The 1,153,433-nt window shown below is 38.2% G+C and overlaps 4 protein-coding genes and 3 long non-coding RNA genes across 15 annotated transcripts; 5 read left to right on the forward strand and 2 right to left on the reverse strand.

Annotated features, from left to right (window-relative positions):
- The first annotated feature begins 1,096 nt into the window (after nt 1-1,096).
- Nucleotides 1,097-73,664, forward strand: LOC102148162 (uncharacterized). 4 transcript variants are annotated; one of them, XR_011428090.1, is made up of 7 exons: nt 1,109-1,345; nt 2,460-2,552; nt 3,972-4,041; nt 26,777-26,916; nt 70,034-70,179; nt 72,532-72,631; nt 72,993-73,664. It is a non-coding gene; the product is annotated as an uncharacterized lncRNA (long non-coding RNA). The 4 variants fall into 4 exon arrangements; XR_011428089.1 differs by lacking the exons at nt 70,034-70,179; nt 72,532-72,631; nt 72,993-73,664 and adding exons at nt 46,788-46,829; nt 47,091-48,029; XR_002801111.2 differs by lacking the exons at nt 70,034-70,179; nt 72,532-72,631; nt 72,993-73,664 and adding exons at nt 25,664-25,890; nt 32,480-38,296.
- A 590-nt stretch (nt 73,665-74,254) lies between these two features.
- Nucleotides 74,255-79,988, forward strand: LOC138918568 (uncharacterized). Its single transcript, XR_011428091.1, has 4 exons — nt 74,255-74,364; nt 75,930-76,051; nt 77,017-77,165; nt 77,446-79,988. It is a non-coding gene; the product is annotated as an uncharacterized lncRNA (long non-coding RNA).
- A 100,695-nt stretch (nt 79,989-180,683) lies between these two features.
- On the forward strand, nt 180,684-186,306 carry LOC138918569 (uncharacterized). The gene is made up of 2 exons (XR_011428092.1): nt 180,684-182,749; nt 185,754-186,306. It is a non-coding gene; the product is annotated as an uncharacterized lncRNA (long non-coding RNA).
- A 6,128-nt stretch (nt 186,307-192,434) lies between these two features.
- NALF1 (NALCN channel auxiliary factor 1) lies at nt 192,435-805,960 on the reverse strand. 2 transcript variants are annotated; one of them, XM_005601335.4, is made up of 4 exons: nt 804,476-805,960; nt 231,038-231,209; nt 196,338-196,383; nt 192,435-194,649 (listed from the first exon to the last, which is right to left on the reverse strand). In XM_005601335.4, the coding sequence occupies exons 1-3, from the start codon at nt 805,385-805,387 to the stop codon at nt 196,361-196,363; spliced, it is 1,107 nt and encodes a 368-aa protein (XP_005601392.1). In that variant the 5' UTR covers nt 805,388-805,960; the 3' UTR covers nt 192,435-194,649; nt 196,338-196,360. The 2 variants fall into 2 exon arrangements, with proteins under 2 accessions (XP_005601392.1, XP_070096563.1); XM_070240462.1 differs by lacking the exon at nt 196,338-196,383 and having other exon boundaries at nt 804,476-805,953.
- Nucleotides 805,961-1,033,809: 227,849 nt separating this feature from the next.
- On the reverse strand, nt 1,033,810-1,041,470 carry LIG4 (DNA ligase 4). 3 transcript variants are annotated; one of them, XM_005601174.4, is made up of 2 exons: nt 1,041,312-1,041,470; nt 1,033,810-1,037,837 (listed from the first exon to the last, which is right to left on the reverse strand). In XM_005601174.4, exon 2 carries the CDS (start codon nt 1,037,807-1,037,809, stop codon nt 1,035,074-1,035,076), a length of 2,736 nt encoding a protein of 911 aa, XP_005601231.1. In that variant the 5' UTR covers nt 1,037,810-1,037,837; nt 1,041,312-1,041,470; the 3' UTR covers nt 1,033,810-1,035,073. The 3 variants fall into 3 exon arrangements, with proteins under 3 accessions (XP_005601231.1, XP_005601232.1, NP_001243858.1); XM_005601175.4 differs by having other exon boundaries at nt 1,040,955-1,041,364; NM_001256929.1 differs by lacking the exon at nt 1,041,312-1,041,470 and having other exon boundaries at nt 1,035,074-1,037,837.
- Nucleotides 1,041,471-1,041,980: 510 nt separating this feature from the next.
- Nucleotides 1,041,981-1,063,891, forward strand: ABHD13 (abhydrolase domain containing 13). 2 transcript variants are annotated; one of them, XM_001495972.7, is made up of 2 exons: nt 1,041,981-1,044,281; nt 1,058,853-1,063,891. In XM_001495972.7, the coding sequence occupies exons 1-2, from the start codon at nt 1,043,846-1,043,848 to the stop codon at nt 1,059,884-1,059,886; spliced, it is 1,470 nt and encodes a 489-aa protein (XP_001496022.3). In that variant the 5' UTR covers nt 1,041,981-1,043,845; the 3' UTR covers nt 1,059,887-1,063,891. The 2 variants fall into 2 exon arrangements, with proteins under 2 accessions (XP_001496022.3, XP_014587676.1); XM_014732190.3 differs by lacking the exon at nt 1,041,981-1,044,281 and adding an exon at nt 1,045,093-1,045,231.
- Nucleotides 1,044,147-1,123,061, forward strand: TNFSF13B (TNF superfamily member 13b). Of its 2 annotated transcripts, XM_023621314.2 has the most exons (8): nt 1,044,147-1,044,281; nt 1,087,859-1,087,947; nt 1,090,075-1,090,454; nt 1,090,555-1,090,642; nt 1,105,840-1,105,896; nt 1,118,449-1,118,561; nt 1,118,649-1,118,799; nt 1,121,585-1,123,061. In XM_023621314.2, exons 2-8 carry the CDS (start codon nt 1,087,908-1,087,910, stop codon nt 1,121,695-1,121,697), a joined length of 942 nt encoding a protein of 313 aa, XP_023477082.1. In that variant the 5' UTR covers nt 1,044,147-1,044,281; nt 1,087,859-1,087,907; the 3' UTR covers nt 1,121,698-1,123,061. The 2 variants fall into 2 exon arrangements, with proteins under 2 accessions (XP_023477082.1, NP_001229374.1); NM_001242445.1 differs by lacking the exons at nt 1,044,147-1,044,281; nt 1,087,859-1,087,947 and having other exon boundaries at nt 1,090,104-1,090,454; nt 1,121,585-1,121,697.
- The last annotated feature ends 30,372 nt before the right edge of the window (nt 1,123,062-1,153,433 follow it).

The raw sequence follows: 1,153,433 nt of genomic DNA on the forward strand, positions 1-1,153,433 counted from the left end.
AACTGTGATGGATTGAAAGTTAATAGCAAAGCCTGGATTAGAATTAATTCTCTCAAAATCCTCAGCCTATTGCTTTGTCTACCGAACAACGCTCTGCCTTTAACAGTAATTAGGAGAAAGAATTTGGTGTGTCAAATGCTTTATTGCAAAACCGAGGTTCAGTGGTGAATTCTAATTAAAATCATTTTGTTATTAAAAAAGCCAAACTTTAAAACATCTTTAAAAAGGGAAGCTACTATGGCAGGGAGATGGATCGATCAGTGTTGGTGTCACTGAAGTCTGCTTTAGAGTTCCTTATGTTCTGTTGTTTCTAATCATTTGGGGTTTGGAGGGGCCTCGTGTGGCTTTTGCTGGCTTCTTTAAATTAAAGAGCTGAGTTGCACACATCCCGCTTTGGTTCTGGTTGAGTAAACTTCTTCAGCGTCTTGGGGTGTCACCTCACTTCCTGGACGAACAGTTGGCTGCTGAGAGCAGGTTTATTTAAAGCAAGAAACTCCTCTAAATAAGTCTTTGGTCACGCTGTCGAGGGGGTTGTTAATGCGCCGTGAGCAGCGACTCTACACGCATGGGGACGTGTATAAAAGACTCTGGGTTTCTGACGATGTAGGTCCTAACGAAGCCCTTTTTGTACATCTAAGACTTTATGTTCATTTTATTATACACAGTCTTAATTCGAGTCTGAAAAGGGGAGCTCGAGGGCAGACATAAAATTAACTTCTCTTTGAATGTCCTAACCTTTTGGTTTTAATTTATTCACTTGTCAATCCCATGAATGCCTCATGAACTCCAGCCATTGATTTCCGTGGCCAATGCTATTTTTCCTGTTTATTATAATATATTGTCCCATTGTTGCCGCCGTTTGCACTCGGTTAAATTTCCCACACAGCGGACAGGAAATGGCTCATGGCATCAGACTTCCTGGGATTGATTTTCACAGAGGCGGGCGGGCCGCCCTGGCCAGGCCCTTTGTGTGGAGCCCGCTGCGCCCGAGCCGCCCGCGTGGACGCTTCCTTCCAGGCCGGCCCAGCCCCTCCCGCAGTCCCCGGGCCCCTGGGAAAAGCTCCCCTTATCAGTGCCCGATATTATGTCATTTCTTTTTACACACGATGTTTATTGTCTTTAGAGCCCGCTCTGTGGGAATGTCCTTTTCAAGGGCGACAATGGGGAACCACAGAACAAACCTGGTGAAATCACTCAGCCCCGGAGCGTCAGCCTTCCAAGTTGCTTCATAATTAGAAAACAAAACGCTCAGCTACAATACCAACGGTGTTTTTACCTTCTCTGGCTACTGAATTATTTATTCAAAAAAGCTTTATCACCAGTGCGTTATCCGGCCACCCTAGAGGTAGGTTATAAAAAATACTGAGAACCCATTTGGGATAGACCAGAGGACCTAAAGGGCTCTCTCTTTTCTTTTTCTTTTAAGTCAACGTTTCTGTTTCTATGTTGAGTTTCACTAAACACTCTTCAGCACATATCCCAATGAGCTGGGATTTAAGAGACACCTGCCCTGTCTATACTCAGCTCTCAGATTGGGATACTTTTAAACTCAACAAGTTATCTTTTACCACTCAAGAGATTGTTTTGTATTTTAGAAAAGCAGGTCACGACAATCGTTGATTTGTTTACATGTGTACCATCGAACTCAAAAAAGTTTTTTCTTTTTGTAAATTTGCCTTTTTAGGAGTAGTTTATTGCAAAGTGTAACGTACAATGTGGTAGATAACTTGTTAAAAATCAGGTGCCGTGCTTTGAAAACGATTATTAATTTACACTCTGAAATCATGTTCCCCTAAGGAGCTCATTATCAATTAGAAAACCTCCCGCAGTAAAGAGTTGGCAGATGAAGCCAGTTCCACAGCCACAGCCACAATTCCAGGGAGGCGACTCTATGTAAGAGACACTTCGGGGTTTTTTTTTCTTCCCTGACTGTGGAAGATTTCAGAGGTCATAGCGAGGAAGATATGGATTTTATGGGGACTTTACCAAGAGAGAACTCAGTCAGAGTTGTCAAACAGATGAATCTTTGGGGAGAAAACTCAATTTCTGTTTCTGAGTTGTAATTATACAGCATGAATCATTTCCCCCTATAAAAATCGATGGACAATTTATAGCTCTAATGAGTGAATTAATGATTTTGATCAGTTGGAAACTAAATCTTGTTCATTTGCGTCAACAAAAGGTAGTACTCATAGGGTTTAACTGAGTTCCATTAAATCGTATCCCAAGTTTAGACTTAGCTGAGTTGGCCAAATCACAAATGGATTCTCAGGCAGGATAAGTTACAGACATACACGTTTCTGTTTTACTGATTTGAAAACTGAAAGTCACGGGCATCGTGTATGCAATTAAACTCTACTTAGTCTCTGGAACAAGCCAGCTAGATGGGAGGCAAACTCTTCTTTTTACCATCCTAAACGTTTGTTCAATTATACTGTTCTCCCTTTTCTTTTTTGCAGGGGAAGGGATCCTTTTATAGTGAATATAAGGAATCAGAATGAGATAACCAGATAATTTAATTTGACGTGAATAGATATTGTGAGAAGCCCCAGGTAGGTTCTGCTTGAGGGTGACATCTTGGTAAATGGAATACATGCTGGGAGACTGTCTTCACCCTAGTGAACCAATTGATGCTGTCGTTTACAGATTTGATGAGGTGAATGGTAGAGGCAAGTGAGCCATGTAGAAGGCAAGCTACTATTTTAACTATGGATTTCAGTATTCACTCTCTAATGGGTATTCCTGGTGTCGTATTTCTCAATTGCTTTCCTCTTAAACCGCAGTTTAATCTTTTATAAGTCTTGGCCAATATCAACAGGTTATGAGTATTGGATTCAAAGATTTTTGTTCACAAATTTCCATACATAGTGATTGAAAGACCCCAAATATAAGGGTGCAAAAATATTGCATCAACTACCCTTAAGAAAGCGCTCATTGTCTTCCTGAGGGGTGTATAAGATAGTGGTCTCAGGTGACTCTCCTGGCCTTCTGACTTTAGAGTCAGACACCCGTCCAGGGAAGAGTGGGCGATTTAAATTTGTGAGGAAGGGAGGCACTGGCGAGCTGGGGCAAGGGGTACCAGCGGAGTTAACCGAATGTTCATTTGGGAAGGTAATCTAGGAATACTCTACAATTTCTGGCTTGACTGATTGGCTTCTTGATAGTACTAATATCTCAGATTGAGAAAATATTAAGAGGCACCAATTTGATTGGAATTTGAATAGCTCGCAAGCTCCCTTGAGGATGTGTTGAGTTTGGGGTCACGAGCCTATGGCACATCCAGATATCTATTACGTTCGGAAGGTGATGGCTCTGAGCCCAGGAGGAGAGAAAGGGACTCGTCTGTAGACATCATCAAAACTTTGAGAATACCAAGATCATGGAGGGAGATAAGAGAAAAGAGACAAGTGGACCAAGGAAAAAAAACTTAGGGCATACCAATTTTAAGAGTATGGAGAGGAGGACCTGAAAACCAGATGGAAAGAAATGTAGAAGAAGGATCATGAGAGAATAGTGTCATAAAAACTGTGTCAGTGAATCTTTGTACAATCTTTGCTTAGGGAGAAATTTGTCATGGAACAATGTGTCTTTAATTGTAAACTTCAGCAGGAGTTGATAAACTCTGGCTAGTGGAGCATGGGATTATGAGGCTTGATTCATTATATTCTCTAGATAATTTATATCAATTGTACAGTAAAAAAGAGCTAAAAACATAGGAATGTTCTTCACTCTGTATCTATCAGTCTGGCTTTGAGAATTTTTTGCATGCTTATTTCTTCATACTATTTTTGTCAAAGTATAGAGAGACTCCCCTTCTCAGTGCCCCCAAGGACACAAAAAAAATTGCGACACCATCACATTATTGCGAATCATCTCAAAAATGAAAGAGGGAGGCAGGTTACCTCACCAAGGGAGAGTGGTTACGAGGGTATGTCCACGGAGACTGACTGTGGATGAATTTCTTTTCTCAGGTAGCATTTTCTTGCTGAATATGAAATAGTTCAAGGGAAGGGACATCAACGGCAAACAGCAGAGAAAACTGTAAGTGTTTAAAGTATTTCCAGGAAATAAATGGAATTGATTAAAAAACAAGCAAACAAAAACTCTTCTGATTGAGGTCTCTCTTTGGAGCTTCAGAATCCATCCGTCACTGCCTTAATTAAAAAAAAAAAACTAATTCACCATTTGTACTTTGGAAAGGAGAAGGGACTTCCCCTTGATATTAGGCTAAGGAAAGTTCTAAAATACTGAGTGATTATAGAGATCTACGCTGAAAAGTGTCTAGGAACTCTGATGATAAAGACATCTTTGTTACCCTTTGCCAGAGTCATGTCTGTGGAGTCCTGGAGGCAGAGAGCAGATGGTAGTTGGTAGAAAAATGCATGGGAGGTGAGGAGGGGAATGAAGGGAAGGAATATGTCACTTTTATCACTTTCAAGCAGCTTGGCTGGGAAGAGAAAGAACGCTAAAAGGGTGGGAGCTAGAAAGTGATATAGAGTCGGAGTGGTTTTTGTTTATTTATTTTATTTTGGGGAATAAATGGGGATGCTTAGAAATTGACACGAGAGAGACAGAGAGTGAGAGAGAGAGAGACAATAGGAGAGTGTAAAAATATGTGAGCAGGGGAATGGGAGCAAAGATGACCTTTTCTCTTTGCAGTCCTCACTAAATGATCTTAATAAGCACAGTCACCAACCCTCCGTGACTGTCCTATCTCTGGCCCAGATTGCTCATCCGAGTTCCAAATGGCACAACTACCAGGGTGTCCCCTTCTGAAGTTTTGGCTCCTTGGTCCTCACTAACTTTGCAAAGGAAGATAACTGGGCTTGATGAATTTCAGGGGATTTTCTTGGACCTGTGTTCCCTTGACTTTTTTTCATTGCCAATTGTCCTCTAATTTCTCACCCTCCTTTGATCCAATATGCATATGTTGCCAGAACAATTTTTCTACAACATATTGAATTCTCTTGGTTTAAAATTCTTCAGTGGTTCTCCATCAACTACGTTTGGATAAACTCCAAACACCTTAGCTTGGAAGATGAGACAAGACTTAGCCTACAAGTCCCTTCCTGAAGCTAGTAGTCGTCTTTCTCCATATATGTCTAATTTCTGCTCATGCCAACTTGTAGCTCATTGAGCACATTGTGTGGGCCCCAGGGAGTGCCACCGTGAGTCACCTTTCTCGTTCACCACTTCCAAGTTTTACAAACTTGGGCAAGTTACTCTCATTTCTCCAAGTTTTCTTGTCTATAAAGTAGGGCAAATAGTACTTACCTTGTTGGGTTGTTGGGAGGATTAAACAAGGCAATATTTAAAGCCCTTAGAACAGGGTCTTGTTCAGAATAAGTGTTCAAGTTATAGCTCTTATCATTAGTACATTTCTTCACTCTTTTCTTTTTCATAGCTGTTTTCTACCTGCCTACAACGTCCTCCCACATTCCTTCCAAGGTAAAATTTCTGTCTTTTCAAGGTTTAGTCTAAATGCTAGCTCTTCTGTGAAGCTTTCCCAAGTGTCTCCAAGCAGTTAGCCTGGTCCGCGCTTGTTTTCTATGTTCTACGTTTTTACCTTGTTTTCTGCTTGTTTTTCTGTGAGCATTTACAGAGCTCCATGACAGCCCTTTGAACAATAGCGTTATCCATTTACATGTCTGTCTCCTCCAGTGTATTACAGAACCTTCACAAGGGCAAAACTCAGGTTGTATTCATCATTGTACTTCCAGCCATTAAAAAATGTTATCTTCTCATTAAACTTAATCAAATACCAGGAGTATCCTTCTGTGGTTAATGTAGCTGTGTTCCAGATAGTGTTCTATAGACAAATCACCATATTTTCTTGGGCCTCTATAACAATGCTGAAAGCAGAATTTTAGACCCTTTGGTGAAACCAAAAGAAAGTAAAGAGTGTAGTGAATCCTAAAGACCAATAGCATAGTTGTTAAGAGAAAAAAAATTGGAATCAGAGAGGTCCTAATTTGAGTCTTCACTTAACTTCTGTAAAGTAAAAGTTTCTCATCTGAAAACGGCACTGTGTCTGGTAAAGGTAGGACACTTAGGTGTTAAGGTTGTAATTAGGAGTTTCTGGCTCTGTGACTAACCAAGAGAGCTTGAGGTAGTCAGCCCCTAGTAGTCACTTATTTTTCAGTTATTTCACTAGCTTGTCACCTTTTAAATGACTTGATCCTACTCTGCCATTTTCATTCATCTTCACTATCCGTGTTTAGAAGAGATCTCGTGAGCGTGGGTGACAATGCACAGCCAGCATGCGGAGCCCTGGGGAGTGTGTTAGACACAACTGGGATGTTTGCAGCTCTAAGGGCATTGCTCACACTAGACTCTGTGAGGTGACACATACTAAGCATACTAGTGCTTCAAACTAATACACAGAAATCTGATTGTGCTCACTTGGGAGTAACAGGATGCTAGAAGTAGACCCAATTAAAACCTTAAGTAAATTAAAACTTTAAATAAATTTAAGTAAAACTTGCAATACTTGATAACTTGTTTAAGGTTAGGGTGTGATGCCAAACAGTCATCTCAGGCTGTGAGAAGATCCCCTTGCGAGAGGGACGTGAGCTTCTCCCAATTCTGCTACATTTCCCTGCAGTTTTATCAGGACCCAGAATCTTTCTGTCTCCTTTCCCACCAGGAGACATGGCCACCCTCTCCTGTGGTCATCAGGCCCAACTGTCACCGTCCCCAGGGTAGCTTTCCAGCATCTTTCCTTCTGTGTCCAACTCTGGTCCCATGAAAATTGTGCAACATTTTAAACCACTGGGTCTCTACAGGTTTTCTTAGGTTCTTGTCACTAGTGGTGCTGTTAGTGATCTTTATTACGATTATTACCATCATTATTACTTTATCCTAGAAATGTGTTTTGAAAAAAGACAGATAGCTCTAGTGGGAAACCCAAAACTTGAGCTTGCTAACCTAACTGTTTTTGTGACTAACTGGTTTATCTGTCACACTGTTACCAGCAATGTATTAGTAATATTTCCTCTCTTAACTAGAATATTTCCTCTCTCAAATATAATTCTTTTAATTACAAGTAGTAGGTTAAAACTTGGATTCTGTCACAAACAATAAACCATCTTTAAAAATGTGTCAGTCTTGCATGACTCTAGGACTCGGTTCTACCTAAAGGTCCAGGAAAACAATCTCAGTATCACTGAGTTCTTCCAGCACGAGAATGAGAACACTCTCATTAGCATTGACGTCATCAGACAGAGGCTGCCCCACACAGTGTGTCACCTGACCCCATGTGATACCTGTGGAAAACCCTGCTCATAATAATCTTCTTCATCTGTGTCGGTAAATCTGTGAAGAGAAAACAAGGTTTATTTCCTTTCTCTTTCTCTTCCTTTTACCTTAATTAAATGCAATTTGTCTGTGTTCAAAAGCCTTCCTCTGCTTTGCCTTCTGGTTGTTGTATGTGAAGGCAAGACAAATTTCCTTTTTTTTTTTTTTTTTTTTTTGAGGAAGATTAGCCCTGAGCTAACATCTGCCACCAATCCTTCTCTTATTGCTGAGGAAGACTGGCCCTGAGCTAACATCCATGCCCATCTTTCTCTACTTTATATGTGGGACGCGTGCCACAGCATGGCTTGACGAGTGGTCCACAGGCCCACGCCCGGGATCCAAACCTGCGAACTCCGGGCAGCCGAAGCGGAATGTGGGAACTTAACCGCTGCACCACTGGGCCAGCCCCAAGACAAATTTCCTTTTTGAGAAGCTATGTAAATCTACTATTACTCTCCAGTTACCATCAACTAGTTCCTTCGTTCACAACATATGTCCCATAAATTTGAGTTAGAAATGGGACTAATCATATATGTAATTGCTTATTTATTTCTGTTAAGAAATTAAAATATAGGAGTTTCTATAAATGTATATTTCACCTAGTAAGATTATATATTCATCCATCTCTCCCTCCCTCTATCTCTATTTGTAATTCTTCTTTGCCCAGGTCATAGTCAAGGTAATAAGAAAAAAATAAGAAAAAAGTAAGTCTGACCGCCTCAGGCTTTGAAACCCACGCAGAGAACACTTTGGCCCTTTTACTTTCTCAGGATTTCCTCTCATATTTTTCTCACGAATGGTTTTGCTGTGAAGATAATACTTTACTCTGCCACCTACGGTCTCAATGTAACTTGCTATAGCTCTCAGATACTTCAGACCCAGAAAGGAATCTCGCCATTGCATCCTTACCTCCCCTCCCCCCATCTTTCCTTCTCTCTCTTCCTCCTGTATCACTGGCAAGAGGGGAAATGTTTTCTCAAACATTTTTTATATTAAAGCGTATATTATCTGATTACCACATGGTTAACATGGCTTTTCCAATGTCTGTTGCAATCCCCTTTTTCTTACAATCCCCAGATTTCCTGAAGAATTTAGGAAAAGATCCCATAGGATCAAATAAAAAGATTTAGAATACAACCAGCATATGTTCTTGGAACACACAGAGTCCACATCCAAGGAGAAGGTCTAGCCATCTCAAATATCTTCTAGGTCATTGTGTGTGGGGGCAGTCCGTAGTACACAAGTCCGCCCTTCTCTTGTCTCCTGTAGCTTTATCACAGCTTTGTCTGACTCTGAATTCACAAATCTAGGATTCCAAACTTCCATAGTTCTCGGATACGTCACCTTCAAAGTGTCTTCCCTTTTCTCATAAGAAGCCAATTAGATCAACATGCACATCAGTCTCCAGCAACTTTTTCATCGGTAATTCACACCAGGAGCCCTTGACACCCCAACCCCTTTGCCTCCAACTTACTATGTCTGTATATCATGAGGTAACTCATATGGTTACCTCTTTCCAGATTCTGTTCAGGGTAAAATTGTATTTCTTTGAAATAATAGATTTGGGGGCCAGCCCTGTGGCCTAGTGGTTAAGTTCATGTGCTCTGCTTCCGAGGCCCAGGGTTTGCTGGTGCGGATCCCAGGTGCAGACCTACACACCACTCATCAAGCCATGCAGTAGCAGCATCTTACATAGAAGAACTAGAATGACTTACAACTAGCATGTACAACTGTGTACTGGAGATTGGGGAGAAAAAAAGAGGAAGATTGGCAACAGTTGTTAGCTCAGGGCCAATCTTCCTGACCAAAAAGCATACTTAAAAAAAAAAAGAAAGAAATAGTAGATTGAAGAAGTTTCCCTTTAAGCTTATTTAAAATTATTTTTGGGTTGTTTTAGAATATGATGAAGAATTTTTGCAGAAAATATACATGAATAGTGGATTTTACCTTCTACTTTAGGGGTTTCAGAGATCCTGAAGTCATCCATGGGTCTGGGTACCTTCTGCTTTAGAGATGTTACTTATGTAAATGCTTTGTCTCCTGTTAATGGCAAAAGGAAAAATCTTTCTTGTGTCTCTTTTCTGGATTTATTCAGAATTCTTCCACAATGAACTTTACTTTTGTGTCCAAGGAAACTAGTTCAGTTCTTATGTTCTGTTCCATCTGTGATAAGGAGAAGAATGTTTATCTGAAATGAGCAAATGGTAAATAGTTTCTTTCTTTGTTCTTTTTATGGGAACACTGGTAGGGTAAAATAATGGAAATAACTGTAGTCAGAAAAAAAAACAAGAAAAGATCGCATAATGACATAATTTTAATAAGGTAGGTAGAAAGTTCCAAATCATGTACAATAAGTGGAATGCTGCGTCTTATAAAGGAGCAGTTCAATGACATTATGAAAAGTGAAATGACACATTAGGGGGTAACAGATCGAGAAGATGCGTGGCATGCAGTGAAGTGTTTTCTTTCGTAGCGCTTCAATGGTGATGGCTACACCAAATTTCTGACGTATGTTCATGTAACTACTTGTTCAAAACTGGCCATTGTATGAGGAAAGGAATGGTGAAGGGACATCACCGTTAGAAAACTGAGAGGAAGAAACTGTAAGATGCATGCGCTGTGTGGCTACAACTATAATTAGAACTACAAAAACATCAAGGAAGAAAAATGGAATAGAAAAGGTCAATGAGGTAGTAGTGACTAATTTCTGGCAAAATAAGTTCAGTAAATTTTACATTTATGATGGGGCTAATTTGTCTCATGAGACAGTGCTTTGTTCGGTTTTAATTCAAAAGGATACTACCCGGCTGTAGTCTGGAAGCTTCATTTCCCCCCAAAAGGGTTAGGCTTCTGACTCAGAAAAAAAAAATCTCTTATGCACAGTTCCTAAAAGCGTCTCCTATTTGCCATGAGGCTGAAGAGTGAGAGTTGGAGTATCATGCTGACCCTGTTTCGTGCTGCACACCCAGGAAGGGTTGGGGAGGGAAGTTTCATCAAGATGCTATTCTTCAATCCATCACAAGGTCATTTATTTTCCATCACACACAGTGAGACACAGCCCTGCACTTAACTATTTAACCAGCCGAGGCTAGAGCAATTAGGCTCATCTTTTTTTGATGTCCTAGAAGAGATGGCTGGATGAATCTCAGCTGCCCTGTGGTGACGGAAATGTAGTTCCAGCTGACTGCAGATGTTTTTACAGTTGTCCCTCCTTAGTTTGAAACTGTCCAAACAAATAACGATTGGCCTTGGAGCTTTTTTCTTTTTTTAATTTATCCTTAGACTGGAAATCATATTAGTTGGTTCTGTTTAATGCACTCTACTGATTAATCCATTTCCCTAACTCAATTTAAGTACTTTAAAACAACATTGCAGATGCAATACCTATTTCTAAAGATTTTTTCTTTTTTTAAAAATTACTTTCCAAGTCTTTAAATTTGCTTTTAAATCTCTTCACTATCTGATTAGTTTCCTTGAAGAATATTCTCCTCTTTACAATCATTTTCTTTTCTTCCTGGAAATGATTGAGAGAGTGAAGAGTCCTTGAGATATTGTGAGGATATTCACAACACAAAATGAGAAAATGGGGGCCGAGCTATGAATTTAGAAAAGAATTTGTGATACGTGGATATATGCCAAAAAGAGGCCATCAGAGGAAGTCAGGTAATTGCAGCAAGTTACATTTTCCCTTTTGCTATTGCTTTAAGAGAACTTTCCTTCTCATGAAGGGAAATTGCTACCAATTGCTACTTATTAGCTGAGTAGTGATTTCTTTCTTAAGGTCAAATAACGAACCAACTATTCACTCAGAAACATGAGTAAGGTTGGTGGGGGGGGGGCGGACAGAGAGAGAGAGAGAAAGAGGGAAGAGAATATATTGCATTGATCTGATGATTAGCAGCAAAGATGTATTGAAGTTTCCAAAAATTATTTCTTCTTCATTTTATGTCACTTTTTGCTGGTAGGACTAGAGACTACTTTTGATTCAATGGAGAGAAGCTCTTCTTCCTGCAGTTGAACAATTCAGAGATAAATGAAGATAAAGATGATGTAACTCTTAATCCTAGACCATCCATGAGAGAAGCTACAGAATAAATGCAAAGAGAACCATGACTAGCCTTGGCTGCATAAACCAAGTGATGGAGACATCCATGGGATTCTTCCAAACATGGCCCTTTACCTGTATGTTGCTCACCTTCACAACACTGGGGCAAATCTTTCAGCGGGCCTACTGTCAAACATGGTCATTCATTTCTTTAATTTCCTAACCTGAGGATCATTTGATATTGGTTCCACAATTATCATGGGATCAAATGTCATGAGGTTTGAGGATTTTATTTAATTTTTGTGAATTTAGAAAAAAGTGTTCTGAATCTCAATTTACATATTTTTCCACTTAAAGGAGTCAAGCTAAAATATGAGAAGACATCAAAGATAGGAAAGCCAAAACAGTTTATAGTCCCTTAATTCTTTTTTTAATTAAAATTTCAGGATTTTGATGGCAATTTCTTGGCACTTTTCCCCAATAGATAGATATATTCATTCACATTCACATTCTTAGGACTACTTTCCAGAAAAATGAAAGACGAGAGACTAAGAACAATTCAGCTATCACCTCACCTTTAACATATTAAGAGGTCTCTATTTTTTTAATCTTTCAGAAACTTTTCCTCATAGTCAAGGAATCCTGAAAATGATTATATTGAATAAGAAAGATCATTTTTCCCTAAAGCCTCAAGTAGACATTGGCAGAATGCCCTTTCTCATCAGTTAGGAAGGACGTTATTCAAGTAGTTGAGTCCATCTCATTCTTCATCTGTCTACGAGTATCTTCATTCTCACAGGCTCTCTTTTCTTAGGCCATTGTGAAAACCTCTTTATACAGTTTTAATTTCACTTTCCTCTTTCCTGCTAATTGGCTATCACCTCTCCTTGAATCAAGGAAAGGTGAAGTCTGCTCCTGAATTTAAAGAAAGCAAGTTAAGGACACTGGACTATTGATTTTCGAAGGTTGAATATTGTTGTAATCACGTGATAAGCACATTGTGACTGAGGCTACAGGACTTCTTATCTTAAATAACTTCCTGTTTCCAGGAGACTCTCATGCTACTTTAAGACATCCCATCCTAATAAAGTGTCAATCTGGGTATAGAAACCTTTCCACATAAATGAGTACTTGCCCAGTTTTTGAAAACTTTCCAAAATTTTTTCCTTGGCTCTGTGAAAATGTGGGCATTTGGTTCATCTCTCAGTCATCTGCTTGGTTGCACGAAGTCCTGAGTATAGAACCAACCAAACGAAGGCCTCCTCTGTAGGAACTTGCGTCTTTAGGGGTCAGTCAGCCTGAGGTGAAGACAGGAGGATGGTTTAAGGTGAATTTTCACTGGGAGAACCCTCATTGCCTTGAAGGGCGAGGGAGGAAAGCCTTAGATACCACAGACTTCTGACAGGAGGTATTACTTGAAGTGGAAAGTAAGTGAGAGGGGATGAAGTAGAAAATTGAGCATAAAAATAAAGGAATGTGTGATCAAATTTTTATATTCTGAGAATCTTTAAATATAGCTTATAGTGTTTTAAAGCCACATAGGCCATGCCAGGATGTGACAGGGCACTGGAGCAAGGCCTGGCTGGATGTCAGAGCTGAATCATTCCCGTGGCAATTTTCATGACCTGTTAAGATAGCAAAAATATTATTTTGCATAGAGATAACATAAGAAGTTTGTGAGTTCTGGGAAGCCACAGGAGAAGCACTTCTCTATATGCTGATTTCTACGGCATCTGCAGAGAATCAGGTAGGGGAAAGTCCATTTTTGTCTCAATCTTCAAGCTAACTTAGCCCCTAAAATAATATTAGGCTTTGTTGGCACCTAACCTATTTTAGTAAATCAGCCATGCTTCATGTGTGTCCCCAGCACGTCTGGGCCTGGCCCGCACTCAGCAACAGGATACAACTTCTACGCCTGGACACATTTCACCGCCTTCTCTAGCCTTTGTTTTTATCTTTTCTTCTTGTGATGGCTAATTTTATGTGTCAACTTGGCTGGCCACTGTGCCCAGCTGTATGGTCAAATGTTATTCTGGATGTTTCTGTGAGGGTGTTTTTGGATAAGATTCACATTTAACTCAGCGGACTTTGAGTAAAACAGATTACCCTCCATAATGTGGGGTGGGTCTCATTCAATCAGTTGAAGGCCTGAATGGAATAAAAGACTGACCTCCCCCAGGCCAGAGGGAAATTCCCTAGCCTGGTGGCCTTTGGACTTGGACTGCAATATCAGGTCTTCCCTGGGTCTCTAGCCTGCTGGCCCACTCTGCAGATTTTGGACATGCCAGCCTCCATAAATGTGTGAGTCAACTCCTTAAAATAAATGTCTCTCTATGTGTATAGAACTATAGATAACCCAAGCACAGAACTATACATATCCTATTAATTCTCTTACTCTGGAAAAAACTGACTAATATACTCCTCTTTCCCCTTCCTTCTTTTCCCCAACTCATGTTGCACGGATAAAGTCCTTTTCACTGACCACAGGTCATAGTGAAATGAGAATCTGTCAAGCCAAATAGTATCTGGCTCCATAAGGAAGAATTAAAACCTAGAATCAAACACAAAAATGGGATGTGTCCCTGGCTGACGCTGAAATCAATTAAATCTTGTCAAGACATTTATAAGACACTTACATGCCAATTATTATCAATTCATTTCCAAAAGATATTTAAATAGAATAGAATATGTGCTTTGTTTTAGTTTGTCTTGCTTTAATACAAGGTAGTTCCCTGAAAAGTACGTCGCTGAGGGGATAATAGAATCTTTTAAAAATCCAGGTCAACTTTCAGAGCTGTATGGCCCGGGGAAAGGGTGGCAGAGCCTCGCCGGGCTTCTGGGATGTTGAAGATGGTGTCGCCACCAGACGGCTCCCTTGTCTTACAGCATCCTATCCAGAGTGACCCTGGTAACACTTCCTACTTCCTTAATTAAAAATTCCTAGGGGCTGGCCTGGTGGCGCTGGGTTAAGTGCACACGTTCCATTTTGGCGGCCCGGGGTTTGCCAGTTCGGATCCCGGGTGTGGACATGGCACTGCTTGGCAAAAAGCCATGCTGTGGTAGGTGTCCCACATGTAAAGTAGAGGAGGATGGGCATGGATGTTGGCTTGGGGCTGGTCTTCCTCAGCAGAAAGAGAAGGATTGGCGGTGGTTAGCTCAGGGCTGAGCTTCCTCAAAAAAAAAAAAAAAAAAATCCTCATGGACTCCCTTTTGGACTCCCTTTTGTCAGGTGGATTAACTCCAGGGTGCTTAGCAGAGCCTACAGAGCTTTTCCCCATCTGAATAAGAGGCCGGCTTCTGGCTACCTCTTCCTCCCCAATCCCACCTTCTTTCAGCCACGGGGTCACCGAACTCCTCCGAGAGGTCGTGTTAGTCCACACCTCTGTGTGTTCATTACTCTTCTACCTGCCTGGGTGCCCCTTCCCCCTGGAGTCTCTCACCTCCCTGAACAGTCTCAGTGTAGACGTTTCATCTGACTGTAGACTTTCTCTGAAGGCTGTATTAGATTTTTCTCTAATTCCATATTCCTTATTTTTATCAAAATGTTTTTGACAAGGGTGCATTTATTGAGGTACGTGTCCATCTCTCCACCACTAGCTTCTGAACCCTTTCAAGACAGCAGCCGTTCCTTACATGTGGTTGCACACAGCAATGCCTGACAGTAAGAGCTGTATTGCAGGGAAAAAGGAGCCCAGGCCCAGCTCTGACAGGCCTAGCTTGATAGTAGTGTTGACAAGGGGTCCCTTTAGTATCTTCAAATATCTCCCGCTCACATGAGGATAACAGAAGTCTTTTTAGCAGAAATGCCAAAAAAATCCCCCAAACTGATAAATAACATGTTCCTTATTGTGTAAAAAAATTTGAAAAGTTTTACACTCATTACCTATTCAGAAAGAATTAAAAGCAGCCTTAGAAGAGAGATTAAGAAATTAGAACTAGGGGCTGGCCTGGTGGTGCAGTGGTTAAGTTCGCATGTTCCACTTTGGTGGCCCAGGGTTCTCTGGTTTGGATCCCGGGTGCAGACCTACTCCCTGCTCATCAAGCCATGCTGTGGCAGGCGTCCTACATAAAATAGAGGAAGATGGACACGGATGACTGTTCAGGGCCAGTCCTCCTCAGCAAAAAAAGAGGAGGATTGGCAGCAGATGTTAGTTCAGGGCTAATCTTCCTCAAAAAAAAAAAAAATTAGATCTAGAAGTATCACTAAGAATGGCGAGATGTGGAGGTCTGATCTTATATCCTATTTCAAGAAGAAGGAGAGCGGGAGGAAGCAGGAGAGTGGGAGGCCCCATAAAGGCACCAACCCGTCATGACCAACAGCAAGAAGGGGAAGAGAATTTCTTGGAGGCAGAAAGGCTGGAGTCTTACAGATGAGGTTTGGAATAACAAGCTCCAAGGCCACTTCAGGGTCTGAATTCCAGGGCACTTCTCCTTCAGTGTCCAGATATGTTCTCAGCTTCTGCCTATTTGGAGGTTCAATTAGTATTAACTTTAAAGTGTTACTCTGAACAAAGAGTCAGGTTGTGTTTTGAAATTTTTTTCATGGTTGCTAATACGAAGGGTACTTGTAGAGCAAAACTTAAGATTGGTTCTGATGGAATGCTGTCTGCTGGATTGGAACCACAGTAGACAGGCCCTGCATCCTGGGGTGCGAGCAGCCTTTGGTTTGGGGTCCTCGCCCTCTAATCTGGGAGGGGACGCTCTGTGAGCTCTGGAGTCTAGCAGCTGGGAAGTGCGAACCTACCCAGGCTTCTCACCCAGACTTACCCGGGAAACTGGCTGTAGACCCATGTGCTCAGCGCTCTCTTTCTTGGAATATGAAGCGGCTGGCACAGCAGTTCTCACCTCCGGAACTTAGAGGAATGCTATTTTCTTACAAATGGAGCTGGACTCTACAGTCTTTGGAAAATTATTGTTGGTCCCAGGGAGGGGTGCGTGTCTGTGTGTGTGCGCTCACGCGGTGCACATGCACCTCTGTCCAGGAGCTAGTCAGGGAGATCAGGAGTCTGAACAACAGCAGGAAGGGGTGAGGAGGCGCCTCCTTACCTCCGGCCACAGAGGAGATGGACAGAGAGCTGAAGGCCCATGTGGCCTTGTTCTGTACCGTGTAGCTCACACTTGGGACGTCTCTCTTGAGCACCAGAACTGGATGAACAGTCACTCACATGTTCACTTGGGTGTGTAATCTTGAACGTAAACTCCTAATTATCTTCAAACTTACTCCGTTTCTATTCTTCCTTCTCTTTGTATTCAGCAAAACCTGAATCTACCCTCAAAATAAGGCTGAAGCATCGCTAACTTCAAGGGCTAATTTACTATCATCTCTTCCATGCATTATTTCAAAGACTTTCTAATAGGTCTCCCTGTTTCTCTCGTGGCCCCAACAGTGTGTTCGTAACACAGCAGCCTAAGCTGTAACGCTCCGGTCACATCCTCCAGCATCTTCCCGTTTCATTCTGAGTAAAAGGCAAAGTCTTAACTATGGTCTTAACGATCCTGTAGGTCTACACCCACCCTTTAACAATGTCTTGATCAAGATTCTCCCTCTCATTCACTCTATTTGCAGATACTTTGGCCTCGTTGCTGCTCCTTCAACCCTCTAGGAAGCTGTACCTCAGGGCCTTTGCACATGCCGTGCTTTCTGCCTGGAACACTCATCTCCTAATAAGCTGCATGTAAACTCCCTTACATTTCAGAGGTCTTTGCTCAATTATATGTTCTAAGTCAGTCCTTCCCTGACAAACTCCATTTAAAACTGTAAACTTTCCCGAATACCTATTCTCTTTTCCTGCTTTAGTTTAGTGATTTACTTGATATTTTACTCATGTATTTTTAATACACTATATTCCAAAAAATATAAACTCCTAAGGGCACAAATTTTATCTTCTAAAATTTATTGCTATATCCTCGTGTCTATATTTTTGCCTGGCACTAATACTTATTGAAACAATAATTCTTAGCCAAAATAATATTTCCATATTTCTCTCTTTAAGAGTCATCCATTAAGGTAAGGGAAGCTTTAAGCTAGAGTGATAGAGAAATAAAGAACTTCCCTACGCTTTAGCATGTGTGATATGAAAGAGATTTATAAGGACGTTTTGGACGTTCCTGACAAAGAACAGAATGTCACGAGGCAACTGACGTTCTGCAGTTTGAAAGGTTCTGACCTAGACCAGGCCCGAGAGTTTCTCTTGGGGAATATGGAAGCTTGTGGGGCCAAACCTGGCTGGGCTGTGTAGACAGATGGTTCCCTACCCAGCGTCTGCAGACTCGGGGGTAGGCCTACTTTGTTGATGGTGTCACTGCAGCAAACACAGTTCCATCTACGGTCAGAACCTGTCTCGCGCTGGTTGTTTAGTGCCTGTGTTGCTTTCAGGATAACTGCATATTAGGCAAACTATACGTATGTCTCAGTTACAAACAGAGAAAGAGAGAAAGAAAAGAAAAGGGAAGTAAAAACACCATGGCCAGTTCACAGAATCAGAGCTCAAAATGGGCTTCTCGGGCTCCCCAGCTGGGCTTCTAGAATATTACAAAGAGTTGGGGCCACTTCGTCCATTCGCTCTTTTTCCTGGATTGGCCTACTAGCTTCGGTCACCGCCAGGGGTCAGTACACAGATCGCTAATCTATTCATTGCTAGACGTTATAGAAGCGGCGTTTTGTCCTAAGTCTGCCCTGTGGTAACGGGTGCAAGGTCACATGTTACTTCACACTGACACCGGCCTCCTTGGGAGGATGTCTGCTCTTCACAGTGACTGTTGTAATTCCAGCACTGTCCTCTACATTCCCACGACTTGTCTCGACTCTTCAGATAAGTTCCTAAGGTTTAGAAACACTTAGGGAAGTTTGGGCTCACTCTTAAAGGGCAATGAACCCCAGAAAAGAGATCAACCAAGACCCCAAGCAAGGGAAACAAACCACAGAAATGTCACTTCATACTGTGTATACGGCATCTTGAAGTAAGGGGTATAGTTTGATTCACTTTTAATAAAAATGTGGCAAGGACCCTTGTGCTCTTACGAAATAGCCAAGATTAAAAAGAAATTATATATTCAGTAACGTGGGATAGGAAGGGAACTGGACAAAGAAGAAATCAAAGGTTAGAAAGGTGTAGAAATCAAGTGAAAGAACCTCAAGGGCAATCCCCCCACCCCCCACTATTGCCGACCTCCTCTGTGTTTGTGAACTGGCTTCCCCAGCTTCACATGGGAAGTGGCATGTCTATGACCCACTAGCAACCTAAATTCCTGGTCATCATGGTGACATTGGAAAATGATGCTCTGCTTTCAAATAAGTCACAAGAAATCCAGCACGTCCAAAACAGGACCCATCATCTTCTCCATGTACCAGGGCTATATTTCCCATGTCTTAAGGTCACCACCTTCGAAATATAAAATCTCAGGGTGATGCTTTCCACTTCACTCTGCGTTAATTTAGTTGTCAAATCTTGTTGCATTTGCTGTTAAAATAGAGTTTTTTTCATCTTCAACTTTGCATTCCCTCTTCTAGGACTTTGTAACTTAGCGAGGGCTGTTGAGAATGATCTCTTTGCTTCCAGTCTTAATTTCTTTCCATCCTGGATTCTGCTATCAGTTATCTTCCTAGGCCAAAAGTTTTCCATTTTTCACGTGCTGTGACTTTCACATAAGCAACACACTAGCATGGACATAGCCAGCCGCGCCTTCCTCTCCATAATTGTATGCAGAGATGAAGCAAATATTGCTGTGTTTATTTGGTGTGATAGTCATTAAAATATTTTAAAAGCATGCAAGGAATGAAATCAGCCACTTGAAGATATTTAAAAATGTCATTTGGCTAGAAAAATAAATTGGCAATTTTGATTTTAAACTTTTTTATTTTTATATGAAATATTTTAAACACACTGAAACGCAATGAAAATAATATAACAGATATCCTTGTTTTGACCACCCAGATTTAACAGATGTTAACATTTTTCTACACTGGCTTCAGAGTTCTCTCCTTTGTTTTAAAGAAAAACTAAGTTAGAGATACAGCTAAAACTGGGCTCCTATCCATAGCCCATCCCTTCCTCCCCAGAGACTGAAGCCTTGTGTATCATTACTGTGAATATGGTTGTACTCCTATGTGTGTTTATATTAGTAAGCAATTTATATTATTGTTCCGTTTAAGTTTTTACTTAAATTGTATCACACTATATTTCCCCTTTTGCCCTCTACTTTTTGTCATCAACATACGTTGATAGTTCATTTAATCAATCCTCTCATGGGATTCCAGTATCTGAGTAAATCCATTTATTTAGATATTTCTCTACTGAGGGATAGAAATTTTATTCCAGTTCTCTCATTATTTCATTTTTACAGATACTGCTGCAACAAAAGCCCTTGTGAATATCCTTGTGCACGTATGGCAGACTTTCTAGTCCAGAGTAGAGAAAGTTTGCTGTGTCAAGGTGGAACCCCTAAATTTAGGGACGACACATCTTCAGCTTTCCTGGGTCTTACTGAATTGCTCTCCAGACAGCTGTGTCACGCCCCCCAAGAGCATTTCATCAGAGTTCCTTCCCTTCTCATTGTCACACATGGACTGATTAATAGTTTTTCCAGTCTGATGAATAGAAATGGAATTTCATCATTGGTTTAATTTGCATTTCCCTAATTCCTAATGATGCTGCAGGAATGTATTTGTATGTTTATTGGCTATTCTCATTTTCTTTTCTGTGAGTGGCAGAACGTCCACAATTTTTGCCCACTCTTTTGTTGAGTTGGTTATCCTTTTTTTTTTTTCACTAACTTATGACATATTCCATATTTTAATCTCTTATAGGTATATGGGTTATATAAGTTACAAATATTTTCTTCCAGAAAGATCTAATAGTATTATTCCTTCTTAGTTGACATTTAATGCCTTTTACTACCTGTCCCTTATCTACCTTTCTAGTTTCATTTTTTTACTGCACTTCTCTATTTTCTTCTCCTTTCCCCTCAGCTCACCACTGATGCAGACACTAGGGGGAAATACACAGGTGAAAATAGTGGCGGCAAATTGTCTGAAATTTAGTTCAAAACGAGGCTCACCAAAACCAGCTAGTCACCAGGGAAGGGGTGGAGCCGAGGAGGTGACCAAACTGAGGGGAGGTTTTGGATGAGGGGATGAGAGACGATGCTGTTCACCAACGCGGGCATGACTGGCACCTTCATCCATGTGAGGCAAGGTTGAAAGTCCACCAGTTATTAAGTGGGACTGGGGTACAAGTGGTAGCTCACCGTGAAACGGTTCTAGAGGAAGAGTTGAGTCCTGGTACAAACATCTCAAATAGATCTCAGGGAGGAGTCTACGGCTGGGGCAGGACCTGACTTTATTTTTGAATTTATTGATATGCTTATCTCTTCTCTTTGTAAAATTAGTGAATTATTCAGTGGTAAACTTTGATAAAATAAGAGATCATATTCATTTTTCTCTTGTATCTGGAGCCAAGAAGACTGAAACATTCTGTATACAATAGGAGTTCATTAAATACATTGAGTGTGAATACTTCTATTTGGGTCAGAGGTCGTTTCACACATCGAACGCTTTTCACCACAAGACAGAAATTTTCCTAGAGAGAGAAGCTTCAAATGAAAAAGAAAAAAGTTAAATTTGAAAACCGACTAATTATAGGATCCAGAGGCCAAAGTGAGATTATTTTTGACAGGAAATTGTACGTTTTTTGACTAAGTTCAAAGAAAAGAGACTATAACAACTTCAGAGATGTTTCTAGGTTAGTTGTATGGTGTCTCTATTGCACATGAATTTATTCTTGAAATTCTCTTCTCACATGTGAACAGCGATAAGTTGGAATAGAATATAGGCCAATACTAGAAATTTATTATAGTGGGAAAACAATGCTGCCTAAAAATTATAAGGATAACTTTTTAAAATTAAAATAAATCTTTGTCTAGGAGGAGTAACTCCAGATCCCTGCGATGCGTTTCATTTTGGAGGCTCTTTTCAAATGGACAGTTTCTTGATGTAAAATACTCATGATTGAATTTCATTTCTTTGCTGACAGTTGAGGGGAAATCGAACGGGTGAAATACCATAGATTCGGTTGGATCTTAAATAAAGCAATGTGATCAATATAATTCCACTTGTTGGAATGTTCTGTTTCTGTTGTTATATTATCATATATCACATGGTTCAATATCAGACATAGAATGATTTGATCCTTGTGTTTAACTCTTCTTCCTGAATTTGAATCCAGGGGCCACTAAATACAAAAGCCCACTTCCTACAGCTTCTACGTCTTCTTTATTGGGTTTATGACAATGATTCTGCAGGTGGGCAGAACGGGCAGCCAAGTGGGAGATAGTAAAGATATGGAGGTATGCCTTACTGGGAGGGTAGGCTTGTGTATTAGTTTTCTGGGGTTGCCATAGTAAACTACCACACACTGGTGGATTAAAACAATAGGAGTTTATTTTCCTACAGTTCTGGAGGCTAGAAGTCTAAATCAAGGTGTTGACAGGGTTAGTTCCTTCTGAGGGATCTGAATAGAATCCTTCCTTGTCTCTTCCCAGCTTCTGGTGGTGGCCACCAATCCTTGGGCTTCCTTGGCCTGCAGCCACATCACTCTAATCTCTGCTGTGTCCTCACATGGTGTTCTCCCTGTATCTCTGTGTCTTCACATGGATGCTTCTCTCTGTGTCTCTCTCCCCTTCTTATAAAGGCACCAGTCATATTGGAGTAGGGACCCACGCTACTGCAGTAGGACCTTATCTGAACCTACCTAATTAATCTGCGATGACCCTGTTTCCAAATCAGGTCACATTCTGAGGTACTGGGGGATAGGACTTCAACATGGCTTTTTAGGGGGATGTAGTTTGCCTCATAACAGCTTCTGATGTAGAATTCCTTTCTAGAAACAATTCTGTCAATTTTTAGAACAACCCTTTCATAAATAATTTTTTGATTTGGGAAATTACTGGAAAAGAAGGGGGATCGACTTGCAGGTTACAGGGAACAAAACCAGAGAACCTCAGAGCTGAAAGATTCCTCAGAAAACCTTCAGTTTGGTGATTTCCTTTTCTTTTATTTAAAATGATAAAAATAACACATGTTCATGGTAAAAAAAAAATGTATTCAATTGTATCGAAGAATGGAATTCCTTCCTCATACACTATTCCTTGTCTTTAGAGGAAGTCAATGTTAATTTGTATATTTGTTCCTCCTGAAATGTTCTGTGTTTATTCAAGAATATATATGTATAAATGGAGCTATGCTAAATATACTTTTGAGCCACTTGCCTTTTTTATTTTATAATACAATTTTTAGCCCAAAGGTATAGCATACTAGTTTTCAAAATGAACTCTGTACAGCGCTGGGCTACACACAGGTGTTTCTGGGGCTATGAAAATTCAACACTTATTTTTGCCAAACAATTAAAATGTATACTGCTTGAGGGTCTCTTTTATCACTTTTATCTATTTTTTATTTTGGGGGGGGGGTTCCTTAATAAGCTTTCATTTAAAAATAAGAGTTTTATTGTGAGAAGGGGGTAGAGAAAGATGGACTAGATTAGAAGGATTTGTCTCTTTTCGTCTCCTCATATAATAGCTGAGGAGGTAGAGGCCCAGAACGGGGAGTTAAAGGACTAACAAAAAGCAGTGCACCAGCCCTGCTCTGCCACACAGCACAGAGCTCGCCCGGATTGGTGGACATCTGATGTCACATTGGTGGTACCTTCTCTTTTACCCTTGTTTCTCAAAGCCTGGATCACGTGGCTCTAGGCTCTTTGCTTCAGCATTCTGGAGTGAACTAGGATTGGGATTTTGGTGGAGGGGTGTGTGGATTGAAGTGCGGGTGCAAGAAAACTAGGGGTTCTGGTGAGAAGGTAGTTCAGGAGATCACACAGAGACTAAACCAGGTGGAGAAGGACGCAAAGTTGGGAGGGCCAACATATGAGAAAATGGAGGCTTGGGAGAAGGTAGAGTGGGTGCAAGGAAGTAAAACTGACAGCCCAGGGGGCTGTTGGTCAGGGACTGAAACACTTGCAAATATGGTGGGAGGAAGCAGTTCTTGGTGACGAAACACTGCAACCTCTAGTTGTGGGTGATGATGAATGAATCGGAAAGTAGGTGAAGCGAGGGGAGGAGTCCAGAGGCATGTTAGGGAAAAATCTTTACCTCATTGCTTGGTTCCTCGAAGCTTAGGCTTCGGAACAAGCTTCTGAAGAGAGCTAGGAGGGATGTAGGTTCTGGATACCGCCAGGAAGAAGAAGATGCAGGGAAGTACATTCCAGAGGAGGCGATGAAAACTCTGGGGAGGGAGGACGTCTCTGAGAGATATCAGCGAAGAGAAAGCACAGAGAAGTGCAGAGTGACAGTTCAAGCGATTGTCCTCTGGACAGAGCTAATGAACAGCGACGTCTACATTTTGAGTCGCAGGAAAAGATGGTAGGGACATGGGACCATGAGTACTTAGTTGGCCTTCAGGTTTCTGTATAGAGCTTAATCACTCACAGCCACCTCCATCTGGTACAGCCAGACCTGGAAAATAAGGAGGCTGCACGCATCAGCATTCCTGAGTGCTGGCTCTGTGCCAGGTACTGGGAAAACCAAGACAGAGACGCTGCTCTAGGCTGTGAAGCAGCTGAGTCTGTTGTGGGGTCATGAGGTAAACAAGTGAAAAACGCTAGAGAACTGTGTAAGCACAATGTCTTAGGAGTGTGTAGAAGGGCCCTGACCAGCAAGGCTTCATAGGCTGGTGAGCCTTGATGGATGGGTACTGTGCAGTTGGAGGAAGGATGGTAGTGGCGGAAGGGGGGAAGGCATTCTAGGAAGTTGGAGGGTCCAGTGGATTTCAGGAGTCTGGGTGGACTGGAGGGAGAGGCCTGAATGTTATGGTTGTACAGCAGCAGGGTCCTTGAATGCTGGGCTGCAGGCTTTGGATCAATCTTCTGGCCTTGAGCCTCTGAGGAGGGTCTGAGTGGGCCCCTCTGAAGCAGTCTGGCAGGAATCAAGTACTAATGAGGTCCTGGCTCCTCTCTTAGAAGAGTGTTCTGTTCTTTGGATGATCAGGCCTACATGATTGCTCCCTGGGTGGTCACTGAGAAACTCATCAAGACTTCTCCTAACTAGAGGAGAAGGGACCCACCTCTACAGAATCTATAAAACAGTGTTACAAACAGGGTCCTAGTGACAAATGCCCAGCCATTCACGTGGTTCATTTAGGTCAGTAGGTGTATTTTTCAATTAACGACACCAATATAATTTTCATGTTAACTCACTATTGTTAATGTGTCCTCTTGTCATTCCCTGAGAAGTCAAAGGACAGAGTGTCATGAAAATGATAGATGGAAAAGATGAGATGAACTTTTGCCCAGCAGGCTATTAACCTTTGGTTTTTTTTTGTTTTGTTTTGTTTTTTATAGTTCTTTTCATTATCTTTAGCATGTGGAAAACCTTTCATTATGTTTTATTGTAAAGTGTAGAAGATGTGGGCTTTAATGAAAAGTGCCTTCTTTGATAGATAAAAGAGGATGCCAATCAGGCCCAAACCTAGAGGAATAAGGTGTGAAGGCTCACTCTAGTTCCTCTGTCAGACTGTTTTAGCTGGGTTCTCTGATGAGCGATAGCAATAGATAAGGGGAAATAAATAGACAATCTGTGTGGACTTAAGGCTTTTGATCATGGATAGCACCTAGCAACTGATTCTGCACTGACCTTAGAAGTAAACAATGCCAGCACCAGGATTGCTTGAGAGTTTAATAAATAATCTATTAAAATGAAGAGCTTGAAAAGCATTATTAGCATGACCATTGACACTGAAATAGATATGCTCGCTTTGAGTGTTCTGGAAGAGAAGAAGACACTTTAAAATGACCCTGAAGAATTAGAAAGATTAGATCACAAAACAGAAAGATATTTAAAGAGATCATTTTATGGCCAGAGATTTATGATGTACCAATTGGTCTTATTTCTTACGTTTGAACCATATTCATAACCCTGAATCTTTCTGATATTTTTCCAGATTTTGCAATCTGTTTTCTGGAAATGGTCTTAAATAAACCAAACGAGTGTTAATATAATGAAATAATTTAATTTTTCCAATTTTTCGGTATGCTCTATATCAATTTTTCTCAAACTGTGTTGAGAAGCCAGATTCTTAAATTTCCAACACTTTGCAAAATCATATATTTGTAAAATACGAAAGAATTGAAGTATGAGGAAGATGGAAAAAAAGAAAAGATGTACAAAATATAAGCCTCAATTTTTTTATTACAGGATTCAACAGATATAAAATCACTCTGTCAGAATGGTCAAGATGTTTCTAAATGGTTATTGAATTTTTCTCCATTTCAGAACTTGTGTAGTTGAGAACAGGTAATGGTTTTGGACTGGCATTACAGCACTGAGCAGCCCGGCTTAGACGCATAAACTCTCTGAGCAAGGAGGCCTTCAGTCCACCCGGTGATGTCCGCTGGGTGTGTGCTAGGGAAGAGCACCCCAGTATCCCTGGGCAAGCTTTCAAGATGAGTAGGTCACATTTCCCATCTCTAAAGGGCTGATGGTCTGATGCTAAATTTCCGGTGAGTCGGGACCTAGGTCACTCAACCTGACATAATTTTGTTGTGAGCCTCTTTTGTTAAGTAACTACTTTTAAATGTAAAGTAATGAATTTGATCATTTTAAAATGCTTTTATCCCCCCCAAAATCTGTTTCTAAGATAATGATTTTTTTTGTTGAATAATTATCCATGTGTATTCCAGTTCAAAGACTAGATCATCTCTTTCTTTTTAACTTATACTTGGAAATTCTCTCACAGTCCTATTTTTTTTCCCCCTAAGGAAGATTTGCCCTAGGCTAACATCCGTGCTGATCTTCCTCTATTTTTTAGTATGTGGGTGGCCAGCACAGCATGGCCGTTAACAGAGTGGTGTAGGTCTGTGCCCAGAACCGAACCCAGGTTGCAGAAGCAGAGAGTACTCAACTTAACCACTAGGCCACTGGGGCTGGCCCACATTGCCCGTTCTTTGTAGATTTTTTTCTTGTTGTTCAATAAGAAAAATATCCTTGTGCCTTTCCCTATAGTGCTAAACCCCACTCTTTATTATTTCAGTGCTTTGAATTCTAATACTATTTCTAGAAGTGATAATTATATCTCTTAGATTATCATTGGTTCATTTAATAAGTGTATAGTTAATTTTCTATACGGTAAAGTGGAAAATGTTAAATAGTACTAGATCCCAAATGGACCTCTTACAAAATCCTAGTTTATTAAGCTGTAAAATTGAAATGCAATTATTCATTGATTACTATTTCACTGAAACACCGCAATTACGCTGTGTGCATGTAACTTTATTATGACCTCCAGTCCTAGTTCATATCTACTCAGACTATAAGAGAATGTTACAAGAGACAATAAACTTTATTAGTGAAGAAATATGATGCCATTTCTGCCCTCTAATTTACCAGGCTATCACTATCGGAGGAAGAAATTATGAAACTTGGACAGCCTTTTGCTTCACGACGGCCTGTGAATTATTATCTCGCACTATGTGCTCTCCTCCGTGCTTGCAAATTGATTTTTGGATGATTTGTTCCGGTTTTTCCAGGTAAGGAAAATAAGCTGACGCCTGTGGTTCCAGGGTCATCGTTCATCCCATTTTTAAGTCTAGACACTATGTTTGCCCTTTTCAAGTCCTGTAGTGCTTCACCAGTGTCCTCTGTGAGTCCTTAAAAAAATCATAGCTGGTCACCTGATGAATCTTTCAGCCCAGTCCTCTGGCACACTAAGCTGTTAGCCCCACGCATTTGAATAAATCTATTCTTTTAAAATGTTTTCCAAGTAGAAGGAAGCAAGAAGACAGCATAACTAACAGACTAAAGATAGAAAACAGTTTACTTACAGAAGCCTATTTGGTTCTGATAAGAGAACACCAGCCAAATTTTGATAGGAAAGGTCCATTAAATATGATTTCTATTTTTTCTTATACAAAAAACAGCATTGTATTCAAATAGTGGCTTGCTAATTTTGTGCCCCGTCCCACAAAGGATGCAAAAAATGAACAGCAGTTGTTACTTTTACCAAGATTTTGACCAGAATTGCAAATCGATATGGCCCATAGAGAAGACCAGGCCCTTGGCAAGAGTTGGCTCAGCCCATCAGAACTGGAACCCATAAGCAGGTGCCAGGGAGAAGGACGCTGGGCTCAGTGAGGGCAGAGACGCACTTCCGCAAGAGCCCCAGGGCATTTAGTGAACGCTGAGTGAAGGATTGCACAGCACGGAGGTCAGCTCTCCTCGGGGTCAGTCCGGGGGGCCCCGTGGCTTCATCTTACCCCCGGGAGGTGTAGGTCTTTTCTGACTTTCCTTGGGATGCTCTCAGATGCTCCTCCCCGAAATCAGCTCTATGTCCTCACTCGCTGTGGGGATGAGATTTCTCACAGAACTCTTCGTAGATGTCCATTAACATCTCTGGATCACTCTAATGAGGGGCTTGGACCTTAGGGGAGCCCTGTGGATTTGCATGTAATCTCAAGGTGGTTTGCAACCACTGCAGTCACAAGAACCTGAAATACAGGTACCTATTCCTGAAAAGTAGGTGTGGAGCTAGTCTTCTGGCAAGCTCGACTTAAGGGTTAAATTGCTTATAAGATATTTAAGAAGAGAATATCTGTTTTTTGAAGCATATAGATGTTTACATACATAAATCTGGCTACTTGGAGCAGATAATTTTGCAAGATTTCTCCTAACTCCACATTTCTGGGAGAAATAGAATGCATGTTTTCTAGGCTTTTCAAACCATCTGGAGTTGTGGGGGTGGGGTAACGACATTCACTGAATGAAGCTCTAAATCCCTCTGTTGGAGTCAACCTTTGTTCCCCCCTTTTCATAGCAAAAGTGATAGGTAGAGCAGAGGTGTAATCTCCACCTCCAACTTTAAATACCAAACACCACCTCTACAGAGGCTCTGCTGCACAGCATTGATAATCTAGTTCTATTCAGTTCTCAAAGAGGGCCATTTAACACATGGGGATGCATCAGCTATGCCCAAGTTCCTAAGGACCAATGAACAGACCATCATATACTTAGCATACTTGGACCACAGCTCTGTCTAGCTTCATAGACTGAGAAAGTTCACTATGGTCGCTATGCCTTTGTCTTCATGGGTTCACGGGGGTAAAACTTCCTTCTGTCAGAGGGAACGAGGGAGTATATTTGGTCACACTATGTATTTTGAGTTTCATTTGGCCCCACATGAAAAACAAATGTATTCATTTTGCCAGTATTGATGACCATTCTTGTGTTTCACTTTGGGCATATTTGGTTAAAACACTATATATGTATTCTTGGTCAAACCTGCATGTATGGAAAGCATGTCATTACAACTTGGTAGCATTTCTTATCAAGAGTTCAGTTGTACCTATTAGGGAATCTGCAGACACCAGTTTTGTGTTGCCAAGGGAATTCAAATCTTCACCGAAGGAATGAAAGAACTGGAAGGGTAGAAATAAAGGTAAAAGAAGAGAGAGAGACAGAGAGAGACAGAGAGAGTTGTCTCATCTTTTATCTAACTGCCAGGAAAGAAATGGGCACTTGGCGTGCCTTGAACTGAAGGTGACCTGGCAGGGCCAGCAGTAAGCAGCATTTTGTTATATAATTTACTGACCCTCACATACCTCCATCAAGGTGTCTGAGGCAGTTTTCCTCTTTCATACAAATCTCATGGTAACCTTTGCTCCCCAGTGGTTTAAATCACATTCTTAAGGGATTAAACTGTTATGACAAAAGAGGAATGTTTAGATACTGTGCTTTGCAGCTCAAAATTTGTCAGATTAGAAACTGTGTATTTTATAATCTTTAGATCAAAGAAGCTCTCCATCAAAGCTTTACGTCTACTACAATATTTTCCCAACCTTTGTTGAACCTGAATTGTTTTGGATTATCTCACATTGGGTTCACTGAGTATGCCTGGACTAATGTGGAGGGAAAAGCTTTCTTCCAAATATTTTAAACATTTCGCATGTGCAGGGCTTGAGCACTAAGCTCCAGGTATTCGTTGGCGGAGGGGTGCAGCCTGCCCAGACAGTCTTTTTAACTCTAGTTTTATATGAGATCCTTTTTGAGATTAGTATGACAGATAAAACCCTACAGGGCAGCCGTTTATCTTCCATTAAGAACACTGCTCACTTTCTTTAACCGGCTGACCAGAGTGCTCCGTAAAGAGGCCTTTTTATAGAGTTTTTACATCTCAATGGATTAGGTATCATTACCCCGTTGGAAAAAGAACAGTTCAATTTTCTCAGAAGAATGGTTTGTCAGAGCAGAGCAGTTTGTCTTTATCCATCTCTAAATCCAGCAATCATGCTTCCCAAATAGGCACAAAGCAATGATCATTCAAAGTTCAAATTGCCAATTAATTTAGAATCTGCTCCCTGAATTCCTTTATTGTTGTACTGCCATGAGTCCAGTGAGGCAAGCAGGAGGTCAAGTTGACAGTATCTATTATAAATATCTTTGCGTGTTTATGGAGAAAAATCAAGGCAAATCTTTCAACAGAAGATATTTTCAAAATCATCTCTATTGATGGATGAAACATTTTTAAGGAAAACCAAAGTTAAGATAAAGTGCTTTAAAAATCACTTTTTTGATATAATGAACAGGAAATGCAAGGATGTAGCATGTGGACAATGTAATTTGATTGCATTTATTTCTGAAAGATATCTTTCATTCACATATCATAAAGTATAATGTACATTGTCAAAGAAGTGAATGACTTATCATCATATTCAGAAAAGCAGAAGACTTTAAATAAGAATGCTGCTTTTCCTTTAGACTATCACCTTTATTGTAACGCGTTGGTGTATTTCTCAAATGAGTCAATGAGGATCAGTAAAATTCATTGTATTACTCATAGAATTATGTTCATCACATGAATCCTACAGGAGACATTTCTTTCTGTTTTTAGTAATAGGAAGAGTTGTGACTCTTTTTAGCAACTGCTTTGCTCATAACTTAGGAGCACGGTGACTCCTGCAGTGGTCACTTCCTCCCCTCTTTCTGGCTGCTAGAACACTTCAGTCTACGTTCGTGATCGAGCTACAACACAGAGCAGAGGGATTTATGGCCCCATTTTGCAGTCTAACTTCACTCCAGATTCTATTTTACTTTTTAACCTTTCATATTACCTTTAGATTATTTTCATTTTGTTGCTGTTAGTGCCATCAAGTGTGTTCTGACTCCTAGAGACTCTGCGTATAGCAGAGCGGAGCCCTGCCCAGTCTTTCTGCGCCATCCTCTCACCTTCCAGCGCTCCATCAGACAATGCTCTGCTGCTCTTCACAGGGTTTTCACGGGCTATTTTTTTCAGAAATGGGTGGGCAGGTCCTTCTTCCTAGTCTGTTTTAGTCTGGAAGCTCCGCTGAAGCCTGTCCACCATGGGTGACCCTGCTTGGTATCTGAAATACTGGTGGCGTAACTTTCAGCATCACAACAATACACTGTTGCCACAGAGTGACAACCGACAGATAGGTGGTGTGTTCCCTGACCTGGAAACGAACCTGGGCTGTGACAGTGAGAGTGCTGCCTCTTAACCACGAGGCCACCAGGGTTGACTTTATTTTCATTACTTTTATTAATTCACCTCATTTTGCTATATTGTACACATCCTTGTAAATTAACATGCTCTTGAGAACAAAAAACGGTAAATTTAAAAAACAGCTTATTTTTCGTGAATAATCATGTAAAGTAAAAGGCAACAGTTGAAAATATGCTGACATGAGTGGGGCATGAAGTTGTATTGGTCCAGAGTGGAGACCAGGAGTCTCTCTCATTTTAGCAGGAGCTGTACGTCAGTATGTGTCTGCCCAGAGTCCTCCAACAGCTCTGGGGACCTTGTCTTGTCCCCACACCAGCCAGTAGGGCAGCAATAAACCTTCCCATACAAAGGTCTGTACTATGACTATAACGAGTTTCATGGTATCAGAAAATATCCTCTCTGTTTTTGAGGATCCCGTGCTTTGCTGAGAGAGATGGACTAAATATACAATAGAATTTCTATCAACACAACTAATGTTTATGTCAATATATACACAACTAATTGTAGTTTTACAGAGGTATCTTTATACCGTCATGGAAAGGAGCTGCTGGGATGGTTGAGAAGAAAAGAGCAGGGGAATGCTAAGTGCAACTATGGCATCTTAACTCAGAGCTCGAGGAGAATGTGGTAAACACTCAGCAGGACACTGTCATGCCTGGGTGACAAAGCCAGATTAGTGTGTATACCTGGGTTTTCTCCAAGGTAGGACCATTAGAAGGTTAAGCTGATTCAGTTTGGGAAAAGTTTTTTTTTAAATAAAAAAAAGGAGGAGATGTTTAAAATAACAGAATAAAGGAAATCACCACTTACTAATTTGAAAATTAATGTCCATAACAACTACTATTTATTGAATAGCATGTTGTCCTTGGTACTATGCTTTCCATTTCGTGGTCACTGTTACATATAATTCTTAAGACAGTCCTGAGACATAGCCGTCAATAGTCCTAATTTATGGATGAAGCAAACACACAGACCCACTTATCTTTGGGCACTCAGCAAATAATGACAAAATCAAGAACTGAGCCCAAGTCTATCTTCTTAACCGCCCAATGACATATTCATGGGCTATTTTGTGTTGACTCCTATGAATAAACTCCACTTTTATGCTTTTTAAAAAACGTTATTGAAATTTGCCTATTCTGGATATTTCATATAAATTAATCATATAACATGTGGCCTACTGTGACTGGGTCCTTTCATTTAGCGTAATGTTTTCAAGGTTCATCCATGGAGTAGCATGTATCAGAAGTTTATCCCTTTTTATTGCCTAATAAAGTTATACGATATGGAGATAGCACATTTCACTTATTCTTCTATCAATTGATGGACATTTGGGTTGTTTCCACTTTTTGGCTATTATGAACAATGCTGCTATGAACATGCAGGTTTTGTGGGGACTCATGTCTTCATTTCTCTTGGCTAGATACCTAGGAGTGGAAGTGCTGGATACTATGGTAACTCTATGTTTAACGTTTTGATGACCTACCAATCTGTTTCCAGAATGTCTTCACCATTTGACATTCCTAAGAGCAAAGTAAGAGGGCTCCAATTTACTTTTTTTCTTTTTTTTGAGGAAGATTAGCCCTGAGCTAACATCTGCTGCCAATCCTCCTCTTTTTTGCTGAGGAAGACTGACCCTGAGCTAACATCTGTGCCCATCTTCCTCTACTTTCCATGTGGGACACCTGCGACAGCGTGGCTTGCCAAGTGGTGCGTAGGTCCGAACTCAGACCAAACTGATGAACCTGGGCCCCGAAGTGGAACATTCGAACTTAACAGCTGCGCCACTGGGCCACCCCGAGGGTTCCAGTTTATCCACATTCTTGCCATTGTCTGTCTTTTTGGTTATAGTCATTCTAGTGTGTGTGGAGTAGTATTTCGTTGTGGTTTTCTTTTGGGCCCCCAAAATAAAAAAACTGCAAGAGTGAAACTGAGCTCTGGTGACTAGCTGAGACACTTCCCCTTCTGCCCCGTCCACGAATATTCTCATCATGATCCTCAATTCTCCCTTGCTGCCCTCGGACTTCTGTGGCTGCCTCATGTCGTCTTCTGCCTTAGGAATCACTGTCAGTGGCTCAGAGCTGAGAGGGCCACATGTGCCCAGCCATGCAGGCACCTGCTCCTGGAATTTCAAGTTTGAAATCTGAAAGCGCTTTCTATTGCCCGCTGGTCAGGCAGCATAGCACTCGACCAGAGCACTCTAATTCAGTTAAATTTTTAACTAGCCCAACTTCTCATGGTTCTGTCACGAGTAAAATATCCTATGGAAAAATGTATTTTGACTTCCAAACAAGTTTCTGGGACAGAATTATTTATGTCCTGAGCAGGTCTGCATCGTATCCACTCACCTGTGTCCTCCTTATTGAAGGTTTTCATCATCTCGACCATTTTTGTACGACTGCCACACTTAGTTCTCATCATTTTCTATTTAATCTTTGGTAGAGTTAGAGTTAGTCCAATTAGGGAAGGAAGAAGATAAAATTTACAGTTATGATATTCTAATAATCAGAGATGATATCTATGCTCTGGGAATTGAAATCCCATTTACTGTGGTCTGAGAAGAATGGAAGCAGATGAAACTTGGAAGAGCCTGGAACGCCTCACCACCACGGATCCCAACCCTGGCCAGATATGTGCTCCATGTTCCACAGCTGTGTCCTGGCCTGGTAAAGTCTGCACGGCCAGCCCTCCATTGTCCCCACCCTGTGCTGCCCAGATTTCACGGAATAAGTACCAGTGGCTAAACATAAGGATTTATCATTCCTTGTTTTGGGAAAAATATTTGAAACATTGGTCCTTTTTCAGGCTTCCTCGTTCCCCCGGTGGACTTGACCTTTGAAAGGCAGAAATTGAATGTGTGCCTAATTTTCCTGTTGGTCAGTTGGACTCTTGCTGCGTATTTGTTGATCCACCCTTCAGGAGCGAACTCTGGTATACAATTATAAACGAAACTCTCAATTCTCTTCTTCATTACTTTGCTATCTGAACTCGACTCTTAGAAAAATATGTCTGGAAATAACTGATGTAAACTGACATTGACATGATTTGAGGAGGGAAAACATATAAATGGCAGCATCTGTTATTGTAACTTACTTTACCTCACTAAGAAATTTGCCTATGGAAAAATCTGTGTACGTTGGCTAATGTACATAGGCAAAAGGCCTTGAGTTCACATCTTTCAGTTGGAGTCCTGATTTTAAGGTAACTTGGCAATTGGGGGTATAATTCTTTTTTTTTTTTTTTTTTAAAGATTTTATTTTTCCTTTTTCTCCCCAAAGCCCCCCGGTACATAGTTGTATATTCTTCGTTGTGGGTCCTTCTAGTTGTGGCATGTGGGACGCTGCCTCAGCGTGGTTTGATGAGCAGTGCCATGTCCGCGCCCAGGATTCGAACCAACGAAACACTGGGCCGCCTGCAGCGGAGCGCGCGAACTCAACCACTCGGCCACGGGGCCAGCCCCTATAATTCTTTTTTGAGGAAGATTAGCCCTGAGCTAACATCTGCTGTCAATCCTCCTCTTTTTGCTGAGGAAGACTGGCCCTGAGCTAACACCCATGGCCATCTTCCTCTACTTTATATGTGGGACGCCTACCACAGCGTGCCTTGCCAAGTGGTGCCATGTCCGCACCCGGGATCCAAACCGGCAAACCCCAGGCTTCTGAAGCAGAATGTGTGAACTTAACCGCTGTGCCACCGGGCCAGTCCCTGGGGGTATAATTCCACTTAGTTTCTGTATTGTCCAAGAGGACATAGAATTTTTCATTCCAGTTAGTCATCTCTTTGAAATTTTTAGTTATCACTAGATGCCATCCTGAATAAAAATTTATAAGCAAAATAAATATGTGAATGACCTCAGTTTTATATATACATGGATATTAGATGACAGTGGTTGAATATATAGATAATTTAGGTAGTAGCAAATGAGATAATGTTTCTAGAAGAACTTTGTACACTCTAACACTCTAAACAAATGTAAGGCACTATTATCATTGCTATTTTTAAAGACGCTACTTTTATGTATATTGGATCTATTTCTGCCCCATTTCTAACCCCTTTCTCTGTAGCACATAATGTAAAAAGAAAGCATTTGAATACCTCAGTACTCAAGGTGTGGTCTGTCATCAGCATCGTCAATACCTGGGAACTTTAGAAACACAGAATCTCAGTCCAGACCCCAGGCTACACATGTTTTCTTTTCTCCCCGAAGCCCCCATACAGAGTTGTCTATCCTGGTTGTAGGTCGCTCTAGTTCTTCTATGTGGATGCTGCCACAGCATGGCCTGATGAGTGGTGCTTAGGTCCGTGCCCAGGATCCGAACCAGTGAACCCTGGATTGCTGATGCTAAACGAGCGAACTTCATTGCTTCAGTGCCAGGCAGGCCACTTGCACATGTTTTTTTTTTTGTTTTTTTTTTTAAGATTTTTTTTCCTTTTTCTCCCCAACGCCCCCCGGTACATAGTTGTGTATTCTTCGTTGTGGGTTCTTCTAGTTGTGGCATGTGGGATGCTGCCTCAGCGTGGTCTGATGAGCAGTGCCATGTCCGCGCCCAGGGTTCGAACCAACAAAACACTGGGCCGCCTGCAGAGGAGCGCGCGAACTTAACCACTCGGCCACGGGGCCAGCCCCGACTTGCACATGTTTTAACAAGGTCTCCAGGTGATTCTTACATTGGAGAAGCATGGCTTTGATGGCACAGGCTGCTAACAATACCTGAGGTGGCAGCACAGAGCAGTGGGAAATATATTAGGACTGGGATCAGATTAACATAATCACCTGATCTTCAGCTTTCCCATGTGAAAAACAGGGTCTAGTTGAGATTTCACATATAACCTGTAAAGACATCTCACTCTGTATAGATGAACGGCAGCTGGCTATTAACCAGATACCCAAATTGTCATTTTGTAAGCTCCTTATAGCGAGGAGTGAAAGCTGGAGAAAGTTGGAACTTGTCATTTATAGATGAATCAAGCATCAATGACCTTTTCCCTGATTCTCTCCTCTAGCCCCCCAGTTCTTGTTCTTACTTCTGGTCCTCCCCCTTGTTGAGGAACTAGCTCTCGCCATGTCACCACAACACTGAGACACCTTCTCTTCTTCCTCAGTGACTATCAAATGAAGCAAATACAAATTGCTCTGAATGGCCTTTATCATCACCCACACTAAGTCCTGAGATGACTTTCTCTGGTTTATTTCTCCCCTTTTCCTACACACATCCTAAACAACAGGGATAGGCCGGTGCTCCAGCTCTTCCTATCTTTGCTTCGGTCTAAATTCTCATTGCCAAATTCTCACTGTAGAGCCCATCTCACTTGGTGCCTTCTTCATCCCCAGTCTGCGTTCTCCACCACCCAGTACTGTGTCCTCCTCACTTGAATTCCCTGGGCACTGAGTAAGTCTCTTCTGGAGCTATGGCCTTTATTCTAAGTAAATGTTTATGACCCTTAATAGGCTGTAAGATCCAAGAGCATTTTTCCTCTTCTTTGCAATCCTTGCCATGCCTGGGACCGTCACCTGCCCAGAGTGACTGCCTGAAAGCAGGTTCAGTGAATTGCACGGAGCCAGAGTTTGCAGGGATGTAAATGTGGTTCCATCAGGAGAACCGGGCTTCTGGGGGTGCTCGGCCCACGGTCTTCTATGCTCAGATGGCCTCCTCATCCCACGTTGCTATCCCGCTTCTACACACTGGCACGTAAACTTTAAGAAGAGAGGAGCTCGGTCCAGTGGAACATGTTTCCTTTCCACTTCTTTGAGAGCCTGTGATGGGATAACCTTACATCTTAATTTTATAGCATTTCATGCCACATCTTACAAGTTGAGATTCAATTTGCCGCTCGGTCTTCACTTTCAAAATATCCTCTCTTGAGCAAAAATACAATGACTCACCTTCCAGAATGTATTCAGCCACATGAATAGAAGAATTTAGTCATGTAAGCATTTTCAATCAAGCTATCTCAGTAGTCTGTGAACACCAGTTACAAGAATAGGGCTACAAGAAAACCTATAGAAACCATATATCATCAAAGAAATGCATGTGTGCTTTTCAGTTCAATTTAAAAAGAAAGAACAATTTACACATCTGAACATTTCAACTGAATAACTTCTTAAACGTGAATCAAACATTAGGATTGATACTGGAGTAATTCCATTTTTTGTGATTCTTTCTCTAGTTTTACTTGTTCAGTGGAAGAATTTTTAGGTCTAATAATTTTTTGAAAATATTGGAGCATTTATGTAATGAGATAAAGCAAGTTCTTTTGCTTTGATGTTACCTACAAAAGCATGTCTTGACTTGTTTAGCCATAAAAAATACTAATGAGTTTGTAATTTGTCATACAGATGAAATCCTTTGGACACAGAGAAATGAGTTGTAAGAAACAAATATGACTTGAACCTTTTAGAATACTTTCTTCTCCTCTGCTTTAAAGAGAGTAACGTATTCATAATCACGGGAATTTAGCGACCTCTCCTCGAGGTTAGCTGGAATAAGATTTCAAAACAATGTTGGGCTCTTCATGCTTGAGTAGCACAAAGATAATTATTTGTCATAGCTGTTTCTGCCTTGGGGAATGATAGAATTAGGGAATTGTGTTTTTAAACAGATAGAGTTTATTACTTTCTACATTATTTTAGGCTAAAGTCAGTGTATAACTAAAGGGAAGTGTTTTGTTTTCTTTCTTTTTTTTTTCGGTGAAGTTAAGAGTTTTATGCACAGCAGCCACTGCTCTATTTTTTAAACTTTTCAAATTTCACAATAAGATTAACCTAGACACATCTTAATGCAAATACATCAGCGCCTAGTTAGTTTCTTTTAGGCCTCTGTGATTGACTGTCATCTGTCCTACTAAGTTTCATTGTGTATCCCCATTCTTAAAGGCACTGGGCCAGATAAGAATTGCAGAATTTGGGTTAGAACTGGATTTGTCCTGGAGAAGTTTACAAATTCTGGGAGAACTGATCATTTTCTGATTCATGCAGTTACCCCAGCTTGTCAAGGATAACTATCATATCCTTTGGGTTTTAGTTCAAAAATTTGTATTGGAAATTGGTTATTGACTCAAATTGTGATGCATAGTGTTTTGTCATCCTGTATTTTAGGAAAAGTGTTCATTGTGTGTGAATTACTTATCCTTCAGGTATTATCCCTCTGAATGTTTGTCATTAGGACCATGTAATGTACTTCTCTAACATGGTAGCACTCATTCATTTTCTTGAGATTTTCTGGGTTGGCAGCCAGCGTGTTTACTGAACAGCTCTATGGCCATCGTATATACTTAGGGTAGGCAACTACAACATCATCTAGATAATTATAATCTTGTTTTAAATGTTGACAGATGTGATATCTATGTAATGCATACATTTATATATGTTGTAAATATAGTTATACACAACTGTATTTATCTGCCTTTATATGTATTATGCCTCTTTAAAATTATAAATATTTAATGAAGCATTTAATTAGATCTCTTTGAATGAAGATATAATGTTACATTGGGAAGAGTAACAACTACATTTTGTATAAATGGTGCTTATTTTTTACATTTAGAACCTAAGAAAAAACAAAAAGGAATAAATGACCAAGGTTAATAGCATCAAAGCTAGTTTATATTTATTCTTTTATTTAAAAACAAACAAAATGTGCTTATTTGATCAAAAACCTAAATTTGCCAAAATTTAGAGTAAGTAAGATATAAAAAACCGTCGATCCCAGTTAGGTGCTAGTTTTTTGTTATTAGGTGATATAATTCTAATTTAATATCATTAGAATACATTAAATATATATGTTGAGCCCGTAGATATCTAATTCTCTGTTAACACAATTAAGGCAATATGGCATCAAACTCTCCCAGAGTGAAAACACTCTTAAGCTTAGGACTGTAGTTCACAGATCATTCGCTGCTTTAGAAGTTCTTTGTTACTCTCTTTGTTTACATCTTGGATCCAGACTTCTGTGTGAAAAGCAAAGCACTATAGCCAGCATTTCACCCAGCAGCTTCGAAATGTTCATTACCTGAGATAACTTAGGAACCATTGTAAAGTATTGTTTAGATAAGGCAGCCCCGCTATCTGCAAAATTGACCTTACCATGGAGCTAATTTGATTAAATGGCTTTAGGCTGTAGTCAATAAATAATCTTGGTGCTAAGGAAACCGTCTCACGACAGTCCTTGGATGAAGGGCTATACAAAATAAGATGTCAAAACCTTATTTTCTCTTTGCCCCTCCCACTCATACCCTCATTGTTTAATTAAGAGAGAATTCAAGTTCTCTGCATCCGTAATAAAAAATGAAAACAAAACTAACAATAATCAAAAGCTCAGGTCTTGAATTTATAAGCGTTCTCTGTTGGTTTTAGATGTTAATGCAAGTAAAACAGTCCCCTAATCAGTGGATCTCAAACTTGCCCACGCATCAGAAATGGAGGGCGAGGGGGCAGCTGTTGTTGAAACAGCTCACTGGGCCCCGCTCCCAGAATTTCTGACTCAGTAGGTCTGGGTGGGACCTGAGAATCTGCATTTCTTTTTTTTAACTGCTTTTTTTTTTTTGAAGATTTTTTGTTTTATTCCTTTTTCTCCCCAAAGCCCCCCGGTACATAGTTGCATATTCTTCATTGTGGGTCCTTCTAGTTGTGGCATGTAGGACGCTGCCTCAGCGTGGTTTGATGAGCAGTGCCATGTCCGCGCCCAGGATTCGAACCAACGAAACACTGAGCCACCTGCAGCGGAGCGCATGAACTTAACCACTCGGCCACCGGGCCAGCCCCAGAATCTGCATTTCTAACAACGTGCAGGTGATGCTAATGCTCCGGGTTCCTGGGCCACATTTGAGAACCACTGCTCCAGTTGACTGCTACTTCTGAGTTCAGTTTGGAAACAGTTTTGTACCATGTTTTAAACACAGTGGTGCTAGCCTAAAGGAAGGTTTTTCCTTTCATCATTCCAGAGGGGAATCACATAAATGCTGTTCATGTCTTTTGTTTGTTTTTGTGATGCTGTACTGGGTTGCCAGATAAAATACAGTTAAGTTTGACGTCAAGATAAACAGTAAATAGCTTTTCAATATGGCTAAATTTCCTAAATTTGGAAACGCTACACTGAGTCAGGAAAAGTTAGTTCATAGCCTATCTGTTTTATCCTGAAGGATAATCTTTTCAATTAAGCAAATTGACATTTTAATGGAAAAAATATGTACAGTCTAAGACTATATTAGTTTCCATGATTTCCAAAAGTATAAATAAAATTTGAAGTAATTTTGTATTTTAAATAATAATGCTGCAGATTTGAAATGATCACTTTTAGTTAATTATGAGACCTAATTTTACTCCTGAAATGCCTTTTAAAAATGGTTCCCCCCAAATTAAGGCAAGTGCTACAATCTTAAGTGAGCAAACTGGTTTAACTTTGCTTAAAGAGGTTTAGAACACGATACAGCTTTGTGGAATGAGAAAAATAGTGCCAACTGTGAAGACTTTGTGGATAGGTTGTGATTACAAGCCACTGCGGGACTTTGAGGAAGCCAGTGGTCTCCATTTTCTAACTTGTAAAAAGGACTGCGAGGGATCAAGGCTGCACATTTGGTAAATATTAGACTTCAGAACTCAATGTTGAATTGGGGCTCCTTGATCACAGTCGAGCTGATGGATGACAATCCAAGTTACAAAGGTGTTGCCCATGTGGATTTCAAACGATGATTGAATAGAGGACCCTGTTTCATATTGATGCATAACTTCTAACAACATTGGTTGGCATTTCAGGAGTTAACCAGCATCAAATCTATGATTTCCTAAATATATCAAAATTCTGCTGCAAAGCTCAGGTTTTCGTTTTCCCTCCCATGCAAAAGAACATTTCTTGTCGTTAAAAATTGATCGCAGTACACTTTGGCATGCACCCATGTGCTTCCTATTCACTGAAAAGAGAGCAAGTTATTATTAGAAAGCCAAATGGTGGATATCATTTGTGAGATTTCATTAATATTTTTTATGGCAATATGATTCCTTTAATCGTCTGGCACGGGAAAGATGAGAGTCCCCTTGTACTTCCACCCTTCCAGGTATAGAGTTCACAGTGTGTTACGTTCCTTTCGGCACAAAAGCTAATAATCGAGTCTAGTATCTACTGCTTTAAAATATATCTTATGACTTTGTCCTCTATAGTGCTTGAGCCTGATGTAGCTTTTATTTTTCTAGAGTGAAAATTTGAGTTGCTCCTGGGTTGAGAAATATTTTCCATGAAGGGCTATGGAAACTAAAAGAAAAATGATGTTGATGTCGGTATTTTGGTACCAGAACATGAGAAAAACGATTTGGGGAGATGATTTCTAAAAAAGAAAAAAAAATGCCAGCTTTCCAGGATTTCTTAGTAATCATACTCCAGCCTACAATTTTCAAGAAAAAAGTGCTGCAAGCTTTCTGGACTGGAAGCTGGCTCCAGCGCTGTTTTGGAACATCCCCACTGAAGGAACTTTGCCACTAGTGTTGCTGTAAATGAGACAGTGTTTGCCAAGCTGCTCAAGTAACACCTCAGCTAAACAAGTGTCCCTGTCTCTTTCAAACATTTTTGCAAGAAAACAACCCATTTATTTTTTCTGTAAAAAGAATTTTTTTTGATTGCCAATCCGCTCAATAAGGAAAGTTGTGGAGGAAAATGCCTGGTACTTAAGAAGCCAATTTCTTTCTTTCCTGTCTCCCTGAATCCACTGCAGTTTGGTTTCCTACCACCACCATCCACCTCAAAGTCATCATTGGCCTCCGTGTTGCAAATCCAGCGGCCATTTCTGAGTCTTTGTGCTACTTTTCCCTTGATAGTGTTTGATGGAGATGATATCCTGCCTCAAGATATTGCCTTTTCTTGGTTTTTCAGGATGCCACGTTGTCTGGGTTTCCTCCCAGCTTCCAAGTTGCCCCTCCCCAGGGTCCCCTACAGATTCCTCCATCTCCCTCACCTCTACAAGGCTCAAGCTTTATTCTCTTCTTCCTGTTCATGCTCTGGGTGATCTTATCCAGACCCAAGCCTTTATCATCTAGAGGTTGTTTCCCAGATTTGTATTTCTAATCCAGACTTCTCCCTCGAGACTCAAGTGTCCAGCTAGATTCTTGACACTCCCACTTGACTCTCATACTGAAATAGGTAATAGATCCAAAACCTCTTGATATTTCCTCATGTTTGACCCTATTCCAAAGTCTACTCTTTCCAGGTAATGGAGTCTATTCTTCCAGTTGCTCAAGCCAAAGGTCATCGTGTCATCCTCAACTCCCCTCTTTCTCTCTTTTCTCATTCCTTGGGCCATCCTATCTAAAATGCCGTCTTGACCCCCATCCTGGCATTTCATGTTCATTTTTACTCCTCAGCATTCAGGCGTATCTAACATATTGTGTATTTGCTTTTCATCTTATTGCCTATCTCCCTCAGTCAAATAGAGTTCTCTCAGAGTGGAGATTTTTGTCTTTTTTGCTCACTACTGTATCCCTAGACCAGGGATGGTGCCTAACGTAAAGGAGCTGCCAATAAAAGTCTGCTGAAAAAATGAATGAATGAACAATAAGTTATATTGAAGGTAGCCTTTACTAAATTTAAGTGAGATTAACACAGTTAAATAGACAAATCCCAATGAAGTAGCAAAGTTATTTCTTTTAAACTCAGACACTGGAGTGGGAGAAAGGGATTGTTAAAGTTGGGAGGGATGCGGAAAACAGTCATCACAATCAGAATGAAAGACTTCAATCAGAGAATCCTTCTAGTCAGTACTCCACCCAGGATTATTCTGTATCTGCCCAAACCAGAGAATTGTATAAAATTTCTCTCATGTTTTGTCACCATCTTTTTACAATAGGTACTTTTTCAGAGGGCATTAATAGTAGAGAAGATTAATTTTGCTGGCATTTCAAGGAGCTGTGGAACAGCAATTAGGAGGAGCAAGTGCTAAACTGACAGAAATTCATTGGTTGAAATCTACACAATTTGAAGACAGCTTCGAGATGGAAGACAGACTGAGTACCCTCCGCAATTAATACATCCACCCTTATTAAGAAATTTGGCTGAATCACAAGAGTACTGAGAACTAATAGTGGAACCAAAACAGGAGGAAAGACGTTCTTAAGGCCGAGGATTTCATTAGTGGCTGGTCATTTCTTTTTTTTTCATTGAGTTAATGATAGGTTACAATCTTGTGAAATTTCAGTTGTACGTTATTGTTTGTCATTCCTGTTGTAGGTGCACGACTTCACCCTTTGTGCCCACCCCCCACCCCCTCTTTCCCCTGGTAGCCACTAATCTGTTCTCTTTGTCCACGTTTTTAAATTCCTCATATGAGTGGAGTCATACAGAGATTATCCTTCTCTAACTGGCTTATTTCACTTAACATAATTCCCTCAAGGTCCATCCATGTTATTGCAAATGGAATGATTTTGTTCTGTTTTGCAGCTGAGTAGTATTCCATTGTATATATATACCACATCTTTATCCAATCATCTGTTGATGGACACTTAGGTTGCTTCCATGTCTTGGCTATTGTAATAATGCTGCAATGAACATTGGGGTACATAGGACTTTTGGAATTGCTGACTTCAAGCTCTTTGGATAGGTACCCAGTAGTGGAATGGCTGGATCGTATCGTAGTTCTATTTTTAATTTTTTGAGGAATCTCCATACTGTTTTCCATAGTGGCTGCACCAGTTTGCATTCCCACCAGCAGTGTATGAGGGTTCCTTTTTCTCCACAACCTCTCCAACATTTGTTACTATTAGTTTTAGATATTTTTGTCATTCTAACGGGTGTAAGGTGATATCTTAGTGTAGTTTTGATTTGCATTTCCCTGATGATCAGCGATGATGAGCATCTTTTCATGTGCCTATTGGCCATCAGTATATCTTCTTTGAAGAAATGTCTGTTCATGTCTCCAAGTGGCTGGTTATTTCTTGTGGCTTGTTTCACATTTATTTATTCTTTAGTTTATTGCTTGATATGCTTCATCATAGTGTTCCAGTATTCTCAATTTTCTTGTCATATATGATACTTAGCTCAAAGGAGTACTTAAGGTGTTACTAAAGAGGGGCTCTTGAACTGGGTATGTAGTTACCATCCTACACACATTCAGGAAAGAAGAAAAAAGCACTTTCTTACAGAACAGTAACCAAATAAGACCCGTTGGAATGGCTGCCCCATTTTCCTTCAAATAGATCACAATGGTTTAGAATGTTCAGAAAAGATACATAGAAAAATTGGGTTGGGATTGAACTACAAAAGATTTATTGCTAAATGCTAATCTTAACGTATAACTAGCCAAGTACCAGGACTTGTGACAAGAACCATATTCATACAATCTCATTTAGTGCTCACAACGACCCTGGGACGTTGTGGGAAATTGCATGCATGAGAGTAAGAAGGTAGAGATGTTCATGATGGGTTCGGCGAATAGTGATTAGCTCTAGGTAGCACTAAGAGTTGGTTTTTCAAAGTAAGTGAGATTAAGTTTGGAAAGGAAGGTGGGTTTACCACGGTAACAGGCACTGTCTGCAACTCATATTTCCCTGCTGCCCTGGCGATTATTTGAGTCTCTTTTCTACTTATATTCCCAGGGTCTCCTACATTATAAAGTTTGTTTCCTGGGTCACTGTTCTTGAGTAAGAGCACGGCAAATTGTTCCTGGGTTTTGGCAGTAGAGAAAAAGAAGCTACCAAAGCAAATAATGAGGGAGGGAGCATTGTGCCTGTGAAGGCAGGAGCTCAGTCAATGAGCCCAGATTCTTTGTCGTAATCCTCCAATCCATCAATGTAATCAAAATGATACAATCTGATCCACTGACCTGTATGCATTTGACTGTTGTATAAGATAAAAATCTTAGGACCAAGTAACTCAATTTTTGGAATAGTTTTTTGGAAGATCCATGACTTTTTTCTTATCACTAAAATAAAAAGACAGGCCTGTTTCTTCCAATATTTTTGTAAATTTACTAGTTATGAGCCATAACAGGCATAACTTACTTCTACCCACATTCCTACCTTCTTTACTCCTCTTCATCTAAGCCTATCTGGTCTCAAAGACTTCATAGGGATTACTCCCCAATCCTCCCCCCAAAAAACTTCACTTCAATCAACAAGCTCTTTGAACACTGAAAGAATTTAGCACACTAAGATTATCAGTAGTAGAGAGTCTATTCCTTAAAACAGACTTTTCTTTTGCTTCTCTCTCTTCTTTCTCCCACCACCATCCCCTGCCTTGCCATATTGCCTTGTATAGTGCTCTGCACATAGAAGGTATTTAGCATATGCTTTTTTTTTTGGTGAGGAAGACTAGCCTTGAGCTAGCATCTGTTGCCAATCCTCCTCTTTTTGCTTTAGGAAGATTGCCCCTGAGCTAACAGCTGTTCCAATCTTCCTCTGTTTTCTGTGTAGGACACTGCCATGGCTTGATGAGTGGTGTGTAGGTCCATGCCTTGGATCTGAACCCATGAACCCTGGGCCTCTGAAGGGGAGCACACAAACTTAACCACAATGCCACCAGGATGGCCTCAACATATGCATTTTGTTGAGTATTTAGTAGCATTTTTGAGATATGTTGTTGCTATTATTGCTGCCAATAAAAGGAAAAAATGCGAGGGTGTTTTATAGTAATGCTGTGGCGTCACAAAGTTCACAGATAAATTTTCCTGTTGAAATATTTTTTTTTTTAAAGATTTTATTTTTTCCTTTTTCTCCCCAAAGCCCCCCGGTACATAGTTGTGTATTCTTCGTTGTGGGTTCTTCTAGTTGTGGCATGTGGGACGCTGCCTCAGCGTGGTCTGATGAGCAGTGCCATGTCCGCGCCCAGGATTCGAACCAACGAAACACTGGGCCGCCTGCAGCGGAGCGCGCGAACTTAACCACTCGGCCACGGGGCCAGCCCCCTGTTGAAATATTTTTAAATTAATGTGTGACACTTCACTGGGTATCATTTTGAACCAGCTATAACTTCTGAAGAAAATAAATCATGGAATCAGACAGTGTTTATTAGCCAATGTGCTGTTATTTCCTAAAGCACTACTTCCACTTGTGATAAAATTGGCAGCCAGGGGAGATAAAGAGAGTATTTGAAAGTGTTTTATCCATAGGTCCTAGATAAATCGCAGAAATATGGTGCGTATTACATCAGAAATTCTGTTCTTTAATTTCACCTTGATGTTTTAGAAAATACCATTTTAAAATTAATAATTCTTTCCTCCAACTCTGTTTAATTAAAACATTTCACTGTTATGACATTGAGGGAAATCAGCATTCATTTGTTTATTCTCCTCTTTCCTTTCAACAACTAGCTCCTGATGTTTGCAAATTACAGATTTGTTTCTTATCTGTTTTCCATTCCATGCTTTATAGTAATGATGCTGCTGGTAATGCAGCCTTCTCCCCAGTCATGGGTGGCATATCTACGTTTTACGATAGCTTTCTGTTGCACTTGGGGAAAGATAATGGGGCCTGTCAAATCTCAAGAGATGGAGGGCTAATGATCCAAATATAGTTGTGAAGCAGGTCGGAGGGATGTGTCCTTCCTGCAGCCGCCGGGACTCTGTGATGGCAGGCCTCGCCACACAGCCTTCACTTTCTTCAGGTGTACTTGCTCAAGATGCAGTGACTTTTAGGTTTTGCTGTGCATGTTGGATTTGGGAGCTCAGATGGTATATGTCTCAGGAAGCAATTATAGAGAGCAAACGAGATTTGCTTGGGGGCCTGGGCTTTCTGGCAGAGTTAGTGCCCCGCTGTGTTCTCCACGTTACTCCTGTATTCCTGCCCAGAAGCCAAGATGTCAGTTCATCTCAGGCCTTGGCAGCACCTCAGACCCGTGCCTGAGAATCTTGCAAACATCCCATTTTCCAGTCAATTATTCTCCTTCTGCCTTTTTCTTCCCCGCCTCGTAGAACTGCCAGGATCAGCAAGGCAGGAAGAACAGATGCTCTCAGGTGAGTGATTTGGGGCTGGAGTGGGAGGGGGTATCTGGTAAGTTTCTGGTTAGAGTGAGAGGGGTCCTAAGTAGACCATTTTCTCTTCCAACTTTGATTACAGCTGTAACCAAAGTTAGACAACAAATCACCCTTAAAAAATGTAAATTCAGGACATAAAAGATGTATAAACAAAATGTATCCATTTTCACTGAGAAAATATACGATGCTGTGATGTCTATCCCACATTTCTAAAAGAAGATGTGACCTTTGCACTTCCAGAGAGAACTGGCGGATGACTTCCCTGGACACTGTTGTCACGTGGTCTCCTTTCCCCCTGCATCACTAGCCTTCTACATAGGATTTACTCTCACAAAACCTTCAGTCTTTGGAAATGTGCAGACTCCTTTCTGGATTTCATTTCAAGTTCAGAGCTCTTATTTTTTTGGACTGTTACTATAAATATTGTTTGTTGCGTCATTTGCAAGAAACAAGCTACTGAGTAAGGTGATCTCCTCCTGTTGGGTCTTCTGGACCTACAGGTGAGACGAATTTCCTGGCTGCCTGTCTCTGTGGGCTGTGTCGGGGCTGGCAGTGCTCTGGCAGTACAGTGGACGCCCCAGCAAACATCTCCCTGCACTGGACGGAGAGTTCTCCTTTCCTACATTATTCACAGCTTGCTGCAACGAGCACTTCCACTGTCTCTTAACCTTATCCAAATGTAACCCTATAGTCACACTTACACATCATGTGGACGAAGCGTACTGTGTCACAAGAAGTTGCCATCTGGGGAAGTTGTTATCGTTGTTGGGATTGAGCTTAAGCTAAAATGGCTTAGGAGGAAAATTGGTGAACAGCAACATTTCTCTACTTTCTTTTGCATAACAGCTGGGAGAAATCAGCTCATTCTACAAGCCCTGGCTGCTGCTGGCCAGCTGGCAGGGAGCGCCGCTGAGCAAGAGCGCCAGATACTTAACAGCTGTATTACTGCTTATCCATCTGGAGCACACACCATATGCCAAACCCCAAAGTAGGCGGGGAGGGGATCCCCTTAAAAGAGATTTTCAAAGCCACAGAGAAAAAGTATTTTCTCCTGTAGTGTACATGCTTTGATCTCTTACTCTCATTTTCCTTTTCCTTCCTCTCCCCACATCCTTTAGAATTGATGCAAAGTAGTAATGGACCAGTTTACTTGCTCAGCTTCAGGAAATCACTTTTCAGGTAACTTGTAAAGAAACCTTACCCTTGTATGCATTTCTTTTTTTTAAAGAATCTTGTAATCATTTAATTTGGAAAAACCTCTCATGATGTTTAAAAATCATTATTTATGCCTTAACGTTTCATCATAACGCCACACTTTGAACTGACTTTGAAGAGCACAGAGTCAGAACCTTAAAGAACTATTCCAAGATTTTCTTCTTCTTTGTAATTTTAGAAGCTCACAACTTTGAAAAGCACAGAGTCAGAACCTTTAGGAACTATTCCAAAATTTTCTTCTTCTTCGTAATTTTAAAAGCTCACAATGGACGGTTAAGGAACACCATCTTCCAACAAGACTCTCTAGTCCTGTTCTTTCCTTTCCAAGGTCATGGAAGATCATGAGAATTGAACTTGTGGGAGAGTCTGACCAGATATTCCATTTTATAAAAGGAGATGCCCATTTAAGAAAATGTAAATTCTACAGTGAGCACTCTTTAGTGTAGTCAGTCACTTACAGAAATTGTTTCCTGTTGAAAACGGGAAGAAAATATTTTCCCACTCTTTTATGACCATCTCAAAATACAGATGGCAAGGGGCCCGTGGACACAAGAAAGTGGAAGGACTCCCAGTGTTTACTCAGGGATGGCAGAGCCACCCTCCGGCTCAGACCCAGCTGCCTTTGGAGCTGGTGGTGAGTCTTTTGTGAAGATATTTGCCCGTCTGTTAATGTTTCTTAGTGCAGCTCTTGCTGCAGTCCTGGTGGAGGTGATGGAAAGAGATAAATCTTCATCATATTTTTTCCTCCTTTATCTAATTTTTGCTTTGATTTCCTCCTTACTATTAAGAGCAATATTTCCTATTTACATACTACTTTACTGTTTAAAAAGTGGCTATTCATAAAATATTTTGTTTAAAGAGACGAGTGCAGAAAACTGTGATCTCCTTTGGAAAGTGACACATGCTGGATGAAACTGACCAGGTCGGCACTATTTGGAGCCATATTTTTGTATTATCCTCAATATAAGCCAAGGAGCCACAGCGCTTAGTCCTTGCATGGAGTGGCATTCAAAAGAGGAGTCCAGCTGCCAAGCAGCAAATGAGAAGGAATTCTAACTTTTACTTTCACTTTTCAAAGAATATTGAAGGGACTCCATTGTCTAATTTTCAACAACACTTCTCAAGAAGTCTTTTGCCAGTTTCCAATTGTTTACTCATGCTTTAGATTCTGAATCACAAATAATCTCGGTTGGCAGAATCTTTTGCTGACATCATAGGTGTAATATGTGTGTGTGTGTCTATACTTAACATGTTGCTTAACGATGGGGATACGTTCTGTGAAATGCATTGTTAGGCAATTTTGTCATTGCACAAATGTTGTAGCGTGTGCTTGCACTAACCTAGGTGGTAGGGCCTGCTGTACACCTAGGCTATATGGTACTAATTTTATGGGACCACTGTTGTATATGAGATCCATCATTGACTAAAACATCATTATGTGGTGCATGACTGTATACATACATTAGTACACATATATATAATAGACATGCAGATACATTACTCATGTATTTGTGTATACACACATGTGTACATATCCACGACATGCACACATGTATAACACACTTGAATATATAATAATACATGCATATACACACACAGGCAAACATATGCATATATGTCCTTCAGTTTAAGCATAGATATGCATATAAGAAAGACTGGAAATAATCTTAGCAATACACACTTATTATTTATCTAATGATGGTGGAATTATAGACAATTTATTTAGTTTCTGTTTCCATTTATTTTCCAAAAAGTCTACAATGGATATGCTAAAAATATGCCCCAAATAGCATTATTGTATGTGGCTGCAATCTTTGCCCTAATCACAAGTTGCCAGAGTTTGGGGAATCCAGAGGAATACGTCAATATGGTCAATAGCATCAAGAGAGTGCCAAATGCAGGAGCTGTCCCCAACTATATCTCTAGAAGACGTTTATGGGATCTACAGAGAGGCAACAGTGACAGTCTGTGCAACAAGACTGTGTTGGTCTGCTGTGGATGCCATAACAAAATACCATAGACTGGATGGCTTAAACAACCGAAATTGATTTTCTCACAGTTCTGGAGACTGAAAGCATGAGATTAAGGAGCCAATACAGTCAGGTTCCAGTGAGAGCTTTGTTCCTGGCTTATAGATGGCTGCCTTCTTGCTGTGTCCTCAAAACAGTGGAGACAGAGAGAGAGAGAGAGAGCGAGTTCTGGCATCTCTTCTTATAAGGGTACTGATCCCATCATGAGGGATCCACTCTCAAGGCCTCATCCAACCTTAATTGCCTCCCTAAGATCTCATCTCCAAATACCATCATTTTGGGGGTTAGGGCTTCAATGTATGAATTTGGGGGATACAAGCATGCTGGCGGTAACAGGCCATCCACAGTTCCACTCCAGTAAGTGCTCCAGCCTTAAGAAGTAGCTCAGTGGGAGGTTTTCGGGGACACAGCTTTGTCCAGTTCCCTAACACCAAGGTGGCTGCTTTGTAATGGTCACACGATCGATGTAGAGGTCGTACAAATGCCCTTTTAGAATACCCAGAGGTAAAGGTAATATTATTCTAGAAATGGGAAAAAAAAAAAACCTTCAACCTAACATGCTATTTGCAATTCAGTGCAGATGATAGAAAAAAGAGGCATACACAGAAATTAAAAGAAAGACAAATTCAAAACAGATGTCAGGAAATACTTTGCTCCCTAGGGGAGGAAAAAAAATAGATGAGAAGAATATTTAAACAAGGCAGTTTACTGAGCTAAGAACCTGGGATCATCATTTAAAAATAGAGACTGGGTACTGGGCTGCGGTTGAGGTAGGTAGATGCTAAATTTAGAGTGAGAAGCAGGACCTTCCGTGGATGAAAAGGAACCCCTGCGAGTTAGTCCTGGTGATGACGCCACACTGCCCGTGGCTTGGTCTCTCCCCCGGTGTTTGAAAGGTATACTCAGGTTGTGTTTATGACACAGGAAATACATGTTTAGCAGGAAATAAATCTGTCCCTACAGACATAGATGCTTGTGCATTTCATTAGGTTGAGAGCCATTCATGCCCCTTTTCACCTTTGTTTCCACTTTTGATTCCATCATATTGATGGAGTTTTCCAGACGAAGCTTTCGTAGCTGGTTTTCTGAATGACTCCAGGTCAGGTTTATAGACCAAAATTTCCTGAGTGATTATCGGTGGGTAAAGTTCTCCTTCAGCCGAGTGTGTGCAACACTTTCTCTCATTTCAAGGGTGAGAGTAGAGTGGGTTGAGAGGCTGAGGGGAAATTTGGACCAAAAACTTAACAGTTTATTTTAGAAATGTCAGTCCAAGAAGACCAAACATTTGAAAGCTTTTCAGGTACATCATGATAGGTTCCTTTATCTCAGCATCAAGTCACTCCTCAAAATGGCTCAAGAAATTAGGTTGCCTAGAAATGATGTAGAAATAGAGTAAAACTTTAGAAATGGAAGGTTTTGGTAAATTCTGCATGAAATTGAAAAAATAAAACAAATCAAAATGTAGTCTCTCATTTCAAAATGTTCACAGTACAGTGGAAAGTCAATGAAGTATTTGCCGTGTAGAATGGTAGGTCTTGACAAAATTTCATACAACACGCTGCCTTATTCACTGACATGCTCCCAATGTCCAGCAGAAAACGTGGCATGTGGTAAGTGCTCTGTAACTCCTGTTGAAGGGATCAATATTCCACACTTGTAAACTTTGTTCAGATTATCTCTTCTTTTCCTTTGTTTTTCATGCAGCACACTATTGTTTGACACATCTAGCATCAGTTTGAACACCTCTTCTGGAAGCATTCCAGAACAGATTCCCTGATCCACAGCTCCTACCCCACGAAAAGTTTGTTGCTCCCTCTTCTGAGTTGTCATAATATGCTGTTGAACATGCGGTTATTAGAGCAATTATAATATTCTACTGTGATGATGTGTCTATTTGTCTTGTTCGCTCAAAACAAGCTCCTACTCGAGATCAGGAGAATGTGTTATTGCACTGCTTATCTTTGAACCTTAGCACGTTTCTTAGCATAGAGTTAATAGCCAATAAAAGTTTATTGAACTGAAATCATCTGGGAAATTGTCTTAGTTTGGATTCACTCAAAAAGAGAACCTGAGATAAGGTCTTGGGTGCAAGCGGTCTATTTGGAAGATGTTTCCAGGAGTGAGGGCATGGGAAAATGAGACAGGAAAGGAAAAAAACCAATAAAAGGTGCCTCATTGAAATGGTTATAGCTGTGAACAACTGGGGCCCAAGCCCTCTTGGGACCCTCTGAGAAATGACATCGAGTGTGGCACAGAACTCTCCTCTGAAGGAAGAGCAATTGAGGCATTTGTCTACCCATCCCTCTACCCACTGGTAATGCTTGTCCGGAGGATGACACCCCACCACTTCTTGGATGCCCAGACTGGGCGAGCTCTCACAGCTTTGGCGAAAGCCCAGAGACAGAAAGTGAGAGTCACACAGGGCCTCTTGGAGTGGGAAGCTGTCGGCCAGCAGGGATCTGTCCTCCAGCTGCAGTTGAACCCAGAGGTGGGCAGAGGAGGTGTGGTGTGGGGTATGATACTGTCTCCTCAATCCTGAGTAAGTGCTTGCTGAATGGACTGAAGACTGGCCGAGGAATGAACGAGAGACCTGGAGAACGTTGCGAATGGATGGACGAATCATGTCCAGCTAACATCCTGTGATGAACGAAGAAGGATAAATTCCCTATATGTATCTAGAGCTCTCTCTTCCTTCTACCGAGGCTGACAGTAACCTCTTTAGAGTGTCGTAGCTTAAGAAAATGCAGACTTATTAGCAGATTTACAACTGCACACGCATGCATTATAGAGATAGGAGGGAACAACAAGACATCTTTCCTACTGCCTCAAAGAGTAAAAAAGGGCATGCGTGCATGTTTTTACATTTTCATGGGCTTTTATTAGCTCCCATATTCATAACCATCAGACCTCTAGCACCATGTGGTCAGTTGTGGAAGCAATATAAACAATCTGTGTCATAATTTGTCTAGTATCTTTGAAAACCCTTAGATATCTATTTACTAATCCTAATTGTATCCTAAGACCAGAGAGTTCACTTTACAGGTAGGAAGCATCTGATAAAGAAAAGCAAAGAGTCACAATTAGTGATGATGAGAGAACAAATTTCCTGACTTTAACTTCAACACCATCTACTAAATTCAGCAACAGTACTGAGTCAAGCAAGCAAATCTTTTCATAGAAGGCAAAATGAAAGAACTTGCTGAAAAGGACTAATGAAAATTATCACAATAATGGAACCATCTAAAAGGTTGATGGAGTCACTTTGTAGCATATGTAGAATATTTTTGCCCTGAAACTATGTTTGACTTTGGAGTGAGAGGCAACTTGATATTTCACTTGGTAGAGAATTAAGCTGATTTAGAATTCAAAGGTTGGGATTACCCAAAAGAGCATGGATGATATTTAAACAAAAGAGAGGATTTTCGGGATGGGAAAGTTGTCTAATTGGAGATATAATGCCATGTTTGAAAAATAAAAGAGTTGTGTGTTTTCCGCAAGAAATACTAAGACATGAAGATGGCATGTTTAGCCATCTTCAGGTTGAATCAGAAACAAATAAAAGATTACATTTTTGAGTGAGGACGCATCACAGTATGTGTGGTACATGGAAGTACACCACACAACAGGGACCCATTCATGCTGCGGCATTGAGTGACTTTGGGCTCAAACCTAATACTCGAGAAATAAGTGAATGAGAACACTGTTTACCACTAAGTTGACTCAAGAAATAAGAAATGCAAGTGCTAGGAGGTAATTCTGGAAATTTCTCTTTGAGAGCATCTTCACAAGTTCACTGAATGTGAACAGCTTTATTCTGTCTAATCAGACTCTCAGCAGCGACCTTCTCATGGATAAACCCAAGCTGTACAAATAGTGATGTACTAGGTAACAAAGATTAAAGCTATTTAGAAAAGATAAATTCTGTAGTATTAGAGCAGAATAGTCAATAATTTATTTGGTCTGAAACACATTCTGCATATCTTCAGAAGCCAAATAAGATAAACTGGGGGTGGGGGGAGGGGAAGCTTGCTATTTATCCTGTTCTTAAGAGAATAAGATCATGAGAAGATATTTGTACAAGAGTATTGAGTTATTCATATGCATACAAAGTCTAAATACAAAGTGGAGTTGTGGTTCATTCTCCACTGAAGGCAAGGAAGACACGTCCCCCCCACCCTTCCCGTCTTGGTCTTAAATAGGTCAGAGAGAAAAAATGAATTATCATTTTAAGGAATCACAGACTGTCAGGATCAGAAGGAGCATCAATATTCAAGTTTAATTGCTCGTATGAAACTGAAGGCTTTTCTATAATATCCCTATCAATGGTCTTTAGGTATGTGCTTGAGTTTCAGCTTTATTGAGGCATCTTAAACCTCCAACGCTGGTTTATTCTGTATTGAATAAATGATTTCTCTGATACTTTACAATTCTTTGAGTATTTCCCAGTACATACCTAGATATTCTTAAAATGTAGTCTCAGGACATTCTAAAAATGATCTTGAAATGAGAATTAAAGCATTAAAGTATTAAATTAAAGTATTAAAGTAATAAATTATGCAACTCGATGCAGCTGAAGATCAAATTGGCTTTGGTCTGGCACTCAGTCACATCACACCACACTGTGGATTTACAAAAAGCTTAATCTACCTATGACGCACAAGACTCCTTATGCCTACTACCACCAGGGTGTGGATTCTCAATTGTCTCGTTGTAGAAGTTTTGAAAATCGAACACTGTCTAACAATTTTGAATCCAGTGGGTAATTTTATCAGGTTCTAGGGAGAATCGGGGGCCTGTATATACCTCTTTCTGACTTCACTGGCCCGGCACACCAAGATTATATGGATGGAATACGCTGTGAGCCTGCCTCCTGTCCCTGCTGTGGTGGCCTTTATGACAAGCTACTGTGCCTGCATATCGCTGGAGCAGTGGTTTTCATCTGGGGGCAATTCTGCCCCCCAGGAGACATTTGGCAATGTCTGAAGACATTTTTGGTTGCCACAGCTGGGAGGGGCTGTAACTGACATTTAGAGGACAGAGGCCAGGGATGCTGCTAATATCCTACAATGCACAGGACAATCCCACGACAAAGAATTATCCAGCCCCCGATGTCAGTAGTGTTGAGTTTAGAACCCTGATGGTATCACTGTTATTACCAACAATGTCAATTAAGTGTTCTCCTGTGGACATTGCTGCACATGAAGAGTCGGGTTTAGTTCTTGTCCTCAAGGTATTTGTGCTCTAAAACAACCAATTCCAGCTGGGGGAGTGTAGGAGGAATTGAGGAAAAACACAGTAGAAAATACAAACATGTTTGTCACTGTATTTCACAGACACATTTAAAAAGAAGAGCTGTGGCCATTTCTTCTGAGAGATTAGGTGCCAGAAGTTCTTGACTCAGATTCCCTGTGAAACCTACACAAGTAAAGAACCCAAATGTGAATCTTGAGCGCTGGGTTCTGCCATGTGGACTGTAGGTATTATAACCGATATGATTCAAGTTGCTCCAAGCTGTAACCCTTTGAGTCAGCTAACATTAATTGCAATTCCAGAGAGAGAAGGCTTTCTGTAAGACTCCATCACATCTTTCTTTCTTTTTTTTATGTAAATTTACCAACACAACCTCAAATTTCAGATTGTAAGACTCTTCTCTTGGCCTCAATGTGACTTACACCTTAGGTAGTCCTTAGTAAAATTAATTATTCCATGCAGTAATAGATTATTTTGATGGATTTGTAAAGTAACTTGATATACTTTCTTTTCCAAGTGATACTCATTTTTATTGCAGTATTTGTTCCCTCAAATTTAAAATTTTGAGATAAACTCTCAGATACATTTGTCAGTCTCTGACCTGAGCTCTTCTAAGAGCTCTTCCTCCTGCAGGTCTCCATGACAACTCAGATCACTATTTTCATTGTCAGCGTTCCCTATGTTTTATTAGAGCAAGTGGGTGACATGAGTTGAGGCCTGGGACATTGCACTGCTCATCCTGCACCCTCCAATTTGTCTAGCTTACTGCCTCTTATAGGGTAGTCTGCCTGGTAAATGTTAGTTAAGTTAAAACTGCTAACACATAGTGTTTATAGGTTCTTGTCCATAAAAGAAATATTGAGCCCGGGCAGGAAGCGCAGGAAGTTCCTTTAGTCAGAGCAATCATTTGCCCATTCGTGAAATCACAATCCCTAACATTTACTGAGCAGGTGCTGTGTGCTAGGTGCTATTCCAAGTGCTTTGTAGGTAAGAGTTCACTCAGTTCTCATGACAACCAAGGAAATAATTGTCATCATTATCCCCAGTTTAGAATTCAGGGGCAGAGAGATTAAATAACTTGCCCATCTGCTAAGGGATGGGCACTAAGAACGCAAATTAAACAATACAATCTTTGGTCCTGTCATCAAGGTGTTTGCAGCCTACAAATAAGCAAGTAGCAAACACAGGGCACTGTGATAATAAACATCAGTACATGTTGTAAAGGATGCTATAGAGAGGCATAACTGACTCAGAATTTGGAGTTCATCAACTCAGTAAATCTGAGGCCTGAGGATAAGGAAGAGCTCAGGAGGAGGGGCGGTACATCAGAGAGAATGACCTGGCAGGTCTCAAGTACATAAACAGGTCAGCATGACTGCACCACACAACATGAGGGGAGAGTGATGGGGAAGGAGGTTGGGGAGGTGGCAGGAGATAGACTTTACCGGCCTCATTAGATGTGTCAAGTAGTTAGCATTTTACTCTAAGAGCAACGCGGAGCCATTGTAAGGTGGTGTTTTTGTTTTCATTCTTGTTTTTTCTATTTTAAGGTTTTGCGGATTTTTAAAAATATTTATTTTCTGAGGTAACATTGGCTTATAACATATAAATTTCAGGTGTACATCGTAATATATTTCAAATTCTGTGTAGATTACATCATGTTCACCACCCAAAGACTAATTACAATCCATCACCACACACATGTGCCTAATCACTCCTTTCACCCTCCTCCCTCCCCCCTTCCCCTCTGGTAAGCACCAATCCAATCTCTGTTGCCATGTGTTTGTTTGTCATTGTTTTTATCTTCTACTTATGAATGAGATCATATGGTGTTTGACTTTCTCCCTCTGACTAATTTCACTTAGCATAGCACCCTCAAGGTCCATTCATGTTTTCACAAATGGCTGGATTTCATCATTTCTTGTAGCTGAGCAGTATTCCATTGTGTATATATACCACATCTTCCTTATCCATTCATCTCTTGATGGGCACCTAGGTTGCTTCTAAGTCTTGGCTATTGTGAATAATGCTGAGATGAACATAAGGGTGCATGTATCTTTACGCATTTGTGTTTTCAAGTTCTTTGGATAAATACCCAGCAGTGGAATAGCTGGATTATAGGTAGATCTATTCTTAATATTCTGAGGAATCTCCATACTGTTTTCCATAGTGACTGCACTGGGTTGCACTCCCACCAGCAGTGTGTGAGGGTTCCCTTCTCTCCACATCCTCTCCAACACTTATTGTTTCCCGTCTTGTTAGTTACAGCCATTCTGAGCGAGGTGATATCTCATTTTAGTTTTGATTTGCATTTCCCTGATAGTTAATGATGTTGAACATCTTTTCATGTGCCTATTGGCCATCTGTATATATTTGCTGTAGAAATCTCCATTCAGATCTTTTACCCATTTTTTAGTTGAGTTGTTAGCTTTTTTGTTGTTGAAATGTATGAGTTCTTTGTATATTTTGCATATTAACGCCTTATATGATATATGTTTTGCAGATATCTTCTCCCAATTGTTAGGTTGTCTTTTCGTTTTGTTGATCGTTTCCTTTGCTATGCAGAAGAGTTTTAGTTTGATGTAGTTCCATTTGTTTACTTTTTTTATTGTGTCCCTTGCCTGGTCAGACATGGTATTTGAAAATATGCTGCTAAGACCAATGTTGAAGAGTGTGTGCCTATGTTTTCTTCTCGAAGTTTAATGGTTTCAGATCTTACATTCAAGTCTTTAATCCATTTTGAGTTTATTTTTGTGTATGGTGTAAGATAATTGTCTATTGTCATTCTTTTGCATGTGGTTGGCCAGTTTTCCCAATAGCATTTATTGAAGAGACTTTCCTTTCCACATTGTATGTTCTTGGCTCCCTTGTCAAAAATTAGTTGTCCATATATGTCTGCGTTTATTTCTGGGCTCTTGATTCTGTTCCATTGATCTGTGTGCCTGTTTTCAGTATCATGCTGTTTTGATACTATGGCTTTGTGATATATTTTGAAATCAGGGAGTGTGATACCTCTAGCTTTGTTCTTTTTTCTCAGGATTCTTTTGGCTATTCAGTGTCTTTTGTTGTTCCATATAAATTTTAGGATTCTTTGTTCTATTTCTGTGAAAAATGTTGTTGGAACTTTGATAGGGATTGCGTTGAATCTGTAGATTGCTTTAGGAAGTATGGACATTTTAACTATGTTAATTCCTCCAATCCAAGAGCACGGAATATCTTTCTATTTCTTTGTGTCTTCTTCAATTTCTTTCAACAATGTTTTATAGTTTTCTGTGTACAGGTCTTTCACCTCTTTGGTTAAGTTTATGCCTAGGTATTTTATTCTTTTTGTTGCAGTTGTACACGGGAGTGTGTTCTTAATTTCTCTTTCTGCTACTTCATTGTTAGTGTATAGAAATGCAACTGATTTTTGTATGTTGATTTTGTATCCTGTCACTTGACTGTATTCATTTACTATTTCTGAAAGATTTTTAGTGGATTCTTTAAGGTTTTCTATATACAAAATGATGTCATCTACAAAGAGTGACAGTTTCACTTCTTCCTTTCAATTTGGATCCCTTTTATTTCTTTTTCTTGCCTGATTGTTCTGGCTAGGACTTCCAATACTATGTTAAATAAAAGTGGTAAAAGTGGGCATCCTTGTCTGGTCCTTGTTCTTAGAGGGATAGCTTTCAGTTTTTCTCCATTGAGAATGATATTAGCTGTGGGTTTGTCATACATGGCCTTTATTAAGTTGAGGTATTTTCCTTCTATACCCATTTTATTTAGAGTTTTTATCATAAATGGATGCTGTATCTTGTCAAAAGCTTTCTCTGTATCTATTGAGATGATCATGTGATTTTTTTATTCTTTGTTTTGTTAATGTGGTGCATCATGTTGATTGATTTGTGGATGTTGAACCATCCCTGGAATAAAATCCACTTGATCATGGTGTATGATCTTTTTAATGTATTGTTGTCTTTGATTTGCTAGTATTTTGTTGAGGATTTTTACATTGATGTTCATCAGTGATATTGGCCTGTAATTTTCTTTTTTTGTGTGTTCCTTGTCTGGTTTTGGTATCCTTTATAAGGTTTTAAGCAGAAGAATGACGTGATCAGATTTACATTGAAGAAGGATCACACTGAAATATGGAGAATGTATCAGAAGCCAGCAATGCTAGGACCAGAGAGAACAATTTGGAACAGTTGTAGCAGTACCAGTGAGAGGTAACAGTGAGCATTAGGGCAGTAACAGTGGACATGAGAGAAAATACAAGCTCAAAAGAGATTTAGCTGGCATGATTGATGGGAATTTGATTAGATGTGGAAAGCAGGGAAGTGAAGGAAGCAAAAGAATTCTTGCTTGAGCATCTTGGTAGATGGTGGTGACTGTCACCAAATTTTGGGATCAAGAGAAAGCAGAGTTGGTGGGAAGGGGATGGGCTTATTTAGGAACATTGGAGTTAGACTTACTGGGAAATACTCAAGTTGCAAGCTCCACTAGTTAAAGGGATATGTTCCTCTAAATCTCAGGATAAAGCTCTTGGCAAAGGATATACATTTATAAATCAGAATCCATCATTGGTAATTAAAGCTGGGGTGATGGTGGAGTAGAAAGTTGTATAGTATTAAAAGAGTGGAGGAGCTGGGACAGGTAGAAAAAGAGGGCTTATGAATAGACTGAGAAAGAGGAATCAGAGAGTTAGGAAGAAAATCAGGTGTATTGTGTTCCTTAGAAAGCCCAAGCAACTGAGAAATGTCCACTGGATATATAATTTATTATATGACAAGAGCTATTTCAGCAGAATGACAGGGATTCAGTAGAATGACAGGGATTCAGTAGAATGACGAAGTCAGATTGTAGGGAGAAAAGAGATAGTGAATGTAAACACTATTTCAGGGAATTTAGAAGTGAAGTGGTAAGAAGAACCAGTGAGGGGAGAGCGGTTTTAATGGTGGAAGAGACAAGTATGGTGAACCATTGATGGGAAATGGTTGGTGGAGTTGCAGATGCTGAATGATCAATAAAGGTGCCTGAAAAGAAAGGAAAGGATGGAATCCAGATCACAGGTGGAGGGATAAGGAGTGAGCCTTGGTTCCAAGGATGACTTCACTTCTATTGTAACAGAAGTGAAAAATTAAAAATGGGTTCAGATGCCAGTAAGTTTAGGCTTGGTCCTTGGATGTTGAAACAGTCCATCTCTTCCTTCGTATTTTCATTTTCTGTCTGGGAAATGGTAAAGTTATCTGCTGAGAGTCCAAAACTAATTATAGTGGAAGATACATTCAAGTAGTGGGAAACAATTTAAGAGATAGTATTTGGCCTTGAAAAAGCCTTCTATTTCTATTCAAATTTAGGAAACAGCCAGAAGAGCATTTGATAAGTGCAAACAAGACCATATTTTAAAGAATCAGCAACATGATAATCATAACCTAGACTAGCGTGAGATGATGAGGATGCAGAGATGTGAGTGAATTCAAGAGACATTTAGGAGGTAGAATCCATAGTACCTGGTGACTGATTGGAAAGGGTGCAGTGAAAATAGGGGGTGTTGAAGTTGATTCCTCTGGGTCCGAATTGAGGGATTGCATCAATGGAAGTGCCGTTCACTAGGTTTTGAGGACAGGATCAAGAGTTCAGATATGGACATATCCAGCTTATAAGTAAAAAGTTCCAATTATATAGTTGCGTCTAGAGCTCAAAAGAGAGATCTCGGTGGAAAGTAGCTCAGGGAGTTTGTATGAGAATTCACGGGATTTAACCAGAACATCCCTTTAAAATACACGAATTGAGTAAGTGAAGCCAGCATAGGAGACAGACAGAGATAGGTGGAAATCCGGGAAGGGTAGAAATGCGGAGACACGGAGAACAGGCTGCCTCCTGCAAGGGGCCGAGTCATCCGTGTAGTGTGTGACAGAGTGGTCAACAAGACCGTGAACTGGTGCATGTCCACAAAGCTTGCATGGATATATGCAATCACAGGTAGGAATAAAATAATAAACTCAACAGCAGCGTCTGAGCCATGAATAGACTGAACTTTGAGCACTGCAAAGGAAGACTGAGGCACTGTGCAGGGAGCATGGAGCATCAAAGCCAGGAGTCAACCAGCCTCTCCTCTGTCATTGTGAGACACGTAATGGACAATGAGACCAGAATGTCAGCAGCAAAGGAAAACAGGTCCCAACCATGCCAGTGACATTATCTTGACTATGATCTATATCAGAGGGGTGCAAATCTCCATGTAGCTAATGATTATGCTTCAGATTCTGTATCCTGCATGAGACCCCATCATCATTTTGTGATATTTGTCATTTAGTATACTTCTTGTTAAAGAAGGTATAAAAAATTGTTAATCTTCAGGTGCTACAAAACCTGGATCAGCCCCTGATCTTTACCATTACTCACATGAAAAAAGATTGATGGACTTAGTTTATATTTAAGGAAACTGTTAAGCATGCCTTTATTATACATAATATGGTATAAATGTATTTATATCCAATGAATTGTTTTCTAATCTTTTAAAAAATATCCAATCAAGAAAAGCAGCATATGTTTTAGACATTAAGAAGTACCAGATAAATCCCACTGTCATATAATGTCACTCTCATGGTGTCAAGATCGTGCAAGCGCAGTAACACCATTCTTTCAACTTATCACAAGAGGAATGTGTATGTTTCCCACTGTTGCTCTCATTTAGCTTAACACAAGCAATATGTTTGGATTGTGACTAGTTTAAAATGTAAACTTCTAAAACTAAAGCTGCCCAGGTTGGCAGCAAAATATTGGAGGATAAAGACATGAGCTACTTTTTTTAAGAATGCGCTTGGAAGTTAATCCTTAGAGCTGTACATTCACAGATTAGAATGCGTGGTGAAGATAGAGACTGAATGGCAAGTTTTGTTTGATGGAAACAAATTAATTCATATTCCAAATAGCAATGCAGAATGTGAAGAACGTTCATTTTATGCTTTATTTCAGGAGACTACTCTAAAAACTGGTAAACTAACAACTTGTTGTTTGACATTTGCAGGAAGGATGCTGGATGAAACAGCTTTTGTTGGCCTTCTTGCCTTCAATATGAGGCCTTATTTGGGCATACTCCTCTGCACTATATGAGCAGATGCACCAGCAAGAGTAAATAAAACTCGCTCCTCCCAGAATCTGGGTCTGGAGGCTCTAAGGTCAGGATGCAGCCCTTCTAACCTCCACACACAGCACAGCAAGCATGGAGACAGTGGAGAGGGTCTTCAGATAAGATGTGTGGGAGTGGGCTGGTGGCAGCAACCTGGAGTGTGAGCAGGTACAGATAGTACCTGAGTCAACTTGGGCTGCCATAACAAAACATCATCGACTGGCAGCTTAAACAACAGATGTTTATTTCTTACAGTTCTGGAAGCTGGGAGTCTAAGATTGGGGTACCAGTACAGTTGGGTTCTAGTGAGGATCCTCTTACAGGCTTGTAGATGGCTGGCTTCTTACCGTGTTTTCATGGAGTGGAGAAAGAGCTCTGGTCTTCTTCCTCTTCCTATAAGGGCACCACTTCCCTCACGGGGGCTCCGCCCACATGACCTCATCTAAACCCAGTCACCTCCCAAAGACCCCGCCTCCCAATACCATCACATTGTGGGTTAGGACTTCAGCGTATGGATTTATGGGAACACAACATTCATTTCATAACAAGAAGCCAGACCAAAGTCAAGAAACAAAGTACTACTGAACTTCGGTCTGTCTGCTCATCGCAGTATCACTCCATTCTTATTTGAAAACAATTCTGTTGTTTCATTCCCATTTTTTTCCTCTCTAGTTTTCTTTTCTTTTTCTTTCCCTCTTCCTCCCTCCCTCTCTTCCTTCCTTTTTTTTTTTTTTGTGAAACAATTTTGCAAAGTTAAGCTGCTCCTGGCGTCAACAATTTGTGATTAATAGACTAAAAGTTGTTTTGTTTTGTTTTTTACTGAGGTCAAATCCGTTAATAGCCAATGGGCTTTAGGCAGCCCCTCATCTGACCATACCTTAGTTTGTCACGTTGTATTTTTAATTTATAAAAAAGCCCTATATGCAGAAAACTGTGTATGAATTAGACAATTATTTCCTACTAAAAGGATGAAAGTTAAAGGATTAAAAGAATACAGCCTGTCAAAGTAGAAATGAGGGTATATCTTATTTTAAATAAGTATTGTTTCAGAGGTTTAATAGAACAAACCTGAGGATACCTGAGACCTAGAGCACTAATAATAATTAAACTCTCCAACAGGGAAGTTATAATTACATCCTTAAAAAATTTCACCATCAAATATTGTAAAGATTTCTTCTAGAAAACACACATGCACATTTCTTCATGTAAGTCCAATGTTGGTTAATTAATAGGCCAATGACTAGATACTTGACCATTTATAAAACCGAAAAAAAGGCATTTAAAATCATTTAGTGTACATTAGCGCAGGAAGTAGGATATGACATCTCACTCTTTAGCTTCCCACATTTTTGGCAGGTTACTTCACTTATTCTCGGTTATTGATATTAATGGGACAGCTCTTTATTGTACTGTGGCAGGTTATTAAATCTCAGGGCCACTCATCATAATTTATGTTGCCATTGTCTTAAATATTGGAAATATTGGAAGTAAGATGTTCGTGGATGTGGGACGGAGAGGAATGGGTAGTTTCTTTTTCTCATTGAAAGCCCTCCCTCTTTTTCTTTCTTCCGTTCAGGATAGCTTCGATTTATAGGAGCTGGATGGGGCATTTTCTCTGTGCAATGTCTGACTCCACCCTTTGAAAACTCCTCTTATTGCCTTGGCATTATGGAATTCCCTTAGTCTGCTTTGCAGAATTAGTTTATCTTGATGTATATACCCATCTCTGTTACCTAACTATTTTAATCATTTCTATGCCATGCTAAAAAGAAAACAACCAAAATAAAATACAATTAACACTAGCAATATCTGGTTCTTTAAAGAAGTAAAGTTCTTAATCAGTTCAGGAAGAAGTCTTATTTTGTAGGTTTATTTGACTTTATCCCAGTATAAAAAGCGTAATTAATAAGGATAATTAACAAATAGTGGATAAATAATGACTGACTAAATTGCACGAACTAGGCACAAAAATAGCCATATTCTGGACCTACCCCCATAAAGAACTACTTCTCCCAGTCTTCCCATTCCAATTGATGACAATTCCTTTTCAATCACTTAGGTCTAAAACGCTGGAGTTATCATTGATGCTTCCATTTCCTTCACACCTCATAGGCAAATCCTGCCAACTTTCCCTTCAAAGTATCCAGAACCTGATCACTTTTCACTACTCCATTCAAACCACAATGATCCCAGCCACCATCACCACTTCCTGAACATTCCACAGCCTCCTAGCTCTTCCCTGGGCTTCCATCCTTGCCCCCTAGAATACACGCTCAATAGTTGAGTTGGACGATCCTTTTATGATCTAAGCCGATCAAGTCACCCACTGCTCAATCCTCTGAGACTCCCCATCCCAGTCAATGCAAGTAAAAGCCAGAGTCTTTAAATAGCCCACTTCTTCAAGTTCCGCTTCCAGTGCCTCCACGTTTCTGACCTCATCCCTTTCTCCTCCAGCTCTTGCTCATTCCTCTGCAGTTATACCAGCTTCCTCACTATTTTTCTGACATGCCAGGCATGTTCCCAATTCAGGGCCTTTGCACTAGCTGTTCTTTCTGCCTAGAATGTTCCTCCCTCGTATCTCATTAGGGCTTGCTACTTCACCTCTTGCTGGTCTGTTGTTACTCAAATATCACTTCAGTGAGGCCATCCTTGACACCCTATTTAAAATGTTCAACCCTCATATAACATGCTATATACACATATAACATATATTATGTATTTATTTCAATATCTATCTTCCCCCCCCGCCCACCACCTGTGAAGGCAGGGATTTTCAGGTGATTTATTCAGTGTTACATTGCCAGTGCAGACGAAAGTGCCTGGCACACATATAGAACCCCCCAAAATATTGGCAAAATGAATAATTGCTAATAAATATTTCTAGAATATCCGCTCAAAAATTTTTGTGATCCTATTTTCTATTCCCCACAGAGTGGCTCCCTTTACACTGCTTACACTCTCCTGCGCCTGGAATGTGCTGGCTTCATTTTTGCCAGTCCCCCTCAGCCCAGCTGCTCCTTCTCCGTCACGCTTCTTAGATGACACCTAGTGGAAGTGCTTTCTTTCCTTCCTGAGACTTACTGATCCCATGTCACACCTTGTTTCTCAGATATTTATGTGCCTTGATTAACACGGATGTTAAATTCCTCCAAAGCAAGGATATATCTTCTCCAGACCCATGTGCACATTGTTATTACTATTTACTCAATAAATTCTTGTTAACTGACTAAACGAAGACATGAATAAGGGAAAAAAATAAATGAATGAAAAATGCTGTGTTCGTTTGCAAATAGAAAGAACATACAAAATCTGGAAGGGATTACTTACGGGTGTATTAGAAATATTCGGAATACACATTGATGGATTAGGCTGCTGATACTTTTTAATCATACTCATCTTGGGTGCTTTTCATCTAGTTGAACTGTTTTTGGAAAATATTATTGCAAAGTTATATTATCAAAGCTAAGAGCCAGGTTTGAAAGATGAAACTTCCTCTTTCCCTCATCTCCAATAATGATTCTTTTTTTCCTATTGGAAGTTAACTTTTTTATTAATTTTTATTTTATTATCTTTAATTATCTTTAGATTAAGTAAATTAAACTTGAAGGACTTTTCTAAACAAAGCTAAAACCATCACGAAGTTCTGAAAGGAAATATTTTTTTACATACTAATTTAGGTGCTTGTCACAAATTTTATTTTTGATATAATTTAATGAAAAGAACTTATATAACCCATAATTAGACTACTCCATGAACTGGAATACTATTTAAGCTGTTACATCAACAAAGTTTTATAAAGATTACTAAGCAAACTCCAACTGAGAAAACTGTTTCTCAGACTTTTTAAAAAGTTCTGTGTATGTGAGTGTAAGTTTCTTATATGTGTTGTGTGAGTTTGTGTATGTGTTTATACGTAAAATATCTGTTTAAATGATATATCTATATGGAAGCAGTCCGTGTTCAAAAATAAGAAGTTGGATGTGCTGGAATGAGTTCTCGCCTAGAACCCAAAAGATATTAGCCCTTAAATAATAAACACAACTGCAACTGCTTATTGAATGTCTGTTTTGTACTAAGTGCTTTGCATATATACCTCATTAATCCTCCCAACAACTGTGTAAAACAAATACTGTTATCCCATTTTGAAGATTAGGAAATGGAGGCACAAAGAAAATAAATGATGATGGTAATAAACATCAGGACCAAAGCCACTCAGCTGGTAAACGCCCGTGTGACTGTAATACTCCCGTTCTGGAGCTTTGCCGACAAGATCCAGCTGTGTCGTTAACCAGCTTTGGTATCTTAAGAAAGTCGCTGATGGCTACAGTATGAACAGTGCCATTCGGAATTATGCAATACCGCTGTGCTTCTATGGTCCTCAGTATCTTTATCTGTACAATGGGGACAGTAACAGCTGTGTTATCTCACAGTTCACTTGTGGAAAAATGTTCACACTATTCAATAAATGACACTCCCATAAATGGTAATACTATAGTAGTATTTTAAAGACATAAATATAGTAATGCCAGTGTTCCAGTGTGAATTATTATTTTACATAATTAAGTACTGGTAGCACAGACACTATTATCTTCAGCTCCAAGAACACTTTCCTGACCACTAGTTCCTCTCTTCCCATTGCATTCCTCAGGTACGCTAATTTTTCCCTCCTGGATCGTTTGCTTCTGTGAGGGAGGGAACTACATGTTTTCGCATTCCGAGTCTTCCTGGGATGCTCAGCTCTAACACTCATCTATCTGATTTATTTCCAGACCTGAATAGATTGATCTCAAACTTTTCCTTCATTTATGTTTTCAGAATTTGCTTAATTCTTTTAATTTCCAATTTGACCAACAATAAAGACTCATCATCTAATGGCCTCATTCCTACTCCACACAGCAGTCCTGTTACTTCGGACTCTTTAGGATTTCTTGGCTAAGAGCAAACAGGATAATAAACACATCTTTCAATTGTGTAACTCTTACTCTTCCTGCTTCTATAAAACGTGATACAAAATTATTTAAAAATACAGAATTTAACTATTTTTATTTCAACTGACAAGGATTACAGGTAAGCTCTCACTTTTATAAGTCAGTACTTTTAAGCTGTTTTAAATACATTCACAATATCTGGAAGTTTTTTTGTAACTTTTGGAAGTAACGTTACATACTACTGCTTTGAAGAATTTCTGATGAAGATTGGAGATTTGATATCTACATAGGGTGGTATTTGTTACGTAGCCACCTGGTGCAGAGGGAAGAGTTCCCATGATTTAGGGAAGACTTCTTCAGAAGTCCCTTGCCTTCTGAAATTTGTTCCCAGCCTTCCTCTCCACCTCCCCCACTGGGAAGGGTACAGGGCCCCTGCAGCAGCGTGCCGGGCGAGGCTCTAGAGGCTGGGAAGCCAGGTGCTGTCCCAGCTGCGATACAGCTGCATGTGCTCTCAGCCTAAGCTAAGTGGGGAGCGTAAGTCATCTTGAAGTAATCATAGTTTCACCTTCTTGGAGGAACCTCCACAGCTGAATTTACGCTTGACCTTGGACGAAGCCCTTCTTAATGGATCTCCTGCGTGGACAGAGATGGGGTATGCCGAAACGAAGCTGCAGTGATGGTGCTAATCTTCCTCTGCAACACATGATGTGAAAGGAGGTAGCTTGTTAAGGTCTCTACGAAACCACGAATGGAAAGCAGAAACCAGTCGGACATTTTTTTTCTCTATTTCTCCATATTTAGTTTAGAATTGACAATTGACCCTTAGACATTTCAGTTCATGAGGTGTTGATAGTGTACAGCCACTTACTGATGGTGTTTTTGAGAAGCCATGACATCTTTGTTTGGGGTGGCCTCCTCCCCTGAGTACCATTCAGCACCTACCACCACACGCCTGACATCAGTGTGACAGTTCGGATCTTGTGCGGGACAAAAGGCTGCTAACACCTGTTTTCTCCTTCACAGCCTCTGAGGTCTGTGTTAGCTTAATTGGGGAGTAGTTAATAAGTTATCGGAAAGAATGTAGCCATGTATAGTTTTAATGGTCTAATATCATATCCCCACAAACTATAAAGCAATAAAACACAATAAAATCAATCTATTCTTAGTTTAAATAATTTTAGAAACAATAGAATTCACTGGCCAACTGTGTCTGAAAACTTTTGGTAGAAGACAAAGCGGGATACGCTTATCTTGACTTCTTTCAATTCATTTTCCTGAGGCTTACATCTTTCATGAATGTATATGGAAATGTAGCTTGCCTAAGAAATTCCATTGTAATTAGAACACCGACTTCAGGGAATGTCCACATAAACAAACTGCAGTGAAGGCATACTTTGCATTCTAAATCATGGAATGTTATGTACAGAAGTAACTCTATCGGAACACTAACTGTGGCCAATATAAACTTAGGTCCTTTCTACGAAGGGCCAAAAAGTAGGTATTAACAGATCAAACAAATATAGCCATCCCAGTTAGTTAGTTTAAGGGCAAAATGTAAAGTGTGTTCTATGTGTTTGATGTATTTGCTTTGGAAAAAAGTGTGTACTGCATCATATCAAAAAGCTAGGAAAATAGATTTCTCAATACAAATCATAGTACTGTACGATTCTATAATTAGCAACACATGAAATAAGATATAGAAAGCACTAAACCAGGCATAAAAATTCAAAAGAAGTCTTTTTGCTTTAGATTTTAGAAAAGACACTAACCTGAATTACATGTATTTTAGAAAGTATACGCTTTCAGCAAACATGGAAAACACATGTGCACATGCGCACAATACACAGGAACACACACATAAACACATGTGTACACACAGCATATGTTTACATACCAACATATATTAGTATTAAGTTAGCTCTTGGTCAATAATAAATTGCAAACTATTTTTTTCTTTCTCCTGAATTGCTTGTATTTTTCGTTCCGCAGGACCAAAGAAATGCTTAGCATATATTAGAGACATTCGCTAAATATTTGCTAACTCTAACTTAATTGAATTGGATGAGTTAGGACTATGTACAGACTCCATGATTTATGCAAAGTCATTTAAATTGGCAGTAGTGGCCCGAACTCAGTAAACCTTTTTTAGTTTCAAATTCTCTTACTATCTTCCAGAGTACCTGCAGCGCTGACATAGACACAGGTACAGCGGACAGGATGTTCTAAAGACGTAACAATGTGCTAATTGGTGGCTCCTAAAGTTACGCCTTTAAAAAACAAAAGCATATGACTACTTTGAATTCCTCTGTCTGTTCATATTCTCAGCTTCTCTGACACAGTATCAGTTTTTCTAATAAGAAAGGAAACAATGCCTAGCCTTCTGGAAGTGGGAGGAATGTTAACTTTCCTAACACCTAAAGCAGAGCGCATCATTTTGCCAAACCTGGAGAAAAGTGAAGATGAAAAGAGGACAAGCTAAAAAAGTTCTCAGGATTTTGTTGCGTGAATTTCCAAATGTGGCCTAAATTCCACATAAGGACCTTTGTGGAACCTATATTCCTCTTTCAAAGCTTTCTTTTTATCTTTTCTCATAGAGGAATAAACAAACTACAAAGTGAGCTTCTATTTTTGCTTTTTGGGTTAAAGGGTCTCTAATTCTCCTGAAGTGCAACACCGTTGGCATGGAAACAACTAATGTACCACCTGTGGCATCTGAAGAGATCGTTTCCAGGCAGGATGTGGAAGCATGATGTGTCTCCTGAAACAAGACCTTCCAAAGTGCTTAATCTAAGGTAAATAATGTTTCAATATCTTTAAGTTGAGAGCCCACATTCCTGAAAGCTTTCTTGGGCAAGGAAAAGGTCAGCAAAAATAACCAAAATAAAACGGCAAACCAGATAAGATTATCACATAACAGACCTAAGACCTGCCTGGTGGTGACGGTCTATCTTTGTGGAAATGTTCAGTCAACAAGCGAGCCATAAAAGGAACCAGGACGCACGTAGTTTATTGGTCTCGTGGAAACAAAATATTGATCAGACAGATAATTCCACTTGATAATCTTCAAACACTGGTCAAATAATTGGTGACTGATTTGAAGACTACAACAGGTAATTTTTAATAATTGCTTCAGTGTGAAAAAAATCACTATTTCAATATACAGTACCCTGAAGAATTATGAATTCTAATTCAAAGTGATTTTATGGTAGAGGTATAATTGTCTTTCAAGATAGAGATGGGAGAGATTCATGGTAGCTCTTTCTTAGCCCCATGAAACTGTAAGGTGCAGATGGAAGGGAGGGGTGGACGTGAAGCTGGTTACACTTAGACAAATGCCTGTATTCAGATGTATTCATACAGAGTCACAGAGTCTTTCCTCAATTTTGCATTTACCATAAAAGGATGAGGAATCTTGAATTTTAACTGGACAGTAGGTTTAACTCTAACTGGATTCCAGGTACAAATACACATTTTCTTGAAGATTTAACACTTTCCGAAAAGGGAGCCTTTTTGAAGTCTAGGTAAAAAGAAGAGACCAGGGTGGATGACTTTTCTCTGGGGACTTACCTTACAGTCTGGCTTACTGGATAATACGGACCAGGAAAAGCAATTTCATAAAAACTAAGGTTATTATGATTTTCAGCTTGCTCTTTAGAATAAAGCAAACCAACAGCGTTATTTTCTGGCATACAAACACCGTCACTTTTCCCACCATTAAATTATTTGTCTGATTTTAGAAACTATTCGGTGTTTACTAGACATCAAAATACTTTAAGAAAGTCCTCGCCACTCTGTTTGTCTCTAACCCACTTGCAGTTTGTTTTGTGTTGAGAGTTTGTGTAGAGCTGCCAACTTAATGATAAGAAAAGAAAAAGTGAACAGAGTTTGTTTTTGCTTCTTTGGTTTAAATTAACATCTGCCAACTTCCTGACCTGAATTCTGACAACACAATTGCTATGAAATATTGGTTTGAACTTAAAACCAGAAATCCTGAGTGTAGCTTTCTGCCAAATAGGTGCTAGTTAGAACCAGCTGCCTGCAGCGGAACTGCTGTGTGCTTCAAGGTTGCCTGTGATCTGAGCCGGTCGCGGGCAGCGCCTTTTCAAAGGAGAAACTGCGAGTTCCGATATTTCTCCGGGATGGATTAAGATTTATCTATAGCCCAATCGATGCGTTATTTCTCTTCTTGTTTAATTTATCATTGTGTAGATCTAAATTCAAGCAGAAATAATAAACTATAGCTATATTTAGTAACTTTAAGCAATTATCTTAGGATTTAGGTGGTGGCGGGAAGGGGTGTGTGTGTGTGTGTGTGTGTGTGACAGGTGTGAAAGGAGAGAGAGACTATCAGCAAATACGAAAAATATAGTCATGGAACATACGTTTTAGAAAGAAGCCTTAATTGTAGGAGCAGAACGGAAATTGCAAATCAAAACAGGCTCGACTCACACCTTTACGTATCATTTTTTGTGCAACAGGTGTCCCTGGATCGTCAAAAACAATGAAAAGTTTAACTAATAGAAAAAATTCTCTGTGGGTAGAATTGGCCACGGTCATCTCATTAAGTACACAGTTCGGTTTTCAACATAATTAGTCATCTAATTACTCATCCAAAATTAGTTATTGCATTCATATGCCTAATTAGTTATAATTTCATTCAAAGTACCCTGTTGGTAAGGCTTTTGTTCTCTGTTCCGACAAATCAAATTACTGAGGGACAGATTTGATTTGGAAATTGGTTTGGGTTGAGTCTCATCATAAACATTTTAAAATATTAATGAATAAAACAGTGAGAGTATTAATTTCCATAATAAAGATAACCCCCAAATGTTAACTGTTTCCAAAGAACACGGGTTTCAAATACTAGAGCCATAAATCTTGTAGCCTCGCAGATGAGTGCTGAGGCGGAAAGGGCGAGATCTGAGTTCAAATACCACTGTTACCGATGACGCAGTCCTGTGCACATAGCACTGAAAATTCCCGTGCGGCACCGCAGACCCCAGGGGTGGAAGCCTGTCTGGTTTCTTATGATCAACACAGATCGTTCATGTTGTTTGTCTGCTGGCCCTGGCTACCAGGTAAGACTATTCTAAAAGATGATAAAGTTGTGCGATAGTTAATCTACAACTTTAGTATTTTTCCAGGGAAAATAGTTGACAGCTGTTATATGGGACTGATCGTGTACAGTCACTACCCTAGGACTTTGAATTTTTGCTTATTGAACCCTCACGGCTGGCCTTCGAGGTAGGTACTATTGTTAGGCTCGTTTTACAGAAGAGAAACTGGGGCACAGAGAGGTTAGAGCACTTGCCTGAAGCCACCAGGGGGAAGTCACAAGGAACTATTTTCTTAGGAAATCAACCTTAATGCAACGTATCATGAATTTTTTTCTGGGAATCATCATAGAAATAGAACAGCTCTGAATTTTAAAAGTGATTATGAAGAATATTAATAAGGATTTCCTTTTTTTTTTTTTTGGCCATTTTTTTTTGCATCTGCATTTAGGCATGACAGTGAAAAAGGACTTAGGCAGATGCCCACTGCCTGCCTCAAGTCTATGTGTACTAATGGGACAACGTATGAGAACGTAATTTTATCTTTTCAGAAAATATAAAGAATAATTATTACGGCCCCCTGCTTGGAAGTCAACCTGAATTCTAACAGGAAATCAGAAGACGGCATGAAAAAAGGAGCACTAGTCGCATCCAGCAATTGCAGAGAGAAAGACAGGAGTGACGAGACCTACTTTGAGATTCCTCATCCAAAATCTGTTACTAATTGCCATCCTGACACATTTTCACAATTCCTGAAATATTAGGGATGCTTCACTGTGGCCTAGGGCTGGCCTTGAATTGCCATCTCTACCGTACCTTTATAATCTTACAATGTCTCTGGTGTTAGCCAACAACTTCCAAAATAGTTTAGACGCAAGAATTCTCTGCTTCAAGACCTAGTTAAAAACAAGGCAAACGTGTAAGAGAGCCCTATTTTTATATTGGTGGATCACTGTGGGGCTTAATGAAAGGTAGCCGGGTGTCGCAGCCAGAGCACTCTAGGAGGCCCGAGTTCTACTTCCAAGTTTGCGTCTTATGAGCAATGCAGCTTGGGGAGGCACTTAATTTCACTGCACTTCCATTCCTCTTTTGCAAGATGAAGGGGCTGATCTTTTCATGTCTAAAGAGGTATGCCACGAATGACCCCACAAAAACTACTTAACCTCAATAAAACATCATAGAAATAAAAATAGAAATAATGAATATACCGTAATAATAATAAATAATAATGGACACCAGGGGTTGCTGTGGGCAATAAGTGAAATGATTGTTTTGATTATATAAAATGACTTGAATATTGCTTTGATGTATAAAATAATATTATGGCATATAGTTACCTCTTTCTCCTCCTCATCCAAAATCAGCAGTTAAATGCTTTCCCTGGATGCTTTACACACAAGAGAAGACCCTGGCATGAATGGGGCCATTCTATTTCTAACTATTTTATAAAATATGTTTAAAAAAAATCAACTTTTTAAAAAACTGGGCCACGGACTCATCTTTGTATTATACTCATAAAAGGAAAGATTTAAACTTCTCAAGGGACGGATACAAAGCAGGGGAACCAGATTATCCAGCTGAAACTGTACAAATATCAGTTCGCGCACCCAGCCTCAGAACAATAGGTATTGTAATGAATTCCCTTGCTCCATGAAAGCCCTCTGCTTCTATCCCCTGGTTTGCTATTTTCTCCTAAGGTCGCCATCCTGTCTGAGCTATACAGAAATGATGCATTGCTTTCCTTTCCTCCTCACTACCTCTTGAATTTGGTACAAAAATTAAACCATTCATTTTCGTTTTTCTCAAGAGTTTTCTTGCCTTAATGATTATTTTTATGAGAAGAAAGGAGAGAAAAGAGTGAAGATGAAATATGCACAGAGACTAGACAAAATCCTGAAGGGGGCAAAAACGTGAAGAATAAAGGTGAGGAGAGAGAGTAACCACTGCAAAGAGAATCAGAAAATTAAAAGTGAGAGGAAGCGGCTGAGCTGCAGGATTTCATACTCATCCTTCTTCATTTGTTAGTTTTCCGCATCCCTCGCTTCTCCCTTTCATCTTCTCTTCCTCCTCTGTTTCTGATTGTGCCCTTCAGAACTCAACCCAACTAGAAAGTCTCCTTGTCTTTCTTCCCAGATCCTCTTTGAATGATGAAATAATGTAAAGTCTATGCATAATTGCTCTGTGCTGTTCAAAAAGCATTTTCTTGAAGGGAGCTTTACACTTTATCCTTTTCAGCTATGAATGTGTGTATAATATGCCTTCAGTCCTAATTATTTTGTCACCATTTTGTTAAGTGTCCAGGATCTACATTTGAGCTAAGACACTTTAATTATCAAATTAACACAATTTCATGGTTGATATGTTCAATTTCTCACCACCGGACTTTTTAATTTTCTTTTTTTTATTAACTGGCTCCTTTCTGGTCTTTTCCCCTCATCGTACAAAGAAGCAGATAATGCCCTTGTTTCACATTCATGAACACTTTCCATAAATATCCTGGAATTAAGGTTTGCTAAAGAGCACCCGTTCTTGCAACAAAGCCTTTCCTTGTAGTTTTTCTTTATTGATTTCTAGCCCATCAATGACATTTATTTATTCACAGGTTAGGAGCTTCAGTTCAGATGGAAATATAAAATTTTTCATAGGTTTTTCTACAACTAATTGCTTGAACTCAGTAGTCTCATGTGCAAAAAGAAAGGGACTTTGCATTAATGAAAAGAAAAGGGGCATTTAAAACTCTAGCTGACATTAAACCATGAAAAGAAGAAAGACAAGAGGTTATTTTTTAAAAGTTGTCAAACAGAAATGATAGAAGTGAAGGAGTAATGGCTGAATAAAAAAGAAAGTAATTACAAGATCCAGAATAATTAATTTCTTAAGTTCTCTATAGAGCTTATTCATTGTAAAGTACTTTACACAGTTTCTGTCGTGTGTTAAGGGCCCTGAACACATTTGTTCCTATACCCTGGGGTTGCAATTTGTCTCCTGTGAAATACGGTGCTGCCTCTGAGCAGATTCAGAGACAAAATAACTATAATAATTCTCAAGTTTAGAAATTCATCTCAATGATGCCAAACTGGCTGAGTTGGTCAGCCTGCACCACCGTTTTGATAAACAGCATTTTTAAAACAACTTTATTGAGGTATAATTTATAATCATAAAATTTATCCTTCTAAGTATATAATTCAATGAATTTTAATAAATTTACAGAATTATGCAAACATTATCATGATTCAGATTTAGAACATTTCCATCACCCCAAAAATATCCTCTGTTCTCATTTCCAGTCAATTCCTGTTTCCACCCCTTAGCCCCAGGCATCACTAGTCTTTCTTTATATGTTTGCCTTTACAGACATTTCATGTTAATGCAGTCATATAATATGTGGTCTTTGTGTCTGACTTCCCTCACTTAGCACAGTGTTTTTGAGGCTTATCCATGTTGTAGCAAGCATCATTTTATTAACCTCAATTATACTGTTGCAACAGTATTTCCAACAGGTTTTGGTCCAATTTGTGGTTCCTCCTGCAATCTGTTTTGCTTAAGTCTGCTATAGTGTGCGGTACATTTCGCTGGTTACAAAGATGGACACATACCAAGTCATGTTGAGGTGAGAAGATAATTTTTTCAACAATCAAAAGAATATTACTAAAGGAGTGAGATGTGAGAACAAGTACCATTACAAGAATGGGTTAGATGTATATGTAAAATATTTAGAAGGAAGAAATTGCAGCATTTAGTGGCAAAATCTTTGTTAAAGAAAGCTATTCTGAATGGAGGCATAAAGGCAATGCCTGTGAAAATACTTTGGCTGAAATACTCCAGTGTGAAAAAAATTAGCAATAGGAAGATCCTCATTTGAAGAGTGAAGAGTTAAGATGAATCAGACAAGATTAATTAATAGGAAATAAAATGCATGCAAAACATTTATTGGGTATTCGTTCAATTAGATACAAGGGAAACGAACAGAAGGATTTTTTTCCTGAAGTGTTCATGAATATAAAAATTTCCATATGAAGAATATATAGAAAGTGAGTGCCTTCTCACTGAATATGATTCTTTAAAATCAAGAGCAAATTCAGTAGAAGTAATTTTCAGAGAGGATTAGAAAAACCTGCAAAGAGTGGCTGGCCCCGTGGCTAAGTGGTTAAGTTTACATGCTCTGCTTTGCCGGCCTAGGCTTCACCAGTTAGGACCCTAGAGATGGACCTACGCACCAGACATCAGGCCATACTGTGGCGGCGTCCCACATAGAAGAACTAAAATGACCTACAGCTAGGATATACAACTATGTACTCGGGCTTTGAGGAGAACAAAAACCTGTAAACATACATAGTATTGATATATGTCACTGACATTTTTCTGAAGGCATTTTTACAATAGTGTATTATTATTTTTAATTTTTAAAATAAAATTACTGGCAATTTTTTTCAAGGTATCATTTTATGGTTACTGAATCTGAAATCGTCTCTTCTTTGTGGACAACAATTGATTTCTTTTTTTTTTTCTTTTTACAAAATATGCATTTAATGAAGAGTTTGTTCAAAATCATAACATACTGTAGTATTTGTGCAGATTCAGAGTTGTTTCTGGGAAGAAATCCTGACTTGAATTCAGTGGAAATACACCTACAATCTTGAAATGAATGTACAATATATTGAGACCTTCCAGTCAACTGAGTTGAGGATACAGCCAGTGCCAGCTGAGCCATGTTGGAGTACAAGGTGAAAGGAAAAATGCGTGCCCTTCTGTACATGCTTTTATTGTTTTTTAAAATAGATCTTATTTTTTTAAAACAGTTTTAGAATTACGGAAAGATTTAAAAGAGAGTGCAGAAAGCTTCCATATACCTCCTCACCCTGTTTCCCCCATTGTTAATGTATTACATTAGTATGGTACATTTGTTACCACTAGTAAACCAATATTGGTATATTATTATTAACTAAAATCCACAGCTTATTTGGGTTTCCTTAGTTTTAACCTAATGTTCTTTTTCTATTCCAGGATCCTGTTCTGGATGTCACCTAACACCTAAATGTCATGTCTCCTTAGGCTACTCTTGTCTGTGATGGTTTCTCAGACTTGTTTTTGCTGCCCTTGACACTTTTGAGGAGGATTGCTCAGGTTTTGAGGATGCCCCTCTATCAGAATTTGTCTAGTGTTGTTTTCAAGGTTAGACTGGGGTAGTGTGTCTGAGGGGAAGACCACAGAGGTAAAGTCTCATTCTTGGATCACATCAAGGGCACACACTCTCAGCATGAATTATCCCTGATGATGCCAACCTTGATGACATGACCGAGCTGGTGTTTGACAGGTTTCTCCACTGCAAAGTTATTTTTCTCCCCTTTCTATATTGTCCATTTGGGGAGAAAGTCACTATTCACAGCCCATACTTAAGCAGAGCGGGGCTGTGCTCCACCTCCTTGAGGGGAGAATATCTACATAAATTATTTGGAATTCTGCATGAAAAATTTGTCTGTTCTCTCCTATTTATTTAGTCATTTATTTATATTAGCATGAGCTCATGGATGTTTGGATGTTTATTTTATACTTCGGGTTATATTCCAATACTACTTAATATTGTTGCTCTAATTGTTTTGGTTGGGGCCGCTGGGAGTTTCTTTAGTTGTCTCCTGTGTCCCTTTGACATTCTGCCATCAATGTAGGTATTTTTGTTTTTAGCATGTCCTTGTTTCCTGGCACCACTAGATGCTACAGGCTTATCTTGTATATTTCCTGCCCAGTCATAAATTCAGCCACTTCTCCCAGGAGCCCTGATTCCTTTCCTTAGAGACTGGCATTAGAAACCAAGATCTGGGCATTAAGTACGCTTGTTGCTACTGGAGTGTCATTGCTTCTAGTCCCTCTTAGTGGACAGAGCAAGGAAATATATGTATGACCATGATTTTTTAAATGAGAAAATACACTTTTTATCGGAGCTGAGAAACTGGCAATCTAAAAACAAATTATTCTACATTCATAATATTCTCACTTCTGATTTGTTTTCAAATTAAAATATGTAGATATTTCAGATTAAATGTTTTCCCAGGTACTTCCATTTAGGATACCTTTATTCAACAGATATTTTCACAAGACTCTTTTGAATGTTTTTTAGGGTAATTAAATTTAGATGCTGCGTATTTGTAGCCCTTCTAAGTTCACTTTAATTTGCTACAAAATATTAATTTACTCAATTAAAAATAGGAGCTCCATCAAATGATATTTATGGTAAATCAACTTGTTTCAAAACACAATTATAAAATATCACATTTAAATCTTGAATACTTTTCAACTTCTCACTATTTAATTTGTTTGGTTCATCTCTTGCTTTTACAGGAACAATTTACAATATCTTCCAGTTCAGAAGCTTTGTTTTGAATAATTACAATTTGCTAAAATCTTCATAAACTGACACTTTAGGGAGCACTTGATTTATTAAATAATATGATTAGCGATTTTCAAGTGATTCTGAACCAAATTGCAAAGTATAAGGATTCTGTTACCAGAGTTCAAAACCACTTTAGGTATCAAACTAGGATTCTTCAAAGGCTCAAATATTTCAAAACTTGAATGATGATGGGTAGCAAAGAGTATAAATTGCCATGCTAAAGTAGTTTTTGTATTCCCATTAGCTTTCTTCAAAAATTTTGGAGTTGAGTTTTTCTAAATGTGAATGTATCAAAATATTGGTACTATTTCTATATTTGATAGAAGAGTAAAACTTATTTGGATGCAATTATGAATTATGTGTACACCACAACCAAGTTCACAGGTTTCTGAATTTAGTAAAAACATTGTTTTACCACGATGCTGTGCTTGTTATGTGTCATTATTAAAAGCAAGCAAACAAAGCCTATTATCTTATCTTCAACCTCGAACTTTGTATTTGATTTTATAGAAGCATTTACAATCATGTTTCACTTTGACGGAATTAACTTCCAAAAGCCTGACTCTGGTTCTGTTAACGCGGTGAGAAACTGGGAGCTTTGTTGCGATCAATTCCTTTTCCCTTTGCCGTGTCTGATGACAGTGATAGAAACCCGGCGCTATTGAACTCTGACACCTTCTTCTGCCAGTGGAGTGAATGCATGAACAGGCTTCATTCTCCGTAGGTGCACACGAAAACCTAGAATTTAAAAGAAATGAGTGAAATGAACTGAAACAAGAGTCATCGATCGAAATGAAACATCACGCTTCCCTGAGTGACATGTAAACGCACATTTTCTAAAGCTGTTAAATAATATTTGGGTCAAGTCTCAAAAATAACCAGTAACTTTGAAGTGGATACTCACGCTCGTTCAGAAGCTGTCGCTGGCATCATTGTGGCCCTGATCCTCCCCTCTCTGTGGGTGGTAAACATTGAAAACCAGTCTCATCCGTGCAGGGTCATCATCAACTTTCTTGAAAAATAGAAACCCAATGCTTTATTTTCATTTAAAATGAACTTTTTTTAAAGTTTATAGTTGCCCGAAATAATTATTGGAAAATCATAAAAAGCATCATAAAACAATAATAAATAGTTTCATTTCTTCAGTGTCCTCTAAAAAGGGACAGACTCTGTCTGCTCTACGTCATGACTACTCAGCCCTGCTTCCTACTCATGTTTTCACATACATCTCACCGAGAACTTCTCACACTTCTCACATTTCCGACTTGCAGCTCAGTGCCTTCATGCCTCTCAGCACAAGGCAGTGGTCACTCACAACTGTCTGCTTTTGCTGGCAGGCTGAAACAGCAGTGCCAAATATTTCTCTATTATGCTGGAGACAAGAGGAGTTAGCCGACCCAATCCACTTGAGTTTGAATCCGCTTTGTCATGACTATCCTATAGGCTCTCTTTGAAAGGAAAACCAAGATATATGGTCACCCTGGTTGTGAGCAAATGTCTCCTGTCTTGAGTATGTGCTTAAGCCACGAAGAATAAGGACCAGGAGCTCCCACTCTTGGGGTCATGGACTACTGGGGACCTATAGGTGGGTTTCAGGCTGATCACAAACCTCCTAAAATAGTATGCATCACGCTATAGTAAGTGGTCCATAGCACTTATCAAATTCTCAAAGAGGAAAACTACTATTAAGAAAAATTATTTGAAACTTGGAAATAAGGCAAAAAGGTGAGTGATAGGCCCTTTCTGTATCACGCTGGCTTATTGTTCCCCAAGCCCACCCAATGTTTATTTAACCCATTGGTCTTGGTTATTTGTTTTTTGATTGCAGTGTAGGCACCAGGAAGTTACATGTTAATTGTAGATTTCTGTACAGTAGTAAAAAAATAACCCCAAAAGATTCCAATTTTGTTGCCCTATAGGACATAAGTCAGTTTCATATTTGACTCACCTGGATCTCAATCTAATATTCTGCTTGTTTTGTTTGTTTGTTTGTTTGTCTTTTGGTGAGGAGAGTGATTCCTGAGCTAACATCTGTGCCAATCTTCCTCTACTTTTTATATAGGACAGTGTCACAGCATGGCTTGATGAGTGGTTTGTGGGTCCGTGCCCAGGATCCAAACCTGAGAACCCTGGGCTGCTGAAGAGGAGCACATGAACTTAACCACTACTCCACGGGGCCCGCCCCTAATATTCTGCTTTTTAAATCCATTTCCCAAGGATATATTCAAACTCCTCTTCCTCAGATGTTCTTAGATCTGGCTTTATCATCTTCCTGGTTCTCTCACTAATTGAGGAGTTGAATAAAATCCTCTAACATTTTCATTCTATATAAGTACACAGAACATATTTTTAACATTTTCAAAATTCCATATTGACACCAAAATATTAAGAAGCTCTTGAGCAGAGGCCTGTCTGAAAGACATGTGGGGATAAGCTTCTCCTGCAGCCCCTTCCCCTCACCAAGGAGACAATCAAGCAAGGATAAGTTTGTGCCCTAAATGTAATTGTTGTTTAGGAAAGAAGTAAAGGAAGTCGGCTGTTCTTCAGAAATTAGTGAAGGACAAGGGCCTCCCTATAAACTTGGGCTGGCTCTGCAGAACATAACTCCTGGGGTCCCCTGACATCTTAGTCTGCATATTCCTCTGCTGTTATACCAAATTCACAGCCGCAAGAGCTTGCACTCAAGAAGGAAGTTTTTAAGGATAAGGCACAACAAACAACCCTTCTTTCCACATCCAAAGCATGTCTACACACAGAAGCACACACATCAGGGGGCTGGAAAACCAATCATAGTGTAGAGGGAAGTGCAATAGAATCCACGGTGGGCTCAGAGATACATTCATTCATAACTTTATCTACTCACACATGCATTAGTTCATTATTTCATTCAAAAAGTGCTTGTGAATGCTTGCTTTTTTTTCTTTTAAAGATTGGCACCTGAGCTAACATCTGTTGCCAATCTTCGTTTGTTTGACTTTCCCTCCTTATTCCCCCTAAAGCCCCCCAGGACATAGTTGTATATTCTAGTTTTGGCATGTGAGACACCGCCTCAGCATGGCTTCATGAGCGGTGCCATGTCTGCGCCCAGGATCAGAACCAGTGAAACCCTGGGCCATGGAGCAGAGTGCATGAACTTAACCACTTGGCCACAGGGCAGCCCCTATGAGTGCTTTCTTAATGTCAGGTGCCAGTCTTGGATCTGGGGCTTCAAGGCAAATGTGGGTGGAGGATTAAGCAATTAAATAGACAATTAACATAGAGTTTCAGGGATATAATGGGAGCAAGGTGGGGAGCATCCTTACCTACATTCTGAATGTGATGACAAACCTGGTGACTGCTATGGATGAGTAAGAAAAGATGAAATGATACTGGAGATAGTTTGAGGCAAGATGAAAAGCATGTGCACAGAGCACAAATGGAGAGAGAACATGACGCCTTTATGACACTGGAAGCAGTTGGATGTTGGTGAGGCATGACGTTTCAGAGACATGGCAGGGAGAGAGGAAGCCTAAGGAAAGCAAGCAGAGGCAGGATCATCAAAGGTATGGAAAACCATCTTAAAAAGCTTTGTTTTGATAGTTTTTAAATAGTGCCTTTAACTAGACTTCCACTATTGTCACGTGATCAGGCAGCGCTGTAGGGAAGAACTTTTGGGTGTTTTCATTGGAAAGGAAAGGAAACCCTCCTTCATCTTTCCCTTTCCCTCCTTGTTTCATGAACTTGCAACTTCAATTGGAAACGTAGGCGCAAACTCGACCCTCAGGGCTAGGCACTCCTGAAGTAACTACATGGTGATGGAAACAGGTGTTAATCAAATCATGAGTTATTTTGCATGGGAAATAAGCCAGCAAGTGAGAGAGTAACAGACTGAGTTAGGCAGGGACTGGAGATGGGCAGAAGTGATGGTCAGCATGTTTAGGGTTGAAAGGAAGCAGAGGGTGCATCCAGGGAAGGAGTTGTAGAAATCACATTTTAAAAGTTTTGAAAAGCAATTTTCAACATTTTAAAAAGTGAAAGTTTTTTGTTTCTTAGTGGCAGGAAACAAGTGACCACAACCTTATATACCACATATATTAAAGTGTACTATATAAATGGCAAAAAAAAAAAAAGCGCGTTTTACTTTAAAATCTTTCTTACCCGCAAAACAACCTTCTAGTCGTGTCTGAGTGCATATTTCAATTTACAAATATTTGTAATAGAAACTTTTTCAGGAATAAAGCTACTTCAAAGAAATGTATAAAAGTACCAAAGGGTAATTTATCCCATGTGAAATTATAAATTTCGAACTCTAAATGTGTTAGTTTTATGACATTTTTTCAGACTATAGTGCAGTTCTCTATTTTTTTAAATGTGGGTTTAAAAAAAAAATTGGTACATATTTTGTTACCAGCTGGAAGGATTAACTGCAATTGATTTCTTTGAATCCTCTTTATTTGTTAGGTCATAATGGAGCCTTCTCTGAACATAAGCCCGTAGGCCTGTTAATCACAGCGTTTGTCGCATTCCACCCGCTGGAGGAGAGGTGCCCCCTGCCCAGGGCTGCCTCTGTCCACGCGGCTGGTGCTGGAAGGGAGGCGAGGTGAAGCGGGGAAGACATTGTAGGTTGGCCTTAATTAATTCCCTAATCTACTGCTGGTTGTGTGGAGAAAAATCAATCATGACCTAGCTCCAGAAAAGAAGTATAGTTCAGTGTGAAATTTCACTGAATTTAAGAACTGAGTTATCTACTGCAAGGATCTAAGACTTTGTTCAAGAGTTACAGATTTCTTCAGAGTCCTCTCTGTTTTCTGCATATCTCAGCTCTTTTGGAGGTATATTGTTTAAGGCTATAGAGGCAAATCATCTTTATTTAGATTTTACAAGTAATTATTTACATGCAAACATAATACATGATTTGCATTTTACAAATACAAAATTTCCAAATTACATTGTGCTCTTTATGCAAGCAGGATAATGCTCTCAAATCTATCTATCTATTGATTTATGGATCAGTATACAAAAATATAGATATATAAATGTATATTGATATATAAATATATGTAAACATATATATAAATTTATATATATATGGAGAGAGAGCAATGAACTGTAAAAAACTTTGAGCAGTCTATTCAAAACTTCGTGGTGAAGCTAAGGAAAATAAATGTACTTTGAACTTCAAAACATGCTGATTAATAAGTGAGAAAATTTCAAGATTTTTTTTTCCATAAAATACAGCAAGATTTTTTTTTCCATAAAATACAGAATGAGTGAATGTGTCAGCCCCTGGCTAAGAATGCTCTATTAAGGCTTTAGGGAAGAAAAGAGAATAGGGCCTGTCTTAAATATGGGCAAAGTTTTAAAGAGTGAAGAAAAGGGGCTGGCCCAATAGCATAGTGGTTAAATTCACGTGCTCCATTTTGGCGGCCCAGGGTTCACTAGTTTGGATCCTGGGCGCAGACCTACATGCCACTCATCAAGCATGCTGTGGCAGTGTCTCACACACAAAATAGAGGAAGATGGGCACAGATCTTAGCTCAGTGGCAATCTTCCTCAAGGAAAAAGAGGAAGATTGGCAACAGGTGTTAGGTCAGTGTCACTCTTCCCCACCAAAAAAAGAAAAGAAGACTGAAGAAAAGAACGTTTCTCTATGTTTCGGGGTTGAGGGAAGATATTTGAGCCAAAGCAAAGAAATAAAAAAGCCCCCGTTGTGTTCCAGGACAGGAGAGCTACAAAGATCTGTGCTGGAGATAAGATTGGAAAGGTGATTTTGGTCCTAATAGACGGCTGAGGAGTTTATGCCAAGAGGCAAGAGGAAACACGAGAAAGTCCTGGGTTAGCTGTACCAGTCCTAGAGGAGTGTGCAGGATGCACTGAAGTCTTGAAAGGCTTGTTTTAACTGCTATGTGAGGGCTTGAACTACGGTGATGGCAGTGCAAGATAAAAAGAAAGTTGAGCTGATGGAGGCACAGTGGAAGAAAATAGTGAAGAAGGTGTGTTTTGAGGAGTTTGAATGTCCAGGTTGTTTATCACTGGGTGTCTTTTCAGTGCTAACACAGGGCCTGACACAGTGTAGAAAATAAATAGCTGTAAAATGAATGAATGGAATGAAGAATGATATTGAAGAAAGACCAGTATTTTGACCTTAGGCAACTGAAAAGAATAATTCTATCATTCAGAGGAAAAGAAGCTATGGGATGTGAAGCTGGTTTGGGGGGTACATATAATAATCTAAACACGCTGAGTTGGAGGTGAAGGTGTTCTATCTGAGAGAGACTATTCAGCAAGCCACACAACTCAGGACAGAATCGAGGTCTGTAGAGAAAGAGTTTGGTAATCTTTGAAGAAAGACAATTGGGACTGGATGATGTATTCAAGGAAGAGAAAATAGAAAGAACAAATTCAGATTAAAATTTAGATGCTACTGCCTTTTGAGTTCCTACCGCGCAGCAGGATTTACATGGTCTCTTGTAATCATCAGTCTAATCCTGTGAGAAAGGCCCTAAAACCTCACGCCCAGAGGAGAAGAGACCTGAGGATGAGAAATGGAGTCGAGAATCACAGGGTTTGTGAACAGTACGACCAAGGGCAGCTCAGGGCAGATGCCCAAGGGGTAGATACTGGAAACAGCACAGAGTCAACTGAGAATCTCAAATGTAGTTTGATTTGGCTCGTTTTGACTTCAAACCAAGTAAAAACCAGACTATACTTTAGACTTATTCTCATTGCTTATTCCTCTCCCTGCTAAATTTTCCCGTTCTAGTAGGAACTCTGTGTATTTTTAGTCACTAGTTTAGATATCTCACATTTCAGTTCAAACATGAGCCATTAAAATGACTTATAAGGTAAAATGTAAATCTTTTCCCAGCAAGTGGTCTATTTATACATTTTTTTTCTTGAAAGTAATTAAGGGCTTATTCATGCTTTTGGATTTCGTTCTTCTGGCCGTGCATTTTTATATCACTATTAACAAACACAAGATAATCTCCTTTTCCAGCTTCCATGAGAGGAAAGCAAATAAGCACTGAATCACACTTAAAGTTCTTTACACCTTGGTTTTCTTGAGTCTTTTATGCATTACAATTGTTTGGAAATGAGATAAATCCCAGTCCAAGAGTACAGCAGTATATGCACTAAGATTAGCAGAATAGATTTATTAAGGTGTCAAGTCCTCACATGCACAGAGCATCACTAAGAATTTCCAATGGTCCCTCCAAAGAAGAGAGAGTGGGTTGGAGGAAGCCTTGACTAGTTCAGGTGGGAAGAATTAAGTTAAGCTCAAATCAACTCTTGGCCACAAAGATAGTGTAATTACTTGGCCTAGAGATTTATTTTTCTATCAAGTGGAATTTAAATATCACTATAACATTTCTCAGAATAATTTATTGCCCTGGGATACCAGTTTCACTCGGATAGGGAAATAGAGACCTAGAGAACCGGTTGCTTCTTCAAAATAATTACTTCATAATTTTCCCCACATCTCTCCCTTCTCAGATTATAAACATATTTATGGCAGAAACCTGTATTTCATCTTTGAATCCCCAACTGCCTACTGCAGAACTTGACAGACAGTAAGCACTACAAAATATTTGTTGAGTGGATGTATGAAAGAGTCAAAAATCAAGATGAAGTTTCAAGATTGTTAATCTAGATGACATTAAAGTCTCATTTATCTTTAATTCTAAGACAAAGCTCATGTGGTCTGTGGTCTTTTTCTCTCCATCACTCCCTCCCACCACACACACAAAACGAAACAACAGAACAAAACAAAAACAACTTGAAAGATAAAATTTGATAAAACGCTGATTTAAAAAGTCTGAAATTTGAGTCAATCAGCTGGGTTAAATAAATTAGGGAAAACAGTAAAGTCAGATATAATAATGAAACTGCAGAGTTTGTAGACTGCAATTTCACTTTTCCCACCATGTTGCAGCAAAGCGTGATTATGAAAGCGATGCTCCTCTAACTGTGACCAGGACCCTTTAATTGTTGAAGAAATCAATTTATGGGGTGAAGCGGACTTTTAAAAAATTAATAGGGTAGAATAGGAGTGAAGAAAGGAGAGGACGTAATTCAAGAAACTTGTCGTACACATGTATTTAAGTGACCGGGTCAGGATCACATGGGGACATGTTAGAGAGATTTGAAAAACACTGATGTATAGTAATGCTCATATAGATTATGCTTTTAGAGCCGGGAGACTCATTTTTTCTGTAGGCCTAGATAAAAGGCACTAGAGCTCTCTGCCTAATCATCTTTGGCAGACCATATCTAAGCTCTGACGAGTTACTGGCAGGCCAGTTCCATCAAGTCAGTGACTTGGTCTGACTATAGGCATAGCCTCACCATATAAAAGGCACTGGCTTCCCTGTGGCGTTTTTTAAAATACTGTAAAGCATCACTAGTTGTAGAGAAGATCAGACTGATTCAGTTCTGTAGCAGAAAAGGCTTTTCAGGAAGACATTGAAAGAAAAGCACGTTCTTTACTTTCTCGCCCTTGGCTCTCTGCTGACAGGGAGAGGCTTAGCACCTCTGTTAAGTGCTTCGCAGAGTAACTTGGAAGCAATTGTGAGGAGCACACTTATTGTTTGAATGCAAATCATGGCTAGAATGCCTTAACAAGAATTTATTGATTTCTACTGCAAAAAACGCTCATTGATTACCCTTCATTTTCTTAGAAGACCCATTTCCACATAGCTTGCTATTAAATATGTTATGTCCTTGTTTCATTTATGATTTTGTTGTTTCTATTAATAATATTTAGTCAGCTCCTGTATACACGTACTTGTTCATTCACTCATTTATCTACTTTCATTGAATGTTGAGTGTTCCAGGTTATGTGCTAGAAGCCAGGGAATAAGGAGATGTGGTTCTGCTTTTAGCAATTTCGCAGTTTAGTAGGAGAGAGACAGTAGATAAGCCATTACAACATGGCGTGATGTGTTCTTGATAGGGTGCTACATAAATACTGAGGAGGGATGTTAAGATCAGGCCAGGTGTCGGGTCAGGGAGAGCTACCCTGAAAAGGTTATACTGGAGTTGAGAATTGAAGGACGAAGAGCTTCCAGCCATGTGAAGAAGGGGATAATTAATGGGGTTCAAGGTGGTGGAGTAGCAGAGGGAACACCAGAAGCATCAAACCATTTGGAATATACCCCACTCAACAAGTAGCTCTCACACCACATTATTGCAACAGCCTGCTAACTGATTTCCTTGACTTGTTTTTTCCCCTATATTTTCTCTTGCACTCTATGAGCAATTTCAGATTCCAAAGCCTTTGTTTTCAACTTATCATTTCCCTCATTTGTGGAAGGTAAATGTTATTTTAACAACTAAGATCCCCCTGGTTGGCCCATATCTCTTTCTAACCTTGTCTTCTATGCTCACTTATGAACTATACGCATCACTATTGCCCCTCCAGCTATTCTTTCCTTATTTCCAATCAATTATCCTAAAACCTGCATCAGAGAAAGTAGATATCATTAAACACATCAATTCTTTACCCTCATCCTAGCTGAAATTTTGGCTGGATCTGTACTGCATCCCTCTTATTTCAGGGGAAAAGGCGTATTTTCTCCTTCTTCTTCTTGACCTTCACTATAGGTGTTTCCCGTGCATTCGTCCTCAGCTCTCTTTTCTTCTCTCTCTCTGTCTGTATTTTAGTGGGTGATTTCATCCATATGTGTGACTTCAACTACTATGCAATGACTGATGACTCTAGAAGCAATGTCTAGCTAAGACTTATAACCCAAGATCTCAATCTGCATTTCCAGCTGCCCACTAGACACACCGCCTTATTCTAAGGAACATGACTGAGACTAGAATCAGTCCTGCTTTTCAGCTTGAAGGAAATAGTGTAAATTAGATGAAAATAGATTTATCAACTTCTATTCCTGCAATAATAAATGATGCTCAATGCCACTTGAGTCCTGAGATCCAAAATATGTGCTAAACACAACACTCCTACCTCATATAATCTTCATGACAACTCGATGTGGTAGGTGTGATTGTTATCCTGATTTTACAGATGAGTAGATAGTATCAGAGAGGCTAAGTTATAGTTTTCTCAAGGCCAAATACCTCTTATTTATTAGAACCCAGTCACAAACACACGTCTAATTATACTCTAAAATCCTTGCTTTTAAACACCTCATACACTGCTCTCAACTATAAATGCGCTTTTGTAAAAGCATTCTGCAGTCATCTGTGTTCATCTCATTAAAACTCCTCTGGCTAAATATGTTGCTTATCCTCCTGTTTTACCAACTAGAAACTAGAACACAAGGAACACGTGGAGGGGCTTATCAGATTGTGTTCACACAGTGAATGGCAGACCCAGGAATTAAATGCAAGTGAGTAATGCACATTATAGAGCATAATAAAACAGCACAGGCTACAAAAGTTAAATTTAAAAAATGTGACTCTAACTTCTTACCTATTTTGAATTTTAATAAAGTTTGAAGGCTGTTCACACTATTGATATAAAAATATTTATTTGATAGAATATAGTTTTTCTAAATTCATATGGAAGCAAGGACTAGTAATTCTCAAGATCACTAATTAAGAGAGCTTTTGCCTTTCCCTGTTCAGTATTGTTTTTAAATGAGCATCCTTAGGAGCTATTCTCTTTTAGTTCCTAACGGCTACAACTTTTTCATGATCTGTTATCTGTGATGACAAAATGAAATATTACTGCACAATTTCTTTCTTTTTCCCTAAAATGAGAGCTAACTGCTGAGACGGCTCCCACAAAAAGGCAGATAACAGGCTTCAAATGACAGAAAGAGCAAAACCAACATGTCAAATGCCTTACAAACTTAAGCAAAGGAAGATAATTTTGTTCCTGAATAATCATAAGGTCATGGAAAGGAACACTATTAAATGGATTGCTTAAGGTCAATCTAGAGAACTGGGTTTTTATTCTTGTGAATATGTATCTATGTCCTGATCCCATGAACTCTCTCACAGGGTCACAGAGAAAAGAGTCTTATCCTACGTTGTTGACAAATCAGAAAAAAAAGTCCCTACAGAAGTAGCGCTAAATGAAAAAATAAACAGGAAGAAGATAAAATGATAAATGTTAAAGTTGAATAAACTCTTCCGGTGATGGATGTAAAAGTCATTTATGGAAAAGTTTCTTGTTATTTTCAAAGACCAATGCAAAGTGACATAATTTCTTACAATTTTACCTCAGAAATGGTAGACGTAAGAAACATAGGTAGTTGCTAAATATGAGCTTTTATCAGTATTTGTATTATTTTTGTTCCTAAAGAAAAGACTTAAAATTCCCTAATTTATACCCTCCCCCATCCATTGTTTCCAGAACACTCCAGACAAGTCTTGGTTGATCCTCTATACTTGGTCCTTGGGTTTCGGTCAAACGTCCTGTTGCTGGCTGCTGTAGTCGACATTCTAGATTTGGACTGAGAGCCTCTGAGGCACTTCTGCCCTTGTTTGATTGCTCGGGTTCCCACAGCCTGTGGGCCGATAGCTCCTGACAACCAGCCTAGGCTGCTCAAGGAATGACCCCTGAGGCGGAAGTAGACATCTAACAGGTTCTCACCAACAAATGCCAACACAGCTCAGTAGGTAACTCTCTGTCTTTGTCTCCATTGTGCAACCAAATTATCCTTAGCTGAGAAGTTTTGTGCTTCCTGACTCTCTTTCGCATTGTAAAGTCCTGTCTGCCTATCTTGATTCTGAAACACACGGTCTCATTTGTGCTGCATGCCGTATGGTATTATCAGTTGAAAGGGGTTTTAAGAAGAGGTGACAAAATCTTCCTTGAAAGCTGTTCTTGAGTGTCTTCTTGGAAATATTGAATTTAGATATTGACTGATAAATACTAAGGTCCTAATGTCCTGTCTGAAGTAGGTTGGGATCTAGAGCTGAAAGAAAAGTTGTGAAAGTTGTTGTAACATGAACTTAGTGAGATAACATTTGTTTTAAATGTATCTTTCTAAAACCATCATACCATCAAATTAAATACGAAACACAAGCATTCCAATTCACAAAAGCTTAAGTTTTTCCGTTTGAAAATTATCTTTGGGGTCTGGCCCGGGAGCATAGTGGTTACGTTCACACACTCTGCTTTGACAGCCCAGGGTTCCCAGGTTTGAATTCAAGGCACGGACCTACACACTGGTCATCAAGCCATGCTGGGGTGGCATCCCACATACAAAACAGAGGAAGATTGGCACAGAAGTTAGCTCAGCGACAATCTTCCTCAAGCAAAAAGAGGAAGATGGGCAACAGATGTTAGCTCAGGGCCAATCTTCCTCACCAATAGATAAATAAATAAATAAATAAATTACTTATAATAATTTATTATGACTTCATATCCAAAGTGTCAGTCATGGTGCTCATATTCCCTTGAAATCCCTAATACTTACATTTAGAAAACAATTGCCTACTCAAAATGGTTTTTAGAAAAAATGTTAGCCTTCACATTGTAAAAAATATCCCTACCACTATACACACTAGGTTAGTGATTATTACGTTTTTAAATTCTGATTCACTTGGGAATCTGATTAATGGTGATGAACTATCCTTTGATTTTCCTTTGAATTCCAACACTATTTGTTTTTAAGTCAAGTCCCATCAGCCAATCAGATAACCAGGTACCAATATCTCCTAATTCTCTGGTAAATCAGCTCTAGTTCTGCTAATGAGCTGAGGCTCTCACCAGCCACGGAGAGCTGTCCTCTGAGCAGTCTCTCTTTACTGCCTCAGGAAAAAAGAAGCTGACTCTATTCTAGAGGCATCTATTTATAGCCTGCATGGCAAACTTTTAACAAAAGGTAATCCTAAAACGTGGAGTACATAGTTAATTTCTAGACAAGAAAGATGAATTCATTTGAGAAGTTCAAACTAGCCATGCCACTAGCTACTGCGACAGTTAATAGCAGGATTTATTCACATTTAGTTCATCAAAGCAGAATGGTGACTACCATTTATAGAGAACCATCTATGTCATGGGTGCTTCATACATGACCATCCGGAAATTTCGAGACATTCTGTTAAGGTAGTTGGTATTATACCTACTTAATAGATGGGGAGACAGACTCAGAAAGGTCTAAGTAACTTGCTAAAATCACAGTTAATAACTTGTTGAAACAGGATTCAATCTCAGGACTATATTGTTACAGAAGCCAACATAAAAAACCCTCCTGATCACTTGACATCATTTGAGAGGTGGCTAGGTGGTTGTATTAGGCAGGGTTTTCCGTGCAATTATGGAGGCTGGTAAGTCCAAAACCTAGAGTAAGCCAGCAGGCTGCAAACTCAAGGAAGAGTTGATGTTTGTCTTGAATCCAAAGGCAGTCTGGAGACAGAATTCCCTCTTCCTTGAGGGACCTAAGTCTTTTTTCTTAAGACCTTCAACTGATTGAATGAAGTTCATCCACATTACGGAGAATAATCCACTTTATTCAAAGTCAACTGATTTAAACGCTAATTTCATCTAAAAACACCTTCACACTAACATCTAGACTGACATTTGACCAAAACTGGGTACTGTAACCTAGTCAAATTGACACTTAAAATTAACCACAACAATGATCATTAGGCAGGAATGTAGTAAAATGTCAAGAATCTGATTGGTGATTGACAGTTTCAGGCCTTTCTGAGGTTATATGATTTTATTAGTCTACACACGAGGCAAAATGCAGGTAGTATGGATTATTACAACGTAGCCAGGAGACGTCCTCAAGGAATTCACCATCACAGAATCACCATGAACACAAAAAGTCCCGTTGAAGATGGAGTTCATGAAGTGGGTTTCTTGATTTCTTATAAATAGATTATGGACAATTGCCAGTGTTTTTTAGTCTTGACCTCTTCCCTGAGCCGTAGTGGCTGGCCAGTATTCAGCATAAGGAAGCAGAGATCAGAAAGGTCAACACCATAAGTCAACATGACTGAGTCTCAACTGAGATGCATTATCCAACTCCCCGTCCTTTTCCTGCTGTCTTGGTTTCTGCCTCTGCTTTATCAGTGCAGTGCAGTCGGGTTAACTGAATGATTCTGGGCATGAAATCAAAATTTGTGTATAACTCAAATTTGCCTTGGACTTCTGGTGGAGTTGCAGAGCTACTTAAATATTCTTGACCAAACAGCGACCCTCTTGTTTAGGCTGTCCGCTTTCATTGCATGCTTAGTTTTGGGAGGACAGCCCGGAGAGCAGTTAGTGAGGAAGGGAGACCTTGCTAAGAGGAGGTCAGCTGCACCAACTTGGATGTTGCAGTCAGATGACCTTTCCATTCAAGATCTAACCTGGGCCTGTGAAGAGCGTTTTGCTCGTTGCCTGGGACCCCTTGATGAAACCTAAACTTGGGAGTAACACTGCATGGTTTTCAAGTGTAAAGTCAGTTTACAGCAAATATGATTAATATGCTTGCCCACCCTTGCCTGCTCCAAAATTACTCTTCCAAGAAATCTCAATAATGGCTGGAAAACAAATGATCCTCTTTTATTCCTACCCAAATTTATTCTGCCACCTGGTTTACAGACCCTTCATCTTGCAGAAGGTCCCAAATCATGACCTGAAAAACAGCAACAAAATTTTATTAGTAAGACTTTTAATAAACATTCTTAATTTACTTTTAAAATGAATAAGCTATTAAAAATCAAGCGAGTCGTCTGAAGATAAATCAGCCCCCAGCACCTTAGAGTTTCTAACGTAAAGATAAGATTTTAAAAACCAAGTTACTTAAAAATCTGGACAGAAACTTCACACCTGCAGCTCATCTTAGAAATGTGCAAAATGCAGACACATTTTTAACAAATATAGAAATAACATCCACACATTGGAAATAGAAACTGAGAAACATGAAATCTTACAAACTTGCAAGAAACTTTTGAGATGAAAAAACTAAATGGCCCCCAAAAGAGCAGATCAGTGACTTTTAATCATTCTAATGCTAAGATGGAAAGGCATTTACTATCTTTTCTAACACATTAATTTTTACATGAAGACATTTCAAAAATAACTTGACTGAAAATATATATTTAAAACATTAAAGATTTTTCTTAGGAGGGAGGCTTTGCTTTTGCAAACCTTGAATGATGAGATTAATTACCTTAATTTCATTGCATTATCCCACCTTACATTAACCTGTGAAGAGGAGCTCGCCCTCATGGCGATTATATGAGAAGTATCAGGTACCTCATATGAGCAAATGAGAAATTAGAAAGCAGTATATAATCCAGTCTTAAGTGGTATATTAAAGTGTCTAAATGCAGCAGATGTCTGGGTGAAGAGAGGACAGTGGGAGCAGCCAGGGAGAAATCATGGCAAATTCACAATCTTCGTGAAGGAAATGAAGAGTGCACTGGATTTAACTGGCATAAATAGAGAGAGCAACAAACTGCGTTTATTAGGTTTTCAGTAAATCACAAGTGGAAAAAATGCTTTAGCAATTTTTCAAAATTGTTATCTGTATTCTACGACTTGACAATATTAACCTAAGAATGGACACTATAGGCACTCAAAACTTAAGGGAAAACTGTAAGTAATTTTCAGCATTTCTATCATTAGCCATAAACTTAAAAAGAATCCAACCAGTCAGCAAGTCCAATCCATTTTTACCACCCAAGTATCTTTTATCCTGCTCCTACTTTTTATTGCCATTGTCCTCGCCATAGTTGACACAGAGGCTGGCCCACTGCACAACTCCAGGGGGCAGTGTTTGCATGTGTGCCAGTGCACGGTTCCCTTGGAGTCCACTGAATGGAGCTCTTGGGGCAGTGGGGGACACTGATTCTCACCCCTGTTTCTCCTGGGGCTCCTGCTACTTTTTCGTCTAGTCACCTCCTTCTGTTTTTCTCCATCCCAATCTACTTTCTAAACTGACACAATTATCTTTTGAAAAATGCAAATCTGACTCTGCCATTTCTCTGTTCTAATTGCTTATGCCACTCATTCCTTCCTTCATTCATCAGAAAAATACCAAATTTCTATATACTCATAGGTTTTATAAAAGCTACTTCTCAAGATAAAATTTAAACTGTGTCATAGCTTTTTTACTTCATTTCAACAAATATTTGATTATAAAATGTCAAGAATGTTGGCAGACCCAGCAACACTCAGAGGCTCCTTGACGGGACCGTCCCAGCTCTCCAGACTCCCAGCTGCCCCTCGCCTTGGACGTTACCCTCCGGCATTTTGGAAGCATCTGCAGTCCTTTCCTTAACTCACCAGGCTGTTCTCTGACTCTCAGCTTTAGCACGTGCTGTTACTGCTGCCTGAAGTCTCTTTTCTCCCTCTTTTCATCCTTCGCGACCCACCAGAATGTGTACAATGTCAAGCTGCAGGAGGGGAGGGGTTTCTGCTGTTCGTTCCCTGAGCGTTCCACGCACCTAGAACAGTGCCTGGCACACGGTGGGCACTCAATAAATGAAGGAAGAAAAGAACGGATTGATGAAGGCCCAGCTCATCCCGCTTCCTCAGGAAAGCATTGGGAGCTTCTTAAACACTCCAACAGCTGAAAGGGGTGATGTCGGCGAGCCCTTTCAGGGGACCCCAGGGACTTCCCGTACCAGAGCGAGCGGAGCTGCTGCCAGGAGCTTTCGCAGGAAGGCTTTCCGGAGGAATGACTCCTGAAAGAAGAAGGAAGTGATAAGCACTAGGAAGTGGGGGTTCTGGAAAGTGCTGGTCCTCAGATGTGCCGCCCCCAAAAGAGTTTTTGCTTCTTGTTGTGTTCACCTGATTTTATTCGTCTATGACTAAACCTCTGATGAATCACGCAGAGCTTGTTTACGCTCTATAAGTGGGATGTATGCATGCGAAGCTAAGGAGAGGCATGAGGAAAGCATAAAACAAACCCGTAAGAACAATGCCAGGAAGGGCTCAAGCCCACGACAAATGAAGTTCATGAGAAAAGCTAGGAAAAAATACAGCTTTTTTTTTGTTTGAAGCAAGAAGAACAAAGAAGGCCTTTGGGAAATACGATGTAACGTTGGCCAAAGGCAAACCCGTGCAATTTCCATTTGGCTTCAGTGCCTTCAACTCGGAGAACGGTCCCAAACTGTCAAGGGCGTGGCAAATCTGAGGGGAATAAACAAAACGCAAGTTAGCTGCAAAGAATATTTTACACAAAACCTACCAGTTAAAATAAACTCAAATCTCTATGTATGTGTGTTAGATTTGTGTAATCTCAGAAAAACTTAATAATTTAAAAAATATATAGATTATATGAAGTTTTTTTTTTTTTTTTTGAACTGGAGTATGGCAAATATTGCAAATCTTCTGGAATTTCCAGAAACTATAGACTCCTGTGAATTTTGGCCAAAATATGCAGTTAACTCTTTTCAGTGAATTGTCTGTGAGTATTTAGAGAAGAATCTGGTGCTTGTGGGTTTACTAAAAACATGTCATGCCAGACCAGAGCAATTTAAGGTTTTTTTGTTAGGATTACTAGGCACGTGGTTCATATGCACCTGATGCAGTTGACAGTTCCTCTCGTATCAGTGTGACTGTGCTGTTGAAATGTCGAAGGAACAGAAGATATCGGGGCTATCAGGGTTGTAACATAGGGATTCCATCTGCTGTTTAATTATCCTTGTTCAGAAGTTCAACATGCTCCTGTCCGTCTTTCTCAAAATGTTTATTAATAATTTAAATGAAGACATAAAGGGCAAATCTATTTTATGCTGACAAATATATTTGAGCAATATCTAGTATATACTGCAACCAAGTGATGCTGCTAATTTATTTCAGAATATCTGGGACACTGAACAAAAGCGTGTTTTGGGAATTGCATCCAATTAATCATGCTAGGTGACATGTAATAGTTAAGATTTCTGAAAACTTGAAATACTTCCATTATTATATATCTATTTAGGTGTTAGTAAGATTTTTCCTTATATTATGACATTTCATGCACTGGATTAAGATCTACTGATGACGGACCATCTTTATTGCCGCTGCAACCATGACCAGCATCGTCAAAGCTTGAACACCTCTCTCTCTAGTGGAAGTTCTGCTGGATGCTACATAACATTAGTTTGCTCACTTCTGCTTTCTGGGTTCATATCGTGTGCCACAGTAAAGCTTTGGTAGGAATATCATGGAAAGGAAGCTGACAATTATAAGAACAATGTTCAGTTATAAGAATTAGTGGAACTTTCTTTTAGAGTTCACTTCCTGTTAGTGGAAGACGTAGTGTGGGGCTCAGTAAGTCAGCACAGTGAGGGCTGTGGGCGTAGGAGAAGTGAGCCAGGTAATATTCATCAAAAATAGAAGGAAAAGTAATTGGCCCAGCTCCCAGAAAGACAGGAATGTGGTTTTGAAGTAAAAATTCAGCTGAATGGAAAGCATATATCCTGGAATTCAGACCCAATTCTGGAATCGTCTCCCTGGTGATCATGGACCAGTCAATCTACAACCCCCAAGACCCAGCTTTCTCATTAGGTACACTGAGAGATTTACATAATATCCTGATAAAAAACAATGACGTGATTGTTATAGCATTTTGTGCTTTAGAAAGTGCCTCTACATACATTGCTGGTTGGGTGCAACAACCACAGGCAGGATTATTACAAATACCTGTTTTACAGTTGAGGAAACAGATACTTGGGGAGTTTGAGGGCCTTGCTGTGGACTGTGACCAACAGGCTCCCATGTGTCAGCATCAGGCCTCAGGCCCAGGAGCCCCAGGCAACCCAGGCCTCAAGCTCCAATGCCTGCTCCACCACCAGCAGATGGGTTCTTAACAAGGCACGTGATCTCCTGAACCACCAAGTTCCTTCTTTGTGAACAGAGGGGACTGAGGAGCATAACATTCCTACAGCTAAGTCATGGAGAATTTTGTATTGTGCTTATTTAAATGGTTTCACTTTATTTATCTTGGTACTAAGTGTTAATAATTCTGAAATATGACAGAAGATGTGAACTATCAGTACTAACTCATTTGTCTTTAGTTTTCCTACCTGAAATCAATTTAAGGGCAGATTTCTAAGAATGTTTTGAGAGGAATCCCTGGCAGCAGGCTGACTTTCTGCCCATTTCTTCATGACCCTGCTCTTCGAAGCTCTGACCCACATCTTAATTTCCAACTCAGAAAAGGTGGTTGCTTCAAAAGATGATGGATCCCTCATTTTTTTCCTTTTTTTTTAACAATCTTCTAGTGCAGTTCTAGAAAAAGGCAGGGCAGGCTGTTAGTATTAGCTAAAGCAGCAAATCTGTCCTTGGGAAGTTCAAATAGAGGCTGGCATCTACGGACACAACTTTAAAATAAACTCAGAAACAGAACCACGTAGGCTTTCCATTCTTGGTATAGAATACTTTTACTTTAGCAAAGATAAAGACTGTGAAAACTTTCTCAGGAGGTCAGAAGCTATGTTCCATACCCTAACTTGATTTGCCCCAACTGGAAAGATTTTCAACACAATGTGAGCAGTTTTCAGCAGACACGTTCTTAAAGATCTTTTCAGCTCTCTGGTTTAAAAGTATGGTGGGTGGACACATATGTTAATGAAGTATGTTGACTACCAAAGCTGATGCTGAAATAAAACTGCTGGCTGGCCTCCCACGTTCATTCCTACCTATGTTGTTGGTACAACCAAACTGACTTTTCCTTTCAGCTTTTCTATATATTTTTTTCTCACCCTCTCATCCTCTATCCAAGGAGACAATTCATACTGACCTCGCACTGCTGGCTCAGCCCGACTCTACCACCTGGGATGTACCCCATGCTCCGAAGCATGCCTCCTGCTGTAAAGATTTTTCTTTCTGTGACCTCTTCCCTCAGTTCCTAATTTCCAAATTTCATATTTTGTTAGCAGAGAATCTAAGATGCACTGCATGTGATGATTCAGTCAGGGCTCTGGTAGACACAGACGGCACACTCAAAGGGTTTAACTGAGGTGAGTTTAGTAAAGGAATTCTTTGCCACTTCGAAGCAGGGTTGAGAGAACCGAGGAAGGAGGTTGAAGAGTCCAGGAGTTGTGGGAAGCTGTTGCCACTCTGGGCTGAAGAGGTAAGAGTATGGAACTATTTCTGGAGCCTGGAGAAAGATTGGAGCTCTGGAGAAAGGTCTCTCGATAGAGACAGTAACAAATAATTTGGCCATGGTGAGAACTGAAATCATGGAGGAGCCTCCAGTAGGTCAAACCCACAAGAAGCCAGAGGATAAGGAAGCCCCGGGTGACTTAGAGTTTGCTCTCCTGAGACAGAGCAGAGCAGAAAGGGGTGAAGAATGATCTTGGTATAGTGGGGTAATGAAGAATAAATAGCACATACCAAAGAAGGACTCCAAGAGACTGAATACTTTGACCCAAAGAAATTTTTTCTGCCCAAAATGGAGTTTCAGGCACAAAAAGGACTGCTCACATTGCGACAACACTAGTAGGAACAGGCTGAACGTATCCCGAAGTTTGCATAATGCACTGTGGCATATGCACGCATCTAAATGTAGCAGCTAATTTCTTGTTCAATTCATATAGTAATTTGAATTACCCCTGGGAATCCTGGAAAGATGAAAGTGATTCACAGCTGATACTGAGATTTGACCACCCTGAATTGTCAGAAGCAGCATCTGGTTCCTGACAACAGGTAAGAGATGTTGCAACACACGCTTTTTAAGAGTGATACAATCTTACCTTAAGAGACAGGCAAGTACAAGCTCTGAAGTGTTTGGATTTCCTCTCCCTCAAATTACATTCTCCTGATTGTCAGGTTTCAAGCTGAGCTGGAAGAGGTAACACCATACAATCCAGTTTCTCTTCTGTGACTTTCTCTTTGATTTTTATTTTTAAATTTTGAAACAATCTTTTCTTATAGAAAAGTTGCAAGTACAGTACAAAGAAACATTTTCCCCCTGAGCTATTTGAGAATATCTTGTCAATATGATGCCCTAATGCTTTCATGTACATTCCCTACAGACAAAGACACTCTTCCATATAAGCACAATGCAGACATCAAAATCAGGAAAATACCAATCACGCTGCACGGCCACCCAACCCTCAGACTCCATTCCAGTGTTTACAATTGTTCCAAAGATGTTCTTGTATAGCAGAATGTTTCCATTCAGAATCACATGTTGCGTTTAGTTGTTATGATCCTTCAGCTCATTGAATCTGGAAGAGTTCCCCAATCCTTCCTTGACTTTCATGATCTTGAAAGTTTTGAAGATTACAGACCGCTTATTTTGTAGAATGCCCCTCAATCTGGGTTTGCCTGAAGTTTCCTCGTGATTAAATTCAGGTCAGATGTATTTGGGAGGAATATCTCAGAAGCGATGTCGTGTTCTTCACATCACATCCTTCCTGGTAGAGCACAATTTTAATTTGTCACATTATTAATTAAGTTAATTTTGATCATTTGATTAAGGTGGTGTCTGCCAGGCTTCTCCACTCTGGAAAGTCATTTTTCCCTTAGTAACTGATAGATATTGGGTGTGTATGTTGGGGAGGGAGTTTTTTGAGCTTGTATAAAAATCTCCTTCCTCATCGAACTGTCAACTTATTCACGTATACATAATGTCACTATGCACTCATAGCTTCGTCTATTCAATGGGTTAAAATCAGTTACTGCCATCACTTATTTTAATGCCCAGACTGTCCCAGATTTGTCCAGTGGGAGTCTCTTTAAGAGCACTTCTCTGTCCTGTTGACATGTTCCCATGATTTTTTTTTAGAGCATTTCTTTACTTTCTGGCACAAGATGTTCGAGGCTCATTGTGTACTCTCCCTGCGCCAACCTTAGAATCAATCATTTCTTCCAGAAGTGCTGGCTCCTTCTTGAGGAGATTAGCACTAGAAGCCAAGGTCTGGGTACAAGTTGTGCTGGTTGATTTTGTGGTGTCGCTAATCCCAGGCCTCCTTAATGGACAGAGGTAAGGACTATCACAGATGAATAAATAGATTAAAGAGTATATGAGATAATTTTCTTGCTATTAAGAGGATGAAATTATAAGTGTATGCACACATTTGCATCTAAATTATTTCTATATCTATTTGTTTATTTGGAAATGATGAGTTCACTCTGATAGCCCATTTCTAAGGCAACTGCATAGGGTTCTTTCTAGTTTTCCTTCTTTTCGTATTTGTAATTCTTCTCTTCCAACGGTAAGAAACCTGCCTTATGCAACTCTTAAATTATTTACTTATATGATCAGTTCTCCCTTTTGTAGCCAAGCTTCTATTGTTACTACTGTCCCTTTACCACTCAGGCTGTGACACACCCTGCTAGGTCAACTCCCACAAGGACGCCCTCCTCCCATTGCTTGAGCTTCAACACCCACGTGAGCTGGACCACTTGCTCATGGAAATGCCATCCTGACTCTGCGTAGGCTCAAGTTGCTCGTCCTGGGCTGCCTTCCTACCAGGTACCCTCCTTGCCTCATTTGACTTCCAACTTCCTGTGCTGACCTGGTGCCTCCACCCGCATTGTGTGGGTGCCCTCCTCACACTGACGGGCCTTCGTGGCTTTTTAATAAGCCCTTTCCTGCATTCTCTATTTGGGAACAAAGAAAAACATCTAAAAAGTGGATGTCATAGATAAATATTACAGAGCAATAAAGGGTTGATATCTTGGACTATTGCATGCAAATCGTTCTAGAGTTTTTCCTTATGTCAGATAATAATCATATTCCATATCACTGTGAACCAAAAAGAGCGATCACAAAAATCTCCGGTTTGGTGATGGTGGTAGAAGCTGTTTTTTCTACCTCTTCAAACGTGCAGCTAAGCGTTTTGTTGAAAAGTGAATTTTTACCTTCCTGTTTCTACATTTGTACCACACAAACACTGCCACAAGGCAGTGGAGATATCCCACAGTCATGGGGCTATTCCTACTATCTTATATACAAATATCAACCTTCTGTGAAATGCAAATATTTAAAATAAACTTTACATTCAGCAGAGATTCTTTAAAGTACGATTTTAATTCCAACAGTTTTTTTTTCTTTTTAAAGAATTTCTGTTCATCATCAAATTGCATGCTTTCACTTTTCACTCCTCTTTGTAGCTTTGTACAGAATGCTGCATCTAATAATTCAGCCTCAAATCTCTGAACCTTGGAAATGTTTCCACCCCAAATCTCTACTTGCTGCCGTGGCATCCTTTGCCTCTGGTCTCAGTCAAATGACACAAATAACATTGCTCGGAAAATTTAAAAAGCACCATCTTTTATTTTATTTCTCCACTTTCTCTAAAATTTCCAGCTTCTAAGAATGAAATTTTTAGGGAAAATCAGTTAGCCCCAAACGGAGCACACATTTTTCAGTTTTATCTGTTTTGGAGGGATAGGAGTAGCTGTCACCCCACCCAGTGTTCTGATCTCCACCTGTAAGTCTGAGGTCAGCTCAGAAGGAGGACTGAGCAGATCACATTTGGCAATGTTTTGCAGACACACTCCATTGTGATCAAAATCCTTGGGGGAAAAAGATCTATTTTTTTTAAACAGAAAATTAAACTAAATTGATTGCAAGAATGATTATAGTGTTTTTAAAATATGGAACAGATTTTATTACCCTTTCTTGTATTTTATGGGCAATAATTCTGACCAAAACTCTATCCCCAGCCAGTATTTTTCCATCAGATGGAAATGGAGTGAAGGCCATATCAGGATGCTGTGAGAGAAGAATGTTCTCCTTCAGTATGTTAGAAGTACACCTGAACTTTCAGCTTCATTGTTCACACAGGAAATCACCCAATTTCCCTGCATTTTATATTTTCTCTCTTCTAAAGTATATATTTAAAGAGTACTTTTACAAACGAGTATCATACAATCTCACTTTCACAGATGACAAAGGCCTGGGGGGAAGTTAATGTTTTGCTATTATTAACTTATCGAACAATCACAGTCCCAAGGCATTCTTTCAGGCAATAAGCCATACTCCTTTTGTTGTTGGCTCACTCTCTATTTTTATGGCCCATTAACTAGAGCTGAATTAAAATCAAATTAGTATAAATGATATAATGCTCATATAAATAGTTTTGCAAACTAGTTAGTCGTCTGAATATCCAGTACCTTGCAATGCCAGAATAAGGTTATGAATCAAACACAAGCATAGATTTTAAATGATTGGTGGTCAAAAATATTCTTTTTAAAAAACCAATAGCCAAAAATGGGAGAGAAAAATTTGGCACAAACTTTAGAAAATGTTGCTCATGCTCTGTGTTGGAGAAAGAGAAGACTATGACTTTGCATTTCTTGTTCCTTCCTATCACTTTGTATTGGCGTTTGGAGGCGTTGAAGGTTTCTGGAATAATTTTTCCACTTCTCAATACTAATACCATCAAAATATACTAAAGCTTTTCTTTGAGAAAAAAATGAAGACTGAACAGAATTTTTAAATAGGAAAATTTCTGTGACTCTAATGAGAGGTTTGGAGTTCACTGAACCACTAATTAGAATTATTTGATTCTAATTCTCCTCCTCAAATAATAAGCAATTGTTATTTTTGAGAGAAGAATTTGATTTATTTCCTCCTAAATGAAAGAGGTGAGCCTCTTGGTTCCCATGTGACTTTCCACAGAGATCCCCTCCGACCTGGCTTGACTGTGGCCACATGACTGTTGGGAGAAGTGGAAAATGTCACTGGAGGTTCGTGTAGTCATGTAACGATGTCACCACTAAGCAGAGGGTCTTCTTGGGGGGATTGCGGCAGGACCGTGATGCATTCTGCTCCCAAATATTTCTCTCACAGTGCATAAAATGTGTCATTTCACTGCGTGCTTCTGCAAGAAATTTTGCCAAGTAAACATCTATTTGGACTGAGAAGCTACACCTTGAAAAGGGAGGGGGTTGTATAGTAAAAAGACAGGACCTTTGAGTCCTATGAACTTGGCTCCACTCTTGACTTCCCCATTTAACGTGCAGGCTCACTGAACTCTCCTTTAAATTGAAGGTGATGCTACCTGCCATTGGGTTTACGACAGGGTAGGGACTAAGTGAGTAAGACATGGCATGCAGTTTGATGCCTGGACATCATAGAAGCACAAGAATGTAGATTACTATTAATAAAATAAAAAGGAACATGCGCAGCCTCAGATATTTGAATCTTCAGTTGGATTAGTTGAATCTTTTGCTCTTCTCTGGGCTTTTAGTGCAATTAATTCAGCTAGGGAGATGGAAATGCAAGGAGCAGTAATTCTTGGTGCTCCTACACCCAACAGCCCCTGTTTAAATCATAAATAGTTTTGAAATTCTCCATTTATTATCTCAAAATGAAATGCATAGATCATGTGGCCTAAAATTAGACATGCCTAATTTTGTTAAATGCCCTCATTATAACATAAAGGAGAAACAAAAGTAAAGCAATTTAAAATAAAGTAATATATATTTCTGAGTGTAACGGCTCAACTCAGGCACACTACTGCAAAAAAATAAAATGGTCTACTCCTTGCCCCTGTGTGTAGACTCTCCATGAATATGATAGATACAAATGCAGACCAATTCAGATGTTTCGTGATGGCGTTATACATATCATGGACAACATCATGGGATTTTCTAAAATGATGAATAATTCTTGGGAAAGTTCGGGGGGGAAATGTTCCCTCAATTTACGTATAGTTGCATTCCTGGAAATGACTATTGTACAAAAAGCAGTTTGCATTAAAAATTAAACTTCATTTTTAGGAGCAAACAATCATCAACAAGGCTTTCTTCTCCACAGGAATGTCTTGTGGGACATGGGAAGGCACGAGGGAGTTGGGACTATTTTTCATTGCACAGGGCCATCCCATGCTTTGCATGAGGTAGGCTTCCAGGTTCCTGTTTGTTAAATTCTAGTAGAAGAGGTAATCACTTGCAACCAACAAATCAGGTCCACCATTGTTCAAAATCTCCCCTTAGGTCAGTTCTTCTCTCCAGAGGAAGACATTACTTTAGAACAGCAGGCTTTGTAGGGAAGAGCAGACTGGGTGAGACGATCAGGGAGATGTCAGCAGGTAGTCCCCCGTCACCTGGGTGCAGGGAAAAGCGTTGAGGGGAAATGCTGACAAGAAAGGAAGACACCTGAGCCTGAAGAACTGGCCCAGAAACAGAGGCTGTTCCAGAAGTAGAAGCCATGAACTGGGAATAGATGACTAAGCATGCATGGGCTGATGGCCAAGGGACTAAGTGGGGCTGGATCTCAGAAACTAACATTGAGCCGAATCTGACCACAAGAGGCAGGTGGCCCCACCAGGGGAATCATAGACCGATGTTATAGCAGGAAGCGACTCCTGAGAAGATGACAGCCTGTGCTTCCCTCTATTCTGGAAAGCAAAGACAAAGCTCCCCAAGAATCTTCTACACCAAGGATCTTCCCTGACCCAGTACTATTCTCTACTGGCAACAAGAAATATCTCAACACCAACCGCAAAAGTTGTTCTCCATCCACACAGCTTGGAAGCAGGTGGGTTACCTTCCAAACTGATCCTCTTCCCAATGAATCTACTTTGAAGATCCGGAAAAACAGCACAGTTGCCTTTGCCTTTCTTACCTAAATATCTTGGATTTTGTCTCTTTTAGTATTATTCTATTAATCCATTGTATCAACGGCTCAATTGGAAACCCGGTAAATTATGCTTATTAATATAATGCTTTAGAACCGTGAGTAGTATAATTATGGATTTTTTTGGTTGATGTTAAAAAATTAGACCAGAAAACCAGACCACAAAATATTGGTTCTTGCTGTTTAACATGTTCCCCATAATATCAATGGTACCAAGGTTTACATGAGAACTTTCACAAGTGGAAACACTTGAAACTCAAGGTTTATTTCTATATAGCAAGGGCTCAATATCCTATTTTTATAAGATTAATATTATTTACCGTTATAGGATTTGGTTCATGGAAAAGCCAAAAAGTTTATCCAGATTATATGTCCTGTTTTGTCAAAAGGTCAGAACATTGGTTATGTTTCTCAGTAATGTTCTTCATAATCCATCCTCACTCGCTAGAAATACGGTTACTGGAAATCCTGCCCTGCTGACCGGTGCTCTCTCTCCCACACTATATCATGTTGTGGCCCATTTATTTTGCCTTTCTGTGTGTCTGCATGTCTTAATAGGGACTCTGGAGGACATATATTAGGCACATGTAATCTGCTGTCATATATACTACATGTTTTGTCTTGTTTTTAGACCATATCAATGCAGAGAAGTTGGCTGTTTTGTTCATCCTGGGTCCACAGCATCTAGAATTGTTCCAGAGATGGATTAAGCACTTATAAATAGTTGTTAAATAGATGAATGACAGGAATCAATTTTCTAAATGTATATTTTTTTGCTTAGCCTTCCAAGCCCATATATTTACATTTTTTAATGTAACAGCTTTAATGAGATATAAATCATATACAACACGATTCATCCATTTAAAGTGTACCATTCAATAATTTGTAGTATATTCCCAGAGTTATGTAGCCATTACAATAATCAATTTTAGAATATTTTCATCACCCCTGAAAGAAACTCTGTACCCATTAGCAGTCACAGCCCCCTAACTCTACACAACTACTAGTATACATTCTGTCACTATAAATAAAAAATTTATACAATGGAATCATACGTGGTCTTTTGTGTCTGGCTTCTCCCACTTAGTGTAATATTTTCAAGGTTCGTCCATGTTGTAGTTTATGACTGAATAATATTCCAAATGCATGGAATAGTTTACATTTTGCATATTCATTCATCATTTCATGAAAGTTTTGGTTGTTTCTACTTTTTGAATATTTTGAATAATGCTATCATGAAAACTCACATACACATTTTTGTGTGGACATATGTTTTAAATTCCGTTGGCTATATATGTAGGCGTGGAATTGCTAGGTCATATAACAACCCTCTTTTTAACATTTTGAGGACCTGCCAAAATGCTTTCTAAGTGACTGCACAATTGTAAACTTACACAGGCGGCGTATAAAGGATCCGATTGCACCACATCCTCACTAATACTTGGTATTGTCCATCTTTTAGGTTAAAACCATTTTAATGGAATAAAATGATACTTCGTTGTGGTTTTAGTTTGCATTTCCCTAAAGACTACTGATTTTGAGTCTTTTCATGTGCTCATTGGCCAGTTGTATATCTTCTTTGGAGAAATGTTTATTCAAATCCTTTGCTCATTTTTAAAAAATAATTTTGTTTTTGTATGGTTGAGTTGTAAGAATTCTTTGCGTTTTCTGGATATGAGATCGTTATCAGATATATGCAAATATTTTCTCCCACTCAGTGGTTCTCTTTTCTCTTTCTTGTTGGCGACCTTTGGAGCATAGATGTTTTCATTTTGATGCCGTCCAATTTGTCTATTTTGTCTTTGCTTGTGCTTTGGTGTCATACTTAAGAAACCACTTTCTAATCCAAGGACAGAAAGACTTGTGTCTTTGTTTTATTTTAGAAGTTTCATGTTTTATCTCTTACATTTAGGTCTTTAATCCATTTTGAGTTGCTTTGAACATGGCGAGAGGTAGGGTCCAACTTCATTCATTTGCATGTGGATATTTAGTTGTTCTAGAACCATTTATTTGCTGAAAATACTTTTCTTTCCCCACTGAATTGTCTTGACACTTTTGTCAAAAATCAATTAACCATATGTTTAGGTATATTTCTGGCCTATCAATTATATTCCATTGATCTGTATGCCTATCCTTATGCCAGCACCATGCTGTCTTGCTTACTGTAGCTTTGTTGTAAATTTTGAAATTGGGAAGGGTGAGTCTTTCAACTTTCTTCTTTTCTTTCAAGACTTTTTTGGTATTCTGGGTGCCTTGCATTCCCATATAAATTTTTAAATCAGCTTTTCAATTTCCACAAAAATGGCAGCTGGGATTTTGATAAATTTTGTTGAATCTATAGATTAATTTGGAGAGTATTGCCATCTTAACAATATTACATCTTCCAATCTTCAATTTCTTTCAGAGATGTTTTCCAGTTTTCAGTATAAAAATCTTTCAATTCCTTTGTTAAATTAATTCCAAATTTTTATTTTTTGACACAGTTGATTGTAAATGGAATTGATTTCTTAGTTTCATTTTGGATTGTTCATTTCTAGTGTATAGAAACACAATTGATTTTTGTATACTGATCTTGTATTATGCAATGTTTATGAACTAGTTTATTATCTCTAATGGTTTCTTATGTGGATTCCTTACAATATTCTATACACAAAATTATTTCATCTGAAAATAGAGATCGTTTTACTTTTCCTTTGCAATCTGGGTGATATTCATTGATTTTTCTTGACTATATTTCCCTAGCTAGAACCTCCAGTCAGCGTTGCACAGAAGTAGTGAATGTCGTTTTCTCCATCTTGTTCCTGATTTTATGTGGAAAGCTTTCAGTCTTTTACCAGTAAGTATGATATTAGTGGTAGGGTTTTCATAGATATAACTTATCAGGTTGAGGAAGTTCTCTTCTATTCTTAGTTTGTTGACTGTTTTTATCATGAAAGTATGTTGGATTTTGTCAAATACTTTTTCTGCATCTATTGAGATGACCATGTGGTTAGTGTTTGTTCCTTATTCTATTAATAAGGTATATTACATTGAATGATTTTTGTATGTTAAACTAACCTTGCACCTCTGGTATAAACCCCAGTTATTCTCGGTGAATACTGCTTTTAATATGTTGCTGGCTTCAGTTTTCTAGTAGTTTGTTAAGGGTTTTAATGTCTATATTCACAAGGGATAGCCAGTCCTGGTGGTCTAGTGGTTAAGATTCAGAGCTGTCACTGTCACAGTCCATGTTCATTTCTGGGTCAGAGAACCACACTATTGTTGTCATACTGTGGTAGCTGTATGTTGCTGTGATGCTGAAAGCTATGCCACCAGTATTTCAAATACTAGCAGGGTCACTCATGGTGGACAGGTTTCAGTGAAGCTTCCAGACTAAGACAGACTGAGAAGAAGGAACTGAACACCCACTTCCGAAAAAACTGGACATGAAAATCCCATAAACAGCAGCAGAGCATTGTCTGTTATAGTGCTGGAAGATGAAGGGTGGTGCAAAAAGACCAGGCAAGGTTCTGCTCTGCTGTACACAGGGTCACTAGGAGTTAGAATCGACTGGGGATTCCAGTTGTAGTAGGACACTAACAGCCACAATTCATAAGGGATATTGGTCTGTAGTTTTCATTTCCTATGATGTCTTTGGTTTTCATATCAGGATAATACTGGCCTTATAGAATGAGTTAAGAATCACTCGCTTCTCTTCTATATTTTTTGGAAGAGTTTGTCAAGATTGGTGTCAAATTTTCTTTAAATATTTGGTAGAATTCAATAGTGAAATCATCTGGGCCTGAGATTTTCTTTGTGGGAAGTTTTTTGATTACTTACTTAATCTCTTTACTTGTTATTGTTCTATTCAGATTTTTTATTTCTTCTTGGGTCAATTTTGTTAGTTCGTGTCTCTCCTGGAATTTAGAGAATTCATCAAAGTTACCAAATTTTTTGACATGTGATTGTTCATAGTATCCCTTTATAATTCTCATTATTTCTATAAGATTGGTACTAATTCCCCCTTGTTCATTACTGCTTTTAGTAAGTTGAGTCTTTCCCCTTTTTTCTTGGACAGTTGAGCTAATGATTATAAATTTTATTGACCTTTAAAGAACCGATTTTTGGTTTTGTTGATTTTCTATTCTCTATTTCATTTATTTCTACTCTAGTATTTATTATTTCCTTCCTTCTGCTTGCTTTTGGTTTGATTTGCTCCTCTTTTCCTAGTTTCTTAAAGTGGTGGTTAGTTTGTTGATTTGTGATCTTTCTTATTTTTTATATAGGCATTTGCATCTATAAATTTCCCTCTAAGCTCTGCTTTAGCTACATTCCATAAGTTTTGGCATATTATGTTTTTGCTTTAATTCATCTCAACACAATTTATAATTTCTTTGACCCACTGGTTATTTAAGACTGTGCCACTTAATTTCCACTTGTTGATACACTTTTCAGATTTCCTTCTATTATTGATTTATAATTTCATTCCACTGTGTTTGGAGAACATACTTTGTGTGACTTCAGTCTTTTTAACTTATTGAGACTTGTTTGATGATCTCATCTATGGCCTGTCCTGGAGAATGTCCATGTGCACTAGAGAAGAATGTGCATCCTGCTGTTGTTCTATAGATGCCTACTAGGTCTGGTTAGCTTATAGTGTTTTTTAAGTCTTTTATTTCCTTGTTGATCATCTGGCTAGTTGTTCTATCCATTATTCAAGGTGGGGTGTTGAAGTCTTCAGATAGTTCTGCTGAATTGTCTATTTCAAGCTTCAGTTCTCAGTTTTTGCTTCATGTATTTTGGGGTTATGTTTTAGGTACCTTTATGTTTATAATTATTATGTCTTCTTGATGGATTGACACTTTATCCTTATAAAATGTCCTTTTTTGTCTCTAGTGACAGTTTTTGTCTTAGAGTGTATTTTGTTTGTTATAGCCAGTCCAGCTCTCTTTTGCTTACTATTTGAATAGTACACTTTTTTCATCTTTTTATTTTAAACTTATTGTGTGTTTAAATCTAAAATGTGTCTCTTTTAGATAACAGAGATGAATCACATCTTTTTAATCCATTCTTCCAATCTCTGCCTTTTGGTTGAAGCATTTAATCCATTTACATTTAGTGTAATTACTATAGGAGCTAGAATTTACCTCTTTCTTTTTGCTATTTGTTTTGTATATGCCTTATGTCCTACTTATTCCTCTAGTTCTCCTTTATTGCCTTCTTTTGTGTCAGATACGTGATTTTCTAGTGCATTACTTTAATTCCCTTATCACTTCTTTTGTTATTTCTTTTGAGTTATTTTTCTTAGCAATTGCCTGGAAATTAGAATTAATAACTTAAAACAATCTAGTTCATATTAATACCAACTTAATTCCAATAGTATACAAAACTTTGCTCCTACTAGTTCCATTCCATCCTCTCTCCTTTGTGCTTTTATTGTCATACAGGTTACATTTTTGTACATTATATGCCCACTAACACAGATTTATAATTATTTCTTTGTGCAGTTGTTTTTTAAATTAGGAGAAAAAATTACAAACAAAAATATATTTATAATGTCTTTATATTAAGATGAAAGTTACATTTACTAGTGCTCTTTATTTCTTCATATGGATTCAAGTCACTGTATAGTGTCCTTTCTTACAGCTTGAAGGACTTGTCTTTTTGTGTGTTGTGAGGAAGATTGGCCCTGAGCTAACATCTGTGCCAATATTCCTCTACTTTATGTGGGATGCCACCACAGCGTGGCTTGTGAACAGTGCTGGGTTCACACCCAGGATCCAAACCCTCAAACCCCAGGCCACTGAAGTGGAGCACACAAACTTAACCACTATGCCACTGAGCCAGCCCCCTGAAGGACTCTCTTTAGTAAGCAATTTTATAGAGACTGAAAATAAGATTTATTGTAGATGGCATTTTAATTTTTTGAAATCTAGGGACATCACAAATTGCTGATGCTAATTGCTTCCTTGATACCTATCTCAAGAAACAAAATGCATCTTTGAATTTCAGAATTAGGTAGTACATGCAATATCTTAACATTGACCCTCTTATGTATAATGACTTTTAGGTTTGCTTCAGCCTGTTTTATAATTCAAAGTGAATAGGTTTAGATTATTACTAAAACATATTTTTCTTGTGACACTCATTCAGAAATGTCTTAATAATACATTAACTTACTGTTTTTAAAAATATTATTTTTATTTAATATTTCTGATACTCATCCTTCTCAAATATAGAATATCTATTTAGTTTCAGAGTGCCCTGTACACTAGTTCTTCAATTACAGGCTTACTGAGAATGAATTCATCTTACTCTTCAACTCATCTTTTCATCTATTATATTGATTTGAATTTATCTATACCTAATCCAATTTGAACATTGTAATTTAAGCTTTTAGAAGATACCACATGTCTATAAGGCTATTTAATTATTTCAATTTGTAAGTTTCTACTTTCAGTATAGAAACAGGTTGTAAGTGATGATAAGTTGCCCATCCTTATGTTTTATTTAAATACATGAATAGTTTTCAAAAGTTTTGAACCACTGGCTTCAGGCTGGTCAAGCAAAGCCATAATAAATCTCATTTAAACAATCTTCCTCTAGAACATGCATGTAGAAACACATGCACACATATATTATTGACACAAGTCTATGATTTATAATTCCTCATTAAAAAGTCAGTTTTAGGGGTTGGCCTGGTGGTGCAGCAGTTAGGTTTGCTCGTTCCGCTTTGGCAGTGCAGAGTTTGCTGGCTCAGATCCCAGGTGCGGACATGGCACCGCTTGGCAAGCTATGCTGTGGTAGGCGTCCCACATATAAAGTAGAGAAAGACGGGCATGGATGTTAGCTCAGGGCCAGTCTTCCTCATCAAAAAGAGGAGGATTGGCAGCAGATGTTAGCTCAGGGCTAATCTCCCTCCACCCCAAAAAAAGTCAGTTTTAATCAGTAATTTTGCAATATGTGTCTTCTTTATCCCAAGCAAGGGGGATGATCTCTGTGAAGAACACAATGAGTGTATCCGAAAACAAACAAACAAAAAGTAAAATGAGGCCGGCCCAGAAGTATGAAGCAACTAGAAACTGTAGAATATCAGAAATAACTGAACTCTCAGGGTATTAAGCCTAGAGACTGGAGAACACATAAGAGTTGTCTTAAGTATTTGAGAGACTACCATTTTGTGGTGGAGTTATTGTTCCCAACTTGGGTACAGTTAGGATATGAAAGTCAACTTAATATAACTGAGAAGAAGATAATTTCATGTTATTTACAAAGATGGAAGAGGTAGTGAGTTCTTTGTCACTGGCGCATTCAAATATAGCCTTTGTACATACTTGAGGATTTGTGGAGGAAGCTCATACATCACTCCAGGTTGGCATTTGAACTACTTGTCCTTTAGTATCCCTCCAAAACTTGGGAACTTCTGATTTTGTGAGACAAAGCACCAAGAATTATTAAGCTATAAAACTAAATGTGGTACTGACTCTAAGAAGCAAATTTCAAAGGTGGCAAGAAGGTTCCATGTAGCTCTGGGCTGAATAAGAGAGAAAAATCTTTGTAGAGGACTTGGGAGGATGTTTAGAGTTGGGAGAATGTTCTGAGGAAATCTGTAGAGGGGAAAAAGAAACATCAAACATACTCAGGGATCAATTAGACTAAAATGAAGGTTCATGTAGAATTGTATGAAACCTGGGCTCAGTGAAGTACAGTGTGATACAATCTATGGGAAGAGAAGAGATTCTGTCAACTAAGAAATACTATACAAGTGTTAAGTATCATTACATTTTCACCAAGAGACTTGAACCAGTCAATCAAATGACAGGAAACCTGGCAGCAAATAATGCCTAGGTCCAAGGTAGAAGCAGAAAGCTAGAAAACCTATTTAAGTTTCCAGGAAATAAGCACCTGTGCAAGCAGTTGGCATCAAGGAAAAGGACTCTGGTTGTCCAGAGAGACTACTAAGAGTAAGGAAACACCAAAATCCCAAAGAAATGCTGTATCCTCAACAAGTAACCAAGATATAAACTCAGATCTGGTACCATAGCCAAAGGATCCCAAAGAACGTGTCAAAAGCCCAGTGACTACAAATAAGACATACTTCAGAGTGGTAGTAGTAAAGAAGCTGACTTCTTTCTTTCTAAATCTCTAAAAAGAGTAACCTGAGGTGCCTTAGACTTGTGTCCTTACTGGGAAAGCTGGCCTGAGAGCCTGGGTTAGAGCTGAGCTAAAGATGGAAGTTAAGGGGTCCTAGCCACAAGGATTGGAAAATAAGAGGAGAAAGAAAACACCAAGAACAGCACGTATATTTAAACTTGCATGCCCACATTGGTCAATTGCTAGCTGCTGCCTGGAACATGACACTGAGAACGTTTGAGAAGATGTGTTACTACTCAATATGAAAAAAAATGCCGCAATCACGTGATGGTGCCTTCCAAGGTTATGGGACAGAGGTCAACGCATGTATCACATGTTGATGATTCTTGCACAAGAACATTCAAAATTAAGGGTAAGGTTCTGAAATAAGCAGAGTCAGTGAGGCAGACCCTGATTACCAGATTGAAGGATCACAATTTTACATGAGAGCTAAGGGACATCACTGGGAGATCCTGGCCAACAGAGGTGTGCACTCTGGGGTTGAGTTAAGCGAACTGAACAGGTTTGCAGAGGAGCTAGGTTGATCACAATAGCAGTGGTTCTTCAACATCTGTGTTTGTGGCTCTCAGTTTTCACTCTACTGTGAGGAATGGAATTCCATGCCCTCATGTTAAATTTTCTGTGCAGTGAATTGTAAAAGCAATTGCCAATAGGAATTATTTCATGTACACATAATCTCCTGTGCAGCGTGCTGCAAATTTATTCATGATCTTTTCCAGCTAATATGAGGAAACTCAGCTGCAGTGCCAAAATGACAGGATGATTTATATATAAAACTGAAATCCACATTAAAATTCTTCTACTTGGTCTCCTGCTCTGGAATTTGAAGGGGAGTACAAGGGATATTTAAAAAATAACCCTTTCTGAGGTAAGATGTGCAGGTAGGAGAGTAGCATCATTGCCCATATAAAGTAGAATTTCTGTGTTGGTTATGAATGTATGGGATAAAGTTGCTGAAGAAATGATACCAAAATGAATGCGTAAACTAAGTAAAAACTATAGAATTTTAATCTGAACATTAATATGTATATATTCACATATATAAATAAATATATACGTCCTACTGCAAACCCATTTTGTAGATGAAGACAATGAGGCCCGGAGAACTGTAGGGACACATCAAAGATTCCATAACAGTTACAGGCAGAAACGTGACTTGATTCGGATCTGCCATGTGCAAAGCCTTTGTGCTTCCCTCTTTGTCATGATGTATTTTGACTTTTCTATTCCTTAGAGTACCATCATTATCCTCTGGTTTCTAAGATTGAAAATCTCAGTTTCTGTTGACTATGGTCACTGCCTGCATCCTCCTCTCCAGCCCCTGGCTACCTGACTCTCGGGAGGTGCCCATTTTTGCCCATCCTTCTGCTGACTTTTGCATTTGTCTTTTCCTTTCTTCTTCATTTACTCCTGAATCTCTCAAAGGGACTTCTGTAGGAGTATTTGCATCTGTTTGGTGACTTTTATACTTTTTCCTCTTTGTTATATCCCATAAACCACCATCAGATTTAGGTTTATAAAACACATTTCATATCATCTTTCCCAGGATCAAAGCCTTCAATGGCATCTAGATTCCTACTGATTCAGGTTCAATGTCTTTAGAGCCTCACATTCAATGACACTTGTCAACCTAGATACAACTCCTAATCTGGAGAAAATTACTCCTTTTATGACCCCGCACCATAGAATTTTAATATTGTTCATTATATATAGTTAACACATTTTGCATATGTATACATGCAAATGTGTGTCACCTTATAAACTTGTGCATATTTATTAATTTTCACTGCTCTGCTGAATTCCCCCCAGCCTTTGCGCTCAGAGAACATGTGTAACCCGATGCCCCCGTGCTCAGCTTGCTGACTGCTTCATCTCAGGTGCTCAGATATTTAGTGAGTAACGGAAACTCCTCTCCCAGTTTATATGTCCCACCAGTTCCTCACACAACTGTTCCCATCTCGGCTGAATTAGTCTAGCCTCTGCCCCACGAATATGTACCGTCCGTCACCTACCCGTTCTTCACGCCAATCTCTTTCTCTTCCTCTCTTCATGGCCGTCTAGACTGGATTTTTCTACCATTTCAGTTCCTGCTCGTTCTACTCAAATGTTATTTTTTCTTTATGCAGACTTTCTTGATCATTACAATTAGAAAGGATTTTTCCTGCGTCAGCCATCCTATCACTTAAGAACTGCAATGTAAGGCATTTAGCCATACATGCCCTAAACGCTTTGCACTGCCGTTATTTGTTTGTGTGTTTTATTTCCTTGTGGATGACAAGGTTTGTCGTGCAATCTTTGTGTTTCCTGGAGTGGTTCGTGCTAAATGCAAGAACAAAGATGGAATGCTAGTTTAGGATGGAGCTCTGGCCACGTGACTTAATATTGATAATAACGAAAATGAAACCCACAGTGAAAAGGAAGAGGATTATTAGCAAACCAAAACTTCGAAGAATTTCTGAAAGGTAGAAAAACAACTCTCATAGATAAATACTGGTGGGCATTTCAGAACTCCACAGATGGAGAAAAATTCTAAACTTTCTTTAAAAAAATAAGAGCAAGTATTAAGCAAACATTAGACCTCTCCTTAGCAAAATCTACTGTTTGATGACAATGGAACAACATTGATACGAGGGAAACCACATTAGCATTCAAGCGTGAGGGCAAAATTAGGTGCTTTCCAACATAAAGAGACTTGGAAAGTTTATTTGGTCATGCACCTTTTTTCAAAACTATAAACAATTTTGTAAAAAATCCAAGAAACAAATCCAAAAAGAAATCTGAGAAAGAATGGATATGAGAGTCAAGAAAGCTGGAAACTAGCTTATGACTAGGAAGAAAAGATAAATTTCAGAACGACCACTTTACTGCTGGCACGGAAATAATGGTTCTAAATTAGAACATGAAGTCTGAGGGCTACATGAAAATGTCTTCAAGAAGAAAATAGGTAGTGTCATACAAAATGAGTGATGATCTTTTCTGTCAAGAATCAAAGAAAGGCAATTACAAAGCGAGGTTAAAAAAAAAAAAGATGAAAATAAATCATGGTCCCCAAAGTGAAATTTTGACATAATTTCTTAGCAATTGATGGAGTTTAAAGAGCAGTGCCTTTTGAAATAACAAAGTCAAACAAACACTATTCGGAAAATTCATAGGAAAGAGGAGGCTAACTGATACTCTCAATTCAGGTGTAATCACTGGGGATTTATGATCGCCACAAACCATAATTACTTTACCATGATTTTCCTTCTAGAGAGTGATTTATCGCCTTTTATATAATGATCCACTCTCTAAAGTTTTTGAAAAATATTATACTTGTGAGGGATCTTAAAGAATTTATATAAATTGTTGAGAGGAAATTTTTATTCTAAGTTCAGCAAGTTCTTCACTTTGCTTCTTTTTTCCAATAAATTTGAGTAAAATAAAATATAATAATTTAAAATATTAACAGTTGGTTTTCTCATGATTATTCTTTTATCTACTTTTCCAAACTTTACAACACGTGTGTATCAGTTTTAAAACAAAAACACAATATGTAATTTTAAGCAAATAAATGCACTGAAAATATCACACAAATATCTTTAATGTTTTCATTTACAAGGCTGTAACCCAATTCCAGAAAGAGCTGAGAACTAATGAAAGAGATAAAGTGGTTTTCCAGGCTATCGTGCTGTTTATTTTTCACTTTTTAAAAATCTAAAATCAAATTGTTCTATTTACTTTGAATTTAGTGTTTCATTACTTCTGAGTAAATTTAGTATTATTACTAACATTTAATCCAAAATTATTTTTCCCTTTATTTGAAGGAAAATAAACCTAAAAATTGTTACTGAAATTCTTCAAGATTCACAAAAGAAAAATCTTGCCGCAAGGGTAAGGGAGAAAGGAATCCATTTTTTTAATTGATCAAGCGTAAAGCATTTAAACATGGACCAACCTATAGGAAAATAGTCTTACAATTATGAAAATGAAAATCCAAGATGTAGAAAGATCGGAGGAGCCTGGACTGGTCAGGGGAAAGTGAGAAGAGAAGAGGGGGCGCAGATCTGGGCCTGTTATATCTCCACTGATGCTGGGATGAGATCCAGAAATGCCATCCATTGGGAAGTCAGGGGGCCAAAGGGACTGGAGATGGGTAGGGCTGGGGCTGCAGAACTGGCCCCTCTCAAGATCCAAATTTGAGGGAAGGGAACTGTCCACGAATGTTCGTGGCTAAAATGGGCAAACACAGGCTTTGATGTCAGACAGGCCTGGGATGAAATCTAGCACTGCAATTATACAACAAAATTGTGTGATGTCATCAAGCTTTATTTTTCTTGTCTTCAAAATGGGGTGAGTAATTCTTACCTCATCAGTTTGCCATGAGGCAGGTTCAGTCTGCACAAGTGACATTATTGTGATCCCAGAGGATCCATTTTTATAGAGCAAAGGAATTGGACGCTAGGTGGGGGTTCAGAGAAGAAACATTGGACCCAATAGATAGCACTGGAGTGCTGACAGGATATTCATGCAGAAGATAATTTGTATGACATGGTTGTACACGGGAAGTGCTAAAAAAAAAAAGGCTGAACTTTGTTGAGCTCTAGGTTCTTCAGGGTCCAGGCACGGTGTCTATGGATCATGACAAAGCCAAGTTGTCTCAACCCTCAGTCGGCTTGCAGTAGGTCCTGATGCCCTCTAGGCTTCATTAGTTCCGGTCAAAATTCTGCTGAACTGGATTTACACGTATTGGCTCTTAACTACGTATCTGAATGATAGATAATGTTTAAAAAATATAATCATATCTTGGACCACTCCCTGTAATTTTCACTTAATTGGCCTAATGTGTAGCCAGATTGAGAACTACCGAGCTAAATTCATTAGTGTCCACACCTAAATGGAGTTGAAAAACTTGGGATTACAAATTGATTTCTCAGTTATAAAAGAATGCTACCACCCACTTGCTCTTGGCTCTAGTTCTAGAAATGACTATTGTCTTCGGTTCCATGTCAAGTTCTAATTTAGTTTAGGTAATATGAATGTGTTCCACGGTTTAAAGCCTATGAGCTAGCTCTTTAAGTTAGGTAACTCGCTGTGATAAACCCTCTTGAGTAGATGTTAGAGGAACAGAAGACACCTGTAAAGGTTGCTGAGAAAGTCTAATGCCATATGCACAGGACAATAAGATCATAGCCTTATTCGCCAAGTATTCAGTGCACTTCATATATATTTAGATCAAAATATTCTCCCGTGGAGAATGCTTGCCTACATGAAGATCCCCAAAACAGAGTAAGATAGTATTCAAGACTTGTGCATGGATGTTTTTGCCTTAGTTTTCAAGCTAAGCAATAAAGACAGACTTTTCCTAGTGACAGTATTCCTGTGGCTAATGTCTGTGACATTAACAAATCTCTGTGTATAGATTGATTATAGTTCCACTCTAATATATATACATTTATCAGTTGATTTATTGACTTATTTACTGGCTTATTTACTTATTTATTCCATTCAACATTCTAGTAAAGACTTAAGACAAGATGGCTTCAAACCCGTAACCGTGACCCCATTTCCCTTGCCTTCCCCTGCAGACTGTGTCCCAGGGCTCCGCTCCAGGCTGAAGTGGCCAGTGAGCGGCATGTTGGTCTGCCTGTGTAAACATCCTGAATCTGTGTGATGTGGCTGCAGTCTGTTCATTTACTCATCATTCCATATGGCCCATTGACAGCCAATGGCAACTTTGCTCATCATTACAGTTGGAGGATTGACAGATGACAGATGTCAGCTGGAGATGGCTCTCTCACACACAGCCGACCAGTCACCAGGCACTCCCCAAAGGTGGGGACAAGATCCCAGCCAACAGATGGCTTGGCCTGTCTCGATCAGGCAGTAATTAAACAGTTTGGCTAGAAATCTCCTTTTTTAGGTTTCCCTTAAGAAGTTGTCACTCAATCCCATATGCACTGATTTTTTCCATCCCCAAACATTCTTTCACACTGTCATTCAGGCACTTGATGGAAGTTCACACAAGTACGTTTCTAGAGATTCTGATCAAACAAACTCCAGAAAATCAAAAGATGAAACTAGTAATGTTTAATACATCACAAAGAAACAATTGAATCATAGATAGCAGCTTTACGAAAGTCAGAGGTGGTTTTAGTAGAAGATTTATTGCTTTCTTTTTAAAAATGATGTTCTAAAAGTCACTTACTTTTCAAACAGCTTTCTTCATATTCTTGCTAATGTTTATGTCTCAAGAAGGTTGTTCTCTTTTGCAACTGGGATTGTCCATCTGATTATTTGTGAAAAAGGTCCCAGGTGCTTTGGCCAAACGGGGGTATTTCAGATTGGGTCCCACAAAAGCTCCTGGCAGAACATGGAGCTGTGATGGGAAGGAACAGCTTCACTCATGTGGAAGGGAAGCAGGTTTCTCTGGAGGGGCTCTGCTCGTCTCACGCTTCACCCAGACCTGCTTCTGGGGATTCTCTGCTTTGTGGTTCTCTTTTCCATTTCACAGAATTCTTCTTGTGACAGATTCCTCTGTTTCGCAAATATTCAAAGTATTTTGAAAATACATATATGTACCTAATGGAGGAATACAAAACATAATTAAAAGGGCAATAAAATATTTTGACAGAAAAATGTGAAAAGTGTTATTAAAGGGTAAAGTCCTGTTTATTTTGTTCTTGTCTACTAGTAAAGGAACTAACTTTTCCCAAGACAAGAGGTAATTAAAAAATAAAAATGTTGAGTAGAGATCTTCCTAAGGGAAAGAAAAATATCTCTTTCAAAAATCTGAATATCTTTGTTTCAGTGAGCACTCTTGAGAAAAAATATATAAAATAAGCACATATCCATGATTTATTAAAGGAAAATCTGCTACATATTAAATTATGATGATCAACATGCTCGCTTTCATCAAACCCTATGTCTTCAGAACTTTAATTCAATTTGAGTATTTTTTTTCTTAAAGAAAAATTAAACACACAGGACCACAATCCATAGAGATACACCTCTGGACTTGTCTTGTGTATCTGCTGCTTCTTCGTGTTATTATAGCAGCGGCCACACACCCGTATCTGCAGTGACCCACAGCTCCTTAATCACTGACGTGATGGAACTTCACAGATTGCACAAATTGTGACTGAGTGTGGCAAAGGCGTATAGTTTGAAGCTCCCCATCCATGGATCAGGGACAGGACAAGGAGAGAAACACCTTCAAAAATCTACATCATACCTAGGCAGAAAATACGACTGGGCTCTGTTAATTGTGTGTTCTTGGTACAATTGCTTATCATGTTCCCTTTAGAGTTGCCCTTATTCATATTGAAGTTACTCCAGAGTTCTCACCTTTAGGCTAGTATTAGAAGCCTTGGGAGTTCATGCAACTTGTTTTAATAATGGTCTATGTAATCCACACACTTGAAAATAGAGTCATTACAAATCTTATTGAAAAATAATGTATAATAATTTATACTCTCCTAATTTTACCTTCAAATGGTTTTATTTCACAAAATTCCAACTTGCAAGAGTCCTCAGAATTAGTTTGCCAAAATGAAGGCCTATATAAATGGTTAACTTCTAGAGGCTGATTCTTTAAGATTCCGTAGCTGTTGGCTCTGTGATGCAATGAAGTCAGAAAACACAGATCAAAATCCAGGCTTGGTAACCTTTTAGTCCTACTGCTGGTATGACCATCTAAGTTTGGGTTCTCTCGAGAGCAGCGCCTGAGCCAAGCATCTGAGTTCCAGCAATTTCTTAGGAAGTGCTCTGAGGAGCTGGGAAAGCAGGCCAGAGAAGGGGAGAAGCTGGGCCGGGGTGGGATTTCAGAGGAAGCCCCAGACTCTGCAGGATTCTGTAGGGGCTCTGGAGAGTGCGTCCAGACTCGAGGTGAAGTGCTGGGCATTTGTACTTGCACCCCAGTCATTGGCCTGAGCTGGTGGTGGTAGTTGTGGTAGACGGGATTTCTGGCTCTCATTACCAGTTGAGCAATGAACCAGGTGGCCAAGACCAGACCCTGAAGGAGGCCTATGTGAGCCCTTAGCAGGCAGGTCACAGAAGTTGGGAGGACGCAAAGAGTTGGTGAAGGACAGATTCTGTGTTACAAGGGCGGGGGGCGGGGCTGGCGGGAAGTGGGGGGTGCACAACTCTGCCTGCTACCCTGACCTTGGGAAAATGACTCCCACTTCCAGAAGCCCGGGTTCCTTACCTGTAAGAACAAAGGTGTTGAGGGGGAGGGGTTTCATAAAAAGACAATGCTGGTGGGAGGATTAAATGGTGTAGTACTATAGAAATAGAAACTTAAATGACATAGTACTATAGACATAGAAAGCGCCTGGCACAGCACCTCAAATTCACGACTCAATTAGCAATCATTACTTTCTCTGCACACTTCCTAAACTGTTTTTCCATATCATTCACATCTTAGGAATGTTCAGCGTTCCTTGTTTCCCACAGAAAGCACTTTATTTTGGCATTTGAGGTTATTTACCAAAGGGAATCAAGCTACCCCATCAATCAAAACTGTTTAATCTGAAGTTCTTGGAACCAGTGAACTCCACGAACCCTCTGAAATTGCGTGGAAATGCAGAATGCACTTTGTTCTAGAAAAAGAACTTGTTCTGTCCCGTGCAAAGGCAGGGTGGTGTTGAGCCCAAATTCTAGGTCACCCATTTCTTGCTGAGTGACCTTTAAACCATTTGCACTTCAGTTCTATCATCTGGTAAAGGGACCTGTTGACCATGTGACCTCATGGGGTTGGGAAGATTAAATTAGTAAAGAGCACTTATATGAGAAACGGTATGTGGCATATTGAAACTACATGTGTGTTACTATTTATATCACTGCCAGCATTGCTGTTATTGTTACTGTTATCATCAACACATCATATATATGACATATCATTAAATGGTCTGTGAGCAAAAAATATTTGGGAACCATGACCCCTGGGGTACTTGCTGTTTTAACCTTGCTGTTCTCTAAAAACCCTAATGTATTCCCGCGTTTGTGCCTTTGCACATGCACACACTTCCCCAGAAGTTTCCGCTCCTTGAATTGCACCAATTCAAGGATCAACTTCTCCCTCAACCTGCTTAGTCTGAGCCCCGGAGATCTGGCTCTCCCTGAACTGAATTCCCATCTCACTGACTGTTTACTCAGTCAGTCAACTTCTTAGGCTACCAGCAAAGTTCCCAATGTTTATGTCTCATCCCTCATCAAACATTGTAAGCACGTAGGTGGCGAGGGCTTCCCTTCTATGACCCGATGTTCTACTCGTCAACGGTCTCACAGAACGAGCAAATCCTGAGCATGCACTTACACTCTAAGCAGAGACACTTAAATACTATGCATTCAATGCATCATTTTAACGTAGCTCATCCCTGGTGCCAAAGCAAATGTCTAACAGTGAGTGAGTCACGTAGGAAGGGACCCTGACATTATGGGCGCTTCACAGAATGCCTGGTGCTTGCTAGGCGCTCAATGAATACTACTGAGTGGATAAAATCATCAGTAGTAAAGTTTTACTTAAATTATTGTATTTGAAATGGGTACCAACGTTGATGAATTTTATGGCGTCTTTACTTATTAAAATTTATGAAATACCGTAGGGAAGATATTATTTCCATCACCGTCATGGAGAAGTTAAAGTGTGAAAACAGAACTGGAAGTAAGAGAATAGCCTTTTCCACACACTACCATTCTTGAAGTAGCAAAGTGTCCCTAACTACAGTAAGCTGTTGCGTGACACTAAGATAACTATTGCTGTGGGGCTGGTTAATGATACCTCGTTAGTGGGGGAAGATAATGAGATGATAAGGGCAAGATTCATTGACCTTTTGAAGGCTTTTGATTTACTAAATGACACTGTTGGATAAGCTAATTAAATTTGGCTTTTCTCCTGCAGTGATAGCTGGGTTCTGATCTCATTTGATTAGTAAGAAAAATCAGAGGCTGTTTTAAGGCTATCAGCCTGATTTATTACTATTCCTATCTGATGGTGCCTTGGGGCTCAATAACTGATTGACTTTATTTTATTTATTTTAAAATTATCTTTCTGATGCTAGGGATAAGCCAGGAATTCACTTATAGAGCAATGATAATACCACTTCAAATAATGTTTCCCTTAGTGTCCCAGAACTTAATATGCTTTTCCTTCTGAGTCACTGCATTTGCCAACAAGCAAGATTCTAAAAGATAAGCTTACTGATGGTGAAAACGTTGCACAGTGACAAACTCCCCTGATACAGACAAAGGCAAGCAAATCTGAATCTAAGAAAAGCAGAAAGGCAAACAGTTTGGTCTAACTTAGTTAGTCAGCAAGTCTGTCTAATTGTCAGTTTCCAGGTAATTTGCTGCATGTCCATGAAACTCTATTTTGATGATAGAAGTTTGGTATTTTTCTCAATACATCCTGGTTTGGTCTGCTAAACCAAGTCCTATGTTGAACTACAGACTACTCAGTAAGGGGAATAAATAACTACATTTATTTTTTAGACTGAAGCATGTATTTAAAATGTTTCATAGCTACAAAAAGCTTGTAATTTTATTCTGCAATGAATTTGAATTCTGTTCTTCATCAACTGTAGTTAAATGTAGATAATGTAAAGCAATCCTCTTTTTAACTAAAATGAGTTTATTTTTGAGAACTTGAGAGTTGAGATTTATTTCCCTTTGACTTTCAAAGACACATCTGTAAATAGTCATTAAAAAATTTGAGCCGAGGACCAGCCCTGGTGGCCTAGTGGTTAAGTTTGGCATGTTCCACTTCAGCAGCCCAGGTTCAGTTCCCTGGCACAGACCTACACCACTGTCTGTCAGTGGCCGTGCTGTGGTGGCGGCTCACATACACAAAGAGAAAGCTTAGCAGGGGATGTTAACTCAGGGTGAATCTTCTTCAGCAAAAAAAGAAAAATAAATTGACCTTAACTATAAGAATGAAATAAATCAGAATTCTTAGCTAGAATTTATAGGAGAATGATAAATTGGGCTTCTGACCTCTCTATTGTATAATAGAGAACAGCACAGAGTTAAAAGCCAATTAACAACATACGTGGGGAAATTTGTGAGGTTATATATATTCTGATTATCTTAATTGTGGTGATAGTTTCACGAGTGTATATGTAAGCTGAAGAGTATCAATCTGTACACTTTACATATGCACAGTTTATTCTACATCAATTATATTTCAATAAAGTTGTTAGAAAACAGGGTCAGTCTTACCCGAGAGATAACAGCTGAGCTGCTCTGCTGGGAGCTGGGGAGGGAGAGACCTCCAAGCCCCGCCCTGGGGCCTGAAATGGCTTCTGAATAAAGTCCCATCCGCAGAGAAATACAATTTTTACATATGAAAATATTCTATAGAAATTGCCCATAGGTTAAACTTTTTAAAAATTGCATGCTGAAAAAAATAGGTATGGGATAAATAGCGCTACTGATAAACAGTACACTCCTCTGAGCATGATGAAGACTTCACCTTTCTGTTACTATTTTTTCTAAACAGTTTTTAAAAAGAGCCCATTCTTTTCACATGTAGTTTTCTTTGCTGTGAAATGGATAAGGGCATGTCACACCCTGGTATACAAATTCATGTTGACAGGGGCATTGCCTGCCAACGGATGGCGACTTCTGGCAAGATAATTAACTCCGAAACGGAATGCCCTGCGTGTCTTTTTCTTTCTCCTCCATCCCACTCCCACCCACCACTAGTAATTTGTAGATAATTGTGTTAGTAGCAAAACAAACCTTCAAATTATGTAGTTTTTCTTATGGAAAAAAATGAATTAAATTCATTTCATGGTTGTAAATGTTAATGAGAAGCCGAGAGATATGTTAAATGAAAGTTCAAGTGGTAAGTTAATATTATTTAGGCCCAGTAGGCTTAAGGCCTTCAAAAGAAATGATTCTTGATAGGAAAGGGAAGTTTTAAAATAATAACTAAGTTGAATTTTTAAAAACTTTAGTTTTTAAGAGTTTTCCGGTCTTACACTTCAGGATTTAAAGTTGATATGACTCCTGAGCTGCAGGATCAACGAAATGCTTCTCCTTGAGGCTGCTTCTCTCATTGATCTGTACCTCTTATAATCAATTCACTGAGCTGAGCAAGGTAAAAATACCCCCCAGAATTTGCTGAGCACAGCAGAATAAACGTGAGGATCCTTTCAGAGGTCATGCAGACTCAGAATCCTCCTCAACACAGTGTGGCAGGGAGCGCTGATAATCATTTGTATGGTTACAAGGGAATTGAAACAAATTTATTATCATCAGTCCAAACGGCACAGTAAATGTAGAAAGACCAGCTCTGAAGTCATACAGTAGATTCATAGATACAAAATATAATTGTACCAAAATGCTTCTTTGTTCTACATCCTCCCGTCACACCCCTTTCTTAGCCCACACATTTAGAAAGGCTCTACTTTACCCATGTCTAGAAAGCTGAGCTTGGAGGAGGGAGGACTCACTCTGTGGGAATATTCTCCTTTTTCTGAGTAGGAAACTAGATTATTTAGCCTATACTTCCATCCTACGTGTCTGATTCCAGGAGACCAGATTGCGCTGGGGTGCGATTCCTCACTGCTGTTCGCGGGACGGTGGAGTCGTCCTCATTAATAACGCAAAGGGGACGTTCACCTGTGAATCTTAAATACCGTTGTAGTTGTGGAATAATTTATATCTCTTCATAACACTCCTGTAAAAGAGTAAGGAGTGGTCAACACTATTACTCCCATTTTACGTGCCAGGGAGCAGAGCCAGAAGGAAGTTAAATGACTCGGTGAGGTGCAGACTAGTTTAGGCAGAAGGAGGGCAATGCATCGCCTTTTATTGTTGCAGATTCGTTTATTTCTCCTGGGAAGTCTAATCTCCTTATACCCTCCCATCCACCACTCTCTTGTTTCTTATTACATAAGAAAACCAATGCTTCTCCCATAAACGTTTGTCTTCCCTCCTATAACGTTGTAACTCGGACTTAGAGGAATGAAACCTAGACACTTCCTTCTTTTCTTGAGGCAACCCATTTATCGACTGCTATGTTTCCAGCAGCACTAAGGACCACAGCGGGGCTTGGACGATCTTCTGAATACAGGCATAAGTATTCAGTGTATTCTGAGGGAAGCCACCAAATCGGGGAGGGCAGCCATTTGCTTTGTGTTCATTTATTTTGCATCACTAGAGGGTAAGGGGATGCTTTCTAAAATGCTTGTCTGATTTCCCTGTAATAAAACCTGTGTTTCTGAGCAAGCTTTTACACTTTCACCCTTTATGTATGTGTCCTCCGTGATCACTTCACATCCACATAGCAGAAAACAAGTTCAGTAACTGCCAATTGAATTGGCAAGCATGGATCCCAGGCTGCACCGGCGTGTCTCGTCATGTCCAGTTGCTCCTCAGTTCTCGGCCGCTCCGGAATCATGTTATTCCCAAGATGGGCACTGTGCACGCCTCTCACTTTCCCATGACTGGGTTACATCCCATCCTCCACTCTGCTGCTTTCAACTACCTAGACCGTGAGGAGGGGATGGGGGACACACCTGCAGCCACTTTGCCACGTGACAAGGAGGCTCCTTTGTGTGTGGGAGTGTTTGTGTGGAAACTCTATTCAGGAGGCCACTGGTGGCCCTCAGCTGGCAAAGAGCGAGGCGTCCCCCTGGGGTCTTCACCGTCCGCAGGCCCACTGAGTTCCGGCAGGGGAACACAGGCATAGAATTTCTCAGCAGGCTGAGGATGAAATTGCTTATTGAAACTGGAAATGAAAATAATGAAACCACAAGATCACAGAAATCCAAGGATTTTAGAGTTGAAAGGAACCGTAGAGAACATCTAACTTAATTCCTTCTTCTAGGATAAAATGTGGGTCTGAGTCCCAGTGAGGTTAAAAGATTTTAAAGAGGATAAATTTGTGTTTCTCTTTGCTTTCTTCCTTGAGGGCTTTCAATATTTTTTGTTTGTTTTTGTCTATATGATGTCTTCTTTGAGAATCAACTCTTAATTATACTTGACATCGGGGTGGGAAAGGCAGATAAAAGGAAGATTATTTACATCTTTATTTTTGGACTTCACACATGAATGCGTGATGTTCAGCAAATTCACAGTGTAAAAGATGGAGCTATATCCCTAAAACCATCCTAATGTCAGAATGTAAACTTATCAGAAGGGGTCCAAATTCCTTATTTTGACTGCTTTTCGTATGTAAGTCCAGTCTTCTTTCTTCCTACTCCCTTGCACCAGAACTTGGACTATGTCAAATTAAGCCACGAGGGATCAGAGTTGACTGTCTTGTTAAACCCTCTGAAATGACTACCTATTTCTGCTCATTTAAAATTTACACATATATATTATCACCAATGCAGCACACGTGTACAAACACAGGAGGTGAAAATAAAAATAGAAATTTCAAAAATCTTGGAACTTTCCTTGCTTCTGCTCCTGATTCAGCACCTATTTCTAGAATATTTGCTCTGCTTTTGGAGACATACACCTTTCGGGGAATCTGATAAAGATATGGTTCCTCAACCAGAAAAACAACATATCCACACACACAGAATTCTGTTTACGATTTCTGGGGAATATAGACAGCTCAGGTCAAGAACTGCTGTTATTTGGTCTATTTTTAGAGTGATTTAATAGTCAAGCTGAACTAATGGTGGGTTAACTGAGATTAAGAATAAAAAGAGACACGGGAGCATTTTTGGCAGAACTGAGGACTGAGCCCAGTGAAAAAGCCATTAGCCAGGCCAAAGATATTTGGAGTAACTGAGAGCTCTTACACATTGGCATAATGAAGACTCATCAATGAAATATTCTGAAGACACTTAGTGGTAATTACCTTAATGGTAAATACACAGAAAAATATAAATAAAATGCAATGTTGTTGAGGAAATGTTTAAATAAATTTTATTATTTCCATAGAACCGAAAGTATTCAGTGCAGATGTGGTTAAAATAAAAAGAGTTTTCTGAAACAACTTTTCATCAAAGGTGAGCCAGAGGTCAAAATAATATAATCCATGTAGAATGTATATATTTCAAGAAAAGCAGAATTATGTGATGAAGTTGCAATGCACACAGAGTTAAAGAAAATAAATGTAGCACAGTGGACTTTGAAAATTCCTAAGTTTACTCTTTGATGAAATTCCAGAAACAGTTTAGAGGTAGGATCTTGAAGAGGAGAATCCACGGTTAGATGGATTTTAGGAACTGTAGAAATTCCATTTAGGAATTGTAGAAAAGGAAGAAGAGGCACATTTCATTGAAAGACACACATGCTTTGATAATTTGGCAACCCAAGGGCAAACTGCAAGTTATCAATTTAAAGAGTCATAATTTAATGCAATTGTGTATTGAATAATTACTAATTTTTTTTGGCATGGGGATAGACAAGATAGATAGGGAAGGCAGTGACCCCAGTTAAATATAAATCATAATTTCTACAATCAAGAAGGTTATTGAGACGAAGTGATATATAGAAAACTGTTAAATAACTCGGCAGCATTTGAGTATTGGCATAGGAGTGATTTTAAAAATAGAACAAGAAATGAGATTGAAGAAAGAGATCAATGAAGACGTATTTGGAGGAAACTGTGCTGGAGGAGCTGGGAATTAAGTTAGCTTTGGGGTGTGGAGAGGATTCGGAGAGGAATTGGGAAGAAGGGTCTATTGTTTTTAGTTCTACCTCATGTTGTATTAAAATAGTTTCTTGAACTTTAAATTGTAGGCTGGAGGAGATAGCCTAGTCAGTTACCAGTTACTGAGCATCACCAAGGAGTTGAGGACATCACAGGTGACCTTCCTGGGTGACCAGCCTTCCCACCTCCACGCAAGTCTGCGTGTGGTGGTGCACTGCCAAACGAGGGCCTGGCTGACATTTTCTAGCAGGTGTGACCAATTAATGCAGTGAAACTATTAGCCAACAGCACTCTTTGGTGTCATGTAGACAAAACAACAGAATGGAATGACCAAATCTGACATTTTCAACAAACTATTATTTTGAAGACGTAATTACGGATCTCACTTCTTGCAGGCTTTGAGGATGTCTACCTTAAAGAGAGTACTCGGGGGAGAGGCTCTGAGGGCAGGAAGGGAGATATATTTTCCTTCAGGGGAAAGGATTGCCTTCTGCACTGGAAATTCTTACATGGTAATTTCCAGGGAAGGAGAAGTGAGGACAGGGAAGACTTATTATTTATTTCCGGGAGGGGGGATTTACAAGTGAGTGGTTTCTAAGATGCTTCTCAGAGTACGCTCCGAACTTACTGAAACAATGCCAAATGAATAAATGCTGTTGGGTAGTGAGATGATTTATCTGAACGCCTTCAAGTGCGAAAATGGGTTTTTTTAAAATATGATTTGGGCTTGCAAAAACTGTGTTCCATTGATTTGGATTCTCCAGTGACGCAAGGTTCCTGCCACCATGGATGGCAGGGCAGAGTTTTATGTTTCCTTGCTTTTGCTTTTACTTTTTAAAAACCTATTTTACCTTCTGGTAAACATAGAAAATCCTTCTTTTCTGTCATTTGAAGTTTATATGTTTATAAATGCAACTGAAGAAACCAATTATTATATTGAGTATGCCTTTCCAGCTACGACCCCTGGGGATTCAGAAATGCCCCATTGGTCAACTGGACCCTCCATACACCTATTTGGCAGTCCCTGAGGAAAACTGGAGAGAATTGAATGGCTACAGCCTTGGGAATTTATTTTTCTTCTCTATTTTTTGTGCCCCCTCTCTTAGCAACACACTTTCAGAAGGGTCTTCTTAAGTTCAAAAACATCACTTTGATACAGGGATAAGCAAATAACAAGAAGGAAATACAAATGGATATTTATATACTCAAAGAATAAGTAACCAACTGAAACCATTTCCATTTTTGCTTTTTTCCCCTCAAGAATTGGCTCAAGTGGTCTTTGTACGGGGGGCTAAGCTCTGTCAATAATGTGGACTTAGACAAATGCATTTAAGTATCAAGGGCCAGATTCTGTCCAGAACCTACTTCTGTTATGGGAGGCTCCTCAGCAAAGTGTAGTGAGGGTTGATGGGACTCCCTGGGCCCAAGGGCCATGGGTTATAGTTAGAGTGAAGGAAAGGTGTAGAGAGGAGATTTTGAGAAACTATATGTCATCAGATTGACTTACTACCCAGAACATGTGAACCAATGCACACCAGGGTCCTAGGGTGAGAAAGGCTTTTTAGAGTGTGAGAGAAGAGAGAAGATGTATCTATATGGGATCTCTGAGAGACTCTACAACATAGAGAAGCTCTGCACCCTGTGGACACACTGAGGCAGAACTGCAAGACGGCACCTCTGCTCCCATGATCCCCGCCACTCATGAGGGGCAGCTGCACATGGGAATGCAGAGCAGGGCGGAAGGCTGAGCTCCCCAGCCTACTTCTGGGGTGCAGCGACAGGAAAGGAAGCAGCCACTAGAGACCCAGATGATTTTCATGGGGAGGAGAAACCCCACCATGTTGGCCAGTGGGCACCTCATGTGACACTACAGTGAACCCCAAACCTCTGCGCAATTCAGGAGGGTCTTGAGGGGTTTGAGACAGTCTCTCAATTCTCCAGTCAGGACTGAGCCAGAGATTGTTCTTGTCACCCCAGGAAAATGTGGGACCCTCATATTCTCAGTCCAGGCCAGGACTCTTTGGGGAAAAAAATGTTTCTCATGTCTCTAATTTCCACTGAATAATAAACCATTTCAGTTAGTTCAGTTCTGCCAGGCGCAAGACTCCTCAGGGTTTGAATTCTCTAGCATCTGGCTTTGGTGAGATTATTTAAGTTTCCTGAACCTCAGGTTTTTCATCCACAGAGCATGGATAAAGTAACCACCTCATCAGATTGTCTGCGGATTCATCGAGCTGTGTGTCAAGTGCTTCCAAAATGAGGTTGGTGGAGCCGGTGGCTCCTCTTCAACGTGTTGCATTGGCTGTCCCATTGGACCCCTTGGCTTGACCAGCATCTCTGTGCGGCTGACTACCATGTTGACATCTCCTAGTCCACCCTCAATCCTAAATTCTAGGCTCGTATGCCCAGCTGTCTTCATGGCCATCCAAGAGGTGGCAGCACAAGAGAAGGTTCAGGATTGCTTAGGCTCCTCCCCCTCCAATGCTGTGCACTATTGCAAAAGTTACTCTCTGTGCCTCAGCTTCCTATGCGTTAGTTGGGATAACAATATCTCTCTCTGGTGTGTTAAGAAGATTAAATGAGTTAATATTAACATATATAAAATGCTTAAAATATGCTTGATTCATAGTAAATACTCCATCTAAAGATCTTATTATCTCCATTAAATTTCTAATAGTCATCTTCTAATAGTCAATATGCTGATCTTTCTGCTGGGAGGGCCCTTTCCATGGTTTTTCCATGGTTGACTCCATCTTGCCATCCAGAACTCTCCCAATACCACCTCCTCAAGGAGGCCTTCCATGCTCTGTCTAATGTTGCCCAGCGATTGGCTGTGTCTTCATCCTGTTTATTCTCTTTCTCACACCTACCCACTCTGAAATCATTTATGTTTTGCTTTTTTATCGTCTTCTTGCCACCACAATGAAAACCCCATGAGGGCAGGGATCTTGTCTGTCCTGTGTATAGCTCTACCACCTAACCCTGCACAGTGCCTGGTCTTAGCAAGCACTCTGCAGTGTTTATGCATAGATGATTGCCTAGTGCGCAATTGTTCCTGCAAGTGAGACCTAATCAACACATTCACTGGGTCCAGGTCCCATCTTAAAAGAGGGCCTCAGATTTAGACCCTAAGTGAGAAAATCCACACATTAGTTGTGTGTTAAAATATTGTTAATGAGTTAAAAGGAAGCTTTGAAATATGACAATGTGTATAACCTGACTTGGGCGTTTTTTCATCTTTTCATGTAAGTGGCCCTGGCCTTGCTTCATCTCTGAGAGGTGCTGCCCGTTGCCTCGGTTATCTTCTTGAGGACTTTTGAAACTTCATCCTCCCCTAACCACCGCAAACCCGAGCTCTGCTTTCTATTTTTGAGGAGGTAGACATGTATCTGTTATTACTGGCTATTCCTGAACTATACGTCCATATAAGTGTAGAACCCAGATATCACACATTTAGGTACAAATAATGAGGTTTGGTTCAACACATACATTTAAAATTTTTTTTAAATATATATAACATATAAATTATATGTGTTACATACAATGTGTATTATATTTTTTATTATTTTAGTTATCCAGTCATTTATCAAGTACTTCTGAAGTGTTTGCTCTGTGATAGACATCATGCTAATTGTTAGAGATGGGAAAGGCAAATGAAAAATGATCTTCAGGAGTTTAAAACTCAGGGCGAGAGATATGTGTGAGAAACACATTACAAGATAGCGTGGTCATCACAAATAGATAAATATATACAATTACAGAGAAACACAGAGGGTAACCACATTTCTGCCTGCAGAGTCAGAGAAGGCTCCATTAGGGAGTTATAATTTGAACTGAGCCTCGGTGGGAGTTTTCCCAGCAAAGAAGGGTGTGAGAAGGGTATGACTGGCAACGAAGCGCATATGGCTTGTACAAGTTGTAGAAGAAACTGACAAGTCTGAGGAATGTGGCAAAGACATAGCACACGATGACAAGTGGAAACAGATGCCAGAAGAAGGGTAGATCGGAGCTAAGTTAAAGGTCCTTCTTGCATAGAGTTTACATGTTATATTCTGGAAAGCCAACAGACTATTACAAGCGTGGGAGTTACTTGATCAATTACTTTTATGAAAGATTATTTTGACAGTGATGTGATAAAAGAATTGAATTATTCATGTTTGGAAGTCAAGACTAAACTATTGTTAGCAAATCTTGATGGAAACTGTTTAAATAGTTTGGGGGCAAAAATATCAGGATCATCCAGTGTTGGAGTAAGTGGAATAGAGTGCCAAAAATTAAGAACCCAGAGGAGAATGCATACAAGTTGTTATTTAGAAGTTGGAGATTGCAAAGTTTTTAGCTTGGAAAGCTGGATGAAAATGAGAGTGTTAATTAAGATCCAGGATATAGACAATAGATCGTGACGTAAGGGGCACACAGCAGCGCTACATGCTGCATTCGGTTAGATTCGAGATCTAGAAAGCAGAAAGGAGTAGGGCAAGTGGTTTGTTATTCATGTAGATGGTGTTTGGAATCTGCGTGTGGATAGCATGTTCCAGAAAGAGGAGACAAAGGTCAGTATATATAGAATGGGGCTATGGTGGACGGTGGAGGGGGAGCCAGGTCCAAAATGCGTCCTAAGTCCAAGTTTTGAAGAAGTGAAAACTATAAGGGGGAATAAAGAAATATACAGATACAATGAAGGCACTTAACCAGCAGCAGAGACGGTATGAAGTGAGCGTGTCTAGAAAAGAGCATGCAGAGAATAATAGAATCGTAGTCATGGTGGAGAAGTATAATGAAAACCCGGGAACAGTTACAAACTTCTGATTTCAATTTTGGGGGTCATTGAGAATGGTTTCTTTATGTTCCTGTGCTTTCCGTTCTCTAATAATTTGGTTTTCTCCAGGCTCCTTGTCCTGTGTATCTTTATAACACTCTCACCGGCTCCCTAGTACTTAAGAAATTGAATGGGTCATTGTTCTTTTCAGTTAAGAGATGCTAGCCTTTAAACTGCTTGTGAGAAAACAAATTGCTAAAAAGGTCTTTGTGCGAATATTTAGCAATACAAGTTATTATGATTATAACTGTATGTACATATGGATCCAGAAATTCAAAAGAAGTAAGCAGAGATGTGCAAAAGATTTGCAGACAGGAATAGAGACTTGTCAGAGTGTGGTTTTCATTAGCAAAAATCTGAAAACCACCTAACTGTATAATAATAAGGTTAACTATTTAACGTGCATATACAATGTGTGAAGGAAGGCTATGTAATAGAAAGACATAGAAAAACACGATATTAGGCAAAAGAAAAAGGTTTAAAACTGTATGTATTGTATGATTCAATTAAAAACGCTTATCTACCCCTGGAGGCAGGATGATGTGCACCAAAATGTAAAACACATGGGCTGTCCTGTGAGGCTGGGAACTTCCCTTATTTATATATTCTAATGAGTATGCATCAAGTTTTCAATGAGAGAATAATGGAGTAAAATCATAAAATGAAATGAATAAAGGAAGAAGTAGAGATAATTGATGGAATGGCTTACAGGGTAGAGGAGGGGAGAGGATTGAGGTCACCTGATTGAAAATTATATTTTAGGTGTAGGGAAGAAATGCTTCCATTGTATCCTGCATTTAAACCCATCACAGGTCTTACATCTCTGCATTGCAGCTTTCTTTCAGTTTGTCTGTCCTTTCCAAAGAGGCGTAAGTTCCCTTGGGGCAGAGGTACTCTGTATTTATTGTGCCTAAGACAATGCTTAGCATACAGCAGAGGATCAACATATATTTGTTGGAAAAGTGAATAAACAGACATTACTCTAGGAGAAGAGAAATGGTACTTTCTTCCCTGATCAGGGGCAAAGAGATAAGGATTCATTCTGAGACAGATTTATTCAAACAGAAGGATGGAAACTGAGAGTGGACTCCACGTGGGACTCTCCCTTCCTGTGAGTGGGAAGAAAGGTCACATGCTGAGGATGAGAGGCCCTGGTGGGACAGAGAGTGCAATGATGGTGATAAAGGTGGGAGACAGTCACTGTGTGTTGGAGTCCAGGATGTTGGTGATTTCAAGGGATGGGAAGGGTACCTCCTGACCTGTGCACCACTCAGGAAGGTGGATCTGTGTGAAAGAGCATGGTGTAATTTCAGCTTTGCTCTGATGAGAATACACCTGCATAGCTTATATATTCTAGGGAAGCCCGTGCTATGATCACACAGTCCGTCTTGAGATGGAAAAGTCCTTGAACAAAGTGTGTTTCCTGGAAAGTACCTATCAGGAATGTATCTTGGTCAAGTAATGGTCTCCTGTCACTCATTTTCATTCCTCCTTACTCACTTTGTAAACGTCCCCTTTCGCCAAGTCACATTCTTCCCCCACCTAGCATTGGTATTCACTTTTGTGTCTGCTCAGCTACTTGGGATTTGAAGCCCTTGGGTGTGTACATCCTCCTTTTTCAAAATATAATCACATTAACTGTAACAATTGGTTTGTTTGTGAATGTGGCTGTTTTAGTTTTCTAGGTACGCTGTAATAAAGCATCACAAACTGAGTGCCTTAAAACAACAGATATTTATGTCTCACAGTTCTGGAGGCCAAAGGTATGAAATCACGGTGTCAGCAGGGCCGTGATCCCTTGAGACTCTGGGTAGATTCCTTCCTGCCTCTTCCTAGTTTCTGGGGCTTTGCTGGCAATCTTTGAGTATTTCTTGGTCTGTAGAAGCATCGCCCCAATCTCTGCCTTCATCTTCACATGGTGTTCTCCATCTGTGCATGTCTGTCTCTTTCTAAATTTCCCCTTTCTATAAGGGCACCTGTCACCATGACCTCATTTTAACTTGATTGCCTCCATAAAAACCCTATCCCCAAATAAGGTCACATTCTGAGGTACTGGGGGTTAGGACTCCAACATGTCTTTTCGGGGAGATACAATTCAACCCATAACACTGATATTCAAGATCCATGGCATGGCTCAAGTATTTTTTAGTTACTCCAGTCTTGCACGAACAGGCTGTAAGAATCTAGCAGAACCTCTACCCTCTAACCTTAGGGATGACATCCCAGGCAGTAAACCCCGAATTGTCCCCTGTCCTGTCACTTGTCAGAAGGTTCATGGTCACCTGATTACATTTGGTCATGTGAAGCCTACCACCACAACACTGCTGTGTTTTCCCAAGATGAATCTTTAGTGCAAGATTTTTCAGATCACCAAGAGGAAAGAGGTGGGACCTCACGCCTCACATAACAGGTTGTTGTCTGTTTTGTTTTCCATTCAATGTCTACACGCGTGTCTGACTTTTGCTGAGGTTAATTACCCTCGTAACAAAGGTGACCGTTAGACCTGATTTGCCCGCACAGTCTTGGTTTATGTCTGTTGTCCAAGTGTGATTACTGATAGTACTCCATTTCTAGTCCCCAAGGGATGTGGTTTGGTAGCAAAGTTGGGGAGACGTCTCTAACACCTATATACCTCTAAACCATTGGCAGAGTATGATATTTGTGCGTTATCCAGGTGTCTTAGGAGAGGTTATAACAGGGTACCACAAGGCTGCTGGTGGATGGAACCCCAAAAGCAGGCATACTGGAGCTGCAGGAGAACAATTCTGCACCCTTATTAGCTATGCAGAGAGGAGTTGCGAGCCTTGAAGGAAGATTCATACGTAAGCAATGGATAGCTGGATTTACAATGCTGCCTTAAAGCCTGGAGGTCCTTTCTCCAAGTTTCAGAGTTTATCAGCGCCAATCTCCACCTGCAGGCTCCTCATGATGACAGGTATTGGGCAGATAATGATATCTTCTTCAAGTCTCAAGGCTTCAAACCAGATTCAACGTAATATAGAAAAATTTTGATGGTTCTGGTTCCCATATTTGATGATGTCATTTATGGCCATTACAATAGTCTTGAGAGAAAATATTTTGAATCATCCTAAGTAGATGAGGTACACTGATGTTGAATCAAAATGGGAAGACTCAGTTATCTTTGGCTTCCTTTCAGATTGTGCAACACAAATATCGGTTTAACCCAATGTAGGCTCACGGACTTATGAGAAAAAGAAGGTGAAGATGCTTTCACTCATCCTACCCCTCAAGATATATTTTGACTAAGTTTATACTAACTTAATTATAATAAATATTTACATAGTCTTTAACACTCCACGGAGTGTAGAACTATTCCATTTCTTTTTGTGCAACAGAAACTTCAATGTCATTTAGTTTACTGATTGACATGTAGCAGACGTCAAATATTTTGCAGATTGAATTTAAGCCTGAGCTTCTGCTGATTAACATTTGGGTTGAATGCTTGTATCCATTAGCCCATTAACTAAACAACACTTAGTATGTACCGAACACTGGGCCGATATAGGTTATCCACTATTAGGCAGGTTACAGATTGTCTCATGTATTTCCTATGAACTGTCTCTTAGTTTTTATGTCTAACCTTCATGTGGATAACCTCTGAGATGTCCAAAGGCCTAGAGTCACAGCTACCCATTACTACATAACAAATTACCACAAACTTAGCATTTAAAACAACGCACATTTGTCTTCTAACAGTTTCCATGGGCCTGAAGAACAGACAAGGTTACCTGGGTGCGCATCTCAAGTTCTCATCAGGGTGAGACTCGAGGTGTCCGCTGAGCCTGTGATCCCGTCTGAGGCTCACAGTCCTCACCCAAGTTCACTGTTGTTTCAGACGTTGGTCCTCTGTGGTCGTAGGACTGTGGCCCTCAGCTCCTAGAAGCCGCCTGCTGTTCTCGGCCACGTGGCCTTCACTCCGTGGCAGTTTCCTTCCTCAAGGCCAGTAGGAGCGTGTTTGCTCATGCTCTGAGTCTCTGTGTCTTCTTCAGACTCTGACCTCTAGGTTTTCTTTTAAAGTGCTTACCTGATTAGGTCAGACATATTCAGCTTAATCTTCCTTTTGATTAAGTTAAAGTCAACAGATTAGGGGCCCTAACGACATCTGCAAATCTCTTCCTCTTACTATACAATGTGCCTTAATAGCAGGAGTGATATTTCATCACAGTTATAGGTCTTGCCCATGCTCAAAGGAATCAGATCACACAGCATGTGTACATGAGGAAGCAGGAATCTTGGAGTCATCTTGGAAGAGGGAAGACATCCCCAGTTCCATTTAAGAGAGGCAAGACTATTGTACTCATCTGTAAAACGTGCATTCTAATACCTTTACTCATGTGAGTGTTGTGAGGATTAAGTGACATAAAGCATGCACTTATCAAAGCACCTAGTAACATGGTCATGCTCGGCACGACTTATTAAAAAGAAAAACACTCAACCTACCAGGGGACTTACTATTGCTCCATATTCCTTCATATTCATTTTCCAAAACTTAATACTTTTCAAAGCCAAGATGGTGCCTGCCTTCCACTCTTCTTCCCAGGACTGCCCAGGCAGATGGATGCCTATATGAGGGATGAAGAGATACCATGGCATTCTTGAGTCCCAAATAGCATTCCACTAGGTATTGCTGTGGGTAAAATTCAAGAATTTAAGATTTGGGAGTAGAAGGGAGCACCCAGAAGTCATATTCCAAATATATAACAACCAGAAAGGCAAAAGAAATTTCCAATAAAAACAGAGGCCAGACTGATATCTGGAGCTGGACCTAAAGACTCCTGGTGGAGCCACACATTAACTTTTCAGTTAATGGATAGTGACGAGCTTCCACGATCTAAGGGCTTATGAGCAGTTCCTATTTATCAAAAGGTATGGAGATGTTTGGCTATCTTATCAAGTGATATGCAGCATGTAGATACTGGCTGTAGGTTGGCTCTGTTTGTAGTTTAAGAATATTTACCTCGCAAGAGAATTCAGAGGAGAGGTCATCTGTTAAACCACGGTCAGTGCATGATAGAGATCAAACTATCAGATCCTGGGCGGAAGGCTGTCTTATGCAAATGCATCCAGGACTTTGTGGTAGGAAAAGGTAAAAGATTCTTAGAGAATAAAAGCGTTTGTTCCTGAGTCCAGCCAGCTCTCATTCCCCGTGCCTTGTTCTTTTTCCAGGAATATGTCTAACATCTGTTACGTGCATCAGTTATATTGCCGCAGAGGCTTCATACCAATGTTGCGTACACAAAACCATGCAAAATTGGCTTTATTAATTAGAGTGCTTGCCCAATGGAACTATTTGCTTCTATTCATAATTCATCAACATCCTTGCTGAATAAATATTGGGATATTCACTCATCCCAAGCAATTATCTAAAAGAAGCTACATCCATCACAAGGGTTCATAAACTGGGAGACTGGAGTATAAAAGATTCTAATTAAGGAGGCCTACTTTTAATAGCAAGTGCCCCCACTCTCATTCATATGTGTTAAGTCCTTACCAGTACTGGAAATGAGATGCCAGTTGAGATGATACATTAGAACACAACAACAGGCCCTCTCTCTTGGAGCGCAGGTATTATAGGAGAATGTTCAAAAGCTTTCTTTACCCTTTGACAACGAACATTAGAAGTTCTGGGTGTCCACACTGAGGTGTCTTCATTCTCCTGTTCGCACCAGAACTGGGGCAGAACAAGCCCGGCGCCATAGCAGTAGTTCCTGTGGGACTCAGCCCTCTTGCCTGTAGTATAGATGGATTCAAGGATTCTGCGACCTGCTCACACCACTTGGACACCTGGCAGCCGTGCCAGCCTGCTTTCAGTATTCAGTGAAAGCCAGGCAAGGTTAGAAATCAGGACCCACACATGTTCCAGGATGTCAGAAATCGGAGAGTTCCCATAGGAGATTTCTGCCTTATTCCAGCGTCCAGAGCCGTGAAGGAAATCTTAGAACCATCATGTCCATCTTCCATCACTCTGGTTTTGAATGGCAAATCATTAGAACTTCCTCTAGGGCTTGTGTCGGCTCCTAAGTTAATAAATTATGCAAGGAAACAAGCAGTTTCTTGCTGCACTTATCCTCTCCTGTGATTACAGCAGCCTTCTCATGTGATGAAGGTGTATTTTCAGGTATTGTAACAAAATCCTCCTGTTGACTTGATGTAGAGAGTTGGCCAGCCATTCAAATGGGTTCTTTCTTTTGCCCAATCTCTTTTCTGGCTTTTAACCCTATGGAAAATAGCCTCCTTACTATTATCCTCAAAAATATTATTGATACTTGTACTGGGTTATGCACAAATATTTATACCCCAGTCAGTCCTGGGAACTGTTTTAAAAAACTTAGCTTCTCACATAAATGTTGTCACCTCTGGCTCCACCATTTATTCACTGATTCATACAATACACATAAGTCTCCATGCCCCAGAAGACACATTGTGTCTACCTGCTGCTTTACATTTTACCAAACATTAATTGTAATGGGTAAGATGATGAATCAAACCTTCCATTTTCTTAAAAATAGAATAAAATGTCAGTGCAGAACTTTATTTTTAAGATTTAACAGAATCATATAAAAGTAAAAGCAAGTTAGCTTCTGTTTCCTAGTCTGAATCCAAAGTCTTTTTGAGCCTTTTGGGGCCAATCTTTAAGAGACATGAGATGATTACTACTTTAGAAGTTTGTGAAAATAAATATTGATAATGATGATTTAAAAAGGCAGAACCATTCTAATGGAGTTATGTAAAGAGTTTTCAAAATAGAAGTTGACATGTAAGCACCAGGTGACTATCATTACTGGTCCATTATTGGCTCCACATTTGAAGGTCTCTTTCTTTTTGTTTCCCTATCTGAACAGTGAAATAATACTGTCTGCCTGCCACCTGGTTGTAACGATTAATGAAAGAACACTTGCTTGGCATTTGGAATTTTGTGCATAAGTTTCATTCTAAGCATTGAGCAATTTTATGCATTTTATTTGTTTAAAATAACATTGAATTGAAGCCATCATTTCTTGGAGTGTTTTCAACAGTCGTACCCTACAGTCTATTGTCAGTCACAATTAATATTAGTTAAGAAATTATTATTGAATCTTTTCTGATGCATTGTATTGTGTAGAACAGCAGTGTTGCACGTCTAAATGACAAAACAGCAATTCTCTGTTGTAAACAAGAAGTATTACACAATTACTCTTCATTCTGAGAGCAGCTCTCATATCCTCAGAAGGCTTTTTCTATTAAAAAAATAGCAAACCAAGCTTGTACAAAGGTCTCTGTCAGCTTTCAGAATTTCAAAAGGCGTCTTCCAAAGAAAGCAATATAATATTCATATTATGAATTTTTTTCAGAAATGTATATTTTTGAGAATATATGGTTTTTAGATTTGAAAGATGGCTTACTACTTTGTAATGAGTCAACGTAAAATATCAATTGTTTGCAGAGCATGATTCAAAGTAATGTAAGCAAATAAAATAATTATGATAACATCTTGAACTTATATAATATTTATCTGAAGAACACGTGTAGAGTCATATAATCTCATTTAGTTGTAAAATCTCTGAAAGCTAGTGGGATGTTGTATTCTGAAAGATGGTAATACAAAGAAATGCTAGTGATTCAAAAGTTGGCAATAAGTTGAAGGTAGATTCACTCTTCTTAACATCCAGAAAATGATTTTCCAGCAATAATTGTTCATAAAATATCAGTTTGGAAAAAAAGTGGCCGGTTTCTATGAAGATGCCTTGTTTCTTTCTCATCTTTCTTCTCTTCTTTCTCGGCCCTCCACGAACATTCATTGTAGTCCTTTATTTTTTCAACAAGTATTTATTGAGCACCTGCTGCATGTCATATATTGTACTAGGTGCTAGGAATATAGCAGGAAATCAAAGAGGAAAACTTCCTACAATCATTGAGCTGGTATTATATTGAGTGTAGATAGAGGAATGAACTCTGTCATTTTGTATTCTCAATTATATATAGAGAGAGAGAAAGAGAGAGAATATTAGTTGTTAGCAGCTGCCATTGAAAAAATAATAAGCAAGAAAGGAGATAGGGAGTGCTCAATGTGGGGATAATAATGATATAACTTTAAAATAGAGTATTCATGGAGGGGCTCCCTAAGACAATGCAGCCAGGCACTGAGATAGGCCCAGGGATGAAGACAAAAAGTTATAAAGCTCTTCACTGTGGAGGGGGCGTAGTTCAATATGGAAAAATGTAAGAGATGCATGTGGCAGACGCTATGGATTTGCTCTCTGAAAGCCATTTCAATCCTTCTCCCTTTTCCATTCCTGTACTGTAAAATGGCTGGGAAGGTAATATCCTTAATATTCCAGTCTTCCTTGCAGCTAAGAGTAGTCACATGGCCAAGTTCTGGTCAGAAAAAGGCAAGAAGAAGTCCCCGGAGAAAGCTTTCCTTTCCAAAAAAGAAGGCCAATCTTGTAGAAGACCCATCGCCTTGCCCCTTCTGCCCCCTGGAATATTGATGTGATGCCTGCAAGTCCTAAAAGCTAACTTGTGATCTTGAAGATGGAAAACTGAGGCACTGGGAGAAGAAAGAGGAAAGTTGTTGCATCCAATGACATCGTGTGCAGCTGCTCACCCTGGACCATAGATTCCATACCTCTTTTTTATGGGAGAAAAACGTGTTGAAATTAACAGCCTTCTTTACTAAGAAAGGATATGAACTTAGTGCAGTAGAAGTGTCAAGAGGGATCTGAGCAGTTTGGCTGGGGCAACCAGGAGAAGGGAGTCTCTTGGAGAGGATGACCTGGGGGTTGGGCCCTAAAAACAGCAAACGACTTTTCTAGATGGAGAAGTAGGACATGTGGCAGGAAATGCCTCCGGCATGTGACTGATGCCGTCAACGACGTAGTTCTGACGCGGAAGCACATCTGAGAGAAGGTAAAATTTACTGTGGAGCCTGAAGAACTTTTATGTGGGTTATAACTATGGATATTTATAACATTTAACTAAAATGGAAAAATTGTTTATTTATTAACTCTTTTAAAAATAACAATCATGAAAGCATTATATGTTAAGATAAACAACATGTATGTATGAAAATAACCATATTTTCCAACACACAAGAAAGGGATAAGCATGACATTGTTTTACATTTTGCAAATCTCTTTAATATCTGGGCTAACAGAAGATGGCCGAATTCTCCTACCTGCTTTTGCATTCAATCTGTTGTGATCCATTGTTTTGCCTTAAGCATAGGGAGAAAATCTGGCCTCAATCACATATAAGACTTAGAAGAGAGAAACCCTATAATAGCCTTTTCAGACAATTCAGGATGATCTTCTTTGACCGTTCAGCAAAACTCAAAAAATGGTTGTTTTGGAAAGGTCAGGTGAAACATGGAACCTGAAATCACATCACTGAATTTTCTACTTGCTCTTACTATAAAAGCCACTGGTCTAGCTTGAACTTTGCTTGGATATTTAAGTCATGCATAATTTGCTAAATTATGCAGTAACACATATTCATACATGATATTTGAAAAATCACATTTGTTATCATCACTGATGTAATCAGAAAACTCTTTAAACACTGGAAAACCATCAAGCTCACTGTGACAAATACCAGGTGTCCATAATTTTAATTTTTACTAGAAACTGAACATTTGGCAAAAAATACTGGCAATTGTTTTTCTTGTGATGGTGACCTCATTTTATTCATTTTGGAAAAATTGTCTGCCAGATCCCACATCTGAAAAACCATCGTTTGTCAGTTGTTCTTTCAAGTAAAAATACTGTTCCATAAAACAAAGCTGCCAGTTCAGCTTGCAGCTCAATATCATTAGTCCTTTTCCTTTAGACAAGCACCCTATTTTGATTTGCAGCAAAAGTACTTCACGCATACTTACCATTTCATCACAAGAATAATAAAAAGTGCCTACTCAAGGGTCAAATTTTAATAAAATTAATTTTGTTACAGTGTAGTCAAGAATATATTTAAGTGAAATTAGTTTTTCTTTTTTTAAATTGCATGCTTGTGCTGGAAAAAGTATATTGACTACTAATATAGTTTGGTGTCACTGCCTTGATGGTGCTTAAGAATCAGCAGCGTCATTCATCCTTGCTTTTATACCAAGACGGCAAACGTTAACACAGTATAAAAGGCAAATAACATGTTATTATTATAAACGTAGTGATCTTGCAGCCTGAAAAGGTCTCAGGGATCCTCAGGAGCCTGCAGCTATACTTTGAGAACTGCTGCTATTGCACTGGGGTTCTCAAACTTTAGTGTGCACCAAAATTACCTGGAGCATTTACTAAAATGAAGATTGCTGGCCCCCCGATAAGAGTTTCTGACTCAGTAGGTCTGGGGTGAGCTCAAGAATTTGCATGTGTAGTAAGTTCCCAAGTGATGCGGATGCTGTTGGTATAGAGACGGTAGTTTGAGAACCACTGCTGTAGAAGAAGGTAAGGCCAGTTCTTTAATATACCAGCCATCTCCTATTTGAAAGTTAAGACCCTGATCTCTGACGTTATAAGCATGTCCTACATCCTTTTACCATCTAGCATTGTATTTTACACACAAGTGACATTACATCAGTAATTTGGTAATCAAAATAATTTGACTAGTATTATTGCTATTGAGATATCTTTCAGACTGGCAACTTGGAAGAAGACAGGACATTATAAGCATACCATGAACATATTATGAGGACATTTTCTGCAAGCACCTGATATACCCCTTCTAATCAAGGTTATCATGAGAAGGTCCTGTGTATTATTTCTAGAATGATGTATCTTTTCCTCCCTGTTTCCTGAAATGTTTCTGGAACGAGCAATGAGACTTGTTGGTTATGTCTATATGACTCAGAAAAGGAGCGCCTTTGAGGATAGGTCCGTTTAGTGCAGAGCCCAGATCTCTCTCAATGACCTCAGCTTCCAGTGAAAGTGAATGAGCCCATGATCTTATTTTATCTGTCAAGGAAATCTCACTGAAATAAAGAAGGACTGCTTATCAAAGTTTTAGAACTGGTCTTCAAGGTTACTGCGTCTAAGTAACTTTAAGGTCACCTCCAGTTAAAAAAAAGGTTTGATGGATGAGGAATGGTAAGGTAGACAAGCTCTCATTTCAAATATCAAAATAACTCAAAATGTCCACACTTTAATTACTTTTGTCAAACCACATATTTTAGATTCATTGAGTTCAGGAAAGGATGGTTAAACGTCATGAAAAATTGAAAACGTATTTTTATTTCTGCAATGATGAAGTGACATTGCATTTTGCAGTACTCTGCTGTTAGCTGGTTTTTCAAAATTTATTGGCATGATATCCCAGTCAGCCCCAACGTCAATCAAATTTATTAAATATTTATTTTCCGCTAAGGAAACACAACATGAAAGTGAGATATAGAAATAATCAAGTGCATGAATGAATATTGAAAGAAGCAATTTTTAAGTGTCTAGTATCAATGTGTCGCTTTTCATCTCTCTTATAAACAATATTCCTAGATCTTTAACACATTTTCTTTTCTCATAGATGAAATTTATATTAGAATAGCACAAATACATTTTTATCTATTGTGTTAGATTTTAAGACATTCACTACACACTTTTGAATTACGGAAGGATTTAAGTATAAAACTTCATATACCATCAAAGAAGGAGGATAAAATCCTGGTAAGAGAAAATGCTAGATCACAAATTTTGGCTGTAGTGGGTGAATAACTCTTAGGAAAGAATAATGTCCAAGTTCTTAGGATCAATGAAGGTTTTATTTAACTAAAATTATCACCACCAGCATTGACTTTTAGAAAGTCACAGAACTGGAATAGGTCATTCTAGCTACTCTTACCTGTCTTCAAACCGAAGGACTAAGATACTTTAAGCAATACTAACCCATCACACTGCCACAACCAATGCAAAACTCACTAGTCCAGTGACATTAACACAATTCACACACCTTCAATAGATTTTTGGTTTGTGTCGTCTTTCAATTAAAGGTCTGTACTAAACCATCAACACCTCCTCAGTTTTCCTCAATAGCATAATTGTACCATTTGCAAGCAGGTAAAATTCTAGTTTTCCCTGGACTGGACCTTTCATGTGGAGAGGGTGATCAGAGTGTGCTGGACCTTTCAATGTGTTTTGATGCAGCATCACTGTATCACCTAGCCTGCTGCATCTGGGATGGCTTCGCAGGATTTGTTATCTGAAAGGCAGGTCATTTAGAGACATGTGGGGGAGTTCTAATGAAGTTGAAACAATATATTGAAAGAGCCCAAAATAAATGCTGAATGGCAGCAGCTGTGAACCAGGATGAACGGAACTAGGTGCATTTCTTTACCAATCTTCCTCCCTTCTTCACCTGCTGTTTTTTTTTCCTGAAGCTTGAAGACTTTTGGCAGGAGGCTGAATGTGAAGCGCACCAAATAATTGCTTGGTGGTGGTGGTTTCTCTGTATTAGTTTTGTACTTTTCTGTCTTTGGACTATTGCTTTTAAAGCATATGGCTGTTGAGAAAAAAAAGAATGTTTTCAAGAGGAAAATGTTTGAGAACTATTGGATTCAAAGAGTGCTGTGTGAACAGATACTCTCTGACTGTCAATGGCTGATCCCCAACTTCTCAGAAATTTACACTCTATGCTTATTACTAGGTATGAGGGAGAAAAACCCTCAATAATTAAAAGAAATCAATTTCTTAAACAAAACTTTTAAATACTTATTTAATGTATAAGTAACAGGAAATATTTGAGAAATAGTGTATGTCTGTGTGATTCAGAAGATTTAGTCAAACTAGTTAATTCTATGATAAAAAATTAGTAAGTCTTGACATTTAGCATTGGGTAGACCAAAAATAGGTTATTGTCTTCAGTTTTCACTTTTTATTTGAATGTGTTAACAATTGCCTATTAAGTTACCTGGTGCTTAAAACTGAGCTAGATGTTACAGAGTATGAGTCAGCTGAAAAAATGGTCTCCATCCAATTTGAGTTGAGTGAATATTGATCTATAACAATATGACCCTAGACATTACAAATAAGTTAAATCCTTATGAAAGTGAAATTCTAGTGAAAGTTAACTTATAGTGATTGCTAACTGTACATGTCATGTCTCAGTCAAAATTGGAAAAGCTTAGGATGGAAATCTAGGGCTGTAATGATTAACTGTAGATTTTCTATGATATAGTTAGAGAATTGATTTATAGGAGAAAAGGTCAGTATCAACCAAAGAGGAGTGATCTGTAAAGAGCTCAGAAAATGGAAGTCAGGAAATACAAAATTATAGTATTCATTCAACTGTTAAAGGAGAGAAATCATACATCTACCATATTTGAATATCCAATCACTAGATCAATGTGCTTAATTTCAAGACCTTGAAAGCTCACTAGGTTAGTATATTATCCAGAAAAATTATTTATTATCATTATTGAACTTTTTCTCTGATTCCTACCTATCCTTGGGTTCCCTGAAAACTGTAATTTATGTACAGTAAATTCAAGTATTTTGATCTCTGTAAAACACGTTTTCTCTTCTTTGGTATTCTAACTTGGAATGCTGATTTATACATTGATCTTTTCTGAAGTTTGTCAGTGTAAATTAGTCTTTAAACCTATTCTCTTCTAAGTATACTGACAAAAACCAAGCTTCTAGGCAAGGAATCTGAGAACCCAGCCTTTCCACAAGGTGATCTCACCAAATCTTTTACAACCAATGAAGTCCTAACTTAACAGACAGCCAATCACTGTCCTCTTTGTCCTAACTACATTAGTACTTAAACGTTTTGCTCTGAAGCCATTATCACCAACACTTAATTCTATATCTGCACCATGTAATTTCCAGAACCCAGGATGAAAAATAAAGTTGAATGTGCATGCCTACCTGGGATTTGAACATCATTTGTGCACCCATGCTTCTTGGGGTAGGATATGGGATTTTACCACATTTCCTAGATACCTGTGTTATTGCAAAGATAAGATAAGTAGTCTGTGTAGTCCCATTCCATGGAGGGCTAAGGATAACATGCATCTGAGCAACTTAGAAGAGGAAACATGCTCCTGGGAAGATGATGCCATAAAGCATGACATGGCCTGTTCTCCAGTCATACTACTTCCGGAAAAGTCTCCCGAAGGAGCTCTTTGGCATCACAGCCACTATAAGGCAGTGTGCTGTCATCTGTCCTGTGCAGGTTGTGGTGAGGGGTAACCCTGAGCAGTTGGCCTCTACACGTCTACAGAATTAATGGCTGAATACGTGGCTTCCACTATGGTGGCAGGAGAAGCCATTTTGTTTTGTTGCTGGAAGCCACTGTTTAAAATCCACCAACTGGGTGCTCCTGACCTTCATTTTGGACTTAACACTGTATGAGGTAAGCAGTATGTCAGGTTAAGTTAAACTCACTGCTCAGAGACCCTGGTTGTGGCTTGTAAGAACTAGTACAGACTGTAGAGGTTATTTTAGGGAATGACAAACAAGTTTCAACTCCCAAGCCATTTCCAAATGATTGACAGCAGCCAGTGCCCCAGTAGCTGCTACTTAATGTTAAGAAAAGTCTGAAGCTCTCTCTGTCTAGACTAGGTGATAAAAAGGGTCCTGTTGATTCACCATGTTGGCCATGTGTGTAAAAGGCGCTTTTTGAAATATCTTCCAAACGTGAGTTGTTCCTAATCTTGTTCAAGCCCTCACTTGACAGTTGGGGAAACTGAGATTTAAAGGGAAGAACTAGCTGTATTTTTGTCTACCTCTCCACAACGAATCATCTTGGGAAGAGAAAAAAATCATTGATATCATAACCTTGGGGATAGCTGATCTCTCATTATCCTCTTCACTATGAAGACTAAAAAAATCCCTCCTTACAGGGTATTCTGTTGGCTCTGGAAGTCCAGTGACATGGTTTAGATATGCTGTCATTGTAAAGAACTTGAGCTACAGCCTGGACCTGAGTGTTAGTGAATATTTAGGAGAAGAAAGATCTTATGTGTAATAAATCACTACAATGTTTAATTCAGGTCCAATAGATGATTAAAATTACATTGACAAGACAGAATGTATGATGAGGAAATCAGGGACAATTGTTGAAGAGCTTCGGTGATCTGTGGAAGATAAATGTTTGACGAAGGGCTTTGAATGCTGTGGAGGATTTTGGAATCACTCATATAGACTGGGATTTCTCAACCTCAGCACTGTTGACATTTTGGGCCAGATAATTCCTTGTAGTGTGAGGCTGTCCCAGACATTGAGGAATGTTTAGCAGCATGCCTGGAATCTACTCACTGGATACAGGAAGTACCGCCTCCCCTGTAAGTTGTCAAAAGCAAAAATATTTCCAGACATCGCCACATGTCCCTTGGGAAGCAAAATCATGCCAGTGGAGAACCATTGATCTGACTACATCAGTAGCTAGAAGCCTCTGGGAATGAAGAAAGGAAGTACATGATGAGGGCTTCGTGGAAGATTAATCTGTCATTGTAGCAGGGAAGATTCTTTATTTAAACTTTATAACCTACCTATTTATATGATATTTTTGAATGTTTTAAATGATTTGTTTAAAAAGAATATAGTGAAGAAGAAACGTCTTTTAGGAAGCCATTGCATTCATTTTTTTTGTGTTCATTAAAAAAATATTTATTGACTACTCAATATGTGCCAGATACTGGGAATAGTAGGGTGATGGGAAGTGTGGTTCCTGCACAAACGGAGCTCACAGTGTACTGGGCAGGCAATCGAACAAGCATTGCAATAGAGCAGTGGTTCCTTAAGGGTCAGTAGGATCTGATTTACCTGGATGGCTTGTTATAGCACAGAGAGCTGGGTCCCCTTCCCAGAGCTGCTGATTCAGTAGGTCTGGCATGGGGCCAGAGAATCTGCACTCTAACAAGTCCCAGGTGACGCTGCTGCCCAAGGAGCTACACTTTGAGAATGATGGCAATAGAGTGTGCTGTGATGAGGCCATGGGCAGTTGCACCTGAGGAATGTGCGGGATTTAGCTAGATGAATGAGGGGAAGGAGATGTTGAGATGAAGAGAGGATGGCTCCAGACACAGGCCTAGGAGTGAGAGCAAACAAAGCACATAAGAAGTTAAGTTTTTTACATTTTTGAACAGAAAGCTGTTACTAAAGCTTGTGACATTATGTCAGCATTAGTCATAGTACGGACTTTCAGCTCAGCAAATATAAAGCTGGGTTTTGTGGACATGAAAACACATACAGAGAGAGCAGGGAGGAACTTTTGTCATAATATTGATCACACTGAATTTATTTGCATGCCTTCTAATTGGACTGAGCATGGAGCTTGGGTCAAGTTATTATTTTGTGTCAACCCCCAGGCCAATGCCTGGCACACGGAGGTGTCCCCTCTCCTGGACAGCACTAGAGAGATCTTGATCACATGTTTTTCCTTAACATTTTTGTTTCCTAGTCCCCATATCCAATGTTTTTATATTCCAATTGCAATTTTGAAAATTCTAACATAGTCATGATTTCCCAAAAATATAGTAATACATACCTCTTCCCATCATTTCTACATTCCGATTGTTGTGGGACTATTGTCCACAGGGTTTTATAACTTGAAAAGGCTGCCAAAAAAATCTTAGATATAGTGAGCTAAATCTTAGATATAGTGACTTTCAAATATGGAGTCTTTAGAAGTGACTTCAATGACCATCTTTTCCAGTACCCTGCCTGTGATGGCTGACAAGCAGTCTACGAAGGTTCAATAATTTGACTCAGAGCACACAACTAGATATGGGAAAACCTGGGATCCAAATCTAGGTCTTCTTAAGCCCAATAAAGTGTTCTTATCTTTCTTTGTCAACTTGGTCATACCAGGTGGTAAAATTAACTGTGTATTATATGATAAGATATGTTCTTTACTACTGGCAACCAACGCCTGAAAAAAATCCTGCAGCTTCTAAACGGCATTGGATCTGTTCTAAAAGGAGTTATCGTCTTTGCCCCCACATTAGTGCGTGTGTGCTGAGATATACACATGTAGGCAAGAAGAGGAGAAGTCTCGTTGTCCTTGGAGAGGAAAAATCTCAGACTCCAGTCGGTGAAATGTCTGCTTTCTGGGAGTGCTTTACAGGAGGTGGAATTTAGTGTTCTGTTCCTACCTTAGACACACAAGCTTCACCAAACTCGTTCTTGTTAGAATGTAGAGCTCCTGATAGCTCCCTTTAACGCTTCTCCTTCCCAATACTTTACAACTGCTTTGCAAGCATCCAAAAGGTTAATTTTGTAATATTTTGATTGTGAAAGCATTCTTTTAAATGATTGCAGTTGAGTATCTCAAACTGTCAAGAAAATAACACTTTGTACTTATCAAGAGCTTTTCCTCACCAGTGATCATGGTGTTTTCCAGTGGCTTCTCCAGCACCTGCAGAACCACCCAACTGAACTAGAATTTCTGCTTATGTATCTGAAAGGGAATCCCTAACCCATAATCAGACCACATTTTGCTTCTTCACTTTCTTAATTTGAAAGTGAAGCATTTCTGTTAAATCTATTGTGGCATTTTTTCATCTGAATATTAAAATCTGGTGCTCTTGGAAATTGGGAAGGTTGCTTTGTAATATCCAATCATATGCTCTACTTTTGAAATTCAATAATTGAAACATTTCCCCTTGCATCTTTGATTATCTTGTTCTCCCAAGCATGATGTGAATTTCTTAAACGCACTCACTTTAGATGAATCTCATAAAAATGCTCTCTCGCTGTATTGTAAAACAAAGTGGTTTCAAGCAGTGGAAAAGGCGTTGAGAGAACAAAGTCCTTTTCCAGCTCTTCGCTTCATTAAACAGTCTGAAGGGCCTATCTAAAGGGCAAAGCCTTGAATGGTTAGGTTATCTCAACGAAGACCTCGGCCCCAGGACCCCACTTCAGTCAAGAGACCCCTTGGTGTCTGTGTGTAGATGATAAAGAAGAACAAAAGCTCTAGCCCATTCAGAAAGGAAGCATTCAACAGCCAGGCTTCACTGGGAAAGCAGAGTTTAGAATGTGCTTAAAGCACAACAAAATTGAGGAAATAGTTTACTCCAGTGTTATTACAAACTTAGAAAAAAAATCACTTCCAATTGAGGGAGACTGGTTTTGAGAGTAGATACATTAAGGCAATTACTCAGCTCACATATCACAACCATGAAGGAGACCCGGCCCATCTGGGTTATAGGGACACACACGGATAGGGATAATGGTGTGGGTCTTTGACTAAGCTGCGTGTGTCTATTCTTGTTAAATAAATTGTAAGGTGCCCAAATGACAGAATCATATTATTCATAATAAATCCTGCTCAGAAAATATATTTTGATAAGCATTATGAGCTTTTAGAATTCTGCTGTTCCAAGCACACAGTAAAAGAGATAAGAAGAAATCTTTATTGCTCCCCGTTACAGGTAGACATTTGACTACTTCTTTGTCAAGTTAACATAAATCATAAAACTTTTTGATCTTCCCTGAGTGAGATACAAAGAAAATGAATTACAAATATTTACGTAGAGTCTAATATCCCAGGCAGAACGGTTGTAAAATGTGGAGAGCTTCATAATAAAATAGTAAAATACTGGGAATCTTTTGAGTAGGAAGGCATGTCTCAGCATTGTCCAATTTCTACAGGAAATAACACTGATGTTGGAAAAATGGTTTAAATATATAAATATCGAATGTCTTACTCATGGGGACGTTACATTATCTTTGACATTCATTATCAATTTAATTAATAATTACAATTTTTAAATAATTTTTTTAGAACTTTTCCTTTTGTTTATATAATGATCAGATAAGACATGTGAGTTTCATCATTAACGAATCCTTCTAATTATTGCATGTTATGGGAGTGTAGACGGGAGTCAGCTTGTTGATGTGCGTTGTCTCTCCACAATACCAGCTCTCTGGGTACAAAATACTGCATTTAAGGGGGAACAAAGTTGCTCTGAGTCTTGCTCCCACATGTAAATCTTCAAAAAGATAAACCTTCTTTATTTTATTTTTTATGGTGGGGAAAAGTGTTACGAAGATAGGTAATGCACTCATTACAGTACAAAAAAACAAGCAAGTGTTGTTTCTTTGTTTCCTTACCATTAAAAAAATTTTTACCCTGCAAAATCATTCTACTTAGTGCTAAAAACTTCACTGCGCCCACCTGAGCACAGCCAATTCTCCTCTTTTGTTCTTAAAGCTCTCCTGATCCCTTTACATTGTTCTCACTTCAGATCCTCCCTATAGCTATGAACTGAAACGGAATTCTTAGTAGGCATAATTTTCTCCACCTTTATAAAGAAGAATTCTAGAATAGAATCTGATGAGCTGATCTTATTGCTTCTGCAACAGTTAGATAAGCTTAGAGCTGATTCACCCATTGCTAGAATAGACACAGCTTAAGAAAATCAAGCCTTAGCCTGTATCAAATTCACTTACACCTTGTTTACATATATTTCTATTTTCTTTAAGTCAAAATCGAATTTATATAAAGTATCATTTCAATCTCCTGTATCGTACTAATCGTTAGGAAGATCTGGCTGTGAGGCTTGTTTAAAGTCCTGTCTTTGGCCCAAATATCTGTCACTGGGTTTTGCTCACATTCCTGGAACTTTCCGTGATCTTTATTGACAGAGAGGATCTGTGTGATGCTCCTGGGAGCAGGGGCACAGCCCCTGGAGCCCTCTCACTTTGGTGGTTTAGCCATGTGGAGACTGCTTGCCCTGACATCTTGGCATTCTGCTGTAAATACAGCTAATCCCCTGTACGCTCAGCAATACAGCTGGTCTGGGGCTCTTCCAGGTCATATCTGTTTCTCCTCGGGTCTGCCATATTGGTCACCTTCCTAATACCAGTCACTCTGTATGAAACGGGTTGGGAAAAGGTAGAAATGATGTGAAAAGCCTGAATACAAATAGAATGAGGTCATGAGGAGGCCATTTACAAGCCCAGTGCCTGGCGCAGAGTTGGAGACAAATAAATGCTTGCTCAACGGAATAGGCCCATTTTGGAGTTTCGTTTAGGTTGCAACTTTATATCTCTCACAGGGCAAGTTTCTACTGTTTGACCCTTTTTTTCTTCTGTGTGTTGTCATGAAATCAATCAAAGTATTAGCGTCAGTTTACTATCCCCAATAACATAAACTAATCGATCAACCCTGGCTCATAGAGAATGATCTATGATTTCTCTCTACATAGATTCCCAGGAAAATGAAATTCCAAGTGAAGAGAGGTCGAGAACAGCGCTTAGATTACTTTTATAGGGTTTTGCTCCTTTTTTTCCCATAGGGCTCAGTACCTGATTATCATTACTGCCACCCTGTTTTCTTTAAGGCCAAAGGCATGTGGAATAGTACTTATTTCACAGTTTTATTCCAATACATTTAATTTTTATATTTCATTAACAAAATGGCAATAAAATTGACACGAAATTTATGCAGGCAGGCCGAGACTGTCTGAGATGTTTGATAGTGTTGTGTCAGCTAAATGAAATACGATGTTTGACAAAATCTCCTGATGATATATGACACTTAGATTTGCTACCGCACATTTCATCATCACTAAAACATGACTTATATTGTAGTCCTCATTATTGAAATAAAACCCTGAACAAACCCCCCTCACTATATATCTAGGTCTTTCACCTTATTAATGATCTTTTACGGCTGAGAAGAGTGAGTGCTAATAACCACACTACGCAGAATATAATACAGTAATAAATAATTATCTTCTAGGGTTATGTATGTGGAGATTTCCTTCCCGCTTAAAATTACACGAGGATAAATGTAAGAACACACAGAGACAGGATTTCCAGTACTTACAGGTAGACAATTGGAGTCCTATCAAATGAAACATGCTCTCTAAATATCACAAAGGCTGCTTTCACTACCCATGCCAGACTATCTTTGAGTGACATCCAATCCATCTTTCTTCCCCACCTCTATGAGGACATTTTAATGCTGTTTCCAAAATTCCTTTGCTCAAGACAAATTACTTGCTATTTCCAAAACATTTTTGCCTTTATCCTAGCTGCCTTGTGCCTGGGAGAGCTTCCTTGAGTTCTTCATTGCTTAATGAACTTCTGCTCACCTCCCGTGAAAGATTTCCTCTTCTTGGAATTCTTCCCGACATCCTATAACGAAAATTGGGCACTCCTTCTTGTCAACTCCTGTAGTGAGATATATAGATACCTATGTATCAGCATGTTCTGTAATGTTTGTTTATATGGCTCTTTCCTCAAAGGCAGATGTTTGTCCTGTTAATCTCTGTAGTCTTAGCACCTGGCAAACAGGCATTCAACAGATAGTTTGGTGAATGAATGAATAAATGAAATGGAATGGAATGATTGTAAAAATATTTTAAAGGAAAGAGGTAGTAGTGCTAGCATTCATTTCTAAGGTTGTTGCTGGATTTTAACTCCCTTCAATGTGCTCACTGTTTGATTGCTGCTAACCCCCTGGTGTAGCCATACTTGTGGGTCAGGGAGGAGTGCTCTTTGTGGTTTGTTTTGGCTCGTTGTCGGTCTTCCCCTCAAGAATGGGAGCTTCTTGAGGTTAGAGCCTTTCACGTGGGCTTCCCTGTATCCCAGCCTATACTGTTCATGGCATGGAGCAGGTGCCCAACAAATATTTGTTGAATGAATGAACACCCCAGCCTGATTCACTGCTGATTCAGTGTGCACTTCAAAACCTGCCCCTATCCATCTAAACATTCCAAACAGTTCAGTAATTATGGCAGAATAGATGTTTCCCTAACCGTGGAGACTCTCCAGATCAGCCTTTCAGGGTAGCGTGTGGCCATGCGGGTGGTCTTTTTCCAGCAGGGCAGAACACAAGGTTCAATATATACCCAATAGGTAAAAATACCAAGTCAGCTAATATTTACATAAAATACAAATCAAATAATTTTTTTAGCAAGTGTTAACATTCCCAACAGAGTTTCAGGTACTTGGGATACAAGAAAATTGAAGCCATAGTCTTTGCCAGCAACTCCTGCATATAATGCCCTTTATGTCGTATCTTAAAAATATGCCTTGCTTTAGTAATTTATAGTATAAAAAAAGCAACAAAATTTAGAGAAATCCAGGGAGTACTTGGAAAATGGTATTATTCTCTGGTGCTCAACTAAGAATTTCAATGTATGAACTATTTTACCACATGCGAAAAAGTTTGAAAGATTTCACTTTTACTCTCCAGGATACTTGATCCTCTTGATTATGTATCTGAGTAACATGTAGACATGGATACATTCTAATTTTAATAATTTCAGACAGATTTTGATTCCTCCTTTACATCTGAGGGGATAATATTGAGGGTATTTATTGAGTGACAAGAATATACTAAAAACAACAAAACCATGGTTCTTGCTTTGTTGGAAGATATAATCAACTTGGACTTCTTTTGTAGCATTCATGGTAATAATTAACTTTTGTACAGAAGGAAAACGTGAAAGTTTCAGAAACAATGCTAATTTTTGAAAATACACACCAAAATTGACTATTTCAGGATGCCATGTGATGATTGTCATTTAATGATTAAATATCAGTTCACCTTGGCCTAGTCCCACCCAGCTACAGATGCTCCTCAGCCTGTAGGTCCATTCCTCAGTGGGTAGGGTCTAAAGTTAGTCTCTCTGCTCATGACTGCCCTTCGTGGAGCCTTTGCAGTGTCCCTGTGCAGTGTCCCTGCACACTTTCGGTTCATCAGGTTACAATGTCGCCCCTCTACTCCATTGCGTTTGTTTAGTCTGGGGCTGAGTGTCTGTCTTGGTCTCCTGTCTTGCACCATCACTCCCTTCTGAGAATGGAATTCTGCCCTGGATTCCAGCTGTCTTGGGTTTAGCTGGCCAAGCCCTTCTCCTCAGGGCCTGGATTGTTGCCCATCTCCCCAGCCACTCACTGATTCAAGCCCCATGGTTATGTTTGGAGAAACGATCTTGGAGAAGAGTGATCGTCTCTTGTTCATTGTTGTCCCCCTCATGCCTGGGATTGCATCTACTACAGAGTAGATGACAATTATCTGGTCAATGGATGAAAGAAAGCATTAAGTCTCCTTTTCCCCCCAAAACAAGGACTCTGCCTCTGAACATATACTCCTTTCCTTTATGGTCAACTTTCTCGGAAGAGTTAATCTCACTAACCCTCTCCACTTTCACCCTGTAAATATACCATCTCCTAGACGTCTTATGCTTAAGATTCCTCCTATGGTGCCCATCTGCCAGATCAATCTTCCCACATATAGGGGGAAATACATCTTGAAATCTATTTTGTGCCATAACTTAGGAAATTTGTGATTTGGACTGTTAGTCACTCACCTTGAGTCTCAGTTCTACAGCCATAACCCCTAACCCCACTCGGGGTATTCATATTTTTCAACCATCATAGCTCCCACTCTCGGGATGACAGACAATTATTCTTGATCTTGATGTGCCTCAGATGAGGATGGGGTTGCAAACCAGAGTTTCCACAGTGGTTTTCAGGCTTTACAGGGCTTTCTGGGAAGAGGGTCCTTCTCACATGCAAGGAGAAACATTAGAGATAAGAGCAGGTAGAAGAAAGTTTAGAACTGTTGAGATAATTAAACTTTGTAAAATCAATCTCCTCATCTGAAATATAGGTATTATAAAGTTCATCTTAAAAGTTTTAGAATTGATATTTAATAAAATATTAAGCAAAATAGCTGTAAAGTACTATTCGAATTAGGCTAATAACATCGAAAATCTACCCAAGCCTTCATATGATGGAGTGAGGGGAGTCCTGGGATTGTGTGAGGACATGGGTTTCTAGTCCTCACGAACAGCAAGACCCATGAGCTGGAGGGGCTGAGAAGACTGACACACAAGTTGCCTTGGTCAGTTGTGGCTTGTAAACCAGTGGGGCTAAACTTTTCTGTTGAAGTTGAGAAGGCCCACTGATAAGAGGGTCTGGGGAAGACAGACTGATGTCCTTCTATGGCACCTCTTTAGACCCTGAGCGCTTATCACATGCTTGACTCCTATCAGCCTCTCAACACATTTGTTGCTACTACTGAAGAGAACTGCAGGTCATCTAGAATGTGCTTCACACACTTACAGGAGAAGAGCAATGGCCTGGAGGGCAGGGATGCAGAGCCGGTGGAGATGGAGAGATAGACAGGGAGGAGGTATCAGTGCTTTCAAGCTGCTTACATTAGGGTGAGCGTTTCATGGCAGAGATGCAGCTCTCCGTTATAATGCATAAAAGGCAGACATTATTAAAACAGTGAAAATGAAAGAAGGGATGAGAAGAAAGGGCATGGGAAGAAGATAGTGAAAGATCCCCAAGGCCAGAAGCTATCATTCAGTCATCTCCAGAACAGGCCTGGCACATCCATGGTGGATGCCTCAAAACAAGACAATGATTGATGGAAAGAGAAAACAACTTTTCCGAGACGGAAAAGGGATAATCAAGAGGAAGTGGGGATATGGAGATTGACCGCCACTTGAGGAAATATGCTGAGGAAATGTTGGCTCAATGTGTCTACACAACAAATTAACATCTAGTTAAAGACAGAGCAAGGATACTGTAGGAGGAAAGTGTGCCAACCTCTTCAATCCGATGACATCTACTTGGATAGGCAAATGGTGTTGCCAAGCAGCTATTTCCTATTACAGCCACCCACCAAGCCTGAGGTGCTCCCACGAACATGTTCGATCTTATTTTGGCCCTTAGTCACCTGTTACTTAACTTTCTTCCCTGTGAGAGAAGCAAATGGGACACACTGTCAGACAAGAAAGCAATATCTTTCAGTTAAAGAAATGGGCAGCTTTCATAGTGGCCTCTGCTTATCCAAATAATGGATTAACATTTAAAGTGAAGGAGGAAAAATCCTTCTTGGCTTAGAATCCTATTTTAAGGTAATTTTAAGGTCTATTAATATTGAAATTCCACTAACATTTTTTCAAGCAAAATGGAACCCAAATTCAGCCCCCACGCAATCTCCTGCTAGCCCTCCCACTCTGAAACCATACTCCAAATAAAACTCACAAGAGTGTTTATTTAAACTATATTCTTTTCTAACAAACTGGGATTTATCCTTAGAGCTTCTGATCGAACGCTTTAATTTACAAACAGGCTTCCTAAAGCTCCGTAAAGCCACCAGATGCAAAGGAGAGTGGCCACGTCAGCGTGCCCGGCCTGTTTAATACAGGCAATGCTGTAAACAGAACTCTGGGGGAAGGTTTCAGAAGTGCATTTAATTGCATTTTCCACTTCTCGTAACAGCCAGGGATTAAGCTGAGATGGAATGTAATGGAACCTGCTCCATCCTGTCACCTTAAAGAGGGGGAGAAGAGAGGAATACACAGTGGTGCTTGTCAGGAAGAAAGGCCATCGTCTTTTTTTGGGTAAGTTCATGAACAACCAAGAGTAAATCCATTCGTTTATATTTTAAATTTTCTGTGGTCAGTTTGCAGTGACAAGCATCAAAAGATAACCCACATGTATTAAAAATAGCTTCCATCTCTCATAATAGAATCTGGATTTCAGAAAAAGATTTTAGTATGTATTTTATATGCAGCACAATTTAAATTGTTTCTATCGTATCAATCCCTACAGTATCTAATGAGAAGTCTATAGACTGGGGAAGCAGAGGAATCCTGTTTGCTGAACTTTGCGACTTTCACTTGCAAGCTTCCCACTGAGGTCAGATCCCCTCAGCGCTGCACTTACTATGTCATGTCCAGAGATTCTGCCGACATGGTCCATTAGAGTGCGTGTTGAATGGAGTCACTTTATATTCTCAAATTTTGTCTTGTAAAGCCCGGGCTCTATCAGCAGATTAGAGCTTAGGTAGCTTTTCTGAAAATAAAGTTCGCCCTTAACCCTCTGTGTCAGAACACTTGGATGATTGTTAGAAGTGAAAAACCTCAGGCCTCAAACCTTATGAATTAAAATCTGAATTTTTCGTCAAGTGGTTATTCTACACACTAAATTTGAGAGCTGCTGTTCTGCAAGAATACTAATGGTCCTATTTGGTCTATTCCCAGGTTTTTATTGGGTCAGTTAGAAATTATTTCAACAAGACAAAGCAAGTAGTCCTCAAATGACATAAACTAATGTTTGCTACTTAAGTTAGAAGAACATCGGAACCTTCATGTTTTCCCCCCATAATTTGTCACAAGTGTCAGTTTATGCCAAAAGACAGACACCTCAGAGTCATTCTTTGAGACACATACTATCTCCCTCTCTAAACCAAATCGACATCCAATGTACTCAGGGTAAGCTCGTGGCTGTGACAGCCTCCGACCCTCAGTGGCTTAGCGCAATGCAGGATTATTTGTTTCTCCTGCCATCGTTCAGAGACCCAGGCTTCTTCCGTATGGCTTAGAGTCCTCATGGGAAGCTCTGCTCCAGCTGGCAGATGAGGGGAGGGAGAAAGAGCAGGTGGGAGCTTGTAGGGGCCAGGCCCAGCAGTAGTGAATATCACTTAAGCGCACATTCGATTGGCCAGAAATCAGTCACAGGATCCCACCTAACTCAAGGAAGCTGGGAGATGCCCTCTAGCTGTGTCCCCCCCCAACCCGGAAAAAGTCCTGATGCTGGTGAACCCATAGCATATTTTGCCACAGTGAGGATACACTTAGTGTCTGTCCCACTCTCCAGTCTGTTCCCTGGCCATTCCCCACTGCCCCAGTGCTCCTGAGGCTCATTGTTCCTCTGCATTTCTAGAAGGGACAATAATTTCTTCCTCAGAAATTTAATTTGATCATTAAATGAGATAATATATATGAAGTGCCCAGAATGGTGGGTGGCATACAGTAGGTACTTATTGTAAGTGAATTCCTCTTGGCTTCTCACAACGCTTAGTAAATAATAGTGTTTTGAAGCTAATCATATTATAATATTTTTCTTTGTTTATATGTCATCTTCTAACTTTTTCTAGCTGTTTTTTTTTTTTACTTTTACATTTCTAGTGTCTGCAAAATGCTTAGTAAAAGTTCAGAGGTAAAGTCTCTGGGCTAAAAAATTGAACATCTGCCACTTCCCAGCTGTTTAATATCTCCTCATCTCAATCTTCAAACCTTTATCCTGGAGATAATGAGTCCTGACCTCATGGGCTGTATGAGAATTAACAAACACCAATGCTGAGCAGAGTGTCTGGCAAATAACAGACAATGAATCTAAACTCTCCTGCACAGTGGCGAAGGGCTGACGAAGGGACGTGTGAGACGGAGAGGCGGGTAAAAGCCAGCCCACTTCACTGGAGCCATCCTGTTCCCAAGAAGCATGCCTGGAATAGCTTGCAGATTTTAGTAGTACGCTAAACAGCTAAATAGCAAATTTAGAAATGTGCAGGGGGATACACAAAATGACATTTTAAATTTTATTGACAGGACTGTAAATGCTCCCAGTGAGACCATATATGCTCCCAAATTAATTTTTCTTAATAAAATGACTTTACGTTCATTTTCTTATACTGCAAAATTTAACTTCCATTTAGGAATTAACAAAACTGAACTCTTATAGGTTGAGGTGGGGGTGGGAATGGTGGAGAAGTTTCCAAAAGATGCATAAGGAGTCAGTCATAGACAAAAATATCCAATAAGTTCTCTGAGAAATCATGCTTCTGATTCATGATTTGGAGCTAAAGTCTAAATGCTGATTAACATCACATTTAAAAGATCAGAAAAAATATGTAGCATAGTTGTCAATAAATCAATGCACTTTCATGTCAGTAATTATTAATACTTCAAAGTATATTTGAATTTGCTTAAGCCTAGTTAATAAGAAAGCCCTCTTTCTTTCTTTGCTGTTTACAAAATTAAGCATTAACCAGGCATTTCTTGTAACAATACGTTGTTGTGAGCTATAATATGGACTTTCGTCCCAACATAGACAGCTTTTTCATACCTATACATGCATGACCCCAGACAGATGAGAAGAATAAATTAGCTGTGAGGTACAGTGAAATGTTCTAGAAGTTAGCTTTAGGTAGGATTTGTCTGCTTGCTTTGCTACCTCCCTGACTGCACCCCAAGTAGGACCCCTAAGACTGGAGGGAAAAAAACCTCATGTTAATAGTTAAGATAGGTGTCTTTTAAGATGTCAGGTTGGCCGTCCTTCCCCTAGGAGAGTCTACACCTCGGGCCCAGGATGCTCCTGAGTCCTCGCTCTGAAAGAGATAGGAAGTCCTCAAGGATAAACAGTGCAAACGAAAACGAGAAAAAGACATGCCGTGGACCTCTTGTTAAACCTCCTAAGAATCTGAAAATTGGTTAAATCTTAAATTTCCAGAGGTCACAAGAATGGACTTCCAGTCTGCTGAATATCCAAATTACCCAGGGGTGGATTGGACAGAGAAAGCTAATGAGGTTTCCTCTAGGCCTGAGAGAACAGAACAGGGTAAGTGCAGTAATTAAGAGAAGTTCTGGTCTAAAACAGGACAACACAAGAAATCATAGATGTACAAGGACAATACCCCCACCTCACCTTAGCCCCGGCTAGAACAACCTCTCATGAAGCTATCGAATTTCCACACTGCACCAGGTGGAGCCCTTGATTTCTCTCTCTCTCAAAGCTGTCAGTCTCTCTCTCTCTCTCTCTCATCCTGAATTTCAAACTTGCCCCTTTTGAAACTATTTCTCATGTTAAATGCTTACACAATGGGGTTTTAGCTTGGTTTTGTCTACTTCCTATGTTGCCTCCTCTATGCACTGCCAGCTAGATCTTGATGACTTCTCAGAGACATTGCTGGTCTAAGTGTGCCTCACACCAGCAGCTTGGTTGGTTGGTCTGAACATTGATGAGGTGCTAGATGGCTACCTTCATGTTAAAATAAGATTAGTGTAAATATATGCACGTTATGTACTTTCAGAATAATTCATACCAACCACCTCTTAAATCGTAAACCAATTGTGTGAGTGAATTGTATTTATTTTACAATAGCCTAGTAGGACCAAGTATAATGTGGCCCAATGCTGAAGAACGTGGCCAGTAGAATCAGACACACCCTGTTTTGAAACCTGGCATTGCTACTTGCAAAGCTTTATAAGTTTACCTTGGAAAACTGACGTAACTCGTTGGGACTAGATTTTTTTCATTTGTAACAGCTGTTACAGAGAGTGATTATAAGGGAGCATGGAATGTGTTGGAAGGACTAAATATTGTATCTCAAATTTTTATTTTTCATGCTACAGAGATGATATAATAATTGTAGTTAATAATTATTTACCATTTAAGGTATTGCAAGAGCTTTTCTATGTATTTTATCAGATTTTCCCACCTCATCTTCACAATAACACTATGAGATCAGTGTGATCATTACCTTCATTTACTAATGAAGAAACAAAGGTAAGGGGAGCTTGAGCGACTTGCCTCACGTCACACAGCTGGGTGGGTACAGCGCTGTTTGAACAGTTTGGTGTCCCAGCCTATACTCTTTCATGGTGTCAGATACTATTCAACGGCTATTTCTTGAGGGTACATGATCTTCCAGGCACTGTTTTAGGCCTCAAAGACACAAAAATGAACCAGAGAGACACTTGTCCTCAGGAATGCCATGCTCATGATATTGAAAAGTATAAAAGTAGCTAACATTTGTAAGCATTATCACGTGCTGGTGCTATGATAATCATATATTTTAGAAACTATTCTTAGAATGTAAGTAATATTTCTTTCCACTTTATAAACAGGGGAAGTGTTATTTCTCAGCTGCAAGTGTTTTATAAAAATATACAGAATAACAGTAGTGAGAGAAAAACATTCTGCCTCTGCTTTTTTGAACTAATCTAGGGGACTGTCATCATTCAAATATTGGTTTGGATCAGTTTGGGATCTGGTGACTTTTTATGTTTCCTTCAACAGTTTTAGTCAATTAAACACATTAAAACGAGGCTAACTTACAAGCTACTGAACATTTTGGCTGATAAACACATTCATATGTGTTTTCCATTTGTGGTTCAACCAATTTGATGTGGAATGTGGAGGGCTTCCTTCCCAGGTCGGTTTTATTGTTTAGGGTTCCTGATATTTATCACTAATTAATTCTCGTACTTGACTAGAGGGTTGGTGTGAATATCAAATGAAATAACTCATTTAAAGCTTGGTTTCCCTGGACGCTTGGTACCTTCAAAATGTAGTGGCGACTAAATAGCCACTGGGAGAATGCCTAAAAGGCCATTCGCAGAGCACTTGAGGATGTCTGGTCTGTACCCTGAAGCAATGGACACAGAGACTGAACTAGAACTACTGAAGACCCTCCAAGGCAACGGGAGACCCAGTAGGCACTGAGGGATAGAGAGAAGTAAGTTGGAAAACAAGCCCTGTGCAGAGGATCCAAGGGGCAGAAGAAAGGGGTTGAAGAGGGGCTCAACTCCTGTGCCCAAAGCAAGAGGCAGTTGCACTAGACAAAGTCTGGCTTTTCCTGCTCACAGGGAGAAGCTTGTGTATGATGAGAATACAGATGTGCACATTTCAGGGAAAGGGGAACTATAGGATATTGAAAACGGGTTGGACGTTTAGATGGGGTGCCACAGGCAGACACTTTAATTCACTGTTTACTATCTTTACTCGGGGCTTCTGCTGACAGTGACTTACCTGCAGTCATCTAAGAAAGTGAAACAAAGATTAATCTCTCCTGCACATTCCTTTGTTACGGCTTGTAACTATTTGTGAAATTCGGAAACCAGCAGAGTGTTCCAACTATGGCCCAGTTAAAGTTTGAAAGAAAAGCGAAAGCTCACTGATTATCTCTTCAAATGTTGGCTCTAGAATGGCACCAAAACAGAAGATGGGGCATGATGAAGGCACCAGGGGTCTACAGAGGCAGCGACTTGTACATAGTAGATGCTCAACAAGGACATGTTGCTGTTATAGCATCCTGGATTTGCAAACTGGCTTAAAGACAGCCTGCTTGCACTTCATTAGCTACTTCAGTCTTTAATCTCGAATTGCCCATTTCCTGCTTGAAGGTCATGTGAAATTCACTTCTCATGGAAACTGGTATTCCACTCTGGTTCTAATTGTTAGAAAGCTCTCCTCTGAGTTGACCTGAAACCTGCCTCAGTGTAGTGTCCATCCACTGTTCCTGGTTCTGCTAAATTTGACTTGAATGAGGGGTGATGGTGCCCAGATGGTTCCGAGAGCCTCAGATGCATTGCTTTCTCGAGTTCTTTGCCTTGGGCTCTCCAGTTCCTTGGGGTGAGTAAGAACGTTGTCCCTTCTACATCAATATGCTCCTCCTCCTGAGGCATCCAACGTTCACATTAACTACACTCCGTTTCCAAGACTCGGAGAGGCATGATTCAAATGCACACGTGACCTCATTCACCCACTCAGCCAGGTGAGCGAACCCACGCCAAAACCACTATTTTTAGTTTCTTGGATATGTAAAACTATAAGAAAAGTATCTGATCTACAAAAAACTAAATTTGTTGCTTTGTTTAGATTTATTTCTTCTAAGTAAATTTAAGTGTCCTTAGTGAGAAATTCAGAAGGTACAAAAGCACAGTAATTTAATTTGAAGTGATTTAAATTCTGGGCATAATAAATCAGATGTTTGAATTAAACGACAACGTGCCAACTTGAATCCTTGAAGGGTGTTGGTAGCTAGTCTTTCTCTCTCCCATGAAGCTCATTCCATTTAAAGATGAAGAGTAAAACCAAGAAAAAAGGAAGCACTTCCAGAGCATACAATGCTAATTTTACATGTAATTAGAACTAACAATTTCTTTTCATTTATAGAACATACTCTGATGACCTTTGAGGCTGGTGGCGGGATGGGACATTAGCTTATAATTATGCTTTGATTTGCACTGAAAAATTGAAATGACTGTTCCTGTCCAATCTCAAAAAGAGCAGAATGTTAAAATATGAAGCATTCCTGCCCTCCCCTGGTATATGTTGGCATAACAGTTCTAGAAAATATCTCAACAAGAAACCAAATTTAAAAAATCATTTTACACACTACAAAGGAACGTTTTCCTTTATGAATTTATATCTAATCTATTTAAAAATCATTATTTCATATGGCTTTTTAAAATTAAAAGTGGTATATAATCTTTTGAAATCTGGATATAAATTAATGAGCCAGAGAATGTAGAAAAAATAATGATGGCTGTGTTAATATCACGCATTTAAAGGACATTTTCAAAGAGCACTTAATACATGTTTTCTCATTTAGTCTCACATTATCCCCAAGAGGAAGCACATCGTTATATTTTGTTTGCTCAACTTCTTAGGTCTGTTGTTGTAGCTCATAATTGATTTCTGGAATGCAAGTTGTAGACATTTCATTTGTATGCCTTTGTGACTCAGTTATGTTTTTCATCTTACAATATAAGCAAAAGACAGGGCCTAAATATATGTAAACAAATGATGAACTCTCGTGTAATAATACTGATCCCCATCCAGAACCGAAGGGACAATGACACATTTTCAATGAAACACAACCCACTTAGGGATTTCCACAATATCGTCTTATCTTTAAAATGAAAAACTTACATCAAAAGGTGAGATAAGTCACCATTTATATTTAATTATGATTTATGATCCACTTAAGCATTGACACCTGCTCCAAATCAGTTTACTTTTTATTTTTGTGTCCAGAAGAGAAAATTGCGTTTATCTGTTGCTTAAGGACTTGAGGGATTACAGAATGATTGCACTACTCTGGTTTATGTCCATGGTTGCACAAGGGGAAATCCAGATGGGGAATATTTGCTTTGGATTTGTGCAAGAAATTTCCAGGGGTTTGTTTATGTTTGTTTCTTCTTCTGTCTTCTGGAAACTTCACATTTTTAGGGTCTACAGCCGTGCTTGCAGGATATCCCTGACTGTACATGTGGGTCATTTCATTAATAAGGTTCACCTGGTAGTACAGTGACTGAATTGGAAAGACTCGTCCTAATTGTACTGCTAAATGAAAACCATTTGCCTCTTATATGTCTTTTTTTATGAAACCCTAAAGTGTTCTCATGTTAAAGTGTTTTATAGCAAGTTGGTTTAGTACTTAATAACTGAAGTCCAGGGCAAAAATGCAAGCCGACTGTCTTTGTCCTCATTGTAGCCTATAGCAACTAACATCCTGTTACTAACACACAGTGAGCTCCTCAAAGGAGGTTTCCACCCGCTAATGCAGCAAACCCAGAAACGTGTACTGAAAGCCTATTGTGAACCAGTCACTCTGCTGGCAGAGTGTACACTGGGGTGGACCAAATGGACGTGGCTTTGCCTTCAAAGACCCCGGTCGTGGAAATAGTTATACAGCAGATAAAGAGACAGACAAATTTAGGATTGGGATAAGTCCCTGGAGGAGAAAGGAAGAGAATTCCTGTTGAGAGAGAAGAACAGGGAGTCGTTGGGCAATCCGTGAAGGCCTCTGTGAGTCCCTATTTCCTCACAAGATGCACTGATTAAAAGACACATTGATATTATACGTTCCCGTAAGAAAAAGATGTGGCTGATTAAACTATAACCCAAAGCTTTCCTTTAATTAGAATCTCTATTTATACTTATCAGAAGATATTATTCTTGGCATATTTAGACATAGATTTTTTTTTAAATCATATGTCACCTTTGGGTGAGCGTAAAAAGGAAAACGTAAGCAAAATAAATTGTTTGAGGGGCCGGCCCTGTGGCCGAGCGGTTAAGTTCGCGCGCTGCGCTGCGGTGGCCCAGGGTTCAGATCCTGGGCGCGGACATGGCACTGCTCGTCAGGTCACCTTGAGGCGGCGTCCCACATGCTACAACTAGAAGGACCCACAACTAAGATATACAACTATGTACGGGGTTGGGGGGGGGAGGGTTGCGGTTTGGGGAGATAAAGCAGAAAAAATAAAAGATTGGCAACAGTTGTTAGCTCAGCTGCCAATCTTTAAAAAAATAAAATAAAATAAATTGTTTGAAGTAATTCTAAAATTTTCCATGTTCAGAGTTCAGTTGGGAGTGAGTGAAGGAGAAGCAGCAGAAAGACCTGGTGTGGAAAAGGATTGAGAAGCCCTGCTGTTTAGAGAGATGAGACTAGGGCCGTGGGAGTAGGGGACGTGCAGAACAGAGACGCACGGGGAGAAATACCGGAAATGCTGATGAGAATAGCCTGGCAGCTGGCAGAGTGGAAGGAGGCAGGAGAGGGGATGCCTGAAGGAGCCACATCCTGAGAAGTTACCAGGAGATGTGACCCTGGACTGGCATGTGCACTGTTTCTGGCGAGAGAAGAGATACTTTCTTCTTTGAAAGGACAGAAGGAAGAGGAAGTAGGAGCTGAGTCAGGTAGGCTTTTAGATTTGAGATGAGAGGATTACAGGGTTTCAGTGGGAAGTTTTCTAGTCTCTCCATTGAACAGGAGACAAAGACACCAGCTCAAGAGGAGGACTTGCTGGGAGGAGATTATTGGGGGTTTGAGAATTGACAAACATTATCAAATAATCTTTGCAAAAGGACAGAAATGTATCTGACTAGAAATCCTGTAGTTGTGTGGGAGAGTGTTGCAGGCCCGCTGGAGGCTGGGGCTTCTACAATCGGTCCACTTTGGGGCTGGAGGGATCCAGCAACTGTTTCCTATATGGGAGATGCCAGAGTTGTATTTGTTTGTATTTCTCCTGTGTTAGAGTTTGCTCAGCAAAGGTCTTAGGAGAAACCTCAAAGGAGTCACAGCACTTGCAAGGAAATAATTGTAGTAAAATATTGGGCCACACTTTCAGAGCATTCACTATGTGCCAAGCTCTGTTTTAAACACTTTGTATGAATTTGCCCATTCAGCCCTTAAAATAGTACTGTGAGGTAGGAATTATTATTACTGCATCTCCATTTTATAGGTGAGGAAACTAAGACACAGGTAGGTGAAATAACTTGTCCAAGGTCACAAGTAGTAAGTTGGAGAGCCTGGGATCAAAATGTGGCAGGCAGGATCTGGAGGCTGTGTTGGAAACCCCTGCGTGACAGTTCTTCTAATTGTAATGTTCGCCCTGTGATTTCAATGAAATACGGTCATAAATAAGAAAAAGAGGAGACTGGTGGATAGAAAGAAAATTGTAGGGTCAATAAATTCAAGGATTTGATAAATTCCTTATCAGCCATGTTAAGGGTTTGGATTTTCACCTATGTGTGACCAAAAAAATAAAAAAAAATAGTGTTATACAGAAGGAAAGGGTAATTAGACTCATGTCTTTTTGAAAAGTCATGTTGCCACAGTAGATAAGAGATTGAGAACCAGCAAGACTGGAGCACAAAGATCCTTTAGAAGGCTCTTCCAGCATTTCACTACAAAAGTTAGTAGCTTCCTAAGAGACTGATTGTGGGGGTGAAAAACAATAAACACATGGGAGAAACATTTAAGAAGAACTAACAGGACTTTAGGTTTCATCGTGAGGAGGAGGAGTCAAGGAAGAGTCTCAACTTTTTGGATAATTTAACTGGATGTCGGAACCAGCCATCAAGATAGAAACAGAAGTTTAAGGACTGTAAGGGAAAACAGGTTTTCAATTTTGGATATTTTGAGTTTGAGATGCCAAAAGGATATCTAGATGGAGGGCATGAGTTAGGATGTGGCTACATGAATATGAGCACAACGGAAAAACCCAGGCTGAGTTTCAATCGACTTAAAGCTACCAGATTGTTGGTTGTAATTGAAGTCATGGAGGGGATGAGCTCACCGAGGGGCACTGTGCCAGGGGGAGGATTAGGACGGAAACCTGAGATGGGCTGGGGAGACGGAGGAAGCGGGAAAGAAGGCAGAGGAGGACTGGTTAAGAGAGGCAGGAGAGCAATCAGAAGAGTTTGAAGTCGTGGAAGCAATGAGAGGAAACATTTCAAGGAGCAGGGAGTGACCCAGAGCTGCAGAAAGGTCAAGAAAGATAAAGCTGAAAGTGTCCACTGGATTTATTGACAAGGAAGTCATCGGTGACCTCAGTGAGAGGCATTACATTGAAGCAAAAAGATTTCAGGAACGGGAGTGGGAACAGGAAGGTGAAGAGGCAGAGATAGCAAGTATAGACAAGTCTTTGAAAAAGTTAGTTAAAGTGGATGAAAGAGACAGAGCTATAGCTAGTGGGGTCAAGTGTTTATTTTAAGACGGGGGATGAAGAATGTTTAAGTAATGCTTAGAAGAATCCAATACAGAGGAAAAAGCTGAAGATACAAGGAAAAAATCATCAAGAGAGAAAAGTCTCTAAAGATGTCAGGATGGGACAGTGTCCTGAGCAAAGATGGAGAGACAGGGACAGATACATCTTTCATGACAAACAGGGAAGGACTTAACATGTGTGACGTATGTGTTTAGGTATAAGTGGACAGTCATCACTAGTGACAGGAAGTGAAAACGCCTCCTGTGATGGCTTGTCTTTTCTCTGAAACATGAAAGGTGAGGTCATTTGCAGAAAGTAAATGGGTAATAGGAAAGTCAATGATCTAAGAAGAAAAAAGACTATTTGAAATAACCACTGCAGAGAACAGGAGAGAGAAAGCAAAGTTGGCACAGTCGGAATGTTTGTTGTTATTGTTAGACATGCTGTATTTGTCATGGCACCAAGAGGCATCCTTGGGTATTTTCTTCTTCTGATGTTCTCAGCATCCTGGGTAAAAATGTGGAGAAACATTCATCAGGGATGGGATTTTTAATAGGCAAGTGTAATGAAGAGTATCTGGGTTAAGAGTATGGACAACGTGAACAACACAGTGGTTGAAGAGATGAGTCATAGAATTCAAACGAGGTAAGGAAGAAAATGAATTCAGGACAGGCCTGGAGTGGAGCTCCTCTCTGCCTTCAGGTCCTGCTGAAGTCACAAAACATGTACTTAACTGATGTGCTCAAAAAAAAGTGCTCAGCTTGAAAATTGTGATCACAATTTAACTTTCTTCCTGCTTCCCCATCCCTTTGAATTTTATAAGGTAGAGCGCAAACTTGCTGGCCCTGAGTGAAAACTCTTGCACGCCTCTGCCTATTTTGCACACTCATAGGTAAGGGAGACTCCTATAGCCACTTTATGTTCCAAATACAGTTTTGATTCAGTGTTCAGGATACCCGTTCTCATGTGATAATCAAAATCCGAAATTCAAGGGCTGTTACATCTTTGCCCTTCCCTAAGCTTCAGGATGCAATACTCCGGAGATGAAGGGCCTTCTTCCCTCTTCTCTGCTGTCCTCGGTTTATCTCCTCCCACCCCAGAGAGCTTTCCTTCCTCACCCCAGGAGCATATACACACCCATCACTGGGATTGGATCCATTTGATTGACCTCAAACATCCAGTATTTTGATGTTTGTCTACTTGTTTAAGTGTCTGCATTTTCTTTTTATTTTCTTTGCTAATGTCTGTGTAGATTTAGAATGTGTGGCAGAATAATTTATTTAAATAGTAAAAAAAATATATTCTTTTATGATTTCCTTTGTCCTTTCATTTCCTGCTGATGGCCAGACTTTGCAATATACTCTCTCAAGAAAAACAAAAGTAGCTTGACTCCAACAGCTTTTCTGTCTTCTGTTGGAAACCTTAGTTCTTTGTAGGGATTAACCTAGTGTTCCTTTAGGGGAAGGGCAGAGGAAGAGGGCTTCTGATAGATAGAGTGAAAGGATAAGCTGGAAGGCTGGGACGGGCCCAGAGACTCACAGAGTGATGGAAGAATCCAGAATCCAGATGCTTATGTTTCCAGCCTGAATGAGTTTCCTGTGACTGCTGTGACAAAGTACCACAAACCCGGGGCGCTTGGAACCACTATCTACTAATTTCCCAGAGACTGGGTATTTTCTTTTTTTCAGTGTACAGCCATTCTAACAACAACAACAACAGGCCTAGGAGGAAAATTCATAATATGTAATATTTAGCATGGCTATATTAAAGGAAACTTCCTCAAGGACATCTAGGCTTACTTTCAACCAAGAAGATCTGGGCCTGCCAACAGACTTAATTCTGTCAATTTGACGTGATGACATAAGTTCTCATTGCAGGGATTCATACCAAGTTTCAAGAGATTTTGCAGTTAAATAAATCAATTAACACTTTAGCACACCACCCATCTATTTAATTCTTAGGTACAATATGACCAGTTAACTACCTCCACCAGGACCTTTGGAGCAAAGCATAGCGATCGACTCTACCCTCCTGCTTCCCATTTCCATCATTTCATCTCCTTGTCTCTAGCATTTAAGCACTTCCATATGGCCTCTGTCACTCAGAGCTCATCACTTCTACTAAAATCAAGGTGCCCATTTCAATGGATGCACCTCCCACTGTTCTCCCCAGCTGTAGAGCAGTTAGAGACCAGTTAGTGTTTCCCTCACCTATGCAATTTCGAATATCTTAGTAAGTGAAGTGTCTTCTGGGCCCTATCAGTTGACACAGTAAAGGAGAAGATGAAACGTTTGCATAGAATAATCTACCACAACATTGTCATCTCCCCAAGCCATTAGATTCCTTTCTCCACATTACGCCAGTTCTGGAATTTCAGCCACATTAAATTCAGTACACCATTCAATCGGTGGTTCAGTCATCAAAGCAAACTGTTTTGTCCACTTCCAACTACTTGAACTAATGCACGCAATTTAGATTCTCAGGAAAGTGTACCCCAAACAATGCATTTGGTCTGATCCAACATTATATTGGGTTTGTTGGTCTAACAATCTTAGAATCCATTCCCACGCATGTTCGCCACTTTTCTGCCAATATAAATTAGCATGATTTAGCAAAGATTTGTATGTACAAGTTGTCTCTTCCAAGATAAAACTTTGCAATACTCCCAGCCTGAGTAGGCTGGTGGATGATTGTATTTATGAGTCTGAAGGAAGGAACATTAATGGTAACCCCGTGCAACAGAACTGCCTCTGATGAAATTTCATGTGGGCTTTAAGCAAGGAGAGGCTACTCTCCTCAGACAGCAGAAGAGGGGCACGTCTAATGGCAAGAGAAGACTCAATAGGATTTGCTGTTCAAGATTCTCATTTTCACCCTTCTCCAAAATCTCAGTCCTATTTCTTTCTTTCTTTTTTTTTTTTTAAAGATTTTTTTATTTTTTCCTTTTTCTCCCCAAAGCGCCCCGGTACATAGTTGTATATTCTTCGTTGTGGGTCCTTCTAGTTGTGGCATGTGGGATGCTGCCTCAGCGTGGTCTGATGAGCAGTGCCATGTCCGCGCCCAGGATTCGAACCAACGAAACACTGGGATGCCTGCAGCGGAGCGCGCGAACTTAACCACTCGGCCACGGGGCCAGCCCCACTCCTATTTCTTTCTAATCCTTCTCCTAGCCCTCTTAAGAAATCTACCAAGGCTGTGAATTCAACTTGTTTTGTAAATATACAACCTGAATAATATAATATTTATTTGGAGTCATTAGCTTTGCTACACTGTGGCTATAAGAAATAAGACATTTTTAAAGCCACTAATTCTCTGACTTACAATTTTCTGACTGTAAACTGAGTTGGGAGTTCAAAGCTCTGTCACATCTTTTTCTTTCTTTAAGATCTCCGTTGTAGTCAGAAATGGAAATCCCAGGCCACAGCCCTTGTGGTCACCATCCGCATACACGTACTGTGGTGTTGAGGTGCAGCAACTGCTCTGTGTGCCAATACGTTTCTTTCAACCAACACTTTATCCCAGACAATGACAGGTGAAAATGTTAATACATATTAATTGTATAATTATATTAATATATACAAAGTTGCTTTTAATAAATACATGTGGGGACTTCCAATTCTAAATGTTAAGCAGATTACTGCAAAAGTTCTCAAAACTTTCATATGCTAAAGTGCAATGTATATGAAGAATCTTTTTCCCCAGACAATCTTATTGAAGTAATGTTCCTCGGGACATTCTTAGGAAATGCGGCTGTAAGCCTTAGCTTCTTGTGTGGCCCCTTTCGACGCACCTGGACTAAAGTCTTGGGGTTTCTTCCTGTATTGTTATTGTATTGCTGAATAACAACTTACCATAAACTTAGCTCCTTAAAAAATTTCCACATCAATTTTCTCACAGTTTCTCTGGTAAGGAGTCCAGGCGTGGCTTAGCTAGGCCCGCTCTTAGTTCTTACAAGGTATCAATCAAGTGTCGGTGAGGGCTGCAGTGCCGTCTGAGGCTCAACTGGAGACCGACTTCCTTCTGTTGGCAGGATTCAGTTCCTTGGGATTGTGAAAGTGAGGGCTCTTGGTTCTTGCTGATTGCTGCCAAAGGCCACTGTCAGCTCCTAGAGATTGCCTTCTGTTCCTGGCCACGTGGGCTTCCCCACACAGGCAACTCACAACATGCAACTCGCTTCTTCAGAGCTGGCATGGGAGTGAGGAACTCAAACGAGACGGTCACTACCATGTGTAATCACAAATACATAAGCACATTGTCCCTATTCTGTGTTTAGAAGCAAATTGCAGAACCCCCAACCCCAACATATACATACTCAAGGGAGAGGATTCCCCAAAACAGTGGAAAGGGAGACAGGGATCACATCTGACTACCTTGAGAGTATTCCTGCCACACTTCCATTTTTGGAATGGGCCTTTGTTTCTACCTGCTCACAGTCTATTAATTACCTCACTTGGAGGAAGTGGTCAGGTTTATCCGCATTACATTGGCCAGATTGTCAACTTTCCGCTTTCTGTTGCTTGGCAACTTCAGAGGAAAAATACAACTAGATGTTACTCCATCATAGCCAACTCAACAAACCAGGTTTTCTTATCTTTCCTTTGTGCTGTGTTCCATTATCTGCTCTCTACCATCAAGAAAGTTCCTGCTTCAGGTCTCGATGCATAAAGGTCCTAGGGAGTCTTGAGAATAGGACATGAGTCAAGAATTGGGACATGGAGACGTCATGGGGAAATTCAGGCCACATGAAATTTTGCAGCACTCAGCCACAGGAACTCTCCAATGGAATCCAGAGGCCATTTTCCTTTGTGGCCAAGCTGGTGCTCTCTTCATGTGGAAATATTAGCAGCTATCAATATTCCGCTTTTTAAAAAATATTTCCAGGAATTATCCACTCTGGTATAATGTGACACCACATTTTTAAATTCAAGGACAGCTTCTCTCAAGCTGTTTCTAAATGACTTCTTCCTGCCATCATGTGTTAGTGCCCAGGAAATATAATTTTTAATATTAAGCAAATGTAATTGTTAGGGTGACTCAGATGCCAGAAATATATAGAGGACATACCAAAGCCAAACAAAGATGACTTGGGGGCATTCATGCTTTTCAATATCTCTTTTTTTCCCATTAGCATGGGTAGTTAACAGTTAATTGAAACTTCAAAGTGGCACTTGTACAAAAAGGCCGCCCAACTCATAAAATTCAATAGCGATTGTGGTGTTCCCTACTTTGAAAATATCCTCTTAACTAATTTGCTTTATCATCTTTCCAAGATGTGTCCCTTCTGATTTGAGCAACCTGGAACAAAGTGGCCCATTTGGCTCAGTCTAGTATTTCTTTTGGCACGTAATCTCATAACATAGCAGTACAATTGACTTTACATTCACTGTAGAAAAATTGCCCTGCCAACATTTGCTAATAACACTATCTTTCTTTACCTCTGGGCAGCTATTATTCTCTAGGTAGAACCAGGAACATAAGAGATGTTCATTATTTTTTATAAACTTGTTTTTTATCTAAAACTATTTTCTAAATCAAGGAATTCTTGAACTTTTAGAAAAAGAACTGGTTATGATCCAAAGTTGATATTAGAGTAATTTGGCTGGGTTATTTAATGTTTTTTCCCATGGATGCAATGATATAAATTGTGGTTAGATTGAGTAGGTTATTCACTTCTCAGCTCGTGATTGTGTTGATGTTTTGGCCTAACTCCAGACTCACAAATAAGTCTTTATGATTTCATAATATCCTTACAGTTTTTTATTTTCGTATTCCATTTCCTTAAAGTGGTAAATTGCTATGGTAATGCTTCAGTTTTGGTACTGTTTTCTGTCTGTTGTTTGAGACTGCTAGTAGCAATGCCAACTTGTGTTTATTAGAACTACAACTCCATTTTTTTAAAATAATGCTTTACTACCTAACCTAACTAGTGTAATTCCGAAGACATGAGCCAAATATTTATGATAACAAATATTGAGGGACAAAAGTATGAATTTCAGGGGATAGTCCTTGAAAATGGACCATAAAATTAGGTAAAGTTGTTTTAGGTTTTGAATAAGATTGATTGCTTTATGTATAGAGCAGTCGCCCCATGACTCAAAATGGTATTGACTTGTTTTTTTAATGAATATGGACACCAGTTCCATTGTACAACATATCTATCCCAAGTATTTCAGAGTTTTATGATAGATTTTTCATCAAGATATTAAGAAGTAAAATTTTATGCGAAGAAAACAATAAATGATGGCTGTCAGAATTAGGTCAATTATTGTATTTCTTCCAAATTAGTTTCCTTGCCTGAGGAAAATAAAGCAAAAATAAAGCAAAGCAAAAAAAAATTTAAAAACATTTCAAAAACATCTTCCATCCTAAAATTCATCTTCTTTCTCTAGTGCTTGTTTATTTCACTTGTAGCTGTTGAGCAAATGATTTTAATTACGATACAACTATGGCTTCTTAAACCATATTTCTGAATCTGGGTCCAGGGGTGAGAGAATGAAGAGTTCATATTTTAATTACAAGAAACTTCCAAACAAAATTCTTTCAAAATTCCTTCAAATATAATGTTTATCAGTAAATAATGCTATTTTTTCAATGTCAATATATCAATATTATTCTCTCAATATCAATAAATGATGCCAAAGGATTGACTACATATATTTTTTAAAATTCTTTCTTGGAAAAATAGAGAAAGACATCGAGAGCAATAACATTATTTCCAACATTTTTGGCATTTCTCTATAAGTGAGAGCCCATTCAGTTTCCTTTCATGGGGTCATAATCTAGTCAAGGGCAGGAGCTCTCAAAAAGAGATGTTTTTGTCACTCAGGGGATATTTGCCCCTCAGGGCAATATCTGAAAATGTTTTTTATTGTCACAACACAACGAGAGAGTACTACTGGTATCTAGTGGGCTGAGGCTAGAGATGTTGCTAAACATTCTACAAGGCACAGAAGAGTCCCCACAACAGAAAATTATTGACCCCAGAATGTCAATAGTACTAAAGTCAGGAAACACCTAGAGGCATTATTCATGAAGAGGAGCCACAGGGGCACTTTTCTTTGTTATATGAGGTATTATTAAACCTAGTGATGGTGAAAAGCTTCAAGAAAAGTCTAAGATATAAACCTAGAAAGAAAAAAAATCAGGATACTGAGTATCCAGGAAGAAAAACTTTAAGAATCAACCTGAGCATGGAGAAAAGAACTGGGACCCAAATAATGATCCTCAGAAAGTCAATTCATGTTTAGATGATGAATCAGAACGGGGGATTAAGATTCCAGAAAGACCTGTTGTCATGTGAAATCTAGTCAGGAGGTTGCTACATCATTTTGGCTTGACAAAACAAAGATATCTGAGGGAATTATGATTCTTCCTTGGACACAAATCTTGTTGATTTGACTAATTAACTTGCCAAAATAGTATTAAATTATGTTGCTAATGAGAGCTAGTTTGTAGATGCTGTTCCCATATATGAAAAGTACTCCATGTTAAATTCAACAAAGTTATAGTTAGGTCTAGAGGTTAGGTCTCAGAGACCAATCAGATAATGTACAAATTTGCACTGGAGAATGAGGAGGAAAATAGGGAAAATCTAAACTTTTTTGTTAGAAAATTAACACTCAGTGCTTGATCCAATATTAATAGTGATCAGCATTGATACTGCAGGCAAAATAATATTATTTTTTATGTGCTGAATTTTGCCCCCCCTCCCCGAAGAAAAAAGAAATACGTTGAAATCCCAACCCCTAGTTCGTGTGAATGTGACCTTATTTGGCAATCTGGTCTTTTCAGATGTACTCAGGTTAAGATGGAGTCATTAAGTGGGTCCCAATCCAATATGACTGGTGTCTTTACAAGTAGAGGAGAGACCCAGAGAGGAGACCACCAAGTGAAGACACAGAGACACAAGGAAGGAAGATGGCCATGTGAAGACAGAGACAGAGATGGGAGTCATGCTGCCACCAGCCAAGGAACCCCTGGGGCCACTAGAAGCTGGAAGAGGCCAGAAGGACTTTCCCTTTGAGGTTTCAGAGGGAGCTGGGCTCTGCTCACACCTTGATTTTAGACTTCTAGCCTCCTGAACTGTGAGAGAATAAATTTCTGTTGTTATAAACCATTCAGTTTGTGGCACTTTGTTTCGGCAGCCCTTGGAAACTACAACATGTCTATTGATGTGAGAAATTCCTTGTAGGCGGCGGGAGTGGAGAGGATTCCCCCCTTGAAATTAAAAACAATCAAAATTGTGGAATTAAATCGTTCAGTTATTGTCTCCTCTTTGAAGTATGAGCTGAGCGCACCGTTGGGGACCACACAGCACCGCCTTCTGGGCAGCTCTCTTAATTGCTCAACCTACTGTAAAGACACTTTTCTTGCAATAATAAAAAACAATTTATCGAGCTCCTACTACTTCAAAATATCGTGTTAGCTCTCCTGGGAGTATGGCTATATAACTCCATCACTATAATACACAACAAAAGACTGACAAGCGCCAAAATCTAGGATAAAAAAGGGAGAAGCAATTATAATTCTTACCAAACCGAATTAAAAATTAACCCAGTGCATATTATTTTCCTTTGAAAAGTGTTAAAATAAATGAAAATGTTAACCCTCTTGTTCAAGAGTCAGTGAAGTCTTTCATTCAAATAATTTCAGATTAATTTGCTTCTTTAGGAAGTTATAGTCTAGAAAATTTATATATAGACAAATAAATTCCTATACACATATCCTTGATATATATATAATATATATATTGTGTTCATAATTAGTATTACTATTTATCGAAGAAACCACATAAATTGGTCCATACGGCTAGAAAGTCTGTCTTATAATCTTATGAAATCACACAGGAAGTGAAAAAGCAATATACATAAATACTTAAATACTCTCTATACATATTTAACTTAATCAGGCTACTTTACTCATTAAACATAAAAAGTACATGTATACCCACATTTAAATATATGTATGTTAGTGACCATTCCACATAATTCTTTTTGGTTTATTTGATCTTTTTTTGAGTTGCCCATATAAGGAAATATTGATCAATATTGACCTATGCAGCCATTTTCATCCAGGTGTAATTTAAAAAGGCATTTTGGGATGACTGCTCATTATTTTTATTTTTGATGTGATTGAGGCTTTTAGAGTGAATATGGTTTTCATTAATATGGCAAAAGCACTTGTAATCTTTCTTTTTGTAGAGGAAGATTGTCCCTGAGCTAATATCCATTGCCAATCTTCTTTTTGCTTGAGAAAGATTGTTCCTAAGCTAGGATCTGTCCCAATCTTCCTCTACTTTGTATGAGGGACACTGACACAGCATGGCTTGACGAGTAGTGTGCAGGTCTGTGCCTGGGATCCAAGCCTGTGAACCAAAGCAGAGCATGCAAACTTAACCACTACGCCCCTGGGCTGACCCTGTGCTTGTAATTTTTATTTCATTTTCTGCTATCTCAACACACAAAATCCCATGGGAACATAACTAAGTTTATACATTGCATACTTGTATTGATTATGTCCACAGAACTTCAAATTTTGATTAAAAAATCAATTCAGACAAATAGAAAAGATTAAACTCCCTTAAATTTGTTGATATCTACTTGTTATACCTTACAAAAGAACAGAGCCGAAAATTGTGTATTGAACTGCTACAAAGTAATCAACTGTTCTGACTGACAGGGCCCACAGATTTTGCAGCCATGTTCGTGAGCGACACAGTCCTTGTAGTTTTACTTTTTCTTATAAAGTCAAATGGTTTTGATGGGAGGGTAATGCTGGCCCCATGAAATGAGTTGGGCAATGTTCCCTCCTATCACATTTCTGAAAGAGTTTGTACAGGATTGATGTTATTTTTCTCTTAAATGTTTGAAAGATTCACCAATGAAGCCATTTTGTACTGGAGTTTCCTGTGTGGGAAGGTTTGGATTGTGAATTCAATTTTCTTTAATAGATAGAGCACTATTTGAGTTGTCCGTTCCTTCTTGAGTGAGCTTTTGTAGTTCGCAAGATCTTTGGGGAATTTTTTCTTTTTAATTTTAGCAAGCTTGTTGGCAAAAAGTTGTAATATTATCAGAGTATCCTTTTAATATCTGTAGCATCTGTAGTAATAACCCATTAGTTATTTCTTATATTGGCAATTTGTGTTCTCTCTTTTTCTAGATGAGTCTAACCAGGGTGTTGTCAATGTTGTTGATCACTTCAAAGAGCAAGGCTTTGACTTTGTTACTTTTCTCTATTTTTATTTTACAGTTTTGTTTATTTCTGTCTTAATCAGTTTGGGCTGTTACAACAAATAGCTATAGAATGAGTGGCTTAAACACTAAACATTTATTTCTTACAGTTCTGACAGCTGATAAAGGTGCCAGCAGATTCAAGGTCTGGTGAAGGCCCCCTTTCTAGGTCGCAGATGCCCACCTTCTTGCTGATTGCTCCCATGGCAGGAAGAGAGAGCATCTCTTGCGTGGCATGTCTTTCCTCTAAAGGCACTAATCCCATCACAAAGGTTCCGCTTTCACAACCTAATTCCCTTTCAAAGGCTCCATCTCCAAATGTCATCACATTGGGGGATTAGGACTTCAACATATGAATTTTGAACAACACAAACATTTATTCCATAGCAATAACTACTCTTATTTTTATTATTTCCTTCCTTCTACATACTTTGAGTATACTTTGTCCTTCTTTTTCTACCGTCTCGCAGTAGAACCTTAGAATATTGATACTAAACTTTTCTTATTGTCTGATATAAGGGTTTGAAGCTATATATACGTCTGAATACTGCTTTAGCTGTATCTTACAAATTTTGATATATTGTATTTTCATTATCATCAATTCAAATATTTTCTAATTTCCTTTGTGATTTTTTTGAATGTGTTTTTAATTTTCAAATATTTTTTCAAATAATTTCCAAATATATGAGTTTTTCTAGTTATTGTTATTGATTTTTAAATTTAATTCACTTGTGGTCACATAATATATTCTGTATTACTTTAATCCTGTAAAATTTCTAAGGACAGTTTTATGGCCCTACATATATTCTCTTGTTTATATTAGCATTTATTCTATTGTTTATATTATACCATCAGCACTTGAAAAGAACATGTACTCTGCCACCGGTCTATCAATATCAGTCAGGACTAGGCAGTTGCTAGTGTTTTTCAGATCCGTGTACTCTGCCACTGGTCTATCAATATCAGTCAGGACTAGGCAGTTGTTAGTGTTTTTCAGATCCGTGTACTCTGCCACTGGTCTATCAATATCAGTTAGGACTAGGCAGTTGTTAGTGTTTTTCAGATCTTTTAGATCTTTGCTGGTTTTTGTTCAGTTATGTCAATTCCTGAAAGAGGAGTGTTAGTCTTCTACTCTTTTTGTGGAATTTCTCACTTTAGTTCTGTCCATTTTTGCTTCATCAATTTTGAATGTCTCATTATGTACAATTACATTTATAATTGCTATGTAGTATCATTATGTTATGTCTTCATCATTATGCTATGTCTATTTTATTATGAAAACTCTCTTTTTAACTTTGGTAATACTGTGTTCTTAAAGTCTGTTGTACCTGATATAGCAATTTCAGCTTTCTTATCCTTACTGTTTGCATAGTATATTATTTTTTAAATCAATTTGCTTTCAACCTATGTTTTGATATTTAAAGTGTCTCTTTTGTAGACAGTGTGTAGTTGGGACTTATTGCTGTACCCATTCTGACAATCTCTGCCTTTTAATTGGAATATTTATTAACATTTAATGTAATTATTGATATGGTTGGATTTAGGTCTAATATCTTATTATTTGTTTTCTGTTTGCCCCTCTGTTTTGTTCCTTTCGTCTTTCTCTTCTGTCTTCTTTTGGATTCTTTGACCCTCTCTGGATTCTATACTTTTAAAATTGCACTTTAATTCATATTGTCTTCTTAGCTATATCTCTCTGTATTTTTCTTTATTTTTTTTTAGTAGTTGCTCTCAGTTTTACAATATATATCTTTATCTTTTTACAGTACATAAGGTTAATATTGTACCAATATATAAAAAATATAGAAATGGTGAAACAGTATGAATCCATTTCTCCCGTCACCACCACATCTGTTGTCCTGATACTGTTGTCTTATGTATTACACCTAATAACATTATAAATCCCCTGATGCAATGTTATACTTTTTGTTTTCAACAGTAATATTTATTTTAAAAAATTTAAGAAAAAAACATCTTTTATCTTTACCCATATATTTATCTTTTCCAACGCTCCTCATTCATTTCTGATGACCCAATTTCCCTCTGGTACCATTTTTATTCAGTCTGAAAAACCTCTTTTAACATTTTTTATAGTGCAGGTTTGTTTTTTATAAATTATCTTAGTTTGACTTTACCTGAAGATGCTTTTGCTTTACCTCAATTCTTGAAGGATATTTTCACTGATCGTAGAATTTCAGATGGACATTTAATTATTTCTTTTACAATTGTAAAGATGTTCTGGTCCCCATAGTTCCTGTTGAAGTGTTGACAGTCCTTTGCATGGTTATTCCCTGTGTCTAATGTGTTGTCTTGCTCTGGCTACTTTCAAGACTTTTCTCTTAATTTGGATTTTCTATTTATCTTTGTGTTTTACTATTATATACCCAGGCATGGGGTCACAACTTTAATCGTGTAGTCAAAGTGATGATCATCATTAATGGGACAGATTGAAATCATGTTTTATATGATAGGATGAACTTTTCTGATATTCCATCCAAAGACAAATAACCTCAGTCTAATAATGTGGAATGATCAGTCAAACCCAAATCAGAGGGCTTTCTGAAAAAATAAGTGGCCTATAACTTTCAGAAGTGTCAAAGTCATGAAAGGATAGGGACACACTGATGAACTATGACTAGGGTTATTTCAGAATGAAATAGACAAAAGCTATGTGACAGCACAATACAGCATGGGATTCTGGATTAGATTCTTTTACTCTATAGGTCACTACTGGGACGATGAGTGAAACTTGAACAGCATCCGAGGATTAGATGGTAGTAAGCATCATTATTAGCTTCCTGATTTTGAAAATTGTAGTTATAAAGGAAAATGTTTTTATTCACAGAAAATGCACACAACATATTCAGAGGTGAAGAGGCTTCATGTTGGCAGCTTATTCTCAAATGGTTTGGAAAAAAAGGGGAGGAAAAGAGAGATTTCATTTTATTATTCAAGGCTAAAATTAAATTTTAAATAATTTCATTTATTCTGGACTCTTTCCGGATTAAGGGGAGCAGGATTATGTTAGGTGCTCTGGAAGGGGAAGCAGAAGGGCCGGGCATTAGAAAAATCACAGCGAGCCCAAGCACAGGTGTTCATGACTTGTGTGACCTTGACCTGTTTCCACACTCTCTCTGAGACTTGTGCCTCCTTCAAAGATTTAGGATTAAAAACAGCTTTTTAGCAAGTTTGTTGTGAGAACCAGAAATGAGTTATGAAAAGTGCCTGACCCTGACAGATGCTTAAAGAAAATGTGATGTCTCCCTTTAGCCCTCTTTGTCCTTCTAACCAATCTGCCCGACATTACTCATTTCCCCCCAGAGGTCTTATTTTTCAAAGCTTTAATCATTGTCATGTTTGGAAAGTGGATGCACCTTTCCCACACCGTCCCCTTCACCTGGGTGGATATAGACACAGACGAGGCCTAGGACGTGGCGGAAGGAGAAGACGAAAAGCTCGGGCCTTAGAATTAACTGTAGGAGAGGAGCCCCCTGGATGTTAAGGGAGCGAAAAGCATATGTCTGTATTGCTAAGCGGTCTGCTTTCGTTGCCCACCTTTTAGCACAGCTAGCGTTATCGTAACTAAAAGATCTATCATGCAGCCGTGAGGCGGCTCCCCCAGGATGCCTTCTAACGCTTCTAAACGTGCACCGGTTGCCCATGGGCCCAAATCAGTTCTTCTTATGAATTCTTTACTTGATGAGTGGCCAAAGAGGAAAATGGAGATTCCTTTTTAAATCTTTTTTTTTTTTTTGCTTTTCACTTGTCTTTATTACTCATATTCAGAAAATTATCAAGGCCTATTAATTAGACATCCTAATATTTCTCAAATTCACCCCTTTTCTCTGTCTCCTTTGCTGCCACATTAGTTCATACTGATTATTTCTGGCACTGCAGTGTCTTACTTCCCCCCATCTATGACCTATACTGCAACCAAGTGAAGCACTTTTAAATGTACAAAGTTCATTATGTAGTATTTTTTAAACATTTTTTCTAATGGTTTGCTCTTACCTTGAGGGTCAAACCCAAACGTCTAAGCTGGGTGATGAGAGCAGCCTCTCGTCTCCACCGGTGATGCTCTCCCTGGTTCCTCTGTGCAGCACCGCACCCGAGTCGCTTGGGTTTCTGTGTCTCCGCACATGGCCACAATTTCTGTCTATCCCTTGCTTGCTGAACTCCTATTTGATTATTATAATGTCACATTATCTGCAAAATTTCTTTAACTTCTGCCAATCAGAGTTAAATGCTTCCAGAGTACTCAAGTTCGCCGTGCTCCGGACATACCTCTCTGCATTACCATTGTCTGCCTCCCACTCTACTCCACGAACTCCTGGAAGACCAAAGATGCTTCTATTGTATCTGTTTCTCCAAAGTCTAGCCTAGTCCCAGTGATGTGGGGGCTTCCCTGTACGTTTTCCAATAAATGAACAAAAGTCAGGAATGTAGGCAGTTTATGTTTTTGTTTTATATAAACTATTAAATGGAAATGTAAGATATGCATACTCTTTGCAAAATGAAAAACATTAGGTATTGATTTTAATCTTCAGGTTTTTTTTTCCCTTTCTGGAAACTTCAATAAAATAAAAAAGAAGAAAAGAAATCTTTATAATGCTACCTTTGAATACAATAAGACACATTTTTATTATCCAGAATTTTATTGGTGTTCATCAGGTGATTTCAAAAAGAAACGGCATCCTGCTCCCACACCTCTGCTTCTCCTTTGAACTTGATTGCAGCTTCTGGATGGGGTCTCCAGCGTCTCCAGAGGAAGAGCTTCAGCCAGCAGGGGCTGCGTACTGTCTGGGAGACGGAATGCTTCCTTCTCAGATGATGAGTGCTGAGTGTACCAGGAGCTTTGGGGCAGGGATATAGATAACATTGTACCCAAGCTTCATCATTTTTCCCCTAATGTCACAAAAAATAAATTTCCCCTTTATACTCACCTTTGAGAAAAGCTTGAGGGAGAAATAGATTGATGGGTCAAGTTCACAGGGAAAGGAAGGAAAACATGTGTTTATCTGTTTCTGTGAATGAAATCACATGCTGATTTGATCCAGTAAGCAAATATTTTGCAGGATTTAGCAGTTATTTATCATTGCACAAGGGTATAAAGTTCTGGGTAGATTATTCTTAAAAGAAAAAACTGCTTAATATATTTTCTTTATCCTTAGGTCTTTCAAAATACATCTGCATGTTTAAAGCACAATGGTATAGTTTGCAAAGTGTTCAGATAAATACAAAATCAGTGGCATTGTGGGGTGTTGTGGGTGTTGATAAAGAGGGTTAGCGTCTTATTCAGATGTTAGTTATCCAAAAAAATATAAAGACAAAAGCTTCTCTTCTCAAGAATTCTTTGAGAATAAACATGCAATAAAATTGGATTTCTGTGGAGGTTAAATTTCCATATCAGTTAAAACACATTATTTTTTTCCCAAAATCAAATTTTGAAAGTAAATTTTCCATATTTTATTATAATATATGTAAATTCAAACCTCTAACCCTGAAAAAGTCAAAGTCATTGTTTGCATCTTTAAATTTATTCCTACCAGGGTATTATTTTAATACTTTTAACATTCTCTGACAGTTTCCCTAAGTCATTTTGAAAAGGATATTTCTTTGTGAGTCGTTATAATAAATTAGTGCATCAAAGTTGTCACTGGAAAATGAAAGGGTCTTGGTTTCTCAACTAAGCTTTTTCTAGTAATAAAATATTTAATATATTTCAGATCTTTTAATATTATTTTTTCTGATAGAATCACTTAATTCTCTTTTCAATTCTAGGAATCCTAGAGCAGTCTTCATGGTTCAACAATGACAGCGCTGACACTAGGAGAGCTCATTTCAAATGATCCTGAAGGAGAGAGAGAGAGAGAGAGAAGGAGAGAGAGCTAAAGAAATGAGGAAGGAGGAGGCGGAGGGAAAGCAGATCAGAATATATGCAGGTCATTAAACTACTTGGAAAACAGGAGTTTTTTCTTTAATACATATTGGGCCTAACAGATGAGTTGAAGGATCTTAATTTCAAGTGTTTTACTGAACATAAGTATGACTCTGCAAAATTCCATATGAACTATGAAGAGATCTAGAAAGCTATAAAAAGACAGCTTCTGAAAATCCACATGAATTAGATAAAAATTTCTGTTGTCTTAAGGGGAAAAGAAAGCTACAAGAAAAAGAAAACTACCAAAGTTTAGACTCTAATTATTGTAAAAATACCTCAGAATGTTTTACTTATGTTTTATTTATCTATTCATCATACTGTATGTTTTGCATATTTAAAAACCTTACTTCACTGTACCACATTTCAGAAAAAGAAAATTCCATTAAATCAAAACACTTTGACTCACTTGGCTTTTGTGTAGAGCTGTAGCAAATGTTTCACCAAGATTGTCATCAAAACTGAATCTCTGTTTAAAGCCTTAGAAACTAGCTTTGGTCCCATTAGATTTCATTTACTGATAGCATTTGCATGCCCTTTAGATTAAGGGGAAGGAAAAAATAGATATAAATATTATTTCTGGGGTTTCTAAGTAGTGAAATCGTTGGCAGGTGCCTTAGCAAGAGCCATGATTATATGGCTAATTCATCACATGGCTTATCTAGAGCCATCGTGCAGGTGGATGCTGAGCCGAGGAGCCAAGACTGGCGCAGGACCAATGCAAGACATTTCAGTTGCCTTCAATCGTAGCAGGGATCCACTGGCCTTCTTGACAGATTGATAAAGTCAGCAGAAATTATTACCTCAACTGTGTTGCTCCATTGTTTCATACTATATATAGATATCTCCAAGAATAAAAAATAAAGATAAGACACAAAAGAGAGAAATAAGTTAAGCAAAGCACTGAAACCTTTATATTTAACTAGACAATTGTTTTTGAGGCTCAATCAGCAAAATGATCCAATCTAATCTACATATTTGCATAAAGAAGTTTGGCCAATTCTACTTGGAGGGAAGTCAGTTGGGTCAGTTACGTAAGGATAGTGAGAGAAACTAACATAAGCAAATTATTCATTTGTAATCTAGCCAACCAAAGAAACAAGGCATAAACAAACCTGAGAGGTGGCTTCCATATATATTTAGTTTAGTTTTTTGTGGGTTTTTTTTTTTTTTTTTTTTTTGGTGAGGAAGATTGGTCCTGAGCTAACATCTGTGCCAATTTTCCTCTATTTTGCATGTGGGACACTGCCACAGTATGGCTTGACAAGCAGTTGGGAAGTCCACACCCAGGATCCAAACCTGCAAACCCTGGGCCACTGAAGTGGAGCACGGGAATTTAACCACTACACCACCAGGCTGGCCCCCTACTTAGTATTTTTAATATTTAAAATTTTGATGATTTTAAAATTTGCAATTTAAGAAATAAAGGCTTTCTCTAGCTCCTAGCGTACTACATAATGGTGGAGTGAAACTTATTTGTTTTCACATCATTCTTAGTCTCTCAGAATTGAGTGGTATTAGTACTTTTGTTCTATTCATTTAAAAATTGTATTTGGGGGCCAACTCTGTGGCCGAGTGGTTAAGTTCGTGCGCTGCACTTCAGCTGCCCAGGGTTTTGTAGGTTTGAATCCTGGGTGCAGACATGGCACCACTCATCAGGCCATGCTGAGGCAGCATCCCACAAACGCACAACCAGAGGGACTCACAGTTGGAATATGTACTGGGGGTTTTGGGGAGAAGAGGGAAAAAAAAAGATTGGCAACAGATAGCTCAGGCTCCAATCTTTAAAAATATTTTTTTAGGGGCTGGCTCCGTGGCCGAGTGGTTGAGTTCATGTGCTCTACTGCGGAGGCCCAGGGTTCGGATCCTGGGCGCGGACATGGCACCACTCGTTAGGCCGCGTTGAGGTGGCGTCCCACATCCCACAACTAGAGAGACCTGCAACTAAGATATACAACTGTGTACCGGGGGGGTTTGGGGAGATAAAGCAGAAAAAAAAAAAAAAAAACATTGGCAATAGTTGTTAGTCCAGGTGCCAATCTTTAAAAAACAAAAAGATTTTTTGAAAATTGTATTTGAGTGAATTCAGAAAAAGAATTTAACAATAATATATGTGTATTTATATAGTTGACTCTATTTTCAATATATCACACCATCAACAAGTCTAAGAAAAATGGAAATATGATACATTGTTTCATAAGCAATGTTTGATAAGCAAACATTAGCATGGTTATCATGATATGGAAATAAAAGTCATGTAGAGGAAAAGGAGAAGAGTATAGAGAATAAGTAAAAGGAGAAAATCTTCATTTCAGACTTTTTCTAACATCCACATAGAACTTTAACTTTTGCTTTAATTTCACTTCCATTATATTATCTATTTTGCAGTGAAATAGTCAATGAGAAATGAACAGGAGTTGAAATTTGCTTTTCAGAACAAACGGCCTTCTGGTTGGCTTGCACTCAGACGGCGGGAATCTTGAAGCAGCCCCTGCTGCAGTGGGCTGGAGATTTTAGGAGAGACAGTCACTCTCGATAGCCACAGATCAGCAGCCTAGATCTGTAGATCAATGTCCAAAGGGTGGCTTTTAACTAAGGTTGTAAATTGAAAGCATTTGAAGATGTTATACTCAGAAATATGGAGTGGGTAAAATATATGCAAATACATTAAAATACCATGAGATGGGCGAGAGGTGGATGGAATGGGAAGAGAGAGAAGAGTTAGTGAAATAAGGTTAATCAGAGTCCTGCTTAATCCATTTACTTAGACTTTATCACAAACTTCTCAGGCTTCCTAATGTTTTTCACTGTGATTTCATTCCATGGAAATGACAGTATTAATTGAAGACAGAAGAGATATGAATTCAGTTTAGACATATTCATGCTGAATAAGTTTAAATTTACTAGCGTGTTTTAGTTTACGAAATCCAGAGGCGTTAAAGATTTACAGTTATTTTTTTAAATCCATGAGTATTTTAGAAACCACTTTGAGTTTGCATCATCATGTCCACGACCACTTTAGATCGAGTCACACTTGTATATGGAAGCAGCTCTCAATTTGTATGGACTTCTTTAACTTTTGCTTTTCGTCAGTGTTTTTTCGGGCAGAGACATATAAGGAAACAAATCCTGTCTGCATTCAAAATCCTTAGTGCTCACTTTAATTCTGTAATATATGTAAGCCTTTTCAAACTGTGTTGAAAGTTCTTCGATGGTCAGTTTGCTAGATTAAAGATGCGAAGTGTTTCTAAAAATATGTTATTACGAGATAACCCAATGCAATCCAGCCTCTCTGAAAGACTGCAGGAGCAGGCCCCATAAGCAAGCAGATAGTTTCACCCTGTGAATTAGTAATGATCACAAGTAACTGTTCCTGAGCACCCATTGTGTCTAGGCACATCGATATTATTTATCTCATTAAAGCCTCAAGTTTGTCCCAAGAAGTGTTTTCCCTTCATGAGATATCACGTTCAAATATATCATTGGCTTCCCTGGGCCACATAAGAGGTGTCACAGCTGGTACTCAAACCATGGCTTTGCCCCTAAGATCTTGTGCCTCTTAGCTACAGTGAAAAAGAAATTTGAAAACCTATAATACCACCACTTCTTAGCTAGGTGTTTCATCAAGATGTTCCTGCCTCACCCCTTCTCCTTTCCTTCCAAAATATCAGCTAGAAGAACAGCAAAGGAGTGGAGCCAGATGAAATTGTGGGCAAACATGTCCTATGACATTGGATAGCTCTTTTAATAGTCTCTGAACTTAATGATTTTATAAGTATCTTAGAATTTAGAGAAAATAAATGATGTTCCCAAAGTATGTTTGAGACCTAGGGATCTCACTGTGCTCCAGAGCCAGTGTTTGGAATTTGCAATCAGATGTCGTTCTGATTCCATCTTTATACTACTTACCTGTGTGACCTTGGATAAATTAGCCAGGTGACTGACTGTTTAACTCTAATCTGAACGTTTTATGTCAGGTAGACACAGCCCTGAAGTATCTCAAGAATGTATTTCATATTTTGCTTCATGCCTTAAGTTTTATTCCAAGGCTGAGAGGATTGTCTATACATTTTATCACTATTTGGAGAATTCTAGAATTCGAAGCAGTTTAATATTTTTTGCAAATGCTGTGGAGATAGTGTTTTATGCTCCACTCAGTTTTTTCCTTCCTCTGAGTTAAAGGCTTGTTGTTCACTATTGCTCAATACCACCATGTCATGTTCAATTTGTTCTAAACATCATTAATGCCTGGAAGATGGAGAAGATTTTGGTCATTTAAAAATAGTTATTCCTTCATTGACGGAGACAGTTTAAGAGTCTGTTTTCCACATCAAAGTAGGTATGGTTTTTAAATGAGTATGCTGCTTAGACTTTAGCAAAAGTAATAGGAATCATTCATCATAATGTTATGTGTGTGTGTTGTAATGGCCTGAAGAATTTTTAAAGTTTTGCTTATAAGCAGTGTATATACATATATATTAAATATCTGTATATCACCACAGAGATATGCCACAGATATAAAACCCTTTCTCCTTATATATACATATGCATGTGTTTATAATCAAATACATGTCTGCAGTTCTAGTAAAAACAAGAGGCATCTTTCATTTCTGTGTTGACTGAAGGCTTCCAGTAGCAAGAACACTGTAAATTTAATTGTTACATAGAAAAAAACCCTCAAACTGATCAATATTTTAATGTTGTCGAGATAGGAAATGTCACCTGCCAATTCAGATATTTGGCACATGGACCTGAAACCCAACTAAATCTTTCATTTATTTTTTTTTCCTGGCAAAAATACATTCTTATTCATTCGTATAAAAACCCATTTTTGTCTTCCTTCCTTCTTTCCATCTTTCTTTCTGTCTTCCTTTTTCTCTTACTGTCTGCCTATCTTCTTTTATTTTAATGACTACGGGTTCTAGTACTTAATGGTACCAATTCATCAGTAAGAAACTAAATTCCTTTTTTTGTAACGATGTCACTTAAAAGAACAACTTTCACTTACTGTCTATGGGAGAGGGAAACAATACTATCTTTTTAATGAAAGAAAGTCAATATAATTTATCACCAAATGTCAGTGCAATGAGGAATAGCACATAATTCCACTTATATTATTTGACATTGGTTTTCAGTACCGATATATTCCACAAGCTTGAATTTCTCTATTGCAGAAAAAAGACAATAATAAACCTAGGGAAATCTGTTCCATACATTTGTGGAAAATATTATTCTCTTGGTTTTCAATTTGCTTTCAGAAATAATTCTTTTAACATTGTAATTCACTATCCACTATGCAATGGCTAGCCACTACAAGAAAAATGGAACAAGATGATGATTTCCAAGGTGCAGGGTCCGGATTTTTCCTGTCAGAATTAATACAGGCACAATATCCAGCACGTTGACCAAGTACGAAAACCATTACAAAGGATCAGTGGGTATAGTGAGATTTGCATTCTCACTGGCTGATTCCTGGCTTTGTAAAGGAGTCATTGCCTATCTGGATCCATTAGCTGATCTAGGAAAAGCTCTTTATTTCACTGTGTCAGTGGAAATATCATAGGGAAGTAGTTACACACTTACAATAATAAATACCGAGATCATTCTCATATAATAAGAATAAATGTATATGGCAAGAAAAAATTACAGACTTTTCCAACGCTGGTTGACTTGTTGGAGAGAAAGAACTCACTCCTCTTCCCTTCCTCACCTAAATTACAGTTTCCTGTTTACAACTAAGACTGCATTGTTTCTCCCAATTTGTGAAATTGTCTTTTGGAGGGCTTACTTCTCATGTAAAGTAGTGGTGGCTTTTGTTTTCCCTCTTTTGGCGGCCATCCTCTTCAAACTAAAGCTGAACCATGGGCAAGTGGAACCGTCCAACCCTCAGACTGGAAAAGAGCTTGAACAAGTTGCAAAAGATACGAAGAGAAAACGAAACCCTATTTGTTGAGGGATCCTGTTTTTCATCACTTTGCCCATTGTCTAGAAATAGTAACTTTTTGTCATACCAGTCAGAGTGGGTGGAACTTGCAACCGTGTTGATGTGTCATTGTCTGAAAGAATGGAAATGCCTCTGGCATGAACAGTAGCAGCAGGAACATTGAAGAAGCGGACAGTGGAGTGGCCTTTGCACAGCAGAGGTCGATAAAGGTCGTAACAAACTTTTTCCTGGACATCTGTCTTAAAGTCATTGAGAGGTTGGTTGAATAAGAGCTCGCCTACTACCTTGTTCCTCCTGAGTCATCACCCACCTCCCACCCTCCAGTCAATGTCCCCTACTTCTCTCATCCCCGCCACTCCGCTGAAATCTACACTCCACACTAGTTAGGTTTTAAAAATGCTCATCTCTACCAGTGCTTAACAATTGCAGCAATTCAGCGCCCCTGAGCCACTCCCCACCCGCTTGTGCCCCCCAAGATAGCATTGGATTTCCATAAAACTACTAGGTGCATGTGTGTGCACACAGACAAGTGTGGACGTGTGTTTGCGTTTGCATGAAAAAAATTTAGAAAAAGAACAAAAACTGGAGAATTTTGCATTTTTGGTGGTTTTTTGTATTTGCGCAGACCATTTTAGGATTTTCAGTCTCAACAAAACACTATTAAAACAAAGAATCTAGTAAAATATTTGTGCATGTACTGCTAAACAATTCTAGCAATTTTATTAAGCAATACCTTTATTATTTTTTGAATATTCTTAACAGACTGGAACAAAACATTTTTTTATTCAAAACAAAATATGCATACTGTACGCATGTCGCAGGGTTAAGTATGATGCAGAGATTAAAGTTTGTTTGAACAAAAATGAATGCCTGGGGGAATTTCATAGCTATAAAGTTAATAACTAAATTTTGTTCGCTAAGAGGACCTTTTCTATGGTTTTCCTTCATCTCCCAGCTACACAACAAACATCTCTGAAGTGCACTTCCCAGTGTAGTTAGAGAATAGGAAGGAATGTAAAGTGATTTTTTTTAATTATTCATTTTGTTGTTTGTTTTTTTAAAAACAGCCCTTATTAACTCTTCCTTCCACTGATTCTACTGTAAACTCATAAAAGCCTTTTTTAGAAAGCAAATTCATAGACACTCAGCAGGTGAAATGTTTCCACAAAAAGAAAACATACAAACAGAGCGCTCAGATTTCTCCTCTTTTCTTCAACTATCTAGAGCATGTTAGAATGATAAAGTTTTTGCACTTGAATGAAAATGGCTAATCTATTTTTTTTTTTTTTAAAGAAGTTCTTCTCTTGTGATAATGCAGAATTGCATACATTTTATACCTGGAATAATTTAAAACAATATGTTGGGGAATTACTGGGGTGAAACTGTATATATTCTGTATAGGGTAGGTGTTTGAGCATCTCTACGATCTCCACAACAATAAAGGAGGCAAAAGAAATCCAGATCTGTGTCCTCAGTCTCTTTGTTCCCATTACAGTGGCCAAAATGTGCTCCTGCATTACTGCAACAGAACTGAAATGCAATGAGAGCCCGCTGCAGTCTCCCAGCAAGGACTTCCTACCTCTTCACATCCTGAGGCTGGGCGTTCGCTCCAAGCCACCTGACCAGCGAGAAAGGACTGGGCCTGGGGGAATGGGAGCCGGAGCAACATAGTTCATGGTAGTTTTCTTTGCTTTTATTTTGTCTTCAACATAAAAATGTGTTAACTGTCTGATTCCATCTATTATGGAGAGCACTTGTTCAGCTAAAACGGACCCCCCTCGTTCGGCTCCGTTGCGGGTTTGTGCAACAGCGGCTCAGAGGCCCCCAGAGCGTGCACACCCATTCACTGTGGCTACACAGACAGAAGCAAGCGATGTTGTCTGCTGAGGGGAGAGATGAGGGCCGGGGAGGAGGGGCCGGGAGGGCGTCGGTTCCATAGGGAAGAGGAGAGTTAGGGAATTTTTTTGTTTTCGTTTTCTGTTGTTTTCTTTTTTTTGTCTTTTTTCTCTTTTATGATTTTTTTGTTGTTGTTGTTTTTTGCTATACCGTGAGGTCATAGCAGTCATTCCTCTAATAGAAACTGACAGGACGTAGAGACAGCACTATCTGATGAACACACACAATGACTAGAAATATAGAGAGAGAGACAGTGAAAAGACTTAGTTTACCTCTGAGAAACCATCCCCAAAAATAAATCCTGTAGTAACAAGTGCAAAAAATAAACAAACAAGTAAACCCAAATCAAAAGGAAAGCAAATAAAACCTCCAAACATTAAAACACAGTGTATAAAATGGTGTGAGAAATTTAAGTCACTTTACAGCCTTTTAGTCAATAAAAAGCTGTGTTTGTGTCCTCGTTTGGATTCAGGCCCATCTTTTTAAATTTTACCCTAAAGGCCTTGCAAGAAGCGACTGGAGGGTAAAGGCACCCCGTCTCTGTGGCATCTGACAGCAGCTGCGTCGTCATGGTGGGCCAGCTGCGCCCCGGGACGCTTTGTCCTCCCGCTAGTCCTCGTTAGTCGAGCCTTCGTCCAGCGTGTTGATGCCGCCGAAGCTCAGCGCCGTCGTGTTCTGTGCTGCCGAGGCCGTGAGAACTGTATGTAAGAGAATCAGTACGAGAACACAGAGTTTGAGTCTGCTGTTGCACAGTCTTGTTGCTGATGAAACTGTGAGCGACGTCCTGTGACAGGAGCCACTTTTTTCCACCGTCCCTTTGGATGGGTTGTTTGATTGCTCCTCTCTCCTGACATCACAGCATTCTGGTTCATCATTGGTTAGAAAGGTTTCGTAGAGCCCTGTAGGACGAAGAAAGTGAACCATTAAAAGGAGAGGAAGACCCCGGGGGTGGAGCTCATAGTAGAGTGAGGCTGCTACTTGAACACCCTGAGCCACAAGTTGTTACAAGCAACTAAACGTTTCGTAAAGGAAAGTCAAGTCAATACAATTTGAATCAGTAGTCAACCATGCTCTCAAACCAGGACTTTTAATTTCCTTAATGTGTTCTTTTTCTATTCCTGGTGGTCATACCATGAATGTTCTGGGTTGTGATGACTACAGAATAAGAGATTTCATTAGGCCGAAATCAGAACCTGAGGTTCTGGATCAACTTGGTGACCAAGGACATTCAACCATCCTTCTTCTTTAACAAGAATGTGATTAATTCATGCATCAAGTAACATTAACTAGTTCTGCTAAGCGAAATAACCAACCAATCATAATATCGTAGCTATCGGAACCGTGTTTGCAAGTCACTACCTTTAGTAGACCTCACCATGTCTCATATCTCCCTTTGTTGGTGAGTAGGCATAACTACTTGCATTGATTTAGTTTCCACATATTTCTCTTATTCTTCCATTGGCTATTCTATTGATGGCTATCTGAATGGAAGCCTTTAGCCTGTTTTGTCTGGACCTCTGCAGGAGGAGTCTCTCTGTTCTTGGTCTTCTCCCCTTCCACCCTGTTCTCTAGCAGTGCCTTTCAGTACCAGCTGTCTATCTCGCTCTCTCTGATTCTCTTTTCTGTTTCTTCTCTCCTCACAGAATCTTTTCTCTTTATCCCTTCTTCCTCTAAAAATACCTATTGTTCTTATTTTAAAATTGATAAATGGATATTTTGGCAACTTTCAACATGGTAAAAAGAATAACACAACTGGCTATTTATAATCTTTCCAACCTTTTATCTTGCTATATTATATATAATGTTTTATGTAGTTGCATAAGCCATTTTGTACCTTTTTTTCTACTTGACTGAAACATTTGCTCACAAGTGTTAGAATGTAGTTTCTACACACTTTTTGTTATGTTATTTTCAAGCTTGAAAAAACTTAAAAATAGGGATGGAGTAGTGGTAAGGATTAAATATGATTTTGTATATAAAGTGCTAGGCTCAGTGTCTAGCACAGAGAAATAACTTGAAAAATTTGGCTACTGTTAATGACCATAGCTGTTAATAGTGTTTCGTTGCCTCTACCTAAATAATAAAATCTAAAATATACTTTCCTCCCTCTCCAGACTCATTCACGATACTTTCACCCACATCTGTACCACTACCCCAAGCTTTTCCTTCCTGGAATTTTCTCTATCAACTCATAGACCTAACTCCCATTTATCCTTCAAGTTCAGCTCACATGAAATTCCCTGTGTGAAGTCTGTCTATACTCACTCTTCTGGGCTGCTGCTGCATTTTGTGTAACTCTTCAATAGAGCAATTACCATCTTTTCTTTTAATCACAATTGCTCATTTTCGTGTCAATTTCCTTACTCACCTGTCAACTTAAAAGCAAGAACTATATATTTTCAGCTTTGCATTCCCAATTTGTAGCAGAAAGCCTGAACAAAATAGATACTTAGCAAGCATTTATTACATGAACAAACTCAATATATATTTGTTTAATAAAAAAGAATCTCTTAAATAATATATTATACACTGCAATCTTCAGTTTCTTTGAAAGAAGTAACCAAGATATCCTTATAATGATGCTTACAATATTCATTTCTTCTTAGGCATTCAAAGGTAAACTTCACCTTCGCCTAGGTAGAATATGAAAAAAAACTGAATTAATGAGGTCTGCAGCTCCGACATTTTTACTGTAAGATATTTTCTTTTTTTTATAAAAGATACCTCACTGGAAGACTAATCATTTATTGAAGTATATGTTTTCCAAAATTATATTCTACAAAGAAGAGAGTTTATAGTTAATATTATAAGAATAGAAATCTAAAAGTCATTTAGGTCAACATTTTAGAATGTTAATAGAATATGTGCAACGATGTCACTCGAACGAGAAGCTCTTCCCAAGGTGCTCAGCAGCTATCTTGCTGATTTGTAACTTAAGTCATTTCAGAAGGAATAAGGCAGTTCATTCAGGCCAGTAAATGCACTCTTCTTTTTGACTGGCAAAATTAATACTCCTTCTTTTTTCCTTGTCCTTCTCGTTAATAAGAGTTTTTATTCAGAGTTATACATGCATGTCTATTAACAATCAAATAATTCCACAGGATATTTTACAAAACAAAACAAAATTCCTCCACCTGCCCCATCCCCAATTTTTCTTTCTCAGAAGCAAACACTTAAACCTCTTTTAGCTGTTTCTGTATTCAGCTCCATTTCTGTAAGAAATCTTTTCCACTTTTCTTGATTTTTCATTTTTTATCATCATCTATAGACTTTCCCCTTGGACATGAGAGGATAAAAAACTCATTGTTCTCCTTCTCCCGCCCCCCTCCCGCCTCCCCGACTCTTCCATGCTTGTAAGTTCAATACTCAGCGTTCCCTTTATTAGGATGTTGTAAGAACAGTTCTTAATTGAGACATGCAGTAAACTGTAGTTTTCTGTTCTTGTCCTGCTCTGTTTTTCCAAGAGCTAATAATTCCCTTATGGTTTTCTACGTACTTACTAATTCAGCCCCAAATACTTTGCTAGTTGTTTCGGTGGAATCAGGAGTTCTGTCAGTTTTATCTTCCCAAAGAAACATCTCCTGGAGTCCTTCACCATCTGGACTGGTTGCTTTTATGCCTGTCGCCCAGCTACCAGCCTGAAAACCCCAATGAACCATCCTCTTGGGGATGCTTGCTGCCTCACTCCTGTGCATTTCCTGTTTCCTGTATCCTATGCATCCTTTCTCATCTTGCTGGACCACAACATCTAGTATCTTCATACAGAAAAGCTCATGGGAGTGAATTTCCGAGATGCTGTATGCCTAAAAATGTGTTTATTCTACCTGATATTTAATTGATTCTCTGGCTGAGTGTGGAATTCTAGTTTATAAATTCTCGTCCTTCAGATTTATTTGAGCATCACGCCCACATTTAGTTGTTGGGCCACTGGACCCGTCCTCTAATTTTCTCATCTCACCTCTGCTGCTTTATATCACTTCATCCCTTTGCTTTGCTTTCTGGAGGATTTGTTTTATTGAGTTTTTCTTTCCTTTCTATCACATTTTAATTTCCAGGAATTCTTTTACATCCTCTGAATGATGGGTTTTTTTGAAGTGACTGTTCTCATATCGTAGTTGCAATATCTTCATTTTTCGCTCTGAGATATTTGCAGCACTTCTCTTTGTCGTGTTTTATTTCCTCTCTGCATAGACGCTGTTTTCTCCAAATCATTTGTTTCTTCTTTGTTTGTTTGTCTCTTATTTTTTACGTGGGAAGCCTGCACATTCTTGATTGTCTGTGCATATTAAAAAGTATTGGAATCTGGGCGCCTAAGGAGGGTTGTGGGCTGTGAGCTGCACTGTAGGATGACCTGTCTGAACTGTTTGGATGGAGAAACTTAAAATTCCTTCCTTTAGGTTGATCAGATTTCCCAGAAAATATCCAGTCCATCTGTCGGGCAAAGGCTGGCAGCCAGTTTTCTGAGAGCTGCACGGGAGAAGGGGCTGTGCCTGGCGGTGTCTCAGTCTTCAGTGTGCATACGTTCATTTAATCCCTGTTTTGGTCCCCCTAACTTAACTCCTCCTGGTGTCACCCAGTCCAACAACTTTCTCCAACCATCTCCAAAAAATAGTCCCCTTCCCACAAAGAAATATGCCAACAACTATCCCTGGGGGAGGGAGAGGAAATTGCTAGATTGGAGAAGGAGGGAGGGGCTGTGGAGCGCTCACTGTTTCTTGGACAGTTTTCCACCCAGTCCTCCTTATTTGAGGCCTCCTCCAAAGTACCTTATGCTCTCAATTCCTGAGTCTGGAGAGAGTCTTGGATGTAGATCTGGCTGACTCTTGATTTCCTCTCTGCTGCTTTAGCATTCATTTTTCTAGGTTTCCATAAATCCTTTGGTGTGCACCAATTTTTTTTTACAGTTTATAAAAGGTTTTGTTTATTGTCTCCTCATCCATTCTTCTATCCTTTTGGATTTATGTCTAAAAACAATTTCTTTTGTTTATTGTCTCCTTATCCATTCTTCTATCCTTTTGGATTTATGTCTAAAAACAATTTCTTTTCTGTTGGGTCTCCCTAGAAAACCGTACTGTGCTTTTCTCTACACCACTCCGCTCTGCCCTGATCTCTGACTCGCTCCTCCAGCTAGTAAGGCTGCCTGCAGGTGGATCCTGCCTCAGTGTTTCCCCAGAAGCTTCCCGAGGCTGGAGAGAGCAGTCTTGCCCAAGGTTTCTCTGCCCTTAGGCAGCCGCCTCCAATAATGAGGGCATCTGGGAAGGGCCATCTCAGCTCCAGATATTTCCCCTCTGCGGAGGCCTCCTGCCCTGACTCCCTCACAGGTGGACCCAGAGTCCTTCCCCATAGACCACCGCACACAGACAGGCCTCCCGGGGAAGCCCACCTTTGCCGGTTAACTCTTCCTTATCATTCGAGAGAACTGTAAGAACAGATTCCCAAATGACAATAAAGAATTTCTCAAACAATAACCTCATTGCACAAACATATAAGTGATTGGAGTTAGGAAAGGAAAAAAGCATTTTCTGTTAATGAAATATTTTTCTGTTACATTTTGCTTACAAAATGTTCTATTTGCAATTTCTAATGAATCATTGAATGAATCATTACCTGGTATTTGACATTGAATAATAATAATAATAGCAATTATCATTCTATCTTATAGTACCAACCTCATGGAGTATGTTTTTGAGGATTGACTAACACACAGAAACTGTTTAGAACAGTGCCTGGCAGATAGTAAAATCTCACATAATATTAATTATTCCTATTATAAGTTGGGATAAGTAGTAGAATTAGAATTTATTATTAGGAAAAGCTGTAAAGAATATTTATTTCAAATTCATTTTCTGTTTTCAATTAATTTAAGCCGCTCACAGAAAAACTTTATTTTTCATAGCTCAAAACAATTATTCTGGTACAGTCATTATAAAGATTACCTAAGTACAGGAAAATCAAATATTCTAAGGAAATCCTTAAAATAAACACATGATATTATTTAAATATAATCCTTCATTATCTCACTAATTTATCTTTTGCTATCTTTAAGTCCAGGACTATATGAGAGTAATTTTTCAAATATTTGAACTAGTAAGTAATATACTTTACAATATCTTTCTGAATACAAAAGTTTGGAAAATAGTAAAGTAAAAAGAACGGGGAAAACCACCCAAAATCTGACTTTATTAGGATGAAAAAAGAATGAAGAGGAAATTGCTGGAATTCATTTTTCCAAACTTTTTTATTAATACAGATGCACATTCATACACATACACTGTGTACATATAATTCATAGATTTCATATATAAAATTATATTTAGTATGTGAGATTGTACTTTACATTGTTATTCCTTTACTTGATTTGGTAGTATTTATTTTCAATTTTGCGTATATATTACCAAGTGAGATTATATATGTAATATGAATATAATATGCATGTATATTATACATATAGTTATAGAGTTTCCATAATTTGTTAAATGCATGCTCTTTATTCTACTAGAACTTATCATTTAAAAAATTACACACACTTGAACCAAATTTGTCTAATTATTAGGAACATTAATGATAAAAGTAACAAAATTTTGCTTCCATCAACTCCTTATCCTGCATCATTTTTTGGCTACAATCAATGTTTTAAACTCATTTATTGTCAAATTACTAACATTTTATATCTTACCTCCCAGTAATGATTAATAGTATTTGTATATTGTTTTATACCTACTTTTTTCAAGGATTACTTGGTTGCAGTTAAGAAAAATCCACTGGAGCTAATTTAAGTGAAAACCAACCAACCAACAAACAAAAGACCAAGAACAGATGGTGGGAGGAATATTAGAAAAATTCAAGCCTATTTCATGAAACGGAAGGCCGAGAGCACACCGGGCAACATGAAGAACAGAACTTCGGGACTGTGGGGCCATCAGAATCGGGTGCGCTCTCCATCTGGGTGGAGAGACAGCACTATAATCTGTTTCCTGCTGCACACCTCTCTCATTTCTCTCTCTCTCTTGCAGGCAAGGCTTTGCTGCCTTTTCCTGCCTATGGGCATACATGACTTCCCCATTTTCCTCTCTCAGTTCAACACCATCAGAGACTGACAGAGATTGCTGGGTTCCAATGGCACACTCCTGGGGAAGCAAATCTACTTGGCATGTTTTGCTCATCCATGCCGGTCCACCCAGCCATGCTAGAGAAAGATTCCCATATAACAAACATAGATGCGCATGTTAGTCCACTCTTTTTGAAAGAGAAATGTGACTTCAGTGTTTTTATTCCTAGTCAAGTATCATATTTTCCCCCTTGAAGCTTGTAGGATATTTACTTCATTCTCAAAAGTCAAGAATGTTTGGGATTTAATCTAATTTCCTTAATTTTGCCAGAATGGGAAGAATCACTTTAATTTATCAACAAGAGTGCCGCTAAGCTCAAGAAAGATATTTCCTATTATTTCTTTCTTCAATTTCATATGTTTTCAATTTATCACATTCCTCAATATTTTTGTTCTTGGTCTTCACCGTGAACTTTGCCCCTGCATTCTTCAAGTTTGTCCTCTGGCTTATTCCCATCTCTCTATGGTTGATACCAAACATATATAACATATCTGCAATTTTTTTGTTGTTGCCTATCTGTAAATTGTTTTTGTTGCCTGGAATATTTTTTTTTTTTTTTTGAGGAAGATTAGCCCTGAGCTAACATCAGCTGTCAATCCTCCTCTTTTTGATGAGAAAGATTGGCCCTAAGTTGACATCTATGCCCCTCTTCCTCTGTTTTATATGTGGGATGCCTGCCACAGCATGTCTTGATAAGTGCTGTGTAGGTCCGCTCGAGGAATCTGAACCGGCGAACCCTGGACCACTGAAGGGGAGGATGCGAACTTTACTGCTGTGCCACCTGGCTGGCCCTAATATTTTCTTTCTCACTTTTTTTAATCCAAATCTAACGTTGTGTTTGCCTGCTTTCCAGCCAAATTCCCTTTTCACTCTTCCCGTTGTTTTAAAGGGTCTAAATGTCCTTGAATTTTATTGAGAACAGATGCTGTCTAAAATTACCCTTGTAGTAACTTTTCTCAAATACATGCTTTCATTCTGCCTCTTAAACTCTGTTTTCCTTCTTTCATGTAAGGTATATTTTATTAGACCCCATTTTTCATTTTCTGTGTGTTAAAGGTTGAGTTGAGTCCCCCCCTAAAAGATATGTTAAAGACCTTAGTCCTAGCACCTCAGAAAGTGACTTTATTTGAAAATAGGGTCTTAAGAGGCTTAATCAAGTTTAGATGAGGTCGTTGGGGGATGGCACAAGCCAATACAATTTTTTGATGGTTTCTGTTTTGCTTTTTTGTTTGCTTGTTTTTATGTTGGGAGTGATTACCTTTACAACTCTAAACAACATATTCATACATCTACTTCTTAATGTAGTGATTTTAAATCATATCTAATTATTCTCAACTGAGAAAGCTGAGTACATTAATATGACTATAATTTTCTCCTATCCCATTAATTCCCAAATTTGGCCAGCCGTTGCTTCCGTTCAAAATCTACAGTTACATTTTCCTATGTATTTTTATTCTGTATGTTAATTTTGAAAATTGAAAGTAAAAAAAAATCCTTAAAGTCATTTAATCCCATTTCATTATAGGAATATTATTCAAAATATTTTAAACATTACAGAAAATAGATGATCATTTTTTATACTTCATCAATTCGTAAAAATCATGAAAATTTTAGGTCGTTTTCTCTTTGTCTCATGATTCTCTTGCACATTTTTTTTCTGAGATTCCAGTAGTCTGTTACTTTTTATATAGTTGGAAAAAATATTACACCTTCATCCTTATGTCACTAACTCATCCAATTTCATAATTATATCAATTTCAATGTTCTAGTATGAACACATTACTTTTTGTGACGCAGGTGTTATCTTATGATTTATTTTCAATCTACCACCAACATTGAGAATCTATATTGGCCTTTTTCTTGGATTATTCTTTTTTCTACTAAAGTAAAACTTTAAATAATTTTTCAGATAGGATATGTGGAAGGTAAACTTTCAAGAGTGTACATATTTAATTTAAACAAACAAACTTCATTCTCCCATTGGAAAGATACTTTGCCCAGGTGTAGGACCCTAGATTCACAATCTTTTTATTCTAATAACTTTGGAGGCATTACTTTATCATGTCCTAATGTACGGTGTTGTGGGTGAAAATTCTGATTGTATTTGTTTCCTGTTGATGTTGTAACAAATTACCACAAATTTAGCAGCCTAAAACATCACTCATTTATTTACTGGCAGCTCTGTAAGTGAGAAGTCTAGGAGGGTTACTGGTTTCTTTGCTTTGTGTTCACAAGGCCAAAATCAAGATGTTAGCAGAACTGAGCTCCTTTCCAGAGCCTCTAGGGAAGAATTCACTTCTAAATCCATTCAGTTTGTTTGCGGAATTTGGTTCTCTGTGCTTATAGGACTGAGATCCTGATTTCTTTGCATCCTGTTGGCTGGCTAGCTCTTAGCTTCTAGAGGCTGTTCGTCCCCACTCCTTGGCTCATGGCCCTTTTCTCCATCTTCAAAGCCAGCAAAAATGGCACATAGAGTCTTTCTCATTCGTCTAATCTCTCTGACCACTCCTTCTGTCTCATCTTTACTACTTCTTATAGTATATCTCTCTGACAAGCCTCTCCCTTTTTCTGTGCTTTACAGGGCTCATGTGATTAGAATGGGCTCACTCTGATAATTCAGGATAATTTCTGCATCTCAATGTCCATAACCTTAATCATAGCTGCAAAATCCCTTTTGCCATGCGATGCATTCACAGGTTCTGGGAATTGAGGCATGAGCATGTTAGGGAGGAGGGGGGCATCATTCAGTCTACCACACTCCTCCGCCCTCTGGCTCCCAAAGATTCACATCCATGCCTCATCCCAAGTTCCAAAAGTCTCCACCCTATACAGCACCAACTCCAAATGCAGAAATCTCTAAATCTCATCAGTTCAAAATCCCCAAATCTCATTCTCTAAATCACCTAAATGAGGTACGGATGTGACTCTGGGCATAATCCATCCCAGAACAAAGTTCCTCTCCCTCTGTGAAACTAGAAAGCAAGTTAGCTGCTCTCAACATACAACGGTGAGACAGATATAGGCTAATAGTTGCAGACATTCTGCTTCAAAAAGGGAGAAAATGGAAGGGAAAAAACGGTAACTGGTGTGAATCAATCGTAAAGTCCAGCTGCACAAACTCCATTTGGTTTCCTGGGAATGATCCTCTGTGGGTCTCAGCTCCACCTGCTGACTTATCCTTCTTTCTTAATGAAAATTAGCATGTATTTGCAGCTGAGGAATTTCATATGAGCATGTTTCCCACCAGTAAAATTTGGGGGAACAAAGGTCTTCATTTCATCCTGCCTCTGTCCTTTCAGTCCAAGCTGGCGGGGTTTTGCTGATATAACATTCTCAACAACTTTGTAAAATTCTTGTCTACGTCACAAGGATTCACTCCATTAAAGAAGAAGCTCCTCCACAGATCTTTCCTAGATAATCTCCTCTCAAGTTTTAGCTACTGCTCCATGGCTGAGCGAATCTACGAGTCACAAGTTTAATCTCCTCAAAGAGTCGTTTGTGTAATAACTTAGTACTCTGACCTATCAAACTTTCGGAGGTGTTAGCAATGGTTGCACAGTCACACCCTCAGTTCTGTTCTGTTTTATTTTCTCTAGAGTACTCTCTCCTGATAGCAAATTTTTTATCTTTTGCCATCTTGGAAAAGTAAGATTTTCCCAAATCATCAAATCCTGGATTCTTGTTGTTTAACATTTCTTCTCTCCATTTCTCTCTCTCCTTTTGAATTTTACTGTAAGCAGCAAGAAAAGAACAGGTTACATGTTGAACACTTGGCTGGAAAATCTCTGCAGCTATAGAGCGAACATAATCACTTAAAATCTCCGCCTTTCCTCTAACTGCAGGGCACAATTCTGCTAAGCTTTCTGATACCATATAACATGTTTCCAATTTTCATCGACAGGTTCCTCATTCCTTTCTGAACCCTCCTCGCAGTCTTTAATGCCCGTAACTCTACTAACATCCTGTTCAAGGCAATCTGGTCTTTTTCTATCCTGCTCCTCAAAATTCTTCCAATTTCCACCACTGTCTGGTTCGACAGTCACTTCCACATTTTTAGGTACTGTTACAGCAGCATCCCTCTTCTGGTACCAAAATCCGTATTTGTTTTTCTTTGTTGCTGTAAAAACTGGTTGGAGACATAGTGGCTTAAAATGGCATGCGTTTATTATCTCACAGTTGTGTACATCAGAAGCCTGGGTTGGTTTGACTGATTTCTCTACTCTGGGTTTCATGAGGCAGAAATCAAGGTGTTGGCCTTGATTATCTGGGCTGATTTAGGAGGTTAGCAGAATTCAGTTTTTTGTGGCTGTAGTACTGAGATCCCTGTTTTCTTGCTGGCTGTTGACTGCAAATTCTCAGCTTCTAGAGGCCACGTACTGCCTCTGGCTCATGGCCTTTTTCTTCTAGCAATAGTAGGTTGAATCCTTCCCATGAAATCCTTCCCATTTCCATGATCTCTCCTTCAGCCCCATCTTTCTGGACAACCCTTCTGTGATTACATTGGGCCCACCTGAGTAATCCAGGATAATCTCCCTAATTTAAGGTCAGCTGATTGGAAATCTTAATTCCATGTGCAAAGTCCTTTTGCCTTTTATTGTAGCTTGTTCACAGGCATAATATCCAGGGAGAAATCATGGAAGCCAAAATCCTGCCTGCTGCACTGATGTTAACATTCTTCTCATTTCACTGAAAGCTTGGGTGCATTCTCTTCTATGAAATCTCTTTGGATATTCCTTGTATCTCCCATATTGTAAAACTTCAAGAAGATATGTCTACGTGTGATTTCTTTATAGTTTCTTCTGTTGAGCCCTTTCAATCTGAAACTATGGTTTTCTTCCACTCTGGAGAAAGTCCTTAGAGCATTACTTTGATAATCAATTCCTCTCCCCTCTTTCATCTTTGTATGCTTGTTTTGTGTGGTTTTCTCCAAAAATCTTATATTGGGTGGATCCTGGTCCTTCCCTGTAACATTTTTATGTCTTGTTGCCTCCAATTGTCAAGTCTCTTCAAGAGGTAGCATTCTCCTTAGGGTGAGTGAATGGAGATGAAGTAGACAAATTGTGGCTCCCTTCCCCTACTCCCAAAAGTCACTAATAAATAAGAAGTCTTCCTCACATCCATCTCGGTAGCTCATTCAATGTCTTTAGAAAGTGGATTCTGTTTTTTGTGGGCAAACGCCACCATTGCATAGATAGGAATGGTGATAGCCAGTTGGCTCGATGTCTGCTGACAGTCTTTAACCCACCAGGGAATTGCTGGTGGTTTTGTTCTCCTGCTCTCCTTGCATCCTGAAAACAAACCACGATCATCAGAAGGTCCTGTTGGGGGTATGGTTCCCACTCCCGCTGTGGTCTTAGACCCTGCTCTGAAGGCTCTCCCAATTCTGGCTGTGTTCTAAAGTCCTGCATTTGACTTTTCTCTTCTATAAATACTTTTTTAAGTCTCCATTTTAGTAGTGTCCCACTTTCTAGGTTTTATTGCTTCTATGAATGTATCTCATTTTGTAGTTTTTACTTAAATTTCAATAAGATTTAGAGACAGAGGGGAAGTAAAATTTTTTGGCTTCAGCTTGCCAGCTTGAACCAGAATTCACACCATACTTAAATGCAATAGTTTTCTCATTACCCAGACAACTTTTGCCATCATGTAACTCTTTAGTGTTACATAAAATAGTTTTTGAAATCAGTGTTTCACCTTTAATATCTCTTCATTCTACATTTGCTACAATAGTGATTTCACATGAATATAACCTAGAATTCATGTAGAAATAACCTACAAAAAAATACAAATTCAGCACTGGTATGCAAATAGTGTCCACTTTTTTTTAAGGTACAAATAATAAAATAAATGATCTCTAGAGACTTTGCTAATTTTCTAGGGTTATTTTATAATTGGGCTGATAAAACAATATAAAGTGATAAGTCAAGCTAAGAAATCCAGAAAAAAAGTCCAAATCATAGTGACCATCTGCAAAAAGAATTAAACTTATGAATGTCTATATATTTATAATTTCTATAGTACCTTTTTAAAGCAAGGGTAAATTTTAAGTAATTAAGGTATATGTTTGAAAAAGATCAGTTTTTTCCGAGAGGTAGATATATCAGATCTGTATGATGAACAAACGCTAGCATCACTCTTGCATCTAACTAAGGTTAGTAGTAGCATATAACTTTTCTTCTAGTTGCCTCCACTCCATCCTGGTACTTTAAACACCTACCAGGTTGTCTCCAAAAGAACAATAAGTATTTGTTTGATGAGTGGAGGGAACCAAGGAATAATGCACTAATACTTTGATCTGTAAGAGAATGTTTCAATGAATTAAATGTATTAGATGACAAAACACATAGATGTAACCTAATAGTGAAATATAAGTACATGTATCAGGAAGAAAATTGATATAGACACTCTCAAGAATGGGCCATACAAATATCTGGTTATGTAAAGACCAATCAGAGCTGAAAGCTAACTGCACATTAGATGGAACGTAGATTGCTCTAAAAACTGAAAAGGATACTAAACGAAATGAAAACAAAGGCCCATATTAAAATGGCAGAGACCTTCTACAGAGAATTCACTCATTCATCAAGGCCATGAGCTAAGTTGAGGGATAAATTGGGCATTTGAAATGTCTTAAAGTTAAGCAGAAAATTTCCTCCACGATGGGTCCTAAAGTCGTCCAGGATTTTACTAGAAGAACAAAGACTGTCTGCAGCCAGAGAGAATACAGCCTAAGCAGAAACTTAACACATGCTGTCAAATATCACATTTCACATTGTTATTTTCCCCAAAATGGTTGCAGTGATTTTTTTAATTATGAAAAATTTATTCTAAGAAAATAGAAAAAAAATTAATGGACAAAGAAAATACATTCTCACCAAATATGGTTGTCTTCATGAAGACATTACAGTATGGCGGGGAGAAAAGCCATAGGGATTCCTGGAGGAGAAGTCAGTGCACTGTAGTGCAGCTGTTTGCATCTGTGCAAAGCATGAAAGCAGTTCAGGGTTCAAGGAAGTGGGTACTTTTGGGACAGAAAGACTCCTGTTCCTCTCTCTTACTCTGATAAGTTACCAAGTACCAGGACCTCCGAGTGGAGCTTATAAGAGTCATCTGAGAAAGGAATAGAGATCTCAACTCCTTCTCTTCCACCGTGGATCAGTCATTGTTTCAAGATGCTCTCACATTTCTGGTTGGATTGCTGTCACAGATGGGAGGAGTGTTTAAGGAATTTCATGAAGTACATTTCAAGAATTCAGAGACATTTGTTTAAGTGTGTCATGTGAATCTACATTACAGGAGGATGTGAAAAAATTGGATTCTTATGGATGTTTCTGTGACTTCACATTGAGCGCTAGTTAGTTCAGCATCATTGCCCAAGAAGCCATATGAAGAAAATTGTATGATCCTTGTTAGGAACATTACCTATTATGTTCTACTTCTATTTATTTTTGTTATTTTTCTCTGTGAGGTGGCACAATGGGGCTTACATATTGTAAATCAGTGTCATTTCTAATTTGGAAATCCTTGGTAACTATGACTCTGCGAAAGAAATATCCTTGAAAACAGGAAACTATATAAATAATTCCATGGCTGTTATATCTCCAACCATGAGTTGTAATTGAAGAGACAGTTTTGCTAATGCTTTGATCCATCAATGTACTTAGAGTATGAATATTTCCTGCTTTTCTTTCCAAAAGAGAAATTAGACTTTCTCTGTAATCACAGAATATGTTCAAACCTACCCCAAAGTCTGTGTACACTCATGCATACACAGACACGCGTTAATGACTTCAAGGCATGTAAACACCTCATAAGTAGACCCTGACTTCAACAATGTGCTTTCTTTTCAATGAGTTAGGGGAAAATTATTTTCCTAATTTGATGCAGCAGTTTTTGAAACATTGAAAGTGAACAGAAACAGTTGTGATTTTAATCAAAATGTTTTTACTCAAAACAAATGACAAAACTTAAGTTGGTAATACTCTGACTCTAAAGAAAAGCAAATATATTAGAACAGTTTGTGGACCAGATAAGAAAATCAGTCTCAATATTTTAGAATTAGTGTTCAATTTAACAAAATAATATTAATTAGAATTATTTGCCACCATGTTTGTCCGATTTGAATTCAATTGATTTCCAGTAGTTTCCACATTTAAAGTAGAACATTCAAATTAAAAAACCAAATCAACAATTTTCAGAAGGGAATTACAAAGATATTGTGATGCCGGCCCTGATATCAGTTCCCCTACATTAAACCCAGCATATATGGGATTAAAACCAAAGCTCTCTTTCCCTGTTTACTCCCTGGCTCCCTGGCTCCAGAATCCACTATCTGCCATGGACACAACTGGCCAAGGTCACCCACCTGGGTTCCTTATTATTTCCTCCTCCCTGCTAACAGTGCCCCAAGGCCTAACGCAGGCTGGTGGGAAAGCTCTGACCAGCAAGGCCACTGACTCCCCCCGCCTCTCTACAAGCAGACACATTCCTCACAAACCTTCAAAACCCCTCACCTCCCCTCTTTCAGAGAGAAGAGATGAAATGAGACAAATGTGGGGGCTCACTCTTGTCTTCCAGCTGATGTCATCTGAAATAAAAACACTTTCCTTGCCATAAGCCTAGCATTCCAGTTCTTATTTGGCCCCTCTTGTGTGGCAGGTAAAGAACCTATGTTTGTAGGTGGTAGCAGTCTGGCGAGCCAGCCAGGAGGCTCTTGCCCATGGCTCTGCGGCCCCAGGCAAACTGGGATTTCTCGGGAAGCAGTCTGGCAGCTGCCTAGGTGACTTGCCCTAGGGACTGTCTCCAGTTCTTTTGCGTCTGGCTCGGCACTGCTGACTCTAGGCACATTTTTGGCAAGGAACAGATTCTGGATTTGTTTGTTTGCTTGTTTGTTCTTCGTTCTGGGGAGTTGACAGATCCTAAAATAGAGTAAGTCGCCTCGAGGACGCCTGTGAACTTCCTTCCCCTCCTCTGGGGTCCCTTCCATTCATGGAGGCACCATCTGGGGTCCTTCCCATTCGCAGAGGGCCCATCTGCACACATTCAGAGTGGGAACAGTTGTAGGACTTTCTACCCTAAATCTGGGAACCAGTTCACTGGTGTCTGGCTTTTCTGTGTCTGGGTCTGTGTATTGGAATGGGAAGCATGCTGTCTGTCCCCAAGCAGAGCCCATTGGGGTTAATTCTGAGTAGATGGTCTAATTACAGTCATAAGCCAATGTCTAATAAGGGATGATTTTCTTTTGTAACACCATATGGCCACAATATTCTTTAAACTCCAGAGAGAAAATGGCCAAACAATAGATCTTTAAGTTGGAAAATTTTCAGGGAGCTCTCATCATAAACAGCTGTTTTATTGGTACCTATGAAAAGACTAAATTAAAAGGAAAATACAATGACTAGTCTTAAAAACTTAATCAAACTTGGGGTCTCAGCTTCTTCTTGTGGTTTGACAGATGCTAATGAAAACATTGAGTTAACAAAGAGAAATCAGAAAGAGAAGAGTCACAGGACTCATCCCAACAGGATGAAAATCTTTAACTAGTTATTAAAAAGGAAAATGGGATAAATAGAACAGATAGAAATAAAGTTAAAACAAAGGTTTTAATAAAATACTGTCTAAGGCTAAATGGGTTAAAAGGAGCCCCTTATTGGCCCCCCAACATTAAAGGACATCAGACAAACCTGTTCTATTCACCCCAGTTTGAAAAAATTGAAAAAGTCAGGAAGCAGAAATCACAGGGAGAAACCTGACCAACAATTGTTTGGGGCAACAGTTAGGCTACTCAGGTTCATAAAACTATAAAGATTAAAGCATTTAAGCTAATATTATATGAAGAGGTTATGTCAACTTTGCCTGGATGTTTTCTTTGGGAATAGATGTTATGTCTACCTGGGCATGCTTCCCCTGCACGATGCTGTAATACCAAAACTTCTTAATGGAATTCTAGTATAAGTTATCATTGGAAATAGAAGAGTTGGTAAAATTAAGATAAAGCTTTATAAAAATTCGTATATTTAAATGGACTTTATGTAAAATAATTACATCTCTTTTGCCTGATTGTATTATAGATTATGTCATGGGAATAAACATTATGTCTCATTTGGGAATCTTTGACCTGCCTGATATTGTAAGAGCATATAAATCCACCCTTCAGGCTGTGTTGTTAAATGTGCAAAAGGAGATCTCACTTTATAATGGCCCAAACAGGGCAATTTCAGTTCACCCAAACTGATGTATGCAATTGGAAAAAGCCAGCTACAACAACAGGAAGCCTGTTTTAATCTTTTGAGGCTTCTAATAAAATCAGAAATACTTTACTGCCTCTTTAAGAAAAAAATGATTAAATAATTAAACATGCCAGCTACCGAAGCCAAATCTGCCTCTCTCTCTTCTCTCCCTAAGATTCACCACTTCAACTCCCCCGAAATTCCTGATGTAAAATTAAACAAGGGAAAATAAGTAAACCTTCGAGACAATTTGGAATTCTAATGGCCATTCTGGGGAAGCTCTGTGTCAGATGAGTCCACCTCAGTGGTCACCCTTAAAAGAGGGGATTCAAAATCTCTCATAAGGAAATGCAGTCTTTGATTCATATGCAAAATCTTCTAAAAGGCAAAGTTATTTAACATGATATAAAATGATCCTTGGTAAATAAAAGCCTGTTTATGTTTGCTGTTTTGACTTAAAATAGACACATCCTCGGCATTATCAGCAGCCTGGGTTTCCCGGTCAAATAAGCTCATGTTATCTCAGTTACAAGATTTATCAGCAAAACTAATAACTCAGTATAACAGCTGATTTTGTTTAATGTCTCATGAGGTTTCTATAGACAATCTAAATACAATTGTTGAGAAACAGATAAACTAAATAAATGTAAAAGGATAAACGTTCTTAGAGAAATCTTTCAACAATAATTATGTGTTATGATGTCTGTACTCAACTTAAGATGATGGCCAACTTCTTTAATGTCACATGAAGTTTTAAAAGTAATTAACACATAATTGTTAAAACTGGGTAAGACGTTTTAAGTACAATAATTATGTTTTATGGTTTGTGTACTTAAAAAAACAGCTCCCAAAATCTTTTTGACAACTTAAAACTTTAGAGTTTTTACTAAGTTAAGTTAAATTACAAAATCTGTTGAGTATCTGGGTCATTTTCAGATAGACTGGAACATTGAAACGTTATTGCTGAGCATGTCTAAGTTTATCTACTTTTGGCTTCTTATTACAGAGAAACTAAAAAGTGTTTGCATCTGTTAATATACACACTTCTTGTTTTATTACTATAAAGTAACATTTCTAAAAATTATAGAAGGTATTTGCAAATTTGTCAAGCCACAGAATGCTAATGTAAAGAAAAGTTTATAATTGCTTAATTGGTTTTTACTTAGAAATTAAGGTTTCTAAGAGTTAAAAATTCTAATTAATATATGTAATTAAAGGTATTAAAAATTCATAAGAAAAAGTCTCTGTATACAAGGAAAATAATGTTTTCAGTAAAAAGGTGTAAAAAATAAAAGTATTTTTGCTTGTTGGGTTAAAAAAACATTAATTTGTCCTAAAGTACTAGAAGGAAAGAAAGGAAACCTGGGACAAAGTCTAAGTATAAAAAAGTAAGTGACAAAGTTTTACAAAAGTAAAACCCTGAGGAATTTTATGCCTGGTCAAGTTGGCTAAGATTAAAGTAAATCCAATTAAGTAAATAAGTTTTAATGTCAAAAGTAAACTGGTACAAAATTAAAACTTGGTCTCCTCTTTCTTAAAAAGATAATTTTCCTAAACTTTTTGTCTACTCTTGACAAAAAAAAAATTACAAAAGGCTTTTTTCTTTGAGTAGTCTACCAAAAGAATAAAGTTTTTATGTTTTATCAAAATAAATTCCCTATATTGTTTTCATCAGGTCCTTAATCACAGATGCTAAGGTTTTTCTTACAGCTATTTAATTCTCTACATTTACTTAAAATGCTTTAACTGTAACCATTGCTAAAGGGATAATTAAATCTTGCTTCATGGGGACCTATAATATTATATGGGTAAATGTTATTGATATAAATGTTTTAAAATTGTATAACATTACTAAAATTCTGACCTATTCTGATTGTCAGCCATAATTCTGGTTATTATCTCAAAATGTTGTATATCATAGAAATGGTCAAATGTCTTTGTCAATTGCCAATTTAAAATATTTTATTATTTACAGACAGTTGTTTTACTCTGATGTTTTTACAAATCTGTTTCATCTTCAGAGAAATTCATGAAAAGGACTCTGGTGCTTACTCTAGAATACAGGTTGATAATAAACTTTCAGATGGTAAAACTAAACTGGGTAAGAAATTGCAGCACTCTAACAGAGAAATCAATGACTTCATGAAACTATTAACAAGGTTAAGGTCAAGAATCTATCACACAGGACTAAATAAATGAATAAGGATGATTATAATTTTTATGACTTCTTGTTTAAAATATTGCTTATTTTTTTAATGTTCTGTGTTTTGTTTCCTCAGATTTAAGAAAATCTTTTCTTCTTTTCTCTTATGCTAATGATGACTTGTAGCAATTTGATAAAATCATACATTTGAAAACAAAATTGAAGCATTTATCTTTTTCCCCCTATCTGATCCCTCCAGAATTTGGAAACTCTTGATCAGTAAGTATTCTTATTTTCATGGTTATATAATTGTTTGTATAAGTTCAATAAGAATCTGTTCTTCTTACAACAGGCCACAATTGGAATCACTGGTTATATTACCAAGGCTTTGACTGGAATGTCATATTTGAGAAAAACATACAGGCTTGGATATGGACAAGACAGCTTTTAAGGAATGAAGGCTGACTTTCTGCAATAAAGGCACTTGGAAATATTGGTCTAGTACCTTGCTTATGGGTTCCCAAAAACCTGGTAAGCTTGAGTAAAGAATGTCACTCCCTCTGGCAGGTACAAGGAACCCCAGGATATTTTGGAAAACCTCTCAAAGAGAGGAAGTCACCTAAATCTGTAGGTATTGCAGGCAGAATCTGATGACAAGTTCTTGGTCTGGCTTTCTTATCCTTGAGAGGCCTTTAAAGTTCAATCTGAGATTCCTTATAAAAAGCTCCAGCAAAGCAGATTTAAAAGAGCCTATGTAATCAATTACTATTCTTACTGTACTCATGTAAATACTTGGGACAAATTTATTCAAACTAAACTTATTTTACAACCCTATTAGTCTTAATTTGGCTGTGCTTGGTAAAATTAAGGGTGATTTTATAGAAAAAAATTATGTTTCAATAAAAACAATAACACACATTTATAAAGATTGGATTTGGGTTCTGTCAATTGTCTTTGAGGTTTTTGTTTTATATCTGTAAACTTAATTAGATCTTAAATTCTTCTAGCCTCCTGAAATATCTGGCTACAAATCTCCAAACTAACGTTTTCCATTTTGTTTCCATCATTTTCATTTGAAACCATTGATAACTGAACCTACCCTTTTTCCTGAAAACTGAAGTTGGAGGACTTGATGTAAACTTAAGAAAAATTCATGCCTGCTGCTGTGTAAGCCACTCAGAAAAATACCTGAGTGCCCGATTACACCATCAGAGACATTCAAATTGCAAGAGACTCTCACCCTGACTTATAGGAATCTTGACTGGCTGCCCCCTGGGCTCAGAAGCTGATTTATAATTTGTTACAACAATTAACCTTGTTTTTTCTTTTTGTTTCTCTAGAAGTACTTCTTATTAAATACCTGGTTACTTACTTACATAATACAGGCCTAACTTTGGGAGCCCACCTGCATCACTGCCTTATTAAAAAACTGGTTCAGTGAGATGAAACAATCTATGCCTTGATTCAGCAGGAAGTAGCTAGATTGGTCATTGCCCCAAATCCCTCAAGAGTGAGAAGTGAACATCATATAGAGGGGAATTGATGCCAGCCCTGATATCAGTTCCCCTACATTAAACCCAGCATATATGGGGTTAAAACCAAAGAACTCTTTCCCTGCTTGCTCCCTGGCTCCCTGGTTCCAGAATTCACTATTCGCCATGGAGGCAAACAGCCAAGGTCGCCCACCTGGGTTCCTTATCATCTCCCCCTCCTCCCTGCAAACAGCCTTACAAGGCTGAAGGCAGGCTAGTGGGAAAGCTCTGACCAGCAAGGCTGCTGACTCCCCTGCCTTCTCTACAAGCAGCCACATTCCTCACAATCCTTTAAAAACCCAGGCCTCCTCTCTTTTGGGGAGACAAGATGAAATGAGACAAATTTGAGGGCTCACTCTCGTCTCCCAGCTGATATCATCCCAAATAAAAACCCTTTCCTTGCCATAAGCCTGGTGTTCCAGTTTTTGCTTGGCCCCTCTTCTGTGGCAGGTAAAGAAACTATGTTTGTAGGTGGTGACAATCAGAAGCAGGGGCATTGATGGCAAGCAGGGTTTGGAGGGATGGAGTATAGGTCCATTTGACAAAGATATCACTCATTAGAATGCATATTTCCATTAAAAATAAAGCTGTATCTTATAGTCACACGTATTTTCCACTGAGGAAGATTCTGGCATGTCAGTTGTAAAAGAGAATGTCTCAGGCAGCAGCATGTTAATTGTTTATTTCCCTAGTTACAATGCCAGATAGAGCGGCATAATTTGATTCATTTCATCCAATGGCACCTTGAATTATTTCTGGTTTGCTTCCCAATTGTTGCCCTCTGGGGTCATTGGCTTTCACCTGCCAAGAAGAAACGAGATTCTAGTCTCAACACGATGGGAGGGTGTCTGATAATGATCACCAATTAGTCAAAGAATGAATTTAAAGTGATAGAGTCACAATATCAGGAAATTATTCTCTTTTTTTTGAAAAACAACAGGATTTAACACTAAGTTACAAGTTTTATTTCAGAGGATAGAGTAACTATTCTTTATAATGAAAAACCTGTCATTATTTCAATAGTTTGCATATCTACTGTCTTTCTGCTGATTGCATTTAAATACATATATATATACATATATATATAACTATATATATAAAGGTAGGGAGACCTATTAAACTGAGAAAATCTGAATAATAATAAAAGCGAGTTTTTGAGGTGTATGTTTCCCAGAGATAATACAATATAAACTAGTGTGCTGAGAAGTTGGGCTCCTTGGGTCCCCTCCACTTGACATTCACCATATTTGTTATGCCAACCATTCTATTCCTTGTGAGCAAAACAGCATTCTTAAAAATTCTGTGCTCCCTACAAGAAACAGACCCAGGGAAAGGAAAACGTACATGGGTGATGACAGAAAGAAAGAGAGAGAGAAATAAAGGAAGAAAGAAGAGATTATGAATTAAATTAAGAATAGGCAGAATTAAGAGGCAATATAAAAGACAAATTAAAAAGACCAATGTGAAAAAGTTCAAATACAAGTGTTAAAAGAATTGAAAAAGTAACGATGTCGATATTTTGTAACATTGAGAAATACTCATTATAATATCCTATGTCCACAAAGGAGTGGGAAATGTGCAGTATAATACACTGCAGGAAAGAATCTATGTTGTTATAAACTTTCTGAGTTTAGGGCAATAAATATCAAAAGCTTAAAGTTGTTTTGTGCCCTTTCACCTACCAAGTCTAATTGAATAAGTGTAAGGAAATAAATGAGAAGTGCTTGGAAATAAGTACACATGTATGTTCATAGTAGCATTTTTTACATAGCAAAAAATGAAAATGAAAAATATCCTCTAATTAGTAAGACACAAGCAATTTACAATATACTCATACTGTATTATTATGCAAACCTTAAATTATGCTATGGAAGCATATTTAATAATTCAAAGCAGTATTCATGGTAGAAAGTGTTGTTCTCCTCTTGGTGGTAGATTATGGTTGTTCCTGGGGTCTTCTTTTTGTTTATGTGCACTTGCCTAATGTTTTAAAATAATTAAGCATACATCTTCTAGGATAAATATAACATAAATATTACTTTACAGAAAGGATGTGAGTTTTTAAGATACTTCACCAAAATGGTTAGATTTTCAAAGAGATGCAGGGGGGACTTGTCCTCCTCCACCCGATGGATACAGTGCAGGTGGCACTGATCCAGCCCCTCCACATGCAGGAGGGCCCTGACTAACCTTACTGTGCAGAGCATTCCGTGCCCCCTGCTGCAGCCATAGCTCAAACATGGGCACCCGACTGAAGCCAACACTGTGCAGCTCCCATGCAGGACTTCCATGAAAATTATTGGGAATGAGGTGATCTCTTCTGGTTTCAGTTTCTAAACTGAGAAGTTATAAATCTGTAGCTGCTGGTGAAATCAAGCAACAAAGACAAAAACAGAGTTCAGAGATGGGGAGAAAGAGACCTAAAGCTGGAGTTGGAGATAGAGCTAGAGAAGAGATATACCCATATGTATGACTAATCTTCCCATGGGCATCTATGGATCAATATATCCATAGATGTCAACATATCTACTATGTCCATGGATATCTATAATCGTATCTATAGATGTCAACATGTCTATCTTTATCTCTCTCTGTCTCTGTCTCTCTCTCTCTCTCTCTCTCTCTATCTAATGAATAATATACCCTGATGTTTATCTCTGGACTTTTCAGTTATATGAACCAATGAATTCTCTTTTTGCTTAAGTCAGTTTTAGTTAGGTTTCTGCAACTTGCTAGAGTCCCCATCAACAGACACACTCTCCTCCCAGAGACATGGTGAGGATTTAATGAGATGGTGTGCCTTAAGTGTTTGGCTGAACATCTTGTACATACTAAGCACTCACAATTAGTAGCCAGTAATAATGCTGGGATTAGTTATAATAGTAGTGATAGTGACTTATATACATGGTAAGGTAGCCTGGAAGCTATGAATTAAATCTTCACTGTGGATTTTATTTTTGCTTGGGAAATAACTTGTTTAAACCTGGGGAAACACAGTTTCTCTGTATTCCCTTTCCATATCTGTAAACTAATGATGACAACACTCTCCATACTTACATCCCAGAGAAGTTATGGAGATACGGTGAACTGTTCCCTTCCTCTTATACACTTTGTTAATACATTACTTGTAATGCCTCCAGTCTAGCATTTATTTAATTTGTTTACTTCTGCAAATGAACATGTGTTTCTTAGATCAGTAACCACATCTATTAATCCTCTTTCTATCACCAGCATCTAGCACAACGCCTGGTGCATAACAGATGTGGTAGGCAAAAAGTTGGTCCCCCACAAGATGTCAGATTACATTCTAATCCCCAGAAGCCATAAATATCTTTTAACATGGCAAAAAAGGAATTTAGGATACAGATGGAATTCAGGCTGCTTATTAGCTGAGCTTAAAATAGAGAGATTATCGTGGATTATTTAGCTGAGCTTAAAATAGAGAGATTATCGTGGATTATTCAAGTGAGACTAATTTAATCACAGAAACTCTTAAAAAGGGAAGAGGGGAGCTGAATCGTGGGGAAGAGAGATGTGGTGGGTGAAGAACTCGCTCCGCAATTGCTGATGTTGGACGTGGAGAAAGAACCACAAGCCAAGGAATGTGGGTGGCTTCTACAGGTGGGAACGATCCTTGGTGGACATCCAGCAAGAAAACAGGGACCTCGGTCCTACAACAATGAGGAACTGAATTCTGCCAATAATCTCAATGATCAGGAATCAGATCTTTTCCTGGAGCCTCAGAAGGAATCCAGCCTTCAGACACCTTGATTTCAGCCCAGTGGGATCCATGTCCAACTTCTGACTTACAGAACTGTGAGATAATACATTTGTGTTGTTTTAAGCCACTAAGTTTGTGGCAACTTGTTAACGGAGCAATGGAAAACTGATGCAATGGATCTTTAGCAAATTTCTGTTGAATGAGTAAAAATGCAAGAGAAAATACAGAACACATTTCCTAGGAGGAAAAATATGGAGGAGAAAGAATACAATTTTATATACATCCATCACATTTATTCCTAGACATTTCTTTCTAGGACAGCAGCCATTTTATGATAAAAGCAGAAAGAGTTTATGACCCTCTGGAGTCAAGCTTGTAGTGAGAAAGTCACAATTATGAGAAAGTCGGCTACTCCAATTACAAGTAAAGTTCTGGTGAAAAGGATGAGCACAGAAAAGCAAGGGACTCTGCTAGACAGGAATTCAGATGCGTCGGCTTCTACTGCTGACTTCTGTGTGAACTTGGGGAAAGTAATTTCTCTACTCTTTAGTTTTCTGACCTGCTGGATTTAATCGTTGAACTATCAAGCTGGACAAATATAAGTCAAGAAATCCCATGCCTGTTTCTTCACTCTTGCAGACGTTTCTAAGTGATCATCGTATCCCTTCTCAACGAGCCAGTCCAAGACATCTCAATTCTCCTTAACAGTCCAGACCCAGCAGACCGCAGAAACAACAAGAAACCCACTCGGCCAGAGCTTGATAACAACTCGCATCTTTTCAGCTCTAAAACTTCATTACTTTACATATGGAGTTTCCCTAATTTTACGTTCATGTTTCTTTCTTTTGTGCTAACTGATGGAGCTCGTGGTTTTCTTAATAAATTTGATGTTTTTCCTAATGAAAGTGTCTCCATGCTTTTTAAAAGTTCTCTCTGTGGAAAGAATAATAGAAATGGACAGAGATATAAACCATTCTTTTTGTAACGATTAAAATTTGGAATTTGAAGGCTTTCCACAAATCTCATAAAACTGCTATATAAAGCTATTAGTTTGTATTTCCTTCTGACACCACAAAAGCAGACTAGAAGTGATTACACTGAACCCATTTCCAAATGGAAGACAGGTATTTAGAGATAGAAAGTTTATTTGGCTAGATTTCTTCCTCTCAATTGACTTTACTTTTTAAAGCAGGTTTAGATTCACAGCAATATTGAGCAGAAAGTACAGAGAGTGGCTGGATTTTCCAGAATAAAAAGTCACTAACTGCAGTTTCCTGAGATTAAGGGTTTTTGACTCCGGTTTAAAATGTTCTACTTATTGAACCATGAAAGCTTGGACACAGCACATACACCCACATTGCAAATTGATTGAGGTTCTAAATTCCTTCAAAAGGAGATTCATGAAATTTACAAAAACAGTTTTATTTTATAGTTAAAAATGAACTGTAACGGTTAATACTGCTTCTTCTTCATTATTACTCTCTCTACATAATTATTATCCTCTAAATCCTCTTGGCTGAGCTCTCTGGGTGCCTTTATAACTCCTTTTTATTGCTTCCTCGTCTCTAATCCTCTAGAACTTTTGAAGTATGCAAAATTTGTCTTCATAGAAGAGTCAGGCATTATTCTATTCTTGAACAAACAATATTGAATGCATCTGTTTTATTCCAAAATTACTAGGCATTGCTCAGAGCCACTGTGACAAAGTACCACACACTGGGTGGCTTAAACAACAAAAATTTATGGTCTTGTGTTTCTGGAGGCTGGAAGTCCAAGATCAGGGTGTTAGCAGGCTTGGTTCATAAATGGCCACCTTCTCCATGTCCCTTCACACCGTTTTCCCTCTGTGTGTGTCTGTGTGTCCACATTTCCTCTTTTTATAAGTATACTGTCATGAGATGGATTTTGTCCTCTAAAATGGATATGTTGGAGCCCTAACTTCCTGTACCTCAAAACGTGACCGTATTTGGAGAGAAGGCCTTCAAAGAGGTGACTAAGTTAAAATGATGTCTTTAGTGTGGGCCCATCTGACTGATGTCTTTACAGGAAGAGGAAATATGGGCACACAGGGAGACACCAAGGGTGCACACACAAGGGGACAACCATGTGAAGCCACAGCAAGAGAATGGTACCAGGAGAGGGGCCTATGGAGAAACAAGGCCTGCCAGCCCCTTGATCTTGGACTTCTGGCCTCCAGAGCTGTGAGGCAGCAAATTTCTGTTGTTTAAACCACTCAGTTCACGGTGCCTGGTTATGGTAGCCTAGCAAATTAATACATACACTAATCAGTATTGGATTTGGGCCCAAACTAATAACCTCATTTTAACTACATTACCTCCATAAAGACCCTATTTTCAAATAAGGTCACATTCTGCAATACTGGGGGTTAGGACTTCAGTGCATGAATTTGGGGAGCAGGGGACACAATTCAGCCCTAGACACTCAGTTTGGGGGATTCATTTAAAAACGTAAATTCCCGGAGGTGAGATGTCACATAATTTATGAGGCTTTTTTTAAAGTCCCAGTATCTCAGGTGAGTAAGCACGGTGCATGATGAGGCTCTGAATTTGATTCAGCTCCAGTTTTTCTACTGCACATGATGGAAGGATGGACTGTGAGGGACAAAGTGGCTTTCGAATGAAATACTGATACTCTTTTTGACTCCGAAAAGGGAACATTTTATTAAAGTGCACCCAGCTGGCAGCCCCCTTTGTGAGACTCCTCATAATACCTCCTGCAGACGGCTAGAGGCAGAAGGCAGCTGTGGGCTCTGCAGGGCATTGCTTACACCATCCTGCCTTCCTGAGGCTTCTCCCCACCTTGGAAGGCCTCTCCTCGCTCACAACAGAGACCACCTCAGATTCCTTTGGGTTGTTACCCATTAACTGATTCATTCAATATTTGTTTATTGAGCACAAACTATGTGTCAGACGCTTTTGTGGCCACTGGAGATACAGCCATAGGCAATGTAAGTTTTCCCTTAATCCAATTCACTGTGGGACAGGAAAGAGACAGGCCAGCTGCCATGTGATCAAGTGCTATGAAGTGGGAAGCACAAGATGCCCCAACTCAGACTTGGGGCATCCCGGAAGGCCTCCTAATGGAATGACAGACGCTGAAGGATTAGCCAAGTGAAGACTTGAGGGGAGAATGTGCCGGGCAGAGGGAGCTGACATATTGTCTGGCTTTTTGAGTGCTGGATTCCAAAGAGGAAGTGATGATAGGCGAGCCCTGTGGGGGGCATGGTGGGGCAACAGGGTCAAATCCAGCCCCGTGAAGGAGCATCGGGACCATCCTAGGGACATGAGGACTTTGAAAGAGGGGCATGATTGGTGCCCAGAATGTGCTGCATGGCAAGTATCTTCCAAATGCTTAACGCACGGATCTTTGATCTGGCAAGTCCACTTCCACTGCTTGGTACAGTATTTATCCTACAGATACCCCACAAGAGTAGGAAATGATCCTTGTTGAACTGGATTGAATAACAAAAGATTAGAAATCACTTAAATTACCATTTAATCAGAAACTGATTAAATAAATTGTGATAAATCGCTAACCAATAACCGTGGAGTGGGAAGGAGTTGGTTTAATTTTCACTCTTTAACATCTTTTAAATTTTGTGTCATGTGCATGATTACCAATTCAAAAATAAGTAAATACAATTTATTTCAAGTGTTGCGGATATCAGCCACTTTAGTCAGTGACATTAGTGTGGTCACATGATTTATCTCTTATTCATATACGAAGTCAGTGGCAATTCTATATTCACTTTAAGAAATGGAAGAGCAGTGGGGGTAGGGGGTGGGGACACAGTCACATGAATGCTCAAGCCGTGAAACATCCACGGGACAGTTGGTAGACATTACATTGCAAGAGAAAAGAGAGCTGCTGAGAACTACTTAGGTTTTGCATCCAGTTCCTGAAAAGCGGCCTTTAAGATACGATATTTTTAGTAAAAATGTTGACTTTATTTGCCTGCACATACAATCGGCCTTAGGAGAGATCAGACGTTAACAGTCTGTCTCTGCAGCGTTCAGAATGGGACTCCACATTTTAGAATGGTCTCTGTAAGAATTACAAGTAACAGATCCTATCTCAGGACAACTTTTTTCCTTGTGATTGGAACTATTTTAATTTCCCTTGCGATGTTTGCTCCTGAAGTTGGAAGGAGGAAGTTGGACTTCCTGGGGCTTTCCGAGAAAGACTCAATCATGGCAAATGCTCCCAAGTCAACTCCAGGAAAGCTTGCTTTCCCCCTCTGATAATGAAATGTTCAGTAAAGGAGGGAATACAGTGGACTTCCCACGAACCCTGCCCTTACTAGCTGGAATGAGCATCTGTGGTGAAGCCAGAGTTTCCAGATTTTCTCTGCCGCATTTGATGACCCTTTTGACAACATAAACTGATAAATAAAGAGAAAGTATATCACATTTGGGGCTGAAAGGCAATACAAGCAATACGGTAATAAAGATAATAAAACTGTTGTCTTGTAATGGCATTCTAGAAATTCTATTCTCAACTGGGCTTTGTATTTCCAAGCTTTCATTTTGGAAAGTTACACATTTATTCTGTCTGTGCTGCCTTCCCAATTGGACTCAGCCCTTTTTTTTTTTGGAATTGCCTTTAAAGTTAATTTAAAGCCATGATTAAAAACTGATATTCAATTTTCAATTTTTTCAATTTTCAATTTTTAAGCCTAAAACATTTCCTCTTATAATCACCTACATTACTTGTAAAATTTAGCTATTTTAATTACATGTGCATAATTACATGTGTATATATGTGAATCTCATATATAAATTAATTATATACAATATATTTTATATATGGCCATATATCTGTGTGCATGCACATACACATTCAGATAAATCTCCCAAAGCACAAAGAGAATGTTGCACAATATAAAAATTATTTCCAAAGAAAATTTTAAAAATCATTTTGAAATATGACTGCATTTTGAGTATAAAAACTGACCTTCTAAATTTCACTAATTTGAAGAAAACTCTGCATTTAATACAAAGAGTAGACATTATGATCATCTGATAAATTAGAAATTATGACTAACAATAACCATCTCCTCTGGTAATTTCAAGCCAAATTACCACAAAGACAAGATCTCAAAACTGAGAAAAATTGGTTCATTTTCCACTTTAGAATTTGTCTAATGCATTATTTCCTCCTGGGACACAAACACACCAAACACAAAGTGGAAGGCCCTTTAGATTCACAACTATTTACACCAACACTTCAGAGGCTTTGGATCTTTGTCTTTACCCTTCACACTAATATATTCATTTGCTTGTATGGATGTAACCTAAAAAACCTGCTAACTAATCTGACGGAAAAAGTCAGCCACGTAAGCACAAAATTTTCCAGAGGACAGTGAGCCAGACAGTTCTCCTTTCTTTAATCAGAAAAAAATGGTCCAGGTAGGCACTTGTAATGTTCATCTTCAGTGTGATAGGTGATGTCACGAAACCGGGACACATTTGTGGAACTATTGAAAACGGTGTTGCACAGACTTCAAGCCGTGGACAGATCTGCTCCTTCATGCGCTAGCAGACTTTCTCCTGCTGTCCTGCAGTAAGGAAACTGCTTACAGGACAATTTCAGGATGGACAGACTGGTCATTTCCGGTCCACTAGTGATACAAACTCTGGACAAACAGCCAGGAAACATGGAGCTATATTTGTTTCTGGAATAACAGGTTGGAGGGTGAGGGTCGGCTCTGTTTAATCCTATGTAAGAGCAACATCCGACTGGATGGCTTCTGTGATTTGAGTTTGTTCTAAAACTGACTGAATTTATAATCATGAGAGAGAATTGCAATGTCCAAAGCACTTCAGTCTCCAGAACAGCTACAAGGTGGGGATAAATGCTTCACAGAGACGTGTAATTGCAGAGAAAGCAGGTAAACACCTTCACTGAATAAGATTTCACCTGTTCTGGGAAATCCCTCTTTGTCCAAAGCTATGCTTTGTAAACTGAAATTCCAGAATTAGAATTCTTCCTTTAGCTTCTGGCTTCAGCTGCTACCATGTCAGTCGTAAGCACTTCCGAGTCTTACCCGTCACGCGGTGTTCTGGGAAACATGTAAACGATGTATATTTCATCTTCCTCCTTGCTCCAGACGAAGATCTCTAACATTTTGATTCAACTTCTACCTAAGCACAGACTAACCGACTCACTGTCCAGGTACCCAGCACTGCCCCCCTGTTAGGGTAGCGTTCAATATTTCCGGCTTGAGTGAAGGATGGCGGTCCATCCTAGCTGGCTCAGAAAGGACCAGACACATCTGCCAGACGCGGTAAGTGTCACTCCTGCTGCGGGTTAACAGGGCATTGTGGACAGATGTCACTCAGACCCTCCCTAGGCGGCATCACGGAGGACAGCTTTCTGCTCAGTCCACCTGCAGCGCTCACTTACATGCAGACCGGCCAGCAAATGGCCTGGGCCTGGCCCTTCAGGGCTCCCTGGAGCACCAAGCTCAGGGCTCACTGCAGTCACGACTGGACACTGCCTGGGACTGACCCAACTCCAGGCCATGCAAATGCTCCAGGCCTAGTTTCCTCAACTCTCCATGGTCTAATCCCTTTCATTTCTCCTCTCGGATCAGGCAAGGCATAGAGATGAAATGAAGAAAGACAGCTTGGGCTATGTTAGATTTTCCCTGAAGTTTGCCTAGGTGTGCAATCCTGTGCAGGTAGGGTCAGCTTTATCAGCAAACCTGGAGGTAGACAAGTTTATCCATAAGTTCTTCCCGGCTCTGTAGCAAGGAGCATCCAGGATGACATGGAGCCGGATGTCTTTCTCTCCCAACGCACACGAGCAGGGAATCTGCACCCTCCTCTGGAGTGACGGCGCTTGGCCCTTCCACAGGTATCGGCCTGCTGGACCGGAGGAGGGCCCCCCTAACTCAGGATTCTGCTCTCAACAACCTGGTGGACTGAGTATCCCAGAGGCCCAGCCCTGTGAGCCACTTTTTGAAACGGAAACCTAGATGGTGTGATGCTCCAAGATTCACTGCTACCGGCAGAATCCTCGTTTCTACTCCAGAGCTCTTTCCCTGAGCTAGTCCCCTTGCCCCAGGCGAACTTGAACTGTTGATAATACATATGGGGTAGAAGTCAGGGAGGACGATCTTAGGTATGATGATGTGAACTCAGATTCAAATATATAAATTAGAATAAACCTCAAAGAGGACAGTGTTTTAATGGAAGAAGAGATCCCAAACACATGAAGTAGCTACTTTCTACTTAACAGTTTTCTTATAACCTATTTTCAAATTTCTTTATTTTGTTCTGGTCATACCATCTCCTTTCACATTTCTCTTTTGGCCTAAATATTTGATATATTTATTAAAACATTTTGTAAGACATCAAATGGTACTTCAGCTAAAGTGATATTTCATTATTCTTTTTTCAGAAAAAATCCCTGCATTTCAGAAAATAAGGAAACCTATTCACACATTGGGGAAAATATAGAAATTGAAAATATCACAGACGTCCAAATTAAAATCTATGGGTAGCAGATTTTTCTAGTAAAACACTCCTTTAATGAGAAAGTCTTTTATGTTATATTATCTCTTTAAAATGTTTATCAATTCCCTAGTCATGTCAGAACTGGATTTTGGAAATGATCTTTCACAGTTGTGAACTCTTTCATGTGAATTATAAGACACAACACATTAAAAAAAAATTCCTTTCTAATTTGATCAATATGCATATCAAAGTATTTTCTCCCATCTTTTCCTCTCTACGGATTATTTACTTCTCTTGCCTGCAGGCCGGAATCTCCTTCAGATCCCCTGCAGTAGCACAGCCTCGCCACCAGGCGTCCCCCTCCTCCAGCACATCAGGATCAGGTGTCACTTCAACCGACAACAACCTCCCACAGTATTTCCCCAAGAGGCAGAAACAGAACCTGATTCTTGTCATAGCTAAAAGATGAAATGCGGAATTCTCAAAATATGTTTTATCTCCATTGTCAGTAACCCCCAGCAAACCAACTTTTACATTTTTTCTTTCAACAATTTCTCTATGAAAAAATATAACAACGGATCAAGTCGAGTCTATTTTACCTATCAACCAAATGGCAATTTTCGTGTTTGTTACCATAGCACCCGCGCCTGTGATCCTCTGCTACTTCTGTTTTCTCAATGTTGGCTCGCTGACACAGGTAAGCAATTAGGGATTTCTCCTGGGGATCTCGAATAAGGCAAGGGAGTGTGCAGAGGGGAAACCCGAATAATTACCATGATGATGGGTTGACATCCAGAATCCACAAACCACTCCACCCCCTCACTTGAAAGATGAAGAAACTGAGTTTCTAAAATAGCAGCACATTATGAGAACTGAGCGTGAGAACAGAATCTACCTTGAAAGATGTCAGCTCAATAATGCCTAACATTAAACGACGGGCTTCACCCGGAAAGTGCCTCAGAATTTCTCCCTAATTAATATTTCAAACACTCCTTCAGTAAGGTGTCAGTTTTATTCTTTAACAGAAAAGCCAAGAGAGATCTCAGGCAAAGTGTCTTTCCTTTGTCTCCTGAAACATACAAGGAGGCGCTCTTCTTGTCATCTAGGTTTGGGGTCAGAACATTTGGTCATGACCTTTTGTAACATCCTCAAAGACAGTGTATAGCAATAGACATGGATTCTCAGATATTTCAGGTTTTTTCATAAGTTATGGGGTTACCAGGGATCATACACACAAGAAGTAGCTGATCAAAATATAAAAATTTAAAACATTCAAATTTAGGACATCAGTAAGTAGTGCAAGCATCATAAAGAAATGATGCACCAAATATCGAATCTAATAACTCTTACCAAAGTTATAAGTAATTCCTGATTATTTAAAGACATTGTATGTGTTCTGAACCTTCTAAATGGTTCACTGAACCTGAGGTATGAGATGCACTTTTTTTATTATTATTATTATTATTATTGAGGAAGATTAGCCTTGAGCTAACATCTGCTGCCAATCCTCTTCTTTTGGCCGAGGAAGACTGGCCCTGAGCTAACATCTGTGCCCATCTTCCTCTACTTTATATGTGAGGCGGCTACTACAGCATGGCGTGCTAAGCAGTGCCACGTCCGCACCCGGGATCCGAACCAGCAAACCCCGGGCTGCTGAAGCAGAACATGTGCACTTAACTGCTGCACCACTGGGCTGGCCCCTGAGATGCACTGTTTTTCGGATGACAGGAATCTTAAGAATCAGTAAATATTGAATAAGCCTAGATGTAGAGGAAGAATGGGGGGGCCCTGTAATTCCACAGCTCTGGAAGGCTGGATGCAGAGGACTCTAAGGAAAAATCTTCACCACGCCACTGGTTTGTCACCGTGGAGAAGCACCTTGAACAAAATTGGTCCTCACTTGGACCACGTCTGGCAATGAGCCACATGTAGTTATGTGCTTACTGAACACTTGCTCGAGGCTGATTCTAAGACGGCTCTCTATCCTTCTGGAAGCTGTGACTTGGATGTATTTCGAAGAGCAAGGAAACCAGTATAATTAAATATGTTGAATTTGAAGGAAACTCCATCTATTTCTTCAACTCTTGAGGATAAATGATTATAGTTTCTGCACATAGAATGGAAATAAACCACTTATAATTTTTTTTTATAAAGAGGACTTACTGGAGGCAATATTAAGACCAACCTGCTTGTCAGTTGCTTTTAATAGAATGGTGTTTAGTGATTGTCCTCATACCTGTTTCAATGAGGAAGAAGTCTGATAGACCTGATGTTACTTGTGAACACGAAAAGTTGCTATGAGCCTGCCATCCCAGGTGGCCTTGGGTTGTATGCAGCCAACTGGGAAGCTAGCAAAAATACTCTACCTTCTCTACTATATTTAGCCTAATTGTACCTGGGTACAGAAGATATTTCATTCAAAATGCATAAAGTCATCTGAGACAACTCACGTTCACTCTAAACTTATCTAAAAGGTGGGCTATTTGGATCTTCATGTCTATCTGTAAGAGATGAGCCTCTAAAAATTGTGTGACAATGGTTGGGAACAAACGCTATATATAAAAGTCTTGCTAGTTTCCCTGGAAGGGTGAGAAGCCACTTGGCTCCATAGATGTGACCATTGGACCCTAGGAGCTGTTCTCTGTGGTGACTTATTCCCAGAAGGAGACTGTTCTGGGGCCTGCGTTTGGGACAGGCAGCAAGTGATTAGCGTCAGTAGAAATATCTCTCTTGTTCAGGTACGGCAGCAAAACTCAAGAGACCTCTGTGACCTGAGGAGGAAAGTGGCGGCTGCTGGTCATCAAGATAGATAAGAATTCTTCAAGAAGGCCCAGTGTCACACCATAGAAAAGAGGATCAATCTGAAAATTAGTACCTGTTTTGTTAAAAAAATTTCACAGAACTTCAGAGTAAAATGCCTTCAGAATTTATTCTGCACATTTTGAGAAGTTTAGTAATAAAAGGAACATGAACCCAACTGACAGTGGTGAAACAAGAGTTAAATTCCCAAATATTCAGTGACGAGATTTTCCCAGAGACCTGCTAAGATCAATGGCATTTTTCTCTGGACCCAATGACAAATCTCCCTTTTGCTCTCTCTTCTCCTTAACGGTGAAGATTTGGCTATGAAAAAGCTGATTTTACAAAACTCGAAGACAGTTAAAAATTTAAGGTGGACTTGCTGCTCATGTTGTGCAGAAAGAGATTAAGTCCCATCGTTAGTTTTCTGACGGCCTTGAAAGTGTACCAAGAAGGGGACGGCCATTCAAACCTATATTTCGGATTCATACATACAGATAAAAGACCAGGAAACGGGAGGAGATAAAGATAAACACCTCACCTCCATTTGAGGTTGTTGTCTGCTTTGAGAACCTAGAGAAAGCTGCTGACCTTCTCTAGGGAAAAAATCTGTATGCACGTGAATGAACAAACATGCAAGCTTTATTTAAAATACCATATGTTTTTGCAGGTCCTAAAATTATGGACACCTTATTGAACCCAGAGTAAAGAGTTGAATGCCTTTTCTTGACAATCATTTATTAAAAGTTTTATGTGAAAATCAAGTAAATTAATAGCCTGTGCCTGGTGTATTTGGGCTCAGATTCAAAGGAAGAAGATTAATTTCTTTCTGTCCTTCCTTCCTTTCCCTTGGTTTCATTCTCTGTCTTTCTCTCTCCCTCTTGCTCTCACTCTGTCTTCCCAGCAGAGAGGAGCTAGATGAAAAATGATCGCAGCATCCAATCAGGGGAGTAACAAAAATGATTGGCAAATAGTGTTACATTCCCCAAATCACTTTCCGTTGCACAATAGCTATTATAGCCTATTGACGACATACCTTGTGCATCTCCCTTTTCAGTAATCCTCATAGCGAGGATGCATGAGGGTATTGCTATTACTAATTTACTAAGGAGGAAATGGCAGCTCAGAGAGAATGCATAACAGAAATAGGACGAAAGCCCATGTCTCCTAACCTTCAGGCAGATGTTCTTCCCGCGAGGTTGGGCGGCGTAAGAAAGACTCATCCAGTTCTTAGCCAGCTTCTTACTGGAGAACTTTGGCGGACTGTCTCTTGATAGCTTATCACTTAGACTTAGGACAGTACGGCTAGTGGATAGGCGTGTAAATAAGTGATCTAGAAAGAAGCTGATAAATTCTCATGTTGAGGATCTCAATAGAGTTTCACAAAGCTTGATATAAGAAGAGGGTTTTCATGTTTCTCCACGCTTATGATGGTGTTTTATCCTTAAGCTTGAAAACTAAACATGCTACTATGCAAACCACGTAGTTACAAGGATATTGCATGGACTTTTTTACTGAGAGAGAATGCAGAACAACTCTGCTTATGGCACCACCATGGCAAAATGTCTTGTTTTCACTTGTCTTCTCATCACTTATTTTCAATAACAATCTACTCTTCTCCTCTACCTGTTATTCTGTGTCTAAATTTTGTAATGCTGATAAATATCCAGACATTGAAAGCTAATACCAGTGTTTTGCCTAGTCTGAGTCATTTACTGAAAGAAGTAAACTTTGTTAATGGGAAATAGAAGATAAAATTGTATCTGGCCTTTATTGTGTGTCTCTAATACCACCCCCCTACACACACACAAATAACTTAGATAGACATTTCTTTATGCTCCTGATACTTGTTTAAGGTAAAGTAACAGAACACTTCTCAGAAAATAGACTTAGGGACATAAATGTGTTACAATTTGAAAAAGAAACCTAATTTTACTAGCCTTATCACATGATCTGTTCTTAGGTAATGCAAAGAGAATGCAGGCAGAGCCCAAGCTACTCTAAGTCAAGTTTAAGCATATCCAATGATTGCCAATATTTTGCCCTGGGAATTATCTTTTTACAAAGTTAATGGTTGTGGTCACAGGCAGACTATAGTAACGTGGCGTTTCCAAATCAAGTCGTCTCAGGGCTTCTGTGAAGGAAAGCGTGGAAAACTACCAGCTGTATCTTCAAGGTGACATCAGTGGAAGGAAACAACAAAGGAAATCGACAGCACATAAGAAAGCAGGGCCAGCAGGAGAGGCTGGTGACAACCCTGGCCTGCGCTGTACCTGTACAGATGAAACTGGAGAGTCCCCCGTAGATGACTTCATCGTTGTCGGGCAATATGAACGGACACCTCGTCTGAACCTCCAAACAGTATTGCTTGCAAGGAATTGTCTTTCTGCAGTTAAACTGTGCGACTTCAAAGTACTGGGAACACAGCCAGGCTTTGTAGACAATCTGAAAAAAAAAAGACAAGAATCAAAAATAGGGAGGGATGACAACAGTTCTGACTCCAATAAAGGACATGCTGTACTGTGAGAAGCATGCTGTGGTTTCAAGCGGATCATAAGAAAATTCTCATTTTGAGAAAACATCTTTACACATTGCCAGATGCAAGTGATAAAAACGTAGCAACACAAGTCTTTGCAACAGAGCAAAACATTATTTGATTGAGCCCCTAAGAGAATGCAAAAGGAAATGTAGCGTTTGATTTGACGTGGCTCATTTGAAAAACAGCAGTGTTATTCAGGATCTGAAGTTTTCAAAATCCAGAGGTAGGGTAAGTAAAAGAAATTATTGACTGTGATACACTGTGGTTACTTCCTGAAGGGTGCAAGGTGAGTCAGTTCCCTGAGCAGGGAGCTCCAGGCTGTGCTTTCAATGGGCACTAGATGGCGCTGAGTCCTTTACAACGATGGCCCAGCAGGAGGGCAGACAATGCCCGCCAGTTAGAGCTTGAACTCCAAAGGCAGAGAACAAGTGGCAGTGAGCATTTAAATTTGTGACTCACATCAAATGAATTAAATATCTCGTCAACTGAGAGCCTGCAAACACCCACCCAGATCAGACATAACACGCCGTGGTGTCATTAGGCGCCCGAGAAAGGAAACCTCACCAGAACCACACCTTGGACCTTCGAGATGCTGTGTGATCCACATGAATATTTATTAAGTACTTACTTGATTGAATAAAATGTAAAAGGATTATGATTTCATTTATCTCTTTTGTTTTTGATAGCTATTTAGGAAAATAAATATTTAAAAAACACCTTTTTCTAATATAAGGAAACAAGCTGAACCTGAATCCAACTAAAACAATGACAAAAGTACCCATCAACTGTCTAGACCCCCGTGAGTAAGGTACTTCCCAGACCCTGGGCACTGGTGGCTTCTGTTTAGCTGTTTCTAGGGTTAATGCTATTCAGATAAGATTTTGTCCACTATGTCCTACATAGAAAATTGAATGGTTTACAGTTAAACGAACACTAGGAGGTCATAAATACTTGACAATCATAGCAAGAACAATAGCGAGTATTTATCAACTTCGTTCTCTATTCTAAGTGTGTTGTATGCATTTTTCCCCATATAATTCTCAGCACACACTTAGAAAGTAACTATTAGTCATGCTTTGCATAAGAATAACAATTAATAATGGAAGTAGTGGAAAATCCAGAATTCAGACCCATGTTCTGTAGGATTCCAAATCCTGTACTGTTCATAGTTACGTTATGTTTAATCTGAAAACTTCTTTTTTAGAAGAACTTCTGAAATTACAAGGGAATTTGTGTATTAATCTGAAATCAGCACTGAAATTTCGAGTGACTGGTCAACGTCCATTTGGCATAAGGGAGATTGTATTGAATTTTTATTCATAACTTTTTATTAGTTTGATCAAAATGAAACTTTATTCTTTGATCAAAGGTGCCTCAGTGGCGGTAAAATGGGATACATGTGAAATTCAGATATAATTTTAGATAGCTAAAAGTAATTTTATTTGCTATCACCAATGGTTCATAATCACCATACAACTTGATAGGAAAATATACAAATAATTAGAATTTTTACAGGTCTTTTGAACAGTCTTAAAATAAAAGTGTGCATTGGAAATTGCTAGAAAAAAATACTACAATAGCCGAGGAAACTCTGAAGATTTCTTAAATTTCAACATGGAAATGAGGTGAGGCGAGTGGATGAGGGCCCCCTGACAGAGGTGGAGGGTGTGGGAGTGCCATCATGCCACCAGAAAGAGACTAAAAGCATCAGTTTCAGAAGAATGAAAAGTGGAATGCTTTCCCAACCACACTTTGGGGAAGCTGTCGATGTTTGCCAAAATGCCATTGGTCTTTGTGTAATATAGCATAATATGTAATACGATATACGACATTTATGCTGTAAACTGAGCTGTGAGCTAAGAATGGCCAGTAGACCATTCTTTTTTGTAATTTCTGGTTTTGATTTCCTTTTTCGGGTACTAGAGGAAATTGAGTCTGTTTACACATACAGTTCTAACAGCAAAAAATTTCCCTTATCTCCTGTGCAATTCCAGAGAATTGCACATATTTTTATGGGCCAAACTGTGCTGTTTCTCCTCCTAGTTTGTTTTTGGACAATTACTCAAATTAAAATGATTTCTGAAAAACAAGTCACATCCTGTACCTGTAAACCCTATCTGAAGAAACAACCTCTCCTCTCTCACAGGCAACGGGGCATCGCATGTTAAAGTCTCCTGGGATATATACCCACTCCATAGCATCACCCCATTGGAATTGACCCATTTTTATTCTGGTTCCTTAAATACTATTTCAGCTATATTTCCTTTGGAGATTTTTTACTTAAAAAACTAATAAGTCTTCAAAGCATAGATATCATGTAACAGTTATGAAGAAGACTGGTCATAATTTGCATGGCTGCCAGCAGAATTCTGGATCTTCGTGCGGCGCTAAGGGCCTCTCTGGCCGTTTCAGTGCATCACCGATTCTTATGATGTAAGTCCTGGATGTTTGAAATGCAATGGAGTATTCCTTACTTGAGCCTTAAACACTTTCTAAAATTTTAGTTCTTGGGATGCAATATGTCAGAAAGCAATCAGGGGAAACTTCGTGGGCAGAAAAAGAAAGATGAGGTCCTTACTGTCGTCCTCCATACCTGAGGGAATTGCTGCTATGTGCTGATGCCAATAGCTTTTTTGAATGTGAAATCAGAGGATAAAGACAAGAGAGAAAACAGACAGGTAAATATTAGCATGGCAGGAAGAAGAGCTTTCTTGCCAGAAGAGATGTACAGAAAATGAAATGGGCTGTCTTGTGAGGTACTAACTTCTCTGTAACTGGAAAAACTCAGATAGAGTTAAGATAATTCTTGCCAATACGCTATGCAGAAGATTCTCGTGTTAGGGAAGTGGGAGAAATAAATGGCTCTCAGACATTTTTCAATATCCTGGTAGGATCTTTTGAGGGAGGGAAGTTGAAAAAGTTAGATGTTTTGCAGTGGCATAAAGCTAAAGAAAGAAGATTAATTTTTAAAAGTACTGAAGGATTTTCAAACAAAAGCACATAATGAAAAATGAATATACTTGTCTTCTTTCCTAAGAACTCCATGGTGTAGGGGAGGTCAGAAATCTTTTTTATGATGGCTTAGCCTTCTCCTACATAGAGAAATATTAGGTAATCGCTTTTCTAGGTGTCACTAAATACTGTAAATGATTATATGATGCTGAACAATAATTTTGGGAAGGGACAAAAATATGTGTCAGGCCTCTGGTGACAAATTAATGGCTACACTACATGCACCCACACCCTTCATAAGGGCTTGTGCCCTTTTCTTTGTAGAAGCAGTTATGCTCACCAGGTAATTGTACTCATGAAGGACAACTCAAATGAACCATTCTCCCACTCTCACCTCCACTCTGTGGCCCTTGGAGATGACTACTGACTGTACGAAAAAACTCTGCTTGCCTGCTGCCCATCCCACAGTTACAAAGGAAATACTCTCAACTTACAGCCTAGAAAGGGACAGACGAAATTATCAAAATGGCCTAAACAAGAAAGTCATTTTTACTTAATATTTGGAAAATGATTTTCTCTTTTTCTACCAAAGTATTTTCTCATTTGCTATTTTTTCCCCCACGTCATCCTTGCGAGGTGTTTGGGAAATACTTGACAAAGAAAGAAACTGAGTTACAGAGAGATTACAGTAGTCAACGAGTAGAATTCAGGTCTCAACAGCCAGGCCAGAGCTTTTCTCGCTGGGAACTCTGGTAACTGGAACTCTCAGAGGACGTGGAAACTGATGACAATGTGAAGAAGTCTGGGTCTCTGAGGGCACGGCGGTCCGGAGTAGAAAAGTTCCTCGAGATCATCCAGGCAGGCATCTCATGTTAAAGTGGGAATTGGGGCCTGGAAAGGTCACAGTCGATGGCAATGCCAAATCGCTGGCCCCCAGGCCGTTGTCTCAATAAGGCACCCCGTTATTTGGAAGGCATGACCTGAGTATCACTCATTTCCGACATAGCCTCTTCTTTTGCAAGTGCCTTCACTTCCGAACTGCGCTGTCCAAACTTTCACTTGTGATTCCGCACAGCAGGCTGCAAGGTCCACCGCCATGCCCCTCGGGCTGACTTCTCTGCCCTGCCTCCCTGGTTACACAGGCCTATCTGAAGATGTGGGCGAGGACAACAAAGGGTGGGGACAGGAGGGGCAATCCCAGGGAGCTGTGGTCTGCCGACCTCGTTTCCAGACTCTTGATGAAGACAATATTTTTTAAAGATAATTCTCAGTGTTCAGGAAAATTTTTGTTCCAATGACGCGAGCATGGCTGAGGTGAAACCCTCAGGAGATGGAGAGAAGGTCTTTTGCCTGCTGCCTGACTCTGGGAGGCGATGCTCAGCTATGGAACTCTGGAAGAGAATGCTTTATGTGACACAAGGATGAGCCTTAGACAGTCACCATATTAGTCATTAGAAGTTATACCTGGTGCCCTGAATAATCATAGGTAACAGGATTGCCGTAATAAATGACCGCCAGCATGTCAGGTTCTCATCACCTCTCTTGGTTCTGGACATTCCATATGACTATGGCTAATCCTGCAGAGAGCCATTCACAAAATGCCTAAGATTAATATTTTCCCAATAGAAGCTGAGATTCTCATTCCTTTTCAATTGCCTCCTTCCCCCAAATCTGTATCCATGTTTTAGCACCAGGTAGCGGGTCTATACTGCAAATAAATGTTAGCCTGCTGAAAAAGTCTCATCTTGGTTGCAAGTTTTTATTCTTAAGAAATGTGTCAGGTATTGAAGATGGTTGTCATCTTCATATTAGAAGGTTACTTTCCCTTTTTCCCCAATTATTAGTGAGGACGGACTCCTTTTACATTTATAACATGTTGATACATTTTATTAGATCCTTTTCTGGCAGCTCTAATGCATTTGTGGCCTGAGTTTTTAGCGTGTGGAGGTGAAACAATTGGTTATGTAAGCAATAGTCTGCTACAGCAACTGCCTCAGGCTAATGCACTTTGATGCAGAACGCATGTTGTTACAATTATAAGTGGAGGTGGAAGTCAAAATAAATTTCACATTCATATATCTGAATGTCGTCTTTTTTCTATATCTGTGTCAGCGTCTGGTTAAAGCGCATTGCACCCAGAAATTGGAAATACTGATAGATTCTAAGAGGGAAACAAGAAAAAAGTCTCTGCCTATGGATGAGCTAAGGCATCTGTGGACGAATATTAAGAGACGGACTGTGTACCGAGAACCAGCCTCCTTGATCCACCAAAGACTTATGTCAGTACACCTTGTGCTCCAGGGCTATGTCTTGGCTCCATTTCCTGAAGAAAATGCAAATGTCCTCCTATTTTCTGTTGGTTGACCCACTTCGGGATCCTGTTATAACACTTGGTCTGTTCCCCTGAACTTCAGAACTCCCCTAGCTTCCTGGTGCTGCCCCACATTTTCAAGTCCACCCAAACCATTCTCACTGCCGGGCCAGAGCCCCAGGGTCCATCCACTGAGGAGAGGAAATCGGTCTGAAAAAGGCAGGGCCAGCCCGCTCCCAGTCTGTAGTCAGATGTGGTATCATGGAGAGCCACAGACACATCATGGTAACGATAATGAAGAGCAAAGCAACACGACTGAGCTTTCTTGAACAGAGCATGTTCCCATCCAAGAGGGATGCAAGAGGCTCAGAAAAAGGGAAACCAGAGAAGAATTTGTCAGTGTGTCCCCAGCATTATCTGAGGGGCACAAAGCCACCTGAGCTTCTTTCTCTCTCTTCCTCATTAACACACATCTTGCATTGTCTGTTCTCAATGCCTTCCTTGTGTTGTCTTCCTTTCCCTCCTCATCTCTCTATGAGTTGGCATCAGCCCGAACCACTCCACAGAAACTATCCTTTCTAGACAACTTGGCCTCTCTGCTGATAAACCCAGCTGCTAAAATTGGATATTTTCTTCTTTGACCTTCTTGGCAGCATTGAGCCCTCTTGATTAAATTCCTTCTTGAAATGCTGGCACCCGGATATCGGAACGCCATTTATCCTGGTTTTCCTTCTACTCCTCTGACCACTCCTCACTCTTCACTTACTGTTTTATTATTGTCCTTCATTTGTTTCCTGTCACTCCCCAAAATGTTGGTATCCCTTAGGCTCTAAACTTTCTTGTATACATTCTTTCAGGAAAATCATCTGCTCTCATGATTCAATTATCATCTTTAAAGTAGTGAAGCCTAAATCTTTATTTCCAGTGCACCTTTCTCTTTCTCTCTCGATCCTCTGATCTACCTATAAACTGTCTCCTCCATCTGTTTCAGTGCTCTTTGACATCTCCATCTCCACAAGTCCAGAGTGGAATTCGGCATCTTCTCTTTAGGGCAAAGCAAGACGTCAGAAATCTGGGAGTCATCACTGATGCCTCCTTCTGCTCTCTCCCACAACTGTTTAATCACCACCCCCTACCTGGTGAGGCTACCTCCTAAATATCTCTAGTACCTGTTCAAAGCTCTTGATTTCTTTGGAAAGTCTCATGGTTCCCACCATTGCCGTCGCTCCCTAGTGACTACATAGATGCACCTATGGACCTATCTTGGTGCCTTCGTGGTAAACTCCTCCTCTCTGCTGTTCTCTCACTGCAGTTAGAGTAATCTTTGTAAAATTAACTTGATTTTTTTCACTACTCCAGTTTAAATCACTCAGGACCTCTCCACGGCACTCAGGAAAAAATTTAAACTGCTGGCTAGACTCAAGAGCTTTGCGACCTTGTCCTGCTTAGCGCTCCAGCCTCGTTTCTCTCCCCTCCCACACTTACCCTGTGCTCTTCTACCATGAAGAGTGACAAGCAGGGTCACTAAACACGCCATGCCTTCTGTGGCCCTCCACCCATGCTCTTGCTTCCACTTCCTTCTCAGATCCCTTAGTCTGGTTGATTCCTACCCATCCTGGGTGACTCATCTGTAAGCCTTCCCTGACATGCGCACCTCTCAAGACTCTGAAATGGACACTTCTTACGGACTTACACTAAATGCAACACTCTTTCCTCATATGCCTCCCCTTCTAGGCTCCTGTAAAGGGGCCTTATGCACTTGGTATTCCCAGTGCCCTTGGTGTACCTGGGAGAAATTTAACTTCCATGGAATTCTCACTGGATAATTCATACCATGGCCTTCACGTCTGCACAGCACTGCTTTGTGATTTGGTTAGTGTGAGCCAGTCCCCCTGGCTCTGAGATCCCCACAGAGCAAAGACTCAAACCATGAAGCTTGATGAGCTTCTAAAATACTAAATCCCATGGATCCCTTTTGAAGTGATCAGCTAACTTTTTTATTGGAGGCCAAATAAATCCAAAGGAAATAAAATTTTAAAAGCCCACTTCATGAGTTGAACCTCTCTTTCCAAAGAGATGCCATGGTTAGGGTGCTGAGGCACAGTATGGGGTTGGGTTGCAAGCAGAGAAGGATTTCTGCAAAAAAGGAGGCAGGATGTGGTTTCATGCATAGGGCTCGTGGAAAGCCCTCAGAGCTCCAACTTGTTCGGAACTTGTTATTTGAAAGGACAAGCTGCTATGGCTGGGATTAGGGCAAAAAGGGTCTGGCAGACAGATCACACTAACTGATATCTTTCTAAAAAAGTCCTGCTGTACATCAGAAATGAATATGATAGTAATAGGTGAATTAAGCTCACAGTAAACAACCGTTTTTTTTGGCGTTCTTAAAGAGAAAACCACAAGCCCAAAATGGTGACACTTGCACTAAAGCCCATGATTCCGAGCCTAGATTTAATACCTAACCTAACTACAGTTTTGACCTTCCCCAGAAATGTAATTTAATCAACCAGTCTGGAATAGGTCAGTACCAAGGAGGTTATCTGTCATGCCGGCCTGCTGCATCTTGCAGCCCGCCACCCCCCTCCCCACCCCGCCCCCTCACCACACCCCAGGGAGAAGTAACAATCTGCATGATAAAATCCTTATCTGTCTCTTCCTGCCAAAGAGATGTCCTGGCCCCAAGTAATCCTGTCTTTTCTTTTGCTAATAACTTCCTTGCCCTATCCGGCTTCCTAGAAAAACTCTGCATTTTGTGTAACTCCCAGGACTATCTCTCTGCTTGCTGGAGGAGACTCGCTGATTCATGAATCATTGAATAAAGCCAATTAGATCTTTAAACTCACTCGGTTTAATTTTTGTTTATTAATAGTGTCAAGAAAGATCTCTTTTAATGAGCTGCCTTCACAGATTATCATGTTGGTGACAAAGACGGTGGGAGCTCTGCAAGTGGGCGTTAGAAAGAAGGGGGTTCCTTCAGGAGACTACTTCTGAGTGTGGCCACGGGGGGACATCACTGCTGTTTTCTCAACAGCCCTTTCTCAAGTTGGAAAGGAGCAGGAATAAATGACAACTTCTTTTGTAGACTATCAGCTAACCAATACCTTGAGAATGTAGCAGTCAGATGTCACGTGGTCCTCTAAATACACCACGTATTTAAGCTGGTCCATTACTCCCTATTGTAAAAGGGCCAATGATCCTGTTAGAATTTAGAGCTTTAAAAAGACAGCACGTGAATGCTTCAACATAAATTCAGTTTGGGGCTTCATACCTTAAGCAAGTTAAGCATACTGAAAAGAGTTTAAAAAGTGGGAAATCAACATTTTGAAGAAAGAGAAATGGAAGTGAGTTTGTAGATAAATCTGAAACTAGTTTTAAGCATATAAAGGGATAATATATTCACCAAGGAAAGGAGAGGAGTGAATATGGTAGACTGCCTTTATTTTGTAGGACTCATAGGAATTCAAGGAGCGCTTGATGATTAATAAATGAATGAGTGTTATAATCTGGAATCTAGACTATATTTAGAAAATACCAACGTATTCAGTAAAATTATAATAAGTAATCAGTACATTCAGTAAAAAATGCAGATGTCATAAAACTCAACAGAATTGGACATACTATAACTGCCTCACTTAACAGAAACACACAAAAAAGGTCTAAAGAGGTTAGGGCATAGCTTCATCACAGAACCCGAAGTAAAATATGGAATATTTCCAATAATAAAGTAAAATTAATTAACTAACAACTGATCGTTTTATATAGCCATATACCTTTAGAACTGGAATATGAAATGCTTTGGGTATATATCTAAATTTTCCACTTCTTTTTAATCTGGTCAGGACCTTTTTGTATCAGCAATGCATGACTGCAACCCGGCTTTGCCAATATCAAATTCAAATCAGTTGTCAATGAAAACAACAATAATGTGTCTTTGCTCAAAGAAGGTGCTGCTGCCCCTTGGTTGAGTAGCTCTTTACATTCTTGATTTCTCCCATGGATGTGAGCACTTCTGACTGGTCATCACAGAGTTGATACTCAACAATTAGCAGCTAATACCATGCCATCATTACGATTTTCTGCTTTATCCTGTGTCCTGCCGGCGAGGAGCAGGAACAGGAAGAGATGACAGCTCCTTCTGTAGCCTAGGAACAAATCATCACCCTGGGAATGCAGCAGTGTCACGTGTCACACGGCCCTTGAAACATGCTATTTATTTAAATGTCGTCTGTATTGACAGCCAGAAATGTGCCGTTGATCCTTTAGAATTTATAGCTTTAAAAAGTCACAGGGTGTACACTTCAAAAGTCTGATTAGGATACAGAGTTGTAGCGTGTTATAAAACGGAAGCAGCTAAGTGATTTCTAAGAACTTGGCTTCCAAGGTATCATTCGATCTGTCTCGTAATCCTAAGTTATTGATTGAGAGCCTGCTGTGGGCCTGGTAGTAGACAAGTGCTCTTGGGAGCAGGAATGGAGGACAGATTAAAAATTTCCTTATAAGACATTTTTCCTGTCATCAACAGCAGTATCCTCAAATTAAAGGAGACAGGCAGGATGCGCTGGGCGGTGTGTTGCTGGGAGGGCGCTTCGGTTTGGGGAAAGCAGAAATGATGCTTTCATCAGTGATGAGAAGAGAAGGGGACAGTCCTTGAGACGGAGCGACACCCGGCTGGCAGAGGGAGGAATGGGGTGGAGATTCACGTGCCTGTGACAGGAAAGAGAAGGAGGGGCAAAGGGCAGCGGGGAGACCGCAGGAAGGAAGCGGATAATTACGTATCTGCTCTACACGCTTATTCCGCCAGGTGTCTTCAGTGTGTGATTTACGTCGGGTGCGTGTGGGCTTCCAGTTTGATGAAGGTGGAAACTACGACGCAGAGAACGTCGGCGCTTTGGCCAAGGTCCCACAGCAGAGAAGAGCAGAGTCAGGCTTAGATCTTAGGCCATTTACCCCGCAGCCCCACCCCATATCTAAATGTGTGTTGCTGTGCGCACAGTCGAGTCTAAGTAAACAGTCCTGAGAGTTCACGTAGAGTTGTCCCTGGGTTGAGAGAAACATCTCTTCGGAGGGTAAGCTTAGGAGAGTCACACGTTTTCAACACTTTGTATTTCGTTTCGTATCTCAATAAGATATTTCAGCAACTGTTAAGCATTTTACTCATCAGTGAAAGATTTTCAATACGGCAAAGGATCACAGTGTTTGTGGTCGTATTAACAGGTGCTTGAAACTCCAAGCACTGGTGACATGAGTAGTACTATTGTTAATGAGGAAAGAGCCAAAATTGCGTCTGAAAAAAATTGCTTATCACTAGAAGTAACAGCTACCACCAATGAGGAAGCTTCTTTTCCTAGTCCAGTCCTAAATCCTCCACTCTCTCTCTTCCCCTCTCTCCTTCTCTCTCTCTCCTTCTCTCTCTCTCTCCTTCTGTCTGCCTGATTATTTCTCACATGAAAATTTATTCACCTGTTAAACTATACAGAACTGACACTAAATGGTATATCTTTTGAACAGTACTTGCTAAACACTTTTCACTCCATCCATTTACAACTTTAGCATATTTCCCTTACATAAATATTTATTTATAAAATTTACACATGAACTATTGTATAAGGTGCACTTTACAAAACATACACAAAACATAAACGATAAATGATAACTATAAATAGAATTTTTTAAATATTTTCTTGTCACATTCCAGTGGGTCAACTTGCATATGCCATGGGTGTGTACACCCTACTTATGAGAAGCCTAGATAAGTTAAAAAGAAATTGTAAACTTTATAAGTATGGAAAAAATCATGTAAATTGTGAAATTATATTGCACAGACATTTAAAACTGAACACTTGCTTGAAATGTTCAAGAAATTTTAATGAATTTTATCTAACCAACTAGACAAACAACAAAAATCATAATGAGGGCAAGAACTTGTCTGTCTTTACTCATCGATGAATACTCCACTAGTGGGGGGCCTGGCCTTTGGCAGGACTCAGTTATTACTTCTTGAATGAATTAAGGAGAGCATGAATACACAGGCTGAAAGTGAGTCCATATGGCCACGGCAAGTGAAGCAGGCATATGGGAACCCCTCTTGTTTAGTAGAGTTTATTTTCTTGACCAACGTTTTATTATTATTATATATATTTTTTAAATCTAGAAACTAATGGCATCCATTTTCTCTGATGCACTTTTTTAAAGGCAACAGTAGAAGCTGGGCTAATGAGTACAATTTTGGATGTCTTGATGCTGACTTTTAGTAGCAATAACAGTAGAAAACACTACTATTTCTTTGTTTTGTTTAGTATAACTTAGCAGACTTAGTAGGTTAGACAAATATGTAACAGCTGATACTAATTTTATTGGCATATTGTGAAAATTAAGAAAATTAAATCATTTGTTGAATTCAATCAAGATACATTGTTAATAACTCCTTTCTGCATTCTTAAATGTTTTGCCAACTTTTGGGACAGCAGAAGTGGGAAAGTTGTTTTTGTTTTGTTTTTTGCTGAGGGAGATTTGCCCTGAGTTAAAATCTGGCATCAATCTTCCTCCTTTTGCTTTAGGAAGATTTGCCCTAAGCTGCCATTTGTTGCCAATCTTCCTCTATTTTGTAGGTGGACTGCCACCACAGCATGGCCATTGATGAGTGGTGTAGGTCCACACCCAGGAGCCAAACCTGGGCACCTGAGGTGGAGCATGCCCAACTTAACCACTCGGCCACCAGGGCTGGCCCAGGGAAACATTTTTCTTCCTGAATTTTTCCAGGTTTTTCTATTTCTAAACACTGAGATGAAGCCAAATGTATTCTTTGAACACTGTAGGTCATGTTATTGTCTAAGAAATCAGAAAACACATGTTTTCAAGTGATAAAATTAAGATGTTTCAGGTAAAATAGAAATAGATTCATTCATGTACAAAGCCTTCGTAATTCAAATTAAGACAAACAGTTAACTTGAGAGGTAGGACTTTCAAATTACTTCCTAAAACACTTCCTAAGACAGTTTTTAATCGGGTGGTCCTTGTGTTCCATTTACTTTCCATAGTGAAAATGTCATGCATTTATATATGTTAATGTAATTTGTAATATGAAGTTAGTAAAATATAATGCATTGCCTATTCTCCAAGTGTGTTGTGTATATCTTAGAGAAAAATGACTGTCATACTACTTATAGAGTTAAGGATGTAAATATGCGCTATTTGACTCTTTCAACCCACCCCTGCAAATGCTGGGCTTCAGAGCATAAAACTCAAGGACAGGAGGAAGACCTTCCACTCCTCCTTCCGCACAAACAGATACTGCCGAGTCCTTTGTGGCAGGCATGTCACTCTTAGCCCACATGTCTGATTTTACCCCAAGCCTAGCACGCCATCAGAAATACGTTTTTAACATAAAACGATGCTTTGTTCGAGCCGTCACTATTTCACTATGTCAGCCTCATTGCATACAGCTATAAAAACACACATCACAGAACCATCACTTTCTCCATACTTTCACCACACACACACATACATTTTCTTTACAGTTGGCCAAATTCCATTATCACATCAAGGAAAAAACAGCCTCTCCCTGTTGCTCTTACAGTGGAACTGAAACTGAGCTATTCCTTATAAGTTAAAAAATAAAAACACCTAAGTACTTTCCACATTTGTGAACATTCCTTACATTTTTTTTTCCTGGGTAGAACTCCGACTCCAATAGTCTTTACAGAATTTAGTCCCCTTCATAAAGATTGTTTTCTTCAGGGTCAGTGAGCTGGAAGGAAGCGACTTCCCTCCAGCAAGTGCCTGAATGTAAACAGACACCACTGTGGAAATAACAGAGCATCCAGAGAAATGATGGGAGGGAAGCCTCTGGGTCTGAGCCATCAGAAAGGGGTGCCGTTTTTATGGCATCAAGTAAAGGAATCAGAAAATCCTGGCAAAAATATGGTTTGATTATATTCCTTAGAATTTAAGATGCTGTTCATTATTTAAAATCTGTTTTAGCCAGAAAATGTGTTTTACATTTTCTATTGCAATAGCAAAATAATGTTAATTGCATATTTATTAGAATGTGTAAACACTCAGATGGAAATGGCTTCTTTTACAGTGAAAAATTAGCCAATAATCTGTTTCTTTCTCATAGTATCTAAAAGCTCATTCTAAAAGGGCTCTCATTCACCGTGGAAAAACCCCACATAAGATCCTGATGCTTGAATTTCACAGACCTCTAATCTAAAGCATTTTAACATCAATTTCTGACTTCATAATCACTATCAATCTGAAGCACTATATTGATGATTATAGCAAATCAGTGATTTCAGATCTTACAAAGCCAACATGATGAGCAAAAGCAAAGATAACCACTAACACGTCCATAGCGCTTGCTGTATGCCAGAAGCTGTTGCAGGAAGAATCAGACGCAGTAGCTCTGAGGTAGATAGCAAGATTTGTCCTTTCTTTACGGATGTGAAAAATGAGGCCCGGAAAGTTAAAATCCCTGACCGAAGTCACCAAGCTGAGTGGAGGAGCCAGAATTGAAACCCCAGGCCGTCTGTCTCCAGATCCTACGCACCCGGCCGTGCAGCTGCACCACATAGATGACGGCTGCTAGATATTTTACCTGCACAAAAGTGTGGTTGGTTTGTCATGGTTCATATTGTATGTAGACATTCTCGTGCTGCATCATGTAGGGAGATTTCTTTTTGGCCAAACAGATTAAAAGTATAGGCTGAGCAATTCAGCACACTGTCAGAGCAGCCTAGAAAGTTCTTTGAGGCTATGCACAGTTCATCTCCAACAGTTCTCTTCCTATTTGTCAGAGCTCCGATCTCTCTACATATCTTCCATTTTACTAAACATAGACTGTGTACTTCTACAAAGACTTTGACTTGTGTGCAAAAGTTTTCCTAATATTTTTTGTAGAAAGAGAGTGGGCCTTCTTCAGTTACCCTCAGCCAAGCAGCACAGATGCCTCTGCATCCTGCGGTTCTGACTTGGGTTGTCAGCCACTCGATACCTGCTTTGTGGTTGGCTTCATTTCTCCGTCGAAAACGGTCGTGTTAAGGCAGTGTTTCACCTACTAGACTCTTCATTAGGACAACACTCTGTCGGATCCTTCTAGAGAGTCTTCAGTGTCTAGCCCTGTGCCACGACCTCTGAAGAGTTGTTGAATGGGTCTGATTATTGCAAGCTGCTAAAGATGTTCAAGACACAAGGTGTGTAAAACTCCTTCCAGGGAAAAGGTTTGGTAAACACCATGCGTGTAGATGGCTTTTAAACATTAAAACAGTGATTAAGAATGAATTCAGACCTTCTGATCAAATGTTCTTGGCAATTACTTTAAGTTAAATTTCTAGCAACTGCTTTTCCGAGACGTCTTTTCCATTTCACAATTCAAGACTGCATGGCACTGGCGATGTTCATGACTTGATAGACAAGTAAGTATGGTTAAAACAATCAGACCTCCCTGATACATGCCAGTTTTATACGATGAGATTGACAGTGAAAGGGAAAAGAATACAGAATGGCGAGATGAGTCCTTCAAGTGAGGAAGATCCCTGGGAAGCTGTGAGCAGTGGCATTTATGACTGGAGATGTGTTAACGTGCGTTTATTTGCACTTAGCTTATTTGAGCTTCAGTTAGTAATACCAACCTTATAGGATTTTAGGAAGGATAAAATTACCATATGCATGTAAGGAAAAATAAAATATAATCAAGTCTAATAAGACTTTGCTAATGTATGTGTGGACAAAGACCCATATTTCAGGATGTAAACTCTTTATGTGTAATATATACTGGTAGAACTAACGAATTGCCTTTTGTTACTAACTTATGCCACCAACATTTACTAAGTATCTATTATGTGAAGAGCATATGCCAGATACATTGCTAAAGGGAGTGGTACCATTATTGATCAATCTGTATTTTTTGGTTAATTTAGATAAACAGTGATATCAATAAGGTTAATCTCAATGAAGGTCAATGGCAGCTACAATCTGTTATAGTCTGTTTAAAAAATATGTAATAAAAGGTAGTGAGGTAGCATGAAATTGTGAACATAGCTCCTATCCTTGTACTGAAATGGGCTCCTTATTGCCAAGATGACAGTCTAATTAAGTGAAATCAGACTGTCAAACATACATGATCTTAGAAGATCTTGCATCTCAAAGAGGTAGAAGGGTGGGAAGAATTCAGTTTAGAAGAGTAGAGAAAGCAGGCAGGAAAAGGCTTTCCCATCATCACAGGGGAAAGAGGCCCAGAAGCTCAATGTATAGCTCTGCTTGGGGATGAAGCTCTGACCTAAACCGCTCAGTATGCTCTGTTGTCACATTTGTCTCAAACATATGCCTAAACGAGTTCAGTCCTTCTGAATTGTTTATATTGTTATTTGGAACAACATCAAACACAGAGGGTAATATACAAGTTGAAACGTTTTGGAGGCTTGGTTGATGATGCTTCTGCTTGTCTGTGTGAAAAACCCTCCATTTCAATTATTAAGGTTCTCTTCTGGAGATCGATTATCTTCTATGGTTCAAGCCAATCAGCGTCATAAAAGTTGTGTCATGTGAATGTTTTATAGTATTTTATAATATCGTCTTGCCTTTAGCTCCCAGCATAATCCTATCTGAATCAGAGATATCTCAGATAAAATATAAACCAAATTTTAGACACACGTACACAACTATTTTGAAGTAATAGTAAACCTAGGTGAACATATTCATCTTGGATTTCATTTAAAAAATTTTCGTGAGGAAATATATCATGGGAAATACACGCTAATCCAAAATCAATACCAATCATGACGATGGGGACCCAGTGCTGCTGGAGAAAGGCGTTCTCTCTCTGAGGACGGGGAATTTTCATTCTGTCAGCCCTGTGATAGAGAGTCAGGCTCATTCCTCATGCTGGGGGACGAGCAACACCTGCAGCATAATTAGGTACTCAAAGTCTGTTTGTATTTTAAAAGTGCTTTATAGAACTGTTATTATGCATCAAGGGATGCCTTTGGCTCAGCTGCTAACCTTTTCATGGCATAGTTCAAGAGAGCGGGGCGAGGCGTCCACGGAGACTCAGGGCGCGTGAGAAACCTGGAGGAAGGCTTGTTACCAAGTGAAAGCACAGCTTCCACAGAAAAGGCAGCACACCAGCCCCATGAACATTTATATTTTTATTCCTGGTGTTAAATCAATTCCCCTTTCTGCGCCCTGACTCAGGGAGCAGAGATCATTAAGAACACATTTACGTGCTTAATTGGGTTTTGAAGGAGGTTTCTCCATTAACATTAATTAAAGTCACCCTGGGCTCAAGAAAGCTCATTTGCCAGGTAGGGGTTTTCCAGGTTCACTTATCTTCCCATTGCTGCCTCAGCAAAACTATTTTTCTTGCCTCAGATTCCAAGCTAAGCTTCAAGTGAACACAAGAAAAAAGGAAAAGCAAAGAAACACCGTTCCGTTCTGTGAGGGAAGATTTGGCACTTTATAGGGAAGTCCTTCCTCATGTGATTTTGCCCTTGAGAAGGAAGATAATTAGGATTGTGGTGAACTAATGTGTCAGTTGCTGCTGACTGCCCGCAGTTAACTTGTCACGGAGACACAGCCTTCTATCTCTATGGATAGGAACGCTTTTGAATTAAAATTATTTCACGAGCGTATTAACTTTATTAGGTTGAGGAATTCCTGATATTCATCCATTTTGATATACAAAAATGCCCATTTCGTATGATTCAATCTAAAAAAACTCTAGAAATGCTCGATTTTATGATAAGAAAAGATACAATCTACTCACAAAATTTACATTCTTGATTTTTCTCTCCTTCATCTCTATATGTCCTTGAATTTCAAAAGCATTTCTATATCTATGCACATGGACTAGAAGCACAGAATAAGGTCAGCGACTTTATTTTTGGCTGCCCTTTGGGGTGAAAAAGCCTTTAAGTCTTTTTTTGTGTGAATATGTTGACAGTATTGTGTTTACTTCCGTATGTCTATATGTCTTCTCTTTGGGTTTGGGTGTTTCGCTTTTTTTTTTTTGCCCTTCAACTTATAAAAAATAGTCGAATTAAGTAGGAAAATTACAAACTTCAAGATAATAAATATTTATTGCTTGCCCAGTAGGTATTGTGAGGAATACAAAGAGGACATGATGAAGAAAAATGGAAGGGAAACAGAGAGAGCTAGAGAGGAAAAAGTAAAAGAGAAAGGCCCCCAGCCAGGCAAGGCTGTGCAGAAATGAACCACCAAGGGTGTCTTAGGTATTGAAATACCAGGGAGAGCTGTGGGCGAGTCTAGATTCAAGGGTTTGCAATTTACCAAATGAAAGCTCAGTAGCATGTATTTGAAATGGAAAATTGGCAAATACAGTTTTTATAAAAATATTTGCCCAGAGCAGAGTCAAGAGGGGATTAGAAGAATGAATATGAGATCCAAGACTGTCCACATGACACAAAAATCTTTAAATAAAAAGCTTCACCTCCCTCAGTTGTTTGCATATTTTTGTCTGTGTTGTCTCAAATGTCTTCCATGATACTAATGATTTTAAACATTACACAGGTATAATTTATTGGAGAATAAAGTCTGCCAGATTGTGATTCTCTTAATGGTTCATACAATCGGTGGTTCTTCTTCCTGTGCTGGGAATAATTGTGCACATTTGAAGTTGCATTAATTTCAGACGAGAAAAACACTGCCTTTACATGGAAAAGCTCCACATAAAAAAAATCGATGCCCTATATTTTTCACCTCTTTGCTTCTCAGCATTGCTGTCAACCAATGACAGTTGGTTTTACTGGTAGTTGTTCTTTAAGGTCTTCTGATTATGATATACAAAAAAGCAGTTTTAGAGCGTGCAAAAAGTTCTTTTCCCTTAAGAGGGAGCTGTTAATTTTTTTGTGATTTTTGAGTACCAAAACTGATCTGTGCATTTAAAAGAGCAACACAGAACCACGTGCTATGCCATCCAGGGAAAGGGAAAGGAGAACTGAAAATATTAGATGCCCTTCAAAAATCTTTTAAATGTTCTGCTTAACTGATGACAGTAGACAGCATCCCTGGCAGCAACAAAGTTTTGATGTTTCAGCTCATGTGAAAGTAGTCTAACCTTTTTAAACAATTTTACTCTTTTTTTTTTCATTTTCTAATAATAGAGTTCGAAATGGCTGGGTATAAAGAAGTGTGTCAGTACAACTATGAAAGTCAGGGCACTTATAATAAGCAAGTTCAATCAAGCACTTTGATCTAAATTTAAGCATTTACAAATAAGGTCTGGGAAGAATGGAGAGATATGTACGTCAGTCCTACAAATCACGGCCATTTCCTCCTTTGCAGTCACCATTTACGCAAGCACTTGGAAATGAAGTCAAGATAATTAGGTGGGTGAGGGCATGCCCTATTATTCCTACCATGGTGCCTGGCGTGGACATTAGAGGAAGAAGAAAATAGGAGGAACAATGGAGTTGGTCAGTAAGGCTGTCTGATAATGGAAAGACTGCCCCAGAGAGTAGTTATCTGGATATCTTGATAGCGTCATTGACTTTACAGAGAGTACCAGAGATCTCAATACGGGAGAACAGGGAAACAGTGATGCAATCTTACAGATTCCTTCTCTCTCTGAGGTTCTAAACTGTCTCACCTAGCCTCGCTGACACACCTAGAAATCAGCTGAACGCATCATCCTAATCCCATTGACCTTACCTACCATCTTTGGAAAAGGGCCACAATACCTACCAATTTGATAAGCTCAGATCGCTAGATGTGTGCTTACAATCTAGGAAATTACATTATTTTTATAGTATTTCTCACTTCATCAGTGATCTAGGCTGAAAGGATGATTGAGATGGATGCAGAGTCCTGAGACACAGAGCTAAAGCCCTGTGCAAAAAGACTGTGCATAGTTCCTGGGAAACTAATAAAACCGACGAAAAAAAGAGCCTACATTTTTTGATCACTTACTCTTTTTCAGTTGTTGTTCCAGATGCTTTATATGCTGTGATTTATATCATCCTCCAAATAATTCCATGTGGCAGGTACTGTCGTAGCCCCATATTTACAGATGCAGGAACTGAGGTTCAGAGAAGTGAAGTAACTTGCCCAAGATCACACAGGTAGTTAGTGTCAGAGCAAGATTTTGAACCCAAACAGGCTAGCTTCAGAACCCACGTTCTTCTGTGCTACAATATACCGCTTCTCTTTTGCAGTGTTTTAAGTTCAAAGGGAAGCTTTTGGTTCTATGCCGTTAAGAAGTGACATAAACCAACTACAATCGTTTTTAAAAGAGATTTGCTTGAATTTTACACTTTGAACAAGTGCAAATGTAAAGACAGAGATTCCTCTCCATATTGTATTTTGAATGCTTGTATCAGGAAACGGCATAGACCGGGAAGAAATGTGGAAATACCACACAGGGAAAGGTGATACTCGATGACGAAGGCGGGACGAAGCTAAGAGACCACGGCAGGAGAGTTTCATAGTCACCTATAGCTGGTGGCATTGTCTTTTTCTAGTGAGAGAAGATTGCAAGTTAAAACAAGAAGCATGTGTAGTTGCTATATCTGAAAACCACTAACCATTTAGGAGAAGCTGTGAAGGTACGGCCTTCTAACTCTCAATCCATTTTAGTCCCCACAAAACCTTGAGTTAAAGAAACTTTCTTGGGCATTGAAATAGATGTCTGAGTGGAAAACTCCCCCAACAGACAACTGCAGACATAATTTGTGGGCATAAAACAGGACAAAAATACCCTTTAAGTGATTTGCCTCCAGAGTCACAAAGACGTACTTCTCTCTGGCTCTGCTACATGTTACATAAGCAGATCTCAGGCAGGAAGAGCAGAACAACAATCAATACCGGCTAAATTGAATTCAGTGCCTGGACAACTACATTTCCCACACAAGGCCAGAGGGGGCGGGGGGAGGGGAGAGCTTAAAATAACACACGTACAAAGTGCTTGTTATTCCCAATATAAATCACCAAATAATGAAGTAAACAATAATTACGTCCCCTTATATTTAAAAAATACTTTACTCTTGAAATGAAATTATAGAATCATAGCCTTCATTTTAGAAATTATCCAACTTTCTACCTAATGAAAGGATCATTTCTTCTGTATCTTTTTTCTTGAAAGTCTTTGTTTAAACTTATTTGTTATTTAAAAATGCATACCTTTTTAAAGTCAAGGGGAAATTGACTATATAGGTATTTCAAAATGAAAGTCAAATAATCATATCTGTAAAGAATATAATTCATGAAATAGGCATGACAACTAACAAATCGTTTTTTAAAATTATTATCCATTTTCAAACTAGATGAAAAAATATACTATGATTAAGAACATCTACAGTCTGTTTGTAAAATGAAGAATTAGAGTTATAGTTGATGTAATACTATTATCTTATTACACCATATGATCTTATTTTATTATTCCATTCCTTTCATTACATTGTTATTTGAATTAGTACATTACTACATAAATTATATGAGAAATGGAACAGCAATGGAAATAAAGAAGTCTACTGCTGAAAAATCTTTAATTTTCCAGCAGTGCAGACTATGGTTTCCACTATTCAGTATTCAGGCCCATAACATTAGGGCCAATATTATGTTTTAAACGTAGCCAGCACAATTAAGTGGAGATCTTCTTGTGTTTCATTTTTAAAGATAGATCGACATGTTCTTCCAAACATTTTCTCTCTTTCCTCCTTGTATTTTTAAATACAGCAAATTTGTGTCCTATTGAAATCGGATGGAAACAGAGACTTTTCCCAGAGCTTTGGTGAGCCCGGTCGTTGGCCAGGGAACTTCCTGGTGGCTCTGTCTGTATCTTCAGGCACAAGACACCACCTGCACGGTGGAGTCTGTGCCAACGTTGACCTGATTATCCTTTCACAAAGGGTAACGTGTCCTTGCGGTGGCAGGATTTTGTGCTCTCTGCTTTAATGAGGATGCCATTTTTATAAACATCAAAGACAGGTTGGACAGCCAGCCCCGGCAGGGCTCAGAGGTTCCGTCAGCTGGCCCCGGGCTCGGCAGCATTTTGGGTCATGAGGAAAAGCAGCCCGACAGGCTCCTCCAATGTCATCTGTTCTCCTTCACCAAGGGTTATTTGGTCTTGCTAACAGCAGGCACAACTGACTTCCCTCAAGGCCCTATGATTGGATCCAGGCATAAGCTCAGCAAAAAAAATGGAAGATATTAAGCTCTTCTCCTATGCTTTAAAAATTTAAAATGCCTTCCAACATGATTATTCTTAAGAACTGGTCTATGACATCTCTATTTTGGGTAATTACAGTTTGACTGATTGACACCTAGAATCCCTTCCTTAGACTTCAGACAGCCTTGATGACATGATAATCCTAACGCTCTGCTTTCTTGAATGCTAACGAGCCACAGTGCAGCTCCCGCACCCACTTTGTTTCCACTTCCTTCATCCTAATGATTCTCATATCGAATTAATTCCCACTTAGCCTTCCTCTGAATGTGGAAGTCTGAAAATCTACATAACATCCACCTTTTATTTTTCACATTCTTTTTCTATGTAATTCTGTCTTTAACTACTTTAATTGACTCATACATCATGATGCCATTAATAATTTCATAACTTATTAGAAATCTTACTAGAAATCAATAAAACAAGTAATGTTCATTATCAAAGTATACTGCCTTCCTATTATTCAAATGATTCCTGAAAGTAGTTAGTTAATTTTTACCTATTTGCTAGTAATTCCAGCCTATTAAAATGCTTTGCTGCCTAAAACAGTAACATACAAATAATCTAAGTTTGTGAGCACATACTTTTTGAAAAAGCCAGTGCAGCGGCCAGCCCTGCAGCAGTTGAGTTTGCACGTTCTGCTTCTTTGGCCTGGAGTTCGAAGGCCTGGATCCCAGGTGCAGACCTACACACCGCTTGGCACGCCATGTTGTGGCAGGCATCCCACATATAAAGTACAAGAAGATGGGCACAGATGTTAGCTCAGGGCCAGTCTTCCTTAGCAAAAAGAGGAGGATTGGCAGCAGATGTTAGCTCAGGGTTAAACTTCCTCAAAAAAAAGAGAAAAAAAGCCATTGCATCAACTGCAAAGTAATTTGTTTGTTTTTATGATTAAAAGAAATACCACTTTCAAGAATACTTTTAATCAAATATTTTTCAAAAAAATATAGCAGAATTATTTGAAATCATGAATGGTAGAGATTGGCATTATTCTATTCAATTCAATGAACACTTATTGTGGGTCTATGACCTTCTGAAAGGCATTGGTTACTATTATCATCTTCCATGTTTTGAAGACATGTGAACGAGTTTTCTTCACTTGTGAATACCATGATGGAGAATGATGTCATTTTACAAAGAGAAAACATTCCAAAAGAAAAGCACATATCTCATATATGAATTCCATCGCTCACTATCTCTTAATAGTGCTTGGAGCAGTTTTTAACAGGTAACCGTGTCTCAGGCCTCCTTCTCTTCTGATCTCCGCCCAGTCCTGTCTGCCCAACATGGTGGGAAAGGCTGGTGGAAGCACAGACCAGAGTCCCCATGGCCTGCTGCTGTGTGATGCTCTCTACTTCGCATTGGGGTTCGTACCAGGTCACAGCATTCTGTCTCGTCTCAGACATGCCGTCTGCAAAAGGACAGGGAGAAGGGGTGCAGGATGGGGACAAAAAGTCCAGTGAAGTATCAGAATGTCTCAGGCTTACAAAGCAGAGCCTCCATTTCCTCTTCAGAGCTGTGAGTTTCCAATGTTCCAGGCGGAGCTGCCCTGGGCCAGAGGTCAGGCTCTTCTGATAACATGCAAGGCTCTTGTCAGGATCAAAGGGAGGAGACGGACGGCTCCTTTCCCTGGCAAGCCCGGTGATAGCAGAGCTGTAAACTCCCAGGTGAGAGAGTTCCCAGAACTTAGAAAACTGGAGCACAGATATGAAGGGGGGTGTTTCTCAATGCTACACTTGAAATTAGTGGAACAAAAACTGTAAATCTCATCTCTCTGTTCAGTGATTTAATTATATTTGAGCAATATAATTGGCCAATTATATTCCTGGGACATATTATATATTTTATATATATAAATAATATATAATATTTCTTCCTTCTCTGTTATTTTTCTGTCCTTGATTGTTTTGTGGAACATTGTTATAAGCACACACAAAATATAGAATTTATAAATTATAAATAATTTAGACTAGTAACTTCATTAATTTGAAATTACAGAACTAGAAATATTTATTTAACAATGAAAATATGAAGAAAGTTAAACTGTGTGAATAGTGAGTTCTAGAATACACATTTAGAATATAAGCAGATGGAACATTAAAGTTCTAAGTGTGAAAATAAATATAAAAATATTTGGAAGTATTCAGTGCCATAACTTTGTTGCAATTGTCTTAATTATATCCCCAAAAGACATATATGATTAATAAATGATGCATATGATTCATGTACAATAAATATACATTATATATGTCATATTGGATGAAAAGAGCTAATGGGCAGTTGAACATCCTGGTCTAGAGCTCAAGAGAGAGATTGGAGTTTAAGATGTAAATCCAGAAGCCATCAGACACGCACACACACACACACGCACGCACATTGTGTGTGTGTATGTGCGTGTGTGTGTGTGTATAAAATCTCCCATAGGAGACACATAAATATGATGAACAAATTTATTATCTCTTGTCTGGAGGATTATAAAAAGCACAGGCTAGCAATATAAAATAAGACTTTTTTTTCCAGGATGGAGCTGAACTATATACAAGAGGGACACTGCCTGTTGAGTAGATGTAATTTGTTGCAGGGGTCAAAATCACAACACATAGAGCCAGTGTGGTCCAGTGCAACATGTGTAGGGGCGGAAATCATTCCTTATCAACCCTGTGGGTTTGGACAAGTCACTTAACTCAAAACTTCATCCTCCTGTCAGAATTAGACATAGGGCACTTCGAGTAGTGTCCGCTCAGTAAATGCTGTTTGAAAGATCAGAAGGACATGGGTGCCGTGGCTTTTTTCTAAAATGGGCCACCAAGACATTTGCAGGTAAGGAGTCAGTTCAGGTAAGCACAGTTGCACGGAGCCCCACCAGCTCTGCAGGCACTCTGCTGGCTGAGGATGGCTCTTGCCATCAAGGAGCTTTCAGTCCACTGGGGAGTGAGACCAGGACCATAACTATCTCAGAATAAGGAGCTGTGGGAAGACACGTGGCCAGGTGTGGGCAAGTTCAATGTGCCTTCATGGAGGGGATGGCTCCTGAGCTGAATCTGGGATGATAAACAGGTGTTAGCCCAGGGAACGAAGAAGGAAAGGGTTTTCCAGACAGACGGTACAAGAGCAACAATAAAGAGTCATGGAATGATGTGCTTTCGTGTGGGCAGAATATCAAGCAATTTGCTGTTCTTGCAAATTGCAGAGCAGGCAGTGGGTTCGATGAAACCCAAAAATCAGACATGGAAACAGGGTCTTGTAAGTCATTGCAAGAAACTTTGGACTTTATTGTATATTTGAAGGTAAGTGACAGAATAATACAGGATTTTAAGAAAGGGGGAACCTTATACAGAGATATTTTAGTTAGATTATTATAAGGACTGTATGGAGGATAGATTTAAATGGGGCAAGATTATAGAAAGAGAGAAATAAGTAATATGCAATATTCAAAAAAAGAAATGATTAAGGCTTGAACTAGGGCGGTGGCATTGGAATGGAAAGGAGGAGATGAGTTTGAGAATTTGTAGGATAAAACACAGGACAAGAAGTGATTGATTGAATGTGGAAGACACAAGAAAAAGAAAAGGATTTTAGACTGAGTACTGTATCCATTTCCTGGGGCTGCTGTAATAAAGTACCACAAGCTAGATGGGCTAAAACAACAAGAATATGTTCTCCTGCACATCTGGAGACTGAACTCCAAGATCAAGGTGTTGGCAGGGTCATGCTTTCTGGAAGGCTCTGAGGGAGACTGTTCCATGTCTCTCTCCTAAATACTGGTGATGCTGGCAGCTGCATCACTCCACTCTCTGCCTCTGTCATCACATGGTCTTCTCTCTGTATGTCTGTGCCCTCACACGGCATTTTCCTCTTCTTATGGGGACACCAGTCGTATTGAATTAGGTGCCACCCTGATGACTTTGTCTTAACTTGATTATATCTACAAAGACCCTGTTTTCAGATAAAGTCACATTCGCAAGTACTTAGGACATATCTTTTTAGGGGGCACAATTCAACCTATACAAGTATTATATTTCTAGTTTGGTTAAGTTAGTGCCGTTTTATTGTAAGAGAATATTAAAACATAGTTTTAGGAGGAAGGGGATAAGTTTAGTAGGTCATACTGGGTGAAAAGAGTTAACGGGTCATTGGACACCCTGGTCTAGAGATCAAGAGAGAGATTGGGGCTTAAGATATAAATCTAGAAGCTGTCAACACACACAAATGTATGCATTTTCCAAGGAGGCATGAAGGGGAAGAAGAACATTAGCACGTGCCTTTGGGAAACAAGTGCCAATGAAGCAGGAAGAAACATCTGATGGAGAATGGTCATGAGAAGACAGCCATGATGGGGGCATCATGGAGGCCAGAGGGGTCAGGAGATTTCTAAGTTTCTGAATTTGAGAGCTCTCTTAAGGCAAATCTGGTATTAAAGTTAATTTCTGTTTCTGGAAAATGTAACTTAGAAGTCACTCTAAGTAAAAATGAAGCGTTAATGTAACAGTGGTTTTATGGGCTGAATTGCGTCTCCTCAAAATCGCTGTGTTGAAGTTCTAACGCCCAGGACTTCAGAATCTGATTGTACTTGGAGATAGGACCTTTACATAGGTAATTAAGTTAAAATGAGGTCAATAGGGTAGGCACTAATCCGTTAGGACTGGTGTTCTCATGAGACAAGGAAATTAGGACTTAGACAGAGACAGAGGGAAGACCATGTGAAGATACAGGCTGCGGATGGCCAACTATAAGTCAAGAAGAGAGGCCGAAAAGAAACTAACCCTGCTGACACCTTGATCCTGGACTTCTAGCTCCCAGAACTGTGAGAAAATAAATTCCTGTTGTTTAAGCCCCCCGGTCTGTGGTACTTTGTTACGACAGCCCTGGCAAACCAGTACAAACGGTTTCTACAAAAAAATTAACAAAAATCATGCCCGCTGTAGGTGGAAATTAAATAATATATTAAAAGAGCAATTTCAAGATAATGAAACTTACATTCATTCATGCCATAATTATTTCTTGAGTTCCTACTGTATGCTACATAGTAGGGGATATAGCTCTACCTTCGTGAAGTATAACATATATTTCATTTAACAGTATATCGGGAAAATAGATATTACACAAATTATTTACAAGTGTCATAATTGTTTAAAGTATTGGGATACACAATGGAGAACTGTGGTTATGTGTCCAGGCATATTGCTGTGTGTTTTTCATCCATTGTTTCATTTCATCCTCCCACCACTAAGAGGTTTTGTGGCAATCATGGTGCTTAAGAGTGCCAGCTTCCTGGGTTCATAGACCCGCTGTGCCACTTACTGTGTATATGACCTTGGACAGGTTACTTTATTTATCTCTATCTCAGTTTCCTAGACTATAATACGGAGACAACAATAATAATTGTGGGTTGTTATGTTTAAAGGAGTTCATGCCTTTCCGGCATATATTTAGCATGTGTTTATCTACCACCATCTGTTTACAAAGGGGAAACTGAGATATAGAAAGATAAGGGCACTTTATTCTGACCACACACGGCTCCTAACAATCATATGTGCTTTAGAAAACACACAAAGAGAACCGGCCACATCTGAGGTGGGAATCTGTAGGACATTTCTGTGTCAGAGCCCATTTTTAAGAACTCTGTGAGAATAGAATTTTTTTGGTTAGTATGTTAGAGTGTGGTTTCAAAGTTTAAAGTGTTAACACGTCATTCAAAGAGGAAATTCTTTGTCTAACTAAAAGTATCCTTTGCTTCACCTATTGTTTTAGACTGAATTCAAATGGAAAGGGAGAGTTTCAGAAGTAATGGCATCATAACCTAAGAGGTATGTCTCAGACGGTTAATGGAAATTCTATCTTTCCCAAATCTCCCTCTGCTGATGAAGCCACCAGGAGACTATTCCCACGTGAATCACTCTTCTGGGCTCTTGGGTTTTCTTTTCCCACCTTCTCCATCTTCCTTTATTTGTCACCTCCTGACCTACCCCTGACTTTTACTCAAGACAGAAATTCTTCATAGATTGCCCTTTATTTTATCAACTATAAAATTATCAATCTAAATTTACTCAATAAGTATGAACAGATAATCTATTGCTAATTGAGAGTGAAACTATAGGTTTTAATCCTCTCAGTAAGGGATAAAATCTGCTCATATATATAACCTGAATATTTATTTATAATGATGGCGGTCTTGTTACAAATTCTTGTAGAGAAGATGCAAACTACAAAAATGCCAAAAAGAAAAAAAAAAGAAGAGGAGCTATGCCTTTTACCTTGAAGCTTAAGAATAAACATAACATAAATGGTAGCTAAATAAATTTTCAGGGTAACTTTATAGGGCCAACCCAATTTCCTTAGAATTTAGTTGGACTACCATGGTACTTCAACATCGTTCCTCCTCCATACCATCATGGTATTGTACCAAATGACCCTGATATCGTTTTTGATTTTCTCCTATGGATACCACAGGTTACAAAAGTCTAGAGCTGGAAGGGGCTTGGCATTGGAGAACAGCAGGGTTAGAGGTCAAGGGTGAAAGGGTCTCATCATTTGCGTTTACTCTCCATTTGAGATTGAACACATTGTTTAACCCATTGAGACCTAAATTGCCTGCACCAAAAACAAAGATAACACTTGTCCTGCTGCCTTGAGATTCTTCCAACTTTGATATTCTATGGTTGATTGAAATATGCTGTCAGCAGAGCCAAAAGCATAGTTATCATAAACCATGGTCATTTTCAATGTTTTTGGTATCAGATGTGAAGATCAGCTGGACTGAAAAATGTCATTGGTGTCCTGGCTGATCACCATCCAGTCACAGCTTCTCCAACAGATTGGGATGAGATAATAGTGGAAGATGGAATATTTGATATTGGTTTGAAATAATTACCTGCAATTTTAATAAATGTAGTGAAGCCTACTCAATAAGAACATGATTTCCCTTCAGCTCCTGGCTTAGCTACCCGTTAACTCCGTAACCATGAGCATGTTACTGAGCCCCTCCATGATTCCATTTCTTCCCACGTGTAAAAATGGGCTATTAATGAGACTTACCTCATTGGTTGTTCTGAGGATGTAATGAATAATACAAGAAAAGTTCTTAAAACAGTGTCTCGCGTGCAATAAGCGTCTCTTTTATTGTTGTTTGGAAAACTGACACAAATCCATGCTCTGTTACTGTATGTATGATCCTATAAGTCATTTAATTATTCTGACAGTCAGTTTCTTTGCCTGAAAAATGGGACTACCTATCTCATAGGTTTTATTGAAATTGGTAATATGAAAGCCAGAAGTGTGAAGTGCTGTCCAACAGTGATTAGTAGAGTTGGCGCAGAGTGCTTCCCTTCCTTTTTCCAGAAGACTCACCACATGTGACGCTTCCCAAGGCCCTGGCAGGTGCAGTAAAGCATATCAAGAAAACTACCTTGGCTAGGACATCTGGGAGGACCTGCTGACTCTGGCAGATCTTGGGAAATCTTATTTCCAATTAGCCATGCTCTTGCTATTGAGAAACCTCCAAATGCTTAGACCCTTGGATGAACAGAACATTTAGTCACTCACCCCTACTTTTTAAATTGGTTCAGATTGGCCTTTAGAGTCCATTTCCTAGCTTAGATTCCCAGCTCAGAAAAGTATATAAACATATCTTCAAAGAGGGTCTTGCAAGACCAGTGAATGATCCTTGATCAAAGACTTACTGGCTCTAAGCATGGACTTGGCCTTCCTCTTTCTCTCCCTTCTCTACTCATTCCTGTGGATGACCTAGTGTCCTCAATGTGGAGGTGACTGAAGTTGTGTAAGGCAAGCAGAACCCTTGCTGAGAAGGTCCTTCCGTCTTCCTTTTCCTTGCTCTGCTCCAGGTGAGCGCCTGGCAGGAGCTGTCAGGCTATGACAGCAAGGAGGGATGAAAGGGAAATATGGAGGGACTGCTAGACATGTTTGATACAAGGAGTTTTCTTTTAGTTATTCTACAGAATAAAGCAGCATGTTGATTTTTTGCCAGTGGTAAATTACTTTTCTTTTATAATATTTGAACACATTATGAATGATATGTTTTGCGTTAATTTACATTTATTTTAATTAATTTATCAACATTAATTAACACAGAATTCATAAATAATTCAAAGTGTGCACATTATTTCTCTAAAGATCCATTGTGCAGTTTGGTACTGTGGAAACAGGACCACAGGAAGAAGACTTGGTTTATAGATTTCGTCACTCTTCAGATGCGAGACTCAAGTAAGTTAAATAAACTCCCTGGGCCTTCCCTAGATAAACTGAATTTGTTGGACAGATGATCTCCCAACTATGTTCTAACTTTTTGCTCTATTAGCAAATAGACTAATATTCTTATCCATCATCAATCATACCTCCAAAGACTATCTAGAATATCTCCAGGTTGTCCCTTCCCTCCATTTCCATTGCCAGCTTTGCGTGGAGCCACCTTCCCTCCTAGCCAGCCACTTATATGCTGGCCCCAAAGCAATCTATCTTCACAAGCAGGCCAGGAGTGTGACCTAAATTTCTTCTCTCCCTCCTTGCAAGCCTTCACTGCCTTCTCATTACACCAGGAATTACAACCAATGTCTCACCTCTAAGACGTTGGCCTGGCTCTGTGCCATTTTCTTGGGTCTTACTCCCTCAATCTGCAACTTTGTATTTGTTTTGTATCTTCAAATAGGATGAGCTTTTTCTGTGTCTTATAAGTTTTATGTGCTGGAATGCCACCTACTTTCTTCTCTTTCTTCAGATTTCAGTTTAAATGCCATCTGCTCAGAGAGAGCCCCCCACCACTGCCCAGACCACTGGATTAATTTTACGTGGGCCCAACCCTCACTCTCATTGTTTCCTCTCACACCCCAACTTCTTTTCCTTGATAATATTTGTCATAATGTGTGTTGGTTATGCCTCCATGTGCTTGATTACCGTGTATCCCCATCCAAACCCTAGGCCTCTAAGACTTATGCATCAGTCAAGGACCGTATCTGTCTTCATAATGCTTGGATGGTGGTAGCACTCCCTAAATATTTTTAAAGAAATGAATGGACAAATGAATAAGCCAGGCATCCGTATGTGCAGAAGGAGCTAGAGTAGGGTCTTCAGACATTTAATGCCACCTTCCCTTCCAGTCTCCTTAATTGTTTTAAAGCCTTGTTTTTATTTCTTTTACCAATAGTATTAGACGAATAGTCAGTGCTGTACATGTGAGCCGGGCTGACAGTCAGGGATCAGTAAACTGAAGGATAGTCTCTGTTGTGGCTCCAGGAGGCAGCTGGAAGCGAGATAAAGAGATGTAATATCCCCATCTGAGTTCCATGCTGTGGGCTCTGTGAGGCATTCAATCTTGCCAAAGAAATGCTGTGTGGTCAAAGAGGATTTCCCATTTGTCCCCCTCCCCACCTCCCTCCTTCCCTAGTCAAATCACTGAGGAAAAATACTGGATAAAGCAGTGCCAAAGACTCCTGAAGTCACCAAAATCAGGTTAGCCTTGTGGACTATAAGAAAGTTGCCTTTTGTATTCAACTCATCAATTAAAAGGCATATAAAGGACTTTGCAACAATCTGTGCATCATTTTGTGTCAAAATTTGCTATACAATTTTCCCTCAACAGGAAGTCATTTCAAATCCTGCAATAAATTATTCCACTGTTCATATTGACTCTGTGCAATGACATTGCAAAAACCTGAGTCAGAACAACGTTTAGATGTTTATAAAATAAATATTAATTGCTATGGCAATTGTGCTGAGGAAAAGATGCTTCTTGTAATTTCTGATCGTCAAAGAAGTACACAATCCATATAGAATGTGCTGTCACTTTCAAGCGTTGTGTATTCATGCCACTGCCTATTGATTATTTAAATGCTATATGAGATTTATCATTAGTGACCTAGCATCTTATAAGAGTAGATTCATTTTTCCTCTGAAAGACAAGAAAAGGTGAATATGAATTTTAGTCTTAAGATGACTGATTTGCTTTTCTTCATGGGTTGATGTGTTTATTCCTCTGACATGGATTCTTCATGTCAACAGTCAAGCACAGCCAGTGTTTTGGGAACTTCCACGATCTGTTCTCACACATCTTTTGAGATTTCTCTCTCATTTCCCCTTCCTTCAGTCTGAGCAGCTCTATTTGGGTAGTTGACTCAAACAAAATCCTCATGGAGGAAAATAACGTCTCCTTGCCTATCTCCTAGTATTGTTGTAACAAAAATACTAAAAAATAGTATATGGGAAACCAATGAAAAAACTATTTCCAAATGTAAGCTATTGTTGTTATAAAGTCAAAGGAAAGAATGGTCTTTGCCTACCAAATTTGTGTACTTCAGTGCCTGCTGAGTTACTTAAGTACATGCTAAGGTTTACCATCCAATGCTGATTGATGATGAGCAGAGAGCAAGCAGATAAGCATGCCCTTCCTATTACTTATAAACCTAAGATCCAATGGCCTCGCTAAGGGCCATTTGTACTTTATATTGTGTAAGCTGAGTGAAGACATGGTCGTTTTGCAATATAACACTAACTTTACTTTATAAAGTAGCTCCTACAATAGCTGCAGATAGCTCTTTAATTTTGAGGTACGAGAATCAGAGAGATATGTCGAAGATGTCGACATGGGATAATTTTGCTCTTCATTACGGCTTTGTAACATTAAAAGCCTAGTTATAAAAAGCTGCATGTTAGCAGTATGTGTGAAATGAGAAACAGTTATTTTTTACCTGAGTTTCTTACAAAAAGAAAAACATGGGTTTCACGTTGATCAGTAGCAAGTCATGATTTTATTGAAGTTTTAAAATTTGCATTTCGTTATGTTTCTAGTATAGAGTGAAAAACCAGATTAAAGTTTAATTTCATTAATTGTTTTAAAAGTTATACACAAGAAATTCGTGTGCCCTGGATCATACTTTTCGTCTGCATTTAGGCGAGTCATTCTCACCAAGAAATACGTCTGATTTCTAAAACAATACATTTTAATAATAGTTTTGTCTAACAATATATCCTTACTGTAAAATAAATCCTAAGAAGATCACTTTAACTATTTTATGGATTTACACCTTATACACTCTTTGGCTGTTTTTCTCTTTCATAATTTTTTTTTCCTGGAAATATTTGCCATAAGAGGCTGAAATTACATCAAAGAGAAAAAAAACCCTCTTGGCTTATCAACCATGAAGGAAGAAATCGTATTTTCAATATTTTTTCTAAAATAATTCCCTCTCAAAAGTGTCAAAGAAGGACATTCTTTCTTGGACATTCAGCCCAAATTAAGTCCCTCCGTCTGTTCAGACACTTGGCGTTTCCATGTGGATAACTCCCAAATCTGTGCGTCTGTGCCTAGGACTGCCCCTCTCCTGAGGTTTGGCCCCACATAGGCATTCCCTCCTGGGGGAGCAAGTGTCGCCTCCAGTTTGAACTCAGCACATGTAAGAATTCACACCTTCCTCTGCAAACCAGCATCTCTTCCCCTCAACTCTGCTGCCTTTGCTGGCAGCTGGAGTGTCCCCCCTTACTCCATCCACGAGCCTCTCTCTCACTCTGCACAAACAGCAATATTCTCCTAAAGCCAGAGCACTTGGAACACTTTTCATCTGTGCATTTTAAAAAAACTCATTTGAAGACATGCTTCAAGTAGTATAAAATATTTTCTCGCTGATTTTCAGGTGTGAGTATTCCTTACAACCACAAAGACAAAATCCCTTCTCTTCACCCTTCAAGGCCTACTTTTTCCTGGCTTATCTTCAGACCATATCATAGAACCATTTTTTCACCTTATACATTAGGTTGTGATTTTATTATATTTAACAGTTTGTTTTCCTTTGGAGTACAAAGCGTCAGACTTAGAATCCTGCTTGTATATCAAATACTAAAGATTGAAATCTTGTTAGGAAATGTAGGGTATTTCTTATTCTTTCATCTTCTTTGCTCTCTTTCTCAAAGGTCAAGTTTTTTTTTTAAATACTTGCTTTGTTTTTCACAGCACCATGGAAAGTCACATAGAATTCTCATGGGGCAAAGGGTATGACTTTCAAAAAGACTGTTCAATCACATTTATATGTTTTGATTCCTCGTGAGTATCTGCTGAAGATTATAATATCTGACCAAACAACATTTCTCCATTCAGAATGGTTCTGCCAGAGTCTTTTGCCACCAAAAATATGAAAGCCAAAGAAGACTAAACATGGAGAATTATGATTTATATATTTGTTCTGGAAGAAAATGCTACTTTGGAGATTATTTCTTATGATAAATTACCAAATATCATGTTTATATTTGGATGTGGGAAAGAAGAAAGCAGAAAGTTTCATCTTTCAATATTTCCCAAAATTATAATAAACAACTAATTAAATGGTAACTTTCTGAATTAAAAAGTACATTTCTATAACAGTCACACAAATTTATGACAGTTTGCATTTGAGTACTTTCATTTAAGAATTCTAGTGTTTCCATTATGAGACCTACTTGTAAGGATTTATTTCTCATCTGTAAAAATTTACTTAGAGTTACAACTGAACATTTCCTGGCCAGGGAATAAGTTCTTCTCACTCAATTTAAATTTTAATTAGTTTGGCCTTTTTATCTCCTTGGATTAACATGAAGGAGGGAAAGGAAACAGTTGGAAATGCTACAGAGACTCTAGATTAATGTTACCAATGTTCTATTGGTTGAGACACATAATGGCAAAATGTTACATGTCACTCCTAAATATGTGATACCTTCTTCTTCTTTATTATTGACAGAAGCAAAGAATCAAGAACGAATACTCCATTTATCTTCAGATTTTATCTAGTGTCAGCCATTGAAATAAAATTCCTGGCAAGATTGTAGCAGACAAAAATCTGTTTACAGTTATGCGTCACTTAATGATGGGGACATGTTCTGAGAAATGTGTCCTTAGGCAATTTCGTCCTTGTGTGAATATCATAGTACACTTGCACAAACCTAGATGGGACAGCCTACTACACACTTCGGCTATACAGTACTAAAGTTATGGAACCACCATCGTATATGTAGTCTATCATGGATCAAAATGTCCTTATGTGGAGCATGACTGTATGTGCATTATCTCGACAGGCATGGATTATTAATGTTCTTCATGTTATAGTCCCTAATAAATTTGATTTTCATAAGCAAGCAAAGCTAATGAGAAAAAGACAATAAAATTTGCTTATTTTTAAATTCGATATAAAAGCAACTTTTAAAAATCCTGGTGAAAAGATGTTTGATGGGAAAAAAAGAAAGAACTGCCTCAAATTGTAGGAAAGAAAAGGATATTACACACTAAGATCACAAGTTAAAAGTACAGCGGAATCGCATATACTTGAAAGAGCTCTCTACTACTGAAGGGAGACATGGGGATCTCCGTTATTTTGACTGAAATGGCATTTAATCAACTCAATGTGGGAAACAAAAAGTAATGAAGATGGGATGAGATTAGAATAGAGTTTAAATTCACAAAGGCAGAAACAAACCAACCACAAAAACTCTCCATTGGCTCAATCTGTCTGACTTCTGTAACAGAAACGTGAGGACTATAAATCAGAGTGTCATTATGCAGCCTCTGAAGAGGTCACACTTGGGCATTTTGCTCCAGTCTAGCACACGGCAATAGCTCAGGGAAGAAGTGGAAGCAATAGCGAAGCGCCCTAAAAATTATCAAGCATCTTGGGGGATATTCGCTTTGACAGCAAAGCTTTAGGCGCCTGAGATAAAATGGTGCCCTACCAAGCACATTAACATTCTTAATGATGCCACCCTTTGCTGCAGCAACAATGAATGGGTGAGGAAAACCATTTAGAAAGAAAAAGATAAAAAGACGACATGAAGACAGAAGAATGTGGGCTCTTCACAAGGGAGCGGGAGAGGCTGTCAAAAAACAAAAGGGCATGCATCAAAGGAAAAAAGACCCAAGTATTCAGCAAAATCTGGAAGAAAATTTTATGCTTTTTATACAGTAAAAGCTCTTACTGTACAATACCCAGGTGCTCTCTGTAGCAGGAACACCAGGCTTAGCATTCAGGCTACAACCTATCATTTCCTGCTGAGGTCTTGCTGGTTTCGTTATCCAACTGATTATGGCTTACTCTTAGGTATTGTAGACAACCATTGAAAGTAATCTATTCACAAGCTTAAATTCTTGCAAAAATTTAGCAAGTCCAAACTTTCAAAATTCCCTGTAGCCTAAGGAAAGGTTAACAGTAAAACTTAAGTTAATAAAATCTAACTTTTCTAATTTTTTCCTGAGTTATACTATCCAATATGGTAGCCATTGGCCACAGATAGCTTTAAAATTTTTTTTTTCTTTTGCTGAGGAAGATTCACCCTGAGCTAACATCTGTTGCCAATCTTCCTCTTTTTTTGTGTGAACTGCCACCATAGCATGGCCACTGACAGGTGAATGGTATAGGTCCAGAGTCGGGAACCAAACCTGGGCCACTGAAGCAGAGCATGCTAAACTTAACCACTAGGTCACCAGGGCTGGCCCTTTAAAATTTAAATTAATTAAAATTTATAAAATTTAATCCAGTTTTTCTGTTGCGCTAACTACATTTCAAGTTCTCTATAGTGTTCATATTGGACAGCGTATGTATAGAACATTTCTATCCTCAGAAAGTTTTGCTGGACAAGTACTGTTCTAGAGTTTAGTGGAACATTTTGATAACATGGGAACTTTGAGTGCACAGATTAACGTATAGTCTGTTATTCTCACAACAGAGAGTGCAAAAATAGGCAATTTCTAAGTGAATGACATTTACATTGATGAACATGCATGAAGACATTGTAACAAGCCCAAATTTTTTCTTTAAATCTTTCTGGAAGGCTGATTTAAGATGACAAATATAAAACACAGAAACATGTCTTATTTACCTGGTCACATAAACATATATTTTTAAAAGCAAAACATATATTTTTAAAACAACATTTACATGTTGTTTTACACGTTGCAAGTTGAAACATGTCGGAAAATGTTCTGATTCCCGAATTTGCATTTTCCCCTTGGTCTTCAGCCTCTTCAGAGTAAGATTTCTACTATATTGATATCACTGGCACAAAAAGCCAGAAAACTAGTCAGGTTGCTATCAAAGCAAAGTTTACCTTTTGGGATTTTAGTGATAAAGATATGGTAGGGACATAATTTTATTTTCAGCTACAAGTTTATAGGCAGATATTGTTGTGATGATTTATGGCAAGGAAATCTAGATTAAATAGAGTTAATTGAGAATCTTATTTTCTCATTGAGGAATAGATCTAGAGAAATACAAAAAAAAGGTTGTTAAAAAAAAAAAAACACACCCCAAATGGTCTCTCAAATTCAGACAAATAAAATTGCACTGGAGAATGCTGGGAAATTGAGTCTATTCCAGTTAATGCTCTTATTCTAACGAAAATACCAACTTTGGAGAGTGAAAGATATTTATTGAGTGACTGCAGTTGGATGGGTTTGTATACAATGAGCTCAGGTGCTAAGACACATCCTGAAGGGTAGACAGACTCCTTCTCAAGTAGCTTTTCATGTACAAAATGCTTTGCTTTTACTCTCAGATTCAGAAAAAGCAAACTATATCAATTTTGAATATAAATGTTGGGACATGACCAAAACTATAATTTGTATTATGCCATAGATAAATAATACTTTTATTTTGTATTCTGATCATCTTGCTTCTTTCCCTTTCCTTCTTTCCTTCCTCCCTCCTCGCCCTCCCTCCCTCTAGCATCCACCCTTTCAAAACCATATGCTTAGCAAGTCATGCTGTCCTTTAGTTTTTGTCTAAAAGTTTTTGTTTTATAAGAACTTTGCTTTCGGAATTGCATTTATTAACTTAATCGTAACACTTTTGGTTTTCATGTGGACTAACAAAACGTGCATCAATGAATCGCCTTACAAACACTCCTGGTTTTAGGGCACATTCCTTCAGTTATAAATCACTGCTTCTCAGCCCTAGATGCTCATTAACACCAGTTGGGGGAGTTTTAAAATAGAATAACCCTTTGTCTCCTGATCAGAACAATTATAACAGATCCTCTCTGGGTTAGCTGGAACATTGATATTTTTTTTTCCAGCTCCCTGATTAGTATTACTGTTGAGAAGTATAGATGAGACAAATTCTTCACTATTACTGGGACCCTAAATTATAATAACATGCAATTCTGGTATACGTCAGGAAAAAAACCTATTTATTTAAGAGATGTTATCACAGAGAGAAAAATGTCAGAGGAAAAGTATACTTACATAATTGAAATTAGCTAAAAACTGTTTTCTGTTATTAACCAAACAAAAAAGGTATTTAGTGTATTCATATCAGCAAAAAAGAATCCAAAATATGACCCTAACCGATAGCAACACAAATTTTAAAATGCTTTTTTTGAAAACAAGGGAGTTAGAGAAGAGAATGCCAAAAGACTGAGGATAACTATGTCTTATCTCATGGGTGACCTTCCTGGCACTTTGGACAGCAGTAGCATTAGACTTGGTGGACGTACCCGGTAGAAATATTACGCATTCTTATTTTCACCAACATCTTGTGCTGTAATTTTCAGAGAGGATAGGAAAATGTAAAACACCAATGTTCATTAGTCTGGGCACATTGTGCAGCTCAGCTGAATTTGTTCTCCAGTGAATGCCTCCATTTCATCCTCATTAGATGGAGTAAGATCTGAAAGCAGCAAACCCAGAAAGTTCAAGAAAGTCATATTTCTGGCTGAGCAGAAAAGAAGTCATACAATTAAAAGAATAATACAAGATGCTGGTCTCCATTTTGCCTCAGTTTTAAAAGACATAAATTTGGAAAAGTGAAACAGAAGATTTTGCTTCTGCCCACAGCTGAGGTAGCCTGGCAGTGGTGCTCAATTATGATGAAGTGCTCTCAGCAGACAGATAAGCACCCGCCTGCAGCTACAGCCAATGGGAGGCGGCCTCAGGACTCACTCCGGAATAAGAGGTTACAAACTTTAATATGTCTTAAAAGAGAACTGTAAACTGCAGGTAGGAGAGCACTGGAATTTAATTACAAAAAAGCCAAAGAAGGTGGGGTAATGGACGCAATGTTTGTTAAGATATGTTGGGAGGATTTATTGATTTATTTGTATTCTGCTACCAAGAGGGACTCTTTCTAGACACGTTTCTCTGGGGGTTGCATAGTTGTATTTTGAGAGAAAAGTGAGATTGCGTATGTCTATTAAAGAATGATGTTTAGAATACGAAGGTTTTGATTTCCTGGAAATATCTTAATTCTATTACTGTATGATTTTTCAAAACCAGTACATGTAATTTTTAAAGGCAGATTTGAACAAATTCGTATTTGCTAAGACCTTTGAAATTATGAGTCTTTTGAGCTCTTTTTGTACCAATCCCTTCTCCCCTTGTTTGATTTTTCTTTTTTATACCCTTTCAGAATTATTTATTTCCATTTATCGAGTGATAACTTTGTTTTTGGAGCACTGAAGCACATCTATTTAGCAACAAGTTAGACACCCAGCAAGTTGTTTCTAAAGCCATTTGCCCATAAATCAAGAGACACTAAGTGACTAATGGGTAGTGCTCCTCCGGATGGCAGGCATGAGACGGACTGTTTTGCAGATGCTCACATCTCCCCCTCAGGAATCACCCACACCAGCAGGAAGCCACCTCACTTGCTTCAGTGAGTTCCTAAATTCCACGCTGAAGTAGGGGAAATCCTTTCATCCTACCCTTTTCCAACTCAGAGTTTGTGTTCTCAGCATCTCTGATGCTTGTTTACATGGTGTAACCAGATCATGACATTCTAGAACACTAATTCTATAGCATGACTTCTAAACCAACTTATGAAACATGAACTCCTTAGTCTGATTCCTGCCTATTTCTAAAACCTAATCTCCTCTCACTATCTTGATTATTTCTCTACAGCCACACAGGTCTTTTTGCACCTCTGAACATAGCAAGCTTGTTCCTGATTCAATACCTTTGTGCATGCAACTCCCTTCACCTCATCATTTCCTCTGCAAGATCTTCGTACGTCATTTGACTTTCTTCTCAAAAGACACCTCTTCGGAGGACCCTTCCCTCCCAATGCCCCACAGCTCTCTATATCCTTCATAGCTTACTTATATCACCTGTCTTCACATTATATATTCATGCATTTACTTGTTTATTGTGTGTCTCTCCCAGTAGAACACCAGCTTTACGATGGCGAGGACTTTTTCTCATTCGCCACTGTCTTCCCAATGTCCAACAGTATCTGCATATAACAGACGTTTCACGAATAAGTATTAATGTGTTCATCTGAATTGTAAGCACACAGGAGCTTGGCAAGAATAAGATGAGTTAACAATCACTGAAAGTCAAGTGTACTCAGGCAACATCTGGGACACTTGATGGGTCCAACCATTTAGTCCCCACAGTACACCTATGAGGAAGAGGTTGTTGTCATCCTCATTTTAGCAACAGAGATGGGACACGTTAGCAGGTCAAGAGAACACAGCCGGAGATCAACAGACTCAGAATCTGAACTCAGGTCCTTCCATTGAAAGCTCACTTTTAGCCTCATGCTATACTGAAAAATGTCAGGTGAGAAATAAGACTTCTGTTGGCTGTTGAATATGAAGTAGAAACTGGACAGACAGAGGAACTGGAGGAGAGCAACCACGTTACAAGATAGGGAGAGTGTCAAAGGGCAGGAAAGTATGTGGTGGAAAAGGCTTCGTGAAAGTTTCTAAGACTGTTATAACATAAAAGTTATTATCAGAGTGGGGAATAGTGAGTCCGTAGCCACTACTGCCTTCTCTAGAAGACTTGTCCTTAAGTGAGTCTGCCATCTAAGGGAAGTGACGTGACATAACCTGCCTGATGAGACTTGTTTTAGATTCTAGTCCTCACTGACAGAAACTATTATTTTATTATCAGTATTGATTTCAACCTTCCCGATGCATTTAGAATTTTGGGAAAATTATATTTCAGTCGTGTGTAATTCAATCAAACAAATACTATAATTCCAGTTATTATTATTAGCATATTGACTCAAAACTCTAAAATGTTCAGTTCAATTATGTTAACTCAAGGAAAACACACAGTAGTAGTTAACAAGTTTCATTGGACCTCTGGAAGTTTATATTTCCTGAATCTCTCCTTTTCAAAATTAGTTTATTTCGTAAAAAAAAATATAAGATTGCTATAAACTCAGGACATACTCAGTTTATTTTAATTTTCTCATTCACAGACATTTCACAAGTACCCTTTACGATCTTCCGCCCAACAGGGAAGAGGATGATAAGTAGTGCATGGGGAATAGCTGTCTATTTCATTCATAGACCTGCAATTCCTATTTTCAAGCAGAAAAAATAGACAAACCTTTCAAAGATTGCATATTCTCTCCCCGAATCATGGCATTCTGGCAGAAAACACAAGGAACTCTTTCATCCTTTCCTACATCTTTGCTCTTTTATTGGCAAAAAGTTTCTGTCTTTCCTCATTCTCACCAAGAAAGATCTTTCATGTTTCTTTTTCTGTTCATCCCTTTATGTTTTAATATTTCCTAATAGAGAAATAACTTTTAGTCTGAGTGTGGGTTAGTCACTTCTCCGCAGCGGTAGTGGGTGCGGCACAAAATAGGCTGGAATCCATGGATGGACCGTGCTCTCTTTGAGTAACAGTAATATGCAAACCTTATTGAGTCATTGCCTGACATCCTTAAAAGATGTGGGAAAGGCAGGAATGATCACCTCTATTTTGTAGGTATAGAAATTCAACTGCTATATAAACGTATTGGGAGGACTAATCCAAAATGTACAGCAATTAACATTTTTCAAGTTCTTAATATATGCCAAGCACATATACTATACACAATGTCTGACTTAATGCTCACAGCAGCCTGGAATGTTGTTATTGCTGTTACCACCATTTTATAGTTTGAAGCAACTTGGGTCATTTCTTTATTTCTGCACGCCTAGTAAGTGACAGACCCAAGATTTAAACACAGTTTGTCTGTCCCTGAAGAGATTCCTTTAGTCACTTGTCTTTATTGCCTTCAAATAAAGAAGTAGACTCTTATGAATTGATCAGCTTATTTAGTGGCCACTTAATATAGGAAGCTATTATCATGACATTAAGAAATTCAGCAATCACATATTGGCATAGGAAATAATAACCAACATTATTTGACAGTGTGTGCTTACTGCCAAAATGTGCTCATCAGACAACAGGGATGTTCAGTGGTGAGTGGAGCTGGTTAACACTGGCTTGAGAAAGCCCATTGTTAAATATTAAAGATATGTATATTGTTAAAAATTAAATATAATTTTTGCAAACTAATTGTCAAAACAGACATTATTAAAAATTGTTATATAAATTTACAATTAAATTATATGAGAAACAAAGGTGGTAAATACTCAAAACTCATCACTTCTTAATTATTTGACTACATTTTACTATTATCTGTGTTCTTTTGCTATTTATTTATTTACTTTTTGAGGTTACATTGGTTTATAACAGTGTGTAAACTTCAGTGTACATCATTATAGTACATCAATATATATTCGACTTCTGTATAGACTGCATTGGGTTCACCATCAAAAGTCTAGTTGCCATCTGTATCATCTGCATTCTTGAGGTTATTTACATTGAGTGTATCTGAATGGTGGAAATACTGCATAATGGAGCACCACTGTGCATCTCTTCTCAACTCTGCGTTCAGAGATGTCATGTTGGTAGCTTGAGATTGGCCTTGATGGAATAGTTTACACCACAGAAGCAGGTAACCAATACAAACCATGTCTTGATTTGTTGTTTCGCTGATTGTCTAGTCTTAAGAAAGTGATGAAGAAAATGTTAAATCAAACTGAACTTAAAAGTGCTTGGTGTAAGTGTTAACACATTGTGAGTAGCACAAAAATTAAGGAAATAGTCTTTTTGTGTTCAAAAATTATCATCTGATCCAGGAAAGGAGTTGCTCTCACATCACTGCTTTGACAAATGAGTGGTTTTAATATGTCTTCACTGTATCACTTTCGTCTTAGAGTTAGTGTAACTAAAATTGTCAACCCATATTCATGTTAGCATTACACTTGCTGGTCAGTTGCAACTATAGTTTGTCTACACATACAAGAGTTTTCAAAAATCAGCAAAACTATTCTGTGAGAATCAATTGGCTAAGTAGAATTTACAACAAAGAGTATTGCACATTTCTGTTTTGTAAACTGTGTGCTACACATCCTCTATGTCAGTAAAATGTTTTATAAACTTAGGTATGTACACCCACACATACCTCTTGAGTCTGTTGTTGGCCATTTACCAGTACACCACAGGGTATGGCAGTAAGTAAGACAGTCATGATCTCACCTCTCATGGAGCATAGAATCATTCGACTAATGACAGGAAATTTGTAATACTTGGTTCATCTAATATATGCTTCATGTTTGGATAAAGTATCAGTGTGTAAAAACCTATCATGAACATTCCTGAAACTTCAAAATCATTCTTTCCACATTTTTTTCTTGATTCAGATTTAATCTCATACAGGCTCTAGCAGAAACCACTGGGATAGTTACGAAGAGCCTCAGAGCATCAGTGAGATGGATTTTTCTCTTTGATCTTGAGAAATCGCAGCAGGGACTCTCCCATCTGTGAAGAGGCCAGTGACCTATTTCCCACCACTTGATGCCCTGAGGTGGCCAGAGGCATGGGCAGCCATCTCTGCAGATGGGATCTTTGCAGCTGAGTCATGTGGCTGTGCAGACAGGCTGGCTTCAGGGGCTGCAGGGATGGTGAGGGTGGGTGAGGGGTAATGCGACACTGTGAAGAGCTTCAGAGCCCTCCCTACAGCCTCTGGAAATCTTTCTCCCACCAGGACTCGAATAGGAGGGAGAACTTGGCTAGAAGTAACTCAAGCTTTGCTGGAAGCATTTAGCAAGTTACAGAGCTCCCTTTCAAAGGGAAATATACTTCCATAGCAATCAATAAAGAGTGAAGGGGCACAGCTCCTATATATACACATGTGTATGCATGCATGTATATATACAGTAAATATTTAAATGAGTCTAGTATAGTTCATTTTGAACCAGAGAAGTTTTTAAGATGATTTTCTTCCCATAAGAAAACACTTTTGTGAAATAACCTGGCGTGTCATTTGGTAATAGCAAAAGACTGTGAAGAAAATTTGGTTCTGATCTTAGGTAAAATGTATAGAAATTAAATGACAATTTAGTAGCTTCTAGTGAATTAAATTTGAATGTTATCTTCTATGTTATTTTTTTATTTTGGGTTGCTAAATCAGTATGTTAAGCAAGATGAACATTGTTTCTGTTTGTTTTGGTTTCACAAGGCAGAATCTCGCTCTCGTTGCTTGCCCCAATATTTGAAATCCAAGGAAAAGCAAAATGTTTTATGTTTCTGTGTCTCATTCCTCTAGCTAAAGAGAGAGCTAACAGCCCATGAGTCAAAAGATTATTATTAACTTAAAAGATTGGTCAAATCTTCAATGGTGAAATTTAACTAAGATAAATATAGAGCCCTTTCCCAAGTCTAAAACCTAAGTGTGTGGGGTGTGATTACACAGGTGTGATTGAGGCATGATTTATCCACAGCTAATTAATTACGGAAGCTTGATGTGATCCGGCAGGATGACATGCACACCGACATGCGGGCTTGAGTTACTTAGAGCTGAGTTCTCTCTCTTATTCCAGTCCTGGTGGGAGAAAGATTTCCAGAGGCTGTAGGGAGGGCTCTGAAGCTCTTCACAGTGTCGCATCACCCCTCACCCCCCTTTGCCATCCCTGCAGCCCCTGAAGCCAGCCTTTCTGCACAGTCATGTGATTCAGGTCTCGGAGAAGGGGACATTAGCAGGAGAAGATAATTCTACAGATTTATTCTGCACTAGTGATGCCACACAAAGAATGTTGTGTTCAGTTCTTATCTTATATTGACAAAGTGAAAAGCTTCCAAAGCAAGGAGACCAAAATGATGAATGGTCTATAAAAGGAAATATATTTATGAGCAGCTTACAGAATCAAGGATGTTTAGATGGCACAGACACAGAAAGAGCTTTAAGCTGTTTTTCAGTATTTGAAGGACATTCATGGTGAAACAGGGTATGTGGTTCCATAAGATGAAATTAAAATGACCAGGTGCTCCTTTCATAGAATTAACTTTCGGCTTAAAGTTGAAGAACTTAAGGGAAAGCTCTCTGAAGTCGAAAGGGCTGCTGAACTCGGCTCTGAGCTCTCCGTCTTTAAAAGGACTTAGGCAGAAACTAGATGATCATTTTGCAGAGGAAATTAGAACTTCAAGACTTGAACTAGAAAGCATTTAGTCCCCTTCCAAATATCAAGTCAGTAATTCTGTAAAATCCTCCTCACATGTCAAGACTCAGAGATCATCATAGCAAGAGAAGTGGGTTCTAACCCAAAAAGTTGAGATCAGGAAGCCACAAAAGGAAGTTTGCCAAATAAACAAACAACAACAAAAACAGAGACTGGGAGAAGAGGAGGACAAAGCAATGATGAAACAGAGGCGGTCAGATGTTAAAAGTCAATGTTAAGAACTAGAGCTAGAAGGTCCAAGAGAATCGGAGGAGGGAACCCAGAATCCAGGAAAGCAACAAGGCATCCCTGTGCCGACGCACATGGAGGTCACAGCCAAGACAATGACAAAGAATGCAGGTAGGGGCAGGAGCATTGGATTAAGTTGACCTCAGAGATGAACTACCTCTAGATTTCCAGTTTCTTGAGTAAACAAATCCCTTATTATTTAACAAAAAGTTAATAAGTATATCAAAGGAAAAATATCTCGACTGTTACAGTTTCAAATGGAAATTTCAAGGCATAGTTTTATAGGCATAAGGGCTTTCCTCTTTCTCCTCTCCGTTTCAACAAAGTATCCAGGCACGGAAACCTATCTAGGCCACATGTATTTTTCCAAAGCACTTCTGGAATCATTTGTCGACAGCTCCATCATTAACTTCTGAAACCTAGACTAATGCTCCCCAGAGGTCAACATTATATTGCACTTAACTCATTTTATACTCTCTGTATCAGATCTGGATTTGCATTTTATAAATGAATTTTAAAATAAAACAAAAAGTAGCATTTGTTTACTTCAATGCACTAATAATGTGACCTAACAACAAATCACATTTATTGATTTATTTCCTTATTTGTTTATGTGCTAAGGACTCACATTAAGAAATAAATAAATGAAATTGAGCAAGCTTCTATGTATTGTTGTAACAAATAAAGCAAGCTATCACAAGGAACATATGAAAGCTGTAGTATTTCTTTCAGGCAATGCTTGCTCTATACGTCAAACTGGAACAGCAAGTCTCTTCCATGGGATCTGTTTCCCCTGAAGAATGTATCCACTTCTAAAACGTATTTGATATAGGCACAGAAAATAATCGTTTCCCCCCAGCAAACCTGATTTCTTCACATTCTGAAGTTTTATAATATGATAAAAATAAGTACTGTTTATAAAACTGTGTCACTTAGGCTGCCTGACTGGATGGATGCTCCTGACTCTCAGATATTTCCAATATTGTCAGGGCAAAAAACATACCACAGGACTCTACCAAGTTGCATAGCTTCTGAATATTCTCTCACTTTTGGGCAAGATCACTTCATTGTATGTGGGTGACCTCAATATACCATGAAAATCAAAGTGACAAATCACTTTAAGATAACTGCCATAAGTGGACTGTCTGCATGTGGTGCTCAATGTATGAAAATTTGGGCAAAATAAAGAGAATTACAGACTTGATGCTTATATGGAGATGATGCAAGGCTCTTCCATCAAATGTTTAACATCACAGCAACAACCTTAAGTGGGTAGCAAAGGTGAGGAAAGGCCGGGGAGGGCTAGCGCGACCAACCATCTGGGCTTGCCAGGTCCTTTAGGAAAGTTCCATCTCCCAGAAAACCATTCCTGAAGGACCAGGATGGCTGGTCACTCTTGGGAGGCTTTTCTTAATCTAGCAGCTAAGCTGTATATTCTGCACGTAAACATATAGGCTCCCAAACACCACAAAATGACAATAACAGCACCCACACATTCATATGCATATATATAGATATATATACGTCTATACATATATACTTATGTGTACATACACACACACACACACACACACAAATCAATGCACCCATAGCAAATGTGTCTGTGAATCTTTGCTTGATTATTACAAAACCATCTTGATTCACTGAAGTTCCTGAGCACGCAGACCACCACATATTTTTATGGCTGCTACGTTCCATTTATTTGTTAATGGTCCATAAAATCCATCCTCTTATATCTCTCTACTATGAAAATTATTCTAGGCCTTTCCATAGATTGGAACCATGTGGGCAGGGCTCAAAGCTTCCCCTTATGCCTAACACACTCACAGCCACCTCACAGCAGCAGCTGATGCAAATCATTTGGTTGAGTTAAGAAGATGGTTGGCCATTCCTTATGGAGTTGGGCCAGATTTAATTTGTATTTAAATTTTTTTTCCATTCATGATATTCAAACCCCCAAATGTGAGAAACACGCCATCTTTTAGAAATGTTATAATCTTTATTTTCTGTAATGTTTAGACTTTTTGCAGTTGCTGCGTATTAATATTAATTTTTTCATCAACTATGTTGCCAATTTCTTAATAATTCTTAGGACCATTTTAGATAAACGAGTAATCCAAAAAACTGGTTTATAATCATAGGTTTATATACACAAATGATTTGTTTCTCACAGTTTAAAGACTGAATTCATTTAGCTGGTTTCGGTAAGAAACCCGTAAGAAAAGCATATGGCTTTTTGACTAAATTGAAATCATTATCTTAATTTTGTTTATAAACCAGTTAGCCTATTTAGATCCAACTAAGGGCTGATGTCACCCCAGGGAGGCAACTTACCAAGCAGAGAAATGGGGATATATTTTGTGTTTAGTTTTGCTCTTGACCATCACTAGTGCTATCGCAAGCTTCATACACTTTATCACCAATTGAACCAATGTAGCTTTCTTTTCTTTGTTAACTACACAAATAGTACATGATGCCACATTCATTTTAAAATATTTTTATAAATGTGGAGGTATATGTGATTTAAAGAAAAGCACAAAAATGCCCTTTGCAACGGCTTCTACCTGAACCCAAGATCCATTCCTGTGTCCTGCTGTAAAATGAACAACTGTGACTAGTTTGATGTTTATTTTCCTGCTGTTTTTCTATGCATTTATATTTGTGTGCATCTGTGTGGCTACTGAAATACTTTGCAATTATCATTTTTTAATATATAAATAGAATCACATTGTGTGTTACCATTCTATTGTTCAATTTGACTTTTTGATTAATGCTGTCAGAGATTAATGTGATCATATAATGCTCATTTGAATGGCTGTATGCATGCTTTGTAATTTAATTAACTATTTCCTGATTACCAGGCATTTAGATAGTCTCTCATCTTTCACTCTTTCAAACTGTTGCACTAAATAGCCAAGCATGTAAGTTTTTGTGTGTTTTGAGAAGTATTTCTATGGGAGAGACTCTTATATCTATGGGAGAGATTAAAGATTGCCCACCAGGTGAGAAGGTATTTTACCTTGTGAGAAATGCTGTCAAACACACCTTTATGACAGCTGGATATCACCTACCTTTTTTATTTCGCCAATTGCTTGATTAAAAAAAGTGATTTGATTCTGGCTATATTATATGTTTCTCTGATTATAATGAGATTAAATATCTTCTATTTTTGACCTAGTGCTTTTCTTCTATGAACTGCCTGCACACACCTTTCTCCAGATTTCTATTCAGTTGCTTGTCTTCTACTCACTGATTTGTTGAATTTCTTTGTATATTATTCTCCATCTAGCCACATTACTGAATTTGGTTGTTAATTAATATTAACACATTGCTTGATTCTCTTTAGTTCACTGTAGCTTTTAGAGCCTTAATTCAACTGCTAAATGACAAAATTCACTTTAAACATTAATTTTAAGGCATATCATAAATCTTACATTTTCTAAAATGAATCATATTTAGGGAAATTATCACAATTACTTTGGTCTATGAATATAAGGTTATTTTTCTCATGTAATTAACATCTTAGACATGTTGTCACTTTTTCAAAAGGAAATGATATAACCATAGGCTAAGTAATTTAAGGATTTCCAAAGTATATCTTAAGAAAGAAATCAGCAGTGCAGCAGCTTCAGTGCAGGGAATGATAAAACTATAGAATGGATAACATCTGTGTTTTCTCTAAGGTGCTGGAGACCATTAGTTCTGATTGTCTCTCGTTCGTGCTCTCAAGCTTCCCGGAAGTAGTATCAAGAGTTATAATCTATTTCTGAGACAAGCAAATGAGACAAAGCTTAAACACTCTTGCAAAGCAATCTTCGCAAAGCAAAAACAAAGGTTCAGTGACCTAGGCAAAGTAACATACACATTTTATAAGCAAGCTGAAAATATGGTATAAATCTTCCTTTTTCCCGGTAAATGCATTCCTTTCTAACCCATTGACAGAAATTAGCCACCTGGTTAGTCCCTGGTGACTTTGCCATGGGTATAAAACACTCAGCATGGGGGCCAGCCCAGTGGTGTAGAGCTAAGTTCTTGTGCTCTGCTTCAGCAGCCCGAGGATGGCAGATCTGGATCCCGGGTGCAGACCTACGCACCGCTCATCAAGCTGTGCTGTGCCAGGCGTCCCACATATAAAACAGAGGAAGATGGGCACACAGTTTAGCTCAGGGCCAATCTTCCTCAGTAAAAAGAGGATGATTGGCCAGCAGATGTTAGCTCAGGGCTAATCTTTCTCAAAAAAAAAAAAAAAAGACACTATGTTTCGTGTTTTTTATTTAAGTGAGAAACTGCCCCTATTATTTTATTCTCCTAAAATTAAAGAAATTACCTTTTTATTGTACAGAAGGATACAAGGTTGTTCCTTGTCAGTTAACATAGCTCTTTGCCTACAGCAATGCTGGCAAGTAGATAATGGCTACTGTATTGCAGGTTAACAAGATTTCACACTCTTGTGCAAACTTCTGCTTTCCTTGTTGGCATTGATTTCTTCTTACTCAGGTTGTTTCTCCCATCCTGCAAGTTTCCCACCTTCTTGTGTTTGGCTTTCAACTGTGAAGAATTCGATACGTGTGACTTTATATGTGTACTTTTAAACTATGAATACGGAAGTACAGAGTCTTGGGAAGAGCACATCACAGAAGTTGACCAAAGTCACAGTACATCACAATGCAATTTCCAACTGTACAAAAAAAATATGGAACATGGAACATGATTACACGCAAAATCAGCTATGTGAATTCTTAACAAAATTCCCTTCTCTTGCTCAGTGAGGGCATATTTTTTTCTTCAGGTTAGATTCTAGCACCGCACTTAAACTCCAAACATTGCCTCCCAGGGAGACACCCGGCTGCAGCATCGGCTCCACCGTTTCTGACATGATGTGTGTGGAACAGCCCAGCTGGTGGACAGCGTAGAGCTCAACCAGTTCAGCTTCCTGCGCCGGGGTGTTCACTGAACAAGCGCTGCTGCAAGCCCTGTCCTGCCTCATTTTGCACAAGGGATGCCTGAGGACTGTAGGTGAAGGATTTCACTGTGAGGCCGGTCCTAGAATCCAGGTTTTCCCGAAGTCACTTGTCTTCTGGCCAAGGCTCCCTCCACTATGCTTTGTTTATTTTGTTTTCCCTTAGAATCCATCAGTCAGTCAATAAATGCTATTGATCACCTACTCTGTGCCAAGCAATGTGATAGAGGGTAGAAATACAGAGGTCAACAGGGAGCTTACGGTCTAGCTGGGAGTGTAGATACCAATGAAAAGTTGCCAATTAAGATACAGCCACGCAAAGTGATGCAGGAAGTACCAGCTGATAAAGGAGGGAATAAAAAGGGGAACTGCATGAGTGGCTGCCAGGGGTTAAAGAGGGAGCAGGAGGGAGGGGAGCACGGCTGTAAAAGGCCACATGAGGGATTCTTGTGGTGAAGGAAATGTGTTTTGTTTGTGGTGGTATATACACAAACGCACACAGGGCACAAAATTGTATACAAATAAACACACATGTGCACACACAAATGAGTACAAGTAACCGGAGAAACATGAGTAGGACTAATGGATTGTATCATTGCCAATATTTTGGTTGTGATATTGTACTTTAGCTTTGCAAGATAATACCATTGGGGAAAACTGAGTAAAGGGCACATGGGAGCTCTCTGCATTACTTTTACAACTGCATGTGATCTACAATTATCTCAATACAGAGTTCAATAAAAAATGGGGGTGTTGACTAATTTAGACTGATGAATCAGACAATCTTCTTAAAGAAGTCATATTTGAATGAAGACCCAGAACACACATTAGGTGGATGAGCAGAAGTAGGGGCCAAGAGGATGGAATTCCAAACAAAAGAAGCTGTGTGTTCCAAGGCCGGAGGCAGGAAAGTTCAACAGGTTGGAGACAGGAAGTAAGGACCAGTCTGGCTAAAGCAGAGAGAGCAAGAGGGATTGTCTCAATGTGAGTTTCAAGAGTAAGAGAGGGGCCAGATGTTTTAGGGCATTTAAACCACAGTAAGTATTATTCTTTACTTTTCTCTCAGGGTAATCTTTTTTAAGAAGAAGAGAGGTATGGATTAGATGAATGTTTTCCTATTATAACTCTGGCTGTAGAGTGGAGATTAGATTAGAAATTGGAGAGACAGTGAGTGAGGAGAGATCCTTTAGAAGCTACAGCAATGGCGAAGAAAGACCAGGAGTACCAAGTAAAATGATGGCAATATGGATGAAGAAAATGGACGGACTAGGGTTATTTTGGAAGTAAGAGAAGTGGATCTGGTAATTGATTGGATAAATTTGTGTCTTGATGAATGGATAGGAATGTTATTTACTAAAGCCAGAATCACCCTGAAAAAAAGGCCAGGGTCAAGGGGTCAGATAGCAAGATCAATTTTGGAAAGAGTTTGGAGGTGAGCATGCTGACAATATTTTTAAATAAGTCTCTGCATAGAAGTTCGAATGTTTTTTATTTCTGTAGGTGAATTCCTGTGTAGGAAGTCCTTCCATAGTTCTCAGAGTCATGTTTGGACACATAAGAACTAAGTGTGTCCTTTTTTCTTTTTCACTATGTAGTGTCCTAGGCAGGTAATAGCACATGGCTCAAAGATGTAAGAGCAGGTGGCATGTGGGTTTATGTCAGGCGACAGGTACAGGAGAGAAGGGACATCTGCAGAGTGAGGGAAGGTGCAGGGCAGTTCTGACATCACTAGCAGTTTTTTATTATATGAGGAAGAATGTTTCTTAAAATATCAATTTTAATTGTGAATGATGTATGATTATTTGAAACAGACTGGCTATGCGATGTCATAAAAATTTAAAAGTTCCTATTCCAGGAAAAATCAAGCTTTTTTCAGATTATTGAAAAAATTTTTTCTATCTCAAACTTTTGGTCATTCCTTCAACTAGAAGGGTCTTCAAAGGCCAATTGGATTGCAATTTCATTTCTTGAGGCAATACATGCACTATATTCTGTGCTAATTTCTTAAGTATGGCTCAAAACAGAAAAATTATATATTTTTAATACAGGAAAATATTGCATATATTTTGATAAAAGTTCACCCAAAGCCATCACTTCCGTTATTATGAGCTTTTAAATAATTAGAGAGAAGATATTACTAATCACTATATATGCAACTACACATACTTTATGATTTATAAACTAGCCACAAAGAAATAAGCCATGATTTGTCATCATGATCAGAGAAGTCCACTAACATGGCCCCTGTCCATCACTTCTAATTCTTTCTTCCCACTCTCCCCCTTGCTGAACACTCTTCAGGCATTCTGACCTTCTTTCAGTTCCTTAACTGCTAAAGTCGTTCCTACACCTCACTCCTGCTTCTTCCAGAGAATGAAAGAATGGCTCAAAGTCTTGATTTAAAAAAACATTTTGGCATGTTTTTAAGTTTAAATATGGAAGTTTATATTTAAGTGTAAGTTTAAACATAAAATTATTTTGGTGCAATGAATTTTCCATGATATTTTAGAAAGGGGGAAATAAGGAAACCTGGAGATTTTGTTGACAGTTCTATGTTTGTATAAACACGGCCACGTGGCAAGGACCGTGAGAGGCCTCCAGAAACTGAGGCAGCCTGCGGCTGATGGTCTACAGGGAAATAGCCGTGAGGCACCGAATTTGTTCAGCAACCTGCATGAGTTCAAACTCATTCGAACCTTGTGAGATCCTTAGCAGAGAACCCGGCCCCACTGTGCTTGGGTCCTAATCTACGGGAAGTGTCAGATAGTAAACGGGTGTCGTTTTCAGCAGCCAAGTGTGTGTCATCTGCTAGTCAGCAACTGAAAATGAAGATGCAGTTTTCAAGATGATCTGAGATGACAAAGGAAAAGTCTTCCCTTGCCCTGTGCCTGCACAAGTGAGTGCTTACCATGTGCATTTCCTTCCCCTCTCCCGCTGCTGGGCCATTATTTTGTTATTTCATAAAGCATATGCGCATCACACTCAAGTGTCAAACCTAAGCTTCATGCAAGTTATGCTTTATCAATGAAACTTCTCAGATGTGAACTAAGAGGAACACAGGAGAACAGAGATAACTGTCTATGCTTTATAAATAAGAAGGGAAATGAGATTTCCAGGACTCACGTTTAGGCAGCTCTCCTGCTTTCTAACTCAGTGCTTGGGTTTTAAAGAACAACTGCCAGACAGTTGCAAACCCCTTGTAATTAAATAAGTATGAACGTGCATGCAGAAACATGAATTTTCAATATAATAATATTCATAAATATATATAACATGTATGCACACAAATGTACACACATATATGTAATTAATATGTTGGCCGACACAACCAAGCAGACCCAAGAAATTTCCAAGAAAAATAAACTAATTGTCAGTATTTTGGGGGAGGCTATCTGTTCAGTGATATTTGAAGACTTTCTGTACAATTCTGGAAATATTTTTAAAACCGTAATGAATTTACCTTCCTTAATAACTCCTTTTTTGTGTAATACAATTCATGCACCAATATTGAAGGCTCATCTGGAAACTATAAATCAGTATTAAGGTATATTTTCAGTTCTCCAAGAGATATATCCATTTCATAGACTATCAAAATCATCAAAAGCCATTGAGAAAACTTTCAGGTGAAGAAACAAATGTTATAAATTATGGGTTGCTTTGAAATGTCAACACATCTATAGTACCGTTAAAACTAAGGAAAGCTGAAGTCACGTGGCTGCCTAAAATAAGCAAAACCTATTACAGCCAATAAAGAAAGACTGCCATCAATTCAGAGATGAAAATTAACAGTGCTACATAAGATAACCAAGTAATACACACAGCATACTGTATTAGCTACAATATAAGAATTGAACAATAATCAGGAAAGTGTATGTATACTTTCATCAATGAGAAAGTATACGGCACTCGCATGCCTTCACACTGAATGTAAAGTTATGAGTTCACAGCGTCATATAACATTTCCTCAAGAAGGTTTGGATTGTTTACGCGTAGTGCTTTCTATGTTATAGTCATTTTATTATAGTCTCAAATTTAATTTCCTTTTAAGTGATGGCCAAGGATGATCAGGCACTATGCCAAGAATCAGAAGACCATCACGAGAGCTTATCCCAGAAGAAATTCTCAGCATGCGCTTTTCTTAGAGTTGTTCCTGATGATTGAATAAGCATTTTAAATAGAACTGTCTATAGCATATATAACAGAGAGGTAGATGGATGAGAGAAACGTTATCGACTAGACACTAAACAGAAGGTATAAGGAGCTGCCTTCACATTGTGAGAAGGACTGTTGTGTCTGCAGAAAAAGTAGGTTGAAGACATATGAGCACAATGAGATACAGTTAGAAAAATGCTGCATTTCTGTAGATTATTTGGCTACATAGCATTTTAAAGAACAAATTGGCAGGCAGTAATCACAAATGGAATACTGTTCTCGAGAAGGGCATTGAGCATCCTGGGAGACAAAAGTGGTGAAATGAAAGCACAGCAATCTCTGCCAACAGCAGGCATATCCATAGGCCAGAAAATGGTAATTGACTTTCACAACACAACACAACGAAACGCAATGCAATGCAACATAACACAACACAGCACAACACAATATAAGTTATTCTGAGCCAGAACAATTTCTTTCTACGGCAGTTTGTCTCGGAGAACTAACTTTGCAAACCTACCATAGTGGCACTTACAACTCCCCACATGGTATTGTACCACCTGAGAATAACTGAGCCACAAAGAAAGTCTTGATTCGGTAGGATGTGCCTTTTTAGGGAGGTTCTTCATTTCTTCTTTGCACTAATTGATTTCGTAGATAACAAAATGGAACTTTCTGTCTTATCTGGTTTTTAAAATTACGGCCATCTTTTAATTACTCTAAACACATTAAATCCAAAGTTTTGACCAAATTTTCAATATGCTGTACCAAGGATCAGAAAGTGCTTGCTTATTTCATTGGGCTAATTTAATTTTGTGATATATTAGGTATCAGAATGCTTTCTTAACTGAGTGCAGTGTTAACAAATAATATTTCAGCATTATGAATAAAAGCTTTAGTTTAGGATTTCAAACCGTCAGTGTGTAAAACACGTGCCTTTTCTAAGAGCATGTTTTCTCATAAATGGGGAATATACCCTGATTTTACATTAATTTAGAATTAAGTTTAATTATGATCAACTCAGCATTGAGTTCAGATATGGTTTGCCTGGTCACTTGCAGCCACAGCTGTTGTATTCTGTGTAAGCTCCTGGGGATATTGCATCCCTTGCATTTTACTAAACCTTTTATTGGCTAAGTTGTGTTTCTAACCTTTTTCTTCTGAAAAATATTTATGAATTTGTTGAACACACACACGCGCCCATCAGGAATATCTCTTTCAGTAGATCATTGCTTCAGCTGCATTTCTTTTCCTCAGTCAAGAAATATTTTTTTTTAAAAATCTATAAGATTGAACTTAAGATACAGATGATAAATAAACAATAATTACACTCATGTATATAATATGTGTAGGGTATCATCAAATTTTAACTGGGTACATTCTCTTCCATCTAAAAGATTACATTCCCTGTCAGTCCTTGCAGCTAGATATACCATGGATGGAAGTTTTTCTAAATGAGAAATAGGCAGGAAAGCGAAGTGTCCTGGTGGGAACAGGGTGTGCCTTCTTTGCCTTTACCTTCTTCCAGCTGCTTTGCAGGTGGATATGATAGCTGGAGCTACTAGGGCCATCTTGGAACATCAACATCTTGGAAGCCACATATGGGGCAGCCGTTATATAGGGGAAGCTGGGGTCTCTGATACCATAAAGTTGCCCTCCCAGTCCTGCTTACCTATATCCACTGTATTTAACCGAGAGTAATAAATTCCTGTTTTGCTTAAGGCACTGTGGTTTAGGTCTTTGCAACTTGCAGCCAAACCTAATTCTGACTAATAGAATATCAGGACCTGCTAACACCGATGCACTGATGACTGGAAAGAAAGCATTAATTAATGAGTGGAAATAACTTTGTAAATAAATACAATATACTTATTTCCAATAGACTTAAAGTGTCTTTTTATTTATGCAGCTCTGGTTATTAGATTTACCATAAAACTTCCACCGTTGGACCAATAAATCAGTCTTACAGCACCACACAAAAATAAAAATTAGATTGAATAATCTTATCTTTTGTCTCCATAATTTTACTCACTAGATAAGAAAAAAGAAGCCACTGACACATTTACCTGCCCATCTAGGAAGGATTTATTTCCACATCATACAAAGTTTTTGTTTTGCACCTGACAAATGAATATATAATGTTATTAAGATTGACATTCAATTTGGGTATTGCAAATATGGAGTTGGGATACCTAACATGTTTACTGTCTTTTGGGGTGCAAAGTGACAGGGCCCAGAAAAAAGAAAAATGGTATGATGAAAGAAACAAAAATTATGCATTTATGGGACCAGCCCCGTGGCTGAGTGGTTAAGTTCATGTGCTCTGCTGCGGCAGCCCAGGGTCTCGCCAGTTCGAATCCTGGGCATGGACATGGCACTGCTCATCAAGCCATGCTGAGGCGGCGTCCCACATGCCACAACTAGAAGGACCCACAACTGTGTACCAGGGGTCTTTGGGAGAAAAAGGAAAAAAATAAAATCTTAAAAAAAATTATGCATTTATGTTTAAAATTAAAAACATTCTGTAATTGGAAAGCCATCTTTTAACTTAGCTAGCCACATATATAAGAACTTTAATTCTTAATTCTTTTTTACTAAAAATGTTGATGTCTATTTTCTTGACCCTGACAAATATATTTTAATCAAAAAACAATTAAGGATGAGAAAAATATGAAAGAAAATTCCTCAAGAAACATTTCCAAGTTAAATTATCTTTCTCCTAAATAAGTTATGCAAGATACAGAACATTGTATTCACATTCTAGTTTTTCACTGGGTTCTAGGAAATTATTTAATCTTTGTAGTAATTTAAAACAATTGTTTTCCTCAACTGTGATTTAGGAATAAGGTATAGTGGGTATCTGCCAGAAAACTTGCAATATACTAATTTAAAATTATAAAGTCTTTTTTTTCTTCATGTCTGAGAAGCATTTTGAATAGTATAGATAAGAAATGTCTTAGTTATTTGTGCAAGTCTCTTTTTGTGAATAATTATCCTAGTTATTAATAAAGCTGTAATTTCAGTTAGCAAACACCATACAACTTTAAGAGTCAGTAATAGGTACTATTCTTAGCTTTGCCTCAATTTCCTTCTCTCAGGAAGGAAAGAATGACATATTCATTTCTACTTTAAGCAATTTCCTCTAAAAACTCAACTACCCAGAAGGGAAGCTTTCCCTTCCCTCCCTCCGTCAAGATTGAGCTGTTTTAAGTTATCTACAGGCCAAGAAGAGCCATTCACAGTATCTAAATTTGGATCTTGGCTGTCAGGTTCTCATTAGCATTGCATTGGAAAATGGCTACTTGAAGTCACTCATCCTACTAATGAAATGGGCTTTTAAAGCCAGTGCCTAAAAGACGTAACAATGTTTCCTATTTCCTGCTCTCTCCTTTTCCTGTCCCTAACTTCTACTTCTGTCTCTACCTGCATATTATCAACCAATTCCTGGCATTTCTTCTACTCATTTGTTATTTCACAAAGAAGCAGTGAGAGAGTTTATGGAAATGATTCTTAACTGTAAGCATCAAATTAAAATGACTAAGAGAATAAGGCTGATAAGAGTTTAACAAACAGAAAGAATGAGATGGGCCCTGGGTACGAATTTTACATGCACATGACCCTCCTACGAATCCTTTCAAGTACACGTTGTTTGTCCTATTTACAGGAAATGAAATTTTTCCTATATATTATTACTATCTCTATGCCTTTGACTCTGTTGATTCAATAATTGAGGGGAAATATTGGCCAAAAGCAGCCAATGTGTTTCCATTTTATACCATGTGATATGAGCAAGAGCAATAGTTTTTACAAGATGTTTAAAAATGTCACAAAATATCACTTACCCAGTTAATCATAGGCCACATTCACGGTCATATCACCGGTAAGGTACATTTGTGGTTTTGAGGGTATTTAGTAGAGGGAAGAGTCAGTTGCTAACTGGGTTGTTTTATATATTTTTTAGCCCCATTCATACTCAAAATAGATCTGGACTCAATGTTGATCTTGCCTTTCCTAAACTCGTGGTCTAATGTTCTTCCGTTTATCATCTGCCAAAGCAGATTTTTTAAAAAATTAGAATCACTCCTAATAAGTCCATGTTATTTGATATTTGTTCATGCAGCATATACTTAAAAAGATAACATAAGACATCAGACAGTAAACTCCATGGAATTAGAGATTGTGTGGGTTTCTTTCCTTCTCTGTCTCTCTGACCTGGCTATCGTATTCCCTGACACTCAATAGCATCACCAATGTGATGAATAATGAATGGATGAATATGTGGATGAATGTATCGTGTTTCTCATAATCTAAGAGCCTAAAGCAAAAAAGAATGCCATATATTCTGAACGTATTGGCTAATTGTGGATGCCCAATAAGGTAGCTTGTTTATATAAAATGAAACCACTTACCAGCTAGTTACAAGATGTGTTACTGTTGTAGGGGACTGGTCTTGGCCACACCAAGATATGTCTCTTTGGCATGAGGATTATTGGGCTGGTTGCTTTTGATAAACTGGGACAGGGAAGGAGGCTCTGAGGGGTGGAACTTGCTTGCCCTTTGTTAGGAGACATTTACATTTGTAAGGGAAATCTCCATCTGTAAAGGTGCCTCCCTCTCTGTACCAGAAAGAAGAAAGGAGATGACCTTATCTCTAGAAACTCTTAATCAATGGGGAAGGCAAGGACTTAAATCTGCATTTGTTTATTGTGCTTGTCTGGTAACCTCCTGTAACTGACTTCCCTCCTCCTCCCAACGTTGGCATTTCTTTAAGGATTAAGCATCTTTTCTTAGGCTAGGAACTGATTGGTGCACTCACCTGTGACCACCCAGCTCCAGACAATAGACTTGCCTCCTGCTACACCCTCTGAGATATCAGACCCACTACCTGCTGTGTCCATCAAGCACTGTGCCGACAGGGCAATCTTGTGACTATTGTGGGAGGGACATTTCAATCATATGTGAAATATCCTGTTTGGGGGTATATAACTACTCTGTATACCTCACTTCTTCGGTGCCCCTTCTTCCTTCGCGAAGAAAGGCCCCGGGCCATGGTCCTCATAAAGCTTTGTTTAATTTTCTCCTGCTATTCTGTCTCACGTGAATTTAATTCTTTCTCTGGCCAGACGAAACCAGAGAAGGTAGAGGAAATGTCTTTCTCCCCTACACTGTTTTTTTTTTTAAGAAAAAAGTCTGAGGTTGATAGTACTTTTCTCTGATCCTATTAGGCTACAAATGACTGGTTATGAGGCAGAAGAGCCAAAAGAAGACCATTAGCTTCTGAATATTTAGAATAGCGTTTTCCAGAGTACGCTGGCATTTACCTGTTTTAAATATTCTGCTAAACTTCCCGTGTTATACAAAATTCCCCTTTCCACATTGCAGCATGGTTACCAGAGAAAGTCAGGAAATAATGCTGATTGGATTCAAGGTAAATGAATGTCATCTGTTCTCAACTGTTCATCTGCCTATTTGCTTTTTCAGAACATTTTTTTACAAATCCTCTGCACTCTATCAACCTCTCAATTCTACCTCAGGCTCTAACTACACTGAGCTCAAGGCCATCTTGTTTTGAGCTTTCTCAATTTTCTTCCTCTTTTTCTCAAAACATTCATCAACTCTCTACTTCCCCCAGCCACAGAGGAAGAAATGAGTGCCTCATTCCTCAACCCCTTCTAGTGTAAAATCCTCCGGAGATGCTCTTGAAATCTCCTCTTCCTAGACCTTGCACCATCAATTATCTCATTATCTCTCTGGCCTTAATCTCTCCATCTCTATCCACTCAATTTGGCCTACAAAATGCTTCCTTGTTCTAAAAAATCCTACCCTCAATCTTGCTTCTTTGCAACATGCAGGCTTATCTCTCTCCCTTTTTTTTATCATCAAGCCCCACAATCTCCACTTGCTCCCTTCATTTCCTCTCCACCTGCTCAGTAATGACTTGCAATCTATTCCCACAATTTAATAGAAATGACTGCATCCCAAGGCCAGCAGTTACCTTTTAAATGCCAATTAAGATGGCATTTTCTCAGTTCTTATTCTGCTCTCTTCTACAGCACCTGAACTAGTTTATTCCTTTACAATTTTCTCTAGACGGACTGAATTATTACACGATCAATACTGCACTTCATGCCTCTGAACCTTGGAATTCTGCCACTGACAATCTCCAACTGTTAAATTTCCCTCTTTACCACACAAGGCCCAGCTCAAATGCTTTTCCTCTGAAAATGATCTCATTACTCTGAAATTTTAAGGCTCTTAGTTTTACCTCCTTAAAGAACTTTGAATATGTTATGAGTTACTTGTGTAAATGCTACGTCTCACTTATAGAGTCAACTGCATGAGGACTGGTAAGCTTTATATATCTTTTTATCTTTGCACCAATAGTGTGATAATTGAATCCCATAAAACACCGAGGAATGCCCATGTTTAACCATGAAGAATTTGCTGACTGGCTGAATGACAAATGCAAACATTTGTTGATTGATTAACTTCCAAAATGTAATCACAGAAGGTACAACCAGAATGTTACCTATAGTTTAAATGCCTTTATGCTTGATGGCAAACTATTCTTTACATAAAATTTGTTCAAATTAGCTCCAGTATGCCTTTATTTTGATACAAACTAGAGAACTTTAAGAGGCTTTATTCTCTGAATTGTCACCTTTAGGAAAATTATGGCTAGTCAGCTCAAACTAAAGGGCAAATGCTGATAAAAAAGAGTAGTTTGTATGCTTGTTTTTTGTGCCGCTTGTCTATGGAAACCATGAGAGCATGAACTCATGTTCCAAATGGAAAATCTCACAATGAGAAACAATGTCCCTAGTTTTTCTGACTAAGAAAAGGCATGTGGTCAGAAAGAGAATATTCTAGCACTTTGCATTGATAGTTTGGCATAACAGTGCTTTATATTTGCTTAATTTAGTATTTTCTATGAAATGTTACATGATGCATGGTCATCTTTTTATATCCCTATACACATGCAAATATAAAGATCTCTATCTATATTGGGGCTATACCCCTACACAGATTCATTGCTGAATATTTTTTTTTTCTTCTTCTTCTCCCCAAAACCCCCCAGTACATAGTTGTATATTCCAGTTGTGAGTGCCTCTGGTTGTGCTATGTGGAACACTGCCTCAGCAAGGCCTGATGAGCAGTGCCATGTCCACGCCCAGGATTCGAACCAGCGAAATCCTGGACCACCGAAGTGGAGTGCGTGAACTTAACCACTTGGCCACTGGGCCAAATATTACTGAATATTTTAATTGATTCCAAAAATATCTATTGAGTGCCTGCTTCATGCAAAGTTCTGCTGGGTGCTTTGGGGATATAAAGATGAATTAGACAAAAACCCTGCTCTTAAGGGACTCCCAATATAATAGGGAACATAAAAAAGATGCGCAAACAACTCTGGTACAAGGTTGACAGTGATATGTTCCATAGAGCATTACAGATGAAATGCCATGGGAGTTCTTGAAATAATGAGGTTCTTTCCACAGCAAGAAGGAGCAGGAAAGGTATCACAGAAAATGTGGAACTTGAGCTGATCCTTTTACAATTGATATAATTTGGACGTGAGGGAAAAGTATTTCAACTAGAGGAAATAAAATGAGAAGAGGTGAAGAGGATATTTTAGAGTATCCATGATTCTGCTATAGGCCTGATGATGCAGAAAGAAATAGAACGCACAGGTGCAGCAAGGATTGCCAAGAGTGATAGTAATTAAACACTTGAGTGGTGATGAGGTATCTTTCCCAGCTGGAGTGTATGAAGGCAGTGGGTCTGCAGTTCTGACTTCCTCGAACCCAACCCAGAAGACTTTCCCTCTGCACTGATGGCATTGTCATCTGAGCTGGTACACCTCAGTTGAAGAAGAGGTAGGAATCAGGGAAGTGCAGACTCTCTCTCGGTTGTAACCTTATCTGGTATGATATGAACCTGACACTGCTGATTTGAGCAACCCTGTCCAAGCTCCAAGTTGTGCATTAATGCCAATATTCCATCCAGACAAGCCTTTTGAAGCTAGGCTTAAATCATATGGCAAAAAATGAAGTGAATAATAGAAATTACTGAGTTCGTGCTACTGATGCCATCTGGTTCTGCTATGTGCTTTAAGTAAAATATGTAATGCTTTCACTTAAGTAAGGCCTGGATTAGGGTTATAACAGAGAGAATGGACTGCGGAGCATAAACGGGAGGGGTAGAACTGGTGAACTTCTTGACTGATCAGATACATGATGTGGTAGCCGGCCTCCAAGATGCCCTTTAGTGATTCTGGCCTCTCGGTGGGATTAGTGCCCTTATAGGAAGAGACACCAAAGCACCTTCTCTTTCTCTCCATGCACATACACAGCAGAGGTTGTGCCAGCCCTCAGAGAGAGAGCGCCACCCACAAGCCAAGAGAAGAGGCTGCAGAATGAACCTATCTTTCTGACACCTTGGTCTTGGACTTCCAGCCTCCAAAAGTGTAAGAAATAAATTTCTGTTGTTCAAGCCACTCAGTCTAAAGTATTTTGTTGTGGCAGCCCAAACTGACTAAAACAGGAACCAAATAGAAATTCCGGAGCTGAAAAGTACAATAACTGAACTAGAAAATTTTTTAGAAACGTTCAACATCAGGTTTGAACAGAAAAAAGACATAATCAGCAATTGAAATTCAAGATCAGACAATTGAAAGTCTCCAGCTTGAGGAGCGGAAAGAAAAAAGAATGAACAGAGTGAACAGAACCTAAGAGATTTATAGGAAACTATCAAGTTAACCAATATATACATTAATGGGAGTACCAGAAGGAGAGAAGGGAAAGAAAAGGACAGAAAGAATATTTGAAGAAATAATGGCCAAAAAATTCCCAAATTTGTTGACATAAATGAATCTATGCATCCAAAAGCTCTAAGAATTCCAAATAGAATAAACTCAAGAGATCCACGCTGAGATGTTTTATAACCAAATTGTTGAAAGACAAAGACACAGAGAGAATTTCATACATTGTTAGTGGGAGTGTAAAGTGTTTAGCTGCCGTGGAAAACATTTTGGCAGTTCCTCTAAAAGTTAGATATAAAATTACCATATGACCCCACAATCAAACAACTGAAAACAGGTATTCAAACAAACACATGTACACACACGTTCATAGCAGTACTGTTGAAAATAGCCAAAAGGAGGAAAGAGCCCAAATGACCATGAATTGATGAATGGATAAACAAATTATTGTATGCACAATGGAATATTATTCAGGCATAAAAAAGAATAAAGTACTCATACATATTACAACATGGATGAACCTTGAAAACATTATGCTCAAAGAAAGATGCCAGACACAAAAGATAACGTCATATGATTCTATCAATATAAAATATCCAGAATAGACAAATCCATAGAGACAGAACACAGATTGGCGATTGTTGTGGGGAGAGAGAATGGGGAGAAACTGATTAATGTGTGAAGAGTGTTACACTGGAGTGATGAAAATATCTTGGAACTAGATAGAGGTGGTGGTTGTACAGCATTGTGAATGTACTCAGGGCCACTGAAGTAACTGTTCACTTTAAAACAGTTTATTTTATGTTATGTGAATTTCACTTCAATGTATTGTTTTAAAAATAGACACATGAGCCATATTCTTAGGCATGTATGCAGGCATTACCTTGTTAAAGAATTGATAAGAGCTGTCAGTGACTAAAAACCTACCGTAGCTGTAGTCCTCACTCCATCTCTACTATCATCCATCAACATACACGTTTGGAAAACGGTTCTAGTACCTACAGATCCAGACTTTGTCAGAGGAACATTACAGCAAATACACCACCTAGCGATCAATCTGGGCCTCTCTATTTGTGAGTGTGCTGTACAAATACTTTCTAGTTCAGATTTTTCCCATTCCGCAATAACATACACAAATCACACGTAGTGTAAGCAATGTTTACTGTGCTTCTCGATTGCTGTCTTGGAAGCTTGGGTTATTTTTAATTTGTTAGGGTCTCTTTGATACTCTAAATAGGTCAAATAAGCAGGAAGCAATTCTGATTTCTTCGAGAATTCACAGAGGATTGTTTTGAAGACAGGTTTGTTATATTACATGGAATTCTGATCACCTAATATGAGATTTGTATCCTGGTATAAATGATTTTCTGAAATTTGCTTAAATTGTACAAGCTTATTATTAACAAATTTAAGCCCTTGTGTGTTTCTGGTTCTATGTTTTACACTGTGATATACAGATACGTCAAAAGACTTGATCCTTGCTTTCTACATCTTTCTCTGTTAATATTGGATAATAAAATACCAAACATAAAATTTTAATAACTAACTCTATGGTTTTATCATAAAATAATCCTATCTAATCAAAATTCATGGCTGTTATTAAAAAGATTTGAAGTCATACCTCAATTGACCAGCACAAATCATATTTAATAGCAGACTAGTCTTGTGTCTTGGTAGGAAATACATATGATCTGAAAACATTTTTTGTGTGTGATAAAAGAAAACAGTTGCACAGCTGATACTCTCTCTTATTCCTGGTACAAGTTCTCTGTTAGCTACATTTTGAAGTTAAAATAATACAAACTCAGATAAGACAAGCAGTTAGCTTGAAAAAATTTACAAGTATTAAAAAGACTATGTGAAATATGTATATATATATGCCCTCGTTCTCCTTAACAGCTTAATAAACAAAGTTCTCCTTAATAAACAAATTCTGTTTATTTTATCTTCATCCCATTACCGTTGTCCCAGGGCATGGCTCTTTTTCTTCCCTTTCCCTCTGCTTCAGATACTTTCCTTCACTCCTTTTCCTTATTGAGGTCTTTGCCCAAGAGTTCCAGATGCCCTAGCTAGAACAATACCTGTTCACTTCCCATCATCTCTGAACAACATACCACACTTTTTCCTCAAAATGCTTATCACTGGCACTATATTATATACTTAACGTATTTATTGTTTACCTTCCCACTAAAATACATGCCCCACAAAGTATCCAAGTTTGTCCTGTTCTTGCTGAATCCCCATCCCTTAGAGTGGCACGTGCTACAAAATAGGTGCTCAATTAGTACTCACAGAAAGAGTTGATAAATGACTTCTCTGAAATACTCAATTGTTTGTTTCTTTGTGTTTTATTATGTAAGTAGTACATTATAGAGGTATACCATGGTATGCTTTTATAAGATGTATATGTTATGATATGATATACAACATATATGTCTACACACACAGGGAGGTGTATTCAAAACTGTTTACTCATGGTTTAGACACCAGTGAACTAGAGGATAATCAGATCCAAATTTGCTGATCCTTTCAGGGAGTGTAGACATCTGAATGTACACATCCAAATCCTTCAGTCTCCATCTGCAGTCATCCAGCTGAGAGCCATTAGGGGATAAAGCAAGCTATTTCCTGGATGAATTCGTCACCAACACTCTACCAGAATAGCTTGGAATATAGGAGTTTCAAAGACTAAAAGAACATTAAAAAAATATGGTCATCCCTATGAGTCACAAAGTGTAAATGAATAGGTATGAAGAATAAATGCATTTAAAAGACAAGCCATTTCCTAGGACCCACAGTCACAGTAATGAGCTTATTCGGATGTGGGAAAGGGTTGGCTGTGATCTTGTCCAGGAACGTTCAGGAGAACGAGGTGGCAGGTATAAGGATATTGGCATTCCCATGTTTTGACAGGGTAATGGCAGAAGCATCCTGTACTCAGAGGGTGCTTGGACTTCAGTAGACGTCATTGGGAGACTTCCTTTGTTAAGCTTTTCAATTTGCTAAGATCTCCTGTCTCAGAAACCTCACCACCCAAATTCCCCCATAGCAGCAGGAAACTCAAACACGTTGTACTACAAATTATGGTGGATGACGTCATACCACGAAACTTACTTTAGTGATTTAAGGAACCGGTGTAATTCTCTCCTCTCTTCAAAATAGGGTTAAAAGAAAAAGATGTATTTCTTGTATCAATACTTTAATGTGAATTTACTGCAACCTAAGTAAACAAACTGATGTGAAGGCATACCTTTATGTGCTACTTATATATATTTATGTACATATTGTCTATAGATTTTTATAGGCTGGCATATATTTCCGAGTTTATCTTCAAATTTGCATGAAATTTGAATAAAAGAAAGAATAGTTCACTCTCAACTGACACACTCAGAAAAGAGTTATCAATCAAAAGGGTAGGGTGTCCTGGGGACCCCACTTGAGATCATGAGAGAAATTTCAGGAAAAAGGCTTTAACTTGCTCCTCGCTGACGACAGCTTGCTCTTAACTATACTGTTCCCCTATCGTCTGTCTCTCCTTAGGCACACTGTCTAGTAGGTCATATTTTGTAGTTTGATTATGCTTAATAACTAGTTGACGTATATAATCAAATATGTGAAATCATTTTCCCAAATGTATAACTTTATTTTAGAAGCCACTTTGTTACCCATTCGCTATGTTCATGTGAACAACAAATGACAAATTATGCTCTCATTTAGTGTTTTCTATGTCATGATTTTAAGCACTAAGTGATAATAAGAAAGAAAACTCCTTCGTGTGGTTTATATTGATAAAGGATAAACTGAAGCTACCTTCAAAACCAGAGATTTAAAATTAGCCCTTGTGGTATCTAGAAATTATTTTTAACCAGAAGTAAGAGAAATATTTTTCAAAGAAATATTTCATCTCCACAAAATATTTCAGATATTTTACTTTAACAATTAGAACACATTCTAAATTGGTTTAATTTCCGAGCAGAACACAGTCGTGAAACATTTTAACTTCTTACATGAGCAGTGAGAATCCTGGAATGTAGAAATGAAACGTGGTCCCTCATGATAGCCACTCTGCTCCTACTGGAGTGTGATTCTTTGAAAAGTAAGCATTAGATTTGTTATTTTATACGATTTCACCGTAAACCACCGTTCGTGGAAAACTTTCCGGGAGCCTCCAGGCCTTGTGGCCCTGCTTCTCACTCACTAGAATTCGAATGATCTCGATCATAGCAGCCAGCAAAAGGCTTTGGGAAGAAAAAGCTCAGCTTTCACATCCAGTGGGAATTAATACTGGGTCATCCTCATTTAGGGCCCACTCAGCATTCCTCAGACCTTTGTGCACAGTGGGAATTCCTGGGCCCTCAGAATTTCTGTAGGGGAGCCCAGGAATATGCATTTGTAAGAGAAGCACCCAAGATTTTTTAGTGAAACTAGACTTCAGGAGAAATAAACCCAAACAAAACCAGAAAATATAAAGCATCTTACTGGAAAGGCAGTTTTCTTTAAAGACTTAGAGAAAAAGACCTTATTATTTTATATAAAAATAAGCACAGATATTTCATGGCCTTGGAAGCAAGTTTAGCGTACACTTTAAAGGGAAAACAAGAGGATTTAAGCTCATCTTAGAGCACTTAAGCTACAGCCTTAGGTGCCAAGAGCTTTCTTTTAATGTGGGGTAAAATCAGCGGATATGTTTGAAAAGCAGTCTCAGGGTGTCTGCAGACGGCTGCTCAGTTGTATGTGCCGTCTAGCTAAGCCAAGAAACTTCCACTGCCAATCTCACCCCTTCAGGGACGTTGAGTCATGGAACCCAGAGAAGGAGGGGGCAAAGGAGAAAGCCATGCCGCAGACCTTACAGACAGAACTAGCTGGATCCCAGGCACTGTTTCTTTCTTCAGACGTTCATTATTTTATTTAATCCCTGTAGTCTTTGAAGGGTAGTGTCGTTTTTCCCATTCGTTATGGCCAAACTGAACCTTATTCCAGGTGACTTGCCCATGATCACATGTTACAAAATATCAGATTCAAGGTTCAGGCTCAGACATTCATCACATACCAGCTGTGAAACTGTGGAGAAGCTGCTTAATAATAACAACAACAAGGAGAAAAAGAACAGCTTAAATTTATTGAAAAATTCATTCATTTCACAAATATTTATTTAGTGCCTAACATGTGCCAGGTACTCTTTTGAGCACTTTCCACGCCCCAACTCACATAATCCTCAACAGTGCTGTCAGGATGGCACTGTCACCATCCCCAACTTACAGCTGTGGAAACTGAGGCGGTGAGAGTTCTAGAAATGTGTCAATGGTCAGAAAGCTGGGCAGTGACACAGCTGAGAATGCAAGCCTCTATCATGTCTCTGCCAAGCTCCTAAGCATTCCTTCATACTGCTTCTCAGGGTACCTAAGCCCCCTAAAGTTGTGGGTGTTAGTCAAATATCCTACTCATATGGCAACTGTGAGGACTGAGACGAGACAATGCGCAGTTTACTGAGAAGAGGAGAGTATTCAGGGCAGCCTTGTCCTCAGCTCTGGTGTGTCAGCACCGCCATCGCTGCCATCCCTGGGCTGCATTTCTTTCAAGACTGCTCCTCGGATCCTCCCGCCGCCTGGAGGTGAGCAGTCACTTACCTTCCCCGGCGCGGCGTCCGTCCCGGCAAATAGCCCGCCGTCTTCCGACCCTGAGTGACAGGCCCCGGAGATCCTTCTCCATGCTGTCACGGCTCTCCTGCTTTCTACTGCTTACGTCCTCTCCCAAATCGTGAAAAGAGAAGGAGGAGCAGGAGGGGAGGAGGGGAGGCAGGCGGAGGGAGGAGGGAGAAGGGTGAGAGGAGGAGGAGGGGAGACGGAGAACCACCACCTCTTGGCTTCGAAACAGAAGCATTGAATTACTTTGATTTTTGAACTAAACTGTTGTGGGGTTTTTTTTTGAGGAAGATAAACCCTAAACTAACATCTGCTGCTAATCCTCCTCTTTTTGCTGAGGAAGACTGGCCCTGACCTAACATCTGTGCCCATCTTCCTCTCCTTTATATGTGGGACGCCTGCCACAGCATGGCTTGATGAGCAGTGCCACGTCTGCACCCAGGATCCATGCTGCTGAAGCCCGGGCCACCGAAGTGGAATGTGCGAACTTAACCACTGTGCCACCAGGACGGACCCTAAACTATTGATCTTCTCAGTCAACTTTTATTATTTTAGAACCAAACTCTATGGGGATGAAATTCACCCTTATCTGTCAAAAGCTGATTATTTAAGGAAACACTGTCTTAAAGGTTTCTCAAAAATACTCACAGAAACTACTGGTTATCTCAGTTCTTCTTTAGGTTGGTATTTTGAACTATCATCGTAAATGCTGAAACAGGCTGACTGAATTCCGTTAAAATGCAGGAGCTTAAAATATTGAAGAGAAAAGCTTGCCAAAGTACATTCTGAAAATTATTAGGCAAGATACAGGGAAAATTCAAAACATTTTTAAACAATTGCCAATTTGGCTGTATTTCTAATTTCATATATATTTCCTTATCTAATTTCATGAGACACGAATAAATGAAAAGAACAAAAAAAAATTTGCACAATATCATCAAATTAACAGAGGTCCCCCAAACTATATTTTCTCTCCGCAAAAACACTGCCAAACAAGTACTTGTAATGCATCCAACAGCATTTTCAATTGTAACCCATTATAGTGTTTATTTTTTAATTTTCTTTGCATCTATCAGAAGAATAGCTGGAAGACATAATAACCTAATGCTGTTAAAAATAGTTCCGGGTAAATTTGTTCATAGCTTATTTTTGTGGTGCTCTTTTAAAAGAATATCTAGGGAATATTCATCAGTGAAGCCAAAAATCCACGAAAGTATGATATGCCGCCTCGAGGACGATTAGGAGAGGCGGGAAAGCAGAGATGAAGGAGGTTGAGTCGCCAACATGGGAGCTAAATCGTTTCACGGAAGCTCTTACTTCAAGTTGTTGGTTTTAGCTACACTGAGGAACTTTTTAAAAGAAAATAGTTCACTTTAAATTGACAAGCAATAGATTTCACTCTTTTAACAAACATTTGCTAAAGAATGACCCATCAGGAAATCTTCTACGTTAGAGTGTACAAATGTCAAGGTCCTTACAGAGGAAAATTACTGGGTAAAAAGTGAATAAAAATATAATCTTAGAGAGCGGCAAGAGCTAATCAATACAAGGGGATGCGATTGACTGCTTAAAGGGTGGTTCCAGGGTAGGGTGGGTCCCTAGAGCCCGGGCTGTGCTCCAGTGTCAGGGAGGAGCCACCCACACAAGTGACTGGGGAAGGCGTCATCCTGTTTACACATCTGGAAAAAGTTAGAAAATTAATGCACATCACTAGCCACCACTCGGACCCACAGGGACCAGAGTATTATCTTTTTCATTGATTAATAGAGCGATAATAGACAATACAAATGAAATTCATGTTGAGCATCTCTGACCTTCTCAGTCTGCATAATGGGTCTCTCCTCCCTGACTTTATCTCCTTCTGAGCTCTATTATAATTGTTGATTTTCCACCATTTCTCACTAAATGGGAGGCTCTGTGGGGAAAAAAAAATCATGTCTTTTCATTATTTTTACCTCCAGTGTTGAGGACCCAGTAAGCACAAAATGAATGCTTGCTGAATGTTTTAATGACTACTTTGATAATGAAAATAACCAGCATTTTTTCTCAATTTAACAGTAAAATCATTGACATTTTACACAATTCATCCATCTATCTGAGTCTCATTGCTTTCTCTCTAAAATGAGGTATGTCACTAACTTTACTCCCAGGTCTAAAACTTACAAAGGAGCATATCTGACCACAGGATACTAAAAGGAGCGGGCAACTTCATCTGAACACTGTACCCAAGCAGGCAGCCAGTCATTCCCCAAAGACCAGATTTTGGAAAATGTAGCTCACAAGAAGAAAGGAAGAAAAGACAATCAAAGGATCTCAGAACTTCTGGAGAAAGGCAATGATTGTCAGAGCAACCAACGAAAAATTCGAGAGCAGGTCCAGGGTGGCAGATATAATTTTAACTCTAGTTAAACCCGTTTACTGCTTAATTTCCTATGCAGGCTTATTTTTATATTTTAATAATGACTTTTAAAGTTGTTTAACAGATGGACACATGGAGCAGCCTTAATGTTGAATAGATTATAGCCACATGGATGTGAACCGTGCATATATTAGGAGCAAAATGAGAAACAGGACATACTTATAAATATCTCTGTGGATCCACACAGGTCAAATAATGTTATCCAATTCTATGAGAAATTCTTGAACAATTATAGGGAGCACTTATTACAGTAAAAGCTGTCTGTTATCTACCCAAATAGCTCCCAAACTGTAGTCAAAATCTTTTCTGTAGTTACGCACAAATTTAATAGATCAGGTCTTGATTATAATGAGTCAAGAAAATACACACACACACACACATACACATGCACATACACATATATTTATTTTTTCCTTTGAAAGAATTTTAGACTTACAGGAAAATTACAAAAATAGTACAAGACATTTCCCATGTATTATTCACCCAGCTTTCCCTAATGACAACAGCTTGTGATAACTATAGTACAATTAAAACCAGGTAATTAACTTTGGTATAACACTCTTACATAAATATTAGAGCTTATTCGAATTTTACCAGTTTTTCCTATCACCCTTTTCTTGCTCCAGGATCCAGTCCAGCATCCCATACTGTGTTCAGTTATGGTCTCTTCTTATTTTCCTTCAGGAGAAATGACAGTTTTCATTTCTTCCTCATCTTTCATGATCTTGATACTTTTGACTAGTACTGGTCATTTTGTCGAATGTCTCTCATTTTGGGCTTGTCTGATATTGTCTCATGCTTAAATTGACATTGGGAAAGACCCACACAGAAATGATGTTCTGTCCAAAGTTCAGGCTCTTTCATGTTTTCTTCCCAGCCCTCGAGTCAGCCATTTCTCTCAAGAGCCTTCGTTCCTGTTCTTAGAGAATGGTATTTAGAAAGGGACTACGATTAAAAATTGAAAATGTGGGAAATTACATTTAAAAACAACTCATTTACCAAAACCCTGTAAAACAAAACTTCTCACAAATTAGATACTGACTGTATTTTGAGTTAGTATTAGATTAATTAAATAGTAATGAGTATGCTATTTGCTTTGAGAACCGAGAGCGTTTTACGTCTGTGTAATGGAAGTTTCAGCGGGGCCTAACAGATTTAGGCATGTTGGGCAGTTCAGACAAAGTAACACAAGCCTCACGCTAAAACCTAGCTTCATTGGGATTGAAAAGATTTCAGGGGAAAATGACTTCTTTATCTGCTACAGGAGTTTAGACAGAACACTGTAGGTATGCAGGTGCGTGTGCGTGTTTCCCTGTATGTGTGGGAGGGGCGGGGAGCAGAGAGAAGACTGAAGCGTCTGCTATGGAAACTTGAACAGAAGTCAGGCACATTCTCTTAGCCTAACTTAAAAATACTTCAGTTATTGGAGGGAAATGAGAAGTCTGATTCCAGAATGGGAGCCATAACATGAATCCATTCCTCTTAAGTTCTCTGTGAGGGAAAGAAGGGCTACATATTTTTTTTTTTAAGTTTTTCCTTAAATTCTTGTGTTTTTTTATGCTGAAAGTGCAGAGCAGTCCCAGTTGTGCCCAAAGGCTCAGGGGACCCTCATGGTAGCAGCCATGTTGGAAGGAGGATTGCCCATAACAGGCAAAAGCTTTGTTTCTTACTCCACATAAGATACCCACTAACAAACGCCCCTAAAAGGTTTGCAGGCGACCGGAGGCCCTGCTTGGAAGGTATGGGGTTATGAGTTCCCAAAATTTGGACACAAATGCCAATTGTGTCCATTTGTACCCATTGCCTGGCACGGTTGGAGGACCCAAGGCTATGTTATTAAAGGCTACAGCTCTAAATAATTAAAAATACCGATTATCCAAGGTTCCTGCTCTGATAATTGCTCATGCTATAGCCTATCTTTGCATCTCCACCCAGTTAGAAAGCCAGCTTTAAAACTGATCTAGAAAATTCTAATCCAGGATAATGACATGTTATGAATATATTCTCTGCATTTGCAGCCTCAGGACCAATTTTAATCAGATGTGCTTCACTAAACAAGGTGAGTTATCATTCACACTGTTGCTTTAATTAAGCCCATTTGGACAATTAGAATGATTCATATTAATATTTGCATTATTTCTAAATGACAGGAAATGAGTATAACTTACAAGTATACTTCCTTTATTTTTTACCATCTTCAAAATATCTACACTTCATTGGTTATGTTAAAAATAGAAAAATATTATTTTCATCTTAAGTTTCAACTGTAAGCTAAAATTTCATGCTATTTGAGTATTTTAATGGTTGTCTGTGCCTCACTGACAGATCACGGAATGAAATATGAAAGCAGTCCATCTAAATGGCAATGAAAAACAATTCAATTGACTTAATAGATATCTTGTTTAAATGTCTCACATTCGTGATGGTTTACCTTCTACTGGGCGTTTTAAAGTGTATTAGTTAAAATACGGTCTTAACAAGAGGAATGGATTAACTGTTCAAGTGTTCACATATTCAACAAATCCTCCAACACTTGGAGGATAAATATCTAAAGCAGCCAAAATTCAGGCATGTTAAATACCTCAAATTGACATTACGTAACAAATCTTTCTACGCATTTGTACATCATACAGGTTAACATATTATAAGATGAGATGTCAGCATTCAGAGTTTGGAATTACTGTTTTCTTTTTTATGTATGTTGTATTGTAAATTATTTTTTCCTTATATACAGATTTTGCTATAAAATTTAACCAAGACTGCTGAGGCTTAGTTTCCTGCCCTAACTCCTGAACTCACTTTTGTGGTTATTCCCTTTGCTGCTCCCTCCCTGGTCCAACCCATTCCACACTCATCCACGCATTTGGTATTTGCTTATTCACTGACTCATCTAACAAGACAGGGACCACTGAGTGCTGTGATGTGAAAATTTAAAAAGTGAGAAGTTAAAAAATATAAGGCAATAGCTTTCAATCTAGTAGGAGATATAAACAAATGTAAAAATTACTGAAATATGACATAATCTATAACATCAATAGTATCCTCCAAAAAATGGCCAAAAAAAGAAAGTGCTGTAAAAGAAAAAAAACATTTCTGCTCTGGATCTGCCTCTGATATTGCTTATTATGTGAAAGTAAAAAGGTCACTTACCTTCTTGCCTGCATTTTTCCTCCTCTGAAAGTGAGAATACTATATGGGATTATGTTTTTATGAACTTATTGTATATACTTATCCTATAGAATTACTTCTTAGAATGAAGTTATTTCCTCCAAGTTGTTTTATAGCATTTTTGTTCTCTAGTTCGTTCATGAACTAAGCTTTCAGGTCACTATTCTTGTAGTCTAATTTAGTATTACTCTTACATATTTGCATAGTAAAAATTAAAAAATACAACAACAAAAAGGAAAACCCTGGGACTTCACATCCTACCAGCTGTGGACTAGCTTGTAAGGTATCAGCTTAGAGCCAAAAACAGCTGGAAAAGCTAGGAGGAAAATCTATTTATGTTATTAGAGTTACCAAGGATGTGAGGATTTGAGGGCCCCAAATCTTAGAAAGATGGGAGGTACAGAGGTGGGCCCTTTATTTAAAAGTTTTCCTTTCTTGTCCATTTTGGCCTTAAAGCATTTGCTGAATTATAAACTGTGGCGTAGTGCATAAACTGAGTGATAACTGGCAAAGTGGTGCTTTGAGCCAGATTAGGGCTGCAGACTATAATTTGCCAACTTCTGATCTAGAGTCTCCAGTAATCTTCTTCTTCTTTTTTTATAGTGAATGGAACTTACATAACATTCTTCACATCCTTGGCAACACTCATGGTTTCCCATTTTGCTCCTTGTCGTGTTTATTACAGCCGTCCTAGTGAGCGTGAAGTGGGACTGCGTTGTGGCTAGATTTGCATTCCCTAATGACTGATGTTGTGGAGCATTTTTCCATGTGCTTGTTGCCATTTGTATATCATTTTTGCAGAAATGTCTATTCAAACCCTTTGCTCATTTTTGTTTGTCTTCTTGTTGAGTTGTAGGATTTCTCTATATAGTATTCCAGATATTGAATCCTTAGCATAAAATTCAAACAAAAATGACTTGACAAGGTCAAACAACTAAAAACCAAGATAGAAAACTCATCAACCTGCACATGTATGTTTTATGGACTTTACTGTAAGCATATTATACTTCAACTAAAAATGTAGAGGTCAATAATAAAAATATTAGGATGTTTGTGCCACAAGTGGAATTATCTTGATTCCCTGCCCCCCCAGTTTTTTTCATTTTTGGGATACTTGTTATTATATAGAGAGAATGCAAATGTATGAATTGTTTAAATCAAATTTCCCAAGTTCCTAAAAGTCACGATACTCTTGAACTCAATACTATTCCCTCTCTTAGTTATTGCAAACTGCAAAGAAATATACTTTCTTTTTCCAAGGTCTCCATTTCTGCTACATAGCCCATGACTACCCTAATCCGTTCTTGATGTTCACAATTCAGGAAGCATTAGCTGTTCTCTTCAATAAGCCTTTTTCATCCTGAACAACTGAATTTGGAAAAAAGCAGCTTAAAAATATAGCAGCTACTTTCTGTTATGTTCATGTCTGGCACCTTCATACGCTTTGACTATTACAACTTGTCCCTCAACACTGAATTTGAGGTACTAATAAACATTAAGATACAAACTTTGGAAATAAAAAATTAAAATTTAGGTCAAAAATAGAAAAATATAGTTTTGAATTTGGGAGTCATCAATAAATAGATGAGAGATGGAGCTGTGGAAAGAGATGAATTTGCTGAGGCTAAACAGAGAGCATAGTAACTGCATTGCCTTAAATTTGCACTGTACTTTACAGAACTTTAAGAGTGTTGGACACATGTTATCTCAAGTGATGGTAGCGAAAACCCCCAGAATTAACAAAGAAAATATGAAAATTTTATAGCTGAAGAAACTGCAGTTTGAGAAGTTGAATGTTATCCACTATAAATGTTTAAAATGTGGATCTAAGACTAGATTACTTATTTTCTCATTCCTGGTCCACTGCTCCTTAAGAACCTTGAAGAATAATTATACCCAAGAGCAGGAGGAAAATCCAATTAAATAAGACAGCGTGGAGTGAGAAAGGAGATCCACAACACGCTAGTAAGCCAAGGGAAGCCAGTGTCAACGAGATGGCGGTGAAAAGAATGTCAATCACCAGAGAGAGGTCAGGGCTTTGTCGCCTTTGTAGCTCCATGCAAATGTTAGCCCGTATTTATCACTGTTGTTATTATTCCATGAATGCACTAAAGACCATTAGGTAATTATGAGCACAGCCTAACTCCTGGGAAATAAGTGCAGAAGTCTTCCACAGTCTTATTGTAGTCTTTTTCTGAATACAGAATGATGAGAACTCAAATGAGGTCCTTGAGCATGCACGGTGATAATAAGCCATTAAAAGGAATGCGACCAGTCGTTTTCAAACTAATAGTCGGTTGGACAAAATCAACACTCCCATTCAATTCTATGCGCACTCCTCCAAATCGTAGCCTTATACTCACCAATTAGCTGGTCATAAGTCAGCAAATCATATTATCTCTTACAGCCAAGAGAAAAACACTTATTGTGTCTCTGCAATGTGTATGGCACTTTGCTTTAGAGACCAAAAGAGAAGCATAACAATTTTTTTTCTTTACTGTCTTTAGGTTACTTGCATTAAGAAAACAACATAATAAATCATAAAGTCACGTATTTATCTGTTCCATATCTAGAAAGAACGTCAGAGTATTGTTTTCATATAAAAGTAAAATTAAAAAGCTGGTTGCCTACAGGTTAATGGATTTCTAAAACAAGTGACATCATTATATCCACATCCTTCATTTATTTATCCAAATATCCAAATAAATGAATAAAATTATTTATTCGGGTAAGTTTAAAAATTCCAAACTCTTTTAAACTTATTTCTTTCTCATGCTTTAGATGTTGTCATGAGAGGACAGAGCTTGTCCTCACTCAGACATAGTGAAGTTGACAGAAAGGAGCCTGGATCCTTGATAACATCATTGAGTTGCCAAACCAACCAATATGCACTCATTGAATACTACACAGCAATGAAAAGCAATGAAATACTGATGGATCAGTACCCAGTAGTAGAATAGCTGTTCTATATGGTATTTCTATTTTTAATTTTTTGAGAAATCTCCATACTGCTCCCCATAGTGGCTGTACCAGTTTGCATTCCCACAAGGAGTATATGAGGCTTCCCTTTTCTCCACATCCTCTCCAGTACTTGCTATTTGTTGTCTTGTTAATTATGGCCATTCTGACTGGTGTGAGGTGATATCTCATTGTAGTTTTGACTTGCATTTCCCTAGTGATTAGTGATGTTGAGCATCTTTTCATGTGCCTGTTGCCCATCCGTATATCTTTTTTGGAAAAATGTCTATTCATGTGCTCTGCCCATTTTTTGATTGGGTTGTTCATTTTGTTGTTGAGTTGTATGAGTTCTTTATATCTTTTGGAAATTACAAGGAGCAACATGGATGAATCTTACAGAATTTATGTTGAGCAAAATAAGTCAGACAAAAGAATATACACTGCATATTTCCTTATATCTGAAATTCTAGAAAAACCAAAAATAATCAAAGGTGAAAAACATAAGAACAGCAGTTGTCTCTGGAGGTTGGGGGTGGACTGGGGAGTAATAAAAAGGAAACATTTTGGAAGAGAAAATATTCTATGCTGTGAGAATGTGTAGGTTACACAGGTATATCCATTTGTCGAAATTGTACTGCTACAATGTATGCATTTCAATGCCTATAATTTTTACCTTAAAAACTGTGAAAACAGTAACAAATCAAGTGGAGGGGTGGGGAGTGGGTAGAGATATAGATGAAATAAGCATGGGAAAACTGTTGAGGCTGGGTGACATGGTATGTGGACATTCATTAGTCTATTCTTATTTCTTTGTATATGTTTAAAGTTTTCCAAAATTAAAAATTAAAAAGGCTATAAATTAAAATTTTATGTTAAAAATCATTTTAAAAATCATTTAAAAGTATTTATCTAATTAAAAATTAAATAAAATTAAAAATTAAAAAATTATCCCCAAATAATCATTCATTCTGCTGAAAAATGTTCTTTTTTTATTAACTTCTTCAAAAATTAAAAAAAGCCACTAGACAGACAAAAAGTAACATTGACATAAGATCGATATTGGACCATGTTACAGAAGTGAATCGCACAGATGGTCTCCACTTTCCAGTTGTAGCAGGCGTACCACACTCATATAGCAACAGTGGAATCAAAGTCCAAGCCCACCTCTAAGTTCCACGGTCAGCTTATGTGTGAATTTGGGCAAGGATTTTGCTATCATGTAGTATCAATGATGATTTGCATCAATGATGAAATTTAGAATTGCGGTGATTTGCAAACACTGAACGTTGAATGGATTATCATTCACAGTTTCGGGCGCTAGGGGAAGAGGCTCTGATCCTGATCTCAACAAGAGCGACCGCAGTCACCACCAAAACAATGAATATTTTCCTGATCTCAACAAGAGTGGACACCATCACAAAAATGGATATTTTACTTTTAACCAAGAACTGATTGGAAAAACCTTCTTATCTGGTATTTTTACCATAAGAATTAAGAAAAATTTCTATTTTAAAAATACTACATCTTTGCTATGTCAACTCTTACCTGATAGTTCTGACTTGACATCTTTCCTGAACAAAGTTACATCTTTTTCATATTCATGTCTATTTCCTTCTAAAGTGTATGGCCCACTCCCCTGATGAAAGCCTTACTGCCTCTGGGACACTTGTTCGCTTTAATTGACAGCGTGCACACCTCTGAGGAAGTGCAGGTCTCATCCCAGTTGTTCTCAGCCTTTACTGCTGTGAGAATCACCTGGCGAGCTTAGAAATCTCAGGGACCAGGATGCACCTATTAAATCCGAGCCTCTGGGAGTGGGCCCCCAGGAGGAGTTATTAAACCTCCTAGACTCTCTCAATATGCAGCCAAGTTGCAGAACCAGTGGCTTAGAGTTTCTGTTGTGTTTTGAGCTCACTTTTCCCCTTACCAACAAGAAAGAATGTTTTGTTTCCTGTTCTGTTTGCCATGACAGCAAAATCATTACTTACATTAAGAAGATGCACACTTCTTGGAACAGAAATGAGAGGACAGAGAGAGGAAGTGGCAAGTTGGGGTTCACTTGCTTCTGCCTGGGCGCTAACATTAGGATAGCATCCTTGAACTGGGTACAGCATAGTCACTTCAAGGGAAGATCTTTTTTCCTAATTAATTTGATTGATTCACTTGGATAAAATTTACATGATTTTTTTATTAAAAGAAAAAGTTATTGGACCTTTAATGGCAGACATTTAATTTGATGACAGAAAATTAAGCAAGTAAATTGAATCAAGCCTCGGAGCCCTCACTGTCTTTATAATTCTCTGCGGCACTATAGATAGCCGATTCACCGTTGGACAATTAAGAGAATTAGGTATTCTTTAACACAAATGGAATGATTTTATGTCCAACTGCCAAAGAGTACTCATGAGACATTTAGAAAAGAGAAATCTTCATCCAATTTATACTAATATTTTAAGTGGACATATAAACTTGCTGTGATTCATGATCGTAGGTGGTTACTTATTTAGAAGTGATATATTAGATTGTAACCTATGATGCAATTTATAACTATCGTTAATGATCTTATGATTATCTTCTAAGGAACAATTAATACCATGAAATATGTCATGTTACACCTTTAGTATAATACTAACGTGTGTTGGGGGTGGATGTGTGAGTGGGAGAGTAAATACAGTATTTGTGCTGCTAACGACATTGTATTTCTACCTTATTTTTACCCAGGAAATCACTAGGAATCTTAGATTTCTGCATCACTTTTCCTCTATTTTTCCTCTACTTTGTATCTATGCCCTTTTACACTTTATTCCTTTACTGTCCATAGTAATCATAACCAAAATTAAAAAAAGAAACAGAGGTATTTGTCACAATATGAGATATTAATAGTTTCCCATGAATTACAAATGAAGAGACTCTCTAAGTTTCCAAAAGTTGCTGGGCACGGGATATGAACTGATAATTTGGAGCAAAGGAAATACAAGCATGCAGTCATCTAATGACTGAGAAAATATTCAACCTCAATTGCTTTTAAATCAAATCCAGGTATCTTTCCCTCTACAAAAAATAAATAAATCAGTCCCAACATAGTACTGGTGAAACTGGCGCTCTCAGATGTTGTGGGCATGAGTTGAAAACTGATACACTCTTTTGGAAGATAGTTTACAATATATATTAGGGAACTTCAGTGCTCACAACGTGGATCCACTAATTCTATTTTTGGAAGTCTCTCCTAAAAAAACTTAGTCCTAAATATGAAAAATATTTATTAACCAACAGATTTATTACAAAATTGCTCGATGTGCTAGAACAGGGATGACCCCTAGGCTGTTTTCCTCGAGCCAATACCCATTCATGGATATCCATAATTCCTTCTCCTCCCTACCTTAGCCACCAGCCTCTTCATGCTTGAATTATACCTTTTCTATCCATTTTTCGCTTCCCATAGATTTCTGAAGTGCTGAATTTATTTGGTTTCTGATTCAGTTTAAAGCATTGAGGGTGTAGACCAAATATGTCTTGTCTGTTTATGTAACTATCTTTCACAAGAGCACCATTCCAACAGAAACGTGTCTATTTATTGAACTCTCTTCTTAACTAATCAGGGAGTTCATTAATGGTGAAGACGTCATCTCATTCATTTTCGTATTTGCCTGAAACTTTGTGGTTTCATCAAAATGTTGATGAGTGAATAAACAATACAATGATAAGCAAAAGAAACTCCTGTCTTTGGTGCAATGCTTTCTCTGTGTACAGAAAAGGTTAGAAACAACAGACAAACAAAAAGTGGCTTCCAGAATGATGTCTTCCAACCCTTCTAAATTTTCATCTTGCACTCATTGGCATCCAGAGTTCTTTACACTTGAATGCTCAGAAATATTCCTGCTTCCAAATGCCAAAGAGCATGATCACTATCATTTTATGTTTTTCAAAATTCTGGGAGAAATCCCGAGGCAAATAAGACCCAGAGGTTGACAAGAGGAGGCAGAGTTTATTTGACTTTAGAACAGTGTGAGCTGACATTAATGAAGTGGCATCACCCTGATAAGAGGTCAACACACAAATCCATAGTAAGATGGTGCAAGAAAGGTAAATCTGGAGAACATGTTCAATTATCAAGCAATGCTGCTTAAACTTAATGTGGAGGTTGGTTTTGGGTAGAAAGAATCCGCCCCTTCGTCTGTGATCATCCCCAATTCTGAGTCTCAGTTAACATTTTACTCACCAGGCACTGTCTATCACATAGCTGAAAAATATCACTTGTTCCTAAAAGCACATTTCTTATTTAACAGATTTGGTTAGCATGTGGCCCAAAGTTCAACCTCATAGTCATTGGGGGACAGAGGTTTTCTTTCACAATTGTATTCTTTCTCTGAGTTTTACAGTAGAGAGGATTCCTCTTAACACTTACAGCCACTTTGCTTCTTCATTTTAAGAGCAGAGTGCCCTGACAGATTATCTCAAACATTCCAGATGGCAATTCCACATAACGCTTTGATTCAGGAGCTACCAGCAAGTTGGGATGCAAACGCAGGGGTAGGTTTTATTCTGTTTTTGTGTGTGATTCTTTGTTTTTGTGTTTTTGCTTTTAAGGTCTTGGTGCTTCAGGTATCAAGATATGATTTCTCCTAGAACATTGAAAAGGGAAATAGATTTTCTTTTCTTCTCACCAGTAATGTTTCTTTATATCAAAGGATCAGCATGAATTTCATTTCAGCAAACACAAAGGGGAAAAGTAGCTCTCCTGACGTGAAAAGAAAGTTGAAATAATGACAACGCAAAACCTTGATTTTACTTTTATATGGAATTATGTAAATATATCAACCACCTTATCATAAAACACAATAAAATTGTCTGTGATTATTAAATAGCATAAATGAGTGAGAAGACTGGTGAGAAATTATAAAATGTGGCCTAAGGAAAAAAAATATAAGGTATCAGTCTGATAAGAAAACAACTCAGCGTCAGGCAAATATCCTGAATGACTTTTATAACACATTTTTTTCTATGAAATGAGATCGTTCTTCACCTGTTCCCATCTCCACTATCAGTACTGTTTGTATTATTTTTTTTCTGTTTGTATTATTTTTGCTTGAAGGTATTTCATCTACAGTCTAAGTGAGAAAAGAAGCAGTAAAAGAAGTCTAGTAGAGAAAGATAATTCCTGTTAGCGCCCAGCATGCTTCTTTCAAAGATAAACATGTCTACTATCCAAGCTTAAACTGTAAGTTAAACCATATGTCAATTTTTACAAGAATCATATGAAAAGCAAAAGGATCGATGTTGCTTCTGTAACCTTAAAACTGTCAGATCTTAAAACATGTATCTCAGAACTTATAAACTTTCTAATTAATAGAACATCATTTTATTTGGCATTCATTCGGTTTACCGGCTTAGATGTGAACACTGTGGCAAAGTGTTACGTGGGGGCACGTCAAAAAAGAGTTTTCTTAAGACTGAACAGTATGTAATTCTTCATTAAATTATATGATAATCTCTGAGCAAATTCATCACAATTCAGTTTCCTAAAAAGCGCTAAATAAAAACTTAAAAATAATTAAATGGCAGACTTCTGGTTTTAATATGGCAAATTTAGACATTTTAAAAACCACTTTCTGTGCTTAGAAATCATAAAATAAAATCAAGGAGAATCAAAGCAGAAAGACGATCTTTTAAAAAATTTTATTTATTCATTTATTTTGAATTATATGTATTTTATTTTTAAATTATTTTTCTTCTTTTTTTATTGCAGTAACATTGGTTTATAACATTTTATAAATTTCAAGTGTCATTGTAATATAGTTCAAATTCTGTGTGGGTTACATGGTGTTTACCACCCAAAGACTAATTACAATCCATCACCACACACATGTGCCTAGTCACCTCAGAAAGACAATCTTTTATGAAACTCAGAGACATCTAAAACCCATGATCGCAATCCATAAAAAAATGAAAACAAGTGGAGAAGTGGTAGCCAACCTGGCAGAGTGAGAGAGCTGAACCTCAAGTGCCCAGAATGGACAATTAGCGCAGAAAACACTGGAATGACTCTGAAATTCCCATCTGCCGGTAAGAGATGATCCAGTGAGCTTTTTTTTCTCACTGTTAATTATGAAAAAATAAAATAAATATGATAAGATATCTGAGAAAAGCTTCTTACTTAAAAAGACTCAAACCAAAACAAATCAAAAGGGAAAACTCAGAAAAACTGTCATAAAAGAGAAAGCAGAAGAAAATGCCAATACTACAAAAAAAATGTATTTTCATAGAGATAAAAGAAAAAAATTGCATTCATGATATATGGGCTAAGTACTGTGAATAGATACTGGACAAGAAGAAAGATCTCTTGGAAATTTAAGATATAATCACTGGGAAAAAAAGTAATAAATCTTTGAAAGGTAAAATGAAAAAATCTTTAGAAAGTCTCAAAAAAAAACTAAAAGAAAGGAAACAGAGAAATGGCAAGAGCAGGATTGAGAACAGTCATTAAATAAGCAACTAATGAAAGCCCCCAAAATAGATGATGTAGATAAGGGACAGGAATTTTTTTTAAAGTAACATAAATGTATTTTCCAGGACTTAAAGTATGTGTTTCCAGATTGAAAGACTAATTATAATCACTACCTAAATTAACTCTAAAACATAACTAGAGCAAAAAAGTACACCTGCACATTACTGAGTAAGTCTGACCAACTTCTAAACAACTCTGAAATCTCACTTTCTCTGGAGCCCCACCGCCATTACTCCAGGAAGAGCTGTCATCATTCCTGTCCTAGGACACTATCGTTTCCTTCTAATTAGGCTTTGGGCCTCCAGCTGGCCTCCTGGAAACCACTTTCCACCTGATGATGTGAATATCTTCTATAAATGCACGCCCTTTCATCTCCACAATGCCTCTGAATAGTGTACTAATTCCTTAACGAGACTCTGCAGGATGTCCCCCTATTGAACACTGTTTAGCTTTATTTTGCATTACTCTCTAAACTCCGTTTCTCTCTTCCTGGTTACACCCTCATGTTAATTCTCCAGAAAGACTGAATTTCCATTAGGTCCTACACTGAACAGTTTTCTCCTTTCCCACTCTCGTCCCTTCATGCGTGATCTTCCCTTCACTAGTCTGATTCTAATTATTTCAGCATTAATACCGTTTTTCTTGAAGATCTCCCCCCTGCCCCATCTTGGTTGACACTGAACTTACCCCATTGGGTTCTTATTGTCTTTTACTTGTTTGTATTTCCCAATCGACTGTCAACCCCAGAAGGAAATCTGTTTATTTTTCTTTAACATCTCTAGTTCATAGCACAATGCAAAAACACTTAATAGGCACTCAAAGTTATTTGTTGAATTAAGAAACAAATGAAAAACAGCTCATGAAATTCGAATAATGGAATCAAAACAACACAATTGCCAAATGATGGAGTAAGGTAACCAATCTGAAAATACTTTCACCATGCTCCTCCATTTTTCCGTGACAATGTCAACCCAAATATTCTTGATGTGGTCATCCTGTGGATTGCCATACTCTCTCCAATAGTGACTTGGACACTTCCCTGAGAATTCCCTGCCCTCACCTTACATTCAACTTGAACAAACTAAAAATATGATCTTTTCCTTTAAATTGGCTCTTTCCTCATACCCTTTTTCTGTATCAAAATTTAAAATGTGAAATAATTCAGGAATGCCGCTGTTTTTCATTTGTATAAGACACTCAATGATAAGTTCTTCATGTTTTCCCAGAAATCTCTCTCAGATTTACCCAGCTCCATGACTGTCCCTCTAAGCCAGCTCTCTGTGCTGTTTGCTGCCTTCATCACTCATTCAAGTACCCGGGACGAACGATGCTGACAAACTCACTTCGTGAAAACACTGTTTTCCACTGAGCATTTTTTATGCTGAGAAGTTTATAATGTTTCTTGTTGCATGTGTAGCTTCTTCTGTCTGTCTTGAAAAGTGTTCCATGATCTCACCTTGATGCCTTCTCTTGGTTACTGACTCTGTCATGTAATGTAGAATAAAACATAATAGGCAATTTCACACTGGCATTGAGCAAATACAATTTCCAATGTACTTGGTTTTATTCCAGATTTACTTTTGAATAAGTATTTTCTATTTTAGAAATTGAAATTCAATTCTTCCAGGTCTTCCAAACTTATCTAAAGCTAACTGTGAAAATTTTTGCAGCTCTTTTCATATGTTCAGCTTGAGTTTCTATTTTTGTCAAAGCGTTTTTTTTATTCTCTAAAAAAATAGCACCGAAATCTTTAATTAGGTCATCATTGCAACCATCCCCTCAAGGGATAAGTGAGAGGTGCTGAAACATTAACAAAAGTGAACACCTTAGTTTTTAATTTTAGTTTTAGAAACGTAAATAAAAGATATTTTCTAGGAAGAGAGAAAGCAGATCGCTGTTTTGTAGATATGGAGCTTACCTAACATTATAGTAGAAACATTAGCAACCAACACTCTAATTCTGATTTTGCAATTAGAAAACTACTTAGTTTTACATTACATTATTTATCATCTATGACAAAGCTTATTCAGTAAAATAAAAGATTTTTTGGAAGTAGAGTGTGGTTATTTGGAGATAAGTTAATAGTTAAGATAGTGTAACTCTTTTCTGGAGTTAGCCAGCCCACGCATAATCTCCTTCACCGAGACGTGAACACTTGCGTATTTAAGTATATATTTTAGTATATTTCTAACAAATATAATTAAAGTATATGTGAATGCCAATCATTGAGTTTTACAAAAACCATTCTAAGATCCCAGGGACAGAGAGACTGAATTTTTATTCATTTTCTTTACGATATTGATAACAATTATACATATATGAGACTTAAACAAATTAAAGGTTTGGAAAAAATTGTAGAAACCTGGGAATCAAGTTTAAGTTCAAAATTAATCCAGTTTCTAAGCTCTCTTATCAAAACCACAAAGTTTAATTTTAGTTTGGAAGATGTAAGACACATCATGTGCAGAACAGATTGGATTTCTAGTTTGATTTACACATTATCAATATTAAGAGTATACAGTAGACTGCTGTATGAAATACATGCATATTTATAATATGTGGAGAATAACCTATTAAAAACAGGAAACAATGAATGTTTTTTGAACCTTTAACCAATAATTGTGTTAAACTGCAATCTCCATATCATAAAGCTAATCTACAAGAACTGAGATAAAATAAAGAAATAAAATTTAGATAAAATAAACCACTAAAATATTAACCTTAGAATGTTTTTTAAAATAAAAAGATCACAGAAACTCTTCAAGGTAATAACAGAAAAGAAGCGAAGACTAACAAAAGAGTTGAATGGAGCATAAAAAACGTTGAACATTTGGAATGAAAAGTGTTTAGCAAGCATGTAAAATCCAATAGCATGGGTTAATAGAACTGACAGAAGGAACAATCGCTGAGGATTCTAGTACTTTTCTGGTGCTGCATTCTATAAGAGGGGTGCAAATATGATGAGGAGACAAGACTGTGCATAGTAACTCTGCCAGGAAAAAGTAGAGGAAGCAAGTAACCCTTTTTCTGCTAACTTTCATTTCATTTCATTAGGAAAATATTTACCTTCTCTATGAATTACGGTTTTCTGACAAAATATGTGAATCAACTAGCACATAATAAACAAAACTTTTTGGAGTTTTTCACCCTTTTTGTTATCATCTGTAAAACTCCTGCTTATTTAAAGAATAAAAGTTAGAATTCATATTTGTATTTTTTTTGCAGGGAACTTGTCACTGCTTTAACAAGGCTCTTTAAGTCACTGTTGAATGACACAAATTGCAAAAACTGTAATTCATTCTATGTTGAACCATAGTATGGCTACCACTTTTTCAACCCTAAAAAACACTATGAGGAGAGAGGCAGTATTTATCAAGCATAGCTTTCAAATGGGAATTTAGATTTATACAGATTAAATGAAAAAGGCTGTACAGTAGTTCCCCTTTATCTACGGTTTCAACTTTTGTGGATTCATTAATCTGACAAGATTAAATGGAAAATTCCAGAAATAAACAATTCATAAATTAAAAATTTTGAGTCCTGAGTAGCTTGATGAAATCTCTTGCTATCCCACTCCATCCCGCTCAGGCTGTGAATCATCCCTTTGTCCAGAGGCTCAACACTGTATATACCATCCACCTGTTAGTCACTTAGCAGCCGTCTGGGCTATTGGATTGCCTGTGGAGCATCTCAGTGCTTATGCTCAAGTAACCCTTGTTTTACTTAATAATGGCCCCAAAGCACAAAAGTAGTGATGCTGACAATTCAGATATGCCAAAGAGAACCTATAAAGTACTTCCTTTAAGTGAAAGGGTGAAAATTATGGGTCATAAGGAAAGAAAAAAATCATACTGAGGTTGCTAAGATCTGCAGTAACTTTTATTACAGTATACTCTTATAACTGTTCTATTTTATTGTTAGTTATTGTTGTTCATCTCTTACTGTGCCTAATTTGTAAATTAAACTTTATCACAAGTATGTGTGTGTATAGGAAAAAACATAGTATATATAGGGCTTGGTACTCTCTGACGTCCCAGGCATCCAGTGGGAGTCTTGGAACATATTCTCAAGAAATAAGGGGGAACTACTGTATGCTTTGAGGGAAGAGCAGAGTAAGGGGAACTCCCATGTTTTGTCTTGGGAGTGAAAATTGGGGCAACCTCCTGAAGTGCAACTTGGAAATATTAATAAAAATTTTAAATGTTCACACCCTTTCACTTAATGCTACTTCTAGTAATTTTCCCACTGATATTCTTGAATATGTCAGCAAAGACTAGGCACAAGGATGTTCATGGATACATTGTTACGGAGCAAAAACATGGGGTCAAACCAAAGGTTCATTATTGGAGAATGGTTTAAATGAAATTCAAAAACAATTAAAAGAGGTTAGATCTATATGTACTACATATGGAACAATGTTCACAAGGTACTATTAAATTACAACAGCAAGGTGAGGCACAGTGTACATACAGTTGCTACCATTTGTATGTACGTTATTAAAGTAAATGAATGAGTATTTCCAAGACACATACATATGTATTCCTACATAGACTTACATTTGTCCAGAAGAAAGAGATTAAACAGCCTAGTTCAGAGAGCTCAGCGTGCTAAACCGTCCCCATCCTAACGGCTTAACAAGATGCTAGAAGACAGAGACAGGGTATTGATCAGTATTGACTAAAAGATGTGACAGAGAAAGTGCCAAGAGACAGGCCAGACCAACTGGTAGGCTTGTCATTCATGAATAGTATCATCAAAAACACTAAGGGGTTTAGGTGTTAAAATGATGAGTCATAGAAGAATATTGAACTGATGAAAACTGAACAAAATTCTGTGATAATTAAATTTATATAATCTGCCAGGAGCATAATTTCAAAGCAAAACCAAAGGTGGGAAGATTAATAAAATGACACTTGGGGTGCTTCATGGAGAGATGACAGGCCCTGAATTCAATCAATAGCTGCCAGGACAGACAGGATGGACTGGACAAAGAAGAAATTGAAGGAGTATACTTGATAACAATTGACTATTAGATGTGAGGGAAAAGTGCTTATGGTGTGTCATGCATTGTTCTTAGAGGTGTATAAGTATAAAATAATAGAAATACAAAATATTAAATAACATTAATTCAGTAAACTCTCATAACATCTATATAAGGTAGGTTCAAATATTCTCATCTTCATTTCACAGATGAATAAATAGTATTGTTAGATTTGAATACCTTGTCCAAGGTCATGCAGTCAGTAAATGGTGGGCCCAGAATTACAAACCAAGGCAGTCTAACACCATTGTGTGTGCGCTTAACCACTACATTCTTCCACTCATGCTTCCTTAATGACTCTGAGCTGCTAAGATGACGTCAGCTTTCCAATTTGGTTGAATGGATGAAAAGCACTACCACTAATCTGGTATTGAAAATAGAGGGGAAGCTGGATTGAATGGTGAGAGCAGGAGGCCAATTTAAGGAGTTTAAATTTGAAGTATCTGCTCAAATGCATCCAAGGTGAGACATGTAGCAGGAGTTTATCGAAGAGAACAGAGCTCCAGAATAAATTTCAAGCCTCATTGGCAAACACGTTGTGTATGAAGACGTGTGCATAGATGTGGTTTCCTAGGACTAGGGATCCAAGACTTCTGGCTTGTTGTGTGTAATGTTATGCATGGACTTCTGTAGGATAAGTTCTAGTATATGCATGTAAAATAAACAGATATTGACTTGCAGGAGGAAAATATAGCCATTTTAGTCCTTTAAAATAAATCTGAAAACTGTATAGTTGAGGAGAAAAACACCCAACAGCCCATCAGGGGCCTTTCCTTTGGAATTTTTTCCCTAGTTCTTCCTGTCCACGAAAGACAAGACAAACAAAACTGACCAAACAAAGAAAATTCCCTTTCCCCCACCCACCCGCTGCTAGTCAGGGAAACCATGACCCCCAAATCTTTGAGACATTTCCCTACTTCCCCACATGACTCTCTAGTTACAGAGAATGAAGCCAAGAGAACGAAACAGTGACATTGTTAATCACGCACGGTCTGTGATGGGTAAAATAAAACCAGTCCTGCAGAATAAATCTGGACAATTGGGAATTCTCTCTACAAGCCTTCAAATGTTAATAAATAATTGTTTAATATTGTGAGAATCATAGTTCCTTTGAGTAAGGAACTAAGGCTTAATGAACGTTTACTAAGTTCTATATGCTGGGAACCTGATTGGTGACATGACAAGCTTTCTGTCACCTTTATTGATTGCACGTTTTCATCTTAGAACACAAGGTTAGGTTGTATGATCTCAAATGTTCCTTCTGGTTGTGAACTTTATGAATTTTTATTGATGACATTGTCCCAACAGGAGCTATTATATCTTTAAGAATATTATTTCCTATCGATATTTGCATAAAAGATTTTACGTGACTTTATAGGCTAAGGATGTTTATAACTTGGAGAAACTGACGATATTGTTGCACACTGGATTTTAAGATAAATGGCAAAAGTTACAGTCCATGAAGCAAATCTAGAGGATCTTTATTCAAAAGCATGGGAAATGTTTTTATTTTTGTTGGTAGTGTACTCATTTTACTTTTTCCATCAGTATTAAACATTCTAATTATGGGCCTTTAAATTTGAAAAGTGGAGTTTCCGAGATAAATTAATGAGTTGAAGGGAACAGGCTGGCTACAAGAACAGAACGAGCAATTTTATTTTTCTGAATATTGAGGCAAAAATATGAGAACATTGCAAGCGATTGATAATGAGTATTAATCATTTTCCCTGCAGCTTGTGCAATTCTCGCCGCTAGAAGAACATCTCGAACTCCACTGGAAACAACAAATTTGCTTTGTGAATTGAGGAGAAACTCCATTTAGCAAGTCTCCTCCAAGTGTTTAAATGCTGATTTCAGGAATAATTAGTGAGATGACTTTCAGAGGACCAGGACATTCGCCAGCTTCCTCTCTTTGGGAAAGCAGCTCATTCCGTTTTCCGACAACTCTAAACAGTAAAAGGTTGTCCTCATCTGGAACCGAACTCTGGGTTCCAATAATTTCTGTGGGTTGTTCCTGGTCCTGCGCCTAGAACTGCACAGGCCCCGTCCGTGATTTCTTCAAAATGCCCCCTTTCAGGTGCATCTACAGACTCTCTACTTATTTACACTTTTCTGATGATACTTCTGTCAATATTCCTGTTTAAAATGTGACTTCCAAAACTTAAAAAAATATATATTCTGACATATTCAGTCATCTTAGAGTGAGATTTTTACCTTTTTTCTTTATTGATAGAAACTGATATGTTATTATTGCTGCTTTTGGTGGCCGTGCCACCCACCCTCTTGGCTTAAACTGAACACAGAGTTTGTGTTGAAGCAGGTCTCCCTGTATCTGTGCAGATTTTGTTTGAACGTTAACATGATCTCTGTATTTGACTGTAGAGCACTGTTCTTTCCGTTGGCTGGCCTTGCTGATCCAGCCTTACTTTGGGTAAGCCCTGCAGTCCCTATTCCCTTCAGACTGGTATTTTCCCATTAAACAACATTCTCCAGAAAGAATATCCAACAGCTATAAACTCGCCTACCTGTAACGTGAATAAACTTACCTAGCTACATGTTATCTAAAAGGCTGTCATAAGACATTTTGTTAAATGCCTCATTACAAACAATAAAGTCTCCCTAGATAATACATAATCTTTGGCATCAGACTGGATAAACTAATTTGGGAGTCTCGTGATGACTTCCTGTTGCTTAAGTAACCATGAGCCTATCACGTCATCTGAGGAACAAACTAAGGGTCAGGATTATGCTATCTGTTCTCAAATTCCTTTTATCCTCCTCTCGAATTTTAGAAAAGTATTCCATCTGTAATTTTCTTGCACCTCCACCCTGATCCCTGGTTTCTGAATAAACACCAAGACTGAGTTTCCACCATGGACTTCACTTGCTCTTTTCACCTAACATTATAATGAGCTGTCTCTCTGTTTTCAGGGCAGTTGTCTGGTCATGAAGAGTTTTTATCCCTTTATCCACACCTGAGATGAGTACAGACGAGCATAGACCTCTGCAGAGGCCATTGCTGCACCGTGGTCCCTCACTTCCCAAACTTCCAGCATCAGGATTCAGGTCTCTCTCCCAACAAAACTGCAAACACCTCCGTGCTAGACAACTTTTGATCAGCTTTAAGAGAATTCGATTAAAGAATCTTATGCTATAAATCTCCAGGGCCTGCTGAGTAGCTTTAAGAGCTCCACTCTGATTTTAGGACACTTAAACAATCTTGCTTCATTTGGGACTTTCATCTTCAGATCAACAGAGCTCTGTTACTCTTCTGGGAGGTCGGAAAGTGTTATTTTACCAGCCTGTGAATTAGATTCTGATTTTGCCCCTTCCAATGGTTTTGCTAGCTTGTCCTTGGAGAGATCTTTCTAAAATGCAAATTTAACCATGAGTACCTCAATTGAAATCCACCAATGGCTCCTAATTACTCCTTTCTCCCCCCACATCAGACGATAACACGTGAAGAGCTACTCTTCATAGCCCCAGAGCCCACTACGATGCTTGCCCTATGGTAGGCCTGCATAAATATTTGTAGAATGAATAAATGCACAATGATTGAATTATAAAAACATATCATTATATTTTTCCTTCATCCTTTGTTTATCCTTACTTTTTTTTCCGTAATTTTTTGTGTTCATTTTGAATTTACCAGAGAGACTGTTAGGGTATATCTGCTTTTTATATCCTGTATGGAATTTTTTCACCAGTAAGAGAGACAAAAGGGGCTTTCTTAAGGTTCATTTTTATGAGTGTCCTAACATTTTGACAAATACTTCCAAGGACTTCCTATTATTTTTCTAATTCATGGTATCTCAGACTTTTAGTCAAAGATATATTTCACATGTCTATCATTTTAAAACATTTTGCTTTTTATCGATGAAAAGCTTTTTAAAATCCATTTTACCTTTTCCTCCCTCTAGGCTTACTATGCTTACCTAGACTCACCAGAGACAATTTCCAATTTGCATTTCTGAGTTCTCTTTTAAAGTGCTGACCTTGTAGTTAACTTTCTGGTTGGTGGATTAAAGTACTACATTTCTAACAAAAAAACCCCTCTGTTTTAAACAGTTTTCAGGGCATGTGTGCATATTCAGAGACAAATTTCTAAGAAGATTACTGAATTCCAAGAAAGTATCCTTATGCTATGCAATAAAATTGCATAAAGATGTAACTGTCAGTTAATCAAAGCCTTCCATTTCTTCACCAAACGTATACATTAACTCGTGTATATTATGTGTGAGTTTGGAGGGGGTGTGCGTGTTAGACGTACATGTAATCGCATGAAACATTGGCCAAATCTTCCTGAAATATTTTCCACTTTTCAATAGTTTATATTACTTCTAACGAAATCGTTATTTATTGCAGAAAAGTTAAAGCTAAATGTATTGATCCAGGACAGTTACGCCAAAGAATCTACTGTCAATAACTCAAGGAATATTATTCAATGACACATGAGACCATTTCTGCACGATGACATTAACAAAACCTGGAGGAGTCAGTTTGCTCACTTTAACCATCTTAAATGATTCATGTCTATTGCCACAAAATGGATTTACTAAAGCAATTGAATCAATTGTAACGGTGACTATTGCAATCCACTCCCTGCCAAAGATAGTCTGTTCAATCAAATGCTATCTTGAAACTGTCAGTGGCTTCTTTAAAAATATGGAAGTACTCTGTTAGCATGATTTATTTTTCACGTTCTGAAATTTTTCATGACACTTAACGAGTACTCTATAATTTGAAAAGCATAGTGTGCATATTAGAATACGTGAAATAATATAACACAATATAAAAAATATAATACAAATAATGTAATATTATAATGGCCTAATAATAGAATGCATAATAATGAAAAACGTATTTATGTTTTCAAAGTTCTTACACATCTACTTCTTAATTAACCTTCTAGACAATTCTGTGAGATATATTTTATAGTCCTGATCTCACCAAAGAAAAGAAATTCATGGGAAACAATGACTTGTCTAAAATCTGTCAGTTAGTTCCAGAGCCAAAAACAGATTAATTTCTTTCCTTCGACTTCTAATGTTCTATTCTATAGTAAATGCTAGTTTTTAAGAAAATAATCCTATTTCTTGTCAAATTGTTTCACTAGCACCAAGTCATCAGAAAAGGAGAATATGCAAATTTTCAAACAACTTTTAAAAAATTTGTGGTAATAGAAATAATTTTGAAGGCTGAAAATCTGGGAAGCAGGAATCAGGAGGCTGGGGTTCAAGCCTTATCTAAGTAATGGAACATCTGGGAAAATTAGCATAAATCATTTCTTAGTGTCTCGGAAGCAAAAGTTTAATATGGGTTAGCCCTGCTTACCATTCTCCTTCAGATCAACGAGACTATCCAAGCCTGGCTGACCTGAACAGGCATTCCTGGCTCTTGAGAATACTGCCCACCGTAGGTGTTAGGACTTTTATTAATTATTAATGTTTCTCTTATACAAGGCATTGTGTTAAGTGATTTGTATGCATTATTTCAATTACTTCTTAGAACAGCTCTCTATTTTGCTCATTTTGCAGAAATGAAAACTGAGACTGGGGTTAAGGAATCGGCCTATTCTTAGCAAGTGGAAAGTCTGGATTTGGACTCAAATTCTTTGTCTCAGACCACACCCAAAGGATTCAGTGACTTTATGGGTATTGTAGTGATTTTCCTATTAAAAGGAGTGTTGAAGTGTGTGGATCGGCTATAGAATACTGCACAGGAGCTTCAGACCCTGTAGGAACAGGATGTAAGAGACTAGCAAGCATAAAATTCGTGCTTTTCGGCATGGTGTCCCAGGCCTAGAGCCCCCATCAGGTCCTGGGCGTGGCCTTAATCAGAGGATTCACTCACATCGTCCAACCGGGTTAGTCGAATCCTGCCACCAGAACACCGGCTCCATGAAAAGCCTGCATTGAAGGTTTTCACCACCAATGAGGACAAGGCCAGAGAGCTGGGGCTTGACTGAGCTTACAGACCAGATGGTATGGCTCTTTTTTATGCCAAGTTGCTAATAAATATTTGTTTTTAGAGAGAAATTTGATCCCACTGTAATATTCTACCTGATAGAAAAGTTACAAAAATGGAGACTGACAGCGCTTGCCCATCTCTAATACTTGAAGCTACAAAATCTACCACCCCAGGAGTCTAACAACTGTCCTAGGTTTGTTGACTACAGCTATCCTGGCCACTTACTTTCCCACTCTCTATGGTGTGGCCTGGTCTGCCGACTTGCAAGAAGGGAAGTATTGGATGCTGCCTTCTGTTCAACCCAGAGGGCTTTTGAACTACCTTCTTTTCAAGAGAAATCATTTTATGAAACAAATGCAATATGAATGAGATCGCCATGTCCAAACTATTCTGTAATGTGTAATATTTTAATAGGTTGTCATTCACATATTTTAATACATTCTTTCCTATTATCAGGCTTTTGGTATAATTACCACTTAATCAAATGTCACTGAATGTCCTAGATATGGTAATATATCAGGCTTGTGAATAATTTCAGGTTGATGAAACATGATGATAGCAATGCTTTTAAAATTGTCACTGACTTGAACCACCAGACCTCAAATGTGTCTCACTGTGGGTGACCATTTCACTTTCTCTTCTATTTACATATTTGGGGTTGCCATACCAGCGTTCAGATGGCTCATAATTCCTTCTTAAGTCCTTGGCAATTAGCTTCAACAGCCATCAGATGCTAAGGGCGTGATGGTTAATTTTATGTAACTGGAGACTGTGCAGGTTACTGGGTGCGCACCTCTGTCCCTGTCATCCCATCCTGATAGCGTGCTACCCTTTCACCCAACTCCAGGTCACCCTCCAGATCCTAGCCTAATGTAATTTTCTCCTTAAAAACCCTTCTCCTTCTTACAACTCCCCATTCTCTCCAACGTGCACAAACACGTATGCACACACTCACATTTTGGTGCAGCTCTCACAGTAATATTCTCTCCTAGCAACTTGAGATTCTCCTCCCGGGACTTGTCACACTCGACTCCCAGCGCCTGGCATGCTTTAGGTGCTGAAACCAACTTTTCTTGAAGTTCGTTCAAATTGGCTTTTTATAATTATCTAATTTATCTCAACCTAAACTCAAGAGTCCAACCTGACATCAGAAGGCCTCAAATAAAGCCTTTTCTTCCTGTCAACCAGTTGTTATAGGGTGCTTTAAAGGAATGGCTTTGACACAATCTTAGGTTTCTCTGCTCACCTCTCTTGCTTCTACAGATACACAAGTGTTTGGGGGAACAAAGTATATTTGCAAATGAACAGCATAATGACTCATAAATATTTTTACCCATAGTCTAGGAAAACAATTTTCTAACATAACTTTTTAAAGGAAGAAATAGAGGGATAAATGTGCACTCCACAGCCTCATCCTCTACGTGCACAGTGGGAAAAAAATGAGAAGTACTCATGTTTGCTGGGCTCACCATGCACTGGTTGTCTAACCCATCAGAAATTTACCTCTTTGGGGGAATCTCAAGCCAACACAATTCTAGTGCAAATTAAAAGCGTTTTAGGGACAAACACTCTAAGTCACCATGGCTACAAAAAATATTGTTAACTAGGTTTTAAATTAGAGATGTAAAATTAGAGATATCTCACCAGTGTGACTTGTAACATTACTTTTATAAATGAGGCAGGGCTTCTCAATAGAGCTAGATTATCAGTATCATGAGATATGTAATATTCAAGACCATAAATATAAAGTGACTGCGTTTCCTTAAAATATTGTTTTAAACATACAATTTGTTAGAAACTCAAAATATGCCTCGTGGAATTTAGAAAAGCTCAATTTAAGAAGGAAATCTTGGTAAATGTTAAAGTTTGCTTTGATAAAAGAGATTGCATTTTCAATGCAAGGAAATCTGAAACAATTTTCCGGAAATCCATGTAGCGATTTAATAACTAAATGGAGTGGAACGGAGCATTTCACTTTACTAAATGCAATCTGATGTCAAGTATCCAGGAAACATCATGTCCTGACCTAGGTACGTGTTTTCCAACAAACCTAATTTTCAACTATCTAATAGCTACTCTCCTAAGAAAGTCTGGCTTGACTCTTTTAATTTACTTTTTGAGAGAAAGAAATTGTCCCCACAGGTCTTATTCCCTAACTTCACCTTTTGAAATTTTAGGCCATTTCTTTCTTCCCTCCTTTCATTTCAAGTCTATTATGGGCTGAATGTTTGTGTCCTCCCCAAATTCATATCCCTCAATGTGATAGTATGAGGAGGTGGGGCCTTAGGGTCAGATGAGCTCATGATGGGGAGGACCTCAGGAAGAGACCCCAGAGAGTTTGCTTCCTCTCTCTCTCTTTCCCTGCTATGTGAGGATAAAGTAAGAAGGCGACTGCCTGTAAACCAGAAAGAGGGCTCTCGCCAGAACCGACCAGCCAGCAGCCTGATCTCAGACCTTCAGACTCCAGGACCGTAAGAAATAAACGTCCGTTGTTTAAGCCCTCCAGTCTGTGGTATTTTGTTATAGCAACCTGAGGCGACTAAGACAAGGTCCTAGAAGTTGGGAAAGTGAAGACTGGGAATAAGATGTTCCCTTGAGAGGCGTCTTTGGCTCTGCAGAACTCTAGAAGAAGCTTGGTGGTGAGACGCATCCCGGTGCTCCTGCCCAGCCCGGGATCCAGGCCCAGGCTTCCTGGGGTGGGGTGGGAGTAAGGGGGCTTGAAGTCGGCTGTATTTATTAGCTACACTGACCAAAATCCTAGGCAGCCACTTCCAGGCAGTAGCCCTTGTCAAAGCTACGGGATATCTGACTGGAATGCACCTCACAATACAAACCCAAGAGACTTTCAGCCCGGAAGTAAGAGGAGCTGGTCTGGTTATTCACACTCTAATGACAAAGAATTTGAGACTTAGTCTACTTGATGTCAAAAGAAAAAGATGTCGACAAATATATCGACACATTATCTCCATGATGCCTGATATCTAGTGTCTATAAATAGCAACATAATAGTATTTCACTTTTTATCTATACCCTCGGCATTATGATGAAATAGATGAAATTGTAGAGAATAACATCCTGAGTCAAACTAATTCTCATTTTATTCTCACTTGGGGTGAAAAATATATTGTGGTAACTATGAAAGGAGCAGTTTATATTTATAAGCCCAAATGAGAAAGCATAAAATAAAAGGCACTGCATATTCTGGGGTTTAAGTATACTGTACTTCCACCCTCTCCTCTCAGCTGATCTCCAAATCCAGAATTACAGCGTGAGGCTTTTCCACAAACGCAAGTCCTGTGTGATTTTTCAAGCCGTGGGGCTGTGTAGCCATGGTTACATGGGGATATCGGAATAAATGTGCTTCCAGCAATAATTGTTTCATATTTGTGTACAAACAGCTGAACTGCATTTTTCAATTTCAAATGTGATCAGTCTAAATTCAAACTCTGTCATGAAGAACATCATAAAATGTTCCAAACAAGAATTTATGCTAACAAAATTCTTTCAAATACATGGAAATGTTTCCATCAACTTATCCCCTTGTGCCAAAGCCTTTTTCACTTCTACATATATCCTTTCTCTACTTATATAGTGAATCCTTTTAATGGCTGACTATACGCTGTATCATGAAATACAGAAATGTCAGATGGCCCAGAACTTACGTAAAATCTGGAGTAATTGCAAAGATACATAATAAGATGGTAAAAGAAGACAAGACACTAATAGTTTCAAATATTCACTTTTTCTAAAGTGTTTCAAGTCAGGTTTGCATAATAATGGTAATGCCAATCTGGAAACTTTAGCTTTATAATATTGAACAAAAATGTCTGTATATTCGTCTTATTTTTGTTAGCCTTCAGAGGAATTTCAAACCTAAATTTTTTCCTGATACCTTTCTCAGTAATGTGATATTTTGAAGATAGTATAACAATCGTTGGTGAAGACTGAGAAATGATTTGCTCATAAATAATAAAAATGGTGTAACATATAAAGGCAAAGTTCTTGTGGGATGATTAATGTATACCATGTGCATATGGTCACATTTTTCCCCAGATGACGTGGATCACAGAGGAAAGCCAATCTCAACCCCTCATTCCACATTTGGTGAAACTGAGGCCCAGAAAAATCCAATCACTTGTAGAAGTTTATATAGTGAACTAGTTGCAAAGTGACTACTATAATACTGTACTCCTGCTCCTGCTGGTTATTCCAGGCTCTTCCTCTAAACTGTGTCATAATATTACAGTAACTTTCAGATAATTTTTCATTAGAACATGAAGCAATTTTTACATAATAGATACGGTGTTCTTTCATCTAATAATTAGAGGAAATTAGAATACATATATTAAAGATTCAGAAAGGGTCAGACATTTAGAAAAGAAAATCAAAATGTTTACAAATGTTTTCATATGACATTTCAATTTCATATGTCCTCGAATATTAACTCTTAGGACGAAGAACACGTTGCAAAGGACACCAGAATAGCCTATGAAAATGCAAGGGCAAAACTCATTAAGCATCCTATTTCTATTGTCTATTTCAAAAGAGAATTACTGTAAAATATTTCCTTTCCAAAGAAAATTGCCAGTAAATTTAAATTGAATTTCAATGAAAGAGCAATTCCTAGATATAGATATTAATGCTTAGTTCCTGGAATTGGGCCTCTGCAAATAATCACCTTCTGTACATAAAACAAAGTGCTTTTGAATACATAGATTTTGTTAAGGTAGCAATAAACAGCCTATTTTCAAACATTCATTTATTGGTTCCATAACAGCTCTGGAATGACCTTTCCCATCCCGTACAAATTACCCAGTTTGCAGAAGGGACAAAAACACTTATATTTAACCACAGTGCCACCTGGCATACAGATAGAGGATTTAAATATGGAAGGGAAGGAGATCAAAACTGTTCAAACAGTGAAAAAAAAATTCTTCAGAAGAGCAGCAGGAGTCGAGAAACACAGAGGTATCCTTTCCACCCACAGGGACAGATGGCTTTCCTCGGAACTCACAGAGGAGCAAAGCCCCTGTCATCACCAGAGCTGCGGGGCAGATGACCAGAACATGGTACTGATTCTTCCACTCATGGTCACACACTGCAGACCAGCCAGGATGGAACACATTTCCACGGAAACCCACTACCAAAACTGGATTCCTATCAGCATTCAAAATTGATTTTATTTATTTTTTTTTATTTTCTGCTGGGAAAGATTAGCCCTGAGCTAACATCTGTTGCCAATCTTCCTCTTTTATTTTTTCCTCCCCGAAGCCCCAGCACACAGTTGTTATATTCTAGTTATAGGCCCTTCTAGTTCTTCTATGTGAACCACTGCCACGGGTGGCTAGTGACAGACGAATGGTGTGGTTCTGCCCCTGGGAACCGAACCTGGGCCCCTGAAGTGGAGTGTGCCAAACTTTGACCTCTAGGCCATCAGGGCTGGCTCCAGAAATGATTTTAAAACAATGAAAGATTAATGTGATTCTACATAAGATAAAAATTTCAAATAAATAGTGAAAAACTTACAGTGTTTTTTTTTTGTGACTCTCTCAGTGGTTTTGTTCAATATAGATGCCGTGACCGCTAAATTAGCCAATACTGAACCATTGATCTTAGGGCACACACAGGGCTGGCTTCCTACAAGCTTCTGGTCACATTTTCATCAACCAATCAATATATAACCTTGTTTTCTGTGTGTTCCTGTTTAAAGACACCTTATTTAATACATAATGTGGATTCGTTAACGTTGAACTCATGACCCACAGCACTGTAACTAGTGCCTGAATGAAGCTCATCTAACAGCTGTATTTTCTCCATAAGGCACACCACAGCCTTCTTGTGCTGTGGAACAGTAGACAGCACTTCAGCACTGCGCTTGGGGCCTGTTGGTGAAATCACTAACAGAAAGCACAAAAAAATGCAAACAAAAATGGCAGTAAATAGACCAGGAAAAGAGTGCTTGTTTACAGTCTTCGAGCTGAAACGAGAAGGCAGAGTCCCTCTGTGTGACTTCTGCTGGGGACGTGCCTGTTGGGTGACAACTTTTCACTGCTCTGTGCAGGCCCTAGGATGACCATGACTGTACCCTGAGTATTGATTTAGGGGGTTACAAATTAATTTTAGCAAGTAGGTGAATGCGCAAATGCAGAATTAACGAACAATTAAGACAGGCGGAACCTGGGAAAGTACACCCAATACTCAAACACTTGAGATAGTCTAAAAGGTTCGCTCTGTAAAATGCTTACTAATGTACAGTGTGCTAAAATGCAGAGCAAGTGGAGGTCAAACTGGAAGTGACAGACTGCCCCTCCCTTCTTGTCCCCAGAGGACAGTGAACGCTTCCAACCTGTCGAAGGCATTGCTTCTGTTGGGTGAATTGGGTTGTGTTTCCCCAGCTATTCAAGAACTTACTGTGATTTGCAAGTTTCAGAACTCCTCACTGATGAATAATTCAGAGAAAAGGATGTATCTTTATTTTTGTATATTTATTCTCTTTTGAGTTTCCCTTAAATAAAGGGACTGTATTCTGTTCCTTCGTGTCACTGTTTCATTCATGAAGTTATGTTTAGAAGTTAAGAAATGCTGTCAGCAAACTTTAAAAATCCACATTGTAAACAAAACTGAACATTAACTAAATATTCTTGTTATATTTTAATTAATGTGATGGCAGATCAAATTCAACGAAACCAATTTTGAACAAACTTTTATTTAACATAGCACTATCGTCTAGGATTTGCATAAAGAGATATCCTTATTACCTGGGGGAGATCTTCCAAAAATAGAAATTCCAGAATATGTGTATTTTAAAAAATCCTTCATCGGTGAATCTGATCACCTGATTTGACCTTTCGGTTGAGAACACGTGACCTATAGGACCAAGACTCAACTCCTCAGATCCATCCTCGCCTTTGAATTCAGAGCCTTTTCCAATGTTTCCTTCATAAGCACTCTGCCAAATGGGCTCTGATTGTCTAGAAAGTTCCTTTACACCTCCCTTGATTTACACATTCTTCCAGAAGGCTCTGTCATCCCCTGAATGAAAGACTTCAGGAGGTCACCAGAGTCAAGATTATGTTTTTAACATTGAAAATTGCAGGCAGGGAAAACATTGTATTTAAAATTTGCAGTTCTTACCAGAAATGGAGCTTTTATTTACCTTGAGGGCTACGTGTATCTTTTAAAAATATTCTTGAATGGCTCTCTACACAAATTGAAAGCAATTACCCTTGTTCTATTTGGGGGGAAAAATAATGAAGCTACCTAAACGCAGGACTGAGGAACAAAAGGCTAGGTTTGTTTACTAAGTTGTTGAGCCTATCAGTTTTGTGGGGTTTTGTTTGGCTGAACGAAAAGCAATGTTCCCAGGATCAGGCAGAATTAGTGATGGAAGCTTCTATTCCTGCTGATTATCAGTGGTTGTGGTGTTTTTATGGCTTTGGTTTTGAGATTTTGAGAGTGGCTGTCAAAGATGAGGAAAAGACGGGAAATCTAAGGGGCTCGCTTTCCTGAGTCCTTGTAAATCTCCTCCGTGGCAGAGTCAGGAGGAGGCACGGATTTGGAGAGAATGCTGCTCTCCCCACGTCTGCCCCAAACAGCATGAATGTGCTCACACACAGAAAGCAGGAGAGGCTGTCTGCTGTTAAAGAGAAAGAATAAGATGGAACTGAGTAATTTCCATGATCTCATCTTAAATCTCCGGGAAATTAAAATTACTGGCCTAGGCTATACAAAGATATCCAGTTCCTCAGGACTTTGTATTAAATGATGCCTGATGACTTCTTTGGGCACTGTCACTGAAGCAGCGGCTCCTGAACCTCCCTTGTTATGTGTACGACAAACAAAACTGATAGGTGTTTGGAAGTTATAACCAATCTTCACCAGTCTTCAGGAAGTTCTAGAGGAAGCATGTTTAAGACCTCCTATTAAATCTCACAGAGAAATGACACTTTCCTTTCTTTCATCTATGATTGAACATCTCCTTTTAATTTTCCACCACTTTAAAAGTAATTTTAAAATCCCAACCATGAGGCGTGTTTGTGACTTCTTCATGGCTCTCTCAAAATCTAGAGCCATTTAGAAATATACTTGATTGCATTTCTTTTAACCTCAAACAAATCATACTCCTTTTTTACCCTTCCAACCAACTATAATATACCTGTTTTCCCTTTATTAATAGAGATATAACTTTCAAATTTTAACTAGCTCCTTTTTTCAGCTTTGTAGATTGCACGTTTCCAAATTTCAATTAATTCTTTTTTTCGGTTTCAGAAAATGAGTCTTTCATTTGAGCCACTAAGCTAGTGTGGGAGAGAACTATAGAATGGTGATGAAAAGGTTGGGGAGTGGTGATACGGTCTTCGTCTTTCTTGCAAAATTAGTATCTTATTAATATTTAAACTCTACTAACAAATTTATGAGTGGGAAAATTGTATTCCAGAATCTTCTCAGTGCAAATATTAAGATAATTGAATTCTTACGTCTGCTAATTTGTTGGTTGCTACTCGTGTAAGCCACAGAGGCTGTAAAGTCATTTGCTGAAGTTGCCTAGAGGAAAGCACAGTCTCTGCGTTCTAACAAATCGTCAGGAAGACAAGGTGGGAGGACTCACACACTATCAGCCTACTGGGTCTCAATTTTCTCTTCTGTATTAATGTCCTTGAACATTAATTTCATGTAGCATGAAACTGTGAGTAAAGCCCATTATCAGGAGTACTAGGTTTTTTCCTTATTATGAAATTACCCTGAAAATAATCTATTGTTGAACAAGTTCACATTTTTTTTCCAATAGTCTAATTCAAGCAGGACCCTTCTGAATGGAAAGAATAGATTTAGGTTTATAATTGAGTTTGATTTGAAGTGTCTCCAGGTCGTTTTGTTTCCCTTCACTCTATTCTACGGTGACAACAGGATAAAGATGGAAAAGAACACCTTTTGGAGTGGTTGTTGCTAATCAATATTAATGTGTTCGTGCATAATGATCAATTAAAGGAAAAGAAACCACTGTTGTTCTTTTTTTCCCACAAATATCAAGTCATTCTGAAAATGAAAGATTTCCTTTTGTTAACTATGAAAACATGTTAGAAGAAAAGAGCCTGTTCTGGGCACGACACCTCTCAGGGTGTGGGCTATTCCCTGGACAATTTAAGTATCTGAGTAGGCAGATGTTTGTCCTGTTAGATCTGAAAGCCTAGGACTGGTCCTTCAAAACGCCGAGTATTGATGTACCCATCTCAGACCACAGGGCAAAATGGAAATTCATAATTCTATTATTTCTTTAAATGTAATAATAAGATGATTACTTTGCAACAGAACAAAATTTACTGTGAAAATATTTAAAGACTAAAACCTACTGCTATATCTGTACTGCTTTCAAGTGTAACCTCTTTCTTTTTAGTTTATTGTGCATCTTTGAATTTTTAAGGGAGTTGAGATGTATTTTGGGACTCCTCACTTAATTGCTGAAGTTTGTTGATGTGTAATGTAGTTCCTGAGTGCAATTAATACTGATCAAGAAGAAGAGAGGGATACCTTGCCTTTGTATCATGCCTGATACTCCATCCCTTAATGTTCATGTCCTTTCTCTCCCTTGATCCTGAGAAAGCTCTTTGAGGCCATTGTTACAGCTATTTCCTCTGTGAAAAAGTCAACGTTCAAGAGCTGAAAGGTTTGCACATAGAAAAGAGTTAAGGAAAGTATCCAGGGATTAGGGATCGTTGATGCATCCTAGTGCGGTACAGTCAAGGACATGGGATCAGGGGGACTGAATAGCCATCCTGACTTTACCACTTACTGGTGTGATTTTGAATGAGTTGCTTAATTTCTCTAAGTCTCAGTGGTCTTATCTGTGCAATGACATAATAAGAATGCCTTAGCAGATTGCTGAGGAAATTAAAAATAAATATACATACCTACCACCCTGTTACACACATAACAACAACTTAAGAAATTTGTTGCAGATGTGGTTATGCTGGGACAATCCAACATTTAGCACTGATTGAAAACCTAATTGTGCATAGTGTCATATTTCATCCATTATAAGATGCATGTATTTTCACATCTCTAAGATGGAGATGTTTGTCAGCTATAAAAACTTCTTAAATTCTATGAAATACAGTGTAATCGTTGTCTATTTAATATAATAATGAACAATCTTTGCTACAGTTGAGTTTTTACTATGTGCTGACCACTGGATTTTTTTAGCTTAATTCTTTTAACAACGCCTCTGGGGTAGGATCACTTTATATAAGAGGTGAAGTCCATTTTACGTGGTTGGTACTTATGGAGGGAGCTGGAATAGGAGATTGAATACAAATTGGGAACTTGGGGTAGAACTGGGTTGCCAATTACCAACTGTGTGACCTTAGGAAAGCATTTAACCTTCGCCTTTCTCAGCAGTGAAATAACGTAAATATGTTTACAATAAAGTCAGCATACTTAGTGGTGAAGAGGTGACGTCTGGAGCTAGGCTGCCTGCCTCTGATTACTGGCTTTGTTACTTACAACATGGTCATACCTTGGCCATTGATCTAACCTGAGTCTTGATTTTCCCGTCTGCAAAATGGAGCTAATCATTGAACAACACTTCATGGATAAGCTGTGAGAATTAGGTTAGTTAAATATTGCAAAGCTCCTAGAAAAGTGCCTGTCACCTACAGAGCACTAGGTAAGATTAGCTACTATTATTATTATTCTTTAATACAGTTCTGAGGTTCAAAGGAGAGTTGGTTTAGAAATATCTGCTGGTGCATAGTGTTGGGCCTATTTACTCCATGCCTTTCCCAAAGATGCGTGTATAAAACAGACTAAGGAATAAAGCCGTGTCTTAAATTCACAAGGTATCTGGTAACCATAATGAAATAAGTTATAATTTATTTCACGTTGATTTGTTTATCTTGTTATTTTTGCTTGTTTTTTCGTTGGCTGAGAGGTTTACGTATTGGGTTTATATAAAATACGGTGAATTCCCACTAGGTGCTCAGGGGGAAGGCAAAGATGATAAGCTGTCAAATAATCACATTTACCTCATTGCCAGCGCTTCTCAAAGCTTAATAAGCAGGCAAGTCACCTGGAGGGTTTGTCAAAATACACATCCCTGCCCCCACCCCATTCTGATTTGGTGGGTCTGAGGTGGGGTCTTGGGAATCTGCGTTTTCAGCAAGTCTCGGGTGATAAAGATGTTGCTGGTTCATGGACCACTCTCTGAGAAGCACTGGCCCAGGACTTCACAGAAATGCTGCATAAAAATCACACGCCCCCAAAACAAAGAAATATGTGATTTCCATAGTAAAAACATAGAGTCACATATATACATTTTGAGGAACTGGAGGGTTTAACAGCATCAGACAAGCCATATCACTTATTTTCTTAAAATGAGATATTTTATACTATACTTCCCGGTAACAGCAGAACACTTCTCAGCCAAGGTAAACACCAATTTTAAAAAATAAGCCATTTGCTTTCTCCTTCATCTCGGACTAAATGTGCACTCCAGTCCGAACGTAGTGTGCTTTTCTCCTGTGCACGTAATGGAATCAATAGAAACGCTCTTCTCCAGATCTGGTTCATCAAGAGTGCCTGTGTGTGTGCACATTTCCTAATTGTGTTCCCCTGTAATTTTTCTCTTAAGAAAAACACTTTCCTTTTCAATTCTTTCATTATAATTTCCTATTCGTGGGTAATTCTACCTGCCTTTTGAGGCTGGACAACATGAAAACACAGTTTTCCATTTGCCGTGTAAACATTGTTGAAAGTCACTCCTGACCTATCCATTTCAAAGCCTTCAGGACTTCCTCAGAGATCTGTGTCTTCAGATATCGCCATTACCAGGCCCGATCTGTTTCTTTCTCCCTCTTCCACTTGTGTCTTGTCATGTGCATTCTTTTAAATGATTCCCGTTTACTCTTTTCTTTCCTTTTTATTTTATGAAGCTAGAAACTAAAGCGTGAAAGAGAGAGAGCATTTGTGAAAAGAGAGGAATTGTGCATTTCACTGACAGCTGAATACAAATGGACCTGACTGTGTTTCAAGGGTGCCAACGGCCACGCAGACGTGACAACTCAGGTGTCTCCTTTCCACTTCCACTGTGGTCACTGGAAGTGCACATTTTGTCCATTTTCAGTTTCAGTGTTTTAATATTTTCTTTATATTTCTGATTTATTTCCTCATAAATTCAATTTCAACAGGACGTCATTTTAAACACACAGTTCTGCCTCTTCACGGACTGCAAAAGAGCTCCTGAACCGTCGCGTCTATGAGGATTGGACAAACCACTCAGTCACAGTCCTGCAGACCAGGGAAGAGACTTTGGTGACAGGTTTTGGCTCTACAGAACTCTAGTTGATTTACGGAATGAAAGTCAGTTGGAAAGATTCAGGAAAAGTTCTGTTACTGCCCAACTTTTCTTTCTCCTAATACCTCCTTTCCTGGAGCACCTGCATATATACATATGTATGTATATATATGTAGAGAGAAACAAACCAATCACTTAAATGTGTATGATATATACTAGCTCTATAATCCTCACCACAATTCATGGGTACTGCTTTTTCTCTTATTTTTCAAATATATATAATCATACGTATAGCACAGAGACAAAGACACACAGAGGGAAGACATCGATATGATGATGGAGGCAGAGATGGGAGTGATGCAACTACAAACCAGGAAGCGCCAAGGATTCTGGGTATCCACCAGACGTTAGCACAGAAGCTTGAAACAGGTGCTCCCTCTGAGAAGGCACCAACCCTAGTTTTAGAATTTTGGCCTCCTGCACTGTGAGAGAATAAATTTCTGTGGTGTCAAGCCCCAGTTGTGGTCTTTTGTCGTGGCAGCCCTAGAAAACAGATACAGGTGCTGTTAGTATCTCCCGAGAGAACCAGAGAGAGGAACCTGAGGCTTTGAGAGGTAGATGGCCTGCCCAAGCTCCCACAACCGATGAGCAGTAGAGCCAGAATTCAGGGCTTCTGAGGCTGTGCTTTGACCACTCTCCTTTACTGCCTACATGAATATTTTTCACTTGAGATTGGGAATTTAGTCATTTTTCAAGTAGAGTTTTTTTGTTGTTGTTAAGATCTGGCTGAAGGCCATCTTTGGACACCATTACAGATAGATACTTGGAAGACCCTATCTTCACACTTCAAAATTTTTTGCTGAGAATCCAGAAAAACAGTCCCCCTCAGTGCAGGCTGGGTTGACAAGGCTTGATTGTGCACAGGGGTTAATTGCTCACCTTGAAGGAAGGCCTTCCCCTAGCTGCTGCTCTGGATGTTTCAATTTCACAGTCTATATCATAGCCCAGTCTCTGTGCAGTCTTTCATTGGGATGTGACATTCTGTACTTTTCAAATTCTCTGTCTGTTGTTTAATCAAGAAGGAATAAAATTTTCCTCGTGTGACTGTGGGCAATAGATCCATCTCTACTGGTTAGTTACAAAGTATTTGAGGGTTATATTGATTGTGGCAACAAACATAATACATCCTCTTTTTATAAGGACATCAGCCATATTGGTCTTAGGGCCCACATGCCTCCAGTATGACTTCATCTTAACTTGATTACATCTGCAAAGACCTTATTTCCAAATAAGGTCACATGCACAGGAAGTGAGGGTTAGGACCTTAACATATTTTTTTGGGAGACACAATTCAACCTATAATGAGTGGTTATGAAGATTAAACGAGGATCGGCATTAGCAAAAGGCTTAGCCGGAGCTGTCACCATGTAAGCACAATATGTGTTTGTTAAACAAAATAAAATATAAATGGTATGCAGTACATATGGACTTAGGCTTTACAAGTGAAATGGAAGTTGACAGTGCTGTTCCTATTTTTGCAGTGATATATAACTGCTTGGGAAAAAATAAACCATACAGAAAGGAAGTTGGCAAAAATCTGGTATATTAAGGCATAGTAAAACTGCCTAATGTTGATGGTTTTTCTCTGAAAGTGTTAATCTTGAGGAACAACCCCTGGTTTTCGCACTGTCACAGATTTAGGACTATGACAAAATTTGAGAAACAATGCAGTCAATTCTGTATTATAGATTATGTAATTTGGGTCAATTGCCTATTTTTCTCCCTTCCAGGAATTTGGGGAGGCAATCACAATTTTACGAATGGGATCTTTCAAACTATACTTATGTTCAAGAGTTCAGGATTAGGTAATTGGATTCTTAAACCCTTTTCAACTAGAGACCCACAATTTATTTATTTTTTTTTGGGTGAGGAAGATTGTCCCTGAGCTAACATCTGTGACAGTCTTCACCAATTTTGTATATGGGCTACCTCCACAGCATCGCTTGATGAGCCGTGTGTAGGTCTGTGCCCACGATCTGAACCTGTGAATCCTGGGCCACCGAAGTGGAGTGTGCAGGCTTAACTGCTACGCCACCAGGAAGGTCCTCCACAGTTTATTTTATTTTATTTTTTTTTTAGATTTTATTTTTTCCTTTTTCTCCCCAAAGCCCCCCGGTACATAGTTGTGTATTCTTCGTTGTGGGTTCCTCTAGCTGTGGCATGTGGGACGCTGCCTCAGCGTGGTTTGATGGACAGTGCCATGTCCGCGCCCAGGATTCGAACCAACGAAACACTGGGCCGCCTGCAGCGGAGCGCGCGAACGTAACCACTCGGCCACGGGGCCAGCCCCTCCACAGTTTATTTTTTAATCAGAAAAAAAAAGGTGAATTCACTCCAGCATGGATTCCATTCATCTTCCACTAACACAGTCATAAAGCATAGTTTTCCATATTTTTTTCTGGAGGAAGGGCCCACAAAAGCCATATTGTGATCTTGGGATGGGCACATTCCTTTATTTTTGCCGGACTCTTCTCCAAGGAGCCTCTACTGACAGCTAGGCTGTGGCCCCGGCTCTCAAACTTCAGGGCTGCTAATGGCCTTGACTTCTGTGTTCAGCCTGCTCCATGTGCCGCTGGAGTCACCCCATCACTCTTTGCTAAACATCAGGTGCTGTGTGCTCACCTAGAGGACCACCAACCATCTGATGCTCTTTCCTTTGTATACCCTGCTCTACCTGTTAAATCAGATATCCTTTGGCACCTGAAATTTCAAGCGGACTCATCTAAACACTATGCCAACACAACAGAGCAAACACATCCAGCTACATTTTGAATTATGAAACAAAGTGCACAAAATAGCCTTTGTAATTATTAGAAGCCTGTGACCAGTTCTATTTATCCAAATATAACGCAATCTACTTTAAAGTTCTATCATCTTCTCTTTCATGGGCAGACTGTCTAGCCAAGTCGAATAACGATGAGCACAAAATGCCCAACCTTGAATTGATGGGCCTGCCCTTATTTCTGGACTCTTGTTTAATAATACAGAGTGCAAATAGAAAAGTCTGTGTTTGAGTCAAATGAAAAGGAAAAGACTTTCTAATTATTAACCACACCTCTATAAGTGGCTGCAAATATTGTACTTACGCTAATAACAACGTACAAACTTAAACTTCAACGTTGTCTGCTGAGCGTGTTACCATGATAAGAGTTAATTGTTGGTTGTCCACGAAATGTTCTAAGGTTTTAAGATGCACAGTTGTTATGACGCAAATGCTGCAGCAAGCAGACTCCCCAAACCAGCAGTTACTCTCCACCTGGCTGCATTTGGTCTTGTTTTTATACCTCAGAGCAGGAGGAAAAACATCACCACCTCTTCTGATTCTAAGAAGTGTTGCCCATTTCAGAATATTCTGCTTATTCTATCGGTTGCACTTAATTATCTAGAAACATTTCTCAATTGTTTTAGACTGTCTAGAGCTAGCTTTCAATGTTGCTTCTTCTATTTCACTTCTGTAGAAAGTATAAAAAAGCTTCTCAATGTTTGGTTCATTGATTTGCCAGGAGCATTTTCAGAAGAAAATTAAGAGTAATATTACTTGTGCATTTTATGGATCAAATAATTTAATTGAATTCATATAAATTATGAATTATCAGACTTTTTAAAGAAGCATTTCCTTGGCATTAAAAGGGTAAATTTACTCAGAAGCAACTTTAACACTTCAACAGACATCAATAAACGTGTCAAATCATTTGGGGAAATTTAAAGTGCATATAATAAACATCCTTTTCTTAATCATCAATGGAGAGTGTTTACTTGTTTCATTTGGTGACAAGTCATATATTTTCAGAGGAAGGCATTTAATATTTTAATGATGGGTTTTTGGAATATGTGTGGGATGATGTTTCTAGATCATTTAAAAAATGAGGATAAAAATCAGTGAAATCTGCTACAATATACCCTGCATATCTTGTTCATTTCTATTTTCTTATTTTTAAACTTCTGCGTTTCAGATGCTAACTCTTCCTGTGTAAGCAATAGGGAGCAAAGATGCTTGGGCCGAGACCGCATCTTTTCTTTAAGAATGTGTTTGCTGCTCTTCGCCAGATGAAACAGCAGGTTGTGCAGTACAAATGGCCACTGGAATACCGCATGCTGGGTGTGGCGGACCCTGGCCACATACAGCATACCCACAGTATGCATACGTTTATCACATACGGGTCACATGCACACACACACTTAGCATTCGGGGACGTCTGTGAATCATAATTGTGAAGTAGGAATTCCTAGGGACATCCCCATTAACCTGATTCTATCTTATATTTTCTAGTCTGTGAATTTTCAGATATTTCAAAAGAGAAAAATTGCTTCGTTCTCCACCCCCCTTCCCCTCAAGTTTCGTCTGCTGAGCTAATCAGAAACATATCAAATGGATTCCGATTGCTCAAGCCTTGGCTTCTGGCCCTGTGGCCTGTCTCTGCAGCTCTTAAATAGAAGACACTAATGCCCCTTGTAGAATGAAACAGCCCTCAGTGCCCTGGCATGTCCCACAGGAGGGTAAACATTCTGTGCAAGACAGGCCTGAGGGAAGAGATAAGAAAACTGAGCTAGCTAATTTGGTTCCTTCTTCTTCCCAAACACCCGGAAGCAGGCCCTCTGACCTACCCAAGATTCAGGTTTAGTGTGCGTTGCCTTGTACATTCTCCATTTTGTGATAAAACAGTGTTGTGAAATCAAGACAAATCCATTTCCTAAAACTCAAGTGCATTTTCATAAACCTAAGTGTGCAATATTCTAACTATGAGTTCCTGTGGAAAAAAACCTTTGCATATGAAAACTACTGAACCTCATAGGAAAACCCATGACATGCATATTTTAAGTGGCTCACAAGAAAGCAATACGATTTTTTAGAGTTAAAAAAATAGCCCCTCACTTGATAACTAAGCTGTGTGTCAGTCATCTTTCCATTCACAAAAGAGAGACTTGCAACAGTCAGTGAAGCTGAGGGGAGGTTAAATACTAGTTTAATTTTCCACAGCTAGAAAACAGTGAAAGAACCTAAACTCAAATATTGACGGCCCATGCTATTCTATTACACAATAGGGAAAAGTGAATATGTATTTATTTGATTATTCATTAATGCATATTTTAGATCATATGTTTTAGATACATTTTCCTTGAGGTAGAGTAATTCTAATATGTACGTGTTTATATTTTTTCTTCTTTCTTAATATTTCTTTTTCTTTTATGAGGAAGATTGCCCCTGAGCTAACATCTGTTTGCCAATCTTCTTATTTTTCATCTCCCCAAAGCCCCAGTACATAGTTGTATATCCTAGTTGTAAATCCTTCTACTTCTATGTGGGATGCCACCACAGCATGGCTTGATGAGCAGCGTGTCGGTTCACGCCCAGGATCTGAAACAGCGAACACTGGGCCGCCTAAGTAGAGCACGTAATCTTAACAGCTATGCCACCAGGCCCTCCCCTAAATATTTCCTTTGTAGGAGCATTATTTCAAGCGTCAATCTTTAGGCTATTGCAGTGGTTCTCAAAATACATCTGAATCACCCAGAAAGCTTGATAAGGCACAGATTACTGGCCTCGACCCCCAGACTTGCTGATTCCTAGCCTGGGGTGGAGGCCTCAAAAATTGTATCTCTAACAATATCCCAAGTGACAGCAAGTCACTGATGCTGTGGTCCCGGGAGCACTCTGTGAGACCACTGGGCTATGCCAACCACTGAGGAGCTACTGTCACCAGCTCGACCCTCTGCTCATCTGTACTGTGTTAAGTGATCCTGACATTCTTGGCATTCTCAAACTCCAAGATATCTGTAACACCAAGCTCTCCACTGTGGCTGAAGCAGCCACCGGTAGCCAGTAAACCTTCCTTCATGCTGACTCTAAGAGCCTATGGCGAGATTGTTAAGGAGGTAGCAGTGACGGCAATTATTTTCTGAGACACGACTGGTCACCATATTGCCACCTCAGAGGCTGGCCAATCTCTCTAATTCAAAAGCTATCTGCTGGCTTATCTATGGAAAAGCATCACCCACGCAGTTTTGTTCTGTTTTGCCTTTTAAGTACATGTGCTCTGTTCAGAATAACGTTTAAATGGTCAGAAGAAGATAAAGATCTGTTTGCTATAACACTTTAAAACTTCAGAGCACAGAGTAGAGATTTATCAAGGTTTGGACATTGCAGAAATTAACAACACAACAAGCTATCTGCTAACTGAAAATTCTTCATGAGTTGGAACAGGGCGTTGCAATAGAGCAGGGAGACTGCAGACGTCCCCCTAGTTGAGGCCGTGATGGTCCATTCTCCCTCTAAGCCAAATAGAACAGGGGAAATACTTCAAGGAACTGAAAGACTCCTAGGAAAGAGGCTCGACTTTCCTCAACGTGAAACTGTCGGCAAGGACTGGGAAGCCTGAGTATCGAGCAATAAATGCAGAAAAAGAAGAATATAAAGTTGGGAAACTTTACTGAGAAGAATGTTCCATGCTAAGCAATCTGGAAGATTGACACATCACAGCAAACACCTAGACTCTCGAGGGCTGTGGTGACAGGAAATGTTTGAGGAAGAATTCAACATTCCTATCCACCAAGGCTCAGAGAGAGAACAGGGATCATGCAAATGTGATTTATCGGAGTGTAGTAAGTGGTAATGGTATCACATGACATTCAGCTATTGGTTCTCTCAATTCTTCTCTAACTTGTGTATTATTTGTTTTTGAAAAAAAGTTATTTAGTGTGTAGTCAGCAGAATAATGCTTCCACAAATATGTTCACACCCTCTTCACTGGAACCCACGAATGTGTAACATCATATGGGAAAAACGACTTTGCAGATGTAAGATGACACTTAAAACAGGGAGATTATTTTAGATTATCCGACTGGTCCCAATGTAATCACATGTGTCCTTACAATCAGAGAACTTTCTTCCTCTGGAGGCAGAAAATGTAGCATAAGAGAAAGTCAGAGGGACTCAAGGAGTGAGCAGAATTAGAGGTATTGTTTCTGGCTCTGAGATATAGGGCCCACGTGTAAGGATTGCACAGAATCTTCTAGGAGCTAAGACAACCAGCAAGGAAACAGGGACCTCAGTCGCACAACCCCGAGGAGCTGGCTGCTCTCAGAGCCTGAGTTTGCCTGGCTGGCAGTCTTCCTGGAGCCTCCTGGTAAGAACCAGCCCAAACCTGCATTTCAGCCTGTGACATCACTGGCAGAGAGCACAGCTGAGCCAGCAATGACTTCTGACCCAGTCAGGGCTTTGGCAGAATTGAGAGTAAGGGCCAGAGAGGGTAGACTTGCTCTGCATATTATGAGGGAAGTGTTATTGGGCCCCCTGGCCATGAGGGAGGAAGGAGAGAAGAGTAGAAAAGTGATGATGGAGAGCGAGAGAGAAAACTAAGAAATATGGGACCTGGGTGGTGGTGGCCAACAGGGGTTTACTTCTGGAGGGAAGTGGCTCAGAAGGACTACAGACACTGAGATTTGACCTTCTTTTCCTATGGCCCCTTCATAAGGCCCTTGGCTCTTCAGTAAAGTCTCCTGTATTTATGAGGGTTCGTGAGAGTGGGTTTCTGCCTGCATGAAAGCCATTGAAGAGTCTCAGCTTCACATCTGTAATGACATCAGGCACAACAGCAACTCTGATGGAGAAAGAAGATTCCAGAATACAGAAGATAAGAGGACACACTCACCCACCCCACCCAAGAGCTCCACCCCCAGGGTTTCACAGAGGGTTGGAGAGGACACAGGATTTCAGCAGGCCGTGGAACTGAGAAACTTAAGCCAATCTGTGTGACAGGGAGGCCCCAGCAGGCATCTGGGTGATGCCAACATTTGTTCTTAGTTTTCTGTGTCTGTGGATGGCTAAGGTGCCATTGTCCATCTGGGGACAGTAGTTTACAGTCAGGTAACAGGTATCACAGAAAATAGCCCCTGCATAACTAGGTTTGTAAACTCAAACTTATTGGTATGCCATCTTAGGGGACAAAGAATAATTATGCACAGAAAGAGAGTTTTTGAAGCAGAAGGGAAAAAACGGAACAAGAAGAGGGGAATAAATTAAGTTGCAAAGTATTCCAAGCAAGGCTATGTATGGGATCAGTCTCTAACCTCAGCCTGAGAAATATTGGTCTTGGCAATCACTAATTTTGGCAACGTGATGACAGATTCTGGAATATGTTTATTCTGGATTTCTCCCAAGAAATTGCCTGAGCAGAAAATGCTGACTGGAAATTAATAAAAATAAAAGATTAAAGATTTTAATATTGTAGGACATCCGTTTTTCAAGCAAGACATGTTAGTGCTTTCAATCATTGTTAAGGTTCCTGCCCCTAAAAAATTCAGTGAAAATCTAGGTTTGGTGGCTACGTGCCCTTTATCTAATTAAAAGCCCTCTTCACTGTGACAAATATCCCTTTCTGAAACCTGTGACATGGGGTCCTTGGTGCCCGCTCCTTTAACAAACACAAGTGGATGCCACGCTCCTGACACAGGTGCAGGAGCAGAGTTCAAAACCTCAGAAACTTCATGGATTTTCTGTGAAGCTCCATAGATGTGACCGCTGCTCTCAAAGTAACTGTATTTTAGTACTGGTTTATGCTTGCAATTTAGTTCTCAAAGATATGCTACGTTCAATATTTTAGGCAGGGGTAGATTTAATGAAAATATAAACTCTACGACACCACAGGGATGCTCCGTTAATTAAGTTTGCAAAATGTCAAGAGTTACAACAAAATAGGAATTTAGGTCTCTAGTGAGCTCAGTGCCAAAGTGGTTTCCTAAGACTTTGATTCTTTTAGCTTAATATGTGTCTACCAAGGAATTGCTTGGAAAAGCAAGATTACAATTCGAGTAGTTGTTGTCATTTCAGAATTAACGCAATCCATTTACCTTATTTTTCTAGTAAGTATGCATTGTTCTGCAGCCTGCTGATTCGCTACTCACCCCCTGTCCTTCCTCGTGGCTTAGCCCTCGTGATCAGGAGAGTCTATATCAACACACAGATAGTGCAATTTTCCCCACCAGGACAAAGCTTTAGAAATTAAACAACTGCTCATAATAACTAGTATCTGTGTTTTTAAAAGTTCATGATTAAACAAAACACAAAAGTAAATAAAACTCTGTTAAAATAAAATCCTCTGGTTAGAGAGAGTTTAACTCGTGTTAAAGTTCTTTTGTTAATGCTGGACAGGGACATGTTCTGAGGTCAAATCGATCAGGGCCAACAAATTTAAATTGAATTGTCAAACTCACTGCAAGAAATTTTCGTTGGCCTTTGATCAACAATTTGAAAAACAAATGTCAACCATGCAAAATTCACCAATTCTGCTTTACTGGGGCTTTTTCTATGTTACAATCCCACTGTTCAGACAAATACTGGGTGAATACTATAGTGCCCTATTCATATAGTGCCTTGCACACAATGAGAGATAGGAAGTGAATCAAACCCAGAGTGGCCTGAAATGTAACAAAGAAAGTAAGAGAAGCACAACGTAGATGGAAGAGAGATGTTGTGAACAGTGTTATGGCAGTCTTTGGAGAGAGAGAGATTGCTTCTGGTTGAGGAACCAGGGAAAACATCACGGAGGAAATATGGCTGAAGTATTTGGACAGATGAATGGAGACAGAGGGCATTTCAAGGAGGATCCCTTTTATTTCCTCCACAGTATTTCATTCACTCCTCCAAAAAACAACATTACTATCAAAGTCCTGAGACATAATCTGGAGATAATGATGACAGTTTCATATTTTCCTTGCAGAGCAATGCAATAACATATGAGCGCAAATTAGAGAACTTAGTTTAATGGCTCATTTCTTGAGGCATTTTCAAACAAACAGGTCAGCACAGCTCACTGACCATCTAGGGGTCACTGTGAAGCTCTCTGGGACCCGTCATTTGCATGGACAGTGCCATTGAGTTTGGTTAGATAAAGATTTCAGCAGGCCGTTTGGACTGTGCACAAAAAAATGCATGTGCAATGAGTAAATAAAGAAAAAATAAACAGATGAATTATATATCATGAATATACGTACACATCTACATGTATGTATGTGTATCCGTATAAATATGTTTCTATATATACACACCTACTTATTTTATGTACTTAATATTATATTATTTAATCAAATTTATCATGATTTCATAAATATTATGATTAAATTAACAATTATACATGTGATTGTGCTGTTATGAATGTGCTCTCTGGAGCAGACAACTTGGATTTGACTCCTGGCTTCATTGTTTGCTTGCTATATTACCTTCAGAAATTACCTAACTTTTCTGAGCTTTAGTTTCCCCAGCTGTCGAGAGAAGAGAATAAGGTCACTCACTGCCATATGAAGTATCTGAGCTTCAGTGAGATATAGATGAGAAACGCTTTGCAGTGCAAGGCACTCAGTACACGCTGGGAAACAGACCCCCCAAATATTTTCAGCCCTGGTTATTGCCTATGTAGTCATGTCAGCCACACTCTAAGAGATAAGGAAAGTTAATCAAACTGTTTGGAAAACGAGGCCTCCTTGTTTAAAGGGGTCTGAAGAAGAAACTCCCAGAAGCATGTCTTTTCGAAACATCCAAAGAAACAGTGTTGGAAATTAAAAATACATTGTCTCCGCCATCGCCAGGAGAATAAAGCATATGTGTGGCTCCTGCACCATTGAACACAATATATTATGCAAGCGAATTTAGTCAACATCCCAAAGTGGGATCTATGCTAATGTACCAGCTTGAAAACCATGACAATATGCATAATTGAAACATTGATTTTGACGAGTAACACGCATTTTCTTCTATTTACACACAGGTTTCTTTGGGACTGAGTGAAAGAAAGCAGCATGAAGAGAATGTTCACGGTTGGCAGCTACTTTCTATCAGCACGTCAACCAGAAGAGCACGTGTTTAAAGTGTCACTTTGTGCGAATTCCTTGTTTTAAAAGCTGCTTGCAGCTCTGGACAGTATTGGAGATCCTGAGCAATTTTGCTGAATCTCCCTTTAGTGGAACCTTATCTACTTCAGCCAGGCTGGTCCACTAACCCCAAAAATGCTCTGACATTCCCTTCCCTGGAACTGACTTCATTGCTCTCATTCTTATAATTCATTCTCTCTTCTCCCAAATCAAATGATTCCGATTTCCCTCTCTTGGTTCCCTTTCTCTTGCAGGGGTTTCTCCCTGGACACTCAAACCCACCGTGAACGTCTCCCACCATAACATTATTATCTTGTTCCATTGATTTGCTGTGTATTGCTAATTGATGTATTTTGTAATTGTCCTGCCTCCTCCACTTGACTCCTAAGGGCTGAGTTAGTATGGGCTTTGCCTTCCCACCCCTCAGTGTTTACAATGGGAATAATGCATGATCTAGTTAGATTTATACTAAAAAGTTGTTGAATAAGTGCTGTGATCTCACTTTATAAAAGACACAGACGGAATATGCCTTTAGAAGTGGCCAAGTTAATAAATATTAAAGAAGTATTGAGCGTCATGTTGATAAAAATTATGAACTTCTACTCCCTAAAGTGGTTTTTCCCCTTTTCCTTCCTTCCTTCCTTTCTTCCTTCCTTCCTTCCTTCCTTCCTCCCTTGCTTCCTTCCTTCTCTCTTTGCTTTCTTCCTTCCTTCTTCCCTTCGTTTCTCCCAGTGGCAATATCTCTCTGCTTTAGGAACCAAATAACAATTGTTGCCACCTCTAGAGTGTGGCATTTTAATTACTTTTTAAGTGGGGTCGAAATCAAAGAGCCCTCTAGGGCTCCAAAGATTTGTCTTTGTCCGTCTCTCATCTGAATGGAGCGTGCATTCCCAGACAACAGCAGCAGAAGGAAACTACGCAACTACCTTCGACTGTAATTTGTCCGTGTGCACTTTAATGAATACATTAGTATGCCACACCAGTTCCGCTCCACTGTCATGAAAAAACTTGTATTTATATAACCTGTAATCATTTTCACTATGGGCACAAGGGAGAAATTGATTTTTAAAGTTGACAGCCACAAATGTGTTTAGGCTATTGCATAGACGTGCGAGTTTGCAAATGGCTTGTAGCAACATGCAAGAGACAAGTCAAAATTAAATGCATAGCAATAGAAATAATTACTTTGATGATGGCTGCTATGGCACTAATAAAGAGACAATAAAAGTAGGCACTTGTATGCATTCATAAGTCAACAAATTGCTCTGGAAATAAAATGAATCAGAGCCGAAGGAAGTTAGTGTAGAGTTGCTAGTTATTTCCGACTCTGTAGTGTATTAGAGCCTAAACTTGATTTGAATTGCAGCACAATCTCCACTGAGCTATGATGCTCAGATCCCCAAAGAATTCAGACCCCAAATTGTCTTTCCTCTTCACCTCCATATTAAAACCCATTGGAATCATCAAATCCATTTGGAGCTGAACTGCTAATGAGATATCTCACCCTTCTCACATCATGGAAATTGGTGGAGACTTAGTTGTTATTTATCAAGTTTGGCCAATTATTTTTTTAATTATGAAAATTTTCAAACATATAAAAGAGAATAATAAATGAACTGTCACATACTACTACTTGGCTTCAGCTCACACCCAATGTTATTTGACCTATATCCCCACCTACTTTTTCATACTCTGGATTATTTTGAAGTAAATATTAGACATTATATTAATATATTTTATTTTTAAAAACATATGCCAGTTATATTTTTAAAAATATAACCTTAGTATCACTAATTATCAAATGGAAAGACTAGAATAATGTCTTAATGTAACAAAATTTCTCGTTACTTCATGATTTTTAAGTTTCTTAAAATCAGAATGCAACAATTGTAATAGATTGATTTTTAAAGTGTTTTCTGATCTATAGCTATCTCTTCTCTTTCTTTTCCTTTCTTTTTTCTCTTACAATATTTTTAGTTAATAAACTATGCCATTATTTTCTCTAGAGTTCCCTAAAGTCTCAATTCACTGATGGTATCTCAGTGATATTGTTCAACATGTTTTTTCTCCCATGTTTCTATAAATTGTTAGTTAAATCTATAGGTTGACCAGTTTCAGGTTCTATTTTTTTCAGTCAAGTCTTACTTACAATCACATAAATATTTTATTTTGTAGATCAGCAATGGATCAGCAACTAATAACTTGCTTTCTTCACTTACCAATTCATCGGCCAGCCCTCTCTTATCATGAGAATGTCCTTAGCTAAACAAAAAATACTGATTACTTCAATATCGTATATAAGCAGGCTGGAGGAATTCAGGCAATACTTATGACAGGACGTGACTTTTGATGAAAGTCGTGAAGCCTTCTGGTGGAGGCTGCTGCAAGAGTCTGTGGAATAAACAAGGAACATGACTGGCTTAGGAAACTGTCAGTTGCGGGTATCTGGAAATGTGGCTCTGTTGACCAGGGAGACTTAAAGACCAGTGACATCTACATAAAGACAGGAGATGCAGGAATAGATGTGGAGAAGACCACTCAAGGAAAAAGCCAGTGGGAAAAAAGATATCGGAAAAAGCCTGGATTATTTGGCAGAGGAAGATGAGTCTAGAGAAAACATAAGGCCTGAGTAGATGAATCAGAAGATCTAGAGAAGAATAGGACAGGAAAAATCACTGAGAGCACAAGAGGAAAATGTTAAAATCAGAGGATGGTGCAGCAGAGGCAAGCTTTATAAGAATATCAGAATAATGTGAAAAGGGAAAGAATTAATATCTGTTGTGAGTTTACAAGCCTTTATTTAAATCTCACAACAACCAAGTAGGATAACTATTGAGATCCCCACTGGTAAGTGAGCAAATGAAGTGAGCAATTTGCAAATGTGGTAGACGTGACCGGTGGTCACCACTGCATTTTGCTCTTCTCCGCTTCTGGGCTTACTTTCTCATCTCCTAGAAATTAGGCAAGACCAAAAGATTGCTTTGGGGCAATGAAATATGAGTGAAAGAAAAGATACCAATCTGGCTTGAAGCATTTAAAAGTCAGAGCATGATTTTCCATGCCGTCTTCTCCTGTCTAGGAAAATCCTGAATCCTTGTTTTGAGATGACACAGTCTAAGCCGGGTCCCCAAAAAACAGTATAAACAGAATTCCCACTGCTGACTTGTATTCTACGTGTAAAGAAGAAAGAATTAAACTCTTATTTTGTTAAGCCACTGACATTTTGAAGTTGCTTATTACTACAGTATAATCTATCCTACATTGACTGACACAACAAATGATACAAGGCTACCTGATGGTATGGAAAAACTGGGTCAGGGGATGGCTTTGATTATGATATTCATGTAAAGAAGAAAGGATAGCTGTATTCATTTTCTAGGGCTGCCGTAACAAAGTACCAGCAACTCGTTGACTTAAAACAATAGAAATTTATTGTCTCGCAGTCCTGGAGTCTAAGAGTCAGAAACCAAGATGTTGTCAGCGTCGTGATCCCTCTGAAACGTGTAGGGGAGAAGCCTTCCTGGCCTCTTCCCAGCTCCTGATCGGGGCCGGCCATCCTTGGCATTCCTTGGTTTGCAGCCGCATTGCTCCGATCTCTGTCTCTGTCATCACACGGCATTATCTCTGTTGTGTGTCTGTCTTCACATGATGTTTTCTTCTTATAAGGTCACTGGTTACACTGGATTAAGATCAACTCTAATGATTTCATCTTGACTTGATCACATCTGCAAAGACCTTATTTCCAAGTCAGGTCGTTTTCTCAGGTTCTGGTGGTTAGAACTTCAAAATGTCTTGTTTAGGGGACACAATGAAACCCAAAATAACAGTTTTTGGAGGGATGTGGAGTTCCTATACCCCTGCAAAGCACCACGTGTTCTGTTTAGAGTTCCCCATGAGTGTTCATGCGCATGTCCACGCAGGAACGCACACATGGGGTAACCACATTGAATCGCAGTCTTTGGTATATCTACAGTAGGCGGAGTGTTTTTGTTTTCTATACATATCTTTAATGCTCACGATACAGGCAAAAGCTCTATCATATCGTTTTTCACAGAACCACGATGTTCCAAATATTCAAAGGCTTATCACATATCAATTGAAATCATAAAGCGAAAAAAATAGATCTTATTCAGAAAACAATAGAACACAGGCATAACACTTGAACTTCTCCTAGAATAATTAAATCCTTTAGCACTGTGCTTGTTTCAAAATCCTTGTCAAGGATTTTATTTATTTGTCCATTCCTATTGAAACCATCAGATAGTCAGATATTCCTCTAAAAATCTTAGTATTCCTACCAAGTACTAATCTTACCACTTTACAAATGGTCAAAAAGAAGTGCGTGCAACCTTATTCAGAAGACTGCTTGTCTTGGGTGAGATTGATAAATACGGTTCATCAATTTGCTCAGAATAATATATGATTTCATTTTCGGCTTGCTATGTTTAAGATCAACAATGAGAGACGTTTTGATTTGTACTAAAATTGACTTCAGTATTAGAAAGAAATTGGGCCTAAATACTTCTTGGATCAGAATTTCCTCACTGGTCTTTATAAATAAAATCGTAAAACAGTGTATTTTATTTCAAAGAGAAGATTCAGTGAAATCTAGTTGAGGTTGTGTTTCTCGGTCTTCTCCGGTCAGGGTATGACTAGAGGTAACCTGGGAATCTGATTGACAGGTGGATTCTTTCAAAGAGACTGTGTACTTGAGTAAGAGTAGAAATAGGCATAAATGAAAACTAGGTAGGCTGGTTTTTGTCATTGTACTTTCTGAACATTCTAATGAGTCTTTAGTAACAAGTTTTGAGTACCATTCATAGCATCATATTTGGGATCTTTCTCTTTTCACCGAGAAACAAAACCTTCTTAGTACTAAGAAATAGTACTATTTTAAAGTATCTTGGCTTATTAAACAGCTGATGTATCTTACAATGCTTAAAAAATTGTATAGTGTGTCCCTTTGGGCATTCGAAGTAATTTTGACAGAGAGGTCGAATTGTCTCCAATAGAAGTATTTATTACTAATCTTGGATGGAAAGTGCAAACGACTTCATTTTTCAGAACCTTTAAAAAGCACAGAAGATAGAGAGCCATAGTTGTGTTGATGTGAAACACAAGGTTTGGTGTTGTATCGAGTCTAAACCTGTCTACATGTGTAACGCATAAAAAGTGAAAATGTTAGTAGTAACTTAAACAGCACTGCGAAACACCCAGTGGCAAACGTGGACTCTCATCTGCCCACCCTCATTTTGGTGGCCACACCATCCAGAGCAGAGGATTGGCTTCTGCTCTTACTCTCCTTGAGGACAGGCTCCTTGAAATGCCAGGCTGCTCTGTTCTCAGTACACAGCACAGTGACTTCTGTATAGATCCAATATACTGTATATTGTTGAACAAAGGAACGAGCGATCAGACAGTAAAATGAGGTCTAAGCAAGGGAGTCAACACTTTCCTTCCACTTCATCTTAGAAGTAGTCAGGGGTTTTAGCGTAAATGTGGAAACAGATTCAGACACAAGCATCAGTCACAAGTTCATATACACCTGTTCCTAATAGTCTGACAGCCTGACCCAGGACAATGAGATTTTGACACTGAGATAAAAAGATGGTACTTTTCACCATTTAGGTCTATGTCTGAATATGCAAAGATTTTTTTTTTCTTCTATCTTTCCCTCAAGAAAAAAATACTACAAGTTGACTTGAAAATGCTCACCAACATATGTTATAATGGACATGGTTTTATTGTGACGTGGTTTTACTGTGATAATACATGGTAATATGTTTAATTCAGACCAAATTTGAAAATGCACAGAAAAATCATAGCTGTAAAAAGTACTTCACTGCAAGCTACGAGGACTTTACCAGGTGTTAGAGCAAACCTGTGTTGGTGGTTCGCTGCTTTCCTCTTGCCAAAGAACCTTAATTATTCTCCGAAGTTCAGAATTATTCTCTCGAAAGTCTCTAGCCTCTAAACTTTTCCTCTGGCAGCTGTACAAAGGAACTTTGCACCACCCAGACACATCTCTCCACGCAATCTTCCACTTTAGGGCTTTCTCCCCAGACTTTTGGACCTGAGGAAATGTGACGAAAAGTAGAGCAGCAGAAAAGAACAATGGATGCATGGACAGCATATTGATGGTCTTTTATTGTTCTGATGGTGCTTATAGATGCCTGGGGCTGCAGTCAGGTTGCTAGAAAGGGTGACCTCCTCCTGCAGAGGCATTCTGACTAGCACAGAGAATGACATATTCCTGTGGCCTCATTTGTGGGCTCAGAGAGTAAAAGAGCTGTTTAAATACAAGCAGAGAGATCCTCCTCTAGAAATATCACTAATTTACTAGCTCCCCTGAACTACAACCTCATTGGCTTACCAAATAACCCCCAAACTAGGCATTTGGATGTATTTTTTCCTACTCTTGTTCACTGTTCACTGTTGTAATGCCCCCAGACCGTGTTTGTGCTCTCTACACATGGGGAGCTTGCTATCTGGCTACAATACGATAAAACTGGAGGTTCAATGATCAAGCAACAGTGAGATTAGAAAGCCTGATGTGACGCTCTGCTACGTTTCCCTGTGCTGAATGCAACAAAGTGGGTTACACAGCAAACCTGGAAACCATCCTAAAGCACATGGAGACACCTAAAGTAATAATCAATCACGATTTATTTTGATAGAAACATGAAAGGCAACCTTAGCACGTGCAGAGGCTCAAACCAGGAGAGTTGGTGGAACAGCCTCATTCATGAAGAAGTTGTCTAGGACTAATGGTTGCTATAAAACATGGATTTGTATCTACAGAAGTGTGAAGCAGAAAGTGCTTAATGTACTATCATTTTAATACAAAAGAAAGTTAGGTTATACACAGAGATTCATCGTGCCCTGTGATGAAAAATGATTTCAAGTATTTGAACTTGGTGGGGAATTATAATCATTTGGACTTTCTGCAGTATTTCCCCCTCCTTCCTCTTTTAGTCTCTGCACCCTACTAAGTTCTCTAACGCAAAGCCTACTCTAAACCTACAATCAAAAAAGTCTGCATATGCGAAATGAGTAAGTTCGCAAGGAATATGCCAATGAAAGGTCTCAGGCCAACTTATTTTTGAGGCAAGAGATTTGCATGGTAGCCATTGTTTCTCCTCCATTTTGTTCTTTCAATGACACATTGTCAATATGGCTAATTTGGGCCACAGCTTCGACTCCGCAAACTGATTTTTGCTTTAGAAGAGAGATTAAGCTGTGGTATAGAAAATCCAAAATAACAGTGGCTTTTATATATCTGTCAATTAATTGTAAGCAATCCAGTGCAGGTCAGAGGACTCATCATCAGGGACCCCGACTCTTTTTCCCTTGCTGCTCTGTTGCTCTCAATCTACAGTTTCCATATGAAGGCATCATGTAGACACTGGAGCCTGCAGAAAGGAATAATGCAGAAACATGGACCTCCCTTTATGTCACCTCCTGGATATTCCATAAATCATTTCTCTTCATATCCCACTGGCCAGAACTTTGTCAGTGAGAAACGAAGTCTTTATTTTGAGAGTCCCTGGGCACGGCTACCCTCCAGGGGAAAAGAAGAAATACTGGGGACAGTAAAACTAGTCTCTTACTGAAGGATGAAAGTGAAGTCAAAAAAAGAAACACTACAATTACGTTGTATGTACTTAAATTGGGGAATTCTGCTTAAAAACATGAGGGATAATTCTTCTTACCACACACTCTAGCTCCACCATAAAAATGCAACTGGAGATGAATTATGATGACAAAAGACAGAGTTGTAAAGCTAACCTCTTAGAACCATCGATCATTCCATCCCGTAAACCAGGCCTGTGCCTCATCAGTTGGTGCTCATTAAGTGTGCACAGTTGTTCAGTCCTGAATGAGACTGACCTGAATATTGTTCTAGAATTTACAATGTCCTGACCTCTTATTTCAGGCTAAGAAGCTGGAGGACAACGTCTTGCCCTTATTTTCTGTTTGGGTGTATTTATCACATGTCCTGCTCGATTGGCATCTCTCCCAGCTGCCAGAAGCAAACCACACTTGGGGAGGAGTTTATTACAAAGGTGTCCTGAATTTTGCTCCACATGGAGGAGGCTACCCACGAAGCCCGTGGCTTCGTTAGGAGCCTTGTGGCCCACAGAACAAGTGATCTAGCACATTTCCATAACACCACATCATTAGCATGGACAGGAGTGTCCCTATGGCAACACACATTCTCACATCCAGTTTCACACCCCCTTGCACAAAATAATACAGCATTTCATTTTGATATAACTATCCTGAGAGGCAAAGAGGGAAAATATCATTATCCTTTGACAAACTGTTAGGCAAATGTTTGGACAGGCTAAGAAAATTGCTCAAATCAGGATCGGCCTAAGGAACTCAGGTAGACTATTTCACTATAGAAAAAAAAATAATTATATAGATAACATTTATTTTAAAAGGGATATCTTTTTGAATACTATCTTTTATTTCAGTGCACCCATTATACTGAGCACTATGGTTCCCTATGAAAAGTGCTATATGATTGAGCATTTTAATCTTATGTATATAAAATATGTGGTTCTGTGTACTTATGTTGAGGTACATTCATCAACAGACATAAATTGGCTCATTATGCCTCATTATAATTCTTAGAAAAAAATGAGTTCTTGCATCTAGGCCTCTGAGGTTTATTTTCCTCTACTTAGAGTTGTAACACAGATGTGATGGCTTTACTCCCTTCTAAAGTCATAGTAAGCTCTTAACTATGCGGCATATAATGCCTTTTGTATTAGTTTCCTGTGGCTGCCGTAACAAATTACCATAAACCTGGTGGCTTAAAATGACAGAAATACATTCTCTAATACTTCTGGAGGCCAGAAGTCCGAAATGGACACGTTGACCGGGCTGTGCCCCTTCCAGCGGCTCTAGGAGAGACTCTGGTCTTTGCCTCTTCTAGCTTCTGGCGACCAGAGGCAATCTTTGTCATTCCTTGGCTTGTAGCCACTGCACTCTAATCTCTGACTCTGTCTCCCCATGGCCTTCTCCTCTGCGTCTTCTCTTCTGTCTATGTATCTCCTGTAAGGACACTTGCAACTGGATTTAGGGCTCATCCAGATAATCTAGAATGGTTTCTTCATATCAAGATCCTTAATTATACTTATAAAGGCCCTTTTTCCAAATAAGGTAACATTAACAGGTTCCCGGGATTAGAGAAGATATATCCTCCTGGGGCCACCGTTCAGCCCACTGCATCCTTTGTGGTGTGGCTCTCTGTGAACATTTTAACTTTACCTTCTGCAATGGACCCCAGTGCATTATATTCTGACCTGTCTACTCACCATTATCAAATATGTCAGCTGTCCACACAGCTTTGTGCATTTGCACATTCTAGTCTCTCTGCATGAAATGTAGCTCCCTTCTTGCCCAACTTGTGATCTCTTCCTCATTACCTGCTCAAATTCTCAGTTATAGCCTTCAAGTCCCTCTCTTCCAAGGGAAGTATAATGCTCTGCCTCCGAACTTCCATAGCACCTGGCGCACATCTACATTAGCACTCATCATGATGCGTTCTAATACATTTTCACAAAGCACTCATCTGATTGTGGTTCTTCTACCAGAGAAGGCCAAAATTCATCTTCGTATTTATGTTTCAATATCTGGAATATGGTAGTTTTTCCTAGGTGTTCCATAATGTTTTTCAATAACTTTTTCTTATTACAAGTAAATTTAGATTAGTTAAATAAGCTAAAAATAATTAGAATTACCTGTAAAAATACCATTTAGAGATAAAAACAGGGGACATCTAATTGATGTATATCTTTCTACTGTTAACATATTTTTCATTGTGTGTACATATTTGTGGGTAGATAAAGTCACTAAAATCAAATCATTCTGTGCATGTATTGTCTTCATGAATCATAGTATACACTTAACAAATATTGGTGAATAAATTAATGAATTGATAAATCAAAGAATTAAAAACAACTACCTAGAGAGAGCTAACATGGTCAGGGAATAAAGGTTTGGAGAAGTCATTACTTTGACCTAAACATGGGCCTCTGTTTGGGTTCCTAAATATTTATTTTTAAGATCTTATCAAAGGGGTTTAATTACTCTCCAAGTCAAATACAGTTTTTAAGAAGAGAAATAGAAGAAATTCTGGGTAGTGGATATTATGAAAATAATTTATTCTTGAAGTTATCTCTTCTTTATGATGTTCTAAAATAAAATACATTTGGTATGTTTTCCCCACACTCTTAACTTCAGTGCCTTTCAAAGATGGTCTTGGGGCAAATGTGAGATGACAGTAATCGTGGTCTTATTATAAAATGTCCTGTTCATTCATTACTAAACCAAAAGTGGAAGAGAAGATAAACAAGCTATCATGAATTTTTATTTTTTATGAATTCAAATTAACACAAATTGCCCTGCAGAACAAGTGATCATGGAAAGCTTGTAGACAGAATGCCATTCTCCTGAAACATATAAATTTTACTTTCAAAAAGTTAAATGTCTATTGGCCTGAGGCACAGAAAGTGCAAGTCTGTGAACACGACAAAGAATGAAAACCCCACTTTCACTTTCTGCTTTCCAAATTGTAGTTTGGGGGTAGGTTAGTTTTCCTGCAAAGACTTGCCTGGGAGCCATCACTGAGTAATCCATACCCGGTGAACACCACACACAGAGAGATGAGTCAGCCCTGGCTGGGAGGCACACATCTTCCTCCCCAGAATAATCAGCTTCTGACTTCACTCTGAAAGAAGCTAGGGTTTCCTGAATTCCTAAGGAAAACTCAAACATGCTCTTGCAAAGGTTGGTCTGTTATCCTGTGTCCTCAGCATGAGGAATCTCAAAGACCCACAAAGGCCAAATCAGTAGATAGTGTAGAGCCAAAATCTATCCGTGGTGGTCACAGTGAACTCAGATGGGTACAGACTTCAATCGGTCAGATTTAGGCTATTCTGCACATGGATGTAAAAGTACCTTCATATGAAGAGAAAAAATGAAAGCTTTATAATTTTTAATTTCTCTTTCATTTAGCTACTCACCTCCTCCTCACTCACTACCCTGCTAGGGTTTGGCATTAAACAAAAACGTGTCTGAGTGTATTGGAAAGCAGAACGGCCAACTTGGAGTGAGGAGAGTGGATTCTAGTTTTTATTCCCCGGAGCAGAGGTTCCTCCACTGCAAGCCTAGGGGGAAGTTCTGAACCAAGAGCTTTGAGACACCATCACAGGAAAAACCTAAGACAGAGAACAGCAAAGGCAGTACTTCGCTAGAATAGGTATAGTTCATGAGATTGTCCTTAAAACTTTTATCACGAGAATGTCCATCAACCAGAACAAAGACATCATTTTGAAATCAATAGTTGTGATTGAGGGTTGCAATTTTTATATAGGTCTTAATACCTAATTTATTTTCTTGTGATTGTACTGACCCTGAGAAATCATGATAAAAAAAATAGTAAGTACCCCTCCAGTCCAGGATATTCTTTAATCAGGTAGAAATGGCAGAAGTCAAAAACTTGCAGCATTGGTCAAAGGAAAAGCAGTATCTGATGTGTTAAAATTTTATTGTTCTAGAGATATTTAAACATATCTTGTGAAATAAAATTTAATCAATCTTCCCCCCGACTTCCCCAGTTCTAGGATTCTACACAGTGTGAAAATAACCTGCTAAGATGACCTCTAAGAGCTCTTCCAGCCTGAAAATTCTGATTGTGTATTTGTTCTTTGAGCTGAATCGGGGACGGTTGTGTGAACTCCTGCTTCAGAGCTCCGCAAAGCTGGGGGAAGTCTCAGCTGCATGTGCAGCCACAGAGCAGGCGAGATGTCGGAAGAATATATCATTATGGATGAACTAAAGTTCCTATTTCTTTCATCTTTCAGACTCATATAATCCCTTCTGATGCTAAGGTTTTAACAACACGCATGTGATTTAAAGGGCCTTGAAATCTTCTTTCCATCAAATCCTTCTCTGACAGTGTCCCAATGCCTGCAATTTCTATTTTAGACAATCTTCTGGGTAAAACATGTCATGCATGCCTTTATTGAAACAATAAGAACTTGTCAGGGACATATGACAGGCCAGCCATGGACATCCCAGGCAACTTGAGTATGAATTATAATTTGCTTCACCACGTCATCTTATTCTCATATTCCAGAATTATTTACTGAGTGCCTAGTCATTGAAAGGCACTGTATTTATCTCTAAACTAATTTCCGCCCTTTAGGAATTTGAAATTTAGCAGAGAAGAAACATTTGATGAAAATACAACGCTAAAATAAATTACATGATAAATATCATTAGAGACACTCATAGAAAGAAACACAAATTAGGACAAAAGCCTTAGAGATGAAGCAGATAATCAGGGAAGATCCTTGATTAGATGAGATATTGGAAAACAATCTGTGGACATAGACTAGTGCTTTCAAAACGTGCCCTATAGAGCACTAATCTGTGATCAAAGGTGTTTGGAAAGGTGTGACAGTGTGTCTAAGCGCAGATGTTTAGATGTCAAAGGCCACAAGAAAGTGAAGAAAATCTGCTTAACTTTGTTCAGCTCACGTTTCTCAAACATAAGTGACCACTGATCTAACTCTCTCACTGTGAGTAATACCTGCTACTATAGCGTCAACCACCTCTGGATTGGATCCTAACCCCAGCCTCTGTTAACTTAATGAAGTCATTTAACCTCTCTGGGCCTCGACTTATCTGTAACCTGGGGATAATAATGCATCCTCTGTTTGGTTTCTCTGGGATTAGTTCCTATAATTACCTGAGTTACATCATCATTATATGAGTAATGATGCATTCACACACGGAGAATCTAGTTCTTTGCCAGGAGCTCAAATATTGGGGGTTCCTCTTTTCTCTTCCTGTTCTTCTTTATTAAGAGGAAAAAGACCCAATAGGAAAGTGAGTTGAAAGCAGACCTGAGGGCAGCACTCAGCATTCTTGACATCCAGCTCGGCGTCCTTGGGAAAGAGAATACAGGTGCTCTCACTTTGAATAAGAGATGATGGGGACCTCAAGCAGGGAAGCCGACCCCAGGGCAGACCGAAGATCCGAAATGCAATAGATTTGAGTCAATGAATTGAAATCCCAATTTTAAAGAGTCTCACCTTGAGAGACTGTTTAGTGACGTAATCAAGATTACGGTGAGCACTGGGGTCCTGACCCCGAGCCCTCGCCTTGCTCGGCTGTACACTGCAGCTCCTGCAGCTGCTGGAAGGTGGACTCTCAGCTGGGTTCTAACTCACTGGTCCAGGGGCATTCCTGAACCAGACCGAATAAAAGAGGCTCCCCAAATTTCCAGGGCTAACTCATCAAACTACAAGACACTTCTCATTTCAGGCGTTTCTAAGCATCACCGTGGTCTTTGAAACAGCCACAAGAGGGCAACACTATCATCTTTTCGGGTTTTTTTTGGAACTGAGATTTAGTCTGATTCACCACGCAAAAGGATATGGCTTCATTTATAAAAGCCAAAGAAATATGGCTGAGCGTGATAGAAGGTTATGATTGTCACTCAAAGCAATCTACCTTATTGATAACAATTTTCACTCATTTAAAAAATATTTATGAAAAATAAATTGTACACGATGACTAACATTTTAACATCATACTTAATATTTCTTAAAGTGAAATACTGTTTTTCCTCTTACCACCTAAAAAAATACATTTGGGATGTATTCTTCTTAATGAAAATTATTGTTATATTAAAATTTTAACCTTTCTGACCTTTCCAGTATTTCTTTAATTAGCAAATCATGTTATTTTATAATTATAAAGAATGTATATTACAAAAAATCCCTCAATGCCTCCTGTTTCCCTGCTTTCCTATGAAAATCCTTCTCTGCTTAGTCAACCCGAACTGCTTATCTTTGCACAATCACCCATCATACTTTTGCTCGAACCGTCCCTCTGTGGCACCTGCACATTCTGTGTGGAACAGTTCACCATCAAGAGAATGGAATTATTTTCAGAGAAGAATCTGTCTACTCTGATTCAGCACATGACTACATCAGACCATTTTTCGTGGGCTAGCTTTCAATCCAACAGATCAATAAGTAGATTGCCTATCAAATTCTGGAATATAATTTATTTCTTAAGGTTTCAGGTTTTATATTGCAGGCTAAACTGTAAAAAACCCCTACAACTTAAATATCATTAAGCAGCTTCACCTGAGAAAAGCATTTAGTAATCATCACAGAATTGCTTGCAGAAATACTGAGTGAGATGCTGAGACTTATTCCTATCATTTGGACGCAGAAGCTGAGACTCTGCCCTAGTCTCAGACGGTCAGTAGGGAACAGAGAAAGAGAATTCCTTTTCTAAAGATTTGCTCACTTATCCTCTGAGACAATTTGACTGACAACTCATTTTGATGAAATGAGAAATGTCATCTCATTTTTATGTAAGCTTGGCAAAGAGGCACACTTTTACCCTCCATTGGTTTTTAAAAATTCACCTTCATATAGTTTCTAACTATAGAAATGTCTCAATTATGTTTTCTCTAATTTTACAGGAAAATCAGTATGTGGATAAATCCAACTGCAATAATTTTGATAGCACAAATGTAGCAAATTTAGAATTTTAACAATTATGATTCAAAGAATAAAACTGAGTAAAGCATATAAATGGCATGGGCTGTGGTATCATGTGTGTATGTGCATGTATGTGCGTGCATTTGTGGGTTTAACTTTTAAGTATGTACTTTCAAAAACACATTCGTCTTATCTAATCATATTCATAGAACATGTGAAAGCTGCACTTGACATTTTCTTTTCGACTAAACCAATGAAGACAAATTGGAAATTCTTTTAGCATTTCTCACATTTTCAAAAAGTAACTCTCTGGGAAACACTTGGTCAAATTCCAAAAAAAAAATCATTATTTATGAAAGTGTGTATTACAAAAGAAAAAGCATTCCATAAAATATCTATCATGCAGATAACTAGGAAATATCTGTCTTTGTGCTTTGTCCAACTTCCATGATTAACTGCTTCACATTGTGTATTTTCCATGATCAACTGAGAAAAAATTATAGAACAATAGAATATATGCAAAATGATTTCAGCTCCAATTTTGAATTTTTTAATAGTTTAACATTTTAATAATTTGTAAAATAACACAAAAATTCTAGAAAGAAAAGAAAGATTAAAATGAAAAAGGAGCTTCCAGTTTGAGGAAAGAGTTGACATAGAACGTTACTCCCTTACCCTGATAAACAAACACAGCAAAAAAAGAAAAAAAAAAAAAAGGAATGCTCTAGAGAAGGTCCAGAAAGCATATACCAAACTGGGGTAAGGAGTGGAATTGGGGAAGTGGGAAAGGGTGTCGTGGCCAGGCTCCAAGATGGCCCCAGTGATTTCTCTCTGGACATTCACACCCCCCTGAGCCCCCACCACAGAAGAACTTTCACTTTCTCTTCTTAATATTTTCTATTGTTTTTAGACAATAAGCATGAGTTTGAGCAAGCATCACGAAAGCAGCAACTCTGCCTGTCTTGTTTATTACCTCGGTACCCCTCTGCCTGGAGAGCTACCTGGCACGTAATAGGTTCTGAATAATTGCTTGTTGAATAAACTCAATGAGTAATTGTTTTCAATTAAAAGTATGCTGCTGGTCCCTTATGAAAATGACTGGAAGATCCTACTATAACCAGTCCCCTTCTCTCTTCAGGGAGCCGCCGAAGACGGTAATGAAACGAAGTCCACAAATTACGTCGAATATTTCGAAAATACTTTAGTCCTGATCTACAATAAGGTGGGCTATAAATACATCAAATGTTTCAAAACTCTAAAAAAGAGAGTCCATTTACCAATGACAGGGCTGTAACCCACACCAGCCCCAGTGGAAAGGAGGATGAAAATTTGTCCACTTTATCACATTTGGTCTAGACAAAAGTGGAGAGTACTGCATAACCAAAAAGATTGATTGCACTGTAAATCCGTGGTCACTGACCTCAGCCGGGGCCAACCAATGCCCAGCAGTTGTCCTGTGTTTCTCTTGTCAACTCCCTCCTGTTCGGCACAGTGATGGCTGTCAACTCTCCCAGCCACTTAACACCAGCCAGTCTCTCTGTCCTCCCTCCCAGATGACTGGGCACTTTGCCTCCTATTCAGCAAAGAAGACAAAACCCACAGAGGGCAACTCACCCCTCCTGCAGGAAGCCCATGCATCAGTCTCCCCTCTGATGGGGAAGAGCCCTGCCCGGCACTTGTGTCCGTCCTCCTCCCTCCTCCTGGGGTCCTAGGGCTTCTCGGGGGCCAGGGCTGGTACTGTTAGGTGACCCTAGAGCTGGTGTGGGATAGAGAAGTCATGGATTCAAGGACAACGAGGAGACAGACTGTATCTGGCCCTGGGGAGAGGCTCAGTAACCCAGTTTCCTCCTGAGTCACACTGTCACTCAGCCCTGTGCCCGCTTCCCAAAAGAGCGATGATGGAGAAACTGACGGAATGCATTTTGCTTCTTCACTTGACAGGTCTCATCAGTAGGTCATAGAAATAAAAGGAATTTCAGAAGTTCACAAAGACAAGAAAGGAGGAGACAGAAAGAGACAGGGAGAATGCCAAGGTCTTTTCTAACTCAAGGCCCTGGGCCCTGCCCTTATTCTGTTATTCCTCCAATTTACATGACAAAGCATAAAAGGACCTGAGAGACAAGCATCTGTGCATTTTCAAAATAATCTAGCAGATTGGACTAATTTTGTAATAATAATAAATAAACCACTTCTAATTCCAAATTTAAGTGAGAACTGAATGCAGCTAACAGACGCAATTTATGTATGTTAATATTGCTTTCCCAAAACAGCCTTTTCTTCTTCCTCTTTGTTCTCCTCTCTGTTCTAGCTTTTGTCAGATATGATTTCTTTGTTTAAAATCATCTCCTCACTCTTCCTGCTTTTCTTTTGTGGCCACCTTCAGAGTTTAAATAGACTTGGAATTTCAAATGTAACAGACAATAAATTCTGGGCTGCCATGTGCAGGAGTTTTCTGAAAGTTCAAAGTTATAACAGTCTTTGTTTTACATTCTGTACAATGCTAGAGAGAACAATAAAAACAATTTTTCTCCCAAGAGGTTCTTACATAGTTGAACAATGCTGAGAAGTAATGCATTTGTATCCTTGAGATATATACATGAATAGTGTAATGGTGGTTATTACTATGTACCTGCTCCTTAGCAAGCTAATAATTTGGAGATATATAAACATATATATGCTTGTAACATGGCCAATTTTGATGGGTAACTCCACGTTCAGATTAAACACACGTGGACATAGCTCACCAAGTGCTTTTGAATATTCTAAAAGAAAATCTATTTCTAACTGTGCTCCAAGAATAAACTTTATCTGAGGATTGTTTCACATGTTCTAGCCGTCAACACTATGAGAAATTAGTACAAATTCTGGTTCAAAGTGATAAAACATTTAGCTGAGTATTTAAAATCCTGGGAATTCATTTGAATTATCGTCAGTGCTCATGTTGAAAAATATAGGTAAGAAAGGAATACAAAATATATAATTAACCCTGCAAGAAAGCTTACATAATACAACAGATTTTTCCCAAAATATTTAATATTATTGTTAAAAAAATAAGCTATCCAGGCATTTACTTTTCTTTTTAATGAAATTTCTTTAACAGAAAAATAAATGGTACATTGATTATCTTTCATAGAAAAATTAGGACTTGATATTTTAAATGAAAAATAAAATTAAGATCACATTAATTTAGGATGCCTTTATTCTTAGTAGCATTTTGACCAAAGTGATGACTGCCACTGTGGGTTGATAAGTCCTTGCCAACACAACTCCTTATGGTATCAAGAAAGAATAATTACTTTGCTAGGTAACTTACAGAGCCTCTTCCAAAAAGGAGTTATTTTATCTTTATAGACCACCTTGCATGTTAGAAATTATTTTAAATAGAGTTGGAAGGTTCCATTTCTTATGTAGCTCAAAAAAAAATCACTTTGTGTTCTGTTTGGTGATAACCCAGAAATAACCATAGTAGTAGGATGTTAATTAATTATAGCTTCTCTTATCACCAAGGAAACGGCCAAAAACAAATCACAATGACTTTAAATGTCCTAGTCTCAAGCCGGGCCTGATTTGGTTATTGCTATAGTAACTCTCCACTAGTTTCTCAAAACGATCTAGAATTTCTATGTTTCCACAAAGCCAAAACGCTAATTTCCTGATATGATATTTCCCACTCTGAATGTATTTTAGAGTTCGCGGAATGCTCTACGAATTTCAGGTCTGAGGAGCATGAAGAGAGAGCAAAGGGTGTATAAAGCAGAGGCAATGGGGCTGCATAGACACAGCACCATCATCAGGAGCGCCTGGCTTCAGAGCACAGGCCACCGCCAGTGCAGCCTCACCGTCTGGACTTCACTTTCACTCAAGACTTGCTGCAACCCACCTGGAGAATTCTCTCTCTCCTCTCCACCACTCCTCATCCAAGAAACCTTGTCTGATTAACCCACACTGCAGCCTGAGTACTTTATTCCACACCTGCTCTGAACTAATCAAGCTTCAGACAAATGACACGCCCTAAGACAAACTGTCATAGAATATGCTTTTGTTTAGAGAGGAATGATGGACCCAGTAGATCATATGGGTTTATACTCAAGGCTGAGATGAAAAGTCTATTAAATCAATAGGACAGGGAGATGCCAAAAATGTCAATACCGAGGTGAATAAATGCTCTGTTCTGAAGACCCACGGTTACCTGTGAATTTATTACAAATTCCTTTTAAGTTTCAAGAAAGCAAAGTTATACACACGCCAAAATTTCTTTTAATGGCAGATATGACAGTTTTTTCCTGTATGCTACTGAGAAAGTAATGGATTCTTTGATGGTTATTATATACCAGTACTAATTGGTTCTGTCATTATTTGTGGCATTTCTGAGTCATTAGCTGAATATACCTACTGAAATAACAATTTACAAAAATGCATTAGTATTTTTAATGTTCCCAGTTCTGCAATTTAGGTCATTATAGCCTGAAAAATTCCAAATTTCCCAGCCTTTACCAGATTTTTGCATACTTGAAAACTATGTTTCCTTTATAGTTGTATTTTTAAAAAACCTCTATTTTTGTGATAGTGATTACAAAAACAAGAAAATATAGACACAAAGAAAACTTAAAACTACATAAACAAACTGTCTTAAGAGAATAATCTTCTAAGATGATGGAGTAAGGAGTTTGGCAGCTTTAACCAATGAAATGTAAAACTTGGGTGCATATTTGTGTGGCAGGGAGACATACAAGTGTTAATTTAAGGCAGTTCTGAGACATCAAATAGGATACACCATTCTGATCTTCTCCCCTGAAATTCCTCCCATACCCCTTCCAGCACAAGAGACATGAGTTGTTATTTTCTTGAGGAGGTATTTTTCAGAAATAGAAAAAGGAAACAGAGAATATTTCGTTTCTGAGGAAAAGACAAAGAATTTTGTCAAAAGATGGAGATTAAAAAGTGGACACATTTTAGTAGTTCTGGTTTGCTTTCATTTCACATATACATACTTTAAAAAGGTTTTGTTACTGAGGGTAACGAGACTGAAAAAAGAAAACAGATAAAGAAGAAATGGGATCTTAGCCCTTTCTCCCTCTCCAAGCCCAAGTTCTGAGCGGAAGGGCTGGGACTGACAGATATCGGGGACCCCTAAATAGTTTATGGACTATCTGAGAGTAGGGGGCTTTCACAGGCTATCTCTCAGCCCAGTTCCTGCTGATGACCCCTGATCCTGAAAGCTCAGGAGAATGGTCATTATTCTCTTCCTAGGGCTTAGTCCCTTCTGGTGCCTATGCTCAATATTGCCTCTCTACCCACTAGCCATCTCTGGAGGACAAGAACGCCTTAAATCCCCAACCCTGAACTCTCCCCCAATCTCCGCTGCTACTATTTCAATTGTATTCCCAGCTTCACCTCCACTCATCACCATTGACTGCAGCTCCTCCTCTGGCATTTTCTCTCTCAGAAAATGGCACCACCATTCACCCTATTGCATGGGTGAAAAAATATAGGAGTGATCCCTGCTTTCTCTCTTTTCGTCTACCTCTCACCTAATCCATTAACAAATTATTCTGGCTTCTCACCATTGCACTGCTATCAACCCAGCTCAAGTCACCCACCCCTTGCTGAGCTTCTGTATTGCCTCCTCACTCAATTCCGTGTGTCCACTCTATTCTATCTAGAGTATTTTCTTCCCAAAGCAGCCCAAGTGAACTGTCCACAACATACTTCAATGGGATCACCTTACGCCTTGTCCTAATACCCTCCAATGACTTTCGCTGCTTTCAGAATTAAATGCAACTTCCTGATCAAAGGTTACAAGGCCCTAATAATCTAGAGCCTTCCTGATTCTTCAACATCATTTCCAACTAATCTCTGCCTTGCTCATTCCCCTGTAGCCACATTGGTTTTCTTGTTAGTTCTCAAATATTCCAACCTATTCCTTCCTTTCTCAAGGCCATTCTGCTTGCCTTTCTCACCACCTAAAATTATTTTTACATTTAGATCTTTATGCAAATGCCATTTCTTCAAAGAGGGCTTCTTTGCCACTGCACTTAAAATGGCCTGCCTCTCTTCACATCTGACTTCTGACCCTACTTTATTTCTTAGTTCTTATCTCTCCTTGAAGTTACATTGGATATTTAGCTGTTTACTTATTAATTGTCTATCTCACCAATTGGAATATAAGATCTTTAAGGGCAGGAACCTTATCTTTTTCTAAGTGCATACTCAGAATCTACAATGGTGTCTGGAACAAAGTAAACGTGCCCCAGATAGCTGCTGGGCCAACGAATAAAAGCAAAATAGTGGCTTGGTGCCTCCAGGCATGTTCAGGAGCCTCTGCTCTTCCCCTTGACGCGAGAAATATTTCCCATCTGGCCAACCACGGTCCGTGATGGAAAAATAAATCGAATGACGACATACAAATAGTTCATCCTAATTCAAAGTCTATCTGAATAATTAGAGATTAAAAAAATGGAACTCTGCCAAATGAATTGTACAATGAGAATTTTACAATAATTTGAAAAAAGTAATTTAGTGAATAAAACTGTAACTTAACTATTGTATTCAAAATAGCATTTTGTTTGGCTAAAAGTTTAGTAAATTAGTGAGAGTCATAAAACAATAATGTCCAATACTACTTCATACCACTAAAATAAAATCATTTAACAATGATATTGTCACTGTCTATAATTTGTAATTACTGGTTTATAATCTTGGGTTCTTGAAAAAATTAGCTAATGACGTGAGAAATGAGGTATTCGTTACGTATGTTAGATGAACTTAGAAATGTTGTTCTACTGTGTTGACTATTGCTCAAAAATTCTTTAGGCTACATGTTCCCAGAGAAAGGAAGAGGATCATGGATTTGAAATGTGTTACTTACTAAAAAAGATTTTCAAATTTATGACATTTAATGTGCACAAGTGTGAAGCCATTGTAAAATGATGACCTACTTGGTATACACATAGCTGTATATAAATGATATGTACAGGGAACATGCACATGTACATGGCATGTGCATGACAGGTACATGATAGATGCAAGGTACAGGTATGGCAGCATACAGTGGTATATAAGTGATGGCTTAAAAGTAAAAATCATGTTTGAATACTTGTTTTAACAACCCAGTAGAAAAGAGGGATTTGGCCAAATATTCTTATTGTCCTAATCCATCTGGGCTGGTATAACAGAATACCATAGACTAAGTGGTTTATAAACAACAGAAATTTATTTCTCACATTTGTGCAGGCTGGGAAGTCCAAGATCAAGACACTGGCTAATTCAGGGCCTAATGGGAGCCCACATTCTGGTTGATAAATGGCAGTCTTCTCCCTGTGTCCTCATGTGGCAGAAGGGCTGAGGGAGCTCTCTTGGGTCTCTTTTATAAGGGCACTAATCCCATTTATGAAGGCCCTACCCTCATGACTTAAGCACCCCCTAAAAGCCTCGCTTGAGGCACAAATACTCAGTCTATAGCACTTACTAATACTCTGGAATCATATGACCCTATCTTCTTTGACGTGTTTTACTTCTTAATTTTTTATACTTTTCACTTTGAAATAATTTTCGACTCACAGAAGAGTTGTAAAAATAGTGCAAACAATTCCCATATACTTTTCCCCCAGCTTCTCCTAATGTTAGCATCTTATGTAATCACGGTGTAATTCTCAGAACTAAGAAGTTAACATCATATAATGCTATTAACTAGACAACAATCATTCCTTTCCCCCCAATGTCTTTGCTATGTCTGGAACAAATTCTTTGTCCCACATCGTTTTACTTGTCCTGCCTCCTTAGTGTCCTCCAACCTGTGACCATTCCTCTGTCTTTCCTTGTCTTCACAACCTTGACACTTTGGGAGAGGACTAGTCAGTTGTTTGTGAAACGTCCTCCAGTTTGCCAGCGGACACCAAGAGCTGTGCCGTCTGATGTTGAGTTCAATCTTTTTTTCCCCTCAACTGTTCTACCAGTACATGATTCATCAGCTTTTGACTAAGTGGCTAGTGTTAGTTCTGCTTCAGGAAATAAACATGGGTGTGAAACAGACAGCAGAGTGCCGGGACAGCATCAAGAAGTGATTACAAGATACCCAGAGACAGCAGCCCTGGAGCTCCGAGCTGTAGCCAGCAGTGAGAAGCGAAAGACAACACCAGGCTTGATATATGGGACATCTAAGCTCTTCAAGGATTTCCTAAGTGTTCGAATACTGAAACTTAGTAGTTGGGTACATTTTGAACATTTTGTGACCTCATTAAACTGTAAGGATTCTTTCTAGCACTTGTCTACAAGATGACTGCAGCTTCAAAAAATAAATCTACCTCAATAATAAGCAATAATTACTGAGGGTATTATGTGATTCCTGCTATTTAACACACTACTTTTGGGATAAAATGGCAAAATAATTTTGTGACCCTTTTCTTCTGAAAATATAGTCATTGCTTTTATTAACGTGCAATTGAGCTAGTCCAATCTAGCCTATTATTAGTGCCTGTGATATGATTTCACCTCATTTGCAAACAAAAACCCCATCTGGTGGTGTTCTACTAACCTGGTTAGAATTTCAAGTCCTTATTCAATTTACATAAACATCAGTCTCTGTGTACATATTCACTCTGCATATTTAACATTTAAGATTAATTTACTTTTGATCTTTCTTTTAATTCTCCTAAAATATCAACCTTTGAAGTTCAGCATGTTCCAAAGCTCTACACTTTTCAAAAGAAAGTTCTCTGTTTTCTTGTGGGTAATAATCAATGTTTATCCCCTTGTTCTGATTAAAAATATTTTGCAGAGGATAACAATCATATTTTGGGGATAAAATTCCCATTCTCTTGCACTAAAGGAACAATATACCTGAGAATATTTGCTCTTTTTTCCTGAGACAACAACAAATCCCTGCTATTTAAGTATAGCAAATTTTAAGAAATGCGGGAAAAAAGCCTTTGAAAAATGTGTAACTTGGAAAAATAAAAGAAGCAATTCTAAAAATTGCAAATAAGTTATTTACCTATCTGAAGATAAACGGCTGGTTCATTTTTAATGCACTCTCATAGTACAAGTAGATATTGTTCGTCTTATAAATTCAAGCTAAATGCAGTTTAAAAACTAAAAGTGCTGTATTAAACCAAATACACCTATTCCTCAAGTATCCACGTGCCTCTACAGAAGACTAGATTTGGGCTCTCATCTTACTTTTCGGGAAGCCTGGGAATTCAGTATCAGAGTCATTAAATAACTACTACGTTTTCAAAGAAGCAAGTTACTCTTCTAAAATTTTATTTGAAGTGGGAACAATTTGTTATTTTTGCCCCTATAATTTATATCCCTCTATAGTGACTAAAATGAAATCACATTTCTCCCCAAATTAGAAGTGAATCAATTATAATTTAAATAAGTAAAGCCAAGCAAAGCATATATTTTTTTAATCAGACATAGATAACATACGAACCCTTGTTTGTTAGTATCCTACAGTGATTTTTTTCAATCAACTTCCCTCCCTCTGAGTGTAAGTATAATAAAAAGAAAACAAGCAGAATCAGAGTGGTGAAAGAAAAGGCTGAGAAATATCTGTCTTCATCTATATGATTAAAAACTGAAAATAAGCCGTATAAATTAATAACGAATTTCATATGTGAAATACATTAGTTTCACTTTCTAAAGCACCATGTGACAAGTAGTTTATTTCGCCTTTAGGACTGGGAGTCAGGCTACTTGGGTTTGAATCTCAGGTCTACACACTGCTGTGGGACTTCAGACAAGCAAATTATTCCCTGTAAATCTGTTTGTCCGTCTGTAGAAAGCAGATGATAATAGCCATACCTACCTTATATGGTCATAAAAATTAAATTATATAATCAAAGTAAAGTGGTTAGCATAGGTCTGGTACATATGAAGGGGTAATTAAATATGAGTTATTATTCTCATCACTATGATTTCAAAAATCTCTAAAGTTAACAAAAATAATTTTTTCATGTTCAGTTGAAGATAAAACAAGTATCTCCCCCTCCCTTGTTTTTATTTTCCTTTTCTAAATAAGGAATTTTTTTATTTAACTCAAAAGCATGTCTATGATGAAGAGAGGTAAAGACAATGATTTAAGTTCTTGGAAATTGATTGCACTGGGAGGCTCTTAAAATACCAGGTTCTCATGCTACTTGGAGGGCTAGATTGTATTTTGCCAATTCTTAATCCATTTTGGCTTCTATAACAAAGTACCGGAGACTGGGTGGCTTGTAAACAACAGATGTTTATTTTTCATGGTTGTGGAGGATGCAAAGCCAAGATCAGGGTGCCAGCACGGTTGGGTTCTGGTGAAGTCTTCCTCTTCTTGGTTGCAGACTGTTGACTTCTCACTGCGACCTCATGTGGCAGAAGGGGCCAGGGATCTCTCTGATGTCCCTTCTGTAAGGGTACTAATCCTATCATGAGGTCTCTACCTTCATGACCTAGTCACCTCCCAAAGGCCCTAACCCCCTAACACCGTCACATTGGAGGTTAGGATTTCAACAGATCAATTTGGGGGGAAACACAAACTTTCAGTCCATAACACTCTCCTAACTATTCATTCTCTATATTGCCACTGAATTATCACCTGCGCTAGGAAGATTTTTCTGAATCCCTAAATTTAATTATCTCTTGATTTTGACATAAGTCCTCTAGTCTTTGCCCTTGTTTATAGTCTAACTGTGTGATCCTTGACAATCATCGGAATTCTGTGAAATGAGGGAAATGGCTTGATGATCTCAAAGTTTTGATATTGGGGTGAAGTTCTGATGATTCTGTTGCAAATATGGACACAAATTTTTCACTGGCCACTCCCTAAAGTTATCGGAGGTGTTTCATTCAAGTGCTCTCACCTGTACTTCAAAAAGCGGTCAGGTTTCCACGCGGAGAGCTTGTAGGTCAAAGGAAAGTAATGGAAGATGATGGACATTCCAGGGAAGGGATAAGAAGAAAGTTATCTTTTAAGTAAAAGTGACACGTTAAAACGAGAGCTGCAAAGAGACTTCTCATGTAGTAGCTGGCATCACAGAGCAACGGATGGCACAGTGTCTCCATCTGGAAAGAATTCAGTTCATGTATTAAATTCCACCCCTCCCCTTCCAAAAATAACCACCTTTAGCAGCAGTATCAGTAGCTGCTGCTTCAAATAAAGAGGACAATGATAGATAGGCACATCCCTGGGTAGAGAGAAGAAAGACGCTTGATAAAGAGCATTTTTGCCATTTAAAATGTCTTAGAGATTTGGACAAATCTGACAGAAATTAAGTTATTTTCTGAAAGTGATCCAAATTGAACTCTCAGAACTCAGAGACATTTCAGAAATCTGAATTACTCCTTGTTTGAATTGATTTGTCTAGTTCCGTGACCACAGGCGGGATGATATTTGACAGAGAGCTTCTGTCCCAGGTTCACCCCCATCAGGCAATGCTGAGCTGCAGGTCCCTTCGTTACTTCCCAGAGCCGGAGTCTTCCGAACGAGGCCTGACTTATCTTCATACCTTTAATGGGCTACTGTCAACCCCGGCTGATTGGGTTTCGCTGCTTGCCTGTCTAGCGCTGTCTCGTTCAATTGAAAGCCCACTGCTAGATTAAAAGGAAACTTTCTAGGATCATACACAGGATCTGCTCCGTGTTAGGAAACGTGAACCTCCCTCTTTGCCCCCCGCTGGATGCGAGACAATTTCAAGGATCGATTCTGATCTGAGATGAGATTTCTGGAACTCCAGTGTCATCAGAGGCCAAGGCCTCCCCGAAACTGGCAGCAGAATTACAGACTCAGAAAGTGTGCAGGACAAAAGGTGCCAAATTTGTGAGCCTGTGAAGTTAACAATTGGTTAGGAGGCAGCCTGAATTTTGTATAAGATTGGCTGAAACTCACGGGTATTTAAACTATTTTTTAGTGCTAAGTCATTTTTCAGCATGATTAAAACAGAGGTGTCGGTGCCCCAGCTCATGGTGGAGGTATCTTCATTGATCTTCTCACCATAGCTTCTCTCTCTTAGTGTCTGTCTTTTTCTCGTCTCTCTTCCTTGGCAGTCACTTAAAAAGTGTCTTTTGGTACATCTACTGTGTCCCCCTCACCGCACACTTTCTCTTGCTGTCTCTTCCTTTCTGTCAATGCCTGTAGCATGTTAGCAGCACCAGCCTCTGTCCCCACTTGCATACTCTCAGAAATAAACAGATTGCTAATCTTTGGTCTAGTAATTGAAGAATCAGAGGTATAATGTAAAGCTCGCGGAATTTCTCTTATAGTGCTTAATCATTCATAACATAGATCATTTGAAATCTACTCAAAATAAATTTTTTTTCAACGCTGATCTCGTGCAAGGGAAAACCGACATGTCTATTCTATTACCCAGAATGCTTTATGTCTATTGACCAGGATACTGTACCAAGATACGAAAGTGTAGATATCTCTGTTTTTCAAAAGCTCTATGCTAAAGGCTTTATTCTCAAACATTTTGAAAACTGTAAAACTACAGCGGACTAAGATGCTATGCTCATGCATAAATCTGTTATATTCTTATTCATATGTTTATTCTGACACTACCTCTTTTCAAATACTTAAGGGAATTGGAAAGAATGACTCTAAAATCTGGGAAAGTAAAGATCTCATAATAAACTGACCTTACTGCCATGAAAAACAAATCAGCTATAGTGTGACACAAGGTTTTACAACCTAAGGGAGAAACTCTTCCCTGGATAAAGACACGGCAGACTTTACAATGAACTCCTTTTAAATAAAATGCACTCCATCAAGCAAAATGTAATAGGAGGGAATGGTGCCTGCTTCTTCACACCTTTGTCCCGGTGCACGTAGCATGTTGTGGAAGAAAGCAAGAAGCCCAAGCCTCGGAGCTTATAACTGCAGCAATCCAGGAAACAACAGTGCAGGGGTAGCAAGATCGTTCCAGTCTAAGAAGAAGACATCTCGAGAAGTGCCGTGCAGCAAGAAAAGCAAGAATATTCTATGTGTTACATTAAAACATTCATGTAGACTCTTTTTAAACTCATTAGAACTGTAAATATCTCTAAAGCATCGCAGTTCCCTGATATAGGGAAGTGCCAGGATAATGCAATTCTCCAGCTTCAGGGAGGGAGGTGGTCCCATAGCTGAGTCTTTGCCACACTGAGACGGTCACTCTCGCCCTTCTGTGGAAGGTCCTCGCTTCGCTGATACTTGACGTTGGGAGACAGGCTGCAGCAGTAGGGAGCTGTGACAGTGCCTTGTCATTTACTACCTTACAAGGCAGCTTCCTCTTCAGACAACCTCGTGGCTCACGTCCACACTCCGGGTTCTTGTCCAAAGTACTTACCACCTTCTAACACCTTCAACGCACCTTGGGGGTTGAATTGTGTCCCCCTGGAAAAGATATGGTGGAGTCCCAACACCCAGTAGCTCAGAATGGGACCTTATTTGGAGACAGAGTCTTTACAGAGGTGATCAAATTAAAATGAGGTCATTATGGTGGACCCTAATCCAATATGGTTGGTGTCCTTATAAAAGAGGGGAAATTTGGACATATGTCTAGAGGGAAGTCCATGTGAAGACATGGGGACAAGACGGCCCTCTACAAGCCAAGGAGGGTGGCCTGGAACAGATTCTCTCACACAGCCTTCAGAGGGAACCAACCCTGCCCACACCCTGATTTCAGACTTTTAGCCTCCAAACTGTGAGATAATAATTTTCCATTGTTTAAGTCACCCAGACTGTGGTACTTTCTTATAGCAGCTCCCTCCCCCCAAACTAACACACTAGCTAATTTAATGCACTATCTAATCTATTTAACTATTTACTACTTTATGATTTGTTGCATGCCCACCTACTAACAACCTGTTTAGGGAACAAAATGTGGAGGAAGGAATATTGAAGCTGATATAACCACTGCCCTGAACAAGTAGGATGTTTGAGGGTGTCATGGAAAAGTGGCTCATTTCTTTCTCTTCACAGTCCATTCAAATCACCTCTATGTGGGCAGCTTCTTCTCACATCCACGGATGAAGTCAGGATCTGTTCCAGGAAGTGTCTCTTCATTCTCAGATGAGAACAAAGTACTCCAGATGCTGTCACTTCGAGCGACAGTCTCAGGTCAGGAATTGAAGTACCCAGTCAAGTGTGATAATAGCAATTTCCAGACTTTGGAATTGACTGCTTGCCTGCCTCTTGTCATTGCTTTCTTCTCCCTTTCTTGTCTTCCCTCTTGCTGACTGCTAGCATCTGCACTCTTCAGTCAGCAGGCTGGGGTGCTTTCTTTCATGGGGGGCTTTTGTGGAGCCTTTCGATACTCTTCCCCTTCTGGTCCCTGGAGACTCACCCTGGAGTGCCTTGCGCCTGGCTCAGTGCATTAGCAGTCTAGCAGGTTGGCTGTGGGTCTCTCCTCCGCCCCCAGGCATCTGGCAGTACCTCCAGCTTCTTTGCACCACACCAGTGTCCCTTCAGCCGCTCTATTTGACAGGCTCTAAAGTAATCCCATGCTTGCTGTCTCCTGTACCAGCCCGATGCTAAACATTCACACATCTTTTTTCCATCAAGTTCTGATATTTGACAGGATGAATATCAGATGGAAACAGCTCCTTCATGTAGCAATTTTTCTTGGCTTTGTTTTCAGAGGTGGCCACAAAGGCTCTCACTGTTCTGATTTTCCAGGGAGTGTCTTCCTTGGTGTTTCCAAGCAGATACTGGTGTTTCTCTATGTCTCTACATCTGCACAATCTACAGGCTCAGTTTGGAAGCCAGGACCGATTGTCTTGGGCCTTGGAAAAATCCAGAGTAAAATAGTTCCATTTTAACATCCTATCATAATGAGATTGCAAGAAGGATCTGGCTACAGTGAGCAGCTGAGCAATCCACGGAGGAGTCAGGGCCCTGGGAGGGAGCTATGGTGGAGGGCAGTAGTGAGGGGACAAATAATGGCTCATTTTAGGAACTTAAAGAATTTCAGTGTGTGCCAGAGTGTAGCAAAGTCCAGAGGAAAAAAGAAAGGAAGAAATAAAGGGAGGAAGGGAAAGAAAGTACACTGTAAAATTCTGTTATTCATGCTAACTTAATAATCATTAAAGGGGTTTAAGCTTTGCTCTGATATTTTAGTTGCCATAAAGAGTAATATGGGAAAGAAGAAGATCTAGAATTTTGGGTATCACAGATGACAAAGAAATGAAGAAGAGGCACTGTCCAAGATATTTGACAAAAATAATAAAGAGTAAAATGCTAAATAAGAGATGTAGAGATTGACAGCTGAGAAAACAGTATTAAAGTGGCTAGGATGGGCTGGCCCTGTGGTCGAGTGATTAAGTTCTCGTGAAATGCTCATCTAGGCCATGCTGAGGTGGCGTCCTGCATAGCACAACCAGAGGCACTCACGAGTAGAATATCCAACAATGTACCGGGGGCTTTAGGGAGAAGAAGAAAAAATACAAAAGATTGGCAACAGGTGTTAGCTCAGGTAACAATATTAAAAAAAAAAAAAAAGTCTAGGAATTGAGTAATTACATCCCTGACTGGAGAAGACCTTGTGATAATAACGTCACACCAAAGATACTTCTCGGATTTGTACCAAGTACTTTAGTAAATTGTATCACCCTTTTCCTTAGTAGAAGTCAATTTAATGAGTTACTATCTTAGTGGATGCTCACATGAAGGTATTAATTAAAAATAGTACTGTTCATTTTACTAGAAGTCACCAGTTCGGTAACTCATTAAAATTAGACTGGGAAATATTTCCACAGCTTTCAGACTAACTCTGGCAGTGAAGAACTAATGTACTTGAGAAAATTCCAGTAACTAAAATAAACGAGTCCTTAAAATACCATGTTTTTTGGTGTCAAAACCATCCTAGCGAATGTGTAGACTGTGTGTGGTATGACCACGTAGTACGTCTTTCAAAATGGACAATTTTGAGAGTGAAAGGAAGAGCTATTAATAGTTAAGCTGAGACAAAAGTGTAAACCGGGGCTGTCGGATACACAACCTATCTGATAGCAGATAGCGAGGTTAGTTTTACTGCATAGACTAATTTCATTAGGGCAGTATTTCTTTAAGGATCTGTTTTTGAAATAAAAATGTACCTGCAAAGATATAATACATTGTTAACAGTGAAACTTCTGGGCAAATTCCATTACCAGAAACTTTCTGCCATGAAAATACCTAAGATAATGTGAGATTTCCATAGGAGAAGAAACCGGTAAGATAATTATGGATCAAAGAAACATGTGGGCCATACTGGATGAATGTCGGCAGCCAAAAGGTGGCCTGGAAGAGACAATGCGAGCAGAAAGAAAAGCAAGAAAGAGGGGAAGATGAAGGAGAGAGCAAAACAAATGCTAGCAATATTTCCAAGATTTTCCTTACAACCAGTAAAGCGGCAGGAATTGGGACAAGTGGGCCATTCCAATGGGGACATCCAATGACGTTCTGCTTCATTAAATCAGATAACATATTTTTGAGCTCTCATTATGTACTAGGTGCTAGGCGAGATACGAAAAAATAAGACCTAGCTCCCCTTTCTGATAAAATTAATAGGCTACAGCAGAGCCATATGAAAAATGAGAATGCTATGTTTTCAAAGAAGACCAGCTTTTATACGACAAGAAAAACGAATCTAATTAAGTCAGGTTGATTGCCTTTGTGTTCATGGCAGCAGTCAGTTGAAAATCATTTTTTAAATCAAGATGTTCTTATTAATCACACTAAATGAACTGATTCCACCGGTTACCCTCTTACTTGCTGTGGTGGTTGTTGAGTTGACGGACGGACAGACGGCCATCCTCATCCTCACTTGGCCAGCTTTGGGGTGACGCCAGGAAAAGACAAGACCTTCCCAACACTGAAGTCCATAATAAGCCTCCCCGAAGGTCACAGACTGAAGGCCATGGAAACCTCCCAGTAAACGCTCAGAACTCCCCGGGAGTGCAGGCGGATCAGCACCGCCCTCCAGGTACCTTTGAGGCTCCAAAGACTGCGAGGCTGAGCCCTTGAGATCTGTCACCGTGATCTCACAGGCATATCTTTCTGTGGTTTTTCTCTTCATGTTTTTGCTGCTTCTGTCAGTCAGCAAGTTTGTGATTTTCTCTACAGCTGCCCCAGCTTGCTAGGGCTGCCATAACAAAGTACTTAAACGGACGGCTTAAACAGCAGGAATTTATTGTCTCAGTTCTGGACCCTAGAAATAGGAGAGCAAAGTGTCAGCAGGGTTAGTTTTTTCTGAGGCCTCTCTCCAAGGCTTGTAAATGGCCACCTCTCACTGTGTCTTCTCGTGGTCTTTCCTCTATGTCTCTCTGTTTCCAAATTTCATCTCCTTATAAGGACACTAAGCATATTGGATTAGGGCCCACCCTAAGGAGCTCATTTTAACTTAATTACCTCTTTAAAGACCCTATCTCCAAATATAGTCACATTCTGAGGTCCCGGGGGTGAAGACTGTCTTAGTGAGCTCAGATGCCATAAAAAATACCTTATACTGGGTGGCTTAAGCAACTGAAATTTATCTTCTTGCAGTTCTGGAGACTACAAGTCCAAGAGCAAGGGTCCAGCAGGTGTGGTGTCTGGTGAAAACTCCCCCCTTAGGTTGCAAATAGCTATCTTGCGTGCTCATGTGGTACATGCGTAAAAAGAGAGCTGGTTTCTCTTCCTCTTCTTCTAAGGACACCGCCCCTGTCCGTTTAGGGCTCCACTCTTACGACCTCATTTAACCTTTATCACCTCCTCAGACTCCCTATCTCCAAACACAGTCATATTGAGGGTGGGAGCTTCAACATATGAATTCGGGGAGACATGGTTCAGTCCACAGCAGGATTCAACATCCAAATTTGGGGAGTGAGGACACAGAGCCACGCAAAATGGAAACATTTTTGTGTTATCAAAAGATTTTTCTGTGGCCACTTCCACATCCAGTTTTGGAGGAGTGCAAGAGAAAATACTCAGGGAAGCTCCCCAACAGTAGTGCCCCAGTAGGCACAGCTGTGCTACCAAGAAGAACGCGTACAAGGCTCTTTTCAATCAGGAGAACATCTGAATAGCCCATTCCAGTGCTTAAAGCACTTAAGGAGGCTGAACTGCAGGAGAGCAATAACAGAGAATGGCAAAGAGGAGACACTCACAGAAAATATTCTGAAAAATCTCATCATTAGCATTTAATGAAAGAACTGGAATAAAAGGCTCTAGTGCCATCCTTGTCAATTTCAGTTATATAACAGCAAAACAGGTAGTGCACTTCTCTTACGCTGTAGTGGAGAAGGGTTTCTCAGCAGAGTCTAGCCTGCTCATCCCTTCATTTCAGTGCGGTGGAATTTGTGTGTGTGTCTGTGAAACATGACTTCTAGATAGAGATTATAAAGCAGGAAATTACAAGTATTAATTGACTGATTGTGTGTTCATATAAATATATACAAAATCACCTAAGATAATGGCAGAGGCTAAAGGAAACAAGGTGACCTGGGGCATAGTTGGAGAATGGAACACTACCCTTTGTGGAAGGTCTAACACCTGGGACTACAGGTCAAGGTTCTGGTTTGCGTTGTCCCTTACACCACACACATCAGCTGACTGGCTCTAAGAACCAGGCCAGCCATCCCAGTAAGGAAACTACCTCAAGGGCCACCATGAGGGCTATTTCTGAAGTCTGCTTTTCCAGAGACCATCCATAGGTGTCTGCTTCCCTTGTTAACTTCATGCAGTACCCGTAGCTGGTGGCCTTCTTCCTGTCCCTTATATTTCCTTTCTCTTCTCTAGGTCTGAGAGATGACGATAGAAGGAAAACTTACAGATGTTCCAGGACTCTACCTTTGTTTTGAGTCTTCCTGATAATAAGGTAAAACTCTCTGCTGTGGAATGCCAGGGAACCTTGTTGAGGACTTTGAAATGCTTTGTAAACTCATTGCACCAACTGGTACTTCTAACTTAGACAGGCATGCCCATTAATCACATGTACATGGTAACCAACAAAAATGATTCCCAGGCCGTCCTGTGTCGTTGGAGGCAATCACCCAGGATTGTACTCTCATTGTGTCAACCTATTTCTCAGTCTGCCCAAATTTCTGTCTATATTTAAACATTACTTGGTATTAACATTTGACTTCCTACACTTTGATTTTTAGATTTCCCCAAAGACATGGCCTTGGGTTCATCCTTTTTCTCCATATTTTTCAAGTAGAATAACCTATGACAGTTTCCAATTTTAGGCCCTAGGAATCTAATCCCTGGCTCTAGTCTATTTAATTAGTGCTCATGGAAAGGAGAGGAATCAAAAAGTTACTTTGGTGGTTAATATTAATAAGTCTTCCTATACATAGAAAATTCCAACACCCTAAAAATAACCTAGAGATTGGCATATAAGGCTTATGATATAAATGATGGCCATCCTGAAAAGTGGTTAAAATTGGAGTGGCTAATACACTGTTACATAATTGATCCAATTATAGATGAACTTGACTGATATTTATTCATTTTCTCTCCACCAGCTTGACAATGCTCCAGAAGAAGAGAAATAATGGGAAATTCATATTTCATCCTGATTGTCCTTTTCAAAACAAAAGAATTTTGTATTTTTTCTCTAAACTCCGTGGTAAAGTTTACAATTCCCACCTTTAAAAATCCACATTGAAGGAAGAAGTGTGGAATGAAGTTCCTTGCAGAATGATTATCTTTTACATATTTTCTTATTATTTTGGCTATCTAAAGCAATAACCACAAAAGTTTAACATTGGTAAGATTCAGATTTCTCCCAGTTATCCAATGGATTCAGAAGAGGGAGATTTTATATTCAACCCAAGAGAAGGGACATAGAATCTTAAATGTTGGCAGTTGTGTCCAGCTCATTCATAAACAAACATCCAAAAAAAATCCAAACAATGGAGAATATATGGACAACGTGAATGGTAATGTTTAAGAACATTTATTCACTCTTGTGGATACTTCTCGAAACTGAGTGAAAGCATCTTAAAATGGTGGTTCTGGGGCTGGCCCCGTGGTGGAGTGGTTAAATTCCCACGCTCTCCTTTGGCAGCCCAGGGTTTCACCAGTTCGGATCCTGGGCACGGACATGGCACTGCTCATCAGGCCATGTTGAGGCGGCATCCCACATAGCACAACCAGAGGGACCTGTAGCTAGAATACACAATTACGTACTAGGGGGCTTTGGGGAGACGAAGAAGAAAAATAAAACACGAAAAAGAAGATTAGCAACAGATGTTAGCTCAGGTGCCAATCTTTACCAAAAAAAAACCTTTAGAAAAATGATAGTTCTTACTGTTATTCTTCTTGTGTGGAATAAATATTATAGCAGATTTTTCTAGGTTGAAAATTCATTTATTTTTCTTTATTTGTGCTGTTTCTGATACCAATTACATCCACATGTTACTGTTGACAAGCCAACTTGACTTGTTAATACAGAGTAAATAACTTGATACCCATACATGTCTTGATCACTGACATATTTATTCCTCAACACATAACAATGTCCAGTACACAGTTGGTACTTAACACATATTTGTATATGAATAAAGGAATGAATTGATGGTTAGAAAAACATAAGTGATACATTATTCCAACTTCAAGAGATGAGAGAAACAAAATCTTTCTTTTCAAATTTTTTACCAACTAGAAAGTGATGACCTCGCTGTTGACCCTGAGTATTTCCAAATGTGAGGAAGGCTGCATCCAGGGGGTGGCAGGAAGCTCCCATTTAGAGCAGAATGTCACATTGGTGCTAAAAATGACGATCGTAGTGAGTGCTATGGTCATAGGTTATAAGAAGTAGAGCTCTTTCAACCCTAACCCTCCTAAAACCAATACAGCTATAGACTGCATCCATCATATTCACTAGAGAAGATGCAGACTCAGTGACTTGGCTTGACAGAGATGGGGGAGACAATAAAAGTTTCAGAAGCAGCTCTCTTACTATTTGTTTAATGGGAAAAAATAGGTAGGGTCCTGTATACAAAACATATAATTAAATACAATATATATTATATATTTTAATATGTAGTATTATATATACTTATAATATGAGGTAAGTGCTCATTTGTATGAAGATACACACACATGTAAAAAAATATAAATGCATGTGTGTGTACGTGCATGTGTGTTTGAATGTCTATGAGTGTGTTCACATGTGTGTGTGCTTTTGTGTGTGCCTATAGGTGTGTGCATGCCTCCATATCAATGAGCTTTTATGTTGGCATACACAACGGAACACCCACAATATAGTGAGATGTTCAATGTTCATTGTACTTCCCTAAAATAAATAATTCAAAATTAAAACAAAACAGGGGGCAGGCCGGTGGCGCAGCAGTTAAGTGTGCACGTTCCGCTTTGGCGGCCTGGGGTTCGCTGGTTCAGATCCCGGGTGCGGACATGGCACCTCTTGGCAAGGCCATGCCACGGTAGGCGTCTCACATATAAAGTAGAGGAGATGGGCACGGATGTTAGCTCAGGGCTAATCTTCCTCAAAAAAATAAAATAAAACAAAACAAAATACTCACGCGCGCACACACACACAAAACGCCTAAGTGAGAATAAATCAGTCCAGCTGATGAGAGAAAGGCACTTCTCTCCTGCCTGCTCAGCCCCGGAGCTCCTCAAAACTCCGCAGCCCGGCCCCAGGTCACCATCACGATACAGCCTCCTTGAGTCTTTTGCCTGTAGAGCTCTAGCTAGTCCAGATTCCCTGGCTTCCCACTTCTTGAAAGAGTTCAGCTCTTCCTCACAACCCACCAGCCCCTTCCGAGTTTAAAGTGATAGGGATCCCCTGAGACGCATTACCCGGAGGAGCAGAAGCAGCGGAATGCCCTAGATCCTGGCTTTGATTTCTGCTAAAATATCTGTGGAACTGCTTTGATGTGTCCTTTATATACATGTCATAAAAAAGGCCTAACAAAAACAAACATTGAAGCAGAAGAGAACAATAAGGTATGCAATAATTATATTGCTCTGTGTACACTATTTTGCAGGGGTGAATTATTTACATAAAATGATATGCCAACTAAAGTCATTGCATAATGATGCTCCTTTTAAAAGACTGTAATGTTTCATTTTAAATAATTTTATGAGACCATAATGTACAACAAAAATACTACTAGAATTAAAATTTTGCTAATTGTCTGCCATGACATTCACTTAATATCTCATTTACTTTATACCTCTGCCTCAGAATTGCATACTATGGCTCCTGCATGTAATTATTTAATAGACGATTCACAAATCATCTAATTTTCTAGCTTTTCAAACATAATTAGGCACATTAACATATAGGAATTTAGCGTATTATCAATTAGTTATGCAAATGTAGGTGTGGATTATGCAATAGAGTAGGTAAATTTTTTTTAATAGTAAACAATTTATTTGATGGTTTTTTTTCTGTATGATTACGCTTATGTTAGGTAAACATTAAGAAAAATTTGCATTTATAAAATAAATGCAACAGGGAGGAGAGGGTCTTCAATTATGGTTTTTGGCAGTGGTTCTGAAGCTTCAGCATGCATTAGAAGCATCTGGAAGGCTTGTAATTACACTGATTGCTAAGCTCCTGACAGGATGTCTGTGTTGGAGCCTAAGAAACTGCTTTTCTAACAAGTTTCTGGTTGATACTGATGTGGCTGTTCTGGGGCCCACATTCTGAGAACTGCTTTAGGCCAAGGTTACGCCCAGGGTAATTGCTAACACAGAAATTCCAAGATATAGATCACCGGCAGTTAACATTTATAAATGCAGATAACAGGTCCAGTATCATCAGATGTTTCAAATTAAAAATCAGTTAATTCCAGTAATAGTTTGATTTTTTCCAACCAATTCATGAAATCAGAGTAAAGCTTTTGGAAATCAACTCTGTTCATAGCGAAACATCTGTTATTCCTGTTCTTTTAAATTAAATTCCGTTTTCAATTCCAAGTTTTAGGTACTTTCTTCAAAGTTATCTATAGATCAGATTTTAGAAATGTTTTAACTTTTGAAGAACTACTTTGTAAATTATTCCCAATATACTACTAATTGTTAGTGAACAGTTTTTGAAAATAAAGCCTGTAAATTTTTGCTATATTTGTTTAAAATAAAGTGGAAACTTTTAATCAAAATACTCAATAAATAAGCACCAAAATACTTTAGCTTTTACATTTTTTGGTGCTTTCAGTGCTTTTAACAATTGAAAACAAAATGTGTAAAAAAGGAAAACTAGAAGTATATCTTTGTAAAAGCAAGTAAGTAACAGAGCAAATTAATGTTCTAATTATGTGGTAAGAGTGCAAACAGTGTTCAAGACTTAATATTCTGCTATAGAGCCTTGCAATATCTCAACTCATGGGAAGAATCTTTTGAAGAAACTTCTATTTTTAATTGGGTAAATTTATACTCTATACCAGAATTGCATGAAATTTGGAAAGCCTGTAGTTTTGAAGCATCTAAAATGAGCAAAATATTTAAAATAATAATTAACAAAGAAAAATTGTTTTGCCACAAAAATATTTTCCAGACAAAATAGTGTGACTTGAACCAAAGCAACAACAACAGCAAAAAACACGTGATAATGTTTGCACTCAAATATTTATCTATTTAAATGTAAAAAAGGGGCCAGCCCTGGTGGCCTAGTGGTTAAATTTGCCATGCTCCATTTCAGTGGCCTGGCTTCATTTCCTGGCACAGACCTACACCACTTGTCAGTGGCCATGCTGTGGCAGTGGCTTGCATACAGAAAAAGGAAGATTGGCAACAGATGTTAGCTCAGGGTGAATCTTCCTCAGCAAAAAGTAAAAATAAAAATAATAAATAAATACGTATATATTTAAAATGTTCTATTGACAATAAGCTCCAATTAGTAAAAATTTCTGAGTCTTCCAGATACCTCACTACCTGTAAAGACATTTTTCCTCAATTAGAAACAGCATAGCATGGTCAGAGTTAATTGAAACTTGATATTTTCAAATTCTGTGAACATGAAACAAGAAAATGTTAACGCATCTTTGATGATTGCAGGCAATCACATTTTGAAAAACTAAGGCCAGATTTTAAAAGTTATTCTTCAGGAAAATACCAAGGGCATAGTATTTGGGAGAGAAGTGGCTAATATACCAATTAAAATATGTCAAAATTTATCAAAAATAATTATTCTGTGTGTGTTACTATTTGATGTTCAAATAATTAATATAAGGTTTTGGGGAGGATTTGTTTTGTTTTAATATGCATGAATTTTACTTTGGAAAGGAATTTCATAAAAAATAATTTTTGTATATAATGCAAAATTCTGCCAAAACCAATTTGTTGGCCAATACTTACATATTTCTTTTGATTACGTAGTTCTAACATGCTCTTTCATTCTCAAAATTGTCTCCAGTTGGTCAACAAATTATCTAGTGGATCCAATTTCACTTAAAAGTGTTTTATCTCCTCTCTGAATTATCCTCTCTTAGAACTCTAGTGAAAAATAATACAAATTTAAATTCACTTTTATTAACTTGCCTTAACACTTAATCAATCCTATGTTTTTATGTGTAGGAATTTCTTATAGTCTTTTCTAATGACACAGTTTATAAAGCAAACCTTGATGTATCACTGCGCTCAAGAGTAATTGACTGAGAAGACTCCACATAGACACTCCTTCCCCAGTGAAATTATGTAGATGCCTGATTAACCCAACCCAACTGAGATGGGCTCCTGGAACTCTGCAGAATGAATGAATCTTAGTTATGTGCGTATTCTGATTTGGCCAACGTGTGAATCCTCGTTGATCACAGAGGACTGAAGGTCACACCTGCAATGCTGAAAGGATATACTTTTCTTGTCCAGTAGTCCACTGGCACGATGCTCTCTCTTTTAAAATCTAATCTGAAGCATCTTTAACACAACAAGTACTGGACATAAATTAAAGCAAATTATTATTTTGTCAACTTTTTTCTGACAGGCTTTTCTCTAGAGTTGCTCATTTCCATGTCAAAGGAAAACAAATATTGTGCATCTCTAAAATAAACAGACTGTTTTTAAATTATGCTCAGCCAACTGAAAGAATCGTTACTTCAAAAAATGGTGTTGGATTTCTTTCCTTGCTGTAACAATTGTCAATCAGCCCTAATGGCATGCGACTGGAGATATATGACTGCATAATGCGTTTAGGATAGCATAAAGTCATCATCAAACCGCACAGGACAGCTTGGAGTTAACAAGGACTTTTTACATAACTTGACTTTTTAATTGTTTTCAAATTAATTTGTTTACTTACTTTAGTATCAAGCTGTGTAGTCAGATAATACCCTAATCACTTCTTATAAAAGGGCATTTTAATCTTCATACCCGTTGAGAGCAGACTAAAACGGCCCTCAATGACCCTCACCTCCTGACGCTCACCCCCACATGTAATCCCCTGCTCCTGAGTGTGGGCAGGCCCAGCCAGGCTGACGGGATGTCCCTTCCATGCTTAGATTCCACAAGGCAGTGACTTCCCCCTTGCTAACAGACTCTCTCCTTTGCTGGCTTTGATGAAGCAAGCAGCCATGTTGGAGAGGACACTGTGAGATCATAAATATGTGCTGTTTTAAGTCGCTAACTTTGCAGCAATTCATGATACAGCAGTAGATAACTAATACAATTCTTGACAGTATAGTCTGGTTTCCTTTGGGTTATATAAATTCTCAATGGATTTTGCTCACAAATGTGTCAACTAGACGTATCCTTGTGCTTCAACCACATTTTCATTGAAAGACACAGAAAAGTACAAGCTTTGAAGTCAGACAGAGCTGAAGGTGAAATCCATGTTTGTGCAAAGAATGTACCCTCACTTGGCCTTAGTTTCCTTGTCTCTAAAAGGGGTTGTATTGTTCTTACTTAGGAATATATGAAGTGACTGCATGTTCACTTAACAGGTTATCTGGAATTACCACCATTAAAGTCCTAAAGAAAACATTATAATCCATGACTTTTAAGAGTTTTCCTTATTTCTGGCCACTCTGCCATACTGCCACACCAACACATCACCTTTTCAGTGCAACATATTGATCCAGCTGTCAGGCTTCAGCAAAACCTGTGGAAGAAGTGTCCTTCCGGAGGTCGGAGTTTTCTCACCATGAAGATGTCCAGGTGGGGTCCCTGCAGGCCTGACGATGTAACTCTGACTGATGGATTGCAGCTTCGTGGTGCACAGGGGGCTGGTGCTCCATGTCTGACCCCAGACTTTGCTTCCACCTGTGCTTTTTCTCTTGCTCTGTCTTCCCTGTTTCCATAATCCCTTATGGTTTGGATGCAGAGAAGGGCGACCATGGAAATGATTCAAAGTAAAGTTTCTAATCCTTGTACTTAAAAATTCTCTTCAGCTATTTTTCTATGACTTGCTCTCTAACTTTCCTGTGTAAGGAATGCACTTGCTCTAACAGAGCATACATGCATCTGGAGGGAACCCCGCTGATTAAAGAGCTGCTCTGCAGAAGAATCTGGGCTGGGAAAAGAATAGCAAGTCTGAAGTGATTAGATGTCAGGCTACTCCATTACTCTGTTCATTTGGTCTTGAAAATGCATAATTCAACATTGTAAATGTGCTCTGAAGATGAAAAAGAATGCATTTTTCATAGCTTATATGACATGCCCAATGTAATACTTAAGCAAGTTGCTAAATCAATCCTGTAAAGTAGGGGGGAAAAGTGGCCAATAGTTTTAATAAATGCTAAGCACTGAAGGAGAGTTCTTCCATAAGGAAATCCAATACCTTCTTTCCTCCAAAAGATCAGAGAGAAACGATAGCTCACTTCTTTTCACCTCATATAACCATAATCTTATGTTATTGAAAAAGTAGTCATAAGATTGTTTTGGTCCATGGAAGGGAAGAAAAGAGTTACTATTACACCTTAACCTTTTGAATGGAATAACATAAAATAAGGCTGAAGCTTTGTCAGCGTTAACAGTTCTTACTTAGATTTTCATGAATCAGGGTGCAATCAATAAAAACTTGAAAAAGATAATGGCATATTTACAGGTCTTTTGTACGATACAGATATGAAAGTATATCGTTGTCCTAATAAAGGTAGCCTTAAATTCCACCTTAAATCCACTCTAAATTCTACTTTTTTGAAAGAGTTATAGAATCAAAATAACCTCTCCCACTCCTTACTTCACCCCAGAGTAGAGGCTTTTTCTCCTAACCAAAATTAAATTCTTAAAAATTATTTGACTGAGATTCTGTCAGTGCGCAATTTGCAACTTGGAGGTAAAAACAACTCGAGGAACCTGCACTAACCATTCCAGAATAGGGGCAATTCTAAAGTAAACAGGCATTCAGCAGCGCCTTGCTAACTTCTCTGAATTAATGATGGCTTCAAAGAATTTGCCCACTGAGAGAACATGGCTTACTTTTGAAAAAGAAAAATAAATATTTTGCCAATTATTGTAATAGTCAAGTAGAGTATTAAAAAATTTGAAGGTTAAATTGATTAATCGAGAGCAAATTCTGAAGACCGAACAATTCAGTTCCTTAGAAGACAATTCTTGAAAAAGCATGCAGTAAGCACTCGTGAAAAGTTTAGAGAACGGATTTCAGTACTAAATACTAAACAGGGATGTCAGAGACGATGCTAGAAAGTCAATAAATATTCTATTGCCTTCCACTGTGTGTACTTTGGTAGGAATTATAAGTTTACTGAAAAATGAGTCCTGTGGATTGTATGCAGAATAGCAAAATAAAACCGAGCAAGGTCAAAATAAGGAGTTTAAAAAGATGAATCAACAAATAAAATCCAACACCAATAGGCTGTCAGCTCTATATTGAAAGGAGTTTTCAGGGACAGGAGTGTTAGCTACTGTCTGGGCCCAAAGTGGTAGATGTCAGATCTCGGCTCAGTTTAACAGGTTCTTAAAAAGGACCTACCACCCAACCAGCACTGCAATAAAATAGTGGTCATATTCATTCAAGAAATATTGATGGAATTCCAGGCTCTGGGCTAGATGTCGGAGACACAATGATGCACAAAACAGAAATGATCTCTCACTGAGCTTAGATCTTGGGAAGAAGTTAATCAAATCCCCACATAAATAATGTAAAATTGCAAACTGTGAGAAGGAAAGGAAAGATAGAGGGAAAGGTGTGAAGAGTGAGTGGAAGACCTGCCCTGCCTGCAGCAATCAGGAAGATTCTCCTGAGAACTATTGCTTGGGCTCTACCATGAGAGATGAATGGATATTGATCAGTGAGGGACATTGAGGCTCAAAAGAACAGAGTGCCAAAGTCTCAGAGTGAGAGATGATTCGGGTGCATTCAAGGAACTAAAAGGACATCAGTGGTGGTAAATTGGATTAGGGAAGTGGACCTACCCAATGTGTTTTGCATATTGTCTCATTTAACAATCACAACAACTAATGAAATTGGTTTTAATATGGTTCTCATCATACATACGTGTAAGCAAAGGCCTACAGATAAGTTTAAGTAACTTATCTACAGTTACCCAGAAAGTAAACTACAGATCTTGACCTAATAACATCAATTAGTGTGAATTACATAAACACATCACACCATTGGACTGGGGACTTTCCACCCATACTCTCATCCGTGGCTCACTACTGCCTCTTTTGCTGCCTTACATGATTTCTCCAGAGCAAACCCAACCATTGCCAAGGGGCCGGCCACCTTTTCCTGTCTATTGATTATCCCAGAGTGTAATAGCTTTTTAATTTGCATCATCAGATGTTGGGAATGAGACACACCATAATAGCCGATGAGGAAAGGGGATTTAATGGAAGTATATGCAATAATAAAAGGTATATGTAAATTTCTATAAATGCCAAAATACTGGAACCTGAAAGGATACCTGAGGTTTCAAAGGCGCTTTTTATAACAAATTTATAAAAATACTCTATTGCTATATATGTTAAAAATAATGTTTGGAGCTTGCTCAAAAATTGGTAAATATTTAAAATATAGATGGATTCCAAAGAGCTTTTTTTTTTAAGTTGGGATGATGGAACCATGAAGATCAATTCTCATTGCTCAGCTCATCAAATTATCTGTGGCAGGTGATTCTTCTTCATTAAAGACCTTTTTCACTTGACTTCCAGGATGTCAGGTTCTGCTGGTTTTCTTTCATTTCCTCAGTTTCTCTGTGTGTCTCCTCATCTTCCTGTTGGTGTGTCCAATATCTCTGAACACGTTTTCTCTCTTCTGTTTTCATTCACTCACATTGTGATCTCACCCAGGCCCATGGCTTTTGGCTGATGAGCCCTCAATATAGTATCTCTCGTCTCCTCCTCTTCCCTGAACTCCAGACTTGAGCCTCTGGATGTCTATTGATATTGCTACTTGGAAGTCTAATGGGAACTTTAAACTGAACATGTCCAAAACTGAACTACTAGCTCTCTTCTCCAAACGTTTTCCTCCTTTAATCCTCTGTGTCTTCTTGAACAGGCCTAGTCTTTAGATTGCTCAGGGGAACAATAAAAGCAAAAATCACTCACAACTCCCTTGTTTCTGTCACCCAAACATCCAATGCACCAGAAAACCCCAAACACCTGCAGTGCACCCGCCTTAGCTAAGGCAGCATCATCTCTTACCCGAAACTCTACTTCTACTCCTGAGAGGCATCCTTGATTTTTATTCTTGATATACTACAGTAGTGCATTTCAGAATGGGGTGGAAAAATGTATTTTGTGTGTTGTGGTCACTTCTTAAAATAAGAGAAAAAGAAAGGGTGCCCACTCTTGCCACTCTTTTTCAACATAGTACTGGAGGTTTTGGCCAGAACAATTAGACAAGAAAAAGAAATAAAAAGAATCCAGATTGGAAAGGAAGAAATGAAACTCTCACTGTTTGCAGATGACATGATTCTATATACAGAAAACCCTACAGGATCCATCAGAAAACTATTAGAAATGATCAACAACTACAGCAAATTGCAGGGTACAAAATCACCTTAAAAAATCAGTTGCATTTCTATACACTAATGATGAACTAGCAGAAAGCGAAGTCAAGAACACAATCTCGTTCACAATCACAGCAAAACAAATAAAATATCTAGGAATAAATTTAACCAAAGAGGTGAAAGACCTATACACCAAAAACCATAAGACATTATTGAAATAAATTCAAGAAGATATAAAAAAATGGAAAGATATTCCATGCTCATGGATTGGAAGAATAAACATAGTTAAAATGTCTATAATACCTAAAGCAATCTATAGATTCAATGAAACCTCAATCAGAATCCCAATGACATTCTTTACGGAAATAGAACAAAGAATCCTAAAATTTATGTGGAATAACAAAAGACCTCTAATAGCCAAAGCAATCCTAAGAAAAAAGAACAAAGCTGGAGGTGTCACAATAGTCGACTTCAAAATATACTACAAAGCTATAGTAATCAAAACAGCTAGGTACTGGCACCAAAACAGACACACAGATTGGGGGAACAAAATTGAAAGCCCAGAAATAAACCCACACATCTATGGACAGTTAATCGTCGACAGAGGAGCCAAGAACATATAGTGGAGGAAGGAAAGTCTCTTCTATAAATGGTCTTGGGAAAATTGGACAGCCACATGCAAAAGAATGAAAGTAGACCATTATCTTACACCACACACAAAAATTAACTCAAAATGGATTAAAGACTTGAATGTAAGACCTGAAACCCCAAAACTCCTAGAAGAAAATATAGGTAGTATGTTCTTCAATATGGGGCTTAGCAGCATATTTTCGAGTACCATGTCTGATCTGGCAAGAGACACAGTAGAAAAAATAAACAAATGGGACCATATCAAACTAAAAAGCTTCTGCACAGCAAAGGAAACCATCACCAAAATGAAAAGACAACTTAACAATGCAGGGGAGATATCTGCAAACCATATATCAGATAAGGGATGATACACAAAATATATAAAGAACTCATACATCTCAACACCAAAAACCTAATAACCCAATTAAAAAGCAGACAAAAGATCTCAACAGATGTTTCTCCAAAGAAGAGATACAGATGGCCAACAGGCATATGAAAAGATGTTCAATATCACTAACTATCAGGGAAATGCAAATCAAAACTACAATGAGATATCACCTCATGCCCATTAGAATGGCTACAATTAATAAGACAGAAAATAAGCGTTGGAGAGGGTATGGAGAAAAGGGAATCCTCATACACTGCTGGTGGGAGTGCAAACTTGTGCAGTCACCAGGGAAAACAGTATGGAGATTCCTCAAAACATTAAAAATAGAAATACCATATGATCCAGCTATCCCATTACTGAGTATTAATCCAAAGAACATGAAATCAACAATAGAAAGAGATTTATGCACCTCTATGTTCAGTGCAGCATTACTGACAATAACTAAGATGTGGAAGCAACCCAAGTGCCCATCAACTGATGAGTTGATAAAGAAGGTATGGAATACTACTCAGCCATAAAAGAAGACAAAATCGACCTGTTTGCAACAACATGGGTGGACCTTGAGGTTATCATGTTAAGCAAAATGCTACACAGAGAACGACAAATACCTCATGATTTGACTCCTGTGGAAGATAAATAAACACATGGACAAAGAGAACAGATTAGTGGTTACCAAAGAGGAAGGGGATTGGGAGTGGGCAAAAGGGGTAAAGGGACACATACATATGGTGATGGATAAAAATTAGACTATTGGCAGTGAGCACAATGCAGTCTATACAGAAGCTAATAAATAATAACATACACCTGAAATTTTAAAATGTTATAAACCATTATGACCTCAATAAAATAATTATAAAAAAAGAGAAAAAGAGGGGCTGGCCCGGTGGTATAGTAGTTAAGTTCAGCACACTATACTTCGGTGGCCTGAGGGTCACGAGTTCCAGTCTCAGGTGTGGACCTACACCACTCATCAAGCCAAGCTGTGGTGGCAACTGACATACATAAATAGAGGAAGATTGGCACAGATGTTAGCTCAGGACCACTCTTCCTCAAGCAAAAAGAGGAAGATGAGCAACAGATGCTAGCTCGGGGCCAATCTTCTTTACCAAAAAAAAAAAAGAGAGAGAGAGAGAGAAAGAAAAACTGGAGCAGAATTGGAAATATAAAGTATGTTGTACTTTGTAAAGGATTATTTCATGAAACTATTATTCCTGATATAAACACGCACATTATACTTACACATATTTATACTGAGCTGTAATCTAAAAGGAATTTATTACAGTGGCTAATGGTCAAAACATTTGAAGGGCACTGCCCTGAAATCTTTTATCCACAGAGTGCCCTGAGAAATCCTTCTGTAATGCAAGTGCGAGCTTGTCACTCCCCTGTCCAAACCTCCCACAGCTTCCAGCACTGTGATCCAGAATCCCTGTCCCGATGCGCAAGGCCCGCGCAACCACTGTCCCTGGCCCTCTCTCCCAGCACAGTGCTTGGCTCCTTGCTTCCATCACTCTGCCCCAGGCGCTCTGACTGCTGTGCTGTTCCTGTAGAGTACCAAGCACTCTCTTGCCTTCAGGTCTTCTCACTTACTGTTTCCTCTTCCTGAAATGTTCTCTGCATCTACCCTGGTGATTACTCCTCTACCATCAGAGAGGTCTTTCCTGTCCACACTATCCAAAGGAGCAGTACTCTCCCAATTTTTTCATTCTTTATCCCTTGGATTTTTTTCCCTTCCTATCCATAGTAATACCTAATATTATGGTACTTATTTGCGTGATTATTTATACCATGTCTCCACCCATTAGAACATCAATGCTTTGAGAGGGGGAATTTTGCCTGATTTATTCGCTGTCGTGCCCCATTGTCTAGAACAGAACATGTGCCTGGCACATAATGAGTATGCAATAAATATTTACAGAACGAACGGATACATTTCAGCTCAGCCCTATCTGAGTGCAAAACCTGAACTCTTAACTCACATTGCTTTTCTATTCATTAGGAAAACTAGACACAAAATAAAATTGGCAAAAAAAAAATGATGAGAAGCAATTTATGATTAAATGTGAAAAGTTTAATTAGAAGTTGAGAGAAGAAAGAGATAGGGGAAGCTGAAATATTCAGTGTTGTCTCTATAGAAAGAAATTGGAGTAAGCCCTAATGAGGGATAGGCCGGGATAAACGGAGAGCACAGAATTCAGGGAGAGAGGAATGATACAAATTTAATGATTACCATTTCTAACTGAACAGCCAATACAATATTCAAAAAGTCTCATTTTTCATGACATACTTTCAGGATTAGCATTGCTAAATATGCAAATTTTCCTGTTATTTTCTGATTTCCAGCACTTTCTTTCCCCAAAGTATAAGAGTGAAAAATAGAAAAGCATATCTGAACAAAATCTACTAGAAGAATCAACCGACAAATACGATGCAAGCTGAGACTGACTCGTAGACAGAGGTCTATCAGACCACCACCACACACGCTCTGCTGGGAAGACGTCGGCAACGTGCAACTGCCCTGCATGGTCATTTCCTACTGCCCGGCTCTTATGAATTGGAACAGTTACATTTGGAAAGGATCAAGAAATCAAAAAACAAACACACAAAACAAGAAATAACAATTAAAGCTGTTGACACTTGAAATGTTTTCTGGGCACAGAACTAGGACGAAAGACTCCAAATGTCTCGGAAGGAGCAGTAAACCAACTCTGCATGGCACTCAGATGCCCACAACCCGGCTTTTGTGTCAATCAGCTTCCGAATATTTACTTCAGCCGTGCCCCATATTTCTTACTTGAGATTATAAAGGGAGGGGGTGCAGAAGGCGTAGGTTACATATGGCAATTCTGTACATATTCTGAAAAATATCTATGCAGAGCTACGACTTCTGCTGGTATTGAAGAGATTTGTTCTAGAAGAGACTTTCCTCAGTCCAAAGGACTCCACGGTCACCAGCTTTTCAATAATAGTAAGACTTGGAGGGGGAAGGCGGCACAGCAAATCGAGAGTCAGAAAACTACCAACAGGGGCCAGCCCGGTGGTGTGGTGGTAAGTTTGTGCACTCTGATTTGGTGGCCCAGGGTTCACAAGTTCAGGCTCCGGACACAGACATACACATCGCTCATCAAGCCATGCTGTGGCAGGTGTCCCACATATAAAACAGAGGAAGATGGGCACAGATCTTAGCTCAGGGCTCAGGGCCAATCTTCCTTAGCAAAAAGAGGAGGATTGTGACTGATGTTAGCTCAGGGCTAATCTTCCTCAAAAAAAAAAAAAAAAAACTACCAACAGAAATGCTTGGCACTGGGCATCAAATTTCTTTAGGCAGCATTTTTAGAATGTGAAAGAAATGTATTTCCTTTAACAGCAAGGTTACATCTCAGCTTTTAAGACTCCAGGGATGGTTTGAGCCAAGTCTCTGGAAAGGAATGTGAAATTCAAGGAAATGGAAGGACAGTCAAGGAAGGCTGTGGATTTTGCTTTGTTGCAGGGCTCACAACCCACCTCTTCTGGGAATGCTTTGTTGCAATCCTGCCCCAAGCTGAAGGTAAAATATAAAATTTGAAGTTGACTCGAGATCATGGATTTATTCGTCATTCAGGCATTCAGGAGTTAACTCTCCCTGCAGGCCACGTGTTGTGCTAGGCTCTGCCGATGGAGTGGGGGAGAGCCGCCATCGGCACCCCACTTCACCACTTCACTGCAGCAGGGAAGGCTGATTTTGGACAAGTGATCACAGGAACATAAGAGTCACCAAGAAGAGCAGGATATTAGGGGATGGAAAGAAAGGAAGAACAGCTATGTTTGCCCTTAGTGAGCTATGAGCGCCCACCCTCACTTGCCTCCTCACGCACGACTGCCTTAAGCACTGCACTGCTATCCTAAAACGGGGAGGGCATGGGGGTAACTTTCCAGAAGACACTTAAAGCATGAGAACAGCTAGCGTGGCAAATGGGACTGGAAAGGAGGGGCCGTGCCAGGCCGAGAGGACAGCTGGGGAGATGGTCCAGGCAAGAAGCAACAGAATTCGGGCAAGAAGTTCAGAACTCCTCTGCGGAATGGGGGGCAGGGGAGGATAGTGGTGTGGCGAAGGTAGCAGCTGGAGTTGAGGCCGGCAGGGTGACAAAGGTCTGCCTCTCTTTTCTATTTTATCCTAAGAACAATGAGAACCCACTGACATGATCTGATCTGCACTTTTAAAAACCTGACAATCCACAGATTACTAGAATCTGTTCAACTCACAATTTCACAGCTAAATGAGCTGTGGCTCCAAATGACGGAGACAGAAACACCATAAGGTCCAGATGTCCATATACTTAAATAACAGTCTCCCAGGTGAACCTCAGTTTTCTCTGAAACAACAATAATAATGGGTAACACTTATCGAAGATTTATTTATATCAAGTGCAATGCTGAAGATATCACAAAAATCGTCTCATTTCATCCTGACCTTAATGCTATGGATCAGGTACTATTATTATTTTCTTTTAGTGGATAAAAATTTAAATAGTAGTGATACGAAGAAAAAGTGCCTAAGTTGAGAAGAATTAGTAAAATGATCACCCTGTTTTGTTGTGCACTACACCTGCTGCGTCTGGGGCAGCAGTATTGTCATACTGACTTGCTGTGGCTGCCACTGCAGTATCAGTATTGAACTCATCACTTGCCAGCTATGCTAGCTTCACCGGCGCCGTGTATGTCATAAAGGACAGCAGGAGGCTATTGCTCGCTATGCTTCTGTTCTCTGCAGTAAGCCACAATTGCTGGGTTCGTATTGCATTTAATGTGTTTTGCACGTCACTGTCACATAACGTTATGGCTGCAACATAGCAAAAGACAATTGTTCAGTCAGATGTTGCCTTGAGAATATTTACAAAACTGTAATATCAAGAAAATGCAGAGTCATCCATTAACATATTAACGAATGCAAGACACTGGTAAGGTCTAGCTTTACCACAGAGAGCATCTGGCATAACAAAGTCGTCCTAAAAAGGGAGGAATGCATTTCACACTATTTGAACTCGCAAATCTTCAGGTTTTTTTTTTTTTTTTTTTTTGAGGAAGATTAGCCCTGAGCTAACATCTGCCACCAATCCTCTTTTTTGCTGAGGAAGACCGGCCCCGAGCTAACATCCATGCCCATCTTCCTCTATTTTATATGTGGGACACCTGCCACAGCATGGCTTGACTAGCGGTGTATAGGTCTGCACCAGGGATGAGAACTGGTGAACCTCAGGCCACCGAAGTGAAATATGTGAACTTAACCATTGTGCCACCGGGTTTGCCCCAGAATCTTCCTTTTTAATAGTAAAAGAAATATGCTTTCATAGGGGTAGAGTATCACTTTGTTTTCTGCAAAAATATCCATTTTTCTCAATAAGGAAATATTATGAGGAGAATTTTCCATTGTGTGTGATCGATGAAAACCAAAGGAGTTTTTTTTTTTTTTTTTTTCCCCAGGAAGATTAGCCCTGAGCTAACTACTGCCAATCCTCCTCTTTTTTTCTGAGGAAGCCTGGCCCTGAGCTAACATCCGTGCCCATCTTCCTCTACTTTATATGTGGGATGCCTGCCACGGTATGGCTTGACAAGTGATGCCATGTCCACACCGGGGACCCGAACTGGCGAACCCTGGGCCGCCAAGGAGCGGAATGTGCGAACTTAGCCACTGCGCCACTGGGCCAGCCCCAGATTTTTAAAAACTTAGCCTGGATTTGTTGAATATACTGAGTGGTCTTCTTGCCGAAAGGAGAAACGTCTTTTCCAGAACAAGTTAGAAAGGAATACAAAGTAAAAAACGAATAATCCCATTTCTATCTACCAAATTGAAAAGAAGCTTTTGGCTTTTATGGGAAACACTTAACATTTATTATTGCATGATTTATGTTTATGTATTAATATCATATTTTAGGAAATAATTTTGAATAAACTTGAAAAGAATAATTAATTACCACATAATTCTAAGTGAATGCTATTTACAATGATAGAAAGGTTAACTGCTAATAATCTTCAGTTATACTTTGAGCACAAGAAACAAAATTTCTATATTTGAATCTCATCCATTATCAACGCCTATTTGCATGTTCCAGCCACATGATAAGTAAAGAGGAAAATGGCAGTAGCAAACTCACCAATCTTCTTAAATAGTCTCTGTACGATTTTTAGGTTATATGTGTTTAAAAATAGAAACGATATAATTGAATTCCATATACTAGTTAATGGACGTAAAATTACATGATAACTAAAAAGGTGACTACCCCATACATTTATTGACCATTTATTTTTCTCCTTTAGTGAATCAACTCTTTATGTATGTATTTTACTCATGGTTCTACTTTGGGGTTCTTTTTTCTTCATGTTGATCGTATATTATGAATCCATATTAAAATATAAAGATTTTGTCATAAATATTGCAAAAACTTTTTTATCAGGTTTTCATTCAACTTTCATTCATTTAAATGGGAATTTTGTTACACAAAAATATTTTTAATATTTTGTTTTAAAAATTTCGTGTAGTCAAAATTACATCATAACAATTTCTTGTAACAATGATATATCCTAAAAAGTCTTCCCTTACTGAAAATTATTTTTTAAAAACCCTATAGGTATACTTATTATACTTTTATGATCTCACTTTTTAACATTTAAATATTAACATTAAGTTGGTAAAAAGTTTGACGTATAATCCAGATTTCTTCCTTCTATCCTTTCTTCATTCCTTTTCTTCTCCCACTTTCTTTTCTTCTTTGAATTTTTATTTCAAATGGCTACTGCATCATCCCAACTGCATTTATTAAGCAATCAATATTTCTTTATTTATTTGAAATTCCACTTATGTGTATGACAGTTTTTATGAGCTCTCTATTCTGTTCCATGACCTGGCTGCCCACTCCTGTGCCAATATCGCTCTCATTCTAGAATGCTCGCTAAAGACGACATTGCCAAAACCCAGCTCATTGCAGGATAAATTTGCTGAAGGACTTATTCAGTTAAGTGACCATTTACTGAAGCTGTCTTTCTTGGAGAGGGGTCCTGAGAGAGCTCTGTGGACCCAGGGCCCAGGGCTTTTTTTTTTTCCTGCTTTATCTCCTCAAATCCCCCCGGTACATAGTTGTAACGCTTATTCAATAATAAAAGTGTTTTCCTTCTCTACCACCTTTGTGGAGAGATTTTCTGTGTGATATACAATTCAGAAGCATTTTCTGGGGTTGGAAACAGAAAGGGTTTGTAGGATTTAGACTGAGTATAAATCTAATGTATGAGTTAGATTTAAGATTAATCAGTGATTTTGTAGCATTGAGCTTCCCATTAAGAAGGTAATGTTCCTGCATTTATTCTTTCCCTTTATTTGCCCCAGTGGTTATATAGCTTTCATTTTATAGAGTCTGGATATTTCTTGTTAAATTTATACCTATGTATTTTATGAGTGATTGTTATTGTTTGTAAATTAAATTTGTAAGCCATTTTTCTTTCATTATTTTCAGTAACTTTCATTATTTTCAGTAAATATATATATTTAATATATAAAATATATATTTTATATATTAATTATGTAGTCAATCGCCTCACTGACCATTCTATTTTTTTAACTAGATTTTCATTAAGTTACCTTGAGTTTTCCAAGGGTAAAAGTCATATCATCCCTAAATAATGATACTTTTTTCTTCTTTCCAATTAAAAAGAATGGTGCCAAATCTCCTCCAATGCACTGCTCCCAGTGAACTAAATTTTTATTTATTTTTTAACATACAGATTATTAATGTAAATCTTAATTTTCAATGACCGTAAGTGTTTATGTCAAATCATGGTTCTATGTATGTACTTGTTTTGTTTTGGGGTTTTTTGGCTAATTTTTAGAAGTGGAAATCATAAATAATTAGGCTATTAAAATAATATTTTAAAAATAATCTTATCCTAAATTTTCATTTTAATTAATAGCTGCAGATGTTTTTACCCTTGCTCCATATTCTAGGTAAGTGTTTCATAACTTCAGCATATATAAGGATAAAATCAAATTCTCATTGCCACATAAAAATCCAAGCAATGAATTATGATGTTTAACTGAAAATGAAGCCCACGTAAGAAAAATGATAGCCTAGTAATATTGACATTTTAAAAATAAACTTTGTAGGACATTTTGCTAAGTATAACTTGAGATAATTCTTTGAATTTAATTTTGTAAGCTTATTTTTTTTTTTTTTTAAGATTGGCACCTGAGTTAACAACTGTTGCCAATCTTTTTTTTTTTTTTCCTGCTTTATCTCCCCAAATCCCCCCGGTACATAGTTGTATATCTTAGTTGCAGGTCCTTCTAGTTGTGGCATGTGGCCTGACCAGCGATGCCATGTCTGTGCCCAGGATCCGAATCAACGAAACCCTGGGCTGCCGCAGTGGTACATGCGAACTTAACCACTGGGCCATGGGGCCAGCCCCAGTAAACTTATTTTTAAAACATATTACAGATTGATAAACTGAGACATAAAGTTAATTGATTTTACTACAAATTTGCATACAGGAAATATATCTACGGAATTCTCTCTGCCCAGTATATATCCTATCTTCATAAACAACAACTGTCTCAATTTTTTTTTATTTGTGAGGTGAGGGAGCAGTAAGTTAAAAGAATAAAAAGATTAATCAAAGAATAGATTAACTCTAAGATAGTAAAATGTTACTGGATTTTATGTTCACTTCAAAAAAGCATAACATCATAAGGAAAAAAATGAGGGCCAAAATGAGAGAGTTTTTTTCTGTGCAAAACAAAAGCTACTCTGCTCGGAAACAACAGTACACACTGTGCTGCCTCGATTGAAGCAGATTTAGGATTAGTGGTGGGCGAAAACTGGCAAGTTTTCCTTCACATGAATCTTGCTGACAACATAGCAGATTTCATTATCCCGAAGAAAAAAAAAGCCTTGAAATTTTCCAAAGCATTAGAAAAATAATATATTTATGACATTTCACCCAAATTAATTATTGCTGCCATAACAGACACTTCACTCTGAATATGTGGAAAATCAAGTTGCATAATTGCATCATGTGGCACCCTAGTTTATCTTTCCTCTAACTGTAAATGTAGAGGAAATTAGGTCATCTACTTTTGCATTTTACTTTCCATTTGAAATCATCTGTAATATTTTTTGAAGGATATATCCAAATTATGTGTTCCAATACGACCTGCCACCTTAGTAGATTTTTCAGTTCCTAACTACAACACTGAGAAATCCTGCCTGGGCACAGAAACTCTAGAGCGTAGGTGAGATTTATCATCTGACATCACACACCTACTTGAAGTTAAAGCTGGACTTCCCAGTTTTCTGCAGCTACTTTGCACTTGAACACCCTCCCCAAAGCACGTTCTTCATGCCAGTGTTTGCTTCTTTACTTACACTCTTTCTCACATTTGCATTGTTCTGTCTCAACTTGACTTTGTTCAACACACTCTTGAAGGAAATCAGTTGTCACCCCCTGCCTATGAGGACCTGTTGTTGAACTGACCCCACTGCCCAGGACTCTTGGGTTCCCATCACACTGGCGTTCATGGCTGCAGCTGGCCCCAGCACTCACCCGGCCAGTGTGGGGAAACTTACCTCCCATCCTCGACGCCTTCCATCACAGCTACATTATTCACTCAATTCCTAACAATGGATCTGTGATATAATACTTTGATTATTTAAGCCTTTTTTTAAAGCACCTTTCTTTCTTTTGGTCATCCTCCCTACTAATGCAGAATTTATTTCCCGGGACTGGCTGGAAGATGTTCTGAATAACCTGCCCCATGTTATACTCAAAATCATCCTTGTGCTGCACGCCTAACTACCGTCTGTGCTTTGAACACTGATTCTCATTTCTCGGGGTGAGTTCTTTTCCTGTCTCTCAGGTATTGATCTTGTTTGAACACCAGGTATCAACCTCATCAGACTTCCCAAGAGGCATCTCAGGCCCTCATAAAAGTAAACACCTACCATCTCCATCTGACAACCCCCAAATTTGTCTAGACAAGATCAAGTGTAGCTAACCATTTCATTATATCTGAATTCCTGCAATATTTATCATTTGCACAGAATGATTTTAATATTTAATTGGATACTTCAATATACTTATCTAACCCTTTGTGTTTGTGTCTTCCTGACCGGATTGCAAGATCTATGAGGGAGCACGCTCCACTTATTCCCAGCTAATGCAGTGATATATCTGTGGCTATCACAACTCCACCCCGGTCTTGCTGTCCTTCCCAATTCCTCTCTTGTAATGTCGCCAAGATGTTAAAAAAGCAATATAATTTTAAAGAATTCAAATATGGCCCTCTGGCTACCACTTCTTTATTACTTTTGAGATTACATGGGCTTAAATAAATGAAAAAATTTTTTCCATTCATAATGGCACTACAAGTTCTGTCTTAGTCTGGCGCGGTAACAATAAGCTAGAGTCTCCAGTCATCTGAGCTTTCCAGGTTCTTTGGAGAAGATTCCTGTGGGAGGCAGCCTGAGAGACAGTCCCTGATGACTCCTGCCTCCGGGCGCTCATGCCCCTGTGTAATCTCCTCCCTTTGGGTATGGGCGGGGCTTATTGACTCATTTCCAAGGAGGAGAATATGGCAGAAGTGATGGGATGTCACTTCCAAGATTAGATTATAAAACGATTGAGGCTTGGGGCTGGCCAGTGGCGCAGCAGTTAAGTTTGCACGTTCCACTTTGGTGGCTCCAGGTTCACCCACTGGGATCCTGGCGCAGACCTGAGCACCACTTAGCGGTACCGCGCTGCGGCAGGCATCCCGCATCTAAAATAGAGGAAGGGGGGTACTGATGTTAGCTTAGGGCCAATCTTTCTCAGCAAAAACAGGAGGATTGGCTGTGGATGTTGGCTCAGGACTAATCTTCCTCAAAAAGAACACAAAGATTGAGGCTTGTGGCTTGGGTTGCCCCTCTCTCTCTGAGATCCCTTGCTTCTGGGGAAAATCAGGAGGGAGCCAAATGGAAAGGCCCATGTGAGCCTGGAAGCACATATTTTACTGTGGAGGCTTGATGACTGCAAACCCAGGCACACGACAAAGTCACAATTGTAGCCATCAGGGAGACCTTGAGCCAGGACCACCAGCTAAGCTGTTCCTGAATTCCTGACCCACAGAAACCGTGAGATAATAAATATCTGTTTTTCTCAGTTGTTAAATTTGAGGGTAATCTATATGCAGCAAGAGATAACTAGTACAATCTTGTTTTCAAACATGTACATATAATACCACTGAAATAAAGATCATTTATATATAATCTAGAACTGAAAAATAAGTATCTAGTATCAGAATTCTTAACTTTTTTCCAAATGACTGTTTGACAGATACTAAATTTTGTCTTCTACTGACTTATATGGGGGAGAAAAATAGTAAGAGTGGCACTTTGGATCAAGCTGAATATATAAAATGGTGATTCTACTGAAATCCAATGCATAAATAATATGAGTGCATCAGTAGAATTTCTTATCTTTTGGAGATAAGGTTAATTGGCCCCACAAGCAAAGTGCTCATTCATTAAACTGCGTATAGTTGTTGATGGTTCTTTCTAACTTTGGTTTGTAGAATTGCATATGATTTGTTGAAAAGTAATTCTCCAATTAAAAATTAATCAAACAGAAACAAAGTTACACTATTTCTAAAAAGTTCTAGGATTTTGAAGCTACGTTTGAGAATGAAAATGCTCTAGCATAATATCAGTTATTGAGTATATCGCACGTGCCCATATCTACAATCAAGCAGTTTTCTGCTTACCGGCCATGAGCAATATTGCTATAAAGTTCATCCTGGGGTGTACAGAAAAAGAGATTTGAGTTTCGTACAAGAAAGAATAGAGTTGAACACAAAGGGAACCAACTCTTGTAAGAGGCAGTAGGTTTCAAATCCTAGACGAGCTTCGAGCATAGACAGGAAAACTGCGAGGTGGCGATACTGGGGCACAGGAGGAAGCCCCACTGGGTGACTGCACTTTGAGATCCCTTCCAACTTTAAAAACTACAAATCTAATGAAATAACTAAATGGTGCAATACTTTTAATTTCTTTGTTTAGTCTTTCAAGAACAGTTGCTCTTTAGTTAATTCTAAAAATGTTTGAGAAAATTCAGAAGTTAATTTGCTATGGAGCGTTGGGATCACAATTTACTTACATGTTACATGTCTGGTACTCTTGAGGACCAGCTGCAATTATACTTGCAAAACATTGAAAAGAAAAGTAAAGAAATGGAAGTGAGTCTGAGTTAATACCCTAGAAAGGCATTTGGCCTGTTAGTATCTCTATTCATTTGCAAATGCTATTAGGACACTATAGTTACAGAATTCAATTTCAGTGTTCCTCAAAGTGAATTAAAAGATGGATTCTGTTTCCAATATACATTGCTTTAAATTGCCTGCATGTTTCTATAATTAGCAAAGGTAATAAAGATTTTTTCAACCTTGAAGAAAAGGTGAATGCAATCAATGAATTGTTTTAAAGCCATACTTATTTTGTTTCCTTAATATAAATTTTTCATACACTGATAACATTAGAAAAAATGTATTCCTTCTTTTCTTGAGGAAAGTTAAGAAAATAGTACTTATATACTAGGGAAAACAACAAATTACACGTTCTAATTTTTTATTGTCAGATATTATCCATCTCTACCTTTTAATTAATTAATTAAACTTTAATTTAATTAATTCTGTTGAAGCTCATGTGTCTTTGACAGGATTCCTAGTGAAGTTGCAGCTGACAAATGAGAACTTAGTGGCAATCACTTAAAAGAGATGTTAACTACATGTATGGCTTTCTGTTCAGAAATAATACTGTCTCCTTAGAGGTTTTTTTTTATTGCAGTAACATTGGTTTATAACATTATATAAATTTTCAGTGTACATCTTTATATTTCTATTTCTGTGTGGATTACATCATGTTCACCACCCAAAGACTAATCACAGTCCATCACCACACACGTGTGCCTAATAACCTCTTTTGCCCTCCTCCCTCCCACCTTCCCCTCTGGTAACCACCAAGTTGGCTTATTGTTGTTTTTATCTTCTATTTATGAGTGAGATCATATGGTACTTGACTTTCTCCCTCTGACTTATTTCGCTTAGCATAATGTCCTCACAGTCTATCCGTGTTATCACAAATGGCCAGATTTCATCATTTCTTATGGCTGAGTAGTATTCCATTACGTATATATACCACATCTTTTTTATCCATTTGTCCTTTGATGGGCATCTATGTTGCTTCCAAGTCTTGGCTATTGTGAATAATGCTGCAATGAACACAGGGGTGCATATATCTTTACCATATGTGTTTTCATGTTCTTTAGATAAATATCCAGCAGTGAAATAGCTGGATCATGTGGTAGTTCTATACTTAATTTTTCCAGGAATCTCCATACTGCTTTCCACAGTAGCTGCACCAGTTAGCACTCCCACCAGCAGGGTATGAGAGTTCCCTTTTTTCCACATTCTCTCCCAAATTTATTTCCTGTCTTGATAATTATAGCCATTCTGACAGGAGCAAGGTGATATTTCATTCTAGTTTTGATTTGCGCTTCCCTGATAGCTGGTGATGTTGAGCATCTTTTCATGTGCCTGTTGGCCATCTGATATATTCTTTGGAGAATTGTCTGTTCAGATCTTTTGCCCATTTTTAATTGGGTTCTTAGTTTTTTATATGATATATCAGTTCTTTATATATTTTGGATATTAACCTCTTTCCAGATACATGGTTTTCAAATATCTTTTCCCAATTGTTAGGTTGTCTTTTTGTTTTCTTGATGGTTTCCTTTGCTATGCAGAAGATTTTAGTTTGATGTAGTCCCATTTGTTTATTTTTTCTGTTTCCCTTGCCCATTCAGAGATGGTACTTGAACATATGCTGCTAAGACCAATGGTGAAGAGCATACTGCCTGTTTTCTACTAGAAGTTTCATGGTTTCAGGTCTTAAATTCTAGTTTTTAATCTATCTTGAGTTAATTTTTGTGTATGGTATAAAATAATGGTCTACCTTCATTCTTTTGCCTGTGACTGTCCAGTTTTCCCCACACCATTTATTGAAGAGACTTTTGTTTCTCCGCTGTATGTTCCTGGCTCCTTTGTCTAGAATTAGCTCTCCATAGATGTGTGGGATTATTTCTGGGCTCTTGATTCTGTTCCATTGATCAGTGTGTCTGTTTTTGTGCCAGCACCATGCTATTTTTATTACTATAGCTTTGTAGTATATTTTGAAAGCAGGGAGTGTGATACCTCCAGCTTTGTTCTTTTTTCTTAGGGTTCCTTTGGCTATTTGGAGTCTTCTATTGTTCCATACAAATTTTAGGACTCTTTGTTCTATTCCTTTGAAAAATGTCAGTACAACTTTGATAGGGACTGCATTGAATCTGTAGATTGCTTTAGAAAGTATGGACATTTTAACTATGTTAATTCTTCCAATCCAAGAGCACGGAATATCTTTCCATTTCTTTGCGTCTTTTTCAATTTCTTTCCACAATGTTTTATAATTTTCAGTGTACAGGTCTTTCACGTCTTTGGTTAAATTTATTCCTAGGTATTTTAGTCTTCTTGTTGCAATTTTAAATGGGATTGTATTCTTAATTTCTCTTTCTGCTACTTCGTTGTTAGTGTGGAGAAATACAACTGATTTTTGTACGTTGATTTTGTATCCTGCAACTTTGCCATATTCATTTATTAATTCTAAAAGTTTTTTTCTGAATCCTTTAGAATTTTCCATATATAAAATCATGTCATCTTCAAATAGTGACAGTTTCACTTCTTCCTTTACAATTTGGATCCCTTCTATATTTCTCTTCTTGCCTGATTGCTCTGGCTATGACTTCCAATACTATGCTAAATAAGAGTGGTGAAAGTGGGCATCCTTGTCTGGTTCTTGTTCTTAGAGGGATAGCTTTAAATTTTTCTTGAGAATGATATTAACTGTGGGTTTGCCATAGATGGCCTATATTATATCGAAGTACTTTCCTTCTATACCCATTTTATTCAGAGTTTTTATCATAAATGTATGCTGTATCTTGTCAAATGCTTTCTCTGCATCTATTGAGATGATCAGGTGATTTTTATTCTTCATTTTGTTAATGTGGTGTATGACGTTGATTGATTTGTGGATGTTGAACCATCCCTGCATCCCTGGAATAAATCCCACTGGATCATGGAGTATGATCTTTTTAATGTATTGTTGTATTTGATTTACTAGTATTTTGTTGAGGATTTTTGCGTTGATGTTGATCAGTGATACTGGCCTGTAAATTTCATTTTCTGTGTTGTTCTTCTCTGGTTTTGGGATCAGGGTCATTTTGGTTTTGAAGAATGAGCTAGGAAGCTTCCCCTCCTCTTCAGTTTTTTGGAAGAGTTTGAGAAGGATAGGTATTAAGTCTTTGAACGTTTGGTAGAATTCACCAAGGAATTTCTGCCTCTTCCACCTCAGTCAGCACTGTCCCTTGTTGTGGCCGTTCTGTTTATCCAGTTTTCAGTTCTCTCTCAGGCATAATCGATCCAAGAGTAGCTGTAAATTTGTTGTGTCTGTGGGAGGAGGTGAGTTCAGATTCTGCCTCCTATGGTGCCATCTTGACACTGTCTCCTCCTTAGAGTTTCTTTCTTTTTTTTTTTGTTTGAAAGATTGGCCCTGAGCTAACATCTGTTGCCAATCTTTTTGTTTTTTTCCTTCTTCTTCTCCCCAAAGCCCCTCAGTACATAGTTGTATATTCTAGTTGTAGGGCCTTCTAGTTCTGCTATGTGGGATGTCATCTCAGCATGGCTTGATGAGCAGAGCTATATCCGCCCCCAGGATCTGAACCAGTGAAGCCCTGGGCTGCCGAAGCAGAACAGGTGAACTTAATTACTCAGCCACAAGGCTGGCACCCCTCCTTAGAGTTTCTAATGGAATCCATTCAATACCTTACTCTAGCAAGAGTCAGCCACATATACAGGCACACATAGACACATTTGCATTTTTGTGCCTTATTATTTTACTATTTTTTTTTTGAGGAAGATTAGCCCTGAACTAACTACTGCCAGTCCTCCTCTTTTTGGCTGAGGAAGCCTACCCTTGAGCTAACATCGTGCTCATCTTCGTCTACTTTATACATGGGACGCCTACCACAGCATGGTGTGCCAAGTGGTGCCATGTCCGCACCCGGGATCCGAACCATCGAACCCCAGGCCGCCGAGAAGTGGAACGTGCGAACTTAACCGCTGTGCCACCGGGCCGGCCCCTTTTGTGCCTTATTTATCATTAGCTGGGAAATATTTATAACTTCCTACTTTTGTGTTTGTGCATTTCTCTAAGCATGCCATCCAATATCCCCCTGTTGTTGTTTCCTTTTTATTTTATTTTAAGGGTTGCCTTAACTACATTTACTAAACAATGCAAATGAAGTCATAAAGAAGAGTTGTGATTGGTTTTATCTCACTGACACACAATGCTAAAGTGACTTTAAACATGGAAGGATATACCACTTTTATCCCCAAATACCCACCGTTCAGCATTGCATGTTGTCAACTCCAAGACTGGAAAAGGGAAGCTACAACAATTTCACATAACCTCAAGATTGGTGTTGAGATTTTAAACAGTAGTCTTCTCAGAGTTCTGATTTATATCCCACTTCTCATTAAAAAGAAGAACTTTAACTGTCCCAGTATGTGTTACTTGCCAGACAGTCATAGTTTTATATTTGTTTACCGGGGGTATGTTGTGCTATTCAGGGATATAAAATAGCTCCTTAGTGAAAGAGGGCATTGTAACTCTGATTCAGAACACAGTAAATTATAAATGAGGGAGAAAACAAAGTGTGCCAAGTGCGTCTTACTTCATTACAGAAACATAAAAAGCCTGAAAGATAGATTAGCTATACCATTTTTGTAGTGATGCTTCCTCGAGCTGTATCACCCTGATAGATATCCAAATGCAGCCAGGTGAGGTCAATGATGCCGCCTCAGTAGACCTGGATGAAGGCTGAGGAAAATGCTTACAAGCATCACCACAAACTTGCCCTGTTCATTCAGGAGCCTTCTCCCTTTTCTGTAAATGTTGAAAGCATGTTCCTGGGTTGTAAAAACCTAATCTACACCAAAAGCCCAGATTCATACACTACTTCGGAAAGATAAAGTGACAATATTGGGGATTTAGAAGCAGAGCAATGTGAATTGTGTTTTCTGAAGGTGGCAGTCAATAAGGCATGAATTCTCCTTTGGTAGCCTGTTCTTGGAAGGTAATGGTTCTCTCTGTGTCACTTTTAGATTCTTATCCATGAAATGTATCCCATGCACTTTATAGGTTACCTCTTACAGGAAGTACCACTGTTCCCATTCATCATCATGGTTAGAATTACTCTTATGAAAAACATTTGTCAAATTTCCTCTCTATACAAGACTGTGCCAGGCATTATACCAAAAATTTAAACTCATGTTTTTCTTCTCATTAGGAGTTTACTATTCAGTACTGATGAGACTGTTAATTTGCATTTGGACATTGTCCAAAATGTCCAATTCCTAATACCCAGAACCTACGAATATATTATCTTACCTGGCAAAAGGGGCTTTGCAGCTATGTGTAAATTAGGACTCTTGAGATGGAGATTAGTCTGGACTGTCTGGGTGGACTCAATGTAATCACAAAGATCCTTATAAGGAAAGGAGAGAGGCAGGAGTGTTAGAGGACATGTGACAATGGAAGCTGAGGTCAGAGTGAAGTGATTGCTGGCTAGGGACCAGGAACCAAGGAATTAGGGCAGCCTCTAGAAGCAGGAAAAGGAAGGAAACGAATACTACCCCAGAGCCTCCAGAAGGAATAAAATCCTATCAATGTCTTGATTTTGGCCTACTGAAGCCTGTTTTAGTCTTCTGATCTCCCCCGAACTGTAAGATATTAAGTTGTGTTGCTTTAAGCTCCCGAATTAGTGGTGATTTTTTACAGCAGTAATAGGAAACTAATACAGTGATGATGTACTGACTCTGGAATACGTCAGTTTGGTTCACATCCAGAATATGAATATATCCACTCCTACCTTGGGAGGGAACAACATCAGATGCATCTCTTTTGACTATTGGCTTAATAAGGGAAATCCAATTTGGAACCAGTAACATACTTATTTGAGAGTAGACTCCAACTAGCAGAGTTCAAGAACGTCAGGAAAGATAAGAAGGAACAGATATTTTGGAGCAAACGTTCCTAAATCTAGAAAGTCCAAGTTGTAGTTAGTGGACCAATGAGCCGGAAGTAGGAAGGGGAGCTCTGTGCCGAGACTGCTGTCTGTTCATTTTCTGCATCCCTGGCTGTTGCCACTGGTAGTTCTTTGTGGAATATTCCATCTTCAAAGGTGGGGAAAACCAATGCTCCAAAAGAGAAGCCTCTTTCACAAACAGCAAACATTATTTCAAAAAGAGAAAAACAACTTGAAGAAAGTACGTTTTTCTTTATTTTCTTCTCAAATGATAGAAGAGGAAAAAGACAAGAGAGAGAAAATGTGCAAATAAATCCTACATTAAGCTTTCGTGGTATACTTCGGTTGCTTTTGACCGAAAATTCTATAATATTCCTGTATTAAATATCTTCAGCTCATGTGAAAAATAAAATAAATCTTAGAGCCCTAATAATATTCCTAGCTTTGAAATAACTCTGGAAAGGCAAATTATTATTATGAATTTAGGTAAGACATATGGATAATCCTGTATATCTGCCAAAAGCTTTAGAATAATTCCATATGCTGGATATAAATCTTCAAATTATTTATTTGCAAGATGTTTTTACTGCAAAGCAAGATTGTATTAGATGTTCAGGATGATTTGTTTAAGTAGGCCCCAGGACAATTATTTTTGGTTTTAGAATGTCCCTCAATTGGAGTATGTCTAATGCCTCGCCAAGATGAAATTCAGAGTCTGGCTGTTTTGGGCAATATCACCACGGAAATGGTGCAGTGCCTTCTCTTTGCATTATATCCAGGGATGCTTGATGCTGACGTGTCCCATTGCTGCTGATGCTCCCTTTGATCACTTGGTTAATGTGATGTCTGCCAGGTTTCTCTACTGCAAGGTTATTATTTTCTCCTTTGTAATTGATAACTATCTTATGGAAAGATAGCTTTAGACTATGCAACTATCTCTTTCTCATCATACTGTAGGCTAGTAGATTTTGAATTCATTTATGCGAATTGCCTGAATTAATTATTACTGATATGTTTGCTAAATGGTGGTTTTCTATTTCAATCATCCCTCCTGTATTTACTAACTTTAATTTTACTGTAATGAACAAGACACAGCTATTAATACCCCTTAAAATCCTTGTATGAGGTCACGGGTCAGGGTCATGGAGATGTTGGCATTTCTACTTCCAAACATAGTAGCCAGATGTATACCTCCTTCTGCTGTTACAAACCATGAGAACAATGAAGAAGATGCTAGAAGATGATACATGAGAAGAAGGACAAGAAAGAGAAGCAGAAGAAAAAGAGGAATAAGAAGGAGAGCCATAGAGCCACTTGGAAAACGGACACATTCCAATTTCCTAGTTGAGAATCCTGACTAACGTCAAACAAGCACTGGGGAAATATTGGGCTTTATCATCCACTACTCACATAACTGCAGCATCACTGGTCCTATTTATCTACCATCTCCCAAGCAATCTACCCATCTCCTTTCTTTCAACTTCCTATGGTCCCTTCTTAATACTTCAGATACAAAATGTTATCACAGATTAAATTCTCTTTGTCTTTTACTACAGATGAACAAAAGAAAAATCCTCCCTTCAAGGGAAAAACAAATTTGAAATCACCTATGCCTTTCCACTGGATTGAGATACCCTCCACAGGCTTATGTCACTGGGATAATAGTATTCACTCATCCCCACCCACATTCAAGCAGGAGCCCTGGTGGCCTTTTCTCTCTTGTCTGACAGATGCTTTTCCTTGCAGATAATAATAGCTAACATGTACTGAAGGCCCACTATACCATGGATACACTCATGGCTGTACGCACAGTATTTCATTTAAACCTCCCAACCACAGTATGAGTTAGGCACATACCGTCCCCACTGTAAAGACAAGGATGACGAGGCAAAATGCTTTTAGTAACCTAGGTAAGGTGTTGCAGGTCATAAAAGTCAAAGCAACCTGATTCCAGAGCCCACCTCCTTACCGCGATCCACACTGCCTCCACCATGAGAATTCCAAGCAGTGGGGGAGGCAGACCCTGCAGGCTTTCAAGTATTGTCATCAAGTATGTAAGAACAGCTTTTCACCTATACAAAATGCTAAAAATATCACAAAAGGGCTGAAAAGAGCTTTCTCACGTCTTCATTTTTGTTCATAAAAACAGTACCTAACGATTTATTGAGCAGTTACCAACAACAGACTGTGCGGGTAGTGAATATGCACATCCAGCCATTGAAAAGTGGACTGAGATTGTCTCCACTCCGCAAATAAGCTGCGTCTTGAAGCTCTGAGAAAATTTTCCCAAAGTGCTAGGTACATTTAAGTGGTCAAGCCAGGACTTGATCTCAGACTTACTTACTCCAAAATCTGTTTGTGATCATTTTGCTATGCTGACTAATAAACATTTTCCTTGAAAGTTTATCAGGATTAATAAAAACAAAGGATTAATAAGCTAGAGAGAGAAACACTTGATCTTCCTTGATTCCAGAACCAGAACTGGACAACCTCAATAGCCATGAAACAATCACAAACACAAATACACAGACGCCTCCAGAAGCTCACAAAAAACTTTCTTTGTTTGCCAATTTCCTGAGGCTGTCAATCTTAGATGAAGGCGTACATGCCATGTAATTTAGCAAGTTATTTTTAAAAAACATTAAGTTATTAATTGAACAGGATCATTTATATCTATCAGCATTCATCTAGATCTAGGATCTAGAAATAGTGTGTCTAATTCTAATAGAATTCTTTCACTTCTTCAAATTTCCATTTTTTCAAATGCACTCTTTTATTATCAGATCTCATCCAACACTAGCCACACATCAAGTGAACTGGTACAGCTGACTCTTGGATAACTTTCCCAAGTGATCTGAGATTCACTCCTCCATCTGGAAATAAGCTGCCTTATTTCTGACACACATAGAGGCAGTTCTGATGTACCACGTGCTTGTAGATTGCTTTCACATATGATTAATGGAATAGTATTTTAATTAAGTGACTGTTGATGATCCTATAAAAGCTAATTTATCTATCTCATCCCACTTGAAAAAAATAGTTTGTGTAAAATAATTAATATCATTGTTGGGGAGAAACGTTATAACATTCCAGATTTTACTTAGACATGTACCATTGATAATATGCCATCTTTCTGTTCAAGTCCTATTTATCTCAACTTTGGTCACTTCGTAAAAGGTTACTTGATTTCCAGAACCTTTTCAGGGAATTTTAAGATTTCTCAAGTAATGAGCTGGTAGGTCAGTAAAATGTTCACTTACAAGTGTTTTGGTATTCTGTGTGAAGAAATGAGACTTCTCTAAGTACATCTCTCTCTATTCCTTAGTATTTCTCTATAAATGAAACATGTAAAATATACATCCTTTTACTTGCTAGTCACAAAGTTCCTCATTCTTCCTGTTGGGTGAAGGAGAAGTCTGTGCTCTCAGACCTTCTCTGTTAGGGAAACCAAGCCATCTAGCAAATAAAAATGGCAGTTCGCTTCTAATTTCCCCTGCTCGAAACATTCAGAAAGAAACCTGATTGGAACAAAGTCCAAACTGGCAGTCAAAGGTAAACTTTGAGAAAAGAATGTTTTTTATCAAAGGCAGAGAACTTTGGAGCTATACTGGATGAAGCAGCATGTACAACCACAATCAAATGTGGGTGAAATGTAGATACATCTTTCCTGTTTGTTAGTAATTTGCCATAAACTGGGTACGTTTCCAAAGAGAAAAACCGTATTGGTGAATCCAGCCTATAATATTATAAAAGTATTTCCAAAATAACATAGAGAGAGCATATATTTGATGGGAAAAGTATAGAAGGAGAAGAAAAGAGAATGGCTGAGTTAGGAATAATTACCAGAAAAAGTTTGACTTTCTATTAACTCAGATTTTTATTTAGTTACTATTCTTTAAAAGAATGCGTTGACTCTCTCTGTACCAGGAGCTCTTTCAGACTTTTTCCCCACTCAGTCTTTGGCTTGATCCTGTCAACCACACAGCCTACTGCTTTTTTTTTGGAAGAGGCATTCTCCCCTATCCCAGGAAATGGATGCTCTCTGTTTCTTCAGTATGAAATGCTCCCCAATGTGTTGTTTCCATCCCAGACCCCCAACTTTTCTCCTTCTTCACTCACATTTCAAGATCACTCCCTCAGGGAAGGCTCCCTCGACTTCTCACACCAGGTAAGGGTCTTTATTACCTGCCATTGTAGAATGGGTTTCTCTCCTTGTACCCTCCATGGCATCAGTACTTGATTAATATCTGTCACCCATGTTCTACCATAAGCTCCAAGATACCAGGAATTGTGGAATAAATGAAGAAATGTGGTAAACATTTTAGAAAGTTTAAGAAATCCAGACAGAACATATACTTGAATCTTCACCTGACAGACAAGAGCCCATGGTATGTTGACCACATATGAAAGCTCAGGTTCCTCCATCTTTGAAATGCAGAAGTGTGTTAGGGATGATTTTCTTTTTCTCATATTTTCACAGTGAATCATTGAATATACAGAAATTCAAAAACAATAAGGAACCTGTAAAAGGTTCAATCAGGTGTGCTTTTGAGAGAAAGTGGAGTGTGGGCCTCCATAACAGCTTCTGTATAACTTGGTTCTATCTTCAAAGTGGTAATGCAGCTTTAGAATTTCTAGATTTTTCCAACCAAATAAGCACTATCTTCAAACACATAGACCAAAGAGTTTCATCAGATTGCTTCCAGAAACATTGTTTCTCTTTCTTTACCCTACAGAAGGTCGCTTCTTGGAAAAACTTGCTCAATGATAACATACGACCTTGAGTCATAAAATAATTCAAATTTTAGACACTTCATATAACATAATAAAATATAATAATAGAATTATTAAAACTGATAATTGTAAGGACTAGAAAACTAAGATAATATCTTGCATATTACATGAAACAAGTATAACCTAAATAATCTTAGCTAATTACTTCCATTACTATTATATATTCTAAATTTACATTTAAAAGAAATTAATATGCAAAACTAAAATTGTACAGTGATGTCAGGATGATGTGTTAATGCATAATTTTATTACAATTTTAAGAATAAGGATGTTGACATTTCAGATAAATACACACAAATGAGGGAGTTGAAATTTCTTCATTAAATAATTATTTTATTCCATTTCATATGTATAATTATACTATGTTCCCATTGTTTTTAAAATAATCTTAGATACTTGTGTTTTTGTTCACCTTTTTTATACTCTTACTAAATTTCCTCCAAAATATTTTTTAGCGCCAGTGTGTAACAGCAGAACACTTTATTTTAAATTTCAAAAAGCAGTCCATGACTTGGCAAGGGATTATCATAGTCATTTTGACTATTTGGAGAACTTTATTTTATTTTTCCAAGAGACATACTACTTGAAGTATAAAAATACACATTTCTTTGAATTTCCCTTCCTAAAATATGAACTTCTTAAGAAACAGAAGAAGTATTCAGGGAACTGGAGCAGAGCTGTCAGCTTTAGATAATAAGTTCTTAAATAACACTTCAAATCAGTCAACTTTGGATGGGAAGGAAGAAAAAAAAAGAAATGGTAGCAAAAAGAAAAGAGAAAGAGAGATTTCAAGAAAGGTTTTTGTGACATCCTTGCTCGCTTTAATTAAAAAAACAAAATAAACAAACCCCCTGCCTCCTGCTTCCTCTGGGGCTTGCTGCGAGCTGGGGCCATCGGGCACCCGGCACAGGTTTCCTTCTCAGAGCCAATTAAGGAGCTTCCTCCTCTCTCCAGCGGCTAACGGGGGTTGTTCATAAGCTCGCTAGAGTTCCATTTCAGGAATATGAATTCTCCATATAAATACTATTAAGGATGGAAAAAAGATAAAGCTATCTCTAAAATTTAGTATCCTAAAGAAAAAGGTACTTCAACCTAACAAGCATGTATTTAATTTGAAATATTCTATTGGGCCTATAGGACACACAACCTCACTTAGGGAGAAAGACACACAGTTGTCTAGAGCAGAATGAAGTAACTGGGAAAACAGGATTACTGGGGAAGAAACAGTTGAAACCGGTTGGAGAGACTCCTTAAACGAGGGAATGCGTGCGTTGACCCTTGAAGGAGTGTCATAGAGTAATATTAATAAGTCGAGCAGACTCTAGCTAATCCATAGAGCACCCCATGAGCCGAGCCCTCATCTGAGTCTTTCACTTCTATTAACTAAGCTGATCCTTGTAACAGCCCTATGGAGTCAAGGATAGTATTACCCCATTTTAGAGATAAGGGAACTGAGGTTCATGAGATCTAAGTAATTTGGTCGAGATCTCACAGGCTCCGTAAACGACTTAACCAGGATTGGAACTCTGGCAGTCTGGAGCCAGGATATTGAATCTTTACCACCACCAATGCTGCCTTCTGAGCTGGAAATCAGGAAATGTAGACTACTGACAGCTTCATGGCCAAAGTCATTTTCTGGATCTCATTTTTATCACCTAAAATTACAGAGGTATATGAGAATGGATTATTTTTAGGCTCTTTCCCAGCTCTAAAATTCTGAGGATAGAACCTCCCAGAATCAGGAAACAGCTCAAGAAAAGGCACTAAGCAGCAAAATAATGGGAAACATTGGAATGGAGAATGACAGTGGTATATTCTTAAATTCTGGATTCTCAGATGCCTAAGCGAATATTTGGAAGAAAACACCATTTTCCTCTAGTTGCTCCAACTTCAATGCTTTTGAGGGATTTTTAAGCCCAATATTTCATTGTAAATTAATTGCTTATGGTGTACTCTCAGTCTCTCATTTTGACAAACTATGTATGTTTTGTTGCAACTTAACATCTCTTTTGCTAATAAAAAATCCTCCAAACTTTTTACTATTTAAAGAACTCTCTTTATAAGGGCTTAAGGAAATCATCAGACATTTAAAGACAAATTCTTCAGCGTGGTTATTGAGTGCTTAATATGGGCGACGTGTTACATTGGGCTCTAACCATATAACCATGTCTTTGAAATGCTTGCAGTCTGGATTGTTCAGATCTTTTAAAGAAAAGGATTATAAAGTCGTCAAAATGCTTTCCATGTGGTTATTATGCTTCCTGCCAATAGCGAGTTAATATCTTTTCTAAATAGAGTGCCAATCACTAAAATAATTGAGGGAGAATGCAAAGGGCACCTAATGCTGCCCTAACGTTTTGTTTAGATAGCGCAAAAAAATCAACGTGGGGTGATAGCACTGTTGGGGTGATTTGTCACTAACTGGAGAACCGTACTCCCTAGTGTTCACAAACCAAATAATGTCAAAGGAGACAAGAGTCTATAATGGAGGGCACTGGGTTCTTCCCTTCTCCCCTTCCTGTGCAATATTGTTACCAACGACTTAAGACTACTTACTAATTTGCAGTGCTTACAAACTGGTAAGAAACAATAAAATGGTTAAGATAGAATCAAAATTTAAAGCAATCAAATGTAGGGGAAAAGTAGAACTAAAATACCTGAGATAAATTTGACAGGGATGAAAGTGAAAATTCTAAATTCAATCCCTCAAATTCAATCTATCGATGTAGTGTTTTGGAGGTATTATTAAAACAATTTGATGTACAAAGACCTGGGGGTTTTTATATGCCCAGCCTAATAAGAACAACATTTGATAGAGCTGTTCAACAAATGCATCCAATATTAGACCACTTAACTTTCCTATACAAAAGCTGGAAGATTATAGCTGGATTTCGTTGTCCAGGTCTGAGCCTAACAGGAAGAGAGACATCAATTTCTACATAATGCATTCACAGCACGGCCAATCAAATGAGAGAGATTCTGGACTCTATTTATTCATTTGCTTGTCCACACATTCAAACATACTTATTGAAAAGCTATTGCATAGTAGGAAATTGGAATGTAGTATTGGTTAAGACAGGTAATTCAAATAACCAGCCTTGGATGTAATACGGCCACAGAGCTAACAGAAGCTGAAGTTCACAATCAAACACAGTCTGTCTGACTCCAGACCACATACTTCAGTCACATCACTACTTTGCTCTTCAGAAGGTGGCCCTCTGTGTGCTGGTCGAGTGAACCTCCCTCCCAATAACACTCCTACTGTCTAGCACTAGGATACACCTGCGTCTTGGTGTGCTTGAGGAGGTCCCAGCTGACATTTCAGCTTAGCCATCACTGGTGTCTCCTGAACTCTCACATGCACACACTATGCCAGTGGATAATGAATAATTTGGTCACTTTGACTAGCACCACGATGCCATTAGGTTTCCGTGCATAACATAAATTAAATCGATCGGGTGTTTGCTGCTAATAGGAGCAAATGTTAAGTAGGTTTGCGTGTTAAGACTTAGCTCAACTTGCAAGAGAGCCATGAATACTTGGCCATGTCCTTAATGGGCACTCAAGACTATGTAATGCACTCCCAAATATTTATGCCTCTATACATGCAGTTTTCTCTCCCTGTAATATCCCCACCTCTTCTGTCTACCAGATTTCCTTAACTGGGTTTCTGTGAGAGAATTAAGCCTCAATGCCCTAAGATCGCCATACGCATTTAGGACAGCAGTAGTTATAGGAATCCTCAGAGAAACTAAAAAAAGTAGTTACTAAAATAATTTTGGATGTTCCATGGTTCAAATGAGGAATCTCATTTGAGAAAGTGGATTGTTCCAAATTCCTTGGTTGTATGACATTTTCAGCATTATATTCTCCGTTGTCACAAAGTTCAGTGCTTCTCTATCTTGTAGGCATGCTAGAAGTATCTGAGGAGCTTTAAAATAAAATAGCATTCGGGTTCCACCAAACAACTCAGACTTTCTGAGGTAGGGGCCTGCATTAGCAGGCATTAAATGTTCCCCAAGTATATTCCAATATGCAGTCAAGCTTGAGAATTACTTCTAGGAATAAACGCATATACGAGGAAGCCAGTTGTTAGCTGCACCCTAACCTTATACCTCCAGATAGAGTGGCTATGGATCGAAAATTCCTTGCCCTTGTAAATTCAAAACCCTCAGCAAGATACTTCAATGTCCTTGGGGCCTTGTGTTCTCATGATCACATCTGCTTCCAGCTTCCATCATCTACTTGTGCTGTTTTCAGTTTTTCTTTAGGATTTCGATAATTTGTCCACTCAAATAATTTCAAGTTACGATTGGCTTTATTTATTATCTTGGGTGATGGAGGAGGAATTTACATTTATGGAGGCCAACACCTTATGATTAGAAATTACGCATCTGTCTCCTAAAGTATTCTTAGCTTATCCCATCACAAAGGCGCTGCATGTCATCCTGTGAGGCCCGCAAGCTTACGCTCTCCTACTCACTCTCACCTCCATCCCCTCACTCACCTCTTGAACTTTTTTTCATTTCCATCTCAAAATTAACTTTGATGTTTGATCTTACAGAAAAATGTGGCTATTACCTTGTTGTTCTAGACACAAGCAGACGTCTGTTTCTCAGTGTCCTACCTTCATTTTTAAGCAAATTCTGTAGGTATTTCTCAAAAATAGCCTGACTCTAAGAAGAATTCTCGTACCAGTAGCTAATATGATAAAGCAATCATTTTGTTATGCCTACTAAATAAATGAAAAATGGAATAAATTTATTTTATTATTGTACATTATAATAACTTTAGGCTGGAAAAGAGACCAGTTGCTACTTAATATTGACAGATACTATTCTAAGGTTACATTAAGCATTTCTTCTACAAATATAATTATCTTAAATTATCTGAGCTACATCTTTTTAACTGGTCACAGACTTGGTTTTGAGGGTAATTTGTCTGTTCTATCCCAAATTAGTCTGCTGCTAGAGTTACAGATTATGTAAAGGAGATTAAAGAGATAATTAGTTCTCTTTTTTTGTGGAAGAACACTTCCCATTTCTTCAGTTAAAAATGGCTCCTTTTGTGTCATGATAGAAGCACTATGATCACTGATTACACACTATCAAAAATTTTCAGAGAAGTTAAAGGAGAAGATTTCCCTAGAGATCATTTTCTGTTTAGCGTACAAGGTTAAATAGACTCCCAGATGCTCTGCTGAAATAGAGACACATCTCAAGAAACACACAGGTAGCCAATGAGCCAGCTGATGTGGAGATAAGCACTTGGGAGCTGGCAGATCTCGATGCAGGTGAGGAGGACATATGATCTCCCCACCAACAAGCCTTGTCCACTGATGACTATAGGCCACTAGGAAAGGTGAGCAAATCAGTTGTCCACTGAACAAGGAGGATGAACTAGAACTTTAAGAAAATATCAAGGGCCTGAAATCCCTGCACTGCTAAAATACTAAAATGCAAAGTAAACTGACCAACTGCATATTCAATTTTAGAATTCCAGAACTATGTCATTTTCTGAATAAGAGGTCTGGTTTCAGTGTTGTATAATTCCATTCTATACTGAGTTGAAGATTATTTTGTTAATATGCAAAGACATCTAGAGAAGTCCACTTCAGTGTTTCAATTTCTGTATTTATGAAATTAGAAACTTTATACCAATTTATTGCAGGCTGATTTCCTATTGACACTTAAAGCTAATGCTCATTTTTACTCCTTTCTCAGTAGGTAAAGAGAAATGGGATCTCGCTCTACCTATTCATGAAGGTCCATCATCACAAAGATGATGAAATTCACACAAACCAGAGTTGTAAAAAGAGTCCATACAATTCATATGAAGCTATTTGCTTAGATTTTTCTCTCCATTCATTTTGCCAGCTCAGCCCTCCTATACCTTTCTGCCAATCGGCTCTGGAATCTCAAAATGATTACTGCTTTTCTAAAAATAAACAATAATAAGAGTTCACAGATATAATACAACTTGCGTCATTGGACCTAACTCATGGGAGCAGAGCTACTCAGGAAGGCAGCATTCAGCATTTGAGAACAATAAGTTGGGAGTCAGACAAATCTTCAAAATCAAAAGATTTATGTACCCCTATGTTCACTGCAGCATTATTCACAATAGTCAAGACTTAGAAACAGCCTAAGTGCCCATCAACAGATGAATGGATAAAGAAGACGTGGTATATATACAAAATGGAATACTACTTAGCCATAAAAAAGATAAAATTTTGCCTTTTGCAACAATATGGATGGATTTTGAGGGTATTATGCTAAGAAAAATAAGTCAGATAAAGAAACCCAAATACCAGATGATTTCACTCATATGTGGAAGATAAAACAACAACAACAACAAACAAACACACAAACACAGGATAGATTGGTGGTTACTAGAGGGGAAGGGGGGAAGGGGGAGTGCAAAAGGGATCAAAGAGCACGTGTACAGTAACAAATGGCAGCTAGACTTTTGGTGGCAAACACCATGTACTCTATACAGAGGTCAAAATATAATGATGGATGCTTGAAATTTATATAATGTTATAAAACAACGTTACCTCAATAAAAACTTAATTAAAAAAAGGAATATGCGGATAAAAAGTCCAAGGTCTCAAGGAAAATCCCAGTCACTCGAAAACAACAAAATAGACACAGTCCCCTAATTTGGGCTCTAACACAGACTATTGAGATGCTCTACGGGCTGCTGAAAGTATTTCCCAGCTATGGAGCTGAAATGATATTAAAAATAATAGCACCTTAGAGGTTGATTAGAAAAAACAATCAAAAGTCAAGTTAGCTTAAAATGATGTTCACAGACCCATTTGAGGTGTTTTCCTTCATTTAATTAGTAAACGCAAGCAGCAGTTTTACCTGCTTTTCTGAGTGACGAATCTATTAGTTTCTTAAATGTCTTCTGCATGATTATATAGGAATATAAAGGCTTATTTTCTATGCACAAAATGATTGCATTTTGTGTTAATTTGCTGACAAATCTAGCAGTTTCAATGTAGCTATTAACCCAGCTGTTTACTCCCTGAAGAAAATTGCAAAAGTACTTGAGCTTTTTTCCCCTATTCACACAGGCTGGTGGTACAGTGTTCTTAAAGATGAGAAGGAATGATGTGAGATGGGTAACAATCTGAGGTCTGAGATACGGGAGCCTTTGCTAAATATTCACATCTTCGCAGTGTAACTGAAGAAAGAGAGTGCGAGTGGGGGGTGGCAAGAAGGGAGAGAGGGAGAGAGGAAAAGGGAGAGAGGAGAGAGATGATGTAAACAGAGCAACTATCTGACGACGGAATGGTCACTTCTTTTCTGAGAGCTTTGCCCACGGAGTGCAGGGCCCCATGGTTCCTAGGAAGACCCACTGGAGCCTCCTTAACGTCTCTACTGCTATCTCCTCACTGTGATGACCACAAGCAGCTGGTTAGTGCTGTAGAACTTGGCCCAACACCACAGAGCTGCTGGATTTTTTGTCACATACAAACAAAGGTGAGTCAGGAGTTCATGGGTTAGCAGCACCATCTTTCTAAAATCACAAAGTCAAAATTTCATCTTAGAGGGCAAGAAATGCAAATGATAACAGTAAACAAAGCAATTTTGGCCGATGAAAGTTTGTGCATTTATTAACATATTTGTTCTGCAATTTATAATGTCTTCCTAATACATTTTAAAATAACTGCTTGAATATGTTTCAGAAATAGTTCTTGCAGTTAACAGTTAATAGCTCAGAACATTATCCAAGTAGAAATTTGCTTTGTCGAAAAAAAAGGAAAGCAAACAGTTAAAAATACATGTCCTTGAATCTAGAAATGTTTTTAAAAGGTAGAATCCAGCAATGTATAAGAAGGATAATCCATCATGACCAAGTGGGGATTTCTCAGACAACATGACTCCTTTAATATTTGCAAATAAATCCATGTCATTTATCGTACTGTGAAAATAACAACCACCACCTTGCAAAATCATTTTAATCAATGCAAAAAGCATTTGATAAAATTCAATACTTATTCATGATAAAAAGGGTCAGCAAACAAAGAATAAAAGAGAACTTCCTTATCTGATAATGAGCATCTATGAAAAACTAACTTCACAGTTAATGGTTAAATATTGAACGTTTTCCCCCTAAGATCAAGAACAAAGCAAAGATGTACATTCTCATCACTGTTATTCAACACTGTAGTAGAGGTCCTAGCTAGACCAATAAAGCAGGAAAATAAACAAGCATGAAGTTCAGAAAGGAAAAGAAAAACTGTCTTCATTTGCAGAGAACCAGATTGTTTATGTAGAAAATCCAATGGAATTTATAAAACAACGATTCGAATTCATACAAAATACACAGTTAGTAAGCAAAAATCAATTTTGTTTTTATATACTAACAACAAACCTTTTGCTTTCTACAATGCTGGCTAATGTTGTTTTAGAAATAGAAGTAGACAGAAAAATTTTCTCTTAGGTTACAATCTAACTTGGGCTGTTCCAAATTTGCAAAGTAGAATTTAAGAACAGCATAATGGGTATCCGTGTTTGTTTTTTAAGAAAGACTACTTATTAATGTACACCAGCAAGATAATCTTATACATGCTGTGGTCATTCATTTTAAGGCATATTGTTATGTCTCTGGTATTTGTATTTAAATTCATAGATGACATCCATTAATAATGAGTTGAGTTCACACAACCTATAAGCTAAAATGTGAACATCTTTTTTAAAAAATTCATAAATATTTGAACTTTTATAACAAGGATATTTAATGCTTAGCAACCACAGTGCTGGGTAATCAGTGCCCTTATCCTGACATAGCCTTACATCTTAATTTAGTATCAAGAGGCTGAAGATGGAAACCACATTTTGCCATATTCTGTGATTTTCACCCTGAGCACTCAGCATAATATCATGCCCATGTGGCTGATAGGAGAATTACAGCATCTGAAGGAAAATACATACCAGTTTTTCAGAAGGAAAAGAATGAGAACATTCAGAGTTAATGGACCAGCACTAACAAACCTTCTTTGGTCTTCCCCTTTACGGCTGGTTTTCACCAGGACTCAGTTCTTGGCCCTGTTCTCATTCTCCCGCTGCTGGTATTGATATGCCAGGCAGGTTCTTCACAGTAGAAAAAGACATTATTTTCCAGGTATTGAAAGGAAACTTCACTTGCCCTTGGATTGTGCCCTTTAGAAGAAAAGACAACTTACATGCCTGGATAAGGTCTCCCCTCTCAACAGCAATGTGTCTCACTCCCTTTCCACATTCTTTCTCTTGTGTATTGCTCTCCTCTAATTATCTCGCTCTCTATATGCACTAACCCCCACAACTCTCAAACTTGATAGGGAACTATGCCTTCCGCTGGATGGAGTTAAACCAGAGCTGCTCCACTTCCGGAGTTTCGGTGTTTCTGTACTGAATCACTTCATGGTTTCGATATCTCTTTGTCCTCTGAATCTATGTTCCATAGGATACCTTCATAGTGAGATTAGTTTTTTGCTGCCAGAGTAAATGAGTTTCCCTGGAAATACTCTCAGATGATTCTGGGCAGGGGAGAGGAGATGGAGCAGATGAGAGAGAAAGAAAAACATCTTACCCTTGACTGTAGTATTCTTCAACTGTGATTGAAATTGCAAAGTAAATGACAAATCATTGACAATTTAAGAGGAAAAATTATATGTGCTTTAATTACAGATGTGTTTTAATATCTGAACCTTTAAAATCAAACGTTTCCACTGAATATTTCAGGACGTCTGACTCTATCCATTATTGTTGCAGATTGTGCAGAATCAGAGAATCAGCCAAAGGAGAGATGCAAGAGATCTTCTAGTTCAACACCCTTCAGTAGCAGAAGAGTCTTTAGAAATATGTTGGAAACTCTACGAGATGTTCACTAGTTTCTACTTCTATGTATTTTTGCATTAAAATTCTACCCTCTGTCGATAACTGTGGGTTTCCCTAGCTATCTGAGTTGAGGAAGGGCTTTTGTGGAATATATAAAAATGTGAGAGTGGTGGGGGATGAGAGGAACATAACAGTTGACACATCAAAATATCAATTCAATATAGTTGCCTTAACTGGAGTGTGTTGAAGTTTAGTACAGGTGGCACAACGAAGTGAGCTAGAAGTCAAAGAATGTGTCCTATTTCTTCACTTACTCGACAAACGCTTATTTAGCACCTACTATATACACTGTTCCAAGTGCTTTAGAGCAGCGAAAACCATGTTTTAAAAGTCAGTGACAGTGTTTGGACTGAGCGTTGAGAGAAAGAGAAGAGGATGGTGTGTGTTCTGTGAACTACCAGTCGGTCCTCTGCTGAGCATACTGTGTGAAGGAGTAAACAGTTGGAATGGAGCAGTGTTGAGTCTGCATATTTATTGCAATTTGTTCCTATTTGTGAGAAAGATAACACAGAATCTTGCTTGAAATTGGATTTTAGTGAACTAACCAAATTCTATAAATTTAAAATCTACGTGTTTAAGCCAATTTCTGTCATCACGTTGAACTTGTTTCATAACTCTGGTGCCGTGTTGTTCTTCGAGGAATTCTTTCAGACACAACCTTATCTAAATCCCAGACAAGCATTTCACTTATAATGTTGTCGACTGTTCTTGTACAAAATAAACAAAAGGCTGCCTCTCTGTTCAACCAAAGCAACCAGATCACCAGATTGTAACATGTCATGTAACCTCGGGTAGATGTCACCTAAAGAGTCCCTCCCCAATCCCCAAATCAGTGTTTTGAAAAATTGTGCTGGGGAGTCTTTTAGAACTCCCTTCAAGTATCTAGTTCTATATAATTTGCCATTTTGACCAAATCCCAGGAAATTCAGTCTGTTAAAGCCTATGAGACTCATTGCACCTCTTGCTTCAGATACCACTTCTGTCAGAGGCAGAAAACTGTAACAGTGTTTGATATCTGATGATACTGATGTATTTTATCATTAGTTCAACCAACAGAAAGCGAGATGATCAGATCAGGGGCCGGCCCGTGGTGTGGTGGTTAGTTTATGCCTTCTGCTTCGGCAGCCCAGGGTTCGTGGGTTTGGATCCCAGGCGTGGACTGATGCACCGTTCATTGATCCATCCTGTGACAGCGTCCCAAATACAAAATAGAGGAAGATCAGCACAGATGTTTGCTCAGCAACGTCTTCCTCAGGCAAAGAGAGGAAGATTGGCAACAGATGTGAGCTCAGGGCCAATCAATCTCTTCCTAGCTATGACTTTGTTCCTATCTATGCTATTCATTTTTCTTCAAAATGTGCTTATCTTTTCTTCTCAAAAGATTCTTTAGGGGTAGTTGGGAAAGATTTATTTATTTTGCTTACAGTAATCAAAATATACCTAAAATTTAAAAATAAACTTTCAAATATAAATGCCTATTTCCCTCAGAACATATGACTAAAACAGATCACATTGTTTTCTGAAAATGAGCAATATAATTGACATTAATCAGTTTTTTCTCTTGATGCGTGAGTTCAAATGATTAAAAACCAATCATAGAAAGGAAGTCCAGCACTGGAATGAGCAAAAACACTATTAATTTAGTACAGCCTGTAATTTAATTCTGAAAGCTAAGCAAAAATAACAATAAAGAGTTCCACTCTATGCCAATGCTTAGGTTTCAGATGCTGAAAAACCTCTTTCTCCTCACACCACCAGACTGCATCTCTTATCTAAAAAGACGGTCCTATGTTATTCAAACAGGGGTCCAGAACTCCAGTGATCCTAGGGATGGGGTGTCTCCCTAGAGGAGCAAAGCAGCCCGGTGGCCAATGGGAGAGAGCGGTGGCCCACCTGGAGGCCACACCCCATCTAGCTTTGCCATGTGGGAATTCAGGCCAGGTGTTGCCACAGTCTTCACTTTTTCCAAAGGAGCTAGGAATCTGAAGTTTTATATAAAATTTTTAGATTTTTAAAAATATTGTCCACTAAGTCATCTTTTTAAAGCACTACTATGACCCAACATTACATCCCCATGGGTGAGATTCAGCATTTAGAATGCTTTGTAACCTCCACGATAAAAGCTCCCCTTACAGTCAATATCTGGAATAGTTGAGGTACACTGGGCCCAGAAGGAGACTTCCTTGGCTTAAACCCCTCCTCTACCAAGCTGTGTGACTTTGGGCAACTTAACCTCTCTGTGCCTGTGCTTTCTCATCTATAAAGTGAAGTTTTTTAATGGATCTACTTTATACGTATTGGAAACATTAAACAAATTTGAGCTGCTTGGAATATTGCCTAACACCTAGCAAGAGTCACGAAGTGTCAACTATCACATCAGTACTATTGTTTATTATTATTATTATTATTAACAAGACAAAGACCGTGGTTGTAATTGGGCAGCAGTGGGAGTCAGTAGTTTGGGGCCAGAAGAGTAAGCAGTATCAAGGGAAGGAATAAACATTTTTAAAAACTATTATTTTTAAGACACAGTCTACAATTTCATTATTTAATCTTCACAACATCACTAGATGGGATAGATTTTATTCTCATTTTTTCAAAGAGGAAACTGAGGCTCTGAGATTTTAAGTAACGTGTCCAAGCTCACATAGTTCATCTTATAACCAGGCTTGTGGGAATACTGACCACTTTCTCTACATATAATGCATTATTGCCCTTTGCAAAAAATGGGTATTTCAGAAGAGAGAAGGGACTGGTGAGCTGGCAGATGAGCCGGAGATCGCCTCTTGAAGATTGGCAAGCACAGACTGGATTAAAGAATGGCGACTTGAGGCCATGGGAATTGAACCAAACTGGGAGCCTCAGAGCCCAGGTGTTGGCTCTCGACAAGGTGACAAGGGCTAGGGACTCTTAAAGCCCACAGCCACCAGGTACGGGCCTGCAGTTTGACAAAATTGGATTTACTGACGATGCAAGGAGGGAGGCCGCTCCAGAACCATGAATGCCACTCCATGATTGCAAGGCGAGAAGCAACTCACCTGCTGTAGGGTTCAGACTTCAGGTGAAGGACTCAGAGCAGGTCTGAGGGAAACGGGATCAGTTTAGGATTGTTGCTGCTTCTCAGGCAGCCCTGGGGGAAGCAGGAATGACCAGGGACTGGGTGCCATCATGGAGCTAGGGCTGTTCAACAGTTGCATAGATGAGAACAGCAAAGTGGGCATGGGGCCTTGTTGGTAAGAAAGGGGGTCATTGCGGCAATTTTTAGCCCTGCAGGACCTCGGGAGACCCAGCATTTCCTGTTCCTTTTGCAGCTTGATCTGAGTGTGTTCCCAGGTGGATTCACCGCAGGGCTGCTTTCTTTCCTTTTCAGTCCAGGAGCTGATTTCCACAAGGCCCAGCTAGGGTTTTACTCCTTCAGGGCACTTAGGAGTACCATTGGTGTTGACTACTGAGCTGCAGGCTGTACAGCCAGAGGCCCTTGCATTCTGGAACTGGTCTCCTAACATGAGCAAACAGAAGCAAGAAGGCAAGTAGCAAAGTGCCCGATTGGCCTGCCCACTCAAGGCACCAGCGACGATAGGTTGGACCACGGCTCAGGCTTGATCTTCAGCTTTGAGGATCTACAAACTACACCTTTCAGGAAATCAGGAGGGAATGGTTTAGAGTGATTCCATTCAGAAAGATTGGTGACTAAAACCAAAATGCCGATTTAACATTTTAGCTTTAGAAGTAAAGCTATCAATAAGATTGGACAACATAACCTGTGCAGGCAGAACTGTATGGTAAGGTTTATCATAATTAGAAGGTTGCATTTTGAACTTTGAGTAAGTAAAGTTGGTTGCAAGGATGGCAATATTTGTGGCACCAGGTGAGACTGCCTGGTGAGTTCATCTTGCTCAGGTAGAGCACAGACCATGGATCAGATTACCTGTCTTGAAATTCTGGCTCCACTCCTGTGTCACCTCGAAAGACTGACCTAACTTCTCTTTGCCTCAGTTTCCTCATGTGTGCAGTGGGGATAATAATCTACTCCATAGGGTTGTCAGGAGGTTTAAATGAATTAATATGCATAAAATACCTAGTACAAAATCTGGCACATAGTAATAATATGTTGGTTGTTCTTGTTAATCTTAGAGTTTCTTAATTCCAGTCAGTTCTGTCCTGGCCACGTTCTTACAGATACCGCCAATGTTTTTTTTCTGTGTCTCTCATTTTACTGTTTCCTGGCTGATCAATCTTTTTCTAATTAACACTTTCATTTTTGAAATACACTAATATTTCAATTTGGTAAAAATAAAGTTTTACTGGTCTGGGAGGCATTTCTCAGAGGCAATTGTGAAACTCTCTGCTGTGCTGTAACTAACCGTATGCTGATGTTATCTCTAGTTTAACTAATAGTAGGGGGGCTATATCTCCAGGTTCCCAGAAAGGCCATGACGGGCTCGCCTGAGTAATTTGGGGACAGTTCTGGGTCCAGGCCTAATTGAGGAAACCCATTTTCCCATTCACCTGACGTTTTTTTCTGTTTGAAATTATCATTCTTTGCCCAGTTTCATTTATATCTAAATCATCAGCTCTGATTTTTATCTGTTTTAATTCTTGAGCTTCAGTTTAAGATTTATTTGAAGGAAGAAAACCACTACCAAAAGACATTTAAAAATCGCTGATCAAAAATATGTTTCAGGGGCCGGCCTGGTGGTGCAGAGGTTAAGTTCGCATGTTCCGCTTCTTGGTGGCCTGGGGTTCGCCAGTCTGGGTCCCGGGTGCGGACATGGCACCGCTTTGCAAAAGCCATGCTGTGGCAGGCATCCCACGTATAAAGTAGAGGAAGATGGGCATGGATGTTAGTTCAGGGCCAGTCTTCCTCAGGAAAAAGAGGAGGATTGGCAGTAGTTACCTCAGGGCTAATCTTCCTCAAAAAAAAAAAAAGTTCCAATGTATCCACGTATGTGTATGGAAATGTTATAGTGTGTGATCCTGCCTAGACGAAGATGGGTAAGCATTCTCTGTTTTCTAGATTTGTTCTTTATTTCTCTGGTTAGAGGAAGCTACATATGCACTGACCAATCCTAGAAGAAAAAGGCACAAAACATTATGACCAAATATAGTTCTAATGTACCTTGTCTCCTATGCAAATTGCTCAACACAATGTCATACAAGAATGAGAAAGTCACACCTTGACTGTGTGAATGGGGGAGCCAGCAGAGGATTGGGGCTCAGTCCTTAGGACAGACACAAACCTTCCTCTGAGTCACTTTCTGCCACTGTAAGAGCCCCAGCTACAGCTTTGTACAGAAACCACAAGGCAGCCACTGGAGCACACAGCACATTCGGTTTGAAAAGCAGGAAGCAGGAATGAAGAGAGCAGAAACGTAGATGTTAGTAATTTTTCCATTTCTCTCGGCACTAAAGAGTCCTTATCCATGACACCCAATTCTATTTCTATTTTTTGGAGGACTAGAAAAAATTGGTTGTCAAATCCTGTTGATATTGTCACCACGGAAACCTTCACATCCACCCCTCATCTCCTTTCCTCCTCTGGCCGCCTCAACCATTTCTTAACTCACCCTCATTGCCTCTTCACCCCAAGATCCCTCGTCCCCCTTGATAAGTTTCCTCCCAATTTTTTTTATTTTGAAATTAAGGCGTCAAGACTTGCTCGCCTAAGTAGTAATCTTTCCCAAATCCTCTTTAACTTATGACACTCAACTGCGGATCAAGGTGGAACAATCTTAGCCTCACTCAGGCCCAGGTCTGTTGCAGGGCAGTTTGCTAGCTGTACGGCACCTGTAAAGCTCAGGTTTCTCACCTGTAAAGGAGGGTTCATACTCTATTCTCAGATTGTTATGAGGACTAAATGATATAACAAATGTGTTCACCATACAGATATTTTAATAAACACCCAATAAAATTCCCTCATTACTGTTATCTACATTCTAGGAAAGTGGCAAGAAGAATTCCAACCATTTGGTCAATAGGATGCCAAACAATATATTTTGTTTCATATTATGTGAAAATGTTTTAATGGCTGTCAACTGAGAGACTGTTTTATGGAAAAAGGCAATTCCATATTCTGTCATTCTTCTGACTAGGGATTAAATGAAGTAGCAAGAACATCATCTAGCAAGTAGTTAAAATGTACAGTAGCATAAGCAAGCTCTCCAAAAATGTATCATTGAAAACAGTACAGCCTTGGACTCAATATACCAGATACAAAACAAAAGTTCAGAAATTGCAAAATAGGCAAAAATGAGCTATGATCCAGGGAGAGCCGTGATCTTGGTGTCTGGTATACAGTTAGAGGGAAAAGGGTTAATTCATGAGTACATAACCAACCCAAACTACTGCAACTCAGGAAAGTCCCCTCAATCATGAAAACAGATGATCCCGAATGGAAGCATCCATAATTTTTATTTGGCTGTAATTTATTATGTACACACAAAGATGAGAACCGACCAAATTAATTCTTAAAAATAGGTATTCAAATGAGAATATTCTTCAGCTTTTATTTCTTTTCCTTGAAAGGATGCTGCTTAAATGTTTCTTTGAGATTTTTTATATTTTAAGAGTGTTATTCCTCATTAGCAACAAGCTTTTAAAATCTTAAATTGCTCCATGAGTTGAACTGATGCTATTTAAATGTTTTCTTTTTTTATGTTTCTAAAAGTTCTGTGCAGCTCTCATCCTCTTTGTTTATCATTCATTTTGGTAGCCTCAGTGCTGGATAAAGATAGGTAAGACAGTGACTCAAGAATGTGAACAACAAAGGTGTTACAGAAAATCTTATTGCATAATTATAGAAAAGCATAATTATAAAAGAATGTGACAATTTTTGTTGTAAGTTTATTTTCTAGCGAAAATAATTTTGAAAGTTTTCCCTCAATACTTAAAATGCTAGTGAAAAAGATTGAGAAATTATGCCATATAGTTTGTGCACTACCTCAGAATAAAACTGAAATTCAGAGGGTTATTTATAATGACTTTAAAATCAGAAAATCTTCATTTGGAGTGAAGGGAAACCTACATTCTCAAATGCTATCTTGGTGAATGGACATCAATGAATTCTCTCAGTTAATATTTACTGAATGCATAATGTGCACAAGGGCAAAAACTACGGGGAAAACATGCTTCCTGTTCTGAGATCCTTTATGTTCCAGTGCAGAGAGCAAGATGAATGGGGGGAGCCCTAGAGCTTAAGGGGGAAATTCATTACTGCAGTAAGAGAGGGAAAAAATATAAAGGTCTAAGTTTTCCAGTAGATTCCCCTCACAATGTTGGGTATAATGGATAAAGGGAAGCAAAGAAATCTGTGGGCAGACTGCTCTGGTAGTTCAGACAATAATGGCAGGATCTAGGCTTTTAGATAAGATGATGGAGAGGATGAGCTGGTGCAAGAGACGCTGAAGAAGAGAGAATAATGGGCCATGAAAGGAAAATGGAGCAAGGGAAAGAAGCCAAAGACTCAGTACTTGTGAAGGTGAATGGGAACACAAGTATTGCCAAGTACACAAGTGGAAATTCTAGGCATTTCAGGGAAGCAGAAGAGAAGTAACGCTAATGAATTCACTTTAGTATTTACTGAATGTAAGATTCCAACAGGGCATTCAGGAAGGAATAGTCAACAGGCAGGTAGACACTGGAACTGGAGAAATGCAGAGGGCAGCAGGAGAGAGGTTAGTCCATTCAGTGTCCCCAGAAGGTAGATGTATATGCAAGGAGAACAGAAGCGACTTGGCACGCTATCCAGCGTCCCAGTAGGATCAATCTGAGATGGCTTCTTTAGTTGAACATCAAATTTGTAGGTTTGATAATATAAATTAATGTGTAAGAAGAAATATCGTGATGAAGGAAAGCATGAAGAAGGCTAAGGAAATGAAAAAGCTATAAATACATTGAGAAAAATAGCAATTAAAGTAAGTAAGCACTCAAAGTTAAATTATTAAAGATCAAGGGATCACTTAGGAAAGCTGAAATGGAATGAACTTCCCCGCAAAAGTGCTATCTTGGGAATATTTCTGGAAGATGAGATTTGAAATGGAGCCTTTAAGCAGATGGTGAGCATTTCAGGAAGAAAGTAAGGCAGGAATACAGTAATGCCTGACAAACCAGGAGAGACAGAGAGAGATTGAGAGAATATGAGCCTTGCTCTCTTGGGGCCAAGAGCACCTAGCAAGATTTGGTTTGGGGCAGAAATAATTTAGAATGAAGACAAGAATTCTGTCTATTTGGTTCACTGCTATGTAGCTAGCATCTAAATACATAGTTGTTCTATAAATGTTTTTTGTATAAATAAGCTAAGAAAATGAAAGCAAAAGAAGGACCAGCTGTGTCTATATATTAGGTTCTCTAGTCGTGAGCATATCCCTCCTTTGTCTAGTCCACCTCCTGCGAATCTCTGTAAATTTTTCACACGAGCAAATAGGTTCTTGTGACTGCATCTAATGGAGCAGAAGAGTAATGGAAGAGAATTAAAAGACAAAGATACCCGGCATTGGATGTGACCAGGGTCAAAATCATAATGTCGCTTGGTACTTTCTCATAATTGTCTGTTCTCGTAAAAGGCCTTTGAATAAAATAAAATGTTTCATTCTTTAATTTTTAAGGGAGATGTTAAACAAACTAATATTTTAACCATTTAAAATAAAGCTTTGAGTCACATTAAAATGTTTTAATGTCACAATTCTTAAAAAATAAGTCAAATGTAAAAAACCAAAAGAAAATGGCAAATCCAAGTTGAGATAATGGCTAAAGTTTCAGCTGAAACAGCAAACTGACAACGTAGATTCACGTGATGCAAAAGAGGATATTCTTAAATACTGTGTTTAAAAATCAAGCATAGAAACATAATTTATTGGAGTAGTACGTAGACAACACAAGAAAGATAGTGAAATAATGAAGTTTAAAAATAAGTTTTACTGATGCATATAATAATTTACATAAAAAGTCAGCCTCTCCAGTGTTAAAGTATGAAAGAACGTTAGTAAATTCACTTCAGAAAAGAAAAATTCATTACAACCCTGGAAACATCACATACGTAAATTTAAATATTAATGCCTATTTGTGAGAAAAATTCTCATTTATAAGTAAGTCCAAATACAGAGAAAATCTTCTTTTTAAGCTAATTTTATTTATTTGCAGTTATGTTTAGCTATTGGTAAAGGTTTTGGAGTCACCCATTTCCAAATGGACGTGTCTATGAAATGCAATCTAGAATACTTGTGATCACGCAGGGGCAGCGCACAGTAGGTGTTCAGAGACCACGTTTTACGTAAATCCTTGGTAGAAGTCTTGTGTTACAAAATTCTCTGAAAACGTCCTAGAGAAATATTGAGACAGTGATATTTAATTTGTTTGCAAATGCACTTCGCATAATCTGAGCCGTCCTTCTGGTAATATATTTAAATTTGCATCTCCAATTTTATTAGCGAAGTGAGGCATTTCATTTTTGGTATTCGTATTAACCTACTAAGTTATTTTCTTTTAAGTTTTGGCTTTCTTGGAATTATGTTTTCCCAGTTTTTCTTGCATATACTTGAGTACTTTGATATGTCTAAGTTAAAAGTCGATTATAAAATTAGGATTCACTTTACTCATAGAATACCCACCAAAGTCTTTTGCTAAGAATGTTAATGAAAATTTTCTGCTTATTATGCTAAAATAAAGAAAAAGACATTTACTTGGCATTTTCTTTTAACTTGGCATTTTAACCTAGTAATATTATTTTATGTAATGCTAATACGGATTTTCATAATGACTTGGGTTATTTGGAAAGAAAAAAAATCTAGGTAGAGCAGTCTATGACTTGGTCTCTTTACCCTTTAGCAGATTTAAATTGATTGATGGATGTGAGCTTGTAATTTGATGCGGTCAATTTCTATTGCCCACAAATATCTGGAGATTGTGTTAGCTTTTCTGAGGGGAGGGGAAGTGGCAATTATGAGCCCAGCAAACCAGAATCAATCTTAATATTCTTATATTTTAGTATACTTATATTCTCCAAATAAAAGAGGAAAATTGGAATAATGTAGAAAAAAATTCTGCTAATGAAAAATAAAAGGAAAAAATTAGGGCCTAGAATAAACCTTGAATAAATTCACATGATCCTTAAATTTCTTGTTTTTTTTAATGGGCTAAATTAGAGCTTTGTCTTGATTTATACGGATTGTCCCACTTTGCACAAGAAGTTGCTCTTTTTCTTAATTATTTTCTAAGACAAGAGTAATACAGTGTCTATACAAGTCTTTTGCAAATAAAGGATTCATTTTTAAAAATGTTTTTATTATTATTTGTGTCCTCCAGATGAAAAATATAGAACACTGCTAAATGACTGTGGAGTCAGTCTGTGTGCAGACATTTATGCACTAAGAAGTCTGGCAATGTCTGAAAGAACCATATGACTCATACTGAGCCAATAGACATGTTGGCTCCATGGGAGCAGAAATAGCCACTCTCCTCCTCACCGTTGTGCACTTAGCACCTAGCTGAGCGCTTGGCAGATAGTAGATGTAACATAAATATTTGACTAATGAATGAATGAGCTACTGCATAGGTGTTTGCGCTTCACAGAGTAAGTGCTCAGCCCTTCCACGTGCCCTTCCTTGAGCAGGAATGTTTCCTGCATCCCTTTTCCTGGTTTGCTAAACTGGTTAAGTCAGCAGTGGCTGGTAGCTAGGTTATGAAGTAGCAACATTTTACTTTCCAAGTTACCTCATTATTATTATTATTATTGTTCTTCTTTTTATTATTATTATTTCCTCAGCAACATCTTTGCAGACTCTTGTTGCCCTCACGCTGCCTAGCTCCTCTGTCTCCAGAATTCACCCAAACGGTATCTAAAGGTGGCTTCAGACTCAATTCCATCTCTCCTCTCCTTCTCAAAACTTACCATCCTGAGTCCAGTCACTCTGGGAAGCTTATTTCTACTAAGTGACAGATCTACTAGACACATTCAAGTTTCTGCGCTATCAATAGCAATAATGAGAGCTGGCTTTATGAGCTTTAGCAACATGCTGGGCACCATTCAGAGCTGCTTACAGGTGTTATGTTATCTGTTTATTTTTATAGCTCTCTCGGGGAATACTTTTTCTTTTTCCCATTTTACAGAGGAAGAAATTGAGGCACAGAGAATCAAAGTAAAAGGCCATGTGTCCATCATCTAATAAGGAATAGACCCTGTATTGTGCCTGGTGTGTGCTCACCCGGGGGGCAGCATCCGCCATTGGCTCTGTCTGCATTTGCAGCCAGTCATGTGGTGTCAGAGCTCACAGCTACTTCGTTCTCCTACAGGAGCCACAGAGCTGCGGAGCCACAGAGCCTGCAGCATCAGGACGTGACGATCCCAGCCACTGCTGGAGGGCAGCAGGCTCTCTGCACTTGGCCTTGGCTGGGCTACACTTAGGAAACATTTATGTATTCTGGCTGCAGCCAGAACCATTTAAAAGGCCTCTTATCGAGCTCTTGGTTCTGGGGAACTGATGGCTGCTCCTTCAAATACAGGGCAATTTTGACTCTTTTGCCTTCTCCTTACCTCCTGCCAGTCCCCCTAGGCTTGACTTTTCTCAGTCCTCTCTCATTTTATGTTCCTCAGTCCAGCTCCTCACCCACAGTCCGCCTTCCTGCTCTTTCCTGAGTTGTACAGTAGCCATGTGTCTTGGCCCCATGTTGCACATAACTGGCTCTGTCTTGGCCGCAGGCCGTGTCTCTGCCAACCAGTGCCTATTCACTGTGTGACAATGATTGGAGCTAATTTGACCAAGAAAGCAAAAAATCATGCGGATATTTTAAAGAGATAATTTGAATTTTTAAGAGTCGTCTTCTGTTTCTAATACTTCAAGGAGAAATCCCAGTAATAGGAATTTTAGTCACATGGGATGGAAGTAGAGGAGACAAGTTTTGACAGGCTGGCACCTTGGATCATTGCACCTTACCTTACCACAGAGTTGGCCTTGTCTCTGGAAGTGGAGAAATAGGATATTTATATAATATTTACATGGAAGAATGGGAGGGATAGTGTCTAAGTTGGATCATGTCCCAGGTTGGTGGTTGCATGCATGTGCACACATTTGCATTTTCTGTACGTAATTTTGCATGCATTAGTGATTCATTCAACCAGTGGAGAAACATACAGTGAGTGCCTATTACCTGCCACGAGCAGTTTCAGGTGACAAGACATTTAAGACTCTATAATGGACCCAAACTTGTACATCCAAGCTGCCTGGAATTGCTTTTGGAAGTTAAGTGTCTGAAAGTAGTGCAGTAGATTTATACGTTAAGAGTCCCATGGAAATAACGATATCATCATGTCCTAATTATGATTCACGTAGGCATTGCTTTTCTCAAGCTGATGTGATAGGAGCCGAAGGGCTTTTCCTGGCTGTCCTCTGAATGCCGCATAACTACCTGCAGCACAGAGCTGTGCTGTCAGAACATCACTTTGGCTGCAGTGGGCAGCACCCAGAGGATGGGTTGGGTGGCGTGTGAAACTGGAACAAGAACTGGTTGGGAGACTTCCTCATTGTCCAATCCAGGGAAGAAAGCCTGACCTAGCTCACTGACAACAGAAGTATAAAGAACGAAATGGATGAAAAAGGAAGAGGTAACATTGTAAAGGATGTATCTGGAGGGCAAAAGAGACAAAGGAATTAAAAGAGACTGAAGAGTTTCAAGCAAGAAGACTGGTAAGATATAACAATGACTTTAAAAAAGTGTCTAGGAAGATAATGCTGAGGCAGGTTTGTAGAAGTCGGTAAAAAAAACCTAATTTTGAACTTGTTTTCAGAAGGTTGGTGAATATGGAGGTGGAGACATCGATCTGGCCCTGCAGCTTAGAAGAGAGAGAGATTGTGCTGGAAATGTAGGTTGACGAGCAAAGCTGTGTTTCATAATAATAGCCAACATCCACACAGCTCTTAATATGTCAGACTCTATTCTCAGTCCTGTAGATACATTTTATCATGACAACCACCTATGCGGTAGGTCTCATTTAGGTTCCACATTTTACAGGGAAGGAAGCAGAGGCACGCAAAGGTTGGATGCCTGACTTAGAGTTCCACAGCTAGTCAGTGGGTGGAGCAGACTGCTGCCCACCACCACACTCTCCTTCAGGAGGGCACATTGGCCAATGTTGGCACCAGCAGTTTTTGTCCAACTGCTTGTCCCAGAGGAGGTGGAGGTTGAGAGATGGTGATGGAAGGGTGACATAAATAAGGCAAAAAGAGCTTAAAAGATGACATAAAAAAGGACATTTGACATTTTTTCCTTCTGCCCTTTGTCTCCCCTGGAACTCTAGCCCAGTGCTGCAGTCCTGTTAGGGCTCTAAATAGGAGATAGACGTAAGAGTTAGGTCTAAGAGTTAAATCTAAGATCTAACGTGATAGATGACATCGCCAAGGGGACAGTACAGCCAGAAGACAAACATCAAAGAAGACCTGCATTTGAAGGACTGGATAAAGCAAAGACTGAATGAGAAAGACAGAAGGAATACTCAGAAGGGATGTGGGGAGACAAGAAAGTGCCATCCCAGCGCCCTGGGGACTGGAAGGGCCAGGGAGGAGACGGCGGCGGCGGCTTGTGGGAGGGAGACGGGAGAGGTGCGTGGGAAGGACTAAGAAAAGTGAACGGAGGCCTTTGGAAGAGTGGATGAGCTTGAAGACTGAGATTTTAATAGATCCATTTCTGGCACGATTCAGGAAACCCGACTGCACGGGGATGAAGTACGGGAGTAAGATGAGAAAACGGAAGCACTAAGTTTAGGCTGCTTCCCAAAGCAATTTGGGATGCGGGAATGATTAGGAGACAGAACTATTTTTAATGCGGCGAGAAGGGACTAGAGGGAAGAAAGGCTGTCCTGTGCAAGGCTTCTTAGGGTTGCCGGGGTGAATTCCCCGGGCTCTGTGGCCTCAAATTGAGAAGTGAGCTGGGGCTGGGCACTGGAGAGGAACTCCATTTGTTGCTAATCTCTTCAGGCATCGCTAATAGTTATAAACAGATAATTTGCAAGAAGATGAAAGAATCCAAATTCGTGTTGCCAATACTAAATATTTAACTAATGGAAAATATAGGCTTTGAATTGGCTGTGAAACCCTCAACCGATGAGCTAAATTTTAAATACTTTGTACCCTGGAGAGGATGTTTCAGTCCCTGGCTGTGCCAGATGGGGTGTGAGTCACAGCACAGGAAATAACACTGGATTTCATATTATGCTGCTTCCACAAAGGATGTGGACCCTCTGAAACCGGTTGCCCTGTAGATGAAATGAAAGCCCAGAGGGAGGCGGTTAGGACGACACTGCTCCGCTGCGCGCACTGTGAGCACCAAACACAGGCTGGGTCAGAGCTCTGTGGCAGGACACCAGGGATGGCAGGATCCTGCCAGCGCGCCGACAGGCGGAAACGTCTGCTTCTCTTACGCCAGAATGCAGATGCCAGATATAAAGACCCATACGTAAGATTTATATAACCGTGTAGACTCATCAATTGGGGGAGGGGGTCCGGTATGTCTGTGGGTTAATTAGGTTCTCCTGATCCCCGCCCCTATTTGTTATATTGTGGGCATCTAAAGGTATTTTCTTCTGAAGCACATGTGCTAGATTAGATAAATTTAAAGCTTTATAATAACTTATTGTGCCCTGATCACTTAGGGGTTACAATCGCCCGAACAAACAGCACTTATGAAGCCATGAGTGTATGAAATAATATGTACTTACAGAATGACAGGTTACAGTGCCATTTTAAAAATAGGTACAGTAAGGAGCATATTTGAATAAATGCTGGAAATATTTCAGCCCCTTCCTTCCTTTCCTCCAGCATTTTGATTCACTGTCCTCCTCGCTGGTTTTCTCACTTTTGCTTTACCCTTGACCAGATCTCCCTTACCCAGAGAAATTATTTCCCTCTTTACTTTCTCTCTCTGGTTTCCAATACAGTTATTTCCTTTAACTATCAGGCTTCTTAAATAGATATATTCTGCATAATTCCTTCCAATTTTCCACCATCTTTGTCTTTTCCTCTCCCTAAGTGGCATTTATATCTCTAATGGTCAACTAATATCATAATGTCAAAGATCAAAGGTAAGCTTACTGGCCAAGACCCATGGATTATTTTCAGCCTTATCTTTTGAGATGTGAATTCCAGAAACAGGGTATGGATTTCACCCTATCCTGCTTGCTTGCTTGCCCTCTGCTTTATTGCTGGCCCTGATTCGACCCGATTTTCTCCTTTCTTCTCTCTCTCTCTCCTATCTGGCATATCTATCATGCATTGATGCATTTTATCTCTTTTGCCTAATTACTGCCTCCTCCTCCCCTTCTTTCTCCTCCCACTTTTCCTAACTCAGCTCTTTGCTGTTAGCCCAGGAGTCCTCAATAGTCTTTCTCGAGCCCATTTCTCTTGCTCTAGAAGGTAAAATAGTGCTGATCCACAGGCCACAGTGGTTTTGCAGATGCGCTTGTTGTGGTCTGCCAGGAGTTACATTAGGGCATGATTCTTAAATTGGGAGGTTTTTACACTCTGGCTTCTAGTGAAAACTTGAAAAATCTGTACATATTACTACTTGACAACCAGCTGAAGAGCATCCTTCTGGATGGAACATGAGCTCCACGGCTCACTCCAGCGGTCCCTCCTGGAGGCTGTTCACCATTCTTTCCTGCCCCCGAAGACCCTTTCTCACAACTACTTTTGTTGTTATTGTGGTGTTGTTTGCTAGAAGTTAAACCTTTTTTGCCATTAGTCAGATAAAAAAGACTTATGTATTATTAGTAATATGTTAAGTCTGACTAATGAAATTTTGTATTAAATTAAATAAGTGAAATAGAAGTGTTTTTTATAATAATTTTTGTTTTACTGAGCAATATATTGTCTCCTAGTTAAATTAAGTACTTAAATGTTAGTTTATTAAGAATCATAAGTAACATCAGACATCTCAAAAATTCTATAATTTAACATAACTATTGCCTTTTTTAAAAAAATAGTTTTTAAAAATTTTTTTAAAAAAATTGCTTTTAGAGCAGTTTTAAGTTCACAGCAAAATTGAGTAGGAAGTACAGAAATTTCCTGTGTATCCTCTACCCCACACATGCAGAGCCTCCCCCGTTATCAAGATCCCAAACCAGAGTGGTACATTTCTTACAAAGGATGACCCTTCACTGGCACATCATTATCACCCAATGTCCATAGTTTACGTTATAGTTCACTCTTAGTGTTGTACATTCTGTCGGCTTTTGACAAATGTATAATGACTTGTATCCACCATTGTAGTGTCATACAGAATAGTTTCACTGCCCTAAAAATCCTGTGTGCTCCGCCTATTCATCCCTTCCTCCTTCCTAACTGATCACCACCGCTGATCATCTTACTGTCTCTCTAGTTTCACGTTTTCCAGAATGTCACGAAGTTGGAACCAAACAGTATGCAGCCTTTTCCGACTGACGTCCTTCATCTAGTAACATGCATTTAAGATTCCTCCATGTCTTTTCATGGCTTCATAGCATATTTCCTTTTAGCACTGTTTACTATTCCATTATCTGGATGTTTATTTATCTACTCACCTACTGAGGTTGCTTCCAAGTTTTGGCCAATTATAAACAAAGCTTCCACGCACATCTGTGTGTGGGTTTTCATACGGACACAGGTTTTCAACTCATTTGAGTAAATACCCAGGAGCATGGCCGCTGGATTCTAGTGCCTCATTTTTTCAGCGCTCTCTGATGGTAGGATTGTCAAAAGGCAAGGGAGTCGGGTAGGAGAGCTCTGGGGACCTTCAATGCTACAGACAGTAAAAAAATCCACATCACAGGATGGAAGGGCAGCCTAGAATTGGAATTTGTCAAGAGTTGGAGCTTTCTCTCACCTGACACAACAGTCCCTATTTAATTCCGAGCTAGAACACAAGATATTTTTCCGCTAAAATGCAACACATAAAAGTTAAAGCAATGGTGAATTCAGAACACACTGTTCCAAGATTTATGTCACCCATAACATTTATCATTAATTTTTCAGAATTGATTTTGTATGTGAATAATCTCTTGTCTAACAACTGAAGAACCAGTAGGAATAACCCAAATAAATCATACCACGTCTAAATAAACTCTACCTGGCCTGTTGGGTTTAATAAAATATTTAGGGACTCTAAACAATGTTTCCTGGCTCCATGTCGGGCTTTCACTGCTTAGCGTACAAATGGGGGAACTCTTTCTACCATTTGTGGTTTCACAGCAGAGGCTTTATTTTCAGTGATGATATATAGTGTCTTGAGAACTCTAATCTCGCTCTGCAGTCCAGATTTCTTACTGGTTTTATTTCAGAAAAATGAAACAGAACTTTTCTATACTCAGGAATTGTTTAACTTGAGGAAAAGTCTATATGGATGGCTGATATGATATTTTCCAAAAAATGATATTTAAAAATCACAATAAGCTCTCGGAAATGGTATCATCTCATTAAAGAGATGAAATTTGATAGATGTGAACTTGCTCCCACAGATGCTGTAACAGGTTCCCCATCACCACTGAGAAGTTGTATAAACTACTATCTTTGTTTAGTTCAGGAGTTCAAAATGATAACATTTTTATGGCATCTGTTGATTTGAGAGCAAAAGGCTACTATTGGAAGGACTTATGCTCTCAAATTCAATGATCAGATCACTGGAAGGAGCATTTCCTTACTTAATTTTTCCAGTAAAGTTGAATAAATCCTGCTTCACTGCTAAAGAAGTCTCCATTCCAACAGGTTATGGTATGATTTAAAGTAAAACCTCTCCCTGAGGTAAAGACACGTAAACATATCCGTGAAAGATTAGTATTGGGAGGGACATTGAAGACATTTGATCTAAATTCCTCATTTTGCTGGCGACGAGTCTAAAAGGGCTGATGGTGAGGTGGTTTACCCAGGGTAAAGCACTGCAGAGGAAAGCAGGAGACTGTGAAAGAACATGGAGACTTTCAGACATGCAGAACTAATATTGGCATTGATCTAATTCATGAGCTAATTTCTCAGAGTGAATTTACATCTACACACACTGTGCTGAGGCCCAAGACTTTGTAGCAGGCAGGAGAGAAGCGGGAAGAGATTCTATCCCATAAGTTGGAACACTTACTAGAATAAAACCTTATTAAGAGGATGCTTACTATTTCATTTGGTGAACCGGTGACTACATCTTTATAAGCTGAGATAAAATAAAAGCATATACATGTTTTTGAACACTCGATGATCTATTTATTTCTCAAAGCTAAATGGTCAATTGAAGAACAGATTTGAACAGAAATCTAAGTCTTTAAACAAATGTCCTAACATTTGTTTGAGTCAAGAAACCCCAACAAATAAACCCTTTCCAAGCATACTACTATGGTTTTATTTATTTATTTTTGGCAATCTCTGCTCAAATTTATTTTTCCACTTGTGCAACTGTGAACTGTGGCAGTCTTAGAAGACATTTCCAGTCGCAAACACAGATGTTGTTTCCACCTTGCCTGTTTATTTCTGTGTTGTTAATTCTTTTTTGCATTGTTCAGACCACGTTGTTTAACTGACAAATACTCTGTAGCACTAGCTTAGTCTCTCATGCTCTATACTCTTATCCTTTTCCTACTCTCAAAAGCCAAAGCAGCAGGAAGAAAATAGTACATTCTGCATTTATGCATTTGTTCATTTGTTTTTTGGTTCGAAAAGCACCTACTTGATGCTGATTTCATGCTAGAAACAATACTAGGAAAACAAAGAAAACGTGTATTCTATGGCAGAAGAACGGTCGTTTTGGGGGGGAAAACAGATAGATCAGTGACTAGCCTTCACATGTGGCATAATGAGTGTCACAGAGCCACTATAGCAGGAGAGATAAAGGATGTTTTATTGGGTGAAAGGGACAAGAGAAATCTTCTGGCAGAAATAATACTGGAACTAGGTCTTCACTTTCAAGAGTGATCGAAAGAAGCAACATCTCATTGTGGTTTAGATTCACATGACTTTGATGATTAGTGATGTTGAACACCTTTTCATATTTCTCTTGGCCATTTGCACCTGTTAGGATGGCTTTTATCAAAAAAAAAAAATGGGGGCCAGCCCCAGTGGCTTGGTGGTTAAGTTCAGAGCACTCTGCTTCAGCAGCCTGGGTTCAGTTCCCAAGTGTGGACTTAGACCACTCATCTATTAGTGGCCATGCTGTGGTGGTGGCTCATATACAAAAAGAGGAAGATTGGCTGTGGATGTTAGCTCAGGGTGAATCTTCCTCAGCAAAAAAATAAAAATAAAAGATAAATGCTGGTGTGGATGTGGAAAAAGGGAAGCCTTGTGTACTGTTAATGGGAATGTAAATCGGTGCAGCCACTGTGGAAAACAGTATGGAGGCTCCTCAAAAACCTAAAAGTAGAAGCACCATATGATCCAGCAATTCTACTTCTTGGTATTTATCCAAAGGAATTGAAATCAACATCTCAAATAGATACCTGCAAGCCCATGTTCATTGTAGCATTATTCACAATAGCCAAGACATAGAAGCAATTTAAATGTCCATCAGTTGTTAATGGATAAAGAAAATGTGGAATATACATACAATGAAATGTTAATCAGCCTGAAAAAAAGAAATCTTGCATTTGCAATAACATGGATAAACCTGGAGGTCATTATGCCAAGTAAAATAGACCAATCACAGAAGGACAAATATTGCATAATTCCAGTTACGTGATGAATCTAAAATAGTTGAACTTCTCGAAGCAGAGAGTAGAATGGTGGGTGCCAGGGGCTAGGGATGGAGAAAATGGGGAGGTGACTAATAAGTCAAAGGGTGCAAAATTTTAGTTATACCTGATGAATGAGTCCTAGACATCTGTTGGACAGCACAGTGCCTATAGTTAATGATACTGTATTGTAATCTTAAAATTTTGCTAAGAGGGTAGATTATATGTTAAGTGTCCTAGTTTTCTTATCACAAAAATAAATAAATAAGAGGGTAAGAAGACACTTTTGGAAGTGATGGATAGGTTTATGGCATAGATTATGGTGGTGGTCTCACAAGTGTACACTTATCTCCAAACTCATCAAATTGTATACATTAATTATGTGCAGTGTTTCATAGGTCAAAAAATTAAATGTAAAATAATAAATGATGAAAAACAGCAAAAAAAGAAACAGCAGCAGCAATAAGCAGTCCAGGCAGAAGGAAGAGTGTGTGCACATGCTGAGTCATTGGCTGCCTCGAACTTTGGAGTAGTTGAGAGTGTCGGGAGTACACACAGGAGTGACCTAACGAGGTGAGAAAGGAGGCAGGATGCTGCTCCCGCCCAAGAAGTGCTCGCGCACGATGAGTTCAGCTAGTCCCCGGGGTTACGATGGGAAAGGACAGACAGGGGAGGAAGCAAGCCCAAAGTGAAGTTAACCAGAAGGATCTTCAAAGTTTTGAAAAACTTCCTTGAAGTTCAAGATATTTGAGGGGCTAATAAAGGAAAACTGCTTTGATTTACCCATTCAAACGGTTTATATTTAAAATTTCTAAATAGTATACCAATGGGGCAAAAATAGACACAAGGAGATAGACAGTAGGAAACCCAGGATTAATTTTCATTTTTGGCCTATGACAAATATGGATCTTCAATGTAAAGAGAGGGATTGTTTAATATTTGTTGCTAGCCTAATATTTTAATTAATAGACTATTTTTAAGAGCGGTTTAGACGCAACAATAAAAGTATAATCTAGGAATGAAAAAATTGGTAAGTTGGACTTCATTAAAATGAAAAACTTCTCTGTGAAGACACTGTTAAGAGAATGAAAAGATGAGCTGTGGACTGGGAGAATCTACCTCCAAATCACACATCTGAAAAAGGACTGGTATCCAAAATATGCAAAGAGGGCATAAAAGTCAACAAAAAGAAAACAATGAACCCAGTTAACAGCTGGGCAAAAGATCTGAACAGACACTTCACCAAAGAAGACATACAGATGGAAAATAAGTTTAAACTATTTTTAGGATAGATGTTTTCACTTCACACCATGGAGCTAATAAATTGTAAACTAAGAAAACCTTTTAAAGCACAACATGAAAGTAAATAAAAGAGCTGTTTTGTTAACATGCAATTAGAAAAGCTGTTCTCAGCCTAAATATAAAAGAAGACACAGTAAAGCAACAGATTGATAACTTTCACTGCATAAATGTGAAAATAGAAAATGTTCTTTTTTTGGTGAGGAAGATTGGCCCTGAGCTAACATCTTTGCCGCTCTTCTTCTATTTTGTATGTGGGATGCTGCCACAGCAAGGCTTGATGAGAGGTGTGTAGGTCTGCACCCAGGATTCAAATCTGTGAACACCCGGCCACCGAAGCAGAGCACACAAAATTAACTACAATAATATTGTGTATTTTTACGGTACATTGCACTTATTTTCACTGACAGAGTTCAAGAAATGTTCTCCTCCCAAGACTGTGATACGTGAACGCCGTCTGGGCTCTGAAAGGCCCAGCTTTTTCTGCTGAAGCAAAAGTAAGTAAAAGTCCCTCATGAGTAGGAATATCCTTTCTAGGCCTAACTTTTTTTTTTTTTTTTTTTTTTTTACCAGTTTTCTGACATCTTTTCTGTGCATGTGAACTGAAGTCTTGTCTTTTGGAACCAAACCAAATGTTTAATTAAAAAGTGAAATGAATATTCCTTTATATCTCACTTGTTTCATCTCAACCCCAAAGAGGCAAGAGTGGGAGGTGACAAGATGAGAAACTAAAAAGCCAGAAGCCTGGGCCTCTCCAGGGATGCACAGCCCCCACATTTATCCCCAAGCACCACAGCTGTGCGTCCCTCCAACCAGACTCTGTGCTCAGAGGGCTGTAGACAGGAGCTCAGCAACCAGGGTTATTGACTCTTTACATAACATCCAATTATTTTTCTAATTTAACACACATCTCAAAAGTTCTGAGACTTGGCACCTACCTCTAATATTATGAACTAACAACTGACATTCAGGGTATTATTCTGTGCTAGGAGTAGGTGTGCTCTGTCCTAATACGCTTACTTTTTTCTAGACCTTTTGTTCTATAAAAAATGTTCCTGGGCATCAAATTCAATTCTGCGAAAGGTGCACAGAATTCTGTGGTTAAGTAAAGCATTGATCCGTTTTGCACCTGACAAATCTCACGATAGATTTCGACACGGAGCTATCTTTTGCAAGGCGGCGCACATTGTAGGTGTAAAGCTTACAGATATTATAGTTGCATTTGGCATTATATATACCAGACTATGTATAACGATAATAAACAGTTACCATAGGGTCTTTTGACTTTGCTTTTCTCTCAACTCATGTTTTTCAAGGCAAAATTACTATAAAAATTATTTTTCTTCTGAGGATTCTTTACAGACTGTATCAAATTTAGCCTTTAAATATAAGGAGATCTTTGATTAATGGCAGTATAATCTAATCAAGCGTATCAGAAAAAAGTATATGACATTGAGGTTGTCTTCAACATAATCCTATTTTTTAAAAGGAATCAGTTGGCAAGTGATGACACATCTTTTAATATTTAATGTGGGACTTAAAGTCACCTTATAAAATATAGAGAATAAAATCAGAGTATACGACCTTGATTTTAACTGACTACCTAAAAGACCAAAGTTCAGAGGATTACTTTATTAAAAGGGCCCATAACACAAAAGCTTGAAGGCTAAATAAAGACAAAAGCTATGGATTAGGCCCCAAAGTCTCAGGATTATCACTAACATTTTTTTAATAGAAATAATTTATATCCCTTTAAAAAAATTAAATCAATAAAATTATTTTTGAAAAAATTACAGTCATTATTGAATAGAAAAAACTTAAATATTCGTTGTAAATGCCCTGTATTAATGAAAATTATCATTAACACTAAGTAAAATTGGGTGAAGTCATGCTATAATTTGCCTGAACATTCACATGTAATTTCATTTATGAACCAAATAGCTGGAAGGAATATTAGATTCATTGTCCTGTTAAAGAAAATGAGATGTTAAAAAATGTTTTAGAAACATTCCTTTATCTCTTTCTTGAACTTCCAAAACCCCGTGTTCTACATGAAAACACTCTAAACGCCTGCTCTGGACCGTGAAGTTGGAAGAGCAAGAAATGTGTCTTTTCTTGCATATTTTGTCTCCGACTAGGTCAGAAACATTTTTAAGAAATTATATCTGCTTTTCTTTCTTTTTATTTACCCATTTCAGTGCCTCATTCATTGTCTACTCTACAAGTTTTCAAAACATGTTTTTTGCATGATGCTTTTAAGATCCAGTGAAATATTAAGTTGAACAGAGTGAAGAAGCATGGGCTTGTTCTTCTTCCTCTTTTTGCCCTGGACTCAGATCCCAGCCCTTTCCAACCACACTGAGCTGAAAAAAAGGGGAGTAGGTTAGTCTCCTTCATATTCCTAGGCAATTACTTACTTAACATTTAGATGTTTTCCTTGGTTTTGCAAACATCGGTTCTGATCCTCATCTTTCCAGTGTTTCTACTGAGGTTGAACCCTTCCAAAGAAAGTTTTCTCTGTTTACCCATAAATGTGTGCCTTTTGCCATTTTGGGTACTCCAAGTTAAAGTAAAGATCAATGTTGAGTTTCTTTGCTTTCTACTCACGGCAAATCACAAATAATCTTTGAAGGGCTCTCGCATAATTCAAAGAAATGCAAAATACAAAATTTGAAGTGTGACAAATACAAAGTTCATGTTTTGGCTGGTTCCCTAAAACAAAAGGAACTTATTTCTCAATTATTATTATCAATTATGAACCTATAAATAATAGTGAATATTACAGATACGTAAAGAAATGTTAGGTCACGTTAGGAGTTTCAGAAATGCATTTATGTATTTATTCGACCACTCAACAAAGATTGATTGACTATGAAATGCTAAGTAGTGGAAAGATAGAAGAAACAGGCATGTGAAATTATTGTAATAAAACACAGTGTGCAGTGAAGGGTTAATGAAGCAGGCCCAGGTGGTCCAAGCCCTGCACATTCCAGAAGAAGGTGTGTTTCAGGACGACTGGCCCTTGACCAATCTTTTTCAGTCCTTAGAAGACCCTGCCTGATAACAGTGTTGGGTATCTCTGAGGCCCTGGGCCACAGTGTCAGTGGTTTGACCTCATGGGGGCTGGAGAATGGGTTGCTAAGGTCTGTTACTTCAGCACTACATGCCTATGTGACTAGCTGCCAATAAAACCCTGAATCCCAAGGCTCCTGAGCTTCCCTGATTGGCACCACTTCACAGGTGCCATCTCATCATTGCTGGGGGAATTAGGAATGTCTGTGGAAGTTCACTGGGAGGGGACACCTGGAAGCTAGTGCCTGGTTTCTCCTGGGCCTCACCCAATGCACCTTTTCCCTTCTCTGATTTTAATCTGTATCCTTTTGCTGTACGAAAGCATGCCCACGGGAATAACAGCTTTTCTGAGACCTGAGAGTCCTGCTAGTGAGTCATCAAACTGAGGGTCTTGAGGACTCCTGACATGGGTATCCACATGGCTAGAAGAAAGCACAAAAGGAGAGAGAGTTCTCGCTGGAGATTCAAGGATGACTTCAGACAGAAGGAGATGTGTGACCTGAATCTTGAAGAGGAAAAGAAGGGGACTCTCATTTTTGAGTATCTACTCATCCCAGAAATGTTGCTTCATGACTTTACATAAATTATTTCATTCAATCTTCATAGTGTCTCTTGATGTAGGAATTATCATCTTGATTTTACTAATGAGAAAAACATGTAGAAGGAATGCATGTGAGATTCCAAGATAAGTGTGTTAGACTACAAAGTCGGATTTTTTCACAATCCAAGGGGTATGGAGGCATCATTCTACACAATATGCTAAGGAAACTGTAAATATCTGGGAGAGGGTCCAGAACAGAGTGAGAGAAGAGCATGGTGCTGGACAAAATAGCTTGAACGTCGAATTTTGAAGTTTACTCTGTAGGTGATACAGGTACATTGAATAAGGTGAAAGAGAAAGATATTTTTGTTTTTGCCTTTAAAACGTTTACCAACTGAGAAGCATAAATGGAGAGTGAAAGATAAAATAGATGTACAGGTATCATTATATCATGCAATTGAAAATAAGGTACTTACCATACATGACAAACGCAGGGTTGTGGAGGTTTGAAAAGGGGGGAGAGTGGTTGTGGAGAGCAGAGAGCTTTCATAGGTTAAGGGACATTCAGTAGAGAAGGGAAGAAGATTGGACCGTATTTATACAGGCAAGGGGAAAAGAAAAGGAAAAGGAATTCCAAAAAAGCAGAAAAGTAGTTGATGAGCCCTAATACCAAACCAGAATCTGTGCTTGTTGCTGGCATCGTGATAAGGCTCAGTTTCTTGCCCTTGGGATGCTCATAATCTACTTGTGAAAAATTGCTGTGCAGGCAAATCATATCAATCATAGATCATTATAAGAAAAAAGAGCTACGGTCAAAGGGCTATAAACTTTGGAAACAGAAGCTACTGATTAGGCTTAGAAAGGCAAGACAGTCTTCCTAGGTTCCACCCCACCTGTGGGATCCCTGTTCACATCCAATCAGGTGGCTTAGATTCCCACTCTACAGCTTCCTAAGCCATGTCACCTTGGACAAGTGGCCAAAATCCTATACGTGTCTATTTTGTTCATCTGTAAAATAGAGATACTTTTATTTACCAACTCACAAAAACTGACATATTATAGTGACTGATACACAACAATCCCTAAGTGACATTTGGCCATTACTATTATAGCACGTGAAAATGAATGAAATTTAAATGAGAACTATTTACAATGGACTGGATGGTAAATGCTATTAGAAGAAGGAAGTGACACTGAATTGGCAAAACTATGGGGCTGGAAGAATGCATCAGCTGTGAGCTCTGAATTCTTATGAGACTGACTTTGAATTTTTATGTTGTAAATGTAAGAAATCACACCACAGTTTAAATAAATGCAACATGAAACTTTAAATGACTAAGACAATTCAAGAATTAGCTCCTCTACTCTCTTCCATTGTCATTATAAGGTGGCCTTTTATTTTATTTTTCACAGAGGGTTGACCCTACAGGTCACACTTTGCCCTTTTTATTAAATTTACATTTTGGTATATTACTTTTACTTTTAATGTTTATGCTTCTATTTATAGCATAAAATCAGCAAGTCTGATTTATGATTTTTAAAAAATTTATAGCTTCTATCATTCAAAGTATTGGAAACTTTGGTAAAATCACAGAAGTTTTCAATTTATTTAATTTAATTAATTTATTTTTTTTAAAGATTGGCACCTGAGCTAACAACTGTGGCCAATCGTTTTTTTTTTTTTTTTTTTTTTTTTTCTGCTTTATCTTCCCAAACCCCCTCTCCGTACATAGTTGCATATCCTAGTTGCAGGTCCTTCTACCTGTGGTATGTGGGACGCCACCTCAACGTGCCCTGATGAGCAGTGCCATGTCCGTGCCCAGGATCTGAATCCTGGGCCACCGCAGGGGAGTGCACGAACTTAACATTCAGCCACGGGACTGGCCCCCATTTCTTTTTTTGGAGGGGGGGGGAAGATTAGCCCTAAGCTAACATCTGCTGCCAATCCTCCTCTTTTTGCTGAGGAAGACTGGCCCTGAGCTAACATCTGTGCCCATCTTCCTCTGCTTTATATGTGGGATGCCTACCACAGCATGCCTTGCCAAGCGGTGCCATGTCCACACTCGGGATCCAAACCGGCAAACCCCGGGCCGCTGATGCAGAACATGCGAACTTAAACGCTGTGTCACTGGGCCGGCCACTCAATTTAAACAGTTTTTAATACAAAAGGAAAAGACATGTGGCATCTTGGTTTATTAAATATGTCTTGGTATTCTTGGTTTACTGAATATTTCCATTTTGTTAATGTATATTAGTAATTAAATGATATAGCTATTTAAATGTGTTTGTTTACTTTTTTCCTTAGCATCCTTTGTAAACCTTAAAGTTTTCCAATTGTTCCTTGAATCTTCCTTTCCTCCCCAGTTCAAGCTCTTATGCAGATTTTAGCATCTTCCTGGTCACCCGTGCTCTGTGGGCACCTCTGTCCCAGAAGACTGGGATGAACAAAGCCACCGAGAGGAGATCTGTTGGTCTCTGCCCGCACTGGTGCACCTCCTGGGCTCAGGCATTCTTTATGGCAAGAGCTCCAGTTTGTTTTCTTCCACCAGAACCTGGAATGGTCCTACTCCATGCCTACAATCGTGCCACGGCTGTTGATTAGATGGAATACTGGGGGGGCCGGTTCCAGAACATAATGCACAAGGTAATAGGGTGGAATTGCTGCGGCGGAGAGAAGAGTAGAAGGAGATGGAGGGCTCAGGAGACAAACCCAGGGGACGGTTGCCAAGGATCTCAGAAGTCGGGTCTAGAGCAAATGAGGAAAGAAATTTCTTGCTTCCAGGTAGTCCAGCAATTGCCTCCGCCTTCTGGCCTGGAGTATATGCACAGCTTATAACATCTTCAGGTTTTTAGTCTTCTGGTCCATTCGACTGCAGGCAGAATCAGGGGATAAGAGCATTTATTTGATGGTTCAAAGGTGTATGCCTTGAGATGAGACAGGATGAAATGCTCAGTTAAACGGGCAGCAGAGTTTGAGTTGGGGAAAATCTCTGCATCATCAGGTTTTCCAGAACTTCTTGTAACTTTTTAAAAATTCCTTTCAGGGTGTTTTCTCAATTTTTTCCTCTATTTTTGGATTGTTTGGGCAATGTGCAGATGGGGTGGTGATATGGAAATCTGCTCCCTGCTTCTCTCAAATTGCTCTGTCACTTTATTTATTCCAAGTTTTCCATTTATGCGCATATATGTTGTATTACAGTTAACTGATGACGCTGCATAGTAATTACTTACAGATTTGACTCCCTCTCCCACCGAAACTTCACATGTCATTTTTGACTACTTTCCCTTTCTTAGAAATGTCTGTTATTCTTTTCATCTATTATTTCAATGTGCTCTTTAAACATATGCATAAATTCTTTGTATATAGTATACATTCTCAGCCATTTGAATTTAAAGAGCAGGTCACATCATTTCACACTGACACAGAAGTGGTGAATACTGGCAACACTTCTATTACAAATAGAAATGATAACTTTTGAGTTAAATCTGTATAATTTTGGCACCTGGCATAGATAGATACTTCCATTACTGAAAGACTAAGGTGAAAAATATGTCTACAGTTTTCTAAAAGAACTATTAATATATTCTCCCATTTCTGTGTAAAATGTGTTAAAATTTTCACAATCCGTTTACCAAGGGAGAGCAGTGTATTCAGTCCGACTTGCTGTTCTTGAGTGATACTATAAAATCAAGCTACTGAAATCCACAATAAAAATTCCATTGCCTTCTCTTAATTCTTAAGGCATAATTTTTCGTGATTAATGAAAATGAAGTATCAATTAAGAAGTTTTTATTATTAATATTGCATTTAGCAGGGGAAATGGCTATATGGGAAGCAAAGAAGATGATTGCAAAGTCAAACACTGAACCATCAGTAAAATTTTACCTGATTTAGCAATCAGTGTTCTGGAACTATTAAAGTCAGTAACTATCACGCTAAGAAGAGTCACATGACTGTCCCTTACCTCTGTGTTATACCATGGCAATGCACCTGATTAATGCAAATCAGAAACAAATGGCTGACGTGTTTGTGTTTTACAATTCAAAAAAGAAAAGCGCTAAACACTCCGGTGAGCTGTAGTGATTTTCGTTTTAATTTAATCCAATGCTAACTTATTAAAATTTACTTGCAATTACCTGAGGGGAAATGGAGGCCTCTATGCCAAAAAATTTGATTCCATTCAACAAATATTTACAGATGCCAAGAAGAAGAGCTGTCTGTGTCTCTACCCTCATAAACCTCAACATGTGGAGAAGAAAGAGACGGCAACCCTTAGTTCTAGTACATGGCAGAAGAAAACAAGTGCTGAGAATGCGCTGCTGTAAATGTGTATGGCCACAACTCATTACCTGTCCCACTGGTCAGGAGCTGTCAATCCACTTAAAATTTTGAGCCTGTTTTCTCATTTTAACACTAGCCATTATAAGAAAAATATGAGGAAAAAAAGAAATAAGATGTGAGTAGATGTCCATTTTCAGCAATTGGGATGACCAGATATATTTTTAAAACTCCAGATACAGAGCACCCAGAACTTCCGGACAAAGTAAACGCATCACAGACACCTTGTAACGGATAACTGAGCTTATGGAATAGTGAGGGAGGAATCAAAGTGTAAACACGGGATTGTAGCCACGGGTAAGTTTAAGAATGCGGATACGAACAACGTACTTTGGAAACAAAGAGAAAATATACTAATAGTGACAGGAAATAGTTATCTTATGGGTATATGTGTATGATAAGGAGTTAAAATACACACACTACAGGCACAATTAGCCATTGAAGTAAATCTATTTGATGATTCTTTAATAAAGATACAAAAGTGTGATTATGGTTAAAAGTATATAAAATACGGCATGTCTTGCTGAATTTTGAGCTCGGTTCCTCAATAGAATTTTATCATAAAATATGAACCTTGATTTCTGCCAAAGTTACTGAGGGCTTATTTTCACAGATACACCTACTTTTTAAAAAAAAATGTGATTTAAAAATGTACTCCATATTTAAAAATCACAGGATGAAGAAAGTTTTATAAGTTCTTCCTTCTCAACAAGATATTCTACTTTAGAGAACATTTATTGCTTTCCATCCTGAGCTACATACAAAGTCTTTGAATATATTCTTTAAGAGAGAAGTAAAAGATGATGTTATTTATAGATGATCCTTCCTATACACGATGCTCCAAGTCTCACTTTTTAAGCTTATAAAAACAAGACACATGATTTCTATAAGTCTAACCATGGTAACAGAAAAAGTTGGAAGTGTCTACTATGTGGATGTATCTTTTTAACCAAAATGAATTTATGGCATATATCTTACAGAGTAAAAATCAATATTTATGGCTGTTTTAGATCTCATGGTAATTATCAAAAAATAAAAGAAATGATTTTAAAACAAGATAGAATCATTGAGTCTCAGCTTGGAGAATCGAATAGTCCCTAACTCAATCTCTTTCTAATTTTTTTATATAGTTATTCCTAAACTATTTTTTTTATTGCTTTGATGGTTTATTTAGGTAGCATAGAAAACTTTGAAACTTTCAATGCTTTAGGTCAACTATTTTCACATATTTCTGTGAGGAAGGAAACTGAAACTCTATTTTATCTCTCAGATAGAATATAGTCTCATTTGTCCATTGCAGATAGTAGAGCAAAATGCTATTCTGGGCTACAGATGGTCATAAATATTTGTTAACAGTGATATGCTGTAAACCTCAGGGAAGTCAGGACACTTTCTAAATGGTCAGGACATTTGACTAAAAATTTCCTTTCTAGGAAGCTATCCTTCAGAAATAGTCATGCACATGCACAGGTATGTATGTCTGCTATCTATGGAGTTGTGTCCTTCCCCAGATTCGCATGTTGAGGCCCTGACCCGCAATGTGATGGCATTTGGAGTGGGGCCTTTGGGAGGTAAGTAGGTAGGTGAAGTCATGAGGTGGGGCCCTCATATGAGATTAGTGTCCTTATAGGAAGAGACCAGAGAGCTCACTTGCTCTCTCTCTCTCTATCTCTGTCTCTCTGTCTCGGTTTCTCTCCTGTCGTGTGAAGACACAGCAAGAAGGCAACCAGGAAGAGGGACCTCACCAGGAACCAAATCTGCTGGCATCTTGATCTCCCAGCCTCCGAGACTGTGGAAATAAGTGACTATTGTTTAAACCACCCAGTTGACCGTATTTTCTTATAGCAACCCGAGCTGACAAACACAATATACACAAATATTTATTGAAGCCTTAAATGTAAAACTGAGGAAGCAGGAAAAACCTAAAGACCCCTTAATAGTCAATGATTAAATGAATTATTTTGCATGTATATCATGGAGTATGATGAAGACATGAAAAATATTAAAATAATTCTGTATAAACTGATATAGAAGATGCCCGTGAAATTTGTTTTTTTTTTTTTTTGAGGAAGATTAGCCATGAGCTAACATCTGCCACCAATCCTCCTCTTTTTGCTGAGGAAGATTGGCCATGAGCTAACATCTATGCCCATCTTCCTCTACTTTATATGTGGGATGCCTGCCACAGCATGGCTTGCCAAGCATTGCATGGGTCCACACCTGGGATCCAAACTGGTGAACTCCTGGATGCTGAAGCAGAATGTGCGAACCTAACCACTGTGTCACCAGGCTGGCACCCCCTTGAAATATTTTTGATTCAAAAAAACATTTTTGGGGGCCAGGCCTGTGGCATAGTGGTTAAAGTTCCATGCACTCTGCTTTGACAGTCTGGGTTTGTGGATTTGGATCCTAGGCATGGAATTAAACCACTTGTCAGCCATGCTATGGTGGTGACCCACATATTAAAAATAAAGGAAGATTGGCATGGATGTTAGCTCAGGGTAACTCTTCCTCAGCAAAAAAAAAAAAAAAAAAAGAGAGAGAGAGATTTTTTATCATAACATTATTTATAAGACATATATATATATATATACATATTTGTAAACACACAAAAGGATAATATCAAATCATTAATAATAGTTACCCTGGAAGAGACCAGAGAGCTCACTTGCTCTCTCTCTCTCTATCTCTGTCTGTTGAGGGGCAACTTTCACTATATAGTTTATATGTTTTATATTGATAGAGTTTTTGCAGAGTATATATTGCTTTTGCAATTTGAAAATGAAGATGAAAATAAACAGTTTATAACCAAACAGGAAAAATAATTTACATAGATAGAAAACTCTTCTTCAAGAACTATATGGAGCATGGTAGATTATCACATTTTGACATTAAGCCTCTGTTACCCAAGCCCTGCTGATAAAGCTATATCCATCCTACTTGGAGATGCTGACAGACAAACTAATGGCTTTTTAGGCACAATATTTAAGATTGGTACCATCCGGAAAAACGGGACAAAGATCCTTATTAGAGACCTAGGAGGGGCACTAGATTTTGAGAGAGGAAACTAGAAGAGCTGAAACATGAGAGAGGCAAATAAGATGATGGCCCACAACTCACTGAACCTGGCATTCCAACTCAGCTACCGTTTGTTGAATCCATGTGGAAGCTACTACTCTCTTCGGTTCCACATATAGCATTTTGTTTTCATACATAAGGTGTTAATTACCGTAATGTGACCAAATGTCTGATGTTCTTAACAATGGGTTTAATGGAGATTCTTACAGTAAGAATCTTCAAATCAATGTTTTAAAGATGCCTTTGAGAGCCACGTAATAAACTTATGAAAATAACTATAATTATAACCTAATTTTATTTTAGAAACTGCTAAAGAAATTCTCAGGGAAATTATTGCCTCTTTCAGTTCAATGAAATGGACACAATTAAATGAGAAAGTAATGGGGCTTGAGGGAGAAGTTATTTCTCACAGAAGCTCTTTACTGAGAGTTGTTCAACCCATAGCATGTAGGAACTCACAGATGGAGAAACACATACCAAAGGACTTCACCTAGCGCAAAATAAAATTTTCCCCAGTATTTTTTTTTAACAGACAAAGGAGAAGAAGAAATGCTAGGAGGAACGAGACAGAAAGCCGTCTATAAATCACTGGCACAGGGTGCCTCTGGGGACAGACTCATCGAGGAGATTCTAGGTCTGCAGACAAACACATTCTTTCGGAAATGAATCAGTACTCAGTCTACACATTGAGTTTATGGAAGAAATAAATATTTCAAAAATGAAAGCTTTTAGGAATAATAGAATTACTTTTGGAAGTGGCATCCTTGAGTTACAAAGAAAGTTCTGTCCTTGCAGGCAGCCAGCCTCTTTAAGTCTGATTTGATATTGTATGGCCAAAAATTACCTGTTTGAGCTCTGAATTTTGAAATATGAACAACTCTTCAAAGTGAGTGATAGTAAAATGAGATATTCTGAACTAGCAATCTTTGTGGTATAAAGAGCTATGATACATAGGTTTAGAATTTCCCATACCCACGATCTGACTGTATCCTTAACTATTTGAGCCTGTTTTTTCTCATGCATAAAACATAGGAGGAAATTAAGTTAAACTAAATTTTGGCTGCGAAAGTATACAATCCTGCCTTTAAAAAAACGGTGACAATGTTAAATTCACCTAATCATTTTTAATATATTATAAGCAAATTGATAATCATTCTAATAGTGAGAACTCTAAAATATTCTTTTGATATTTGGACAAGTATCAAGCCATCCAAAACATTTAATCTTTTATATAGCAGTGAATAAAGTATAGATTACTTTTGGTCATTTTATTAATTCTGTTTTTAAATACATGGAGTTGAGGTTCCTACACTTGATCTCATTGCGTCAGGATTGTAGATTTATATTGGAATCCCTAAATGGACTCACCTGGCAGAAATTCTCTGGCAGCAGAGACAACCACAGAGACCCTCTGCTGGGTAAATTAATACAAGTGTTCCTGTAATGAGCCAAGAGGTATTAGACATTCAGGGATCAATTAACTTGTAAGTCAACAAACAATTTAGGAGAGTATGTGGAGCATTTAAGTGGACAGCAATTACTTTAAAAATACAAATCATATTAATGTGACCTTATAAAGTATTTTCACGTGATGCTTGAAAGCCTCACTATAATGGCATTTGTAGTCAGGGAAACTGAGTCAAGAAATAAATCCGAGTGAAATGAAACCATCTTAGTCTTCTCTTTCAACTTCTAAAAGAATATGTGTACAGTTGAACGTTCAATTAACCATGGAGAAGTAAGATCTCAAGGCATGCCGCAGTCAATTACCAGGACCGAGATTAAGGCCTTCCACGTCAACGTGACTTTATTATTTGTTCCAGCAAGTTTAGAACTTTCTCCCAACCAACAGACTGCTCAAACAGTCCCCTTCTCTAATCAAACAACTGTCTATTTATAAAAACCTGCTTCAAAACCCTCAACTTTCTGGGTCCACCAATCCTAAACTACGGTATCATGAAGTTGGCCCAATCCCAATGAGATCCCTGCCTTGAAAGTCTCATCTTAAATCCCTTGGGTCCAGACCTCAAAAGCCCATCAACATCCATCCACAGGTCCCCTTTCTGAAGCCATTGAGAGGCGTTCTCATGTGTTCTCCCACAGTGGGGATAATGGAATGAGCTTTGCTTGATCAACAGGTTACTCTTGTGGTTGACAAACATAGTCTTAATGTTCCCCTCCCATGGTGAAACTTTAGACAGGATTCTTCCTATTTCTAGACCCCTGACTTCCCTTTTCTTAGAACATTCACTTCAGAAAACTTGTAATTGTAAATACTTTCTTCACCCCTTTGAGATGTAAATCTTTGTAAAAGCCTCTTGCTACTTCTGAAAACCTACGAATGTCTTCCACAAGGACCAGGGGCTCTCCCTTTGAAATGTAATTATCAAGGGAGATAGTGCCAATCCTCCAAGTCTCCTTGGAAAGAGAAAGGGCTAACTCCAGCAGGGTCTAGCTACAAGTCCTAACAGTACCTAATGTCACAGAACTCTTCAGCCCTTTGATTCAGCAAAGTTGAGCTCACATTGTGTTCTGGCCTCTCTCTGCTATTGCAGCAGACTTGAATAAGCCATCCTGGCCTGTTTATCATTGTCAGGTGCAACTTTTGCTTTGGCATGGTCTTTCAAGGAGTTAACGGTCAACATTCACTTTCTCACATACAAAAAATGCATATTTTTAATGCACCATTCAAACATTCTTGAGTTCAATGCAAAACTCAAAACATGATTATTGAAGTGAATGTTAAGATTCCTAGATATGATTTTGATTTTTAAGTGGGCCTGATTTTTTCCCCCTCAGGGAATTCAACAAAATCTAACTAATTATGCAGTTTGATAAATAAATATTTGAAAGTGATTCAAGACACATTATGCTTCAAACAAAATTAGAGACAAATGCAAGATAATGTAACATTCAGGGTAACGCACACCTATGTGAGATTATAGGTAATAATATTTGCCATCATTTATTGAATATATAATAAGTGGCAGATCACAAAAAACTCACTGTTATATAAGTATATTATACAGTTGTATTAAGTATTAAAAATACATATTTGATTAATATACAGGATCTTTAGAAACAACTGTGCCTGCTCCAGATACTAAATACTAAATAATAATACTAAAATAATTTTTAACTTTTCATGAAAGTTACAGTTCAAAAGTTTCTCTAGATTTTCATCACATAGAGTACCTGGCAAACCAGGAGAATTAAAAAGTGAAATCCAAGTCACTTTTTTATTCAAGTGATTTCTGAGTGCCAAAAGAATTGCTTGCACTGTCAGTTCCAGCTTTTGGTAGAAGATGCTGTTCAAGCCAGTCCATTAAGCCAAGTAAGGACCAGCCACCCGACTTCCTGGTCCTTTTCCCCACTCCCTGGCTAGGCCCGCTAGTGTTTCAAAGAATCCTAGATATTTAACTATCTAAACTGGCAATGCAAACTCCTCAAGATATCTAATGTATAATCAACATCTGTCTTTTGGGAATTTCACAACTCCTGACACCACCACTATTAGTCTCTTATGAATAATTTTGCTTCATAATATCCCCATTTGTTTTACTTTTAGAGTCACGCTAAAGAAATACCAATATTATAAGCATCTCCTGTATTGTGAAATATAGTGGTCCCTCCTTATCTGTAAGGGGTACTTTCCAAGACCCTCAGTGGATGCCTAAAACCACAGATAGCACTGAACCCTATATATATACTATGTTTTTTCCTATGCATACATACTTATGATGAAGTTTAATTTATAAATTGGGCACTGTCAGAGAGTAACAACAATGACTAATAATAAAATAGAACAATTATAACAATATACTGCAATAAAAGTTACCAAAGGTCTTAGCAAGCCTAGCATATGATTTTTTTCTTTCTTTATTAAGTCAAGAACTTTCACTTTTTCACTTAAAAGAAGCATTTTATGGTTTCTCTTTGGCATATCTGAATCACTAGCATAACTGCTCTTGCACTTTGGGGTCACTAATAGGTAAAATAAGGGTTACTTGAACATAAACAATGAGATACCCAACAGTCGATCTGATAATAGAGTGGGCTGCTAAGTGACTAATGGGTGGGTAGTGTGCACAGCGTGGATCCACTGGGCAAAGGAATGATTCACATCCCTGGCAGGACAGAGTGGGACAGCACAAGATTTCATCGTGCTACTCAGAATGGCCCATGATTTAAAACTTATGAATTGTTTATTTATGAAATTTTCCATTTAATATTTTTGGACTGAGGTTGACCTCGGGTAACTGAAACTGGAAAGCGAAACCTCAGATAAGGGGGTCTACTGTAGTTTCATCACTTTAACATATTTGTCAAAGGAGACCCATTCCAGTTCTGCCTTCCTCCACGCTAGCATTTTTTTATACATACATTTGTCACTGGCCTATATTCTACATGTGTCCACTTTCATAATTGTGACTACTTGCTCTTTAGTGATTAGAATAGTTAAATAGTTAATTTCTAAACTGAATTAAAGTGCTACATGAGGTTTTAAGTGAGATCTGCTCCAGAAAATAATAAAAACTGGAAAGCGGAGTCGATAATGCTTCCTTTTTAATTATATACATCACTAATTAACATCCAGACTTTCAAGGAGGATGTAATGCTCCCACAGTTTTAGCCTATTGTAAGACAATATTTTGGACACATGAAATGTGATTTTCCTGCATTTGAAAGTTGGTAATTTTTTTCCTAAGTCAAAGTGAATTATTTTTCAAGAACACAGGAGAGAATTAATATTGTGGAAGAATAAATCATCTTTTGAAAGTCATACACAATTATTTCCATTCATTTCTCTCTCTCTCTCTAAGCTCCACCTTCATGAATAATGCTGTAAAACACAAGTAAGAGATTGAAGCTTGGGAAGATGACCCATTTAAAGAATTTCTGGCTTGATGTCTGGCAGGGAAAAAGTAATATGTTTCAAAGGGTCCAATTTTCATAAAAAACAAACATATTAATCAGTAGAGAGGAATTACTGTACTCATAACATTGAGATAAAACTCAAATCCAAATTGGGTTATTGAAAGCTCACTTCTTTTAGCAGTCTTTCTGCTGATGTTGTCCCACTTTACAGTGGTGGACAGTGAGGTTAAGTAGATGGGCCAATGACACATTGCTAGTGGGGGAGGAGCTGAGGTTGAAACCAGGCATGCTGACTTCGGAGGCCCTATTTTAATAACAACGCTAATTTTGCGTCTCTGGAGGTTAAGCTTACTCATTAGCTAAATCATTCATTTGCTAAGTCATTCAGTAGCTAAATTATTCTAGCATATCTGCCTTGCAGTATTTAGCCTCAAATTTGTCCTTCATTAAAATTCCAAATCGCTACATTTCATGAATCTTTAGGGTCTCTAGAGAGCAGTTATTGTTTATAGTAGAAGCCTACTGTGCTGTTTATTCTGGTCTAAAATGAACTATTTTAGAACCTGGATAAAGATTACATGAGATAAGGTAGACTCTAGATCCCCCAGCATTCACTAAAATCAGGATTTCTGTTAAATCTCTAATTTTAAACCAAATACTCTGATGAAAACGTTTCTCATATCCTTTGGTTAATATATATACTAATTCTACTATATTCTTTAAAAATATTCCAAAGTAAAACAAACAAGGGGGAAAAATGCTTTGATTACTTGATACTGAAGCACCCTGTTGCTGTTGCTGAAGAAGATCAAGATCTGAATATAGCGGTTCTTTTGACATCCAAAGAGGTTCGGAGGCAGCATCTGGTTCTCTGAGGTTGAAGATCTTCTCTTTTATTAATTACTTTTAAACCAACCTGACAAACATATAACCTTTGGATTGATTGCTAAGAATTTGATTAGTTCAATTAGAGAGCAATTGCATTATAATGTCATTGAGATCAAGAGCAAGCCACTTCAAGAGAAGGAAATGTGTTCGTTCCATACATAGTTGAACAGATTTCATATCATGAAACTTCTGTCCAAGAATGAAAATTGCCCATATCTAAAATTGAAATACTATCTTCAAATGGTTTGCCACAAATAAATCTTTGTCACAATGGTATATCTGAAATGATTTAACAGTCTAAAAGTCTTTCCTGCTGTCCTTTCAAGCCCTAACAGGAAAAGAAAGCGATATTTTCTATTAAAAATAGTTAATTATCATATAAAAACAATCATACTGAACGTATTGTAGTTTGTGTTACTTCCCTCCAAAGCATGTAAATAGATATACTGAATTTGACTTTTTAGTTGATTTTGCAATTTGATTAAAAATCATCTATTAAGCACCTATAAGGTGAAAATTATGGCACTAGGAGGACAAAAGATGAAAAAGACACACTGCCCTCAATCTAAGAGTCTCTGGTGAAGCAGGATGAGTGACACTGGGAGGGGAAGAATGTGGGAAGAACTAATGGGGTCTTAAAGGAAGGACTGGATGGGTCTGATTAATAGTGGAAGCAATGCTTCTTGGAAAAGGTGATATTTGATGGGGGCCCTGGAGGATCCGGAGCTTTAAAAGAGCCCTCTGCTCCATGACGTTGATTTTTAAGTGGTCCTACCTGGTCAAGTCACAGCAACACCGTGAGCTTCAGTGGAAGCAGAGATTGTTGAGTTTACATGCAAAAAGAGTTCAATTATCTTTATTTCTGCCATCTGCATGAAATTGATGATCTCCATGTGTGATAGTTAATTTTACGTGTTAGATTGTCTAGGCTGCGGTGCCCAGATACTCGGTCAAACACCAATCCAGATGTCGCTGTGAAGGTATTTGTTACATGACATTAACTCTGACTCAGTAGACTTTGGGCAAAGCAGATGATCCTTCATAACGTGGGGAGGCCTCATCCAACCAGTTGAAGGTCTTCGAGAAAGACTGAGATATCTCAAGGAAGAGAGCATTCTGCCAGTAGACTGTCTTTGGACTCCAGATTGCAACGCCAACTCTTCCCTCGTCTCCAGCCTGCCACATGCCCTGCAGATTTTGGACTTGCCAGCCTCCACAATTATGTGAGCCAATTCCTTAAAATAAATCTCTCTTTCTTTCTCTATCTCCTCTCTCTCTCTCTCTGTATATATATAGATAGATAGATAGATAGATAGATTCTTTTCTAGAGAACTCTGACTAACACAGAGTCAGGGATTCCAATGAGGATGTTACTTTTCGGCAAAAGAAGTTTTATAATATCCTTTTATGTCTCCAGTGTAGCAGAGAATTCAAATATAGGACAGAGAGCACTTGAGTAAGGAAAAGGGAAGGCATAAAGAGAGGGAAACTACATCATTTCATTTTAAGTAAAGAAGGCAGTTATGTTTTGCAAAACATAGAAATAAACAAGCCTTTTAAGCAGAATAACTAATAAAAACTATAGATTAGATGAATTTTCAGCAAGAGCTTAGGAAGTGGCCTAGAATAATTGTCCTGGGAAAACAGAGGTATATTCTGACCCAGATCAACATGGGGAACAGTCATCCTACATGGAAGAGAAACTGTGGAACTTAGACAGGCAAGGAGAGAAAGAACTTGAATGAAACCACTCCCACGGCAATTCCCTAGCCACAGTGGCAGAGTTCATTATGAAGAGTCATGTAAAAATAGAAATCACCATCTCCTTCTTCCCTTTCTCAATGAGCATTTTGTCATCTTCAGTTCCACGTAACTCTCCAGGAGGGGCTGTCTCTGATTCCATGCTGAGGGTCATACTAAATGCCCTCCTAGAACCAAGCATTTCAGATATACTTAGGAGTGGGGGCCTTTACATTTATTGGTGGGATTATCAGATTGGTGTCTACTGCTCAAACAGCACCTGGGCTCAGCATAGATTCATAGAGCCCGTATGTGACTCTGATTTTGTCTGTGCTTAGCACCATGCCTGCACATAGCAAGCTTATTCAGTGTCTATCAGTTAGTGAATGGATGAACACTGTTTAATCAGCAATAATGAATGCTTTAGCTAACTTAGATTAAATGCACATAAATCTCATTTCAAATCCCAAACTTCTTTGATTCTAAGACTACTTTACTTACCGCATCTTAACATTTCTGTACTCTAGTCATGTAATAAAATCAATAGCTTGTCATATTTTCATGTTGTTTTTTTTCTTAGTCTTGTAATTAATAGTATATTTGGTTTGATGAAATGCAATGTATGTTTGATTTTCATTAATAAGATTTCCACCTGTAACATAGAAATCTGACTTATTAAAGCAATTAAGCAATGATTATAAAGGAGATTTTTTACCTTTTTTATCTACAAACACAAATCTAGATGTTCAAAGGAGGCCCACAGGACAAAATAAACTTCAGATTATTTTAGGAATCGAATAATTTTTTAAACCATGCAATTTGTACTCAAAGTGCTTTGAACCAATGATTATTATTACATTAGGTGAGAATGACATTTACATAGAAAGGAATTGGAGCTTCAACTTGGAATATAATGGTTTTTTTTGGAGGAAGGTTAGCCCTGAGCTAACATCTGCTGACAATCCTCCTCTTTTTTTTTGCTGAGAAAAACTGGCCCTGAGCTAACATCCGTGCCCATCTTCCTCTACTTTATATGTGGGACACCTGCTACAGCATGGCGTGACAAGCAGTCAATATGTCTGCACCCATGATCCAAACCGGAAAACCGCAAGCCACCGAAGTGGAATGTGCAAACGTAACTGCTGCGCCACCGGACTGGCCCCTGGAATCTAATTTTTAAGCTCTTACACTTGTGACATTACAACACTGTAATATTAAAAAGAACAGCAATTTTACAAGTATAAATATAGTAGCTAAGAAATCTTTAGTGTTTAGAAAAAGTTTTTTTAAGAATATATACATGTATGTATATATATAGTCATAAGATTCTCACAAAAATTCTAAGCAATAGGTACTATCCGTATTATTATTATTGTTAATATTCACTCTTTTCACAATTTTGGAGATTAAATGCTTTATCCACAGTCTCATAACAAGTAAATGGAAAAGCCAACATTAAATGCTAATTTCTTACCTCTAAAATCTCCTTCTTTTTCCCTCGGACCATTATAGCACAGTGTCAGAGCGCCAAAAGGAATAAAAATCATCATTCATTATGGCTCGCTGACAGTAGAAAGGTAATTGTAGTAAAGAAATATGTGTCCAATATCCCTATATATTACAGCAGTTCTAGAAAAAATGAATTCTCTATTTTTTCCTGCATATTCTATATTCAATATCAAATTGAACTCGTTTTGCGTCCATTTGTGACTCTCTCGCTTTATAAACACTTTCTGGAAAATTGCTTTAGGGAATGGCCATATTTTCAATCATAAGAACACATTAGATGTCTGAAATTTAAATTATTCTTCCGTATTTTGAAATCCTCATAAGCCCTTGGCAAGGAGAACTGGTTTGGCAGAGGAAGAGCAGGTGCTGTGGACTGAGAGGGACTTCCATCTTCTTTCTCCTTTTTTCTTCTCCCTCATCAAGGAAAATGAAGAAACAGCAAAGCTCTAACAAGGCTTCTTTTGACCCAGCTTCAGATTTCTCACGCCAGCTCATAGATATTTGTTGAATGAATGATGCCCCTACACATAAATGTTTCTAATCCACTGACAGCTCTCATTAACTTCCTGCATGCAATATAGCACACTTAGCAGGTGGCGGGAAAAGACGAAGAGGGGAGAAATTCCTAAGACATTTTGATGTTTGTGCAGAGTTCTAAACCGTAGAAGGGCGCCAGGAAGTGCTAGGAACAGCTCTCTTATGAGCAGCAGAAGGCAACAGCTATTTTTCGAATCAGAACTCCACGGACATGCAAGCAGAGGAAGTCTGCAGCGAAACTGGAGTTCACACACATAACAATCCATTTTAGTTTGAAAGCCTCTCAGAGGAATCATGGTTGCAGAGTATTTGTCTGTAGGGTGTTCACAGTGATCAAAGTACTTGACCAGTGGAACGTGATGGGATATCAAAATCTGCTTCTGTTTATACCCTCGCAGGACTTGCTAGCCTCATAAACTCTGGTTAACTCACATAGAGCTTGAAAAAGATCATATTTTTCAGCAAATCTCCTAAACGTGCAGCTATGATATGAGGGTTACGAAGCAGGGTTTCATGGGTAATTGTTACCCTCCCAGTAATGAAGGCTTTGCCAGTTGTACTGTGTGTGTCTGCGTTCCTTTTGGAGAGGAGGGCAGGCATTTCACTGCTGCCTCTCTCAGTGATTGCCAATTAGTAAAAATTAATTAGACACTTACTGGCACTTCTGCTAGAGCTGCAGCAAGCTGAGTACTTGGATCCCACGAGCTCCTTTCACGTTTTCCAGCATTCTAAAGCTCCAGAGTCTGCAGTGACATGGGTCCTCTTGCTTTGTAAGAAGGACCCACCAGTGCAGGGCAGTTCATTGCAGGGCAAACATCTGAATGGATCTCATTACCTTTTAGACGAGGACTCCACCTTCCTCCACATTAACTGTAGTACATTTCACACATCTTATTTACTGTCAGATCTTCAGTGATGGAATTATAAATACTTTAGGGACTGAACAGCTTGGGAAGAAGCAGAGGTTGGGCCTCATCCACTTTTACATTCCTAGTACCCAGGAGAGAGACAAGTTTGCAGAGAATTTTCAGTTAACTATTTACCGAATACACAAATGAACAATTGCTCTAATAGAAATATAGATGCCTCTGTACACAACTGCTGTAACCATTTTGTATGATGTTTACCTAAAATTTAACTGAACCCTGAAACCTTTTACATGCATTCAGGATCTTTGGCTATGAGGCCTGTTCTCAGCTCCCCAAACACCATGCTCCCTCTGGAAGGGAATCGGGGTGAGGGGAGCTTTGCACATACAAATGATCTCGCTCTGCCTTCCCATCGTCTCTTATAGCTGACTCCAAGATAATTACATCCTTGAGGACCACGACAGACTTCCCTGTTACATGCTCTCACAGCACCGAAAACAGGTATAATCATTCACACATTTGTGAACTTGCTTGTCCTGTCCTACGTGTATCTCCTCCTCTACCCCTGACCCTGCCAAATCCTGCAGCTCCCATGTATTTACTCCCCAGCTTGTCTCTAGAATCTAGCTCAACCTCAGGCACAAAGCTGAGCACCCAAAATATTTACCAATTGTCAGAAGGCTCAGTTCCCACTTGGCCCAAACTTCAGACATGTGAGAATGACCCTCTGCCCACATGGATTGTAAGGGAGCTAAGCTGATTCACAAATGAGCCTTTTCTTTAGACTTGATCTGAATGGACTAGTTATCTAGACTCATCTGATAATTAAAAACTGATGCAGAGACGAGAATGAGTAGTTTTCAGTTGTTAAACCACAGATTAAAGGTAATAGCAGCAGAGAGGAATTATTGGGGCAAAGATTATAGGAAGAGCCATACGAAGGAGACCAGGGGCACAAGAGTCTACAAAGAAGAAGCTTGCGTATTAAGCCATAATCAAAACCTTCCCATTCGCTCAATGCCCAGGTCTCTCAGAGTGGGGAGCAGGCTGGACTCATGGGAGCGAGAAGACAACTCTTGCCTATGTCTTGAGGTGTTTCCTGGCCTTGTGCTCGTAAATTAGGCTGCTCTTACTGGTGACCTGGGGAAGAGGGCCCCGGTCTCAGTGAAAGTCGCAGGGGAAGCCCAGGCACAGAAGATACACACAAGGAGGTTTCTTTTTTACTTTCTCACCTCCTCTGTCCAATCGGAATTTTCCTGAGGGGGAAGAAAATGAACACAGGATTTTCTTCCTCCCCTTCATTCCCTCATTATCACACTATATCTCAACTCTGCGTCTTTGGATGCCCAAGGAGGTCGATTTTTTATCATGTTTTCTTAGAGACAGTTAAACTTTTTGAGATCTATTACAACTGTTTCCTTAATATGCTCTGTATAAAGAGTAAACTTGACACTACAGGCCTAAAAATAATCTATTCATAAAGATTCTGAATCTTAATTTTATTTTTTGCTTTATTTTATTTTTTTTTTCCTAAGGAAGATTTGGCCCTGAGCTAACATTTGTTGCCAATCTTCCTCTTTTTGCTTGAGGAAGATTGGCCCTGAGCTAACATCTGTGCCAGTGTTCCTGTGTTTTACATGGGATGCTGCCACAGGGCCTCTTGACAGGCAGTGCTGGGTCTGCGCCTGGGATCTGAACTTGCGAACCCCAGGCCGCAGAAGCAGAGCATGCAAACTTAACCACTACATCACTAGGCCGGCCCCCTGAACCCTAATTTTCATGAGGCCTGTACCAACTTATAAGGAGAGAGGTGATTATAGATAAGTAGAAAATAGTGGGAAGATAGAACATAAATTCCTCAAGCACAGTAACCTTGTGGGGGATTCTCCATGTGTTCCTGAGGCCCAGCATGAAGACTATTCTCAACATTATTCTGTTAGTTTGAGACCATCTATAGGTGACGAGCATCACATTCTACCTACTGTCACACACACAGCCCCCAAAATGTTTGTAGCAACTCAAAAAATGGCTTATTTTTAAATGTATAGACTTCCAATTCTGGATGGACAATACTAGTGATGGAAAATTATCTGGAGTGACTAGGAGTGAACACACCTCAGGTAATTTTCCACACAACTCCGGACAGACAGACCTGAGAAGCAGGTTTCCAGGTATCTGGATATGTCTTATTCTTTTGGACAGTGAACACACTGTTGATAAGGTACCTACAAATAAATAGAAGGCCTTGGTGAAAAAATAGGGGATTTATGATCAAGAGTGTGAAAAGTTTCTGTACTTAAAGAACAATTTCATTCATTCAGCACACATTTATGCCGTGTGGCAGATCCACAGTGTTGGAAATGTATATCCATTTGATAAACTCTGTGGACCATTTTATTATTTCTGCACAAGATGTCACATTTAAAAAAGGGTACCATTATTTATGTGCGCATCACTCACTTGGGGTTTACTTGCCAAGCTGATTATGTAGAAATACACTGCAGCATAACAAAATGGTAAATGGTAATATAATGTACTTGAGAGACTAATAAAAACATATAATCAATTCAATCCAACTCCTGTATATTCTGTAAAGAAACCTTCCAGTGTTGACTAGACCCGAAGTTTCCAAGAACCAGGGCACCCATGTTCCCACCCCAGCTTATGTTTCACCTCAGCAAAATTGAGCCATCTGTCTTACATACTCAACTTAAAAAGGCAATACAACTCTCTACCTCAAAGGCTTATATAATGCATGCCTTCTGAGTCCAACAAGCCAGTGGATTACTGGAGATGTTTGTTTTAAGAAGAAATAAAAAAGAACACTGTGGCAGAGAAAATATCCTGAGCCGATTCACAGCACAGCAGAACACCTAATCAAGACAGAACTACCCAAAAGGACGCTTTGTAGAGTGGAGATGGCGGACTGGGAGCTGTGATTCAGAACGTTTTGGAGGCTTGATGAGTTTCTCCGCTTCTCCCTTGAGGGTCACATACAAATGACTTTGTCAGTTATAAGGAATGACAGACATTGCAAGAGATCTGTCTAGGTGATTAACTCCAAGTCTGAGAATGAAAGGAAAAATGAATGATATCTGCAGAGAAGGCATGGTTTCCAGAGGAGAACAGAATTCTGCATTCATAGTTGAATTTACCATTTTGGAGGGCCTAGGGTTTGCTGCCAAGAGAGCAAGAGGTAGTCCACCACTCAGGGCTGAGCCCACCAGAAGGGCATCCTTGGTCCAGTTCCAAAAAGGTCCCGGTGAGTTAGCGTGGCCCTATCCTTCTACTCCTGCAAAGACTAAATTAAAGATGCAACCGGAAGAGGCAGAAATAATAACTGGAATTTGGAAGTCATCAAAATAACCACATCAGAAATACTGCTAATCCGTCTCACCTGCCTGCAGTTTACCCCATACGTAATTTTCTGTTTAACTGCTCCACATTCCCACTTACTCCTGCCACCTAGACACACAAACCCTCTCCTTAGAAAACTCCCTAAGTTTTTAGTAAACATGAAATAGTTTGCCAGGTGTATCACGCATTTAATTCATTCTTATAAACACTACTGTAGAAAGGAAAGGAGCTCAAGACAACAGATAAAATGAGCCAAAGTGAAGGAATGATAGGATCAATTATTTCAAGTGATAATAATTATTGTAATTATGTCTGGGCTCATACACCCTTTAAGGCCTCTCGTAGTCTCCAAATGTATTTTGGCCTTATTCTTACAGGCCTGTCTTAAACTTACCCTGACACAGAGGATTGATGGCACCAGAAATAGTACTCGATTGATGGTCTGAAGACTCAATTATCTACTCTTGCCTCTGCAGGTTTTCTTGGGCTTTCCTCTGCACCACTGCCTCCTCACATTTTTCTTCTATAAAACCTCACTGCCTGGGTCACCTCCTCAAAGAAGCCTGCGTGTCCTCCCCAATGGCTTGTTATAATAGCCTATCCGTAACACCAGGACTGCAATTCACAGAATTTTTATAATTGGCTGTTTCCCTCCCACTTTTCTACCTGTTCCTTACTGTCTGCAAGTAGCATGTTTTCTTAGATATCAAAGGAACAAAGTGTGTTAAAAAAGATGAACTTAGAAGATCTTGCTAATGGATGTACTTCACGGACAGGCGACAATAGATATTTCTGTAGTTATTTAGTTTCAAAACCGGTTCAATAAAAACTCCAAGAGAAAAAAAATACACAATTTCATTTTCTTTGAGGATAAAACATCTGCAACCAAAAAGAGACAGCTGTTGAAATGACTTCACAGTGTTATTAATATGTAGCATAATTATGAAAAATGGAGCAATCTGTTATTAAGAACAAGTATGGCTGAATTGGAATTTATCACTGGAATTTTGTGTAATAGAGGATGAGCCACCATTTTGTAATCTTTAGAATTGTTCGAAGTGCTTTCATAACCATTATTTTATCTTTTTGGTTATATCCTCTCATGATAGCCCTGATATTCAGGAAAGATTATTATCATTTCCATTTTATGTATGAGGAAAAAAACTCAGGGTGGTAAAGAGGCTATCCTAAGTGAAGGCTCAGTTCTGTCCGGTGAGCTGAAAATGGCAAGGAATGGGCAGGACAAAGCGTTATTTGGGACCATTTGCGCCAGGAAAGAAATGAGGCAGAGTAAAATTTGTTTTGAGCCTTTTACTTGTATTCTGTGGAGTCTTCGAAGCAGGTGGGTCAGACTTGCCTGGCTCTGCGGCCATCTTACAGTCTGGTTTGGAGTCTCGGTGGGTGGAAGGGCATCAGCTAGTTTTTACAGCAGAAACTGGTGTGTTTATTCCACCTGTGCAGAGACTGCCGCAAAATACAGTTAGGAACATTGAGAAATAAAGAAATAGAAGTGTTCCGAGGGGTTGGGGGCAAAAGCAGATAAAAATAAAACAAAAATGCTGGAGGAGGCTATGGACTATGTAGAAGATTTATTAGTTGGTTTCGTCAGTATTTAACTATTTTGCTCATCCATAAATAAGTCTAACGATTGAGTGCGGTTCTGAAAGTTGATATGATTTGGCATTTAATATTTAATATATTGATAAAAAGAGGTGAATATGATACGTAATCAAAAGAATATTCATATAGGACCAGTGTTTACCCCTTGCCATGGTTGAACTGATGGGAGAAAGTGATTATAAGAATCTGCATAGAGAGAATGATCTATTTTTGGCAGTAAAAGGACAGATTGATTTCATGGCTAGGGTAGCTAGCATCAACGGGCAGAGAGAGAGAAAAGTAGAGGCATTATTATTCTCTTTAGTAGCTCCAGATAGAAATGACTTGATGTAAAGAGGAGCCTGTTGACTTTCTTGATAAAGGGAAAAAAAGAAACAGAATAAAGCGACATACCCAAAATTTCAACTAAACACAGAGGAATAACCTCTGCCAAGCCACTAGCTTCTATTTGTACCAGGCCCACCTTCTCTATCACTATTGCCACACTGGCCTTTTTTTAGTTCCTCAAAAACAGTATAATGCTCTCCACCTCAGGGCCTTTGCACATGATGTTCTTTTTGCCTAACTTGCATCCTCTAGCCTAAGTAACTTCTAATCTTTCTTCAGCTATCAGCTCAGTGGTCTTCTTCCCAGATAAGCCTTTCTTGGTCTTTCTGACCAGATCAATTGCCCTTTATTACACCCTCACAAAACCACACACTTGTCCTCTGGAATACTTATTACAGCTGGATTTTTAATGTTCTGTGTGTAGTTCTTTGACTAATATTTGCTTCCCCTTTATAAGGACAAAAACCAAATCTTAATTTTGGACTTTATCTGTGCTAGTCATCCCTGACTAGTACAGGAGCTGGAATTTACTCTAATCTTCAGGTTGAATTGACTTTAAGTGAGTTCATCCTCATTCCTAAGGCCAGCGGCTTTTTAGCTGGAGATTCCACATTCTCCTCTTTATGCTAAAATTTGCTTCTAAAGAAAAAAAAACCCCAGAAGACATCAAGGTGCCTTAGAAGGAAAAGAACCATAGGCAACATTTTGAGGTAGGAAAGTTTGTGCATCATACTCCCAGATCCCCCTTCTAGAATTATGGATGATTTGCTCAACTCATCCCATAAACCACTTCACTCAAAGAGCTCCTTCAATCTCATGCTTCATTCTCTTGCAAACTTGTTCATGATAAGGCAATCTTCACATTTCACATCTCTTTGTGATACCTGCATTCTAGCAGACAGCAAAGACTTAAGCTAAAAGAACCAGTGTCTTTTTGTGGGATTTCAAACTGTTAGTGTAGCTTCCTACTGCCAAGCAATCAAGATGCAGAAATTGTCAGGTTGACCAAGCCAAGCATCCTACTCTGCCTGGGAAAGTCTTGGATCCCAGGAAACGCCTCCCAGAATGTGAAACTCAAGAAGTCAATCATAGGCAACGAGTGCTGAAGGTTGGAGGAAAGTACAGAACTTCAATGTCAGCCCCAAAATAAGGGATGAAGGCAGCACTGTTTTCAGTTTCAAGTGTATGTGGTGTAGATGCTTTGTCTTCCCCGGTCGGCCCTGCTCTTTCTCCTGGATTGCTGATGTTGACTTCCATGATCTGTGGTTCACAGTGTTGGATCATCCGTTACTGCTCCACTCTGACTGATGCAACCTAAGTGCATAGATCATGAGTTTCAACAGTCTGCCTGTTTTCACCATGGCTTAACGATTGTGCTTTGTATCAAGATGGTACTGGTTTAATTTTTAACATGATGAATATTATGACCATGTTTCCTAAGAGTTTACATAGTGAAATCAAGAATGATCACACCAAGGCAGCGTGACCCAGATATCACTGAAAAAGAAGACTAAATGATGATGTTATTTTAATGGCAGATGGAAGGACACACACAGCTGGATTAGGGAGGTAAATAACCAAAAAAGACCATAGTTCACAACACACGGGAAAGAATTTGGGTTTGGGCGAGGGAGAGAAGGTGGCGTGAAAGTGCATATGGAAACCAAATCTGCATAAGATAGACAAATGTTTCTAAATCAATCAAAAGATTTGTTTACCCCAAGGACACTAATACTCAGGGAAACATAGCAGTCATGGAATTAGTTTGTGCGTACTGCACAAATGAACATGTATTATCATATCATTCTCTTGATGGTTCAATAAAACTCAGTAAAGTTACGTTTCCTGAATCAGATGTTGCAACTAAAATGTTCCGTGGTTGAACAAAAGGGAAGATTGTGACAACAGATGTGTTGGTTCTTACAACACAGAACTGATTTTGTCAGATCTTACTAATAGTCATGCTTTCTGTAGTATTTCAGACGATGTGTTTAACCACAGCAACGAAAATGTCAAAAATGGTTTTTGTAGCTCACAGGCACTTTGCTCTGAAAAGTAGTTTGAAATTGTCATCTTGATTTCCATGATGATTTTAATGAAAGCGCAGAAAACATAAAACAAAAATTGTTGCTTGTTCATACCTTGTCCAAAAGCAAACTAGACTTTGCTCATCTATCTTCATATGTGGCAGAAAGCAAAATATAAATTTTGGCAAACTCCATTCAGACTATAAATGGTATACCCCTCCTTCTCCCCCACAAAAAATTACCTTTCAAATGTCCTGTGCACCTTGCATACAACACTGCTAAATGGGCTGCGATTTGCTTCCCTGTGACGCTGAGGTTTTCATAGTGAAAGTTTTGGTCACTGTGCAGTCACCCCAAAACATGAAGAAGTATTTAATGAGATATTTTGGATTCACAGCTATGGAACGAGAGGGCACCCATAGACGAGATGGTTATTATTATTGTCAACCATAGGAAAGATGCTAAAATGTTGACCTGCTGTAAGACTATACTTTCAAAGTGTGAGAAACAAGGAGATCTTTCACTAATTCGGAAGTACACTGGGAATGGGAATGGAGAAAATGATTACAGTAAAACAGAAGTGTGTATGCTGCTCCTCCAAAACTGTTTGATGCCCTCTGAAGAGGCCAGAAGGAGCCTGGAAAGGGATAAACTGACTACACCTGAGTTGTTCAAAGCTCTGTGTAGGCTGTGATGAAAACTCAACAGCAAAAAAATGACTTATTTTTTTGAAACAAGACTGCTTAAGAATTAAAAAACAATTACCAGAAAAGAGCAAACAAATTAAACAGTCTTCTCTCAGTTTCTTTACTAAAATCGTAACGTATTTGGAAACCAACTTAAATTTCATAAGTTCAAATTACCCTCGTGCTTCAAAAGTATGTTCCCTGAAAAAAGAGCTGTTTAGCCTCTGATGCCATCCAATGTGCTTTAGAGTGTTTAACAATGTCAGATTTTAGGCATAGATAGCCGGTATGATGAATTTATATATGCAAGGGACCTAACTGACAAACAGCTGGCCTTCCAAAACAAGCCTGCAGATACAGAGTAGATGGACATTTTCAGAGACTGGAAGTTAATTCCTACAAGTCTAAGACCTGCTGTTGCTGTTGTTAGTAAGTAAAATCCTAAGCATCTCGTGCTTCAAAGTCATCGTTGAGAGGATATTTAGCTTAATGTCATCACACAGAACTGACACCAGGAATCAGTGTCATGCGAGTCTGATAAGAGCAGAGCTGCAAGTCAAAGTGAAATTTATGTTTGAGTGTATTCAATTTACCACCACACAGAGAAGAGGAGGATGCCCTGACAGCTGCAGGCAGCCCAGAGAAGCATTACTGGAGAAGAAAACAAAGATTAAAATATCCTACTGTACCATGGAACAGAAAGCAACATGTCACTATTAATTTTTATTAAATATAGGTATAATTAGTCCTATTTTTATATATTTTCTTTTCTAAAATTCTTATATTTATCAACGTTAAGAATACACTATGAGGGCTGGCCCTGTGGCCTAGTGGTTAAGTTCAGGGTACTCTGCTTCAGCAGCCCAGGTTCACGTGTTGGGATCCCAGGCACAGACCTACCACTCGTCAGCAACCCACGTACAAAACCGAGGAGAATTGGCACAGATGTCAGCTCAGGGCAAATCTTCCTCACAAAAAAAAAGAGAGAGAAAGAGAATGCACTATAATACAGCCTATGAATTTTAAACATTCACTGGAGAGTTTAAACTGTTAAAATAAATAGCTATATCTAAGAACAGAAAGAAATATTATAAGAATACTGCTATATTTTATCATACATATTTGATTAATTAGTCCTACTATTTAATTACTATTGACACTGTTAATTAGTCCCTTTGTTTTATTTAAATATTAAATATTCAAATTCTTATACCAGAAAAGTTAATAATACAGAATAATGTCATTTAATGTAATAAACCACCAATGTTTCATAATTTTGTTAAAGCAATAACATGTGTATGATTATTGATTATATTTAATGCTGTCATGTTTCCATTTTATCTGTGATAGCTGTATCCTAGCTGGTCTCCCCACAAAGGTGGTCATTCTGATCATCAAGGCTGTGTCAGTTACCCCCTCCCTTAATGTACACTTTCCTGCAATTATATCTTTCTAGATGATTTCAGAGCTATATTCAATGCTACTCCATCAACAAAGGTTTTTGCCTTTATTGCAATCAGAGCAATCAAAATTAATAATCCTCAGTGTCCCCACAGCACTTTGGATATAGCTTTCCTGTAATTTGATTGGTATACTAGATGCTTGTGTGTATGCAAATCTTCCTCATCAACAATAGACAGTCCAGGGTCAGGAGCCCAGCCTCACGTATCTTCACATGCTTACAACACCTCCTGTAGGTGGAGGCCTTTAATTAATGATGATTAAATGTGTCTTTATTGTATCTGACAATTAAATAGAACAAAACAACTAAATCATGAATCAGCAGATCTACCACATGCATGCAGATAAAGTCAGTAATTATAAACTTTATCTGTTTCCTGATCATCAGAATCTTTGCATTTGTAAGAAAAGAATACTATTTTATGAAACGTAACCGTCTTGTTTGGCTGCCTCCCAAGTCCTGACTGCTATCCCAAAGAAATAAGATGAACCCAATCAGATCTGATAGTTTGCTTTATTGATCTGATGTTAGAATGGACAAGATATTTAATATCTAATTAAAGAGATATCACATAAAACTAATCCTGTACACAAAATCTATGCGTAAACAACAAAGAAGAATGAAGAAAGGTGTTTCTGGTGATGGAATTATTCCTATATCCGAAGAAAGAAGCGGGGAAAATATTAATTACATATTAAGAGGAGTCAGGCAGGTAAAATGTGTTAGACAGTAGAAAACTCAAAGGAAGATTCCTATTGTTGCACTCATGACAAGAACTACAGAAGAATTTGAAGGGCTTGGGAGAGAAGTGTGGGAGAATAGGAACAATTTATGTTGGGGAAAACAAGAAAGCCCTGGAGATGTCTGCTTCCTGATCATTGTTAAAAATGGCTTCAGGTTTCTAAAAGTCAATTGAATTTGGGCAGTGCTTTTGGAAGGTAAGCAAGTTTTGTGCAGAAAGAGAGATGGGAAGATGATGACTAATGATCAAAGGGTAAGATTTATTGCTGCAATTTAAGAAGAGAAAATGGTGGGAAGAAGACATTAGGAGAACAACGTGGAATCGAGAAGTAAGTTCAGACCTAGAGACGCTTCGCAAATGAGACTATCTCAATTATGAAGGAAGGGAAAATGAGTGAACACACATAGATTATGAAAAAATTAGACAGCAATTTGTTTTTTGTTCTTGCTGCTATTATTTTAACAATGAAACTAAGTTTTTTCAACAAGAAAAATAAAAGCATTGATCCTGACAATTGCCAGACAGTCAAAGCTGGAAGAGATTCTTTCAGGTGAATCCAAAAACATCTGTGGGAGAACAGTTAGAGCGGTCTTCATTCAGAACAACTGAATGAGAATGGGTATATGTAGGAAGAGTAGTAGCAATGAACTTTTAAAATATTATCAGGGTTCATCACATATGTATGCAGGTGTGTACATACCTATCACACACACACACCTGACCTTGTTGCAGCCCTAATGACAATTATACTTCAGCAAAGAAAAAAGACCAACACACTTGGAGGTAAAACTGAGATGATGCCTGATCTTTAGTTATCTTACTTATTTTAGTCCATAAATTAATGCCAGAAGGAAAAAGAAAACCTCATACACCATCACTTCATAAAACTCATTAATATAGACCAGTTAAAGGAAAATTCTTTGAACACTGAAAGTAGTTTTTTCTCAAACATTTTGAGAATTATAGAGCCACAGAGTTCACAAACTATTAGGATTAAATCACTGTCTTATACCTAAAGATTATCTATGATACAGTCTTTTCCAAGTCACTTTTTTTCAGAAGCAGTGGGAGTTGTAATTTTCGTTTGGAAATTTTGGGTTATGTGCCACACGCATGCTCTTGCTTACATCACTGTTTCATGCTATCTTCATAATGTGTGATTTTGACAGGATCATTCCGAAAATTGAGAACACTGTAAAGAAGACTGAGATTTAGAAACCAGAGGAAAAAATAACGGAACAATTATTTCTTTGTGCCTTGGTTTGTCTTTTCTGTTCTTCCTAATTTGACATGTTCTTCTCTAATTATTCTGAATTTCTTTTATGGGTGTACACTTCCTCTTTTTGTTGAGATGTAACTGACTTTGGACTTTTTTAACCCTATATCTACATCATCTAGTACAATTTTTATTTGTTATTTTCAAATACGACATTGACAGACAACTCTATTGTTTCTCTGAGGCAACTCATTATCTTTAAAACTCATCCTAACATTGCATTTAAAAGATCAGATATAAAAATAGCATCAAAATTATCTATACTATCAAAACAGATCACACACAGTTTATAGGTCAACTGTATCAATTATTACGTATAAGGCTAGAGGTTTACAATAGAGCTTGTCAGCAAGAGTAAAGAAGGTTTAACAGTTTCACATAAATAAATTCTACAGTGAACAGGGATACAAAAATACCCCACTACTTTGTTTTTGTGGTTGTAAAAACTACATCTTAAATGTCATTGTACGCCTAAGATTGCTTTGCTGTGACTCTGATTTTTTCCGTTGTGTTAGTTTTTTATAATTTCCATTGTGTCATTTCTCTCGGCATGAAGATGTCTGCTAAGCACTGAGCTGCTGTAATAGCAAATATTTTGTCCAGTGACTCAATAAACTGAAGTTTACAGAGAAGCTCCATTTTCAGAATGTCAAACATATTAGGTAGACGTGATTTCATGCATTTACCAACTCAATTTCCTCACACAATTTTAAGCAAAGGTGTGTGAATTATTTAAGCTGACCACTGATGGGAACAGACTTCTACTTTCTGTTGAATGTGATGATTTAAGGGGGATAAATGAAGCAGTGATTTACTAGAAAACAGGAGAGAAAGGATTTTTTTTTTTTGCGTCCTTCCATCTTATGAAATACATGATTTCAGGCACTCCTTAATGTGAAGAAATCTTTTTGATGTAAAATAGGAACAGCTAACAATTGATCTATCCAACAGAAAAGATGGAACTTCTGAAGGGCATTTCATTGCTTTTCGCATGAATAAATGCAAAACGATCATGGTTTGGGGCTCTCTTTGGGAGGAGGCAGTAAGAATCCCCTGGAATGTAAAAGGACTGCATAAATCTTTTGTCATTTGCAGACTCTATTTGACCTAGAACAAGACAGATTATTTCTAGGCCCAAACTGTTAGGAGAGCAATCTATTTCTACTCTGAGTACCTGCCTCGTAAGGTCAAGAGTGCAAAGGACACATAATCTCTAGTGACAAATATTAAGACTTCCTTCTTTTTTAATATTTTAGAGATCCTTATGAAAATATAAATGGGAGAAAAACACTCTGAGAATGCCTCGTATTGATAGTGTGAAAATTAGAAAAATACAGTCAATATCATTTTTGTTTTTTAGAAAAGGCCTTGAAGAGTGGTCTGAATCTTCCAGGCTCCCCTTCATCTGTCCAGCACCCACCCTTTAGCAAATACATTTAAATCTCCTTTACGCTTTTCTGAGTTAAGTCCCCTGGGAGATTTTGATTTAAATGGATGGGTTATTGCACAGCTCAGTTGTTATTAATTTAGAAGAGTGAGCTGCATAGAAGGTATTCATCTAAGATCATAAAATAAGGAATGCAATGGCCTTGATAAGAACCGGCCTCTGTGGGAGCCCACCTGTTCCCACCTGACTCCATTACCACAGGTCACTTCCCGGGGCCCGGAGCTCCTCAGCCCACCTCTTGGGATTCCCCCTGCTCCTCTCCTTTTTAAAATCTCTGTAGGACGTCATGCTTCTTATAACCATTTAAACAATAAATTCTAGAATGTTACAAATCTTTTCAGACATGAGATAAAAGTGAAAGGAGATACATGGTTAAATTTAGATTTCTCCTCTCCTATATTTACGGGGTTTTTTGGTGAAATTTGACTTCCTAATGCTTTCAGAAAAATACAGATGAATTAAAATTGATATTGTTACTTGGCTATTTTTGCTTTTCAAAAGTATCTATAAACATGGAGATGCAGCTTGCTCACTTCTGTATTTGTGAAAATACGCATTTAGTGGCTGACAGGTAGTAGATGCATTGAGCACAGCCCGCTCTCGGAGGCGCGTGCTTGGAGGCGCATGCTTGGAGGCGCATCCAGCCCGGGGGGTGGCCCCCGAGTTAGTTGACTTGAACCTGGAGAATATCGTTGCAGGCTCAGAGACCTCAGGTGAATCCTGCTGCACGCTGGTGCTGTTTGACTCCAAGTCTAAAAAAATAAAACTGAATGTAACGCCTGCAGGTGGGGCAAGCCCTCTCTCTCGGCCTCATCCACAGGCTGCCCTCGGCCAGGCCAGCTCATCCATTTAGTTTTCCTGCATGGTTCATCCTCAGAGGCAGATGGCAGATGTGATAAGGCAAAATAGACCAATATTTTAGTTGACCCTGAGTGGCTGTTATTATTCATCGCAAAGTTTTTAAAAGACAACTAATTGATTATCAAAAAGGCCTAATTACGTCACTATTCACTCTCACATTCCTGAAAGGATTTGCATGTTGTTTATAACCTAAAGTCCAAAGTTCCTGATAGCAATATTTAAGTCCTCTCCAAAATCTGACCTTAACTTAGTTTCTCAATTTTATACTATGCACCAACCTCACCCCAAAACTCATATTTTTATCGAGTACAACATAGCTTTTCACTCAGGCCTTTCTCCCTGTTTTGCCTTCCTCACTGCATCTGGCACCATCGTAACTGGCCCTCTCCCGTCATTCTTCATGTCTAGGGAGAGAGGTCATCCTGGGTAAAGCTGCTTGGAGCCCCACGTCTAGTTACCCCCTCCCTATACCTCTGTCCATTCAACAAATGCTTATCGAATGCTTACATATGCCAGGCCCTGCTGTAGGCCCCAGAGATTCAGTGTTGAACAAAACAGACGGAAGTCCCTGCTTTCACAGAGGCTAGGCTATAGCGGGGGAAACACACAATGCGTGGATAAACTGGTGTGTATTTGACATGACTGCAGGAAGCTATAAGAACTATGGAGAAGAATTACATGTGCCAGGGGACAGAGGACGACTGGAGCTCAGACAGAGCTCTGTGCAGGTGGCAGCGAGGGAGCAGAGGAATGCCTGGGTGAGGACAGCATCATGCGAATATGTGGAAGAATGTTCCAGGCAGACATTACAGCAAGTTCAAAAGCAGTGTGGAGAGAACGGAGCATTTGTGGGGCATGTGGAGGACGTTAGAGAGGCCAAAGTGCGGTGAGTTAAGCGGAGGTGGTCTGCACGGCAAAGAGGAGTCCATTTGATCCTAAGTGTGGAGAAAGCTGAGGACTGAAGAGGGAATCACATGATCTGATTTGTTGTTAAAAAGGATCCTTCCAGCTGCTGTGCAGGAGTCTCACAGCAGAATCAGGGAGTTCAGAGATGACTCCTGGCAGTGGTCCAGGTGAGAGAGGACAGCAGCCAGGCAGAAGGTGAGAGCTGGTCAGAGTCCCGTTTATGTGAAGGTAAGGTGGCAGATTGGCTGATGGACTGGATTGGAGGTGGGAGGGAAAGAAAGAGAAAGCCACGTTTGCCTTCCATGTGTGAGACCCGACAGTTGGGAATGAGGAAGAATTGGAGAACACTGAGAGAAGAGTGAGTTTTGTGGAAGTAGACATTAAGAGTTCCACTGGGTACATCCGAAGCCTGAGGTGTCTCTTGTGTATCCAAATGGAGATCGCCAAGAGAGATTTTTAGTAAGTCATTGGGTGTACAAGTCTCACATTTAGAGCTGAGCATATAAATTTGGGAGTTATCAACTTTGATATATCCACATTATTGTGAGTTTTTTTAAATCTTAGTATCTCAATTATATATAGATAAATTTGTTTTCCTACCATATTGAAAACTCTCTGGAGAGCGAATATCATCTCATGAGTTGTTTGCATAGTGATATCTAAATGCAATTGGAAATATAGTGAAGGCACAATAGATACTGGTTGAACTTATAATAATAAAATTTTCTTATAGGTGGTTTGATATATAAAAATGTTGTTCTAAAACCAATCCTAAACTCTTTCAAGTGTGTTCAGTGTTGTCGTACTGACATTATGTGCTAACAATTATTATGTAAAACATCTTAACATGCCAATTCTCACACTTGGAGAAGTTTTGTTGTTATTGTTGTTAATTTGCAACATCAGAATATGTGAGAAATTAAAGATTCAACTTAGGCCAGAAAGCCCTTTAAGTAGCATTAATTTAAGAAAACGTAGTCATATTTAATTATTTTTTTCCTGAAGACAAACCACTCTGTATCTATTCCTACTTCTACTTTTTTTCTTTCAATAACATGTTTTTTTTTAAATGCACTAGCTTTGGGGTCGGCCCCGTGGCTGAATGGTTAAGTTCGAGTGCTCTTCTTTGGCAGCCCGAGGTTTCACCAGTTTGGATCCTGCGCGCATGTGGCACTGCTCATCAGGCCGTGCTGAGGTGGCGTCCCACATAGCGCAACCAGAAGGACCAACAACTAGAATATACAACTATGTACTGGGGGGGGCTTTGGGATTAAGAGGAAGAAGAAAAAAAGAAGATTGGCAACAGATGTTAGCTCAGGTGCCAATCTTTAAAAAGAAAAAAACAACACTAGATTTCACCTCAGTATAACAAAGGCCTTATATGACAACCAACAGCCAACGTCATACTCAACAGAGAAAAACGGAAAGCTTTTCCTTTAAGATCAGGAAGAATGCAAGGATGCTCATGTAAGTTCTGGACATCTACTATAGAGCATAGTGCCTGTGGCTAACCATACTGTATTGTATACTTAAATTTCCTAACAGGGTAGATCTTATGTTAAACGTTCTTGACACACACACACACACACACACACACACACACACACAATAATAATAATAAGGAGGTGGGAGGGAACTTTGAGAGGTGAGGGATCTGTCTATGGCCTTGATAAATTTCTCAGTTAACTGGATGCCCTCAGAATGGGATGGCTGCACTGCCATCTCTGAGACTTCTCCCACCCACACATTCTTGCTGGCACCTTCTCCTCTGAAACTCAACCTTCTGCATAAAAATGTACTGGACTCATTAATTAGAAAAAATGGTAATAACTTATACTGCTCCATTCTATTGAAAAATGTATCTATCATGACTTCTGACAATTGGAAATATTCATAGGAATATTTGGCTCTTAATATAAGCATGAAAAGAGTTATTCATTATTGTTGCTTTATAATGCTTGAGGTAAGTAAGCATTCGTGGAAATTCTGCTTGATTGATGAAATCTTGATACCTTTGATTCAGCTCTTTAACTTACCTTGTGTAGTTCAAACATTTGTATTTCTGAGGTCAATCATAAATGTTTTAGTCAAATAAGTAACATAAGGAACTTAAGGAATATATCTTAATATATAGGTATATTAATTATATCAATACATTCCATATTATATAATACATAATTGTATATATTGTATATACATTAGATTGATATATGGTCATTGCAACCATTGATAAATAATACTAACAAAGATAAGGAATTTTGATGATAAAATGAGAGCTGAGCTGCTTGCTTGGTAGAAGCTATCTAACCAACCAAGTGTGAATCTTGAGCAAGTCATTTAATCTCTCTTAAACTCTGCATTTTCGTATTTAATATAGCAGGGAGTAAAGTAGCTTTCAAACATTGACAATAAAATGCAGTTCTAGGTATTCTGACTTCACCATCATCTTTCAAACTCACTCTGGTTTTTCTGTGAGCAGATTGCTGAAAAGCAACACCAAAAATAAACGTCTGAAGGAGGAGTCTAGCTGTGTATTATAACAGGTTTCAACTACAGGAAGACAAGTCCCATCTCATAACTGATGCAAAATCACAAAGTCAACCAAATTGCTCATCAACGGAGAGCAGAACTAACAAACTTACTTGTTAAAAAGCAAACAAACAAGCAAGAGAATAAGGCACTTTCGGTGCTTAATAAGTTTAAAATCTGTATTTGGGAGACTTTTATTTGTTTCTTGTTAGAGTACACTATGATTATTTGTCATGAAAATAAGCTTAACGTCAAATAAATTATTATTTGAAAATCATATTTTAACAAAGCTCCCATAGTTAGTAAATGCGATTAAAAATTAATATATATTAAAAAAAATTTTGGATCAGATTCTTTCAAACAGTAACTGTTTGAAAGTGGACAAAATAGACAAATTCAGCCTAATGTTTCTGTGGAACTGATTTATCAGACTATACCATTAGTGTGTATATGTTTATATTGAGTAGTGGTGTATCTACGAATTACACAGGGCTTTATAATATTGTACACATACACACACAGGCACACACAAACACACTAGGCACTCTTGGGGATCTTATTCCACGTTTATCAGATTGAATTGACTACTTTTTACTATTTTAGTGCTTTAACTCCAGGAAATCTAAATAACAAAAAGCAAATTAATAACCAGGGAAGTGTTGACTAAGTTTACTATAATTAAACCCTCACAATCAAAATTTCAGCAGGAAAAGACTTCTGAGGAACAGATTTAAGATTGATCTATGGGAATCAGAACAACATTAGGACGTTCCTTCATTGTTGGAATATTCACACTCGAAAGACACAATGCTTGTTGGGCTGTCCCTGAGCCCTCTGCACTTCCCACAATGTTGCTTTTCAGTGTTACTTTCATTTTTTGTTTTTTTTCAAAATTTCACGATGTATTATTAGGTGCAGATTCATCTCATCCTTTTAGCCACTATGAAAAAGGGTGGGAAAGTAATACATTAAGGAATAAGTTGGCAACAAGTAACCATTAGCCACTTCAAAAGTTTTCCTTATAACCACCAGGCAAAAATAGCTTTAAATTGACTCTCCCTTGAAATTCTTTAAAAAACAATCGGTTTAACTAAAATTTAAGCTTACTGTTGTTTTCCCTTAATGAAATCCATATTCCTGCATGACACCTACTCAAGGCTCAAATATGTTTGCAATGATGATAGTGCTATTTAAGAGATAGCATTCAGTTTCACTGATGTTTTCACACCTGATTCCCAAGCCTTCCTCTCATTGACACCTGGGAGAATCAGCACTTAAACTTGGTTGGTGCCGTGATTCTCAAGGGCAGCCACCCAATAGAAGTTGTGAGCAGAACAGAAGAAGAACATTCTCCCATGTGGGCCTACAACAGAGGGTTTTATTTCACTGTTTTTCAATGGAAAAATCAAGGACAGAATCTCAACAGAGGTTGATCGTGCTTTGTGTCCTGGAGATTTCTAAGGTGACACTGAAATAAAACTAAATTTTATCAAGTACTCATTATTTTTCAGACACTATGTTAAACACTTTAAAACCTACTTAATTTAGTCCTTGATATAATGCTGCAACATCAATATCGTTACGCCCAATTCACAGATGACAAAACAGTTGAGAAAGAGAGAAGGCACTTCTGGTGTCCTAGGGTTTGTCCATCACTCACAACCCGGACTTGGCACTCCGCTGTTGAACACAATTTCCTAGAACATCAACATCAGACAAGGCCACTCTGTGACCATGACAGATCCAGAGCACTCCGCAGTCATGTCTCCACAGACAAAACACGAACCGTGTGCAAACCTCAGATGGGCAAACACGCCCCCAGCCTGGCTAATATGAGCGAATGCACTTTCTTGCAAGTTACAGCTTTAGTCTCACACTAGTCTTCTCTCTTTCTAGACAAGATTTACAGAGGTCTCCTATCATAGAATCCCCTGACCCCTTCCTGCAACCTGCTTCTTGACAGCAGCCATAGCAAGACACCTCTTCTTAAGCCTCTCCCCCCACCAACTGCCTAACATAAACCTGAGGGCTATAATAAGGCCTTTCTAACAACCTCCTGCTGAGACGCCCCGGGAGTCCCCACGGTGTGTTCTCTCTCACTGCAACAAGTAATGATCTAACTTGATTAGTTACAGGTGTGTTTATGGTGGTCTTCAATGCCCCCACTGCTGGAGGGCACTGACGTAGTAAAACTCAGGGAGTTTTCAGTGACTTCATCAGGCGATAAATATTTTAATTAGCAGAAGCAGTTCTCAAATTTTTGTCTTGTATTGTCTGCACCTTGTTGTGACTACATATTGTGGCCCAAGATTTGTCATAGATAAAATTAGAATATATGGCATGTGATTGGAGTCATAAGAAACTCAAATATAGATTTACAATCAGAGGAGAAAGAAAATCCCATAGAGCTGGTGGAAGGAGCTGGCACACAAAGTTCACCGAGGACGTGAAAGCACTTACAAATGTCCAGAGGCGGGAAAGGGGGAGAAATGTTATAATAACACCATAAGTGCCCGAATACTCACCAATTCCAACATAACCATGAGGCAACAAGTCTATGACACTGAGCACAGTCTTAAGTGTCTTACAAGGATTAACACATTTTTCTCATAACACCACCATGAGTCATATAACTGTTTTATCGAGATTTTATAAATGGAGAAATTGAGACACGGAGAAGTTAAATATCTTGGGTCAGCCCTCATGCAGCTGGTAAATCCATGCCAGGATTCAGACTTTAGAACAATAGACAAAACAATTGAATATCTCCTTATAAGATTTAATTTGTGGGTTTTGTTCCATCTACTGGAAACCAGATAAAATAATATACGTAGTCATTTTACAAGCATTACAGTTTCCATCCATATCTCATTTCTGAATATCTAAAAGTAGTTACCCAAAGAACATCACCTTCACATCCCAAATATTTGAAAGGCAGTAGTTTTGACTCTCCTAGATGACTTTTCTGGAAGTGGCAGGCCACAGAAACATCTGTATAAAGTTAACACTTGGTTTCTGTTTCCCTCTGGAGTTATGTATCTGAACCACATGCTGCACTGACTTCCAAAGTGATCTTTGCAAAAAGCTTGCGTACTTCACCATGTAAGGCTTACCACTGTGGGATCACCCCAAGGAGGAAATGTTAGACCTGTATTGAATGGCTTTGATTTGTAAATACCATTAGGTGACCTATAAAAGGCACCAAAACAGCGTTACTTGAATTTACTTCAAGGCTATGTCTTCCCATAACAGTACTTTCAAAATAAATATTTAAAAGAATACATCATAGAATGAAGGACTTCATAAGGACTCAAATGCAAGAAATGCCATCTTTTTTGAGGGATAATTTTTGGGAAAAATAAGCCTCTCCTTGATTTTGGGCAGACAAGGGAGTTTCTGATTAGGGCACATTTAACCATTTATCACTTATCTAGTTGCTTTGTGGCAAAATAATTTACTAAAATATTAATTTGGTTAAGACAAAGAAGTTGTTATTTTTTCAACATTTTTTATTCTGAAAATATTCAAACCTACAGAAAAGTTGCCCAAATAATAGTTTTCTGTCACAAATCTTTTTCACTCTCCCTTTCCAAGCCCTTTGTGAGATTTCTGTATTTGCCTGCCTCAGAGGAGGTTTGCATCGTGGGAAAAGAAGAGGCAGTTGTTTACGACCAGAGCATCCTGGCTTTTTTTCCTTTGAAATCTGAACTAAATGGAAGCTTTGGGGATCAAAGTGTCAAGGTGCACTGTAATCATTATAAAGGCTGCTCCAGACTGAGAAAGTAGGATCCCTACAAACAACTGAGTGGTACTGGTGCCAGAACCTTTGTGTTGACACTAAGAATGGAAAGGTTAAGGGTGGGAGGTGCTTTGGGAGAAAAGAGAGAAAAGTTAAAGATTACCAGAATTTTTTTTCTTTAAAAATTTAGGTTTATAGTATGTTGAGTATTAAATATCAGTATACCGAGTGTTTCCCCTGTGTCAGACACCATGCAAAGCCTTTTCCATCATTTAACCCATTTCATCCTTGTATTGTCATCATCCCCAAGAAACAGGAAATGAAACAGACTTATTAATAAATGAGAGAGATTTGTCCTGAATCAGACAGCTTCATAACAACAAACACTGGTTTGAAAACAACTCTGTCCAGCTCAGCCACAAAGCCGTTATTCTTATCCATTACCATTATTATTAATAATAACCAGTACTGTTACATAAGCGTGCTGTAACACAACCATCTAAACCATGAGCTGAAGCTAGTTATTCCACATTCTCCTCATCGCCTTCTTCACAGCCCCGTGGACTGCATGCTTCCCGCACCCCAGGCTCTGGGATCACTCCTCTGTCAGACTCCTTTCTGGGATTGAGCTGGCGTGGAAGGACCCTATTTTACTCACTGTATAAAGACAGATTTGAGGAAGAAGGAATAATTTCAGGTCTTGGACGATGGGAGAATAGGTCGCTCCACTGATTTAGAAGGAAATTGAATCTCAGGCATTGACTAGGGCATGAAAGGAACTGAGAAGCCCTCACAAAGAAGAGGGTGAATTGACTATTCAGAGCTAAGTCAAACGTGAGAAGAGAGACATATTTCCAGGATGGCCTAACTCAGCGGTTCTGAAAACATTCATTCTGCTGGTTGAAGCAATTGGGCATGACCTGTAGGGTTTTAAGAAGAAAAAGACTGACATTTGATCCACAAGAAATAAAGGGTTCCCATCCAGTTTTCTAGAATGACAGGAGACAAAGATGACAATGAGCAAAGTCTGGGTTTGAGGGGTCAGAAGTGGAGAACAAAAGGGCAGACTCCAGAATAAAGACAATAAGAGCTAACCCATTAACGTGGCAAGAAGATGTGTGGGAAAGAAAAGAGCACATGTGATTTGCTTGCTGTTCCATGCCCGTTAAACATATTGCATTAAAAAGTAACTACCGTCACCTTAAGTATAGAGAAACTGTCTTTAAACAGAAGTACGTGCCACAAGATGAGGAGAGGAATTTTATCTAATTTGACAACTAAATTTAATTTCGTTTTCCCCAGTTTTATTAATGTATACAACTTATTGTCAGCCTTCAGATCCTGTGTAAAATAATAAAGTAATTTAAGCAACCTTGTAGTGGTTAGCAATCACATTTAGAATAAAAGACTTTCCATGGTGATGACCAGTCTTGTATGGTCTCCATTAGAAAGAGCCAAATTGGATTCAGCATGTAGGAACTGTGAGAAGAAGCCTATGCCCACTTTTTAATTACACACCACAGGGAACTCTTCTGAAGCACCATTCACTGAAATTTCCCAACAGCTAATGAGAGTTTTACTAAATATTGAAACAGTCACTGAAATTTTCCAAAATATACAAGTAAGTTTGCGTTTTGTCAATTTGCAAAAATGGACATGGGTTCTTTAATAAACATCAGATCCCAAAGCTTCTAAATTTCAATATTTTGGATAATCTTAGCTTGGATAAATAAAAGTGTTACCATGCTGGCATTCATGGATGAAGGTGCAAGATGGTGCCCAGCTGTAGTCTGAAACACTGTTTCCATTGTATTAACTAGCCCATATTCCTCGTTATGCTTCCATTTCTTCCTGACTGTTCATTATCTCAATTTAAGTAAAGCTGAGTGTGTGTGTGTGTGTATCTTGGCTCCCACTCCCACTAGACTTTGATAATGTTTAGAAAGAGAATCTGTCCTATTTAGCACATACTTTCAACATATTGAAAGTAGCATTGAAAAGATCAGAAGTTTTTATAAAATAAGGAGATTATAATTGAAAAACTAAAGGAAAAGAAAGTAAAATATTGGCAATATTGGCAAACACTACCCAGGGTTAACTTGTTCCCACAATTTAATGGGAATTTTTTTAAAAGTAGAAAAAAAGGTAATTAAAACTTAACATAAGCTCAAAAAAGCAGTTTGGAGGGGTCGGCCTGGGGACACAGCAGTTAAGCTTGTGCGCTCCTCTTCAGTGGCCCAGGGTTCGCCCGTTCTGATCCCCGGTGCGGACCTACGTACACATCGCTCATCAAGCCGTGCTGTGGCAGGCATCCAACATATAAAGTAGAGGAAGATGGGCACAGATGTTAGCTCAGGGCCAGTCTTCCTCAACAAAAAGTGGAGGATTGGCAGCAGATGTTAGCTCAGGGCTAATCTTCCTCAGAAAAAAAAAAAAAAAAAGGAAAAAAAAGCAGTTCGAAGTAAGACAGAATATAACACAGACAGGACCCACCCATGAACCCTGCACTGAAAGCAGAAAGAAAGACAAAGCTGAGAAGATCTGATGCATCAGAATAAAAGAGGCTTAATGATAGGAAGAACTGAACAATAAAATGATTTTGTCAAACATGAGAAAAATAGTTGTTTTATTTTCTCTCTCCTGTAAAAATATCTTATATTTTGTTGCTTATTTTCAAGTCAAAGCATTAAATGTTGGCGTAGAAAGATGACAGAAGAGAAACAGAATAGATAAGATTAAATATTTCCTCCAAATGATGAACTATAAAGTAGCTAATTTTTATGGTTCTCCACATGGTTTCGGTTTCATTTAACAATTTACATAGTCTCTATGAAGTAAATTCAAGTGTTGGAATTTGGGGGTGTCTAGGAGTTGGAGGAGCGAGAGCAGTTGTGAAATGGGTGAAATGAAATTCGAGGTGCTCGTATACACTTAGCTTCACAGAGAGGAGCTCTCTAAATTACTGGAAAACAGCATAAATAAAGATTGTGGTTCTACAGCATCTGACAATAACAGGAGGACAACAGCCCCAGGACAGCCTGAGTGAAATGAATGGGGAATGAAACATATACATCACATATCTCAGCAGTTCATAAGTACTACTTCGGTGGGACACATATAAAAATTAAATAGCAATTTTGTTTCCCAATTGGAGAAAATATAATAGACTATGCATGTAATTTTCTCAATTTTAAGTTTCTCTCTCACGTGAAAATATGTATTTTTTCACTCACACATTTTTTTCATTCACTGGACCAAAATTTATTGGCTGCATTTTGTGTCAGTCAGTTTCCTAGGCACTTGGGGTACTTCAAATTACAAAACAAAGTTAGCTGTTCCGCTGGAGCTGACATTCTAGCGGGGAAAGGCAGCAGGTCCATATAAACACGACAAGTGAGTGACTATATTAGAGGTCAGAACTGCTTTAGGAGAAAAACTTAAAAGGGCCGGTGAGGAGCCGGCGAGCGCTGGCGCAGGGATAGCCATGTGAAGGCTCCGGGAAGCAGATCATAGGTACGATAGGCTCCTGCTAACACTTTATGCTAACAAAGAATGAAAGAGGATGTCTGTGCATAGCCGGAAATCGCACATTTACTTCTTTCTGGTGTTCTTCAACAAGCATGATGATTTTCGGATGGAACATCCTAAACGAATTTGAGAACATTTCAACATCATGGTGATTTATTTGGGAGTGAATTTGAAGTGGAACCCTACAAGATAACAAGGCCAGAGTGATTCATGGGGGAAATGAAAGTAGGATTAGAGTGCCAAGTTGCAAAACAAGGTCACAGTGACCCCCGTGGGAAAGCAAATTGGGATGAGGTTGAAAGTAAAATGAAGCAAACACACAAGGGGACCAGCATCAGATGGTGATAGGAATTTTAATGTGCAGAATCTACCCGGTGCCTTCTGGAGAGCTGTGGTTAATATCTGGTAAAAATCATTTAGGTAATGGCTTGTGATTTGTGTTTATAACCAATCACAAGCTACAGACAAAATATAATTATTGTTTGCAAGGGTATCCAATCAGAATTTTAGATCTGAGATTCTCAAAAAGAGATGAAAACTTCTTTGGGCACTTACTTCCAATTTCTTGGGAGTTATTGAACAATAAAATTGTATTATATTCATGATACAGATAAAGAGAATTCTTACGTGACACCATTATCAGAAATGTGAGGAAGAAAAGAGAACATTTCAAATATTCATTAAAGTGTGTAACAGCTGAAGCCAGGATAACTGTAAGTTATAACTTACAGAGGACCTTGTGTTATAAGAATGGTGTCTCCTGGGGTGATGGCTCCCCAGGGATCCTTTTAGGATGTTCACAACACCTGGTGCGAGGCTTACCAAGGGCTGGCCATTTGTCCATTATGAGGAAGGCAATCTAAGTTGTAATGCGGTTGCTGCTTTCTGCTGGGACATAGAAAATTGCAGAAGGATCCCATTTTAACTCCTTCTAAGCCACAGCAACTGAAGTCTCTAAATAGACATATTTAACATTAAAACATTAAATGAAATTAAATCTATGTGACCTAATACAATGAACAATACTTTCCAGCCAAAGTAGTGCTTTTCTTTCACTGCTGTTGTGTCATGATATTACCAGGAAACCTCGGGAGAGAGAGAAAAAGTCGTTTCAGGAACAATCTGCAGGTTTTATTCAGTTAAAATCAACTATCAGTTAATTCTAGAAATAGTAATTATCTCTAACTAGAGTTAGAGAATGGACATTTTAATAAATGGAGGTTAGATTAATCTGTGGTTAAAGTTGCCAATAATGTGCATTAATTCATATGGAACACAGTCTGAAAAGAAGATATCAAGATATTAAGTGAACCCTATAATGATTAGGCTTTATTTTTCAATGACTTGGGAAGATCTTCAGTATCTTATAGTCCTTGGGGTCAGCATATAACTGTCAACTGCTGGTTGTACAGGAAGAAATTATGGGAAATTGGAGTGCATTTGTACTGGCCCAAGTCATGCCTTTGAAATTGTGTTTTGGGGGTCAAATGAATATAACTGTTTTCATACATATATAAACAAAAATGTATGTGAAAAAAAACCCAGGCAGTTGTTAAAGCTGTCAGTCTCACTGGATTTTACACAGATGAAGATTTCCTATTCTAAAATCATGCTTAAAAGAATATGAATGAGTTTCAGGACTCACCATGTAATTGACATTTCTTCATTCAATGTCTTTTCACATTGAATAACCAGAAAGAAAATGTGAAAGAGGAAAGATTATCACAATAGAAAGAGGGAGACATCTGAGATAGACCTGGAGAAAATGAGCTCCGAGATTGTGAAATGGCTTTTGACCTAAATCTGAAAGCAGGGAAATATTTCATAATGTAGTCATGATGGTAGCTAACACTTATCAAAGAGTTACATGGTGCTTGGTACCCAAAGAAGCATTTTACATTCAATTCCTCAGGCATGAAGTTTATTCACTCAATCAACTAACTTATCAAACCCTTACTATGTGCAAAGCTCTGTACACAGTGATTCTACACAAGGCTGATTTTGTCATTTGGTGGAACAATTCTTCACTGTGTGCATCCGCCCTATGCATTGCAAAGTGATTGGCACCATTACCCTTGAGTACTGGTAGGGCTCCCTGGCCCTGCTTGACATCCAGATATGCCTCTTCACATATTTCTAAATTCATGGCCGAGGCAGCACCAACCCCAGCTGTAAACCCCTGCCTGCCAGAGCGAGAAGGATGCCATCTCTCCCCTGCAGGATCTGGGGTTGGTACCACCATGTCCCATGTGATTAGAGAAGTGTGGGGATGTGTATCCATTGCAGCAGGTAATAAAGCTGTGATCGTCCTCAAAGCTAATACTAACACGGTGTCTGAGGCACTGAGGCAAGTCCCCTGGGTATGCTACCTCTCTCAAACCTCCAGGAGAGACCCCACTGTTATCTCCATTCACAAGTGAGAAAACTGAGGCACAAAGAGGTTAAATAACTGCCAAGAATTCCACAACCAGAAAGTAATAGAGCTGGGGCTCAAACAGACTGCCAGGCTGCAGAGTCAGCCTGTAAGCCCAGGGAGCAGACGTCCTAAAAATCCCTCCCAGGACAGCACTACCAAACATGCCAGCTTTTTAAAAAAATTTTTTAAAAATTAAATGCATGGCTGAGCAGGGGGCTTGAAACAAGGCTCTAAAACTATAGAGAAACAAAAGCTTTGAAACTAAAACTACAGCTTTTATCAGACCACAACATGGGCATTGGGGTTCAAACCTGCCAGTCCACACACTGCAGCAGACAGCAGCTGGAGACACCCAAAAAAGCCACTAACGGGGAAATCGGCCTGCTCAGCGGAGGCTGGGACAGGGTGGCGCTGCCTGGGTTTTCCTTCAGATGCCTTAATGAGGGAGTGAATCCTTAGCTATCTCAGATCTTTGTTCAAATATCATCACCTTCTCCTTGAATCCTACCCTGACCACCCAATTTAAATTGTGACTTGCTGCCCTCCCAAATTTACATTACCCTGATATATTATTTCATAGCACATGTGCTTTCACATATTAAGTTTATAAATGTCTTAAATTATTATTATTATTAATATAATTATTAGGTACTAATTAATTAAGCTTCACAAAGACAGGGATTTTGTATGTTTTGTTCACAGATATATTCCCAGAACCCAGAATCTGTAGCTCGAAGTTTCAGCTTTGGCTTAGATGCAGCAGCAGGAAGAAAGGAAGTGTTCTTTGAGTGTATTATTCACCCCAGGCTTGCTTTCATCTGCTGGTTAGCAGGCTGCTATCTATGGGCCCCAAAGTTAAAAGTAGCCAACAGTGAAAATGGAGAATGCATATCTAGGAGTACAAGAAAGAGTTTTACAAAATACGTAGCCATAGATCACTTCTAATCTTGGAAAAATCTATCTGTCACAGAACTTGCTAGAGAGAGAGACTGACTGTTCTTTCCACATCACTTTTCACACTCATTCTTCTTCCGCTCGGTACATACAGAAAAGGGACACATCTCACATGTACTCTGAATCTCACAGTGTGCCTTTCTCAAGGGATACAAACTCCCAGGGTACAAAAGAAAGAGACAGCTAGAAATATTGGTACAAGTGAGAAGGAAGCAAATCCTCTACTGATTGCATCACAAATCTTTTTGCCATTGAAGGAGAAAATAAACGATTTATCAGATGACAACATATAAACCTAATTTCCAAGAGTAGGGCCTTATTTTCTTTCTTAATCCTATTGGATCTCTTTCTTGAATTCCATACCCTCTCTCCTACACACCGAAATAAAATAATCCTCATTTCTTTTCCTTTTACTCTTTGGACTCTGCCTCTTCTTACAGATTCCTCATGCTATATTGCCTCTTAAAGTCAGTGTTTCTCTGCATTCTAGCCTAGTTCTCTTGTATTCTGTCTCTACTTCCACCCTTTAAAGATTTCACCCATTCCTAAAGCTTCAGTGATAAAGATTTGGCTTTATCTCTTACAATATTTATTTATTTACAGCATTTTATTTGGAGTTTCTCTTTCTAGAGCACCTACTGGGTTTAGTTTTAGATAAACATTCTCTTTCAGTTCACATCTTCCTGTTGAGAGAAACTGAATGATGTTCATTTCACTAAGAGATTTTCAGGATCCAAATTCTTTCAAAAGAAGTTCTGAGATGATGACAAGTTGGAGGAATTAGGAAAATGATGTCATAATCTCAGCATGTCAAACACTGAATGCATCATCTGTTTCCCTATTTCAAACTGTGCTTTGGTAATACTGATCACAGAAGAGTGGATAAAAGTGGGTGGAGGTTGGAAAGAGAGGTGGATGTCAGAAAGAAAAGGAGGGAAACCAATGAGCTTATTCTTAAAATTATCCAGGGAAAAGTACAGAATTGGAATGATGAGGAAGGATGGAATTCAGAGCTGTGGTTCTCAACATGTGTTATTACCGTGGGTCATTCACAGATGACAAAATACTGCTGTCAGTTATATCCTTCAATGCACAGAATGATTATCAAGGTGGCACATGTGAGAAGTTCATGGATACTTCAGAATCTCTGTGGCAAAAGTGTCGTCATACACTTTCCCACAATGGAGATTTTTATATACGGATCCATCCCCAGCCTCTCTTGAGAATCACTGTAGCAGAGTTCCAGGTGCCAAGACTTGTCAATGGTGAGAAAGCTGGAGCAGGAGAGATTGTCATCTTAGGGTCACTGCTCTTAGTTTTCAAGTCTGAGTGTCAAGAGGATTGGTGATTCCTATCAGTGTAAAGGCAAATCAGAATGATGAGTATGTAAGATGAAAGCAATAAATTACTTTTTGTTTAATTTTATCCCCTAAATGAGGAGAGATTTTTTTCTTCTGATTATAAACATAATACCTGATGAAGCCAAGGAAAATCAATATTAAAAAGAAGCAGTTGTATGCTATGGTATAAAACTTTGAGTACCTTTTGACAACCTGCACATCAAAATGTCTTCCACTTTAAATTCCCATCAATAACACAAGAGAATTTCCATTCCAATCCTCGGCAGTAATGGGATTTTTCAAATACAGAAAGACTGACGCATTGTTGGAAAAGTCCAGTAGAGAAGACCCAAACTGATCAGAGTGGATGTCTGGAGTTCAGTAAAGAGGCCAGAGCCAAAGTGCTTGTTTGGAAGCTATTTCCATAGTTATTTATTAGAATAAGTCATGATAATTAATGCCAATTTTGAAAGAGAAAAGGAAACAACCTAAGTGCCCATCAATGGATTAATGGATAAAGAAGATGTGATATAAATACACAATGGAATGTTAGCCATAAAAAAGATGAAATCTTGCCATTTGTGACAACATGGATGGACTTTGAGGGTATTATGCTAAGCAAAATAAGTCAGATGGAGAAAGTCAAACACTGTATGATTTCACTCATAAGTAGAAGATAATAACGACAATAACAAACAAACACATAGATACAGAGATTAGATTGGTGGTTACCAGAAGGGAAACGGGGAGGGAGGAGGGAGGGAGGGGTGAGTGGGCAGGTGTGTATGGCGATGGATGGTAATTAGTCTTTGGATGGTGAGCATGTTGTAGTCTGCATAGAAACTGAAATATAATGATGTATGCCTGAAATTTATATAATGTTATAAAGCAATGTTACCTCAAGAAAAAAAGAAAAGAAAAAAGGAGGAAAAAGTATGTAAGGCAAGAAAATTGATAGATCCAAGTTTCTATCCTAACAAAATGTCAGCATTTGGAGGGTGGGAGAAAGGAGGAGATCTACAGAAAAAGCTAAACAGAAATCACCAGTGAAGCAGCAGGAGAAGAAGAGAGCGATGCAACAGAAGGCGAGGTAGACGAAAGTTTTTCAGAACACCACATAATAATAATTAGCACTTGAATCATTCTGTATCCCAAAGTCTCAAAGCACTTTGCAGTCTAATCATTTGAATTTTAGAATACCCTGGGTACAGAGAGAGTAATTCAATAGGAGAACTTGGATAAAAAGAAATAAGATGGATAGTCTAAAAGTTTACTCAACCTTGGCAATTTCGAGAACTCAAAACCTTGGGTTAAGAAAGGAAATGTTGACTCTCTTCTAAATTACTGTACATATAATATTTACACATTCTCAATTTCAGATGATTTCCAGAGTCATAGTTCAGCAGCTGCAGTTTAAAAGCTATGAATTTAAACATTTCAGTATAACAGCTGAGGAACTTGTTCTCAGAAAACAAAAATCCCAGAAGACACTGAGAGTCCTCAAGCTTCACAGGTTCACCCACCATCTCTGACTTTGTTTTCCACATGGGGCTGTGGAGAGGCTCAACTGAGGATGAGTCAGTGAATCTTGAACATTTCAAGAGACTATGTGAACCCCCCTTTTCAAAGAGTTTACATTTAAATTAACATACGCTTGAAATTTTTTTTGTTTGTACAGTTCTAGAATTTTGACACGTGTAGATTTATGTAATATCCATCACAATTAGGGTATGGAAGAGTCTCATCTCCCCCCAAACCTCCCATACTATTCCTCTAAAATCACACAGCCTCCTCACTCCTAGCCCCTGGCAAGCACTAATGTGTTCTCCATCTCTAGAGAGTTTGTATTTTCTAAAATGTGATATAATCAGGATTGTACAGTATGTAACCTTTCAAGACTGACTTCTTTCATTCACCATAATGCCTCAGAGATGCTTCAGTCTTGTTGCATGTATCAATATTTCATTGCAGAGTAGTATTCCATGGTATGGAAGTACCATGGTTCATTCATCCATTCACTCACTGAAAGACATTTGATTTGATTCCAGGTTTTGGCCATCATGAACACAGTCTCTGTAAATATGTATGTACAAACTTGTGTGAACATATGTTTATATTTTTGCCTGGGTAAATACCCAGGATTCTTTCAAAAGAGTGAGGTTTCTGGGTCATATGGTAAGTATACATTTATTTTTATAAGAAGCTGATACAGTGATTTCCAGAGTGTCTCTATTTTTTTGCACTATTTTGCTTCAGCAGTGAACAAGAGATCCAGTTGTTCTGCATACTCACCAGCACTTGATGTTGTCAATATAGTCACATACACATATATCTGCACACATATATGGATGTATATTTAACATCAGTTATTCTAAGAGGTTGTGGTGTCCTATAGTGGTTTTAATTCGCATTTCCCTAATGGCTCATGATGTTGAACATCTTGTCACGTGCTTATTTACTGTCCATATATCCTCTTTGGTAAAGTACTCATACATGTTTTCTTCCCACTTCTTAATTGGATTGCTAGCTTTTCTGACTGTGGATTTTGAGTGTTCTTTGTATACTTTCAACACAAGTTCTGCTTTACAAATATCGCCCCTCCACCCAGTTCATAGTTTATCTTTTCACTCTTTAACTGTCATTCACAGAGCAAAAGTTTTAAATTTCTTTTCTTTTTTTATGTCATTTTTCATTTAGTTTTCTTTCTAGAGCTACTTATTCTCTGCCTCCATTTGTTTCCTTGAGCATCTATGTATCCAGATAAACTGATGTTAGTAAAATAATTTGACCTTTTAGCTATACTTAAAACAATGTCTCTGAACTCATCTCTTCTGTAAGTGTTCATCTACTGAAAGCTTTTCCTGGCAGCAACCGATGTTCTGCTTTCTCATGCCTTTGTCTCTTAACTCTGTTTCAGTTGATTGTTGTATGTTATCTGTGTATCCCCTAGCAGGGAAAACAGGGAGTTCTTATACAGGGTGGTTATTAGTGTGAATAATTTAATACTTATTATTCATCCCATGTATTATTTTCCAAGGCAATGTAGTAAGCCTGACAATTTTTGAAGATTGAGTTACATTCCAACCACGAATAAGATTATTGTAGTAGGATAAATAGCAGAAAATTATCATTTAGCAAGGGGATCCTAAAAGAGTGATAGGAATTGCTGTGTTATCAATATAATTGGTATGATTTAAAGGTCAAAACAAAAGAAGATAATCCAGGCTTGGAATTAACCCTGTGAAGAGATTTATCTCATGCTTCTGTATTTAGAGAGCGTTAAACGCAAGACACTCAAAATCAATGGAAATCTATTCAACTTTAAAGATCCTTTATGACTAAGAAACAGCATCTGCTGCTCAGAAAAAAATGAGTCAAGGAATCACTTTCAAAGGTGAGACAGCTTGGAAAGTGTTTGCCTACTAAATGACAAGATGAAATTAAATTAACAAGTATAGTCTAACCTAGTTATGACCCAATTGATCTGCTGAAGATCCACTGAGACTCTTGAATAACATACACTAAGAAATTAGGACAAGCATGATTCCTGTAAGCCACAATACTTGCAATGTGTCTCTTGGAGTTTTCTAATTAACCCCAGTGAAATTTCAAACATGATTTTTCTATTGCCTTAAGTGGTAAGGAAAACAAAAATGTGTCAGGTAGGACTATGATGTGCTGATCTTTACGGAGAATTGCAGCTGCTGACCCACTGTCATTGGCGATCACTTTGATGTGTGGAAGGATGAATGGATTTGTGCTGGTACGCCTCCATGCTTAGCTTGGCTCCTTTGTGTTAAATTGTTAACATTTGCAAAAAGTTCAGGAGACATCTACGAGAAGATGAACAGACGAACTCTGATGATCCAGGAAAAAAAATAATACTCTGACGTCTCCATGGATATGTTCCAACTGGGAAGTATAAATCTTTAATTTTCAAACAGTAAGTATTACTTTTAATCACACACATGCACAGACATGCATGTGTATGTGCATGCATGCATACACATGCACGTTTTTCACAGCTGATAATTAACTGCCTAATTTTTTGCCTCAATTTGAAAAACTCTGGGCAGCTTAAGCCTGCTCAGAGTTTTCTTTCTTAAAAGGTAAGCTTTTTTTCTTTTTTTTTTGAGGAAGATTAGCCCTGAGCTAAGTGCTGCCAATCCTCCTCTTTTTGCTGAGGAAGACTGGCCCTGAGCTAACATCTATGCCCACCTTCCTCTACTTTGTACGTGGGATGCCTACCACAGCATGGCTTGCCAAGCGGTGCCATGTCCCCACCCAGGATCTGAACCGGTGAACCCTGGGCCACCGAAGCAGAACATGTGCACTTAACCACTGTGCCACCGGGCCGGCCCCCAAAAGTAAGATTTCCTATATTTCAAAAGTATTTAGTTTACTACAGAAGAATATAAACACAACTGATAATTTAAAATGAATAAGGTTATTACTAGTATAATTGAAAGAACATCCACTAATTGAAAAATGGGGGTGAATATGAACACAAATATTCTTAAATTACCAGCAAATTATGTGATAAAGATAGCTCAAAATTATTCTCTGCAATTAATCTAGACAATAATACAATAATTTGCATGTTGGTAGTAGCAATTAAAAAGATCAACACATTTTACTGATTAGAAAAGAATAGTGTTCGCATTGGGGCCAATTTGCTCATGTACATAATAAAGTAAATAGAAACTTTGTGTTTACGTCATAATAAAAATAAATTAAAACCATACACTCTGGGTAAGAAAAAGTATATAAATATATTCTAAAGTGTGACATACTAGTTACGTGCAATCTTTAATGGAATCATATTTTTTTAATTAAAAAATATGCAATTAATTAGGGATTTACTACCTGAGTCCTTGGAACCTTTGTTTCTTTTTCATCCTAGGAAATTAATGGAATTATCTGAGGCTCCAAAATCTGCTCTCAACAAGCCTCCAGGATGAGTGCCCACTTTCAAAGGCATCAGCATTCTGGAAGCATCTGAGGGCACAGTCCTGTTCTCCAGGTGTGAGGAGATGTTGAGGAGGAGTTTGGGTCTAAATGGAGAACACACCAGGCCCTGAGGAATTACCCCATCTGATGAGGACAACAAATGACATGCCTTCCTAACAAAAGCTGTCAGCTGTCACTGACTTATCCAGGAAATCATCTATGACATTCTCATAATACAGATGAGATTCATGAGAACGTACAGTGAAGGACCAAGCATTGATCTCTTTTAATCAAACTTCTACTTCTGTGTCATTCAAAATTTGAGGAAACAACTTAATAATTGAAGAAATCAAAGCTTAGTTGAATGTTTTAGTGAATAAAAAATGGTACAATAGGTTGAAACATGAACTTCTGTGTGTGGCCCTGGCCCATCAAACCTTTTCCTCTTCCTGGCTAACCCCTAATTATTGTTCAGGCAAAGTATGAATTCTACAACCCTTTCCTACTGGGTTGCTCAGCCCCACCATTATCCTCCTGCAGCGCCATATTCATTCACAACCATTCCATTTTACTTGCTCAACAAGGCCTCCCCAAGGGACAGTGAGCAGCCTAATGTTAGGGACTTTCTCAGTGCACAGCACCTGGCTAGCAGACACTTCACATTTGGAGGGATGAGTAAATAGCAGAAAAATGAGATTGTGGTTCTGGCATCAACAAGCTCTGTGGCTCTGAGAAGTCACTTAACCCCTCTCAACCTTAAAATTAAAAAAGGTGACTAGAAATTGAGTAGGCAGTCAGGAAAAAAGAACATTCCAGAAAGGGAAAAGAGAATTCAGAAACAGGGAGACATAAGGGAGCAAGGTGTATTCATGGAATAAATACTGATTCAGGAAATTTAGATGGCCTTCAAACTTTGTGCTTTTGACTTTTCATACAACCCCATATTTTTACACTATGTACACTGAGACCCTTAAAGTATAGTTCATTGGTCTAATTTTGACTTTCAGACAAAAGATAAGGAATTCTGGCTTCCAGCTCTTCCAGGATGGCCCCAGGTGGCACCAGCCAGACATTTGCCAGCTTTGCCTGCATTGCAATGATTGTAAGATTCATTTTATTCAGAAATGGAATCAAGTGCTGATACCCATGTGAGAGATGAGCAGGCACCACCTGAAGGAGAGGATAGTGTCTCAGTAGATTCTGACAGCGACAGAATCTGAGAAATTATCCATAGTAGGGATGCAATTGGCTGATCTCTTAGCTTGATATCCCTTCTTCTAGTGGCCATGAGGTTGAAGGTAACTTTTCATAAAGAACCAAGGCAAACTTATAGTTTGCCTAACCCAGTAGTCTCATCTATCAAGAAGATGAGAATGTCAATAGCCACAGGTAAAAAGTGAGTGTCCTGACTGTCACCCCACACCAGTTTCCCACAGCTCACTCTCATCAGCTGCACTGGGCTCCCTGACCTCCCTCCAACCTCTCAAGCTCCCAGCCTTGAGGGTTTCACCCTCTTTTTCTTCACCCTGGACCTCTCTTCCCGTACTCAGTACATGGCTGGCTCAATTCCACTCTGTACATCTTGGTCATCTACTTGAAGAGTCCGACAACTCCATCTAGAGTAAAACCCTCCATCCCAGGAAGACACTCTCCCTTTGTTCACTTCATAGCGTATATTCTGTTCTATAACTATTTCTATGCTTGTCTTCCTATTTTCTGCAGGTATCCCCCTCTAGCTTGCAAACTAGGAAGGACCTGGTACATCATAAATGCTCAGTAAAGAATTTTTAAATGAATGAAATGTCCACATAGAAATAAGCAGAGTCCAAAAAATTACTCTTATTTAAATTTCTGAAGTTGAAAGAAATGGCATAAGGTTAAAAGTATTTGGTGCGATTCTTTTAGTATGGCCATAGCATGTGCATACATGTATAAATACATCCCCGCAAAAATGTCAGGGCACAGACGCAGCCTGTTGGAGCCACCAATCAACTATGAAATGACAAACAGGAAGCAAAACAATATTGCAAATCACCAAAGCTATGGGGAAAACATAATATCAATTACATTACAATTGTATAAACTGGAATCGTTCCAGAACACGGAAGCTAATCATCTATGAAAAGCAGCTGATACCACACAAAGGAAAACAAGCATTTCTAAGTAATGTACACTATGAACTGGTTCCCCGATTCTGTCAATAAAATTTCAGAAATAATATGGAAAACAGCACAAATGCCAGAAATTATCTGGCCCTGTGCAAAGAATATTCTCTATTTTTATGGCAATCTTTATTGAAGAAATTTTAGTTGTGTAAAAGCTTTTAAAGAGATAAACCTCTGTCCTCTGCACTCTTATAGAAACCATCTTCTGCTGAACATTCTCATTCACAAATATTTGTCTGCATCTGAGATATTATCTCAAGGTACATTCCTCCAAGAAGAATTACTGAATCAAAGAGCATGGATTTATATATATATATATTTTATTGTAGCCCTCTAGAAAGAGAGAGTTTTTGATCACCGACCCTCATCATCAATTTTCCCCATTTATTTCAATTCAATAGCAAAAAATGGTACTTTTTAGTTAAACAAACATTGATCGTTTTTTTCTTTTATATCTGTTTATACACATTTTTTTGCATTATTCTATCATCATGCTCATCTTGTTCTGAATTTTACAGGCATATTGTTACAAATAATTTTTCCAGGTTTTCACTTGCATTTTAATTTGATGGTGGTGTCAGACATGCCAAAGTTTTGTGTTTTGTGAAGATTTATTTATTGATATTCTCCCTTGAACTTTTTCCATTACTTTTATGCTTACAAAGTTCTCTATCATCTTGAAGCAGATATTCATGTACTTGTTTTCTAGGCATCATTTTTCTTGATTAGGTCTTTAATCCAGCTGATTTAGTGTACTGATCTAACTTAAAATTTTTTCTCTCAAATAGTTAGCTAGTTAGCCAAGAAGCATTGATTGAAACATACTTTATTTCCTACAAGCCACTTTACCATACACTAAGTCCTTTCGGGTGCTCTGGTCTGAAAGTTTCTTGTAGTCAACCAAGAAAAAAATGAAAGAGAAATAGGAGAAACTGAACAGAAGATAGAATCTGAAAAACTACAAGTGGAAAAAGACAAATTTTTAAAGTAAAATAGCATCTGAACCTTTGAAATACTGTGAACCCCCTCACTGTGAGATGTTCCTTTTAAGGGTAAGTCTTGAAGAATCCTTTTAGAATTTTCAACGATTTTTATTTCCTTAAGATGGTCTGTCATCCGGGACTATTTTGCCGCTTACTTTCTTGATGAGTAAACACCATTGCTAGTATTTTCTTTTTGTTACAACGTTTTTCCAAGAAATCTTCATTCCAGTGGCGTGTGCATCCTCACCAATAAACGTTAAATTTATCTTATTAAATACTGAGAGTTCAGGTTTTGTGAAACATCAGGCTTTCAGTGTGATCTTGTCCAAATTCACACTTTGTAAAATACCGGAAAATTAATCAAAATGCATTACATGAAGTTTTTATATACCCAAATCTTTTGACACGAGTTATCTAAAACATTTGATTATTTTTCCTAGATATTATTCCAATTTTGATTTTTCTGTCTCATAGACCTAATCCACCTATATGACTAACCTTGGATATTAATGAAATTCTCAATATCTTCAATTTAGAGAAAATATGAATCCCTGAAAAGACAGCAATTTAGAAATTAATTTAGGAGTATAATCATATTGTTGTGCTGGTTTCTAAGATAAAATTGCAATTATATCAACCAGAGACAAAATTTCGGCCCCTAGATAGGCTTCAAAAATTATATTAATGTTAGTAGCAGAACTATTAGGAAAGCTAAATTAAAAAAATAGCTATGAAATACTAAAAGTGATATGAAAATAAATTAACTATAAATACTAAGCTGAAACTTAAAATAAATTTTAGAAACTAGATTGCTTTGACTAGCTCCACTTGTTGCCTGTTATTTGAATTAAAGCTTTTAACCATTTTACCCAAATATAAATATTTCCACTAAAATAGTTATAACCATAACATTTAAAGAGGCTCAGTTTTGTCAATCTCTTTTTTCTTTCTTTCTACGTATTTTGATTGTAAAGTTATATTAGAAATCTTCATAGAAGTTTATACTTTTGAAATGCATAATGGTAAATTTATGACTATAGCACAGTTTCTTTAATGTGTATTCAGCTATATTTTTAATCAGAACTTAAGGGAGTATTAGAAAGGCCTTCGTTTGGAAAAAAAACAAAACACTCACCAAATGAAACAAACATCCAAATTCCCCCTGTGTTGCACGTGGCTCTACGGTGCCTGGAAGGGCACAATTGGAGATCATGACTTTGATTAATGACTTATTAAAAGTTCAACATCTTTAAAAAATGTCTCCATATGTCCTTGGATGACATGAAGTAAATTCAGTTCTTCGGATTGTTTGATGACATGAGTTAATTTTATGGGACGATGGGGAGGAGAGAAATAAAGAGATCTATTGTTGCCTGGAGAGAACCAAGGAACTAAATATCCTGCAAGACAATGAGCAGCAGAAGGAAGAACTTTGCACAAAGGAGACAGAGAATGGAGAGGGGGAGAGAAAGGGAGTGGGAGAGGGGATCTAGAGTAATGGTTTTGAAAATGTGGTCCTTGGACCAGCAGTGTCAACAACTCTGGAAAACTTGTAGGAAATACAAGTTCCCATGTCCTGCCCAGCTATGTGGAATCAGGAACTCTACACTGGGGCCTCCACACCTGCATTTTAACAAGGTCTCCAGTGATTCCGACAAACCCTCAAGTTTGAGAACCACAAACATGTTTACTTCAGAATTTTTGCCTCTTCTTCTGATTATTGACCTCAGGGCCTTTAGACATCCAAATGAGGCTTTCTATAGGAGTGCTTTATGTGTAATGAGTTAACCCAATTTGGAAACTAACTTGAACATGTATTCCCCTTACACATGTGATTTGTTTTATAACTGAGATGTAGTATTTGATTTTTCTTTGGCTTCCTTATCATGACTCGTTTACTTAGTGATTGGAACACATTTTTCACCATTCCACTTGAGGATTTTAATGGAACTAGCATTCTCTTAACATCTGGTTTCTACAATACCGGGAGATTGTTTTTCACTTCATCATCTCCACAATATTTTATAGATTCATGTTAAAGATGATATTATTGGCATCCCACATCGGGATGTCCAGCTCAAAAGCCTGGACGGACCAGCCAGGTGATACGAATGAATGAGGCAAGTCAGGGTTACACAAATATGTCTCAAGACCACAGCTGACTCTCAATCTATCTGTTTTGTACATCTGACTGATTATGTCCCAATTAAGCCATTTAATAAATGCATCCCCTACTTTCTCTTTGTATAGTCTATTTCATTTTTATGGCTCTTTGAAATTCTAAATCATATGACATATACGTTTAAAACTGCTCTGGTTGTGACTTTGTTTCCACATCATAATCAGTGAAGCTGAGACTCAAACCCAGTTCCTTCTGACTCCAGAGCAGATATTCTTAACTAGCATACATGGGTCTTGCTCTACATTACTTAGGTGTATAAACTTGTGAAGTCTTTTTTTTAAGTTCCTAACAATAGCATAAGTTTCAGGATTGTTCTAGTTAATGAATGGTTTCTTAAAATATCATTAAAAATCAACAAAACCCAAAGAAGACAAAAACAGATAGCCAGCAGCTTTTGTTAGCCCAATGATAATTTAAAGTATTCCTAAGTTATATGATAATAATCACAGGCAATTTCTAAAAGCGCTATGATTCTCTAGGCAATTCTCAGCAGAATGACACTGCTAAGTCATTCTTTGTCATGGTCGAGGGATGCCCTTTAGACCTTAGGTGGGCGTGAATGGCATTCTTCTTAAGTATAGCAGAGACTGGATTTTACATGGACCCCTGTTCCTCACAGTAAGGCTCTATCTAGCCCATTGAAAAGAAATTTAACTCTCAATTCTTCAGCCTTTCCAGGTAAAACTGAAAATACTTAACATATAAATGTATTGTGAAATTTGGCAAACCCGTAGAGACTGCCTCTGAGCTTTGATTTAACCTCTTCTCAGTATACTCCTACACAAATGACATTGGAAATTCTAATTTCTCTATCATCATCAAAAGATAGCATCACGTATCCTAAAGTTACATTCTTGATTTTCTAAAAGGAATATTTTATATGTGAGTATAAATGCTGATGGGGGGTAGAAAATACAGACCTCCTAGAGAAGTGAACAATTTGCTGTTGTAATGCAGGATTGATTGAAAGCTCTGGTGTCGATTTCCACAGTGATTGCTGGTCATTGAATTTTCAGATGCTGAATTCATTAGGGGTAAAAATAATTCGATCTTCTTTCACACTCAGAACACTTTATATAAACTAGAGTCATCCATTTCCCAAACTCCTGACAACATAGGAACCACTAATGTCCAGGAGATATGCCTACTGGGTGACAGATACATCATATACCAAAGACATTTTGAGACGTGCAACAAAAATCTAAAACAACAAAAATCTAAAAATATGCAAGTTTGAATACATGAACTAATTTCGATGATAAGGGATTCTGATTAAGAATCCATGAAAGCACATGGCATTCTTTTCATAAAGACAGTTCCAATAACACTCCATTAGGATTTCCCCCTGTTAAATTAACTTTACAGACTTCTAATGGATTTCTTAATTAGACTTGTTATTAACAAGAATATTAAATGAATTAAAAACAGCCCTGACAGCCGCTTGTAATAAACAAAAAATGAAAAGCAAGACTTATGCTCCTTACTTTTCTCCATCCAATCCAAAGCTTTTAATAATCTTACAAATTCATTGCAATTAATTATTCAACTGTCAAAGAGTAAAACGCCAGGATCATTATATGCATGTTTGAAGAAGGTCTTGCTATTTCAGAGATGAGGCTGTTGCTGGAGCTGCTGTTCTAGTCTTGCTCTTGAAGAGGCTGCCACAGCTCAACGGTCCACTGTCCTGTAACTCTGTACGGCTTCAGGATATCAACCTAGCACGGCTGCATCTGCAGAAGTACCCTTTCTCTTCCTTCATTTTCTAGGTCAAAAGGAACGTTTAAGCAGGCAAAGGGAATAGCTTTAATTCCAAACTCAGGACGTCTGAATGACCAATCTCTTGGCACATAGAGAGAGACAGAGAATAAGTTTCCTCCCCACTGTGGACCACAGCAAAGCCTTGCCCTTCCATTATCTATAGCTTAAAACCGTAACTATGACTTCACTTTTATTTCAGGGATATGTACATATAATTTGAAGCAATAGGTATGAATGTTACAGATAAAGACTAGGTAGAACAAAGGTAATCTTATTAAAATGAATGGCCGCACAGTGAAGAGTTCTTAAGAGGGAGAGTGTCTCCAAACTCCAGCCAACAGCCTTCCATAGTAGTAACATGGCAGTCTTCCGAAATAAACATGAAACAACAGATAAAGAAAGGGGAAAATGTTAAACGTTTTCCCAGGATGAAGAAAAGTAGTGGACTACGCTCTACTCATTCCCTAAACCTCTTTCCTTGCCCCAAGGAGATTTTAAGGTAGAGTAGCTCAAAAAACTAAGTGTGTGGCCACTCTGCAGTGTTCCTTATATCTTAGCAAGAAATAAGAAGGATCCCTTGATAACTAAGAATAGGGACACTCCAGAAAAGTGGCTATAAAATAAATTTCTGTATAGCAAGTGTTTTTATTTCCTTAGCACATATATGTGTTTGAATGCAGAAGGAACAAAAGAATTCAAATTAACATGAAAGAAAACTTTAGGGATGGCCTTGTGTCATCAATCCTTTGTCATTTACCAAATTTTTGGATCCGGGCAGCATAAATTGACATGAACTTGGTTTCTCCTCCCAGGAGAATGAGAAGGAAGCTTTATCTGTCACCTTTATGGCTGCAACATATGGAATTTTGCCTCTGTGGAAATGAATTAGGAACCCCACTGCATTAGCAGCTAGTACATTATTTAAAACCCAAAGAGCCTGATTCTTAGCAAATGCTTCATAACGGTTTATTAATTCTATATTGCTAAGTTTCAAATGTTTTCTTTAATGTAACTACAGATATTAGTGGATATATAGCTATGCCATGAATGAGATATACAGAACCCAGACAAGTCTATTCATTCATTTAACAAATGTGTACTGTGGGGTCTACCACAGGCACAAACAGTTTACTCCTCTCTGTAGTGTCTGCTCCCAAGGAACTCACAGTTTACTGTGAGAATCATTCAAAGCAAGAGTTAAAATACAGCGTGATAAATGCTATGGTTTAGGGAAGCGTAGGTGCTTTCCTCCTTACTCACAAGGTCACGTGATCCGGTTTCAGAGGGTCAGCCTCCAGAGGAGATTATATCTGATCAGTTTTTTGAAAGATGAACGAGGTTGAGACAAGCAAAGAAAGTGAGGGGTGCAGGGATTCTGCAGTCTGGGAGAGAAGACTTTACCAGCACCTGCTCTGTGACAAGGGTTAGAGATGCCGTGGGGAGCAGGCGCCCGTTGTCTGCCCTCCTGAGTTCCCAGTGTTGAGGGTTACATTAAGTTGATTACTTACAATAATTAAATGCAGTAAAAATGAGCCAAAAGAACCAGTCCAGATTAAGAGGTTGAACTCTGGAATCAGATATCAGGGCTTGAATCCTGGATCGTCCCTTGACAGCTGTGAGGTCTTGGGCAAGTTCCTTAGCCTCCCGGTTACATAAGGGTTGATAAGAAAGCGCACACAGAGCAGTCGGAGACACACCTGACATGCAGTGTTGAATACATGTCAGCTTTCAATGCTGCAAAGACAAGCACACCCTTCCATGGAGCACGTGATGGGGCTCCCCACCGGAGTTTGGAGGAATCAGGGAAAGTTTCCCTGTGGAGGTGACAGACAAACTGAGACCAGGGGGATGCAAATAGACGTGTGCACGTGGAGGCTGTGAAAGAAAGGAGAGAGCAAGTAGCAGACACAAGATGGAGGAGAATTTTCTTTGATAGAAAAAGTCTTGCCATTGAGATATGAAGTCATGGGCAAGAGTTAAAATCACCAAGGTTAAAAGTAAGTTGAATAACCCTATTAATAAATGTGCAAAGGATCTGGATAGATATTTCTCCAAAGAATATATACAAATGGCCAGTAAGCACATAAAAAGATGCTTGACGTTATTGGTCATCAGGGAAATGAAAGTCAAATTCACAATGAGACAACACCTCACACTTCCTAAAATGGCTAGAAACTGAAAAGTCAGATAATAAATATCAGTGAGGATGTGGAGAAATTGAAAATTCCTGCACTGCTGACGGGCACGTAAAACAGCACAGCCACTTTGGAAAACAGTTTTTCAGCTCCTCAACTGTTTAAACACAGAGTTGCCACATGAACTAGCAATTCTTCTCTTAGGTATATATGCCAAAAAATTGAAAATAGATGCATAAACAAAAACTTGTACACAAACGTCTTTGGCAGCACTATTCACAATAGTGGAAAGGTGGAAACAACCCAAATGTCCATCAAAAGTTGAATGGAAAAACAAACTGTCCTTTATCCATATTATGGGATATCATTCAGCAATGGAAAGGAATGAAGTATTACATACGATAATATGGGTGAACCTTGAAAACATTATGCTAAGTATAGGAAGCCAGTCTTTTATGTTTTATGATTAAAACATCTTTAATGTTTTATAATTCCATTCATATAAAATGTCTAGAATAGACAAAATCTATAGACACAGAAAGTAATGTTGTGGTTACTTAGGGCTGTGGGGGGAGGTGGAAATGGTGGGCTAAAAAGGTAATAGCTACAGGGTACAGGTTTCTCTTTGTGGTGATGAAAATGTTCTAAAATTAACCGTGGTGATGACTGCACATATCTACGGATACGCTAAAACCCATAGATTGTACACTTTAAATGCGTGAATTATAGGGTATGTGAATTGTATCTCTTTAAAGCTGGTTTCTACAAAGAAAATTAGTTGAATTAGATTTGGTCCAAAAGTGTTTTCACTTTTGAAAAGAAACACACTTCAATATCAATATTTCCACTCAACCAAGTCTATTTACTTACTTAACACGTGGTTTATTATGAAGTCCAAGGCCATAGATTTTCATCAGTATACCACATTACTTGGAAGCAAAATAAAATCAGAACATAAGTTATTCTATACATATTGTTGCTAGAAAATATACTGATAATTCTACACAGCTTTTCAAAAGATTAAGCATAAATTCAAATTATTCACTTCAAACTTTCTCAAGAAAATATGTTAAAATATTGTAAATTTAGACTATTAAAATAATGCTATCATTTATCATTTTAATTCATGTTTAGAAAACTTTAGAAGCCAGGGCATTCAGATATCTTATGTTCCATGACTATTTGTATAAACCCTCTTAATTTCATCCTCTCTCATAAGCCACCCTTCTCCTCACAATTTGCGGTAGTCACTGGTCTACCCATCACCTTGACAAGCATTTTTGTTGTGAAGATTCTCACCTCTGTCTTCCAGAGAGTCGTGATAACTTACCCAGTTATAGATGTCAGTTGAAATCACCCCACATGCACTCTGATCAAAACTATTTCATAGTCTTCCCGAATATTAGTTTAAAAGTCAAATTATTTTCTTTTGAAAAAATGACTTGCGCACCAGAACTATATTTAACTATTGTGTAGCTACAGTATTCACATTAAACAGGACTATCACTAAACTTCTATGCTTTGAGACACACAACAAACATTCTTATTTCTCAGGGCAAATTCTGTTCCTAAATTCAGAATACATAGTTCCTATATCAGATACCAAACTTGAATAAATATAACTCAAGGTATGGTTAGCATGAAAACCTGAAACTAATGCTACATCATGTGTTATGATTGGATTTCAGCCCACTTTATTTAAATTGGCAACAACCACAAAACCACATGTCATGAATTCAAGCGTAATAACTTTAAGATGCTATGCAGGCCTGCTCATGGGGAAAATGACCCAAGTATGCCCTGAATCTTTTATATGAAAAGGCAGGAACAATTCCTTTAGTCAGCCATCAGACTTTCACTTACTAGGTGTCATCCTACAGAAAAAAACCATCTGTCATATATGTGGCAAGTTTTAGAATTCTCAACCTGAATAGCATTTCAGAGTTGCAGAGAAAACTAGAAGTAAATAATGGGAATATAGTGGCAATTCAAATTGCTAAAATATCTATGGGTGATAAAATATTTTCATCGTCAACATACATAACCAAATATTTTTTGTTTTTAATCTAACAGTGGGTGATGTTTCCAGTTAGAGAAAAACAATCTACAAAGTCAGAATAAAAATAAAGTACCTTGATACTCAAACGCATCAGAACGCCCCCTTTGGCTAGAATTAGTCACATAATTGAAGTGTGCAGACGTGATAACAAGCTATATGTAAAGCAATTTACATTATGAGAAACCATTCTAAGAAAACTATCTAATAACAATTTGCTAACATAGAGGAGGTGGGCTGACATGCTTTAGATAAGAGGCCTCGAATCTTCAAGCACAGCCTCTGAGACATCCAAGGGGGGTAACATTTCTGTTTTTGTTTTTTTAAAGATTGGCACCTGAGCTAACATCTGTTGCCAATCTTCTTTTTTTTTCTCCTTCTTCTCCCCAAAGCGCCCCAGCACATAATTGTATATTCCAGTTGTAGATCCTACTGGTTGTGGCAATTAGGATGACGCCTGAGCATGGCTTGATGAACGATGCCATGTCTGTGCCCAGGATCCGAACCGACAAAACCCTGGGCTGCAGAAGCGGAGCACGCGAACTCAACCTCTTGGCAGTGGGGCTGGCCCCAGAGGGTAACAATTAGACTTTACCAAATCATTTAGTTAGAAAGACTGGGCGTTTGTGATGTTATTTTAATATACTCTATATTCCAAGTTCAGAGACTTCTTTACTTCAGATGAGTCTAGCTATAAATGAGAAAAGATGTCTTAACTATCCAAAATGAAGAAAACTAGCAATTTTCCTCAATTTTTCCATTACAATAAACAAAAATGTCTCAAAGGCAAAATAGAAGTATGAGCAATTTCAAAAGTCAGAATTCCAGTATCTTCTAAGCCATTTTGCCGCTAAACATAGACAAGTCTAGAGTCTAACAAAATGTCTTTTGGTCTAACTGGCCGGAATGCCAACATGAGTTTTCAAAAGCAATGACCAGTATGTGACCTCTACCTCTATAATTGCCTCTATGTAGAAGCTTTTTTTTCCCTTCAGATGCAGGGAGGAGCCTATTATTGACACTGGCCTTAGGGAAAAAGGTGGGAAAAATTTTGCACATAAAATGAGGAGTAAAAAAGAGATCCACTCATAAAAATTTTTGAGCATCAACTATGTTCCAATCACTGCATGAGAAACCAGACAGAGCTAGAGGTGACAGACTTGAAACAATTAACAATCACACAATAAACATACAATGGCAGACTATAGTGGGTGCTCTAAAGGGAAAATACAGGTTGCTATATGTTATGGGTTGAAATCTGTCTCGCAAAAGATATGTTGAAGTCTTATCCCCCTGGTCCCTATAAATATGACCTTATTTGGAAATAGGTCTTTGCAGGTCTGCTCGAGTGAAGACGAGCTCATTAGGGTAGACTCTAATCCAGTATGACTGGTGTCCTTGAAAGAAGAGAAGAGACACAGAAACAGATTTGCACACGGGGAGAAGATGTGAAGAGACATACGGAGAAGGCTGTGTGATGACGGATGAAGAGACAGGAATGATGTTTCTATAAGCCAAGGAATGTCAAGAATTGCCCACACCACCACAAGCTAGGTGAGGCAAGGAACAGATTCTCCCCTGGAGCCTTCGGAGAGAACACAGCCTTGCTGACACCATGATTTCAGACTGCCAGGCTCCAGAACTGAAAGAATTAGTTCCTGGTGTTCTAAGTAACCCCTTTGTGGTGCTTTGTTACAGCAGCCCCAGGAAATTAATGTGCTATGAGAGAGTATAGCAGTGATATATGGGAGCTTATCTCAGACAGGGGGAAGGAGGAGGTCAGCAAAGACTTCTCTGAAGAAGTGAAGTTGGAGCTTGACATCTGAAGGATGAGTGAGGTCAGAGCAGTTACTAGAGTGGGTGGATAAGGTGTGCTTCCAGGCAGGGACCAGTGTGGTGTGAAGGCCTGAGGAAACAAGATGTCTGACACATTCCACCTGAGATGAGGCGGGTGAGGACGGCACCTGAGACAATGCAGTCAGTGTGGACAATGAGGCAGGCAGGCAGCACAAGACCATAAAGGCCTCAGGGACTGAGGAAGAACCCCAGGGAGCATGCTCATGCCTAAGCAGGAGACAGATTCCATATGCAGCCCTCCCCTCCTGTAAGTGCTAACAGCCTGGAATGCTTCTAGACTTGGGACAAACAAATATCCCTAATAACTAGTTTGCCTCTATCGCATGGCTTCTTCCCAATAGCAAACACCTTTCTAGAAAGAATGATGTTGCATTTTTGCAAGCTTCTGTTCAGCAAATAAAAACAGGAGCTTCCTTGACATTAGACAGTTCACTGTCTCCAGGTCAAGCATCTGAGACCATTTTTAGCTTTCCCCAGAGTCCTCCACAGACAGCCTGAAGCTGCTGGGCCTTCCTTCTTCCTGGGGAGTTACAGCCAACAGCCCAGTAATGCTTGCAAACTCCTACTTGGCCTCTGGCGCCCTGGGGCCACTGTGCCAGTGAAGCCATTGGGATTTACCCCTGCAGCTGCTCTGCAGGCAGCCTTACGTAAGGAGGGAAAGTTGCCACTTGAACTTAGTGCTCTTAACAGATACCTACTGCGTTTGTCCTCAAGGCAAGAGGAATCAATGGAGAGCACAAACACATCTTGCCACGGACAGTTTGACCAGAAAATGTCTCACGTTTCTTCTTAATTGACCTCATGGGTGATAAGCGTCCAGAATATAATGGCCCAAATCATTTCATTTTAAACTAGGACCAGCTCTCCTACACACTGCATTCATTTGTAGATTCACATTCTATATTGACCTTTTTATTTGCACTTCCAGGGGGCAAAAGAGCTCCAGCTGCAACCCGCAGCACTACAAATACAAATCAATAATGCTTCACTGTGAGGCAAGGTTAATTATATTGTTGTTTCTCCCTTTTTCTTGGCTAACATTCTTCAACCTAGCCACCTAGCCTCACAACGTCTAAATTACACTTTGAGACCAATATTGAATTTAAAAAAATAGATAAACAAAATCCCACTGATAAAGCATATAAATAAAATTACCTTTTAGTAAAGAATAGAAATGTCAAATATATTAATACTACTGTAAGAAAAAAGAATAGAATGGTGATAGATGATATCCAAGATATATACAATATATATAAAATATATATGTATACAAAAATTGACAGATATAAATATGGATATACATATATCTGCATATCTATATTATATCTATATCTGTATTGCTTTATTCATCCAAGTAGCACTCCACACAGCACTCAGGGTAATTGGGTACCTAATGTAATATTTGCCATTTTACTGTATTAGGAGGAAATATGGTAGAAGAATTTACTACGTAGGAAGGAAAAATGGTGGAAGGATTTATCGTATAGGAAGGAAATATGGTTGAAGGATTTGCAGAAAAACGTTGGCAGGCCTGGTTTTCTAAATCCAACTGGAACATTAGCTGTGTGACAGTCACTAAGTCACTTCTTCCTTATCATTTTAGGCTCCTCATTTGCAAGTAGTATAATAACAACCGCTTCATATTTTTGTTAGAAAATTAAATGATAAAATATTTGTAGACCTCTTTGCTCAGTGCCTGACACTTGGAGAGTGTTCAATAAATGGCAGTTATTAATAATAACCACAATTTATCAACAGAATGTATGTTGTAAATTGCGCTATTTGTGGCATCAGAAGAGTGACTCATATGTATAACAATATGGCTTACAATACTTATGTGACTTGGAGGGGAGAGGTTGCATTTTCCCTAAAAAGAAATGCTCTATTATAACTGAAATCAAGAAAAGTTGAATTCTGTTACAGAATCCCAGGTTTTAGAATACTTACTGGAATAACAGAAATTTCACTTATTTTGGAATTTAAGAGAGTCTACAGTAAATACCATCCATGGGTTACCAAATTAATTTTTTATAAGTTGTTCAATAACAATATAGCTAATGATTATTGTGTGTTTACCATTGGCCAGGTACTGTGCAAAGTACTTTACATAGATTAATTAAACCTCACTACAGCTCTCTAAGGAGGCTGCTGTGGTTATCTCCAATTTACAGCTGAGGTAACTGAGGCGTGATTTGCCAACGTGATACAGGTGGCGAATGGCAGAACCAGGTCTAAAGTGCAGGCCATGTTTCTGACCCACATTTTTCTTCTCTATAGATCACCCTAAGTGTTCAACACTGGGGACCACATTGGTGCAATTTCATCGAGGGCTAACACAGACTTCAATGGAGTGGTAAATACACACTTGTATTAAAGTGAAATGTATTGATCTAGCCTAAAATCCATAAGACCATTCATGAAACAAAGCAATATCTAAAAAATCTAGAGAGAAGAGCTGTGTCCACAAGACCACCTGCAGTAGAACAAGTGACTATTGAATAGAATGAGCTCTATTAGGAAAGAGGAAGAAGCAGACGGCCAATCCTCGCCATTGTTGGCACTGTCTAGAAATCCCTTCCCCATCTTGATGGCCAACCTAATGCTTCTTCCTCCTCCACTGTCCATCAGGTACCTCACTCCCTTGGAGGTGTCTGCCAACACCCCTCCTGACTCCTCTATTTTCCCTGTTCCTATTTTAGTTCTATAACACACTATCTGTAGCACTAAGTGTGCTGTGCAGTTATTGATGTTTGTGAGACTAGAAATATGCCTATATAGTTATTTAATTAAATTAAGGCATTGGGCAAATTGTGTATTAGCAAATTAAATTATATCAGGAAAAAACACAGATGTTTTAATAAAATTTCCTCCTTTGCAGGGGAGAATTTAGTGATTTTAAATGGTTCTTCAAAAGATAAGGGAACCATGAGGTTACAGACATAAATGGGGCTCATGAGTGCATATTGCTTTCTTGTAAACGGAAGATGCTGGGGACACCTCTTACAGGTACCACAAAAACACTCACAACTTCAGTCTTTCTGAGTTTCAGCCCCACTCTGCTGTAGCACATTCAGGGAACTATTGCAATGTTCATAATGATACTGATTGTCCCACAAAAGGAAAGAACATACAACAAATGAATAACCATAATTTTGCATTGAGCAGTTCAAGTTCTTAGATTTTGCTTTAATCTTAGCGCATTTACAATGCGTTTATAGAGTTCCATTACGTTTTTAGGAGTTAAAAGATGTATGCTTTACCAATGACTTACTTCTATTTATATAATATCAAAATGTGGTGCACACTAATATTAAATAGAGCATAAAGGATATCACCCATTCAATAAATTTCCACTTAAGCGCTCTGAGTTGTTCTTTAGTAAATCAATGAATTAAAACCAAATATTCAGTGACCCTCATTTCATTGTGAAAGGTTTAGAGGCTGAGTTCTCATAAATACAAATAGATGAATCTTCCACAGCATTAATTTTTAGTAAATGGAAAGCAACACAGGTGAAGTAAAAGGACAGAAATGGTTCTGAGAGAAAATTTTACCTAATGTTTAAGAGAAGATGTGTTCACAGGCCCTATAAAAGCTCGAACTCATTATTAAATGTTTTCATAAAACTGTTTTTTAACATGTAAGAAAACCCATTGTAATGAATGCACTTCACTTTTCAAAAAAATAACATCACCTTGGGCCAACATCGATAATCTTGCCCCATGACGTGCCCAAGCTCATGGACTCCGTACGTGTTACTCACCACTCCTGACAGCACGCGGTGGGAGTTGCAGTGTACTAAGAATATAACTACATTTTTAATACAATATTTATAAAGTATTTATTTTATAAAATATTTAAAGTATAAATTATGAGACCCTTTACATGCATAATACAATCTTCAAAAAAACCTTGCAATTGCTTCTGAAGTTAGCATTATCGTTTACTCTTATTTGAAATTTATCTATAAATTAAGATGCTTTTCTGTTCTTAAAGTTAGCTGAATTGTGAAATCAATAAAACCTCACCAATCAAAATGGTCATTGATTTATTTGACATTTAAATTAATATGAATGAGTTAATTAAGCTTCATTAATTTATACATACCTTATTGATTGAGCAAATAATGGGTAAGACACCAAAGTTATGCCAAATAGAGGCTCTCTGGACTCTGTTTGAATCATAAGAAGGCAGGACCTGAGGGCATCACAGCCTTGAAGAGTCAACATGCTGCCTGCATCCCTGCCCTGTTCTTCGAGCTCACGTTAGTCCTAATGGTAGATGGGATTCAGCATCAGGGAAGCAAGTGTCCAGGGGAATCCATGCTTCCCTAAAGAGCACATTTGTGAACAGACAGAGCCAGGAAGGCAACAGTTCGAGTCTCAGCATCCCCACTCACTTTGTCCTCGTCTGCTACGTGCCATGAAGCTGATCAGACTCTGTGGACCTCCGTTTCCTCCTCTGCAAATGGAGGGAAGCCTGTGACCTCATGCAGTTGTGCGAATGGGTGGGTGACCCTGTGGAAATCAGCTGGCACCGTGCAGGGTCCCCTGATGTATGGCAGAGGGTCTGAGCTGAACCCAGAACTGAATTCAGAGCCAGAGCCAGGCTGTGTGAGAAGGTGCAGTTGGAGGAGCCCTGGGTTCCTCTTTGCAGGAAGCTTTATTTTCAGCTTTGCGTAGACTAATTGGGAGGACAAAACTCTGTCTGTTCTTCTGTCCGATTCCATGATGGAGGCCAGAGGTCCCAGGGGAAAGGCTATGAGGAAAAGATAAAAATACCCTTCTAGGGACAGATTTTGTGAGTCCTGAGTCAGAGGGTTTGCTGCTTCAAAGAGTGGGTTAAGAAAGTCACCACAGAGTTGATCAATCCTACACTGAACATGGAGTGCCTCCAGCCAAGGGAGGCCTGAGGGCAGGCTGTGCAATTAGTCACCGCAAGCCTTTGTGGCTTGGGAACCTGGGGAGGCTGCCCCCTTGGTAGATGTGACACATCCTCATACAGTGCCCAGGCGGCAGTAGCAGTGAGGCCAAGGGACGCTCAGAGGGAGCAGAAGCCAAGGTATGGGAGTTGGTAAGGAGTTGTCAAAGCAGACCATGCCCCTGTCAAATTGGATATATTATTTACGCACATTTTGACTTCAGAGTTTCAAAGGCACTCTTCCTCTTTAACAGTGGCTCATCATTCATATTCGCTGCCCACAGTTTTATATTGTGTCCGTGTGAGTCTCTCTCTCTCTCCAGCTGCCACTAAGGCACAATGATAAATATCGCCGTTCCTTCAGTGGAGGAAAGGTCTTCCCCTTTGGAGAATGCACAATCAGGCTGCCTCGCAGGACTGGAAGGCCAGCGGCATGCTGACGGAGGAGTGGGGAGAATGTTTAAGCAGGGAGGAACTAGTGCATGCAGGCAGGAGAGATGCCAAGCATCCCTCCAACTCTGCAGAGAGCATGACAAGGACCGGAGTTGGGGGGTGGGGAGGGAACAGCAGTGCAGAAAAGGCTGTGAGCCCAAACTACCCGGGGAGGCTGCCATTGAAAGATGTTTTCTCTCTCCTAAATATTGCAGGTAAAAAAGACAAGTTGAGCTGTAAAACAATCAGCTTAATTTGAGTGATTATTGCAATTCTCTAATTATTCCAGTTGGCAGCAACCAAAATCATGCAATCGAGCATTTAGCAGGCTGCTTCATGATACTGTGGGTCACGGCCCCAGCCACTAGAATAGAGCTCTGGAACGGGATAATACAAATTTCTTCATGCAAATTGCCACTCAAAGTTTATTTTGTGAGAGGAGAAAACATGTGATTGTAGTAAAACAAATTTGGGAAGCTCTCTAGAAACCCAAATTCACTTTGGATAACAATCACTAACTTTTCTCTGCTTACTCAAACTGGCTTATTGTGAATTAGTGCATCTTTCATGAGGTATTCTCCCTAAGAACGATGAAAATTAATTGTGAATAACTAGGGGAAGCCTATTTAAATTAGGAAAAAGTAGGCATTACTGAATAATTTTAGGATAAATTCAGTTTTACCACTTGCAAGCTTATAAGGTGATATAAAAGTAGCTAGCAAAATATATTATACAACTACAATCAATGCAGATCTCTTTCTGTTTGTTTTATTGTGGCAAAAAAAAAACACATAACATGAGATCTACCCCCTTTAACACATTTTTAAGTGTGCACTACAGTATTGTTGGCTATGGCCACAAAGTTGTACAACAGATCTCTAGTACATTTTTATCGTGCATTACTGAAACTTTAGACCCATTAAACAACAGCTCTGTTACCCCCTCTCTCAGCCTTTGACAACGACCATTCCACTTTCCACTTCAGTGCCTTTGACTACTTTAGATAACTCATATAAGTGGTGGAATCATGCAGTATTTGTCATCTTGTGGCTGGCTTATTTCCCTTTAGATAATGTCCTCCAAGTTCATCCATGTTGTAGCATTTGGCAGGATTTCCATCTTTTTTAAGGCTGAATGATACTCCATGGTATGTATATACCAAGCTTCTTTATCACTCACCTGTCAGCGGGCGCTGAGGTTGTTTCTGTATCTCGGTTGTTGTGAATCATGCTGCAAAGAATGTGGAGGTGCAGCATCTCTTCGAGATCCTGATTTCAGTTCCTCCAAATATTTACCCAGAAGCAGGATTACTGGATCATATGGATCATCTTAATCTGGTGGAGGAATTTCTATATCATTTTGCACAGCGGCTGTACTAATAAACATTCCCACCAACAGTTATGCCAGGCTTTTTTAACGACTAAGAATGTTATGTGTTTAGAATATTGTTGAAATCAAAACAAGTACCCTGATGTTACTCAAAATAATTCAGTGCAAGAATATTTTAAAATGACTTCTTTACTCAAATTATTATTGAATATTCTCAAACTCTAACTCAATAAAATTTTATTTAAGTTTAGTCTGAGTGTATTATATTTTCAAAAAAAAGTAAGATATATTCTTCTCTTGAAGGTTATTCTGGTCTTATATTTAAGCTAAATTTATTTTAGCTGAAGGGAATTGAAGTGACTTCTTATACAAGGTCTGTTGGAGACATACCAATTGATTAACAAACGAGAGGAGTGGGACACGCAGGGAAGGAGCGAGGGAGAGGAAAAGATTACATTGGCTACAGATGTGGGACTGGTAATAGTTCTTTTTGCTGATTTTCAAAAATATGCCAATGTTTTTTTTTTTTGTTTTGCATGTTGGTAGAGAAAGCTTGGGGAACATTTGAATTAGGACTTCTTTTCATTTTTTTTCTTTAGCATTAAAACTCAAGAGGCTTTACAGAACCATAGCGAATTCATATCTGTTTTGTTGTTCAACAGCTCTTTCAGATTAGGCTCTGCTTATCTGCCAGTATTTGATAGAAGAAGGAAGAGGAGGCGAAAGAGGAGGATAAAGAGGAAGAGGGGAGAAAGGGAGGGAGGGAGAGGGCGAAGCAGGGAGAGGAAGGTGGAGGAAAACTCTAACAGACAGGAGAGAAGCAGTACATTCAACACCAGCACAATTTGCGTACTGCAAATTTCCAGCCTCCGACATGCCCTGTGTGTTGGGTTATGGTTCAGTGTACAGCAGTTTACCCCTCCAAAATAGTGAAACAGTTTAATTAGATTTTTAAATATTGCCAAAAAGGTAATATCTGTTCTTTAATCTTTTTTATGGCCAGAGGCTTGCTTCTTAACAAGAATGTTGTTTTGCCAATTTTTTTAAGAGCATTCGTACATTCATTCATTCATTCACCTAAATTGAGCACTCACTATGCCCTGGAATTCTTCTAAGCTCAGGGGCTGCCACCACAAACACAGCAAACATGCAAGCAAGCACAGCCTGTACAGAGTTCTTCTCTAACTCTTCTAGAGGCATACTGGACAGAGTAGTGAGAATTTCACATGGCTGAACCAAATCAGGAAAAGATGGAAACTTTGGGGTGAGTATGTGGGGAGAGGGCTGTTAAAGGTTTCCATGCAGCTGGTGGAAGAGGCAGAACCTGCTCTTTGCTGGTTACACCTCCTCTTACCCGCTCCCCTCTGGGGTGTGCAATAAATAATTGCCCAACACACACCTCCCCACTTCAAGCTTAACAGGGAATATTTTATTTTTCTTTAACCCTGTGACCTTCTAATATTCTTTAATTCAAACAAAGGATCTTGATAGGTTGTTAGAGTTTATTTTATCAAAGCTTTTATTTGACATATTTCTTTGCTTGCCTTTTATTCTACGTTGTTGTTTACTCATTTTACCAGCCTATTAAAAGTAAGCTAGTTTTGTTCTTTTCAATAGAAAAAAGAACTTACTGAAATTGGGCCAGTTGGCCAGCTACTCTTTGGACCAAAAAGTGACCATGGATGCCCTTCCTCCCAGTGGGTAAACCCTCAAAGGCCATGCTGGTGTCCTTTTGACCTAAACATCGGCCTGCTGGTAGAGACGAACAGCTTCATAACTAAATTCATTAGAACTACAACACTGAAGGATTTGCCAAGGGGCATGCTTACTACTAAATTGAGGCTAATTCCAGGAGACAGAGAGGTTACCACTACAATCAAGAGTCATTTAAATCCTGTCTTTCCTTATGAACATGAAGGAAATTTATGAGGAGTTGGAGTTATTGCCAATAGAATCAATAGGTCTTCTGCACTTCAGACGAGCTCAATAATATATGGGCTTTGAGCCCAACTGTGGTTCTTCTCACTCCAAACATCATCATCCTCATCACCAGCAGCAGCAGCAGCATCATCATCATCATTCACTAAACTGTATGCCATGTCTTTCCATCTGGCTCATTTTACTAGATCTGAATTCCTATATCTTCCATGAATTACAGGAAATAATGCTTATGTAAAAGCTCCTGACATAAAATAAGTTCTTAATAAAGCTATTTTTGTTAGCAGTAGTAATATTGTATTATTATCTATAGATTCTGAGATTTTTTTGCAGCTTCAAACATGAAGTGTTCCATCATTCTTGGTCTAATTTTCTTCTAAATTTTTGCTATAGATTGTTGAACATATAAATTGACTGCATCAGGCAGAGTTCTAGCTTTCAAAGCAACAGAAATGGGTTTTGGCATTGATTGCAGAAGAAGACAAATGTTTTGAAACTGCCTAAAAACCTTGAGAACAAGACTTGGTAAATGGGATGCAATATGTGCAATATGGCCCAAATCACTGCCACACAGTACCCAAATCACACTGCAGAACTAACCGAGGACACTGCTGCCACCAGAAGGGACTCTGCATGCTTCGTTTGTGCTGCTGCACCACATGATGAGGCAGCTCCCTGCTCCACTGTCACTGCTGCCCTGGAAAATGGATGATGGTTATTCCTCTTTTAATTATCTTGGTTTCTCAGAAGCATGGCCTTTTCAAGATGGAAGAAAACATATTTTGTAGAGCAGAACACTTGGGCACGGAAAGTTTAAGTGCTTTTCCTAAGACACAAAATCTATGGTTCCAAAATCCCATTTCAATACGCTTTCTACCTTACCACACTGTGTCAGAAAATGCAAACAGAATGAACAGAAAAGAGATTCTCTAGTGACTCTAACTTTATTTAAAAAAAAAATGTTTGAAATTTTATCAGAAGTGCCTGCTGTCAGGCTTATATCTGTGCTCTAGAGCTGTGGGTTTGTATTTTTGGGGGACGTGTCATGGCCACAGTGGTCATTCACATTGGAAAGGCTCTGGCATTCAGAAAGACTGAAGAGATGAAAGAGAACCCAAACCCAAAACATATCCCTGTCGATACACTCAGGTAGGTTCCTGACTGAACAACTCTGAGAGCTTCCCCTGAGAATCTTCCAGGAACAGAAGGTTATTCAAATATTGATGAAGATGGGTTCAGGAGGGAGAAATCAATCACTCCCAAATATTGCAGAAAATTAGCGGTAAACCTGTCACTGAAACTTAGGTCTCTTCTGTCCTAGGACAGCATTCCAATATGCTAAATTTACCTCTAAATATGGTATTCCACATTTCTTGAAAGAAAATACTAATATGATTACATAAATAAAATGTTAAGAACAATTGCAGTTGTTTATGCTTATTTTCACAGTAAGAGTGTAACTCAATCATTTCCTACTCTTGCCATTGGTTTAAAGTATGACTTGAATTGGAATTTGGTTGGGAGAAGTAGAGGTGACAGAAGATACCCTATGTGGAGGAGATGTCCAGTGGGAAGAAAACTGCAGAAGCAAATGCAGAGAAGCAAAGAAGTTAAAGTGTGTTTAAGGAACAGCCCGTGTTGTTGAGGCAAGGGTGGTGGAAAAGGCTTTAGTGAGTAAGCCCCAAAGCTCGCATAGTATGAATGAGACTGGACAGGGAGAACAGTCCAGGTAAGGAATAACTCTTTAATTGCTTAAGGATTTTGCCTCTTTAAAACAAAACAATTTAAGGAAGCTGACAAAGATACAAAGAGCATAATAAAATTAAGAATAGTCAAAGAAACAGTGGGTACATGAAAACCTGTGCAAGAGAAATAAGATGAAATCAAGAGAAAAGTAAAAATCCGATAATACATTATTTGTTTTTATCTGAGACTTCCACATCCAAAGGAAGGAACGAGACATTATCAGCCTTGGGAGTGGCAGTGTCTGTAGAGGGGTATACACTGTCTGTGGACATTGTTAAGTTTTTCAGGGGAGGAACAGCTCCTCATCATGATGAAGATTCTCCTCACAGGGGATAAAAAAGTCATGCAATGAACTATATGCTCAACATTAGATCTATGCAAAAAAGAATAACAAACTCTATAGGTCTGCTATTTGCATCATTCTTCAATGTTTACTAACAGTAACTTTTTAATTTAAAATCTAAAATTAACATAAATCTTCTCTACAAGGGAAAAGGATAATAATGATTTGAAATAGATCAATATTGGTGAAAGAAAAGGAGAGAGATTGCAGAAATGGAATCAATGGCGATTAATGTGGAATTAGAGGAGGAAGGCAGCAAGTCAGATCCTTCCAAGGTTTTCCTCTGTAACAATAAATAATGGGATCCCATAAAGCCAGATGAGGAACGCCAGGGAAATGACCACATTATTTGGAATTAACGGCAAGTAGAGAAAGGGCAAAACAAGTTGGCTTGGACGTGCTGAGTTTGAAAAGCCAGGAGAATTTTTGAGCAGGCTTCTAGGAACATGTATTTGGAATTTGGTTTCCTCCTTATCCAGAGGAATCTGCCGGATTAGGCCAAATGTGGATTCAGGACGGGAAAGGAGAGGAGAAGGAGTCTACTGCAGGGTAGACAGGGCAGGGCTGCTGGGGCCTGCGTGGCAGTGGGAGGTTTGGGGATCCTGAGAGAGGAAAGAGAAATCTCTGAAGAGAAGCAGCACTCAATGTCTGATGATTTCCTTTCAAGGACATTGCAAATAAGAAAGCAAAATAGATACTGGCATTATGTTCTATATTACTTAAAAGGGCCTTCTTCACTCCAAGATTAAATATATTTTATGAATTTTTTTCAGTACTTTTTAAATTTAGTCTTTAAAAAGATCTGAAATGCCTTTTTTAATATGATATGAAGTAGGGTTAGACTTTGTTATTTTAAATAGAGAGCAATTTCCCAAAACTGTGTGATTATTAGTACATTCTTTCTGCTCATGTCTTCATAACATAGTAAATTTACACACATTCACTCACTCACAGCCTCAAACTCACACACATACATGTCCACTTACACGCTCACACACGCTCACAGAGGTACATGCACTCTGTGCTACCCTAGTTATCTACTGTTGCTCTGCCAGCACCAGTCATTTGTAAATGCTCATATCTTTATAATGCTTCTATAAGGCACAGAAACAATTTTTTAAAAATATAGTTTGAAAATCTTCACTGCGAGCACTACCTATACAGGATAAACTCCCCATTATGATTGAAAAGAATGTTAACTACTTGTTCTCAACATACTTTTTTCTAGCCTTAATGCCTAACACCACACACCACTCCCCACAGTTTTGAAACAGCATTTTTTTTAATACTTTAACGTCAGTTCATTATTTTGTGTCATTACATGTGTGTTCCAAATGTTGAAAGGCCTTGCCAGTTTTATTTTCTGAACATTTGAGAAGTTATACATATCATGTCCCTTTACCCCTTAAGACTCATTTAGGTTCTTATTTCCTAAGAAGAGGTATATTCTCTTACGTGTTAACAGTGCAATTATTGAAGTCAGTAAGTGTAACATTGATACGATAGTTTCAGCTCATATGCATTCCATATTGCAATTTTGACAAACCTACTGATGTCCCAATGATGTTCTTAATAACATTGCCCTGTTCTGATACAGAATTCAGTCTAAGATCACATATTGTACTTAGTTGCCGCATCTCTTTAGCCTCCTTTTAACTTGGAACAGTTCCTCAGCTTACTTAGTCTTTCATGACGTTCACATTTTGAAGACCAAAGGCAAGTAATTTTATAGACTGTTCCCCACTTTGGGTTTGTCTGCTGTCTCCCCACCAGAATAATACATAACTGCGATTCTCGGGGTATTGTATTTGAAGGCACCCGTTGTCTCTCCCCCATTGGCGAGGTTAGTCTTGAATTATCCTTCAACGTGTTGGCTAATACTTCCTCTTTAACTGATAAGCAATCTGTAGGGAGAAACTTTGAGAACATGCAAATAGTCTACTCCTTGCCAGATCTTTAGTTTGTAAATTCCTACACATTATTTTTCAAGATTACCATATTTTCTGTATGAAATTTTCACCATTCCCAGAACATAACCAATTATGTTTCTTCTGTGCTTCCAGCCAAGCCTGTGCATGCTCCTCCTGCAGGGCACATTATAAGTAAGTGTTTACGTAACTGTCTCCTCCTTCTATTGACTCTTCAAAAGCAAGGACAATATATTGCAAGCACGAAACATTTCCCAATCTTGCAAATTAGTTATATTATTATTAAGGGACTTACATGATATTGAAAGAAATCCTCCAAGGTTTGTCATTTTAGATTGACAAGACAAGATGCAAATGGAGCCCATTTTGTAATCCTTGAATTTAAGCATATTCAATAAAATCATATCTGTAGAATCTAACAACGACTGCCTAATAGTCTATCAGAAAACAAAGAAGAGATTTTGCTATTTTGACTTTGCCTTGAGATCCTGGAAATGAAAAGTGCTGTCTTTGACTTCAGGTCCCACTGCACTGTATGGCTTGAAGACATGTATACACTTTCTCAGAATGGTATAAAACCTGTGAAAATAGTATATTTTGGCATGGATTTCACCTTCCTTGTCATTCTGCAACACAGACTATTTTGAATGAGTCCTTCTGCCAGCATCTGTGCAGTTTGATTTCTAAGAGAAATGACAGTCAGAGGCGTATTTGTAATCTGTGTATTCAACCCTTATCTGCCACTCAATTTCTGGCTGTGTGACTGTTCTAGAAGATAGGAGATTGTAAACTTCCCAGTCCCAGTACTCGCACAGATTCCACCCTGCTGCGCCTCTTCTGCTTTGCATGCGTCCCACAGCAGCCCCAGCACCAGGCTTTGTGAAGATATCTAATATAAATCCAAACGTTTCCATTTTATTTTGCCCTGAAAAAGTCAGTTGATAAGTGATATGGATCTGGTGGATCTTTCAAATCATAATCTCCTTTGTAGACTCTCTGTCATCAGGCTACAAAGGTGAACCTCAGAATCTTAATGCCATTTGTTTCCAAGACCGTATGAACTTGGTCCGGGGACATTCTTTGACCATCCACTGTGCTCCAGGCTGGAGGAGGGTACAAGGATAAGTTAATTGGTCCCTGCCCTGAAGGAGGACTATGCAATAATCTGATGGAACAGGAATCTGTGCTTTGAGTTCTCTTTTTCATTTGAAAGACAATTTTACCTCTCAGCCAACTAAAGCCTTCACTGTTTCCATGTCTAGCTTCCCTTCTGCTCCACCTCAGAACTGCCAATGCCAACTTCTGAAATTCTGGAGCTGGCCCTACTGAGAACTCAGAAGGGGAAGCTTTTTGAATTCAGAGTGTGGAAGCCTTCTTCAAACAAATGGGCTAATGTGAGTGAAAATACATTTAATGAGTTTTAACAATTCTTTGTTAAACTCTGACTTAAAAAGAACATTTACTGAGCATAAAGTTGGTTTAAGATACATTCCTTGGCATTTAAGGAGTAAAAACGCTGAATGCAACACAGTCCTTGACTCAAGGTGACTCTAGTGTATGCTTGATGATGGCAACTTTATGTGAACTTCAGCTGCTGATTAAAACCACAGGCCCCCACCTCAAAAATCAGCCCTCCCAGATCTGTGGGCCTCAGGACAGGCCGGCTGGCACTGACCCGTTTTGACAAACACAATCCGTGGTGTGGACTCTGCTCCTGGAAGAACAGTTCAAAGATCATTAACCTCATTTGAGAGCTGGATAGAAAAGCAGAATCTCAGGCCCAGGCCCAAACTTGGAATCAGAATCTGCATTTTAACATGTTTCTTAGGGGACTTGGATGCACGCTAATATTTGAGACGCACGATGTAGCAATGTTATTCTTTTATTTACATTTAAAGCAGTGACATAAATTTGCAAAGTTGATTTCATTTGAGGGAGAAAAGATTGCACTTTATATTCCAACATATTATTTATTTATTCCTATAAAGCCCTTGTGTCCCTTAGCTGTGCCCTTCTTTGCTGAAAGTCTTTGAAGACAGTGCAGCTAAATAGCCCTGTGCACTTGCAAGGGAATCAAAAGAAAACATTGCCATTCTGGTCACTGGCGGCAGCACCAGCTGTTATGTAATTTTGTTATAAAGCTATTTCCTGCTACTGGAGGGTTGAAATAACATTTACTTGTATAATTCTAATTCTATTTAGTTTATCCATCCGGGGCCAAATAAAAAGCATAAATTAATCCACTATGAATATGTCAGGAAGATAACCATTTTAGAATATGAGAGAATTAAATGTGATTTACAAATAATTTATAACCTTATCAAAATACCTTTCCAAAGATTTCTAAACATCTATTGTATGTCTCACATTTGACCCATTATTGTTCAGCAGGATGGTATTTTCTAAACTTTCACAGTTCTTAGCATGTTTGGAATATATGGGATATATGGGGAAAGATGTCCGGAAAGAAGCAGCTATTGAAAGGATAGAGATAATGCCCATCCTAATGGAGGTTGGGGTAAAGAGATTTCCTCTATTTCTGCAATCCAAAGGCTCATTTCTCAAATTTAAATCTGCAACTAATCAATTGTGAGGCCTTCTTAGCCCTAAAATCCAATGATTCTAAATTTATTTTTTTGTTTGATTTCAAAGGTCTCAGAAGTGCATATTATAACATAATGCAGCTGTGAACATATGAGTATGTGTGTAGGGACGGGGCAGAGAGAGAGAGACTGATTCATCAAAACAGTCTTGCTTCCTCAGATTGAGAATCTTCATGAAAGAGGAACCGTTGCCAGTCACCCTTCCAGGTCCCTCTCTGCCTTCTGACCGTGTCCTGGAATGAAAATTAAACCACGTCCTTTCGACAGTGAGATTGTTCCATGTGACTGGGCCTTTCTGAGTTCACTCTGCTTGCTTGTTCTCATTCCCAGGGGAGTACAGACTAATCCTAGGGTCCAGGCACCTGGTTCTTGGAACTTTATTCCTGGAGGCTGGACCCTGCTTCCTTTCAGAGTAGCTCGGATAAACACCCCACATCTAAAGCCACTTGAAACTGCGATTTGCCAGGGCTCCACAGGTCTTTCCTCCCTCTGTCCTAGAGGGGACCACTGGCTCTGAATGACCCTAAAGCTTCTCCTGCTCTAGGATTGGAGGGGTTTTGGGGCAAGGGGTCAAGCCTTCTATTTTGGTCCATTTTCCTAATCCACAGTCTGGCTAGCAGTAGCAGGATCTCTTTATCCTTTCATCAAAGACAGAGCCACTAACCACTGGGCATCCCGTTCCCCCACACGACACTATTCCTGCACTCATGGACTGCAGTTGAACGGAAGTGCCACGGGAATTTTTTTTTTTTTAAGATTTTATTTTTTTCCTTTTTCTCTCCAAAGCCCCCCGGTACATAGTTGTATATTCTTCGTTGTGGGTCCTTCTAGTTGTGGCATGTGAGACGCTGCCTCAGCGTGGTCTGATGAGCAGTGCCATGTCCGCGCCCAGGATTTGAACCAACGAAACACTGGGCCGCCTGCAGCAGAGCGCGCGAACTTAACCACTCAGCCACGGGGCCAGCCCCGCGGGAATTTTATCTTTTTTAGGCTTCTCCTTTTGAGCGAGCCCTTGGTGTTTGTTTTTCCACCCAGTGCAGGCATGTCTTTTTTAAAAAAAGGGCATGTTTGGATAATAGCTAAACGGCAGCCAACACATTGTGAACATTCGATTGCTGAATTAAGAGTCTCGTCTGGCATCCTTCATCCATAGCCCCTCAGTGACATTTGCTTCTATAACATAACTGATATAGCTTTCAATAACGTGAGAACTGTTCTCATGACAAAGACTTCTTTGCAACAATAATAAATGTTATTTAAGAAAAAAAAAAAAGACAGAGCCACTAGAATTCTGAACCCAAATCCCCGACACAGGTAAGGCTGTTCCAAAGCTTAGAAGGCAGAGTTGATGGTGCTTCTGTTAGGATCACGCATGACAACTCACCACAAGAATTCCTGTATGTTCCAAATCTAAAGGAATATTACAGAGGTACTTTGGAATCAGAATTATATATAAAAGCATAAATATAATTTGAACTTTTACAGTGGCCAATGCAATGAAACATGAATGCAAATGCCTACAAAATAACATTTTCCTTGGTTTTCAGTTTACATGGAGTCATGTCTCGTTCAGGGAAGAACAGGAAGGTGAAACTGGTTACGTTGGGAGAAAACATATGACAAGGAAACGTGTCATGTGATGCAGCAGGAGAACAAATAGAAGAGGCAGAGGCAGAAACAGAACGAACAAAATAGAACCGAGGAAAAGATACAGACGCATCACGGCCACTGGCAATATGGGCGGGAGGGAGGGGAAGCCAGGAGCAAAGAATGGTGTATAAACACAGAAATGTGGGGAAACAAGGGATAGTAACAGGGGAAAACCAGCGTGCCTCAGAAGGGAAGGAAACGGAAACGGAGCAAAACTAAGAACACGCAACCAACAGACGGTGAAAACAGTGTCACATCACATAAGAAGAAGAAACAGAAATCCAGTGATTACCAGAGGAAACAGAAAAATGGCCAAAAATAGGGAATCATTGAATTGAAGGGGCATAATACAATAGGAACTCTAAGAATGTGATACACAAAATTTACCAAGAAGGAAGCAATGTTCAAATGAAAACAGAACAAAACAGACTCCCTAGTTAAAGTGGACTAGAGAAGAGGCATACAGATCGTTTGAAAAGAAAGCATTCCTAAAAGTTGGAAAACATTTCTAGGCCTAAATCTGCCACAAATTCATTCTATGACTCGAGCAGGTAATTATTCTCAGTAGCCTTCGAGTTCTTCATCTGTAAAATGAGACAGTTATCACGGTGCTAAATAATGTGCATATGTGTGCACATGTGTGCATGTATGTGCATGCATGTGTGCGTGTGCATGCATGTGCATGTGTGTATGTATCAGCACCAGGAGACAGCCTGGTTTTTTTTTTCTGTAACTTATAACCTCTCTAGGCTTCTATTTCTTCCGTTATGAGAAGAGTTGACCTTTTCTCCTTAATCTGATTGTTTTTGAAATTGATAAGCCTATAATACTTTGCCCAGGCAAAAATTCAGATTTCCCTATGAAACTCTGCAATGGGTTTTACTAGTGACCTCTAGTAGCCTCTCACAGGAAAAGATTTCAAACTTTCAACTTTTTGAAACAGATACAATTTTTTCTCCATTTGAGAAGTAACCTAACATATGAGTAGGGCCTAAGTTTTCAGGTAAAAGATAACTGTATTTTTCCAGATAGAGTAAAAGAATATACTTATATCCTAACCTACATGGATTGTAATTGACTCCAATGTAGGCCAAAATGGTCTCTCCTGTTGAGAGGTGTTGGTTACAGGGAGAACGTCCAAGTGATAGGAGTTTTTCCTCAGCAACATTAAGCTGAGAAGATATTCTTTTCTCACCTGAAGAATTGCTAGAAAAGCATTCACCCCATTCACTGAGATGGGGAAGATTTTGTGAGAGGCATTTCACAAAAGATATTCACAATTTTACAGGCAAGGAGTGGTTTTCCAGGAGGCTTGAGCAGAGCACGTTCTGTTGGAAGGGAGGTACAGCAGGGCATCTCCCACTCTGCAGACCTGTGCAGGAACAAATAAGAGCATAAACAGCTTCTGTACCAGAAACAGAGGTGAGGAGTCCCTGTAGTCACAGCCGAATCTCTCTGAACTTTAATGACTGCACTGGGAGCAATCAGAGAGGTGCAAGGCCTCTGGAGTTTGAGCTGAGACAGCCAGAAGCTGTCTGGGTCCAGAGGCGGGGAAGCCGTGCAGAGGCCATGCAGCCCAGTGTGATGGGAAACAGGAGCAGACGGGAACGCCCTGCACAGCCCTGCCCAACAGTCTCACGGCTTTGCCCAAAGCGGGCAGGCTAGGCCACCAGCTCACGTGGTGGTGTGTCGTGGATGTCTTCAGAGCTTGCTTTACACATAAGTTGTTTCTTTCATTGTGTTCATTTCTATACATTTCATATAATTTCATGTGTATGTTATGTCTTTCATTTGTATTCATTCCACAAGTGCTGTTGGTCCTAACAAATTATTTTGTCACAATTTTTTTTTTGAGGAAGTTTAGCCCTGAGCTAACATCTGCTGCCAATTCTCCTCTTTTGGCTGAGGAAGACTGGCCCTGAGCTAACATCCGTGCCCATCTTCCTCTACTTTATATGTGGGACACCTACCACAGCATGTCTTGCCAAGCAGTGCCATGTCCACACCCGGGATCCGGGCCGCTGAAGTGGAATGTACACACTTAACCGCTGTGCCACCAGGCCGGCCCCTGTCATAATTTTCACAAGTTCCAATTTAATAGGTTACCATTAGGTAATCTAAAAGGGAGCAGTGTGAGCAGAGGGAATTTGACTTTGGGGGCCAGCTCCACTTTCCAAGGCCAGGAGACCTCAGAGGCAGCGCCCCAAGCAGCTGCTGGCTGGGCCAGCTGACCTCAGCATGGGGATTATGAGTACATTTTGAATCTTTTTATTTTAAAAAAATGTACCAATGTTTTGATGTATAGCTAGATGCCAGACTTCGTTTTCTTTTCTCCTATTTTATTTTTATCTTTTCTGGTTAAAAGAATATTACTAAGGTATACAAACGTCAAATATTAAAGAAATCCATGTTGTAGAAAGCAAAAAAAAAACACCAAAACCCATACCCTATACCCCTGAAATAACTATCTTCAACAGTTTAATGTACATCTTCCAATTTTGTCCATAAATATACGAACATCTTGTTAAGATTATTTTTAAAAACTGCGTTACATATATATATGTACGTATATACATGCTTGCTCTAAAAATCAAAATGTGTCATATATATGTTTCTTTTATAAACACACACACTACATGCATATTTTTCCCAATACTTATCAATATACATTTGAGGGGCTGGCCCTGTTCCCTAGTGGTTAAGTTCAGCACAGTCTGCTTTGGTGGCCCAAGTTCACGGGTTCAGATCCTGGGCACAGACCCACACGACTCATCAGCCATGCTGTGGCCATGTCGCACATACAAAATAGAGTAAGATTGGCACAGGTGTCAGCTCACGACGAATCTTCCTCAGCAAAAAAAGAAAAATACATTTAATACCAAACTTTAAATCGTGTCAAACTTATCATAAAAATTCCAGGTAATATTAATAATAACTTTAGCCTTTTTTAAAAAATAAAAGAGTTATTAGAACCCAAAGTCAGGAAGTAATTAGAATTAGGTCCAACACACATTGATTGGATTGATACTCTACTTGAAATGACACCCACTTTTTTTTTACCTTTTTACTTTGAAATAATTATAGATACACACAAGGTTATAAAGAACTATACAGAGAAACCCCCCATACCTTTCCCCAGTGACCCCAGTGTGAACATCTTATACAAGAAAGGTAAAAACACCAAAACCAAGAAATTAGCATTGCTAAAATCCAAAGAACATATTCAGATTTCACCATATACATGCAGTTATCTGTGCGTGTTTGTGTGTAGCTCATGCGACGTTACATGTGGAGCTTTTGTGTAACCACCACCACAATCAACATATTCAACTGAAGCATCAGCATGAATCTCCCTGAAGTCACCACATTATAGCCACATCCACCCATCCTGCAGCCCTCACTCCTGACAACCACTAATCTCTTCTCCATCTCCATGATTACGTGAGTTCAGGAAAGCTACATAATGGAATCATGCAGCATGAAGATTTGAGACAGGCTTTTATCACTCACATGATTTCCTTGAGATCCATCCAAGTTGTGTATGTCAATACTTTGTTCCTTTCTATTGCTGAGTAGTATCTCATGCCTTGGATGTACCACAGGGTGCATACCCATGCACCCAGTGAAGGACATTTGGGTAGTTTCCAGTGTTTGGTTATTACAAGTAAAGCAAGCTATGAACATTCATGTACAAGTTCTTGCATGAAAATAAGTCATCGTTATCTCGGATAACTGCCCAAGAGGGCAATTATTGGGTCCTTTGGTAAGTCCCTTTTCAGTTTTGAAAGGAACTATCAAACTATTTTTAGAATGGCGGTGCCATTTTTTACACCCACCAGGAATGTATGAGTGATCCAGTTTTCCACATCCGCACCAGCCTTTGATGTCATCATCACTTATTATTGTGACCATTCTGATAGGTATGTAGGGGTTTTTTGGTTTTTTTGGAGGGGAAGCTAACATCTGTGCCAATCTTCCTCTATTTTGTATGTGGGACACCACCTCACCATGGCTTGAATGAGCAGTGTGTAGTTCCACGCCCAGAAAATGAACCCGTGAACCCTGGGCTGCCCAAGCAGAGTGCGTGAACTTAACCACTATGCTACCAGGCTTGCCCCTCTCATTGTAGTTTTAACGTGCATTTCTCTAATGGATAATGATATTGAACATCTTTTCATGTGCCTATTTACTATCCTCTTCAGTGAAATGTCTGTGCATGTATTTTGCACATTTTCTAATTGGATTTTTTTTAATGTTGAGTTTGAGAGTTCTTTATATATTCTTGATATAGGATCATTATTAGATATGCAATGTGCAAATATTTTCTCCTAGTCTGTGATTTTCTTTTTTTCTTTAATAGAGTCTTTTGCAAAGTTTTTTTTCTAAATTTATTTTGAATAAAGTTTAATTTATGAAATTTTCCTCTTATGGATCATGCATGTGGTGTCCAATCTAAGAAATCTTTGACTATTCTTGGGTCCCAAACATTTTTTTCCTATGTTCTTTTCTAGAAGTTTTATATTTTAAATTTAAGCTTATAATCTATTTTTAATTAAGGTGTGAGGTTTAGGTCTAGGTTTTTGTTTATAGGTATCCAATTGTTCTATCACCTTTTATTGAAAATACTATCCTTCTTCCACTGAATTGCTTTTGCTTTTTGAAAAATTCAGTTTTGGCATGTTTGTATGAGTCCATTTCTGGATTCTCTATTCCGTTCCATTGATCTATGTCTCTGTCCTTCTGCTAGTACCACACTGTCTTGATTACTGCAGCTATATAGAAAGCCTTAAAATCAAGAAGAGTGATTCCTCCTATTTAATTCTTCTTTTTCAAAATCGTCTTGATTATTCTAGGACCTTTATCTTTCTGTGCAAATTTTAGAATAAGCTTCAGAATAACTTGTCTACAAAGAACCTTGCTGAGATTTTGATAGGAATTGCATTAAACCTGTATATCAATTTGGTGAGAACCAACATTTCGTATATTAGTCTTCCAATCCATGAACATGGTATGTCCCTCCAATTGTTTAGGTCTTCTTTGATTTCATCATATAGCTCCTACACACATTTTACTTTCCTCGGAGGAAGTGTAAAAGGTGATGCAATTTTGATTTCTGTTTCCATTTATTCCTTGTTAGTATATGGAAATGCAATTGATTTTCTCTGTAACCTTGTATCTTGTGACCTTACTGAACTCACTTGTTAATTCTAGAATGTTTATTTTCTATTTGGAAGATTCATTGCTGTTTTCCATGTAGACAATTATGTCATCAAAATAGAGAAAACTTTAGTTCTTCTTTTCCTAATTATATGCCTTTAATTTTTTTCTTGACTTACTACAGTGACAAGAACTGCCAATAATTTATTAAATAATAATGATGAAAGCAGACATCTTCACCTTGTTTCTGATCTTAGAGAGAAATAATTTAGTCTTTCACCATTAAGTATGATATTAGCTATAGGTTTTTTATAGATGCTCTTTATGAGGCTCAGAAAGTTCCTTTCAATTCCTACCATACTAAGTGTTTCTACCAAAATGGATACTGAATTTTGTCAAATGCGTTTCCTGTGTAAATTAATTGATCATATGATTTTTCTCTTTAACCTGTGGATATAGAGGGTACATAGTTTGGTTTTCAACTATTGAAACAGTTTAGAATACTTGGAATAAATTCCACTTAGTCCATGTTTACTTTTAAAAGCAAAGAAAGTATATCACCAGGTACATGAGATATTTTTAAAAATTATAATCTGATATATTTCACAGAGGAAATACCCAGTATCTTTAATATTAAGTAATAGAGACTTCCAATAAAATCAGAATTTGCTTTATATTTTAATATGCATTTTATTTAAAGTGAAAACTATGTCTTTTGAATTAAGTTTTTGTAGGACTCTACAAAAATAATTAGAAGTACCTCAATTATATGTTCAAAAGAAAAAAGACAGAAAAATCTTAAGATTCTTAAGTGATATTTGTATATTTTAGTTCCCATGAGTTGCTATGGTAACATAACCCTAAAATTACAGCTGAAATAGATGGGAAAACATATGACATAAAAACACTTTTACAAATATCAATGTGTAAGATAAGAAATGAAAATTGCCTTTTTTAAAATCCAAAGTGTTGCAAATCATTGATTTGTAGGAAAAATATTGTGAAAATTGTTTGGCTTATTACAAAGAATTTTCAGTGCTTCTAAGGTATCTTAACATTCCAATTATCAGTATAAATGGCAGTTCAAATTTATTCTAAAGTGATATTCAAAAAAACATAATTCACTAAAATGATCATTTATAAATAATGGAATTGGCATATCTTGCACAAATACTTTCAAATGATACTACTAAAATTGTGTTTTTGGAAAACAATTTTCCATGAGGCATCTGCATTTCTACATACCTTGTGAGGAGGTACTGACTCCTTTTTGTCTGGTCTATTTTCCAAGGACGTTTGCATGGTGAACAGCCTTGGAAGATAGAGAAAGTGTCTCTCCATAAAGCAAAGGGCACACATTCCTACTGCCCATTAACAAAGATTTGGTTTGGGGCTGGCCTGGTGGGGCAGTGGTTAAGTTCACACATTCTGCTTCTGGCACCCCAGGGTTCCCTGGATCGGATCCCGGGTGCGGACATGGCACCATTTGGCAAAAGCCATGCTGTGGTAGGCGTCCCACATATAAAGTAGAGGAAGATGGGCATGGATGTTAGCTCAGGGCCAGTCTTCCTCAGCAAAAAGAGAAAGATTGGCAGTAGTTAGCTCAGGGCTAATCTTCCTCAAAAAAATAAAAAGATTTGTTTTCTCTAAGCTCAGGGTTCCCCTCTTGTGATGCAGCCCACTGGGTGGATAGGTGTCATCTGGTCCTCTCTGTGTTGCCCTGTGGGGACTGGGGCTCAGCAACTGGTACAAAAGTGATGCTGGTCTGGCTATTGCTATTCCATAACAAACTTCCCTTTGTTCTGATTCAGGATTCCCATGACTTCTCCCAGTAGCCATGAAGCTGTTACAGGCAAACTTGCAAGCTTGCAAGTATGCTAAAATCTTAGGCCCTTCATAGTTCTTGAGTAATATACGATTTCATTAGCCCTACATCGAGTAAACCAATCAGCAAATAAACTCTTCATTTATGAGAGACAAAAGCCACTTTTTAAGTCCCTAGAAAAAGGTAATTTACAAAATGGTACGCCTATGTCTGGGATCCAAATTCATCATTCATTTTTATTTCAATTTATATCTTTTAAGAAATAATTTATATCAGAAATGTTATTCTTCTAAAACATCTGCCAAATTATGTCTCTCTCCTTTTCAAAGCATGCCAGTGGTTTCTCCATCCCATTCAGAGAAGTAGCCAATGTGCTACCCATAGCTTACAAGACCCTTCAGGATCTGGTCTCCTGTTACTTCTCTGAAATCCTCATGAGCCATGCTCCTCTTTGCTCAGTCTGCAGCCACATTGGCCTCCTTGCAGTTCCTCAGACACACAATGCCCACTGCCTCCTCATTTTTCTGCCTGTGCCTCTAGTGTTGCTGTGGACCTGACAACCACAGCAAGATGTAGCTATGGAACCATTGAAACAGAATTGCTTCATATGATAACACATAGATCAAATAATTTCACCATCTTCCCAACGTGGTTCTGCTCTTACTTATCTAATTTCTCTTATTTGTTGCATTTTTGTGTAGATTTCTCTTACATTGTAACCCAAACTTGGCTTTCTTTATAATTCTTATCTTGCTAAGATGCAGGAGAGTAGAAATAACTGACCTGGGTAACCAGAATATCCACAGTATTGAGTACAGAATTGGTGTCTGAGCCAAGGACTTTCTGCTCTAAATATACTTCTCCTATTTTTATCAATGTCCTCAGCTAAAAGTCTCCAGCCCCCAGTCACTTTTGCATCCAGATGTGGAAATGTGACTAAGTTCTGGTCAATGAGGTATAAACAGAACTGGAGGTGATGTCCAGGAATGCTGTTCAGAGAGCGTTTAACTAGCCTTTTATCCTCCTTGTTGCCTGAAATGTGGGCATGATGGCTTGAGCTCCCTGATCAATAAGATGACTGTGAGGACAGAAGTTACTTGCTGGCATGGTAGACCATAAAGATAGAAGACCACGAATATGTAAGTCACTTAGGTGCCTGACATCACCACTCCAGACTGCCTGCCTCTGCACTTCTCTTACATGAGAGAGAAACAAATTTTGGTCCTGTTTAAGACAGTATTATTTTGGAGTTTTCGCCTTATACATCAAAATATGATCCTAAATGATGCAGCGCTCAAAGAGATTTGATCAAATAGAAAAATGTAATTGACAAACAGAATCCTTTCACCTAGCTCCATCCTTCTCTGTTCCTTCATCCTACACCGTTTTTCTTCTGTCACGTATCATCACCTGTCATGATGTCTTTATCATTTGTTTCCTTGTGTGTCGTCTGATTCTTGCCTCCTCACCCCAAGTAGAATATAAGCTCCAAGAGAAGAGGCTCTTTCTTGATGACTTGTCTATTCCCAGCACCAACAAAAACAAGCACTCAATAAAAATTTGTTGAATATGTGCGTAAATGAATCAGTCATTGAATTTTTACAATTGATTTTGTGCTATGAACAGATAAAGACTTTCATTTGAGCCAAGACCATATTCTGCATTAGAATCACTTACTGGAGATCATGCTTTGCTTTTTCATGTTAACTGAGGCTCATAGATAAAAATTCCTGACTCCTTGGTAGCATATCAAAGTCTCACAATGTAAAAGGCTCTATTATTCTGTAGGCCTGTGGTTGATTCCATGGCTCAAAACTCCTGAAGGATTTACTGATTCTCAATCTGCATATGAACGACCAGCCCATCTTTAGCAAAGATGTTATTTTTGAATTACAAATGGCAGCTTGTACTCCAAGTAGAACAGAGGGTTGGGAAAGAAAGTTGGTCCCATCTAGGGTAGGCGCCTGAGAAATTCTTGACAACTCAGGGACAGTAAAGTGACTAAGAATTATTCTTACACTTGACGTGTCTTACATTTATACTTTGTGAATACTGTCCTCAGCTACAAATTTCCTAGATGCATGCCAAAAAGTTTTTATTGAGACTTAGAAACGAGGTCTAACCCTTCTTGCTGTATTAGGAGTAACCAAAAATCTGAGACCAAAGTGGACAAGGCCCCCTGTGAAATTCTATTTTCCACTAGCAATAGAAAGTTATTTGGACATAGTATAAAAAAATTATTTGTAATAGAATGGAACCTTTAGACTCTGGTGAATTTTTTAGATTAAAAAAATTTAGTAGAGTCCAGGGAAAAGAAGAGCCAAAATCTTAGACTCAAAGCAACTTCAAGACCATCTATCTGGTGGAATGCATTCATTTTGCATTTGAGAAGATTGAGGTGCAAAAAGATGGAGTGAGTAGCCCCAGGCTAATCAGGTCAAGGAAGAAACAGGACCAGTACCCAGTCAAGGATGGTTCACCTCTCCATGGCACATCCCACGAGCTCCATTCTACAAAGTAAGTTCAGCATAGATTCCCTGATGCTCTACCTGGTTCTTCTGTACACCCAGGACAGGAAAGTCACCTCAAAATACTAACGCCAACAGCACAATGAGAGTCTCCGAGCATAGTTGATGATGCTGGCAAATGGCAAGCTGTGGTTTATATGTCTCGATATAAACAATTTGCTGTTGTCATCCATGTTATGCCGTGTTCTCTCATGGAAATGGTCTGGTTCTTCCACCCCATTTTGAATGCCTTAGGATCCTTTTCTCTCTTTTCTCCTTTAGTTAAATATGGACACCTGAGACTCATTTTCAGTCGTCTGCCTATGGTTGGGGAATATTTATGAAAATATCAGACTTTTTAGTGTTGCCAAAATCATAGCATTTAAGGTGATTATATTTTTTCATGTAATACAAACCTTAGACCCTGAAGCCCAGTTTGAGGTTGATATTCTGGGTATAAAACAAAGTGCATGAAGGTGTGGGGGGTTGGAATTGGCCACCCCAACATGTGTCTCTTTGGCATGAGGATTATCTTGGGCTGGTTACTTTTAAAAATTGCAGACATGAGAGAAAATCTGAAAAGCAGAAGTTACTCTTTGTTAACATACATTTACATTTGTAAAGGAAATCTCCATCTGTAAAGGTGTCTCGCTCTCTGTACCAGGAAGAAGGGAGGTGACCTTATCTCTAGAAACTCTTTATCAATGTGGAAAGCAAGGACTTAAATCTGCATAATAACTTTACTCTTGTTTACTGTGTGTTTCTGATAATCTCCCATAACTGACTCCCCCAACCCCCAACATCCCCCTTTGTCTTTAGCTGAGGATGGTATTTAAGGTGAGAGCTTCTGCCATTTTGATGAGTTGCTCAGCTCAGTTTGCCTGAGTCTCTCCTATGTATACATGTTATAAAGCTTTGTTTGATTTTCTCCTGTTATTCTGTATCATGTGAATTTAATTCACAATCCAGCCAGAAGGACCTAGAGTGGGTAGAGGAAATGTCTTCCTCCCCTACAAAGGTATGTTTGGGAAGATATGTTTGTGTGTGCATGCATGCGTGTGTGCGTGCATATTTGTACATATGTGCATGTATGTTTATGCAGGTTTAATACATTTAGTATCTGACTCCTGATCAAGAGAGCAAGGGTGTAAACAAAACAGTGACAGGATCAGACCTGATTAAATTTTCTGTCCTACTGGATCCAGGAAATGAGAGTGGAATTTACTATCCTCTATAACTTTTTATTTAATGATGAAAGGGACTCTCTCTGACAGGTCCTATTGTACATAATGATTCAGCTCCTGTTAGACCAGATTTAAATGAACTAAAATGTACCATTTCCGAAAATAACCATTGAATCACTAACATCTTTCCTTTCCGGATCTAAAATTCCTAATAGTGAAACAATTATTATCCCAAAGGAGAGAAGATTTGTCTTTCTGTATTTTCCTGAGAATTCTGTGTTTGGACTAAGTTTAAAGCCTTCTATGTGTCAGAAACTCTAAAGGATGAAGGTGAGAAAACAAACATGAATAAATCATACTATGTACTCAACACATAGTTCCTAGTCTAGTAGAGGAGTCTAATGTAAAAAGAGAATTACCACACAATGTGACATGCTACAGGGACACTACAGACAGAGTCCTACACATGGGTCATCTATATAGAGGTCAAAGAAGAGAACAATTAATTTTCTGGTTAATTCAGGGAAGGTTTCATGATCTGGATCTTACTGAATTGGGTGCACTAAGCCAAGCAAAGAATGGGAAAGATCATTCTAGGAAGAGAGGACAGCCTGTTCAATAGTAGGGAAGTATGAAATGGTATGTTGTATATTCAAAATGACAAATGACTAGGAGTTTGGAAGGACAAAAGTATAGAAAATAAATATTTCCCAGTCTCAGTTGGATTGACTTAACAGTTGTTTATAGTCTGTTGAAATCTTCTGTGGACTTGCGTTCTCATGAGAGTGAGTATATAGTAGCCAGCCCTACATAGAGAGGAGTTACCTGAACCTTGGACCTATTTCCTTATATAAATTAGAGGATAGGCAAAGCTTTCATAACAAAAAAGTGCCTATTATTCTATGGTCTAAATAATATAAATGTGTGTTTCTCTCTCATGTAAGAGGCTGGGAGTGGGAAACCTGGCTGGCAAACCACAAGGTCACACCTAGCTGATAGGAGAGTGGGATGTATATTCTAGTTGGCCAGCTGCAGACCCAGGAAGGAAGTGGAAATGGATTTGAGAGAGAACTAGCCACTTGCAATACTTCAAACTATTAAAGTCACAACACTTCCAAAGTAGGTATTCTGTGATATAGTCATAATTCTCTTGCAAAGTTAAGGGACGTACCATATTCCTCTTCACTCAATTTATTAGCTCTATGATTTAAAGAATTTACTTAAATCTTCTTGCTTCTATTGTAAAGTTCCCCCTATTAGATGAATGGGTTGATTTGGCCTTTTGTCACATTTTCTGTCCCTCATATTTTCTGTGGCCTCTGATGTTATAGAAACCACCATGTTCCTAAAACTCTCCCACTCAACCCCATTAGCTTCATGAATGTTGTATTAGCCCAAATCTCTTCAAGTTCCACTCCTACCTCTCTGTGTCCTTTCTTGTTCCTCCTCTCCCAGCCTTGAGTTTGTCTTTTGTTCTTCACCATCTTGTTAGAAGATATTCTTCTTTTATTTAGTATCATCCTTCTTTTCATCATCAGGTGTCACTTCTAATACTTTGTCTTTAGATGCATAACTCCAGCCTAAAACTCTTTGAATCTTTACTTATTTAAAAATACCTCCTTCAGATTTCACCAAGACCTAAAATTCCATGGGCCCAAAACTGAGTTGATGCTATCCTCTCCCCCAATTCTTGCCTCCTCTTTTTACTCATTGGGTGTCCATTCTGCAGTCACTGGAACTTAAAATCTGAGTCTCTGACTCCCTCCACTCATTTGCTCTTATCATCCAATTTGTTGACAAATTCTGCCAACTTTTCCTTTCAAATAAGTCCTAAATCAGTCAACTTGCATCTCTTCTAGTTTCTACTCTTGCACAGTACTCTGTTCCCTCTCATCTGACAGTCTCCCAACTGGTTTCAAACTAGTCTCTTTGATTCCTGTCATCCATTCCACTTGACACTCTAATAAAGTAATTTTTCATCCTTCCTTACGATCCTTTTGTCTATCTAGTATGCTTCCCTTTCTTATGCTTATTTGAATGGAACATAAATTTTTGAACTTTTAGCTTTGAAGTCTATCTTAAAACTTTTTCTATGGCCTCTTCCACAACAATCTCAGCCCAGGTGAACATTCTGGCATTTAATTGATACTTATTATATATTGTCTTGTTACTTTTAATAAATGAAAATCATATATATTACTTATCAACATAATTTTTATCTCATTGTGAAATAAATCATATTTATTTTTATCTTTCTGTGTTCCATACTACATAGTGAAATGAGTTATCCTTAGTATATACAGAATAAACACTTGCTAATTATGTAAGTAGCACCTGAAGTCTGGGAGATGGAACCATATGTGCAGATATTCAGGTATATACTATCTGTTAATAGTTTTATTATTGTTTTAGCTAATTTTTACTTCATTTATTAAATAGGCTGCTATATTTGAACACTTTAGAGCCTCCAAGCAAAAACTGGCCTCATCTTGGATTTTTCTCTTTCCCCCATCTTCCACATCTAATTCATTAGTCACTCCTGCCATTTCTACTGCAATTCTCTCAACTGCTACCACTTTGATCCAAACCATCTTTGTGTCTTGTCTGAATGACTACAATAATTTACTAATTTGTCACCAAGCTTCCATGTTGAGACCCTTATAATCCACATCCTGTCACATTTCTAGTTCAATATTCATTTTCTTAATGAATCTCCATTCAGTATTTACTTTTCTTTTTGAATACCATGTACCAGTACATCTTTTCTTTGCTCCTTAACATTTTTGCCTAGTTCCTACCCAAGGGCTTTTGCACCTGTTTTTCTCATTTCCTGGAACGCTCTGGCTCCATTCTGTGTACAATGGATCCTTTCTATCATTCATGTCTCAACTCAAATGGCACCTCTTTGAGAGGTCTGCCCTGATTGTTCAAAAGTAGCACTTCTGCAGGTGTCTGCATTACATGATGCTCTTTCCTTTTTTCACGGTCCTTTCCACTCTCTCAAATTATATTATTGTTTATTCAATTTTTATGTCTTCCCATAAGAATATGTTTCATGAAAGAAGGGACTTTTTCTTTCTCATTGCTCTATTTCTTGGTCCTAGAACTGTGCCTAGAACATAGAAGGCAATCAATCAATATTTGTCTAATAAATAAAACTATAAGCATATATTCTTCCTGAGTTTGGAGGGAGAAACTTAAACCTCTGGGGAATCATGTTTAATGCACAGATTTTCTCCTCTTTCTGAATGATAACTGAACATCTTAACAGAAGGGGGAGAGGATGACAGACTTTGACTGCGAGGACTAGTGGCTTGGTGGCAATTCAGGACTCTAAGAAAAAGCATCTGAGGAACAAGAGGAAAGAGGAATTCACTGTAACAATAGAAGAACTGCCCTTCACTGTGCCGTCTGAACAGGAGCCAAGAGAAGTATTAAGTGAGCGGAGACCAGAGGAAAACATTCAAAACACGGTGAATCCAGATAAGAGCTAAGTAAAAGGCTCTGGCAGTGAAAACTAAGACTTGGAGTGATTTTTTTCATGAAAAATAGAGTTACTTCTCCTGTTTTGTTTGCATTGTCTGTTGCTTGGAGGCATTCGGATTAGGCTAAGGCAAGCTAACTCCTGATTCAGGACATCTTTGTCAAAGGCCAGGGAACTGTTGTGTTATTGTTTCTTCTTGGTATTACAGTCGTCCCCCATTATCTTCAGGGGGCATGTTCCAAGACCTCCAGTGGATGCCTGAGATGCAGATAGTATCCAGCCCTACATATACTATGCATTTTCTTATCCATGCAAATCTAGATAAAGTTTAATTTGTAAATTAGGCACAGTAAGAGATGAACAACAATAACTAACAATAAAATAGAACAATTATAACAATGTACTATAATAAAAGTTACTGTAGATCTCAGCAACCTCAGAATACGATTTTTTTAATCATTAAGTGGAGAACTTTGAACTTTTCACTTAAAGGAAGCACTTTCTGGCTTCTCTTTGGCATATCTGAATTGCCAATAGCACTACTTTTGCATTGGGAGCCATTATTAAGTAAAATTCCGGTAACTCGAACACGAGAACTGCGATACGGCAATTTGATGTGACAACAAACCTAATGGACTAGCGGGCAGGTGGCATATGCAGTGTGGATCCGCTGGACAAAGAGGTGATTCATGTCCCGCGGAGAAAGGAGCTGGATGGTGTGAGATTTCTTCATGCTACTCAGAATGGCTTGTAATTTAAAATTTATGAATTGTTTATTTATGGAATTTTCCATTTAATATTTTCAGACCATGGTAGACTGTGAGTAACTGAAACCAGGGAAAGTGAAACTGCAGATAAGGGGGGACTCCTGTACTTGAATGTGAATGTGTGGTATTTTTTCATGTAAAAAAAAAACCCATTAAGGGCCCAAAAAGAGGGACAGAGTCACCAGAGCAAAGCTTGGTAGCTTGGTGCCCTATATATATATACACACGCATACATACATATATACACACATATATATGACTCAAATCTTCTGAGTTTTCTGCTTAGCACTTAGTTATTATATATAAAAAGTTTAATGAAGTGTCCATTCTGTCTAGAGTGAAGCATCATAGGCTATCAATGAGCTTTCAAAAATCAATGGTCTTGCTAATTTAGCTAAAAACTAACACATAAAATCTTGTGTAGTACAGGAAAATTGAGTAATGAGAGAGGTTACAGAACTATGAACAAAGTAAACAAATCATTCTAGTTCTAGCTGGAGTAAAGTTTTAATGAAAGTATATTCCAGTAAATGTCTAGACAATACATGTAACCTTGCAAGTAAGTGCCTGAGTCTTATAGACTCTTCCTTCATAGGCAAATTGCATCTTTCTTCCCCAACACCAGTTCAGACCCTCGAAAGTTCACATGAAATAGTCTCCTACTTCCCGTGACACTGTCCTCATCCAGGATCTTCTATGTCCGTAATAACGATTACTGTTCTCGTTCCTCACAACTCCATCCCATGGTGGCCATTCTCTCATTGGATCCCTTTGGACACTTACTTCTCATAGAACTCATTTGCTGCAGAATTATAGGCTTTCTTCTAACAATTTTTATATTTCATTCTACATTGTCACTGAAGTCTCCTTTGCCACAGGTTGCTTGTGTAAAGAAAAAAAAAAGCCCTGGACATGGTAAAAATCATGTGTATTACATACTAGATTTTTAAAAAGTAATGGGGATGATAGTTTTGTTGACTTCATGGTGTCTAAAAATGAATAACATGAACACCTAAGAAATAGATTCATTTTTTAAATAGTCATTAAGAACTACTATGAACAAGCACAAAGAAAGAAACCAGGGATACAAGCGTGGAGGAGACATGGAATCTGCTCCAACAGTAGGATGAGACTAATGTGGAAAGACACAAATTCTGGAGAGAATAACAAAAATGATCATAACAGTGGAAATGCAATTGTTACAAAAGCACCAATAAAGTTTCTGCATTTTCAGAAAAGCAGTAAAAGTTTCACAGCCAGTTCACAACTGAGTCTGATCTCAAAGACTGAAAATATTCCAGGGCAAAAAGAGAGGCCTTGTCAAGTCATTCCAGACCGAGATAAATTAAGGGAATGTTGAAGGTCCAGCATGGTGAAGTGTAAGTTAAATTTGGAGCAGGAAGCATGCTTGTTATTGGGTTAGAATTTATAGAAGATTGTTTCAACTTCAACCTATAGTTATAAATTATTTCTTTTCTTAAATTTTCATTAGGAAAAGACTTAAAGTAAACTTCAGGTTACATACATAAAATGTTTCTTTTACATGTAAGCAAATGTTTGTACCCCAAACATGGAATAGTTCATATTTAAGAATAAAGAACTATAAGAACAATATTATAATTATGATTTTCCTCCCGTAAGTGGAAAAAAATGTTTATGTATAATCTTGACTGTTTCACATTTTTCATCTGTCATCTACATGTAGCCTGAGTGTGTCTACACTTCTACATTCATGCATTATTCTCTCACCATGGTTTTGCTCTTGAGAAACCCAAAGCAGTTCTGATCCCTGGTTCTTTGTATATCACTTCTTTCCCCTCTCTGGAAGATTCTAGAATCTTCCTTTCATCATTAATGGTTTTAAGTTTTCCAATAATACATCTAGGGATGGGACTATTTTGGTCATTTCCAGGAATTTCTTGAACTGTTTCATTATGATTTCATCCCTCTTTTCTCTGTCTCTTTTCCTGAATCATCAAGTCATTTGATATAGAAGGAAATAGATGTCTGAATTTGACAGATAAAATCTACATACGTGTAATATTTATAAAATACAATGTATAGTTACAAAAATCACTTTAGTGATATACTTCTCAATCTTTAGGATCTATTCATATATTTTATCAGACGAATAAGTTTTCAAATAATTTTATTAGTAATTTTTGTCAGCAAATAAGTAAAACTTCTTCCCTAAGATATTTTATTTCAGATCAATTATAAATTATGAAGTACAGTTTGGTAAAACTTACATGATCTCAGTCTCTGTATAATAAAAACTTGCCATCTATTGGTTTTGTGGCCAGTGATGATAAAACACAGCAAAAGTGATCCATTAAAATGATCATTTTATTTTTTTTCAATTATTTTACTGAAGTCAAAATGGTTTATAACATTTCAGGCAAACATTATTATTTATCAGTTTCTGTATGGACCGCATCGTGCTCACTACAAATAGTCTATTTTTTATCCTTACCATACATATGTGCCCCTTTACCTCTTTTGCTCACACCCCCCCAACCCCCTTCCCCTCTGGTAACCACTAATCTGTTTACTCTTTATCCATGTGACTGCTTATCTTCCACATATGAGTGAAATCATGCCGTGTTTGTCTTTCTCTGTCTGCTTATTTAGCTTAACATAATACCCTCAAGGTCCACTGTGATTTTAAGTCTAGTTTCAAAACATGCACCTTGGGAATAAATGAATTGTTTGAGCCCTCGGTGTGATATTAAAAATGCATGAGATTAGCATGTATACCTGACAAGACTCAGGGTTCTTAATCTGACATCAATGATCAAATTTTAGGAAGTACTCAAAATTCTAGAAATTGTATGCAGAAATTTGTGTGTATATACATTTACAGTGGCTCAAATATCTGGCTTTCATCATATTTTCAAAGCAGTGTGTCCCTAAGAATTACTATCCACCAAAACACATTGCAAACTCTCCCTCCGCCTGCTCGCTTATTTGGCCTTTTCCCTGCTTCTGGGTATTTCTCTCCTTCCCTCATTATCTCCTCCTCTGATTCCCAGTGATGGAGAGAGGTTTACTCTACCCCAATCCTAATAACAAAAAAAGTTTCTCTTTATTTTCCATTATCTGTCATAACAGAGTGCACAGCAATGAGGTGTAAGGACCATACAGGACACAGGTTACATTCTGAAAGGTCCCTGGGACCATAGAACCTATGGTTTTAATTTAGGGAAAATTGTTTAAAGAGGTGCAATAACCTATAGGCTCTCCAATAAACAACTCTCCCTTTCTCGTTTCTGAAAGGAATAGATGTATTTTATTGAATTAACGACACATAGGGATAAGGAGTCAGTCAAATGAACACAAGATTAACAAGAATCACATACGTAAGGAAATTAGACATATACCAGAGTTACATGGGAGATTTAATAGGAACTACGATTTGGAATATCAGACAGTCTAAAGCTATCACTTATAAGCAAGATTACAAAGGAGAATCATTGAAAGAATTTTAATGCATGGCTATTTAAGGAAATGAGCTATTTTCTTCTAAATCTTGGATTTGAAGAACTCATTTTTTCTGCAGTTTATTCATTCATACCTGCGTTTAACATCATAAATTAAACCTCAAAGAAGCAGTGATTGATATGTCAAACACAGACAACAGTTAGAAGAGGCTTTTAAATTATTGCTTCTTGAAGTCATGTCAAGTATCAAATGTCTTTACTTGATATCAAGTATCTTTATCACTGCAGTAAATAATATTAGACCAAACAGAAATATTAACTGAACTGCAGCACGTTTTTACTGTGTTTGTACTCTTCACTTGTGACAAATGGAGAGGGTCACTTCTGATAGGAGGTAGTCTCACTATCATTTTCGCAGCTGCTCAGATGGAAGGAAGGTCATCATGCCTCACTCCATTTGAATCCCACAGGCTGGGTGGTTCTCACATTCCACCTGATTTGGCGCCTCTTCCACTACATTGTATTATCGACATTATCATTATCATTACCACAGCTAACACTGCTACTTAATATCAGACTTCCACTTCTTAAATGCCTATTAGCTACTATATAGTGCTGGCTTCCTTAAATAATTAAAAATAACGTATCCTCACAATAGCCTTGGGAGAGATTTTTTCACTTTGCATTTGATTAACAGAAGCCCAGAAAGATAAAGTTGATGACAGACGCACACATAGAATGTCATGGTACAATTCAGACTTATTCTGATTTCAGAGACTTAACTTTTCTATTATATTAGGCACCAATCTCCTTTCAAAATAGATTTATAATAAGCAATTGTTTGAACAAATCAAATAAAGAATCTCATCCCTTCCTTTACCTGAAAAGTGCCACAGATATTTGAGCAATTGCTGGATTAAACCTTTAACCCACGGGAGAAACCAATCAAGGCGGCACAGCAAAGGCGGGCAAACAAGGAGTAGATTATTTGGTGAACTCGAGTGCTTACAGAGGGAAAGAAATATCCAATTAATTTTGCAAGAAACATAAGGCTTCACCTTTTAGATAAGGCCAATAACGTTATTTCAGGAGCAAACAAATTATTGTCCATTTTATGAAGATAATTTCACAAAGGCAAAGGGCAAGACTTCTCCATTTTCTTTTCTTAAAGAAAAAAATGCATTGGACAAGATTCCATAGATAGTATGTTAGCACAGCATCTGTTCATTTCAGCAGAGCCTCCATACAGTTGCTCCACTATGGGAAATTACCCATCATTTATCTCCACCTACTTCCTGCTTGCTGGGGCCTCACAACCTAGCTGACAGCCTCTGCCATCTGTTCTTGGATCATAGTCAGGGACAATAAATACCTCGGAACAACAAAGCAACGCTCTTAGTGTTTATTTTTTCTGCCGTTACCACATACCGATCTCATAAACACACTGTACGGTATTTCATTAATTTAATCACTCGTTTCACAAAATCCTTTCTGTTGGGGGAAAAATATCAGTTCTTTGAAATTTCACACCAAGTATGTATTTAATTACTTTGGGCCATATGTTTAGCACTGGAACATTTGCGAATGATAGAGATAGGATTCAAAGTTAGGACGCTAAGTCATCTAACGCGAAAACTTAAGCTCTGGAAGAACGCCTGTCACCTCAGCAGGTGACAAAATGTAGTCAAGCAGTGACATTCATTTTACACTTACCGAGTACAGAAGGCCACGTGAGAAGGAAGGAAGAAAGGACAAGAAAGGAAACTGAGGGAACCTGGTGAAGTTGTGGTGCTCTGGAAAAAGCGCTGCGCGGAAGAACTCGTTTGAACTTGCAGTTTCCTGGAATCTCAACCTGGCTTTCCTCATTGATAAAGTGGGATCAGTAACCATCCTTGTAGCTTCACAGAGTGGTTCTTAAGACAGGAAAGCACTGAAAGACGTAGCCTCACTCTCCTTCGCTAATGAGAATTCCGGTGGTCGGTGTGGCTTAAAGACATACGCGTCTAAATTGTGGATATCACAGGGGCCTTCGATTCCCTGTGGCTCCAAACACTGAATGCCATGGCTCCAGCATGCTCCTAGGACACCAGTATGTTATGGGTCTGTTTCAAATTACTTTGTTGTTATTTAAATAAACAGTAGAACTTATCTATTTATGGGGAGCAGGTTATTTAACTAGTATTTCAGGAATATACTTTCAGAAAGCAATCATTCAGAGATCATGCCTTTATTATGAGTTCTCCTAAGTAGGTTTTTGCTAGGAATGAGTTTATAAAATGCATTAGAGCAAACAGCATAGACAGATGTAAGGAGTATTGTTTAAGGGACTACCACATCACCAAAACACTACCACTTTTACATTCTACTATTCTCAATAGTCTGCCTTGGTTACCTTTGGCTTCTAAGATTTATGTACAGAGAAGAGAAATGGATGAGAATTAAACAGAAAAATTAAGGTGTCATGGGAGAAGGAGAAACATGAAGCTTCTTACATTGGCCATGATTTGTCTTTTACCCTAAGACACTGCTACAAAGCCGTGAATTAGTGGAAGCAGGGATAAATCTCATGAAACAATTCTCTTGAAAGACGTCTTAAACACATCCCTCATTTTAGGACCTATGCTCGTGAGTATCTGCTTCTTGCTCCTGGATGTGAATGTCAGCACTGCTTAGAACTGTACCCAGAGTGTTATGTAATGTCCGGATCATTGAAGCTACTGAAAGTTAACCTGCTTCTCCCAAAGCTCCGAGGTTTGAGAGGGCAGGAGGAGTGTGAGGGAGATGCAGACGTTCAACAAGACTGATCAACATTTCTATCTGCGAATTGAGGTGCTTTGCTCAGCCATATGTTGATACTTGAGAAGCAAGGGTCTCGAAAACTACACAATGCAAAAGTCAGAAACAAGTGTCTTAGGAGATCAGTTACCAACTTACAAAATATACATACTTCTGATTTGTATCTTTCAGGATAACCCATTCCTATCTCAATTGTGTTGTTTTTTAATCCTTGTTTCTCTGTAGAGAAAATAAGATGTCCAATATAGATGTTGCTTTTGAGATGGTAATTGTGGCCTAAAGCTCAGTTCAATCTGTGGCACCTGGGCAGAGGGGGAATGGGAAGAAAGGAGAGAGTCAGAATGGATAAGAAAGCAGGTGGCTTTATAAGTGGATCTGAAAAAGTCATGCGTTTGCATGTGATACGAGGGCACGGGACCACCAAGCTGGTAAAAGCTGAATAAAATGGCAGTCTGAGCTTCAGAACTCTTCACAGCTTTGCCTAGGGATGAATGAGAGGTATGTGTAGGGCTCCTAGTCAATACTCAAGGAGTGACTGCTATCATTATTGCTATCAGCATTATTGTTCTCCCAATTTTTACTTTTAACTTGGCTGGGGATGAGTCCAATAGGCACCGTGCGTAGATTTCTGTCACCTGAGTGCATCCCTGCTAGGCCTTAGACCTCTCTTCTGTATCTTCAGGGCCTGTAGAACAAGATGTGTTGAATAAATGAACAAATGGATAAGCAAATGATTCAACGGCTTGTAAAGATTTTCTTGCTTTAATAAGAGACTTTATTCCCAGAAACTTATTTAATTAAGCTGCCATAGTCCACTCATCAAGAGCTGTTTCCACAATGCCCACATGAAGCGGGTACATCATAAACAGCCTCTTTTATTCTCTCATGGTGATATCATCCAAGAGGTTCCAAGAGCAGAGTGTCAGTGGTGGGCCACTCTTGACATACACACATTTTAGCTGAGAATTAGGGTCCAAAGAACCTTAACAGAAATTAATTTACCAAGAAAGTTAACGGCCCATTTCACTTTCATTTTCACCCATGTAATTTTAGGCAATTTTGAATCTCTGATTAGGTGCAATATGACATATGATAGAACACGGATACGTTGCAAGGTCCGTAAAGAGTAAGTTGAGAAACATGGCCACAACAGCTTTAGATGTCTAGAGGCCATAAGGAAAGCCTTCGATGACTGAACCAATAATTATGCACATCTGGGAAAAAAAGACAGTCCCAAATAATTGGGCATGAAAAAGGGACCTGAGATATGATGCTTTGGGCATAGGTAGAAAGAAGACAGAAAGGAGTCATCAAAGAGCCACTTTGCCCATTATACTGTTTTGATGAAGGCTGTTTTGTTATTTATAAATCTGTTATTTGTGAATGGAAAAGGAAAAACAACATAAATAAATTTTTCTCAAACAATTTCTGGCGTGTAGTCTTAGGATTTTTAATTTCTACATCTGCATAATTCTGGCTGCAGCAGGAAAAGAAATGTCCTTTTAATTTTTGTTTTTTTCTGAATAAGGGATATTTGGCACCATGTTAATGGCATTCTGCATGTATAAAAAACTGAATCAATCATTTTTTCCAGGAGCAATGAAAAAAGAGAAAGAGAGCCAAATCTTTAAATGCATTGAGAGCATGTGAACCTCCATAAATGGCAGTATCACAACTTGATGTCATTTTAAGAAACAGATGAAGCATTTAAAAATGCTGAAATGATCAACTTAATCAAAGGCTAAGGCACATTTCTGCCCAAAATAATTTAATTACAATCCATTTTAACTGAAAATTCGCCTAAAATATTCAGGACAGAAAATAGCAGACAGGTTACTGCCAAGATACTTTGGACCACTATTTTTGGTCATGGCTTTTCTCATTTTACTGTATATAATGAATTCTCAAGAAGTCAAGAATCAAATGTCAGTTTGTGAATTATCCAAATTGTTGTTTATTTGTGTTTTTCCTTTTTCTGGCTTTTGACATTTTTATGAATATTGGCTCACTGGGAGTGGTTAGGAGAATCAAGACAAAGATAAATTTACATGCAATAATTTTCACCACCATTGAAATTTTGGTTGCTTTTCCAGATTACAAGAGAAGCCAAAAGCAAAATCCAACTGTCTGAATTTTGGTAGCTTTTTACTAACTAGCAAATAAAATACTTTCTACTGTAATAAAGTCATTTAGGGAAATAGTTCCTGAAACATTTTGTGACATTACCAGTGCATTGAATCAATGGGATATTTAGTTAAGTTTTTAGAAATTTAAACTTTTTATTTTATGAATTTACTTTAATATTAAGGCAATAATCAATGGCTTGAAGGTAAATGATCTCTCCAAAATTCTTTTCCCTGTAAAATAGAGAATACTTGGTATTTGCTCCTAAACATTAAGTTAATGTTATTAGAGTACATCTGCTATTACTTAGTTTTCATATAAATTTCCCTAAGTTCTGTGTAATTAGGCTGTAATTGTGAAATGAAACATTAAAGTATAATATTTCCAAAACACAATTCATGTGTAATTAGATACTGATTAAGGAGGTAGATTATCTAGTAAACTAGTTTCATCTTTGATTGCTGGATTTTTGGAAATTCCCCTGAGGAGGTGAGTATGCACTATGATTGGGCTTGTAACCTGTGCTAAAGCATCTGACATCAGGCAGGCTGACCAAGTGGATCACATCTCCACACCAGCTGGATCATTGGCATCTGAGCTGCAAGGATGTAGTGGGAGGCTCCTAGGCATTTCTGCTGCTTCTATTAGTTAACAAGCTGATATTCTTTAGTTTTTACTTGGATGGAATTAAGTTTTCTTTCTATTCCTGTCCTCAGCTGGCAAAAAAGACAATAGAGATACATCAAGATTATAATCATATTGGTCTCAAGTACTCTTCTGACTAACATTCTTATCGTGAAAATTACTATCATATAGTTAGAAAGTGTTTAATCTTTAATTGTCAGGTAGAGATGAATGAAGTGATTCAAACTTTTTAAATGAATGATAACAATTTCATGAATATAACATTCAACATCTGGCTCATAAGGTGGGAATTATACTTGTATGATTTGTTCTAGGAAACAGAAATGAGTTCATTAAACTCTCGATTTTCAAAATATTTTAGAGTAGTTTAGGAAAAAGCAGTGTAACGTGTGACATTCAGGATAATTATTGTATTGTGTGGCATTTTATTGCCTTAAATACCACATATTGAAAAAGTCTGTTCATTGGTTGAAAGAAAATAAAGTTGCTTGAATTGTAGACTACTAATTATGTAATGAATAAGCCACTTTCATTTCTATTAATCATAAGAATAAGAAATATCTTTCTGGTTTACAACACTGCACCATACAACTGAATATTTTGTGTATTTGGTGACATCAAGAAATATTTTGAATGAAGAAAAAATTATTATCTAAAATAGGCAGAGTCCTTCTCAGATGTTAATAACAATCCTCAACCATTCCTAACTCCTTTCTTTATCCATTTACACTTCTATCACTTGTGAATTTCTCTAAGCTGTCTTTTGGAAGCAGTAAATGGGTATCACTTTAAATTGTTATATGAGCAAGAACTTAGGCCATGTCTGTCTTGTCAAAGTAAGAACTCAAGTACCTTCTTCATGTGCAGTTTGGATAATTCCCCTTGTCCATCACAGCCCCCACCTTCCACTGCCTCCTTCTGTAATATGCCTTTATCTTATAGACACCTGGAAGCCCCTGTGCATTAGCTATAGTTGATTGATAAACTATGAAGTCATAGGTTTTGTGTGACTACTTTCTAAGCATACAATTATAAAACTATTACAAACTCTATTATAGAGCTTATAAAGACCATTATAGAACTTACTGACAGAAAGAACATGTAAATGTGAAATTGAGAGGCAGCTAAGAGGAAAAAGACCAACCAGTGGGCCAAATGCCAAATGGGATTAATACGAATGAGAGTAACAACAGAATTCCCACCAAGATAATTTGATGTTTCGTGGTTCTCAAGTATTTTTTATATAACAAAAATATATTTCCATAGGCATCCTATGCTTAGCACTGAATACACAAAGGAAACTGTCAAGAGACGAGAAGATGGAAATGAGTATGAGGTGGAGTATGGGTGGAAATATTCCAGAGAGCTCCTCCCTCCCACAGCTTGAATAGATACAGTGACATAAGAGTAACAGTTCTCATTTGAGTGATGAAGTTTAATATCTACTCTGTGACACAATAGGCTTAGAGCAATCAGCATTGTTTAAAATTTCTTCAAAGACTGATGCAAACATTTGCATATATCAGAGCCTACCTTTTAGATGAATGACAGTACACAAATAGAAAATTTGATTAGAGCAGTTTCACTTAATTTATTATACATGTCAGTTAAATGCCAGATGCAACACAAGAAGTAATTCATATTCATTTTATTTTAATTTTTATTGCAAGGGAGACTTTACTTCTAAATGAGTGAAGCATAACTGAATTTAGGTTTAATTTGTTCTTACTTCCCACTAGTTCAATGGAAGGAAGAAAGCTATTTTTCTTTTCTTCAACTATTTGGATTTTTATGATTGTAGATAACCATTTGCTTCATTCTGAGAGAAACTAGGTATGAAAAAACTTCTTGAGTGACTCAAGTATATTTTTTCCCAAATATGTAGATAAATTTAAACGAATCAAAGCATTTGGTAAAACGGTTTCTAAAAATTAAACTTAGTCCGAACATTTTTCCCCAGCAGTCACCCTCTATGAGCAGGACTGTTGTTTCTGATACTACTAAAGATGGATGAAGATTCTACTGACCTTGGGACACTCAGGTAGATAACTGACAACATCTGCCCTGAATTTCAAATGTTTACTTAATCAAATGCAAAGATTTTACTTTCTAGTTCTTTTATTCAATATTTCTTGCAAATGTACTATCCTTTGAACCCATTTCTTTCTGGCAAGGAAAAAAAGAGAATATTTGTATGTGTATGCATCCAAACAACAAAAATATCTTTTTTGGAAAAGGCCAAATAAAAGTATTGTGACTATTGCCAAGCTTTTTAATCTGTCTCTATAAATAGAGATAGATAACAATATAATAATAAATTGCTAAAATCTCACTGAAAGCATTTAAATTATTTTTAATCTACTTCAAAGTTTTACATTTGCTATCAGGACTAAGAAAGAAAAGATGGAATAATGGCAAAACTAGTTAATCTACAGACACATTGAAAATCTTATTCGTAAGTTTTTAATTATCATCTTGTGACTTGTACTTTTTTCTAGCTACAAGAATTCATTTTTTAAAATGTTTAAAAATATTATTCTATTTTTAATATGTTGGGCCACAGTTTCACAAAACATATAAGTTGTCCTTTGATGTTATTTACATAATTATTACTAAAAATCATAATTTATTTAATTCTAAGAAGAAAGGAAGAAGTGGAATGAAGTTGCCATACCATGTACAACCGGTAAGGTCTATTAGCAGAATGAAAGCATACGGTTAACTGCACTTCATAGCAAAAATAATAGGACGTCTTGATTTGATTTGACTCAGGCTCATCTTGATTTGTTTGGAATTAAAATTTTATATAGAAAATATATACTAATTTTTAAGTTAGCATCATCAAGCTCTGAAAATCAGTAGGTACAGAGGTCCAGGCAGATATTTCACACACTCCTAAAGAATCTCCTTTGTATGACTTTTAACAGTATTTGTAGTTACTGGTAAATTCTAAAAAATATATATAAGACATGAAACCCTCCAGGATCCAAGCCATTTGTCCTTACATGCCATCCATATATATTTTTTATTTTCTTTTTCCCAACTTAAAAGTTTTTAATATTGTTAGCATTTGGGTAACAGCCTAAATAAATAAAAGCAACTGTTTGTCTTTTATAGATGTGTAAAAATAGTCTTTAGTTAACACCATTGAGATCTTCACGAAATGTGATCTTTTAATATATATGCTTCTAAATGTATAAGAGGGTAATGTTAATAATTAACACAGTCCTATGCATCCTTGATAAAGTACATATTTTGCTAATTGTTTTCATTAATTATCTAAACAATAGATTCCAAATAAAGAAATACTTTCAACACATTTAGGATCATTAACCTAGGAAGTTAAATTTTAAGAACACTTAAAGCTATATATCATATTCTGAAACATCTTATTTCATATTTCATGGCTTCTATTATTTTTATGGTTACTTTTTAATCCCCAAATTTATTTTAATGTTTGAGACATAGTATGTATTGAAAAATCTTCCCTGAATTAAGTTTTACATAGAATCACTACAACTCCTACTAGTCACTACAACTTCCCATAGATGTAAAACAGTTTTTAAGAAATTCAATTAGTAGATGATAAGCTTAAATGAAAAGTTATAAACACATCTGATTTGAGAGCTGAGAGACCTAAGACCAACTCCCACCACGTTGTCCTTTATACCATTTGGCAAATACCAACACTGAGATGCAATGACGATGAGTGGGATGCTTGGGGAACATACATCATTAGCGTGAGGTCACACATGCCACAATACCTTGAATAACAGCAAAATGACTGTTTAATGTCATCACCACACATCAAGAAAAAAAAGATCAGTTATGACCAAAGACCAGATTTGGATTGCCTTTGATATGTTTCCACCAGGAAGAAAACAGAAAGGGGAAACTGAATTGTTTAGAGACTATCATGACTCAGGTACTATATAAAGTCTTTTAGAACATGTTTAATCATTACAACAATATTTAGAGAATGCATGGCAGGCTCAAGAATACTGAGCTTCAGACCCTCAGATAATATGACAAATTTAGATCTAAGTAAAACTTTCTTATTCTAAAAAATAACTGCTGTGTTCTGAATGTTTGTGTGCCCCCAGAATTCATATGTTGAAATTCTAACTTCAAAAAGTGATGGTATTAGGAGGTAGGGCCTTTGAAAAGTGTTCAGCTCGTGAGGGTGGAGCTCTCATGAATGAGATTAGTGCCATTATGAAAGAGACCCCAGAGTGCTCCCTCACTCCTTTTGCCATCTGAGGACACAACAGGTCTGCAACCTGGAAGAGACCTCCCACTTGACCATGCTGGCACCTTGATCTTGGACTTCCAGCCTCCAACATTGTGAGAAATACGTTTCTGTTGTCTATAAACCACCCAGTGAGTGGTATTTTGTTATAGCAGCCCAAACAGACCAAGACATTGACTTCATCTCAGCCTTCTAGATAGCGATCCATTCACCCATCTCCCTGTCTTCATATCCAAATTTCTCAAATTTCTCAAAACTGTCAGTTAAATGGAGTCCTTCCCTTTACTCTCCAATTCACTGAAATTGGGTAGAAAGGGGGCTCTTGGGTCCACTACCCTACTGAAATGGACACGTTTAATGGACACTGTACAGTTTTGATTTTAAGTCACCTGTCTTCTACATTTGACGTTATCGATCTTGAAATTTGCTACCCACTTGCCTTTTTTGACACATTTGCCTTCAGTTCACTATATTCTGCTTTTATTTTTCTGGATGGTTGGTTCTTCCACTATACGTTCCTACAAATGCAAGTTCTCTTTTCTCATCCTTTCCCGGTGGAAACATACCAGAGGCAATACCAATCTGGCCTTTGATCAGAACTGATTTTTCCCCCTGGATTGACAGTGCTCACTCTTCCTCTACATGCTCCCTAAATGTCCTTTTTCTGTAGCATTCCACTCTTCTTCCACTACTTTGCTTAGTTTACGCTTTCCCTGAAGATCTCATGTACTCTCCTAATTTCAGTTCTCACCTGCAAGTTGATACCACCACATGACTATCTTCAGACCAGCCCTCTGAGGTTGTGAAGTTTTGATGTCATATGTAACTGCCAAGTCACATCTCACGCACGATATGTCAATCGGGGACTCAGTATCTGTTCCTGAACTTTCTCTTTTTAGTGGTATTACAAAGTCAACTATCCTAGAAATATGAATCAACATTGACTTCATCTCTTTCAATATCCAATCAATTGCTTATTCCTAAACATTTCTAAAAACCATCCTTTCCTCACCATCCCAACTCCCATGAGCCCTCTTCATCTTTCATTGCATCTAAACAGTCTCCAGATTCTGGTTCTGTGCCATCTTCCACACGGCTGGTCAGCATGACAGAGCAAAAGCGCCAAGTCTTATTATTTCAAGTCTCTTCTGAACACTCTATTTCTTACTTTACTGCTTGGTAAATTAGGCACACAATAAAATATTTGCTGAGTTAATTTATGAATAATGAACAAATGAATTATTTGCATGAATTTAAGCAGTGAAATATATAGTCACTCACTTTGTGGCATTAATATTACCAAGCTCTCTCCCTCTGCTGCCCACTCTTCCTCTTTTTTCTTTCTGCATGTGTGTGTCTGCTAAGTTGATCAGTTTGGCATGTTATTCTACATTTACTGCTCTTAAAACAGTCCTAAAAAAATTCTACCCATTAGAGTTTAATTTATGTGGGCAGAAAATGAAAATCACAGTAACCAAAATAGTTTCATTTATACATATAAGTTTATGTTTAAAGCATAACTTTCTATATAAAACACTTAGAACAGTATTTGAGTGACCCAAAATTCAACTATGACAAATATCCCTATAAGATGAAAAATAAAAATAAATTAATATTGGGGCCGGCCAGTGGTGTAGCGGTTAAGTTCGCACTCTCTGTTTTGGTGGCCTGGGGTTCGCTAGTTCGGATCCTAGGTGCGGACGTACACACCGCTCATCAAGCCATGCTGTGGTAGGCATCCCACAGATAAAATAGAGGAAGATGGGCATAGATGTTAGCTCAGGGCCAATCTTCCTCAGGAAAAAACAAAAGAAAGAAAAGAAAAACTAAGTAAATTAATATTGTTATCCTTTTTAAAGAACATGTTGAAATGATGCTTTCTCAATGAGAACTCTGTTAAAAGTTAGACAATCTTAGCAAAAAAATTGTATGCACTGAACTTTCCACACACTCTTAGGCCAGTAGTCTGTTATCTTTTACAATGATATAATTTCAAATGTTAGATGTTCTAGAAACTAGTTAACTTGTTATCATTTTAACATGCGCACACGCACATACAGAAAACGTTCCAGGAACATGCAGCCACCTTTGTTCCTGATGTGTTTTTGGGCCAGAGTAAAGGGAACAGAAATCCTTCAGCCTTTTTAAATCAAAAGAGCACCCTAGCTGTTTCACAATCGTCAGTTGCTCAAAACCAGGGAAAAACTTTTCCTTTTAATTGGAATACATTGAATCCAGGACATAATGAGAACATAATGTAGCCCTAAGAGAAATTATTCTTGCATAGAACGTTCTAAACAATAAGAACAAATTCAGAGCATCTCTTCTCTTGTCCACAAACTTTAGTACATTGAAATTGTTTGAAGGAAGTTTCTCATATTTTCTATTGATCGTACTAAAAATAGCTATGGTATAGATCGCTAAAGGAAGTTTTTCTATTATTGCCTGGATATTTATGCTTTCCGTGTTAACCATCTTCACGGACTCCATTTCATGACAATCCAAAATAGTTGGTACTAAGTAAGTGCAGTTCCACCGCAGATTTTATTTTCAAACAAAAAAGAATAGACTTATTTCTAATTGCCATGTTTTCCAGATATTCACTTTTGTTTTTTTAAATGAGGAAGATTGGCCCTGAGCTAACATCTGTGCCAATCTTCCTGTATTTTATATGTGTAACACCACCACAGCATGGCTTGATGAGAGGTGTGTAGGTCTCGCCCGGGATCTGGGCGCAAACCCCAGGCTGCTGAAGCGGAGCATGGAAACTTAACCACTACACTACTGGGCCAGCACCCAGATAGTCACTTTTTTTTTTTTTGAGGAAGATTAGCCCTGAGCTAACTACTGCCAGTCCTCTTTTTCCTGAGGAAGCCTGGCCCTGAGCTAACATCTGTGCCCATGTTCCTCTACTTTATACATGGGACGCCTACCACAGCATGGCGTGCCAAGCAGTGCCATGTCCGCACCCAGGTTCTGAACCTGTGAACCCCTGGCTGCCGAGAATCGGAACATGTGAACTTAACTGGGCTGGCCCCCAGATAGTCACTTTTTAAGAAGGTAAATGCAAAGCTCTGATTCATACGTCCAGTCTGAGGTAGCTCTCACATGCATCATCCATCACCATGAATCTTGTGTGAGAGAAAATGCAGAACAATTCCAAATAACTGGAAAATTAGGGCTTAAAGAACTCAACATATTTTAACACAAAGACTAGGAAGGCCCTACTCTACAGACAGTCACATGATCTGTCTGCCACCATTTTCTGAAAATCTCCCCTTACTGGTACAGTGCATCATTTGGCTTTTCTGCTTATTTTTTGGATATTTCTGGGGCTTTAGTTTAGGTATTTAGCCATTAGCTACTGAGATAATAAACAAAAAGAACAATATTAAAGACTGTGGGTGGAAATGGCTAAAACCCAGTCTGTGCGTATGTGTGTGTGTGTGTCTGCATGCATGCACTCGCATGTGTGTGGGTGTGTGTGTAAGGGATCAGGCTGTGATGGCAGTAAGAAATCTTCATGGAGGAGGAGCACTCTAAGGGAGAAAGAATCTGGGCCAATAGAAGGCAGGAGATGTCTGCCTGTCAACAGTAACGTCTCTGTCCATCTCATCTGGAGGAGAACCATGCTACATCAAATCTTCTAAAGAAGTTTAAGTGCCTTCTCAGAAGAAAAGGCAACTTTCTTTCCTGTCCATGTTATTTTTTTCAAATTGGCAATATGCTCAATGTTATACTTATGTTATGGAAACATCATGCCAGCTCTCTCAAGTGGCTGAACGTTTTTGACGTTATCACACGTCATTTAAAGTAACAATGATGATTGCTCTTCTAGTTTGTCACTATTTGCCCTGCTTCAATTTGGCATTTGCTTGAGATATTTCGATCTATATTTAAATTGAGCTAAACCTTAAATTATATTTTGCAGGTACTGAGGGGGCTGCTTTTCATATTTGCTCTCTAAGAATATCAGAAGTGCTCTTATAGATAAAGTGAACAAAGATTCATCAGGTCGATTCTTGAAAAATTCTACTTATTATCAAAGATACTAGCATAAAGCAGGATACGATTGCCTTAATGCTTTGTGACTTGTGTAACTAATGCACACACACACACACACACGGTACTCCTGCACATGTAGACAAGGTGCATTAAGGCAAAAGTGGTTTAAATTATGCTTTTAGTACAAGATTTCGGGCACATCTATAGTAGGTTCTCTTATCTAGTACCTCGCCTCCCTCAGCATTCATTCCAAAACTTTCAGTCATATAATAAAGACAGCGAAAATGCATGAATCTTGGTGTGTACCTTGAGGTCCAGCTGAGACTATCAATCTCAGACTCATGAAGATTCTTTCTTTCCAGGGCTTTTGTTCTTATAAATAATAGAGGTAACATAAAGGGCATTGAACTGTACAAATGGCTTGTTTCTAGCAAAAAAAATACAAAAGCTTACAAAAGAAAAATAGTCAATGTTAGGTAGTTCAATACAATGGTAAATGAGAGTAGAAATTTACCCTGAGACTGAGACTATGAAAGCCTGCTTGATTTTTTTAAGGAAAAGAACTTTTGTTGCTAATTGTAAAGATAATACATAATTATTTGTAAAAACCAATGAATACAATAAAGAATAAAATTTAAAGTAAAATGTATCCAAAATCCTATGTGCTCTCACCTAGATGATGATAACTATTGTTAATATTTTGCTATCTTTCCAGATATTCCTTTATGAACACACAGCCCCCTAATTTTTCATAGATGTGTGATTTCTTTTTTATTTAAATTTGTATAGTGGGCACAAATGACTCTTGGTTTTCTGCCTTCATCTTTGTAACAATTTCCTATTCTCTTGTTGAATCCTCTTATCTTCCAATCTCTAAATATTTAAGTAACCCAAGGCTCAGTTCTTAGGTGTCTATCCTCACCTTTTAGGTAATCAAAGCCAGTCTCATGGATTTAAATAAATGTATAGACTGAAGTTTCCCAAATATATACTTCCAATCCTGAACTTTCCCCTTGAGCACCTGTTTCATCTATCCAGTTGCCAAGACAACATCTTTTATTGGATGCCTGATGTGCATATCCAATTTAAGACACATTTTTTAAAAACCACATTTTTTTATTCTTCTCATCCCCAGAATTCTCCTTCCTCAGTCTTGTCCATATAAGCAAAATGGAAATCCCGTTATTTCACTTTCTCTGGCCAGAAATTGCAATCTATTACTCCTTCAACATCCATGCTCTGGAATTTACCAGTCCTTCTGCACAAAATCTTCTTCTTCCACATAACTGCAGGGTTTGCTCCCTTACTTAATTCAGATCTCTGACCAAATATCACTTTATGGAGAGGCCTTACTTGATCACTCTGCCTGAGAGAGCAACCTTCTCCTTCCATTACCATTATTTACTTGCCATTACTTATTTTTCTTCCCACTTATCATGATTTGACAAAATTTGTCTTCCACGATTGCAAAGCCAAATGGCATTTGGGACATTTTGTTGTTTGTTTGTTCGTTGCTACTCTTTCCTCGGAGACTAGAAGAGTAGGATGCACAATCAACATTTTTAGAATTAAGAAATCAAATATTTTTATTTATTATGGTATCCCATTGTGTAACTTTGTCACAATTTATTTTACTGATGAACATGTATGTTGTTTACAGATTTTCACGATGAAAATACCTCAAAGAATGTCGTTAGGCATGATTCTGAGCATGTGCAAGAGCATCTCTAGGAATATACCTAGAAAGCCAGTATTAGGGTGTTGTGTATACACTGTCATCTTTTTAAAATATTGTCAAATTCTCCCCAAAGCAGATAATTTTTCACCCCCTCCAACAGTCTGCCTTTCCACTTTTTCACATCCCAGCCAACACTAGTCATTGCCAGATATTTACATTTTTGTAAATCTAATGACTATAAAATGCCATTTTATTATTTACTTTTACTTTAAATTCATTTGCAAATTATTAGTGAGGTTGAACATTATTTTATGTGCTCTTGTTTTTGTTTTTTTGCTATCCAGTCTATCTTTATATGTCAATTTTAACTAGTACAATGGGACAGGCAGCTAAGAAACGCTAATTATTAAAAAGAAATCCAAAGAAGAAATATGACTTGGTTTCTTTATTTAAGTAAGCTGTATAAGGTAGGATAGGGTAATGACACCTACATACCTGAAGGCAGTTGCTAAGTTCCTGGCTAATTAAATAGATGATAAAAAAAAAATCTTATTGTGTGCAAATAAGCAAATTTAAACAACTTTAAACATTTTCCCATTTTACAACCTACCTCCAATATAAGATGATACTATTACTCAAATAAGACCATCATATCTTATGACATATAATCGCAAAAACTGTAGACAAATGTCTCAATTGCGAATCTAGTGGTTAATTATAGCAAATCAAATTCTTGTCTTTGGTTAAGCAGGTGTAGGAAATTTATCTCTCTAAGAAATATTATAGATAAGAAAATTACTGTGACATTCAAGGTTGAAGTTCAAGGTTGAAGATTATGTGCTACAATGACAATTAGAAGTCAGGTACCCAGCAACCAAACTTAATTAATTAAGTTTTTCTAGATAATGTGATAGTTTCCTATATAATACTCATAGATATACAACAGGTAACAAGCAAAGACAGAACAATGTTAACTTTTCAACGCCTCTGTCAGGTTATCAATTTTTCTTGATAGAATGACTTTTAAGATTTTCATCCCACAAGGAAAGCTGCTAATTGGACAGAAAGTTCATAGAAATAGACCTCCCAAAATTAAACACGGACCTTGACTTCAGGAAAATACAGGTAAACAAAAGGTAAGAAATATATAAAACAATGTAAGATTCGCTAGGACAATGATTGATTGATATATCACCAGTACTTTGAAATATTCCTGATATACAATTCGAACTCAAAGGTATTTGTTGAAAAAATGGCAAAATGTTGTGTATGCAGGGACTTGAAGGATGACTAGAAGCTGTCTCAGCCAAGCGCAGAGTGGGGGAAGTGCTGGGGGAGATGCTGGGCAAAGACCTTAAAAGACAGAGTGCTGATAAATGAAGGCAGAGATTAAGGAGGGGCTACAGATGACATAGGTTTTCCTGATTGTGCAAAAGATTTTGGCCTCTAGCCTAAAAAAAATAAACAGCCAATGATAAATTGTCAGTTGGGGATTGACAAGGTCCGATTGCCCATTTAGAAAGACTGCTCTAGTTTCCATCTAGGAAATAGACTGGATTGCACAATGCTGTCCCCCCCACCTCCCCACGCAAACACACTTCCTCAAGACTGAAAAGACCCCAGAGGAGGCTAACGCTCTATTCCAGGTTGGAGAGAATGGTGAGCTGAGCTGGCATGGTGCTAACCATGATGGAGAGAGGGAAGATAGATTCCAACGTAAGAATTCCCTCTACAATACAGAAATGTGAATTTGAGAACTTGAAATAATCTCATAGATTATTTTATCAGCTTTTTCATTTTCAGTTGAGGAAGTGAGGCTCAGACAGATGGAGTGACTTTCCTAAAGTTATACATCCAACTTCCCTTCCAACACTGTGTCTCTGTGCCCTTCCGGAAAGAATTGTTTAGCTGCCTCTGGAGCTCTCTTCCTTGATGAACTCCAATGCAGTCAGCATTTACATTTTTTTAATTAAAAGGCTTTGTTTGTTTGTTTGTTGTTAACTGAATTATTAGCATACCTCCTGACTATAATTTTGTAATGTGTATGAAAATGCTAAGAAAGTCAATATCTTTTTTTTCTCAGATTTTACTTTTCCTTTTTCTCCCCAAAGACCCCCAGTACATAGTCATGTATCTTTTAGTTGTGGGTCCTTCTAGTTGTGACACACCAGACACCACCTCAGCATGGCTTGATGAGCGGTGCCATGTCCGCACCCAGGATTTGAACTGGCAAAACCCTGGGCCGCCGAAACAGAGCGTGTGAATTTAACCACTCAGCCAGGGGCCTGGCTCGGAAAGTCAATATCTTTGTTGTTTTTTTTTTTAGGAAGATTAGCCCTGAGCTAACTGCTGCCAATCCTCCCCTTTTCACTTGAGGAAGAGTGGCCCTGAGCTAACATCCATGCCCATCTCCCTCTACTTTCCATGTGGGACGCCTACCACACCATGGCTTGCCAAGTGGTGTCATGTCCACACCCAGGATCTGCACCAGGGAACCCCGGGCCGCAGAGAAGCAGAATGTGCGCACTTAACCACTGTGGCACCAGGCCGGCCATGAAAGTCACTATCTTGACCACACTTTCTGAAGAACTAAGGTAGTATCTCATCCACAACTAGTTTAAGGCATTTTCTTTTTTCTTAAGTACTGTTTTGGAGCTTCCAAGATAAAAACAAAACAAAACATGTGCCCACACACATACACAAACACTAAACAACAACAAAAACAAAGAAAAAGGATCACCTTTGCCTGGGAAAGGTAGAAACAAAGGTGCTTCTTCATATAGGCAAATGCTTAGCTATGAGTCAATCACACTGTGACATAAAACCAATGCCACTTTTATGCAGTCAGACTGAAATTATTGAGGCTTGCTTGCTTGACTGCCTTCCTTCTTTCCTTCCTTCTCCCCTCCCTCCATTTTTTTTTTTTTTTTATTGATGGGACAAGTTTCTCTCATTGTTTCCTTAAACAATTTTTCTTATAGGTCAACAATTTGGACAATTCCTTCAAAAGTAAGGTTTATAGGGTTTAATTATATAGAAAGTCTTCTGAACTGCATGCAATAAACTTTGCATGAATGCCAGCTCTGCCGCTCAGAAGCTCTATGTTTTTGAGCAAGTCATTTAAACTCCTAGGGTCCTAATGGGCTTATGTATTAAATTACAAGGTTGGACAAGAAGATCTATACATCATTCAGTTCTAATCATCTATGAAGCCAAGAGAATTGAATCTGAAATCTATATGCTCAAGTCACAAGAGGGAAGGCTTTGTAAGCATTATCATTGGAAAAAGGCTGAGAACGGATTAAGTTTTTAGAGAGAAGGCATAGTCTGCTACCTTCTAAGGCACGCTAGACTAGAATCAGCTCCAAGAGCTATCTCTATGTGCCTCTGCCACTATTAACTTGTCCAGGTTATTTACCCTCCCTGAAGTGATGAAGTGGTGTTTTCTCATCCCTTAAAGGAATAATGACAAACCCATTTTCTCTATCTCAAATAATTTTTTAGGCAGATCAGATAAGAAACTATAATGATCTATTATGCAGCCATTTATATCATGGTGACAAAGCTTATTTATTAATACTTTCTTATTTTCCTTAAATGTAATACAACAGATTTTGAGCTGTATTCTAGTTTACCTTTAAATATTTGAGGACAATGTAAAGATTTAACTTAATATTTAGTTTGATTGTATAAAAGGTTGAATTCATTAACTTAATTCTTTGGCTTTTATATGCTTATATACTATATGCTTATACTTGGCAAGTTTTCATATGGATCTATCCATCTCACCAATGCCACTCATAACTTTGCAGGACCAAAAAGCATAAACACACAAGAGCATATAAGTCTCCGTGCTCATTTTTCATTGGAGATATAATGACAGATACATATTTCATAACATGTCCTTTAGTAATTATTTGGCAAAACTCATTCTGCAGAAATGATATGGCAAAGAGATCTATTTAGAGGGAGAAGGGACAGGATAGTTTTTGCAGATCTCTTAATATAGATTCTCTGATTACAGTCATGTCTACAAAAAGAAATATTGGTAAATTCAAAATTGTTCCTACTGAGATTTCTTTTTTTTAAAAAAAGCAAATTCCTTAGTTGTTTTATAAAACAATGTTAAAATTGGTCCAAGTGACCATTTTCCTTTGTTCTTGCACTTATGTGCAACTTAATGATTAGATGTGAAATTTAAATGCTAATGAAATGGTATTGCCAAAGCATTCCTAATTAAAATGCACTTTCTATTCACATTTTCCAGGTGACTTATGGACTCATGACTCCATTTCCTGTTAGACAAAAATCTATAGAGGCACCGGTTCATTTCTCAAGAAGAAAGATTGCCATGTTCTATCAGAAAATGCTCAAATATAAGAACCTACTGTCAGGCAAATCAGAAAAGTTGGCCAAATATGGGTTTTTTTTTTTATAATTTTGAAGTAGTAATCAGTTGCTATTGCTGTTTTTAAAAGACTAAAGTCATCAATCATGCAAATGTCACAGTCTGAAATCAATGATATAGGGTTATTTTTTAATATGCCAACATGTGTTAAAAATAAAAGAGAAAAATGAACTAGACAATAACATATAAAAGGTACACTCATTTCCTTTTAATAACAGATTAGTAATGAACACGTTAACAAAGAGTCAATTTAAATTCTGACAATAAAAACTAAATTGAAGAAGACAGCAACAATAACAATGAAATCCTTTGACTAGGGTGGAGCTGACCACTGAACCATGGTGTCTGTGTGTGCTGCTCCATTTTCTACGTTTCCATCTGTTACTCCAAATGCCAACAGGGTTCTGGTGAATACAGTTATCTATTTTGAAAATGCCATGCTTTTTGCACATCTTGGCACTCTGATGACTTACATTTCATAAACTGAGCCCCGGGAGGTTGTTCCATTATTCTGCCCCAGAGCTGGAGGAATGTAGAAAACGTGACAGACAGGGGCCACACGCAGGAGGCTGTGTTTTAACTCAAAGATTTTAGTTTTAATTGAGGATAAGTCATTCTCTATTTCAAATCTTCCAGAAATAATTTGTCCTCTAACCATATTTGAAGACAAACATGAATCATGTAGCTAAAATGTCTAAGCCATTAGAAAAGCATCCAAGCAGGCAGAAATTAAAATACTAATACCACTCCTCCCGCAAACACTTTCTAATTCAGTGACCTTTAGATCAGAAATGATTGTACTCTGATAATTGTATTCTTGCCAATAATCATCATCGTCATCTTCACTCCCAAAATGTAAGCACACTAAAATTGTTTTCTTGGTATCTAGGGAAATTGAGGGGCTGCCTTTAAAATTGTTGGCCCTTAATTCAAATAATTATTTGTGCATCTTTTCCATCCACCTTTAGATTTCAGTAGTTTTTTCTCCTTTCTAAGGAATTGAGAAATAATTTTTCTCATTTGTATGATTAGACATTTTAGAAGACTCAAAATAGAAATGAAAATACTCAAAGCAATGTAATTCCAACCTGAATTAGTGGATTTTTCACTTCTTGGGAAACACATCTGAACAAAACATTGCTGATTTCAGAAAAGTCTAGGATACATGCAGGGTTACACGTTTGATATTCTTTTGGAAGACTTGGTGGAAAAGACAAAAAAATTATTCTCTCTAATGAGGGCTAGAGAGTAAAACACGGTATGAGAAAAGAGGCAGAATATGGCAAATTGCCTCATTAATATTCCATAATATTTTGATTTTAGAAATTTAAATCCTCAGTGTGAAATTTATTTAGGACGTTTCTGTGCTACTTCTAAGCTACCTGGGGACGTGAACAATGGTAGGAATGTCTTGAAGTTGCTGTGTCCTTAAACCAGGGCTGAACTCTGGTATGGAGCAGACACTGGCATTTCCTTCTTCAAACGTCCTGTTAGCCATGAGGTAGTAACAATGCTACACATAATAATGATGGCAGCTTTAACTTTCCGAGTGCTTACTACGTGCCAGACACTATGCTAAGCACTTTACACGCAGTCTCTTTTCTTTGAAAGTACGCTCTAAAGTAGAACATTGTTTCTGTTTACAGATGAGAAAACTGAGAATTAGAAGTTTCATAATTTGCACAAGGTAACAAGACAATTGGGTGTCAGAGTCTGATCACACCAGAGATGGCTCCAGAGATCAGCTCTAAACTGCTTTGCCCTGCTACCATCAAAAGGAGAATTTAAAGAAAGTGTTGGTCAAAGTATGACTTCCATTTGCGACAAGGATATCATTTCACATAATCACTTTTAATAGCATCCTGTGTTTTTCTTAAGTCAAAATTCTAAGAACTTGATGTGCTTCTCTTCCAGTTGAATAGTTAAAGCTGTTACTGTTCACAGCATTAAATATGTAACACATCCTCCTCCTCCCTTTCCAGCTTTACCAGGCGTCATAGCCAACTGGTCCTCGAAGAAGGAAAGCCATCCTCCAACGTCCCTGTCAACTGATTGAGGACTTCCTTGTGCAGATTTACAACAAATTCAACAATAACTTCATTATCAGGCCTATTTACTTAATTGTATGTTATCAGGCTTTTGTTTTCAGTATTTCCATCTTTTAGCTTTTGCTATGGGTATTATTTACGGGTTTCATCAAAAAAATGATTTGTTAAAGAAAATAAGATTCTATTCCTAGGAAAGGAAGAATCCTAACTTGGTCCTTCCTAGAAATTTCCATCCATGTGCATATGACACCGTGATGTTCTATGGGCTGAAAATATGGTTTATTTTCCCATATGGTGTATTTTTAGAGAGTTAGACAAGGGTGTTTCTGATTAAGGCGAGCAAGATGGAGTCATTGCTGCTGGGAAATATCCCCTCCACACAGTGAAACATATTAGTTGAAGAAAACATTTGTTGAAACATTTCCTAGCAGACAACCTGCTCCATGCTGAGAAGCTAATGCCTTACCTCTTATGCACCAGTTAATTCCTTCCAAAAACACATGTAGCCCCAGCCAGACCGTATCACTCAAATCATAATCCATCACGGAACACAAACCTGGGGATATTTGAATTTTAGTACTGAATAGTCCACAGTACTCAATCTCCAACAGATTTCCTGACATACCCTAAAGAACATAATTTTTCATTTATATCTACACTGCAGGCAAAATGCACAGTTTGAGAAAAATGTGTTTTCTACTGCTTAAACTCACATGTACATTAAAAAGTCCCCAAATGAGCATTTGGTAATCTTTGCTATAATTATAACTATGACAATGGCACTAGTGTTCACAAGGACCAAACTAAGCAGGAGATGTGGACCTACCACTCCCAAAGAAAACATTCTCTATCTTCCTATCAATTCTGTATTTCTTAACATCTTTTGGGAAGAAACATTCAAAGTATATTTAGTAACAAATAAAAACAAAATTCAAGTTAAAATTGTTAGTTTCTTAACACAAATGTTATTTCCAAGCTAAACAGTCAGTTTGTTGGTTCCATCTTTTCTCCGCTATGATGTGTCTCCGAGGCACTAGTGATTTGAACTTTTTAAAATAAATTTTATCCATTCTGATAAGTGAAATAATTTATTAGGCTTGACTTGTTTTTATTTCATAGCAATCTAACTTTGCTCAGTTAACAAGGACACTATTTGTACTTTGCTGTGCTCCAGTCCATTTGTAACCAGAAGAAATTCCCTTTCTGTTACTCTGAAGGCTAATTCTTATTATATTTTGTCTATAGTTACGGAGGAGTTTCTAGAAAATTCTCTGAGGGCTTATAATGTGTAAGGACTAATCTCAGGGAAGCTGGAGGTTTTCAAAGTGTATCAACAAAAAAGAGCCAAGAGGAAACCATGATGAACTTATAAAATCTTTAGACATGCACAACAACAAGAACACTGCGTTTTAAGACATTAGGAATTCAACTACACTGGTCTTAGAAATTTATAAACTTGAATGGACTTGTAGAATATAACAAAGGTTATAAATAAAGAAGCTAAGCATTCAATTCAAAAGTCTGGAAAATAAGCCTATGAATAACCCAAAGAAAAAAGAAAGAAATGAATAATGAAAAGAATGTAGATTTAATGAATCAGCAAGAGTAGAAGAGATTTTCAACAAAACCAGAGGCTGATTCTTTGAAACTAGTAGTGAAATGGAAAAACTTCAGACGAGGATAATTTGTCTTTTTTTTAAAGAGAAAGAAATCTAAAATAAAAAATGAACAGAGGTGGTTCCTTTGACTCCATTGGCTCACTTAAGGACAACCACTTAGCCCTCCTACTCCCTTCCTACTCCTCAAGTGCTGCAGTCTGTCTCTGTCGCAGAGGCAAAATAATGATGTGCTTAAGGCCTGGATTCTGGAGTCAGACCACATGTGTCTGAGTCCTGGTTCTCTCACTTACTAGCTGTGTAACCCTTGACAGCTTACTTTACTATCCCTGTCTCACTTTCCACATCTTTAAAATGGGAACAATCGTAGAACCTAACTCGTAGGTTTTTATGAGGATGTGGTGAACAAAATTTGTAAACTGGTTAGACCCATACCTGTACACAGAAAACATATTTAGTCAATAAGTAAAATTCCCTAATTTCTCCTTACAGAAAGATGGGAGTTTTTCCACGAACCTTATGTTTACGCTGAAACATTGGACTACTGCTCTTTGTAATGCCCATCTCATATTGTTTTAAAACATGTTTACAAACTCTTTGACATTTCTCCCATCCAAAGGTTAAGTGTAGTTTCTTTCCCTCTAAGTATGGACCAACCTTATCATCTTGTTCTGATGAAGAGAATGTGTTGGAAATGAGGCTGCACAACTTCTGAGATTAGACCATAAAAGGTGGTACAGCTTCCACAGGCTTTCTCTTGGGATTCTTGCCCTTGGGACCCAGCCACCATATTGTGAAAGGTTATGAGTGCATTTTTTCATGTAAATGATGGTTTAACATTATTAATATGATACACATATTTGCCCCATTGTGTTAATAATTTAACACATCATTACATGTTATTCAAAAAAAAAAAAAGACTTCTGAGATAATGAAAAGAATTATATTATATCAGATTCCATTTTGGAGGAAGCCCAGGCCACATGGAAAGGCCATGCAATAGTGTTCCAGTCCACAGCTCCAGCTAAGGTTGCTACCACCAGCCAGTATCAATCACCAGATATGCAGATGGAAGAATAGCCAGATGATTCCAGGCTCCCTTCAGGCCCCTTCAGCTAATACCAAGTGGAATAGAGATGAACTGAACCCACAAAGCCCTAGACAATTTGCGGATTTAGGATAAAACGAATAATATTGTTGCAAATTAAGCTCCACGTGGCTTGGTACACAGCAATACATTCAGAACAGATTTTGTTACTAAAAGTGATATGTTGCCATATCAGAAAACCTGAAACATGGACGAATAGGTTTGTGACTGGGTGGTGGGGGGAAGCTGTACTTGGTGATATACAGCTAATTCTAGAAATGCAAGCAAAGTTTATCCTGTATTTAATATATATCAGATGTAATTAATCACATTTAAAAATTAAAAGAGAAAAATCACATGATCATGTCAATTGATTTAGGAAAAAAAATTTGATAAAATTCCCGTTCCTTTAAAAAAATCCTAGCAAACTGTTGTCAAAAGCATCACACATTTAAAAGCAAAGCAACACATTTGGAAAGAATATTTCCATATATGTAACAACAATTATCCAGGATATATCTATGTAGTATGTAAACTGATAGACATATGTATGTTAGTATTCCTAAAAATAATTTTGAAAAAGGGAAAAAAATTAGCAGAGAAAAACAGAAATGAAAACCCAAATAGCAGAGAAAAGATAAATAATGATAATTAAAGAAGGAGCTATGATAGAGAGAGAATCAACTTCAGAAGTAATGAAGTAAATGCAAATGAAAACTACAGTGGAACGCTCTCTTCTCTCAGATTTACACAAATATAAATGGTCTGAAAAATCAAATATTGATGAAGATATGGGGGAAAAGGAACTCACAGGTATTGTTAGTGAAGAGCAAATTGGTACAGCTACTTCGATGAGCACCTTGGCAGTATCTAGGATAGCTGAAGATGTATGCACCGTATGTACAACCTGTCAGTTCTCCTTGCGGGAGTACATAATAAAGAAATGCTCATATTGTACAATGAGATTGGAAATTTATGTGTCCATTGCACCATTGTTTATAAAAAGAAAACATTCAGAAACAGCCTAAATATCCATACAACTAAGTGGATGAATAAGAAGATGAGAAAGCTTAAAAGAAATATTATATCAATGAAAATATCTCAAAAATACAATTTTAAGTGAAAAAAATACAGTATGATACACAATTTCGCCATTTATAAAGTTTAAATAGACTTGAAACCGTGATATTTGTTGTTTCCAAATATATGTATGCAAATGCTTCAAAATTGTACCAGAGTCAAACTCATGATGGTGGTTGCCTGTGGGTTGTCAACAGTGACTTAAGAGGACTTGAAGTTTACTTGCATTGTTACAGTTAAGTTATATTAAAAGACTTGGAATCAAATATTATTTCTTTCAAGTGGAAATGAAACAAAACAATCTCTGGGCAGTCGGAAAGGGATACATGAGCCCATGTATGGGTGATGCCAACCATCACGTCCAGCTGTCAATGTCCCCTTATTCTATAAACAATGTTTGAAGAGAGAAGGAGCCACCACAGAGGACGGCTTTCCATCAGTTGGGGAGCAGGAACTGAGTGAGCTGACACTAGGTAGGCTTGAGAATTATGTTGGCACTGCTTGCAAAGGAATGAGGTGTCAAGGAAAGCTCCCTCTTCTGACTGTAACTTGGGCTGCCTGCCATGTGTAGACTAACAGGAAGGTGGAGTGAAAGGACCAAAGCAGGGTGCAAAGAAAACTGAGTCCACTCTTTGGGAGTAGAACGTACATATCTTAAGAGTAGAAACTCCCCTTTTAGGTTTAACTATTTTTATGTTTCCCTTTGTAAAATTATTTTCATTTTTTCTTCTCCCATGGTATTTAGTAGTTCTTTTTTAAATGTCAATCTGTCTCAGCTGTGCTAAGGGAAAACAAAGATAGGTGTTTTAGTCCGAGTTTTAAAAAGAGTGCAGCCTTTGTTGGTGGGATTACACATGGTGCAGCCACCATGGAAACAGTATGGAGTTTCCTCAAAAAATTAAAACATAAAACTATCATATGATCCAGCAACCTCACTTCTGGGTATATAATCAAAAGAATTGAAAACAAGATGTCGAAGAGATATTTGCACATCCATGTTCTTTGCAGCATTAATCACAATTGCCAAGATGTGGAAGAAACTCAACGGATAAATGGCAAAAGAAAATGTGGTGTATCCATACAATGGAATATTACTTAGCCTTAAACAAGAAGGAAATTCTGTCATATGTGAGAACAGAGATGAAACTTGAGAACACTATGCTAAGTGATATAAGTCAAGAACAAAAAGACAAAAACTTGATGGTTGCACTCACAGGAGGTATCTAAACTAATCGAACTCATAGAAACAGAAAGTAGAATGATGGTCACCAGAGGCTAAGGTGAGAGGGAAACAGGGAATTATTGTTTCACGAGTGTAGACTTTTAGTCATGCGAGATGGGAAAGTTCTAGGGATCTCTTGTACAACAATGTGCATACAGTTAACAATACCTAATAATTGTGCAGAGGGTGGGATAGCTAATTTTATATGCCAACTTAACTGGGTCAAGGGGTGCCCAGAGATTTGGTCACACGCGATTCTGAGTGTGTCTGTGAGGCGATTTGGTTGAGATTCCATTTGAATCAGTGGACTGAGTAAAGCATGCTGCCCTCCCGTAACGTGGGTGGGCTTCATCCAGGCTCCTGAGCCCTGAGTAGAGCAAAAGTCTGAGTAAGAGGACACTCCTCTCGCCTGAATGAGCTGGGAAATTGGTCTTTTCTGGCTTTCAGACTCAGGCTGCAACATCGGCTCTTCCTGGGTCTCCAGCCTGCTGGCTTTTGGATGGGAAATTAGACCAGAGGCCCTCCTGGGTCTCGGGCCTTCGGACTCAGAGTGGAGCTACACCACTGGCTCTCCTGGTCTCCCGCCTGCCAAGTGCAGATCTTGGGACTTGTCAGCCTCCATAATTGTGTGAGCCAAATCCCTGTAATAAATCTCCCTCTCTCTCTATATATACATTATATGTAAATAATTGTCTATTGGTTCTGCTTCTCCAGAGAACCTGACTAATACAGAGTGTAATGTGTTTTGTTTGTTTTGTTTTTGAGGAAGACTGGCCCTGAGCTAACATCTGTGCCCATCTTCCTCTACTTTATACGTGGGATGCCTACCACAGCATGGCTTGACAAGTGGTGCATAGGTCTGCACCTGGGACCCGAACTGGTGAACCACGGGGCACTGAAGCAGGACGTGTGAACTTAACTGCTGCACCACTTGCCTGGCCCCAGTATGTTATGTGTTTTTTTACCACCAAAAAAAAAAAAAAGAATGGGATGCAACCTCCCCTGGAGAAAGTTTTGAGGATTTGATGAATCACTACTGATAAGGCACTTAAAACCATGACAGGAAAATAGAAAACTGTTATTTAAATATTCATTAAGTAAACAAATGTACTCTCTATTCTCTGGAGAAAGATGGCAGTTTGTCCACCGGCCGCATATACTCTCTTGCTCCTCTGACATTTTGGAGTGCAGGCTCCTCTTTTTGAAACTTTCCTTAATTTCAATTCCATATTTCTTTTTGTTTCTGACCACCAACACCTAAATAAGAAGCCACGTTCTCAAAAAGCAGCCTGCATAAATTTGATCACCTTACCTTCCTCCCTCAATTCAACTAACACTGTACTTTTTTTCCTATCAAAGGATAAAAATCATTCCTCTGAATGTATCTGTTTTCTCCACAGTCACACAGTACTTTGTCTACACTAAGTACTCAGTAAAGATTACCCTCCCTTTCCTATTCTGTGTACCCTGGGTACATTGTTCACAGGTCTACCTGCTTACGCTTGCTCTTACTATTCCTCCTGCCTAATTATTCTCCCCACGACTATCTTCTGGTCCAAATGCCACCATTATTTCATAAACCCCACCTGCATCATGAAAACTCCTTTGTTCCTTACAGCCCTCCCTCTCTCGATTCCTGTGGCATCTATGGTCTATAATATGATGTTGTCAGCCGTTAGTCACGAAATAGATCAAAAGGGTGCTAAGATATTGGCCCTCTCCACCTTTAGGACAATGGAGCATAGCCATGAGGTGCTGGAGCCCATGGGGTAGTCACTTCCTTCTGAACAAGCCTCATCGATTCTCTGTCTGCCCTAATATGAAAAAGTTGGGGAGCACTGGTCCATACTAGCCATCTATGCTTAGAAATGATTTATCTTGAATTGCTTTCCTTTTAACATAGATGTGCATCCTGCCCAGTTAAATGAAAAACCCTTCCAAGACTGATGAACACCATCTCTTCTATCCTCTTTGTCTAGCAGAAGGCCATACATACGGTAGCTGCTTAGCAGAGTCCACTTCTCAAATCTGGTCTCCCATGGCCTGGGTTTATAATCCCAGCTTTGCCATCGTAAAGCTCCAGGATCCCTTGGACTTTCATAATGCCCAGTTAGTAAAGTCCTGATCCATAAAGAGGGTATAATAATACACTCCACACAGGATTGTTGTGAGGATTAAACTAGCAAATGCATTTAAAATGCCTGTCATACAGTAGATGCTCAATAAATGACAGTTGCCTTCTTACGTGATTTCCATGTTGCTGATGAAGATAAAGGAGATGTGAGAGTTAATACCTATATCATCAAAATATAAACTTCTTGGAAAATAAAAATATGTTTAAAAGTTTAAAATAACAGTTTATAAGAATAGAAAATGAAAATTTGAATGTTAAGATTAAAACTCTAGAAAATATACACACACATGGGCGTGCACACACACAGACACACACGCACACACACATGGTGCTTAGGTTTAAAGTGGGCACCTGACCTCTAGTATCTGATTTCTGTCCATGTGCTTAAGGATTTGCCTCTTCTTTGTCTCCCAGTCGCATTGATGCCATCACACTCAGTAATAGTCCAAGATCATTTGCCGGCTGTAGTTCAACGAGCGCTAAGCCATTGATCGCCTTCTCTTTTTTTGATGGAAAATGTTAAAACTGAAAACAAAGTACAAATTTGGTTTTGAAGCAGAATTCAGGGAGGCCTTCTGAAAACCTACCTGGTACAAGACTGAACTCCAATAATAAGATGCTTACTCTTCCCTCCTTTAGTCCAAAGCAAATGTCAGTAGCTGCTATTTCATCCATCCTTTGCAGAACAAATGCCAGACAAGCTGACATGCGAGAAGACTCACGGTGCTCCAGGGTCATGAGGAACAGTGATGGAAATAAAAGGACGAGCCAGTGCCCGTGCTGCCAGGAACGCCCCCACTACAGCGACTGAGCATGACCGGTAAAAAACAATTCCAACAGCGCTTTGCCATATTCACCTCTTCCTGAACTGCACTGAAACTGCGTTTGCAGTCAGATGCCACCAGAGGATAGAAACAGAAATACAACATCTAGGTATGGAAAACTAAAAAGCTCTTATAGAGCAATTACTGATTTTTCCATGAAACTTTATCATTCTTTTTTTTTTTTTTTAAAGATTTTTATTTTTTTACTTTTTCTCCCCAAAGCCCCCCAGTACATAGTTGTCTATTCTTCGTTGTGGGTCCTTCTGGTTGTGGCATGTGGGACGCTGCCTCAGCGTGGTCTGACGAGCAGTGCCATGTCCGCGCCCAGGATTCGAACCAACGAAACACTGGGCCGCCTGCAGCGGAGCGCGCGAACTTAACCACTCGGCCACAGGGCCAGCCCCTGAAACTTTATCATTCTTAAGAATTATTTTTAATATAAAAATGCCAGGGTATATACAAAATGGGATTCTCTAGTACATATAAATAAGTGCACATTTAGCAAGCTGAATCACGGCAGATACATTCAATTTGTCATGGGATTTAATAATCCAAATAGAAGAAATTAGGTATTTTACATTTTAAATCTTGAGTCTTTAAATTTGAACAAATTTATGTCCCTCTAAATTTAACCATGAAAATTTGAAAAATCCTGATTTCCATTTGAGCAAGCGATCCAGATATACTCTACCATACAGAACCCCTTTTTAAATGTCAGAGGAAAGGAGTCACTTAATTTACCATCTACTGATTCCATTCAACTGTCTTACCAGAGAAGCGATAGGTATAATCATTCTGTGAAAGGATTGCCTAGTTCTCCTTTTCAAGTCGATGAGGAAGAACATAATGAACATTTTGGTTTTACGTACCTGTATGTGAGATACGAAAACACAATACTCAAGAATAACCATAGTCTGACCATCACTGCAGTGGGTGGTGAATGGCCAGTCAAAGAGAGCTCCACTCAAGATGAGCCACTAAGAAGGAGCCTGGGGACATCACTATGTTAGAGAGGGCAAACAATTAAGTGAAGGGCCACAAATTGAAGGAAAAAATAAGTTGAGGCAGGAAAGTCTGGTAGATAAAGCAGCACAGAAATGACGAATAGAAAGATCACGGGAAAAGCAACACTACGCTGAGGGGCTTGTTTTAGGTGTCCTGGTATTGCTGCCATCTTTCCCTTTGCTTCTCTTTTCCTCATTCCTATAGCACCCTGCCCCTGATTGCCCATCATTTACCACTCTGAATAACTTAGCTGCTCCCAACATTTTGTGATCACCTTCCTGTGTTGAAATTTTGCTGGATGTCATTCTTACAAGTTCTTGGTACAGGCGACTAAAGTGGTAAGTGCATTTTACTCATTTATTTATTCATTCATTAAACCTGTATTTATAAGAGTATTCCACAATGAACAAGACAAGCATGATCCCTGCTCTCATCAAGCAAACAATAAAAAAGGAACACAATCAGGGCCAGCCCCATGTGTTCCACGTGCTCTGCTTCGGCAGCCCAGGTTCATGGGTTTGGAACCCAGGTGTGGACCTACTCCAGTCATCAGCTATGCTGTGGAGGCAACCCACATACAAAATAGAGGAAGATTTGCACAGATGTTAGCTCTGGGCTAATCTTCCTCAAGCAAAAAAAAAAAAAAGAGGAAGATTGTCAATGAATGTTAGCTCACATCAAGTCTTCCTCACCAAAAAAAAAAAGAAAGAAAAAGGAACACAAATACATTAGAAGCTACTTACAGGTTGTGCTAAATGCTAGGAAGCATATAAAGAGGATGCTGAGATAGAAAGTACAGGAAAGTCTAAAGTAAGATGGTCAGAAAAAGCCTCTTCAAAGAAAGATTTCTGCTGACATTGGACAAAGCCAGAAGAAACTAGCCATTCACAGTGTGGGCAAAACTTTCCCAGAGAAGGCAAAGGAAGGGAGGGGCTGGAGGACTATGGGCCACCGGGTTGTAGGGCCATAGGGTTATAGTTTGTCATACGTACAAAGGGAAGACCCTTGAGTTTTAAATGGAAGTGTGATATATTCTAACTTATACTTTAGAAAGATCACTTGGCCATTGCGTGGGAACTGAACAACAACTGGGACAAGAGTGGAAGACAAGTGACCATTTTGAATGCTTTTGCAGCCACTCAGTTGAGAGATGATGGTGGCAGCCCCGGGATGCTGGTAGCGGAGAGCGATGAGTGGCTGGATTTGAGATGCATTTTCTAGGACTGGTTGGTGGACTTCACAGGCGTCAGGCTTGTGGGGGAGAAGTTTGAGGGTTAGAGTGTATGGGGCAGGAAGGAAACAAGATTGACAGATTGGAGATGGGCTGAGACGTGGCAATGGTTGCAGAGGCTTGCTGATTTGTTTCTACATGTTTCTTACTTCTGTGCCCTCCTCTTTGTTCCTAGTATTGCTATTCCAGAAGACCCTTCTCATCTGACATCTGCAACGACTCCAGGAGCAGTACTCCATCATCAAGTTTCTTATTGCCTCACGGCAAAACCATGTCCCCAGTGAACCCTGTAGTCGGAGGGGATTCTGGAAGGAATGTAGCTTGATGACAGAAAATTCAGACTCGGTTGCTCAGAAGGTAAAAATAACCTTTTGCACATCGCTCTTGTCTTTACTAGCTCATGGCCAAATATACAATCTTTTACTAAATTCAAATTTGTAAAGATAAGAAAAAATATGAGTCATCTAATGAATTCCTATTTTAGAGAAAAATCACAGACTACTTGAACTGGAAGTTCTTCAGGGATCACCAAGTCCTGCCCCCTGACTTATAGGAACAAGTGACTTGCCTCAAGGTATACAACTAGCTAACAGCAGAACTGGGACAAGAATGCAGGCTCCTTATTCTTAACGTGCATCATTTAGGCTTCCAATGCAACCATGTTATATGATAAGACTTAACAAAAACAATAGTAGGCAAAGCTTTTTTTTCTCCAGAGGAGGCTAATAGAAAAATTTCAGAGGCTCTAATGCCTGGACATTTTGTTTTCCTGTCAAATTTCCCATATCACAAATAGATTAAGGGATTGGAAAGAAATAGGTGTCCTCCTTTTTGTGTGTTCATTATTAAGTAATCTGGCACATATCAATTGAACATTTTTTTCCTGACATTTTGCAATTGGCTTTTATAAGGCCTTTAAAACTAAGTAATCCTTAATTGTGATGTTTGAAACCTGTTCTAAAAAAAAAAACCTCCTTTAGGACAGAATAAAAAGGAAAAAAGCTGCCAATCCTTAGCCAGAAAGCTTATCATTGAAGTCCAAAGTCCACATTGGAACCACAGTTTGATGGTGAGCCAGAGAAGGGATTTCAAAAGAATGATGATGATTTGGTCAAGCGGGAAATACCCTTGATATTTAAAGCTATCAATACCTGAGCCACAAAGAGCCAACATACACTAATAGAGACAGTCTATGTGGGGATGACGTGCTAGTGTTGGAATGAGACAGGATGGTCTCTAATTCTATGTGTCCTCTGGAAATTCTGTGAGGAACAGAAAAGGCTCAAGCCTTGAAATTCTATAACAAAACGTTCACAAATCCCAATAAAGATTTACCCGCTAGAACCTTTATCTGCCGCATTTCTCACCTTTACCAACCACAGGCTGTCTTCCCCATCTGTGTGGTGCCTGATGGATGGGCAGAGGTTTCTAATGCTGTTGCATAAAATGACTCTATCACAGCAGTTAGGACCCTGGTGCACATGTTCTCTTTTTTACTATTCATTCTTTGGCCGATTAGGGTATAAAATGGCAATCAATGTAATTAGTCACAGTGATATCTAACCAACAAATCGCACCAGATATGTAGGTTCCTAAATATTAAGTGTATTTCCAAATTATCCATACTCTTCCTTTGATATTCCATTCGCAAAGGACCACATTGTAGAGAAATCTGGAGCTATGTGTGCAGGCAGGGCATGATAGAAGTTGTCTGTCACTAACTCAAAGCTTCTCCTCATCCCAATTAATCACTACTCCTGCACGTTTCTACGTTTTCCAAAATGTCTTTAGTTTATTCAAAGAGACACTTTAGTCCCCAGTACTTGGAGGAATCCTTTCTCTCTCCTGCTCACACCCTTTCTCTCTTTCTTCTTTCTCTCTCTCTCTGTTTTAACTTCAGTAGGAAGGACTCGTGCCATTCACCTCTTCATAGCTTTCATGGTACCTAGCTTACTGGGAGCTCAAATACAGTGTACATGTGACTGATAGTCCCAAGGAGCATCGTTCTGCCAAGTAGAACATCTGATTAAGATCAGACCAACTCAGGATCTTGAAAGTTTTGCTGCTGACCCAGCCCACCATGGATGGCATGTGGTGTTCTGGTTGCTCTTCAAGTTAGTAATTACATTTGACCGTCTTAATGCTCCCTGCAATTTCATCAAATGCTTCCTGTTCTAAATCACAGTGTTAGTGCAGCAGCCCACTATTAGGTAGTTTGCATATTTTAAGGTCAAAGACAATATTTTCTTATTATATTTTTGATTCGATAAATATTTTCTAGTATTATTAAGGTTCCTTGAGGTCAAAAGAGTTGTAGAACGATGAGGGCACATATCTTTTATTAGTGATGATGTTAAACTTTCTAATCTCTATCAAGAAGCTGTGAACCATGAGAAACAAGACGGTAAAAGAATCCTGTGTGGTGAACTTTTAAGTTAAATTAGACAGATGGAAAATTACAGAGAAAGGATTGTTGAGTTATCAGAAGCACAGACCTAGCAAAGGGTGATCCAGTTTCTCATGCCTGCTGCTCCCTCTCCTATAACGTACTACTGCTAACACGCTTTAATGGTTGTGTTGTTTTTTCCTCTATTATAGATAGTACTTTCTGCTACGAGGTATTCTTGTTTCTCAGGAACAATATACATTTACCTGGGTGTGCCTGAATGTAATGCCTGGCTAGACAACCTGTCACCACTACTCAAATACAAAACATTCAAAATCCGTGAGAATAATTGAGGCACACTGCTCCACTGAGGCTGCAATGAAGGCCTGGATGAGGCTCTGACCTCCTCAGCAAAAACCGCCCTGGAATCCAATCCCCTGGGTTCTGTTCCAGGCATTTCATGGGTGATTGAGTTGCCCAAGCCTCTATCTCCCTTTGCTCCAAGAGTCAGTTCTGCCATCGGTAACTGGGAACGAAAATCCTTTACATGGAGACTCTGCTGTGATTCATGGAATGATATCTGAAATATGCCCAGGAGAGAGTTTTTCCAAGAACGATTACTCTATTCCACTGATCCTTTGTCTCTGACGAATTTCCCCTGCTTACCTCAGACATAAGCTACTGAGCAGAGAAAAACATACTATACAAAACACTGAGGTTGCTTTCACCCTGGGGATTTACAAATCAATCTGCCCAGGTGGAATGCCAATGGTTAGTCAACAAACAAATCACTATTCAGGAGCAAAAATCATTCCATTTCAGATCCAGCTCAGGTTAAGTTACTGATTTTTTAATTTTTTTATTTTCACTTTCTTGCTTCCTTTAGGCAGTGTACCTACAGGGAATGGTTTTCCGAAACCATTACAGATACTAGCCATAGCAGTGGAATTAGGAGTGATTGATACCATCTACAGTGGTTTTCTGTCAAAGTGAGAAAAATACCTTGCTATGAGACCATTGTTACAATGAATAAAGGAAATCGCTACTAAAATTGAAGTCGAGAAGGCCTGCAAAGGAGCTCTCATGTCCTACGACTCTGAAGTCAATTACAGACCCCAACAGGAAGATGTCACTTACTGATCCCAAGAAGAAGTGTAGTTACTGACTCCAACAGGAAGAGACATACTTGTACTCTCAAACAGGAAATGCAACTTCCAGGAGGAAGGAAGACTTCCTTCACACCCAGCAACAAGCCCAGCCAATGGAAAACGCAATAGCTCAGCTAATAAGAAGCTGTTGTCAACTGATCGTTTCTTTCCTCCAATGAACTTTTATTTCTTCCTTGCTGATGGCTTTCTTTCCTTGTCTTGCCCTCCTTACTATAAAAGCCTTCCATGTTGTGTAACCCCTCAGAGTATCTCTCTGCTTGCCAGATAAGAGGATGTCTAATTCATAAATCATGTAATAAAGGCGATTAAATCTTCAAATTTACTCAGATGAATTCTTTGTGAGTGTGTGTGAGGAAGACTGGCCCTGAGCTAACATCCATGCCAATCTTTCTCTACTTTGTGTAGGGGATGCCGCCACAGCATGGCTTGATGAGCAGTGTGCAGGTCCACACTGGGGATCCAAACCTGCAAACCCCAGGCCACCAAAGTGAAGTGTGTGAACTTAACCACTACACCATTGTGTTGGCCCCTGAATTTTGTTTTTTAACACCATCTCTGGTATCTCTGGGAAACATTTACTGAACCATGCAAAATTGTAGAGATCATCAAATCAACCTGATTTGACCAGCAAAATACACAGTATGCCCATATATGAAAGACAAATACTGTTTTATATCACTTATTTGTGGAATCTAAAAATGCTGAACTCATAGAAACAGAGTAGAATGTTGCCAGGTCAGGGGAGTGCGGAGATGTTGTTCAAAGGGTACAAACTCCCAATTATAAGATGAGTAAGTTCTGGGGATCTAAGGTACAGCATGGTGCCTATAGTTATTAATACTGTATTGTATACTTGAAAGTTGCTAGGAGAGTAAATCTTAAATGTTCTCACCACAAAAAAGAAATAGTAATTATGTGATGTGATAAAGATGTTAGCTAACACTATGATGGTAATCATTTTGCAATATTTAAGTGTACCAAATCAATACATTGTATACCTTAAACTTACATAATATTATGTCAATTATATCTCAACAAAGCTAGAAAAAAATTTAAATATTGTTTTTAAATTAAAAATAAAAAGAACTTTTCCCTCTGTCAAGAAAATACTTCCTCATCCTTTGGGCCAAACCAATTTTCTTCCTTCTATTCCCTGATTAAATGTTATCTAGTCCAAAAAGTCTTTCCTAGTTAATAGTGTCATCTATATGAGGCCATTCCATGTGTTTAATTAATGAATACATACTTATGACCATTTACCATGATTTAGAATTCTCAAAAGACGTTGGGGGAGCAGAGAAAATCAGCCTACCTCAGCCTCCCTATTTCACACCAAGCCTGCTCTATTTCCACAGTTTTATGGAGCTTCTGTGTGTTGACTTGAACTATGCATACAACAGAAAGAAGCAATGGTGTAGATACTACCTTTGCTTACTTTACACTGAAGACTTTGGAGTACTTTTGCATTTAAAATTCTTAAGCATTCAAAACCTTACTGAGAATAACTTTAGAGATATGACTTGTCGAGCAGGAAAACTTTTTCCTCTACCCTTCTAAGTTCTTCTGGCTGGTCTAAGAAATAAACTGATGTGAGACAGATTAACAGGAGAAAATCAACTTTAATTTCATATAGATGGGAACCCCCAAGATATGAGATTCCCCAACAGTCAGGCAGTTGAGTTTTTTATGCTGTCCTGATTTAAGGAGAAGGGGCAAGGGACTGGGATTTCAAAGGGAAGGAAGGAAATTCACAGGAAGAATGAAAAGAGTAAATGTTTGGTAAACAAATGTTTGCTGGGCCCTCTGGAAACAATGGGACCCGGAGAGGACTTTGCTCACACAGGCCCTGCTGCTTTTCCCCTGTGGGCCACACCTAGCTTTGTAGACACTTCTGGTGATAACCCTTCTCCCTAGAAGAGGCCCTTTGTCTGAATTCTTTTAGGCTGTTAGCGGGGAGGTAAAAGAAAAACTTCCTCATGCCAAAGAGATATTTTGGGGTGGCAAATTTTGTTCCCCGACAAGTTCAAGGGGAGTTAACTTAGTTTCTAATTTCTTTACCCTGTCCCAAAGCTCAAAAAAGTTTCCCTTCTGAGTGAGGTAGGCCTTCAACCTAAACAATGTGATCTTGCATGAAAACAATATTTTCCTGAAAAAATGAATATAAAGAAAAAATTGCTATAGGTTTGTTTCCTTGAGTACAGACTAAATAAAAGAGAAGTCACCATAGGACATATTAAAACTGCGGAAGATTTATAAAGCTTCTAACTTTAACAGGAACTTGAAAGAAAGACTTATCACAGGTAATACGGGGTTGACTATGTGTGTATATTTTTTAATTTATGCTATTTTGCATTCTTATGAGGGAATTATAGGCCCAGGTGACTCAAGCCATTGTGAGTCAAGCTTGGAGCAGAACCCACTGCACTTATGAGCATGTTCTTGGCCACAGTAGCACATTGTCATAGTGTGTACCCCTCCAGACTGTTTTGTACACACAGACACATGTGAACATGCACACACACACACACACTCATATTTAATTCCCTCTTTATTACATAAAAGGTAGCATACTAGACACATAACTCTGCACTGTTTTAGAATTTAAGCTATCCTCTGATATTGTATAATCAATATATACAGAATTTCCCCCTTTTTTGGTACAGCTGCAGAGTATTTCAATGTGCAGATGTTTACAGACAGGTACTAATCTTTGCTGTAAAACTCTTGAATGGTGAATTGTAAAACGGACATAGTTAAATTGTGAAGTTGGATTTACCCATATCTATGGCCTTCAACCTTTAGCTGCCAACCCTCCCTCAGTTCCTCTTTGTCATCCTGCTTTTCGGCTGCTCACCATCACCCATATCCTCCTTATCTTCTCAGTAAAGGAAGAAGGAAGAGGAAAGTAGGATGAGAAAAAGATGCTCAAGCTCCAAATTTTCGAAGTAAATCCTAGGTTATATTTTTAGGCCAAGGTTAAAAGCAACACATTCAAATGCACTAAACCATAGACATTTACAAATCTTTTTTTTTTTTTTTTAGGGAGATTCTCACTGAGCTAACCTCTGCTGCCAATCCTCCTCTTTTTTTTGCTTGAGGAGATTAGCCCTGAGCTAACATCTGTGCCAATCCTCCTCTATTTTTTTGTATGTGGGACAATGCCACAGCATGGCTGCTGAATGGAGTAGGTCCAAGCCCAGGATCTGAACCCGTGAACCAGGGCCACTGAAGTGGAGTGCATGGAACTTTAACCACTTGGCTATGGGGCCAGGCCCACAAATCTCTATTTTTAACAGGTAGGTTTCTTCTGCATAACTCCCAGCTTTTCCCAGCATGCGTTCATCTAACTATATGCATATGATTCCTTTTGCCTATCAGAGCCTGAGAGTCGTTTATGCTGAGGGAATACCAATGATCATGGTGCAGGCACAGAACTCCCACATAGGGTATCACTTTTTCTTGCCTTTAAACACTAAATTTCCACTAGCACCTGATAATTTGATCCTAACCTACCCTTACTTGCGGCTTTATGTAGATACAGCATTAGATTTATCTCCACCCAGAGGCAATGTAACTTGAAAAAAAAAAAAACATGGTTCAATGCTTTTGATAAAAAGGGTTAAATGGAGAGCATCCTAATGATTCAGAAAAAGATTTAGACTTTCTTGCATTTAGCAGAAAACAGCACACAGTTATGAACAACCCCTCCAAATAATTAGCCACATCTTAAGTGATTAAACAATTCACTTAATGTAAAAGTTGTTATTTAAGGTGTTGTATATCGGAACATGTTTAAAAGTACCTTAGGGATATTGTGAAACACCATACTCTCCCATGTTTCATTTCTACATACGTAGATGTGAGGCACTGGCTGTCGACACCAAGTGTTTCTGGAAAATCAAAGTTTATAAATTACGTGCTGAAAAAAAAATAACCGGGTCTCTTTTGCTCCATTTAATCCTAATGTTCGTTTCCTCTTCATCATTCCCTCATATGGCCTTTCATCTGTCTTCCAGGCCAGGAGAATGTTATGGTTTCCAAGGAAGGATAATATTTCTGGAACAAATGTGCTTTCTAGTCTGAGCTACATGACACCAACAAAACCCTATTGAAAAGGGAAAATTCATTCCTACCTGACACCAAATAACTGTTTTGACTGATTATTTTCTCTGAAATGACAGGCTGTTTTAGCAATGTAGACACCAGCTTAGTCAATTTAGTGCATGAATGATGCATGAGCGGTTCCATATTCAAAGCAGAAAAATTGTACAGTTGTTCACTCAACGTTCAGAGTATTTATTTGGTTCAATAACACCTATTTAAAAAGTATTGAATAAGTAGATTATAAAAGACTTTTTTTTCAACTTGATAATCTTATGCACTACATGAAATTGGAAAATAATGGCAATGGCTTTTTAATAGATTTCGTTAATAACTAATGATATGACAGATATGTCAAAATCTTCAGAAAATACACTGAGCTCCCATTTTTATAAATCTATCACAATCACAGACACTGTGAAGGAGTTATATGCAAAGGTGCTCCTTGAATTATTATTTGTACCTAGAAAGTGGAAGCAATCAAGAAGATCTACAATAAGAAAGTGGTTAAATAAACGAAGGCACATTGTATTTCTCATTCTTCTCTGCCACACACTGCAAGGATGAATTCCAGATGCTGAGTCAATTCAGAGTGACATATTTTTCCTCATTCTTCCCCACAACATCCTATAAGGAGCAATTCTAAAAGTTGAGTCAATTTCAAGATGGCACAGCACGCTAAAAATGGAATCAAAACCTAGAGAAGGGTTTTTTTTTGTCCCCTGTTGAAATATTTCTCATCCAATTGACTGAGTCATGGCTCTAAGTACCAGTGTATTTGGGGAAGTTTTAATTACCTAGAAAATATATTATTATTTCCCCTGGGATATGGGAATTAGAGAGTGATTTTCAAGAAACTTTTGAAAGGAAATGAGTACCTTGTGAGATTAAGCGCAGCACCAGCTTGATTCCATCATAGTAATTTATCAGACCCTGTATTATTAAAATGAAAAGATTTCTTGAGGCTTTTTTCTCCTTAAGATTGTTATGAGAAAAGCCTATAATGGAGTTTGTGATTTAACAGAAAGTCATATTCCTTTCAGTGTCATTTAGCATGGGTGAGGGGGAAGTTGTCTTGTAACATGTGCCAGTGAAACCATAATGAAGGAATCCCTTTTGTACCTATATTTTCTCTACATGAAAGCTGCCCAAACGTCAGCAACCGGGACGCATTCTTCTCTATAAGCTTAGGAGCGCAATTTCCTATAAAACTTGTATTTAAAAGCCTACAGAGAAGGTTTAAAGAAAAACGCCCCTCAGAAAGCAACTTGGAACAAAGAATCAAATGAAACGCCACTATGGAGAAAGAACTGTTTGCTATGACTTTGTTTTCTTCCCTCTTTCTCTTATTATTGATTCTATGCTTAGTTCTAAAAACATCCTGCTTCCCAGAGAGGAAGTGCAAATTTGCATGCATTCAATGTGAATCCCCGTCATAAGTTTGCTTAATTTGCCTTAAACTGGAGGGTACTTATCATCTTGGCGTTGTCCTGAAACCAGCTCATTTGGACATTAGGAATGCAGTTTTAAAGGTTTTTTACTGCCTTGAAAGTAGAAAAGTAAAAGAAAAAAGTGACCAATGAATAGTAATTCTAGTTTCATTTCTCAGTCATGTCTATACGGAATCTATAAATGTTATGAAGACGAAATTATTCACTCATAAATCTGAAAAAGTACAAGCTATCACATTTATCAGATTTATACTTCTCCAGTGGCATGGACACCTTCCTCACCCATGTGATTGTTTGTTTTTAATAAGCCATCTCGAAGGCCTGCTACCCTTGTAACAGATGCTTGACGTCTTCCCAAAGAGAGGCGTTTCATTTAAAGAGACAGCCAAGATTCATGCTCTGGTCATTTGGTGTTAGAAATCAACAGACGGTTCTGACTGCTTCACTTTGCATTATTTACCGTGCATTTTAGGTGCTTTAAGGCAAAATCCAAAGCCTTTTCCATGAACTGGACATTATACATCTCCAGCCCCACGTTCCTTTCCCCAGGCTACCCCTTTCTGTCATTGTTTTTTTCCGAGCAGAATGGCAAGTGAGTAAACTAATTGATCTCTTGCAGTTTAATGAGCCTCAATTAGAAACTGAGGCCACTGGCAAAATTGTTAGTGAACAGGTTTTCATTCAAGGCAAACTACCCTCTGTTTCCTCTCTTTTCGTGTTGTAGAAATGTCCCAGAAACGCTTGACTGTCTTTACATTTCATAAAACATGTTTCACGTTATTAAAAGGTATATTGATTCAATGTGCTTACAACTATATAGCAAATGGAAAAGATAATTAGCTAAAATAAGTTTGCTCAAGCATTTTGCATATCAAAAGGTAACGCGTTTTCAGTTGCTTGAGGTAATTCTCAATGCTCTTAAGATGTGAGACTATCAGAATTTTAAGTAATATCCTGAACATTCTTTCAGTCATAATTTTTTTTTCTTATTCGGGACAGAAGCCCTTGTCTAAAGTGATACCGCCAACTTGTAAATGTTCCTTAATAAAAACTAAACAAACAAACAAAACCCTGAGTAGCTTTCACAACCAGTGCCAAATGGGATATGTTTTTAAAAATTATTATTGAGGTTTTTACTTCAAAATAATTCATAAAAATCTTGGGCACTTTTTTATAATCAGGGCACTGAGACATCAAAGTGCCATGTTGACAAACATATTTAACCTTGGGTTAAGAAGTGATGTTACTGCCCTCTTTCCTCTTTCTCTGTGACTCTTTTTCGTTCCCTAACGGCTCCTGATTAAATTTCATATCTCTTAAGACATTCCTTGTACTTTCTTCTGTTATCATAAGCAACAGTGGACTTATAGTCTGCCCTCTACTTCATAAGAATTTACTTGAGAGAAGTTGTGTTTTCCTCTTTGTTATCTATCTCTCATACACTGAACATGGAACTGAATTAAATCCATAAAGACTAATGTGTCCTAAAGAAGAAAAGTTTCTAGATGTGTAATCAAAAGCCAAGTCAACTTTACGAAATTCTCAAGTTTATATCAATGGTCATAATTGACTTTATTTGACTATTGACTCCAGGATATTATTTTTTAAAACAATACTAATTCAATTGTAATCACTAATATATCATTCTACTCCTACCCATTATACATATATTTGTTCAGGTCAACATAAACAAACAAAATCTTTGAAATATATTTTTGCAATTATCTCTAAGGAATTTATAACGTTGTCCTCTAAGGCATGAAATCATATCACTGAAAACTGTGATTGAGATTTTTGGCAATTATGCAATTTCAACTAAAATAATCTTTTGATTCATATATTCACATCAGGCTTCAACTCTGATCTTTCTCTTGAGCTTCAGAGCCACATTTGTTGATTTTCTACCAGATACTGCTTCTTGGTGAATGGACTTGCTTTGCCAAAATCAGTCCAAAACTCGGCATTTCCCCTCATTCTCCCAGTTGCTCTGTCTCCCCATCTGGATTAAAGATCAATCATTCATCTTGTCGCTCAGCTACCAACTTTGGAGTCATTCTCAACAACTCCTTTTCCTTTACTGCATCTGATCACCAACTCCTGTGAATTCTACTTCAGACATCTAGATATAGATCCCTACATCAGTGTGTGTGTGTGATCATTCTCATGTAATTTTTTTCTGTTTTCAGTGAAAATCACATCATTACTCTCTCGATTCGTACAGTAGCTTCCTAACTAATATCTTTGCTTCCACAATATTCTCTCTTCAACTAACACTCAAGATATATTTTCCAAAATATTTATTATTTATCTTTTTATCTATCTATGCCTTTGATGAATCCCCTTTGCCTAAATGGATTAAGCCCATTCTCTTATATAAGAGGTATGTTAAGTTTTGCTAAGCCGTCTGGCCTCTCTCTTCTTTATCTATTCCCTCTTTGAGTTACTCATCATCCTCCATATACCATGAATTCTCTGAATTTAGGGCCCCTTCTTGAGTTCATTTTTCTTCCTAAAATGCTTCAACATCCATGTATGACTAGAAAGAAACTCAAATGTCATCCTCTGTCCGCAAAGTAGCATTAAACTACAGGCATTTCTCAGAGTACTCGAAAACCATCATTGTGCAAAGTTAATTATATCATTCTCATCCACCTGAGCCCCCCAAAATAGGGATACGTTCTTTATCATCTTCTACCTGCTGTCTCTGCCATAGAGTAAGCTCTCAATATATATTTATTGAATGAATAATTCAGAAAAAATTATATTTTTTGCTATAATTACTAATTACATGGTTTAGATTGTGTTTTGCATATATAAGTATGACCTAAGTCTGGCATAAAAAGACACATGTTTCAAGGCAAAAAGGATTTCTGAGATACGATTTCTAAAACATGTACGGTTTGTTATATTATGACCTATTTTTAATATTCTCATCTCTGGGGTGATTGACAGATCAATTATTGAACAGGAAAGATGAGGACTCATGCTCGTCCAACAGGCAGCTGCAGCCATTACCTCGGTAACTCAACTCTAACCTCCCAGCTTTTCATATATATAGACGTGAATATTTAAATATAAGGCTGTTCTGGAAATATTATCTTACATTGACAAAATGGCTTACATTTTTTTCTGATGCTGTACTTTCAAGTATTCTTTACTGAGCATGTGAGAATAAAACCTGCCAAAATACAGTGCCTGCCCTGTGCTCCTGCGTCAGGGACTGGGCATGCCCACTCCTCCCTCCTTCGTGGAGGTATTGCCCCGTCATTTCATAAATGAGGACCAGAATCTGAGCACATAATACTTTAATTATGAGGAAAAAAAAAATTAAGTGAGGGAAAAATTCTCTTTTAAGAAAACAGCTGAATAATCATCTTAATTTTGATTTTTAGTTAGTTAAAATATGAGAAAATCACTTTTGAAATTTGGCAAACATAGCAGAAACAATGCCACTGAGGTTATGGCATGACTAGAATTCAGACTGGAGGCTGTCTTCCGAGTTGCCTATCCCTGATGGCAGGCTCTGAGCAAGCAGAGCGCACAGCAGGATTCATGCCTGAAAGCCGCTTGGCTGTTGGATTGTCCTGACTTTAGTCGTGCACAGACTTGCCAGGACTGTAAGGAGCAGATGATTTGTTTTCTTTATGATAAGCTCCCACATGTCCTTGCTGACATCAAATTGAAGGACAACTCATCTCATCCGATACAGATTATATATAGCCAGAATATTAGAAATATTTCACGAATTCCTTTTTATTTTTCAAAGGCAACCCAGGAAAACATCAGTTCAGCCATGTGACAGCATTCTCACCTCTCTCTTTTTTTCCTCTTTCTCCTCTTTGATTCGATTTCCTCTTCAAAGCTTTAGAAAAGGTGATGCTCCTACAGGCCTCAGAAATGACATTAACCCATGTCTTAGTCTTCCATATTTCATATTATGGGTGTAAAATTTATGTTATATATTAATAACAATAACTGATAGTTCTCATTGTATAGCACCTGTGGTTGACAAGACATCTGTGCATACACCATTTAATTCAAACTGAGTCTTATGTGCCACATTAGGGTATTATAAGTGTCTGTAATAGGACATATGTATTTTCAATGCTCTGGTGACAAATGCTATATTTATATCTAAAGACATAGCTATATCTCTATAGACAAATGCTATGTCTATCTTTCTCTACGTATCTACATGTTTATCTATTTCCATCTACCCATTCACTTACACACACACACAGACACACTTGATTTCTGAGTGGCCCTTCTGGATTGTGGTCCCTGCGGGAGGAAGTATAAATGAGAGTGGGGTGGAAGGCCTGGCCTTACCTGACATCTGCAGAAGACCCCTGTCTGTGTCTTCTTTACTCTCTTCTGTCCTCTCCTTCTCTCTCCCCTTCCCTAGGAACCCACCTTCCTAATAACACTTGCAACTTCTGTAGTTTTCCACAGATGGGGGTGCTGCAAGATCACAGATGTCTCTTACTTTCACTCGCTTTCTTTTCCAACTTTTAATGACATCTTCTTCACCAAGCCTTCAACTGCCTCTCCAGGCTAATGTCACTTGCACCTAATTCCCTCACGAAACCCAAGAACAGAGGGTGAAAAGAAAATTCGCTTTTTGCTGCTTCCATCCAGAAGTCTTACAGGCTACATTTGATAGAAGTTTATATTTAAGTAGATTATAATGCAAATACATCTATACATATATATACGTCAATGATTTTAAGACAAAATGAGCATAAGCATTATATTCAAAATGAATAAGGGAATATAGTACATGAGTATTGTATCATGTGTTCTCTAAAGAAGAAAAGCCCAGAAAAATGGAAATGAAAGCAGAAACTTTTATAACAAGCATCACCAAAAAAAACATGAAAGTGCAGGTGTGTACATTTCATTGACAGATTTCAATTTGTGCAGTTCTTTTTAAAATTAGCATCTGTTTTCAGTGAACAGTGGCATGCAAAATAAGGCATGCACCTATTTTTAGAAAGGGAGAATAATTGATCTGGTGATTCTAAACTCATACTCTGCTTTAATCTTTTTTTAAAGTAGGCTTTGCTTATAAGTGAAAGAATGGTCACACAGTATATTCAGATGTACGGGCGTGCATAGTTTGATACAAAGGCAGACAATTTCTGAAGTTAGTAACATTTCAAAAATAAACGTTTAAAGCTCTCCATGTATATAAAACACATATAAAATACAGATACAAGAGACTCTGGAAACCATAATGTAAAATGTAAAGAAAATTGGATCAGGACACTCAAGAACTCATAAGAACCATACTGTCACTGAGCAAATCACATATCACTTTACTCCTCACTCATCACATCTAGCATCTGAATAGCAGGACTGGATGGATCATTTCTGAGGTCACGTCAAACTCCATCATTCTATCACAAAGCATCATTTTATAGAGCAGCCTGTGAAATGATCATTCTGTGCTGTTAATGCTGAAACATTAGCCTATCACTAGTTTTACTTCCATCCAAAGCATTCATTCTGTCCCCTGACCTTTGTGATGCGTTACTGTCGGGACTTCACAAGTGTCACGTTACCACCTTCCTAAACCTCTTTTCTCTTTTCTTTCCTCCTTATTTAGACATTGATTAATAGTGTAAAAACAAATCCAGAACATTTTCCTTAAAGTCTACCATATATGTGCACAATGTTTTATTGTTTATATATATTTATTTTTCATATATAATATATATATATATTACAAAATTGGTCTCATATTCTTATTCTAGATACTTTACCTCTCAGAAAGTTACATCGGTTTTAACAATATTTTTTAAAAATCAAGATATACTAAGTACCAGCTCTTTAGTCCTTTATGAAATTGTGTGGAATTATAGGACTGGTTAATTAACAAGCATTTACTATTGTGGGGGACTGGAATTGGCCACCCCAAGATTTGTCTCTTTGGCATGAGGATTATTTTGGGCTGGTTACTTTTAAAAACTGCAGACAGGAAAGAAACTCTGAAAAGTAGAATTTACTTAGCCTTTGTTAAGAGACATTTACATTGTAAAGGAAATCTCCATCTGTAAAAGTATCTCCCTCTCTGTACCAGGAAGAAGGGGGGATGACCTTATCTCTAGAAATTCTCATCATTGTGGAAGGCAAGGGCTCAAGTCTGCATAATAACCTGACTCTTGTTTACTGTACTTGTCTGGTAATCTCCCATGATCCACTCCCCCCACCCCCAACATCCTCCTTTGTCTTTAGCTGAAGATGATATTTAAGGTAGTGGCTTCAGCCATTTTGGTGAGTTGCTCAGGTTACCTGAGCCTCTCCCATGTATGCATGTTACAAAGCTTTGTTTAACTTTCTCCTGTTATTCTGTCTTATGTGAATTTAATTCGTTCTCCAGCCAGAAGAACCCAGAATGGGTAGAGGAAATGTCTTCCTCCCCTACACTATCCATACAAGGTATTTAGTGAATGACCTCTGGGAAAAGAGGTAAGGATGGTGGGGAGGCATTGAGTAACTAAAATGCTAATTTACTTTCCCTTCTCTTAAACATATTTATATCCCACCTGGAATGTCATTAATATATGTGAACAAATCAGAGAACAAATTTGTTTCTAAAATGTGGTGTTGCAACAGAAGTTTAGAGAAAGGAGAAAACTGTAGAGCTAGGAGCTACATAAAAGACTTATTTTTGAAGGTGGGACTTCAGCTCCATTGTGAAAGATTTAGATAAGCAGAGAGGAGAAGAAAGAATACACAGGTAGGAAAATGATATGAGAAGAGACCCAGAGGCAGTTCTTTTCTTTCTTTCTTTCTAGGGAAAGAAGTTTGGTAGAAGACAGAGGCAGACTCATACTGAAGAACGTTGAGAGAATCAAAAAGTCAATGATTCTCATCAAGGCAAGAGGGAGACAGAAGGCAAGATATTCAGTGTCTTATAGCACCTGCATCAAATGCTGCAGTAGCATTGAGGAGAAAAAGGTTAACAATGGACATAAGATAGAGCAAGAGAGTGACAGCTCACTTTAAAGACAACTGTTTCAGGAAAGTGCTAGCAGCAAGGCCTGTAAGGGGTATAAGATTATAGTTATACAAACAAAGATTGACTGGTATATTTGTAAATTAACTTTTGTTTTCTACTTCATATTTATCGAAATCACAAATATTATTACATGTAAGCAATAATTAAAATGAAATGTTTTGGCCAAACATGAATATATGAATGTCTTAACAACTAGAGTTCCTTCTACAAACCGTGGGGCTATTGACTTTTACACACTTACATACTCAAATTCCTTCACTTTGTGATGATTACTATTTGAGGCTAATGCAAGTTTCTAACATGTTCTCTGTCTTCACTTCAGTACTCATTGGCTGCTTTTTCTTGGAAAACTCACTTAGCCATTCTAAATTTCAATTCCCTCATTCATAAAATGAGAATGACAATAACAGTAACGACCTCATAAGTTTGTTTGAAGAAATGAATATAACAGTGCTTAGAGAACACTTAACCCCACGAATAGCACACGACTGCTACCTAATGTTAGTTATAAGTGTTAATAGCAGCCAAAATCAAAGCAAAACCTATTAGTTAACCAGTTAAGTAAGTGGCTTGAATAGGAAACAAAAGCCTATTGTCAAATTTACAAGTACGATCTGGTCTCTCCCACTAGCTTACTCAGTTATTAAACCTGTAAACCTGCATCTGATTGCATGATGTTTAGGGAGAAAAACCACATAAATGAGACGTAAATGAAAGCATTTTTTGGAGGTATGGAAGGGAACACATGTAGGAGACTATCAATTCAAAGAATGAGAGCTCTAATTAGTGCAGTTTGAATCTGCACCAAAGGAAGCATAAAGCAGGAGGTCAACTGAGTTCCTCCCGCATGGCTGAGAGGCACAAACTGTCACTACACCAAACAGTAGAATTATTGAATCCATTAACCAGCACTACGTGATCCAAAAATCAAAGTTGCCAAACAAGAAATAAACTGGAATGAAAAATGGATGAGTTTGCTCATGCATCCATCCGCTGAAAGCTTTTAAACAAACACATAATTGTTTGGAATTGTCTGGTGCCAATTCTATAGAACTTGCAAGATGAACCAAAACATTTCTTCATTGCATATTATTTAAAATGTTGATTTGTGGTGTGTGAGGAAGATTGGCCCTGAGCTAACATCTGTTACCAATCTTCCTCTTTTTTTTTTTGCTTGAGGAAAATTTTCACTGAGCTAACATCTTCCTCTATTTTGTATGTAGGACACCACCACAGCATGGCTTGATGAGTGGTGTGTAGGTCCATGCTCAGGATCCAAACCTGTGAATCTTGGGCTCCTGAAGCAGAACGCACAACTTAGCCACTACACCACTGGGCCAGCTAAAATGTTGATTTGTGGTTGTTCAAGATAGAGGTTAATCAAGAAAACTAAACATTTAACTATTTATTTTCAAGAAAATAAATGCTAAAGGACAAACCTTTTCTTTATTTGTAACTCTAACAGAATGAAATGCCTTTATAACCCAGTGATAATTTTGTTTGTTTTTTATCATGCATCATTTTGTTTAGCTTTTGGAAGTATGATGGCTTCTTTTTAAAAAAGTTCTTCTTAGGGGCTGGCCCCGTGGCCGAGTGGTTAAGTTCACGTGCTCCGCTGCAGGCGGCCCAGTGTTTCGCTGGTTCGAATCCTGGGCACGGACATGACACTGCTTATCAGGCCACGCTGAGGTGGCGTTCCACATACCACAACTAGAAGGACCCACAACGAAGAATATACGACTATGTACCGGGGGGCTTTGGGGAGAAAAAGGAAAAATTAAATCTTTAAAAAAAAAAATTCTTCTTACATAGGTTTGTATGGTAAGGGAAAAAACATGTTAAAGTAGGACATTATAGTAGTCTTTAAATCAGTCTTAATTTTGTAACTTAGTAGTCTCAATGTGTCTTTTGTTTTGTATACTAAAATTATTTTCAGTTTTTCTCAATACTTCCCAATATTCATAAATATCACTTTTTCTCATACTTACAAATACATAATATATGAAGTAAACCTGACCCATTAATTTGATTTTGTTATATTCTCATGAGAATTCTCTCATTCCCGTTCACTCAACAAATATTTATTGAATGCTTGCCGTGTGCCAGAGCCTGCTCAAAGTGCTGGGGATACAGCAGTGAATGATGTGGAGGAGGTCCTTGTTTTAATGAGTCTTATAACCTGGGAGAGGACAGAGGATGAAGACGGCACCAGGTAATAAAAAAATGAAATCATCACTGAATAAGATGATTTCAGAGAATGATGCAAGCTTCAAAGGAGAGAAAAGAAAAGAGGGTGATGAAATAAGGGGTAGCTGAGGGAGTTTCTATGGCATAGTCAGGGAAGATCTCTCTGAAGAGCAAGAAGCTGAATGAATGTGAGCCAACCATTTGAAGATTTGGGAGAAAATCTCTCCAGGCAGAGGGAATGGGCAAGGGCCCTGGGGCAGGATGGAGACTGATTTGATAGAAACAGGAAGGAAGGCTGGTGAGACAGCAGAAGAGTGAGCTACGGAGAAAGGCATCAGTAATGAATTCATAGACACAAGAGGGACCAGGCCCCACAGGGATGAAAGAATGAGGGACACTCACCTGGCTGACATCTGACTTCTATATACACACATAACATGTAAAATGCTTTTCATTACCAGGAGCTCAATAAACAGTTGCTGATTGATTATTGTTGGAACAGCTGATTGATTGCAGTGCATTCCCAGTAAAAGCAAATTGTTCTCCTGGGAAAAATAATGAAAAAGATAGCTGTTCCCATGGAGGAGATAATTTACCTAATATAAGCTATTTATTTTGCTGGAGGCTGAATGGATTACTTCTAATCCATCCTCTAAGGCAGCCAGACTGACTTGCAAGGCAAAGTAATGCCGTCCGCCTCTGCTCTTCCATAGAATACAGCCTGCCCACCTTGACCTGGAACACAAGACCTTTGCCTACCTTTTCAAACATATCTCTCAACAAAATCACCTTCCTTTCTCTCCTAATGGTGCAGACAAATAAAGTTCATAGCAGACATCCCATGTCATCTCTGTGTTTGCTCATAGTATTTACTCTATCTGGAGTGTCCTCCTTACCCTATGCCTCCAATTCATGCTTTACAAAATCAGCTTAAGTGACGTTTCATCTAAGAAACTTCCCTAACTACCCAACCTGTACTCATTGTCTCCTTTCTCCTGTCTTCTTTGTAGCTTGTGCTTATTTTTACATCATGGTTTGTTGAGGAATGTAGATTCTCCTCACCAAATCACATGTTCCTCAGGACACAGGTTTTGAGCATATAAATCTTTGTATCCCTGGCACCTAGGGACAAATCTTGACATAGATGAGGTGATCAATAGTTATAGGACTATTGAACGTTCTTGACTCAGATCAAACGTATCTACTCTTTGACGCCATGCCTCACACCTCAAGTGGGAATGAACATCCTCAGCTTCATGTTCTCATTGCACTCACGGTATTTTTTTTCTATCGGTAGCAATCTAGAAAGATTTATTATGAATGGGGATGTGTTCTACTTATGTTGGTATGCCCAATACCTGAGAAAGGTAGCTGGCATACAATATGTATTTGTTGAACACATAAATGTTTGAGAAGTATCATTCAACTTATTTTATATTATGGTTGTTTTGAAACAATCTTTATAATCAAACATCATCCAAGTAAATACATGATAAGGGAATGGAAAATCTCATATTCAGAAGGATTAGAATCATTTAATACTTTAAATATTTATAATTTATCTTACCTTCTTGTTATTATAGCATTGCTTTGGTGAGTGCAAAGGAAATCATTTAAAATTATAATTAGAAAGTTCTTCTGCTAAAGAAGAATGAAATGAGTTTACACGGTGTTGAAGGTTATAAACAAATTCTAGGTCTCAACCACTAAGTACCACGGCATTAGTCAGAGGAACAAAATAAAAATTATAACCTGCCCCAGACGACACAGCCTACAGCTAAACTGATGAGAACACGGCTTGTTTATGCAGTAGTGCAAATATTTTTAGTACTTACAAAGTCAAGCAGGGAATCTTAGAATATAGTTTAAAATGAAATATTCCTGTATTATCAGCTTACTTGGTTTTATTTCATTTTAATATAATACTTCTACAATAAAATAAGAAGACATTCAAACTATTTTAGCCAACTTTCCTGGCAGCCTTCTCACAATCTTTAATTAATTTCACATCAGTTGTACTTTGTAAGATTCAAGATTAATAAATACGAAGGTGAAACAATAATCTATAGATCAGACGGCGTTCAGAGTTGGCTTTGATATATCACTTCATGGAAATGTTTGTCAGCAAGGAAACAGTATTTGTGAAAATACTCCTATAAGACATTTATTCCTGAAGACTTCAATTGCATGAATATTTTGCTAAGAATAATGCTTTAGAGAAAGCAATACATTTTACATGCATGTTACACCATTCTGTGTGAGGCCCTGAGAACAATAATAATGAATGAACCCTAAAAGTGCTAAGGAATTAACAACAAATATTGTGCTACTCCCAGACCTTGAGGCCAGTATGAGGCCCTGTGATAACGTGTGAAAACCTATTATTAAAGCATAATGCCTATCTTTAAAGAGTCAGCATTCTAGTTGGGGGGGGGAAAAATACAGATTTGGGGATAAAAATAACAGTGAGAGCAATAACAGTAATAATGGCTAAAAACTATTGATTACTTACCACCACAGGTAGGGAACTATTCTAAGTCCTTGACCTGAAATCATTTAATCTTGTCAATATCCGTCTGAGGTAGACATCTTTATTATTCCCTTCTCACAGATACAGAAGTGGAAGCCCAGAGTCACACAACGGAAAGTGGCAGAGCTCTAATTTGAATGCAGATGAACCGGTTCTAAATCCCGAGCTCCTGTCCATGGCATCAGCACTCTTAGAATGATGCCCAGGTATAGAAACCGTATTGGAAACTCCTCAAGGGTGGGGACCATGAATATATAGCATTTTTGCCTCTGTAAATTTGTATCATAGTGGTAAGAACATAAGTACGTAATTATTTAATAATTCATCCATAGCATCAACTCTCAGGGTTCACAGTTTAAATTTTCCAGGTATCTGGTGCTAATGTGGCATGAAAAGACTTCCTTAGGGAAATCTGTTCATGAAAATCCCCTCCCAGCATGAGAATGAAGAGGACCAAATGAAGTTGAAATACAGGGTTTATAAACTCCTCCCTAGGTCTTCTTACAACTTTTATCTACACTTACAGTTTCTCTTCGGTGAGGCTCCAACGAAAGCTGAGACTCATCCACTGCAGTTGGAGGAAAACAATGGTCAGATCTCAACAGGAAGCATGCGGCTTCCCCGTTCCTTAGCATCCTTCCTCCTACGTGCATTTGCTTTCCTATTTTTTTCAGCAAAGATGTTATTTTGGTAGTACATTTCTATAAAGAATATGTGAGGATATGCGTTCATTTATAATTTAATAATCAGTGGAACTTTCAAACCCTGTTGCTAAGTTGATTGGTTATTATCTAAGTTAAGAATCATTTGATAGCAGCTAGAGAAAAACTAGCTAACCCCCAAAGGGGAGTTTCTTTCAAAGATGCAGAAATATTTCATGGCAGCTAAAGGCAGTAAGTGTAGCTGAATCTCGAAAGAGAAGACCTAAAGCCCAGGGCCTCAAGATCTCCTCCATTCTTACTTGTTTGGTTTCACTCTTCAATCTCTATGCAGACAGATGCTTCTATTTCTGAAGTGTCAGAAAATAGCCAGCCACCCAGATTTACCTCACTCTTCAGTCTGCATTAGGCAATGATCAGGGTCACAAAGTCCCAACCTTACAAGTCCATAGATGACAGTACTCCATGAGCCATCACATCCTGGACATAGGTTGGGGCCTACTCAGCAGGGCTAGGGGGAATGAACAGTCTAGGAGAGGATTACGGACTTGTTCTCTGTATACAGTGCTTCTCAAATTTCTGTATATTAGAACTACCTGGGGGACCTTAGAAAATCAATACCCAGTTCTCACGCCACACCAGTTAAATCCAAATATCACAGGTGTGGAATTCAGTATCGGTAGCTTTTCTAGCTTCCCAGGTGATTCCACTGTGCAGCCCCATGTGACAAACACAGTGTTGAGACCAAGTGAGGTCCTCGGACCAGTGGCACCAACATTGCCTGGGAGCTTGTTAGAAATGCAGAACCCTTCAGAACTATTGGATCAGAACTTGCATCCTAACAAAACGCCCAGCTGGTTTTTAGGCACAGTGAAAGCTGAGAAGCATTTATTTAAATGCATATTGGAGCTGGCAGGAAGTGACTGCTGTAACTCATCGAGTTGTATTTTCACCATAAGTAAAGGGTGAGTTTCATTTACTTCTCCATGATCCAGTTAACCAAGCTAAAACATTGGCTATCTCTTCATAATAAGAAAACAGCTGCATTGAAGTCAGCATTTACGCATTTATCCAACACATATTGATTAAGTCAATACTATGTGTCCAGCACTGTACTAGACATTGGAGAGTTTCAGTTTGCAATAAGTAAATACTCTTCACATGCTCAGGATATTAGATAGTGATCTTTATGCACATTGCATGTTGTTGAGCTGAAATTCATCTATTTTGTGCTTTCACTACAATCAGCTCCAAATATTTATCTATGAATATCAGCATGTATCTCCTGAAAATATGAATGCGATTTGTCCTAGATGAATCCCTATATGCTTATTTATTTCTGAAATGTGGACGGTTTCTGTGAAAGGAGACATCAAGGAGGCATGTGTGAGGAAACAGATCACCAAGACCAAAGTTGGAAGATGCTGCTGCCCGGGGCAAATGAGAGAGAGTTGAGACACAAGAGTCGGTGCCTAACATTTCTTTGTGCCTCTTCTCTCTGGGTTCCTCATTCCTGAGTCTCACGGCAAAATTCAACTCCAAGTTTTGTCTCCCAAGCTCCAAAAGGTTGCCGAAAGCTCTAGCGCTTTCTCTGCCTCTCAGCAGCTGCTCTCAACCTGAGTTCTAGATCTCTTGCCTTGCATCAGCAATCAGCAAAAGCCACTACTGGAAAATGGAATGCAGCAAGTCAGGCTCACCTCAACGTCTTCCCTTCTCTCTTGGTAATGTCTCTTCCAGTTTTGACTGCTTCAGCAGCTGTCTGATACTCAAGAAAGTTTTACAAATTTTAACTGACTTTTCTAGTTGTTCTCGGTAGGCGCATTGGTCAACTACAAGCTGTCCCATCACAACTAGGGCAATAATTTATTTTAGATTGGAAAACATTAACATTCCCTGCCTTGTCCTCTTTCACACATACTGCCTGGATAACTGCCAGCTACTTTGGGAGAAAAGAAAGCAACCAAAAAGGTGTAGATGGTTAAGAACCTTTCTAAATTCTAAAACAATAGAGGAATATTTTCCTAGGGATGTAGGAAAAGAAAACAGCACAAGATAGGATGGCAGTCTTTACCACACTTTGAAAAGCTATTCCCTTAAAGTAAATTCTTTGACAGGCTCTTACCTCTTCTATTCTATTGCTTTTCGTCTTGTACTATATTCTCCACAGTTGGTATATCTTCCAGTGACTTGTTGATCAGACGATTTCGATTATTTCCTTACACATAATTACTGAGTAAAATATTTTTACGTGAATTATTTCTGGATTAATGCAATACGTATTGGATTCCCAATATAAAGTAATCCTGTATACATACCAATCAATTTGATGAGATTCCTATATTTAGCTTTATTTAACCATCATATAAGTATAATATAAATCGTTTTACATTCATGGATACCTTTAAGCTCTTGTCAGTAAAATTCATGATGTTCATTCATGAATTCATTAGTTTGAATCTGACTGGCCTCTGTGGTTAAAAAAAAAAAAATTGTATAGTGACTTTTTTATTCTTCTGAGGCCAATGGTACGTTTACGTAATCTCTTTAAAGATTTGGCAACATCTATCAAAAATCTAAAGGCACTCAAATGTTGACCAAGCGATCCCACTTACAGGAATTTACTCTGCAGATATATTTGCTCATGTGGACAAAGGCATATATACTAGAATGCTTATTGAACCTTTATTAATAAACCAGAAGTTGGGAAACATCCTAAAGACCCATTAATAGGGACTAGTTAAATTATGTTAAATGTATTCAGTGAATCACTGTGAAGATCAAGGTAATTTGATATGTGATAATACAAACAATCACTAAAAGCTATTGGTAAATGAAAACAAATAAAAACAAAGGAATGAAAGAATTAGGATGCTCCCCGGAAAAGTATACAAGAAACTGTGATGAATCTCCCACATGCCTGCCCAATCTTTACCACGTGCTCTTCAATACTATTTTTTTCTTTTTTACCGTCGACTACCTTTTCACTAAAAACAATCCTATTGAATTAAAGTAGAATTCATGCATCTCGGTTCATTCCTTTCAAATTGCTGCATAGCATTCTATTTTTAAAAAATGCTCATTAAACATTCCCCTGCTAATGGACATACAGATTGCTTCTGCAAAAGCAGAATTGCCAACTTAACACATTCCCCCATGAAAGCCTTAATAACTTAATAACATAAATGAGACACTGTTTAAAACAAACCACATTTGATTACAGCAGAAACATGGGCTTCCGGGTCAGAAGTTTCCCCCTGTGACAACTTATCTGTCCGGAGCAACTTACTGCTGACTCTGAGTTAAATCGGTCAGAAATAAGTTAGAGAGAAAAAATAAAGAAAGAGATTACTTTAAATCTGACCTAGGGATATTTATATTATGGATTTGTAGCAAGTGTTACATAATGCAAACGATGGCATTAAATATTATATTCTCCAAATTTTAAGTCATTGAGCTTCATCACATGTTAAAAATGGAAAAATAACATTATTTTGAAACATCTATCTAGGAATTAAGCTTTTCTTCTTCTTTTTCTTCTCCCCAAAGCCCCCAGTACATAGTCGTATGTTCTAATTGTTAGTGCCTCCAGTTGTGCTATGTGGGTTGCAGCCCCAGCATGGCCTGATGAGTGGCGCCATTTCGGCTCCCGGGATCCAGAGCCCCGGAAACCCTGGGACACTAAAGTGGAGCTCGTGGACTTAACCACTCGGCTGCAGGACCTGCCCCAAAATTAATTTTTAAAACTGAGCTTGGCAAATAAAACAAGCTACTGTAAAATTTACTTGATGCTTATGGAATATAACAATTTGTTTTCTGTATTATGGGTCTAATACAAATAATAAAAATGATTAGCATTGGGGTTTTATTTTAATTAATAAACTACTTTTTAGAGAAGTTTTAGGTTTACTGAAAAATTGAGTGGAGCGTACAGAGTCCCGTAGGACTCTCTCACCAAAGAGTGCCCTGTTATTAACATATTGCACTAGTATATTTGCTGCAATTGATGAATATGATACATTATAATTAAAGTCTGCAGTTTAGGGGCTGGCCAGGTGGCACAGTGGTTGGTTAATTTCGCATGTTCCACTTAGTGGCCCGTGGTTCTCCGGTTCAGATCCTGGGTGTGGACATGGCACCCCTTGGCAAGCCATGCTGTGGTAGGCATCCCACATATAAAGTAGAGGAAGATGGGCATAGATGTTAACTCAGGGCCAGGCTTCCTCGGCAAAAAGAGGAGGATAGGCAGTAGTTAGCTCAGGGCTAAACTTCCTCAAAAAAAATTTTTTTAATTTTAAAAAAAGTCTGCAGTTTATGTTAGGGTTCACTCTCTGTACATTCTATAGGTTTTTATAAACGTATAATGACGTATCCACCATTACAGTATCCTACAGAATAATTTCACTGCCCTAAACATCCCCTGTGGTCCACCTATTCTCCCCCACCAACCTCCACCCCAAAAAGCCCTTGGCAACCACTGATCTTTTTACTGTCTCCATAGTTTTGCCTTTTTGTAATGTCATATAGTTGGAATCATACAGTATATAGCATTTTCAGACTGGCTTCTTTCACTTAGCAATACGTATTTAATGCTGCCCCATGTCTTTTTGTGGTTTGATAGCTCATTTCTTTTTAGCACTAAATAATATCCCACTGTAACAAAGGTTGTTTATTCATTGACCTATTGTAGGACATTTTGGTTGCTTCCAAGTTTTGTCGATTATGAATAAGCCTGCTATAAACATTAGGCTGCAGGTTTTTGTGTGGTTATGTTTTCAATTCATTTACGTAAATACCAAGGAAAGTGACTGCTGGATCATATGGTAAATGTATATTCAGTCTGTAAGACTGCCAAGCTGTTTTCCAAAGTACCTGTACCATTTTGTATTCCCACCAGTAAAGAGAATTTTTGTTTTCCACATCCTTGTCAGCATTTGGGGTTGTCAGTGTTTTGGACTTTAGCCATTCTAATAGATATGTAGGGGTATCTTGTTTTAATTTGCAATTCTTTAATGACATGCAATGTTGAGCGACTTTTCATATGCTTATTTGCCCTCCGAATGTCTTTCTTGCTCAAGAGCCTACTCAGAACTTTTTGCCCATTTTTTAACAGGGTTGTTTGTTTTCTTAGAGTTCTTTGTATATTTTGGATACAAATCCTTTATCAGATATGTCTTTTGTAAATATTTCTCCTGATCTATGCCTTGTTTTTTTTTCACTCTCTTAGTAACACTGTTTTAAAATGTTAAAAATATTGTCAGGTATACTGTGAATTAACTTTGTTGCTTTCCTTTCATCCCACTACATGGGAACTTTCAATTTTCATTGTTTACTTAGATATTCAGATTCTTATATAGAGACTTTGATATCTTGAATCTGGAGATTAAACCCTCAAGAAACATATGAATATACAGAGCTGCGTTCTGTTTACACCAAAAACGTTCTTAAAGATTATTCTTTGGTCTTATATGTTATACAAAAAAATTTACATAAATAGGTTTTTTGTAATGTAGTGACACTGCAGTTGTGTTTTTTCCAAGTTATATTTTTGTTTAAAATGATTAAATCAGATATGTCCTTTGCCAAGCATTTACATTTGAGTCCTGGGTTACGGAGTTAATTGTTTCATCTAAATCACTTTTCCCATGAGGTATATTTACTGAACACTGTATGTATTGACCTTTCTCCAATCCTCTTTAAGTATAAATAAAACTTTTCACATAAGAAATTGATCACTGGAGAAAATAAAACATATCTGGGAGAAGTATTTTTTTTTTAAAAAAGTCATGCTATGTTAAATATTAGTTAAAAGGAAAGCTATAACATAGCTGAGATACCAGAGGAGATCCAACTTTTTATAAAACAGACTACCTTTTTGGAAACTTTGTATTTTGTGGTGGGCTGTGTCCTGGAGTCCGTACAAAAAAGATGGTCCTAAGCACAGTGGAAGAGGCACAAGTCAGGTCCTAGCTCCTAAAGTTCAGCTTGTCACTTAAAAGTACAATTCTATGCAGACTGTTGCTGATACTTATGTGTTACTTTGGCCTATGAGTTATGGAACTTAAAAGGAGAAATACAGATTAAATTTGCTCTGCAAATTTATCCTTGAATCTCCCTCCATCCTTCAGATGAATTTTTGAAGTTGCCTGTTAAATCTAGAATTGGAGGAGTTTTGGCCACTTGGGGCATATCCTGCACAGTTATTAATAATATACTCTTTATCCGATAATATGAAGCTGACACAGATGCCTCTCAAGTTAATAATAGCAGATGCAAAGGAAGGGCCTTTTAGTTTCAATGAAGTCAGCAAAGTCTCCCCATCTGAAAGGACCAATGGTCTGGCAGTCTAAAACTGGCTCAGCAGGAGAGTGCAATGAGGGTGCACCACCTAGTGGTAGTAATTTAGAGTCTCCTCTAATAAAATCAAATGATTCTTGGCAAATACTGCATTTGGATAGCGATATCCACTTATGGAAAAAATTATAAGTCCATTATCTTATTTGATCCTAAAAACTTGGATAGGAGAAAAATGAGTTACTGTCCCAACTTTAAATATGGAGAGAGAGAGTAAGGGACTTGCCCGGGGACATACAGTGCATTACCTTTGGCTCCAGACATGTGGTCCAGGGGTCCTTTTCTTCTTGTTTTTTTATTTGCACAGAGCAATAATTGGGAAGCAATGGCAACAGATCATGTCAGGGTTGCTTTAAACATTTCACTATTCTAACTGTTCAATGCCAAAATGTTGAGTCACCCAGCTCAATTTTGTATTATCTCATTTGAATGAATATCTGAGATTTTCATCAGTATTTTGAAGTCTTAGAGACTTGATTTGCTGCGCTGTGTGGGAATGAGGAAAATCCATGAAACAAACAAAACCTGCATATGAAAGTATTGAGATTCTACCTCCAGTTGTGATAATGAAAAACTCAATGGATCCAAGTATTAAACGGAGATTGAAAACCAGCCTGCTCAATGGAACAACATGTTAATTACCTTTGAAATGGAATAGACATTTTGGCTTGCTTATCTCTTCTCAGGTAGAGGAAGCACAAGTCCCACCTTCATCCTCTAACACTTCCAACTGTCTCTGAACACAAGTGAAGCATCAGCTTATTACATGAGGTTCCTAAAGAACTGCTTCACAATCCTGAGTTTTCAATAATAGACGCTTGAAGATTACTAAATCCCAAGTATTGAGATCTAGTCTAACTGAAACCAGATTCGGAGGAGAATGAAGGATAGAAAGGATGAAGGATGCTTCTTTCCATTCTGATGTTTAGATGTTCAACCAGGACTATGGATATTGCCCTCCGCAAATATATCAAAGCTAATTTCAAATTTGGAAGTTTTCCATTTTAATGAATGTGTGAGATCATAAACAAGAAGAAGACATAATGTGATTTTTAAAAACATCTCTATAGATATAGGTACGATCAACACTATAAATAGCTTTAATATGTTTTGCTGAAAAAATCTTTGAGCTATGATGCAGAATACTGTATTACTTGTTATTTACTTCATCTTCAGTGTGGGTAATCTACTAGTCAAAACAAGATCTTACTTGGGTTCAAAGTATTTTGCAATCTAATGCCATGGAGCAGGTAAGAGTAAAAAAATTTAAAAATAAATAAGAAACAAGATATCAAATATGAAAATAATGGCCGTATTTGTTCATATCATTAAATTGATTAGTGCATTTGGAATTTTTAAACTCTTCCCAGAAAGCATATGTGTGAGCAGGGGATATATGTATATAAGACATTTTTCCTTTTTATCGTATTTTTAAATGTTGGAACTTTGAGGTCATATGCCTTGGGACATTCCAGGAGTACTATTCCTCTTCCACTTTTCAGCCTGTCCCTATCCTCCTTGCACTGTCAGTAAAGGACTTCATCCTTGGAATCATTTTATTGGTTAGTCCGTTTTCATAACATGGGAAACACCGATGACTGGAAGCAGTGTACCATTTGATGCTTCAGATCGTCGAATCCTGAATTTATCCACAGCTTGCTCTATGTCCACTGAGTTCAGTCTTTTTCTTTTTTTCCTCCATGACTTCTCCCAATCATGTTTCAACAGAGACAAAAGAGGGCCAGAGGAAACTTCATTCTCTAAGGGTTCCAGACTGGAAATAACTACAACATCCCCCCTACTTGTCGGGAAACAAAAATCTGATACAAAAGCATTTTTTCAGTGATGTGAACCTTGCTGAAACAATGGCAGAAAAAATGGTAAAGTTTTCTTGGATTGTTTTGAGGAGCATTTCTGGCTTTGGGAATTCAGTTCACCTCTACTGTTTGCCTCCACAAGATTATTCAACAGAATCACTGTATTGCATCTCCTTTTGTTGTTATAGAAACTCAAAAAAAAATAAACAATTGGAATAGATAAAGAATTCTTGAGCCATGTTTTTGGTTCTGCGTTCCCAACTGGGTCTTGGATATCATTGCTATTGTTGAAAGAATTAAATGAAAAGAAAGAGAAATTTTCAACTGTCTCATAGTAGGAAAAGGAACATTAAAATCTAACAGTCAAGCTTGGTAACACTCTACTCTAGAAAACCTAATAAAAATTACACATTGATTAAAAAACACCTTAAGTCCCGTCAGGAAATCCCTAAAACTCAGTTTGTTATGCTGGTGGAAACCCCTCCAAAAAATTTTTTTCTTCACATTTAGATATTCTTGTACTGTGATTTTTCTACATTGTTAATAATTATTTTGTGTAATTTCTAGAAGCAAATATGCTGGATGAAATTCAATCTCATTAAAACAAAAGCCTTTCCTTGAAAAAGAATGGCATTAGAAAATTTCATTTATCCTTAATAATAATAAAGGAGCTCTGTTACTTGGGAGAAAATAGATTGATATAAAATAATTTGGATCTATTTGAGTGGTAAATGTAGCCTTCACTGGCTTTGATTTCATCACCATCATCTAATCATCTAATCCTCTCAGCCAATCTGATAATTTTCATCAGCCAACCAATCACACGAATTATAAGAGGTTAGAAAAAATCAGAATAATGTGCAAATTATTTTTTAATGGTTTTAGTTTCATTTTGTAGTTTTTTTTCCCTGAAGCTAATGTAAGACATAATAAAATGCGTCTATGCTCCTGACTTTGCAGGATAAGAAAAATACAGAAAAAGAATCAGTATTTCTCTGAATTCAATACTAACACCATATAATTTTGGTAACTTTTATCTCCTAATTTTCAGTTGCCATCTCTCTGAAAACCAGACTGCTTGGTGAAATAAGGATTTTTTTAATGTACAGAAAACTTTGCATATATTTCAGAGCACTCCTGGCATAGGCTAGGTGTTCATTTATTCTGCAATTGTCATGTATGCTTGTGTGGAAGTCTCATGTGTGGTAGGGATCAGAGTAGCAAGAGAAAGGTACAGGTTATGAAAAATCAATGCAATATTCATTGCTGTAAATACTTCAACCCAAAGATGCAATGATGAAATTACTGAGAGGAAATTTCTAACATCAAATGCTAGCAAAAGACGGGCTGCCAAAGGGAGTAAGATAGACATAAGAAAATGGAAATAAGAACAAAGAAGATTGGCAAAAATCAAATAGACAACGTGTAGTATGATTGAAATGTCATTATTTGGTCAAGGCTAATTTTGTTAATGTTAAAATGAAAATTATGATGTTGATTATGATTCAAACATCATTTGCAGAAATTAAAACATTAACTTAAATATATAAGCATACTAAATAATGTCAAAGTGAAAGAGCCCTGAAACGTCAAGTACAATATGTTCTTACTTCATTTATTTTGTTAAACTGCTCCATAAGAATGTCTTAATGCCAATCATTAATTTTTTGAAACATAATAATGTGAAAAATCGAGCTGATTTTACATGAGTCTTTTAAATAAATGAAGCTTACTTGGGTACACTGCGCAATTTGAATATCTACTCAGAGGACCGAAGCTATTCCAAGATAGCATTTCATTTGCACAGTATCTCTTAGATTACACCAGTTAAGTTTATTTAAATTGCAAAATTATTGCCTATATATAGCAGCCCTAGAACTTTCTATTTTCATTTCCACTTTTACCACAAACATGAGGAGGATGCTAGCGGCAATGTAATATTTGGAGACACATAGATGCTGGAGTTAGTAAATACATTTTAAAAGGGATAAGTATTGCTATAAATAAACAATAATATTGATGATTATTTTATGATGACAGTTTGTTCTATATAAAATATATGTACTCTGCTATAAAGAAAATATTAAAATTTAAATAGGAATCAGCAAATATATTTTAGTTAACAGAAATGAATCACCCCAAATCTCTTCCTTTTTGGATTTTCTAATGTACCTGCTGCTCGCATCCTGCAACTTAAAACTTTTCCATATGCTGTCAAATTAAGGATTCTACGATGCTGGGGTTTCTTCTACCATAACACATATTAGTCTTTATATTATTGCTTAGTTAATTATTTACTTTGCCCATTGACTAACCATTAGAGAGGAGAAGACTATATCCACTTACTCACTACTGTGCCTCCCACTTACAGAAGACCAATTGCACACAACACTGATTATCGAGCCTCAGCCAGTATTTGTTGAAAGGATGCATAAGTGGATAAAATCAATCAGATATGTGCACAAAAGGATGAGTTAGGGATTTTGCATTACATAAAATGGTTTTGATTTGCAAAAAATTCATCATGGGTGTCTTTAAGGAGCCAATGTCCTTTGTGAGAATAAAGAAAAATAGACATATTTAAGCATTTGTAAGAAGATTACACTTCAAGAAAAATTGGTTTTATTTTTCAACATTTGAATTAAATGTACAAATTATGTATATTGAGTTAGGTATTTTAATGTTAGCCCAATAACTAACTTATCCCCACTCTGTTCCTATTTTTTTCTTTTTTTTGAGGGGAAGAAGGTAACTGGGATTTATCCAACTGGTAACCCATTTCACTGAAAGTTTCCTAACTATTGAAAGAGAAAATTAGTGAATTAGACGGTGGGAGGAATTATCTACCAATCATCTACCTACTTTTACATTGGGGCATGGTTTATTTCAGTCCCTCGTTATTTAACACTGATAAATAAAATCAAGCCATGGTTGTTAACATTAAGTGATTTTCTCTTTTTTTATGTTACAAATTAAGGTGTGGAAATGTTGGAATCTGTCAACTAAGTCGCTAGCTCCATTTTTTCCTTCCAATGCGTTTTGAGCTTTTCCTATATACAGGCCCTCCTGGAGTAGAATATATTCTATCTACTTCCACCCAAAGTACACACAGGACCTGGAATCTATGAGAAATGACCTCCACAAGAAACACCACAGCTGCTCAACTGGAAACAATCCTGGAGGTATTTTACCCACCCCTCACACACATGCACACACGTGTACAAACACATTGAAGGAGGGAAATTGTAAATAAAAAAAAATTTCAAGCAAGTGAAAGTATGAGTGCCCATTTTAAACATGACGAGCCCATTTTCTCCTTGCTGTTGCATCTGAAAGTGAGGAAGACCTGACAGTGACAGTATCTTTCCACTTCGGGGTGCAAGGTACCATGAGTGGCCTGCAGATAGCAGCTGCCCAGTTTAGTTATCTGTCTGTGGCAGGTAGGGAGAGCAGTCTCAGGGCAAGACAGTAAGGAAAATAAGGTCATTCCACCTTCGAGGGTCAAGTTTGATGGGTAGCCTGTACCTTGACCTGACCCCTGTGCGTATGTATTTCAAAGTGTGCAAAGGGAATGAAAATCATGGGCTGACAGCTAGCAGGGACTACACAGTGAGTGATTAGTAGGTCTTTCAGACAAGGAAGAGGTATGTTGAGATCCCAAATGAAGGAGAACAAATCCCATGTAACAAAGGTGAGGAAGGAGGATATGTCAACGTGGTCCTCAAAAACCTCTTCTTTTATTTTCAACTCAGAAAGCAGCATTATTATCCCTCCTGAGCACCAAGCAAAAAGTGAAACTAAACGTATAACATTAGTCTGAAAACTACCATCTCTCCCTCTCTTGCACAAAACAACCATGGTACTTGGAGGTTGTGCAGCGCTCTTCTTAGAATGGGCTCAAACTCCAGACATAGGGGTTATTTATTTCCTTGTGTTTGGCAAAACCGTACAGGGCACACTATCTCACTGGTGTTATTAAATGACTGTGTCTACATGTGGCCTACACACACAAACGAAAAGGTGAATAGCCTCTTGGGATTTTGTGTATACATGGCACTAACACTGTGATTTAGTGAAATATGTTTGTGCTCTACATATTATAAACACAACTATTATTTTATCAAATTCTTGCATGAATTTTCTGTAGCCAAAGCCTTCTCTCCCCCAACACAGCAGCTGCTCAGGTGGTCCCCTTTGTTGGTAGCTGACTGTGTATCTTGTTGACAGAGAGTAATCCGACCAAACCATTTCAGTCATCTGTTAGAATATATATTTCCCCACCAAATTTCCAGCTTTGTAGAAATGGCATGTGGTTTATTTGTAGAAGCAGTGTAAATTGAATATCATGTTTTCTCTATTATGTGAATTGTGAGCTCTTCAAAATAAGCAGCATGTCTTGCTCCTTACTGTGTCCATCACAACATCCAGCAGAGGGCCAGGCATTCAGCAGTAATTGAACAATTCCTTAGGAATTAAAATATTGCTTACAAGTTAAATAGGTATAAAACCACTTTGGAGAGGGCTGGCAAAGCAATTTTACAGAAAGAGCAAAAATAAATTAATAATTATTGGTGGAATATTAGGTAATTAAAAATCAAGTGGCTTTTTGCTTTGACTTCTATACCGTATTTCCGTAGATTAAAAAGAGCAAGAAGAAAAGAAGAAGGAAAATGAAGAGAAAAAGAAGAAATTGAATAGAGGAAAGACTATGCTCAACTCAGTTATCACCACCACTATTTTGTTTCTTTGAAATGTCAAAACACGTGCTTATTTTTATCGTTAAACTTCAACATATCCCTTTGTTTATGTTACAAGTGAACTTAGAATAGTGCTAAATAAACAGTTGCAAGCAAACTCGGTCCATTGATTTCTCTCAATCAAGAACAAGTAATTTGATTATTATTTGATTAATTATATATGTGAATCTATTGCATCATATTCATTTTTTGTGTGTTTATCATTAATTAGGAAAAATGTCATCGTAAATTTACATCTTCAGTTTCAAACTTTGCTTTGGGGTCCAGACAAATGTATCCAATTATTTTACGTGAATATCCATTGTGAAATTCTACAAATGCTGCAAATATTTTCCCAAACTAAACCAATCACTCCTTTCCCATACCTTGTATAACCACCACCACCACCACCACATAGGAGCTCTTTAGAAGATACTTTGGTTGCCTTTTTTTTTTTTTTTTTTTTTGCTGGTATTTTGTGTGTGTGTGTGTTGTATGGATGTGTCCGTGTGTGTACATGCACACATATGTGTGTGTGTTTGGGAGGCATGGGGACTGATCAATGATCCTAGTGAGAAGAGAAAGTTTGCCATGAGAGTCGTGGAGAGAAGGCTTCATTTCATTGGCTATGATTGTAATGCTGTGGGTACATAGTTTTTACGAGTCTTCATGGTTGTGTTCTACGTTTATCACTGCCCACTGACTATGACTAAGTACTCTGAGGTATGTGCTCTTAAACGAGAACCTCTTACCCTCTCTGATTCCATCTAAGGATGGCTATCCGTTTTGTTTTTCTAAAGTATGTGCTTAAATGTCATCCTATGCCAACACCTCAAAAATCACCACCACATGTACCTTTGTGTAGATTTCCCACCTATAGATCAATTCCTGCCTCACCATGCCATCTGGCACTTCAGACTTGCAAGAATGTCATCTTCTAGAATTTCGTTCCTTTAGCAAGAATTGTGGTGGTAAACTCTCTATTTTTGTTGGACTGAAAATATCTTTATAGTGCCCCCCTTCTTGAAAGAGAATTTGACTGGCTGCACACTTCTAAAATGTTAGTAATTTTTCCTGAGCACTTTGTCTCCTGGTTTCTACTGATGCTTTAAGATGCCAAATGTTAGTCTGACAGTGATTCCATTAGAGGTTACTTGAAAGAATTTTCTGTTTTGAAGATTTATTATGATGTCTTTAGGTATGAATATCTTTTTACTTGCCTTTGCTGGGAATTGGTGAGCCTCTTGAATATGAGGATTGGTGGATTTTATTGATTCTGCAAAATTCTCATCTATCTTTGAATTTTGCCTTCTGCCAATTATCTCTTCTCTCTTGAGCAAATTTCATTAGCTTATCCAAGGGCCTTATCTGTCTAACATCCATGGCTCTTGATCTCTTTTTCATATACTTTGTCTCTTTGCCTGCTGTTTAATCTTTATGGCCCTCTATCACCTTTCTTAATAGTATCTACAATTTTCAGTTCACTTCATATCATTTATCAAAACTCTGTTCCTCAAACTGTACTTCGTGTTAAGTATTGCATTTACACCTCAACCTCTAAACAAAATGGATCGGCCCCTTTACCACAGTCACTATGACTTGTCAAAAAGCTAGCACCATTTTCAAACCCTGCTTCTTGTCATTACTTGAAATTGTTCTATTTCTGAAATATCAAACTCTGAATTCTCACCCTGCCCACAGCCTTGCATTATTCTAGACTCAAATTCCCTCGCTCCCACTGGACCAGCCCTTCAACCTCATGGAAGTTTGCTCACACTTGCCCACACTTCTCATTTCTTACCAGTATTATTAAAACAACCCCCCTGCTGTGAATCACTCCTCAATTCTGGTACCTCTCCCTTACTGCCACTAAAATGATATTTCTGTAACAAAAATGTGATTGTCATTCCCTCCTTAAATTGTTTATTGAATAGATTTCTATTTATCACAAAATGCAAGGAGGCCCTTAACAATCTAACACATCCCCAACTCATGTGGACATGTGCTGTGTAATATTCCATGTCTGTGCAAACTGAACTGTTTGTAGTTACCCATATGCACCATTACCTTTCCATTTCTCTGTGTCTTTTCACCTTAAGTATTCTATTTGGAATACTCTCCCCAACTAACCACAACTCACCACTCACATGCATGTGTGCACGTGCACCCACATGCACAGACATATACACACACACATTTTTCCTCCTACTTAACTCCTATTCATCATTAAGAATCCACTGAAGTGTCACTTCCCCCTGGAAAACCAACCACACCACCCAGGGTGAATCAAGACTCATTTCCTTGTGCTACATACCATCCCACTTACACGTTTGGCCTATAATTTACAAGTAATCTATTGTATTTATCTTTCTTCCCCACTACACTGCCCATGCCTTATCAGTAGGGATTGTCTTTTATCTTCCGGTCTCTCATATCCAGTAGAGTGTCTTCCACATTGTTAGCATTAAAAGAAAAAGTCAAATGACTGAATATCTAGAAAGACCATCCTTCTTCCCCCTCAAACTATCAATATTTAACTTATTCCTAGGAACCCTCTGCCCTCCTCTCTCCTATAGCACTTATTGTAGGCATTCAGAACTAGGTCTAATTATTTTGCCAGGAGGTGAATTAGAGCACTTCTCAAACAAAACTTGCTCAGTACTCTGAGTTTCTAAATCCCAGGAATATTTTTAAAGTTGGCACCATCATCAGAAGACATATATTGAGCACCTTTCTGTGGATTTGATTTTTGAGATTCCTCATCTGCCTCCAGTCCCATCCCACACCCTCCTCCCTCCAAATCTTATAGTAAAATTCTGTCACTATTAGCAAGTATATTCATTCCGGCTCCATCAGATACTTTCAGTTTGATCTGTAAAGTATACACTTTTTGATAGCTTGGGAAAGCAGTTTTATAATTTGTTTTTAATTTTCATCTGCTGTTCATGACATATCCAAGGAAGTAAAGAAGAGTGACTCATATGATGCCCAACAACCAAACTGCAGTCACGTCTTCTGCAAGCGACCAGTCGAAGTAGGGCTACAGATACCTAAACAGGAAATGCATGATGGAGAAGCTTCCTAACAAAGAAATGCACCAGGCATATAAGACCTTAAACAAGACATGCCACATAACCAAGAATTAATTCAATTAGCATTACATAAATGTTCTGTGAGAACTGAATTATCTCTCACCTCACAGTGTGAGATAACATCCTGTCATCCATCATCATTGGGAAAATCATGGATTCCCCAACCCAATCTACATTGAGGTAATTATGCCTAGCTAATAAGAAATGTCAGGAATAAATATATTCTACAGCACTAATTTTATACATATTTTAAGCCTGATACTTAGACCTGTTACAGCCTTATCCAGAAGAAAAAAAGGCAAACAAGAAATCTACATAGATTCCTTAAATTTTCTCAATTCTTCAATGTAATCTATAATTTTATGGTTTTGTAGATTACTTCTATGACTACAGTCTTTCAAAAAATTGTATGAAGAAGTTCTTAACATTTATTTCTCTTCCAAGAGGGCTAAATCCAAGCATCCTGATTAGGTTAAAAAGGAATGGTAGTGGAGTTATGGAACAAAAGCTACTATCATTCCATTAAGGTTAAATCCTTTCTCTTGATAGTTTTGGGCAAGGAAGTTTTCTGATTTATGTTGTGTCTCCCCTCCTATATGGCATAACACTTCTCATTCTCTCTATGTCCCATGGCCTGGTATTATAGCCTGGTCAGGGCTAGAGACGAACCTGCTGGAGGTAACCACGGTCTCAAGTTAAACCAGAAAACATCCACGTGGTATCCTGGGCACTGGATTCAACCAGCTAGCAGTGAAACTTATTTCTAGGAAATGTCTCTGTGATAGAATGGAGCAGCAAATAAAGTATGTCATCTACTAAACCTCCACATTTTGTTTAGCAGACTTTTAAAAATATTGAGAGCATTAATAATAGTTCCTTAAATAGGGAAAATTAACTCTGATAGCAACCATGCAAAAAAAAACATACCATAGGAAATATATGGGAATAACCTTTCTTTAAAATTGGGTTTGTTTTTAGCCATCGCAATATCATTTCCTACGAATGTGTTTCACACAGTTCTCACACACCTTGTCCATTGAAAATAATTTGAAAATAGAATTAATGTCACTTAATTCTCCTTTTTATTACCTTCTATGATTTTAAAGATTGTAAAAAGTTAAATTAGCAAATTAACAAGAAAATTGTTATGTAACGTATTCTCATGTAAGATTTTATTTTTAAGAAATAAAAGAAAAAGGACTCCACATTTATGAACATATTCTAATTCAATGATAATAAATACTATTATTACTTGTAAAAACATACTTTCATTTGGCAGGGGCTCAATGATCATGTATAAAACAGAAAGTAGATTTAGCTCAATTAAAGGAAGACTATGCTTTTTCAGGAGAAGTCTATTTTAAAGATTTTTGGAATTAAAATGAACTTAAATTAGTTATTTAAAATTAATTCAGAATTCTAATTTAATTTTTAAATTTTTTGATATTTGCACATTAGTCGCTTTAATATGTCTAACTATAAGGCTTAAATAAATCAGTTCATCCAAATTAACAAAATATATATTACTCTCCCACTTACCGGGACCCTAAATATTCCATTTGAATGATCCCTTTCCACTGAAAAAAAAATTATGCTGGAGTTATACAGGTATGCTCTCACAGTCTCATAGTAATAAGCCCTTACACTGAAATGTGCTGTGATACTTCATACGTGAAGAAGAATGTTCAACTGTGTTTGGAGGTGATAAGTTCTAGTGATTCTTTTCATAACTTAGCACATAAAATTCATTCACCAGTTCCTTAGGGAAAAAATTTTCCTTTCTCTGTCCAAAGGTAATAGCTCTGAATAGAAAACTGACGAAGTAAAATTGTTTTATCTTACCCCCAAAAAAGACCTACAGTAGATAGGCAGTGGACGCCACTTACTGTAGGAAAAACACACTAAGCCAGCTTCAGCAATTGAGAACCTGGTTAATTTTTAAGGATCTTCAAAGCAGAAAACTCCAAAGACAGCTAACTGTCAAGATAATAGTCTCTTTGGGGTCGGCCCTGTGGCCGAGAGTTAAGTTCGCACACTCCACTTCAGCAGCCCAGGGTTTTGCCGGTTCAGATCCTGGGCTTGGACCTAGCACCGCTCATCAAGCCATGCTGAGGTGGCGTCCCACATAGCAAAGCCAGAAGGACCTTCAACTAGAATATACAACTGTGTACTGGGGGCCTTTGGGGAGAAGAAAACAAAAAAAGAGGAAGATTGGCAACAGATGTTAGCTCAGGGCCAATCTTTAAAAAAATTTAAAAACTTTTTTTTTAAAGTAGACATTTTTCTTAATATGGAACTTAATAACTCATACCACAGTTTAACTATAGTTGTGCATATTAAATTCTCAGTATCACTAGCTCAGGAAATACATTATAATTTGTTTGACATTTGGAAAACAATACAATATTTTATTTTAGAAAACCTAAAGGCTTTTTTGAAAAAAATACTTAACATTCTAGTCAGCCTTTTGCCCTCATTTTTGTATAAAAATGATTTGTGACAATGTCATCAATAATCTGCACATTACTAAATTTAATATAAATTCTCAATTATCTTATTGGAGCTCTCAGCATCTGCACAACTGATCCATCCTTCCCTCAAATACTTTCTTCATTTGGCCTCTTGGACACCACACTGTCCAGCACTCCATCTCATTCTCTATTTCTGGTTTCTCCTCAACTCCCAAACTTAGTGTTGAGGTGGCCCAGGGCTTCATCCTCAGACCACCGCTTTCTCTACACTCACTCTTTTGTGATCCCATCTAATGCCATGGCTTTAAATGTCTTCTGTAGCTGATGACTCCAAAATGTACATCTCTAGCTCAGAAATTTCCACTGAAGCCTAAGCCCATAAATGCAGCTGCCTACTTCATGCCTAAAAGGCATCTCGGAAAAGCGTGTCGTAATGGCATCCGCACCCGCAAAGTCTTCTCCATCACAGTTAGTGGGGAGCCATTCTTCCAGTGTTCAGGACAGACCTCCATTCTCGTCCCTTCTCTCACACATATCCCATCAGTCCACATATCTGCAATGTTGGTTCCACCTTCCAATTATGCTCACAATGCAACCACCTCTCACCCCCTTTCCCATCTTGTCCAAGTCCCTCTCATGTCTCACTGGGTACATCACATTAGCCTCCTAACTGATCTCCACTTGCACTCCTGCCACCCTCCCCGAAGTCTATTTTCAGCACAGTAGTCAATAAAAGTCAGATCACGTCCCTCTTCTGAACAAAACCCTCTGCTTTTTTCTCACTTTTTTTTGAGGAGAAGCCAACACCCTCATGACGATCTGCAAGGCCTCACCTGATCTGCATTCCCACCGCTCCCCAGCCCCAAATCTGTGAACTTCCTTCCTATCACTCTTCTCTGCTACTCCACTTGACTCTAATTTATGGGTTTTTTAATACTTTTGCTACAAATACAAACACAAGAAAATGGTTCCCCTGGATGCATTAGATGGAGTTGTGGGACCCACACTTCCTTATTTTCTGCGCTGTATTCTTTTAATCCAGTGTGGTATTCTGTACTTGTCCTTATTTAAATTGACCCTAGCACATTTTTCTGTAAGCGCTGTTGCAGTTTCCCGAGGGCATCTTAAATTTGAAGTCTATCTCCTCAGGTGATTTTTTCCTCTTTCTTCACATCCTCCATTGGCCCTTTGATTTCACCAGCTGACCACACTGACAACTCAGGACAAAATGGAATAGTGGGCAAGTGAAACAGAAAGTGAAAAGAGACGTCAAAAATTCCAGTGGGCAATATAGTGCTCAGAACTTGACTGTTCTGTGATGAGATAATAAATTTAGATCTTAGCTCCCTGATGATTGTAAAGGAGAAATTTGACTAGTTATGTAATTCTAATTATTTGACTGTAGAAGACACATCTGTACTCCAAGCATCCCCCCCTCCCATACTTAGAACCAGTTTTCTACACATAATATAAAAAGAGAATTATCATAAAAACAATTAGTGAAATGTACCATTGTGGAGGATATTTCTAAAGACAGACAACTAAAGGCATACAGTATTAGTATCATGACAGTTCTTTTTCTTGAACAAGAGTTGTTTTTTACAAAATGGGTACTATAAATATTGTAAGTGACAGGTTTCCATATCCTCTTTGCCTGCAATAAAACTTAAAGACATATTTTTGGATCTTGAACCATAAACTAATTCATAGCACGCTAATTCTTCAAAAAACATATTTTTTTCCCTCTCTGCTCAGCTCTAAGTTCTAAATGTAAACTACAGTTGAATAACTCACTTATTGGTGGAAATATTTTGTTCTCCTATGTTGTTTATAATATTTATTTGTATTTACTTATCTTGTCATGTTGTTTGTGTTTTATGGATTGCCTTAAATGTTTTTTAAAATACTGAGGAGAAAAATACGGAAAGAGCCATAGAATAAGACAGAAAATTAAATCATTTTAAATAGATAAGGCAATCGTACTTATGAATTTTTTTTCAGATTTCTATACTATCATCTTGATCTCAGTTCTTCCTGGATTTGTACTAATTGCTCAATAAATGCATTTCAGCTAGTTAAAGGATAACCAACAATTTACTTGCATTTAACTTTGCATTTAGTTTCCATAAAGGATATTTTTAATTTGAGAAAATTAATTTTATGAGAACCTCCCACACACACACACGCAAAATTAAATATCAGTAAGCCCCGAAAATATCAGTATCCCTTAATTCACAAAATCATGCTATAGGAGTAGATCCTATCATCATCCCCTCCCCAAAGAAGCTTCCTTTCATGTTATTGAAAGATGTTTTCTCTCCAAGTTTAAGTGTGAGTCAAAGGGAAAAGAAACTCCAACATCAGTGCTGGTTATTGATTATTTAAAATGAGAGAGATTTGTTTTTCGTTTCATCATTTATGTCACTTAACAATTTGAACCTCAGTTTCCTCATTGATTATACAAGGATTTAAGCCAGAAGCTTTCTAAGATTCTTGAAGCCTATGTGGAGGCAGAGAAGCAGTATAAAGAAAAGAGAAATATTAATATGCTTGGTTCAACATACGATGTAAGTTTTCAAGCAAAATTTAGTGCTCAAAGTTAATTTTTAAAAATTAAATTCTTGAAATTTTCCTTTTAGAAAAAAGCCAGGTGTCTATCCACCAGAAACAAAATTAATCCTTGTAACTTCTATAGATGTCAGAAATAAGATCTTTACAGAAAATGGGGGGACTATAATTATTTGATGGCAAGAGTCACCTCATCAAACCACTATAAAATCATGGAAGAGAAATTGAAATTTTGAAAAATCTCCTCTCTATATAACAAAAAATATTTTTCTCACCTTTTATGATGACAGAACTAACTACTTTTTTATTACACATTTGTATTTATATCACATATTCATATGTACAATTTAACTAAAATCTTTAAAATTATAAAAATAGATGGCCTTATGGAAATGTGTATCAATGATTATCTTTTAAGTAGAAACGGTGAATCACATATTTCATCAAAAACTTATATTCATAATTCAAATAGTTTCCAGTTTATTTTGAAGTCACCCTTTCTAAAGCTACTGGAGAAGGTACAGCATATACTGCTGAACCATCCACTAAATAAAAACAGACATTTCTTTTTGTCTACCCAAAGAATAAACATGCAAGGTTTAAAGAAAAGAAAATAGTGCATAATCCTCTGTTTAGCTGTGCCTTCCATCTCAACCACTAAGTCATCCCTAAGATTTGGAAAGTTCCTGAGTTTTTTCTCCCCCTCGTACATCATGAGGCCCAGCTCCTGGGCAGTCTTGCTGCTGCTGTCAGGGTGAGTGGGGATGGGGGCTGGAGAGGAGCTGGGGCTGCTGTGAGGTGGGCCCTCCTACCTCTGGAATCTAGTTGGTTCTGTGTGTCTTAAACCCTGATAACTAAATCTGTCTTTGTGGTTTGTTTTCATTTGCAAAATGGAGTCTGAACATCCATGAGGAGTGATTACATTTGGTAGGGCTTCCTGAGTAAGTGGCAGCAATTATTCCTCTCTTCCCCACCCCGGGACTCACACAACTGAGGACACTCGAATCAAGAGCAAGTCGGCCCTGTGACCTCTGAGATGCGCTCATGGAGAGTGCGAGCATCGCTGCCCTCTGAGACTCCACGCACGAAATGCTCTATTATAAATCGAACAGCTTTTCATTTATAATTTAGCCATGGCTCATCACCCGCCTCAGAGGAATACCATGAAATTTAATGAGACTGGGTCCAGAAGATACCATGAGCTGCTTGGAAGACAGACAGCCCATCAATAGTGCACCAAATACTGGAACGATCTCCTGAGTTTTCACTTTTATATAGCGAATTTTTTTAAAGCTCTAATAGCTTCAAAATCAGGAATCACTAAACTATAAAATCCTTGATTTTATACTTTCCTTTTCATATTTATACACTAAAATACTTTTTGGAAAACTCAATTATGTGGCCTTGATGTTAAGCTTGTACTTTTCTTCTGTTTGTAATCACGTATTCATTTATACGATCAAGAAACACTTTGTGAGACCCTAGCACATGTGAGCACTATCCTAGGCCCGAGATCCAGGAGGAAGGAAAGGAAAGAGCCGACTCTAGTTTTCAGGAGATGCTCAATATAAATGGGAAATGCTAGTGATACCTTTTCTTATGCATGATTTTGCATTTTTATTTGCATTTACTTATTACTCTTTTGAGTAATAACCAGTAATAACAGTCACTGTTTAAAGGCCTGTGCAGAAAAGGTTGTATCATAGAAAATGCTTGAAATTACACAATGTCAAACTTTGAATGTTACTTTGAAACTCCTTTATACCTATTTACTCAAGTCCCAATTTTAATCCAAATAAATACAAACAGGGACACGAGATGCAAACACACGGCATTAATGCATTGAGCAAACCAACAGCAGGGCAATGAGTCGCCGCTGGGCCCTGCGGAAAGCATGGGGCTCCCTGAAGGAGCACGGAGCTGCTGCACGAACAATCGAACATCTGTTATTTACAACAGGTTTGCAAGCAGAGCTTGTGTGAGCTCATCACAAAGGTTTACCAACACAGCCGCGGTTCTCAGAGAGGAATCGCATGGCTGCCTATTCATTTCCCTCACTTCAGCGGGCTTTTCTGTTAACGTTCATGCACTCAGTGTAGAAACCAAAAACTAAGAAAGCGATTGTTGGTTCTTTTTTGGAGAAAAGCTAGTGAGGAAAAGTAAAAGTGCTTTGGGATATAACGCAATTCAGAACAAACCCAGGTACAATTCCGGAGTCCCATTTCAGCATCCATCCTCCCACTTGCTGGTCCTGCACAGTTTTATTATTCCCTCTAGGTCGCAAAATTGTGCGGATAATGATGCTGCAAATTCTGTGATGAAAGCTTGACTCAACTTAAATGATGTTTGGAATTACTTGGTCTCACCCTATGATTTTTAATGATTCACAGAAAATGCAAAATAGTGGCTTTTAAATCCTCTTTTAGGAAATGAATCCTTCCGACTTCACCATTGGTGCAGAGTGCTAAGTTTATGCTTCCAGTTTGCAGTCACTTATTAAAATTGCTCTTAGAGTTTAGTAAATCTAAGACCATCTGAAGATAATTAGCTGGTAGGCATAAAGGTGAATCCATTATATAGAGGAATGGACTGAGACAGGCATATCCCTAAAATATTCTCTCTCTCTCTCTCATACACACACATAGTCACATGCTCACACACACACACGCCCCCACAGCATGCGCACACATACACACAGGCACACTCCCATAGCATGTACACACATACACAGAGGCACACATGCTCCACACAGGTGCACATACATGCTGACACTCACGCACATGCATACACTCACACATGCAAGCTCGCACAGGCACAATGCTCACACACATGTACACATATACACACAGGCACACATGCTTACAAGAACATAAGAATGGTCAGAGTCTCTCATTTATCCCATCATTTTCCAGATACTGTACATGAGCCCAAGGCAAGGGACTGAAGTGAGGTGAAGAAAGGTGGGGCCACAACTCAACCTCTTGGAGCCTCTGTGTCTTAATGTAAATAGGGGTCATGCTGTCTTCCTGGTGGGGCTGTTAGATGTTAAATGAGTGAAGTAGATAAAGTGCCCAGCATTGCTCCTGCTGCATAGTAGGAGCTTCTAATGGGGACTAGTTAGAACCTGGCTGCTCTGTTGTTGTTGGGGAGATATGAGTATTTTACTAGTAATGAAGAACATGGTCTTTTTTGGCACATTTCAGAATTTTATTTAAATTTGCCTTGTTGATGTCTGTCTCAGTCCATCCTTCCACATAATGGATTTTCCTTTATGCATACTGGCTAATTACCTTCAGTAATCTTAGACTTACTAAGAAAAACCGACGAAAGATAAACAACAAGTGACCAATAAATGAAAAATGTGCATAAGCTCTTCAAGAATCAAAGAATAGAAACTAATATGATGCAATCCTTCCTGTCTAGAAGATAGTCCTTTGCCTACAAGTATATGCACCGAAACCTTAATAGTGTTTATTACTGTGTGATGGGAAATCTTTTTTGTTTTTTCTTATAATTTTCTGAGCTGGGGCTGGCCCTGTGGCCGAGTGGTTAAGCTCTCTGGAGCTCCACTGCAGGTGGCCCAGTGTTTCGTTGATTCGGGTCCTGGGCATGGACATGGCACTGCTCATCAAACCTCGCTGAGGCGGCATCCCACATGCCACAGCTGGAGGGACCCACAGCGAAGAATGTACAGCTATGTACTGGGGGGCTTTGGGGAGAAAAAGGGAAAAAATAAAATCTTTAAAAAATAATAATAATAATTTTCTGAGCTTTAATTTTTCAAAAATATAAATTATTTTTTATAATAAAAAGAAAAAAATACCCTGCTTCTCTTTCTAGGGTAAAGCTGCGTTGAAAACATCAATCTGCGAGATTTGTAAGAATTAAAATCAAATCAAGCCTGTGAAGCCGCCAAACACAGAGCCTGGCAGAGGAGACATTCGGATAAGTGAACTCGTCTCCGTCTTCCTTAAGCCTGCAGTCTCCGCTGGCCGTGCATTCATCGAAGGACACTCTTGAGTCTGCTAACCAGCTATGAGTCCTCTTTAAATATGTTATCCAGTCCTTTCTCCAATATGTCCGTAAGGGTGTCCTGAGACTTTCCCAAATAACTTGCTAAAATAGAAGATTTACTAATACAGTTATTATACTTTCAATCTACTTGCACATTTTACATATTTGTCCAGGCCTTTTCCGTTTAGAAAATAATTTGACATGCGTTATCCTGGAAGGTAGCTCTGGTCCAGGGCTCGCCCGCAGCATCCAGCACAGGGCATGACATGGAGTGCATGCTCAGTACAGACACGTCGAGTGAAAATGTGGTCCTAATATCAACCGCTGTGAGGCCGGGGTCATTCTTATTACCATTTTGTAGAAAGGGAAACAGATGACCAGAGAGACACCTGTCAAGACGAGAGCCACGGCTGCTCCGCCAGAACACACGCTTATATTTGACATAAGCCCTAAGAGGATGGAAATTATTGACTTTTTAAAATCTATGGTTTGTTTACATTATTCTTTGTATCATCACTTCAAAAATCTGTACTTTTTTTCTTATATCCACTCCCAGTGATATCAGAAGAGTAGTTCTGTGAATACTTGCCCTCCTTCTCCACAAACTCACTAACTGAACTCTGGCAAAGCTACAGCTGCTATAAAATTCCCCACGGAAAACCTTTCTCCAAGGTCGCCACTGACCTGCCAATTGTACACCGTTACCCTCCAGGGGCTGACATCCTTCACCACCTCATTGTCCCCTTTCCTCTCCCTCTGCCCTTCATCTCTCCCTTTTCCTGCGTTGGTTCTTCCTGTGTCCTGTCACGTGGAGACATATTCATTCTGCAAAACCTAGATTGTCATGTCTAACCTAATAATGCTAACAGCAGCTCCGCATCCATATCTGACCTCGGAGATGCCTGTAGTCTCAGCCCCAGTGCCACTTAACACTTCCTTCTCGTTTTGGCATCAGTGCTGCCGCCTGTTCCGACTTTCTCAGATCTGCTAGAGACTCAACGGCCTCATTATTAGGCTTCCTGCTCTGCTCCTTTTCCTTCTTCTCTGTTTTTAATGGATGTGAGTTCTCAGGGTAAATATTTTAACAAAATTAAAAGGCAAAAACATATAAAAGTAGCCCATTTCACCTCATCCCTTTTGTGACCAGCAGTGGAGCCCGTCCCTGGGAACGGGTCCTGTTCTGTCCTCCGGAAAGTGGAGGGGCAGTGGTTAGACCACAGGAGAAGTGTGCTGATTGTCTATCCTAATCACATTATGCTGCTCCTGTTCTCTGAGGATCGAGGAGACGTAGAGGACTTTGGCCAAGTGGGGGAAAGGGATCTGTGAGCATAAGATCCCAGTGTTTGTCAAGTAAAATAAACAGAAATACTGCAGGAGACGATGAGACAGGGGCCGCAGAAGAGGCCATTCTGGCGTACTGGTGAGGCTGAGCCACGGTGGGGGAGCAGGGGGCACGGAGACAACATGTGTTCTCCCCACACTGGGGCCAGCACCTCGTGCGCTGGGCAGCAGCTATTCAATGTCATCCAAAGTGTGTCTACAGTTCTCATGATTGTGGCCCATGGACAAGAGGTGACACTAATCCATCACTTTATGATCAATTCCAGTTTCAGCATGGAGCTGAGTAGCTAATCTGTTTTCCTGGCATCGCCTGGCCCTTAGGCCTTGCCTGACGAATGGGACAATTTGAAAATAAAGAACAAAAACCAAAAACCTGAAGATGCCTTGCCTCCACTCTCTGCTGTTCCTTTACCCTGCACCACAATCTGGACATGACCTACAAACAGGAGAGGGCGTGCCGCTTCCCTCTTCCAAAATCTGCATTATGGCAAATTCTCTTCACAGAAACACAAGCACGCTGTCAACCCTCTTCATCCATGCAAACATCCCAGCCTCATTATCTGTTTCATCCCGAGCATATCCTATTGTTTATGTTGTACTTTCATAACTAGAAGCTTTTGCTCACGTTGTTTCCTGTGAACCTTATGCCCTTCTTTCCAATTTAGTCCTATTAGAATAATCAGCATATATTCATGGGTTCTTTTTTATTCCCCAACAGCACTTATTTGGTCCAGTCTATGCATCACCCAATGTGGTGGGCTCTGTGCCTGCCTTCAAGGGGCTCAGACTGTAGACTGGGGAGAGACTGATAAAGAAAACAATTACAGTTCCATGATATGTGCTACAATGCATGCATAATCAAATATGGCGGAGGCCTGGGGGGATGATGAAAAATTTCGTTCTAAATATACATAAGACCATGAAACAAGACGTTCAAAAATATAGGAGAGTGAAGGGCTTTCTGGTTTAGGGACCAGAGTGGCAGGAGTGACAGCCAAGTGGTGGGAAAACATGCCATCAAACTAGTGGTTTATCTTGCTACCTTCTCTCTCTCCTCAGCTACTCAAAAGTAAGATCTTAGTGGAAGCTTGGAGCTCAGCTCTGAGGATTAGTTTTTGCCAAGCTGAGAAGGGGATGGGCAAGAGGAGACCAGGAGTCATGATGGGGTTTGTTACAAAGTGTGGAGTCCAGCCCCCAGGGAGGCCAGTCAGAGGTCCTCGGCAGTGCATGGGCAAGAGAGAGAAGTGCAGCAGACCAGCAGTGGCCAAGGGGCTGTGGAAGTTGGGACCAGGGAGACATGTCTACACTTTTTTTAAAAGGCTCAATCAAATATCACCTTTCACGTTAAACTTCCCCTTCCAAAAGAAAACTGGCATTCTGTGCACTATTTCCATGGCAATGTGCTTCCTCTGCTCTGACCTTGGTCCCCGTGCATTATCAGTAGATCAGTGTTAGCTCGCCCTACTGGGGTACACATCCTGCATCCCTGCAGCCCCCATAGCACCTGCTCATAGACAGAGTCCTTACCCAACAGACACTTGCTGAGTAAACATGACTAGAGTCCTTCCAGTGGCTTTTCTGTGGGGAAAAAGTATCTTTATGTGTCTGTTAAAAATGCTAAAAGCATCTTTATCATACTGCATTACAACTTCTTCATCCTTTGTTGCTTTTTCAGGAATCTCTAGAAATGTGAAAGTGTATCATTAATCATATTGAAGATGTAAAATAAGTGCTGACCACAGCATTCTGCCCAAGCCAAAAAGGGTTTTCGAAGTTAAAATAGTACTAATGGGAAATTTCTCAAACTGAAGAAAAGGCTCCAACAGTTTTAGCAATCACGTTATATATGTACCTGCAGAATCCTCACTTCCTTCTCTCTCAAAAGGTAACCCTTTACGACTAGTGATCTAACCTAAATAATCTGTCCAGGGTGCATAATACGTTTAAGGATAAGGGTCTCTGTCCTGAACAAGCGGCTCTCATACAGGCTGGAGACAACCGCACGGCCACTGAGCGATTCATGCACAAATGCAGCAGTGGCCAGCAAGAAACTTCCGTGTCATCATCAGTTATGTAATCCAGAGACTATTGAAAAGACAAACTCCTTGACAACAAGGGCTGTGACCTGGGAATGACGCTAACAACTGCCAGAGGGAAACCAGACACCCCCAGGGCTCCCTTCCGGAAGCAAACACACGCAGAGAGCATAGGGGTGGAGCATACCTTTCTGAGTCAGGCCTCTTATCGGTATGTCTGTTTCTAAATCCGGAAATCTACTTTTCAGAAGGATTTCAGTTGCCTATGCATCCAGTATCAGAATTCTTATTAGTGCAAATATAATCACTCACTATATAGCATATGGAAGGGGTCATCTGAATCAACCTATAGTCTTTGTTGTAAATCCTTTTAGGCAAAAATACCCAGTAGGTTTGGAAGTTAAAATAACATAATGTTCCATTTCATATTAGGAAATGTTTGTGAAAGAAATGAGATATACGTAAGGAAACGCCCTCGATGACTCTAGAACAGTCAGTTGTTTTGAAAAAATAAAACTCATTGCTTATTATTATTTGGGCACTAAATTTTTCATTGAACTCTCGCCTGGCGTTATCTGAACAAGACAAACATTACATTTCTTAATTAACATTTTTGTCTCGTTAAATAGTTTATTCGATATCACGCTGGCATTAGATATGCTGAGTCTACTGTGTTGAAAAAGAAATACGTTTTAACAGCCCTTTGTCTGCTTTTTCTATCTCTCTGGCTGCCGATACTTGGTTTCCGTTAAGTAGTGATGGAATTTTCACAGGATCTCTGTTTCTGTTTCCATTTTGTGTCATTCTTTCCACGCCCTGGGCTCATCACACCCAGTTCCACGGCTTCAACGTCAACTGCACATTGGTTTCTCCTAATTATCCGCCTCCAGGCCTTGCCTCTCTGAGTCTCCCCTCAGCTCTCACTTTATTTCCATCCCTTCCTCACTCTGCTTGCATTGCAGGCCTCAGAAGGTTGAGATGTATATAGTTCCTGGTGTCTCCACCTGGGATGTGCACCTTATTCCCCAACCTGGATAACTCCTATTCGTTAAATAAAATAATATCGTACATATTTTGAGCCTTTGTTTTTGTGGCAAATACAATCATGCTCTCATTCAATCCTCACTAATCCAAAGAAGTAGATTTCATTTCCTTCTTACAAAGAAAATGAGATTTAGAGATTTAAGTGGTTTCCCAAGGTCACAGAATAGAGAATGGGAGAGCGAGGACGCAAGCTGGGCTGAGCAACTGCACTGTCTGCACTTGTGACCAAGTCTTAGAATCCAGCACAGGTGCTCTCAGGAGCGCACTCTCTAGCTCCAGTGAGAATGCCAGGGTCCCTCCTGTGGACTTACATTTCAAATTGGGTTGTAAGTTTCTGTCTACCCGCTCCTCATGCACCTAATCACATACAACAAAATATGCAGCCCTTGTCTTTGGTTGTCAAGAGTTGGGTAATTGTGCTGAATATACTCTGAAAGTATATTTGTTGCTGTACATTTAATGTCAAAATAGTTCAATCAGATGAATATAACAGCCAATGTGATCATGACAAAGACAGGACTTATTTAATTTAAGCTGTTGCCAATGTTGGACCTAAAATGGGCACAGTAACTCATGTCAACCCTCGTACTTGCACAGATTCATGTTACTATTACAAGGAAACTAGTAATACCCAAGGTCACTATTAAAGAACCAATTCCAAATGAAGCCAGGAATGTCACTCATATACAGAGATTTAGAAACTAGCTCACTTCCTCCACCCTCTTCCTGCCACTAATTGCAGGTGGTCTGGCATAGGAGGAAGTCAGGACTTTCCTTCCCAGAATGAGCAGCCTCCCACTATCAGATTTCTAAAAGATCTAATTAGAAACTGCCAGCTGCAGTAGAATTTCAGAGCCTGTAGAGCTCCAAGTGGGCCACCCGCATCCAGTGACCCTTCTGTCCCCAAAGTCACCAAGGCCTTCCTGGAATTTCACGTACTAACACAGGAGCCCTGGAGGAACACTCAGACTGCTCAGTGGTCTATATTATCTATTCCTTCCCTCTCTTGAAAGCGTGTAATCACATTAAACAAATACACTAAGATTAAACGACCACTCCAGCATTTACAATCTGCCCAGTAGATGTGGATTAAAAATAGTATTATTCAACCCACAGAGTCATAGAGACTGAACAGGATCCAGTGTCTGAAGATGGAGATGGGCAGACAGCATCTGGGAATTCTTTCTTCAAGAGTCAACCTTTAGATAGTCTCACATATTCAACTCCAGAACAGTGGGAAGAAAAGATCCAGGGCATGCTTACTTTAGGCATAGTAGACAATATAAAAATATGTTGGATATTTGGAAAATGGAAAAAGATCTGTCCAGGCGGACTAGATGGGCTGGGGTTTGCTTAGAAAGGCCATCAGGCCGCTTTAGAGACCCTGCCCTTGGTCGTGTCGACAACGTGTTGTCACTACAGCATTTTTAAAGGAGAGGAGTTAAAAGATTATCTATCTTTCAAGCATGCAATTCTAGCTACAGTTTAAAGAAAGAACTAAAGGCAAAAATTTACATTCGGTATACACATATTCCAAACATAAATTATATAAATAAATATGTATACCATTCTGACATATATGGCAAATATATATATGTACATACACATGTACATGTCAAATATATACCTCACATTCAAATGTATACATATATACACATAAATTTTTTAAAAGCGTATGAAACAGTACTTATTTTCATTTTTGTTTATAAGGTTACAAAATTATTTGACTTTTAAAATCATGTAAATTAATAAAGCAAAAAGGGGGGAATAATAAAATAGTAAAATGAAAAAAATTCCTACAGGATATAAAATATTTACCTGTTGAAACACCCTACAGATGACGAGAGCCTGTCTAACTTGGGGTCAGAATCCCATATGACTGGATGCAGTAAATTGAACTTCTGAGCCCAGGGATGTGTAAATTGATATAAACATAATCAAGGGAAATGTAGCAATATTTATCAAGATCCTTTAAAAGGTTAAACACTTTATTTTGTAACTCTCCTCTTAAAATTGTGTCATAGAAAATAACCAGACAAGTACAAAGATGCATAAACTATGTTAGCAATAGTATTATTTATAGTATTTAAAAATCAAAACCAAATTTAATGTTCAACAACAGGGGAACAGTAAATACCTCGTGATAAATTCACATAATGGAATATTGCATAGATATTAAAACTAGTTCTTAGAAGAATATGTAAAGATATGATAATAAACTGTCAAGTGAAAAATGCAAGGCACAAAACAATATAAATTATGAAAATATTGCTTAAAAGCCTTTTTTAATAAAGTTATCCACCTACTACTTTTAATCATGTTATTCATCAACATGTTCAAGTCTCTGATTTTAATGGTAAAGAATTAAAATGTGGAATATGAGACAGTGGAAGCAAAAGCAATCAAGCGAAAAAACAAATAGTAGAGACCTTGACTCAGATATCTTAAGGAAGTTTGAACTGAACTTTCTAGAACACTTTACCTGTGTGGGTTTATAGGGACCGCTTCTTTTCTTATTTTGTAAACTTTATGTATGTTTCTGCCACAGTAAATTGTGAAAAATATCTATGCTCATCAATTGCCTGGCTATTTTTTCAGTGGAATCCTGAATTTTCGGATTTCTTAATAACCAGGCCATAAACAATTACAGAAACCACAATGTTGGGTTTTTTGTGTGTGTCAAAATGAAAAATAATCCTGGCTAGACTATTTTTGAAAACAGTGACCTGCCTTGAAGCACTTACAGAGCCATAGGGTTTACCCCTTCAGTGTGCACATTAAACAGCTTTCTCTTCCTCACAGGGAACTTGACACACTAGAGGATATTCTGAATGCCAGAGATAACTGTGGGCCCAGCATTCAGCTGCTGGGGATGTGGGGAGGCATGGCCACTGCAGGGGAGAGGGCGGGAATGTGGGCAGGAAATCTCCAGGTTTCAACTGCACAAAACATTCTAGAATGATCCATTCACTTTATATAAATGTTTCCACAGCTCCCGAGAAGTAGGCAGGGACGTTTCCTAAAATAGTGCCCTGTCCTACACTGTCCTGGGGAAAAGCCAAATTCTGTGACTTCAAGCAAGTCACCAACCTCTTTGAACACTGGTTTCATCTGTCGCACCTCATGAGGCAATTAGCAAAGTATATGGCAAGTAATTGGTGTTTGATACATATTTGTTCCCCTTTCTGGGAAGGTCTTTCTGGCTGCAGAAATGATGGTGTGAGCTGTGGCTTTCACTCCTACTCCATTTATGTGACTTTTTCCTCTGGGTCCGTACATTTTATATATTCTGGGATAGTCTCAGTTTCCTATAGTTTTAAAAATGTTCAGAAATGTTAATTTATTAGATGAAGAATTTTATATTTGATTTTTTCTCAAGCATGTTAGTCTTTTCACATAAATAAATTTATACCAGAAAAATAGGCCTTTGTCAGACTGTGCTCTCTTAAGTTTTATTTGGAGTTCATAAAGGATCCTAGGAGAGGACCCAAGGTGTTTTTTCCTTTATTAATCCCCCTTAGGTGTACCTAAGGCTTAGCGTATAATAGTCGCTCAATGAATATTCGTTGAAGGAATGAATGTCTGTGCCCTGCTGAGGGACAGCAGAACATGGGACGGGTGGAAGCAAGTTAAGTTACAGAGCCAGAGCTCACCGCACCAGCGACTTTCACCCTTACCTTAACCTGTTATGCAGTGAGAGCTGGTTAGAAATAGGATAAACTTTATAGGGTGCAACTCTTGAGAGCAGATGACCCCCTCGAGTGGGCAAATAGAATGTGTGTCCCCGCCCCTTAGGACCTCGTCAAAGCCTCTGGCAGGCTCTTCCCTGCTTACACCAGAGCTCCACAGCCCGCAGCAACCACGTGGTTTTGTACCCCTCAGGTATCCTGGTTCTACCTGGTGTCTGTTAGTTTTTATAGCACTGAAGATCCTCCAAGTGCAAAGACGGATTTTCACAATGAAGTTACACCCAGCTCACTGTTAGCAGAACTCACAAGGTACCTCAGTGTAACTAAGAATTAGATTTCTTAAGCAAAGCCTCAATGCTCTGCGCTGGGATGTGTTTGAATATCATGACTATACGCAGTTCCGTCTCTGAGAAGCAAGGGCACGTTGTTCACTCCTCTGCTTTTGCCGCCTTTCTTTGAGGAGGAGGCTTACTTCTCTCACTTGGGGGAACACAGTAATCTGAATGCTGCATTTCCCCAGCGGCCATCGGAGATGGTGGGAGAGCCTTCCAAGGCTCGGTGCTCCCAGGGGCTCTCCGAGGCTACCGGGTGCCAGCCTGGTCCTCCCTTTGGGGTTCAGCAGCACGGCCAAGAGGGACCGCTGTTGTTACGCCAAGCTCTTCCAACAATTTGCTGTTGTCCTTTCACAGAGAGGAAATGTTCTCTCTGTACGAATGTCTGCGATGACTATGATGAGAAGCAGATGAGGAGTTAGTCCTGAGGAAGCTTCAGCACTGTAGGGCGCACAGGACAACAGTTTCCTGGGTCCCGTGAGGACTTCAGTGTTCTTTCTCTGATGCTAACTTGTGTGCATGTGTGTGCATGTGTGCATATACATGCGCATGTATACAGTGTTGGTTCAATTTTCAGTTTATCATATGTTTCTTGGAAACACATACTCTATATTTAATTACAGATGAATAAATGTTTACAGGATTATTTTTAAACTGTCACTATCAATAACATTATTACCTTTTAATATATCTTTTCCTGTATCAGTGCTTGATCCTATGTTACTTAGCAAAATAATTGGAAGTACACACACAGTGTCCAAGAGACCTGTCACTCTAACACCGGAAATGTGTCTTTCAAGTCATGTTTCTTTACTAGTAAAATAAAGCAGTTGTCTAGGTCAGGGGTCCAAAACCACATTTATTTGTTTGTTTATTCGTTCACTCATTCATTCATCCTACTTATCCAAGTATGTGTGTATATATTTATAAGATTGGCCATACTGACTTCAAATGAAATACATGGGCAACGTCTAATATATGAATGAGATCAGCGGGACCCTGATTTGGTTGAGCCTGGGTTTGGAGGACAGGCTGCCAGATCTAACCCTTTGCTTCCTAAAAGGCCCTTGGGTTCATTCAGGAACGCTATGGTTTCAGGAAGAAAAGTTGGGAGGAAAAATCACTATATTACACAACCTCAATGCCCTGCTAAGCTCTAAGACTATGATCAAATACCATCCTGAAGACATGAGGGAGAGCCAGGCCGGCCCCTGGGCCGAGTAAGGTAGGCTGAGCCAGAGGAAATGCAGGAATGCATGATCCAATCTTGTGACACTGAATGTTGCCTCCTGACTCCTGCGCCACCCTGTCCACCATGGCGCCTACGGGAGGCCATCTCCTCCAGGGAGCCCAAAATGCTGCAAATCTCCCCTCTGTTTCTTCTGTTGTCAACCCTGATGCTACTTATCCAAGAAGCTTGGGCTATTTATAGATCTAGGGGCCTCAGAAGCAGCAGAAGAAAGGAGTGGCCTAAGTGATTCACTCCTCCTCTCTGGGACCCCCAAATAAACACTCAAGTCTGTTTCCATCCTCGTTTGTCCTGGAGTTTGCATATCCTGGACTCTTGTTGAAACCCTACAACCACAGAGCATCCCCTGGCCGTTTCACTGACAGACATAAATTAATAATGCACCTGAAACACATTGAAAAAGACAACTTCAGGATATGTTATAGGGTTTGTAAATGTTCCTCTCAAATTTTCAAAAACTCCACAGGGACTCAGATTCAACTAATATCCAAGGAGTCTCTGTCACATCCCAGCTTTGTGCAAACCCCTCTATATGCGCGCATTTATTCCTTAACCTGCCAACAATTCCCTGATGGAGACAAGGTATTCTTGCCTCTTATTTTGAAGATGAAAGGAAAGACCAATAGTAAAATGCACTTTAAGAAGCCAAACAACAGCTATCAAGTGTGATTTTGACATCCTCGTCAGGGTGGGATCTCCCATCTGCCTCCCTGGCCCATCTGGGGTCCCAGGGCCCTGCCCTCCCTGCCATTGTCCTGCTGCCCTTCCTCTGTTCCCAGGACAGGCCACGTCTTTCCCCTCCTGCCTCAGCGCCTCACACATGCTGCTCCGTCTGCGAGGACTGAGTTCTGACCAACATGCCGTGCCTACCTGTGCCCCAGGGGTGCTCAGCTCAAATACTGCGGCCCTACCGAGGCCCCAGGACCTCCTGGCCCAAATAGGCTGCACTCTTTCTAGAGGCTCCTTGTGATTCTCTTTTTCAACAGTTTAATAAAAAACTTGTAATCTTTTGAGTCACGATACATTTATTTATTTACTATCTGCCACTCACACTGGACTATGAGCTCTGAAAGGGTCTGACCCTGTTTGCCTTGTCCCTTCGGCACAACTGTTTAGTGGAGGTCCCTGTGAGTATGTGCTGCAACAGCGCATGGATAAGAAAGTCCGAGGCTCAGGAGGAAGATGGTCTTCTTCCAGCCCAGTGTGCTTTCCAGTACACCACTGCAGCGTGCACGGCCCCAAACTATTTCATAAGCATAATTTTTCTTCAAATTATAAGTTCAAAATTAAATTATATTTCAAGTTAATTTTGGTAACAAATATTCTTCTTTCTATTCAAATTTTTGAAATTGCTTCCATATGTAAACAGCAAGGTGAATAAACATATCCATTAATGTAAAAAAGCACGATTTTATTTTGACTTTCTACTATGTCTTTAAAATATACTTGGTGGAGTAATCTTTTCTTCCCACTGATGAGATCTCTAGCTGAGTCTCTGTGCCATTTCATGCAAAGTCAAGAGACAGGCTTAGCGTTATTTTATGTTGCAAAACAATCTTAATTCTGTGATTAGAATCTATAGTTACAGGTGTTATTGGAAGTCCAGCATTAACCAGCACTAGGTCTTCCCTTTGTCCACAGCTCTGGCAGGAAGCCTGCAGTGGGGAAGCAGACCGCAGTCCTTTCGCTCCACGTGGCTGCGTGGTCTTGTGCTCTTGCAGCTGGTGGAGAGAGAATGCTGGATTCCCAGAGAGACCTGAGCATGATGGAAGCTGCCTGTCTTTACTGGGGACACCGGCAAGGCCTCTTCAGGGGTTTCCTGCTGGCCCTCTCTCCTTGCCTCTCATTCTGCACAGGCACGTTTCTGCTCTGGGTGCTCACTTGTGATTCTTCTTCAGCGTCTGGGCTCCCAGCTGAAGGCATCCTATGGGGGTCTCCTGGACATCTGGATGATAGGCCCCACATCAACTCAACACTGGCCCTCGCCTCTGTGGCCACATTACTCGCTCGAAAAGCACTGATGTGTCCTTCCTCCAAACAGGTCAATCCTGGAGCCACCTCCAAAGAATCCTGCCAACCATCTGGCCCCCCCCTGGGTGGACCAGGGGACTCAGGCCCCAGGCCACAGCCTCCTCAACTTTCTTGGGGAAGAGGGAGCCACCTGCTCTCTGAGCCTCCCAAGTTCAGGGAGCACACGTCACGGGTCTCTGTGTGTTTTACCATACCCTCCCCCCACCCCATTATGTTTGTGGTAGGAATTAGTAGCCCCTATGCGTGAATTCACTTGGTGAGGGGCACCTTACACCTTTATGAATCTTTTTTCTTATCCTTGACCTAGCTAAGGTCTGAGTCTTGGAACCGTTTTTGAGGTCATTTCCTGTGTCAACTCGCAGAACGTGCATGTGCTTACATCAACCTCACCTTAGTGCTTGGTACCTGATCTTGACGCCTTAGGGATCTGAAGGTGGAAGACTCCCAGTCTAATATTTTGTTACAGTGCTTTGAAGGCAAGATATGACACTACATTGTAGTTCTCAACAATTCCAGGTACACAGTATTCGTCAAGGATGGATGAGTCCCAAGTGGTGTCAGAGGGGATTCAGGGAAGAAAGAAGTCTGGAGGACTTCTGGGGGCGTGTGGGGCCAGAGAAGTGGACATCTGTCTGCCTGGTGTTCCTTCCATCCCAGCTTTAACTGTCAGACACAGTTTCCTAAAACAGAATACAGTCAACAGCTCCTCTGACTGGTGCAACTCTTTTAATTGGCAAGGTAGGAAAAGCTGTGTAATTTCAGTTTATTTATCTCTAGTGAATTATTTAGCTGCCAAGGATGAGGGATACTCAGTACTGATGTGCACAGATCATTGAGCACGTATCAATGAGCACAGATGTGGCAGGTATCTTCAATTTGGTACAAAGTCTATAAATAAAATAACATTATACCTCTCTTTGGCTCACTGGTGATAGTGGACCTTAATCTTGAATGTCCCCAAAGGCCCATGATTCCTTTGTTGCCTCCACTCTCTTTCCTTCCCATTGCCAACCAGGCCTTCAATCCCCAGGTTCATGGGAGTCTGGGGAGCATGCTGTCTACTGTGGTTATTTGTGGCACAACTCATCTTTCCCCAGGTCAAAAAACTCCTCAAAAACACAAACCTCACTTTAGCACTTTGGTTTCCCCAAAATTACCAATGGTAGGGAAAGAGGATGATGAAGTTTGTTGTACCTTAAATTATTTTTAAAAATTGATCAAAATTAACTACATAGAAAAATAAATGCTAGAATTTAAGCATAGAATGACAGCAACTTGCAATAAATAATGGATTAATGTGTTTAGATGTGAAGTTTGAAGGGAGAAAGAGGGAAAAGACATGACACTATATTATTTTCCAAAAGCACATTCTTATCATAAGTGGAGGTTAATAAAAAATTGTACAAATTACTTTAACCATGTTCTATTCTTGTATGACATGAAATATATTATATTTTTAAGGGAAAAATTTAGTCTTAACTGAAGCTAAATTTCGTTTCAACAACATCCCCCTAAATCTTTAATGGGTCAATGGATTTCTCTATATATACCACATTCACAGCAAATAAAGGACAAGAGCATAGGAGGAAAAAGGATGATATGTGGAAGCAAAGTACAAAAAAGTGAATGATGAAGTCAGTCTATGGATTCATTTAGTCAGGATATGTGGAGCACCTAGTTTCTGCCAGCCCTATTCTGAGTTCTCGTTATTCAATAGTGAATATTCAACAAGGATCCTCTTTCATAGACTTACATCCTAGTTGATGCGGCGGGTTAGAGATAACAAACAAATAAATCACAAATATCAGTAACCATTGAGCACCAAGAACATACAAGAGGCCGATGTGTGAAATAATGACAAGGCAGAGTGAAGAAGCCGGGCCACGATGAGGTGGGGTGGTGAGGGAAGGCCTCTTAAAATAGTGAGATTTGATCTGAGAATTGCATGAAAAGCTGTGGGAATGTGTGTATAGAACATTCCAGAACAGACTGTGGGAGGTTGCATGGTAAAAGCACACTTGGTGTGTACGAGACACTGCAAGAGGGCCAGCGGGACTGGGTAGGAGTGGGGAAAGTGGAGAGTGATACCGGGTGGAGTGGAGAGGAGAAGGTCACCTCCCTGGAGGCCAGGGGAGGATTTTCATTTAACCACAACGGGGCCATGTGAGTGGGGATGAAAGCAGCGATGTGTTTACAAAGTTCGCTCTGACTGTTGCGTGTAAGAGATTCTCTAAGATCATAATGACGAAAGCAGGGCAAACACAGCAGCCTTACGGGAACCCAGAGGGGATATGGCCATGGTTTGGACGGAGGCAGCAAGAAGGCAAGGAGCTTTGAGAGGACGGCTGCTTGACTTAGAGTGAGGGACAAGGAAACACGAGGTATGAAGGATGTCTACTAGAATCACGAATATATGGATATCATAAATACATCTCACATCTGTGTCAGGGTGGACATTTACAAAATGCATCTACTCTTTAGTCTTCATGATCGTCCTATGAGGCAGTTTTATTATTCCCATTTCTCGGTCATCCCCTGCAGTTTGCCTGTTCCATGATAATGCAAACTTCCCTTGTCTTAATAATAGTTTTAATAATTTAGCAAGAAAAAGGATTTTAAATAATTTTGTAGTCTCAGAACATAGAATGTATTAGACCTCAAATAGTTATGAATTTGTTCATAATATTATGAACATTCAATGATTTTTCTCTAAAAACTGAGAAATTACAAAAGATATTTTAGAGAAAAGAGTGGGAAAAATACATCATCTCTTCTTCCCTTTACTTTTGTTTCAAGGCACTACTGCTCTTTCGGTTGAGGGCAAATGTTTCTAGGCATTTCAAATTTCCTATGCTTGGAACTTATACATGAAGACATTTAAGAAACTAATATTACTTTATTTAAACATGTAACCCCTGCTTCTTCAGTCTCTATCTCACAGCCCTGCTCTTGCTATCACTCTGTGGTCCACATCACTATGTGCTATTTAAGTCCCATACGTTATTCTACTTGCTTCAAAGAAAGAAAGTAATTCCTTTATTTTTATTCTTTTTTTCGAGGAAGATTAGCCCTGAGCTAACATCCGCCAATCTTCCTCTTTTTTCTGAGGAAGACTGGCCCTGAGCTAACATCCGTGCCCATCTTCCTCTACTTTATATGTGGGACACCTACCACTACCACAGCATGGCTTGCCACACGGTGCCATGTCTGCACCCGGCATCTGAACCGGCGGACCCTGGGCCACCAAAGCGGAACGTGCGCACTTAACCACTGCGCCACTGGGCCAGCCCCTAAAGAAAGTAATTTCCTGAAGTTAACCACTATTTCATTTATTTGGTTTCTCTTTTACAATAAATTATAAAGCAATAAGGTTCAATTTAACATTATTTAAAGTCTCTGAATCTTCCCATAAAATCATCAAGAAACTATGTATTTTGATTCTAGATAATGGGTCACAAAATGAGGTGAGGGAATTAGTTATAGTGATATGTCTTAGGTGTTCTTGTTAGATGAGGATGGTAATTTTATCTACTTAAAAAAAATGTGCCGCCTAGAACCACACTGTCCGATACAGTAAGCCCTAGTGACATGTAGCTATTTTATATTTGCAGGTAAAATACTTAGAAGAAGTATGTCCCGTGCAATATTGGGACATACTTATACTAAAAAGGTCTGAAGTTAAAATGGAACTGGAAGTCCTGTATTTTTATTTGCTAAATCTAGCCACTCTAGGCTATCAAAATTAAAACTGTAACATTAGATATAATTAGAAATTAGATTGTTGACTGCACTAGTCACATGTCAAGTGCTCAGTAGCCACACGTAGCATGTGGATCGAGGGCAGTTCCATCGTTGCAGTGAGGGCTATTGGACACCACTGGGAAGAACACCTGACATAACCAGGCCAAAAGTTAAGCAAGAAAGAAATACAATTTAAAAAATAATCTTCCTCTGAAGACCTCTGGTGTAGCATTTTAACATATTAAAAACAAAATATAATATAGTATACTAATATGACAATTCTAAACACTCCTACTAACGACAACAACAATAATAATAACGGCTGACAATTTTGGATGGCTTTCTACGGGGAAAATTCTGTGCTAAATGTCTTAACCACATTTTCATATCATTTTCATTAAAATCTAAAGATACAGGCTCTGATAACAGTGCAACTTATGGCTGTGAAAACTGAGGCTCAGGCAGTTCATTCGCCCCCAAGGCTGGTGGGATATGAAGCAGGGGCACCAAGCGTCACAGGCTAGGCGTCAGTTCTGTGCCCACTGTTCCCAGCCAGCGTTGCTGAGAGTTTGGAACCCTTTCACACAAGCATAAGGTAGGATTTTACTGCGAGTCCTGACAAGCTTAACATTAGCAAATTTAAATTATATGCTATTTCTATTAACTTATGTGAGTGGTAAATAATCATAGAAATACCAGTGATGGAAAAGGTATGACTATGTCTTGAACAGGATAAAATGCCTTAGACATGCACGGCAAAGTGTTCATCAATTGCTTTTAGAACGTAAAGGAAAAAAAAAACGATGAAGGATGACAATTCTAAGGTTGCTATTCAAATAAAACGAAACCAGACCTCTTTTTTCTACATAAAAAAGATTTTACAGGGAAAAACCAGGGGCAGCATCAAAGGTGGCATTTCTCTGGGTCATTCTACGGCTCCTGACCAAGCAAGCCCAGCTCCCAAGGCCGTGGACCTGCCGCCTGGGGGGAATCTACTTTGAGGGTGCAGAGGGCAGAGGCAGAGGCTGGCAGAATGTGGCTCCTGGGTCTGGTCACATAACTGCATTATCTAACGAAAATGTCACCAAGGTGAGGCAGACAAGAGTCTCGATGGAGGTCGTCGGCGAGGAGATGGTAATGAGAAACAGGGAGTCACATTTTGAATGGACTAGAAGGACAAAGTGACACAGAACAAAAGGACTCAGCCCGAAAAGCCTAGAATTTTGTTGTCATTGGACTGAGCAGGAAGGTTGATCAGACAGCTTGCCTCCCTGGGGATACTTTCTCTGTAGTCCCCTTGAAAACATCCAGAGAGAAGTCACCCTGCCAAGATTCACAGCAATGCGGGACATCTGCCTGTGCTCTCCAGGAGTCAGGTTTTCAATTCACACCCCCCGCCCCCACCCCAGCCAGCACTGTCTCACCTCGTCTTCTGCCTCTGGTCTGCCCTCCCCCTTCCAGCTATCTTGCCTTCTCCTCTTTCTCCTTTCTCTACTCTCCTTTGTCTTACGCCTTCCTGCTGCTTTCTTTCTATGATGACAATGTTTTATAATATAATCCATAATCTTTGACTATTCTTTGTTTTAGGATCTCAGTAAATAAAAATCACACTGGGGTTGAATTTTTGCAGTATCTTTCTGATAAATGAAATTAAAACTATTTTGGTGATAGGTTGGCGAATAAAACGAACATACCTTAGTCCTATGGACTTTTGCCAAAATAGAGTTTCAAGGGATGGTGATTTGAGCCTAAATCAGAACTCTAAAAATAATATTGAAAGATTCAATTTAAAAAATCAGACATTGAAGAGTCATAATAGATAATTTTGAAAATGGATTTATTTTGGGGATTTTTGAATTCTCCATGCAAATCTAGGAATGCAATAGTAGTGGAAAGAAACATATCGTTTCTTCTAGAAAAAGTCCTCAGGTTCTTGATATGTTTGATCAAACAACTTATGGCAACTCTGAAAACACTCCAGACCTGCCCCTTAACTTGGTTTTATTTATTTGCCTCCATTCCCTTGTGCAAATTGAAGACACTATCAAAGGTCACATCTCAAATGGTATATATTTTATCATTTAAGTAAATAAACAACATAAAACTTATAAGTAAATCTTAACTTGAATTCATTTGTTTTTTCTAGTGAGGAAGATTAGCCCTGAGCTAACATCCCTTGCCAATCCTCCTCTTTTTGCTGAGGAAGATTGGCCCTGAGCTAACATCTGTGCCTATGTTCCTCTATTTTGTATGTGGGACACCTGCCACAGCATGGCTTGATCAGCAGTCCATAGGTCCATGCCCTGGGATCCAAACTTGTGAACTCAGGGCCACCGAAGTAGAGCACACAAACTTAACCACTATGCCACCAGGCCAGCCCTACTTGAATTCTTTTTGAAGCAATTATTATTTAAATTTAACATTTGAGTAGTAAAAGTAAGTGAAAAAATTGTGCAAAGGAAAGTTTAAGAAAAGAACTAAACATATATTAATTGCCTTTTGCTGTTAAGTGCTAGCTGATTTAGTACTCCTGGTAAACCTTAAAAGTTAAGTCTTACTGTCCCGATTTTACAGATGAAGAATGTGAGCATAGGGGAGTTTAAGGAACTGTTTCAGGGGTAAGAATAAGAAGAAACTGAACTGATATTCAAATTCAGTTTGCTACAGTCCAAAGTCTATACTTGGCCCATTCTATTATGCTTTAAGGATTAATGAAATCAAAGTTTCAAATGAGAATGCTTGCAATGCGAGAAAAAGAAATACAGTGCTTCATCAAGAGGGAAAGGATGTAAATTAGGGAGCATCATATTCTTAATATGCAGTTCACAGGTTCAACAGCATCTACAAGTTTCCTGGACTTGACTTTTCCTTGGAGAATTCAATGTAGGACATTCAGAATGATAGCTTTTAAGTGCATTTGTTCTGAGAAGCTAAGTGGTTTTTGCATTGTCTCCTGGGGAATTAGTGAGTGATTTGAACTAAAGAAAGCATTCAAAATTAAAGACATTTTGATTAAGTAGAACAGATCAACTGTTTACACTGAGAATACTCATCTTAAAATTTAGGAAATAAAAACTAAATAGAGAATAATTTGCATAACACCAATATTTGGAAAAAATTATCGTTACATTTTATATGTAATAAATTCAGGTATCCCATATGGATGTGGGTCAAAGGGAGGAAATGGAAAATTGGCATTGACTGCCTCAGACTGGAGTAGAGTGGTAGTGGGGAAAAAAATCTTTTGGTCTAGTCTATCAAATATAGTCAGAACCAACACTGCAGAAATACAGGAGGATGGGTGATTGAAGCTGCTCAAAATGGCATTTCAACCAAAGGATCGAACGCTGCAGATGGAAGGTTGAAGAAACACTAGAGGTAGAAATTTAATTATTCATGCTATAAACACTTGTGGAGAATTTCAAACAATCACGAAGAAGGTACACCAACAAGATGGCGGTAAGAATGTAGGTCACACGCATCCTTGCAGAGATTTGGAAACTCCATTTAGTTTTATGTAAATCTAGCCAAGAATTCACTGTCTCATGAGGGTTGAATTATATTCTCCCATAATTCATATGTTGAAGTCCTAACACCAAGTACCTCAGAAATGTGCCCTTATGTGGAAATACAATCTTTGCTAATGCAATTAGTCAAGTTAAGATGAGATCATTAAGATTGGCCCCTAATTCAATATGACTGGTGTCCTTATAAAAAGGGGAAATTTGGACACATGTACATAGGGAGAATGCCATGGGAAGATGAAGGCAGAGATTGGAGGTGATGCTGGAGAAGCCAAGGAATGCCACAGATTGCCAGCAACCATCAGAAGCTGAGGAAGAGGCCTGGAACAGATTCTCCCTCTTGGCTCAGAAGAAACCAACCATGCTGACACCATGATCTTGGACTTCTAGGCTCCAGAACTGTGACATAGTTTCTGTTATTTACACCACCCAGTTTGGCGTACTTTGTTACGGCTGCCCTAGCAGACCCATAAAGTATCCAAGGATGCATTTCTCATCTGGTTTTACACATGGACTGCATCAGATCATAAAAGTGTGACCCACACACACTCTCCATTTAAGGTTAGAATCAAAGTAAAATGAAGAGCTCACCTTCTGTCTCATGTGGAAAGGACTTGTTTTTCTTAATAACAATTTTTTCAAAGTAAAAAAATATTCAGCAACAAGTTAACAATTGAATATTGAAAAACACAAACATCTGAAATCTATTTATACCGCACAATATATTCTCAAATATTGCATGTGCATGTCATGCTTTGTTGGATGTTTTGTGATATATTCCACAAATATGAAAATAACAAAAACCATGCTATGAATAAACGAACATAGACAAAGAGAGTTTGAACAAGATTTCATATTTACCTATGTTTCTTAAAAAAATTGAAACCACAATACTCTAACGTCCCCCCATTATTTTGTGGACAAATTGAGAACAGGCCTATGTCATATCTCTCTTTTTTATCTTCACTTACAAGCATAGTTTTTAGCACATTGTACATGTTCAATAAATGTTTCCCATGTCTGTAAATAAACAAATGAAGCAAAATAAAATCTTACAGATAAATCATCATATAACAACATTAAAAGATGATTACATAAAAAAGAAGAGTGGAGATATATTGAAATTTATACATAATCACTTTACTTAAAATCATTCACCTGATGATTTTGATCTACGGAAAGTTCAAAAGTAGATAAAAAGCTTAATTTTTCCTCCTTAAAGTAGACTCTAGTGAGAATGGGTTGCAGTCAATGCCAATTTTCCATTTCCTCCCTTTGACTCACATCCATATGGGATACTTGAATTTATTACATATAAAATGTAATAATATTTTTTTCCAAATATTGGTATTGTGTAAAAAATGAATTTGTTAAAATAATATATTGAGTATTACATTTTGATACAAATGAACGATGTAGCCAAACACAAACTTTTTTTCATTTGAAATCTCAATTTTCTTGAGAAATCAAATCTAGATTGGTTTTGTATTTTACAAATCTGGCTCAGTCTCAAGCAATCTAGAAATCACTTTAATTCTGGCTATATGGCCACTTGCTGCTAAAGAAACTCAGATTATGTGATTCTTAATAGTTTCTTCTGAGGTCTCAATGAAAATCAAATAAAAATGTGGTAAGTCTAAAGCCAAATTATCCATTAGAAGTATAATTTTTTTCACAGACCTCAACAAAGAACTGTGCAGCTGACATATTTGAAAATAGTCTTCTTAATTTGACATATATTTATGGCTATGCCAAACTAACAAGGTCTATTTAGTATAGATGGATGGCTAGAAATCTACCCATTCTACAGGTATGTGCCTAAATAACTATGTGCTTAAATAACTAAAAAAAAGTAGCAGTTCTTAAATGAACTTGAACAACATTTCCAAGTTTATATAGTAAAGAATGATACATATCTAGAATAAATAAAACAGGAGAGATTTTTCAGCAAGAGTTCCATTGGAATCACCATTATTTTATAATGTGAGGCTAAGTTCCTTTAGAAAATCATTTTTCTTCTTTTTCCTTATAATGGTGGTAAAGGAAATATTAGTTGTACCTAGTTCATGGATAAATAATTATTGCTTTCTGAATATTTTATGCCACGTTGTCTTTCTAATTGCCACCGACTTTGACCATATGAAGATAATATACATTTCCCCCAAGAAAAGATTTCATAAATGTACACATGAAATATATGACAATTCAATTTCAGAAATGCTAAAACGTTACTCTCAGATTCAAGAGCCATGGTCTTTTCTAAGAACTGGACTAGCTATCACACACATTTGCCTCACGGGTGCTTGCAAGACCTCATTAGGTAAAAATTATCCCCTTTACACATGAGGAAACTGAAGAGCAGAATGATTAAATCACATACATAAGGTCACAGAAGTAGTGGTAATGTTGCAAGCCACCACTTTATCACACCGTCTGACTTCGTTGTACTTCCTCATTAAAAGATGGAACCAGATGGAGAAAAGCTTTTTGCTGTGGGGAGAATTACGCTGCCAACTCTGGTGATCTAGTGGTTAAGATTCTTGCTCTCACCGCTGTAGCTTGGGTTTGTTTCCCAGTCAGGGAACCACACCATCTGTCTGGCAGTTGTCATACTGTGGTGGCTGCATATTGCTGTGATGCTGAAAGCCGTGCCAACAGTATTTCAAATACCAGCAGGGTCACCCATGGTGGATAGGTTTTAAGACAACAACAGGCTAGGAAGAAGGACCGTGGAGCATCATCTGACAGAGCTGGAAGGTGAAAGGTTGGCGCAAAAAAGACCAGGCAGAGTTCTGCTCTGCTGTATACAGGGTCACCAGGAGTCACAATCCACTCCATGGCACTAACAACAAAGAATTACTCTATGTAATAACCTGCAGCAGGGAGCAGTGCTTGTTAAAAAAACACAGATAGGGGCTTTTTCAAACAGATGTTGAAGCTGGGAAGGATTAGGAGAAGCAGGAGATACCATCTTAAATCCTATGAGCTCAGGAATTGAACTTCTCGGTCTCAATCTTCCTTTTAAAATCGATTGTCACGTTATCCTTCACTTTCTGCTTTCTCCACATGCTCCCTACTCTTCTACCTACTTTATGAATTCACTCTTTTCTGGCTCTCTATTTTATTTTTAACTTGATGACTTGATAAATTAAGGAAAGGCAGATTGCATTTACTTCCAATATCATTTATTTCTCTCTCTCTTTCTCTCTCTCTCTATCCTTCCATCTGTCTATCTATCTCTCCATCTCTCTACCTACCTATCTATCTATCTATCTATCTATCTATCTATCTATCTATCTATTTAGCAGTCATCTGTCTCACTGAAAAGTCAAAACCAATTGTGAAAGCAATGATTGGTTTGCATGGGAATGAACTCCTGAGAATTCTGATACATTTTATTTTCTTTTGGGCGTGGGGGAAGATCTGATGTAACAGAGACTGAGACCCACCAACAAACCAAATTACTAATGATTTATTCATGTTTGTGACACATTTGGCTAATTTTTGGAATTTTCTTTCAGACTCTATTTTAATTACATCAAGTCATTCTTGATTTCTTCAGCAAAAAAAAAACCCAAAAAACCCAAATGCTATATAATGAAACATTAGTTTAAAGTAGAGTTATTTTCTTTCTTCTGCAAATTCCCTGCTTCTATGAGATTATTTAGGAGTTGGTTCTGGTAATAGATCACGGCTCCCCAACTGACTTACACTTAAGTTCCTTACCCCACAAGTCTCAATTTTTCTCACATATGACACAGGACGAATAATAACTACCTTTAAGATGCAGAGAAATAAAAACACGAAAGCACCTACCAAGTCTTAAAGTCAGAGAAAAACAAGCATGTCCTAGATTGTTGGCAAGAAAAAGCCACCATGAATCTGGATGTGTAAGTAAGGTCAGGACACTTTTTATACCATTGCTTTAGCTTTGTAGAAACCACAGGCATTAAAACAAACCAACCTAGCAGGTGAGGGTCACCTTGGCACAAGAAAACACTCAGTGATTCTCCTCTCACATATTTTCTCAACAAGTTAAAATATCACTTCAGTGGTTGATTCATGGTTCTATACCCAAATAATTTTGCTTATTCCTTCCTACTAACATTCCTGTCTAATTTAATTTGTTTGTGCTTACTCAAAGCCCAGAATAAACTCTTACTTTAAATACAGAGATTTTAATTTATCTCATTTTATAGATGAAAGAACTGGGGTTCTTGGAGACTAAAAATAACACAGGTAGACAATGAGCAAATAATGGAGTTCTCCTAGTTTCTGGTTGAGTTAGCTTTCTATTACACCACATATCGTCGGTTTATTATTCCAGCACCCTCCTGATATATTGTTTTATTAAGGAAGCCTATCCAATTAGGCATGCCTTTATCAAAAGCATAAATAAGATGCAATTTTCAACACACTGCCTGGTTCAATAAATTCTTGTTGTATGAATTAGTGCAATTTTATGGGGGAAAATATGAGATACATTTGCTTATCCATAAATTCTTCTTAGTACAAGCCTTTATTAGTTAGTCATCTTTGAGTCCGTGAGATTTAAAACAGTAGGAAGCACAAGAGTGGCTCTGGTGAAAGCTATGCTCTGTATAATTTACATTTCAAAATGTTCAGCACCTTGCAAATGTTAATCATGGTGGACATCCATTTGATAACGGGTGATTCACAATGTGATTTCCATTTTACAACTGAGAACCTCACACAAATGGAAAGCAGAATGAACACAGACAAAAGAAGGCAGTATAAAGGACTTAGGAGTCAGACACACTCAATTTAATTACCAGCTCTACTGCCTACTTAATAGTAAGGGTATGTAGGCAAAGTACTTCACATCTCCAGGTCTTCAAGCGTGTGTGTGTGTGTGTCGTTGTATGTGTATATGTATATGTGTGTGTCTCTAAAATATACGTGTATATATATATATATACAGACACATATATATAATGTTATATATATGTGTGTGTATATGTCTATATATATATGTGTGTGAATATATATACACATATATACAACTGAAATATCAGAATTAATAATATTTCATAGAAATGTTTTGGAATTTAAATTAGATGCTATATATATAAAATAGCCCATAGTATTATACAAAAATCCTCAATAAATAGCAGCTATTATTTAATTTTTCTAAGTTACATAGTGTTTATATTTGAAATTATTTTTGTATTTTTCTAATTGGCCTGGTTTTTATATTTTGTATATTGTGTCCCTGCCTGCGTCCTATCTCTACTTGCTTCCTCCATGTTGCTCTCTCTTCCTTATCCTTTGCCTCCTCTATTATGTTTCTTTCCTCTACGATTACTTTTTTATCTTCTCTATTTTTACGGGCAAGAAGCTAGTATGAAGCTAGTATGATCATTACTGATTAATGATCAATAACAAAGAGAAAGAAGGGACAAAGAATTTGGTATACCGAGGCAATTTTGGTGAGTTTTACAGTATGTCTAAATGATGATTACATATAATGTAAGTTACTTGTCCAAAGCCACATATCAAGGCTATGGAAACTAAAATTGGAAAAGTAAGAACTCATATTAGTATCTAACACTTCAATGGGATGACTATCCCCAGGACAATATTTATAAAAGACTTCTGGAATATTTTATTTGAGGCTATTAAATAATTCTTAATAGCACTAAATTTATGAAGAATATCTTATGTGAAGATACTGATCTACCAAGTATCTCATTTAAATGGAATAAAAAAGAACTCCAAGAACTGGCATTAATGACTTGTAATGAACTTTAACCAGAAATATTAATTTTTAATCTTGCATTCATAGCTTAAGACCGATAATTTGATTTTGAACTTTAAACACTAATGCAGTGAAAGTTTATTCCTATTGTTCAATATTGGGCCATGGTTTTCCCCTATAATTACCTTCCTACCTTAAGTATATCCATTTTTCAGGCTTTAGTAAAATATTTTTAATTAAAAATTGGCTGCTTCTGCCTTGTCCTGAACATTTTATTGCTTTTAAATGCCTTTAATTTATCAAGTAAACTCTCACCAAAATGTTTATTGAGGAGGAATGAGGGGGTTTCAATTTTTTCACAATATCTGTATATAAATACAAAGTAAAAAGAATCGTTAGCTACAAATTGTTACAAATTGAAGAAGAATTTGAACTGAAATCTTGTTTTCCTTTGGTTGCACTTTATTCTTCACTCTAACACTTAGTGACTTACACTATTTGAATTTTCCCTTAGCAAACAACTCCACTCTTCTCTAAACTGTCTTTTGCATAATAGCACATTCAAAATCTCAAAATGTAAAACATACAGAGGAAAGTCCTCACCATTCTGGACCCATCCACCTATTTGCCAGTTTCCAGTGTCTAATACACATGCAAGCCAATTATATATACAATCTTCATCCTTTTTATGCAAATAGTACCAACACCACACACACACTGTTCTGAATTTTATTTCTCGGTTTTGTTTATTTGTTTGTTTTTCTTAATAATTTCTTTTGGAAATCTCTTCAAATCGATTCATAAAGACCATCCTCATTCTTTTTATTTATAGCAGTTACTTACCATTCCATTATAAAGATATATCATAATTTATTTAACCAGTCTTCTGATGATAGAAATTTAGGTTGTTTCCTATCTCTCCTTATTACCCAAAAAAGGGTAATGTAATAAATATCCTTAGACACAGATAATTTCTCAAACGTGCTGGTATGTCCAAATTGTTGGTCAGGTATATATATTATATAAATTCAGGAGATACTGCCAAATTACCTTCCAAAGGGGTTTATACATCCAACAGCAATTACAACCTGCCCTTCATTCCTCTACCCTCATCTTGTGCTTCCTGGCTCAGCCGGGGAAAATTCTCTAGCTGCTCACCATAGTACTAACCAGTGTCATTTTTCTGTTTTCAAAGGTTGTTTCTTCTACCCACAACTGTCTCCTACCTGCTCTCATAGAAACCATTACGGTATCTAAAATAAATATATTTTAAAAGCCAGCCCATACTCCCCACTAATTGTTTACTTATTGGCTTCATGATTAAAATCTTTTCAAAAATACAAAATATCGTTCTCTGAGCTCGGGGCCGCAAGTTGTCTCCCCTCATCCAGAGTGATTAGGAATGTTAGGCGGGCCCAGGAGCACAGAGAATAAGGACTACATTCCCTAGCTCTCTTTATAGTTCAGAGTGGCCCTGAGTCTAACAAGTTATGCCCCAAGTGTGGCCAGCTTCTGGGTCTTGCCTGCAAAGGGAGGGTGTCCTCCTCCTTCCTGCCAACCGCAGTGCTGACACAGTGGTGGTGAACATCTGGGACCATGAGCAATTGAGATGGCAGAGCAACAAGACAGGAGTCCAGGGCCCTCGTGACCTCATGGAGCGGAGTTGCCTTAACAGCTTGGACTTTGACAAAAGAGATAAAAAATAATTCTATCTTTTTAAAGTGTTTGTCATTTCATGTTTCCGCCATTCACAGCTGAACCTACATTATAGTGACTATGCCTTCCTAAGCATACACAGAGGCAACAAATTTTTCATTCAATTAGGAAGTCAAGAATTATGGTAAATATTTTATGGAGGCAATGTTAATGTGACCTTTTTGGTTTGAGGTATGACTGATTTTTGTCTTCCTAAGCCAATAATAATGGAAACATCTTTAAATAAATCTGTTATTACACTCAGTGTCAAAAAGAAAGAGGAGCTGCTTGGAGAAGGTGCATTACTGAGAATTGGATTCTGTTTTGATGGAGAAGGGAAAAAACATTACAAGAGGCTGAACCTTTATTAGAAGATGGGTATTCCATAGTATAATACTCAATTATTCTGGATTACCTTGGATATTTTTCTGTTCACAGACACCTTCACTAAAGCAAGCAACCGAAAGGTCATGATCCTCTCCCGCCATATTCATGCTAAGCAAGGACTCCCACGGACCACGTAAATATCTTATCCTAGTACAAGGGGAGGGAAAACGGGGTGAAGGCACATTAGGAAAGTCATTGTTTTCTTATATCCAATTAAAACAGGTGTTAAAAGGTGCTCTTTTCAATAGACCTGCGCTGACTGACAAGGAGAGGGCTCCTAAAACTATGCAGCCATCTGGAGCAAACAGATAAGAAAACCACAACTGGCTATAAACTATAATAAAGGCACATATTGACCAACTCTACTGAATAAGTGTGTTTGTTTGAAAGCAAATCACGCTGCATCATTTACTAAAGCAGGGAGGGAGTAAGTGTAGCCATACATGCATGGAATTGGAGACGACACTGTGTTAATATTGCGAGTACGGGATTTGGGAGTCAGACAGATTTGATTTAAATTATGGTTCTTTCACTCCCTATCTGAATGACAACAGCACACTTACTAAGTTTTCTTGACTTTTAGTTCCATTCTGTAGAGGTAATGATGTGAATAGCAACTACTGTAATTAATACAGGCAACGGAAAGTTTAAAATACCAACTTCTTTTACAAAGCTTATTGTGTCTCCTAACCACTCCTCTGACTCACCAGTCTTGCTTCTTAGAAGCAATCACTATCACCCATTTTAGTTGTTTCTTTAAATATTTAAAATTATATTTCTTTAAAAAAGAGCTCTTAAAACATTAATTCTTGAATTACACATTTTAGAAATTTTCTACTCATTTTGCATTATGGTGGATGGATATTCTGCCTTCTCAAGCAGTGTCTTAGTTAAATTAATAATTAGCTTATATTTTATGACTATTTAAATATTCTTGCCTGCTGGACCCACAGACTGTAATATGTACTTATTCTCTGCACAAATTTTGTTTTTCCTACAGTTAACAAATGGTTTCTCTCTCTTCATTTGCCTATTTTTTTTTTTACATATCCATTGTGAAAACTTCGCAAAGACACCTGTAAAAGCGCTATGAATCTACTACTTATTTTCAAATGCATCAGATGACCTATAAATTCTATTTTCCTTCCTTTTCCTTTCTTTTCCCTGGAGTCCTTTACCTGGGAACTTTTCTAGTCCCCTCCCATAGGGAATCTTTCTTTCCTTTCTTCTCTATTAAATCCCCTGTTTGCTAGATCTCACGCTTTTTCTTTCACAATTTACTCCATTGTTTTGGTAAAGTACGGCCTCTGTAGCTTCATGATAAACATTGAAAGGGAGGTAAAAAATTTTTTGAGAATTTTATATGTCCAAAAATGTCTTTATTTTTTTTCTCACTCTTATTAATACTTTGGCTGGCTGTGTAATTCCAGTAAAAAATATTTTTCCTTTAGAAATTGAAAAACATTGTTCTCTGTCTTCTAGCTTCCAACGTTGCTCTTAAAACGCTTTATTTAATTGGATGCGCTTGCACAAAACTTTTTTCTTTTTCAGGCATTGTTGGTTCTCGATATTATGTTTGATAGTCTGAAACTGCATGGCTGTGTACCTTAATGAGAGTCTTTCCCCCATCCATTGTCCTGATTGCATGGTAGTCTTTTTAATCTGAAGATTGGTGTTTTCCAATACTGGAATATATTATTGAATTATTTCCTTTTTGATAATTTTTCGGTTATTTCCCTTTGTTTTCCCTTTTCTGAAATTCCAAATAGTTAGATCTAAGACTTCTGGATTATTTTATCTCATTTACTAATCTTTTCTGTGCTACTGTCTATCTCTGTTCTTTCATTCTATTTTTTGGGAAATTCTCTCAAATCTAGAGTAGAATTCTTCTGTTAATGTTTTTCAGCGATTATATTCCTAATTTCCAAGAGTTCTTTTTCAGTTCTCTGACATTTACTTTAGATACTTTCCTGTTCTTATTTCATAAAACAGCAGCATTTATCTTGAGCCGCTTGTCTTTGTTGTGGGCTCCCAGATTTTAACATCATTAGCTCTTTTGTTTGGGATTATTAGGTTTATCCAAAGAAGAATTTTATGATCTCTAGCTCTCGGGAAAATTTGCATGCCCACAGGCATTCTCAGGTAAAATGATAAGAGGTCAGGGAACCCCACCTTTCAGTGTGTAGAATGTGATACACTCATTGAGTTTTTATTTCTAAACTTCACCCTAGAATTGAGATGCCCTGAGTCCCAGTTTCTCTGGCTCACTTACCCCACAGAATAAACCTAAGAAGAGGAGGTAGAATGTTCGCTGAATGTTTAGGTCCCTACTTGTGGGTCTAACTCATGGGCAAACAGACTTTCAACCAGTCTTCCTATTATCAGCCTCACACTTGGCCTATATAACGCACAGAAATTGGTTCTGCCGTGTTCTGATCTCCATGTCTATGTCATGTGCCTGGCTTTAAAGACATTCTCTCATTTAAACTTTATATCAGCCATTTGAGAGATGTACACATGTTACTCCCTTTTATAAGCAAGGAAAGAGGTATTCCCAAGGTCAAGACACTATACCATGGTGGTGGTGAGACTCAAACCCAGCTTTACCCAACTAGGAAGTTCATGCTATTGACCTCTATGCAGTACCACCTCCCTCACAAGGATGTAGAGCACTTGTGCCTTGCCGTTACAGGCTCCCAGGACTTGTTGCAGTCATTGCTGCTGTTTTTTTTTTTTTTTTTAAAGAAATCTGAATTTAAATAAATTCAAACCGTTTACCGCAGTCAGCCTCAAGAAAGTACCTGTGAGCTGGGCATGTGACATAGGAGAATGCACTCACTGTCGCAATGTTGGCAGATTAGGTGGCCTAAGGCAGTGAGTTGCAGAGAGTTCATATGTCAAGTCTACAAGAAGATAGTAGTGTGTGTATATTCAGTCACGCATTGCTTAATGACAGGGATACATTTTCTGAGAACTGTGTTGTTAGGTGATTTCGTTGTCGTGCGAACATTGTAGAGTATACTTACACAAACCTAGATGGTATAGCCTACCACACACCTAGGCTATAAGGTACTAATCTTATAGGACCACCGTTACGTACACAGTTCATCACTGACACGTCATTATGCAGCTCATAACTATATATGTGTGTGTGTGCACGTCTGTATGTGTATATTTGTAATCCAAATTGGACTGTATTTACACAGGGATGCATAATTATGAAACAATGCAGAATTTGGCATTGATCATAATAAGAGCATTATCGAACATAAGCAAAATGCTGGCTTAGAAAGAAACAAAGTGAGAAAGTAATATAATTGTCCTTATGATTTATTTCAAAGCCAAGGCTCTAACATAAAAACAAATTAGCTACTAACTTCTGCTGAGGGCAAACAGAAACAATGACGCCTTTCAGCATAAGAAAACAAACAGACGCTTTAGTGAAAACGTTTGTGTAAAACTTGCAAGGCTTTGTTTTATTATTTTTCCATTGAGAGCCAATATTCGGTATTGGACTTGTAGCAGTAAGAAAGGAGTTGGCCGGTTGCTGTTCCAGCAGATACACTCTGCACATATGCATGGGAAGCGGGGCAGCTGTTTAGCGCTGCAGTGGCTGAAACACTGGAGGAGCTGTCAAAAAGCTCGACTCAACGGGGAGTCTGAGTTTTAACTCCAGCGACACCAATGACTATAACATAGACATCTGGATACATGACAAGTTATTCAGTTTAAGGACACATTTTCAATATCCTGCTAAACTGCAGAGAAAGAGAAAGCTGGATGTCTGCAGTATTCTAGAACAATAGGATTCAATCTTCCGTGGCAATAAAATGCTTGAAAAATGTTTTCTCTCGACTCTCTACACGGGATAGAAAGTCAAATTATTAGGCAGAAATGTAGCCAGAATGCTTCCCCATTCCAGACATCATAAATTTCTTCTTTCATCCTATACTTCTTTTGCTAGGAATACATAGTGTGTAGAGCACAAGGACAGCAGGTTTGCAAGACTGATTATATTGGCAGTTACTTCATTAAGTCGAATACATGTTCACATTGTACTTAGAATTCTCAAGTGCATTCCTTTGAAGTGGATGAGTTTTATATTGAAAAGATTTCATTGTCACGTCTATTTCTTTCAGCCTATTCTGCTCCCTGCGCCCCAAGAGCTTTTCTCAATGCAAATTTAAATTTAGCATTTAATGCAGCCTATTGTATTTGGTAACTGGAAAGCAGGATTAGTCCTGAGCAAAACAGTGTTATCTGACCAAAAAAAAAAATATATATATATATATTTGAAACGGAAAGAATATAACCCCTACTCCCACTTCCACGGAGCAGGTTGTACTAGAACGAGTGTGTGTCCTCAGGCTGGCTCCATGACTGGATATGATGATGGTCTTCAGCTCTTTAACCTTAAACTTCCTGTATCCCACCCTAAGACAACAGCAAGAAAATCTTTCTTTCTCAATAGTTTTAAGCTCATTAGTAGTTGAATGCAATTGCTTAACTGTTTATCATATGCAGGGAGATAATTTTGTCAGGCAGTTTTTAGGGGATTTTTGTGTGTGGAAAGATTCGCCCTGAGCTAACATCTGTTGCCAATCTTCCTCTTCCCCCGCCCCATCCCAAAGCTTCAGTGTGTGGCTGGATATCTTAGTTGTAGATCCTTCTAGTTCTTCTATGTGAGCCACTGCCACAGCATGGCAACTGACAGACAGGTGGTGTGGTTCTGGGACCCAGAAAATGAACCCGGGCTGCCGAAGCAGTGAGCACCAAGCTTTAACCACTAGGCCATCAGGGCTGGCTCTGCTGGCCCGTTTTTAGATTGTGTATTCATATGAATATTCTGTCACTTGGCCATTCAGGTAGGCTGAAGTAAATCTAATAATCAGGCAAAATTTAATTTCCTTGCTTTCTTGAGTCATAGAAATGATGCATCTGACGTCAGTGATACAGAGATTTAACCAGATTTTACGTACAATAGGACTTATTTGTTATTCGTGGTTGCTTCATTTTGGAACCCCCTTTCCATGTTCAGGAAATCCCCTAGCTCTTGTGCCAGAGCTCACTCTCACCACTGAAATGAAAATTCTAGATACTCACTTTCCCCTCCTGCCCTACGGTTAGGGTGCAGGCATGGGACTTATCGGCTGCCAACCACAAGCACTCACTTCCTACTTTGAACAGGAAGTTAATGATGCAAAGCGGGAGGCAATGCACAGAACTAGTTCAGATGACAGTCTGCAGCAACAGCAGTGTCCAGTGTCCCTGAGATGGTTATGATGCCATCTTTATCTGGTTAATATTTGGAAGATAGGTTGCATTGTTCATAGCTGTATAGCTTTCAAGCTGGTTAACTGGTTTTCTTGGAGTTTCTGTTAGCTACTTAGTATCCTTAAATGCAATGTACTTTTATGCTTAAATTGGCCACACAACTGGCCAGTGTCAGTTGCTTACAAATAAGAACTCTGATGGACACTCTCTGTTTTCTATTTGCTCTAAATTTTCAGTTTTGGGACTTCTAGACCAAGGAGACAAGCAATGATCTCTGATTTGGGAAATGCATGTTATTATCACACAAATAATTGTAATTGTTCCCAAATTGTTTGCATGGATAGGTGTATGTGTTTTCTGGATAGCAGCAAAGAAAGGATGAATAGAGTCAATTTGCTGCCATCCAGAAAATGCACATATAACGTTTTTATATTAAGATTATAATGGGGACCTTTGAAAGTCATGATAAAATTTGCTTCTGGTGAATAGTCTACCCTCAGGTAAAAATATATTGCTTTCATTTTTCTCCATTAGATCTGGAATCAGGATACGCTTGATAAGGAAAAAGAGCGAGTCTTCTTTGAGACCACAACTACCCCTTGAAGTCACTGTCTTTCTTTTTGGCTGAAAATCTCTTTTATGGGTATTCCCTCAGTTACTTCTACGATCTCCTGAAATAGTTTCTATCCCTAACATAGGCACAGTCAAGAACATTGGCTATAATAGACACCATATAAGCTCTTGAAGGGGAGGAAAGGCACCTAAGTCACGGTCTTCATCTTCAAGAACCTGACAGTATAATCTCGAGGGTAGGATTAATACTAAATAATTTGAATAAAAGAAAAGCTTTAGTTATCTTAAGAGACAAATATGCCCAGTGTCATTGTGGTTTAACAACAGAAGTTCTCACTGTTTGGGGGACTCACAGAAGGATACGACTCTAGATAAAGAGTTGGTTTAGAAATGTGCTGTCATTGAAACAGTTCCAGACACCAATCCAATTCAACAATTTTACCATCAATCAATTAGTTTATACCCCTTTCTCTTGTTCCTCATTTTAGAAAATTTTTCATTTTAAAAATAAAATAAGTTTATCAACAACGAATGCTTTTTTTCATTTATATTTACCAGAAGTATATAACAAACAGAATTTTGGAGGCAACATAAAAATAAAATGTGCACAAAAACCACATAACAGGAATAAGAATATATCAATGATACTTTAAAGTGAAAAGAATAACTAAACCAAAATTCAAAAAGCCCTGTAACACTTTAGATGATCTGTTTCAGCTTTACCGAAAGAGAAGTCTCTCTTTTGCTTTATGAAATATGAAAAATAAAGTAGTGTAGAGTCTACAAATACCACTTCCAGAGACTCAGTGTCATTTATATTTGGAGTAGCATGTCAACTAAATTCCATCAAGACATACACTTGCGTATATCATGACATAAAACAGGTTGGTATGAGTGACGTTTACATGGCAGAAGGAAAGATGAGGCACAGGAATTCATTCATGTGCATCCAGCACTGTGGGAGCTGGGCAGGCTGTCTGGTTACCAGGCAAGGTGTGCTCTGCAGTGAGAATGGAGATAATTCATGACATTCTCGGTCAGGCCTCTAGATCAAATGAGTCTGAAAGCCTTCAACTCGGACTGCGTGCTAACCAAGTGGCAGTCTGACTACAAGTGCGCTTCCCAAGGTAACACTCTGGGAAGGAGACAGTCCAAACTGCAAATATGTCACTGTAGCCACTGAGAAGATATCTCCTTTAGAGTAAAATCCTTTTGAAAATCCTGGTTTATCCATCAGTCTCTTTCGAAATTGGTTTCCATTAGTCAGCAACTAGAACTGGATAGAAGTCTTACAGGCATGTGGATTTTAGAAACTCTTCTAAGCCATTTCACCTTTTAAGAAGCTTGGACTAAACATCCAACAACACTTTCCCTCCGCTATTCAAAATAATTACAGCATACGAATACCCAACTATGTATCGCAGTATACCATGGCACATTTCGACACATTCAATGTCTGTGTCATAGGGCTCGGTCACAAATGATGAAAATAATAAGAATAATAATGTTTTCACATATTGAGTTTTAAATTGAGGCCACTCTGGTTTAAATCTGATTCAACCTAAAGCACATTTTTCCAAGAGCAGCCTGACTTATGGTCCATCTGCCTCAAACATTTTCCCAAAGCAAAAAATGCACTCTTTAAAGATAGGGATGAATGTGTCCCTTTCTGTGATGCCAAGACATCTTTGAAAATAAGGTTTTCTTCCCAGACAACCAAGGTCAAGTTGACCTGCTATGTATGTGCTAAACTATGGCAAAACATCTCTGTGATTTTGGGGAAAAAATTGCATTCCTGTCACACTTGCTGTATGTTCTTTGTTCTGAAGTGGTATATAACCGTGATGTAAACCACACTTCCCCAGGCTGCTTTATTCCCTGCATAAGGCAATGCTCCTGGGCTAGTGCTCACATTAGCTCATTAAATAGCTCTATTATGTAATGCATTGATTATTGATTATTTGTATCAACACAAATATAGAACATTTCTAGCAGAAGATTTCACCACACCTCAGAGTATGATTGAAAAAGACTCAATGTAAGTAGAAGCATCTGTATCCAGGTCACAGACGTACCAAACGTCTAGGTCTCTGCTCCTGTCTCGAAGAGTTGGCAACAACTGTCCATTAGATAACAAATAAAAATTCAAAACCCCCAGATTGGCTCACTCTTGGTGAGAAAGTCTTCTTTGATTATCATCATCAAAAACCCCATCATCATTATCTTTTGATCATTATCACCACCAAGATCACTCCCACCCATAGTCATCATAGCTTACTGTTTATATTTAACTAAAGATAGAGATTTTCAAAGCCCAAATTGTACCCCAGGAGACCAAAAGTTCTGGATTAAGGTCCTCTTTCAACTACTTATTCAAAAAATATTTGTTTATTTGTATAAGTAGTGAAAAACGATAGCTCTGCCCTCAAATGAACTTACGTGCAGTGCTGCCCAATAGAACTTCCTGCAATGTTGGAAATGTCCTGTATTTGTACTGTCCAGTATGGATGCCGCTACCCAGACGTGGCTTTAGAGCACTTGAAATGTGGCTAGTGCAACTTAGAAAATGAAATTTTAATTTATTTAATTCTAATTTAAGTTGAAATATACACAGCCAAACACAGCTAATGGCTGCTTTGGACAATGCAGATTTAGTGGACTATTGTTAAGCAGAGTGGGTCCCAAAATATTTCTCATTATACTATTTTCCTCTCTTTCAACATAATGCTGTTTAGGATAAAAACAATACGCTTATTTTATAAATTTCTTTTCATGATGAAACAATTGTAATATTACCATCAGAAAAAGAACAGGTAATGAGTTTTTTCCCTATGAATTAATTCCATTTGGTTTTATATAAAAATATGGAAGGGACATTTATAAATGCATATGAAGTCTTCATCATTAATGTGACACTTATTCCTGTGATGACAGCTTCATTGGGATTTGATAATTTGCTCAAATTTGGAAGTCACAGGCATCCAACAGAAAGGAGAAGGGTAGGATATCAGTTATCCCAAGATGCTCTGCAGACAGCCTACATTTGATTTTTTTGACATAAAATTAAACTTTACGGCATCAATATGGTTCTATAAAAATCAGCAGAGATACTTCCCTCTGGCATCTATCTCACGTGGAATAGTTCTTATATCTTTGTGGGTCTTATTTGCTCGGGAATGATTGAATCTAGATACTAGTAAATATTTTATGAAAGACCACCTCAAATACCAGTTATTTATTCTATCCTTTCTTTATCTCTCCAAATAATGTGATTTCTCTTTCTTCTGAAATGCTTAGTAACTTACTTACCATTCCCAGACATATGTCATGATAGTTATATATTTACCCTATTTCCAGACTACATTATAAGCAACTTGAGAGAAAAGGCTGTATCTTACACATCATTGTGTTACCTCCAAGGACTAAAGCGTGCCCTTCTCTCAGTAGATATTCCAGAAATGTTTATGAAATTGAATTACGTATTGTGTATATATTGTGATACTATCCCAAACTCATAATCCTTCTTTTATCGGGTTCCCTCTAACCTGGTGTGAAGTATATGCATTCACGAAGGAAAAAGCAGTCAGCCGTATAAGTTAACAGGAAAATATTCATGAATATGTCACAAATATTTTCTTTATGATCTTGGGGATATCTCTGTTCCATAAGGGTTTGTATAGTGTCTTTTATAAAAAGAAGAGAGATCTTATTAATCTATGAGAAACTCCAGTGTGTTCAGCAAGAATTTCAAACAGCATCCTCAAGCGTCCCTCTAAATACTGCCTCCTAAGAAAGAGACAGGGAGACAGGCTAACAGATCGCGTTTTTGCTCCAACTATTGATCTTGTTTCTTTATCCCAGTTAATAGGAAACATGTGCTTGGTAACAACAGAATAGTTCTAATGAAAACAATACTTTACGTCTGCTCCTTGAAATAAAAATGTATTGACATGAGGTAAATTTAGATTGTTTTCAGAGTAAGAGAACCAGGTTTTTATATGGACTGCCTAAAGTCACATAAAAAAGTCTGCAGCCAGAACACACATAGAAGACCCTAATTATATCAATCCCTTCCGTACCAAAAAGAAAAAGCCCTTTGAATTTTCACCTTAATTAAATTACCTTAATCCATACATGTCTTGATTAAGTTATCTTCTAATCCCACAACAAACACACATGCTATAAATTCTGCCTCAATTTGGTAATAAGGATCTAAAAAAAAATGTCCAAATGAACTGGTGGCTTCATTAAAGTCACTTACATTTGAATTTATAGAATTATCGATGCCTGTATTCTTCCTTTTTCTGCTCTCCCCTAGAAGAGATAGTTATAAGCAGTGACATTCCCAAAAAGGATTCAAAAACCAGAAGGAATGAAGCCTAAACAAACAAACAGATGGCAATAACAGCAATAAAAACAGAGGCCAGAGCAACACACAGCCTAAAAATATTTCAGACATGAGGCATAAACATAAACTAAGTTCTGAGATCCTGAATTAAGCCGAGATCCAGGATGACGCACTGAGGCCTTGAGAGCCATAGAAATTAATTTTGAAGGTTCTTTCTCAAGATTTGATTAACAAGTAGAAGAGACAACACAGAGTGATACAGATGTAGGAAAGCAGAAACATAAAATACAGAGCGCCTTCCACAGCCCCGGCTTCGTTTCAGGGAGAATGAGTCTTGCCAGATGGTGGACTGTTGCACTTGTAATTTTACTGTGGCATGTGCTAGAAGGATAAAAAAAAAAATGAAAGCACTGAAAATGTCACACAGTGTGAAAGGCTTGTATGAAAAGGTACAGAGCTGTCTTTCAGCAGACAGTCTACAAAAGCTTTTCAAATTGTTGCCTCATAACAGCTGCAGTGGTTTGATTCCTTAAATTCAAAAGACTTTCTCTTGTATGCTATCAAAGACGGAAGCTGACTTGCTAACCCACAAACCAAACAGACTCGGAGTCTCAAGGTCTGCCAGGCGTCGCTTCCATCTGGAGATGGGCCGTGTCTGATGCGCTGACCTGCGCTGAGGCGCGAGTCCTTGCCCTCTGCCCCGAGCAGGAGCAGGGCACTCAGAGCTGCAGCGCCCCTGCAGCTGTAGGAACACCTTCTTGACCCAAATCTGCTGGTTAGGCCGTGGACACAAAAGGGACAGCCACTGCAAGGCAGCATCTAATGTTCCCTCGAAATGGCACTCAAATATATTTTTAATTTGATTGTATTCTTCTAATTTTCCTGTTCCTTCAGTGAGCAGAGCATTTCAAATATTGATTACCCTTTGAAGGAAATGAATGCAAACAAATGGTTTTTACTCTATGAGAGCACAACAGTATAACTGGGCATTGTTCCTTTCTTAATTCATTATATGATATTTTCCCTCTCTAGTCCCTTTGAAGGACTCTGATATTTTTTCTATTGAATATATTGATATGAATTTGTAATGACATAGGTGATGTTGATTGCTTGTGTACTGTATGTTAGGCACTGTGACAAGTACCTTAATGAATGACCCTGTATAATGCTCACAATGGCATTGTACAGTGGAAATTATTATTATCTCCATTCTATAGATGAGGCAAGGGAGGGTTGAAGAGATTAAATATGTCATCTGAGGTCACACCACTAGATTTAAGAATGGCCATATAAGCTGGTGTTCTTATCTTTGTGCTACCATAATATTACCTCAGTTGGTCAGCTTAGTCCCTAATTACTTAATAAACAATACAGCATGGAGGCAAGAGCATGATAAAATGGAGAGTTTAAATCAACCAGAATATAAAACATAGGTATTATGTATTTATTGGTAATTTTTATGTACCTGTGTTTTGAAAGAAAGGGTAACTAAAAGCATGACCCAAGAACCTAATCCTTCCTGCAGAGCAAGAAACAAGATTGTTGAAACTGAAAACAACAATTGCATAATGAGCAGGATTCTGTATAGACTAAAGGAGAGAAGTATTTTTAAACAATTAAGTGAAAAGAATAAAAATCAAGATGGAGAGAGAGACAGAACACGATACGGAAAAAGATCTCCTATTTGGAGTCTGACGCCTGAGACAAGGGTTCTGCTTTTAGCTTTTGCTCCCAGTGGGGCCTGATACAAGTTACTTCAACTCTACGGATTTAAGTTGACTTCACCATACAAAAACTAGATAACCGCTAAAGTCTCTTGTAGCTTTTAATTCAGTGATTACAAATTTTAATGTAAAGAATCCATTTCATGGCCAACTTTCCATTTATCATTGATCATGAGATAGGATGATGAGTAAATCTGTGTAAAGCTTGGAATCAACAAAGTCCAAGGCTGTCCTTCAGGACCTTCTAGCTGGCTCCTTCTCCAGCTTCTTCCCCTGATGAGAGCAGACACCCTGAAATTGCCCTCAGTTATTCCTTCCTCACAAATTTGGGCAGCTCCGTAATCTGAACAGAACATTTCTCTCTTTGTGTAGTCGTGTTCTGCTTCGATATTCTGAGTTTACCTCCTGTGAGTTTGATATAGACGTGTCTGTACCAATATCATTTCCTGCTTTAAATTCCAAGAATCCAGAGATGGTGTTCATGGCAACATTCTTCATCCATGGTTTTTGTGCCTGAATGTTTCATATTAGGAAATGTCTCAAAATTAACCAGGTTCTTTGATAAACATCAGTGCTACTCCAAGCATGGCCATCAACAATTAATTATGGGCCACAGCAAGGTAAGTACAGAAAGTGAGAGTATTTTGAAACAGTTTTATGACAATTTGATAATGCCATGGCATTCCTGTGCACGATGAGGGGAGTCACCTTGTTGAACAGGGTACTGCCTAGTTGGGGTGTCTTGGAACTCAGTGATAGGCCTCATGTGGCGTGAGCTTTGTACGAAGCTCGCATGCAGGAGACCACTACGGCTTATGATACAAATTAAAAAGCGAGTCCTTCAGCAGAGAGTTTGCAAAGCCCAGCTCTATAGCATGCATTTCTGCCATGGAGCCCTCTTGTATCTTTTGCTGGCCCCTGTGTTTCTCCACAGTTGGCTAGATTAGCAGTGAGTGATCTTCTTTGAACTTTTTAAACGAAAACAAAAGCTCAAAAGCCCTAGGACGCAGGGCTTCCTGTAAGGGGACAGATTTTTTTTCCTGTAGAGAAAGGACTGCTCCAAAGAAAAGGAATTAAATGCATGTATAAAGGATATGGCGTGCTAGCTGTTTTTTCTGACTTTTCTTTATCAAAGTTTGCCAAGTTCAATGCATGGAATACAGTTAACTTTGAGGAACTAAAAGACTGAAGATACCTGTAAAAATTAGGTTGTTCATCTCAGGCAGTAATTCAAACCCATTTGTGTCACCCTTCAAGGCAACATTAATATCCCAGTTCACTTCCATCAAGACCATTCAGATGTTCTCAAAGGCATCAGACTCATTTGCACTTCTTAGCTGGAGTTATTACCAAGCATAAGAGAGTGCTGAAAGATTCAAAATTCGCTGGAGTCTTTGCATTTGGAAAAGAGAACTTGCAATCACTCCAGAACAGGGCTCCCTGATTTTAGCCAGGTGTAAAATTCCCGCAGGGCAAGGGCCACAGCATATTCTATTTCGCTGCAACATAGTTTCCTCCTTTGCCCTCACTGTAAAAGCATTATCAATTTTCAGTGCTGAGCACAAGGAGAGAGGACAGCTTGATGAGTTTCCCCTGCCGATCTCACTCTCAGTACACCCAGGGTCACAGTGTGGTGAGAAACTCTGCATTTAATTACAGACAAGTTGTTTGGGCAACCCACTTTCTCTTCACTTCCAGTACACACAGGTGACACATTTTAAAGCCTTTACAGGACATTATACTGAAAATGCCTCCTTCCCAAAAGTGGATATGCAGTGGACAGCTTAGCTGGAGACAGGAGATGTGACTATATTTAAACACAGATTTGTTTTCAGATGAAATTTCTTGAATGGTTGATAATACATTACACGGGTCACACGCCCCATCACAGAGTGGGTGAATGTTCAGTTTGGTAGGGAGACAGTTCAGATATCAACTCTATTACTGACAGCGGGGGGTGGAAGAGTGGAGTTATAAAAAAAGAACCTCATTTTTATGCCTTTTTTGATTGTTTGCTTTAATGGGGGAAGGGGAGGGGATTCAGGAAAGGCAAGAGGGCCCAGGCAAGTCTCAATAAAAATGTTGACCTTCATAGAATAAAAATCATTGAATCTCAGAGTCAGGAGGAAGCTTAAAGATCATCTACTCCAACTGCACATCCATGTTGGAAACTGCTGCAGGTCCTCAAAGCTCATCCACATCGCCCAGTCTACCACGTCGATGCACCCTCTCTTCAAGCTCACTTCTTCCTTATGTTATGCCAGTAAGATTTTCCTGTACCCTCTGCTCATTAATTCTAGTTGTACCCACTGGGACCAAACATCAACAAAATCCCTCTTCTACCTGAGAAGCAGATAGATATTCAAAGCAGTCTACCATGCTCTCCAGAGTCAATCCAATAGATTCCTAATCTCCAAAATTCCCCAAGTGCTGTGCCCTGACCAGCAGTATAAGCATCACCTTGCAACTCACTAGAAATACAAAATCTCAGCTCTTACCATAAACCCACTGAGTCAGAAATGCTGGAGCTGGAGCCCGGCAAGCACATGTTTAAAAAGCTCTCCAGGTGATTCTGATACACACTAGGATTTGAGAACAACTGAGCTAGAACATTCTTAAAAGGAAGGAGAGGAGAAACTGGGAAACCTACGGGATGTAGAATCAAGAGGCAGCACAATGTGTTCATTGAGGTCGCTGGGAGACATTGAATAGGAAGCTATGTCCGGCGTCCAGGCCACTGCAGTTATAAGCAAGAAGTGACAAGGATGGGTGGGGCCGAATCCAGACAGAAAAAGACTGATTCTCAAGAAGAAAACAAAGTTCTATCTTCTGCTTTTATCATCTTTCAAATTGCTGAGAGCAGGGGGAGGATGAAGTGATACCCTCCATGCCTTCATCTCCTCTTCTCCACCCAAAATCACCAGTCATGACTGCTGGCATTTGAATTAAATGAGGTAAGTTACATACAGTGCCCGGTCCCTAGTAGATGCTCAGTAAATGGTGTTATCGTAATCACTCTTAAGGTTACCAATTTTCCTTATTTTTCCAACAAAAACATTTTGAAAGCACTATTTCTATTTTCTCCTGTCTACTCTCTGTAACTACTTGAAATCTAGTGACTGTCTAGAGATGTTATCAATAACCTCAGTTTTCAACTTAGCGGAGTTCCTTGAATTTTCTAATATTTGATCTTCTGAGCCCTTTCATCTCTGCAAAATATTCTCTTAGCTGTTTCAACAAGACCTTGTCTTGTTTTCCCACTGCTCCCATAATTGCTCCTGTACAGTACGTCTAAAGTCTCTTTTTTTTTATTTCCCCATGTAGGTAAATATTCACCACTCTTCCTTTTACAGTTATCCTCTTTTTCAGTGATGACCATGCTTACCACTTTGACAATCACTTTTTAAAGAAATTTCCAAAGTCTATTTATCATATCCTGATCTTTTTCTCAGCTCCAATTCCACATTGTCACCTGCCTACTAGACATTTGTATTAGATGTTCCAGCAAATGCAAACTAACATAATTAAAATCCAGCTCCTAACCTTCTCCTCTCACCTCCATCTAAATTCCCTTCTTCTGAATATTCCATCACTGGTAATGGAATGTTTTCTGGAGATCCAGAATTCAAAGGCCGTAGATCTATTTTACAAGCATAACTTGGAGATATTGCGGGTTCGGTTCCAGACCTTCACAATCAAGTGAATATCACAATCAAGTGAGTCACATGAAGTTTTTGGTTTCGCAGTGCATGTAAAAGCTATATTTACACTATACTGTAGTCTATCGAGTGCGCAATGGTATCATATCTAAAAGAACAATGTATATATCTTAATTAAAAAATATTGCTAAAAAATGCTAACCATTATCTGAGCCTGCAGTCAGTCGTAATATTTCTGCTAGTAGAGGGTCTTGCCTCGATGTTGATGGCTGCTCACTGATCAGAGTGGTGGTTGCTGAAGGCTGGGTTGGCTGGGTTGGCTGTGGGAATATCTTAAAATAAGACGACAATGAAGTTTGCTGCATTGGCTCTTCCTTTCATGAACGATTTCTCTGTAGCATGTGATGCTGTTGGATAGCATTTTACCCGCAGTAGAACTTCTTTCAAAATTGGAGTCAATCTTCTCAAACTCTGCTACTGCTTTATCAACTAAGTTTATGTAATATTCTAAATCCTTTGTTATCATTTCAACAGTCTTCACAGCATCTTCACTAGGAGTGGATTCCATCTCAAGAAACCACTTTCTTTGCACATCCATAGGAAGCAACTCTTCATCCATTAAAATTTCATCATAAGATTGAAGCAATTCCGTCACATCTTCGGGCTCCACTTCTAATCCTAGCTCTCTTGCTGTTCCCCCACATCTGCAGTTACTTCCTCCACTGAAGTCTTGAAGCCCTCAAAGTCGTACGTAAGAGTTGGAATCAGCTTCCACCAAACTGTTAATGTTCATATTTTGACTTTTTCCCGTGAATCAAAAATGTTCTTAAAGGCATCTGGGATGGTGAATCCTTTCCAGAAGGTCTGCAGTTGACTGCCCAGATACAGCAGAGGAATCACTACGTATGGAAGCTACAGCCATACAAAATGTATTTCTTAAATAATACGACTTGAAAGTTGAAGTTAGTCCTTGATCCATGGGTGCAGAATGGATGGTGTGTTAGCAGGCATGAAAACAACATTAATGTCATTGTGCATCTCCATCAGAGCTCTTGGGTGACCAGGTGCACTGTCAGTGAGCAGCAATACTTTCAAAGGAATCTTTTCTTCTGAGCAGTAGGTCTCAACAGTGGGTTTAAAATAATCAATTTGCCATGTTGTAAACAGATGTACTATCATCCAGGCTTTGTTATTTCATTTACGGAGCGCAGGCAGAGTATATTTAGCATAATTCATAAGAGCCTTAGGATTTTCAAAATGGTAAATGAGTATTGGCTTCACCTGCATTAGCCCCAACAAGAGAGCCAGCCCATCCTTTGAAGCTTTGAAGCCAGGCATTGACTTCTCCTCTCTAGCTACGAAAGTCCTAGATGGCATCTTCTTCCAATATACAGCTGTTTCATCTACACGGAAAATCTGTTCTTTAGTGTAGCCACCTTCATTGATTCTCTTAGCGAGTTCTTCCGGATATCTTACTGCAGCTTCTTCATCAGCACTTGCTGCTTCACCTTACATTTATGTTACGGAGACAGCTTCTTTCCTTAAACCTCATGAAGCAGCCTCCGCTAGCTTCAAACTTTTCTTCTGCAGCCTCCTCCTCTCTCTCAGCCTTCACAGAATTGAAAAGAGTTAGGTCCTTGCTCTAGACTAGGCTCTGCCTTGAGGGGGTGTTGTGGCTGGTTTGATCTTCTGTCCAGACCACTACAACTGTCTCCACATCAGCAATGAGGCTGTTTCACTTTCTTATCACTCGTGTGTTCACTGGAGTAGCACTTTTAATTTCCTTCAAGAACTTTTCCTTTGCATTCTCAATGGCTAACCGGTGCAAGAAGCCTAGCTTTCAGCCTATCTCGGCTTTCAGCGTACCTTCCTCACTAGCTTTGGATTTAAAATGAGAGACGTGCGACTCTTTCTTTTGCTCGAACACTTAGAGGCTGTTGTAGGATCATTAATTGGCCTAATTTCAATATTGCTGTATCTCAGGGAATAGGGAGACCCGAGGAGAGGGAGAGAAATGGGGAACAGCCAGCCGGTGGAGCAGTCAGAACATACACAACACTCATCAATTAAGTTCACCACCTTATAAGGGTGCTGTTTGTGGTGTCCCAAAACAATGACAACAGTAACATCAAAGACCTCTGATCACAGATCACCATAATACATATAACAATAATGAAGAAGTTTGAAGTATTGTGAGAATTACCAAAATGTGCCATAGAGACACAAATGAACAAATGCTGTTGGAATAATGGTGCCAACAGACTTGTTTGACGCAGGGTTGCCACAAACCTTCAATTTATAGAAATCGCAATCTCTGAGAAGTATAAGAAAGCAAAGTGCAATAAAACGAGGTGGGCCTGTACTTTTTGTCCTCCTTTTCCTAACAGTTGTTTGTGTACTTCTGCCCTACTCAGCCCTTCATCACCTCTAACCCAGCCTCTACTGCAAACACTCTCTATGGGGACGTTCCTGGGCTTCCTTTGCTCAAGGTTACTGCAAATACGGCTGCACGACTGATTTCCCTGAATACAGTGGCATCGTTGCTCTCCTGCTCCCCCACAGTAATCGCCTTCTACCCACTCCCTGTGCTCATGTCTGTCACTTTGTTTGGAAGGCCTTCCCTATCCCCACCCACTATGTCCTGGCCCCAAGCTCATCCCACCTTTGTGGCTTCTCTCATTTGTCACTATGTACGTGGAGTTGCTCCTGCTCGCCTCCAAGTAGACATCATTTTTATCCTGTAGCACTCTGATCACCTCCCCGCTGTGAACTTGCCACTTGTTAGGCCTGTACGTAGCTTATCTGCCTTATTACATCTCCTTGAAGACAATCATGTGCTCTGCTCGATCTTATAACAACCACAGCTCCAAGCATAATGCCTATGAGTATTATGATCCAGTGATGCCTGTGGAATAGAATTTTTAAGCTCTGCATTTGACCACCTAAAAGATGGCCGCAGGAAATTAGCCAAATCAAATGGTGGAAGAAATCTGGCTGGGGAACCGGAGAGAGTTTATTTTCCAAAGCATTACCCATCTGCCTGCACTGCATTTCTAATCCATGTCCTTTTAACGACTGATCACTTCAGAGCAAAGTCACGCTGAGTCGGGGGTAGCGAGTCCCTCCACCTTCTGTTGGGACACAGGTTGAAAACACATCTGTTTCCACCAAAGGTTGCCTATATGCTTTTTTTTTCATACTGGGAGAATAACCCAGCAAAATTCTATTTGTTTACAGTCAAATCTGAAATGAACACTGAGATAACAGGCGACAATTCTTTCTAAATCCATTTGTATTCATACGAATGTTAGTGCTCCTTGTGGACTTTTCACGTATATAATGTGGATGTTATGTTGGAATTTGAGAATTACATTATTTACTCTGAAACCCTGTTAATTTAAGACTGGTTTGTCATTGGATCTCAATATATATAAAAGAACATATAATAAAATAATCATAATTTTCCTTTGGGGAATAGATATCAAGGGCAGGATAATAAATGCTCTGAATATCATGCACCAAATTGTGCGAAATAAAGTTAACACACGTGAAAATGATAGCTTCTCGGAGGATGCTGTATACTGTGAAGACGGCTTTGCTGACACTTTTGTTTCTCATGCCACCTCAACAAATGAGCTGGTCCCTCATGATCTTCCACCAGCACCCAGGACTAAAGAAAAATACAACCCTCCACAATCTAGTCCAGAGGCCCTGACAGGGCTCCGGGGATGCAGTGAAAACACAAACTGTTTCACATTTAGAGAAATAAGCAGTGCAGACGGGCCGAGTCCACACTTACAGACTTCCTAATTTTCAATGCTAGACTGCATTTCAAATAGAGCAGGTTTAATATTTCAAGTTCTAGTGTTCTTGAAAAAATGTGCAGAATATAGCTCTTGCTAGGGTGGTGCAAATTCGCCTTTTTCTCTCTCCACACATACAGAAGAAATCACCAGCAGGTCCCCACATGGCCCCATGCTGCAGGAAATTGCAGGCCGGCTCATCCATCCCCTGGGAAGGGATTTCCCACTTCTGGGCTCTGTCCGCTGCCTGTTTCTCCAGCAGAATCCAAACACCTAACTCCCGGGGAGTGATGGATGCCTGGGATAGCCTCAATCTGCATTTTTGCTTCTCATTATAGCAATCTTACTGCCTCGCGCTGGCAAGCAGAATATATAAAATGCTCCCTGTTCTCTCCCGTAAGAGAGGGGAACCGCAGTGGGCGAGGCGTTCTGGTAACCGCCGAGCTCTCATACACAACCCTATCATTGTCTCCGGAATATTTTTAAGCTTTCTCAACCACACATGCGTTCACAAGGCTCTTGGCATGCTCTGTTTATGCACACCCTCTGGGGTATGATAAATTAAAGAAGTCATCATCAAGGGATTTTTTAAGCCTTTGAGATTTAAGGCCATTATAAACTCAAAAGGAAGCTTTCAGTAGGTTAAGAAAGAAAGACTTCCTGGTGGAATTACATGTAGACTATGACTTAGAGAGAGACAGAAACAGAGGGAGACAGAGAGAGGAAAGGAGGGCGAGGAGGAAGAGAGAGAGAACATTAAAGAACTCATTACACGGTCCTGTCATAAAGCGAAGTGTGGGACCCAGATTCTTTCTGGGTCCCAAACTGAGGGAAACAAGGAGAAACAGTCTCTGAAACCGGATGATTTGATGGTTCGTGTAACAGAAATTTAGGAGTAAGCTCAGCCACATCCTTTCTTGTTCTGGCTGCTTGACTTCAGTATTCCAGAACCGGAGGGGTGCAAGTGGCGCCGTCTGACTCAGGACTGAAGCGCGAGTCTGCTCCTCGATGGAGCCTTTTCCTGTGGATCGTTCCTGCAGTTCCCTTACAACACGGCTATTTCCCTTAACATGTCTGCCTATAGCTGTAGCAGCAGAGCGTGAAAGAAAGGCTCTGCATCCAGACGGTCCTGAGAAACGCCGGGTATATGTAGCCTCATCTCCCCAGCAGGTCGCTAAATCTCACTAATCCGTATTTTCATCTGTAAAACGGAAGTTAAGAAAATGCCACTTCCAGATTTGCTATAACAAATTCAAATATCGCATTTAAAGCATTCAGCCTAGTCAGGTCAGATTGTAGCAATTTAGGATAGATTTCAGCCTGTACTTTCTCCCGTGGAAAACCGCATCGCTAGACATGTTTTCTCTGAGCATGCGCCTGGGGCCAACCCTAGAAAGTGGGTATTATAGCAATCATGCGATTTAGGATTTTCTGTGCATGCGTGCAATTTTGAAAAAAAAAAGAAAGAAATCTTACAAACCATCTAGTTAGAATTCACACCCAAAGCTGGAATTCCTTGTGCAATAACCCTGATCAATTTTTGCACTCATTCACAATATTGACTCAATTTTTGGGGTGCCCAAGAAGACGAAAAATGTGAAATTAGGCATTTGACTCCCCGGTTACCCCTTTATGGATGTCCCGGTACCAGAATGCCTGGTTGCTTTTGTGGTCCCTGACTATTCCGGACATGTTTTGTCCTGCAATTCCCATTGCTTAATGTGTAGGTATCCTCCAGACCCTGAAAACTCAGTTTAGTATAGTATCTCAAAAAATCCATTGTTCTGTAAGCTCTTAAAATATATTAAACATTACATTCCTTAGACATGACCTCAAAGCTGGAAAGAATGTAGCTGTGAAAGATGGAACCACAAAACTTAAGGGATCCTGTACACCTCCTATGTGCAAGGTGTTCTGTTGGCAGCTGTGGGGATACAGGCCACTGGAATATGCTCCCTGCTCCACGAAACTAACCTTCAATGACCTGCTTGGAAACCTTTCCGAATGGAGATCATGTATAAATCAAAACAAATAATATGTGACCTGGTGGCAGGATAAGAGTTAAGATGAACTTAAGCCTACCAAAAAACCAATTTTGAACTGTGAAGTGAGTACCACTTCTTCTTGGTCTTCTATATGGCACAGCAGCTTTTGACCTTGGTGTTTTCTCTTAGTGAGTTTCTTTCTCACCTTCTTTTCCTTCCTCTTTAGTCCCCAAGTTCAGTATGGTAACCCCCTACACTTGGTTTAAAACAGTCTTTAAATATCAAGACCTTTCATTCATTCAGCAAATAATTAATGAATGCCTAATATGTAACAAGTAGAAGAGACACAATCTCTGAACTCTGTGTACATACACACACACACATATCAATATACACATAAATTTTGTGATAAGAATAAATGGTTACATGAGAAAAATATAAGAATATGAGTTGGACTGGGCTGGGCAAACTTTGAGCTTGCTGGATCTTAATTGCACAATAAAACACAAGCCAAACATGCAAATATATGAGGCAGGAAATGCATTTCCTTGAGTTATTGAATCAACAGTTGAAACCAAAAGCACATTTTCTTTGTTTACCAAATGGAAAACTCTAGAATTTTCTCTAGGGATTACATATGACAGTCAGCATTGTAGACTGGATTGCGACTTGAAAGGGAGATAGCCCTATTGAAAGCATAGAAGGAGATCACATCTGAAAGGTAAAGATTCCTACTGCTATTCATTCAACAGGGCACCTGCTGCCCTTTTAAATTCGCAAAGCATTTCAACTCTCTTACTTCCGAAAAAGAGACTTTCAGCTATCAAGCTTGAGGTCTGAACTCTGAAGTGCATTTCTGAATTCAAGTATCCATCTTTCATCATTTCATTGGTTCCTGTCATGAAATGCCTCCCCAACTTTCTCTTCCCTGCAGCTCATGCACATATCAGAAATAGCTAATTAATTACTTGATTAACTAATTAAAAAGTAATAAATGTCATCTATTTTAGAATTGAAATTTAGGATCATCTTTCTTATCCTAACTGTCCTTACCAATGTGCTCTTTCCCCAAATTCTTGTAGTGGATATTTCTAATCGGTAGAGAGCTGAGTAACCACTAGCTGCCCTGAATACCGGAGAATTACAGAATTATGTTCTATCTGTAGGTTAGAGCTGGAGCTGATCAGGTTTAGAAGCCATAGGTTTACAAAATATGATTTCCAATAGAGAGTGAAACTTCTAGAGGTATCCACCACCACCAGATATTCTACTGATGTATCTACCACCTAAAGCCGTAGAATGTTGGCCTGCATCATTCTTCTGATGTCTTATCTTAGGGCTCTAAAGTGGGGACTTAAAATTCTCAGCTCCACACCATTGGCTCATTAGATCTCAAACCAAAAAAACTCTCAATTAATCAGTGTTATAATTGAATGATAATGTCCATTAAATATAGAAGATACAGGCAATGATGCCAAAGTTACATTGTGTTTCTTTTCCCGCCATACTTACCCCCACATTCCAAAAATTCATTTTAAATTGTGTAATGTCAATATATTCCTAATATAATGTGTTTCTTGGTTATTAGGAAAGCAGCAATTAATTAAGGATTTTTAACACGCACCTACATTAAAATTTGATGTTAGGCGTTCAAAGCAGAGCAAAATCTCTCTCACAATGATGGCTATACCATTATGTACATAGTCAAGTTGCAGTTAACTTACATTTAATGTGTTGGTTCAATTCTCATAGTTATATACTACAAGCATCCTGCGTGAATTTTGGGGGGGGGCTTGGTCTTACTTTACTTTTCTTAAACAAGTCCCAATTTGGTGTGGTTAAATTAGAGAAAATAGAACAACATACATATTATATTGGTTTTGTTTAAAACCATGGCCAAAAATTATATTTAATTTGCATTTGTATCAAATTAAGCTCTCTTCCATAAAATCAGCTTATGTTAATAAGTTCCTCTGTTGTTTGGGAAGTATGAAGTTACCAATTAATTGGATTCTTACTGTGCTCTACAGGTAAGACTGAAATGCCTTGCCTTTGATGTCCCCTATCTCTGACTGTGAGGGTATGTATATGAGGTGGAGTCAAAAGCCACATTAATTTAAGATCTGTTGGAGAACTGCATGGGCCCATCTGCTCAGAACTGCCACAGTCTCACTACTATCTGTTTAATTTGTATGGATGGCAAGAGTTCTCCATTGGAATAGAAATACTCTAGTGTTAACCCTTTTCAGCCAAATCTTGGAAAATAACACTCAGTTGACAGTCAAAAAAGAGACAGATGAGGGACTGGCCCCGTGGCCTAGTAGTTAAGTTCCACACACTCTGCTTCAGCAGCCTGGGTTCAGTTCCCAGGTGCAGACCTACACCACTCATTGGTGGCCATGCTGTGGCAGCGACCCACATACAAAACAGAAGAAGATTGGCACAGATGTTAGCTCAGGGCAAATCTTACTCAAGCAAAAAGAGGAAGATTGGCAACAGATGTTAGGGCAAGGTGAATCTTCCTCAGGAAAAAAAGAGATGGGTGACAGAGTGGGGAAGCAAGAACAGAATGGCAACAAAGATATATAATGTCTACTTTATAGGATTTTCTTCAGAAAATCTAGGAAGTTTTGCAAATCGAATTTTGCACTTATCATCTGTGAAAGCTGCAGAGACACACTGTGCCACTGGAGTTGAGTGCGTCATTTTTAAAATTTAAACTAAATAATTAGTACCTAACAATTTGTTACTAATTTAAATTAGTACAGTTAAATATGTATTACATATAGTATATGTGAAAATAATGTATAAGTATATAATATATACTACATATGACACATGGCTGCAGTTTATTTACATTAAATAATATACCATATGAATACATATTATATGTAAATATAAGCTATATAATTTACTGTATTATTATCATATAAAATACATACAATATAATAATGTGTCTTGCTAATTTCTTATAGATTATCCAAAGGTTGAAGCTTTCACTACCTAACAGAAATGCATTTTTAATTACACATTAACCACAAATGCAGGGAGGGTAAATACATTCAAACTTAAAATCAATAGGGCCCAATGAAATTTTTTTTTTAAATGGACCCTTGAGGCTCACATAAAGATAGAGTAGAGGTGAGGAGAAGAAACAAAAAAGTTGGCCCAACACAGGTATAAGAAGGTTGGTTAAAAAAGCGGAGTGAAACTGTAAAGAATGTCAATGGTGTAATTTCAAGATAGAAAATTCCACCTGAAGTAATCAGGCGCTAAGTGGAATTAGTTTAGTGGCTTGATTTATTGAATTACCCATAAAACAATTCCAAATATCCAACCTGCCTGCACAGAAGATTCTTTCAAATGTAGCGGAACCTCATCTGGGCCGTGATTTTTCTTTTGTTTCCCTCAGTACACTGCCATGTTCACTGGGCTTCAGAAAGGCATATACACATATATATATATATATATTACCTGGACCAGAAATTCCTCCTGTCTTTTTTCATATTTTATCTTTGATACATGTTCCCTAGTCACAATTTTTACTGTATTATCTAACGTTAATATGAAAGACTGTATAAAGAGTCAAATGCTCTTACATGTTGTCGTATTTATCAATACTCCTTACTGGTCCATTTGAATTTTATATTGATAAAGATATATTCAAAGTTAAGTTTTTAAGCTGAATAATTTAAGTTGAAAAATAAGGGATTCTTTTTTCATAGAAGAACAGATGGTTGCAAATTAATTTGCAAAGACACACTATTGCTTACAAAGAAAATGCTCACAGAAAATTGAAGATAGATATGTGAGGTCTGCCCCTTGTATTCTTTTTTTTAAGGAGGAGCTTAAGACTATTTTGTATCCCCAATTTCCAAAGATTTCTGCCTCAGTTGATTTTCTTCTCCAAAAGCTGTTACTATTGAGGTTTGGCATTTTGTGCTTTTATCAATTCTTCATTTTTATTTTTCCAAGTTTGGGATTCATGCCTGCTTCATGGTATAAACTACACATTCCTGAAATTTCCCTTAATACAAAAAAAGAAGTCATCTTCCAAAAGGAAAATACACAATCTTGATTTTTATTTCTTTTTTCTGTAGCCAGTATCTTGATAAAACTGAGTATTTTTCATTTGTGAAGGGGTATTAGCTTCTCAGTTTTCCAGCTTCAAGACTGTGATCAAAAAGAAAAACATTCACACAAAACTTGTATTTTCTAGGAAGGTCTTTTCCAACTCTATTTACAATATAATTCAGAAGTTTATTTTGTTGACCCTTCTCATTCTAGGTTTAAACTGTTCACTCTTAAGAAAGCATCCAGAAATGGAAGGTAATAGATTATTTATTTTTATTTATTTATTTATTTTGAGGAAGATTAGCCCTGAGCTAACATCTGCTGCCAATCCTCCACTTTCTGCTGAGGAAGACTGGCCCTGAGCTAATGTCCGTGCCCATCTTCCTCTACTTTATATGTGGGACGCCTACCACAGCATGGCGTGCCAAGGGGTGCCACGTCCGCACCCGGGATCTGAACCGGTGAACACCAGGCCGCTGAAGTGGAACGTGTGCACTTAACCACTGAGCCACCGGGCTGGCCCCTAGATAATTTACTGGTGATAGTTTTGTAAATTTTTGTATTTGGATGAAAACAAGTAAAAATAAAATTTTAAAAATATTTCACTTTTAAAATAATTGTTTCCTTGGCCTCACAACAGTCAGCTTTATTTTTGTACACAGTACAACTCAGTCAATAATGCAATACATACATCCTCCAAACTGCTGCTTGTATATTTCTCTCTTTAGAGAAATTTTTACTTTCAGGATCCATTCCCTAAACACATTCATGTTTTGTGGACTGCATTACAACCCACAGATGGTTTTTCTGTTGTTTTAGTTTCTAATTGCCTAAAAATTAGAAGTGGCTATGATATGCTTTGAATTATGAGAGAAACGTCAATATTTTTACTCTTGCCAAGGGGATATTTGTTAAGAGTAGAAAAAGTGAAGCAAACACCCTCATCTCAACTCACAACTGCCCATTAGTGTATTGCAGCCAGGGCCCCCAGAACTGCGATCCTTATTCAGCAGAATTATTAAGTAAAAAGGAAGCAATTGGTACACTTTTTGTTTAACCTGATAATAGTGATTATAAAATTCCAGATTGGGGGTAAATTGAACACTTGATTTTGTAACTGTTTTTTCATATTGCTGGGTGTCACTTGGGAAACCCATTCAGCTAAGTTGTTCTTTGATCATAAAGATTTTGATGTTAAAGAGACAGCAGTGACAATAAACCAGGCATTTAGCACTTTCCGTGTGCCATTTGGTACACTCACATATCAGGATGGACGCAAGTGTATATTTACACATATGTATATCTATATCCGTCTATATCTACCCATCTATCTGTCATCTACCAATCTATCATCCATCTACATTTTATTGCTTCTTATTCAATATTAGTGTTACTAAATACGTAAAGCATGAAGACAAAAAGATTGACATTTTTCATTTCATTCTATTTATCTTTTCTTTCATCTTTATGGCCTTGATGTACAAAAATGCAGCTTGCTCATGATTTCTATTTTACCAAGAGTGACTACAGAAATGGGATCTTTCATATTTACCCAATATGCCAGCCAAATATGTAGCAAAGCATTTGTGTTTCAGTGTCTCTTCCCTTCTTTCTTAATCTAAGATTTTTTGTGTCCTTGAAGCCAAGAAAAGTATGTTAAGCTGTCTCACAAAACCAAACATAAAACATCCTGATATTTAAATAAACCAGTTCATACCAGATGATATTAAAGTGCTCAATTTCAACATGAAGCCATATTTTGTAAAGGAATACAGTTGCCTTCAAGTAGGTAGAGAAGATTTTAAAGTTTTGAGGAAGCAGTGCCTTTCATATTTATCTGGATCCCATATTAAGGAAAGGCAACTTCTTCTGAATGCATTCTGTGCAGTTATAACTCCCTAAAGAATAGAGAGAGACAGATTTTAGACTTCAGTAAAAACAGAGGCCCAGGAATATAAGGAATACCCCTACTTCTTCCTCAGATTCTCTGGAATTCTGTAAAGCATGACAGAGCAGAAAACTGATGAAAAGGGGAAAAAAAGATCAGAAATGATACAAGAGACTGCCTATGATAGCAAAGAAAATGGCATGTTTTGAGCCACAGACTTGAGACCAGAGTGTCTTTTGCTAAAAAGGAGGACAGAGGCACAGCTTTGCACGAAAAAAAAAGTGAAAATATGAATAAAGAAAAAAGTTAAAATAATCTTGTAAAAACCTCATCTGAAAAGATTAAAATGAGTAGATGCATTATTTCCCTATCTCTATTTGACTTCCTATGAGTTGTTCCAAAAACTCTCCACGAAGAGAATTCTGAGTCTTGTGGCACTTCTCATGAGAGTTCCATAGGCTGAGAGTTTTCAGAACTTGGGAATTTCTATCCTTTAGGACCTGCATGACATCACACTCCAGTACTCTGTGGTCCTAGGAGCATCCCTGATAACAGGGAGAGACAAAAAGCTTCCATGAGTCCAGCAGTAGGCATCTATTACAGTCCTTGCTTCCAGCACCAGTTCCTGCAATTTCTTCAGCTTCTGAACCTGGAGAGGAAGAAGAATCCAGCTGTGAGGAAATGACAGAAGAGTTTTTCCTCTTTGAACTGCACAACCTGGCTTGAAAATGGGAAACCAGTCTCTTCTTCAGAAGGAGGCATAGCAGAGATGTCAGGTCCAAGGTCAAGGGAAAGGATTATGACTAATGGATCAAAGACATCCATTGAACAGGCTACAATAAGAGAAAAACATATGGACATGCAATGGTTGGAAGATATTCTGCATAATTTCTCAAGATTAAAAATGACGTATATAAGATATATTTGTTCAACACGGCAGAGAATACTAATTTAAATGACTCCTCTTAAGGGGTACTAAATAGCCGTTGAAAAGAAGGCATTTACTCTTTGGGTCAGCAACTACATACTGAATCTGACTGAGCTGACAAACTACAGCCCCATATCCAAATGCATCTGTTTGTACTGTGATGATCTAAGAATACTTTTACATTTTTAAATGGTTGTTTAAAAAATAACACAAAGAAGAATGTGTGACGGAGACTACACATTGACTGTGAAGCCTAACTCCTAAAACCTTTACTATCTTGCCCTTTACAAAAGAGCCTGCCAGTCCTTAACCTAAGCCCTTTATTTGGCCAATCATAAATCTCTTTTTCTGCCTCATCCTATTGAGATGCTACTATTTGTAACAAATCCTATTGCTACTGAGAAAAAATAAATATGGAAATGTAATGTATGAAGATGCTCTTAACGTGTTAGGTATTAATGCATTTTTAATTTTACAAATTAGTTTAAAATGGATCAAACTAACTGAAATTGTGCAGCTCCCTTTGGCTACGTATAGTTGTATACTGGACGGACTTTGGGAGCCTGTCTGGAAGAACGGATTCAGTGTACCGCAAGTGTTTATTGAGTGTCTATTCTATGCGATGCGGTCAAAATATATTAAACTTCCTGGATCTATAAAACTCTTGGTCAATATAGCACAAGCCATTTCAGGTGACTATTAATAACATAATCTCTACAGCATCTATTTTGTAAGTCTACTAGTAAATTTGTGAAAAGATCAGGAGAGATCGAAGACCTGTTTATTCCAGGAAATTGAGAAAGCTCATTCATAAAGTAAGTTTCCACAAACAGACTTGCTGTCAAGAATATTCTCCTTCTCATTATTATTTTACTTTAAGTAAAGTGATTTCTTTTCCCATAAGTCAGCACAAATGAGTTACTGAAAATGTTTCTGATACAGGAATGCTTTTCACACATTTTGCATACCACAGAGGGATTCAGGCTCAATCAACACTCTTCTACCTAATGCCTGAGCCATATCCTCTAGAACATGAAAATTAATCAGGACTCTGGTTCCTGAATTTGCTTTTGTGTTTGTTGTGACTGACATTAGCTGCTGAGTTTTGTTTTTCACCTTTAGCCACCACGTAAATTCAACTTGGGACTTTGATTTCATTTTCCCAGTATTTCTGTTTTCATGGATTTAATCCATTGGCTGGAGTTGAAAGCAAGTCTCTAATAATTCCTAGTGTTTCAATCTAGTACTTGCTTTCCTTAAAAGCATTCAGTTTTACCTTGTACTAATGTATGATATCTCAGAAACAATTTAAAAAATGTCATATGAAAATCATTTTCAATGTGTTTTTCAATAAAAATGTCATGTTTCTTTGATGTTTTGGGGTACCTGATGTTATTACATAAAATCAGGTAACCATCTCAGAATGACTCTGACAGAACGACACTACTGTTTATTTAACTTTTATTCAAGTCGTTAAATGAGTACTATAGTCTAAAATAGGTGCTCGTGATACTGCAGGAACCAAGCAGCATTCCTCTCTGTAGGCTAACTTGCACTGAAATGCCTGGTTTCAGAGTCTGTGCACAATTACGGACACTGCAGCGTACAAACACGGTAAATTACCTCTGGATTTTCGACCTCAGACCTGTGATGAAGTGCCCAGCATCACACAGCACCTGTATGCTAATAGAATGCCAAGCTGAGAAAAGGACTTGCATGCCCAAAATGTTGGGAGAGCCTGAGAGCTATTCCTATAGTATAAACTACAGGCAGGAGAATCAATAGATCATTACACAACATTATTTTTACTGTTGTCTTTCTTGGGAAGTTAATATGCTGACTAGCTTTCCAGAAAACAAACTGTGGGAGGAGTCTTTGAACAAAGGTGTAGAAGGCGTCCTGTATCTTCACAAGGAGATGATTTTAATTAAACTCCTGTGCACCATAATGATTTTTTATTCCTAAGTTAATACAACAATATCATGATTCATCCTCATTAGCAGCCTTGATATTCTATGTGAATTCTCAATAAAATGTTATGCCTTGGGGGTAATAGTTGAGAAAAGTGTACTTGAAAGTCCACATTTTAATTTACGCTAAAGTTGAAAATTTTAAAGTTTCTAAAAATCCTATTCTCCTGCTTCCTTTGTCCTAAAGAATTCTCCATAGAGCTATCTAGATTTGAAACTGTAAAAATCTGGATAATAAGGAAAAACAAACAAACAAGGAAAAATAAGAATTAGAAATTTACTGCTGCTGTAAACTGACTGATTCCTTCTCGGTTAACTCCTCACAAGTGCTCTCTCATATTTCTAGCAGCTCTTAACTCTTTCCTAGCTCCCTGGGGAGCAACTTCACTCATCCCTCTTCATGAAGTTTTTCTGGATTCTTTTCACTTGATTTTAAACACTGTACTATATGTATTATACTATATACACTATAAATCTGAATACACATATGTAACAGTATACACATGGTATCTATGTATAATATATATGCATACACATAGATGGTTTGCACTATCAATTCCATTTGATTTTATGTCTATATTGTGTGCAGTACACACAGAGTTTTTCATTTGCTGGCAGTGCTTTGAACACTGTGGGCACTTGAAAAGATGTATTGGCTACCTAAAAGGCAAACCATCCAGCAGCTGGGGCAGCCCCACAGGAAGTCCTTCTGCCAGGATTTAGAATTGGCATTCCTGTCTCCTTCTCTTCTGTGCGAGAGCGAGGCTGGTGCTCCAACTGCTACTGAATAGGTCTACTCTCCGCTCGTTTCCTCAGAAGATTGCCACATGACTATTCACCACATATCTGGGACATATCCTTCACAAAAGTGCAAGCGGCTTCTCTTAAGTCTTTTATAGGACTAGAGAAGAAAGGCGAATCTGTGCCTCCTGGTATTTGTGTATTCTAACCTACTTTTCTCAATACTGAGAATTGAGGCTTTCCCTCATCTTTTGCCTACTTTCATTGTCAGGATAAGTAGGTAAGCAAAGTAATATAAATCTATAACAGAAAACATGTAAACACATAGGATAACATATGCAACAGGTCCTAACCACTGAATCTTCACTTCATCTTTCTCCCTTCCTCCATAAAAATATGTGTGTGCAAATTCGTATATAGCTCACCCATTCAGTAGAAACTTGGTTTTACCCAAGTTATTTTTAGAGATCAGAGAAATGTAAGGAGTGGGGAATGAGGGCACTATTGCTTGAAAATACATTGTGCTAATTTAATGGGTTAACATGGAAATTCATGAAGCAAGGCAGGCCCCTGGAGAAGAGAAGGTACTCCTGGATCAAAAGCACCTTCACTCAAATCCTCTAGAAATATTGGGCATTTCTTTGGGTTAATAAGCTCTTCAATTAGAATGCAAAAAGGCCTGGAGCACTAATCCATTAGTCATTCATGCCTTATGGCAATTTCTTAAATTAGACAGATGTCTAATCTCTATCTAGCCAAGTGACTCAGGGTGTGTTGCAGAAGTTACAGCAGCACATTGAAAACCACTTTCCCGTCATCTGCCTCCCAGAACGCATCTATGGTTTACTGCAGATACTCCTGGATCACCCTATTTAAGTGAGTGCATTCATACTATAACAACTTTGAAGGACTTTGTTTATTCAGAATGGCTTAAATCTTAGTTGTTTTGTCATCTTATTGAATTTCTACAAGCAGTGACAGAATTTCAGTCTCATGGAAGATTATATATTTTAGTTTACCCATATGTGTCTTTAAAAAGCAAAATTACGTAAATAAGCAGTAATACATCTTACATCTACTGCTTTTTTAAAAAGCAAAGGCATATATTAGTATTAGCCTAAATAGGGACATATTTGTATTAACTTAAAACTAAGGAAAGAAGTTCTACTAATTCCCCATCTACCTACTGAAAAAAAACCAATGACATGAGAAAAACTAGTACAAATATCATGACGTTAAAAGCCACTAGAGTCATCAGTGAAGCTTTATTTATATAGTTACCTTTAGATAGCATGTTACATCAAAGTTATTCCTAGGTATAATTCATACTTACCTCCTAGAAGAAGGAGGCAAAAGAACAGAAGATATATGAAGAGGAACTTAGTCTTGCTACCGCATCACTTAATTGTGCTAGTATATATAGCAGTATCAGCCACTGATGACTCCTACCATTTAACTTTGGGGAAGGTCATCCCGAGGCAGCATCTATGCTGTTGCACGATGAGGCAAAAGAAAACACATGTATCTTTTTGTGCCTAAAAAGCATTCACAATGGAATTAAGGAAAGAGTCAAGAGCTAGCTGCAGGAGAGTGAAATTTTATTTACTTTTCTGCTGCAATACCAGTGGTCTTAAAAAGATCCTTATAATTTTTTTAAAGCTGTGGTACATAGTAAAATCTGTGGCCTAATGGAAACAAGCCTTGGATCCAGAAAGACACAGTTCTGGCTCTTCCTGCCAATAGATGGGTGACGTGGATAAGATGCTGATCTCTTTGAGCCTCAGTTTTCTCATTCATATAACATGGAAAACAATTTTTCTCTCGTAAGAATATGATTAGGATGAAATAAAGTAAGATATAATGTGCTCACATTACTAATAATGATGATGAGACCTACTATTGATAATACTCTCACTGCCTGCCAGCAATTGTTATAAATACTTTTACATTAGATCCTCCAAACGATAGTTTCCTTCTGCTTCCCCTGCCCGACTACACTCCAGGCACCATTACAGGCCAAAGTTTAGACAGTGCTGCGAATCCCCCTCTATATGAGGAAGTAAGACAGTAGCTGACTGGTGAACTAAAGCCCATCTGGGTGTCTATGGGATCAAAGGGTACCAGTCTTGGGGGAAAAAATTACAGGTGCAGGCAGGAGAGGCTGCCTGCCCATCATGAAAACAATTATCCACCAGCAAACCTGGTGGGTTGAGAGCTCAGAAACATTGATAAAGACTTGATCTAGTGGCATTGGCCCCTGATGAGAAATAGTAACCCAGACCTCATATTCTCATCACAGTCCCAGAGAAAGAGGATTGTAATAATACATTTCGGTCTTATTAAGTTTTAGCTTCACATATGACAACTAGACCTATGCAATAAAGGCATACTGAGCCAATATGCTTTGTGGCAGACTAAATAATGGGCATTTCTAGATTCCAAGTGATCAGGAATATAACACGGTTGGATGAATAAAATAATTAATTTGTAAAGAATGGCCAAATGTTTTCAGCCAATATTTGAGTCTTGGCAGCTTGCCTTTCTCTCCTGGCTTTAGAATGCTGACTAGCCTGCTGTAACCAGGAACAGCTTGCCTCTCCAAAGTCCCCATCTGAACGTACATATATTTAATTTTTCTTTACTCTTAGATTAAGCTGGGAGAGGGGTGAGTGGCAGAGGAGGAAAGAAAACATGGATTACCTGCACTGGCTCAAACAGAACCCTAGAGAAGCTGTGATCATAAAATCATTTTTTTTGACTAAAATATCTTACAATATCAGTAGAAACAGTAGATATTGGACAAATAGCTGTAGCCTTCTAGGTCTGAATTCACATCATTAACAGATTATTGTGCAGAGAAGACAGGCTTCTCTTCCAGCATCCTCTTACCCACAAACAGTGTGTGGGATGTGGATAATGCTGGAATGCAACAGGCCCTGGACTCTGAGAAGTGCATCATCGCACCTAATAGATAAAGTATTTAATGTGGCCTCGTCTATGAATGAGAAATGTACATTCTCGAATTCCTAAGACTGTTGAGTGCTGTTCTGTACTCTGACTTTTATGCCCCTCTCATGGCATTTATCTCATTTTTTCTTGTATTGAAGTAATTTTTATGTTAATCTTATGTTCCCTACTAGACTATAAAGTCCCTGGGAGCAGGGACGATCCTGCCATATTGACAATAACTGTGTGCCCACTGGTTATACGACGTGCCTTTCAGCCCAATGGAATGTAAAAGAACAAAGATGGTATTTTATGCCTTCTCTGACAATCGCACCAAGACATGCACACACACACACATCTAATTGGCTGTGTCTAACCAGTTGTACTGTGTTTGTAAGAAATTTGGACACATGCCTCAGAGTGCAGCAGCGGCACGTTTCTGAGGTCTTGTAATATTTCCTTGCTGGAGTTCGCTTATCAAATTGTTCACGCAGGTTGATCACACCCCTGCTACTGCTGCTGCTACTAGGTTTCCCTGAAAATAAGATGCTGCAATTCACAGGTGGGAATAAAATCACACAAATAAGCAGCAAACCTACCCATTTCTTTGTGCTTCGTTATGAATATTTTTAAAATGTGCCTACTCTTAGTTCTCTAAAGAACTCCAAAGTACAGGGGGCTGGCCCCCTGGCCGAGTGGTTAAGTTTGCGCGCTCTGCTGCGGCGGCCCAGGGTTCAGATCCTGGGCGCGGACACGGCACCGCTCATCAGGCCACATTGAGGTGGCGTCCCACATCCCACAACTAGAAGGACCTGCAACTAGGATATACAACTATGTACCAGGGGGGATTTGGGGAGATAAAGCAGGAAAAAAAAAAAAAAAAAAACTCCAAAGTACAGAGAGTACAGAGCACAGCCCAGGTTGCATTTGACACGCCCACTGTTCCATTTGGGTGTTAAATAAACATTCAAATGTTAGGAGTTTTAAGTGGTCTCTCTCTTTTTTTTTTTTTTTTTCAGCTCATTCCTGCTGCCTATAAATTCCAGTCATTGAAGTCACTGCTTTTAGTTAACAGGTTATGAAAAAAGCCAGAGTGAATCAAGGACTCGCTGATTTTGACTAACAGCTAATAATAACAGGCTAAGAAAGAAATGCCAGAGTAGAGGCCAGCAACACCCTTCTCCAAAATTTCAAACAAAACAGAATGAAAGTCACTCCACCATATTAACGTCATTTTTCCTAGACTAATTTGGCAGGGTATTCCCAGGCAGTGAGGAAATCCTAATGGCCTGCCAACCATCAGAGCAGGTCTGCACCTCTAATTACACATATTTCCATAAATTATAACTTCGTGTTTTCTCTGTTCAACCAGTTTGGAAGCCAGCTGAGAACCACATCAACTTTTCCATGATCTTCCTTTATTCTGAATATTGAAACATTATTATTAAGTCTTTGTAAATAACACTGTTAATAGCTGCATAAGAGTATATCATACAAAAGCACCAGTAACCTCTCTATTAGCCATGACATAATTTCCAGTTTCATGATTATTATTAATGATTTCATGAGACTATTTCTCAGCAGTTTATTTTTGTTGCTTTTATAGTATAGCTACCAATAAATGAAATTCCTAGGTCAAAAGTGGTAAATATTTTTAAGCTTATTGAGCCAAATTATTTTTGAAATAGGTTTTATCAGCGCTCCAGTGTGATGCAGAATTCCCATTCACTGAATACTAAATAGCACCAGATATTCTCATTTTAAAACTAATTGATTTTTTAAACTATTGATGGGGAAAATTAGAAGATCATTATTATTAAAATTTGCATAACTTTGATAATGATAGGTGAACATTTTCCATGTTTATTAGCCATTTATATATTCTACATTATAATAATTTTTTTCTTTTTTTTAAATTTTTTTAATTGTAGTAACATTGGATTATAACATTATATAGCTTTTGGATGTACATCATAATATATTCTGAATTCTGTGTAGATTACACCATGATCACTACCCAAAAACTAATTATACTCCATCCCCTCACATGTGAACCTAATCACCCCTTTTGCCCTCCCCCCACGTAGTAACCACCAATCCATTCTCCGTTGCTATGTGTTTGATTGTCATTGTTTTTATCGTCTACTTATGAATGAGATCATACAGTATTAGACTTTCTCCCTCTGACTTATTTCGCTGAGCATAATACCCTCAAGGTCCATCCATGTTGTCACAAATGGAATTAAAAAATGGGCAAAATATCTGAACAGAGATTTCTCCAAAGAAGATATACAGATGGCCAACAGACATATGAAAAGATGCTCAACATCATTAGCTATCAGGGAAATGCAAATCAAAACTACAATGAGATATCACCTCACTCCCGTCAGAAGGGCTATAATTAACAAGACAGGAAACAACAAATGTTGGAGAGGATGTGGAGAGAAGGGAACCCTCGTACACTGCTGGTGGGAGTGCAAACTGGTGCAGCCACTATGAAAAAGCAGTATGGCGTTTCCTCAGAAAATTAAGAATAGATCTACCATATGATCCAGCTATTCCTCTGCTGGGTATTTATCCAAAGAACTTGATAACGCAAAGGCATAAAGATACCTGCACCCCTATGTTCATTGCAGCATTATACTCAATAGCCAAGACTTGGAAGCAACCTAGGTGTCCATCAAGGGACGAATGGACAAAGAAGATGTGGTATTTATACACTATGGAATACTACTCAGCCATAAGAAATCATTATTTTTTCTTAACCCTAAAAATATTTGCTGGTTTCTGGAAAAAGGAGCCAAAATAGAGTGCTACATTTTATTTAGTTTTACTGTATACTCTTGCATAAATAAATTCTAGAGGAAATGAAGGAACTAGAGTAGAAACTAATTTCCTAATTATTTGTAGATTTCTTTTTATATTTTGTGTGAAGATACCAATTACCTATAAAACTATTGCAAAATGAACTATCGTACTGTGGAATACACTGCTGTCTGGGAGTCTGTATGCCTAATGGCAGCAATTTCCTTCTCTTCTAATGTAGACGTCAGAATATTCTTTCTGAAGAAAACAAAATGCATCCACGTACAATTTGGGCAGAGGGGTATTGAAACATGTGAAGTCATTTGGATAATATAAAATTTCTGCAGTCATAAATACAGACATACAAGAAGCAGTAAAAATGGGTCTAATGCAGTCAGTTTGATACTAAGGCACAACAATAAAACATTTAAAAATATAGGTCTCTGCATTCAGCACCGTTTTACTGTGGAAAGGCAACAAAATGAGAATGTAAGTCACCACCACTTACTTATCATCCATCTTATTCAAGTGTTGGTTGCCAGGAGTAACTTGGTGATATTTTTGAAAATTCTCATTAAAATTGTTAACAGCATATACATCTCATTTATGTCCAGCCACAGAAAACAATACTGTAACACTTTCTAGACTATTCTCCAGTTTATATTCATTTCTACATATGAAAAGTTTGCTCTGGATAAGAGGTCACCATTTTCTGTTCTGATTGGCTTTACTAAGTTCTATAGACTCATTACCTTGTTGGGTGGCCTCCATCTGACCAATTGCCCAATAACTATATGAGTCTCACATGGTTCTAATCATAGGCCTGCTCTTTGCCCAATCTCCCTTCTTCTTCCCCATCCCTGTCCCGAAACTCTTTCTCATCCTTCTAGCAGTCGACTTGGGTCAAATACATACTAGCTTGAGAAGACACAAGGAAGTAACAATATTGCTTTGCTCAATAACAATAGATTGAGATTTTCCTCTACAACTTGAGAATGGGTAAATAAAAAGGCAGTTAGAAATGATGTCAATCATTTTTTAAAAGAGCTTGTATACTTTGCAAAGAGAAAACTGAAGTAAAATTTTGTCATCAAAGAATGTGTTTGCTCAAAAATCTGGCTGCAGGGGTTTTCTGGTCGTACATCGGACAAACTGTCTCACCTGCTGATACTAACCTCATGGAATCATCAGGAACATATGGTGACAAATATATCTCTAATGTATCATTGGACTAATGCCTTCCTGATCGTACAATGTCCTGTTAACCGTGTTATTCATTAAGGCCCAGAGGAACTAAATTCGACAGTGCATTCAAATCAGTATGACTTCATACATGTTTTGCAGAATTTATATTCCAGAAATAATATTTTTACAAATCTCAGGTAGAAAATAATCATCCATGAATATAAAAAACTATGCATTTTCCCATTGGAAATGATACATACAGAATGAGAACATCCCATTAAGAATAGGAACTAAACCAGAGGATAGAATCAGCATAGATACAATCCATGAGGTATCTGTTGTTAATATTATGTCCACTCTCTTCATCTTCAGAGGTTAAAGGATGGACATTTCAAATTATTATTTTCGGTTTGGAGGACTTAGTGTAGAACTGTGTAAAAATCAATTAAATGTAATTTACATTGACTTTCTTGAAATTGCATAGCATCTATCATTGGATTATGAATCGATTAACTGTTCAGATTCATGCCCAAAGTGTAAAATTAATACATATAATTATAAAGCTAAAAAATGTTTGCATATTAGTGTCACTTATTTTTCCATAAATGAAATTATTAATAACCTAGGGGACTCCCGGATACTAGTGAATGTACACACTTCGTCCACACGATCATTTTATAAATAGCCAATATTTTGCATGCAACACTGGTCCAAGAATGGTTTGCCAAACAGATGGAATACTCTTCCAATTCCTGCCAATTTTCTTGGGAATCAGAAAACAAAATCACATTGGACCCTTCACAGTGAGGGATAAAGTATTTGCTTTGGAAGGTAAAGAAGAGAAGGTAAACTATTTCTGTGAGTTAAAAGGTGAAAGCGGTGGGGGGGGGGGTGGACATGAAGGCAGTGGAGCACATCTTCAGATATCATTAAATTCAAGAGCTAGAGTGGCAACGATCATGATGCTCATTCATTCATTCAATACACATTAATGTGCTGCCACTATATGACGGGCATAACATTGACTCTCCTGTCTGAGTAGCATTTTGTTAGTTATAATACAACAAAATCAAATCAATATTAAGAAAATTAATTCTTGACAATAGCTATGCACTCATTAATACTGTATTTGTCATACACTTCCAAGATCTATTATTTACATTAGATTATGGTGCTAATTGTATGTTGAATTTCCACTAACTATTGTGCCTTTCTCTGAGTGTTAGTTTCCTAAATAGCAAATATAGCAAAGAATACTTTGTACCCATTTTACAGGGAAACCTTACTAAATAGTAATTATACAATGGGAAATAATTTAATTCCTCCTAGGAAAAAGATTTGCAAAAGCAAACTGATCAAGGAGATGATCAATTTATTATTAATTTAAGTATTGTTTTGTGGATAAAGTGAAGATAAGAGAAAAGATAAATGCTTTCATCATTAATAAGAAACAGCTATTGAGCACCTATCTTAACTGCTTTTATACAGTCTTCTTGAGAGGCAATCTTATTGATTTCATATTACCTACAACATTATTTAATTGAAAAAAATGCCTTAAGTAAATAACCTGGGACAATTTTTTTTTAAATATAAGAAGATTGCCATATTACATCATGCCCACTGGCACATTTCTCAATCCGTTAGCCATACTACCTGGATTGAAAAAAATGCCCTTGATGCAGTTTTTTCTTCTTTAACTTAGCCGTGGGCAAACAAAATTTTGCTTACAGGTGTCCCTGAAGCAGCATGTACAGAGGACATCCCTCTGTTTATTCCCTTACTTGTTTACTGCCCCTTTCTCACAGTGTGTAAACTCTATGTGAGCGGCACTCATACCTATCTTGTTCATGGAGACATCCACAGCCCCTGGCACAAGGCCTGGCATCTAACAGACACTAGACACAGTTTTAAATGAATGAACGGCATCATGTTAAGAGTTATGGACACCAAGGAGAATGTAGAGATAAATCCACAAGGTTTTGCCCTGCAGGCGTAGGGCAGACACTGTGCGTCCTCCCCACAGATTTCCCTCAGCATACACTTTTCCCAGGCACACTATGCAGTTCTCTCTCTGAGTGCTTTCCCTGGTTGCTTGACTGGTTCAGTCTGCCCTGGCAAGGCTGGGAGACCTGGGGGGCTAACTTTACCTGGGAGTGGCCCTCAGCCTATGCCAGAGGGATCTTAGCATATAAATACCCCAGCTTCTTCCTCTGCAGCCAGCCAGGACACACTACAAGATCTTACAGATTCCCAGAGGACTGAGTCTCTGTTTCCCAGAGCCTTAAGATGCTCATTAATACACATCCTTCCCTTCCCTGTCTCCCCTCTCCTATTCTCCTATAAGAGCTTCTTAAAATCAACTCCAAAATGAATTACTTGCACTCAAATCCTTGTTTCAATCTTGACTTCTGGGACAAGACACTTGCATTCTGGTAGGAAAAGGCACACTAAAATCACTCTAGTATAATATTAAAGGTAATAGAGGTCATAATGTAAGTGCAGATCAAGTGCTATGGAAAGTCACGGGAGGGACTGTATCTAGAAGAATCAGTTGAGATGACATTTAAAGAAGAAAAGAACCATGGATTATGTACCAAGTCCATTGCTGTAGGTTAAACCTCACTTGAGTTAAGTCAGGAGTGATGGTAAGGATATAGACATGAAGAAATTGAAGATTTTCCTAATGGAGTAAAAGGAATGAGAAACATAGAAGTCACACAGCAGATTTGTATGGAGAGCAGAGCATGTGTTTCCCTTTGACTAGACCATCAGCTGGGTGAAAGGGGTGAGTATGAGGATGGGTTGGAAAGAGACTCAGAGGCCAGACATGGAGTGCACTGAATGTCTGACCAAGAATTGTGAGTATTTCCTACAGACAATGGGGAACCTCAATGATTTTTTTAAAGGGTAAGTGACAATCAGAATGTGCCTTAGGAAAAATGATCTTTTAACTGTGTCAAATAGATTAGAATTGGAAAAGGGAGTTGTGAAATCCTTGTAGAAGGCTTGTCCAGTATTCTATGTAGCAGATAATGATGCCCAGAATTAAGGTTACAATAAAGGAAATGGAAAAGAAAAGACAGAGGTATATATTAGGTGCAGCCTAAGGCAAGGACATGACTATAAAAATGAAGCACAGAGAAGGCTTGAGTCAGACAGACTTGGGTTTAATCCAGTGTGAGATCTTGCAGGCTCTGAGATGTGAACATATTCATTTGCAAAAACAGAAAGAAGACATACCCCATAGGATTGTGAGGCTTGAAGCAGATAATGCATTTAAAGTCTAACAGAGTGCCTGAAGAATATTAGGCCTGCGATTAATTGATGGCAGTAATTTTCGCTGTTGTCAAAGCATAAAGTCAGCAAAGTCTTTAAAAAAATGATATCCCCAAGACCAAAACGTAACCAAAGATACTAATGCCAAAATAAAGAATTTAGCAATCAGAAGAGGGGTGTGGTTTATCAGCCTGGAATTAATTATTAAAGAAAGGAGGGCAAAAGGCTGACAGGTGCATACCTATGTCTACTTTTCTTATTAAAAAGAAACCTCAAACCACAGAATTCCTGTTCTCAAACACAGAACCAATATTTATTATTTATTATAGCCGGCAAAGCAGAGCAACAACTCAGACCCCGGGCTCCCCCCAGGCGCTTAATAAACATTGATGACTCAATCTGCGCCTAAAGGAAATAGATATTAGGTTGCGGGGGCGGGGGGGGGGTGGGGCGGCGGGGAGGCGCGGGGGTAGGGTGGGCGGATCAGGTTTCCTTTCAGGACTTTACCAGGAAACGTTATTTTATACAATTTGATTTTTCTCTGTTTAGCACTTTGTCTAACATGGACTTTTTGGGGATGGATTGCTCTTCAATTCATCCGTGGCTGCATATTAGCAGACCTATTCTCCGCTTGCCCAGGAATTTTACTATCAAAAGTCTGATTCTTAAGTAGTTATTTTCTACATCTTTGCTGCAGATGCACTAAAATTTTGAAGCTTCTTCTCAATATTTGGTGTAATAACTCTTTAAACATAGAGCCTTTCATGCAAGCATTCACATATTTTCCAAAAATCAAACTGAATGAAGATTAAATGTTCTGTTCTTCACGCAGGCATTTGGCTATCATTCTGAGAGAAAACGAAGTGCTATTCCAGTAAATGTAGCTGAAAGACTACTGTGGCTTTTACTTTCTATCAAAACGTTTGAAAACATCTATACCAAGATCCAAACCCAAACGTACAACATTTGTGCCATCCTCTCACCTTCCGTGGCTCTACCAGACAATGCTCTGCTGCAATTCACAGGGTTTTCATGTCCAGGTTTTCTGGAAGTGGGTGGCCAGGTCTGTCTTTCTAGTGTGTCTTAGTCCGGAAGTTCCACTGAAACCTGTCCACCATGGGTGACCATGCTGGTATTTGAAATATGGGTGGCATAGCTTTCAGCATCACAGCAACATGCAGCTGCCACAGCGTGACAACCGACACACAGGTAGTGTCGTTCCCTGACTGAGAAACGAACCTGGGCCTTCTGTGCGAGTGCAGAACCTTAACCACTAGACCACCAGGGCTGGCTTATCTAAAGCAATACATCCCCAAATTCTATCCACTCTTATTCCACTATTGCCTTAAACACCTACCTCAATAAATGTTTTTCTGATGGGTTCATATGTTTGCAAGATGGCCAAATTCTGGCGTAAATCTACTATTTGAAAGGCAGTCTTGGGAACTAGTGGAGAGCCTTCTATGCCCATATTCTATAATCCACACTTGTTATGTCTTTCACTTCTCTTAGACATAGATAACTAAAATTCTGCAATGTAATAGTCCCTTCGTCTGGAAAATAACTCTTCAGGAGAGAGTTGTGCTTCTTCAAGAAGAGTTTTGGACTTTTTTTTTTTTTTTCATCTAATGACTCACTGTTAAAATGTGTATATGACTCCCTACTGGGATTATTAAAAATTAAAATTAAAAAAAATATTTAAGGCAAAATATTTAATTCTAAATTTAATTATTACTGATTATCATTGGACACAATCAGCAATAATATTCACACCAGCAGTATATGTCTCACCAAATACCTTTCCTGTTCTAATCACAGATGAAGAACATCTTAAGTGAATCAGTTATCAATTGAAAAAGCTCATGTTATTTCTCTGAGTAATGGTTTCAATTGTAACAAAATGACAAAGTTGAATTCCAACTACAGTAACTTAACTGATCTTTCACGGCCCAGTGACAGACAACCCCAGATCCCCTACTTCCTTCTGGGGGGTCAAAGGGATATTTCATGTTAAATCACTCTAAAAAGAGGAAAAACACAAGAAAATGAAAAGCAGGGAAATTCTGCCAAGTAATGGTCCATCTGCTTTCCCAGTAAGTAATTTTATATTCTTTATTAATTTGAAGCATATAAAAATATCTCAAATGCAGTTTGTGATTTATAACACCAAAAACTCACTTTTATTTTACATTTATTATGTGCAAATGGTTGCTTTGCAGTTCCACATAACTTGTTTAACAAGTTCCACATCTTGTTTAACATAGGGAGCAAAAAGGAAATCTCAAAATAATAAGTGAACAACTCTTTATTCTAACCAGCTTTGGATGTTTTTGCTAAATATATGACATTTATTTGCTGATACAATTATTCTCCATGAAGTCTGATTATTAAATTCCATGCGTGTCTATTACTGCTGAATCTCACTGTCTACACCACACTTCCCTGCACAATATAAACTCAATAAATATTTGTTAACTGACCTGAGAACTAATTAATACTCATTAGTTATGAATAATTTTTGAATCAGTAGCATTGAATGCCCTCTGGTATTTAACTTAAGGTTTTGAATGTTTAATTGAAGCTAGTGATAAGAATTAGAAATGTTTAGGGTATGAACATTAATGTGGTAACACTGGGGTAGGGATTTCACACACATTATCTGATTTACATATGTTATTTGTTCTTATACCCACAAAGGATGAATCTGAGAATGAGGGAAAGAATGAGAGAAAGAATGTGGGGGATCTAAAGTCAACCACATGGAAAAGGCCATTTAGCCACTGGGAGAGAGTCAAATAACATAAAATATATATGTATATACATGTGGGATGCTATGTGAGGTACTGCCATTTGTGACACTGAATAAAAGATGGCCAACACAGTTAGTCACATAATCATTATTATACTTCCCAAGATCTGATCCTCTGATCCATAAAATGCTGTTCTTGAGAGATACTCCTTGGACATTAATTTGGGAAATGCCTCAGGGTATAATATTTATATGTGGCACATGGCATATACGGCACATGGCATATTAAAACCCTAAGAAAGCTTTTTAACATCGTCAATAACATGTTTTGAGAAATCTGTGTTTTAAGATGATTTTCCCTTAATAAATTAAGAAGGAAAGAATTGGGAATGATGGAGAAAATGTTGTGTGGGAACTGACTTCCACATTCACCCCTACGTAGACAGCTACCTCTCTCTCTCTCTCTCTGAACTGCCAGAGGCGCACCGCATAACAGAAATGTAATGCAAATGATGCAATCAATTGTAACTACCCTTGTAGCCACATCAACAAAAGTAAAAAGAAAAAAAGTAAAATTAGTTTTAACAAGAGATTTTATTTAACATAACATATCCAAAATCTTACCATTTCAACATGTAATCGAAATAAAAATTATTTCTGAGATATTCTACTTCCTTTTTTCATAGTATATCTTCAAAATCCTGTGAGTATTTACCTTTGCAGCACATCTTAATCAGATGCTAAAATTTCAAAGGTCAAATATAGTCAGCAAAACAATAAAGATATGCTTAATGTAAATTTATTTACACTGCATCAGTTTTTAAATTTAAATTGATTGAAATTAAATAAAATTATAAAAAAGCACTCCCTCAGTCACCCCATTGCAAGTGCTTCACACCCACATGTGGCCAGTGGCTGCCATACTGAAGAGCTTAGCCGGCAGGCTCAGTTCATCATCTGCGTGAAGATGCAGCCAGCTCATGACAACGACAGCATCTGGACTAGAAATATAAGAAGAATTTCCTGCTGTCCAACAGGAGGGTCTACGCTGGTCTTCCATAAAGTAACCATGGGAACCAAATTTCTCAAGAAAAGGATGTAGGAAATTATTTAGCCAATATTTAACTCATACTAAATTGAGTTACATCACATTTTTAAAAGTCTCATTATAAATTTAATCTATTTACTTTTTATATCTGGATGTGTTTTAGAATGAAACTGGTAATATGAATTCCTACCTTTATGGAAAAGGAAAGGAAAGAAAAAGGGGGAAAAGAAAGAAATAAAAATTATTCCTTGGGGCAAATTCCTAGCCAGTATAATATTATTTTGGATCTCTTTAACATGAAAGAAGAAAAAAAAAAAGAAAGGGAAAGAAAAGAAAAAAATAAAACAACCCACAAATACCAATGTTACAGTAACAGGTAACAACACTGTTAAGTAGATATTAGCTTTCCACTAAAATAATAACTATACTATCCTTACCTATTTGACAGTTCTAGTAGGGAATCACAGATCCCAAATGATGCTTTCTGAAATGTTACCATGGAAGTCCTTTACACTAAAATGTCATAAAATAAAATATTAAAACTTAGAACGTAAACTTCTTTAAAGAATTTTTTTATTTGGAAAGCTAAGAAGTGTTAAATTTGAACTATTTTTTTTAATCTGTTCTATAATGCAGGACAACCAAAAAAAAAAATGCAACATAGAAGCCTTCTTTAAAGACTACACCCTAGGGGCTGGCCCCATGGCCCAGTGGTTAAGTTCACACACTCTGCTTCGACGGCCCAGGGTTTCACCAGTTCGAATCCTGGGCACGGACATGGCACTGCTCATCAAGCCAGGCTGAGGAGGTGTCCCACATGCCACAACTAGAAGGACCCATAACTAACAATACACAACTATGTACCAGGGGACTTTGGGGAGAAAAAGGAAAAGCAAAATCTTTAAAAAAAAAAAAAGACTACATCCTAGAGTGCACAGGTGGAAGTCTGACAGGTGGCAACCTTAACTTGGAAGCTTCTGGACTGAGTGATAAAACACATCAGAAACTGATTAATCTCTGTGAGCTACAACGCTGAGTGGAATATGCCATTAAGCATTCTAAAGTGGCAACATCATTTCCTCCAGGGCAAAGCATACTTAGAAAGGAAAGCTGCTTTACCAGAAAATAATCTCTTTTGTAGGCTTAGGCCGTTTCAGCTGGATGACATGCCTCAACCTTTCTGGAGTGGGTAAATTACTGTAACACTCGTAGCAAAACAGCAGAGTAGGTTCCAATAACATTTCACGTTGCCTTGCCCAAGGTAGAGGTAAGAGAGAAGCTGCATTTGTATGCTACGGAGGCCTTCTTTCAGGTCAAAGATCATGGGAGACTGACCTTGAAGAATATCTCTGTTTTGTACGGAATTGGAGAACGTTATTTAGATTAAAAAATAATAGCTATATGGTGCCAAATAACTGATCTTTGGATTAAGCACAAAGAACTAACTGGCTTGAATATTTTGCTTTTAAAACATCTATTTATTTGTCAATTACAAGGTTAGATCCATTCATCTCATACATGCATAGTGTATCGAACTAAAATAAATAATTATTCTTTAAGACAGACAATTAATTTTAACAGAATTTTTGACTGCATATATCTCCTGCTGAATGGTACTGAATACATACAAATGTAAGTTCTATTAAGACATTACTCTGTAATATAGTTATGTCTCAAATGTTAAATCACGATGAGGAATATACTGCAGAAATTCACAGATATTATACTCTATAAGTGGCTTCCCAGCCCAAAACTACACTTAAAACAAACACAAACTTAATCAATGCTTTATTATTGACTACAAGCACATTATACATCTATATTGCATATATTTACATATTATATACCTATATTTATATATGTTACATTTGTAATGTAAAATAATATCAAATGGAATTTGTATAATCAGGGTACTTGGAATTTTTACATATTATAATAAAAATATAAATTTTGCAAAGTATATCCACTTTATTCTATTTTACCAAATGGCCAGATTTTTTAAAAACACTAATATATGTGGGAAAGATTCAATCGTTGTCTGGCATAAAAAGAAAAACAATATTTATGAGTTAAATTTAGTAATTAACAGTGCATCAGATGTTTTGACTACCTGCCCAATGCTATATCTATTACTCAAATTACACAACACTATCTTTTTCCTTTCTTCTACAACAGATTGCCAGTCCGTTAATTTTTGAATTGTCTTTCACCATTATAATAGCCAACATTTAGACTTTGTCCATAACATAGGTATTATGGTTAATAAGATAAAAATAGATTTTTTAGGAGATTCATAGCTGCTTTCTTGAAGTCAATTAGTTTATGTTCTAAATCTTTCCAAAGAGATTTCAGACTGTTCACCATTTGTCCAAGGACAACTCATCGCCTTTTAAGTAAACAGTCAAAACAAGAACAAAATTGCTTTCTTCCCTAATGCTCCCTGTAGCCCTGGGTCTCTGTTTGGCCATTTGCCCTTTGCTTTGGATACTTGTCCTCTTATCCAAGGTCTGTCCTAGGATCTTGACATATTTTGAACTTCTTCAAGTGATTACTTTTCCAAGCGTTTACAGCCATTGTTCTTGTTGTCAACGTGCTTGCTCTTAGAGGTTCTTTGATTCGTTTTGCAATAGAGCTTCAATCCATTCAGATTTTCTGAGATTACCAATGAACCTTAGCCCCTGGTTCTTCCTGACCCCAGATTAGTTGTTGAATTTCTTAGCAGCAGAATAAGAAATCTTCTTTCATGTTGTTGTTTTAATTTAAACAATGTGTTTGATCCTGACAAAAATAATGCACCCATTTCTTGAAAATGGTGAGCAGATCATGAAGAAATACAAAGCTGTATTTGCCACAACTTCAAAAATTCATGTATTTATGGCCGACTGATCTTCAACAAAGGGGGCCAAGTACTCACAACAGGGGACAGACAGTCTCTTCAATAAGTGATGTTGGGAAAATTGGTTTTTCACATGCAGAAGAATGAAATTGGACCCTTATCTCACTCTACATACAAAAATCAACGCAAAATGGATTAAAGACTTAAATGTAGAACCTAAAACTATTAGAAGAAAACACGGGGAAAAATCTTCTTGACATTGGTTTGGGCAATGACTTTTTGGATATAACGCCAGTAGCATGGGCAACAAAACAAAATTAGACAAATGGTGTTGCATCAAGCTTCTGCACAGCAAAAGTAACAGTCAACGGAGTGAAGAGACAACCTACAGAATGGGAGAAAATATTTGCAAATCATACATCTGATAAGGGATTAATATCTAAAATATAAAAGGAACTCAAACAAATTAAAAGCAAGAAAACAAACAACCCGATTAACAAATCGGCAAAGGACCTGCATAGACATTTCTCAAAAGAATATATGCAAAAGGTCACCAGATATTTGAAAAGGTGCTCAACATCAATATTTATCAGAGAATTGTAAATCAAAACCACAATGAGATATCACCTCATATCTGTTATATGGCTATTATAAAAAAGACAAAAGATAACAAACGTTGGTGAGGATTTGAAGAAAAGAAAACCTGGTAGACTATCGGGGGTAATGTAAATTGATACAGCCCTTATGGAAAATGGTATGGAAAATCCTCAAAAAATTTTAAAAAGAACTAGCATATGATCCAGCAATCCCACTTTGAGCATATATCCAAAGGGAAGGAAATCAGTATCTCAAAGAGACATCTGCACTTCCATGTTCAACAACATGGATGAAGCTGGGGGACATTCTGCTGAGTGTAATAAGTCAGATAGAGAAAGCCAAATACTGTATGATCTCACTTAACGTGAAATTTTTTTTTAAATAAGTCAAACTCATAGAAGAACCCATAGGAGAAGTGGTTACCAAGGACTGGATGAGGGGGAGGAATGGGAGATGTTGGTCAAAGAGTACAAATTCTCAGTTGTGTAGGATGAATAAGTCTAGAGATCTAACGTACAGGCAAGATGACTAAATACTGTACGAAACGCTGGAAACCAGCTAAGAGAGTAGATTTCAGGTGCATTCATCACACACCAAAAAAATGGTAACTGTGAGGATATGATATGTTAATTAGCTTGACTGTAGTAAGCATTTCACTATGTATAGGTACTCAAATCATCACATTGTACATATTAAATATATACATTTTTATTTTTACAAACTCATTACAAAAAAAATGTTGATAAGATGAGGAAGAAATACAAAGCTGTATTTGTCAAAACTTCAACCTGGTGGAATTTTAAAAGTACATAAAACTGATAGAATTTTTATTTATGTCAAGGCAAAAGAAATATGAAATACTACTGATACACAGAATATATCCTGTGAGGAGTTTTACATAATTTTCTTGTTCTTTTATTTTGACAGCCTGAAGACATTGGAAGTAAACTTTATAGTTACACATCACCATTATTTTTAAAGTTCTCAGCAGGATGCAATATTGGACCAAAAGCAACAAGATATAGTTGAACAAGGATAAGCACAAAGTGTTGTCTTTAGGCTCAAAAAGTTAATTGCACAAATAAAGACGTGGAGTGGCATGTCTAAGAGTTTCCTTTGAGTGCAAGAGGAAGACAGAATGATAAGGCTGATAAAAATACCTGGTGCAGTATTTGGCTGCACCTAACACAGGGAGCACGTGTACACAGGAGAAGACTACATCTGAGAGCACTGTGTTCGATTCTGATACATTTTAAAAAGAGATATTGACAAAATAGAGTTTACATAGAAGATAACCTTCAAACTGTTGGTCTGCTGACCACGGAGAGATTTTTCTCTAATCTATGGGAAAAAGTGAGAAAAATAAGGACTGTATTGTTCATAGTTTTGCTATGTATGATAAAACTAAGTTGTTGTTAGGGGCTGTTTTATTCTGGGATTATTTTCTTCCTACCTTTTAAGTGCAATTCCTATTTTTATCTGCTCAATAAAGGTAAAATTAGATACATGATAGTGATTTTTTTAAATGCAATTATTTGACAAACCTTTGATCTGATTTGAATTTACTGGTCCATTAAAATCAAAAGCCTGGAAACAAGCCCCAAAAAAGGAACCAGGGTGCTTAGAAATTTTATACACACACACACACACAGACAAAAACACACAGACACATGTATGTCTGTATATATATAATTGCATATGGAACATTTGAAGAATCTGAGTGTGTTTAACTCAGAAAAATTCCAAAGGTGTAAGCAGAAGGAAAGAATGCGTTCCCAGTTTCCTAACTTGGGGTCGGGGATGGACAAACAAGTAGATCACTAGACGGTTTTCCTCTGAACACCATCTCAAGAAAAAAGAGCTTTCCAAAACCTGTCTTGAAAATTTCAGTGAAGAAATCTGTCAATAAGTGAATTTAAACAAAACCTGAATAAAAACCAGAAAGAAGATAGAAAGTATTTACGTTCTTCTATATGAAAGTTGGAGAACACAGCTCTCAAAGATGTTTTCATTCTGAGATCACGTGATTTTGTAGTTCACTATTTTGAGAAGTATCTTTTCACATTTGTCTTCTAAATTCACTTGAGTATTTTCATCTACCAATATTAACAAGAATAACGCCTTTATATACCTAAGCTAGTAGAAAGGTGAGAAGTTGTACATAATGTGGAGTAGTAGCAAGCAGAGTTCTCTTTCTTCAATTTTTGGTATTCTTTTAACTTTTAAAATTTTGTTTCTGCGGTTCTTTTCATTTTCTCTCCATGCCTCACCATTTTTGGTTTTCTTGCCTTTGTCCACACTCTCCCTTCCAGTTAAAATGCGCTTACTTTTTTCTACCTGATGAAGTGCCATGTATCTTTTAAGGTTCAATCAAATACCAGTTTATCAAAAAATGTCTTTTTGATTACTCCATCCAAAAGTAATCTGGAACTCTTTTGTTGCATTTCATACCAAGCGATTTCTGTTCAATTTATTTTGCATACTAGATTATACATGCCCAGGAGGCAGGAATTGTTCTCTACTTATCTCTGTCACTGCCACAGATCCTATAATGAACTTAGGTTGATAGACAAAACTATTAGAGCTGCTCAAAATTAAGTCCAAATACGCTTGAGTGTGCATGTTTGCACCCATATGCATACACATGTAGGGGAAAGTTACAATCTACTGCAGACTTAGAATTGAGGCAAAGTTTCAGCTGGTAGCATTTGTCTCAGAACGTAAAATCTTGAGCAGTAACACCAGGAGCGCTCTTACTTAAGGGGCAATGGAAATCAGATCCAGCAAATTCAGTTGGCCAAAATTTTTATTTATATACAATTCTATTACAGTCCTATAGATTTCTATATAAATATGTATGGGACAACTAAGGACAAATGGGTCACTAATGAGAAATATCACTTTCAATGTTATTGTGGCCTGTTATACACAGAATGTCTAATGAAATCTTAGTCTTTACTTTACTAAAGACATAGTGTCCAATGTTTCTTCGTAATGTTTCACTTCTGTGACTCCTGACTAAAATCATCTGCTAGGTAGGAGGCAGAAGACTTTTTTCATGAAAAATATTAAATTATTTTTCCTAGTGGCTCTAAATTCCAAAAAACAATGGCAATGTTTTGAAACCAAATACTAATTCATGCCTACCAAGATTACATTTCCTAGAGATTGTAGAACAGAGCTCAAACTTCGATGTGCATAAGAAACACTGGGAAGGGAGTCCTTGTTAAAAGTCAATGTTGACTTAGTAGTTTAGGGTGGCACCTGAATGCTGTACTTTTCAACAAGCTCTCTCAGGTGATGCCAATGTTGCCGGTCCATGAACTACGCTTTGAGGAGGAAAAATGTAGATTGTAGACTCACATTTGAGCTCATCATAACCAAATATTAAATTAGTTCAATGTTAATGCATATAGCGTTAATACAGAAATGCATATAAAACATAAATACATAATCATAATGGAAGCCCCACATTTTAACATAAGATAAAATAAATGTTAGTGCAGGAAGGCTTGACACAGCTTTTGCATCCTCACAACTGTCATTTTAAAATGTTTATTGTTTATTCAACATGCATGCTTAGCTATATTGAACATCTCCAGGGAGTTGTCACCATTTAAACTATTCCTTGTGGCCCATAGACCGTGAATATCAATTTTCCAAAGTATGTCATGGGTCAGAGGCAATCCTAAAAGGGTGCAAGAAAAGGGGGTGTGTGAGTAGCGCCAGTCACAATTAGCCTCAGAAAGAAGACCTGCACTTTCTCTTTCACACAATAAACAAGGACAGCGGACTCACTGCGTTGTCAAATTAATTGTTCAGTCACATAAAGAGGTTTAGGGATGTGATTTTGTTGTAGTGACAGATATACTCGTCACACAAATCTTCACAATTAGTCTCATGAATTCTTTGATGCATTATTGTCATAAATTTCAGTTAATAAGTTCATATTAAAGGCTACAAGAAGACATGTATGTCTTAATTTCCAGTTGTCCCTCATTATAAATATTCAAAGATACTTTGTAGAGGAAAAATTATATGCAGATGTGACTCCAGAGTAAGGATTTATGTTAAGACAGAGGGCTTGCCCTATATAAGCTTTGAAGTGATTCAAGACATGGTCTGAGCCTTTAAACAAGGAACAAGGCCAGGATGAGGCAATATGTGCCAGTACAGAGCAATTAGAGATAAACTTAGGAGGGTTTGAAATCCACATGATCCAGCTGATATGTGAGATCACCTCTGTATGAGCAGCAAGGAAGGAAGACATGCCATGAATGTTATTGCAGTGGGAGGAAGGGCGAGATTTGCCAAGAAGATGGACGTAAAAGTAAGAGAGGCTTCATTTGGGAGAAATAGCAATTTCCGGCTAACAGCATTGGCCTTGGTTTTTGTTCATCCAATGAATACTATTTAAAGTCTATTTGAACAGTAAGGAGCTAGAGATCTGTAAAAATACAGGCTCTGCACTCTGAAAAACTTTTAATTTTGTCTAATGGATGGTAAGGAGTCATTGTAGATATAAAGAACTGTGTATATCATTATTCCCAAAGGACCTTTTTCGATTATTTTGAAAACCTGGGTAAAAATATGTTTATGCACACACACACACACACACACACACACACACAGATTTTCCCCTTAGGTAATTGATTAAATCCTTGATTTGTCACTGATGGATGGAACTGTTCTAAGACCTTAAGATGAACTTTTAGGAGTTTTATTTGCCAATCAGTAAAATAAAGCATCTATCAAATGAATCACTTGACTATTTTGAATTTTTTTCCAAATTGGATGCTTAAATGATTTAAACAATTTGAAAAATTATTTAAAATCATCTTGAGTTTGTGATATGTCATCCTTAATGATAACAGCTCATGAATAACCTCCAATTTGTGAAGATTACAAATGGTATTAAATTATTTTCCACTATCAGCTGTTCTGAGGCTGATTGAGGAGACAGATAACTTATCTCTTCGTTTGGTTATTTTATTTATATATCCAACTGATAGTCCCCATCACCACCTTGCAAAAATGACAAGAAGCAACATCAACATGCAGCCACTCTCTTATGTTATTTAGGCAATGCAAGCAAAATATCTGATTGAGAAATGGGTTAAAAAGATCAAAAGGGGCCGGCCCTGTGGCCGAGTGGTTAAGTTCGCGCGCTCTGCTTCGGCGGCCCAGGGTTTCGCCTGTTCGGATCCTGGGCGCGGACACGCCACCACCCATCAGGTCATGTTGAGGAGGCGTCCCACATAGCACAACCAGAAGCACCTACGACTACAATATACAACTATATACTGGGGGCGCTTTGGGAAGAAGAAGAAACAAACAAACAAACAAAAAAGGATCAAAAGAATTCAGATTGGATTTCTCTTTCAAGCGCACCTGCTTATCTACGTTATTCCTCCCTCCGCGACTATGATTAAATGTGTGGTTTATGCTGAAAAAACTGAAAATCTCCAGAATAAATATTTTTCCATTGATGTGTTAACATTATCCTATTCATAAATCTAAAACCATCAAATGTATCAAACAATTCAGTTTTAAGTTTTATATAAAAGCACATTCGTTATCTTATTGCAACTCATTAGCTGAGTCAATAAAAAGCCTGCTATACTTGCCTTACTTTTGGTTTTCCCCGAAAACGATGTTCAAAATAACTTTTTACGCATAAGAAAAAAAAGTTTAGGTATGGAATTGTTTTATTCAGGATCTCAAAACAGATTTCAAAAGAACCAACAAAACCCAAAACCCCACATGCAAATTGTGAGACTCTATGAAGCCATGCTAGATTATCTAGCCTAAGAGAGGATGACAATGACCTATACCAATGATGTCAGTGGCCTGGTGGGGACCATGGAGATCTCAGAGCAGTGGTATGAAAAGTGCTTGTGGGTTTCGTAATAGACTGTCCTCTTACGTCGAGGAGTCGGTGGCTTAAGAAGAAATGGCAAAATGCAAGGTCAGGAACATTAGCTGCAGCAGTCTTTAAAGGATATCTCTTTACCTTGGTGGAAATGGGTAGAGGAAATGGGTCTATGTGTGCCTCAGATCTCTTGCACATGAATCTGGTTCTCATGAGTGCAGACCCATATTCTGACTAGTCCAAGGGAACTGCCTGATCTACCCAGTGCACATCCAGATTAGCTGCTAATCCCAGGACTTCAAGTTTTACAGAATCCGTTAGCCAGCATTCTACCTGTGTTTTCTCTGCCCTACCTGCTCAGCGTCTCTATCCATCCTCTCTGGAGCCTCAATTAGCTACCTTCACATGGCATTTACTTTGCCCCTCTCTTTGGGACTTAATTGTTTGCAATTGCTGATCTCTTCTCCGAAGATCTATCATTCTTATCAGAATGTTTTTGCTCAGTCCTATTGTCTCTTTCCTCCAGCTGTGTTCTGCTGGGAATTAAGATTCCATCCAGATACCACTACACGACTTAGTTTATGTGAAACCAGAGCAGGTTACAATAATAACTTCTTTGTCATATTCAACATTCTAGAGTGTGAAGTGTCTATTTAGTAATAAACTATAATTCTACTAAAATGCCAAATTACTTTTCCCATTCCAACCACAACTATTCATGATTAAGATAGAAATATAAAATGAATACAATCAACATAAAATTATCAGTAAAATACTGATATAACTTTATAAACTTAAAAAGGGACATAATTTTCATATTTTTTTAAACAGAGCAAGTGGAGAAAATAATTTAAGCAAAATATTCATTTTATACTAACTCTGTTTATAATTCCTGTCTATAAAATTGAATCCCATCACCATTTTCCATCCACAAGAAGGGAGAGTCATTATGAGGTTATATCTTCAGCAGACACAATTAATTCTTATATTTTCTTGCTTTACTAAAACACAAATTAGCACAAAAGACAGATCTATACTGACCGTGCAACATCTGCAAATCCTTCTATAGCATAATTGGATTTGACTGGTGTTACTATTTGTTATGGGTTGAATTGTCCCCCTCCACAAAAAGACATGTTGAAATCTTCACTGCCAGTCCCTCGGAATTTGACCTTATTTGGAAATAGGGTCATTGTAAATGTACTGTCAAGATGAGGTCATACTGGAGGAGGATGGGTCCCTACTCCAATATGACTGTAGAAGCTAGCCGTATAAAGACACAGATCCACAGGGAGAATGCCGTGTGAAGACTGAGTGATGCATCTGCAGCCCAGGAACACGTGGGCTAGCAGGAGCTGGGAGAGAGACTGAACAGCTTCTCCCGCAGAGCCTCAGACAGAATCAACCCTGCAAACAACTTGATTTTGGACTTCTAGGCTTTAGGGCTGTGAGACAATACATTTCGGTTGTTTTTAGCCGTCTAGTCTGTGGCACTTTCTTACAGCATCATGAGAAGATTAATACATAATTTTAAACAGTTGATAAAGGGTGGTTCAATAGAGCAAAGGATAGTTCAGTTATAGAAGCAAACCATATCAAGCATGCCAGCCTTTCAGCCTCTATCTCAAATATATATGCATATAAATGTATGCATATACATCTATGTATACATAGCAATTGCATCAAAGCAAACCTCATTTTTTTCAATTAGATACATTTGATTTTCACACATTTACATGTACATAGCAAATGGAACTATGGAAGCTCTGAAAAGGAGGACTAACTCATCCTCTGAAGATCAAGGAAGAGGAATATTTTAAATCAGCGTCGTGTTTCTTGGGCAAGAGGAAAGAAACGGTGAACAAGATGAGGAAGAATACAAGCAGAAGGAAGGGGCACCATACCTCCTGTTTGGCCCTGGGGAGTTCCAGTTTATGCCTTTTATACTAACTTAATTGTTAAATCTCTCCTTTCACTCTCAAAAACATCCTGGTTTGATGATGAATTATAGTTTTACAGAACAACTAATTTAGAAATACAATTTCTAGTTCCTCTTTGTACCCAAACTGCTCTTTGAAATAAAAAGTCACATTAGAAATGTGAACATGCCTTCGAAGTTATAAGTATTATTCAAATGCCAGACGTTTCTATCACGTTTCTTCTTTCTGAGTGTAATGTATTAGCACTCAGTTATAGGATGCTGTTTTCTTCTTAAATATGTGTTATTCTTCTGCAGCTTGTAGCAATTATAACTCATTTTCTTGGTGGCCATTGCAACATACTCCTGACCTAATTCTTTTGCACTAGTAGTTGCTTCTGACTTGCTCTAATTAAGAGGAAGAGAGAGGAAAAAAGGAGCTAATGTTTATTGAAAGCCTACATCATTGTAAGCACTGAGCAAGGCACTTGACATATATTATGACAGTAATGGCTGTCATTTGCTGAGTTTTCACAACATACCAGCCACTGTGCTAAGGAGCTTGCATAGATTAGAACATTTAATGCTCATCACTTATATTTAAAATGGTTATAATGACCCTTGTTACAAATAAGGAAATGGGGCCCAACACGTCAAGCAATAATATTTCTGAACATGACTTCAGATTCAAAGTGGCTGATTCCAAGGACAGTTCCATTCTTTTGAGCTTGGACAAATCACCCAACATCCCTATCCTCTTTACTCATCTGACAATAGGCATAATCAGTACCTACTGCATAGAGTTATTATGAAGATTAAATGAGTTAATATAAGTAAGGGATAAAAATGCCTAGTACATAATAAGTTCTCTGTAAATGCAGTGATAGCTGCTTGCTACCACTGTCGTAACTGTTTGATCATCATTATTATTATTGTTATCATCAACTTTATGTACCCAAGGGCATGCAACCAGTAGGTAACAAGATTTGAATTTAGGTATTTTGAGCACAGACCCATTTATTCAGTCAACAAGTATTTATTTAGTGTATGCTCTAGTGCCAGAAATACAATGATGGGTGAAATTGGATGTTCTTATTTATGTAAGCTATTGGTTTTAGTTTCAAAGGACTCACATTCTATCAGAAAAAAATTAAAAGCTAATTATTGTGATAGTTGGAAATATAAGGTACCTATAAGGGCACATAGTAGGTATACACCTCCCACTCTAGGAGAGCCTAGTTAAGTCTATATCTGAAAGTTGAGTTAGAAGTTAACCATACGCTTAACTTTCAATCAATGGGAAGAATGTGGATGAAGGCCGTGAAACGCAAGCCTGAATGCGGAATGGGAAGATGGAAGACTTTGTGTGCGTCTATAGAGCAGGTTTTGAGATGGGTCAGAGGAAAATCAAACAGCATGGGCAGGAGCCAGATCAAGAAAGCCTTGTAGAATGTGGTTGTCAGGGGCTGGGGGAGAGGGGGTGTGGGGAGTTGTTGTCTAAAGGGTACAGAGTTTCAATTTTGCAAGGAAATTTTGAAAAAGTTCTGGAGATCTGTTGCACAACAATGTGGATACACTTCCCACTACTGAACTGTACACTTGAAAATGGCAAAGAAGGTAAATTTTAAGTGTGTTTTTCACCACAATTGAAAATCAAATAATTATTTAAAAAAATAAAGTCAAAAATTTTCTTAAGGAGTTTTGATTTTACCTAAGGGGGAAGGAGAAACTGTCATGAAATTTTCACAGAGAGAAATGACACAAGCAAAATCATTGCAGATTTCCCAACCTCTGGATGTCAGCTTTAGCAGATGCTGCAAGGAATAACAATGAGCACATTCATTTTGATACTTCTTTTTCTAATAGTTCTTAAATTTTAGCTTAAAGAAAGAAAAATGAATTCATCTTTTTTTCTGGCATCTAACAAATCATTAAAACCATTTCATATAATTTGTAAAATCTAGACATAATACAAAAGAAATGATAACAATGAGAAAATCAGTTTCTACACAAATAAGAGAGAACCAGCTAAACTGCTCTTAAACCTTCCCCTCCTCTAAGAATTAGTCACCAATCAGACCCCAATGGGTAAAAATAGCAACTCCAGAAAATTAAGTATCACAAATGCCATCATCCCTATAATGTCCACTTATAGATTTAAAATAGTTATTTAGTTGTCTTGTTATTATTTTCTTCAGATTAAATCACTGGTTCACAAATTATGTACTTTCAGAACATCTGGGATCTATACGAAGTTTTTCATACTAAAAAAAAAAGCAGGACTTCCCAGTTCTCTGGGGAGAAAAATAGTAGATAGGATTGTTTCCATTTTAAGTTTCCTTTAAAAATATTTCTTAAGCTCTGGGGCCTGTTTCTGCTTGTCTGAAACAAACAACATTAACATAAAAGCAGAAAATAGATATTACTAAAAAACTTAGAAATAGCTCATGATTTCTGTCATTGACGTATATTCTGTAATTGACATAATATACACAATATTATATATAATATATTAAGAATAGATATAAATATATCTACATATTTATGTCTATGTCTATATCTGTATCAATCTCTCTGTCTAAAGAGAGATGGACAGACAGAGACAGAAAGAGACTCAGAGACTGAAAGACCTTGACATCAATATCTGGTAAAGCGTTCTAATAAAGAGACTGTCTCACCTAGGAAACAGTAATATAAGAAAAATCAAGAGAAGGGAAACCAAGTACATTTGACTTCTTAAAACTAGCACCTAAAAATTACTGCGACTATGTCAAAATGGCCATACTGTGTTGTCAAACGTGTAAAGCATAATAGTTAATACTGAGAAGCCTCTTCTATCACAAAAATATGCATCAGATGACCCAGATCCGTAAAATCAGTGAAAACAGTGCACACTACCCAGTGAGGGACTGGGACTTACTTTAGTGGAATTTACAATTTCTCCATCAAAATATCCTCTGTGCTGAGATCAATAATACGATCTCAAGTCAGGCCCTTTAGAGAGCTATGTTTGATTAGTAATTTTCCAGCCATTGGCCTGAAAGAACCGATACAGATTATAAAGTAATTTATCTTACAACTCAGGAGTAGCTTGTGCACGGAGGACATCCAGTCCTTTCTTTTCAAGTCAGTAGAAATTACTGCATCCATAATAAGAGCTTTTTAAAACAAGAGCTGTTCCTTAGCCACTGGTAGATACATTTGCTACTTCTCTAAGTGAGAGTTACAACTGAATGGAAAGAAAATATGTTGCCAGGATTAGAATACCACGGAAATCCCCACAGCCACACACACAAACAACTCAGAAGAAGAGATGCTGAAATCTTACACCTTCTTCATTTTTTCAGCTTTGTGGCATTAATTACAATTTACAGATTTTCATTATACCAGAAATGTTCAACAAGCCATAAATACCTATTTCCAAAGAGTTGGGTATCGTCAGAATCTGTTCTGAATGAATCCAATCCAATGGGGTTGCTAATTTTTTCCTTAAAATATTTGCTTATGCAACAACAAAACTCAAAGGCTCAGTATCAGGTGAATGTGGCTGGGACAGTATAGTTTGGTTATTGAAGTAATGGAATACTGAAGTGCCATCTTATCTTGATTAGTTATTAGAGCTTAGCACAGAAACTTGCAAGCCCGCTTACATAATACCTACTTATTTAGTTCCAATTATGTGTGTATGTACATAAATGTATATATGTGTGTATTCAAGAACAGATTTTAACATGAGGATAGATTTAAAAATGAAATTGAATGGTCTCTCATAAGACCATGTAGTAAATAGAGTTCCTGCCCATTCATTCTACATTCATAACAAATAAAAATAGACACCTTGCTTGCCTCCTTTATAACCCTGGTCTCACTGAACAGTCCTGATATATTATCTTAGCTTATTTAAGCCTATTGAATTAACAAATATTTAAACTGATAAATATTACCTAGATTTGGGGGTTTTTAAAAGGATTGAAATATTTAGGGAGTACCTAATATTCAACCTTTATAAATATTTGAGGAACATATGATGTCTATGACAAATCACATCCTTCAGAGTCTAATCAACTAGCTGTTTTAAATTCCTCTTTATCTAGGTCACATTGCTCTCTTTTTTAAAAATAGCTATGTTTTAGATGGTATTTTTTTTTTTTGCTCATTTTAAAAATAAAAACCACAAAGAAGAGAAAGATCATCCATAATAGTCCATCAGAGGCCACCACTGTTTACATTTGATGAGTATCCTTTATGTTGAGTTAGGAGGTGGGTGTAATTGCAGATTCCCCTCACACCACAGGGGGACTGTGGCTAATGGCCACCTGAGAACCTTAGCCAATCTCCCTGAGGGCAGGGTTAGCCAGATGAATCTGAATCATCCCTAGCGATCAAGTAAATAAAATACACAGCTTTTATATCAGACACCAAACTAAAGCAAACAATGGCTGAACAGATGTGTTAGAAAGGCTGCTTTGCGAAAGGGTAAGTCGTAGATAACAATGTGCTCACCAAAACATTGCCTTTCCAAGCCAAGTGAAAATCAGACAGAGAAAATGTATGATTAGGTCACCAAAATTAATTTTCTTTCAGGTGAAATTTTATTACAAAACAAATTGACATGCACATCTATTAGCATTAATAATGACAAGAGAAATAGCTAGTGAAATCTGTAGTGAATTTGTTGTCTCAAATACTGGCTGGGTTAATGATATGTATAATCAATACAGATTTAAGCAGGTGGCTTAAGTGTCAGACAGGATATTTTAGAATTGTTATCAGTCTATGAGAGGATTTATATCTGTATATGTAAAATATGAGGAAAATCTCTCAGATTATAAATATATTGATATTTTTGTGTTAAAGCAACATTCAAAGAGTGCTGATTCAATGTAAAATACAAAACAAATTCTATTAAAATAAATTGAATGTAACAGAACTTCTGAATTGCAGATTATCATATGTTTATTTCATGCATCTGATTCAAAACAGTTCGTGGAAAGGCACAGACTGGACTTTGAATGGCGCTTGATCCATAAAAAGAATCAACTGATAGCTACAGAAATAAAAGCAAATTAATTTTTATTTTCATATTACAGAAACAGCCCAAAAGCAACTCAGAGTTATTTTTTATAATTTTATTTTAAGGAAGCAGGCAACTGACAACAAAGAATTAGAAATGGGTCGTGGGGGGGTGGGGTGGCAGTAAGAGAGTCAGAGTGAAAATGCAACAGAAGAGAAAGAAACGATAGATAAAGAGATTCACCTGCAGAAAATAAAGCAGAAATACCCCACGTGTGTTTCTCTCACATAGAAACAAAATGAATGTCATGTGCACAGAAACAAATTAACAAGATGGAAATCCACACCACTTGAGCTTCTATAGCAGTTTCTCTAAAGTTAAAGTTACATTGTGCTTTGTGACTGGATGCATAAATGGCTTGTAACTTCCTGTTACTTGCCTCCAGGGCCAGATGAAATGAAGTCTGGGGCCCAGGATTCCCTCTTTCTGTTGTACATTCAAGTATAATTAGGCAGCAGAGGTGGATTCTAGCCCTGCATTAGTGTTCTTTAACAACAGCTGGTTAATAAATGCTATTCCAGTGTCCTAAAATGCTCTATAAAGGCTTACAAGGATTTAGTTTTGTGGTCCATATCAGAATATCCTACAAGGTCATATATCTATATATAAACTAGGGGACAATTACATTCTTCTGAGAAGTATCCTGAAATCACATTAAAAGTAGGGAGAATGTTACCAACTGTATCATGTGCTTTCATGTAAGAGTTGTACAGGTGCTGCTAAAGGTCATTTCCTGTACAGCATATTATGTGTGTATGTGTGTGTGTGCATGTGTATTTATATATATAAAAACCCCATCATGCCCTGGTTATAACAGAATTTTTCTCTGTGTACATACGATAGCATACCTTGCTCTGGTATATACTTTAAGGCATTACTAAATCTTTACAGAGTGCTTTATTTATTCTCATGTTTTTATGTAAGAGATGTGTTTAAAGAGTGGTAGTCATGTATAAAGGACAGAGACATAGAGAAAGCAAGGGCCCCCAGGAATCACCGTGCTAGGCAGTCGTTAGAGAGAACACTCCAAGGGACTTAATCCACAGAGAGGGCAAAAGCAGTGAGGAGGGAGACAGACCAATCTGAAAGCGTCTCAGCTTCGTCCGTCACTAAAGAGTGCTGGGTCTTTGAACAAGTTATTTCACTTATTTGAGTCTCAGTTTCCATAACTGAAAATTGGGCCAATGATGCATTCCTCATAGTCTCAGAGAGAAATTAGACATTACATCTACATTTCTTTGAACAGTATCTAGCCTATAGTAAGCACTCAGTAATGGATAATAGTTTATTTATAAAATTATGGCTCTGATAAGCTATGATAGGCATTGTTATCTAAGACATTCTTTGCAGTATTTCTGTTGTTTGGAGCTAACTAAAATTCAGGGGAAGTTGTTTATGTCTCATAATCCATTTAGTCTTGCATTGTAAGAATTGATGTGGGGTAGAAGTCAACTCTATATGTGACAGAGGTTTTCTTATGCCTGAAGTTTTAAATGTGAAAGCTGTTTAATATTATTTATGCGTTGTAAGTGATCATAGATACATAGAATACTAACTCCGGGTCGCTATTCAAGAAGAGTTCTGTATCTTAAGGAAAGACATTTTTCATAAGCATCTATAACTGGGCTTTAAATTCTGAAAGAGATTTCAAAGTACCGTGGTTTCACAAGTAAAAATACAGACTCTTATCCAATGATCCTTCTAATAACTTTCAAGCCATCATCCAATTATGTTTCTCAGAAGTGCAGGGTTTATCAACAGCCTGCCTGAGAGTTGCCAGTGTAATTAGCAAGACATGTTAATGGCCAGGGTGAAATCTCAAGGGATCATTGTAAAAGTTCACTTGATGGCTTTGTTCTCTCTGACTTTGGCTAGTCAATTAAATCTTTAATGACCTAAACTTTCATTTTTCTCTTCCCCCTTTTAAAGAACTTGCTGACTTGCTTTTTCCCCTGTCTTCCTTGCTTCCAGCAATTCTTTTGTTGCATTCTTGGTTTTGGCCTAAATTCTCTTTGACCTTTAGCAGTACTTGTAGTCATTTGTCATCTTCCTTTTGCACCTTAAATAAAATCACTTGATGTGTATGTTTTTTTCAAAGGTGCATAAAATGATTTCATTTGAAAATGTACTTATAAGATATGTAATGTTTTATCTTGCAGTTTAGATTTGCATTTAGTTAAGTTAAAAAAAATCTAACCAAAACATAAAATTAACACAACTTTTCATTTTACTTTCTGTATGTTCCAAATGCCAAATTTCTAGATTGGTTTGAGATTATCTGCTAATATAAAGTTTTTGTTAGTTTATGATAAGAACTTGGATTTTTATTTTTAAAATGTTCTGCAATTGAGCATATAAACAGATTTTAGAAGTTCTATGATTATAATCTTAATATATAACATATTTAATGGCTATCAAGTAAATTGGAGGCTATTGTATATATAAATATAAATATATACATACACATAAATATGTAATAGCTGTTTTCTTTAAAGGCATATATATATATATAAAATATATTTGTATATGTTAGTACTGAATGTAGAAGAATATTGAGGTGGGTGGACCGTTTGGCTGATCCAGTTACACATTCTGGAGAGTTTCCATACGTTATGTGGAAAAAAGTCCTGTCCTGACACAAAGAATGCAGCCAGTATACCTCCATTTTCTGAGATAACTTCAATCTGAAACAAATTCAGTGAGGGCTTTGAGGAGTTATACGAAATGTTATGTGAAAAAAATGCCTTATTAACAGTGTAGGAAATATGTAAGCAAAGCATAAATAATCTGAAATTTGCAGCATCATTTACAGCAGCCTTTCCTAAAATACATTTAATGAAAAAAGAAACCTGTGGTGAAATAATTGTGGGGAACACAGTAATTGTATTTCCTCTTGGGTCATGGCCTTGCATATTAGCCTATTTTAACAAAAGTTCTGAGAGCCAGGGCTCCCATGTGAGAGAATCACCTGTTAACCACCTCTGAAAGCAGTATTCCATGGAACACATTTTTTTAAAATGTGATATATAAAAATTATATACAAAATCTCTACTATTTGAGATTGTTCCCAGTTAAAATTTAATGTTTAGATTTTATGGAATGGAAAATTTCAGGATTGATCTTTTTTACCTATTACATTTAAAAAAAGCTTTCTTACAGGGGCTGGCCCTGTGGCCGAGTGGTTAAGTTCGCGCGCTCCGCAGCAGGCAGCCCAGTGTTTCCTTGGTTCGAATCCTGGGCGCGGACACGGCACTGCTCATCAAACCACGCTGAGGCAGCGTCCCACATGCCACAACTAGAAGGACCCACAACAAAGAATATAAAACTATGTACCGGGGGGCTTTGGGGAGAAAAAGAGAAAAAAATAAAATCTTAAAAAAAAGCTTTCTTATGTCTTATATTTGCTTTATTTAATGAACGTTAAATGAGTATCTGAGTATCTAGAATGTACTTTGCTAGGCACAAGTAATTCGATATGAATAATTCACAGTTCTTACTTTTAAAGAGCACGATTTCATCAAGGGATAAAATGAAAGTACTAGTTCTTAATTAAGGCAAATAGTATATTGGCCATGAGTCTGCAGAAACTATTTGACTTATGATCTGTATTTTATTCTCAGGCTTTGACATATTCCAGCTTGTTCATATTCCACCTTGATGGATTATTTTCAATATTCTCATCAGAAACATGAGGTGAAACAAAGATAGCACTAGAAAATGTGAAACTATCTTGACATACATGATAAATCATAGCTCAAGATTATAACTCACACTCATACAATAAGCTAGCTTAAAAATAATGCTGACTACAGACAAATATCTTTATTTAAAGCTACTATATGGCTATACCTTGCAGTTATTAATAAAATACTCTTGTGATTACTTTGCCATGAGGTGAGCAAACTAAAAATTTTATAGAATAATCTCAAGGGAGTGACTTTTTGTTCTTGTCATATTTATACCCTCCATTTCTCAATACATTTTCTAAAGCAAAACAAAACAAAAATCATCCTTCAAGACATTTCTCTTGTAGTTAATAGAAACATGTTTGTGTTTTAAGTTTTGACTTCCTTATCATTTAATAATAACAATGTGTCACTATTTTGTATGAGATTAAGATCAACTAGGCTGTAAAGGTCATTTTATGTTTTCAACCCTACTAAAGACAGTTTTTTCCCCTTAAATAATCCATTTCACATATTTTAAACAGTTCCTTATTAAATTAATTACTTAATTAAGTCAGCCTGTTACACTTCTATTCATTTACCATTAATTGTCTACTATGCTACAGACACTGAACTGGAATATTTACCCCTTAATGAGTGCGAGAAGAGCAGTCACTTCAATCATTTCTCTTGACATTTCCAGTGTATTTAAGAAGGCTCATTATGTAGCAGTAATTCTGAGTCAATTTAAATGCGTGTATTTATGTTTATGCGCATACATGTGTTACAATGTGCTAATTTTGTATGTCACGTCATACATTTTGCTGAATGGTTTGCAAATATTAGTGCCAGCTCCTGTCCTTTTAAGAGACTCTCAACAGAGTCAATAGACTTTTAAGTCAGAGAGGAAAATGAAGTCCACATGCAATCACCACTGCATTCCAAAAGCAATATGAATACTTTATTTTCTTCCGGCATTTCTCTCCAAACTAAAAGGACAAAACCTCTAAGAAACTATCGTCACAGATTTTACAGTAAGAAACTCTACGCGCCTTTCTCTTTTCCTGACTAGATGACCTATTTTGGTCAAATTACAACCTTTCTGAGCTTAAATTTTTTGTGAGTGAAATGCAGTTGAAGATACTTCTGACCTAACACACAGTCTATCACTTCAGTTATTACATCCCTGCTGTTTACTAATTCATTCATCAGATATTTATTGAATTCCTATTGTATGTGAGGAGTTGCTGCTGGGCACTGAGGACAGGGTCTTTGCAAAACCATGCTTATTTTTGCCCTCATGGCATCTACGGGAACAGACCTCAGCTGGGAATTTTCTTCAAGGACAAGTCAGAAATCACAACTTTTATGGACCTTTCTCCCTCATTTCAGAGTCAAGAGGGCTCTTTCCTCCCTCATATCTCTATACATATTAATACATATTACATATATATTACATTATGTTTATGTCTAGCACAATCTATCTCAGAGACTGCATCATACCACAGTCATTGATGTGAATTCCTGTGTCTCCTATCGGCTTGTCAATTTGGGTGAAAAATGCAAAGTTCTACTCTAGACAACATTTTAGATGCTCTCACATGTTACTTCATTTATTCCTTACAACAGTATGAAAAGTATATTCACCATTTCAAAGATAAGGACACTGAGGTTTGTAGAGGATGAATAATATCTCTGAGGTTAGTTAGGAAATGACTGAGCTAGGCTGCCATAGCAGGTTGGCTCTTGCACACTTGGCCTATAATGGCTCAATGGTGATATCTTAGTGACAGTGACACAATAAAATTGTCCTAAAGTGGTGGTTGATCTTGTTTTTCTCACATGTCAGCTGTATGACTTGCTGGCCTTGGCAGCCAGAAGGAAGAGGGAAATGCCATAGCCCAACAGCTACAGCTCCTGAAAGCAGTCAGGAGAGAACACAGCAAATGTACAAATTGACCTAAATCTTGGGCAAAGTCTTTTATTTTTTTTAATCATTGTTATCATTAGAAACATTAAACTTGAGCAACTCAGCAGAGTGGTAGGCAACAGAGGGCAGTGATGGATTGTCTCAGCTCTGGAGTCAGATAGCATGGGTCCTAATCCCATCGCCATCACTCACCAGCTGAGTGACCTTGAGTAAGAGTCTTACCCTCACTGTTCCTCAGTTTCCTCATCTGTAAAAAGAGGCTAGTGATTGAACCTATCTCATAGGGTGTGATGAGGATTAAATGAGAAATTGTACATAAACAGTTTTGGCACATAGTAAGCTTTCAGCAATATAGTCATTAACACAGTTCATGGCTTATACCAGCATTATATCATGACGAGCACTACCACCAAACAATTGTCAGGCTTGACTCACGAGCTCTTAGACTGTACCATACCTTCATTTATCAACTCATCTACTACATTAATTTCACAAGCATTTATTGACCACCTACTGTGTGCCAGAAACCATGATAAGATCTTAAGGATACAAACTTACCAGGAAACAGTTTGCTTAAGGACACGATAGATTTTGTGGACAAAAATGTAAACATTTACTTGAAATGTGCTTTGATTTAAGCGCTGAAATATAAAATGTTTCCAGATTCAGTGGTGGTCCAATAAAAATAGCTAATATTTACTGATGCTTTTCTGTATCTGGCAATTTGTCTGATACGTTACATAAGGTATCTTGTACGATTGTCACAGTATCCTTATGAGGAAGATATTATTATTGTCTCCATTTTAAAGGTAAGGGAACTAAGGTTAGGAGAAAATTTAAAATTTTCACTAGACACACAGCTAGTAAGCGGTATAGCTACAAGTTTGGTTGCTGAGCTCTGTCGCTGTATGGGGAAGAGCTGCAAAGAAAGAGAGATGCACCCACCAATACCTTCAAGACCAGAGATTTAATTTTATGTAAGTTATAGGAAAGGAAGCAAAAGAGAGATATTAAATAAATTGGGGAAAATAAACTTTAAAAGACTCTTAACATCGTATATAGATTTTAAATAATGTATACGGTTAAAATATTGGTAAACCTATTTTCCCAACATGTTCCAAGATATGTTCTTCCTACGGCTCTGTGATATGACACTGCACATACTTTTCGTCTTGTTCAAATTCTATGCTAATTTATCTGCTGAGGAATTAAAAATAAAGCTTAATAAAATAGACTTAAATTGCACATTTTAAGTCTCAAATCATTGACTCCAATCCCAAGATGAAGGAGACCTGGATAAATAAAAGAACTTGTTAAAGACACTCAGGGCTTTTAGAGTGACCACCTATTTAACGGGAGGGAACAGAGAGACCTGGCTGCCAAAACTCTCCTGCAAACTTAGGCAGCATGAGCAGAAACACAGGATTCAGAACAAAGGAAGCACTTGTCTCTTTCTATTCCTTGGTGTGCGGAACGTATTTGGAGCATCATGCTTAAATCTGGGCATCACATTTTAAGAAGGATCTTAATTAGAGTGTGCCCAGAGGAGGATAATCAGGAGAGTGGAACGTTAAAGTGATATTATGTGAGGAGTGGTTAAAGGAACGTGGAATGTTGGACTTGTTGGACTGAATACTCAACAAGGAATATGACTGCTGAATTTACATTGCAAAGACACGAATGTAGAAGAGGAATTGGCACTGGTATGACACTTGACAGCAGACCAGAATCAACAACTGCACTTTGATGAAGGCAGATTTCAGGCCAGGGTTAAGACAGGAATGGAATATTTTAGTGGAGGAGTGAACTCCCTATTTCTACTAGGGTCAAGCACAAGTTTTCCGTACAGACGAGAGATTGAGGCTATAAACTCTAAAATCCCTCCGGGCTCTTGCTGAATCCTCTTCCTTCTCTCACCTCATTCTCTAGGATCAAGAAGGGCTCTGCCCAGCATCCTGTTCTCAGGGATTCTTTTTAAACAGTCAATGGCTCTCAAGAGCTTCAGCTCTCACTATCCAACTGTCACCTCCTAAATCTATATTTTTAGCCACAAACTGTGCATTTTTCCAGTACCAATTATTTTACTGAAAAGAAAAAGAAAAAAGTATTACTATTTAGCTGTCCTTAATGTTACAGTCTTTATGGACAGTATGTATATCTGCTTCTTCTTTCTTTTTTAGGTCAGTAAGATTTATATGAACTTCATTATTTCATATTTGGAATATTTTGGCTGAATTATTGCAGAGAGATGCAATATTTTCACACCTCTATGCTTTTTCATATATAAATCTCACTGGCCTTCTTTCATTTTTTTGCTGTATATTCCATCATCTTATCATATTGATCTAAACAAGGATGAACATCTTCACACCTGCATTATTATAGAATTAATTCAAATATTTGAGTTTACGAGCTATTCTCAGGCTATTACAACCTTGCCAAAGTTTGCTCTGAACCAGAAAAGTCCATCTTTAATACCACCTTTATTACTATATGTGGAAGCGTATGTCTTTAAGTAGTTTTTATTTCCATATTTCATTGAGGGAAAATACAGTTACAGATTAGATACTTAATATTGTCTGATTCATGCACATGATAATATTGTTTCAAAATCATATCCAGTGGCTTTCCACGATTGATACGTTTCCGGTGCCTTTCTGCTTATAATGAAAAGAGTGAAGGAGACTTACCCTATGTCTTCCCTTGAGATGTTCTTCCCCTCTCACAGTCCCTCTTAACCAAACCATTCACGGCTGATAAACGAACACTGATTCCCAGCAAGTCAAAACCCACTTCTTTCCCATTCTGACTTTTACAACAGGTTTCATGTTGACAGTTTCATACATGAAGCTGAGATCTCTCCATATTTGAACGATTGCATTAATCCTTTCAAGCTGCATTTTGAATTACTTCTCTGCTCTTTCCACCTTCCCCTAAAACCTCAAGCAACTTCCTTTTATTTAGGAAGGAGATACTAACAATTCAATACTTTCAATACTTTTTTTCCATTTCATGCTGGGACCTTGAAGCTTGACACCTTCTGCTGTAAAATTTAAAGCATGATTCATGGTCTTAAGCCCTTTGGAAAACAAAGTTGTACTTATTGAAGTTAATGCAGAATTATTTTTTATTTTCCTGCAAAATGTGCTATTATTAATTTGTTCTCTATATCCAAAACGTATTTTTTCCCCTGAATTTACAGCTTTGTTGTTTTGTTGTTGCTGTTGTCATTGGAGCAGCATTTTGTCCTTGGCAATCCTCTATACAAACTACTCTTAAATTTGAAAATTCCTGCCAGTTAGCCAGTCTCAAACTTTGCTTACTACTTATAACAATAATCTTTTAACTATTTGTATTTTGCTTTCTTTCTTCACCTTTCCTCTTAATTTCCATATCTCCTACTCCCCACCTATATACATATTTTAACTTTTCTTCAAGTTTCTCCTCTTATTCAAAGTTTTTGCTTACATCCAACACTAACATCTAGCACAATTTTTCTCTGCTTTAGAGGAATGTCCTGTCTCCTTTCAATTTCAGCTTCCTGATCTATAATATGAGAGTGATAAAAAAGGATAGTCATTTCTCAGAGGTGTGGAAAGTATCAAATGAGCTAATGGATTTGAAAAGAGTTTTAATTTCTGTTCTGTGCTAGGCAATGAAGTCTATTACTATGCAACCATTTTACATGGGCCCCAAACGGTCATTAAAACCCTCCTGCAGAAAGATATTCTGTGTTTGTGGATTGAAAGAGTTAATATTCTTAAACTGGCCATACTTTCTCAAGGCATCCATAGATTAAATGCTACAATCCCTGTCAAAATTCCAATGGTATTTCTCACAGAAATATAACAATCCTAAATTTGTTTGGAACCACAAAAGATCAAATAGCCAAAGCACAATTGGAGAAAGTACAAGCTGGCGGCATCACACTTCCTCATTTCAGACTGTTTTACAAAGCTACATTAATCAAAACAGTATGGCACTGAGATGGAAACAGATACATAGATTAATGGAATAGAATTGAGAGGTCAGAAATAAACCCATGTAAATACAACCAATTAATATTTGACAAGGGAATCAAGAATACTCAATGAAGAAGGGATAGTCTCTTTGATAAATGGTGTTGAGAAAACCAGATACTCACATGCAGAAAAATGAAATTGGACCCCTATCTTATACCAATCACAAAATTACCTGAACATGGATTAAAGACTTAAACATAAGATCTGAAACCATAAAACTCCTAGAAGAAAGTATTGGGAAAAGTTCCTTGACATTGGTCTTGGTAATGATTTCTTGGTTATGACACCAAAAGCAAAAATCAACAAGTGGGGCTATGTCAAATAAAAAGCTCCTGCACAGCAAAAGAAACAACCAACAGATTGAAAAGGCAACCTAGGGAATGAGAGAAATTATTTGCAAACCATATATCTGATAAGGGGTTAATATCCAAAACTTGCAAAGAACTCATACAACTCAATAGCAAAGAACCAAATAATCCAATTAAAAAAATGGGCAAAGGACCTGAACAGACATACAAATACACTTGTTATGACGGCTATTATCAAAAAAACAAGAGATATCAAATGCTGGTGAAGATGCGGAGAAAAGAGAACATTTGTGCACTGTTGGTGGGAATGTAAATGAGTACAGCCGCTATGGAAAACAGTATAAATATTCCTCAAAAAATTAAAAATAGAACCACCAGATGATCCAGCAATTCTACTTCTGCATATTTACCTGAAGGAAATGAAATCACTATTTTGTAGAGATAGCCACACCCCCACGTTCATTGCAGCCTTATTCACAATAGGCAAGACATGGAAACAACCGGTGTCCATCGACAGATAATTAGATAAAGAAAATGTGGTTTATACACACAATGGAATGTTATTCAGCTGTAAGAAATCCTGCCATTTGCAGCAACATTGATGCATTGTGCTAAATGAAATATGTCAGAAAATGAAAGGCAAATATGATATAACCTCACTTATATGTGGGATCTAAAAAAGTCAAACTCACAGAAACAGAGAGTAGATTGGTGGTTGCAGGGGCTGGTGGGTGAGAGAAATGAGATGTTGGTCAAAGGATACAAACTTCCAGTTACAAGACAAATAAGCTCTGGAGATCTAATGTACAGCATAGTGACTATAGTTTAACCGCACTTTACTGTATACTTGAAAATTGTGAAGTGAGTAGATCTTAAATGTTCTTACCATAAGGACAAAAAAAAATGGTAATTATATAAGGTGAAGAACTTTAACTAGCCTTATGGTGCAATCATTTTGCAGTATATGGGTATGTCAAATCATTACATTGTACACCTTAAACTTACACAATGTTATATTCAGTTATATCTCAATACAGCTAGAAAAAGAATACCTCTTTTGCAATGCCTTCTATGATAGGACGTGAGCTCTTGGAGGGTGGAGACCAGGATTTTATTCATCTTTATATTCCTAGCATTTGGCATATCTCCCGTAACAATTTACATGCTCATTTATTGAGTTAGTTAATCAATATCTGCTAAATATTTTATCAGTTGCATAAACTAGAACATAGCAGAAATGTCACATATTTATTAAATTTACAGTGGATTTGCAGCTCATTTTTTACTTGTGATACAACTGCAAATTTCTTCTAATGCAAGAAGAAAAACAACCAATATTGTCTATGCTAATATTATTATGCAAAAGATCTAATTTCACTTGTTTATTTTTGGAACCAGAGATGTCTCTACAAAAAAGAAAGTTCATTTTTAATTCAATGAATCTTTCCCACATTAATCATTCTAAGGCAAAACAGGATGCCAAATGAGAGGATATTCAGCTGGAGCAGAGGCAGTATTAGCCTTAAGAGACTTAAAAACCAACATCCAGGTGAAGGAACAGCCTGAGGACTTTATTCATGTTTTCCTTAATCTGATCAACATTTTGGATCTGTACGAATCTTTCATTCAGCTCGCCCTAACCTCCGCTTGTAAACTCTGTTCTTTTTCTGACTCCAGGAGCCGCTTGAGTGTAGCCACATCTGTTCCTCCCGCACTGATAATATTACATGTTTGCACTGTGTTTTAAGAGTGTGATGTTTGGTCTGATCACTTAAAATTTATCAGCAACTCCCACTAATTGACAGAGGCACAAAGTTTCCCGTTGACAACATCATGTCAGAAGCATTACACATCCTTCAGCTCTTCTTTGTGGCACTTTATTTGGGAACCTAATTTTGAGTCATGACTCTCTTAGATGCCTCTGAAAGCTCTATTCTTTGATTGTAATTATTTATTTAATTGAATATTGCCTATAGTTACTGTAATCATTATGTGGACAATAAGTATGGATGTTTTGTTTTGTTTTGAGGAAGATTAGCAGTGAGCTAACATCTGTGCCCATCGTCCTCTACTTTCTACGTGGGACGCCTGCCATAGCACGGCTTGGTAAGCGGTGCGTAGCTCCCTACTTGGATCTGAACCGGCGAACCCCGGGGCCGCCGAAGCAGAGCACGCGAACTTAACTGCTACGCCATCGGGCGGGCCCCAGTATGTAAGTTTTGATCATTATAATATACTCACTGCCTAGCTCAGTAAAATTTATTGAATTAATAAGTGAACAAATTGACTAATCTGTGGTCATATTTGTGATTATTTTTCTGCACAAAAGTGACTTACTATGAACCAAACATTGAGTTTTGCTTGTTTGTTTTTTCCTCCCTAGCAGACAATGAAAATTGTAAAGATGGCCAACTTACGTTTCTGTGGACCAATTTTACAAGAAAATCTTATGCAAACCATTTAATTGTCAGAGATGAACTCACTCCTTCTTCTACACAGCGCATTGACAGAGCTGAACTCCTAGGAGGCCAGCAGGTCCTGCTTGGGTTACAGAGAACCAATTCTGTGCTACTGCTCCCCTCAGCTAGGATCAGCGGCTTCCCAAAAGTCATACACAGGTGACAGCTGCAGATTGTGTATGAGATGACAAGCTACAAGGGATATCAGGAAAACTTGTACACATTAGGCTCTACACATTGTTTTAGAAAAGTAGCTTCCCATGAAGACAAGGCCAACATAACTATTGCCGTGCTTAATTTGAGTGAGGTATCTCAGATAGAAATTGTGATTTTCAGCAACCAAAACAGAGGGTAGAGATATGGACATTGCATAATGCTAGTAACCACTGAAACAGCGATTGCCCTGTGCTGTTATACAAAAGCAGCACAAACAACAGGAGTCCCCAGGTGTCAGTTCACGAAGATTCTTCCCTTGTAAATCATTGACTCTTTTTTTTCTTCATCTAGAATGGAAAACTTCTCAGACTGTATAAAAGTGACACAGATGAACCATTTAAAGCCTGCTCTGATCAATATTTAAAATGAAATTAATTAAGAGGTGTTGCTCCATTGAGATGCAAAGAAGTGCCTGTATTAACTGTTCTCCTGAAAAAAATTGCTAATGGCTTTACTCTGATGATAGTGGTTCTCAAAACCTAAGAAAACAAAGACTAATTTTCCTGAAAAGAATTCTAGAGACTACTATATCAATCATGAGCTGACAGGACATAGTGTGAGGAGGCTTTATTTACAAAGTGACAGTTGTGGGCAAGACATAGGGATACCATAAGGGGTAGTGTAAAAACCAGGGGCTAGCAGGATCTTAGCTTGTCCCACAACCCACACCCAAAAAGACAAGAGGAAGGAGAGGGTGACAAGGAGAGAAATTTCCAGAAGGATCTCCTATGAAAGGTCAAAGGTCTGTTGAGGACCCAGCCAGGACAAGGCAACACCACAGGAAGGGAAGCAAGGAATGATCCTAACCACAGATCCTCCCTCACTCTCATCTTCTCCTGAGGCCACCATTTGCCTGACCCAAGTGGTTAAGGACTTCATTCAAATAAACCTTCAAGTAGATGTCTCCAAATCCCAGGGCATAGTGGACAATGGTGGAGAGAGGATCTGGGGGGACAAACAGACGTCTGTGTATCTGACATCTTCATTTCAGAGACAGGAACACTGAACTCCAGAGAGGTTAATAAGCCTATTTAGTAGAGAGATACCCTAGAACCTTAATATAATCATTTCACACAATTATTCTGTCTCCCGTTCTATGCTTACTATTGACATACACTGAAAATCTACCAGACCTTAAACTATTACATACATCTAATATTACTTCTTTATTACTATATTAAATTGTCATTACTATTTATTACTGAGGATTTTAAAAATTCTTTTAAGCAATTCTGCTGCATAGCCATAAGAGAAAATATTCTTATACTGATAAGAAATCCATACATATGTATACACACCAATTATTTTGATCAATCTTAAGCTTTAGCCTTAATTTTTCCAATAATAGCTGCATATGGCAGAAAATATTATCATCACAAATATGTGGATGAGAATGTCTATGTAAGTGGGCTTATTCAAAGACACAAACTTCATTAGAAGCTCAAAGACATTGCAAATTCACATGAGTAGAGTCCTGATTATGCCCTTGTTCTCTTTATGATTCACCGTTTATATGTCTTTAATTTTATTTTAAAAAAAATGATACCAGACCTATGCAATGGGTCATGGCAAAGGAATTAAAAGCTCTTGCCAATGTTTGTATCTCTTCTCATGAATTTTAGGGAATGGGATTGAGAGCTACCTGATCTGGTGACATTCCTATAAGTAGTGTATTATTAATTCCAGTAAGTTGCTAAGTAAAATAAAGTATTTCCAAAGTTGTTTCTTTAGGAAAAAAATTACCACCAGTCTGAATCCTCTTGCAAAGTAATATATATAGCTCATAGATTAAGTAACAAAACTGCTCTTCTCTGAACACCCTATTATATGTGCTTAAGTTATTAATGTGTATCTGCTAATCAAATCTTCCTAGGTGATATAATTCATTGTTTTAGACCCTAGTGGTTTCATCCAGCCCTGTGATGCATGAAACTTTAACTCATATTTATATCCTTATCTCCAGATTAGGTGTGCATCTGCCAACCAACTGTGGTCACTAATTATCCCATGGCCATTTCAAAGCCAATATGTCCATGAGTCTACTTCCCTACTTGTATAGCTCGCCCTGGGGAACCACCATTAAACTTTTGGGTAAATCTGAATTTTGGGTGTCATCTTTAGCATTTAAATCTTCTCCACCCTCCACATCTGAATCCTGTGAATTCTACCTCCTTATTTTTAGTTTCAGTTTTCCTTCATTCCATCATCATTGTCTTAGCGAATCCTCATTGTTTCTCAACTGGATCACTGCAACAGTCTCCTCATTATTATCTTGGCTGCTAATTCGTCCCTCACCAATCTATTGTCCATATTTTGGTCTGAATGCTAGTTCTTAAATGCCAACTTGATCATGATCTTTTCCGTTTTCAATCCTTCCCCTGGGACCATTTGTGATCTTGCCTCATCTCTCTCTGTTCTTCCTCCATTAATAACCACAGGGTGAGTCTTGTAGAAAGAATGCACTTCTCTGAATGTATTATAATCACTACCTTCCTTCCTGAAATATCCCCCTACTCTTTCTTTACATGGCAATCCCTCCTTGAACTTCCACATTCACTGTAGTCCTCCCCTCTTCCAGTGAGTCTTCCATGATTGCACAGGTTGTGTCAGTTGTCCCTCTTATGAGATTCCACAGTACTTGGAGTACAGTTCCACATGGTAACACATTACTCAACTTTGATCTACATGACAAGGCGAGCTCCAGAAAGCAGGGGCTTATCTTGGGGACCTGAGCATCTAATTGAGTGACTGAGACGTATTTGGCAATCAATGAAAGCAATTTGATTACAGGCATTTTTTGTTGTTTTTTTCTAAGAGGAGCGTTTTGTCAAGTTTTTGAAAGAGAGGGCAATTGGAAACTTTGTGAAGAAAATTCAGAAATATATGATAATTATTGAAAGCACTGGTCTGAAGTTTGATTAAAATGGAAAGAAAATATGAATAGCCTAGTTAAGTTAATGGAACCTTCACTAGATTGAAAAGAATCCTAAGTGTCTGCCACAAATAGTATTCTGACTGGAATGAGGAAACTCAGGGTGGCAGAGGGAGCTCATGGTCCAAGTTAATTGCTCCCTTGGGTTGTCAATGGAGTGAATCGAAATCTCATCTGAACTGGACCCAAGTTAGAAATAACAGTTAGGAAACACAGTGAAATAAAAGGAAGAAATGGTGTGTGTGTTTGTGTGTGTATAAGCACTCTTTACAATATCAATGGAAACTTGGCACCATCAACACTAGAAGTGATTGTTATCTAAGAACTGTTCTAACATATGAGTTAGGGTGTGAATTTAGGCTTAGTCAACACTATCTTAAGGTATCTAGCAAATAAAATGGTTCCACCTAATACAATGCAGAATGCTATCCTTAATGTTTTACTTAATCCATTTTTATAATTTTCCCAGACTACATTAATTGACATCAAGCACAAAGCAAGTAACACTTGATTCTGCTTCTATTAAGATGTAATTTTAGGTCAAAATTTTAGTATTAGTATTTTTTTAATCTCACCTTCAAAGTTTCTGCCACTAATTAACCATAAGTTTGAATCAGACTTAGTTATTCTGAATCAATTTCTACTGCAGTTGCAGGTTACAAAGTCTCTCCCACCTACCTAGCCTATTATAAATTCTGGTATCCAGACACAAATAAACCCACTTCAGCTTAACTACTTTCTTTAACCTCTAAATTGAAAAGAAATCATTCTAGGTTTTTTCTTTTTTAAATTTCAGTCTTTAAAAGTTGCTTGAAATTGTCTGAAAAGAAAAGATGAGCTTGAATATGAATTTCATTAACTCATCCTCTTCACTGCTATATTTAAGTATGGTAACTAATACCTAAATCATGCCAAACAGGTAAGAGAATCTTCACTGTTTTCAATTATATCCAGGAAAAAGAGTTAATGTCTTCCTCAGGTAAATTATCCTCACAGCCGTTTTATAGTTAACCTACAGCCAGGTTATCTTCACCCTAAACCCACCACTGTGCGGCTAACCCCTGTCTCTTGGTCTCGGCCCTTGGAAACAGAGAGCAGCCGCTGTTTACTCTTTCATTCAATTGAAAGCTCTTGGTTACGTCACTTGTTTGGATTTTTTTTTCCCAGTCTAAACCTTGGTTGTTTTCCTGTGAGCTTTCGACCTCTCCTGTCTTGAACGATTGCCTTGTCCTTCTTTTCCCAGTACTATTTTAACGGTTAGACTCCTGAACCGGACAGGGACACACCGGATCTGATAATGCTGATTATGATGGGAAAAGTCCTTTGTTCTCTATTCAGAGTAGCATGAAGTTTGTTTTTTGTTTTTTTTGGTGGGTTTTTTTTTGCCAATGTTAAATGCTTAACACAAACTATGTCAATATATTGTAAGAACATTTTTTTAAAACTTCCCTTATCCACCAATAAAAAAAAAGAATGCCTTCTAAAATCTGACATGGATTGCCAGATTCCCCAAGTATTTTTGGAATCTGCATAATTGGGTAAAAAAAAATTCTCACTATTCCTATTTTCTACCTATGAGACATTAAGAATAATGGTGACTCCATTACAGGATCATTATAAGAATTTAAGATACTCTAAGGCAAATTTCTGCCACAAAGGAAGCACTGAATAATTACTTTTACTTATGCTCTGTGTTTTATTTTGAGTGCTTGTACAATATATTCATGCCTAAAGCTATGGTTAAATTGAACCAAATAATTGGTTTAATTTCCTAAACAATAGGAAAAAAATCTGTCCAAATAACTTCTAGCATTGAGGAGACAAGAAAATCTTTGGATTCATTTATTCCCAGTCACCTTATTGATTGAGAGTGCAACAAGGAGAACAAGACAAAAAAACAAAGTAATAGAGGCAAAGTGAACGTGCACACTAATTCCACAAGGCGTTTCTTTGCATATACAAATAATTGGGAAAAAAAGAGTGCACAGTAAGCAAAACAGGCAACAATTAGCTAAGGTAATGTTAGAACCATGCATTTGCAATTTTTATTCGGAACACAAGGGTAATTAGAAACCATGCCTGTGTTTCTGGATAAAATAAACTACAGTCAAGTAATATTTAGGTCAATCTAATTTCCTCATTCTCAGGCCAAAAAAATCAGTACACAACTTGTGGAAGAGGGGCAAAAAGCCACTGATCTAGAGAAGGAGAGAAAAGCTTTAATAAGACTAGTCAGTCACATGCCACTTACACAGCGAGGCATCCATCCTCCCATAGACACCACTGACAATCCACAAACAGATGGAAAGTCTACTGGAGACTAGCCCATCCCTCTCTAGCCTAAAGTTCCCCTCTAGGGCCATGTTTCTCTAGCTTTTTAACAAGCTGAAGTTTAAAATACTGGAAGGGCCCTTAGGGTTTTCTGTAGAAAGCTGTTCTCCTCGAACTCCACGTTCAGAAGGTAGAAGGCTCTGTTCTTTTATGATTTCAATATATCCCTTTATCTTAGCATAATGCTGGGCACACAATGATTACCATGTTTATTATTCCTAATAATACTATAGTTCATACAGAACTTTACATTTTGCAATTTGTAAATCCAAATTATCACAGGTTAACAAGGAGAATTTCACATGCATTTGCAGTATTCCACTGACTATAACATCCTGGAATAAAATAGGCGTTTTTCCTCTGTGACTCTTATGTCAGTAGTCTTGTGCTGTGTTAATACAAGTGAGGAAAAATTCCCCAAATGTGATTCTCCTACATTGTAGAAATTTTTTCCCCTTTCTTTCCTCCTCCTTCCCTCTGCCTCTTCCTCTTTCCTCTTCTTCTGTAGTCTTAAAAGCCGTCTTGTTTCTTACCTGTTAAATTTCATACCAGATGGATTTTGCTGGATTAAAAGTATATAAATGTAGATATTGGTGTCTTATTCTATTTGTAAGCCACCATTTTTAAAAAACATCAAATATTGATAGTTAAATCATTTTTTACTTCAAAATATGTTTTAATGTAAGGTAATCTTTGTGTATGGCAAATGTATAGACTAATAATTTTCCTTGAATATATTTCCCTCTTAAAATTTAAAGTCATAATTATTGGATTTCCTTTTATTTATATCCTTTGTTTCTTTTAACTTTTTGAGCACTGTAATAAATTCAGTGTCGTTTGTGGTCACATCAAATAGCACCAATTTGTCAACAGTCATTTTTCCCTGTTCTGGGATTGCAGTTATATCTCTTAAATTGAATTTTTTTCTAGCCTAATATAATGTTTTTTTAGTATCTTGCTTGTTTTTAAGGGAGTGTCTTTGACATGACCATTTTCCAAATCTTCTCTTTCTATTTGATATGAACAAATGCCTGAGATGTGTTTAACCTTCATTTTCACAGGTCAAGATATGTTGCTTTTCCAACTCCATCTAAATTTCCTGTGAAACTTGTATTTCTTCCAATAATTATTAATAATTTCTGAATGTGTTAATCTCCACTCTTTTTTAATTGATCTTTGTTGTTCTTTGAGCTTCTCTAAGTGCTGGTGTTACTTCTCTATGCTCCTAGTGCAGTCTCTCCCCGAGCATCAATCATAAAATATCCTGTGTCTTCCCAATGGTCCCAATCCGAATTTATTCTCCAAGATGCTATAAAAACCATTCTATCATTCTAAAATACCATTCTGACTTACCATTTACTTGACTGTTATTTTTCAATGACCCCTCTCTAATTATAGAATGAAGAGAAGTTCCTTAGCAGCAAATGCAAACCTCTGACACATGCATACTCTTCCTGCTTGGTAGTGCACCACATTTCCTAAGTTCTTTTCCTGTTCCACACTCCAAAGTATTTTCAGGGGGCTGGCCCCCTGGCTGAGTGGTAGGTTCGTGTGCTCTGCTTCAGTGGCCCAGGGTTTGCTGGGTTGGATCCTGAGCGCAGACATAGCACCGCCCATCACACCATGCTGAGATGGCATCCCACATAGCACACCCAGAAGGACCTACAAGTAGAACATACAACTATGTGCTGGGGGACTTTGGGGAGAAGAAGAAGAAAAACAGAGAAGATTGGCAACAGATGTGAGCTTCGGTGCCAATCTTTAAAACAACAACAAAAAAGTATTTTCGACAGACCAAATGAAATACGTTTTAATAGAAATGGCCGCAAATGGCTATTTTTTCTATATTTAAAAAGTTTGAAAGCAATTTGCAGCAATTTAAATAGCATACCCATTCTTCCCCAGCTGGGGTTACAGTAGATTCTGTGGAAATCTTTCAAAAGCAAGGCATATCACTATGCTTTGGAGAACAATATTCTTGGCCACAGAGACATGTGGATCTGTAGGAAATGATACTCAGTTTTTCCCACGATTTATGCTTCCCTGCTTTTACCCTGATGAATATGGGACACTTTGGCATCTGTCCATTCACGAACAATTAGTGGATGGTAATCAATTTTAGTTTTATGTATTTTCTTGTCCTTTGTGTACAAAATTACTTTTTGGAGGGGACAATTAATAAAATAAAATACACATTAAATATAGGCTTCCAGCTGAGTATGCTAACATCTTCTCTCTAGAGATTAAGATATTTTTTATTCAGAATTGAGACACTACTTTTATTAAAATTAATAACACAATTTTCCTGATATATGAACAAAAATTCCTGAAAGTGAAGTTGCAAAATTCTATACTCTAATGGTCGTTTGAGAGAGCACCATGATTATTAGTCTCTTCCTTCTCTCATCATCATATTTATTCCTTATTTCTTTCATTTCTTTCATTTGTGTTACTCTTGTCTTTTCTTTTGAATTTTGAAATATACTCAAGAAAGAGATGAGCCAAGTGATTGCGTAATTTAAATTATTAGAAACCATGTATTCAGAGTGGAAATTCTTTCAGTTTGGAGTGGTTTTATAGCTACATTTTAAGCATTTCTAAATAGAGTTTGCTATTTTGAGATAAAACATGTCTTTTCCAAACTATGTCTTTCTGGCTGGTCGACTTTGAATGCAGTCCATAGTCTATAAAGTCCTGACAATAAAGACAAATAATCTGCCCCAAAATATCGTAAAATAAAATGCAGTGTTTGTCAAATTAGTGATAATAATAAAAACATAAATTACAGCTTTTTGAGCACTTACATATGCCAAGAACTTTACATTTTCTCCTCTAAACTCACAACAAGTCTCTTATAAGTAGCCTCATTCTACAGAAAAAGCCAGCCTCGGAGAGCCTAAGGTATTCAAGCTCCCTCAACCAGAAAAGAGCAGACTGTGTTGCACTGGTCTCATTTCTCCGTGAAGCCTGTGCCCCTACCCAGGGTCCCCACGCCTGCTGCTTGCTGCATAATCCCTGCAGACCCATTGGGAAACCTTGCAAAAATGACCGCGGCATTAGCCATTTGCTGCAGTAACTGAAACACCTCTCTTTGGGATAGGAAAGCATGCACTGCAAGATCATGAGCAAATTATCTTGGTGCTGCCACCAGCCTCCTCTCATTATGCTCTATTTACAGACTCTTCTGTGAGTCTGGCTCTGGAGAGGGTCCTAGTTGGTGCTGATGTGAATGGCGCATGCCTCAGAGTAACGCAATGTGTGCGCAATGCTCACCACAGTGCCAGGGCTATGGTATAGGCTCTGTAAACACTAGTTTTCCTGAACCCCCTTTTAATCTTCCTTTCACTCACATATGCAAACATGCGAATGATGAAAGCAATGGAAGGAGTTTTATTTTTATCAGATTTGCTACAATCCCAACGACCATTATGGTTAGAAAGTTTGGACTCTATTTATTTTTACAAGTGACTCTTATAATTAACAGGGCTTGTTTTGCTTATAATTTTAAATCTTAGAGTAGAAGGATCTATGGACTAATTCTTAGGTGCTTTTAAAAGTGGAATTAATGGATGCTGGCCTCTGGTGGCATAGTGGTTAAGTTTGCATGCTCTGCTTAGGTGCCTGGGGTCCGTGAGTTCAGATCTCAGGTGCAGATGTATGCACTGCTCATCAAGCCATGATGTGGCAGTGTCCCACATACAAAATAGAGGAAGATTGCCACAGATGTTAGCTCAGGACCACTCTTCCTCAAGCAAAAAGAGAAAGATTGGCAATAGACGTTAGCTCAGGGCCAATCTCCCTTGCGATAAAAGAAGAAGAAGAAGAAGAAGAATTAACATGCATTAAAATGGTGTCAAAATAATGCTGAAAATTTGAAAACTGAATTATGATTAGATCAGTGTATGAAAGCAATATAATAAGGCTGAGAGTCCAAATACTGTTCAGATTCCCTTTACTTTATGAAAGAAGGAAAAACATCAATAGGTAAAGGATCTCTGGAATTTTAGTTACATCGTTTTTGCCTAATTATTAGAGACAGGAGAAAGCAATGTAAATTGAAGACAGTCAGAAAAAGAAAATTATAGGGAGACAGAAGGAAAGAGTAAGAAGGGAAGAAAGGAAAAAAAGGGAGAGAGACAGTAAAGAAAGGAAGGAAGAGAGACAATTGTGTTGAAGAACCAAACCATGCCCAACACTCCTTTGGCCATCCCCACACTTAAAGAGCCTATTGTTGACATTTGCTGGTTGAGTGAAGTGTAGAACTAGGAAAGAGAGAATAAGAGAAACATAAAAAGAAAGAGGCAGTAGAGTGCAGCCTGAAATTTTCTCTTGGCTGTCATTTAGAGTTATCCGTTGCCTAACCTTTGTGGGTGAGAAAATTAACGCCTGAGGGAAGTAGAATGTTCAAGACCCTTCACTTTCAAATTTGATATTTTACTAAAAAATACTTTTGAGTTAGCTTATTGTGTTATTAGTATTCTTCATATTATTTTCCAGAGGTTCTCTCATGACTTCCATTCATGCAATTAAATAATATGAGTTAAAAATTAGTCAAAGAAATTTCAAAATTACAAATGAAATAACATTCAACTCTTCCTCTTAGCGTCACTTGGATTGAGTTATAACATTATGTTTCTTTCCTAAAATAATAAACTATAAATATTTGGAGCAAAGCACTAATGGTTGCTCTAGAATTATCTTTTTTTTCCTTAGTAAGGAAGATTGGCCCTGAGCTAACATCTGTTGCCAATCTTTCTCTTTTTTTTCCTCCCCAAAGCCCTAGTACATAGTTGTATGTGCTAGTTGCAGGTAATTGTAGTTCGTCTACGTGGGATGACACCACGGCATGGCCCAACGAGCAATGTGTAGGTCCACGCCCAGGATCCGAATCAATGAACCCCGAGCCACTGAAGCAGAGCACAGGAACTTAATCACTTGGCCACAGACCAGCACCTGGAATCACCTTTTATCCCACAGAAGAACATTAGGGTTATCAACAAGCTATCTTATACTAACTCCAGTTCCTCAATCACATTTTAAGAAAATTGGTTTGCGTAATTTATCTTGCTGCAGATTCTCCACATTTTGTCAGTTAAACTATTTAAACATCCTTAAATAACACTTGCTCTCATTTGGCTTGACTAATCCTGCAATCTTTTCCACACATTAATACAAATATTAAAGTTACGCTATGTAGCATAATATTAATATATTTGTTGGAAAAGCACTTAGAACTATAATAGTGTTGTTTGCTGTCACAGAAATCCAGAGATTCTGGGTGATTACTATTTCACTAAAATATTCTCCACTGCCGCCTTAGCGAATTTTCTTTCCTAGGTATCCATGCACACAAAGCATAGCAATAAGACATCTCCCAGGCATTTCAGAAGAGTAGATTAATTGGTACACTAGGAGGATGTCGATTTAAAATATTGGCAAGAAAGGTTTGGATAGATAAGCAATTACTAAGGGGGGGGGTACAATTATAATGCCATCATGGATAACGCTTGGGCACGGTTCTTCTCATATGTATAAGGAATTCCAAGGAAATCCAGTACAAGTAATAAGAATAAGACAGATGGTTTGGGCAGGACCTTGGCAGCTGTCAATAGAAAATATAGATCAGTACATTGCATTCCTTACAAGATTTTTCTAGAAACTGACTGCAGAAAATTAAAATCCTGTCAGGGGCCAACTAAATATGTGCCCTATATTGTTGACATAATATTCAGTTGGATGTGAACAGATTTTAATTTCATATCCTAATTAACACTGATAGAGAGCAATTTCAAAAATGTTTCACCAGGATGAACCAAATCTGGTCAGTCAGAGCTCTAAAACAAGCTGTGAATATATGCACACATTCAGCCCTCTTAGCTGCCTGCTTTTTTGTGTCTTTCCTCATCCCACACCCTTCACCGCACTGGCTGAACGAACCAACTGTGAATTACCCCCAGCCTTTTGCACATTACATTGGCTGAAGTCTGTGACTACTTGCATATCAGCAGTTTGGGGAGCCCTCTTGTTTGGCCATGTTTTTAGGTGGGAATACTGTTTAGAAACTTTTAAAAAATGGAAATTTGCATGAAACCTGTTTTATGTAAACACCTCAATACGAAAAACTCTTCACTGGAAATATCTTTAGCTCTCTTATCAAGAAGGGAGATGCTAGGTGTCTCCTCTCACAGATAAACAAAAGATATTTTTATCAAAGATCGATATAGGTCACCAGTTTTTTATGTCATAAGTTTTATAATTGTTTTGTTCCAATTTGTAAGGCTCTTTCTTTTGGCACTTGAGTAAATTTATTATTCACTTAGCATATTATAAATGTGTGCTTTCTAGATATTGCAAGAAAAATATTTTATTACCACAAAGAGAAATGACAAAATCAGTCTTCCCAAAACATGTCTTTGGGGTACTATCATTTTTTCTTTTACAGCCTACATCTAATTTATCTGTGCGTGTATATATACATAATTTATCCCTATCTACTACAGATTGTTAAAAATAAATACAGATTTTTTTGTTTGCTTCTTTGTCTTTATTTTATTAGTTTTTTATTCTTTCCAGGCTGCAGAAATCACCCCGCAGATGGCTTCTCATCTCCTATCACAGAAGCCTCCGACAGTGCCTTCTCAGGCTCTGTCTCTCAGCGGTGGAAAATTCCGTCTCAGACGTGGGTTTGGAGAGTGCTAGGGTCCATCCACCCAGTGCGTAGTGGCAGGCCTCTGACCCTTAGAGTTCTCATGCAATGCACAATCAGCATTTCTGAGAGGCCCTTCCGGCCATCCACCATATGTGTTTTGCAGAGGATTTGAAACCAACATTGAAGGGTCTGTTTCAAATTTTCAACCTGATCAATAAATTTTCACAAACAATACCATAATCTTACAATACACAAAATATATCCTCATGAATATATTGTATGCAGATTTTCTAATCATAATTTGTGGATGATTCTATAAATCTTAGAGCAAGTAAAATATAAAATATTTTATTTTTTTACACTAACCCTTTTGCTGCTTTCTTTTTTCTACAATCATCTAAAATTTACTCAAGTACATAACATTATAGACATCCTTTTCCCAGAATGGAAAAGAGATGCACAAAACACAGGTTTCTTGAGGAAAGGGACTATGATTTTTGTATATCAATGGCAGTACCTAACACAACGCTTAGCAGAGAGCATATATTCAATAAATTTTAGGGTGTGCATGCATGAATGAATAAAAGGAAGGTTGCTGAATGTGCTAGATAGAATAAAAAGGGAAAAGCCATTTTTCTACCATCCCCACTACTAGAAATTTCATTAGTTCAGATGCTTGGCTTTATGATTGGGGATGATCATTTGCCAGATAGAGCGAAAGGAAAAACCTTAGTAGAAAGTTGGGTTCAAATGAACAGTTATTCAAAGACCAGTAAACTTAGTTGCACTAGACACTCAAGCCTCCGTCAGCACGCTTCTTGTAGAAATGGAAAGATTTCTCACACAGGGTAAGAGGAAAACTGCCTGGAAAATCTCTAATTTGGGGTAATTCAATCATGCATACCGTTATTCAAAAATATTTACTAAGCCCTTCCTAAGTGCAGGCATTGTGCTGTACTATGGGAAAACCCTCACAGACGTGAAAGAAATTGGCCTTGCCCTCTCAGATTAGAAAAAGGTACGTGGATTGTGCCTGTTATTCAAAATAAGCAAATGAACAGCCCAGAAAACCAGAGGAGACTGCATTCAATTTGTAAATTATGTTGGTATGAATTCAAGGGGAAATGGCAATAATTTAATGACATCAAATTTCTACATTTAACATTTCCAAAATTAACACAATTTTGGTCAGTATTTCTCTTAAAATCCTAGTTGGTTTCCAGGAAATGACAATGAGAACTAACTGGCAACTTGTTCAAAAGTAGGTGACAACTTTATGAAGTCAAACTATTATTTTATGGTCTAATCTAAATTAAGACCTTTCTAAAAATAGCTTCGTATTATTCAGGATAAAAACCATTAAGAAATATTTGATGAAAACTTTGCATTATCTGAATATTTACTTTGAAAATATGACATTTGAACTTTGCTGTCCTTTTTCTGCATGCATTTTTATAATGATTTCCAGCATGGAGTGATACATTCTCCAGACAATTGCTGAGCTCTTTGAACCAAGCTCCATTAGAAAAGTTATGAAAGTTTTATTTGTGTTTAGGGTTTTGATTTGTTAAACTAAAAAATACCTCAAAACCACAAATTTACCAAGCCTTTCACGAGCACCATTATATACTAGGCACTTTTATCTGCATTAATTTAATGCTCATAATGACACATGATGGACTCAAGGGGGCAGCACGTTGCCCAAGTACACACAGGTAAAAATGGCAGAACCAGATGCAAATACTGGCCCCAATGTCAGTCAGGGCTCTTTCCATGCCCCATGGGGCTGATTCTATAATTAAACTCAAGTAATGGTTCCTGGGACACACAACCAAACTTCCTAAATCTAATGCACAAAGTGCTCACCCCCAAATCAGTGCGCTCTGACTCCTCCACTTACAATGCTTTCCAGCATGGAGCGATACATTCTCCCGACAATTGCTGAGCCCTTTGAACTAAAAGTTCCCTTAGAAAAGTTATGGGGCCTTTACTTGTGTTTATGGTTTTGATTTGTTAAACTAACTAGAAATAAAATCACCTCAAAACAATACATTTAGCAAGCTTTTAATGAGCACCACTATATACTAGGCACTTTCATCCACTATGGTCTTTGTCATCATAGAGGCCCTTCTAGAAGTTTATGGTTTTGGTCCTAACAGCTGAGGTTTTCTAATACCTGGTTGAGTGAGGAGTGTTTTGGTATTTCTTGTATGTTTCCCAAAGCAACAGTGTTGGGAATAATTTAGGCTCGGGACTGATCATTTTAGATTTGTGTGGCATGTGGTATAATAAGGATTTGAACTGAGGTGAGGGAATTTGGAATACAGAGGAAGAGAATTTGACAGAAATGGCCAGGGAGAAGGAGTGAAAGAGCATGACGTTTCAAAACTTGTTGCCTCAGAAACAATGGTAAAGGATCGCTCAGCTCTGTTTCAAATGAATGTAAAACTTTGCCAGAGGAAAAACATTTCAAATACATCATGGCCATACCGCAAGCTCAGAATGTGTCTCAAAGTGTTATGTCTTAGGTCCTAGCAGAGGGAGAGGGATCCAAGGGGACTAGACAGAGGTATCTTGAATGTGATGGTTTCTGCAAATAATTTAGACTACGGAGTTGTAGTATGGCTAACGTTTGCTTAGTTTTTTTCTCACCAACTGTAAATGTTTCTTTTCCTCTGTCATTTGTTCTGTGAGCCCTCCAAAAGAACAATCATTTTTTGCTTCTCTCCTTGTGCATGCTGTCACTACACAGCTCAGGAATGCATTGCCACAAAGATCAGCTAGATAGGTCTAGTAACTTGGTTTCTGTTTGCTGAATAAGAATGGAAACACATGGACAACATATAGATGGAAGCATTTGGGCATGAAGTTCATTTGCTTTCCTTTAAGGAGGGGTTCACCTGCCTGTTATCTCACTCTACTGAAGACTAGGCACCAGATCTTACTAATAATGAGTAATGGTCTTTCTTGGCTTTGGGAGCTCTCTTTAGAGGTGGTTTGGCTTTTCTAGACCAAGAACGGCACTAAACCTTCCTAAGTTGATTGTGTTTTGTTACCCAGGCCATAGTCTTTTGATCTCCTTTACCCGTATATAGAGAGAAGTTACACGTGGTGCAGATCTAGGACCACAGACTCCTCAAACTAAGAATTCAGGAGCCACTGACACAAGCAAAGGCAGATAGGCAAGTTGCCTATACCAAGGAATGGGATCTGCTTTGGTTTGCACACTTACTTTTCTGCAGAAAAAACTTAGCATACCCTCCATGGTGAACATTTTCCTCCTGAAATCATTGATTCAGATATGGGGTAAAATCCAATATTTTCCTCCTTTTCCATTATTTTCAAAGTGAGCTGGCTCATTTGGCCTGGTTCCAGTCTTAGTGAATTGCCTAAGCCAGAAAACTGATGATTTCATTGACCTTTCCCTTATCTCAATGCCAGCATCACAAGGAATCTCCAAGTTCTGTCCATTGCCCACCCCAATATGTCACAATTGTGATCTTTCCTCTACTTTCCCAGGATTATGTTTCTTAGAAAAGAAATGCAATCATGCAAATCCCCTCTTATAAGGCCCTGCTCTGAAGCTAAACATAGCACAGATTACAATACAGCCCTCGAGTTACTGTCCCCTATGTCATGGATTTTCTCTTGCCTTCCCATCTTGGTGTGAGCAAGTGCTCTTCCAGAAATACTCAGAGCACTCTTTGTCTTCAAGACTTGGCACATACCCATCTTCTGTCTGGCATGCTCCTTTAGTCATTCATTTATAAATGTCTTCAGCATCAAGTAAGCCAACACACTAGCGCTGGGAGGCAGGACTAAAAAGATTGGCAGGTTCTATTCTCATTCCTTCCCACTTCCCTGTCCTTCAGGTGGAGCTTAAAGGACATTTCCTTTCTCTGAGAAGTCTTCTCCATTCCTTGCCCCAGTACAAACCCATTTCATATCCTCCTCACGCACGGCCTTCATCATCTGCAGTGGAATGTCCCCAGTGAGCAGGAGAGCTCCTCGAAGAAAAAGACTACCCATCTCATCCCCTCACAAAGCCCCCCATGCAGGGGGCACTCAGTATGTATGTGTTGAACTGAATCGATTCTGTTCTCACCACGGAAGACTATTGCTGCACTGTTGTGCTGTTCTCAGTGAGACAGCACTTTGAATGTCTATACACACCGGTCATTTTTAAAGATAATAAAGTACATATATTATAAGTCCAAGCATTTAACTTACAATGAAAAATTAAGGTGTAACGAACTGTGTCATTGTCTCTCACATGTGTTCAGTTAGTTGTCTAAAAAGTATGTGCATGCAGGATTTATCGCCTTGAACAAGAAATAAAAAGAAATTAAAATATTTACCTGGCAACATAAACAAATACATATGATACTGTGCCTTATATATTCAATCATAATTCTTTTGCTTTAAATTACATTTTAAGGACTTAAGGAATTAAGTACAATTACATGGAAGAACAAAATTTACACCATAATGTATGTAACATAAATATAGTATAATTTAAATCATTGAATGTATCACTGACTTGTTGGGTAACCCTTGACAACTGACATCAAATAATCACCCTGGAGTCAGGCAGCCAAAAACAGTAATTGAAATACGTTTAGTGAATTCTAATTATGCTTGGTTTGTGGGTCCAATTTTGTAACATTTGAGACAGCATTAACTGCATGAGACTGTAAGCAAATTCCATAGGTCATTGCACCACTTTCTAAAGATTTCTAAGAGCTTACTCTATATATTATATGCAGTCTTCTTAAATGTACACATATCACCATCGACTCCCCACTCAAGTGAGTCAAACCCATCAGTGTTATTAGCCCCTGAAGTTTCAAGCACATTTCTCTCTACATTGTTTCACTTGTATGCTTTATGCCATAGGCTTAGATATATTTTAGGCTATCCAAGATACCTTTACTCCTTGGTAATTATAAAATAAATACCTTTATTCTCCACCGTCATGGGGGGATTTTATACTAACCAAGGAAATGCAGGTGGGAGAAGCTCTAATAGGCTGCAGAGTCTATCTACCTTCTTCTGACCCTTTCTTTACTTCCCCGCAGGAAAGAAAAAATGCATGGTTGCAAATTTCTAAATTATACTCCTTGAGTAAAATACACATTTAGTTGAGAAATGGTATAATTTATTTCATCCTATGTGCAATTAAACTTCAAGATTGGTGATCACAGGAGCAAATTTACACACAAAATATTTTTTATAGTCTTGGAGGTCTTGGATAAACATTTTGCAAGTATCTTCTTAATGGATTGGTAACAGTTCTAACTCCTGTCAGTGCGGAACTTTCAGTTTAACTGCCTGTGGCTTCTTCTGGCCCAGATCCTTGATGTAGATAGGGCTGCTGATCATAAAACCATAGTAAAAGTTTCATGCACCACATTAAAAGGCCATCCAAATACCTGTAGATTTAAAATAATAAAGCGAAAACAGATTGATTGACTTAAAATACATCTTTACTGCTATTCAATCTTCTAAATAGATTGTGTAGAATTATATAGAAAGAAACATGGAGAAACATTCAGAAAGCTCCCCCGTTTTGTAACTGTTTCAGATGGCAAGTATTTTGAACTAAGCATATAAACCTCAAAGTGACCTAGACAGAAAAGGAGGGTACATGCATTTGTACAGGCATGACCTAGTTTCTAATACTAAATATTCCGCTGTGCTCCAGGTTCTGTTACTGACAGCTTTAACGTTCTCCATGCCTTTAGGTGTTTCCTCAATGCAGTCACCGAGAATGTGCCTTCATAATGACCTTTTTACTTGGGCGAAAATGAAATGGAATATATCGTGTTTCACCACCTGTAATAATGTTAAGACACTGAAATGTTAAAACAGTCTAGATCAAATTAAAGAAATTATCTCAGAAGAAAATCAAAACAAGGGAATAAATCTTGAGGCACACCAGTTTTTTTTGTAAGTAGTTATGTAGGTGTCCATCTCAATATCATTTCATAAAACTTTTAAATGATAAGAACATATAATTTTGCAAGTTTTATAAAGTAATGGACTGTTCATTTATCATTAAATATGGTATAAAAATACAACATTTGTCAGAAAAGCAATAAGGTCTTTATGTGGGGTTGATTCAGTATAACAAGAAGATGAGAAAATGTGAAATTCACTTGGAGAATATTTGTTACAAAAGTCATTTCTTAATCTCCAGCCTACCATTATGATAGTTTCCAATGATGCTGAAATGTCTGCATTTTCTTTCTATATATGTCTCCAACCAACTACAAGTCATTGAAAACAAAGATTTTTTTAAAGAGCCTCTTTTTTTCAATCCTAAGAGTTTAAATGCAAGAAACCAATAACACACGCTTAAAAACTCCTGACTCAGAGGTACTATGTCTTTCTTTCCTTTCAAAATCATTCTTACAAATTATATTACTTTGCTAGTCGACATTCTATAATTCCTTTTCAAAGTTAAAACAATTTTTGGCAGGATCCTTTTATTTCTTATTTCAGTGAATTCTAATACGTGTTTAAAACTCTAAATATCAAGCCGAGCCAGTGGACACTTATGGAAATACCTAATACCAACATGTACTTGTAAAAGAACATTATAGTGTATTTAGCTTCTTCTACCATTAATCCCTTCATAACTTCTTCTTTATAAATTCAGTTATAAAATATTCAATAGATAAGTATGATTTCATTAATATGACAGTTTGCTTATCCAGCTTCACAAAACACTTTGGATTACTAAAAAATTTTATTCTCAACATCTAGTGTATACTATGTGCATCCAGAATACAACTTATCACCATCTATAAGTATGCACTATGATAAGTTACTGAATAATATTACCCCTCCTGGCTGATTCTGCCTAAAATCAAATATCAAATGAGTAAAAACAAAAGGTTTAACACCTCACATAAATGACCCACAAACATCTAAAATACCACACAGAGGTATGAACATTTTCAAAACTGAGGAGCATCAATTTTCATCGAAAAGAAAAATTGCTAAGAGCCAGCAGATGGTTCCCACTAAAGCAGTACTTGTAGGCTTTATATTCTTCCTTCCACACTGCAGTGTCTGCATATTGTGATCAAATAGTAAATGTATCAGCGACAAATAAACACAGAGATTTCAATGTGCTTCCTTCTACAAACAACAATTTATGCAGGAAGCCAATTTTATCTAGTGAGTTCTAGGGCTCTCTCTCACTAACAGGCTGTCTGGTTTAGGAAAACGACATTTTCCCCCGTCAGGCCTCATTTAGTTTATTTATCAAAGGGGATCACAATGATCCCTAATCTGCAAGGGTGCTTGGGGATCTAAGGGATTTTGCAGCCTAGATCTATACCCGTGGGGACTACCTTGTAGGGACTACCACGTAAATGATTGCACCAAACAATATTTATGATGAAATGTTTATGATATTTATTTAGATTTTTCCATACTAAAGGAATCCCTCCCAATGATTTTTTTTTTCCTGGATAATATAAATTTCACTTAGGTTTTTGAAAATTTCTTCTAAAACTGTTTTGCTTTGGGCTTGTTTAAGTCTGTCTTTCTCTTTCTCCTGGCTTCCTAAACAAGAGAGCTGTTTTGGCTTCAACAGATATCCTTGGTACGAAGGTCAACCATGAATAGAGGCTCTTAGAGAAATACACATGATTCATGAGAAAAAGAGCTTAGCAGATAGAAGGCGTGGTCTTTCCTATTTCCATTCTCACTTCTAGTTGTGACAGAATTCCCACTATACGGATAAAAAGTACTCCTTGGATAGATTAGGAGAACAATGTAGAAAACTATGTAGTAAAAGGAAAGGCATTTGGAAGGTAACTTCCTGAGATCTCAAAATTTATCTCCCTGCTTCTGCTCACAATATTAGACATAATTGGGAGAAAGGTCAAGAAATCTCGTAAGCCGGGTCCAAATCAAAGATCTTTGTGACCAGATTGTCCTGTTCAGGACCCACTCCCAGAGCTGGAAGTGGGTGACTAACAGGTCTGTGGATGTGTAAGCCTGCTTTTACTGATTAACGTCAAGAACAGGGCTAAGAAAGCTTGACTTGTGAAATCATAGACCATGCAACATTTGCAGTGAAAAATCCCACCAGTGAGAAAGAAACAATTGACTCTGGGAGTCTGAGCCTGGCCAACGGGAATCAGCCTCAGCGGCAAAACAAGGTGCAGAACTTCAGACTGGGACTTTTGGATTCAACATTCAGCATTTCTCTTAATCACGTAGTTTGCAAAGAAACAGAACCCCAATCCCAAATTCACTCTTAACACTGCTGTAAATCAGACTATGAATTTCCTAACAGAACATAAAATGATGTTTTTAACTAGGCATGGACAAGGCCATGTAAACAATTTTTCTTCCCAATCCGCATAACCTCTCTTCCTGTGCAATCATTGCTTTCTTTTACATGAATTCATATTCATGTAAGTGTCTCCGTATTTCTCAGTTACACCTCAAATTTTTCATTTATCCTCATTCATCATTTTCATTATGTCTCAAAGAGGAAATCACTCTACTCCTCTTCAAGGCAAATCACTCCATCATACTTTTGACCTTCTGTCCATCATTTCCTCTTACCACACCTTCTCCTTGCTTAGGCCTGTCCTTGTTGCTCCGTCTGAGGTCCACATCATACTATTATTCCAGCGCACTGCCTTCACTGACAAAGTTTTCTAGAAAGTCATTTACATTTACTACCTCCGCTTCCGTACCATTTCCTCTTTCCTGAATATGATCAAACTGTTTTATTCTCCATTTCTCCATTTCTGCAGAAATTGTTTTCTCCAAGGTCATCAACCACTTCCCAATGGCAAATCCATAGTCTGCATGTTACTCAACATCTCCACAGCTTTTGACACTTTTGACCAATCATGGAATTGTGTCCTTCCTTGCCCATTTATGATGATTCAGAACTGCTTTTCTTTCTACGTCACTAACCATTCATCTCAGAGTCACTTTATTCCTCACTCTATGCTCAGCCAAATTAAAGAGAATCTCTCCTAGACTTCTGACGTGATTCCTCTTCTCTTATGCTTTTTATATTCACTTTCACAGCTTAATTTAATCACAACTGTGCAGATGATCGCCATATCTATATCTTGGCCCTGATCTCTTTACTGAATTCTATATCCATTTTTCCAATAGCTTCTTGTGCATGTATGCTTGGATATCCTGATAACATCTCAAACTGCATAGAGATTAAACAAATTTATCATTTTCCAACAATAACCACAAGTTCTTCCATCATTATCTTGGTCATTGCCACGATCATTCTTTCCCTAATTTGAGCCAAGCCTTTACGTTGTCTAAGATTGCTTTTCTTCCCACATTCACTGCATTTAGTCAGTCAACAATTCCTATCAATTCCTAGTACAACATCTCTCCCATCCTCTTTTTCCTTTTGCATATGAATGTCATTCTGTGATCTATATCTTCAGTGTCTCTGGATAGGGATGTCGCATTAGCATCGTGACCAATCGTCCTTCAACCTTCTGCCTCTCCATTCTATCCACTCTACAGCCAGATTAACTTTTGCACAGTCCTCCACATATATTGTTGATGTGTAATCATGTATTATCCATATATAATCTAACATATAAACCAATGAGCAAATGTAGCCTGTGATATGTAGTGACACATTCCACCTTTACTTATAAATATTCACCTATAGAGTAGAATACAAAATCCTCCTTATGAAATTCAGGCCTTCTGTTAGATGAGCTTTTCAGACTGTTCATTTTCTTAAATCAACATCCATCCCCCTAGAGAATATCACCTAAGCTTCAGGGCCACTGGAAAATTAATTGCTACTGAAACATGGTGTGCAATTTCATACTTGCTCTTACTCATGCTATTTCCTCAAGGAATGCTATTTCTTTTTTGTCCATTTAAGAAATTCTTAAACCAACCCATCAAACACCAACTTAAATGCCATGGTCTGTAACTGTCCCTGATTCTTGAATCAGAAATAATTGTTCCTTTCACTCTAATTATACACCTTTTAGTCCTTATGTTACAATTTTATATTTCATGTTGATTGACATCTTATACATAAGGCATATATATCCCCTCTACTAAATTATGAGTTCACAGAGGACAGGAAAAGCATTTTATTAATCTTTATAGCCCCCTAATATCTAAAACATACATTTTGCTCAGGCAAAATTTAAATCCCTTTCCATTTTTGCATATTTACACCTTACATCATTTTCACTGACATCTAAGAAAATTAATCCATAGCTGTTGAAAATTTTCTCTATTCAATATTTTCATAAGGCCTGAGAGATATAAAATATATTAATGTTGGATACTATATAGTATTTAATATTTATACAGAATTATTAATAGCAGGATTTAAAAACTTGATAAAAACTTAAGTTGAATGAAAGAATAAAATTGCACTCACTTCAGCTAGATATATACTAAATTAATGAAAAGTCTATATGTAAAATAGATGTTATAATACCCAGTATAAATGCAGTTTTATTTTCATTAAGTAAATATAACTACCAACCATATTTTGCGAGCATAAACACTGTTGACCTGTTTTAATGAATTAAATGTTCCTATTATAATAGTATTTGTTGACTAGTCAAGTGAACACCACTAAGGTGCTTGGAGACTGCTCATTTCGATTAGTGAAAAAAATCACCTGAAACGGGTTCACTTCATTAAGTCACAGAGAATATGCAACACTGGCTATCTCATCCTAGGTCTACTGAGCAACGTGAGTTTTTAGTCAGGTCAGTGAAAAACCATTTCTGATAATGGCTACAAAGTTTGTGTTATAATACTAATATTGAAACTTCTACTTATTGATGTATATTTAGCACCCATGGATCCATCTAGAGCTTTATACAATTATTTAATATGGCATGTAAAACTTCTCATGATTCTAAGTAGTTATAATTTATTTTTATTTTTCCCAAGCCGGATCTTCTGTTTTCAAGGAGTAAAATATCATAGAAATTTCTAAATAATGTTACATTATTTCTAGCCATGATATCATGAGATTTTAGAAAGCTTATTCTGCCTTGGCCCTAAGGGGATACTATTAGTAAATTTCTTAATGAACAATCATTGTGGCACAGGCTTGGTCAAATTTTTCATAAATTGTGAATTGTGAGCTTTGAATAAATTTGCTTGTTTGTATGTATCATTTGCCCACAGCAAATTATCACAATGAACAAAGAAACCAAAGCTATAATTAAGTTGATAAAAAATGACTATTATATTCTGCAACAGCACTATAGGTCTTAAAGTTGGCTGATTTAGAAACACAAGCTTATTGCACAAATAAACAGCACATGAAGCATATGAACCTACCCAGAGAAAACCAAAGCATTTAACTCCTCCTGTAACAATTTCATTTTGGAAAGTTCATAAAATAAATCTTGGGAAACTCAAACTTGTAGTAATATTTTTTTATTTACGTGGTTTGACATTTTCTCATAAGACTGGATTTATATTAGGTGCTTTTTATTACATGTAATGCATATTGCATATAACATATATATAATATATTTATTATATAATATATTTGTTTATTATAATAATTATACATAATAAATATACATATTTACTGTTTGTGTAAACAATCCAAATGTCCATCAAGTGGTGAATGGATAAAAACATTATCCACACTATGGAATATTATTTGGCAATAAAAATGAATGTAACACTGATACAAACTACAACATGATGGACCTTGACAACAAATGCTAAGTGAAAGAATCCAGTCACAAAGGACCATGGGTTGTATGATTTCATTTATATAAAAATTTAAAATAAGTCAGTCTATAGAGACAGAGAGTAGATTAGTAGTTGCCTGGCAGAGAGTGTCTGCTAATAGAGCTACGGCTTCTTTTGAGAGTGAAGAATATACTAAAATTGATTGTGGTGAGGGTAGCACAACTTTGTGAATATAGTTTTCACCATTGGAATGTACTCTTTAAAAGGGTGAATTGGATAATATAAGAATTCTATAACAATAAAGTTCTTATAAAATATATTTTTATTGACAGCAAGGCATATATGATTGTATGATAAGTCTTGTTGACCTATTTAGTGTTAAATAAAATAAAAACCACTTAAATTCAATGTACAATAGAAAACGTTGAATTTTATCTTTATGAAGAATGGGGTGTGCCCACCTAATACATACAATTAGTTTTCTGTCTCCCCAGTGTAAAGTAGCCAGGGCCATTGAAAAGCAGAAAATGTGGGTCAGCTAGTCAAGCAAATACAATCATGAGTGGCATTTCCAATCTCATTTTAGGTTCGCACCTTTCCATATTCTGTTATGCATATGGACTTCTCTTCAGGGAATGTAATACAAATGTTTTCGTAATTTTTTAATTTCTTCAGTACTTTATTCTCGGGTTGAAGAGAGAAAGAGAGAGCTTTATATGAAACACAAATATCAATATCAATAAATGAAGTAAATATATGACTAAAATGTAAGTAAATAGGTAAATAAATACTACGTTCTTCATATAAGATCATCTAAAACATATCTCACAACTAAAAATGGAAAACATTATCATTTAATAGATTGTCATGAAATGCAATGCATTTGAAATTGTGATGGTGCAAAATGACACATTATAGCCCTGGTATCTTTGTAAATGTTATTTAGAATGATGTTTCTAAAACGATTTCTAGACTTAAAAACAAAGATCTGTGATATCAGAAGTACAAACAGGTTAATGACACACCACAAGAGCTATATAAAGAAACATACTGTGGTATCTTCAGAAATGTTCTTATCTTTAAAAACTTCACTGAAGAGTATGGGAATATTTATCCCCGTAAATCTCTTCTATCTTCTCTCCCTAATTCCCTCCTGTTCAAGAAAGCTCTCTTCCTTTTTAAGATAATTCATCATCTTTGCCATTTCTCCTCATTTTTAAATGTGTTTTCGATCTCTTGCCAATCATAGAGGACATCCCAGGAGTCTGCAGTCATTCTCAAGTCTCCTAATTCTAAATGGCTTCTCTCACCCCTTTGACTCCACAGTGCTTCTATCATACTCCGTCCCTCTCCACATCACTGACAAACTTCTTAAAAGGGCACTGTATTTGTGAGTCTTACACTTCCTCAACACAGCATCCCTTGTAATCTAGCTTCCATTTACATCTTTTGAACTGTAGTATATACCCAAAGGCTCTTGCTTCCTATATCCATCCATAAGACAAATATTTGTTAATTGTCAGGTGCTCTAAGTGATGTAAATATAAAGATGTATAAAGGAAACTCCTCTCGAGGAGCTGTTTGGGGTTAGAGACAGACACGCAATAAAAGATCAATTCCTATCCTTTTTGAATTCTCTCTGTAAGTCGTATGGTGATCAGTGCTGCCTTTCTGGTAAAGCTATCTTCTCTAGTACATCATGGCCTCTGAGGAACATCAACAAGCATTCCCTGGCCAGAGTCAGGGGTGCATTAATCTCCTGGGGGCATCTTGGAGGAGGTAAGCTCATTCTTATTCACGTGGACACATTGAGGGGTAGTAATCCAGAAGAAGGACTCAGCCCACCTGTTGCTCTCTCTTCTTAAGGGGTGGGGGGCATGGAAGTGGGGAGAGACAGCAAAACACTCTCAGCCTGTGTGTCAGGTAAACCTAGCTTAAGGCCACCTGTTCACAGGGGTTGCTAGGAACAGCAAGTACTCAGTAAATTTTGTCTATTTGAATGAGGGTCCTGGAGACAATGGAAGAAGCAGAATCCAGGCGTAGCTCCTCCTGCTGGAAGGAGGTGTGTGAAGGATGAGTCCCGTTCCCAGAAAGCGTCTAATCAGGCAACATGGATTACTTGGTGCTGAGTTGGAGATTGTAGAGTTAGAGGTGCCAATGTCTTCCACCTGAGGTCAGGCTTGGTCCTAGAAATCCAACTGAGCAAGTTTGAGACTTCCAATGTTAAGGGTGAAAACACCCAGTGATGTTCTTACAGGAAGAGAATGCTGAGAAATTATGAAAATGAAGGCTTACCTCCTGAAAGTCACACTCAATTATTTTCCTTCTGTTTCCCTTGGACTAGGTATACTCTCATTGATGCATACTCCCATTACACCCTGTTACTTTTGTAACACTGACTGTAATTGTGTGGTTTATTGCTCTATCTCCTGAACTCAGTATGGTGTCTTGTAGATAGTAAGTTCTCAACAAGTATCTTCTGAATAGATGAATGAATGATCTGTAATCACTTAAGTGAATGTCTCTTTTTCCCATTAGACTGTAGGTAATAGGAGGTCAGGGACCATATTTACCTTGTTTACTCTGAAGTTCCAATGTTAACAAATGACTAGCACATAAAGAAATAGGCACTAAATCAAAGGTACAAACTTCCAGTTGTAAAATACATAAGTCACGAGGATGTGATGTCCAGCATGGTGACTATAGTTAATAATACTTTATTACATGTTTGAAAGTTGCTAAGAGAGTAGATCTTAAAAGTTCTCATCGCAAGAAAAAAAATTCTGTAACTATGCACGGTGACGGATGTTAACTAGCCTTATTGTGGTGATCATCTCGCAATATATACAAATATCAAATCATTATGTTGTGCAGCTGAAACTGCTATAACGTTGCATGTCGATTATATCTCAACAACAAAAAAAGAATAGGTACTCAATAAATACCTCTAAATAAGTGAATGATTCTACAAATAGTTAGCATTTGTCAGGTTCCACCTCAACAGTGTTTCCTGCATTTTCTGAGCTTAGGACATCATCATCTTTTGCACATGCTACTCAGATAGTATGCCCAGTGCTCTACCACCTAAAATCTATTTTATGAACTTGGCTGAATCGACCTTCCTAAAGTGCAATTCTGTTTATGTTCCTCTACTGCTTACAAATATGAATCACGTCCCACTGACGAGCGAGTAAGGTCTAGACTTGGATGACTTTAGGAGTTCATTACCTGTTCTCTGACATTACATGCACACCAGATGAGCCACAGTAGCCATCTGGAAATTCTCTCTCTCACTTTCTTTTTTCCTCCCTTCCATCCTTCCTTCTCTTCCCTCTCTCAAATGTATTTCATAATCTATACCTCCTTGGGGCCCCAGCCACTTTCTATTTTGTAGAGTTCCTGATTTGCAGCCATTTGTTTATATAGTTGTCTAACCTAGTTCTAACTTATTACCAGTTTCTTCTCCAGGAATAGACTCATTCACAGGGAATCTAGTAGCTAAATCTTTGAAATGCAGATTACAGACTTCTTTCCCAGATCTGGAATTCAGCACTTCCTATTCCATTACTCAGGCCTGTTTCATGGAACCCAGCTTCGTAGACCCCTATGTACCCTTTCTCGTTCAGAAAGATATTGAGGCACCTAAGTTCTAACTCATATATTTCTTGGGAGCAATTCTTTGTCTCATATATCATTGGTATCATCTACAGTGCCACACACAGTGTTCTACACAAGGTAAGAGCTCAATTAATACATGTTTTGTGAATTATGCACTGTGTGATGCTTTGTGAATGTAAGAATTTCCTATTCTCCCAAAGAAATTTTATAGTCAATTGGACTCATTTCTAACCATATATTTTCATGAGTATGACTGATTCCAATTGCCTGAATCACACTTATATTTTTAAAATTGAATGCACATACAGATCTGACATTTACTTTGAATGGGTTATTCCAGACTCTTCCTAGTGCATCACACAAGCAGCCTAAAATTGCCCTCAGCCTTGTTACCCACAGCTCCCTATCTACCTTGTCAAGGTGCTGACATACAAACTTATGTTTTTGAAACCTGCCAGGCAGAAGCTTATGGTGTGTAGGGAGTCCAAAAGCCTAAATGACAATTTCCAAACAAATATTGGGAGAGTTCATTTTCCCTTATCTACCAAACAAATCTTTCCCTTCCCACCCAAGGGCTTCACATTTTAATGGAAAATAATATTTCCCAGTCCTCATCACATTGGTATTTCCGTCACAGTGCCTGCTGCTAACAGAGATCTTCCAGTTCTAGTCTGTAGCCTAATAAACACAGGAGATACTGACTTGGCAAAATATGATATTATTTCATGATGTAGTCCATAATCAACGTTAGAAACTTGGCAGCAAACTGTTCCTGCCATATATTTACTCCCAGAATTGGAAAGAATCCTCCTGTGTCACCTGCACTCTCATGAACCTGGGTAGCATAGCTATTTATTTTGCATACTCCTTCCCCTTAGTATCTCACAAAAAATGGAATGTAAGCAGAAACCACAGTCACTATACGCACATGTGCATCACTGTCTCTGTTCTCTAATGTAAAATACGTCCCTGCAGCTGAAAACAAACATTTCTTTAAGGACTAAAATTATTTCTGTGCTTAACTGTGACTTTTTAACTTGTTTATTTGTAGTTTTACTGACAGTTTATCAATTTTTGGTTTATTATGGTGATATTTACAAGAAAGAGAATTTCCTACCTGATTTGCTGATGGCTTACAACTTGATATCCTCCAACTACTGAAATGAATTTGCTCAATCATTTACTATTATGCATTTATTACCACTTAGCATCAGTAATTAAACCTGTAGTTATGTAAACACAGGCATAAATCTAAAAATAGATGATGCTGTGATGTCGTGTTGATATCAGGCGCCCTCTGATATGATGTGATGAGGGCATTTCTTCTCTGTGACATTCTTTCCAAAACATCACAACCCCAGTCTAATCTTAAGAAAAATACAGACAAATCTAGCTTGGGGACATTCTACAGGATGCCTAACCAATGCTCTGCAAACAGTCCCTTTCATGAAAAGCAAAGAAGTATGGAGAAAATGCCACAGACCAGCGAGGACTGGGGAGATGCGACAACTAAATGCCACATGGTAGCTTGGATTGGATTTGATCCTTGAACAGAAAACGGCCATTACTGTAGTAACTGGTGAAATCCAAATAAAGTGATATCATTACCCACATTAACAAAAAAAGGAAATAAGAGTTTAAATCAACCACTGGATTTAATTTATTTGTGAAAATATTGCATCATTCTCCTTATCCTTCCTTAAACCTTTATACAACATCTCTCTATCATCTCATGATGCATCTTTACATTTGAGAATACTCTAAAAGGACTATATGAATCAGTTGGCCATAGCACAATATAATCTTCAAAAGAACTCTAATATCACAATAGATGTGGACAACGGTGATTCATGAACACATTTTATTTTGTCATACCATTTATGCTATCTCAAGCACACAAAAATTAATTGCAAATGTGTATCGTTTTTAGAAAGTATGCAACGATGTCATTTGTGCATACTAGAAGGCTGGCCAACTTTTTACTGTTAGCAAAGCCCCTTGCTATAAAAGTGCCAGGGCACCTAGGAATCGGGACCATCAGCTCACCTTCTGCAACAACAACAACAAAGCCCCCTTTGCCTTCTATTCATTTCAATGGAAATGCATGTGTGTTGTGGATCTCTGCTCCCCCTCAGCCTATGCAGTTGCTCAGTGTCATTCAAAAGTGTTTTAAGATCACCTTTTCTTTCAACCGGTGGTTCTCAAAGTGTGGTCTCTATACTAGCAGCATCAGCATCACCTAAGAACTCTTTCAAAATGCAAACATAAGACCTACTGAATCAAAAATTCTCCAGGTTAAACACAGCAATCGGTGTTCTAACTAATCTTACAGGTGGTTCCACAACATGCCCAAATATGAAAGCCACTGCTTCACCATTAAAAGCAATTTAATGTGAAAACGCTTTTGTGGCATCACAGTAGTCAGCAATGCAGTCTTGCCATTGCAGCTGGCAAGTCATGAATATTGTTAAAGCCCTGAGCTCCTTCTTTTTATAATCTGATTCACTTTTTCCTTTATATTTTAGCACTAAGGTGATTGAATATGTCCTAAGTTTTGGCACTATAGTGAAAGAGAGAGATAGCATTAACATTCTGGAAAGATATTAAGACTTAGGGAAACTGTTAAATATAAAAAGAACAATGAAAAATTCTGGCTTAAAAAGATTAACCCAAAGATTGAAATAGTCAGTTAAACTGCTATAGTTAAGCCCAAAATTTATTGTGTGTGTTCATCTTTCTGAGGAAGTCTGTTCTCTCTTCAAATTGGGTTTTAATAAAGTGTTTGCCAGTGGGCATAACAAATAATCGAGCATTCTTGCAGTCGGCTGGGAACGAGAATCTGTGTCATGTACTGGACACAGCTGACCAAGGGAAATGCTGTTGTCAAGAGCATTTGTTTGGTTTTACTGTGACAGTTCAATTACCCAAATTTCCTCTATCAATATCTATCTCTTTCCTCTCTTTAGAATGGCCAGTTACTCTCTTTGTCTGTCTGGGAAATCCTTGGACCTTCAGGCCCAGTATGGCTGTTATTTCTCTGTTGGGGCTTTCTTTAACAGAGACTCAAATACAATTAAAAACTCCTTCCTAGGCAGTTGGCAAACTTTTGACTTCACTCCCATCACTCTTGTCCACACTACCATCATCTCGCACCTGGATTAGTGCAATAATCGCCTAAATTCTCTTCCAGGAGCCCCTATGTCCAGCTCCAATGGTTCCTGATACATAGTCATGGAAACTCCTTGGTTTTCCACTGTTCTGAGGTTGAAAACATACCTCCTCACCATAGCCAAGAGGCCCGCACCTCCTGTCTCGTCCTCCACTGTGTTTTAGACCTGCCGGCTTTGTGGCATTTCCTACGGCCTATGCATCCTCTCCAGAGGGTGTCTGTACATCTGCCTGGGATGCTCTTTCTCCTTTCTTCCCCAAGTCACGTCCTACATGTCCTTCAAAAGTTAAGTCTTTAGAGATGCCTTCCGTGACCTTCCAGAGACCTTCTGTGCTCTTCCTTCAGTGCAGTTTTCATAAGTTTGTATGATTAGTATGTAGATTTTGGAGCTGGAAAACCAGGGTTTGAATATTGGTTATGCTTACTAGTGTACTAGCTTACTAGCGGAGTGACGCTGGGCAAGTTATTTAACCTCCCTGTTCTCAGTTCTGTCTTCTATAAAATAGGAATAATAGCAATACTTATTTCATAAGGATTGTGAGGAATCTTTGAGTTAATAACATAATGTGTTTCTTGTAGTGCTGTCATCTAGATTATTATTAGTATTATTATTGTGATTATTGCTCTTTTTATTATACCCCATAAACACTCCTCAAAAGCAAGAATAGTTTCTGTTTTCTTGCCTCGTGTAACACGTTAATGGTACATGGCTGGCTTTCAATAAATATTTGTTGAATAAACAAATGACCATTTCTATTGTTATATTTAGCACCTATTAAGGTAATTATTATAAGTACATAATTCTGTTTTTCCACTAGATTGTCTGACTGCTAATAGTAGGGACTGTATCAAAGTCATCTGCTTTGATTCCAGTCCTAACAGAGCCAGACACAGAGTAAATATTTATTGAATGAGTGACCAAATTAGGAAATAAATGAAAACAAAGCCTGAATCGATTGTCTTTAAGCCATTTTTTCCCATAATTTTCTTAACTACTTGCCTTTTGGGTGACGCTTCATTGGACTGAAAAGTCTGTAAAGGAATTCATTCTCCACTAATACAAAGCCTGGGGAAACATTCTTCAGATCTGAGAACACAAGTAAGATAAAGGCAAGACTAGAAGCCAGAGTCTGATGTTCTGGACAGGAAATTCTGGGCTAAACTAATCCAGATTAAAGGATTAAAATAGCTGATTCAAACAGAAATTGCTTGTCTCTCAACCCCATCCTGCATGTGTAGATTCCTCCATTCTTCATACATAAATATAGGGACTCAGAGGGCTCTGGGAAGAGAAGGCACAACCATAACTGCAGTTGACTTCTGATGAGAGGCTGATACGTGTGTGAGGGCACGTGTTTTGCAGCATATGTATCCGGCATTTCCATCCTTCTGTAGTCATGAACCATGCTTGCTTTGCACCATTGCTCTTATGAATTTCTGTTTCCCACTTCAGTGGCCAATGTCAGAAATGTGAAAGTAGAAGATAAAGTAATAAATTGCTTTTCCACTTCTCCTGAATACTAGGGCATAATCAAAACCCCCAGATCTAGTAGTTAAGTTGCTCTTGTTATTTATTTTCCTGTTCGTTTAGATTCCAGAAGTATTTCGGATGTTTCGAAAGGAAGGGTAATACTGAGAATAGTAAACTTATCATTCTCACAAGTAAAACACAACTGTCGGTTCCTAGGGAGTAACAGGTACATCCTGGGAGAGTTAGGATCTCTGGCTTATGTTACTAACTAGCTTTGCTGTTTTGTGATAAGTCACCTAAAAACTACCTTCTAGACCTCCCCTCAGCTGTAAACTGAGGGTATTGGTCTACTTGAATGATCACCAGTGATTATTAAAAGGCTTTATAAATATAATTTCTTGTCTCTGTCTCTCTATATAATTTATTGTCTCTAACCTAACCTAAAAAAAGCATGCTATTTAACTGTGAAATGCTATTTTTCAACATTAAATGCATTATGACAACCAAAAAAAGTTGATGCTCCTTAAATTCTAAAAAAATTTTAGATATATGATCTTTCATCAGAATATTTTCCTTCATCTGAACTCCCAGCTTGATCCATAGTTAGATCTCACTCCTTATGTCCCATGTTAAAAACACAATTAAAAGAGAGAATTAATTTACTATATCCTGAAAATATTATTTAATATTCAAAACTAAGGGGATAATTAATAGTAAATAAATTCACATACTTGTAGAAAATAATTGACTACCCCTATCACTTATATAAGCAGCTCTTCACCCATGCAAAACTATGAAAAGAAGAGAAACTTCATAAACTTTTTAAATGAGCAGTTAACATTCCAACAAAGTCCAATAATGTATCTGTATTCTGTCTACGTCTAGTATAACCTGTTAAATAGTAAAAGCATCCAGCTCGTTGTCTTTTAAGTATAGCCACTTTGCTGGAGACTGGAGTAGAATGTTTTAGACTGAGCAGACTAGAGAGGGAGGGAGAGAGAGAAGGCTCCCCTGAGGTCCTTAAACACAGCCTTTCTGCACTAGTCCATTTCTCTACAGGTGCCAAATTTATTCTGCGTGTGCGTGCGTGTGTGTGTGTGTAGATGTGTATGTAGCCCCTACCATAATGGAAAGTCACTCAACCAACAACACAACCTGAGAGCATGGTGCCTCAGGGAACGCCAGCATTGGAAAAGGTGTCAAACACAGCATGAAGACCACGCACAACAGAGAAGGCAGGAATAATATTTGCATGCTTAAAACAGACGAACATGCCCTAGAAAAAGCAGAAAAGAAGCATCATCTGTAATGGCCCAGTGTGAAAAAGGAGACGCCAAGGGGGCTCCAGGCTGAAAGTGCGAAGCAGAAAAAGAATCTTTCATAAAAAGAGAAGGCAGCTTATAAACACTTTTCAGCAAAAGTAGGAAAGTCCTTTTAGCATGACAACTGGTAGTGTCAGAGCAACTGCCTGCATAAAAGGTATACGAGACTAGTGGAGATGACCATAGTCAGCTCACAGAGAAAAGGACATTTCCCTGTGGACAGGAGCTGGCCTTCGGATTCAGAAAAATTTCAGTTAAAATTCTGCTCCACCTCATTAGTTATGTGACTTTGGGAAAACATACAACTCTCCCAGCCTCGGTTTTCTCATTGGAATAACTGGCATCAGAGGTCTCAAAACGTTGTTAAAAAAGTGTAGTGGGCTTTGCACCTTGCCTGACACACAGTGGGTGCTCAATCTTCTTAAGTCTTCGAGAAAAGCAAGACCTTACACGTGGTAGAAAATTATAAGGGAGAGAAAGCAAGTTAGCATATCAAATTACATCAGAATGCCTCAGACTACTTATCCACGTAAATCCATTTATTTACAAGATTTAGTACGTAACACATTCTGGAGCTAAGCCTGACACTGAGGAGAATCTCTGACATTGCCCCCTAGGATTTATTAATATGGGCTCCTCAAACTACAAATATCGCAATATACCTGTTTTAACCAATCAAGTCAAATATTATTTGACTCAGAGATACAAAAGTAAATATTTGTGGAGTATCTATTCAAGAATTAAGGTATTTTCCTAACGAATAAAGGGCCATTCCTAGTAGTCTTAACTGCATTTGTAGACTTACTTTGCATTATTTTTCTTCTGTTCTCTTTGCATTTCAGCTAGCTGAGTCTGTCTGAGCTGAGGGAGCATTCACGATTCCTTGTTAATGAGCTATACCTTTCCTTTAGAATGGTTCCACCCAGGCACCCCGGAATAATCTTTGTCCGAGTCAGTTTGCTGCAGCATCATTGAGAACAGACCTAGTCCTAGGAACTAAACCCAGTGTCTTCCCACAAGGATCCCTGGTATTAGGAAGCATTAGAATTCCACCTTCTCAGGCCAGCAAATGTTATGCCACCTCTAGGCCAATTCAATCCATTTGCTTTTAATTAACTCCTGTCCACATTTTTGTTTACTTCTGTATTTATTTGCTGAATCTTTGCCCTGTCTCGTAGTCCATTCAGCCTGCTGTAATAAACTACCATAGACTGAGTGTCTTATAAAAAACAGAAATTTATTTCTCACAGTTCTAGAGCCTGGGAAGTCCAAGATGAAGGTGCCCTTAGATCTGGAGTCTGGCAGGAGCCCACTTCCTGGTTCATAGATGCCCATCTCTCTCTGTGTCCTCACATGACAAAAGGAGAGAGGGAGCTCCCTGGGGCCTTTTTTATAAGAGCACTAATCCCATTCATGGGGGCTCTGCCCTCATGACCCAATCACCTCCCAAGGCCCCACCTCCTCAGGCCATCACCTTTGGGGTTAGGTTTCAACATATGGATTTTGGGGAAACAGAAACATGCAGTCTATGGCGCCCTGCAAATCAATAGTCTAATTTTACTCAACAAACATGTTTTAAAAAACGTTCTATTTGTAAACACTCTGCTTTATTTTCCACAGACACATAAAAATGGGACAAATCAAAATTTTTTTTCTTAGTCAGTAGCAAATTTAAAAAAATATAATTACTGATTACAGTTTTAAGAAAACTGAACTGGGTAAATTTCAGAAAGAAAAATGTGTCTTTGAGCACAGAAAAGATAAACTCTTCTGGGAATATGGATGCTCATGTATTTATTTGAGAAAAACTGCCGCCGACGGCATGAGGAAGCATTCCGTCCCTCAGTGAGAACCTCCTTGCTGCCATTTAGCTCGCCACACCAGCATGTATTCACAGTGCTAGGTGCTCAGCAGATGATAGAGACCTTAGCGTGTCCAAGCAAACAGGAGGGATCTGGGAATTAGATTTCACGTTATTTCTCATTTGGGTAATTTTCAGCTTAGTCTTAAAATGCTGATAGCACTTTTATTAAACTGTGAAATCTTATCTTTCTTTTTGAAAAGGTTTTTATGAGTAATTAGAATTAAGGCTTCCCTTAGTACCGGTCTGCATTCCCAATTTTGTTATTATTACATGGCTCCTATTCATGTCATTGTGTGTGGCTCTATTCTGCAGTCACTGCAGCGAGCACAGGAAGTGAAAAGGCCTCAATTCAGGCACCTGCCCGCATCAGTGTGAGCTGCACACTTTTCTATAACCCATCTTAACTTGATTGAATCAAATCACTCAGCAAGTAAAGTGTTTCTTTGAGAGTTGGACCACAGAGATCTTTTATTCCCAAACCGAAGAATACTATGAGGAAATTCAGAATATGTAGTGATCATATTAAATTAATCAGAACACACACACTCACACACATGGACGTAATCTCCCTTGACAACAAATGTGATTTCCATTTCTGGTGTATTCCAATCCAATATGTCTTTTCAGAGAAGGTTTATTTCTGCTTGGAGAAGCAGATAAAAGAGTAATGGCTTAACAATTGGTCGCCTATTCAGAATCCATACAAGACAGACGTGATTTCATATTTTCACTTGATAACGAGCAACTCAATCTAAATGAACAGGGACGTGGTTTCAGATCCTCTTGGAGGGACAGTCCCAGTTTTACCATTTTGGTTACAGGTGTATCATTACCTGAACAAAGACATTTCTCTAAGCAGTTAGATTATGTGCGCTGTTTTTTTCTGGCCCAAGGTTCAATACAACCCATACCCATTGTTTCAACTTGGGAGAGTTTTCAGAGATGGCTGGAGCATGAAGATGCCCACTCTTTTGCTGCAGGTGAGACTGTAGCTGGCCAAATGAACAAAAGTGATAAGGCAGATCTAAGGATGTAAGGCCTATATGCCATAGAGATTTTCCATCATTGCTTATTCCAAGCAAAGGGAAGAGGTCTCTGGCGGATGTCAGAATGACATGGAGGTGAAAGAAAAATACCTACCCCGACATCTTGCTTAAATATTTGCTCCACACTCAGCTAGAAAACACAATATTGAGTAATGACTTATCTCCTTGTAATAGCATCAGTTAGTTAGACAAAATCTGTGGCTCTGATAAAGTAATCCACATTTGCCATCAAAACCACATGCATACTTCAGAAATTTGCTAGACCAAAAATACAATGGTGAATGTTACATTTCAATATTGACATAATATGTGCCAATAATAGAAAGGAAATAACTTTTATAAGCCAAGTCATTTGTTTTCTTAACAGTGGTTGCATAAAACCAAGTCTTCAAGTACTTTCAGACAAAAGCATTGACACTTAAGGGGTCATGTTATCAACAGAATCTCCTTTTTGCATTTTGATATTATAATAATTATAATAAAATATAAGGAAACTATATTAATTGTGAACCAAAGCATTGTCCATCTATCAGAATAAATTATATAAAAAAGATCATGAGCTTACTCATGTCTGAACACGTTCTAGTAAGATAAATTCTAATAGATTTACATGTTTTTCTTCATCAGTGAAATTTACATGGATATATGTTTTGAAATCACTAATTCACTATATTATGTAAGATTTGTGTTGTAACAGAAGGTATATTGGATTACAAATATAAGCCATTTCTCCTTATGCAATCATTATCTATAACAGAGATGATGCATAGTTTTCAATCCATTCAGAATGTCACCATGCTCAGAAGGACACGAAGTCACAGTGAGGCTTAGCATGAAGGAGTAACATGATAGCTTGACAACGTATGCCAATCCTAACCCACAGATGACTTCATTACGTGATCCCAAGAACACCATCACTACCCTTGGGAACCCTCATCAAGAAAGTAGGAAAACTACATTGACACCACTTTGATCCACCTGCCTAGGGCCCATTCGCCTTTCTACCACTTCTTATAGTATGTGCAAAGCAGTCTGACTCAGCGTGTGGTCTGCAAATTGGTAAGATGGATAGTTTACAATGTGCAGACCAAAATATCTGTCTTCCCAAACTGAAACTCCATACCCATTAAACAAAAAGTCCTCATTTCCCCCTCCCTCCAGGCCCTGGCAACCATCATTCTACTTTCTGTCTCTATGAATTTGATATTTTTGGCTATAGAACACAGATACTTTTTTTGAATACAAATATGAATGCTATTGGTGTCATTTTATATCAGGTTCAAAATAAGCTCTCTGCTGTACACTGCATGTTAGTTGGATGAAGAGTCACCTCCTGCCTCTTTTTTCCCCACTTAAAGAATTTTTTTTGTAAAACTATCCTTGCTAGTTCTCTTATTACATTGGTTACTTTTGTTAAACTAGTCCTCTATATTCCAATCTCCCAACCATAATGAACAATTCAATGTATTTAGCTTTTTTGTGTGCCATGTTTAACTTTAGTTTTTCCCCATGTTCAGTAGTCACCACTCACCTTCACAATCATCTCAGACAGAAAGACGTTAAAAATAAGATACTTTTCATAGGAAAGCAATGGAGGATCTTAACGTTAAGTAATACATCAAAAATTTCTCAGCCAATTAGTGAAAGTGCTGAAATGAAAGCCAAGATTTCTGTAACCTAAATGTTCACTGATGAATGAATGGATAAAGAAACTGTGATATATACACACAATGGAATATTATTCAGCCTTAAAACAGAAGCAAATCCTGCCATATGCAACAATATGGATGAACCTGGAGGACATTATGTGAAGTGAAATAAGCCAGACGCAGAAGAACAAACACTGCACGACTCCACCGAACGAGGTATCTGAAGGAGTCAAAGTCGCACAAACAGAGTAGAAGGGTGGCTACCAGGGGCTAGAGAAAGGAAGAAATGGACAGCTTCTGTTCAACAGATGGAAAGTTTCAGTTACACAGATGAATAAGTTCTGGAGAGCTGCTGTACTGTGAACATAGTGCTTATAATTAATAATACTACATCGTGCACTTAAAATTTTGTTAAGAGGGTAGATCTCATGTTAAGTGTTCTTACCACAATACAAAAAAATGAGAAAAAAGAAAACCAAGTTTTCTGACCCCTATCATTATCCAATACCATCATAAGGCTTCCCATAAAAAAATATTGTTCTATGACTCCATTTTACTTTCTTCTCATTATAATATGAGAAGAAATTTATATAATTATATAAAGTACCTGTTCAGTACTTTATATAATTAGGATAAGCTACTTTTAACAGTGCCTTTCACTAATATATATGTTAACTCTGGCAATTTTGAGGAAGAACTTTAAGCATAATATTACATTAGACCATTTTTGTTTTATATTTGAGTCAGACAACATGAGACTGAATTTTTTCCATACTTGTTTTTAATAACAGTAAAGCTCTTACCATTGATGTCAAGAGAGTAGAGGGAAATGCAATGAATCATCCCCTACTTATCAGCCAAGCTGTGAGATGGTAGTCATCAGGGTACCGGCCCAACAAGGGTGGCAATTAATGATGCAATAACTGGGTAAACAATTAATGAGTGTAATTAAAAAGATTCTGAATCTCATGTCTAAATGTTACCCAAGACAGCTGGATCATTTGCCTGGAGAAAAGCTCTACTCTCCAATTTTTGATAAGAAAAATGGAATAATTTTTCATTCTCATGTGCCCTATTTGGATGATAAAGATACCTCTCTCAGGAACATATACATTAAGACATTTCAACTCTGCTAAGGTATGGTATGTAATTTAATTCTGAAAATTCTGTCAAAACATTATTCATCTGTAATGTTACTTTCTTAACTGCGGGATGATAATTTCCTATATAAGAAATCACTCAGAAAGGTTCCTAAGGAAACAGGACAAGAACACCAAACTAATTCCAGGTTTAATATGACAGCAAATAACACGGAAGAAGAAAGGGAAGATAATTTATAGGAGAAATGCTATAAATGATAGTGTTTAAGGAATGATTTTGGAACAACACAGCAGTCATATACAGTACTTTCCTTTTTCTTCTGTTTCTTTCTTTCGTGGAAATCAGTGATCATACATCATCCACGATGTTTGTTACAGGGTTAATTACCAGTTAATTACTAATTTTTCCTTTTGATGTAGCACAGTATTTATTTAAAGATGATTATCAAGATATACTGTCAGGTTAAAAATGGAGGTCATGGAAGCACACATGAGCACAAGTTCACAGGTAAAATGGCTCCTAGAAACATTCTTCTATTCCTAGATACAAAGAGAATTAAAAGCCTTAGAATCTGTATACACACGTCATCAGCCCTTTTCCCCCTCGACAGCTGATAGACTGACCTCACCTTTCCCCTCCTAACTTTCTGCACTGTGAAAGCTCTTACAAATGAGCATGATTTACATTAATTAATAAAAAGGCCATTTTATTCACCCATTCACTCCCCCTGAAAACAGAAGGAATAAACCCTGACTTTGGGACTGTCCTACTCAGCTGATTCTGCCCTGAGAATGAAGGAACCAGGGACATTTGTTGCTGAGTCTTTCGTGACACCAATTTTGAGGCAATAGACAGCATAAAACTGTCTAGTTAGCCCATTGAAGCAAACTTAAGAGCAGACACAAGATCACGTGCAAACCAGTGACTCGTTATTAATAACATTTTTGAAGTACATAAATAACGCGACATAAAACACGTGAAATGACGATATTGATTAAAAGAGCCAGCATTCACCCATGCTTACTCTCTACCAGGCTGCGTGCTTTACATTCTTATTTTAATCATTGCAACAATTTCAACGCAGGCAGTGGCACAGAGAGTCAGCCTGACTTTAAGGACAATACAGAAGCAATTTTATGTAAATTTTAGGAAACATTTTGCTTGCAAAACTGTCTTAAATTTTTTGTGTTTGATACAAGATGCACTTAAAAGAGTATAATATACCTTGAAATAAAGGTAGGTGAAGATTAACATTTATATAGTGTTATTTTCTTGTTAAATATGCCAATAAGGACATCATCAAGAATAAGAAGTTTCTCTCTGAAAAATGGATTAGCTCATGTGCTCATGAGTTGGAATTCTTTTAAATTTCAAAATATTAGAGTCTTCATTAAGAAAATAATAGAAACATATCAAAACATAAAAAGAAGAAAATCAGGATTCCATAATATTCTGTGTTAAATATTACTGTATATTTGAAGGGTACTTAACTTCGTTTTTCTAGCAATGAAAATCCTGACCTGGCTTCAGAACTCCTTTAAAATCCCCACTAGCCAAGTGACCTCAGTTGAGTTGCCCTACATTCATTGTTGAGATAATTTATGTGAAAAGCTTCGTAAATGGTAAAGCACCCTATAGATGTTACTAACACTAAGAGATGTTATTCACAACCCTTTTTATAACCTCATCTCAATCTCAAAGAGCATCTACCATGTGGAAACACTAAGGGGTTGGTGCCAAGAGAGGGTAAGACAGAGCACAGCAGACACATTCTCAAAGCTCCAAGTTCTGATTTACTGAATGAAGAAATACATGGATATAGTGGTAAGCCTTCGTAACAATAACCATCAATGCACCTCCACAAGTTTCCTCAGGCATCTCATTTTTAGAGGGATTTGGGGTGAGTTCTGTAAGCACAGAGGATGTTGCATAGAATGGGTCCTAGAAATAGATGCTGAGAATGCAGAGAGATATCAAAGCTTGAGTGATACAGATGACCTGAAACAATCTAGGGGAGGGGCTCAGGACCCTGAATGCGCCACCAGCTACACAGACTCTCTCAGGAATCAGCATGATAGGTCTTTCACTTCCTGGATATAGCACTTCGTAGCTTCACAGTGCCCACTTGGTTTCAGAAAGAGACATTTGATGAGGATGATGGATGGAACTGATACTTTACCAGTTCTTTCTGCAAAAAAGATGGCCTGAAAACCTCAAAGATCATCTCATGGAGGCTTCTCTGTGAGAAAGCAGTCATAAGTAATTGAAAAAGAAGTCTCCATCATTAGATTATCCAGATTTTTAAAAACATGGGTCCAAAAACTCATGCTAAATCTATGATGCTTTGCAAATGTGCTGTGATTGATTTTTATATTAGGTGCTCAGAATGTGAGTAGAAGCAGCTGCGACTTCTGTTTAGGTTGAACTTCCAAATGCTAAAGCTCAGTAAACCAAGCATAAGAACCATTCATGAAAGAATATGGTTCTGAAGAGCTTGTCTTTGACCCTTTCTCACATCAACTAACAAGTCCTGCCGCCATGCCATAGATCCTTGCTACTCTGAGTGTAGCCAAAACCCCAGCGTCCATCACTGTCACCTGGGAGCTTGTCATAGAAATGCCCTGTCAGACCCTACCCCATCTACCAAATTGGAATCTGCATTTTAACAGGATCCCCAGGTAATTCACATACGCAATACAGTTTGAGAGGCACCACCACGGAGTACTTTTGCCGTAAGCAATAAAGCAAAATGACATTGAATGCTTTTATTTTTCCTTTTCACCTCCAGTATTTTTTTTCAGTAATTACTTACACTGTACAGATTATCCAACATTTGGAAATCATTTTATTGTTCCTATTCAAAGGGGGTCCGGGAACACATTTATTAAAGACATTTCAAATTGCCTTGCACGTAACAACTAACTTGTGGGAAGCACGCGTGCGTGAATATAATCCAGGCTATATCATTGATTAAAAAGTTCTTAGCAGAAACAAGGAAGACAGCAAGAGAGTAAAAAGTGCTTTAGAGATGTGTTTTATTCAAGCTATCATTTAAACTCATGCCAAACACACCTCCACTCTAGTCTTCCCCCCTTGTGAGCTCACTTGGCTTAAAAAAAAATACATGCAGTTAGAAGTTCCAGTTATTCCTGAGCAGGTGGGAGGGTGACGCAGAGCTCCTCAATCACTCATCTGCAAGGAGTTTGGGGATGTTTTGAGTACGAAAGTCATTACACGAAAACAAATCCTCTGCTGTTACATTTTATTGGTGAGTAATTATTATGTTCTTGCAAGTGAAGAATTAACAGTACTGCCTTGCAGAAAGAGATCACACCAGATGCTTCCCCCACACGAATCTGCAGGTGCCTTATCTTCGTCTGCAAAATTCAGATTCTGGTTCTGTGTTGGATTCTGGGTCTCGCCCTCTCAGAGAGCAAGGCTTCATGACGACCTCCACTACCCCAAAATGAATTCCTAACTGTCATCCTCATGAGAGAAATATACCTGCTTTGTAATAAAACATTACTTGGCCTAGCTAGTTTAGTGCTTAGACCAATCCTTATGCCATGCAGATGAAAGCAATTTTCCTACTCTTCCCCTGGTCACCTTGTGTGAGAGCTTAGCTGGTACTTAAATGATATTCTATCCATTGTATCCTCTGTTTTATCCTTGTGTCAATCCATCTTCCAGACTCCAAGCCCTTAAGGTACATAAAATCCCAGTTTCCTCATCTAATTTGCTTCTACTTCCAATTTAAATTGTTTGCAATTTTGTACATGGATGAAGTCTAAACTCTATAACTTATCGTGAAAGGCTCCCCACTACAATAACTGTTCTTCACTTGATAGTGTTTATTGGCGCCAAGCTCCGCACAAGCACTTTCCACATTTAACTCAGTTCAGTCTCTGAGGTAAGTTCTATTATTGCCCATTTTACCCGTGAGGAAACTAAAAGAGAGAAAGTTTAAGAAACTCACCCAAGGTCACACAGCTAGAAAGCGGCAGAGTTGGATTTCCAACTCTGGGCCCATAGAGGAAAAATGTGTACATGTTTAAGACAAAAATATCTCTTAAATATTACTGACATTTTAGATAAGGGATCTTCATGACCCATAAAAAATTTGGAGGACAAGGAATCAATTTTGAAGACAAGGAATAAATGGAGAAAATAAATAAAGATGGTGAAAGCCCATTATTTTGAATGCCTTGTGGTGTAACTTTAAGACTATTCTGTGCACAATTTAAAGTGGTAAAATGATGTAGTATATTATCCCCCTCCCGTTAACATGCAAAGACAAAGACAAAAGCACAAAGACTCTGCAAATACATATATACTAGGGACTTCCTATGTTCTTGCACAGATAAAATGAGAACTACAAATCGATCCTATAAATATCCTAAGATCTAAGTATAAAGAAACTAAAAGAAATCAGCACAGTTAGTGGCTCTTTAGCCATGTCACTGCTATATATATATATATTTTTTTTGGTCATTTATTCATGCAAGCTACCTATAAAGTAAAATCTCAAATAGTGGTTTCAAGCAGGTAGTTTATTTGTTACTTTAAAAAGGAAGAAGTTTGGCACTGGGTGGTCCACATTGGTTTAGTGACTCCAAATGCTCATCAGGTTGCCTGGCCACACTGCACTATTCTTAAACAACAGACTTCCTTCATCAAGGTCCATGATGTCTGCTGGAGCTCAAGAACATCACACCTGCATTCCAGGTGGGAAACGGACAGAGAAAAGGTAAAGAAACGCCCTTTCCCTGTAAGATGACCCCACTGAAGGACTGCGCTGAGATTCTGCATACATTTTATTTGCTAGTACTTTGTCACATGGCCCCACATAACTGCGGCTGAGTTCAGGATTCTGCGGTTCTATAAGAAAACAGTAAAGAGAGAATGACTATTTCTCTGTAATTCATGATCTTACTCATCCCTATGATTCAATTTAAATACTACTTCCTAAATAAAGTCTTTCCTAATCCTTCCCTGTTGAACTTGACCTTTTCCTAGTGACACAGCATCCTGGTTTGGAATACAAATAGTTTTTAGCAACTCTATTTCTCCCATTAAATTATATGGTTTGGGGGACTGGGGTTATCAGTGTATTTATTCATGCATGCATTCAACAAACATGAATGGAGTGATTATTATGGGCATCTCCCTCCCATGTTTTGCATATGGAAGATATTCAATAAATATTTGTTAAACCGTGCCATTACACTTAAGTAGATTTCAAATAATAAAATGTTAACAGCACTGGAGGTTTTACAATCCAATGAGGGGTCGAGGCAATCTGGGAATGACTGTGCTACCATCTGTCACTGCCAAAAATACTGCCCAAGGACCTTGCCATGGAGGAAAACAATGCTTATGAATGCCCTCAGGGTACTATCCTAAAGGGGAGAGAGCTGGTCAAAGAGAAGACTACCATTGAACACAGTTGATGACATTAAGACGTGCTGTTCAGGAGTATTTTCATTTAAATAGAAAAATAATAGTAACATGCTTGAGGGAAAACCTGGGAAATCCCTGGCACCAAAATGGTCTTCATAAGTATTACAGGTCACAGACATTCTCTCTTTTTAGTTCTTGGTTCTTCTCTATGAAAATGACTCAGAGCTTTTATTGCCCGTACAAAACAGAAATAGAAAGAAAACCTGGAATCTCTGTTAAAATTTTTTAAAAGCCCCAAACTAGAAAAAATAAAAATGTTTTCATTTTTTTGTTTTGTGTTGTTTTTTACACACCACATTTCACAAAGACTGTTTTTACACTGCCACGGGGGAAGCTTGTTGTTTGAATAAGTTCTGGGAAAGAAGTCGATTGTACGCCTGCTTCACTTTTTAAAATATTTCCTGCGTGCTTGAAGCATCACTGAAATCTCAAATATTCTTGCAAAAGAATGCTTTTCACAAACCATATGTAGAAATTCGCATCTGTATTTAAATTTTTGTCATTTAAGAAGTACACACAAATATTAATCAATAGTTATATATTAAGAATGAAAATACATTTCTTTCTGCTTATATTTATGAAATCTTTCTTATTGAAAACTTGGTGAAATATCATATTCTTTTCATACATATGTGATATTTTTTAAAATTTTGATTTCATTTTGAAACATTTAAGCCAATTTGACTTCTAAGTTACTAAGGTAAGACAAATAATAGATAACTGTTTTCTTTAAAACACCCAATATATCATTAAAGCAAACATGATCCAAAATTCATATACTCATAGATATGAGAATTGAAAGAAACATAAAAACTGACCTAGTCCATCATTTAATTCTATGCAAATGAGGAGAGCCTCATTTATAGATAAGAAAATCGAAACGGAGATAGATTAAACTACTTGTGCAAGGTCACAAAGAAACAATGTATCTACACCAGATATTTGGTACACTGCCTTTTAAAATTCATTAAGTGGTGGTAATAATTATGACGCATAAAATTAGAATTGCTTTGAAAATCAAATATGTAGATTCAAAGTACGTTACATATAAAGGCTAAAAGTAGAAGTTTGTAAATTTACCAGTAAATAATAGCACTCGTTTAAATTCCCTTTAGTGTTGTTCGATTTATCTTATGTGTCTCAAACCGTACTAGAGGCAAGTCCCTCACGATGCCTCTTAAAAAAGAGTTCTTCATGGTGAAATGAGTTTGGAGATTCTTAAGACACAGTGATATAGGAAAGATTCTGAGCAGACCTGCCATAAAAAAATACAACTAACATTTTTTAAGCTACGAATTCTCACACATACTTGAGCACAAAATCCTTTATCTTCAACATCTCTTAACCTCGTGTGCAATTAGCCATTCCCCAATACACTCTTTGGGGAAACTTGACAGTGATTTAATCCAGTTTCGGCAAGTCTCTGGGAAGAAGACATCTGCCAGTATGATATTTATGCCCAGCTTTTTATTTAGGTATCACTAGGACCCTCCCTCCACACCCCAATCAGCTTCTATGTGTTCTCTTCAATACAAACATCACCTAGATATTCTTGGACAAGCCATGGAAGAGCTCAGGCTCCAAAGGCCATGTGCAAGTTATCCAGGCCACTGATACTTTCCTAGGTGGTAGAAATACATGTAACATTTAATAACCACATTTAGCATAACATCAATGGTGACTGATGGCTGACTGCTATGTTTTACATGCCAAGTATATTTTATTTATCTAACAAATACTTCTCCAGCACTGACAACGTGCCAGACACTATTCTAAATGCTTTGGTAATCTAGATTTATTTAATCTTTATAATAACCCCAGAGTTATCATCCTCTTATTACAGATGAAGAAAGTAAGAGTCAGAAAAGTTAAGCAAATGGCTCTGAGCCACACCACTTATAAACCGCAGAGACAAAATTTGAATATAGATAGTCTGTCTTCAGAGCTTAGGCACCACTTGGAGAATCAGCCCTCGGATCTTTGCCCTACCAAAGATGTTGCTATGTGCCAGGAGCTCCTCAAAACTCAGTTTATCAATGGTCAAGTCTTTCTATTGTGTAGCACCACGTAATAGTGGATCTTATAATATTGATCTTATAAATATTGGAGCAAACTCATTTGGCTGTATCAAGGAAGTGACAATCACCTGAGAGCATCTCATTGAAGGTTATAGATTCTGACTTTCATGTGGATAAAAATGACTTTTTAGTAAGGGCTGGTACACAGTGAATTTTAATTACACCTCAGCTTATTAATCATTAGCTGAGTACAGGTCACATACAAGTTATCTTGATACTGCCATGGAGATATAAAAAGCCATTAAGTCAACAGATATTTATGAAATTGCTCTTATTCTCCAAAATTGTGCTGTTCAATATGGTAGCCACCAGCCACATGTGGCTACTTAAATTAAATTTTAATCTAATTAAGTTTAGATAAAACTAAAGATTCAGCTCCTCAGTTTTCCTAGTGCTCCATAGCGACATGTGTCTAGTGCCTACTGTAGTGGACAGCACAGATATCAAAGATTTCTGTTACCCTGGAAGCATCTGTTGAGCAGCACTGCTCTTGAATGACCTCAGGTAAAACATAGTTAAGCACCTGTAACTTCCTCTGCAAAATAAAGGACAGGATAACCTCACTGTGATTAAACAATTCTTGGTCTCTTTCATATAACTTTTGATGGACTATTTTACATTTAAGATAAAAATATAACAATACCTGAAGATTATGAAAGTGGCAATTTGGGGGAACTATTTAAATTCTGAAACTCGGTTTAAAAATGAAAGTGTTGATATTCTTTCAACTTCTACTTGCTGTTTTTTTTAAAATGCCTGAATAATTGCCCACATGCATGTAGTTTTCTAATTTTGTAACTGTTATTCTGAGCCTCATTTGACTGATTTCACTCTCTTTTTCTGTCACAATAGCTCTGAGTTGTATCATTAATCTTGATCCATGAATTAATACTATACTAGCAGTAGGCTGTGGCCAGGCCTGCTCATGGAAAGTCCCAAGTGGATGGAAATAGAAATCTCCTAGGCGAAAGCATAGGGCAGGTAAGGAGAGGTGGCTATTGTGCTTGCACTAGTCACACTTTAAGGCCCAGAATATCCTACTTATATGGTAGTATATGAGAGTATAAATTATCCGTGCTGATGTGACTGGAGGTAGAAGAGGTAGCAAGACCACAGGTAAGTGGCTGTGTCTCCAAACACGTTTCTTGTATCTACAAGGGCACAGGAGAAATCCGCTCTCTTGACAATCCTCCTGTGCTTCCACCTCATATATATCTTCTCACTGCTTGTTCTCTGATACTGAAGAGCAAAAGCTACCTTGACCCAAGTCCAAGTCCAAAATTCTCTCCAGACATCCCAGTCTGGCCCACTATCATATCAGAGCCACGATTCACATCTTTCAGATTTCCACGTTGGAAATCAAGCACACTGTGTTCAATGAGCCTAAAATACTCCAAACCATTGTAGGAAGCCCTAGGTTAAAATGCAAAATGTCAGGCACATTATGATCTTTCACATTATTGTGATGACAAATGAACAATCTCTAAGTCTAAATCTGACTATTTTTAGGAGAATCCCCATCTAGAATATGGACATTTATCCAAACAAATCAACAGAGCTTGAAAAATTTTATAAATTATGGATAATTCTTTAAACAAATGAGGCCTCTGACATTGAAATATTCCAAAATTACGGTAATAATTGACATGCCAGGTCACAGAAAGAAAAAGTTATACATCTAAGTGGGATAAGATATATTTCTTAAATAGCATCAGGTAAAAAAAAAAACAATAGTTTACTATTCCCTAGGCTAAATGTATAGAATATTTTTAAATGAATTAATTAAAAACAAAATGCCCAGGAGGTTAACATTGAAAGTAAAAACTCAGTAACTTATGGGCTGGCCCCATGGCCGAGTGGTTAAATTCGCGCGCTCCGCTGCAGGCGGCCCAGTGTTTCGTTGGTTTGAATCCTGGGCGCGGACATGGCACTGCTCATCAAACCACGCTGAGGCAGCGTCCGACATGCCACAACTAGAAGGACCCACAACGAATATACAGCTATGTACTGGGGGGCTTTGGGGAGAAAAAGGAAAAACAATAAAAATCTTTGTTAAAAAAAAACAGTAACTTTTTAAAATACGTTTTTAACTATGGATCTCACAGTATATCAAATTTACTTTCTTCATTTTTATGTTCAAGTTTCTATCCACTTCATTTTATTTGCTTTTGATAGATTATGCATTAAATATAAACTATCCAATGAGTCTGATGAAGAACAGTATGCTTGAATATAACAATTATAATTAAAAGGCATTGGATAGATTTATGAAAAGTAAATAAGATTTATGAAAAATAAATTTTTATCAAAAGTAAACTGGACAGATTTATGAAAGGTAAGTATAACTTCAAGCAAATAAGCATCTTTGCAGTAGGCAGCCAATAAACATGGCCGATTTTAGGAAGACCATGTCTGTTTTGTGCTTTTACATGTGGACCCTTATATTCCTGAGATCCCAGGCTCTTCTGTTGGACAGCTTAAGAAACAGGAGCATCTGTCAGGGAGCGCCACAGTGAGAGCTGCCTCACTGGAAATGAAGCCCCACATGAAGTGTAGCATGTTGAAAAGTGAAGGTCTTTAAGAAAAACATTCGTTTAGAGTAGACTGGCCAAAGCAATGTTCTTTATGGCTGGCATAACCCTTTAGTTTTTCATGCAGAGATTGTTCCCTGATGATCTAGTACAGGGACTGTAGTTAATCACTTGAAGCCAGAAAGGACCAACCCCGGTCATTATAAGCCCCAGCTTTGAAGGTGGTAGAGCTTCAAGCAAATAATGGGCTTTGTACCTAGCATTTCCAGATGTTTGTATCAGTTAATTAAAAATAATACAAAAAATGCATACTCTGTGATGAACTGACAAACTCAAGAATAACCTCTTTCACCCACTGGCCCTCAGGATACCAGCTCTCTGATGTTTGCCCAGCTGTCTCCTCCATTGAAATAAATTTCTTGGAGTCTACTGAATGCACCTGCTCTCTCTTACCTACAGCCAGTGTTTCCTTCACTGCGTTACCTGGGGATCTTGTTAATGTGTACATGAATCATCTGGGGATCTTGCTAAAATGCAGATTCTGATTTAGGGATGCAGGAGGTCTGGGGTGGGTCCCAAGACTATTTCTAACAAGCTTCCCAGTCACATCCACGATGTTGATTTACGGAACACACTGAGCATCAGGAAATCCAGGAGGCTTCTCTCTGCCCTTTCCCACACATACCACTGCTGGCTTCAGGTTTCAGCTGAGACATCAGGTCCTCTGAGAAGGCTCCCCAAAGCTTCGCACAGTACCAAGATATCCCTTAGTGTAGCAATAACTACACTGTATTGCAATTATCCATTTACTTGTTTGCCTTTGTCACTCAGCACCTAAGAGAATGCCTAGCACATAGCAGGATATCAGCACATATTTGTTTAATTGATGAATGACATTCTCATAGTGTACAATTCAAAACTGTACCTCAGTAATACTACAAATTAAGCCTGCAGGTATGGACTTTCAAACTGTAGATGTTAAATCATAAATACTGAGAGTCTGCTAGAACAAAGGCAAGCGGGTGTAAGCAAGTCTCATTGGTATAACTATCTCAAACCCCACACAACTGCAACACAAATCATGTCCATTCCGTGTACCCGTACCATGGCTATGACCTGGAAACTTGTTGGAAAAACAGAAGTTCACGCTCCACCCCACACCTACCAATCAGGCTTTTCATTTTAATAAGATCCCAAAGCAGTTATCTGGTAAAGGTAAATTCCATGCACAAGTGAATGAACCTAATCACTCCAATTCCTTGTTTCATCTTTGTTTTCCATCAAATACATTCTAAAACTTCAAACGTGCACACACAAGACCTCTGTGCTGCCTTCCCTGGGATCAGGCCAGATTGACCACAAACCTGCCAAGGAGAGCCAGGAGAGGACACAAAAGCCATCTGCGAATGGAAGCAAGCCAAAAAATAAATTGAGAATAAACTTAACAGCACCTTAAAGATGTTTGGAGAGAAAATACATGTTAACTTATGATCAAAAATCCTATTTTATAAAACAGACATTGCCTCTAACATCAAAGGCTTTTGCTTCTAAAAAGACAAAGTGTTGTAAAAGTATGTTTTTTATTTTCCACACAACTACTGAAGCATCAAAACTTGCCTGGTCTTTCCTTTCTGCATGATTAAATCTGATGTGGATCAGTAAATAATGGACATTAATACTCTGCTCTTATCAAATTTCTAAGGGAATCTCCTTTTTGAAGGGTTCTAAAACTAGTTAATTAAAATAACTTCAATTTCCCTCCTCTAATGTTTATGACTAGATATAAGTACAGTCTGCAGAGCAGAAAGTTGTAAGCAGCCATAAATAAAATATAGATTTAAAGAAAATCTAGAAAATCAATAACCATGCAAGAGACTCTTATGAAATGACCAAAAGAAAACTGATAATAGTAACTATGAATTTAAACTGAAAAGCCAAGTCATTATGCCAGAGTTCTCTTTTTTCTTTTGCAAGATGTTAATAAGAATTTGAAAATTCATTATTATGTAGGTCATTCTTAAAATATACTTCAATGGGGTTTTAAGGAACAAAATGTCTTGCCTCTGGATTCAATCTTATTAAAAGAATATTCAACCATAACTATAACTGAATTCAATATTGAGCAGTTCTCACTGCAGACAAGTTCTTCATACTTCATCTTCTTTTCATTTGTCACAAACCATTAAAATACCTTCAGTCCTTTAATAAAGCTAATCATAATACAGTAATTATATGAATCATGCTTTGATTTGAAGAAATCCAACAACTGCTGATAGTTTGACAATGGAATGAATATATTTTCAAATGAAGAGATGGGTTTGTTTAACGTCTTTTTCCCTAATTCAAACAAGATTTTGACATTGTGATCCAGCATGACTTTACCTAAAAACTATGCGGAAAAAGACCATAGCTGAATTGTGCCTGATTTCCTCAAGAGTATTGCTTAAGGACAAGTGTTTCTGAGAGTCACAGAAGGTTTTGCTACCCAATATTTTTTTTTATGTTTATGAAATTAAAACAAGATTTTCTCCAAATGAATAATATCTATTCAACAAATATTTAGTGAACAATTATGTACCAAATATAGTGCAAGGATAAATAATAGAGTCCTGGAGCTAGTTTTATGTAGCACATTAATTCTAAACCCGTAATTATGCATAGGAAAAAAAGAACAACATACACACAGCTTAATAATCAGTTCAGAATGTCCAGGAAGACAATTCTATTTATGGCAAAAAGGAAAATCCAGAAATATTTTTAAAATCTTAAAATTTTGCACGAGTTTCTTTTAACACTTTAGCATGACCCAAATCCAGATGGAAGATTGCTAATTCCGTTTTCTCCTTTGAATACCAAGATGATGCTATTGGGCGGCATGCGCTTGTAATCATTTTCAAATAGTAATGATGTATTTGCAGTAATCCATCTCAACTTCCTTAAACAACCATATGGTCCAGCCTGTGGTATGGAATAGAGCTACCTGGTGACAAAGAATAAATGGAAGCTGAGGTGGGCAGGAAAGTGTCGATGCTAGCCTTACCCTGTTTGCCCAACATACCAATCTGAAAATTAGAATGTTATCCCCAAACCTTACTTCCCATTTTCAATACTAAGCATTCTATTACTTCCCACCTATTCGGATAATTTAAATTCATAAAACCACAGTAATATATAGGGGTAGAAGGGATTGAGAATACCCTTTTAAACAGTGGGATTCTTTAACCTCTGTGCTTTGTGGGGGAGGACTCCAAAATGTTACTACATACATATGCCCACTCGCTTCTCCCCTCCCCAGAAAGTTAGAATTTGCTTTCAAACTAATGACATTTTAGTATTACATATGGAAAAGTCTCATCTATTAGTTATATCAATTTTAGCTCAATTATCATACTATCCAAAAGAATGCCAATAATAAAGTCTTGTTTGGAACACTTTCCTAAGAGAACTTACCTTTAAATTTGGAAGATAATGGTAGAGTTGGATTTAATCCACAATTTAAAAAAATATATATATATATAGAGAGAGAGAGATAGAAAGGTAGATAGATAAACATTTTTCTTCTAGGAAAAAACCCAGCACCAATCATATACAAGACCCTGAAATATAAAGATATGTCTTCTCTGGTAGATTGTTTTTAGACAGAGAATGTTCTGTCAGACTGGATTCTGGAGTGAAAATGTATAACAGAGGCACTGCCAATCAACAAAAGGCATATAATTTTAGTAAGAAAGAAACCTTTTGCAGGTGTCATTGTTTTACGCAACTGAGATTTGAGGATGTTAATTGATTTACAACCACTTGATGCACCCTGGTCGATAGAGCCTTCTGGCCGTCCCCCTCCCTCCACAAGCCTGCCCCCAATACCTTCATTCCTACCCCAGGGGTATTTTTCCTCTCCCTAACAAAACCATGCAGTAAGCAATAAATTGGGAAATCATTTTACTCGAGTAAATGTCTAATAGTATTAGGTATGTAGAATTTGTACTTTAATGAGGATCAAGGACTAAAGACACAGGATGCAGCTCCTAGAAGAATATCTGGCATTCCAGAATTGGTGAAAAGGAATAATTCTTCTGGTTGGGTCAAAATAGTTGAAGAGAGATGATTTCCAGACCTATATTCATACGGGCAGTTGCCCTACAGTACCTTCATGTTTATTTCAAATCCCATTGCTGAAAACTTTAATCTCAATTTAGAATTATGAGCAGCATTCCAGACAAATGAGATCTATATGAATGACTAAAAAGGTATATGTGTAGTTACTCTATTGGCCTAAATAGGTCAATCTTATTATGAGAATTATAGGTCACCACTTAGAAACCATAGATTCCAAAAATTCATTAATTTAGCCTAAAATACATCGTAGGAAACAGATTGTATTCTTCTAAAGCACTTATGTGACATTTACTATCCTATAATTATAGCAAATTTCTTAAATTTTAAAGAGATTTCAAGGTAAACTTCAGAACTTTACACAGAAACAATTTTGGAAGAAATAAGAAGGCTTGAAAATAACCATTTTCAATTTCTTTAATTAAAATTCCATTTTCCCTGTGCAGAATCATGCCTCGTAAATTTTTACTTACCTGCGTACCTGCAATAAAACACATTTGCACTTAATGATGCTGATGGTATCCTAATTTATAGTTAAATATCAAATATTTCTTGACTCAGTGACAAAAGAAAAATAAACAGTTATTTCACCTGAGATGATTTAAAAATACATGAAGTTGTCTCTGCTTATCTAAAAATAATGTCTTTGAGGGACCTTTAAAAGTAATGGATGTGCAAATAGTCTCTAAGATTCCCCTTCCTGGTCCTCATGTCCTTGGGTAGCCTCCTCCCCTTGAGTGTGGGCAGGACTTGCTTCCAAAGAGCAGCATAGAGCAAAGATGAGACAAGTTATTATCATGATATGACAGAAGACTGTAACATCTGTCTTGCTGAGAAACCCTCCCCCTTGCTGGCTTTAAAGAAACAAGCTACCAGGTTCTGAGCTACCCTAGGAAGGACCACATGGCAAAGAACCAAGGGCAGCATCCAGCCAATAGGCAGCAAGTATCTGAGGTCCTCAGTGCCATGGTCTGCAAAGCGTGAATTCTGCCAACAACCATCTGATCCCTTCCCTGGTAGAGTCTCAGATGAGACTGCAGCCCTGGCCCACACCTTGACTGTAGCCTTGCTGAGAATGCATCTAAACTGTGCCAAGACTTCTGACCCACAGATATTGTGAAACAGTAAACACGCATTGTTTTAGATCTCTGAGTTTCCTGTTATTTGTTACAGAGCAATAGATAACTTATACAATGGAATTCACTACTTTTTCTTCTTTTTTGCAAAGCAAGAAAAATTAACTCAAGCTGCTTAACTTCAACCTAAACTTTAAAAAGAAGTCAAATGTAATATTATCTCATCTTTGAAATTATCCATGAAAATTGGTGACCATTCTGTTGGATTAAAAGTCTAGTAAGTCACTCAGAAAACTGACTGGTGCTTTCTTTCATCACAACTGTTTGTCTCTCCATATTCTACCCAATGGTCAGATAACGCTGCTTGCTCCTGATTATACCATACCCAGTTTTCTTTCTTGATTTCTATGAATAGCAGCCAATAATTCTTCCCAAAATATTTCAGATAAATTGAATGTGAAAATGCTGTTTGTAATATTCCAAAGACATAGCTAGTAGGTGCACCATCAAAGAGATGATTATTTTAACATATGCATGAAATTGTAACTACTTTCTCCTCAAGAAGAGTAAAAACTCTACGACTAAGAGAGAATATGATAATAATCACCCACTTGAAAATGCTTGTTATACATGCACAGTAAATTATTCAATTTCAAGTGGACTAGTTTACTATGGTTCCTTAATTTTTAAAAAAATCAAAATATGGGTATTTCAATCGAATATTCCAGATAATGCAGCCTTAAAATTACTCTTCCCTCAAAAATATCAGCAGATGTATTTTGATACTTTAATTATTTAGACAGTTACATTAACTTCCATTTTACTTGCCACATACAGAGACACAGTGAAACATATTGGTATAATCTAGTAAAAGAAGTAAGAAGGTTGTCTGTCCTAAATTCCCAGAGGATGGTACTATTCATATGCAGCTGCAAACTGTATCTTTTCAGTTATATTATACACAACCTGCTTGTAGGCATTGTATCTTAACATCAAATATGACATACTTCCTCAGATAATGAATTGTGCACAAGAGTCAATGCATGAATATTTGCTATTAAATGAATTAATGAACAGGCAAGAGAAAACATCGTAATAACAGTGTCAAGAAACTACTTACCAACATTACTAAACAGAGAGGAAAAGAATTCAATAAAATATATGAGGCCACATAGGTTTCTTTAATTTCAATTTTCATTAGTTTTACTTAAGGGAACCTCTCACATAAAGGAGAATCATTCAACAAACTATTATTGGACATCACCCTAGTTATCTATTGCTGCATAACAAATCACCAAAATGTAGTTTAAAACAAAGACCATTTTATTACAGTCTAGGATTCTGTGGATCAGACATCGCATAATGGGGCCAGTTTTTCTCTCTTCTAAAATATCTGGTGCTTTGAGAAGATTTGAAGGGCTCAGGGTGACTTACTGGCTGGACATAGGGCTCATCAGAGGTTTCACTCACATATGCGGCACCTGTTCTGAGTTGACTCAAAGGCTGGGCTCAACTGAGACTATCTACAAGAAAGCCCATTCATGGCCTCTCTATGGGATTTGGGCTTCCTTACAGTGTGGTGGTCTTGGGTTAATTGAATGTCTTACATGACAGTTGAAAGCTTCAAGAATGCATGTCCCAGAAAACAAGGCTGAAACTGCATGTCCTTTTATCATCTTCCTTGGAAGTCAGAGAGCATCACTTCTGCCCTAGGCTTTTGGATGAAGCAGTCACAGGCACGCCCAGATTCAGAGAGAGGTCATGCTTGCACCCCTTGGGTTGGAGGAGTGTCAAAGAATCTGCCCAATGTTTTATAACTATCACAAGTTCCTGTTTTTTATTTTCCTCTTTACAAGTGATTAGAGAAAAAATGAATAAGACATAACTCCTAGCTTTAATAATATTCTTAAAATCTAATAGGAGAAACAAATGGACTAGTACCTATGTAGGGAATTCATTTTATAGACTTATCATGTAAATCATTGACATGTTGCTAGAAATTGTCTTCAAGCTATTGTTTTCAGTGATTTCTGATTTTCTTCCTTTTCAATAATCTGTAATCCTTGAATACAGGACTGCTTCTATACCATAGCAATGTGATAGAAAACAAACATAAAATAGTTGTTAAAAGCTTCAGTTAAGAGTCCTATACCCTGGGTCTTTGTTTATTTAGCTGCAAAATGGGGATAATTATCAGACCTGCTTCATAGAATTAAAAAAATTGGTCCAGCACCACTAGCAGGTGCTAATTATTAACTATTATTATCTTAATAGGGAAGAAAACTGCCTTCCACCTTTGCTCATAACTTTGCAGCTTATTCATGAATCAAGTTAAAATAAAAAAGTAAAATTTATATTTACAAAGACAGAGAAATAGATGTATATCAATTATTTTCCATATACTTGGGCTGTTGACGATAAAAAACTCACTTTAAATCAGAAGACCAAAGCAGTCACAGTATTTATTTATATTTGTTTCTATATAAGTAACAGACTTTCCACAAAAATCCTCTGAATGACCATTAGGGATTCAGTTTCCCTCTTGTTTTATTGCCAACACTCTAGCTTATTCCATAATGTGAAATAATAAGGAACAATATTTGGAAAGTGATGTTTTAAAACATTTCCCTGTGAGTAATTTGAACTTTTGGAACTCTTTGACCTGTCCAGTTGGGTTCTCAGATGATACAGTAATTTTGCTGCTCTGGACATCATAGTTAGTTATTCGAATAGGATCTTTTTGTTTTTCAAAGATTGGCACCTGAGCTAACAATTGTTGCCAATCTTCTTTTTTTTTTTTTTTGCTTTTTCTCCCCAAATTCCTCCAGCACATAGTTGTATATTTTTAGTTGTGGGTCCTTCTAGTTGTGGCATGTGGGATGCCGTCTCAGCATGGCCTGATGAGTGGTGCCATGTCCTCGCCGAGGATCCCAACGGGTGAAACCCTGGGCCGCCAAAGCGGAGCGCAAGAACTTAACCACTCGGCCACGGGGCCCGCCCCTGAATAGGATCTTGCAGTAAAGAAAAAAAATACCTATAGCTTTTATCCCAATGGTTGGATTAGTCAAAAAGTTTCTATTATACTGTCAAATAGTCTCTGTTGTTTTTTTCTAAGTGGATATTTCTCTCTTTCAGTCTCTTTCTGATTTTGGTCCACAACACGATAAAGTTATAGTATCTTTCCAGTTTCTTAAAATTCACAAACTAATCAGCAGAACCAGTGATAAAGTCTTCTAAATTTGGAAAACAATATTGAATTAAAAAAAATACTTCTCTGGAAAAGTTCAGAGATGAATAGTTATTTCTTTCTTTAAGTGGCTGGATTAAGGAAACACATATCCCCACTGCAAGCCATGGAGTAATTATACTGTTGTTTATTACTTTTCAAACCCATAATTACCCATAAAGAAGCATGTACAAATAAAATACTATGTTTATATTTCCAATATAAAAAGCTCTGTTGTTCAGCAACAGAGATATCAAACACCATATTTTATAAAATTGGTATTTTGTAATTATCTGACTTAAAGCCTACTGTATTTTAAGAAGGAAACAATGAACTTTTCATAAGCAAGTTAGAAGGAACAACTTCAGGTTGAAATTGCAGCCCTGTCCTGATTTCAAAGCTCTGAGTAAAATCTAATTTTCACTTAGGTTGAGAGTGGGACCATTTGAAAAGGAAAATTTGTTATTGAGATTTTTTTTCAGTAACAGATTATGAACACAACAAGTTTTGGATTAAGAGATTTACAAGTCTTTTAATCTTGTTCTCATTAACATGTACCTAGAAAAAGAAAAGCAAGTATTCTCCCATTTTCCCTCATATTCCTTCCTTCCCTCACTTTAATAACCACTCTATTTATATATACATTTCTTTCATGGCTATGTATGAGTCACATATGCTAAAATGTCTGACTATTTATTATTTTTTTAACTAGGTGCACTGTGGGATATCTTCTGAGTGACTAAATTACTACTGTCATATAATAATAGTGCTCAAATTATCCAAGAACAGTTTCCACTGAAGACTTATTTTTAAAAAGCAATATTCACTTGTCCCTATATCATGTTTTATCCTATACAGTGCACAAAAGCTGTATGATGAAATGCATTGCCTGAGGCAATGATTATAAATTAAGTTATTCAAATGTTCTTTACAAGCAGCATCCTTTAAGGCTTCTGGGCGACAATTATCACATCATTTGCAAATAATCACTGTGGTCATTCTGAGAAAATGTATTCATTCTTTTCAGTGCTGACACTTATGTGGTCTCTGATTCACTTGCTCATTCCCCCACAAGCATGAGCAGCCCTGAAGGACAGCCCTTCACCATTAACTGGAGAAGTCAGAGAAAAGTGGTTGAATAGTCACTCGGGAAATTCTCTTTAATAATTTACCACATTAAATGCATCAAATATTGTTATGGTAATTTTTTTTTTAAAGTAGAAAAGGAATAGGCTCAGGGCCATACAAAATAGCCCAGAATGGAGACAGCATTACATGGACAAGAGTAAACTGTGATAATCAGTCAAAGATAGGAAATGGGAACTCTCAAATACCATTTTGCGTTTTTTTGGTCCATTTGCAGCAACCATTCAGCTACTTCATCTTGTTTCACGTATTTCAAATGTCAGGCCACTAAGATAAATTAATATATTTAGATGAGACATGATTTTCCCCCTAACCTGTATCTATCACGAGTTAACTTTTCTACAATCCACCAACTCTAGTCTTGACTTGAAAAAAAAGGAAATTATTGAGTGCTGCAGCATGCCTTTCACTATACTATTTTAGTATTATTATGATTATCATCAAACTGTTAAAGAAATGCAAATTTACACCACTTAGCTTTTGCATTTATCTGTTTAAAGTGACTACTGTGAGAAAACTAGACATCCATCCAATTCAAGTGCAATGTTGGAAAAGTGAACATCACTTCCTCAACAGTGATGCATCATATTTCTGACCAAGACTATTAGCCAAAAAAGTTGATTAACACAAGTGTTTCAATTCTTTGTAAATTTATATTTGCCTCAATTGTAGTTGTTTATTGGTCTTACCTTTCTTTTCCCATGCGAAATGGCCAAAATGGGAGTTAGGAAAAGCACTAATACTCAAGAGCAGTGGAACGGAATGACCGTGAGCTCTTCGGCAAACACACTGATGGGGCTGCTGGTCTGGACTGTGTGACTAGGGCAAAGCCTGACCCCTTTGTTGATGTTAAGAATTTCTCCTGCAACTAGGGCCTTTTAAAAAGTCTCTAACTTTATGAAATAACTGAGGAATACCAAAAATTAATCCCTATAGCTTTAAGGAAACATTTTAGACTTTCATTATGGAAAATGATCAAGTTCTTAACATCATATATAAAGTGTAAAACTAAAAATTTCGGACTTATAAATATCAAGGAGTTTGTTAACTTCCCCCAGATTTTGAAGTTATTTGGAAAAGAGAAATTTGTCAAAGAGTAAATAAACAAATAAAAAAAGAGTGTAGGTACTCTTTTAGTATGACTGCTTTTGCCAAATAATAGTTAAATAGCATCTTTGACTCCTTGTACGTGAAATAGCATATAGATGATTAGCCTGTTTCATCCATTAAGTCCTAAGAACAAAAAAATACCAAAATACCTAAAGATTGGATCAATTATTTTAACAATCTTAAAGAGCCAATTAATTGGAGAAATCAAGTCCATGGTTGAATGGCTGACAATCGTGACAGCTGAAAAACCAAATAATCTATATTCATCAATCAAGCCAAACTACGCTGACAAGGCTTTTGTTCACTCAGACTTGAACTCCCTCCTCTGGACTGGAATTTGCAGATACATTGAATAAAAATGAACATTTAGTTTCAAAAGTCTAAACTGAAATTATATGAAAGGATTCTTTTTTTTCATAAATGACTTCTAAAATTTCAATGTATATTTAGAAACTTCATGAAGTAAACAGAATGTACCTGAAACTTGTCATAATTTGCCAACCAACCACAAGGCAGATCAGAGGTAAAGACTCACGGCTCCATCGACAGCAAGATCATTTGCCTTTGCATGTGGTCTTTCTTTTTTTCCGTTACTTCTCTTAGACTTTGGCACGAAGCCATGGCCTCAGAAAGCACAGGTGTCCCACAAGGTCCTGCCTAACAGCCCATAGCAACAAGTCTAATTTTCACTAGAGGGAAGGAGAACTTCTCCTTTCAAATGGTTTAAGATTCAGACTGACCTTTTTAAAAACAGTTGTTTCTCTTTAGACAGACTCTCACAGCTTATCAAGGGTCATTGTGATTCCCAAGGTTAAATACATCACCAGTGCCTTTTAAAAATGCCTCCATGGAAACTAAGTTCAAGATCTCTGTCGCGCAGTTGGTCTAGACTACAAGGAGCGCTTTAATTACAAACCAGTTCCAGGATTAGAGGATCAAACTTGCCAGTGTTTCCCACCAGCTCAGTGTCTAAGAGTAGAGAGAGTAGAATGTTGTTGCCATGTGGTATGAAGCGATTGTCTCTTCTTAGTAGCTTCCACTGAAAGACCACAACTCACCAGCTACATATTATACATCTGCTCTGTTCCTTCTCTCAGTGACTCCTCAAACTGGATATGAGTACCCCCATTTTATAGGACTTGTTGGAACAGTCATTTGAATCTACGCCTTTCTGACTTTAGGACCATGCTCATTCCCTACTCCAAGCCGCTGCAACAACAAAAAAATTCAGATGAAGTAAGTGATATTTTCTTTCATGTGCCAAAGAACTTTATATTCTATCCACACCTACTGTCATCCACGCCTACTGTCATCCACCCACGTTCTCCTCCCTAAAAACAATGTAGACATGAGCAATGATTTGTGATAGAGTGGACAGTACAAAATAACAGTTGTCCAGCCCATGAGATTAAGAGCAGATATGACTGGGTTTGAATTCTGGCTATGTCATGTTTACGTGGGAGAACTCCAGCACATTTCTTAACTTCTCTAAGCCTCAGTCACCCCATTTGCTGAAGAAAGCAAATTCTGCCCATGATATTGGATTGTTGCGGGAAATAAATGAGGATGCTAAAGTTATCAGTATAGGACCTGTTTATTGTAAAAACTTAATAAAGGGTAAAACTCCGCAAAAGGGAGGAATTTTATACAGTGACTTTGTTCCTAGTGATAATATCCCCAAAGAAATGGATGTGGGGATGAATTAATATGTGAAAAGAAGTGCTGCAAAACCATGGAGGAAGGTCATACCCACCTTTTCTTTCCTAGGGTGACCATGTTTGTTGAGTCCTGCTTTGTTCAAGAGGGTTATTTGAGAGTTTATAATAGTGATTGAAGTGTTTGTGTTCAGAAGAGAAGAATGACTGCTTATTCTTCATATCAGCAATTAAAAAAAGTTTACTTATAGATTAGTCTAACTCAGTTCCTATCTTCAGGATAAACACATCTAGTTGATCCATTCTTTTTAAAAATTATTCAGACTGATAACAGCATGAATAGGAACCAGAGAAATAATTTAAAGTTGGAGTTGTCAAGACTTACCTTTTTAAAAGCAAAATACTAATTACTAAGAGCAAGATGTTAAGCTAATAGTTATGTTTTACGTGTAAGGAATTGTTTTCTTTGACAGGAACGGGCAATAAGTAAAATCTCACTATGCAAAGTTATCACTTCCGGGTGCCTCATTTTATGCCTAAAGATGCCAAACGGAATATTCAAAATCATCTGGTCAACCTCAACACATAGGCAAGATGCCCTCTAGGGTCATGGCAGATAGCTCCCGTCCCATTTGTACATCTTCCATAGCAACATGCTCTGATTTCTTCAGGAAACCTTTTCCATTGCATCCTTTAACAGAACACTCTTTCCTATATGGAGTAGAGATAGTCCTAAAACATCTATACACAGAGCCTCTTTCTCACCCCTAGAGTCATACATAGTACTGGATACTAAGATTCCACTTCCACCTGACAATTTTTATCAAGTTAAGGAACCTGGCTGTGTCTCCCTGTGTCTTCTCTTTCTCGGGGCAATCATCTTCCGATTCATGGAGCACAGCCTAAAGTCTTTGATTCTACCATGTTCTGTCTTCTGTATCTTGGCACCTGCTACATTTGCCTTGTTTGCTAGCTCTAGCTCAATGCCAAGGCAATATCCTACTTCCTCTTCCTCCCCAATCATAATAATACTAAGTATGGCAGCGTGGGTAAATGTGGGGCAGAGCAGAAAATAACAAGGATGGCAAAAACAAACACAAAGCCAAGTAGCTAGAGTACAGGCAAAGGGCTCCATCTTTTAAAATGGAATTTGGAGGCACGTGACTTTGCCATGCCTGACAAACTATATAACACAGAACCTTCCCCGAGGTTATTTTACCCATCAGTTACCAGGACATGGAAGACCATTACAATGGTTTTTCCACTTGTCCTCCCAGGGAGGTTTGTGAACAAAAGTGCTCAAGTCCCTTTGGAGTAATCTAAGAGGATCCACTCAGTCTAAAACCCAGCACATTTTAATTTTAATCTGAAATAACAGAGAAAAAATTCAAGCTTCATTAACAGAACATCTTCAGTCCAGCTGAACTTTTGCTTTTTGTTTTATTCTAGCATTGTTCAATAATTTAGAGAAGTAGAATGAATGTAAATGTAATAAAGCAGAGAATTTGACCATGCAAAATGCAACGTCTGCATATAAAATTCTTGTAAATGAGTGTTGTCTATCAGAAAATTTATATGAGATCTCAAGTGAAGACTAAATTAATTTTACTGATGTTTCCCATGGCTATTGCCCCGTGGATTTTATTGAATTGCTACCATTTATTGGGTATCATCAAGCCCTAGGTTAAGCACTTTCATGTGCATGACAGTCTCTTAATTTCTCCCCCATAACCATCCTATGAAAGAGATACTAGAATTCCCATTTTAAGGAACTTGTATGACATCATATAACTAATAAAGGGTGAAACTGAGAGTTGAACTCAGTCTATGCTCAATTGGTCTTTTAACCATTTTACTATACATCTCTATTAGGGTTAAAATTAATTTCTATTTAGAACTTTCTATCAAACGTATAAAATATTTTTTAAGAAAATCTATAAAGAGATAGACATATTTAATTCAGTGTATTCTCTAAATATACCATTGAATCCCAGGGCAACACATTCCTCAAGAAAATAATTTATAGTAATGAGTACTATGTTGGTTATTTTATATTATATGAAAATGAGTTTTATACTTCATTTAAGCATATTTGAGTTAATAATTGTGTTTATTTTCTGAAATCCTGAAATGAATGCATTGCTCCCATTTAAAATATGAACAAGAAAACAAAGGATCTTAGATGTACAGCAGAATGTACAGGTGCAACCTCTCCTCCTCCCCAAGGCTAGCAAGAGACAGGAGCCCATCACTTCTTCTTAGGAAGCTGGTGCCGTCACTAATTATTTCTGAATCTGAAACATTCAATCTCATACTCCAAACTAGGTCTTAGATCAAAGGCTACAAATATTCCAAAGTGTTTTTCATCATAAAATCTTTATTTCTTTATATTCTTATCTTCCCACCTATTCCATTCTGTTTTTCTTTTCACTGCCGAACTTAATGAAGAGTAGTTTGGACTGGTCTTCATTTCCTTCACTCCAGCTCATTCCTTAATCCATCACAATTTGACATCTCTTCCTCCCAATTTATTGAACCTATTCTTGTAAGGTCAACAAGACTTAATTACCAAATTCAGTGACCTATTTCTAGGCTTTATTTTACACATGTCATTTCCACAACACAAGATGCCCTTGACTAATTCTGAATCTTTCTTAAAATCCTTCCCAACACCTTTTAGATGCTCACATTCTCATGATTCTTTCTCTCCTTTCCCTCTGCCTCTGCCTCTCCCTCTCCCCTCCTCTCTTGATCTCTAGCTCTCATTTTCACTCTCATTGCTTGTTTCTTCTCAGTCTCTTTCCCTGGTTCCTTTTCTGCCCAAATCCTTAAATGTTGTTTATCCTTGGGATTCATCTTTGGCATCCTCTCCACATAATCTGTTTCCATTAAGTCATCTAATCTCTGCCCACAGCTTCCCAAGTCAAATCTACATGGAGAGAGTGAACTTCACACCCAAACTCCTTACTAACATGGTATGCTACCTACTGGACATCTCCTGGTATCATTATCTCCAAAAATTAACCCCTTGTTTCTTTCACCAATTTTAATTCCAACTCGTTCTTCCTCCTATATTTCATATCTCATTAAATGGTATCAACATCCAGAGTCTTATCTTTTATAAAGCGTGAATTGTATCCTTCCTCTACATAGCAATTGGTAAATTTGAACTCAGGAAAGTCTCCTGAATCTTGCCTTTCTTCTCCACTTCCACAGCCACTTTGGTCACATAAAATTTTCTGTCCAACATGGTAGTTGCTAGCCACATGCGTCTTTTTTTTTTTTTTTTTTGACAAGATTAGCCCCAAGCTAGCTACTGCCAATTCACCTCTTTTTGATAAGGAAGACTGGCTCTGAGCTAACATCCATGCCCATCTTCCTCTACTTTATACATGGGATGCCTACCACAGCATGGCTTTTGCTAAGCGGTGCCATGTCCGCACCCAGGATCAGAACCGGCGAACCCCAGGCCACCGAGAAGCAGAACGTGTGCACTTACCCACTGTGCCACAGGGCCGGCCCATGGTTATTTAGATTTAAACAAATTGAAATTAAATAAAATTTAAAATTTAGTTCTTCCTTACCCTAGCCACATTTCAAGTACCCAATAGTTACACATGGCTAGTGGCTACCTTAATGGACAGAGTGAAGTATAAAACATTTCCATTATCACAGAAAGTTTTGTTGAAGAGTGCTGACTTAGAGCCATCATATTACTCCTAAGGAAGACAGCAGATTCTGAATTGGTGTCTCTGACATCACTTCACCCTGTTTCAACCTATTATCACATTGCTGTCAGAGCTAATTTTTGAGAAAACAAATGATCCCAACTGAATACCTTGATTAAAATTCCTCTCTGATATTTTCTCATACAGAGAATGAAATTCAAAAGCCTTAGCAGGGGATACATGGTCCTTCACAACCGAGCATTGACACCTCCCCAGAGGCATTTCCTACAGCTCTTAATGCATATCTTAGTGTGATGAATGGAATTGTTTCCCCCCAAATTTGTATGTTGAAGCTTGAGCCCCAATGTGACTGTATTTGGAGACAAGGCCTATAAGGAACTAATAAAGGTTAGACTAAAATTAAGATTTCTAAGTGTTACAGATGTCAGGCAATATACAGACAATTCTCAACTAATAAACTCAAACATCTTTTAAAACAATAAGGTTAAAATGGGACTGTTGATTAAAGATCACAAACAGGAAGTAGTTGTATTTTATTTAACTTATAAGTTCAGTGTAAGAACTATGACAGACCTTTACTTCCCTCCCGCCAAAACCTTACACACATCCTTTCTCTGCTCAGCTCTAAAACAGAAATCTGAAACTTAGGTGTTCTGCTGATCATCATACCATTTAGTCATATTCATATCTCCTCCTAAGCCTTTGAAATGAGGAAACTAGATTCCTGGCCATCCATCCCAGCTGTCCATAACTCCCAAATTTCTGTCATCTTAGCTTGCCATATTATCTGCAAAATGTTTTTAATGATAAATCAAAAACAAAAAAAGGAAGAAAATATGATAAGATTTTTACCAGGTGTTAAATCTATGTGCCAAGCATATAGGGACTTATTAAACTAATCCCTTCATTCTTTGATATGTTTATAAGAGCTTATAGTGAAAGGGAAAAAGAAAATACACTAAAGTGATCGAGAGAGTGTGTTGATTTTTAACACAAGTTTGATCTTGGAATAGTTAACTCCATGTCCTCACTTCACTCATCTGTAAAATCTGTGATAATACTTACCTCATAGAGATGACGTGCAGGTTAAATGAATTAGACTAGTTTCTGACTTCTAATAAGCTCTAAAGCTTGTTAGCAAGTATTGAAGCTTGTTCCAGCGCTTAAATTTCTGAATGATTCAAATCATTCTCTGAGAGAGCTAATACATTGACATGATCATCCATTTACATCTTAGTTCAATTTCTTTTCAATAAACTAAGTCAGTGATAGTTCAGTAAGAAAAAGACTGATCATTTTTGATGGCAGTGGAGATACAGAGAAGAAAGACTCCTGAACTTTGAGTTTCCCATGGGACGCAGGCCCTGGAAACGCAGCTTCCAGGTGCCAAAAGAGGACTCAGCCAGGTGGTAGCCAGAAGGCACGCTGACAGGAAGGAGAGGAAACTGAGGGGTGAAGACAGTTTTGACGAGCTCCCTTCTTCCCTCTTGTGCAGGGTGGAGCAGCTGACAAAAAAATCCGCTTGTATTTCCACAGACGTGATTACTGCATTCACCCATCATACGTACGCGTGAATATACTACTGCTACTGCTAAGATCAATAACAGTAGTTAAACAGATATTAAACTTCCCACTTTTTGCAGGATGTTTCTTACCATCTGTGGTAGCTTCTACAATGTTTTGTTTATAAATGAGTGAATGTAGAAACAGACTGGACTACCAAGGAGGAAAAAAAAAGTCAACCATTACCTTTTAACACTTTAAATATTCAAAAATTAAATATTTTCATGTATTTCAGTACAACATGTAGCATAAATCATTCACTAATTATTACCAAAGAAAGGCAAATGCTAACGATTTCTTGTTTGCAGTTTTAAAGAATTAGAGTAAATTAGAACATTTCATTAAAGACATCCCATTATTTGGATTGCAATAATATTTAATTTTGTTTGTTTTGGTGAGGAGGATTTGCTCTTTGCTAATATCTGTTGCCCATCTTCCTCTTTTTTTGCTTGAGGAAGATTAGCCCTGAGCTAACATCTGTGCCAATCTTCTTCTATTTTGCATGTGGGTCACCACCACAGCATGGCTTGATGAGTGGTGTAGCTCTGTGCCCAGGATCTGAATCCACAAACCCAGGCTGCCGAAGTGTAGTGTGCTGGAGTTTAACAATTACGTTACAGGGCTGGCCCCAATACTTAATTTCTTATTAGACAAAACTTAGATTTTGTGTTTAAAAGCATCTTGTAATCTAAAATATGACTGATATTACAATCACTTCAAAATGGAACAATGATAAGATCCTCTTAAAACTAATTCCTACATTAAGCTTGGTAGTAATCTGTGACTTACTTAGCAGTTTGTACCTTCAAAAAACTATATGAATGTCAACTAGTTATGCCAGTATTATCTATATAAGTAAATAGGAAAACATGGCTTGTCATTACACTGAAAAAAAGTGAAAAAGCATTTGTAATTCCTTAGGTTTAATAAAGTGAATAGATGAAGAAAGAATAGACTTGAACCATGAGAAATATTATGAAACTCAACAGGTTTTTCTTTCAAAACCAACTATATACTTTTGAAAAAGTCTAAATTTTACCCATTTGTATAGGCTAAAATTAGAGACAAAAATAATGAGGCTGGGGCTCCTCTAATCAAATAGGTGATCAGTCTCACAAAGACAGTCATTCAATTTCTGCACTCACGTGCTCAGCCTATTATTGAACACGAGTAAAATGACTCAGTTTCAGCTAAAAGACAGAAAATCCAAAGCCAATAGGCCCATCTTTATGCATTCAATACTCTGGTCCTCTACGCACCCTCCTCTTTCTGTCTGTGTTCTCTTCTGGCACGTCCTCTAACCCTTTCACCCAGTTGTTTCACTTCTCATGGACTTCCTCAGCCCAGGCCCTACATTTCTGATACCCTGCCCTCTGGCCATGCCCTATTGCTTTTATCACTTTTTAAAAATATCTCCCTGAGTTCTACTCTCATCAGTTGAGCAAATGAGATTATAATGTACTACTGAGGCATAGGAGGTAAAAAGTCTTACACTTTAGTTGTCACTGTCAACTAGAAGAGTGGTTCCCAACCTTGGCCACACAGTACCAGGGAAACTGGAAGATCCCAAGCTCATGACACAAGTCAGACCAAGGAAATCAAAATCTCTTCAGGCTAGGGCATTTTCGAATATCCCTAGGATATTCCAATGTGACCCCCAAGGACAACTGATCTAGAGTAAATGTTTATTGATATTGAAGAAACATCTTTGCAGCATAAATAAATATAAAGTATACAACAAAATGTTTGGTGCCTGGTCAATGTGAGGTCAACACAGAAGATGAATATTAAAAAGGAAATTGGGAATTAAAGTTAAAGCAATAGGTCAGACAACTCAAACCAAAATATTATTTTGTTTAAAATAGTTACGTATATATTTGTTCTTGTATATTCAATCTAGCAAGAAAAAATATCTTAATATGTGGGGAAGCATGAGACTGACAGCATTATTTGATTTCTTTCCTTCATATTTTAATTCACCTTGCATATGCAGACACCAACCTCATCTAATTAAAGTTATTAAAGTCAATGGATAACAGCAATTATTAAAACTTTGTGATTATGCCCTATATAACTACTAATTTGACCCAGTTACAAGTCCAAAGTAAAAATATTCATTCTTTAGTGTATAAAACAACAGGCATCTAATATTAAGATAAAATTTGGGTATTTTTTCTATAAATATAAAACAGACCATAAATCAGTAGTTGTATATGAGCAAAAATATGAAAAACAAAAATCTGGGTCATAAAAATGGTTCTGATAGTGGCTTTGACCTTATAAATGGCTTTATTAATGGTTAAGGTGATCATCTGCATGGCTAGACTGTTTGATTCTGCGGAGAAGCAATTCAACTATAAAAATAGTTTGAAAATAATAGATTTGAAAATAATAAAGTGGTAGAATATAAAAGACCTATTTGCAGATGTATTCCACACTTCTAGACTGTCATAATATGTACCATAGCACTTAATCAACAGCAAAATAGTATTTTAGATTCAATATTTAAGTGGAAAGCATTGTTAGAGATGTGATTTTCTTAAACTTTTTCAAGACTCTATAGCGCATGACACAAATAATAAGAACTGAAGAAATGCCTTTTTTTCCAAATTGTACATTATGTAACCCAAATTCTATGTTCTCAAATTGGTTAATGTTTGTGAGTGGTTCCCGCAAGCAATACAGAAAGCCTCAGATATCACAATTGTTATGTATGCCTAACACTGGCAGAGTATCCTTTTGGTCAGGGTGTGTTAAAGAAAAATAAGCAACAGAGTCTGCTTGCATATGAGATTATAAAATAAAAATATGAGAAGGCATACATCTTGAGAGTATAGAGGTTAGAATTTATTCTGAAAGAACTATAAAAGACAGATGATGCAGTGATTTGTGTTAGAATCTAATCTCAAACCCACTTTCACACACCATCTAGTTTAAGCTATAGTAAGTAAATAAAGGTATCAGTAACAAGAGTTTACCTGTAACATAGAAGTTTATATTCCCTAACTATCCCAGTTTTGTAATATATAATTCAAGAGTGCACAGAAGCTAAAGAATGGCAAATTTAAGAGAAAATCTTTTTTTAGATAAAAAATCAAGCATGTTAATAATATACATATGTAATTTTGAAGTGCAGAATATTGTATTTTTTAATATGACTAGCCAACTTTAAGATTTTTACAAATTTGTCAGATAGTTATTATATATCAAAAACATCATTTTGAATAACACTGCAAACTACAACGAAGAGTTACTGTCGTAATTTTTGCTACTTGATTTACATAATGTAGCAGCTTGAATGCTAAAGTATAAATGGTATATGCAATAGTCCTTGCTCTTTATTTTTTCATAAATTACTTCCCAGATTAATATGTATATTTACTTTTAAAAAATAGTTAAATGAGCTCTTTCTCAGAATATTAAAAAATATTTTTGGGTGCAAATGATTTCTACTATATGTTGCAATACAAAGGTTTACTAAAAGCCAAGCTGAATTTGATCTCCAATTACTATGGACTCAAAACACTCTGATTGTATTAGATCAATATTAAGAGTTGTTTTCTTTTTTCAGCATAATGGGTCAAAGTTAATAATATGTCCTAACTATTAAAAGTTAGAAATCTAATGCATTAATCATTTAATTATATATTAACACAGTAAAGCTAATATATTTCTCGTAAAATATAAATTCTAATAATTTTTATAACTAATATGATTACATGTGTTCTCCTGTCTATAATTTTATAAATATATTAATAAAATATTAAAATTGAATTTTTTAATGAATGTATTACCAATTCCAGAAATATAATGCATTTACTTTTAATGTAGGCTAGGGCTTTGTGGTTACCTTAAGATATGGAAAATTTTGCATAGAATGTATATCTTGAACAAATCCCCTAACCATAGTCATCATTTCATAAATATAAGTATGTTTGAAATAAGTAAAAGTGTTTAGAAAGAAACTCAGACACATTCTTTAAAGACTACAAGTACCATTTTAAGCCATGCAATAAAATTTGTATATGGATGTGTCTGTGGCTTTTTCAGAATCATTAGGAAATTACATATTAAACTGAAGAACTAACCAATTGGTTCGTGAGTTATCAATCAAGAACACCAGCACTTTAAATTTGAAACTGTAATTTTTGAAAACAGTTATTCCAGAACAAATGTTTCAAACTGACAAACAAGAATCACACAACCGAGAAATAACTACAAAACATCACAAGTAATAAATTCTGTGTTGTGGTGGTGAGAAACTCAAATGCCTGTGTTTACTTTTCAATGTGAAGAAGAAATGTTTCTAAAAAGAAGTTAAGAATTTTATAATGTGCTTTTCTGTATACAGTTAACAACTACTACTTTATACAAAAACACAATCCAGAAGTAGTCCATAACATTACAAATTAGTTCAACCTACACTATCCTACAGCTATGATGACATAAATATAAAGTTGAGAATTATTTCAGGTCAAGAGGAAAATAAATATTTACATATATTTAAAATTTGGATATTTGAATAAAGATACATTTGATGCAGTTATTTGAAAATATGCTGAAATCTATTGTCAATGCAGACTGTCTTTTACTGAAACCTATGCAAATTGGAATTACTAGAAATTTCTATATGAGTTTACATCCAGAGAAGCAGGCAAATTCAAATTATTACAAGGTACCACTTTTAAACAAAAATATACTGAAATATTTGCAACCTTTTTATTAGTAGTAGAATTAGCAGACTCATGAGTTTCCTTATCTTTACAATTTTGATGCAACATATTTTGTCAAAATAAAGAACTATGTAATAAATACCCTAGCCATTCATTATTAACTTCTCACATTAAGAATAAGTTTAATCTCCAGTCATGAATATAGTGGTATTGTTAAGAAAAATATGTAGGAAAGTTTAAGATCCATTTATGTAGAGAAGTATCATTCTAAATTAATTTTGTAAACTCAATATTACCATTTGCAAAATTCTGTTTCTAGTCTTAAAGAAGTTGACAAAGCAAGTTTACTCTAAGTTTAGCTAAACTGTCAAAAGCACAACTAATCAATCCAAAGTAAAATATAGCCCTTGAACAACGTTCGATTTAAATAGGTATCCCTTACCCCAGTTCTCTAGTCAAAGCGTCACAAAACCTTTTGATCCATAGTGCCTTTGATCACATTTCCCCAATACAAAGCAAGTGAGGAAAAGATGGACAATCGTTCTATTCCTGAAGGGACCGGGGGAGTAGTGAAGAGAAAGGAAGAGAGAGAATGTAGTGTATTATTTCTTTTGAAAAGAAATACTATTCTATTGTGTTGTTTAAGAAATTACTCTCGGAACAAAACACTAAGGCTTACTGAGATTCTGTCATCATTTCTTGCCTACTAAAAGGTCACTGCAGTAGCTTCATCTTTAACAAAGCTCTTGGGCAAATCTTATTTCAGCACCACGGACAGTGACACTTCTAATTGGATGCTCACCCACGGTTGCCCGGGCCATTTCTTAAGAAACTTGCAGACACTTTTCCCTTGTCAATCAACAAAGGTTATATCCACTAGTATATTAAACAATAAGAGGTAGAATATAATACACATTATTAAAGAGTTCAGTGTATTTCCATCATAGCATCAAGCATTTGTCATTTAGTACTTCTGGATAGCATCCTGAAAATTCAAGCTAATTACATAAGGTGTCTGATAAATAACCTAACATTGATCAACGATCACCAGATACTTAATTAAACCTTTCCACTCATAGTGCGTCTCAGATCAACAATAGTACAAATGTCTAAGAGAAAACAAGAAACTTATGGTAAATAAATATGCTTATGTAGGCCTCCAGACTTTCCAAATAACCAGAACCACTCCTGTTAAACAAGTAAAATGCTGTTTTGTTCTTCCTACATAAACAACTGGAAACATTTTCTCTTGTCCTCTGGTCAACCAACTTAATGATGTAACTATCAGAGCTCATGTGTGCAGGTCCATAAGCCAAACAATACACGCCTGTCTTTGACTCCTGATTTTAGCTGGGGTCATCAGTATGCAGTCCCATAGCTGTCTTCCTAACAAGCTGCATTCAAATTCCTTTTTTTTTTTAAGGTAACAGAATTCGAACCAATCACACAGCTGTGAGAGCTAGTTTAAGTACCAGCTTTATTATCGCAGAAGACCAGGGTCTTCCCTGATCTTCCAAGGATTCCCAGATGAAGACACCAGTCCACCAGCAATCCACAAGGTATTTCCAACTCAAGCAGCAAGTCAAGCTCTTATTACCACAAAAACAATGATTGAGGTAACAAAATCAGAGTCAAAACATTATTTCAAAACTCTAGAAGTCACCCCAACCAAACAAACAGATAAAAAAGCACAAGAAGGCGTGGGGGAATCCACTGTTCCTACCTTACAGTCCTCAGGACACGATTTCACCGAGTACTCCTCCGATTGTAAATACTTATGGAGCACACTTTCAAACTCTTCGTATTTCTCCTGAGCGTGGTGGTCGTAGTCTTGGTAAGCCTCGACGCACTGCCTGCAAGTGGTCATCTCGCCGCCCTCCTTGAGCACCACATCCAGACTACAGTTCAAAGTGTTGGGACTGGACAACCCCGAGAACAACTCCCAAAGTGTGTAGGAATTACAAAACGAAAGGTAAAAATCCGACAAGTTCCAGAGGGGAGTTGGGTGCGTCCCCCTTACCGGCTGCTCCTCCCCCCTGGCCGCCGCCCCCCGACTCCAGTTCCTGGCGCACACGGCGTCCGCGCTCTCCACCGTGAAGCACTGGCCCGAGGAGGCGCCCTGGGGGTAACAAGTCTCCAGGCGCCACACGGGTTTGGCAGAGTTTCCTAGAAAAAGAGACTTGCTCCGGTTGTTTTTGCCTCGGTTGCCTTTGCCGCCACCGCCGTCTCCCGGGGAGGGGGGCAGGGTGGGGGACGAGGAGGCGGAGAGGAGTCTGTGTGCCTGGGCGGCGGGCGAGGACTCCCCCATGCTCGCCAGGAGCGCGGGCCAGGAGGGCTCCTGCTGCCGCTGCCGCTGCTGCTGCTGCCGCTGTCGCTGCTGCTGTTGCCGCTGCTGCTGCTGCTGCTGCTGCTGCTGCTGCTGCTCCTTGTCCCGGGTCCGGGTCAGCTTGGCCTCGGCGCAGAACCACAAGTGATCAGAGAGCAGGACTGTGAAAAACAAGAGAGATGCCAGAGACAGTCGCCATTTCTGAGCCCTCTCTGAATCGATGAACGGTTTCTCGTTCTCCCGGGGTGCTGCCAACCAGATTTTTAAGCCGTCGTCATACTGCCGACACATCCAAGCACCCCTGGTCATATTTTGGGAACGCACAGCCCTGGCCGACTCCACCGTGAGGGCTCCTGTGCCGGTGTCACCACAATATGCATTGACTTAAAGGGTTTAATTTCCTTATCCCCTCCTCCCGTTTCTTCTCTCTCTCTCTCCCTCTCTCCCTCTCTCTCCCTCTCTTTGCTCTCTCTCTCTTTTTGCCTACATAAATATTACCAGGCTTTGGAGGAAGATCTGACTTGCTTCCGACCTAATCATCAGCCGACCCCATCCTCTGTAGAGTGGGAAACAACAATGCAGAGAGAGAGAGAGAGAGGAAGAGAGAGAGAGAGAGAGAGGGAGGCAGTCGGAGGAGTCTGGGGCTGGTGGCCGGTGGTGAGCTGAGTGCAGGAGGTGATGGTGGAGGTGGCGGGGTGGCTGGCGCTGCTCCTCTCACCCAGGCATTGTCAGAGCACGGGTCCCCATGGCTCTGTTGAGGACAGCCCGCTCTCCCCTGCCAGGGGCATGCCGCGTCTCCGCTGCCCGCTGACGGCGACCAGAGCGCCTCCCCAGCTCCTCTCCTCCTCCTCCTCCTCCTCTTCCTCCTCCTTCCTTTCCTTCTCCTTTTTCTCCTCCTCCTCCTGCTCCTACTTCTCGCTCTCTCTCCCGGAGTCCGGAGCCTGGGCAGCCGCCGCCGGCAGGGCTCTCCCTCCCCCCCACCCCCCACCCCGCGCTCTAACTGCCGCCGCCGCCGCCGCTGCCGCAGGTCTGCCCGCGGGCGCCGCCGTCGCCGGGCTCTGACTGCTGACGCCGCCTCCCCCGGACCTCGGGGCCGAATCGCCTGGGCTGGGCCTCCCGAGAGCCACAGTCATCTTCAGTCCCCGGCTAAGTTGCCGCCATCTTCATCCTGGAGAAACACTTTTTTGGGGGGAGCGCTGGCTTTTGCGTCATCTCCTCCCGCGCCGAGAGCTCTCCATCCTGGCGCATTGGCACCGGCCTCGGCCCGGGCGGAGGAGGAGGGCGAGGACGCGCGGGGGCTGGCGGGGGTGGGGGCCGGCTGTGCCCGCCCGCACCGCCTGGGTTTCTGGGCTCTGGCGCTCGCTCCTTCCTCTCCATTCCCTCTCCCCATGTTTCGTTTTTTCCCTTCTATTATGATTGATAAAAGTCAGAAGGCGGACTGCATGGCTGAGGATGCTGGCTAATTTCTTCAGCATCTCCCGCTCCCCTCTGCCTCCGGAAAAAGTCCGAGTTGCAGGCAGGCAGTTAGAGGTTTCTTTCCAGTGGGGCGGGGGTCTGGGGATCGCCTTCTTTACTAAGCAATGATCGACTTTAATTGAAAGGTTGGGGGACAGGGAAGTAAACACGAATTGGCTAGAGGAGAGAGGAGGTGACATTTGGTCTCTTTGCATGTGCCTCGGGATCTCTAGACAACTAGAGATCAGCAGCTACCAGTGCATTAAATTATTTTGTCAAATGATCTTAGTATACGGAAGGGATCGTGTGTGTGCATCCATATCTATATATGTAGCTGTATACATTACAGCGACGTAATTCATATTCGGAAGTAAAAGCAGATTAGAAGCGGCCTCATAGAGTCTTAGGAACAAACCAGTAAGACCTCGCCTACCAGGGGTCACCGCCTAGCCCTCCGCTGCGCATTCAAAGTCTTGATTTCGGAGGATTCTTCCTCCAACCTGGAGTATCCCAAGCTCCGGTGAAACCCACTTCGACCGCCTGCGCCCCAGCCCCCACCGAGTTGGGCTTTGCTGTCTCCCAGGACTTCCGCAGCAGCGAGCCATCGGGCTGCCCGGGTGGAAGCGCTGCAGTCCGAGCCTCTGGTGCCCCTTAGCGTTGGCTCTCAGAGTTCCGAGAAAACCACAGACGCGCTGGGAAAATCCGGGGTTCCCTGGATCCCAGCTCCGGTCGACGCTGTGGGCAAACATCAGTTTCGTTTTGTCTAAGGACCCTGCCCACTCCGCCCCTCATTCCCACCTGAACGGCCGGAGCAGGAGGCTGCGCTAGTGCCAGGCGCCTCTTTTGCGCGCACCCAGAGCGCTGCGCTGTCCTGAGCTCTCTCTGGCGGTCGCCTAGGACAGCAATTTGCTCCATATGGCACTCACTGTGATAACCTTCTTCCCTTGCCTTCGAATGACTCTCATACTCTATCGGGTGCATATTCACGTGGGCACTATTAGGATGCCATCCTTCTAAGTAAATATCTTGAGAAACCAAAGGGATAGGTCATCCGTATTCATTTTCCTTTTAGAGGCGCTGTGGGTGTTAGGATTCGAGAGAAGCAGGTATTTTTAAAATAGCAGGTTGCAAAACATAATGGGCAGGATTCGACCAACCAATCCTTTCTTTTCCACGGCATAATGAAGTATATGCTAAATTTTACCCAAGTAAATTGTAAGTTTCTAAAAACTATATGTAGTGACCATCAAAGCTTGGTTTAGTTTGACTGCTCATTATCTGTAAGTGTCACGTAATCTTTTAAGACCATTTCTGTAAGTATACCATTCTGACACTTTGGATTGCAATGTGTTACATTTTTTAAATACATAAAAATCCTAGAAACTAACATATACTTTCTATGGCAAGTTTATCCTTACCTTAAAGCATCTTTAAATAAGCAAAAAAACTGAGGTTCTGTTGAAAATTAAACGTGAAATAAAAACATTTTCTCCGAAATTTTGTATCTGAACCCAGCTTAAGCTGAGACAGCCTTTCAATTTTTCTCTCTTTTGATTGTTTAAATTATTTTAACATTGAATAAAATATTCTTTTCTCAACTAGTGATGTGGATAAAGATATCCTTCGGAAAAATTCCTTAAATTTTTTGAAAGCATTTAATTTTGTCTTCCATCCTCTTATCATAATTATTCTTCTTAAATTTAAAACTTCAGCCCTCTTAAGCCAAATCACATTCAAACAACATGAAGTCTGCTTGTAGACATAACTCAATATAGGGTCTGGCATTTTCTATTGTATACATATATACATGTGGAAGATAACACCAGAAGTCTGCATTTCTATTTCTTGATAAAAGCCTTTGTAGGACATGAAAGTAAACATATATTCTAAATCCTGAAATTATTCTCTCTCCCTTTTGTTTTGAACCTATTGGTCCTTTATGATAAAATACAGATGAAATGCAATAATCCAAGGCCTTTCTTTTTATAAACTCAGGGTGAGAATTTTTCTTTAATTTTTAAAAGAATTTTTTTCTTGCTTATCTCTGTTCTCTCTCTCTCATTTAGTTAATACCTGGGTTACAAGATTTAATTTAAAATTTCTTCTTTCTTTTATCCACCCCTTTACTCTTCTTTACTCTGTTTCTTCCTAACTTGAAGATGCTCCCTGGGCAGGTTTATGTTTTTCTTCATTTCTCCCTTGCAAGAGAGAAAGTTTAGAAAATCCATGACCAGAAAGGCCCACAGGGTGTGTCTGAGCTGGGAAGCTCACACAGAAAGCTCACAGGCAGACTAGACCAAGTTTCACAACACAAGGATCATCTGAGAGAGACCAGCTTCTTAACATGAAAAGGGAATAACCACCAAGTCCGTCTGCTACCCCAAAGGCGAGCAAAGCAACTGGTCTAAGGGTCTCAAGGCTGAAATACCTAAACAGAGGAGCACTCCCCACTGTGCACCCCCCCACCACTATCCAACCCAGCTTCCTTTGCTCACCTCCAAACCTGGCAGTTTGGACTTTCAGCTGAGGTCAGCCTTGCTCTTGCTCACCTCGGCTGAATATAAAGAAGTGATTAATGGCACCTAGGCTGAATATAAAGAAGACCTTGAGTTCCTCTTCTGAGAAAAAAGGGGCAGACATTCTGCTGAAATGAATGATCATATTTGTTCTTAAAATATATATTCTATCTTTCTTTTCCCAGGTGCAGTATACTATAACTTTTTACTAACTCTCTTCCCCAACCCCACCACTCCATGTTTATTTTCAGCTTCAATTTTCATGTCCACTAGCCCAGACTGCACTCTTCGTTGAGTGTCCCTGGTATTGACAGATAGACTCATTATGACTCCTAGGGAATGGATTTTTAAAGCTAAGAAACAACAGGGCTATTGAGATCAAACTACTTACAATTACTCTTGAGAGTATTTCTCAGCATGTCCTCTGCTGACATTCTGGGTCATATAATTCTTTGCTGTAAGGGGCTGTCTTATACTTCATACCAGGTTCAGCAGCCTCCCCAGCCTCTACTCACAAGACACCAGGAGCACACCCACCTCTCCCCAGTTCTGGCAACAAAAATGTCTCCAAGCACTGTCAAAGGTCTCCTTGGAGCAAAATCGGACCCCGTCAAGAACCACTGCTCTAGAAACATATCAAAGTAGCAATTAATTAATTCATATCTTCATGGGAGACATTCTGGCATCAGAGGTGAAGCTATAACTTTTTCTTTATATTCAGGGAGCTTATGTTCTAAGAACTCTTCACCTAGAATCACCACCTCATCATACATCTCTTGCTACAGAATAATTTATTTTTAAAAGACTAAAAATATTGAAACTCCCTTAACTTCTCTACCCAATACAGAGTTAAGGGCATAATTGACAATTATCATTTAAATCTGATTAATGTCAGAATTTTTCTCCATAATTCAGATGAAAATATGCTTATTAACCAGATTGTTCATTAATCAGGCAACTGTCGGTTTGTACTTTATACATGGACCTTCAGCCACAATATACCATAAATTAAACGAAATACATGTGTGTGTGAGTATATACATATATACACATATATAATTATTACTATGCAAGTAAGGTATGAACATTGTAGAAAAATTATAAAAAACAAATTAGCAATTTAAAAAGTCATAAGTAATCTGAACACCTAGATGTAGTCACCATTTCATTTGGTAGTATCTCTCTAACATTTATTTTATATTATAAATGCCCTGTTTTATGACATTCACTAAACCAAATTTTTTTAAGGATTGAAGTAGAAAGTATGATAGCATATATATCCACATTTGTTAGATAATAATGCAATTTTCCCTTCAGTATTGCATTGTTAATTTTAATCAGAGACACACAAATTCTAGTGGTGTCTCAGAACATTACCATCTCTCTCTTTCTCCGAGTGTGTGATTAAATCAGGAAGAGGACTAGGAAGGGGGAAAATAAAAGAAATGAACAATATACAACATTAAAGGTCCATTACTCTCAAACAAGGGGAAGAAGGAAAGCCGGGCTCCATTATTTTTATCTTATTATTATTCATATCTAGTCAAATTATGTCTCACAAAACATTTCAATGATGCTAAGTAAAAATCTGATATACTGCATTGAAATAACAGAGCTTTATCTGGTTTTTTAATAATTGGCATAATAACACTTTCTACAATTTACTATAGTTAATTCTTTGTTTTTAAGTAATGTGGGCCTTGCCTTCGTCTAATAGTTCCGATGAATTAGAATGTTTTAAAACAAGACCGCTTTAAGGGTACAGGCCCTCTGAAAGTAAACTGTCAACAACCAATCCCACCTTTGCTTGATCTATCTTGGTTCCAGAGTGAACCATGGGGAGACCAAGATAAAAGACCGTGTCTGGCCTCTTGAAGCTTAGTGAAAGGGTAAAGAAAGCAACTGAGCCAGCAAACTCAATACAATGGGGAAGGCTCGAGGTTTAGTGGTTTGGTAGACCTCAAAGGAGAGGGGAACGCCAATCTAATTTTGAGAGGGCCAGGATAGAAAGGTATTGGGGGCATTAATTGACATTAGGAAAAATTCTTGAAGAAGACCCTCAATGTTCAAGGATGCCGGTGCTTAAAGAAGCCCAGAGCACTGGAGGATCTGTGAGTGAGTGGGCTGTGCTGGAGTGTGGGCACACGTGGAAAACTGGCAAGAAAGAGACTAGAGAGAAAGGCTGGGGCTCCATCATATATGATATTGAATTGGTTCTTCTCCTGAAAGTGGATGGCATTCATTGAGGAAATTTAGACAGTGGTTTGAAAGTTCGTTTTCATTAACATCACTGTTCACCAAAACCAAAATGAGAAATATGCTTGGAGAAGGTGTTAACGAGATTAGTAAATGCTGATTCTTGTTCGCTTATCAAGTCAAATGTAGCACAATGGAAAAGAAGAGCAAAGAGCTTGGCTGGAATGTAGGTTTCATTTATCAGAAAAAGCAGGCTGTGGAGTCTAGAAACTCCCACGTAGGTTTTACCTAAGAGTGTGACTAATGTCATAGAATAGTTTAATAGCACAGGCACATTTCAGAAGGCTGCTGAATAGTACATAGTTGCAAATACATTGTACTGAGAGATCTGGCAATGGGATGTGCTTTTTACAAGAGAACATTGCAGAAATGATGTACATGTATATCATAGCTCCCTGTTTACTGTTCGAGGTGTCATTTTTGCTTATATCCTTCAAAGAATCCAAAGTTCTTATCTGATTATACTTATTTTCATAGAAATGTGTACTTTTTTTCCTATTTAAATGGCTAAATTCATTATGCATTAGAAGGGAGATGGTTTTCTTACTTTGCTGTTATTTTATAAAAATAATAATATGTTTGTTGTTTTCTCATTTTCTCTTATCCCTTAGAGTTAACATCTCCAAAATAATTTTACCATAGAAAACTCAAATCAAGAAGAAGTGATTTTCTAGTGAAAACCATTACTTTAATACATTCACTCCATAAATCAAATATATAATAATCCTGAGATATTTTCTTTTTTCAGTTTAAATGTCTTCTGGATGCACAAAACAGGCACACCCTCTTTGTTATTATATACTGGTTACATCCCACATAAAAGTGAAAATAGATTATGTTCTTATATAACTATTAATATAGAAAAGGAATTTTGTACTTTCAGAATTCACAGATAATGTGTAAATTCTTGGCCAGCATATCTATATTTTTATAAACAAATTAAGCATAAAGAGCTAATAAGAGCATCCTAAGATTATTTATAAAGAAAATAAGATTAAACCTTTAGCTTTTAAACCCACTATAGTTTGCTAATATAACCTCTCTTTATAGGTAGAAGCAGCTTCTAGCACCATCAGGCACCTGAGTGCTCTGGATAATTACCTATGATGGCAAACGTGCCGGAGTCTCTCTGTAACCTTGTTTGTCCTTGACTTGAATGGCTAATTGGACAGAACTGGAACTTGCTCTCTATCTGTACACTTCCAGCGTGCTCTAGTTCAGTGGTTTTCAAATCCTGCTGGGCAGAGAATCAAGTGATTTAGCAAACTTGGGCCCCTCCCCAGAGGACCTGTTTCAGTAGGACTAAAATGAGGTCCAGGGAAACTGCACTTTTAACAAATCCCTCTTGGTAACTTTGTATAACCAATGAACTCTTCTATCCATGGTGATGGCCCCGCTGGAGACAGTGGCCAGTGTTAGTCAGATTAGGCTATGCGCTCTAAATTCTAAACCAATAGTAAGATTCATCTGTTGGAGTACGTAGTGTTAAATAATATTATTCGTGATTAAGAGAGAGCACATATAGAGTTAGTTCATGAATACTTTCCATGGAATGCAAATATAGTGCACCACACACATTAGAAATCTACGTCCTCCTCCTCCTCAAAGGAATTACTTATTATTTGCCAAATACTGTTCTTTGCATGTGTGTAAACACTCACACACAGTTTTGCAAGTAAAAAAGTGACAAAGGGAAAACACTTCCTTCAAGATACACAGAGCCAGGTCCATACGGAGACATGAACAGAAGTTACTGAGAGATATAAGAGAAGATCTGAACAGTAGGGAAAATCTGCCTCTGTCTAAACAGGAAGAGGATTATTATAAAGATGGAACCTCCCCAAATTCATTTAAATATGCCTGAAAACAAGGTCAGATTATTTTTTTGGAAAGAAATTATCCATCAGGGGCTGGCCCCGTGGCCGAGTGGTTAAGTTCGCGCGCTCCGCTGCAGGCGGCCCAGTGTTTCGTTGGTTCAAGTCCTGGGCGCGGACATGGCACTGCTCATCGGGCCACGCTGAGGCGGCGTCCCACATGCCACAACTCCTACATGCCACAACTGGAAGGACCCACAGCAAAGAATATACAACTATGTACCGGGGGGCTTTGGGGAGAAAAAGGAAAAAATAAAAACAAACTTAAAAAAAAAAAAAAAAGAAATTATCCATCATAAAAGAGGGAGCCACCTTATGTTTGAATCCTTACAAAATCTCTCACATTATAGGAGCCTCTCTCTATTTTATTTCAGACTTGTTTTGGGGAAGACATATTCCTCTAAAACAATATCTACCAGTGTTAGTTTTAAATGCTTATAGAGGTTACCTGATGGAGTTGTTAAGGTAACAAAGGAAATTTTTTTAAAGGAGGTAAATGTAGTAATGATTCCACAATAGCAAGTATTAGATGTCATTTTAAATAAGGATTTTAAAGATCACAGTGGAAAACAATATAATAAATGTTCAGTGGTTAAGAATACATTTTCAGGTTTGTTTTTTTTTTAAAGAGAAAAGAACAGTCTCACCACTATACCATTGGATTCTCCGGTTTGGTGCAAAATCTCCCACTGCCATTCCCATAGAACCATTCAATTGCTGCTGGTCAAGCAGAGACAGAGTGAAGTTGATGGTGATAGTTAGTGGCTTTAGTGGTGATGCAGGTTCTAATATCAAATATGCAAGTGGAGAGTTTGAGTAGTATTGTTTCCATGGCATGTAAGAATAGAAAAAAGGTGTTTCAAAATGAATATATTACTTTATGTGTTACTTTAAGTAAAAGTATATTCAAATCAATACATAAATGTAATGAGTAGACATTTACTATTTAAATTTCACTTTCATCCTTAAATTTGATAAGTACAAACTTATAGGAGCCTTTCTGGGTAAGCTTGTGATTCATCAAAAGGAATGGGCTTTAGACATATGATATTTGGGTTTGCCTTATATTCAGGCTCAAATATGGTTTGTTTAAAATAATTTCACTTAAAACAGGAATTTCTTGTAGGACCTAACAAGTTATAAAGATTATATGGAATCAAGAGTAGACATTAGAATAGAGCCTCCTTGAGCGTGTTCCTGTGACATCTTGCAGCCGTCACTGGAACATCTGCCTCCACCTTCAGCTGGCCTTCATGGCTCTCCATCACAGGACTCAATAGGCTCTTAAGTAAAGCACACAAGGCAGGGGATTTCAATGGTGACTTTTCCTTCCATGAACGTTTGAGGCAGGATCCAGCCTTGGCGCCCTCATCTCTCTCCAGTGTTCAGAGGATCTCCAGCCAGAGCATGGATGAGAACAGAGGGACAGACACCAGAGTGCCACACCTCGCCCCAGGCTGGTTATTTCCAGATAGTACAATGCTGGCCTTTGTTCCCATTATATCATACAGAGAATACAGTTGTGACACTAGCTACAGATTTCTTCATAAAGTGAGATCAGAGATATCCATAAAAGAGCAGATTGTGATGCATTTCTCTCACTACTTCTCAGACTTTAAAATCAACAGGGGTGGTGGTGGCAGAGGTCAGGGGAAAATTAGCTGTAAAAGGAGAGGAGGTAGAATACATCTGAGAGATCTGTGCACAAAGGGAGTGTTCACCCAGTTTGGGAGCATTCTAATGCAGGTAAATTTTAAAGTGAATAAATAAATAAAAGTAGAGAGGGTGATAAACCCACCAGGTGCTAAAACGTATTTTAAAGAACTAATAATTAAATTAATGTGTAAGTGGCCCAAGAATAGGCAAAGAGTGTGGGAAAATAGAAACACAGAGACAAGATCTATAAAGAATGCAGCATATGATAAAGGACTAGGGAAAATATTACACAATAAGTGGTTTGGGGACAATGGGTTAGATATTTGGATATGGGTTCACTTAGATATTTACTTCTCTATCATAATTTCCAGACATGTTAAGTAATTAAATATGAAAATAATAAACTTAAAAAGTGAAAAAAAATGTATGGAGAAAGGCTTGAAACCAATGGAAAAATCACATGAGAAAGTATGAGATTTAACTTCATGAAATCAAGTTTTATTTGTCGAAAATTTATAGCTATAACTAAAAGGAAAATAAACTTTCGTCTATTCAAGGATGTTGTATGAATATTACTGATCCATTCCCTGATACTGAGACCCACTTTCTCCACAAGCTTACACACATAAACCATTTGAGTTCTTAAAAAACTGTGTGATGTGTATTCACTCATCCATTCAGTTATGAAGCATTATTTACTGGACAATCACTAAACTTGAGGTAAGGTTCTTAGTCTCCTTGACTCAAGGGTCAATATTGTAGACAGATTTCTTTGAATTCATGGTGCTTACAGCATAGAATTATAGGTAGGTATTTTTATACTTTACTTTTAAGGGCTTTTCATTTATGTAAACTCATCACAAAAGAGCAAGTGTGTCACCAATCCAGTCTACTTTCTGAATTCCTATTTATTCATTAAGTCTTAGCTCACCCATGACTTTATCCTGCTGCCTTCCTTGACTATTCCCAACAGAGCTAATTACTCATTCATTAATCCATTTAACCAATATATATTGAGTATCTACTATTTGCTTTTCTAGGAATATAAATGTGATTATGTCCTCAACATGTTCTGAATGTAGTTGCAATTTTGCTATTGACTACTTCTCTTTTTGGAGTTTCCACAGTAATCCACACAGCAGTGACTCAACTAGTTTTGGGGTGAAGTATTTCTTTGATACTCTGATGAAAGCTCTGCACATTCTCCCCAAAATAGGTTTATATGCTCATACACTCAATATTTTGCCTAAACTTTGGCACAGTTCACAGACTTCCTGAAATTCCATCACAGGTCATTCGTATCAGGTCAACAACACCTGCTGTAGACCTTCCTGTCCTGGCGTGAGCCCATAAGTATTGCCTGTGTTTGTTTATACATTTGCCATTTAAAAAAACCAAAAACCAAAAGACCTGTAACCTCCTCTTAGTCAAAATGTCTTTTAACACTTAGCACAGCTAAGAGAGTAACAGCACATATTAATATCTATTGAGTGAAAGTGGATATGTGTAAAGAATAATTCAGCAGGATCTCACATATCTTTTCCTCTAATACATACTCCATGGAAGATGTTTATGCCTATAAAATGCAATTATACCAGAGACAACTAATCACACGCAGCATCATTTAGGATTCCTTCTGTTGAAAGTGACAGAGAAAACAAAAATCAAAAATAAGCTTAAATAAAAATCACTTTATTGGCTTATGTAACTGAACAGTCCAAGGGTAAGCCTTTTTTCAGGCATAGATGGATCCTTGGGGTTGAACACTGACTTCCTGGACAATTTTACTGTCCAAGTCTTTGCTCTGACTTCTAATTTGTTGGCTCTGCCCACAAGCAGGTGCTTCACTCACAGGGGAGGATTGTGTCAGCAGCCACCATCTCATGTGCTTCAAAGTCCAAAACCACCAAAAATGACTGATCTCTTCCAGTAGCTCTCATAAAAGTCCTGAGATTTGTTGTGATTGGAGAGACATAAGTCATGTGCTCACTCCTGACACAATCACTATGGCCTCACATGATCCACATCTGGAGGTGGGGTTGATCCTCAACCCAGCCACCTGCACTGAAAGTAAGACTAGTTGATCTGCAAATGAAAATGTGAGGCTTTTCCTTGGGACTAGGGTGAATGAATGCCGAACACTCCAGGAAAATCAGAGTGTGTACTGTTGTTCCCAAACACCCACATATCTTCCTTCCCATCCATATACCTTCAAAATACACATCTACATAAGCTGCTCTCCCCCCTCTCTAAACAGAGACCACCTCCATCAGTGTGGTCTGTTTTATTTGCAAGTCATAGAAAATCCACCTAAAACTAACTTAAGAAAAGAAAAAGGAACATATTGGTTTTCATTACCAAATGTCTAAGAACAGAGCTGGCTTCATACGCATCTGTATTCAGTCAACCAATGTAAGTAAGACTTGGCCTCTCTGTTTTTGGGGCTCTTCCTTCCACTGTGCTGGCTTCATTCTGAGAGTCAACACTGTGGCCTCTGGGAGTTCAAAAGGTTAAATGAAAGTCCCCTTAAATTTTTGAGATTTCTTGCTCCTGCTCTACATGTCTCAATCTTGGAGACCATCCTTGAACCAACTACTATGGCCAAGAGGATGGAGCATGCTGAAGGACTTAGTCTGGAGAATGTCTCATATTTAAGGATCCAGGGGTAAAACCATGTGGGCTGAGGAGAGATTCCCCAAATAAAGTCAAAGTACTATGACTTCAAGAAGAAAGTGGATACCGAGCAGAAAAAACAATAATTATTCAAAAAATATAACCTACTCTCCCATTTATTTCCCACATCTGACTCCAAGTCTGAGATCTCTGACCAATATGCTATAATCTCAGAAATAGATGTGGCTTCTGAAGGCCTGGCAAGTGTGGATATACAAGTAAATAGGCCTGACTGCTCATACAAACAATGTGCCTAATCACTCCCAAACATGCCCAGAACAGCACTGTGGGAAGTGAACTAGCATTTCTTTTAATAAATGAGGAAAGATTTCCACTTCTATTTTTGCAGGATAAGCTTTTTACAGCTAGGAAAGCTGAATAAAATATGAAATATACCTGTGTGGCGGTGATGATGAAATACAGTAAGTCCAACATTCCAAGTTGATCTTCAGGAATTTGTCAATTCAAAAGCAATAAGGGAGAGCCTTGAAAACTAAAGTGAAAGGAGCAACTGAGTGGTTGAGTGACTGAGCAAGATTTCAGCTCTCTTATCACTGGGAGTGAAGGTAGGGCAGGTCATTCAGCATCTACTAAAGAGAGACCCTGGTAGATATCTTGGGATATCTACCCAAGACAGATAGGAGCCTCAATCATTTACACACTGTAAATAAGAAAGAGGACCAGAAAAAAGCAAGCCCTCATAGGGTCTGAAGCCCAAATTTGAAGCAGCTCAATCTTTGATTAGATTGAGGGGCCCTGTGCCTACGTTGACTGCCTACCTGGTGCAAAAGCAAACCCATTGTGAGAAATCTAACATCAGCCAGAGTCTCAAATCATGTCTACAATGGTTCATACCAATATTTGAAATGTAATAAAAAATGACAAAGGATATCAGAAAATATTATAACAGAATTTCAGGAGAAAAATCAAATATTAGAAACAGATCTACAAGAGATCCCAAAAGTGGAGTGTAAGGTATGGAATTTAAAACAATGTTTAATCGACATGTTAAAGACATTAGATAACATGACGAAAAATTTTATCAGAGAACCAGAAACTCCAAAATTGAATCAAACAGAAATTCTGTGACCAAAATTGTAAAAGTAGAAGTAATAGATGCACATTGTAATATATAGAGTAACTACTACATAATAGCAAATATATACATTAAAAACAAGCTTGTGTTTTTCTGGTCATTATGGGAATGAGGGGCTTCTGACCATGGGATACTGACCAAAGCCGGAAATGTTTCTCAGTTATATTATCTCTGAATTTAGAATCTGGACTTTGAATGTTCATGTCTTTATTCATTAAGCATCTACATTCAGGCCCTTGAATTAGAGAACTCTAATTTAGCTTAAGCCTCAAGGTAATTTGAACGGATGGAATGAGGTAAGGGCATAGATCTTCCTCTCAACCCTGAGCTACATTCCAGCACCATCTTGACAATGAGGGTAAAGGGCCCCTTGTCTGGCAGAAATGAACAACAGGAGGTGCTGAGGATCGGCCTTGAGAATCAGGATTCTCTCAGGTTCTAGGATACATCTAAACGTTTACCCTCCTTGACTGTGTTTTCTCTAAATTAGCTTAGAACTGGCGATTTGGCTTTTCTAACCATGCAAGGTCCCAACTATTATATGTCTACAACTTTCCAATCACAGCCTGAAAGTAGAGTTGTCACTGTTGTCAGACAGGCTACTGTCAACCTCATCTTGGCACTTCTTCCTTCCTGTACACCATAACATCCTGATTTTTTCCTACTAAATTTTCAATGCTTGCCCTCCAAGGTATATGTCCTAAGTCTCAATATTCACAAGATGTGCTTTACTACCTATTTTACACATTTTATCTATTTTTCCAGTTAACTGGAATTCTGAGGTTTGGTTTTTTTCCTTTGCCCACGTTTCTTCCTGGACTAGAAGTAGTTACTAAGGGTCAGAAACATAACAGCTGATGAACCAACACAAGTTGAAGAAAAGTTCGGAACACATGACACTATATATTTGACACAATATTACTATTCTAGTTCAAATAATACCTTCAGGCTGCATCTAAATACACAATTATTGGCATTGTATATCTCTGATTAATTGAATTCAGCACTAGAGGCAATGTATGAAGTGAAGTCATTCTTAGTAAACTCACTATTAATTCGAAAGTCAGTTGATACAATTGTTTTGCAAAGTAAGTTAACAGTATTAATTAAAATTAAAAATTCTCATATCCATTAGTAATCTCCAAAAATCTACATTTAAAAAAATAGATTTTTTTTGTAAAAAAAGGGCATGTCTGTGATTGAACAGAATAAGAACATGAGTGCACTGATGTATTAGTCAGCTCGGGCTGCCACAACAAAACATCATAGACTGGGTGACTTAAACAACAGGAATTTATTTCTCACAGTTCTGGAGGTTCGAACGTCCAAGATCAACATGTTGATTCAGTTTTCCATCGAGAGTTCTCTTCCTGGCTTGTAGACGATGGCCTTCCCTCTCTGTCCTCACATGGTAGAGAAAAAGAGAAGAAGCAAGTTCTCCGGAGTTTCTTGTTAGAAGGTCATTAATGTCATCCTGAGGACGCCCCCCATCAGGACCTCATCCTAACCCTATTTAATTCCCAAAAGCCCCACCTCCTACAACCATCACTTTGTTAGTTATGTCTTCAACATGTGGTTTGAAGTGACACAATTCAGCCCATAGGAACTAGTATGAATCTGTTTAAGTTTAATAAAAATATGAAAAAATCCAGTCAAAGCTTAATAGTTGTTATCTCTGGGGGATGGGATTGAAAGGCAAAGTGGAACTTTTACTTTATGTCATTTAATTAAAATTCACTGGTAAGTAAAGTGATGTGATCATTTTGGCAGCATAATTCTTTAATATCCAAACTATTCTTGCTGAAAAAACAAATAAATAAATTAGGATAGTGAAAGGAAAAATGATGATGGCATATTCCACCAAACTAGATGACAAAAAGTCTCCAAAGACCCTAGGAAATGTTTGGATGAGGTCAAACCAGTACAAATCAGTATTGGTGGGGTGGGAATGGCCGGATGTGAAAAGGACTAATCCACAACCTATAAACCCTGCAGACACCAATGTACTGTCAACCTCTACTTGCCTCCAAAGAGGAGAGCCATTCTTGAGTTTGGAAGCCTGGGAGGGCTAAGAGTCACAGGCACGACTGGAAACCCTCACGGCCTCCAAGTTGCTGGCAAGCACAAGAAGCCAGGAGGCAGGGCTTCAAACACTGCCATGGCAGAAGGAGCTCCTGAGAGCCTCCGAAATATCTACAAATACTCTCCTCCAGAAGACTAGAGGCTCATCCTTGAGAGACAAGATCCAAATCGAGCAGAGAAGGAACACTGGAGGTGAGAGTGAGAGAAGGTTGAGATGGCCGGAAGGGGAGACACCCAGAAGCAGGTGCAAGAAGTACTGGGAAGCAAGAGAAAGCATGAGGCAAGAGCCCAGCGATGAGGCAGAAGAAAGGAAATCACCCTGAGAGAGATCTCATTTCGAGAGACCGAGGAACAGCTACCTCAGAGAGGTGAGGCCATATTTTGAATCCCTCAGGAAAATAACAGAGTGAGGAGCCCACAAGCCAGCCTGGAACCAGAGAAAAGCTCCCTAATCCAACCCCATCCCATCATCTCATGCAATGGGATGACAAAAAGAAAAGATATTTTGATCCATATAAGTGTTACTAGGAGAATTACAAGGAGAAAGATAAAAATAATCTTATTAACATTTTGACAGATAGTGGAAACACATCAGAAAAATGTGGCCACAAAGTGGATAGAATTGTAGTTTAATATTTCATATTGATCTAGAAGATGAAGGAAACAATCAAAGCTTTGAAACAACAAATCAAAACTATCAAAGTTCAGAAATGATGTGGCGAAATCAAACCTATAATGTATTACTGAATTATTTTGTAAATGAGTTCTTAAAAAATTGGTCCCAATTTGTTCAAAATTGGTTGGAAATCTTTCATCCAAGTATTCAGTGAATAGAAACTTCAGCTTTTGAATAACTGGGTGAACTGTAATTATTGAAAATAGACCTTGCAAGCAAGAAGACACTGAACATTATCCTGACAAAAGCAAGGGAGGAAGTGAACAAATCAAAGAGTGAGAGCTCAGATGGTGTACAGAATTTAATTTCGAACTTCTATAAGTGTGATTTGGAATATCTTGGATTGTGAGAAGAATTTTTGATGAAGTTCCTATTTTAATTGGATAAATTTATGCTCTGACTGGGACAGAATGAAACAGAGAAGGCCTATGATTTTCCAGCATATAAATTTGGTAAAACACTCAAAAGAGTCATAAATAGAATTGACTGATTTAAAGAAATTTTTTCTTGTGAAAAGTTTTTTTCAAAGAATAATGATCTGAATAGAGGCTAAAAGACAGTACCTGGAAAATATTTTGGTAAAATAATTACACATTTAATATTTCATAAATATCAAAAAAAATATATACATGAAAGGAGCATTCTCTCAAAAATATTAGGGTATACAGAGAAAAATCAATAAAACTCTCAACAAATATAAAATTATTAATGATAAATTAAAATTTTGAAGATTACAGTAAATTTTATAACCAATTATAAGTGATAAAATCAGATTGAAAAAAATAACTTTATTTCTGAAAAGTACCAGTGACAGGCTATTACAAATAGATGTAGATAAGAAATGATTTTGCGGATATTACCCAGATTAATTATTCTGTTTTTGTTATCTTTTAATGCTGAGTCCATGAAAGATTTTAAATATCTACTTTAACATGTATAATGTTGCTATACCCTGAAGGTTTGTGCTTCCCCTAACATTCACATGCTGAAACCTAATCTCCAATGCCATGGTATTAGAAGGTGGGGCCTTTGAGTGGTGCTTAAGCAAAGCGGGTGCAGTCCTCACGATGGGATTAATGCCCTTATAAAAGAGACCCAGAGGGCTCTCTCATATCTTCCACTATGTGAGGGCACAGTGAGAAGGCACCATCTATGAGCCAGGAAGTGGGCCCTCACCAGACTCTGAATCTGCTGGTGCCCTGAGCTTGGACTTCCTAGACTCTAGAACTGTGAGAAATAAATTTTTGTTGTTTATAAGCCACTCGGTCTATGTATTTTTTTTATAGGAGCTGGAACAGGTTAAGAGAATGTATACATTATATAAACATGTCATCTTAGTTTTCAGAAGTGATTTTATTTTTAAAAAACATTTTGAATAGAACTTTCCATAGGTTCACCAACATAACAAAATTAAGTTACACATGAATAAATAATTGTTTCTAAAATTCATGTAATTTTATTTTTGGGTGACTTCTTTCACTCTCATAACTGCCCCAGTTTGGAAAATAAATTATATGATTACCTTAATTATTAAGCTACGGTAAGTAATATGGTGTAGTACTGGATGATATTCATAAAGACCAATGGACAGAATGGAAAGTGCAGAAGCAGAAAGAGATCCTTCTTTTATGGATGCTTGGTTTATGAGAGACATAACCATGCAAGGCAGTGGAAACTCTTTCAATAAACATTTCAATAATTGATATCAATAAATAGTCATGGGATAATTGTATTAACATACGGTAAAAGTGAAGGTTGACTCTAACCTTACAAAAAGTCAACTCCAGGTTGATTAAAATCAACTGTAAAAAGGAAAAATTATAAAACTAAGAACATAGAAAAATAATTTCCTTACTTAAAGATAGAAAATAATTATTTAAGCAATATCCAAGAAAGACTACCTATAATTTATATTATTTAAGCATCAATGAATTAGTATCATAATACATAAAAATTACTTAAATCTGTAAAGAGAGAGGAAAGGGGCAGTATGTAGATGAGAAAGACATAAAACCCAACAAAAATGTGCAAAAGAGTAAAGAGGTACTTCAGAAAAAATTCACACGGTTAATAAACATGTGATAAGGTGCTTAACTTCATTAATCTGAGAAATATCAAGGACAATGATAAATGGATACAATTATATGTCAACAGATTGACAAAAACTTTTTAAAAGATCTGACAATATTGAGTGAAACTGTAAAGCAACAGGAATTCTTAGACATTTCTAGTAGGAAGTTACAATGATACAAATACTTTAGACAACAGTCTGGCCTTATCTTCTAAACGTAAAAACATGCATATCTATGACCCAGAAACACAGTTCTAAGTATATGTTCTAGAGAATGTTTTTCATATAGGATATAGGAATGTGATCACCACACTTTTGTTTTTTAAAGTTGCCTCAGACTGGAAACTACAAAAAAAAAGTCCCACCTACACCATAGTGGATAAATAAAGTGCGGGCTATTTGAAATATAATACATCAATGACAGTGAATAAACCACAACTCAATCAAGACTGCATGAATCTCACAAGTATAACATTGAGCTAAAGAAGTCAGTTAAAATATTGTCTGCTATTTGATTCCATTTATATAAAATTCAAAACCACGCAAAGGCCCAGCATATTGTTCAGGGATGCAGATAGGTGTATCTATGCAGAAATATGACAACTAGAGAATGGTTACCTCCAGTAGGAAAGGAGGTAGGGGGCTGCTCACCCCTCATTCTAAATCCGACATAAACTTTCTCACATCCTCCAGGAGTGAGCTTAGAGCCCAGGCCTTCTCAATCAATATCACATTTGTTTAAGAGAGTGATTGTTTAATAGATAGACCTGAACCCAAAAGAACCAACAAGGTTTGACCTTAGGATTTTTAGAACTTCTGGGAAGGGAAAAACAGTCCTTAAGCATTGATCCGCTGGTGGCCGTATTGCAATAGCAAGAAGAAAAACTGTGTGACAGGAGACCCAGCGAGAGTAAAGTAGAGCTGAGAAGTGTCAGATGTGGGACTGTGTCTTCAGGAGATCATGGCATAGTATGCTACCATTACCTTCCCTTCCTTTACCACCTTGCTGCATAATGGACACAAACCGCACATAGCAAAGGTTTGGATGTCACACTTAGGTTTAAGTCTATCTTCAGAGATCACTACATTTTGACTCATTGCAAGTTATTTAACCCAAGTTAATTGAAAGACAATACCCTCATCTGTAAAACCGATGCAAACAGTGTTTGATCCTAAAGTTGTTGTGAAGACTAAATAAGGACACGCAGAAGCTTGTAGGGAAGTGCTTAAAAGCGCCTGTTCTGGGCCAATCAGCACGAGTTCAGATCCTAGCTGTGTGTCTACCAGCCGTGAGGCCTTGAGCATATTGGTGCTTCGATGTCCTCATCTGTAAAGTTGGGATAATGATAGCAACAAACTCAGAGTACTGCTGATGATAAGAGTGCTTAGAACAGTGCTTTACACTTAATAATCGTCCAATAATTATTTACTTTTACTGTTAGAGAATAATACTTTGGAAAGGTCTTGGCACAAAATAAATGTTAACTATTACTACTAAACACTACTAATATCAACAAGGAAAGATTGGATATCATTACTAATTCTACACTCGTTACAGAATAACATGACAACTTATGAAAAATGTTATGACAATAAACGTGACAAGTTAGGTAAAATTGACAAATTCCTTGGAACACAAAACTTACCCAAACTAACAGAGTAAGAAATAGAAAGTCTGAAAAGCCTCATATCTGTTAAAGACATTTAATTCACCATCAGAAAATTTTCCGAAAAGAAAATTCTGGTCCCAGATGGTTTCAGCATTGAATTCTACCAAACATGTACGGAAAGAATAATAACAATATTACAAAATGTTTTTAGCAATATAGAGAAGGAACACTACGTCCTTATCTTATAAGCCAGGCGTAACGGTTACAAAAACCTGACAATGATATTACAAGTAAAACAAAATCAAACTGCAGACCAAGACCCCTCATGAAAATAACAAAATATTAGAAAATCTAATCATGCACTACATCAAAAGCATAATCCATGATGACTAAGCAGATTTATCCCTGAAGTGCAAGGTTCATTTAACAACTGAAAATCAATAAATGTAATCCAACACGTTAACAGAATGAAGGATAAAAAGCATAGAAATATCTCAACAAATTCAGAAAAAGCATTTGACAAAATTTGATACCCATTCATAATAGAGACTCTCAGCAAACTAGGACATAAGGGGACCTCCTCAACCTGATTAAGGGTATGTAGTAGATCGAATTGGGACGCCCCCAAAAAAAAATATTTGCACTTTTTAACCCCCAGAACCTGGGAATGTCACCTTATATGGAAAATGAGTTTTTACAGATATAATTAAGTTAATATAAGATCATGCTGGATTAAATTTCTCTTACGGTTGGGATGTAAGAAGTGGGCCCCAAAATCCAAGACGTGTCATTTTAAAAGACACAAAGAAGAGAAACACATAATACAAGGAAGAGAAGGAGGCAGTACAATCACGGAGACAGAGATTGGAGTGATGCAGCCACAAGCCAAGTAACGCCTGGAGCGACCAGAAGCAGGAAGAGGCAAGGAACAGAATCTACCCTTGAGTCTCCAGATGGAGCATGGCCCTGCAGAAACTTTGATTTCAGACTTTCGGCATCCTAATTGTGAGATAATAAATTCCTGTTGTTTAGGCCACCCAGTTTCTGATAATACGTTAAGGCAGCCATAAGATACTAGTACCGATCATTTCTGAAAATCCTACAGCTAGCAGCATACTTAATGAAAAACTATTGGACACTTTCCCCTAAGATAAAGAACAATGAAAAGTTACCTGAAATCCCCGCTGCTACTCAGCAATTTAACTGGAGGTTGGAAACAGTACAATAATGCAAGAAAATAAAAGGCACAAAAAGGATGAATTAAAACTATTTTTACTTGCATACAACATGATTATCTATGTAGAAAACTCCATAATACATAAAAAAGTTTCTAAAACTAAAAAGGAAATTTAGCAAGCTTACAGGATAAAAGTCATTATAAAGTACTCAATTGTATTTCTATATACTAGCAGCAAACAATTGGAAAATAAAGTTCAAAAATTCCATTTACAGTAGCATAAAGACATAAACTATTCAGGAATAAATTTAACAAAGAGTGTGCAACTTTCGTACACTGAAAAAATCCAAGAAACATAGTTGAGAGAGATTAAAGAAGATCTAAATAAATGGAGAAATGTAACATGTTCATGGATTGGAAGACTCAAAATTGTTAAGATGTCAAATGCCTTCAAATCTATCTATAGATTCGATGCAACCCCAATGAAAATCCCCATAAGCTTTTTAAAAGGTATTGACTATTTAATTCTAAAATGAAAAAGGAAATGAAGAGGATCTAGAATAGCCAAAAGCAGATTGTAAATCTATTTGAAGAATTTACATACCTGATTTTAAAACTTGCTATAAAGCTATTAGTAATCAAAGATATTGTGGAATGGAGAAAAGGATAAAGTAGTAGATTGGCAGAACAGAACAGAGCTTTCAAAGTGGAAAAGAAACAATTTTCAACAGATGGCACTAAAACAACAGAATGGAGAAAGGATAGATAGGAGAATGAATAAACAAATTATGTCATATTCATCCAACAAAATGCTTCCTGCCAATAAGATGAAACTACTGATTATGCATCAACATAGATGAATGCAACAAAAATTGTAATGACCCATACACAAAAGGGTACACATTAAATCATTCCATTTATATAAAGTTCAAGAAAAACAACAACAAAAAACAACTAATCTATGGAGATAGAAATAAGAACAGTGGTTATATATGGAGGGTAAGATTAATTAAATGGGAGGAAATGGAACTTCCTAGTATGATTTATATCTTGAATGGAGATAGAAAGATATATTATATATCAAAACTCATTAAATTTAACAATTTTTAAAAATCCACATGAAAATAGTGAAATGGGAAAAATATGAAACAAGACCTAAATACTCAAGTGAAGCAGAAATGCACCCATAAAATAACACAACCCAGAAAGCTGGCTTCCTGAATTAATGTGCTAGGTTGTTTTAAAAACGTCCTCCTGTTGGATATATCCCAAAATATTTTCTTTTAAAAAAAGGAAAATCCAGGAAAGTAAGATTGATATGTGGTGTCATTTTTTCCACCAGAATATTGCTAATTTAAAATGTGCAGCTGAGAGACTTAGTTAACTCAAAAATGACAGCTGAGAGGCTAAAAAGTTGAGCAGAGCTTTGGGTCGTTACACAGGATTTAAGAGACAAAAATTAGATACAGTATAGGACAAGGATCTTCTTCAAAAGACCTCAAAGGGAGTTCTTCTTTATTTCTAGGATTTATCCCACTGTTACTGACATTTTTTTAGGAGTCAGATGGTAGGTTCAAATGGGCTGAAGTCTGCCTTTTTGGGACCAGCTCCCTACATCAGAAACAAATGGCTAGTCTCCAACCAGTCCTGCGCAGGGCAAGCAGCCGCAGAAAGCCTTCCATTACCTCCAGGATTTCCATTGGGGCTGAGTCCCACCTGCATCAACCCCTGTTTCTGCATCCCAAGCTGATGCTGCTGATGCCAACATCACTGTCGAATCTTGTTTTCTACTTTCCATACTGCCTTCCACTCTTCTTTCTCCTGAATTAGCTTCAACAATTACAGGAGATTTAGAGGTATTCCTTAATCTCTCATGGAAGTCTCTTTTATTTTTTGGGTCTTTCAAATACATTATTCAATATATAGAGACTTTGCTTCCACAGCAGTTCTATCTAACCAGGGCTGGTTTTCTAAACTCTGCATTATAAGCAGAGGTACTTTCTGCAGTTTTTGCTACGAAAGAAGATTGACACCAAAATTCTGGGAACTCTCGACATCACTTCATACCAGTTCAAGTGTATTGTGCATCAGTTTAGACATGGAGGAATTTGAGGGTGTGAGAGCAGATATAATTCTTAATGCCAGGCCCTGCAAACTTTCCATTTATATCTGTCACTTCTCCTGTCTGAGACTTGTCATTTCTCGAAAATTTCAGTGACATATTGTAACGCCAACTCAAAATTCTCCACTCTTGTTTCTGGCACTGTAATCCCTACAAATGTTTCTGGATTCTGGTAACATTGGGAGTTCAGAATTGTGCTTGAGAGCCAATCTCACAGCAGCTAACCAGCTTAAAGGGTCTCCTGAGTGAGGGAAAAGGGCTTTCATCACACCACATGCGGCCTCTGCTGACATCCTTTCCCGTGGCTGGACAACTCCAATTTCTTGAAAAGTTTTCATTCACAAAGCGGATTACACTTCAATTTCCACATTTCGTCTCATCACGTGGTTTTTTGTTTTTAGCCTTTCTTATAAACTCACACAGGGATCCAGGGCCTGGTTCGCCACCTGTAACAGTGAGTCCTGAAATAGACCACTCACACAAGTTCTGATTAAGATCTCAGAGACATTTTCATAATGTCACTGACTTTGAGGTGGTATGTCAAGGATCACCACAGGTCCTGCTGGATCTGTCTAACTTCTGATCATCTCACATCCAAGGACTTAACAGGCATGGTGAGAGTTCATTCCTGATTCAATTCTAAGGGATGGTTTCGTCTAAAACACATCTAAATATTTCATACTAGTACAAAAATCTGATGTGAAAAAGTACATGTCACTGAAGACTCCTAAACACTTAAACATCGGGAAAAATTTAGCTCATAGCACCTCTTCCATAAGTTTAAAAATCCAAGCTGTCTCTAGAGTTTCTCTGAAGCCCTCAATCTTTTTTCCTTTATTGTAGTAAGAAAACAATCTTATTTTCGTATCTACTCTGTTTCTATGTCTGTGCCATGGTTACATTTCTGCTCCATCTATGCAGGTCTCAATCAATGTGTCCTTTCCACAACCATACTTTGGATAGTGTACGTTCACGAATAAGTAAAAGTTTCCTGGATTCCAGGAAGCAGCGCACAGCCTTCCTCCAACTCCCAGGCTCTTTCCTCCTGCTACACCTCCATTACTAAAGCTTCCACCTACCCTCTGTGCTGGGGTAAAAATCGTGAGAAGTGAGTAGGTCTGTTGGCCTTGCTATTTCAGGTGACTGCCCCACCTTGTTCACCATCTTTCTAGAATTTTTTTTGAAGAAAATATTGTTCATTGACCCTTGTTGAGCACTGAATATGCAAGAAATTTTGCTTGGTTGACATCATGTAGGATTCACTTAGGAATTTTCATTCTAGTAAGGAAAAGGTGCTCAATTCACAACTGTAATTTTCCTGGATATAGAAAGGTTAATATGACTTTGTACTTAATGTCAAGGAACTCCTGCCCTAGTAAGGTTACAGACACAGAAATAGCTAATAATGAGTATGTTTATAAATCCACAATATTCAAAGAGTTCTTCAAAATCAATAAGGATAGAAGAAGGTCGCAATGGCAAAGCATATGGGCAAATATAAATGGTCTTCAAAGATGAAGCTTTAATAGTTACTAGTAAAGAGGAAATTCACTAGCAAACAAGAAAACAAAATATCAAAAGAAAAGAGTGGTGGAAGAAATTTGTTCCTATCAATTTGGCAGAAATTTGAAAGAAAGAGATAAACAGTCGTGAAAAGGGAAGGGGTTTCAGCAAGTAGTATTTACAAAATTTTGAAGCATTTATTGCTAATACTTATTCGTAAATATAATCTAATAATATTTGTGACCAGTTAAAATAAATGTTCCTTTTGAGTTAACAACTCCAATCTTAGGAATTTACCAAAAGGAAACAAGCACACAAAGGTACGAGATAAGCATATGTCTCACATATGCAAGGCTATTCATCCCATGATTATTTGAAACTGTAATAGCCATTAATAAGAGATTATTTGGATACATTTTAGTATTGTCACAATATGATATATCATTCAGCCATTGGAAATAATGAAGCAGAGTTACATGGACTAATACAGAGAGCTGTCCCCTTCAGGAAGATAAGTGGAAAATGCATACTGTTAAAGAAAAAAGGCAAACTGCAAAATAAACACAGTAATTGAGTTTCACTGAGTATGTGCAAGTCCCTTGCTCCCACTGAAATGAGACAACACTGGATAAAATAAAAGTATACTTCTCTTTAATGCCATCAAAGAGCGATGTATGCAAACAAGTCTAAATTAAATACATTCTAGATAGGATGAGCCCTTCACTGGTGAGCAAAGAGAGACGGCTGCTGTTATGCATGGGCCAGTCACCTAAACTAGGTATGGGTAAGTAAAAGGACATGACTGCTGAAACTGGAGAGACTTTTCCAGGAAAAGGAGAAAGCAGCCAAGCTTTTATTAACATTGTTGCTTGGAAACGCTGGTTGGTAATTGGAAGAGTCTCAAACACAAAAAATGAGTATCTTGGCTTGATAGTTCTCCTCCACCAGAATTCTGCTATTACCTGAGGCTGAGCAGAGCTGGAAAACAGAGCACCAGTGGAGTTGAATTCAAAGCTAAGCTGAACATAACTTAAGCTGCAAACCAACTCGGTCCTAGGTAACATACGAAAGATCAAAGAGAACAGTCCCTCTATCAAGGTGATAAGTTGAGGATTGGGAAAAAAAGGCAAAGACACTTCCTGTTATCTTATCTGAAACCAGAGGTAAAGTAAAACTAACTAAATTTGCAGCTGTCCAACCCAAGTTCAGTTTGACTCATGGTGTTGGCCACACCACTTAGGCTCCTGACAAGGGAAATTATGTTTTCCCAGTGGAGAAAAACAAAATAAAATGATCTATCTTAGTCTCTGCTGAATCTTTACACAAAATGTCTAGCATACTATAATGACAGGAGACGTAAATACACAGGGAATTGTCACTCACAATCAGGAAAACAAAATAGTTCATAGAATCAGAACAAAGACTATTCTAGATAGAGGAATTAAGAAGCAAGAATTGAAGACTAAAATAAAAATCATTAAAGACTAAATAACTAAATAAAAGGACTAATAGAGACATGGATTATTAAATTCAAGGGAAAAATGGTTAGAATGTGTGAATAGATGAGGACATCAGCAGAAAAATGAAGGCTCTAAACTAAAACTAAATAGACATTGTAGAATAAAAGATAAAAAATGTGAAGTAAAATATTTATTGGATGACTAACAACACATTTGACATAGCAGAAGAAATGATCAGTGAACTTGAGTGAGGTAAATGGGAAACATTCAAATCATAAAACATCAAAATAAAGAAAATAAAAAGAAATAAAATATAGTGTCAGAGGCCTTAGGAAATCAAATACACTTACCAGACATGAAACTGGATTTCTAGAAGGAGGGGAGAAAGAGAATGAAGAGGAAAAATCCAGAAAAGATATTGGGCAAGGTTTATCAAAACTGCTAAAATATATCAACCCACAAATTTAAGAAGTTCTGCAAACCACAAGAAGGATAAAAACATTTAGAATCATATCTATGTCTATCATAGTCAAATTCTAAATACTGAAAATGGAGGAGACAATTATACAAGCAACAAGGAAAAAGAACTTTTCACATTCATGGAAGTGCAATAAGAATGACAGCTGCCATCTCATCAGAAACATTGGAAACACAAAGTTAATGATGACATCTTTAAAGTGATGAAACTAACATAAAATTCCATTATCAGTAAAACAGCTTTAAAAGATGAAGACTAAATATAAAAGTTTTCAGGGAGACCAGAGTTTTTGTCTGGCAGTGTTTCTTTTCAGCCTGAAGGATTTCCTTTAGCATTTTTTATGGTGAGATCAGTGTCAACAAATTTTCTCAGTATTTATTTACCTGAAATTTTTTTATTTTACCTTCATTATCTAAGGTTAACTTTATAAATTATACTTTACATAAAGTGGACAAATTCTAAGTATATAATCAGATCAATACTGACGAATGTATACACCTACGTAACTAACACATCATTCAAGGTAAGAAATATTTCCATCACTCCAGAAAGTTCTTTTCACTCCCTCAAATTAAATCCTAGCCTACTTTTCACCAAAACAATTCGTCTGATTTATATCACTATATATTATTTTCCCCGTGCTGGAAGTTCACATAAATGGAATCATCAAGTATGTACTCTTTTGTGTCTAGCTTCTTTCACATAGCATGATGTTCTTGAGATTCATCAATGTTGTGTAAATCAGCATTTCATTACTTTTTACTGATGAGTAATATTCCCTTTTACGATAAACTATAGATTATGTATTCATTCACTGGTGGAAGGATATCTGGATTATTTCCATTTGGGTCTATTATAAACAAAGTATTATAAGTCTATATAAATAGTTTTGGACTTATATTTTTATTTCCTTTGGAAAAATATCCAGGAAGGAAATTTTTGGTTCCTATGATAAGTGCATAGTTAACTTTAAAGAAAATGAAATAACATTCACCAAAGTATCATTTTTCTTGACTATTAGCAAAATATGAGATTTCTAGTTGTTTCATATTCTGGCCAATACTCTTTTTAATTGTATTCACTCTAGTGGTTGTGAAATAGTATGTCTTTATGGCTTTAATCTGCATTTCTCTAACCACTAATGCATTTGAGCACCTGTTCTTGAGCTTATTGGCCACCTCTATGTCTTTTTTGTATAGTGTTCAAACAGGACAGGACTTACATCCAGAAGATATAACCAACTCTTACAACTAAATAAGAAGAAGATAAAACCTTCACAAGAACAATGGGCAAAAAACCTGTCTGGTCTCCTGAATATAGTTTTACCTACTGAAGTTCAAAAAATAACCACCTATGTCACAAACTGTGTAAAGAAAGGCACAGAATAGGTTATCTGAAATGGTGAGGGAATTCCACGAACCAGCTAGAACTCTGTATTTACTGCATCAGGTATTGTGACCAATAATACACTTTTTGTGTGTTATACTGCCACATGAGAACACTAAAATTAAATGTCTGGTGCCTAAGTTTACAAGTCTTTTAGGATACATTATATTATTTACTACTAAAATAATTCTCTGAAGACAAAGATTATAAGTTTTCCTTTTTCTTTTCTTTCTTTTTTTTTTCTCCCTTTTGTAGGTGAAGAAACTGAATTCCTGTGATTATGAATTTCCCCGGGTAAAATATGAGGTAATTTCTGGAAGACTGACTGAAACCTAGTTCTTCCGTCCCCATAAAAAATTATCATCTCATACAATCAAATTTTAAGTCCATTACTTGAAACAAAGTACAATTTACAACTTTAGATATATTCAAAACTGAATTTGAAAAGAGGAGAAAATTGGCAGCTCTTACCCCCAGGCTTCATGTACCATACACGCTTCTCTGCAGGTCTGAGAGGAGGTGATGACTCTTGCGTTTAAACTTTACTGCATTAAAGGATAATGGCTGTTAGTTTATTTTATATTAGCGTTCATTTTCTAGATTTTCCTCTCTGACTAGAAATATCGCTTCAACTCCACTCACCATGGCAACAAAACAGCTGAAGATTTTTACAGCTTGCCTAGTGAAGAAAAATACTTGAAAATATCTTTTGATGCTAAAATTGGTTTTGTTTTCACAGCACCACACGAAGCAACTGGGGATGAGGGATATCACCATACATTTCAGACGGGTTTACCCAGCAGGAACATTGAGGGTACACCAGAAAGGGAAGAGCGGTAAGAAAGAAAGAAAGAGCGAGAGAGGAAGAGAGAAAGAGAGAAAGAAAAAGAAAGAAAGAAGGGAGGGAAGGAGGCCATACTATGTTTACATACTTGAAAAGACATTTATCCACACATGTGCTCCCACGAACCAGCCTTCATTTATATCACTGCATTAAATTTGTTGTTGGATACTTCCTGTTTGTCTGGCTGTCTCCTCCAACTAGACTATGATATCCTTGAGAGCAGAGACCACTCCTTATTCATCCTTGAACCCCCATCATTCTTTTCAAGTGTCTTTTGGATAAAAGGAGAAATTAAGATTTTTATAAAAGAATAAAAAAGCATAGAAACTAAAGAATAGTTAACTTCAAACAACTTTATAAATCTTGAATGTATTACTTGTGGCAAAACATGTTAATCAGGCTATTTTCCTTTTTCCCAGGAAAGGTTGCAGAGCCCTTCAATCAAAGGGTATTTGCTCTGATGGTTAATACTCGATTGAGTTAAACTAAACACATGTGAAAAGGTAAATACTTTGCCAAATAAGTTAAGTAATGGATTACAAAATCACATTGAAATGATTACATATTTTTTTCTTATGGTTAGTTCTTGTTTGTGTGTATAACCGAGCTTTGATTACATATCTTGAAGAAAGGCTAAATTGCAATTCTGTATTGCAACAGTCTTCTATGTTTCCTGCTCAGGAGAAAGAGTTTGCTGGAAGCTTAATTGTCAGAATCTGGCAGCGATGTTAAGCGTTCTCTGTTATTGGTTCCTCATCATCAACAAACAATGGTCTCCATTTGGGGAAAGGTATATCAGTAGTGTGCTGTCAAATATTTAACAATCAACTTTCCAAGAGAAAAAAAATAAAGCCCGTGTTTTTAGTGTTTGCCACTTTCCACTGTGTAAATACTCCTCCCATGACCAATTTCAAGCTGACAGCACAATGTCACTGAATGCAGAGTTGGGAAGAAATGTGCAGTCACACACTGAGATGTAGTAGTTCCAAAATAGAGATAAAATAGATGTAAATAATCTCAAGAGCACAGATAGTAGTAAAATAGGCAATAAGTTATGAGTCTTGAGTATTTATTATTTTTGTTTCAATATAATTCATTTAAGTTTATATAATTTAATTTGCAATAAAGGCTGTGTTAAAACTTTAACAATCATCTGTTATGAGTGGGCAGGAGTCAGCTCCAGCACACCAGTGGATACTGGAGCTGTAGTTTTGCCTTAGATTACAGTGAGCCAGGGATATGTTGCCAGGTTCTCTAAAATGGCTCCTCTCGGCCTGAGTAAGGAGGTGTGCAGTCTTCCTCTCATTGTACGACCATAGCACAGACACATAGCAACACGCTTGCTGTGTCTTTTATCTGTAAAACTAGGGTTTTTTGAGAAAAAGTAGAGGCAGAGAAGTAGCAAAGTGCAATGTTTCCATATTCTCTTGCCATTCTGTAGAGGCAGCTTGTGTTGGGCAGAGCTGACCATACCAAAGAAGTGTACTAATGAAAAGATATGATCCTCCCCATCATTCCGTGTAACATAGAGAAAGGAGCACCGAGGACATGAAATCTACTACATAACAATGGGAGCCTCCTGGTGAGGAAATAACCTTGTTTGAAAATAAAAGTTTCTGGAGTTATTCTTCCATTGAATCAACTTGTACACATTGAGCCAGATTCTGATGGACTCCTCAAAAGGAGGAAGAAATGAGCCTCTAGGGCATTTTGGATTTGCTTTTCTTCACCCCACACCAATTTAGGAGATTCACAAAATAAAGCAAACTTGGCTATACATGTAATTGTTTCTTCCCTTGGGCTAGATTTTAGTTTTCCCAAGTCATCCTGTTTTTCCTGAATGATGGTGACTATCCCAGAAGTTCTTGGATCTCCTTACAAGGTCGGTAGTAAGGTTAAGGTCTGCTTGTGGGGTGTGAACTCTTGAAGGTAAGAATGACTTCACAGTCAATTTTGTCCCATTGATAGCCTGGCCAGGAGATGGAAAGTGGAAGTGGAGGTAACTGCGAGAGTATCCAGCTGTGAAAAGTCAGTGTTGGAAGGTGACCAGCTTTCGTCAATCTAAAAGGAAATGGGCTACATGTCTTTAGCAGAAATTCCAGCAGAATGCCCAGGGAGTGGCCTTAACTGATTACTTCATAGAGAAGATCAGTAAGAAACCACAGAACACAATGGTGAATGGAAGACACTTACTCTTCTCCTGCCATGTGAAACAGCAAGCCTTCTCGTACTCCTGGGCATCATCTTGGGCAGAGGAATGAGGATGCGGTAATACTAGAGACTGAACATGTTTTCCTAAGTGCACTGAGCGATTCCTCAAAGGACTGTTTGAATCATCCCATGGGACTGAGTTTAATACATTGGGGTTAAATTATATTTTCCCACTTCCCAGAAGGAAAGGAGCTATAAGGGAAAGGAATCTACTTCAAATAAGAAATAAGGAAAGAAGTTAAGTTTACTTTGCACATTTAAGTATGGTATTGATAAAGCCATGACCTTGCCATAATATATTTTTAGCAATCCAAGGCAAGGTTCCCACACGGGAGTGGTACCAATCTTAGTCCCTCCAGTTATGTGTGCAAGACATTAAATTTTCTCTATTATTTTAATACTTCAACTTATTACTGTTTAAGTATCCTTCAAACACTGGTTGGAAACCAATTAATATACCAAAAATGCCCCTTAAAAAAAACCCAAATATCTTCCATTTGTACAAATGAAGAAAATGAAATTCACAAAAAAAAGTTAAATGACTTGTTTGAGGTCAAATGGTCACTGGGTAATGGAACTAGTGCATAGCCCAACTCTCCAGATGCCCACTGTGATGCGATTTCCATTTAAATGTGTCACCTCATTCATTAAAAACATTTACTGGGCTGCAACTCATTTGTTCCAAGCCCAGGAATCCTATTCTTTTAGAGAATTCACAGGAGACTTCCTGCTTCTCACCAGCAACTCATTTATTTAATTGGTATTTTTTATAAGGTTTTGAATGCAAGACTTAGAATACCCAGAATTAGATGTCAGAAAAAAAGGCTTTTTCATCAAAGTCCTTTTCATTTCTACACCGGAAAATATTAATAATCCAGGTATTTTACTTGCGTTGACTTCACAGCTCTCTGCTAGCAAAAGCACCTGGGACTAACCCCTTTCAGGTTTTTGCTGTTTGACAACTTTCCCTAATTCTTCGAAGACAATAGATCTGTTTACAATTTCTATATCTTCAACGACCAGTTTTGGTTATTTCTAGTTTTCTAAGAAATAATGCATCTCACCCATGTTTTCAAAATCATTTGCTTAGCATTGAATGAAAAAGTTGCATGAATCTAAATTTCCTGTCTGGTTAGTTCTCCTTATGGTATCTAGTTTTCAATAGTTGTGCTATGCCTCTCCTCCTTTTTCCTGGAAAGAGTTAGAGAACTATTTGTATAATTTATTGTGCATTTTTTCCCTTCAAAGATCAAACTGTAATATTTTAGTATAATTATTTTGGAGATATTCTGCAATAATGGTTTTTTCTCCCTGCCATCACCTCTACCCACTCCAGCCTTAGCCAAAAGTCATTGAAAAGAGTATTCAAATTCTAGGTAGTAGGGCATTTTATTTTCTCTTTTTATTCATTCATCCTTATTGCACTCTAGAACTCCTCAGAGCTTCAGAGTTTCTCCTGGTTCCAACTTGGTATATTAGGCTTTAGAAATCCTACTAACAGTCAAATCTGAATCCCATGCCAGAGAACATCTTACCTGGGGTAGGTGTGCTTCATCAGTCTCTGAGGTATCCTGTGCAATTCATCACTTCATGGTAATAGTGCCCTCAGATCTAAAGAAGCTCTCATCCATCACTCACTGACTCAGGCTGTACAATCTGGCCAGAGTCAATTCATGAATTTAGTGTCTGAAAACTAGGACAAGGGACAATTTTCCAGACAGCTACAAGAGTCATGTTTAAAATGCCTCAGATGACCTATAGTTTCCTTGGGCTTGTGGATGAGCATATGGTCACTTGACACAAAGGCATATTCTCTGTTTTCAAGATACAGAATACATTATAGCAAGTAGAACTTTTTGTTCATCAAATTATCTAGGTCACCTTTATCAATATTTTGTACACGCCCTGTGCCACAAGAAAGGTATGCGTCAAAATGCCTACTGCATTGTTTCTATTTCTCCTTGAGTTGCCTCTTGTTATTTCATGAATGTTTGATATTTTATTACATGAATAATAACTGTTAGATTTTTTGTTGTAGATTTCACACAATGAATACAATTTGCCCTTCTTTGTGTCCTATAGTGTTTAATAACTCTAAATTTAACACTGACTGATATCACCACTACTGCTTTCAATTTGTACCTGGCATGCTTTAAACATCTGACTATTCTCAGTATTTTTGAGTCACTGCATTTTATTCTGTAATTACATTTGGGAGTGTTTTTATTTTAATAGATGAGTTGAAACAAATCAAAGTTTCTTGATATAAATGTAGCTGTTCTTGGTTTTGCATTAATATTTTATGTAATGCTGTTTTCATTGTTTCTTATTATTTTTTAACAGATTTGCCTGTGTTTGTGTGTTAGTGTGTATGTTTTTCTTATTATTTGGAATTTTTGTAATTTTGTTGTGTTGGTCAACTTTACAACTAAAACTTTATGTTATGTACATTCTCTAGTTTACACTTCTCTGACATATTAATTATATAAGCCCAAAAATGAATACCAGAAATATCTTAAAAATAAATGTAGAGTTTATTAATAGTAATTATGTAGAAATATTAATCTATTTTAGTTATAAAGATTTCTTCCCACAAAGTATTCTTTCTATATTGCAAATCTTGCTGGTATCCCTGCACAACTGTGTATTTTTCTGGATGGTTCTGTAATCAGTTCTCAGGTTTGATAAACTGTATTAGACGAAGTGGGCTGGAAGTCATGAGTGAGGCTTCACTGAATGTTGATACCATGAAACATGGCGGGTCTGAATGAAAATAGCTTACAACTCTGATTAACATAATTTGTTTTTTCTGACTGTAGTGTTCTTCCTACACCCATTTTTCCTTCCACTCCTCATTCCTTACTTTCTTTTCCTTCACATTCTTTTTTTTTTTTAAGATTTTATTTTTTTCCTTTTTCTCCCCAAAGCCTGCCAGTACATAGTTGTATATTCTTCGTTGTGGGTCCTTCTAGTTGTGGCATGTGGGACGCTGCCTCAGCATGGTTTGATGAGCGGTGCCATGTCCGCGCCCAGGATTCAAACCAACGAAACACTGGGCCACCTGCAGCGGAGCACGCGAACTTAACCACTCGGCCACGGGGCCAGCCCCTTCCTTCACATTCTTGATCCGAGATGAATCTAGGGTTTATACAGTCTGTTGTCCCTTGTCTTCTTGCCTCTCCTCCCCCACACTCACCACTAACTTATTGAGTCATGAAGTCCATCACACTTACCAATTCCATTTTATAAAGATAATGTAATGAAAATTGTAGTAACAGAAGAGAAACTAAAGCATCATCAATACTCAGTCCATGTTCAGGATCAAATTTTGGTCCTCAAACAATCAATTAACACTGCTGAGGCCTTCAATTCTAATGAACCAAGGGAGGATCATCAGATTCTTTTAAAATTTTGTGCAAGGAGAAAGAGCTGAGCACAAGATCAATATTTTCTTTTTTTTTGAGGAAGATTAGCCCTGAGCTAACATCTGTGGCCAATCCTCCTCTTTTTGCTGAGGAAGATTGGCCCTGAGGTAACATCTGTGCCCATCTTCCTCTATTTTATATGTAGGACGCCTGCCATAGCATGGCGTGATGAGCAGTGCTTAGATCTGCGCCTGGGATCCAAACTGGAGAAGCCCAGGCTGCCAAAGTGGAGTGTGCAAACTTAACTGCTGCGCCATTGGATGGGCCCCCACAATCAATATTTTTTAAAATATCTAAGCAAAGAACAAAAGATGACTACTCAGAATTTTAAATTATAACTTTTGAATACTTAATATAGTGTTGCTTAATTAGAAAAACAAATAATGTACTTATCTCTGAGAAATAACTTTTTAGAATAAAAATTTTATTAATTCATTTATCCATATATGGATTCATTAAATATTAACTAAATGCTAACAGTATTCTAGGGAATGTGCACGTCATAAATCTGAATATGACATGGCCTTTTAAATGCTTATATCTTTTTTAATTACAAAAGTATTTCATGTACTTACAGGTACTGTAGAAAAATGATGACATAGAAAAAGGTAAAAAATATAGTATATACATACATACACAGAACTAAAATTGTATTCCTTGTATTATATAACCTTCCATTTTGTAACTCATATGAAAATATAAATATACATTGAACATTTGTATTATATTTATATAGGCTTTCTTAAGTTTTCTTCACTTACTATGAAATACAATTCTTTTTCCATGTAATTAAATGGTTACTTTAATGGCTTTATAGTAATCTATTAAATAGATACACCTAATTTCTTTAAATGGCCCATTTTTGGACCCTTAGATTAAATCCTACTCTTTGACATTATGAACAATTAGTCTACAACTTTTCAGATTGCACAGTGTTTCCAGTAAAATTTTAAGCATGAACCCAATACGTAAATATTTCTTTATAAATTATATACTACTTCATATACCTGTTTTTAATGTATGAAGGTAATTTCACTTATTTTTTCCAAAATTGTGTAAAGAACTGGATGGAACATTTTTAAAAATTCATTTGCTGTAAAAAATTCCTGCTGAAAAAATTGTTTCCTTTGCAGTCTACTCTCATGCTTTGCTAGTATGGTATGGAGTAGCCTTCACTCCAGACAAAGTTCTGCTCTTCTGCAAATAGTGACTGTTCTGGGGTTTCTGCTAAATGCTTCAATGAATCATTGAGAATCCTGACTGGTCTGGTCGTAATTTGAATGTGTTCTTACCTTTTACCAGCTCTGGGAAGTGTTCAGTTTACCATCCCTCGGTCATGTTTTACCCAGCCTTTTCGAGGTCCACCTTTCCCAGGTGTGGCCTAGCACTTAGCAACGCTGTGATGAGAGAAGATGCTCCTGTACCAATCTCTGGTGCTCTTTCACCTTGAGACTCCTTCCTCTACTGCTCTGTCCCACAACTTCCAGCTTCCACAGCCTCTCTAATTTCCTATGTCCTTCTCCTCAACCCAGTGAGAATGCTGGACTCTGTCTCCATGCCCCCTCCTTACTGCTCCTGGTCCAAAAATTGCCTCCAGGCAAAACGGTGGATAACAATCATAGGACATGCGTCATTTGTTTGCTTTCTTTCAAAGATCAGCAAGTGGCTCCTTGTTATCCAGTGTCTGGAAACAGTTGTTTCATGTATTTTTCCCACTTTTCTAATTAGTTATGACAGTAGGTTAAATCCAGTCCTTGTCACTCCAACAATGGCTAGGAGCAAATTTCTATCCATTTAAATTTAGCTAAGAACATAAAAATCCTTGGACACATCTTTTTCTTACACATGCTGTCTGTTTTTACCTTTCAATCTTGCTTTGATGCCATTTCCTTTTGGTTAAAGAACTGACTTGGTCAGTCCCTTCAGCATCTACCCTGGACAGTACTCCTACTAAGCATCTGCACCCTGAGATTGCATCCTTCTTTTGCCCTCACACATGATTGCTGTCTTGGGTGTATAATCTTGGATGGCAGTTCTGTAACTGAATTATCTGTAAACATTGTTCCACTGCCTTCTAGCTTTCAAGATAACAAATAAGAATTCTGATGATGTAATGCATGATCAATCTGTTGAAGCACAGTCAGTACTAAATAGCTTGACACCACTGCAGGATAGGAACCTGGTCACGAATAAAGCTCTCAGGCAAACTGGTCTAGATCCGACACTTCTGCTTGGCAGCCAAGTGTCCTTAGGTAAGTTATGTAATATTTTTGTGCCTCATTTTCCAAACCTATAAAATGAGGGTACGTGATAGTACCTCCCAGAGAGTTAATGTGAAGATTAAATAAGTTTTTACATATACAGAGCTTAGAATACTGCCTGGACATGTTAACTACTCAATTAATGCTAAGTAATAATATTATGTGAAACACCACTGCAAAGTCTTTTTGCAGTAACCCCGGCTAACTCATTCTTCTTTATGCACAGATTTCCTTTACCCACTAACTGCTCTGAGTATAAGCAGCAGCCACACACTCTGCTTCCCTTTGCAAACTGAGGCCCACATAAAGGAGCTTGATCTCTCTAGTTTTCTGTTATTAAAAAAGTGCCACTTTTGGTAGCTTAGCACATTCATTTAAAAGTTCCATGAATTGTTTTTGGAACAAATATGATTATGTGAAGTATTGTTTATAATAGTCACAATTTGGAAGCAATCATAATATCTAAGTACTGAGAAATTGTTGATATAGTCTCTAAACAGAGTATCATGAAGAAACTACAAAACATTTTCTCTAAAACGGATACTAATATATGGCTTTTTTGGTGATATAATGTTAAATCATAAAGGTAAAATTTTATATATATATAATTAATATACTACTATCTTAAGAATCTACATATATATTCAAAGAAAACAGACACATCACAATATTGAAGTGATTATCATTGAGTAATAGTATATTGTCCTTGTTTTAGTTCATATTTTTAATTTTTAAAAATACATTATTTTTAAAGTAAAATAAAAAGTTGTTTGGCCCACATAATTCTAGGAAGTTGTTATTTATTATCCTTGTATGCCTTTGGCACTGCTAGTCCTGTTGGTCCTCTGTTCTAAGTATGGACTCAAATAATATTTGTGCAATATTCTTACACAGACACATGCATACACATATATATGTATGTGTATATACGTATGTATATATATCAAATAACATTTTTGCAATATTCTTACACGACCATGTACATACACACATATATGTATGTGCGTGTGTGTTTCTACATGGCTGTGTAACAATACTTCAAAATTTTGAGAGATATATACATGTATTGTTTGATATTTATGTATAATAAGATAATATACTATGACCTTATGGATCTATATAAATAAATATGAATAAACATTTACATTATTTTTTATTCTCTTACATAATTCTACCATGTGGTTTTGAAGTTACTTTGCTCTTTTTACTGCTTTCTTCTCTCTCTTTTTGTAAGCCCTTGGGTACATCGCAAGGAAGAAGTGGAGGAGATAATTTGTTTCTTATGTGTGAAAACACTGACAAATGAAATAAGACAGCTTAAAAACAATCTTCTTTCTTGCAATAGTTTAAACTTGGTACATTTCATAACCAACGACCAATGCTGTTTAGAAAGAAAGGACAGAATTCCCCTGGTAATGACTCCTTGAATTCTGATTATCCATTTGATGCATGGCCAAAATGTCTTCAGAATCACCAAATTTCCCCACGATTCTCGGAACTCATTTTGAGCCCTAAGTTTGGCATCAATTCAGATCATCAAACTCCATATATACAATTGCTTTGGCCACAAATTTTCCATGATGACAAAAAGACAAGGTGAAACGCATGAGATAGTACAGGTTTTTAATCACTCATTTATGAAAGCATCATGGCTTCTCTATTCTACTAATAATTTTCAGTGAAAAAGAAGTTCTGGGATGATTTGCCACAATTTGACAATTGCCGTTTATTTTAAAGAATCACTTTCCGTTGGGGGCACTATCACAGATGCAGGCTATTTAAGTGTTCTTTTTCCCCTGTTCATCCTCAGCACTAACGCTCTCCAGAATATCTTTACTCACAGGACACTATACGGGACAGAATCCTAGATGGTTGATTGATATGAACAGACAGAACTAGAAATTATTGGGAACATACACTCAGATATTTTACAAATCTTGTCATATTGTTTGCTTAAATGAACTTTTGTGAAGCAGATTTTCTGTTTCCCTTTATAGACATTAGAGAATTAAGAATGAGACTAGCTAAGAAACTTGGCCAGAGTCACATCAGGTACAAATCAGGGAGCCACCGTGTAGTTCCATGCCCATTCTAATGCTCATTCTACTTTTCCTCACAATTCAGTCAACCTCCTATCTTCTAACCACCTAAATTCACCCCAAACTTTGATCCTACATTAATGTTGATAAAGCATAGTTCTGAGAATACTAGCCCCTGGCTCAAAGTCAGCATGCATACCATATTGCCTTCTAAGCTTTCTGAAATATGGTCCTCAAACTAGCCTTTCAGACTAACCTGCCACTCTATTAGAACATATGCTGCATTTTCCAATCAAATCAAACTCTTAACCCTGGACATATTCCAGTCTTTCTTGCCTTCCAATGCATTGGCTCTGGAAGGTAAAGCTCTCCTACTCTCCACAAGTTTCAGGGTTATTTCATTCCTTAAACTTCATCACAAACATCCTATCACTGTAGCTTATTGGATCACCTGTCATGGTGCACTGAACTCTTATGGCACTTTTAATTCCAAGTTATATTATGAATATTTGTTCATTCTTTGTGTTTTTAAATTTATACACCACTTTGTACCCAAAAAAAGTTAAGGTTTCCTTCAAAGATGCCCATAAGTAACAATCTTAAAAGGTAAAATAATTAAGAATAGACTCTTGATTTATCCAGGTCTGAAGTCATGAGGGTAGGTAGTCTCTCTCCCTTACAATATCACGTCTTTGTATTCTTAAACAGTATCTTATTAGAAGTATAGATTCAGGAAATGCATGTTAACTTTATTTCAGCTTTTTTTTTAAAGCAGTCCCTTAAAAATGAAGATGGGCTAAAAAAACAACCATGTTTTTAATAGTACTTGCTTTTCTCTTACATTTTATCTTTTCTTCTAGTCATCAATGCCATCCTCAGAAACCCTGCCTATTTCAAAACAGGGAAGAATTTGATAAATTGGCAATGTTTACTTAAACTCATTTTTACTTGCATGTGAAATATCCACTTTAATGATTGTATCTTAATCTTTAATTTTATAATAAAAGAAAGAAGTTCACTACATGAAGATGGACATGATCATTTTGGGAGGACTAAAAGTCCCTTCTTCTCCGAGGTCATACTAGTGAACACATTTGTAAATCATTTTGTGATGGGGTCAGGATGGGCTATGGGTGTGGTTGCACTCTTCCTTTACATCCTTCTTTTCCTCCATGAACATAACCCAGAGGGTTTCACAATTCAAGAGACATTCAGGGAGTGTTCTCTCACCAAAAGTCTTGCCCATCTTCCTGTGGATTCACCTCTTTCCCTCCTGCAGCAACCCCACAGACTAAAGTTTCAACCCTATGGGCACTATCTCCTTGGGAGGAGGAAGAGGAAAGGGACATCAGCCAAGGGTAAGGATGCCTGAGTTAGTAGGCTGCATCCAGAAGGGAGCTGCCCGAGGCCAATGCCCCTTCCTAGGAGACCCATATCCAAAGACAGTTTGACGTGAGACTACAAAGCCCTGGCCATCTTCTCCAACTCAAGACAACTATGAAGGACCAGTCTGTTTCCAGAACCTAATTTCTTGTGTGTTGCCGTTTGAGTTTCCTGAGAAGCATAGTCTGTGACAGTTTAGCATAAATGATGTTTAAGTTATGCCCCTGGGACCAAAACCTGTGGAAGCAAAGAGAAGGACAGAATAAAAAGCTAAATATCTTGAGTGTTTATCCTTGAATGTGTATGTGTCTGGGGATTAAATAGTTTTGGCTCAAAGTTTTAACGGAGAAAAAGGTTAAAAGCAAAATGAGGCTTGATTCTGTCAAAGTGATAAGATTTCCATTTCTACATAACATTCTGGGGTTGCCAACTGTTGGACTTACCTTGCAGTCCTCATGATGTGTTTAGGTGCTGGAGGACGTGTCCTTAGGTGTCATTCATGTAATCATGATTGAGGATGCCTATTTGTATGCTTGCTTGCTATCTGCCTCTGCCCCTAGGATGTTAGCTCTGCAAGGTCAGGGACATTTTCCGATGGTCCACTACCTGGAAGAGTTTGTGTCACATAAAATTATTAACAATTAACTGTTAACAATTGTTGGATGAATTACTACATTGTTTTTCATATGATGGTTTGAATAAGAGCGAAATATGTATACCCAAACTTTATTGTTTTGTGTTCATTCTTCATGGCTGTCTGTTCACAGTTTAAACAAATTAGGCAGCACATTGCCCTGAGACATTTTTGTTACATGATTACTGCTGGAATGGCAAATACGTAAAATTCAGGGTCATGTCTGCAGGAGAAGCTGCTAAACTGAACGCCAAGGACGTCAAAATCTACTGGATCATTGGATTGGAGCACTGGCAAAAGAACAGATCAAAGATTGGGCTAGGTTTACTGTGTACCAGAAATGGCCCAGTGCCGTGTTCTACCAAACACATGGCCCTTACACTGTGGTACATCCTCTCTCTGTTCTTCTTTCCTTTATTGCAAATTAACATCCATACTACCAATATAGTTCATTTTGAACATTAGCCTTAATAAAAGAAAGAATATTACATTCAGCAGAAATCATGGCAGGCTTTTTCCAACAGCTTTGCAGGAAAGCAGAAAGAATGATTATAGGCTAGTTTCCATGCTTCCTGTTAAAAATAGTATTTTTCCAATAACAAATGTAATAATTGCTCATTGTAGAAAACGCATAAAAGTAAGAAGAAAATAATTGCTTCCCTTATTCTCACTAATGAGAGAGAAGCATTTTTTTGAACATTTGGTATTTTTGATACTTTTTTCTTATGATCTTTTATAAGTGTGCATGTGTGTCAGGTCTAGATTTCTCTACAGCACTTAAAGAATAAGAAATGCCACTTTTTAACTTATGCAATCAAATCAACTCTGCCTTAAGAGCCCTCTCCTCAACGTTGTACAGGAGTGTAGTTTTCAGGGTTACCTATCACGTCTCTTTATCAGAGGTACCTCAAATTTATATCATTCCAGAAGGTCTGGAAGGTCTTTGGCCTCTGGCTATTGTGCTGGTCTCCTTATCATTGGGCCTCTGATCCAAGAGTGTGAAACCCGTTTGAGGGTAGACAGTTTCTCCAGAAATGGAACATCCTTTAAGCCAAGCTTGGTCACCTGGGAACTTACCTCAGCTCTAGGATCTCTTCAATTGGTTCCTACACTCATTCTTAATTACATTTTTCAATTCCTAAAGGAACAAATTTTGAACTACTTATCTGAGCTTTCAGGGCAATGTTATTTTTCTCTTCTTAAAAAAAAAATATAATTTTAGGGCCAGCCCAGTGGCATAGAGGTTAAATTCGTGCAGTCTGCTTTGGCAGCCCAGGTTTGCAGGTTCAGATCCAGGGTGCAGAACTTACACACCATTCATCAAGCCATGCTGTGGCGGCATCCCACATACAAAATAGAGGAAGACTGGCACAGTTGTTAGCTCAGCGACAATCTTCCTCAAGGAAAAAGAGGAAGATTGGCAACAGAAGTTAGCTCAGGGCCAATCTTCCTCACCAGAAGAAAAAAATATATATATATATATATACTTTTATAAATCTCTTGTTGGAGTTATCTATTGATTATCCTCGTAAATAAAAACCTTCCTTTACCAAATGCATGCCTGTGGCTGTGTATCAATCTGATTTCTGGCCAAATCCTCTCAGGTCTCTTGCTGGATGGCACAATGCTGTGCAGTGTCCCTAAATGATTTCCCTGTGTCTGGAGGGTTTTATCTAGTGCCACTTTGCTACTGGAGATGGGATCATCTCCTGCCTCAGTTGTCTGATCGTCTAACACGCTGGATGAATGGCATGCAGACATCTTATTACCACTGTCGTAAAATAAAAATAGGAGCATTACCAACCTAACTTCCCCTCTTCATCCATCAGTCACTGAGACCAGGGTGTCAAAGACACAAAGTCACTTATCTCAAGTTCATCAAGCAGTGGGCTTGATGTTTCTGAGAATGGTGAAGCAGCAGGGACTCCCACACCCATGCCAAGAGCTGGAGGGAGATTGATGGATTTGCCAACTAACAAGAGGCCCGTGAGAAGTGTAGGAGGCAGAGAAACAGCTCCGTTGATGGCATGCGGAGGAGGCTGCAGACCACAGCGCAGGAAGGCTAGGACCAGGGAGGGGAGTACCCGGGGGACAGAGTTTCTGGCGCGCTCTTTCCTGCTGCTGGCAGGCCGCTGGCCGCATCACATTAGCGTGGCGCTTGGCGTGGAGAGAAGTAATCAACAGGCACAAATTACCTGGCAGACCTTTGGGCATCAACTCCATCCTAAATCTCTTTCCATGCCTCAGGGGCAAGACGATGACAACTGAGGACCACCTTTGAAAAGCAGCAGCGCAAGACGGTGATGCAGTGGTGCAAGGCCAGAGAACTCCTGTCTTGCAACACGCCCCCGGGTGCTCAGTCCCTCCCCGGAGCCTGAGCCCGGCAGGGGCGCGACCCTCGCAGCGCAGCGCAGCCGAGGGCCCAGGGGCCAACGCGGACAGCGGGGAGGCGTTTTCAGAGCGCAGCTGCTCACAGAGAGGGCACCCAGGTTTGTCGTCCTCACCCAGCCGCCAGGTCCTCGGCGGCGGTGCCCTAGGTCGGACCCCAGAACCCTGAGGTCTCACCCAGGCCAGACTCCGCGCCGTTCTGCCCGGCGGAGTCGTCCTCAGGGCCTGAAGAGCTGCTGCTCTCAACATCCGCGGACGGGGAGGACGGAGGCCTCGGGACCTCACGCCCCACGGTTCCAGCCACACAGAGACCACCCAGCCACCCAGGAAAGCACTGGAAGCTGCTTTAGGTCGTGAGCGCGGCTACTCATTTCTGCCTCTTCCCTCCAGAAGAGGTGGGCGGGGCCTCGGGCCGACGAGGCGGGTCCACCTCCTGCGCCTGCGCACTGCAGGGAAGGTGGGACTTCTCGGTTTCCCGCCACTTCCTTTGGAGGCGGTGCGCGTTGCATTCTGGGAGTCACGTGAAGGAGGGCACCGTGGTGCTGCGGCGGGCCTGACCAAGCTCGCTGTTTCCCACAGGCTGCGTGCGGAGTGGAGGTCTACAGGGTGGGTCGTGTTCTAGAATAGGGTAGGCGACCGTCTCCAAACTGCTCTGGACCAGGCTCTGAGGTGGGGGAGCCAGGCGTGGTGAGCGCATGCGCTGCTGAGACCTGGAGGTAATGTGCCGAGAAGGCGGGGAGGGTGATGGCGGGACAGTGGGCGCCTGAGGGACTCCTAAGGCTGGGACAAGTGCGGAGTCGCTGTTTGACACTGTTGGTGGTTTAGAGACTATCGTGAAACTGTGCTTGTTGATGCAGAGCGCTTCAGGCGACCTCGGGGATTATTGTGTCCCAGGGGCCTGTGCTCATGACATGAGTTGTGGGTTCTCTCACTGCTTCACCTCAATCACTTGGGGTCGCATCAGAGAAAATTCCAGAGTGGGACAGGCATTGCATTTTAAACTTGTTTCCCAGCGAGCAGGCGCAACGGAGATGGGAAATTTAAGAGCTGGAAATGGCCTCCAGACCTGCTCCGGAAGGACATGCTTGATGCCCAGGGATTGGGATAAATCCCACTTAAGAGATCTTTAGATGCAGCCTTCTGTTTCAGACCACAGCTTTCCCAAGCTCTGTGTCAACTCAAAGATGCGCTTCGGGACCCTATCACTTTCTCACGGGTTATGTGAATGGCATGAGGGCAGGTGTAGCCCTGGAGGGCGTTTTCTGACTTCACACTGAATTCCAAGGAAGACCTGTCGTGGCCCGTGTGCTTCTTCCCCAGTTCTTACTAAAAAGGATCCTAAGGTGGTGGAAGGAAGTTTTGCACACGTAAAAATCAAGGTTCAAGAGAGTTTGTTTCTCCTAACATGTGTTTTAGGTTCCTATTCCTTTGCCTTTTCCAGAATGTCAAATACATGGAACACCATGTTGCCCTATGTGTCCTATTTGTAAACTTTGATGGCACATTTGTAAAAGTGTATAATTATATGCAGTGTTCTTCTGAGTTTAAAATGTTGACATTGCTCAGTAGAAGGGCACACATTATGCCTTCAAAACTGAGAGATTCCACTAATATGACCTATATGAATTTGGGTAAGACCCTGAACCTAACTTTCTTTCTTTGACTAAGGGGAGGAATGATGGGGGCAGGGGATCAAATGAGATACTAATAATTATAAAATCACATAAGCTGTACACCGTCAAGAAAACTTAAATTAGCACTGAGAAAAAAATGGAAAAAAGAGGAAATTAGGGCCATCCAGGTGATGTAGTGGTTAAGTTTGTGCGCTCTACTTCAGCAGCCTGGTGTTTGCAGGTTCAGATCCTGCGTGTGGACCTACGCACAGCTTATCAAGCCATGCTGTGGCAGGCGTCCCACATATAAAATAGAGGAAGGTGGGCACAGATGTTAGCTCAGGGACAATCTTCCTCAAGCAAAAAGAGGAGGATTGGCAACGGCTGTTAGCTCAGACCAATCTTCCTCACTGGCCCCCCCCCCCAAAAAAAACAAACAAAAACAAAAAAACAGAATCACTTATACCAGGCAAAGTAAAATTAATGGAACACATCATCGAAGAATTTAAAGTTGTCCCATTAAGTTTTCTCAAGGAGATAAGGGAACATGATGTTAAAAGGATAACCAAGGGTCAGTATTGTATTATTTTATTTTTATTATTAAGTAGTTACTTAATTAACACTGAGGATTAAGTAACTAAGATTGGGGAAGTGTAGAATAAATTTAAAGACAAATCAGTGAACTCCAAGTTCAGATTGTGTTAGGTTCTTGGAAGGTGTCAGGAAGAGATAAATTGGATAATGCAAAAAGAAGTTTAGAAATATTGAAGACAGAAAAAAATGCATCAACATCAACAAAAGCAGTACTCAAGGACAGGAAAAAAATTAAGAAAAGGATGTTATCTTAGAATTTCCAAGGATAAGAGGAAAAACATTGCTAGCTGATTGAAAAGCTTGAGAGTCCTCAAAGCATCACACCTAGAAACGTTTTTGTGAAATTTAAGCAAATGAAAGACAAAGAAATGTATTTCAAAACCTCCAGATAGGAAAGAAATCTTCCCTGGACAGAAAACAAATTACATCAGATCAACCTCAAATTATCAACAGTGATTTTGATGGAAAAGGAAAGTGAGTAGTATTTTCAAGTATTTTAAAACTGTAGTTTTATATTCAGCTCAGTTATCACTGGATTAATAATTATAGAAATTTTTATCCTTTCAAGGCATCAGATGGTTTACCTACCAAGATCTATTCATAGAGAGTCTGGGGGAAGAAAGTACTTGAGTAAGAAGAAAGCAGCATCATGGAGGACAGTAAGAGCCAATGGGAGTAATGGTTTTACGTAACTTAGTAAAATTTAATGTTTCCTCACAAAGCAAGGAACAGAATAAAACAAAAAAGCAAACAACAGACATATATACTTAGCAATTTAGATCCAAAGTTCTAGATGTGTTTATCATACATCAGCTGAGGAGGGGTGGAGCATGCAAGAATGGAGAAAGAGACCATGAGTATGAGAACTGGAAAGCATGCTCATTTTGTTGGGGGGATGATATGAACAATGCTACACTGAAATTGGCAGGGAAAATAATTTTACTATCTGTTAAGGAGAGAAGAAAAACGAGTCCTGAGACCAAAAGTTTCAATGATGATTGAAATAGGGCTACACAAATCATCCTGGGTGAATCTAAAAACAATGCTGAGAGATAAAAAGCATAGTCAAAGAAGAATAAATACAGTACCAGTCCATTTGAATAAAGCAGACAAACAAGCAAAATGAAAACGTGTATGTATTTTGCAGGGATATCTGCTATTGTGATAAATCTACAAAGAAATATGAGGAAATGGTTACCACCAAATTAAATAGAGTGATAGTGTTGTAAGAGAATGATGGGAGCAAAATTCAGGAGTGGCTCACAAGACGCTCCAAAGTACTAACATGTTTACTTTAGCGAAGCATTGATTGGTGGGGTTCATTTTATTATTTTTCTTTAATTTACATATTTGTCATACACATTTTTATGCACAATATATTTCCCAACATTTTTAAAACCAAATAATTTTTACAGTTGTTGAAATTTCTCTGGTTAATGGATGTCAACATACAAATTTTCATAAATACCAAAGTACATGCTAGAGAAAAATTTTCATCATTGCCAATAACCAAAAAATTACATGAGAGGACATGCTTTGTTATTCTATCCTGAGACAACATGCAGTTTTTTAACCTATGATGGATTTGATGAGTTTGTGCCCTGCTTTTTGATATTTTAAATACACTAACAAAAAATTATATAAAGTTGTCAAAGTAGTGATAATACGATAGTGCTTGTAAACCTGAGGCACACAATTATTTTGGAAACCAGAGTATACACAATTAAACTATTGGGAGTGGTGGAAAAATGACAAACATTACTTGTTTGGTTTCTCTTTGAACTTCTAAATAGCTCTAAGCAATCTAATGTGTTCTTAGCTAAAAAGATTGTTTCATAAACTAAGAAAGTTGTTCTTTTATTTTAGAATAATTTTCATGTTTAGTTAATGCTATTTAATCCATTCACTCATTCAGCAAATATGTATTGAATCTCCCACAGTGTCCCATGCGTTTTGCGAATTACTTCACATATATCACTTTTAATACAATATTAAAAACAAAGATATGGGATAGATGTAATAACATGAGATTCGAGTAGGTAAATTCCTGCTTCACTATAGGCTGTTTTAAATAGTTATTGAATAAATGATTTGTGGCTGCAAAATGAAAAAATAAATTAGAAATTAACAAAAATTCATCTGATGAATTAGCATCAAAGCTGAGATGTAAGCCCACTGTTCTGTATGTGAAGCCTTTATATCTTGCTGTCTTTATGTAATGCATATATGAATTGTACCTTCATATTCAGTTCTGGCTTCTATTTTCAGAACATACCACTGTTATTTGTTTGTTTCTCCTGTTGGCATTCCGAGTGCTCTGTGCCTTAGGAGATTAGTTTAAATGAATCAGTGTATTATTGACCTACTGTAAGATTCCAAGTGACATCATTTCTCATGGTTAGAAACAGATATTTGAGTCAGGGAGAGGTTTCTATCAACAAACACATGAAATGGTTGGAAGTGGTGGATAGTGGTCTCTAGGGAAGGAGTGCTGGACTAAGGCTCATCACGTTTTCAAAATTACATTTGAGATGTAGATTTAACCAAGTACCTAAACTTTTAACTGATATATGAAGAATGTCTCAGTAATATTCTGGCTTCTTCTACACACCACACTAGTGAGTCACTGGAGAGATATTTTCATGACAAGAAATGTATTGAGGGAATATGAGGAATTTGTGCCAAGGATATTGAATGTTAAAAATGCAAATAGACACACTCCTTTGTCTGCATGCCTAACACTATGCAAATACAAACTTAGGAAAAAGGCCCAATCTGATATGCATCAGAAAAGTAAATAAGCAAACACACTCTCTTGACATATTTTGTGGTTCAGAGAATACAAGTCTTTCTGTTTACAAAGGAATTTCGAAGTGTTGGTCTTCATGTTTGTACTCTGCTACAAGATGTCTGGGTTGGAAGCTTTTTTAGTTTTATGCTGTGATGTATTTTTACACAAAACTCGCATGTGATTATGGATCTGAAATAAATATAAATATTTGTGAGACCCTGCTGGAATTTAGGAAATCTTTCATTATGTAAAGAGTAGCAGCTAGCACTGTCCGCTAGTATTTGATACACACTAAAGGAAGGAAAAATAACCAAGAAATTAGATTTAAAAAGTGATATATGATATTAACAAATGTTGAATTGTAATGAATATTCACTGTTATTCTGGTTGATTTTACCCTGTCTAAACCGTATCATTTCAGAAGGCTATTGCTTTGACTATTCAAAATATCTTCTTTAGAATATACAATGCTTACATAAAAAGTGTGTATACCAAAATAGTACAGTTTTCATTATATATGCATAAACACATGAATGTGTACAGGAAATTTTTTAGAGACAGAAATACTCAATTCAGAAGGAAAGCATTAGCATTTTTCTAAAATGCAGTCTCTAAAGAACAAAACCAATATTATGTAATATTATATGTATATTTTATATATCATTTATATTTCACAATTGAATCATATTTGAATAGCTGGCCTAAATATGGCCCAGTATTTTTGTGGCATGTATCAAGGCCTCTGAAGAATATGAAAAATATTAGGAAAATGCAACCAGATAAGAAAGTAAGTCTGTACTTGAAGTGCATTATTTGGCAGGGGCCAGAGTGCCTCAGTCACACCCATCTCCAACATGTCTTCCATGCAGTTCTAAGAGTTCTTTTTCTAACATGAAGATGCTATTGTGTCACTGCACTTTGCGATTTTTTTCAATGTCTCTTCCTTTCCTACAGAATAAGGCATATTTCCTTTTCATAATATCGTGTCTGGTTCTGCCCATGTATAATACTCATTTTCTATTTCCTCAGGAGTTGGTATTTGTTTGTTTGGTTTTGGGGCTTTTAAAATTATGTTTCCATATTTTCTTCCTCTGCTCATAATCCATTTTGGATGTTATCCCCCTATATTATTTTGCAATAATTCTCTTCATATTATATGTTAGTAGGATGTGGGTGCTACCTACCCTCTGTCCTGCTCCACAGGTAGGCATAGGGGATCAAACTCAGTAACTCAGAGCATACCATACTTTTGGCAAGTGTAATTAATTCAGGAAACAGAAAATGACCCCAAATGAGCCAATCCATTCTGCCTCCTACGTAGAACTTTTACTATAGAATTGGGAAAACCTGAATGACAATAACAACAGCAACAAAAATTCTCATCCTCTAGGGTAGCTAAGCTGATGGGTGGGAATCACCAGCTTTGGCTACTGTGTTTGTCAGTTCACTGAGAATGGACCCAACACAGAAGAAAGACAAGGGATGGAAACAAAAGGAGAGTCCAGATGATGTGATTTGAATCCCTGGATATCAGTATGCCAGGAACCACATTCTTTGAAGGTATATGAATACAAGTACTCCTCCATTTCCCCCTAAATTCAGTTGAGGCGAGTTTTTTCATCTTTTTAACTGTTGATCATTATTAATGCATCCTCCCATCTGCATCTCAAACATTAATATCTTTCAATATTGAACTTCTTATGCTTTCCAAAACAACTCATGTCGTCTCGCACTTCCATGGTTTGATGCAAGTCCTCTCATCTAGAACTCTTTCCCCTTGTTTCTCAGCCTGGTTAACCACTTGTCACCATTTCAGTCCTAACCAAAATGTTTTCTCCACTGTCAAGATTTTTCTGACTCGATCAGCAGTTTGGTTCATCCTTCTCCTCTTCTCCTCCTACACACATGACATAATTTATGTCCAATAAAAATGTCATTTTGCCTGGATGTTTTCATAGTAATTCCTACTCAAGTTGAGGGTAAAATCTGTAAATGTTAAGACAAATCTTGACAGTGTCTGGTACTTTGTAGGTTTTATATATATACCAGATAAAGACATTTATTGTCTCTCAATTTTTGAGGCTGGAAATCTGAAATCAATGTGTCAGCAGGGCTTGCTTCCTCTGAAACCTGTAGGAGAGAATCCTTTCAAACTTCTTCCTAACTCCTGGTGTTATTCTCGAGAATTTTGACATTCCTTGGCTTGTAGCTGCAGCATTTTAATCTCTTCCTCAGTTGTCACATGGCATTTCCTCTGTGTGTCTGTGTCTTCATATGGCCATCTTCCTCTCTTATAAGGTCACCAGTCATATTGGATAAGGACCCACCCTACCGACTTCATCTTAACTTGATTACATGTGTGAAAACCCTATTTCCAAATAAAGCCACATCACAAGTATCTTTGATAGGAGACACAATTCTTGGGATAATAACAATTATTTTCTTAAATGCATACAACAATAATTAGAAATCTGTGTTAATATGCATACAATGTATGAAGATGCAGTATGTACACTAACAACATAAAGGGGGAGGGATGGAGCTGTATAGGGGCAGAAATTTTGTATATTATTGAAGCTAGGTTATTATTCAAACTAGTTTGTTTTAAGGTTGAGATATCAGTTGTAACCCCCAGGGTAGCCACTAAGAAAAATAACTAAAAAACAAAACAGAAAAAGAAATGAGAAAGGAATGGAAATGTTACACTAAAAAAATCAATTGTGTACAAAAGAAGGCAGTAATGTAGAAAATGAGGAACAAAAGATAAAAGAAATATAGAAAACAAACAGGGAAATGACATAAGTAAGTCCTTCATTATCAGAAGTTACATTCAGTGTAAATGGATTAAACTCTCCAATTAAAAGGCAGAGATTGTCAAAATGAATGAAAAAAATGGTCCAAATATATGCTCTCTACAAGACACTCACTTTAATCTAGAAACACAAATCAACTGAAAATGGAAGGATGGAAAAAGAGATACCATGCAAATAGTAACCAGTAGAGAGCTAGGGTGGCTATATTAATATTATATAAAAAGCTTTTAAGTCAAAAATTGTTACAAGAGACAAAGAAGGATATTATACATTGATAAAAGTCAGTTCATCAATAAAATATAACAACTGTAGACATATGTGTACCAAACAACAGAGATCCAAAATATATGAAGTAGATATTGACGGAATTGAAGGGACAAATAGGTAATTTGACAATAAGAGTTGGGACACTTGGATACCTTCAACATTGAAGTATCCAACTATTATCATCTTACGATAATGAATTATCTCTTTTTCAGTAATAGATAGAACAACTAGACAGAAGATTAACAAGGAACTGGAGGCCTTGACTACACTATGAATCAACTAGACCTAACAGATACATACAGAACGATCCAACTAACAACAGCAAGGTACACATTTTCCTCAAGTTCACATGGAACATTCTCCAAGATAAGTCCTATCTTAGGCCACGAAACAAATCTCAATAAATGTAAAAACATTGAAATCACAGAAAGTATCTTTTCCAATCACAATGGAATGAAATTAGAAATCCTTAGCATAAGGAAGTATGGAATTTCACAAATATGAGGAAATTAAACAAATTAGAAAATACTGTAAAATGAATGAAAATAAAATACAACATAATGAAATAAATGAGAAACAACAAAATGAGTGCTGAGAGAGAAATTTAGAGCAGTAAACACCTACATTAAAAAGTAGAACGAATTCAGGGCCAGCCCTATGGTCGAGTGGTTAAGTTCATGTGCCCTTCTTTAGTGGCCCAGGGTTCACTGGTTCAGAACCTGGGCACCGACCTACACATCACTCATCAAGCCATACTGTGGCAGCATCCCACATAGAAGATCTAGAACGACTTACAGCTAGGATATACAACTATGTACTGGGGCTTTAGGAAGGAAAAAGAAAACAAAAAGATTTGCAACAGATGTTAGCTCAGGGCCGATATAGAGATTAGAGTGGAGATACCAAAATAGAGAATAGAAGAACAATAGAGTCAACATTATGAAAAGTTTCTTCTTTGGAAAGGTCAATATTGACAAATCTTTAAGTAGATAGACCCACAAAAAAAGAGAGAAGGCTCAAATGACTAAAATCAGAACTTAAACTGGACGTTACTACTGACTACGCAGAAATAAAAAGAATTGAAAAAACAGTTGAAATGCTAAGACCATTCAATGGAGAAAGAATAGTCTTTTTCTATAAATGGTGCTAGGACAACTTGATAACCAAATGGGAAATAATGAATTTGGAACCCTACCTCACACCATATAAAAAGGTAATTCAAAATGGATCAAAGATCTAAATGTAAGAGCTAAAACTATCAAACCCTTAGAAGAAAACATAGGTTTAAATCTTTGTGACCTTTCAGTAAGCAAAAATTTCTTAAATATGACAGCAAAAGCACAAGCAAAAATTAGAAAAACAGATACATTGCACATCATCAAAATTATAAATTTTTTGTGCTTCAAAAGTTACTATTAGGAAAGTCAAAAGACAACTCACAGAATAGGAGAAAATATTTGCAGATCATACATGTGCTAAAAGTGAAATATCTAGAATATATAAAGAATTTTACAACTCAACAACAAAAGACAAATAACCCAATTGAAAAGTGAGCAAATAACTTGAATAAATACTTTCCCAAAGAAGCTATACATGTGGCCAATAAGCACGTAAAAATATTCTCAACATCATTAGTCATTATGGAAAATGAAATCAAAAGCACAGTGAGATAACACTTCACTCCCACTAGGATGTCTATAATAAAGAAAAAAAGAAAAATAACAAGTGTTGGCAAAGATGTGGAGAAATTAGAACCACCATATATTGCTGGTAGAAATGTAAACAGTGAACCCACTATGGAAAATAGTTTTGTGCTTCCTCAAAATGTTAACTATGTGACCCAGCAATTCTACTTTTAGTTATATACCCAAAAGAATTGAAAACAATTATAAAAACTTGTACTTGAATGTTCATAGCAGTATTATCCATAGTATCTAAAAAGTGGGGGCAACTCCCATGTCCATCATGTGATGAATGGATATGCAAAAAGTGGTATATTCATACAACTGAATATGATTTGACTATAAAGAAGAGTAAATGCATGCTCTGATGCATGCTCCAACATGGGTGAATCTTGGAAACAATGTGCTCAATGAAAGAAGAAACATATATTGTGTGATTCCATTTATATGAGATGTCTGGAATAAGGAAATCCATAGAGAGAGAAAATAAGTTACCAATTGCCAGGAGCTGAAGGTAGGGCAGTTAATGGGTTATGGCTGCTTAATGGATAAAAGGTTTCTTTGTGAAGTGATGGAAATGTTATGAAATCAGTGGCAGTTGTTGCACAGCATTGTGACTATACTAAAAGCCACTCAGTTGTACGCTTCAAAATGGTTTAAATGGTGAATTTTACGTTATGTGACTTTTATCTCAATTTAAAAAAAAAATTCAAGGTTCAATGGAGGTCCTCACAAATCATGTTAATGATTTCTCTATTAATACTAACTTGAAGTGATTTCCTATATCATCTAAATCTCTATTTCTACTCGGCACAATTTACTTATTTTTGGACATCAATATTAATTAATATTAATATAAGTAATTACCATATCTTTTTTAGCCTATTGAAGTGAACAATCATTCTATTATTGACAAATAACTTCAGTTTTCATGTTTTTTGAATACATTTATTAAACTCTAACTTCAGTAATAAGTAACTTTTTGTGAGTTTAGTTGATCATTTTTTTCATAGAAACCCCTACGCAACATTTTTTTTAAAAAGATTAAACGTGATAAGAGATCTACACCCTAAAAAGTGTATTTTCTTTTCTATGCTGTTGACGAGGGCAAAATGTCTAGGAGAAAAGATAAATCAAAAAAACAGTAAGTATTTAAGTGACACTGAAGAGAGACCCTGGACACTATGAGTCTCAGAAATGTGTGGAAAAAAAGAATATGACAAGATTCATTGATTTTCCAAGGAGATTACGAGTAATGCAACCAGGATTTGGTAGGACAGCAAAACAGGTAGGATAGCAGGCAACCTGGATTCTAGGTTCTGGAGGGATGCAGAAGTTAGAGGTTCCCAATCATCCAAGAGTTCTTCGGTTTGTTTCTTTGATTGATTGATTGATTGATTGATTGATTGATTTGTGTGTGTGTGTGTGTGTGTGTGTGTGTGTGAGGAAGATAGACCTTGAGTTCACATCTGTTGTTAATCTTCCTCTTTTTGCTTGAGGAAGATTGTCGCTGAGCTATCATCTGTGCCAGTCTTCCTCTATTTTGTATGTGGGACGCCACAGCATGGCTTGATGAGTGGTGTGTAGGTAAGCGCCCAGGATCCGAACCCATGAAACCCAGACTGCTGAAGTGAAGTGTGCAAACTTATCCACTATGCCACCGAGCCGGCCTCTCTTTGATTTTTAATCATATCTAGAAACAAATGCTTGACTTTACAATTAGAAAGTGTTCTGAAGGAAATTTTTTGGATGAAGGGAGTTCTAGGAAAATTTGGTGGTTAGTTTAGTTGATTCTTCATTTCCTGTCCAACTGTCAGCTCTGGTAGCAGGTGTCATGGAAGAAAGAATGGTAGAATAAAATGCAAAACCTGAAAGAGGTTGACATTCTGTTCCTTATATGAACTTTGTCTGTAAAACTTGCAAAAGAAATTGTTTTCAGGTTTTTTTTTTTTTTTTCAGAATCAGGGCAACATAGCTAAAAAGCAATCATGATATCTCTTATAGTTGACAGTCTCGGGCTGACTGGGTTTCACCATCCATGCTGTTTCACTGACCAGTCATATGTCAACATGAACATTTCCATGAATATTGCCTGTCTGTGCTTAGTTTCTTTTAAATAATACTTACCAATCAAGCAAAGCTCTAGGTGAAAAATAGATCATTTGGGAAGAAGAGTAGTTTGAAAATTTGGAAACAAAACGATCTATTTGACAAGGCAAGACACCAGTAAGGTAAAATACAAACGAAAAACATTACCCTAATAACTTCCATTTGCATTGCTTAGATAAATTTTAGAGTACTGCCAGATGTCTTTTCAAAGTAAATTAGTAGGTTAAACATGTGAGAGTAAATGTGGCCAGTTATATTCTTCTCTTCCACACATGATTATCTCAAAAATAATATGCACCTTGAGAGGAAGGATCTCTTCCCCTCTATCCAGACTTTTCATCTGTTCAAAATGGGACAACCAAAACAGATTTTCCAAAATAATATCTTACTATGAATGAACACTTTTCTTTTTAGCTTCTTTAAATCTGTTAATTCTGTTATGTAACATTCAACTAAAAACAGGAGGGATGATATAGTGAAAAACCAGCTAATAGTGTAGCTTTGTAATGTTTAATGAACTAATACCAACCAAAATCCTAAGTCGATTTTAGAATATATGAAACTAGGTTTTGCACCTGGTCATCACTTCCACAGTACCTCACTGGAAGGAATAGATGCACCGCCACTTAACACTGTCAGGTACGATTCAGAAGTATTGATTATTAGGAGCATTTTTTCATTGTTTATGACCATAAATATAATATGCAATACTAACAACTCCTGATTACATCTAATGCTGCTTATGTAAGAGAAGCAAAAACACCAGCTTTTAGCTAGTATTAAAGCAGATGATATCAGAATAAATCTAAAGGCCAATTTAAATTAGGTGTATAGGACTTAATTAGTGAATTAAGGTAAATCAATCCTTATGCACACATGTGGATGGCTAGCTTGTAGCTTATAAGATATTCCTCTGTAAGAGATATTTCTCTCTTTCTCTAAAGTCTGGCTATTCACTGGCAAGTGAACTCAGAGGGCCAGATGGCCAAAGCCATACGAGATCATTAGACAGTTCCTGTTAAGATTTTGGACAACAATTAACAGAAGCCCAGCAGGAGTTCCCCACTGTTGACCCCTAAAGGGTGGCTAATCAGCAGCATATGTGTTTATTTATACCAGCAGGCCCTTTTAATTAACAGCTCTGAGGTGTGTACTTTTTGGACTTTAGTACAGTATATTAGGAAACAGTTCTGACAAGACCCAATTATAAAGCGTAATTCATATTAAAATTGAAGGGAGAAGACGACAGAATGTCAAGAGGTCTAGTCATGGTATGGTTGGACCAAATATAAGATCCCAACAAAAAAGTTCTTTGGCTAGTTCCAAGGATTGCTCCTGTTTTTACTCTCCCACCCCGATCTGTACAAGTTTACATCATCTGTGATCATAGTACTGCCCTCACACTTGGAACATTATTGCAGGTATGAATCCATAATATTCCCCTCCCTACTCCTTGCATGTAGACCCTCTATCAGCATGGATGCAGGGATCATTGCAAGTATCAGGTGGGCCTCATGATATATGCACAACATACTCTTGGCAGTGGAGCAGTGAGGATCTGACAGCAATATTACTTTGTCTAAAAGACGGACTGGGTGTAATTAATGCCCTTTCTATGATTGGGAAAATATACATATTCAATATTGAAAGATGATATAATTTTCCCTTGTAGGTCTTAACCTAAAATTTAATCTTTAAGCACATGTTGTGGTTGAATGCTGATACATGAAAAGCAGAAACAGCATCCTACATACCAAATTTACTCCTGTATGAGTCATTGAATTATGATTATGTCATAAACAATGTGGCCTGGTACCAAGAACTCTATCAATCTTGATCACATGAGTTTCTGAAAATCATTGAACTTACTTTCAAGATCTCCAAATATAACCAGTAATATTAATGATACAAACAGTAATATAAGCCAATGCTTTAAGTATTCACTTTATTTTGGAATGTTTGCTCAATCTCATCCTCAATAAAGTATTTTTATTTCTGAATGTACCTCTGAAAATCATATTGGCATCTGATCTTTACTCTGTATGTCTGTGATCTTTGAACGTGCATCTCATTCCCATATTTTTCAAATTTGCTTGAATCTAATAAATTGTTTTCTGTATTTTTTTTGTCCTTATTTTATAGCTGAGAAAGAGAGAATAAATCCTGCAAACCCCACAGCATGTTAAGGGATTCCAGCCCAGGATCCTTATTCTGTAAGGCACATTTTCCTCGCAGGGCCAGGTGGTGTCTCCTGAACACCTTCTAGTCCCCAGACCTCTTCAGGAAACTGCAGTTATAGAAAACAAAGCAGCATTGCTCAGTTTGAATGGTAAAGGATGGAATTTTTGGTGAGTTTATTTTAAAATCATACCAAATTTATTTAAACATAAAACAATTTCAGTTCTTCTCATTGCTAGTGACTTCACCAAATCACTAAACAAGCTGTAATTACATGAATCATTTATAAAACACTTCAGATGAGAAAGTGTATAAGCAATGGGAGATGAGCAGTTATACACCATAAGGGGGTGTATGGTACATAAAGACAAAGGTGGTGTTACGTGAGGTGTTAATGTTACTAATGAGATCCAGATTTTAAATTGCATTTGAGCAAGTTACTATTTTCACTTAAAATGGAATGAATACTAAGACATTACCAGGATGTTCTGAACAGGTACACCCTAGTAACACACCTGCTATAGGTACTTCACAGTCTCCAGAGACTGTACCGTACCTATTATTGTATTTAAAAGGGATAGACATGAAGAACAATACCGTAATACATCTATGGCAGCCATAGCACACAGCACAGCAGATGACTCTAAAATCTTATGAGGCTCATTAAAATCATGCTTGTATCGAAGAACGATGATGAGGCTTCACCTTGTAGTCTGTGATTACATTTCAGAATCCATTGCCTTGCATTTTTGTAGATTAATTATGTTTTGCTTGGATGATGAAGCAGTAAATCCTAGTCAAACAATAAACTAATAAAAGTGAGAGTACTATTTTATGTTATAGTAGACCAGTTTATATCATAGAATCCGAGGCTTTAAATACTGTTAGGAATTTTAGTGGTAATCTAATCAAAGTTGTTTAACAACCCTGAGACTTCAGGTTCTTCATTTTTCGTTTAGTAACTTAACCAAAACCCTACAACAAATTTTGGTAAGCAAAAATTAGAATCCATCTCTTATGAGCTATTCAGTACATTTTCAACCACTATATAGTAAGCCCTAAATATTGGGTGATCTATTAATTGTTTGGGGCCTAAGAATTAGGTAAGTCAAATAGTGTCATTTTACATTATAAAGTGTATGGGAAAATAATCCCTATGCTAGTGATGACATGCTTGAGATAATCTTATATAGAAAATATATAGCCAAAGACTCAATACATAAAGACAATGTGTATTTTTTAAAAACAAATAAAATTTTGATAAAGTTTTTTTAAATAGAAATAAAATTTTGCCAAATAGATTCTGAACTTATTTTCCCTGTAATTACTCAGTTATGCATTTGTAGTCAAATCTTTATTTAGAAATGGACATGATCTTTTCAGAATTTTTTTCAGTAATTTTTCTTTACTACCACATGTATTAGAACTTTTAAAGACCAATGCTGTAGTGGCAAAGATAAATACAAACACCAAAAGTAGGAGAATACTTTCTGGCAGGTTTCTTGAAATTCACTTCCTCCATACTCAAATGGAGTGTGCTATGCCAGTGTTAGTAATGATGGTGAGATGATGCAACTTCTGTAAACTGTACCATCAGGTATCAGTTTTAAAGACCAGCAGCACACTGAAGTGACTTCAGTTTTTGGAATCTATTTTAAGGCCACATGAAGAATAAATAGAGGATAGGAAACCACGTTGATAGTGGCACAGACAAGCCTCAATTAAACAGAATTGCTCCAGACACAATGCATGCATGGCCATGATGGGGCAAAGAAGTTGTCTCCTGCTTCCACCCTAGTGCCCTGCCTAATGTCAAATCTGTTACTCTCTGTATTTGTTTTTTATTAGCTCTGGTCTTCTGGCCACTACCAAGTGTTTCCATTTCCTCCAGATTGAAACTCTTTTTGGGATGAGCCTTTGATTGGATCAGCCAGTCTCCATCAAGTACTGAGTACCTTATTAGGTATGTGTTTTCTGGGGTAGCTTGTGGAGCAATGATTATCTTGTAGCTCTTTTGTTTGGGTAGGTGGTTATCTTTGTCCAACCATTTTTGGCCAGATTCATATGAAACAAAACATAGTAGCATTTAGAAAGAGGGTTTGTTTGCATTCTGTAGCATTTGAAATAGAAGTGATGAAACTTTCAGGTTCTGGTCTAATATAAGTAACACTGGAACCCACCAAGTGTTAGCTATCATCATTGTCACCATGATTAAAATTTAATGATGATGACTACTGCAGGCCTTTTCAATTCAAATCTTGAAGAAAAAGGCATAACAACATATTACTACTTAAAACACACTTTAAGCAAACTTTATACACTGAATTGAAGTACTGTTTGTGAAATGGATGGTAACTCCTCTTGATTCATGCTTACACTGGGGCCTTGATTTACGCTTTGTTCTTCCTTACTAATGAATGTGCTAGCACAGAGGCTGTGCCCAGGTCTAAGACTCAAGTTGTCAGTGGTCACACCTGCTTCCGTTGTTAGAGTCAGTTTCTCTAGTCTTAAATTACAACTCACACATTTTTCCTAATGAACCTAGCAGAATTGCATAGATGCTATACTGTATGGGACAGTTTGGCTGTCACATTTTTCATTTATGTCTTGGTCACAGAATGAATGGCACGTTATCATGAGCCCTTCCATTGATTTTTATCTGAGTATCTAGGCTTCAGTGATTGCCAACATGGCTATTAATCACAGCATCATTCAAGTTAATATGATACAGCTGTTTTGCTGAAGACTGCTCTGAGTTTTAGCATTTCATATGCTTAAAAGTCTTGCAAAAATGGAGAAAGGAATGCTAAAAGGTATTGTTTTCTACTAGCATTTTTTTGGAGAAAAATGTGCTAAAACTGTATGCAAAATATAAAGTAGAAAACTGAAGTAATTATTTAGGTAATAAAGGCAAAGCGATGCTGTATCAAAATGATTGAAATACTACTCATGAGTAGATTCTAAATTATTCAAAACATTCATTTTTATTTTATTAACATCCTATGGAATGTTTCATGATTTGTTCATTACATGATGCTTGAATGATGCCCAAACTAGATCTGCTAGTGACATCAGCAAACCTTGATTTACTCTGTCAGAAAAAATTGAAAACAATATTTAATTATTGGAAATGTACACTAAATTATTCTTATTTGTAAACATGCATGTTAACATTTATTAAATCTTAGTAAAGTCCAGCTATGTTTTAAAATCAGGAAAAAAAAACCCAATAATTTTCTATAGTTAACTCATGCAATCAAGTGAGAGTTTTTAATCAGTGTTAAAAAATCTTAAATTTGGAATTTAGGGTATTCTTGCTGTAAGTAGGAAGTATTTTAGAAATATATGTATAGATTAATATTAATAAAATCACTGAAGAATAAGTAAGTCCATTATGGGTTAAATTGTGTCCCACCAAATATATGGTGAAATCCTAACCTTCGCTACCTCTGAATGTGACCTTACTTGGAAATAGGATCTTGCAGATATAATTTATGGCATTAAGGTGAGGTCATACTGGAGTAGAGTGGGTCCCTAATCCAATATGACTGTGTCCTTGTAAAATGTCAGTCATGTGAAGACCGAAGATTGGAGTGATGTATCTGCAAGCCAAGGAATGTCAAAGGTGGCTCATAAACCACCAGAAGCTAGGAAGAGACAAGAAAGGATTGTCCCCCACAGGTTTCAGAGGGAGCATGGCCCTGCTGACACCTTGTTGAACAGTTCTTGTTAATACCCTGTTAAGTAAAATAAAATCATACCGATAACTCAGTATAAAAGGCCTTTGGGGTTCACATTGAGAGGCCAGATTCCAGGTCATTCTCTAACAGGTCTTTTGAGAAGTAAGTTTTCTTGAACTTTGTTTAGTTCCTCTCAGTGAGGCTCACTGTTTAGAATAGAAGCCAGTCTTGAAAATAAGGACATTATTATTGACAATGCAAAGAGCAAAAATAAAAACAAGATAAGAGTGCAGTGACCTGAGTTGGAAAAGGCGGGATAACTTTCTGGAGAAGATGACTTCTGAGCTACATTTTAAGAATGAATGCAATTATTCCATGAATAAGGGCATTCTAGAGGAAAAAAATCATGAAAAATAATAAGAGTCCTCAATATTCATCCAGTTGACCTTATGCTTCGGGCACACTCTCTGCGCCGTTCAAGCTTTCAGTCTGGGTTCCAGTTTCATTTCCACCTTTCACCCTTTGTAACATCAGACAAGCTGCAAGTGAATATAAAATATCGACATCTTAATCAAATCGGTGTTTCTCAAATGCAAGCTTCTGCAAAAAATGTAAAGGAATTGCAAGCATTAAGGACTTGACTGGTTGGTAGCAGTAGAACAGATCCTCCTTTAAGATCAGCAAGTACATAAACACACGCGTTCCCTTAACCTCCCTTCCCTGTGTCCCCAGGCCCATCATCTCAGCATCACTCCCTCTCCTGAGACATCACTATTCAATCACAACTCACTTTCCTGTCAACGAGGGTGCAGCTAAGAGTCCTCATCTTAGCACTGAGGCAGCCACTATCAGTTAATCAGGGGTGACATGAGTGTGTGCATGTGTGCGTGTGTTAGTAAAAAGGGACTGTGGAGGTCTCACAATTGTAGAGTCCTTCCGAAGGACTGAAAAAGATGGAATGAGTAAGGATTTCAAGGATGAGAAAAGATGGATAAAAGAGCATCGTTTCATAAGAAGATGAGAGAAAATAAGTTTTTGCTTCCTAGAAAATATATGCTCTCCAGAATGTCTTACTCATTTACAAAGAGCTTTCGATAGCCTTCATGTAATTCTCAGCAGCTAAGCCATCATTAGCAGATGACACCAGCTTGCTTTCACAAGTGTGTTTAATAGAGAATAATTTATGGATTTTAGTTTCAAAATAAGTCCTATTTATCCTGTCTGGCACCTCTTCCTCCTCCTACTTCTCTGTCACAGTGTCAACTGTGAGTGGAGTAGCCTCCAGCAATGAGACCTCTGGACAGCTGTTCTTCCTCTCCCACTCAGCAAAGACACTGGTGGTGTGTCGCTCCCGTGAGCTTGCTGGGAAAACAGATGTAGTGCTGGGTGGGTACCACAGTCTGACCTTCTCTAAGTCTTTTAATAAGAAATTGATTACTATACTGTAATGTCTGCAAAGAAATAAAGTGAACAAGGTGATGATTCTGAGTTAGAAGGTTGCATGAATTCTTTCAGCTCTTTGAGTACAGCTGAAGAAAGGCACACATTTTTATTTCTATTTAACTCTAAGCCTACAGAGAGGAAACAGTTCAACATATGAGCACAATTAAAGCAGAGCTAATATGGTAAAGTGCCACCTTCCTTCACATTCCTGTTTTTTTCATGCAGAACCGGCTACTTGATTTGCTGAGCCCAGTGCAAAATAAAAATCTGGGGCCCCTTGCTCACAAAGGATAAAGAGTACCAAGATGGCAACAGCAGAGCATTAAACCAAGTGTGGGCCCTTTTGAGTATGGGCCTGTGTGACCGCACGGTTCTGTGCCCATGAAGCCAGCTGTACCATCATAGTTTGATTCACCATATTCTTTATTTCATCACTGTTGGATCTGGCATTTTCACTTACCAATAATCCCTTCTCTTCTTTACTTTATGATGGACAAACTCTTCCCTTTATTCATAGTCTTACTTGAAAGATAAATATTAAATAGTTTTAAATTTATTTACTATTGACAAATTATTAAATTCTTCCTAGGCAGAAAGGATAACTAAAATAAATTCAGAATTCCATGAGGTAAAAGAAAAAAGAGGACATAAATGACTTGAAAATTAATTATCATTATTTTTAGGTATATTTAATATATAGTAATAATATATTAAACAATAATTCAGAAATGATCTTAAATGGCGTAATTTTTCATTGGTTTAGCATTTTGATATCAGTATTACTGAATAAAGGAATAATCTCGTTATTAAAAATATTAAATACAAAGGATGTGAAATTTTACAAATGAAGTGTGTTCCAATATATCAGCTTTGTGCTGATTGATATGCACATCTGTGTTCCTTTACTATTTTCTGCTAAACATCCAATCACACTCATAATTTGTTGCATGCAGAACCTATTGACTTCTGTTTCTTTCTATCTATCTATCTGTCTGTCTATCGAGAGACAGAACAATATCCAAATTAATTCATCTGCCATGATTATCTTACTTTTCTTGGCAACTTTTTTGAGGTGTATTTTGTATATCATAAAATTCACTCACTTGAGGTATACAATCCAATGATTTTTAGTAACTTTAGCAAGTGGTGCAACCATCATCAAAAATCAGTTTTAGAATGTTTTCATCACCCTAATAACATCCCTCATACCCGTTTACAGTAAATCCCCAGTACCACCCTGAGCCCTGGCAATGGCTAATCTATTTTTCATCTCTATAAATTTATCTCTTCCGCACATTTCATATAAATGGAATCATACAACTTGCGTTCTCTTGCATATGGCTTTTTTTACTTAGCATAATGTTTTTGAGGTTCATCCATGATGTAGCATATGTCACTAGTTTGTTGTTTTCTTATTGCTGAATAATATTCCACTGTATAAATGTACTATATTTTCTCTCTCCATTCCCAGTTGGTGAGCATTTAGGTTATTTCCAGTTTGGGGCTATTATAAATAATGCTGCTATGTGCATTTACATGCAAGCCTTAACGTGGACATATATTTTTATTTCTCTTTGGTAAATACCTAGCAGTGGAATTGCTGGGTCATATGGTAGTTTTATATTTATCTTTCTGAGGAATTGCTACAGTATTTTCCAAAGTGGGTGCACCATTTTACATTTCCACGATAAATGCATGAGGGTGTTCATTTCTTTACATCCCTGCCAACATTTGTTTTTGGCTCTCTTATTTAATATAGCCCTTCTTCTAGATGTGAAATAGTATCTCATTGTGGTTTTAGTTTGCGTTTTCCTAATGATTAATGGTGTTGAACATCTTTTCATATGCTTACTAGCTATTCATATACCTTCTTCTGTATATCTGTTGATATCTTTGTCCATTTCTTGATTGGTTTATTTATCTTCTTATTGAGTTGTAAGTTCTTTGCACATTCTGGCTATCAGTCCTTTATCAGATAAATGTTTTACAAATATTTTCTCCCAATTTGTTGCTTGACTTCTCATTTTTTTAATGGTGATTTTCTTTAATGTCTTTATTTTTTCAGAGCAGTTTTAAGTTCACAGCAAAATCGAGGGGAAGGTACAGAGATAGTCCATATACTCCCTGTCCCTACATATGCACAGCCTCCCCCATTATTGACATCCTGACCACAGTGGTACATTTGGGACAATTGCTGCACATACATTGACACATCATAGTCACCCAAAGTCTATAGTTTACAGCAGAGACCACTCTTAGTGTTTTACATTCTACGGGTTTGGACAAATGTATAATGACATACATCCACCATCATAGTTATCATACAGTGTTTTCATTGTCCTAAAAGTCCTCTATGCTCCACCTATCCATCCCTCCCTTCTCTCTAACCCCTTCGCAACCACTGAGCTTTTTACTGCCTCCATAGTTTTCCTTTTCCAGAATGGCATATAGTTGGAATCATATAATATGTGGCCTTTTCAGATTGGCTTCTTTCACTTAGTATTTATTCACTTAAGGTTCTTCCATGTCTTTTCATGGCTTGATAACTCATTTCTTTTTAGTGCTGAATAATATTCCAGTGTCTGGATGGACCACTGTTTGTTTATTTGTCCATTCACCTACTGAAGGACATCTTGGTTGCTTCCAGATTTTGACGATTATGAACAAAGCTGCTGTAAACATCTGTGTGCAGGTTTTTGAATAGATGTAAGTTTTCATATCCTTTGGGTAAGTGCCAAGGAGCATGCCAATGCTGGATTGTATGGCAAGAGTATGTTTAGTTTTGTAAAACACAACGAAAATGTCTTCCAAAGCATCTGTACCATTTTGCATTCTGATCAGCAGTGTATGAGAATCTCTGCTGCTCCACATCCTCTCTAGCATTTAATATTATCAGTGTTTTAAATTTTGGCCATTCTAATAGATGTGTATTATTGGTGACTCGAAATGAAACTTTTGAATTTTGAATTTTGGTGAGGTTCAGTTTATCATTTTTTTCCTATGGACTGTGTTTTTAATGTCAAAGCTAAGAAATCTTTGCCTAACCCAAGGTCTGTATGATTTTCTCTACATTTTCCTTTGTGAGTTTCATTGTTTTACTTATTTAATTTAGGTCTGTGATCCATTTTGAGTCAATTTTGTGGGTGGTGTGAGGTACAGCTCTAAGTTCATCTTTTTGCATATGGATATCAAGTTATCCGAGCACCATTTGTTGAACAGACTCTCCTTTGCCCAAGGAATATTCTTGGCACTATCAAAAATAAATTGACTATAAATATAAATATTTATTTCTAGATTCTCAGTTCTGTTCAATTTGTCCATATGTCTATCTTTACTATCTTGATAACTGGGGGTTTATACTAACTTTTGAAATCGGTAAGTGAATGTTCTCCGACTTTATCTTTTTCTAAATTGTTTTGACAATTTCATGTGTTTTGCCTCTCCATATAAACTTTTAAGATGATTTTTTTTTTGATGAGGAATATTGGCCCTGAGCTAACATCTGTTTCCAATCTTCCTCTTTTTGCTTGAGGAAGATTGTCCCTGAGCTAATATCTGTGCCAATCTTCCTCTATTTTATGTGTGCAACACCACCACAGCATGGCTTGATGAGCAGTGTGTAGGTCCACGCCTAGGGTCTGAACCCATGAACCCTGGGCCACTGAAGTGGAGTGCACAAATTTAACCACTACACCCCTGGGCTGGCCCCTCCGTATAAATTTTTTTTTAAGCTTGTTAACTTCTTTTTGTTTTAATTAACGATTAGCACCTGAGCTAACAACTGTTGCTAATCTTCTTTTTTTTCATCCTTCCTCTCCCCAAAGCCCCCCAGTATATAGTTGTATGTTCTACTTGTGAGTGCCTCTGGTTGTGGTATGTGGGATACCGCCTCAGCATGGCCTGATGAGCAGTGCCATATCTGTGCCCAGGATCTGAACCAGTGAAACCCTGGGCCACCGAAGCAGAGCGTGCAAACTTAACCACTCAGCCACAGGACCAGCCCCTCTTTTTCTTTTAAAGGTATGCTTTTGTTGGGTGAGGAAGATTGGCCCTGAGCTAAAATCTCTTGCCAATCTTCCTCTTTTCTTTTTTTCTCTCCCTAAAGCCCCAGTGCATAGTCATATATCCTAGTTGTAAGTCCTTCTTGTTCTCCTATGTGGGATGCCACCACAGCGTGACTTGATGAGCAGTGTATAGGTCTGCACCCAGGATTTGAACTGTTGAACCCTGGGCTGCTGAAGTGGAGTGTGTGAACTTAACCACTACACCACCAGGCCAGCCCCTTCATATAAATTTTTGAATTTGCTTGTTAATTTCTACAATTTAAAAAACCTGCTGGAATTTTTGATAGTTATTAAATTGAAACTACAGATCAATTTGAGGAGAATTGCTCTTTTAACAATATTGAGTCTTTCAACTCATGAGCATGAAATAGATCTCTGTTTGTTTATATCTTCTTTAATTTCTCTCAGCAAAGTTATATGTTTTTTAGTTTATGTCTTCACTTTTTTTAATTAAAATGATTCATAAATGTTCTTTTTCTAATGCTGTTGCGAATGGAAATTTATTCTTAATTTCATTTTTGGATTGCTCAGTGCTTATAAGCACATATTACTTTTCTAATATACCTGAGACAAGAGGGAACGAAAGGTCCTGGCTGCATATGTGGCAGAAGGGAGGAAAAAACTCAAAGAGAAAATTCACAAGTTAATGTCCACATGAATTAATGTGCCATACATGTATGTTTTTTAAAAATAAACACGCTGTATTTCTCATTTCTTTCTTTTTTGAGCAATAAACACTCAGTGTAGAAAATGTGGTTTTGATACAGGAATCACTGGAAACTGCAGTCTCTGCATTCTCGGGGGTTGAGTCGCATTGGCCTGGACCATAGTCCTCCCATCCCATCTCTCTCTAGGTACACGTGCATGTCAGCCAAGCTGCGACACTCACCGACTTCCACATTCCCTTCTTGCCATCCGGAAGAGCTTAGTGCTGAAGCACATGGGCTCTGGATTCCACTTCTACTTCACCACACACCAGTAGTGAGACCTTGAGGAGGTGGCTCACCCTCTGAGTATTCCCATTCTCTTATTTGCAAATGAGCATGATAAGAACCCTTACATTCCTTCTTATGTTTCTCCCTTCTCTCTTTCCTTCCTAGTAGATTCCATCTCTCTAGTAAGTCCGTATGAGGCCCTTTGCCTGAGATAACCGTGCCTGAACAGCACATCTTCTCAGAACCAGTGATGCCAACCTCATGGTTTCCACATCCTACCTGTGATTTGGGGATAGCATTCCAAGGACCAGTCCTGCCTCCTCAGAGTCACTCACTAGCCCCTCCAACATACCTCCAAGTTTTCCTCTCTCTTGACCCCAAATTATAACCCAGATTCAATTTGAGGCAGCCTACTCTGGAGTGATAGGTAAATGCTCAATTTCCTGGCATTTTGACTTCAGCATCCTCCCCTCACATTTCTTCTAGTTTCTCGGTCTTCGTCTCCACTTCTGCCTCTGTGTGCGCTGTTTTAATTCAGCTTTATGCTGATTGATATGCAGATCTGGGTTCCTTTACTATTTTACCATGCTGAAAGTTCTGTCACACTCATGCTTTCATGAATTTAATAACTTCCGTGAAGACTTGGGGAGATAGAGATGGATCACCTGGCCATCTGGAGTTTTGCTGCCTCCTCTCTAATCGTCATTCAGCTATGACAGCCCATATTTCCACGTCACCAGTGCAGAAAGGGCCCCCTGTTCCTCTTCCCTGCAACTCTCCTGTGGCAAGAAGCTCTGCCAGGTGCTTTTGCCTTCCCAGCCCCTAAGAAATTGTAAAAAATGATAGCAAGATACTTCAGAAAGTCAGAAAAGAAAAACATACCTATTTCTGTCTCCAGAATTCAACACCATTATTAGAATATTGTGAGCACTTTTCTTTTCATGGTTTTTTTTTTAAATTTTCATCTACAACCTAGTCTGTCTGATATTTGAGACTCTATCTGTATTATGGTTAAAGCAACCAGGGAGTTAAATCTCATTAATGTGACTCCCGATCAATCAGGGAAGAATTTGAACAAGTTTCTTTACACACACCAAAAAATGTTAGGTTGATTTATTTTTCTTTGCATTTTATCAAGGCAGACTAAGTCATAGACAGCACTGAGTTAAAGTCAGAAGTCTTAGTGCTTCTCCAGGCACCATTGCATCTCTTGAGGAAGTCCCTTTATTTTTAGGGCCTCAGTTTCCCTAACTGTAAAATGAGGAGGTTGCTCTAGTTAGTCTCTTAGGTTCCCCAGTCCAGTAACCTATAGATACAAGAAATGTGTGTACTTGTACTAATATCGTACAAACCTAAGCTGAAAATCTTGTCTCCATTTTGAAAAGTATATATATTTCTCTTGATTATTTAGTCCAAATTGAGTTCTGTAACCATGAAGAAAGATAATTTTATCATAATATTTTGTGATCCTTATATATGCAAAAAAGTTTAGACAATGTAGTTTTAAAAGTTAACTCAAGGGCCGGCCCAAGTGGTGTAGTGGTTAAGTTCAAGCGCTCCGTTTGGCATACTGGGGTTCGCCGGTTTGGATCCTGGGTGCAGGCCTGCATGCCACTGGTCAGGTGATGCTGTGGCAGCATCCCACATACAAAGCAGAGGAAGATTGGCCCACATGTTAGCTCCAGGACAAACTTCCTCAAGCAAAAAGAAGAAGATTCCAACACATATTAGCTCAGGTCCTATCTTTCTCAGCGAGAAAACAAAAGTTAAAAACTAAACTGATGCAAATCTTTAAAATATCGTAGATAACTTCTCTTGCAGATTAAAAGACCTGTGTGGTACTTTAGAATGTTAGTGCTTGGTTTGAAATTCGGTGGAGGGTTTAAGGGATTTATACCATAATTTCTCATCTTTCTCAATGGAAGAGTAATTGCTAGTTATTTCTTATGGACAGTTTCATATGTTTAGTAATTTAAAATCATTTTAGAATCCAAATGACAATAACTCATCAAGGACAAAATGTCCTAACACCACTTAAAGTGAAAGTGAGGGCTTAGTTCCTTCAGAGGGCTTAGAATTGTTAGATGGAGGGGTTTAAAGTAAATATTCTTCATTGACACAAATCTTGACTTGCAGTTCAATGCCTTAATTCTGCATAATAATCAGAAAGCACAACTTAGTTAACAAAAATCTTGCTTGCTTGTAATAAACCACCATATTCTTTATAAAAGGCCTATCAGGACCAGCCATCTTTGCTGAAACTAACAACCTCATTTTGCTATTTTTGGATTGGCTTCCATTCTGTAGATCTTGAGTTAAGAACTGTTATTAAGCTTGCCCTTAAAACCCTCACACCTGCCTTTTTACATGAGCTGGCTTTAACTGTTGACATGCCCGACAAAAATTCAGAGGGCAGAATTGGTATTGTTACTCTGTTTCTTCAGAAATCTATGTGGTCGTCATTTTTAAAGAGATCGCTAGTACCAAAACTGAGATCCGTGTGATGTGAAAACAACTTAGTGATCGATGGTATAAACGATGCCAGTGGAGAAGAGAATATAAATATCTCCTAAGTTAGCACAGCATCAAGAACAGAGTGGCTGTTGAACAATCTTCCCCATATGTAAGTGATTCAATCAGCGATCTCTTGCAAACTGAGAACGAGGATATACCTGGCAAAACCAAAATTAGACATGGAGTAAAGCTCAGAAATTGGGTCTAGAAGGCTTAGGACTGCTGTCCACCATGCCCCACCCTTACCTCCCACCCCCACTAATGTAACAAAGCAAGACTTTCTGAAAGTATAACTTAAGATAACGTGCTTATTTCAGGTTTCTGTGAAATTAAGACACAATTTCCAGGTCCCTTCTGGCTCTGAATCTTGTGGTTTTAGGAAAGAGATGTGTAGGGTCGCCAGGGCCGGCTTCATGGGTGTGTGACGTGGGCAATCCTACAGGGCCCTGTGCTTAGTGTAGTGCTCTACTGTTGTCATCTTAAAATTTCTAATAATTTTTACCCAAGGGACCCCACTTTTTTATTTTGCACTGGGTCTTACAAATTTCGTAGCCAATCCTGAATGTACTATTTTTGTTGAAAGATTTAGGTCAAATTCTATGACTATGTGATTTAAAGAAATCACATTAACATTTTTCGTGAATAAGATGAGAGTGAACCTAATGCAACCAAGGATTTTAATGAAGCATGGCTTAAAAGAGGTAGGCAGCACTATTCCAGATTATGTAAGGGAACAAAAGCTGCTAACTTATTTGAAAAAAAAATAGTAAAATAATAAAAATGAAAAACATTTGTCCAAAAAGGTATTTTCAGACTAATTCGTTTATAAATAATAAACAAAAATCCTAAATGTTAATATATAGACTCCAACAACACCTTAAAAGAATGATAGAACTTGACTAAATTGGGGTGAATCCAAGAATGCAAGATTTTTTTAGAATTAAGAAATGTGTTAATATAATTTATCGTGTTCATAGATCTAAAGTGAAAAGTAAAAGATCTCCGTTAATACTGGAATAGTATTTTAAGATTCAAAATCCAGGGGCTGGCCCCATGGCTGAGTGGTTAAGTTTGCGCGCTCTACTACAGGCAGCCCAGTGTTTCATTGGTTCGAATCCTGGGCGCAGACATGGCACTGCTCATCAAACCACGCTGAGGCAGCGTCCCGCATGCCACAACTACAAGGACCCACAACGAAGAGTATACAGCTATGTACTGGGGGACTTTGGGGAGAAAAAGGAAAAAAATAAAATCTTTTAAAAACAAACAAAAAAGATTCAAAAATCTGTTTTGATAAAAATGTATAATGATAAAATAGCAATAGACTGGTATACTTTTAATACAATGAAAACAAAAGAAACAGTATCAAATTTAATTGGGAACACTGAACACATGAAGAAAAGGCTAACGATGTACTATTTAACATTGGCCACTACGCATGCAATCTGATGCTTTGTATTTAAGTAAAACATTGAAATTTTCTCCTACTTACCTTATAAAAATTGTGCTCCTTATGTTTCCTATTATTTCTAGAGTCATTTTAGAAAATTTTATTTTTCCAATAAAGCATTTATTCCACCCAGATTAAAACATATATTAGTAACATATTAAGAAAGTTGTTTCTTTATGATTCTTTTAAATTATTTTATTTCTTGCTATCCTTACTTTTTTTACTTCATTCTTTTTCAAAGTCTGAGCTTTTTAATTTTTTCTTCTCTTAGATAAAAAGTTACATATTTTGTGTATTAATTTTCAAAAACCAAGCTTTTGGGTTTATTTATTACTCTCCTTGGTCTCTCTTTTCTAACTCATTACATTTTGTCTTTATGCATTCTTTTATTCTGATCTCCTTTGCTTAATTTTACTGCTCATTCTCTAATCAACATAGCAAATGAACATAAGTCCTTTAACCCTGACTTTGATGTGAAAAATACTCTTTTCTTTCTCCTACTTTGCAGGGACCCACTGACACAACCGTAATTTAGTCTGTATAAATTTTCTCGATGGGACATCTCACTGCTCCACTTCACTGGTGATGTCATGTTAATTGAACATAATGATCAGGGAGTAGCAAAGACTAAAATGCCTTAGTAGCAAAGGTGAATGCCAGAGTTGTGTGGGATAAACCCCATGAAAATTCAGAAGCCCACCAGCTCATGGAAATTTCTAAGTGTCCAGGATATGGAGAATGTTTATCTACCCCTCCAAAGTGGTAGATAAGATGCTGCACATTACACCTGATGTTACTAAAGTGTGGCATTTTATATATGTATGTCTTTATCTTTGTAGTCAACGTATAGCACATTTATGGGGCTCGTCTGACCTATTTGCCATATATCCCATTCCACTGCTATTTTGTGTGAGGCATAGAACAAGAGAAGGCTCTGCATCAGGCCCAGGCTGGTGAAAGTTCTGATATTTAAGCCTTAAAACCCAGAATATCCAAAGATAATTGAAGTGTTTATGGCAAAAGAACTTGCCTCTCGCAAGCTTCAACGGGATGGTACCAAGCACAGACCTCTAAATGTTTGGGGAAAAGTTATCTCCTATTACACATACACCTTATGCTCCTTTAAGGAAACTGTTTCTAGTTAACTTCTGAGATCTGGTAGAGATTGAATGCATCTGTCATCAAACGTTACATAACCTTGGCCCATCATAAACTGATGCTCTCAGACCCCAACGCAGTAAGGCTGGTTGTGTTCAACAGCAATCCATAACGATGTAGAAATGATGTTTAAGAGATCAGGCTTAAGCAGGTCTGGAAGGTCCAAATAAGTTTGCATGAACTGGTGGCTTGAATGAAGGCCACTGCCTCATGGGGAATTCCATAAGAAGAGTTGACTGAGGAGTGAAAATGTGAATCGTGAGCACCCAATGGGAAGTGGACTGCTGCATGGGTACGGCCCTCTCTGGAATGTCCCTGAAACCTCCCCAGTGGGCGGAATTCTAGCTGCATATTCACTTAGTGTGGACTGAGAGATGCAAGAGTTATGGCCACATCATAAAACGTCCCACATGAGGAACTGTAGAAGAGGAAAAGAAGAAAGTGAAAATCACAGAAATTAAGAATAAATCCATTTTCTTGTGAAAGAAGAGCAATTTAATATCTAGTGAATCACACAGACTTAAGTGTTTGTCCCACTTACATGCTAATCTTTGAAGCAATATTCTATGTAGATTTTGTAAGTGAACAGAATCTAATGTTTAAAGTTTCACTTTGGAGAGGCTGTGCATCTAACTATTTAATTTTATTTCAAGCATTTAAAGAACAGATTGCTGAGACGTGTGGTGGAAATATTAAGGAGTTCAGTTTAGACTTAAAAAGACTTCTAAGGTCTTTAGACCTTAATTTAGCTGCCAATCTAAGGCAAACTGCTCCAAAGACTAAATTTCCATCTAAATTGAATCCCCTTCACAAGACCAATAACAACAAAGCTTAAATTACTGCAAAGGGGACAACAGTTGATTACAAAGTCTTTGGGAGAGCTATTTTAGAAGTAGAGCCAATATTTGACAGCAGAGCCCACCCCCGATTCAGCTGTTCAGTGCTGTTCACGAATCCACCGTGCAGGGAGGAAGTGAACCCAACCTGCAGGACTTTTATCAGTGTACTGCCAAGCCTCACTTTTTTCATGTTAAAAAGATTTTTAAGCAAATGGGAATATTAGAAATAAAAAATGTTTTGCTTGACTATTTCCATTTAAATTAAGGATCTTTCCCATTTTAGAAATTTGGAAAAAGTGGTTATGATGGTTAACAAGTGCTCAAGATCACATATCTGGAATGTGGCTGAGTTGAAATTCAAACTCAGACTTGTAATAATGCAAAGCTTATAATCTTAATTTTTTAATTTATTTTTTAAAATGTCATACTTTTAAAATATATATATCTATAAAATGTCATACATATATATGCCATATGTATTTGGCATGTATATAATGTATACATGTATAATGTATATACTCACATACATACACACAGTTAAAAATAATATTTAATATATTTGTGCCTACCACTCAGTTAAGAAATTAAAAATCAGCAGTAATTCTGAAGCCTCCTGAATTCTTCTCTGAAGCTGTATCACACCTCCTTCACTCAGATGTAACCAACATTCTCAGTTTCGTTTTAGTCATTTCTTTGTTTTCTGTTGTATTTCACTGAATATTTAATCCCTAAAGTGTATATTGTCCACTTTGATCTGTTTTTAAGTGATGGAAATGCTGTATCTATTTTCATTGCCATATTGTTCTATCTGAAGATGTAATTTATTCATTCTCCATCTATGATCATTTAAGTGGTTTCTTTTTACTTTTTTACTATAAACCATGCTGCTGAGAACATTCTAGTAGTATATGTTGTCTTGTACATATCTGTAGCAGTTCTTAGGTGAATGCATATGATTGGAATTGCTGGGTCATAGAATATGCACAACTTTAATCACACATAAATGCCAAATAAATTACAAGGTGGAAGAACCAATATACAATCTCAGAAACAGAGTTCCATTTATTCCATATGCCCACAAACAATAAGTTTCAAAACATTTCTTTTAATATACTAATTTGGTGGATATGAAATTATGTATCTATTTTGCATATTTTGTATTATTGAAATTAAATATTTAAAAAATGGTCATGTGATTTTACTCTTGAGATGGCCAAATGGTTATTTATATCTTTTCACATTTTTCTACTAGCTTGTTTATTTTTTTCTTTAATGATTGTAGTAATCAAAGATATTAAACTTTGTACAGTTCCATGTACAGCAGATTTCTTTTCTCAAGTGTGGTTAGTGGTTTTTTTTGTTTTCTTTATTGTTTAAATCTGAACTCATTGTAGATTCGCATTCACTTGTAAGAAATAATACAGAAAGATCCTACGTATCCTTTACTTAATTTTCCCTAATGGTGACATCTTGTAAAAGTATAGTACAATGTCACAACCAAGTCTTGGCATTGATGCAGTCATGACACAGAACGTTTCCATCAACACATTACTTCTTCATTTTGCTCTTTTATAGCCACATCCAATTCCTGCTTGCCCCCAACCCATCATTAAGCCATGACAACCACTAATCTTTTCTCAATTTCTGTAATTTTATCATTGCAAGAATGTTATATAAATGGAATGATGCAGTATGTGGGTTTTCTGGAATTTAGCCCACTATAGTTCCAGAATAAATTCCTTTAAAGCCTTTCTCCTCCAGTCATGAAGGTTAATAATCATAATTGTGGATGCTAAATCTTCTGCTTTAACTGCACCTCCCAGAACAAAAATCTTTACTAGATGAAATAATATGAAGTCTGGGATTTGCTTCAAAATTATCTGGGAGTGGGAGAAGTGGTGGAGTGAGAATGAAAGCAGAGTGGCCGTGAAATACTTGTTGATGAGTACGTAGGGTTTTCTTGTGCTAGTCTTTCTTATTTTTGAAATAAATTTGAAATTTTCCATAAAATTTTGTTACAGATAAAATAATTTTTCTGAAATACTACAAGTCCATGCTTTGGAATATGCGAAATTGAATTCTTTTTGAGTTTATTTTAGTGTGAATCACTTTTCAGGCTGTTCGTTGACTAGCGTGGTACCTGGCAGAGTCCTTAGTAAATGTTTATTGATGAAGATAAAGAACATTTTGAGCAGCTAAAAACGCTGAACGAAAATGAACTTTTATATACAAATTAGAAAAGTCCTGAATATAAAACATATAGCAAAAGAAAATGAATTGTAATTATCCAAGATTAATCTCTGAAAAATAGATCTGTGGTTTCATACTCAAAGAATTACAAGAGAATGATGTCATTATCAATTAGATATAGGTTTTTAATGGACATACCATTTGTACAACTTAGAAAAAAGGCTAAAAGCAATAAGTATCCTTAAACTTAGTAGAAGAGGAGAATGAGAAGCACATTACCAAACGCTATTTTGAATGTTATGCAGAGGAAGTCCTGTTTTAAGTAGGCAGGTAAGGAGTCTCTCTGGACCTGGGTTGAGCTGCTAAGAGACACAGTGAAGTGTATCTTAATAAAGCCCAGTGAGTGGTTCTATATTTTATTTTTCCTGGGTATATTTTGACTAGTAACAGTATTCTGTGGAAACTGTCACACTTGATTTCCCATAATTATATTTTATTTCATACCTTGTATTTACTAAGTGGGTTTTTTTTGCTTCATTTAAATTTGCAGAAAAGGGCATTTTGCCTTAAAAATTCTTGCTTTGCGGTGCCTGTGTTTCCTTCATCACAGTTCAAATATCCATATGATGATGATGATTTCATTAAATTATTCATTCCTTTAACTATTTGTTGAAGTCAAAAATTAACTCTCGGTACAAAATGGAAAGGCAGAAAGACTAATTTAAATTTTTATTTAAGTAATCTGGCCTTTCTTCTGAGCAGGCAAATAATTATATGTCACATCTGGTTTAAAGTATATTCTAATCTGACATTTAGGCAGTTCTCAGTCTCTGTTGGATGAACATCTTTAGTCCTCTGATTGTCTCCCTTAAGACAGTGTTATGTTGTTAAGCTTTGGTCACTGAGCACAGTTCTTGCCCCCTTCCCCGCCTGTCTCCCATTGTTGCTCACTCAGCGGTGAACAACATTTATGCTTGGTGCAGCTCATAAGTGGCTCCTCTCAGCTTTGAGAACACTCCAGGAGCTGCCCATTGGCTGCCATGGCCCACATCTCACCTTGCACGGGCACTGTACAGTTCTCTGAGTTCTGGCTCTGATTCCCACTCTCTCCCTGTCCAAGCAGCACAGGCTCTATCCCTCCCTATGGTCACCTTGCTCTCTCTCTAAGCATCCTCTCTAGTCCACCTGGCCAGACACAGTACATATCACATGGAACTAGGGGCAGTATGGAAACACATACCCCAAGTCTCCTGCTACTTGCCCACATTGCAGGGCCTCATGTTCCTTGTAGACATTGTTCCCTAGGTTGGTATGTGGTGGCCTCAGAAGAAGCTGCTGTCCAGAATCCTAAGAGGGAGATCTCAGTGTTGCCCTCAATTATTGAACATATCCTCCCCTCTGGGCATCAGGAAACCAAGTGCCTCCACCTCCTTCCTCTCTGATTCCTTTCCAAGGCCCCTCAACTTTTCTTTTATTCCATCCGTGTCACACCCCCTACTTCTGTACATCACAGGCAGAAGCACACTCATGCTTTCTACACTGTGGGAGAATTCTAAGGGCATAGAGCACTAGGTTTAGTTGTTGAGAATAAAGCTAATGAAAAGGGAAAGAAAAATGGCAGTCTTTAGCCACACAGTAAATGTACTTGCACAGCAAATTGTTTTGCTGCACAATTCTATTTTTCACAGCAGAAACCTTTTATTTGTATTCCTTCTGTAACCTTAATAATTTTCTCTGCAGGCAAATGAACTGCCTGAGGCGAGAAGGCCTAAAGTCGAACTTTGGTAAAGACATTTCACAAAGACACATTAATGCATATTATCATTTTTTTTCTCTGTTGAATAACTTACATTGAAAATTTGCTGTGGGTCAGCATCAGGTTAGGAAAGTTCATGTTCAAGGTGAAGGGAAATGACAGTGGGATAAACTGAAACACAGGAGAAATGTCTTTATAATCTGGGTGCTGAGATGTCTGCAGGCCAAAAATGGAAGCAGAACCTCTAAAACAGGATTTATCAAAAACCAGTCTTTAGATTATTGCCTCAGAATCCGGAGGTAAGTATTTTTATTAAATCAGACCATAGGGACTCACCTCCCCACTGGGAATTCTCATTCTGTGAGTTTGAATGGGCACAAGATTCTGCACTTTAAGAGAAATTCTGCAGATGAATGTAATGAATTGCTTAGTTAAAGGAAAAAGTTCGCAGTCTACAAGAAGCACATACACACGCGCACACACACTCAAACACATTGACACACACACACATTTCTCCATCACACTCCAACTTCTAAAATTACCATTTGTTTGAGAGAAGCGCAGCTTTCGCAGATACCAAGGAAAAATGGCCTCATGGATCCTTAGAAACAGTTTTACATGATGACTGTAGTTAACACTGCTCTATGATATATTTGAAAGTGGAGGGAGTGGATCCCAAGAGTTCTCATCACAAGGAAAGAAACATTTTCTTTTTTTTTTTTTTAAACTATATGCGATGATGGATGTTAGCTTATTGCAGTAGTCATTTCACAATATATGTAAGTCAAATCATTATCCTGTACACCTTAACTTTATTCAGTGCTGTATGTCAGTAACATCTCATTAAAGCTGCGAGAAGACAGGAAAACATTTGTGAAGCATTGGGCACCATTTTTATTCTGGAGATGCTGTATAGGACTTATATGTGTTTTGTCAATGAACAGAAAAAAGACCAGATAGTTCTCAATGACTCTGTTTCATGAGCGAATTTCTTACTATTGCAGCCTTTCTGAATCAGTCCCCTCTGTTTTCCGGTTGTCTCGTACTGTTCTGTCCAATACGTCAGCTGTGAGCACTAGAATGTGGCCAAGCAAACTGAGAAGTGCTGAAAATGTCAAAGACACGCAGTTTCAAAGGCATAATGTGAAAAAGTAATAAGGAATGTTTCAATAATTTTTACATTAACTACCTGTTGACAGGATAATGTTTTGGATTTCTGGAGTTAAATAAAACATATTACTAGGGCTGGCCTCGTGGCCGAGTGGTTAGCTTCGCGCGCTCGGCTGCAGGCGGCACAGTGTTTCGTTGGTTTGAGTCCTGGGCACCGACGTGGCGCTGCTCATCGGGCCACGCTGAGGCGACGTCCCACATGCCACAACTAGAAGGACCCACAACGAAGAATATACAACTATGTGCCAGGGGGCTTTGGGAAGAAAAAGAAAAAAAATGAAATCTTTAAAAAAAATTTTAAAAAACCATATTACTAAAATTAACTTCACCTGTTTCCTTTTACTTTTTTAATTTGGCAATCAGAAAATTTTAAATTCCACATTGGCTTTCACTTACAACTTGCCTTGTATTTCTATTGGACAGTATTACACTAGTATTTTAATCCTTCTAATCATGGTTACTTAAATAAAATTATGCTTTTCCTGAGATGTGTTAGATACATCTTTATGTAAACAAGAAAAACCATAACTGACACCTAAATAAAGCAATTAAGCAATATGCTGCAAGAAAAATCTTATCTGGGTGTTTTGGAAAAGAAATGTACATTAAAATTCAATCTGAATAATTCAAATTTTCCCTGGATTTAGAAAGCATGAATTTTCTTTTAAATTGTTTTAATGTCTTTACATATATATAAGCATATATAATTGTACATGATTGCATGAATAATCTAATCATATCTTTTTAAGTGCTCTTATGCTTTACTGTCCTTTTTCCCACATCAGATTCTCCTTCCTGATCTCTACAACGTATTAGCAAAGTGAAGTCTAATGTATATTCTTCATATTTTTCCATACTCAGATAATCATGTGTATATGCATATGTTGTCATATATGTATATGCATATATGTGCATGAATGTATGTATTTGTCATTTTTGCTTTGCAAAAATTGCGTTCATATCATGCACGTTTTCCTAAATCTTTCATTTTTCACTCATAGCTCTTTGTGGGCATCACTCCAAGTCAACTTGCAATGTTTTAACTTATTGTTTTCAATGTCTGCAGAGTATTCCAAGATGTGAGTATAACGTAATATATTAAGCTGTTTTTTAATTGATGAGCAATTCTTTCTTTTTAGGTTTTATTTTTGTTTGTGTTTGGCCATTACAAGCAAGACTTCCATAAACACTCTCATACATGTGTCATTTGTACTTGGACTTTTATTTCTATGGGAGAGATTGTCAGGAATGATACTACCATCAAGGGATTTATGCGTAGCTTATACGTACATATATGTTATACATATACATACATATATATGTTATAAAATATGTTGTTAAATAAACACTGTTTCACTTTTAAAAATAGTATGCTGAGTCATAGTTCTATTGTTATGGTGAAAATAAATTAATCCCACGTGAAGAGAATATTCTTCTTTTGAAGTTTTGCTTGGGTGGTGAGTGTAAAGTGATACTCTGCTACATTAATCACTGTCCCCTTATGCTAGTGAATTTGGGACTTTTTGTTTACAAGTTGGCATTTGTATTTGCTCTTCTGTATACTGACAATTTAAAGCAGCACCCTTCAAAAGAATTTTCTGATAAAGTAGAAGTAGTCTCTTGAAATGTAGCAATGTGACTGAGAAACTGAATTTTTTAATTTGTTTAATTTTAATTTTAATTTAAATGAGCGCACATGTCCACTGGTTATCATAGTGGACCTTGCAGATTTAGATCTTTATCTAATTTTCTATCTATTGTTTTTCTTGTAATTATGAGAGAGCACTTTCCATATTATAGAAATTAACAGTTTATTGTCTAAATTGTATTTATTTACATTTAGTTTTTGGTCATCTATTCTATTTCATCTTTTGAAAGACGTTGGAGTGATATTGACAAATTTTATGCATAGATATGTCTTCTTTTTAAAATTTTCTCAATAAACTTTGATAAGCATTCATGCTTTCATAATAAATTTAAGTAGAGTGAGAGAGAGAATATCTTGAATAGTACTTCCCTATTTTTCCCTAACCATATATATTCTAAAACTTAGTTTTTCCATATTTTAATATTTAATATTTAATAGATGCCATAATTTTCAGATGACTTCTTTTTCTTTTTATTATTAGAAAAATGGACTTCATTTATTCACTTTAACATTATTTGCACCTGTGGCCTTTTACCAAATCTATTAACCTGTTAGAGTTTTAGATGCAACAATAAAACTATGATATGGATATCTAATGTTTATTAACTCCCTATAATGTCTTCTTGACAACTATTTACTCATTGGAATATATTGGATATCAAAAACAACACATGGCTTTACTGTTCTACAATTAAACCACTGTGTAAGCTAGAAACTCGTGTGTACCAGATTGCTGAGTGCTAAATTCAGGTTATATTGTGTTAAAAAGAAGGGTAATTTCAAACTTACAAAGTGATTAGAAGTCTTTTTCTGTGGGAGCATGACAGCTGACTGAAACTATATAAGATGAAAGCAGAATGGATTCTGATTTAATCTCTCTTTTCTAACATAGAGTAAATTTATGTATGTATGCCAGTTAAGGAAAAGTTATATATAATATAATATAATATTATATATATATGTGTGTGTATGTGTGTGTGTGTGAGAAAGATTGCCTCTGAGCTAACATGTGTAGCAGTCTTCCTGTATTTTGTATGTGGGAGGCTACCACAGCATGGCTTGATGAGTGGTGTGTAGGTCCACACCCTGGATCTGAACCTGCGAACTCCAGGCTGCCAAAGCAGAGTGCACAAACTTAACCACTACACCACTGGGCTGGCCCCAAAAAGTTGTATTTTTATTACATAGAAAAAGCAATAAAAATAGGGCAAATTGGAAGTTTTTTTCACACCAAGAAAATTGTGAATGCTTTCACATATCTTACCACACATTTTACTTGTTCAGAAGACACAATATTACAAATTTTCTTTGAAAGTGCAATGCACTGTTGATTCAACAGACTTTCCACTTACACCATTTCACTAGAATAATTATTATTCACTGATTTTTAGTTAATGGATTAACATTTATCTCACATTTCACTGTGGTTTAAATGTTAAAGAATATTTTATTTATAAAATAAATAATATTAATAATATGTTATAAAATTAATAATTACCTGCTTTTTGGAGAAAATTTAGAAAATATGAAAAATTAATAAAGTTAGAATTAAAAGTAAAAATGAAAAATGCATAAAAATGTAAAAAATGAATTAAAACGCCACTAACATTTCAAGTTAGGTACATTTTTTATTTATTGAAATTATATTATGTCAACCATTCTGAAGATGATTAATAAATTATTATGTGTAACATATCCTTAGCGTCATAGTTTTGTTTTGATACATGGCATTTCATTCCATGTCAAACCAGAAATGTCAAATTATCATTCAATAGGTGCCATCATCCACAGGTGACAAATTGGAGATTTTACTCATGACGTCAGAGCAGTGATTACTCCAGTTCATTAAACCTGAGTGATATCCTAGAGCAACATAGATTGCAGACAAAATTAGGTAAATTGCCCTTGACCGAGAGAATCTAGTTGCTTCTAGGACCTTTACTACTAAATTCCCTATTAAAATTTTTTTAAAGGTTCCTTTTAGGGTAAAACATAATCTCAAAAAATTTTATGTGTGTCTCAGTCCGAGGTGAATGTATTCAAGCTTCAAGCTCCCACACTTACACAGGTTTCCTCTAAGTCCCTATACTTGTGTTTTTATTTCTGGCTCTGCATGTTTTCTTAAACTTGTCTGTCCGGATTATACAGGCTTCAGGCCCTGTAAAACTTGGATCTATCTCTAGTATCAGTTAAATATGTTTTTATCCAACTTTCTGTCCTTCGAAAACAATGTTATCAATCAAAAGTGTATTGCAAATTATGAAGATATTAACCTTCCCTGATGCAAGCTATATAAAGCACGTCAAGTTGTTAATTTATACCATTCTTGGAATTATACTTCATTTGCTTCTCTCCTCTAGCCTCCTTTTTTTCCCTTCAATGCTCTATCAATAAATAACAAAGAAATCATCTCAGGCATCTGACTTCATGGCCCCTTTGCGTATTTTTGGTCTTAATAGATTTAGTGCTCCATGGTTTTTATGTCGGCATGTGACAGATTCAGGTAGCAGGCAAAGGATTTAGCAAAGAAAATGGAAAGAAAATCCTGCATTAGTTAGAATGAACAGTATGTTAGTATAGTTCTCTGATTTCATACAATTGTTTCCTAACACTTTAGTTGCAGTCAAGGAGATGCATTAAACCTTCCTACGATAAAAGTTTGGGGTGCTGAGGCTGTTTCCTCGCGCACTAATCTAAACATGTGCGGTTGTACGCAATGGTGGAAAGTTTCCTGAGGAATGAATAGCCCGGAATGCTATATACAGCTTTGTTCTTCTCTAACTGCAATTTAAAGAATCTTGGAGGAAGTTTCAGTAAATTCACATATATTATGCTCCATTCTTCTGGAAACCAGATATTTCATTTTCTTCCTTGTGAACAATCAACATTTTCTAACCACATTTCTCCATTTACTGATTTTTATCTTTAGGGCCATCTCTAATTCTCTAGTGCAGTATTGATGGTTTCAGTAGTCCTGATTCTTGAGACTTTCACTGATACATCTGTTTTGTCAGATATAATATAAATTATAAATTCTTACATACAGTTACATTTAGGAGAGAATGGCAATAGGATATCTATTAGTAACATTGAGTTATTGTTTCCATAACCATGAGGATTTAAAATAGGACTGATTAGCCAAATAATAAGTGCAGAATTATTTTTTGGAGTTAGTTTGGTGTGATAGGAAAAATATACATTGTAAATATATTAAATCCTTGCTCTGCTATTTACTTAATCCTGAACAAGGTACTTAACTTCAATGATTTTAATTTCTCATTTATAAAATAGGAATAATTTCAACTTCATTGGCCCTTTTGTCTTCCTTCCCTCCTTGGACACCAGGTGGGAAGTTACAGTATTGTCTCTATCTAGATGATAAATCATCTCCTTGGATATATTGCTCTATCTTCAAGGTGTTATGATTTTAATTTTAGTGGACCACCCCCCAAATTACTGTCTCCTACAGATATTCCTTCTTCCCCATGGAACCCTTACCCTTCTCTGACCTGTATAATTACTCTCCTTGATTAACCAAAATATTCCCGAAGACATATTTTTGGGAACCTTGCTAAGTGCCTGGCATTAATTAAATTGTCCATAATAATAACAATAGTAATATTATGCTATCAATATTTGTTATTCTTTTAGTAGGTATTTCCGCACATTAGTTGCATTAAAACCCACATATTATGTCCAAATTTGAAGAGCAAACGGTGATATGGTTTTAGGATTGCACTGAAATCACAAATTCTCTTTCCTCTCCAGAAATTATTGTAGTTCTGGCAAGATGTGGGAATGGTGGTTCAATGTGAACCACTGAGAGGCTCTGAGGTGAGTCTCTCCATCTCCTACCCTCCTCCCACAGTGTGTTTTAACCTCTACAGAAACCAACCAAAGTGAAAAAAAGGTAAAAATTATCCCAGCCTATCACCAATGGCCCGATGTTAAGGTAACTCTTCACTCTAAATGTCAGTTATTCTAAGAGAAATGTACTGATGCCTAGAAATTGCATAATAAATGTAAACACCTTAAATATTTCATTTTTAAATATCTTTTACTCAAGATAAATTTTAAGCAAAAAGGAGTAAAGTTAGATGACAAAACCAAATATTACATTTAAATGAATAATTGATTTTATATAACAAAAGTTCTCCTATAAAAGTTTATTTACTCATTTTATGATGATCATGTGTGCCTAGATGTTATAAACAAATGTCATTCTTGTATTAATTTTTCATTCATTTATTAATTACAGGCGTCTATGCTGTTTGATGTACAATGCTTGTCAGTTTATTTATTAGATTCTGTATCCCATTGAGGGATCAGAAAATATCACTTTTCCACCTATATTGCACCTATATAGATTTACTGAACTTTGTACTTGATTCTTTCCTCTATTTAATGATCCCCATATGCCCTCACTCATTTTTTCTCCCTGGTCCAGAATTTATTCTCATAAATTGATAAATGATATTAAACTAGATTGTAAATTGCACTTTTCTACAAGCACTTTTCTACGTTATTATGAGACAAGTTTGAAAAAGAGTCAAGTGAAAGTTGATTTGTTGCAATTAGGAATGGCCATTTTGTGCATTCGTTCATTTATCCAACCAGTAGATAAACAAGACACTGTAATGTTTAAGAGTTTGGGCTTTAGAGTTACATGGGGTCAAAATCCTGGCTTTATTGGTAACTTAAAATATGACTGAGTGCAGGTTAACTTCTCTAAGTTAAATTGCCTCGTCTTAAAAATAACACAGGGTGTGTGTGGCCTTGTGAGTAAAGATCTTTATGTTTCTGCACAGTTAGGGCTTTCTAAGCAAATTTTACTGAAACTTGGGCCTGAGCTGAAAGCAAGCTTCAGAAGTAATTTTCTATTCTATAGACCGTTGGAACTCCAGAGATTTACCTAGCTCTTGAGTCCCACATTGAAATTCCAGGACCACGGTGACATCTTTATGTCGTAAACTGGAAACACCGGCTTGTTACTTCTCTGGGGAGATTTATTTACATCCCCGAGGGTTAGACAGTGGAGAGAGGGAGACAGTGGTCTCCTTCCACATTCTAAGCAGGAACACTCGTTCCACTCTGTTCCTTACCTACAATACACCTCGTTTGTGTGAGACATTTGCCCTGGTTCTCATCACAGTGGCCCAGAAATAAGACTAGGTCACATGTGGTTTGCTATGAGGTGAGACATAGGAAGTCTTCCTCTGATCCAAAACCCTTGTGAGTGTGTTTAGGACAGAATTAACAAAGAAGAATATTAAAAACAACAGTTTATTGCAAATATTAAATATTTTGATACATGAAAATGCTTATCATGGCATCTGGCACATCGTAACTCGTCAGTTATTGTTAGCTACATTATAACCCGCTGCTTTTAAGCTCCTGTGAGTGAAAGGCAATTTTCCAGGCACTGCATCACCTATATCCTTAGGAAATAGAGAAAACGATGGGGTTATTAAAAGTTGTCTACACACTTTATATAATTCCAGAACAAAGCACTCATGAGGACTCATAGAAAAAAGTCTGTGTTTCATTGATTTCGAGAGTTGTCTCTATACACTTGTTTTTACAAGTCTGGCCACTTCTCTGTGAGCTGTAGCATGGGTCATTTAATTGCCAATTTCATTCTTTATACATATGGGAAAATTGATACCAAATTAACCTAATTTCAAACCTTCATTTACAGTTGTTTTCATCAATAACATAACACAGCAATAAGAGTACTGTCATTTTCTCAGGATGTAGCTCAAACTAGTAAAATACAAAAGGAAAATATGAGACATTAAGTGCACAGCTGTTGTTTAAGCAGAGTGAGAAATCACATTAGCAATCAGAACATTTTTACATCTAAAAATGGTTCCAAGATAAATTTAAACACTTCTTTAAATACTCCACGCCTTTGAAAGTGATAAAAGATAAACAAAAGAAGAATAAAAAGAACATGGTGTCTGAATATAGACAATCACAAGGACGCACACACACAAAATCCTTAATTTCTATTTGTAAATAAAATACTCAGTGAAGTCTTAAGCATATAAAGTAAAATAAAACTCAGCCCACAGTTCTACAACTAAATTTCTAAATGAAATCTTTGTCAGTGGAAATTAACGTTTTATTCCCCCAAAGGATTGAACATAAGCTGGTGGTGGGTGGTAGCCAATGCAAGTACAAGATACAGGTAAACATGGAAGCAGTTTCTTGTCCTCGATGTCATATGTCCCAGTTGGCTTCTGTTGAGCTATCCACTGGCCTCCTTTAGTCTTTGGTTGTTTATCACTTGAGATTTGCCTCTAGGGTCGCTAGAGAACCTATGACTCTTTCTGTTTTTGAGGAGAGAGAGATGATTTTCCATGCCACACTGCAACCCCAGGGAATTCTGTCAACCTCCCTATGACCCTTAACTTACTCAGTTCTACGAAAGTTATTGTGTTTCCCTTGAACCACTGGAGTGAGGAGGAATGTTGTAGGGCTGCTTTAGATACATCTTTCCAGACACACCCAAAGGTATTCCTCTGTGTGCTTGCTGCCTCCCAGGGCCCCGCCTGGGACATTGGATACGCATGCCCTCCACTCTCAGATTCCACAAACCTTTCTGTCCGTTTTAGTTTCCCCTGTCCCCCCATTTCAAGGCTCCCTTCCTCCCAGCTTCACCAAGACTACACACTTCCCATAGGCCTCTGATTCTCTCTCTTCCATCAGCCCAGGGAATCATTAAATGAGTTGGGATGGGATGGTGAGGAAAATTTGCAATATTCTCTCAAAGTTATGGATAGACACTTTTTCTTGCTTTTTCCTGTTTCAAACTTTCCTCCAGGAAAAGAAAATGATGCTTTATTTGAGTGAATGCTAAAAGGACCAAGGAGTAGAGATAAATTCCAAGGAGAGTCATGACGCTGGAGATTTGATATGATGTAATAAACCTCACCATGCTGCCTGCTGCAAGCCAGCCTTCAGAATATGACACCAGAAAGATGGCTAACATTTCTAGGGTTCAGTTTGTTAAACAAGAATATGACCCCATATTCTAAAGAAGAGTTAAGTAAGTATTTAATGTACTGTGTAAAATGTGTTTCAAAAATAACTATCTTAATGCCTGATTAAAATAATATTAATAATTAGTAACTGATAATTATAATAATGCATCAATATTGATTTATTAATTGTGACAAATGTATCATACTAACGAAAGATGTTAATAATGGGTGAAACTGAGAGAGCGTACATGGGAGCTCTTGCTACTATCTTTGCAACCTTTCTGTAAATCTAAAACAATTCTAAAATGAAAGGATTTTTAAATAGTATTTTTTAACTTTTATTTTTCAAGGAAAAGGTGACATTACATTTAATTGAGAATTATTTATTTCAAATTCAAAGCTTGTAAGTTGTGTACTAGATAGTACACAAACTAACAGTTTTCCATAATTGAATCCAGGCGTAACTCCCCTAACATGTAAGAGCTGCTACAAATTTAAGTTGATATTCAAATGCAAATTACAGATTGCTGACATGCTCAGTAGGGGTCCCTCTTAAAACTCAGTAGGCAACTATTTGTATTTTATTTCTCATATATTAAAAAAAAAGAAAATCCCATTGCTTATTTTATTTATATAAGTCTACACCTACTTTTTTCACATGCATTAAAATATAGGGGCTTTGAAGTATGAATGGCAGTTGAAAGAAATATTCCTCAGGTAAAAACTGAGCCTCCCAAATTATATGTGAAACATCAGATGCCTGCTACCAACCGGGACCCCAGGCACTCTGCCCTTGAAGTATTTCTAGTTTTATTGTGAGTCCTTCCAGAAAACATTCATTTACTTTCCTTGTCTCCTAAAATCACTAGAGTTTTAGATTTGTGAATTAAACATAACTGATCTTTTCAGGAAAGATAAACTGTGCTAAAGTGTTCTGCCATGTTTCATACATTGCACTTTAACAAGACCAAATCCCGGGGAGCAGATGAATTATAAATTTGGTAAAATGCCATTCGCTTTAGAGCCTCTAATTGACTTCTGTTGATGATGGACTTTTTTCCTGATTTAATAAACTAAAAGATCCTAAATATTTTAAAATGTATTTTCAGAGTTGTGTGCGTTAGAGAAACATGAAAATAAAATAGTTGCCCACAACTTTGGGTGTTACCATGGAAAATGAATCCAGGTAGCTGGTTTCCTTTTCACTTCTGAAAATTGTTGTTTGATTATTATTTATTTTCCCATGTTGACAAAATAAGTAATAAATTGAACTTTGTTATTATTCTAAAGGATTTTCAGAGATTAACCAGAAATGTTAAAATATACCATACTTGAAAAGGTATATAGAGGGGCTGACCCGGTGGTGCAGTGGTTAAGTTCCCACGTTCCACTTCGGCAGCCTGGAGTTCACAGGTTCAGATCCCGGGTGAGGACATGGCACCGCTTGGCAAGCCATGCTGTGGTAGGCGTCCCACATATAAAGTACAGGAAGATGGGCACGGATGTTAGGTCAGGACCAGTCTTCCTCAGCAAAAAGAGGAGGATTGGTGGCAGATGTTAGCTCAGGTCTAATCTTCCTCAAAAAAAAAAAGGTATATTGATGTGGCAAGCAGAAAACTTGACATTGCAATTTCCTGTTACTGTTAGCTTCACAGCATTTGTATTTTCCAGGGAGTTATGTTCAATTATTTTGTGATATTTGCAGAATCTTAAATTGTTTAGAAATATTTGGCAAGTCGAACATTGGGTGATAGTAACTAAAGAAAGAAAAGAAGGAAGGGAGGGAAGGAGAATGAATAAATAAACTTTGAAAAACAGTGGCTAGAGATCTGCTGGTTCTTCTGCTGCTTTTCAAGAGCTTAAAGGAAGAACTTAACAAGAATCCCACTTCAGGTCAAGATAGAGTAACAATTTTCTACACATTGGACAGCAGGCAAAAAAGGACATTAACCCTGAGAGACAGGACACAAACAAAAGGAGTACTGTGATTCCCCAAGAGAGAAGCTTCCAGGCTGGGTCTGGGGTTCAGAGAAAAGGCTGATAAAGAAGAAAGAGCTCAACAGTGAGAGAGAACACTTGAGACCTGTAGAGGGTCCCCCTTCAGCAGCCAGCTGACCAGCAAATGCGTATGAGAAAAGACACGTGGTCAAGGGAAAAACCACCAAAAGAGTGTAGGGGTCATAGTGTCCTGATCTTCCACAGGGCCATGAATGGGGCCTGTTGGCACCAGCCAGACTGCATATCCCCAGGATTCATGAGGCAATGGGCAGAGTGTGCAGAGGGTCCTGCCTCCGTACTGGGCAAGATTTGGTCCTAGACTCGTCACTGCTCTGGTCCTGCCTAACAGCTTAAAACCAATACCTGAAAGGATTTTTTGAGTAACTTAACTATGTCCTGGAACACAGATCAATAGTACCTGCAGGGATATAAAACTATTCAGCACTGAATAACGTAAAATGCATACTGTCTGGGAACCAGTAAAAAATTACTGGAGATGCAAAGAAGCAGGAAAATGGGGCCCAAATGGGAAGAAAGTCTGTCAATTGACAGATGTGAAAATTAACAGACGTTAAAGCAGCTATCATAACTGTATTTCCTATGTTATAAAAGTTAAGTAGAGACAGAAAAAATATGAAGAGAACTAAGTCAAACTACAACGTTCTGCATTGTAGTTCAGCAAACTACAACGTGTGAGATACAAATCACATCATATTAAAGGCAAATTAGACACAGTAAACAAACGAATTAGAGAACATAATAGGTAGCAATTGAAACTATCCAAAATGAAGCACAAAGAGAAAAGAGGTGTTTTTTTTTTTAACCTTTTAACCATTTTTAAGTGTACCGTTCAGTGACGTTATTCACCTTGTGCAGCCATCACCACCATCTAGCTCTATAACTTTTTCATTATCCAAAACTGAAACTGCACCCATTAAATAATAACTCTCCATTTCCTCCTCCAGCCAGCCCTTGGCAACCACCATTCTACCTTTCCGTCTCTGTGAATTTGACTATTCTAAGTACCTCGTATAAGTATAATCATGCAATATTTGTCCTTGTTTGTCAGGCTTATCTCATTTAGTCTAGTGTCTTCAAGATTCATCCACCTTCATGGGTGTGCAAATATCTGTTCTGGTACTTCCTTTCAATTCTTTTAAGCATATGCCAAAAGTGGAATTGCAGGATCATATGGTGATTCTATGTTTAATATTTTTGAGAACTATCATACTGTTTTCCACAGTGACTGTGCCATTTTACATTCCCACTAGCAATGCACAAGTTTTAGAATTTTTCCACATCCTAATCAACACTTCTTGTTGTCTTTTGATGTCTTTGCAATAAATGATATGGGAACAATTCAGTATCCATATCCATATTCAAATGAACCCAACTATTTCTGGCATCTCTCTTTATCTAAGGTGAAATTTAAAAAACTAATAGTCTTTGGGGCTGGCCTGGTGGCCTAGTGGTTAAGTTCACACACTCTGCTTCAGCAGCCTGGCGTTTGCAAATTCACATCCCAGGTGTGGACCTGGCACCACTCGTCGAACCATTCAAAAGTGAGGGAGTTATATATTTTTTTCTTTTTAATAATCAATGATACGGTAAATCAATACTAAAGGATAAATTATTCTAGTGAGATATGGAATCTCTGCTACCTAGGAAGATTACATAGAAGGTAATTAATAATCTTTATTACACATTGTTAATAACTCTAAGCCCAGCTTATAGTTTTAACAGAGAGAAAGCTAAAATGTGGTTTTACATTACCAAATACTTGTAAAATTTGAGAAATATTTTATTTCTTATGAATAATAGCCAATTTTGGCAAAATTTTAACACATTTCATTTCATCTTTTCAGAATCATTTGCAGTTGTTATAAATTAAAGAAAAAAGTTTTCTTTCTGCATATCTTCTACAACTTTGTCTGTCCATCAGTTTTTGTCTGTCACTATCCTCTTTTATTCTGGGAAAACCACACTTTATAACAAAAGTACTCTTTTTCTTTCCTGAACAACAAAACCTCATGTTAATATCTTGCATACAGAGCGGCATGTGTGTCCCTCTAATTCCCAGTGTAGTCTCAATCATCTGTATTAATTATAACTTTTAGCCAAAGCAACTCACTTATATTTCACAAAATAAAACTGGGAGTTATAGCGTTGAGAACTCTCTGTAATATACTATCATTTTACAGATTAGCAAAGTTTATGACACGTTGCACAACTTTTTACACCCATGGATATTACATTTACACCATGTTTAGTCTATGACCCAAAGATAGAGCCACTGTATAGCACATGAAAATTTAAAAAGCAAAAGTATACAAATACCAAATAATGCTTAATAATCAATGTTTTAGTACTCAAACTTACTCAGAAATTAAGTATCCAAGGATTATTCGTTAATCTACTCAATTTATTATAAAGCCAAGTTTATAAGTTATCCAAGAATCTTTCAAACTATGTTCAAGCTGACATACTACACATCATAATTACTACTGATATCAAAAACTGCCAAAGTAATGATTCAATGTAGTTGAACTAAAAAATGTATTTTTGTAATCTTAAATATTATGTAGTGGTGATGTTAATTTATTTGACCAGTGAACAAATAAGAAAAGTTTAAGAAGCCCAGATTATTAGTTTTTTTAATGAGAAAATAAACCCAGAACTTATGTTTAAAATCAAATGTATATCTGCATTATACTTAGGAATAACTCAAAGAGAAGATGTTTTCCTTAAACAAAAATTATTAAGCTGGTCTTATGTACTTAAAGATTCACCTTAATTATTTGCCTTGTATTCTTCAAATATTTCTGAGCTAGCAGAATTTTGCTTTTCTTAAAAGTCTAGCACATGTAAGATATCAGTTTTTTATTTTCTGTGAATTTGGGGACAATTAGATTTATAAATGCACTTAAAAATTGTGTAAACCGGGGCTGGCCCCGTGGCTGAGTGGTTAAGTTCGCGCGCTCTGCTGCAGGCAGCCCAGTGTTTCGTCGGTTCAAATCCTGGGCATGGACGTGGCACTGCTCATCAAACCATGCTGGGGTGGTGTCCCACATGCCAAAGCTAGAAGGACCCACAACTAAGAATGTGCAACTGTGTACTGGGGGGCTTTGGGGAGAAAAATGAAAAAAATAAAAATCTTCAAAAAAAAATTGTGTAAACCAACCAAAGAAAACATCTTTAATTCAAGAGATATTGCATCAGATTTTTTCATGTTCTCTGAAATTAGGAAAATACTTGACAATCATATGAGAGCTAGTTCTGAAATACGGACATGCAGACCTACAGACGTGTAGAGAGTTTAACTTCAGTTCAACAACCTCAGCTAGCAGTGAAAAGAAAGCTACAGAAAGACAATTTCATCAGATCGAAAAGAGTTATCCCCCTTCCCAGTGGACACAAAAATCTTAATTGATTAAGAAAACTCACAAGTAGACAAAACTCAAAAAATTGACAAACTGAATTCTCTGCCTTCTCTCACTCAACAGAGAATGGCTATCCAAAATCTATCCAATAGAGATCACCAAATGATGAGTCCATGAGATCAGATTTCTCATCATTGCTACCACCTAAGCAGAATCCCTTCTTTACCTGATTGCCTCCTTAAAAATGTGTAGTCCCAGTGGGAGATCTCGTCAACATGGTGGTGTAGGCAGACTCTGAACTCATCTCCTCCCACAAACACAACCAGGTTACAACTATTTTTGGAAAAATTACCCTGGATAGAAAACTGCAAACTGGAAAAAAAAGAACCCCCACAACAAGAGACAGTCCTGACTAAGGCATGTCGACGAAAATAATCCATAACCAATCTATAAATGAAAATTTGGGTGAGTTTATTCTGAGCTTAAATCTGAAGATTATAACCCGGGAGAGTCTTTCCACAAAGGAACAGAGCGCTCCAAAGAAGTGGGGGTATAAGGGTGGTTGTATACCCTCAAAGAGGGTGTTTCACATATGATTGAAATGTCCCTCCCACAATAGTCACAAGATTGCCCTGTTGGCACAGCAGTTGATGGACACAGCAGGTAGTGTGTCTGCTATCTTGGTGGGCGTAGCAGGAGGCAAGTCTATTGTCTCCACCTGGGCGGTCACAGGTGAGCACAGCAATCAGCTTCTAGCCTAAGGAAAGATACTTAATCCTTAAGGAGATGCCAATGTTGGGAGGGGCACGGAAGTTGCACCTTTATCTCAAGGGCCTTTGCTCTTGCCATAGGGAATCTCTAAAGCAGACATGCTCAATAGCCTCGGTCAGGCCCTTTTGGAAAGACAAGGTCAGGCCGAATTAGGTTTACACCAAATGGCTTCCTCATATATTCCAATATATCCTATTACTTGCCATTTTTATTTGTCAGGCAGAAGAGGCAGACATTCCTTCTGGAGAGAAAAAAAGCCACCTTCAGGAGCAGCGAAGTTTTGCAGCCGGCCAGGTGAGAGTTACCCTAAGGTATGTGGGGGCTGATACTGCTATAAGCATCCTTCAGACTCAGCACAACTGACACGAGGGTCTTACTATCTGGCTTTACTGGCTGTCAACTGCAGCAGGGATACAGCCAGAAAAGCTATTGGAGGAAAGCCGAAAAGACCCAGGTCTTAAAGGGCCCACGCACAAACTCACCCATCTCAGCAAACTAAAATCGCCGGAGAGAAGGTTGACAGTCCTTTGGTGAAAAGAGACTCACCTGGTGGGCTCTGGGTGTGTCTCCGTGAGAGGAGAGACCTCTCTGGAGACTGAGACATTGGTGGTGGGCGTTGTTGTGCCCTGGTCCAGGCGTGCTGACACAGACTCCAGCAGACACCATTGAGGTTCTTCTCCTGGCCTGTTAGCCCAGGGGTCTTCCACACCCACTAGCGCACAGATTTAATCCAGTTCAGCCAGGGAAGGCAGCCTCCCCTAGGGACTGGTCCCGCCCAAAAGCAAGCCCTCCGGCTACTTGTTGGCCTGCATTGACTGGGTGCCTTGATTCCTCTACAGGCAGAGGAGTATGTCTGCCTCTCTGGGGCAGGGCCTGTGTGAGGACCAGGTGAACTGTGGAGGGCATTGGTGGAGAGGTGGGGGCCTTGGCAGTGGGGCGTCGGGGTACGCTCCAGGGGGTTGGGAAGTGTGCATGGACCAGACCTGTGTTGATGGTGTGTGTGGTCCTGTGGGGGGGTGAGGCTCATCAGCAGCAGAAGACCTGTGCTTCACAAATAGCCATAAAAAGGATCAGCCCCAGCTTCCAAAGCCTGAAACAATTGAGTGCTCCCATGCCTAGGGCCAGCCCCACTCAGCTGCACTCCTAAGAGAACTGACAACAGCCCTGTAGGCCTGAGGCCTATAGCAACTGTAAGCCCCTGAGCCTAGGAACCAGCTACACTGGGTACCTACCCAATTAACAGGAAAATGGCAACAGGAGTGTGCTGATAGACTTTGTATCCAATGATGCTGAGGCTCCTCAAACCTGATTTACGAACAGCTCGCCAGGGAGGGAAAGACTAGACTCCCTGGGTACCTGCATTAAGAGCAACCCTGACACAGCAGACGGACGCAAGTAGCCCACAAAGGGGTCACTCCTGGATCATTTGGACTGGTGGCAAGAGGGAAGCACACTGCTGGGCCTCAAAAGGCATCTCTTATATAAGGCCACTTCTCCAAGATCAGGAGACATAGCCAACTCACCTAATACATAGATATAAGCACAGAAAAAGAGGCATAATGAGAAGACAAAGGAATACATTCCAAGCAAGGGAACAGGATAAAACCCCAGAAAAAGGACTAAATGAAACAGAAATAAATGACCTACCTGATAAAGAGTTCAAACAAAAACTCATAAGGATGCTCACAGATATTGGGAGAAAAACTGGGTGAACACAGTGAACTCATCAACAAAGAACTGGGAAATATACAAAAGAACCAATCAGAAATGAAGAACACAATACTGGAAATGAAAAATTCACTAGAGGCACTCAGTAGCAGAGTAGAGAATACAGAAGAATGGATCGGCGAGCTAGCTGAAAGACCAGAGGAAATCACCCAAGCTGAACAGAAAAAAAAAAAAAAAAAAAGAATTAGACAGAATGAGAACAGTCTAAGGGAACTCTAGGACAATATCAAGTGCACTACCATTTGTATTATAGGTGTCCCAGAAGGAAAAGAGAGAGACAAAGGGGCAGAATATTTATTCGAAGAAATAATAGCTGAAAATTTTCCTAGCCTAAGGAAGGAAACAGACATCCACGTACAGGAAGCACAGAGAGGTCCAAACAAGATAAGCCCAAAGAAGCCCACACCAAGACAGATTATAATTAAAATGTCCAAAATTAAAGAGAAAGAGAGAATCCTAAAAGCAGCAAGAGAAAGGCAACAAGTGACATACAAAGGAAAGCCCATAAGGCTATCAGCGGACTTCTTAGCCCAAACCCTGCAGGCAAGAAGAGAGTGACATGACATGTTTAAAGTGCTGAAAGGAAAAACCTACAGCCAAGAGTACTCTATCCATCAAGGTTGTCATTCAGAATGGAAGGAGAGAGAAAGAGCTTCCCAGACAAGCAAAAATTAAAGGAGTTTATCACCAAGAAACCAGTTCTATAAGAATGCTGAAGGGACTTATTTAAGTGGGAAAGCAATGACCACAAATAGGGATAAACAAATTATCAACCCCCCCCCCAAAAAAAACCAGGCAATAAAATCACTGGTAAAGGTAAAAATATAGTAAGAGTAGCAGATCAACCATCTTTGAAGATAATATGAAGGTTGAAAGACAAAAGTACTAAAATGACATATTTCAATGATAAGAGGATAATGGACAGACAAACACAAAACAAGAGATTTGATATGATTTCAAAAACATAAAATGTGGGAGGAGGGCAATGAAAAAGTAGAGCTTTTAGAAAGAGATCAAGCTGAAGAGTCTATCAACTCAATATAGACTGTTATATACATAGAATATTATATAGGATCCTCATAGTAATCACAAACCAGAAACCTATAATAAGTAAGCAAATATGTAAGACAAAATAAATCAAACATATCACTAAAGAAAGCCACCAAACCACAAGGGAAAGTCAAATACCATATGGTCTCACTCATAAGTAGAAGATAAAAACAAGGACAAACAAGCACATAGCAATGGAGATTGGATTGGTGGTTACTATAGGGGAAGAGGGTAGGGGAGAGGGCAAAAGGGGTGATTAGGCTCACATGAGAGGTGATGGACTATAATCAGTTTTTGGGTGGTGAACATGATGTAATCTACACAGAATTCGAAATATATTACTATGTACATCTGAAAGCTATATAATGTTATAATCCAATGTTACTGCAATAAAAAAAATAAATATGAAAAAACTAAACTAAACAAAAAAAATTTTTAGTCCCTGAAATTCTTTGGAGTTTTTCTGTTTTGACATTCCCGTTTTGCAGCTGCTGAGTGCTGAATTGTCTCAGCCTGCTGAGGGTGTCTATACTGCATGTTACATACAGCATTACTTAACAAGATTTTCTTACCATTTCTGCTACAATATCAAATTTGCATGAGGTAAAAATTAATGCAAATGCAAAAGAGAAACCACTTATAAGTATGACAGAAGAAACCTTGCTTTTCAGAGGTAACCATTATTTCAAATACTTTGTTTCCCCATAAAGAACATACAAATGTGAGATCAGATAATCTAAATCTTGGTTTGAAAAACTATAGACACCTTATCCATAGGTGTCATATGTTTGTATGTTCATTTACCCTATTAGTAAGGTATAAGATTTAAAACTTATTTTATTTCTGTTATTTACATGTAAAAATAGAATATGGAAGCTCAATTTACCAAAATTCAAAAATTCCAGGGAAACGTACTTAGGTAGTCTTTTCTTAAATGTAAGAGCTTTGATAAAAACAGGAAAAATCAATTTCCTGAGAAACAGTGGCATCATGTAGACACAGCCTAAATTGTGTTTCTTTAAAGTGGTGCCGCATTCATCTCTATTCACTGTCTACCACTGGGAGCCCATCAGCCGTCAGAGATCCTACTGCGTGCTGGGGATACTGCTAAGGACACAACAGTGTTGATTCTTACTCCCACAGAATTCACTTTTTTATTATTTAAAAGGAAAAAAACCGCTGGAATTGAGTAGATGTTTCGTGCTACTTAGAAACTGTCTACAGAGCCTACTTGCACACTTTCGCTGGTGAAGCATTTGCTAGTTTGCGCCAGTGTGACAGCAATCTAGAGAATATTACATTGCTACACACTCTACCTTAGCTAACAATGCAGACGAGAACTCGACTAATCACACGTATTTATTAAAAATGTTGGCCTGGGATTATCTTAGAAACTTCAGATAGTCTATCAAAATCACAAAAGTCATGATTGTTTCATTTTCTCAGATAATTCAAACACAAGGCATTTTCAGATTTTCAAAATTTCAGATTCTATCATTCTAAATAAAACGTGCTTTTATCGCTTAGGAATTTTACTCTCTTATCTTCTGTTCAAGTAATAGGCATTTCTGCCAATCAAGTGTTTCTAGCTCTGGAGAAAGCAATCAGTGACTGGTTTTGTCTGAAATAAAATGAGGAAAGAGCTGAATTATTTTCCAAATAGTTAAACATCCTTCAAAAATACGATTATTTAATTTCTTCATAATATTCTATTGCATAACTATGTTGTTGTTTAGTTAATTAATCTCAATTACTTATGAGGTTTGTTATCACAAACAGTAGTGTCCTAAAAATCTGTTACTAAAAATTTCTACAAATGAGCTCACTAGCTAACTAATGGGAACTTAAAAGATACCATTCTCCCTGGTTAAAATTAATATTAATATAAATATATTTTCCTTACAAAATATATGTTAAATGCTCGGAAAGTAAAATTAAAATAATGAAAATTATTCATTATCCTATCCTCATCTCAGGTTTTAAATTGATATACACCATGCATTTTTTAAAAACTGGTACCCCACTTTACCTAAGATAGGAACAGTCTTATTTTTGTTCCAGATTCGTACTGCTAAATCGCTGTCTAAAAAGATTGCACCTATATACATTCTTCACAGCTATTGTTATATTCTTAGCTAAAAATAAATGTTTTTATTGCAAAATCAGAGCATGTTCATTTTTAAACCATTTAAAAGTACATAGAAGGAAAATACAGAAAATTTTAAAATAGCCATCATCCCATTACAATGAAATGATCATTGCTAATATCCTGGTCTGGCTACTTCCAGGCAGGGGAGAAACAGATTCTGGGAGGGAGGACGTTGGTATCATCCTACAAATTCTGGCTCCATTTGTGACAGTGGGACCTCCTTATTTGTGCCTTCGTTTCCCTGTTGGGGAAATGAGATTATAATAGTGGCTAACTCAGTGAGCTGTTTTGAGGGTAGGATGGTTAATATATGTGAGGGGCTTAAACCACTTGAAGGCCCAGAGTAAGTGTCAAGCGATGGTAAATGCCCCGACATCACGATGTCTTCAGAAGAAAGGAGGTGAGCCTTGCTGTGAGCTTACAAGCCTGGGCCAAGAGCAGCCCTTATGTGGGAATGCTGAATACCCCAGTGATCAGCAAGGTTTCTTCAGTCTGCCTCTTCAGAGCTCTGGGAATTGTCCAGCTACAGCTGAACGACAGTAATTGTTGCTCTCCCAACCTCATGGAGTTTCAACAATACAGGAACAGCTGAATTTTCAAAGTCTTAAAAGAAACCGTATGTAAATTTCTGGTGTTCTTTCTCCCTGTGTCCCCCTCCTGTCTGGTACTCGCTCTCAATAACTCCAGCTGCTTATCCTTCCGGGTCATCCCTGCCTCGCCAGCCCAGGGAGCCTACTGTGCTCTGCTTGCTTTCCACTCCTGCACTGAGTTCAGAATGTTCCTCCAGACAAAAATCAGGGCAACTGTGGGACTCCCATCCTCTCTCTCCTTTCTGCCTGTTTTCCAGTGTCGGAAAAGTTGGTTGTTTCACATCATGCCCAGTTTTTCCAGTTTACAGTGAAAAAGCAAATCTGCCACCATCATGGAATGAAATGGAAATCTTACATGAGGTTTTGCGTACTAAAAAAAAAAAATCACTCAACAATATATCACAAATAACTTTTAACACCAATAAATATTCATCTGTGTTGTCATTTTTATTCCTAACTAATAGTCGAATTCATGGGGATTTAGGGTTTCATCTCTCAATACACATATATTAATTGGTTCATTATATTAATATCCAGTGTATCTGTCAGTGGGGTAATGTTAATTATGTCTTACATTCAGTCATGGTCCCAACTGAATATTCTATAATTTAAAGACTAAATTGTAAAGTTACCTACCACCTGCAACCCTTATGTAAATTAATATGAGGGAAGAAGAGAAGAAAATATTAGTATATAGATGACAGGTTAGTAATAGATACATAGACGGATGATAGGCACCCATATATACCCACACATATACATAAAGAGATAACAAGCAAGATCATGGTAGACACATAAACACATTTGTATCAAACAAACAAGAGAGAAATGATTCAGAGTAGCTGCCACTGTCCTGGTTTCTGTAACTGGGTGCTTCTACTGTCCTTCCATTTCCCATCTCATGTGCCCCTTACCCTCTCCTGGAACCTTAGCTAGTGGGTTTCTTTCACTAATGGATTGACTGGAACCTTCATTCTTGAAGGGCCTGAACCTCTGAGGCCCTGACTTGCTTTGGTTGCTGTAGTTTTCCATTAACTTTTACTACATGACTCAGTGGCTTAAGAGATGCCCCAGAGAATCCCTGGATCCTAGACAGATTCCTCTCTGCCCACATTGTATAGCAGCAATCAATACCTCATGATTTCTTTTAACGTAATTGTTCAAGGGATACAGATTTCATAGACTCCTGCTTTGTTTTGTCTCTCCACGTTTTTGAGAGAGGCCAAGAGGTCTTCATTTGTATAAAGGAAACTTTCAGCTTATTAGACCAACAGTAATACAATTATCATTACTGTGTGGAATTGCAAATGCATGTGGACGGTTGTGCATGGATGCTGAGTATCCAACATGGTGGATTGTGCAGGGAGCTATGCTTTATCCTTCTCCTGCAAACCATCTCTCACTCTCTGCTCTAGGACACCTGAGATAAACTGCAAACTGCACTGCTTTGCCAGCTACTTTTCTGTTAGCTTATGTCGACAGGGGCTGCTAGAGGAAGAAGGGAAGGCAGAAGGAGGTAGAGGGACCTGCTACTTCCTAGGTTTTATTTGTCTTGCCAGTTTTCTCCCAATCATGGCTCTTCCCTTTGGCAGCATTTGTGGGTTCCAAATATTCCCAGATATTTCCCTCACTGCCAAAACAGCTTCATCATGCCTTCCAGAGATGCTAGCACCAGCCTAGAGGTACCTCCCTCTCCTGGGTCCCAGTTCTCTGAGCTCCTGTCTGGGATTTTGAGGTTCCAACACCTGTCTGCCAGCACCCTTTCCTTAGAATTCTGGGTCCCAGCTCAGCAAAGCCTTGCTCAAGCTCATGAAGTGCCAGCACCAATTAGGCAATTTCCCTGCTCAGCTCAGACATCCAGGTCTCTGTTTAGTGGGCTTCTCAACCGATGTTCCAGACTCTGATAACTCCAAACTTCAGCCTCTTATCACCAGCCGTTAGGGTGCACCTGACTGTGGCACCTTGCCAGTTCCTCTTTGTCTTCCAGGCCTTCAAAGCCTGTTTATCTGATATCCTGTATGAAATTATCTCTCATAAAAAAAAACTGTTGGGGTTCCTGTTTTCTTGACTTAATCCTGAATAATACAGATGTCAAGGCCCCTAAGCTGAAAGCTTATCAGTTAAAACAACCTTTAAACATAAACATATCACAGTTATATTCAGTTTTCCTTATTGACACTAAAAAGACATAATTTTTTCCAGTAATCTTTTTCAAAACAAACTGGTTCCAATGACACTCCCTATTCCTTGGGCAGTTATGTTAGTAGATGTTATAAAGATCAGCAGATAGACTTTTTCTCAGACTGTGGACAGCAGATGGATAATCAACTTTTTTTCTTACGCAAAATACATTTCTCACAATAATATAATCCTAATATTATATTGGGTTTTAAAAAAGGAAACAACAATGAAATGTTACCTGAAATGGATACCATCTGGACAATACGTTTACCTTAAGGAATAGTGAAAGCTAGGACTCTGAACTTGGGGAATCCAGAGGAAGAGGATTATGAGATGACGCACATTTATTTTCCCAGAAATAAATGAGTATATGCTAATTTACTAATTCACGGAAGTGAGTCTATGTTACCCCAGTGGGCCGCCCATTCATCCAAACTCCTTTCTATTCTAAGGAGAATACTTAGATAGCATTATGTTAATTAGCATCATGTCTATGACTTACATGACTTTGTTTTCTATAATTCAAGTTAATATCTGATTCCAGCTTCAATTGTTCCTGGTCCCTGCCCCACAGGATTGGGGCACAGTCCAAAGGTCTTATGTCATGCCAACATAGGACAGTGAGACCATGTGGTTCTCAGTTGAGCCAAGAGCTGGCGGTAAGGTCTGATCAGGCAGCCAGTCCAGCTCTCTGTGTTTTGGGGCCACAAGAGACTTTTGGTGAGGCACCGTGGGAGGGTCCCTGGACGTACACACAGGCATTTCTTCCTGGTGACCCGTTTCCTCTCCGTGTCTGTGAGGCTCAGGCAGCTGCTTCCAGGCTCTCAGGGCATGCAGAACCGTCTCTCCTGTCCCCTCCCTGGCCTGGTAGAATGCCTTCACTTTTTGTGCAGGAAATCCTCGAAATTCTATTGTTTGTATATAAGTCATCAAAAGTGTATCCATTCTCTATATCCTAGATTATTGGAATTATAAAAGCCAGTAAAAATTATTTAACTCCATCATCTATCATGTTCTTCAGTTGTATGTATTATCCTGAAACAAACATTGAAAAAGAAATCTCTGATATGAGAACTTTGCGACACCTTTAGGTAAATGTTTCCCTGACTACATTCCTTCAACAACATCAATGGTTTATGAAAATTTATTTACTTTTTACTGTCATTTCAATGATCATTAAAAAGTACTCATCTGGGTTTCTAACGTGTTTCTGAGAACCACATGAGATTTCAGGGCCTGAGATTGCATTTGTTTTATTATAGTAATTGTCACCATTGCTTTATTTTAATTTTAATAATTAAGAGTTTCCTATTTAATGTTATTTAATTTTGAAGCATTTATAACAGAGAAAAGTGTATAAAGAAAGTGTATAAAGGAAGAAAAATCCCATAGTTGTTCCTAATATTGAAATGAATAAAAAACAGTGTTAGTTTAAGATGTCTCACTTGACAATGCACAACATTTTAACCAAATAATCCCCATTCTTTGTCAACTGAAACTTAGGTTTTACAGCGTTTAAGATCATATAGTATTGGCATTCTTGAAACCCACCAACTGATTTCCCTCAGGCATCTTTAGAGGCTTGATTTTTAAATCATGACTCGTGTAACAATTCATTACAAAAACAATGACTGAGAAATCCACAAGCGATTCATGCAATTCTAAAGACTCCGTAGCCCACGACAGCATTAAGAAAAGACCGTCTCTAATTCTCTGGGACTTTAGCTAGAGACACAGGTCTCTAGTGCTGTGAGTGAGTAGAAGTAAAACCAACAAGTCAATGAATCCATTCTCCACATTTAGAACACTTTCTGCCCTAGATTTTGCGCAAGTTGTCTAAAGCAACACCATATGACCTGGATATGGAGAGGGCTGGGGCACACAGGGTGTCAGGTCAAAGTCGGCTCTGACAGTGTATTTATCTCAGCAGCTCTTCCGTGCAGGCCCGTCAGCCCAGTGAGGAAAGGATCCCTCGGAGGGGGTAACTATCAGACCCACCACAAATGGAGCAGATTGGTACTGAAGGTGGTGTCCTTGGCAATGATTGCCTCATGAGAACTGGGATAAGTGGTAAAATCATGCTTTTGGCAAAAAAAAAAATTACTCCACTTAAAAGGATAAACTACCTATCTTTTCACACTGCATTAAATCATTTTTCTTCCATGTTGATATATTTCCAATCCCATTTCCAGGCTCTGGAAATCTAATTTTTTTCAACATCAATATGTGAAGGCTACCCTGCACTTTGGGTAAGTCCTGAAGCTGGTTTTTGATGGCGTTTTATTCCTAAATCTTGTGCCAGAGGACTTCTTAGATCACCTATTCCAATCTGATCAATTTCCCTTTTTACCTTTTATTCCGATTTTAATTACTTTATTTTCTCCCAACGATGTCCTTCAGCTTCCTCCTTCACTCCTTTTTTCTCCTCTGTAGAAATAAATCTCCATTTCTTCATCTGTAAAATAGAAGCTGGGTAAAATGCTATGAATTTCATGCCTTTGTCAATAGCAAATCATTCAATAGGAGTTTGTTTTACAATTATCTTTAAGACTGGATTTAAACTTTACGGAAATAAACCTTAGGAAAATATTTGTATATATTTTACTACACAAAAAGTCCTGGAGCTTAAGAGTCATCATAACTATGTCATTTAGCCTAAATTCAGTGTGTAATTTTGACCCCAGAAAATGTATCATTAATTTTACTTCTCAAAATACAACTGTGGGTAGTCTTTAATCAGTGTCTTGGTATATGACATGTACCTTTTAGGATGGGTTGTATCAATAAAGTTGAAATTTGGGAGTCATTTATTTAGGTTAGGAGAAAAGCTAAGTAAGTTGAAGGAGAATATATTCACCAGATTTGAAAGTGCTCTCAGATTTCCAGACTATCTAATTTATTTTCGTTCTTCCAGAGGCAGTCTTTTAGAATTCACTTTTACCCTGACGGTAAGTGTATACCCGCCAAAGCACAGGGTTATCCTAAGTCTTGATTGCCTGAATAGGTGACTACAAACAGCGCTGTGGGCAGCTTGTTCATTTCGCATCTTCCTTGCTCTCTAAGGAGGTCCCGCCTGCCACTGTTCCTTCCCTGACTGTGTCTCCTTTTGCAGGTTGTCCCTGATTGCCCACGCGTGAGCAGACAGTGGACATGCATGGCCCCAAAGTCCTCTTTCTGTTTTCTGGAATTGATACTGTTTTAAAGTTGTTTCCCGTTTTTTCTCTTAAGCTCTTTTCACTGGCTGTAGGCAAATACTGTGCTTCGTTCTGTATCACCCCTGCCAGAATCTGTCATGAAAATGTAGAGAAAAGATGGAATTTCAATGTTGTGAAAACACAGCATGCTGCTGCCACTTCCTCCTCCTGAGCAGTGCTGTCCAGTGATTTAACAGACCCGCTCTGACAGGGTGTGAGCCTGACCAGGGAGGCTGTTGCCCTCCAAAGAGCTGTTGATTTTCTCCTAGACAGAGCCCAGAAGTGTTAGACAAATTAAAAGACGAACACTTTCTTCCTTAGAGCTCAATATATTTGTTGCTATATTTATATTTATAAGCAAACATGAACCACCTTACTACTGAGCATAATATCTAAAGGCTCAATGTTTGAAAAGTGGTGCATGTGTTATCACAGGCCCCCTTCAGTGTATTTGGGTAAAGGATGATGAAGCTCAGCCTTGGAGTGTATACATTTTGAACTAATTTCAATAATGTAACCAAAATACAGATAGGGCTTCTTAATATCAACCAGTTTGTAAACTAATAGGTTAATTTTCAATATAATCCAGCTAAACCATTCTCATTCTAAATGCCACACAATACAACATATTCTGATCATCGTTCTAAAACTACCTTGTATTATACTAAGGGACTTATTAGTGCTATTTCTATGCATATTACTAAATCAATCACAACAATGCGTATAGTGAGAGACAAAAGCTAGAACTTTAATATGCAAAATAAAATGAATATTTTAATATTCATAAAATACCAAGGCATGTGCCAAGCAATATTTCTGAATATTTTATGTTAATACAATGCCTACTTATATCTTACTAAATACCACATCATAATTTTAAATATTTAATTTTATACCGGATAAGTGAAATATTTCTTCATGGTATATTATGTAGAAATAAAGCATATAATTAAAGTGCTAGCATCTGCTTTTATTTCAGGAAATTCAAATAGTCATTTTTCTGAAACGGTCAAGTCAGCTTCAAAGTCATTTTCATAGGTTTCAATAATAATAATAATTATCCTGCCAAAAGGATACATTACATTGTCTGTATAGAAAATGCTCAAATGAAATTTTTCCTGTTACATCTTTGTCTGAATGGACATCCAGTAAAAAAAAAAAGTCATGGCCTTAATATGAGGTTTCCTAAATTTCAAAGACATGTCTTCAAAAATATAATTAATGCTGATGAAAGTAGCATTAGTGTTCTTAATAACAATAGCTTGCTTAACAAATATCCTTGCAGCTGAGTCTTGGTGCAGTTTTTTTCCCTTCACCTCTAAATACATACATCAAATCACACACATCACTCAAAAGGAAATTAAAAGCATTTCAATCTTTTATTTAATTTCTCTATAAAAGGCAGTGGAGGAGGGAGGGGTACATGCTTGCTGCTGGGAAATATTTAAATCTTCTCTTCTTTTGCTGCCCCGCTCACCATCTTCCCAGGGACAGCAGGTGTTCCTGACACTCTTCCACACTCACCTCTCGAATCTCCAAAACTCTTCTACTTGCTATAACCACTTCCTGAACCTCACGTTAGGTGTTCTACCTTCTCTTGTATGTCCTGTCTTCAGCCTCCCGCCCCGTTCCTCCACGTCTACGTAGAGCTCTTACCCCTTACAAGCTTGAGATGCGGAAGGGATATGAGAAGGCTTTGTATCTTATCTGTGTGTTTCCTATAGTAGGAACACAATAACTTTGACCGCATGTCATACAAGCATAAATTGCTTCTTCATAGTTCCTCTTTTCCCCTCCAAATGACTTGCCCACTCTTCAGATCACCAGACTGGTATACAAACACACATAACTACCACTCCTTGAATTAGGAAACGGCACTCCCTTATTAAACTGATTTTGATACCTTTTACCACAGCTATTCTCAACTGGGGATGGTATTGGCCCAAAGGGCACTTGGAAATCTTTATGTCTGTTTTTTAGTTTTTAATTGTAACAATGGCCCCAGAACACGGTTGGCATCTAGTGGTGCCATGGATGCAAAGAATCATTGCATCCAAATGTCAGTCAGGTTCCTTGAAGAAACACTGAGTTAGAACACTGAACATTTCATCCTTTGGAACATTCTACCACAGGACTGGAGGGATTGGAGAAGGCATGTGGTTCTTTACTTTGCGCTTGAGCAGGAATAAACATAACCTTACACAATCAGAGAGCCCAGAAGAGGAAACATTGAGAGGGCTGGAATTTCAGATATCCCTTTAAGAATGTACAGCAGGAGGAGGGTCTGAGAGGATAGAGAGGAAGGATACAACTGGCTACCATGTGGGGTGGGGAAGTGTTTGAGGAAGCTGTGTGAAGGGATTTACACCTCACCTCCAACCTGGTTCAATTAATATTACTTGTTGCTCATGCTGGATGGGAGCTCTCCTTGAGGCGCTACATCCTTATCTCGTTCAAGTTGCTAAAAAGAGTAAAAATAGTATCTTGAGTAGATATCAGCACTCTCATGTTCATTGAAGCTTTATTTACAATACCAAGATATGGAAACAATCTAAGTGTCTGTTTACAGATGAATGACAGTTAAACTCTGTTCTGATCATCTGGTTTGATGGTACTCATTTTACCTGGCAACACTGAACCACTGGACCTCTTTCTTCCAGAGAAAATACTGCACCCGCGAAAGTACTCGGTTGTCCAAAAGAAGACAGTGTTTCTGATACAAATAACGTGGTGGGCTGGGTGCTCCAATCAGTCCTGAATGGAAAGTGGGATTGGTCAATTCAACAAACTAGGTGAATGTGGGACCCCAGAGAGGTAGCCTGAGCTCAGGAACTGATTTTCCCCTGAAAGCATTTGCCCACTCGAGAAACTTGTGGTAAAGGTTTTTCAGATTCACAGTGTGCTGGGGTCAGATTAACCCAGGGCCCACCAGGTGAGGGATCTAATAGGAGATTTTTCTCCCATTAATTGGGACCCTGAAGGGCTACGTCCTCAGAGCAAATATAAACATAAATTACCGTTCATCACAAACCCCCCCTCACGCCCAGGAGTGCAGAGAAATCACCTGTCTGCACTACGCAGAGGTGAAAACTTGCTTCTAAGAATATATAACAACAAGGCGCCTTCCTGTGGGTTTGCAGTCCAGGGCCATGCTGAATGAAGCCTAGAACACTATCTGGAGTGGTCCTGGCCTTCCCTGTCACCCAGTTGCCTGACAGATGCAAATGAAGACCCTCCCTGAAAATTGCATTCTCCTTCCTGGTCCCCAAATACTCCCACAAACAAAACATCAAGGAAAACACGCAACCCAGACACAAAAATTACTAAACACAAGAAAAGAGACTCCATAAGCAAAGCCTTGTGATTAAATAGAGAGAAAATTAAATAACAAGATGTTTGATTTATCAGAGGTAGAGTATAAAATAGCTATGTTCTCTGTACTTAATGAACTAAAACGAACCTTGAAAACACATGGACAAAGCAACTATAAAGAATTAACTGGCAGATGTGAAAAATATTAACATAGAACTTTTCGTAGAAACTTAAAATAGAATAAGTAAAATTAAAGACTTAAGTGATGGATTTAGTGGCGGGTTGGATACACTGAAGGGAGAATCAGGCCCCACTGCCTGTCCTGTTGTCCCTCACTCTCTCTCTCTCTGCTTCAGTCACACCACACACACCTCCTCTACCACCCAGGCTGATAGGAACTCCAGGGAAGAAAGGAGAAGGCGGGAAGCTGACAATGAAGAGAAGGAAGAGAGGAGACATGCGCACGTGAAGATGACGTGGATAATGACCTAGAAAAGAAAAACAAAATGAGTGAAGATGAGCACACTGCCAGAGGGAAAAAGTGAATTACGTAAAGAAGTAAAAGTAAATACTATCTCTCTTGGGTTCCTTTCTCATATTCTAAACATGGTCATTTTGAATAGAAAATTCTGCCCATCAAGGTAACACCACTCCTGAAGATGGTATGACACACAAAATCGTCCATAGTCAAAACACCATGCAGAGAATTTCCAGCGGTGGAGAGGGAAAGAATCTAAATTTCTAAGTGTATTCGTCTTCTAATTAGGACTGCTGTCACAATGTACCAAAAGCCAGGTGGCTTAAAACAGTGGGAATTTAGTGTCTCACAGTTCTGGAGGCCAGATGTCTGGAATCAAGGTATTGACAGGGCCATGCTCTCTCAGGGCTCCAGCAGAGGATCTTCCCTCGCTGCTTCTGCTTTCTGTTGGATGGCAATCGTTGGCTTGTAGATGTGTCACTCCAGTAACATGGCTATCTTCTTCGCCTGCATGTCTTCACGTCATCTTCCCTCTCCACGTGTCTGTCACTGTTTGAAATTTCTCTTTTTGTAAGGATACCAGTCATACTGGATTAGGTCCTACCCTAATGACCTCATTTTAACTTGATTACCTATGTACATACCCTATTTCCCAATGAGGTCACCTTCTGAGATACTGGGGGTTGGGACTTCCACATATATTTTTAGGGGGACACAATCAACCCATAATACTGAGTTTCTGTGTTTTTCTCCTTAACAATATTTTAAATGGAAAACTCCATATATTTTTAAATTTTATTTTACCTATTATTAGAAGGTCAGTAATTTTTAAGTGATCTTAGAAACCCAAAGTTTTGAAATGTTCTTTTGTCCTATTCTGACTTTATTGTGTACAGGGATGGAGAGTATCCTTGTAAAGTAAAAACCAAAAATTACAAAAACAAATAAAATCATATTCCAACTATTTCAATATTTTAGCAAGGGAGGGAGTGGGAGTGAGGAGGTATTTCTAGTAGCGTGAATGACACAGTTCATTTTAAAGATGATTAAATAAACAAAAGTAAAAGCTTATTTTTACAAAGTGCTGGGTTTTGTTTGCTTGAATGAAACAATGTTCAACAATAACAGGAATCAAAACAAAACAAATTAAACAGAGAAAGTTAATGTATTGGAGAATGGATCTGAATAAATGATCTACAATACAGAACAGATAAAGAGATGGAAAATATAAAAGAGAGATTAGGCTAAAAGACTCATTTAAAATAGAGAAGGCTGAATAAATATTTTGATCACTCTTAAAAAAAAGGTTAGAGACGTGGAGGAAGGAGTGAGAACATCAAAAAAATATCAAACCAGAATTTCAGAAGGAAGGGGAAAAAAAGACAAATGGTTAAGTGGAAATATTTGAAAGCAAAAGTGAGAACTTTCCAGAATTTTGAAAGAAATCCACAGATTCAAGAAGCCAAGTGAATTACAGGGAGGAGAGTAAAAATAAACACATTCTTATTCCACTTCTATTTCTTAAACCTTCACCTAAAATGGCATTTGTTGGTTTTGTCTAGAATTGTAAACTGTATCACTTTGATAACAACATGAATGATTCTTTTAAAGAGTGTTACTCTTTAGCATTCAATTTTTCCATCATACTGGCAAGTAAAACTTTGATTTTTATGTGATTTCCAGGTCTGTTTTCTACTATTATTTTAGTAATTTTGATTTATTTCTCAGTGACTCAGACTTCAAATGATATTTTCAGGAACTGCAAACAGAAGCTAAGTTTAATGAGTTAGATACCTGTGATGGGCATGAAAGTATTGGTTCAAAAATGTTTCCACTCAGCGTGTATAGATATCATGTCATTATTTTTCCGGTTTGTTAAATAACTATGAAGAAACATGCTGTCACTTTGTTTGCGCTATTTTGTAAATAACCTTAATTTGATTTTTAAAAATGTGAATGCCAGGAGAGTGGTCACCCGATTATGACCAGGTGTGAATCTTTTCTTTCTTTGATCTTCAATCTTGGTAAGTTGTCTTCTACAAAATCAGATAATAATGTTTTTCTCACCATACAATCTTTTATTCCTCTCTATATTTGATCGCATCTTTTCCTTCAGTTGTTCTTTTTTTTCCCTATACAGTCAAGCGTTACTTAATGATGGGGGTCCATTCTGAGAAATGCGTCGTTAGGAGATTTCATCATTGTGCAAACATCACAGAGTGTACTAAGTGGGAACAAAATTTGTCACCGCGAAATGTGACTTTTAACGTGAGGATGATATTAGACTAATTATTTTTCTTTGATTTTTATTTATTTACTTATTTTATTATTTTATTGTGGTCATAATGGCTTATAACTGTGAGATTTCAGGTGTACATTATTATTTATCAGTTTCTGTATAGACTGCATTGTGCTCACCACCAATAGTGTAGTTTTTATCCGTCACCATATATATGTGCCCCTTTACTCCTTTTGCCACCCCCAACCCCCTTCCCCTTCGTTAAGGGCTAATCTGTTCTCTTTGTCCACGTGTTTGTTTATCTTCCACATGTGAGTGAGATCATATGGTGTTTGTCTTTGTCTGGGTTGTTTCGCTTACATAATACCCTCAAGGTCCACCCATGTTGTTGCAAATGGGATGATTTTGTCTTTTTTATGGCTGAGTAGTATTCCCTTGTATGTATATACCACATCTTCTTTATCCAATCATCAGTTGATGGGCACTTGAGTTGCTTCCATGTCTTGGCTATTAGGCTGATTTTTTTTTTTTTTTTTTTGGTGAGGAAGATTGGCCCTGAGCTAACATCTGCACCAGTCTCCCTCTATTTTGTATGTGGGACACTGTCACAGCATGGCTTGATGAGTGGTGCATATGTCTGCACCCAGGATCTGAACCCATGAACCCCAGGCTGCCAAAGTAGAGCATGAGAACTTAACCACTGTGCCACTGGGCCAGCCCCTAGGCTGATTACTTTTAAGAAATAAAAGACTCAGAAAGCTTTTCTTGTTACTGCCCCCTTAACTGCCTAAAAGAATTCATATAAAAAAGCCTGTCTCAGACAGTGAGCTATCAGCTTGGCATAACATGAGCTTGGTGGTAGACAGGGAAGAAGCAAGAAAAGCCTGTTTGTTGGGCTACCCTCTGTTTTCTTCTGTTTCTGTGTGGCCAAACACTTGTTTTCCAAACATTTGCTCCTTTTCACCTATCTGTGAATTGCCTTCCTTTCCTCTGAAGTCCTTGATTCTCCCACTCCAACATCTTCTTTTGTCTTTAGCTGAGGATGGTATTTAAGGCAAGGGCTTCAGCCTTTTTGGCAAGTTACTCTGTTTTTCTGGTTTCTTCCACGTATACATGTTATTAAACTTTTGTTTGTTTTTCTCCTGTTAATCTGTCTCATGTCAACTTAATTCTTAGACCAGCCAGAATAACCTAGAAGGGTAGAGTAAAATTTCTTTCTCCCTTACAGTAATTACACAAACCTAAACGCTATAGCCTACTACAGACCTGGGCTATATGGTACCAATCTTATGGAACCAACACCATATTGGTGGTCCATTGTTAACAAAACATCATTATGTGGTACATGACTGTATATTGTATAAGGATAGATCATGTATCCACTATCTTGTATCTTATCTTATAACTTTCATCTACTTACCTTTCTCTCATCTCTGTGATTGGTCCACAAATGTGTTCTTTAAATCACTAATTCAATTTCTGTTATATAAAATCTGTTCTTTAAAGCATCTCATTTGGTTTTTTGCTTTTTTTAAGCTTTGCTAACATTTTCCATTCCAGCTATTCTCAAGTTTGCTTTTACTGTCTCTGTAATGACCTGTACTTTTATCATATATAATTTCTCTTATTGAGAACATGAAGAAGCTAAATTGTAATTTTGGGTTTTCAAAAAATCTGTTTCAGGAATCTGCATTTCTCCTGTGTTCTTGGCAAATACTTTCATTTCCTTTTGTGGCAATATTTTTCCATACATCTCAAATGGATTTTTCTCTGCTTAGTCAACAATACAAAAAGAAATCTATTTTGATGGTTGAGTCTCCTACCCTACTCCCTAGAGCATCTTTCCAGGCAACAGCAGCATGCAATAGAGAGAAAAACAGAGCCAATGTAATGCACAGATATTTGGGTTTTTTGCACTGATCTCTCTACTGAGATCATGTAGCAAGAGGAATAACCAGCATGAGCAGTGCCCAAGATGATCTTGAGTAATCTTCAAGTTCAATACATTCCTGTTCATCTGCCATACCAACGATTTCCTGATTATTTCAGGATTTTCCTACGTGTAAATCTTCCCAAACTGCGCCTCAATTCTTTCCTCTCTTGTGGTTGCAGAAATATAAAAACTGTATAATACATTCTTTTCTATCATTATTGTATCATTCTTGTGTCTAACAGTATCTTGCTGAATGAGTCTTTTCGTACACTTCTAGTGGCTTAGTGTATTCTATTTTTACAAACAAAGCATAACATGTATTTATATTTCCAAACATGCAAGTGCTTAATTGAAATAGGAAGGACAAGAAAATAAGAGACTGTGATGCTACAGGGATTTATCTACATGGATATTGAAAACATCAAAATTAATACAGGAGAGAATACAATGAGTGAAGTGCTAAAATATTTATTTAATGAGAAGCAGTAAGCCAGAAGGCTGTAGGTGACTATTATTAACCCATTTTCTGCAAGAAGGAATTGATGCACAGAGACATTCGTAGCTTGCCCTAAAAGACGCAGAGGCTGGATTGGAACCCAGTAGTCCAGCTCCAGCACCCACACTCTTAACCCTTACCTCTCCAAGTGTGAGAGGACAAAGTCTGATTCAACCCTGGCCGTCACTTTCTTTGGAGGGTAGCTTTTCTCAAGCCAGGAAAAGCATCCTCATGACAGATAGCTCTATAATATGCATTTTACGCCTGATTCCATGCAGACTGAATTCTTTCAATCCATTTTTTCTGACACTGTGGCACCATCTTTATATTCTAAAATATTAAATAGCATGTAGACAATGTTAAACTTAACACATTGCCTACATTGTGTATAAATGCATTTACTCACAGCCATGGAAGTTGATTATATCATAGGGGATACGGTAGAAATGATTGCTCACCCATTTATATATAAATGGCTGGGTTTATATTTGAAGTGTATTTATAAACACCAAGGCAAATGTATCCATGCATACACACTGTAAAAGTTGGGCTTGCTTATGTAATTTCTATCAGAGCCAACAAGAGGGCAGGTGGCCCTAACTGAGAGCTGAACGTACTCCTGATGGCCTCAAGCACAGGCATAAGTCCCAGATTGTCTTCCATTGTTACGTGATTCTATTTTCTTACCTCAAGCCAAACTCTTCTTACATTTGTTTGCTTCATAGTGCTGTGTAGACACACAAACACCAAAATATAAAGATAGTAAAGTAAAACATGACTCCAGTTAGTAAAGTAAAACATGACTCCAAGTATAATTTATTTTTATGTATCTGTGTATAAATTTCCATGAATATATAATCAGGTTTAATCCAAATAACCGAGAACCCTTCCTTATAATAAACTTTGAAAGTCCTGCCATATGTCTAATGCACATTTCTGAGAATAAGGAGAGTTTGTTTGATGAATGCCATAAGAAGTAGGTCAAAGACAGACTAAATCACAGAAACCAGCTTATCTGACAGAGTATTATGAATTTCCCAAGGAAAATTTTATGAAAATACCAAGTCCTTTTGTGTGATGTTTTTCTGATAGTTAAAACCAAAGATTGCAAGACTTTATGTTTCCACCGAATTTTAGAGCGTGTCAGGTCAAATAAACTTGAATTTACATGAGACTCCAAAAACTTATGCTGATTTTTTATATTTATCTTCCTTTCTTCTAACACCATTAAAAACCCTCTTGCTTTCTTCACAGTAATCAGAACATGAAATATTACCTGGTGTTCCAAATGTAATCCATGGCATTCCTTAGCATGTCTCTTCAAGGCTCTCAGGAATTCTGCACAAATGTTGGAAGAACACACGCTGGCAAAGTCATTAAACAGGAAGGAAACAGATGGTTCTTTGGCTTGAATTTATGCAGGCAATTTTGTGTGCTCAGGACAAGTTCAATTAAATAAAAGCTTCAATAGGACTTTAACTAACAAATAACTGCCCAGCCATTTTGCTGTTTTAGAAAAAGTAATTCTGGCTTTTATTTCACTTCTCCCTAGCTCCCTCCTCCTGGTGAGAATATTTGGCATTTTCCTTCTTAAGATACCAAAACTTGTAAAGAATTTACTTTGTTCTCTCATAATGTCTTAAATTCTAATCATCTTCGTCATGGGGAGGTAACATAGCATGGTGGTTAGCCGTTTGTGCTCAGGGGTAGAAAGGTAGTGTTCAAGGCCTTGGACAATTAACCATTCTGTGCCTGTTTCCTCATTATTCAGGTTCAGCATGATGAAATTTACTTCGTAAACCTTTTGGGAGAAGATAGTGTTTGGGAAATAGTGCCTGGTACCTAGAAAGCACTCAGTCAAATTTCCAAGTCTTTGTGAATTTCCACGTGTTTGGACATACGGGCACAGAGCAATGCCACATTTTCCCTAGATTTATTGTTCTGTAATAATGTGGTTTAGAATAAATAGGAGACCAATTTAACCTCATTTATTTGACTTCTTCCCTTGAATGGTTCTTCATCTGAGACCCAGCATCTTGTCTATAACTTAAAGCAAATGTGTCCAGTGAAAAAGTAGGGTGATAATGGGTTGAACTTTGACTTTAGGGATAAGCTACTTAAAATTTCTTGGTACTTTCTTAGCACATTAGGGCCTGGATACATCTTTTTTCTCGTCATAGTGTCATTATTTGGAGGGAGAAAAATAGTAGAGTTAATAACTCATTAATTGTGAATAGGGTGATATTTCCACGCAATTATGTTTTGTCCTATCCTCACACAGTTATTATTAATGACAAATTTTGTGAGTGTATGCTAGAAATTAGAGTTGCAATGACTTGTTATATCAAAAAGTCCCAATAAAACAGGAATAACTACAGAAATAAGTTACTTTCCCTTATTTTTCATACACCAAATTTAACAGAGAATCATCCTGAAACACTAGATTCTACAGAGTGAGTGACTGAGCCCACCCTGCCCATCACCGGATAATTGGGAGGATAAAGGAAACTATCTGTATTGTATCCAGTGGGATAGCTCTTGGTGGGTCTTTCCCCACACTGGGTTTAGAGACAAGCTTTTTTTAGCAGCCCACTCACAAAAAAACAGGTCGGAAGAGCCTTTTCTATTATCTGTAGTAATTACAGTGGAAGTTTTGTACTTCATGTTTCCATTTTCTAAAGAATGAGGAGGATTTGGAGTAGATGTTAAGCGAAAAGCACATTGATTTTATATACTACCTCAAGACCACTAAACATGAAGCCCATTTCCAGAGCTTGATTTCATTTTTGGTACTTAGTTTTTTGAAAAGGAAACATACAACCATGAATTCTAGCTTCAACATATCAAAAGGAGTTACATTAGAAGATTTTGCTAAAATGTTTAAGCCCCAAATGCCTTTTAACCGTTATCATGCCTGCCAAAATTTCAGGTAACATTGCCACGAACTCTTTAATAGGCATGACTCACAGCTCCCTCACACTATTCCTTGTGTGCAACGACCAGAATGATACCAAGAATTTATGTTGCAGAGAAACTAAGACACAAAAACAGGAGTCTGTATTTTCCTTATGAGGTAGTCTGAAGTTGAACTGTATACATTTCTACAAACATTTCTAAAACTCAGATCTGCTCCAAAAATCAGTTTTAAACTTTTGATAATAAAATGTCATGATAATAAATTTTCAGTTGCATGTAAAATATCATGGAATGTAGATAATCTTCATTGTATCATACCTCTCTTCATATTTGCAATGCTTCCCAGTTTTCAAATGCTCTCAATCATAATGCAATAGACAAGGAAATTTCTTGGAATAGCTTATATCCACGTATTAGAACAGGCCGTTAAATTAAACCATTTTATTAAAAATTGTGTAAAACTAAGGTCTTCAGAGACCCAGCTAGAAATATAGTAACAAAATCCAATATAATGGTGTAATTATTGAGGCCAGTACTTAGATTTAACTGTAATTTTAAATTCCAGGTTGGTTAACCATTTGTTTTCTTTTGAGCCATTAAAATGCGTCCTTTGATACAGTTGAAGCTCAGATCCCATTTCAATTGACTTATCCTGTGTCCTTATCAAATAAATTGGGACATATCAAGAGCACTGGCCCTCCCAAAAGTTCCCCTGATATTTGAGATTCATTTTCTAAGGTTATTCTGAAAATAACCTTTAAGGAGTTTTCAAAAACATCTTGCTTGAATTTTGTTCTTAATTTAAAAATTTCTTTCTTATTATTTGAAAACAATTCTGGTAATTTTCCTTCAAAATTTGTATACTTTTGAGTGGTTTATGATGTTAAGTCACGTTTACATTTTCATGAAAATAAAATTGACACATTCTACACTGACTGTTATTTTTACTGCAAAATCAAGGGTCTCTGGCATAGGTTGTGATTCTTTAAATGTCCCTCAGCGGAAACAAAAGCTTTGATGGCATCACGAGCTTACAAACTTCTCTTGGTGTCTTACATATTTGCAATGATTTTAATCTTGTATTGCAAATTTCTTATTTTTTATAATTAATATGTCCTTAATTAAAATATAATTTAAAGTTATTATATCTCAGAGATTGAAGTGAAAATATTTCTAAAATTACCCCACCCCCAAAAGTGAGGCCCTTGGATTTTGCTGTCATTGTTCTCCTTTTAAGTAGCCATGTTGAGTTGATTTGTGGAAAACAGAATTAGGGAATCCAAAGGAAAAGGAAACGTTGTCACATGAGATGATCACATTTTTGAAAAAGAAAATAAACCATTTTTGTGGGTCTCAAAATACTTGCTGAGATAGCAAAGTTTTCGCATTTTGGACACACATTTTGACGTTCTTTTACTAGGTGCATCCACATTAAGGACTGTTATGTCTTCTTGGAGAATCTACCCCTTTGTCATTATGGAATGCCCCCTTCTTTATCCCTGACAATTTTCTCTGTTCTGAAGTGTTTGTCTGCAGTTACAATAGCTATATCAGCCTTCTTTTATTAGTCTTAGCATAGTGTCTTTCTCCATCCCTTTGCTTTTAACTGATTTTTGTCTTTAAATTTTAAGTGGGTTTCTTGTAGACAACATATTGTTGGGTCACGTTTATTCTGGTTTTTTTTAAATCCACTTTGACAATCTTTGCCTTTTAACTGGTGTATTTAGACTGTTTACACTTAAAGTGAATATTGATATACTTGGACTGATAATCTACCATATATATGATATACCACTGGTGGAATTTCTGGACGTAAAACCCGGGAAAGTGTGGGGGTCCTCCAGGAATGTAGCCTCCAAGGTCTCTCTCATTCACGCTAGCCTATTCTTCACTGCCAGCATTTGGTCAAAGTTACCTTTTAAGTGTTCTTACCAGTTGATGGCTCCAACAGGCTCTGCTCCAGGAAAGCTGATCTCAGCTCTGATTCCCTGTATTTGCCTATCTCTCCAGATTTTGAGGTGGCTATTCTCACTGTGACCTCAGTTCTCTGATGGGCCAAGAGAAGACATTGGTTTTTTTTTCTTTAACTGTTTTTCTTGTTGTATGGACAGTATTTCAAGATCTTTGCACGTAGAGCTGAAACAAATCCTGAAATAATGCTTTAACATTCAAATATTAATCAATGTAACTGATCAAATTAAGAGAACAATGAAAATAATCACCTAAAGATGCAGAAAAGTATTGGACAAAATGAAACAACCTTTTCTGATAAAATATTTTTTAGAATACCCTAAGGAAACTACAAATTAAATGGAATGTCCTAAATCTGTTAAAGGATATTTATGAAAACCTACAACTGAAGTCATAATTACCCATGAAATATTCAATAATTTCCCATAAGGTCAGGAACAAGGCAAGACTGTCCACTCTAACCACTTCCATTCCACATCATACATTAGGTCCTAGCCAAGGCGATAAGGCACCAAAAATACATACCTACATATATACATACATAGGCAATAAAAATAAATCTCACTAAATTAATTTATAGATTCAAAGCAGTCCCAATCTAATATCATTTGGGTTTTTTTTTTTTTTGTAGAAATTGAAGGTGATTCTAAAATATATATGGAACTGCAAAGGACTAGAATAGTCAAAAAATCATGAAAATGTAGAAAAGAATATTTGATTTCACAATTTACTGTAAAGATGCAGTAACCAGGATTTATGATATTAGTATAAGGACAGATGTCAGGGCTGGCCTCGTGGCTGAGTGGTTTCACTTCACATGCTCTGCTTCAGTGGCCCAGGGTTCACCAGGATGGATTCTGGGCATGGACCTAGCACTGCTCATCAGGCCGTGCTGAGGCAGCGTCCCACATAGAAGAACTAGAAGGACCTACAACTATCACATACAACTATGTACTGGGGGGCTTTGCGGAGAAACGAAAGGAAAAAAAAGAGGAAGATTGCAACAGATGTTAGCTCAGGGCCAATCTTTTTTAAAAAAGGGTGGATGCCAATGGAAAAGAAGAAAAGAATTGAAAGTCTAGGAATATACCCACAATTATATGGCCCATTTTTTTTGACAAAGATTCCAAAGTACTTCAATGAGGAAACCTCAACAAATAGTAAGAACTGATATCCATACACACAAAAAAAGGAAGGAAGGGAGAAAGGGAAAAAGAAAGAAACTCAAATATCAAAGAAAAAAATTTCTAAACACATAGTAGACCGAAAAACAATCTTGAAAGAATGTGGCTTTGTGGTAGGCAAAGATTTCTTAAGATTCAAATAACACCAACCATAAAAGAAAAAAAATGATAAATTAGACTTCAAAATTGAAAATTTTCATCAAAAGACAGTTAGGAAAATTAAAGGGCAAGCCACGCATAAGGAGAAAAGACTTACTGTGTACATATATGTGACGAAAGACTTGTGTCCAGAACATATTTTTAAAAGTCCTATAACTCAATAATAAAAAGACAAATAACCCAACTGAAAAATGGGAATGGGAGCATTTGAGTTGGGTAATAGTGATGTAGGTGTATATTTTGATCAAAACTCATCAAATTGTATAGTTAAAAGCTTTGCATTTTATTGTATATAAAAAATATATATATAAAATATGTAATATATAAATGTCTTTAGTAATGCTTATTTTACTAACATTTCTCCTAGTGTGAAATTGAAGTTACTCTCGAAATGAATTGGGTTAAATATTTTTTAAAAAATTATTTCTGAAATTAATTTCCCATTTTTTTTTATATTTAAATATTTGACTACACTTGAATAGAGATTCTACTGCTTTTAGGGTTTTCCAGGTTCAATCCTCCTCAGGTGAAGATATTTTTTTTTTTCTTTTCATTTCCTCTTTTTTTTTTTTTTATTAATGTTATGATAGATTACAACTTTGTGAGATTTCAGTTGTACATTTTTGTTAGTCATGTTGTGGGTACACCACTTCCCCCTCTGTGCCCTCCCCCCACCCCCCCTTTTCCCTGGTAACCACCGATCAGATCTCCTTATCAATATACTAACTTCCACATATGAGTGGAGTCATATAGAGTTCGTCTTTCTCTGACTGGCTTATTTCGTTTAACATAATACCCTTGAGGTCCATCCACGTTGTTGTGAATGGGCCAATTTTGTCTTTTTTATGGCTGAGTAGTATTCCATTGTGTATATATACCACATCTTCTTTATCCAATCATCAGTTTCTGGGCATGTAGGCTGGTTCCACGTCTTGGCTATTGTAAATAATGCTGCGATGAACACAGGGGTGCAACGGACTCTTGAGATTTCTGTATCAGGTTCTTAGGATAGATACCCAGTAAAGGGATGGCTGGGTCATAGGGTATTTCTATTTTTAACTTTTTGAGAAATCTCCATACTGTTTTCCATAGTGGCTGTACCAGTTTGCATTCCCACCAACAGTGTATGAGGGTTCCTTTTTCTCCACATCCTCTCCAACATTTGTCACTCTTGGTTTTGGATGTTTTTGCCAATCTAACGGGTGTAAGGTGATATCTTAGTGTAGTTTTGATTTGCATTTCCCTGATGATTAGCGATGATGAACATCTTTTCATGTGTCTATTGGCCATATTCATATCTTCTTTTGAGAAATGTCTGTTCATGTCCTCTGCCCATTTTTTGATCGGGTTGTTTGTTTTTTTGTTGTTAAGCAGTGTGAGTTCTTTGTATATTATGGAGATTAACCCTTTGTCAGATAAGTGGCTTGTTAATATTTTTTCCCAATTAGTGAGCTGTTTTTTTGTTTCAATCCTGTTTTCCCTTGCCTTGAAGAAGCTCTTTAGTCTGATGAAATCCCATTTGTTTATTCTTTCTATTGTTTCCCTCAACTGAGGAGTTACAGTGTCCGAAAAGATTCTTTTGAAACTGATGTCAAAGAGTGTACTGCCTATATTCTCTTCCAAAAGACTTATTGTCTCAGGCCTAATCTTTAGGTCTTTGATCCATTTTGAGTTTATTTTGGTGTGTGGTGAAAAAGAATGGTCAATTTTCAATCTTTTGCATGTGGCTGTCCAGTTTTCCCAGCACCATTTGTTGAAGAGACTTTCTTTTCTCCATTGTAGGCCCTCTGCTCCTTTGTCAAAGATTAGCTGTCCATAGATGTGTGGTTTTATCTCTGGGATTTCAATTCTGTTCCATTGATCTGTGGACCTGTTTTTGTACCAGTACCATGCTGTTTTGATCACTGTAGCTTTGTAGTATGTTTTGAAATCGGGGATTGTGATTCCGCTGGCTTTGTTTTTGCTCAGGATTGCTTTAGCAATTCGCTGTCTTTTGTTGCCCCATATGAATTTTAGGATTGTTTGTTCAATTTCTGTGAAGAATGTTCTTGGGATTCTGATTGGGATAGCATTGAATCTGTATATTGCTTTAGGTAGTATGGACATTTTAACTATGTTTATTCTTCCAATCCATGTGCAAGGAATGTCTTTCCATCTCTTTATGTCATCGTCAATTTCTTTCAAGAAAGTCTTGTAGTTTTCATTGTATAGATCCTTCACTTCCTTGGTTAAGTTTATCCCAAGGTATTTTATTCTTTTCGTTGCGATTGTGAATGGGATTGAGTTCTTGAGTTCTTTTTCTGTTAGTTCATTGTTAGTGTATAGAAATGCTACTGATTTATGCACGTTAATTTTATACCCTGCTACTTTGCTGTAGTTGTTGATTATTTCTAATAGTTTTTCTATGGATTCTTTGGGGTTTTCTATATATAAGATCATGTCGTCTGCAAACAGCGAGAGTTTTACTTCTTCGTTACCTATTTGGATTCCTTTTATTTCTTTTTCCTGCCGAATTGCTCTGGCCAGCACCTCCAGTACTATGTTGAATAGGAGTGGTGAAAGTGGGCACCCTTGTCTTGTTCCTGTCCTCAGAAGGATGGCTTTCAGTTTTTGTCCATTGAGTATGATGTTGGCTGTGGGTCTATCATATATGGCCTTTATTATGTTGAGGTACTTTCCTTCTATACCCATTTTACTGAGGGTTTTTATCATAAATGGGTGTTGGATCTTGTCGAATGCTTTCTCTGCATCTATTGAGATGATCATGTGGTTTTTGTTTTTCATTTTGTTGATGAAGTGTATCACGTTGATTGACTTGTGGATGTTGAACCATCCCTGTGTCCCAGGTATAAATCCCACTTGATCATGGTGTATAATCTTTTTGATGTATTGCTGTATTTGGTTTGCCAAAATTTTGTTGAGGATTTTTGCATCTATGTTCATCAGTGATATCGGCCTGTAGTTCTCCTTCTTTGTGTTGTCCTTGTCAGGTTTGGGGATCAGAGTGATGTTGGCTTCATAGAATGTGTTAGGGAGTTCTCCATCTTTCTCAATTTTCTGGAACAGTTTGAGGAGAATAGGTATTAAGTCTTCTTTGAATGTTTGGTAGAATTCTCCAGAGAAGCCGTCTGGTCCTGGACTCTTGTTTTTGGGGAGGTTTTTGATTACCGTTTCTATTTCCTTACTTGTGATTGGCCTATTCAGATTCTCCATTTCTTCCTGATTCAGTTTGGGGAGATTGTAGGAGTCTAGGAATTTGTCCATTTCTTCCAGGTTGTTCAATTTGTTGGCATATAGTTTTTCATAGTATTCTCTTATGATCTCTTGTATTTCATTGGTATCTGTTGTGATTTCTCCTCTGTCATTCCTAATTTTATTAATTTGCGATTTCTCTCTTCTTTTCTTGGTGAGTCTGGCTAGGGGTTTGTCAATTTTGTTAATTGTTTCGAAGAACCAACTCTTTGTTTCATTGATCCTTTCTATTGTCTTTTTTGTTTCAATATCGTTTATTTCTGCTCTTATTTTTATTATTTCCCTCCTTCTACTGACTCTGGGCTTTGTTTGTTCTTCTTTTTCTAGTTCTGTTAGGTGTCGTTTGAGGTTGCTTACGTGAGCTTTTTCTTGTTTAGTGAGGTGAGCCTGTATTGCGATGAATTTCCCTCTTAGGACTGCTTTTGCTGCATCCCAAATGATTTGGTATGTCGTGTTCTCATTTTCATTAGTCTCCAGATAAAATTTGATTTCTTCTTTAATTTCTTCAATGATCCATTGTTTGTTCAGAAGTGTGTTGTTTAGTCTCCACATTTTTGCACCTTTCTCTGCTTTTTTCTTGTAGTTGATTTCTAGTTTAATAGCATTATGATCAGAAAAGATGCTTGATATTATTTCAACTCTCTTGTATTTATTGATGTTTGCTTTGGTTCCCAAAATATGGTCAATCCTTGAGAATGTTCCATGTGCACTTGAGAAGAATGTGTAACCTGCTGTTTTTTGATGAAGTGTTCTATATATATCTATTAAGTCCATCTGGTCTAATTTTTCATTTAATTCTATTATTTCCTTGTTGATTTTCTGTCTGGATGTTCTGTCTATTGGTGTTAATGGTGTGTTGAGGTCCCCTACTATTATTGTATTGTTGTTGATGTCTTCTTTTAGTTCTATTAAGAGTTGCTTTACAAATTTTGGTGCTCCTGTGTTGGGTGCGTATATATTTATAAGTGTTATGTCTTCTTGGTGGAGAGTCCCTTTTATCATTATATACTGTCCCTCTTTATCTTTGTTTATCTGTTTTGCTTTGAAATCTACCTTGTCTGATATTAGTATAGTGACACCTGCTTTCTTTTGTTCATTATTAGCTTGGAGTATTGTTCTCCATCCCTTCACTCTGAGTCTGTGTTTGTCTTTGGGGCTGAGGTGTGTTTCCTGGAGGCAGCATATTGTTGGATCTTGTTCTTTGATCCATCCTGCCACTCTGTGTCTTTTGATTGGGGAGTTCAATCCATTTACATTTAGAGTGATTATTGAGATGTGGGGGCCTACCACTACCATTTTGTGTCTTGTTTTCCAGTTTTCTTCAATTTCCTTTGTTTCTCGTCCCATGGTTTAATCTGTTCTGATGTAGAGCTGCTACTCTCTGTTGTTGTCCTTCTACTTATCTCCTCTGCTCTTGGTTTTGTAGCCCCTTTCCTTTTTTGGATTTTTCAGGAATGAGGGTTTTCCTGAGAATTTCCTGTAGAGGAGGTTTTGTGGCAATGAACTCCCTTAATTTTTGTTTATCTTGGAAAGTTTTTATTTCTCCATCGTATTTGAAGGATATTTTCGCTGGGTAGAGAATTCTCGGCTGTAGATTTTTGTACTTCAGATTTTTGAATATATCATTCCACTCTCTTCTAGCCTGTAAAGTTTCTGCTGAGAAATCTGCTGATAGCCTGATGGGGGTTCCTTTGTAGCTTAGTTTCTTTTGCCTGGCTGTCCTTAGTATTTTCTCCATGTCGTTGACATTTGCTAGCTTCACTACTATATGCCGTGGAGTTGGTCTTCTTGCATTGATAAAGTTTGGAGATCTATTGGCTTCTGTCACCTGAAGGTCCATCTCTCTCACCAGATTTGGGAAGTTCTCAGCCATTATTTCTTTGAATAGGCTTTCTGCCCCTTTCTCCTTCTCTTCTCCCTCTGGTATACCTATAATCCTTACGTTGCATCTCCTAATTGTGTCTGATAATTCTCGGAGAGTTTCTTCATTTCTTTTTAGTCTTGCTTCTCTCTCCCCCTCTGCCTGCAGCAATTCTATATTGCCATCTTCCAAATTGCTAATTCTTTCCTCCATATTATCGGCCCTACTGTTCAGAGCATCTAGATTTTTCTTAATCTCCTCTATTGTGTTCTTCATTTCCAATATTTCTGTTTGGTTCTTCTTTATCATATCAAACTCTTTTGTGACATAGCTCCTGAACTCGTTGAGTTGTCGGTCAGAATTTTCTCTTAACTCATTGAGTATTTTAATGATGGCTGTTTTGAAGTCATCATCATTTAGGTTATATATCTCATTTTCTTTGGGATTGTTTTCTGTGTATTTGTTACTTTCTTTCTGTTCTGGAGATTTAATGTATTTTTTCATATTGCTTGATGTTGTTGATTTGTGCCTCCACATGGAGATAGAGTTTAGTTGCTCCTTTCACTTGTTTCAGCTGCTGTGGTGGGGGAGCAGCTGTTTATACTGCACCAACCAGGAACCCTGTCCGCAGTTGCTAACTGGGCCTGGGCCCCTCCTCGTAGCCACAGTGGTCCTTTGGATTCCCTCCTCTGCCATGGGGGCCGTCACAGGGGGGCTTCAGGCTGCTGGTGCCTACTGTTGCAGCCCACCTAGATGTGCTCCCTCCTTGGGGTCTGCAACGGTGTTATGGGCTTTTCCAGCAGCCAGGGGTGGGATCACTTATATTTGTCCCTCCGTTGCTGTCGGCACCCACAAAATCTCACTTGTCCTCTATGGGTCACAGGAGAGCTATTGGCATCTTCTACAGTCTGTGGTTAGTTCACCTAGCTATGCTGCTTTTGCCCTGGGGTCTTCCAGCCTTGTGGCTGCTGGCTGGGTGCCTTCTACTGGTGCTGTGCAGAGGCTTTCCCTAAGGCTGCTGTGAGCCTGTAGGGTTTCCCCCTAGGCTATGGAGCTGGGTCTCTGGAACTCTCCCCAGCCCCAGTCCTCTCCGAGATCTCCGGCTATCCCTAGTCCCACGGGGCGGGCAACGGCAGCTGGGGGTCGCCCCGCCCTCGGGGATTCTCTCCAGGGCTTTCCCGGAGTTGAGTGCTGGGCGTGGCCCCTTCGCTAATGGCAGACAGACAGTTTTGTCTGCTGCCCAGGCAGAATTCTGTAACGTCCCCTCCGGGGCGCAGAGCAGGCCTATGGAACTTCCCCCAGCCCCAGTCCTCTCCAAGATCTCCGGCAATCCCTACTCCCACGGGGCGGGCAACGGCAGCTGGGAGACCTCCTCACCCTCAGCAACTCTCTCTGGGACCCTCTGGGTGCCGCGAACACCAGGCGGGGTCTCCCCGCTGGCTCAGGTGTGCAACTCCAAAGATTCCCTCTGCGTTTAGGAGTAATTGCGGGGGGTTTAGGTAGGGTTCTGGTCACCTGTTTCCACCGTCGCTCCTCTGTTGTGTGCTCGCTCCTGCCCTGGATGTGTGTAGATCCTCTGGGGGCGTCCGTTGGAAGAAAGCCGCTTGCGGGTACTAGGCTGCTCGGTCGGGGTCGGAGAGTTTTCACCTATTTCCACATCCTCCTGGAGGAAAGTCCGTCCACCTTCCGATGTATAGTCGCGTGGGTATCTCAGACGTCCTGAGATGCTGTCTGGATATCCTTTGTCAAGTGATAAGTGTCCAAATAATTGTAGACTCGAAGGGGGAGAGACAAAGAGGACTACTCATGGCGCCATCTTGGATCTTCCTCCTCAGGTGAAGATATTTTTAATAATGTTCACTACACTGTATCTCCTAGGAGAGCTCTCCTCTCGCTGGGATATACCACCATATCCCCTAGTTCTTTTAACATGTAAGTTGACATTTGGCCGGCTATCTCTTCATGTAAAATTTTTCTAAGTTTCTCTCTCTGTTTTTACTTTCACTTTAATATTCCGTAATAAACAACAACAAACTCTGAGTGGAGGGAAAACCTTTAAGTAGACTATCCAGTTGGGGAAACCCGTGCCTCATAAAATCCATGTTGCAGTGCAGAGACTGAGTTGGCCGTGTGAATCTTAGACTTATATTAAGAATACAAACTTTTAAGTTAAATTGTCCATATATTTATGGAACATTTTGTTTTCCTTGAGACATCTTTGTTTCAATTTTTGTTTACTCATGTCAAGGACTAAAAATATTTCCTAACGGAATTAACACACACACACACACATATATATTGAAATGTTCATGGATTTTTATTTAAAGACTGCTGGTGTACCTTTAGATAAAGATGATACAATGATTACAAATGAAATGACCAAACATTCTTAAATTAATTTAAAATATTTCTATATTCATGAATTCAAAATTAGAATGTCTTATTTTTTGAGTCAATATGAAAGTATCACCATTAAACAATTAGAAAAAATAAAACTGAAAACTTATTAAATAGGGAATTGACAAAAGGAATGCATACTATGTTCCTGCCTGTTCGCTAGAAAAGACTCTAAAATTTAAAATCTATAGAAGAGACCACAATGGAAGAAAGGATATAAATTTGGCCCATAGATTTTTAAAATTATAGGAAATAGAAAATGGGAAACCACTATGAAAAAAACTAGAAATTTAAATCCAAAGGAAGATTTTCTAAATTGAGAAGAAATTCTAATATAACTTCAGAAAATTAATTCATAAAATTCATGAGGATATGACTTACGTAAATGGAAAAACAATAACTAAACATATATATGGAAAAATACTTAACTTCATTAATAAGAGACACGTAAATTATAATTGAATTGAAAACTTTTGACATATTGACAAAGCATCTGTGAAAGTTTAAATGCCTAATGTCTACAGAATGGTAGCGACTCTGGTTGTCTCAGAGTTTGCTAAAAAATGTTATAAAATCATATCGATCATTTAAAATGCTAAAACTATACATACTTAAAGACATTACAATTTTTGTGCTGTTTAGTACGCCATATCCTGTAATCTATTCAAAACAAACATTATTAAATATGAAAAATGCACAAATGCAGAAAGGTTTAATACCATTTTTAACATAATTAACAATCAGAAACAAAAAGATTGTTCAATAATATGAAATAGTAAAGGAGATTATCTCTGTTAATTAGGATTTTATTTAAAATGATTTAAAATGATAGTTAAGATAGTTAAGAAGATATAATCATGATATAACCATAGGCAAAATATTTACATAAGACCAAATCAATAAAAAAGAGTGTATTTGTTCCTATAATTAAAAACATGTTAACAATGTTTGTGTAAGGGTGATAAAATTATGTCTTTTTTCTATTTTGTCTCATATCAAAATTATATTAAAATCATAATAAAAATTATATATGAGCAAAACAAAATTAGCTGTCATCAATACATTTATGAGTCAAAACAGAGATATACGTGAGTCATTATATTACCACAAATCATCACTATTTAATACTACTTTAAATAAAACTATTCAGCAATGGAACTAGATAAAATGAGAAAAACAATCTAATTACTGAGACCTTTAGAGAAAAAAAGAAAGAATCTTCCTTCTCTTCCTGTAAACTTGTGAATTTTATTCCTAATGTTTCCATGTGAACTTATTTTTGTAAATGTGCTAAATAAATGCAGAGTTAAAATAAACCACCTAAGTCTTTGCTTTTAAAAAAGTAGAAATTCACTTCACTGATCTCTCTAGTAGTACATGCATTCTGCTAATGTCTACTCCATGAGCTCGATACAGCAGAGGGAGAGAGAAGGGAGGGACAGAGGAAAGAATACTGATTTATTAGTTTATCACATTTTTAAATGTCTCCAGTGGAGTGTCTTCATATTCTCTAAAAAATATATATCATCAAAACTGTTGATACAGTTTATTCTATGTTCATTCATAAGTATTTATACCGTTCAAGACTAGCAAAAGTTTTGCTTGTATTTCCAAGCTACGTTAAAGATTTTACTATTTAAATAATATAGAATGTTCAAGATGAAAATATATTATTTGGTGTATTACTAAACTCTTAAATGTTAAAGAATATTACATATCAAAATAATACATTTCCTTTCCATTAATTGGCTCATAAATCTAACAAAAGAGTAGGTGACAAAGATATCTATAGAAATATTCCTTCTTTCTCATATGAATATTTAAGAGGATATCACAAATATTGTCTCCTGAGATAATTCTTAAATTTATTCTATAATGGGTGAAAAGAATGTTCTTCCAAGAGAGAAGGATAATAGTACATGAAATATGAAAAAAAGGGGAAAATCCACAAATTTGAGTAGGAAATTCATGTTGTGGTAAATGGAAAATCAGGTTGGTGACAAAGGAGTAAGGGTCACTTAGAGGAGAATGTAATGAGTCTTATAATTCCCTTCATGTATCTCAATAAACAAAGTGCAATTGTTTATTTGTTTAGGTAATATAGAACAAGTAACAGAGTTGTTTAATAATCACATTTGCATTTATCAGCAGATAATAATGAATGTGAAAATATGAAGCATATTACATATGATGAATTGCCATCATAATCCTAAACTACATTCTTCAAAGAACGTTGAAATATACAAGAATGTCCCTTGTCTTTCAACATTAAACAGAATTTGTGCTCAGCTCATTCTGGACAAATATGTTTATGGAGTTTTATGATCCATGTATTTTATGGTGTGTGTGTGTGTTTAGAATATAAACTTCTGAAGGATAGTAGGCATTTTGCTTTCCTTTTTGCAAACTTTTTACAATGGTTCTTAAAATAGTTGTGTGTATAAAATTTGGATGCAGAAAAATATGTAAATCAAAAGAAAAAACCCAATAGCAGTTGCAGCTGTGCTCAGGATTATAGGGAAGAGCTGGAAAGAGCTCTCTTTGCTGTTAAAAAGAGCTAAGCAAGAATCCATCCTTACCTGCAAACTGGCCTGGGTTTGATCTCAGGGGAGCTCTGGAGCAGGACTTGCTCGGGGAGTTATCCTACAGGCTGCCTAGCCTTCAGAACCCCTCCATCTGAACCCCTCGTCTTCTGGTTGTTGACCAACTGGTTGCCTGAGAGAGGGTTTGAGGGCATAACCCCTGAGCAAGGTGACTCCTCTTTTAACGGATAGTGTTGTGCCTGGCAATTAGTAGGTTCTGAATAAATATTTGTTGAATGTCATTACCTATCTGCCTAGGTGTTCCACAGTTTACTCCTGTTCAACACAGCCTGAACTGAATTCAGTTTTTCTTCTCAAAGCCTGTTTCTACACCCACTTATCCTATCTTAATCTTATTATTATCCTCCCAGACACTGGAGCAAGAGATTTCTAAGTCAAATGTATTTCTTACTTGCCTTTATTCACTCATAAATAATTCATTAATTCTACAAATATTGCTGCTAGGAACTAAAATAAGTGCTGGTGACACAGAGTCAAATAAAACACAGCCTCTGCTTTCAAAGATAATTGTATCTAGTGAGAGAGACAAGTAAATCAAGATTTAAAGGACAGTGTGCAAAGTGCAATGACAGGACAAACAAGGAGCATTAGGCAAGAGGACAGGAGAGAGAGGGAAGTCTTCACAGAGAAGGGATGCTTAATCTGAATTTGGAAGAATGAATGGGAGGGAGCTACCAGGAATGGGGGAGAAGGGCAGAGGAGATGGTGCATGCAAAAGCAGAAAAGGTTCAATGGTGAGTGCAAGTAGTACAGAATGGCCTGAGGAACCCCAGTGGGATGCAGGCTAGAAAGGCAGGGAAGGCCAGTCCTGTCTTCCAAATGCCAGACACCCTGTGGTGGCCAGGGAGGAGGAATCAAACAGCCCCTGTTATGCAAGAAGCTCGCTTTATCTTAATCCTTGAAAATGCTGGTTGAGGGATTTCATACAGGATTTAACACTGTGTGTATATGTGTGTCTGTGTGTGTGTGTGTACACGCACAAGCTATTATAAGGAGTATATTTCCCATTATGCCACAGGGATCTAGTGAAAAATCTTGTCAAATTTTTGGTGTGGTTTAGATGCATTATGGTTACAGCAATTCTCTTATGTTCTGAACTAGCTCAAAATGAAAATACGGGCTTATCTAATTTGTTCTAGGCACTGGGGATCCAGAAGCAAATAGAAACTAGTCCCTACCCTGGGGAACTCACAATCCACAAGTAATAACAATAAATGTACAATCTAATGTGGTAAATATTAGCATAAAGATGTGAACCGGCTATTCTGAGAGCACAGAGGAAGAAAATACTGACTGCCTGAAACTTAACTCTCCCCTGGGCCATGCAGGCTCCTGGTGTCCTTACCTAAGGACCTGCAAACACCCCTGTGGAAACGTAGTCAAGAATCTCCTGCAGGATTGAGGATAAGCTCAATTATCTGTGGATAGAGAGTTCTCTTCTGACTTTTCAGTTCAAATGGAAACTTTTTTTTGTTAAAACATTCCAAATGTGACCAAAATGTTAGCAGGTGTCAGTGATGCAAGTTGTTAGTTGAAAAGACTTGCAACGATAAAGCTGTACTACTAATTCAATACTATTTTAAATAAGTATTTTTGCTATAATTACAACAGCCTCTATATCTATGAGGAAAATGTGGTGTGTGTGTGTGTGTATCTGTGGGTTTGTGTTTGTACATATTGTGAGTGTGTTCGAAAGAGATATTTGCAAGAATTATTTAAAACCAGTGCTCATGAGGTAGTCTCTGTGGTTTTGTTGACCGAAAAATCGGTTGTTGTGTGGCTCATGACTGTAAATCATGCCGGAGAAGAACTTCAATGATAAGTCATTTGAAAGTAGATTGAAATATTCTTAATTTACAGTGGCAATTTATGCGTGGCAGGACTACTTTCAGTTAATTGTTACCTGAATTTCAAAAGACCCCAGGACAGTGAGTTGCCAAATTAACACCGTATATATTGCATTTTTCAAGACATAGAGCATTTTTCATAGGGCTGATTAGTAGACAAAAAGACAAGATTCAATGAAAGGGGCTTTTTAATTGGTCCATTAATTTCCTTAGTGAAAATTAATTTCAAAATAGTTAATCATTTGCAAATGCTTATCAGAGTGTTGTGTTAAGAGGTAGGTACCAAAGATGGAAAAGACCTATATCCAGATGTCATGAACAAATTGCCGTTCTAGTCCAAGGCGCTTGGCAAAATGAGTTAAGTCAAAGATGCTTGGTAAAGCTAGTTAAGTAGCATGGCTTCCGTTGCGATGGAGAATGCTAGGGGTGGTTCTTGAAAACTTAAAAGGATGTGACAGTTTGGTACCTCCAATTAATGTTGTTATTTTATTGAACCTGGAAATAAGGTCACAACTATGTAATGATATATATTCCTGCTCGCTAACTTGAGCAATAGTGTCACTTGGACAAAATAATAGTATGTTGTTTTAATCTTAGCCATTTCTTTCTGTGTTACAGTTATCAATGGAGACCGCCCAACTACTTTAACCTAATACTTTTACAATTTACCATGTGTGATTACCTATATCCAAGGCGATTGGTACACACACACACACACACACATATTTAATTGTGGGAAAAATCATAAATTTACCCCCTTAATAATTCCAGGGTAATATTTTGAACTCCTATATTTTGAGATTTACTCTGTGTGTCTAACACAGAAAACAAGTGGAAATAAATCAAAGCATCAATAAGAGGTTTGATATGCTTTTGTCCCATTACCTTGAATTACATAAACTCATTCAAATCCCTTAAATGATTATTATCGGCTCCTCATTCTTGTCAAAGAAATGCAACAAAGCCCAGTAGTATTCACTCTGGGGCCTGTAAGACTCTGTGAGTGAGGGGCTATGCGTCCTGAATACTCAGGATTTCTGAGTTGGTGCTGAGCATCCTTTGTAATGGGAATCAAGAGAACTGGCAAACTCAGATTTATACAGAAACTCACAATATTGAAATATTGGTCCGGGGTGTTCTTTAAACAATGGGTGAGATAGATATAAAATATTTGATAACTGTCTGCTTTAGAATGTATGTCTCCCTCTCAATTAAATCACAGACTTCTTGTAAATAAAAGCTATCTATTGTTAACGTCTGTAAGATGCAGCTAATGCAATGTCTTTTGCAAAGTGACAAATATGTTTGTGTTTGTAGACTTGAGTTTGCCGAAGACAAAAAGAAACATCCAAAAAAATACCATTATGCACTTTTTCCCTTACTCTAAAATCTCTAATCGTGGCAGTCTTAACGAAGCTCTGAAGGTCCCACACAGATTCACCATAAATATTACTCAAAATAATGAGCTATAAATTATGCCCAATGAGGTTCCAGGATAGAGACTAGATATAGTGACTAGGAATAATTATGGTAAAGGCATCATGATTTACAAATGATTTGTTGCAAACCTATGGTAGAATAAGCCAGAGGAAATTGCTGCCATGTAGCTCATGAGCCAGGCTTCATCAGTTGGCTTGGGTTAATTCAGTTTCCTGGTGTCTAGTTCTCCCAAGAGGTTATTTTTGAAGTTGGGTGGGTTCGTTCTACATTATCTCATATCTCTAACAAGGTTGTGTCATCATCTGTTATTTAATGTTTCTAAAATGAGAAGACAACCACTCCTGAGTGAAAAATAAGCTTGTATTCTCATTATATTACATTTTGATTATTATAGTCATGTTTGAAGATATTCCTGCCTTTTCCCCTAATTTTAAATGTGCTGAAAATACAAAAGTCTGTTTTTTCTGTGTCCTCATACTTATTGTATTCCTTTGTTTTAAAACATGTTTCCATTAGATTGAAACTGAGGAAAGTTGTTTTCTGCTTAGATAGCATTCCTGCAATTCATTGTGCTTTTATAAAATAATGTTAGGGTACTCCCTTGATTTCCCTTCTTGTTAATGTTACTTACAACACACTTATACATTCTTTCATAAAGGGAGTTAACAAGTGTAAATGCCATGTGTATGCTGTGTAGTCATGATATGTAGGGATAACCACCTTGAAGAGTGAGAGTGATCATATAGATTTCTCTTTAGTATGTTAATGAATTGGCATCATAAAGTATTAGTCCATTTCCTTTCATTAAGAAAACTCAAGACACATGATATACAGATTTAGATATAAAATATAGGACAGGGTCAATGTTTACATCACAGCCAGATAATAGGAGCAAAGTAGAAATCCATCATCAAAATCTATAATAAACCAGTTTAAGAAGAGAAATTTGCACAAAATTTAGGATGCAAAAGTGAATATCAAGGTTATGGAGTGATTGTGTTTGTTCTTATTTTCTGTGTTAGGGCTCCTTTAGTTTCAGGCGACATAAACCCAAGAGAAATTAGCCTTAAAAAAGTGAAAAGAATTGATTGGCATGCAACAGGCCAGTCCTAGAGCTCTGTTGTACCCAGAGGTTAAAATAATCTCATTCTCTGGCAGGCTGCCATGATGTGGTGGCCAAGATGGAGACAGGAAGTTCCTGCTTACCTCATCCTCCTGGCTAACAAGCGCAGGGAAATCAAAATCACATCACTCCTGATTGTGCCAGCAGATGACCTTGGAGGATTCTGATCAGCCTGGCTTGGGTCAAATGCTAAACCATTTGATAATGACTGTACACCAACTGGATACAGGACTTTTGTGAACAGTTCCCAGTTATGTCAACTCCGGCACAAGACTGGGAGAAGAGGCGGAGCTATCTAAGCCACGTGGCTCGAGTTCTACACCAGAAGTGATTGATTTGTTACCCAAAGGGGTATGAGGTTGGAGGAAGTTAGAACCTGTGGCCTCCCTGATCTGTAGCCACCACTGGCTGCTACAACCTAATCTCTGAGGAGCCTGCTGGAGCACGCCGCCTTCAGCATAGGCCCTGGAAAAGAACAGTGACGATCAAGAGCGGGGCACATATGTTGAGTGTTCAAGCCCTTTATCTCAGCTACTCGATCCTAATCTCCTCTACTCCCATCTTCAATTTATATCAGCTCTGTTTCTTTTTAACAATCTCTGTCATTCTGATGCCAGCCTTACAATGTGATCTTAATTGTCTCTGTTCTAGGGTCTCAGCAAGAATAGCCAGAAATCCTTGTATGTACATGTTTTGACAAATTCTACCATTTTTGTAGTTTTTAATATTCTCATCTGTTAATATTGCCGTTTAAGGGTCTTATAGACAAGTGTACTATCTTGTATTAGCTTGACTCCCCTGGACTATCCCCTGGAGCATCCTGAACCACTGTACGGTTCAGTGTTCTTGTCTGCAAAATAGACATGACAGCTTTTAACTGAAGTAGCAGAGTGCTTCCTGGTTAGTCCCCCTAATAGACAAAGTCTACTCAGTAGTCAAGGTCCAGATATTTTTCTCTGATTTTCAACACCTTAATGGATTATTCTATCCTGGACTCCTACTGTTCAGAATTTGTATAAAAAAGCCTTTCTGCTGAATGGTTTGAGTCTGCCCTACGGCATTTAACATCCTCTTGGGTTTGGAGAGAACAATATCCTTAGAGTTTATCTTTCTGGATGCTAACTCTGGGCCTGGCTGGCACTCCGGCAGAAGGGTTTCAGGCAAGGGCTTCCATAGGCTGGTTCCAGATATCGGGTGCCCTCAGAGGATACTCAAAAATCCTCTCAACAGCATTTCTGTTTTTCTTGGAAGGACAATGCAGGGGACTGGAACTGACCACCCCAAGATACTTCTCTTTGGCATGAGGATTATTTTGGGCTAGCTACCTTTAAAAAAAAAAACTGTAGACAAGGGAGGAATTCTCAGAAGTAGAAGTTACCCTTTGTTAAGAGACAATTACATTTGTAAAGGAAATCTCCATCTGTAAAGGTGTCTCCTTCTCTGTACAAGGAAGAAGGAGGATGACATTATCTCTAGAAACTCTTATCAGTGAAGAAGGCAAGGACTTAAATCTGCTTAATAGTCTTACTCTTGTTTACTGTGCTTTTCTGGTAATCTCCCATAACTGACTCCCCCAAACCCCAACATCCTCCTTTGTCTTTAGCTCACGATGGTGTTTAAGATGAGGGCTTCCACCATTTTGGCGAGTTGCTCAGTTTGGCTGAGTCTGTCCTATGTATACATGTTATAAAGCCTTGTTTGATTTTCTCCTGTTATTGTCTCGTGTGAATTTAATTTGCTGTCCTGCCAAAAGGACCCAGAGTGGGTAGAGGAAATGTCTTCCTCCCCTACAAAAAGGTAACCAACAGTGGCGGTTTAATGTTTTATAGCTTTTCTGACTCCTAATGCTATTGCAAAATACTGTTGATGTTTTCTAGAGTCTTCTCAGTGAGACGGCATCTTGGAAATTTGTCTTTACTTCTGGGCATAGTCTGGTTCAGAGCCCATGTAGTATGGTGAGCAGAATGTCTAAACCTAGCAGAAGGTCTGGCTGATCACTCAGGGTCCTGAACTGGAGCCAGATGGTCTCTAGGATACGCTCTGGATATAAAATTCCATTCTGTAAGGAACATAGACTGAACCAATGTATATTTTTAAAAAATTAGTAAAGAAGTTTTAAATTCAGTAATTTGCATGATATAGCATGACTGAAGAAAGGCCTCAGTCATTTTTATTAATAGGGATATATATTTTTTTAAAAATCTGTATACTTGAAAGCCACTTAAGGGCAACTGAAATAGAGGGAACATGTACTAAGATGACTTGAGAAGAGAACTCACTCTAGGGAGAATGTCCACTTGGTTACTTCCTTAAAATATGATGATAATGCATTTGAATCAACTCTCCGAGCCTAAAAAGTTCTGTCCATGAGACAGTACACATTTTCTATGGCTATGTCATATTAGTGAATTAGTTAAGAGCATTTTGAGTTCTGTGTAAGAAGAATTATATAAATTATTTTGTTGGCACAAATAAGGAATAATTTTCTTGGAGCTAAAGGAGTCAGCTCCTTTATGGACGAAGTAAATTGTTAGAAGACAGAGTCTGATGCTCTCTTTACTGACCTGCAAATAAAGAAAAACACACAGTCTTTACTACGTCAGCAACTTTCACAAGCATTAAATTCACTTAAAGTGGTTTTAAATCGTAAATGTACAATGTCTTACTGACTATGACAATAACTTGAGGATTTACATATTCTTCCGTAATTGTTTCAGCTCTAGAAAAGATGCATTACAGTTTAAGGCTGACTTCACTCTGCTGAGAAATGATGGAGAGGAGGTGTCATTATGATGACCCACACATACCTCCAGGACTGCATTCAACAAAATTCCTTATACTAGATAGAGATCACAATGGCTAGAAAGAATTTGACTTCAGCATCTATCTACACTCCTATCATCTTATTCTCTCATAGTATTCTCTGCAGGAAACTGACTCTCTGAAGTTGCGTTTAACATATATTTAACATAGTTAACATGACACAACTTCTCCAGCCAATGCAATGTCTTAAGCTTTTTAAGAAAACCCTGTGAAATTAATTTAGTCGTCAGAAAGAAACTTAAAAGTAGTTGACTAAGTAAAGTGTCAATGTGGAAAATTCTCAAAATATGTTGATTGAAAGTGAAGATCCAGCAACAAGAACCATTCTATACCCAGAAGTGTGTAATTGATAGGAGAGGAGGATTTTATTTATATGTTTAACTTTTATTTCATTCCTGTTATACACAAATAAAAATGACTCAACTATTTTCCAGCGTTCCTGAAATTGAGTCACGCTGTATATTAGCAATCAGCAATCAACCGTTCCTTGGGTGATTATCATCAAAAGGCTAGACTGATTCACAATATTTTTACAAATCAAATTTAATCCAAATTCAATCATTTCTCTCACATATAAAGTTGTGAGATTTATTTTTCAAGTTTGAAGTTTCCCTTAGCTTAACTATATCAGATATTCATCAATTCTAATACATTTTTTCATATTTTAACATCTCTAATAATCAGGTACATCCTATCATTGATGCATATCATAGTTTACTTGGCAGTGCATTTTCTTTCCTAGTGCACAATAGTGTAATTTTTAACTGAGGGCATCTCAGTTTCTCTGAAATAAGGGAAGTCCCCCATTAATTCCCACAATGTAGAAGGAAACAGAAAAATATGATGAATAGAATATTACAAAGGCAGACATCATAGGTTCAATTCTTGTCATTAGCTGTTGATTACTCTATAATTTTTGTAGATAAAACTTGTCTAAAACTAAGTTTTTCATAATATAGATGGGTCAGGATGAAAATTAAACGAAAGTATTTTTATTTTAGTAGGTATTCAAAACATAGTAATTGCCTTTATTCCATCATTTAAGAAAAAAATTCACTTCTTAAACAGTCCGTTTTAATGCCAATAAAACAACATGGTAAAGTAAGAATAATGATGATTATTGTTATAAAGGTTGATAATTTCCCTCTGCTTTGGTTTCCAAGTGAAAGTATTTCCCCTAAGACTTCCAGACCTCTTGTCCCACTGCCCTCCTTTTCAAGGAGTTTGAGTGAGTTATTTGATTGGTGGGAGACAGTCATTGTTCCTTGTTCAAGTGGTAGTGACTCCCTAAAAAACACCCTTGGCCCCGCCTTACTCTTGGGCACTCCTGTAGATCACTGGGGAAGGGCTATCACTGGGAGTCATGGTGCTGAAATAGCTCTTTCAAAACAGTTGCTTCTAGCAACCATGGTTTATCTGGGTGAGTCTTAGTGTAGTCCATCTCCCCAGCATCCCTGAATTAAACTCGGTTTAGGAGAAGCTTTTCTCATAGTACTGCTCATTTCAGGTTTGATTCTCGGTATTGTAAAGAAGCAGCATAGTATTTTGACTTCAGGAGAGGCCTTAGGCTTCAGGAAATGTTTTGGTCAAACTTTCCGAGATCAGATATCAGTATTACTGTACTCTCTTTCCCTTCCCTGCTCTTTCTCTTTTAGTCCGTCTCCGCGTGGCTTCTACCCAATCTTAGCTGCTTTCAACAGCTCTTCAACAAGGTCTTCTTTTGGAATCTGTGGTTTTAACAGAAATGGAAATCTGTTTTTCTTTCCTTTTCCTTTTTGCTTTTGTATTGTTCTCAGGAGAAAGGGCAAAATGTGACCTATGTCGCCACGTTTCTTCCAGAAGTCACCTTTTCCCAAACGTCAATTTCAAGTTCCATATTTGTAGTGAATCTTCTATGGCCATTCTCTGAGAGATTTGCTGAGTATTAAAAGCCTGCTCTCAGTCTCTACTAGTCAGGGTTCGCAGAGAAACAGAATCAGCAGGATATCGGAGATTTCTTGTGAGGAATCGGTTCATGTGATTATGGAGGTTGAGAAGTCCCGTGATCTGCCATCTGCAAGCTGGAAAGCCAGGAAAGCTGGTGGTGTTATTCAGTCTGAGCCTGAAGGCCTGAAAACCAGGGAGCCTATGGGATAAATCCCAGTCTCAGGGACAGAGAAGATAAGAAGAGATGGTCCGACTCAAGCAGGCAGGCAGGAAGCAAAAGGGGTGAATCCCTTTTTCTGCCTTTTGTTCTAATCTGGCCCTCCAGGGATTGGATGATACCCACCTACATTGTAGAAGGCCAACTGCCTTCCTGAGTCACTGATTGAAATGCTAATATTGTCTGGAAACACCCTCACTGACACACACAGAAATAATGTTTAATCTGGGCACCTTGTGGCCAGTAAAGTTGACATATAAAATTAACCATCACACTCACAGTCCTCAAAAACTTCTAGTCTAAAGAAGATGTATATGAACAATGCCTCAGCGATTACATACCGCACTATGTAATACTGGCCATAGTGAAAAAGAACTAGGCATAGGAAGAAACTAGTTGGGGCTAGAGAAATCAGGGAGTGCTTTTTGGAGGATGCTGACATTGAGATTTTCTTGAAAAAAATAAAAAGGAATAGAGAAGAATGGGTCACTAGGAAGATGACACTACTTTAAAAGTGCACATTAAAATAAAACCTGAAAAACAAGTGACTTTTCTCTACTGTAATTATAGAAATAGTAATTTATATTATATAGTGCTTTAGAGATCTCACATTACTTTCTGACACAACATTTGAGCAGCCCTATTAGATTCCCACTGGGAATATATATATACAAAATTTGGAGGTCTATTTTTATGAGCAACATGTTAGTAAATATTCTCCCAAACTCTTTTGTATTTTAAAGCAAATCAGTGTGCCTAACAGAATGTTTTACTACGTGTTGAGGAAATTGACTGAAGTCAATGTTTCCATGGAATGGGAAAGCTTGGTTTTACATGGACTGTTGCTGCTATTTCTTCTCACAGCTGATACCTACTTTGGAGATTAAGCATATATTTCTTAAGTATAAAAGCCTATAGTAGTTGTCAATCTATTGGGCAATCAATTGCCCAAATTAATATGCATTTTCTTTCCAGTGAAGGAAAGTTGGACTGTGCCTAAAAAGTGAGATCTTGTAGCTGCCTGGTCAATCTAACCCCAGTAGCTTCCTGTCCCATCTCTTTATCCCTAACTGAACTTTACTCCAAGCTTGGGTTGCTTGCTGTGGGTCTTAGTAAATCATGTCCTTGGCTCCACTTTGTGCATCTAGTCAACTCTGCTAACAGGCAACTTTTCCACATCTTAAACTCCATCTCTGTTTCTTGGCTGCAAATCTCATTTCTCCCTTTGGCCTGGCCTTCCATCCACAAATGGGTCCCTCAGTGGCAATGCTCTGAGTGACCCCAGAACCACACAAAGATCTTGCTTGCTAGGAACCTCTATGCAGAATGCTGTTTTCAGTGTTTTAAACAAGAAGAATTTGAAAGCCTCTAATCCAGTTTTCACAGGTCATAAGGATTTGGACATACAAAAGGTAAAGCCAGAGAAAATTTATTTTTTATGCCCTTATTTCCTATTTTCTGCTTTTTATGTAAACTTACGCCCATTTAAAATTTTCCGTAAGTAATTCGAAGACCCTTCAGAGTGGTAGCTCCTATTTGATATTCACTCATTTAGATCCATGATCCTCAGAAGAGTTGGTTTCTGAATAGCCTCAGTATAGACTGGCCTTATCTCATTCTCTTTTTATTGCCATTACACATGGCAAAGTCACTTACAAAAGAATATTTAAAAGAGTAAATATTACTACTTTTTGTGTGTGTGTGTGAGGAAGATTCACCCTGAGCTAACCTCTGCTGCCAATCCTCCTCTTTTTTTGCATGAGAAAGATTAGCCCTGAGCTAACATCAGTGCCAGTCTTCCTCCATTTTATATGTGGGAAGCCTCCACAGCATGGCTTGATGAGTGGAGTAGGTCTGCACCCGGGATCTGAACCCACGGACCCCTGGCTGCCAAAGCAGAGTGCATGAAACTGTAACCACTCGCCCATGGGGCTGGCCCCAAACATTATTACATTTCTAATGTCCAACTGTGCTTTTAAATTAAAATATTCCAGTTTATGATGTGATTAGATTTTCATGTGCCAAAGATCTTCGACTAACCTAGGAAGTTTTCATAGATCAGTATTTTTCTGCAGATAAACTGCAGAGATCACCAATGATAACAAATTAATCTGTTCTTTGTTCACAGGAATTCATTGCAACACAGAAAAACGACCCCAAGTAAACTATTTTTAATAAATTTCAATTATAAAAAATGAATCTATAATATAATCAAAGTTCAAATGTATCATTTTATTTTAATCTTGGGGAAAGCCCCCAAGTAGGCCTCATTTTTCCTGGCTTATGTCAGACTGTTCTAGTCTCACAGCTCACCACAAGTGACAGGCTCATTCTGATTTACTGCCTGAAAATGAGGAGATATAAGTTGAAAATTAAGACTATAATCAATTCCTCATTAACTATCATAGTGATGTTTGTTTTCAGAGTTCTATGAGATTTGGTGACATTCTGAGACTTTAATAATTCAGTCACCAGAAGAAAATCTAGAATTAGTTAAAAAGCATGACAAAAGTTCAGTGTAAATGGGTTCTTCTGTGCCATTCATTAGCTGTCATGTCATTTTCCAATCATTATTACATTTTCCAAATATCTGTCTGATTCTCATGCTGCCAGTTGTAGGCCTGTTTAATCAGGAACAGTACTTTTTAAAAATTTAAAGGATGCTTTTTATGTTTTTATAGACTGAGCAAATGGATCGCCCACTCATGGCTCTTATTAATCAGTTTAATGGATGTCTTTGAGGGCATGGATGGCCTGGGAATTGTGACTCAGGAAATGAGTTCTAGAGCTGGTTAGAATAAATGTCAGTCATTATGAGTTAGATTGCTCTCAAAAGACAGGTTTTTTTGGTTTCTTCATGCCACACATATGTCATCAGTTATGTGGACTTTAAGCAGGAATGATTTTGCCACCACTCTACTGGAATAATTTAGTGAAGGCAACACATTGAGTGTTTCTTGTTTGAAGATGCAGAAGGGAGCATAGAGATTGTCAGGTTGGACAAAAAGTGAGAACTGGATCAACATTTAGAGACCAAAATACAAATCATTATGGAAAAGTAAAATATCTCCTATAAGACTTGATGTGAATAGCATTTGCCCAGAATAAAGCGTAGATTTTGATGGAAAATTCTAATCAGGAGGACAATGGTTGTCTTATCATAAATGTTAAAAGGTTAACTTTACATGTGGGAAATCCTGTTTTAAGAAATTCTGTATGTGTTAATGCATATTAGGAAATATTTTATTTATTGAGATTTGTTAGGAGAAATTATATGAATCAATAAAACTAGACAAAATGAGTGAGTCTTTTAAGGAGAATATATCCTGGTTAATACAATTTTTGGATGTGGCAATAAAGCAAAATTGATAAAGAGGCAATGATTGTACAATTTTGACAATCTTGTTCCCCCAAAGGGAAGGGAGGACTGTCTGGGAGATGGGGGGCCGGCGGGCACGGGGCAGGGACTGAGGCCCAGGGGTCAGTACAAGGTGCGCGTTGGGCCAGTGCGCTTCCGCCTTGCGCAGGCACCTGCCTGTTACTGGGCTTCTGGAAGGCCTCCAAGAGGAACCAAATCAAGGCTGCATCGTCCCCTGGAGACCTCCCATGTGCTTTAGTTCCTCATCCCTTCTGAGGAGGAAAATCTAGAGACAGCAACGTGGGGAGTTCCATGGATTTCACTGCCTGCTCCAACGCTGGCTTTCCAGGTGTGCTTCTGAAGCTCATTTCCTAACCTTCATAAGCTGGAACTCAAACAGTATACGCACACACACACTGCTGTTTATTATCTGGGGCTTGTGAATAATACACAGAGACTGAGATTTCAGTGTGGCTTGCTCAGAACAATGCCTGACATAAAACCAATGCTTGTTTGCTGTTGTTTGCTGGGAATGTTACTATTGACATTAGGGATAATGCGGCCAATGAGAGAAATTCAAACTTGGAAATTAAACATAATGATCCACGTTCATATTAAACAACAACATTTGTTTAATACAATTTGTATTAAATTTTAAAATTAATTTGTATTAATACAAATGTTGTTGTTGGAAGCCAGCCTATTTTATGGAGGCTATATTTAGAAATCTAATGCGTTTAAAGAGAAACTATACAATCCAAGGTTTCATATACATCAACAAAATGTTTGAGTTTTTTTGGGTTTTTTTGTTTTTGCTTTCTTTTTAGGAAGATTAGCCCTGAGCTAACATCCGTGCCCATCTTCCTCTGTTTTGCTGAGGAAGACTAGCCCTGAGATAACGTCCGTGCCCATCTTCCTCAACTATATATGTGGGATGCCTGCCTCAGCACGGCTTGTCAAGCGGTGCCATGTCCACACCCGGGATCTGAACCAGCGGACCCCCAGCCGCCAAAGTGGAACATGGGAACTTAACCTCTGTGCCGCCGGGCCGGTTCCAAAATATTTGTGTTTTTAATTACACTTTTATTTTGCATAAAATTAAATGTGTAATCTAGTCTTTTTATAAGAGAAAAACATATTTCAAGTTCAATTTTCTCTCTGTCAAGATGAAGTGAGAACTGTTAGAATAAATATGGCATTATTGTGTAAATCCATTGTAACATTATGAGTGGCAGTACAGTAGAGTAGTTGAGAACATGAAATTTTGTTTCAAACAGAACCGAGTTCAATCTTATTTCCCACCAGTTGGTAAATAATGTCTCAGCACGTTACTTAACATCTTTAAGATTCAATTTTCTTTTATGTCAAATAGGGATGATAACAATAATATTTACCTTGAAAGGTGCTTGTGAATGGAATAATGTACTTAAACTCCTTGGCACGGTGCAAGGAGCATTTTAAAAGTTTTGATAAATGGTATTTATCGTGCTATTATTGCTTCCCTTTCCCTTCCGATTCCAGCAAGTTGGGGCCTGATTATTTTCTCTCTTGGGGGAATTGCTCATAAACTGAAACATCAAAGAGCCTGAGGTCTGAAGGCTGTCTGGGGAGAAAGGTCTTTTTGAGAGCTCCCTGGTCATTCTAATGTGAAGCCAGAGTGAAGAACTACCATTTTCTGGCATGGTGATCAGAGTGAAAATCCCCCACAGCCTTAACTCCTTCTGGGTCTTGGCACAGGACTCAGACTCCCATGTGAGAGAATCTTTTTACATTAGTGTGGGCAACGTCTCCACACTGAGGTCAGAGTTCCACAGACTGGGGTGGGAGGATTGTTTGCCAAATAAAGGGATGCTGGACAGACCAAAACCCAGAAGGGCACTGCCGTCCCCAAAAATAACTAAAGCACAGCATTTGGGGATTCTCTAAGGAATCTTCACGGGATGATGGAACTGTCCTACATCTTGTTTTAGGTAATGGTTACTCAGGTCAAAACTCACCAAACTGGGGCTGGCCCAGTGGCGCAGCGGTTAAGTTTGTACGTTCTGCTTCAGCATCCTGGGGTTTGCTGGCTTGGATCCCTGGTGCAGACCTACACACCATTTGTCAAGCCATGCTGTGGCAGGTGTCCCACATATAAAGTAGAGGAAGATTGGCACAGATGTTAGCTCAGGGCCAGTCTTCCTCAGCAAAAAGAGGAGGATTGATAGCTGATGTTAGCTCAGGGCTAACCTTCCTCAAAAAATCCCAGAAAACAAAAAAACCTCGCGAATATGAATGCTTAAGGTCTGCACTTTATAGTACATATAAATCTTAAGTAAATAAATACATAAATAGTTAAACAAATAAACCACTTCATAGAAATACCTCAGTGACTCAATTAAACTGTCTGCAATAGTAAGATGTAATTTATAATCAGTCTTTCAAGTGTTCTATATCACATTCTAGCATTCAATAAAATGAAAGAGAAAATTCAGGAGGAAGAGACACACAGTAGTTTCTTTTGATATTTTTTATTTCTAAATTCAAGTTAATAGATAAAAGATTAAGAATCCCATACCACATGCATTTATAAATCAAATAATGTGTCTGCAATATGTAGGCAATTTCTTCCATTTTCTTTATTGATTGTAAGTCAGTATATTGTGGCTAATCCTTTATAAAAGTGACTTTAATATTAATATAGTTAAAATATTATATAGACCTCTTTTAAAATTCTAGTCTCCAGCATGTAATTTAAAAAATTGTTCCTTAAAATAGCATTATTATATTCATTCCCAGTTGAGAAACAAAGTGAGCTACCCTTTAAATGATTTAATAAAAAAATAGAACTCAAAAGGTCTAGTTCTACTGTTACTTGAGGCATGAAGCACATATATTTTTACAAGTACAATGTTCAAGAAATTTGTAAGTACCATTACTTCTTGTTTTGAATTTTAAAAAGTCAGAAATTAGAAGTAAAGTCCACTGAAAAGCCTGTATTTGCTTGTGCATTATTTCTTGATTTCCTTTATGCAAAAGAGTCCTATCTAGTTTGTATATTCTGTGGTAGCTCTTAGAAATCCAAATGTTTATGTGAACAGCGTTGTTTTGATATTTGAACAGTCATCCACATATATACCCACATCTCTATACCTCTGTATCTATATCCACATATTCTGTAATCTCTAAACAGAAAATAATTATATGATTGACTAATTTATACACTCTTTTATCCACAAATATTTACTAAGCACCTGCTATCAGCTGAACACTGTGTTTGGATATATAAAGACACCATGACCTCAGAGAAAGCCTAGGCTAGAAAGTCTATTACTTGTTTTGAGAAACAAGTGGAAAAAATTTCTAATGCAAAAATGTAATGGCAATTGTGAGGGAAAGGATGAAAGAGACTTGGATGAAAGATACTGGAGAGATAACTCATGAGTACTGAGAATCCTACATGGGAGGAAAAGACCAAATAATATAGAAAAAACAGCTTGACTCTGTAATGTGGAAGGCATCCAAAAATCCCAGGATAATTTTGGGGCCTATCTGGTGTAATTCCTGAATTCCAAGAAGAAAGAAAATATAGCACATACTTTGTGATGGGAAAATAAAATGAAAGAATAAAAATGAAATCCAATTCTTTATGGAAAAGCCTGGTAGCTAGATGGCAGTGGAACAGTATTGTAAGCTTGGAAAGACCAGGCCTGGAACCAACAATACTGTGGCAAGCCAAGGTAGCAACCATCTGCTTGTGAAAATAAAGATAGTCTTGGAATTGCAAAGTTCTGGAAGTATTCTCCCTGGGCTGGTCTTGGCTTGTTGGCTCTAAGCCCATTTGTTGTCCTTTCCCAGGGTCTCTGTCCTCAAACCAAGCTTCCCAGGCCCCCTTGCCAGCTGGCTTCTCAAAAGCTTCCAGTAATAGGAGGTCCTGATAGGAGGCAGGCAACTGGGAGGAAAGGAGAAACTGGCATCTTTCTTCCACCACTCTGCGTCAGGTTGCATCCCGGACTACCACTGACTGTCTCTTCTATGGTTCCAGCTCCCACCATGGTCCTAGCAATACCACCTGGTCCTCTGATCCCTCCAGCCCTAGGGGAAATAGCTGCTTCTTGTTATTGCTGATCAGTAGGCTGCCTCGTGTCTTCCTGCACCTTTGTCACTAGTTTCCTGTCATTGGTCCCTCAACTACTGAACTGCCTCACATGGATGCTACTTCACTGGTAAGACCCTGATACATTGTCCGTGTATGCCATCTATCAGTATCCTGAGTGTTCTAGGAAATGACCATCAAATCAGAGCAGATGGTTCAGGGAACACTAAGAGAAAGAAGGACTAGGGGAATGATGGATCTTGCAAAAGATTATTAAACATTAATCGGATGATGATAATGAAAATGAGAATTTGAAAAATTATTGATATGTAATGCTTCTTAAAGCAAAAGAGACGTATGATAAGAGTGAGTTTAATAACATTCTGGAGACAAATAATTTTAGACTTTCAGAGAAAAGAGGAGATGGGGAATTCAAAGTGTTCTTAAGATTTCATCTTGGAGCAGGGAGGCGATGGCAAGTAAATGTGGGGGGCATGCAAAAATTATTTAGTATTGATATGTTTTTATGAAATATGAAGAAGTTTTAGAAAGCATACTGGAAACTCCAACTTCACAGGAAAAAAAGAAAATAATCCAAGTCATGAAAATAAAGAAAGGGCAAAAGAAGAGAAACTAAAACTATAAAATATTATTAAGTATAAGTGCAACATAAAGATCTAGAATAACGTTACCACTTAAATGTCAATGGGTTAAAATGTCATATCACACACAAGGAGTATCAAACTCTGTTAGAAACAATAGCTCTCCATTATTTACAAAAACCCCACAAAACAAAGTAACAGAAAAAGTTTAAAGCACGTGCATTTCAAGGGCACACTGAGCAAATGGAAATGAAAATGAAAAGAAAGCCCCAGATGCCATGTTCACATCAAACAATATGGAACTCAAGGCTGAAAGCATAAGTGAGGGCAAAGAGAGCTAGTATATGTGCTGTTCAAATCTGCAGTCTTCGAATAATAAGCCTCTATGTGCCCAAAGAGGAGACAGTAAAGCACATTTTAGAGCATTTTTGCGGCAGGCATTACTTTGCCAGCGCTGCGGATGAGGGAGATAGAGTGGCATTGTGAGCTCATCGAATCAGGCAGCAGCTGGACTAATAAAGGAAATGCTCTCTGAGCTGAGGGATGAGAGTAATGAAGTAGATTTCTCTCATCTCTTGTCTCTGCAAACTTATTAAGTGAACAGGGAATTTGCACCAACGTTACAAGGCTCCTGAGCATCACAGCCTGGCCACAGGTATGAGCAGCATTCCAGGCTCGTATGTGGGAGCAGAATCATCAAGGTGGGTACCCTTGCCTGCAGCAGTGGCGTCAATCACACCAATGGAGGGAGAGAGCTGACCTCTGCCTGCTGAGAGGAAGTTCAAATAAATGGTTTCTAGAGATTTGCTACAAGTAATAGCTAATTCATAGCAAAGTATCCCCAAAACACATGTATATGTTTGGAATTTCAAAAATATTTTTCAGAAGATCAAATAAAAGCAAGTGAAGTTGCCATCCTAGGCCGCTAAATCATAACAAAAGCAAAACATGCGGAATCTTCTCATGTGCAGGTGCTCCCAACCAAAATCTTTCCCAGAGCTAGTGCCCATACACATCTCCCAACTTACCAGCCCCTTCCTAGTATACCACTATAAATTTACTTCCCGATTGTTTTTCCACATCGAGAGGAAGGATTGCAAAGAAAGAATAAGTATTTGGTGGCTGAGTGGATGTGAGAAGTAAAAGTGCAAGATGAGTTCAGATGATTTTAAGTTCTTAAGCCTAAATGACTAAAAGAATGCTATCTCATCAATATAAGTAAAGAAGTCAGGGCAGTTTATCTCTCGGGAAAATTAGTATATTGCTACGCGATAGCCTGCTGAAAATGTTTGTTAGCCTCCCTGAAAAATGAGACTCACGCTCAGAAAATGGTCCAAGGTTTAGGATTTGGAAGTTGGAATAATTTGCATAAAGGGCTGTTTGGAGTCACGGGGATGTGTCAGTTCAGGGAACAATGGAGAGCAGATTTGAGGACAACTTGGGGAGAAGTCAAGAGAGGAAATCAACTAGGCAATCAGGTTCCTGTTTGTAGAGTTAAAGGTGCACTGAAGAATATATTATAACCAGAAAGCTGTGTTTTACCCAAACTCCCTGTGCTTACACATAAAGCACTCACACCTTTAGGAAAGATTGGGAAAATATTTTCATATGAAAACTGAAAGAGTAGAAGCTCATAAAAGACAAAGTGAGTAGAAACTGTAGGTAAATCATGCTCTAGAGTAGAGTGAGAAATGTTGGAAAGGAAAAGAAAAAGACAGCCCCTGCATAGTCAGCCCAAGCAGGAGCACAACAATTTTCAGCAGGTGAGAGGTATCCATATAAAAATATTCATGGAAATCCACCCAAATGTAATTTACTTCAGATTTCTAAGGCCATTTTAAAAGAAATACATAACTTCTTTTATCCCACTTCCCACTCTACATTACCTCCTTCAATCACACACACACACACACACATGAGTATGAGCCTGAAACACTGCAACACCTAGGCCACGTCAAGTTCTGAATTAGGGTCTGCTTTGTTTGCTTGTTTTGATAGAAATTATCTCCCCTGAACCAAAACTCTTTGAGGGCATGAATTGTATATGTTTTTTCCAACATGGTATTCTCTATGTCTAGAATGGTGCCTTGGACATGGAAGCTTACACATATATATATATATATACATATACATCCACACACATACATACATACATGTAAAACATATTTACATGTATTTGTGGCAATATACACGTAGATATATACACATACATAAAACGAAGCAAATTGGAACAAATGCATTTAATGTTGTTACTTAGGATTGAAAACATTAGATCACTAGTACATCAAGTTTTAAACAAATAAGCTGTGAAAAGAAAGTGACAGAGCATTTTAGTATCAGTTGTGCAGATATCAAGACTCTGGACCATTAGATATCACCTACTATGGATGCACCAGAAAGACATCATTCACTGGATAAGACAAGTGTGGGGAGAACCATGAAACTGTCCTGACATCAGAGTGAAAGCTTGAAATGAGACCCTGGCTCCCCCACCTTCTGGCTACAGTGACTACATTTCTTTGGACTTTAGTTTTGTTTTTTATATAAAACTAAAAATGTAGATAATAAGAATCAAAGATCACTCCAGATCTAAAGATATTTCTATTGCTTGAACACACGCACAGTAATTAAAATGGAGCTTTGCGCAAAGTCATGATTAATAAATGTTGCCTGAATAAGTACCAGAGGAGGACATAGGAAACTGAGTCCCATCCAGCGTTGGAAATTCAAGATGATCACCAAGAAAGTTTAGTACAAATGTTGGGGGTTTTGCCTAAAATCCCCATAAAAAACGTTCCCTTAGGCAGTTTTTCCTAATGATTTATAAAAATCTGATAAATTTCTCTTTCTAAGACATTATGTAGCACTAGTGACAGATGGAAATTCATCTAACCTGGAATTTCTTATGGCAAGATCTAAAATATATTTATTTCTTATCCCCTGCACTTAGTGTAGTAAAAATTAAGCACTCGATTGTACTCAATTATTTCTTTAGGTGAAATAAATTGAATCCTGAATTTATGGGGATTAATTGTCAATACATTAATTCACCTTTATCGTCCTGGAATCAAAGGTCTTGTCTTAAACATCTTTTGGCAGTCAGAAACTTCCAAACATCTATTCTAATTAGTATTGGGTTCTGTAGGGCCAACTAGAGTTTTGGACTGCCCAGCACCCTTCTTTCTGGGAAAAAGCTCCTCTCAATCTACAGGCAGTCAGGTGGAGCTCTGAGCTGAGGAACCCAAGGGCTCAGACATTACCTATACTAGGGTGATCAGTTATCTCACACGGGAATTGGAATCTTGGGCAAAGACATTCATAAGAGGTAAAGGCCATTGGAGACTTTATTCTTTTTAAAAATTTTACATTCTGTTCAGTAAGTGGTTCTTACTGTACATTGTAATCACCTCTAATGAAGTTATCCAAAAATAAGTAGAAAAAGAGAGAGAGAAATAGATATTAGAGATTAGCAAGAGACAGAAGAGTCAGTAGTGAAATTCTAATATAATTTCTCTGGGGTGAAGCACAGCCAGTAGGTTTTATTTTCCATTTTTATTTTCCATATTTTTATTTTCATAATACATTCTAATTATTTTTTCTTACTCTATGGTAGATGTTTAATTTATTCTTGAAAAAGTAAGTATTTTTTATTTGGTATGCATGCATTTTAAGTTCTCTTAATGGTATTGTGCTAAATATGTTATATTGTTTCTTTCTTCACTAAGCAAATGCTTTTAAGATCCATCCGTGTTGCTGTGTATACATCAAATCCATCACCTCTAACTGCCTCTTGTAACTGCTGCGTAAGACTCCTTGGTGTATATCTATCAAGTTTAACTTTCCTTTCTCCCAGTGATGGAAAGCCAACTTGAAACCAACTCACTGTAACACAGATAACACTGCAATAAATATTCTTGAACATGCTCCCTTAGGAACCTATGAGAGAATTTCTTTAGGGTGTATAGCTAAGAATGGAATTACTGTGCTATATGCATAATTTGGTTAAATGACAGATTGCTCTTATAAATGGCTGCACCAGTCCACACTCCCAATAGCAAGGCATAATGTTTTATATATATTCTCACATCCTCACTAACCCTTGGCAACATCTGACTTGTTAATTTTTTTCAATCCAAAACTTCAAAGAAGATGTTATTGTTCTATTTTTCATTCCGGTATTTATCAGTGATTCTAAGTATCTCTTCAGGAGTCTGTTAGCTTTAGGATTTTTTTTTTAGCAAGATCATCCTTTCATAGCATGCACTTATTTTTATATCAGTGTTGCGTTTGATTTATTGTTAATTCAAGGAATTCATTGCACATTTGGATATTAGTTTCCAGATTTGTACTTGAGAATACTTTCTTTGTATTGCTATCTGTCAAGTGATTTCATCCATGGGGTCCTTAACCTGACACCCCAAGGTTTTTTTCCATAGCTTTTGCATTAGTGCCTTTTGAAAGTTCTGCAGGTGAGTCTACTGTGCAGCCAGGGTTCATTCCCGGTTCAAAACCAGCTAGCTGGCTAATACTCACGGGTTTTGCTGCTGACGTCTGAGAGGTTGTGTTCTCGTCCTCCCCAAGGCTGCTCATCCAGCCTTCTCTTAATTCTTTGAGCTACTCACCATCCTTCCAGTAAGTGCCTTTCTTCCTTAAGTTAATCAGAGTTGGTTCTCTAGATTTTAATTGAAGAAAACTACTATGAAATTTAGCATGAGAGAGTCGACGGCGGGTTCAGACCCTCGAGGGATCACAGAGAGCCATCCTACCCCACGCTTGGAGGAAGAAGAATTGGAAATATTTGGTGAAGAGTATTAGTATCAACTACAAACGACCTTCCTCACTGGACCAGCTGGAAGTCATAACTTCTTACCTGACTCTCACGCTGACTCAGAGGTCCTTGAATGAAAGTGAGCCTGAATATTCTTCAGAAAAACAATCATAATATTACACACAGGGACTTTGAACTTTCCATTTATCCTATTAACTGTGAAATGGGGGAAAGGAAATACCCAACATTTTCAAGGCCTCTTGGACCCAAGTCCTAGGGACTTAGGATTATACTGGAGATACACGAGTGAGAATAGAGCATAGAGAACCGATAGTAAATGCAGTTTGACATTTATACCCCACTCCCTATGACACAACAAGTTCACCTTGTAATTGTTTTCCCAGGGACTGAGCACATAAACAACGTGGATACCTTCAATAATTTGCAAAATTTCCATACTAATTAGTCATTTGTCATCATCGTTGCAGAGACCAATAGAGGATAATGAAGCCTTGACCCCCCATGTCAAAATAATAAAATGTGGTCTTTAACTAAGAAAGAGCCACAGTTCATTTTGCATGGCTAGCCTCAGGTCAATATTTTTTTAACTTATTCCCTTGCTTCTCCTTCTCTATAATTAAGACTAAAATCTCAGCCTCCTCAATTAACTTCAAAATAAATTGTGATATTAATGGATGTAGAACCCATAATGGAAGAGGCAGCTATGATTCCTTTGATTCCTGCATAAGACATTGGGCTTCATCTTGGCTGGTATGCAGGCTTAGACAGACCCCATGGGGGAAATAAAAACAGACTGTACTTGATCATAAAAGGCGTAGGTTCTAGGTGGGGCTCTGCCGTTAACTATGTGTGTACATTATACTCTTAGCACCTAGGAGTTAAGTGCTCAGAAATATTACTTGATTGAGTGATTAACTTGCTATATGATCTTGGGCAAGGGTTCTAACTACTTGAGTCCACATTTTGCCTAAACAAGGGAATTAGAGTAGATGATTCTAGGCTCTCTTCCAGTTCTGGGATTTCAATATATTGAGAGTTTTCTACCAGTGGTTACCATTTATAAAGCATATAACAGAATATTCTCAGACTTTTATCATGTACAGTCTCTATTCAAGTAAAAGTCTCCTGGTCCTTTGATCATATAGTGACTTAAATCTGAATGACCTGGCAATAATTCCTTACTTCTAACAGTCCAATGCACCTATAAAATTAAAAGAAATTATAAAATAAATGAAAACAAAACTAGAAAAAGAAATTTATTTCAAATCAATAATATTCAACTAAATTATTTTGTTGAAATTAAATTAAATGCCGATTTTAATATTAAAGAATATGATTTAATAATAAGAAAGATTTTGCCCTGTCTATTTCTATTTTGACATTTTCTCCCAAGTTAAATAAAATATACTAATATAGGAAATGCTTATTTGCATTGGTATATTTTATAAAATATTAATAACTTTAAAGCTTGACTACTTGAGCTAAGCAGTCATGCAGATGATCCAGAATATACTTATATTGAATGTTTAATTAAAGATACAGTCAAAACACTTAATGTGAAAATACAGACAAACTGAAGGCCTCTAAGAAAGTTTCCTGGTTAGTAGGGGATTTTGCATCACACTTGGAGAAATATGGATTCTGAGCATAATAGCTAACAAAAATATCAGGATTGTTTTGTAAGTGAATACTCAGAACGTATTTCTTTTATTGGGAAATTTAAAACTAGGAAACTAATGGAAGAAGCTAAATACTTCATCAAGGTTTTAAATAATCCTGTTATATACTGCTATGCTCTGATTTTCTTCCAGAAAATATAATCTGCAGAAATAAAGCTAAATATTCAACTAGAGATTTCTAAAACTGATGTAGATGAGAAGTGGTATAAATATGTGGGAACATCAGACACTCTCTCAGATCCTCGTTTTAGTTATCTTATTTATCTACTCAGCTGCTTTGAAGCAGGCAGGAGAAAATAATCTCTCCCCATTCTGCCTTCCCTCGGTGTGCAGTGGTGATGCTAATGAACACAACATTTTCAAAGAGAACAGAAGAAGACGGAGACAGAGAAACACCAGGGCGTGGAAAGCAAACCAAGCAGATGACCTGCTCGCCTGCAAAGAGATCTGGCTGTCCGTCTAAAACAAGAAGAAGGAAGAATACTTTTTAAAGTTATACATTTCTGGTGTTTTGGAAAAGATCAATGTTTGTCAGTATGATACTTGTATGATTTAAAAGGAAAATTGTAGGTGTACCATCCTTTCAATTAAAACCAGGGAAAAATGTTAATGGACAAATGAGCAGGGTTCAACTTGTAGGCCGTTCTCATTAGAGCAGTTCTCTCTTCTCTAAGTGATGACTAGAAAGATGTATTTGATGCCTAGGAGCTTTGAGATCCGTTCACCGTAGTTTGCGGAGTGGGGGGAAGTAAGTAAACCTTTTAAGAACACTGAATTCCTAATATTTTTAATTTATAGTTAATGATTGGTTTTTAACACACAAACTACCATAGTGGTATCTGGAATGAAATCATTGATTATTGAAGTAGGAAGGAACCTTAGACATGGGCTAATCTTCAGAACTGAGCCTCACTCAGGCTTAGCTTAGTCATTAGGAGCATAGGAAGTTTTGTTACACGAAACTTAGGGTAAGGTGTTAGTTTCATGATTAACTGTAGCATGGCCAGGGGTAAGATATTAACCTTCCTAAGCCTCATTATTCTTATCTATAAAATAAAAATGATAATATCTATCATATGACGTTGCCATGAAGATTAGGCCAGATATGAGTATAAAGTACACTACAAATGAAAAGTAACTAATAAATGGCAGCTATAGTTATTAATGCTTGAAATAACATGATTAATTACTATTCCGTGATGGCATATGCCATAGAAAACATATGTTCTGCACATTATTATCCCATATAACATTACCCATCACAAACTATTGCAAAAAGAACACTGGATTAACAAGATAACATGCATTCTTGTCTTGACTTTGATATCAACTCTATCTGTGATTTGGGGTACATCACTATAATTTCTCTCTATCTTTGTTTCTCATAATTAAAACATAGAATAAGCCTACACATTCTTTAGGTGCCCTTCTAGATGTAAAATTATATCATTATCTAGTTTTGTCTGTGTTCCTAGTCTCTGAAGGATATGTAGAGTGCTCACGCCTTTTATACAAGGTAGGTGAAGGCATTGCTCTTGAGTTGACACAATACTATAGCCACTAGTGGAAAAATGACTGAATCTTGCCTTTGTCATTCCCTGTACATTTTCTATTGCCCTGTAACAGAAACAATCAGTAAAAAAATTATCATATGACAATTAAGATGAGGCAAGGTATTGGGTGCGCTGGGAGACCAAAATTTTGAAAGATAAATATACACATAAGAAGAAGACTAACTTCATTCGACCCCAAGCATAGTTTATGGCAAATATCAGATGCTAAATTCATGCTGAGTATATAAATAAAAGAAAAAGGGATTGAATGCTAACTATTTCAGAGATGGATCAGACTCAGAAAGCAAGGAGACATCCAGCGACAAGTAAATACTTGTTGTCCTTCCATCCTGTACTGTGTATTGTTTATAGACAGGCTATTCTTTTATTTTATAGCCTCAGTCATTGTAAGTATTTATGCATTCCGTAAGTTAGGAGATATAGAGAATATATGTATATACACAAAGCAAAATGTAACCAAGAAGGAAAGAATGAAAAGCATAAATAATAGAAAGTCACTTTTTCCTAAAACCTTTTGGAAACTTTAGACTTGTGTTTGGACTTTAAATTAGTTCACGGATTTAGACCATTTCTCTCTCTTAAATGCTAGTCCCCCTCGTCTCTGACAGTACGTGCAAGAAGGAAGAGATGTGTATTTCAAGATCAGGTTTTGGGGATGACTCAGGGCTCTACCACATACCACCCTGACACAAGCCTGTTAGAATCTTATATCACTTCCACAGTTCCATATTTGACTTCTCACCAGCTGCTTGCCAAGGATGTGGTATGGTTCAATGAGACTGTTTTGTTCGTTTCTTTCATTCATGTAAGAAGTGTTATTGAATGCTTACTAGTTTCTAGGCCCTGTGACAGCTCTTTGTGATTCAACAGTGAACAAGTAGCTCCTACGTTCAAACCTTACTTACCAACAACACGTCTTGTGTTCGTGTAGGATCTAAGGAACATAGGAGGATAAGCTGGGATCATCTAGAGACTTCTTACAAAGTTAAGAAAATGTTCAACCCAATCTCTCCCCTGGTTCCGAAATAAGTTTTAAAATGCAGTTTCAGCTGCTGTGCATCAAACTGCTACCTGTGACTGAACTTGGATGTAAATATGGTCACGGGAAATGCTAAAGGAGGGGTAGGACACTCGTGAACCATATGAACTGGGACTCGCAACAGGTGTGAGTATTGCCCACCCACCACTGCAGTGAATTTAGGTGCTTTCCAAAAAGGAGTTGTTTCAATCTACCTATCCTATAAAAATGAAATATTAAACTCCCGCCAAACTTATTATAATATCTTAGAGGGTTTGTTTTTCAAGAACACATATTTTAGCATTTCCTTGTTGAAAAATCTTATGTGGATCCTTCTTACTACCTGATGAGATTCATACTCTAGCAGGAAAACTGAAATTCTTCACAATCTTGCTCCTACTGCCATCCTAATCCTCCCCGTCATTCACCATCTTTCAGCCGTTAACTGTGTCTTTCTTCCCTGCTCTCCTGACACATAGGCCCTTTCACATAGCAGAGCTTTTACGTATGCTGCCCCGTTTGTCATAAATGCTCCATTGTTTTCTTGTAGCTGGCAAATTCCTACCCCCTCAGACTGCCCTTTTCTTTCCTCTGTGCTCTCACATACTTGCTAAGACCGTCTATCGAGCTCTTACCAGTTCACATTGTGAGGCGTTGTCTTACTTTGCCTGTTATCCTAACTAGGCATGAGTCTTCAAAGGCACAGTGTTTTATTCATTTATGTATTAACATCAATTTTGTGGGAACAAATGGATTGAAAGATTCAGGGTCTCTCTGAACTTCAAAGAGTAAATGTAGTTCTGTTCCAACAGCAGGAGACTTTAAGAAGGGAAATGACTCCAGAATGACGGGAGGCTGTCACAATGGAATTGTGAAGATACACTAACGCATGAGCTGACTAAGGAAAAGAGTATTATCTATTTGAAGAGGCTTATGTAGTTGCACAGGCTGTTCTCTAATGAGTGAAGCTATAAACAGGTATGTATATACAAAGGAAAAATGACTAGGAACAGAAAAAGGATGGGAACTCAGGAGTAAGGTGATTCATTTGGGAGCAGTAACTATCCATGGAGCTCTATTCTTCTGCTGGGAAGCAGGATTCCTCCATGGGAAGCAAGATGAAGAAGAAAAATTGCAGTGTCCACCAGACCACAGAAGATGTGTCCTCAAACAGTGTCACTATACAAGGAGGCTGATTGAGGTGTTAAGGTGTATCAGTCAGACAGGTAAAATTTCCTAGTTTCATGTACTCCCATGGGTATTAACTAGGATCCTGACAGGGTCTGCAATCCTGGTCATACTCCAGGCCACATGGAGAAAGAGATTAGCAAAGGATGGACAGGTTATTAGAGCCACAACCAAATAAGTTAGCGGGAGTCCCATCTCCAGTCAGGTACAAGAGTGCAAATCAGGGTCTGGGGAAGTCAGTTACTGGGCTGGGAAATTATAGCATGAGATATTGAGAATAGGTGGTCAGTGGGTGTATACGGATATAGGGTAGTGGAGAACGAAGGAAAATCCCCACTAAGAACAAGCGATGCCAACCTTAAGCAGCAAGATTAAATCTCTTCTCACAGATCAAAGTGGTGATTCTAATTTTATTGGCTGTTTTAGCAAGGTCCTCTATCAGAGTGAGGTTAGGGAAGATAAAAGTGGAATATAGGGTCACAAGGCAACATGGCTACTATAGGCTATTCAACCCTAATCAGCATTAATAAGGTAAATTAATAGAAACGTATTATCTAGAATAAAATATGTGATCAATACACTATTTTTGAACTGCCAGGTGCACACCAAAAATATCGTGTTAAGTTCTCAGCATAAACATTAAGGTGAAAAAAGACACATGAACTATTAGATGGAGATTAATAGCCAGAATTCAAGATAACTTCAAACTATGCTATATAAATGTAGGGCTATTTTTAGGCGGAAAAGAGAAAAACATGAATCATTATGGCACTATTTAAATGTAGAAGAGGGACTGAATCTAGAATCTGTGAGGTTGGAACTGGTGCCAATAACGTGAAATCGGAAGGAGTTTATACTCTGTCTGAATACAAGGACCATTCCCTTTTCTCTAGTCATGGAGCTGCCCCTACAAAAATAAAACGGTATGTCATGTGCAAAATGTACACTGTGATAAAACATGGCCATTGGTGAAATATATTATTCAATATATTAATGGGTAAAAAAGAAATTAGAATTCTCAACTCAGTGATATCTATGACTTTAAAAATCAATTCTGTGTTATTGCAAACAAAAACGTCAGGGACATCAGGATCCATGAATGAGAATTTATCAGGGGATAGCCCTAGGAAAAGACATTCTCGTGGTCAATAACATGTATTTCCAATTTTCTCTCCTATCAGTAGTATATGAGTTTTATTTCTTCTTTTGCAATTCTTATAAATCTTATTTCTTTTTCTTGTCTTGCTCCGCTAAGAACAGCCATTTTTGTCTCCTTTCTTATTTTAAGGGGAATGCTTCTAACATTTCTTCATTAAAAATTGTGCCTGTAAGGGTTCACCTACAGGAAATGGAACCACTCCAACTATTTTAAGTATAAAATTAGTTAATATAGAATGTTGAGTACTGATAAAGTATTTGAGAATGTTGCAGTAGTGGACTCTTGACCATTCATCCAGGAAAATATATATGTACCTTGACATGGCTTTCCAAAACCTCCAGGAGTACAACTTCCACCTAACTTGCATCTTCCAGATCTCATATAAGTTTATCCAACTGGAAGAACTTAATTCACTTTCAGAACCCTATCTGTGAGAGAGGCTGGGAAATGCAGATTTTAGCTTTCAAGCCTCTGCAAAAACTCACTAGAAGAAAGTGTGCTGAGGGCCAGTCCTCCAGTTCCTCCACATCCATACATGCTCTTCCACGGACATTTGCCCTTTCAAACAGTGTCTTCCTCGTTTACACTCCCTCACTCCTTCAAAGCAAAATCTAGTCCCATCAACCGCTGTACACATCTCTGGATGGCATCCTTCCCTCTTCCAGGTCAGTCGCAATCCCATCTTACTATGCTGTAACCTAAGGTCTTAACTAAACAGCCAACCTCCATCAACAGTCCTTTTAATTATGCTGTATAAAAGGGAAAAGGAAATTGTTTAATTTTTACAAATATATGCTTAGCAAAGGAAAGATGAAAATAGCAGTGGTTACTGGAGTCTTAGTTTCTGCAATTTATCAAGAGACCATGATTGACACTTAAAATGTGTTCTCTGTCCACCCATTTCATGTTTCCATTGCCACAGTAGGCATCTTAGTGGTATGAGTTCTTTATCTGGGGGGAGGTTTGGGGTGGGAGACCTAAATCTATTTCCACAGGGTCTGAGCCCTAATGGTCTTTCCTGTATGGACTTGCTGAAGTTTTCCAGGAACTTTTGCCACTGGACATGACAATGAAATAATGTACCCCAAACGATTCGCTAGGATTCTAACACATTCATTCTCTCCCACATTGGCAGCAGCAGCCCAATTTATCCATGCTGGTCAGGATTAACAAGCCGAGGTAACAGAAGATTTTAAGGCCTATTTGATCGATGGCATGAGGAACCCAAAATGGCAAGTCCACAGTCTCAGTGGAAACACTGTTACGTCATGTGGTGACTCCTCTCCCTTAGGTCCTAGACTTCGGACAGAGCAGAGCCCAAATTCATAGTGGTAACATATAATTTACATATGGGCCCTTAGGTGTAAGAGCGACAGGTCCTATTGCTTCTTTCACCCTTGGGTTCCCCAATCCAATGTTCCTGATGTGAAGGAGACAGCATTATTTATTCACTGATCTGTCAATGCATTCACTACATCCTATAGGACAATATCCCACACTCACAAGGTTATTTTCTCCAAGCTGATGCTGCATCTCGATTGTTAGTGAATCGGCTGCATCTGATAATTGGGTGCATAACATGAATGAATGCCATGATATGAGTCTATTGCCTTCTGTATTTTGCCATTAAAAAAGAAAAAGGAGAGAGAGACTGGATCAGAAATAATGTTATATGGAATACTATGAAAGAGAATAAGGTGTTCAATAAGTTTACAGTGGTAGTTCTGGAAGAGATATAGCAAGCATGGAAGTCAAATCCATATTCAAAGTAAGGATTGGGGCCCCACTGTAAGGGAAATGGGCCAGTGGAGTCAACTTGCCATCAAGGAGCTTGTGTCTCCAAGGGAACGGTGCCATCTCAGGGGCTCAGAGTCAGTCCATGCTTTGGTAGAGTGGGCCCTCAGCCGTGTTGTCATCAGTTCAGCTTTGTGGAGTGTAAGTCCATATTGCTGAGGGCTATATTTAAACTTAGAAACTTATGAGGTCTTCCTTTGGTTATCTTTCATTTATTTCCAATAAAATTGCATTGGGTCGGAGAATGTATGGTACCGGTTACTTTATTTGGTATTTGTTTGTTAATACTTGTCTTGGGATTTAACCACAATTTTTATAAATGCTTATGGTATTCTTAAGAAGATTTATGTATATGTATTCTTTCAAACTAACATGCTGTTTTAACTTTTTAAAAGTAAACACACTATGAACTTTTGCCTATAAAATCTCTGACATGTTACTAGAAATCAACTTTAACCCAGAGTTTTCATAAGTCCTAGAATACTCCTTAAGAGTGCTGCTTAGGGCCTTCTGGTTATCAGACGCTGAGAGGAGTCTATCTGTAGACACGAATGTGTAAAATTTAGTAGCTTTTGTAACTGTCCCATGTTTCTTTTGTTTGTTTGTTTTCTCTGCCTCTTTCTCCAGACAGTTGGCAGTAAAATCTTGACAAGTAAAGAGCTCCCTGGGCTTCTTTTCTAGGTCATAAATGAGAACTGGGAAGGTAGGGATCCATCCTACACCAAGCATGGAGGAGATTAAACAACAACAAAGAGGAAGAAATAAAAGGTACTGGCTTCTGGAGGGGGACGAAGTGGCTGAGTTCCCCTGAGTCTGCTGGGAGGAAAAAAAGAAAAACGTAGGGAGAACATTTACAGAATGAGCCAGGGGACTAACTTCCTTCAGGCTCTGTCTTCTCTCTGCTTAGTCTCTAGAAGAGAGAGAAATCCATTCCAGTGCTGCTGAGGAGTCTGCGCAATTTAACACCTTGACTAACACCCTTGCTAGGAACCAAATCACTGAATCCTGCAACACTTCACCCAGATTGCATAAAAAATAAGTCCTCGGGCTTCTGCTGAGTGGTCTGAGGGAAAACCCCCCTAAATTTCCTAGAAATTCAATGTTTGATTTTGAGGTTGGCGAGGCACACGCCTCGTTGCCTTACAGGGCCCTTGGTCTGATGGAAAGTTAATCTTTCCAGGGGGTAACTAAGCATTTCTCAGTGACATTCTCATCTTCATCTCTACCCTAGCTTTCCTGCTGGTGCTCTGGATTAGATATTTGCTCTGAAACCACTTTTAATTTTAGTGTTGTTTGGCATCTGGAGAGCTGGGAGCCTTCCAAACCAAGCAAGCCATGATTTATTTTTGTTGAACAGCCCTTCCTTTATGTATTCCTGTCCTCTCGCATTTTTTAATAAGCAGCAGGAGCAACCAGGTAACACTTGCAACACCCTGGTCGGAAATCTGCTCAACTAAGGTACCCAGTAAATTAGGTATTCTGTCCACCTTTCACAGACCTGCAGGTGACAGTGCTGCCCTTTGCGTCTCTAAAATAACAAGCCCACACCTTGTCACTTCAAATCATAGCTCCAGTCGTTGCATACAGGAGAGTTTTCAGTCTCTAAAGCCCCACATTAAATTCCAGGATTATCTCATCAACCATCTTCAGCCAATGGCAATACAAGAAGAGGAAATGAGGAAGGGGAGTGGGGGAGGAGGGGAGGAGCAGCAGACCAAGTGAATGGAGGATAAGTGGAGGGGAAAAAAATCATTAAAACTACCCTGTGCCTGGCATAATGTTTGGTAGGGACAGTGCAGAATCCAGAATAAAAATACGATTTTAATCATTATTGTCCTGTTTTATATCTCAGCTCCAGATCTGGCATTACCTAACTATAGACTTTAAGAACATCTGTTTACTTCTTGGGGTCTCCAGTTTTCTTCTGAAAAATGAGGATCTATAATTCCCTTCGGTTCTAAAATCCTGAGCTTGTGCTGCGTTTGGAACACTTTTGCAAAGAATAAACTATGCATTCCTCCCTGACCTCAATGCCAAGGATGATCCCCTAACAGAGAATCACCCTGAGCAAGCTGCAGGGTCCTTGGGTCTCCTCCCAGCCCGCAGTTTGGATGTTACAAATGTGCTCTCTCTATTCGTAATCAGGGAGACATGACCTGTTGGTGCTGTCACTGTCTTTGTCCTGTGTTCAGCTTTTCCATCACTACAGTTTTTCAAATTGAGCCGCATCAACTTTGAGAGTAAGCGGTGACCAGAATCTCATCTGCCTCCTTGTTGTCTCCTCCTAATTGATAACAGACTGCTTAGTAGTGACCATATCTTCTAACACTTAGAAGACAAAAGGGAGTTTTGTCTTACCTCATGTGTCACATATCCTGCTGGAGTCTAATATCATGAGATATTTTTTAAAGAAGTAAAAAAAAAAATGGATGTTTTTAAGGCCATATTATCAACATTATTTTCACCTACGCAGAGAAAGAAACATTGAAAATGTTGTAAGCCACTGAAAACCATCCTGGAAAAGCATAACAAAAGGAAGTCCATACAGCAAATTGCAGTATCTCAGAGATGGAAAGAAGAAAATAGATATTGAAGTAAGTTACCTTTTATAGAAATCTATTAAGTATTAAATAAGCATGCAAGGGACAGTCTCTGAACTCCTAAAAGCACTTCTCATTTAACTGGCACCTATGCCAAATTTATTTATACCATTAGCTTTATGCTGAACTATCACATTTATCCAAGTACATTGTAAGTTTCTTAAAATCAGAAGTTTATTTTAGGTACTTAATCTATATGTGTTCCTTCAATGATTACTAGAAATTACCATTGACGAATTACTATATGATGTGTAGGATGGAATCTAAAGTAAATTTCCAGGTTTCTAATTTTAGGAAGCTTACAGCTAATTGAAGGAGAGTGCCATGTTAGTGTGTGAGGTTATGAGTCACATTACTTCGTTCTCTGAACTTGGGGTCCCAGGTGAATTATTGGCCTCTTGTTTGGTGGTTTCATCATCTGTAAAAAGGGGCTTACAGTACCTGCCTCAGAGCTGTGAAGATGACATAAAGTAAACACATGTGGTGTACCCAGAACATTCTTGGCAGTCAACAATCATGAGAGTCCGTGTTGTCTTTCCTGAAAAAATTGCTTGTTTAATAAGCATTAATGTAACATACTTTGTGCCAGTCAATGTTATGAAAGCTTCATAAATATCAACTCACTTAATTGTCTCAACTACCCTATGAAGAAAGCACAATCACACCCCATTTTACAGATGAGGACCTTGAGGCCCAGAGATGTGAACAGCAAGTTACAGAGCTGGGTCTTAACACTTGTCAGCCTGGCTTCAGAGTCTGTGTTCTCAACCGCTCAGGTACGATACTTTGGTTTACAAAGCCAGGCATTTGTGAGAGGATAGTCTACCAGCATGGTCTTATTTGTAATTTATAAGTAAAATTTGAAAATTGATGTTTTCATTTTTAATTTATGATGAAGATTTTTTACACTTACTTTTCAAGGCACTTCTTTTGAAAATCTCTAAATTTCCTTTTCCTGTTAATTTAATCATCCATTGTTGATTTGCTGTACAAATATACACTCTACTTATTTTATTAAAAGTAATAAATTTTGGCTGCCAAAATTTGTAAATATATATTTCCGTTCAGTCATTCAACAAATACTTATCAAGAGCTTATTATGTGCAAAGTCTTATGCTAAGCACTTGTGACATAAGGAAGAAGCATCGTTTGCCTTTTGAGAGATCAGAGTCTGCCTAAGGGCACAGATATTTCAACAAATATGTGTACTAAAAGGATATCAGTTTGATCCTTTGAATCTTTTCTTCATTTACTAACTGTGAGACATTGAAAAAACACAATATCTGTTTCTTTCAATTTCCTTATGTATAAAATTAAGGTAACAATGCTATCTACCTCATGGAGTTATTCATACAGAGGACTCATGGAGTAATCCATGTAAAGTGCCTAGCAAAAAGTAAGGTGTAATAAATTTTACCTCCGGATTAGAGGCAATGTTCACAAGTAAACATAAGACACAAGAAAGCAATGAAAAGGCTATAAATAGAGGTATAAATAAGCGCATAGGAGTAAAGAGTCAAATTGATTTATTATGATTACCCAAACCAGAAGAAGTTTAGCGAGTGTTGGGCTTGAGGTTGTGTAAGCTTTTGTCCACTAGAAATTCATGTGACGAAGGGAATTTCTAGGCCAAAAAACAAGGACGAGGTTGAGAAATAGTAATTTCAGTAAGTTATCCAAAACATCAGCCATTTCAAATGGAAGGAGGACAGAGCAAGACATCAAAATGTACTGTGCTATTAGATTGAGAAATAGAAAAGTATATACAGTTCATATTTATAGTCATTCTTATATCTGTGTTTACTCTGCAAACTGAAGTATTAACCTCTGAGAAATAAAGATTTTTGTGTTGGTGATTCTGTCCATGTGAGTTCAAAACTGGCACATTCTTTAATAATCCTTCATAACGCTTATTGTTTATTTGAAGAGAACTAGAGTGATAGAGGTCTAAATTTACAGAGATCGACACATGAAGTCATTGAACAGATTATTAAAATGTGTCACAAGCTGTGAGAACAGTAAGACAGACAATATCGATGTCACCACATGGGTGTAACTCCCACCTGTTCTAATGAGGGTCGGAGACAATGAACATGCAAACCCTTCAACAGCTACCTCTATGTCAAGGTCATAAACCCTCATAGGATTTGGTTCATTTCATTACAACTTTCTTTTTTTTTGAGGAAGATTAGCCCTGAGCTAACATCTGCTGGCAATCCTCCTCTTTTTGCTGAGGAAGATTGGCCTTGAGCTAATATCCATGCCCATCCTCCTCTATTTTATATGTGGGACACCTGCCACAGCATGGTTTGATAAGCGGTGCAAAGGTCCATGCCCGGAACCCGAACTGGCAAACCCCAGGCACCGAAGCAGAGCACGTGAACTTAACCATTACGCCACTAGACCAGCCCCCATTGCATTATTACTTTTGATAGTAAAAGTAACAATATCATTTGAACCTCTTACAATATTGGGTGTTAGGATTTTATTTTTAATTCCTTTATGCTCATTTTCAGAAGAGACTCAGAAATAGTAAATGATTTGCCCAAGGTTGCACAGCTAGTAAGTAATGGAACTGGAATTCTAGTTTTGATGTTTTTTCTGCTACACCACAATGCTTGAGTGTGTGCACATGTACATACACACACACACAGAACCCATGACTGAATAAGAATGAATCAATCAATGTAATAAGCAAAGCTTTGGAAGTCAGTAACCGCCAGAGGGTAATGCACTAATGATACCATCAACTGGTACCCAGAAGATGAGGCCAAGATTGTACTCATTCTCACTCCCTTCATTTCCTCTATGCTTTCCCATCTTCAATTACTTAATCTATAAACTGATTTTATTTTAGCCCAATTGTAGCCCATAAGATGGTCTGTAACAGAGGGAGAAATTTGAATTTTCTAACTTTCTTCAGAACATGATGCCGAAATATAAGATAATTGCAGAGATGACTTAGAAAAATCATAGGTTATATTGTACACACCTTGGTCAATAAATGTTACCAGCTTTATTGAAGTATAATTGACCTACAATTGAAAGTGACCAATTTTAAATGTACAATTTTGATGAATTTTCCAAATGTGTATAGTCACTTAACTATGGCCACAATGAGATATTGAACATTTCCATCACATCCAGAAGTTCCTTCGAGCCCCTTTGTAGCCAATTCTGGCTCTTGGGAACTATTGTTCTGATTTCTGTCACTAGAGTTTTGCCTTTTCTAGAATGACATATAAATGGAATCATAAAGTGAGTAGTCTTGCATCTGATCAATCAATGGCATTCAGATATTTATTAAATTTAGGATGTAGATAAGTGCAAATTCAACAGAACAGATAACCTTACCAGCACCACGAAGAAGTCCACCTGGCGATTGTATCTTTTCTGTGTTTACATTTTCAATATTTTATGTGAAATATAACCTGGCTTCAAAAAGGAATTTTCCTGCAGCCCCAGAAGTTTGTGACATGAAGGAAAGTTAACTGTGACTAGAGCACATTGTTGGTTTTAGCAAAGTCTCATTTAAGCCTTGAAAGATCACAAACATTCATTATATGTGTTAACGCCGAGGAAGCAGACAGTGGCTGATGTGGACGAATAATAAAAGTATTTTGCTCTTGTTGGAGCAATCATAGGAAAAGCATATTACATAAATATATATAATAAGGCTGTCCCAATTCTCTGACATACTGAAATGTTATCAATTATTGTTTAAAATGTTTCCTTATTTTGCCAATTGTTTGGTTTTATTTGCTGTCTGTGTTTTATTTGTGGTTCTTATTCTTTATTCATAATGGAACCGACATCTATTTTATGCCACAGTGCCTTGGGCTGTGATCATAACCATTCAGACAGAGAAACCAGAAGGGATTGTCAGAAAAGGGACGAGGAGGGAATAGATTCAAATAAAGAGTAGGTTTTCTCTGTGCCTAAACCTCTTCCCCTCCACCTCTATGGACAACCCAAATCTCTCTATGCACTGCCCTCATCACAAGACCTGAGTTTCTGAGCCCACGCTTAGGTTACCCTCCTTTCCAATCTGGGAAAGGGGGCTGAAAGGGTTAAATCACACCTGGGATCCATCAGTCCAATCAGCAGACAACCAAGAGTCAGTAAAATAACACTGATCCACTGTGGCTCTGACTTGAAGGCCTCTGATGTTCAAGACCTTGGCTTTCTCACTTGTGTGTTTCTCACCTTATGTTTTCCTAAGCTCTTCGTTTACTAACCATACTAACCACTGCGGAGTCAAAACCACCACAAAACATCATTCCCACCCTAGTGGGCCTCACAGGAAAAGGAAGCATACATTACTAACTCCAGGCTTGCTTTATAAGGACCATAGTACAGACATGCATAGACCTATGAATAAAAAGAATGGGTTCCTCATGCTCTCTGGGCGGATCAAAGAAAGATGCAGACGAGCTGTGACATTTGAACTGAGACTTGGAGGGAAGACACAGCAGGCAGGAAGAACAACCTGCGTGAGAGCAGAAATGTGAAAGTTTATCATGCGTTTAGGGAAACTAATGAGTACTTCACTTCACTATCAAGCTATGCCTAAAACATTAAGAAGTTAAATGTTCATTATATTCCCAAGCTGAAAGATACGAGATGGTTACAAATGTTCAGTCTGTGCATCTGGAAAAGAACCAAATTCTTAACCCATTTAACATTATTATTAAACCCTTAATTATCCCTGGTTAAACGTTCTTTAATTTGCATTGACTTCCATTTCGTGAAACAGGAAGCCTCCTAAATCAATCAGCGCATCTGGGGAGGCGGCTGAAATCGAGGCGCTTTCTTCATTCTGTTAGATCTTGTCCTGCTGAGAGGCCTCGCTTATGTGCCCTTTTTCTCAATATTCCCTCATCCAGCTTCATTTTCATGAGCTTTCTCATCCTACACCCCACAGTTTGCTACTGACATCATTTCCTTTGCTTTTATTCTCTAATGAGGTCGAGGTCTGTATTTGCATTGTCTGTTCCATCTACCTGTTAACATCCTGCCAGGGTAGGGTTCTGATTAAGGGCCATTTATGATTAGGCTAAAAATTTCCTGCTTGTTTTTTTTGCTAAGTATCTTTTTAGCACACGATGATATTAAAATACAGCTGAACTGTGTCCCACTCTCTTATAGCTCAGACCAGAAGCTAAACTCACATACCTTCCCAGACAGTCTTAATTTCAAGGAGAGTTCTAAAGATAATCCAAAACTGTGTCTAAGATGAACAGGAAAACAATTATAGCACCTAAAATGATAAATAAGGCAAAACAAGACTCTTGTTGACATGTCATCATCACCATACTCAAAGCTTTACAGAGTATTATTAGCATCTTTACGTTACGGCAAAGATATGAATATAAAATATGGCTCTTGGATTTGAGAAAGTTATAACTAACGTTAGAAACGACACAGTAAAATATGAGCCCTAAGTATGAAGTATATAAACAGTTGATGTTAATAGTATACATATGATTAGCTGCTCAATGAATTTTAAGAATAAAAATTGTTGCAGTCCTCTCTAAAAGGAAAAACATCACTTCAGGCTGACACGTAATGCATTCAACTGCTACACCATTCCCTAAAACCTAGACTATCAGATGCACAGCTTGCTTGTGCCTTAAAGTCACTGTCATATTAGTTTGCCAGCTACTGAGTGTTCTCTTCTCCAACCATAGTTGGGTAGGGGTAAGGGGAAACTAACGCTCATGAAGACCATCCGTCAAGTCTGGTGTTGTGTTAATGGTAAGCAGATGTCCTTTGAAATTCAAGTTAACTTGACTTAAAATCCGCCTCAAATCTCTAAGGCAGACTGCCTTCGATCTCGCTGGGAATTGGGGGTGGAGAGGGGAGGAGAGGAGGGATTCGCACTTTCTAAGCCTTCTCACAGCGATCCCTTGTGACAGGCTTGGGAACCGGCCTCCCTTTCGGTCCAGCATGAGGTTCAACCTGTGTGTCCTGGATGGGTGCTTTCGCGTGAGGGTGAGTTTCAGTTAGAAAATCTCTCTCTTTCTCAAGGTGCTGTGTCCTGGTGTCTAGCCTTTGCTTATGGACCTAGATCACAGCGTGATGTTTGCATTCTGTAACAATGCTGGTGATCTGCCTCAATGTCCAGCCAACTTCACCTGACCAAGAAATCAACTTGTAGCAGGTTAAGTGACCAATATTTAGAAGTTTTGACCACAACAAAGCCTAATTAAAGTCAGTGAATACACGTAAGGTAATCCTCAGCTTTCCAGCCTCATCTACAACCATTTCACCCTCCTCCTATATCACACAATTACAGTTCTGCATCCACACATCCCTCTTGCTCACGTGGCCTTTTTTCCTGAAAGTCTTCCAAACTTTCACTGCTTATACAAACTCTCTCAAGATGCAGATACGGCATCACTTGGTCAGTGATGTCTTCGTAAACCCTAGTTGAGTGCCATTCCATATAACCTGAGCAGGTCACCAACTGAGAAAAAACTATACAATATTAAAATATCTGTGCATCTATCTCCTGCATTAGGTTATAAGCTCTCCATGTCATTTCAGACTTTTTCAATGTGTGATGATAATATTTCAAGGGGTAATCTTTGGGCTGCTATATATCTGGATACAATAAAAAACCCAAAGATTGTGACATTTTGTCTTTTGTTTCTAATTTGTGTCCCCAAAGCACCTTGCATAATTCCAATGGAAAATGGGTGTTTAATATATATTAGCAGAGCTGACTTGAGTAATGAGCTATGTTATAATAAGGTTGTATTATATCAATAATTAAAGTTTTAGTCAAATCTTGTGATAAAGAACAAGCTTAATTCACCCTAGAAAGGGCAAAAAGTCCTCGATAATGACAAGATTAAAGGCCTGTTAATATTTTAGGAAAAGTGTGATCATTGACATTTATCTATTATTCCTCCTATTTTTAATGCCATGTCACTTTAGGACTTAATATGTTACCTATATGAAATTCAGTTTCCCACTTATTAGAGTTTATTTGTTGGATGCCTATTGGATATAAATAACAGCAAATTTGGAGCTTTGGGAACACATGGTCCCATCTCTAAAATAGTATAATCTTGTGGAGAAGGAGCAAGGATAAACTACAGAGCATCTGTAAATCAAATAAAATGTGTATGTACTTGAGGGAAGACACCTGAGCTAAGGAATGACACAAAGTCTATTTAACAGAAATGGTCACACAGTCAGGGGAAAAAATGTCCCTTAAAAAGAAATATTTAAAATAATGATAATCAAGTGAAATGATGAGTGAGATCATAAAGAGAAAAGATGTTAGAAAAGGTTTTAACTAAGTCACGAAAGCAGATGACCCATTGACAGCACAGGTTATTCATGTGTTGTCTCTTATTTCACACTACAGGATCCTATCTGCTTTCTTGTAAGTGAATAAAATGGAATTTATCGAACTCAAAATTCGTTTGCAGAGAATCCACTATGATGAAAATATACTTTTCTCAATAATAAAGTGATAATTAGGTTATTAATCAGACACAAGATTGCTTTCACTCTTGGTATCTCTCACTGTATAATTTTTACTCACTTTGCTCTTCAAGGACATATTTCCTGGAAGCTGCCAATTGGCAGACCCCACCGTCAAAAGCACACTTCAGATTAGGTCTCACATGAGCTTGTCAAGGAGAATGCTTACTGCTCAAAGGAAAACTATTGTTGATGATTTAATTTTATTAAAATCCCTCATCAGTTTGATATCCCAAATACAAAGGCATTTATTAAATTTCAAGGCCAAAAATATGTGGTGTTTGGGGAAGCAGTTTGTTCATATCTTGGTCCTCAGAAACGATTTTACCTGTGACTCCAAGCTTTCAGTGGAATCTTTACATAATACAGAGCATTCTTGAACAGTAGCCTGTAGAAGTTCATTACACAATTAGTATCTGTGACTTCTAGCTCAAGAAAGCAAACATTCTCAAATACCTACAATACTTTATCAAGTTGGGTCCAGTTTTTGATACTTACACACATTATGGTAGGTTGGTTTGAAATATTCCCACAATCAAGAGCAAGGTGTAGTGCCCAGTATGCTGGCTATAAATTGTTAATTTAGTAAAAGACTATCATTATGCCTCAAAGACGCCTCTGTGTGTGGCCCTGAACCAAGTGCTATATATCTGTCTTCCAAGATAAATTCCTTTATATAACTTCAGGAATATCCCATAATCAGGTCCCCATGTGGTTAAAGAGAATCAGCAGTAAAATAGCCAAATTAGGTCAAGATAGAACCCCTTGTGGAAGATATAGAATACACATATATATGAAAAAAGAAAACCCATTAAGCTAATTGCAATATTAACATATAAATAACCAATTCATATATGTATAGTGAATTAAACAATAAAATGAAAATAAGGGAGTAGTATTTATATAAATATTTCAGACACATTGTTGCTAATTTAATTTCACTCTAACATTTCAATAAAGCAAGTACCCTAAAAATAACTACCTGATGATGCTTTGTTGACCAGCTTTCACAACTTGATTCCATTCTTTTTAAAATATTCTATTATTGAAGTATTATGCTAATTCAAATGGACATTGCTTGATTTCTTAGTAATTTATAAAGTTTTGCTGTTAAACAGAATGTTTGCAACAGAGCAGAGTTATTAAGAGAAAGTGATTTGGAATCAGAAGACCTCGGTCAGAGTACACGCTCTGCTGCTGTGTGAATCTTGGAATACATATTCAAACTCTCTGAGCCTCTTTTCCTCATCTATTAAATGGACCTAATAATAGTATTTATAGGATTTTTGAAAAGATTAGATGAAATTACACATGTAAAACTTCTCAGGACAGAAATTGCTATTGTTACTATAGATCATTTAAAAAATCCAACTGTTAAAATAGAAGGCAATTTTATTGTTAGTTTTATACATGGAAGAGACTCTGAATACTTTAGTCTAATTCCTAAGAAAAAAAAGAGAAAAGAATGATTACACTGTCCATAATCAAACAAAATTAGAAGGGCAGTGATCACGCTACTCCCACCGTGGTGTCCCTGGCTGTTTCCTTCCAGGCGACGGCAGCCCTGCCTGTCCACCGCCAGCAGCCAGTCCCGTCCAGCTGTACTGCTTGCTTCTTCCTCACCCACTCAGCTGGGGCTTCCCCTTTTTCTGAACCTACAATGAACTTTTCTCATCCTACTAACTCAGTACTTCCAGATATGATCCTAAAACAGGAAAAAGTGGATAAGCAGAGAGAAAGTCAAAATGAAAGTTCAACAAAAGAGAAGTAATAGAAGAATAATTTTAAGTAATATAAAAGAATCAAGAATTGCTTTGTGAGCAGAAAATCATTATGGGTTCTATACATACTTATTAAAGGTGATAGGTGTGTATTCATACCAAGAGTCTACATACAATGCATATATACGATATGTATACACAAATCTTTCATTAAAATGAGAGGCGCATGACATTTTTAAGTAAAGGAATGATTTATAAATTCCCTTTTCCTCAAAATTTATCAATTTATCCAAAGATATCAATAGGCAATTAGATCAGAGGTTTGCAAGCTTCTTTAAAATGAAATCAGAAAGAACTAAACAGTATTCAAATTGTCATCCTGACATTTTTTGGAAAGCAAAGTATATTATGGGAAAAGAACTCTGGGTGTTAAAAGGCAATTCTGAGCTAATAACACTTTTAAGAAGAGCTGATTTTTGGGTAAAAAGGATTATGGTTCTTTCTTTTCTTTTAGAACAATCTTACCTTGTACATATTTTCATAAATCTCTTTTTATTCTGAAGACATTAATATAATTTTACCTGAAAAACTTTCCTTCATGTAGCCACCCCTGACACAGGAAGGGTTAGTAATCACTGGAAAAAGCTTGCCAACAAACTGTGACCCGGAGGTGAGAAGGCCGGTTAGCCAATGACGGGTAAGACCCCCTGGGGGGGCAACCTAAGCCAGTCGGCGGCTGCCCTGGGGCACAGATGGAGAAACGATATCGATATCGGGAGCAGGAGGGACCGTTGCCTAAGAGACCTTGCCTGCTCCGAGATAAAAATATAGGAGCACAGCAATAACATGATAATATCAAAACAGAGGCCAAGGGAGGGCTCCTTGAGAAATCACTAAGAATTCTTGTCATTCGCTAATTACTTCATCCAGAACACCTGTGTATGTTTAACAGATGTAAGCTATGTATATATTGAAATGCTGGTTATAATAAACTCAGAGTGGCCATCAGCCCTCTCCGCATCTATCCTGATATGTACATTGGATTGCGACACCGACACTTCAATGCCCAGAGTTAGATAAGAAATTAAAAATAACTGTCACAGATTCCATCTTGAATACTGTAGAGAGCTTGCTGGTCAGAGTTGTATTTGATTTTTTCCAATGGTGTGGGAATAAAAGAGTACAAATAACAAAATTCGGTTATGAAAATAAGCCCTGGCCTTTTAAAACTAGATTCAATTGGGCTTAAATTAGTGAGTACAGTGAAAATAATTTAGTAAACCTGAAGCAGATATGGCAGGATCTGTTGTGCAGACAGGGACCCATGGAAGCTAATGCAGCTCGTCTCCTGGAGTGCAGGGCCCTTCCAGGCCCTGGGTAGCGCCCTAGCAATGTGTTCACATGGCTCTCTGATTTTGAAAACGTGTCAATCTTGTATTCACTGTTGTGAAGAGAGATGTCTTAGAGCAGGCTGCTACAGCAAACACTGTAGACTGGGGGCTTAAACAAAGAACGTTTTTTCTTGCAGTTCCCCGATAGAGTTCTCCTATCGCCGCCTCTTTCTGTAAGAGCGTTAATTCCATCACGAGGGCACCAGCCTCATGATTTCCTAAAACCCCAATTAGCTCCCAAAAGTCCCACCTCCAAATGCTGTCACATTGGGAATTAGGGCTACAGCATGAATTTTGGGTAGACACAGCATTCAGTGTATAGTAGGGGTCTCCAAATTTTATAAGCTTCAGGCCCCAGAAAGCCTGCATCTCTCCAACAATCCGCTATGATAGAGCTGGGTGAGGGCTTTGTTGAAAAGGTTTTTAAAACAAGTGTGTGTGTGTGTGTGGGGGGGGGGTGGCAGACAGTTATCAAGGTATTTTTTAAAATATTAGCTTTGGCTCCTTCTGAGACTCAGTTGTGCCTGGTTTGACCCATCAAGCAAATCTCTGTTTCACCTTATTCTGAGGGTATTTTCGAACAGGATAGAGAAGGGACTATGGCATCTTACAGAAGTGAGTACCAGTTCTCCCTGTTGTAACCTCCGATCTCCCACTTTGAGACTATCTTGCTCCTCCAATCCCGAGCCTTTGGCAGGTTAGCTGTGTGACTCAGGTTGCTTCTTGGCTTTTCTTATTTCTAGTTTAGGATTAATGTTTCTCACCCATGCAACATTAGTTACAACTATACGTCTGCTTTCCAGCTGCCAAAATTTTGCCAATATTTTACTTTCTTCTGTTCTCTCTCTTTCTCTTTTATAGGTTTACGCTTTTAAAAATTCTCAACAAAAATAACAACTAAATTTGGGAGGGAGATAAGCATTCTGATTCCAAAGTATGCAGGGAAAAGTAAACTGGCCAAAATAGCTACAAGAACTTTGAAAAATAAATAATAATGAGAGGCAAGATTTTCAAACATATTATAATGCAGCAACCATCAGGAGAGCGACATAGTTAGAGCAGCTCAAGAAAACAGACACTGATACCAGAAGGCATGAAGGAAAATACTAAAGAACTTGAGCTCATAAAAATTAAAAAACTATCAAAAGGCAAACCCTACTATAAACAAGTTCAAAAGGGAAACACAAATTAGGGAAACATATTTATTTTCAACACATAGACCAGGCCAAAGGATAATATCAAAATGTATACAGTACTTACAAATCTGTGGGAAAAAAACCAACATCCCATTCTTTTTAAAGGGAAAAATACAAATGGAAAATTTGTAGAAGAAAGACAAATGGCCTATAAACATATGAAACATACGAAAATATCATATTATTATAAACATATAATTACACAGATGCAAATTTTAAAAGGTAAGTTACTATATTTTACCCTCATGTTCACAAGGTTAAAACTCTTGACTTGAGATGTTGGGGAGAGTGTAAGGCACCGCACTGCCATGCCTTCTCATTGAAAGAGTGTGGTAGTGCGATCTCTTCTGAAGGCAATTTAGCTCTCCAAAATTTAAACTATTCATATCCTTAGACCCAGATATCCACTTGTAGGATCCTTCCTATTAATTTACTTGCACATGAGTGAAAATACATAAAAGGCATGAGCAATAAATAAATAAACTAAATGTGCATTTAAAGAGCGCCAGTTAAATAATCAATGGCATCTCTGTAAATTCATACACCCTGTAGCTATTATAAAGAATAAAGTTGATTTGCACTTCATAATATGGAAATAGTTTCCAGATATTGCTTACTATAAAGATCATGGCTTAGAAAAGTATGCAGGGTAAATTCTTCTTGGTGTATTTTTACACATATGTATGAATGGAGGCATTGAATGTTTCTAGAGGAAATAAATTGTTATCTTTGGGGAATGAGTTGAGGGGTTTTCAGGTACAGAAGGAAGATTTTATCTTATATACCCTTGATTGAAAAATCACCATGAAAATATCTTGATGTATATTTCAAAGAACAGCAAGTTAAAAATCTTTAAAAATTGATTAAAAGGTAAGCAAAATTTTAGTTATGGCAAGAGAATGGTCAGTAAATAAATAAAAGGGAATAGATACCCAAGAAGACACAATGAAGAGAGAGCGCAACAGAAAGGGAAATCTTTTCCGTAGAGGATAATAACAACTTTGAACAATTTGGCTAAGAAAAAGTCTTCTTGGATCCTCACTTCACATTATACCAAAACAGATCCCAGAAAAAAATCCAGATTCAACTAAACAAAACACTAATCAATTGATTAAATCATAGAATAATTTGAAGAAAATTTAAGTGAATCTTTAACAAACCTATTGGGGGAGGACCCAATGAACTTCAAAGTAAATTTTTTAAAATCCCAAAGGAAATTGATCTGTTTGGTGAAACTGGCTGAATTTAAGTTTGGCTATTTCCAATAGAACACAGCAAGCCGACCACAAAGGCAGTTTACAATGGGATTTCCAGGAAACGTCCATTGTCAGCTTCCTAGCACAGTTAGCCATCCTTCAGGAACCACCGTGCCCATGTGGTTGGGGCAGGACTGAGCCAACCCCAGCTGTTAGGGTAAGGGGCGGGGGTCTGATTGCCTTATGTCAGCCAACAAAGTTGATTCCCTGGTCACAGTGGTGGGTTCAGGGAAGATCCAGTAGCCAAAGGAGAGCAAGGAGATGTGAGGGGATATTTGCTGAGGTCTTCTGAGAAAGAGAAGTTTCCTCTTCTTTCCACAGAAGATACTGGAAGAGACACTCTCTCCTCTTCTGAACTATGTGATGTGAGAATTAAAGTCCAGAATTGTTGAAGCTGTTTTGCGTTACATGACTACTAACTGGAAGGGAGAGAGGTGGGAGGCTGTGTAGCCCCTGTGGGGCGAGTACGAAACCAACATTGAGTGAAACACAGGGAATTCGGAAAGAAACATGGCCCTGGGGCCGTTGCCTGAGTCGTTACATAGAGTCCCTCCTGATGCCAGATTTTCAGTCTCAGCCCCAGTAAATTAACTTTGTTGTTTAAAATAGCTTGAGTTGAGTTCTCCATAACTTGCAACACAAGACATTCCAAACAATGCAAATTTAAATAGATATTTTATCAAGGCAATTTTTTGGATTACAAGGAGGATTTTAAAGTCATCCACAGACAGCCTAAAAAAAGTGAAAATCCACAGTAATGCAACGGGAAGTAATTCCTCCCTTCATAAATAATTCATGATGGGACTCTGCTGAATATAATCCACCCCAGCGCACTTAAGACAGAAACTGACTTAAATACAATTTATATTCTTTGAACATGAAAGTAAAAGCCTTCATCTCTGAGGATTTCACAGTTTGTAAAGCTGTTTTATGTGTATTATCTTATTCAATCTAGAGAACCAAAAGAAGCTTATGATGGCCAAGATCCCAGGAGTATGCTTTTGAAAGAGTTGACTTCCATCTCAATTCATCAGACTTTGATATTGATTCACTTTGCGGTCCTCCATAAACACGCAAGTGCCATAAACCCAGAACTACTGTACCCCACCATTCACATATCACCCCATATCTCACAAAACAAACTCACCACATTTTCTATTTGATGGTCTCTGTTTCAGCGATCCCACTGCCGAGTAGGAAGCTCTTGGGCTCGTTGGGAAACACACCGGGTTTAAAACTACCCACGTTTACTAAATATATAACATTTGGAAAAGTTACTTAAACACTTTGGGCTCCAATTTATCATGTGAAAGTGGGAATAATAAACACCCACATCACAGAGTTTTGAGCGCTAAGCAAGATAATTCCTTTTAAGTTCTTTTATTCTTCCTGTCTTACCCTCTTCAATTCTTCTTTCACAAAAATATGCACATTTTAAATTTATAAGTTTGATCATTTCATTTCCAAGCTTACAATCTTCCTATGATTATTTGTTCCTAAAGAATGAAGCCCGAACTCCACATCAGGACTCTCATGAATATCCATGATCTGGCCCTGGACCACATTTTCTTTCCTGTCATGTGCTCCAGGTTGTGGATCCTGTACTAGGTGACCTGAATGTTCCCTTTGCAGAACTAAACTTTAGTCAGGCTTCTTCCTACTCTAGGCTCTGACCTCCCTTTTAGAGCATTTACTTTAGAAAACTTGTGAATTCGTTCTCTGCCTCTTTGTGAGGTATGCAAATCTTTTGAAAGCCTCTTGCAAGTTTTACAACCCAGGGCTATCTTTCTCAAGGACCTGGGAGCAGTCTCTTTAAAGTGTAAACCTTCAGGGGGATCTGCTTCCCTCGCTCAGTTTCTGTCGGAGGGTAGAAGCCCAACTTTGGTGGACACTTTGCTCCAAGTTGTGAAACTACCTCCTGTCACGAGGAGACAAGAAGGCTCACTTCTCCTGTGGGTGAAGCCGATCAGCAAACATGGATGGCCTGTGTTCTCCCTCTCATTCAGTGCTTAAAAAACCCCCTGCCCTTCCTTCCAGTCAAGTTGAGCTGAGACTGGGTCCTAGGCTTTCTCCCTTATTGCCATAGCCTTGAATAAAGTCTTCCTTGCCTATCTACTTTTTATGATGCAATTTTTGCTTTGACAACACCCAAAGGGAGCTGTGGCATGTTCATGCCTACCTCAGCCCACGCTCTCTCAACTTGGAACGACTTTCTCTGTCTTACCCACAGTTCTTTATGCATTCCTACCTCAAAGGATTTACCATGTGGTTAATTGTGCTTATTTCAACCCTCTGCCCACTTGGACCAGGAGCTTCTTGAAGACAAACCATTTTATTCAAATTTTTGTTCTTAGAGGTTAACCAGTATCATGCACTCAGTGTACGCTCAACAAATGCTTGGTATCTATCCAGCTGGATAAACAGCCTCTCATCTCGACAAACAGCTTTTAAGCCTCTTATGTTATTGAGCCTGAACAAGGAAATTAGAGCCAAAAAGGAACTGGGAGGTGAGAAGAAAAAACATAAATAAATAACAAACATAAATAAACCAGGAACAAAATACCAGTGTTGCTGCTCAGCAAAGATGATGAGAAAACTAAAACCATACGCTCTTTTCTTCCAGGAAATAAACTACCTTGTGCGAGAAAAGTGGAGGCAAAAACAAAGGCAGTTACTTTTCAACCTTCAAAAGTGCAGTCCCTTCCAAGTAAAATGGAAATATCTCTGGTATTTCTATATACGTTAAGATTGCAACACTTTTCCTAAGTATATTTTAAACATTAATAAAGCAGATGTTAAAACATAATAATCATAAACAGTATGAGGAGTAAAAAGGAGGACAAAGAGAGAAGAAAGAAGAATACCAAACATTGGGCGAGTATAATTTTCTAGGAACTGTTCTAAGCAATTGCAATATGGCCATGAAGTGGCTATATTGACACTGAGGAGACTGGCACAGAGAGGCTAGGTAACCTGTCCAGATTCACTCAGCTAGTGAGCACACAGCCCAGATTCACACGTAGGTATCCTGACACCTGAGTCTGTGATCCTGGCCGCTATATCGTAAAGGAGCGATATGTTCACTTAGGGATAAATTCCAAGATTGTAATCCAAATGATACTGTTAAACACCACTTGGATGTGCACTTACATATTGGAATGAGCTTTATAGATAGTAATCACTGATTTTGCCCACACGCAACCTAAGATTTTGAGGGGAGGATTGTGTAAAACTCCTTCTCATCTTAGACTGCTAACCACACCTACCTTGAGGAACATAGATGCTCAAAGAAAAATGAAAGCAGAGTGTGCATAAAGCAAGCCAAAGCTACCAGCACTTCACTTCACTCCCTTGTGCCCTGAAATCTCTCAAAACTGAATAAAGTAGGGGATGGACGGGTGGCATAGTGGTTAAGTTTGCACACTCCACTTTGGTGGCCTGGGTTTCATGGGTTTGGATCCCAGGCATGAATCTAGCACTGCTCATCAAGCCATGCTGTGGCAGTGTCCCACATAAAATAGAGGAACATTGGCACAGACATTAGGTCAGCGACAATCTTCCTCACACACACACACACACACACACACACACAAAGCTGAATAAAGTAAATATGGATGAACATTATTTTTCCATACAAACCACAAGTAATTTTTAGCAAAAATGTTTTCAGATCAGACAAAACAGAATTTTTTCCCTCCAATTGAATCTAAGTACCTAGAAATATTAACAGCAAAAAAAGTTATATTTTCCTAAGGAAAGGGCAATTCTACTTGTCCAGATTTCATCCCAGTTTGAGAATGATGAAATCCTCAGAGGAAGTAATTGCATTCCTGTAGGGGGCTCTGGCATCTCAAATTGCTTGGCACCTTGATATTAAATTACTCAGAGGTCCCATTGGTCACTGTTTGTTAATGCACAGTGAGCCAGTAAGGGAATTGGCAATTGAAAAGTATTTTCCAAGAAAAATCAAAGATATTCATTTGGAGTTTTAATAAAAACACTCAGAAAGGCTCAACAAGAAAATACTTAAATTAACTTCAATTTTATTACTTTTATTTTTTTCAAAGGAGACAGAAAAGCAGCTTAGATGGGAAATACATTAATTTTATACTACTTTAAAGATTTCACATAGATATTAGCCATGACCTTTAGAAGGTACATTGGTTCCTTCTATTTTGGGATGAGACTAGCTAAGGAGTTGAAAGCTAAAATAATGGAAAGATAAACTGAACTACATCCAAGTCCTTAAAATTTTTTACTTGAGGCATACACTAGTGAGTCTAAGATCATGTAACTAGCCTCTTTCGTGTTACCTAAGTCATTACTTTTTCTGAGTAGAGAGAAATCAGTTTACTTTTCAGTCAATTATTCCCTAGATAATACACTTCTGGATAAATATATTGAACTTTTTCCATGGCTATGAATTAGAATGTGTTTTAAAATAATATTAACTTTGGCAAGGACCTTGTGCATCCCAGTTTATTGCACTATGCAGTTACTAAATTGCATGGTTAATGTTTTGTCCCTATATTATCCAACTTTTCTCTGGAATTTGACACAATCTGATGTTCTTCTTAAAAATGCCATCTTCCAAATCCAAATATATACATTTAAATGCCTACTCAACAAATCCAAATGTCTGCCGCTCAATCAGCTCAACCTCCCGTATGAGCAAATTTTCTTCTCTTGCTCTTATTTCTCTTTCCAGGTTGAGTCGGTAGTACCACTGTCCAAGATTGGCGTCACTGTCCATCCTCCATCTCTTTTCTCTCCTGTATCTAAGTTTTCTCCAAGTCCCGCAGATTTTGCTTTGTGCATCTCACAACTGTTTTCTCCCCCTCCATCCCCACTGCCAAACACTGCCTTGGTTTGGGCTCCCATTGTATAGTTTTCAAAGGTCTCCTTGACACTATTCCTTTTCTTCCATCCATCTACAATACTACTACCTGAATAAACCTAAAACATTGTTCCAATTGGGATACTGTTCCGTGTAAGTCTTCAATAGCTTTCCATAACTTATATAATAAAATCTAAGTTCCTTAGTAAAAGCTTTTAAGGTACAGTATTGCCCAATTTTTAATCTTCATCTACTTTCTCTCTTCTCCATCTACAATTTATGCAATAATAATTATGAGCTACTTCTCGTTTTGCAAATGCACTGTTACAGACTGAATATTTGTGCATCCTTAAAATCCATATGTTGAAGTCCTAATCCCCAGTGTGATGGTATTTGGAGGCAGGGCCTTTGGAAGGCAATTAGGTTTAGATGAGGCCTTGAGGGTGGCATCCCCACAATGGGATTAGTGCCCTTATGAGAATAGGAAGAAGCACCAGTGCTTTTCCTCTCTCCAGCACAGGAGCCTAGGAAAGGCCCTGTGAGCCCACAGAAAGAAGGAAGCTTTCTAAGCCACGAAGAGGCTCCTCATCTCTGGTGTGGTCAGTTTTTTGGATATTAACCATTCTAATAGGTGTGTAGGGAGGTCTCATTGCTTTTCATTGAATATTATTTAAGCTGTGGGTTTTTTGTAAATGTTCTTTATCAAGTGTAGGAAGTTCCCCTCTATTTCTAATTTACTGAGAGTATTTATCATGAATCAGTCTGGGAGTTTTTCAAGTGCTTTTTTCTGCCTCAATTGATAGGATCATAGTATTTTTCTTCCTTAGCTTGTTGATGTGATAGTTTATATTAATTGATTAAACTATATTCTTTCAGTGGTGACATGATTGCATAGTTAAAAAATCCAAGACTTTAGTATGAAACAACTAGAATTAATAAGAACTTGAGAAGAAGGCTATTTACAATAAAGCAAGAAAAATCAATTGCTTTTGTATATTTGATCAACAAGCATCTATAAATGGGCACAGCAAGAAAAAATATCACTGACAATTTGGACAAAATTATAAAGTCTCAGGAATAAACTTAACAAGAAAGAAAGATATAAGACCTATATAATAAATATACTAAACTATTTTTGAAAAATAAAGAATGAAATTTATTTAGCTCTTCTGGGTCTCTTGCTTTTTCATAACAATTTTAGGATCGGTTTGTCAATTTCTGCAAAAAAGGCAGCTGGAGTTCTGATAGGAATTAGGTTGAATCTGTCTATCAATTTGGGGCATATTGCCATCTTAACAATATTGTCTTTAATTTATGACTTATTTGGGTTTAAATATACTGTACTACTGTTGGCTTTGTATTTATCCCACCTGTCCTATTCTTTTTTGGGGGGGGGGAGCAATTAATCAAAGATTTTTACCATTTCATATCTGCCTTTCTTTTTTTTCTCCAATATACCTTCTATTGCCCTTTATTAGTGATCATTCTAGAAATTACAATATACACACTTGACTTATTAAAATGAGTCTAGTGGCTATAAAATGGCTAGTAAAAATGAGGACTTTCACCAATTCCCAGAACTCAGAGCACTGTAACTCCTCACATAGTCCCTTTTTTTGGCCATTTGTGTAATTGTTGTCTGTGTTTTAATTTTACACATATTTTAAATTCCATGGATGTTACTATTATTATTTGGTACAATCAATATTCATTTCAACTTATTCATATATTTACTCAATTTGTTGTTTTTCCTTTTTTCCTGGACATGTATTCTTCTGTATGGGATAATTTCCTTATGCATGTGATCATTGTCCTCGTACCTGATGAACCCATCTTAGCATTTCCTTTAGTAAAGTTCCACAGGTAATAAATGATCTCAATATTGGTTTTTCTGGAAATGTCTTTGTTTTATCATCATTTTTTGAATGATCATTTCACGGAGTATAGAATTCTTAACAGTAGCGATTTTCCCTCCACACTTCAAAGATGTCACCCGATTATCTTCTAAATTCTGTAATTTCTGTGGAGAGAGCAACGAGAAGTGCTATTGTCTGTATGAAGGTAACATGTCTTAGCTTCTGCTACCCGTAAGATTTTTCTCTTTGGCTTTTTACTTTACTTCAGCAGTTTCACTACCACCTGCCTAGGCGTGGTACTCTTTGAATTTATTCTGCTTAGATTTGTGGTATATTTTAATCTGTCATATACTGTCTTACATTCGTTTTTAAAGTTTATCTTACATTATGTCTTCAAATATTGTTTCTCGTTTATCTATTCAAATATTATTTCTGCTCTATTCTCTTTCCGTCCCTTCCTGACTTCAATTACATATGAGGACTTTTCATCATATCTGATGTCTCTCACGCACTTTTCTGTGTTTTGCATCATTTTTCTTTGGGTAGTTCTACTGGCAGATTTTCCTTAAGCTGACTATGATCTGTAGTTCAAACCACATATTTCAGGTACCGTATTTTTCAATTGAAGATTCCCCTTAAATTCTGTAATGAACTCAATGCTCTGGTGAAATTCTCCATGTGGTCATCTATTTTCTTGATTCTAAGAATCACAGCTGTCGTAAGAGCTGTGTCTAATAAGTCCCGGATCTGGATCACCTGTAGTTCCACATCTATTGTTGGTTCTTTCTTTTCTCTGCTTCTTGATATACATGGTGATTATTAATTAAATGTTGGATATTTAGTATAAATAATTGTGGAGGATCTATGTGAACACTTAGCTTTCGACAAGTAGTTGGAACAGAGAAAGATCCTCCGAATTCAGGCTGCAGCAGAGGCATCTATGTCTCCTACCTGGCTATGATTTCGTTTTCTCTCCAATGTGCAGCTGCAAGAGTATCTACCTTCTGGTTTTGAGGCCGGTTTTGAGTTTCAGACTTTAAAAGTCATGGTCAAATTCTGGTTTACATTTTCTTAGGTTGCAGTCCTTCAGGCATTGCAGCATCCCAGCGAAGAGTTTGGGATGGCTAATGGGGCGCCTCCTCCTAGGCAGCCCCGACACTCGAGTTCATTTCTCCAGGCTGATGAAATTTACAAAAGCCCAGTTTACTCCTCAGCCTCCTAGCTTCCATGTTTTATCTTCCTTCTCTCAGCCTCTTAGTAGTCAGTAAATCCCTCAAGTGGAAAATGACTCCGACCGCCAAACTCACTTTTCTCTGCTTTCCCTCTCTTTTGGACTTGGTCTCCCACATTCTGCTGGTCTGGTAGCCTGAATTTCGATTTCAGTCTCTCTGTGTTGTTGATAGCAGTGCAATCACTGCTCTCTGCTCAGATGTCTCCTTGGTTTCTCAGCCCCTCGTCCAGCTCATTTTCCATATCACCAAATGCCTCAGGGGAAATGCAGCACAGAACGTCAGGCTCAACTCGGTGACTGTCTCTTCTCTCAGTGATCTGAGACTCTCAAATTTTGACAGCCCAGCCCAGCTGCTTTCTTATGTCTCTGAACAGATTCTTTTTGGGGGGGGGTTTGGGGAGTTAGGTGAGAAGGGTTGTTTTACATGTTGCTTTGCTAATTTTGGAGGATACAGAAGTTTTGCTTTGCTGCAATATAGTCTATCATAGCTGGAAACTGAAGTATCTGCTGGAACATTTTAAAACAAACCTCAGTTACTGTAGTTTTTTGTCTGTATATGTATTACTAGCAGATATCATATGTTTCCTTAATCTAACATGTCTGTTATCAAAAAAATAACAATAATTACTTAGTATAACATAAGATCAAGTCTATGTTCAAATCTTCCCAAATGTCTAAAAAAAAGATCTCCTGAATTTGGACGCAAATGCGGTCCAGACACTGCATTTTGTTGATGTGTCTTTTCATCTATAACAATCTCCTCTCTATTTTACATCATTTTCATTTATAATAAAAAAGTATTTTTTCATGTAGAATTTCCTACATTCTAGTCATTTAACTTGTTCCTCTAACACTCGTGTGTCCCGTAAATCGAAAGTTAGAGAGGTTTGATGATACTCAAGTTTTTGACAAAAATCCTTCAGAGTATTCAGATAGGTTTTTATTATCCTACTCTTAATGATGTTTTATATTGATCAGTAGGCCCAGGTGTTGTCAGCACAAAACAATTGTAAGTGAAAAAGACATTGTCAAAGACATGCTATATGGTCAATTTGTAACTCACATACAATCACCGTGGCTATCTTTAGGTGATATCACTGGTGATTTCTATCTTCTTCATTTTTCTTAGTGTATTTTACTTTTGTTCATAATGCATTTTTATTCAGTTTTAAAGGACAAATAAATTCACCTCAGAATATTCAAGTGCTGTTAGAGAAACAGTATCTGCCATGGAAGAATATATGAGTAGAAAGAAAAGAATAAGACACGTTTAACAGGGTTAGTAAATGAATGTCCACAAATCATCTGACCCTGGCATCACACAGTTGAGCAGTGGCTCTCTAAGGGTGGTGCTACCCTCTGTGAGTGTTATGGACTGAATGTTCGTGTCTTCCCCAAATTCATATGTTGAGATCCTGGCCCCCAGTGTGATGGTATTAGTCCACAGCTGGGTTCTCCTGAGTCCTGCTCAGCTTCGCCAGCCTTTCTCCAAGAGGCTGATGTTCCTACCTCAGTCTCCCGTTCCAGCCCCAGACAGAGGCAGTGCTCCATGTGGACCGATCTCTCACGCCTGGGGGGTCTTTAATTTTTTTTCTTCTTTTCAGTCTGTGAGTGAAAGTGTATACCTCCTGGTTTTGACAGGGGTCGGCAGGACCTTCCTGACCATATTCTTTATTCTGTGACTTACACCACCTGTCTGTTCTCTTTGCAGCCATATCTTGTAGCAGTTTACTCTCTCCGCAAGATTAGAAAAAGGATCTCTGCTTGATTTCAGCTTGGCCAGCCTCCGTGTTGGCCCACAGCTGCTAAGAAACCTGGGTAAGTGGTGCTCAGGTCCAGCCAAGATAAATCAGGTGCCATACGTGCTGGACTTTGCGCCACTCACCCTCTACAGCCAGTCACTGAATTCCTACTGGGCGCAAAGTACTGCGTGAGGTATTAGTGGGTAAGGTTGGGAGGGACTCAAAGTTAAATAAAACACGGCCTTATCTCTCAAAGGAATTTACAATCGTGCTGTGGAAATAACTGTTAAATCAGAGTTGGCAAGGCCAAGAGAAGGCTTTTTGTGGCTCTGCCTTTAAAATGTGAGCTGCTATTTACTGTAGCCTCTCTGACATCCTCCTGCCCTATTTCTCCAACTCATACATTCTGCCTCTCCTTTGGTCAATATTGACATTAGTTCAATAACAATTATTGGAAGGGGCCTGGTAGAGAGCGGCTCCCTCTAGGTTTTAGAAAACAAGGTAAATACACAGAGAAACAAAAGTGAAGGATGTCTTCAGAGAATAGCCAGGACTCCAGGTTAAGAACAAGGTGTCAGGGAGAGAAGACAGTAGGAGATATGTCAGTAAATAATTACATGAAAACAATAAATCAAAGGTTGTCTGTAAATTGTGTACTCTTCCTAATGTTTACACAAGAAAAAAAGTGTAAGTACAAATATCCTGCAAGCTGAGTCCTGTTCCCATATTGTGGGATTATGTGATCTAGTTACAGCACAGATCAAGCTAGGACGAAGAAATCTCCTTGGAATTAGATGGAGTTGGTGAAGCACAGGGACACAATAAAGACTGATTCCCTCAATAATGCTCCAGATCCAGCGCCTTCCCAGCAGCCCTGCACACCTCTGTGAGACTTGGTGAGCCCACACGAAGTTCTCTTGTTGCTTCTGCCCTTGCATGCCACCTTTCTTGCCCTATATCAGGCTGCTCTGATTCATACCATTTAACTCGTGGACTCTTGAAATGCCACTTTCTTTCCTACTTGAATGACTTCTAGTTTTATTCATCAATTTCTTTATTTCTTACTGGATAGCTCCTTAAGGATCTAGTAATTTCCCCATTGTTTAAAAATTATCTTAAATATTCAGGTTTCTTTTATGAAAACCCATCATATTTTTCCTAATACCTTTAATTTTAATCAGTTATTGCATTTTCCACAATTAAGCAACATGATATAGTGGTGAAAACAACTGGTCACTGGGGCCACTCTGCCTGGTTCAAAATCTTGCCTCCTCCACAAAGGAGCCATGAGAACTTGGGCAAAGTCCCTGCCTCAGTTCTGTGGTCTGTAACACAGACATGATAATAATGCTAATAGGAATGTTGTTGTGAGTACTAAACAATTGATATGTAATGAAGTGCTTAGAACAGTGGGAAGCACAGATTCAGCCCTCCATAAATTTTAGCTATTTTTATTGTTATTGTCCTTAGCATGATATATCTCCATACTGGAGAGTTATTTTCATTGTTAGCATTTTCATACATGTTGTTTTCACATTAAAAAGAGAGAGAAGGGTATGTTGGGACTTAGATTTTGTCAGAGGCTATTCCGTGCTTTTGCGATATTATATGCTGCCACCTGCTGGAACTATTAGGAATTGTTCCTGTCGCGCGAGGTCGTGATGAACCTTGCTATGTTGTTTGATGTCCTTTCACACTTACACAAAATAAAGAAAGTAAAATATATTACTCAAAACATGCACTCAACTAATATTCATCTGAGCAATTGCTCTCACTGGGCGGTTTTATGAATAACTAAACGTGATCTTAAAACGCTCTGAAAAGCTGTGTAATCTGCAAAAAGACCACGTCAATGTGATTATGAGCATCCTCATATTTATGATAATGACTACAAAGGTTCTCTTACTTATAAAATCCACACTTCAGGGAATATTGTAATGAAAAGCAGAATGCGAGATAAATGTGACATTTGAAAGATTGTATTTTTAAATTAAAAGGAATTTAAATTATTGACATCATGAAACAGTTTTCCTCGTTATTTAGAAATACTTTAGTATAAAATGAAGAAAATGATTAAACAAATAGGAGACACTGATATAAAAAATCAATAATCTCTAGTCAGAATACTAAGGAAAATATAAAATATATTTTTAAAATCCTTCCGTTAGTTCCCACTAGTTACCAGATTTTTGTCACAGAGTCTAGGGTTCTGTAATGGGAACCATATTTTTGTTATATGCTACTGTTAAGTTTTGAGCCAAAGTGAGAGATAAATCCATGTGAAAGCCCAGAAAAGAATATGGGAGAATTTCGTAAGTAAAGCTTAGAAAATATAACTCCTCATGATTTAAAATTACTTAACCCCACACAGAATCTTAGAACATGTGAGATCACTCATAACAAGAGCATTTAAAGGTAATGAATAAATGCCAAGTAGTAGAGTGTTGGGGCACGTTTCTAAGAGTTAGTTATATTAGTGAATTATCCCATATCCCGTAATAATCACTAACTCATTAAATACTGGATTCTCTGTCTAGGAGATGGGTCAGGATCAAGAACACCAGGTGAGAAAATGTGACAGCTCCTTTCCCAGGTTTCCTGCTGAAGAGGTCTGTGCATCTGTGCACACCTCTGCCCGACCCAGGATCCTACTTTGTATCCTGTGGTATTGTACCACATCGTGGTTAACAGGTTGGATGTCAAGAACACGAGTAAAAGTCATATGAAAGCTAAGAAAGTTTTCAAATCCATCTCTCTCTCTCTCTCTCTCTCTCTCTCTCTCTCTCTCTCTCACACACACACACACACACACACACACACACATTGCCAGACCGCTGAATCTCTTTCTTGGACCCCATAAGGGTAAAGACTCCACAACTGTATCACATGTAAGGAACTTTCGAATACTAAAGTCCAAGTAGTAAATTTAGTCTAATGTGTCACAGCAAGGAGTGGGGCATTGTGATGGCTAATTTTATGTGTCAACCTGACTGGACCACAGGATGCCCAGACATTTGGTCACACATGTCTGGGTGTGTCTGTGAGGGTGTTCCTGGATAAGATTAACATTTGAATCAGTAGACTGAGTAAGGCACATTGCCCTCTCTCATGTGGGTGAGCCCCATCCAATCCATTGGAGGCCTGAATAGAACAGAAAGCCTGGGCCAGAGGTAATTTCACTCTGCCTGACTGTCTTTGAGCTAGGACATTGGTCTTCAACTGCCTTTGGACTCAGACTTGGACTGGAACTTATGCCGGTGGCTCTGGTGGGTCTCCAGCTTGCTGACATCAGAACCTAGGACTTGTTAGCCTCCACAATCATGTATATAATCATGATAACAAACCTCTTTTATATATATTATATATATATAATATATATATATCTGTATTCTGGAGAACCCTGTGTAATACCAGTATGTAAAAGGAGAATCTACAATTTCCTGGAATTAGGAAGCTGGAAGAGCGAAGTAACTTTAAATGGTTGTGTGTATTTTCCTGTTCTTTGCTCTCCAGATGCTGGCTTGCGATGCAGGCACCCACACTGAGAGACTGTGCTTTGTACCATCAGGAAGCTTCAGCCCTTCCACCCAACACATAGCAGGTGGCACCTGTGCCTCTGCACAATGGTGGGATTGAAACACAGAGGGCACACGCTGATCAGAAGTAGGTCTGTCCCACTCACGTTTCTATTTTGTCTGAACCACTAAGTAATGCTTTGTGCTTCTTATCCTTCACAGCCTCATCCTACAAGAAGTGGCCCTGATTTACTGTTAACTTCCTGTTAGTGGTCTCTGTGAATCCACAATGCATTTGTGTGTTTATGTCCTTTTTTGGTTTATTTCTAGACTACAGAGTGAGAGCCTGACTGTCAAATTCTACCATATGAAAGTGTTTTTATTTCCTTGTATTTGGGTCCTCAAGTCCGGAGCCACATCCTTTCTCAGGTAATTTGGCTCATCATGAAGAAGCGTGCACCGAGAGTCAAGGAGAACCAGGACAGGCAGGGGCTGCTCTTCCCGGCAGGTACATATCCCGAGCATTCAGGAGGCCTAGCTGACAAATGAGTGCAAAATGTGACCAAACTTATTAATTACTGAATCACCTTCAATATGTCAGACACTTGTGTGAGATATGTATGTATGTAGATTTGCATACATTTTAACTGTAAGTCCGACAACAACCCTGCAAGGGCAGCATCGCAGGGAGGAAACAGGCCTCAGAGGGTTTAATATCCTACTCAAGGGCCAGCCAGTCGTCTGGGTATGTCTGGCACCAATAGCTCCCTATATTATGTCCATGCTCATGGCTACATAGCTGAAACCCAGGATAGTATCAAGCTCTACTCTTTTTTTTAATCCATCAACATTTTAACTTAACTGAAGAATAGATCTAACATTATTAGCCAACTAATCTGAATTTGTCAGAAGGAAGATGTTACATAAATATCAAATAGGTTGATTTCTTCCAATAAATTTGCTGGATTTGTTTTTCTGTCAGACACTATCCTTGGGCTTACTTCCCATTTTTTAGTACATATTTTCAGAAAAACATGTGCTAAACCACCAAATGACTTAATTTCTTTTTTAACTCGTTCATGCTAATCATGAATGTTCTTAGCTACTACAATATCGTAACTCGTTTCCAGGTTTGTAATGTCTGAATAACTTATGCTTTCAATGACTTCATTGAAATAGGTCTCTGATACTAGTGAAGCTTGTCATTTCCGTGTGAGCCTTCTCTCTATGTCTGCCAGCTTCCCGCTCCGCAGACTTAAGGGCCCATGTAAGGGTCATACTGGCCAGTCTTCTGTCCTTTGCCTTCACGGCTACAAATCCAAACAGAACCGGAAGTTTATACATCTATCTTTTCTGCCTCAAAAGACACAATTCGTGAGATGACACGACCTTAAAATTCAAATTAGTAAAAAAAAAATATTGTGAGGTCCCAAAGGCATCCTTGCTAGCACAACCGACATTGAATTATTCTGAGTCCCTCTTGCCTTCAGGTTTTGGTTATAAATAACGAGTTTCTACTTGTTAACAAAACCTTGCTTTGAATTGATTGCATGAGCATTAATAGTGTCACTTTCCCAAGACGAAAGACAAGAAGCAGAGGAATTGATGGTTTTCTACATCGGTCCTAACTTATGGGGTGTTTGGGAGACATTATGATCTCTCAAGAGGTTCAGCAAGGGTTGTGCTCTTTTGAGCTGAGCCACCCTCTAACACCATCTGGAAGTCACTGCTTCCTATCTGGAGACTCACAGTTCTGGGCAATGATAGCCTCATAATCTTACCTGACTTCCCACCTAAAAGGAAACTGATCCCTTTGCAAGCAGACTCTAGACAGGGACACATTTTCTGTGACTACACAAGTGTTCTAGTCCATGACAAACAAGGTATGTAATAAAATTAATAACAGTACGGAAATAGATTGATATTTCGAATAATCCACTTTAAAGTCAAGCAGATACTTGAAAAATGAAATATATGTTCCTTAATTTCTATCATAAAATTGGAGAAATGACTTGAAGAATAAAAGCTCTGTGTTCACCTTCTAGCCTCGGTGAACACAGCTGTGTGGCCTTGTCCAAAACATGTCTTTTCTGGGCTTCACTTTTTTATTTGAAAATTTATTTTTCTTTTCTCTTCGCATCCCCTAAGTGTTGGCATGCCTCCAGACCCAACCCCTGAACACTCATTCCCCTTGGAATCTCCTCCAAAATCATAATTTTAAATACTGCCTTGCATATACATGTTGCTGACTCCAAAAATTCATATCTTTTACTGCAATCTCTTCCCAAACTCCAAATTCACATGATCACCTCCTTACTCAACATCTCTTTTTCGGTTTCCAATAATCATTTAAAACTCAATATATCTAGGGCAAAACTTTTAATTCTCATGACTTATCAAAACTACTTTTCTGAATTTGAACATTGGATGAATATTTGATAATATTAGGAAATTATTTTTCATTTCTTAGGGATGATAATAGTATTGTGGTTGTTCAAAAAAGATTTCTTAGGGTATGAATAATAAATGATATGAAATAAATAACAAGAATAAGTGATGTAAAGTCTCGGGTTTACTTAAATAGGCCAGTGGTCGTGGGGGTGTAGGAGACCGAGGAATTAAGGTACAGATGAAACAAGGATCTTGGTGGGTTGATGGTTGCTACAGCTGGGTAACGAGTGTCTGGGTTTTTGCATTACTACCCTTTCTAATTTTGGTTATGTTTACATTTTTCCCTAATGAAATTTTAAAAGGAAACTACCTCTTCACCATCTGAATAAAGGGCACAACCGCTAACTCAGTCACTGTGAAAAAAAATCTGAGAATGATCTTTGGCTTATCTTTTTTTCTCATCTGTCTCACATCTGCAAAGGCTCTAAGTTGGGAACAATGATTTTCATGTCTGTGTAACAGTAAAAAGGCTGGAGCAGTGAGTGCAGGGAAAGTAAGGAACGAGATCACAGAGGTGCCCTGACGCTTCCTATGGAGAGTCTTAGAGGTCACAGCAAGAATTTGTATTTTATCTTCTGTTTTACCCTGCGTATGATGGAAAACCACTGGACAATTTTGATCAGAGGAGAACAATCAGACTTACCTTTGGCAAACATCATTATGGATGGTGTGTGAAGAATTGACATTAAAGAGCCAAGAGTGTAAGAGGGAAAACAATTAGATGCTATTTCAGTAGTCCAAGCAGAAATAATGGCTGCTCAAAATTGTGGTCTCAGTGGAGATTGGAGGGGATTTGGTATATATTTCTAAGGTATTGCTGCCACGATTTTCTAATGGATGGATAAATGTAAGGTGACATTATTGAGTTAAAAAATCTCTAAATTGTCCTTCAGCCTTAAAATGCCATGAATGTCACTAGTCCTAGAGGATGTGGGTGTTGCAATATGTACCATTAATTCTCTGCCTTCTGGGAGTCGCCCCCTTGCAGTGCATGCACTACAGCAGAAAGAGCATGTCCTTTGGAGTCGGAGAACAGGGGTTTGAGTTGGAGTGGGTAACGCAGTGTGCCCTGCAGAGCCACAAGAGAATTAAATGATACAGTGTGGGAGAATCTCTTGGGTACCATGCAACATGGTGTAGGGACTCAACAAAAATATTTCATTCCTCTCCAAATTACCTGCCCTCTACAAGGGGATTCCTTTCTCTGGCTTACCGGGCTATGGGGTGGCAATCTTCCTTGCACATTCTTGGGCTCCATACTCAAGATGTCCCTAACAATGCACTCCCTTCTTGCCCTTTAGTCTGTATATTTGTGTTTATTAGAGTTGAGATGACAAAATCAGAATTTCCAGAGAAGTGACCCTTAAATGGGACTAAAATGAAAGTGTCCTTAGTTTGAAATTTCAGGTCTTTATTATCTGTTTCATCATATCTAGCCTGGGTTTACTCATAAAGTGTCAGTATTGCATTGACTTTTTAATAAAACTTCTAAATTCAGAATTACTAACATATAATAAAGCTTTCACATGCACATGTGTAACTACTTTATATTCCTTTGTATTTTTCTCTCCTTTCTTCCTTTTTTGTAAGCCTTAGTTAACGGTTTACATTCTCTTGTACATGTAGATCAGCAAAAAGAGGACACAAGAAATTGAGTTAACAGATAATATTTCTATAAAATCTTGACTGTTTTATCAGTACCTTCATTTTATTAATATTGGATACATATAATTTGGTGATGAGACATCCAATTTTATGTAATAGCATCACAGAATTTTACTTGGGAAAGTTCAATTTTTAAAATATTTATCACTGAATATCCTATTAAATAAATATTTAGGTAGAATTTTTGTTAGATAATACTTTTTTTAGATAGTAATTGGAATATCAGTGAGCTTTCAGAAATTATGCAAGTTAGGCAGCTGACTTCTCCCCATGCATGACATCTTGGTAGAGCCTCAAAATCTAGTATGAAACATGACAAACAGATGTTTACACAGTATAGTTAGGAAGATAACAGAAGAAGCAAGCTAATAAAAACCCATGACACCAAAGGCAAAGAATTTCATTTCTGTGCATTTCTGTTATTTACTTGTATAACTTCTATTGGTCAGTAGCGGAAAGAAACCCACCACACGGGCATGTCCTTCTCCAGTGTCCTATTTAAGTCTAATCATTTAATCTCTACACAGCTGATTGCCTCCTTCTGTACTGTGTACTTTCTGATGTTCAATTTATAAAATATTTCCAAGTATTTTAATTTTATCCACTTGTTGCAATTATTTTTAATTTTACTGCTTGGTAGAAACATCCCGAGTCCTGAAACTACCTGGTTTATTCATCCTAAGCACTGAAACTCGGCAGTTGGTGAATCATCCCATTACCTTCAGGTAGAACCACGCGTCCTCAGGCTTTCACAGTGTTCTGGTCACATCTCGGTTAGAATTCGTACGATGTTCTAGTGTGATCACGTGTTTTGCCCACCTCTCTTCCTTTCATCAACTCCTCTGGCCCAAGCCTAGGTCATACGGGTCTTGTGGGCTAGAGGCTGGGCTTTTCTTGTCTGCCTTCTCCCCTATCCCTCTGAATATGTTGATCTGGCACGTAGGACTCAGTAAATATTTTATTACTGAATAAATGGATAAGTAAGCAAATTAGTTTACTATTTACACTTTGGACCAAAAAAAATGACATAATATCTAAACAAAACATGATAGCACCTCCTGAAAGTGAGGACTAGCCTCAGATAAATGTGTGGACTGAGGGGGGAGTCCACCTTTGGTATCTCCACTCTCACATTTTCCCTCCAAGCAGAGTCACTCGCCTGCAGTGCTTTCATTTCTCTCCAATTCACTCTCTCCATTTTAATAAAGAGACACTAAACTGTGATAACTACTAGTCCCCAAAGGACAATCGCTCAGCACAATAGAAGTTTATTTCTCAATCACAAAAACAGTCCAAGATGACCGTTCCCAGTCACCAGGCGTCTTTCCTCCTTGTATTCATTCAGGATCTGGGTTCCTTCCATCTGTGGCTGCTCTAGCGAACAGGAGGGAAGAGCAAGTGAAGGGGGAGGGTGTACTTCTAGAAGCCTTGGTTCTGAAATGCTGCACATCACTTGCACTCACGCTCTACTGGAGAACTAGTGACGTGACCACACCTTCATCCCAAGGGGCTGGGAAGTGCAGACCGTGGGTGGGCACCTGCCTCCCAGCTAGGACAGTGCCCTACGGTTGGAGAACATGAACTGCGGTACAGCCAGCTATCCTGCCACACTACACGCGCCTGCCATTGAGGAAAACTTACCCCTGGACACTTCGTTCCCAGCAAGCTACAAATGACTCCTAACGCTCACTGCCTTTCCTACCTAGTGGAGGTCTCACACTTATCCAAAATCAGAACATGGACCCCAAAGGGCACTTAGATTTATTACTAAGCAGGTAGGAAGGAGTGGTGATGGGAATGTCAGAAATCCTCTGAAATTCTGCGAGACTGGCGTCCAGTTGTGCATCAAGTCATGTTGGTTGAAACAGCACATCCTCAAAACTGTGTATGAAGCGTTCCAAACTGATATCCATGCTACGCAGTTTGAGCGTAAGAGTGAACAGGCTAATAAGAGCTAACATCGTCTCCACCTAAATAACTCCCTACAATAGAATCACCTCAGTTTCTTACAGGAGCAACTGGCGTACCCACAATGTAATACTAAAGATTTGAATATTAACACAGACACTTTAGATGCCAAAGAAAATACCCCTTTTATTACAAATATGGCTCAATTCTAATGAGTATGTAATTCCCTGTGATGAGAGTGGGAGGCAAGTAGCATTGTGAGCCCTGAATGGGAAACAAATGTGGCCTCTGAGAACGCTAGCACCCAGGCCCGTGTGCAAACACCCCAGTGCAGGGAACCAAAGTATCATGGCCCCTATTCTACAAAAGGCGGCAGAATAATGGTCTCGTACTGAAATATCCAGCTCTGACACTAATAACAAACAGGAGCACATTTTGTTTACCTTTGTGCATTTTTTACTTATTTTCATTTGTTGATGTAAAAAACCTCAGATATGATGGTTTAATAGAAATGGAATTTTTTTAAAAAACTGAATTTCCACAAATTGAATTGAGTATCTGCACATTGTGAAACTCCACAATTAAATACTACCATAAAAAGTCAGGCACACTGTGAATTTGAATGGGCCCCAGAGCTTTCCCCCATTTGTATATGAATAGCTACAAGTTCTGAAGGCCAAGTGAATAGTCTAAAGACAGATATTTATTACACAAAACATCCTATGCGATGTACCTTACTGGAGAAATTTTAGAATGTTCTTAAATACTTGCAAAATATCCTTAATATCATATTTGAATGGCACGTCAAATATATTCAGACATAAAATGGGACCTAATTATGCAATATTTTCACTCCAAATATTCTGTGAGAAGGACAGTTTTGTTGGTACGCAAACAATAACACAGAAACTAAAGCAGACACTGGAATTTCCCCTTTCCCTATATGACGGGGTCAAAATCTGGCTGTGCATCAGAATTACGTGGCAAATTTCTAAAAGGACAGAATCTAGGTCCTATGTTCAGAGTTTCTCATTCAGTATGGTTTCTGTGGAGGCTGGGGATTTGCATTTTATTTAACTAGCACACCAGACGACTGTGATGCAGTTGGGTCATAGGATTGCGGATCATTGCTAAGGATTTTGAAAGATTTAGAACAGTGCTTCTCAAACTTCATTGTGCATGCAAATCACTGGCTCCCAAGGATTGTTGTGAATATCAAATAAGAACACACAGTACTTTGCACATCTTGAGGCTTAACCAATGTTAGATATGGTTGTTTTCATTAAAGGCCAATGAAGGTTAGAAAAAAGGAAAAATGTTCAATTATTGGAATATAATGGAAAGAAAACTGTGTGTTAATGTGTAGGGAAAACAGACAGTAATTACAGACAGGTGATGCCATATACCGAGGCTTCAGGCTCCTGGGGCATGCCCGTTTTAATCCTGACAGACAAACAACAAACAGCCTTCAAAGAGGGAACCCTGTCTCCATCCTCACTCCTTTCCAATGTATTCTCCACACTGGAGTCAGAGAGAATTGTTTGCAAGCCAGACTGACTGTATCATTTCCACTTTAAAATCTCTCATTGACTTCCCATTGCCCTTAGGATAAAAGTAAGATCTTCCACAAAATCAGCTGACGCTGTTCCCTTCGCCCAAGACCCTCCATCTCCCCCTCAAGTCCCACTCACATGAGTCACCATTCCCCTCCTCAGGTACCACTTCCTCTGAGAAGCCTTTTCCCAACTCTGTTTTCCCAGTCCAAACACTTTCAGACTTTATTGCAGCTTCTCTGCTTATTTTCCTGTGTTCTCCTGTAAGTCTGTAAGAACAACGAAGGCTAGCATTCTCATCTTGATCACTGTTTAATCCCCAGCAGCTACACAGTGCCTGGTAGACAGTTGGTGTTTAATAAATATTTGTTGAACAATATGTATCACTCACCTTTAATTAAGAAGAAAACCTCTTTTTAAAAATCCTTTCTGTGATTCACACTGGAACCTCCTTGGAGTGTTTTCTACAAACCATAATATGGCTTGATCAACAGATTTACACCTCAATTTATACAAGTTATATTACCCATGCTTTTACAGATTTCAGTTATTTTTTCCTCTGTGAGTTTCTTTTTACACACAAATAAGAACTGATTATATCAGTCATCAACACATGGAAATATAACAAAGAGTAAAATCTACTCCTTATAATTACTGTGTATTCATAGAGTGAAACGGCACTTCAGTTGGGCTTAGAAAAAGGGATCAAACATAAATTTCATTTTGGGTGATTACAGATGTTGCTGGAAATAATAATGTATCACGTGACATGGTAGAAATTCAGTTAAATTGTAACTTGGGTTTCCCCAGGCCACACCAATCCCAAGAGAACAACAAAAGATGGCAAGGCAAACACTGCTTCCTCACCCTGGAAGACCCTCCCAATCCTTGGAAAACAAGCAGAGGCGGCCAGGCCAGCGGAATCTGATCTCAAGAACTGAAAGTCTCTTGTTCTCTCCGTGGGTGCCAGCCCCTCCTTGGTCGAGGACAGCCTTCCCTGTCCCAGTGTTGCCACTGGTGCTGTTGCTGCTGCTCCTGTTGGCTTGACTCCACCACTAGTCTGCCATCTTGCTCCTGGCTTCCATGTCCTTATTATGTGATGAGTCCCATTCCTCCTGCTATTCAGTCAGTCACCAAACATTTGTTGAGCTCTGTGTCAGTCACCAGGCTGGCTGCTGGGAAAGCAGCATGAGGAAAGTAAGCCTGCTCCCTGTTCCCGTAGAACCTGGGATAGAGCAGTGAGAACTTGCTGTTCTCACTGGGGTAGGGAGAGCTTTGCAGATCCACTCAGGGTGGCCTTGGTTCTGCTCTTCTCTATGGTCCCTTCTCGTAAAGAACCTTGAGTGGCCTGGGGCTGGATGACCTCCCAGTGGGCCTGCTGGAAGCATCTCCCCATAGCAGAAGACCAACCTGTATCCCAGGGTCCATCCAACACCCTCCTCCCTCCCTCAGGGGAGTTTACTGCCCACCAAGAAACTGTATGAGACTCTGGGCTGCTTTTTATCCTCCAGTCTAAGAGAGTTAACTATGGAGTCCAGCTGTTATTTCTTACGGGTCTCATCTGTTCCCATGTGAGCACATCAAGCGCTCACAAAAAAGAAGATGAGGAAGATCTCCACTAAAATGCAAGTTGCTACCTAGGTATGAAGATGAAGCTATTCTAGTAGCTTCATGAGTAAGACTTCAAACGCTATATCAGTATTTAAAGATGGGCACATTACCTCCACAGAGAAAACTAAGGCAGAGCTTCTAATAATTCTCCACCTGGCAATTCTGACCTCACCCTCTAAGTCTGAAATTGAATAAGCAGAAACCCTCAAAGTTGCAATAAACTTCTTTACAAATGAAAGAAACAACATTTGGCAAACAGGAATATTCATTCATACTCCAGTTACCTTCTGGTTATTGGAAAAGAATCAAGGAAACAGAGAAGGGTCGCTCCTACGCCCAGTAGTTCACCCAGGAATTTACTGTAACCCAGTAAAACACAAGGCGGAGTCCAAGCAATAAAGATAAACTGGTGTTTTAAACAGGTAACAAGTACTAGATAAATTGCATTCTACAGCTACACAGAGTTGGGGAACTGCAGTGTGATGAGGGAATATGAAATACCGAGAGAGACTGGAAGCAATTTAGAGAACGCGCAAGTTAGGAAGTGGAATAAAGAACGATAAAGCTTTTTCTGAACCAGAGGGTCTATAACAGGCAGCATGTATACATATATATAATGTAAATATATATATATATATGTTTTTAATGTCAGTTACTCAGGACAGCATCCAGGCAATGAGATATCCAGAATCCAGATAACATGAGGTGAAATCAGAGTGAGTTCAGAACGTCTGCTTCAGGAAGAAAGAAAACAGAGAGAAATATTTAGTCTGTGCACAAAGGCAAGGAAAAAATGGTGAAAAACAAAACAAAAACCAAAAGCCTGCTCTAGAAGAGGAATCAGCCAGTCCGACGGCGGTAAAGCAGGGCATGCTGGCCAGATGAACAAACTCTTCAACTCCCGTTACGGGGTTTATCTCGGGCAAACCGTGTCTGCTCACGCATTCCTTCACGGTGTGGCAAAACTAGCGTGTATACTTTTAAACTACTGACATTTTATGCCCTGAGCCTGGAAGGATATTATTGAATAAGGCTAACATTTGATATTTTTTGATCACTTCCTACTGACTAGGAACATTTCTGAGACCTTTACTTGCATTTTCTTTCTTCTTCCTCCCAACAGCCCTTGGAGGTGGGTGTTCCTAGTATCCCTATTCTACGGATCAGGAAGTTGAGTCCAAGAGAGGCTAAGCATTTTCCCCAAAGTGACCAGTGGGACTTCCATGACAGGCCTTCTCACTCCAGGACCCCAAATTTGAAGCATTTCTTTGTACTCTTTTTGAAAATTCTTCCCCGATCTCCAAGGCTGGACTAGATGTCTCTCCTGTGCACTCCTTTTCAGGCTGTGTATCTCCCTTGGATGTCAAGGCCTGGTTTTGACTTTTTATTCAACACAACTATGAACTCCTTGAGGTGAGCACAATATCTTATTGTTGTATCACTAGTGCCCGTGTATAACACACCCTTAATTCATATTTGCTGAATTATTGAAAGACAAACTTACAAATCAATGAATATTAAAACAGCAAGAACAACAGAAGAAAATACAGCATCAAGATGTCAAAAGAATGACTCTGGGACCTGACCTGGACAGCTTTGGTGTGGGGCATGCAATTGGGCTACCAGCTTTGCCAGAGGAATTCACCTTATTACATTAGTAAATTTAGTTATTTGGCTCTAGATGCTTTCCAGATTTGCTGCACCTTTTTCTAGCACCAGAAACCTAAACTGGTTTAATTATTCAAATTGTAATATTTCTGCTGGATCTGTTCTCCCACTAGCCTAATTTGTAAAATATTTATTTTCAAGGAACTGATAAAAGAGTTTATACATTTTACTTATCTAATTAAGCTATAATTTAAATACATATATGATACATGCCCAATTTGAAAGTATGCCTTCCTGTTCCTGAATAGTTGTGGTTTGAAGAAATTTTGCCTATAACAACCACCCAATATTGGAGGAAAATAATGTTATCCAAAACTGGAAACCATCACTCTTGAACAACGAAGAGGAAAACGAATGTACCACAGTCCAAACATTCTAGAAGAAGGAACACTGTGCAATAAAATTAGGAAAGAATGTTCCCCCCACGTTTATTTATACAAGCTCCCATCCCTTCTAATAAAACTATTTGGACTAGTGCTTACAATGTTTACAGTGCATATGAATCACTATTGCTAAATGCAGGAAATCTTGTTAAAATGCAGTTTCCGACTCAGTGGGAGTGGGGGGTTGGTGAGGGGTTTGGGGGGGGTGGCACTAGAGACCCTGCATTTCTAACAAGCTCCCAGGCAAATCTCCTGGTGCTGGACCATGGAGCACAATTTTTGCAGCAAGGATCTAGAGCATAATTATTTCCAGGACTTTAAGGACAAGAATAACCTGTGCCCATTAATAGGTATCTGATGGCCTCTGGTTGAATCTTAAGGGTGTGAGTATTTCTTAATTGTATTTTGACTTATCTTAATATACTTAGCTGAGTTATGTTGATTATATTTTGTAAAAACAGTCATTTCCTGAAAAATGTTTCATGTCTTTCTAAATTAATCCAAAGTATAATATTCTAGTTTTCTATTGTTGTGTAACAAACTGTCGCAAAAATCTACTGACTTCAAACAAGAGCAATTTCATTCCATCTCACAATTTTGTGGACCAGGAGTTGAAGCAGCCACTGCCTGAAGTCACTAGCAGTATTCAGCTGGCAGCTAGTCTGGTCTTGAGCTTCCACGTGTCTTCAGTTACATCTGGTGCCTACAGAGCAGTGGCTAGAAGGCTGAGCTCCTCTGGACCCCTCTCCCATTCCATGGTTTCAGGGCCTCTCTGGATGGCCCATTCAGCAGGGCAACTGGTCATCTTACATGATGTTTCAGGTTTCAAGATCAAGGCAGAAGCTGCCAGCCTGCTTAAAAGCTAGACACACAACCTGTCATGGCATCACTTCCACCATACTCTATTAGTCAAAGCCATCACAGGGCAGCCAAGTTTCCAGGGAAGGAGAAACAGACTCTTGCTGCGGACAGGAGGAGTATCAAGGAATAAGCAACCATCTTGAATTTCCCACAGTCAGGTAACATCAAAGAGCAAATCAACATCATGGAATCAGTGCACAGCTGTGTATCTGTGTGGAGGGGTAGGAAGGACTGAAATATTTATACTGAATTTTTCCTCTATAAAATTAGTCATAAGTTCAATTTGAATTTATTTGCATCTCTTGTCACTTCACTTGACAATTGTACTCATAAGATAGAACACACTTAGGTTTGCAAATATGTTTATTAGTATTTAGAAATTTATACAATCTCTCTAGGTCTCAGTCTTTTTATTGTTAAATTAAGAGTAAAAACTTACTGATTGCTAAGCCCCCTTAGAACTCTGTGATTCTAAGATATTTAATCTATTTTGTAATCATATGTGTAATATATTTGTAGTTTTTAAAAATATTTAATATATTTAATGTCTCAAAAGTATGCCAATTGAAACAAAAAAGTATATATATATGAACTTTCATATATATATAATTAAATATATATATAATTACCTATTTATACCCTCTCTGCCTCATCTTGATTTCCAGCAAGTTCTTCAAGAGCTTCTGCATAATTTAACTACTGCTTATTTAAAGATTTACCACTTTAATTATAGACATCCTCCCTCTTTGAAAATCCTTTAGATGTTTAGGGAAAGCTTACAGCTCATTCAAGCCCATATAATTTATTTATATAACATAATTTTCAAGCTTAACAAAAACATTCCTCAGTTCAAATTATTATTGACTATTTTAAATCTTTTGACCTTTTTATGTTTCCTATAAAACATTCTTTTGCAGCTATAATTTCTAAAAATTTAGAGCATAAAAATATCGCACCCATTTACTACTACCTCTAGCCCACACTAAAAATGAGTGATAGGGAATCTTTAGGTTGGCATTCAGACATAGAATAGAGAGGGGAAAAAGGGGTTTATATTATCATAAAAATGTCATGGAAATTTCTAGATGGTTCTGTAAAACTACCGGTACATACTGACTTTTAAAGGGAGTAAAAAAAAAGTTGTTACTTAGGCTGTAAAAAAAAAAGAGGGCTGGAATTAGGAGAAATGAACACCTTCAGATGCACTAGGTGCAGCACAGGACACACCAGATGAGAATAAAAGACAAAATGAGAGAGGGCATGGCAGGGGGAGAAAAGCCCATGTGAAGAAGGAAAGGAGAAAATATGGGGTCTGAAGATTTGGGGCTGAGCAGCCAATGCCAGCCAGTGGCTGCAGGTGTTTACGGGAAACGCAAAGGCTCCTGGAACGTAGGGACTTGTGGTGCCAACCAAGATTTTCACACAGTGCATCTGCCGAAGGTATCGTGCATCCTTTTTTCAATGTAAAATGGAAACATACTTAAGATAGTTCTTAAATACACATGGTTTTATCCCAAAATTTGGAAAGTGTTTGTTACAACCTGAATTGAGGCCCCCCCAAATTCCTATGCTGAAACCTAACTTCCTGTACCTCAGGATGTGGCCAAATTTAGAGGAAATCTGGACACACAGAGAGACACCAGGGCTACATGCACAGAGGGGAGACCATGTGAGGACACAGGGAGAAGGCGGGCATCTACAAGCCAAAGAGAGAGGCCTCAAGGGAAACCAAACCTGCCGACACCTTGATATTGGGCTCCCAGCTCCTGGAACTGTGAGAGAATAAATTTCTGATGTTTAAAACACTCAGTCTGTGGTATTTGTTATGGCAGCCTGAGAAAACTCATATAGAACCTTTGTATAATGCAAAGATTGTGAGGTTTAATCCCAATTCCACCACAGACTAACAATGTTCTCTAAGGCATGTTTTTTAAATAAACTTTTTTGTTTTAGGATAGTTCTGGATTTACAGAAAAGATGCAAAGGCAGTACAGAGTTCCTATAAACCCAAAAACCAGTTTCCCCTCCTATTAACATCTTATGTTTGTATGGCCCATTTGTCACAATTAATGAACAACTGTTGATACATTACTATTAACTGAAGTCCATACTTTATTTGAATTTCCTTGGTTTTTACCTAAAATGCTTTTTCTGTTCCAGCATCCCATCCAGGACTCCACATGACATTTAGTCATCAGGTCTCCTTAGGCTCCTCTTGGCTGTGACAGTTTCTCAGACTTTCGTTGTTTTTGATGAACTTGAAAGCTTTGAGGAGGATTGGCCAGGTATTCTGTAGAATGTCCCTCTACTGGGATTTGCTTATGTTTTTCTCAGGGTAAGACTTGGGTTATGGGTTTTGGGGAGAAAGAACATAGAAGAAAGTGCTATTCTCATCACATCTCAAGGGTACGTGCTATCAACAAGGCTCATCACTGGGGATATTGACCTTGATTGCCTGGCTGAGGTAGTGCCTATTGGGTTTCTCCACCATAACATTACTTTTTGCCCCCTTTCCATACAGTAAGGCAAGATTTCAACCACTCTGAACTTCAGTGTCTTTCTGTTGTAGAATATGGACAAAACTACCTCAAATAGTTTTGGAAGCAATTCTACAAAATGATGTTTTCATTCTACTGATGGGCCTGGGGCAGTATCTACTCTCATCTACAGCCACCTTGAGCAGGACAAGGAAGTTGCATATTCCCATGTATTTCACTCTCCAGTTCCAAAGCCAACATGTGTCTTCTAAGATTCTCTCCGCTTTTCCATTCCCCATGAGCCTGCAGCCTCCAATTTCAGACTCCATCCCCTTCAATATCTCTCCTCATCTTCTTAGCTGAGGAAATTTTGAATCATAACACCAATCACTTACGACAGTCTTCAAGGGTACAAAAGTCTCCTATACTCTCCCTGGTAAATCTTATGGTCACTTCTCTTTAAAACACTGGAAAACAATAAGTAACAATTTTTCATCATACTTTATTTTCCTATTTTACTTGTATGAAATGTAGCATGCCTGGAATATAGGGGAATGCCCAATACATGGAGTTCTCTCATCTTCCTCAGTATTACCTTTGTCCGACATATCTGTGTGAGTCAAGTTTCTGTTGATAAACCCAAGGGAAGAAATGCTTTCAAAGAAACCAAGAGGGTCGAGGATGAAGCTGGAATTGAGAGCGTTTTCTTTTAAGAGAGGTCTCTTATGAGTTGGGGCTTTGTGTGTGTGTGTGTTGGAACGCGCCTTCAACACTCAGCCAGGCATTGACAAGTCTGCCTTAGCCGTCACTTGCTGCCCGTTCAGAACCTCATGGTCAGCTGGAGGTGGGAACTTGAGACCTTCTCGGGTTCTTCCTGTGCACGTGCACAGTCCCGAGTATGGACACGTCCTTCCAGACTCCCAGGAACACGGAGGAGCTTTTCAAGGGCCTTTATGGACATTTTCTTTCCCTGCTATTCCTTTTAAGTTTTCTAGTTAGCTGACAGTGTGTTCCAAAGTTATCTCAGCTCAGGCAGCTATGACGTCAAACGATTGCCCCTGATTGTCCCCATCAATGCCCCCAGGGAAAAGGCTGCTTCGCCAGGACCATCTCTGAGCCTAATAAAATTAAAACAGCCTTACAGTTGGGTTTTCAGGGAACTGCCAGGTAGGTCAAATAATGACAAGCTGAGAAAGGAGCTTTAAAGAGTTCCAACCCTTTCTGACCCTGCCCGTGGCTGTGGGATGTTGGTGTTCACTGTCACTTTGAGATGTGGGTTTTCACTGTCACTGAAGGACTCTGGTTTTCAAGGGTTCCATGGAATTAGGGAGAGGTAATGTGGACAGGGCAGGTCAAAATACCACAAAGCTAGCCACTCTTTCCAAAATTTGTCTGTTTTTCTTTAATAAACATCCCTTGAATTTTTGCAAGCCTTTAGTTAATTACTAGAATGCTATTAAAACGTTGATTTTGACAAGTTTGCTGGTGTTCTTGTTGCTTTTATGGAGGGAGGATTTTTGAGGTCTTTTCTCTGCCTTTCCCAATGACATCACTTGATCTCGTATCTAATTTTATATTCTTAATTTGTTTTCTGATTTTCTTATACAAGAGCCAGAAAATTTTACAAGCTTCAGGCCTCACAAGACTTTATCTGTCCCTGGGGCCAAGCAATTATTTTAAGTCCTTTACAGATATTAACCCATTTAATCTTCACCACAATCCTGTGAGGCTGGCCCTATATTATCACAATTTTACCTAGAAGTGTACTTAAGCTCAGAGCTACCCAGTTAACAGCCCAAGTCATACAACTTTTTTAGTAAACTAACAGCACAAAGTCATCCAGCCGGCGATATTAGACCCAGGCACCCAGGCTCCAGGATCCAAGCATGCAACCACGACACTAACACAACTTAAAATTGATAGCAGGTGCTTCCTGCTATTAACGATCTCCAGGCTCCACCCCAAACATGTGCTAAACCATCTCATTTCTGCAGCTCGTTTTTGGATATTAACTTTAGTTTCTCCTTCTGCCAATTCCTTGTCAGCCCAGATTTTTTTTTCCCTTGAAATTAGACATCATTGCTCTACCCTAGAGTTTCTATTTTTTCTAAATATCCATTACAAATGATCAGTTCCATAAATTGTTTATCACCAATCTTACGGAACAATATTTACTTACCAAGTTTTGGGCACTATTACTGTTTTTTATTGAAACACTACTCGGATAAAAATACAGGTATAAATATAAAATTTTTACCGTAATATTTAATCAATTAACCAATAGGCACTTACTATATACCCCTATAAATTATAATTGAATTGGGATAAATCCCCTAAAAATGTAGGTAAGAGATTGAATTTTCCTGAAAGAACCATTAAGAGTACTATAATCATAGATAAAAAAGAGAATGATTAAGCACCAAATTATTTGGTATAGGCTAAAAACACAGTAAGAGTTCAGAGAAAGGGAAGGTGAGAGGAAGGTGTGTGGAGCAGGTAAGAACTGGGATGAGCCACGTAAAACATGATGGTCATTTATAGGCAGAGAGACGGGTCAAGGGTACTCCAAAATCTGTGAATATAGGCAAGGGGATAAATAATAACTATATATATATATATACATATATATATATATTTCCTGTCTTTCTTCCAGAAATAGTTTATGATAGAGTAATGGGCTAGTGGTAAGCCTGTTGATTAGAACAAAGGTTTCATGTTGAGAAATGGAAGAAGAATTTGAGTGTCGGAGAGGAGGCAATGGTGAATGGGTGATGGAGATTATTGATGAACAGAGGGGTATCTTCCATGACCAGGAAATGACATTGTATGGTTTCTCAGTCCCAAGCCATTATTTTTCCTAATTTCTCTCTCTTCTAATTTTTATTTGTTGTCCTTAATAGGCATAATCTGCCAGCTATATTTACACAGGAATGCTAAACTGCACCTTGTCATTAAACTCATTCTAAAAGTCCCTGAGAGAGGACTGAAGAAACCAAGGATCATATGATGCAGTTACAATGCATTGGATATATGTTGGTAGCTTCATAATTTATAGTTCCTATCACTTATACAAAGGACGCCTGGTGAATTTTTACTTCTTATCATAGTTTATTCTGATATCTAGTACTACAAAATCAGTTCCTCATTTCAAGAAAGTAGGAAAAAATGGGTAAGTGAGGCTCATTCTCCTAGTGTTCTATTCAGTAGCCTGGCTCAGTCGTCATTTCACGTTAGACTTCACAGCAGCAAGGACAAGAAGGACTGGAGCACAGGGGCTATGATACTCCTGTCCATATTTGGTGTCAATAAGACCATCAATGAATTAGAATTAGATGATATCTAACAACTTAACAATTAGAATAAAACATAACTCCTGTTTTCCCATTAGTAAAACATTGTGAAATAAATGAGTGCATCCTTAGAAAGGAATAGATATCTGAAAAACTAAATTAGCCAAGAAAAAAAAATGGACATATCTTATGAATTCTACTAGGAGAGAAAAATAAGTTTTCTGATTTCAGTGTCCAGTGTCTCATTAAGTTCACACTAATTTCATTTTACTGGAACTTTTCCCTCAGTACAGAAAAACTCAGAAAAACACAACGAAAAAAAGACACTCATAATTACTGCACGTAACATGTAATTGGTGTTCATATTTTGATATACGATCTATAAGGCTGTTTTTTTCTACGCATTTAAAATATGCTTTTTAAAAATTGCATGCTGTATATATCATTTTTCATGCATTGCATATTATTAAATTTCCTTCCTCAATAATTTAATGGCTGTCTATCATAACATTGTATGAGGTACTCTATTTTACTTAGCCATTTAGATTGTTCCCAATTTTTTCTATTGCAAATAATATTGTGATGAGCATCCTTGCACATACGTCTTTCCATATATGTATGGAATTTCATTTTAAAGAGTGATGCTAACCATGAACTAGATCATGAAAAATGTAACTCCCTCATTCTTACTATGTTCAAATAAATGAATAAGATTAAAATTATGCATATCATCTCCACCTCTCCCATCAGGTATTTGATGGGTAACTGATAATTAGCAACTGCTCCTACAGTGATCTCATTTACACTAATTAACAAAATCAAATAAGGTTGAAATTTATTGTCCTGTTCAGTGAATCATGAGTCTGGCAGCTGCGACTACCAAGGCAGGCATTTGTGCCTGGCTATTAACAGATTGTCTGAAAAAGTATTTTGCTTATTACCTTCTAATGAACTTATTTATTGGAGAAAATATTTTAAGAAATATATCACCAAATTTCTCCACTGAAAAATTTCAGCTGATTTTTACATTGAGATTTCCTATATAAAAGAGGAAATTCCTTCAATTAATAAAGTTACCTTAAAGACCCAGGATGCTCTGGAGAACAGCCACTGTGAGATGCTCTATGGAGGAGGAAACTTTCTTCCCTAGGGTTTTCCTCTGGTGATGTTGGTCAGAGAAAGACAGGACTGCTGAGTGGAGACTGAATTCATTTGGCAAGTACTTTGCTCTTTAATCTTCCATCTCATGCTTAATCTATTAGAGTATCCATTTCGGACATTCCAATCTTATCTTTTTATCTGTTTTTACACAAAAGGACCAAGATCCAAGTGTGTTCACTGTCAGCACAAGAACAACAAGGAAAGAGAGCGATGGGCGTCTGTTGGGATTAGAGCAGTTGTTAAAATTAGTACTTATTCTTGAAAAACACAAAACATAGTTTGAATTTAGCTTGGCTCTCCTGCCAGACATGAACAACAGGTAAATTTAATCATTACAAAAATGTATGAAGAAGATAATTAAGGCTTTTTAATCCAGGCTGTTTCAATGAGACAACATCCCTTAATTCCAACAAAATTTGTATGTGATTAAAGTGGCATTGCTCATTTGCATCTCTTTCAATAAACAAAAACATTTTTATTTTAAAATATTTTTTTTCTATGTACTGAATAACCAAATATGATACAGGTTTTCAATACCAAAACCAATACAAAAATCATGTTTAAGTTTGTCTACAAGAAAGATGGATCTGCACAGTCACATATGCAAGGCAATAACATTTCTTACAACCTTGAGAGGTGACAGGGCATAAATATTGAAAAATGCTAAGGACAATGTCGATTATCGATATTAGTGTGAATAGATATTTCATTGTTGGTCCTTCCTTGTTGTCAATAGATAATACATAAACATACTACAGAATTTAGAAAGTACAAATGAGTGCAAAGAAAGAGAACTTCCGTTTCTCACCCCTGTGTCCTTAGCCCTCAGTTTCCTCCTCTGAAGGAGACCTTCAACAGCACCTGTGCAGTCCTGAAGCACGTGATAGCACGACAAGCACAGATCTCCCTTCAAAAAATATAGATGGTAGAGCACTCTACACAGTGTCCTCCAGCTTCCTTTCTGTCCCCCGCTTAATGTATCTCAAAGATACTTCCCTCCTGGTATACATAGAAATGCCTTGTTCTTTCTAATAGTTTCATGTTATCATGGGCCGATACACAGTTGTTTATCCAGCCAAACTTCTGTTAACATTTACTTCTCCTTCATCATAGTGTAATTTTACAGTAATTATCCTCATAAATATATCTTTTTGTGTATGTGTAATAACATCTGTAGGATAAATCTCTGGAAATTAAATAAGTTGGCCAGAGTATAAACGCATTTTACATTTTGATAGGTATTGCCATTTGACCCACAGAAAATCAATACATACATAATATAAATATTTGCATCAATAAAGCACAAAAATATCTATTTTCTTATATTCTTATCAACACAAAATATGATCAAAGTTTTGTTTTTCAAATTTGATACGTACAACTTTAAAAATAAAATACAAAAAAGAAATATAGCAAAAAGAAAAATACAAATGTAGTTTTGTTTTTACTAGGTTGAAGAACATGTATTTTTACAAGTTTAATAGCTGTTTTCTTTAACCTATCTTTTTATGTTTTTGAATATGTTTATGTATAGTTGTATTTGATATTTATTATCTAGTTGATAGCCTTTCTTACAGGAGCTCTTTATATAATAAAGAAAAAAGTCATTTTTCCGCTATTTCATTATGAATATTTTTCCTACCATGTCACCTCCTTTGACTTATTTATGGTGTTTACTGCAAAATATTTTTAAAACTTTTATAAACAAAATTTAAATATAAATATAGTTTTATAAATAAAATTTAGCAGTCTTTTCCTCTCTGGCTTCTGCTTTTGTTTTCAATGCTTAAAATAGCCTTCCCCTAAATTTATATGATTTGTATGGCTTCTATTATTTGTATGGCTTTGTTTTCCTACTTTTAAATATTTGGTTTGTCTGAAATATTTTTGTTTTAAGCAATGAGAGAGAGTTCTAAATTGACCCTGTATTTTCTAGATGATTACACAGTTGTCACCAAACTATTATTAAATAATCCAGGTTTCCCTCCATTGATGTGCAACATCACATTTATTATATACTGAAGTCACATATAATTGAGTTTATGTCTGGACTTTCTAGGTCCTTGATCTACTGTTTAGTCATGTACCAAGACCACACCATTTCATTACTACAGCTTTATAGGACTTTTTACTATCATGTACTGTTATTAGTGATACTCAGTTTTTATATTCTGTGTATAATCTTGCCTTTCATACTATTTTTTAATGTGATTTCTTAATATTTTCCAAGGAATATTTTGAATCCTATTTTCTAGATTAAAAAAATCTAGCATTATTTTTATGTCTCTTTTTTCTGACATTATACTATTTGTTACGGTTGGGGAGGAATATGGTTATAGCAGGATGCATCTCTGCCATCCAGGGGCTTACAGTCTAATGAAATAAACAGATACCAACATAGACATCATTTGGAGGATGCGATAATAATTAGTATAAATGATACACAGCATATCCAGAGAACTATATCATAGTAAAGTAGCATGCAGTCAGGCAATAAAGTATGCTGCTTATCTGGATTTACTTACTGGGACAACATAATCTAGACTTTGGTGGTCAAGTAAGGACTGACCCAGAGGAGATGTATGTATACAACAATAGTTAATTGATTTAAGTTGAAGCTTTATGAAGAGAACAAAAGTAACCTGGAATATGATCTAGGTCCACACTTCACTATGTAGAAACCATAAAACATACAGAGAGAACAATTCTAAGGATATCATACGATAGGGCTGGCCAAGTGGTGTAGTGGCTAAGTTTGCATGCTCTGCTTCAGCAGCCTGGGGTTTGTGGGTTCTGATCCCGGTTGCGGATTTACACACCACTTGTCAAACCATGCTGTGGCAGAGTCTCACATACAAAATGGAGGAAGATTGCCAGGAATGTTAGCTCAGGGACAATCTTTTTGAGCAAAAAGAGGAGTTTGGCAACAGATGTTAGCTCAGGGCCGATCTTTCTCACCAAAAAAAAAAAAAAAAAAATTCTGAAAGTTAACTTCCAGTTCTTCCTCTTTAAAGACTGGAGGCAACTCTTAGGTAAGGAAATTATTGCTGCTTTCATCTAATATGCATTTCTTTTCCTTTAATTTCAGCTCATATTTTTGTATCTCATTGAATGTAAATGTTCAGGAGGCAGAGTTCTTTATAACTCTCAAGCCCTTTACCATGTTACCATGGGTGAACATAAAAATAACATTTTTAGGTAACAGGTGCTATGGACTGAATGTTTCTGTCCTCCCCAAACTCATATGTTGAAGGCCTTATCCCCAATGTGATGGTATTTGGAGGTGGGGCCTTTGGGAAGTAATTAGATTTAGATGAGGTCATGGGGGTGGGGACCAAATGATGAGAGTGGTGCCCTTATAAGAGGAGACAGGAGAGAGATTGCTCCCTCTCTCTGTGCCATGTGAAGACACAGCAAGAACGCAGCCAACTGCAAACCAGAATGAGAGTCCTCACCAGAACAGGACCATGCTGGCACCCTGATCTCAGACTTCCAGCCTCCGGAACTACGAGCAACAAATTTATGTCATTTAAGCCACCAAGTTTGTGATATTTTATTATAGCAGTTGAGCTAAGACAACAGGTTTTGATGGGATGAACACTGGTAGTATTTAGCAAGGACCAAGGTTAGTGACACATATTTAATTTTCAGTTCAGAAAATTTACAAAAACAATAAAAAAAGAGATACAATTTAACTAAAATATTTAAGGGACAGTTTTATTAGAGAAACTCAGGCTATGACATTTTGCATGAAAAATACTGGAATCTAGGATCAGGACAGAGCATAAACTGATGGAAATATTGAGTGTGTTTACACAGTGGTGAATGTTGAAATGGAGAAGCACATATCTGAGTTAAAATCCTGGACCCACACATTACCAGCTGTCTGAAACTGAGCAAGTTATTTAACTCATCTGTGCCTCTATTTCCCCTTCCTTCCGCTTTTTTTGAGGATTAGGTGAAATAGTAACATGCGTAAAGCATTTAGGACAGCACTTATACAATAATCAGTCAATGAACAGTAGCTCTTTATATGGATTGTTATGCCATGTTAAAGATTTTGGACAAAATTTTATAGACAATACAGATATTTGTATTTTAAAAGGAAAAATCTGATGGCAATTGAAAAATGATTTGGAAGGAAAGAAGATCAGTTAGGAATTTGGCAGTTTATTAGCTTAGGTTATAAATCTTAGGTTACTCCTCAAAATAGGGAACATAATTGTACCTAAAATCACATGTGTGTTTGATGCCAAACAATTCACTACTATTTGTGAGTGCCAGATATTAGAAGTTTGACAGGAACAGGGAGAAAATGCAGAAATCCAGATTATGCCTCTGCTTCCCTGCCTCACTGCCTCTAGAAATGCTGAAACACAGAGCTCATACACATTGGACATTCTTGAATGCTGCAGTACTCCTGAAAGCAAGATATTGTAAAGTAGATAGCATCTCATCATGATTGCCCTAATTATAATAAAATATCCTCATACTGTAAATTGATCTCCTACAGTATTGTAAAGGGCCTCTAAGAACAATTTAAACTTAACTGCTTTGTAAATGTTTAAAAAGGAAGAGAAATAGTTTCCTTCTTAAAACTCTTTGGAAACTTACAGTCAATAACTTTTTTCAGGAAAGGGTGAATTTCCAATTCAATAGAAAATGTCTTTTGGTTCAGAAATATTAGAGAACAAATCTGTTGAAGGCAAGAATCCAGAGGTCTCTCCTGGAAATACAAGATAAACACAACAACAGAAGAGGCGTAGCTTTGAAATCTTATTTGCATCTTTCACAAAAACAGATAGAGCTACTAGAATAGGCAACAAAACAAATAAAACAAACAACAGTAAAACTAGGAGGAAGGTATCCCTGCTCACCCCAGAATATAAAGGGACAGGATTAAACCAATCACATCAGCAAGAGCCGTGCGGCAATAGCAGCTGTGCCAGACAAAGAAGAGAGATGACAAGGGGACTTCTGATGGTTCTCATAGCTGAGAAATCCAGAAATCACCAACCTCCATAAAGGAGTTCCCACTTGGGGTGCAGCATCTGAAAACAATGTTTGACATTAGAAGGATTAGAAAGCTTGAGTTTCTGTGGAGTCGAAGGGGCTGGGTTGAAGAAGCCTAGGCATTAGGGATCTCTGAAGTGAGTAAAGGACAGAGCCGCATACTGAGGAAGATCTGTGGGAGAATACAATCTACATTGATTTGGCCAGGAATACTGGCAGTAAAGAAATCTCAAATGTTAGTGATGGAGGGGGAAAGAGGGAGCAGACAGCATAATGTATTAGAGAGATGGCTATATGAAAAGATCATATTTATAGTACTTTGTAGAAACAACAAAGATGGAATCTCACATACGTAAAATTAGAAAAGTTATCTTGGCCCAAATCCATCTCCTAAATAGAAACTTTGTCCTAAAAGTATAGGAAAACAAATTTATTTAAATGCTAGCAACATGAAAGGTCTAGAGCCAAAGCCCATACCAAGATGTTGTAAGAAACATGGAGTAAAAAAGAAAATCTGAATAGCATTCTACAGAAAGTGAAAACACTAAAGAAGATAGCCACAAAAGAGAGAAAAAGATGTAATCTAATATTTCCAAGCATGCTATAGTAAATTAATAAAACAATAGAATCTATGGAGGAAAAGCAATGTACATCAAAATTAGAAAACACCAGTACTGGGATGTCTAAACAACAGATAAACATGGAGAGCTGAGCTTGCTCAGAAAAGAATTCGAAATGAAAGAGAACGTTGTTTCAGAAATTGAGTCCAAACTGAGAGGAACTTAAGAGAGAATAGAAATCACAGAAATTATTGTAAAGAAAATAGGGAATAGAAAAGAACATTTTGAACAAATACATAATGCAAAAATGAAGAAAGAGAAAGGTTTCCGTAAAAACTAGAGAAATAGAAGATAAAAATAACCAACATATGTAGAATAGGAGTCTCAGGGGGAAAACGAAAGCAACACAGCAGTATTTAACAGCAGAATAACTTAGCAGGCAAGACCATAATACAAGAAAATACTTTAAATAACAAAAGTCTTGAACTTACATTTTGGAAGGGCATACTGCACATCTGGAAGAACTAACTGAATTCTCAACTGCAAGAAATATTGTAGGAAAACATCTGGAACATTTTTTAAATAATTTCTTTTGGCATCCAGACAAAGTCTCCTAAAAAGAAAGATAATCTGAAAGACATCAGACTCTTTTTTTGGCAGGGAAAAATTCACCCTGAACTAACGTCTGTTGCCAATCTTCCTCTTTTTTTTTCCCCTCCCCCAAGGCCCCAGTGCATGGTTGTATATCTTAGTTGTAAGTCGTTCCAGTTCTTCTATGTGAGCCACCATCACAGTATGGCAACTGACAGATGGGTAGTGTGGTTCCGCGACCCAGATGCAAACCTGGACAGCCCAAGTAGTGAATGCCGAACTTTAACCACTAGGCCATCAGGGCTGGCTCAGTATTAGACTTTTTGACATCAATGTTTTAGGCCAGAATACAATGGAATAATATATTAAGATACTTAGGGAAAGAAAATGTGAGCCTGCAATTTTATTTCCACTTACCTAAACTGTAAATATAATGATCACAGGCAAGCTATTACAGAAATGCAAGAATTTAGGAATATCGTTTCCATAAACTCTACCTGATGAGTCTATAGAGAACAAGTTTCAAACCATCAAGAAATGATTGTAAGAGATTTATGCACCCCTACGTTCACTGCAGCATTATTCACAATAGCCAAGACATGCAAGCAACCCAAGTGCCCATCAACTGATGAATGGATAAAGAAGATGTGGTATATATATACAATGGAATACTACTCAGCTATAAAAAAAAGACAAAATCTTCCCATTTGCAACAACATGGATGGAGCTTGAGGGTATTATGTTAAGCAAAATAAGCCAGACAAAGAGAGAGCAACACCGTACGACATCACTCATGTGTGGAAGATAAGCAAACACATGGATAAAGGGAACAGATTAGTGGTTACCAGAGGGGAATGGGATGGTGGGGCAGGAAAAAGAGGTAAAGGGGCACATACATATGGTGATGGATAAAAATTAGACTATTGGTGGTGAGTATGATGCAGTCATTACAGAAACTGATAAATAATAACACATACCTGAAATCACACAGTTATAAACCAACATAACCTGAATAAAATAATTGAAAAAAATGATTGTAGAAGCTTTGACAAAATAATGACTGTTGAAACATTTTAAAATACAGAGATAAGAATGATAGAAAAGTACATAATGATAGATGCACTACAACCATAAAAAATGGGAGGAGATGGGGGAGGATATATGGAAAGGATATTATGCTTCATGTTGCCTTTTAGGTGTTAACTGAGAGTAAGAACTGTTACATCAAGGGGCTGGCCCCGTGGCGGAGTGGTTAAGCTCACGCGCTCCGCTGCAGGCGGCCCAGTGTTTCGTCGGTTCGAATCCTGGGTGCAGACATGGCACTGTTCATCAGACCACGCTGAGGCGGCGTCCCACATGCCACAACTAGAATAACCCACAATGAAGAATACACAACTATGTACCGGGGGGCTTTGGGGAGAAAAAGGAAAAAATAAAATCTTAAAAAAAAAAAAACAAAAAACTATTACATCAAAATAAAAGCTAGGGAGATTAAAAAAATAAGGCGTTGTCTATTTCAATATAGCTCTAATAGAGAACTAAATAGAGATTATATATTTAACAACAGAAAAAGAGAAAGGATTAAGGATATCATGTTCAGTTGAATAAAGTTAACCCATTAGAACCAAAACACATTTTACCAATTACCAAAAAGAGTATTTTTCCAGAGAAAGTGAGAATATGCAATAACAATATGAATCTCTCTATAACACTTATACCACCTCTGATGAAAATATTGAAATGACCCAATGCTGCAGCAAGAGGCCCCTTTCTGATCCTTTTTAACCAATTCCTCTCCATCCTTAAGCTACCAACTCAAATGCTACTTTCTTCCCCAGGTCATCTCAATTAGGAAAGATCTCTTTCAAATACGAACATTTGTCACATTTTCTATTAGTCTGATTACTTTAATACACTACCTACTACAGTCATCACATCTCCCCTTCTACATTATAACCTCCTTATGGGTAGGAATTTTACAGTATTTGAACCTGTACCAAGCATCATGCTTTTACACATAGGTTATAGTAAACCTGTGCCGAGGGGCTGGCTCCGTGGCTGAGTGGTTAAATTGGCGCACTCCGCTGCTGTGGCCCAGGGTTCGGATCCTGGGCGCACACATGGCACCGCTTGTCAGGCCACATCGAGGCGGCGTCCCACATCCCACAACTAGAAGGACCTGCAACTAAGATATACAACTATGTATCAAGGGGTTTGGGAAATAAAGCAGAAAAAACAAAAAACAAACCTGTGCCGAATTAATTCATGAATGAAAGGGGGATTACATCATAACACTATAAGCAGTGCAAAGAAGCCAAGGAGATATAACAGATCAAGAACCTGTCAGAAACTGACCATGGAGTTTAGAAAATCAAAAGTTTCCACAGTAAGACTCTTTGACTTGTCAAGAGAGCCTGGTCTAATTAGGGAGATGCTGAAAGTGAGTAAAGAAAAGCACAGCGCAACCAGATTATAGTAAAGTTCTCAAAGACAGACAAGACCTTGAAGGACATGCGTTCCATCCTCCCACTGATTTTTGGGATGCTCCACAGAACTCAGTGGAAACAGCCACCTCGGCTAGGCTTCCAGTACAACAAAAAACTCAGCTCCAGAGGTAGCTCATTCCATGTTCGGTCTGCTCTTCCTTTCTGCTGTTGAGGCGAGATCTGCCTCCTTCCAATTTCAGTCTTTCTATTCTCCCCCGAAGACATCAGGAGAGAAAACATTCCCACTTCTCATGTCAGTTCTTCTGGATTTGAAAACAGTGGTCAAACACCCTGAATATTTTCCTGGTCAAACTCCAAGCTTCCCTGGTAATTCTTCTCTCATTGTTCCCTGTTTCTAAGTTTCATTACCCAAATGAGGTACCCAGGAATGGATGTTGTCAATGGATGCGAAGCAGATTCATTCCTGCAGATGCATTCCATCAGAATTTGACAAAGCCAAATCCCACAGCTTGAATTTATGTCTCAAAAAAGGTAGCCAATCCAGATTTACCCCAGCGTGTCACCAACAAATACTTTATCTAGATTGATGCTGAGTTAAAGATAACATTGTTATATAAGTCTAGATGTTAGACTCTGTGCCTTAATGGGAAAATGGCACATTAGGGAAGCTCCAGAGCTGAAACATAGAGACATTTATACTGACAAAGTATAAAATATAAAATTATGTTTATGGGACATGATTTACACTTCATACCTAGAGAAAAAAGCATCATGTGTTATACTCAGTATCTTGGTTTCTTTAGGTTTTTAAAAATCATTTTATTGTCTTAATTTTATTATACACAGTCCAAATCACACAATGACTCACTGGCCAAAGAAAATCGCTATATAAATATAAATATTACAAATTTATTTCTATGAATTATTTCTGATTCTTCATTATCATTAAAGTCACATTATGGATTCTTGCCACCACTCTCTCTTGCTATACGTAGTGTTGCAAAATTGGAAGAAATTTACTCTAATTTGGCAAACATATCCCAAAGCAAAACCTATAGTTTTCTTGATCTTAATGAGCTAATTTATATACAGTCATATCCCAGCTATCTAAAATTGGCTTAGGTCCCTGATGCCTATCTTTCTCATTATAAACGTTCCAACTTATCAAAAATAATTCAGTATTGCTCAGGTCTTTGAGGCTTGGCTTTACCAGTGAACTGTAGGCTAACAGCATAGGCCTTCCAGAATGGTAATTAATAATAAATAGTATTTACATAGGACTTCACATCTTCAAAGGACCTTGCAAACACTAATTAACCCACATACTAACCCTTTTAAAGGAAGTAAGCAGGAATTAGCATTCGTTTTATCAATGAAGAACTGACTTGCAATAAAGCTGTGATTATGCATGGTCTAAAGGAGTTACTCACAAGTAGTGCAATGTCTTTTCTCATTACATTTCAGATGATTTTAGAACAAATTTTCTCAACCTCAGCACTAATGACATTTTGGTCTGGATAATCACTTGTTCTGGGCAGCTTTTCTGTTCATTGTAGGATATTTAACAGCATCCCCGGCCTCTACCCACTGGATACCAGTCATACCACCCAAGTCTTGGGAACCAAAAAGTCTCCAGATGTTGCCAAACCCCACTGGGGGGCAAAAATCATCCCAAGGTGTGAACCATTGTGTGGAAGAAAGGGCAAAAAAGATTGCCAATGCCTGTCACAAGGTTTTTTCCTTACAAATGCAGCTCTTTTCTCCAATTCATATTCTGTGATGACTGTGTATCACAGAACCTCTGCACCTATGATTTTCCCTCCTCACATCACGTACAAAATAATAACTTATAGGATAGAGTGTTCTAATATGCACCCACACGTGCATGCGCTCACACACACACATATAGTCCTCAAAACAACCTGATAAAGTAGGTACCATTATTACTCTATTTTATTCAAGAGGAAACTAAGGCACAGAATAGTTACTTAACTTGCCCAAGTAGAGAAGTCTGGATTCAAACTTGGGCACTTTGGTTCCAGGGTCAATGCTCTTAACTACCGAGCTATACCTATAGGTATGTTTTTTCCAGCGGAAAGTGTTTTAGCAGCTGACGCTGTTAATTTCATACGTGCCAGTACAAAATCTCTAAAAACAGCAGTGACACTATGGATAAAGAAAGAAGAACGGCTCAAAAAAGAAAGAGGTGAGGCTACTGTCCAAACACATTTATGAGTCTTTCAACAAACACAAGACACAGTGAAGCAGTAATGAGTTACACAGCATTACTCATATCCTCAAAGAGCTACTCCAAAAGATAATGTCAGATAAGTAGATTATGAGGCAGAAAATTATAAGCAACACAAAATTTCTAAATTCCTGGGCGGTAGGGAGAAGAAGATCCAGCAGACTAGGGAACAGGGGCAGATCATATGATAAAAGCAGCGCATGAGCTGCGACTTTAGAGACGAATAGGATTAAAAATTTCAGGATCGTCATAGCAGATGACCCCAGAGAGGGCATTTCAGAAGAGGAGGCAGGATATTCATTGCAGTCGAAAGGGACAAGCATAGTAAGTCAGTTTGGCTGGAATCGGCTAAGCAGAGAGAGATAAGATTGAAAAATTAGTTTGAGGTCAGGTTATAAATGTATTACAATCAATTTGGATTTTTTCCAGCAGGGCTTATAGAGAAAATGAAGAAGGACTGAACACTGCTGAGCACTCTGACATACATTACCTTGTTTAATCATTGAAGGGTTTCAGAGAGAGGAGAGCATGATGAAATGTGTGTTAGGTATTAACTGCTGTGTTCTTATCTGGAGGCTAAATTGGGAAAGCATCTGTTTCCCTGTTCTCATGGTTTTGGCAACACTCAGTTTCTTGCAGCTATGGGATCCATGACAGCTTACTTCTATGAAAGTCAGAGAGGAAACAGAGAGAGAGAGAAGTTGGGCAAGTCTGCTAGTAAGATGAGGACTTTTACAGTGTAATGTAATCACGGAGTGCCATCCATCAGCTTTGTCATATTCTATTGATAAGAAGCAAACCACAGGTCCTGCCCACAATCAAATGAAAGAGATTCTACAAGGATATGAACACCAGGAGGCAGGGATCATGGGGACAAGCTTAAAGTCTGTACACCATAGTCCATCCTCTGACTCTCAATGATTCACTTCCCTCCCATATGCAAAATACATTTGTCCCATCCCAAGGTTCTTGAGTCTCATCCCATTACGGTATCAGCAAAGCACAAAACTCATCATCTAAATTAGGTTCAGGTGCAGATGAGGGTCCTGGTGTAAACTGTTAAGTACAGCTCTCCATTTATGGATGTGCATGACTGAAAATGCAAATTATCTGCCCCCAACACACCCAACATGCAATGGTGGGAGAGACAGTAGATGACAGCTGTGGACACTCCCCTTCAAAAGGGAGGGGAACAGAAGGGAGAAAGGAGCCTCCATCCATAGAAGCTCTGAAATCCAGCCAAGTGCATGCTGGGAGTTCCTGGATTATCTTCCAAAGTTTGGGAATAATTCTCTGTGGCTTTTGGCTCCACTCTCTGGACTCATAGTTCTGCCCTCTGAGTCATCCTTTTTTAACGAAAGAAGGCATATGTTTGCAGCTGAATAGTCTTGAGACTGCTTCCTGCCAGTAGAATTTTGGTGGTTTTCCCTCAGTCTCTTTTCAGTGTATACTCTCTGTTCCTTTCAGTCCAAGCTGGCAGTGTTTCTGCTGAAATAATTTTCTCAAGAACCTTGTGGGTCTCCTGAGGATTTCAATGGGGTTCATTCCACTGGACAAAAGCCACACAACAGATCTTCGCAAGATAAGACTTTCTCTACTTTGGCATCCTGCTAAGATCGCTCTGAGGCAATAGTAACTGGAACAATATTCATAATATATAAGTCAAATTTTTGTTTTTTTAATAAGTAAATTCATTTCAATTTTCTTTAAATGAATTATGAAAGTAATTGGCAGAAATTTTAAAATAGCATACCATAACACATTTGGGAACCTATTGTAATTTAAAATATATGCTAAAAATTAACTGTTGCAGCACCAAGAACACATAAAAACACTTCCACTTTCTGATTTTTAAATTTTGTAAATTGTACTTCAGCTAAATCAAGTGGATTATTTCTTTTAAATGGTTGTGGGTTTTTTTTCTCCTAGTAGTTAGAGAAAGAATGACTGGAAGTTATTTGCAAATGTTATTTGCAAGCACTACTCTACAAATAAATACACTGGGGTTATGAATAGTGCTCTAGTAATGATAAATAAAGGGCAAATCGGAAATGATTGTCAATACAGCTTATCTTTCCTTTAACATTGTTTGGGAACGGCTAGAATTTTGGAACTTGATATACAAAAATTTTGATCTGATAAATCCAATTTATTAATCTGATGATAATCATCTTGATATGACATGTAATATTACTTCTAATGCTTTTCATAAATTTGTTTTATTTTAGTTAATGTGCCTTATTTTTCCTCCTTTATCTAAAGATACATTGTGAGAAAAATGAAGTTATACGTGAATAAGAATACAAAAAATTTGAAACTGAATAATGACCCTAACCTCCACATCAGCAAGGAGCATTCAGCTTAAGTGATTGCTTAATTTCCACTCAGAGAATTTCAGATTTCTCCATTTTCAAAGGACAATTAATTATCTTATTTATCCGTGCACGTAAAAAGCCAAAGATATTAAAACAATTACTAACTTTAGACGGAAACATCTTTGTAAACCGTTGAGTTCCCCAAACTATCAATTGAAAACTGATGGTCTACCCTAATGCCAAGCACATTGCAGATCGCCGGTCCGCACTTCAGACTGAATCACGTGGCTCACAGCACCATCCACAGCTATTAAGAATACCAAATTTCGGGGAAAAAGGAAGTAATTTACAGAAGGAAAAGGAGAGAAAAAATTAGCACAATTACTCCCGCTTTTCTTTTGGGACTGTAACCTCCCCAAACTCTAGTTCCAATAATTGGAACAGCCATTGTCAGTAGCCCAAGGAAAAGGACGTATCTCACCCACTTAAACTATAGAAAGCACGACATACAGGGAACGCATAGTGCTGAATGGTATTTTTGCCCTGAAATATTATGATACATATTTTGTAAGAATTTGAAGGCCTATATTATTTGCTGAATTCAATTTACTTTTATTCTTTGAAAGGGTATCCCTTAAATTTAGGAGTAGCTGCCAGATTCCTTAATCAGCAAGTAGAAAAATCTAAGAAACATAGTGCTATCCATTACGACTATCAGGACCTTTGGCAATTTTATAATCATGAGATAAAACCGAAAACAACAGAAAACATGAATAACAAAATTTCAACTAACTGAAAGTCTCAAGAATTCATGAGTTTGGGCTCGGTTATTGGTCTTATTATCCCATAATAAAAAGTATACTAACACTGACATTAAAAAAAAAATCTGCTATTATTTGAGCAACAACCCTCTTCCAGGGTTATATTAAGGTTTGGCTTTTAATCACTATGCTGTGCTGCCTTTGATAGGAGTTGCTGGAATTGAAGTGGCTGCTCCTGAATTTCTACACAGAACTTTCTCTATAAGAGGGGGCTCAGAGAAGGCAATCTGACAGGAAGCATGTTTGTATTGTTGCAAGAACCACAAGATGATTTCTCTTGAAGTGCATTTCTTTAGCATTAGTTTGTTCATACTTTCATTGACGTTAGAGATTAATAAAAATGTCAAGTCTATGAAAGATCATTTTATTTACATAAAATAGAGAACTCTCATATGCCTAAATCAAAATGTTTTTGGAAATGAGAAGCCATTCCTTGGAAAAGTCACTGCTAGATCAAATGTCATGATTATCCCGTGGATGTCCCCACCAGCTGCCCACCCATTCCATCTACCAACCAAATCATCATCCTGGCTCAACTTCCCATCATGAGAATAAGAGGCACACTAATGCATGAGGCCTAGGTTAGCAGGAAACGGCTCTTGGACATACCAGAATGTTAGAGCTGGAAGGGATCTCAGAGATCATCATGTTTATGTTCTCCTGAACAACAAAGGTGCATGAGGTTATGTGGCCTGTCAAAGGGTCAGATCTGGGGCTAGAATGCAGATCTTATTGCTGAATCAACACAATTTCCACTGCACCATGCTGCTTCATTTTTTCTCTCTTCAGTTTTTCCACATCTATTCAGTTTTTCTTCTCTCTGCTTTGTTTCTCTTACTTTCTCAACCAATCATCTCTTGCATGGGTCCTTTCTCTTTTCTGCCCCTCTCATCTCCTGTGTCTGTGTTGTCCTTTTTAGCTATTGAGGAGTTAACTGGTTCTTCCACACAGCTCTGTTGAACTTCATTAACCTTACCAGTGAGGAAAATTAGACTCAGGAAGAACAGATAGAAAGCTACAGCAGTATTTTAGGTTATTAGAATCTGAATTAGGTAGTAGCGATGACAGTCACAATGATGGAGATAAAAGTAAAGATATACTCCTCATTAAGTAAAAAGGGCTAACACTTCTATAGGGCCTGCCATGTGCCAGTCTCTATTCTAAATGCTTTAGGTATTTTAACTCATTTAGTCCTCCCAAGGACTCTGTGGGGAGGGTCTCTCCATTTTACAAATGAAGGAATGCAGGACCTTGCCCACCTAGAGGAGAGATTCCAACCCAGGCCGTCTTGCTTCAGAGATCCTGCTATCAAATATCAGGATGTAAGTAGAATCTCCAGGGACACCCTGGATCTCTGGAAGTCTATGGGTCTCATGCGAAGAGTTCGTAATATAGAAGATATGAAGCTCTAAGAGTGGATGGATCACTCAGGCAAGAGAACATAGCATGAAAAGAAGAAGACAAAACAGAACAACATTTCAGATATAGATAAAATAATGTTTAAAAAAATTAAAAAGGAACAAGAGTAAAAAGAAAACCCTATGACAAAGATGATAAAGATGTAAAGATGATAAAGAAGTGAGGGAGGCAATTGTCTTGAACATCCCTTTTTCCCCTGGTTGTGGTGTCTTTGCTGATAAAAGTTTAATATTTTATGAAGTTAAACCTAACAACTTCTCCCCTGAGTTTAGGTTTCCAGTCACATCGTTTTTTTCTTTTATATCTAATTCCTGAGATCTGTTACCTTATTTCTGAGTTCTTCTAACTCTGATATCTGTTGTTCTTTCATATCTCGTATCATTTTCTTAACATCTAGGTTTTTTTGAAATAGCAGGTTACAATGTTGATCTGTCTTAGGGCCATTTCTTTGTTGCATACTTTAATTCTCTGTGGAAATGTTCTCCAAATTATTCTCTTTTATTCGCATCATATCTTTGTACATTTAGCCTCAATACTTTCTGGTTGCTCATTTTTAGGTGAGATTAATTTCCTGAACATTTAGAGGAAAATATAGTTAACAGTAACTTTTCTAACTTCACAGAACTGTTACTTTTCCAAAATATGGTGGTTTTGCTTCTGAAAATGTTGTTTCTCTTTCTCCCCCGCCCCACACCTTTATCTGGATGATCTATTGTATCTGTGTTGCCCACTTTTTATTCCACTCCCAGTAGTTTATCTTCCGTCCTGGGAAGAACAGGTGATGGTGGCTCAGTTTTGAGAATTCATAGGGTCTAGACTGTGCCAGGCCCTTCTCATCCAGTTAGGGCTCCTTTCTCTCACCTGTGAATGGGTTGGACAAAATCTCTCCCAGTTTCAGTGGGGGTTCTGCCTGGCCCACTGTGCTTTCCAGCAAGTACCTGCCACCTAGTTACGTAGTTTCTGGTTTTCTCAGGCCCCTCAGAGGCCCATATAATCCCTCTGTTTTCTTCACACAAACACTGGTCCCACGCAAGTCTTGTAGCTCACCTGTTCATGCTCACCTCTTGCAGGGCTGGACTTATGGAGGTACATCACCACTGGTTCTGTTGTAAATGCTGTCCATGGGTTTTGGGTTACTGTCTAGTTGCTCTGTCTGATTTTTATGTGGGAATTTGCAGAGACTGAAACAATATTGCTGCCACTGCCACCATCATCCCCACATTCCAAAAGCTATTGGCTTTTCTGAAGCAGTCTCTTATCACATTTAAGCAGTCTCTTATTTTTATTTTACTTAGTTTTATCTCTTTAAGGCAGAATGCTGTTGAATTTCATATATCAATTTTTTAGTCTATTAATATAGTTGCATGATCTAATATATTTTTTAATATAAGATCATCCTCACTTTGTGAAAATTGAAGACCACTTGGAAATATTTTATTGCTCTTCTCTTTGCAATATTTAACATTTAAAAAATGTTATCGGGATGGTTTGCCTCTAACTATGTCGTCAATAGTTTTTAATATTTAAGCAATTTTATCTAAATAGAATTTACACAGAGTAAAATGTGCAAATCATAAGTTCAAGATTTTTAACAAATATATATATCTGTGTGATCAACACCTTCCCCAGAGGCAACTCTGTTCTGATTTCTGTTACCATAGATGAGTTTTGTCCCTTCCTGAACTTCAGATAAATGGAGTCATACAATGTGTACTCACTGGTATCTGGCTTCTTTCACTCAATAATGGGGATCCATACATGCAATTGTGTGCACAGTGGTTGTTCTTTTTTGTTGTTGATGAGGAGTAGAGTTCCACTGTATGAATATACCATAATTTATTTATCCATTCTTCTGCTGATAGACACATGGGTTGTCTCCAGTTTCGCTATTATGAATAAAGTTTTGAACATTCTTACACAAATCATTTTGTAAACATAGTATTTTCCTTTCCCTCATGTAGATATCTTAGGGTGGATTTTCTGAGTCACAGAGTAGGTATATAACTTTATTTTAAAATCACCATTTTTTCAAAGTGGCACCATTTTATGCTCCCACTAATAATTTATGAAAATTCTGTTTGCTCCAAATTCTGTGCTTTTGTTGTTAGGTGTCAGTATCAAGGTTATGAAACCCTAAGAAATGATTTGGGTAAACTTCCACGTTTTTTTCTGTGGTCCAAAATGTTTCAAGTATCAAAGGAATTATCTGTTCTTTTAAAGGCAATCCCCCAGGACATGTCACTCAGGAATCACTAGGGTTTATTTGGTTAAGCTGGCTCACGAGGTGGGTGTTCCTTTCTTTCTTCAATGCTCCAAGTACATCTCCCCACAAAATGATTATCTTTTCTTCTTGATGGAAGCTGTGTGTCTGTGCTCCCTTAATAGAATCTCCAACAAGCTCTTAAAATTGATGGGATGTAGCAAGAGAGAGGTCAAAGACTTTATAAGAAAATTATATATGTAATTTTAAGAGTGAAAAGCCAGGAAATGAAACTAGCAGTTTAGACAATTCTTTAAAACTGCCCGTGTGTGAAACGGACAATCAGTGAGAGAATACAGGGTTGTTTCAAGGCTGAGGGAAACAGTCTCTAGAGAACCAGGAAACCAGAGAAAGAAGGAATCGCTGATTATTCTCCTTCTCCGCTTCCCCACTAAAATCTAAATTAAATGAAGACAGGAGTTTCTGCTCATTTTGTTTATTGCTATTTGCCCAGGAACTGGAACAGTCCTGGCAGCTTAGAAGACATATTTGTGAACAAATAAAAGAGGCAAGGGGGTGCTATGGATTGAACGTCTGTGCCCTCCCAGAATCCGTATGTTGAAGCCCTCATGCTTAATGTGACGATGTTGCAGGTGGGGTCTTCGGGAGGTGATTAGGCTTAGATGAGCCCTTATTGGAAGATAAAGAGACTAGAGCTCCATCTTTCCTCCACCACGTGAAGATACAGCCAGGCAGCCATCTGTAAACCAGGAGCCCAACCTTGCTGGCACCGTGATCTTGGACTGCCAACTTCTAGAACCTTGAGAAATAAATTTTTGTTGTCGGATGGTATGTTTGTCTGGGATGGAAGCTTCCCGGTGGATGGTATTTTCATAATTTCAGCTCAAACTAACCCAGGGGGAATCAAGAAATTAGCCTTAGCCAGGAGCCTAAAACATCGTTTAAAATTCTTCACTTATCTTGAGCACTAGGTACAATCCATATTCTGTAGTGTGGCATTTAAGATCCTTCAAAAGCTATCCTATTTACCTAATCCCCCCCTCACACCTAAATCTGACTATTTTACAAATATCCCCCACACTTTTGTACTCCCCAGGGCTTTACTTAGAATTTTCCCTCTGCCAGGAAAACCTCCTAGACCGCTGTGCTTGATGAAATTCTTATCTTTCCGGAATCCACTCACTTATTAACCCCCATAGGATTAGTTGACCTCCACTGGGGAGTCCTGGGTAAGTGCAACAGATAAAAGCTGGAAAGTCCCTCCTACATGCTGGGTGCTATAATTCTATCCTCAAACATTCTGGGTGAGATAGGTGCTGCTTCCATTGGAAAGTTCAGAAACTAAGGTTCAAAGAGGTTGTGATTTGCTCAAAATAACACAGATTTTTTTTGTTTTTTGCTCAAAATAATACAGATAATTGGTGGCAGAACTGGAATTGAGACCCAGATGACTAGATTCTAGTCTGTATTCTTTTCACTACAGTATATGGCTTACCAGGGCAACCCATCAAGCCTTTAACCAGGAAAACACTTGTCTTTTGGATTCCAGTTATCTTTATCTTCTAGTACACTGTGAACTCCTAGAAGGCAGAGACTGCCTTATTCTTTTCACCCAAATGACTACCAAAGAGAGTAAGAACTTACCATATCTTGGTTGAAAGTGAATGGTAGCAGTTGTTTTCAGAATAGCCTTCATGCTGAAAGAATTCCACATTAGACGCTTTAAAGCTACACTCAACCTATTTCCCCAACAGTGAAAATTCCAAGGGGCCAAAGCAGGCTTGTAGGAGCCGATTCCAGGCAAAGCACATGGGTACGCGGTAGCTGGTCCAGCCATCTGACTTTCAGAGAAAGTACGAATGAACTTTTTCAGGACATTTCTAAGTCATCAGGGCTGCAGAAAAAGGTGGAGGAGTTCTTGAACAGTAATTATCTTGTCCTGCCTTCTGACAAGAAACCATGGCCTTGGAGAATAGGAACAAAGTAGGTTTTTCAGTCAGCTTCAGAGGATTTATTCCACTATTTATCGAATGACTGATTACAACAGTGCACAAAACAAAACCCATGTCTTCATTCTTGGAGTTATAGACTAGTGGTAGGAAATAAAGAGGTGGAAATACAGTGCCTTGGAAAAAAATAGAGTGTTGGGGGCGTGGATGGGGGAAACATGAGAGCTGAATGAGGTTCAAAGGAAAATCAAAAAGATCAGAATATGGCGGGCAAGGGAGGTAACCGGTACGAAATGAAGACAGTGAGCTAACTGAAGCCAGCAATGCAGGACCATGTCCAACAGACCACGTTAAAGACTTCGGGAGTTACGAGTGATGGGGGTTCAGTGGCAGTGACCAGGGGAATAACATGATCTGGCTTGCACCTTCAAAAGTAAAAACTTTGTTCTGGAGAACAGGCAGTAGTTAAGCAAGAGTACAGGGAGGAAGGCCAAGGAGGAGGCCACTGAAGTCCAGTAATAGGGACGGTGGTCACTGGTAAGAGTGGTGCGAGGTCATATTCCGAACATGCTTGGAAGCTCTAGCCAACAAGATTGCTTTGTATTGGAGGCATGAGAACAGATGGGTCCAAGACGACTCTATGGTTTTTGGCTTGAGCAGCTGGGTGAATTCATGCACCATTTAGTGAGGACGGGAACACTGGGAAAGATCATAAGTGTGTTTAAGAAATCAAGAGTTCCATATGGAACATTTGTAGATGAACTTATATGATCTAAGATTACTTCAAAATAATCCAGAGGTCTGTAGATATGAAAAAAGATTGACCACTGATAATTGTTGAGATTGGGTGATGTGTCCACGCAGGTTCATTACGCTATTCTCTTTTTTGCATTTTAAATTTTTTCTATGATACAAATTTTAAAAATAGTTATGGTTAGACACATTATGTAAGAGAGGCCCATTAGACTTCATGTGGAGATGTTATGTAGCTAGCTAGATATGTGAACTAGAGGTTAGCAAAGAAATCAGAGCTAAAAATATGTGGAAGTTATCAGCATATTTTAAGTCATGAGACAGGATGAGACCATATGTGGAGTGAGTGAAAAGAGAGAACAGTCTCCAGTACTAAGAAACTGAACTCTCCAACATTTAGAGATGAGAAAGATGACAGGAATCTAAAAGGTATTTTTGCCAGGATTTTCCAATGCATAGCAAGTCACTAAAAAATACGTAACGTTGAATCAGCAATTCCATTTCCAGGAATTTATCTGAAACAAATAGGACTAGTGTACACAGACTATGTAAAAGATGTACTATAATGCCCCATAGGAAAAGAAAACAGGGGTGGTGGTGAAATAACCTAAAAGTTGAACAGTAATGGGCTAGGTGGATACACGACAGCACATTCAACAGAACATTGGGCAGCAATGACAAATGTAGGTATATTTTAGTGACCTGTAAATATTTTCACAACGTATTGAGAAAAGCTAATCAAATAAAGCATTATAGTTTGGTTTATACTTATTTGTTAACACTGTAAATATGTATTTTGCACTTTCCTTACTATCAATAACTTAAAATAGTAAATATCTTTGGTGGCAAAATTATGTATCCTTCCCCCCACTACACTTATTTTGTAACTTTTCTCAATAAACACTATAAAAATATACAAGTTTAAAATTTTTAAAAAAATTCATTCAGTAATATGACATACAAAGAACCTTAAATAGGAACCTGATTTGAATCAGTCAAAAATTATATTGATACCCTAACATCTATCTGACTGAAATAACTACTAGGAATTGTTTTAAATTAAATACACTATAAGAAATTATTGTAATAGTATATTAAATATTTTATTTAAATTAAGGAATAAAACAAAATTACATACATTTTTTCCACTGTTTGGATAAAATTTCAAATTACTTACAAATAATCTACACACAGTTCCTCAGGTATCAAATTTCAAGTATTTCAGTGGTGTCATGTAAACATAGTTTTCAAAATGCATAGGCTGTATTCCAAAATTTGGCATATAAGTCCAGATGCAATATATACTCTATATACTGACTTTAAATGACCTAAGGATAAAATCATTTTAAATAGGCAAAGCAATTTACTTCTCTATAATGAAAGTTATAATACACTTGCCATTTTGACACCTACTCAATGGATCATATCTAGGAAATTCACACCTTATGAATTTTATTTATACTGGAGTATGAATTCACATAAAAATACTTTCTTTAAAACATGCTCTATTTTAGAAAAATAATTTAAAATTGCAAGGTTTTTTTTAAATCAAACTACTTTCAAGTTTTTAGATCATTAAGTTCCATCCAACTTCCCTAATTTAGCTAATGACATCATTAATAAAGTCTTACTCATGAACTTGAACTGCACCTTAAAAAGTAAATTTGTTTACAACATTTCACACTTAAAAGAGAAATTTTTAGTATTCAATCTAAAAGACACATTTTTGCAAGTCCAGTTCTAACAACTCTGCTTTTTCTTGCAATGCTTTTATTAGATAAAAACTATTATTAAATTTTCTATTTGACCTCAGAAAATCCTGTTTAGGTCAATACTTTCAATGACTTTAAAAGCTTCTAAATATATCTTATTAATATTTCAGTCAAAATTCTAGATTTCTATAGAGATATTATATAAATACCTCTTCTTTAAACTGTTTATTTGATCTTGGTTATAAAAATCATCAAATACTACGCTGCTAAAAGAATTTTTTCTTTCTTGGCTTTGAGCCATTGTCTTTTCTATCTCTAAAGTTAAAATTATCATGTTCCTATATCTAATAATACTGTTTAAGCATAAATTTTAAGAGAGAATAAAATGTAGTTTAATATTTTATCATTACCACCTGTTGCAATGAGCCGGCCAGATCAGAGGCTTTCCTCACTAGAACAGCTGGCTTTAAACCAAATATTGATTTTCCTCCTGTAACTCACACTTGTCTATTGAATCAGTTACCCAACCTTCTTGCAGGATTTTAAACTTTCTCTTAAGAGTCCTTCGAAAAGCTTTAAAAGCTGCAACACGACTATAATCCTCCCCAATGATTACATGAGACACACCCTCAGCTAAACGAGAAACTACTTTTGCTCCATGAAATCGAAGCTCCAAGGCTGTAACAGCTAATCTTGTTCCTTCGATTTTGGTACTCAAGTCTCTAATAACAGCATACAAGTCCAAATAAATGGTGTGGTGTCGAAACATACTGAGAGGAGAGTGGTCCCAGGAATATCGATATTCTAAATCAGCAATCACAGAAGCCATCTCGTTAGGAGTCTGTTCACTACAATTTTTGATTCCCGAGAACACTTCCTTCAGGTGGTTCACGTCTGTATCAACAAAGTAACTATCACCATAGCAATCATATTCACGGGCAAAATGTTCTTTTGTTGATGGGCACATATGAATCATAAAGCGAGGCTGCCATGGCACACAGCTTTTGGTCTTAAAACACTCTAACAGCCACTCAGGCTTGACAACATCATGCTTATTTGAAGAAATGATGTTTTTCACTCTGATGTTCTCAGATCCTGCGATCACACAGTATGTGTCAGGGCCAGGATTTTGTACTATATAACCACCAAATTCTGCAATTCTATTCTCCAGATCAGGCTTTGGATGGTTGTCTATTCCACTCATAACACAAAACTCCACATCTTCAAACATATTAGAAACTTTGTTTATGTTAGAAAGGTTAGGTGCTTTTAAGTGCTCGATAATTCCAATAACTTTCCTAATCTTTGGGGCAGATTTCCGCTTCTTTTCTTGTGGTTCTTCATCACCACCTACATAAAGGTGTCTGGACGCCAGCTTTCCAGATGCCTTCCCTCGAAGCTGTTCCAAGTCATCCAGAGTCAGGCATTCATGCCACTCTTTGTCTTCTCTTATCTTCTCAATTCGTGGAAAACGCAACGTGCAGCCGGTTTTATACATATCACTGGAAACAATCTCTGTTGCCTTAATCTGAACAATGACAGAATTACAAGGCTCAATGTACACTTCAGGCTTCTCTATCCCACATAAAATGCTACTTGGTGGAGCTTTTTTATGAAAAGGCTTCCAATGTTGGGCCAATTTCAAACCCAGATCATACAGTTCTTTCATGGTGTAACCTGAGCCAACACGACACAGGGTATGAAACACTGATGGTTTTTCACCAGCAGGGGGTTTCTCTGCTACAGCACACAAAAAATGAGACATCATTCCACCCCGAGAGCCTTTACCCCAATAGCCTCCGACAATTAGGATGTCCAGTTCATCTGTCAGTCCATTTACATACTCTGGTTTAATTTTCAACCATCCTTCACCTCTTTTGTCTGGCTTATAAATGGATAGAGGATGTTTTATCATGATTCCCTCTTCTCTTTTATCTATTGCTTCATTCAAAGCATCAATTACTTCTTGCTTTGTATGAGCTTGCATTTTTTGTACTATTTCTATTCTACCTGGTATCGGCATAAAAATACTACTAAGAATTTCACACCTCTTTCTTAGGGTCTCACGTCCTAGCTTTTTATTATTAACCATCAACACATCAAAGACACAATAACAAGTCTGCAGATCAGAATCTTCTACCATTCTTTTAATATCAAACTTATTCCCCTTTTGCATAAAAGTTTGTGTATTAGGGTTGTAGGCCATCATCTCACCATCAAGAATACAGATTTGTATATCTGGTTGGAATGCATTATGAATGAATGGTGTAAGAGAACCTTCCTGTGGAGAATCACCAAACTGATCCGTATAGTCATAGCCATTTCGGGAGAAGTACTGGTATACATCCCCATGCTTGTGCATTTGCATACGCTCGCCATCTAGCTTGGTTTCAATGTAGAAACTCTGGTGTTTCATGTCCTTCTCAATTCGCTCAATATTTGCGATAGCAGCTAGCATTGGTTTAAAAGCCGAGAATAAAGTGATAGAAATATCACTGAGTCCTATCAAAGGATCATGCAGTTGCCTACAAACTTTCTCCAGATCTGTGGTGACATTATGCAACTCAGCAGCATCATTGTGAAAAGCAGAAAATACAGTTTGCTCACTAACACCAAGCTTTAGGTCCTTTACAATCATCCGTATGAGCCACTTTTGTTCAAGTGCTGAACTCTGAGTGATAAGCTGAAGAAGACTCTTCTTTATTAGGTCCTTTCTTTTGGCAGAATTATTGCTGGCAACTGAGTCTAAAATGTCGTTTACTTGCTGTATGGTTAAACTTCCTTTCGGTAAAGATCTTGGTTTCAACACAAAGTATGCAATCGTTGCAAAGTCTCCAGTATCTCCACGAGTTCCAGTAGGTGTTCTGTAATTTAAAAGTTTAAGGGCATCTTTTCCATCTCTAGGTAAATTAAGCAATTCAATATAAAGCTTAGCAAGCATCGTTTCTTTGATTCCATAGGCCATTCTCTCTCTTTCTAGCTGAGGAAGAATCAGTCTCATTGCTGGATAAAAAGAGTCTGTGACATCTTTTTGGTTCTTATGAAGAGCATCATGAAATTTTCTCCAGGAATCTAAAAATTCTTTAAAGTGTCTGATTTTTTCTGCACGTCCTTTACTTTTCTGTATTCGTTCTAAAGTTGAACACAAATCTGCAAAAGGAACGTGGGATGCAACAGTTTGCGAAGTTTGTGAGGCAGCCATGGAAGCGACGGGGAATCTTCCGGTTTAACTAATAAAGCAAAAAGAGAATAACTTTAAGTAAAAGGTAAAATTCAACTAAATATGTAAAGACCTTACGGAGAGTGCTTGGTTCAAGATAAATGGTTATTAATGTTTGCTAAATGAAAACAGATCAATGCTATAAATGGTGTCTCTTTGCAACCTCTACATTTAATGAAAATCACTTATTTTACTCCGATCCTATTTAGTGTTTATTATCAAAAGTATCACCAGCCCCATTCCCTTTATTTACAATACTGAAATTAATCATTTTAATTACCTTTCTCCTTAAATTCCAACTTTCACTGAAGTAATTATTCCATTCCTTAATTATTTAGCACATAATGCAAAAGGATATTGCTGTGCTAACAGAAAAACAAATCAGGCTCAATTCCCTCCATTTCTGGGCTTCTGAGGTAAGGCCTCTCCTTACAGATCTCCTCTTTTTCTGTCACACTACCACACAGCACCAGAAACAAAACTTTTTGACACAGATGCTTTTAACAAATCTCTAGCCCACTGAATTGAAATCCGGCTTTCTAGGAAGCTTCAACTCCTACATAGACAGGGCCCTTCACAAAAAAACCCGGTGTCCTCTTCTTCCAGCCAAACAAGCCGACAACTATGCTTACTGGCACTTCACCATCACTCGCTGTGCCAAATGACTCCAGCATCCAAAACCCAACCCAAAACACCCACCCCATGAAGTCCGCACCTGATCTCTCTCTTTTAACTCTATTTTATCGCAGTTACTTACAGTTTTATAAACTGAAACTCATTCGCACACTTTTTTTGTTCATACTCCCAGGCCGGTTACGCCCCAACCATTCGCTGTCTACACATGAGCAAGGCACCAGGCTATGGGCACAGGCTGTCTGTTTCTGCCTTGAGAAAGCAGACACTCCGTAAAGACAAAGGGACGTCATGGGGACTAGTTATAAAATGTTAAGGGCTTTAACAAAAATAAAACAAAAGTAAAACGTCATGAGACAGAGCTTTTCACTGAAGCATCTTCCAAACTCAGAGAGGAAACAATGGGTACCTAGCTGGGCTACGGTCTAGAGTACTTCCTAAAGTGGTCACCACGAGTATGAAATTTCTTTCCAGTTTTAAGTATTCATGCAGGTTCTATTAGAATCTATTAGATACCAGAGCTATTTTAATATGGTTTAAACTATGTAACACTAAAATGAACTAACTTTTCCAAAAAAGACTTCAAGCAAAAATGTGTGCTCCAGTAATATAAACCATGTCTTATCTTGTGGTGTCAGACACCTCCCAACACATGCCCAGAGCAGCTTCACAGGGAGTGGGCACCACATAGCGTAGAGAGCAGGAGATGCCCCTACTCCAGCAAACAAAAGACAATCACACACACCATCCGCACAAGACTACATTATCTAACATGCAGCACAAGAACTCGAAGGGCTAATTACAGTTACTGGGTTTACTAAACCGCGAGTCTCCGGAGGTCAGAAACTGTCTCATAATGTGCCAACAGCACCTGGCACGTAGGAGGTTTGCTTGCTGGATGAATTCCTGGAGCTGAGTTCCTGGAAAATCACACTAGGGAAAGCTAGGAGCCGGTTTCACAAACACGCTCCCCAAACGCCTGGTGGGATTCAGTTTGATTACAAACAACTCAGCAGCTACAACTGCACTGGGCAAGTTTCACCACAACCATTTTGGTGGCCTACAGGGAATAAAGCTGCACTTCTCAGTCTGACTCCTGACAAAGGAAACCCAACTTCTGCTGAGTTGGTTAGACCAAAAGATAAACCCATGAGAGACCCCGTTCCTGAGACTTTTATCTCTGAATATGGTACCCGCTTCCCCTTACTGTGTCTCCTCTGCATAACTGACTACACCACCTGGTTAACTATGTTCAACGTCCTACCTCTCAAAACATGCTCCCTCAAGCCAGTACATTATAGCATATAACATTATATTTACAATTTATACATAACGCATATAAAGTGAAGTATGTTAAGAAATACTTCTTTGAATGTTCAAGATTAGTATAGTTTCTGATCTATCTGTAGATTCTGTACGGTCCCAAAGTCAAAGTTTCCCTCAACAGGTCCCAGGCAAAGACTCAGATTACTTTATAATCATGTTGAAATCCAGGTAACAACGTGGATATACATGCATCATAAAACCGTTATATAGATAACAAGGATTCTAAAATTAGTATAAAATGAATAGGCTTAAATATTTTTACTTATTAAAATTGCATAAAAAGTCAAATTTTAGGATTTCCACTGCTTTGTATATGCTCTCTATTTTTATTTTCTGGATTCTGGATTCTGATGTTTTCAATTTGCAAAAAAACAAAACAGAGAAGTCAGTGGTTAGGGCCCAGGCTTTGGAGTCCAATAAATCTGAGTTCAACTGTGGACTCTAACGTTTAACAGCTCTGTGATATGGGGCAACGATTAAGCTTCAGTTTCTTCAAGTGTAAAATGGAGTTAATAACCAGGCAGAAATTAGAATGACATCTGATAATTTACAGAAGGTGCTTAACACATTCCCTGGCATTTAGGGAGCCCTTGATCAATTTTAATACTATAATGCTTGTTGACCTAAGCAACATTTAAAATATAAATATTACAAAATACTAAGCAAATAAGAAGAGGGGGACGCTTCGCTTTTTGATAATGATGAGCAAAGCTTTCAAGAGAATGAATACAAGTAATCAGTACACAATAATGACTCATCAGCCATTCGGGTGCCGCCTGCACAACCAAACACACTAGCAAGGTTGCATTAAGTGAATACGGGAGATGATTCACTGCTATTTTATTGGAGAGAAAGTGACTGGTACTATCGAAGCTTCCTTCGTGCAACCCTTGACAAGACATAGGGTTCACAGCAGCCTACCTTTCACCACACTTGGTGACGTTTTGGGAGAATCCCGGCAGAAAAAAATTAGCGGTGAAAAACTGCCAGAAGGCTGTGGGATCCGGGAAGTTAATGAAAGACAAAGGGTAGAACAGAAATAAAGTAATTCCCTCCAACTCCACCCGTTCACTCCTGTAAAGTCACTGGAGGGGTCCTCACCACTCCTCTGCCCCCAAACCCTCAACAGAGGCCAGCTGAATCCCGAGCCTTCGACACGCGGCCTTACCTCTCGTCCCCAGCGGCCGGGTGGTCGTCACAACCACAACGTATGCAATGAAGGCAGCCCCCACGGTTCTCGAGAGTCAAACGCGGCAGAAACTACAGTCCCCTCGCCCCACGTCCCAGGGCTGGGGGTCTACATCAAGAGCCCCGAACAAGCACCCGGGGTCCGAGGCAGCGCGGTCGCCGAGGAGTCCGCGCCCCGACCTGCGAAGCCGGGGGCGGGGAGCTGCAGCACTTTCAGTCCAGGAGTAAGAAGAAAACCAACTTTTCACACCACAGGAGTTTGCGGGACCGAGAAGACGCGAGGCGGCCCCCTCCTGCTTTGCTCACCCTGCCCAGCGCCCGCCGGCCCAGACCTCACCTCCGCTCGCTCCGGGGACCATCAGGCCCCTCCTCGGCGGAGCCTCGGCACACACCAAACCGGAAGCCCGAACCCGAGGAGCCGGTTCAGCCAGCTGCTCCTGGCGCAGGCACAGGCGCCACCTGCGGGCGGGCGAGGCCGTGACGTCACGGTGATAATGTGCGCACGCGCAGTGGCGGGCGGGATGGGCTCTGCGAGGAGTGCACACTTTGTGCGGCTGCAGAGGACCCGAGGTTGCCCTGGTTACAGTGTGACTACTAGCATTACTCCCGTTAGCCTCAGCAGCAGGTGCTCATTGCAAGCATCTGACCCACAAGAGTGTATTTCGTCGCTGAGACGCAAGAACACTTTGTGCACTGGCTCCTTATGGGGACCACGAGCCTGAGCCCTTTCTGCTTGGCCCGCTCCTTAGCAAGTGACAGCCTCTCACAGTAGTGTTCCCTGTATGTAAACAGGGGTACCCACACTCATCTTGCCAATTAGTTATGAAAGCGCCCAGGGGAGATGAGGACATCTCTCCCCAAACGCCTGCTATTTCATTTAAATGGGAATATAAGATTTTGCAAAATTGTCTAAGGCTGTCCTTTCCTACTTGTTTTCATGATGGTGCAACTTTGATGTGAGTTTTTGTCTCAATGCAAAAATAATACATAACTCATAATAATAAATAATATATAATTTGTAATTCACAATACATAAAGAAACAGTTGCATGCCCAGAAATCAACTATGAACTCTTCTAGGATCTATTCAAGGATCCAAAAGAAGCTACTCAACAAACATTTCTTGACCAACTACTATGATACAGTAACTGTGCTAGGTATGCAGGACTGAGAAACAACAAGCCCAGTCCCTATGTTCTAGGAGCTGTTGATTTCTACCAGTTTTTTGTTACAGTTTTTCCACTTCCTCCAAGGAGAATTGAGGAATTATTCATAAAGGGGGGGAGGGGCACAACTTTTAGAATTATTTCCTTTGCCATAAAATATTGTTGCCTTAAAATGAAAGTGAAATTTTGCTGCCACAGGCTGAGAAAACACTTTAGAGCTGTTAAGTGTCCTTAGGGGTTGTCTAATCAAAAACGTCATTTTATAAACTGATACATTTAATTCACAGCACAAGTTTGCAGTAGAGCTAGACTTAGGGTTCCTTCTAGCCCAACGACATTCAATTAATTTCTTTCTATGTCTAGCTCACCTAAGTTTTCTACATATTTCTCTGAAATCACTTATGCAGCTGTGAAGTGACATGATACTGTATTGTGAGTAATTTCTCTACCTCCTATTCAACTTAATTATGAATTTACTTTGGAGGCGCACCCAACAAGGTTAAGTTAGAGGAACCTCCCCCCCACCACACGCCCATCTTATGAGAGGGCACTTGCCTGTGCACATTTGTACCTTGTTCAACATCCGAGCTCCTAAAATATCAGATACTACATTTTGTATTAGTGACATAAGAGAAGAACCATGAATTATGAAACTAGACAAACTCCAAGTTGATTCCAATCCCAGTCTCCAATTTACCATGTTATTTTAGCCATTCTAACGCCTGGTTCAAAAAGAACAAAGAGCTTGGGGCTGGCCCCGTGGCCGAGTGGTTAAGTTCGCGCGCTCCGCTGCAGGCGGCCCAGTGTTTCGTTGGTTCGAATCCTGGGCGCGGACATGGCACTGCTCATCAAACCACGCTGAGGCAGCGTCCCACATGCCACAACTAGAAGAATCCACAAGACGAATATACAACTATGTACCGGGGGGCTTTGGGGAGAAAAGGAAAAGATAAAATCTTAAAAAAAAAAAAGAACCAAGAGCTTTTCATTAAGTATCTGCTAGAGTTGCTGTATTAGTTGATTTGTGTAAGTGGTTTACCTTAGTGCATGGCACTTATTAGGTGATCAAGAACGGGGAGCAATTATCAAGTGCCCTGCTTTGACCTGGAGTTCTCCATCTTATAGCAGGATACGTTTTTTTAAAAAAAAATTATGAAATGTTCTCTGTATATATAAAATAGGATACAGGGAATAGGGAATGACCAAGGGAGGGGAACAGACATCTGAATATAAACAATTCAATGCAACTTAGTGCCCAGGGGAGATGACAGTGAAGCTAACGAAGCTCAAACTTCAGAGGCCCATTTGCATGGCCACTTCCAAGGCCCTGGTTGCGGGGGACGAAGGGGAGATCCTAATGACGTTCCCGTGGTCTTGTGCTTTGGAAAAACTTGCAAAAATAAGACAAATTTGCAGTCTTTTTCTTTAAAAGGGCCCTCTAAATCCTCTAAGGTTCGGGCCTCACAAGACCTGCATCCGCCCGTGAGGGCCCACTCTGATAAGAGGTAGGAGAGGGCTAGGTCCGGAGAAGACCAAAAGAGAAAAATAGTTACGGAAGCGCTTTAAGTACTGGAACTCACTCCTATACCGTTAACAACCCTATCAAGCAGACGCACTTTCTTCTGTAAGAACTGCGATCCACAGAAGATCTGGTGGCCTCCGAGCTCTCACTCCCGGGCCTCGGATGCGGGGTGGGAGGCCTCCCGATGCTCCGTGGGCGGAGAAACCGCGGGGCAGCCCACCTCGACTCAGCTGGCTGGGCGCTCAGCGAGTACACGCGAGCCAGCGGCCCAGCGCCAAGGTATCTTGTCCGTGCGGGCCACCGTCGCGTGAGGGACTCCCCGGGCCTCGGTTTCTGCGCATGCCCAGGAGGGCGGGCAGGGTTCCCACTCCCGGGAGGAAGGCGGAGAGCAGGTGATGTGGGAGTCGGCGGGGGTATTTGCCGGCGACACCGAGCGTGGGCCGGAAGTGGAGGAGCCGACAGCGGCGCCGCAGGAGCTCCGGGTCAGACCGTGGCGACGGCGGCGGCCCCTGGGCTGGAGGAGGACGATGAGGAGCGACGGAAGCGGCGCGGGGGGAAGCTGCTGCGCGGCGCCGGGTTCCGTGTCCGCGGCCGACTGCGCAGCCTGCGAGCAGATCTAAGTAAGTGCCGGGGGGCGCCGCCGGGTCCGCTCCCTCCGGGGTTCGCGGGGGCGGCCGGCGGGGCCTCCCCAGACCGCGGACCCGGGCGTGGGGGGCTGCGCGCCCGCCGGCGGCGCCCGGACGAAGCCCCGTCCGCAGCCTCGCCCACAACGGGGAAACTGAGGCGCGCGGCTCGCCGTAGGCCCCCTGGTGCCGTGCCCGCACGGGGACCTGTCCCAGATCTCAGAATGCTCCGTCGGGGGTATTTCCAGTAAAGCGTGCGAGCCGATGCTTAGAAATCCGCCTCCCCGCCCCCGCCCTCCCACGCACGGGGGAAAAGTGCAACAACAGTCTCGGCTCGGGTCCGAGGGACGCGTGGCGCGGTCCTGATCCCTTCACGTCCCTGACAGGTCTAGACCTGCGAATTCCATGGCAGGAAGTTTGGGGTGTTGCAGAAGCAACGCAGAGCGCTCCATACACTCGAAGTCGGTCTTACTGTAGTTTCTCATGAACGTTTATTTTCTGCAAAATGCATGAGCTGGTGTTCGTACTCCAGGTATCACAGCCAAGAGGTCTTTCTTCAGCAGCTCTTTTGCATGTTTACTGTGTCATAGTAGCCGAATAGAAAGACGCAAGAGGATATCGGCTTTTAAGTTGTGACGTTTGAGCTTCGTTGATCCCCTCCTGGTTTCTTTTAGCGTGGATTAGTACTTATTTTTGTGCATGCTTGGATTCATCACGCATGTTTTGCTAAAAGGTTAAGTTTTATTCCAGTAAATAAGAATTGGTGATTGTTCGTCTAGTGTGATGTCATAATTATCCTACCTAAGACGTAGACTGCTCCTCAGTTCAGTCATTGCTAAGAGACTGACTGTGTGCCAGTCTACTGAAAATACAGAGTTGAGTAAGACGAAGTCACTGTCATCAGGGACCTCACAGTGTGTGTACAGCACGTGAATTACACTATAATAGTAAGTACCACCGCATAAATTTGTACAGACTACAGAATATGGCATGGTTGGCAGTAGGAAGCAGAGGTCCAAGGACGGTCTGAAGGAGTTGCTACCTGAGCTGAGTTTTGACAGAAGTTAAGGCATTGCCCTAATTATTTCCTGTTTGCAAGTACTCAGGTGTTCTCCAGTGAGTCTTATCCATTTAATCCAAGTCTAGCAGAACTTCTAGTTGTACTCCCTTTCACTTACTCTGCTCTAGTAGATGATAAAATGCTTTCAATTTTGGCTCATAGAAGGAGCTGCATTTATTAACACTGTGTATGATGTTTGATCTCAGCAGTTTTTCAATTATGTGTTTGCTGCCCGTTTTACATATGAGGAAACATATATTTAGGGAGGCTACGAGTTGGCAAAAGCTACCCAGCTATTAACAGACCAAGCCTGAAAACACTCCTTTCCCCTGCACCACACTGCCTCCCATGGATGGTTAATTTGGAGTGAGGAAGGTGAGCCAGTTTAGGAATATCTGTAGGGACAGATCTTGGCACATCACCTGCCTTCTCAGGCCCACCTCAGTCTCCTTGTCATCCAAATGAGAGAATTCACTAACGAGATTGTCCTGGGTTAACAATATGACTTAGTGATGGGTACGGGAAACTGTCCAACCTAACATTTTTCTATGATCTCCCCTCTCTTGTCACCTATATCAGGGGAATCTATTTCTGTTGTTCTGTTTTTCATTAATTTTGAACTCAGTTATTACTCAGATTCTAAAATCTTTCTGTTTTACTCACCTCAGGAATATCTGAGGCTGTTATATACCCTTTTAAGAATAGACCTAAAAAGGTTCTAGTTCTTCTAATTAAGACTTTTTGCCCTCAAATGATAGACTTCATGATAAATTACTACGTTTGTGTTACCATCTCTTATAGGTCTAAATTCCGACAGCAGTATGTTCTACTGGAATTGCAAGGGTGCAGTATTTCCAGCACACGAACTGTATGCATTTATGAGCTAGCCTGAGAACATTGTAACATTGATTTTATAAGAAAACAAATTCTCAGTTTCATCCATCTAATTTATAGTGAAGTATTTAGAACATTACTCCCTCAGAAGTGGAAACTCCCTGGATTTTATCATCAGTCTTAAGTCTGACATTATTATTTGCATTTTTAGCCTTGTAGATCCCTTTTTTCTGCTTTTTCTTTTAACCATTTTCTTTCTTACAGATATTTGTAATCTCAGAACAAATTCTGATTGGCTTCCATAGTGACAATAATCTGTCGTCTTTGTTCTGTCAGAGTTGACTATTTGCCAAGTCTTCCAAGCTTCAAATGAAGGGGAAAGCACAAAAATGCTACCATGTTGCTGCTTAGTATAATGTTTGAGTTCACTGCTCAAGCAGATTTAAAGCTCAGTTTAAAATGATGTCTGAGCTATTCAGTTGCTATCTACCATCTCCATAGGCAGTTACTGTTCATTTGTCCCATAGGACTATTAATACACGCTTTTTCATTATTGATGACATGTGGGTAACCATTAGGGAAATAGGTAATTCATTCTGTGGTGTCTCCAACACACTGATAGCAGCTATTTGTGTTTCCATTTCAGCTGTGCAGCTGGCATGGTTTCTTAACTTCCCAATGTCCCGCAGAAAAGGAGATATATTGCAGGAAGGCTGAATCTTAGTTCTGTATTACTTGAAATGTAATTGGAAGCTATGAATTCTCCCAGAGTGCTTAATGAGCACCAAGGGATCCTCATTCTTCCCCTGTGATGTAGATGTTAGCAAGGACACGTGAATTTTTCCACTTCTTACAGTTTTCTCTTGAACTGACACATTGTTCTGTCACTTGTAGGTATATTTTTTAATGTATGAGCAGCTTTTATTTTTAAGCAAGCTTTTCCTAAAATTATCAATTTGAGATGGACTGGGGCCTTTAAAAATAATGGTACATTTATGACTTACGACCTTTTAAAATTTATAATTGGTTAACCTTTAGTTAAATTGTTTTTGGAGAATTCATGTTTAGTTCACGTATAGGTAGAACATCTTTTATAGTTTTCAAAAACATTTTACTATTCACAGAATTAGTAAATCAGTATAAACTGCAATACAGCATCGGCTTCTGCAATTAAAATGTTTTAGAATATTATCATTTAATATTTTCCCGTGAGACCGTTCTTACCTTCATTGACATATAATTTTATCTGTGATTGAAAAATAATGTATTTGTCCAATTTACTCTGCTAGTTATTGGGCTGATAATAATTCAAATGTATCCATTCCCATAGTTTGAGTTTTAGTTCTTGATATATTTAAATAGTAACTTTTTATTTATTTTTAATTTTTCAATAAATCCTGCTGGGTAAAGACCTCATTTAAATAGATTACCAACTTCAGAGGGAGAGCAGTAATATTCTTTGGTGAGGAGGAGGTTGAGGTGGTTGTTCCTCTGGACTTGGGATGAATCTTTAATGTACTGCTTGCCATCATTTACATTAGTTTTTGTTGGAGAAAATAACCTGAGTTCCATTAACAACACAAAGAAAAAGCACTAGAGTTTATGGAAGCTCATGACGTTTCCTTGTATATTTATTTCTAGCTTTTCTTTCTCCCCTCCCATTAATTACACATTCCTGAAATATATTGTGTCTGTTGTTCTATGTAAAGATTGTTTGGCCAGAGTTATTTTCTACAACTTTACCTGTGTGGTCTTTAAAAATAGGTTACTTTGACTATGGTGTTCTGGGAAGGAGACTGAAAATGTATGAGTAACATATTTTACAGACCTCAGTTGAAATAGAAAATCACTACAGCTGCACATCTGAGATTTCTAGAGACCTATTTCTAATCTTGGGTGCATGCTTACCTCTCTTACTAACTTCAGTTACTGTCAGAAGTCAAATAATCAGGGTCTCCAACCTTCTAGTATAATAGAAGTTAGTAAAGACAGTATTATTTATAATCTACTGCCTGTTTTCCAACTCTACTTTTCATTTTTCTCTGTAAAAATTTTTCTGTTGTAAAACAGAATTTGTGAGACCTTAGGGATTATTCAGGTAACTGCTACCTTTTACAAATGAGGAAACTCAGATGCAAAGTAAAAAGGTGATAAGAAAGGGGTCCCCACATTGAACTGTGGACTTGTCTAGTGATCTGAGGGTGTGCAAAGCAGCACCCACAGGGTGAAATCCCGACTCAAGGCAATCCTGGGCCCCAGCCCGGGCTGAAAGGTCATCTCTCCAAAGCTTGTTGTATGTTTATGATCCTTGGGAACCTGAAGAATGTCAGGTGTTTTTATTAAAGATAATTCTCTTCCAGCATCTGGCAAGCTTTAGTACCCTGTATATATTATAATGTACAAAAGATTTCAATGTAGTACGTCATTCTTCATTGGAAGGAGACAAGTCTCTGGGGAAAGAAAGGAATGAAGTTATATAGTCAGGCGGTGTGCCACAGTGGTTCTCAACTTTTTGGTCTCAGAATCCCCTTACTTTTTTTTCTCCCAAAGATTGGCACCTGAGCTAAACTGTTGCCAGTCTTTTTTTTTTTTTTTTTTTTAAATTCTTCTCCCCAAACACCCCCAGTACATAGTTGTATATTCTGGTTGTCAGTGCCTCTGGTTGTGCCATGTGGGATGCCACCTCAGCCTGGCCTGATGAGCCACACCATGTCCGCGCCCAGGATCCGAACCACTGAAACCCTGGGGCACCGAAGCCAAGCATGTGAACTTAACGACCAAGAGGATGGCCCCTACATTTTTAAAAATTATTGAGGATTCCAAAGAGTTGTTGTATATGTGGACTATATAGAGATATTTATTGTGTTAGAAATTAAAACTGAGAGTTTATAAAATGCGTATGGTCCCCAACTGAAATTGATTCAATTTAGGATTTTTCGACTGTATGATGGTGTAAAAGCGATACACATTCACCAGAAACTATGCTTCAAATTTTGAGTTTTGATGTTTTCCCGGGCTGGCAGTACGGACTGTGATACCCTCGTGATGCTGGGCAGCAGCAGGGAGCTGCAGCTCCCAGTCAGCCGTGTGATCACGAAGGTAAACGACCCGTACACTTAGAACCGTTTTTACCCATACAGCCGTTCTGTTTTTCACTTTCAGTACAGTATTCAATAAATTTCAGGAGATATTCAACTGTTTATTATAAAATAGGCTCTGTGTTAGATGATTGTGTCTAACAGTAGGCTAATGTAAGTGTTCTGAGCGTGTTTAAGGTAGGCCAGGCTAACGTGATGTTTGGTAGGTTAAGAATATTAAATACATTTCAGCTTATGATATTTTCAACTTCTGATGGGTTTATTGGGACACAACCCCATCGTAAGTTCAGGAAGATCTGTATATAACTTTATCATCTAAAAGTAAGAATAAAAAATCCATTACACATTAATAACATTTTTATGCAAAACAACTGTCTTTGCAAAAAGAATTAACGAGGACTATGACATTGTTTTACACTTTTGTAAATATCTTTGATGTCTGCTTAATAGAAGACAGGCAGATTATCATGTTTCTGCATTCATTCTCATACAGTAGGTTGTTTTAGGTGAAACATATGAAGAAAATCAGGCCCACGCAAACGTGGTTGTAAATACTAGAGGAGGATTTTAATAGTCTTTTCAGATAATTGTGATTATTCTTTGATACTTTTCCAATACTGGTAGTGGTTTCTTAAAGGTCAGTTACAACATGGAATATGAAACCCAAATCAAAGAACTTTTCATCTCTGTTACATTAAACTCCATTGATTTATCTAATAGTGAATTTTTTACTCATGCTTGATTTTTCTGATATCGTTCATTGGTCATTTGGAAGACACTGGTTTGCCGTGTTTGTGTTTGGCAGATTCTTCCAAATGGTGACACATTTAACAGGTTATCAAAAATTACATTTGTTAATATCATCACCACCATGATGCCATCAGAAAAGTCTCTTAAGTCATGGGAAATTATTGGCAACTTCATTCATTTTCCAGAAAATGTCTGTCAGACACCTAAGTCTGAATAACTGTGGTTTGTCAGTTGTCTTTTTAAGTAAAAATGGTGCCACCTAAAAAAAGCAGCTAGTTCAGCTCACAGCTCAAATGTATTTCAGTACACAGCACCAGTGCTTTATATGCCCTCCCCATTTTGTCACACAAAATGTTAAAAAGTTATGTACTCATTGGTTAAGATATAATTAAATTAGTAAATTTTAGTGCTTCTTCAATGACATTCTTAAGTAAAACCGACCTTTCCCCCTTTTCCTGGTGTTGATGGTAATAAAGAATACGACCTCTCCTACATTTTGCTGCCACTGCCTTGATTCTTGGTAAGGCACCAGCAGTTTTACCCGTAATTGGTTTTGTACCATTAGTGCAAATGTGTTTTAGTGTAACTAGATTACTGATCTTGAAGACCCCTTGAAAGAGTTCTGAGGACCCTCAGGAGTCTGCAGACACCTTTTGAGAACCACTGACATGGAAAGATCTCAGGTTTAATAGGGACCTTCAAGTTCATCCGGTTCAACTGCTCCAATTTCCTCTACGTGATCCTTGCCAAGTGTTTATTTAGATTATGCTTGAATACTTCCAGTTCCCGTGAATAATTGTGCTAAATGAATAAAAATAAGTGGCATAGACAGCTGTTTGATGGAAAATAGGAGAAATTCTTAACCCTAAAGTTGTGCTTTTTCCTGTTTTTAAAAAGTTTGCCTAAAATTCCACTTGTTTTCTATAAGTAATCAAGCATGATGAAATCCAGAGATTACTAAAATTATGTTGTGAAGGACATATAGTTAAGGTTTTGTTTTTCATTTGCTATGTTTAAGGACAGTTGTGATCTTTCTTTGATTTTCTTTGTCTCTTCTAAAATTAAATGAACTTATGTTAAACATGTAAAGTTATCTATGTGCACATCTGTTTTCTGAGTAGGTCTTGAGCTTCTTGAGAACAAGGACCATATATTTATAGTTTTTAAATGGTCTATAGTGCCTGAGCACTATGATTCACATAGTAGGTGTTTGCACATATGTGTAGCATTGTCTTTAATGTTTAAATAGCATGGCAGAATGCAGTGAGAGCTGAGGAGGCTGGGAAACCAACCGTGGGACTGTTTTGGTCAGTGGTCCAGGCTGGGTTTGAGAGCTCCACTGGGGCCTAGGGGTTGTATTCTGAGGACTCATATCATTGAGGGGAGGCATAACTTCAGTATTGATCTCTATTTCTTTTAAGCTTCAGCTTATAGAATAGTTATTTAAATATTTGTCCTTAGAAATGGAACCATTTGTGATCCTTCAAGTACTACATGTATGAGGGAGCCCACGAGGTGAGTCGTGGAGATCAGATGAGTGTGTCCATCTCTCACTCAGTTATCTTAGCAGTCAGCTAACACTGTAGCCAGCATGGGTGGTTCTGACAGCTTCACAGATTTAAATTGTTTTTATTTTTAGTCTTAAATTGGTTATTATCATAATGGGTTAATATTTAAAGACAAGAACCAGGGGCCGGCACAGCAGTTAAGTGCGCACGTTCCGCTTCTCAGCGGCCCGGGGTTCGCCGGTTCAGATTCCGGGTGCAGACATCATGGCACCGCTTGGCACGCCATGCTGTGGTAGGCATCCCACATATAAAGTGGAGGAAGATGGGCATGGATGTTAGCTCAGGGCCAGGCTTCCTCAGCAAAAAGAGGAGGACTGGCAGTAGTTAGCTCAGGGCTAATCTTGCTCAGGAGGGGGAAAAAAAAAAGACAAGACGCAAATGGAGCAGTAAAGGTGAACAATATAATTGTTAACAAGGACCATAAAATTTGCAAGATGTTCATCACCAGACCTGTGAAGATCAGATTGCGTTTATATGATCAAAGTCCTTATGTAGTATATCAAGATGTTGCTAATAGTTCAAAACTATTCTATTCAGAGGAAAACTATCATTTACTTTTTCTATACATTATAATAAAAATTAATCATGCTTTCAATAGATTATTTTATGAGAAGTGCTTACTAATATCAGTGTGACACCTCTAACCACTTCATTTTTAAAAAGCACACAATTTTGTGTGTGTGAGGAACCTTGTCCCTGAGCTAACATCTGTTGCCAGTCTTCCTCCTTTTGCTTGAGGAAGATTGTTACTGAGCTGACATCTGTGCTGATCTTCCTCTGTTTTGTGTGGGGTGCTGCCACAATGTGGCTTGAGGAGCAGTGCTAGGTCCGCACCCTGGATCCAAACCTTTGAACCCCAGGCTGCTGAACGAGAGCGTGCAGTCTCAACCACTACACCACCAGGCCGGTGCCTGCAAAAATTATTTTTAAGGTTGACTATTTTGAATACAAGACCTGTGCATGTTATACTAATGTGTCTATTTTGATACAGTAACGCATAATTAAATTTCAGTTTGTGTATTGTTACACATTGAGCCCCGGAATCAAACCTGTGTTTTTAAAAATTGTATTTGTTTACAAGTCATGCTTTTTTGTCCATAGTTAATACGAAGCATGCAAAACGTTAGGTGAGGAGGAGAGTGTGTTTAATTTTGGATAAGTTTGAAATGTTAATAAAGCATCGGGTACTCAAGGAACAGATAAATTGAGATTGTAGATGGAGTAGACAGATGATGGAAATAATTTGTACACAGGTGTGATAGTTGAAGGCATGAGAAAGAATGAAGTCACTGAGAAAGCAGCTAAGTGGACAGGAACTTGGACGATGCCTCCATTTAGGGGTTGGTCAGAGGGAGAAACACAGGGATTTGAGTATACTTGAAGCTGAGGAAGAGGCATCTTTTAGAACCACTCGGGGATATGTGTTGCAGTGTGGATTGAAAAAAAATGCATTGAGTTTATTAGCAAGTGAGGTTTGCTTTTTAAGAGAGATCATTATGAGAGCTCATGCATCAGATTCTCAGATAGTAGCTAAGGAGTTACCGAGAGTTGGTTCAAGCCACAGATATACAGGTTTTAGAGACATTTGGCATGTGAGAGCTGGTGTGATAGCATAGCAAAGGCAGAACTGAGAAAAGCAAATGTCAGATATTTAAGTTGTAGGCATCAGGTTTAAAACATACTAAGTACTAAGGTATAAGAAGCATGGAAGATGAGAAGATACTGGGTGACTAAGTTTCTGTGCTCTACAGGTCTAATGTTCTTTCCCTCTAACAGCCCTTCTGCTATTGTAAACTTTGATTTAACTTTTAGTATGTTAAACTCACCAGTTCTTGTGATTGTTTACCATGCTCAGATGTTATCAGCAAACACATTTCAGCATGCAGAAGAACCCAGCAAATAGCCCATCTCTTCTGGCAGCACATTTCATAAAATCTTTGGCCCTTGAACATACTTTAAGGAATAACTACTGGCCTCCCTTAGTCTGCACGCCCAGCAGCAGTGGTCTTGAGTTCAGCTAGGCATTCACACTCGCAAGACCCCATAGACCAACCCTGGCACCAGCCTCTCTCCACTTTCTTGAAAGAGATGGGATAGAAAACCCAGCATGCCAGCATCAGGTTTATTGTTCCTAAGTGAAAGATGACACGTGAGTGGGAGCAGGCGCCACTCAGCTGCTTCATGCTCCACAGGAAACAGGATCTTTTCTAACAGTCCGTGGGCATGGCCTCCAGGACTCATCAAACGACACACCAGTTGTAAGTCATATCCCACTCAGAGAAGCCCCTCTTTATACTTGCCACGGGCTGTGTAGCCCTGCTCACTGTCTGCTTAATCCAGATTTAGCTCACCAGTGGGGGTCAAGTTTACAACAAAATGTTGCTTAGAAACATCTGATAACCCACCTTTAGGAGGTTTCCAGGGAAACAGTGCTAGAAGGTTAACCAGAGGTCATTTTTTTTCATGGAGGAGAAAAGGTTTAGGTTTTGTTAACCTTTTGCTCACATTAATTTATTGACAAAATAGTTGAAAAACTGTTACCCTGCTAGCTGTAAGATCTATGCAGTGGACTGTTTTAGAGGGAGTGTTCATTCTCATTGACTCTCTACGTCTGGGTCTGTGTGAAGTTGTTTTTACATGTCAGCGGATGGCTCTAGTAATTTTACTTTGCTGATAGTTTCAGCAAATTTAGTACATAAAAAATTCTTCCTATGGTAAGTTTGCTTGTGCCAGTTCTTTTAAGAGCGTGGTGGTAGGATACAGACTAGAGAGCAGAAATTATTGGCAAATTGGGTAAGGTAAAAATAAGGCAGTCGGTGAGTGGAGGTCTCATTCTAAACCACAGATATTTTAGGAAGTATTAAAGAGAAGTCATGCACACACACTCCAGGGCAGCTTCTGTTAACCTGGTCTTAAAATTGACATATTTGATATTCCGCAAAAGAAATTGACTTTTATTGTGACTTCTACAGTTTAACAATCTGTTATAAGATTATGTTTGTTTATCACAAAGTCATTTCGTTACGGTGAATTTTCAGGAATGCTTTGTGGAAAACTGTACGTTTAATCCCTATTATTCCTCACTGATAGTAGACTTAAATATGCCATTTTCTGATGTCCAGTCTTAAACATGTGTGCCCAGTGCTTATGCTTTCTTAGAAGTCTAATAATCCAGATATCTTGCTGGATTGTTACTTTACAAACATTTTAGTCCTGACTATATGTAAAGTGGTATACTGTCCGGTAGAGATTCAGTAGTGAAAAAGAGAAACACAGTACCTGGCCTTATAGATGTAAATTCAGTATTGTGTGTCGAAATTAGAAATTAAAGAGGCTACTTTTAAAAAAAAGATAGTTTTTCAAAGTTTGAATAATTGAAACTTTTAATTCTGTAGATTTGATCTATACAGGTTTGTGTGCGTGTGTGTATATATATATATGTATGGTTTGAATTTCAAAATATGCCTCGTGCGTGTATTAGGAGCTTCATATTTTATCTAGTGTTGTAGTCGTTTTTTATAAGAGCTTTGTTTGATTTGAAAGTTGAGTCAGTTCACTCCTAATTATCTAGGTTATAGGAGTGCTTTGCCATATGCCTATCAAATTTCTAGATTTTTTTTTTTTGTCTTATAGGTGCTGGTTAAGTTCTGATGTTGGTGTTAATTTGAGCAGAACACGGTTAAGAATGTACCATTACAGCCAGAAATACTAGTCACAAAGGCAAATAAAGTTAATATATCTATAGCAATTTGTAAATGCTTTTTTAATTAATTTCATTTAATATTACTGACTAGCGTTATATGTAGGCGTTTTTTTAAATTCTTATTCTACTGAAAAGGAAATTCAGGCTGGAAATAAGTGATAAACCCAAGATTATTCAGCAAATGTATGGTAGAGCAGACTTGAAGGGTGATGGAATTTTAGTGTTTTTTCTACTACATAGCCAAATAAATGATGTTTGAATTCCTTATCTCTCTGTTTCCTCTGTCGTAAATAATTGGCTTGACTATGGAAAAAAATTAAAATTTTCGCTAAGGAAGTATCTTAAATGGTATCTTCTTTTCCAGAAAATGCAGTGCTTTAGTATATTTGCATTTTATATCCCAAACCTTGTTAATCCTAATCATTACACAAAAATTATTTTATTTTGATATATAAGGTTGATGCCAGAACTGCTTCTGTAGTTTTTAAGTTTGGGTTTTTGTTTTACTGTGCATACTTGCTTTTCTCTAGTTTAACATAGTGCTCATTGTAATGAAAGTTGCTACAACTGGGTGGCAGTGTTGATTTCTGAGAAACTTCAGAAAAATGCTATGCTGTTGGTTTATGTTCAAAGAGAGTCATTTGAACAAGAATTCAAATATGAAAGTGTTCAGCGAAATATAAAGTGTTTCTTGAAATAACAGTGAAAAATCAAATGTATTAATAACGCGTTGTCTTTATTACCAATCTTAACTTGATTCTATGATTTTTTTCAGTGTTTAATTCTAATTGATGAACTGAAATGTCACCTTTGTTGGCTTATGACACCGTAAAATTTTAAAAATCAGTCATTAAAAATTATTTGTTAAATTTAAGAATAACTTCTTTATTAGTTTAGTGGTTTTGTTAGTGGGTAAAAGAGAGCTTAATATTTTTTAAGACTTGGTAAATATATAAGTAGATTACTACATAAGAAAACTTGTAACATATCTCACCTCTTTTGCCTTTTTAAGACAACATGCATAAACTTTTTTGTTTGGTAACAAAAAATTGACTTTTGATAGCTTTTCTTCTGTATTTTCTTTATTTCAGTTATATTTTTGAGCAACATTTTAAAAACTTTTTTCTCCAATAAGTCGTTTTCTTCATTTGTCTCTGGTTCTCAAATACAATTTCTGTATCTTTGTATCACACTTATCCTCCAAGTGTTTATGGCCTTATCAGTATAGCACAGCAATCTGTGTGGACTCACTCGTATGAAATTGCAATAAGGACTGTATAAAAGATTTTGCATATTTCATGGTGCTAGCAATCTGAAATTTCTTTTTATCACATGTGAAAGACAAGTGATTAAACTTTTTCTTAAAATAATACAATATTAGAATTCAATGGTTAATTTGATTTTTTTTAGGAACATTAGCCCTGAGCTAACATCTGCCAATCCTCGTCTTTTTGCTGAGGAAGTCTGGCCCTGAGCTGACATCTGTGCCCATCTTCCTCTACTTTATATATGGGACTCCTGCCACAGCATGGGGTGCCAAGCGGTGCCATGTCCACACCCGGGATCTGAACAGGCGAACCCCGGGGCAGCGAAGCGGAACGTGCGCACTTCACTGCTGCATCACCAGGCCGGCCCCTCAGTGGTTAATTTAAATAAATTATTTTTTTAAGTTTAGCTATGAAAACCTCCAGGTAGAAGGGAAAACATTTTATTCTTTCTTGTCCTAGTTTGTTTAATTATAATTTTTTTCTATCATCTGAAGGAGAAAATTGACAAATTATATCGGGTTGGTCTTGATAGGTTAGACTTTGGTAACCACCTCGTTAATAAAATTTGCCCTCAGTCTGCCTAGCTCAGAAAGTCACAGGATACAAAATTGATACACAAAAATCTGTTCTGTTTCTATACATTAGTAACGAATTATCAGAAAGAGAAATTATTAAAACAATCCCATTTACAATTCCACCAAAAAGAGTAAAATAGGGACCAGTCTGGTGGCATAGTGGTTAAGTTCACATGCTCGGCTTTGGCAGGCCAGGGTTCTCGGGTTCAGATCCTGGGCACAGACTTACACACCCCTCATCAAGCCATGCTGTGGTGGCATCCCACATACAAAATAGAGAAAGATTGGCATAGATGTTAGCTCAGGGACAGTCTTCCTCAAGCAAAAAGGGGAAGATTGGCAACAGATGTTAGCTCTGGGACAATGTTCCTCACCAAAAAAAAAAGAATAAAATATCTAGAAATAAATTTAACCAAGGAGGTGAATGACCTGTACACTGAAAACTATAAGACGTTAATGAAAGAAATTGAAAATGACACAAATAAATGGAAAGATATTCTATGCTTATGGATTAGAATAATTAATATTGTTAAAATGCTAGTTATGCTAAATGAAGTAAGTCTTACAGAAAAAGACACTATGTGATCTCGCTTGTATGTGGAATCTTTAAAAAACACACACACACAAAAACCCAAGATTAAAGATGCAGAGAACAGATTCCTGGTTGGCAGAAGAGGGGGGCAGAGTGGGCGAAATGGGTGAAAGGGATCAAAAAGTGCAAACTTCTAGTTGTAAAATAAATAAGTCATGAAGATGTAATGTACAATCTGGTGACTATAGTTACTAATACTATATTGCATATTTAAAAGCTGCTAAGGGGCTGGCCCAGTGGCACAGCAGTTAAGTTCATATGTTCCACTTCAGTGGTCTGGGGTTCGCCAGTTTGGATCCCGGGTGTAGACGTGGCACCGCTTGGCAAGCCATGCTGTGGTAGGCGTCCTACATATAAAATAGAGGAAGATGGGCAAGGATGTTAGCTCAGGGCCAGTCTTCCTCAGCAAAAAGAGGAGGATTGGCAGCAGATGTTAGCTCAGAGCTAATCTTCCTCAAAAAAAAAAAAAAATGTTGCTAAGAGTGTTGATCTTAAAAGTTCTCATCACAGGAAAGAAATTTTGTTAAGTATGTATGGTGACAGCCATTAATTAGACTTATTGTGGTGATCATTTTGCAGTATATACAAATATCAGATTATATTGTACACCTGAAAATAATATAATATTATGTGCCAGTTATACCTCAATAAAAAAAACATTGCCCTCAACCTACCTAGCTTACCAGTGGGCACACCAGGATCTTTGGAATCATGCTTATTGGCCTCTGGGCTCTTCTCCCTACAGAACTGAGACCACAGCCAGTCCACTTATGCCCCTGAGCCTCTGCTCCCTCATATAAAGTATTGGGAACATGGCATCAACTTATTTTTCCGTCACATCAAGGAGAATACATGAATGAAGTACCTGGCAATAAATAAGCACTTTTTAAAAAAATGAATATAATTTGATGAATATTTGTGTTTCATAAATATAGCAGTGGAGGGAGAAAGGAGACTGTTGAAAACAGAAAGGACAGGGAGAATCAGAGCAGGTGGTTTGTGGATGGATGGATGTAGGCTTCCAAGGATTCAGCTAGTACCATAATTTATGATGTCATGGATCTAACTTTTAAAATAATAGATATATGTTGAATTACGGATTCTCTCTCTTTCTTTTTAGGATACTTACAGAGAGCTACAATGGAAAAGTCCTGGATGCTGTGGAACTTTGTTGAAAGATGGCTAATAGCCTTGGCTTCGTGGTCTTGGGCTCTCTGCCGTATTTCTCTTTTACCTTTAATAGTGACTTTTCATCTCTATGGAGGCATTATCTTACTTTTGTTAATCTTTATATCAATAGCAGGTATTCTGTATAAATTCCAGGATGTGTTGCTTTATTTTCCAGAACAGCCGTCTTCTTCACGCCTTTACGTTCCCATGCCCACTGGTATTCCACATGAGAACATTTTCATCAGAACCAAAGATGGAGTGCGTCTAAATCTGATTTTGATAAGATACACTGGAGACAATTCGCCCTATTCCCCAACTATAATTTATTTTCACGGGAATGCAGGCAACATAGGTCACAGGTTACCAAATGCATTGCTTATGTTGGTTAACCTCAAAGTCAATCTTTTGCTTGTTGATTATCGAGGATATGGAAAAAGTGAAGGAGAAGCAAGTGAAGAAGGACTCTACTTAGATTCTGAAGCTGTGTTAGACTACGTAATGACTAGGCCTGACCTTGACAAAACAAAAATTTTTCTTTTTGGTCGTTCCTTGGGAGGAGCAGTGGCTATTCATTTGGCTTCTGAAAATTCACATAGGATTTCAGCCATTATGGTGGAGAACACATTTTTAAGCATACCACACATGGCCAGCACTTTATTTTCGTTTTTCCCAATGCGTTACCTTCCTTTATGGTGCTACAAAAATAAATTTTTGTCCTACAGAAAAATCTCCCAGTGCAGAATGCCTTCTCTTTTCATCTCTGGACTCTCTGACCAGTTAATTCCACCAGTAATGATGAAGCAACTTTATGAACTCTCCCCATCTCGGACTAAAAGATTAGCCATTTTTCCTGATGGAACTCATAATGATACATGGCAGTGCCAGGGCTACTTCACCGCTCTTGAACAGTTCATCAAGGAAGTAATACAGAGTCATTCTCCTGCAGAAATGGCGAAAACTTCATCCAATGTAACCATTATCTAATGTTTTTCTTTTTGATTAATGCACTGTATTTTAATGTGTGCAGAATGATAAAGAATGTTCCTTTCTAGAAGTGTGTTATGTCTGTACTTGTCTGAAGAGTGACATTAAACTTTGAAAGGACTTCAGTGCTCTTTTAAGATAATCCAAATAGTTTTTTACATTTGAAGAACTGTAATTCTTGAGATTATTTCATACGTTTTCGTCAAGTCTTTCACTGTGGTTATGTGTCCATATCTTTAGTTTAATGTGCCGGTACCATAGCACATTCAAAAGTTTCTTGTTGCAAAAGTGGTGTAATCTCTGTGACACTTAGATTAATGGTGGGATATAGAAGGAGACATGTGAACAAGAAACCTTTGAGTATTATTTCTTTAGTAAATGTTGGGACAATCATGGTAAACAAATTTAGTTCTGTAAGTGCATTTTTCACCTTAAAAGTTGAAATGAAATGCATGATAGTATTTTATTCCTTAAATTATGCAATGCAATGTTTTTAATGTAAATACCGATGTATATGGTAACTTGGGTTATATCTATTTTTATGTAAACTCTATTTTGTTTTTGGCAAGAGGTGAAATTGAGGCCTGTGTGCAGGTTGCCATTAAATTTTGCTCTGGTGAATGCTGAGATCCAGCTTTTTCTTACAAATAAATGGGACCCCATTTTCCAATATTAACGTACCCTGTTTTGTTAGGTACAGTCTGGATCATGGCATGTAAAAATAGAAATTTAGAATTTTACTGCAGCTTTGATGTGCATATTTGAACTTTTTAACATTTGTAATTTTGGTGGCAAAGAGAATTTTAGCTTCTGTCAATTTTGTAAGTCTACAGCTGAACCACTAATAGCAGTCATAATAAAGGTTAGAACTTGTTTAAGAATTAGATTAGGAAGTCTTATCATTACATGATTGTATATACTGTGTTAGAAAAATTCCCACCTCCGATTTTTAAGTCCCCGTATCTAGGTATATCTCACCCAACTAAAGCCAGGATATTATCTATTGGACTTTCTGAAAATAAAAATTACAAAAACAAAAGTAAAAAAACTATGTTCTTTTTGGTTTAATGTTTCAGTTGCTATGAAATAGAAGAATTCCTACATCAAGAGACAGTTTTATGGAGTCTTATTTATTTATTTTCTACACGTTAGGAATGTGGAATGAAGGCACTCTAGAGCTTTTTCTCAACAGAACCTATTACCACATTTAACAATTAAATGGCTGTAAGTGGAAAGTAGTATTTAGACATATAGAAGAGTGAGAAAAATCTTGAAAAAAAAAGAGTCCCTTAAAACTTGCAGGATTTACCTTAAAAAAAAAAAAAACAAACTATGAGGCATAATTGTGCTAAGTTGTTTTAAGCAGTCCTCAAAAATTAGATGTAATTGAGCTCTGTACGTTGTTATGTCAGCTTTAACATAAAATCGTTTGGATATTTTAGCTGTATTTATTGGCTTTGTGCAAGCAACTAGAGCAGAGAAATAATGGGTCAGTAATCTTGACCTTAATTTAAAACTCTTTCCATGGAGATAGGGCTAGAAATACTTTTGCCAAATAACCTTCTTGTCATTCGCTTTGTGTCAGTATTTAGAAAAGAATAAATTATAGCAAGTATGATTTCTAAAGGATGTTTTTTTATAAATTATTGTAAAAAATCATGTTTTTTTTTAAAGTTGGTAATGGGTATTACGGAAGGTGTATTTTGTATGTATAAATTCACCACAGTTAAAGGACACTTTTCATCTTGTCAATCATTGCTGTGTAGAATGACTATCCTAGATAGTGATGTACTGAAAAGCAAAAAGTTAATACAACAAAATGTAGTGTATTTAGAAATGAGCTTACGTGGCACACCTTAGACTTGTACCATTCTTTAAAGTTTACAAAGTACCTTCTTAGGTTTCGTGTAATCATTTTGTCTACTACGCTGCAGAGGAATTTGTCAACTTCAGTTGTAAATATTACGCTGATGAAGTGTAGAAGCTTTTTCTTCATCGGTTTTTGTCCTTAGGCTGCTTTTTTTCTATACTCCAGGTTTATAAACAATCTTCTTTTTTTTAAGCCAAGACTTCAGAAGTTGTAGAGTACTTGTGCCCATCCCTACCTTCATTCTCTTCTTGGGGGTAAGGAACCTTTTGTCCTGCAGCACAGGGAAGAGGCTGCATATCAAGTCGTAGTACTTTCCTAGTTTCGGTGTGTGAGACCGTTTCCTTAGATGAGAAGAGGGTAGAAAACAAGCTCTTTGTTATCAGGGGTCCCTGGAGCCCATGGCATCATTTTTTTAAAATATGTCTTATTTTGTTGCCAAAGTGATTGGTCCTAATAAAACATCACTTCTTCATGAGTCCCTCCTGCATTTGCACCCATCTCTTAGTGGGAGTAGAAATGTGTCTGCCTTGTGTATTAATTTCTGGCTCATTTATGCAAGAGCAGCTATAGGAATTTATGAATGAATTTTAAGTTATTAAGCTACTGAAATTTGGAAATCCTAGATGTATGGCAAGATAGAATTCATTTAGGTCAAAATCCATTATTTTAAAAGGGATTATGGGAAAATGGCAAAAAGAATAAGATATTGCAAAAGATGGGAAGAAACTTTGTAACAGAATAAAGACTACTAAGTGGATGGAAACAACTGGAAAGGGAAATGTGACATGGTTCTTAAATGTAGATCTAGGAAATAATTAACTGATGAGGTTGGTGTAAAGGAAGCCCCAGTGCAGAAGGAAACACTTGAAGGCATTTCTAACCAAGAATGTGACTGGAGCACCTGACCTTGCAGGTACCCAAAGTCTTTGCAAATACTTTGTAAAATTAATATTTTCATTAAAATGGTATTCTTAATTTTGTGACAGGGCAGCTTAAATTTACTTTTTTGTGATGAGCTGTAGACACTTGATAATCCCCCACCTGCCAGCTTTGTTAATGAGTCACCGGACTGATTGTATTGTAACACTTCTTGTTGAGAATTCGTACCACCTGATGCTTTCATATTCATCTTTTATTTTTGTAAGATTTGATTTGAAGTGGGACTAGATTTGTTTGGTGGAATTAAAGAATGAAGGCCATATTCACTTTTATATAAATTATCTTGCAAGCTCAGCTGAACTGTAGCTTTCATTATTGTGTCCCTTTCTTGAGGTTAGGAGTAAATAAGGTAAACTTCTAAAAAGGATGTCACAGAAGTCACTTTTTAAATTAGGTCATGATTGAAATATATTGAAATCTTCCACTGACCTCTCCCCTCTCGTTTTTCCTATTATATTTGACAACAATTATGGAGGCAAAAAAATGAAAAAAAATTAGTCATAATGCTTTTGGATTATCCACTTAATTTTATGTATTTTCATATCACTCAGGTAAAGTTGGAAATGGCAAAGCACAGACATCTATTTTTTAAATCAATAGTATAGAAAATGAAAAGCACTTCTGTTTATTTATATTACCATATATGCACATCATCTTAGCTAATCAGAAATAATATATTCATTTGAATGGTGAAATAAATGCATTCATCCGAATAGTAGTCAACACATTTTTGCCAAATGGCGCAAATATACCTCCATTTATATTTTGTATCTTAAAAATGTAGTTTAAAGATAGGACTATGTGTAAGAGACACTTTTTTACAAAAAGTGCCATATATACATATGTAACAGGGATGAGTGTGTGTTGTTTAACATAATTTATAGCAATTTCTGTCAGTACAGCATATACTGAAAATTCAAGTTGTTTTTAACATATTTAAGTACATTCCAGGATAAAATAAGTTAATCCAGTTTCATAATGTAAATCATATTTTTGTTATTTGCCATATTTTATTTGAAGCAGTAATAAAATTTTATAACTCCAGTTTGAATGTTACAGTGCATTATGTGCTAACATGGAAAGCAAACATTTACGTTTGTTTTTTTACAATAGATTTCTTTTAAAATATACTTTCTATTTTTCTGTACTGACATATGCAATAAATTGATACATTAAAAGTTTGATTAATGTCTTAAGATAGTTTGTATTCAGTCTTTTTTTTTTAATTTTCTATTAAGCTAAATTATATGGTAGGATATTAAAATTTCCTTAATGGTTAAATAAAATTCCTGAATTTGTACTGAAATTAATTTTTATCATAGTAATGGTGTGGATAAAAAGCAGAAGTTTATATTCCATTCCCTCACATTATCCTCCCACATACGTTTAATTTAGGCTATATTAAATATTTTCTATATATCCGCTGGTGAACGAGGCCCCAAAGCGAATGAATGTAGAAAAGAATGTATGTTAACTGTTCATAGTTATGGTGTCTTCAGATTTCATAAAGTGCCTTTTCACAAAATTCGGGGTTTTTTCCCCCTCCCATTAGCGTTGAATTAATGGTTCGGAATGATTAAAAATGGCCTGATGTTCATTCAGCCTGTGGGGGTCGGTAGCTTGCTTTCCCTAACAAGAAACTTTCAGTGCTTGGTAAGTGTCCACTGGATGATAGGAAGTGTATGACAGACTTGAAATGGCCTCCTGCAAGTGGAGATTAAAAATTTACTTAATTGGGGGGCTGGCCAGGTGGTGCGGTAGTTAAGTGCGCGCGTTCCGCTTTGGTGGCCCGGTTTGGATCCTGGGTGTGGACGTGGAACAAGACAAGAATGTCTACTCTTCCCACTTCTGTTCAACATTGCACCAGTGGTTCTGTTCAGGACAATTAGGCAAGAATATAAAAAGCATCCAGATTGGAAAGGAAGAAGTAAAACTCTGTTAACAGATGACATGATCTTGTATGTAGAAAATCCTAAGGAATCGGCTAAAGAATACCAGAACTAATACACGGATTTGGCAAGGTTTCAGGACTCAAGATCAATATACAAAATTCAATTTTATATCTATACACTATCAATAAGCCATCCAAACATGATAGTAAGTGTTGAGGATAGGAATGAGTGCCCCAAAAATAACTATTGAAGTCCTAACCCCTGGTACCTGTTAATGTAAGCTTACTTGCAAATAGGGTCTTGGCATATGTAATTAATATGTATGTTCACATGAGGTTACTGGGATAGAGTTGGCCTTTAATGCAACAGGCTGGTGTCCTTAAGAAGAGAAAAGACATAGGGACAGACACGTAGACTAGTGAGTAAAGACACAGACACGCAGAGGGAAGATCATCATGTGACAATGGGAGGCAGAGGTTGGAGTTATGCAGCTGCAAGCCACGGAATGCCAAGGATTTCTATCAGCTGTCAGAAGTGAGGAGAGAGCCTGGTCCTGCTGACACATTGACTTCAGGTTCTCTCATTCGGAACTGTGAGAGAATGATTTTTTTTTTTTGGTTAAGTCACCTAGTTTATGGCTCTTTGTTATGGCAGCCCTAATACAGTAAAAACAATTCCATTTACACTAGCACCCAAAATAATGAAATATTTAGGCATATATTTAGCAAAAAAGGCAAAATGTGCTCTCTGAAAACCACGTAACATATTTGAGAGAAATAAAAGGATACCTAAATAAATGGAAATACGTCACATGTTTATGGATTGGAGGACAATATTGTGAAGGTGGCAGTACTCTCCAAATTGATCAACACATCAAACACTTTCTAGCAAATGTTTTGTTTTTTGATTTTTTTGCAGAAATTGACAAGCTGTCCTAAAATTCATATGTAAATGCAAGGGATCCAGAATGTTCTTTAAAAAGAACAACAAAGTCAGAGCTGTCATATACCCTGATTTCAAAACTTACTGCAAAGCTACTGTAATCAAGACCTACAGGCATAAGGATAGACATATAAATCAATGGCCTAGAATTGAGAGTCCATAAATAAACGTGTATGTATATATATGTTTATATATTACTTATTTATGACACATATATATTTACAGTCAATTGGTTTTTGACAAAAGTGCCAAGATAGTTCATTATTGAAAGGATAGTCTTTTCAACAAATGGTGATGCATCAACTGGATATACACATACAAATGAATGAATTTGGACTCCTACATCACACCATATAAAAACTTAACTCAAAATGGGGCAACAACCTAGAAGAAAATGTAGTCACAATCTTTGTGACCTTGGATTAGGCAATGATTTCTTAGGTTTGACACCAAAAGCACAAGTGACAAAAGAAAAAAATAGACAAATTTGGCTTGATAAAAATTTTTTGGATTGTTCCTCAAAGAACACTGTCAAGAAAGTGAAAAAAACCAATAAAATGATAGAAAATGTTTGTAAATCACACGTCTGATAAGGGACTTGTTTCTAGAATATATAAAGAACACTTACAATTCAACAATATAAAGACAAACAACCCACTTTAAAAATGGGCAAAAGATCTGAACAGAGATTTCTCCAAAGAAGATATACAGGTGGCCAACAGGCATATGAAAAGATGCTCAACATCATTAGCTATCAGGGAAATTCAAATCAAAACTACAGTGAGGTATCACCTCACTCTGGTCAGAATGGCTATAATTAACAAGACAGGAAACAACAAATGTTGGAGAGGATGTGAAGAGAAGGGAACCCTTGTACACTGCTGGTGGGAGTGCAAACTGGTGCAGCCACTATGGAAAGCAGTTTGGAGTATCCTCAGAAAATTAAGGATAGATCTACCATATGACCCAGCTATCCCACTGCTTGGTATTTATCCAAAGAACTTGAAAACGCAAAGGCATAAAGATACCTTCACCCCTATGTTCATTGCAGTGTTATACACAATAGCCAAGACTTGGAAGCAACCTAGGTGCCCATCAAGGGACGAATGGATAAAGAAGATGTGGTATATATACACAATGGAATACTACTCAGCTGTAAGAAATGGTGAAATACAGCCATTTGTGACAACATGGAAGGTCCTTGAGGGTAATATGCTGAGTGAAATTAGTCAGAGGGAGAAAGTCAAATACTGTATGATCTCACTCATAAGTAGAAGATAAAAACAACGACAAGCAAACGCATAGCAGCAGAGATTGGATTGGTGGTTACCACAGGGGAAGGGGGGGAGGGCAAAAGGGGTGATTAGGCTCACATGTGAGGGGATGGGCTATAATTAGTTTTTGGGAGGTGAACATGATGTAATCTACACAGAATTCGAAATATATTACAATGTACATCTGAAAGCAATCTAATGTTATAATCCAATGTTACTGCAATTAAAAATAAACAAATAAATAAAATAAAAATGAGCAAAGGATTTGAATAGACATTCTCCAAAGGAGATATACAGGTGGCCAATAAGCACATAAGAAGATGCTCAATGACAGTAGTAAAGGGAATGCAAATCAAAACCACAATGAGAGAGTACTTCATGTCCACTAGGATGGATATAATCAAAAAGACAGACATCAACAAGTGCCAGCAAGGATGTGGAGAAGTTTTGAACACTCACATTGCTGGTGGGGATATGAAATGGAGTAGCCACTTTGGAAAACAGTCTACCAGTCCTTAAAATGTTAAAAATGGAGTTAGCATATGATCCAGGATTTCCACTCCTAAGTATGTATCCAAGAGAATTGAAAACCACGTTTACACAAAAACTTGTACATGATTGTTCATAGAAGAATTATTCATAATAGCAAAAAAGTGAAAACAATCCAAATGTCCATTAAGTGATGATTGAATAAATAAAGTGTGAAGCATCCATAGAATAATGTTACTCAGCAATGAAAGAAATGAAATAGTGATAAATGCTACAACATGGATGAACCTTGAAAACATAGTGCAAAGTGAAAGAAGCCAGTCACGAAAGACTATTTCCTGTATGTTTCCATTCATTTGCAATGTCCAAAATAAGCAACTCTATTGAGACAGAAAGTAAATGAGTAGTTGCCTAAATTTAGGAGCATTGCGGGGAAATCAAAAGTGATTGCTAATGGATACAGGTTTTCTTTTGGGGGTCATGAAAATTTTCCAGGATAGATTGTCGTGACCAATCTATATCATGACTTTGTGAAAATACTGAAAATCATTGAATTGTACCTTTAAATGGGTGAATAGCATTGCATGTAAATTATATCTCAATAAAGCTGTTATAGTGGGTGAGAATTCAGGAATAGTCTAAGAAAAAACTCTTGGATTCAAATGATGGTAGTGGATCTGGAGAGAAGTGGATAGATTCAAGATATACTCAGGATGTAACTGATGAAGAGGAGTGCAGGAGAATATAGAATGAATACCTCTCTCTCTCTGCCTTTAATACCTTGGGAGGACACAAAAAGTTTTGGGGAGAAATGCCAGGAGTTCAAATTAGTTCATAATGAGTTGTAAGTGCCTATAAAACAAAGTAAAGAACATTTTTCGTTCTTTTCGGCTGTCCAACACCTGCCCTTTGCTTTGGCAGTTCCTCATCTGATGAGTCAGAGCCAGTCTCTCTGTACGGGATGCTCCTCTCACAGCTGAGATGCAAGGTCTATAAATGACCCAGACTTTGTCAATCAGAAGGACACGCTAGCTCCAGACTTGGAGGCTGGTGACATGGAATAGGAAGGCCATATAAAATCCATGCTAATGTGGGGCAGAGTTCAGAGCCTCCAGCACCTATGGTTCTAGCAGTAGGTTCCCGGATGCATAAATGCAAATGGTGGTACGAGCTAAGGATTTGTTCCCAGTGGTAACAGCAGTGGTATTTTTATGGCCCGGATACTGCATTGTGATTGGGAGAGGAGATATATATATTCTATGAGCATAATTCTCTAATTCTTTCCAAAGATTCTGGGAGTTACTCTCAATCCTTTCAATAAAATCCTTTTTTAGTTAATTAACTGGAGATGGTTTATGTTGCTTGTGCCTAAGAGAAACCTGGATGATATAATATCCAATGGGAGATGCTGAAAGGCCATCAGGTTTTGGGAAAGTGATCTGGGCTAAAGATAGGCATTTGAGTAGCCATCAGTGATACCACAAGAATGTGCACAACAATGTGAATGTACTTAATGCACTGAACTATATATTAAAAATGGATAAAATGGAAAACTTTATGTTATGCATATTTTACCACAATAAAAAAAATGAGAATGTCTAAGGCAAGAGTCTAAAAGGAAAGGAGAACCTAGGACCTAGCCTGAGAAATTTGAACATTTAAAGGGTAGGAGAATGAGAGAAGGTGTCCCTAGGGAGAAAGAGAATGAGACACTTGCAGGCTTGTTCAAAATTTGAGCGAATGCATGAGCTTAATCTTCAACTAGAGAGCTCCTGAGCTTGCTGAGGGTTAATTGCTTATGTAAATACACATGGGTTATAAAATTTGGTATATAGTATCATGATGAAAAAGATTAGAAAATTGATGTCATGGCAAAAAATGGCTCCTTTTAAGAACAGCTCCTTTTATTACAGTGCAGAGTCCATAGGAATTAATGGGGTAAGGAGGCTCAACCCAGTAATGTTTACTCTGCGTGTAACAATAACCAAGTGCCATTTTCTGAAACACTTTTGTTAACAATCTTAACCTACAATCATGTTCCCGACATACACTTTAATTCAATTTATTGCTTCTCTGTTAAATGAGATTTATTCATGAATTTGGGTCATTATCAACAACCTTCATTACTATTGGATTATCACACCTTTATTTGCTTAATAATGTCAACTCTCTAGGCTGACAATAAGAATGGTGACAAAGTTCTTATGTTTTCTTTTCTTCCTTTGCTCAATACGTAGCGGTGGCAGAAGTGAATGTATGATGAAGAGTAGAAGAGAGAGATGATGGCATTTACATTTAGACTTTCTGTTACTTTAAAATTTTTAGAGTTGGAATTATAGGCACTCACCAGCCAAGAGCAGAAGATCAAGGCAGTTACTACAGCCTTTGTAGTAGCCTCTCCTGCCATTATACCAGCCAAGAGAGAGAGACAGAGACAGACAGACAGACAGAGATTGAGAAAGAGAGACTGTTTCTGGCCTTTTTATTCTGTTCCATTGACTTCTCCATTTCAGTATCACTCTTGCTTATTGAAGCTTCAGAGAAAATTTTGAAATCACTTAGTATACTCAACATTTATTCTTTTTTAATGATTTCTTGAGTATTCTAAGTCATTTGCATTTTCATACAAATATTCAAATCAGCAAGTTACTTTCTTAAAAAAACCCTACAAACTGATGAACTATTTATTAATTTCAGTCGAATTAATATCTTAAAAATATTCATCTTGAGGCTTTCCTTAAGTTCTCACACAATCCTTTTTTAATTTTCAGTTTATATTCAAATAATATTATACCTCTTCACATACAATTTAAGAACCTTTAAATGATGTACTTATGTTTTTCCCCTTCTTGCCTTTGTGCTGTTGAGGTCTCATATTTTGCTTCTATGTATGTTATAAATTTCACTGTTGTCATTATTTTGTCATCAGTCAGTTATCTTCTCTTTAAATTGTGGTGAAAAATCACATAACATAAAATTTACCATCTGAATCATGTGTAAGTGTACAGTACGTTAGCGTTAGCTCTATGCATCTTTTTGTGCAAAACAACCCTTGAACTTTTTCTCCTCACAGAACTGAAACTCTCCACCTGTTAACTACTCTTTTCCCCCTCCTCCTTCCTTTGGCAACTATCATTCTACGTTCTGTTTCTATGAATTTGACTACTTTTAATACCTCATATAAGTGGAATCATGCAGTATTTGTCTTTTTGTGACTGCCGTGTCACTTAGTGTAGTGTCCTCAGGTTCGTCCATGGTGCAGCGTATGACGTGCTTTTCTTCTGTTTTAAGGCTGAATAGTACTCCTCTGGATTTGTACACCACATTTTCTTGAGCTGATCATCAGCCAGTGGGCATTTAGGCTGCTTCCACCTCTTGGCTATTGTGAATAATGCTTCAATGAACATAGGTAGGCAAAGATTTCTTTGAGATCCTATTTTTAATTCTTTTGGAGAAATACTAGGAAGTAAGATTTGCTGGAGCATATGGTACTTCTATTTTTAATTTTTTGAGGAATTTTATACTGTTTTTCATAGCAGCTGAGCCATTTTTACATTCCCACCTACAGAGCACAAGGTTAGCACTCGCTCCACATTCTTGCCAACACTTTATTTTCTGTTTTTTTGTTTTTTATAGTGACCATCCCAAAACGTGTGAGGTGATATCTTATTGTGGTTTTGATTTCCATTTCCCTGATAACTAGTAATGTGGAGCATCTTTTTCATGTGTGTTTCATGTGTATCTTGGTAATTTGTATATCTTATTTGGAGAAATGTCTATTCAAGTCCTTTGCCCACTTAAAAAAAATAGTTATTTAGGGTTTTGTTGTTGTTGTTGAGTTGTAGTTCTTTATATATCCTGGATATTAATTCCTTATCAGATACATGGTTTGTAATATTTTCTCCCATTCTATAGGTTGTCTTTTCATTTTGTTGATTGTTTCCTTTGCTGTGCAAAAGTTTTTAAGTATAATATAGTCCCATTTGTCTATTTTTGCTTTCTATGCCTATTCTTTTGTTGTCAGATCTAAGAAATAATTGTCAAGCCGAATGTCATGGAGTTTTTCTTGTATGCTTTATTCTAGGAGTTTACTGTTGCAGGTCTTACATTTAGGTCTTTAATATATTTTATTACTTTATTATTTTTATTTTTTCGCTGAGGAAGATTTGCCCTGAGCTAACATCTGTTCCAGTCTTCCTCTATTTTGTATGTGGGTCACTGCTACAGCATGGCCGCTGATGAGCGGCATAGGTCTGTGCCCTGGAACTAAACCCAGGCCACCGAAGTGGAGCACACCAAACTTAACCACTAGGCCATGAAGCTAGCACCTTTAATCTATTTTGAGTTAATTTTTGTATATGTTGTAATATAAGGGTCCCACTTCACTTCTTGGTATTGGATGTCTGGTTTTTCCAGCAACATTTGTTGAAGAGACGGTCCTTTCCCCATTGTGTAGCCCTGGCAACTTTGTCAAAGATCATTTGGCCTTATACATGAGAGTTTATTTCTGGTCTCTCTATACTGTTCCATTGGTCGATATGTCTGTTTGAATGCCAGCACCGTATAGTTTTGATTATTGTAATGTTGTACCATGTTTTAAAATCAGAAAGTCTGAAGACTCTAGTTTTGTTTTTATTTTATCTTAAGACTGTTTTAGCAATCCAGAATCCTTTGAGATTCCATATGAATTTTAGGATGATTATTTCTATTTTCTGCAAACAATGCCATTGATGTTTTGGCAGGGGTCGCATTGAGTCTGTACTCCGGGCATTACGGGCGTTTTAACAATGTTAAGTCCTCCAATCCACAAACTTGGAATATCTTTTTATTTGCCTTTGTCTCGTTTTGTTACTTTCAGCAATGTTTCAGAGTTTTCAGTGTGCAAGTCTTTTGCCTACTTGGTTAAATTTATTCCTAATTATTTTATTCTTTTTAATGCTATTGTAGATGAGATTGTAGCCTTAATTTCCTTTTCAGATTGTTCATTGTTATTCTACAGAAACATAACTGATATTTGTGTGTTGATTTGTATCTTGCAAATTTCCTGAAATTATTTATTAGTTCTAATAGGTTTTTTGGTGGAATCTTCGGGTTTTCTATATATAAGATTGTATCATCTGTAAACAGAGACAATTTTACTTTTTTCTTTCCAGTTTGGATGCCTTTTATTTCTTTGTCTTGCCTAATTGCTCTGGCTAAGACTTTCAGTACTATTTTGAATACAAGTGTCAAGAATGGGCATTCCAGCCTTGTTACCAATCGTAGAGGGAAAGCTTTCAGTTTTTCATCGAGTATGACATTAGCTGTGGGCTTATTATACATGCTTTTATTACGTTGAGGTAATTTCTTTTTATTCCTAGTTTATTGAGTGTTGTTATCATGAAAGAGTGTTGAATTTTGTAAAATGCCAACGGAAGCAGGACCTACCATGACCATTTGACCAAAGAGCCAATGAATGAGGCTTCTGTCTGTCTTGCTCTGGAGTCATGAGTCACATGGTCTCACACCTCTTCTGCTCTCTCTTAGCAGAACGACTTCTGCTCTCCTTGGGTTTAGCCCATAATTGGTGCCACCAAAAATGCCCTCAACTCTGTTACTCAGAAACTGGGCTGTTCGTGGGGCAGATGGTCCAAAAAGGGGATGTGAGAAAGGGAGGAGGACACAATGAACATTTTTAGTGCAAGTATATTTCTTTTGGAATATATGAGTTCTAGGAAGATTTGTTGGTGATTATATTTTAAAACCATAAGAATTTAATTTTTAGCAAAATTAGTATAGAAGTAGGTAGGACATTTCACTCCAGAGATAGCTGGAATAACAACTTAATTTGGTGTCAGTGTATGAACAAGACTTTGTTTTGTTTTTCAAGATCAACAGAAACAAAATTTAAATGGTTGATAAGATCCTATGCTGCCAAGGGTACAAGGAAGTGTTGCCAGCAGATTTGTGAATTGTTACAACATTTGGAGACCAAATTGCATATATCTATGAAAATTTAAGATTTGTTTTATCACTTTTAATCCAGTGTTTTCACTTTGGGGAGTCTATCCTAGAAATATAATTAGGTGAGGACACCGGTAAAATTATAGTTTGATGTAGCATTTTTTTGTAGTAGCCACAACAAACAAACAAAACACTTGTAAAACAGCTTGAAGCTCCATAAGTGGGAAATAATAGAATAAATTATAGAGGGAATTAAATGTATATTTTTTGATCTCAAAAAAATATCCATGATAAACATCCTGATATATTTTATTGAAGAAAATCTGCTACAGTACAATGTTAATAGTATTAGTCCATTAGCGAGAAAATATAAAAATATAAAAACATATGTATATATGTGTATATATATTTATATACACACAGAGAGAGAGAGAGGGAGAGAAAGAGGAAAGAGAGGTGTTGGCATAAAATTTGTCTGTACATGTTATCTGACTGTATACATAATATACACAGTGCGTACATCAATCTGTTGATATTGGTTACATATCAGGGAAAGAGACTTCTGTAGGGAGGAGAAAGAAGGAAGAGATCATTAGTCAGTAAAAAACTCAGAATTATTTGCTTATTATAATTAGTATATATTATCTTGACCCAAAATATAAGTGACATAATTTTCGATCAAAAGGAGCTTTGGGAAACAATGTGGGTTTTGTTGTACTTAACATTGAAAAGGTCAAGTTGAGGGTGGCTTTTTGTGTGTGATTGCTTTAATAATTTTCGCCTCCCCTAGCTCATAGATGAAATCTCTTCTAATGATATGATATTAGAAGTGGGGGTGTTGTGGATCAGCTTGTAAATTTGCCTAATAAAGAAAAGTTATTTAAAATAGTTCAGTTGTAAATTGCCATTTAAACAGCAGTCATTATGTATACACGTACATATATATCTATAAAATAATCCATTGTTGAGATTTTAAGTATCTAAACTTAATTGAAAAACACGAAAGCTCATATTGAACTTCAAATTTCAAGTCCTTTTAACAGATCTGTAAAGTTTATTTGCTAGATCGTCAGCTGTAGCAAGTATCTGCTTACATTTGTGAATATCTATATTTTCTAGATGTTAGAGGCAGAAATGTGTGAGACCCACCCCCACCACCTAGCAACCAGATGGGATGTTACAATGAGAACAAGTCTTCAATCTAATGCCTCCAAGTGTACAGACTCTAATTAGCAAGCAAGGGTGGCTACAGTGGACAGAGGGGAGAGGTGCCTTTCTCTGCCCTCTGGTGCATCTAGCACTTGTATCAATGGCTCAATCCAATGTTATTCGATAATGTTTTTGAGATGGGATCTGCATGCTTCATGAATTAGCTGCTAGGATAGCAGGATCTCCCTTGAAATAAGAGACATAGAGTTAACAGGATCCATCCTTTCAGGGCACCATGGACGGTTGGGCTTACCAGCTTCTTGTCCTTGCATGTGCAGAGGCAGTGGGTCCTTTCATATCACTCCTCACTAACAGATATCTTGAAGTTCACTGATTTTGCCAATTAAAGATCATTTCTGACAATCTTTTTGGTTCTTGCAAAACCTACGATGTAATACAGACAAGGTAACTCTATAAAATAATTAACCAATCTTAATTAATTAATTCCAATTAATTCACATACATCATATTTGCCATCCTGAAGTATAACAAATTAAATTACCAGAAATCTAACATGCTATCAGTCTAAGACCTACTAATAAGATTTTGATATGGAAGAATGTTGAAATAATGAGCAATATGACAAAGTAGTGGAAATATTGTATATATGTATATATAATTTTCGTAAATAGACAAGTGCACATTTGGATAAACTAACCTAAATTGTTTATTATATAAATATGGCAATGTATAAGCACATGTAGCCTATGCATTGGATACTATTTATTGCATTAATTCTTTCAGTGAATGGAGCATCTACAGTACATCTGTCACTGTACTATATTTTGGTTCACAGCTTCCACCTTCATAGAGTTTGGGGAGATAAACAATTAACAGGCAAATAAATGTATGCACACGCAAAACAAATAGACAATAGTGTTATAATTGGAAAGAATAGATTTCTCTGAAAGGGAATGACTCCCTTACACTTGGGAACAGGAAGCATCATGTTTCCTTGTTTTTCTAAATCAGATTAAATCTTATTCAGCCCTCACTGACCTTTCTGGCTGGATTGTCAATCATTGTGATGAAGTGGAGGATGGTTCTGAAGTCAGGGTACCCTAATCTCTTCCTTGGAATGGTTCAAGAGCCACTTGACTTCAGTGGGAGCAGTGATTCTGATTTTCAATATTTTATGACAACTGTTGAAATGCTTGCTCTTTAAGCCTGTATTGGTCCATTCTAATCCAGAGTTAGTTTTAAGGAAATATCATTTCTTCCATACCAGACTCAGCCATGAGTTCATTTTCCTTGGTTTTTAAGGACACCATTTGTCTTTAGTACCCACACAGACACCCCCATCAGAGGTCCTACACGCTAGCAGATATGGGTTCCCCTCCTTGGCAGAAGACATGCCTTTTGTCTTTCCAGTCTTTGTCCTCGGTGCCTTTCTGTTGGAATCTGACAGAGATGCTGTATGATTCAAAAAATCCAGAATCAACACTGCATGCGGTGGGCACAGACTCTGAAGGATAAGAGTAAAAAGAAGCTGACTTGCCTTCTGGAAAAAAGGGCAGAAGCAAGAGAATGTCATTAAAGCTGGCACAGTTGTTTAGCTGGACTATTTTCACACCAAAAACGCAATTTCGAATGCAGTGCTATAAATAAGAAACAGTGGCTAAATCAAAAAGCTACTTTTTACCCCAACTTTGTGTCATTATTTTAATTTTTAGAAAAAGGATTGTTACGTACATGGACGAAACACTGAGATGCCACCTCCAACGTTTGCTTTCCACAGAACTTATAAATAGAAAAGGTGATTGACCTTCTGTTCCATTTTGGGGAATTACAAAATGCTGTGCATACGGAGATGTTGAAGTAACAGCAAAATGAGTAACCGTTCTTTTGTCACTTAGATTCAGAGTTTGCTTATGTTTTCCTCCATATTGGCTCCACTTAACTGTCAATCTGTTATATCCATCATGAATCTATTATTTTATGTTAAATTATTTCAAAGTAAGTTGCAGGTATGATGACATTTTACCCCTAAATACTTCAGTTTGCATCACCTAAGAAGAAGGACATTCTCCTACACAAGCACAATATCATATTATGCCTAAGACCCTTAACACCAAAGTAGCCAATCCATATTCAACTCTCCTCAATTTATCCCCAAATATGTTTAAACCTATTTTTTTTGAACCTGGATCTTCATCTGGTTGTACATGGTACTTGATTTTTATGTTTTATATTATAGAACAAATTGTAATAGATTAAACATATGCTAAATCACCTTAAGAAGGAGAATGGTCCGTGAGACAAGACTAACAAACCCAAAGGAAAAGCTATGATCTGTTAGAGAGAGGAGTGGTCAGGAATGGGGGCTTAGAAAATGGAAGTCACGTTGGCAGTAAGCCTCAAATGTGAGCAAGGAGACAGTGACCTAGAGAGTGTGGGTGTCAAAGCAGACATGTCCTTGCAGAGAATGTAGGTTTATTGTACTAACATGTGTTGGTAACAGTAACTACGAAATTAACGCAACTAAATCCCCTGATGAACTCAGCAACCTTGTGCTTCTAATTTTTCTTCACTAGTGTATTTGCACATGAATCACCAGATTTGAGAAAACTTGCTGATCAATGAACAAGAAATGTCTATCTACAGTTTTATTTCACCTTGTTAATGTTAGTGTGTGTATTATTTTTTAAAAACTTATTCAGAAAATATATATGTTGGGTTTTGACCCTGGTTCCTGACACACAGTTCCTAAATTCCTTGGAATATTCTAGGTGCTAGCAGTGTCTTTTGTTCTAATGAAGTGACTCTTGGTGGGCTTCTGGATGGGGGCTGGTCACCAAGAAGGCCAAACCACGATTAAAAGTTGGAAATTTCAGCTCCACCTCCCATTCTCCAGAGAGGGGAGAGGGGCTGGGAAATGGAGTTAACGATCGATCATGCCTAATGAAGTTTTCATAAAAATCCCAAAATTATAGGGTATGGAGAGCTTCTTGGTTGGTGAATGCATGGAGATACAGAGAGAGTGGTGTTCCTGGAGAGGGCGTGGAAACTCTGCGTGCCTTCCCATGTACATTGCCCTATGCATCTCTTCCATCTGGATGCTCCTATGTATGTTTTATCATATCCTTCTATAACAAACTGTGAACAGTACTGGTAAACAGTGTTTTCCTGAGTTCTGGGAGCTGCTCTAGCAAATTAATTGAACCCTAGGAGGTGGTTGTGAGGACCTCTGATTTATAGTCAATCCCTCAGAAGCACAGAAGGCAAGCTGGACTTGTGATTGTTATCTGAAGTGGGGTAGGGGCAGTGTCGTGGGACTGAGTCCTTAACCTGTGGAATCTGACACTGTCTCCAGGTATATCATGTCAGAATTGAATTGAATTACAGCACACTCACCTGGTTTCACAGAGAATTGCTGATCGGGGAAAACTCTCACATTTCTGTTGTCAGAAGTGTTGTGAGTGTGAGAGTAAAAGAGATACATAGGAGAAAGACTGAGGTTATTTGTGAAAATTTGCCAATCAATGAACAAGAACTATCTGTCTATCTGTAGCTTTATTTCACATTGTAAATAAGTTAGCATTAGTGTTATTATTATTAATATTATTTTGCAGGGGAAGATTCACCCTAAGCTAACATCTGTTGCCAATCTTCCTACTTTTTCTTCCCTTTTTCCCCCTAAGCCCTAGTACATAGTCACATATAGTTGTAAATTCTTCTACTTCTTCTATGTGAGCCGCTGCCACAGCATGGCTACTGATGGATGAGTAGTGTCATTCTGCACCCGGGAACCAATCCCGGGCTGCCAAAGTGGAGTGTGCCAAATTTTAATTGCTAGGCCATCAAGACTGGCTCTAGTGTTATTTTTTTAAGTAATTTTTTAAAGAGGTTTAAAAAAATGTTCATTACTCATCACTAATGGAGGAAACAGAAATCAAACCCACAATGACATATCACTTATATCCATTAGGATGGCTGCTGTCAAAACGTAGATAATAACAAGTGTTGGCAGGGATGTGGAGAAATTGGAACTCTTGAACACTGTTGGTGTGATGGTAAAATGGTACAGCCACTATGGAAAACAGTATGGAGGTTCCTCAAAAAATTAAAAATAGAATTACTATATGATTCAGTAATTCCACTTGTACATATGTATCCAAAAGAATTGAAAGCGGAATCTCAAAGAGATATTTGCACTCTTATACTCATAGCAGCATTATTCACGATGGCTGAAACATGGCAGCAACCTAAGTTCTTCATTGAGCAACCTAAGTTGATCATCATCTATGATTGATAGATGAATGAATAAACAAAATGTGGTATTGTATTAGTCAGGATTCTCCAGAGAAACAGAGTCAACAGGACACACACACACACGCGCGCACACACACACACAAGTACATATTCCAATACAGGTCTGAAGGCCTGAGAACCAGGAGAGCTGATGGTGTAAGTTCCAGTCTGAAAGTTGGCAGGCTCAAAACCCGAGAAGGGCCAATATTTCAGTTCAAGTCTGAAGGCAGGATCACCTATGTCTCAGCTCAACAGTCGGGCAGGAGGATTTCCCTCTTACTCAGGGGAACATCAGCCTCTTTGTTTTATTCAGCCCTTCAGTGGATTGGGACTCAGGGAACCTACATTAATTGCAGGCACCCATACAAAACATGGAATATTATTCAGCTTTGAAAAGGAAGGAAGTTCTGACACGTGTCACAATATGGATGAACTTTGAGGACATTATGCTAAGTAGAATAAGCCAGTCACAAAAACAGGTCCTGTGTGATTCCACTTATATGAGTCTCTAGAGTAGTCAAAATCATAGAGACAGAAAGTAGAATGGTGTGACCAGGGAATAGGGACGAGGAAGGGGAATTGTTAGTTCAATGAGAGCAGAGGTTCAGTTTTGCAAGATGAAAAAGTTCTGGAGATGGATGGTAGTAGGTAATGGTTGAACAACCATGTAAATGTACTTAACCTCACAGAATTGTGCACTTGAAAGCGGTAAATTTTATGTTATGTGTTTTTTACCACAATTAAAAAAAACAAATCTAGGGCCAGAGGAGGCATTGCAGGCAAAGGACGGTCCTGGGAATTAAAATGCCTTGCTCTGCACTGATTAGAGTAGAGGAGACCTTAAATTTCTACAGAAAATAAGATGAAACCCAAGAGGGCAGTGACCAAACTAGTCACTCAACTGTACCCAGCACGGGGGTTTTCTGAGTGCTGGCTGCAATTTGGTTCCACACGCCCTGCTGCCTTCTGAGGCCTGCGATGGTGTGCACCTCCTCCATATGCTGCAAAACGCGGGACACGCAGAGGGCTCCCAAAATCAAATAGGTTTCCTTGTCTGGGATGGAGTGAGCATTATAAATTCAAAAGTCAACCATATTAAAGAGAAATGGAAGAGTGACTTAAAAAAGGGTAAAGTGGCAAATTTTATATTATGAATATTTTAATGCAATTTTTCAAAAAGTCAAAAAATGTCTACAGTTAATGATTTAAGATTAGTATCCCGAAATGGTGAAAGGGTTTCACAGTCGCTAGCAGACTACAGTTGACAGTACTTCATTTATTTGGTTAAACTTGTTACCCTTGGTTAATTATTGCTGGTTGATAAGCAATAATGAAAATTTCACATGCTTTTTGCCCTGCATGCTGATTGCTTCTCCTGAGTGTGGTCTGGATTGTGTTTAATTTCTGAAACTATTAGAGGCTCATTATTCAGTTTAAACTATGTAAACAGCTGTAGCCATGAGATAACAGATTGTGCTTTTGGTTAGAATTCTGGAAATCACCCTCTGTATTTTTTTTAATACCAGTGGTAGAACAAAGAGGCTTATATTTAAGAGGAATAGACAAAAAATGAGTGAGTTAATTTCAATCAGAAGCAATTAAGTACAATTTATGAATTCTTACATGTTAGACATGTTTTATAACTGTCCACAGTTATCACAGATTTACAAATTTTCATATAAAATTTGCATTTCTCTTGGGCATTCAGACTTGGTAATGAAACAATTTGAGAGCTGGAGAATCTCTAGCTTTATATTTCAACTAGCAAGAAAACACAAGAGGTCACAGATTCCCAATAGAGGACTAAACATAATAAAATTTAACTTCACTTGAGACCATATATATGTCTTTTTCTACTTTATTCTGTTCCCATGGATAGATTCTCTGTAGTAAGATTATTGACTTGAATTGTGTATGTGTTTTCAATGTTACTAGGTATTATCAGATTGATTTCAAAAACAACTTTACTATTTTACATTTTTAAAACAGTATGCTTTGCTCCCATCATAACTAGCAATACATAATTAACAATTAATCATCAATGTCTAGTATCTTTATTAATTTTCATTTTCTGGATTATTTTGGCTTATTTTATTGCTTTTCTAATTTCTTCAGATGAGCATTTAATTCTTGTGAATATCACTGTGTTTTGTCTAAAGCTTTGTTTTCAACGCTGGAATTCCCTTGGTGAGTATTGCCTTTGCTGCGGCCCACATGTTTTAGTATGAAGTGTTCTCCTTCTCTTGCTTTCTAGGAAATTTCTAACTTCAGTTTTGCCTCCCTCTTTGATTCAAACTTTATCTGTGAATCTATTTTTACATTTTCAAGTAAACAACTCTTTGATCATCTATTCGTAATGATTTCTACTTCTGCTAAATTTTAAGCAGTGAATGTGACGTTTCAGTTATCTATTGCTGAGTAACACACTACTAATTTAGTGGCTTATGGCTGTGGTGATTTATTATTTTGTGATTCTGTGGGTTTTCCGGGAGGTTCTTCTGCTGGTCCCACCCCAGTTCTCTCCTGTGGCTGCGTGCCTCTGGCAGCCATGTGGGACTGGACAGCTCAAGGTGGCCTCACTGCCACGTTCGTCTGCGGCTGCTGGCTCTCAGCTCGGACACTCTGGTGCTTCTCCATGTCTTCCCATCCTCCAGCAGGTTAGACTGACTTTCTTACACGGTGGGCTCAGGGAAGCAGCCCAAAAGGGAAAAGCTGAAACTGGGTCATCTCTGACACATTCTGCTGGCCAAAGCAACTCACGAGGTCAGCTCAGATTCAAGGGGAAGAAAATAGAGAAAGCTTTTGATAGGAAGAGCTACAAAGTCACATTGCAAATGGGCTTCCACCAGAGGGTTCGTTCTCACATCTTCACAAACTATGCATCACAGGAGCCTGTAAAAACTATTTTTTTGAGTTGTTAATGTTGATTAAAGTTTGTAAGCATTCCTTGTACCTTTGGAAAAAAACCTCTTTTTGATAGACATGTCATTATCTTCCTCTCGTTTTTGAATAGCTTTCCACCAGATAATATAATGCTAAATAATATAACATCAGTAATCATAAAGCTAAAACCACAGGAAAAACAACTGGAAATACACAGAAACAACGATAGAGACTTTAATCCGTTAGTCTGTGACAGGTTATATAAAGAAAAAATAAGGATATTGCAGACAAATAATAAAATTAGTAAGAATGTACCTCTTTTTAAGTACCTGTGTTACATTTACACAAAATACAATATTACAAATCCACAAAAAAACTCAAATTAAATTTTATAAATACAAACAGTAAGAGAAAATTATAAAGCAATACAATAAAGTAGAAAGAGTAAGAAAAATGGAAAAAATGCCCAGACATTAAAACAAAGTAACCACTATCTCTTAAAATAACTTTCAAGTCAAAGTAGAAATCCAAATTAATCTGTCAGATTTTTAAAAAGCTATTAATAATAAATACATTATATATCGAATATGATTGAATTTCACAAAGAATCTCATAGGAAATTTGATAACCTATATTTTTATATAAAATAGAAAGGATATGAGTGCTTAAACATTCAACTGACGAAGTTAGAATAAACAACAACAAAACAAACAGTTCGAATAAAGCAAATCATAAAGAGAATAAGTGAAACCATCTGCTGACTACTTGGACAGCAATAACAAAACAGATAAATTTTAGCTATTCTTTTGTGAAATAAAGAAAAGAATCACAGGTAGACAATTAGAAAGCAAAGACAGCCACAGATACAAAAGAAATAGAAAACTAGACAAGAAATTATTTTGCATAAATCTATCAAATAAAATTTGAAATTGCTTCATAGGGCCGCCCATGGGACAGTGGTTAAGTTCAGTGCGTTCCACTTCAGTGGCCTGAGTTTGCAGATTTAGATCCTGGGTGCAGACCTGCACCACTTGTCAGCCATGCTGTGGTGACAACCCACACATAAAGTAGAGGAAGATGTTAGCTTAGGGCTAATCTTCCTCAGCAAAGAAAAAAAAAAAGAAGAAGAAAGAAAGAAAGAAAAGAAAAACTGAAATTGCTTGAAATGGATGATCTTACACAATAGAATCAACACATTAAGCAGGAGTTTTCAGTTTTTCTCTCCTTTTTTCTTTTGTATCCCTAGCACCTAGAATGTTATTGAAGGAATGAATGATGAATATCTTTCATCTGACAATTTTTTCCCTGCTTCATTATTTCATTTTTCTTATACAAAAAAGAAATGTATGTATACTCCCATTTCCCCTTATTATTACTGCAAAAATTTGTTCCTAACACTCTCTTAGCATTATTTTAGGATCTGTAATAGCTCTAAAAATGTCCCATTTTTCGTTTCTGTTACTGTAAATTTGTACTTTCATTTTTTCTTTTGTTTTTCTACAAGTTATTTTATCTGCCATTTCAAATAACCAAATATTTTATCCTTTCTCTTGTGCGGTTGCTCGCCATCTACTTTATTAATTTATTCTCCTCTTTTTATATTCATTTTATCTTTAAGCTTAGTTTGCGTTTGCTCCTTTAATTTTTTAGGACATTGTGAACCATATGCTCAGCTCATTGCTTTCCATTCTTCTTTTCTAAAATATGCAATTGAAGTTGTCATTGTCCTTGTAAAAATAGCCTTAGCTCCATCTCACAAGTTTCGATATGCTTTATTTTCCACATATCTCACAAATTTTGCTATGTTCAGGAATTTCTTCGGGCCTTGCTTGGCTCTGCTTTTCTCAGAGTTTCCACCTGAGACTAGTCAAGCACTTTCCAACTGCAGTTTCAGATCTTTCATAGATTAAGAAAGGTGGGTGTTTTCTATTTTCCTACATGCTTTAAAATCACTGTCTCTTTAAATCTTGCCCCCCCCCCCCCCCATGTCTTCTACCTCTGGCATGTTAGGTCTCCACTCTTGTGTTTTGAGGTTTTACTTCCACTTGAGCTTGCAGGTGAGTCATTCAGAGCTCAAAAGTGACCATCCTTTCCTTCAGTTCATCTATTAAACTGTTAGATTGGAAAATTATGGGAATCTTTTTTAGTTCCCCCAGAGTTTCCCATCACTGAATCTTCTTAAGGCCTCTATTAATTTTTAAATGTCAAGTTGTCTGTCACCTCTGTTTCGTGTATGTGCAGAGGGCTTTCCGTGTTCCCTGTCTTTCTGTGACTCCTTACCTCCCCTAAACGTCTCTCTCAGCAGTTTCCTTTTTGTTTTTTTGTTTTGGTAAGGAAGATTGGCCCTGAGCTAACATCTGTGCCAATCTTCTTCTGTTATATGTGGGACACCTGCCACAGCATGGTTTGATGAGCAGTGTGTATGTCTGTGCCCAGGATCCGAACCTGCTAACCCCAGGCCGCCAGAGCGGAGCGCGGGAACTTAACCACTGCGCCACCGGCCCCGCCCTCGGCAGTTTTCTTTAAGGGCTTGGTGTGTGCTGCTTGATCCCAGCTGGCCTCAGGTCCTCTCTAAGCGATAAGCATGCTTTGTACCCGGGGGAAAACTTGCCGTGTACTGAGGAGGCATCCCGGAGGCTTCCGTTTCCCCGCATCCCCTCTATTCTCCCAGCCTCAGAGACGGAGGACCAGCTCTACCCATCTGGTGCCCTGCGCGCTCTCGGACGCCGAGGAGACAGCGCACCTCACGTGGGGCTCCTGGTAACCGCCGCCCGGGTCCCCCGATTTCTGTTCTCCCATTCATTCCAAGGTCCACCGAGACTCGGGTCTCAGGTACAATACTGTACATCCTCACTTTGGAGGAAAAAGCTTCACCTCGCTTTTCTCTGTCTTGGGCCAGGTAGAGCCCAAGATCTCCCTAACAGGCAGCTGTCTCCAGCTCCGCTACAGTTTGGGTCAGAAAAGTGGGTAACTCAGAGCTGGTAGGAAAGAGAGGAAAGATGCATTCACACTGCACCTTTCTTAGAATGCCCTGGGCTCCCGCCTTGGTTTTTCTTTCATTTGAGGTGATTTTCTCCTTACAGGGAGACCCACAATTATGATTTCATATTTTCTTTTCTGGAAGAGGTGACAATTTATTCTGGTTCCACACAGAAAAGACAGATCCGTTAATTACATCTCCACACAATAGCACTTTTAAAGACGTTGTTTTCTTAAGTTTGCTAACACTACTAAGTAACGGAAGTTATCAAAAAATAACTTTCAGGGCTGGCCCATGATATAGTGGTTACGTTCATCAGGCTCCACTTCCACGGCCGGGTTTGCAGGTTTGGATGAGGTGCGGACCTACACACCACTGTCAGCCATGCTGAGGAGGCGACCGACATACAAAATACAGGAAGATTGGCACAGATGTTAGCTCAGGGCTAATCTTCCTCAGCAAAAATATAAAATAAAATAAATAACTTTATCGTAGAACTGAAAGTAATATTCTTCTTAATAAAAGAATTCTTTTTTCTAGCAATAGATGCTGACCTGTTTTCTTTACACTGTAGTTTTAAAAATGTGGACATTTGGACAAATTCTGAAAAGACATTCGAAACTGTTCTGTATAAAATTCTTTGGTTGTGGGAATATAAATATCCTGAAGCTAGCAGAATTAGTTAGGATGTCTTTGCGTGCATTAACATCTAATCTTGTCTCGAATTGGCCTAAAGAACAGGGAAGAAGTATTACTCAACAGAAGAAGTCCCCAGATAGGGAACACGAAGAGCTGATTAATCCAGCAGCACAATAGAGACACGAGAGACCCAGGTATCTTCCATGTTCCTCTCCGACCCTCAGCCTCTCAGCCTGGGTATCACAGCAGTTGGTACAGTTCTAGGTTGTCATCTGTAGACATGTGACAGAGCAAGAAGAAAAGGGTCTTATTGTTTCTCTTTAAAGCTGACGAACTCTTTCTCATGGGCCCCCCAAGAGTCCACCTTTCACATGTGACTGTTCGAAACCTCGCTAATCGGTCCACTCTCAGCAATCAGCAGCGATGTGGATGGAGTCACCAGGACGGAACTGCAAGATGAGGACTTTAACGTGCATTTGGTCAGCATCCCATAAAGAGGGATATCTCAACAAAACCAGTTTCTAGATTTGGGGCAGCAAAGACTCTGCTAAGATGGTGAAGCAAAATTGGGCATATAGGTATGTCTGACTTCAGAGCCTCTATTCCTAACTTCCATCATTCTACCTCTCACGTTTAGTAGACAAAAATTCAAATAAGTCATTAAAAATGTTTTCAAACTCTGCTTCATTAAAGGCAGAGAGTTTCATAAGTAATATTTCCTGCATGGGTATTATTACTTTATCAGTGCTCCCAACGTTTCTGAGGTGGTCGAATCTGACCAGGTGCTATTTGAGTGTCCCTGTGTGTCAATGTATGTTCTGTGTGTCTGTGTATCTAAAATAGAAAAATTCATTCACGTACATGAAATATGTAGACGATTGCATTGACTGACACACATCCATCTTAATACCAATGAAAATATTATCATGTAGGGATTATAAAGGAATGACAAACTAAATTGCACTCATTGAAAATAGTATTGAAGTAAACAGAAATTTCTTAAAAACGCACAAACAGTTTTATTCAAGAGCATTAAATCTGAAACGAGTTGCACAACCAATTGAGGACATATTCACAAATGCAACTGCTTTCTTAAAAAAGTGGATCTTTTTTCCAACAGTGACAAAAATCAAGCTCCGGTAAATGCATACACACTCTTTCTTTTGTGAGGAAGATTCACCCTGAGCTGACATCCATTGCCAATCTTCTTCTTTTCTTTTTTTTGCTTGAGGAAGATTAGTCCTGAGCTAACATCTGTGCCAATCTTCCTCTACTTTGTATGTGAGATGCCTCCACAGCATGGCTGATGAGTGGAGCAGGTCCAGGTCCAGGATCCGAACCCAAGAACCCAGGCTGCTGAAGCAGAGCACACAGAAGTTTAACCACTCGGCCACGGGACGGCTCCCACACTCTTCTTTTTAATGTAACTATTAAGAAAGAGAAGTCAGCATTGCCAGACACTGACATTATTTTTTGTATAAGGAATGACCAGAGTTGTCTAATTTTAAACACATATTATTTCACAGTTAATTCCACCATAATTAGCACTTAACCTTCCAAATAAAATTTCACTATAATAGCAACTGACTGCATTTCTATTTCTGCCAGAAAACAGCACGAATTATTTCTGAAATTTAATAATTATTTGTATCCAACTATTTTCCGTATTCTGAGCACGTTAGGAAGCCAGTTGTACCTAGATTTATTTTTCAGCACATCTGCATATATGGAAGAGCTGTTGTCTCCATGCCCGAGTGGTCTAAATCCCTACAAAAGATTCCTTTTTCCTCAAAGAAAGGGGTATAGGAGAGATTCCCCAAACTGGCTAATTCGTCATAGTACTGTTAAGCCAGAAGTTTATACGTAAGCTTTTTGAATATTTTGAGGTTGTCAACATAAGAAGCAAATGGTCACAGAGAAGATGTTTGCTTGATGCTGTGGTTCAGTCCCTTTGAATAAACGCATCACTTCATTGCTTTTCCAATATATCACATGTTCCTATCTGCCCAGTCCTGAGCGGATGGGGCAGAAACGTGACATCTCAATGTGTTTATTAAATTCAGTATAGCTGTGTTACAGGAGAAGGTTTGACACTCCAGTTGAGAAAAAGAAGTGGGTAAAAAGCAGCTACATACTGACAGAGAACCCTCTGTGGTCTGGTAGCTTCTCCCCGAATAAACTTGAGTGGTGTGCTATTCCATGAATATGAACATGCTATTTGTTTAACAGAATTTCAGTTAAATTATTGTCAAACCACTTCCTCTGCAGGAAACAGATCTTTGATTTATGGAGTAATAACTTCCTTGTGTTCCTCTAATGAGAAATCCAAGAGCTCGTGAATGCCACTTAGTTTTCTACCTGTCTTCAGAGAAATTTAACTGTGTGACGGCTGTGGAGGACGAATGAAAGGCAATGAGTGGCTGCCCCAGGTCTGGGTCGGGCCAAAGCTGCCCTGCTGCCTTGTGTGGAGGAAGCCCCAGCCCTCTATGCTCAGGGTTGCCCACTGCTTGATCCAGAATGGGTACTTGTTTTAAAGTGCTCTGCATGTAGGATGGGCAGTGGCCCTCTCTTGAGTTGGTTGGGCATGAAGTCTCTGCCCAACAGAGCAACCAAGACAGAGTCAATTTACTAAAACAATGAAATGATTCCCTCTCTCTCCAGAGCCTTTACAGCGGTACACAGAGATGAGCGGCCCATCGGAAGTAGCAGGATGTTGACTTACAGAAAGAAGCAGTGGCTGCAGGTCACAGGTGAAAGAAGAGAGTAATTCGTTTTTAGCACTGAATGTTTATTTCCATGTGTACTTAGATAATATTAATATACACTCAGTCTGAATGAGTTTCATTTATTTTGAATCAGAAGGGTTTAATACAATCCCCAAACTAATTCTTTTTTTTTTATTGAAATGTTATCGAGTATATGTCACCCTGATTGACCTGGAAAGAAGGGCTGTGACAAAACACTTGTAGCAGGTGATGTCTGACTCAAAACAGTTCACAGAAGATTTCCAACTGAGAGATTAGAGAACAGTTAATTTGGGGGACCAAGGTAATCATTAAAATTTTTTTAAAGTTTTTTTTTAAGTTTTTTAAAAGTCATTTAAAAAGGTCTTGGAACTTGCAGACACAAAGGAAAAAAATAACAATCCAAATAGGTAAAAATGAATAAGTCTGATGACATCATGCTTAGTGAGACAATGAGGAAATGGGCACTCATTGGAGGGTGGCTCGGTGACACCTGGTAGAGGTGGCCACCTGCCTGCTCTCCAGTAACTGTCTGCTGGGGAAACCCTTGCAGATGTTACAACAGGCACGTACAAAGATGTCTATTGTGGCACTGTTTTTAATAATGAAAAATACTTCATGTAATGAATGAATGAAACATCTCACTCATATAAGTAATGGATGAAATATATTTCACACAATGAATGAAAAATGGAAACATTTTAAATGCAGTTTGTTCTACTTTCCCGTATGCCTCTTTACAACTCTCAGGGACAGTTATCATCTCATTTAACAGATGAGGAAACTGAGTCACAGAGAGTTAGAGTACTTTGCCCAAGGTGAGTAAGTGGGGGAGCCAAGATTCACTCCCCGGAGCCCTTACCCTTACTTAGATTATTTCTATAACTTTCTTTTGATGATGGCATAGAAATGTGGGGCAGGTGGAGCTAATGCCCTGCAGTCTTAGCTCGCAGGAGTCGTGCTTAGCTAGAATTTGGCAAGTCCTCAGTAACATTGAAGTGTGAGCTCCTCACACAATATGCAGGTGCTGGGGGCCAAGCAACCAGAAACTGGGAAATTTCCAGGAGCCAGCCATCAAGACAAGGCAGACTGGTGTCCATGCAGCAACACCAAGTCCAACAATAGAGATTTGAAAATTAGTGACTCCGGGTTGAGTCAGGTGTTTCTGCATACTGTTCGAGTGGGGCAGAGTCAACCTACTGTGGACTAGTAGGTAAGCCACTTTAGGGAAGAGCAGTAAGTGGTGGGACTGAGACATTTGGAGCTGGAGATAAGGCCGATCTGCCTTAAAGCAGCGGCAGACTGAGCGGGCACTTGAAGGTCCAGAAGTGGGAACAGCAGAGGTGGGACAGCTCCTCAGGGCGGGGTGTCCTGTGGGTGACGACTGCCCAGCAGTGAGTCTTAGAAGGAAATGACTAGGAAATTTCCTTTGGAAATGCATTCCCTCACAGAGAAGAGGCTCTCCGTATCTAACCTAAATAGGTCTCCAAAATTGAGCCGCATGCTTTTAATTACGTTGCTGAGATAATAACAAAGAGAAGACTCCCCGGCGGACGTCCATGCCTCCTTTGAGGACACTTGATTTTATTTCCTACTTAAAAGGCTGGTAATAAATCACTTTCCAGCTGAGTACAGTTCAACGCTGAAGCACTTAGCTTATCTGACCTTCACGTTCATTATTTTTATTACACCAGCGGGAACTTCACTGTTCTTCTCTTCCCCGCGAAGCCACATGGCCCCAAGCAGACCCAGTTTTCTCCGAGTGCCTAAGGGGGAGCTCTGTAAACGCCGCCTGGCTGGAAAGTGTTCTCAAGAGTGCTAATCCAACCCAAGTTTCCATCACATCAGTAGGTTTAAGGGGGCCGTCTGTGTATGAGTGTTTTGAGATGTCATTAAAATTCTTACAAAAACTGAAAGTGAAATGAGGAAGGCTGATTGAGCAATCGAATAGAAGGGCGAATGCCAGGAAGACCTAGCATACAGTAGGGCAGAGATGCAGCGGGGCAGAGAGAAGAAAATTCAGGAGAACTCTCCTGAGGGCGACAGCCAAGCTGGGCGATGTAGTCAATGTAGGACATCAACAAACACAGATAACAGGAAATGATCCATTCCCTGTGGTCACTTATTCTAAAGGCCCGAACCTTCAAAGTTCAAGGAGTGAAATGGATGACTCCACACAAGGGGAGCAGTCACGCCTTTCTTCTTGCCTTAAGAGAAGAGAAGAAATGAAACTGAAGGAGACTGTCTCCATCCTCCCCCAGAAGGAAAGCCCCTCTGTCCGACTCTCCAAAGATGGAAAGCTGCTGGCCGTGACCCTGCTGCTTGCCCTGCTGTCCTGCTGCCTCACGGTGGTGTCTTTCTGCCGGGTGGCCACCCTGCAAGCGGAGCTGGGGAGCCTCCGGGCGGAACTGCAGGAGCACCAAGCTGAGCAGCTGCAGGGCCCTCGCCAGGCGGGAGCGGCGGCCCGCGGGCCAGCTGTGTGGCGGGCGCCAGCTGCCACCTCCGCGCTGAAAGTGAGTTCGCGCAGCTGAAGCTCAGGCACGAGCCTTCCCGCACTGCTGGCTCCCCCACCTCAGATGTCTTTGCCATAACTTGGGGTTTTTCTTTTCTTAGGGGATCTTTGTACCACCAGCTGTAGGAGAAGGCAACTCCAGTCAAAGAAGCAGGAATAAGCGTGCCGCTCAGGACTCAGAAGAAGCAGGTACGTTTCGGGGCAGAGAAGCATTTAAGACTCAGGGATCCCAGCGTTCCCAGGTGTGGAGGATAGCATCTGGTATGGGAGCGCGGGAGCTGCACGTAACCTAGAGACTCTGGAATTTGCCAGCTCAGCCAGACGTGGCTTTATGGCAAAGCCCGCACCCTGACAGATTTAACAGGCTGCACAGCAGTTTTGTCCTCCAACAAGCAGATTTTGTGGGTGGGAATTTTTGTCTGTGCTATGTGTTAAGCATAGAGGAGGAAAAAAGGGGCAAATATTTTTTTCTCAAATAGATAGCTCACCCCTATGTCAGAAGCATTGTCCATCACTCCAGATAAAAAGCACGACATGTCAAGTGTAGAACTGGATTTTGTCTACCTGGGTCATAGAAGTCAGCCAGAGACTATCATTTCCTTCTGTGTATGCTGTGAAACCAAGACTGTAGCAGGAGCAGGTGTGTGTTTGTGCTTTATTTTGTTTAAATACAGCTTATTTTATACACACACATGTTAATTTTAAAGCTTTTCTTTAATATATTCTTTTTGAGGAGATCTGCACAATTATAATCTTCTCGTAGTACTTCTTTAGTGATTTCTGCCTTTCTTCTTGTTCCACTTGTCCCGCAGAATCTTACAGATTCCTGAAACCTCAGATTTGGTGGGGCCTCCCCAAATGCTCAGTTCTAGTCCCCTCATTTCACAGATGAGAAAGAGCATTTGCACTGCATTTACTAATATCACAATTTAACGAATCCTTGATATCATTTCCCTTTTGCATTGAAAGAACATGTCTGAGCACCTAGAATGTGCCAGGCAGGCGTGTACTAGGATAGGTGTTGTCACACCTGCTGTTTCCTTGACTTCACAATGAGCATGAGGAAAGCAGAACGCGTGTGATCGTTGTATATATCTGTACTTCTGAAGAGAAGCCGTGAGAGCCAGAGCCAGGGGTTCTTCCATTCCACACACGCAGTAGATACTCCGACTGTAAGCTTATTTCTCACTAACTGCTTTATTCATGAAAAAAATTGTTCCTTATTTTATAAAACCGTAGATTTTTAACCTATTTTTTACATCCTTATGCCAACTATCGGACACAATTGGGTTCGAACATTTTTAAACTAGGAAACATTCATGTTTTTACTATACTTTAACACATCAATTATTTTCATATTTTGCATTTTATCATCTCTATTTTCTACATAATTGAAAAATACATCATATATACTATAGCATATTTTTGTGTTCACTTATTATTATACAATAAGCATTTTCCCTATTTCTAAGTAATTCTCACACATCTGTATTAATTTTCATATGCTTATTTAACATGATCATTTCCTTTTTTTTTTTTTTTTGCTATAGTGGAACGTATCAAAATTTTTGTGCAGCTCTCTTATTTCTCAGGAATGATATGTTCAACATAGATTCCATAGACGCAACGTCTGAGCTGAAGGGGATGAATAGCCTTGTCCCTCTTGCTACCTGTTGCCGTATTGCTTTCAAAATGAGTTCTAAACGTGTGCGGTTAGAAATGGAGTGTACAAGTTCTCCACATTCCTGCAGCATTTTATCTCTTAAAATTTATTTTGGCTGCTTTTGTAGTTGTAAAGCAGTATCTCAAATTAAATTTATTGCTTGTTTACAAATAAGAATTTACTTCTTTCTGCATATTTTGATACTCCTAATTTTATCTTCTGCTAATTTTTATTTATAACTTCCCATATTTGCCTGTCCTAAGTTTTTATAATTTTGAATAAACTCTATATGACATATTAATGTTTATCAGAATTTTGATGTAAATATTTTCACAATATTTTGCTGTTTTTAATACTTGTACAGAGATTTTGCATCTGTGTATTTTGATGTGATAAGCTTTTCCTTTAGACTTTCCCTAATACATCAAAGCTAAAAACCTGTTTGTTCATAATCTCTTAAATAGTCAATTCTATTTTCTGCTTTGACTTTTTTTATAATTGAGTGTTTTAGTTCAGTATTTAACCCATTCATCCTTCTGACGTTTTCTTTGGCAGCTCCTGTCATACCAGCTTCAGCTTCCCCTTTCTTCTTCTATTTTTTCCTTGCAAAATGCTGCTAAGTATCTCAACCAAGCTTCTTAGATGGTTATTTTCCCCTCGTTTGTGTTGGAACTTTGCTGTCCTCAGTTCCTCATAGGTAGTTGAGTCTGTTACGAGCCTTTCTGTAGGATAATGAGCTTCTAGGTCTAGTGTGGTCAGGATGCCCCAATCTTCTGGAACCTTCTTTGCTCGTATTCCCCTCCCTCTAAATATTAGTTTTAATAATAAATCTTAACTTTACTATTCCAAAGAGGATATAGGCTTATTACAGCATGTTTAAGAAGAAAAGAATTGAGCAAGAAATCAATAACTTTCTAAGTCCCACTTCCCCAAAATATCCTCTATTAATATTTTTAAATTCCCTTCCATGTGCATATTTTTACATATTTGTATTTTTGCGGCATCCAAAAATTGAATAGTAATAAAACATTTTCCCCGAATAACTTTCAATATTTAGAGAGTTTGGAGAATAACAAAAACATCTAACCAAGTGAATCAAAATTTACCCAGTGTCCACAACCTAGACATCATCACTGTTGTCATTATCATGGTTTGCCTCAGATTTTTATAAAGATTTAATATAATATACAGTTAGGAACTGCATAATGACATTTCAGTCAGTGACAGACTGCAAATATGACGGTGACCCCATAAGATTAGTAGCATATAGCCAAGGTGTATAGTAGGCTATACCATCTAGGTTTGTGTAAGTAGATTCTATGATGTTTACACAATGAGTAAATTGCTCAAGGACCCATTTCTCAGAACATATCCCCGCCATTAAGCAACACATGACTGTATATATAGTATATATGTATGTAGGTATATAGTATATAGATATATAACATATATATATAACATAGTACATACATATCTCTACATCTCTCTCCATGTGTGCTCATAGCATTCATAGATCCAAGAGGAAGGTTTGAAGACAAGATCCTATTCATTGTCAATGAAATTGGCTGGAATGTTGTTTTAGACACTATCCTTTCGTGCAGGGAAAAGGTATTTTGTTTAGCACTGCTACAAAATTAGTGGACATATATACCAGGTTGTTTGGAACTCTAGGATTTTTTTCTCTGTTGGGTAGCGTCATTTTTTGGAACTGAGAAAGTTTTATGCAGTTTGAATCTATGCAGGTTTCTTTGTTTTTCTTTCCATTCTAGTTGGTCTCGTTTATTTTAAGTAAGACTCAAAAACCTTAGGTCGCCCCTTTTACTTTCAACGTGTTCATTTATGTTCTTATTTATTAATTTTCTATATACATTTTATAACCATTAACATGTTTGTTGGAATTTTATAAAAACTGTAACTCTGAAGAAGAAAATGAATTTTCCCGCTGTTTAGTTTGTATATTCAAGAATGTTTAATATCTCTCTATTAAATATCAAATTTTAAATTTCCCAATAAGACATAATTTTCCTTATATGAGTTTACTATTCTTTCATAATTAGTTTAAAAATATAAGGTTTCACTATTACTTTGTAATTAATTTAAAAATGTTTTGTTGCCTTTTTGGAGTCTAAGCATTTTCAAGTAGCCTGTTAAACTGTTAAAAATGTACCAAGCTTTCAATAAATAATATAGCATTTGATCCCATGCTTGCTTTTAAACCACATGAACACACTTAGTGGATGTGTACTTAACAGACTTGTATTATTTTAGATTTTTTGTAGAATACTCTCCTTTCTACATATGCTCTTCAACGTCAGTGTACCATCATTTTATAACTAGGTCAAAAAAGTTCATAGCTAAATATTGCTAAATAACACACAAGAATGTTACCCAAATTATTTTCCTATAAACCCAGCCCAAATTTCCTCAGGCACTTTAATTTTATTGTGTGTTAATTTTATTGTGTTTATCAATGTGTAGCTAAATTCTAGTGTGTTGGTCTCGAAAGCCTGACTTCTGCAGCCCACAGCAAGCCTAGAGTTGCATCAGTATTTGGTACTTACTACGTATCACCTAAGAAGTTTGTTGTCTTTTCGTCTGTGTACGTTCTGTCTGTACAACCAAATGGTAGAGACGTCTGTGGTCTGGGTCCTATTTCTTCCACATGACACCCGCACACAGTAGGTATTCTTTGAATATTTGTTGATCAATTTGGGGCTCAATAAGAAGTAAAGTAGAATGATTTGGAAATGATTTGGCATCATTTGGAGGGGGATTTTTCCGTATTTCTTCATTTGTCAGGTTTTTATCAGAAGACATCTTGTGAAATTTTTTAACTTGACATTTAAAACAACCGGTTAACCAAAGAATGAGCCTGATTGTGAGGCTAGAGTCTGGGGGAAGAGTTTGGGAACCCTTGCCTCAAACTCTCTTAGTGCACCTGGTAAAGGCACAATTTGGGCTCACTGAAAAGTCATAGAGAAAATGCCATATTCATTGACTTCTTTAACTATACTTTCATAGATTTCCGGTTTTACTTAATTTTTAAAATTTTAATTGTATTATTTACATAATGAAAAGGGGACATATCTTGAGGGTTCAGTTTAGTGAATAGTCACAAACTGAACAGCAGTGGATGAAGAGACGGACATCACCATCCACCCACACACTCCCCTGGTACTTCCTCCTGCCCTCCCAAGGGTAGATGCTGCTTTTACCTAATTTTAAAATATGGTACTTTGGCTCCAGTTTTGTTTTTCTTAATTATGTTGTGTTTCAAATGAATGTCTTATTAAGTTTCATGAGTTTCATAATATAATTTCTGATTATAGTGTAACAAACAGAAATGTGGGGAAATCCAGGATCAAAGGATTGCCAAATCATTCATGTTAGACAAAAATTCACTTTCAAGCCCATAAGTGCATTTGGAGATATTCTCAATTAAAAAAACAACTAAAATGAGATGGCTCTGAAAATATTATGTATTAAAATGTTTTTACAAATGGAATCATGATGACCCATGATTTGGACCTTCAACTAACTATAATTCTATTCATTTTAAGAACCTAAAGATAAGCATCTTTAGAGTCTATCGAGAGAGTGAAGACTTTCAAATCAGTCCCTACTGAACTAAGACAGTTCTTAATAAAATCTGGTGAACTTTTTCTTCTGTGTTATGTAGTAGGGAATTTAGAGGTTATTAGAAATCCATGTGTTTCAGATTATAGAAAGCCAAAAAATAGTTTTTTATTGATAATGTTTATTACACTTGTCTCAATTGTAGTAGTGAACTAGTGGTGAAAACATGAACAATTCAAGATATATGAAAATAAGAGCAGAAAACACCACATTGTATTAAACATTCTTTTCCGTCAGGGTTTTGAATATAGTGTGCCTAAACTAACACCATTGTAACTTAGGTATTTATCTAGGGTAAACATTTTTAATTGTTAAAAGTAAAAATATCAGTAGTATTTTTGAGTCTTTTTTATTGAAATTCATAGTCATTCTCCTTTGCAAGAAAAGTTGGGATGTCTGAGGGGTCTGAAACATTGTCTTCGTTTCATTGAGATTTCTGGCTCAGCTGTAACATATAAGGCTGTAAAATGAGTGTTGAAAGCATGCAGTGTAGAAGTCAACCATCCAATTTATAGCAAAATTAGGCTAACTGGAGCTTCTTACCCAGTCAGGGCGTGTTTCTTCCTAGAACAGAAACAGCTGGCAGTTGTCATGGTGATCTTTGACCAGAATCTTCCTTGAGTGTTATTTTTCTTTTCCCCTGCTTCAGTAATGAGAGATTCTTTTATCGGTGTTGCAAGAGCTGGATTCAGTTCAATTTCCAAAAAAGTATTTTAAATGAACATAGTGACCTGACATCCAAATCTTTGAGCACTGTTCTTGTCAAGTTTGAAGTTTTGGGAAATTTAAGAGCCAGGAAACAAGTCAATCACTGCAGCCAAAAGTGATATAATGTGTCTTCCACAGATTCCACAAACCTGCTATGTTCCAAGCACTGCTGTAGGTGTTGGGTCTTGATGAAAAAACAAAACAGATAAAAATTTCCTGCCCATCTGAGACTACATTACAGTGACTTGGGAAGACACAGAAAATAATCTCAAAACAAATTAATGAGTAAATTACAATACTAGAAGAGGGTAAATATATTGAAAAGGTGAAAAATTTAGGGCAGATTTAAGAGAGTCAGCAGTGTGAAGGATGAGGAAGGGGGAAGAGGATGTATTTCTGTTTTAAACAGAGAGTCTTTCTATCTTCTCCTTGAATGCTCAATAATTCTTTATTCTTTCTACTTAAAGGAACATATGTTGCAGGGGGCCTGCCCCATGGCCTAGTGGTTGAGTTCAGTGTGCTCCACTTCAGTGGCCCAGATATGATTCCCAGGTGCAGACCTACACTGCTCATGGGCGGCCATGCTGTGGTGGAAACCCACATACAAAATAGAGAAAAATTGGCACAGATGTTAGCTCAGGGCAAATCTTCCTCAAGCAAAAAGAGGAAGATGGTGACAGATGTTAGCTCAGGACAAATCTTCCTTAGCAAAAAGAAAATATGTATATGTTATATATATTTTATATATGTGTGTATATATATATATATATATATATATATATATATATTGCAGGCATGGCTAGGTATTTTAAAAATAAATTCACAATATTGAGGGATGTGTTCTCATTAACAGTTCTGTAGGCATGGACAATATTCATTTTAATGTTTAGATATGCTTTTTATAGGTCAAGCCCTACTTAAAAGAGCTACATTGGGCAGCTGTACTTTTGTTGTGGTGGGATTTTCTTTTAAATGGTGTTCTCATTTCTGAAGAATTAGAGAAGAAACAGATTTTTCTCAAAATAGAGGAAGCACCCAATGTGCAAAGCTCTGAGGTTGCCACTCCAGAGTATACAGAAAAAGGGAGGCATAAATGAAGTTATTTGGTATGTTCCATCTGCAAGATCTAAGTTAGGCCCTGTGGATCCATGATATCATTTACTCTCTCCATAACCCTTTTAGGTTGGCATATTATCCTCACTTTAGATGAGAGAATAGAATCCCAGACATAGTCAATTCCTCCTCTCAACAAGCTATATATTTATTTTGAGAAATTAAACAAAATTAATGTAAATATTAAGATGATAAAATAATAAGAAAAGTAGCAAACTCTTTAGCCTTTTACAAAGCAGATGTAAATTATGACTTCAGCTGATTCTCACAACAATGCTGTGAAATAGATAATATTTTCATTATATAGATAAGAAGAAATATTTCAAAATTAAGTGTCAATCTCATTATTAAACACTAATCTTCCTTAGCAAAAAGAAAATATGTATATGTTATATATATTTTATATATGTATATATATATATATATATATATATTGCAGGCATGGCTAGGTATTTTAAAAATAAATTCACAGTATTGAGGGATGTGTTCTCATTGACAGTTCTGTAGGCATGGGCAATATTCATTTTAATGTTTAGATATGCTTTTTATAGGTCAAGCCCTACTTAAAAGAGCTACATTGGGCAGCTGTACTTTTGTTGTGGTGGGATTTTCTTTTAAATGGTGTTCTCATTTCTGAAGAATTAGAGAAGAAACAGATTTTTCTCAAAATAGAGGAAGCACCCAATGTGCAAAGCTCTGAGGTTGCCACTCCAGAGTATACAGAAAAAGGGAGGCATAAATGAAGTTATTTGGTATGTTCCATCTGCAAGATCTAAGTTTGAGAACTAAAGTTTGAATTCACTATCCATTGACTATAAGTTCTGAGTTTTTTCAACCATGCAAGTTGTAGATTCCTAGTGTTCAAGTAAAACACCACACCTGAGAAAAATTATTGGGTCCTGGAGAGGTCCAGATTGTTATTAATATCTTTACCAATGAGAAGGACATCTAAGTATAATAATCACAGTATGTTAGCTGTGGAGATCACAGACTGAAATATTGTCTAGACCATGGTAGAGAAGAGCTGAGTTGAGTTTTGAAGGTTGAACAGAATTGAGTAAGAGAAGAGTGTATCCCAGGTTATGGGAAATAGGAAACATGCAAGAAGAGGCCTTCTTGTGGTAGGAGGAAGAGGCAAAACACGTGCCAACACCTTACATTATCCCTTTGCTCTTCTAAACTTTCGGATTTTTGCAAGTGTTGATTGATTGAAGTGTTTTTACAAGTTCAGGCTTTCCTCTCCTCCTCGTATGGCTAGACCGAGGTAGACAGGGGGAACTGGAAATAACTGCTCTGATAGCTCCTGACACTTGTTGTGAAGTCACACTGCAGCTCATCCTTTATCTTTTCTGTCTGCTACTCTAGAGATTCTGGGAAATAGTAAGAAATTTTAGAGAAATGATACACAACCACTTACCTTTAAAAATAACGTGCTACAGTTCTATGTATGAAAATTCAAAACCTTATTGTTGAGGATTATTTGTTATGTAAAATGTTTTCCATATAACCATGGACCCAAAAATTTATTATTAGAGGGTCCAGATATCATGTAAAAATTTTTTTAATGGAACCTAGTTTCCCTAAGAATTAATTGAACTTTATTTAACATATGTTATAAAGTTGGATGTAAGGATGGAGTTGTTAAGAATTACTTGGAAAAGTTGGATGTTGTTATGAGGACTGTTTTTTTCAATTGTTCCATAGATATTCTTTTTTAGTCAGCTGTAAAACAGACACTTTGCAAATTTGTGAATGATGGTCCTTAATATCAAATTACTCACAGTCCAGGGAGAAAGACAGTTATAGAAACAATTAGTATGTATAGTTGAATGAATGTCAATAGATATATGTACAAAGTGTAGCGGAATCAAATATTTAGCTAGAAGGATCAGGGAAAGAGTTGATATTTGATCTGAGCCCTGAAGGATGAATGGGGTTTCACCAGATGGAAAGGTGAGCAATATTTAGCCAGATGGAACGGCAGATACACAGTCATGGAAGCTTGAAGATGACCTCCCGTTCTGAGAAGATGTGTTCAAGTACAACTGGGGGTGGGAGAGTAGAGCTCATGAGGCTGTGAAGGTAGCCTTCGTTCTTGTGTGCAAGAGAAACCCTTTGAAGGAATTTTAAATGTTAAAAGGACGAGATAAAATTGGGGTATAGGAAGATAATCCTGGAGGAAATGCAAGTGCTGGACTAGGATTTGTAGAAAAGAGAAGAGGCATAACTTGGAAAGCTAATGTAATTGTCCAGAACGGTTAGAGTAAAGATCTGAACTTAGGCTACCATGCTACTCATGTTATCATTTTTTATCATTGTCCTGCTCTTCCCGTCAGCCATACTTACTGAGTCTCTCCAACATCCGCCTTTGTATATTCACACGACTGTTAATTTTGCCTGGAATGTTTTTGTCCCCTTCTTCCTTCTGACTTTAGTTCAAGTGTCATCATTCAGAAAAGGGTTCCTGATTGGAGCCAGTGTCTGGGCCCTGTCTCTCTCTCACACTTGCAACCTTAATTCTGTTTTTTGTGATATTGATTCATAGCTCTTCCTCCCACTAGATTGTAAGCTCCATGGGGGTAGGGATTGTGTCTCCTTTTTCTGCTATCCCCAGAACAACATATGACATAAGTTTAGTGCTCAGTAAAATTGTTGAATGAGATGAATGACAGATTAAATCTAAATTGAATAAAAGTTAAAGATTCAAAGCATTAGAACTTGATTATCAGTTGGATTTCAAGATTGAGGAGGAAGGAGTCAGGCATGTTTATAAAGTTTCCAGCTTGGGGACCTCAAATGATAGTTGTGTATCCACTAAGAGAGAAAATAGAGCGGTAAGAGGTGAGTGTGTGGGAGGAAGATGAAGACAGATCTGGTGTGTGTAGAGTTTGGGGGTCCCCATGGGATCTAGATAGAAATGTCCAAGGGGAAGCTGAAGATGGAATAGCCGATTGTACAATTCATTGGTAGCTTTCTCCAGACATTCAGATGTATTTCTATTTTTGGTTTTACCTTCCTTGACTTCAGGCATGTTTACATGCTGTGTCATGAAGCTAATGTTCTTCACTGGTAAGTTACTGATATCCACTGCCTTCTGGTATACATCGTTAACAAGGAGAAATATTTTAAAATAATGCAAAGAAGTCATGGCAAAAGAAAACACATATCCTGTGCAAATGATGACTCAACTATAAAATTGTTCATTTTAAATTAACATATTTGATCAATTGTAAAATGAAACGTTAGATGAAGATGGTGGTTTTTTGTTTTTTGGGTTTGTTTTACTCAGTGCTTATGAAGCTATGTAAAGGGCCACCATTTTACATCTCCTGCATTATTTTAAACAAAGAAAATAATTACATTATGTGTTGGACGTGACAATGTCCAATTAATGCCTAAGACTCTTTCTTTACACATACACACATACAAATACAAAATCTTCAATTCAAATGTTTTTCTTTACTCTTATCAGCAATAGTTATGTATATTTTATTTTATCAACTCCTATTCAAGCCCTTCAAATAACCAGCACTGCTTTCTCACTTTCTCAAGGCCATTATAGTGCTACCATCTTTCTGAATTCCCCCCAGTGGAAAACTTTTTATTATTAGTTTTTAATTCTCCTTCAAACACATATACTCATTAGTCACAAACTTTAAAATTTTTCTTCTCTATTTATCTTGGATGCTCCATTTATATAATTGCATTTGAGACCAAATCGTCTTCGTACTATGTTTATGACCAGTCAACAGCTGAACCTTTGCTTTCATTCTCCCTTGGTGACAACTCATTCTATCGGCAGACACATCTATGATCTTTCTCAGGCACAACATATATCAGGCAGACCCCTCTCAAGATTAAGAATTCCTAATTTATTCTATTTTCTGGTAGGTCAAAGACATAGTTCTCAGTCTAGCTTGCTATAAATTCTTTTAAAACTCTCTTGACTCCTACTGGTTTTGTAAGAAACCACCCAAGGCAAACTGCTTATCACTGATCAAATAAAACTTTATGATCTAGTTTTCAACCCCTAAGTTCTTGTATTTCCATTTCAGTAGAAATGTTTATCCCCAAATCATGCTTGCTTCCATCTCTTCATAAATCTATGTCCAACATTAAGTCAATATTTAGATCTTTAAGAGATTTCTCCTAATTAAACTTTTCAGCCACTGATTATTTATTCAAAAATAGTTCAAGAAAACTCAAACTCCTACATTTGTCATGACCTCCACATCCTGAATGATAAGGTATGTGAAGTGGAAGAGAGGCATCACCTTCAGAGTCCTCATTCTTTAAAAACATGTGGTGCAATAAGTACAATGACAGAAGAAAGAAGAGAGAAAGGAAAATGCAGGAAGGACATCTCATCCAGACTAAAGAGCTTGCAAGAAGCTTCTTGGATGAGATGAGTGAGAAAAACTGAAGAATTAGCAGGTATATGTCATATGGATAAGACAAATGTGATGGGAAAAACGGTGTGCTATGTTTCCCTTGGGAGCCATGCATAATCTGCAATAATTGCATTTTTATGGTAGTTTTTGTGAGATTTAGCTTTGTTGAAATAATGTATTGTAAGCCAGATTCCAATCTGAAAGGGTTTAGTTCCAGTACAGAAAATAATACAATAGATATAAGCAATCATGTAAACTTTCAAATCTCTTTTCCTGATTAAATGGTATTTGAATACTACATGTAAAACAGTGTCTTTCAAACTCAAAGTGTTTTCCATGTGGAAAATATTTGAATTCTGTTCTAATTGTGAAGTTGGTTGGATTTTATTATATCAAATATTGAGCAAGAGCAAATTATTTTTGTTCTAAAAGCTTTTAAGAATTGTCTTTTGTAAACTATTTGTCATCAGTATAATATTTTATTTTTTGAAATATTTCCCACAAAGTTTAATATTTTGAGTCAATTTTATTATGCTGTAAAAACATATTTAACAAGATTATCTGTGTTTCACATGTCATTTTGATATAGAATATATATATTTAGAAATATGTATCCCTCTGTCAGATGCAGAAAGGTTTTGATGTATGCTATTGACTCACTTACTTAAAAAGATAAACTATTCTCAAAGTCTTGTATAATTCCCTTCAGTTGTCTTAGAGGGAAAGATGTGTGAAAGAATTTTGAAAACTGAACACAATCAATTAATATTGCAATTATTATCACTATTGTGTTTCGTACATTAGACTGTGCATTTTCCAAGCCCTTGGGGTTGGATATCTATGCTTTTGGGAGATATTAAAAATCAATATTGTGCAATTTTGGCCCACTTTTTGCGAGCAATAATCTGTAGTCCAAGATCCTATCTATTCTGAATTGCAAAGAGAGTTCTAAAAGACGGAACTGGAGATAAGTGGATAATAGATATCAAATTTCCTAAAAAGGAACAGTTGAAACGTGAAGAGGTAAATAACACTGATAAGGTTGGTGGACCTGTGCAGTATCTGATGGGGCCAGGATGGAAAGTCCTGTCCTTATTCCCAACAAAACTCCTTGAGAAGCCCAGTGGCTTTCTCTAGAATAAGGAAAATTAATGAGTAGCACTATCTCCAGTGAGTATAATACAAATACTCTTAATGAACTGTCATTTTAATATCCCATTTTATTTTCTGACGAGTGTTTCTTGAAATAAACTTTTCTCTCCAAACATTTTCTCTTTTTTTAAAGATTGGCCCTGAGCTAACATCAGTTGCCAATCTTCTTTTTTTTTCCTTCTCCCCAAAGCCCCCCAGTACCTAGTTGTATATTCTAGTTGTAGGTCCTTCTGATGGTGGCATGTGGGACGACGCCACCTCTGGGTAGCCTGGTGAGCAGTGCCACGTCCGCGACCAGGCTCCAAACCGGCGAAACCCTGGGCCTCCGAAGTGGATAATGTGAACTTAACCACTCGGCCGTGGGGCCGGCCCCCCTGTATTTTTTTCTAAAAGTTAGATTCCTGCTACCACATGATGGAATAGACCACTGTTTTTCAACATGTCGGTTGTGGCCATGTTTTAGTTGGGCTGCGGAGATGAAAACGCAGGCACTTTCATATCAGCTCAGTGGCGTCCAGGCACCACTTGGACAAACCTCCTTCTGTCTAAGTAGAATATGTGAGTCTTCCAGGTTTAAATGCATTTGGGGGAACAGTCAGGGAAAGTGTTAATTGAAGTAGGAAGTTCTGATTCTGGTATTTCTTTGGTCTCTTTATCAGCTTCATTTGGTCTTCAAGCTCTCACAGTGTCCTTTTATTATTCGGTACTATTAAGACAATAATGCCAGCACTGCTGTTAATAATAACCACCAAGATCGATTTCGCACTTAGTGTGTAGCAGGTATAGTACCAAATGTTTCGTACGCATTATCTCATTTAATCTTTGCAGTATACATGTACACGTATGACAAAGGAAAGATGGAAAATTTGGAAATATGACTTTGACTTTTAGCATCATCCTCTTCTTTTTCTGTGTAGAGGAAAGATTAGAGCTTTATATGCTCTGAAAGACCCTCACATCCCTCACAGAATTAATCATGGTGCCATATGAGTAGCAATTTCTTAAGAAGTATTTGTTGCAAAAATAGGAACGCATTTAAAATGGCTACGCTAGACGTTGGACCCTTCAGACTTTAGCTGGTTTGGATGTTTTGTTACTCTTTTCTTTCAAGCTGTCCTTATTCACAACTCTCCTGCTGTTCAGATGCTTTTTGCATATTTTCTGCGGCAGAGGCTCTGCATACTAACCACACTGATGAGTCACGTTTTCCCCGTGGTACAGATGCGGCTACCATTGTTTACAGATCAATAAAAGAGTCACAAAGTAGACCAAAATGTTCTGCTCCTATGGAAATGATCAGATTAACATAAATATGTGTTGGAAAAGTTTCATGGTTATAAAGGAATCGTAATTATTAACATTACATTTCCACTTTTAAATACCAAGGGAAATTTTTAACAGGTTTTCTCATGTGATCGCTCCCTTTAAGGGTCTGCTTTTTAGGCCTGTGCATTTGCACGGCTTCAGAATATCATGTAATTATTACATCTCTTATTCCATGTTTTAAATATTAGAAATTTTTCAATTAATCAGCTGAAGCAGGAATTCTCTGCTGTGTCAAGCTCTTAAAATGTATACATTGAAAAGCATGTTTTTAAAGTATTACTTCAACTTGAATAAAATACTTGCTGGGTAATAAAAAACCTGAACTAGGAGCTGGCCCTGTGGCTGAGTGGTTAAGTTCTCGTGCTCCGCTTTGGCGACCCAGAGTTTCGCTGGTTCGGATCCTGGGCGCGGACACCGCTTGTCAGGCCATGTTGAGGCAGCGTCCCACTGGGCTCACCTAGGGTTACATTTCCTATCTTTCAGATATGTACTTCTTTTCTTTCTTTTCTTGAAAATGGTGCACTTATTTTGCTTATTACTTGAAGGCATTCTGCTTTTTTTAACAGGATAGTTCTTTATTCCCTTGAATATTTTATGGGAATATTCTGCCTGTAACATGTGATGTGAATTGCTACTTCCCAGAAGCTTCACTGACTATGCAGTCTCAGGGAAATCTTCATTTTATTTTGAGAAGACATTGTATCTCTCTTTTTCTTTTCGTCCAAAATATTTTACCAAAATCCCTGATTTTGGCTCCAGAGTGAAATGGGCGTGGTTAAATTTTGGCCCTGTCACTTTCCGCCTCTGGGGATTGAACAAGTTGTTTACACTTTCAAAGACTTAGTTCCCAGTAAGTAATTTTTAGGATTTTTGTGAGATTGCCTTGATTTATATCTGCTCAATAAATGTTAGCAATTATTTTTATTTTCAGTTATGTTAGTAGAAATATATTTTCATTACTAATGAGTCACTATTTAGTGTTTGATTTTTTAAAACACAAAATTATTTGAGAATAATCTAATAGTTTAACTGGCTCATGTATTCAATAGACTTGAGAAATAAATGACAATGACTAAACTTGCTTTCTTTGCTGGCATAACGTTTTAAAGCAAGTTAGGTTGAACTACAAAGATGACATACCTACATATCTCAACAGCATATAGAGTTTTTCTGAAACATGAATTTCAAGTACATGTTCTATTTCCAGTGCAAGTTATGTTAAAAATCTGTGGGCAAATTTCCTAAAGTAGTTTTAAGAACAATATGTAGGCTAGGTAGAAAGTATAATTGATTCCACGTCACTGGAAGGATGGGTTTGTGGCTTTGTGTTCTCAGTCATCTTAGTTCCCTTACTATTTCTACTCAAGTAACTAAAATGATATATTTTTGCTTTTCAGTCACCCAAGACTGCTTGCAACTGATTGCAGACAGTGACACACCTACTATACGAAAAGGTAATAAAGTAGTCCCACTAATTTTTCCACTTAGAATTCAGTCCAGTCCAATTGCTTGTCAGTTTTGAATCCAAAGACTGTATTCAAACTTCGTCTCAAATCCAACTCGCTGCCTCAAAACTTCTTATAATCAGATGTAAGATAATAAACAAATTTATTCAAATGATTGGGGAATAAATATTTAGGTTAATGTAATAATCTAACCAACAGAATTACCTTAAAGACATTAATACTTAGAAATTTTAAATAATTAACAGACAAAATCAACACTAAACCAGATTTAGTATTTTATTTTTTAGAAATCATTTTAACTTCCAAAATGACTCAAGATCATCTTCACAATATTAATTCTCCTATTATATTAGTTTGTAGAAATCACAAAAGGGTGAAGATAAAACTGAACATAACCATAAACATTTTATATTAATTAATTTTTTAATAAACATATATGTACCAATAAATAAATGTAACATTTTTATGATAAATCTCCAGTGTGAAATTATTGCTTTATATTTTGCATATTGCTTAAGTTTGGGCAGTGGGGCATAGCAGGGAATAAAATATTTACGGTTCCTCACTTTCGTGGAGTTTACCTTCTGATGAGGGGGAAAGAAATGAACAAACAAGTAAAATCTAGAATGATAAAATTAAGTGCTGTGGATAAAATAAAGCAGGCAGGGGGCAAGGGGATGTTTGGGCTGTGAACCACAAAATGGAGTTCAGAAGCATCTGGAGGTTAAGCTGGGGGCAGGAATGGGGAAACGAGAAGGAGTCCAGATAATAAATTTGGATTGGTGTTTTTAATGATTCCTGGGAATGCTATCTTGCATCTGTCTTTTCCTATGTGACTTTAATTATCCTAATTGTAACGCAAATACTGAACTGTTTGAAATTTTATTAGTATTTATTGTTCTGCATTTTCCAAAGTCATATGGTTGCAACTTTTCATAGACAGAAAACAGTTTTCTAAGAGTTAAAAGAAAGCCAGAAGAAGACTCGAAGGACTAAAGATAAAATTGTAAAAATGTAACTTGGAAAAAGTTTGTTTTACACATTTGGCCAAAACCAAAATGCTGTAAATCACATAAAAAGATGCAGCTGCTACTCCATTGGGAGTGTGAATTGCACAGAGCATTATGATCTTCCAGGCATGGTGGCTGCTCTCTATGGATCCAGAGGTGCTTATGTGAGTGATTTGCCCTTTGAACCCACAGGTTGTCCTAAGCCTGGAACAGTATGTAAATGCTAGTGTGCATGGACTTTTGGCAGTACCACCTTACTGCATCTCATAGGTTTTGGTATGTTGTGTTTCCGTTTTCATTTGTCTCGGGATATATTTTTGATTTATCTTTTGACTTCATTTTTTACCCATTGGTTGTTCAGAAGTGTGTTGTTTAATTTCCATATATTTGTGAATTTTCCAATTTCTCTTCTGTTATTGATTTCTGGTTTCATACCATTGTGGTTGGAAAAGATACTTGATATGATTTCAGTCTTCTTAAATTGTTTAAGACTTACTCTGTGCCCTAACATTTCATCTATCCTGGAGAATTTTCTTTGTGCACTTAAGAATGTATATTCTGCTATTGTAGGATGGAATATTCTGTGTATATCTGTTAAGTCCATTTGGTCTGTAGTGTTCAAGTTTTCTATTTCCTCACTGATTTTCTTTTGGGTGATTTATCCACTGTTGAAAGTAAGGTGTTGAATTCTCCTACTGTTACTGTATTGCTATCTATTTCTCCCTTTACATCTGTTCATATTTGTTTTATACATTTAGGGGCTCCAATGTTGAGTGCATATGCATTTATATTTTTTGTATCCTCTTGATGAATTGATTCATTTATTATCATATAATTACCTTCTTTGTCTCTTGTGGCAGTTTTTGACTTGAAGTCTATTTTGTCTGATAGAAGAATAGCCACTCTTCTTTTTGTTTGCCATCTGCATGGCATATGGTTTTCCAACCCTTTTTGGTCAGCCTATATGTGTCTTTGAAGCTAAAGTGAGTCTCTTGTAGGCATATGGATGAATTTTGTTTTTTTTAATCCATTCAGCCATTCTATGCCTTTTGATTGGGGAATTTAATCCATTTACATTTAAAGTAATTATTAATAATGAGGACTTATTGTTTCCCTTTTGTTAATTGTTTTCTGGTTGATTTGTGGTTCCTTTGTTCCTTTCTTCCCCTCTTGGTGCTTGACGTCTTCGTTTGTGGCTTGATTATTTTTTGCAGTGATGCACTTTGATTCCTTTCTCTTTATATTTTGTGTATCTGCTACAGCTTTTTTATTTTGTTTGCCGTGAGACTTACATAAAACAACTTAGTTATAGTAGTCTATTTTAAGCTTATAACAACTTAACTTTGATCTCATACAAAAACTACAGTTTTACTTCTCCTTCCCCCACATTTTGTTATGATGTGACAATTTACATCTTTTTATGTTTCATATCTGTTAATAAATTGTTGTAGTTATAATTCTTTTAATACTTTTGTTTTATAACTTTTATACTAGAGCTGAAAGTGATTTACAACTCATTACAGTCGGTTCTTTCAGATTGTTTACTGGAGATTCGTTTTCTTCCTTTGATTGTGTTGTTTTCTTCCTTCTTCATGTTCCCTGTAAATTTGCTTTGTTTGTGCATTTGAAAAGGTGGCTACCTCTCCTGGTCCTCATAGACTGATTTTACTGGGAGATGCTTTCACTGGCTAGCAGTGCTTGGTGTTAGCCACTTGAAGGCCAGGGGCAAGGCCCTCTTTGCTTCCTTCTTTCCCTTCTGGAGGAAAAGCATCAGTTCCCTGCTTTTCCTCAGTTATGCAAAAAAAAAAAAAAAAAAAAAAAAAAAAGATGCTGGCTATATGGAGGTGCTCTTCCCTTTTCTTTGTTTTTAACTATATCATGGGACCAAGCTCCTTTGGTTGTTCAGCACTCAGAATGAGACAAGACAGAAACCAGCTCCACAGAAGGCACTCTGAGAGGCCCATGAGGCCAGGCACACACTCCAATCTCAGCATACCCTCATGGGAGAATCATGGATTGAGGCAATTTTTTGATGCTGAACTAAGCCTATTTCAGAGGGGGACTGATGTAAGTAAATTGAAATTGCTCTTCTTAGCCATATACATGTGACTTCTCGGTTTGTGCTCCTCTGGGGTACTTCTACTTAGCTGGATTCTGAATTTGTCTTCAAGGTATTTTGGTGCCACTATTATTGTTAATGTTTCTGTGAAGGGATGATGTGTAAGGCTTCCTACTTTTCCATCTTGCTGACAACCCCATATTCAGAACATTGAATATGTCATCCCACTTCCTTTTGCCTACGTGGTTTCAAATGGTAAATCAGCTGTTAATATTATTTAGCATTCCTTGTACTTGAGGAATTGCTTCTCTCTTGCTGCTCTCAATATTCTCTCTTTGTCTTTGTCTTTCAACTGCCTAATTATAATGTGTCTTGGTATGGATCTCTTTGAGTTTATACTTCTTTGAATTTTTTCAGCTTCTTGGATGTGTAAATTCATTCCTTTGTCAAAGTTGGGAAGAGTTTTGCCATTATTTCTTCAAATATTCTTTCTGTCCCTTTCTCTTCTCCTTCTGGGACTTGGATAGTGCGTATATTGTTACTGCACAAAGGTCACAATCTGCTTGCCATGAGACAAGATCCAATTGTCAAGAGGCAAGATGGTGGCAGAGAAAGGGCATTTTATTACAGCTTGCTTGCAAGGGGGAAGATGGCTGACTAATGTCCAAAACGACCATCTTAAAGGAGGCACAGAATCTTGAAGCAATTATATAGGCCAGTGGCTTATAAGGGAGGAGGTTGGGAATGTTGACCTTCTGGTGTTACAGACTGGGAGTCACCACATCAGATCTTTTAGTTTTCATTGATGATGGCTGTCAGGAGGTCATCACATTCTCTTTTCTACAATATGGCTTCCCTTATGTCAAACTTGTGTTGAGCCAGTGTCAATATTAGTCTGATTGATGGTGTCCTACAGGTCCCTTATGCTCCATTCACTTCCTTTCATTCCTTTTTCTTTCTGGTCCCCAGACTGGATAATTTCAATTGTCCTATCTTCAAGTTTGCTGGTTCTGTCTTCTGCCTGCTCAATATTCTGTGTAACTTCTCCAGTGAATTTTTTATTTCAGTTCTTACTTTTCAGCTCCACAAATTCTATTTGGTTTCTTTTTTTTTCCTTTTATTAAAAAATAATTTTTATCTCTTTACTGATAGTGTCTATTTGTTCATGCATAATTCTTCTTGTTTTCTTAAGTGCTTTGTCCATGGTTTCCTTTAACCCTTTAAGCATATTTAAAAGACATAAAATCTTTGTCTAGTAAGTCCAAGTCTGGGCTTCTTCAGGAATGGTTTCTGCCAACTTCTATTTTTTTTTTCTTGTGAATTGCCTGTAGTTTTCTGTTTGTTTGAGTGCTTTGTATTTTTCTTTGAAAATTGGGCAATTTTAATATTACAATATGATAACTCTGGAAATCGTATTTTCTCTGAACCCTGGGGTTTGCTGTTGATCATTGATGTGGGCTGAAGTTGTCCATTTGTTTATTGAATTTTCCAAAATACTTTTGCACTGTATTCCTTGTTCTATGTGGTCACTGGAGTCTTTTTTCTGTTTTCTCTGCAGTCAGCCTGATGGAGATTTCTTTATCTCCAATTGAATCCTGACAGCTTTACTTAAATACCAGGAACAAAAACAAAATACTCTCTTTTCTTAGCAGATTGGCTCTGAGCTGGGGCACTCCTTCACCATTTAGCCAGCCTGCTAGTAACTCCACCTTAGACTTCCCCTCCTGCTTGTGTAGAGAACAAAGATCCACTAGAAGTGTAGGCTTAAGGTTCTGTCAGCTCTTTTCTGAGCATGCATCCGGCTCTGACCATGCACATTACATTACAGATTCCTTGGTGTATTCCTTATTCCTTCAAGAATCTTCCCCCTAAGCTGCCTTCTTCTCAGGCTTTGTGTCAGCCTACTACCTGCCCCATCTGCTATCTGCCCAGGTGGCTACAGGTAGGTCTTTAACACTTTTGATTGACAGTCTGGGGAGCTGCTCCTATCTGAAGGGAACCTCCAGACAGGTCAAAATGTATAGCCACAATGTTTTGAGGTCAAAGTGAGTATGGCCTTCCCTGGCATCAGAAAGGTGCCACTTGGAACTCAGGACACTATCTCTGTGGCTGCTGCCAAGCTGGAGAATGGCGGATATAAGTGAGGAAGCAGAAATACGATAATGCTTTTTTACTGAAATTGAACAGCATTTTTTTCCATTAAGCACTTCCTTGGTTGCAATAGGTTTTCTGTTAGGTTTCATACATCCAAAAAGTTAAATACTATAAATTTTTGCCAGCTTAATTGTTGCTTTAGTGAAGGGAGTTATTCTTTGAGCTTTGTACTCTGCCATTTTCCATGACATCACTCTGACATCTATAATTATATCTTTGGATAATATCTATTGATTGTCTACTCTGGTCTATGATAAAATTAAAATGATTCCTCTTTATTTTCTCTATCCTTCCTGTCCTTCACCATTCATTTTTTGGATACTAATATTATATTTCTTGATGTTTACCTATGTACTTTTAAAATGTTTATATTACTTGATCTGTCAACTTTAAGTTATACCCTTTGAGCCCCAGCTATTACAAATGAGGCAATTGATGAATTTCTATTGATATTTTTCCTCCTCTTCTTCCCTATAGTTGTTAGTTATATAGTTTCTATCTTTTCATGGCATAAAATTGTTTTATTCTTTTTCTGTTGAAGTGTTCCCTTCATGTGTTTTTCTCTTGGTTTTACAGATAAATATATTCAATATCCATTGCAAGTCCTTTTGCTGTGCTTTCTTCATTTGTATCTTACTTGACTGAATTCCATTCCCTGCTAGTTTACTTAAAATGGGCTCATGAGAATAATGCTCACCAAGTATTTGCATTGATAAAGCTTTTCTTTGTAGTTTTTATACTTTAAGGATGGCTGGTATGAAATTCTCAGTTTACCCTTCCTTTACTTGAGTATCTTGTAGGATTTTCTCCACTGTCTTTTGTCTATATGCACTTTGAAGAAAACTAAGGTAAAAGGAATTTTTCTTCTCATAAGTAGCTTCACTTTCTTGTCTGATTACACAAAGAATTATTTATTTACCTTAAAATTCAATACTTATTTTACTATTTATCTCAGGGTTGACTGTTGTGATGGGTAGAATAATATCCCCCCAAAGATGTCCACACCCTTATCCCTGAAACTTGTGAGTAACCTTACATGGCAAAAGGGACTTCGCAGATGTGATTAAGATAAAGAATTAGGGATGGAGCCTGCCCAGTGGCATAGTGGTTAAGTTTGTGTGCTCCACTTTGGTAGCCTGGGGTTCATGGTTTCTGATCCTGGGTGCAGACCTACACACCACTCATCAAGGCACACTGTGGAGGCATCTCACATACAAAATAGGGGAAGATTGGCACAGATGTTAGCTCAGCGACAATCTTCCTCAAGCAAAAAACGGAAGATTTGCAACAGATGTTAGCTCAGGGCTAATCTTCCTCACACACACAAAAAGGATCAGGAATTGGAGGAGATTATCCTGAATTATCTGGATGTGCCCCGTGTAATCATAAAGGTTCTTATAAGAGGGAGTTATCAGAGACAGAGTCACAGAAGGCAATGCAGTGATGAAAGCAGAGTTCAGAATGATGTGATTGCTTCCTGGGAAGATGGAAGAGGTCAGGAGCCAAGGAAAGCAGGCAGACTATAGAAGCTGGAAAGGCAAGGGATGGATTTTCCAGCTTCCAGAAAGAGCACAGACTTGCCAATATCTTGATTTTTGCCCAGTGAGCCTTCTGATGTTTAGAATTGTGAGATGATAGATGTGTGTTCTTTTAAGCTACTAAGTTTGTGGTAATTTGTTATAGCAGCAATAAGAAACTAATGAAACTATGCTGAGTCCACTTTCCTGGCAAATGATGTGATTTTCAGTCTGTAGTGGCTCTAAGTGGTTGTTCTGCTTGGCTTTTGTTGTTTGTTTTGTCTTCCAGGGTTCTGATTGTTTATATGCTGGTAATGCTTCATCTGTCTTCTGTATTCTACAGTTCTACATTTTTTCTCAAATTCTTAACTCTGTCTTTATCTCCATTTCATTTTGTTCTGTGCCAGACCTATTTCCCCTTCTGAAACTTTTACTTTTATTTTCATTTAAATGAGTTTTCTTTTTTTTCCTCCTGGTTTCCCAAATTCTTTTAGCTGACATTGAAATTTCCTGGACTGTCTGTTTGCAGGAGGTTTCTGTGTGTATGTGGGTTCTTCACCTTTAGGGAGCTGAGTTTTTCCGGGTCTCTGTGGGGCTTGCCGCTGCCAGGCCTCCTCAGCATTTTCTTTGCTTCTTCTCTTCACTTCTACACTCAGTGTCTGTGTGGCCTCAGTGGCTTTTGGCAGCCCTGGCAGTTATTTCGGAGAACATGCATCTGTCTGTTTCTTTCATATGACTTATGGGAGGTGAAGAAAGAGAGATGTAATTTCCATAATCGTGTTGCTAGAGGAAGTCTCTTGTTTGTTTCTACTTTTCAACATAATTATTTCGTAAAGGCAACGATGAGATTTACTTTCAATCTCACAATAGAATTTGACACTGATGACTCTCTTCTTTTTGAAACACATGCTCCCCTTGGTTTGTTTCTCTAACCGTGTTCCTACCTTTTTGGCCACTCCTTTTTAAACTTCTTTGCAAATTACTCTTCAATTTATCTCCTCAATATTGATGTTCTTCAGAGCCGCATTCTCTTGATTCTTTATGTCTTTGGTGTTCTTAAATACTCCTATGTTGTCATTTAGTCTATGTGCGGATGGCTTAGTATAGATCTTTAGCCCAAATCACTTTCCTGAGCTCAAAACCTATATAGACCTCTGTCTATTTACTTCTCTACCTCAATATTTTCGTGGCATCTCAGCCTGAACTCTAGAACTTTACCCCAAGTCTGTTCTTCCTCTAGGTTCTCTGTTTCAGTAAGCGGATGATGACCGCATCTTCAGTTGTTTAATCTGGAAATCTGGTGTCATTCTTGACTGTTCCTTCTAACTCAGCACATTGATCTCAAAACTCTATCAGTTATTTCTCATAAATGTAACTTGAATTAATCTGTTGCTCTTCACCCCCATCTGACCATCCCAGTACAATCCACCATCATCTCTCACCTTGGCTAGTTTCCTTACCTCCAGTTTTTCACCTTTTCTTACCCACTAGCCACATAGTGATATTTCTAAGACCGGGACATAATCATTTCTCTCCACTGCTCACAACCCTACAGGCCCTCCCCTTGCCCTTCAGATAGCTTAGCCAACACGGCCCTGCCTGGCTGGCTTCTGTTTTCTGTTGATTTTCCGAACCCTACCTCAACCACAGAATCAACCATATGATTACTATGGATTTTAATACCAAGCTATCTTTGTTCTATGCAAAAAAGTCACTATTTCTTGAATTGGTTTACTTAACCAACCTTTAAAAAAACTATTTTTAAAAAATATTGTCAATATCTTCTTCCTTAAAACCACTTCCAGCAGGTTTAAGATAATAAAATAGAAAATCAGGAGAAGTAAGCAAATGTAATAGCTATTGACAGCTATTCTCTGTAGCATTTATTTTTAATTATTGAAAGAGGTAACACTGGAAGTATACATGTTTGGGAGGAAATTTCCTATTCATAAAATAGGATAAAAAATATGAATGAAATATATCTGATTTCTCTATAAAACTTTGTCATCCTAAAAATGTATTTACAACTCTTTCAGCTATGTCAGAACAGGGAAGATCTACCCTCTGAAGAGCAGACATTTTCAGAAATGCATGCAAATTATTTTCACATATTAATACTGGCATTATTTTTAATTTCACACATTAATATACACATTAATTTTGTGAAGCTTTCAAAAACATTTAAATACGCCAGGTATTTAAAGCTGAGTGGAGCTGGGAGGTTCAAGCTTTATGTACCAAGATACATCGTATTCTAGCTGTTGACTCACAAAATAAGCATTAGTACTCTTGCAGTTTACTTCCAAATTCTTAAATATCTACTATGAGAACTGATGCATGCTAGTTTAGAAAAGCATTCTCCAGAAGAAGCACTTCATGCACATTGGTTGTTAGCATTTATCTGCAGTCTAACTAGCAGGCTAAAAATTTATGCAAGTTTTAAGATGTAGAAACGTGTTATAATATTTATGCGTAAGTTTGTAATTATTTTAGCTCTTAATCTACTGTTTGGCCTGTTTACTTAAAGAATTTAAAGTTCATTCAGCAGCACATATTTACTGAGTGCACACCATGTGCTAGGCTCCATTCCTGGCATTTGAGTGAATGGCTATGAGTACAGCACAGTGATAGCCTTGACCTTATGGGGTATAAGTGTGTTCATGTATGCATGTATGTGGGTGTGTGTGTGCAGTGGAGGAGAAATACAGACAGCACGCGAAAACAAGTAAATGGGGGCCAGCCCAGTGGTGTAGTGGTTAAATCCATGTGCTCTGGCTCAGGGTTCACTGGTTCAGATCCTGGGCACAGACCCACGCACCACTATGTGGGGGCATCCCACATAGAAGAGCTACAATGATTTACAAGTAGGCTATACAGCTAGGTACTGGGGCTTTGGGGAGAGGAAAAAAGAAAGATTGGCAACAGATGCTAGCTCAGGGCCCATCATCCTCACCAAAATAACACTCTTTAAAAAAAACAAAAAGCAAGTAAAAGTGTACACTGTCTTTAATAAGACTATTTCTAGCAAGATACGATGAAATGCCAAAAGAAAATATCAAGAGAAAATAAGAATACAAACCTAATACCTACTTGTTTTCCTTTCTATTCTGACAATATAGCAGTGGAATTTGGTAAGAACTGGATCACCAATTTTATGGATACAAGTATGGTGTAAAGAAACAGAACCAATTGAACATATCTAAATTTTTTTAGAATACATACAAGCAGTTTTATAATTACGTATTTTTCTTCAACTCAAGAATACATACTACCTCTATGATGGAGGGTGTTTCAATTCCCAGAGTTCCAGTAACTAGGTAGCAAAATGCTTTTAAAAAACAAATGATTGCTTGTGACTGGTTGCACAGTACACCGCCATTTTGAATTATGTTATGTTTAAAGTTGAGTTAGTTAATTCGATAAATATTTGCTGCATGTGTGTGCTGTAGGCCAGTCATCATTTTAGGCCCTGGAGAAAGAGCAGGGAGCCAAACATAAACAGTTCCTTAACGCAGAGAAATTAGAATCTAAGATGTGGATTCTTTTGAAAGGAAGAAAAGCCCTCTGGTCAGAACATCAAACAAGTTATCATTACAACCATGAAAGTAATTGCCTTCAGAGTCATCAGTTTGTATTTTATAATAATAGTGACCATGATATTAATTCTTCCTCATATTTTCAGCATTCTACATTAAGAGATGTTTTGGGCCCATGATCTCATTTTGACAAAATTTAAAACTACTTTATTATAGTCTTTTCACTGATATGATGTATAAAAACAGGTGATGAGAAGTTTGCCTCTGTTATTTGCAGTTGCGATCTTTTATTCATGGATTGTTTTTATCCAGTATGGCACTGGAAGGTTTTCACTTAAGGAGAAAGGTTTCTCAGAGACTTTCTTTGCGAAGAGCAAATTTGGGTGATCAGGCCCGCCACCAAGGAGGGGCGTCCACTCCCCATGAGAGATGGAGGCAGTTCCTGGGAGCCTGTAAGAGGAGCAGTCAAGAGCCTGCGCTGGAGATCGGCCATGTCTCTCCACGTGCCCGTCGTCTCCTCCTACCTTCTTCTCTCCTTGCTCACAGCTTGCCTCCCTCTGCCCCTGGTGATGGGCACCTGGAGGGCCGCCTTAAGGAATTGTTTCATTTTTACTTGAATTCACAGTGTAATTTGCTTTGTTTGATCACTTCGTGTTCCTAACCCCTCAGAAATATTCAGAAAATATGTGGTTCTTGTTTTTTTTTGTTTTGTTTTTTTTGAGGAAGTTTAGCCCTGAGCTAACTGCTGCCAATCCTCCTCTTTTTGCTGAGGAAGACTGGCCCTGAGCTAACATCCGTGCCCATCTTCCTCTACTTTATATGTGGGACGCCTGCCACAGCATGGCTTGCCAAGTGGTGCCATGTCCACACCTGGAATCCCAGCCGGTAAACCCCGGGCCGCCGAAGTGGAACGTGTACACTTAACCGCTGCACCACCAGGCCGGGCCCTGGTTCTTGTTTTATATTCTTCCCTTGCAAATTCTATTTGGGAAAAGTTCAAACATGAAAGAATTGCCTTGGGGGCACTATCTAAGCAGGCACATACGTTTAACCGTATTTGTAAATGTGAAAGCATTGCCGACTACCACATCCTAGGTGCTCCCTTCTAAAAATCCAGACGGGAAAATTTTCTTTAAGCTCGATCTTGGGCAAGTTGTTCTTTTCTTGAAGTTCTGGCTTATTGTCTTGTGGACTCTGAATTTTATTATTGATTTATTTCCCTTTTTGCTATGATCAAGGTGACGCTTGGGGACACATGTGGTCCAACATCACCAATCATATAGGAAGGTTTTTATATAACTTTAGACTACCACAGTTTCATTTTACTATTCTGTCCTTATTTTACCATTTCTTGAATCTTCTAACTTATTTTATACCGTTTTATTTATCCCCTCCACATTTCCCAATCTAGCCTTAGGGTTCAATGTTTTCTCCAATATTTACATGACATAAAGGTGAGAAATCCAGTGAACTCACACTGTGGATTCTCGGGAAAGGAGTGTTTATACTGTCTTGCTGGGTGTTGATGTCCAAAAGCGCCGAGTTCTGGCTCAGAGATTTGGTCCCCTCTCATCGCCTCATTTCTGCAGCCGTTGTCTTCTCCCTGCCACTTCTTCCGATTCTTGAGCACAGTGGCTTCCCTGTCACTCCCCCAGTGAAGTCTGAGGGACAGTGGAAGAGAATTAGCGTATCGAACAGAAACCACTCGAACTTGATTGCTACAGACTATCATCACAAAGTTCCTTGACCATCTCCTAGTAAAGACTGTGTCTTAGTAACTACTCCGCCTCTCCTGAAGCTCTGTTCTGTCGCCATGTTGGAGGGGGGCTGGCTTTCTCCTCATACCCTTTGTTACACTCTACACACAGTAACTCCCTCCTCTCAGGAACCAAAAAAACGCTGGAAAACCTCTATTACTGTGTTATGCAGAGACATTTGTCCAGACTTCGCCTCAAACTCTCCCATCCAGACCAGCCTTTATTATGAAAATGGCTGAAATACAGAAGAATAAAAGAAAACCCAGACATTTCAGATGAAGTGTTTCTCTCCAGTTCCTGTATGTGATAGTTGCCCGGGTCAATATGTAAATGATGTGGGGAAACCACTGGAGATGAACGACTGGAGTGATTTATCTTCTCTTCCTCTCTTTTTAAAGATGGACTTCTCCTCCCCGTCTCAGACTTAGTTTATTAACGAAGTGGAGGTGAAAACTCTGCTTTTCCCTGTTTTGTTTTTTTTCTGATAAATCGTTCTCTTCATTGTAGGAGCTTACACATTTGTTCCGTGGCTTCTCAGCTTTAAAAGAGGAAAAGCCCTAGAAGAAAAAGAAAATAAAATATTGGTCAAAGAAACCGGTTACTTTTTTATATATGGTCAGGTAGGTCCAGCCGTAATTCTGCTCTCGCTGTCCAAAGCCTTCCATGTTGTGCTCGCTTCTGACAAAGTTCTTTGGTTTGTTCCTCAGGTTTTATACACCGATAACACCTTTGCCATGGGACATCTAATACAGAGGAAAAAGGTCCATGTCTTTGGGGATGAACTGAGTCTGGTGACTTTGTTCCGATGTATTCAAAATATGCCTGAAACACTACCCAATAATTCCTGTTATTCAGCTGGTAAATAATAGCTCTGTATAAGTAGACAGAAAGACATTCCTCAATATATTGTGTGGTTTTCGTTATCCTGAATGATAAACTAGTCTGTTTTAACTGAGACAGGTACAGTCATTACTAACAGTTTTATCATTTTTCTATCCATTTAGAAAGGGTGGTAACTTCATAGCGATCAACACTGAGAACAATTCTAAGCTGTGTTTTCTTCAACGTGTAACAATAACAACAATACTGATAGAATAATAAGAGCATGACTACCATGTGCCAAGCACCCTTGTCCTGTCTGCACTTTACACATGCGTGTTCATTTAATCCGCCCCCTTCACGGAGGTGCGATCTGAGACGCCGAGAAGCAACACACGCTGTCCTGGGTTGAACAGCTGCTAAGTTTCGGATCTTGGTTTAAGCCAACCTGTCTGCCCCGAGTGTGAGCCTCCAAAACTTCTTTAAGGGCTACAGAAGAGATGCCCTTGGCTGGTTTGAGGGTCAGGTCAACTTGCACAATGTCCTCTCTCACTGTCATGCAGGTGACCTTTGGTGTAAATGGACACCAGATGGCTTTGGGATGTGAAAGTGTAGGAGCAAGACTGCATTTCAACTGAGCGGCAGTGAGGACGTGGAGAGAAACGGGAAAGAGCAGGCATTGTTCATTTCAGCTCTACTTTGGCTGTAATTGCCAGTGCAACCTTCACTTCCTGTTGGGGGTAGTTTCAAATTAATCAAGGCTGATATTGGAAAAGAAAGTGTTTGCTTTAAACACATTTATTCCTCTCTGGTGATTTTGACAAATCCATTCTGAACCCTGAGGAATGTCTGCAGCTCCAGATGATGCTACGAATGACAGTGTGAAACGCAGGATGGGGATGGCTGTGCAATCTGAAGTACTGTATTTCAAAGATATTTACTAACAAATGCCCAATAACTCAGAAAGGAACAATAACCAAGTTAGAAAGGAAGGAAAATGGTTCATAATAATAGAGACAATTGTCATTCTGGATATGCAGCCAAAAAGAGCTTTAACGAGATGATGAGGAAGTTTGTTAAACTGGAATTCCCTAATTTTCATAAAGAAATGTTCCCCTGTATCCAGTGATGACTAGTATTTTGGTGTTGCAAAGTTTTTATAAATGGCAAGGCTACTCCAATCCATTATTTATTTATATTTATTAGTCTTTACAGCTCTACAATGGACTCTTTTTCAAATATTCTAATCCTCAGCATCTTTAAGATATTTCTCAATGCTAATAGCTTAATATTATATATGAGAACCATTCTCGAGGAAATTTCGAGTTTGTCATTTTAATCTGTTCCAGGGCAATTTTGTTTAAAACCATTAAAAACTACTCTTTAGTGTATACGTGCATAAAGCACTTCCATGATAACCTGAAAAAAATTTAAATGGTCCATTTGAGGAGCCAAACATAATGCCAAGGAAGCTCTTTTATACACATAGCTGAGTCTTACTCATTATTTCATTAATAAATTGAATATGTTTATGAAAGAAAAAATTAGAGCTGATCGCTATAATCAGGAGGAATTGAAATAGCCAATAACTCAGGGCTGGAATTTTAAATAGAACGCACTTTACAAAAACTAGTTTGTTCACATGACTTTACTTTGAGAGTCAATAGCAGTGCTTTGTGATCTACAGCCTTTGTCAAAATATTAGATTATCTTCAATCTCTGTGGTAATGACTAATGTATTCAACAAATACCAATTTTTTTTACTATTTAATGTAGTCATCAAATGCTTTGCCTATCCTAGGAGGTGTACACATTGCCCTTAACAATACCTAAAACTATGTTCTTTTGTTTGTTTTCTGTCTTGGCCCAGTACAAAATAACAACATCCTTGGAGAAAGCATCTTTTGTCCTTCTGATCACTGTCACTGCTCTATGCTTGTCTAAAAAGGTGTCTAGTACGTCGTGAGTGTTCAATAAATAAACACCAACTGGCTGTAGCCTGAGGAAATCTGGGTGCTTTGGGCCTGTTGGTAGAATAGATGTTAACAGAGATGTGCTCATGTAAATACGTTTTCACTGTATGTTAATGAAATGATGATGCAACTACTTTTTAAATTGTTAGTTGGAGGGCCTGACAATTCGGATCCGGATACTATTTTGTTTGTTAGTTTCTCCTCCTCTCCCCTTTTCTCCTCTTTCTTTTTCTTCATATTTTTCTTTTAAAATGGGGTCAGGAATTACCTGGTGTACTGAGTGTAGTTCCTGAATTGTTTTTTGTAGTCCTGAATCACAAAATACATCATTGCAAATTAGGTACAGGCAGATTTATTGGTCAATTTTGTGAAGTTAATTACTTTGTTGCTTTTGATTCTAGAGACAAATATGGTCACTTGAGGAAACACAAAATATAGAGGGCTAGAAAAAGTAATCCAGATAACTCCTAATCCCATAGTCTGGACTCTGTTAACAGATGTGCTTTGTCAATACATGATGTTTCGTTTTTACTTTTTAATAACTTACACATTTTATGGGCACTTTTAAAAGTATGTTTAGGATTATGCAGTATATATATATACGTGTGTGTGTGTGTGCATCAATAAAATGAAGCAAAACCACTTTTAACTATATAACATTTGGTCAAGGGATATGCTATGCCTTTTAGGCTAGGCTAGCAAGGCAGTAACTGGTTTAGCAGTCCGCTGGTATAATTTGAAGTGTGAATGCCTATGTTACCATTTTTTTCCAAAACAATAATTTTATTTAATGTTCTTTTTATTTCCCGTTGTACAACCACTTCAAGCTCTTGTAAATCGTTCTTTTCCAGGCATTGCAAAGCTGGAAGAAGGAGATGAACTCCAACTTGCAATACCACGTGAAGATGCTAAAATTTCCCGGGACGGAGATGGCACATTTTTTGGTGCACTGAAACTTCTGTGACCTACTTACACCTTGTTTGTGGCTATTTTCCTCCCTTTCTCTGTACCTGCAAGGAGAAAACACTTAACTGGAAAGACCAAAAGGAAAAAAACCCAGTAGTTACCATAGCCTTTTCTGTGAGCTATTTATTTTGGTTTGCTGAAACTAGACCAAAACAGGAAATTTAACCGACAACCACAGCCAAAGGGTGTCATGTGAATTACAAGAACTCGAGCCCATGTAAGGAAAGAAAGAATTAGAAAGACTTCATCACAATGCCATGTTGAACAACTTAGTCATAGCTTCTTGTCTTGGAGGAAGCACAGGATTCAGAGACAGTAATAATTTCTTCAAAAACGGTATCCCATGATATACAATGGAACCGGTGCCCACATCTGTAGGGCGTTAGGACATTTTTAGGAAATCTCAGGATTCATCCTCTATTTTTATGTTAAAAATGTCCCTCTCCTTTTGCAGTTAACCTTGTGAAAAGTAAAAAGAAAAAAATTTATAGAACTCTTGCATTCAGTACATGACAAAGTAATTAAAAGTTTAAATTAAGTAGACAATTGGACTCAAAATAGAATATACTATTTAAGTCTTTTTGGTTTATTTCAGGTTTGCAATTTTTATCTCTAATATTATATATTTCCTCTTGGAACACTCCCAGACATTTTTCATGGGAGGGAAATAATTTCTCTCATGTGTCTAGGCTTATGTGTAGTTTTTATAGCTAATTTCAGTTACTTCAGAAAGTTTTAATTTAGAGTAATTCCAATTCATGCATATAAGCATGAATTGAAAAGATAACTATGATTGTTCTTATATAAAAATATGATCGCCATAGAAGTTAATGAATACACTTATAAGAATGTAATATGATTTCCCTTTACTTCCTACCCTTCTGTTAAACTGCTGCTACTGGAGTTCGCCTTTAAAAAATACTTGTTCTTAGCTTTACAGAAGTTGAGATTTGAAGTCCTTGGCATCCTGAAGTATGTTATATGCCATGTGCTTGTTATGAAGATTATGGTATGCCAGGAGACATTCTCCTGATTTTCATTATATAGAGAATCATATTTGAGAATGCTGTTCTTCTTATCTTTTATAACATCAATTTCCGTTGTTTCGCTTGTCTTTTTTTAAATGTCGTCGGTTTAAAGAGTTTACTTCATTAAACACTTTACTTCAGCAGTTTGAATAGCAGATGGAAAAATAGGCCCCGGTCTACATTAATTTTCCCCAGTCTGCATTAGAATATTTTTGAAGATTATACTTTTCCAAACAAAGAAAATAATTTGTATTTTGTGTCTAAAATTAAACTTTGTTTAAAACTCTGGTTTCTATAATTTTGGCCTTTTGGTTAAATAAAATATATTCTGGAATTTTTTTTGTTTCACAGTATGATAGTTGAAAAAGAAGTGATAAGTGGAGTACGAGCTTAGATACTCCAAGGAGGTGAGTAATTTTCCTAGTGTTGCTGCTACTGGGATTGCCAAATAAAATACTCCAGTGCCTGTGGCCTGACTTTTTGATCGAGTCTGTCTAACACCACTCATCTCTGGATTTCTCTCCGTAGAACTAAATGTCACTTTAAAAATTAGGTGCAGGGCCAGCATGGTTGCATGGTGGGTAAGGTTTGACCCTCCACTTTGGCAGACCAGGGTTTGCAGGTTCTGATTCCAGGCTCAGACCTCACACCGCTCGTCAAGCCGTGCTGTGGCGGCATCCCGCCATAGAATAGAGGAAGATTGGCCACAGATGTTAGCTTGGGGCCAGCCTTCCTCATACACACACACAAAAAGTTAGGTGCATAATTGAAAAGCATTATAAAGTAATATGCATTAGGTTATGGCAATAAAGAATTTGAAATCATGAATATGTTACATATTTTAAAAAGGATTTGTTCGCATCAATACCATAGATATAAAAATATAAATTGAATATTTCTTAGAGCATAAGGTTAACAAAAGATAAGACTACATGACAATAGACTTGTGTACCAATCTGCTGTTATCTACATCTCACACCGTTATGCTTTTTAAAAGATTTAGCGTATTTTGTCAGCAGGTGTAGAATTCAAACACATAAAATAGTCTTAAATCTTACTTTACTTTCAGGTTAAGCTAGCGTTAAGATGTGAATCCTATCTTGTTTGTGTATGAAATTATGAGGAAAAGTAGGCTTTGGTTAAGAAAAAGTTTATTTAGATATCCGGATAGAATTAAGACTGTGTCCATGCAGGGGGTGGGGGATCTCTGATGCAGCAGTAGCTGCCCCAATGCCGTCTCCTCTGTCCTTTCCCCAATTTATTTTAGGGAAAGATGATGTTATACTGGGGTTTTCTACAACAGAACGTTTCTAAGGTCTAAATGTATGGGCCCCATCCAGATATCCTCATGTCTTAAATTTGAAATCATGACTGTGATAAATAATTACTTCAGGGTTTTAAATTGCTCCCTCGTGTGGGAGCTAAGCAAGTCAGCAGAACATCCAGGGTGAAATTATGTGCAGCCCTGACTGGCAGCTGGAGAAATCAACTCCACTCTCTAAGTCATCCTGCAACGAGAACGTCTTCCCCCGTGGTTTGTTAAGGATGCGGCAATTTATTGCTAGAAGAACTTAATAAATCCTTTCGTAATTTGAATTATGAATCAGAAAACATTACTCTAAAGACTTCCTTGCCCTAGGAGAGAAGCTCTAAACTGGAGAACAGCACACCAGTGCAGCCAAATGATGTATTTGGTTTGGTGCCTATGATGCTTTACGATTTTTGAGTTGCTTTATAACATAAAAATCTATACTCATTCCATGAAACATGACACTTAAACTTCTCTCAGAAATATGGATGTTTTATTTTAAAACATCGAAGGACAATATATAATATACATGCAATAAAATGCAAAACTTAAGCGCACAGCTTGGTAATGTATTTTTACAAAATGGACATCCTCCTGTAGCCACCTCCCAAATCTAAATACGAACATTGCCAGCGCCCCAAGGTCTTTCACACTCCTCCCTGTCCTTAGAGGTAATTGCCATTCTGATTTTCATCATCAGGGAAGAACCTAATACGAACGGCATCATATAGAATGTAACCTTTCGTACACACTGTCTGCCTTCATCCGTTCACCAACTTGTCTGTGACATTCTTCCACACTGCTGCCTGTAGCCGTGGTTCATTCATATCTACCACCGAACAGAACTTCATTTTCTTGAGATATCACAAAAAGTATTTGTCCACTTTACTGTCGAAGGGCCTTTGAAATTTTTCCAGTTTGGGGCTGCTAGGAGTTGTGTTTCTGTGAATATTCTCTGAAAATAGTTCAGGCAACTTATATACATCTTTCTGTTGGATCTACACCTAGAAGTGGAATTGTTGCAACATAGAATGGGCATGTGTTCAGTTTTAGTTAATACTGCCAAAAAGATTTCTGAATGATAAACAATCTATAGAAAATCAAACAGAACTGGGCTACTGAAGGCAACGATGGCCCCGTCTAACTTTTGTCTCCCCACTGCAGCCAGGCGAGCACCCTCTCCTTTGCTGCAGGGCCCACTCAACTTTCTGCCTCCATGTTGTCCGTCTGACCCCGGGCTAGGATCCTGGGGATTATAAAAATATAGTTTGCTCCTGATTATTTGTGGGCACATTCACTTTTATAACTTAATTTTCTAAACTTGATTAACTTTAAAAAGTCAATCATGATTAAAAGCGGGGTCCCAGATCTCCAGCTTTGCTTATATCAGAGCAGCTTCTCCTTTCAGGTTCCTATTCTCCTTGGGTGAGGCCCGGGAGTGAGGGGCTGGCAGGGGGCAGTGAGCAACTGCAAACACTGCCGTCCCTGCTCAGCTGTGCCCAGACCATCGAGAAGAAGTGAGTGCAAGTTTCTCTGAAGCATCGTTTGAGGTTGTCTTTGCCTTCCTCACCTCCACCATTGCATTATCCGAGTTGGCTAAGTTGTTATTTAAAAGATAATGAAATGAAATTCTGTTTAAGATCACTTTAAAAATAAAGATAAGAACACTATAGAAGTATATTAACCAGACAGTATGAGGACAGTTTGTTGCTTATTTAGATTTATTTTACAATCTTACGCTAGTATGGTTCTTACCAATGTTTGGAATGATATATTTGGCATATAAGAGACTTTTTCTGTACGCTTAATTTTGGGCATGTGAAAATACTTTAGGCATTTGTTTTATCTTGTTTTGTAGGTCCTGCTGCAATCACACACTGTATTTAAAACTAATCACAAAGATGGGAACTAACGGGCTGCAATGGAGTGGGTGGCTCTGTGTGGTGAAGAAATGTTTGATATGGTGTTATGATACTGAACTGCCAATTTGGACCACCCAATGGCTAGTTAACTTGTCATTTTGGAGGACTAAACAAACAGGATCAAGGATGCAAAACAAGGATGCACCTGGTGCCGCAGTACCAGTTGGTTCATTTCTCTGTGTCTCACCTTTTCCATGTAGATAAAAGAAATAATATTTTTCACAAATGAATGGAAAAACTCACAAAATCCATTTTAGGCCATTAAGAGGAAAACAGTTATATCATTACTTTAGGCTTGTATTTGTAGCGGTAGAATAGATTTTATGAGAATTTTTTGTATAAAACTAATTCTATTGGTTTTTTCATATATAACTTTGATGAAAGCTAATGGTTGGCCACACATTCCTCTCCTTGGGAGCCAAGTAGGACACGGTAAAATTCCATGAGGACCAGTGTCTGCAGTGATCGACATTGTGGTCACCGAGTGCGGTCCCATGGTCAGTGGTCTTGACCGCATCTAGCACCTGCCTCCACTCTGCTTATCAGAAGCCAAAAAAGAGGATTCAGCCTGTTAGCCGTCATCATCTGAGATCAGATAATGATGGTGAAGGAGCAAATAATGAGAAGGATCGAGTATGGGAGAACGGAGGAAATTCTTCACCATTGAGGTTGCAGCTTCACTTAGTTTTAAATGTTCTTGAACTTTTGACTTTTCATTTTTCGATAATTTCAGGCTTACGAAAATATAGAAAAATCAGTGCAAAGAAATCTCTTATACCCTCGCTTATATTCCCCAAATGTTAGCATCCTACAATAGGAGGATCAAAAGCAGGTTTGATACAACGCTGTCTTAGATGGGAATAATAATCGCCCTCTCCTTGATATCCACTATAGCCCAAGACACATGCACACAATACAACTAGAAATGAGTATTTGGGGGCCAGCCCAGTGGCATAGTGGTTAAGTTCTCATGCTGCGCTTCAGCAGCCCAGGGTTCTCCATTTCTGATCCTGGGTGTGGACCTACATACCACTTATCAAGCCATCTGTGGCAGGCATCCCACATATAAAATAGAGGAAGATAGGCACGGATGTTAGCTCAGGGCCAAGCTTCCTCAGCAAAAAGAGGAGGATTGGAAGCAGACGTTAGCTCAGGGCTAGTCTTCCTCAAAAAAGAAAAAATAGGAAATGAGTATTTGAGGACAGAGCCGGCTTCTTGGGCATGCCGTCTGTGCAGCAGTGCAGGGCCCAAGACTCCAGAAACCCTGTTCTTTGTTTAATGTTCTGCTGTTGCCATCTTGAAATGCATAATAACTTTTGAATCATGGGCCCTGCGTTTTCAATTTGCACTGGACCCCCAAACTTATGAAGTGGTTCTGCTTGAAAATACTGCAGAGGAGGAGTAGAGGAGGGGAGTTAAGAGCATGTCTCTAGGGACACACCCCTGGAATTCAAATCCTAATTCTGTTGTTCACTAGTTTCATGATGTGGGGTCTGGGGGCTCACAGGACTGTGACACTCACAAGCCGGGAGAAATAAACATGTTAAAACACCTAGAGTGGTGCCTGGTGCATTATAGCGCTAAACGCTTTTGCTCAAAAGACAAGTGTACCCGTACCCTCATACACACACAGAAGAAAAAGGATTTGAAGTGGAATTCAAGAGAAGCAAGGAGACATGCAGTTTGGTTTTATTTTAGCAAAAGATCTGAAAGCTAAATTGGCAGGAAATTGGGGAAATCTGTGGTTTTGTTTTTAAGATGTCTTGAACAGACCAGAAAAAAGAAATCAGAAGAAAGAGAAAGCAGCCCCTGGGACAGGAAACACCACTCTGGCTCTTCTTCAGGTCCCCGAAGGACACCTCCCTCTATCCAGCAGTGCAAGTGAAGAAGAAGATAAGCAGCGCCAACTACCTCCTGCCTTGGGGGTTAGGTATTTCCAAGATCTAGGAGGTAGGGCAAGAACCTCAAGGGGAGCAGGTCGCCCTAAGTTCAACCTGATAGGAGTAGAAACGAACTGGGATTCAGGAGATCAGGGGCAGCGGCAAGAAAACAGAATAAGAAGGAGTTTGAGGAGAAACAAAATGTCCATGGGAAAGATTCTTTCTGGGGCGAGGGGACGCCCATATGGGACCAGCCTGCAGGTGTGCTGGGGACAAGTAGAGTAGACAGGGGCTGGGTCCACGCCCCTCAGGACGGCCCTGACACAGCCTCCCTTTAAATGCTGAGGAATGGTTGATCCTCCCAAGGGGTCTTGACAGAGAGGGAACACACGATCAGGGTCCCTGGTCACCCACTGGGATAGGAGCCACACTCAGTAGGAAGAAACTGTGTGGGTGGAGAGTCACGTGGGAACGAAAACACAGGTCCATTTTTATTGGCATTTCAGATAAGTCTATCACATAATACACAGCAGTTTTAATCCCTTGGAAGTTAAGACAAATTGATTGATTTCTTTTCTTAAGTGTAAACCTCAGAGTTGACAGGGCTGCTGAATTAGAGTCCAAAAAATCACAGTAAAAATGAACGAGAAGTTTATAAACAGCATTCCACCAGCTGAGAAATACCCGCTACGTCCTTGGAACGCCGTCATCCAGCCACTGAGTACATGCCTCCAGAGAAGAGCCCGCATCAGTGTTGGCGATCCGTGCCTCCTTTAGGGAAGTTGGAGGCGGTCTGTGCTTTCAGAGACCGGCCTCACCATGCTCCAGGAGGGGAAATGTAGCAGTAGGGTAATTTCCTTTTAACCCACGTGATCTGAGTGGTTGCATCACCAGGAGGTTACATTCAGCCACTTGCCAGAGTCTGGGAAGCTGCAGCAATTTTCCTTTGTGAAATTAATACCTAATTAGAATTCTAGCCATTGCTTAGTGTTAACTCAGGGAGTGGGGCATCCACATCTGCATCAAGTAAGGTGGATCGCCACCTTTGCATGCATGGTCAGAGACCCTGCGTTTCCCAACACTCCACCTGATAATAAAAAATATGGAAGCTGTCAAGTAAGTAGATGTAGAGAAACTAGAAATTCATATACGAGAGGGAAAAATTAAAAAGACCACCCCTCAAAAAAAACTCAAAAGAGATAGAGAGGAAGAGGAAGGAAGCAGGGGGAGATGGGAAGGAGAGGGAGAGAGGAAGAAAGAAAGAAAGAATGAAGGAAAGAAAGAGAGAGGGAGGGAGGAAGGAAGGGAGGAAGGAAGAAAGGCAGGCAGGAAGGAAGGAAGGAAGGAAAACGAAAGAAAAAGAGAAATTTCATATACCCCTCACCCAGTTTCCCTATTGTTATTGTACTTTACTTAATTTACATTGTCACAACAAAGAAACTAACACTGGTACATCACTCTTAACCGAACTCCACACTTTATTAAGATTTTATTGGTTTTTCCACTACTGTCCTTTTTCTTTCCAGGACCCTGTCCAGGGTACCTCATTGCATGTAGTTGTCACGTCTCCTTCCCCTCCTCTGGTCTGTGCCAGTTTCTCAGACTTCCCTTGTCATCACAGCCATGGCAGTTTTGAGGAGTATTGGGCAGGTGTTTCGCAGGATGTTCCTCAGTTTGGGTTTGTCTGATATTTTTCTCATGGTTGTAATGGAGTTGTGCCTTTTGAGGAACACCAAAGAGGTGAAGTTCATATCAAATCAGAGGTACATGATCACCTAACCAGGGGATGCTGGCCAGGTTCCCAAGAGGTCACTTTTAAATTCATATGTTTCTCTAGTCATGAAACTATGTAACTATACATGCTACATTAACTTGAAAACAAACACACAAAATATTCAGCTTTGACAATGCAGCAGCATCCTGCCTTTGCCTTGTTGACATGTTGTACATGAATATCACCACTAGAGGGAAGCACTAGAACAACTAAGTGAAGGGTCAGCTTTAGTTTTTTTTTTTCTTGAAGACGTTTATTTATATTTTTATTTATTCTCTTTTTTCTTCACTTATTTTATTGAGATCATAATGGTTTATAACATTGTGTAATTTTGGGTGTACATTATTATTTATCAATTTCTCTATAGACTTCATCGTGCTCACCACCAGTAGTCAGTCTATTTTTCATGTGTCACCATACATATGTGCCCTTTTACCCCTTTTGCCCACCTCCAGCCCCCTTCTCCACTGGTAATCACTAATCTGTTCTCTTTATCCATGTATTTGTTTATCATCCACATATGAGTGAAATCATGCAATATTTGTCTTTGTCTGGCTTATTTCACTAAACATAATACCTTCAAGGTCCATCCATGTTGTTGTAATGGGACAGTTTTGTCTTTTTTTAATGGCTGAGAAGTATTCCGTTGTGTATATATACTACATCTTCTTTATCCAATCATCCATAGAAGGGCACTTGGGTTGCTTCTACATCTTGGCTATTGGGATAATGCTGCCATGAACACAGGGGTGCATAAATCTCTTTGAATTGTTGATTTCAAGTTTTTCGGATAAATACCCAGTAGTGGGATAGCTGGATAGTATGGTATTTCTATTTTTATCTTTTTGAGAAAGCTCCATACTGTTTTCCACAGTGGCTGCACCCATTTGCATTCCCACCAGCAGTGTATGAGGGTTTCCTTTTCTCCACATCCTCTTCAACACTTGTTATTTTTTTCTTGGTGATTATAGCCATTCTGACCCATGTAGGGTAATATCTCTTAGTTTTGATTTGCATTTCCCTATTAATTAGTGATGTTGAGCATCTTTTCATGTGTCTGTTGGCCATCTGTATATCTTCTTTGGAAAAATGTCTGTTCGTATCCTCTGCCCATTTTTTGATTGAGTTTTTTTTTGTTGTTGAGTTGTATGAGTTCTTTATATATTTTTGGAAATTAACCCCTTGTCAGATATATGACTTGTAAATATTTTCTCCCAGTTGTTGGATTGTCTTTTCATTTTGTTCATGCTTTCCTTTGACTTGCAGAAGCTCTTTAGTCTGATATAGTCTAATTTGTTCATTTTTTTCTTTTTTTTCCCTTGCCTTAGTAGACATGGTAATTGAAAAGATGCTGCTAAGACTGATGTCAAAGAGTGTACCACCTATATTTTCTTCTAGGAGTTTTATGGTTTCAGGTCTTACATTCAAGTTTTTAATCCATTTTGAATTAATTTTTGTCTATGGTGTAAGATAATGGTCTACTTTCATTCTTTTGCATGTGGCTGTCCAGTTTTCCAAACACCATTTATTGAGGACACTTTCCTTTCTCCATTGTATGTTCTTGGCTCCTCTGTCAAAGATTAACTGTCCATAGATGTGTGGTTTTACTTCTGGGCTTTCAATTCTGTTCCCTTGATCTGTATGTCTGTTTTTGTGCCAGTACCGTGCTGTTTTGATGACTATAGCTTTGTAGTATATTTTAAAGTGAGGTATTGTGATGCCTCTAGCTTTGTTCTTTTTTCTCAGAATTGCTTTGGCTTTTGGGGGTCTTTTGTTGTTCCATATAAATTTTAGGATTCTTTGTTCTATTTCCATGAAGAATGTCATTGGGATTCTGATTGGGACTGCACTGAATCTGTAGATTGCTTTAGGTAGTATGGACATTTTAACTACATTTATTCTTCAAACCCATGAGCATGGACTATCTTTCCATTTCTCTATGTCTTCTTCAATTTCTTTGAATAATGTCTTATAGTTTTCAGGGTAGAGGTCTTTGACCTCATTGGTAAGTTTGTTTCTAGGTATTTTGTTCTTTCTGTTGCCATTGTAAATGGGATTGTATTCTTAACTTCTCTCTCTGCTAGTTCATTCTTAGTATACAAAAATGCAAGTGATTTTGGTAAGTCGATTTTGTATTCTGCAACTATGCTGTAGTTGTTGATTATTTCCAATAGATTTCCAATGGATTCTTTGGGGTCTTCTATATATAGACTCATGTCTTCTGAAAACAGTGAGGGTTTCACTTCTTCCTTTCCAATTTGAATTCCTTTTATTTCTCTTTCTTGCCTAATTGCTCCGGCCAAAAACTCCAGTATGACATCAAATAAGAGTGGTGAGAGTGGACACCCTTGTCTCGTTCCTGTTCTCGGATGGCTTTCAGTCTTTCACCATTGAGTATGATGTTGGCTGTGGGCTTGTCATATATGGCCTTTGTTATATTGAGGTGCTTTCCTTCTATACATATTTGATTGAGAGTGTTTATCATAAATGTATGTTGGATCTTGTCAAATGCTTTCTCTGCATCTATTGAGATTATCATGTGATTTTTATTGCTCATTTTGTTAATGTGGTGTATCACATTGATTGATTTGTAGATGTTGAACCATCCCTGTGTCCCCGGAATAAATCCCACTTGACCATGGTGTATCATCCTTTTAATGTATTGCTGTATTCAGTTCACCAATATTTTGTTGAGGATTTTCGCATCTATGTTCATCAGTGATATTCGCCTGTAAATGTCCTTCTTTGTGTCGTCCTTGTCTGGTGTTGGTATCAGCATGATGTTGAATTAGGAGAATGAGTTAGGAAGCATTCCATCTTCTTCAATTTTCTGGAATAGTTTGAAGAGGATAGATATTAAATCTTCTTCAAATGTTTGGCAGAATTCTCCAGCGAAGCCATCTGGTCCTAGACTTTTGTTGTCTGGGAGGTTGTGATTACTGTTTCAATCTCTTTACTTGTGATTGGTCTATTCAGATTCTCTATTTCTTCTTGATTCAATTTTGGAAAGTTGTATGAGTGTAAGAATTTATCCATTTCTTCTAGGTTATCCAATTTGTGGGCATATAGTTTTTCATGGTATTCTCTTTTTTTTGTTTGTTTAAAGATTGGCACCTAGGCTAACAACTCTTGCCATTCTTCCTTTTTTTTTAAGGATTGGCACCTGGGCTAACAACTGTTGCCAGCCTTTTTTTTTTATTCCTGCTTTATTTCCCAAACCCCCCTGGTACATAGTTGTCTATCTTAGTTGCAGGTCCTTCTAGTTGTGGGATATGGGACACCGCCTCAACGTGGCCTGACGAGCGGTGCCATGTCCGCGCCCAGGATCTGAACCCTGGGCCGCTGCAGCGGAGCGCACGAACTTAACCACTTGGCCACGGAGCCGGCCCTGCATAGTATTCTCTTACAATCCACTGTATTTCTGTGGTATCCATCTTAATTTCTCCTCTTTCATTCCTAATTTTATTTAATTGAGCCTTCTCTCTATTTTTTTTGGTGAGTCTGGCAAAGGGTTTGTCAATTTTGTTTATCTTCTCAAAGAACCTGCTCTTAGTTTCATTGATCATTTCCACTGATTTTAGTCTCTATTTAATTTATTTATGCTGTTATTTTTATTATTTCCCTCCTTCTGCTGATTTTGGGCTTTGTGTGCTCTTCTTTTTTTCTAGTTCTGTTAGGTGCAGTTTAAGATTACTTATTTGAGATTTTTTCTTCTTTGTTGAGGTGGGCCTGTATTGCTATGAATTTCCCTATTATAACCACTTTTGCTGCATCCCATAAGAGTTGGTATGTTGTATTTTCATTTTCATTTGTCTCCAGGTATTTTTTAATTTCTCCTTTGATCCAATAGTTGTTCAGTGTCATGTTGTTAACTCTCCACATATTTTTGACTTTCCCAGCTTTTTTCTTGTAGTTGATTTCTAGTGTCACAGCATTGTGATCAGAAAAGATGCTTAAGATGATTTCAATCTTCTGAAATTTATTGAGCCTTTCCTTGTTTTCCAAGAAACAGTCTATCTTTGAGAATGATCCATGTGCACTTGAGAAAAATGTGTATTCTGCTGTTTTTGAATGGAATGCTCTATATATTTCTATTAAGCCCATCTGATCAAGTGTTTTGTTTAAATCAACTATTTCCTTGTTGATTTTCTGGCAGAGTGATCTGTCCATTGATGTGAGTGAGTGTTGAGGTCCCCTACCATTATCGTGTTGCTGTTGATTTCTCTCTTTAGGCCTGTTAATAGTTGCTTGATGTACTTTGGTGCCCCTGTGTTAGGTGCATATATATTCATAAATGTTATGTCGTCTTGGGGGAATGTACCTTTTATCATTATATTCTGCCCCTCTTCGTCTCTCACTGTCATTTTTGTCTTGAAGTCTACTTTGATACAAGTGTGATAATACCTGCTTTCTTTTGTTTGCTGATTGCTTGGAGTATCATCTTCCATCCCTTTATACTGAGCCTATGTTTGTCTTTAGAACTGAGCTGTGTTTCCTGAAGGCAACATATTGTTGGGTCTTGTTTTTTAATCCATCCAGCTACTCTATGCCTTTTTGATTGGAGAACTCAATCCACTTATGTTTAGAGTGATTATTAATATATGAGCACTTAATATTGCCATTGTATCTCTTCTTTTCAGGTTGCTCTATGTTTCAATTGTTCCTTTGTATTCCTGACTGCCATTTGATTTTGGTGGTTTTCTGTGGAGGTGTTCTCAGTTTTCTCTTTTTTTTTATGAATTGTGGCTCTGCTCTGATTTTTTGTTTAGTGGTTACTGTGAGGTTTGTATATAAGTTCTCACAGAGGAGTTAGTCAATTTTCTCATAGCTTCTTATCTCCAGTAGCCTAAGCATGTTGCACCCCTCTCCTCTTCCCCTTCTGAGTTAGTGTTGTTATAAATTATTCTGTTTTGTGTTGTGAGTTTGTGACTAGTTGAAATGTTTATAGTTACTTTTGATGCTTTCCTTCCCTTTATCTTTTAAGCTATAACTTAGAATTTGCTTTCCTATTCTGATAGAGAGCTGCAATTTTCTGATTTTGTCTACTTATCTCCTTGCTCAAAGCTTTGCAGACCTTTGTCTCTTTGTTTCCAGTATGAGGGCATCTTCAATTGTTTCTTGTTGGGGAGGTCTAATCATTTCTCCCTCAGCTTTTGTATACCTGGGAAGGCTTTTATCTCTCCATTGTACTTAAAGGATAGTTTTGCTGGATAGAATATTCTTGGCTGAAAGTTTTGTCTTTCAGTATTTTGAATATATTATTCCATTCTCTCCTAGCCTAAAAGGTTTCTGCCAAGAAATCTGCTGAAAGCCTGATGGGGGTTCCTTTGTAGGTTTTTTCTTCCACCTTTCTGTCCTTAATATTTTTACTTCGTCATTGCCTTTGCCAGTTTTTGTATTATATGCCTTGGAGAAGGTCTTTTAGCATTGATGTAATTAGGAATTCTATTAGCTTCATGTATTTGTAAATCTGGTTCCTTCTCCAGGTTTGGGAAGTTCTCAGCTATTATTTCTTTGAAAAAGCTCTCTGCTCCTTTCTCCCTCTGGAATATCTATAATCCCTATGTTTCTTGTCCTAATTGAGTTGGATATTTCTTGAAGAATTCCTTCATTTTTTACAAATCTTAGTTCTCTCTCCTCCTCCACTTGTAGCATTTCTATATTTCTATATTATATATTTCCTCTAAATCACTAATTCTTTCCTCCATAACATCAGCTCTATTTTTAAGAATTCTAGATTACTTTTTATTTCATTAATTGCGTTCTTCATATCTATAATTTCTGCTTGTTTTTTTTTTTTTTAACAGTTTCAATGTCTTTGGTGAAGGAGTCCTTCTTCTCACTAATTTTGTTCATGAGCTCATTGAACTGTCTTTCTGATTCTTCTTGTAACTTGTTGAGTTTCTTTTTGACAGCTATTTTGAATACTCTGTCATTCAGATTGTAAATTTCTGTGACTTCAGGGTTGGTTTCTGGAGAATTGTCATTTTCCTTCTGGTCTGAATTGTTGCTGTAGTTTCCCATGGTGTTTGATGAACTAATCTTTTGATGGCGCATTGGTGGCAGTATTAGGTCACAGATTCTACCTGCTACCACTAAGGGGAAGCAGGAGCTGAGTTTATGAAACCACCCCACCTGCTGGAATTTGTGGGGGTACTATGGGCATTTGCGATAGCCTGGAAAGTGTTTGGGTACGTGTATAGACTGTGCTCGATGGGCAGGGCTTCCTTGCAGGGGCCAAGTCTGGGCCACTCCTTGGGGCCACAGGGGCAGGGCTCTCCCATCACTGGGAAAGCAATCAAGAGTGGGCTAAGCTGCCATCGCCTTTTCCTTCGGTCTTCCCAAGGCGCGTTCCCACTTTCGGGAGTTCAGCGATACTATAGGTGCTTACACAAGTGGGGAATATGCTCACCCCAGTGCATAGATCTGCTACTGTCTCTTCTTGTGGTCATGCTGGCCACTGTGCTTGGTGGGTGGGGCTTCCTCACAGGGTCTGAGCCAGGACCACTCCTTGGGGCCACAGTGGTAGGGTGGACTCCTCTACTGCTAGGAAAGTGATCAGGAGCAGGCTAGGGGCTGCTGCCACCTCTTCCTACAGTTGCCCTGGGCATGTTCCCACTTTCAGGGAACAGCAGTACTATGGATGCTCTCAAAAGCTCAGCAGTGTTTGTATGAGTGCCTGGGGCTGTCAGGGAAGGGCAGGGAGTGCTCACCTATCTCCACCACTCCCCAGAAGACCAGTCAACCCACCTTCAGATGTATAGCTGTGAGGGTCTCTCAGGTATCCTGTTGTGTTATGTGGGTTTCCTCCATTGGTTAATGAATGTCCATTTAGTTTTAGTTCAAAGGGGGAGAGACAAAGGGAACAGCTAACTCCACCATGTTGCTGATGTTACTTTCTTACCTTTATTCTTAAATTCAATTAAATGGATAGAGAAATAATAAAAATGATAATATCAGGAACTGGAGGAACATTAAAAGACCAACCAGACACTTTTAGTGTTTCCTAAAACCATATTCAACTCCTAACAAAAGTTTGCAATATCACAATTTCTACTCTGTTCCTATGTGATAGAAATGGTTTCCTCTTGAGTTGTACTAAATTGTTTGCAAACCTGGGAACTTTAGCAAGTTTATAGTCCCCAAAAGTCAGGGGCAAAGGGAGGGAATGACAGCAGGAAGAGACTGGAGAAAGGTTGGAGGACAGGCTCCATCCTAAGTTGGTCCAGGCTTTATACAAATCTCTTCCTATCTCTAACTTTTTACCAGAAAATGGTTAGTGATATATTCTGATATCTGTTCATAATGCATACTGTCTACTTCTAATTTTTAAACTATTTATACATGTCATACACTAAGCCTACCTGTGCACATAATCTAATTTTTAATTGTTAAAAAATTAATGGACAAATTTTAAAGCAGTTTTAGGTTTTGAGAAAATTGAGCAAAAAGTACAGTAACTTGTCATATACACTAAACCACCACCCCAATTCCTCCTATTATTAATGTATTGTATTAGAGTGATAAATTTGCTGCAATTAATGAGCTAATGTTGACACACAATCATTAACTAAAGTCCACAGTTTACATCAGCTATTACTCTTGGTGTTGTACATTCTGTGAGTTTTGACAAATGAATAGTCATGTATCCACAATTCAGTATCATACAGAACAATTTCACTGCCCTAAAAACTGCCTGTGTTCCACCTATCCATTTCTTCTATTCCCTCCACTCCTGCCCCAAATCCCTGGAAACCACTAATTTTTTTATTCTGCATAGTTTTGACTTTTCCAGAATGTTATATTTTTGGAATCATACCGTATTCAACCTTTTTAGATTGGCTTCTTCCTCTTTTAAATATGACTTAAGTTTCCTCCATGTCTTTTTGTAATTTGATGGCTTGTTTCTTTTTACTGCTGAATAATATTCCATTGCATGAATGATCCACAGTTTGTATATCTGTTTACCTGTGGAAGGACATCTGAATTGCTTCTGATTTTTGGCAATTATGAATAAGGTGCTACAAACACTTATGTGCAGAATTTTGTGTGGACATACATTTTCAATTCACTTGGGTAAATACCAAAGACCATGACTTCTGGAACATATGGTAAGACTAGGCTTAACTTTGTAAGAAATTGCCAAAATATCTTGCAAGGTGGCTGCACCATTTTGCATTCCCACCAGCAATGAATGAGAGTTCCTGTCGCTCCACATCCTTGCCAGTATTTGATGTTGTCAGAGTTTCAGATTTTAGCCATTCAACCAGGTAGTAAGTTTCTCTCATTGTTTTAATTCGCATTTCCCTCATGACACATGATGTTGAGCATCTTTCACATGCTTACTTGCTGTTGTATATCTTCTTTGGTGAGGTTACTGTTCAGATCCTGGGCCCACTTTTTAGTTAGTTTGTTTTCTTTTTTTTTTTTTTTTTTAAAGATTTTATTTTTTCCTTTTTCTCCCCAAAGCCCCCCGGTACATAGTTGTGTATTCTTCATTGTGGGTTCTTCTAGTTGTGGCATGTGGGATGCTGCCTCAGCGTGGTCTGATGAGCAGTGCCATGTCCGCACCCAGGATTCGAACTAACGAAACACTGGGCCGCCTGCAGCGGAGCGCGCGAACTTAACCACTCAGCCACGGGGCCAGCCCCAGTTAGTTTGTTTTCTTATTGTTGGGTTTCAGGAGTTCTTTGTTTATTTTCGGTACAAGTCCTTTATCAGATATGTGTTTTGCAAAGATTTCTTCTAGTCTGTAATTTCTCTTTTCCTTCTCTTAAATCTGATTTAATTTTTGCAACAACTCTGTGAAACAGGTGCTATTATTAACTTTATTTTATAGATGAGGAAATGGGGTGATGGAGACGTGTATCTCACAGACGAGAGTGCAGTGGACCTGGAACGTGAGCCCTGATGAGTGTGGAGCCTGTGAAGCTTCCCGCTCCTCTCTCTTGTGCTCCAGGCTCACAGCTTTGCCCTGCAGGTGGTTTGTGCTCAATTGAAGTCAATAACAAAGATGAGATCCTGATATTGGTCCATTTTACAATTACATTCATTATTCTAGATACTAATGCTTACTTAGAAATGCAGCGAGCTAGCAATAGTAAGTGTTTAAAAATAGACTTTTAAATACTGTAAAGTCAAATCCAGCTTCAAAAAGGTTACATTTAGACCAACAGTAGGGGATTTTTTTCAATGTTAGAGAATAATGGAATGGTTTCTTGAAAGATCACATAAAAATCCACTGTAACTTACACAAGAGGATTTTAGTCTTTTCCTTGGTGGAAATGAAAGCGAAGCTTCAGGAGTAAGGGCACAGAGTCAACTATCCTTATTTTTAGTCACTTTGGCCTAGAAATTTTCCAGGGAGAGAGCTATAACATTCATTTAATCCAAACATATACCCAGAAGAAAAGGTGGACGAGTAACACAGTAACTAACACTGTGGGTGCATTATCAACTACACAAATTTTTCTTAAAAAAAAAAAAGGAGAGAAGACTTGGAAAATTAGGTGGGGAGGGCTGGTGGAGGGACGTGTCAGAGTTACCTTTCTCGTATTTGAAGTGCGTTCTTCAAGGAACATTAGTTGTTTGGTCCTGCGTGCCTCCAGAGAGAACAACTACGCTCAATCTGAGGCCGATTTTTCTTTCAAACACAGGAAATTTTTTCTGGAAATATAGCTGCCCCAGCTTGGAATTGGCTACCTACCGTCAGCAAAGCATCCGGGTGCGATGGCCAGTCCCCACGGGCTCTGTGCAGAAAAGCTAGAACTATCGAATTTCTCAGCATCCGTACCGGCCTCGGGGAGAGGAGCGAGGTCCCAGAAAGAGATGCAGAAGCTTCTACCAAGATGGTACCGGGGGCCAAAAGGCTGAGGAAAGCAGCGCGTCTGAAGTGGGAAACACTTGTGAGCGAGGGTAGAGTTAGAAGTCACTTTGCGGCAGTTGAGTCATGAGCGGGAATTGGGAAAAACAGAGGTAAGGATATTATTTCGAGCAGTTTGATGACAAAAGGTTGGTTTTTCAAGCAATCCGTTGATGAAGGGGAAGCGAGGACAGTATAGCTGGAGGGGGCGTCCCGGGGCACGCGCACGGGCTGAAATCCTGGATCCGGAGAAGAGCTGGTTTGAAGATAGAGGGAAGCACTGGAGAGGATGGGAGAGTGGGGGATCCAGCGTAAAAGCGGAGGATAGCTTCAGATATGCCTCACCTGAGATAGGCTGGACTAACCTAAAGAGAGAGGATGCAGTGGGCCAGTAGAGAGAAGAAAAAGGAACAGTGTGGCCTAGAGGCTTATTTTCTTTCTAAGGTAAGAGATGAGTTTACTGACCGCGCCGTGAGTGCCGAGTTCAGGGCTAAAGGCTCTGATCCGCCTGGGCCCTGCCCTCTAGCACCTGTGCTCAGATCTGTGTTTGGCTGTCTAGGAACCAGCCGCCCGTGCACTACCTGATTTCTCTTGCTGGTGGCGGGCCTCCTCTCTCCTCCCTTCTCTCTCACTCTCCACTCTCCTCCAGCAACACAAATAGGGGAGAGGATGTGGATTCCCTCGCTTTTTCAACCATCCTCTCCCATCAAATCATTGTGAAAATCCAGGGTCCCAGTGACCTTCTTTGTTACAGGACTTCATAGTTCTATTTTCAAACAATTTAACAAAGGCAAAGATGAGGTATAAGCTTGCTTTTTGTAAGCATTTTAATGAGCTGTTTTCTACACCATCCACAATGAGCTGTAGGGATCGTGGGAGGGCAGGTTGGTCCTTCCCCACCAGTCCCAACCCCCACACACCCTCACTGTCCTGTCTGTGAGCTGGCCCCCGAGTCTGCCGGACACTCAACATCTTCTCTTTGAATAATGACAAAACTTTTTCTCTAATTTGAACACTTACCAGTGCTATTGAAGTTCTGGAGGTGAAGCTCCATTCAAGCTAAAATGATCGTGACCTTCACACTGTTTCCTGAACCAAGCTGCTTCAATGCACGGTAGAGGGTGCATCCACATTCTTCTCTCTTTTCATGTCTAATTAGCTTTTGAGTTTAATAATGAATTAAGCTTCATAGACCCTGAGCCTGAGGCAGCTTCATTCAATTTCACCTCCGCTTATTTGAACTGGACTAGCCATGCATCACTAGGAGTAAAAGGATGTATCTGTATTGTGAATTGTATTAATAGTATTCTATAAAGTAGAGAATTTTAATGATTGTGTTACTAATATCTAGAAATATTATAATTTTAATGATTCATATTTATCTTAGAGTTCCAAATCACCAATTTTCTTTTAAATTAATGCACCAGAACAAAACAATGTGACAATCCAGGGTATATTTGGTATTTTGAGGACCATACATATGTTACTCTTTAACTAAGAAAAGCCATTGGTAAATCTTAACCCACACATGTTTCTTTGAACTTACAAGCTATGAATTAATAAGCATGGAGGGGCATATATGTGTCTGAAATGACATTTGGGGTGGAATCACTTCTATTTTGCTTCGATTAATTAAAAATTGAATACTAGTAGTTCCGTTTGTCTAGGAATTCATTTTCTTTGCCATGAAGATTTTGCATCTCTCTCCATTTGGAGTTGCATAAGCCTTCTTCTGAAATGACATAGAACTTTATTTTTACATATTTGGTGTACCTTATTACATCACCTCAAACAGTAGCACAGTATCAACACGGGAGCATGGGACCTGGCGTCCATTAAAACTGGTTGAATTCCAACTGTGTTAACTTTAGATATGCATTTTTGAGCAAGTCCTGAACTTCCATGAGTCTCAGTTCTTGATCTGTAAAACGGGGATAGTAATCTGAACAGAGTTGATGCGGGGATCGGAGACAAAACAGGCAGCTCGGCTCCTGCCCGTGGCAGGTGCGGCAATTATCTAAGTGTGCCTCTGCAGCTAGGCTGATGCTGATCAGGACAAAGGCTGTCTCTACTTACTCACTTTCTATCACCATCACCAGCACCGTGTTTTGCTCATAAAAGATGTCAGCTTAAGTTTGTTGATTAAGAAATTAATTATTAAAGGAATGAAGTCCGTCATAATCTCCAATTTAAGATAATCTGTAAAGCTGCGCAATTTCCACTTTCTTGCCCTATGTCAATTTCTTTTTGTATATTATGCCAGTTTTTAAAGAAAGGGAGGCACTTTCATTGTGCATTATCTGAGGTCTTAGGAGAGAAGGAAAATATTTTTTACATCTCAAGTAGAGTTAAAATTCCCACAAAGAATTTAAGTATTCTGTGTTGTTTCTTGTATACATAATTCCCACTGTGTCAATACAGCAGTTCAATAGCTCTGGTTGTCAATAAGCTACTAATAAAAATGACTCCAGACAAGTCACAACTCAGATAATAAAGGTTTGATGTAAAGGTGATTTGTTTTCATTCCTTAGGGATAAATAATCTTTGTGAGAGATTGTGACTTCTATTTAAAAACGTATTATTTTTTAATATCTTGCCTATACAGATTTAATAATGAGAATTATTTCTCCCATCTCTGTTCTTAGATTTAAACATCATAGAATATGGCTAACTGGTAAAGTAATGTAACTATCTACATTTTTTTTTTTTTTTTTTGAGGAACATTAGCCTTGAGCTAACATCTGCCGCCAATCCTCCTCTTTTTGCTGAGGAAGACTGGCCCTGAGCTAACATCTGTGCCCATCTTCCTCTACTTTATATGTGGGACACCTACCACAGCATGGCCTGACAAATGGTGCCATGTCCGCACCTGGGATCTGAATCGGCGAACCTTGGGCCGCCGAAGCGGAACATGCGAACTTGACCGCTGCGCCACCGGATTGGCCTCTGTCTACATGTTTGAATTAAGAAGCTTAGAGTGTATGCACTTGGCTTATTTTTCCCTCTTCAGTGCGTGTACCGCCTCCTTTGGGGATGTCTGATAAGGATGGGAATTGACTGTGCGAATGAGAGTCAGAGAGCTTCTGCCTACAGAAGTCTCTGTTGCATTTCTACTAAAATGGACCAAGTCTTTACCAGACAAAGCCCCAGCAGATAAAAACGTTGTAAAGCCTGGACAGGTACAAAAACAAACACTGGAGGCAGTAGAAGGTGAAGAGAAGCACTGTGGGGAGCACTCTTGCTTGGAGAAGGGGCTAGAACTATATAAGGAATTTGGGGGGGAGTCTGGGGCACATGTGGAAAAATCCAGAGTCTTTCTGCTCGAGGAAATCAGAAAAGAGCTGGTAAAACATGACTGTTGAGGAGAGTAGGGAATGGCAAAGGTCTAAGAATGGAAATCCAGAATTTACGTACCCACATCTCTGACTGAAACACGCATGCAAAGAACAGACTCAAGGCACAGAAGCCAAGGACAAAAAGATCTGACTGAGACCTGAACCTCTGCCCAAGAAATGGAGTTTGCAGCTCAAATCAGCTAACGGGATTTTATACAATTACTGAAATTCTCTGACATTTATGCCTAAAATTATACATGCTATTGTATGTAAATATTATCTTCATAGAAAAGAAACAATGAGGGTCAGAAAAGCCTGATTTAACTGTAGTTCAGAATTTTGTCTATTTTGTAGGCTCAGCTATTTTCAACTCATTTATTTATTTATTTTAAACAAGCAGCTTCAAAAGAAAAACGTCCTACCAATTTATCTTTTTAGATTATCGTTGCCGACTGTTGGTGGATTCAAAACTTGTAAAATAATTTTATTTCTCTCTCTATATGTATTTCTCCATTTATTTATCATTGGTATATTTTTTTCTGGAAAACATCTAAGCTTTATTTATCCTCTCAGATTTTGTTTCATTACCTTCAGTGTCTTGTATTGGCATATTCAATCATTAAACTCATTATTTAATGAATTAAACTTCCTCTGGGACAGATATACATCTGTTGGAAACTGACAAAAGTGAGTTTGGTGATTCACAGTTGTCATATCCTTTTTGGTGGAAATCAACAGTTTCTAACAATTGGAGGTCCCCCCCACCCCCAGCAAGCTGTGCACCTGCAGGTGTGCTACAAAGAGGCAGAGTGCTGTGTTCTGCCCCACCGTCAGGCAGTCAGTGCTCTGGTCTTTTAGCTACTTCAATAAGGCGTTTGCATGAAAGGTCTACTCGGATGCAAATTCAACTATGCTCAGAGGGAGGATAAACTCAACTTTTTGAAGCTGTTGGTCATAGGATCAACCAGAGGTTTAGAGCTTTGGCACCACTTTGGGAGGTTAAGCTACTCACTCACCAGATTTTGACACATGATCATGTAAGAGTTGAGATGTCCAAAACTACTTTTAGCAACCATGTAGCATGAACACTGCTCATTTCTCCGATGAAATATTATTTGTAACATCCCTTACATGAATTAATAATCCTCCAGTGTGGATATAGATGGTGTTATTTGAAAGGCTTGCCATAGCCCTCTGGAGTCTGGATTCCCAACCAGCATCTTCAGTTGCCCATCTCAGAGTTTGTTCATGATTCTTCCGTCGTTGACTCACATGCCTCAGTTTGGTTATGAACAAAAGGCAACTTGCACACACATGTGGCTCACTCCCTCTATATTGCAGTATGTAAAGGAAATTACAGATCATATAACAGCATTATCAAGTGAAATTATGTGAGAACAGCTATTTTATTTTATTTTTTAATTATTTTTTGAGGTCATAATGGTTTGTAACATTGTATAATTTCAGGCGTACATTATTTATCAGTTTCTGTATAGACTCCATCTTGCTCATCAATAATAGTCTAATTTTTATCCATCACCATATATGTGTGCCCCTTTACCCCTTTTGCACACACCCCAGCCCTCTTCCCCTCTGGTAACAACTAATCTGTTCTCTTTGTCCATTTGTTTGTATATCTTCCACATGTGTGAGTGAAATTATACAGTGTTTGTCTTTCTCTGTCTTGCTTATTTTGCTTAATAAAGTACCCTCAAGGTCCATGTTGTTGCAAATGGGACAATTTTGTCTTTTTTAATGGCTGAATAGTGTTCCATTGTATATATATATACCACATGTTCTTTATCCATTCATCAGTTGATGGGCATTGGGTTGCTTCCATGTCTTGGCTATTGTGAATAATGCTGCAATGAACACAGGGGTGCATAAGTCTCTTTGAATTGTTGATTTCAAGTTATTTGGATAATGCCCAGTAGTGGAATAACTGGATCATATGATAGTTCTATTTTTAATTTTTTGAGAAATCCCCATGCTGTTTTCCATAGTGGCTGCACCAGTTTGCATTCCCACCAGGAGTGTGTGAGGGTTCCCTTTTCTCCACATCCTCTGCAACATTTATTTTTTGTCTTGGTAACTATAGCCATTCTAACAGGTGTAAGATGATATCTCATTGAAGTTTTGATTTCCATTTCCATAGTAATTAGTGATGTTGAGCATCTTTTCAAGTGCCTGTTGGCCATCTGTATATCTTCTTTGGAAAAATGTCTGTTCACATCCTCTGCCCATTCTTTGAAAGGGTTTTTTGTTGTTGTTGAGTTGTATAAGTTCTTTATATGGTTTGGAGATTAACCCCTTGTCAGATATACGATTTACAAATATTTTCTGCCAGTTGGTGAGTTGTCTTTTCGTACTGTTCATGGTTTGCTTTGCCTTGTAGAAGCTCTTTAGTCTGATATAGTCCCATTTGTTTATTTTTTCTTTTGTTTCCCATGACTGAGTAGATATGGTATTTGAAAAGATGCTGCTAAGACTGATGTCACAGTGTACTGCCTATATTTTCTTCTAGGAGTTTTATGGTTTCAGGTCTTACATTCAAGTCTTTAATCCGTTTTGAGTTAATTTTTGTGTGTGGTGTAAGATAATGGTCTATTTTCATTCTTTTGCATGTGGCTGTCCAGTTTTCCCAACACCATTTATTGAAGAGCTTTTCCTTTCTCCATTGTATGTTCTTGGCTCCTTTGTTGAAGGTTAGCTGTCCATAGATGTGTGGTTTTGTTTCTGGGCTTTCAGTTCTGTTCCACTCATCTGTTTGTCTATTTTTGTGTCAGTACCATGCTGTTTTGATGACTATAGCTTTGTAGTATGTGTTGAAGTCAGAGATTGTGATGCCTCCAGCTTTGTTCTTTTTTCTCAGGATTGCTTTAGCTTTTGGGGTCTTTTGTTGAGAACTATTTCTCAACAAATTTTATTTTAAAATTTTAAAATATTTAGCTATTTTAAAGCACTTCAGACTGTGCAGAGCACCGGCCGCTTGGTTCCAGAGCAGTTGAGGAAGAGGAGGCAAGATGGTTGCAGGAAACACTTTGGAGCAAAGGGCTAATATCGGAAGCAGGCTCCCAAAAGGAGGAGACAATGATCAAGAGCTGACCAGCTGGTGCTGAGGACGGAGGATGGCGCGCAAGTGGCACCGCTGTGAGAACAAGCAAAAGTGAGAGTCTGAGGACAAATAAAGAGTACAAGTAAGAGACTTAACTCCACCTGTTAAAAATAAAGGCAGAGGCAGCTCATCTCCCTTTTATTAGAGCATTTTCTTTAGTAAACTTGTAAGTTCTTTCTCTGTCTCTTCAAAATGTATGTAAATCTTTCTAAAAGCTAAATTGCCAGTTTGGCACCCTGGAAAGTGTTTCTCAAGCACCTGGGAGCCATCTCTATGAGATGTAACGTCAAGGAAGATAGCAACTCCATCTCCTGGTATAAAGATAGGAGATTATTTTTCCTTTGTATAAAGCCAATTAACTAACATGGATGGTCATCCCAATTACCAGGTGGCCTTAGGAGGAACTGTGTGGGACAAACGGTGCTGTCAAGTCCCATTACTTGAAGACTAGTTACTGTTTATCCTGAGAACATGTGTGAGTCGGTTGCATCTGCTTGGCTACATAAGAGGATGAGATTTCTTTCTGTATTTGCCATCTCTTAGCAGATTACCTGTTATGGGCATCACATTGTGGTTTAATGCTTATTTGATAATAGAACTATTTTCTTTCTCTACTGACTTTCTGGAGAGGATTTCTGGGTTGGAAGATTTTGTTTTAAACTATGTTTCCCTACCGAAGGCTAAAACTTGGCAGGATTCTTTATGATTTGTTATTTTTACTGCAGTATAATGATAACAAGATGTGCTCTTCAAACATTTTCTCTTTGTTTATAGAAATACGATTCATTTTCTAGCAGGTGAGCGTATTGACCCTCTCACCTCTGGTCAAACTGAGTTGTCTCTTCCAGTCACAGCTGATATCTCTGATCAATCTAATTGTTCTTCAGGCTGAGCCCTGAGGCCTGAGTCAGCCGCTGTGTGCTCACAGGTGATTTGATCAATATGGTTTAGCCAAGTATAAACTGGGCTGCAGGATAATTTAGTCAAAATAATAATGTTAAGGATCATAATTCACACACATATATCCTTTGAATAGTGATACTTTCAGTGCATCATGGGAGTTTTGCAACTCTTCCTGTCTTTGAATATTTTCAGATCTTTATCAATACCTTCAATTTCTTTTTTCATAATTTTTCTAATTGATTTAGCTCTATTTTTAACAGATTTTGTCCCCCCCAAAGAACACTTCAGAATACTAATGACTTCAGAGATAACCAAAATCGACTTCACAATTGTCAGAGTGTGGGCATCTGGAGTTTTCCACATTTTTGCTAGTGCAAAAAGAGAAAAGCATTAGTACAGCAATATAAATTTTGAAAAGTAAATTAGGAAGGAATAAAGTGGAAATCCTACCCCCAAAATTCTTAACAGCACCTAGATATTTTAAGAAATCATTTTAAGAAGCACCGTACTTAAAAGACAAACACATCATTGGAAGAATACTCATTTTCAATTAGGCTTTTATGTTGAACGTCTTACTTTCGGTTCCATCACAGTAAGCCAAATTGCTTTGGCTAAATTGCTTTCACCCTAATCATATGCTATTTCTCAACACAGTGCTTTGTGTAGCTACCACCAGTTAATTGGAGTGATCTTAAGGGTTCTTTTTCATTAGCCAGATTGTCTTGAGGGATAAATGAATCATTTGCTTAGAGTTGGTAAGAAAAAAATCAGGATTGAATACCAGTTTCCGAGTTGCAGGACATTCCTGATATTCTGTTGCTTGTTTTAAAAGTGTAAGCCTTTAGCAGCCCTAAACAAACAATGACCCACTTAATACAGACACCAGTAATAGCGAAAGGTTACTGACCAGAGATCTAACTTCCCACATTAGAGAACTGCATTGGAGCTCCCTTCTTCTGAGAAGAGGCAAGGGGTGCGATAAAAGAGAAGTGAGGATTTACACAAGCTAATCGTGAGCTGTAACGACCTTTGAAAATTCTCTCTCATTTAATTTAAATATTCAAGGAAATACTTTTTTCCATTAAGCATCAGTCTGAAGTCTCACTGGCTAATACTCTCGTGGCTTAAAGAAACTACTATACTTTTTCAGGTGGCTTAATTTTTAACAGGGAGCAGTTGAAAACAGGAGAGACTCTGGCTTCACTCCTGCTGGTCCTTCACCGTGAACACAAAAGGCTGCTTTATTTCTCCGTCGCGCTACCACTAGATGGGGTGGGAGGCCCTGCCTGTCTCTCCATTGCTCCAACAGCTAATAATAGAAAGCTGTTCTTCTCAGGAACTGCAAAAACTGTAATCTCAAAGGCTCATATAGTTTATACATTGTCTTTTTTAACTGAGAAATTGATCATTTAATTGCCACTGAGTCAGACCTCACGTTTTACCAGTTCTGTGTTTTTAGACAGCACGTTGCTCTGTACCTGCCCCTCCCTCTCCCTGTTGCCTTCCTTCCTTCTAGTTCCTTCTGAGAAACTGCAGGAAATGACTACAATGCTGAGGTAACCAGTGATGGCAGAGCATGTGAATGCTGGCCATTTCGTAAATTGAAAATAGGAGGGCATATAGTATTAATATCCTAATATTTTATCTAAGGGCCAAAAAAGGGAGACCCCAGCCTTAAAAAATCTCTGAAGCAAAGATCAATTTTGATATCTTGTCCTTGCTGCGAAGGAGAGCAAAGGCAAATTGCAAGCCTACAGGAAAGAACTTACATTTTTGGTTGACATTGTGGAAGCAGAAACGGACACTGTGTCTTGCTTCTGAGATGACAAGAACTTCAAGTGTCACAACTGTCAGAGAAAACTACTGTGTACCTTGGTATAAACCAAAAATAACAGAACACCCTTATGGATTCTGGTACTCTAAATAATAAAATCTTCACTATTTTTGCATAAATCTGGACTTCTTAACAAAAAATCCTATTTCCGACTCTTCATATGCTGGTGTCTGAATGTACATTTTACACTTTGTGAATATGATAACTAGTGGAGAATTGCTGTTTTTCCACCATGAGCAGACTCATAAACTTACTAAGTTTGCTAATTTGCAATTGTTAAAAATATTTGTTACATTTTCTTTGGCGAGCCAGTCTTTCTGAAGTCTGACTCTCTTAGAAGTCTTTGTGAATAAAACATTTTCTTCCTTTTTCTAACTGATTCGGCTTCTGAGTCTTCCTTTGACAACATTTTCAACACATACACTGCATCCAAAGGTGTTTGATAAAGGAGAAATCTTGCTTTCAGAAATAACAATGGAGTCTTGATGTAATCACAATGTTAGGCAGTTTTTCCATTGGCCTATTTAAGCAACATCTCCTCTCAGTCTTTTCATTATTTCTTCCCAAGAAACAAGTAGGAACCATGGCCTATAATTCTGTAATATTCTAAGTGTGGCACATTTTGCCAGTCGAGCTGCAATATCCATTCTCGGCTTCTTTCGTGGTAACAGAAGTTTTCACTGGGTTAATTCCTTCTCAGAATAAAGATTACATTACTCAGCATCCCACACAACAGGTGGCTGTGGCCATTTGCCTTGGTTCTGGGCAACGGAATGTAAACAAAAATGCTGCGGGCAGTTTTGGGGAAACTTCCTTAACAGAGAGCTTGCTTATGCTTTTTGCCACTTTCTTCTTTATCCATTACCACTTCCTGCTAGCTGGAATATAGTCATTATGGCTGGTGCTGGAGCAATAGTTTTGGTCCATGAGGTGAATTTAGGAAAGACAACCATGCCCAGCTGAAAAACAAGAGCTTGCCAACCTGAGGATGCTGTGGAGCAGTAAACCAGCTGTGGACCTACCATCCCTGGATTGTCAAGAAGTAATCAATTTCTCTCCTGTATAAGTCACTGTTGCTTTGGATTTTTTATGGGTTGAATTAAATCTTCCCTAAAAATTCATATGTTGAAATTCTAACCCCTCATTACCCCAGAATGTGACCTTATTCGGAGACAGGGTCTTTACTGAGCTAATCAAGTTAAAATGAGATCGTCAGCCTAGGACCTAAGCCAGTGTGGTTGGTGTCCTTACAAAAAGAGGAAATGTGGAGACAGACACACACGCAGGGAGAATGCCATGTGAAGAACCACAGGAGGGAGGTGGCCATCTACACACCGAGGGGAGGAGAGTGGAACAGAGTCTCCCTCACAGCCCTCAGAAGCAACTGACTCTCAACCCCTCAGTTGCACCCTTCCGGCCTCCATAACTGTGAGCTAATCAATATCTGCTCTTTAAGTCACCCATTCTGAGGCCCTTTACTACGGCAGCCCCAGCAAACTCACACAGGGTCTGAGCCCAAGGAGGATTTTGTCAGGAAAACAGAAATCACTCTAAATGTTTCAAGTAGAAAGGACTTAATATAGAGAATTAAAGTTTTTGAAACTCTAAGAAGAGTCCAGGAAAGTGCATACAACGGAAAGTGGCTGCTGGCTTCAGGAAGTCAAGACTGGCGGGAAGTGGAAGAACAGATGGCGGTGGCCTGAGCCCCCTGCAGGACCGACGCAGGGATTCGCTGGCACATCCTCGAAGGCTGCGGCTTCCTGTCCTTGGCTGTTGGAGCTCACATACCTGCCTGCTACTGACAGAACAAGAAGGCTGCTGTGGATCCTCCTGCTTCCAGGGCCCGAGTCGCACCACTCAGCGGTGGAATCGCAGTTACTATCCTGCTGGTAAGCCCGGAAACGCAGTTTTCAGACTTCCAGCCTCTGAATACAGGGGAGAACATAGACACGGGCAGGAATATTCCTGCAATGGGAACAGAAAATCCAGCACAGTCTTTCTTACAACTAAAACCATCAAACTTAGTCCACAGGTTACATCCAGTCAAAAATTGGCTGTTCCTCCCTCACCATGTGTCCCCGTAGCAGTATTTCTGAAGTATCACTACAGAGTCAATTTCAAAATTATGCTGCGTGTGCTCCCCAAAGGGCAGGGTTTGTAATCAACTAAATTTGGGATTGAATCTCAGATCCCCCATTTCCTAGCTGCATAACTTGGGAACTCCACCGACGGTTCCCAAGGCTGCTAACACATCTGTAAGATAGGGCCAATAACAACTTATACCTTAAATAATTGTGGGGATTAAATGAAATAAAGTATGTAAAATGCCTTTCAACTTGGCCCATTAAAAGTGTTTGGCAAATGTTAGATATTTTTATTATTACTCTTGTTTACTGCATCACTTTGATTTGAAATTGTTTTTTTATATGTAGGTGAGGTTGTTGAGAGCTTCTGTGCTCAGAGGTCTTATGTTTTCTATCTTATACCAGCCAGCAGCACAGAATCTAACACTTGGTGCTCATTAAATATTATTGCTGAGATTATTCTTATCAAGAGATATCTATGATTCTTAAGGTTTTCAAGTGGTCTTAAAATAATTCAACCAAGTCGTTCAATAATTTTAAGGTTAAGCCTACAGACCTTCTAACATTGGTTTGAGCATCTAAATTCTGGTATTTGCATATTCCTTTATGCAGAGATTTACTGTACAAAGTGGTAAGACTTTCTAAAAGGGATTAAGTGTCAGGGTGGGGTGGGGCATCAAGTAACAGGAATGTTTCAATCTGCCCAGAAAAGATAAGGGCATTCTTATAGATTATGTCCTCATATGATATGTTAAGGAGTTTAGCACTCATCTTGGAGGCAATGGGGATTAAATGCATGATCTATTTTTGAATGGAAAGTGATATTATAAGTTTTACTTGTGAGATTACGTTGGCGGTGCTGCAAAAGTTGGTTTGTCAGCTTGAGAGAGGAAACAAGGAAATTTGGTGAAGAAGGGCCTGAACTTGGGCAGTCACGGAGAGGAAAGGGAAGAGTGGATGGGCAGCGAAGATCCTTAGGAGGCAGGGCACATACATTTGACTGGCCTTGGTCAGGCACTGGCTCAGAAACAAATAACTAAGGAAGGCATGTCAGTTGCACAGCAAGAAGACCCTGGGTGCAGCCATGGCGTTCCTTTCTACAGCCTATAGTGGATAAAAAGTCCTAAGTCTGAGTTCTGGGCTTCTCTGACCCAGGCAGGCTACACTGACCATGGACCTCCCTGCAGGCTGCCCTAGGGAGGTGGCAGGTGCTGTGTCTGCCTGAACCCTTGGTCATGTTTACATCCTCTGCATGGCTTGTGCCCTAGTTCCATAGTAAGCTCAAGTGGAAGCAACCTCACTCTACCTCCCAGCTGTCACGTACATCCTCTTTGAGCCCTGACCAGCTCTCTGGATCGAACACATGCGCTACCATGTTGTAACAAGATTGACTAAGATAAGAACAAACACTTTCCAAGACATTTCAGCAAGCAAGAGGTCTTCATTGCCCTTGGTGAGAGCAGTTTCAATCCTGCCAGAGCATCAGGCTGATTGCAGTGGACGGAGAAATGTGGGGAAGATAAGGACATGGAGACACTGAGTGCATTTCACTTCATTCAATAAGCTTGTCTGTGAAAGGAAGGCGAGAGATAAGGCAGACACAGCATGGAAACAAGTCTCTTCATTTTGTCGATTGAAGTGTTCTTTATATTCAATTAGATAGATGGCACTCTCTTTTAGTGCTTTGCTATAAAATAAGCCATTGATTTCGTGATTAAGTATGAAATGCCAGTAAAAATGCCTTCCTTTCGTTATTTTTTAAGTCACCAAATTACTCCCTGACCATCAATAGTCATAAATCTGAACCCACCAACAATAACCAAACATTCTTTTAAGGTATGACCTCACATGAGGCCAGCCTTTTTAAGCAAATGAACAGTTACATGCTTTGCTCTGAAGGAGCTGTTTCAAAATAAACCTTCTACCTCATTTATTATGGACCCCCAAAAAAAAGCCCCCAAAACAAAAAACTTGGTCATACTTTGCTAACAACAAATCCTGAAAAATACCTTAGTGGCAACTGGGAAATACGATATTGGAATCTAAACTCTTCAGTAGTTCAAATTCACTATATATACTTTTCTTTTTAGCAGACTTTTTTTAGAACAGTTTTAGTTTTACAGAAAAAAATGAAAGGGTAGTACAGAGTTCTCATATGTTCTGCACCACGTGTCACAATAACGAACAGTACTGCCACAGCTTCATGAGCTGTATTCCATAGTTTGCTTATATTTTCTTAGTTTTGACCTAATGTCCTTTTCCTGTTCCGGGATCCCGTACAGGATCCCACAATACACTTAGTTGTTGTGTCTCCTTAGGCTCCTCTTGGCTGTGATGTTTTCTCAGACTTTTCTTATATGCCATGACCTTGACCATTTTGAGGAGTGTTACTCAGAGATTTTGTAGGATCCCTCTCTATTGGGATTTTTCTGGGTTTTTTTTTTTTTCGTGATAAGACTGGGGTTATGGATTATCAAGAGAAAGACCACAGAGATAAAGTACCATTTTTGTCACATTATCTTGAGAGTACATCTTATCAACATGATTTATGACTATTGATGTTGGCCTTGATCACCTGGCTGAAGTAGTTTTTGTCAGATTTCCGCACCATGAAATTAGTCTGTTTTTACACTGGTCCATACTGTAGACTTCGGAAGTTGATCACGATGTTCAGCCCACATCTAAGGA

The sequence above is a fragment of the Equus caballus genome, chromosome 17 (genome assembly GCF_041296265.1).
Source record: "Equus caballus isolate H_3958 breed thoroughbred chromosome 17, TB-T2T, whole genome shotgun sequence".
Classification (NCBI taxonomy): domain Eukaryota; kingdom Metazoa; phylum Chordata; class Mammalia; order Perissodactyla; family Equidae; genus Equus; species Equus caballus.

Excerpts from the sequence above, each read along its gene's own strand:
- NALF1 (XM_070240462.1), bottom strand. The coding sequence starts at position 805,387 with ATGACCAGGGGTGCTTGGATGTGTCGGCAGTATGACGACGGCTTAAAA. Across the intron at positions 231,210-804,475 it reads CGTGTCCTGAGGACTGTAAG|ATTGTCTACAAAGCCTGGCT; the intron begins GTAGGAACAGTG and ends TTTTTTTTTCAG. Across the intron at positions 194,650-231,037 it reads CTCCAGTTTCATCTGTACAG|GGCTCTACGAAACCTTTCTA; the intron begins GTACAGCGCAGG and ends TTCGTCCTACAG.
- LIG4 (XM_005601174.4), bottom strand. The coding sequence starts at position 1,037,809 with ATGGCTGCCTCACAAACTTCGCAAACTGTTGCATCCCACGTTCCTTTT.
- ABHD13 (XM_001495972.7), top strand. The coding sequence starts at position 1,043,846 with ATGCTCCGTGGGCGGAGAAACCGCGGGGCAGCCCACCTCGACTCAGCT. Across the intron at positions 1,044,282-1,058,852 it reads CAGCCTGCGAGCAGATCTAA|GATACTTACAGAGAGCTACA; the intron begins GTAAGTGCCGGG and ends CTTTCTTTTTAG.
- TNFSF13B (XM_023621314.2), top strand. The coding sequence starts at position 1,087,908 with ATGTTGACTTACAGAAAGAAGCAGTGGCTGCAGGTCACAG. Across the intron at positions 1,105,897-1,118,448 it reads CACACCTACTATACGAAAAG|GAGCTTACACATTTGTTCCG; the intron begins GTAATAAAGTAG and ends TCTTCATTGTAG. Across the intron at positions 1,118,800-1,121,584 it reads TAATTCCTGTTATTCAGCTG|GCATTGCAAAGCTGGAAGAA; the intron begins GTAAATAATAGC and ends GTTCTTTTCCAG.